Source organism: Pantherophis guttatus, chromosome 2 (genome assembly GCF_059756535.1).
Source record: "Pantherophis guttatus breed Tessera chromosome 2, ASM5975653v1, whole genome shotgun sequence".
NCBI lineage: Eukaryota > Metazoa > Chordata > Lepidosauria > Squamata > Colubridae > Pantherophis > Pantherophis guttatus.
The window spans coordinates 103,896,747-105,050,179 of NC_142064.1; the positions used below are offsets into that span (position 1 = coordinate 103,896,747).

Sequence of the window (1,153,433 nt, forward strand, 5' to 3'; positions counted from 1 at the left end):
ATTTCACAGTGCCTGCAAGTTAATACGGTTACCTGTATATTTGCAACCTCTGAGTTTGCAGATGATATGGCTTTGAATACCAATAGCAAGGGAACAGAATTTTTTTCCCTTTAATTGACTTCCAAAACTCCCTTGTGACAACTCCAGTGTTCCTCATTCTTCCTGAACCATTTCTCCAAACAAAGAATACTGCCAAATACAGATGCAGCCAAATCTACATGAATTCACATCCTGGGCTGATTTCCCCTAGGACTCAGCCTTGTGTCAAATGGGTTCTACAGATACAATCTGAAAGACAGTTGATGAGGTATTGATTGATCTGCTTGAATTTCTTTCCTTAGAAGCTCCTCCATACCCATTACACTTCTAAAATCTCTGTTTGGTGAAAATCATTTAGTCTTCAAGTAGTTGGCAAACAATGATGCCAAATTATGCTCGGTAAGTATCCCAAAAGATTACAGTTTCTGATAGGTTTAGGTTGTTAAAACTAGGACTTTTTTATTTAAAAAGAGCATCTGACCATTTCAGACTCCTGCTTGCTCGATTTGAGCAATATGCCAAACTGGAATCTTGATTTAGTGTTTCTGAGTTGAAGCGTTACTGGTGTAAACTCTTCAGTTTCCCTTTGATGATGGTGATACCCATTCAGTCAAATCCGACTCTTGGCCATTCCATAGGCCAGGTCTCTCTTTTTTTAAAAAAAAAATTTTTTTTTAATTTTTTTTATTATAGTTCAAAAAAACAAAAACAAAAACAAAAACAAATGTATAATAGTTTTTCTATCATGGTGTAACATCACCAAAATATCCATGTATATATACACCAATAATCAGAAAGTAAAATTAGAAACTATTTACAGATTCTTATATACAAATTTACATTTCCAGTACTTATTGATTACCATAATTATACCATCATCTATAACATGGGTGAAATCTAAAAATTTTTGCTACCGGTTCTGTGGGCGGGGCTTAATTAGTGGGTGGGGCTTGGTGGTAAGGTGACTGGGTGGGCGTGGCCAAGTCAATGTCACTTCTTTGCCCTTTTTTAACCTACAAAACACAACACAACACAACTGACTCACCCACAATGTAAAAGCAGCTGTGCTAAACCCAAAATGGCCCCTGCAACAAGCAGGAACCTCACACAGCCACAAAAAGCCAAAAAAACCAACTTTCACACTTTACACACACAAAATTCCACATACAGCTTTGTGAGATTTTGTGTGTTTGTGTAGTTAGAGTAAAACACTACAGAAACACACTAAATCTCAAAAAGCTGCACAAATATTATTTTATTTTATTTTTATTTTTATATAAAAGCAGCTAAATTTAAAACTTCCTAAACTTTAAATGGCTAGGTCTAAAAAAAGAACAACTAAAAAAAACCCAATTAACTATTTTTTTTAAAGCTCCCAAAGGGGAAAAAACTTACCCAATAGAACAGGAGTTTCCAACCTTGGCAACTTTTAAGACTTGTGGATTTCAACTCCCAGAATTCCTCAGCCAGCTTTGCTTGGAGTTGAAGTCCATAAGTCTAGGCAGGAAGGCAGGCAGGCAGAAAGAGCTGCTCACTGATGAGCTTGATTGCAGGCAGGGCGATTCAGTTGCTTGCTGATGTATAGATTGTGATCATCATGCGATCAGCAGCTAAGGTAAGCAAGCTGGAGGCGGGGGGGGGGGGTAGAAAAAAGAAACTTTTTTTCTTTTACATGGCTCTGGCGATCCAAGCTGAGTTGCCTGATTAGCATGGGGGGTGGGGGCAGCTATTTTTGCTACTGGTTCTCCGAACTGCCCGCCGCCATCGCTACCTACTCGCCCAAGCCAGTCCGAACCGGGAGCATTTCACCCCTGATCTATAATTATAATCCAACATTATCCTTTATCTCTCTCCCATTGTTTCTGGATCCAATCATACTACATGTTCCAACTACTATAAAAATCTGAGTCTCTTTTACCCTTGATCAGTTTTGTAAGTCTGTTGGACTCCGCACATTCCATGATTTTATAAATTATTTTTGAGTTCATTGGTAAATTCTCATACTTCCATTCTTGTGTGAATGCCAGTCTCCCTGCAGTGATTATGTGCAGCATCAGATACCATTTAGTCAATCCAATATTTGCGGATCTAGCAAATTGGAAAAAGGTTTCAGGTTTCAGTTCCACTCTACAGTGTGTAATTTCAAGCAACCATCATTGTATTTTCATCCAATATTTAGCTGCCAGCGGACATGTCCACCATTGGTGGAAATAGGTTCCATTGTTATGCCCACACTTCCAGCACTGTGGAGATGTCCCGGGGAACATTTTAGCTAATCTTGCTGGAGGTAGGTGCCATCTATAAACCATCTTATAAATATTCTTTTTATAAGAGGATACCATAGTTAATTTTAAATTTTTAAGCCAAATCTCCTCCCATTTTTGAAAATCCAGTGAATAATCCATATTTCACCCCCAGGCAATCATGGAGTCTTTAACGATTTCCTCCCCCGCTTTCAATGATAATAGGTAAGAATAGCATCTTGATAAAACTTTCCTGTCATTGCCTAATAATATTTTATCCAATTCTTGTTTCCCATGATATATCCCTTCATTCTCCTGATCTTTCTTCCACCTTGAGTGTATTTGGGTGTAGGCCCACCAGTCTATATTACACCCCTCCAACCTCAGTTGTTCCCGTGTCTTCAGTCTGCCCTGAGTATCCAAAATGTCTTCATAGGTCAAGACCTTCTCTCCTTTATATAATGTCGGGTATACCAGGGCCTCCTGGGTCAAAATCCAACATGGTATCTTCAGATACAACTTTCTCCTAAGTCTTTCCCAGGTATCCTCTAGGGCAGTGTTTCTGAACCTTCCTGATGCTGCGACCCATTAATACAGTTCCTCATGTTGTGGTGACCCCCAACCAGGGGTGGGTTCTAAAATTTTTTACTATCGGTTCTGTGGGCGTGGCTTATTTTGTGGGCGTGGCTTGGAGGTCACGTGACTGGGTGGGCATGGCTAGCTGGTCATGTGACCGGGTGGCCATGGCTATGTGTATAGGGACTACTCAGAGGGCTGAAAAAAGTCATTTCTGACAGATCCTCACACTTTTGACTGGTCCTCACACTTATGACCATCCTCACATTTTTGCCCGTGCAGCATTCCATGTGCACAAAAGGACTACCCAGAGGGCTGAAAAAAGTGATTTCTGACAGGTCCTCGCACTTTTGACCGGTCTTCGCACTTATGACTGGTCATCATGCCCATTGTAGCATTCTTAACAACTGTGTCACTCATTTCACAACTGCTTCTCTTCACCATGGTGACAAGATAGGGCAAAAATGTAAAATGTGAGGACAGTCGTAAGTTCGAGGACTGGTCAAAAGTGCGAGGACCAGTCAAAAATAACTTTTTCAGCCCTCTGAGTAGTCCATATGCATAAAAGGATACAGCAATAGAGAGGGATGAAGGAAGGGAAGGGAAATTAGAGTAGGAGTGAGGGTAAGAGAGGGAAGAAGAGAGGAGGAGGAGAAAGGAAGAGGAAGGAGGAAGGAGAAGAAGAGGGAGGGAAGAGAAAGTAAGAAGGAAAGAAAAGAGAGAGGTGGTAGGTTTGAGGAGAAAGATTGCTGTACAATAAAAAAGATGAAAGGGAAGAAAACCAACCCCAAACAAATATAAAGATATTAAGATAAAGAATAAATTGTTAAACTTTAAAGAATAAAAGAGAACAAATATGAATAAATAGCAATAATTAGAAACACACATACAAACATACAATGTATTTTCTTTGAACAGAGTATTTGGCCGGTTCACAAATTTAAACAGTGTTTAGTCATTTCAATTAAATTTACAATTTCTATATTTCCTTTTTGCCATATTTATTCCTCATCTATTTTTTAAAAAAACCAATATTACCCTTCATCCTCATCTCTAATCTTAATCAAATTCAATTTTTCCCTTCTATTCTATATTATACCCCTTCCCATTGTCATCTATTTTTATATCCATCCTTACATTGGTTAATTATGTAATTATGTAATACAGTTGTTTAATACAAATTCAACATTTTAATATAAATCAATTAGTTATATAACTATCTTTTTTATATATCAATCAATATGAACATGAATATTCCAATTATTTCCATGCAATCCAATTTCTTACAAATCAATTAATTATATTTACCAATAATAATAAACCAAATAATTTCCCCTATATTCCTCCAAACCACAACTTAACCATTTCTGCTTTCAACACAATATGCAATTAATAGTATCTCAATTATTACAATTCCCTAGTTAAATAGAGCTTTTTTTCTTTTGTGTTTTAAAATCTTGAACCTCCTCTTTTGCCCTAAATTTCCTATTGTTTGCAGTTTTGCACCTACCTTTTTTGGTGAGGAAAAAGAAAAAGAAAAAGAAAAAGAAATCTCTCTTTCCCTCATTTTGTCATGTTGCAGCAAAGACCCTGCTTTACTTTCAGTTTCACTTTTTCAGCATAGCTAGGGGGAAAAAAATCTCCTCTCCTTGTAGCTAGCAACAGAGCCCTCCGCAAAACAGCTGAGAGCAAATCAGCTGAGAGTCCGGAGGCTGATCAAATCAATTTATGGTAATTAACCTATGCTGAAGCTGAAAGGGGCTGTTTTTTTCTATTTTTGCAGGCACTGGTCTTCTCATTTGTTTTCTTTTAACACTGATCAGCTGTAGGGCGGCCCTTTGAAGCCCCGCGGCAAGAATTTAAACGGTTTGTTTCCCTCTAGCCATCAGCTGGGACTCAGGAGGCAGCAATAGATTGGGAGTGGGCGGGGTAAACAAACGACGACTGGTGATCCAACAGAGGCAGAGGATGAAGGTGAGTGAAGGCGTGGGGGGGGGCGAGAGAGGGCTTTGGCGACCCCTGTGAAATGGCCGTTCGACCCCCAAAGGGGTCATGACCCCCAGGTTGAGAACCGCTGCTCTAGGGTCTTACGTAAATAATGATTCTGAAAATACCTCGGTCGGGTTGACTGTCCTATCATGGGCCAAGTCTCTTTTGATCTTGCACTACTTCTTTGAGCTTTTCTATGCTCTGGTTGTTGTCAGCTTTGATAGTTTCCCTGTATCTGCTATGTTTCTTTTCCCACTTCCATTATCTCAAATTATTTGAGCTTCTGGAAGAAACAAATTAATTTTAAATGAGCAATGAATGAATATGACATTTAAAACTTATATATTACTGTGTAGTTCATTTATTCCCTACAAATGAAACAAATAAGACAGATTCATTTTCATTAATTGGCATATTAATGAATGCCTCTAATGCAGCTACAGCTGTGAAAATCACATAACTGTATTTCATAGGAAAGAACAGCTTTGACCCTTAAATATGACCCTTCATCATGTCTTGAAGTTTAAGCAACTGTTTTATTCATTCATTCATTCATTCATTCATTCAATCAATCAATCAATCAATCAATCAATCAAATGTATTATAACTACCCAACTAAAACACACTCTTACTCAAAACAAGAAAAGAGGCCAGTCTTTTCAAGCATATTTTGCATTAAAAAGTTGGTCTATCTATTTTTATTCTTTGATTCATCAATCGATGTGCTCTTTGCAAATTAAGCCTCCCATGTTTTCCATGGGATGGAATTATTTAAAAACTCTTCTTTCTGCTATAAACCTATTAGTAAGGGGTTATTTTATTTTTAGGGTGAATTGTCAAACTACTAATGCTGCCATCCACCCGCACCCCCAAGTGTATGTAATAGGGCAATGTCTCTCAACCTTGGCCATTTGAAGAAGTGTGGACTTCAATTCCCAGAATTCCCCAGCAAGCATTCTGGGGGAGTTGAAGTCCACATATCTTCAAAGTGCCAAGGTTGAGAAACACTGTAATAGGGGTGTACTCTTCTTCATCCCCATTGTTCTTATTTTGACAATGGGCAGAAATCTTAACTATTTTCCGTGAAAAGGGGATTTCTACTCTCTTCTTTCTCTTTTTAAATAAGTTTTATGGCTCCTTATTAGTGTTGAAGCTTCTGCAGGAGAAGTCAGGGATGCTACAAAGTGACACATTGGGAGAGATGCTATATCATTATGCAGTGTTGTTCCTCGAAGAATTCTAGGAAACTCTCTTTGAAGAAGTGGCGAAGTCTCAATGGGAATTTCACGCCTGATGAAAAGTAACACTGTTTCCAGAGACAATGTCTGGAAAAACCCAAGGATGGCAATTATCTGTGCTAGAATGTAGGTACATTATGACGTCCATGTGTCTGGTTTTTTGTCTATCCATAGTATTCTCAAGAGTCTTCTCCAACACCAAAAGCATCAATACTTTACAACAGAGCTCAATTAAAGCTAAAGTCTTCTTACATAAATGCAATATTTTGTCACCTTTTTTTAGATTTCTGAGGATTTATCATCTAGTTTTAAAAATATGTTCTTTTTCATAGTACAGGTGGATCAAGTTACAAGGAGGGTTAATATTTGTTTAGAGCAATGTGTATGGTACAGTACAATGGTCAGCTCAGCAGAGCAAGTGATGTTGGTTCAACAACACTCTCAGTGCAATGACAACTTTGATTCTGGAAAGGAAGATTGCTGTCTTGAATTTGTTTTGTGACTGAAAAAACTGGTAAAAAGACTGCTCATTGCAGCCCCTCTCACTGAAATACTAATAAAACATTGACTGAATAAAGAGTGAGCCAGTTAGAAACATTGCATAGATCTTAATGGTAAGGCCTATGAATCACTCAAAATATGAAGAAATCAAAACCCTCCCCCTTAGCATTTCATGTCACTTTTAATTTTGATGAGCATTCCCATTACCATGACCTCTGGGACATTAATAATATATGGAGTAGTACAGGCCCAAGAATTGAACGTTATGGCATTGCATTTTATCTCACGTTGGATGACCTGCTCTAGAACCTTCTCAGAAATCAGTGTCAGACTGACTGGTTTATAATTCTCTGAATCCTTATTTTCCCCTTATTTTAAACATAAAGGTGATTCATTATAGTCTTCAGGCAATTCAACATTTCTCAAAAATAATAAATGTTATTCAGCTTATCAGCAGTATTGATCACTTTCTCCCACTATAATGCTAGCATGTATAATCTTTGTTAGAACCTCAACTGCTGCAGCAGCAGCATATAATAATATGGAAAGTGAATTGTCAGCTAGAAATGGAGGATGGAATTCAGCTCCTCTGAGATGTTATACAATTTCAACTAGCTCTTCTATGTCACTGAAACCACTACTGATGAGTGGGCATAACAGCTTCCAACACCCAATTTCAAAGCTGATTACAAAGTCGGAGTGGTGGAAAGAATCCAACATTATGTACCCAAGGCCAGAATTTACAAAAAGCCATTTATTTATCAAAAGATTTGTGAGTTTCTTTCTTTTCTTAATACAGTTGGTGAGTTTCTTTCTTTTCTTAATACTTTAATATTAAAGTTGATTTTATAATATGTGGTAGAATGCCCCTTGTTTGTGTCCACACCTCCAACAATTTGGAGCATTTCACCAAATGGTATAATGGGGATTCTAAACCACCCTCTTCTCCTTCTTTTTCAGCACAGAACTTCAGGGTGGTCATCCAGCCTGAATGTTATATCCTGTGCAAGCTATTGATTAAAAGAAAAACACTAACCACAGGAAGCTACTGGAATGTATGGGAGTAGATGAGAAGCCAAACTTCCAGCAGCAAAGTTTATTGCAGACATTTTATTGCATGTCAGTAAAACATGCAATTTCCAGCTGATAGCCCCTTTTAAAGGAAAACTATCAGCCTTTAGCCAATAATATTAAAATATGTCCCACACCTGCATGGCAGAAGAAAAGTCTCTGCTCATGCCTGCGCGGACATAACACCCAGTGGTGGGATTCAGCCAGTTCGCACCACTTTGGGAGAACCGGTTGTTAACTTTCTGAGCAGTTTGGTGAACTGGTTGTTGGAAGAAATCATTATGGCAGAGAACCAGTTGTTAAATTACTTGAATCTCACCACTAATAACACCCCTTGCCCCTTCCTCGGGGAAACTTCGTATACTATAAACATAATCATCCAGATACATTGGTCTACAGCGGCTTCATGTCGACTGGCGGCTCTCCTGTATTTCTGTCGGGCCCTCACAGGTTGATTGCATTCTCGACAATTCTTCAACTACATCAGATGGCTTACAAATACTCTCGGGGGGGGGGGGGGCTGAACATATCCCTCAGTTGGAGATGGGAAAAGCAAGACGAGCTCCGTGGCAATGGACCCTCAATAACAGGTGTTTCATTCTGCATTGGCCTCAGCCCTTCAGATACCCTTTGTTCTGCCCCAGCTACGGACCCCAAAAAATACAGCACACACAAAGTTTGTACAAAATTTAATTTACTAAAATAACTCAGTCTTTCAAAACAAAGGCTGTTAATAAACTTTCTTAACAGCCTACAAGAAACCAAAGATAAAGTAATCACAATCTTACTAAGATTGGCAGAAAGCCCAGAAGCAATTTTGCAGAGAATCCAGATGCGAAGTAGAGTGAACTAAAGTTGTTCCCTACAACTTGCTTCAGTCAGTGTTCCTCCTTAAATAGGCTAAGGGAGTAGCCAATTAGCCCCAAGCCTTACTCTCAAGGAGACCTCCTCCTGAGGAGCCACTCCTGCCTTTTGGCAGCTCTGCGCACCCATGCATCAAAAAGAGGGTCCTCCTCTTCGTCCTCTTCACTTAAAGAAGCTTCTGGAGGTTCTAAAGGCCCTGGCTGAATCCCTGCCTCTGGCATCACATCTTCTCCAGCCTCCTCATTGTCTGACTCGAGTGCCAGCTGCACAGGCTGCTGGCGTAGCACAACACCAGCCTCCTCGCTGTCAGAATCAGCTACAATCCGTACAGGCCGCTGATGGGCCACAACACCCTTTCACTGCGTTGTTGTCCCTCTCGCTCTTCTGGATTCCCATCCCGGTTTATTTCTTCCAGCTCCCTAATGGCTGTCCCCCTCACTTGGCTCCGAAGCTGATCGATATGTCAGCGCCACAGGCGCCCATCCTCGAGCTCCACCCGGTACAAACGGGGACCCGTAACATCTGTAATCTGTGCTGGCACCCATATGGGTTGACCAGTATAATTCTGGGCATATACTAGATCACCTTGCTCAAAGGTTCGTACTTTCCCAGTCTGTGAGGGTTTCTGTTGAATAATCGGGGTGTATTCTATCTAAATATGTTCTTAGACAAAGACCCATAAGTAATTCGGCTGGGCTCTTTCCAGTGGCTACACAGGGAGTGACGTGTTCATTGAATACTTATCAAGTTTCTCCTGATAGTCCCCTGGACCCATTCGAATCAAGACCTATTTCATCGTTTGCACCATTCACTCCGCCTGCCCATTACTCGCGGGGTGAAATGGTGCTACCAGTGCATGACGTATTCCTCGGTTTACTAGGAATAGCTCAAATGCCGTTGCTGTAAATTGAGGCCCATTGTCTGATACCAACACGTCCAGCGACCCATGTGTCACAAACATTTTGTTTAATACTCTCACAACAGCATCCGTCATGGTTGACCTCATTATGGCCACCTCCAGCCATTTGAAATAGGCATTCACAATAATTAGGAAGGACAATCCCTTTATCAGCTGTATTCTAGACCAGGGGCCTTTCGGGGTTTCCCAATCCTGTGGTGGTGCTGCAGGAGGTTCCGGTCTCGATTCCTGGTATGCTTGACACAATGCCACCCACTCTGCAATATCTCTATCTATATTTGGCCACCACAGATAACTACAGACCAACGCCTTCATCCTTACAATTCCGGTGTGGCCTTTGTGTAGAGTCTCTAATAATGATTTCCTTAGCCTTGAGGGTATCACTACCCAATTCCTCCACAGTAGGCAACCCTTCTGTACTGAAAGTTCATATTGCCTTGCCCAGAATGGCTTAAACTCTACACTCCCTGTTTCTTTAGGCCATCCCCTCCACACCCAGTTTAACACTTGTATGATCGTTCGGTCTTTTCTCGACTGAGTTGCCACTTCCACGGCCGTAACAAGAATGGATGGCATGGTCTCAATCAGCAGTACTGATGTTGCTGGAGCTGGATCCTCCACTAGATTAGGTAGCAGACATCGGCTTAGGCTGTCAGCATGGCCCAGTTCTATGCCGGGTTGATGTATAAGTCGATAACTATATGCTGCTAAGAACTCTGTCCAAAGTGTCATTCTTGGGGAGAGGACCTGTGGTGTTTGCCGGTCCCCTGCGATTAGTCCAAAAAGTGGCTTATGATCTGTCATTAAATCAAATCTCCTTCCATAAACATATTCGTGAAATCTCTTAATTCCAGCCACCACAGCCAACACCTCTTTATCAAGTTGGCTGTAGTTTCTCTCAGCAGATGATAATGTCCTGGAAAAGAACACTATAGGAGCTTCCTCGATTGTCTGGAAGGCGATGACTCAAAACTCCCTCGACTCCAAACGGGGATGCATCACACGTCAGGACTAATGTCAGATGTTCATTAAACTGAACTAAGACGCTATCCGAGGAAATTAATTTTTTTACCCCCACAAATGCAGCTGCTTCTCTGCGCCCCCATACCCATGGCACCTTTTTTCGCAATAGTCGATGTAGTGGTTCAGCGCCAATGCCTTTTGTTGCAAAAACACACTATAGCACTATACTCCCACACATCCCACCTTCGTCGCCAACAGAATGTGTGGGTGTAGGAACACAGATGAGAAGCCAAACTTCCAGCAGCAATGTTCATTGCAGATAATGACTCAGTAAAACCAACATGCAATTTCCGGTTGATAGCCCCTTTTAAAGGAAACCTATCAGCCTTTAACCAATAATATTAAAATATGTCCCGCACATGCGTGGCAGAAGAAAAGTCTCAGCTCACGCTGCACAGACATAACAGCTACAGTTATACACACTTTCTACAGCTTTGCTGAAGAAACATCTTAATAACCGGGTTCAGGTCCAAAATCATATTGGTAAAGTCATTTCAACAATACAAATGAAATGGTGTTGGTCGCACTTTTGGATGATCTCTGGTGGGAGCGGGATAGGAGTAGTGCATCCATTCTTGCTCTACTTGACCTCTAGGTGGCTTTCGATATCATTGATCATGATATTCTCCTGGGACGGCTTCGGGGGATGGGAATGGGAGGCCTTGTCCTATCCTGGTTCGCTTTCTTCCTCTGTGGCTGCTCTCAGTCAGTGTTGATAGGAGGGGAGAGATCCAGCCCTTGCCCACTGCTTTACAGGATTCTGCAGGGCTCAGTACTCTCTCTGCTTCTGTTCAACATTAAATGAAGCGCTGGGTGAGATCATCCATCACCATGGACTGAGGTATCACCAATATGCTGATGATACTCAGCTGTATGTCTTGGCCCGTGGTGAGTTAAGTGATGCTGTGTCCTCCCTCTCGCTGTTCTGCCCCAGCTCTGGATCCCAAGGAGTGTGACACACACAAAGCTCCAAAAACTCGGTTTAATACAAACAGACTCCTTTCAAAATGCAGACTTTCAGTGCAAATGTCCTTATCAGCCTGTTATGAATTACAGAGAATAAACAAAGTCCGACAAGGATTGGCAACCAACCCAGAAACCAAGATGTAACAAGAAACTCACTCTCAAAAATGCTCTGCGTAGTAATTAAATGTTGTTTCCAGCAGTGTTTGCTAATTAGCCCCAAGCCTTACTCTCGAGGAGACCTCCTCCTGAGTAGCCACTCCTGTCTTTTGGCAGCCCTGTGTGCTCGAGCATTGAGAAGAGGATCCTCCACTTCACTCTCTTCACTTGAAGGACCCTCTTGAGGTTCTGAAGGCCCTGACTGAGTCTCTGCCTCTGGCACCACATCCTCTTCAGCCTTCTTGCTGTCCGACTCGAGCGCGGCTGCACAGGCTGCTGGTGCAACACCAGACCATCCTCATCATCATCCGGATCAGCCACAATCCATGCAGGCTGCTGGCAGGCCACAACACTCACAGTGCCTAGAGGCTGTTAGGGGCTGGATGGGGTGCAACTGGTTGAAACTAAACCCTTGCAAGACCAAGTGGCTCTGGGTTTGGGGTTCATTGGCTCAGGGAGAATTGCTACCTTTGGTTTTGGATGGGGTGGCACTACCCCAAACAGATCCTGTGAATAATCTAGGGGTTTTCCTAGACTCACGTTTCCTGCTTGAAGAGCAGGTAGCAGTCGTGGCCAGGAGGGCCTTTGTGTAATTGCGGGTTGTATACCAGTTATGCCCTTTCCTGTACCAACAATCCCTACTCACAGTCACTCATGGCCTAGTCACTTCTCATCTTGACTATTGCAATGTACTTTACATGGGGCTGCCCTTGAAGAGCATCTGGAAGCTCCAGTAGGTGCAAAATGCAGCAGCCCACATGGTTTTGTGCAGACCCTGGTGTGCACATGTATCACCTCTCCTGCGGGAGCTGCATTGGTTGCTGATTTGCTTCCGGGTGCAATTCAAGGTGCTAGTTGTCACCTTTAAAGCCCTTCATGACTTGAAACCAGGTTATCTGAGGGACTGTCTCTTGCCGGTCACATCTACCCAACCCATGAGAGCAGAGAGGTAGGGAATGTTGTGGGTCCCATCCCCGAGGGAGATACACCTGGTGGGACCCAGAAGGAGGGCCTTCTCCATGGTGGCTCCCTCTTTCTGGGACATCATTCCCCCAGAGATTAGAATGGCCCCCACTCTAATTCTCTTCTGGAAGGTGCTGAAGACCTGGTTCTGCCAGTGGGCCTGGGGAACCTAGAGCGGGATGGGGCCCATTAAATGGCTCATGTGATCTGCTATCGCCGGGGCGGAGAGTGGGGGTGATTTTGTTATATTGTACTATATTAATTTATTTGATTCTTTTTGTTAGTTTTTATTGTTTTAAATGTGGTTTTCATTCTGTAAGCCACCTTGAGTCGCCATGGGCAAATAGGCGGCAATATTAAATAAATAAATAAATAAATAAATAAATAAATAAATAAATAAATAAATCCCATGAACTATCTAAGAACAGCAAAGAATGCTGTTCTGATTGTGGACTTGAGACTTCTTGTTTATGCAGATGCCTGGTTCATATTTTTTGCACTTGGCAGCCTGCTTGCAAAAACAACACAAATAATGTTACAAATTATTATGTATTTAGTGACCTGAAAACTCAATAAATACCAATATTATCTGTTACCCACATGTACAATGTGTATAAATTTGGCATTTCTGTACCTGGTAATCTGTTTAAGAGGAAGAACACATCACATCACAGAATAGAATAATGTAAAACATTAAACTTAACTATGAGACAGGCATGCGTGAACTTTTAACTACCTTTCTAAGGTCACAGCTGTCCTTGGAATCAGTATTCCAAAATATCTTAGCAATAATCTAAACTAACCCAAGGCGGGATCTTCTCATATTTAGAATAGAATAGAGCTGGAAGGGTCTTCTTGGAGGTCTTCTAGTCCAGCCCCCTGTTCAAGCAGGAGACCCTATACCATTTGAGATGGGTGGCTGTCCAGTCTCTTCTTAAAACCTCCAATGATGAAGCATCCACAACTTCTGAAGGCAAGCTGTTGCACTGGTTAATTATTCTCACTGTTTCTCCTTACTTCCGATAAAGGAGGCCTCCTATTCCACTAACAAAGAGCTCTTATCATCAGAAAATACATCCTAATGTCTAGCCCAGTGATGGCAAACATTTTCAGCACCGATTGGCCAAACCGGAACGTCCGCGCATAGAGTGCCAGAAACCCAAAGACAAGCTGATCAGTGCGTATGCACGCGCTGGCCACGTGGTCTTTGGATTTCCGGCACACACATGTGTGCTGGCCATCTGGTCTTCGCATATGCCAGAGCGGCGGAAACCCGAAGACAGGTGGCCAGTGCACGCATGCGCACTGATCAGTTTGTCTTCAGGTTTCCGGTGCTCCAGCGCGCACGAAGACCAGGTGGCGAGCGCGCATGAACACACTGGAAACCAGAAGAACAACTGGCAATGGGGCACGTGCCCACAGAGAGGGCTCTGCGTGCCACCTCTAGCACACATGCCATAGGTTGGCCATCATGGGTCTAGCCTGAATCTACTTCCCTGGAGTTTCATTGCTTTGGTTTTGGTTGATGTCTCCAGGGTTACAAAGTCTGCTCTCTTCTCTCAATGATAACTCTTTAGAAACTGAAGACTTGTATTGTATTTCCCCTCAGTCTTCTCTTCCAAACATACCCAGTTCCTTTAACCAGTGCTTACAGAACTAGTTTTACAGTGCCTTCACTTCCTTCTGAACTCACTCTGGTTTGTCAATGTCTTTTAGACTATGTGTTCTGTATTAATGCAGTATTCCACTTGGGACCTTGCCAAAACAGAGTGAGTGATTGATTGTGTGCCATAAAGTCATTGTCAACTCTTAGCAACTACATAGATAAGATTTTTCTCCAGATAACCTGATCCTTCAGCTCTTCCCCCATCATCACTATAATTGAGTCCATCTACTTTCTAGTCATTCTCTTCTACTTTTTCCTTCTACCTTTCCCAGCATTAGACCTTTTTCTAGAGAACTAGGTCTCTGCATAATGTATCCAAAGTACAGTAATGTGACCCTGATCATTTGTGCTTCAAGTGAGAATTGAGTTATTTGTTCAATAAGCCATTTGTTTTCTTTCTTTCTTTTTTCCTTAGCTGAACTCAGAGAAGACTGGGACAATTATTTCCTGTTATCTACTCTTTTCATCCTATAAATACCTCCAAAAATAGCACTTGCCTGTTTAGCAGCTGCATCACATTCTTGGATCATATTCAGCTTGTGATCTGCTCGAACACCCAGACCCCTTTCACATGATTTACTGTACTATTAAGGCAGGTCCTTATATGTCTTCTCTTTTTCTCCCAAATCAGTCATTCATATTTCATCCTATTCATTTTGGCCTGTTCAAGCCTGGCAGGATACTTTTTTTTTTTTAAAAAAAAAGTCTCTTTTTCATCGGAAGTATTATCCACTCCATCATGTTTTCTGTTATCTACAGGTCTGATACAACCCCTCAACCCCTTCATTCTGGTCATTAAGAAAATAGGTGAGCCGCAGAGGGCACAGCACAGAGCAACAGGGCTCTTCATGCAGTGCTACTTTCCAAGCTGGTATAAAGCCATTTAAGAGTATTTTCTGGGGACAATAATTTGGCCAGTTATGAATCCATCTACTAGTTGTATCATCTAGCCCATATTTCACCATTTTATTAATAAGAATATCACAAGCAACTTTGTTGAATGGCCAGCTAGAATTTTGTTTATATTCTCATCAAAGACAGACAGATAAAAAAAATATAAGTTAAGACATTCTGCCTTCTTACCATTACTTGCTATTAATTTACCCCTTTCTCCATGCAACAGCCGGCAGGCCCCTTACATGTCCTTTTGTTTCTTAGTTACCCCAAATACTTTTTCCATTTTTCCCCAAAAAGAGATTTTTCACCCTTTTTTTCATAAGCTTCAGCTCATTTCAGTTCAGTTCATCTCAATTCCAAAAGTGTCTGATGACTACTTTGCATCTTTTGTAGGTGCTATGCCCTCCTCCCATTTCCTATAGATGTCTCCTTTGTTCCTTCTTCTATGCTCTGTCAAATAAAGTTGCCAGTAAAAGAGCACAGGAATTTATTTGTTGGACCTCAGACATTGGCAGATTTAGATTTCCAATAGATGTCAGTGTAGTTGAAATCACCCGTTGTCACTATTGTCTGTTTCAGGCAGGCAGCTGGTCATCTGCTGTCCAGGCTGTCTATAATAAACTCCCATGACAGCATCACTTTTGTTTCTCTCTCTTTTTATTCTTATCCAAACACTCTCAACAAGATTTCCATGCTGTGGTTCATTAATTTCGATGGAGGTACATGGTATGCTTTCTTTATGTGCAACACCCTCACAGACTCTTTCTTTTGAATCAAAAGATACTTTATTTTATCATGTTTTGGCCGATGATTTCATACTGTATTTGTCCTCTTGAGGTAGAATTTCATGTTCCTCCCACCTAAAACATCATGAAATACATCAATTACATCAACACCTAATTAACAACTAAAAGCCACACACAATCAGGAACCATATAGCAACAGTATTTAGACTTATATACCACTTCACAGTGCTTTACAGACCTCTTAAAGCAGTTTACAGAGTCAGCATATTGCCCCCAACAATCTGGGTCCTTATTTTACCGACCTTGGAAGGATGGAAGGCTGAGTCAACCTTGAGCCTGGTGAGATTCAACTTGCCAAATTGCAGGCAGTCAGCAGAAGTAGCCTGCAGTACTGCATTCTAACCACTGCACCACAGTGGCTCACATAACTGCAATGCGTAGAACAGCCCTGTGCACACATTCTGGAGAGAGAGACGTTTCCTGAGGATGGGCTCCAGCATAAGCCCAAAAGCTTGGAAGAATAAACCTTTGGTCCCAGTAATTGACTCAGATTGGATCCTGCATCATGAAACTTGAGGCCACAGTGTGTCCCAAGATTGCGGTACATTGCTATGGTTGAGAATATATGTAGATGGAATATGAAGTTGTAAGGGTTCTTTGAGACTGTTTTCATTTGCACACATTTTATTATCTGCTTTGGTAATGTAAATGAAAAACCATTCTCAACCCATGTGACATTGCTGCTTTGTGAGTTGTGGTAGCTTCAGTGGACTTCTGGTTACAATTTAGGATGCTGATTGTCCATTTTAAAGCCTGCATGACTGATAGCATTTTGTACACCTTTTTGATGTCTCAACAGTCAGCAGCAATGAACTGACTTTAAGCCTGGAAGCTAAACAAGATCTGGCCCAGCTAATACATGGACAGAAGACCCCAAGGGAATAGCAGGACTTAAGCTAGACTGGCAAAAGATCCCAAAAAAAGACAATGACAACCACTTCTAATTATGGTCCAGAAAACTGCATACACATGACCATAAATCAGGCAAAACTCAACGGAAACCTCTCTAGTTCCATTACACTCCAAGTGGAACCTGTATTTTTTTGCACTTGCCTTTTACACTTGTTACATGTTCTGTAGTACCTAAAAGAAATCTAACCATTTCACCTGTCCAGCTTCATTAGTCTAGTTTTTTCTGCACCTGGAACATGCATAATTTCAGACAAAGCTTTCTTGAGCTTTTTGGATTTCAGCTTCCCAGTAAGGAACTTTAGTGCCACAATCCAAAATCTCCCAATGACCTCTCTCCATTTCACTTATACAAACATACAAACTTACCCCATAGCCCCCTGAGCAGGGATTTGCACATAAATCAATTTCATATCCTCTTTATTGCTCACATTAGTGGGCTACAATTCCAATATTTTGTTAATTTCTATGCATTTTATGGGGCAACATTAATTTCCCCCCCCCAAAAAAATTTTTTTTTCCTTTTTTAAAAATGTGCATTTCCCTAAAGCAGGTTTTTCAAAGCAAATTTCCACAATTTAAGCTCTCTTTTAAAATCTTGACTAGTGTAGGAGGAATTATTTATTTATTTATTTCAATTTGTATACCGCCCTTCTCCTAGTGGACTCAGGGTGGTGAACAGCCAGAACTAAAACACATGCCAATACAAAATTTAAAATTGTTAAAAGAATTACATAACTGGCCCAATTTAAAACAATTCAATTAAAACCCAATGACAATTTAAAACTAAAAAACTAAAAAAGACTAAAAAAGGGGGAGGGGGTTCACGCCAGCCCTGCTTGATGGAAAAGAAAAGTTTTCAGGGCACGGCGAAAGACCCGGAGATCCGATATCCTTCGTATCTAATAAGGTGACATTCACAGATATATTCATCTTTAATACCCTAATACCTACAGAGATATGGCACATACAACTTCACTATACTAATTTATTCCTATGAGGATTATATTAAATTTTATGAATCAATAGAGATAAATATCAGGTTGGGCTACCAGATCAGATCTACAAACTTTCCAGTAGCATTAATCAATTTCACCTTTAGAGCAAGGAACAATATTCAGAAAATTGACCTATTCATGGCAATTTATTCCCTTTTTAAATTTTCTTGGTTTGGTTAAACTCTCTGCACATTTGTTTGAGATTTATTGTGAAAACACATCCCATGAAAATTGCAATATTTTTTATTTTTCACCGTGTGCCTTCATTCACTTACAAATCAACTGGGTGAAATAGGCTTAGGATTCTGTTCAGGGCACAAGAATAATAATTTATGGCACACTCAATTTAGATCAGTCTCTTTTCTAATTCATGACAGAAGAGAACTGTTTTTTTGAAGTTGAAAATTTTCCATTGAACTGTTAACTGCAGACTATAGCTATTGGTATGAATGGGAGAATACTTCACCTACTTCCTTAAAATAAAAGATTCTAGTAGTAAAAACTATATTTAGATGATCTTCCTAATTAATCCACACCTCTTTCTAGGTTAGGATTTTAATTTCTAGGTTAATTTTGGCCTATAAATGTCCCATTCAAAAGATTTTGCTACCTTACCCTTTGCTTGAGTTACCATGTATTGCCTGCAACCATTAGATGGCCACCTTAACAACTTCAACTCTCCCTGGTTATATCATCTCCCCTAAAACAAGGGCTTCACAAAGATCAGGTACATCACTCAATCACAATCCTAAATTCCACAAAGGGATAGTCATTCAGTAAGGCTATCCTTAGTGAGTGAAACTGAGTGTTTTTATTCCATCTAATTCCTCCTTTGTACTGCTGTACAATTTGGAGGTCACCCCTAGTAAGTAATACATATTTTTCAAATACCATTCTTGGATTTTTGATGGTTTATCCCAGTGCAAAATCCGAGGTCAAGTCCAGAAGAATTTGTGACAGAATTCTTTTACAGCTTGACAGCTGAGTTCAGCCCTGGTTCTATGTCCCAGGCTATTTACAGAAGACATGATATATAGTTTTTCTACCAGGTGGTAAGTTAAATGAGATCTACATACTGATCACAGACCTAGATATCTCTGTCTCTGAGTGTCAAATTACCCACCAGTCCTCCACTTCCAAAAGTGAAATCCTGGGCATCTGAAGAATGTATTCATCCTGCAAGGAAGGCATCACTTCAAAAGAATCACTCCTCTCTTCCTTGGTGTGACATTTTCTTTCCTTGAGACCTTTCCCTATACAAGGAGAGAAGGTAATGCCCTGAGAGGGAGACATCACGATTACTTCCATTTATCCACCAGATTCTCCCCCCCCCCCAATTTCTCCACAGCAACAACTTATTCCCCAAGAAGCAAGAGCTATTTCACAGTGTGTGCAATTGGAAATGTGGTTCAGCAGGCAGATAATCATACACCTGAGATAGTCAGGGACAAGCAACCCACTTCAATGAAGTTCCAGAAACAGAATGTTGCATGCTGGGTCATTCATTGGCCAGTGTATCTCACTTATTCCTGGTTCTCCAGGGTATTTTGCAGAAATTAACCCTATTTTTTCAGAACCATCCTATCCCTTTCTAGTCTTTAATTCATTAAAGCAATTGAATTCAAGCCACCGCAATGCAATTAAGCCTTTAAAAAGCTAAAGCAAAAGCAACTTCTTTTCTCTCTTCAGAATGTCTGAAGACAACTCCTTACAAACAGATCTAATCCAGGGGTGAAATGCTCCCGGTTCGGACTGAATCACCCGATCCAGTAGTGATGGAGGCGGGTGGTTCGGAGAACCAGTAGCAAAAATCCCTGCGCACCCCCATGCCCAGCTGAGCTGCACGATCATCAGAGGCTGTTTTTTTACTTTTAAAAGCATTTTTTCTACAACCTCTTCCGACGAAAAAATGGCTTTAAAAGTTAAAAAAAAAAGCCTCTGATGATCATGCGCCTCAGCTGGGATCGTCAGAGGCTTTTCAAAGCATTTTTTTCTGCAACCTCTTAAGGTTGTAGAAAAAATGCTTTTAAAAGAAAAAAAAGGTGGCCACGCCCACCCAGTCACATTACACCCCCCCACCAAGCCACGCCCACAGAACCGGTAGTAACAAATTTTAGATTTCACCCCTGATCTAATCCCTCCTACTTTTACGATACATGGAAAGATAGTTTAGTGTAGTGTTTTAAGTGATTGGACTTCAACCAGGAGAGCCAGGTCAGGGATAACTGTAAGGAAGATTTTTTTAAAAAAGTCACACACATGTTAAAATTAAAAAGAAGCAGAACTTCAATTCCACAGTTATATTTGCCATTTTGACTTTCTCTCCCCCCCTCCCCCACCCTGCAGAACTGGCCGAGCCAGGCTGAAGTCCCTATGGGAATACTGGGTGAGCTTGGGAGACTACTCAATCTCTCGCCTTGCTTTACTTCATAAAGTTGCTGCGGGGAGGAAATTAGGAGAGGCCTAAGCCATCCTGAGCCGATAAATAACAAAGGCAAATATCCGCAACAATTATACCTCAAGTGCTGCAAGGATGGTATGGATTTAGTTGGATTTGGAGGGTTTTGTTTTGTTTTTTGAAATTTGAACACATTGAACTTTTAGGAATATAGTTTGCTTATTTTTTAAATTCAATAGTGTGGATTAAGGACTTTTTAAAATAATAATAGAAAAGGAAAACAAGCAAAAAGAACAAAACACAAAAATACACACACACACACACACACACACACACCAAACATGCACATATATTCTATTATACTTATATGACTCATGGTTTTTTTGTAACCTAAAACTATATTTTTAATATTTATTCCTACAAAACCTACATCTGCCAACAATCTGCTCATAGATAGGAAATGTAATCAGCTCCTCAATCCATTGAATTAGTGGAGTTATATACATTTATCTTTCCAATGTTGAACTATCATACTTTTAGCTATAATAATGGCATGCAGAATCCATTTACATTGTCTCTTGTCATATTCCAGGTCCTAGTTATGTAATTCAAGAGATTAATTTTTTTTGAAAATTTTGGCTTTTGTCACATAATTTACATTTGACTACTTTCTCTCAAACTTAGTAAATATAGGACATTGTAAAAACATAGGTTTTAAAGAAGCATTGTCCTTATTACATCTCCAACAAAGTGCTGTTCTAAACAATTCCTTTCTCTACAGGAATACAAGAGTGCAATAAATTGTAAACATTATTTCTTGTTCTATAATGGACATGGGCACTCTTGTTATAGAAGTTAAGACACTTTCCCCTCATCTAGGCAATATGCAATACAATATAGTTTATTGATTAGTCAATTGACCATATCAAACATGAGCATCAGTCACAATAAAATACAAAATGTGCTAAGATACATTGAAGTGATATATAACAGCTATAGTGAGATAAAACAATTACAAACAGTAGGTAAGATAAAATGAAGTTAAAAGAGTAGATAAAATAATCGAAAGAAGTATAAAGTAGAATAGATTTTAATAAATAAATACATTTAAAATATTTTGAAATATTTCTTTTAAATAGAATAAAAAATAAATTTTAGAATAATCTAGTAGTAGAAGAGAACCTTATTAATTAAGACTGTATCAAATATATAAAACTAATTCAAAAACACAATAGATAAAAAAAACTTCATAATAGATCATCACCCCTAGAGTTAACTTGAATCTGACCAAGGTACTCTGTCCTCTTTGAGATGGTCTTTAAAATGAAGAGTGTAGTCTTACTGAGGAGGTGCAGATTTGTTCCCTGCATGAATAAGACTGTTTCTCCCAAGTGCCCCAATATTTTTTTTTAGTTTTTAAATAAAGATCTAAATATGCAGCTTTTTGTGGAGAGTACAACCTGCAGTCAACAAGAATGCATCCAGTGTCCTCAATGGCTGGTGCTCCACAAATGCACAAACTTTCTTCCTTTGAGACTCCATGAACTTCTCATATCTTACCATGAAGTCCAGTTGTTCAAACTGAGCTTCTGAAAAAGCCCGTCTGAGAAGTTGTTAAATATTTTTTTCTAACTGGGAGGCTGATTTGTGTTGAGCCAGCCACTTTAGAGACTTGACACATTTAAGTGCTGCAATATCATCTTGGGCAGCCACATCAATAATTCTTTGTTTGAAAGCTTCCTTGGCCTTTAGAGCTGATTGGACTGGGAATTGGAGGGAGAATCCATATTGAGAGATGACATTTGAAAGTTGGGTGGCCCAAGGTTGCTAGTTGTGTGAGTGTTCTTCGAAGCACAGCTTGTCTAAGCAATATAGGAACCTCTCTTTATTCCACTCATCTCTTACCACCTGCATATAATATTGATTTATAAATAACAAATAACCATAGAAAGTAATAGGAGGTTTTTTTTTATTTTTAAAAGATTTAACCAGTTGTTTTAGTATCTCAGGTGTTTGTGAAGCTAAAAATATTGCTGGTCCAAACAATATTGTAAACAGATGTTGTAACTAGAAATGTTGCTACCAAGTTACATCTGATAGATGGTATTTTTCTCTTAGCACAGTGCAGTTTAAAAATTCATTGCCATCATCTATCAAGTGATCCAAAGTCAATATTCCTGTTTTCATCCAATTTTTCCAGATCACCATTCTCTCCCCTCCTCCCAATTTTTAATGTTGGATTTCCGCATAAAGTCAATTTAGCATGGGAAAAAGAATCAGATTTTTTTAAATAAATTACATTCCAAAGCTTTCTAACTAATATGATTATTTTCAGAGATACTAGAGTTCTGTTAAATAAATTTATCTGGTTTGTTTAGCAATTAAGGCAAACACAAATTTATCAGAGTGCCCTGGAAATTTAAATAAAAGAGGGGAAATCAATTGGTAATCGTCTACAGAGTGTCCCTATAGAACTGGCAATAGAGAAGAACATGGGCTGTGGTTACTATGGCACCCATGTCACAAGGGCACTATTGGATTTCATATCAAGTTATCATTCTTCCTGCATATAAAGCCTCAGAAAGTGTTGTGATGATGACATCGTACTGTAGCATGGCAACCAGAAGCTTTTCCCAACAACTGCAACCAGAATTCTTAACAGTAATGGAATGCTTCTGTATATGTGTGTTGGGGGTGGGGGGAGTAATGATTCATTTGTGTCCAGATGCTGGGGGTGGGCTAAGGTAAGCATTTGCTGTAGATGTATATATGAACAGAGAAAATCAGGCAAGGCAGTTTTTGAAATGTTAGCTAATGATGAGAAACTGACTAAAAGTCTTTGGAACAGACAAGCCCATCAATAAGGTTGACCCTACTACTAAGTTCATTGTTCGGGCAATGGGAACTGAAGTTGTGCAAAAGTTCCTGGAAGTGCACATACAATCCAGCACCATATTCTGTAGACCTCTTGGGTCCCACCTTTAAAAAATGGCATTATTGGACTTCACACTGAGGAGCTATTGTGCCAGTTTTAAGAATAAAAGTTTGGGGAGGCAGGGGTGATAGCTAATAATTTAAATTACTAAATGATATTGCTTAATTTAATTTAATCTAGTAAATTCAAAAGGTGAATTCAAATGAAAAAATTCTTTTACAGTGATACCTACCTGAACATTACATTTAAAGTTTAAGAGAAATTTAAATGTTCCAACATGTTCATAAGAATAATTCTACTTCCTAAATGGGGTCACCAATCAGAGTTTAGCCACAAGGTTCCAGAATGTATACATTTTAAAACTACTATATTCGGATCAGTCTTCACCAAACTACCTATGATGTTCCTACAGGTGGCCCAAGGCTTCTTAGCTCCCATTTTAATATTCCTAAAGTGTCTCCCTTGTATTTTATGAACAATACAGTGTATTGGAATATCAAGAAAAAGGGATGATACAATTGAAGTTTCATGAAGAGGCTATGCCATCCTATTATATTCCTATTTTAACATTTATTAGATGAATTTCTCCTGCTGCTATAAAATAATATGTGGCATCACATATGGTAAATGCATTGAAGACACACACACACACACACACACACACACACACACACACACATATATATATATCTCAAAAAAATAAAGGGAACACAAGCAGAAGACATCCGAGATCTGAATGAATGAAATAGCCTTATTAAATACTTTGTTCTTTACATACAGTAGTTTATACACTGCTCAAGCAACTAAAGGGAATACAAAACTACTGTATGTAATGAACAAAGTATTTAATAAGGCTATTTCATTCATTCAGATCTTGGATGTCTTCTGCTTGTGTTCCCTTTATTTTTTTGAGCAGTGTGTGTGTGTGTGTGTGTGTGTGTATGTTTTTCCTCTAGCCAGGTTTTTCCTATGTAACCAAGGTTTTTCTGCAGCCCTAGCTCAGTAGAATCACATCCACTCAATTATATATAGAGAGAGAGGGGGGGAGCGAGAGAGAGAGTCGTTCTATGCATAGGTTGACATTTCAGTTTCTGTAATACGTATCATAACAGAACAACTCAATCTTATTTAAATAGAAGTCAATGGCTATTAAGGATAAATGCCACAAGGGTTTAAAATCTCTTGGAATTAATTTTAGGGTTAATTATCATATTTGCTTGTATGTTTCACCAAAGAAAATGAATTAATTTGAAGCTTATGAATTTGCATATTATTAAAAAAAGTCTGAAATGTGACTCATCATACTTTTATTTTGAAATAAAGACAGGAAACACATGGATAACAAACACTTTATTAGCCACTCATCTATAACCTCTGTCCTCAATTAACCTTCTTACTTTTTCTTAAGAAGCTGGTGCCTCCCATCACTTTGACGTCACCTTGACTCAGAGTGTCATGTGCCTTTTTTTAATTAATCACAGATGGACAAGGCACTCCCAAGTCAAAATCAATTCACAAACTAGCTAGCCTGGTAAAACAATGAGGCTACCTGAACCCAGGACCTTGCAATTTGCAAGCCTGGAGAGATTTATTTCTAAAGTAAAAATATTTTCAAAGTCATTACCATAGCGTTTTGACATGAGGCCACCATAGTAAGTAAAGAAGTAAGTAAGTAAGTCAGTCAGTCAGTCAGTCAGTAAATTAGTAACTAAGTAATGGTTCCTTTGAGGGAATATTCCAAGAGATTATTTTGAGGAACTATGATTCATCTACACTAAGTAATCCAGTTCCCATGTAAAGGCTGGTTAAAATATCACAACGTTTGAAATTCTCCAAAACAGCTCACAGTATACACAAAATAGTTGCTTTCAATGCCGCACTTGCCTAATTTTGATAACATTTTTTTCCACACAGACCAGCATGAGTATATTTGCTCAAAGATTTCTGGGTTTAGATGTTTAGGGTAGAATTGTCTATCTGTGGGGGGGGGGTGTATGACATTTTTCTACTACTTAGAAAGAAAGACATTTACTTGGAATGCTCTGTTTCTGCCAGACAATCAGGTAATTATATCCAGTTTGGCTTTCTGCCTTATATGTATGTATCTGCAGTTATCTGGGGTTGCAAATGGTTTTCATGGGCTCAACCATATGATTTTTGTCCCAGTTTGAAAATGCTTTGGAAGGGTTCAGGAATAGTACAAGCAGAGCTCAATTTATTAAAGGACCCCAACTTTTTTTATGTTTCCACATGTATCTTTTAAAAACGTACCACTGCTTTAAGAATTGAATTAGTTTTAATGAGTGGATTCATTGTATGTAGTTTTTCATCTTTTTCTTTTCTTAGCCACCTTTCTTTTCTAGATGCTTGCTATCTTTCTCAGTGGTAGAAGTGATCCCTTGATGAGGATGACTGTCATCTGTCATATTCTAGGGTGGGTCACATTTCTGTCTTTACATTATGTACATTCATCTGTATTATCCTGATCTTGACATTTTGTAAAAACAAATCAAACAAACTAAATAAAATAACAAGTTTGAATGAAGTTCTGAAATTTCTTAATAAGAAATTAAGATTAAGAATAAGAAAATAAGATTAAGAATACTGAATCTTATATGAAAAAAGTACAATACATGTAAAATATTTATTTATCAACAAGCCAGAATAGAAAAATATTTTAAGTACTCTATGTAATGCAGTCACAAGAGAAATTGGCTTGAAATTTGCATGTGGCTCTGAAGAAGAAACTTGCTTACTGCAACTGTTAATTGCTAATCAGTTGCATCTCTTTGGTGTTTTCCTTCTTTCCCCACTAAATTTCTGACTGAACTTTCAAAGGCTTAGCATTTAAAAAGATACACTAATTACTTTTTTTAAAACTCCCAACTACGTTACATAACTTGTGCTGTTTGGTTTATTAGCATTTTCAGATGATGTAGAGAGAAAGTTCTTATATCTAGATTATAAGTCATTACACGGTGGAAGAAGGACTAGAAAAACAAGGGAAAGCTCAGGATTTATTTTGGAATTATTTGTTCCATTCCATTCAATATGTCTCTATTTTGCTCCTAGATTGCCCTTACTTTTTAGATTTTAGGATGTGGGATGTAGAATTGGGAAATAAAGAATTGGGTCTTATATATTGCCTTTATTATTTCATCTTTTTAAAATGTTATAGCATAGTTCCTGGATAATTTATAAATTTAATAAATATTAATAAACGCTCCTAAAAGGCACTTGGGTGTTGGAATAATGTAGGGAGAGGCCCAGAATGAAGGAGGGTATGAAAAGGAGAAAATGGATTCAACTAGTTGGAATGTTGGCAAAAAAAGGGCAGATGCTGCAAAGAAAATGAGAAAGAGAGAAAGTAGGCAGCATCAACAATGGTAGAGATTGCTGCTTTAATTAACTTTTGTGAGTTAACTGACATGTTCTGTTGTAGAAAGAGCTAAGGTTTGAAAGGTTTGTCATTTTTTGTTTCCTGCTTTTGTTGTATCTTCAGTAACTCAGCACATTAATTTTAATGTTAAAACAGTTATAAATCATTGGAGTCTGGATTGACTGTACTCTGTCTCCCCTAGGCTCATGCATCCATTGTAGCAGAAGCCCAATGTTGGGGTAGATCAGGTTGATTTAAAAGAGATTTTGATTTTAAGTTACTCTGGATGATGCAGATGACTCTCAACTTGCTCTGCTCTTATTCTAAATCACCATAAAGCTTTGGTCCCAGTCTGATTTTTGAGAGCAAAATCACTCAACCAGACAGTCATGCCAAAACGATGACAAACTAGGAGAAGTCTTTGTCATGTATGGCTGGGAAGGCAAAGATAGAGGGGAGCTATTGGATTCAGACCACTCTTCATCTTGAAGAGTGAGAAAATCTTGGAAGAAGATTCTTTCTTTTCCTATCTGTCCTAAGTAGTTCTGAGACAATTATTTTGTGAATTATGCGGCAGCTATTAATTGTAGTAAGCATAAGCATATTATTTTTTATGGGAAAAAATAAATTGTCCTCTTACATTTCTGCTTACACTTTAACAATGAACCAGATTCACTTTTTATTTATAAAAACAAGATTAGAAGCAAAAGTCAAAATACGGTGTTCTAAGTTCTACATTTGGGGCACTTGTGAGTTCCTGCAGGAAAGATAAGCTAAACACATTTTTGAAGAGAGGCTGTTGTAAATCTCTCCATTTATGAAGAGCACATGTTACCCCAGCACCTCTAGCCCTCTTCCATGTTCATAGTCATTAACCTAAGACAATATTCTATTTCTTCTCACATGCTGGATGAATGGTTGGGCAAGTTATAGGAATATTATGTGAACTCAATAGCTAATTCTCCATACTTAATTCTAATTTTGATTTTTTTTTTCTTATAGAACTTTTCCAAGATACACTGCTTCATTTACAGTAATGAAATGCTTCTTAAACCAAGATGATATTATTTTTCTTCTTTCTAAGCAGTTTTGTCCAATATTTTTCTCAATATGTACACTTTGAGGTCCTATCTTTTAGTTAATTTTAGTTAATGCTTTTAAAATGGAAGATGTCTGAGGTCAGGTAAACTCAAGACCAGGCGATCTCCCACCTTGCAGCATGTTCTGGTTGCCTACATGCCACCATGGTAGTGATTTGATTATAGTGATCTAACATCCTTGGATGTGCTGTTGAGCCAAAATTGCTGCTATAGTTGTGATATTTGCTTACCTGGGAAGAAATCTCATTGAACACAGTGAGCTGCATATTTCAGCCACACTGCCTTAGTGCTTTAATTCTGAATATTCATCAGTACTACTGTTTTTGAATGTAAAATTCCTAATGTAAAAACTCAAGATTCACTTCTAAATATTCATGTACAGGATTGTTCTGAGAAATTTTGTCAAAAATATATAAAAAGAAATGTGTTTGCTTTTCTTAGTGTTTTTCTCTCTTTTATGTAAGGGATGGGAATGGTTATGATATAGTATTTTTAAAAAAATAAAATCATTTTCTAAAACTACAATATTACTATACTTATTTACCAAAGACAAATCTGAACTTGCACAACATATGAGTTTGGCTAACTAACCTTGATTTATTGTAATGAAACAGAATAAAGATGACCATGGAACATGTTGTTCTGCGAAGTTGTAGCTGTCACAGTGTCCCTGTGGACACGTGATTGCCATTTGTGATCTTCCCTGTCAATTTCCCATAATGAGGAAGCTGGCAGAAGGTTGGCAGGAAGTTGCAAGTCAATACTGCTCCTTTTTCACCCACCCACCTGCCTGCTCACCCACCTCTCTGTGCTCCATAGTGCCAGCCCATGACACCTACTCACACACCCCACATACCCCATGGCTACTGTGCACTCATCCTCCCAATGCTCTCACCTACAGTTCTTGCTGGCTGGCTTGCTCAACTGAAACTGGAACCATTATAATAGAAGACATGAACTGACTACCTGAAACAGTATCTTTCATCATTTTTCCTCTAGATTCTTGCCTAGATTGGCTTATAACTTCTGGCCGGGAAGTTATAGAAAGAGACCTCCTTTTAGTACTGAAAATGCCTCTCTCAGGGAGAATCCTTCCTTGTTTAAAAAAAAAGCAATTATTTAAACTCTGCTTAAGAAGCTTATCTTGTATGTCTCTGAAATAGACAATTATAGACCTACTCTAACCTTCTATGGTTGGTTAAAGAAATGTAACAGGGCATCTTAGCTGCAAGTTGTCCTAGAAGAAGGCAATTACCTTTCAAACTGAGTTCAGAGCAGGCTTCAAGGTTAAGATAGACTTGGTGGCCTAACATATTTTCTTTATCTAGGGATCAACAAAGCAAGTGTAATTCTTTTGGTGCTTTGTGGTCTTTCAACAGCTTTTGATACAAACAGGGTTGGATTACCTGAGAGATACTATTTCTCAGGACGATTTCAGATTGCCATTAGGGATAGTCAACCCTTAAAGCAGATATTATGCTTTGGTTTCCCCCAAAACTCTGTCTTATCTCCAGTGATTTTTAATATCTATTCGTAATCATTGGAGGAAATCTTCAATAGATCTGGAACTGAATACTACCAGTATGTTGAATTTAGTCCTCTATGTCTATGACATCTTCAGGATATGCTGTGGTTGACCTGAATGCTTGCTTCAAGTTGGAAATAGACTGAATGAGGGATAATAAAAACAATCTAGACAAGAATAAGGTACTCATTGTGAAAAGCCATAAGTCCAAAGAAATAGTAGTTTTGCCTTTTCTAAATATGCAGAGTTTTCCAGAAGGAGCAGATATGCAATTTGTGGGTAGTTCTAGACCAGGGGTGTCAAACTCAAGGCCCAGGGGCCGGATCCATCCTGCAGGGTTAGATCTGGGCTGCTTAGATCTGGCCCACAGGGCCACCCTGGAAACAGCGAAGGACCAGCCTGAGGTGGCTCTGCCAATGAAAATGGAGCTTTCGCTGGCAGAGGGCTGCAGGAGGTCGTCATGGCCAAAAACAGAGCTCAGGAGCCCCTTTTCATTGGCAGAGCGCTTGGGCCATCACAGGCACCCCCAACATGAGTGATGTCAAGTTGCCCATGCCCACTTTGGCCACACCCATCCTGCCCCCCAGGGTCAAACACAATCCTGATGCGGCTCTCAATGAAATCGAGTTTGACACACCTGTTCCAGACCCAATTCTTTCTCTGGTTTCCAGATTGACGGACTAGTCAGAGATACCTTTTCTTAGTTTAGTAGGTCCCTTTCTGGAAGAAGATGTTTTTTATAACTTGGTATACTTGGTGGTTACCTCCTAGCTTGATAGTTGTAATGTACTCTACATGGTGCTGCTTTGTGATTAGTCCAAAAGCCTCAGTATAAAAGTTAGCCTCAAGTTGGTTTCAAGGAAAATGCAAATAATCCATATTCCAACTGTCATTAGATTCAATTTGTTTCTGGACAATATACCCTAATCTTAAAGCCCTCCATAGCTTAGCTCCAGGCTATTTGTGGAAACTCTTTTATATGAACCTTCACACTTAATCTGAGGAAATTTGCCGACAGTCACTGTGAGCTTTTTCTGATACTGTCCTAACAGATTGGAAAGTATACTCTGCAAGTTCAGGTCTAATGTTTTAATCATTTTTTTAAAAATCCTTAGAACACATCATTTTCAGTAGGAGTCTATTTATTTTTAATGTTTTAATTATGACTTTTAACCATTAATTTGCTGTTTTTATTTTTCTTACCAATTACTTAGCCATTTTTAATACTTTATATATGTGGGTTTTTTTTTAAATTGCCAGGACACATTTGTAGTCAGTGGTATATCACGTTAAATAAATAAATCTCTGCCTCAAAACAGGTATACGGAGAAATTCCAATATTTTATTGCAGTGAAACTCTTGAATAAGTCTTGGCAGGTTAATGCCCACAAAAGAATCAACCATCTCTGTTGTTTTCATATTATTTTGCCAAAAAAATGAAGTGGTTGCAGATAATTGATAGTTTCTTGTAATAGCCAATTGATTAATCTTTTTTTCAAATTGAATTCCAAAAACAATGTGGACCTCAAATCATACATCCAGATCAAATCATGCCCTCTTCAAATCTCAGCCTCCAATGAAAATTGAATTAGGGAAGATTTGCCCAGACTTAAGACTGTAGATATTGATTGTGCCAGGGTGGATTTTTCAGTTTGTATCTTCCTCCTCCTATCCCTCCCTCTCTTCGACCAATTGTGACTTCCCCTTCACTTAGCATTCTGTAATGTTGGCTGTGGTCTTTCTGGATAAATCAACAGAGCACTGGCAGTGGCTTATGGTTATCCATACTGTTGCTGGGATATCAGGAATATATACAAACCAAGAGGAGCAATGTTTAAGTGTGCAACTGCTAGAAAAAGTTAAGCCAAATGATGTAAGATGAGGTCACAACAGGTTACAAAATAATGTTAATGTAAATGATTCCAACCCATATATATTTTAAAAAGCAATCTATCAGAAAACCTACCAGATTAGAAAATTTACCAACCAATGCACACATTGAAGGGGACAAGATGTTTAACAATTTGCACATCCCAAGATGTGAGTGACTTTAACTTTTAAGTGCCTACTAAACTTATCAGAGTGAGTCACCAAGGGTATCACCAATTTCTCTCTGGACCAGATGGCAACATGCCTCTCACCATCTGGAAAAGCTCAGCTGGATAATGCTGGGAAGATGTGCTAGAGGTGATAAAGAAATGTTTTACCACTTATTTCCAAAGAAGGGCTCAGCAATACATCTTGAAGGGAGAGGGTTCCATTGCTATGGCGACCGAACACAGCCATCCTGTTTCTTTTGCTTCCTGCTGCATCTGATCTCCCCTTCTGTGCTCCTGCCTTGATGCCACAGACCTCGCAATGAGTTGCATGTCACAACAGACTCTGAGAGTGGGTGGTAAACCAAGACAAACACTTTAGAAGAATTAACACTTGAACTGTTTGGTGTGGTTCTTTGTTTCTCTGGGTTTATTCCCTATTTTAACTTGGGTCTCCAGATATGAGGTCATGCTTAATTTGTAATGCAAAGAGTTATAATGCACATCAGTCCCATAATTTAGTATTAATCTCAATGCTTAGTAGCATAATTAATCTAATTTTATTTCAAGGTTAACAATATGAATATTAGATTTGAGAAGGGAATTAATAGTGGGAAATAGAAGTAGTATTACTAAATTTTATCAAGAGGACCCAAGCTGATGGCAATGATTGACAGGGCAAAGCAGCAAACTCTAACCTCTAACCACCATTCCTGGGACAGTGATGTCAGAGCATCTGTCTGAAAATCAAATATACAAAGAATGTCATTGTGATGAAATCCAATTCTATTCAATTTCTCAAGATTATATTTATTTTTACACCACCTTTTAAAACCAAGTTTAGGAAGGCTGGATTAGAATAATTAAAATCAGATAATTTTTGAATAATAATGAAACATACCATAAATATATCAATGAAAACGCCCAATAAAAAGCAATAAAAGCAGCAGACAACTTGGTGAAAATGTCCTATGTAGCATATACATAAATATAAAATTAGCAAAAAAAAATAAATCATACTCTTGAGAGAATAAAACATTTTTATTTTCTCAAGAGTGCTGGAAAGGCTATTTTTGGCGAAATACTCAGTGGGGAAAGTATTCAAGAATCAAGGGGTCAACAGCAAAAAGCTCTATGGTATCTGTGCACCTCAGAGATCTAGAGCAAGTTAATCAAAAAATGATCTTTTAATACAAACAGACTGTTGCTCGATGAGACATTCTGCTATTGTGATCCATAGCTCTGGAAACTTCAGGTAACTATATAGCATCCTACATATGAACCAATAATGAACTGCTCATTATTGACTTTAGCTGTCAATAAAGATAACAAGAAACTGGCATAGCATTCCCCAAATGCATTCAGTATTTTGTATTCAATGGAATTTTTAGATCTTCCTCAAAGGAATTCCCATATATAAGACTTTGCAGTCATTAAAATTATAGGCTACTGAAGCATCAGTTCCTGTAGTAAGCCTATCTCTGTTCAAACATAAATGTAGTTAGTACATCAGTTTATATTAATAAAAAGTACTTCATCTATAGGAGCACTCTTCTGCATGCACTTAATGGCAAAGGTAGATATAAAAGCACCTTCAAAGAATGGACCTGATCTCACACAAAGCAGCTCCACCCAATTCAGAAAGTATTTCCAGAATAGATTAGGTGAATTCATGGTGTCATCAACATAGGTCATCCTTCAAGGCAACCAAGAATCTAAACAATCTGCTTCACGAAGGAGTGTTTGTATCTGATCAGTCACCACTCTTTGAGCACCTCCCCAAGAAGAACCATTGGCCACAAGATTAAAATTAATCAGGTCTGAATCTTATGGTTTTTTTCAAGACATCTCATAAAGGGCTCCTTTACTGATTCCAAGCCCCCTTGCCTTTAACTATGACACAATGATTCCTTGGCATAAGCATGACACTGTTTTCATCTTCTCCCCAGCCCATGATTAAGATAGGCTTAATGCATCCCTAGCTGTACCAGTATTAAATTTCCCATTTAAATGCTTTCCCATTTATATCAAAACTCTCAAAAGTGTGTAAAATTAGTGTGGAGTGTATTTAAGTGGATATAAATAGAGAAGTGCTTATGGGTATCTTCCCTCTTCTCCAATCCCAGCCAGTCTCTGCCATTGTCTCCTTAAAAGACTGCACCCAGACTTTTTAAAAGGTTCATAAGATATATCCAAGATCAACAGATCACTTTACGCAGCAGCAAGGCTGAAACAGTTTACTATGAAACAACGGGACCAACCCCTTTCCTCTGCTATTTTTGCCACCAGAACACAACACAGAGAAATTCAGACATTTAGGATAGGATAGGATAGGATAGGATAGGATAGGATAGGATAGGATAGGATAGAATAGAATAGAATAGAATAGAATAGAATAGAATAGAATAGAATAGAATAGAATAGAATAGAATAGAATAGAATAGAATAGAATAGAATTTGTCTTGGTGCATATGCTCTCAGTGTACATAAAAGAAAAGATACATTCATCAAGAATCATAAGATACAACACTTAATGATAGTCATAGGGAACAAATAAGCAATCAAATCATATTAGGAAACAGTCAATATGAATCTTAAGGATACCAGCAACAAGGTTACAGTCATATAGTCATAAGTGGAAGGAGATGGGTGATGGGAACGATGAGAAGATTAATAGTAGTGCAGACTAAGTAACTAGTTTGACAGTGTTGAGGGAATTATTTGTTTAGCAGAGTGATGGCGTTCGGGAAAAAACTGTTCTTGTGTGTAGTTGTTCTGGTGTGCAGTGCTCTATAGCATCTTTTTGAGGGTAGGAGTTGAAACAGTTTATGTCCAGGATGTGAGGGGTCTGTAAACAGCCCTCTTTTTGACTCGTGCAGCATACAGGTCCTCAGTGGAAGGGAGGTTGGTAGCAATTGTTTTTTCTGCACTTCTAATTATCTTCTGAAATCTGTGTCTGTCTTGTTGGGTTGCAGAACCAAACCAGACAGTTATAGAGGTGCAGATGACAGATTCAATAATTCCTCTGTAGAAAAAAAAAAGATGACTGTATAGAAGAAGGAAAGGAAGAAAAGTGAAATCCTAAATAAAAATACTCTCCCCAAAGAGCCACTGTCAGAACTCTCTTCTATTCATATTTTTGCATACTTTATTCAACTTGTTTTTGACAAATAAGAGGACTTATCTGTCAAATGGTGGCACCGTGTGTGTGTGTGTGTGTGTGTGTGTGTGTGTGTGTGTGTGTGTAAAAAAAACAATTTCTGACAGAGACTTGGTGAAAGATCCATCTTTCTACTGTGCTGTGATTGGTGGGTGTTTTTCACACTGTCTACTGACAAACTAAAGGTCTACTGAACCAGTCACTTTGTTATCACACACTGCACGCTATTCAGCAATGACTTGGAATAAAGATAGGATAAGGATTGGCACCAGGGACAGCGAATTTTATGCAGATATTGTTTTTTCGGCAACTCAAGGATAGGTCAATAACTCTTTAATTGTATAGTGAGAAAAGGCTCTGAGGCTAGGAATACAACTTTTTATAACGAGTAATTTGCTGGTCACAGATGAGCAACCCATTCCTACAAGAGGTAATCAATCTAACAGGCAAGATTCAAACAAGCAGGTCAAACTCTTCCAAATACTGTAGATATCAAATCCACGTATGAGAATCTGACTATAAAAATGGCCTTTAATTTAATTTGCCCATTTAATGGCCAAAGTGGCAGTCTAGGTCATAATTAAAATTTGTTTCAAAGTATCTAGCCAATGCAATACCAAGGCTTCTGTGGAATTTGCTGGGTCAGATCTCCAAAGGTCCCCAAAAACTTGAAAAAGCAGCGTGGGTGGACTGAAGATACAGTAGGAAAGGAGAATAGTTACTTTTTTGTCTTTATTATAGCAAAAAGGTATCCTTTATAATGCACTCTTAATCAAGCCTGAGATTAGTTTTCCTCTTCCCATATTCCTGTCATCTACCAGTTTGCTTCATTGCCTACAGCCATGGTTATATCAAGAGGCTGAATAAGCTCTGCACATAAGGAGAGAAAGTTCAAGAGTCATCCTGCCACCTGTTCAGTTTATCCCTGTATTCCAGAGGGCAATATAAGATCTTTGACAAGGACATCTCCCATAGTAGCCAGAAAATCCCTTAAAGGTCTCTAGAACCCGTTGGAATCCACTTGCCTCTAGAGGTAGATTATGCTACATCCCAGCCACATGTTACAATGAACCATCAACAAGGAAAAAACATGAGAAAGATAAGATAAAAATAAAATAAAGGAATCTCTTAGATCTTGGAAGGAGAGAAGACATGTCAAAACAACTACTGTGTAATAGTTGTAAAGAAATTAATTGAATATACATGGATTTTCTAAACAACTTCAACATCAACGTATTTTCTTTTTATCTCACTTTCAACATTTACCCATACTGAGCCTCAGTTGCAGATATCTGAAGACCTAGTGGCCCTTGGATTGCAAGGTTAGGGCCTGCCAAGCCTGTTCCTCCAAATCAAAGTTTGACTGCTCTGAGCAACCCATAACAGTGATCATGAATCAAGTTCCTCTTCACATCTATTGAAGGTATGAAGCCAGGAATACATGGGACATTGGGGCATTGTGGGCATAAATCTGTGTCCCCGCTCACCTATGCTCTTTCACTTCTCATGAATTCAGGCAAACACTTGAATGTGTGTACAACCATGGCCAGTAAATCAGTTTATGTAAAATGTTAATTTGAAAACCCAGAGTATAATTCATGTGAGAAGAGAGATGGGAATGGGAGGATAATATGAGAAATGGAGGCTTATTAGTATACAGCCATATATAGTAAATGGCACGGATAAAGGGAATTTTTTTCTATATAAATCTTTCCAGTAAACTGTTTCCCAAGAGGGAAGAAATGACTATGAATCCGGTTCTAAGATCAAGAAGGCACTGACAGGCACAGAAAAATTTCAGAGCTGAAAATATTAGGCTACCACACAGTTTTATCCAATGAAAGCCTTTCAGTCAAAGGCATCCGTTAAGATAACAGATAGACCTTTAATCTGTATGAATTGTGAAATGAAAATTGACCTTAATAATGACAGGTGGATGCATGTAGAACGGTGAGGAAGAAACGTTGACAGTAATCCAGTCATATTCATTCTAATAAAAAGGCTTCTCTTTTGGAAGGCTTGAAGCAAGACTAAATTTGCTTTCTTAAAATTCCCCAAATACATAAACATGCTTTTTTTCCTGGCCTGCTATGCATCGTGTTTTGCTCCATAAGTCTGTTTTCTCATGTAGGCTCTCACATGGGAATGAATTTGGCTGTTTGGCTGTTGCACAAGAGTGAAATATGGACCTTATTTATTTAGATGCAAGGCATTATAAACATGGCTGTAGATAACAAATCTGCAAAGTTTCAGGATGGCAGAAATGGCTCTTATGAAAACGAGCCTTTAAATTGAGAGAAAATGTTTCATTTGGGGGAAGGCGTGAAAATGGCATTTATCATGGATGGATATTTAGACAACATTCTTAATTTTTTCAAGCATACTAGAAAATTAGCTCCTGATTTCTCTCTGGCATAAAATATTGGCTTTCTGATCTGCATAACTGTAATGTATTTGTTGGCACATTTTATTGGAAAAATATTGGGAACAACAGTCTGGCTTCCTCATCCTGCTCCCCAACTCTATGAGTATTTAAGTTGAGAAGCTGCTTTTCATCCTGACCTCTTGTCAACAAGGCCAAAATGGTTTGTCAGCTGGCATTTTCATAGTATTTGAGAAATGCCAATTACTGGTAAAAGTAACAGCAATGCAGCTATTGCAAGTAGCCTCAGCACATTTACTAAATTCTGCAGCAGACTTGTTTTTTTTTAAAAAAAAAACATGCATAGAGACATGCTTAGGATTTGCTCATTGATATTCCACAGACTTTCCCCCCTCCACAAAAAAAGGCAGTTTTCCTTATGCTGTGGGCAGCAATCAGTTGGAGACATAAAATCATATCAGAAAGCTAGTATGGTCAGAATGATAGAGATATGGAATCTCTTAATAACTTAGCTGAAAAATGTGGGGCTACACCGTAAGGATTGTTATATGATAATTTGTTTCATAGCTGCATCCTCTAGGTGAATAAATTCTTAAGTATTTGGGGAGCTATTCAAATTGAGGTTTTGAGTGTTTTGCAGCTATTACTAGGTAACCTTTCATGAATATTATCTGTACTTAGAACCTAAGATATCTTACAAACTGCATATTTCTTAATTTATGGAAAGCATAATTAATCTCCAGTGAAGACTTTCAGCTGTGTAAAGCTGTATGTTCTATTTTTTAATGTCCTATTTTTTCCCTTTAAGGGGCTCTCAAGTAATTCACAATTAAATAATATAGTGAAAATTTTAACATTAAAACAAACCTATAAAATAACTGGCAAATATAATCCATTAAAATAAAACAAACTATTATAGAATGCCTACCATAAATGAAGAACAAGAGAATAGCTGAATCAAAAACATTAATGATAAAACTGTTTTAATGATCCTTTTGGAATCTCCTGAAATAGAATCTGTTGTTGCAAACCTTATAAAAGGATGCCACTAAACATTGAATTCAGAAGTTTTTCTAAGCTTCTCTTTTCTTGTAGGATTTTCTACAAATGCTTCTCTCCACAAAACCACAGAGCAGAATTATTTATCATTAAAGTTGTACTTGCCTTAATTTCATAACTCAGAGCACTCCCCCCTGCACAATAAAAATTGGATATAAGAACTCAATATTGAAGTTCAAAAATTCACAGAAATAGTGACTGCAGCCATGAAATACAGAGATTGGGAGAAATACTATGACAGATCTCGAAATATTACTGAAATGCAGAGAAATCAGACTGATAAAGGAACATGTTGTCAAAACCAAGATTTTCTCAGTTGTACTATCAGAAAGCTGAGAAAGCTGTGGTATCAGAAAGGCTTAATCAAAAATAAGTGATGCCTCTGAATTGTGTTAGAAAAATGGCTGAGAATATCTTGGACTGCAAGGACTAATCATTTGATTCTAGATGAAATGAAACCATTAGAAAAAGTACTAATAATAAAGTCCAAACTAGATATTTTGTACATCATGAGAAGGCAAGAATAATTGGACACAACCCTCATAAAAATCAATGTTTCAGCATATCCTTTAAGTCAGTATACAACTACCTGTGTTAACTAAAAGCCTGGCTGATTCACTGAACCAAGCCAAAAAACACATTGAGTCCGGGAAGGCTTTAAAAGCTCTTTATTTCTGTACAGGAGCAAAGAGGATACCTCCGCGATCTCTTAACCAAGAGGGGCAGTTTAGTATTATTTGAGCATAACTTTTATATCCTTTTAAAATAAGGAAAATTAATGCAAACTCACAAATCTAACATTTGTGTCCAAGCTTTGTCTATCCCATTATATTCTTAGCATATAACATGTTTTCTTCATTATAATACTGAGAGGCGGCTTTTTTAAATATTATAATGAAGCAAAGAGTGTAAAAATTCACAAAAAGTTCACAACTTTGGATTCAGCTAGTCTGTTCTGGTTACTGTATTCCTTCTCTTATCATACAGGTGTGCAGGTAAGTATTTACAAACCCTTCCTTCCTCCTTTCTGAAGACCAGAAGTATTGCTACTCCTGAATTGGTCCCTGTAGTTTTCTTGGGAAGATTTTCAGAAGTGGTTTGTCATTGCCTTCCACCAAGGTCTCAGAAAGAGTGACTGACTCAAAGTCATGCATGCCTCAGACGAGACTAGAACTCTTCTGTCTTGTGGTTTCTAGCCTGGTACGCACCAAATTGGCTCTGTGAAAATCAGTCAATCAAAAATAGCCTAACAAAAAATAATGTAATCAGTCATGACCCAAGCATATGCTTTCAAGAACTCAAAGAAATTGTACTAATACAAAATTCTGACAAAATAATGCCCATGGAGTCATGAAAAGTCAAAAGCAACTGAGCTACTGAGGAACTTGCAATCCAATAATCAAGGTGTTCCAATGTTTTTAGAAAGTCAAAAAAGTTGCCTAATCTTATCATAGAAGCAATATCATTAATAAGGGGATAGCTTTGCAGAAGATAAAAGTTTTACTAAATGCATTTTCTGATTGTTCTTCTTCAAGTCCGCATTGCTGTTATAACTGCTCGTTGTTTCTTGGTTGTATTTTCTATTGAGAGAGTAGAAAAAAAATGTTCAGTAAGAGAGAAATCATAGGATATTTTCTGTCTTTTATGTTTGCATTAAATGCTTTTTCAGACATTTGAGAAGTCAGCAAAGCAACTTTGTATTACCTCTCTCCAATTCTGCCTTATGAGAAAATGTGACAAGTTAAACACACACCTGAGTCACAAATTTATATATTTTTAATATCTTTTAAAACTATGAAAGGCCAGAAAATGTCAGACATCCCTCTGAAAATGCATTCTCTGTAAAATATTTAAATATCAGTTTAAAAATATATAATATGCTAACTGAAATTATTAAAGTAAACTTAGGTTGTGGTTTGTTACATATTATTTACTGCCATAACTTGAAAGATGGAGATCAGTCCACACTTATAATCAGTCCCAGTCCAACATCTTAATTATTCCTCACTGACTTTGAAATTCTAGTTTAAAAATTAGTACAATGCATGAATCTAGTAATATTAAGTCCCTCAGAGTTGACTGAACCATGAGAAGGGCGGCAAATAAATTTGATGAATGAATGACTTACTCAAGAAGTCCTAATTTTAAAAAGTGTGGCGTAACATGAAAAGTAAACGCCCTGAAATGTTTGCATTCAGCACACAAATATCACAAGGCAAATTTATTTGTTGGGGTCCCCACTTCATACCTGCCCCATTTTTTGTTCTCCAAAACAGATTTAATTAAAGAAAACAGCCCATGACTGAACATTTCAGCATTTAAAATGTGCTCTATTATTTATTACTCTTTTCTCTAAATCCAAGACGTCTACCACAGCATAGCTTTCAAAAGTATTAATTGCAGTAGCAAATTGAACTCTTTATATTCCTTCTTATCAGTTGATTCTTGAGAGGAAGTGTGTGTAATTATTCAGACAGTAAATTATTAGGAGGAATATAGAAAGAAAGTCAACTGTCAGCCACAATCAGTTTGGAGAACAGAAATTACATGAGTTTCTGGAAATTATCAAGACTGAAAATGGACACTACAAAACTGCCAAAATGAATTGTTGCCACTGTCACAGTGAAGCCAATTATGGAATTTTCTAAAAGTTCTTGAAAAAGCCCTCTCACTTGTTCACATTTAATATAATATGGCTGCCAATTGCCCCTGCAAACTTATTTAGTCCTTGATTTGGAACATGACATAGTAAAAGCAATATTGTTAAAGTTTACTACCAGCTACCCAACAAAGGAGAAGATAGGGATAATACTTCTCAAAAACAAATTGGATATCGTCTAAAGTGGCATGAAATAATATTGTTGGGAATTTTGTTATTTAATTATATATTTATTAGGAATGAAATATTTAAGGACTGATCTATCTAGGAAATTCCGGACTCTTCTTCATGAGCAATCTGCGGAGAGGAATAACTGCCTGTTTCAGATAACCCATAATCTCATATTCCAAAAATTCTTATTAAAATAGACCTAGTATGTAAACTGAATTATGGGGCTAAAGGTATTGTCATGATTCTGCTCATTTTGCAACTAATGCCTATTCTTGCTTTGCAGTGTTTTCAGACAACAAACATTTCCAACGACTGGTGCATACATTTCCTAGTAGGAAGCAATTGCTGTCTTATTTTTAAAAAAATGCCTCAGAAGGCTTTTGCTAGCAGCTTGCTTATAAAAAAGCCAAACAGAAAAACAAACAAACAGTAGGAATACGCACAAATTTGTAGTATTTTTATCTCTGTTCTAAATATCGAAATATATTCTGAATATCGAAAAATATTAATTATAAAATCTACTACTACTCTCTCCATGAATCTCACTAAGGCTTCAGAAGATGAAGAAACAGATGTTTAGCCTAGCGCCAGACTCTGCAGGTTCCCTAGTTTTAGTAAAAACTGCAGTCTTAAAACTTGGAGTTCTGCAGGCAGTCATTGTTGATAATAAAGATGGACTGTGGTCTGAATCAATAAAAAAAAATTCTCATGCTGCTGGACCAGCTTCCCAAGAAAACATATGGAGCTGTTAGTTTAATTAAAAAGACATCTGTGTCTCAATCTTGGAATGTAGCAGTGAACAAGGCATACACAGAACTCCTTCTTTGAAGTTCTACAAAGTACCCCATAACATTCTGATTAGTAAGCCAGTTAAATGTGGATTGAAAGACATATCTATTATATGCAGGCACAGCTGGCTTGAAAAGCTCATCAGTGTGGATGAATTATCAAATGTGTGTTGCAAGGGTCAGCTTGGTGTTTTTCAGTATTTTTATTAATGACTTGAATGCAGTGGTAGAGGAAATTCTTCTAAGATTGGTGTATATCATTAATTTGGATAGAGTAGCTAATACCTAGCAAGACAAAGATAAAGTTCAACATGGGTTTGGTAGTTTAGTGAACTGAACTGAGCAGAATGAAATTTAACAAACACAAACTGCAATATTTTTTTTACTTAAGAATCAGAAATAAAATAGCAGGTTACTTTACTTTACTTTACTTTTATTTGATTTGTATACCGCCCTACTCCCAAAGGACTCAGGGCGGTGAACAGCCAACAATAAAATACATACATACAAAATTTAAAAGCAGAAATAAAATCGAATTAAATAGTTTGGCCCAGACAGATTAAAACCCCAATCAATTTAAAACAAATTTAAACTTTGAGTGTTAAAAATATTAAAAATATTAAAATATTAAAATTGTTTAAAAAGAGGGAGAAAGTTAGGCCAGGCCTGCTTGGTGAAATAAAAAGTCTTTAGAGCGCGGCGGAAGGTGGCAGATCTGGGATCCTCCGTATCTCCGGGGGGAGCTCGTTCCAGATAGTAGGTGCCCCCACAGAGAAGGCTCTCCCCCTGGGGGCTGCCAGTCGACATTGTTTGGCCGACGGCACCCGGAAGAGCCCCTCTCTATGAGAGCGTATCGGCCGGTGAGAGGCTATTGGTGGTAGTAGGTGGTCCCGCAAGGTTAGGGTAGAGGTATCTGGCTTGATTGTAGTACTTATGAAAAGGAACATGGGCTACTGACTGGCCGTCAGCAGTGTGACCTGGGAGAAAAAATGGCAAAAGTTAAATTTAAGACTGATTTAATAAAAGTTTCAAAATCAAAAAAAGTAATAATTTCCATTCTATTCTACATTGGTTAAATCCTTCCTTAAGCATTGTGTAAAATAGAAATTACCTCCTTTAAACAATGTATTTGTTCAAAATTTAAAAGTAAGAATGTGCAATGTGATTTATTTGAATAAAGTTTTCTTGAATATAAATTATGTCAGTCTTCTTTTAATTTATAAATGGTACCTTTAATTAAATTACATTTCAACTCTTGCCATCTTCAGGCAGCAAGGGAAAGAATGAAATTTGGTGAGTTTTTGGTATGCTATCATTTCTTAGAATAATATAACTTAGTGCAGGAATTCTAAAAAAAAACGTACCTGTTGATAATACTAATGACCACAAGCAGCCCAAAATCATGGTTTGGTGCAAAATGCATAGAAGCTTGAAAAAAGGGCTAATGTAACCTGCATAAATCCAGCAGTCTAATGACAATAGCACACAACCCACTTAGCCAGGAGCAATGATATAAGCAGCTAATTAAGCAAAAGAAAACGGAAATAAAAGCAGTTATGGCTTTCCCTAATCCCAATGTTACAATAAAGAACCCAATCCTTTTTAGGTGCATCACGACAGGGCACCCTAGTAATGGTTCACTTCATCTGAAGAACTACATATTAAGAGAAGTCTGGGAAAAACATTTCAGCTCATGGCCCAGTATGCCCCATCAACTCTGAGATAACTAAAAGTAAAGCTGTATGATGTGTGTCCCTTTTTACATCTCATCAACAAATATGGACGCATTACAGCGACTGGGAACTTGCTTATCCCCGTGTCAATGTATAAGAAGGACAGTAAAACTGACTCTGCTGAACCCATTAGCTTCTTCAATATTTTCAGTAAACTCTATGGGAGACACCTGCAATGAAAATTTGGAAACTGGCTGAAACAGGAAGATCTGCTTGCAGAACAAGCTGACCATGACTGATCAGTACCGCATACAAAATCACAAAATCACTTTGTAGAATATGTATCTCTCTCCTCTCAACTTTTACTGATCTTAAAGCAGCACTGTATTCCATTTCCCAGGCTAAGCTGGAACCAGCTGAAAAATAACTTGGACTTAATATCATACCAGTGCTATTTGGCATAATTTGGCATAGGTTATTCAATATCCCACTCTAGGGCTCAAAAAGCAGTACTGGCCCTAAGTCACCCTACCAGCTTCTATATCTAAGGGCGGGCAAAAACCTGGGTATCTCCACTGCTTATTTATTTATTTAAAAAAAATTATATGGCTGTCCAACTTACTCTTGGTTACTCCGGGTGGTTTACAAGGATAAAACTGCAATACAAAAAACAATAACTCCCCCACCCTCCGGCAAGAAGAATCAAATGAGCCACTTGATGAGCTCCATATCACTCAAGGGGTCCCCAGGCCCATTAACAGAACCATGTCTTCAGGGCCTTGTGCAAGAGTGTCAAAGTATCTCTGTAGGGATGATGTTCCACTGGGAAGGAGCCACTACAGAGAAGGCCTTTCTTCTTGGTCCTGCTAGACATATTTCCTTAGGAGAGGGAAACCATAACATTTCCTGCCTTCCCACTCTAGTGGGTCATGTAGATATGACTTGTACAAGATAGTCCTTCAAATGATCTTGTGTTGTGGCCTGTTGGTCACCAGCCCCTTTGGCAGCTGAATCAGATGAGGAGGCAACGTGGGAGTCAGGGCCACATCAAGGCAGTCTGAGAGCTCCGAGGGGAAAGAGGGAATGGAACTGTCAGAGATAAAGACAGAGGCAGAGTCTGGGCGGTCCATCAGCCCTCAGATGGAGAGTCAACAGCTCCCAGGTCTGGGGGTAGCTGACGAGGAAGAGGAAGAACAGCTGGGTCCAGTGCTTGATGCATGGATGTGCAGAAGGCAGAGAAGAGGAGAGCAGTGAAAATCTATGGGCTGGTCCTTGGGACAGAAGAGCCACCGCTGCTAGTGAAGCCCCACCCTAGCTCTGGGGATAAAAGGCTGGGGGCAGAGCTGAATAGGTGTGGCAGACAACTATTCATCTCCCTGCCAGTCCACCACTGATAGCCTGCACTTCTGAATCCTGTCTGGAAATTTTCAGAATTCTTCTTGGAATCTGCAGCGCCTTCTGAGCATATGTGTGTCTGTGTCTGCTGCTGGAAGAAAGCAAGCGCACTTTCCAGGACTTCCTTTGCAAGTGTGGAGAGAGAGGGGGGAGGGGGGGAGGGAGGGAGGGAGGGAGGGAGGGAGGGAGAGAGAGAGAGAGAGAGAGAGAGAGAGAGAGAGAGAGAGAGAGAGAGAGAGAGACTGCTGTTGGGCCAGTTCAGGGGGAAAGTGAGCGAGCATCACTTTCCACAGGACAAGAGATTTCATAGCCTGCTGTGAGAGAGCAGCTGCTGGCGCTCCTAATAAAGGGAACATTTCGTTAACTACAAAGGGCTTGTCGTATTTGGGAGCCAGGTCAGAACACTTGTCTCAAGTCATGTAGGACTTTCAAGGTGACAGCCAGCACTTTGAATTGGGCCTGGAAGCAAACTGGCAGCCAATTCAGCTCCTGCAGGAGAGGTGACACATGTACAAATCTAGGCTTGCCCCAAACCATGTGGGCTGACATCTTACCAGAATGGTTACAACAGCATTGTATATTTGATGAGGGAGGGTCATAGACCAGAACACAAGGTTCTCTGGGGTATACTGACACTCAGGAAAACTTTACCCTCAGATGTTGGTCCCCTCATTATACTGCCATTTGCATAACTGTGATTGTAGATGGGTTTTGAAATTTCGTAGTGGTGAGTGAGCTGCCTGTTTCTTCTTTTATATGTTTTTAAATTTATTTTTGGTGGGAAGGAGAGTTACTTTAATCTGTGGTAGGGATGGGTTTTATGATGTTATATAGTTCAGACTGTTTTTGTATGCAACTCGAATCTGGAGTTATGGAGACATAAAAATATTGTTAACAATTAAATTAAATATTCATTTTAATACTGACTACATGATTTTTTTTTCATTAACACTATACTGTAGTTACATATGTCTTACAAAATAGACAGCCATCAGTTACCATTTAACCAAAAACTAGGTCATTATAAAAAAAAAATCATAGCCACTGGTAAAATGTAAAATAGCAGCAAACCCACTTTAAACTTTCTTGAGGATACTTATTTTATCACCTTCTAAAAAACGTAAAGCTCACACAGTAAGATGAAATCCAACCATAATTTATATATATTTAATGAAAAAATAATCTCTCGTCTCATATAGTTCATTTAAAACCTTGGTATACAATCTCACTGTAAAATAATTTTTACCAAATATACATCATAAATCTGTTCTGTGGAGCTCATTTCTCTGGAGATGCTGGTACTGAATGTAATTTACTTTCTTATTGCTCTACCTGGTACTTATCACGGCTAACGCAATTGAGCCTGTAACACTAGACAAATTTAAAGGTGTAAATCTCTAGTATGTTCTATTAAAATATTTGCATCTTGCTAAACAATCTTGCTGTATGGGCTTTTTACAAATACATATTTAAGCAGTTATATAGAGATGTTAATTAGTGCATGTCTACATCTCTTATAAAAAAAGATTACAAAATAATTTTCATTAAATCATTGAGAAGCTCTGCAATTTAAATGAAAATATTCAAAAGCTCTCTGTGTAACAATGCAGCACTTAGATCAGGTCCATCTGGATTAGTAATTACTTCTCTGCAGTTATGTTTCATATTGCTACATTTGCAGGAACTATTAATGTAATATATTAAAGGAGCATTCTCAACTTGATTTAAAATTTCTCTAGTTTCTCATAACTGTTTTGAAGTTTTTACAAATATTAACCCATATACCTCAATTGCAGTACTGCAAATTCATACCATTTGTGACATTATACATAATATAAACTATTTAGTCTATAATAATTGAGTAGCCTTACTACTCAATTATTATCAATAGTTATTTCAGGATGAGATTTATGATGTTGTATACATGTATGAAATAAATAAGATCCTAATTTATATACCTTCCTGTACCTTGAAATAGCAGCTGAGTGACAGGTTGATAGGATCCTAAATTTAGTTTTTATGTACCAATTTTTAATAAGAAAGAATACAGAAGTATCTTCTCAATTAACACTGGTTCTCTATTTATCTTGTTTGAAAAAGATCTGAAAATACGAATCTTTGTACCACTATAACTAAACATTTTATGATATTTTCAAAGTTTTAGTTCTTCATAACCGTCCATATGGCAAATTCGCCATAGAATAAGTTTGATGAAAACTTGTATAACATAAAAAAAATCCACCAGTTTTTTGAAATTATAGAAAGAGTTTTTCTTTCTGTGTTCTGATCTTATGCATCTAATATTATACATAATTTGTGATAATTTGCATTAAAACTATGTTCTCAATTCTACCTTTTTAATTCATTAAAAGTCAACTTCTCAATTCCTTGATATATTATTTACAGTGGGAAATTTATAAACAGTTAGACGATAGCTGTCCTATAAGTGACCTATGAAGGAGATAGCTAGAGATTGAACAAATTTAAGACTCATGGAAAATAGAGCAACAAATATTCATCTTCTTTAAGTGTAATGTAGCCATCTAGACTAATGGTAATTAATATGATTAGCAAATTCAGACAGGTACAAAACTACAGCTAACACTAATTTTTATTTAAATGCTCATTTTAAACTATGAATTTTGAGCCTGGGTAGAAGGCAGGATATAATGCTGGACAACCTTCTAAACTGGCTCCAAGAATTGGGAGTGTTTTATGGTAGTTCTCTTTCCTCTGTCAGTGATTCCACTCAGGATTTTGGAGGGAAGGGTCTATCCCTAACGCCCTACAATGTGGGGTACCCCAGGGCTTAGATCGCTCACTGTTCCTCTAACATTTGTATGAACCCACTGGATGATGTCATCTGTATGCTGATGATATCCAGCTATACATCTCTATCCCTGGCAGAGGGGTGTTTCAGTGTTGACCCAGTGCCTAGAGGCTGTGAAGGTTTTGATGGGGAGGAACTGGATCCTGTCCAACGTAGCAAGATGGGTTTTTGTTTTGGGTTTTTGCCCCCCCCCTGGTTCTGGTGAAATGTTATTTTGACTCTTGATGACGGAACTTCCCCAGACAGAGCTGGTATACAATTTGGGAGTCCTCTTCACTTACAGTTCTTGCTTGAGGAGCAGATGACAGCCATGAGTAAGGGGTGCCTTGGCATAGATATACCTTATGTGCCAATTGCATCCATACCTGAAGTTTTGCTCAGCATACTTTGATCATTTTCTGGTTGAACTCCATTTTATTTACTTGCAAGGAAATGCTGGGGATTGCATTGCAAATGAATTATTGAAACAAAAGGCTACTGCATGCTGAACTGTAAGGTCATGGTATGAGTGAACAAAAAAATACCCCAAAGTCATTTCTGTTTTTTCTATTATTTCATTCCTGCACACAGTATAATAGCAGATAGTTAGAGATAAGAAAAGGACTTTAAAACACTTACTGTTTATCCTTTTTTAAAATTTATTACTATATTGCTATCCAATATTACTCATAGCAGTATCTAAATGTCATATATATTTTGCTTAAACAACTGTTGGCAGGGATTTACCCAAATATCCTAACCTTAACCATTTAATAAGCAACATTTAACTTGCAAGACAACAGGAATGAATAATAATTGCAATATAGAACAGATTTTTGAAGATATATCATTTGAATTATGATACTTTGTTATATGTATAATTAATTGTCTAATTATATAGTGGTGTGGCTTGTTAATCCCGAAAGCTTTCTTTAGCTGAAAGTGATCATTTGAATTCTGCAATGCTCTTTTGATTGAAAAAAAAAAGCAAATTAAAATTTCATTAGGTAAAAATAAGGGGAAAAGTTTTTTGGGAATTTCCTTTCATGCACTTGCTGGAAAATACATGCAAAGCAGATATATAACACCATTTTTTACAGGAGATGGCTGCTCACTACAGTGATTTAGAATTCAGACTCTCTTGATGGTCAAAAGCTCAGTTCATAGATTTCCAAATATCTGTCAGAAATCTAGAAAATTAAAGGATAATACAAAATTACATTTTTGAAACAAGGAATATTTAATTGGTTTTTCTAATATTGGGTAGATACAGCCTTCTAAAATAATTCTGATAAATATAAACATGTTGAATGTTACATTTTAAGCAATTAGGCTCAGGAGAACAATTCACTAAATATAGAGTTGTTTTGCTTGTTAGATACTAGATCACTTAAGATTGACAATAAATTTGACTGAACTCAACTGGGGTTACTTCTGAGTAGACCAGTTCTATAGTGCACTGCAAGCATTCTATGTGAGTTAGAAATTAAAGACATTGGGGAGATACTGTTCCATTTGGGGATAGGGTTATGTTTGCTAAATCATCTTCCCAGTATCTGAAATAGCTATGTGGTGTCTTTTTTTAACAGCTTTTTTGTCACATGGAAAAAAACATATGATTTTGACACCTTTGTTTTGTGGCCTTTTCTGGCTGACTTCCACTGATCACCAGATACTAGGATCAGAGTAAGAAATGTAGATTGTTTTCTCTCATTTTAGATGTTATCTGCTTCCCTGCCCCCCCCCCCCAAATCATTTCTGTTTCATTGTCCTGGGAGAAAACGTGTGTTTGGAGATTTTATGTACTTAGATTCTTTAATATCACCTACTGGTGCAGATGATGTTCACAGGAGGTAGAATAGCAAGTATTAATTCCTGCCTCCTCTACCATAAAATATGACTCCAAATGGAATTTACTTCATGCTTGGTCTTATTTATTTATTTAGCTTATGGTGATGTTACATTAGCTAGGAGACTACAATGCTAATGCAGAGAAGTAGTTTGGCTACCTAAAACTGCTAGTCCTGTTTGATTCATGTATGTGTGCTTTCTAAAGTGTGTCAGAGGAGGTAAACTAGCTCTGCACCATAAAGAAAGACGAGCACTTTCCTGCAGCAGCATCCCTTTTCCTTCACCAAAGCCAAATGGGTGTTGCAACCAAGAAGGTCCAACACCATCAGAATTCTGACCATCTGCACACCAGCTCATTCTTCCCACTATTTATCTATTCATATATATAACATGCTTTCAAATTGCTAGGTGGGCAGAAGTTGAGGTAAGTAACTGGAGCTCACCCACCACCCACTGCTAGGACTCAAACTGCTGGAGTGAAGTCCATCTCCATGTCATTAAACCACTGAGCCACCGTGACTTTTATGCTTAGTCTTATTCTCATTTTACTATTTTCATTGCTTTCAGTTTTTCATTAAACTCAAGAGTTGATGCAGAATGGGCCCACCTTATTTCTGTACTCCATAGAATATCTTAAGCTTCAATAATAGCAGCAACAGAATAAGTAAGACCATCTACAACAGATTTGGGACCACTAGAATGATCAGGCCTCTGGGCTGAACCACATCCACTGAGCTTTGTGAATCCAAAAATGAATTATCTACCACACCTTCACCCAAGATAATCCTACATCAAATGTAATGGAAATGCAAGCCTCAGGCTTGATGCTACTTGGACCAGCTATACCACTGGCTCTTGGACATGAAATCCTGAGCCACTTGTGATTGAGCAACCTCAGCAATGATTGAAATATCCTAGGACCAAAAATGTAGAATAATCTAATGTCACTCCCAAAATTATAAGTTTTGCTCGCTAAACTATCTCATCTCAAAGGCTGGAGTTCAATATTTTGGTTCAACATCTGGATCAAATGTACATTTTCCATGAACTTTCTCAATGTCAAGACGTACCCAATTTTAGCTTTTACACATGTAAAATGGAGGGCAGGAGGGTTTTTTGCTTGCACTATAGAGAAATATCAAATACAAATTAACTAACTTTTTCTAGTGAAAAAGAACTACCAAGAAGAGCATACAGCTCAACATAACTGACATCCATATTTCAGAGCAATTGTTTCCAATCAGATTGGTTTCCTTTGGCAAAGAAGTACTGAAAGGTAGCACTAAAATAATGAACTACAGACGGGCCTGGTAATAGAGCATTTTAAATTCTATCAAAGACTAAAGAGATAAAATAATCAACACGAGAGCATGTGCTAAGACAGGAGAGTTTGAATGTCTATTCACACAGAAGTTGCATGAGCAGAAAATATACTGTAAATTAACTGACATTTCATCTTGATTTGAATTATGAGGATATTTATGTTGGTTGCCATGATGTCAGGGCTCATCATGCACTGCAGAATTTGAAAAAAGAACCTGCACTCATTCAAAACATGAACCTGCTGATTTTGAGTTTCGACAGCCATCGTTATTGCTATCCACAATAGCATCTCTGCATTTGTCTTTTTCATGATAGTGTTTGAAGAGCTAAAGCGTACCTCAATTGTCTGATTAATTAACCCCAAGGGCCACCTATTAAACTTGGCAGGACTAATTATTTATTGCAGTATCTTTCCTCTGTCCCTACCAAAAAGATTCCTTCTGCTGAAGGTCAAATCCAATCTCCCATCCAGGCAAAGAGATTTAATGAGGCAGTAAGAGGAAGGGGGGGTGGGAATCTTGGTATATTCAGAAATAAAAGGACATTTGGCTAGGCTATTCATATTCTTCCTGACTGTTTCCAACATTATTCAAGGAGGAGGCGTCACCTGCACTCAACAGCACAAGTTTCAACCACAATTGTGCAGGAAAAAAAACCACTTTCATTTCTTTTCTCATTTATTGCCTATGAAGCAGTACTGCTGCCTGAAATTCTCAAAGTACAGTATTAATAGGACTGAATTAAACCTAGAACATTTCTTTCAGAATGAGGAAAGGAAATGTAGGAAGAATTTTAAGATGGCAGGGAAAATCTCAGTGAGACAAAGCAAGAATGGCTGACTTACTAGTCCCCAAGGAAATTAAGAGAAGATGAGGTGTAACCCAGCAACCTTTTTATCGTGGGACACAGTCATCATAATTCCCCACCAGGGCCACAACATTATTTTAAGTGGGTTGCTTCAAGAACTTTGGGAAGTGTTCCAAGACAGACACTCTCATTTGCTATTATTCAAATGAGATTTGAGTTAAATGGTTCAAATCTGAAGTGTTCCATTTCCATTGAAAGTTCTGTGAAATACTCTGCATTAGGAAACTTGAAACAATATACTCTTAAGAACTTGAAAGTTCTGTCGCAGCTTTTGTGTTTGGCATTCATCTTTGAGACATTTCTAGTGGTCACTTGAAACCCAGTTCCAACCATACTGTCCTTGAGGAATCTATTTATTGATTCCTACAGCATATGCTTGCCATAATGCCAAGAGATCCCTTTTTAATGTAAATTTAATTCAACATTTTCCAGGTTGAAAGGAAATATATATATTCAAAAAATATCCCAGAAAATATTCATTTATGTTCATGTTCCTGCTCCTGCTTTATCACCATTTGATGGATGGTTATTTCATCTACCTTTTGGCCAAATCATACCTGTGATGGTAATCCAGTAAATACAACGGATGAAATTATTAATCTGATTTTTTTTCAGACTGACCTTTTTATTATTGAAATAGCTTTAGCTTTCTTCCCATTGCTGTTCCAAGTCGGGAATAACCTTCAAGGGATTGTGTAGAGAAATGTGCTATAAGAACATTTGTGACTCCTTGTCCCCCTTTTCAGAATGGAGTTTTTCCAAATTCACCCTGCAGTATTTAGGCATATTAAATATATTTCAAGAAAAAGAAAAAACATATGTTATTTACACTTATTTAAATACTTTGTATTTGATTTGTGCGCCCTCCCAAAGAGATGAACAGAAGAAGTGAGAAATGTGGTACAAATTAAAAGCGATCACAACATTGTTCTGCTGACATATGGAATCAATCAACATCAGCCCTGAAGAAACAAAATGTAAGTCAATTGTTTCAACATTTGGGGGCACTGCTTTTGAGTGAAGGATGATGACTGAGAATAACCACAGGACTTTCTAATGTTGAAGCCCAGTTGGTACTAATCAATCCGATTATACTGTATGATCTTCCCACTGATCACACAGGAAATAATAAAAGGCAAACTTTCATCAAGACAACATATTTCAAGCATCACTTGTTGGAATTTTTCACTTGTTAAAAAATATTAAGACAAGATTAACTGGGGCTCAAATATACCAAAAGTCTTCCATGCAGCACTGACACTGTCTAAACTAATTCATATGAAGTATTTTAATCCAGAATACAGACATATTCAGTCAGTTACTGTTGATTTATACATAGTATAAACTGCAGGTTTTGCTTAAAAATACATGTGAGTAAGGGCTCAATTCTGTTTGTTGTAATTTAACAGCACTGATTATTACCAATGCAGATTACAAGAACAATATCTTTATTTGTTCTATATGACTTTCTTTTTTGATATTGTTAGGGATCTACCGTATTTCAGCATCGTTACAGTTCTTTTCACCTTGCCAAGTATAATACAGCATTTACTAAGATACTGGAAAAATATTATTTGTTACTCATTAGTATAGGTAAGAATGTGAAGGCTACACTGTTCTTGTTTTAAGTACAGGTGATTAGGTTTTTTTTTTTGCATTTTCAGATTATTTTTATATTGGTCTGCTTCATAAAGACCAAAACATAGAAACAAAAATGCACATATTATTAAAGCAGTTAAAAAGTCATAAATAAAATAGATATAAAAACCCAATCAGCTTACTAGAAATCTAATTATCACCAGTGCTAAACAATTAAATATCTAATAGTAGTTACAACTAATTTAGCAACCCATCAAGAGATCTGGTGATCTATCAGCTAAGAGAAGGCAAATAATTTTCTCCTCTGATCTTGCATCTTTGGGTTAAGAGAGATGCTGTTAGTTAATTTTGTCACATCATGTAGAAAGGTCATTACAATAGAATATGTAAGATTGTTTCCATTTTTTTTAACAATGTGACTGATCTCTGAGTCACACAAAACTGCCAGCTAAGTATTTAGTATGAGGGAGTCCACTGTTTACAAACAAGAATTTTTGGTTAAATTCTTCTTGAATGTCAGTACTGAAGCAGAGGTGGTATTCAGCAGGTTCTGACCAGTTCTGGAGAACCAGTAGCAGAAATTTTGAGTAGTTCGGAGAACCTGTAAATACTACCTCTGACTGGCCCCACCCCCATCGATTCTCTGCCTCCCAAGTCCCAGCTAATTGGGAGGAAATGGGGATTTTGCAGTAACCTTCCCCTGGAATGGGGAGGGAATGGAGATTTTCCCCTGCTCAGTATCCTTCCCCTGCCACGCCTACCAAGCCACGCCCACCAAGCCATGCCAGACCCACCAAGCCACACCCACATAACCAGTAGTAAAAAAGTTTGAATCCCACCACTGTTAACTGAAGCCCTGTTCTTTTTGCTCCAACCAGTCTCTCTCTGGACCAGGTGAAATTTATGTGAAAATTACCATGGGAAATGCCCACTTTAGTTTGCACCCAGCACAGTCCCAGTCAATCCACTTTCAGATAAAAGCAAGCAATTTGAATGAATTGAATCACTCAACGAAGCCAGCAAAAGTATTTAGCCTAGTATTTCAACCCATAAAGCTATATGCAGGGCTCTGATGAAATTACTCTGGATTCTGATCTTGAATGAAAGTTAGATATACATGTAAACTAAAACATCTATACTAAAAAAAATTACATTTTTAGAAATTTACATGAAATTGCCTCAATGGGTTGTGGTAGTAAGAAATGTGTGCACCATGGAGCAAACATCCAGTGAACCTTGGCTCTAAACATTTTCATGTCAGCTCAGACATGCTTTTTTCCATTAATGGTTGTCAAAATACAGAATGGTATTTGAAAGCATATGAACCCAGGCACTGATAACCCTTCATTGTTCATCCCAGGTCATTGAGCCATCGAAGGAAATACCCAGATGTCTGAGTGCCCTAAATTGGTCAGTGCTATTAATTTTCCAGTGGCTAATGGTCCCTTGGAGAAAATGACTGTTTTGGTTTTATTGTAATTGAGGATAGGTTGCTCTTCTCTGCAATATGGGGCAACAGCTAAATAAACTAAACTGTGTTGTTTCTCCGTGTCATATAATGTATGTTGATATATGCATAATTTTGTATTTATTTATTTATTTTGTGATGTTTATGTGGTGAATATTATTTATTTTTATTTTATTTTATTAGTCATATTTCTATGCCGCCCACTCTCTGAGGACGCTGGGTGGCTTACACCAAAGACAGTATACTGAATAGCATATTGCCCCCTAACAATCTGGGTCCTCATTTTACCCACCTCGGAAAGATGGAAGGCTGAGTCAACCTTGAGCCGGTGAGATTTGATCTGCTGATCTGCTGAACTAGCAGTCAGCTGAAGTAGCTGCAGTACTGCACCCTAACCACTGCGCCACCTCGGCTCATTAGAGGTGGAGACCCTTTGAGAGCTGTATGCAATAAAATTTCATTTTAATGTATGCTGATTAGTGTACATTCAAAGTGACAATAAAGTTATTCTAAGTCTAAGTCTAGCTCAAAGGCTCCATCTCAGGCCCAGTTGCATTAAATAAATATTTCAAGCTTTAGATAAGAGCATGCATACTTGCCGGTTGATGCGCAGGCTGCTTGTTCCTTTCCTAAATCTTGACACAAATGATGTTGCCTAGTGTTGAAGTGACAGAACTTCTGTATCCAGCAGTATTAGTACCCAAATGTGTGCTTTCCACCTCTGAAATCGATATGCAAGGGAAGAGTTGGATGTTATGTGGCAAGGGAATTGACTACAGCCCTGTGCGACACCAAAATATCTCAGTGTAACCCTAGACAGGGTGCTCTCTTTTAAACAGCGTTGCCTGAACACTAAAGCTAAAGTTAGCTTGCCGAGCAATATCGTCAGGAAATTGATAAACTATACCTGAGGAGCTCAGCCATCCACATTGTGCACATCAGCTTGGCCTTGAGGGGCTCTGCATCAGAATATGCTGCCCCAGTGTGGGATGCATCTGCACACATGAAACAAGTTGACATCTCTGTCAACGAAGCACTACACTTAGCGACCAGATGTCATAAGCCTACACCAATTGAGAAAATATATCCTCTCACTGGCATTGTCCTACTTAAGAGATAGCAACAGGTGTCAAGAGAACTAAGCCAGAGAATGACCCTCGATGTTCTTTGAATGGATACGCTCCAAGCCCGCCGACTCAGATCTAGAAACAGCTTTATGGCAAGAACAAACATTCTTGAGAGTACGCAAGAACAAACTTGAATTAAAAGATGGAGGAAGGAGACCATCAAGCAAGGAATAACATTAAAGGAGGATCTGACTTCCCTTATACTTCTTGGAGGACCCTGAATAGGTTGAGGATTGGAGTACCTAAGTGTAAAACCAATATGTTCAAGTGGAGGCTTGATACCAACATACTGTGTGAATGTGGAGAGGCGCAAACCCTGGCCCACCTGCTGGTATGTCGGCTACTACCAGAAACATGTACCAATAATGATTTATTTTTGGCCAATGACAAAGCCAAGAAGGTGGCTTCACTCTGGCAATCTAAAGTTTAATCTAGACATGGAAGAGGTATTAATTCACTGAGAGATAAATTGTATACATTGATAAATTGTTACATCAAATGACTTAACAAAGGAACAAAAGAAAAAGGAGGAAATAAGACAGCAGCTTAATTTAGTAGCTGTACTACAATTATATCCTTTATTAACAACTTCACTGTCTTCTTCTCTGTTTTTCTGTTCCTCTACAAACTCACCTTGCCTTGCCTGGATTCATAAACTAAATAGTGTCAGACCTGCTTGTACTTGGATAGGAGACCATTAAGAAATGTATCCTAGACTGATAAATTAAACATACAAGCTGAAAGATGGCGGTGACAAAAGTTATATAGCCAGGTCCACACCACACCCGTATGCTCCAAGCCCGCCGACTCAGATCTAGAAACAGCTTTATGGCAAGAACAAACATTCTTGAGAGTACGAGAGGGGAAAATAAGGAGGGAGGAGGGAGGAGTATTAGATGTGTTTCCTGTCTTGAGTTACTTATAAAGTAATAAAGACAGAATAGAAATCTAATAAATAACCTATCTATCTTCTACAAGTTCTACAATGGTGAGGGAATGTGACAAAATTATGTGCAAATTTTTAAATTATATATTAATTGTGCTGGATGCTTAATTCATAGAAATTTTCATATTTACTGTCAAGATAATGTCAGATGTAAATGCCTTATTCTCCAATGTGTAAATAGTGTACAGACAGGGTATCAGGGGTTAACTTATTCTTCACTTCTTAATGTATTCATAATTCACCACTCCCACATATAGCTCCACCCATTGTATATATAAGGAGCTACCTACACCATTTCCCTTGCTTCTATCTGTGAATATTCAGTGAATATAGAATGCCTAATGTAAATAAAAGAATATATAGTTAAATCTTTAACTCTTGTTGATCTTATTGAGTCTGATCCTGAAAATATTGCAACAAACTGGTAGCAGAGGATGGTTAATTGACTCAATAAAAAGCTTTAAAATGTCTAAGAAAGATAGGCCCAACACCAGGGCCTACAGCAAAGAAATGGAAACGGAACAAGAAATAATCAACGAATCCACGAATGCAATTTCGAGAGAATCCGAAGAATACACCACTGAAGACGAAGAAATAATTGATGACCAGGAGGAAATCGAAATAGAAAATAACGAACTCAGGTCAGAGATATTAAAACTATTAAAAAGCCAGAAGAATGATGAAAGCCTCATCGCGAACCTCCAAGATATGCTAAAGAACAGCGGAGCAGCGAGAGAGAAAAACATCACCAATGAAAAACCCAAAGATCCAAAAATAGTGAGTAATATGACTGCGGAGAAAATCATTACAAAGAAGAAAAACGATGATCCCGCGCAAAAATTTGAATGGCGGCCATCTTGGTTTCAACCGGCCTCCAAGATGAACGAAGCAGAGCCAATCAGCAAGCTCAATTCAAAATTTCTGGCGCGAAAAATATTATCGGACAACGAAAACGAAAAGGAAGATTCAAACACATCAGAAGAATCAGAACCAGAAAGCGAGGAAGATCCAACAAAACACCAAATAAAATCAGCGATGAAAACGCTCTTTGCTGCATTTGGGCCAAAACTGAAAATTACTAAAAAGACACCAAAAAAGCGAACGAGCAAGCCAATGCCTCAAGACCTGCCCGCTCCCATCCTGACTACTAGAGCGCTGACGCCGGAACCCAGAGAGCCCTGCCGATACCGCCCTACGCCGCAGACCGAAGCAAGCACCAACGCTCTCAATAGAAGAGGAAGAACAGCCACCGTCGCCAGAACCCCCAAAGTCGAACCAGAGACCGACTCATCTGAAGAAGAGCAGAGCGAGCAAGCCGCAATGAGGAGAACCTTCCACGACGACGCCGAAGAAGAAATGAGCAACGCGCATGCGCGAAACTACGCTCACGATCCGGGAAGACATGAACAGGAGAGAAGATCATGCAGACTCGTAGCGAGCATCCCCACGCCGTTTTGCAATTTTCTGCATTTACGAGACCACGGACTACCTCAGGTTGTAAGTAATGGACCCAATAATGTCGGAAATTTACCCAGTGACTTCCCAAAACTAAGGGTTGATGGCATTAATTTACAAGAATGGTATCAACAGCTCCAGGTTGTCTTTATGAAGGAAAACTTACTGTTTTTTATCACTAGTCCCCCAAAAAGACCTTGGACACTAAAAATAGATTGTTTACACCATAGAGCTTTTTTCTTAATAATATCTAGTGTGTCTCCTGCAATGTATCACAGCATTAAGCCAAATTTGACTGTTTCAGAAATTATTCAATGCATGTTTAATTTGTTTCACAGTGACAGTGTAGCCACCACCACAAGGATATCTAAAGACTTCTTTTCATCTAGGATAAAACCAGGGGTTTCCATAAGTGAACATTTAATATCTTTGAACAAAATAAGAGCTGAACTGCATTTGAGGGGGGAGGTGATTTCAGACCAAACAATGAAAAGTGTCATTATCAACTCACTTGACCCATCATGGGACAATTTTATGTCACATTTAGACACAATCAATCTAGGGTATTTATCCATAGAAAGTCTATCTAACAAATTGATAACAGAAGATAATTCTAGAAGGAATCGTTCTAACAATCACACAGAACATAAACCATATAGGAAAGTAGCTTTCCAAGAAAAATATAGTGGAACATTTAAATGTCATAATTGTGGATCCAGGGAACACAATAGAAGAGATTGCCCAAAATTCTTAAAAGAAAGATATAGATCAGAATACAGAAACAAATACGATTATAGACAGCCTTCCATAGAAAGGCATAGATATAGGAGCCCACCAAATCACAGAGAGAATAGAGGGGGCAGAGACAATTCAAAGGATAGAAAGTCTGGTTCACTGAATGGATTAAATAAACAAGACAACACTAACACACAACAAAGTGAGAACAATAATTGGCTTATTGATTCTGGAGCAACTAATCACACCACTAATAACAAAAGTATATTATCTTCATTTGCAGAAGATAAATTTGTAATTAAGGTAGCTAACCAAGAAAAGGTTCAAGTATTAGGTAGAGGAAATGTAACCTTGCCTGGTTTAGGAAAAATAGAGGGGGTATTACTAATACCTGAAATACCTCATAACATATTAAGTGCCATAAAACTAAGCAGAGATTCTGACATTAACATTGTCTTTTCAAAAGGAAAGGCAACTTTGGAAAAGAATAAAATAAATGTAGGCACTGTGGTGACTAAAGGAGGACTACCTTACCTAATAACAAAAGAAAAATGGTTACATAACATTGATTCAAATATGGAAGATTGTATTGAAATAGATGATGAGAATGTTAGCAACAGTGACAATGATGAATGTAAAATATCTCATGATCACACAGATGCACACAACGATAAGAAGCCAAAGATAGGTAAACCAATTCATGATGAGTGTGCTCACATATTGCATAGGAAGTTAGGACATGCCAGTTTTCCTGTAGTGCAAAAAATGACTGAACACGCAGAAGGTGTTAAAATAAAGAATTGTGAAAATTATCTGGAATGCTCAGTATGTAAATCTACAAAACTAAAAACTAGTCCCAGGCCAAGAAAATCTACCAGATCAACTAACAAAATTTTTGATTTAGTACACATGGACTTAGTTGGTCCATTAACTCCATCAATCACTTATAGGAAACGTTACTTCCTGACAATAGTGGACGATTATAGCCGCTATGGATTTGTTTACACATTAAAACACAAAGATGAAACATTTCAAAAATTTAAAGAATTTTACAAACGCATAGAAACACAACACAACATCAAAATAAAACAAATTATGACAGACAGAGGATGCGAATTCATGTCTAAAGAATTCTCACAATGGTTAAAAGACAAAGGAATGTTACATTACACATCTAGTCCATTTTCTCCGTTCCAAAACGGGATTGCAGAGAGAAAAAATTCCACATTACAAACCATGATTAGATGCACATTGGAAGATGCTGGCTTAAGCAAACAATTCTGGTCAGAAGCCTTACATTATTCAAATTACACACAAAATAGAACATGGTCCAGCATTATAAATAAGACACCATATGAAGTGATGTATAATAGAAAACCAAAATTAGCACACATGCATATATTTGGAGTCACAGCAGACGTACACATACCTAAACAATTAAGAAGAAAGGGAGAAAATGTGTCCAGGAGACTCAGATTTATGGGATATGAGACTGGCACTAAAGGATACAGATTCATTGATAGTAACAACAAATTTATAGTCTCCAGAACAGCTGTGTTCCATGAACAAGCTAACTGGTCTAAATTACATCTTAATGAGATATTCCCAAATAAACATGAAGATACAAAATCTCATGAGAAAGGGACTATAGAAAAACAAAATATCAACAAATATAAAAACAAAACCAAAACTTGGACAAATAGCCAACTCAAAATAAAGACAGATACACTAACAAAAAAGGAAGCAAGATATTTGCATGATAACGATAGTAAACCCGAGAAAATCATTAGAAACACCAGAAATCAAATGCCAAATAAATACAAGGATTATGTAATGCACATGAATGGTGAACCAACAACACCCAATACATACGAGGAAGTGTTAAAACTTCCTCACGAAGAAAAAGAAAAATGGGAATTAGCAATGAAGAAAGAGATGGAAAGTTTACAAGGACTAAATGTATTTACACCTGCATCTGCACCTAAAGATAAGACAATTATTGGTACCAGATGGATATATAAAATTAAGAATTTAGAGGGAGGAAATACTCTATACAAAGCTAGATTGGTTGCACAGGGTTATGCACAGAAATATCCAGAGGACTATACTGACACGTATTCCCCCACTGTAAGAACAGAGAGTGTCAAAACAGCTCTAGTGGTAGCTTCAGCACTCAATCTAGATGTATTCCAATATGACATACAGACTGCGTACCTACACGCAAAATTAGATAAAGAAATATACGTGAGAGCACCTCATAGTCCATACACAAACAGAAATGAGACTTGGTTGTTAAACAAGAGTTTATACGGGCTAAAACAATCTGGTAAACAGTGGTATGATTGTTTAGTAAAAGTACTTAAGACCATGGACTTCAACGCTACCACTGCTGATAATTGTTTCTTTGTCAAGAGGGGTGATGATTACATTGAATTTGTATTGATTTATGTGGATGACATTTTATACATAGGAAAACATAAAGAAAGAAGAGAAACTTTTGTAACTAAACTAAATGAACATTTCTCATTGAAATCTTTAGGCAAGGTAAACAAATACCTTGGTGTCCAAATTAATAAGACAAAAAGGGGATTCAAACTTACCCAGAGAGATAAGATCATAGATCTTTTAAATAAATGCAACTTAAACAATGCCAAACCTTGTGATACCCCTATGCAAACTGACTTTCTAAGGAATTCTGATGAATCTTCTCCCGAGTTCAAGGACAATACATTCTATAGATCAATCATAGGTTCACTCCTTTACATATCTAATTGGACTAGACCGGACATCGCTTTACCACTCAATTTATTATCTAGGCATGTCAGCAAACCAACAATGTACCACTGGGAAGCTGTTAAAAGAATTTTAAGATATTTAAAAAGTACACTAGACTTTTGTTTAATGTTAGAACCTAATGATATTAAAGAACCAAAGCTTACGTGTTATGCAGATGCAGATTGGGCTGGAGACACCTCATGCAGAAAAAGCACATCCGGTTATGTATTTCTCTTAAATGACTGTCCAGTTTACTGGTACACTGGTAAACAAGAACTAGTGGCTACTTCAACAACAGAAGCGGAATATGTTTGTTTATCCAAGGCCGCAAATAATCTTGTATGGTTTAATGATTTAATTTCAGATGTCTGGAAAAAACCTGCTCTGCCCTTTGTTATGCATGAAGACAATAAAGCAGCCATTGAAATATCTAGATCTGATGCCATTGGACAAAGATCCAGACATATAGATATAAAATTTAAACATGTGAGACAATTATCTCAGGATGGATTTATTAAAGCAGTGCATTGCGACACTTCAGAACAATTAGCTGATATATTAACGAAGCCTTTACCTTCTAAACAGCATAAATACTTAACTTCTAAGTTGTATGTTTTGTATTGTCCTGAATCTGAATGTAACTGGTGTTGTATAACGAATCGGCATTTAGAGGGGGATTTGTCAGATGTAAATGCCTTATTCTCCAATGTGTAAATAGTGTACAGACAGGGTATCAGGGGTTAACTTATTCTTCACTTCTTAATGTATTCATAATTCACCACTCCCACATATAGCTCCACCCATTGTATATATAAGGAGCTACCTACACCATTTCCCTTGCTTCTATCTGTGAATATTCAGTGAATATAGAATGCCTAATGTAAATAAAAGAATATATAGTTAAATCTTTAACTCTTGTTGATCTTATTGAGTCTGATCCTGAAAATATTGCAACAGATAAATATTTAAAAAGGTAGCATGATTGCTTCTACCTGGAATTTGTTTGCAAAATGTGTACTCAGAAATTGTACGCAATTTTTTGTTTGTTTCTGCTTTTCTGTTCAGAAATATATAATAACAGTGCTTAGTCCTTTCTTTCCTCCATGAACTTAAGCTATGTTGCGCCCCTTATCCATCCTCCTCCTCATTTAATCTGCTAGTCTTGCCAAAATCCACTCTCTGAGCTTCCATAATAGAAGGACATCTTGAAGATGAATTCTTCCAGTTCTCCCCTATCTTAACCACAACATGACCAATTCTTTCCATATTTTAGAAAACATTTTGTCCATATGGTGTCCCCTGTTATTAATTCAAATAGCAACAAGTCTTTACTGGAACATGTAGAAGTTAATTTGTAACTACTGCTACTGCTCAATTATTTTCTTACTTGTTAATTCTTTTGCTTCATCAGACATCTGCTGTAGTATCTGAAATAATCCATGAAATTTAGGAATTACTTGACTGTTGTGTGGCTTGGTGTATGTGAATGTCCATAGTTATTCTAACAGATTTTGGTTGTCTTCCATATTATTATTATTATTATTATTATTATTATTATTATTATTATTTAATCTTTAGTGAGATTCACAACCTTTGAGGCTGGTTAATAGCCCAGCAGCTCGAGTCCTAACCAAGGACCTAGGAACTGTTAAGGTATCGTCGGAGGATGTAAGCTGTTCCGAGTATGGTGGCTTTTTGTAGAGTCAAAATGTTCAAGTCCGGCAAATTTAGAATTTCTAAATAGCGGGGTAGCCCTTTGGGTATTGCTCCAAGGGCTCCAATTACAATCGGGACAACACACAATTTCTTTTTCCACAGTCGCTCAACTTCAATTTACAAGTCCCGGTACTTCGTGATTTTTTTCTTGCTGCTTATCTTCAATCCGTGCATCACCAGGTATTGCAATGTCAATGAACCATACTTTTTTCTTTTCAACTATTGTTATGTCAGGTGTGTTGTGGACCAAGTGTTGTTGTTGTTGTTGTTGTTGTTGTTGTTGTTGTTGTTGTTATTATTATTATTATTATTATTATTATTATTATTATTATTATTTCAATTTATATGCCACCTTTCTCCGGAGACTCAGGGCAGCTTACAATGCATTTAGAAAACCATTATAAAAACATTTAAACATTAAAACATTAAAACCCATTCACACCATTCATGGCCGGATCTCACAAGATCACAACAGCAAGATCAACGGCCCCAGGCCTGCCAGAAAAGCCAGGTCTTCACTGCTTTTTGGAAGGCCAATAGGGTGGGGGTGGTCCGGACCTCAGGAGGTAACTGGTTCCAGAGAGCTGGGGCAGCCACAGAGAAGGCCCTCTCCCGCGGGCCTGCCAGTCGGCATTATTTAGCTGACAGGACCTGGAGGAGACCAACTCTGTGGGATCTTACCAGTCGCTGGGAGCTATGTGGTAGAAGGTGGTCTCGAAGATAACCTGGCCCTGAGCCATATAGGGCTTTAAAGGTAATAACCAACACCTTGAATTGTGCCCGGAGACCAATAGGGAGCCAGTGCAGCTCGCATAGTGGGATGTAGGTCACCTTTAATTTGTCTTGGGGCAACTGGGGCGCCAGCCTGTGTTATTCATAATTCCAGATTGAGTAATCTTTTGATAGCCAGATTTCCTGCAGCAAGCAGCTCATCCTACTTTCAGTCTTCTGCCTGATGTTTTCACTTGACTAGAAACTTGTTTCCAATTTCTTGGTCTCCTTACTACTCTTTTTTTCTGTTGACTATATTCATCCTACTGATTAACTCTAGTGTGTTCTAATATCAAGTCACGTTCTGGTCTGGGCTAGAAGACATAAATCACAGCACCCTATAATTCAGGGAGACTACACTGCAGTAGTTCTTTTACATCTGTAACATGGAATTCACATTTTTCTGCATTTCTTGTATACACTCATCAGTCTCGTCCCAGACACTGTGAGGAACAAGCACATTTTGCTATTTATATTTGTGCCACATACCCCCTATTCATGATTTATCTTCTTAAAGAATAAGCAACAACTGATAATGTATCTTGCTAGCCTCTGATGGCTAAAAATGCTGGAAAGGGAATTGCAATCAAAGATTTCATTAGAAGAAAGCAATTTGCATTCTGGAGTCACCATTAAAAATGTAGGACTGTACAAATCCTTCAAAAAGATGTGTGAGCCTGGAAAATGATTTTGCAGCTTGAGAAGTTGGGAAAGAGATGCTCCGTACTAGGGCTGTGGTTTGGATTTAAAGGGTTCATGAATGCAGGTCCGTTTTAACAGCATTATGGGCCCCAGGCAAAGCAGTGTAGTGGGGCCCCTATGACAACTACTCACAGGAATAAAAATGTAAATGGTTGATAAAATTAAACATATATTTGCATGTTGGTATTAATTTAAAAATACAGTAAAATGTAATAAATATGTTGCTGTATTTATATGATACAAGGTGCATTGAAGGGTTAACAAAGATTAGTATGGGCTCCAGGGGTGGGTTCTACTTATCTTTATTACCGGTTTGCAACGGGAGTATGCATGCACGCTTCTGCACATGTGCAGATTGTCAATTATGACGTCCAAGTGGGTGGGTGGAGCCTCCCGCCACTTTTATTACCTGTTCTAAAGAGCCAGACAGAACCAGGAGCAACCCACCAGTGATGGGGTCTCACCCATGGGCAAGTGCCCATCAGGCCCCTGCATTAAGACACCCTGTATGAATGCACACACACACACACACTACTCGACAGCAGCTCCTTAAACCAAACATGTCTTTCCTGAGCTCCCAATGCAGCTATGGAGGGCAGAATACATGATGCTGGGGGGAAAGGCAGCCAATTTAAGGAGCTGTCAACAGGCACTAGGTGAGCATCCCCCACTTGCTCAAAAGCACCCATTTCATTTTGAATCTAAGCATTGCACAGCCTTAGTTTATGCACACTCGCACACATTCTGAAAAACCCCTGTCACATAATCTGTTCAGTGATAGGTGTGGCTGCTGCAAAAACAGGTGTGGAGGTTGGTGGAATGGCCTCCCTGGATCCATAGATGAGGAAATAGATTGCACTGGAACTGAGCAGAGCTTTTCTGTCCTGATCCCTCTCCTCACCTCAAGTTACGATGTCAGCAGTCTCATATTTTAAAACCACCGCAACCAAATGCTGATTCAGAAGACAACTGTCAATCAGGATTTAATCCTGGAGAAGTACATTGATCCCAGACAAAATCCTGGTGTGGTAGACAAAGTGGTATTCTGTCAAAGATCTGTCTGCTTGGTTTTCAGAGGACATCGCTTGCAAGGTGGAGCCAGAGCTCCTTATTGATTTATTGTGGAGTTGAGTCAATAAAGTGACAGAACAATAGAGCTATGAATTTTATGGAACATAAGCTAAAGTTCACTTTACAGGCTCAGCTATGATGCCAGTGACATCAAAGATGGAACATTTTTCAGTCAGCACTGTGCTTGCCCAGAGGTATTTATCCAGCAGAGCTGAGTTTACAATAAAGTAATGGACATGGTTGTTTAGCATATGACCTCTATCCTATGAAATTATCACTCTTCTGTGGTGCTGCAGACCTCAATGCAGACACACTTAGCAATTTTAGATTGACTTTTCCCAGCATTAACCTTAACATTTGTTTTTAATAGATTGTTTTTAATTTTAGTTTTTATTCTGAGTTTATTGGATTTATAAAATATTTCAGGATTATTATTTTTTTCAGTGAGAAGCATTATAAAATACTATATACAAACCAATGAAATGTATGATAATCAGACCGCAGTGCAAAAGAAGACTCTTGAGGGGAAATGAAGTTATGTGACTACATTAAGATTCCTGTTTATTCTATGGTTAAATCAATGGAACTGGTGCAAATTAGTAACTTGAAAGAAACACATGGAAATTAGGCAGACTTCAATTTAGGTGGCGCCCAACTCCAAATTGACTCTGGGTGGCTCACAACATAACAAACAAAATAACAAATACAAATACAAAACTTGAATAGAAACAGTAAACATGGAACAAGATGACAAATCTGCTCAACATTAACATACATCCAACTAGGATCTCCAATCATCCTAGCCCAAAGCATGGGGGAAGAACCAGGACTTTAAGACCCTATGGAACACCATCAAGGTGGGAACCCCCTGGATTTCAAGGGGAACCTCATTCCAGAGGGCAGGTGCTGTGATGGGGAAGGCATGCTTTGGGGGGATCCAAAAGAAAGTATTGCTTAATCAAAGGGACCAGGAGTGCACTAACCTAGTCAGATCAAACCCTATGCTATGTAGGACTTTACAGGTCACTAGACAACCCTTGACTTCTTCGGTCATCCATATATTCTGACCAGATCCCTCAATGCCTTCAACACTGACTTCAATATATTGCCTTCACTGGAAAAGTTGGGATACATTCAGAGATCTATCTGACTTAAAAATACCCAATGTTGAACTGGATAGCACAATCAAACATCAACGCAGCAATGTTTTATGACATTTTGTGCAGGTAGTCCTCAACAGTTCACTTAGTGACCGTTTGAAGTTACAACAGCACTGAAAAAGGACTTATGACCGTTTTCCACATTTACGACTGTTGTAGCATCCTCATGATCGCATTCAAAAGCTTGACAACTAGTTCATATTTATGACAGATGCAGTGTCCTGGGGTCATGTGATCCCTTTTTGCAACCTTCTGACAAGCAAAGTCAATGGGGAAACCAGATTCACTTAACAACAGTGTTACTAATTTAACAACTGCAGTAATTCACTTAAAAATGTGGCAAAAAAGTTGTAAAATGGGGCAAAACTCGCTTAACAAATTTCTCCCTTAGCAACATAAATTTTGGGCTTAATTGTAGTCGTAAGTCAAGGACTACCTGTATTGTGTAATACAGTGTTTTATTATAATGTTTATGTCATAAAATGTTTTATAAAATTTGCTAACTTTGCAAATTCCAAAGGAGCCATGAGTCCTGGATTTTGGACACAGTCTGTAAGCTAGCCCATTTTAAGTACCTTGGTTCAACAATTGCTGCCCTATGATGCACCCTTTCTCCTAGTTAAAGGTTACAGGAATGAGAGTTTTAGAACTATATTGATAAACAAGATCTCAAATCATACCTGGAAGCAATTTGGTAACCAGTGCTGTTCACAGAGCAAAGAGGTCACATGGGTGTACTGAGGCATACCCATTACTGCCTGTGCTGCTGCATTCTGGGCTTGTTCTGAGTGGCTTTCAAGGATAGCCCTATGAAGAGCATGTTGCAGTAATCAAGCCATGAGGTCACTAGGACATGATTGAATGACTGACATGCTTCTCACTTCAGGAAAGTGTGTCAAAGCCTTCCTGGCCACAGCTCTATTTGCTTGTTAAGCAGAAGGATTGAGTCCTCAGATTGCAGATTCCCCTCTTGAGTGTGGAAGTGCTACCGCATCCAAAGTTAGAGAGAGAATAATATCCACAGCCACTTAGTCTTGATAAGATTGCATAAGAAACAGTTCCTCCCTATCTAGATCTGTGCAGCCTCCAGGCACTGGAGTAGGACCTCAACAGCCTCACTTGGCTGGCCTGAGTTCAAATATATAATTGAGTATAAACAATGTACTGATGACCCCCAAGTGGCAAATGGCCTCACTCAGCAGCTTTATGTAGATGTTGAATAGCTGTGGAAAGAATGTCAAACCCTGTGTCATTACACAAAATGTGTGGGGGAGGGGGAGGCTGGGAAGCAACCTCTTCCCACAGCCAATACTAATTGAAAATGGTCTCAGAGGAAGGAAGACAACCACCATAAAACAGTGCACCAGGGGTGGATTCTACTTACCTTTACTACCGGTTCGCAGTGGGGCCACGCACGCACTCTTCTGCGCATGCACAGAAGCGTTTTGGTGACGTCAGGGTCGGTGGGCAGAGCCTCCCGCCGGTTTTACTACCGGTTCTATAGAACCGGCATGAGCCGGGGGCAACCCACCACTGCAGTGCACCCTTCCCAATCTTTAGAGCTAGACAGAAGGGTACTGGGGTCAACAGTAGCTACCAAGAGTTCAAGGAGTACAAGAATGGACTCCTTCACTCCCACTCTGACTTCATGAAACTATGTATTTACAGCAGTCTGAATAAACCCCAGAAAACTAGGTATGGTTATTCCTTTGTATAAATAAGAATGGCTGGTCAAAACATAGATATTAAGGCCTTAAACAAGGGGAGAACTGAGTGAGCATCCTTGCCAAGAATTGAAACTGTACCTTTTAATGCTACCTAGAATGTTACTCTGTGGCGATGCAGAATACATTCTACTTTTGCCTCTTGTTCCGTAAATTCATCTAAGGACGGTATTCAGGAGTAGGTGTTCACAACTAGCTTCATGATTTTCCTCTGGATTAAGCTGTAACTTGCTAGTTATAATTCCTATCTGGAAAAAAAAAACCATATGTCAAATAAATTCTTTGGAATACAACACTCTATCTGTCACAAACAAAATGAACATGGATCGTTAGCAAGCTTCCCATATATTAGAATACTACACAATTGATTGCCATAAAATGTGGTTGGACTCTTAGTGAAGATGAATATTAACTTTCATCCTCAGCCTCTTCAGCTTCCTTAACAAATAAGACTATCTAGCATTTGCTAACAATGTGCTGATGCTAAAGGCAAAGCACCTACAAGAAATTTTCCTCTTACCTTGACAGCCAGAGTACTTAAAACTATCATACTACGGCACCTATGGGAGCTGAGAAAGATACTTATGACCTATCTTCCTTACTGTACTTAGCTCTCTTTGATCCATGTGACAGCTCTGGAATAAACTTTGCTTTTCCTATTGAGACATAGTTTTTTCAGAATAGACTGCCTTGGAACTCTATGTGAGTGTTCCCCATAAATCCCCAAAACCCGCATAAAAGCCACACTGCTGAACGATGCTTTTCTTTGAATTGGTCAATTTCTGATTTGCTTTGGATAGTTGTAATTTGTATACAGAAGTGATTGGCGCTTTCACATTTGTTGGAGCATCTCCATCAACTCTAATTTCATATTCATTTGCACTTAGAATTATTAGTGAGTCTATTTTCAGTGGTGAAAGAACTTAATTTCAGCTTTTGGTTAATCATCCAGACATTCTATAATAAGTGTCTTGGAACTGGGTTTCTCACATTCCTTTAGCTTTCTATATCCTCTTTCCACCTTTCCCATCATAACTGTTTCTCCTCTAGTCTTCATTCTCTAGAGTACAAAAACATCCTCTTTTCTACTTCAAAGGTCTCTCCCAACCGATTCTGCACTTCTGTGTATTTACTGTGCTTGGCTTCTAAATGTTCAAATAGATTTGTAGTTCATTTCAGATTTCACGCATTGCTCAATTTGCTTTTGCTAGAATTGCAAACAAAAGAAAAGAATTTCCCTTGCTTCAATATATTATCCACAATGTTTCCCCCCCACCCCATATGCCATAGAAATTAGCAAATCTTGGGAAGATTTTCTGCCTTGAAAGATAGGACATATATTTATGAAATAAATAGTCATTAAGAATGCAATCCTGAACATATTTCAACAGGCTTGCTTTCAGCCTTAGTATGCTTGTTAATTTTTAATTTCATATAAACATATATACAGTCACATCAGTATTTAGAATTATAGTGGTAATATTCAAGGATTAAAATGGTTTTAGACCACATTACTTGAATGTACCCATACAAATTTACCTTAGCTTTAGGATTAGCATTTTAAACCCTGTTGCTCAGTCCCAAATAAAATTAAGATGGCCTGACAATTTTAAAATGCTCTCTCCTCAAAATATCTAAGGATTCTCCTTTGCTGGTCCCTAGAAAAATTATGTTATTCTAGTCTTCATTGATTGAGTTCATTTTGCTTAGTTTTATCTGCTGTAATTATTTTGATATTTTAATTATTTGGGCATTAAATGTTATTTTCAGAGTTTGATTATGAATTTATATTTTAATTACATTGTAAACCTATGTGACATTTTTAAACCTGAAAGCACAATGAATATCATAAATGGCTTTTTTAAAATTTGTCCATCCATTTCTAGCCCACAATTGGGCCTCAAGGCAGCTTATGAAAAAATAACGATACAGCCATGAGAAATGGAGTTCAAAACAACCAGCAAATACGCTCATGATAGGATGGTGGTGGAGACAATAAAAGATCAACATAATCCAAATGCTTGGAGAAATAAACATATGTTCATGTTTCATTGAAAAACCGATTGAGACAGAAGCCTGTCAGACTTCCTGTGGGAGAAATTCCACATTCTGGGGAGAGAGTTTTAATAAGCCACATGCTCCATCCATGTCAATTGAATTTCTGAGAGAAACAGAACAAAGCCATGAACAAATTGGCAGACCCAGCAGATTAAACAACAGTAAAATGATGTCTTGAAGAGCAAAACACCAGGTACTGTATTTTGCATCAGATAATGTTTCTGGACATTTTTCCATAGCACGTTTAGGAATCAAATCTATAGCTAATGATAGAATATAAATGTAACAATGGATTTGGAATCACTGTCACAAAACCAAAGATTTATCTACATACAAACCACTTCAGAAAGTTATCACATCAAAGTTGCACCATCTGTCACAGTGTTACTACTGTTAGAAATTTGGAAAAGGAAAAGACACAGAAGTATACTTTATTCCAATCCAGAACAATAATTCAGATTAAGGCTCTCCCTGAATTTGTGAACAAGCATTTTAACAGATGCATGGACTTTTAGTATTAGTTGATGGTCCAACAAATGCCTCCAGTAAGGAAAGCAAATTAAAAGTAACAGCAGATCAGCTGAAATGGTATTAACCAGGAATGTGTAAGAACATGGTAGAAATCAAAGAGCAGGAAGCCTATGGATCTTCAACCTCCTTTCATGAACCCTTTCCAGGTCTTTATACCATGTCTCTACCTTCCTATACAGAAGCCATGATGGTGCTATACCAGAAGTGGGAATCATTTTGGAATTGTGGCCAAAATGGCACCTGCTTCCAGGAATGGCATGAAGCTGTCTCTGTTTAGGAAGGCTGTGTGGCAGACTGGTTACTTCTGCTTGGGAAACACAATCTTTAGAAAAAAGTAAGTGAAAAACGACACGATGGGGGGATGGATGCGGGAGATCCAGCAGGGGAGGATGCTGTACAAGGGGTACCTCAGAGGATGAGGAAAGCCCTGGGAGGCGCAGAGTAGTCCACTCTGGGGAGGTGGCTGCAGTCCTGTACCAGGGCCTTCCCCACCACCTAAGGCACCCTGTGCTACACTTAATGATAGTATAGTTGCTTAACAACCACAACAGGGAGACTTGGGATTAGTTAAGGAAGGTAATCAGGTGGGCATCTCAGTTAATGACTACCATGATTTATGACCATAATTCCATTCTCAATTGTTGTCGTAAGTCGAAGACTACCTGTAATGAAAAACAAGTCAAATTGATTGTCTTGTCACAGAAGGTCTATGATGGGGTCTGCAACCTTAAACACTCAAAGAGCCATTTGGACCCATTTTCCACAGAAAAGAAAACACCAGGAGCCACAAAACTCTTCCCATGCCTGACCATTTCTTGAGTGGCCACAAAACTAGCACATGTAGTTGAATTAAACATTTTGTTTTCTTCTGAAACTTTTCTTTTCTTGGATTTATCAATGGTTGGCCTACTGGGGGTTGAAAAGCTCAATAAATCGCATGCCAGTGGGTGTCGCACATTGGCAGTTGTGACGCATATTTTGAGTGACAGGGAGCCGCAGCAGAGGGGTGAAAGAGCCACATGTGGCTCCAGACCATAGACCCTTGGTCTATGACAAATTGAGCTGGGGCTTCCTGTTTGAAATTTGGGAAGACTCAGATTTAAGAGACAATTTTATTAAATTGGTAAGATCACTTTACACGTCACAGAGAGCACAAATAACTGTCAATGGAGAGCTAACAAAACCCTGTGAGATTGAAAAAGGAACAAGACACGGATGCCCAATATCTCCTCTCCTGTTAATCTTAGTTCTTGAAATACTAAATACATATATAAAACAAAATGAGAACTAGGAATTGTGAGAATAAAGATTTTAAAAAGAAATTTATAAGTTCAGGATATTTACAGATGACTTGGTGTTGGTTTTGGAAGCTCTATTAAAACAAATAGAAAAATTAATAGAAAAATTAAACTAATTTGGTCCATTAGCAGGTTTTAAGATTAATAATCAGAAGATGAAGATGTTAGCAAAACATATGAGAATAAAGGATCAAACAGAAGTAACGAAGAAAAGAGGTTTTAAAATAGAGAAAAAAGTAAAATATCTAGGTATTACCATAACAAATATGAATTGCATATATTTCAAAATAATTGTCATGAATGAAGATAAATTACACATGTCCCACTCCTGCAAAATAACTATGTTAGGGCATAGAATGAAGTTTTAAAAACATACGTTAAGATGGAAGAAAATACAACTGTCATTGTTGGGTTGAATTTCTGTGATAAGAATGAATATTTTGCCTAGAATGATATTTTTGTTTCAGATACTACCTGTTTTGACAACCAATCCACAATTTAAACAGTGGCAAAAAGATATACAGTATCTAACTTTATATGGCACGTAAAATACCACAAGTGAAATATATTATGTTATAACCTGCAAAGAAAAGAGAAAGATTGGTGTCAGCTTTGGAAGCCATATTAGGCCGGAAGCTTCCATGCTGCCACCTTCTCATGTGTGGGAAAGTAGGAGGGGGGATTTAGTAGAGGGGTTGTCTGTCTGTCGACATAATAGCATTCTTCCTGTCAGTGAAAGTCAGGGCAATCCTGCATCTGGAGAAGGAGTGGTCGGAATGATGTCTCGAGATGGGACGGCGGCTGATTGGAGCATGTGATCGACTGAGGACTGAGGGGATGGTTTTGTTGATTTTGATTTACTGAGGGAAAACGCTCAGATTCGGGTTTTCCCAGATGTGCCAGTTTACCTATTTTAGTAAATAGAACTTTGAAAATGCTTGCTTCAGAGTCTTTACTTGGAGCTGGGGGTTTTCTGGAACGCTGACATTTGGTTTACCTGATTTGAAATCGTACTTTGCAGCTTCTGGGAACTAGAAACTACAAGATTGATGTGGATTTTTAGAATTACTTTGTTAGACATGCCATATTGAGACTACAGAATAGATACAAATACAGGTTGTATCTAAAAACACCTTTGTAGCTCTCAGACCAAGAAATTTTTATATAGAAGAAATAAGAGACAAGCACAAATGATTGACATACTGTAAGATACTAGTATTCTGTCAAGTGGAATACAAAGACATAGTTGTTAATGGTTTTCCTATTTACAATTATCAGAAAGATTAAAAGTAGACAAATGTATAGTTTTGATTATTTTAAGACTGACTTTGAAATGAAATTGTGTACAAATGATGAACATGTGATGGCTAAAACATATAAACCTTTACTAAAATTTGAAACAGATAAAAAACAAGAGAAAGAATGTGGACTAAATTTTTGGTGATAATATACAAACAGAACAATGGGAAAATATATGATTGAAAAGATTGACATTTGCACTATGTTATAAACTTTAATTTTTTTTATAAAAGGATATATACCATTTTCTGTAAAAGAATAAAATGAACTGATCTATGGTTTTCATGATTTAAGTAGGATAGATTATAGAAAGAAGAGAATCATGATGTAATTTTAGACAAAGAGGTAAATTTGTAGTTGTACTTACAACTGTTGTAAAGAAGATTGGACTTTTTACATCTTTTTACTTTCTTTTCTATTTTTCTTCTATCATTTTTTTCTTTTTTCTTTTCTTTTAGTTTGTATTAATTTTTACTCTTATTTTTAAAACTTTCAATAAAATTATATTTTTTAAAAAGGAATCCCTGATTCTACCAGTTTGAAGATCTGCTGGAGATCAGCTATGAGTTTATCTGGACTGAGAGTGGTTAATACTAGAAAGAAAAAGCCACAGTAATCCAAATCAGGATTAATTTGCCTTCTTTTGAAAGATTCAAACCTACTTAATAAGGTAAAGTGGAAAGATGTTCACCAAAGAATTTGCTTCAGTCAGTAACTAAGGTGGCATAACCCCAGAATAGGCCCCAGAGGAAACACAACCTAATTCTTAATGAATAAGAGAATTAAGGGTAGAATAAGGAACAAAATTATTGCCTTTAAGAATTTAGATGGAATATTTCTTGGCTGAAAACATCCATGTAGAAAGACATTAAACTCAAAACTTCAGCCTTGAGTAGTTTAATGGCTAATGGTACATAGTTGTTGCCATGTTGACTTGCTTATCTAAATTGCAAAGGACCCTTCAGAGGCTCTTATAAGAAGGAACTTTTCTTGATTGGTAGAAGATTGAAAGTAACTACCGAAATACTTAAGTCATGACCTGCTCATAGATCTTCTATTGATCTTGGAGACCTGAAGCACTTTCTAGAGTTATTAAAATCTTTGTGATTAAGAGTAATTAATCTCAAGATGTTCCCTAAAGCACTAAGAAGGTTATGCTTCAAAGAATCTATTCAAGCCTACCTGGGTTTTAGAACAAATAGGTACATTGTCAGTACAGAGAAGAATAGGGAGAGGACAATGGGCGGAAGGTGTAATGAAATTCTGATTTAGCAAAAACAACTACAATATCATCAATGTGTAGGTTAAACAGTAGTGGGACATGAATATGGCCCTGTTTTATACCTGTAAAGGTGGGCATTTGTATGGTGGTATTAACATAGATGATAATTAATCAATGCTACGTGGTGTAGCATTATACATTGGCCTATAGTTGAATGACCAGATCTAAACTCTGTGTTAATGGTTTACTTTGATATTATCCAATCCAAGAGTATCAAAGTAAACCACTTTATTAATTACAGATTAAAAAACTAGTAATTTGCTATGTCTGATTTGTCCCCTTTTTTGTGTACAGGGAGAATAATGGAATTGAATCATTCTTAGGGAATCTGTAAGGAGTTATTTAAGGCATTAAAAAGGAGAGCTAGCAGATGCCGACCAAACGGTTACATTTTAGAAGTTCTTTTAAAATAATGTCTTTGCCAGGGGCCTTGCTATTTTTTCAGTTGGGAAATTAATTTTTGAACTTAATATGTAGACTGGAGGCCATTCTGGAAGGGGGTCATCTGGTGGCAGAATGTACAAATCACCACCTGGTATTAAATAGGCCATGGAAGTATCCATTTCAAGATTCACAGGAGATCAAGTTGTTATTAGCCGGGTTAGATTTTACTGAGGATTGGGAAATGAGAAAAGGCAGTCATCTTTATTTGTTACGGCTTGTTGGATCTTGGTCCTGCTCTTTATTTCTTCTTATTCCATACTTTTGTTTTAACTTCTTTAGAAGTCCTTTTATAACTGTTTTTGTAGAGTACAATACATTACCTGAAAGAAAGATCATTGTTACTTTGGACATTCTTACCTCTAAGTATTACTAATCCTTTCACTGTGACTCATTCTGTATTAAACCAAGACTTAGATTGATTGCTGATTGAGGAGGAGAGTTGATCATGTTTTAGATATTCTTGAGCTAAACCAATACATTTTTTTAAATGACAGTGATTTATTCAATGGCATTGCCAGTCACCTTTACAGCCTGTTGAGATGACCAGCTAGAAAGAGCTGAGCTATAACCACAGAAAGCTTCTTAGACCATACTGAACGAGGAGAACAGGAATCAGGAGAAAGTGTCTCTGCTTAATTAAATTACTAGCAAAGGATCTTGAGGGAGTAGGTGTTACTCACCACATGAAAAAGCATCAGAAATGTTAACAGTGAGGGGCAAACATATTAAAAATTAACATATAATCCAAGGAGAGGTTCCTCTAGCACCCTAAAAGATTAATTTTCTCTCTGGGCCAGTAGGCAGAGGCCCATTAAAGAAACCTCATATAGAAACCAAAAAATGATTACTTTCTTGTTTCCATGGGAACATTTCAGTGTACCCTCAGTCAAATGAAGCACCAACCCAAAGGTAACATTTGAAAAAGTAAACCAACAGCAGTCATGAGTGTAAAAATAATTCCACATGTAATTTTAAATCAGATTGTCTAAATAGGAAATGTTAAAGCAGGATGTAAAGAAAAACATTCCTTCAATCTCCAATGCCTTCTTCCTTTAATCGTTCTGAGAAACAGTCCAATGTCTAGTACAGTGGTGGGTTGCTACCAGTTCACCCTGGTTTGGTTTGCACGTGGACGTCACACGTGCGCCCATGAGCAAACAGGTAATGACGGATTTTGAAACCCACCCCTGGTCTAGTAGAAACAGAATGTCTGATACCCTAGAAAATTTATTTAAGAGGTTCACAATGTAGCATGCATAAGTGCACTAATGTGGCTCTTGTTCCTGTCACATTTTAACTTTTTTCATTTTTCTCATTCAAATTTGCAAATTTTGTTTGACAAACAAACTTGAATTGGGAAAGGAAGTGAGTATTTCAGCACTGAAACTTCTAAGAAACTACTAACTTTTAGTACTTCTTCTTGCCCTCTTTGCAGTCTTAATTTTCCGTGGATTTCTTTCTGCAGCCTATTTGTCATTATTCAACTTTCTCTTCCCAAATCTGCCATCTCAGAATGCAACCTTATAACCAGTCACAAACCCCTTTGAACTTAATGGAACACAGTTCTGGATAAACTTGTCCAGAATTGGCCTGTCTGGCTCTAAATAATCTCTGGCAACAACTGAGGCACTTTCAATTTTTTGGAAATAAGTAATTAGTCCAGCCTTTTCATCTTTGAACACAATTAGTTGATTGAAAAGTCCTAAGAATATTTCACAACTGTTCCCAAAGTGGCGTCATGATTGACTTTAACTTTATTCGCTTTGTTCATGTCTCAATAGTATTGAGCTGAATGCTCACGTTGTCCAATGCATGACAGTAGGTCTAGTATTTGCTTAGAAAATGCAAAGCATTCAAGCATTCATTCAATGATTAAATCTACTTTGCTTGCATTCCATCTGAGCAATCTGCCTCCAACTTCTGAACTCTATATTTTCTAGTAATCCAATTTATTTTCTAACTACATTATCATTTTTTTTTCCAAATCTGCATCCATCTTATAAGCTTGTGATGTTTGTTCCACCTAAAATTATTTCAACAGCAAGGATAACAGAGCATCAAACATTTTTTATTTTACTTTCTAATTTACAACTGTTAGAACAATTACCTCGAACAGTTATTCATTCAACGACTACAGCAGAATTTTAATTCAACTTTTTGGAAATAGTTATGGGTGGGGAGTTATGATATGTGTTAACTACAACTGCATGGGTTAAGGAGGAAGATTAACCTGTTCAAGCTTGAATGAGAAGCATTCTTTTGATTTGCTTTTGTTTTACAAGCCCTTAGATAACATAATTTTAATTGTTCCCCTTCTTTTCTAAGGAGAATTGACAAGCCAGTCAGTCATTTCCTTTTGCAACTCAATGGCTCATACTCAGTTGATCTGAAAAAAGCAAACCCTGAATTTGCAAGAAAACACTAGGAAGGGGGGAAAAACTGGGACAATGGTACATTGATTGTACATTTTGAACAATCAGAGATTAACTTCCAGTTTGTTTGATTCCTCCCTCCCCCAATAATCTTACTATGGAGTCCCGTGGAATTGACGTTGATTTCAAGATTCTTACTGTAAGTGGTTGCTTCACATGTCATCCAGTAATTTTCAGTTATAGATCGTTATAATTTTTCAGAGTAATGGAGTAATGCAGGACATTCTTGTCACTGTGGCTGCACTGTAAAGGCAACATCACCAGATGGCACACTTAGCTACATTCTGTGGCTACCTGATAAGGTCCAGCTGCAGGTAATTGTTCTTTGGTGTTGGCCAACTCCATTCTTCACAGCCTTAAATCTACTCAGGTTGTATGGAAGTGGCAACTCTACATCAGTCAAGGACACAGATGTATTTTCATTATATTGTTTCTTATGCTGATTTGGCTATCGCTTCTCCTTCTGTCCCTAGCATGGCTCAAGAAATTTACATCCAAGAAAGTAAATGGATATACAGTAGAACTGTTTCTGATTATTTTTAGTGTGTATTATGTAAAAAGTATATTCTCTCTTACCATGTAAACATCTACATATGTTTTGATTTATTTATTTAGGTGATGCAGCAACTTTTTTAAAAGCTTGAAAAGCTTGCTTTTATTATAAATATGAATTATAAAATACACATTTCCAACTCTATCAATTTCCCACAATTAGAGTAGTATTCATTTATATACAGGGATATCAATAAATCCTTAAATGCCTGTCACTTTAGTGTCCACATTAATAGGGAAGAAGGCCATTCCAATACTTTTCTAACAATATGTTTTTAAATCTTTGCAGAGCTTCATAATAATTTAAATTACTCCTCCTATTAATCTCAGATTGTGTGAAAGCTGCAAAAAGATGGAAGTAAAAGTTGTGCTTGCATTAAAACACATTGTCATTTTCAGTTGTGGTGCATTATATGCCACATAAAAGAAAGTAAAAGGAAAGTAGGCCTTCTCTTGATGCCATAGGCACAACTATAAATTTTTGAGGAACAATATGTCTATTGTTTCCCCTTATCTTGTATTAGGTTGTTTTCTCATTTCCCTACCAAACCTACAGCCTTCCAATTCCCTGGTGGTCTCCCAAGCCCAATCAGGAGCTTCAAAGTCCAGAAACGAATGGCCAAATGCTGCTGCATTGCTATGGTAAATTTGTATGACCAATCACATGGTTTAAGCAGAGTATGCAAACATAGCAATCTGGCTTTGAAAACTGCAGACACATTGGCAGTTGAGAATTCAAGACAACAGATGGTTGACACCCTGTAAATCAGCACACTTTGCACTCAGTTGAATTGTGCCAAAGGATACTGAATTAGAAGTCTGATGCCATTCCTGTTCAGTAGAAAATTCTTTTGTATTTGGATTTTAGCATGGTGCTACAACATATTTACTAGATTCCATTATTCATTAAGTGTATTTGACAAGAAGCTGTTCTGCGCGGGAGAGAAATCAACAACCTCATCAATATCTCAATAATGAAAGGAATTCCCCTGTAGATCCTACTCAAGTTAAAATATAAAAGGCCCTTGCTTAGATTCATCTGTGATGGCACTATATTCCCATCTTTTTCAGTTCTTGGTTTGTTCAGCTCAACATGATGACCTTATTTTTTAATGTTTCAGTCAACTGATCTAGCAAATAATTTTAGATTGAATTTCAATGTAGCAATTGCAGTTTGTATTTACTGTCTCCTCAACCATTTGGTCAACAGGAATGAATCCAAAATAATTGCTGGCATGTTGCTGAATTGAAAAGTATCCATTTATGAAACTGTAATATTCCTCCAGGTGTTCCACAGATAGCATTGCTAACAGATCTGTGCAAAGCTGTTACAGATTCACTTTGCAAAGGGATTCATGCCATGAAGACAACACGATTAGCTTCAGCAAAGCAAAAAGGTCACCCAATTTGCCACAACAAAGCAATTTGGGTGCCTTCAGAGTACTTTAGGGAAGTGCTGTTGGAGAAGGCATTTTCTGCGTGATCAGGTTCATAGGAGCTTAATCCAGCTTCTTCTGGAGAAATCACAATTTACCAAGATAGGAATCATGCCATTACTGGACTTCAGAACACACAGCGTAACATACTCTACAAGGCTACACTCTGAAAACATAACCAGAGGCATCAGTGAGTGCAAAGTAGTATTCACTATTTGATTACTAGCCAAATCAAACATACTGATTCCATTCATTTTCAGTTAAAATGTTGAACAATTTGGAATGCAGAGTATTGAAATCTGTAGAAGAGGACGCCCATGGGCAGGATGTTTTGTCCTTACATCCAAGCAAGAACTTTACAATTTTGTGGATTTTTAAAACATAAATTTAACATTGTGAAGTTTTAAATATCTCAACTACTGAAACTTTTGGGATGCAGCCTGATAGAAAACTGAATGAATGAACTTTTCATTAATTGTCTATGAACTGACATCAAAAGACCAGACATTCTATTTTAACCGTATAGAAAGCTAGCAGGAGGATTTGTTTCTGAGATCATGAGTCTCATTCTTGAATCAAGGCTCCCGCAAACGACCTGGGAAAACAGCATGACTTGCTGCAATGCTGCTTCCTAATGAATATTTCTGTTCTGTTGCTCTGGCCAAGCCTCAATTTGGAGCACTGCTCTGGCTTGTCAAGTACATGTTTCAGTGATTAGTAATTTAAACCAGAAATGGCTGAATGAGTAGGTGACCCACATGTTCACCACTTGGGCACAAGAGGTGACTTTCAAAGGCAGATTCTTCCCGAAAGAATCACCAGGTCAGGGCTAAGGATTAGTAAAGTTTTCATTATTTTAATACTCCCATAAATATTGGTTCAATGGCTATACTTTCTGGCTTGAATCTTCAGTCCATTGTTCTGCCTCAGATTAGCAGAATCTACCCATAACTTTTTCAAGTTCTATTTACTATATAGGCCTGATCTTGAAGAATGAACCTGATAGATTGACTAATGAACTGAAAAAAATTATAGATAAGAAATTATAGTAAAATAATAATTGTGTTGTGGTTAGCAAACATTCCTAAATGAAAATCAGGAATGTGCAATGCACAACAGTATATTGTTCACTAGCCCCAGTTACTGTATACAAAGCTAGCTTATGTCAGCAAATTATTCTTATGTAGTTAGCAATATAAGAGAATCCCAGGACACTCAAACAAGGCTAAATCTGAGTAGTACTTACACACACACACAATATGCAAAAAAATAGGGTAATCAAGTAATATTTTCCTACTTATAGATATTAAAAACAAAAATGTGTTGTGCCCATGTAAAACATATGTGATAGTTTCAGTTTTGATCTTAATCTACAATAGCCTTAAACTAAATTTAGGCATTTTTATGTGCTTTAATTGGTATAATTCTAAGCAGCATACAGTCTCATCCATGGACATCCTGTTCCATTCCACAATTGGAATGGAACTACTTCAAATCTGTAAATATCTTTTGGATGTGAATTTGGGAGATTTGTTAGATTGATGCAAATGTTGCAGCAATGGCTTTGGGGACCCATCCATCTAGCAGTAATTCTATTTAAAGCCAACAATAGAAAAGTATAGAAAAGTAAAGTTGCTTTAAGCAAGAAAAAGCTTAGAAGTGTATTGAAAACTCTGCCATTTTTTTAAATTTAACATACTATAAGTTAAATACAACATGGACCAATGGACTATAACTAATTTTTTTCAAAATAAATGCATCAGAATAACATGGAAAAGTATTTTCTTTCACTTTTTTCCCTTTGTGATCTTTCCCCCCATGTCTTAATTCTCCTGACATTCCTTTCTTATTATATTACTTAACATTATATTTTGTATAGTTTATTCAGTATATAGAGCCGAGGTGGCGCAGTGGTTAGAGTGTAGTACTGCAGGCTACTTCAGCTGACTGCTAGCTGCAGTTCAGCAGTTCAAATCTTACCAGCTCAAGGTTGACTCAGCCGTCCATCCTTCCAAGGTGGATAAATTGAAGACCCAAATTATTGGGGGCAATATGCTGACTCTGTAAATCGCTTAGAGTGGCCTGTAAAAGCACTATGAAGCGGTATATAAATCTAAGTGCTATTGTTATATTTTGATGTAGTTATAATGGTAATGTACTTGAGTGAAACTGTAAAAAGTAGTTGATTTTGATTAGATCATAGTCCAGAAATATTTATGAACTACAATTGTTATATTTACCAGAAAGGAGTAGGGATTTTTTCTCCAAATAATAACCGGTGAATGGGGGGGGGACTCTTTTACATCCATTGAGAAACAGTCATAGCTGAAGATATAGTTGAAGGCAGTGGGTGAACAGGAGATGCAATTAAATGGCTTAAGTCTGAAAGGAACCAGGGAGGAGTCACTTCTGTTATTCCAGAGGAGTGAGCAGGTTCGTTCTTCTGTCCTCCTTTTGTTGCTTAGAAGACATTAACATAGGAAGACATTGTTCAAAACAAGTAAACGTGTGTGTGGGTGTGTGTTTATGTGTGTGTGTGTGTGTGTGTGTGTGTGTTCAAATAATGGAATTCAAAGCAGGAGAAGCCTCTGATACAATGTTGTGTGAGTTGGGGACAAGCTCTTTTGTCAACTTTTATTTGAAGGTTGTTCAGACTCTTCTGTCTGTGGAAGCTCTCAAAGTGCGACAAGGACTCCGGAAAATCCAAATCCTCCTCCTACCGGTAGTAGAGAGTTGCATGGATAGAGAAGCTCTCCATTAAAGACTTTCATCTGTATATACTGCAAGAAGCAGGAAGAAAATGGTGCTAGCACAGTGACTGAAAAAGATTAATGGTCTTCAATCTATAAACTGCTGAATTCAGTGAGGCATATTTACAGAATAATCACACAGGGTTGCTTGAGTTGGAGCCCACCACAAAGGCCAGTAGAAGGAAAAAAGAAATACCCCAAGGATACCTTCCCCTGTTTCCACCCCAGCTTGCTTAGCATAAGCAGAACTAAACAGTTCACAGAAGTAGCTCATGCATACTTATCTGAGAATAAGTGGGCCTTTGCTAGGGAATAAGCCTTCATAGGTTTATGTGTATTTCAAGCAACTTTCTGCATGTGAGTGTATACTTGTATGTGTATGCATGAGACTATTCATCTCTGCTGAGCTTCTTAGATAAAGGAGGTGCAAGAAACAACATAGGAAAAAATTGCAGTTAGGGGTACTGTAGAAAAATATTAAGTTTCGTGGGCTTACAGTATATGATGTTTATTTAGGAGCCAGAGTCAAGTAGTTTTCTTTGATAGATCTTTATTGAAGAGGAATTTAATGCTCACTAACCACATTTATTTGGGGACTGACACACATCACATGCCAATGTGTATCTACATTATCTACATTTGAAGAATAATGGAGACTTCTCCATTGTTGCATGTGATGTTTCTACCCAAGAGATTATTTGCAAAGTTTTGATAAACCACTGCCCTCTGCTTTCATTGAAGCATAGATGTGATTTGGAGATTTTATTACCAATTTGAGTCTTATAGAATATTCTAAGGCTTGTGATGGGGGTCTTAAGGGTATAATTCTAAATGCTGTTATTCAGTGAAAATCATGTTCTAGTATTACTTTGAAAATAAATATCCATTTTAAAATTGATTTCAAAAGTGTATGAACAAGACATGTGCATGTGCGTGCGCATGCACATGCGTTGAGGCCAGTGTTGACTCTTAGTGACTGCCTAGACATGTCCTTGCAGTTTTGGGGGCAAGATCCTGGAAGTGGACTGCCCTTGTCTGCTTTCCAGTGTTGAGGGAGAATGACTGGTCCAAGGTCACTCAGCTGGTTTTGTATCTAAGGCAGGACTTGAACTCACATTCTCCTAGTTTCCAGCCTGATGCCTACACCAAACTGGCTCTTTTAAGAAGACAAAGTGTGCGAAGAAAAATCAAGCCCTCCCTTCTCACATTCTTCCCTCTGTGATTCAAAATCAAAAATTAGAATAAGCTCCAGACAAACATCAAAGTGCAACAGGAAACACCAAATGTGATCAGGTGAATATTCCTTTTTATCTAATCCTAACCTGATGTCTCTTTGATCAACTAAGAAAAAGAGATTTTACTGAAAGAAACGCCTGCCTTCAATCAACAAGCACAAACCCACATTCAACAGGAAGCCTAACTACAAAGGCATCACTTCCTGTAAAACCAGCTAAGTGCATTTTCTTAGAATTCTTAGAGGGTGAGATTTTGTCTTCAAGGAACAGTAACAATACTTTCCTATATAAGACACTATTGAGAAAGATTTAAACTGCGGCCACCTCCAACAGCTGATTGTGTATGGTGCTCTTGGAATGAACATCACCTCTGATTCAAGCAACTACCTGCATTCTTTATTCCTGGTTCTGAAACAAACCTGGTAGACTTCTTTATAACAAAAGGCAATGGGAATTTTCCTTTTTTGGTGAACTTGATAGCAAAGAAGTAAAGATGGTAGGTATTTTTTGTTTTCTTTCTCTCTTCAAAACAGTTAAATACGGGCAGTGAATCAGGGAAGGAAAACAATGATTAATCCAAATGGTGAAGGCAGATTATGAAGGATAAGCACATTTTAGTGCCAATGACATTCAGAATCTTGAAGCAATGGATTTTCCTATAATAATGTGTGGCTGTGAACACTGTACCATAAGAGAGGACAAAAAACTGTGGACTGCAAGAACCAGCAGTCAGTTCCAGACCAAATAAAGGTTGTCTGCTCTCTTGAAGAGATAATCAGCAAGTACAAATTTCAGTACATACTTTTGGAATGTGATTGATTATGATTGGCTAGTCTGAGGAAAACAGCAAAGAAGACTATGGGTAAAGCAGATAGATGTGATCTGGAGATTACTGTGAAGTTTTAATGGTCAAAATGTTTATGGATTCATTCATTTAGAATCATTAGGAACTGGTCCTAACTAACTAGTGCTTAACAAATTTCAATCACAATCCTGTCCTTTGTACAGAATGAGATTTTCACAGGTCTGATCTCCAATCCCAATATGCATGCATTTGGAAATACTCCATTGTTAGGCTCCTGCACTCATCTATTTATTCAGTACAAAGACTTCAGGGGCCAATGTGACAAATCTGGATTACCTTCCTGAACTCAGCAATTTGGGTTCACAGACAGTCAGCTTTCCATTTCAGAATATGCACTTTGCAGGTTTGTCAAAATCAAGATTCTAAAAATGCTAGTCCAACCTTCTATCCCCAAGCCATTTGCTTCCTTGACTGTTAGTTTAACAATGTTTCCTTAAAGCATGCCTTCATTTTCTAGAAATCCCTGAAAGATACCCATAGACAACTTTCACTCTCATGGGATATGCCTTGCTGTTGATATTCTAAGTTAGGAATTGAAAGGGTAGCTCCTTTGAGATGGTGTTTTTCCCACTGTAGAGTAAAGTAAAGTAAAAGTCTCCCTTGAGTTACTCCTGGTGACTATTTCTAGGCAACAATAAGGAAATAGTTTGTCATTACCTTCTTCCCTGCGTGCCTCAGGAAATTGTAAGAGTGGCAAGAGACTCATAACTGCAATGGTAAGTCTCATGGCCATATGAAGAGGGAAAGTTCTGAAAATGTTTTTCTCAAGCCTGCCATTAAGTGATGATAAACTTCTCCCACTCCCCCAGCAAAATGCTGCTTTCATTGCTTCTGAAATCAAAAGGTAGCTGGCAAGGCCTGTTTTTACAGCCTTGGCCCTAATCTTAAAAGAAAACAAAGCTCCAGCATAGCAATGCCTCTTCGTCCATTCACCTTTTGTTCCCTATTCTTTATGCCCTTTCTCACAAACCTGCTTCCTAATCTTTGAGTATACCTAGAACAGTGATCGCGAACCTTTTCGGCACCGAGTGCCCAAACCGGAACACGCGTGCATGTGCATGCATGCTGGAGCGCCAGAAACCCAAAAACCAGCTGGCCGGTGTGCATGCACATGCTAGCCAGCTGGTCTTTGGATTTCTGGCACGCACATGCATGCTGGCCAGCTGGTCTTCGCGTACCAGAGCACTGGAAACCCAAAAACCAGCTGGCCGGCACAGGCATACCTGTTTTTTGGCCGGTTTTGGCAGTGTTTCGGGCTGTTTTCAGGCTGTTTTTCAGGCGATTTCCAGGCCATTTTTCAGGCTGTTTTCAGGCCATTTTTTGGGCTGCTTTCAGGTTGTTGTTTTTTTGGGCCAAAAATGGCCCAAAAAACAGCCTGAAAACAGCCTGAAAACAGCCTGGAAAACGGCCCAAAAAATGGTCTGTTTTGGGGGCTCTTTTCTGGCACTCTGGTGCCTGCAAAGACCAGCTGGCTGGAGGGCATGTGTGCACCGGAAACCAGAAGAGCAGCTGGTGAAGGTGCATGTGCTCACAGAGAGAGCTATGTGTGCCACCTCTGGCACGCGTGCCATAGGTTCGCCATCACGGACCTAGAAAATAGCCCATCATTCCAGGTTTTGAGCACTACTTATTTGGTGTGCAGTTAAAACCTGCCCAAGCAAAACCTTTTTTAAAAAAAGGTTTCCAAAACCAAAAAAAAGGTTTCCAGTCAACGAGTGAAGGAGACTGAATGGTAATAGGACTGTGCACTTTTTCAACAGGGTGCTTGGCTTCACTGCAGTAACTCCTCAGACTGCTTTGTGAACCAAGAACCCTCTTGTACATATGTAAAACTAAAGCAAAGAAGCCTTTTTTTTTGTTGTTCCACCCACCTCGACTGGCATTTGAAATCATTAGAAAGAGTGTACAGTCTATGCACAGAAGCCTCATCCACCAAAGCTTCTGGTTATCTACTGAAAGCTTCGTATGTCCATTGAAAATGCCAGTGGATGTTGTGAGGTTAAAGAAGAAGCCTCATTCAGGCAAAAAATATTGTGTCATCACCTTGATTAAGAGAATCGTGTCACAACCAGACATGCCAATTTTATCTAGCAATTAAGGCACCAAGCTAGAAGCCAGGAGGATGTGAGTTCTAGTCCCACTTTATGCATGAAAGCCAGCTAGGTGACATTGGACAAGTCCTTTTTTCTTAGTGCAACTCACCTCACAGGATTGTTGTTGTGGGGAAAACAGGAGGAGGAAGGAGTAATTAAATATGTTTGCTGCCTTGAGTTATTGATAAAACTAACAAACATGGGATAAATACTGGATTTATTTTAATGTGCACCTGGGCATATTGTGTGCGGTAGCAGAAAAAAATAACAAATTAGAACCAAGATTTTGTGCTGTTGGGAAACAATGAAAGAGAACATTGAGATTGTCTCCTTTCAATTACTTAAGTAGCTGTAAATGTTTATTAATATTTTGAATTACCTAGAACAGGGATGTCAAACTCACGGCATCACGACAGCATCATGTGATGTATCGGGACTTTTTTCCCCTTCACTAAACTGGGCATGGGTATGGCCAGCGCATGACGCATCCAGCCCATGGGCTGGGAGTTTGACAGCCCTGACCTAGAAGCATTATTACTTTTTTTTAATTTGTAAGATTTATACACTGCCTTTCCGTCGTGATAAAGAAATCTCTACTACAGCATTGTGTGCCATTCCTCTCTCTCACTATAATAACACATCAAAATCTCCCCCCTCTTTTTTTTTCAAGATGGTTAGATTGTCACCTTCTGAAACTGGGGGTGTGGGGAAGCAAGTCTCTGATAAAATTCTTCAAGCAACATCTGCTCTCTTGCATTTGCTAAGCCTTTGGTTCTGTGGCCTCTTCAATCATCCATAAGAACACAGATGCCCTAGGATGCCATTCAGTGAGTGATGGCATATTGTGATAAATATACTGGTATTCGTTTTCTGACTCAACTCAAATTCTATTTCTGGTTATAGATTTCAACATGGCACTTGTGCTAATGAGATGTTCAACATCAGTGCTATGAAGCTTAGCTGCTAGGAGACGTGCCATGAGTGTTGTCACATTTCTGTCTTCATTGAATATGAAAGAAAATGGACTAAATGGCATGTCATTGTAAGAAGAACATTGATATTGTCAAGTTGAAGTGTCTCCCCATATTCTCATGACAGCTCTGCCAGATCAATGTTTGTTCCTAGCCCTGTATGGCTTTCCAACTTTACTGAAGATTGGAATGTAGTGAAAGCTTCATAATCAGGTCAGGATCAGCTTGAAAACACTGACTCAAGAACTCAACAAGAGAGTGAATCTTTTCATTTCAAATACAAACATTTATCCTGTCAGATACATACTGTTGGCATTTCTTGTTCATGTGATTTGTTGCCAGAGGAATTTTTTTCAGCCTTGCTGTTCCATCTGGCTACATAATCATTTCATCTCTGAAAGTTGAGAGCCAGAGTTTTTCAGGTCAGGATAGACTTCACCACATTCAGTTCCTTATTCAATAACAGCAGAAACCTCAGCATTCGACATAACCAGGTGCATTTATTGCACTCATGAATGTATATATGTATGCATGCATGGATGTTTTTATGCTACTTTAATCAAAGAAATCTAAGTGGCATAAAACTCCAAGAATTTATCAAGTGTAAAAAATCCATGTACTGTTTTTTTATTCAGATTTCTTCATAAAGAGATCTAGAAAATCTCAGGACACTAAAATAAAAGCACAAATAAGAAGAAAAATTATACCCAGATGATTTGAAACTCTTGGGGAGTGAAAAGCAGAGGACAATTAACTTCTGCAGTGTCAAATTCAAGTTCCTTGAATCTCAGCCATGACGTGTTCATGTGCTAAGGTCTATAAGCTGTTGAAATATGTATCAAATTTTGATTACTAAATTATTTGCAGATCAATCTAAGATGTTTGTTCAATGAGCACTACACTAGATTTTCAATAAATGGTAGAAGATTCTTCATTATCCCTCCTTTTAGATTGAAAGACAGTCTATAAACCAGACATCTTACTGATGTGCATCTGTGTTCAAGGAAGATGCCAGCATAATTAAAATATTATTTCTAATTATTCATATTGTGTGTTATTGTATTTCTCTGTGAGTCACCCAGAGTTGTCTGGAGTCAGGCAGCACTTAAATTGAATACATTAAATTGAATGATTAGATATTGTGGCCTAACTGCCTTGCTGCAGGCATTTTCAACTGCAGACAACATTCTTTTTCTTCCATAGTTATGGGATTCACTAAAAAAAATTGTTTCTCATCACCAGATTTTGTTATGATTTTCACTACTACATACAATTCTGATTCGATTCACTCTTCCATCACTCTTCAGGCGAATATCAATGTTTTTTCAGTCAATTTCTTGATTAGACAGCTTTTGCTACTTTCTGAATGCTTTGCAGAAGTTCTGTATAATCATTTGGAGACAAATACTAAAAGACCATTTCAGTCCTATGTATCAATTCTGCTTTATTTAAGGAAAAACAGCCAGCCAACTTGCTCTCAACTACTTTTGCAGAAAATAAGTTTGCACATACAGTCTATTTTTCAGTATTCCCCATATCTGTAAAAGGAAGGGAGTAATTTTCCTCAGTAAGTTTTTATAGGCCTTGGATAAGCCTGGAAACCTGTGCTGACTCTACATGTGTCAAAGTTGACAACTGGAGCCTTTAATGCTTTTACTGTGCTAAGATTGTTCCAAATGTTTCTGAAATGTTCTCATTTCTTGTAAACAGTACAACCTTTTGTCATAAATGGCATTTGAATATTCTTTGCAAACAGTAAAAGTAGTTTATCATGAAACATGTACCTAATGTAGACAAAAGTCTATGGAGATTCTCAGTCATCCAGGTCATGGTTGTCCCAAAGGTGCTTTTTCTAGGAGGCAACTGGACTTTCTTGTTTGTTTGTTTGTTTGTTTGTTTTTGTTTGAAAATGTTTTGCTTTTCATCCAAGAAGCTTCTTCAGCTCTGACTGGATGGTGGGGAATGGAAGACGTGTCGCTTCTTGGATGAGAAGTTAAATGTTTTCAAAGAAAAAAAGCAAGAAAACCCAGTTGCCTCCTGAAAAAACACCTTTGGGACAATTTAGCCAAAAGTTCAAACATATGTCCAGGTTTTGATGGGAAGTTGGGTTTTTGCACTGTTGTAAACTGATTTGACCAGTACCTCCAGCCATAGTGAAAGCTTCCTCAAATTGCCTCCTGATTGTTGGCAAAGTCATATGAGGGCTGCACATGATGCTTTATTAATATCAACAGCTACAGGTGAGAGTTTATCATCAGCTGCTTCTGCTTCTGCTGTGGATGATGAAACAATAGGCAGTAAAGTGTTGAGGAATTAAAAGAGTGCATAAATCAAGAGATTGTTGTTAAATTTTAAGCTTTTCAAGGTTGAAAATTGAAAGCTTTCTTTGGAGCTCCCGTTAAGTGTTGTAGCCAAATTAGCAGAGGTGAGAATTACAGGAGTGATTTTTGCTTGCTCCCCAACCAGCATCTGTCACAGCAGGTGGCAGCACCAAGCTAACCATGGCTGATTGCAGAAAAGGCTGAGTCACTCAGACATGGTTAGTACTTTGACAGATATCACTGGGAAATCCCAGGGCTGTAGGTTAAACAAAGAAGTCGCAAAAATCTTCTGGAAGAAGGCAGTGTCTATGGAGTCACTATGATTCAACCCAATTTGAGGTAGTCTATTTGTCTTTTTAACCAAAGCACAGTATGTCAAGGTAGATTTGCAAGGCTGACTAATTTGTTGAATTTATATTCTGCATTTCTTCCAGGAGCTCAAATTAGTGAATGAAACACTCCCTTCTCTTCTTTTTCCTCACAGTAACAACACTGTGAAGTAGTTGGGCTGGGAATGAGTGATTAGCCAAAATCACAGTCCAATAATTTTCCATGGGTGGATGTCCCTGCTCCTACTTCAGACATTAACCATTGTACACATTGGCTCTTATTGGGGTTGGGGTTTTTTTGGAGGGGGGAACAAATGTTTTGCACAGAGTTCAAATTAAACAATGAACAAAAAAAGGCATTATTTCAAGGTAGGCACTCATTCTATCTGCAGATTCAGCTTGTAGTAAGAGCAGAAAGTTCTCTTTCAAGAAACATCAACTGTTTAGATTTTAGGTAGGTACAAATTAGGTACCATAACATGACCTGTCTTCCAGCTTTCTTTGTTGAAATATTATTTGATGGGCAAGGTATGTGTTCCTGGGTATTTGTGGACAGATCATACTAAATCTAGTTTCTAGCTGCCTTGTACTCCTAGAGGACAGTGATCAGTTCCATTTCTTCAAGCAAGTAGACCTTAATGGATCCTCTGCATAGTCTATCATTGTTGTCTTAGTCTGTAATGGTATGTGGGAATAACCTTGGCAGATAGTGCAAGAAAACACACCCAAGGAATAATTGGATAAAAGGCAGCTTAACCCACAGCAGGAATGTTGGTAGGGCAAGATGCTCAGAAGAGACCCTCCCCTGTTTCTTGGGCTTTAAAGGGGACAGGGGAGAAATATGCTTTCAGACTTGCAAGATTCTATTTATGTAACCTTACCACAAAGTAGAATTAGTTCATCTGGCTGTGCTTCATGTCTGGACTACGACAAGGCCTGACAATAACTAAGGCTGTTACCTTCTTTGGTACAATCTTAATTGGGGGCTGAGGACTTCCTCTGCCACTACTAAACACTCATGTCTCCCCAATGTGCTCTCAAGCACATTGTCTCACATTCTGTAATGCAATACTTATCCACTCAAAATAGAGAGACAAGTAGCAAATAAGAGAATATTTGCAGAAGGAGAGGTAAACATTTGGGAGGAAGTGGAAGAAGAAATGAGAGTAGCATGTCCAGAGAGTAACAGAGGACTAGATCAGTTAAATAAAAGGATTAATAATATATGGATTGGGGAACTCTAAGGAGAATCCAAAACAAGAACAAACACTTGAACACGATGTGCCCAAAATGAGCTACTGAACAATCTCTACATCTCATAAATTCTCTATAAACAAAGAAGTTTTCCACAGTGAACAAAGGGCAATGATAAAAATCTCCTTCCAATGAACTTGGAACTTGGTTGCTTGTCTGAGGAAACCATTTCACTTTTTCATAGGTCTGAGTGGTTTCTTACATTCCTGATTCCATGGTATTTATCAGTCAGAATGGCAATTTAAATGAATTGCATCCAAATGAGAAATTAGGCATCATTGTTCTTTAATTTAGTGAAAGGAATATGCATCCATCTGCTGTTTGTTTACCACATATTCATAATAAAATGATTTCAGGATCTGGTATACAGGTAATTCTCAGTTAACAACCCCTGGTTCAGCAACCAATGCAATGGCACTGAACAAGTGATACCTACAATTAGTCTCCAAAGTTCTGGCTATCCCAGCATTCTCACAGTCATGTATTCATGATTTTGGTGCTTGGCAATTGGTTCACACTTACAATGGTTGCAATGTCCTGCAGTCATGTGATTGCCATTTGTGAAGTTCCCTGACAGCTTCTGAAAACCAAAGTCAATGGGAAAGTCAGCAGGGAAGATTGCACATCACTCAGATAAGTCTCCTACACACAGCAGCAGTCACCCTGAGCCTTGCTGTGCTTATACTGCATCATGCCAGACCCTTGTATGGCTCCCTTGCATAACAGCCATCCCAAGCCTCTCTGTGGTTCTGCTGCACCATACACTCTCAAATTCTCCCCACTCGACGGTAGCTACCATATGTCTTCTTTTTAAAAAACATCCAGTGGTGGAGTGCCCACGATTTCTGGAGGCAAGCTGTTCCACTGGTTAATTGTCTTCACTGTTAGGAAGTTTCTCCTTAATTCCAGATTGGTTCTCTCTTTGATTAGTTTCCAACCATTGTTTCTTGTCCTGCCCTCTGGTGCTTTGGAGAATAATTTGACCCCCTCTTCTTTATGGCAGCCCCTCAAATACTGGAATACTGCTATCATGTCACCCCAAATCCTTCTTTTCTTTAGATTAGCCAAATCCAAAAACTGCAGCCATTCTTCATATGTTTTAGTCTCCAGGCCTTTGATCATCTTAGTTGCTCTTCTCTTTCCAAAGTTTCAACATCTTTTTTGTAGTTCCAAAATTGGTTGCAGTATTCCAGGTATGGTCTTACTAGAGTTTTATAAAGCGGTAATAATACTTCATGTTATCTTGATTCTGTGCCTCTGTTTATAGAATTGTATTAGCTTTTTGGCTGCTGCTGCACACTGCTGACTCATGTTTAAGTGATCATCCACTAAGACTCCAAGGTCCTTCTCACAGTTTCTGTTTTTGAGTCAGGTTTCTGTATACTAATTTGTATACCTTTGATTTTCCCTGTTTAAATGTAAAACTTTGCTTTTCTCCACATTAAAATTCATTTTGTTGGATAGGGCCCATTGTTCAAGTTTGTCAAGCTCTTTTTGGATCCTCAGTTTGTCTTCTGGGGTGTTGATGATTCCTGCCAGTTTAGTGTCATCTGAAAATTTGATGAGTTCCCCTTCTATTCACTCATCTAAATCGTTTATGAAAATATTGAAGGGTACTGTGCCTAAGACAGAGCCTTGTGGTACCCACTACTTACTTCTCTCCATGTGGATGTAGACCCATTAAGGACTACTCATTGGGTATGGTTTGCCAGCCAGTTACGAATCCATCTGATGGTGATGCCATCTATCCCACTTTTTTCTAGTTTACCAAGAAGTAGGTTGTGGTCTACTTTATCAAATGCTTTGCTGAAGTCTAAGTATATTATGTCCAGAAATTGCCAGAGCCTTTTCTGAAGGCCAAAAAGACAGACAACATCCATATCTCAAGGGAACACTGTTTCATAAGGCAGTTTCCATGACACAAGAAACTCCACCTGGAAACATAGCTTCACTGAGAGGACTCAGAGTTTGGGTCATGGTAAATAGGGATACAGGGCCAATTCAAGGGAGAAGAAATAATTTAATCTGCCTTACTGATATCAATTTAACAAATTTTCCAGGCTTGATTCTGAACTCAGCTTTCCTCTTCTCATATCACTTGGAAATCTGATCAGTGATTCATGCTCATTAAAGCAAACAAACAAATCTAATGAACTTTCAGAACAATCCAATTCTCAGATAATGCAGAGCAGAATCCTAGAACAGTGTCCTCCAACCTTTTGTGTACCAGGGACTGGTTCCATGGAGAAAGGTTTTTCCGTGGACCTGTGGGACGTGTGGTATTGCATGCTGCCTGCATCCTGTGGATGAGGCTTTGCTTATTTGCACATGCCGCAAACAAGTGCCGATCCATGGACCGGGGTTGTGGACCCCTGCCCTAGAATCATAGAGATAAAAAAAGACCAATTAGGCTTTCAAGTCCGATTTCTAGCTCAGTTCATAAATACAAATACTGTCAACTGTCCAATTAGCAAATCCCATTGCCCCATACCACTCCAGATAATTCCGTGCCTGGTTCAGGAAGTAGGCTAGTTTCTCCAGCCACCTGTCAAACATGGCTCTTAGAGGCAGGGGCTCCTCCCCCCTGGGGGGCTGCTTGAGCCTGGGTTCCTGCCACTGCAGGGATTCCCTGGGCTTGCCCCACAGCCATGGGAGGGGGGAAATGACAGTCCTGCTGGGGGAACCCCAACTCCTTGTATGGCATGCTGTTAGAATTTCCACTCCCTTGGCTCTTCCCATTCTGCAGTTCTCCCGGACTTCCATTTGCTTCCTCGAGTCATGGCAACTCCAGATGGAACCAAGGTAAACTCCAATTTGGCTGCTTTCCCTGCATGCACCAGTGGCTGCTTTGTCTTCTCTGCTCTAACTTTGGATTAGGTTACCACCGTCTGCACCCGGGCATCCCCTTGAGTAACTACAAATGCCTCCCGAGGAGGGAGCGATCCAGGCTTCACTGTGGCATCAGTTTTTTGCTCCATTCCGGACATCGTTATGTCACCGCTTAATGTCAACTGTCCAATTAGCGACCCCAAAATAACAAAACACTCACAGGAGAATTGAATTCCCAAAAGCAAAACTTTATTGGATACACCATGTTGGTACTGAAGAAACAAAACGAGCTCTGGCTTCGCGCACAAATGCTTGCCCTGTTAAACAATATTTTCTCCTCCTCCCCACCCCTGATTGATTACATTGTCCAGTTATGAGATAGTCTTTTGTTATGAGAACGGTGACCTTGCTGGCTCCATACTCTCATGATCTCTGCAAACATTCTCCACATTCCATTTCCATCCTCCCAGTTCATTGGGAAGTTGAAAAGCATTAAGTTTCAAAGAAGCAAAACTGTTCAATCTTGACAAATACAGTCAAACATATCTGAGAGACTGATATCTAGCCACTCCAAAGAGTCTACATTTGCCTCAGTAATTTGTTCTATTATTTTTCAAATGGTTACGAGGAAGCTTTTCCCTAAAATTTAGGGAGAAACTGCCTTCTTGTAACAAATCATTATTTGTCCTGCATTCTAAAGCAAGAGAGTATATTTTTTTTCTGTGTGACATGATTTTGAGTATTTCTACAATACTTGATGAGCCTAGGAATAAACCTTGTGGTACTCTTCACTCATTTGATGAGAACCCACTGAGGAAAGGTCTTTCAGGGCAGCTTTCAAGCCAGCTGTGGTTCCACCAAAGAGCCCTGCCATTCAGCTCTTACTTACGATAAGCTCTGTGTAATGAATTTTTTATCAAGATAGGAAAATCAAGAAATTAGGGATAGAGCCAATCTTTTTTTTACCAGACTTTTGCTCAAATAATAGGATTAGTCTTTTCTTTCCTCTCCCCTGTACCTTACCCAGATCTGACATGAAAATCTAAATCCCTCCAGAGTAAAACTAGGGTGGGAGAATATCCATTGTGCTGTGAAATCTTCCATCAATGGATGGAGATACTTGAATACAAATCTGTAACTTTAGATTATTTTAAAAATTAGTTCTTCTCTGCCCGTGACATCTCAAACATTTCTGAAGCAATTTATCACTATAAATCTATAATAAAATAATCTATTAAATAGACATGCCAGAAAGAATTCATGGCTGGAGGAAACTGTTGTTAAAAATGGCTTTTAAAATGATGCCTGAAATGTGGCCTGTCATACCAAACTAGGGAGAAGGGACAGGTACTACTAAGAAACTTTTCTCCTTTTTCTTTATCATGTAAAATGATTTCGCCTACTTTTTTGTATTGTCTAATTTTGTACTATCACACTAATTTTATTTTTCACTAATTATTGACCAATGGGAAAATATTTAGGCTTTTTTCCAGAAATTATTCCTTCAGCTAAAGCTGTTATAAAGGTCTTCTATTTCAATTTCTTTAACTTTAACATTTTAAGGGGAAATTTTTAATTCCCATCGGTAAATAATTCCTTTGTTGTAAATTTTACATAAATATATTATTACTGTATTTTTATTGATTAGACATTCCCATTTATACTTCAAACTTAACATTCTGTCATTTTAAAAAATATAAATTACAAGTTACATTGATGCTAATTGATGCCTTTTTAAAAAATATATATTATATCCAGCTACTGTGGCTTGTGCATAGCTAAATTAGTAAGTGATGATGGCTTCTCTATCTGTATATATGTAAGGGCATATAGTGAGAAACAGAAATCCATGTTGCATTCTCAAGTTTTGTTCTAGTAGCAAAAGGAAAGGAATGGAAAAGTTACAACAAGAAAAGGCACTGCCTACCTTGCAAAAGGTAATCCAAGGAAACCCAAACTGGATTAGCTTGAAAATTCAGCATTTGTGCCTATCCTACCACTCATGTTCCCCGGCATAGAGACTAGTAATACATTACTACCATCATTAATAGCTACTAACTTCTGTGAATTTACACCTGTGGCCATCATGAAATTATTAATTATGTTGTTCAAGCACCTGCTATTTGACCATATTTAAATAAGAATTTCTGTATTCCCATATTGGCAAATATAAGCACTTCTAGTATGGCTTCTAAGTGGGTCTAAATGCTTATATGTGCCTTGACTTTTGCCAATTGCCTGGAGGAGTCTCTACAGTTTTCTTGGTGATATTTTTGGAATTAATTTACCCTTGCCTCCTTCCCAGGACTGAAAGAAAGTGACTACCTCAAAGTCACTCAGCTAGCTTTATATCTAAAGGAAGACCAGAACTGCTGGCTTTGCAATTTCTAGCTGGTACTTTAGCCATTACACCAAATTGGCTTCCTAATGCTTATAAACACCACAAAGTGGTAAAAGAGTGAATTTATGAACCGAATAGCTTTTTTATTTTACTTTTTCTTTTTGTTGCTATTTATATTTATGTTTTTTTTTCTTAACATGTACAAATAATAATGAGTAGTAATAGAACAGAGATCTTAAAAGTAAGTATTAAGGTTAAGAAAAGGTCACTTTTATATAATAATCTATTTTGCAGTTATTTATTGATGTCACATTTAGCTTTGATGGAACATCTGAACTTTATGCTTGGCAACAGTTAATGTTTTAGAAATAATAATTAATATAAACTTTGTCTTTTAATTTATCTTTAAAGGCTTAAGTTATCTAAACATAACAGTGTTAATAAATAAAAATAAAAATCTGGTCAGTACTGTATAAATACTACAATAGCAAATAATAATAATATACTACATGTTTTTATAATAATACAATAAAACAATAAAAAACATGCTATTTGAATATGTATTTATTTTATTGCTCTCAAATCTCCCACAATTAAGTTTTAGTGAATGATCCTGAGTTTTAAGAAAGGGGAAATCCATAAAAACTGAATATACTTTTTCATAGTCTCGCTTTTTCCTCCTAATCTGTTTGGCTCTCTCTTTTTTTAAAGTTAAGCTAAAAAGCCTTAAACATTATACCTTCTCTTCACAGGGGAGTTGTTCCTACCCTTTGACCATTTTGCTTGCCTTTCTCTACAACTTTTTCAGCTCTACAATATCATTCTGCATTCTTAACTCCATCTCCTTTATGAACAAATTTAAAAGCACATCTCAATACAGACTCCCTGGTGTGTTCTATTTACTTTACTGCATCACAAGAATCGGCCATTGATTTCTACAGTCTGCTTTTTTTCCTTTAACAGAAAGTTCCTTTAAAAGGTTTTGTGTGATTCCAAAGTCTGCTTAGGAGTTCTGGTAGCAGATTACCAAAAGCTTTGAGAAGGCCTTTTGTCTACAAGTCATCCCACCTACACTTTTAGCTACTTTATTTTATTTAGTAGGATACAACCCTTTTATACTATTTTATGATTTTGACTTGTGAAGTATTCCACCAATTGACAAGGAAGAGATATTAATTAATTTGTTAGTTATAATGTAACTAATACAAGGTAATACAAGGTATGACAGAAATCCAAGCATAAAACTATATTTCAGCCACCTTGAGAATGGAACAAGGATAACACAGGCATACTTTGCACCCTAATATCCTCACCTGCTTCATGAAATGCAGCATTTCAGAAGATACGATTACTCCCTTATTGAGTAAATTGTATGTTTTCTGCCATCAAGTTTCCTTAATAGAAAGGTATCTTTTGGGGCAGGGGTGGATTCTACTTACCTTTACTACTCGTTCAAAATGGGATCATGCATGCTTGCTTCACTCGCACACGCACCTTGCTTCTGCGCATGCGCAGATCACTGATGACGACATCCAGGGTGGTGGGCGGGGCCTTCCGCCGGTTTTGTTACCGGTTCTTGCGAACCGGTCCAAACCAGGGGCAACCCACCACTGTTTTGGGCCCTATAAATAGTTATCATACTTAAACAGTAGTCAGCATATAATGCAGGTTCTACTGTTGCTTCTTTAAATTTTTGAATCGAAACTGAAGTAGCTATATGACATTTATCTTTGAACATCTGGATTTGAACCAAATAGATTCTTTCTTGTTTCAACACCAAATGTACAGATAGTTCTCGACTTACACTTCATTTAGTGACCATTCAAAGTTATAAAGGCACTGGAAAAAGTGACTTATAACCATTTTTCACACTTACAACCTTTGCAGCTTTCCCATGATCATGTGATCAAAATTCAGATGCTTGGGAACTGATTCATACTTATGACTGTTGCTGCATCCCAAGATCATGTGATCATCTTTTGCAAACTTTTGACATGCAAAGTCAATGGGGAAGCCAGATTCACTTAACAGCCGAGTTACTAACTTATCAACTGTGTTGATTCACTTAACAACTGTGGCAAGAAAGCTCGTAAAACTCACTTAACAAATGTCATGTTCTGTTAACAACAGAAATTTTGGACTCAATTGTGGTCATAAATCAAGGACTATCTGTATTTCCATTATTTTTTAAAATAATACTGCTTCTAGATTGAATTAAATATAAAGGGAGGGAATAAATACGCCTCATTGCTTATGTCTTCTGGATTTAGCCATAAATAATATCAACTGTCGTTAGATATCTATTTTCACTATTTTGGGCGAAGGGAGGGAGATGAGAATGAATATTAGCCCTATATCTGTTTAATTTACATAGCAAATATATTAGTGATAGGTTTAGAAGTGATAGCAATCAAAATATTACCAATCTGAGATACACAAATGACACCGCTTTGCTGAAAATAAAGGAGACTTAGAAGAGCTCATAAATAAGAAATGCAAGAATAACAGTGGTGGGTTTAAATTTTTTTTACTACCGGTTCTGTGGGTGTGGCTTACTGGGCGTGGCTTGGTTTGGTAGGCGCGGCTAGGTAGGCATGGCATGGCTTGGTGGCTGTAGCTTGGTGGGCGTGGCATGGCTTGGTGGGCGTGGCAGGGGAAGGATACTGTAAAATCTCCATTCCCTCCCCAATCCAGGGGAAGGTTACTGCAAAATCCCCAATTCCTCCCCATCAGGGCCAGAGAGAATTTTTACTACCGGTTCTCCGAACTACCGTATTTTCCGGCGTATAAGACGACTTTTTAACCCAGGAAAATCATCTCAAAAGTCGGGGGTCGTCTTATACGCCGGGTACCCGAATCTGAGTTGCTGGCGCTGACCGATGACACTTTGGGAGCGCCGGCAACATTGAGGGGAAGCTGTACTCCAAATTAGTTCCAACCTACAAGAGGTGCCAGGCAGTGCGCGGCCCACGAGAAAGGAACGCGTCCCCACTCTAACCCAGAATTCGGGTCACCTTCCTTTCTTTCCCAGCAGTCCACAGTGAAAGCGGCACCGCAGTCGACCTGGGCCAGCGCCTTGCACACCTGGCTCTGCGTCTCCATTATGAGAAGCTCCGTGCGACTTCGCATGTCTCCGCCCCAGTCGCGCTGCTCTCGCAATCCGCTCACCGGAGGAGCCATGAAGTGCTCGCACCGCCTTGCCAGATCTTCCTCGTCCTCCTTTCCCCGTTGTAATTGCTGCTGCTGCTGCCACCGAGGCTGCTCCTTCATCTCCGCCCGCCGCACCAGACCCAGCCCGGCCAGCACCGCTGTGGCTCCCGCAGTCCAAGCGGATCGGCACCCGGGCTCGCAGGCGAAGGGTGGGAGTGCACAGCGCACTTTCCTGGCTTGGCGCCGATCCGGACGGCTGCAGAAGGAACTGGGCACCGGCTGTCATGTCTTTTCTGCTGTGCGGGATTCGGCACCTGGGCTCCCGGGGTTTAAGCCTCCGGGCCGGCCCGCGCTGCTCCAGGATGTTCGCTTTGGGCTCCTTGGAATCGTTGCCGGGCAGTTCTTCCCATTGGGGCGATGGTGGGTGGCAGCGATCGGCGTCGCTTGGACTGTGGGAGCCACGGCGAACTCCTTCCCCACGAGGTATTGCTCTGCATTTCACCACCTCTTCCAGGCTCGCAGCCACCCACCATCGCCCCAACGGGAAGAACCGCCCGGCAGCGATTCCAAGGAGCCCAAAGCGAACATCCTGGAGCAGCGCGGGCCGGCCCGGAGGCTTAAACCCCGGGAGCCCAGGTGCCGAATCCCGCACAGCAGAAAAGACATGACAGCCGGTGCCCAGTTCCTTCTGCAGCCGTCCGGATCGGCGCCAAGCCAGGAAAGTGCGCTGTGCACTCCCACCCTTCGCCTGCGAGCCCGGGTGCCGATCCGCTTGGACTGCGGGAGCCACAGCGGTGCTGGCCAGGCTGGGTCTGGTGCGGCGGGCGGAGATGAAGGAGCAGCCTCGGTGGCAGCAGCAGCAACAATTACAACCAGAAAAGCCATGGGGAAAGGAGGAGCAGCGCTAAGTTACCTTCCGGGGTGGAGGGGTGTGTGTGGAAGAATAGGTGAAGCTAAAACCGCTTTCTCGTTCATCCTGATGTCGGGAGAAGCGGCTTGAGGAGCGCCCGAGCTTTTAAGATTTTAACCTGGGCTAATCAGGCGGGGGAAAGAAGTGCTCTAGTCTGCAAATGAGGCAGGGTCTTGGGTTTAAAGGGTGGGGGGGCAGAGAAACTTTCAAGGCAGTTTTCTCTCAGCCAGAGGTAGAATCTGAACAGGAGAATATGGGCGTCGCTGCGTGGATTGCATTATTTCGCTCATTTCTGGAAATATCCCTGCGCCCCTTTTCGCCTCCCAGAATTATATGGCTCCCACCCACCCCACCCCACAACAGATCTGCGTGAAAGGCCAGAAAACTGTGGGTTTCGTGTGTGTGTATGTAACAAAAGGTGCAGATGTCTTCCCCCCCCCCCCGTTTCTTTCCGGCTGCAGCCTTTCTTCTGAATGGGGTCGGGCTGGATACACCGCGAAAGAGATCGGCTTGGGGGAAAAAAAACCCGTCTGCCGCCTTTACCACTACCTCCCCTCTTCATAAACACACACTTTTTGTTGTTGTTTGTTGCTGATAACATTCCCCCTCTCCCCCCCAATTCCACGGGTTCAAAGCCGCCGAGAGAGAGAGAGAGAGAGAGAGGGAAAGAAAGAAAAAAAAGAGTTTTGATTCTGCCGGCTTATCGCGAAGGCATTGGAACAAGCAGCCTAAAACTAGGAGGCGTGTAAAGTCGCGGCTTAACGTTGCCGCAATGAGACTTTGGTGCCTGTTTGTGTGGACGGTGTCCATGCTCGCTGCGTCCTCTGTATCGAGACCTCTTTTAAAGCTCCTTTTTGATAAACCCCCCTTGTGCCTCTTCTCCGGGTTTCTTGGTAACTGGGATCCGCTACACGTGCAAAATGGAGTCCCGAAATGGCTCTCCCGAGGTTGCCCGCTCTCACCATTACTGCAGCCGTCCGGATTGGCGCCAAGCCAGGAAAGTGCACTGCGCACTCCCACCCTTCGCCTGCGAGCCCGGGTGCCAATCCGCTTGGACTGCGGGAGCCACAGCGGTGCTGGCCAGGCTGGGTCTGGTGCGGCGGGCGGAGATGAAGGAGCAGCCTCGGCGGCAGCAGCAGCAGCAATTACAACCGGAAAAGCCATGGGGAAAGGAGGATGAGGAAGATCTGGCAAGGCGGTGCGAGCACTTCATGGCTCCTCCGGTGAGCGGATTGCGAGAGCTGCGCGACTGGGGCGGAGACATGCGAAGTCGCATGGAGTTTCTCATAATGGAGACGCAGAGCCAGGTGTGCAAGGTGCTGGCCCAGGTCGACCGCAGCGCCGCTTTCACCGTGAACCTCCTTGGAATGCTGGAACCAGCTGGTTGCTGCGCGGAGCTTCCCCCAGGCATCCAGGGAGATATTACCGACGCTCTGACTTCCCCAGACTGGTGGAGCTCGCCATCAGTGGGGGTCAGCTGGGGAAGTCGGAGCGTCGGTAATACCCCCCTAGATGCCTGGGAGAAGCTCCGCTCAGCAGCCAGCTGGTTCCAGCATTCAGCAGCATGCAGCCTTGACTAGATTGGCACAGCTTTCTGTCAATGTCATCAGTCAGTGCCAGCAACTCAGATTCATGAAGTGTGCGGATCTTGACAAGGCTGCATGGGTGAAGGAAAAAAACCTGGTACAAAATAGCCCTCTTGCCACTACACGTAGCGTAGCCCATTACCTTTCTCTACAGTACAGCAACAATACATACAGTACAGCAACAGTACATACAGTATAGTATACAAATATAACAGTCAAGACCCCATCATGGCTCCACCAGCAAGAAGAAAGAAATATGAAGCCAGTTTTAAACTTAAAGTTGTAAACTTTGCCATGGAACATAATAACTGTGCTGCTGCAAGACAATATGGAGTAACAGAAAAGATGGTTCGGGACTGGAAAGCAAATGTAAAAGCGTTAAAGAGTATGCCAAGGGGTAAGTGTGCATTAAGAAGAGGCACCCCACATTGGCCAGAACTCGAAAAACATGTAGCAGACATGGTGAATGAGCATCGCCAAAACGGTTATGTAGTGACACGAAATAAAATACGTTTGTTTGCACTTCAGTGGGCCAAATCTAACCCAGATCACAGCAACAGATTTAAGGCCACTGTATCCTGGTGTACTAGATTCTTGGAAAGGCATAAGCATTTGGATTAAAATTACCATATTGAAATCAAATCTGATGTTTTTTAATTTTTATTTGGTGTGCGTTGGAAGAGGGGTAGTCTTATACGGCGAGTATAGCCCAAACCCTATATTTTAACAGGAAAAGTAGGGGGTCGTCTTATACGCCCAGTCGTCTTATACGCCGGAAAATACGGTACTCAAAATTTCCACTACTGGTTCTCCAGAAGTGGTCAGAACCTGCTGAAACCCACCTCTGAAACATAAGCAAATTGTTATGAAGGGCAAGGTGAACCTCCATGCTTAGTGGACTTACAATTGACAGTGAAGGTGGTAGTTTTGTATTCTTTGATTGCTGCATTAGATCAAGATGGATATTGTATTAGAGATTTTGAAAGAATATGAATATGAATCCTAGGAGGAAACAATGACTAAATAAGATTATGAAGAATAAAGATATTTCAATGCAACGAAACTCTGAATACTTAGAGCAATAGATTTCTAGCAGCTGAGAGAACTGTACACTAAGGAGTGAGAGAAAGAAGACAGATGCCTTTGAATTATGGATTTGGAGATAATTACTGGGAGTACCATGGACTATAAGAAGAACCAGTCAATCCATCACGAACCAAATAAAGGCTGACGGATCTCTTGAGCAAACAAAAACACTTTGGATGTATGGTTTGAGCAGATTATAAAATAGAAAAAGTAACTCTTCTGCACAAGATAGAGAGAAGTAAAGAGGAGGAAAACAATAACTATGGCAGATGGATAGGATCAGAGATATTAATATCTGCTGAAGAGTTACTAATTTTGCTGAGGGCAAGGAAAGCCTGATTAAGTGCCATCTATATGACTATTATTTCTATACTTTCCTTTCCTCTAATATTAAAGTACAGTTTATTTTCTTATATGTCTTAATATGTACTTAATAATACATATTATCTTTTTATCTTCTGCTATCCATTCTTCATTTTATATTTATTACCATCCCTAATGACTTTGCAGCTCAGCATACCAAGTAATCTATTTTTAATTGATCACCCATTAAGTTTAATTTCCTTTCCCCATATACACTCTCTCTTTTTATATATATATATATATATGGAAACACTTATTTTCTTTTGTATCATATTCCATGATTATTGTCTATTCCTTTTAAAGAAGCCACCTTCTAATCTGCTGTGATCACTTTACTGATGGAATGGAAAGGGGATGTAAAAATTAAAACAAAGAAAGGTTATGCATGGTCCTAAATTAACCTTCATGGGTAGCTGGGACTAAAGCAGCAAGTTGACATATTCCTTTCCCCTGTAAACAGTCTATTTTATCGGTAAGGGTTAGTTACAAGTAGGGAAACTTTATTTTCTCATAGAATAAAATAGAGTGGGAGTCAACTGTGCTAGTAATGAGATAAGATACCTACCAACTGACTGTTATTTCTCTACCAACTACAGTGCCCACATTTTGTGTCCCCTTTTTTACTAATGGCATTCACTTTGGGGGGTGTTAAATCATATGATGCCACAATTTTCTGATTGCAACCCTTTAAAACACATGTTTCAGAAAAGATCCCGGCACTTTTTTGGGGGCCTAAAAGATCACAAGTGCCCTCTACCTATTCTGCACAATAAAGCTTTTAAAGTTATTTCTGCCTCATGTGACTGATTGGTCTTTGCACGCCAGGTTCAAGGAACCCAGAGCCTGTTGGGACATTATTTTTTCTTAAACATTTAAATATCATCTTCCCTTCTCCATATTTTGAACACTATATAATTACAAACCTGTATAAACATTAAAACTGAGCAGGAAACTCTAGCAATAATGTTTCAAAAAGGGTCATTTCCATCTCCACTCCCTAAAATTTTGGATTAAAACAAGCCTGTACTTCACTGAGCAAGTGAACAAAGCATACTAATATCAGAGTTTTGCAGAAAAGTCTTTGAAGAAAGAGGTTCATCTGCCTGGCTGCTGCTTGCTACAGCCAGCTTCCTCACCACTGCCTGCCCACTGTGAGCGACTGAATGCACCATGCTGAGCAAACAGAAACTCTTTCAGAGACCCTGAATCAGGGGTGCACAATTGCCATTGGCTCAGGCTCTGTACTAGGCTTTGTGTGGCATGTAGAGCTTTCTCTTCTTGAGGGGGAGGGGCGTCCATTATTTCTTTACTTTCTCCTATTTTCTTTTACAACGCTTTGGGTCATATGGTAGAATGGGAAGATGAAAAGAAAGACTGTAAAACACACAAAAGCTGGAATAAAAGGCAGAAGGTCATGTGTAGGCTGAAATGAAGAATACATGTTTGCTGAAATAAGCAAAAAATGGCTAAGACCATACTTCATGCCGACTTCATGATATGAAAATGAGATTTGGGTATATGAGAAGAAACAAAGTGACTTGAGTGCAATGAGAATGGGACATTTGAGAAGTATGTGTGGAAAGGCTATGCTGAGGTTGCAAAAAGTGTATGTAAGATGAGCAAATGATTGAGAGGAAGGAAAAAACAGAACATTATGGTGGGATAGTTATGATGAGATCCTAAAAAAAGGTTTAAAGAATAAAAAGTAAAATATGTTAAGTAAAATATAGACATGGTAAATAAAAAAGATGGTTGGCAAAGAGAAAGGTACAGAAAGGTATAGTAAATGATGTTGGTGTAAATTTTTATTTTGCTTATGTATCAATAAATTTAAATTTATTTATCAAATTACTTTTTATTCCTGCCTTCAATTTCTTTTGCTTACTGTTTCTATACTCTGCAGATATTCTGAATTTTATTCTGAAAAAGAATAACATGATGGGTAGGTACATGCATACATAAGCACCTTTTAAAATTAATTTTAAAATCTTCCTATGTACGTTTTACTTTATTAACTTTATTTATGTTTAGATTTGTTTAATTTTTCATTTTACTTGGAGGGAGTTATAAAAGCAAACTTTCAAAAAGCTGCAGAATTTTTCTTCACTGATAGGTAATGGTATGACACTCTGCCATTTTTTTGACAGCTTCTTGCACTGATTAACATTCGCAGCATTTTTGGAAGTAATGGGAGCTAAAATGTATTCTAGAAAACTAGGGACACTTCAACAGACATCTTCATTTCAATTGCTTCACTTCAGGTGATTGGAGATTGAAGATACTTATAGACTGACAAAGGAACTGTTACAGCATTACAAGAGACATTATCAAACAAAAAAACAAAAACAAAACCTAAGCTTCAACCTAAGCTGAATAAAAAAGATTATCAGAAAAAGAAGATTAATGAGAGAGTGCAATGAACTTGTGAAGAGCCCTATAGAGCAGAGAGGGTGCAACTGCTAGTTGCAAAATAAAGAAAGTAATAGGATGGTTCTGACTTAGTGCCACAAGGAATAGAAATAAAGATGTCACCAGAACATTTGGCTCATAGGTATGTTAACCAACAGGGTTGGAGTTGTGATAGGACAATCTCCTCAGATTCATCAAATTCACCAATAATAAATAACCACTTCCTGTTCATGCATATAAGAACAATTGAGCTATCAAAAGTAACTACATTTATTTTACCACATACAGTACTTTAAAATTCCAGGAAGAAAGAACTTGGAATATATTTTCATCTGTTTTTGTAATCCTGTTGGGAGGCAAATTAAATCATTCAATAAAAAATAAGAAAAAAACCCAGAATCTTTATTTAAAAAAATAGAAAAGTCATGAAATCAGTTGCCCTTATTATCTGGGAACTAACATTCAGAGCATGAAGGAAAAACAGAATTAGATCTAAGAAGGAACATAAGCTATTATAGGAATAGCTAGGCTGGTAGGATGAGTAGCTGCAATATAAAAATTGAAAAATTACATTATAAAATTGTGTTATATGTTGAAAATATTCACACTTCCTCAAAAATACAAGAGAATAGATTTCAAGATACTCTTCTATACCATATACTTTCTGTATTGTATTTGGTACCTATTGGCTAGCCATCCCAAGGAGAAGAAATGGGAGATGTTGTCTAAAAACAGCTTGTGGATCTTTAGAAAAAACTTGGGAAACTTGATTATTCTGCAGTCTATTTGGCACACTGGCAAGCATTCTTGACTTGTTAACAACTTTCTCCTTCAAAAGTTGAAGTACATAGGGACAACATTTTGTTTTTACTTAATACTAACCACTTAGAAAACCCTATTTTTAAGAGAAAATAATGTTGAGTAAGAATAAACATCTTGGACTTCATGTAAGTTATTTTAATAAGCTCCGAAAAATGACAAAAATTATAAAATCATGTTAAGAGAAACTAATGTAAACAAGATAATATGAGGAGAAATTCCTAATAAGGGGAAATACTACAGGCATAGTCTCAAGGAACTGGTAAAAGCCAATGTAGCTGCAGGGCAAAAAAAATTAGTGATGATCTGAAAATAAACAAGGACAGAAATTGGAAAGAGGAACATATCATCAAGTAATCTCCAGGGATCTTGAAATTGTAATTATGGTGTCAAAAAGGCAAAAGGACAGTATGAGGTGAATTTGGCAAAGGATAGTAACAAAGTGGTTTCTTCAAATATGTTCTGAAAAATGATAGAAACATACCAGTTCTTTAGTATATTTGCAGGGAAGATGACCACATACTAACTGGTAATGAGGAAAAGGCAGAGATCTTCCATTCTATTCTGACTCAAGATTTGGCAATTGTGCACAGCAGGTTGAAGGAACGAAATCATAGGTGTCAGCCAGAGGGATGGGGAGAGTGCAAAAATGAGTGCCATGATGTCATGACAGAAACCCAATGTGTCACAAATATGATGTGGTTTGCACTGGGTTATAACAATGTATGTTTTGTTCTTTTTTTGTCATTGAGGTCACTAGCAAATGCCCATCAGCTGGACAGCAGCATGAGGATTTTCTCTTCAGGAAAATCTGTTTATTTGGAATAAATTCAAAAGTCCAGGGCCAGAATAATTGCATTCTAGGATATTGAAGCAACATGGCTCAGTTGAGATATATTATCTTTGAAAATTCTAGAGAGTAAGTTAAGTGCCAGACAATTGAATGAAGACAAATATAGTTATTTTCAAAAAGAAAAAAAAAGCAGTATTTAGGGAACCAGATTAGTCAGTCTGATATCAGTATCTAGGGAGATTTTGAGACTGTGGACTGATCAATAAGTACTTCAAAATTAATGCAGCAATTATTAAAAGTCCTCAATGATTTCTCAATAAGGATCTGAAGTCTTAATTTTCCAGGATTCTACCTCTATCTACCTCTTTTTCTAGGGGGTTAATTTTAAGGCATAATCATCACAATCATGCTTATGATCCAAGAAAAGCAAAGTGAAATCAGTGGGTCTAGAATCACAAAAATGATTTGGGGGAGTCACATGCAGTCCATCTATCATATAGTGCCCATCTGTGCTCCAAAAAAGCAATGTGAGTATGTGTTGTGTGCATTATGCATATGATTTGCCATATAATCTGCTGTTTCCCTGATTTCATCATCTGATGCTATCTACTAGCATAGCATATAATTTTAGCTTTTTCTTTTTACTAGAAATTTGGGTCTGGGTCGTTCTGGCTTTGTCCTGGTCTCCCAGGCCATCCTCTGCCAAACTGCTACCGCAACATGGACACACTTTATCAACTTGTATCAAGAATTCATAATAAAATTAGGGAATGAATGCAGGAACAGTACACATATGTTCAGAAATAAAAATCATGCAGATTATCATATTGATAAAACATTTACTTCCTTGAGTTTCTTCTCACTCCATGTGTGTAGGTGCATGTGTGTGTATAAAATGACTAGATTTACTGACATGTTTTCATAAGCAGTTTCCTAAGTACTTAGGACTGTTATATGCTAGGAAATAAATATTTCTCCTGTAGTGCTTGCTGTATCCCAGCCAGCATCTCTTCTGACTGGAAAATAGCACAATCCAGTACTGTAAAATCAGGACAGGATTTGTTTCATAGTGATGTGCAAAGTAGATTTAATTCCCTTATCTCCCAGTTTTCCACATTTTTTATTAGTTAGTCCTCAAATTTCTTTACATGTTCTGAAGGCTCATGGCTCAATGAAATCCCTCAGATGAGTTCCTATCTTGACCAGACTGAAACTACAAAAATACAATGGCATGAACAATTTTTCTTCACCTGATGACAAAAGTTACTTCGGTTAATAGGTTAGGTCAGTGATAGCTAACCTTTTCTGTGCCTAAAGTGTGTGTGAACCCCCAAAATGCAATGCATGCATGGCCCCGTGCATGTCCCCACCCTCCATGCATGCACACGCATCCCCTGCATGTGCCCCACCCCCTGCATGTGCCCCACACCCCCCATGGCAGGCCAGTTAGCTGGTGGGAGGCACGCGTGCATGCTCAGTGCAGCTGAACTGGGGTGACGGCTCGCGTGCCATAGGTTCACCATCATGGGGTTAGGCGTTGTGGTGAATTTTATGACTGTTCTCACTGTCCATCCTTCAGAATAGCTCAGATCAGAAAACAGATTCCACGTGAAGTACTGGAACTCTATTTTATTGATATTGATAATCTACATGGGGCTCCCCTTGAGGAGCACCCGGAGGCTCCGACTGGTGCAGAATGCAGCCGCGCGGGTACTTATGGGGACAACATGGCGCTCCCATGTAACACCTCTCCTGCGCGAGCTGCATTGGCTTCCAGTGGTCTTCCGGGTGCGCTTCAAGGTACTGGTTCTCATCTTCAAGCGCTCCATGGCTTAGGGCCCGGTTATTTACAAGACCACCTTCTGCCACTGATAACCTCCCACCGGCCAATTCGCTCCCAGAGAGGGTCTCCTCAGGCAATGTCTACTGGCGACCCCCTGGGGAAGAGCCTTCTCTGTGGGGGCACCCGCCCTCTGGAATGAGCTACCCCCAGGGATACGACTGATCCCGGACCTCCGAACCTTTCGCCAGGCTCTGAAAACGTTTCTATTTCGGCAAGCCGGGCTGGCTTAAATTTTTTATTGGTGAATTTTATGGGTAAGGGGTTTTAAATTGGGGAAAGCCATTAGGGATTTAATTTTGTTTTTAATGTTTTATATTGTATGTTTTTTAATCTTGGCTGTTCACTGCCCCGAGTCCTTTGGGAGAGTATAAAAATTAAATGAATGAATGAATGAATGAATGAATGAATGAATGAATGAATGAATAAATAAATAAATAAATAAATAAATAAATAAATAAATAAATAAATAAATAAATAAGGTTCACTCAGTCTTCCAGCCTTCCAAGATTGGTAAGGACCCAAATTGTTGGGGAGGCAATATGAAAATAATCTTACATTGTAAACTACCCAGAAAGTGCTATGGGTAGTATATAAGCCTAAATTCTATTGCTATATAGGCTATAGTCAAAGAAAGCCTGACAACATTTTCCCTTCCTTATTTCTTATACAAAAGAGAATCAAGATTTAGTTACTTTAAGTTTTTTTCTAACTATATCTTCCTTCTTGGGACTAAATTCATGTTTTGCTAACTACTGCATACTTTCTCCAAGGTGTCTGTCTATGTGAAGAGAACAATGGAATGGGGATGAGTGTGGGTATGACAAGTTAACAGGAGATGGGAGAGCATGCAAAGGAAGATTTTAAACCAATAGATCCTGTCTTGGAAACCCTATGTACATAATAAAGATGGCCTCCTCCAGACCCTGACAATTGTGTGTGAACTCTGCCTTGTGTATACCATTAAGGACTGGGGATGGGAGAACAATCATAGACAATTGTTATCTTTTGTCAGCAGGAAGGAAGTGAAATATTTAATGTAAGCAATAAAATATTTTATTTAATCTGCATGACTCAGAGAGCTATTCCAGAATTGCTGCCCAGTTGACTAGGTCATAATACTCATTGCATAATACTCATATAATACTCATTGCAAGAGCAAATGTTGTATTATAGTTGCTTCTCATATGCAGGTGTATCTTTTAAGTTAAAAAAGATAGTAGGGAATAATGTATATGTGAATTTCTACAAGAGGACAAGTTGGATGTACTTGCTGTGTTTGAACAATACAGAACCACAAACATGCACCCTCAAATGATTACCCTTCTCTCCACAACCTTGCATTTCAAAAAAATATAATCATTTTGGTTCCACGCAACCATAAACCCTATTCAAACATCCTTATAGAATGCATAGTCAGAGAAATGTGGCTTTATGCCATATCCTCTGATATATAAGATTCCCAAGTATATATTGAAATCCATTTATCATGATTTTCTGCAGAGCTAGTCTGATTTCAGCATTCCACCATTCCCAAGGACGGTAGTGGATTATTCTCAATGGGGTAGTTTTAATTTCTGCTGCCCTTTTCCCTCTTTTTTTGTAGTTTATCACATGGTAGTGGATGGGAAATCTTTAAAAATTAAGTATCTTGATGGTTTAGGAGCTACACTTCTATTTTTAAATGCACCTGAAACTATTTCCTCAATATTGACAAAGTTACATTAGTAATTCAGTTCCATGTATATGATGCTACACTGGCATAATCCTCGTGATATGCTGGCACAGAATCTACAGCAATGATGTAATTGCAAGCAGTTAGACTCAAAACCACTAGACTTAATTCATGCTTAGTAGACTTAGTGGACCCTTTGGCTTCTAATGTCAATATGGAGGAGGTTGCTAAACATATAGGTTTTGACTGGTGGTGGGTTGTTACCTGTTCTCCTCAGATCGGGCGAACTGGTAGTGGCGGCAGCGGGAGGCTCCGCCCACCTGCCAGGACACTTCTGCGCATGCACAAAGGTGTCACACATATGCGCAAGCGCATGAGTGCCCATGAAAAAACTGGTAGCGATGGGTTTTGAAATCCGCCCCTGGTTTTGACCTTGGAGCAAATACTGTGGAATGGTTTGCCTGTGCTCTTATCAAAATAGTTTTCATCATACTTGCCTTATGCTCCTCTGTTCATAGGGTATTAATAGCAACTTATGTATCTATCTATCTATCTATCTATCTATCTATCTATCTATCTATCTATCATCTCTAATCTCACATCTATCTATTGCTAAAACTCTGATTCCTCAATTGTGGTCATACATCAGGACTACCTGTATTGTAAAACATTTTATGATACCAAAATTATCTTAAAACAGTTTATGATATAATACAAAATGTCATAAAACATCAAACACACTTGATGTTTGACTATACAGTTCAACATGGGCTATTTACAAGGCAGCTATAATTCTGAGTATTTCCCTGAATTTTTAAGAATCTTTCCACTAAAGGAACATCATTAGATGCTCTGTCATTATTGAAAGCATTGTGGAATGTAATAATAAAAAAAAAATCTGTGAAATAATGATTCAATGAGTCATGGGATGTCTAGTAAATAATAAAATACGAACTGTTATAAAATAGTTAAAAGCATTATAATTAACTAAAACAGAGGGGAAAGATGTCATTCTTACAAAAACAGATTTAGGGTAAAAAAATCAGTGGTTAAAAACTGGTTTACTTATTTATTGCACTGGGGAAAGTTTTATTCATGAGTCTGTAATTTTGAATGGATATAACAATTGCAACAAAGGAAGTTTTAATGGATAAGAGATGTAACAATTGCAGCAAAGGAAGTTTTATGAATGTAACTAATCTGTGGCCTTCGCAAGCTTATGCAGCAAACTGTAGCAGAGTTTCCAGAAGCTTACATTAAATATTGCTGCTGGAATGGTTTTCCTTGTCTTTTATTATTTTTGGAAAGGCAACCAAAAGCCATTAACCCTCTTTGTCTAAATGCAGTGACTTGGACTGAACCCAATTCCTAAAGGAGAGGTCTAAGTTATGTGAAACATCCACGCGCTTAGCAGTAAATGACACCATACCTGACATTTCCATTATAAAGCTGAAAGACTGGGTGATAGGAACTGGTCTATAACAGAGATATGTGCTACTTCCAGATGCCCTGGTAGTGTGTGAAAGTGAGAATCTGAAATCTCCAGAGGCCTCCATGGGCTGTTCTGTTTTGAAAGTATGATAGATAATTTTAGGTGGAAATCTTTCAGCCTTTTACATCAGACTCTGTACATCAACTTTGCAATGCAGTTCTGAGATTCTTGAATCAGTACAGCTAGACTAAGCTCTTGGGTTTAAACTCAGCTGACAACAACATAGCACAAATAGATAAGAAACCTTATTGTATGCTAGAAAGAAGGCATTAAAAGAGGTGATTGCCCTATTACCTTCTTAATAGCCCCCTTCATCACCACCCTTCCCAGTTTAATAGACTTTTCTCCTCTGCTTTTCCAACTGAGAAGCTGAGCAATTCTTTCATTGACATCTCAGAAATCCTGATTCACAGCCTTGGGGAAAGATGTGCTACTAGTCTAGACTAATTTTCACACATGCAAGTGAATGAGATGGTAAAGAAGAGTTAGCAGTTTGAATAATAGAAGGGACACTACTATTTTAGACTGAAACTGGAGAGCAAGCAAACAGCAAACATAAAGATGTTTTTAGGTAAAACCTTTGTTTATATATATATATCCCACATTCTGAATATGGCATATCTAATAAAATTCTTTTTAAAGTCCATGTTAATTTTAACTATCATATCATACATACCCATGCCATCCAAATCTCAGGTTGTGGCCTTCTAACCGTAAAAGTTTCTCATTTCTCAGCAATATCCATTCCTTCATTCACACCAAACAAGCAGTGGAATACAATTTTAGATTCTCCTCTTTTGTTTGCATCTCGTAAAACTTTATGTTTAGCTTTTTTCCCTACCTATATATGTAAATATGTCAAGTTACAATGGCACTGAAAAAAATGACTTGCAACTAGTCATTACACTTAACAACTATTGTGGCATCTCCACTGTCACATGATTCAGGCGCTTGGCACAAGCACATATTTACAATGGTTGCAACATCCCATGGCTGTGCAATTGCCATCTGTTACTTTCCCAGCCAGCTTCCAACAAGTAAAGTCAAAGAGGAAGCCAAATTCACTTAATGACCACATATTTGCACTTAGCTTCAGAGATTTGCTTAACAAAGCAAAACAGATTGTGAAACTGAGCTGCAACTCAATTAACAACTGCCTTGCTTACCAATAGAATTTCTGGTCCCAATTGTAATTATAAGTCAAAATCTACCTGTAATTTTTTTTGCCATTATTTAATGGTACATCCATTGCTAAGGTTTCAATTCAAATTTGTTTTTATTATTATTTAAGAAAAAATTAGAGCACAATGTCTCATTGGTTAAAGACACTGAGCTTGTCAGCTGGAAAGCTGACAACCTGGGTTTGGGACCCAAGCGCTGCATGAGGGGGTGAGTACCTGTTACTCACCCCAAGTTCCTGCCAACTTAGCAGTTTGAAAGTATACAAACTATGTGAATAGATAAATAGGCACCACTTTGGTGGGAAGGTAACAACATTCCGTGTGTCTTGGCATACAGTCATGCTGGCCACATGACCACAGAAGTGTCTTTGGAGAATGCTGGCTCCTTTGGCTAAGAAATGGAGATGGACATGATTCCCTAGAGTCAGATACGACTGGATAGGGGGAAATTTTACCTTTACCTTTTATTTCAGAAAATAAGCCTACTCAGCTGTTATGAGTCCCACCAAGCATAAACAAACAAAACTGAAAAATATCCTTTGGTCACTTCATATATTTTTAGTATATGCAACTTGTAAACCTATCAGAGTTTTTTATGTTGAAGACGAAGTGAAGCATCCAGAGAAGGTAAGCCAGAATACAGAAGGAAGAGGAAAATACAGAGAAAGCCCCAGAGAATAACAATGACTGAGAACAAAAATTGGAAAAAAAAGAGGTAATGGAAAAATTATGAATCTTTCCTGTCCTTTCATATGCAATCTACCTGGACATCAGATTCTTCAAACAACAAACAAACAAACAAACAAACAAACAAACAAAGTTATGTGCATGGACTTTTGGAGGAGGCAGAGGGTTTTATTTATTAGTAGTTATTTTTAAATAAACCTTATTTGATAGAGCATTAATATTTTATAAAACATTCTGAGTTATAAGGGGAAACATAATTTACTCAATAAATATACACTGCTCAAAAAAATAAAGGGAACACAAGCAGAAGACATCTGAGATCTGAATGAATGAAATAGCCTCATTAATACTTTGTTTGTTACATACAGTAGTTTTTTGTGTTCCCTTTAGTTGTTTGAGCAGTGTATAAACTATTGTATGTAAAGAACAAAGTATTTAATAAGGCTATTTCATTCATTCAGATCTCGGATGTCTTCTGCTTGTGTTCCTTTTATTTTTTTGAGCAGTATATTTCTTTCCCTAAACTATCTCTCCTTTTGTTTTGCTGACTGCAGGTCAATTATAGTCTTGGAGGGGGGAGGGAATTGACCCTTGTCTTTGGTGGAATATTCAGGGGCAATGCCATATATATATTATCATTTTGGAAATTTGTTTTGTATTACAATTAATGTGACTGTCTGTATGTAGATATACTATAATTTAAACCCTTTCTAAACTCTGCTAAATCATTTCTTTGTTTACTACTATAGTGACAAGGAAATTGTGTCGTCACCCATGAAAATGGTATGGTGCTCTAGTAGATATTGTAGCAATTTTTCCTCATTGAGACAGTCAAATTGATTCTAGGTGGAAAGCACATTTTTCAGGATTGTGAGCACCTCTGCTAAATATCTGTTTCTCCACCATAGGCATCTAGTAAATATGTGAATATTTAACCCTAACCCTAACCCTAACCTTACAGGTGGCTCTGTCCTGGGCAGGATTTGATCTAGAAGGCCTCCAAGGTCCCTTTCAGCTCCATTATTTTATGATTCTATGAATTCATAGTTGGCTGCATGACCACAACCAAAAGGTGCTCATTAATGACTGGAGCTTGAACAAAAGTATCAAATGAAATACTACAGGACTTTCTTTGGTTCTGGAGCCATCCTCTTCACCTTTTTTGTAAATGAGCTGAAGAAGGTGAGAAAGTCTGCAGATGATATAAAACTGCTGAATCTGCAGATGCACAAAATTAGATGAAAGCTAATACATTAGATGAGAAAGAGAAGATTTAAAAAAAGATCTAGATAGGTTTAATTAATAGGTTGACATAAATGTAATGGAATTTAAATTCTTCATCTGGGCAGAAAAAATGCAAGGCAGAAGAACAGGATGGGAGACACCTGGTCTGGAAGTAGTAAATGTGAAAGGGATCTGGGTGCCCTTATTAAAGTTAAATATGAGCCAGCAGTCTGATGCAGTTGCTAAAAGGACAAATTCTCTTTTGGGGTTAATAGGACCACAGGAGTCCAGTTCATGGGAAAGAGTCGCTTCATTCTATTCTGTCTTGGTCAAATCTAATTTGGAGTTCAGGTTTTAACTGTGATAAATGGGTGCACGTTTGGAGACAGCCTAACAAGGCGGTGAACAGATGTGCAATAAAGCCCCATGAGGAATAGTGAACTGATCTAGGTTTCTTATCTAACAGTCTCCAGATGTCTGACTTGTTGTCACACATAAAGTTATTCTCTGTTGCCCAAGAAGGCAAGATTAGAATCAATGGATTAAAACTAGAACAAAGAAGCTGCATGCCTATCATCAGGAAGAACTTCTTGACCATACAACTTGTCAGCCAACTGTGCAGGCTGTTACTAGAGGTCCTCAAATGAAGGCTTGATGGTTATCTGAGAGAGATGCTATAGCACATCCTGCATCAAGCATGGGATTGGGCTAGGTGACCTCAAAGATCCCTTACATCTCTGATTCTATGAAAAAAGTAGTCCGGCTTCTGTTTGAATGCATCCAATAAAAATAATCCTACTATGGTATCAGGCTGAATTACTGGTTCTCAGGGCCGGATTTTCCTATAGGCTAACTAGGCTTCAGCCTAGGGCCTCAAGATCAAGAGGGGGCCTCAAGATAAAGAGGGGCCTACATTCAAATTGTTAGCAAAATTAAAATTACACTTTCACTATAGGTGAAAGGGCCTCATAAGTGGAATAGCCTAGGGCCTCTTTTCATCTAAATCCGGCCCTGCTGGTTCTATTACTGACCAGTCCTGCTGATAAGAATTTTAAAAACATTCAGTTGAAACCCACTGCCTGCTACTTTAAACTATTATTTGGTGTCCTGCACTATGTAATGAAGAAAATAAATCTTGACCTTCTATGTCCCATTCCTTCAAAGCACTTGAAAAGGACTCTCAATCCCCACTCTGTCTTCTCTTCTCACAGCAAATATTCACGCTTTCAATCTCTCTTCAAAGCACTTAGTGTCTAGCCCCCTCTCATTTTCTGAATCAGTTCTACTGTATCTGAAGTCATCTTAAACTGTGGTACCCAAAGCTCAACACAGTATTTGAGTCCAGAATCATACTCCAGAAAAAGCTAAAGGATTAACACAATGTTGTCCATCACTTCATTCTGAAATGTCTTTGAATCAATGTACTTGTTCAACATTCTTTATTTTGCTTTGAGGAATCATTTTGAGACCAAACATTCCTTGAAAATATCATGTTATTCTGTTCAAGAGCCTCTCCATGTCATTTTATAATTTAGAAGACGTTTTGCCAAAGGGAACCTTACAATTGCTATAGTTTTCATAGATGTTGCCCATCAAAAATTTGGGGAGCTTACTGATTTTTCTTTTTACCACCCCAATGTTTTAAATACTGATTTTAGACAAAAATGCTGTTTTGTTTAAAATTTGATAAGCTTTTTATTCACCAGAGGAAAGTCTGTTTCCAAACTGTTATATTGAGTACATTACAGCCCTTTTTCCTTTAGAAAGAAAGATAGAATTAAGACAATCCATCATTGTGAAATTTCTGAAATTGGACATATTTCTTGGTAGATAGCCACCTCTACAAAATTAATCTTCTCCTTTTTTTCCAAATTTTTAGGTATTTCCTTCAAATGGTTTACTGTGCCTATAGAATTCATAGTTTACTGTGCCTATAGAACTTTTCTCTTGAAAAATTACTATTATTGGTGGGTTTCCTATGCTAGCCAGTGGAATTCATAAATCAGTTCAATCTCTGTTAAACCAATGTATTTTCTGAAGGATCAATTACTACTGCAGGGATGGATTGTTCATAGACCACATATAGCTTCCAAACCAGTTTTTTTTTTAAGCTCCAAGAGAATGCACTATTAACAGTGGCAAATCACCAAGCTGTAGAGACAGAAGTGTAAATTGCCTGACTGGCTTAATGCACAGTCTTTCCAAAATACACAGTCACGAAGGTCTCAAAATAAGTCCATCTTTACTCATTTGTGTGACATCATTAATTAATCAATTAATTAATCAGATTTATATGGCCACCCATCTCACAAAAAGTGATTTTCGATGGCATACAACAGTTAAAAACAACAACAGATACAAAAATATAAAATGTAAAAATCTACATTAAAAGATAAGTATTATAAAAACAAACCATAGGCAAAGAGAAGATTAGAATGGAGACTTCAGCAATGGAGCACCTAAGCATATATAGACCATAGAATAATAGCACTGGAAGTTTTCTAGTCCAAACCCCTGCTCAAACAAAAGACCCTATACCAGTGATGGCCAACCTTTTTGCTTTTGAATGCCAAAAGTGGGGGGGAGCACGGGGGTTGTGTGCATGCATGACCAAACCCATAATTCAATGCCCCCGCAAGCATGCACACATGACCCCCCCTGCTTCCCCTGCTTTTGGCACGCGATGGCAAAAAGGTTACTGATGGGCCCAGTAGGCCCATTTTTCACTCTCCCCAGGCTCCAGAGGCTTTCTAGGAGCCTGGGGAGGGTGAAAATGGCCTCCCTCCTCCTCCGGAGGGCCTCTGGAGGCTGGAAATGGCTCATTTCCTAACTTCCGGTGGGCCCAGAAGGCCCAAAAATCAGCTGGCTGGTGTGCGTATGTGCACTGGAACTGAGCTAGGGCAACGCTTGCGTGCCCACAGATATGGCTCCGCGTGCCACCTGTGGCACGTGTGCCATAGGTTTGCCATTACAGCCCTATACCATTCCAGACAAACAGTTGTCCAGTTTTTTTTGGAAAACTTCCAGCAATGGATCACCCACAACTTCTGGAAATAAGCCATTCCACTGATTGTTTTAACTGCCCAGAAATTTCTCCTTAGTTCTAGGTCTACCCATTACTTCTTGCCTTGCCCTCAGGTGCTTTGGAGAATAGATCAACCCTTTCTTTTCTGTGACAGTCCTTCAAGTACTTGAAGACAGCTATCATAACACTCCTATTTCTTCTCTTCATTGGACTAGGCATACCTAGTCCCCTCAAATATTCACTATATAATTTAGCCTCCTGATCTCTTATCATCTTTGTTGCTCTTCTTCCTAGGGTTTCAACACCTTTCTTGTATCATGCTGATCAGAATTGGATGCAGTATTCAAAGTGTGATCTCACCAGTGATCTCACCAATGAATTGCATTTTGTTGGATAGAGCCCAATGTTCAAGTTTGTCGAGGAGCTTCTGAACCTTGAGTCTATCATCTAAAGTATTGGCTATTCCTGCCAGCTTCAAATTTGATGGTTCCCCTTCTATCCCCTCATCTAAATCATTTGTGAAGATGTTGAAGAATATGAGGCCTAAGGCAGAATATTGAGGTACCTCACTGCATGCTTCCCTCCATCTAGATGTTGTTCCATTGAGGATTACATGCTGAGTGGGGTTGGTTGGACAGTTTCAAATCCATCTGAAGGTGGTACTGTCTATTTCACATTGTTCTATCTTACCAAGAAGTAGGTTGTGATCTACTTTGTCAAATGCCTTATTTAGGTCTAAATAAACTATGTCCACCACATTTCCCTTATCCACCAATTTAGTCACTTTATCAAAGAAGGCAATAAGGTTTGTCTGGCATGACCTCTTTTTGACAAACCCATGTTGGCTTCTAATAATGTCACTGTTCATTTCTAGGTGCTCACAAATGTACTTCTTGATTACCTTTTCCAGGATCTTCCCAGGTATCGCTATCTGGCTGATTGAACTGTAGTTTCCTGGATCCACTTTTTCCCCTTTTTGTACTTTTTGCCTCAGGCCTGATAACATAATCAGGTCTTGAGGGACTTTTAGAATGTCAAAGAGATAGAGCTAATCTAATGGGGGCAAGAGTGTCATGGCAGAGAGGCATGTCTCCTGGGACCTACCAAATGCAGCTCTCTACTGATGGTACCTGCAGAATGTCCTCTCTGTTTGATCTAATGGGGTGAGCTGATGTAACCGGGGATAGGTGGTCTCTCAGATAGCCCACCTTTAGATCTTAAAACTACACCTTGAATTGGATCTGAAGAAAAACTGGCAGCCAATGGGCCTGACGAAGCAGAGCTGTAACATGTAACATGCACCGTTCGAGGAGTACACATAATTGCCTGTATTCAGTGGTGGGATACAAATAATTTAACAACTGGTTCTCTGCCCTGGGTGGGCATGGCTGGGTGGGCATGTGACTGGGTGGGTGTGGCCAACTTGATTGGTCTCACCCTTAGGAAATTTCTCCTTAGGAAATTCATGGCCTGTATGATCAAGGCCCCTCCTGTATCCTTTTCCTCCAGGAAGAAACAAGAAGTAGCCAACACTGCAGCAGCTATATGTAGTTTCTTGGGGAACTACAGGGAGTATCAGCTGATCACAGAAGTGTTACTTAATACCCTTTATAATGAAAATGTTTGTAATCTTGTCCTTCTTCCTGAAGGGAAGAGGTTAATCCCATCCCTAGATGGGGGATTGATGGGTTTCCTGGGTATTTCCCTGCCCTAATCCTGTCAGTTTCTGTTATTTGTTGACTTTATTCAAGGCGTGTGTCACCTGCATTCCAGCTGCAACATAGTAGTCTGTTAAATGGTTCTTGGCTGTCTGCCCGAAGCTATTAACTGAAGGGAGCGAGAAGGAAAAAAACCTCTCTTGCACTTTATTTTCAGCCAGTTCTCCGAACTGGCAAGCAATTAACTAACAGTCCGGGTGAACTGGTGCAAACCAGATGAATCCCACCACTGCCTGTATTGCTGCATTCTCTACCAGCTGAAGCTTCTAGATATACTTCAAGGGCAGTCCCATATAAAGCACATTGTGCATGACTGATTGTAAGCAGGGCCTGCTGATCGAGAAATGGGTGCAACCAGCACACAAGACAAAGCTGTGTAAAGCCCCTCCTAGTCATGACTTCCACCTGCTGATCAAGCAGGAGTCATGAATCGTGGCATACACACTGGGTCTCTCTAGGGCAGCGCCACCCCATCCAGCACTAAAAATGGTAAAATTCTGGAACCAGTGGGCCCCAAAATTCAGAGCCACTCAGTCTTGCCTGGGTTCATCTGAAGCCTGGTATTTTCCATCTAGACCCTCACAGCCTACAGACACCGAGATAGGATAGTCACGGCATTGCTTAATTCACCAGGGATGGGGATGTTCAAATGGATATCATCAGCATACTAATGATACCTCAACCCATGTGATTGGATGGACTCATCCAGTCTCATGTGGATATTAAAGAGGAAATGATACATAGCCTTACATAGTAGGGGCTGAAGGTGGGACCTCTCCTCCCCAATCATCACTGATTGGAATTGACCCTGAAGAAAGGAAGTGAACAAGCACAACACTAATCCACCCACTGCCTATCTTACCTCTTGCTTGGTCATTGCAACCTTCCGCCACTGAATTTGATAAACAACTACCATCGAATATCATCCCATCTCTGCAAAAATGTATATATTATGCAGATTATACAGAATGCACAAGGAAACTCAGATACACATTTTAGTTTAGGTTCTTTGCCAGGATGGATGCTAATGAATATAATGAGCAGCTAAGTAACCATCTTCTCTTTCTTAATCAGCTTACTAGGATTTCCTGCATGATGCTTTCCTCAGTAGGATTCAGGTAAAGTGTATCCAGATGTCTTAAACAGGAATAGGGTGGTTTTTGTTTTCCTTTATTTAGTTTATCAAAACTCCAGGGAGCTGCATAATTTGCAACATATACAGGCAGCTCAAAATACAAGATCCAAGATTTGGTTATATTTATAGGTGCTCCAACTGTTTTAATGTACAAATTAGGCAATGTCCATCATCAGTCTGGAATGCTTAGGGTACCTGGCAGTATTTATGATTATGAAGGAGCCACCATGTGCCTATTTAATAGGCAAGTTGTTACTCGTGATACCTTAGGAATTATAGTTGAGTTTTCTACTGTCTTAGCCACAATTTTCTCTTTCTATACCCTTGTTCTCTTTAGCTGGACAGTAAATCAGTTTCAATATGAAAAGTGCTTTGTTTGTTTCTGCCGCTTATTTTGAACATTTCTCAAAATAGGTTGAGAAAATGTAACCTTGAATGTAAATAATGACCTAAGAATAATATTGCTGGTGTTGGATTTGCTGTTGCAGAAACTGTGTTGCAATATACAATTTGGAAACTTGGAAACTGTTGATTTCAGTATGTTGTGTTCTCCAATAATTGCTTGTAAAGCATTGTTAAAATTCTGAACAAACCTTCCAATCAATGTATTTGTAGCTGGTGACAGAGTGCTGGCATTCCATTCTTTTTCAAGAATTTCTAAAACTGTTGTTGGTGACTGACTGTTCTGGAATATCTGTTTTCACAAGGAGTTTTGTCAATACATCTATGATATGTGTGTGACTGTTATTGAGGACACCGAACATCCATCCTACACAGTTGAGCAAGTTGTGCTCCTAAGTGGTCCTGAAAATCTATTTGAATTTATATCTATTTATTTAATTAATTTCTATAGCCACCTATCTCAGCAAACAATTCTGGGCGGCTCACAATTCAAAAACATATATCACAATTAAAAACCTAAAAAGAGTTTAAAACAATGAAAACAATAAAACCATTAAAATACTAAAAAAACATTTGCCATTGTATGGCAGGGTATTCCCGTGACTAAAGTGGATGTCTTTTGAACATGTCTGAAATCTGAGCAATTCATTGCAGGTTGTTCTTACTGTATTCCAAGCCATCAGAAAAACTACAAGCTAGCACCTTCAATTACTCCATGATGTTCAACATGCAGCCTCTTTGATCCTCAACATCTCAGCACAGGCGCTACGATGACCCTCTCAATCCTCATATGAGATGACCACTGTTAAACATGAGTTAATCATGGCACTGATAAAACTCTGTAAGCCAATATTTTTGTTTGCATTCCAGTTTATTGGGGCTTCCTGTGCAGTCTTGATCTATGTGAGAGAAAAATATCAAAGGTTATGTTTGAAAATTCTACAAGGGTACTAGCTCTGCTTATATGAAAATTACCCAGAAGTCTAGAAAATCTTTATGTGAACCATCTTCTAGATCTAGAAGATTCAAACTCTCTAACTCTTCTGCTGTATCTAAATTCTGCGCTGCTGAAATTAAAATAAGGCATAACTGGTGACAGTTATGGAATATCCCCTTTTGTTTTATTCATTGCTTCATTTTTATTACGTGTTATCTATCTTGTTTTAGATGATACACATTTTTTACCTTCTAGATTGTATTATTATTTTAGATTGAATTGTTATTTTTGCACAGGCAATTAGCTACCATTATAATAGTGTATGTTACATTTTTAAATTCCTGTTATGCTAGCATTTTATCTCACCCATTTGATTTTACTTTTGTCTTGATTTTTTTCAAATTTTGCTGGTCACTGACTGATTAAAGATTATTTCATTACATATCAAAGGAATATCTATCTGATGTGGACTTTTTGGACTGTCTTATTTACCACTATTGAGTTAACAATTTATCCCTATTTGCACAATGGTCTGGATTACTGAATTCTATTTTATATAGGTTCCTCCAAGGAGCAATGCCTGATGCTACATTGGAGCACTTGTTGTAAATTAAAACTCTTTTTTCTGGACCAAAAATTGTCAGTAGTGACTGATAAGCAGTAATGAAGATGACCCACCCCTTCCATACAATCACTGGGAGAAACATTTAGTTCCTCAACTAAACTCTGCACTCCCCATTCTTTTTGTGCCTAATTCTTCTCTGCAACTGCATGTGTGATGTAAAAGCTATTAGGTATTCACTGCCACCTTTCATAATATATGACATAATTTAATTTAATTTAATTTAATTTCCAATTTATATACCGCCCTTCTCCCTGAGGACTCAGGGCGGTGTACAGCCAAGATAAAAAACATAGAATACAAATATTAAAACATTTAAAAATATATATAAATTTTGGCCCGAAAGTTAAGAATCACAGACTAATTAAAAGAATTTAAAAATTTCTTCTTAAGCCAACCCGGCTTGCTGAAAAAGATGGGTTTTCAGGGAATGACGGAAGGCATTGAGGTCCTGGATTCTTCTTATCTCTGGGGGCAACTGATTCCAGAGGGTGGGAGCCCCCACAGAGAAGACCCTCCCCCTGGGGGCCACCAGCCTACATTGTTTGGCTGATGGCACCCTGAGGAGGCCCTCTCTGTGGGAGCGCACGGGTCGATGGGAGGTCGTCGGTAGCAGCAGGCGGTCTCGGAGATAGCTAGGCCCTATGCCATGGAGCGCTTTAAAGGTGATAACCAACACCTTGAAGCGCACCCGGAAGACCACCGGGAGCCAGTGCAGCTCGCGCAGGAGCGGTGTTACATGGGAGCGCCATGTTGCTCCCATCACTACCCGCGCTGCTGCATTCTGGACCAGCTGGAGCCTCCGGGTGCTCTTCAAGGGGAGCCCCATGTAGAGAGCGTTGCAGTAGTCAAGGCGAGAGGTGACGAGGGCGTGAGTGACTGTGCACAAAGAATCCCGATTGAGAAAGGGCCGCAACTGGCGAATCAGGCGAACCTGATAAAAGGTCCCCCTGGTAACAGCCGTCAGATGTTCCTCCAAAGACAGCTGCCTATCCAGGAGGACTCCCAGATTGCGAGCCCTTTCAATGGGGGCCAAAGACTCGCCCCCAATAGTCAGTGATGGAGTCAACTGACTATATCGGGATGCCGGGAGCCACAGCCACTCAGTCTTGGAAGGGTTGAGCCTGAGCCTGTTCCTCCCCATCCAGATCCGCACAGCCTCCAGGCACTGGGACATCACTTCAAGGGCATCGTTGGGGTGGCCTGGGGTGGAGATGTACAGCTGGGTGTCATCAGCGTACTGGTGGTATCTCACCCCAAAGCCACGGATGATCTCGCCCAGCGGCTTCACATAAATGTTGAACAGAAGGGGCGAGAGGACCGATCCCTGCGGCACTCCACAAATGAGAGGCCTCGAGGTCGACCTCTGCCCCCCTGCCAACACAAACTGCGACCGGTCAGAGAGAAAGGAGGAGAACCACCGCAACACAGTGCCTCCCACCCCCAACTCTTCCAGCCGGTGCAGCATGATACCATGGTCGATGGTATCAAAAGCCGCTGAGAGATCTAATAGGACCAGAACAGAGGAATAACCCCTGTCCCGAGCCCTCCAGAGATCATCCACCAATGCGACCAATGCCGTTTCCGTGCTATGCCCAGACCTGAAACCCGACTGGAACGGATCTAGATAGGATGTTTCCTCCAGGAATTGTGGAAACTGTTGCGCAACCACACTCTCAACAACCTTCGCAATGAAGCGAAAGTTGGAGACAGGACGATAGTTAGCCAATATTGCTGGATCCAGGGACGGCTTCTTGAGGAGAGGCCTCACCACCGCCTCTTTCAGGGCAGCGGGGAAGTGACCCTCACTCAACGAAGCATTAATGACGCCCTGGAGCCAGCCTCGTGTAACCTCCCGGTAAGCCAGTACCAACCAGGAGGGACACGGGTCCAGTAAACATGTGGCCGCACTAAGTCTCCCCAAAATCCTGTCCACATCATCGGGAGTCACAGCATCAAACTCTTCCCAGATAACATTCTCAAGACTGTTCCTCGTCACCCTGCCCTGATCTACCCAGTCAGAGTCCAAATCCCCCCGGATCTGAGCGATTTTGTCATACAGGTATTGTCCGAAATCCTCCGCCCTGCCTTCTAAGGGATCCTCCCGCACTCCCAGATGGAGCAGGGTGCGGGTCACCCTAAACAGGGCGGCCAGACGATTCCCTGATGACGCAATAGAGGCGGAAAAGTAGTTAGACTTTGCCGTCTTTATTGCCACTAGGTAGGCCTTAATATGCGACCTTACCAGTGTTCGATCAGATTCAGCGAGACTGGCCCTCCAACCGCTCTCCAGGCGTCTTTTCCGGCGCTTCATTTCCCTCAGCTCCTCAGTAAACCAAGGAGCCGCACGGGATCGGCATCGGGTCAGAGGCCGCAAAGGCACAACTCGGTCCAAGGCCCCACCAGCCACCCGATCCCAGGCGGCTACCAGGTCCTCGGCCGAGTCATGTGCTAGATCCTCAGGAAATGGCCCAAGCTCCGTCTGGAACCTATCAGGATCCATCAGGCGCCTGGGGCGGATCCATCTAGTTGGGTCCGCCTCCCTGCAGCGAGGGGTCGCGGTTCGAAGATCTAGGCGAAGGAGTGAGTGGTCAGTCCATGACAAGGGTTCCATGTCTATATCCCCTATAACAAGACCACTCAACCACTGGCCAGAGACAAAAATCAAATCCAGAGTGTGACCTCCCCTGTGAGTAGGGCCATGAACTAACTGGGTCAGGTCCATGGCCGTCATGGAAGCCATGAACTCCCGAGCCACCTCAGACGTTTCACCGACGGATGGCAAGTTGAAATCATCCATGACTAAAAGCCTGGGTGTATCTACTGCCACCGTGGCTATCACGTCGAGTAGCTCAGGTAGGGCTGTTGCCACACGGCAGGGAGCCAGGTACGTAAGCAACAAGCCCATCTGAACCCCACGGCCCCACCTCACAAGGAGGGACTCACATCCGGCTATCTGAGGCACAGTGGTCTCCCTCGGATCCAGATCCTCGTTAATAATAACCGCCACCCCCCCCGCCCCTCCCCTGGGCCCTCGGCTGATGGAATGCTCTGAAGCCTGGTGGGCACATTTCAACCAGAGGGACACCACCCTCCGGGCCCAACCAGGTCTCCGTAATACCCACCAGGTCCGCTCCTCCTTCTTGTATAAGATCGTGACTGCACTGATAACTGCACTGATCCCATTTTGTGAAGCATCATAAGCCAATTTCACCAGTACGTGCAGGTTATAATGGATGAACACTGCATCTGATGTGATTTGACCCTCTGTACATGGGTGGAAGGTCCTGCGCATGCGCAGAGGTGTCATGCGTGAGTGAAGCAAGCAAGCGTGCACGCTCCCATTTGCGAACCGGTAGCGAAGGTAAGTGGAATGCACTTAATCTTATATACCATTCCATAGTGCTTTACAGCACTCTCTGGGCGGTTTACAGAGTCAGCATATTGACCCCAACAGTCTGGGTCCTCATTTTACCAACCTTGGAAGGATGGAAGTCTGAGTCAACTTTGAGCAAGTCAGAATCGAACTCCTGAAAGGAAATATATCTTGAACTTCTTTAAAAAATAGCATGGAATCTGTAATAAAATTGGAACTGGGTACTTCTGCAAGGAATGGGCAGATTGTCCCAAGAAATCTTAAAGGAAAGAAACAAAACTGAAAGAGTAAGTAAGGGCATAAACCTATGGGTTCTCTCCATTGGGCAAAAACTCTACAGCTAGGCACGCAGAGAGGAGGAAAAAGAGAGAAGCAGAAGACGTGGCTAGAAAAAGAGAAGAAATAATATATAAGGTACTTTACTTAAGGCAGTAAAGGGATAACAGCAGTGGTGGGATTCTGGGGGTTCTAGGGAGCTCGGCCGAACCCTTTGTTAAATTGCTGGCTCGCCCTGCCCCTTGCCCCGCCCCTCCGCACTATTATTTATTTTCAATAAATGGGGCGGGCAAGCCAGCAATTTAACAAACGGTTCGGTGTTTTTTTGTAATTTATTGGCCCCCGAACCGTTTGTTAAATTGCTGGCTCGCCCGCCCCTCGCCTCCCACCCGCGCGGCGCCAGCCTACCGTAGCCAGGGGTAGGCAATTGTGGCTCTTTTACAACCTGTGGCCTTCAACTTCCAGAATTCCTGAGACAGCTTGGCTGTCTCAGGAATTCTGGGAGTTGAAGGCCACAGGTTGTAAAAGAGCCACAATTGCCCACCCCTTCCCTAGCCTGAGTTCCGCTGCCTGGGATCCACGTGGGCTGCCACGTGGTTCCCCACTGGCTCCGGACGCAAGAGAGCAGGATGGAGAAAGCAGCTTCCACGCCTTCACTCACCCTCACTCTCTGCTCTGTTGGATCGCCGGCCATTCGCTTACCCCGCCCACTCCCAATCTATTGCTGCCTCCAATGGCTAGAGGGAAAAAAAACTTCAAATTCTTGCTGCGGGGCTTCAAAGGGCCGCCCTAGAGCCAGTGGTGCAGCCGAACCCTTTGTTAAATTGCTGGCTTGCCCCGCCCCTCCGCCCCACTATTTATTGCCAATAAATAGTGGTGGGCGAGGGGCGGGGGAGCCAGCAATTTAACAAAGGGTTCGGTGTTTTTTTTGTAATTTTATTGGCCTACGGAGCTTCAGCATAGGCTAATTGGCCTCCCGGCTCTCAGTTGATTTGTCTCAGCTGTTTTGCTCAGGGCTCTTCTGCTTCCTTGCAAAGAGTGCTGATTTTTTCCCCCCTAGCTATGCTGAAAAACGAAACTGAAACTGCTTTGCTGTTGCTGCAAGGTTGGAAAATTAGGCAGGCAGATTTCTTTTCTTTTTCCTCACCAAAAAAGGTAGGTGCAAACAATGGGAAATTTAGGGAAAAAGAGGAGAGTTCAGGATTTTAAAACACAAAAGAAAAAAAGCTCTATTTAATTAGGGAATTGTAATAATTGAGATACTATTAATTGTATATTTCTGAAAGCAGAAATGGTTAAGTTGTGGTTTGGAGGAATATATGGGGGAAATTATTTGGTTTATTATTATTGGTAAATATAATTAATTGATTTGTAAGAAATTGGATTGCATGGAAATAATTGGAATATTCATGTTCATATTGATTAATATACAAAAAAGGTAGTTATATAACTAATTGATTTATATTAAAATGTTGAATTTATATTAAACAACTAATATTACATAATTAACCAATGTGAGGATGGATATAAAAATAGATGACAATGGGAAGGGGTATAATATAGAATAGAAGGGAAAAATTGAATTTGATTAAGATTAGAGATGAGGATGAAGGGTAATATTGGTTTTTTACAAAAATAGATGAGGAATAAATATGGCAAAAAGGAAATATAGAAATTGTAAATGTAATTGAAATGACTAAACACTGTTTAAATTTGTGAACCGGCCAAATACTCTGTTCAAAGAAAATACATTGTATGTTTGTATGTGTGCTTCTAATTATTGTTATTTATTCATATTTGTTCTCTTTTATTCTTTAAAGTTTAACAATTCATTCTTTATCTTAATATCTTTATATTTGTTTGGGGTTGGCTTTCTTCCCTTTCATGTTTTTTATTGTACAGCAATCTTTCTCCTCAAACCTACCACCTCTCTCTTTTCTTTCCTTCTTACTTTCTCTTCCTCCCCCTCTTCTTCTCCTCCCTACTTCCTCTTCCTTTCTCCTTCTCCTCCTCTCTTCCTCCCTCTCTTACCCTCCCTCCTACCCTAATTTCCCTTCCCTTTCTTCATCCCTCTCTATTGCTGTATCCTTTTATGCATATGGACTACTCAGAGGGCTGAAAAAGTTATTTCTGATTGGTCCTCGCACTTTTGACCAGTCCTCGAACTTACGACTGTCCTCACATTTTACGTTTTTGCCCTATCTTGTCACCATGGTGAAGAGAAGCAGTTGTGAAATGAGTGACATGGTTGTTAAGAAAGCTGCACGGGCATAAATGTGAGGATGGTCATAAGTGTGAGGACCGGTCAAAAGTGCGAGGCCCAGTCAGAAATGACTTTTTTCAGCCCTCTGAAAAAAGTCTACGCACATAGCCACGCCCACCCGGTCACATGATGAGCTACCCATGCCTACACAGCCACGTGACCAGCTAGCCACGCCCAGTCACGATTGCCAAGCCACACCCCCAACTAAGCCACACCCACAGAACCTGTTGTTAAAAAAATTGAATGCCACCACTTGATAACAGTCAAATTTAAAGCAAGAGAGATGGAAAAACAATTTATGGGTAAGAGGTAAACAGGGAAAAAGCACAAACCCTCCTTCCCAAGGGAAACTAGTCACTTCGAAGAGGAAGCAAAGCGGGCTGAATCCAGGACAGGCAAATCACATGACACTTTTTGCAAAGGCAAGCTATAACTATGAGTGTTTTTATTGAGATAACAGGGACAGAGTTGGATTGCTGAAACTCATACTGTTTAAAGTGTAATCCTCTTAAGGGGGTTAACACCACTGAGCAAGTTTTTCAGAAAGTATGAATTCATGCCTCCTGAATCAGCTCATTCAGCTCATTATGTCTGGTTGTTTAAAGTTATTCTTGTACACATGTATTATTGTCTGTATACTTGCATGGATATTAGACCTCGATTTCATTTGAGGGCCGCATCAGGGTTATGTTTGACCTCAGAGGGCTGGGGATAGGCATGATTATGGTGGGTGTGGTCATGGTGGATGTGGCTGGGGTGGGTGTGGTCATGGTGGGTGTTTGACACAGGTTTCTCTGTGTTTCCCTTCTCTTCTTTCTTTCCACAGAACTCCCTGGCCTCCACAAGAACTCTGCCAGCCAAAAACGGGCTATGCGGAGGCCCCACGAGGCCCATTTTTCGCCTCCTTGGCCTCCAGACACACTCTGCTGGCCAAAAATAGGCCACACAGAGGCCCTGTGAGGCCTCAATGCAACCCGTTTTTGGCCTGCAGAGTGCTGCTGGAGGCCGTGGAGGTCAAAAACGGGCCACGCAAGGCCTCCCCCGACCCATTTTGGCCAGCAGAGGCACCGTGGGCCAGTCCTTTGATATTTCCAGGCCGATCCCATTTGACACCCCTGTTGTAAAGCAAAACTGTTATTTTCATAATTGAAGCTTTATATTCTTCCTATTGGATCCATGGAGGGGTGAATCATCTCTTAGTGCTCCTCTTACTAACTAAAGAGTTGGCAACTGGTTTGTTTATAATGAAATGGATCAGTTGAAGGAATCCTGCTGGAAGATCCCCTTGGGAATAGCTTCTGAAACTCAGGTCTAGCCTAAGGTGACCAGACGTCCCGCTTTTGGCGGGACAGTCCCGCTTTTGAGCAATTTGTCCCGCGTCCCGCGGCGTTTCAAAAAAGTCCCGATTTTTCTTGAGCCCCAGCTGATGGATAGAAGAAAAAAAAACTGTTCAAACTCTTGCCCGGGGCTTCAAAGGGCCGCCCTACAGGCAATCAGTGTAAAGCAGTTTTTTTTTCCCCTAGCTAAGCTTCAGAAACGAAACCGAAACCAGGGTCTTTGGTGCAGCGTGACAAAATGAGGCAGAGAGAGATTTATTTTTATTTTTATTTTTCCTCCCCAAAAAAGGTAGGTGAAAAACTGCAAACAATGGGAAATTTAGGAGGAGAGTTCAAGATTTTAAAACACAAAGGAAAAAAAGCTGTATTTAACTAGGGAATTGTAATAATTGAGATACTATTAATTGTATATTGTGTTGAAAGCAGAAATGGTTAAGTTGTGGTTCGGAGGAATATATGGGAGAAATTATTTGGTTTATTATTATTGATAAATATAATTAATTGATTTGTAAGAAATTGGATTGCATGGAAATAATTGGAATATTCATGTTCATATTGATTAATATACAAAAAAGATAGTTTTATAACTAATTGATTATATTAAAATGTTGAATTTGTATTAAACAACTGTATTACATAATTACATAATTAAACAATGTGAGGATGGATATAAAAATAGATGACAATGGGAAGGGGTATAATATAGAATAGAAGGGAAAAATTGAATTTGATTAAGATTAGAGATGAGGATGAAGGGTAATATTGGTTTTTTTAAAAAATAGATGAGGAATAAATATGGCAAAAAGGAAATATAGAAATTGTAAATTTAATTGAAATGACTAAACGCTGTTTAAATTTGTGAACCAGCCAAATATTCTGTTCAAAGAAAATACATTGTATGTTTGTATGTGTGTTTCTAATTATTGCTATTTATTCATATTTGTTCTCTTTTATTCTTTAAAGTTTAACAATTCATTCTTTATCTTAATATCTTTATATTTGCTTGGGGTTGGCTTTCTTCCCTTTCATCTTTTTTATTGTACAGCAATCTTTCTCCTCAAACCTACCACCTCTCTCTTTTCTTTCCTTCTTACTTTCTCTTTCCCCCACCCTCTTTTTCTCCTCCCTACTTCCTCTTTCTTTCTCCTTCTCCTCCTCTCTTCCTCCCTCTCTTACCCTCACTCCTACTCTAATTTCCATTCCTTCATCCCTCTCTATTGCTATAATCCTTTAATGCATATGGACTACTCAGAGGGCTGAAAAAGTTATTTTTGACTGGTCCTCACACTTTTGACCAGTCCTCGAACTTATGACTGTCCTCACATTTTACATTTTTGCCCTATCTTGTCATCATGGTGAAGAGAAGCAGTTGTGAAATGAGTGACATGGTTGTTAAGAATGCTGCATGGGCATAAATGTGAGGATGGTCATAAGTGTGAGGACCAGTCAAAAGTGCGAGGACCTGTCAGAAATGACTTTTTTCAGCTCTCTGGTTAGTCCTTTTGTGCATATGGACTACTCAGAGGGCTGAAAAAGTTATTTTTGACTGGTCCTCACACTTTTGACCAGTCCTCGAACTTACGACTGTCCTCACATTTTACATTTTTGCCCTATCTTGTCACCATGTTGAAGAGAAGCAGTTGTGAAATGAGTGACATGGTTGTTAAGAATGCTGCACGGGCATAAATGTGAGGATGGTCATAAGTGTGAGGACCAGTCAAAAGTGTGAGGACCTGTCAGAAATGACTTTTTTCAGCCCTCTGGTTAGTCCTTTTGTGCATATGGACTACTCAGAGGGCTGAAAAAGTTATTTTTGACTGGTCCTCACACTTTTGACCAGTCCTCGAATTTACGACTGTCCTCACATTTTACATTTTTGCCCTATCTTGTCACCTTGTTGAAGAGAAGCAGTTGTGAAATGAGTGACATGGTTGTTAAGAATGCTGCACGGGCATAAATGTGAGGATGGTCATAAGTGTGAGGACCAGTCAAAAGTGTGAGGACCTGTCAGAAATGACTTTTCAGCCCTCTGAGTAGTCCCTATACACATAGCCATGGCCACCCGGTCACATGACCAGGTAGCCATGCCCACCCAGTCACATGGCCTCCAAGCCACGCCCACACAATAAGCCACGCCCACAATGGTGTCCTTCTTACCAATGTTAAAATCTGTTCACCTTACCCTATAGACATAGCCATGGCCACCCGGTCACATGACCAGCTAGCCACGCCCACCCAGTCACATGACCAGCTAGCCACGCCCACAAAATAAGCCACGCCCGCAATGTCCCTCTTTACCAATGTTAAAATCTGGTCACCTTAGTCTAGCCCCTGCATTAAAGTAAGAGCTATATAAGAGCTACAAGTAAATAAGACTTCTAGGTCTAAAGCTGAAGGTTATTAGGTACAATACTTAGCTAGGTACCCAATAGAAAACAGGGATCCAAAAACATTTAGATTGGGTCTGTGTGTGTGTGTGTGTGCATGGTTCAGTTATACATTAAACAATTGTGTTCAAATTCAAGTCATTATTGCAACCAAACCCATTTCTAAAGTAGCTCTCCCATTGGAAAGCATCTGGGCACTGCAATTCTAGTAAAAATATAATATAATAAAAATATAATAAATATAATATAATATTATAATATAATATAATATAATAATATTAATATAATATAATATAATATAATATAATATAATATAATATAATATAATATAATATAATATAATATAATATAATATAATATAATATAATATAATATGTGTTGTGTTGTGTTATGTTCCCATAGTCCTGTTCCTTTAGGAATGTATATTTGCATCCCATAAAATAGCTGAAAAGGTTCATAAACCTTTAATGCTGCTGGAATAAAAAAAAAAAAGCTACTTGTGCTACAAAATTTAAGAACTGCTGTTGTTCCCAGCCAAATAGTTCACATGTGCCTACCAACATAATATTTCTTAGATTACACAAGTGTTCTAATAAAGTTACATTCCCATCAATTGGCTTTACCTTTTCTTCTTTTGCAAAGACCAGAATCTTTTTTTTAAAAAAAATTAATGGCCAGCTGCTCTGCTATCTACTTAATCAGGACGTAGTGTTTTTTATTCTGACGAGAGAGTTTAATAAACAAAGATCCTCATCTGCACATACTGTAGTAAGTCTTATAAAGGTCTGTTGGCAAATCTAGGAGATAGAAAAACATTTAATAACTTAATTTATATAGAAATTCAACAAGGTAAAATTATATTCTTGTCTCATATCTTTGAATCCCTGGATATTCTCATATAATGAGTTAATAAACAGAATGAAAATGGCAGTTTCTTTCTAATCCTTTCTTCTGAAAATTGAGTCAAACCCAGATCTGAAATCCACAAAGTTGCTTATAAAGACTTTTAGACAAAATTTATATATGTTTATTGGCCAAATGGTTGAAATCAAGCCTTGATTTATTGTTCTTTGTTTTGCTTTAAATCCCACCTACACGAACCATCTTACTATGCAACCAATCTAGAAATTTGAAATAAAAATATTTAATTCACAATTTATTTATGACATGTAAAAGCTGATCAGTGCCAGTTGTATCTCACTTTAAAAAATGGATAAAGATCCCAGGCCCTCGGCCTTTGGGCATATACACTCTATATGCTAAGAAGAGCTGCAAGCATGAGAATCCACCATTCAAATGTTCTGGGGCCATAAAGCCAGGAGCTTTCCTAGACTTCAGCTGTGAAATAAACTGTCACAAGTCAGAAGATGTAACAAGCGACCATTCCAGTAATAGATAGATTCAATTAAAGATTCATTTCTGGAATCTATTGTGAAGATGGAACTAAAATATTCATGCCAGACATCAGCTGAGATCCCAGAGTCAGTACAAGGTCCATTACCCAATGCATCGCTACTAATCAATGCCAAAAATGGCAGACCTTTTTAGCTTAGCAGCTGAAATATTGGTTGCCAGTTGCCTCCAAGGCATTCATCTTTTGCTATCTAATTAAAGCTTTGTAGTGTGATTTCTGCAAATGCAGTGTTTGTGGATGAGTAAGCCAATTTTTTTTCCTGTAAAATTCCTTGGCAGGGAATCATGTTGAATTTGAATTCATCTTTGACATTGCTCAAAAACTATTACTAATTTCAGTTAGTATATGGTGGGACACTTTGTGTTATCATTCTGGTTTCACAACTTATACAGACACATTGAGGAGTAATGTGCATATCCTCAGTGGGGCAAAGTACAAAAGATACAAAGTACTCTTTAATATACTGTACAATAGTTGCTGACTTTTTTTCTGCCCTCAGCAGCCTGCCAGTCAATTTCGAACCAACATCCTAGTGCAAGTTGCTCTGAATGAGAATTTCCAACCATTGCTGCTGCTGTTTTTGTTTATGGTTTTGCCAATTTTCTGTTAATTATAAAATGATTTCATTGAATTTGATGCATTTGACAGCTATTCATAATTTTTTTATAAAAGAAAGATGAGATATATGTAACAACCAGGATGTCTTGTGGCTGTCACTGTAGGCGGTTTAAGAGGGTCCTAATCTTCCCCATCACATCTAGTTCTGGAAAATACTGTTTGGTCTTTGGAATACTTGCGGTTGTCAGCACTAGAGTAAATGCAGCTTGAAGTGCTAACGACCTCGAAACTTGACAGCGGTACTGTGTGTAACCGATTTTCATGTTAGTCAACTATCTTTTTGGCAGTCACTTTTCATACTTGCTTTAATTTCAGATATTGAGATAGTTGGATCCAGTGGTGGGATTCAGCCAGTTCGCACCACTTCGGGAGAACCGGTTGTTAAATTTCTGAGCAGTTTGGTGAACTGGCTGTTGGAAGAAATCATTAGGGCAGAGAACCGGTTGTTAAATTAGTTGAATCCCACCACTGGTTGGATCCCATCCTTCCCCAATATGGAGTGGCCTCCAAGTAACAGAGACTGCCAGAGTTCCCAGTCACCATGCCCATTCCATTAACTTCTGGAAGTTTAGTCCATTTAGCAGGGATGTCAAACTGGTGGCCTGCAGGCCAGATGCATCATGCACAGGCTACACCCACCTGGCTCCAAAACGGCAAAAAATGTCACGATACATCATGTGGCATCACGTCACTTGATCCAGTTTGACACCCGTGACTTAGCAGGACTTAGCAGGAGGTCTGGATTTGCCAGAAACATAGAAGTATGCTGTTATCTACAGTGTCATAATATAAGTAGTATAAAACAGTTGTAATGCAAAGGGGATAATAACTATGGATTTAAAATTAATATTCTGCATTAGGATAATGTTCAGGACAACCTTCAAATCACAGAAATCTTGTGCCCAACCCCATCAAGCATATCTACCAGACCTGATGTTTCTGGATTGCTGAAATGTTGATTGATGAATTTGTAGGATTTAATCTGATTTTAAATCTATCCAGATTCCAAATACTAGTTCAGGAATTTCTCATCTTTATTTGGGGTGGCAATGTGTAACTGAGTGTCATCAATGTACTGATGGCACCAGATTTCAAACCAATGAACTTCTCTCAATGACTTCTCATTCTACATTCACAAAAAACTTGTGAAATGGACAAGCAGGTGAGCTTCATAGGTGAGCAATTGATGTAGATACAATTTTTTAATCTATAAAATACAGACTTCACGAACATTCCTCCACAGCATAGCACAGTTGCTTGAGTTTGAACGTTAACTGCACACACATCGTGTTTTTGTACCACAAATCCCTCTCCAGAAGGAGGGATGGAGCTTCAAAATAGAATTCAGTTCTGGAATATTATCTCAGTAAACTAATATACGGCTTTGGGTCTGTCAGCTCAGCTCACATTGTCCCATAGGGGCTGTTCTTGCTATAGGAACTGATGTAGTAAATGTTCACCAGATATATTTCCTGTATGGCAATGGATTGCTGAACTCCTCAGGAGAAAACATTTCTTCCATAGCCATGTAAGTCATGGGCAACATCAGTAAATAAAGAAGCAAAAAAACTCAGAACATCATTAAAAATTCAATAGTCCAGTTTCTAAAAATGCACCCAAAGTGTTGTTCGTATACTGCAGATTTTATCTTCAGAAGTACAAGGATATTACATTTCTTCTTGCTGTTCCTGTTTAAGAAATAAATCCAAGAACCCAAACCCATAGTTCTGTGTAAGAACGTATGTCAGAATTAGTAAATGCCATTTATTCTGTCATTAAGTTACACACCGAGTATTTAAAATCTTAAAAGGCTGTGACAAAAAGAATCCATGACATAGACTAAAATATTTTTATCTAGAACAATTGTGATATTGAGAAAGATATTTAGACTTGTTTAGACTCTTGCATAATATTAGAAAAATAAGAGTATTCTGTCCTGAAAAGAATTCTGCAGACCAACTAGCATAGCAAAGAGTATATGAACTCATTCTGAAAAATGCTTTGCAAGTATTGTTAGCATTGATGCTATATATGCTGGTTTGGCATTAATTCAAGCCATATTTGTCCCCTCCAATCTGTAAATGGAGGGAATGTCAGCTCAGATTTGCTGAGAATATAGTAACAGAGAAAGAAGTTGCTGAAAATGAATGGATGAATGGGTTGGATGTACAAATTGTAATGAAAGCAAGTGGCTAAAATGGAAAAAGCGAGTGAGAAGCTGCTGCCTTCATTTCAAGGACTTGAGATGCAATGGTGACCCTGATACCCTTCTTGCTGTTATTACAGGAGTAGAAGAAGCTATGAAAGGAAATGGATGAAACTATGGCAGGACAGAGAGAAATACTGCTTTTGTTCTTTATGGAGAGCTTCTCTTGCACCACTCTATGTGCACATGGTGAGTGGCTATCTGTGAAAGCCTTCTGTATTCAAAGGCCTTTTCCTCCAGATGAGGACTCTGGAAAACAAGGATCTCAATCAGTGGAAAGTCCATTGATAGAGAAGGTCTCCAAGACTGACATTCATCCTCTACAAATGCAAAGGAACCGATCTAGAAGTTCTAACCATATTTACTTGGGGAATAAGAACTGACATAGATACCCATTCCAAACTGCATTCATGCCCAAAATGTGCAAAATCACAATGTAAATTCCACCTTTCCATACTTTTGTGCTGCAACATCACAAGGAAATATTAAAGAACGGAGTTTGTTTTAGGGCATTGTGACTTAGTTTGGGATACTTGCTATACAGCAACTGAATTTAATGAGAGTTATCAAAGTAAAAAGTATTCATGAGCCATCTTGTTTACCTGATTGTAATCAGGGAGAAGAAGACTCAATATCCCAAGGATCCTACTTAAGTTTTCATCTTAATGTATAAGGAGTAAACCAGACTAAATAAATCCTGCATATAAATAACCTGGGGATAAGAGACATTTAATTCATAGAATTTACTATAGATTAAGCATACATAGTTAATGCTTCCTAGACCCAAATTTTCATAGTCTGAGAGAGAGAACTGGAGAAGTCTGTAAGAAATGTTTATGTGTGTGTATACAGACAGGGAATCAATTAATTTTACAAAGGGTGTACATTATTCCACAGGCAATTAATTTGAATCAATAGCCATTTATTTATTGAGCTCCATTTTTTCTCCTGGCTGTGACCTTGATCTGGTTATGTAGTTTCTGGCTATTTATATAAGAAAGCACATAGATACCTACACACACACCCCACACACAATGTACATATCTCATCAGTGACCTGCATGGACATAGTTGGTTTCAGTGGAAATTTGGAACCCTAATAGAACCCTTTCAAAATGTAACTTTTCCTTGGTGTGTAGAACTTTTTCTTTCAAATCTTCAGGAGAAGAGGCATTGTCTGACATTCAGAATTGTCCGGGGGGCGGGTGGGGGGGGGATAGGTTAGCTAGGAGGTGATTGAGTTTGCCTCCTGTCATGTACAAGGATAAATGCCAACTTGGCCTATCTGCAGCAATAATCCAGCTATGTTTAAATAGATATATACTTTTTCACCTGTATATAAATATATGATGTTTAGGTTTCCATTATGTATCAGATTTGGCTGACTATGTTAAATATACTGTTGTATAAAAATCTTTAGGTTCTTTCGAAGTATTTCATAACCTTCATTTCCTAAGATGTTTATAAAAGCATATGAAACCACTGGTCTATAAAGTCGCTTAATATCCATGCAGAAGTAAAAGTATATGACACGGCAAACATGCAAACAGTATCTACATGAATGGTTTTAATAAATAACTTGCATGCTGGGAAGATGTGTATATTGTAATGGGGTCTTTGCTTGGAAGGAACAATGCAGTATGTTATCTCTGAAGGTTTCTGTCCTATTGCATCCATGCCCACTACTTAGGACTGGTGAGTTTAGTCGATTTGATTAGAAAGCTGCCAGTTTCCTCAAATGTGCTTTTATCCAAAATGTGTGGGTGAGTGCGCACAATATGTAGTTTACTATTAGTTTATTCATTCATTTTACTTCTTTTATATCATCACACATCAAAGCGGTTTACAGTAAAAAAACCCAACTGTATAATAATAAAATGCAAGATAATAAAACATTGCCAGGTATGCTTCCTTCAGTATCCAGGAAAGAAAACCCCAAACTCAAGCATTTTGAAGAATCTGGTACTTTACCTGAATATGAAAAGATTAACATCCCAGTGAAAAGCTGGAAGTGATCAAAACGCGCGAAATGCATCTACTAAGCTTCTTCCCCCCCTCGTGTTTATAGTTTCTCAGCCAATCTAAAGGTCTTCCAAAGGTCAGGTGGCAACACGTCTGGCAGCGTCATCCATCAGGAATGTCGAGACAGTTGGTCGGCCATCCCCTTCTGAAATCCAGTTTTGATTCCCACGAAGTCCCCTCCTACAAAGACAAACCCCCTCCTGCTCTCTTCCCCCCCTTTGCTCCATACCTAATCCCTCCCCGTTTCTTATGGCAGCTAAAGCAGGAAAGCTGATGCTGACATTCGGCCCCTCTTGCAGAAGAGACGTTAGTCCTAATTAAAAGAAAAAGAGAAAGAGAAACAGAATATATACAATGATCAAGGTTTATCAGGGTATTTGGCATAGAACTGTTGTACTTTCTTGGGAGCTCGGACATCCCGTTTATTTACCCATTCAGCCTGAGATAGTGGAAAATGTTTCCAGGCAATCAGATATTGGACTTTACCATGGTGTTTTCTAGAGTCCAAGATTTCCTTAACCTCAAAATGTTGCTCCCCTTCTACGAGGATGGGAATTGGAGGGTTGCTATGATCAACCCTTAGGGGAGATGAGTGTTCAGGTTTCAATAAACTAACATGAAATACAGGATGTATCTGTCTCAAGGTTTTTGGTAATTCTAATTCAACTGTCACTGGATTTATCAGTCTGATCACACGGAATGGTCCTACATACTTAGGCCCCAGCTTTTTAGACCTCTGGGTGGTTTGTAAGTATTTGGTAGACAAGTAGACTTTATCCCCCACTTTGTAAATGTGAGCTGGGGACCTTTTCTTATCGGCTTGTGCCCTATGAGCTCGGTGTGCCTCATCTAATGCCTTCTGAGTCACTGTCCAGGTGCTCCTTAATTGTTCTATCCAATCTATCAAAGAGGGATTTTGGGGATCATCTTGAGGTAACTCGGGAATGGGTACAAAATCCTGGCCCGATGCAACCTTAAAAGGGGTGAATCCGGTGCTACTATGCACAGAATTGTTATACGCCACTTCTGCAAATGGCAACAAGTCCACCCAATTGTCCTGTTGGTAATTCACGTAACATCTAAGGTATTGTTCGAGCACCCCATTGGTTCTTTCACAAGCACCATTTGTCTGAGGGTGGTGACTGGAACTCAACCCCTGTGCGGAGCCTATCAATCTTAAAAATTCTCTCCAGAAACTGGAAGTAAATTGCACACCCCTATCAGAAATTATTCTTTTCGGAGACCCATGTAGTCGGTAAATCTGCCGAATAAATAACTTTGCGAGGGTTTTTGCTGAAGGGATCTTTGAGCAAGGTATGAAATGTACTTGTTTAGAAAACAAATCAGTTACTACCCAAATGACAGTGCAGCCCTCACTGTCGGGTAAGTCCACCACAAAATCCATAGATATTTCCTTCCATGGGGTGTTCGGTCTAGCCACACTTTGCAGTAATCCAGGGGATTTTCCTGGAGGTCTTTTAGCCGAGGCACATACTGGACAGCTAGCCACATATGTCTGTATGTCCTTTTTTAGTGCAGGCCACCAAAACTGTCTCTTAACAAGATGTAAAGTTTTGACAAACGCAAAGTGTCCTGCGGCTTTGGCATCATGCGCATATTTCAATACGGTTGGTCTTAATGTGGTCGGAACATACAATTTCGATCCAACCCAAGCTAGTCCATCGCGAAGTGTGCATTCATTCGAGTGGATTTTAAACCACTTGTCAGCTTTTAGTGCTTCTCGTAACTTTTCGAGTAAATCCCCTGAGAGTTCTGGATCGGTTTTACTCTGCGCTCTGGTAGTGACAGGTGTTGCCAATTGCGTTAAGGGGATCATTGGTTGAACCAGTTCCTTCTTTATGCTGTTGTACTGTGGCAATCTGGAAAGTGCGTCTGCCATGAAATTTTTTCCCCCAGGAAGGTAACGTAAAGTGAAATTGAAACGCTTGAAATGTTGGGCCCAGCGTGCCTGTTTGGGTGACAATTTGCGTGGTGTTTTTAATGCTTCTAGATTCTTATGGTCAGTCCACACCTCGAAAGGATGTTTTGCCCCTTCCAAAAATTGTCTCCATGTTAACAGCGCCCATCTAACTGCAAACGCTTCCTTCTCCCATATGGCCCATCTCCTTTCTGTTTCAGATAGTTTACGGGATGTGTAAGCACAGGGTTGTAATATTCCATTCTCATTCTTTTGCAAGATTATCGCTCCTACGGCAACGTCGCTAGCATCCGCTTGTATTACAAAAGGTTGTTCTATGTCGGGGTGTTTGAGCACAGGTTCAGCTGCAAACAGCCGTTTCAGTTTTTCGAAAGCGGCCTGACAGTCCATAGTCCATTCTAGTGGTTTCGAGGGTTTGGGTTTTATTTCCCCTTTTGTTTTGAGCAAGTTTGTAATTGGCAGTGCGATTTTTGCGAAAGAGGGGATAAATTGTCTATAAAAGTTAGCAAACCCTAAGAAACTCTGTAACTGTTTACGGGTGCGTGGTGCGGCCCATTCCATTACTGCCCGGACCTTTTCCGGGTCCATCTCTATTCCCTCATGCGATATACGATATCCAAGATAGTCGATTTTGTCTTGATGGAATTCACATTTAGAAAGTTTGGCATAGAGTTCAGCTGCTCTGAGTTTATTCAAGACCGCTCGAACCAATCTTATATGGTCGGCCATGTTGTCAGAATAAATTAGAATATCGTCCAAATAGACCAACACCCCCTTATATAGATGCTCATGCAACACTTCGTTGATCAACTGCATGAATACGGCCGGGGCCCCCTGTAGTCCAAAAGGGAGTACTCTAAATTGGAAACACCCCAGTGGGCAATTAAATGCTGTCTTCCATTCATCTCCCTCTTTTATTCTCACTCGGTAGTATGCCTCTCTTAAATCAAGTTTGGTAAAAAATTTTCCCTTTCCTAAATGGGCCAACATGTCCTTCATAAGTGGGAGGGGATAGACATTTTCCACGCAAATGGCGTTCATGTTTCTATAATCAACAACTAATCTGAAGGATCCATCTTTCTTTTCGCGGAACATTACTGGCGCTGCTACCTTGGGTTTGGCTCGTTCGATAAATCCCCGTTTTAAGTTTTTGTCAATAAAATTCCTCAATTCCTCCAATTCTCGAGGTGTCATGGGGTATATTTTTGGTTTGGGAAGCTTCACCCCTGGGAGTATTTCAATGGTGCAGTCAGTGGCCCTGTGGGGAGGCAGATTATCAGAAGCTTTTTCACTAAACACTTCCTTGAGGTCCCAATATTCCTTCGGAATTTTCTCTTCTCCCTCAATATAGTTAATGGCTACTGCGGCCCCTTCTGGTCTTATGTCGTCCCTTAGGGAGGGGCCTTCCTTTTCCGGAGGTGGTTCTGCCGTACGGATGCGTTTTCCAATTTACTCGTGGGTTCCATTTACGAAGCCAGGGCAGTCCTAGAATTAGGGGCCTTTCCATGCCAGGGGCTACAATAAAGCTGAGCTTTTCTATATGATTCCCCAACTGTAGTTCGAGGGGTTCGGTCATAAAACTAGCTGGGCCCCCCCCTGCAATCGACCCATCTAATTGACAAAATGCAATGGGTCTTTTTAAAGTTTTCAGTCTCAGTCCCATTTCCTCCACTACTTTGGGGCTAATTATGCACCTAGTGCACCCCGAGTCCAACAGGGCTAACAATTGCGCGTGAGTTCCTGTGGAGGGCACCCTTACTTCTACGGGGATGAGTAAGGGTTCTTCCGTGTGACTCACCCGTTCATCGGTGTCCGAGTCGGAGTCTGTCTCGCTGTCGTCATCGTTGGTCGGAGTTCCCAACTCACGCTGGTTCCGGGGAGTGAACTCAACGACTTCTCCTTTCAGGGCGGTGCCGCGGGTTTTGGCGGGTATTTTATCGCTTTTCTTTTGGCTGGCCCCGGTGGCTTTTGGCGGTGGTTTGGAGAAACATTCAGCCGCCCGGTGACCCTCCTTCCCACATTTGAAACAGGTGAAGGGCTTTGACTTGGGTTTGAATTCGGTCTTCCCGCCAGTCATCTTGGCCGCCCCCTTACGGTAGAGAGAGGATGACTGGTCCCCCATCCGCCTTCCTCGGAGTTCGCTCCGTTTCAGCTCGATCTCCACATCCTCAGCTACTATGTACCATCTATCCAAATCATCGGGGACCCCCATGCTCCTGCAATCTCGATATATCTCATCATTCAATCCATCCTTGAAACTCTCCAAAAGCGCCATTTCTGACCAGCCTGTCATATAAGGTGCCAGTTCACGAAACTCTTGGATATACTCTGCCACCGGCCTCCGGCCCTGCTGAATGCTCTTCATTCTGAGTCTCGCCTTTCGTTCAGCTAAATGGTCTTCAAAACGTCTTCTAAGGGCCCTCATGAACTGGTTGTAATTTCTCAGCAGGAGGGAGTTGTTATTGTGGAGAACTACCATCCACTCAGCCGCCACTCCCTCTAGGGCATTCGCAACGCTTCTGACTTTAGCCGCATCTGTTTCGTAGTCCTCCCCCCAATCCTGCATGTGGTTCCACACTTGGGTCAGGAAAAATCCCAAGGTTTTAGGATTTCCATCAAACTTTCCAGGAAGGGGGGGGATTTTTGGCTTTTTACGTCTGCGGGGGGGGCCTGCAGGGCTGGGGTTCTCTGGCCGGCTGCATCTCTTCCTCGAGCTGCCGAAGCCTGGGATGTTCCCTCCTCAAACTCTTCCTCTCCCCCGCAGGCTGTCTCTTCTGCCTCCCCCCTGGGGTCTGCTTCCCCCTTCTCCACAGGAGTTTCAAAAGACTCACAGTTTTTTCTGCTTTCTTCCACATCACGGATAAGCTGCAAGGCTTGATCTATCATGAGACGTTCCTTCTGCTGTTGCATCCACACTGCCTCCCTTTTTTGGGGTCTGGAAGTCGTCACTCCCCGGGGATTCTCCCCCCAGTCCGGCAGTCTGCCCACACCTTTGGACCATCTAGCTTCCTCCGTTTCCAAACGGAGTTTTTCCAGCCATTCTGCAGTTTCTCTTTCCGACTGGAGGGCGGTTGAACTCGCTGCCCCCATCTTCCCTTCGTCATCACTCCCTCGATCTGACATACTTTGGATTTTCAGTCCCCTCGGGTTTTGTCCGGGATGACTGAGATGACTTCCAGCTTAATGTCAGGTATGCTTCCTTCAGTATCCAGGAAAGAAAACCCCAAACTCAAGCATTTTGAAGAATCTGGTACTTTTACTGAATATGAAAAGATTAACATCCCAGTGAAAAGCTGGAAGTGATCAAAACGCGCGAAATGCATCTACTAAGCTTCTTCCCCCCCTCGTGTTTATAGTTTCTCAGCCAATCTAAAGGTCTTCCAAAGGTCAGGTGGCAACACGTCTGGCAGCGTCATCCATCAGGAATGTCGAGACAGTTGGTCGGCCATCCCCTTCTGAAATCCAGTTTCGATTCCCACGAAGTCCCCTCCTACAAAGACAAACCCCCTCCTGCTCTCTTCCCCCCCTTTGCTCCATACCTAATCCCTCCCCGTTTCTTATGGCAGCTAAAGCAGGAAAGCTGATGCTGACACTTCAACTGGTGTCTAAAATATATAACAAAAAGAATTGAATTTCAACCAGGAAAACATTCCAAAGGGCAGGCACCACAAGAAGAACAATCTCTTTATCTCTTGCAGCATACATATCAAACTTTTGTTTGATTTAAATTAGTTAGCCAAGACATGGTTTTGCCAGTGGGCCTGGAGACCCTAGAGTGATGCTTCAAGTGGCTTGTTTGATTATGTGGTTGTCAGGGGAGTGGGGTTCACTGGGTTTTGTATTGGAGTTTTCTTCTGTAAGTTGCCTGGAGTCACAGTGAGTGAGTTGGGTGGTCATTATATATTTTCTTAGTAAATAATATAAACTAGGCCAGCAATGGCCAAGGGAGTGTTGTCAGATGTCCTGGTCCTAAGTTTTTTAGGGTTATAAATCTCAAAAACAGAACCTTTAACCTGGATTGATAGCTACGTAGTAACCACTCAATGGCTGAATTCATACAACTTGCCAAACCAAAGCTAGATAAACTAACTACAATTTAGCATGTTGAGTTAATCAGGCCATATACTCCTTCCTGATAGATTTCAGCACTCCATCATCTTGGAATCAAAGGAGACAGAAAAGTTTATTGGAGCAAACTGAATCTTTGCCAGCATCCTTCTGTGCCTTGGTAGAACAATGCTTCAGTTCACACATTGTGCTAAATAGTTTTCTTTTAAAACTGTTCCTCTAGCTTTTCAAATCTAATCCTGTTTCCCTGGGTTTCCATGACTGATAAATGATTTAAAAAAAAAAAATTCGCCTCCAGTTATTCCTCTTCCATAAACACACCTGCATTTAAATGGAGAATACCTGGTGAGGAAACTCAGTAACATCCCTTGAGATTAATCTCTAACAGCAATCCTTCATATAAAAGCAGTTTCCCCACGAAATAGTTCCATCCACTTCACACCCTGCTTGAATTTCCTACCAAAATGTTTCGAGGCACAGAACACGAAAGCAGGACTTTACTTCCGCCAAATCCCCAATGTAACGCCAGGACTACCTGTGGAGCACGTTCAAAAACATAAGGAATCGGATTCCGCCCTACCCCCCTCCGCTCCCAATCCCGGCGTTTGAAAAGGGAGTTTGAGGCGCACGGGCACCCTTCAGCTAGTACTGGGACCTCTTTCCCCAGCAGAAAGACCGTGGGACTTTCCCCGCCCCTTTTCCTAGCCGGTCGCACAGCCGGGCATGCCTGTCTCATTCACCCACCCACTCAGGGGGTTGGGGCTCTTCCACTTATGCGGATGTCCGCGTCAGGAAAGATAAGACTTTCTCTCTCGGTGTCGCGACTCACCAGAGAAAGAGGCTCGCCAGAAAGGAAGTCAAAAGAGGCATCAGCAGCAAAGAGAGGCGCCGAGTTTCTTCACTGAACTGGAGCTACCGCTGCTGCTTCCTTCTGTCAGGCTACACTGCTGTCCTGTCCCTGACCCAATTCGGCTTGCTTGGCAAGCGCCGCACCGACCGGTGCCTTGTCTTCTCCCACCGAAGAAGAAAACGCGCCGGGGACTCGAGCGATCTCTTCCCAGGAGCGCTCCGCCATTGGCTTAATTCGTAAAAAGAAAACAATAACCGGACGGCCGACTGGACCCCACAAACTTCTTCCCGTCTCCGGAACGAGCGAGGCGCTCCCGGGCCTTTTTTCACCTCTTCGTCAGCGACCCGCTAGTTGTCCTTGAATGGCGCAAATGAAGGAGCGAAATCCCACCCTGAGAAGGGTCACGGTCGCCCTGACGGGCGGCCGCTGTCGCTTCTCCTACCTTGCCTTCAGAATTCGCGCGCACGTATATGAACAAGCAAGTTGCAGTGGAGGTGGACGGCCGCCGCCGCCATTTAGGCTTCTGAGTAGACCCCCATTCCTGCCTCCTAAGCACCTCCCCTACACAGATCCTAAGCAGCCACGGGCACAATCAACTTAATTAAAGTGCATCTGTGACTTCCAGTAACTTGGCACACCAGAGGTTAAAGGATTTTAATTTTGCCTGCTGCAAAAGGTAAAATGCCCAAAGTATCGGGGAGCTGATCCAAGGTGTAAAGGTATAAAGTGCAACCAGCTTCTGGTTGGACAAAAAAAAAAAAGGTGAATTAGAAGGAGTAGGCTAGAGCAGGAGTCTCCAACCTTGGCAACTAAGACTTGTGGACTTCAACTCCCACAAGTTTTAAAGTTGCCAAGGTTGGAGACCCCTGGGCTAGACAGAGGTGCAAGTATTTCTTTCCATTCTCAGAGGATGACACCCTGAAACAATTTTGGTGATTCCCAATTTGCAGTAAGCTTGATATGGTAATAATTTTGGTCTTCACAGATGCATCATAATTAACTCATTTATATCAATGGTTATATCAACCATTAAGTTGCTTTAGTATATTATGGAGCATCTGGATCGTGAATTCTAATATTTATGACTTCTTGGAACTACATTATTAGGAAAAAATTCAGTCACACCGAAAAGTTATTATACTGTAGAGTAACCAAGCATAAACTATTGGGTTCAACTGCAGCAGAAGGAAAGTAATACAAAGAATTATAATCCTATTCCATTTAGTGTAGTGCATTAATAGACTAGCATTGCAACTCAGGCTTGGTGCTGGTACCATGCATGATTCTTTTGCAGTACATCATTAATCAGAAGCTGTGCTATTCACATTTTACAACGTGAAGTCCTGCAATAGAGATGATTCACTCAAAACTGTTCAGTCCTGAAGCCAAACTGCACAAAGAAAAAAAAAAGCTATGATAAACGAGGGATTAGTTAAACTGAGCAAATACTATTCTGTTTTTTGAGGATTATGTTTACTACTTGCATTATGCTTAACTGATTGACTGTTACAGTTAATTTTATGGAAGCAAGATTAATTTTGAAATGCTGGATTCTTTGAGAAAATTTTGCTCCTTCCATACTCTCTTCTACCCATTGGATTTTTGCAGCCTGTAAAGTTCCACTGTTATTTGCTATTATTCCTTTGTTATCCTTGCAAGAATGGTAGGACCAAGCACAATCTATTAAAGACTGGATAGAATAAGCACAGAAGTAATTAGTGAGCAAATGAAGCACCCTACATAATTTCTCAGTTCATTAGAAATACTGCACTAATTCTACATCAACTCAATTAAAAATGTGCTTATATTAAAAAATATATAAATATAAACCACGGATTACTGAGTAGAGAGTATGAACATGTACAAAAACAGTATGAACAGTGGATAATTACAGGAGAAGCAACTAGGGGACATGTTATTACTTCCAAGATTAGATTTTGTTCCTTCACCCATTTTGTTTTCAAACTGCAAGGATGACATTTTCCTCTAAAGCAAGCATTTGTAATGACAGTCAGTAAAAGTCAAGGATTCAACATTATATATTATTGAGCTAGTGTTCTGTTTTCATATTTATTGTTATATATTTTCAGTCCTATTTCTATGCTGCTTCAAGTTCCTCATAATTAGGCAACTTTACAAACTGACTAAACAAATAGATACAGAAATTAAATTACTTCTGGAAAAAGAAAATTTCACATAGAGATAATTATGTAGGTACATTCAGGATTCAGGCATTTTGAAATCTAAAACCACAAGTTTTGCCAAAAGATACAGAAAGAACTGTATGAAAAAGAACATGTGTATTTCAAAAAAAGTCACATAAGGAGAATAGCTAGAGGTGAACAGGGCGAGAAATAACCGGGAGCGGGGCTTGGGTCCACATATACTTTCCCCTAACTTCTTGAAAGGAAGGGCTGAATCTCCTTTTAGGAAACGGAACTTCCAAACAGGCTCAAGGAAATAATGATGAAAGCCACCTTTCTTTTCTCTTTGCTGGTGTAACCAGTAGATATCAAGACTAGGAAATGGGTACGCAAACTCATTAAGAAGCTTCTTTTGCACCCATCCATTTGTCTTTTGTGTCAGATCTTTCAGAGTATAAATCTGCCAGCAGGAAATTTTTCAGTTGTAATTGTTCATTTGTTACATATATGCTGTATATTGGACATAAATACAATTGAGAGAATCCAGAGATATTTTACGAGAAGAATCCTCTATTCCTCTAACCGCAATAAAATACCTTATGCCACCAGACTTCAAATTTTGGGCTTAGACAATTTAGAACTACGCCAATTTCAGTCTGACCTAAGCATAGTACATAAAATTATCTGCCACAATGTCCTTCCTGTCAATGACTACTTCAGCTTCAACCACAACAATACATGAGCAAATAATAGATAGGTAAACCGTTCCAAACTCCATTTCAGAAAAAATTAAATTAAAATTAAAAAAATATATGAGCAAGTTAGTCTTGATGCTGTGAAACAAAGATCTTTAACAAGGCAAGGCACTTTTCCTTTGCATGGTGAAGACTCTCTTCAAAAGGCTTACATCAATCAATCTATCAGAATAGAGTTGGAAGGGAACTTGAAGGCTTTGTAGTCTAATCCCCTGCTCAAATAGGAGGCCCTATACCAGTGATGGCTAACCTTTTTACCATCGCGTGCCAGGAGAGGGGGGGCGGGGGAGGGTCGCACGCGCACGTGTGTGCTATTTCATCCCAGTCGGATAACTGACAGGCCGGACTCGGCTCGTAATCAACAGCACTTTATTCAGTAACAAGGCAATTACCTCAGAATCAACATCCCGTGCTTGACAGCTCCTTATATAGCAGAGCTGTCAACGAAACAACCAATGAGAACAACAGCATTCTAACAGCCAATCAGAACTCTTCAACTTCCTGGATATGCAACATTCCTTCCCACCAAGCTTGAGCATGCGCTGGCATCAATCGCATGCATAATCACTCAAATATGCCGGCCGTCGGTGAATCCTTCCGGATCGCCTGGGTGCCACCCCTTCCACCAGACTTGGCGGTGGTTTTGACTGCTCCCTCTGTGCCTGAGTGTCCTCGGAATGTCTCCTATTCCTACCCCCAACTTCCCTGTACTCTCTGTTACTAGTTGGTGCAGGTAAACCCCCTGATTCACTACGTGTTGGGGATGGTGCTCTGAAAGTATCCTGAGTATCGGCCCCCACAACCGTGCTGTCTTTCCGGATACTTTGGTAGTCTGATAGCTGTTTCCATGCCCTCAACTGGTCTATATGCCGCTTCCACGTCCTCCCCTCCTCTACCTCTATATAGTAGGAACGTGGCCCCGCTATCCCGACTACTGTCCCAGCCACCCATAAAGGCAGGCCTCCATATTTCCTGGCATATACTAGGTCTCCTATGAGGAACGGTTTAAACCTCCTGCAAGAATCTAAAGGACAGCCATGTCCATATGTGGGGTGTAACCTATCCAGGGTCATGCGGAGCTTACGGCCCATTAAAAGCTCTGCGGGGCTCTTATTCGTTAATTGGCAAGGCGTAGTATGCTGTGCCATTAGGAACTCCTCCACCCGGTCATCCCAAGAGCCCTGACCTATCTTCTTTAGGGCCTCCTTCGCCGACCTTATGGCGCATTCCGCACATCCATTACTAGACGGATGGAACGGTGGTATCAGACAGTGACGGACACCCTGGTGTGCCAGGAACCCCTCGAACTCAGCAGCTGTAAATTGGGGCCCATTATCAGATACAATCCGGCAACCCATATGTGACGAACGTATGGCGTAACGCCTTAATGATGGCCTCTGCAGTAGTGGAGCGCATAGGGACAACCTCAACCCACTTGGAGAATGTGTCTGCCACCACCAAAAATGATTGGCCCTGTAATGGGCCAGCGAGATCAATGTGCAAGCGAGATCACGGCCCACCTGGCTTCTCCCATTCCCCAGGATATTCTTTAGCTGGCATAGGCATTTGCTCCTGACACTGTGGGCAGTTATCGACCCACATTGTGATATCCCGATCCAGGAGCGGCCACCACATATAGCACCAGCCCAATGCTTTCATACGCACCACCCCCGGGTATCCCCTATGCAATTGGCATAGCAATGAGTTTCTGAGGGGCGGGGGAATCACCACCCAGTGTCCCCATAGCAAACAGCCGGCCTGGGTGGACAGTTCGAGTCTCCTCGTAGCGTAGGGCTGGAATTCTGGTGCTAATGGTCCTTGCGGCCACCCCCTGTCCATCCACTCGAGCACCTGGGACAATATGTAGTCTTTCGTGGAGAGACGGGCAACTTCCGCCGCGATGACCAACAGTGGCGAATCCTCAATTAGAAACACAGTGGAAACAGGAACGGGATCAGAAATAAGGTCCGGGACGGGGCAACGGCTCAAGGCATCTGCATGGGCGATGTCCATTCCCGGGCGGTGAACCAAAGAGTATGAGTACGATGCCAAGAATACAGAGTAGCGAGTCATGTGGGGGGATAAAATCAGAGGTGGTTACCGGTCACCCGCAAGAATGCCCAGTAGGGGCTTATGATCAGTGTACAAGACAAAAGACCGGCCGTACAGGTAATGGTGAAAACGTTTAACCCCAGCCACCAACGCAAGGGCCTCCTTATCCAGCTGAGAATAATTCCACTCAGCTGGGGCCAATGTTTTAGAGAAATATGCAATGGGCAGTTCCCGGCCTGAAGGCAATTTGTGGCTTAACACCGCCCCCACCCCATACTGGGATGCGTCGCAAGCTAGCGTTAATGGGAGGTGGGCAGAGAACTATGTGAGTACTGCGTTAGATACCAGGAGGCACTTCACAGCGCGGAACGCAGCGGCTTCCTTAGCACCCCATTTCCAACTTGCCTTTCGGTCTAACAGGCGGTGGAGTGGCTCTGCGATTGTCGCTTTATGCAGAATAAATACAGCGTAAAAATTTAACAGGCCGAGGAAGGATTGTAACTCAGCTTTGCAACTAGGGGTTGGAGCATCCGTAATAGCTGCTGTCTTAGCTGCCGTTGGGTGAATCCCAGAACTATCTATTAGGAATCCCAAGAATTCCACCTGCTGCACCGCCACCTTACATTTAGATTTGTTGACTTTGAGACCGGCGTCGCTGAATTTCCGGAGAACCTGTCGCAATCTATCCATTAGTTGAGGCGTGCTAGTTGCCGCAACTAGCACGTCGTCAAAATACGGGATGACCCCAGGGATTCCCTGCAGCACCCGTTCCATCATGCTCTGGAAAATCCCCGGGGCAACACTAACCCCAAACTGCAACCGGCGACACCGGAACGCCCCCCGGTGGGTCACAATAGTCTGTGCTTCAGGTGTCTGGTCATCAACTTGTAACTGTTGGTATGCCTGGGCCAGGTCAAGCTTGGCAAAGACCGACCCCTGGCCCAGAGAGTGCAACAGATGCTGCACCACAGGTACTGGATAAGCGTGACCCTGGAGAGCCTTATTCAAGGTCACCCGGTAATCTGCACAGATGCGGACTGAGCCATCCTGTTTAATAGGTGTTACAATAGGTGTCTCCCAACTGGCAAATTCCACAGGCTCCAACACCCCTTGTGCAATCAGTTTATCCAATTCTGCATCCACCCTCTCCTGCAGTGCAAAAGGAATCCGTCGAGGTTTCAAATGGCAGGGGGGAATGCGTGGATCCAGGCTAAACGAGACAGCTGCTGTCAGACAGACTAGTTAGGCTGACAGACTAGTTAGGCTGCCCTTATAGCAGCCTAACTTGCCATCGAAAACTGTAGGGAATTCCTGCACAAGCGTATCCAAATCTGATGGACGTATAGCATTCACCCCTTGGATCTGGAGCCCCAATGCCTGGAACCAATTTAAACCTAGTAAACTCGGCAATGGGGCCTCTACTATGACCAATGGTAGACGACCAGCAAAATCTTTAAATTGAACCCGGAACTGTCCACACCCCACTATGGATATTTCGTTTCCCTGATAGTCTCTTAATTTCAGGTGACAGGGGTTCAGGCGGCGTTTAGCGATATCAGGCACCAACCGCTTAATCGTGCTCCAATACACGATAGAATTGGCCGATCCCGTGTCCACTTCCATAAGGCATGGAGAGCCCTCAATATTGACAGATAAGTTAATTTTAGGGCGAGTAGCCACCCCTAGATGCACCCAGTTAACTCCACCAGGCTCACGGCCCCATCCTGTGGTGTCATTTTGTCGTGCCCCCCATCTGCCAGGGCCCCGTCTATCGCCTTTGGAGGGCTTTGGCAGCTCCGCCGGTTTTAGTGACCTGCACACCCGCGCGATGTGGCCCAGACGTTCACACCGGTGGCAGGTTGCTCCTTTGAAACGGCACACGGATCTGAGGTGACGACCCCCGCAGCTCCGGCAGTCCCCTTGCGCTTGTTTCACAGTATGCTGCGCTTCCGCGATGCAATCCACCTCGCTGTCCGGCCCGGGAAAGTCGTTGTCACTGGATTCTGCCTCGTTAAAATGCATTGGTTCACTTTTGTTTACGGGTTGACAGTGACCCCTGGGCAAATCCGCCAACAAGAGAGAGGCTAGTTCAGCAGCACAGGCTTCATCCAAAGCTTCCTGGAAAGACAGCTCTGGTTTGGCAATTAAGCGTCTTTTAAGGTTCTCATCTTTCACGCCACTAACCAATCGATCTAACAGGTAATCGTCTAAGTCCACAAATTGACAATGCCTAGCCGCTTTACGTAGGGCTGCCACATACTGGCTAATGGACTCCCCCTCAGCTTGGTCCCGATGATAAAAATGTTGACGGTGGGCAATTCTGGAGTGGGCGGGAGCATAATGTTTTTTTAACTTGGCCATGAAATCCTCCCAGGTCCCCGCATGCACAGACTGTGGAGCCATTAGAGTCATTGCAGTCTCAAACATTTCAGGCCCACAGAAGCTTAGAAAGTATGCCCATTTTCTTTCGCTAGACAATTCACGGTAGTCATTGGCAATCAGGAAGCAATCAAATCAGGCTACAAACACCTCCCAAGACTTGTCGCTGGATTGAAAGGAACGAAATGTTGTGAAGCCGCCATTTGCCTCTCCCTGTGTTATGTAATCAGCCCGCACAATCTGCTGGCCAGTGAGGGGTAGAACAGAATCACTCACTGACACCTTCACAGGGTTCCGACCTTCCTCGCCACCACTATTTCATCCCAGTCGGATAACTGACAGGCCGGACTCGGCTCGTAATCAACAGCACTTTATTCAGTAACAAGGCAATTACCTCAGAATCAACATCCCGTGCTTGACAGCTCCTTATATAGCAGAGCTGTCAACGAAACAACCAATGAGAACAATGGCATTCTAACAGCCAATCAGAACTCTTCAACTTCCTGGATATGCAACATGCGCAACCCCCTCCCCCCTCCCCCCCCGCTCCTGGCACATGATGGCCTGGTAGGCCCGTTTTTCTTTCTTACCTGGTTCCAGATCCTCTCTGTGTATCTGGGAACAGCGAAAACAGCCTTTCCCACTCCCTTGGAGGCCCTACGGAGGCTGAAAAGGCCCATTTCCCAACTCCCGGTGGGACAGGAAGTGACTTTTTTGCTGTCCCCAGCCTCCAGAACCTCTCTAGGAGTCTGTAGGAGCCTCTCTAGGAGTCTGTAGGAGCCTCTCTAGGAGTCTCTGGAGGCTGAGGACAGGAAAAAACATCACTTCCTGTCCCACCGGGAGTGGGGAAATGGGCCCTTTGAGCCTCTGTAGGGCCTCCAAGGGAGTGGGAAAGGCTGTTTTCGCCATTCCCAGATACACAGAGAGGATCTGGAGCTAGGTAAGAAAGAAAAACGGGCCTTCCCCACCCCCCCAGGCCCTCCAGAGGCAGGAAACAGCCTGTTTCCCTACTTCTGGTGGACCCAGAAGGCCCGAAAATCAGCTGGCCGGCGTGCGCATGCACCCCAGAGCTGAGCTGGCGTGCCCACTAATATGGCTCTGCGTGCCACCTGTGGTACGCATGCCATAGGTTCGCCATCACGGCCCTATACCATTTCAGACAGGTGGCTGTCTTGTTTTTTCTTAAAAACATCCAGTGATGAAGCACTTACAACTTCTGAAGGCAAACTGTTCCACTGGTTAATTGTCCTCACTGTTAGGAGGTGTCTCCTTAATTCCAGGTAGTTTCTCTCCTTGATTAGTTTCCATCCATTGTTTCTTTGTCTTGCCTTCTCGTGCTTTGGAAAATAAGTTGATCTGCCCTTTTCTTTGTGACAGCCCCTCACAAAGGGGAATATTCCTAGCATGTCACCCCTAGTCTGTCTTTTTTCTAAACTAGCAATACCCAATTCCTGCAACCGTTCTTTATATGTTATTGTCTCCAAGTCTTTAATCATCTTAGTTGCTCTACTTTGCACTTTTTCCAAATGTCAACATCTTTTTTGTAATGTGATGACCAAAAGTGGATGCAGTATTTCAGGTGTGGTCTTACTAAGGATTTATAAAGTAATACTAATACTTCACGTGACTTTGATTCTGTGCCTCTGTTTATACCCTGTTTCCCCCGAAAATAAGACATCCCCTGATAATAAGCCCAATCAGGCTTTTGAGTGCATGGCAATAAAGCCAAGGGCTTTTTTCAGGATTCAAAAAAATATAAGACAGGGTCTTATTTTCAGGGAAACACAGTAGAACCAATAATTGTATTAGCTTTTTTGGCTGCTGCTGCACACTGCTGACTCATGCAGTGATCGTCCACTAAGACTCCAAGGTCCCTTTCAACAGTTTCTGTTTTGTTTTTGTTTTGTTTTTTAATTTGATTTATATGCCGCCCTTCTCCGGAGACTCAGGGCGGCTTACAATGCGTTAAGCAATAGCCTTCATACTTTTGTATATTTATACAAAGTCAGCTTATTGCCCCCACAAACTGGGTCTCATTTAACCTACCTTAGAAAGGATGGAAGGCCGAGTCAACCTTGAGCCTGGTAAGATTCAAACCTGCAGAAATTGCAGGCAGCTGTGTTAATAACAGGGTGCATTAAACCACTGTACTACCAAGGCTCTTCTTTGAGCCAGGTTTTGCCTAATGTGTATACCTTTGGTTTTTTTCCTGCCCAGGTGTAAAACCTTGCTTTTCTCCACATTAAATTTCATATTGTTGGACAGGGCCCATTGTTCAAGTCTGTCAAGATCTTTTTGGATCCTGAGCTTATCTTCTGGGGTGTTGACTGTTCCTGCCAGCTTAGTGTCATTTGGAAATTTGATGAGTTCGCCTTATATTTCCTCATCTAAGTCATTTATGAAGATATTGAAGAGTACCGGGCCTAAGATGGAACCTTGTGGTACCCCAGTACTTATTTCCCTCCATGTAGATGTAGCACTAAGGACTGCTTATTGAGTATGGTTTGTCAGCCAGTTACAAATCCATTTGGTTGTGATGCTGCCTATTCCATATTTTTCTAGCTTCCCAAGAAGTAGGTTGTGGTCTACTTTGTCAAATGCCTTCCTGAAGTCTAAGTATACTAAGTCCACAGCATTTCACTGGTGTACAAATTTAGTCACTTTGTCAAAGAATGAAAAAGATTGGTTTGGCATGATCTGTTTTTAAAAAACCCATGCTGGCTTCTAGTTATAACTTTATTTTTTTCCAGATGTTTGCATATTACTTTTCCAATATCTTCCAGGTATTCATGTTAGGCTGATTGGATTTTTGAAATATATGACACAAAGGTTCTGAGTTAACATCTGCCAGCTCCTTCAGAACTCTGGGATGTAATCCATCAGGTCCTGGTGATTTATATTCATCAAGGTCAGACAGGTGTTGTCTTACCATTTTGTTGCTTATTTTCATTTTTATTTCTAATCTGTTTTTTACAGTTACATTTTTGGTAGGTTGGACTATTGTTTTTTTATGCTTGAAGATTGGTGCAAAGAATGAGTTAAGCAGCTCTACTTTCTCCCTACTGCCTGTTACTTCCTTGCCATCTTTTCTCTTTAGTGCACTGTTTCCTTTTTCTTGTTATTTATATATTGAAAGAAACTTTTTAAAAGAATTATCTTTGACTTTTGTTGGAAGTCTTTGTTCATTCTGAACCTTTGCTTTCCTGACTTCATCTTTGCAGATTCGGGCTATCTGCTGACATTCTGCCTTAGTTATGTGTCCCTCCTTCCATTTTTGTCTTTCAGTTTATCAGAGAGATCTTTGTGCAACCAGGCTGGTTTCTTTTTGGATTTATTGTTTTTCTTTTTCAGTGATATTGTGTTAGACTAGGCTTTTATGGTCATATTTTTCAGAGTTTCCCATGCTTCTTGAGTTGCTTTCCCCTTTAGGATTTTCATCCATGGGATTTTCTTAGGTTCTCTTGGAGTTCGTTAAAATCAGCTCATTTAAATTTTAAGACAGCGGTTGGATTATATTGTACTGCTTGTGTTTGCATTATATTGAATTCCAATATGACAGAATCACACATTTGTGACCACATCCAGGGCCGGATTTAGATGAAAAGAGGCCCTAGGCTATTCCACTTATGAGGCCGTTTCACCAGTGGTGGGATTCAATTTTTTTAACAACAGGTTCTGTGGGCGTGGCTTAGTTGGGGGTGTGGCTTGGCAATCATGTGACTGGGTGGGTGTGGCTAGCTGGTCACGTGACTGTGTAGGCGTGGCTAGCTCGTCATGTGACCGGGTGGGCATGGCTATGTGCATAGGGACTACTCAGAGGGCTGAAAAAAGTCATTTCTGACTGGGCCTCGCACTTTTGAGCGGTCCTCACACTTATGACCATTCTCACATTTATGCCCGTGCAGCTTTCTTAACAACCATGTCACTCATTTCACAACTGCTTCTCTTCACCATGGTGACAAGATAGGGCAAAAACGTAAAATGTGAGGACAGTCGTAAGTTCGAGGACTGGTCAAAAGTGCGAGGACCAGTCAGAAATAACTTTTTCAGCCCTCTGAGTAGTCCATATGCATAAAAGGATACAGCAATAGAGAGGGATGAAGGAAGGGAAGGGAAATTAGAGTAGGAGGGAGGGTAAGAGAGGGAGGAAGAGAAGAGGAGAAGGAGAAAGGAAGAGGAAGTAGGGAGGAGAAGAAGAGGGGGAGGAAGAGAAAGTAAGAAGGAAAGAAAAGAGAGAGGTGGTAGGTTTGAGAAGAAAGATTGCTGTACAATAAAAAAGATGAAAGGGAAGAAAGCCAACCCCAAACAAATATAAAGATATTAAGATAAAGAATGAATTGTTAAACTTTAAAGAATAAAAGAGAACAAATATGAATAAATAACAATAATTAGAAACACACATACAAACATACAATGTATTTTCTTTGAACAGAGTATTTGGCCGGTTCACAAATTTAAACAGTGTTTAGTCATTTCAATTACATTTACAATTTCTATATTTCCTTTTTGCCATATTTATTCCTCATCTATTTTTGTAAAAAACCAATATTACCCTTCATCCTCATCTCTAATCTTAATCAAATTCAATTTTTCCCTTCTATTCTATATTATACCCCTTCCCATTGTCATCTATTTTTATATCCATCCTCACATTGGTTAATTATGTAATATTAGTTGTTTAATATAAATTCAACATTTTAATATAAATCAATTAGTTATATAACTACCTTTTTTGTATATTAATCAATATGAACATGAATATTCCAATTATTTCCATGCAATCCAATTTCTTACAAATCAATTAATTATATTTACCAATAATAATAAACCAAATAATTTCCCCCATATATTCCTCCAAACCACAACTTAACCATTTCTGCTTTCAGAAATATACAATTAATAGTAACTCAATTATTACAATTCCCTAGTTAAATAGAGCATTTTTTTCTTTGTGTTTTAAAATCCTGAACTCTCCTCTTTTTCCCTAAATTTCCCATTGTTTGCACCTACCTTTTTTGGTGAGGAAAAAGAAAAGAATTCTGCCTGCCTAATTTTCCAACCTTGCAGCAACAGCAAAGCAGTTTCAGTTTCGTTTCTCAGCATAGCTAGGAGAAAAAAAATCAGCACTCTTTGCAAGGAAGCAGAAGAGCCCTGAGCAAAACAGCTGAGACAAATCAGCTGAGAGCCGGGAGGCCAATTAGCCTATGCTGAAGCTCTGTGGGCCAATAAAATTACAAAAAAAACACCGAACCCTTTGTTAAATTGCTGGCTCCCCCACCCCTCGCCCACCACTATTTATTGGCAATAAATAGTGGTGCGGAGGGGTGGGGCAAGCCAGCAATTTAACAAAGGGTTCGGCTGCACCACTGGCTCTAGGGCGGCCCTTTGAAGCCCCGTGGCAAGAATTTGAAGTTTTTTTTCCCTCTAGCCATCGGAGGCAGCAATAGATTGGGAGTGGGCGGGGTAAACGAAAGGCCGGAGATCCAACAGAGCAGAGAGTGAGGGTGAGTGAAGGCGTGGAAGCTGCTTTCTCCATCCTACTCTCTTGCATCCGGAGCCGGTGGGGAACCACGTGGCAGCCCACGTGGATCCCAGGCAGCAGAACTCAGGCTAGGGAAGGGGTGGGCAATTGTGGCTCTTTTACAACCTGTGGCCTTCAACTCCCAGAATTCCTGAGACAGCCAAGCTGTCTCAGGAATTATGGAAGTTGAAGGCCACAGGTTGTAAAAGAGCCACAATTGCCTACCCCTGGCTACCGTAGGCTGGCGCTGCGCGGGTGGGAGGCGAGGGGCGGGCGAGCCAGCAATTTAACAAAGGGTTTGGCCGAACCCCCTAGAACCCCCAGAATCCCGCCACTGTGTAGGCCCCTCTTGATCTTGAGGCCCTAGGCTGAAGCCTAGTTAGCCTATAGGAAAATCCGGCCCTGCCCACATCACAAGGAATCATTTGTGATCCACACAGACTTATTACAAGTGATTTCCCCCCCCCTAAATGCAACTGTGCCATTACAGGATACAGAAACATGGAGCAGATGAACCCAGGAAAGCTCTTTTATAGTTTTATATTATTTCAGTCTCTCTATACCAGCTGATCATTACATAAGATGAGAAAGATTTTTAATGTTCTGCAGTTATTTTCAGAAAATTCCATTACTGCTAATAAAATCTAAACTATGCATTCCAGCATTCATTTATTACAAACAAATCAAGCAATAAACCTTTCAAATGTGGAAAAAGTATATTAAAAACTGCTGAGATGTATTAGGTTGGCCATTTCTGTATCTTTGGATTCTTTAGATGGTTTGGAGTCTTCTATTTTGACAAAACTGGTTTTACAAACTCTGGGCCATTTCCAAGATGATGTTCTTGCACATTTATTGTTTTAAAAAGCACATGTAACTATAAAGCTGGTAAAGAACACAAATATACTGGCCAGCTGTCATAAACTCTGGAATTGACATGCTTTTCAAAGTCCTGCCTGCAGTGAATCCTTACCTTGGTAAATTCCAGATTTTCTTTTGCTGAAGGAGGATAATTAGCTGCAAACCTTTCCTTCACTGCAAACTTTTGCACTTTTTTTCTTCTGTTTTGTTTCAATGGATTTTTTTTTTCTCCCTAGGGGTCTTCTGGTAGAGCAATGTGAAGAGGAAAGACAAGGAAAGAAGATACATAAGAAGCTAAGGAGACAAATTAGAGCTGTCCTGAGACTTAACGTGCAGAGCAGAAAATAACGGGTCTGAGGGATGGAATCACTAATGGATAGCAGGTAATTCTTGCCACTGCTATGGGAATAAATGTTTCTTTCCGTTCTCACTTCCTTTCTTTGAATCCCAAGAAGTCAACCACTACATCATCCATAACAGATAGCTATCAAACGCTTAGTTAAATATACAAAGCTAAGGTGATTCTGTCCTTTCCTCAGACAATCTCTTCCATTTTTGAAGAACTCTTATCATTGGGTCATTTTTCTTGAAGTTCAACAAAAAGTGCAACCTTATAATTTGAAGTAATTTCTTATTTGGTCTTCTACATTCAGGTTGTTGAATACAGGCATCATGTTTCTCTGCAGTTTTGTCTTCTTCAGACCAAACATACCTCATGCCTCTACTTGTTCCTTAAAATATTTTCCTCTACATTCCTCATCATTCTTGTTGTTCTCTTCCATTTCTTAAAATGCTGCCCTTAGAACTGGATGCAATATTCTAGGTGCAGCTTGACCAATGTAGAATGAGGAATGATGATTTCTCTTGATCTTGACACTGTATCACTATTGATGCAGTAGAGGATTGTGGGTTTTTTGTCCTTGATCACAACATTGGCATGCTGGCATTCAGCATGTGATTCACCAAGACACCCAGATCCTTTTTACATGTAGTGCTGCCGGTATAGTCTCCTGCCATGATATACTATTGCCTTTGTTTTTTCTACCAAATTGCATTTTTCTCTGTTGAAATTTATTCTTCTGGATTTTGTCCAGTGTTTCTGCTTGTAAAAATCCTCTGAATTTTAATACTGTCCTCCAAAGTATATGTTATTTCCCCTATCATTCTGTCATTTGCAAATTTGACCATCCTTATTTTTTCACGCCTTATCCAAGTCATTTTTAGATACCTTAAGGAGCACAGGGCTTCCAATAGAGCCCCAGGCAAGAGCTCTCGTCTACCAACCAATCTGAAAATTGCTTTTTCTCTGTTTCTGTGTTAGAAAAACAGTCTTAATGAAGTTTGCATCTGCTCTTTATAGAATGTTAACCTGTTTCCAAAATGAAGGAAAGGACTCTAACTATGCTACCCGTCTTCTTGACATGAAAGATTGCCAAGGGGAAATCTGGACCTTCAAGTAAGTAAGGGTAGGAAAGGTGCAAGCCTGAAGAAAACCTGGATAAGTGCTAGTGTTCAGCACAGACAATATTAAACCTAGACACTTTTTCTGTCCTATTTTCTCCAGTACTAAGCAATCAAGCATTCAAGTAAAATCAACAAATGTGCATAACACAGATTAGTATTACTGTAACTGTTCCCTGCCTTCTCTCCCAGCAACCTCAAGAAATTATTGCAACTTCCCGTTCTTTTGTTATATACATTGAAAGTATGGCATTAATTGGAATTTCAAATATGGCTGTGAAAGTTGGGTCATCAGAAAAGCTGAATACAGTATAATGGATGTCTTTGAATAATGGCCCTGAAGAAAATTGTTAGAATAGCTTGTCCACAAAAAGGACAAATAATTCCAAAATTAAGTAAAACCTGAAGATTCACCAGAAGCACTAATAATGAAGCTACGGTTTAAGATATTTTGAACACATCACATATAAGCAAGAGTCACTAGAAAAAATATTGATGATTGGAAAAGTGAAGGCAATAAAAAAAGAGGTTGAGACAAGGTAAGGTGAATAGATGCTATTACTAATGACACAAGCCTGTACTTGCAAGAACTCAAAGAAGCAATTATTGCAAAGTGGCAAACTGATGTCCATTGGGTCACAAAGAATCTGAAGTGATGAACAATAACAAAGGGTTGAAGTATGGATTAGCCAAGTTTGTAAGAATCGGCTCCAGAGGCTGAGTGTTAACAAGACAATTAGACAGTTAGAAATACTTGTAAATAACTAATTGAGTTGGAGAGAGAACATAAGTTGACAGTTCTACTAAAATCATATTGAAGTAAGGCGTAAATGATTTTAAAATTAAGGATTTAATAATCTATGAAGAAAGAGGAAGAATTTAGCAATACTGGTCTGTAATTGGCAAGATTTCAGGAATTAACAAAATAGTGTGTTTGCAACTCATGAAGTGATTTTTTTTCATGAAGGGTCAATTAATTGCAAAATATAGTATGGCTATTAAAATGTTTGATAAGATTGATAGTAACAATTGAAATTTATTAAAATATAATTGAGATGCTTTTGATGTGTTAGGGAATAATGACAAGTTTAAACTTTTGTATATGTGCTCGTAATTATTAATATAACAAGGTGAGTGTTATGTATGTAATATCATTTTCTAACATATCCATTATTTGATTAATCATTATTCAAGCTTGTGCCCTCCAGATGTTTTGGAATTAAATATGGCTGAGAATTCTGAAGCTAAAGTCCAATACATTTGGAGGGCACTGGATTGGAAACAGCTGCACTGCAAGAAGAGCAAAGAATTATTAATATTTTATTTGGACTGGAGAGAAAACAAAATTAAATAAGGAAGTAGCATGTAATTCCTGGGACAGCAGCTGGGGAAGAAAGCAGCTGGCTTAAGTGACTGAGCTGGACACTGCTTAACATTTGGAGCATATTCATTTTGGGGTCTGAATCAATTTTCAAATCTTGAAGCTGCTTCAATAAAATTAGTTTGTCCTCAAATGTTGAGCTGCAGATTTGAATCTTCAATCCCCATCAAAATTGAATCAGGGCTGATTCCCACAGGTGTAACATGATCCCTGTGCTTTGCATCACTTAGCAGATTAGCTGCTGATTTTGTGCCAAATGAAACTTCTGGACACCTGTTTTTTCTGGGGGAGTGCAGCCCCACATCCAGGCTGAATCGTATCATCCAAGATTGATTTTGTATTGAGAAATGGCACTTCTATTTACCTGGAGTTATTTTATTAAAGTACAGAGAAGTGAACCCATTAAGGATAACTTCATAAATTACAAAACTAATCTATCTTGCAAACAGAATAGAATAATGAGCATTGGTATCAGATAGCCAATCTTTAGTGATTGGCTATCACTAAAGGGATACCTTTAGGGATACCATGGATATACTTAAAGGGGCTTTGATGGGATCATTGAGGATCATCATTCTGTTTGTTTATTTATTTATTTTTGCTAGAGATCTACAGCAGCTGATGTATATGCTGGATAGCATTAAAGAAGCTGATGTTTTCTAATAGTCCATTTTGGGGGCTTCCCAGAGATGTTTATTAAGCTCTGTTGAAATAGAAGTTAGTGTACAGAATGATATGGTTACTTTTGATCCAGCCTGCCTTTTCTTATATTCTTAAGCAATTCATTTGATAGCTAGGCTCCAAGAGCAAATTATCTGGATGACAGATTGCTTGCATGAGATGGATGGTACCTAACAGGGACTGACAAAAATGTATTTGGTTTAAGATAGTAAACTTTACCAGAAGGGCTTTACAGTGAATGCTGTGAGGGATGGAGATAAAAACTCAGAAATAAAGATCTTAGATAAAGACTTATGCTTCATAGAAGGAGATAGAAGTGTTGTGTTAATATGCCTATGAAATAATCCATTTAAAAATCAGAAAGAACACTTTCATAAACACATTGCCTTTATTATCAGAATGGTACACTAAAGATGAACTTACTTTTGTTAGAGACTTAGAGCAATCCCTGAAAATTCAGATTAAGATATTAGAGAAATGTTGATTAAAGCCCAAGCAATTTTTTTGGGATGGGGAAGAGGAAGATGCTGTTGCAGAAACTGATAAAGTTTATAGAATAAACTTTACATTTGCCAGAACCAGAAATGTTCCAAGGGATGTTATAGTATATTTTTCTTAAGAAGACAGAGGAATAAGTTTTACAGCAGCTTTATTTTTCAAGGTTTTTTTTATTTAACATCAGTATCTACATGATCAGTGTATTGTCTGGGTACAGTTCATTTTAAGAAATAATAGTAATAATATTAATATTCATATTCATAACATTGATGGTGATCACATAATAGTATTTGCTTATCTATCTTAGTAAGCCTGTCCATCATCTCTTAGTTTTTACTTTTTAAACATACATAATAATAATAATTTTAACATCTAATATTTACTTGTACATAGTAACTAAAATAAATTCCATCATATGACAATATATATAATAACCTTTTCCCAGTTTTTGGTTTCTAACTGTATTTCCTGATCTTTAATAAAACAATTTTACAGCAGCTTTTTAATATAAGATTTAAAATTTAGAGTAGAGATATAATTTCTTTAAAAATAATTCCTATCAGAATTTTATGCGAGAGAAAAAAGTAATATTTTTTGTCTGAAACATTAAAGCAGATAAAGATCCCATTGTGATGGGACAAATTGGAAGGTATGATTGTTTATTCTTAAACAACAGAGATTTTGACTGAATTCTGTTTAGAAGGTAAGAGAGTTCCTAGAAGATTTAAAGGAGAACTGGAAGAGATCCAAATGGAAGTGTTAGAAGAAATTACACGAAAATTACAACAGATGCAACAAGAATTTGAAAGACATGGTACTGAATTAGGCACTGCATGTATTGACTTTTCTAAATTTTTGGCCTGATCATAGATTACAAATGGAACATGGAATATAAATGGAGTAAATGCTCTTCAAAAGAGGATTTCACTAATGGAAACTGTTTGATGCAGGATTGGAATGGAGTGACCCCCCTACCAACTGGACAGAACTTCTGAGAAAAATATTAAAATCAAGATAAATTACCTTGAAGATTTCTAGTTCTTTTAGATAGTTATTAAATGAAAAGTTACAGAAACAAGCCATAATGGAAGGCTGCAAAAAGACATTTAAATATTTTTTGAAACTAATTCAAATAAAGGCACCAACTTAAGAATTATTTAGGATGCAAGTAATGCTTTTATTAGAGGTTATTTAATATAACATAATACCAAACTTAAGAAGAAGCAAGAGAAAGTATGAAAGTATGAGATGATAATAATAATAATAATAATAATAATAATAATAATAATAATAATAATAATAATAATATTTCTATACCGCCCTTCTCCCGAAGGACTCAGGGCGGTGTACAGCCTATTTAAAAACACAGACAAAACAACAATATAAAATTTAAAATAATTAAATAAATTGGCTCAGATTTAAAACCCCAAAAAATTTAAATACCCCAATTTAAAACTATTGTGTTGATAGTCCGGCCTGGCGGCACAACAGGGTCTTCAATGCGCAGCGAAACACCCGGAGGTCGGAGATCTTACGAATTTCCGGGGGCAGTTCGTTCCACAGGGCTGGGGCTCCCACAGAGAAGGCCCTCCCCCTGGGTGTCGCCAGCCGACATAACTTGGCTGATGGCACCCTGAGGAGACCCTCTCTGTGGGAAAGGACTGCAGATAAAAAGAAAAGTATAAGTATAGACATTTCCAGAGAAGATAAGTATATCTCTCAACAAATTAAGCTTTCACAGCAACAGCTATCTATGTTAACAGTAAGAAACATGGAAAAACATTAAACTGTATAAAGCAAAAAAAACCACAACAATTTTGAATTTGTGAGTAAATCAGGGAACTGACTGGCATTTAAACTAAGATCATTAAAACTAAGAAAAGAAAGAAAAATGAAACTATATTGAAACGTCAAGATAACAGATACTGTTATGACAATATGGCTTTGCAAAATGTGTTACATCAATATTCTAGTTTATATAAAGGACATAATATTTCTTTGGAGAAAATAGATGAATACCTTAGAAAATAAAATTTACCATGGATTACAGAAAAATAAAGACAAATTATGAATGAACCTATAACAATAAGGACAATTTTGGAAGCTATGAAAAAGAATAAACCAAGAAAGGTGCCTGGATGGATTAACGGGTTTGTATTATAAATGTTTTGAGGATGAACTTTTACAACCATTATAAAACACAATAAATTTTAACCTGTAAGGAGATAAGATGTCAGAAATTTGGAAAGAGGCCAATATAACATTAATACCCAAAGAGGGATAAGATCTGGCTCTAATAAGAAATATAGAGCAATATTACTCTTGAACAATAGCTAAAAGTTGTTCACAATTATTTTAGCTGAAATACTGAAAATACTTTTGCAAATATTTATTCATAAGGGTCACTACCGGTTTTTACCTAAAAGACAGTTAAAAGACAATGTCAGAACTCTTTGGATATTTTGGGACATTAGGAACAATATAATGAAAAACAAGCTGCATTGATTTCTTTTATATGCAGAGAAGGCTTTTGACAATTTGAACTTGACTTTCCTGTTTAAAATTTTGGAAGATATGAGAGTTAAGATGCATTTTATAAAATGGGTAAAATCAATTTATACTTCACAGAAAGCATAAAGTGTTGTTAATGTAGATCTAACAAAACCATGTGAAGGCAGGAACAAGATAAGTCTACTCTCCCTCTCTTGTTTATTTTGTTTCTTGAAATACTGCATAGAGACATAAGATAGGATGAGAGGATTGCTGGAGTAAATATTTAACAAAAGACTTATAAAATAAGAGCTTCTGCATATGATTTGGTCTTGTTCTTTTAAGAGAACCGAAATATTAATGGATATCTTAAAATGATTTGATGCTTTGTCAGATTTTGAGATTAATAAACAGAAGATGAAATGTTAAATATATGAAAATCAAGATCAAACAGAATTAGTGGATAAAACAGGTTTAAAATTGAGAGGAAGATAAAATACTTGGGTATCGCTATGATAAATGTGAATTGTTATTTCAAAATAATTGTTAAAACAATGGAATGAAAAAGGTATATTAAGATGGAAGAAAATACAATTATTGCTGGAGAGAATTCCTGAGGGTAAGAAAATATTTTACCTAGCATGTTATTTTTGTTTCAGACAATACCTGTTTTGACATTGACATCTTGACAATGGCAGAAGGATGTATCTAAATATGAAAGAATGGATGATTCTGAGAAATAGAAAGCATTTGGAATTAGAGTGAAATAGAAGGCATTTGGAGTGGGATTTGGGTGGCGTAGATATTTGTGGTATTTATTATTTATTTATTATTTATTTATTAGATTTTTATACCGCCCCCTCTCCCGAAGGACTCGGGGCGGTGAACAGCCAAAATTAAAAAAACATACAATATAAACAATTAAAATATGTTTAAAACAGAATTAAATCTAAAATGGCTCCCCAATTTAAAACGCCTTACCCATACCCCTATAAATAAGACAAATTTAAAATTTAAAAATTTAAAATTTCCACATTTAAAAAGGGGGAAGATTTAGGCCAGGCCAGCTTGATAAAATAGAAAAGTCTTAAGCGCGCGGCGGAAGGTGCGCAGATCCGGGATCCTACGTATCTCCGGGGGGAGCTTGTTCCAAATCGTAGGTGCCCCCACAGAGAAGGCTCTCCCCCTAGGGGCCGACAGCCAACATTGTTTGGCCGACGGCACCTGGAGGAGCCCCTCTCTATGGGAGCATACTGGCCGGTGGGAGGCTATTGGTGGTAGCAGGCGGTCCCGTAAATAACCAGGTCCTAAGCCATGGAGCGCTTTAAAGGTGATAACCAGAAACTTTGGTATGACAAAACTTAGGTTAATGTTTTAAAAATCATTAGGTCAGATATCCTATATTGAGAATTTGGAATATATTGTAGGTAGTTCTCATCTTATGACTACAATTGAGCCCAACGTTTCTGTTGCTAAGCAAGACAGTTATATGAGTTTTGCTCCATTTTACAACCTTTCTTGCCAAGTGTCTGAATTTTAATCACATGACCATGGGGATGCTGCAATGGTCATAAATGTGAAAAATGATCATAACTTACTTTTTTCAGTGCTAATATAATTTGAATGGTCACTAAATGAACAATTGTAAATTGAGGGCTATCTATAGATACAAATTAGGTTGTGTCAGAAGAACGTTATGACTATCAGCACAAGAAGCATTGCATAGATGAGAAATGGTAAGTAAATACAAATGGTTAACTTATTGTAAGATATTAGAATTCTTTCAAGATAAAGATTTTAAGATAAAATCAAGAGAAATGTTGGGAGAAGAGGCATAAATTTTTCTTAGTGGTTTTCTTAATTATTAGAAAGGTTTAAAGTAAATAAAAGTATTTATTTATTTAGGGTGGTGCCGAGGATTTTGTTCAGTATCTGCACGATAAAATCACTCAGATTCAGGAAGGCTTGGTCTCTGACTGGGTAGGTACAGACGGGATGATGGGTGCCAGTCTTGAGACTGCCATTTGGGAGGAGTTCGACCCTGTTGCTCCTGAGGACATGGACAGGATACTGGGGCGGCTGAACGCGACCACATATTTATTGGACCCGTGTCCCTCCTGGTTGGTGCTGGCCTCCCGGGAGGTTACGCGAGGCTGGCTCCAGGGGATTATCAACGCTTCCTTGAGTGAGGGTGTCTTGCCATCTGCCTTGAAAGAGGCTGTGGTGAGGCCCCTCCTCAAGAAGCCTGCTCTGGATCTGGCTGTTTTGGCTAACTATCGTCCGGTCTCCAACCTTCCCTTCTTGGCGAAGGTTGTTGAGAGTGTAGTGGCACGACAGCTTCCTGGATACCTGGATGAAGCTGTCTATCTGGATCAGCTCCAGTCCGGCTTCAGGCCTGGGCACAGCACGGAAATGTCATGTTGGTGGATGATCTCTGGAGGGCTCGGGATAGGGGTTGTTCCTCTGTCCTGGTCCTGTTAGATCTCTCAGCGGCTTTTGATACCATCGACCATGGTATCCTGCTGCGCTGGTTGGAGGGGTTGGGAGTGGGGGGCACCGTTCTGCGGTGGTTCTCCTATCTCTCTGACCGGTCGCAGTCGGTGTTGGCAGGGGGGCAGAGATCGACCCCGAGGTGCCTTGTTTGTGGGGTGCCTCAGGGGTCAGACCTCTCGCCCCTTCTGTTCAACATTTATGTAAAGCCCTGGGTGAGATCATGCGTGGCTTTGGGGTGGAGTTCCATCAATACGCTGATGATACGCAACTGTACATCTCCACCCCAGGCCATCCCAACGATGCCCTTGAAGTGATGTCCCAGTGCCTGGGGGCTGTGCGGATCTGGATGGGGAGTAACAGGCTTTGACTCAACCCTTCCAAGACCGAGTGACTGTGGCTTCCGGCGTCCCGATATAGCCAGCTGGTGCCATCGCTGGCTATTGGGGGCGAGTTATTGGCCCCCACGGATAGGGTTCGCAACTTGGGCGTCCTCCTGGATGCACGGCTGTCTTTAGAAGAGCATATGACGGCCGTGGCCAGGGGGGCTTTTTATCAGGTCCTGATTCGCCAGTTGCGTCCCTTTCTGGATCGGGATTCCTTACGCACAGTCACTCAGGCGCTCGTCACTTCCCGCCTGGACTATTGCAATGCTCTCTACATGGGGCTCCCCTTGAGGAGTACCCGGAGGCTCCAACTGGTGCAGAATGCGGCCGCGCGGGGGATTATGGGAGCGAGGGATCGCTCCCATGTGACACCTCCTGCGTGAGCTGCATTGGCTTCCGGTGGTCTTCCGGGTGCACTTCAAGGTGTTGGTTACCACCTTTAAAGCACTCCATGGCATAGGACTTGGGTATTTGCGGGACCGCCTTCTGCCGCCGATAGCCTCCCACCGACCAGTATGCTCCCACAGAGAGGGACTCCTCAGGGTGCCGTCAGCCAGGCAATGTTGGCTGGCGACCCCCAGGGGGAGGTCCTTCTCTGTGGCAGCTCCCGCCCTCTGGAACGATTTGCCCCCGGAGATAAGAAGGTTATCGGATCTCCGGGTCTTTCGCCGTGCCCTGAAAACTTTTCTTTTCCATCAAGCAGGGCTGGCGTGAACCCCCCCCCTTTTTTTTAGTTTTTTAGTTGTTTAGCTTTTAATCTGTCAATGGGTTTTAATTCGAATTGTTTTATAATTGGGCCAAAGTATATAATTCTTTTAATAATTTTAAATTTTGTATTGTTATGTGTTTTAGTTTTGGCTATGCACTGCCCTGAGTCCACTAGGAGAAGGGCGGTATACAAATTGAATAAAATAAAATAAATAAATAAATAAATTTATGGTTTTGAACATTGAAACTGAATTTGAAATAAACTCTGTACAAATGATGAACACTGCCAATTGTCAAAATGTATAGACTTTATTGAAATTTGAAACAGAAAAAGAACAAGTGAAAGCATATATGATAAAATAGGCTAAAATTTTGGTTATAATATATAAATAGGAAATGGGAAAATATGTGGCTGAAAGGATTGAAATTTACATTACGCTATAATCTTAAAGAGAATTTTTATAACATTTGATACTGTTGATATATGTCACAAGAAAAATTATCTATCATGTATAAATGTACTTCAAATCTATGTTGGAAAGACAAACAACAGGAAGGTACATTTTATCATGCTTGGTAGACTTGTAAAAATCTAAAACGTTTTGGATACAATACAACAATTCAGAGGATTTTAAAGATTAACATACAATTGAAATCAGATATTTTTCGTTTGGGATTGATGGATAAGTAATTGGAAAAAAATCATGGAGCTTTGTTTTTATATATGATAACTGTAGCAAGATTATTTATATGCAAAAAAATAGAATCGGCACAATGGAAGAATGGCTGGTAAACATGATGGAACTTGTAGAGATGGCTGCATTATCCTATAAGTGACTTCCTTAATTAGAGAGAAAAAAACCAATATGTTTACTGGACTGAAAACTCCTTGTAGATTTTTTTGTGTAAAACAGAAAAAAAAAATTGCAATTTATGGTTTTGATGATTAGAAAAAATAGGCAATAGAAAAACAGTGTTTTTTTATTTCAACCATATAATAAGAGGTCATTTTGTGTTATTTCTTATAATTACTATAAAGAAAATTGGAAGCTACTTGTTTCTATTTCTTTTTAAATTTTTTTTTACGCTTAGCTTTTTCTTTCTTTTCTTTTTTCCATTTCCTTTATATTAGTTTTTGTTAGTTTTTACCTTTGTTTCAAAATACTTAATGTTATTTGACATAAAAAAGTCAATTTATGTAATAAAATGTAGCTGTTAATATAGAGAAGCAAATATTATTAAATAAACATAACATATTCCTTGTAAGATAATTTCCTGGCTTGGATGATAGCACTACCAATTGTTCAAAAGAAATAGAGTAACCATATAGCATATAAAATGTATCCATACTTTTATCAGAAACAGAGTTGAATAAACCAAGTGAAACTGTTAAAAATATCTGGATTAAAATAAGTGAATGAAGGAACTCATAAAAGCAGTCCTGTAGTTGTCTTGTATTTCTTGCCCAATCAAAGAGAAAGTCAATTGTAGAGAGTCAATTGCAAATCCAAAGAGATTTGTCACCGATTTGGTAACAGAACATGATAAGACTTGAAGAATGTTGGTTAGACAGCCAAGTAATTCCTACAGACTTAAAAGATAAAACCAATGTGAAATTATGAGCCCCCTTTTCTCTCAAAAAAAAGTTAGTAAACATCTACTTACCAAATGAGGCATTTCTGAATAATGAGGATGACTTCAGAACTAGTAAGAAGCAAGTGCCAGATAATAAAAAGAAAGCCCATCTCTCCTGTTGCACTTAAATATAAAAAGCAAGCACCATTCAGAGGACGCTACATTGATTTTGCAAAATTTCTTTGTGGTTAGATCGTTATCCTGATCTAACCAGAATGTTTGTTGGTTAAACTACAGGGCAAAATTGCTTGGATCAACTTAGGGTTTATGCTATCTCCAGCATGCTAAAGGTGGGAAAGAAAAATAATACAATCTGGAAACTAATTGATACCCTTCCCCACTTTTATCACTGGAAGTTCCAACAAATAATGGAGAACATTCATGCATTGGTCACCCCAAATGCAAAAAAGAAAAAAGAAAAGAAAAAAGACTCTCAAGATGTCATATGCTATTTCCTTTGGAAAATAGATTAATATACATTTATATCTATTACTAGGAGATAAGAGAACCCAAACATTAAGAGAGCTGGATTTTTAAAAAGTGGTGAACATTTTATTAATAAACCCAGAGATAGAAAAAGAAAGCCAATAGACACTAATTTTACAATTTCACCATTATAGAGAGACAATGTGGAGACTTCTAAATGTACATTATTAAGTGGTAGAATATCCTCCAATCCTATTAAATTAAAAATAATTTGAAGTGACCACAAAATAAAACATGAAGTTAAAATAGCAGTATTTAACTCTTTACAGAATAATTGTAAATTTCATACACATAAAAACACGCATACATTCATGAGTTGAAATCTGTAATTTGAATTATGCATTTGGAAATGATTACTGCAAGAAAACCTAGTCAGTCCTGGATCAAATAAAGGCTGACTGTTCCCTTGAAGCAATGAACAGCAAGGAGAAATACACATATTATTAGATGTGATATGGACTACAGTAGAAAAAAAGATGTGTGTTTTTGTTAGGTTAGGAGGAAAAGAGAATGCAAAGTCCCAAAGACACTGGAAATTCCTTGGAGTGGCCATCCCTGGTTTTGCTTTAACTTTTCCTTGGGAAAAGCGAAATATAAGTAAAAATAATTAACATGGAATCACCTTTTCTAAGTGTCACAAGCACTTTGAAGAAATTGTTTTATATTAATTCAGTTTATGTTTGTTTGTGTGACTACCATGCCTGAGAATAAGAATCTACATAATTGACTCTGGAGGAGGAAGATATCCAGTGCAAAACTGTGTGCCCTATTCCTAAATCCTGGAACCGGTCCAGAAGGATACCATGATTAATGATATTGAAAACTGTTGAAAGATCAGGGAGAACCAGGATGGCCATCCTCACTCCTGCAGGTGGTTATTCACAAGCACAAACAATGTTGTTTTAGTCAATAGAATCAAACTCAGTCCAAATAACAAGACCAGACTGCTCAACTTCATGGCACCTACATTAAGGCCAGAGTTCAATGAGAAGAGAATCCCAGTGACTTTATCCAACAGATGCCGAATATACTCCATAGTAGAACAGTAAATGAGCCTCCAGCTACTGCCTCTTCCCAAGAAGGGATCAGCTTCATAAAAACTGGGTTGCTGGACAACTCTTTACAGACACAATACAGGTGTAAAAGTATTAGCATTTTGCCACCCTTACTACTATGAAGTAGGCCTTTTTAGTGGCTCTAGCTCAAATTAGGCTGGGTCATCCCCTATCAAGCTCCAATGGGGCTCTGTGCATCTCTTGATCTGTCTTATCTCTCTGAGAGCCACTATAAATTGAGGGAACTCCAGGATCTATAAGAAAATACTTCATCCAATCTAAGGTCTCCATCATTCTTTCCAAGCATTGACCAAAACAAATGTTTGTACTGTGTACTAAACCTTCAGGAACGACGTCAATCTGAATCCCATTCAGGTCCATCAGATGCCTGGGATGGACATAGGAAACAGGTCTTGCCTCCCTTCCACAGACAGCAAGCAGCTCAGACACATTCCAAGGCAATCAAAAAGGAGTTTTTAAAAAACATTTTTTTTATTGCATAAATACTTTGAGAGATTATTTGAACAGAAATTGCACAAGAATGAAGATACAAAAAGCAAAGTAGGAAATAAGTCAGTATTAATCAAGTATATAAGTAAAAACATCATGAAGAAGACTTTTGGTAACCCATTTTCCCTTATATCATTTATTTCCCCAACTGCTAATCCCTCTTTAAATATTTCTATTGTACTTTGAATGTTAAACATTGGAGGTTATTGCTAGTATCTATTCAAATCACTTTATCTATTGTTTTTTTATTGGTCTCTTAACTTTTCTCCCCAAACAGTATTCCAAATATCTGAATTGGCTGTGCTGTGTTAATGTATCATATATGAAGGAGCGATTCTTGCTTGAATTTACTTAAGCTTCTATATACTGTCAGTTTTGCTACTTCTCAATACTTTGATCTCCCAGTTCTGAATCACTGGCAAAGTTTAATTTTTTCAGTGATGTGCAAATCTGTTCTTGTAGCTATCAGCATATATCTTAGTAGATTCTGATACTTATCATTTGTTTTCTGGAATTATTCATAATAGAAAAATATTATTATTCTATTATTATAGAAGCTTTTGAGCACCATTTTTGATAAAATGTTCCTTCTTTGTTGTAGCATTTGTTGTTATATGATTTGGCTATATTGGTGGTGTTAGGCACCATTTGTAAAACATTTTATACCAATTTTCCTTCAAATTAAAGCTTGGAGTAAAAGTTATTAATTTTCTTTCACAGTTTTCCCTATTATTTTACTGTGATTACTTCTTACAAATTTGGCGTCCATTTTATCATCTAACTGTAAAATTTTTGATTTGTTCCATTTTCCTATCATATTTTAATAACACTTTATATATACAGTATATCCCAGTAGATGATCTTGGTTGTTTTTTTTTAAGTGTTTGAAATTCTGTCATCTTTCTCCAGATCCTTTTTTTCTTTTACTTGAGATCACTTTTTATTCTTCCAGCAATTTGTAAATAAATCTGCTATAGTAAATACTATAGAGAACTAGAGAACATTTTTATCTTCATTAGGCAGTACTTGCTGGGCTGGCAGCCTATTTCATGAGTCCAAACATACAATATGGACATATGTGATTAAAATCTAACTGTAGTAGTCCCTGAAGTAAAAAGCATTTGACAGTGATGCTAATGATGAGATTGCCAGATTCCTCCTATCCCTTCAAATTCTTTTTTTCTGTTGTTTCTTTATATCACAAATACCTATGAAGTCCAATAGTTAAACCAGTTCTATGACTGCTGCTCAGAGATTCATTCTATTGTCATAATAGACAATTTGCTCATTAATATAATTTAAAGGTGGGAAATGCAAGTCCACCAATTTATTTTGAATCTTGCAAAATTTTGAATTTTACTCAGTTTTCCCCCTACTGCATATATCTTTTATTAATTATTTCTGCAAGCTTTTGTCTATGACTGAAATTAGTGCCACTTGGAACGGGAAATCCATTTAAGGAAGAACATTAAGTTTTATGTAAGTCCTAGCCAAGAGTACTTTAATTTTTCCAAAGTTATCGGGATCTTATTTTATTCTCTCCCCCCCCAAATTTATGATTTTTAAAAAACAACAACAACAATGTGATCTGGCCATCTGGCTATGATATTCTTTCCCATCCCAGAACACACCCCTCCTTTCTTAACAGGGAAGCCAGTTCCAAGTGTGATCATAGTTACACACTGGGCCCTTGATGATTTGGGTCAGCTGAGACTGTGGCCATTAAAAATATCTTAAACCAGTGCTTATGTAGAAATGAGCATTTATTATGGGCCAATAAATTTACCATCAATTCATGCAAGGCAGATATTCTGTAAATATAAGCTGTAAAAATACTGCTTTTAGATTTTATATGTTATGTTTTACCGTGGCTGTTCACCGCCCTGAGTCCTGTTGGAGAAGGGCGCTATACAAATAAAATAAAATAAAATAAATAAATAAATAAAGAATTAGAGTCATTAAATGGATTTATTCTTGGATCTATCATTGCCATTGGTCACCAGGGCTCAGAAATCTGTTATTAGACCCTGCTGAAATGCCAAATATAACCCTATTTGGACTGAGATAGCCTAACAGTTACTATGTCCTCATTTAGAAAGCTGAAGTTTTATACAAAGCTCTATTCTCTCTAGATAGCACTCAGATTTAGCACAGTGATGATCCCTGTTGCCTATCTCTGAATTGTTCCAAATTATCTGAATTAAAGTGTAGTGCCTAGAACTGAATACAGTATTTGAGGTGAAGTCTACATAATCCTGTTTCAAATAGAATTATTGCTTCCCTTGATCTGGAAGCTCTGCTTCCATTGATATAGCATAAAATGGTATTTGGCTTTTTTGCATCTACAATACTGATCATGTTCAGTTTATAACCAACTACTATTGTAAGATTTATTTTATAAGTGATATTATCAGGACAGGTAACCCTACCTACAACATACCTAAGGCTATGATTTCTATTTTCTATGTTTCATTTTCTTATTTCCAGCATATTTCTCTAAATAAGCAAGATAATATTGAATTGTATTTCTGTCTGTTACAGAATTACCTATCCCATTCATTTATTTTCTGTGGAAAAAAATAGAATTGTAGGTTGAAATGCAATATTTGTGTATATAGGAAAATGCAAATCATAGAATAAGGCATGCCACAGATATTGTTATAATTTTGCTTTCAGATAACAAATGCAAAAACAATTGTATTGTACAGGCAGGTTACCAAATGCAAAGCTGCACCATGCTGTGTATTGTAAATTCCTCATTTTAAGTTCTTGACCTCCTGTTTTAAAGACAGTAGCTATCGCTTCTCGAAAACAATAGCTTATTTTCATAGGTGTTTTTTCCACAAAAGTCTCCCACTTTGTTTTTTGTCAAGTTTATAAAATCAATAGTAGATAGTGCAAACTGATACATTGTGGTTAATTGATCATACAGATATAAGAATATACATACATCCCAGTGTCTGTCTGTCTCACTTCAGTCAAAAGGCTAGCTATTCAATCCTTTTTCCAATCCAAATCCTTTTATTATCACTGATTATTTGATTCAGTAATCCTTCACCATGCCCACACAATAACCTGAATTATTTTGTAGTTTCCCCTTCCAATATTCATTATGAGAAGAATGGAAAAGGTAATATTCACACTGCTGAAGGAGAGAACCCAGTACGCTCTAAAGACTATATGCCAATGAATCCTTACAGGACCTACATTTCATTAATGTAAAACGTCTTCTGATAGTTGCATCCAGCAACAATTCTCAGAGAAAGGGCTATTATACTTATGTACAATACAGCAATACTGTAAAACCATACACTGAGAAGTTAAGATTATACAAAGCCTGGCTACAAAAGATCATTTTTATTTACTGCAGAGCTGCACCAGTTGTGCGAACAGAGAGAGGAATAGGGGGAAGCAAATAGAGTTGTACATGTGAAATGTTAGCACCCCCCCCCTTTTTTTTTTTACAAATGACTTTATACCCAACCTATTAGCCTGCCCTCACTTCTCAGCCTGATCTGAGTCATAGCACTGGTGCTGCTGCAATTTTTTTGTGTTGTTTACTCTGAGGAGGTGTGTGGGAGAGTAAGAGGTAACAATTCAGGGGAAAAAACATTGGCAAGGATAGGCATGCCTGTGATTCAGGCTAGTCCCTGATGCAGGAAGAAAATGGTCTTATGGAAAGCAGGAAAAATCTGTGTATGCGGGTGGGATGGGGAGGGGGCGAGAGAGAGAGAGAAGATATCGAAGAGGAGCATTCTTTTTAACTGGAAATGAAACGGCAGCTCTTTCATGCAATGCCTACAGAGAATGCTAATGTGGGAATATTCCAAGACCTGAAGGCATCAAAAAGAAATGACCAAAGAGGACTTGGAATTACAGAGCTGGGGAAAGAACTCGTAAATGTTGAAGACGAGAGGTGGAAAAGAAAGAAATACAGCTTGCAATTTCCTCCTAACGTACTTGACAGTAAGAAAAGCAAAGGAGATAAACCGTCCAACAGAGCCGGGGATCTATCGCCACTACTGCCCGAGAAACCAAAGTCGGACGGAGCACGTTGCGTTTTTACCTCCTCACCCCTTCCCCGGCTCACTCGAGGGCGCCAAGCTGTAGGTGGAGCTCGCAACTCCAGTGAATCCAGATCCAGGTTTTCCCAGCGCGCCTCTCTCTTCTTTCTCCCTCTCCTCCTCCCACTCTTGCTCGGCTCTGTGGGGCTTCGGTCCGGGGGCTAAGAGCGGCGTTCATTGGGGAGAGGTGCTGCCTTCCTCCATTTCCATCCCTCCAGGCATCGTAGTCTTGGCCGTCGGCCCACAGCACTTCCGGGGTCTCACTTGTCCTTCGCTACTGTTCCTGGGGCCAGGACACCGGCGGGAGCGTCGCTTGGCCCGTCGCTTAGGGCTCCCTTAGACCCTCGCCCAGCTCTCGCTCGCTCGCTCGCTCTCTCTCTCCGGGGGGGGAGGGGAAGGGGCGACGCCAGCCCGGGCTCTGGTTGGAGAAGAGCGAGCAGGGCAGGGGCCGCTGGAGAGGAGCCCACCGGCGGCGGGGATGGCGGTGACCGGGGGCTCGCCGTGCCTGGACAGGTGGCGGCGGCGGCGCTGCAGCGGCTCTTCTGAGCACTGAGTGGAGCGCAGCCGCAGCGGTGGGGGGCGCGCGCGCGCGCGCTAGGGCGCAAGGCTGGCCGTCGCGGCGAGCGAGGCGGAGGGAGCGAAGGAGTACAGCACGGCCCGCCGTGCGGGCGGCCTCTCCCTGGATTCTGGCTCGGGCGGGCGCGGCGGTGCGGGACTCGCTCCTCTGGACCCTGCGGAAAGGTAACCCAGATCGCCCCTCCTTTTTCTTTGAGCTTTTCTGTCGGTGCCGCCGCCGGTCCCTCCCTCCCTCCCTGCTGCGTCTCTCCCGTGGGGACTGGCGGTGTTGTGTTCCGTCTTCTTGGGCGTGAAAGGTTCGAGAGTCTCCTTCTCGGCGAGAAGCGGTGCCGGGCATGTGCCAGGAGGCTCCCCGGAAAATGGCCCGTAGATGGGCGTTTGGATGCCATCCACGGCAGCAGCGCTGAGAGAGGAGGGGGAGCGAGACGAGGGACAGTGCTTTGTACTGGGCTGAGCAATGATGCCCCTCTTCCGCTGCAGCAATCCGATCCTAGCTGGCGGCAGGTAACGGCAGTCCCCTTTCTCCGGGAAGGGGTTGCGTGCATGAACGGGAGGAGGTCAGCTACACAGCTCTGCGGCGGAGCTAATGTGCTAGGAAGCCAGGCGGTGATGCCATGAAAGGATGGCATCGCGCTTGCTTTCTTCCCTCCTCTCCTCTCCTTTCCTCTCCCCTCCTCTCCCCTCCCCTCCCCGCTCTGTTTGGGTCGCAGGTACGCTGAGACGCTCCATCTTTTAAAGGCGGGAGAGGCTGGAAGAGGGACTGGTATCTTTTGGCCCGGATAGCCTTTAAAAGGGAAGGGGGTAAGGAAAGATCGCCCGATAGACTCGAAGGGAAGGTGTGCTTCTCTCAGTTACTCAGTCATTGGATAGTTCTGGTGCCTGCTCCCCTTGATGGGTCTTTTGGAGACCGAAAACGGTCGATTTGGAGAGGAAATTTTCCCTTCCCTTCCTTCAGTGACTGTTAATGGAGCCTGCTTTACAGCGCCCCAAGTCTTGGCCCTACCTGGCGTTGTTCTCATTAACGGGCGGGAATTCAATGTCGCCAATAGCAACGGTTCAGCTTCTTCTTTTCAAGCCGCCATAAAAAATGCGGTGGCCCAGATGTTTAGTTTTTCTTCTCCAGTTGCAAAGATCGGGGATTCTCTATTTTATTTATTAGAATACATATGTGAGAATGTTACAGTATTTTGCTTTATGTGTGGATCTTCTATGCAGAAGTTACTGTTTATAAACCTTGAGAAGAAAGGGATTGGTGGAAGATAGATGAAAGCCTCTAGCTGTAATTGTCCAGGCACCCTTTTCCTACACTTTAATGAATGAAATAATACATTTGTTGTTCCTACCTTTCCTCCAGGAATTTAAGGCATAGTGCATTTTTCCTCATAATAGCAATGCTGTGAACCAGATTGAAGAGGGAGGGAGGGAGGGAGGGAGGGAGGGGGAGAGAGAGAGAGAGAGAGAGAGAGAGAGAGAGAGAGAAAGAAAGAAAGAAAGAAAGAAAGAAAGAAAGAAAGAAAGAAAGAAAGAAAAGAAAGGTCAACCTAACTCTGGGCGGACTTAAACCTAGGGAAGAGTAGCTCCTGTTTTTGCTCTCCATACTTCTATTTTTTATGCCATTAATTATCCAGGAGAGATGTCAACACAAGTATTCTACTTTTATTAGGACAAAAAAATATTCTATCAGGTGTGCCTATAAATTACACTATCTGCTTTCCCTATAAACGCTTTCTTCAGATTGAAATTAAAAAAGGAAGAATATTTTTCAGGGCCAAATTGGTGATTATAGAACAGAAGCAAACAATGCCTTTCAATTTCTCTTGTGTTTTTTAAAGGTAAATCAGCTGTCCTTACAATCTTGCATCTACTGTGTTACTATCACTGAGGTGATGCAACCTCTCTCTTGTGGCTTCAGCTGCTGCTGTTTTGTTGTTTGTCATGAGTGTTATTCCTTTTTTAGCTTAGCATACTCAAAGGAACTCTTATTTTGTTGCATCCTGTTAAAGTATAAAGTAAAAAGAAGATTGGTATTCACAACTGATCTACAGCTGTGCAGAGTGCCCTTTTTATGTATAGGCCTATCTACACATTAATTCAAACTAATTTTAAAAAAAATTGAAATTAAAGTATTTCATTTATGAGAATCTACAGGATTTCAGCAGATGTGATCAGAACAATAAATTGTGAAACTATGAGTAATTTTTGTATTACTTCAAATACAGTGGCCTGCAATCTCCTCAGACATATTGATATAAAGAAATTATTATTTTAATAGTTTCTTTACATTGTGATGTTTGTAACTTTGAAGGGTTACAAAGTAGCATTTATCTTCCAAGATAATTTGGTGATACATCCGGGCCTTCTGGAAGATGAGATTTGATCCATGTCCTTTGTTTTCTGACAGCCAGTATTTTAGTTTGCTTGTATATTCTATAGACCATGATGTCATCTGGAAAATGAACATCAACTTGTATTCTATTGCAATAAAGAACTAAGATGGAGCAATTTTAGTGCCCCCTTTGTGTGTACCGCCTTTGTCCTTGGGTTTGATTGTACAACAAATTATTTGGATGTAGCCTGGAATTTAAATATGTATATTGCCTCTAACCTGGACCTGTAACAAATAAATTTGGAATTAAAGTTTGCATTGGCTAAGGTGTAAAAAACAAACAAACAACCTGATAGTTACATCTCTATCTCTCTTTAGCCTGAAATGTGTGTATGAAAAACAACAGCAGAGTTGATTCCCCCTATTGGGAATTTGCAGCTATGATTGTTCAAGGGAGCCTTTTGGAGTGTAGAAAGGGAAAAATACATATGCTAACATACAGTTGAGACTACTCAGGATGTCCTTCATTCACTCATGTTTGTTACTTATTGACATATGATGGGATGAATCTCTACAGGAAAATGGGAGCTTCTGACAAAAGATTTGTGTTTTTTAAATCTAGCTCAACCTAGCAGTAATAATTTCCTTAGAAATGAAATAGCTTGCTGGTCACTGGAGACCAGCATTTTACCATGTAATCGATTCCTTTCTGATGGGAGAGATTATCTTAGTCTTCCCCAAATTCTTACTGGTTTTTTACTTCAAATATCTTCCTTAATTGGACTGAAACTAAGATGTAAATTGCCTAATCTTAGGAACTTTTTAGAATACTTCTGAATTCCTTAATGACCTATTTATATCCATTGCATGATAATGTTTGAAAGACTTCTTTTAATTATGCATATTTGGTACAATTTCTGCATATAGTTAATTTTAGTTGACATCTATGGGGAAAAACAATAGGTGTTTTATTTTTGCCAACAATGTTTTGCAGAGGTGACCAATTTTTGGCCCAGAATGGTCTGCACAGGCAATTTACAATGTACAAATTTACAGTAATATAAGAATTGAAAACATATGTGCGCATACATGTAAATTAAAAACAGGAGGAACATAGTCCTTTAAAGAAATAAAGTTATCATATTTTATATAGCTTAAAAGCCATGTGGAACAAAGTGCATGTTAGTAGTCAACCTAAAACCAAATGAAGAAGGTAGCATTCTAATCACATCAAAGATAAAGTCTTGTTTTATATTCCCACTCATCTAGTATGTTTTGGTGATGGGACAGCAAGAGGCTTTTCAGATATTCTGGCCCCAAATCACTTATAGGTAATAGCCAACAGGATGACTTCTGCCCAGAAGTTAGTTGGCAGTGGAACTGTTTGGACTGTGGCCAACCTGACTTACAAAGATCTTTCGTCTCATGAAGTCACATTATTTTGTTTCTCTGAAGCATCATGGCAGAGCCAATCTACTGGTAAGATTTGCATTGCTTTGAGATAAGAGTCTTTGGTCATCAAAACTAGAAGCCACTTTTGATGACCAAAGCAATGCTCCAAGACCACTTAATTCTGCTGGTTAAAAGCAAAGTGCTGTAGTGTTTCACATTTCACAAGGTCTTTAAAGGGGGAGGGGACTTCAATTGAAGTACTGTTTCAAAGTTCTGCACAGTTCTAGCAGCAGTCAGCATCATTGATACAAAACTAAAGTGGTTTATTCAATAATATACAGTAGATGCCAATCTGGCACAACATTTTGCATTAGTTCTAAATCCTGAACACTCCACAAATGGTTCCTCCCATATCAAGTGATTCCCCCACCCCCCATCATCCCCACCGTCATCATAGCTGAGCTAAGCTGCCAGGGAGCTTCTATCCAGTGGCCCCTTCTTATTCTTACCCAACTAGAGCCTGGCTTGTAATTGCCCCTCCTCTCTTCCCTGGATGAGAGGCAGCTGGGCTGACACTGACAAAGGAGGGTCTATGGAGTCCTAAGCAATGGGCAAGTAAGACAAGCCATGATTTTAGTTTTGGATTTTTATTGTCAGCTTTCTTTGCTCAATTTTAGATCATGTTTCATTAAAACTTACATTTTCCACAAATTGGCATTTCTGCAAGAAATAGGAAAATAAGCTACTTTGGCAAAGAAGATCTAGTCAGCAAAATTACTGTTGTTGCCCAAACACATGTGCAGGGATGAGAAACAAACGGTAGTGCACATGGCTGGGTCACAAATTTACGTCTCTGACTTTTTGCTTATTTTTCTCCCTTAGCTGCTCTTCTGATTATCTTCCTTTGTCAGTTGCCTCTCCCATTTCCAAATCAGAGAAGAGCTCATTGCTCTGTTCTGGTATGCCATCCATCTTCCAGGCCAATTAGAGTAGGTGGGTGGCAGAGTGGAAAAACAATAGCACATGCTCGTTATCTACTAGAATAGGAGTTGAGGTTTGTTGCCATGTGCTCACTTGCTTTTTTGCCCATCTGATCACTCAGTAGCAACCATGTCCTGGCTCACTATGCCACCCATCCTGGTGGTTCAGCTGCTTTCCTACATACAAGACATCATCCTCATGCGGAGAAATGAGGTAGTGACTTAGACATATTTGTGACTTAATGCTCTGTTTTGTTCAAGACAAACAATGCCTGAGTTACAGTATTAGGATTTTTGACAATGACATTTCCAGATTGTTTTTGCAGAAAAAGTTTCAGAATGGGGAAAAATTGAAAATCTGTCATCAGACACACATAATACAGAAATTAACATTCAAGCTTGTCAGTCCTGGAACTGGGAAAAAGACAGTGTGCAATAACATAACATTTCAAAGTATTTAAATCTTTTAAGCAAGAATCCATTCTGCCTTAAAGACTACCCGAAACAGCTGTGTTTTCTGTAGTGAATTTAAAATGCTCAAGTTATTTAATGTGCCTTAGTAATGCTTACAACAACCCTGAATGCTAATCTATTATACCTTTGTGGTATTATGTCTGTATCTGAGCCCTAGATAATGCTGTCTGCACTCCCCAAGTCAAAGAGCGTGAAGTTGATTCTTAAAATGTAAATGTGCAGTACATACAGAATCCTGGGCCTGTGATCTTTTAGAGTCTATTAATACTTCTAGTAATAAGATAAACATCACCACCACAATCACCACAGAATTAAATGGAAGGATTGGAAGGTTCCTTGGAAATTATTTAGTCCAATCCTTACACAGTTTAGGAATCCACTATGACATTTCCAAGAGATAACTATCCAACCTCACTTCAAGTAACAGAAAGTGTACTACTTTATTAGGCAGTCTGTTCCATTGTTGAATAGCTTTTATTATTAGGAAATGTTCATAATGTTCAGCCAAAATTTACTTTATAATTCAAAGTCATTGTTTTTTCTCCTGTCTTATGGAACAATTATGAAATATTTGGCTCCACCTTCTGTATGATACTCCTGAGATACTCAAAAACAATTATTATTATGTTTCCTGCCTTCTTTTTGTCCTGGCTAATTATGCCCACTGCTTTATCATAAGCATTTCCTTTTATTCTTTATCATCTGATTGGTCTCCTCTGGACAGGTTTTAGTTTGTCAATGTCCTTCCTAAAATGCAGTGCCCAGAAGTGGACATTATTCTATGTCTATTCTATGTCTGAATGATGTAGAATAAACAGGATTATTGCTTATCTTGAGGTTGGCATTAAACATTTGATGATGCAGTCCATGATTGCATTTGCATGTTTTTCAGCTGCATCACATTGTTGGCTCATGTTCAGCTTTTGATCTACCAAGACAATCAGATCTTTTTTTTTTTTAGGTACTCCTGCCCAGTATGGACACTCCTTTTCTTCGCTGATGTTTCTGGGCTTTCTACCGAAATGAAGTTATACTTGCATTTTTTGGGGGTTTTCCCATTGTTCCATGGTCAGGCTATTCTTGAATCAACATATTGTTCTATATTTGCTATTCCTTATTTTTTTGCATCATTTGCAAACTTAATAACTGTCCTTTCTAATTTTTCATTCAACTCATTTATAAATGGATTGCACAGTGCAGGGCTACATACTGTGCTCCTATTTCTCTTTAAGTAGTATCTTGAATCCCAGGATGACATAATTACTTTTCCCATTGCTTTTGTCTCTTCAACCAGCTCTTTCTAGTGGTTAGGATTAAATCAAGAAGAGGCAAACATCTTATTTCCTTTTTAACATCTTGGAAAAGTAATTGGTTAGCAAGATCAATTAATTAGTTAGCAAGAGAGCCAGTTGGGTCTAGTCATTAAGGCACCAGGCTAAAAACCGGAAGATTGTGAGTTCTAGTTCTGCCTTAAGTATGAAAGCCTGCTGGATAACTTTGGGACAGTCAAGAGAACTATGTCATCTGGGGGTTCAAGATATTACTGAAAGGAAAATAGGAGCATAGTTTGGGATCATGTACTGTGCAAATCATTTATAAATGAGCTTTCTCTCAGACTAACCCACCTCACATAGTTGTTGTGGCAAAAGTAGGAGAATTAGGTGTATTTGCCACTTTGAGTAATACAAGTTATAAAGGTAGAAAAATTAAACTCCTGAGGAATCTTGGAGTCTTGGCTAGTTTCCCAACAGATATCCAGATAGTTAAAATCTCCCTCTATAACTATATTTGTACTCCCTGAAGTTCTTTCTGATCCAGAAGATGATTGTCCAAATCATCTCCCCGGCTTGTCTACAGCACTACCCCACACAAAAAGATTGTTTTTGCTCTATTTTTATTCTTACTCCAAAGTTTGCAACTGGACTGCCACATTCAGGTTCCTCGATTAAAACATATGTGTACTTTCTTCACACATGTCTCCCATCTCTTCCTCCTCTCACTTTTGTATAGCCTATTCCTTTTCAGTACTCTTCAGTCATTGTGCTGCATGCATGGATTTCATCCCAATATATAATTCCATGCATGAATTTCATCCCAGTAATTCCTTCTAGATCCTGCTTTAAGATTTCTAATTAATTTTGGTTGTTCACTATGGTCTGCATGTATGTAGAGACTCTGGGATCTTTGGGTCATGCAGCTTAACACATTCTTCCTGTATTTACATGGATATTATTGCAGGCATTTATATTCTTTAAACTCCTCCCAAACTTGTTCTTACTACTAGACACAGTACTTTTTAAAGTTTGTCTTCTCCCATTTCCATAAGAATTTTAGTTTAATTCACCTTAAATCCCTCTAGATCAGATTGCAAGGGGCTTTTCAAAAATATTTTTCCTGATTCTCATTAGTTTACCTCATCTTTTGCCAGAAATTTCTCACCTATGAAATATGTCACATTTCTGTTTGCACCATTTACATAGCCAGTTAATCACTTCCAATATTCTTCTCTTTATGATCTATTATGCTCCCAGCTCCTTCACTTTCCTGCCCACCATTTAATAGTCATTGCAGTGCCTTCAAGGCTGATTCTGGTTGTGTCATTTGTTCCCACATAATCAGTAGTACAGGGGAATGATTAGTGAGCATATGAAATTTGAGGGAATCCCAAATAGCAATAGCACTTAAATTTATATACCACTTCACAATACTTTACAGCCCTCTCTTAGTAGTGTATGTATGCTCCAGAAAGTTTGCACACACATCTCTTGACAAGCTCCCCGGTTGCCAAACTCTGCTTCAGTTCTCAGTTCTCAAGAACTGAATAGGAAGTATCCAATCAACATCACTTGTTGCTTCCTCTTCTTCAAAACCAGTACAAGAATCTTTCACTCTGCAAAGTTGTCTTCCTCATTCACTATCTAATGGCAGCTGCTTTTCATCCAGGGATCCAGATGTGACATCAGTGAAGAAATTCTGGAATCTGTTGTGAAGTTCCAGAGAATAATAATTACTCTTGACAGGTGTGGGCAGTTTACAGTGATAATCATTGATAGATTAAATGGCCTAACATTTTCTACTTCTTCTGTAGTCACTGCGGTATAATGTTTAAGGTGCTAAGTTAGGAGTGGGAGATCAATTTTAATATGCTATGAGCAAAATAAGCTCATTGAATGACTTTGGGCTAGTTTCTCTCTCTCTCTTAGCTGAACCTATCTTAGTGGGTTCCTGTTGTAGGGACAAATGAGAGGAATGAGCACCATGTAAATTGCTTTGAATTCCCATACAAAGGATGGGATACAAAACAACTAAGCATCGTTTGCATTTATATCCTATTATTCTGTTTTAGAAAATCTATTTCACGAAATGTTGCATTTTCTCTGTGATACACCCATCTATGTAGAGTATATATCCACCCATCTGTAAATTTAGTTTCTGTATTTAAATTAAAACATATAACTATGCTTAATAACGTGACCTGTTATTTGGATAAATTTTGCATTATGGATAGAATATAGATGAAAAACTTAGTTCTATATGATATTAATGAAAGTTGTGATCGAAACAAGCTCAGTTATGAAGTCTGGCAAATATTAAATATATTTGAAAATATTTACATATTAAATGAATTCATTTCTTGAAAACTAGTAATATCAACAGGATGAAATGGTTAAAACTGATGTTTTAAATTATAAGTGAATAAAGATTTTAAGCAAAACACACGAATTGACATTATAGAGATTCTGATGCATACTTCTTTACATATTTCCATCAGAACTGCAACTACCAGTGTTTTTAAAGAAAAAGTATTTAGCTAAGATGATACTCTCCCCTCCCTTAGAATAGGAATTCTTAAAATACCTTTTTTACTCTAGTACTTTAAAAATTCTGCAGATGTAAAGTGCCATATTTAAGAAGGTTTCTGCCCCCTCTGAATATAACCCCCCCCCACACACACATATAACTTATTTTTTTAGAATTTCTGTTTTTATATCTGAAAATGTTATGGAGACATACTTAATTTATCAATTTGTTTAACAGAATAACAGCCTTACTTTCTATGAGTGGCTATAGTGTAGCAGTTAATTTTCAATTTTGGTTTGAAGGATCACAAGCAAACTTGTTTTAAATTACCTTCATATTATTTGCAAAATTCCCGTTTGAATCCTGCCTGCTTCTCATCAGTTGCATGAAAATAAGTATATGTTTTATTATTATTTTTATATGACAGTACATTATTGTTTATAGTTGAGGTGATGTGGTAAAATGCAGTAATTCTGGATTGATATACTATATATAGAATGATGAACACACTGCTATTTTCATTTACTGTTATTTGCAACTTTATAATTTCTTCTCAGGTTCTGAGTTGCTACTAGAAATCAAGACTTTTATATGACATAGATTTGAGAATGGCCTGATAGAACTGGGTTATCTCTTGCATGACCTCCCCATTAGCTTCTGTTCCAAGAAGCTATACCTGCTTTAAGAGCCCTGGGCAGGCTGTGTTTCAGTCAACTGCAAAAATGCATTTTTGTTAGCTGATTCAATATTTAAGATTGTCATGAAGCTTTTTTTTTCCAGTGCAGTTGGTTATAGTAACAAAGGGAAGAGCTTTCTCTGTTGTGTCACCAACATCATGATCATTTTCAGTTGGGTGGTATGATAATACTGTTCTGTTGTATGTGCTATCTGCTGTACTTGATGATAATTATGGTGATTAGAGGAGTTGTATTTCCTACTTTTGTATACTGTCCTTATAAGTGCAAAGAAAATAGTTAAAATGGTTAAGATGTTTAAATGATACACCGTAGGTGGAAAGAAGAATTTTTACCCCATACCAAGTGCTTTATTTCAAAGATGAAAATAAGTGTGCGTGGTTGTAAGAGAAGTGGAGGTTCTTGGTGATCATTCAGCATTGAACCAATTGCCCTGAAGTCCTGGTGGTTAATGCTTTTGGTCAATTGGATGAATCTAAAATTTGGCTTCACATTCCAAAGGTAAATGGACACCCTGCAAATTTATCAAATGCTTGCCTGTTCTTGGTTATGTGTATATGACTTTATGGCCATCATTGAGAGACTGGTTAATTGTCAAGTGTATGATATGGGTGTGGTTTGCTTTTGTTTCACGCCCAGTATATTTATTTCTCCATTCCTCTGTAAGGTTCACTTCACTGGAAAGCTTTTGGAATATATTTTTTGATTTTAGTGTTACTTATTTTGTCTTACAGTATGACAGTTTCAGTAGGTGGCAAAACCTGGCCAGCCCTTCCTACCTCCTACCCCTTCATTCCAATTATACCTTGCTAAATTTAAAACAATTTTTGGACTCTTATCTGTACTTGGGGAACCATGCTGAAGTAGACTAGAAGTCAAGACTTATTCTGGAAAGAGGAAAGGCAAACAATTTCCATGCGGTTGCCAAGAAAATTGCATAGATATGTCCATCTATTAACTATGGTATTAAATTTTTTTTAAAAAAAATGTATATGAAAAATGTGAGGATAAACACATGGAAAACTGATACTATCTAATTCAGTGATAGCTTAGCAAGTTTAACTAATTGATAAATATTGTTTATGCAAAATTAGAAACCGTATTTTAAATTTGTAACTTGCATCATATCTAAATGAATACATGATAATTGCCAGTGATTCATTTCTGTAAAGTGTTCCAGTGGAGAGGAAGTTTGAAAAAAGGGCAACAGAAATGAAGTTTTGGTAGCCGAAAGCATACTTTTAATTATAATTTATGAAGAGAAAAAAAATGGAACAACTGGAATTTCAGATGTTCTCATAATGTGAAGTTCTGGTTTTTGTAAAGTTATATTCTTGAAAGACAAATGTGTTTAAATATATATATATATATATATATATTGCTATAGGCTACCTTGGGATTTTATCATTAAATGTTAGGAAATTATTATAAAATACTTTTGTATTATAAAATATAATTTTCTTTGTTGCCTCTTATTGTATGGATGTCTTATGAAAAGCACATTTCAGTGCATGGAGCTTTGGAACAGAAATTACTCTGATGTATTAAAGGACTCCGAGAGTGTTACAGTATAGAATAGAATACAATACAGAATAGAATAGAAATGTTGCATTGATTTCCCTTCATTGCTTTATATAGGCTTCGACTGTTGTCTCAGTGATTTGCAGTATGTATCCCTGTTCCACAGTCTTTCAGGCTATGGCCTGAGGTTTAAGAACGGACAGATTGGCCTGAGGTTTAGGAACGAAACGGGAAATTGTCGCCCAGTTTCACTGTTCTGCATGGGTGGGTATCCTGAATGCTAAAACGCATTCCATTGATAATTCACCCTGTGAGGAGCCTTTTCAATGGCTCCCTGTTTTCCCCCTTTTCCAGCTCTCAAAAGCTATTTTAAAAGGTGCCCCTCCCCCTGACTTTCTGAATAGATTCCATTGCTGTGTAGAAGGGGAAGGGTTTTCAAAGACCATGTTAACTTCTTCTTTTTCTTCTTCCTTTAAAATCAGTATCTTGTCAGCGATTGTATTATTTACGCTTTGTCAATTCAAAGTGATTCATGTTTTTCTCATATCCATCAGAGGATATTTTCCACCAAATGGTATTAATTGTAAAGATTTCTTGTATCGACTCATTCACTAAATTAACTGTGTGTGTGTGTGTGTGTGTGTGTGTGTGTGTGTGTGTGTTTTAACGGATTAATCCAGTCATGGCCATGGTCTGTTAGCATGTAGTATTCTGTCAAAGTGACAAGAGTTGATAATCACTATTAAAAGCCAGAATCGTAATTGAGGCCTCATACCAGTCCTGGTGGCTTCTTGCTCCTCAAGGTGATTCCTGAAAGCAATATTTTCAGCAGCAAATAGCAGACAGGGAGAAAATAATTCATGCAGGACCCTTATTTGGAATGGGAGCACATTTTGCATTGGGGCCCCTGGACACTGTTGTATCAAAAAAAATAAACCCAGCCACAATTTAGCATGATGGTTCAATGGGTTTCTACATAACAGGTTAATTCTAGCAATTTTATTCCACAATAATAATTTCAGAATGACATAATTCCAAAGACGTGAATAGGACTGCAGCTTCAGTTTGGTAAGTGAATTTAAGCTTATCTACATACAATGTTTTACCTTAAGTAGAATAGTAACACTTCTTTAATTATGAAAGCGCTTTTGCTGTGAGAGACATTGAAGAATAAATCAAAGGTTCATTGTATGCAATTCAGACATTATTTCTTCATATACTTATGACTGAACTGATGATGCTATCTAATTTGGGTAATGAAACATCTGCAAGAAAACAACAAAGCTCAGAGACCACCAAAGGCTCCTAATATACTTATGGCATTGCGCCCCTGCCCGGCCCTCACTACTGTTGCCTTTCCATGTCAGACTGAAATAATTTTACTAATAGCCTCTAAGACTATTCTTAGTATTAACACTTCTAAAATCTACGCCCTGTTTCAATAGGCAATAGGTACCATGAAGTACATATAGATAGGTAGATACAATCAAGTTGAGTGCAATGTCTACATTTCCACCTGTCTCTACTAACAATTCAGAGCTCTTTCAAAGACATCCCAGTGCTCTTTGAGATCTTGTCCAGCTACTTGTTGTATTGTCTTTCTCCAGCTTTTCTCAGTTGTTCCAGAGATAGGACAAGGTGACATCTATGGTCACCATGGGCATTTTTAAAACTCTTTGTATTTGAGTGAGGTTGTGGCTGCTGATGGAAACAAATGAGCAGTAAGGGGAAAATGTTTTGTACATTAGACATTGTCCCACTCTTCTGTGCAGTACATCAAAAATATATTTAAGTTATATTTAAGACTAGAGAGCCTATTTTTTAATTCACAACCGAAATCACCAATGCTTTTTTTTTTTTACAAAAAAATTAGAGCTTTTTTCTCTATTTTTATTGCGTTGAAATGATTTTTTTTTTAAAAAAAAAATTTAAGATTTGATTTAAAAAAAACCCTCTGGTCAGTATGTAACTTGTTTTTTTTATGAAAAGAAAGCCAATCTTACTTTTTAAAAGGTTTTTGTCAGCTTTTTTAAATACAAATATGGCACATAACTAGCTGTAGGCTTCAGTTTTAGACAAAACAAATGTAGGTCTAAACTTGTTTTATAATCTACAAATCATCCCAAACCCCAGTTGAGTTTCTACACCTTTATTTTTTGTAGAGTTTATGATTTTCAGCTGTGGGATTAAAATAATCTGATCCATAGGACTGAATTTTACTGTGTCCTCTTGCTTTCAGCCTTGACTTTTCTGTGCTATGGGATTCGAAAGACTGCTGTGTATGTTTAAGGAGATCTTTATTTTGGTCCATATACCACTTGTGAAGTTTCATCACAATTAAAAACTTTCTTTGCCCCCAATACAATAAATAATTGTATTAGCAGCAACATCAGTGACTAATAAACTCTTTATGCTAGTCAGCTGGAACTCTTATCAGAGGTAGCCAGGAACTTTCTCTGGTTTCATAAATTTAATTATATTTCCTACTTTATGAAGAAATATAGTACATTGGTGATCTGAACCTATCATAATTGGGGAAGTTTTACTTTGTGTGTGGGAAGTCTGTCTCAATATCTGATGACAGTATTTTCAGAAACTAATATCTTACTAGGTTTGTCATCCATTCCCATTCTCATTATCGGGTGCAGTGTAGTCACAAAGCTGTTTCAGAAGTTGTAATTATGTAATAAATTGATAGTTAAGACCAGATGTCTATCTAGCTCAAGACAAGCACAGGAATGCATTTAAGGGTAAAAATAATTTGGCTTTCTCCTTTAAGGATTAAGTTAAGTTTCTTTTTATAGGAGTTTTAGCCAATAATGTATTGGATAATACATTAGTATTGGTATGAGAGGCTGCTGAAGTCAAAGTTAATAATGTAATTGTATCTCTGTTAAAATGAAATAAAACCCACCTCTTCTTCCGTCTACCTGATAATTTATTGATAATGCAACAGAGATATATTGAAAGACCACTTAAAAGAAGGTTTAAATTAGTTTCAAACTATGCTATAACGTTTATTGGTGCCTGTTCTCAAATAGTAATAATATAAATTATACATTTGAACACTTTGACTATTAAAGAATGGCATGCATATCATTTCAACATGCAGAAGAAAGAAAACCATATTCATATTGGGAAAGATGAAGATAACATTTTTATTTAGTACTATAAGATAAGCTCACATATAAATTGCAAGCTATTTTGGACCTGGAATGTAATTGTGATTTCTATGAGAGAAAAAGCAGTGATATAGAAAGGAATTCAAATATTGATTTATGTCCTCCTCTAGATATATGATTAACTAAACAATATACAGAAGTTGAAAACAAATGTATGTTTATTCTGGAAATTCCATAGTTGATCCATTTAAAATTATTAGTGCTAAATATTGTAGCCCATTTAAGCACCATTTTTCCTGTCTTTTTGTAGTTATTGGCATGTAGAAGTGGAATTTATCATGTGGAATCTCCCGTTAAAAACCATTTCAATTCTCATCCTTTGCAAATTAGACAAAACTTGTATATAGTTGCAAGGGGACTTTTAAGATTTTGTTTAAAAAGAGTTTTAAAATCCTTCAGATATTAGAACTACGCAAGTTACATTTAAAATTACAAATTCAAACATAATGTAAGGACATAAATTATAAAGAAAAATGTTGTAATTTATTAAGAGATGACATACAGGTAGTCCTCTACTTCTGACCATTTGTTTAGCGGCACTGAACAAAGGGAGTTATGACCCATGCCCAAAGTTATGGCTGTTGCAGCACCCAGCAGTCACGTGATAAAAATTCAGATGCTTGTCAGTGTGTCCGTCCCAGGGACACTGCAACTTAACCCTATCTACCTATCCAGCCAGGGCCTTTAGTACTCTCAGCCATTGCCACTGTCTCTGACCTTGACTTCAGCCCTGGAAACATTGCTGCCGCTGAGAAATGCTGCATTGTGCTGTCCTCCAAGGCATGTAGGCCTTGGGGAACGGCAATTGCTCCTGCCACCCAGCATCCCCCTAAAATCTGCTATATGCTGCTTAACTTTAGGTGTTTTTCTTCTGGTGTTGGGAGACCTGTATGGCCCTTCCAAGTCAGTTCCCGGTTGTACCAGTCCTTCTTTCAAAAAGGTGCCAAATTTGAAGGTCTTTAGAAGTCTAAACATGTATTATGTACAATCTGGGTTTTTATTTGCTTACTTTTATGTCTAGCATATAAAACTGAAAAGTATAATTATCAATTTACAGCTTGAACTTGAAATTATTACAAGCAAGCAAACAAATAAATGTTCTATTACAAATAAAACTATACACTTGTGAACTCTAAGGGTAATAGCAACTATTTTTACCAGTTTAAGAAAAGGGTGAAGACAAAACATTGACATTGGAATTAGAAGAAATCTTCAGCACAAAACATTAGGAAATTCAGACACGAACAGAAAGAACGTATGGATTCCTTTAATTTCAGAAAAGCCATTGCTGCTGCCTTACATAGTTTTTTCCACTCAGTCCTGGTAAATGGACTTCCAACATACCAGTTGATCCAGGATTCCTAGACTTTTGCAATGGAGACCTAGTTCATGATGCAATTTGAGCACTTCTGATTCACATGATAATTCAGTTGCTAATACAGCAAAGTCTACAAAGAAATTTGGGTGATTGAAGATTAGATGGAAACCAGTTTATATATTGCGAAATTAGAAGAGAATTTCTATGCGGGTACTGGTTTACTCATCCTCCATATATGAATACAAGGAGTATGTTCTTCTTAAGGAAACCCACAAGTTCCTTGATAGATTCCTTGATAGAGAACCCTACTGTGAAAGTGGACAGGGAAGCTATCATTAAAAAGATTCAAAAGTTTCACATTCAAAACAGGGTAAACTCAAAATGTTCTAAAGGTTGAAATAGCTCTTTTTAGGTTTGAAAGAAATTGCTCTGATCTCCCTCTTGTTTGAGAAAAACATTTTGCACATCCGTAACAATCAATGCCTTTGATTTCTATCAATGTTGGATAGCAATAGTAAACTGGTTTCATTTTAGACATATTTTTCTACATAGATGCTAGTTTTTTCCCCCTAATGCATTGCTGGGTTCTCCCATTTGCTTTATACTCCAATTCCAACCACTAAAGGTTTCATTGCATTTCTTCATCTCTATGAAAGACTTTTTCTTTGCCTTTTGTTTCTTCATATTGTTCTTATATGATGATTTTTTAAAACACTTTTACCTGTGCCACATCAATTCTAGCTGTTCTAGTAATTCAGTTCTAGGTAAATAATTATTCTATTTAATCTGTTTATGCAGCCACATAGGAGAAGAGAAAAAAAGGAAAAAAACCTCTACCATTAAGAAGGATAGCTGTAAGCTATCTTATGCATACATTTTATGGACCATGTTTCCTGCCAATTTTCTAAACTGGCTATTTGAAAGATGATGTGTTATCCTGGTTGTCTGTTTAAAATGATGACTTGGCAGTTTGGAAGATATTTGTGTGAAACCGGAGTTCTAAGTAACACGGTAACTCCCACTGATCTCTTATAAAGGACTCATTGGACAATAGCAATAGTAATCTTTTTTTCCCCCAAAAATTTCACTCCTGTACCTAAGTATATTACAAGATACGCTATGCAAACTACAATATCTCATATGCAAATTAAAATACAAGATACAGTTAAAGTGGAATTACTGCTCAATACAACAACATAATGGCAAACGTAGTTTCATTAGCTAGAACCTAATTGCTGCAATAACCACCACTAGATATAATATATTCTTAATAAGCAAATAAAAATCAACCATCAACGCAATTTACATAAGCCATTTCAAAGTTCTGCTCACCACTACCTTCCACAAAATAATAAAACACAATCCAGTGATACTGTTATAGCACTGCAAAGAAATGGCAGTCCTTCCACTAGCATGAGTGTGAAATAACACTGTTTTAGCCCCTTTTCATATTTTATTAATTCAGGGTTTAATGAAAGGCTCAAAAGCAATCAATTCCAGAAGTCCATTATAAGATGCATAAAAGCCCAAAATTAAGGTGTTGCGGTCATAATGAATAGAATCATCACAGGCTCCAGGCTGAGTTACTTATCCAGGCATAAAGGAGTTCTAAAATATGGAGATGCATAGGAGGCTAAATAGATAACATGATTGAATTGGAAGCTCTTGTAGTACTGTTTTGTATTTAAATCATCAGGAAAAAGAGGGAAGTCAGAAATACAACCATAAATGAAATAATAAATCAACTGTTCCACAGTTTTAGAGAATATATTTGGTACCTCAAACTAGTAATTCCTTTTTTAAAAATTCAAATTATACTTTTAAGTTAATATACTTCACTCATTGTGAAGCCATTGTGTATCAGAACTCTCATGTCCCTGACAATTGTAGATGTCGAGAGAAACCAAAAGCAGGAGTAGAGAAGGAGAGGGACTATAGCCATGATAAAAACAATAATCACTGCTTTTCTTTTAATTATTTCTTTCTACCCATATTGAGTTTAAAGCATTGGATAACATTCAAGTCAAGATCCCTACAAAATGTTTCAGACTGTTGTAATCTAAAATGAGAATTTGAGTATGGCTGGGTGCATTATGGGAAGAAAGAATCACCTTGAGGAATAGGAAGAAGAGATTCAACCAAGAGAATGTTAGAAAAAAGAAATCTGAGCCCAGACCAGAACTGCACTGGAGAAAGCATCTCTGGCAAGACTCTCCCTAGGTCTCTTGAAGATAAAGGGAGGGATGGGTAAGTGCATTCGGACTTGCAGGATTCTCTTAGTGTAACCTTATAGTAAAAAGTAATATTAGCGTGCATAACTTTTGGCATCCTAGTCTGGTCTATCTTGAAGGTCTGATAGGATGTTATTGGCATAAATATATAACTGAAAAGGTAAATTAAAGGTTAAAGAAGAGAGAGTAAATGGAAACGGCTCCAGATCCTGAGGAACAACAGGTAATAAAGGAAAAACACAAGAGACAAAGACACTTCGGTATAAAAGTAATGAGTGACCTGAAAGATAAGATTAAAACTAGAAAATTATGGGGTAGGTGATACTAAGCAGAATACCAACATTTTAGATGTCAAAACATCTAAAAGAACACCCACAGATTATGTTTGATTGGCATTGACTGCCAAAAGATGATATAAAATATGGGTAACGGAAGACTCTTTTGAGAGTCTCATTTTGAAACCACCTTAAAAGGAACCTGGAAGATTATTGTCAGAAAGATGAATAAGAAATTTAGAAAGACCAATTCTCAGGAGATTAACAAAAAGAAAAAGAAAAGAGAAAGAAAAATAGAACATTGAATGAAAATTTTAAACATATAGAAGGTTTCTTTTTTAAAGGAGTGGTTGAAGAAAAGCCTGCTTTAGAAAATCTGGAATGGTTTCTTTCTGTAATGAACAAAATCATCAACTCAGAAAAGAACTATAAGTGAAGAATAAATTATATAAAAATTAAGGACATGCACACTTGTTCTCTGCTACCTATGAAACTCTTGCTGATTAAACCATTTTAGGACCACAAAATGTATTAGACGAGAGGCCGATTCTAATAAGAATTGAAAAGTGTATAAAGCCATCATGACTCAACCACTCAGATTACTCTCCTTGTTTGCCATGCTGATTTTGCTTCAAGTATGCTATATACCAGGGTTAATTTTTTTTTTGTCTTGTCTCGTCTTGGGACCCTTTCCCACTTTTAAAATTATGGAGGATCCCCAAAGAAATTTTGTTTCTATAGGTTATTTTTATCATATTAAAAATTAAAATGCATTTGTAGAATAGGCCTTTATTTATTAATTGGATTGTACAAAAATAACTATTAAATCCATTAGATACATAAAGTGGTACTTAAAAGTTTGTGAATTTTCAAAATTTCTGCGTAAATATGACATAAAATGTGATCTGTTTTCCCACAAGCCCTAAAACTAGAGAAAGAGAATCACATTAAACAAATAAATCTTCTGTTCCTTCGCCACTGCTGCTTCTCACAATTATTTGCATGGATTTTAATATATATTATTTTTTAAGCATAGCTGGCTTTCATGAGAGGGTCTTGAGGGACCCCCAGTGGTCTGCAGACCACACTTCGAGAAACATTGCTATATACTATTTACTTGCCAAACTGTGTTAGATATCATAGTTTCCTGCATCCTTTAAGAATGGATGGCAAGTAAATAAATTACTTTTTATTAGTAAACATTACTAATTATATTTAGTCCTATGCAATATACAGTCTGTGGAAACTCTTAAAAAATACATGGCCTTGATCATCCAAAGGAAAAAAAAAACTAGAATACTAATGTGTACTCAAAATTAAATTATTGCTATTGAATACCAATAAACTTATTTTTGGAGAGTTTAAGGACATATGCAAATGTACCAGGACAAAATAGCCTATTGAAGTGTTCACAAATGAAATTAGGACCTCTCAATAAACAGAATCTCTGTCCACCCACATCTCTTAGCAAATACAAGTGTGTGTGTCATATAGACCCCTTCTTTATTGGAGTCCTATATCGTACAAAAAAACTATCTGTTGCAGAAGTTCCCTGAGGATGGGCTCCCACAGAAGTCCGAAAGTTCAGAAGATTAAACCTTAGATCCTGGTTACCGACCCAGACTGAGTCCTGCAACATTATCCTGGGACGTGTATATTTGCCTTCATTCGTAATTATTTAATTTTTTGCCAGGAGTTTTAAAATTAGATAATGTTATTTATAATCTACTATATTTCTTAATTTAGATCTTACTTTGCCTTTAAGAAAATGAAAACTGCTTTTCTAACAAGCACAAAGTGTAAAGTTCATTGGATCATATTCACTGCAACAAAATAGAGTCAACTGTTGCATGATATTAACAATACCAAATAATGGTGCCTGTAGATTTTGTAAGGCAATTTTATAGGTTTGTCCATAGGAAAACATAAATAATCATTTTGCGGTCTATAGCGATAAAAAATTAAGTTGCCTCTTAGCTTGTAACTAGAATGACTCCTGAATAAAGTGCTCACATTAATTTTGATTTCAGTAAGATGCATATATAATTCAATTTACATACATTAAAAGTCTCTTTTCATTAATTATTTAAGATTCTCTACATTTTTAATCCAGTTGCATTTTTTTCTGATTGAGTTGATAAGTCTCTAGAGTTGGCAATATTACTTTGCAATATTAAATGAATATTGGCAATATTTTTGAAACTTTTTTCAGCACCAGACACAAGTGATTCTGGGTATTCATTCTGCTAGTAATTTTTTTAAGGAACATCTGAACTGTGGATTGTGAAAATAGTTAAGTGGGGCATTAAACATCCGCTCATACATGATAGAGAAAAAGAAACAGACTGATATTATGGGTGAGGAAATTTGACTCTTTGGGAGCCCTCAGTCTGAGAACAGCCAATTTCCAAAAAGGCTTCATTAATCCCAGTATTTCTTAGAGCAGGACAACCCTTGTTCAGACTTACCTTTTATTGTTTGTTTGTTTGTTTGTTTGATGCTTTCAAGTCAGTGTTGACTCCTGTTGAATTGCCTGGACTACCTGGACTGGTCCCTTGCCAAGTTTTATTTCAAAAGTGGTTTGCCCTTGCCTGTTTCCTAGGACTGAGAGAGAGGGACTGGCCCAAGGCCACCCAATTGGCTTTGTTCCTAAGGAAAAATCAGAACTCACCGTCTCCTTTTTTAGCCTGATGCCATAATCAATACACCAAACTGGTTCTCTCTGACATATCAGACAGTGAAAAATAAGTTTCTCTTATCTTCCAACAGGATGGGCGAGCAGCAGATTAGCACTGCCAGAAACAATTGAAATTGTGGGCTGTAGATCTGTGTTGAAACAGACAAGTATAACTGCAATTTTAAGGATTACATAAAAACAAGGGCTAATAACAAAGAGTTACCCCAGAGGACAAAGACATTTTTAATGGAAGGAAAGATAACACTGTGAGTCCAGGAAACCTAAAATTCTGCATGGTATAGGGTAGTGGTCGGCAAACCACGGCTCGCGAGTCACATGCGGCTCTTTGGCCCCTTGAGTGTGGCTCTTCCACACTCGTGATGCCCTGGCTGGCTGTGGCTGAGCCGGGAGCGTGCACACACGCAGGGAGACCCTCCTCAAGCGAGCACCGAAGCTCAGGAAAGGTGCGCGCAGGGTGGGCAGCGGCTTGTTTAAGGAGGGTCTCCCCACATGTGTGCATGCTCCTGGCTCAGCCACAGCTGGGAGGATGCGCTCTGAAGAGCTCCTGTGAGAAGCGGCACGGTGGGGTAACGAGACCTCTCCCGCTCAGCCAAACGCCAGGCTCTTACCCAGGTACGGAGGTGGAGAAAGAAGAGACAGAAGTTTAGCGAAGCGGATTAGAACGATGCCGCAGGAGGAACTCCTAATCAAGCAGCTGCTCACCTCCCGACCGAGGAGGACGGTCACCCGAAGAGAGAGGGAGAGACACAGAGAGAGAGAGAGATGGGGGGGAGAGAGAGAGAGACATAGAGAGTGATACATAGAGAAGGGGGAGAGAGGGGAAAAGAGGGAGAGATAAGGGGGAGAGAGAGATGGGGGGAGAGAGGGGGAGATAGGAAGAGGGGTAGAGAGACAGAATGGTTTTGTGGCTGGGTAGGCGTGCTAGGGGGGGTCATGTGACTGGGTGACATCGAGTTGGCCATGCCCACCCAGGTTTTGTGGCTCCAGTGTGTTTTTTTTCTATGGGAAATGGGTCCAAGTGGCTCTTCGAGCATTTAAGTTTGCCGACCCCTGGTATAGGGAGCTACACCACCAGAAGATCTTCTATCAATCTTATTTCTGGACCAGAATATTTTTCTCATCTTTTTCCACACCTGCATCAGTATAAGTGTTTTCTGTCTACCAGACTATATTTTGGCAATATTTTGGTCCCAAATCAGCATCATTCACAAACATCAGTAGACATTTTTATTTTATTTGCAGATTTTTATTTTTATTTTTTTAATTTTTATTAAATTTCTATACTGCCCTTCTCCCAAAGTACAGCCAGAAATAAAACCATGACAATAGAAAAATTAAAAACAAGTTAAAACAATTAAATCAATTGGCCGAAAATTCTAATAAAACAACTCATTAAAATAGTAAAAATATTATTATTATTTAGGCCAGCCCTGCTTGTTGGAATAGTAATGTTTTTAGGGCACGACGAAAGGTACGCAGGTCGGTAATCCTATGAATCTCCGGAGGCAACTCATGCCAGAGGGTAGGGCCCCCCAGAAAGAAAGCTCTCCCTCTGGGGGTCGTCAGCCGGCATTGTCTAGCTGACGGCACCCGGAAGACCACTGGGAGTCAGTGCAGCTCGCGCAGGAGCGGTGTTACATGGGAGCGTCGGGTGGCTCCCATAATTACCCACGCGGCTGCATTCTGGACCAGTTGGAACCTCCGGGTGCTCTTCAAGGGGAGCCCCATGTAGAGAGCGTTACAATAGTCCAGACGGGAAGTGACGAGGGCGTGAGTGACTGTGCGTAAGGAGTCCTGATCCAGAAAGGGACGCAACTGGTAGATCAGGAGAACCTGATAAAAAGCCCCCCTGGCCACAGCCATCAGATGGTCTTCTAAGGACAGCTGCGAGTCCAGGAGGACACCCCAGTTGCGAGCCCTCTCTGAGGGGGTCAAGATCTCACCCCAAAATAGTCAGTGATGGGGTCAACTGACTATGATGGGATGCCGGAAACCACAGCCACTCGGTCTTGGAAGGATTAAGTCTGAGCTTGTTCCTCTCCATCCAGATCTGTACGGATTCCAGGCACCAGGACATCACTTTAAGAGCATCATTGGGGTGGCCCGGGGTGGAAATGTACAGCTGAGTGTCATCAGCATACTGATGGAAATCCACCCCGAAGCCACGGATGATCTCACCCAGCAGCTTCACATAAATGTTGAACAGGAGGGGTGAGAGGACCGACCCCTGTGGCACCCCACAGAGTAGGCGCCTTGGGGTCGACCTCTGCCCCCCTGCCAACACAGACTGCGTACGGCCGGAGAGGAAGGAGGTGAACCACCGCATAATGGTGCCCCCCACTCCTAATCCCTCCAACTGGCGCAGCATGATACCATGGTCGATGGTATCAAAAGCCACTGAGAGATCTAACAGGACCAGATCCAAATTACAAAGAATTGCATATTCTTTGCAATTTGGACTCCTACCACTACTCTTCTAGGAACCAGAATTCATCAAGCCAGCCTCAATGCTCTCACTCTTATGGTGTGGAAAATGTGGCCCTGTTTCAGTACCAGTAAGATTGCTGAAGTTATTGTATTTTGCAAATCATCTATTAGGGAAGCATGTAACTACAGATAAAAGAATTTCTCCTCACTAGTAAAAAAAAAGAATTCTGTCACATGTGACATAGATCTTATCCTGGCTTTTCTCATCTCTTTAAAAGAACAGGATCTCTCCTTGTTGACTATCAATGGCATGTTGGCAGCAATCGCAGCATTTTGACTGCTAGTGAAAGGACCCTCAGTTTCTTCTCACTCTAAAGTTAAACATTTTCCTTAACTGTTTATTATGCAAGTACATCCCATTAGAGACCCAGGTCCATTTGGAGCCTATCTTTGATTCTTTCTGTATTAACTAAGAAGCACTTTGAATGGCTTACTCGGCCTATTTCAGCCTATTTGCTGACTGGAAAGTATCTAGATTCATTATTATTATTATCTCTTTTATTCATTAAACATGAAACTCGGTCAACTGAACATTTAAAAATGTGTCACAAATACCATTGACTGGTCCTAATGGTTGATACGGGTTGCTGCCAGCATCCTAGGTAATAATAATAATAATAATAATAATAATAATAATAATAATAATAATAATAATATTTTATTTCTATACCGCCCTTCTCCCGAAGGACTCAGGGCGGTGTACAGCCAATTTAAAAACACAAGACACAACAATGATTAAAAATTAAAATAATTAAATAGATTTGGCCAATTTAAAACCCCAAAAATTTAAAATACCCCAATTTAAAATTATTATGTTGATAGCCCGGCCTGGCGGAACAACAGGGTCTTCAATGCGCAACGAAACACCCGGAGGTCGGAGATCTTACGTATTTCCGGGGGCAGTTCATTCCACAGGGCTGGGGCTCCCACAGAGAAGGCCCTCCCCCTGGGTGTCGCCAGCCGACATAACTTGGCTGATGGCACCCTGAGGAGACCCTCTCTGTGGGAGCGGACTGGTCGGTGGGAGGCTATTGGTGGCAGAAGACGGTCTCGAAGGTACCTGGGTCCTATGCCATGGAGCGCTTTAAAGGTGGTAACCAACACCTTGAATCGCACCCGGAAGACCACTGGGAGCCAGTGCAGCTCGCGCAGGAGGGGTGTCACGTGGGCACAACGAGTTGCACCCATAACCACCTGCGCGGCCGCATTCTGGACCAGTTGGAGCCTCCGAGTGCTCTTCAAGGGGAGCCCCATGTAGAGAGCATTACAATAGTCCAGCCGGGAGGTGACAAGGGCATGAGTGACCGTGCGCAAGGCGTCCCGGTCCAGAAAGGGCTGCAACTGGCGGATCAGGCGAACCTGATAAAAGGCCCCCCGGCCACGGCCGTCATATGCTCTTCTAAAGACAGCCGTGCGTCCAGGAGGACACCCAGATTGCGAGCCCTCTCTGTGGGGGGCAAAGATTCACCCCCAATAGTCAGCGATGGCACCTGCTGACTATATCGGGACGCCGGCAGCCACAGCCACTCGGTCTTGGACGGGTTGAGTCTGAGCCTGTTCCTCCCCATCCAGACCCGCACGGCCTCCAGGCAGCGAGACATCACATCAAGGGCATCGTTGGGGTGGTCTGGGGTAGAGATGTACAGCTATCAACCAAGTACATTCTTAAAATATATGATGTTCTAGTAGTGCAGTTTTTTGCAATTCTGCTGGTGTTATTACAGGAAGCTGCAATTTCTTGATGTGTTTTGTAAAATTCTTGGACATGGTACCAAGCTGCTGCTGCTGCTGCTATTGTTGTTGTTATCATCATCATCATCATCATCATCATCATCATCATCATCCATCATTTCATCAGAAGAACAAGTGAACTTACAAGCTCTTGAATCAGTGATGCTGTATTGAGTCTTTTGTAATAGTAAGGTCATTTCATTTTCTGACATCCCCTATCAAAATTGCAGCTTTTAATTTAAAGCAGGATAATATCTTTTTGTCTACCCTATCTACTTTCTTCCAAAGCTAAAAGTACTGACTTTCTCCTGCAACAGAATACCATTTTATAAAGAGCCTTACTTCTTTGTCTGGTTAAAGCACTTGGAAAAGTATTGTCAGTTTCTTCCCAGCTGCTCTCTAGCAGTTTTCTAACATTTTTATTGCTTTATCACCTTGCTCAATAGCCTGCCATGTGAGCTTCAGAGGCCTGTATTCATTTTGGTTCTGGCATTGACAGTTGCCACTATGGGAACTTTGTAGAGCAGTAATCTGTTTTCATCAAGTCTGAGACTTGATATACGCTCAAAGAAATGTAACATTGGATTAAGCACTTCTGACTGCTTCTTGGGCTATATAACCTGCCAAGGTAATCATGTTGTTTTCCATCTCTATGTCTGTGTTGTAGAGATAATAATGAAAAACCTCATTGTAACTTTGCTTTTCTGAATGATACTTGTGAATTCATGCTAAACTCTATTTCAAGTGATTTACCTTTTTCCTGAGATCATCATAGCACTCACTGGAAAAATGCTAGAGGGATGTGCCAAATTCACCAAACAGAATGTTTAGTTCTAGGCCAGTGATGGCTAACCTTTTCCAGACTGAGTGCCTAAAGTGTGTGTGTGAATGTGCGCACACATCTGAACCCCCCAAATTCAATGTGTATGCATGTGCCCTACCTCCGCACATGCGCCCTACTCCCATGCATGCCGCCACGCCTCTGCAAATGCACCCCCCACCTATGCCCCTGTGCATGCACAGCCAAGATCTGAAGACTAGCTGGCCAGTGGGAGGCCCGCATGCATGCAGTGCAGAGCTGAACTGGGGCAACAGCTTGCGTGCCATCAGAGAGGGCACTGTGTGCCACCTGTGGCACGCGTGCCATAGGTTCGCAATCACGGTTCTAGGCCATGCTGTCTAGAGTGGTTTGATGGTTTCTGAAAGTAAGACCTCTGAACTGGGAGCAATTAGAGGTGTACTGGATTTGCACATATTCTGTATATTTATGTTCAGAAACCACCAAATCATCTATGGAGTAGGATGAGTTCCCAGATTCTTGAAAATATTATCTTCCTAGATCAGTGAATTTTGCACATTCCTTGGGGATACTACAGAAATATTCTCACTAAAACACTCTCATGAGCTCTGGAAATTAACAAAGATGTGTGAATTCAGAAATGATTACTTACTGGAGTTAAATAACCAGAGTTATATGAGAACTCTGTGCCAATTCTTTCCTTTTCTGTGTTAGAACGGTATTCAATCCTTCAAACTCTTGCCTACAGTCTGAAGTGGCATAGCTAAAATGTAAAGGTTATTATCTTCATAAGAACTGAAGGCTAGGTGACATGCAGTGCTAATTTTGTGTAGTTTCTTCTCCCTATTTTACTGAACAAAATGCAAGAACTGTTAGGATTAGAGTTAAGAAATAGCTTGTGAGATAGCAGTGGAAATAATGGATGGTAGAAGAGGAGAGTGCAAGCCTAAGGCAGCAAAGGCAACAGTGGATGATAACTAGAATTTGGTTCAAAATGTTGGCAATATGGAAAAGGTATCTTAACTCTCTGGAAGCCTATGGCCAGAGAGCTTGAACAACTCTCTGCTAAAGCATATTAAAGTTATTCATTACATATTATTTAAATTTGTTGTTGGTTTTCAATTTAAGCATAATCTGATAACCTAGCAAGATTACTTAGCTTAGTTATGTGTCAATGAGCTGCAACTTTGCTTTTCTTCTCTTTGCACAAGCACTTTTCCACATGCTGCAGTACTCGGATTATTTAAAATAAAGTGGGGCTGGGAGGAGGATAACTTTTCCATGTAAATATGTGATTTCCAGATTTGGGGTGGTTGTGGCTGGCATTTCCAATGGAACTGGCAGTATTTGATTTCTTATTGTACTTCAGAGGTTGTTGTGTATGTGTAGTGTGCTAAGTTCTCCAGAATTTGGAGCTGAGGGATGGGTTATGAGATTTATACCTCCAGGCAGAATTATCCCTCTCTCTGGGCACTTCCCCAGGAGGATTCTTTACCAGTTTGAAAGCAACTCTGGATCTCAGTGTTCCCAGTTGGCAATATGTGAGAGCAGATCTAATTTGCATTTGAATAATCAGTGAAGGGAGTATTATCTTTTTCAACACTTTGAAATGCTGAGGTTGTAGATAGTCCCATTCCCCATTGGCAGGAACTCCTGTCTTACCCCACCTCCTGGCTTCTGAACTCACACCAGCCATATCTCACTCATCTCTCAACAGAGCTTCAATTTAGAAATATCTCTGGGGACCTTCTGTTTCCAAGCAATCACTTGGACAAAAAAACAACCAGCAGCAGTGCAGTGATTTACAGCTGAATGGCCCTTGCAGAAGAGAAGAGAGAAACAGATAGCATTCTAATCCATTTCGGCCCAGTTCATTTTACCTGGGCCACAATATGCACATAAAAAGTTGCAAGACGCAGATCATTCCTGACTGTGTTTCCCTATTTGTCCAATCAACCATCATTAGAACTACTGCGAAAAATGCCTAGCTATAAAAATGTTGACCCGCCATCCAGTTGGAGTCACAATTTGCAATGATTTTCAGATAGAAATAGAAAGAATGGGCATCTTTGCAGCTGTTTTGATTCACCTTGTAGGAACTACTCTGGGATTTTATTGAGTTCATACAGCATGCTGTAATTCCCCCCCCCTTTTTTTTGTAGAGTGGGAACAAGGAGAATCTAGCTATTCCAGGTATGACTTTTATTGAAGGTTACATTTTACATTCTTCTTAAAGATCGTTTCGATGGAACATTGTTCGGCTCATGGTATTTGCTAGTTGTTCACAGCCTTTCAAGACAATTGCAGGGTAGCTTTAAACTGTTTTTGAGGGTGAAGTGAAAGTGCCTTCTGAGTTCTGCAGTGCTAGGGCTTGTCATTCTGTCAGATCAGAGAAAATTACTCGCCACGACAAGCGTATTTCTGAACCCATAATAGTTTTGTCCTACCTGACACGAGAGGTATTTGTTGTTCCATTACTGTAAAACTCTGGAGGAGAAATCCAGGATGCTGTTCTTAGGGAGAAATCGTGTGAAATTACTCTGTAGGGTGTGATTACAATTTGTGCATATACACTTCTACATAATTCTTGGGATGTATGCTTTATTGCTTATAATCAAAACACTAGTCTTTTAAAAAATGGATATTTCTGACAATGTTTTGATAACATTGACAACTTCACATAATTTGTTAGAAAAATGCTCCCAGTGTTCTGGAATAATTTCCTTCGTTTTAGAGACATTTGTGAATACTCTATAGCGAAAACAACAGAGTCTTGTTGCATCTCAGTTTAACAAAAGTATTACTGCATAAGCTTTTTCACAGACCACAGGTGCAAGGGGAGATGTATTATATATGCATCTGTTGTTCTGGGAGTGAAATAGAAGAAATAGTAAAAGGGAATTCAGGAGGAAAGAAATATAAGATGTAGAGACAGAAAAAAGTACCAATTAGAATTTATAATTTAGTTAAATGAATAGTTTAGAAGTAAAGAATTATCGGATAAAGGGTCAAAGGATATTTGTGATGTATCCAAAAAATTTGAAATGTTTTCCACGGATCTTAAATTTATCTACTGTCTATTTCTCTCTCAGTTACATTTCTACATGTTAGCTATGAGGCTACTAGAAGTAATTAAATAAGGCAACATGGGGGAGGAAGGAAGAAACTATGAAAATGTTCCACATGGGTTTTCAACAATTCATTCTGAAAACTGAGTGCTTGTGGTTTCTTAAAAAAATGTAGCCTCAGTGATAGTGAAATACAATTTATTTGTCTGGCAAAAGTCACAATAAGAACGGCTAGCAGTTCCATTGGAAATAAAGGGTATTGAGAATACCTGTTGACCTGATTGGGCTCTCCTGAAATAAATACAAAAGGGAACTACAAAAGGCATAGATCGTAACAGAGAATGGAATGTATCACTAAAAGAGACTAACAGGGGTGAAGAGAATAGGAGACATGGAGACACGCGAGGAAGAACAAATAACAGTTTCTGAGAGATTAGAAGACAAGGCTGGAGCGAAACAGCAGCTCTAGGAACTGAAATGTTGGGTTTTTTTGGAGACAAAATAATGGCCTTGGGACTGAGATGTAAGGTGTAGGGAACGATCTTCCTCATGCAAGTTTGTCAGCTTTTCCCAGATTCCATAGTTCTATCCCAACATCGGATATTCCATTCCCCAGGGCTCTCATTTCCCATCCTAAAGCAGGCACTCCTCAGCAAAGTCTATCATCAAATGCTCACTAAAACAGGAAAAAGAAGGAAGGGAAAGCACGGGGAGCATAACTTCTAGAATTCTTTCCAGTCCCTTGTTTTCTTCTGTATAACAGAACAATGTGTTGTATGTTTCTGCTGTTCTCTTATACTATGTCTCTTTGTGCTTGTGTTTAAGCAAGAACTGAGAAACACAAGGTGGACCATCCAGGTTATGATTAGGAGGGAGGGAAGCTTGGAATAGAAGAATTGTAAGCCTCCCAGATTCACTTGATTGAGTTGGGTGGTTCTAGAAAATGAATGAATGAATGAATGAATGAATGAATGAAAATGGCAACCTTTTCCTCAAGTGCTTGTCCCAGAGGGATTCATGGGACAGATTTTTTTCTGTATTTTTCTTTACAACCCCAATCTGGATCTGGCCCATGCTCCAACTTAATCTTTTTCTAACTTCTCATCCTATCAAATTTCTGCTTAGTTTTTGGAAGGTTATCCTATTGATGGAGAGTTCTGAACCCCTTTATAGGTAGTCCTCAACTTATGACTGTAATTGAACTTTGAATTATAGAGAATCATAGAATCATAGAGCTGGAAGGTACCTTGGAAGTCTTCTAGTCCAACCTCCTGCCCAAGGCAGGAGACTTTATTGCATCCTGGACAAACGGTGGTCCAATCTTTTCTTGAAAGCCTCCAGCAATGGAGCACTTACAATTCCACAAGGCAAGTGGTGCCATTCAATTACGGTTGCATATTGTGATGGTATTAAACAGGTCATCATGTGACCATGCCAATTTTATGATCTTTTTGATGGCAGTCATTAAGTAAAATAGTGTGGTCATTAAGCAACCATTGTGGTCATTAAATGAACATAATGGTTATTAAATTAATCTATTGTCCCAATGGGTGTTTTTGTCCCCAGAAACTGGAAGTAAGCACCGGTTTCTGGCAAAAAAACAAAACAAAACACCAACCCAAACCACATGTGACCTCAGGATGCAGCAAATTAGGGTAAATTGTCAAGTTTGTCAGTTGTCAGGTGCCCAAAAGGTGATCCTGTGGCCACAGGGAGAGGGGCAGAACTCCCCCCTCCACAGGGAGGGGGTTAGAACTCTGAATCTGGCTCATAAGTAGCCCTGGGGAAGTTTGTCGTTACTTTAAACAGTTGCTAAGCAGTCAGTTGTAAGTCAAGGACTACATGGACATGATTTGTTTCCAATATTCTTTTGGGCTAGAAAGGATTAAAATTGCATAATATCACTATGGCCAAGCAGTGATAGGCAGGTGGTCCACTTGATTTATCACAGAAAAAAAGCTTTAAAAATACACAATGAAAAATTAGCTAATAATTTCAAGTCATAACAGAATTATGAAATCAAGTTACAAAAATACTATGTTTTCCTGAAAATAAGACAGGGTCTTATTTTCTTTTGACCCCCCAAATAAGGTCTTGGCCTTATTATCGGGGAGTCTTATTATTTTGGGGGTGCAGGAGGTGGCGAGCGTGGGGCTGGATGTCCCAGCACTGCTGTCTCCTCCCCTCCCTGTTCTTCGCACCGGCTGAGCAGCCCAACACGTCCCACCCCACCCCACCCCAGTGGCAACAGCTGCTTCCCTTCCCTGCCATCTCTTTATAGAGAGGGGTGGCAGGTGGGGTGGGGGAGAAACGAGATGTGAAGCAAAACGTGGCTCCCCTTGCCGTCTCTTCTCCCCCCTTGCTGGGCATGACAGGGCTCCTGCCCTCGCTTAGCCACCCGCCCTCCTTAGGGATGCAATTAGGTGGCAGGTAGGGCGGGTGAGAAGCAGGACACTTCTTACCTTTCCAGCTCCGACACATTCCTCGCCATTGTGTCCAGGGAAACACGCTGTAAAAGAAAACCTTCTCGCGAGTTCAGTCAAACTTCTCGAACTTACAGCACTGAAAAGCAGGATTGGGCTTATTATCTGAACATATCTTATTTTCTGGGAAACACAGTAATATTGTAATTAAATTGCCGGCTTATTCATCAAATTTCAAATGACCAATGTACCATTTCTACAGTTTTTATCTCAAAATTACAAAGGATTGTCCTCCCATCTACCTCTTCCCTACAGCTATAATCCACACAGCTACATTTCAAACCAATCTGTTCAGCCACTTTGCAAATGCAACTTACATGACACCTGTTTCTATATCCATTTCTGTTTCCAATGTAAGATTGCCCTTCACTCAACCCTTCCCTCCTTAGCTAAAATCCACTGGCTCTGTAATAAGATAAGTTGAAGGTGTGATCACGTACTGCTAGTATTGCCTCATTTCTTTCCTATTTTCCTCAGTTAGTTTGGGAGCTGAGCAGAAAAGTTAAAATACCGCCATAATGCAGCACGGTTTGCTACCAATCCTGAGCTAGTCAGCTCTGTCACTGCCTTGCCATGTGTGGACGGGAAATCAGGAAGAGAAAGAACATTCCATAGTGAGTTTAATACGTCTAAGAAGGCAAGATGGGTGGGAGGAGTCTGAATCTGCTGGCAACCCAACTGCTACTCTTCTGTAACTGCATTAACTTGCATCCCAGTCTCTGTTTGCCTCTCCCCTGCCATTTCCCCTTGCCAGCAACTCCGCCTAACTATCCACTGCTAGTGAAAATGTGGGAAGACTGAAAAATAATATCTCTGTTCTGTTTGGAAGAAGGGTTAAATACCAACATTTTATCAGATAACAGCACATAAAAGGGTTGGAAGAGAATAAGCCCTGGATCTATCCATTCACAGGGAGCCTACTAACTGCTTCTGACCTGGCAGTTCTATCCTTCATCTAAGCTGATAACCTGATTGCATCACCCCATTTAGGCATATGGTAGGACATCAACACGAGGCATTATTCCCTGAGCCCATCTGGATTTCCCCGGTTCCAGTTCTTTTAAACTGAAAAACAGAAATGGACAAATGCTTTAATGCCACATTGGAAAGCTGCAGTACACAAGGTACGGCGAATGATTTTGAATGCTATTATGATTGCACTACTGTGAAGAAAGCCAGAGCTCCCCACAGCAGACCAAATTACATATACATTAAATATCTTTTTAACCCTGTTAACCAATGGCTGATGTAAATCCAAGCTGGTTGGCCCAGGGACCCAGGCTCATTCTCAGTAGCCCTAGGGTCATGTGAGCTTGGGAGAACAGCTGCCACCTTTACCTTCCACTCCATATGTCCCAAAGATGCTTTGTCTAAAGGACTTTCTTGTTTTTCTTTTCTTTGAAGATGTTTTGCTTCTCATCCAAGAAGCTTCTTCAATTCTGACTGGATGGCGGGGAATGGAAGGATTTATATTCCTTGCAGACAGCTGGTCTTTTGCATTCTTTTAGAGAGACCTCTACCTGACCACTACCTAGTTTAAATACAGAAAGTTTCTACAGACAAAAACACAGCTGTGCCATGGGTTCATCTGGGTCTCCCATTGTGGCCAATCTCTACATAGAAGGGGTAGAAACTAAAGCCCTACACTCCCTCACAGGAATTCCACACACTGGTATAGGTATGTGGACGATACTTGGGTCAAGATCAAAACACAGGAATTGAAAGCATTCACCAAACATCAACTCTGTGGACAGATACATCAAAGTCATGCAGGAAGATGTTAAGGAAAGTAGTCTAGTCTTTTTGGACTGTGCAGTACACATTAAGGAAGACAGAAGCCTTAACATTTGAGTTTGCAGAAAACCCCCACACATAGACCAATATTTACATTTTGATTCTCACCACCCACTGGAGCACAAAATGACAGTTATCAGAACCCTACATCGCTGAGCTGAAGGTCTGTCTATCAGCAAAGATGGGAAAGAAAAAAAAACTAAAACACAATCAAGGAAGCCCTCAGAACGTGTGGCTATCCCAACTGGGCCTTCATCAAATCTCCAAAAAGATCCAGCAGGAGCTCCTCCATATCAGACAAAAAAGATTATTATTATTATTAATTCAACTTGTATTCAACTTGTCCCCCTTCTCCCCAGGGGGACTCAAGGCGGTGGACAGCCAAACTTAAACAGATATAGTACAAAAGTTAAGAAAAAACTAAAATAAATTAAATCATCGGCATTTCCAATTTAAAATCCCAGACCTGCAAAACCAAAAAGTTCCCATACAAAATGCCACATCTTTGTTAGATTTTGTGTGTTTGTGTAGTTAGAGTGAAACACTACAGAAACACACCAAATCTCAGAAAGCTGCACAAATATTTTATTTTTTTTATTTTTTATTTTATTTTATTTTATTTTTATTTTTTTATATTATATTTATATTTTTAGATAAAAACAGCTAAATTTAAAACTTCCTTAACTTTAAATTGCTATGTCAAAAAAAAAAAAAAAAACCTCCTTAAAAACCCCCAATTAACTATTTTTTTAAAGCGCCCAAACAACAACACCCAGTTACTTACCAAATTGAAGGCACAAGGCAGGCAGATTGAGTTGCTCACCAATTGGATTGATTGCAAGCAGGCAGATTGAGTTGCTAGCTGATGCAGTTGATTGCAGCAGCCGAAGCAAGGCAGGAAAAGCAAGCGAGCCCGAAAGAAGCAGCAAGCTGCCAAATGGGCAAGTTGGGACCAGGCGATTGGGTGGGCATGGGTGGGGGAATCAGGTATTTTTGCTACTGGTTCTCCGAACTATCTGCCGCCATCACTAACGGATCGCCCAATCCGGTCCGAACCGGGAGCATTTCACCCCTGGTTCTATACTCATTTGCACTACTCAGGTGACCCTGAGGACACAGATAAACCTCCAAATGGCCTCAATGACTGTCTAAAAGAATGCAAATGACCAGCTGTCTGGAAGGGATATAAATCCTTCCATTCTCCACCATCCAGTCAGAGCTGAAGAAGCTTCTTGGATGAGAAGAGAAACATCTTCAAAGAAAAACAAGAAAGTTCAGTTGCTTCTTGTAAAAGCACCTTTGGGACAGCCATGACCTGGATGACTGAGAATCTCCATAGACATTTCACTCCATACCTTCCCTCCTAGTTAGCAGAGTCCATGCACCACCAAGAATTTTGTGTGTGTGTGTGTGTTTGTTCATATACTTGTTCCCTGAAGAGAGAAGTTCCCTGAAGATGGACTCTAACACAAGTCCGAAAGCTCAGAAGACAAAATCTCTGGTCCTGGTGACTGACCCAGATTGGATCATGTACTTGTGACATTGTAGTATATTTTTATTTTTATTTCTTAAAATTCAAAATCTTTACACCTTATAGAACCAGACAAATAGGTGGTTCTCTGTAACAGTGCAATTGTAGGCACATCTATACAGAAGACCATTGAGTTCAAGAGGTCCTACTCTAAAGTAAATGTGATAATTATTTCATTTCAGTTTGGTGTTAAAGCAGAATAGCATAATGTTTTTTAATATTAATTCTAGTAGAATTTTGCCTTTTTAAAATTAAGCTTGCATATACCTTTTTCCACTGTTAAACAATTTTTAAAATTTTATAAACTTGGAATGTATTAAGGATTGTTTGCTGGTATAAAAAACAACATATACGTCACAACATTAGAATTGTTTTGGATTATTCTTTAATTTCAGTGCTTCAGTTTAAGAATTTAATCCATATAGAGATTATACAGATCTAAATTAAAGCATCCTTGACAAATGACTGTTCAAACTTTGCTTGACACATCTAGCGATAAGGAACCACCGTCTCTCTGGATAATTGATTTGACTGTCAAGCTGCTTTTTCTATTACAAAGATTCAGCTTTTAAAAACCATTCAGTAGGAATCTGCCTTTCTGTAATATAAAATCATTATTCTATGCCCTTCATTTTGGGTTGTTGCTTTTGGTGTGATGCCACTTCAAAGGAGTGCTATCATATCTGCCTTTAGCTTTCCCAAGGCTAAGCATTAGGACATACAGTACTGTTCTTCAAACTCAGTTGCCGAAAACTGCTTTGAAGCACTTAACAGCATACATGTACTACTTGTCTGCAGCACTTTTTTTCAAATAAATTTTATTTACAATTTTCAAAAAGAACATAAAAACTTACATAAATACAGAATTTAAAAAAAGAAAAAAATGCAGAAAGAAAATATAAAGAAATAGAAAGGGGCTTCTGATTTCTTTTGCAGCAAATAAGACTACAAAATCATCTCTTACTTTAGGATTATGAAAAGCTGAACTTTTTTTTCCTGTTACCTAGATTTATTTTTCCTATCATCAAAACCACAAGTCATAAGTGCATTTTTTTCTGTTTATGGAAAAAAAGAAAAGGGTTTCTAGTCAATCATAAATGTAGATTTTTTTCTCGAATCAAGGATGTCAATCTAGACATCTCTGTAAAATCCATCATTTTCACCAACCATATTCTTTGTATCACAATGCTTCATTTACTCTTCATCTGAAAGAACTAAATTTTCTTTAATACACCAGACTCATACCATGTTTTCCCGAAAATAAGACATGTCTGCATAATAAACCCAATTGGGCTTTTCAGCGCATGCGATAATATAAGCCACCCTAACAAAATACCCCCCCCAGAAGGTTTTAATGAGCCCCCCCTTCGGGAGAAGGTTTTCTTTTACAGCATGTTTCCCTGGACATAACAGCGAGGAAAGCGACGGAGTTTGAAAGGTAAGAACTGTCCCTCTTCTCGCCCGCCCCACCTGCCATCCCCAAATTGCATCCCTAAAGGGGGTGGGTGGCTAAGCAAAGGGCCGTGCCATTCCCAGTGAGGTGGGGGAGAAGAGACGGCAAGGGGAGCCATGTCTCGCTCCATGCGTCTCACTTCTCCCCTGCCCTACCTGCCACCCCTCTCAATAAAGAGACGGCGGGGAAGGGAAGTAGCTGTTGCCATTGGGGTGGCTCGGCCGGCATGAAGAACAGGGAGGGGAGGCGACGGCAGCGATGGCATATCCAGTCCCACACTTGCCGCCTCCTGCACTCCTAAAATAGTAAGACTCCCCGATAATAAGGCCAAGCCCTTATTGGGGGGGGGGTGTCAAAAGAAAAGAAGATCCTGTCTTATTTTTGGGGAAACATAGTAGAACCAGTTTGAAAAAATATTTGGTAAAATCTTTACTTTTACCACTACTAATTTTAGTCTCTTGAAATCCAAATTGTGTATTCTTCAAAAGGATCTATATATATTTTTTGAAAAACAAGTACAGGTAGTCCTCGACTTTTACTGTAATGGAGCCTGCTCATTAGGGTCACAAGTGATGATGGCAGTTAAGATGACCTTGCTTAAGGACCCACATGCCCTGCTTTTCCTGATGCAGTCATTAAATGAATGTGTGGGACATTAAGCAGAAAATAGGCTGCCTCAGGAGTGGGGCAGGACATGAGAGGCCTAGCCTCAGCACCCCCGATTCCCTGAGATACTCCATGCTCTGATTCTTACCTCTTGGTGTCCCTACAGCCCTTGAGCCCTCTTTTGCCCCCTCACTGGGTCCTTGCAGACTTTCCCCCCCCCCCCAGGTCCCCACAGATCCTCCTCACCCCCCATCACCTATTGTGCACATATCTTTGGAAGATCTCTGGAGCTCCAGAGGTTTCCTCAGCGCTGTGCAGACTATATATGGAAGCAGAATGGAACCACCTATCCCTGGAATGTGTGACAGCCTCCTGGAAGAGACTGCCATTTCGGTGCGATCACTGGGAATTTGCGGCATGTTGAAAATGGTGGTGCTTCTGAAACTTTGTTCTGCTTCCCTAAAGCTACACAAGGAAGTGTGGACATGCTGAAAATGGCAGCCACTTCCAGCCCAAGGGTGAGTGGTCTGTCTTTTTTCCCGAACCTAAGTCTGGAGATCTTCAAAAGATAAGTGCGTACTGGATGATGGGTGAGTGAAGACCAGGTCCAAAACCTTTGGGGTCCCAGTGGGGTGGGATTGGGGTGGGAAAGGCCACCACCTGCAGTCAGTCATAAGGGCAAATGACTGTGGGGGTGCTGCAGCAGCTGTAACTTCAAAACTGCGTTATAAGCACCTTTGGGGGGATATGTGGTAACTTCAAATGAACCTCTAAGTGACCAGTCGTTAAGCGAGGACTAAGTTCATACCTGTAGTGCCTAATTCAGTACCACTTTTTCCAATTCCTGTTGCATTGTCATTTTTGTGCAGTTTCTCCTGAAAGTACCATTTCTATCTCCTTCAATATTCTGTTATGGCTGTCTAAAAATCCACCAAATTTCTGAACTGAATTCAGTCTAAATCTCTGAATCTCAAACAAAATTATTTCTCATTTCCAATAAAGCCAGATAATCCAGTTCTTTTTTCACCTCTTTGCCTTGATCATCTCTCTTATTCTCTAAATTTTATCATTAATTTGTTTTACATCTCCAGAGATTTGCTTTTTAGAACTTTCCATTTTTTAAACATCATCCCTCATCTTCTCTCTCAATTTACAAATCATTCATCCATTCTTTTTTCAAAAGCATCCATTTTATTTTCCATCTATTCAAACAATTTCTGAAGTATATTTTGTGTATCTTTATGTTGCTCTAGCAAGCCTTTTCTTGCCTTTTCTAATAACCATTTTTTGATAATAATCCAAAAGTGAAGGTGTCTCCAGCAAGCCACTCCTTCCCCCGTCTTACTATCTTTTTTGGTTTTGACATTTTTTTTTGTTTCGATAGCTCTCGTTGCTTTCAGCCAGAACACACATCCCATCTCCATGGCAACTAAACATCACAGTCTGCTTCTTTACCTTATCTTTCATTTGTAGAATCCACCAATTAAATACACTCTTTAAGAATAAATAACAAGTATTCCCACACACGTCTGGTCTTATTAGCGTAGTGCAAATTCATACCAAAGTACTGTCATCATAAATAAAAATGAAAAAAATGAAAAAATAAAATGAAATAAAAGTCCAATCCAGAATAGAGTGGAACTATCACTACATATTTTGGAAATGTTGCTGATGCAATCTTTCTTACTTACAGTCATGTTAAAATAAATAAATAACCCTCACTTGATACTACACAGAAATGATTATTAATGCTATTACTCCTGAGTACTGCTTCTATCTAGCTATAGCTAGAAAAATACTGAAGTTTCTGAGGAATTTCAGTCAGTGAACTGGCATATGGAGTTATGCTCCTGCAGAATAATTTAGTTAGATGGGAGCATACTATCACAAATACCATACAGGTAAAAGGACAGCAAAAAGATGTTACATCACCATTCTCAGTGAACTGTCCAGCAGAGCTTCATTGAGTTGCCTAAGTATAAGCCAGTGATAGAGATCTTGGCCAGAATTCAATAACCTATTTAATAAATTTGTGGAGATAAAGTTCCTTGTATCTATTTCAAATTAAACACTACATTTAATTAATAACCTACTGGGCTTATTAGGGTACTTCTCATCAGAGATGGTGGGATTAGTGCCAGTTACTAAGGAAATTGATAGGGCACCAGTGGAAAGATAACTACTAGTTCTCTGCTCCTTGGTTCATTATGGCTGGTAACGTTGACCAATGAATTACTTTTCATATATACTTTGTCGATGCACTCTGTGAAAGAGGTCATGATGCAACTTCTCTTAAAAAGTTATTTTATATTTTAAAAGATGCTAAGTTTTTAAATAACTGCCACTAAGTTGCAATAAGCTTTCTTATAATGAGCTGATTTTATAATTTCTTACAATAAGCTGATGGACAATACCATGCCTGGTCAATTAAAACTGACCTGGATAGGTACTGATTATAGAACCATTTCACTTTAGCTTCAGACTTGGATATAGCACCCAAACATAACTTTGATTATCCTGATTGATGACTTAATGGGTGAGAGAAAAGGGCACTTTGGTTTATACAATTTATGTTCTAGTGGTCATATTTTGGAATTTTGAGAATATGTCACAGCCACTCTCACAAAATGGCTACCTTGATGAGCTTGTTTATTTAGGAAAGGTCTACTTCGGTGGGCATCTCAAATCCCCAAATAGCTACCAAACAGAAGGTAAATTGACAATTTTTTCCTTACTCTTATCCATATTCATGTGTGCAAGCTAGACAAAGTAATTGATATTCTAGGTTGCTGAGAAGAGAATATTGCTGTAGCACTTTTTCTTCCATATCCTATCTGAACAAAAATACCAACTTTCATCACATATGATAAACATAGTCTTCCCTTATGCAACAGTTTCCAAATAGGAAACTCCAGTGAATCAAAAAATTCAAAGTGCTGTTAAATCACATTAACTTTACTTGGGCTATCAAAAAGTCACATAGGAAAGACTCAGTTTGAGTTTTAAACACATTGGAAGATAAGCCAAAGAGGGAAGAGAGAGAATATCTTCAAAATACTTTGCTTAAATTATTAATTCTCTATAAAACCTTAAGTGATAATTATGCCTATATCCTATTCAGATCAAGTTAAATATCAGTTTCTTCATTTTCCATTGGATTTTTAATATTCTACTTTGCCATTCTCTTCCCCTGTTTTTCAACTATAGTGAATGAGAGGATTGAGACTTGTGATGTAAGAAGCAGTAGTTTTCAGATTACAAATGGCATCACAGCTGCTCAAAGCCAAGTAACATACCAATTTTTACTTAGGAAGGGCAGAAGGAAGAGGCTACAAGGGAGGGAGAGGGGGAGGGGGATATATATATCTCTGGCATATTTGCAGTACAGTGGCCAATCAACTAATTGTAGTAGACATTTAAAAAATTTATATCTTTTCCTCTTTCTCTAGTTACATTGTGACTCTTCTTTCCATATCCTACTTTTTCTAGTGATGAAACCAATGTCACACGTTCATTCCCCCACCCCCACATTTTCAGTAAAAAAGTTCAAAAACAATTTCCAGTTGCTGATAAATGTATTTATTGTTCTTTCCCTATTCAGTCAAGTCAATATTATCATCTCTGCAAATTTTCTCATCTTTGCCAACTATTCCTTTGTTCTGGATATTTCAGAGTCTTTCCATCTTTGTGCATATAATAATCTTGCTACAGTTACCATGTACCAAAAAAAAAAAAAATCCTTTGGTCTTTTCTAGTTGTCTATCCATTAGTCCCAAAGAAAAAAGTTTTCATTTCAGTTGAATCTTAATCTTTAGAATTCTTTTTTTATTTAATATTTTGGAAAAATCATTTGGAAGGAATAAAATATTAATGATTGCAGTGGACATTCTTGTCTGCAATGAAGATTCTAATCTAGCTGAGCTGTGTCTGTCAGTCTTTTGCCAAGTGCCACTAAGAGTTGAACTAGGGAATATCAGGAAAGATTGATTTATTCTCAAGTCTTTGAGTGAAACTGGACATTGAATTTTCTGTACCAATTCTTCATAGTAGAATTCCCTCATTTTTCTGGAACTCTGGCCTGTTATATATTTGCACCACAGCAGTTATGCCAAATGGAAAAAAAGAGTAGAATGTCATGGTGTATAGAATATTGGAATTGGGTTCTCAAAGTAAATTAACTTCAGGCCATAATCATACCCTTCTTGATCGCAAAGAATGCCTGCTGAGTATGGAAGGTTGGAAATAGATACCTAGTTTTGCTATTTGCCCCATGAAAAGATTCTGCTTCTTTGCTGCTACTTTTCTTTTCTTTTTTTAAACTAGCAGATTTAGTATGGAAAGCATAACCAATGAATTACATCTTTTCTGCAAAGGCTAAAATTAATTATAATTATTAATTCTAAATTCTTGAGAAATGCTTTATGAAATTTACCTCAAACCTCTCTAATTAATGAATTCTAAATTCTTGAGAAATGTTTTACAGAATTTCTTTCCAGTTCTCTAAAGTTTTACATTCATATCAGAAAGGGATACATTCATAAGAAAAGGGATATTAGGGTTGTTAAATTTGTCACATTCTGTTTTAGTCCCTCTCTCTATAAACCAGCCCCTCCCAAATGTTAACAATTGTATTTCTGATTTCTGTGGAATTTGGCATTTTTCATCCCTATTTAAGTTTTTAGCTTGGGTACAGAGTTTTTTCCTGCAGAAAATTAAAATAGCTCAAAGCGTATTTTTTTCATTTGCAATGTTTGGAAGAAGGTATTTCTATTTTTTCAAATTCACACTCTGACTTTGTTAGATTATACTACCTCTGAAATGAATAAAAAGGTCCAATGCATCTGCCAACAAAAAGCTATTTTGCTTTTGCTTTTCAATATATGAAAATGACATGTCAAGGGAGAAGTTGAGTGACTGACAGGTTTAATTTTGGAGCACAGGGAATATTTACCTGGAAGGTCTGTTCGGTGCTTTAAAGATACAGTGTTTTAAAGATATTGAGTTTATATAGCAGTGTTTCATTCTGTTCACTGCTTTTACCTACTGAATAATAGGGATCTTTCTTGCATAGTTTTCTAGCACCTTTCTGTATTAATTTTGGTATGATTTATTCCTACAGAAACAGTAAATTTAACTTCAAGTCTCAATGACTTTTATTAAAAATGGAAAAGTCTTACATATTTCCAATGACACCAACAAATTGAATCAAATAACACTGCAATCAATTGGAGATAAATTATCTCTTTCTTTTTAATAAAGTCAAAATGAAATCTTGGAGGTGCCTACCCCAAAATTTTAACTCTCTTCTGTGATACTCATCTTTAACTAGGTGTTTTCTATTGAAGTTTACTTTGCAGAATTTGTGGTCCATAAATCAATTGATGGGTAAAACATTAATTCATCCCTGCAAAATGGTTTCTGTTAGATCAAGGTTAGTTCATGTGAGGTTTGAATGTTGGAAGCTGGGTGGCATGTATGCAACAGGATCCTATGTATGGTTCATTGACTATACAAGGGGTCTGCAACCTTAAACACTCAAAAAGCCATTTGGACCCATTTCCCACAGAAAACATCGGGAGCCACAAAACCTGGGTGGGCATGGCCAACTCAACATCACTCCCACCCAGTCACATGACCCCCCCAGCCACACCTACCCAGATTTCGTGGCTCTCGGTCAGGGGTGAAATGCTAGCGGTTCAGTCTGGTTCGCCCGAACCAGACGAACCAGTAAAAAATGTTAATAAAAAGTTCTGACGATCAGCTGAGTGACCCAGTGAACTTTTTTAAAAACATTTTTTACTACCAGTTAGGCGAACCAGAAGTATTTTTTACTACAGGCTTTAAAAAAGTAAAAAAAATGGCTCCGACGATCGCAACTGTGCCGTGCGATCTTCAGAACCTTTTTTTTTTACTTTTTTAAAGCATAGTTAAAAATGCCTTAAAAAGTAAAAAAAAAAGTTCCCACGATTGCGGGTCGCTCAGCTGACCGTCGGAACTTTTTTTTTTTTTTTTTTTTTACTTTTTATGCATTTTTTTACTACTGGCTTGGGGGAATAGGTAGTAAAAAATGATTTTAAAAAGTGAAAAAAAAGGCTCTGACGATCACAGCTGTGCTGCGCGATTGTTGGAGCCTTTTTTAAAAAATATTTTAAAGCATTTTTTTACTACCTATTCCCCCAAGCCGGTAGTAAAAAAATGCATAAAAGGTAAAAAAAAGATTTCGACGATCGCGCCTCAACTGTGATCGTCGGAGCCTCTTTTTTTACTTTTTTAAAGCATTTTTTAACAACATATTCACTCGAGCCGGTAGTAAAAAAGGCTTTTAAAAGGTAAAAAAAAGGCTCCGATGATCACAGCTGTGGCACGTGATTGTCAGAATCCTTTTTTTTACAGGGGTGGGGTGGAGGGGGTCTGTTTATGCTAGGCCAAAAACTGGGGGTAGGCAAAAATGGGGGTGGGGGTGGGGGGGTCCGTTTTTGCTCCCAGCAGGCTTCCCTGAAGCCTGCTAGGCCAAAAATGTGGGGTGTAGGCCCAAAATGGGGGGGTGAGGGGTCTGTTTTTGAAATAAAGTGAGAGAAAGAGAGAGAGAGAGAGAGAGAGAGAGAGAGAGAGAAAGAAAGACAGATAGACAGGAAGGAAGGAAGGAAGGAAGGAAGGAAGGAAAAGAAAAAGGAGAGGAAGGAAGGACTACAAAACTGGCACTAGATGCAACTTCAGAGGATAATCCAGGGCTGGAAAGGACCTGGAGGTCATCTAGCCAAACCCTGCTCCAGCAGGACATCGTTAGTGAGTTTCTGTCTTTTGATCCCCCGGTCACATGGTTACATAGCCACCGCCCACCTAGTCACATGACCTCACCAAGTCACGCCCACAGAACTGGTAGGAAATAAATTTAGATTTCACCAGTGCTCCCGGTGTTTTCTGTGGGAAATGAGTCTCTCTCTCTCTCCCTTCCTCCCTCTCATTTCTGTTTCTCTCTCTCTTTTCTCTCCCTCACCCTCTCTTTCTTTCTTCTTTCTTTCTTTCTTTCTTTCTTTCTTTCTTTCTTTCTTTTTTTCTTTCTTTTTCTCTCCCCCTTCTCCCTCTCATTTGTTTCCCTCTCTTTTTCCTCTCTCATTCTCTCCCTCCAGCTCTCTCTCATTTCTCTCTCTCTCTTTTTCCTGTGCGCTGCTCCCACTATCCATGCATGGGTTAATCCTTCAGTATTTGGCAACAACTGAGTGAAAGAAACAAAAGGCTCTTCCCCTTTCCGGCCCCCAAGCCACGCCTCTGTTCCCATGATCCCCCAGTCTTCACTCAGTTGCTGGCAACTACTGAAGTGATTTTTTGGAGCTCCACAGGTTTTCCAAAGGTATTGTGCTTCTGTGGGGATTTGCTCCTTCTTTCTCTCTAAATTTCTCTTAGAGTCTTGGCACTCCTCTTCTCTACAGCGTCTAGGCGTTTGTTTGTTTTCATTTTGAATAGTTGTTTTTTCGCGCCCCTTTTTTCTTGTGCCTGGCGCTTCGGCGCGAGGCGCTTTCTACCAGCTGGTGGGGGAGAGCGGAGCTTCGCAGCCCGAATCCAGTTGGCTGGCTCCTTATCTGATCGGATTTAACTCCCCACGTGTGGTGCGGCCGCTAGTGATTCGCGCCCCTCCAGCTGGCCGGCGGGCTCGGATTCCCTCGCCTCACACCCTCGATCGGCTGCAGGCACCGGAACGCGAGGGAAAAGACTGTGGGCGGCTTCGCGCTCATCAGCTGGGCGGCGGGTTCGAAAACTCTGGCCGCCCACGCAGTGCCGATCAAGCCACCCGTCGCTGGACTATCTGCTGGCCCTAGCGCGAGGGTCAGGAAAGCGCCGGACGCCTCAGCAGCCTTCCCCTGCACAGGGGAGTCGCACGGCATCTGGTCGGACCCTCGGGCTGCCATTGTAAGACCGTCGCCAGAGTCGGGCACAGCGGAGCCACATGCCAGCGCCATATTGGTGGACCTTCGGGCCGCCATTTTGGACAGACTCTCCAGCCGGCACCTTCAGAGATCAGCGGGCCGGCTGCAGACCCCCCACCACGCCTGGAAGGGGCCGAGTATCTTCCTCCTCTACCATCTGAGGAGAAAATTTTGTGCACCTTGAACTCTCTTGGAGAGATCTGCCCTCTGGTGGCGGAGTGCAGCATCAGGGGGTCTGCCCAGCGCTCTCAAGCCTCAGCCATGCCACACTCCCCTCCGTCTTCGGATATGGAATTGGAGCTTAGCCCTCCTCACAAAAGCAGTAAAGGGGGCAAGAAGAAATCGAAAAAGAGGCATACGAGCGCCACCAGCAGAGCTGCTTCTGAAGGAGCCTTTCCTTTCCAGGACAGAGATGCGTTAAGGAGGCACAATGCTCTCGAGAGACAGTGGGAGAAGGCTCAGAGGGCAGTGGCAGGAACACCATCCAGGGAGCCCGCGACCTTGGACCCAGTGCGTGCTTCTCCTACAGACGCGGAGTTGGGGATCTCAACTGTATCCGACATTGCAGTGACCCCAAGAACTCCAGATGTGCCCAGGTCTGGTCGCAGCACACCTCGCCCGGAGGCAGCCACAGGGCTCGCAGCGGAGGCCTCAATGACCCTCCTTCCTGCTCAACATCATCGGGCCAGGGAAGCAACTGGTCTGTCGCCAAGCGCTGACCCGCACCTCCAAGGGGGGGCCGGGATGGCTTCCCCATTGGACTTCCAGGCCATGTTTTCGGCCGCACTCTCCTCCTTCTTCAGCGCAACCCTGCAGCAGTCCTCTCAAGCTCCAGTCCAAGCCGCCCCGAGCCAGTCGCGGCGCCACCAACCCCAACCCCATCCTCTCCCTAGACGAGGTCAGGACTCCTCTTCGGAGGAATCAGACCAAGCAGAGGAGGGGCCTGAGGAGATGGAGCTATCAGAGGATGAGGGTCTAGCGCCCGACACACCGGCATTTACAGGCCTCTTTCGCCCGGCCCTGTTCAAGTCCCTGCTCCACAAGGCTCGACTCACAACCAATCTCGGAGTGCCAGGGGATGTCACAGCCGCCACCCCACTGGCAGCGGGCCCGTACGACGCGCTTTTCAACTCATCAAAGCCGCAGAAGAATTTCATCCCGTGCCCTCAGCTGTTTGCGGAGATCATCCAGAACCCCTGGGGACAACCAGCTTCCCTGGCCACACCCAGCAACCTGGACAAGAAGCTCTACTGCACAGCCCCAGAGCTAGAGGACCTCCTAACGCTCCCTATGGTCGACCAGCCTGTGGCAGCATTGTCCTCCGGTTCCTTGATCTCCACCGACCCTCTTGACTCTCTCAAGGCAGAGGAGAAGAGGATGGAGGGGGCCTTTCAAAAGGCACATCAGGCAGCGGGCTGGGCAATCAGAGCCGCGACGGCAATGTCCTTCTTCAACCGAGCGTCGCTTATTTGGCTCCGGCACCTGCAGGACAGACTACTCCCTGAGGACACCAGGCTCCAGCAGGATATAAACAAGATAATAGCCGCCACTGAATACTCAGCCGACAGTTCATTGAACGCAGCCAAATTTGCCTCAAGGACTCTAGCCTCAACCCTTTCGGCTAGAAGACTCTTCTGGCTCCGGCCCTGGAAGGCCGATTTCAAAGCAAAATGGAAATTGGCGGCCGCACCTTACAAAGCCCCAGAGCTCTTTGGCGCTGCGCTGGAACCGTTGCTAGTGGAGGGGAAGGACAAGAGAAAGATCCTCCCATCGACTTACTGCCGCCAGGAACGCTGGTACACACCCTACCCGCTACAACAGCCCTTTCGTGCCAGCGCGGGACCCAGGGGGTCCTCTTCTCATCGTTCCCACTATCAGGGAGGAGATAGGTTCCAGGACCGGCAGCAGTTCCAAGACCGAGGGCGAAACCAGCAGCCGAAGCGCAACTTCCGTGGTGTCGGGTCGAAGCCAGCCAAACGAGGGAAATGACTCCAGGCTCGCAGGCCCCATAGGGGGAAGGCTCATTCATTTCCACCAGCAATGGGCCAAATCAACTTCGGACTCCTGGGTAAGGCGTACGACTGGTTTGGGACTTTCTATCGAATTCTCCGGTCAGCCGCCCCATCGGTTTGTCCGCTGTCCAATGCCCCGATCCTCAGAACAGCAGGACTTAATGTCGCAGGAGATAACACACCTCCTGGAAGTCAATGCCATTGAAGCAGTGCCGCACAGCCAGAGGGGCTCCGGGTTCTATTCAACCCTCTTCCTAGTACCCAAGAACTCCGGGGGCTGGAGGGGCATACTAAACTTAAAGCGGCTAAACCTGTCGGTTCAATACCACAGGTTCAAAATGCACTCCCTCAAGTCCATTCTAGCGGGGGTGAGACAGGGCGACTTACTCCAATCGGTCGACCTCTGGGAGGCCTATCTTCACGTACCCATTCACCCGGAAGGTAGTTCCTGAGATTCGAATTCGCGGGAACACATTACCAGTACCGTGCGATGCCATTCGGACTTTCGTCAGCCCCCCGCACCTTTACCAAACTGGTGGCGGTGGTAGCGGCCAGGCTTCAAACCATCCCGATCCGGTTGCTCTGCTACCTGGACGACATTCTGATCCTGTCCTCCACTCGAGATCAGGCCACCAGAGACATGAAGAAGGTCCTGCAGGTCTTCCAGGATCACGGCTTCACCATAAACTTCAAAAAGAGTCATCTGCAGCCCACCACCAGACTACTTCATCTGGGGGCACTGATAGACTCAGCCAGTGGCCAGGTTTTCCTATCGCCGGACAGAGTCCAGAGCATCTGCACTCTGATACAGCAGATCCTGTCGAGGAGAAGAGTTGCCCTGATCCATCTTTCCTGCCTACTCGGAAAGATGGTATCCTGCTTCGGCATCGTTCCGTGGGCACGCAGACATTTGAGACCTCTGCAGTGGTTTTTGCTCCCCTTTCAGCGAGCAGGCAGGGCCAACTCCAAACGAGCAGTACACCTCACTCTTCAGGTCCGCCAGTCCCTCAGGTGGTGGACATCGCCTTCGCTTCTCAAGGGGTCCAGCTTCCTAGAGCCGGACTGACTGATCATCACCACCGACGCAAGCCTTCGAGGGTGGGGAGCCCACCTCCACAACCTTGTGGCACAGGGACAGTGGTCCCGGCGGGAAAGTCAGTGCAGCATCAACCTTCTGGAACTTCGGGCGATCAGACTGGCCCTTCGGGAGTTCCAATTGACGGTGCAAGGACATCACGTTCTGATCCTGACCGACAACATCTCGGCCAAGGCGCACGTCAACAGAGAGGGGGGCACAAGGTCCCGCACCCTGATGCGAGAGGCCGCTGATCTCTTCAGCTGGGCAGAGAGCCACCTTCTCTCGATCAGGGCGGACCACATCTCGGGGGCATCCAATGTCAGAGCAGACTGGCTCAGCAGAGAGACTATAGACCAAGCAGAATGGCAACTCCATCCACAACTGTTCCGGGAGCTCGCCTCACGCTTCGGAAGCCCAGTGGTGGATCTCTTTGCAACCCCGGCCAACGCTCAGCTTCCCCGCTTCGTGTCACGCTACCCGACACCTCAGGCGGAGGACCACGATGCGTTGCATTGCAGGTGGCCCAAGGGTCTCCTGTACCCGTTTCCACCAGTGCCTCTACTCCCCCACCTCATCCGAAAACTGCTAACGGAGAAGGCCGATCTGCTCCTAGTAGCCCCGAACTGACCCCGGCGGCCGTGGTATGCCGACCTGGTGGCACTCTCCATGGATCAACCGTGGGTGATCCCACCACGACGGCTCGTCCTTCGCCAGGGGGAGGTCACGCACCCAGAGCTCCAGTGGCTGCAATTAGCCATCTGGCATTTGAAAAAGGACAACCTACCGGATGAAGTCGTGGCCACCATCCAAGCGGCTAGACGTCTGTCTACGACCCGCATCTACGAGGCGTCTTGGCAGGCGTTCTGTCGCTGGAGTACCTGACAGCATACCGACCCTACATCAGCGGATAGTCGAGACATCCTGCAATTTCTACAAGCCGGCCTTGACAAGGGCCTGACCCCCGCAACCTTACGAAGGCAGACAGCTGCGCTATCGACGGTCATTGCTTGCACCCCGTACCAGTTGCTCGCGCACCACCCGCGCATTAAGGGGTTTCTACATGGGGCCACAAACCTTTGACCTCCCGCAGTGCATCGTTACCCATCATGGGATTTAACTCTGGTTCTGCGGGCACTGACCGGACCTCCCTTTGAACCCCTAAACTCAGCCTCTCTCAAGTACCTCTCATTTAAGGTGACCTTCTTGCTGGCGATTACTTCGGCGAGAAGAATCTCAGAGATAGCGGCACTCTCAGTCCGCAAGGACTTATGCATATTTCGCGAATCCACGGTGACGCTGCACCTGGACCCAGCTTTCATCCTGAAGGTCAACTCGTGGTTTCATCGGGCCCAGGAACTCATCCTGCCGGATTTCTGTCCTTCGCCTCGAGATGCCAGGGAGGAGAGGTGGCACACGCTAGACGTCCGACGCGCTATCCGCATCTACATCTGTCGGACCAAACCCTTCCGCCACACCGAGGGCCTCCTGGTTTCCTTTAGTCCGAGGTCCATGGGTCAGAAGGTATCAGCAGCCACGGTCAGCAGATGGATTAAGGCCTGCATCGCTATGGCCTACGATTCAAGCTCCAGGCCGGCACCGGGCAGAATCCTCCCCCACTCTACCTGCAGTGCGGCCACTTTGGCGGCCTGGGCCACTCAAGCCTCAGTAGTGGACATCTGCAGGGCAGCGACCTGGTCGTCCCTCACGCCGTTCATTCGCCACTACAAGATCGATGTGTACAACTCCGCTGAGGCATCGTTTGGCCGCAGAGTACTTCAGAAGGTGTTGTCGGAGGACGACTGTGGAGGCAGTCAGCCTCCCGCCCAGGGAATTTGAGCTTGGGTATATCCCATGCATGGATAGTGGGAGCAGCGCACAGGAAAATGGACGTTGTCTTACCTGAACGTCCTTTTCTGGGCGCTGCGTACACTATCCATAACCCTCCCTCTTGGGCTGACTGCTCCCTCTGTGACAGTCTGGTTTCTTATCGTCCCTTGTTGTCAAGTTGGTGTTAATAAAGTTGAGTTTGATAAAGTTACTCTTAGTTGACTCCTTGTTAGCTGCGCCTTTCATTCAGACTGGGGGATCATGGGAACAGAGGCGTGGCTTGAGGGCCGGAAAGGGGAAGAGCCTTTTGTTTCTTTCACTCAGTTGTTGCCAAATACTGAAGGAATAACCCATGCATGGATAGTGTACGCAGCGCCCAGAAAAAGGACATTCAGGTAAGACAACGTCCATTCTCTCCCTCTCATTTCTGATTCTCTCTTTTTTTCTCCCTCCCTCCTTCCCTTTCTTTCTTTCTTTCTTTCTTTCTTTCTTTCTTTCTTTCTTTCTTTTCTTTCTCTTTCTTTCCCCCTTCTTTCTTTCATTTGTTTCCCTCTCTTTTCCTTCACTCTCATTCTCTCCCTCCAGCTTTCTCTTATTTATCTCTCCCTCTGTCTCTCTCCCCTTCAGTCTCTCATTTGTTTCTCTTTTTCCTCTCACTCTCTCCATCATTTTCTTATTTCTCTCTCTCTTTCTCTCTTGAATATCCTCTGCAAGCGAGCGGAGCGGTGCCACTGCTGGCATTGTTGCTTGAAAAGTGTCTTCCGGGTGGCTTTAAATCTCGCATGGGAAACTTTTGCCATCCAGAGGACACTTTTCAATCAAGGCCACCGGTGGCCCTGCTCAACTGGAGGAATAAAAAAGCTAAGGGCAGCAGGAAAAGGGGGCTGGCCCTGCTGAACCTTGCATGCCCACCCTGGGGATCAGGCTCGGAGAAAGCTGGAGCACCCTCGCCAAAGATGCTCGCCCGTCAGCCGGCCAACTCGCCCGCTCTGCACGCCTTCGCTGCAGTTTGGCCGAGCCCAGCCACTCACTTGAGGAGGGTATCCCTGCTCGTACGTGCCCTCCCAGCCCCGCAACAGCCGTCCAAGGGGTCGCATGAGGAGAAGGAGGGGGAAGCCGCCACCGTGACTCATGCTCGCTCCTCAGCTGCGGGCCTGTCCCCCTTTCCATCATACCCAGTGTCTTGGGGCAGAGAGCAGGTCATGCAACTGGGTTGGCAGGGAGCCACAGGAGAGGGGTCAAAGAGCCACACATGGCTCCGGAGCCGTGGGTTGCTGACACCCGGCTATATGCTAACATATACTGTGTCTTCTCTGAAAGATCTTTTGATGCCCAGTCCTCTCAGAAGACATACCTGGTGGCATTCTTTGGATCTGTTTTTCTGTTTCATAATCAGCCTTCTTCAGATAATGGACACGTGTTTCCCCCAATTTGAATTGAACAGTGGAATGGGCAAGCAATAGATTAGAATTGTGCTTTGTGAAGGAGCAATTCTTGCTGGGAGGAAAGTGCCATGGAAAAGAATACTGAAAATACAGATGTGCAAATACAGTAACAGAAAAAAAAATATTTGCCCTGTTATATCCTGAGACACACAGTCATGACAGCAGGATTAAAAATAAGGTGCTTCAAATGAAAAGAAAAAGTGGAAGACCCTGTCCGTCCTCCTGGCTAATTGCCAGATCGAAATCTTTGGTCACTGTGGCAACCAGAGCAACAGGTTTCGTTCACTGCTGATTGAGTGAAGCCCATTGTCTTTGATTAACTCAAAACAAGTCCACAGATAGCACTATTGTATGATTTATTATAGTGATTGCAGTATTTTATAGATGCTTTACTTGAAAATAGTGATTGTGTACAGAAACTGATTGATTGCCACTATATGTTAATATAAAGTTTTCCAAATTTTACCCTGCAAGCTTTATTCAATTGATTGCAGAATGGTTCAGAATATCTTTATGCTTGGTACATTTTCTCTGGCAGATACAGAATTGAGCATCCACAGATTTGTTTTTTGTATCTCCTGTGCAGCATTTGCACCATACTCCCTCCCCCCCTTTTTTAAACATTAGACAATAATGGCTTCTTATTCTTTGTTAGCTCTATGAATACATAGCAAACTTTCTCATGCTTATATTCATTAGGAATTTTCTGCTGATACTATAATAGTTTCATTCCACATTGGCAGATATATCACTAATATATCTATTCTTATAATGAAAACCCTCATAATCTATGTATATAAATGAAGCTCCAGTTAATTTTCTTCATAATTCATTATTGTTTACTGAAATAGCATTATGACTTTCACTAACTTTTGTTCCTCAATATTGAAAACTAATGTTAGAATAAATAAAAATGAATACTGGTTTCATCTCAATCCTGGCAAGTTTCTTGAAGACGTGATTCTTTAACACAAATGAAAGTTACCCAGCAGAGATGCTGTCCACGATATTCAACAGCATGTTTGCCCTATATGGACACCATTGTTCATGTTGCACAGTGTGCAATGTTTTTTTGGAGGCCTCTAGCTGCCCTCACATTCACTTAACATTTACTCCATGATCAATAGCTTATTATATACTGTCCTACTCAGGCCGGCAGAGGGGGCCTACTGCGGATCCCATCGGTCAAAAAACTGTTGGGATCTTCTACCACAGCATCTGCCCTTTGGAACATCCTGCCCTCCAGGGTAAGATTTGGCCCCAACCTCCTATCCTTCTATAAGAGTCTAAAGATAGTAGATTTCACCCCCACCCTCTGGTCTTTGCTCCCCATTTGTCCATCTTTTTTTTTTAATAATCATACTGATGTATTTTCTTTGTTTTCTTTTTCTTTGTTTTCATTTTCTTTGGTTATTTTCTTTGTTCTATTTTACTTTCATTTTCTTTAAACTTTATTTTTATTTCTTCATTTTTTATGGTGGTGAGCTACTTAGAGAAGCTCCATGGTGAGACAGGCATATAAATAAATTTAATAATAGTAATATGTAAGTTACTTTTATGACAGCAACTTCATAATAAGACAAAATGTGGGACACTCATAGCAGCAGTCATAATAAGGCATTGATGCAAATCACCCAGACACTCATTTAGCAGTTCTTTTATGCACTGAATAGCAGGATATGAAGGAATTTCTACTTCCTTAAATATTAAAGATTTCCAAGAGTAGATCACACAGTAGAAAGGGAAGGATGTGTGTCTTTAAATAATCTTTCCCTTATTGATGTTTTCCTGAGGTTACAGAAAAAAATTGCTTTTTGTTGTGTCTGATTCCTGCTCCACCAGTTTTGAAATTCTTTGTTCACTTTTTTTCTGGAACAGTGGATGAATAACTGTAATAGGAAATGTGAATATAAGTAATTTTTGTTATTCTGCTCCCCTGCTCCTTTGCATTTAGGATCTTATACTTTCTTATCTCAATTTACTTCTCTTCGTCCAACTTTTGGTAGAAGAGTCTCCCTGTGGAGATCAGGGCAGCTACTTCTTTAGTGGTCTTTTGAAAGCTTTTGAAGACCCAGCTCTTTTGGAGGGTCCTTCTCTGATTTGTTTCAGTTTGATGTTGACTTCCTTATGTTGTTATACTGCTATCATGTTTAAGTTTTTAGTGGCTATGATCTTTTTTTCTATCTACGGTAAGCTATCAGGAATTGTTTTGATTGCAGCACCATGGAAATATGTTTAATAAATTAATATAAATAAATAAATATAAAATGCACAAACGTAATACATAATTTATCCAGATAGCTAAGAGAATACACCTGGAAGGTAATTAATTTGTAAATTATTATGATACCTTTTCTAGTTGGCTAACATTCAGACCTTACAGCTCCCTTGCTGCTAAGTCAGATGAAGAAATAGTGTTACTCTTTTTGGCAAGCAAAAAGAGCAAGAACAAACCTTAAGACAGCCAGTTAAATCATACAGTATTGCTCTGGCCATTCAGAGGCCTAAATGTTTATCTTCCAGACCATCAGTAAGTATATATGTGTTCTTCTCAAGCCAGCTGATTTGAAAAGTTTGATTAGCATTTATTTCTGAATCTTTCTATATTGTCTGTCTGTCTGTCTGTCTGTCTGTCTGTCTGTCTGTCTCTCTCTCTCTCTCTCTCTCTCTCTCTATCTATCTATAAACACCCACCCCCCCACACACAAATATATATATTATATTTATGTTTTATACTGTTTTCCTTTATACTCATTTTGTAGTTATCAATTTTAGGTTGGTGATTTGTGACCGTGGTAAATATCAATCATCTAATATGAGCTATGAAGGCATTGGTTTAAATCATATCTCACTTATAAATATAATTTAGTTTTTTGTAAGAAACATCCAACTGTATTTTGTAACATCCATCTCTTTTTTAGATACACACTATAATTCAATCATATTACTGACTTATCACTGTCATTAAATCTTGAAAGTAACTTGAAATTAATGCTTTAGACCTATATCAGAGCAATAGAAACCTATATCAGCATTAATATATTACTAAATTATTAGTTTTTATAATAACAACATTTGATCATTGCAAGGCAGGGGTAACAGGTTTTTTTTCTTAACTCCCAGATGCCTTTTCTATGTTTTTGAAGGATGTCATCTGGACAATCTTCATTTATTGAGCCAAGGAGAATATTGGTTAATTACCAAATTTAACCCCAATCCCAACCCCATATCCTTAATTCAAGGCTCATATTTTCTTGTTAATTTGCTCTCTTGAACATTCTAACTTCCTCTTCTACCTCCCCTGTTTCTAAAACCTTCCCCTGAAGGTTTAAGTAAATGAGGTTCAAAAATGTTATTATAATCCGAATCCCCTATCCCCAGTCAGGCCTCATTTATAATCTTTGAACTGTTGTAACAGTGGAAAGAAATGGCAGTTTGCAGAGGCATCACTCAATATTGCATAGCAAGTGAATAAAGCTTTGGTTCTTAAATCAATGATGACAATTTTTAATCCGCTAGATTGCTCTTGTTTAATCCAGAGGGCACTTGTAAGGTGACATATAACTGTAAAATGGAATGGAAAATACAAACATTATTTATTGCATTTCTTTGAACAAAGGATAGTGGCTTTTATTCACTAAATTACAGGTAGCATTTTCTTTAATATATCAAAATGGTACTTAGAATTTTGGCAATGTGTAAATATATTACGATTAAATCTTTTAAAAGTTAATTGCATAATCAGCTTGTTTCCTTCCCCCAGGAAAGGAAAAAACCTTTCCTTGCTTTGGCAGCCAATTCATGCCATCACTTATAAATTTATTAAAGCAATATAAAATGGAAAAATTAAAAGTGTAATCAGAGCCACTGTATAATTTAAAACCAAAACCTTTCCAAGGTACTGCGGTCAGAGATTGTAGTCATGAGACCAGTGAGTGCGATGAATTAGCCAAAGGCTATATACAGTACTCAGATATCATAATGGATTAGACTATTATAGAATGCATGGTAAAGCACATGCTATAGCTCTGCTGTGCAAATGGCATTGGTTACCAGTTTGTTTCTGGGTCCAGTTGAAGGTGCTGATGTTGACCCTTAAATCCTTACATGGCATGGGCCTGGTATAGTTCAGAGACCACCTCTTCCTGATTTCCTCTGTCCATCCCACCAGATCTAATATAATAGCTATGTTATGGATTCTGTTGTGTAGGAAGCCACATTGGGCAGGTCCTATGTGTTGGGCCTTTTCTGATGTGGCACCTGCATTGTAGAATCTTCTCCTCCCACACACACACACCATTTCAGAGAAAAGGTTGACCTCATCACTCCTGAGCTTTCAAAGGTTATGCCAGCAGGCTTGGGGAGCCCAGGTCATGGAAGAACCTATGGGTGAGATGGTTCTGTTACTATTGATATCCCTCAGTCTATTCATTTCCTTTTTTTTTTTTAAATTCTGCTTTTATAGTTTTTAATGTTTCTTACTAATTATGCATAATGGTTTTAGGTAACAATTGTTTTATATTTATTGTTTATTGGATTGTTGTATGCCACCCAGAGACACATTTTATGAGATGGGTGGCTATATAAACTTGATAGATGATAGATAGATAGATAAATGTGAAGTTAATCCACATAAACAAACATCAAGTTGTGTTCTTTGATTAGACTCATTTTGTTTATTTAGGATAAAAGGGGTGGCCATTAGGAGAATAAGAAAGAAGCCAAAACAGCTTACAGATATGCAGGATTGTCTAGTACCATCTTGACATTTGTCTGTGTCTATCCTACAAACAATGATGAATTTGCATTTTGGTTAACCAAAAATGTCAGTGGTGTTACTTGGAATGGTTATGGTTTGCTGCAGAAATAGAGAGCTGCCTTCTAATGCACATGAGGTTGAAAAGAGGTTGCGGGGTGGGAGGGCAACATCTCTAAAGTTGTCATTGTACATCACTTTGTACAACATTGTACAATACTTTTTAGCTGATATTTATGTGTCTACTAAAGGCTTACGGTAACTTGATTCTCTTCGGATAACATCAGGACCCAGAACTGAGATTCTGTTTTCTACAGAGCTACCAGTTCTGTTGTTTAAGAAACATCACTTTTTTATCTGTTTTAAAAGAATTTAAGAAAAAGAAGACAATGGTTAATAAAATGTTCATTTCTTTTAGGATGTGACTGTCATGCATGGAGTCTTGTTTTTTAAGAAAAAATAGTAGGCTGGTCATACAGTACTTACTTCCATGAGGGAAAAAAGTAATGTAAGCACAAGAATTTAAGGAGTTTCAGAATGAACTTTGGATATCATCCTTCCCCCCAAAAAAATAAAAAGAAAAAAGAAATTGTAACACTTGTAACCTTCCTTTAGGTTGTAGCAAGTTTGATTCAATTCTGCCAGTACATTTTCCATATACGCAGTTTTACTTTTGATTCTTTAAGATTCAGTGTTAATAACTGTATCTTTTGTATTATCGTCTTTTTTGTTTTTTATTTAATTGCTGCATATAGATAGTTCTGGTCTTACATCCACAATTGGGACTAGAATTTCAGTTGCTAAGCAAGGCAGTTGTACACCCGGAGGCTCCAACTGGTGCAGAATGCGGCCGCGCGGGGGATTATGGGAGCGACGGGGCGCTCCCATGTGACTCCTCTCCTGCGCAAGCTGCATTGGCTTCCGGTGGACTTCCAGGTGCGCTTCAAGGTGTTGGTGACCACCTTTAAAGCGCTCCATGGCTTAGGGCCGGGGTACTTACGGGACCGCCTTCTGCCACCAATAGCCTCCCATCGGCCGGTTCGCTCCCACAGAGAGGGCCTCCTCAGGGTGCCGTCAGCCAGACAATGTCGGCTGGTGACCCCCAGGAGGAGAGCCTTCTCTGTGGAGGCAGCTACCCTTTGGAACAATCTACCCCCAGAGATACGAGTGATCTCCGACCTCCGGACTTTTCGTTGGGCCCTAAAAACTTACTTTTTTCAGTTAGCCGGTCTGTCTTGATTTTATAGTTGGTTTTAAAATTTTGATATGGATTTTATATTGACAAGTTTTAAATTACGGGCCAAATTTATGTAATTAATTTAAATCTATTTTTAACTGTAATGTTATGTATAAATGTTTTATCTTGGCTGTTCACCGCCCTGAGTCCGAAAGGAGAAGGGCGGTATAGAAGTTCAATAAATAAATAAATAAATAATAAATAAATAAATAAATAAATAAATAAATAAATAATAAATAAGTCATGCATATGCTTACGACTTTTTTTTTTTTTTGCAATGATTGTTAAGCAAATTACTACAGTTAAGTGAATCACATGGTTGTTAAACAAATCCGGCATTGACTTTGCTTGTTGGAAGCTGGTTGGGAAATGGCAATCACATGACCCTGTGATGATGCGACTGCTATAAATATATGCTGGTTGCTGGGCACCTGATCATATGACTGTAGGGATGCTGCACCAGTTGCAAGCGCAAAGAACTGTTGTGCCATTATAACTTTATGAATGCTGAATGAATGGTTGTAAGTAAAGGACTATTTGTATAAGATACTGAAAGATTTCATTTCTTACCTGCTTTCCATTATGATTGTTAGGCCAGTGCAACATTTTGGATTCAAAGCAACAAGTGTTTTGAAGCATGCAAGGGCACAAATATAGCATTTGTCTGTTATTCTTAAAACAGCTGTATCTTTTCCTGGAATCATGTAGCAGCTACAGACAATAGCCATGCCATTCTTGAAGAGGCATGGCTGTTTTAAGGAGTTGCGTACTGGTATCACACCCATATCACTATGTGTTTGGGAGCATTTTTTGCACACCCTAATGACAATAGCCCTGAAATAGAGTATTGATTTATATAAGTTCTGTGAAAACCTAAACATCTCGTTTCAGGTTTCCAGAATTTGTTTATATTGTTGCCATTAATGCTATCAGTGCTTCATGTGGGACCTACTATACTAATTTGAGTGAACAAGTAATAAAGGTTGTAGCATGTTTCGTTTATTTTAATTAAAAGACGGTGTGTCTGTGTAAAAAGCAGTTATCTCATTAGCTGCACAACTTTCAAGATTTTCTAATATGGACATTTCAGGTCTTTTGGATATCCCCCTCCCAAAAAAAGGGACATGAGTTGTTCTCTATCATCCAATAATGCAGGACATGGTCATCAGTTACAGCAAGTCAGATTCTGGACAAATGTGAGAAAAAAAAACTTTTAGCAGTAAAAACAGCTCAATAGTGGAATCAAAGAAATAGTGAATTCTTCTTCACATGATTTACTCAAGCAATCCTGTGATTTTAAGAAAATCACTTGCGTAGTATTCATCCATAACTTAAATATTTTCCAGAACTGTGTGAAGCATTTGAAAGAGCCATTTCTCAATGCCTGTTGGTGCAAACAAAGTAGCTCTCCTCAAATCAGCCATATCTCTTGCAAGGCTCATATGATTGTCTCTGGATATTTTTGCATTAACATGCACATCAGTTTTATACAGCTTTTAGATCTAATGGAAGTGCATTATACACATACATATTGTATATAACCATGCAAAATTTGCAAAAAAAGAAAAAAAACCATGGCTACTTCAACAATTGGAAGAGAAATGTTTTATTTACACTGCTGCATGTAAAAAAAAACCTGAATGTTTAAAATATTTTTATCAAAATATATTAGGAATGGGGACATTAATATTTCCCTATTCAGGCAAACCCTCCAAAGGTATTAAATAGGGACAAGACACACAGCCTCCAGAGAGAGGAAGCTTGAATGTCAGCAGGAGGCTCTTCTCTCTACCCACTTTAAAATCTTCAAAATCATCGTCTGTGCCAGTTGCTTTAACAGAGGCTATTTTAGCAATAGAGTTCCAACCATTGACATATTTCTTCAAAGAGGCACTGGGGGAGAAAAAGATTGTCAGACTTTTGGCAGCCAAGTTTTCCTAAAAGCAAGATTCTCACTGAGTCTTCTTTTAACAAAGTTAGGTTATATAAATTTCAAGAACTCAATTTTTCTTTCAGCTAAGGCAGAGAATTCCTTGGCTTTTTTCTAGTGATTCTTCCCAAACTGATGAACTGGCTATGCATTTCCAAGACAATTGAGGAAGATACAGCTGTAGAGTCAAGCAGAACAGCCAGTGATCACTCTTCTTGCTATTCCATTCCCCCAAAGCACTATACATCTTCATTTTCATAGCCTGAAGGCCTTCTAAAGTTCAAAGGCACATTTCTCCTGCTTAGTATACACCTTGCATTTCTGAGATCCCATTTGTTTAATCCCAAATTCAGAAAAAAAAATCAATTGTTGTCTAACCAACGAAAAATATTTCATTCTGAATCTCTTAGAGATGAAAAGATAATTTGATAAGGTAAAGGACATCACTGTATTCAAACTTTCTCTCAAGTGTGTCAAATATACGGTAGTTAAATATTCATGGCTCTCTTTCATGTCAATCAAACTGTAAGACCCTCCCAAGTCTATTTTATAAAAAGACTTGCCCTTAGAATCATTCCAGAAGGTCAGAGACTAGAAGTAATCGCTGACAGTTACACAAATAGTCTGAATTTACTTTTGGAAATCTACTTACTCTGTACTTACAGAGGCAGAAAACGAATAAGACCTAATAAATTGTTTTGCAGGTTGTTGTTAGTACATTTCTTTCAACAAACCAATTCAGTAGATATAGACTATCTGGTGCAAGAACATCACCAAGATGATAGAACAATTGCTATAAGGAAAAAGGAGGAGGGGGGCAAAGACAATATGCCTGCCTTTTACTTTACATAGACCTCAGAGCACTTTTTCCCCTGATAAAACAGAAGGAATGCCTGCAATGGGTTTGACATGTATGGGCCTATTTCTAATCCATTTTAAGAACAATAGGAAGAGGTCAAATATAATTGTATAGTTACCAAGCCATCATTAGTGATAAGCTCCTAACAATATGTTAGGAGATCAGGCCAGACCATAAAATGTTTCCCACTATGGTTTCAATATGTATTGGCTGTTATGTTGTCTGAGGGGAAAGACAAATCATTGTAAAATTGCTTTGCCAATAAAATTAGTTGTTTTATGATGAGACCGATATTGAAAAATATACATCACAGCCAACTTCAAAGCAAGTTTATAACTGAGCTAACATACTGCTTTTTTACATTTCATGTCTGAACTCCCCTTAATTGCTCTCTTCTGGCCTCTGGAAAGGGCAGCTCCCTTGTTTCTTGGATTCTCGTGCTTGGAGTGCTTACAAGCAGCATAACATTTGATTCCAAAGATATCATAGAGAAGAAATTCAAAAATCATCATTCAAGCATCACTTTAGCCTGAATAAACTTGCCCTGCCTGGATTCTCTTTACTAAAGAGGGGAGACACAGAATCTCTCTAGTCTCTCAACATTATACTCTAAAATAAGTAAAATTCTGGTCAGTCATGTGATGTCTTATTCCTGACCTTGTCTACTTCAAACAGCTAGTAGGCATGGCACTTCACAGCCAAACTTTTCCAAGAGCCAGCTAGTGTATAAAATGTCCTGAATTTGCACAGTGAAGGTCATAATCCATGGTAAATCTGCATTGGTTTTGTATAGCTGAAATAGGTTCTATTTATTCTTAGATTCAGCTCCACAGGGATCTAAAGAATTGGAGAGAAAAGGGGAGTGGATGTAGATAGATATAAAACTTCCTCTTCTCCCCTCTCCTCTTCAGTGTGTCTCAGTTTTTCTAGCTTTCCATCTATTGACATGCAGTGTTGGAACAACTTCTCTAAGATGTTTAGTGTACCCTGAGGAACTGGTTCATCTCACAATTCATTAGATGAGCCTTCTTAAATTGATCAATTAATGATAGCTCATTTCAGCCCACCTCATTTCTCTCAAATACAATTGAATTTCCAATATTTGTGCCTGCACTCTTCACTTAATCTTGATGCAATCTGCAAATTTCTTGATTAGTTGTGGTTGTTCTTGTAGAATAATCAAAGGCAGTTTTCATTTTCTACATGCAATTGAAATAGTTACAGGAACATTAATGTCAGTGATAGATATTGTCCATTTGGCAACCCCATCTGTTAAGAATTCGGAATAAAATTGTGCTTGAACTCATTCTGTGGAAAACTCAGCTGCTCAAAGAAATGTTACACTGAATATGGAAGCCTTGGATTTGTCTGGGATCCATCATACTATCCTGAAAAGCAAAATAACATGGTTAGAGGTTCAGAAATGATAAGTGGCATAAGTGTGGTAGCTGTAGTTGGTTGCTGTGCTTGACAGAATTGCATCATTTCAATAGTGACATCTGAATGACTAACCCAGCTTGCCCTGTTTGATGGATGATGATATTTTTATCCCACTTTCTAAATATACTATATATAAAACTCAAGGTAGTGAACTTCCTTAATACTCTTGCCTTCTTTTTTCCCAGAACAGCCTTGTTATATGGCTTGAACTGAGACTGGCCCAAAGTCACTCAGCTGGCTTTCATGTTTAAGGGAGGCCTAGTTTCTAGGTCAGCATCTTAACTAGGAGGCAAAAAAAGAAAAAAGATTTCCCTTCCTTTGCCTTCCTTTCCCCTCCCCTCCCCTCCCCTCCCCTCCCCTCTCCTCTCCTCCCCTCCCCTCCCCTTTCTTTTCTCTTTTTTTCTGGAATTCAAGATATTGTGCATCAGACTCACATTTATTTATGAATTTATACCTTTCATTTAGAAATTCAAGAAACTGAACATTGCATTTCCAAACTTCGTCTATATCAACAATTCTATGAGGTAGATTGGACTGAGAGAAAGTTTCCCCAAACCACCCAGTCAGCTTCTGTGACTAAAGGTGAACTTGAATCTGGATTCTTCCATTCTAGTCCAATTCTTTAACCACAAAAACATATTGCCTGCCAGTGTTATAAAAGGAACTGCTTATGTTCTGCTATTTTGGGAAAAAGAAGAGTGGATTTGTTGGAAATTGATTGTGAAGGGAATTTACCTTGCATACACCATCTTATACTCATTCCTCAAGCCAGGAAAATCTGATTCTGAAAACATGGTAATGTCATTCATTTCAAGACCATTTTCCTAAAGGTGCATGTGGCAAATTGCCTGAAACTTTGTCCCAATTTATTCACCTATGTAAGGGAAGTTAAATTGCAAGTTGGTGCATTGATTAATCTCTTGCTAGGAGCCTTTTTATGTTCTGCCTGTATTCCAAACCCTTCATTTTAGTAGAATAAACGTTCAACTAGAACAATATATTTGTTTTAGCTACTAAAAGACCACCTCTAAAGATAAAAGCCCTCTAATAGTTCTTGCAAAACAGAAATAATATGAATTTGACCTTTAATAAAAGTTAATAGTAATGCTGAGTTATTTAGCTCAATAAATCTAGAATCCAACAATATTTATATCTGTAACTACATATCACCATACTCCTAATGATGTCATGGCATTACTGGGCATCCTCCTATGGTTCTTTATAAAGTTGAGAATATAAATTGCTACTTTAACCTCTCAGATAATGATTACTCCTGCAATTAAACTCTGAAAGTGGGATGGTTTTATTTATTTATTTCTGCAATTTTTATGGCCGCCGATCTCGGTCAATGACTGGGCAGCTTACAGTTCAAAAATATATATTACAATTAAAAAAATTAAAAACACTTTTGAAACATTAAAAAAATAAAACCAATAAAAAGATTAAAATTAAATTAAATTAAATATACAAAAGAGCAAGATACTTGTCCAGTTAGCAATATAGCCAGAAAATGGAGTCCTTTAGCAACCCAGGCTTGGAAACGGCCAGATTTTAGGCTTTAGGCTTTGGCTTTAACAGAGTTGAAGCCATTCTAATCTCTGAAGGGAGGATGTTCCATAGAGCAGGGGCTACTGTGGAAAAAGCCCATTTTCTAGTCCTTTACAACCGACACAGTTTGGCTGACAGGATCTGTAGCATGCCCATTCTGTTCACCTGATTTGGAAAGAGACTCTTGAAAAAAGGTGATCCCTCAGGTACCCTGGTCCCAAGCTATGCAGAGCTTTAAAGGTAACCACCAGTACCTTTAATTGCACTTGAAACACACTGATAATCAGTGCAGCTCATGCAGGAGCAATATTACATGTGCCATATATCTAGCAACATTTACTACCATTGTGGCTGCATTCTGCACCAGGTGGAGTTTCTGAATGGTCTTCAGGGGCAGCCCAATGTAGAGCATGCTACAGTAGTCTAAATGGGAAGTTACAAGTTTGTGAGCTATTGTGAGTAGGGCCTCCCAGTCTAGGTATGGGCACAACTGACACATCATCCAAAGGTCTGCAAGGCCCTCCTAACTACAGCTGCCACCTGCTCTTCAAGCAAGAGTTGCGGGTCCAGGCAGACTCCCAGATTGCACTCTGGGGTCTATCTGAGGTTGTGTAACTCCATCCAGAACCAGAGATCGAAGAACCCTGTCTCCAGGAGGTCAAAATACCCACTGCCATTCCATCTTGCTAGATTTGAGTTGTAGCCTGTTTCACCTCATCCAGTCCCCAACAACCTCCAGACACTGACATAGGATGCCAAGGCATCACTGCAAAGGCTTGGATTGAGATATATAGCTGAGTGTCATCTGCATATTGAAGATATCTTACCTCAGGCCTCAAGTAAGTGTTAAATGGTGCTACTGTCTTCTGTTCATGCGTTGAAAATAGAATTGCTTGTCATGGTTACAGAGGCAACATGGTCAAAATGAAACAAAAGAGAGAATGTACTTTGAAGAGCTGCTAGTGAGAACCTCCATAATAGTTATGGTCATATAGTCTCCTAAGGCAAAGTAATGGCTGAAGTATGATTTGCTGGTTTGGACCAAACGCAGAAATGAATTTCATTCCATGCCTTTCAATTCTGATTTGTTGACTAATGAGAAGCTACAGGGTCATATTTTCAATTCTCTTTCTAAGTAAGTAAAGTTGATAGTTATCTCAATCATGGAGGAGCTCATTTTATCTAAAAGATAGAAATTTCAAATGATGCTTTTTAAAATTTGCTATCCTGTAAAGCAAAATTTGCCCCACAGTGCATGCTTTTCAAAAGGAAAAGCTGATAATGATGAGAAACTAGATAAAAGTGTTCAGAAGATCTTTAAAGTAATTTAGGAGCTTTACATATTCTTACAGGTAAAAGAGTCTTTTTGTGACAATGTTAAACTGTTAATCAGCAGTCATGGAAGACACAGTTAATGCTTCATGGCATCTTACTAATGTTATTTGTGAATTATATGAAACCGAAACCAATTTATGCAGAAGACGATGCCCATCGGGAACAGAACTTTCTGTTATTAATTTATGATAACATTATTTCTAAAGTAGCTATTGTCATGAGACGTAAGATTAAATAATAACAGAATTCAGTCACTTTCACAGTAATTAAAGTGCTGCTAAATATTCTTGTATTTGGAAAGATAAAAGTAGGGCAGTAATGTTATAATTACTAACCTATATTATATTACATGGAAGTAGATAAATAGGTACCATTTTGGTGGGAAAAATAATGGAACTTCATGCAGAACTACAAATCCACCTGGTGCCAGATCTACCCAAATACAAGGCAATATTAGTGGAGGGAAAAAAGCCCCGGATGTTGCTGTAGAACACCATCAGCCACTCTTGAGTGCGGAGCTAGTTTGCCTACTGTAGTATATTTCTGGATAGTGCGTGAACATGAACTGAACAGACTAGCAGACTTAGCAGCCAAACAACTACTCTGTATTAGCACTGTATTGTCCTGGTTAATGTACCATTGCCATACACTAAATAAATAAACCTATATTATATATCAAGGTCAAGAAATAAATTTCTCCTAAATTTCACACCAGAAATGCTAACACCTATTTTAATTTGTATACAATTAGCCAGCCAAGTACCTCAGTCCCATCTTTCAGAATTCCACAAAAAGATAGTGGTAGAAAGTTTCAGCAATTTTTGGGAGACAGTGCTGTGCAAGTTACTGCTGATCACTGAATTTGTTGTTAGATGAAGTGACTGAAACTGGGTCCATCACAGAGAACATCCTCTAGCCAGTTCTTGCCAGATGAACCCCTTTTGCCAAAGAAATCTGAATTCTTCAAATAATTCTGTGATAAATTTCCTTTGGGGTAATGATCAGAAAGGGGTAGAGGGAAGTGGAAAAGTCTCTTGATTAATCTCATCTCCTTTTCTACTTGATGTCCCTATAATCCCCCCTTGATCATAAATTAGTTTGCAATCTTTTCTAGGATTCTTTGGCTTTTGTACCATTAGGTAGTGTGTCCAAGTTTCAAATGGAAGTAATTTTCACTGATGTTCAGGGAAGAATTATAATTCAGGGATCTGGTATTCTGTACCTCTTCTCCAAAATCCTGCTAGTTAAAAGAGCGCTTAAAAGCATTGGTATTTATTTAATTATTTATATCCTTCCTTCCTTTAATATTTTTTTTAGAAATAATTTAAGGCTGCAAACATATACAACACACATTCTTCCTCTTATTTTCACCACCACAACAATTCTGTGAAATGAGATGAGTTGGACTGAGAGAATGTGACTGGCCCAAAGTCCCCACAGCTTTCTTTCATAATTAAGGTGGGACTACAACTCACAATCTCCTGCTTTCTAGCTAAAGCCTTAACCACTAGATCCAGTGGTGGGATTCTGCCGGTTTTAGGGGGTTCGGCCGAACCCTTTGTTAAATTGCTGGCTCGCCCCGCCCCTTGCCCCGCCCCTCCGCACTACTATTTATTGCCAATAAATGAGGCGAGCAAGCCAGCAATTTAACAAACGGTTCGGTGTTTTTTTGTAATTTATTGGCCCCGCAGCACACCGAACTGTTTGTTAAATTGCTGGCTCGCCCGCCCCTCGCCGCCTGCCACCCGCGCGGCGCCAGCGTACCATAGCCAGGGGTAGTCAATTGTGGCTCTTTTACAACCTGTGGACTTCAACTTCCAGAATTCCTGAGACAGCTTGGCTGTCTCAGGAATTCTGGGAATTGAAGGCCACAGGTTGTAAAAGAGCCGCAATTGCCCATCCCTTCCCTAGCCTGAGTTCCGCTGCCTGGGATCCACGTGGGCTGCCACGTGGTTCCCCACCGGCTCTGGACGCAAGAGAGCAGGATGGAGAAAGCAGCTTCCACGCCTTCACTCACCCTCACTCTCTGCTCTGTTGGATCGCCGGCCGTTCGCTTACTCCGCCCACTCCCAATCTATTGCTGCCTCCAGAGTCCCAGCTGATGGCTAGAGGAAAAAAAACGGTTTAAATTCTTGCCACGGGGCTTCAAAGGGCTGCCCTATAGCCAGTGGTGCAGCCGAATCGTTTGTTAAATTGCTGGCTTGCCCCGCCCCTCCGCACCACTATTTATTGCCAATAAATAGTGGTGGGCGAGGGGCGGGCGAGCCAGCAATTTAACAAATGGTTCGGTGTTTTTTTGTAATTTTATTGGCCCACGGAGCTTCAGCATAGGCTAATTAGTCCTTGCTTAGATCGGCTCCCGAGTCTCAGCTGATTTGTCTCAGCTGTTTTGCTCAGGGCTCTGCTGCTTGCTGGAGCAATTTTTTTCCCCCTAGCTATCCTGAAAAACGAAACTGAAACTGCTTTGCTGTTGCTGCAAGGTTGGATAATTAGGCAGGCAGATTTCTTTTTCCTCACCAAAGAAGGTAGGTGCAAACAATGGGAAATTTAGGGAAAAAGAGGAGAGTTCAAGATTTTAAAACACAAAAGAAAAAAAGCTCTATTTAAATAGGGAATTGTAATAATTGAGATACTATTAATTGTATATTTCTGAAAGCAGAAATGGTTAAGTTGTGGTTTGGAGGAATATATGGGGGAAATTATTTGGTTTATTATTATTGGTAAATATAATTAATTGATTTGTAAGAAATTGGATTACATGGAAATAATTGGAATATTCATGTTCATATTGATTAATATACAAAAAAGGTAGTTATATAACTAATTGATTTATATTAAAATGTTGAATTTATATTAAACAACTGTAATATTACATAATTAACCAATGTGAGGATGGATATAAAAATAGATAACAATGGGAAGGGCTATAATATAGAATAGAAGGGAAAAATTGAATTTGATTAAGATTGGAGATGAGGATGAAGGGTAATATTGGTTTTTTACAAAAATAGATGAGGAATAAATATGGCAAAAAGGAAAAATAGAAATTGTAAATTTAATTGAAATGACTAAACACTGTTTAAATTTGTGAACCGGCCAAATACTCTGTTCAAAGAAAATAAATTGTTTGTATGTGTGTTTCTAATTATTGTTATTTATTCATATTTGTTCTCTTTTATTCTTTAAAGTTTAACAATTCATTCTTTTATCTTAATATCTTTATATTTGTTTGGGGTTGGCTTTCTTCCCTTTCATGTTTTTTATTGTACAGCAATCTTTCTCCTCAAACCTACCACCTCTCTCTTTTCTTTCCTTCTTACTTTCTCTTCCTCCCCCTCTTCTTCTCCTCTCTACTTCCTCTTCCTTTCTCCTTCTCCTCCTCTCTTCCTCCCTCTCTTACCCTCCCTCCTACTCTAATTTCCCTTCCCTTCCTTCATCCCTCTCTATTGCTGTATCCTTTTATGCATATGGACTACTCAGAGGGCTGAAAAAGTTATTTTTGACTGGTCCTCGCACTTTTGACCAGTCCTCGAACTTACGACTGTCCTCACATTTTACGTTTTTGCCCTATCTTGTCACCATGGTGAAGAAAAGCAGTTGTGAAATGAGTGACATGGTTGTTAAGAATGCTACAATGGGCATAAATGATGACCAGTCATAAGTGCGAAGACCGGTCAAAAGTGCGAGGACCTGTCAGGGCTGAAAAAGTTATTTTTGACTGGTCCTCGCACTTTTGACCAGCTAGCCACGCCTACACAGGCCTACACAGTCACATGACCAGCTAGCCATGCCTACACAGTCACGTGACCAGCTAGCCACACCCACCCAGTCACATGATTGCCAAGCCACACCCCCAGAACCTGTTGTTAAAAAAATTGAATTCCACCACTGACTAGACCAAACTGGCTCTAGTGATAGTTAATGATCATGATATCCATTCAAAAACCAACTCTTTTAAGCATGGTTTCTGTAAAAAGATTCTAGATAACATTTTCCTTTCGTGAGTAGTGGAAGACACAAAAGGATCATCTATGCTTGTTTACTGCTGTGAGGGAAGTGTTGATTGGCAAAGTGGCACATAGTAGAGCTTGAGAAGAAAATCAGCAGGTAATGCTGGAATTCTTAAGTAAAATGAAACTTAATATAATCAATGTGTATCTTGAACTTCAAAATACAGATTTTAGCAAGGCTAACAGAGTTTTGTAGCAGGAGAAACTAATAGGAAAACAAATACAAGAGTGTCTGAAGTGGAGATATTAAAAGGAAAATCTCAAAGTAATGTAAAAAGTACAAAACAAAAAGAAGAATTCAGATCCAAGGTTAAGAATTACAGTGGTTAGGATTAGGAGTACAGAAATCCTGGTTTGCATCCACCTTCAACCAAAAACTTCATTGAGTGACTTTATATCACTCACTCTCACTTAGCAGGATTGTAATAGAGAAATAGGAAGTTGGTGTACACCAACTTCTAATGAATGACTGCATAAAAAGGAAATAGAGGACATATGCAAGAGTTAAAATAGGCACAGGTCACAAAGAAAGAGAATATACAAATAGCTTGGAAGTGTAAAGATGTTGTCAGAAAGACTGAAACTCAGAATGAGCTGTGATTGAATACCTCTTCCAATCTGTAAATAACAAGGCAATAAGAAGAAACAGTATGGTACCTATTTAATGAAGAAGTAAAATGCTAATAGGTAACAAAGGAAAGATAGAACTGTTTAATTTCTATTTTAGTTAAATCCTCCAACAAGAGGCAATTATGAAGAGGAAGTTGTAGAATACAGATTGCAGTTTAAGATTAATAAAAAACATGGGTGTGGAATACTTACTTTGTGTTCAAATCAGATCAACTGTGTCCTAGGATACTGAAAAAAAATCCTGAAGTTCTATCCATTGACTTCTATCCATTGAAAATCTGGTAAAGTGTCCAACCACTAGAGGATAGCCAATGTATAATTTGAAAGGATCCGCTGGGAAAATTCTGGAATAGATTATAAAGCAATTTATAAACAATTTGGAAATAATTTCTAGGAATGTCATTTGTATAAAATAAAGTTCTGCACAACTGTGTATTTTTGTTTTCTATTCAAATCTGGTAAATTTCTTAGTACATTGTGAGACTGTAATATATATAATGTATGTTGATTTCAGCAAAGTATTTGACAAAGAACTCCATGACAGTCTGATTAGTGAGCTGATTCAGTATAGATTGAATGATAGAGCAATTATATAGATATGCACCTGGCACTAAAGACTAGTCATCACTGATTCTTCATTGAAACATATGGAGCTACTGAATGCCACAAAGGTACCACAAAGGTACTACCAAGTTCTGTATTTTTTACAATAAAAATTCGGAAGACAAGAGTTCATATTTACAATATAAAAATGAGTGGAAAACTAATTTTTAGAAGAGAGAAACAAAATGATTTTGGTATGTTAAAAGGTAGAACCCCAACCACTGTTCCAGTGGACACATCTGAAATTTGGAAAACATATCAAAGGAAGTTTCAGAAACAGCTGTTTTGGGGGATATGACTAGTAAAAAATACTTTGCAGAATCAGAGGCAATTTTAGAAATTAAGGTAATGGCTCAAATGTTCTTTCTGTTGCAGAATACTAGCGGAATGCTTGGTTAGCATTTATTTTATTTTTTTAAAATTAAAATGATCTGAACAAAGTAAGCTCTGCAAACAATGGAATGCAATTTAATACAGACAAATGCAAAGACAGGAAAAAGAAATCAAATATTTAGATGTGGCCTAGGGAATGCCTGAGTAAGTTATAGTACATCTGAAAAAAGATCTTGAAATAGGAGCTATGAAATACTGAATTTGAGTCTATAGCCTAATGGCAAATGCCATTTTAGTGTGTATCAAAAGACAGAAAAATGAGATTTTTCCCAGTGGATTTATAGGAGGGGCACGTGGATGGGGGGAGGGGGTGATATTCATAGAGAATGGAAGATGCCAATGGAAACAAATAAATGGGCAAGATATTTCAAAACTTAACTGCTGAAAAATCTGGACACCTCTGAGAATTGATCAAAGATTTGATTCAGAAGGAATGACACTCTGCTGTATTTTAATCCCTTTTTCTAACATCATCTGTTCTTTCTCAGATTGGAGAGACAACCCATTTTTGAGATTCAGAAAGCAAGTTATAGGGCTAGAACGTAATGGTAAGTTGGCAGAGTGATGTGGGAAAATGCCAGTTAGAGCTGCAAATGACACCATGCATATAGACATGCAAACATGGAACTGGAAAATTGGCACTCGGAGAGCAAATACTGCTCAAATTTAGAGATACTATGCAGTCAGGAAAGCTGGCAATAAAGCAGACGGCCACGGGATTCCATCCTCTGTTGCTTCTTGTCTGGCTGTGAGTAGGGTTTGCGAATCGAGCCATGACAGGAGGGCAGAAATGGAACAGGGAGAGAGAAATGATGAAGGCAGGGTAACACCTGGATTAAAGAGTGCCTGCAGTAGTGGGAAAGAAAATGTAATATTGGCATAGGCCTGCAACAGTTAAGTCTTGTGGCCCCATCAGTAAAGGTTGAAAAACTGTTTAAAGCCAGTCTTTCCTATCCCTTCTCTCTATTCAAACTTCTTTGCAGTCTGCTCCCTAATCTCAAAACAATATTCATTTAGAGATAAAAGTCATTTATGGCCTTTCCATTTTAAAGTATTTGGAGTTGAGGTTCATTTTAGTTTTATTCCCATTCACATACTGCTGGGATTTAAACTGTTTCAGGGAAATCCAAGAAAAAATAATTTAAATAAAAAATGAATGCAGGGCAGCCTGAAGGTGGCTGAAGAATTGTTTCTATTATATAAAAAGCTGCATCATTCTTTTAGGATAGACATGATATGAGACCCAGTTTGATATAATGGTTAAAGGTTCCTGATTAGTAACCACAAGACCTTGAGTTTTAGTGGGACTTCTAGTTCCACTTTTAGGCACAAAGCCAGCTGGGTGACCTTGGGTCAGTCACTCTTTCTCAGTAGGAAGGCAGCCATGGAAACCACTTTCAAAATATTCCAAAGAAAATGTAGGGACTTATCCAATTATAGAGGAATCAACCCTGAATCAAAAACAGAAGATAATAACAGCACAGATTAAGAGGACTGAAAAATCTACAAATTGTTCAACAAACAGTTGATTCAACTGGTCCTGGATTTAAACTTGGATCTCACTGTTCCAGTATGTTAGGGATTTTTATTGGCATTGTTTGTTCAGAATTAGGATCCTTTCTGAGAATATAGAATTCCCAGGATTAAATTGGTAAGAGTGTTTGCAGCAATGGTCATTGGCTTTAAGGTGGCAGACACAATCAACTGAAACCCTTCTGCTTTTTACATAAGTGCAATGCATATGACACACATTAAAAAGAAATGCAGCTTTGTTCACCCAAAGCTTTGTTGCCCATCATTTTAAAGCCAGTGATTCTTGCTGTGGCTGTAGCTGTATAAGAATTCAGAATCTTTACATTTCCATTGAACAGAAGGCTGGATGCAGCTGAAAAATCTCTGAATAATTTATTTTACCTATGGATCACTTCCACCAGGCAAAAACAAGTATAGTTAGACAGTAAGGTGAGCCTTGAGAAAAAGGCAGGGTGACAGAAGCAGATTGGTAGAGACAAAAGTATGGTGGAGATAGGAACAGGAGAAGCAAGAAGAGCACTGTATTCCACAGCTCAGATGTATAGCAATGACACTAGCACTTAGACTTATATACTGCTTTACAGTCTTTTACAGCCGTGTCTAAGTGGTTTACAGAGTCAGCATATTGCCCCCAACAATCTGGATCCTCATTTTACTGACCTTGGAAGGATGGAAGGCTGAGTCAACCTTGAGCTGGTGAAAATGGATCTGCTGGCAGTCAGCAGAATTAGCCTGCAATACTGCATTCTAACCACTGTGCCATCAAGGCGCTTTAAGTATTAGCATTAAACTAAAAAGTTTAGAGAAATCCAGGAAGCTGAGTTTTAATGCTGTTAGAAGCTTGACACGAGCAAGGTTAGATGCCTTCCTTCCACAAATATATTTTCAGTCTTAGTTCTTAAAAGCAAGGCTCATTTTGTATAATCTTAAAATAGTACAATACTTATTTGGAGATAAAACTTGTTCACAACCTTGGTTTCTAATCTTAAAGCAACAGCATTTGGAAAATTGCCCTTTGGCAGACCTGCTCTCTCTCGCTCTCTCTTCCCAGAAAGAGCAAATGAGTGAAAGGCTGCAAATGGGCCTTGTTCCAAACAGTCATTAAAAAAAATGTATTGGTTTTGGGAAAAAGGACTATTCATAGTCTCTCACACAGTTTTGAGAGATTGAAAACCATGTTCCTGCATGATCATGTTGTGATCCTGCCATATTTGGTTTTGGGATGCCCCCACACTCTAGAGCAGTGTTTCTCAACCTTGGCAGCTTAGCAAGATGTGTCGACTTGAACTATCAGAATTCTCCAGCCTGCTAGGCTGGAGAATTCTGGAAGTTGAAGTTCACACTTCAACATTTAAAAGTTGCCAAAATTGAGAAGCACTGCCCCGGGGAGTCCTAGATTACACCTGCACATCTTTTGAGAAGTAAGCATGAATAGGCTTTGCTATGTGCATTATTTTCAGTTGGCTACCTTAAACTTAAGGAGCCGCTTCCATTGCTCACAATGAGGAGTGATGTTTTTTTGGCTGCTACTAAAGAGTCCTACCTTTCCTCCCCTTTGTTGGTGCAGTCGTTGACTAGAATGCTATTTACATTCATATACGAACATATGCTGATAGGATTCCCATCCAGCAAAGTGGGGTCCTGTCTTCCACTTTTGTTCATCCTAAACTTAAGCCTCCTGGCCATTCCTGGTCATCTTCAACTGCTGCATAAAGCTAGTGCATCTATAGATGCAGCCCTCTAGGCAGCGATCCATATGTCAGCAAACACACATATCTGATAATGCACATACCTACTTACCGAACAATGGCTCCAGCACCCAATACCCTTGCTCAGTCCCATCACTGTATTTTATCTTAGTGAATGCTGAGTAGGACTCTTGCACACATGTCCTTAAATACAGGCCTCAAAGAAGCTCTTCATCCACTGGAGTAACATCAGGAAACATCCTGGCTAAGTAAGATTGTGCCAGCACTTATTAGGTGAGCCTTAAAAAGCAGCTTAAGAGAAGAGGTCTTTGTTTATCTAAAACAGTTCTTTGGGTAGCTAAGCGCAGATCACTTAATAACATGTTAAACATAAATACAAGTTTAAAATTATAATACCATCTAGTTGAAAAGATACCTACGTTTTAATTCCAACTTTATATCTAAGGTAGTTATTTTTTCATATTGATAGCTTGTCTATGGAGCAACCAATAACAACTATGATGTTAAAACAGGATTGTATCAGTTATAAAAGGCATATTTCAAAAAATATGAGCCGATGACTTTAATGTTCTGAGCACAGGGATTATCACATCTGTAGAAGTTTTGTTAAATTGGCTCTTTAAGAATGCAATGGGGATGTTATGCTTTGTTATAGTAAATGCTGTATAGAATTTTGGAACAAAGGACAAATTGAGATGCCTTGGAGTTGAATGATCCCCTGTATAATTCAGTTCCAACTGATTGAATTTTATTTAGCTTATCCTGGTATCCCATGCTGTTCATTCATTTCTACCTGCTCAGAGTGATCCCTTGAAGTGTCCTGCCTCCTATCCCATATCTTATGTGCCACTGCAAGGCAAGGATGCAGTAGAAGAAGTGATAATAGTGCCTATTGATGGAGAAGACCAGGGTTACCTGGATTACATGATGGAACCTCCCTGCTTCACTAAGCATACTATCCGTGTTCCATCAGGTATTAATTAAGCGTGCTTATGTTTAACTTCCAAATCCAGAAACTGTCCAAACTCAGAGTGCTTCCACGATAAGAAAGGGCAAGAATTGGGGATGTAATATTTTTGGAAGGTGGAAACATAAAGAAGTATTTTACTCTTGTCAGCCAAATTCTACTTCTGGCACTAGCTGTATAGATTGCTGTTGCCTTAGCAAGTATGTCAGCATACTGATAGTGCTATAATGCCTTGCTTTTCCTCCTTCACTTGTGATTTTTGCAGTAAGAACAGATCTGCCACCTACAAGAAATGATGCTACACAGTTCTCCTGTCTATGTCCAACTTCCATATTTAGGAAACTAGTAATGCTACATGAATACAGAATGGTCTTGATCCACTGAGGCAAATATGAAGAGGAGCCCTTTCATGTTCAGAAAGTAAATAATTCCCCATGGACAGTACAGCTTTTAGAAAGGTCCCCATTCATAACCCATTCAGCATCATCAGTTATAACACTTGTTGTTGATATGGTAGAACCATGAGATCTGTTTCCCTTACCATTTGCAGCCAAGAGTGTTCATGCCATCACTTTGTCATCTCTATTACTTCCATCTGTCTTAATTCTTTTTGCAGACTTCCCTAGTAAAATAAAAGCTTTATATGGCCACTAACTAGTGTCTATTTTCTTTCATAGGAAGAAAAATTCTGCCCTGCAAACTAGAATTCTCCCTCCCTTTCTGCCTCTCTTCATCTTTAGATTGAAAAAAGTTGCATTGGTTTTGCCCTCAGGACATAACATACAGTAGTTATTTGTGAGTGCATATGTTGGACCACAACTGTAGTACAAAAAGTAATGGCTTTGTGCCACTCACATCACAATGACACTAAAATAATACTATACTTCTAGGAGGCAATACAGAACAAATCTGAAAAATGTAAACCTAAGAATAGAGTCAAGCTGAAATTGTGTGTATATGTGTATGCACGCACACACATACTTGCTTACAGAAGTTACAAGGTCTATGATTGAAATACAGGCAATTCCATTAATAAATAATAGAGCCAATTTTCCCTTGCCATTTTGTGAAAACTTTTTCTGGGAGGACCAGAAATAAGAAGCTTAATAAAGCAATACCTATTATTTTAACTGGATCAATTTGACTCAGGATATTGAAACAATTTTTATTCAACACTTTATTTTTCAATAAAGTAATAACATTACTACTGTGCTAAATACTAAGTACTTTACTAAATGTCTTTTAGGATTTTTGGTAAGCTTATATTGAAATATTTAAAAGATGTATATACCAGTGGTATTTCTAAAATATTGTATATGCTTTTTGTATTTTGTGCGGTGTACAAATGCACAGCAGTTGGATTTTTAAAAAATTAAGTCTGATACTTCTGCAGTATCTTATAAGCTTTTTCAATTAGATAAGATGAATGTGCTGCAACTCATCTCCTAGGGTTGTTTTGTTGTGGGAAAACAGGAGGAGGGAGAAGTGTTAGGCATGTCCACCACCCTGAGTTACAGTAGTGGCCAAAATTGTGGAAACCTTTTGGGAAAAGTTTATTTTTGAGGTTTGATGGCTAATAACACCATTTTTTTTTGGAGAAGTACCATAAAATTATATATCAATGGAAAGATAATTTAATCAAGAATGTAATGCAACAAAGTTTGTTAAATTATTTGTATTCTATGAAACGTTATAGCCAAATAACCAGAAAAAGGAAGCACAACTTGCCTAGGTTGATATCAGGTAGCTTTCCTTCATCTGATTGTAGCCAATGAACATGAATGTTTAGAGACCCAATCAGGTGTTATCTTGTTTTGGCAATGAGCCAATCAGATTGCAGTAGGATTCAGTTATTGATGTCATGTATTGAAGCTGAGAGGAGGACATTTGTCAGTGTGTTATATGATTGCTATCAAGTTGGTTGGGTTTTATTGTGTTCTTTCATTTAGTTTTTTTTTTAATTTTTATTTATTTCTTTACAACAAAATATTTATTCGCACACAGATCGCGACGGGATCTTTACAGAATATATTAACTTCAGTCAAGATATACAAATAAAAAAAAATCTACACTAACCTTATCCTTTTTTTATTCTATTATTCAACCAAGTATACCATTGGTCCCAGCACTGAAAATATACGGAGTCCTTTTGATCTCTCAAAATTTTTGTTAACCTGTCAGCTTCCGCATATTCGATAATTTTCCCCAGAATCAGGTCTTCAGCCGGTAGGTCTTTCCCCTTCCAATGTTGAGCAAAACATATTCTTGCTGCGGTTGTGATATATGTAGTCAAACACCATATATTCGTGCCTATCTTATCTGGCCTAATATTTAATAGATAGTATTCAGGTTTCAATTGTAATTTATATCCCGTGATTTCTAATATCCACCTCTGTATAGATCTCCAAAATTCGATTGCCTTAGGACAGATCCACCATACATGATAATAAGTACCTATCTCCCCACACTTCCAACAATTTGGGGAGAGTCCTGGAAACATTTTGGCTAATCGAGCGGGAGGGAGATGCCATCTATACACCATTTTATACAAGTTTTCTTTATAAGTAGTTGCCATCAGAAATTTCAATTGTTTCGTCCAAATTTCTTCCCATTTTATCAATTCAATTGAGTAACCAATATTTCTCCCCCAGGCAATCATTGAGTCTTTAACAATCTCATCCCCTATCCAATAAGTTATTAAGAATTTATAGATCTTAGATAGTATACTTTCCTCCTTTCCTAATATAATACTATCTATTTCTTGCTGGGTCATATCTATACCACTTTTTTCCTTGTCTTTCTTATATTTAGAGCTAATCTGGGCATAAAACCACCAATCCAGTTTTATTCCTTGAAGCTCTAACTCAGTTCTTGTTTTTAAGCAGCCTTGGGCATCCAACAGTTCCCAATAGGATAGGTGTTTTTCTCTATTATAAAGCGAACTATATGTTGTAGCTTCTAACGGGACCAACCAAGAAGGAGTTGAAAAGTAGAGTTTACCCTTAACTTTCCTCCATGTATCAATTAGAATATTCCTTACATAATGTCCTGCAAAACTTATATGTTTTTTAACCTTATCTTGCCGAAGAAAATAGTGCCAACCCTGTTGTAACCCCGAACCTTCCAGAATCAACAACCGTCTTCTTCTCAGTAGAATCCATTCCCTTACCCAAACTAAATTTGCAGCCTGATAATAATATTCCCATTTTGGTAAGCCAAATCCCCCTCTTTCTTTCACCTCTTGAAGCATTTTAAGTTTAATTCTGGGCTTTTTATTTTGCCAGATAAATTTGAGAACACATTGATTTAACTTTTTGAAAAAAATATTGTCTAATCTAGCTGGTGCTGTATAAAATAAATATGTCCATTTTGGGAGGACATAGGATTTTATAATCGCGATCCTACCTAGTAAAGACGTCTGAAGGTTCTTCCGTTTCTCTAAATCCTGTTCTGTTCGCTGGAGTAATTTCAAATAATTATCTTCTTTAATTGTTGTGCATTTAGCTGATAATATAATACCTAGGTATCGTAATTTATTGACAATTTGGAATCCCAAATTCGCTTCTAATTCCTTCCCCTGCATTATTGTCAAATTTTTAGTAATAACCTTAGTTTTTTCCTTATTTACTTTTAAACCCGCTACATTTCCATATTTTCCTAATTCATTAATCAAATTTGGACCCGATAAAATGGGGTCTTCCAATATAAATACTATGTCATCAGCGTATGCTTGTACCTTATATTGTTGGTTTTTAATATGCAATCCTTTTATCCCCGAATTACGCCTAATTTCCCTCAATAAAGGTTCTAATGTTAAAATAAATAGCAACGGGGTTGCTTTCTAGTTCCTTTCTCAATGCAGATTTGTTCAGAAACATCTCCATTAATTAGAATCTTAGCAGACTGTTTCGAATAAATTGAACGAATTGCCTGAATAAACCTTTCCCCGAATTGCATATATTGTAATAAACCCACTAAAAAATTCCAACTCACTCGATCAAAGGCCTTTTGCGCATCCACAAAGACCAAAGCCAATTGTTTATCAATATGGGTTTCATAATGTTCCAAGACGTTCATAATTATTCTCACGTTATCTCTAATCTGCCTACAAGGAAGGAAACCATTTTGATCTTCATGTATAAAGTGATTTAGGAAACCTTTTAGCCTTTCTGCTAGCACTGCCGCAAATAATTTGTAATCTGCATTAAGAAGAGAAATAATTCTGGATCAGGGATAGGTCACTGCTTTCCTTCGGCAAGAGGGTTATTAATGCTTCTGACCAGGAATTGGGAATCTGTCCCTCCCGGATTACCCCATTAAATAGGTCTGTCATATAAGGACTTAAGACTTCCCAAAGTGCCTTGTAGTATTCTGCCGTCTTTCCTGTTCTTTCATTTAGTGAGTTTGTAAAATGTAATAACATTAAAGTGACAAAGAGTTGACTGGTCGCCCAGAAAGTGATGTAAAATAGTATTATTAAGTGAACAAGGCTTCAGTTATAAAGAAATTAGAAGAAAAATTGGTGGACACCTAACCAAAGATGGCATTTCTAAGTTTTTGAAGAGGTATAAGGAGACTCAGTCATTACAAAACCACACTGGTAAAGGCAGGAAAAGTTGCGCAACAACAAGTGATGATAGAAGAATTAAGAGACTGTGCCTATGTGACAGAAGAAAATCATCTGGGTGTTTACAAGATGAAATGGCGCAATGCAGTGTGAAGTTGAGTGCAAGGATTGTTTGGTGCAGACTGCAGGAATTTGGCCTAAAATCTAGAATTCCACGAAAAAAGCCACTTTTATCTCTCAAACAAAGGTTGAAAAGCATTACATTCTTGATTAAATTATCTTTCCATTTATATATAATTTTATGGTACTACTCCCAAAAAAAGTGGTGTTATTAGCCATAAAATCTCAAAAATACACTTTCCCCAAAAGGTTTCCACAATTTTGGTCAGTACTGTACTTATAAACTAATAAAGGCAGGATAAAAAACAAGTGTAATAAATTTTCCTCTTTTCTCCCCTGTGATTTTATTAGTGATGCATAATGATGTTGTTAAAATATCTATTATTAAACTGAATAAGGGTGACAATAAATTTTATTTTATAACTCTCAAAATCAGAACTTCCTTTGTAAGACAGTTATTCTTATCCATACCTTTGTGGATTGATAAATCTGATGTTTACAAAATATTTGGCAGATTATGTTTTTGTAATGTTATTTTCATAAATAATCCATCTGCAATTTAAGGCTTCAAATATATCTAATGAACATATTAATAAGAGGAATAAATTGATTTTACAGAAGTTTATAATATTTAACAATTTTTAATAGGATAGTATATTATATATAAACAATTCAAGGGTATTTTAACACCAGAGTTCTTATTCATATGTAATTCAGTATATTAAAGAGATCTTCCAACAACCTGGCACAATTCCAATTCCTCTTATTCTCAAATCAAGAACACATAAAATGTAACTTAATTAGTCCATATATATGGACTAACTTAACTTTCTTTCTTTACTATATGCTCAATTAATAGCTAAATCATTTAAAATTAGTAATAAATAAGACCATACTAGACCACTCAGGTTTTATTCCCTAGACAACTGTAGGATTTTTTTTGGAATTTCCACCTATCTACCCCCGCCCTCTCTTCGCCAGTCACCCCTGTTTCACCTCCTTTAGCGGCCCCGGCCCTAGCCCTGCTTCCTCCCCCACCACTGCCTCTTTGTTCGGGCTGCTTACCTTCCACGGCAGCTGGTCCAGAGTCTGGAAGGCAAGATGACCGGAGTTTTCAGTGGCCCCCAGACAGCCGCTGCTGCTGGAAAGTGGCTGGCAAAGAAGCCTACCTTGCTTGCATCTGATCTAAATTTGCTAATCTTATTTTCCAGTCTAATCTTCCATTTTTGTGGTACACTATTTATTTTTTTCTGTTGATTTTGCATCCCAGATATTCAGTTATATTATAACTGCAGGTGTGCTGTACATTAGTTGGTTTGTTTCATGCAGTGAGTTGGTGCTTACGCTTGATATTGCAGTATTTGCATCTTTTAATGCTTGTGCTAGCTGTTTCTTTGGCACAAGCTTCAATGCAGGCAACCTTATTCCAGGGGTGAAATCTAATTTTTTTTGCTACCGGTTCTGTGGGCGTGGCTTGGCGTGGCATGGCTTGGTGGTCATATGACTGGGTGGGCGTGGCCAGTTTGACGTCATTCACGTCACTCACCATTAGAGCCAGGAGCTCCACATTCTGACACAGAACAGAAGCACATTCTGTCTTTCACAGAATGTCACAGAAGCCAGGAGCTGCACAAAAGTACATTCTGCCTTTCTGAAAACCCCAATGCTTGACTGCCCAGGTGAACCTCGGAGCCTTCTCTTGCCCTGCTCTTCATCCTGGAGGGCCGTGCATCCCCCCCAGTCCTCCGTACAAACCACCCACCCCGTTTCTGCAAAGAGAGCGCCTCCCCCTTGCAAGGCAATCCAAAGAGGGGAGGGGGATGCTGCTGAAAAAGCCGCCTTCCACCTGGGCCGCCTCCTGCAGCCAAACGTGCCTAGCCTTGCTTGCCCTTTCCTCAAATGGGCTGTGCATGGGGTGCTTGGAGAGAGAGAGAGCAACACAGCTTTCCAACCTCTGTTTGTGTATGTGTGTGTGGGGGGGGGATCTGAAGCCAAGGCACCCAAACTTCTGGCAGCGGCGGGGGCAGCTTCTGAGCAGCCAGCTCCACCTGACCTACTCCTTGAGTCTCGCCATTCTCCTTGCCCCACCTCCACCCCACTCAAGCAGCGGCTTCCCTGCTCAGCCCCAACAAGCTATGCATCTATGGTGCCCGCACCAGTATCCTGAGAAAGATCATCGCTTGCAAGCAGACAAGCAGAGGTAGCAAGCGTACGCTGTGCTGTGGGAAAAATGAGAGGTCCTGTTGTCCCGCAGAGTCTGCCGCTGCTTGAGTGGGGTGGGGTAGGGGGACGAGGAGAACGGTGAGACTCAGGGAGTAGCTCAGGTAGAGCTGACTGACTCAGGGCTGCTCATAAGCCGCCCACGCCGCTGCCAGAAGTTTGGGTGCCTCGGCTTCAGATCACTCCCTCCTCCCTTCCTCCCTCCGTCACACACACACACACACACACAAAAAAACAGAGGTTGGAGAGCTCTTTTGCTCACTCGCTCTCCAAGCGCCCCATGCACAGCCCATTTGAGGAAAGGGCATGCACGGCTGGGCGCATTTGGCTGCAGAAAGAGCCGCAGCGCAGTGGGGTTGTTTTGTTCACTGAGGTGGTACTTCGGGAGGGCAGGCGGACATCTGCAGCTGACAACTATAATGAATATGTCCACCTGCCCTCCTGAAGCACCACCGCGGCGAACAAAACAACCCCATTGCTATGGATGCATAGCTTGTCGGGGCTGAGCAGGGAAGCCACTGCTTGAGTGGGGGTGGGGCAGTAAGCTGCTAGCTCCTTCCCTGCAGCCCTGCCATGCTTGCCTGCCTTCCACGTGGACTTTTGCTTGCCTGCCTTCGCAAGCTGGCCACCGGGATGCCAGGAAGGCAGCATGGAAGGCAGGCAAGCATGGCAGGGCTGCGGGCCGTGGACCAGTTTGGGGGCGTGGCCAGCCAGCCATTGCTCCCGGTTCGGTGAACTAGCCTCAATCTCCACTACCTACTCGCCCGAGCTGGTTCGAACTGGGAGCATTTCACCCGTGCCTTATTCTGACGTTTTTGTGCTGTTCTAGATGCTAAGTTATTCTTTGTTTTAGTTCTTTTACTTCTTTTGTTACAGGGTTTTGTTCTTCCTGTGGCAGAGGAGTGGGTGCCTGGTTTCTAAATGAAAACAATTGTATATCTCTTTTGGATTCTTCTACTACCAACTTTCCCTGGTTTGCCTTTACATTCTGAATTACTTCTGGCAAGGCTTTGATTTCTTTGCCCTGGGTGAACCTTTGCAGTTCTTTCAATTCTGCTTCTGTGAATACTTTATTTCTATTATAAATCGACCTTGATCTGCTAGCCTCTGTTTTGTTATTTCTGATTCTGGATGTTGTTCTTTCCAGACTGGTGCATTCTTTTCAAATATCCTCTTCTTGTTGGGCTTGCTCTGTTATAACAGATCATTATTTCTTTGTTTTCAATCACTGTATATTTGCGACAAGTTTTCTTCCAGTAGTTCTGCAGCTGTTGGTCCTGGTTGCTCAGCCAACAGTCCTGAGTCCTGTAGCCCATTTTTCACTAGATATCCAGGAACTCCAACATCTAGCATGGACCTTGTTAACCCGGGAGACATCCGAGCTGATATGGCTTTCTGAAATTTACGTTTCACCATATTTTTTATGGGAGAGACACTCTTTGTCTGACTCCTCTGATGAGACCTGTCCAGTATGGTTGAACCTCTGGCATAGCTCTCATCTTCCTCAGAGCACACAAGCCCCACAACCACATCAAGGTAGTGGCTCACTGGGGGATGATGATGATGATGATTAATTTGGGGAGCGGGAGTTGGCAGATTACATTGTGTTGCTGTTTTTCTTGATCTTCTTTTGATTTCTTGCCTAGAGTTACAAATTGCAATTGAAACAATCTGTAAAATAGTTAAATTGATTGATTGACTGCAGGATTTTTTTAGTCATTTGATTTTTTTTGTCAGTGGGGGGGGGAATAATTATTTTGATTCAGACCTGTTGTGATGTGCTTTGGCCAAGAGTAAGAAAAATATCATTAAAATCATAAGAATTATGCTTGTCACCTTCAGTTAAATTATATTAACAGTAAGTAGGTGTTTGTAATGCAGACTTTTGAATAATCTAAAATTGGCTGAATTAGTCTAATCCCATACAGATTTGTGTCACAGAATGCCAGGATCTGCAAATAAGTAAATAATGCACATATAAGAGAAAATTGAATGTGAATTTATACTTCTGCAGAACACACTTTTTCATGAAGGCATTTTACTGCTAGTTGTGTTCTCATTGCTTACATTTTGCCCATGTTCCATCCTCTGGTAATGTTTGCTTTTAAAGGCAATAGTCTTCGGTTTTTCTTTAGTATTTGAAATAGTGATTCTTTATGGATTCTGAAAGACCACATAATTCAGAACTCGGTATTCTATAAGAAATTTGGAAGAAGACAATTTTAATAGCATTCTTTCTGGGAATATTGTTTTGAAAAAAAATACATGATGCCCTTGAAAATCTAAAGGAATATGAGAATAAAAGCTCCTTTAGTATCTTTACCTGGATTCTAAATGCCTGTGAGGCATGTCCTGGTAAATACTAGTTCATGAAAAGGACAATTTTCATTGGAAGAATGGAAAAATCATTTTTTTAAATCCAGTTTTTACGATTTGTGCATATGCTGTTATAAATTCTTTAAAACAGGTTGGGAGTTGGGAGTTCTTTTTCAAGAAACCGAGTTGATTAGAACTACCAAAAAGATTAAATATAATTTGAAAAGAAATAACTACAAAGTTTAAAACGAAAATAGTTTTTTAATATATTTAATTGCTTACAATACTTCTGAATCTAATTCCCAGACGGATTACAAAAGACAGTTTTATGGTAAACAAGTGGTTGTGTAAAGAGCTATCTCCAAATTAAAGTCCTAATTGTATAATTCATATATCATACTATGTATTTTTTTTTCTCTGTAGCTTGCAGTTGTGAGGATTCAGCCAGCTGTAGTTCATTCAAGAAGATGAAATTAAACAAACCTGAAAAAAAGTTTGAAAGAATTCTGTGCTGTTTGTGAACATCTCATGAATACATATTTGAATCAACAGTTGGAATAGCTATAGTTTTATAGCTATAGCTAACATTTACTGTCTTTTGAACTTGTGTGTGGAAGGTGTCCTTTTTGTGTACAACATGATGTTTAGCCATGTTTTCATTTGGTACCTTTTTTCTAGGGATAGATTCAAGGATAGGAAAATTTAAGTGGACTCCTATAATACATGTTATTTCTATAAATAATCAAGGTGAATTCTTCTAAGGTTAACTCAGTTTTATATGCTTTAGCTAGTCACAGTAAAAATGGATGGCATTTAGGCTTTCAAGAGTTTTAAAAAATGTTACTTAATAAATATTTAAATGTGCTTTACTTTATTTATATTTAAGTTCATTTAATGGTAAATGGTTCCATATGAAAGTTAGATTTTGCCCAGGTGCCGCTTTTAGGAGAGTGGCCACTGGTACATCACTCAAGGATGTTTCTTACCCAGAACAAATTGCACATCCCTGACAATATTGTGATGGGCTCAGTTTTTCAGTCTATTTCTGTCATAAACCAATGCAAAATATATAGAATTACTGAAGAATAAGAATTTAATGTATACTATAATATTGACTGTGTATGTGTCATCAAGTCAGTGTTTGCCAACTTAGATTTTCTTCAAGACAGAAATTTGTTGCAACTTGATTCTTCATATCTTTCATTGATGCACCAATCACTACTGCAGTTGAGTTTATCTTCTGTGCTATTGTCCTCTTTTTCTTTTTTCTTACACCATTCCCAGAATTACAGACTTCTTTAGATATACCGTGTTTCCCCGAAAATACGACATGTCCTGAAAGTAAGGCCAAGCCTGATTTTTGGGGTGGGAGTAAATATATGCCCTCCCCCGAAAATAAGCCCCAGTGAAGGGTTGGGTGTGGGCAGCAAAGAAGGTATCCCTTCTCTTCCTCAGTCAGCTAATGGCAACTGGGCTCCTTAATGGCAACCCGGGGATCAGCTGAGCTGATTGGAAGCTGCCCCAGTATTCTTGGCACTTGCCAGCCTCCCATCCATCCATCCATCCATCCCCCTCACCTGAAAACTCCTGCCCCGCTCGCAAGAGAGCAGCCGTCCACCACTTGGTGTACACCCAGTGGACACTCCCCCCTCTGGCCAGGTAGAGTGCCACTCTCAGATCGAGCGGTATTCCAGAATCACAATGTGGGTGAAGCTGGTGAGCACCAGGTCCTTGAGGAGTCTGCGCCCCTGTCATCACAGCACTGAGGATGGCTTCCTCTGCAGCTTCCAAACCCTGGCTGGAAGTTGCTGGAAGTGGAGAAGAGGCCAGTTGGGCCAGCCGCCTGCTGCCAAGTCTTTGAGAGCCAGGGCAGAGAGTCATCTGGCAGCCAGGGCAGAGAGGCGGCGAAGGGTGAAGGGAGCCGTAGCCCCGCATGGGGATCCATGCCGCCGCCATCCCAGCACTGAGGATGGCTTCCTCTGTGGCTTCCAAACCCTGGCTGGAAGTGCAGAAAAGGCCGGTTGGGTCAGCTACCTGCTGCCGAGTCTTCCGGGAGCCGGGGCAGCTGCATGGACCTGGAACCATAGAGCAGGAAGTCCGCTCTATGGTTCCAGACAGTTTACAGACTGTCCAGTCTGACCACCAGTGTCAGATTGGACAGGGGAGACCTATATCTTTATATATTCAAAATCATATTATGAAAACTGATTGGATTTCTTCTCCATTCGCTTAACTTTGAACTTGCACTTGAGCAAGATCTGTTCCTCAGTCAGCCCCTGGTCATGACTTTCTGTTATAGCTGGTCTTCTATCTCCAAGTGCCAATAATACAGTGAACTTAATATGTGTATACTCCTGTCTGGTGATGTCTATGTATATAGGTTCTCTTTTGATTGTTGGACTAGTCTTAGCAATGGATGATTTATTGTATTGGCAGAAATAAATTGTTCTGCTTTGTTTTGTTTCCTAGATACTAAAGTCCAACTATACTTTCCCCTTTAATATTTTCAATTTAGACATGCCAGTTTCCAGCAACACATCCTGCTTGCATGTTCTGTCAATTTCATATTGAAGTTGACCATAAAACTTTTCAACCTTCTCTTTCTGCATCAGGAATTGGAGCAAAAACCTGGATAAGCATTGTATTTACTTGCGCTTCTCACTAAAGTGATCATCCACTTCCAGCATCTATATAGATTTTTGCTTTATCTGGGCAGCTGGAATGACCTTCATGCCTTAGGTCACAGGTGTCAAATTCGATCGAGTCACATGACATCACATGATATATTGTGACTTTTTTGCCTTTGTGGAACCAGGGTTTAAAAATATAAAATAATTTAAATTAAATGCATTATTTAAAAATGCATAATAAACACTAACAGGAAAGAGTTGAAATATAGGTGTCAGTGCAAATGTTACTTCTAAGCATATTGGTATACATTGGTATAGCACCTGTGATCAGATTCTGAAATGGTTTACAGCATAAATACAATTAATACATAAATACAAAATTAAATCAAGATATTACTCGAACTTAATGTCTAGTTTTACAGGTAGTTCTCGACTTATGGCTACAATTGAGCTCCAAATTTCATTGCTAAGCAAGACAATTAAGTGAATTTTGCCCCATTTTCTGACCTTTCTTGCCACAATTGTTAGTGAATCATTGCAATTGTTAAATTAGTAACATGGTTGTTAAGTGAATCTTGTTTCCCCATTAAATTTGCTTGTCAGGAGGTCACAAAAGGTGACCATGTAACCCCAGGACACTGCATCATAAATACATGTCAGTTGGCAAGCACCCAAAGTTTGATCACATGACTATTGGGATGCTGCAATGGTTGTGTGAAAAGCGGCCATAAGTCACTTTTTTCAGTGCCGTTGTAACTTAAAACAGTCACTAAACAAATGGTTGTAAATTGAGGGCTACCTGTATTTAGTAATTCATTATTAATCACCATTTTTTTTCTCCAGGCAGCCAATTTCATATATATGTTTATCCTTACATTTAAATTAATAAAATCCAGTGAATTTCTTAGGTTAAAAGAAAGATTCATTCAGTTTTATATCAACTGAAGAATTTGGGACTCATCAGGCCCAGTATGGATTGTCAATTCAGGTTTCTAACGGCAAAGAAATAGCCTAGTAGTTTACCCAAACACTATTCAGAGTCTTCAGATTTTTATTAATGATGGATGATAGCATATATACTGGTAGAAAGAATTGTGAGATGATATTTAACAAGCACTACTAGAAGACATTAATTAGAGAGAAACTCTGAAAGACATTGTTAAAGGAATTTGAGTTACAACTCTATAAAGTATTAAAAAAATTGAGACTTCTTAAGTAGGATATATTATTTCGTGAACAGATAAATATTAGATTAAGTTAATGAAAGTCTAGAACAAATGAATCTAACATGAACCCAAAGTGGATGAATCTGATATAGAAAACATAAACAAACTGGACCAATCTATGTAATTCTTAGCTTTAGTAGTAAAGATGCCTTTGCGATCAATTTTCCAGAACGCTGCTACTACACTCCAGCATAGGGTTAAATCCTCATCTCTGCCAGCAACTGAGAGAACCTTTATTTAAATAACTTCCTACTCTGTGCTCTTACCACGCCCCTTTTGCACTCAGTTCCTCAGTCTTTCTCTCAGTTGCTGCCAGACTGAGAGGGTTTTTCTCTGTGCTCCGAGGTAAGCGTTAGGCCTTTGTTTATTTTTGATTAGCCCCTTCTTTATTTTCGGTTTGGTAAGGTTTCCCTTTTTTTTTTTTTTTTGTAAATTGGATTGTTTTGCCTCCCTGCCTGCCTGCTGTTAGCTGGGTTCGTGCCTGGGTATCCGGGTCGTCCCAGCCAGCGCCTGCGTGCGCTCACAGCCGCCGGTTTCTGTCCCCTCGGGGCGGATCCGGCTGATTAAGAACTGCCGGTGGATTCGGATGAGGACTGCGCTCCCCACCCCACCCCACACCGATTGCTTGGGGAGAGAGCTGAGCGGCGGGGCATTGCAAACGGCGGTTAGCGGGCGCGCTACCGCCATGGAGCCTCTCAGACGACCGTCCTGTCAGGTGCCTGCGGGCGGCGTCTCGGCAAGCCACTTGATTGCTGCGTGGGATCCGTTCCGGCAATTATAAGGTTTGCGGAGGGCGCGGCGTGGCTGAACATCGCTCGCCACCCTCCTGCGACGGGGCAAACGGCCGGAGACCCTTTCCACGTGGCGACCTAGGGAGAGGCGCCAGAGGGGTGCGGCGGAGGCCGTTGGAGAGCGTGCGGGACTGCAGCATCCCCGCGCTGTAGCCGCGCGGCCGCCATTTTGATTATCGGGCGGCCGCCATTTTGTCTGACCTCGTGGGGCGGCCCGGCTCACATAAGATTGTTCACCTTCAGGGGGCCCATTCTGTGGTGTCTAAAGGCGTGTCACCGCTCGCACCTTCTCCCAAGACAGGGAGATTTAATTGGCCCCACCAGCTGTTCCCCCCTGTTGGCTGGGGGGGGGGGGGTGACTTAAAGGCTATCTGCCCTGCAAAGCCAGCCTTCCTGCCTGGCCCGGGCTAGGGCCCTGAAGTGACTAAGCCCTCTGTGACCCAAGTTGTAGGTGGTCTGTCCAGTCACTTTCTCTGGGAGGAAAAATTCGCCACTGTCCTTAATCCAGAGAGTTCTGATTGAATGATTATATAAATAAATAAATTAAAAAAAAATAGCCACGCCCCCTGGTCACATAGGTGGGCGCCTGGCTTTTATGATGGCGGATTCATCATTTTCCTCTGACGTGGAGCAGGAGGCCAGCCCGGTCAGAACAAGCAAGTCTCGAAAAAAACAGCCGGCCAAGCGGTCCAAGGCGGGAGGCCACAAGTCCCGGTCTTCTAAGTCGTCTTCTTCAGCGGACAAGGACGAGCTCCGTCGTCATAAGGCCTTGGAGAAACAATGCGAGAAGGCCAGGCTGGCTTCTGCTTCCTCGTCAAGCCGGGACACAGGGCTCGCGCTTCAGACTTCTTGCACTCCCCAGGATCCGGAGCGAAGGGCGGTCCAACCCAGGCCATTGGCGTTGCAGAGGGGCGTGTCCCAGTCGATGCCGGACGTCTCGTTAGTGGGTCTGGATCCCCCACCACCTCCACGACGCCAACCGTCTGCCACTTTCACACCTACGGCTGCGGGGCTTCGCTCTGCGGATCAGCCTCCGCCCCCTCCTCAGTATGATTTCCAGTCGATGCTTTCCACCGCTTTGGCATCTATTATGGCGGCTGGCGCTCAAACAGCGGCAATGACTTCCCCTGCGGGGACTGCCTCTGGAGGGTTGGGGACTGCGGGATCTCGCAGGGCCCGCTCCCCGTCCCGTATGGACTCTGATTCGTCTGAGACTTCGGATCAGGAGGAGGAGGCGCCAGAGGAACTCAAATTTTCGGAAGATAAAGACCTACCGCCTGACTCCCGGGCTTTCACGGGTTTGTTCCGGCCCGCATTATTCAAGTCCCTGCTCCACAAGGCCCGACAGACAACCAATTTGGGGTCGGTGGGGGCTCAACCCCTGGCGTCCCAACCCGAGCCTGGCCCGCACGATGCCTTGTTCAAACAAGTAAAGCAGGAAAAGGACTTCATTCCGTGCCCCCAACTGTTCACGGATGTGTTGCAGGCGCCTTGGGGCCAACCTGGGTCGTCTACCGCGCCCAGTAACCTTGACAAGAAATTGTTCTGTTCGGCACCTGAGTTGGATGCAATGTTGGACTTGCCCACTGTGGATGCCCCTGTCGCTAGTCTCACTTCTCATTCAATGGTATCGTCTGATCCTCTTGAAGGTCTAAAATCTGAGGACAGGCGTACCGAACTGGCTTTCCGTAGGTCACATCAAGCAGTGGCTTGGACGGTCAGAACGGCCACGGCTACGTCATTCTTTAATCGTGCAGCTCTGATTTGGCTGCGACAGCTCCGAGAACGGCTGCCGCCAGAGGAACGGCGTATGCTTCATGATATCAATAAGATCATCGCTGCCACAGAATACTCAGCAGACGCCTCGCTGAACTCGGTCAAGTTTGCATCCCGGGCGATGGCAGCTTCCATTACTTCACGTCGTCTGTTCTGGCTTCGCCCGTGGAAGGCGGATATTAAAGCCAAGTGGAAGCTGGCGGCGGCTCCGTATAAGGCCTCCCACCTATTTGGCGCTGCTTTGGATCCGGTCCTGGTGGAGGACAAAGACAAACGTAAAATTATGCCTTCCTCTTCTCGCAAGCAAGACAGGCGCTATACCCCGTACTCACAGCATCAGCCCTTTTGGGCTTACTCGGGGCAGGGAGGCCCCTCCACTTACAGACCTCCGTTCCAGCAGTCAGAACGTTTCACAGACAGGCAACGATTCAGGGAACGTGGCAGACCTCAACCTGCCTCTAAGCGTCCCTACTGCGGGGCCAACTCCAAGCCCTATCGCAGAGGCAAATGACTCACCGACTCTAGGTCCCGTCGGCGGGCGACTTCAATCTTTTCGTCGCCAGTGGGACCAATCCACGTCGGACGAGTGGGTTCGCCGCACGATTTCAAACGGACTCTCGATAGAATTCTTGGATCGACCTCCTCGACGCTTCCTGAGATGTCCCGTGCCCCTGTCCATGGACTGTCGCAACCTGATGGAGGAGGAGATCTCACACCTTTTGGAGATCAGGGCGATAGAACCGGTGCCGGTAGATCAACGAGAGACCGGGTTCTATTCGGTCCTGTTTTTGGTGCCAAAATCTTCAGGGGGCGTTCGAGGGATTCTCAACCTCAAAGATTTGAATTGTACAGTACGTTACCGTCGGTTCAAAATGCACTCCCTTCACTCGATATTGGCTTCGATTCGTCCAGGGGACCTGATGCAGTCGGTGGATTTACGAGAGGCCTATCTGCATGTTCCGGTGCTGCCTTCGCATCGTCAATTTCTACGCTTCGAATATGCGGGCGGTCATTACCAATATTGTGCGATGCCATTCGGTCTTTCTTCGGCTCCCCGTACTTTCACCAAGTTGGTGGCGGTGGTGGCGGCAACACTCAGTGCCATTCCAGTCAGAGCACTCTGTTACCTGGACGATGTGTTGGTCCTTTCTTCGTCCAGACAACGGGCAGTGCGAGACATGGAGCAGGTGATCTCGGCCTTCAGGGAGCACGGCTTCACTATCAATCTGGACAAGAGCCACCTCATTCCTTCAACCTCGATTTTACATCTAGAAACTGTGATAGACTCCGGGAGGGGGCAGGTCTTCCTGTCAGAAGACAGAGTGAGAAGCATCCTTTCACTCCTGGACCAGATTTTAGCCCAGAGGTCGGTACCACTGCTGACGTTGTCCCGGTTGTTGGGGAAGATGGTGTCGTGCTTCCGCATTGTGCCATGGGCGCGCAGGCACTCCCGCCCGTTACAATGGCTCCTGCTCCCCTTTCAGAGAGACCGCAGCTCCAATTCGTCAAAAAAGGTGTTGGTCCCTCCACGAGTTCGCCTATCGCTACGTTGGTGGAAGTCGACGGCCATTCGGAGGGGATGCAACTTTCTGGAGCCAAACCGGATCGTGATCATCATGGATGCCAGTCTCCATGGTTGGGGAGCCCATCTGGAGGCACAAGTGGCACAGGGACAATGGACTCCGGCGGAGCGCACTCACAGTATCAACTTGCTGGAGCTACGAGCGATCCGCCTCGCTCTGCGACACTTCAAGTCCCGGATTCGCGGCCGTCACGTTCTAATACTCACAGACAACACGTCCGCCAAGGCGCACGTAAACCGCGAAGGAGGGACGAGGTCGTGGAGCCTGATGCTCGAGTCGGAGCGTCTGTTCAGCTGGGCGGAGATTCATCTGGCATCGATCCGAGTGGACCACATCTCCGGGATAGCCAATACTCGGGTGGACTGGCTCAGCAGAGAAGTGATCGATCAGGCCAAGTGGCAGCTGCTTCCCAGTCTGTTTCATGAAGCATCACTTCGCTTCGGGCGGGCGGTGGTGGACCTCTTCGCCAGCCCGGCCAACGCACAACTTCCGAGGTTCATCTCTCGATTTTCGACGCCGCTCGCAGAGGACACAGATGCACTGAGATGCAGTTGGCCGGCCGGCCTTCTGTACGCCTTCCCGCCAGTGCCATTGATTCAGCGAGTGATCCGGAAGTTGCTGGTGGAGAAGGCGGAAGTGCTGCTGGTGGCGCCGTACTGGCCGTGCAGACAGTGGTTCGCGGACCTCGTGGAACTTTCGACGTCAGCCCCGTGGCGAATCCCTCCTCATCGGATTGTCTTACGTCAAGGGGCCATTCGGCACCCCGAGCCCCAGCGGTTCCAGTTGGCCGTTTGGCATTTGAACGCGTTATCCTGAGGAAGGGCCGTTTGCCGGACGAAGTGATTGGGACGATCCAGGCGGCCCGTAGACCTTCTACAACAAGGATTTATGAAGCCTCGTGGAGGGCCTTTTGCTGCTGGTGCACGGGGGCCATGTGGATCCGACGTCCACGACTATTCAGGATGTTTTGGTTTCCTGCAAGCGGGGTTGGGCAAAGGCCTGGCCCCGGCTACCCTTCGGTGTCAGGTGGCAGCCCTGGCCACGGTGCTTTCCTTTCCTCCGTACACATCACTGTCCCATCACCCGTGGGTGAGGGGGTTTCTTCATGGAGCTACAAACCTGCGGCCGCCCACCGTTCACCGTTATCCCTCTTGGGATTTGGCGCTGGTTTTACAGGCCCTTACTGTTTCACCGTTTGAGCCGCTGGGTTCTGTTTCTTTGAAGTTTCTATCGTTCAAAGTAGCTTTCCTGATAGCTATTACGTCGGCTTGGTGCATATCTGAGCTGTCGGCTTTGTCCGTACAGAAGGATTTGTGTATTTTCCACGCTAACACCGTTGTGCTTCGACTTGATCCTGCTTTTACCCCCAAGGTTAACTCTTGGTTTCACCGCTCGCAGGAACTGATTCTTCCAGACTTCTGTCCGTCGCCCAGTCATCACCGTGAGGTTCTTTGGCACACGCTGGATGTGCGCAGGGCTCTAAGGCGCTACATTCGCAGAACGGAGTCTTTTCGTAAGACGGAGGCGTTGTTTGTTTCGTTTCATCCAGCTTCTATGGGGGAGAAGGTGTCGTCGGCCACTATTGGTCGTTGGATTAAGGCCTGCATTTCTTCGGCTTACGAGAGGCAGGCGCGCCCTGTGCCCACGAGAATTCAGTCTCATTCGACCCGGAGTGCTGCCACCTCAGCTGCCTGGGCTACCCAGGCGTCGGTGTTGGACATTTGCAGAGCTGCCACATGGACTTCCTTGTCGCCGTTCATTCGGCACTATCGCATTGATGCTTACGCTTCGGCGGAGGCGTCTTTTGGTCGGAGAGTTCTGCAGACTGTGGTTTCTGGCTCCTCTGGGGGGAGTGGGGGTTTGCCCGGCCCTGGGAATTAGGCTTGGGTATGTCCCTATGCTGGAGTGTAGTAGCAGCGTTCTGGAAAATGGACGTTGTTTTACCTGAACGTCCCTTTTCGGAACGCTGCGTATACACTCCATTTCCCACCCATTTGGTTTTTTTGTTGGTTTGTGTGTTTTGTCTCTGGTTTGTTTAATAAACTTGTTGTGTTTCACACGCTGTGTCTTTGTTCAAGACTGGGGAACTGAGTGCAAAAGGGGCGTGGTAAGAGCACAGAGTAGGAAGTTATTTAAATAAAGGTTCTCTCAGTTGCTGGCAGAGATGAGGATTTAACCCTCTCCTGGAGTGTATACGCAGCGTTCCGAAAAGGGACGTTCAGGTAAGACAACCTCCATTCTTGGTGATTGCATTCATTCAGTTTTCATATGTCAGCTCTCCAAGCTAGATCAAACCTGGAAACCAAAGACATGCAAGGTGTAATGCTACTTTTATTGTAAGGTTATGGTAACAGAATTTTGCAAGTTAGAATATGCTTCCCCCTCCCTCTTTAAGTCTTCAGAAGAACTAGGGAGCATTATAGCAATAGCAATAGCACCTAGACTTATATACTGCTTCACAGTGCTATACAACCCTCTCCAAGCCGTTTACAGAGTCAGCATATTGCCCCCAACAATCTGGGTCCTCATTTTACCGACCTCAGAAGGATAGAAGGCTGAGCCAACCTTGAGCCTGGTGAGACTTGAAATGCTGGTAGCCAGTCAGCAGAAGTAGCCTGCAGTACTGTATTATGTCTGAGATGTTTTCTCAATTTTCATTTGTGCCCTGGGCTCATATTTCTTTTAACTAACTGTTGTTCTGGTTGCAGCTCTTCCTCTTCTTCCTCAAGGTTATTCCTTCTTCCCATTACATCTTGGCCTTGCCATGGATATCATTTGCCCTTGCTTTCTTTAGAGTCTAGCAAATAGTCCCAGAATTGCCACTCAATTGCTGATGAGGTCTGACCTTACTTGGCATTTATGGTCAAATTGATGCTATTTTGTAAACACTTTTGTTATTCTGGGCCAAACTACAAATTACAATTTTCTATGGAGAATGTACATAATAATAGCATTATTTGATGTTGTTGCCCAAAATAATAGCTAGGCTTATTTATATTGAAAAAATAAACAATGTGCATGAAACAGTCAGATAATATGCAGAAAAGAAGTTAAGGAATTCTCTTAGTCCTCTTTTGTTCTCCACTGCAAATATAGCTTCTAAAAAAAAGCTCAGTAGAAAACTCATAGAATTGCTCATTATCTTTTGTTTTGTCTTCAATTCTGATATGTGTAATTAATTTGTCTCCTTATTGTATTACATAAAGTTTTCTCATAATACTTTCTGACATATTACATGCAAACAGTATCTGCATAATTGGTAGTAGATGGGAGAAAAGTTCTCTTTTGCCTGTATCCTTCCTGTATCTGGCAGGCCTTCAATTTCATATTTTCTTTCAACCTGCCATATTTTTAGAGCAGACTGAGGTTTTAGAAAATAGCAGAAGTACTCCAAGATAGGTGAGTTGAGTTTCCACTCTACCTCCTGCAAGCTTTTACTTTTGAAAATTAAACCTATTCCTAATTATAGTACAAAATGTGTATTAATTAGCATGCAGTTAAGGTATAAAATGCATATAAGCACCTCAATAAAGGAATACTGTGTAGCTAATACACACACATCTCTCAAATCTGTTTCTATTTCTTTTTGGTTATAATTTATATTATCTTTTGGTTCATTGCCTAGAGCCAATGTATGGTGAGAGGGGCTGCTATAAAAACGTAAACCAATAAATTAGAAATTTATTCATTTTATTAAATTAATTTTATTTTCTTGCCTTTGAATATCAGAAGAGAAAAGTGAAAATTTCACAGTAATTAGCTACTAAGGCTACTTGATCTAGAGCTTCAGACATAGTCTAATTTGCAGTGGTTACTCTAGAAATAGTCTAATTCGATCTAGAGAGCCATAGAAGCTGTGATCATACAAAACCCAGAACCATGGGACTATTATTCCTTAAATCAATCAGAATTGACTGGCTTCGACCAATACACTAAACCATTAACTGGGTTTCTAAGTCATAGTGGTTGTGTTTAGATAAGACACTGAGTTACAAACAGTTTATTCTATGGCTTAGTGCGAATCTAGTCAAAGAAAGGTTGAGCTCTGATTCAAACAGGAGAAAAGACAGATGGCTGGAGTTTGTTTTCAGCAGATTGGACTAGCTTTACGTGGTGCCAGAATATGCCAAATGTTGTAGAATTTGGCACAGGAGAATGAGGAACACTCATGCCAAATATCAGTCAGATAAGTTAGGGAAATATTGTGCAAAAGAAAGAATAGTAAAGAAACTCAATTCTTCTTCCTAAATGTAATGAAGCTGATTGACAAGCAAAATTTAAGACTTTATTTTATAGTGAATCAGCTTATAGTGAATCAATAAATTAATCTAGTTTAGCTAACTAGCTAATTGAAAGCAGGTCATCACATTTCAGGCAACAAATTAGGCAATAAGGCAAACAATAAAAACACAAAGGTTTACTCCACACCACCAGGACCTCTTAAGAAGCTTTGACTAAGGCCATTAAACACATTGAAAACTTTTGTGGAAAAGGACAAGCATTAGAATTATTCTTAGAGTCTTTTGTGAAACTTTGAAATACTTGTGGACTTTGGTATAGATTCATTTATGGGGCAGAAAATATTATTTGTAGTGGTACTAGCTTAGCACTAGTAGTAGATTTCCCTCCCTATAGTATTGTAGGAAGTTCCTTGTAGTTCCTTGCACTAGGCAAAGGAACAAATAGGACAATATCAGTGTAGAAATGCTGAACAAAAGGAAGGATTAGTAAATTGTGACTGAGGATAAGTGATGTGCTGTATCAGCCACAGTGGCAGTAGATACACCCAGGCTTTTAGTCATGGGTGATTTCAACTTGCCATCCATTGGTGAAACATCTGAGGTGGCTCGGGAGTTCATGGCTTCCATGACGGCCATGGACCTGACCCAGTTAGTTCATGGTCCTACTCACAGGGGAGGTCACACTCTGGACTTGATTTTTGTCTCTGGCCAGTGGTTGAGTGGTCTTGTTATAGGGGACATAGACATGGAAACCTTGTCATGGACTGACCACTCACTCCTTCACCTAGATCTTCGAACCGTGACCCCTCGCCGCAGGGAGGCGGACCCAATTAGATGGATCCGCCCCAGGCGCCTGATGGATCCTGATAGGTTCCAGACGGAGCTTGGGCCATTTCCTGAGGATCTAGCACATGACTCGGCCGAGGACCTGGTAGCCGCCTGGGATCGGGTGGCTGGTGGGGCCTTGGACCGAGTCGTGCCTTTGCGGCCTCTGACCCGGTGCCAATCCCGTGCGGCTCCTTGGTTTACTGAGGAGCTGAGGGAAATGAAGCGCTGGAAAAGACGCCTGGAGAGCGGTTGGAGGGCCAGTCTCGCTGAATCTGATCGAACACTGGTAAGGTCGCATATTAAGGCCTACGTAGTGGCGATAAAAACGGCAAAGTCTAACTACTTTTCCGCCTCTATTGCATCATCAGGGAATCGTCCGGCCGCCCTGTTTAGGGTGACCCGCTCCCTGCTCCATCTGGGAGTGCGGGAGGATCCCTTAGAAGGCAGGGCGGAGGATTTCGGACAATACCTGTATGACAAAATCGCTCAGATCCGGGGGGATTTGGACTCTGACTGGGTAGATCAGGGCAGGGTGATGAGGAACAGTCTTGAGAACGTTATCTGGGAGGAGTTTGATGCTGTGACTCCCGATGATGTGGACAGGATTTTGGGGAGACTTAGTGCGGCCACATGTTTACTGGACCCGTGTCCCTCCTGGTTGGTACTGGCTTCCCGGGAGGTTACACGAGGCTGGCTCCAGGGCGTTATTAATGCTTTGTTGAGTGAGGGTCACTTTCCTGCTTCCCTGAAAGAGGCGGTGGTGAGGCCTCTCCTCAAGAAGCCATCCCTGGATCCGGCAATATTGGCTAACTATCGTCCTGTCTCCAACCTTCGCTTTATTGCGAAGGTTGTTGAGAGTGTGGTCGCGTGACAGTTTCCGCAATTCCTGGAGGAAACATCTTATCTAGATCCGTTCCAGTCGGGTTTCAGGTCTGGGCACAGCACAGAAACGGCATTGGTCGCGTTTGTTGATGATCTCTGGAGGGCTCGGGACAGGGGTTGTTCCTCTGTTCTGGTCCTGATAGATCTCTCAGCGGCTTTTGATACCATCGACCATGGTATCATGCTGCACCGGCTGGAAGAGTTGGGGGTGGGAGGCACTGTGTTGCGGTGGTTCTCCTCCTTTCTCTCCAACCGGTCGCAGTTTGTGTTGGCAAGGGGGCAGAGGTCGACCTCGAGGCCTCTCATCTGTGAAGTGCCACAGGGATCGGTCCTCTCGCCCCTTCTGTTCAACATTTATGTGAAGCCGCTGGGTGAGATCATCCGTGGCTTTGGGGTGAGATACCATCAGTACACTGATGACACCCAGCTGTACATCTCCACCCCAGGCCACCCCAACGATGCCCTTGAAGTGATGTCCCAGTGCCTGGAGGCTGTGCGGATCTGGATGGGGAGGAACAGGCTCAAGCTCAACCCTTCCAAGACTGAGTGGCTGTGGCTCCCGGCATCCCGATATAGTCAGTTGACTCCATCACTGACTATTGGGGGCGAGTCTTTGGCCCCCACTGAAAGGGCTCGCAATCTGGGAGTCCTCCTGGATAGGCAGCTGTCTTTGGAGGAATATCTGATGGCTGTTACCAGGGGGATCTTCTGTCAGGTTCGCCTGATTCGCCAGTTGCGGCCCTTTCTCGATCGGGATTCCTTGTGCACAGTCACTCACGCCCTCGTCACCTCTCGCCTTGACTACTGCAATGCTCTCTACATGGGGCTCCCCTTGAAGAGCACCCGGAGGCTCCAACTGGTCCAGAATGCAGTAGCGCGGGTAGTGATGGGAGCAACATGGCGCTCCCATGTAACACCGCTCCTGCGCGAGCTGCACTGGCTCCCGGTGGTCTTCCGGGTGCGCTTCAAGGTGTTGGTTATCACCTTTAAAGCGCTCCATGGCATAGGGCTTAGCTATCTGCGAGACCGCCTGCTGCTACCGACGACTTCCCATCGACCCGTGCGCTCCCACAGAGAGGGCCTCCTCAGGGTGCCATCAGCCAAACAATGTAGGCTGGTGACCCCCAGGGGGAGGGCCTTCTCTGTGGGGGCTCCTACCCTCTGGAATCAGTTGCCCCCTGAGATAAGGAGAATCCATGACCTCAATGCCTTCCGTCGTTCCCTTAAAACCCATCTTTTCCAGCAAGCCGGGTTGGCTTAAGAAGAAATTTTTAAATTCTTTTAATCAGTCTGTGATTTCTTAACTTTCGGGCCAAAATTTATATATATTTTTAACTGTTTTTTAATATTTGTATTCTATGTTTTTATCTTGGCTGTACACCGCCCTGAGTCCTCAGGGAGAAGGGCGGTATATAAATTGGAAATTAAATTAAATTAAATTAAATATAGACTCTTTAGGAGATCTCAATGCATGGGAATGTCCTATGGTCATCCAGTGTATATTTGAGATAGATTATTGCTTTCTATTCAAGGCAATAGAATTAACTACTTAAAATATAATTCCATGGTAGTCCCAAAGGTGCTTTTTCAAGAGGCAACTGAACTTTCTGGTTTTTCTTTGAAGACATTTTGCTTCTCATCCAAGAAGCTTCTTGGATGAGAAGTGAAACATCTCATCCAAGCACCTTTGGGACAACCATGATCTGGATGACTGAGAATCTTCATAGATAATTCCATGGTAGTTTCAGTATGTCAAATTTCCTCATGTTCTCTCCAGTAAATCCAGTGGATAAAAGAGTTTACATTGATATAGGGTGCAGGGAGAAGTAGGAAATGGAATGTTCTGTCCCTCAGCCTTTCAAAATGACCTTGAAGTCAAAATAAAAGACCAACAAACTGAAATAAACAGATTTTAGTAAAATTAGAGTACTGAAAAGTTGGATAGCATGGCAGAAGAAGCTAATGAAAAATTTACCTCAAAATGGGCAAGAAAGGAGATTTCCAAAAAGGGTAGTCTCAAACATACCCAGTAAGGAAAACAATGGAAGAAGTCAGTATGGCTGTACAAAAATAAATAAATGAAAAGGAATGTTTCCAGCAATCTGTGAAGATGGCAAATACTAACAGTCAACAAAGAAAATATTCTTACTTTGACCTATTACTGCAATAACAGGCAATTATGAAGAAAAGGCTGAAGGAGCATTTCAGTTTAAAAATGGTAAAGCAATACTCAGGAAATATTTATTTGGAGTTCAAATTTCCAGGATTAAATCAATTGCATTTTAAGAAAGTAAAAAAAAAAAAGAATTCCCGATGTTAGAGGTTAGCTATACCCATTTCCTCTCCAGAAATCCTGGAAAACAGTAGGGCCAGACAAACTGAATGAAAGTGCATATTATATGAAATCTGTGATTTGATACTATTGCTGGGAAGATTGTATAACAGATGATAAAGCCATCTGTAAATATCTTTAAAACAATGCCATGATTAGTAGAAATTGTTTTGTACTGCCAATTATATACAAAGCCAACTTTTTATACAAACTCAAGGTATTTTTTTTTGCAGTTGTATATTCCTAATAGCAGTAACAAACACATTGCAAAATACAAATGTTCTGTTTAGTGAATGAAAACACAAAAGCTTACTGTTCAGATAATCCAGAGATACAAAACACCAGTTCAGGAACAAGCCAAATGTGGTCAGTTCCCAGTTCTAATTTCATTTAAGTAGGAAGGAATCCAGAGCAGCACAGAAAGAGGGCTGCAGATGGATGGGTGAAACACTTGAGTGCCACAAAGAAATAGACTGCAGCCTCCTTCATGCATCCCTTTTTACCAGATGGATTAATTTGCTTTTCCCCCCCAAGTAATTCAAATTAATTTCTGATGCGCTGCTGGGCTAGAAAAGTTGCCTAGCTCATGCTTTGGATCAGCTGACTTCCCTGTCTTCTCTGCACTTATTAAGTATGGTCAGTTTAAAGTTCAGAAGCTCTTCAGCTTCTGAATCTGAATACTCCAATTGATTCCTAAAAGACACTGACATGTTTTCTAAAGAAAAAGTTCTTCCCAAATGAACTGGAAAAAAATGATATTTTTTTACTAGGTCTGTTGACACCTGATGTCTAGCCAATAAATTCTGTAGGATTAAAGGACAGTAGATTCAGGCCCGGGTGAAATGCTGAATTTTGAATTAATATTAAGAGTTACCAGAAAAAGAAAGATACCACAATCCATATCTCTTCAGTGGCTACATTAGGGAGCTGTTGTAGACCTCTTTATCTTAATGTAAGAGGCAAGCAAGATTGATACAATAATATAAACCACATAGCTTGGTAAATTATTTTATCTTAGAGCAGGGGTGGGCAAATATGGCCCCTTTATTACCTGTGGACTTCAACTCCCAGAATTCCTGAGCCAGCTTGGCTGTCTCAGGAATTCTGGGAGTTGAAGTCCACAGGTTGTAAAAGGGCCACAGTTGCCCACCCCTGTCTTAGAGGATGGGTGGAGGAATTTGTTACACATAAGTTTTCTCAGTTGGCTACATAATCCTTCCTACATAGGTATTTATTATAGATACAAAGGGGAAAGGGAATTCCACCATTAACTCCTCACTAGTCTTTTGTGGTACCAATACAGGAAATTATGGAAATACCTTAATTTCGGGACTTCCGGTTGGTGAATCCCAGCGATATGGCGCTGTGACAGCGATCGCTGCTTGCAGCGCCACTTTTTTGTTGCGTTTTGGGGTCCCTTCGAGGCGTGGGAGCTCGGAGAGCTCCGCGGACGATAGCGGGGTGTCAGCAGGCAGAGCGGTGAGGAGCAAGCACTCTCTGCTGGACCGACTACCACTGTCAAACTAACGTGGCGCGTCTGCTTTAAATGGCAGACTTGAAGCTGTGATAGCCAACAAAAGACAGGAAGCAAGAAGATTTCGGTGAAGTTGGTGCCTATGATCATTCGTACTACTCTCCCTTGAACACGCTCAGGTGAGTTCAATTGGATTGTGCTGGCTGCGTCGGATAAGAAGGATCCTGAAAGGAATTGGCGGCGATTGTGAGGATTGGAGGAGATTGGTGGGAGGCGAAATCGCAGACGTGCCAATGAGATTGAGGACACTTTTAGAAAGGGAGACGGAGCCTTCAGTGGATTGGATTGATACTTTGTTTTGAGCAAACAAACTTCGAAAGTTAAGAGTGTGGAATAGACTAATTGAATAAAGGAACTGGATTTTGGAAGTGCGGTAGTTGTCAGGACTAATAATAAGACTGTCTTGAGCTGAGAGACTGAGAAGGAGCACTTGGGGAAGATAACATGGCTGATGAAATCTGAATGACAATGCAAATGGAGAGTGATTGAACTTAAGAGCAACGCGAAGCAGATCATACAGCAAAGCGTGCCTGCTGCATCATTGTAAAATAACTTTTTTATATTTTTGGTTGCTTTTCCCTTTTGCTCTTTTATGACTGAGAGAAGTTATTGAGCAATTAATCAATCAACGAGTTGGGCAAATAACAACAACAAAAAAAACATTAGAAAATTTATATATCTACAAGTATATATCTATATTAATATTATATACATTACATATTCCATTTTAGATAATCTAAATTAATTGTGAACTTATTTAAAATTTATTAAGTACTTTTTAGATTTTTTTATTAAGGAATTTATATACGCTATAATCTTATATATTCTATAATTGGATTTTTCCTTTTCTTCTCCTCCTTTCTTCTTCTTTCAATTATTGATTCTTAATTTTGATTAGCTTTTTATAACTTAAAATATTGAATATTGAGATTGCATAATTAATTATCTATATGTGTACTTAGATTGCTCAAGATATATTAGAAAGTCATCAGTGCTTAAGTGTTAAATAAGGATAGGTAAAGATAATTTGCTTAAGTAGTGGTAGCAGGTGAGAAGGTTACCTTAGTTCAAATTAGTTTAACTATTAATTGATTAATAAGTGACTTATTACAAGATAGATTTGTGCAACAGATAAAAATTTGAATTATTGAATTATTGTATTACTAAACAATATTGAATAGTGGAACGGAAGGGAACGATTTAATATAAATTCATTTGATAGAGGCAGTTAAATATTGGTGGATGACAATCTGGAAAAACATTGAAAATATAACAAGAAAACAGAAAAAGGTATTAAAGGAGATGACGAGCTTCTCATCCATGGTGACAAAAACAGGAAAGAAAATACCCTCAAATCCCAAGATCACAACGACATCACCTGCTACACAGAAATTGACTGAAGGTTTCTCTAAAATGGAGAAATCAGGAATGCTACCCACAATGCAAGCAATGCAATCAACATTGACAGCAATACAGGACACGATGATTATGTTGCAAGAAAAAATGCCTAGTAACCATACTGAATTGAAGACAGATATTAGGGCATTAGATCAAAAAATGATTGGTATACAGGAATCGATACAAACTAATACACAGAAGATTAAAAAGATGGAAGTTAAAATGGAACAACAGGAAAAAAATTTAGATACGGTTGACCAAAAACTGATGGAACAGAACAGGAAATTGGCAGACTCAATTACCCAATTGGAAATGGATCGAGCCTCCTTCTATCTCCGTTTCCAAAACATTGCGGAAGATAAGGAAGAAGATCTGTGCCAGGTGATGGCAGAATTAATTGCTGAGGTGTTGCAACAAGATAAACTGGATATTATAAAGGAAATTGACGAGGCGTATAGGGTCCAGACAAATTATGCACGAAGAAATAAATTGCCAAGGGAGGTGCATATAAGATTCGCAAGGAAGAAGGTAAAGGATATCCTCTATAGTATGGCAAGAGATGATCCAGTCATGTATAAGGGAAAGGAGGTGATTATATTGAAACAAATTCCAAGGAGGGTAAGGGAGATAAGGAGAGATTATAGGTTTTTGGCCACTCAATTAAACAAAAGGAATATTCTCTTCAGGTGGATCTTACCGGAAGGCATGTGGATCACGTGGCAAGGGAATAAAGTTAAGATAGATAGCTTAGTAGCAGCTCAAGAGTTCTTGGATCAATTACAAGCGTCTGAAGAGGATCAAAGCAGTAAAGAGGAGTTAGAGGCGGAAACATCGAAAGAAGAAGCAACCCAGCAGAAAAGAGAGAAAGAAGGGACATCGAAGGAAAAGGAGGAGGAAGATAAGGATAGTAAGGAGACAAAGAAAGACCAAAGTCCACAAAGAGTCACATGCGCCAAGAAGTATTAGGATAGTATACAAAAATTAAGAGATGGATGATTGGAAATTGATATTGGTTAACGTAAATGGCCTAAATGATAACAAAAAGAGGAAATTTTTTTTACAAAATTAGCTAAACAAAATATGGATATAGTGTGCCTTCAAGAGGTTCATATTAAAAAGGAAAATCAAAAATATTTGGAATATAAGAAATTGGGGAATCTTTATGCATCCCTAGCTGACAAAAAGAAAAGGGGAGTAGCATTGTACATCAAGAAGGAAATAAAAGCCGAACTAAAATATGCAGACCCGAAGGGAAGGGTATTAATGGTGGAAGTTAAAAGAGGCAACTATCCAATTTTATTAACAGCAATTTATGCCCCGAATGAAAACCTAGGAGAGTTTTATAAAAAATTAGGAGAGAGATTAAGCATGATGGATAAGAGCAAGATTTGCATAATTGGTGATTTTAATGGGGTAATAGATTCGAATAGAGATTATAAGGGGACCAAAGGTAAAAAGAAAAAGAGGAAAAATTTACCAAAACCATTTTTTGATATGGTGGAAGAACTCAATCTAGTGGATATTTGGCGGGTTCTGCACCCATATCAGAGGCAGTATACATATTATTCTAATCCTAAGAAATCTTGGTCTAGGATTGATACGATGTGGATAAGCAGAGATATAGGGTTAGATATTAAGTCAACAGAAATCATGCCCAACATTTGGGCAGACCATAATCCATTAGAGGTTAAATGGGAATGTACGCACAAGAGAAGAAATACAAGATGGAGATTAAATAATCAATTACTAAAGGACAAGCAAAATGTTGAGAAAGTAAAAAAAGAATTAAATCTATTTTTTGAAGTAAATGAAAAGGAAGTAACATCTCGAGGTATCATATGGGATACAATGAAAGCGTACATAAGAGGACTAGCAATATCGTATAGTGCACATAGGAATAAGGAAAGAAGAGAGAGGCAGAAGGCACTGATAGAAGAATTAGGGAAAGCTGAGAGGGAACTACAACATAAACCAGATAATAAGGTTGTTAAAGAAAATTGGATGGTTATACGGCACAAATTAAACGTTATAGATCAAGAGGAATTGGCATACAAAATGAAACGAACCAAACAATATTATTTTGAAAATGCAAACAAACCGGGCAGGTGGCTGTCCTATAGGTTAAAAAAAGAAAAAGAGAAAGGCATAATTCATCAATTGGAAGACCCGGAAGGCCACCTTAACAATAAACAGGAAGATAAATTGGAGATTGCCTGAGAGTATTATGCGGCTCTGTATGCGGAAGAACAAATTCCTAATGAAAAGGTGGTCCAATACTTGTCAAAAGAAAGTCTTCCAAAAATCGGGGAAGAGGATAAAGAAATACTTAATAAAGAAATAACGATGACAGAATTAAGGATGGTAATATCAAAACTTAAAAAGAACAAATCCCCAGGCCCAGATGGACTTCCAGGGGAATTTTACAAAAATTCGGATTTGGAGGAAATTTTGTTACCAAAGTTGTTAGAAATTTATAATGAGGCCCTAACAGAATCCAAAATTCCAGAATCATGGAGAGAGGCGTATATTACTCTCCTCCAAAAAGAAGGAGAAGACCCAAAATTAATTAAAAATTATAGACCGATCTCCCTCCTGAATACGGACTACAAAATCTATATGGGTATCTTAGCAGGAAGGCTAAAAATAATTTTAAATAAATTAATACACAGTGATCAAAATGGATTCCTCCCTGGGCGGCAAATCAGGAATAATACAAGGATGATAATAGACATATTGGAATACTATGAGGAACACCCGAACAAAGAAATGGCATTGGTCTTTGTCGACGCCCAAAAGGCATTCGACAATCTTAATTGGCAATTTATGAAACAACAAATTATCCAAAAGGAATTCGGATCAAATTTTGTCAATACGATATCCACAATTTATCAAAAACAAAAGGCTAACATATTACTGAATGGAGAATTAACTAAGGCTTTTCAAATTAGAAAAGGGGTCCGACAAGGGTGCCCTCTATCCCCACTTCTATTTATTTTAGCACTAGAAGTACTCTTGAGAAAGATTAGGAACAATAATGAAATAAAGGGTTTGACAATCAGAAAAGAGATATATAAGACACAGGCATTTGCAGATGATGTGGTATTAATCATGGAAGAACCATTAGAATCAGGCACTAAAATTCTGGAAGAATTGGGCAAGTACGGGGAGGTAGCAGGCCTTAAATTAAATAAATCCAAAACTAAATTATTAACAAAAAATATGACGGAGGTAAGGAAAAAAGTACTGGAAGAATCAATGGAGATCCAAACTGCCAAGAAGGTAAAATACCTGGGGGTCTGGATTTCATCAAGGTGCTCGGCCCTCAGAGAGGATAATTATTTACCATTGATTAGAAATATTAAACAGGATCTGGAAAAGTGGGGAAGACTACAGATATCATTATTAGGCAGAATCGCGGCAATAAAAATGAGCATATTACCCAAGTTATTGTATCTATTCCGAACGGTCCCTGTTAAATTAGATAAAATAATTTTTTGGGAGCTCAATAGCATCATCAGGAAATTTATTTGGGAGGGAAAGAAACCAAGGATAGCAATTAGGAATTTACAGGACAAGAAGGAAAGAGGGGGTTTCGGATTACCTAAATGGGAGTTATATCAAAAAGCTGCAAACCTAGTATGGCTGAAAGAATGGGCAACCCTGAGAAATAAAAGACTGTTAACTTTAGAAGGGTATGATCTCCAGAAGGGTTGGCATGCATATCTCTGGGATTTATTTATTTATTTATTTTATTTATTTATTTATTTATTCGCATTTCTATACCGCCCTTCTCCTTTCGGACTCAGGGCGGTGAACAGCCAGATAAAAAACATCTATACAAACATCACAATTAAAATAAAATTAAGATAATTTATAAATTTGGCTCATAATTTAAAACTTGTCAATTAAAATAAATATTAAAATTTTAAAAATTTTAAAACTAACCCTAAAATCAGGACAGACCAGCTAGTTGAAAAAAATGAGTTTTTAGGGCCCGACGAAATACTGGGAAGAAGACAAAAACTTATTTCCATAGACATAAAATAAGGGAGATATTGATACAAATATGGGGAGAGATGAGACAGAAGCACTATAGGAAAATTCCGAGATGGCTTTCCACCATGGAGGCTATAATATATCCAAATATATTAGAAATGGGTAAAACGGTCAGATACAATGAATTATTAGATGGGGGAGGGAACCTTAAAACAAGGGAAGAATTGATGGAACAAGGTATTTCTATAGACTGGTGGCCATATAACCAAATTTAATCTAGATATAAAAAAGATAAGGAGGAATTTGGCATTGAAACGAGCATAAATGGATTTGACAAGATATGGATGGGTACAGATGACAAAATTCTAGCTAAATTATATAATTACTTATTGGAGTACGATATGGCAGAGGAAGTAGTTAAAGAACCGATGTTAGCATGGGCCAAAAATATAGGACAGAATATAAATCTGAACGAATGGGATTCAATATGGAATAATAATCTTAAATTGACAAAGGTGACAGCTTACAAGGAAAACCAATACAAGCTGTTTTATAGATGGCATATGGCCCCAGCTAGGATAGCGAAGATCTACCCCAATTCGAGCCCTAAATGTTGGAAATGTGACCATCAGCAGGGTACTTTTTATCATTGCTGGTGGACATGTAATCAGGCACAAAAATTCTGGAGGATGATATGGATGTGGATTAGAGAAATAATGAAAGAAAATTTTGATTTCGACCCAAAAGCCTTTCTCCTGGGAATTTTGAAAACTGAATATGCAAAAAAGAAAAAGTATTTAATTATACATATTCTGACAGCCGCTAGAATTTCCTTTGCCCAGTATTGGAAAGAAAAACAAATACCACCTCAAGAACATGTTATTGGAAAAATATTGGAGTGTGCCGAAATGAACAAATTGACTTCAGAAATTAATGACAGAGAAGATTCGGAATTTTATAGCGTGTGGGACACGTGGTACGAATGGATGGGGAAAAGAAATAAAGAAGGAAATAGAGATTAAATATTAATTAATTAACAAAATCTATATGAATAGTATTATATTTAGTCTTAGAGAGTTGAGCACTATTATCTTTAAGTGTTTTGAAATTAAATCTAGCTTTAAGAAACAATATCAAATAAAAGACAAGTAATAATGCATGTAGATGTATATATGTATATAATTGCACCAATGAACCGAAAATGTACCGAATGTATCACTATATGTTATAATAAAAATCAAATTAAAAAAAAAAAAAAAGGAAATACCTTAATTTCAAAAAAACCATTTGACAGGAAAAAAGACTTATTACATTCTGATTAGTGAGTTAATTCCCAACCATCTGGGTCCTCGTTTTACCAACCTTGGAAGGATTGAACCAGTCAGGATCAAACTGCCAGCAGTCAGCAGAATTAGCCTGCTGTATTGCATTCTAGCCACTGCACCACCCTGACTCAAGTCGTTTGACTCAGTATTACAGCAAGCAATAATTAATGCATTGCTCAACCAAGGTGTAGACACTGCTTACATAAACTTACTACAATCAATATATGAAAAAATAATGGCGACAATTTGCCTTTACGATTTTAAAGTGGAAATCAACATAAAATGAGGTGTACAAAAAGGTAATACAATATCACCTATCCTTTTCTCAACTTTCCTTAAGAAGTTGCCTTAAGGAAGCATTTTGCAAACTAGACTGGGCAAAAGATGAAATAAAAATCAATGGTGCCTATTTAAATCATTTAAGATTTGCAGATGGTGTTCTCTTCCCACAAGACCCAAAAGAGCTACAAAGACACATTCAAGATCTGCACAAACCAGGAGAACCATTTGACTTAAAAATAAACCTGGAAAAGAGCCAGATTATGTTTAATAAATTCACCAAAGAAAGAATTTTTTTTTATATCTGGAGACGAACTATACGTAGTAGACCATCCCATATACCTTGACCAACAGATGTCAGTGGAAGATGATACAATAAAGGAAATTGAATGACATGCTAAATGTAGTTGGCAGCCATTCGGCAAGCTAAGCATAATTTTCAAGAGCAACCTCCCGTATGCCTGAAGAGAAAAGTTTTCGATCAGTGTGTGCTGCCTGCTCTAACATATGCCAGTGAAACATGGACAGTAACCTCTCAATTGATACAAAAGCTACAAGTGGCCCAAAGAGCCGTGGAAAGATACATGTTCAGTATTACAAGAGAAGATAGAAAGATCTGCACATGAATTAGAGAACAAATGAAAATATATGATATCATCAAGACAGTAAAAGAATGGAAATGGAAATGGGGCTGGTCACGTAGCAAGAAGAACTGATGGCAGGTGGACCAAGGCAGTCATAGAATGGATCTCACTTAATAATAAGCATCCACGAAAGAGACCAAAAACAAAATGGATCAATGACATCAGCAAGTATTGCAGGCCCAATTGACAAAAGAAAGCTCAGGACCATATTGGTTGGAAACATGCAGAAGAGGCCTTCATCCTGCACTGAATATGGCTAAAATGTTGATCATGATACGTCCTGGAAAATGTGGCCAGTCACAAAATACCAGTCTCCTTAATTAACCTTTTCTTTTCGTTGGCATTTGAGCATATTTCCAAGTAAATACAGAAGCCCCCAAACTATGTACGGTATTGTTTTTCTAAGTGTGGTTCTTAGGGTCTTTGCAGACCTCAAGGTACTTATAGAAACAAAGTTGATGGTTAAGCTATACTGTGTTTAAAATTAATTTTTTTAAGTAAAAGAATATAAACAAAGTAAGATCAGAAATTAACTGAAAACAATAGAATAGCATTTAATTTAAATAAATGCTAAATTCTACTGTTAGCAAAAGAAATCAAACACATAGATACAGTATGGAGAATGTGTTCTCGAATCCAATACATGTGGAGAAAATTCTGAATTGGGATTTGATCAGAAACTGAAATTCTAATAGTAATAGTAATGTGATAGGATTCCAAAAAAGCAAATGCAGTGATAAATTGTATTGTGGAAGCATATATTCCAAACCCCACTCTGATTATTATTTCTAATTCTGGCACACTTTCATGAAAATGTATATGCACACATTCAGAGAACAACTACCTTCACTTGGGGTGTTCAAGCAGAGATAGACATCTATTGAAATTCTTCAATTTAGACTTGCACTAACTAGAAACTTGGATTTGATGGTTTAAATGAATCCTTCATGAAGATACCATCTATATTTAAGGTTTCTCCAGTGTGGTTGACCCATAGTTAATAGAAATAGCTGTTTCTAAACTGCAGTATTTTCTCCATAAAACAGGTCCCATATTTCTTGTTTCAAACTGCCAAATAAAGGATTTTTTTCATCTTTTGTTCCAAGAGCTTGAGAAACTTGGAAAAATCAAGAACAAGTCAAATGAATAGTTTATACATTCATACATTTACTATGATCTAAGGGCTTTTAATGGAGTAAAAGCTTAATCAGTTTTTCACTCAATCTGTTTTTGATTATAAATGAAATTGGTGAAAACACATGTTTATCAGTCAAACCAATTTCTGGCTAGGTGTTGTTTTTTAAGGAACGAGAAGTTTCCCAAAAGTTTTGCTATCTAAATGACCCTGTTCTCCTTTGTGATACCAGCTTTTGTCAGATTTAACATACAAATCTATTTTCTAGCCATCTAATTTCTCTCAGAACCTATTCTTCAAGATTAAAAATGGTTAGAGTATGGCAGATATAAGCAGAAAACATGAGCAAAACTCCATTCTGCAAAAAGGAAAACTGATGCAACATGACAAATAATTTCTCAGAGCACTGGAGCACTGTATTACTATTATCCATCCATACAGCTACCTTATTCCCCGGGTCTTAGGAAGGCCTTCCTCTTGAAATTGAAAACCATGTGCATTTTCTGAGTATTTCAGGATAGGTGTTCACCATTGGAGATACTTGCAATTGTAAATATCTATATGTGGTAAAAAAAAGAGCAAAATCAAGGTTGCAGTTCCTATTATAATAGTATGTATCTTGATAGTGTTTTGTCATCATCTGCCACTTGCTACCCTGTACAAGAAGAGTAGCATCATCTACTGGCATTTACTAGCATCTTACAGCATCTGTGCTCCCCACTACTTTAAAACTGAACAGTAGAAGATCTGTTTACTTCTTGGTTCAAAGGTGATATTTTTCCATCTGGGGATGGGATAATAGTTAGTAGATTAGAGGAATCTTCTAATAGTTAGGGGACAGTTTCATTCTGGGGGGGCATGCAGCCTTTTTCCCATCCATTTCAAGCAGTGTTTGTGATGTTTTGGGAACTGAGAGCAAAAGGCTAGTAGGATTGTGCATGGTCCGTATGGTTCTTAAATCATGGCAGGGATCTCAAATTCCACAAATTCTGATTAGGTTTTTTTTTTCCCCTGCCAAGCATCTTACTTTAGAAGAGTTGGAACCAGAAGGGCAGCTATTGGGCAGATATATGTGTCAGTTCCTGGTGTTTTGTCTTGCTCATGAATTTACTGGCTGTTACAGTTGCAATTTTCTCTTGGTTTGTTTGCAAAATACAAGATTGCAGATAAAATATTTGTGAATCAATAAATGTCGTAATGCTTGCAAATTCTTCTTAATGAGAACATGGAATATGAAGGTGGGCAGGAAACTGGTTGTTCTGCCTTCCTCACCTGGAGTAAATATTTTGGATGTTGTGTGAACATACCCAAAAATACTCTTGAAAGAATTTGGGTACCAATTAATTTTGCAAAACCTAGGGTCCAGAGATGGGGGAAATATATAAATAGCACCTCACCATAAATGCAAAAGTAGCCATTCAACTATTAAGTCTCACTATCAAGAACTCAAAGAATCTAAATAATAGAAACATTTTCTTTCAAATGATTTCAAATAAAATCAGTGTACCATAAAAGGTACCATTAGGAAAGGAGGAAGGTATAGAAAAGAGAAGCTTCAAACTCCTCTGTCTGTTAACAGGTGCTTTTGACAGAACTGAAATAATTTGGAAGGGAGTAGGATAAGAATTGTCCACTGTCCAGCTTCTCTGTGTGAAATTATTTCCTTTGGCCACAAATTCGAACTTTGGTCTGAAAAAGAAATAATCTTTCTTGCTCCATTATGTTTCTTTCTGATCTAGCTTTTGACTCACCCAAGAGCTGTCTATGGCTCAGCCCTGACAGGAGCAGTAATAAAGACACAGTGTGTTGTTTATTACTTCAATGAATAGTTTAGAGAAAAAGGCAGGTGTTTGGGGAGTGCCTTCGCCAACCATTTGTTTTTGTTTGCCGTAATTAGGCATCCCATTATATTCATGCCGCATTTTAAGATTGCTATGCATGGTATGTTCTCTATTGCACTGTAAGATGAAAATTGATCACCAATCAATACTCTGTAATGATTTAATGCTCACCACAGTAAAAGCTGGTTGGTGGAAATTAGGTGTGTGTGTGTGTGTGTGTGTGTGTGTGTGGTTTCCAGTCTAATCTTCTTGAAAAGAAGTCACAGTTCTGTGAAAATGAGACAACATGGAATGTATTTGGCTAGGAATACTAACTTCACTCAGGCTGAAATAAATTTAGCAGATCTGAAATATTTATGGTTTCATTCTTGTTATAACAAAAATGGTTGAGATTTTCTAAATTCTAAAATTTCACTTCAATTGGAAGTGAATGGAGGAAAATGTGAACTTTGTGGCACCCCAAAGTGAATAACTGCTTGGATGATCTCTCCTCTTCCAATACCACTGACTGATACTGACACGGAGAAATACTGTGCAGCACAGTGTCCCCAACTCCAAATCCTCCCAGTTGCACTAAGAATAATTTTGAATCTTAATTTCCCAAAACAGAAATTTTGGTCTTTTTGGTTTTTGTTTTCTACTTTTTTTAGCATTCAGTTTCACAAAATTATTCTTCCTGTTGAAGTGACCTCTAGAAATAATTGTAATTACAATTGTCTAGAGATTGACAATTCATAAAGCATGCCATGTTTAAGCTGGTTTTTTTTTTAAAAAAAAGATTGCCATCTCATAGCTGAAATGAGCAACTAAGCAGAATATCACTAAATCTCTTCAATACTTATATGTGGAACCAAATGCAAGTTTAGTCTTCATAGATATTTTTATCATTATTGATTAAAGGTATTTTCTTATGTGAGGCACAATTTAAAACCACACTACAAATCACAGAGAATGGTGAAATTCAATCAATATGTATTTACCCAGCTGTGTAATCAAAAGAAAATGTACACAAGGGAAAGCTAATTAAAATATTTCTCTCTCTTATCATATGTAATCTGGTAGACACCCATCTTGGTGAATTCCCAGGGATGGTAGAACAGACTGGATTTCTTCTTCCTCTAATTAGAAAAAAAAAGGGGGTGGGGAGTCTAGTTCTAAAGTGAGAAAAACTGAACTTGAAAAAAGAGGTCTAGTTTTCATAGATATTTGAGCAGCTGCCAAATGTCAGGAATTCTGAAATTGGAAAAACAAAGGAATAAGTTGATAGGTGTTCCCTGTATGTGCCCAGAGAGGTTTTAAAAGTTTTTATTTTATACCTTATTCAGTTCATCTCGTTTTCAAGAGCAGTCCCACCATGTATGTACAAATAACAAGGTGCTGGAAGGCAATGGAACGAGCACCAAGGCTACGTTTCATTTCTCCAGGAGGGGGCATAACTGGCAAAATATATTCTTGTCATCCGTAAATAGAGTCAAATAGATAAAACTCTCACAATGGAATTTTTTCCCCCTGATAGTATCCCACAATAACATTATATAATTAGACGTTAGTATTATTTAGTCACACTTTGGCCAAAATATATTCCTGAATATTAGTTTTAAAATACCAACGTGTCTCTGCCTTTGTGTCAGATTATTGTTACAGAGTTAAAAAGAAACTGAATTTTTCTGAACAAACAATTCAAGCCAAACAACAGGCTTCCTTATATCATCTTAGACCTCTATTTTCCAGAAAACCTCATTTGTAAGTTTCCTGTTAATTCAAACCAATATAATTTGGCTACTGCTTCGTTATTTGTGGGGTTTTTTCCAATTAAAAAAGAAATCAAGGTACTTATCTATAACACTCCCATAGTCTACTAAGAAAATTGCATGATACATCTTGATATTAATAAGTCATTCAATAAAGTAGCTTATGGAATTTTGATTAAGATGCTACTCAAGGGTGGGCTGGGTGGCAAGACTATTAATCAAAAGTATTTTTGTGAGTCCAGAATAGAGTATTTTCCAGTTTTTCCAGCTGTGGAATATGGTAGCTTTTTTTAAAAAAAATCTTGAGATACCTGATTAAGTGTCAAAGTACCAGTAATAGGAAATTGGCAATAAATTGAAACTTGAGCTTTTTGTAATTTATTCATATGAATTTAATTACAGCTCCAGAACCACCATCCCCCCCCCCCATATATTTATTTGTTTCTGTATTGTCTGCATTGTACTAGTTTGTAGCCAATCATCCATATCTGGGGGAAAATGCATAAATGTGTATTGCATAAATGTGTACTTGAACTAGTCAAAAACAATATAAATATAATACTCATATGCTGAAGGTTATATACTTAGGATGGATGTGACAGTTTAATATTATAAAGGTGAAAAAATATGCAGGAAAATCACCAACTGGGATGTCACTTAGAATAAATCCCTGACTTAGGAATGCTGATGGTTTGATGCACAAAAACACTGCATGCCGCATAATAATATAGATAGAAGCAATGAATTAATATAGTGAAATTAAACTTCTTTTCCATAGTGAATTCTTGGCTGAAGCCACTCAAGCACCCTTCTCCCTCCTCCTGGCTACCTGCCTGCCTTTACAAACACAATTCTCTCGTATGTTCATATAGACTTACAGATAGCCTCACTCATCAGAAGAAGTCTCACTTTAAAGGAAGTTTGAAGAAAGGCAGGGAATAAGCTTCTGTGCATGGGCACATGGCAGGGGAAACACTGCAAGACAACCCCTGCATGGAGTACTTGCAAATTCTGGTGATGTAGCAAGTGAGAAAGGAAGAGCAGCATCAAGGCAGGAGTCCATTTTAAAAAATCCCGAATGATTTTGACTTCAGAAACTTTATTTTCTCTAAAGTATATAAAAAATAGGCCATTGAGGTTCTCTTCTTTCTATAATTTTTCCTAACATCCCATTCACACCCAATTCTTCTATCTCTAAACATATTTATCTTCCTTGAAATGTGTATTATATTCTCTCATGGGATAACACCTGTACTATTTTGCAGCATTAGCAATTATGGCAATGATGATGTCAGTTGGCATAAAAATAGATGCTACAGTTTGCTATACATGGTTTAATTTATCTTTGGACAAATCCAAATGGATTATAGCATTATATATTATAATAAATAAAGTAGTTATTTTTATACACACTCAAAATAAGATCAGTAAATATTTCTAAATTGATATAATACGAGGAATTATCACTCAGGAGTATAACAGCTGGTGGAAAAGATCTCTAAATACCTACTAGAATTTTTTAAATGAGTCTTAGAAAGCCTTAGAAATTCTACATCACAGGGGGAAATCAGTGTTCATTAATGTTGAATAAAGTTCTTTTTAAATCTGAAAATGTGGAAGGTCCTTTTAATCCATCTTGTTCATCCATAAACGATCCAGCAGGAACCATCTGGGCCTTAATATACTGAGAGATTTTTGCGCAGATGCTTCTAATCCTTAATCATCTGATTCAACACTTTTGTGGCTTGATCAACTTAAAAAGAAGTGATATCATGTTTGTCTGTTAATCCTTGTATAATAGAGGCCAAGAGTCAAATATAGTTCATTGATTGCATGCATTCAATGGAAGACTGAATCTATTTCTTAATTCTGAATTTTATTCAGTCAACTATTCCATCAGTTTATTGAGGTGTAAAAGGTGCATGTAACAGCAGAAATTCCAAGTAAAAGAACAATTTACTAGGGAATCAGATAGATCTGTTTGGCCTAGTATTCAGCCACTAACAGTTTGAATGAGGACCATTATACTGAAATTTGACTGCCATTAAGATTCTAGTACATTCCCAAGCTAGCATCCACCACTGGTATTCCATAGCCAAAAAGACTGTGCAGTTGTATGGTTATGTATCTCTGTCATTATCAGGAGTCAGGGACTTATTTATATTTGTATTTGATATTCCATCCCAAGAATATGACAAAAAGGTTCTATTATTAAAATAATTGAGTAAAGCAGATATCCGACTCAAAATCAGGGAGAGTAACATTGCATTACTTACAATTGGTGGTACAGTTTAAGCATATAAAATAATATTAAGGAGCATATCACTTACTGAACATTACTTCAGTCAAACTATTTAATTGGACTCTACATACTTCTGTTCACATTATAATGGAAATAGAATCGCCATGGTGGATGACCCAAAATAAAACTTCTTGGGAGAAGTGAGCTTTCTACCAAAAGAGCTGGAATAATCTAGAAACAATTAGAGCATTTTCTAACCTCTGGAGCATATATAGCTCTGATCTAGAGGATATAGGAATTAATGTTGGAAGGATTGGTTACCTTATTCCCTCAACATCCCATAGTAAATGATACCTCTCTTTCTGGTAAGCACCCCACCAATGCCTATTGTGTAATCTAATATAGACACTATTAATTACAAAATTTTTGGGAAGGGGGAAAAAAAATCTGCTTTGTCAAAACATTTTAAGGGAGGGATGAGTGAAGAGATTATGCCAAATGACATAATTTTAAATTATTTGTGAATTTCAGAGGAGAACATTCCACAGAACAGGTGCCACCTCAGAGAAGGTCCATCTGTAAATAATTGTGGCAAGACAAAGAGCAGATACCGATACTTTATGGAGTACAGGGCCTTGCTATATGACTTCTCCTAAGAGGAAAACAAATTTATCTCTGCTGCAAAAGAAGCAGCTGCACCAAAAACAGGAAGCAGAGCTACTCTTAAATTCAGCCTCAGCTGGAATCAGAGAGAGTCAAGAAAGAGGGAGAAATACAATAGACAAAGCAACAATAACTGCACAGTCAGCATATCAATAGAGTTCAATTTTTTTTCAGTTAGAGCCCCAACAGAATCAACTGCCTGGGAAATGTTAAAAAAAAAAATAGCAGCAGTCTCAACTATAGTTCTCTCAGTAGATGACCAAGTTGAATGTAGCACACTTGAAGGGAGAATCCATATAATTTTCCAAACTATCAACATAGAAAGAATGTATGAAGTGTGTGCGTTTATGACAACATAATGTCAGTAAAGTTTGTGCACAAGTGCATGCAGCATTTATGAACCTTGCTTTCAAATATTACTGAGCTTCAGAACTGACAATCAGTTTTTACCAGGTTGTGATGTGCACTGATCACAATTATTTCTTGTTAAAAAAAAAAAAAAGTAGAATAACAGCTAACTGGAAACTGAAAACGAGAGAGAATGAGTGTGGTTGCAAAGAAAACAGTTTTTAGGCTGTGTCATCAGAAATATGTCAATGTACTTGTCTTCCGTGGTTAGACACCATATATTATTTTAAAAAAAGATTAAGCAAAAGTGGAACAGGTTCAGAGAAGGGGGACCAGGATGACCAGGGGAACTAGAAATATATCTCTATGAAGAGAGATTGAAAGAGATAATTGGCTTTTGAGAAAAACCAACTGAGCAGGGATATAATAGCATTCTTCAAATACCCCAAAGGATGTCACATAGAAGAAAGTCAAGACCTCTTCTTTCTTGTTCCAAAGTGTAGGACATAGAATGGCTTATTTTAAGTTACAAGAGGAGCAGTTCAACAGTGGAATCAATTACCCAGACAGATGGTGCACTACCCTTCATTAGTTGTGTTCAAGGAAAGACTAGAGAGTTGTCTGTGGGAAAATTCCTGCATTGAGCAGGGGATTGGCCTAAATGGTCCCCTACAGCTTAGTGATCCATCATTCTTTCATATCTCCAGCTCTTCCTTCCACCTGCCCTGTGTTCAGAAAAGGAGTCTAGGAATAGTTTACAATTTCTACAAGGTGCTGTACAGGAGAAGGTATAATGTAATATTATTAGGACTGCTATCTCCAGACGTTAAAGACAGATACTGTAGTTCAATTCAAGTAGTAAAATTCAGAGACCAAGGAGAGATACATAAGAGTTATTTCAGGATGTGAAAGAGGCAAAACAGGAATAGATACTTATGTTCCTAAATTTTGAGCTGAGCCTTTTGATTTCATTGCTAGAAATATTCACTAAATTTAGGAGAATTGGGCTATTTAATTATTGGTGAAATTAGGGGCTCAAGTTTTCTTTTTAAACAGTTTGAACCCTCTCAGAGAGAATCAAATCTTCTGGAATTCACACTGATTTGAAGTTTACCAGGTACTTCAGGATGACACATTTATTAATCTTTTCTGGAGTTACACATTTCATTCTCCTACTTGGTGGGAAGGGCATGGGCTAACCCTGTCTGTCAACCATTAGGACCGAGTTTGCTGATTTCCTAAGTCCCACCTCTTCCTGTAGCTCCCCAGTTTTTTGACTCGCTCTGGCCTGGACAGACGTGTCTTTTTTTGCTGCAGGTTTTAACCTTAGGCTTTCTAATTATTTCAGACTCAATTTCCCTAACATCGGAAGAACTGAAGAGCTGTTTATTGCCAGTGTGAAAGGCCTTTGCCTGAGTCCGCTGAGGGCCGCGTGGTAGCATTGGACTGCCGGCCAGCAGTTCCGTCAGGGGCAGCACTCACCAGCTTGCTCTGACGTGCTAGCCCTGAGGATCCCCGCTTTTTTTTTTTTTTTTAAATTTGATTTATATGCTGCCCTTCTCCGGAGACTCAGGGCGGCTTACAATGTGCTAAGCAATAGCCTTCATCCTTTTGTATATTTATACAAAGTCAGCTTATTGCCCCCACAACTGGGTCCTCAATTTACCTACCTTAGAAAGGATGGAAGGCTGAGTCAACCTTGAGCCTGGCGAGATTCGAACCTGCAGTAATTGCAGGCAGCTGGTCTTAATAACAGGGTGCTTTAGACCACTGTACTACCAAGGCTCCTACATACAGCTTGCACTACATCGGCAGCGGGCGAGGGCTGCTGCGTTTTTAGAGCATTTCTCAGCAACTATTTTGGTGCGAAGACTCATTCCGTGCCAGGATTAATCGCATTTACGCCGGATGGCTAGTGATTTGCAGCTTTAACAGCGGCTATTTATTATTCCCCACATTTCTCCTGCAACCAGCTGGAAGCACTTCGGACCGCAGTAATATCACCTGAGCGGCACAGTGAGTAGTGGGTTGCAGATCTACCCGCAGAGATTGAGCACTTTGGGGAGTTTTGTTATAGCCGCTAGCGCACATGAGCATTCAAAATGGCGGACGCCATTTTAACTAAACCATCCCGTGATGTGGCTGACAAGGGGAGAAAGCACTTCAGACTCGCAGCACCATAGAAAAAAGGCAACGGTGCAGAAGCCCCTTGCTCCTCCCCATACCAAGCATCCAAGGATGAGGAGAGATGACATAAAGCCCTTGAGCGGGCCATTCAAAAGGCGCAACAGGGAGCAAATAAGGAGGCAAGACCTCATTCCAGAACAGGCCCTTCCCCTCATTTATCAACTACTTCTTCCCCTTCGGGGCAGCCTTAAGCCATACAGGGGCCTTCCTCTACATCATTGTCTCCGGATGTTCCTGACCAGAGAGGGACCTCTCAACCCACGGATGCGGTGTTGTTTGAATCTAGGCCCTGTGAGCGGGCTCCTCATTCTTCTGGTGGCCCTTTGGCTGTTCTCTGCAGCCCAGCTGCCACTTTTATGCCCACCGCCGCAGGACTTAGGCAAGACGAACAACAGATTCCTCCCGCCAAGGCGAATTTGATTTCTGAAGCCATCCGGCAGAGCATTGCCCAGAGCCTTCATCAGAGGGCATCTTCGGAGGTGTCAGAATACATTAGCTACCTCAGTCACTCTCAGAGGTCTCACCAGTTAGATGAATTAACGGGGGATCATGAGCTGGCTGATTCCACAGGTTCCACCAGTCAAGCTTCACTTTCCGGTGAGGAGCCTCCATTTGATCCAGAGCTTTCTGATGATAAGGGCCTTGAGCCGGACCAGCCCTCATTGTTGGTCTTTTTATTTATTTATTATTATTTTATTTTATTTTATTTTATTTTATTTTATTTTATTATTTTATTTTATTTTATTTTATTTTATTATTTTATTTTATTTTATTTTATTTTATTTTATTTTATTTTATTTTATTTTATTTTATTTTATTTTATTTTATTTTAATTAATTGGTTCGATTTATATACCGCCCTTCTCCGGAGACTCAGAGCGGCTTACAATGCGTTAAGCAATAACCTTCATACTTTTGTATATACCTGCTTAGTAGGGCTTTCGGGCCCCCGCAAGCGGTATTCTTTTTTATACAAAATCAGCTTATTGCCCCCACAAACCGGGTCCTCATTTTACCTACCTTGAAAGGATGGAAGGCTGAGTCAACCTTGAGCCTGGTGAGATTTGAACTTGCAGTAATTGCAGGCAGCTGGTGTTATTTAACAGTACTTTAGTCTGCTGCATCACCAAGGCTCTTTTATTTTATTATTTTATTTTATTTTGAATTTGTATACCGCCCTTCTCCCTGAGGACTCAGGGCGGTGAACAGCCAAATAAAAACATCAAATACAAATATTAAAATACAGTTAAAAATATATATATAGATTTGGCCCCATTAATTAAAACGATAAACAAAACAAAACAATTAAAAAACCCTTAAAAAGAATTAGGCCAGCCCGGCTTGTTGGAAAAAGAAAGTTTTAAGGGCACGGCGGAAGGCACTGAGGTCATGGATTCTCCTTATCTCAGGGGGCAACTGATTCCAGAGGGTGGGTGCCCCCACAGAGAAGGCCCTCCCCCTGGGGGTCACCAGCCTGCATTGTTTGGCTGATGGCACCCCGAGGAGGCCCTCTCTGTGGGAGCGCACGGGTCGGTGGGAGGTCGTTGGTGGCAGTAGGCGGTCTCGAAGATAGCTAGGCCCTATGCCATGGAGCGCTTTAAAGGTGATAACCAACACCTTGAAGCGCACCCGGAAGACCACCGGGAGCCAGTGCAGTTCACGCAGAAGCGGTGTTACATGGGAGCGCCAGGCTTTTAGGCCTCAGATGTTCTGTTCCTTGTTATTCAAGGCTCAAACAGCTACTAGGTTGGGATGCCCCTCCTCAGTGGCAGAATCTGTCTCTACAGCAGTTGATCCCACTTCTTTGATTGTGGAACCTACGGTGCAGACGGAAACCGTTCCAGCGCCCAAATTATTTTCAGATGTAGTTCAGAGGCAATGGGCCTTTCCCAGCTCTGGTCTCCTCCCTAACGGCCAAGACAAATATCTTTATAATATGGCTTCGGATTTCTCTAACCTTTTACAGGTTCCCACAGTGGATGCACCGATTGTTGCACTTTCTTCCTCACATCTGACTGGAGCTTCGGAGGAATCCTTACGTCTGAAGGACAAGAGAGCGGAGAGAGCTCTAATCAAAGGACACCAGGCGTCCACCTGGTCAGTTCGGGCTGCCTCTGCAGCTTCATTTTTCAATAGAGCATCCATCCTCTGGCTGAAGAAATTGCAAGAAAGAATTATTTTCACCGATTTGAGATCCCATCAAGATATCAACACAATACTGGCAGCAGTGGAATTTTCGGCGGACGCTACACTCAACGCTGCCAGGTTTGCTGCTAAATCCATCGGTTCATCGGTCACCTCGAGGAGACTTCTATGGCTCCGACATTGGCAGGCCGATGCCAGAAATAAATGGCACCTCGCTTCATTTCCCTACTCGGGAGACAAATTGTTTGGGGCCCCACTGGAACTGCTCCTGGTGGAAACCAAGGATTGGCATATGATTTTACCATCTGTTTCCAGACAGGCCAAATTTAGACAGCAGGGTTATTTTTGACCTCAGTCCTTTCGAGGCTCAGACAGTGGGTATTACCAGCAACGCTCTCAACGTTCCTTTCCATCCAGAGGTGGTCAACATCAGGATGCCAGGTTAGACAAGGTTCCAGATTCCCTCCCAAGAGACCCTTTCGGGGCAGGAGAAGCTGTCCCTTCTGAAGGTCTCGATAATCCGCCTCCCAACTCCCACATTGGGGGATGTCTGGCATTCTACGCCAGTCAATGGGACTCTACCATCTCAGATGCTTAGATCAGGGAAACTATCAGGTTGGGTCTCTCTTGAATTTCGCTCCACTCCCCCGAGGCTGTTTGTTTGCTGCCCTATCTCCCAGAACAGGACCAAACGTGTACAGTTGGAATCAGCCATACAACACCTTTTGAAAATTAAGGCCATACAGCTGGTTCCACGGGAACAACATAGGCAGGAGTTTTATTCCTGCTTATTCCTGGTACAGAAGGCCTCGGGGGGCTAGAGGGCAATTCTTGATCTGAAATCCTTAAACTGGTACATTATTTATCACTCAAAATCCAATCCCTTCAGACTATCTTGTTGACTGTTCAGAAAGGCAATTTTCTTTTGTCAGTTGATCTGATGGAGGCTTATCTCCATGTCCCCATCCTCCCTGCCCCCCACAAATTCCTCCGCTTCTTTTATAATGGGAAGCATTATCACTATCGGGTTTTGCCCTTTGGACTTTCTTCCGCCCCCAGGATGTTTACAAAGATTATGGCAGTCCTGATTGGCTACATCCACTCCCTCCCCATTAGAATCCAATTCTATTTGGATGATGTTCTCATCCTATCACAATCACAGTCCCTAGCTCAACAGGGCTTACGCACCTCCATTCAGGTTTTGCAGGATCACGGTTTTTCAATTAACTGGTCCAAGAGTCATTAAATGCCCTCCACCAGGCTCAAGCATCTTGGGGCCATGATCGATACAGTCAGTTCGGAGGTTTCTCTAATGCAGGACCGCCAGTCCAGTCTCATGGACCTGGTAGGCCATTTCCTGAGACAGCGTTCAGCTTCCCTACTGTGATTGTCCTGCCTGCTCGGGAAGATGGTCTCCTCCTTTGGCATTATACCTTGGTCTCGTCTTCACAGCAGGAAGTTGCAGTGGTTCCTCCTCCTGTTCCAAAGGGCTCATCCTTGTCCAGAATACAGATTCCTCCTGTGGTCCTCAAGTCCCTTCTCTGATGGACTTCCCCTGCCGTAGTCAAGGGCAGCAGGTTCCGGGAGCCTCATCGTTTAGTCCTCACGACCGATGCCAGTCTGTTCGGTTGGGGTGCCCATCTAGGTTCCCACATGGCTCAGAGTCAGTGGTCTCAGCTGGATCTGAGACACAATATCAATTGGTTGGACCTCTGGGCCATCTACCTGGCCCTCCTGAGCTTCAGGGACCTGGTTTCAGGTCAGGATGTCCTAGTCCTGACCTGAATGTCTCAGCCAAGGCACATGTGAACAGACTAGGCAGGACTTGTTCGAAGGCCCTCATGCAAGAGGCCCTTCGTTTGGGACTTTGGGCGGAAACACACTTTGCCTCAATATAAGCTGCACACATATCAGGAGCAGCGAATGTTCGAGCCAACTCCCTCTGCCGGACTCCGGTCGACCAGGCGGAATGGAGCCTACATCCCCTCTTATTCAAAGAATTGACAACCCATTTCGGCATCCCCTCGGTCGATCTATTCGCTTCCCAGGACAATCATCAAACTCCACAGTTCTACTCCAGATTCCCCACTCCGGGGGTGGAGGCTGTGGACGCCTTACGCACCCCATGGCCTCCCGGTCTTCTGCTTTATGCCTTCTCTCCATTGCCGTTGATCTCCAGGAAGCTCCTAGAGGAGAGAGTGGAACTGATTTTCCTAGCTCCTCATTGGCCTTGGTGGCCTTGGTTTGCAGCCTTGGTGTCTCTTTTGGTGGCTCGGCCCTGGAGGATTCCCGATGACAGGATCTCCCTTCTCCCGGGGGCTCTGGTTCACCCGGAACCCCAGTGGTACCAACTAACCGCCTGGAGATTGAGTGGCGTCTCCTGATCGGTGCCCATGTCCTTCCAGGGTCATTCCCACCATTCAGGCTTCCCGCCGGGCATCCACTATCTGCATCTTATGAGGCAACATGGAAAGCCTTCTCCTCCTGGTGTAAGAGACACAAGCTAAATCCTACATCAGTTTCCATAACACAAATTTTAGATTTTCAACAGGATGGCTTTCAGAAGGGCCTCACCCCCAACACACTTAGACAGCAGGTAGCAGTCATTTCTTCTGTATTGACGTGTGTTTCATCGGACTCAATTTCCAAGGACCCACTAATTCAGAATTTTTTGAGGGGCACTACTAATCTTCGTCCACCAGTGGTCCACTGGTTTCCGACATGGGACTTAACAAGGTATTGTCTGCGCTGACTAAGGCTCCCTTTGAGCCCTTGCGTGAAGTCAATCTCAGGTTTCTCTATTTCAAAGTAACCTTCCTTGTTGCTGTCACTTCTGCCTGCCATATCTCGGAGATGGCTGCATTATCCATTCGTCACAACCTCTGCATCTTCCACACCAACAGAGTCATACTACGGTTGGATCCTACCTTTGTTCCGAAGGTCAACTTCACCTTTCACAGGTCACAAGAGCTCGTGCTACCCAATTTCTGCCCCTCTCCTCCTCATCGGCTAGAGAGAGTCTGGCATACACTGGACATCCGCAGGGCTCTAAAAATATATATTTCCCGTATGTCCTCCTCCTCACGGACGGAAGTCCTATTTGTTTCATTTCAACCGGCGTCCATGGTTCCAAACTGACGGCTACAGCCTTGGGGCAGTGGATCAGGGCCACCATTTCCACTGCCTGTGAGGTTCAGGCCTTGCCTGTTCTCGGAACATCATGGCTCACTCTACAAGGAGCGCGGCCACTTCTGCAGCCTGGTCCATGCAGGCCTCCTTGGAGGAAGTTTGCCAAGCGGCCACTTGGGCCTCCCCGATATCTTTTATCCGACATTATTGGTTGGACTCCTACACTTCGGCGGATGCTGCCTTCAGCAGGAGAGTGCTGCAGGGAGTCCATTTGGAAGGTGATTCACGCATCCGGCCTTCTCCCTCCCTATAGGACAATGAGCTTTGGTATGTCCCATGCCTGACTGCCGAGTAAGAGAATGGGCACTGTTCTTACCTGATACGCCCTTTTTCTGATAGGGGGGAATGGCAGTCAGCCCCACCCTGTTCTGGTCGGGGCGGGAGGCTTCTAATTTTCTTTGCTTCTTATTAGACACGTCAGTCTGCATCACCGTCCTTGCCAAAAAACTGGAGAGCTACAGGAAGAAGCGGGACTTAGGAAATCAGCAGACTCGGTCCTAATGGTTGACAGACAGGGTTAACCCATGCCTGACTGCCATTCCCCCCTATCAGAGAAAGGGTGTATCAGGTAAGAACAACACCCATTTTAATGTCTATGAAAGTTTGCTTTGAATTTTCTTCTTACTTTACAATTGCAGTTACAATTGCATGAAAGGTAAAGATTTCCCCTGTCCAGTTGTGTCTGACTCTGGGGGCAGTGCTCATCTCTGTTTCTTAGCTAAAGGAGCTACCTTTATCCAAAAATGTTTTCCATGCCCATGTGGCCAGCATGATTATATGCTGAGGCTCACAGAATGTTGTTACCTTCCCATTGAGGTATTTATCTACTCGCATTTGCATGCTTTTAACCTGCTAGGTGTGCAGGAGCCAGGGAAGGATGGGAACTCACCCCATCACTCAGCACTCATGCCTTAAACCCAGGCTGTCAGTTTTCCAGCTGACAAGCTCAGCATCTTTAACTGCTGAGCCATCACACCCCCTTGCATGACTGAAAACTACACCTCAATTGGAATAAGCTTAGATACCTTCTGGATGTGCAATGCCCTCTACATGGGGCTGCCCTTGGGGTGCACCTGGAGGCTTCAGCTGGTCCAGAATGCAGCCATGTGGGTTGTTACGGGAGCTTCCCATTACTCCCATGTAACACCTCTCCTGCGCGAGCTGCACTGGCTGCCGGTGGCACTTCGGATCTGCTTCAAGGTGCTGGTACTTACCTATAAAGCCCTTCATGGCATGGGCCCGGGGTACTTGCAAGACCACCTCCTACTGGCCTCCCACTGCCCAGTGTGCTCACATAGGACTGCCCTCCTCCGGGTGCCATCGGCCAGACAGTGTCGGCTGGCAGCCCCCAGGATGAGGGCGTTCTCTGTGGTCGCACCGACCCTCTGGAATGGGTTACCCACCGGGCTCTAGATGGCCCCCTACCTCCGTACTTTCCGCGCCGACCTGAAGAAATGGCTTTTTCAGCAAATTCCCTGATCTGCTGTGAGGTTTTAATTGTCGGGGGATTTTAAATTGGCTTGTTTTAGCATTATTTTATGGTTATGTTGTTTCTATTCTGTGAGCCGCCCCGAGTCCTACGGGAGAAGGGCGGCATATAAATTTGATAAAATAAATAAATTAGTAGAATGTCTCACTTCCCTTGTTTTTGTTTGTTTGTTTGCTCTTCAGGACTGTCAGTTATCAGTATTGTCTGTGTTATATAATCTAGGAATTCTTATTAATGAGAAGCTAGCTTGCTTTCTTTCTTTCTTTCTTTCTTTCTTTCTTTCTTTCTTTCTTTCTTTCTTTCTTTCTTTCTTATATTTCTATACCGCCTTTCTCCCGTAGGACTCAAGGCGGTGTACAGTCAAGAAAAATATAGACACACAAACATCATAAAATTGCTAATTAAAATTATTACTTAGTTTGTTCAATTAAATAAAACCCAGAATTAGATCACATTTAAAAAATCATTCACATGTTCATATGTTTATGAAAGCCTTTAAAGCCTTTCATCAATGAATCTACTAGAAGTTTATAATTTTTTCCTTTTAAATATTCAGAACATTTCTTCATATCTTATTTTAGAAATTGTTAAATACATAGTTCAAACATTGGTGGGATCATGTCTGTAGAGTAGAGTAGAGTAGAGTAGAGTAGAGTAGAGTAGAGTAGAGTAGAGTAGAGTAGAGTAGAATAGAATAGAATAGAATAGAATAGAATAGAATAGAATAGAATAGAATAGAATAGAATAGAATAGAATAGAATTTTTTATTGGCCAAGTGTGATTGGACACACAAGGAATTTATCTTGGTGCATACTATAGATCACTATAGTAATAGCCTGACAGGCTTTTATTTTGCTTCTCACCCACTGGTTCATATCCAGAACAGTTCTGTGGTCCTGGATTTCTCCAAATACAGCCACACCTTTCTTTTAATTAATAGCTATATATTGGTTGGACCTTCATTATTGGCTTCAGTATACAGAAAACCTAGTTTTCTGGAAAAAATGATTATAATTTATGTTTCTGTATGCACTTAGCTTGATTTTGCAATCAAGGTCAACTGGTTTTTTTCCCCTGTATTAAATTAGACACTTCATGTTTTACGGTGCTTTTCAATTTCGCTCTGGAATAAATTCCCCTTTGAATTACATCTCGTAATTCAAAGTTAGTTACTAAGTACTACTAACTAAGTTACAACTTAGTTTACAGGATGTTTATGAAGCTAGAAAAACTCATCTCACTACAGATTTATACTACATATTTTATACTAAAGTTTTGATGATATTAGGACTTTTATTCTGATATTACATTTTATTAGGAAATCTATTAGGTTCCGTCCCAGGCGCCTGATGGATCCCGAAAGATTCCTGATGGAGCTTGGGTCGTTTCCTGAGACTCTGACACACGACTCGACTGAAGAGCTGGTGGCCGCCTGGGAGAGTGCGGCCGCCGGAGCTTTGGATCGTGTCGTGCCTCTGCGGCCTCTGACCCGATGCCAATCTCAATTGGCTCCTTGGTTCTCTGAGGAGCTGAGAGAGATGAAGCGTCGGAAAAGACGCCTAGAGAGCATTTGGAGGACTAGTCATTCTGATTCCGACCGGACACAGGTGAGGTCTTATATCAAGACCTACCTAGTGGCGATAAAAACAGCAAAATCTAACCATTTTTCCGCTCTTATCGCATCTGCAGAGAACCGCCCAGCCGCCCTGTTTAGGGTGACCCACTCCCTTCTTCGGGGGGGAGTGCGGGAAGATCCCTTGCAGGGTCGAGCTGAGGATTTTGTGCAATTCCTGCACGATAAAATCGCTCGGATTCGGGAAGGCTTGGACTCCGACTGGGTGAGTCCGGGGGAGGAGACGAGGGTAGGTCTTGAGAATATTACCTGGGAGGAGTTTGATCCTGTGGCTCCCAAGGATGTGGACAGGGTTCTGGGTAGGATTAGTGCCGCCACATGTTTATTGGACCCGTGTCCCTCCTGGTTGGTACTGGCCTCCTGGGAGGTTACACGAGGCTGGCTCCAGGGGATTATAACTGCTTCTCTGAGTGAGGGTGCCTTTCCTGCCGCCTTGAAAGAGGCGGTGGTGAGGCCCCTCCTCAAGAAGCCTTCCCTGGACCCGGCTGAATTAGCTAACTACCGTCCGGTCTCCAACCTTCGTTTTGTGGCGAAGGTTGTTGAGAGTGTAGTGGCACGACAACTGCCCAGGCCCCTGGATGAAGCTATCTATCTAGACCCGTACCAGTCAGGCTTCAGGCAGGGGCACAGCACAGAAACGGCATTGGTCGCGTTGGTGGATGATCTCTGGAGGGCTCGGGACAGGGGTTGCTCCTCTGTCCTAGTCCTATTAGATCTCTCAGCGGCTTTTGATACCATCGACCATGGTATCATGCTGCAGCGGTTGAGAGGGTTAGGAATAGGGGGCACCGTTCTGAGGTGATTCTCCTCCTTCCTCTCCGACCGCTCGCAGTTCGTGTTGGCAGGGGGGCAGAGGTCGACCTCGAGGCGTCTCGCATGGGAAGTGCCACAAGGGTCGGTCCTCTCGCCTCTTCTGTTCAACATTTATGTGAAGCCGCTGGGTGAGATCATCCGTGGTTTTGGGGTGAAGTGTCATCTGTACGCTGATGATACTCAGCTGTACATCTCCACCCCAGACCACCCCGACGATGCCCTTGATGTGATGTCTCGCTGCCTGGAGGCCGTGCGGGTCTGGATGGGGAGGAACAGGCTCAGACTCAACCCGTCCAAGACCGAGTGGCTGTGGCTGCCGGCGTCCCGATATAGTCAGCAGGTGCCATCCCTGACTATTGGGGGTGAATCTTTGCCCCCCACAGAGAGGGCTCGCAATCTGGGTGTCGTCCTGGATGCATGGCTGTCTTTAGAAGAGCATATGACGGCTGTGGCCAGGGGGGCCTTTTATCAGGTTCGCCTGATCCGCCAGTTGCAGCCCTTTCTGGACCGGGACGCCTTGCGCACGGTCACTCATGCCCTTGTCACCTCACGGCTGGACTATTGTAATGCTCTCTACATGGGGCTCCCCTTGAAGAGCACTCAGAGGCTCCAACTGGTCCAGAATGCGGCCGCACGGGTGGTTATGGGCGCAACTCGTTGTGCCCGCATGACACCCCTCCTGCGCGAGCTGCACTGGCTCCCAGTGGTCTTCCGGGTGCGATTCAAGGTGTTGGTTACCACCTGTAAAGCGCTCCATGGCATAGGACCCGGGTACCTTCGAGACCGTCTTCTGCCACCAATAGCCTCCCACCGACCAGTCCGTTCCCACAGAGAGGGTCTCCTCAGGGTGCCATCAGCCAAGTTATGTCGGCTGGCGACACCCAGGGGGAGGGCCTTCTCTGTGGGAGCTCCAGCCCTGTGGAATGAACTGCCCCCGGAAATACGTAAGATCTCCGACCTCCAGGTGTTTCGCTGCGCACTGAAGACCCTGTTGTTCCGCCAGGCAGGGCTATCAACATAATAATTTTAAATTGGGGTATTTTAAATTTTTGGGGTTTTAAATCGGCCAAATCTATTTAATTATTTTAATTCTTAATCATTGTTGTGTCCTGTGTTTTTAAATTGGCTATACACCGCCCTGAGTCCTTCGGGAGAAAGGCGGTATAGAAATAAAATTATTATTATTATTATTATTATTATTATTATTATTATTATTATTATTATTATTATTTATTGGATTTTTGTTGTTGTATTGGTTTATCTTGTATATAATTGGTTGTGGTATTGATTGATATTAATATAATTTTAATAGTAAGTCAACCCCAAAACTTACTTCAATGGTAATTTTTCTTATGACCTCATGTAGAAAACAGAGCCATAGTCAAAATAGTCAAAATGGGATAAAACCAACTATTGTCACATCTGATCAGCTCAAATATTTAATCTGCTCAGAGGAGGTTGCAGTAGACATACCATCAGTGGTGGGTTGTGGCGGCAGCAGGAGGCTCAGCCCACGCGCCCACGAACGAACCAGTAGCAACGGGTTTTGAAACCCGCCCCTGACTAGGATTAATTATACAAAGGCATTCCACAAGTTGCCTCCTGTAAATAGCTGAAAATCAGAGAGTGCTTTCTGATAACAAACCTGGTTGTTCAAGAGGAGACAAAATTCCCTCCATAACAGGGTGGACTCCATTGCTAAGTCCAGTTTCCTCTTTAACTGTATTATTTTTGTTTTCTCCAAATTGTTTTTATTTATTTTTTCTTTCTCATCTAGTCAACTATTGAATTTAGGCAGCATTCAAGACACTGATCTGTATCAGGGGATTTTGATGATTAGGGCAATAGGTGCCATAATCACATCTTGCTGACTACTAACAATACTGTCATCCTTACTTTAGAAAGCCAGGTGTTACCCTAGCAATTTCATCTAGATGTTAAACCTCATGGGGACAACTTCAAATTCAGTGGGACACTTAGAACAATTATCAGAGTTGAAGAAAATTCTTCTAGCACCATTTTCTAGAAACGAAGGCTTGGAACTACCCTTAATGCCAACAGGGCAGAATCCTCCCAGAAAATTAAAAAGGATGCCATGGCCAGTGACATGGACACCTGCCAATAGCTCCAGAGGAACTAATAGGTTTTTAAAAAATAAATAAATAAATCCAGTTTTGATAACATATCCCAGGTAAGAACTCAATTGGTATAGATCCAGAAAATCAGCATCAGTAAGAAGAAACTAGAACTATGTGATCACTCTTTTCTCAACAAAACTATATTGCAAGGAGAATATTTGAATCTGGTGTATAATTGTAAAGATCTCCTGAGTCAAGGGATAATTTTCATTAGTAAAGGCCTTATTTCTGCCTTTACTGTTATGGTATGGAGGAATATGATTTCTTGCAAGCAGGCATTGATCCCATTTTCTAACCGTCTGATATTCATCCAAACCCAGCAGCATGTCCTGGAAATTGGCAATAGAGCATCTGGTCAGCAAAATAAAATTCCTATAGACCAGCCATTTAATCTGCTCTAGCACACAGTAAACTGGTCAACAAAGATGGGAGGTATGAACTCCCTCCTCTTCTGTCTGCCAAATCTCCATGATGCACATGAGGTCAGCATTTCATCCAGAATTAAATCCTGAATAAGAAATTATTTATGCTTCAAATAGATGTTTTAGCTTGCAAAAAAAGTGGGGGGAGTAAGTGGGTGGTTGAGGGGAGAGCTGTTTTCTGTTGAAACCAAGAACAAATAGGAACCAAGAGGTTGAAAGCAAAATATAGATTCAGGCTGAGTATTAGAAGGAATTTCCTGATATGAAAAGCTGTTAAATAATGGAACAATTTGAGGTGGACTCCCCCTTACTGGAATTTTCTCAAACAGAATGGAACTGTCAAGATAATTTATTGGATACTTAGAGAAAGCAGGGAACTGGATTGTTTTTGAATGTGGCATTGAAGAGTACAGCTTTCTAGGTTGGAGATGCTTCCACCATTGTGAACTTGACTTGCTTATTATAATACTCTCTGAAAGGAAGGCCAGTCAGTGACTGTCTTCCTTTTCCTGTAGTCGGCAGGTGCATGTCAGGCATGAAAGGCAAGGTCCACATGTGAATCCCCAAATAAACTGATTTATTGCTAAAAACTTACAGCACAGGAATCTTCTCAACTAATGGGTTAGCATTTTCTTGGAGTTAGATAATGGTCCATGGAATTCAAGGGCAGGGTGGGGTGGGGTGAGCTTAGTCCACTTATGGTTACACAGGGATTCTAGTCTGATCTTTCTTTTAACCCCATCCTCCAGGTTTTGCCACTTTTTCTCCTACAGTGCATGCTCCCACTGTATTTCTCCTGGCCGCTAACCCTTAAGTGTTTGCTTTAAAATCATATTCTATTTTCTCTCCAGGCTTCTTAATGCATCCTTTAATAACAAAATACAATCCAAATACATTCCTACCTTTTCACTTCTTGTTATCTACATAAACAACAAACAAACAAACAAAAACAAGGAATTGGAAGAGATAAAATGAGATACTGCTGTAGGAAACCAATAGTTATGAAAAAGCTGTAGTTTTACAGCACTTACTAGACAGCAAAGACAATCCAGATTTTCTTGTTACATAACTGTTGAAAATACAACAGTTTTTTCTCTATTGTTTTTTTCTCTCTATGGGTAAAAAGTGTTTGGAAGTATGCTTACCTAGATAAAGTAAAAGCAGGCAGACATAATTTTAGAATAGTGTGTTAATATGGAGGCTATAACTATTATGGAATTAAAAAAATAAGATGGAAGTGAAATACTATATAATGTAAAAGGAAGACTTAGCTTCTTGTCTTGTCAGCCTAGATTCTGAATCCTGAAATCTGTTCTGGAGATATCCTAATCCTCCTCCCCCCCCCGCTCATAAAAGTATGCACTGACATTTTGATATGTTTGGCTTTATATGCACCCATGTATGTATACCTGCTAGAAGTCATTCTCCCTTCTCCTACAAAAGGTAGACCCAGGACAACCTCCACAATTAATAATTTCTATTTAAAAATAATTCCCTGAAAAATAATAATCTTCATTTGTAACATTAATATACTAGCATCCTTACTGGCATATATTCTTCTTTCTTCCTTTTACACTCAAACCACTTCCCCATAAGAACACAGAAGCAAAGATGCATGTATTCTCCTCTCCCCTTCCAACAGAAAAAGCCCAAAAAGGAGAAATTGGATTGAAATGAGCTAAATAGAAGGATTGACTTCCCTGAAAAGGAAGGAAAAAGAAAGGGGGAGAATGGATGAAGTTAAAAGGAGAGAAAGAAGTAACTGGGCAGTGCAGGAAGAGGAAAAGAGAGAAACTGGGTTTGAGTAAGACAAAAAGGATTAACTAGGTAGACAAAAAGCCTTCTCAAGGGACAACATATAATTGATAGGCTAATTTTCATCCATTACTAGCATCTTTACCTCTTGCTGTCTTTACTTTCAATAGCTGTTAATTTTATTAGACAATATAAGATGTCCCTTTTCTCAATTCTCAAACTACTTCTTTGCACTGCGAAACCCTGGGGGAAGGAAGGAGATAGAGTGCTATGCAAATTAATAATTCTTAATAAATTAAGAAGCAAACATGAAGGTCCGTCACATAAAGCAAGATTCTGAGAGGACCAAACAGACAAAAAGATGGCAGAGGGCTTACTGGTTAAATGTAAGAATGGCTTTCTTGGATCTTTGTCCATAGTAGCAGCATGCAAATCTCTGGTCACCCCCACCTCTAGTAACCATTCATTGCCCCTCTATTTCTTCTAGCTCTGTGAGAAGCTGGATTCTTCTGGTCTTAAAGTGCCCCTAAAATGTAGCACCCATGAATCTGGGTCCTGGATATTTAATTAATTAATTGAATTTATATGCCTCCCTCACTATCCAAAGTGACTCTGGGAAGAAGAATATGACCAAAGGAAGCTAGCAGGCCCAAGGCATAAGGAGAAGGATACTTGGAAAGATTTCTATGGGGATGCTACAGGAATGCTATGGAACTATAATATATGAGGGAGTCAAAAGTTTTTGGTTGTCCAACATATCCTTTGCAATATTGTACATCATATGCTGATCAGGCTTTAGCAGCTTGCCTAGCCACCAGCTTCTCTCTCTTTTTTTTTCTTCTGAAAAAGACCAAAGTATTTTAGGAAAGTAGTACTGACAGTCCTAGGGGGTCTGGCTAAATTTCAAGGCATTAACATTTTATCGCTATAGGCTGTAATTGTGTTTTACAGTTTGTGAATGCCGTAGGATGAAATCTCTTAGGAGAGGCACTTCCTTTGCTCTAGAGTTGTCAGGAGACTACAGTAGACATCTGGAGTTCCCTGCTCTCAAAATATTTAATTTTGTCCTGTAAATATAGACAAAGCTTACCCAACAAAAGTGGCTGGATAGAATACAATACCTCTTGGTCTGCTTGCAAGGAGGTTGAGGTCTAATTGTAAGTTTCTATCATCTCTCCCAGTGGGAAACAATGTAGAATATTACAATGTAGAAGAGTTTGTACGTATGTATACATGTATGTATGTATGTATGTATGTATGTATGTATTTGTTTATTTAGGTATTTAGGTATTTATCCCACCTTTATTATTTATATAAATAACTCAAAGCAACTCCAGCACACCTTCCTTTTCCCATTTTCCTCAGAGCAACTCTGTGAGGTGGGTTGGGGTAAAAGAGAGACCGATTGGCCCAAAGTCACCCAGCTGCTTCATGGCTGAGGCAGGACTTGAATTCATGGTCTCCCACATTCTAGCTTGAAGCCTTAACCACTAGACCCATGATGGTGAACTTATGGCACGCGTGACACAGGTGGCAACAGAGCCCTCTCTGTGGGCACATGAGCCATCACCCCAGCTCAGCTCCACCACGCATGCATGCTTCCACTGGCCAGCTAGTTTTTGGGTCTCTGCCGCACAAGAGTGGGGGGGCAGGGCGCATGCAAGAGATGTGCGTACATACACTGGGGGAGCACGGGGGGTCACGCACGAATGCTCGGGTGGGAGGGACACGCTGTGGGGGTCACGCACGTATCGCGTTATGGGTTATAAGTGCAGGAACGCCTACTAGGCCCAAAACACTGCACGGGGGGGTGCAGCGCCCCCCCTGGCCTGTTTTAGCTCCCAGGAAGCTGCAGGGAAGCCTACCAGGCCCAAAATGGGGTGCAGGGGAGTGGGAGGGGGTCGTGCGTGCATTGCTTTATGGATGCGGGCATTTTCAGCACACGACAACAAAAAGGTTAGCCATCACTGCACTAGACCAAATTGGCTGTTTTATTTCAGCATTCAACAGTATGTGTATTAGTGTCTAAGCAAATACAGATAGTGCTTGACTTATGACCTGTCATTTAGCAGCTGTTCAAAGTTACCTCCCTAAAGGCACGTACAATCCAGTTCCAACAGCAGCTCCCTTCCCTGCAGTCACATGATCACATGTTGGGCCATCGGTCTGCATTTATGGCCATTTGCAGTGTCCTGTGAGCACATGACTTCATTTTACATTTTACAACATTTTGCCGAAACCAGCATTTACTTCCGTTTTGTGGCAAAAATAGCCCATAGCAAACAATTGGTTTGCTTAACAACAATTCATTTAATGAGCGCCACGAAAAAAGGTAGTAAAATCAGGTTAATCATATGAGTGAACTGATTTACAACTGTCATTATTTATCATCAGACTCCATTATGGTCATAAACAGAGGACTATCTGTAATACATTAATTTTAGGACTACAATCCAAGCAATCTTCATAACTAGGTTTGCTTATATGTAAATTGTTTACTGTGCTTCAGGATCCTTACTTTCACAGAGCAATAGTAGCACAGCAATGAGTTAAAGTTTTTCTCCCTCTTCCTGCTGTTGAAGAGAAATGGGAATCCTGACTTGCATTTAAAATAAGAACAAATGACAAATGTGCCATGTTAAGTAGCTTGCAGATATGTTTTTACTCAATTTTTTGGTAATATGTTACAATAAGCAGCTATAGAATTTTGAAACAAGTAATTTTATTGCAAAATAATAGTTTTTTTTAATGAGATGGCACTAAACATTTAATGCTGCTTTAAGTACTTTGCTTTTCTGTGTATTTTAACATTAACAAAATAAAGTCTCTAAGGCTGAAAAAAGATTGTATTTTCAGGCTAGCTTTGAAATAGTTTCCTGAAAAAAATTATAACAATTGTCTTCCAATTTAGCTGTGCAAATTTTGCAAAACCTCCAATCATATTCGAACAGACCCCTTCTCCTGCAATCTGCTGATGAATATATAAGCCAGCAGTTCCGGAATGAAACATATCCAATTTGCCACTTCATTCTCTTTCTGGCTCTTATGAAATGCAAGTGTAAAATTGGAAGTGGAAACAACAGGGAAGAGACTTCAGTTGGTGGCAAAAAGGATTAAAGAGATAAGACAGCACAAACAAACCAAATACCAAATACTTGCTACAAACACGGAGGCACATTATAGTAAAATTGTTCATTCATAGTGTTTCAAATCTAAACCAAACTACATAGTTGCAGAACTCTATATTAACAATGATAGTATAGGGAGGAAAAGGTCTAGTTGGAAGAGCAAAATTTATTTCTATTTATTCGATATTGTATTTGTATGCCGCCTAACTCCCAACTTTAGAAAAAATATACTCAAAGCAAAAATAGAAGTAAAAGATAACAAGTTGACAGAATCACACTGAATCAAGGGGGGGAAAGAAGCTTCACTCACCCTCATCAAAAGCCTAGGTCTTCAAGGTCCTTCAAATCACCAGTTGGGTAAGGGCCATCCATATCCCAGGGGGAGCCTCATTCCAGAGAGCAGGACTGCTTCCAGGATCCTGATAGGTGGCAAGATTTAATAAAAGGTACCCAGAGTCTGTCAACCCTGCTATATCAGATTGCTGGGGTAGATACTATCTGATCTAGGCTCTATGCCCGTGATGGCGAACCTATGGCATGAGTGCCAGAGGTGGCACACAGTGCCCTCTCTGTGGGCATGCGAGCCGTTGCCCCAGCTCTGCTGCATATGCGTGCGTGCCTCCCGCCAGCCAACTGGTCTTCGGGTCTCTGCCATGCATATGTGGGGAGCTTGGGGGGGTGCATGCACAGGGCGGGACGCGTGCAGGGGGCCCAGGCACATATGCACAGGGAGCAGGGTGCGTGTGGGGGGTGCGTGTGCATTCATGAGAGGGGGGCACATGCACGGGGCCTGCACGTGCATTGCATTTTGGGGGTTCGGGCACGCACGCTTTGGGCACTTGGTCCGGAAGAGGTTAGCCATCACTGCTCTATGCCATATAAGGCTTTGTAGTAACAACCAGCACTTGAATCAACTTGGAAGCAAACTGGCAATCAAAGCATACCTGTTACTGCTGCTGCATTCTGAACTGTTGAATAAAGCATATGAGTGCACGAAGAACACCGAACCTTCCTCCTATCTGCTGTTTGCTTGCCTGCAATCTATGTGTTTTTCTACCCTGCTGATTTTCAATATCAGAAATTGGAAGACAAAAGTTTTGAAATAAAGGTTACAGGGGGTAAGAACTGATGTGTGTATGTGTATTCATAATCCATGGGGCATGATGGAAAGGGCATCTGGAGAAGGAGTGGGGAGGTATCCTAGCAGGAGCACCATGGTTTGCCAGGAGGAGAAGGTCCATTCCAGAGAGAAACCCAAATTAAGATAATGTGCTGAATGGGAGAAGGGAAGAGGTTCAGGGTAGCCACATCCCAGAATCTCTCAGGATATATCTTTAGGCTACAGAGTTTTAGTTTTAGTCTGGCAAGAATCTGTCTACTAGGTGTAAGCAAATAAAGGATTGGATCTGGTTGAATTTCACTGTGTTGTCTTTGGGCTTGGGCCTGACAATTGTTGTTTGAATGAAAGTCGGTTGAACACATTCCAGCTCTATTAGCAGTAGTTCGAGGCAGGAAAAGGTTCTTTTTAACAGGTGTTGGCTCTTAGGTGACCTTGGTTAACCTTGAAAAAGTTAATATCTGGTTGTCTTTAGTTGGGAGACCACCAGGAAATCACCATTATGCACTAAGTTACATGAACTCAAGCATATATTCTGGAAGCAGTAATGAACCATTTTTCTGTTGCTGGCAAGAAACAACATGGAAGCTGAACCTAACCTGAATAAGATTTAGCTTTCACCCTTTTAAAGTTCCACTGAAGATGAACATGGATCCTCATTATTCCATGTCTGAGCTAAGTTTATTTATTTATTTTATTTATTTATTAAATTTGTATACCGCCCTACTCCCGAAGGACTCAGGGCGGTGAACAGCCATAAATAAAACATATAGATACAAAATTTAAAATAGAAATAAAACTAATTAAATAAATTTGGCTGAGACATTTTAAAACCCCAATAAATTAAAACCAAATTTAAAATTCCATTTAAAAGAGGAAAAGTTTAGGTCAGGCCAGCTTGATGGAATAAAAATGTCTTAAGCGCGCGACGGAAGGTACGCAGATCCGGAATCCTCCGTATCTCCGGGGGGAGCTCGTTCCAGATCGTAGGTGCCCCCACAGAGAAGGCTCTCCCCCTGGGGGCCGCCAGTCGACATTGTTTGGCCGACGGCACCCGGAGGAGCCCCTCTCTATGGGAGCATACTGGTCGGTGGGAGGCTATTGGTGGCAGCAGGCGGTCCCGTAAATAGCCAGGTCCTAAGCCATGGAGCGCTCTGAAGGTGATAACCAAGACCTTGAAGCGCACTCGGAAGATCACCGGGAGCCAGTGCAGCTCACGCAGGAGAGGCGTTACATGGGAGCGCCACGTCGCTCCCATCACTACCCGTGCGGCCGCACTCTGCGCCAGTTGGAGCCTCCGAGTGCTCCTCAAGGGGAGCCCCATGTAGAGAGCGTTACAATAGTCCAAACGGGAGGTGACGAGGGCATGAGTGACCGTGCGTAACGAGTCCCGATCCAGAAAGGGACGCAACTGGCGAATCAGGCGGACCTGATGAAAAATCCTCAGAAGTTGGAATTTCTATGATTGTAAGAGCTTTATAGAAGAAGAAAAACAGTCCAATGGAGCCCAGAAATACCATCTACTAGGATTCATCTGGTCACCTAAATTAAAAAGTTGAAGTACTGTTAAATATATTGCAGTTAAAACTCTTTAAATTAAAATGCAATTGCTCAACTTGAGAAAAAATTATTCTAACCTTTTCCCATAACAAAGTTCTCTTAAATTACAAAAAATATACTTTATCTTACTGTTTGATAAAAGTGTATTTGTTTTGAGGTGAACCCAAAGGGATAACTGTCAGAACAAGCTTTTAAATTCTTTGTGTATCCACAAAAGCACCCCCTAAAAGCAGTTAAGCCTTTGAAGAAAGAAGAGATGGAATTAGAGCAAGAATTGCTAAGGGCAATGCAGCACTGGAAGAGCTCCAAGTAATTCTAAGTTTAGGGAAATGAGCTGTTATTTTAAATTATTTATTTATCTTTGTCCTTAATGTTTTTATAATGTTCAGTTGACAGAAGTCTGTATCTTGAAATAGAAGCAATTATGCGTAACTCTTATTGTAGCTTAAGTTTTTTAGAACTTTTCTCCCCTGAAAATTTTGACAGAAACGAAAATCTTTATTTGCTGTGCAAGGTTCTGCTGCCTTATTTCTTCTACACAGTGTGCTACTGGTTAACTGTGCAGAAGGGCATCTCATAACATTGTGAAAGAAAACTGGCATCACCTTTCTCACTAACAAAATCTGTACATTGGCAATTCTTAATCAAGCATTTTTTGCTGAAAACGGCAGTTTAGTTATTGAAATTGTTTTTGATTTATGGAATTGTTTATGGAAGGAGGAGGGAGTCATCTTTTATATATCTTCTTTTTTTCTCTATCTCTTTGCATTCCTCTTTTTCTTAAATTCACTTTTTATATTTTCCTTAGTTTGTATTAGCTTAATTATCTTTGTACTTGTAAACTTTAATGAAATTATTTTTTAAAAAAGAGACAAGATCTGTATTCTGAGCTGTCTTCTGCCTTTTCTGTGTATTTTCCCAAAGGATCAGGTGATCAAGGTCATTTGCAAATGCAATGGTGGAGGTGTGTCAAGGATTTGTATCTCATTGCTGCAGTATCCTTCTGAAATAGAATCATAGCAGTTCAGCTAAATATGGTAAGAATTATCTATAGTATTGGGAACCTTGATATTCCCAATATCACAAGGATTATAACTGCCAGCCCTTCAGGTAGATCAGATCAGGAAACTGATGCCACATGAATACTGGAATTCTGCCTTATCATTGTAGAGGAGACTATAATAACCCAATTTTGAAATGATTCTCTTTCTTCCCTCTTATATGACTCACTTTAATATAAGAAGGGAGAAAGAGAAATTTGATCCCCCCCCAAACTGTCTATTCAGGTTAACCTGAAGTTTACGTAACTCCTTCAGCCACTGGAGACCAAATAATCCAGTCCCACTCCACCCCTCCAGAGACTAGGTAGAGCAGTCCCACCATCAGCTCCTGGCGGGCAGCCAGCTGCAATCACACTAAGAGGGAAATCAGAAGTCACTCTTGCTCCATGAGTGAAAGCAAATATATGCGTCCCAGGATAATGTTGCAGGAACTCACCTAGGTCCGCCACTAGGACCAGAGGTTTAGTCTTCCAAGCTTTTGGATTCATGTTAGAGTCCATCCTCAGGAAACTTCTCTCTACCTCTCTACTTCTCTCTTCTCTCTACAATTCTGGTAGAGAGAAGTTAAATCCTGGTGACCAACCCAAATTGATCACTCTTGCTCCCACTGCTTTTTGCCCTTGGTCATTCTGTTTCTCTGTTTAAGTAAGGAAATATACTTGAAACAATGTTCCAATAGATTACAAATTGTCTATTAGAGATAAGAGATAGATCATAGATAAAATCTCCATGTCTGCCATGGTTATTAGAATACCTCCTAATCTTTGCTGAAAGCTGAAATAAATGAAATCAATTATCAATCCATAAATGGCTCATTTGGCTGTGGTCCTTTTAAGATAATCTATGCAGTTGAAGGAGACCCAACCTGGTGCAGTGGTTAAGGTACCAAAAGCTAGAAACTGGGAGGGTGTGAATTCTTCCGCTTTAGGCACCAAGCCAGTGCCCTTTTCTCAACCTTAGGAAACGGGCAAAGGCAAACTACTTCTGCAGAATCTTGGCAAGAAAACCACAGGGACTTTTCCAGGCAGTCGTCAAAAGTCAACACTGACTTGAAGGCACAGTAAATAAAAATAAATGCAGTTCTTGGATCCAGAGTAAGATTTAGAAAAACAGAGCTCCATTTATTCATATTTTTACATGAGGAAGACCCCAACTGCTATAACCTTTTTCTTTTTCAGGAGAATGGAACAAAGATTTATGAGAATTGCCATTCATAAATGTCAGTGCAGTGCTGCAGAAATTGCTGAAGGAAGCCTCAGAAGCAAAGCAAAACAGTGCAGCTTCTTTGTGTCTCTTTTAGAAATGGAGAAAGAGGGAACCTGCTTTGTTTGTATCTATTTTGATGGTATTTGAATAAATCAGCTTCCAATTAAATCATTCCATCCGAACTTTTTCCAGTCTTGCTTTCTTTCAGGATTAAATGCCTCTGAATGTCAGCAATTGGAGAACAACTGGGTGCATTCTGAAGAGTCTAGTTGGGTTTTTATCTTACACGAATCCAGCCTCTTGTAGCATGTTAATAGGAACATGGCATGTCAGTGTCAGGGTTTCAAGTAATATACCCATAGCAAATAGAACTCCGAGGCAAGTAGATTCCTTAAAGAACAGTTTTACTGGATATATCATATTGGCACAGACTGGTGAAAACCAACTCTAAAGGTTCCCTCAGTTTCCACCTAATTAAAAGTAAAAGTTTTCCTCCCTTTCCCAACCCATCAGTTACATGGCCCAAAGAAGGTGCTGTCCAGTTGCTTAGAAACTTCATTCCTCCTCTCTTCAGCCACCTGTGGGAAAGTCCTTGGTTCTGAAGGGAAAGTATTTTGTTTTGGCTACAGAACCCCAACTATCTCTATTCCACCCTCTCTATCCTTTATCACCACAGTGGCAACGCTGAAGCCTCTAAGATGGCCTCAGTCAGGCCAGCTTCAGAATTGACAATCAGAGGAGCATAATATGGGCTGAGAATATTTCTTTCTCATAAAATTCTTCCTGACTAGGTCAAAATGCCCCAATATTGATATTATTAATCTGGTTTTTTTTAAAATAAAATCAAAAGAATGTGTTTTGGAATATTTCCCAGATATCATTTCTACTGTCGGTTAAAAGATTAACACTTCTCTTCTGAATTTGGTTTTTGCTTTTGAAATAGCGGCACATTTAAAGAGCTACCGTATGACATATTTAATTTAGTCCCAGTGAAAGAACTTCGATAATGTGAGAAATCTATTGAGAATCACAATTAAGTTATGAAACAGCTATTTTTTTTAAAAAAAGAACTGTTTGAGGATAGTAAAGAAGATTAAACAAAGGGAAGATGTATTCCATAGTATTTGCCTTTAACACTCCAGCAAGATGCTGCAAGATATTCTTCCTGTCTTTCATTTCTTAATCCTAAAAGGTATATGGAACATGTACTAGAGACTGTTCTATTCTTGCATTCCATTAATGTACTAAAGTTTCTTGGAAGACACAGGAATGTACCATTCATCTGCTTTGCCAGAGATGGGGGTTATCTGAAAGCAAAAGGGCAATTTTACAGATCATTTCACCCATCCCATTTGATGATATGGTTGGTCTGACTCAGCTTAAATATTAACTTTCATGGGTATGTTTCAGAAGAGAGGTGATTAGAGATGTCCAGAACAAATAGGTAAACATATTTTGTTATTTAAGTTTACCATTGGTTTTCTGTATAACTTTGGAACAGATACATTATGCTGATTTGACTGTTGTACAAAATAAATAATGGGGTTTTTTAATACAGCTTTTCAATTAATGGCATCAGTTCCAGCAAATATTCATGTACAAATGGTAGATTTGGTTCAGAGTTATTTTTGCACTATAACTATCTAGCCATTTAGTTGGTAAGTCTGATTTATTTGACCCATTCTGGGTTTTATGTGGAAAGACATATATTTCATAAGAATTCCTATTATGGTGTGTACAAGTCTCTAAGAAAAACAATTCTGAAATACAATTGCCGCATAATGCTTCAAAGATAAACAATGTGAGTACACTGGGAATAATTGTTTCAAGTGTTCTACATGCAAGGTTGAAGGCTTGTCTATAACTGTGAGAATTTATTGGAGTCCCTTGTATGTAAGCATAATTTTTTCTTTTCTCTTTTTCCTTCAGAAATGCTGTATTTGATACTCTGCAGAAAAGATATATAGATTTCGAGCAGCTAAAGAACTAATACAGGTAAATTACATTATATATTATAGCTGGACTTAAATATAGTATACGCAATAGCTACTAGTACTGCAAAATGTTTTGGAATGGCATAAATTTAATCAAATTGTACTATACATTGAGAATTTACAGGCAACCTCTGCACCTGCAGTACAGAGGAGGTGAGCTGTGTATCTTCTGCATTTCTTGATAGATCTGTTGGTGAGCAGTTCAAAGGACACATGATTTGGGAGCTGTGTGGGCTATGAAGCAAAGCGAAGCAACATGGTCATTTAACTTTGTTCTTGTAAGTGAGGAGTCTGTTTTGCAGTGCTTCACTTGCATTTACTCATTTTGCATTGCACAACATGCTGCTGTTAAAATTTTCTATACTTAGCCTATGGATTTGACAGCAGTACATCAAGATTTATTATATAATGTGTGCCTGGTCCTGGCTGATTGGATTGAACTTCTCAATTATCTATTTTCTGTTTGATTCCAATGTCCATTTTGTGGTATCTAAGTGTAGAATCTATGCTCATGTTCTTTGAAGCTGTCCTTTTTCAGGTTTCAAACTCATACACACTCAGTTGCTAGATGAAAAGAGCAATTTACTCAAAGCTAAGTAGATAATAGCAGACAAGGAAAGAAATGTAAATCATAACAGTCTCTGGGAAAGAAAGTTTGCATAGTATCACTTTCAGTAGAGACACCACAGAAGAGAAGTCAAATCTATTCCAAAATTCAGAGATCAAGTCAAAGGTCAAGGTTTCAGGAATCACAAGCAGAATCATAGAAACAACAAGCCAGAGCAGATCAGAGAGCTGTTTCCAACAGAGGAACATGAGTCAGGACTGCTTCTTAAATCAGGCTGCAGCCAGCTAACTTTAATTAGGCTAGTTATTCTCTTGCTTGGCAAGGACCCTCATTGAGTGTCTTCATTCTGCTTTCTACTCTAATCCGAGGGGCCCATGGGGTCTATGTCTCATCATCTGATCACTCCAGCTTCTCTGATGGTACCTCTGTTTGAGCAGCCTCAGGTGATTCTTGACTAGGTGCCCCCTAAGGGCACCACAGCAGAGGTCTTCAAACTTGGCAGCTTTAAGACTTGTGGACTTCTGGCTGGCTGGAGAATTCTGGGAGTTGAAGTCCACAAGTCTTAAAGCTGCCAAGTTTGAGGCTGGCTGGAGAATTCTGGGAGTTGAAGTCCACAAGTCTTAAAGCTGCCAAGTTTGAAGACCTCTGCTCCACAGGGTCAGGTGGAGCAGCTTCTTCAGAATCAGAGTCTGAGCCCTGGGCCAAGACAGAAGTGGAGTTAGACAATTAACAACAAATTTGCAGCACAAAAGTCTTATTAACCTATTTCTTGAATTAATGCATTTATCTATTCCAAATCCTCCTATAATTTCAGGTTCCTTTATTTTTCCACTTTTCACATTCCAGATACACATTATCTTGAAGCTGCATTAAGACCTCTTATCATTTATTAAATTCATTTTGTACATCTAAACAGAAGTGTGTATTCTTGTGTAATTTTTATATCAACTAATTCTGCTATCTTTTTATTGATTTATTGCTGAACAGTGTTCTCTTTTTATCACGGCCTCATATTCTTTCATACAATCACAGGCCCTGAGCAGAATATCATGTAGTCATCAGAGTTGAAGTGACCCAGTCTGTCTACCTGTTCTCTTATTCCTAAAACATATAGTTTAACAGAGTTAAATTCTGTTTTTTCCCTTGTTCATGCTTCTCACTTTCCACATTCCAATTGCATGTTTTCTCATAAATTAAATTCTTCTTTTTGATTTTTGTTCCACCAATAATGAGACTTCCTTGCAAATTTGGTGACCATTTCCAGATCTACTTGTGAGGATTCTACACTTCCTCAGTAATGAGGAATACTCTCTGACCAGGATTGCTTTCATCATCTGGGAGAAAAGTTTCGTTTTTAAGTATTTTGCAGTAAGAACCATAATGGGTAAAACAAAAGCTGAGTCAGTATATTGTGCTTGGTCATTTTCTCTGTATTAAGAAATATAGATAGCAAACTAACTTGAGGCTTCATTATCAAATAGTGTCAGGTGATTTTTCTCAATTTCTTTAAAATATTTCAGTCAAAACCCTGACTGAGCATTGCAACCAAATATCTACAAATTTATTTACATTTCCACCCATGCACTCTACAGGTAATCTATGTAGTGTAATCTCAGTAGAGCTCTGTCCTTACTTTAATTTTTATTCTCGTTAACCTCTTCAGAGAAATTGACAATTGCTAATTACCATCAAAAAACTATTTGCAAGTAATTAATAGTTTAGTAAAACAAGTAATTACTTGCAAACTATTTGCAAGTAACTGCTGTCTCCTAGCAAGATCCAAACTATCTGCACCAGATTCAGTCCATGGGTGTTAGATTCAAATGAACCAATTTACATGGAAATTAACTCAAGAGCATTACTGTATTTTTTTTAGCGTTAGAATATTTTTTTAAAAAATGAATAGTAGGATACCATGGATAGTGCTTGGTTTTACAACATATCAAAAATATTTATCAGTTCCCAAAGGAGCTCTGTATGTGGCATTGATTGACTTCAAAACAGTTTTTGATTTTGTTTCTAGACAACAACTGAATAACAAATTGGAGATTGCTGCTGGCACTTATTAAAACATTGCATGATAACATCTATGTTCAAATCAGATTGACAGCCGAGGTCAGCTCTCTGCTGTGGCGCCTACTTCCAAGGGTGTTTAACAAGACTGTATTTTAGCCCTTTGCTGTTCAGTGTTTTATATCAATGATACGGTGGAAAAATGCAGAAATCTGGAAAATCACCTGCCATTTAACTATTATCTCAACTTTGCCCCTTGGATTGAGAAGAGCATCAGGTTCAGTTGCCTCCCACTGCATGTATAATTATCTGTTTATTAATTATGAGAAAAAATAGTATTTTTAAAGAGCCTTCCAAGATTTAAATATAAATAGCAAAATAATGGAAGCATTATTGAATAGATATTTTTCCTGTGCCAGAGACACCTGGAGGGCCAACATTCGGTCATTGAAAGTGGTAAAAAGGAAGGTGGCCAATATGTTAAAGTAAAAAAATGGTAATCAACATCTTAGACTTTTTTTGTATCAGAAATAGATTAAAAATGTTTGAGGCCAAAATAGCATGGCTTTCAAATATCTGCTTAGAAGGACATAGAGCTGTTAGATGCTGTTTAATTAGACATGTTTTATTTCTGCAATATTTCCCCAATCCAGTTGTTCAGGCATCAGTGGCATCAATGAACATGAGTGTACATGGTATATGTTAACTCTTGGCTTAAAAATACATGCTTTTTGACTGCTGTGATAAATTCTGGTCTTCCTGGTGGAAATTGCTTATTTGCACTTAAAGGTATTGTAGACTTTCACGTAACATGCCAAACTCAGTGGGTTTTGAATAGGATATACTATACTTCAAGCAATTCTCCAAAGTGATTTCAGTTAAGCACATCTTCCTTTAATTGAGACCAGTGAAAATTGTTGTACTTGCCCATTATTTGTTTAATATTACATGCCAGAATACCAGAACAGCTTTTACATTGGCCTGTAATAGCCTTCCATCTGCTCTTTAAGAGGGTAGGCATAGCATTTCTCTCCTCATGGTGAATGGAAAATCAGAATTAAGCTGCACTGTATCCTTTATAAATCAAATCAAATTTTACCATGGTCATAGATCAGCATATCAATCTTTTAAAAATATATATAATGATATATATTATATATCATTGTATATACTTTTTATGTTACATTAATGTAATGTAATGTAACATTATTTTAATGCAGCCTAGGATTTCATATATTATATGCAATTCTAGGTTGCATTAATAGATAGAATTAACATCACATGAAGTCTTACTACGTCTTTATCATGCCTTGGTAAAGCCCCACTTGGAATATGGCATCCAGTTTTCATCACTCCAATATAAAAAAGATATTGAGATTCTGGAAAGAGTGCAGAGAAGAACAACAAAGATGATTATGGGCCTGGAAGTTAAAACACATGAAGAACAGTTGCACATGAGTATTTCTAGTCTAGTGAAAAGAAAGACTAAGAGTGACATGATAGTAGCGTTCCAATATTTGAGGGGCTCCCACAAAGAAGAGGAGATCACACTATTTCCCAAAGCACAAGAAGGCAGGACTCATAGTACCAAATACTCATGGTACCAAAATCCTTGATTTCCTAGAAAAGATTAATGAAAGTTTAGCTGCAGAATTTTCAAAATTATTTACAGTACTAAGGATAAATTGTACAAATTACACTTTATAATACTATTTTAACTGTATTGCTGCTGATATTTTTGTCTGTTAAATCTGTGCACCAAATTAATCTGGTGATTAAAAAGTTTATCTAGTTCAGGATTCAAACATGCAGCCCAGTGCCTGCAATGTCATCCTCCAAGAGATTTTCTTCAGCCTGGAATGGTACTCTGTGGATCTGTAGGTGCTTCTCAGCAAGGCCAGGGCCCTGAGATTCTGTAGATATGAAGGCTGGGCCATTGGAAGCTCTCCAGAAAAAGAAGAACTTTTTCTGGAGAGTTTCAAGCCTTGGCCTATCCCACCCAATCACCTAACAACAGCAGGACTTGGATAGATGAGCTAAGCTTTTCCCAATGAGCATGTCACCCTCCAGGACCCTTGCTGCTCTCACAATTTGAGGCAGGCTCTGTTTCTGAGGCAGTGCTGGCCCTATCAAGGCAGAGACAATAGGGAGTCTGGCCAGGGAAACTAGGCCAAGAGGCTGTGGCTGTGGCTGTGGCTGCCTAAAAGAAGGAAGGAGGAAACAGCCAAGGAGGAGAGGTTCAGAAGCAGCCCCTGTGCAGTGCTGTTCTTTTACCAAGCAAAGAAACAGAGTATCAGTGAGTGAGCAACCAACTATAAGTCTCTCTGTTAGGCAAAGGTAAAAAAAGGAAGGAATCTGTGAACCAAAGAAAGAGAATGGAAAGTAGATGAGGAAAACATTCAGGAATTGAAAGATCTTTCTGCTTAGAAAACAGAAGAAAACAGAAACAAATGTGGGCGTCTCTTAGTAGGATGAGTTTCCTATATTATATCAACTTAGATATAATCTGAAAAAATACTGCATGTTAATTCAGTAACAAAATGTTGATGTTTTGCTTTATGAAAAATGGTACCAACTCAGTGGCCAAAATAAAGGTTATTTTGCAGCTTTGTTTTGTAAATAGCTGCTTCACAGAAGTTTTTTTTTTTTATATTTAATTTATGTAATAAATTTGTTTAATAGCTATTACAGGGGTGTCAAACTCAAGGCCCGGGGACCGGATCTGGCATGTAGGGTGCTTAGATCTGGCCTGTGGGGCCACCCTAGAAACAGTGAAGGACCGGCCCGCTGTGCCTCTGCCAGTGAAAATTGCAGAAGACGTGTGGCCCTCCTGAGCTCCGTTTTTGCTGGCAGAGGGTTGCAGGATTCTGTCACAGCTGAAAACGGAGCTTGGGAGCCCATTTTCGCTGGCAGAGCACTTGGGCCTCCAACAGCACACCGACACAAGTGACATTGAGCTAGCCATGCCCACCCCAGCCATGCCCACACTGGCCCCCCAAGGTCAAACGCAACCCTGATGTGGCCCTCAATGAAATCAACTTTGACACCCCTGAGCTATTGTAAAACATTTCCATTTCTTTCTTCTTGATCAGCTTCTGCACCAATACATGAAAAGGCTTCAGTGTCTCTGCCTTCAGGCTAATAATCTTGGCTTCCTGCATTACTTACGATTTTGAGAACCCTGATTTTAATGGAAACACATGTGACTATCCTATGCTTCTAGGAATCCAACTTTGACTGTTAACACCATAGAAATATATGCTGCAACTGAATCATTGTAGATACAGCAACAATAGTTTCTTATGGAGTTAAATCTGTGGTTTCCAGCATGAAGCCCGTAGGGCTGTGCAAAGCTTCAAAGGAATGCTTTGCTTCAATGATACTTCAAACAAAGAACTCCTTAGATGCTGCTTCTAAGAAGCCTCTGAAGAGCAGAGTGACTGGCTGAGTTGCTTCACTTCATGTTGCGTATTTAGTACCCAGAAGAAGCATTTTGTTCATAGATAGAGCACTGGATGAAGCATCTTCACATGCAAAGCATACCCAAAAACTTTTCTTCTGTCTATTATAGACATGTCAGAGAAGGAGCAATGCAGAATGCTTTGTTGAATGCATTGCCTTTTGTCTTAATGATTGTTTGGGATTGAATTTGTTTACTACTATATGTGCTTATTGGGGCTCAAGCACTGAATTAAGGACAGCCCAGGAATTTCTCCATATTATGTCAAAAGAATTGTACACTTAGACTCACAATTTTTTCAAGTTATACCTGAAGAGTCAGAAATCTGGGATATTCTGCAGGCAAAGCAGAAGTTCTAGTAATGTCCTGTGTTCTAGAGAAATGTGTGGGGGGGGGGGGCATTTTGTAGAGTAGCAATGGAATCTATGCTGAGTTTCTTTTGCAGGAAGGATGGAGACGTTCACAATTAATGAGGGCAAGACATTATGGAAAAATACTAGTTTCACCTGGGGGAAATGTGTTTTAAAGCAGGGGAGATGAGTACTAAGAAGGCTTGCCACCTGCCCGCTCTCTATTGTACTTTCCCCAAGGAGGAACCCAGCAGCCCCTCTTGAGATGTTTCACTTGGATGAACAGATTTAATTTTGGCAAGACGGTTCCTGATTGATCCCCTTGTGATAACTTTTATAAGTGAAAACCATCAAACCTCACATAGCTGGACAAAATCAGAGAAGCAAAAATGAGCCCACAGATCAAAATAAGTTACATCTAGTGCTAGTCTGGGTTGCAAAGTGTAATAAAAAAATTCCAGTGTTCTCTCATTGTGTGTGGTGGGGAAGTTTGAGGCCTTTCTGGACGCATCCTCTTAATAAGTTCCAATTAGGTCTTCTCTGCTCCATGTAATCTTCCATGCTAGAAATGACTGGCTTGAAATGGCTTCTGATCCAACTGGCACTGAGCATGACTGGCTGGTATTTTCGCAGGCAATAATATTCCCTTTCTTGTTCTGTTGTTGCTCGCTGCCAAATTCTCCCTTCCATGCACATGTCTCCTATTTTCCACTTCCAGCATCACTTCCTGATTCTTACCTACATCTTATAAACCACTAAGCCCAAAGAAAAAAGTTGCAGTAAAATTTCTATTAGCTAAGACATGTCCTAACTAACAACTGGTCTGGGTGTTGTCTTTGCAACCAACCCTCTCATTTACAACTTTTACAGGTCTGTAAAAAAAAGAAAAGTTCCACCCCACTTTCATTTCCCTAGAAGCAAATACGAGGTAGTCCTCGACTTACAACTATTCATTTAATGGCCATTCAAAATTACAATGGCACTGAAAAAAATGATTTACAATTGGTTTTCACCGTTACAGCATCCCCATGGTCACATGAACAGAATTTGAGCACTTGGCAACTGGCATGTATTTATGACAGTTGCATTTGTGTCCCGGGTCATATGATTACCATTTGTAGCCTTCCCAGCCAGCTTCCGACAAGCGAAGTCAATGATGGAAGCCAAATTTGCTTAATGACCTCATGATTCACTTAACAATTGCTGTGATTCACTTAACAATAATGGCAAAAAAGGTCATAAAATGGGGCACAACTACCTTAACAACTGCCTTGTTTAATAACAGTTGAGTTGAGGTCGTAAGGTGAGGACTACCTGTAATAAATCATCAGAAATCTGGACAAGAATGATAGGACTGGAATAATTCCCACTTTTGCTAGTGCCTTAAATTTTTCATGTATGTGCATAACAATAATCTGATTATTTATATGCATTGACTTAAACAAACACAGAAGAAATCCCATATTTAAAAGTAACAGTTCAGTTAAAAACATTATAAACTCTTTTCTTTTACATTATTTTTTAAGGATAGACATCCTAATGCCCAATCACAGCTGCACCAAAATTTTGATTCCTGAACTATGTTTCATAAAACTGTAATCATTTCCAGCAGAGAAAGTTTTTTTTTTTTAAATGAATTGTGAACTTGGTTCCCCAGATGGTATGCATATTCATTATTGCCTGTACTAAATAGGAAGTACCATTTACTCATTGGCTAAAAAAACATTGAAAAACAGAAAAAAGCCTTTTTTACAAAACAAAACTGATGGAAACCCAGAACTCAGTTACTAAAAAGAGACACTACTGCTGTATATACTCAGCTACTATAGAATAGCTCCATTTTTTAAAAAGGAAACTAGGATTTGGGGAATTATGGCTTATCAAAGAGGCTTATTTGTACCCTATGACTATCATTAAGTGTTGTACCTTATGATTCTTGACGAATGTATCTTTTCTTTTATGTACACTGAGAGTGTATGTATCAAGACAAATTCCTTGTGTGTCCAACCACTTGGCCAATAAAGAATTCTATTCTGTTCTGTTCTGTTCTGTTCTGTTCTGCTCTGCTCTGTTCTGTTCTGTTCTGTTCTGTTCTGTTCTGTTCTGTTCTATTCTAACTGTCTCTCCTGTTCCCCCAAGGATGAGCTCATGCATAGATCGCTGGCAATATTATAGGCTTCTGGCATATTCGAATATACCAGGCATGTTAACATGGCTGGGTGAATTGCAGAAGCCATCTGTTTCTCTAGGAGTTTGGCAGAATCGGCATCTATGTCATTTTCTAGTTAAGAGGAGATTCTCCCTTAGTTAAAATTTTGTTGTTCGGGGGATTGGCTCAGTTTGTATGAATTCTGAGAGATTTCTACTCATACTTAAAACAAGAAATTTTAAATGCTAAAAGCCTCTGAGCAAGTAAAGAAATAGAGAATCATGATTTCAGGATCACCATATTATTTGGTGCATTCTGAGACTAGAAACTACGTAGCTAGGAAAAATCATATTTAATGTTCTCACTTTACAACAAAACACCCGTATTCCAAGAATTTTGCATCATGGTTAGGACAACATGAATCTGTCCTAACTAAAAAGAAATTCTTGTTTTGAGTGGTTGTTTTGATTTTTCTCGATGAAGCAGTTCATTTAATTGTTTTCTAATTCATGTTTGGCTCGAGTCTTTATTTTTTAAACAGACAATCCTTCAACTTTGGCCAATAAAAGAGCTGGAAAAGTTTCCATCCATGCTGCCTGCTTTGGCTAGGTTTCATGGGGTGAGAATTAGGACTGGTGAGAGTATAATACAGTATTGGCAGCTACAATTCCAGGCTGAGAAGAATAATTTTGCATTCTGCTGATACGGACAATATCCTGGTGTGTGTGGTGTGTGTGTGTGTGTTATGGGGAGGTTAGAGAAGAAACTTTGCACTTGCTTTGTGTATTTTTCTTTGATAGAGTGACAGTTGGAAATTCAAAGGATATATAGTCGAAGGGTAGTCGAAGGTTTGCCAAGATGCTTGGTCTGACTTTGGAGAGCAGTGACAGGGAAGCCAAATTGATGATGGTGGTGATATTGATGATGATGATGATGACAATTCATTAAACTTGTATGCCGTCCAAAATTCAGCAATAAAATTGTAATAAAATCAATAACAAAGAAAGATAAAAGATGGCAAGTGTGATGAAGTTAGGGTCTCCCTCTCATTCCCAGAGGCTGATGAGGAACCAGGTCTTCTCAGCTCTTCCAAACAATACACATGCATCTTAGGGCATGTCATTTAATGGGGTGAAAGTTAATATTTGCAATTTTATCACATATTCTAAAAATATGTGTTTTTACACCAACAATTAAAATCATCTGTTATTTTTGGAATTGTACAATGTTTAGCTTGATATGGTAAATCCACGTCTGATCATAAGAGCCGCGGTGGCGCAGTGGTTAGAGTGCAGTACTGCAGGCTACTTCTGCTGACTACCGGCTGCCTGCAATTTGGCAGATCGAATCTCACCTGGCTCAAGGTTAACTCAGCCTTTCGAAGTAGGTAAAATGAAGACCCAAACTGTTGGGGGCAATATGCTGACTCTGTAAACTGCTTAGAGAGGGCTATAAAGCACTCTAAAGCAGTATAGAAGTCTAAGTGCTATTGCTAAGTGCTATACTCCACAAATACTGTTAACTTTATCTTCTCAAAATTATACCTTGCTACAAAAATTAACATTTTTTATGCATGAATCTTATCCAGCTAAGCAAAAAATAATCCATGCAATTATAAACTAAGATCAGAAAGCAATTATCTAAGTTAAAAAATGTTTAAGCGAGTTTCATCAAGTCTTGTTTGGATTCATTCTTCAACATCAGCTGCCGACTTACTTCTTGGCCTCTGATATAACCCTCACGTTTCTCATGTGTATACACTCTGCTTGCTGCCTCTGTGACCTGTTTCACACATCTCTCTACTGATTGGGCATGACAGGGCCACTGTGGTACTTGCATTGGTTCATCAATGAACTTCTTTATTTCCACTGTAGTCAGTTTGCACATCAAAGGTGGCTCATATATACCTTCAGACCAGTCAATCAGCTCCAGCAGAGTGGATGCTCTGGCTTGACCTCTATCCAGAGCATGGCACCACCTTCACAGCCAGTATTAACATTTGTAGAATCTCCTCCTTCAAGCTTTTGTCAATGCCTTTCTTCTTCATGAAATACACTAGATTATTTACAATCACTTGAGTGAAACAATGAAGATATCTTCCACCTGGGTCACTGCACACAGAATAATGCTCTTCTTTGATGGTACTGGGGAATTGCTAGTCTAAATTGTTATGCTGGGGACTTGCTGGTCTGAAGAGTTATGATATTTATGTAGTTGTTCACCAAGCTCATCTAAATTATATTAAAGTAACCAAAATATCTTTACAATCCCCAAGGCATGTCACAACTTTTGAGCAGCCCTATTGTTGGAAATTGAAAGTTGAAAAATTTGATACGTCATAATGCATACATTAGGCCTAGAGATCTTTATCAAGTCTACAGCCAGAACTAAATATTTTGCTTGCTCACTTCTTTGTTGTTGACACTTGTCGTTGTCTATGTTGAATTGAATTCAGTTGATTATTATTATTACTTCTAGTCAAACTAGGCCAAGTTTGAAATGCAAAACCTGTGCAGGCTACAGGCTACTGGCCAAAGAAAGCTGGAGGTTTGCTGTTGCTTGTGGACTATCTTGAAATGAAATCAGCTGGAATCAATATGGCTTCTGACCATATTCTGACCCAAAAGCAGGCTTTTACTCTGTTTTCATTATCTCTGTTGCTTTTGGGAATTTTATAAGTGCTTCTAGTTTTTAAAAACTCCCTCTGGGCCCGGGAGTCTCAAATTCTGTGGTGCCGTGCCACCTAAAATGAATGGACTTACATATACCCCACCCCACTTCACCCACCATAAAGTTATCACTTTTTGGACAGGAAAAGAAAAGTCTTGGCAGATTTCTGGTGAGTACAAATGCATTTAATCAGAGCCCCATGACAAGGCTAGCTGAAGATATCACAGGAGCACATCCTTATATCTGATGCCCTGACAAGAATGGTTCTGCCATCTAGGAGTGGAAGAACTAGGTGTAGAATAATAGCAGTATTCCAATATCTAAGAGAATGTCACAAAGAAGAGGAGGTCAACCTATTCTCCAAAGCACCTGAGGGTAGGACAAGAAGCAATGGATGGAAACTAATCAAGGAGAGAAGCAACCTAGAACTAAGGAGAAATTTCCTGACAGTTAGAACAATTAATCAGTGGAACGACTTGCCTCCAGAAGTTGTAAATGCTCCTATACTGGAAGTTTTTAAGAATTTAATTTAATTTAATTTAATTAATTAAAATTATATGCCGCCCCTCTCAGAAGACTCAGGGCGGTTCACAATACATTTTAAAAAATAAGTATAAAAAATATTGAAAAATTAAAAACATTGAAAACATTAAAAACTCATTCATGCCATTCGTGGCCGGATCTCGCAAGATCACAAGAGCGAGATCAATGGCCCCAGGCCTGCCGGAAAAGCCAGGTCTTCACCGCTTTTCAGAAGGCCAATAGGGTGGGGATGGTCCAGACCTCAGGAGGTAACTGGCCCATTTTCCTCTGTTTTTGGAGTGTTATCCTGCTGATGAACAGACAGGGTCCTCAGATTTTTAACTCAATTACTTTCTAACATTCAGTTGAGCTAGGAAAAAACCCTAAAAATTAGAGTACAATTTGAATCAAAAGTTAAACAAAAACGAAAACAGCTGTTCATTCAATCAGAGGACATCACACATTGCAACACAACGAAACCAACCGTAGACAGATCCGGAAGCCAACTCTGCTCAGACAACACTTTTATAGAATGTTACCCACATAACTGTGGTTCATTTACTCAGGCTGGAAGCAGTGGTGGTGGCATTTTTTGGCAAATCCCAAAAACAGGTTTGGATGTTTTGATGTGAAAGATGGCAGAACCAGTCAATGGCCAGAATATGCTATTGATATTTTTCAGAAATGACCTACTGCTTAGTAAACTAATCTCTCTTTAGCCAAAAGAATAAATAGATTCAGAGTCACTGGGAATTGGGCAACATATAAATTTAATACATTATAATTGTTAGGATATGGTTTGAGCCTAACATGTTGTCCAGGCAATATATGTGTACTGTAACTTTAATCTGTAAATGTATTATGTTACTTTAAAAGTTTTCCTGCTGATTCATTGTAATGCTGAGTCATGCTGTAATTAGGTAATGACTGGTTGTGAGAGTATTTAAGCAAGGTATTGTAACGTATTCAGTTTGATGATGAAGCTGCTATGATATGCTGCCATTGTGTATGAAGCTGATGTGATATGCTACCAGAGTATGATAAGCTACCATAGTGTGTGGAGTTGCTAACATTCTGCTAATCATCGTTGGATGGATCTGTTACCATCGTGGTTTGTGAACCAGAGTGAGTTTGTTATTCTAACCAACTACTGCTTGTTGGGTAAGAAGATTCTGTAACTACTGGACTGATTTAACTGGCAAAGACTTGGAATTTGTTTAAAGACTATGAGACTGTTTTTCTACTATAAAGTAATCTTTTGATAAACCAGTTTGCATATCTCTTATTCATTGCTCTCAGCATCGTTTCTCTATGCTCTACACTCTGCTGGTTGGTAACACAACACCAATATCCTTAACAATAATTATTATTTTATTAGATAGAAGCAAATGTTACATTATAAATGGAATATCCAACATCATTTCAATTCCCCAAGATACTCCATGATGTGCTGATTGCTTTCCTGAAAAAAATTTGCAAGTGGGTTGCAAAATTGTTGAGTTAGAATTCATTCGAAGATTTAATCCTGTTAGCAATGAATTTACCAATGCAACAAGATTTGTATTCAGTATTGCTTGTTGATGAACAATTATTAATATAGACAGTTCTTATTTAGCAACCACAATTGGGATTGGCTTGCCAGTCATTAAGCGAAGCCATTACTAAGTGAAACATCACAATTTTACTGTAGTTTTCCTTTCCTTTACAAACATGCAAAGGTCATAAATGTAAAGATTGGTTGTGCAAGTAATTTCTCATCACTATTGTAATTGTGAATAATCATTAAATGAGGCAGTTGCTAAACAATGATTACCTTTGCAGTTCAATGTTCACAATTTCCCATCTTGCTATATGACTGTATATATTCATCACAAAAATAGGCATCATATATCTGATGAAGTGAACTATATGCAAAAAAATGAAAGTAAAGCATGGTGAAATTTGAGGAGGTGTCCCAACGTCAATGGGATTGGCCCACCCCACCTGCACCGGCAGAGAGGGCATACTGCAGATCCTGTCAGCCAAAGAATTTCAGTTGGCCAGGATCCAGGAGAAGAGCCTTCCCTGCTTTGGTTCATGCCCAATGGAACATATTACCTCCTGGGGTGAGATTGGCTTCCATTCTTCTGACATTTCATAAGAGCCTTAAGATCTGGCTCCAGATAGCCTGAGGACCTAGTGGGGGAGCTTCATAAGGGATGGTTGACTAATTAAAACTTAATCCCACCTACTGGGCACCCCCCTCCCCCCCATGTGTCCTGGTTCCTCTTTGCCATTGGATGTTAATTATTTTATTTGCTAATTATTTTATCTGCTGTGTTTCTATGATTGATGATTTTAATGTTTTTTTAATGCTTTTATGTTGTAAGCTTTCCAGAGTCATTGGATATGAGAAGGGCAGCAAACAAACAAGCAAACAAATAACTTGGAGGAGCATTAGCTTCTAAGGTGGGAATCATCCCTGCCAAATTTTGGAGTGGTTAAGTTAATTCTTAAACATAAAGTAGCTGATTTTGATATTGAGCCCAAATACAAGGTATTAGCTTAGTGCACTTTTCCATAAATAATCTTGCTAATAGACCAAGTCAGTTAGCCAACACTAATAATAAAATATGCTGATTTAATCATTCAAGACAAGAGGCTAGATAAAATGAGGTGGAGCTTTGAGTTGAGACAATCAAAATAATGCGAGTTAACTGTAGCTAAGGTAATACAAACAAACAATACCTAAACATATTTTTCCCATGGACCAAAAGAGCCACCTTTACTTTTCATGCCTAAAATAGAAGAGAGAAAAAGGATTTCAATCAACACGCTATTTAGTTGAATTTAGAAAGCCTCACCTCACAGAAGAAACTATTTCTCACAGAAAATGAAAGTGATTCTGTAATATCTGCATCTTCTCTAATACACATTTGTAGCACTGGTTTTGTCATGTTCAAGGGAACATCTATAAGGAAGCTGATGAATGCCTCTGAAGTTCCTTGGAGATATTTTAAAAGATTTCTTAGAAACAAATCCTACCATAGCAGTTCAAGACAAAAAGTGAGACAAATGGCTCTCTTCTGCCATCCATGTCCTGGAGGAAATGAGGTTACTTGCATCTCTGGTGATCCAATTTCCTTTTCTATAAGGAGCATACCATTGCTAACCTCAGTGAAGGAAATTAGCAATTACATCCATAAATCACGGAGTAACTGGCCATGATGCTGCTGCATCAGAATACCTATATGCAAATCAAGTATGCAGTCATTGGAGCTCTTTATGCCCTAATACCAATACTAAAAAGAAATGAAAGTGTTATACTTAATCTCCTGTTACTTAATTTTTCTATATTCTACTAATTTTTTTCTATTAGAAAAGACATTTTTAAAACCTGAATTTCATCTTCTAATCCAGTATTTCTTAACCTTGGCAGATGTATGGACTTCAACATTTCCAGCATGCTGGCTGAGGAATTCTGGGAGCTGAAGTTTTTACATCTTCAAATTGTCAAGGTTGAGAAACACTGCTCTGACTTTAGGAAATAATACTGTATCTGTCCTACTTTATTTTGATGACCCCTTCATTCTTACTTGTAGATGCAAACCAATGTTCAGCGGGCCTTCCAGCTTGTAGTAATATATTGACATGATGAAGAATTATAAATTAAATGAAAGTGTTTTCATTTGTTAAGCTGTGTGTCAACTCCCACCAAAACTGGAAAATTTCAAATTGAACAGATTAAGCTATTTAAATATTTAGGAAAGTATTCCTGCTTTGGAGCAACAAACTTTAAAAAAATGATAGCCAGTACCCAGAAGGCTTCAGGGCTTTAGATAAATTTTCTGGTTACAATAACTTGCAGCAATCAAATTATTTTGAGTTAAGGTACTGAATCTCTTTCTGTATGAGGCAATTTTAGAATTAAAAAAAAAATATAGAAGCAACTCAGTCAACTTTTATTAACGCTATGCTTCATGTTTCTTGATCCATGGTAAGCATACTTCTACAGTTAAAACTGGCCTGTGTTTTTGGTGGATATTTAAATGAGCATAACTAAAGCTAATTTCTCAGAAGGGAATCTGTCCCTGCCCATAAGTTTATCTCCTAGAGATTATCTGTACAATTCCTGCTAACATTTGGACTGAGGGAAGTCATGGTAGGCACTTTGATTTGAGTCTTAACCAGTGACACATTCGAAGTCATTATTATGAAGGCCTAGTTATTTTTCAGTTAATCTCTCCATTTCTTACATAAAGCTTAATGTTTTATTCTCCAGTGGGTTGGAAGGGAGTCTAACAATATCCCATAGTTGAAATACTTCTTGCCATATTTGGATGAAGCCACTAAGACAATATTGCAGGTTTTCTTGCATTGCACCACATACCATATTTGGCAATGCAAGTTAATATTTCCCATCCATGCCAAAGACAGACTGATCTAAAATTGAAATCTATTGTGATTTTTTATAAAAGTTACCAAATTCTGATCAATTTAATTGCTTTTAGAAGATGCTGGATTTAAATTATTCTTAGATTGAATAGTCTAGCTAGATTTTCAGTTAATGTTTGTCACAAAATACTGTCATCTTAATATGTTAATTTCTTATTTTGTTTTATTGGTGTATAATATATAATTGCTTTCTTTTTGGTCTTCAGCTGTAAATCAAATAAATATGCCTGGATAGGGATGCAAAAAGGAGAGAGGAATATGCAGCAATTTTTGTCAATGCCAGGCTTCTCACTTATGTTTTATCATTTTGGGAGAAAAGTTGGTAATATTAGAAGGGGAAGATATCTGTACATTTTCTTTTTTTGCTGAGATGCTGGAAGTGTGTCTCACAGACTGCACTACCAAGGACATAATAGATTGGGGGATGGGGTGACAGGCAGTTGTCACAAATTTACAGTGGGCAACTTGCTATTTACTCTGATATTCCTTGTAGAATTTACAGAATGCAGCCTTCTTGGGGGCAGCTCTAAGTGATTTAGCATTGTTTAGATGTTCTTCATAAATGTTATACATTTACTAGCCATAATTTATCATTTTGAAGGTCATACTTAACCTTAACAATGTGAGAAGCCCTGTAATAATAGGCCTTCTTATATTCAGTAGTAATATTGCAATCTGTTAATGCCTAGGCCCTGAGGAATATACCCAGATGGTTGGAAAAGTACCAGCTTTATCTGAATAAGAACACTGGACATCCCGCAGGAATGCTATACTTCAAGCCAACTAATAGAAAAGGATCTCTCTGGGTTTTTTCAGCCTTTGAAATGATTGGTTTTTTTTCCCTAGAATTCCCTTAATTTTTAGTCTTGGACTGTCTGATCAAGTCTGAGATACATTATGTGTATACATACATATGCATTTAATTTACATTAATTAGCTATCTCACACCTGTAATTCTGAAAGGGTCACATATTTGTTTCCAAGCCCCTCATGAATGAAGATAGCTGAGAATGCTGTGCCAGTAGGCAAAGTTATATAAGAGCACTCTTCCAGAATTATGCTGCTTTTGGAGAGCAAGTCCCCATAAGCAAGAATTAGCTCTCAGTAGAAATTCTGAAGATACAGGAATAAAAGCAGTCGTGCCCTCAGCCCCTACTTTATTTTACATATTTTATTTCATGTATTTATTTGTATCCCACGTTTATTATTGTTGCAAACAACTGAAGGCAGCTAACATGTCCAATACATCTTCCTCTTCCTATTTTCTCCACAGCAAGAACCCTCTGAAGTGAGTTGGGCTGAGAAAGAATGACAGACCCAAGGTCACCCAGGTGGCTTTCATAGCTAAGGCAAGATTTGAATTCATAGTCTCCTGTTTTCTAAACTGGTGCCTTACCCACTAGACCAAATTGGCACTGTTCACTTCTGGGTAACTTCTATATGAAGCCACTGGGTGAGGTCATCTGTAGTTATGGGATAAGGTAACATCAGTATGCTGATGATACCCAATTATACATCTCTTCTTCTGGTGAAGTTAGCAATGCTGTTGACATCCTGCATTGGTTTCAGTTTGCTTCTCAGTTCAATTCAAGATGCTGGTTATGACCTCTGAAGCCATACATGGCATTGGCTGGATTATTGAGGAAACTTCCTCTCCCAAATCATATCTACATGCCCTATCAATTCCAACAGAAAGGATGTTAGGGGTCTTGTCCATGAATGAATGTAATTTAATGGGATGCAGGAAGAGAGCCTTTTCTACTATGGCATCCATCCTCTAGAACACCATTCCAATTTTCAATTCAATCTTTATTACAGTCAAGGACCAATACAGAACATCTTCCCTTTAGGGTCAGAATGGCCCTGATCTTACTGGTCATCTGGAAGGACCTGAACAGAATGCTTTGCTATTTCACCTTGGAATTTTATATAGTGGTGGTGTAGAGCCTGCAAAATGACTGTATTGTTAGTGAGATTAATTATACCCTTCTACAAATTATTATTTTGTTCTTATTATTTTGGTTATTTTAATTTTTAATACTCTAACCCATCCAGAGCCATGTGTGAGAGATGAATGGCTATATAAATAGAATAAATAAATGTACAAATAAATAAATAAAACCTATGAGTAGGAGGACAAACAGGACAAAGTCTCTATTGGATGCTGCGATATTGGACACAGCCACCTATTCCTTTTTTGATGGGGTGAGACAATCCTGCTCTGATGAAGAATTTTATCCTGAAATACTTGTTGGTTGGTTTTTTTTCTTTTTCCTAACACATTTCTTACTACTGGAGTCCTTATCAAAGGAGGATACTTGTGCCTATCTTTTGATCTGTGGTAAACAAATACTACTTTTATTAATCCCAGACGTTTCCCTCATCTTCTGCATTGTCAGGCAGGCACAACACTGTGACTATGGATTTATCTCTCAATTTATTTTTTAAAAATAATTTTAAGAATTTATCTGTCAGTTCTTCACTGTTTGTAATATTTTAAACTACAAAGTGCCCCTTCTTTATACTCCAGTGGAAAAAACTTTTAAGATAAAATTAAGTAAAGTTATCCAAGTAACCCTCTCCAGTAATATTCCTACTGCTTTCATAGATGTAAGAAATGTATATGTCAGAAAAACCAGCCACTTAATAATGTTAAAAAATACATGGAGTATCTACTTTACAGAACTTAATCTTACAGAGATAAAATATTTTAGAATATGTATCATAACCCTTAGATAAAAGAATAATGAAATTTGGATGAGCCTGAACTCTTGCTTCTAAAATGAATGTGATAATTTTAATATTCTTTTAAAAATGAATTCATTTTTAGAGAAAGTAATAAAAATAAAAGAAATGGTCCCTTTTTATGGATAGACAGAAAGCTAGAGTAACTGCCAAACTCATGTATCAACCTATTAATTCAATGACTATAACATAGCATATTGTTATTACATAGCAACTATGATGAGTTCATTAAAATAATGGGTAAAATGAAAGAGCAACTTAACTTTAAGCATATATATTATAAATATTATTTGGTTCTCCAGCAAAAAGGATTCAGAGACCATTAAAGCATATCTCTGAACTGGTAGCCTATTTAAAATTTGGCAAACATAAAAATCAGCTCTGCCCTGAGGTCTCCTACCGTACTTTAATTATAAAACTTGAAAATAGATATGATCTAAAAATATTAAATCTGGAAACTCTAATAGAAAATAAGAAATATTTTGGATATGGTTTTATTAGATATTATAGTGAATAATTGGACAAATTAGATTCCTTCTCTTTGGTACCTGAAGATCTATTATATATTTTTAAATTTAATAACCAAATGTTCATTAATGGACTGGACTACATTGGCAACTGCACTTAAACTGTGGAAACAAATTTTAATTTGATAACATTTTGGCTAATATGTATGTGAAAGAATTCCTAATCAGAATACCCCCAAAAAAATTCTGAAAGGGAATTTCCATTTAGGAAGTTAGAAATGGATTTGACATACAATCTCAAAAATGTGTTATGTAAGAATAGTAAGAGGAGATTTTGAAGAAACTGCTTTTTAAAGAACAAACTTGCAATAATTACAAGTTCATAGGTAAATCTGACTTTGTGCAAATCTTCTGCAAATTTTTCAGATGTCCTCTAATAACGTTTAGGATAATGCTAAAAGATTATTTAAGTTAATGTATTATTGATTTAATAATTATACAACTTAACTTATTGATTTAGTCAGTGGTTCATTACTGTAACTACTACCATTGTTTAAAATATTTTATGTATCATTTCAGCACAGAAACAATCTCAATATTATTTATAAGGATTTACAAAATTCTCTGAATAAAGATGTGAATAAAAATAATCCATAAAGCATATATTAGAGAGAAGCACAGTTCAATTACATGGAAATCCATCATAAAAACCTGAGTTTTTAAAAGATGCCTAAAACACATCAGTGTTGGTCTAGTGTACCACAAAGAGGAAGCGGTTCTACAGGACTGTTGCCAGCACAACAATCTGCAAGACACTTTATGAGTAGTGAATAAAATGTCATCCAAAGTTTATATGTGCCTAGGATACTTATAGAACACAGACTTTCTTCAAAGTAACTTTGTACGAAATTGTTTAGAATGTTAGTATTTTAGCATCAAGGTTTGACTGTGGTTTGATGGCTGATCCTTTAGAACAAATACAATATAGGCATGAAAGTGAATTGGTTTGGTCTAATGTGAGTTTTAGTCATGAAAACTGACTGGGTGACTTTGGGCCAGTTACTCTCACTCAGCCCATGATGCCAGGCTCAGGAGACAAGTCAATTCCTGTTGCAACCAATGGACGATACTTGGTTTAACTGAAAAAAGTAGAGCCTGTACTTGCAGGAAAAAGCTGGGAAGGAAAAAAAATTGAAAGACCCTCCAGTCAATAACCCAACTACTGCCTTAAACACTAGTTGTATCATCTACCCCAATCCCCAAGCAATTGAACATTCAATGAATTTTACTAATCCAGTCTTGAGAATACCACATAGATTTGAACTGCAGTATTGATATAGACAGTCCTAATTTAGCAACCACAGTTGGGACTGGCAACTTGATCATTACACAAAATGGTTGCTAAGTGAAAAGTCAAGTAATTGTGACTATATTTACAGTTTTACTCAGCTTTCCTTTCCTTTATTCAGGTGACTCCAAATAATGGGGCAAGTTTCTGGAACTCAATTTATGAGGAAGCTGGATAAGGGAGCAAATCTTGCAACCCCTATTCCCCAGTTCCTTGGTCTTTGTAATACTCACTGAGGCATTGAGATGATTAGTAAGAAGAGAATTGATGTTTGTGTTTAAAAATCATTGGAGAAGAAGGGATTACAGGAGAGTAAGGGAACTGATCAGTGTCTTGTCAATATCAGGCAGCAAAAGAGCTGCCATCTGGAGGGTTCTTATCAACTAACTAAAGTCAGAGTGCTGAATTTATTAACTTGCGGTTAGCAGTTTTTAGGGCCATACTGCACTGCAAAGAAAAGCAGCTGAGAAAAGGATATCTCATTTAGGCAATATCTCAATTTTGCAAGGAAGGGAGAAAGAAAGAAAAAAAACAGGTCAGGCACACTAATGGTGTCCAACGACTGTAATAGTGCATACATGACACAGAGAAAGAAAGAGAGATGCTGTGATTGTGAATGATTAGTTGTAAAGTTATTTTTTCATCATAACTCTGAAGTCACTGTCCAAAACAGTCACTAAATGAGGACTATCTGTAATCAGATTGGGTAACATATAAATGTTTCTTTGCAACCATATAAAATGAATTACTGAACATTATAAACCCCATACTTAAACACATTGTTTAATAATTAGGGAATATTGTGATAATTTTCTTTGCTACTAATGTTATAGATGCAAAGTTGACGCAGTGGCTAAAACTCTTCTTAAGAAATCAGCAAAAATAACACACACCAGAAAGGCTACAAACTGCAAATGGAGGAGAAGGAGAGGGAGGGAAGGAAGGAAGGAAGGATTGATTTTGGGGTATTAATGGTTAAAACCAGGATACCTCAAAACCAAATTGATTAAGAAGAACTTTAAGAAAAACATACTGTGTACAGAGTTATATTTTGCTTGTCCTGTTGTTATTATTAAATATATATTTGTAAGCCAGTTTGAATATTAATGCTATACGAAAATGAGAAAGAAACTGATTGATTAAATAACATCTGGAGCTTGTGACTATGTAATATATAATAGCTGTCAATTATGCCTGAGAATTAAGCATCTGGCACTTCATTGAGCAAGACATCATTTGATTGGCTTTGCAGACACTAATGACTTCTAATAAAAAAAAATCCAAGGTAATTTTGAAAAGAGAAAGAAGGTAGGGGGAAACAGTTCAGGTAATTATTTTATAGCTAGAACTGAAAGTATATTAGAGTTCTGACAGAGCATGTAATTATTTTTAAGGTGTTTATATGAAGAATTAATAACTGGGCATATTTAAGACTCATAAATATCTGAAAGAGACTATTCAAATTAATGAATGCTTTATGATAGAGACTTGGCAGTTAATTTTCAGAAGATTTACAATACAATACTATACATGTTTAGTTAAATTCAGTGCACCAAATTCCAGGCAGCTGGGAAAGGGGTGTAGCATGAATTGTACATATGTAGTTAACATCTATTTTCTGATGTCACTCACAAAGATTCCAATGGCTATAAAATGGAAGGACCACTTTCTTTATGAATTGAGGGTTGCTTGAACTTTGAACATTGAAAGAAAAAAGAAGGAATAGTTCCTATAATTTATGGCTTCTGGGTGAACATAATATACAGGTAGCCCTCAACATATTACAAGTAGCTTGGTGACCTCCATAGTGTTGCTTATAGCTCAGATTTGAAGTTCTGATGACTGACACCCCGCCCTCACAAACATGTAATAGCATTTTGACCACTTGCAGCATCCCATAATCACGTGACCACAATTTACAACTGGAAAGTTGAATTTATTTCCAGATTCCATCAAAAAAAGCCCTTTGCAGACATGAATTCACTTAACAATTGCAACGTTCGCCCGACGACCACTGCAAAAAAAGTTTATAAGTTTGGGCACAGTCATGTGATAACCAACTTAATGACCAGCATGACTTACAACGATAACTCTGGACTCAATTACCATCATAAGTCGAGGACTACCTGTACTGCAATATAAGCTGACAATGTTATGGCATTGCATAACATTTTCAATATGTGTTCTTCTCCTACTTTTGAAATCCCCTTCTGTCGATTGTTCTGTTTTTTATGGGCTTTGGGTATGCTTTTGTTTTCTTTGCTGCCATCTAACAGTTTTAAGCAATTGCAGACTGTGCCCAATTCAGTTCATATAAGAGAAATGTTGTTGTCAAAACAGATCGTGGAAGGTATCTAGAAAAATGACAGATTCCACGTGAACCACAATTGGATATGTTTCGCTTATGAAAGTATCTTTGATCATTGCAAAGCTATGTTAGCATAGGGGAGTTTTAGATTTCTTTTCTCCTCAATTTATCTTGCTGCAGGGCCCTTTGTCAGCTTATGTAATGCCAGCAAATGAATACATGTCAACACCTCCATGTTCTGTTAACAGGTAGTTGATGCATCAATTGGGAATAACTACTACAACTACTAAAATTCATAAATATGTATATATTTCTAAATATTCATTTAGCATTAGTAGGCTAAAAGTTTCTAAGATCAGCTCTATTTTTATTTGTTTAATTTTTTTTTTAAAAAAACATTGTGTACTTTTGTAATCAAGAAAAAATGTACACAATGCCATTAGAATTCAAAATGCTGAACACTAATGTGACACTTGACAAAGATCAGAATATTGAATAAAGAAGTATTTCCAATGGTAATGAATGGCCAGGAGAGCTGGACACTTGAGAAAGTGTAGGGCAAGATAGATGCCTTGAAATTATTGATTGGAAGTTGGTTACTAAGAGTATCATGGACTGCAAGAAGAACCAATCAATCTATCCTTGACTAAAGAAGAATGACTACTTCCCCGGAGGCAGTAATCAGTAAATAGAAATTCCCATGTTTTGAGTAAGTGATGCAATTGGATGGTGGCCTTTTTTCTAAAAAGCATGGTTTCAAAAGTTGGGAGAAGCAGAAGAAGAAGATCACAGAAAGGGCAAAAAGATTATTGTAATATCCCTGGAAATACTACCTAGTAGTTATTACTACTATTATTACTACTATTACTACTATTATTACAAGTTAGGTTGGCCAATAGTGGAACATACTAAGGAGCTGAATCTAACTTGATGACACCTAAACAGAAAATAATAACATCTTTTCTCTTTCGGTATATAATTTATCATCCTTATGCTTGTAACAAGGGAATGCATATTCTGGGATTTAAACTGGTATTATATGCTCTGGTCAAGAAACATGTCTTCAGAGTAAACGTTAGTATAAACTTGTATTTTTAAAAAGCAAAGAAAAAGAAAGCTGAAATATTCAGGAAGGTGAGTTCTTGAAACAATGCCATTTCTGAAGTTTTGCAGAATCCCGAGTTTATCTCTCTAGTTTATTATAACATTTCTCCAGGCGACTTCTCGTTGGTGATCTGCAGCGACAGGGTGCTGAGTGAGTAATCACTACTCCCCAGCACCTCTTGTCACTGTGTTTTGGGGATCCCTTCGGGGGCGCGGGACCTGGAGAGCCCCGCGGACTAAAGAGAGAGCCAGGCGAGCGAGAAAGTGGAGCGCAAACACTTCTCACAAGACCGGGCGGCTCTGTCGACCCAACGCGTGTGAGCCCGCCATTCAATGCTTAACGCATTGTAAGCCGCCCTTACAATGGGCGTCTCCGGAGTCTCCGGAGAAGGGCGGCATATAAATCAAAATTTTTTAAAAAGTGGGGGACCTGAAGCTGTAGGAACCAGCAATAAGACGGGAAGCTAAGAAGATCGGAGGTGGTCGTGTCAGATCTGAAGCCACGCTTTCCCTGCCTGTGTGCGATCAAACATCGAAAGAAGAGGTCGGCGTAGTCGGGAACGAAGGGCTCGGAGCGAAAAGAAGCGGCGACGGAGAATAGAGGGCAGATCTTAAAGGCGCAGAGCTCGACAAGCTGACGCGGAGAGCGGAATTCTGAGGGAGCAGACTACTTGCACAAAGAGCTCGGAGGGCACAGTGAGCGGGAAGATAGAAAGACTTTATTAGAATTTTGGTTCAATTGTCGCTGGAACAGGGACAATTTTATAAGAAATTACATGAACAATTAGGAAATTGGGCCCATGTTGAAATTTTTATTTATTTATTTATTTATTTATTTATTTATTTATTAGATTTTTATACCGCCCCCTCTCCCGAAGGACTCGGGGCGGTGAACAGCCAAAATTAAAAACATACAATATAAACAATTTAAAATACGTTTAAAACAGAATTAAATCTAAAATCTAAATGGTATGTATGTATGTTAGGTGACTTTAATGGTATTGTCAACCCTTATAAAAGTGGGGAAAGGAAAAGAAATAAAAGATTACCTCTGCCAAAAAGCTTTTTTGATCTAGTAGATGAAATTAACTTAATTGATATGTGGCATACTCTACACCCACATGATTCCCAATACACCTTTTACTCAACTTCACAGAATTCTTGGTCCAGAATTGATATGGTATGGACTACTAGAAAATTAGGTCTAGAAATTAAGAAAGTGGATATAAGTACAAATACTTGGGCAGATCACAAACTTCTTGAAATAAATTGGTATTATACTAACAAGAGAAAGTAACAGAGATGGAGTCTAAGGACTAACTTTTTGAATGAAAAAGAGTTTATAATAAAATTAAATGAAGAAATTAAGCGCTTCTTTATGGAGAATGGCAAGCAAGGCACGGCGAAGGAAATTGTATGGGATACCATGAAAGCGTACTTGAGAGGAGTAGCAATATCGTACACGGCGTTCAAAAATAAGGAAGAAAGGAAAGTTAGAGAGGCTTATAATAGGAAACTAGAAGAAGCGGATAGTAAACTACAACAAAACCCGGGAGACGAGGTGGCCAAACAAAAATGGATGATGGCAAGGCATAATCTCAATATTCTGGATCAGGAGGAGTTGGCGCAAAAAATCAAGAGAATAAAACACTACCACTTTGAGAACGCCAACAAGTCTGGAAGGTGGCTGGCGTACAGATTAAAAAAAGAACAGGAAAAAAATCAAATTCTTACATTAGAAGATTCCAATGGAGATATTTTGACAAAAGAAGAGGATAAGTTAGAAAGAGCGAGAGAATTTTATGAAGCCTTATATAAAGAGGAAGCGATCAACCCAGACAAAACTGAACAATACCTGATGGAAGCTAACCTGCCACAGATAACGGAAGAAGAGAAAGAAATGTTAAACAATAAAATCACAATAGAAGAACTCAAATTGGCTCTTACCAAAATTAAGAAAAATAAAACACCAGGCCCAGATGGTCTCCCGGGGGAAATTTATACAAAATTTGAGGAAGAACTACAACTAGAACTGTTAGAAATATTTAATGAGGTCTTAGTTGGTACAAGAATCCTAGACTCTTGGAAAGAAACTTACATTACACTCATATTGAAAGACTGCTGACCCGAAACAGATAGCAAATTATAGGCCCATTTCTTTGTTAAACTCAGATTACAAATTATTTACAAGTATAATTGCAGAAAGACTAAAAAAAATTCTAAATGGCTGGATTCACAACGATCAGAAGGGATTCCTCCCAGGGAGACAAATGAGAGATAATTTGAGGACTGTAATAAATGTCATAGAATACTATGAGCAGCACCCGGAAAAACAGCTGGCGTTAGTGTTTTTGGATGCCCAAAAGACGTTCGACAACTTGAACTGGAAATTTATGGTCAACCAAATTGACTTAATGGGATTTGGAACAAATTTCAGAAAAATGATCGAAAATATTTACCATAAACAGAGGGTGAGTATTTTGATAAACGGGGACAAGATGTGGATATTTTGGATACAAAAGGGAGTTAGACAGTGATGCCCCTTGTCCCCTCTACTTTTTATAATGGCGCTAGAAATCCTACTTAGGAAGATCAGAGATAACAAAGAAATTAAAGGACTGCAGATTAAGAAAGAAATATTCAAAACACAAGCCTTTGCAGATGACGTGGCCTTAATAATAGAAGATCCCTTGAAATCTGGCCCCAAATTACTCCAGGAAGTACAACAGTATGGAGAAGTCGCCGGCTTTAAGCTTAATAAAACAAAAACTAAAATTTTAGCAAGAAACATGACAGAGGCAAATAAGAAAGAGCTAGAAAAGTCCTTAGATCTTCAGATAGTGAAGAAAATAAAGTACTTGGGAATATGGATCACCTCAAGATATTCCTCTTTAAAGGAGGATAACTACATTCCATTATTACAAAAAATAAAGCAGGATACAGACAGATGGAAGAAGTTAAAATTATCTTTCACAGGTAAGATCTCAGCAATTAAGATGAACATTCTCCCCAAAATTATATTTTTATTCCAAACTGTACCAGTGAATCTCGATAAAAAATATTTCCTGGATCTGAATAAGAAGGTGCGAGAATTTTTATGGGAAGGGAAGAAGGCGAGGATTGCATACAAGACACTGCAAGGGAAAAGAAACATGGGTGGCTTTGGATTACCTGATTGGGAAGTATATCAGAAGGCGGCTAAACTAGTATGGGTCAAAGAATGGGTTACATTAAAAAACAAGAGAATCTTGATGTTAGAGGGCCACGATCTACAGGCAGGCTGGCACGCCTATTTATGGGATTTAAAGAACAAAAAAAAAATCATATTTCCATAAATACAAATTAAGGGAGACCCTTATTCAAACATGGGAAGAAATTAGGCAACGATTTTATGTGAAAGTACCGAACTGGCTTTCAATCATGGAGGCCCTGACTGCCTCAAATAAAAGAGGTATTTTGAAATTTGGCATGTATAAAGACATATTAGATGATAATGGTATCCTTAAATCACGGGAAACATTAAGAAATCAAGGCTTCAATTTAGACTGGTGGAGCTACCTACAGATAAGCTCAAGATATCAAAAAGATAGGGATCAATTTGGTATAGAGGTGAAGCATAACAATTTGGACAAAATTATATTGGGGATTGAAAAGAAAATGCTAGCGAGATTTTACAACATTTTACTAGGTGAGGACAGGGCAGAAGGAATAGCTAGAAATCAATTAAATATTTGGGAAAAAAACATGGACTATAGGTTAAATTTCAATGACTGGGAGGAGGCCTGGAACAGAAATTATAATTTGACTAAATCAGCAACTTATAGGGAGAACCATTACAAAATTTTCCATAGATGGTATCTAGCGCCAGCTAGATTAGCAAAAATATTTCCCAGTGCTTCAGCAATATGTTGGAAGTGTGGAAAGGAGGTTGGCACCTTCTTTCATATGTGGTGGTCCTGCCCCGAGACAAAAAAGTTTTGGACAAAAATACGAAACTGGTTACGAGAAATAGTGGAAGAAGATATAGAATTTTCCCCTGAAATCTTCTTATTAGGAATGATTGGAGATGGATTTTCAAAAGATAAGATACATCTTACAATACATGTCATAACTGCAGCCAGGTTAATTTTTGCAAAATACTGGAAGGATAAACAAACCCCTCCAGAGGTGATAATAATAAACAAAATTTTAGAATGCGCAGAAATGGCAAAATTAACAAGTGTTCTTAATGATGATGCGAATTCAAAATTCAAGGCAGTATGGGAAAGGTGGTACAAATGGTGGAATAATAGAATGAGATTGTAAGGACATGTCTATTTTCAATAATGGTAGATTTGAAGATATTTGATATGTATATAATGTATATAACGTAAATATGTAATTACACGACACCTCAGATGTTAACAGAGATTTGATGTTTTCTTTTTAAAAAACCTTTTAAAATCAATAAAGTATATTTTTTTAAAAAAACATTTCTCCAGGCCTCTGGTTTATTAATGCATGATTTATTCATTTATACATTTACTTTATATACCACCTTTCTTTCCAATCAAGCATTCAAGGCAGCTAAATAAAAATGCAAGTACAGAGTGAAAAAGCAAGAAAAATATTTATTAATTGACAATTAGCAGTTAAAAGCCATGCAGAAGAGATGTGTCTTGGCTTCTCTTGCAAAGGAGATGGAGGGGAAGCTAATGGAGGGCAATGTTCAGGGATCAGTGCAGGGGGGGAAAAAAACCCTCTTCTGTTTGTCAGATGAAATTTATACATAATGTTTTGATTTTACTTTTAGAAGTATATCAAGAAAATTATGCATGGGTGATGATCACCTTAAGCAAAGTAGTGTAGTTTTTGATGATTTAAATCTTACAATTACAAGTGGAAACTGCAGCAAAAACCTCCTGATTGGTTTTCCTTTATTTTTGCCGTAGGAGATACTCCATATTCCTTTTGGTGACTATTGTGCTGTTCTAGACTAAGGTGACCAGACGTCCCGCTTTTGGCGGGACAGTCCCGATTTTTAGCAATTTGTCCCGCGTCCCGCGGCGTTTCAAAAAAGTCCCGATTTTTCATTCTGCCTCCTCAGTCCCGCTGCCTCTTGAGCCCCAGCTGATGGCTAGAAGAAAAAAAAAACTGTTTAAACTCTTGCCCGGGGCTTCAAAGGGCCGCCCTACAGGCAATCAGTGTAAAGAGTTTTTTTTTCCCCTAGCTAAGCTGCAGAAACGAAACCGAAACCAGGATCTTTGGTGCAACGTGACAAAATGAGGCAGAGAGACATTTATTTTTATTTTTATTTTTCCTCCCCAAAAAAGGTAGGTGAAAAACTGCAAACAATGGGAAATTTAGGAGGAGAGTTCAAGATTTTAAAACACAAAAGAAAAAAAAGCTGTATTTAAGTAGGGAATTGTAATAATTGAGATACTATTAATTGTATATTGTGTTGAAAGCAGAAATGGTTAAGTTGTGGTTCAGAGGAATATATGGGGGAAATTATTTGGTTTATTATTATTGGTAAATATAATTAATTGATTTGTAAGAAATTGGATTGCATGGAAATAATAGGAATATTCATGTTCATATTGATTAATATACAAAAAAGATAGTTTTATAACTAATTGATTTATATTAAAATGTTGAATTTGTATTAAACAACTGTATTACATAATTACATAATTAAACAATGTGAGGATGGATATAAAAATAGATGACAATGGGAAAGGGTATAATATAGAATAGAAGGGAAAAATTGAATTTGATTAAGATTAGAGATGAGGATGAAGGGTAATATTGGTTTTTTTAAAAAAATAGATGAGGAATAAATATGGCAAAAAGGAAATATAGAAATTGTAAATTTAATTGAAGTGACTAAACACTGTTTAAATTTGTGAACCGGCCAAATACTCTGTTCAAAGAAAATAAATTGTATGTTTGTATGTGTGTTTCTAATTACTGCTATTTATTCATATTTGTTCTCTTTTATTCTTTAAAGTTTAACCATTCATTCTTTATCTTAATATCTTTATATTTGTTTGGGGTTGGCTTTCTTCCCTTTCATCTTTTTTATTGTACAGCAATCTTTCTCCTCAAACCTACCACCTCTCTCTTTTCTTTCCTTCTTACTTTCTCTTCCCCCCCTCTTCTTCTCCTCCCTACTTCCTCTTCCTTTCTCCTTCTCCTCCTCTCTTCCTCCCCCTCTTACCTTCACTCCTACTCTAATTTCCCTTCCCTTCCTTCATCCCTCTCTATTGCTGTATCCTTTTATGCATATGGACTACTCAGAGGGCTGAAAAAGTTATTTTTGACTGGTCCTCGCACTTTTGACCAGTCCTCGAACTTACGACTGTCTTCACATTTTACGTTTTTTGCTCTATCTTATCACCATGGTGAAGAGAAGCAGTTGTGAAATGAGTGACATGGTTGTTAAGGATGCTGCATGGGCATAAATGTGAGGATGGTCATAAGTGTGAGGACCAGTCAAAAGTGCGAGGACCTGTCAGAAATGATTTTTTCAGCCCTCTGGTTAGTCCTTTTGTGCATATGGACTACTTAGAGGGCTGAAAAAGTTATTTTTGACTGGTCCTCACACTTTTGACTGGTTCTCACACTTATGACCATCCTCATATTTATGCCCATGCAGCATTCTTAACAACCATGTCACTCATTTCACAACTGCTTCTCTTCACCATGATGACAAGATAGGGCAAAAATGTAAAATGTGAGGACAGTCGTAAGTTCGAGGACTAGTCAAAAGTGCGAGGACCAATCAAAAATAACTTTTTCAGCCCTCTGAGTAGTCCATATGCACAAAAGGACTAACCAGAGGGCTGAAAAAAGTCATTTCTGACAGGTCCTCGCACTTTTGACTGGTCCTCACACTTATGACCATCCTCACATTTATGCCCATGCAGCATTCTTAACAACCATGTCACTCATTTCACAACTGCTTCTCTTCACCATGATGACAAGATAGGGTAAAATGTAAAATGTAAAATGTGAAGACAGTCGTAAGTTCGAGGACTGGTCAAAAGTGCGAGGACCAGTCAAAAATAACTTTTTCAGCCCTCTGAGTAGTCCATATGCATAAAAGGATACAGCAATAGAGAGGGATGAAGGAAGGGAAGGGAAATTAGAGTAGGAGTGAAGGTAAGAGGGGGAGGAAGAGAGGAGGAGAAGGAGAAAGGAAGAGGAAGTAGGGAGGAGAAGAAGAGGGGGGGAAGAGAAAGTAAGAAGGAAAGAAAAGAGAGAGGTGGTAGGTTTGAGGAGAAAGATTGCTGTATAATAAAAAAGATGAAAGGGAAGAAAGCCAATCCCAAACAAATATAAAGATATTAAGATAAAGAATGAATGGTTAAACTTTAAAGAATAAAAGAGAACAAATATGAATAAATAGACATGGTTGTTAAGAATGCTGCATGGGCATAAATGTGAGGATGGTCATAAGTGTGAGGACCAGTCAAAAGTGCGAGGACCTGTCAGAAATGATTTTTTCAGCCCTCTGGTTAGTCTTTTTGTGCATATGGACTACTTAGAGGGCTGAAAAAGTTATTTTTGACTGGTCCTCACACTTTTGACCAGTCCTCGAACTTACGACTGTCCTCACATTTTACATTTTTGCCCTATCTTGTCATCATGGTGAAGAGAAGCAGTTGTGAAATGAGTGACATGGTTGTTAAGAATACTGCACGGGCATAAATGTGAGGATGGTCATAAGTGTGAGGACCAGTCAAAAGTGTGAGGACCTGTCAGAAATGACTTTTCAGCCCTCTGAGTAGTCCCTATACACATAGCCATGGCCACCCGGTCACATGACCAGCTAGCCACGCCTACCCAGTCACATGGCCTCCAAGCCACGCCCACACAATAAGTCACTCCCACAATGGTGTCCTTCTTACCAATGTTAAAATCTGTTCACCTTACCCTATACACATAGCCATGGCCACCCGGTCACATGACCAGCTAGCCACACCCACCCAGTCACGTGACCAGCTAGCCACGCCCACAAAATAAGCCACGCCCACAATGTCCCTCTTTACCAATGTTAAAATCTGGTCAACTTATTCTAGACAGTTTCCCACATGCTAGCTTTTTAAGAGTCTTTTAGTTCTTCTGAATTTGATACTACAATTCCATCTCTAGTTGTGCGCATTTTGGTTTTGTTTCTATTTCTACACAGGCATTTAATTTGCAGTTGCAAGGAGGCATAAGAATATAGGCAGTAAACTTAGTGGTGAGAGCTGTGGTGGCGCAGTGGTTAGTATTGCAGGCTAATTCTGTTGATTGCCAGCAGTTCGATTCTCACCGGCTCAAGGTTGACTCAGCCTTCCATCCTTCCGAGGTTGGTAAAATGAGGACCCAGATTGTTGGGGCCAATATGCTTACTCTGTAAACCTCTTAGAGAGGACTGTAAAGCACTGTGAAGCAGTATATAAATCTAAATGCTATTGCTAATGCTTGTATAATCATTTATCTCTAGTAATAACAGAAGTATGGAATACTACAGGACAAGAAAATTATTGGAATTTGTCCATCATCCTTTCTCTGTTCATGCCTCCATTGTCTTAATGCTTGCTAATTTAACACCAATGTTTTTTTTTCTATTTCTGATTATAAAAAGGTAACTTAACAGAAGTGATTCTTGAGATATTAAGTCTCTACTTGGGCTTTACCAGACCTTTAGGGAGTGACACTGAAATCCTTTGCTTCATTCCAGCTAGTCTATTATTCTAGCCATCTTTAACCTTCTGTCAATATTATTGTAATTTCTTTGATTGTTGTCAGCTGTCCAGGGTCATTGGAAATCAAGGGCATACAAGTTTAATATATTACAGTTGATTGCATAGTCAGCCAGATGTTTAGACTGGGTTTGGCATTTTTATCCATTTATCAAGTCTTTCCCAAGTCCTTCCAACCTATTAAGTCCTTTCTCTGAGATAGGTAGGTGTTGTTGATTAACGATAATAAAGGAATCGTTGCAGGATGTACAGTAAGCTGTTTCAATTTGCAATTGATTGATGGTGATTTTGTCAGTGCTGATGGTGTTCAAGTAATACTCCAAATGTTTTGGGATTGCATCCAAAATGCCTACTATTATTGGTAGTATCTTTGCTTTCTTTTGCCACAGTTGTTCTATTTCTATTGGCAGGTCTTTGTATTTTGTAATTTTCTCCAATTGTTTCTCTACTCTTCTGTCTCCAAATACTGCCATATCCACTACCCAAACTTTTTGGTCTTTCTTATCAACAATTGCTAAGTCTGGGTTGCCATGTGGCAGGTGCTTGTCTGTTCGAATTCTAAAGACCCAAAACACTTTAACTCTTTCATTTTATATTACTTTGTCTATTTTATAAGTCCTACCAGTTCTTGCTTGAACACAAATGGTATTTCTTAAACTTATTCCAACACACCATTGTTACTATTTTGTCTGTGAGATCATCTTATAGCAGCTAACTAGTTGGTTGATTGTTTCTTCAGCTTCTTTGCAGAAATGGCATGTGCTGTTTGTTGCTTTCTTCTCAATTCTGGTTTTGTGTGCATATGTGTTTAAGGCTTGTCTTGTGCAGCCAGAATTAGCCCCTCTGTCTCTTTTTTTCAATTTTCATGCTCTTATCCATTGCTGATTCTTGTTATAATCTGCTTTGCCTGATAGTTTGTTAGTATACTGGCCCTGTAATGCTTTGCCTTGCTATGTCTCTTCACTTGGCCTTTCCTGTAGGCCAGTTTGGTCTCTCCAGTACTCAGTAAGCTTTCATGGTGTACTAGCTTCAGTGTATTTTCTTCACTGTCCTTCAGATATTCTTCCAATTTCTTTTTTCTTCTTCAACCGTCTAGTATACTTGCAACATTCCATAGCCAGCTGTGCTTCTTGTTAAATAGAGTTTGTCAACGTTGCTGCATGGATGAAGGGCATGATTCATTATTTCTCTGGTCTGCCTATCCAGAGCTTCTACTTCAGTTTGAGTCCAGTCCACTATTCCAGCTATATATCTAGCAACAGGAATTGCCAATGTATTTTTTTTATTATTAATATATTCTATGCATCAATACACAAATGAAATGTACAATTCTGCCACCATGGTGTAATGTAAATACATTGTCCATAAATACAAAGTCATTCCTTTATACATACATACTTGCCATCATATATCTATTCTATCCCATCTTTTCTGGACCCAATCGTACCATAATTTCCAACTGTTATAAAATTCTGAATCTTTTTTACCATTGATCAATCTAGTTAATCTATCTGATTCCACACATTCATTAATTTTATATATTATTTTCAAATCCATCGGTAAGTATTGATTTTTCCACTCCTGTGCAAATGCTAATCTTGCTGCAGTAATAATGTGAATCAACAAGAACCATATACCTGATTTAACATTCGAAGGTTTTGCCCCCAACAGGAAAATCTTGAGCCTCAATTCCAAATTGATCTGTGTAATTTCCAAAATCCACTGCCGTATTTTTTTCCAATATTTAACCGCCTGCGGGCAGTTCCACCATTGATGAAAGTAAGTTCCATTACTGTAACCGCATTTCCAACAGCAGGGAGATGTCCCGGGAAACATTTTAGCTAGTCTCGCAGGGGGGAGATGCCAACCGTAGACCATTTTATATATGTTTTCTTTATATGAGGAGGCCATGGTTAATTTCATATTTTTCAACCAAATCTGTTCCCATTGCTGGAAGTCAAGGGGATATCCAAAATTTCGCCCCCACGCTATCATACAATCCTTCACTACATCCTGTCCTATCTGCAGAGACGATAAATATGCATAACATTTAGATAGTACCCCTTTCCCTCCTCCTAATAAGATTTTATCCAATTCTTGTCTTTTATGGTAAATTCCTTCACTATATAAATCTTTTTTATACCTGGAGTGCACTTGGGAATAAGACCACCAGTCTACCTTATATCCTTGGAGAGTTAATAATTCTCGTGACTTCGGATTACCCTGAATTGCCAAGGTATTAATCACCTTGATATTATTTCTGCCACTGACTTTTGACTTTAAGATCTTCTTCATTCCCATGATGTATTCACTTCTAACTTTCTTCGTGCTTTTGTGTGTTTGATGTTGTCAGCCTGAAGGATGCTGAAATATTCGTAGTAATCATCTTCATCCAACCTTTTATGTTATTTCCATAGGGTATCTTGATTCCTTCAGTTTTCACTATTTTATTTCCTGTTGATGAAGGTGACACATTTATCCAGTGCAAACTGCATGCAATATCTTGGCTGTATATATGGACAGAATTGAACAGTGATTCCATTTCAGATGGTGTTTTTATTTATTTATTTATTTTATTTATTTATTTATTTAATATAATTTATATGCCGCCCTATCTCCATAGGACTCAAGGCGGCGCACAACAATTAAAACAAACCAATAAAAACATAAAATACATACTTAAACAAATATTAAAACCTGTTAAAATAATTGAAAACCCCCTCAGTCCAGGCTAGGCGCCACAAACAGCCATGTTTTTAATTCGCAGCGGAAGGTGCAGAGGTCAGGAGCCAGCCGGAGCCCCAGGGGGAGTTGATTCCAAAGGGTGGGCACGCCCACAGAGAAAGCTCTATCCCTGGGGGCCGCCAGCCAACATTGTCTAGTTGACGGTATCCAGAGCAGGCCCTCCCTGTGGGAACGCACTGGGCGATGAGAAGCTGTTGCTGGTTGCAGATGCTCCGCAAAGTATCCTGGGCCTAATCCATGTAGAGCTTTATAGATCATTACCAGCACCTTGAATCTCAACCCGAGGGCAACCGGCAACCAATGCAACCCGTGCAGGAGAGGTGTTACATGGGAGTATCGGGATTCTCCCATCACAACCCGTGCGGTTGCATTCTGTACCAGCTGAAGCCTCTGAGTGGTCCTCAAGGGCAGCCCCATGTAGAGAGCATTACAGTAGTCAATACAGGAGGTGACTAGCGCATGCGTAACTGTGCGTAGGGCATCTCGGTCCAAATAGGGGCGCAATTGGCACACCAGAGGAATCTGGGCATATGCCCCCCTGGTCACAGTTGTTATATGATCTTCTAGACTCAACCGCGAATCCAGGAGGACACCCAAGTTGCGTGCCCTGTCTACCAGGGGGGTAAGACTTCACTCCCTATAGCCAACGATGGAACCTCTCCTTCGGACCAAGATGCTGGTATTCACAGCCACTCAGTCTTGGCAGGGTTGAGCCGAAGCCTGTTCCTCCCCATCCAGATCCGCACCGCTTCCAGGCACCGGGACATACAGCCTCAAATAGTCCTCGTGAAGAAGGTAGGATAGCCTGATTTTGATGTTTGATAGTCATGGCCTGACTTGTTCAGTATAGTTGATAGAGGAATCAGTGAAACTGAACTACATCAGCTATCACATAAGTTAGCAGTTTGAATGTTGTTGGTAAACAGGAGATTGGCTTGAAGTTGCCTGGTGCTGATTCTTTTGTTGGATCTTTCATTAACAGGTAGGTTTGGCCAGATGTTAACCCATGTTCAGTTTCACAATTTTGTTGTTAAACTTCTTGGCAATCAATGGGTGCATATCCGTCAGGTATTTCAACCAAAAACCATGTGTCTCATTTATTTATTATTTATTTATTAGTTCAATTTATATGCCGCCCTTCTCTGGAGACGCAGAGTGGCTTACAATGCATTAAGCAATAGCCTTCATACTTTTGTATATACCTGCTTAGTAGGGCTTTTTTGGCCCCACCTGAGCGGTGTTCTATTTTATACAAAGTCAGCTTATTGCCCCCACAAATCGGGTCCTCATTTTACCTACCTCGAAAGGATGGAAGGCTGAGTCAACCTTGAGCCTGGTGAGAATTGAACTCGCAGTAATTGCAGGCAGCTGGCAGCTAAGTGCTACTTTAACAGCAGTTTAGTCCGCTGCGCCACCAAGACTCCTTCTTCACCTGGGGCTGCCTTTGGGGAACTTTGGGTTCCAGCTGCAGCTTTTCAATGGCAGGTCTGCTGTAATACATCTCTCCTTATCCATAATTAAATGGTAAGAGGATAGATCTGAAGAGAGGAAAGTTCTCCTTTTGATAATGTGCCAATCCAGGGTTGAGGAGTTGCCATCAGTAGTTTCTTATGGTAGAGGAGGAAGGACAGTGATTGTCCTTTGGAAGGCTCTGCATGTATCAGCCTCCAAAACAGATCAGACCAGGAAACCAATTATACAGGAACAACTTATTGGCTGTAGTAAAAGAATCTTGCAAGTCTGTTTGTGCCCTACCTCCTCCTCCCTGTTATAGTTCATTGAATTAGAAGAGTGGCTGCCTGGGTCATTTCCAAATCCTATCTTGTTGTTCTGGACTTTTAAAAACAATGTTTCTAACTCTTTTGCTTAGGTAACAGCTCCTACTAATCTCTATTAAGGTCATATTTTCTATTAAGATCACTTTCTACAGCCAGTTAACAAAAGCTCTGATCCATATAAAAATGAATGTGAGGTCTTATTCCTGAGGGTGGCTGTGAGCGACAAGCTGGAACTGTAGCTGATGTACTGTTCTCCTGACGCACAATTGCACCCCATCCAAACTGCTGGTTCTGAGTGTCAGATTGGTATTGATTTTCTCAGGTTTATTGTTCTGGGGACTTCAATCTGCCTTCTTTGGTTGAAGGAATCAGAGGCAAGTCAACATAGGTTTGTCCTAGTCATCACAGACCGAATGTGTTAGAGATGATGATTATGATCATGATTTTGGAGTTAATAAGATCTGAAGGTGAGACATATTAACATCACCCCTGATTCATCCTGATGAATCAATATTTTGTTTCCATGTGTTTCCATGGAGATGATCAGTGCCACTGACCTTTGCAAGGAGAATGGTTCTATTCAGTCTGCCCCAAGGAGCTTATGGATCCATTCACTACCTATAGTACCTACAGGCGTTGGTTTCAGTTAGAGGAGGGAGACTTTTTCACCATTCCACTATAGGGCTCCCCATAGTTCAGTTCTCTCCCATTTCCTGATTAATATCCCCAGTATATGAAGCTACTAGGAGTGTTCTATTATGTTGTGGGGTTTAATTAACATGCTGGTGATACCTAATTATGAATCTCCACTCCACTCTGAACAGGAGATCTTGTAAAGTTTCTATTTCAGTGTCTGGAATTTGTTAGAATCAGGAAAAACATACTTAAACTCAGTTCCAGCAAGATTGTCTTTAGAAGCCAAAAGATTCCAGTAGAATTCCACCTTTTGGGCCTGTATGGATTTTTTGTGCATACCTGGTGCAGAGCTGATCCACAATATGGGTGTCTACTTAGTTGCTTCTACAAGCAGCTTGCAGGCATTTGGTCAGGAGGATCTTAGCACAGCTACATAATTTGCACTAATTGTAGCCATTCCTGGAGTTGGAGGCTCTGTTGATTTTATTCTTGTCTTTGTCATTTCATAGTTGGACACTTATTTTATCTGTCCATGAAGAGTGGAAAATTAATTTGGTCCAGAATGCACTAACCTGAGTAGAAATGGGCTCCATTTGGCTTGACACTACTATTCAGGGAGCTATACTGGTTGACAGTTCATGTAGTCCTCAAATATGGACTTCATCCTCACGATCCCAGGGTGGCCCATGTGCAGGGCATCCATGGTGCGCCTCCGAAGCTTTTGGGGAATGACAATCCTTTCTCCCCACAGCAAACAGCCCTTAATGGTTGACAGTTCGGTTTGCTTGCTGTGGTAACTCTTGAACTCCTCCCCCAAGTTCTCCTGTGGCTACCCCCTCAACACCCAGTTTAGAACCTTTCTTAATGTTTTGTCTTTTTGGGTGTGTTCAGCAATGTCTCTGGCTGTCACTGGGCTGGCCAGGTTGATGTCGATCAACAGCACTTGGGCGGTGGGTGTGGGGTCTTCCACCAATTCTGGCAGTGGGCAGCGGCTGAGAGCGTTGGCATGGCTGATGTCTTTGCCGGGGCGGTGGATCAGCTCGTTGTTGTACGCCGTGAGGAAAATGGCCCATCTGGTCATCCTCGGGGACATGTATGGCGGGGTTTGTTGGTTACCGGCAAGGAGCCCTAATAGGGATTTATGGTCGGTTACAATCTCGAAATTCCTACCATATACATACTCGTTGAACCGCTTGATCCCTGCCACCACGGCCTAGGCCTCCTTATCAATTTGGATGTAGTTGCGCTCGGCCGATGACAGGGTCTTGGAGTAGTATGCTGTCGGTGCTTCCATTCCATCTGATAGGCAGTGGCTGAGGCAGTGGCCCCAACTCCAAAAAGGGGAGGCATCACAGGTGATCCAAACTGGCAATGTGTGGTTATATTGGTTGGTTATCACCTTTAAAACGCTCCGTGGCATAGGACCTAGTTATCTTCGAGATTGCCTGCTGCTACCCACGGCCTCCCATCGACCTGTGCGCTCCCACAGAGAGGGCCTCCTTGGGGTGCCATCAGCCAAACAATGTAGGCTGGTGACCCCCAGGGGGAGGGCCTTCTCTGTGGGGGCACCTACCTTCTGGAATCAGCTGCCCCCAGAGATAAGGAGAATCCAAGACCTCGGTGCCTTCCGCCATGCCCTTAAAACCTTCTTTTTCCAGCAAGCCGGGCTGGCCTAACACTTTTTAAAATGTTTTTAATTGTCTGTTATTGTTTTTAATCATGGGCCAAATTTATATATATATCTTTTTAATTGTATTTTAATGTTTGTGGTTTATGTTTTTACTTGGCTGTTCACCGCCCTGAGTCCTCAGGGAGAAGGGCGGTATACAAATTTAAAAATAAATAAATAAATAAATAAATAAATATTGGATCAGGATGCTGTGGGACGAGAGGAGGTCTTTCACTGGTGCAAAAGCTTGGTCTTCCCTCCATCCCCAGGTCCACAGTGTCATCTTCCCCAGGAGGTTGTGTAGTGGTTCAGCAATGATGGCCTTCTGTTGTGAAAATGTGCTGTAAAATTTTAACAGTCCCAAGAAGGCTTGCAGTTCTGCCTTATTCTTCGGGGTGGGGGCATTCTTAATGGCTTTCATCTTGCTGTCAGTAGGGTGGATGCCCGATCCATCTATTAGGTAGCCCAGGAACTCTACCTACCTTACGCCAATTTTGCATTTCTTAGGGTTCACTTTTAGTCCTTTTTTCTGGAACCTCCCCAAGGTTTCGTGCAAATGTTCCATCAACTGGCCTATTGACTCCCCTGATATAAAAACGTCATTGAAGTATGGCACCACCCCTGGGATCCTGTGCAGTAGCCGCTCCATTAGGCACTGGAAAAGTCCTGGGGCTACGCTGACCCCAAACTGCAACCTGGTACATTTAAATGCCCCCCTGTGAGTCACTGTGGTTTGTGCTTCAGTGGTGGCTTAGTCTACTGGCAGCTGCTGATAGGCCTGGGCAAGGTCCAGCTTGGCAAATATCTTCCCGCTTCCTAGAGAATGCAACAGATGTTGCACCACGGGCACTGGGTACGCACTCTGCTGGAGGGCCTTGTTCAGTGTACACTTGTAATCCGCGCAGATGCAGACGGACCCATCTGGCTTCATGGGGTTGACTATGGGAGTCTCCCAGACCACGTGGTCGGTTGGCACGAGGATTCCCTGGGCAATGAGCTTGTCTAATTGTTCCTCGACCTTGGGCCGCAAAGCAAATGGTAGCCTACGGGGTTTGAGCCTGATGGGGGTTACATGGGGGTCTAGGTTAAATTAAATGGGTTTCCCCGTATATTTACCTAGGCCCTCGTTGAAGACATCCGTGAACTCTGCCAACAGCTGGTCCAGTTCGTGGGTTGTTACGCTGTGCAGTCCGGTGATGTCCAGGCCCAGGGGTTTAAACCATTCTACTCCCAGCAGTGATGGCCAGTGGCTGCCAACGACCGTGAGCGGCAGCTGGCCCTGTAACTCGTGGAATGTTAGTTTGACCTCCATTCTGCCTAGTACCTCTATCCGGTTCCCTTGATAGTCATTCAGGCGGATATTTGGTGGCTTCAGGAACTTCCTGCTTGCGGCTGGGTTCAACTTCTTGATTGTTTGCCAGGATACTATTGTAAAATATGATCCTGTGTCCAGCTCCAGTTTGCATGGTTCCCCTTCAGTGGTCACGACTGCGTGGAATTTCTCCTGCTCATATGCATCTGTGTGTCCCACGGTTGTGTGATGGATTTCTCTGGGAGCTTGGTATTGGTCCTCTCTTCGTCTGCTCCGTTATTGGCCGGCTCTAGGGTTCCCTGGTCTTCCTGATGGGGCTATAGGCTTTGGCTGAAAGGGAATGGGTTGGGGCGCTTTGCAGGCAAACCGCCCTTGTGTGGAAACCCCTGCTCTCCGCGTCCCTGGGGTTCTGCCACTTTTCTGGGTACATGCGGTGGACGGTGTCGTCTGTGTCGTCCCAGTCGTCATCGTACTCAGGGACTTCGGTTGACCAATCAGGCTTCTGGTAGGTGTGGTGCACCCTGCTGGTCTTCCTTACGTTTGCCGCCGAGTTATCTGATGATTCTGCAGCCCTGGCCTCCTTGACAATGTCCTTGAATGAGACCCCTCTCCTTATCAACAGTTTATTTTGTAGAGCGAGGTCCCTCATCCCCAGGATGACCCGGTCCTTCATCATTTCTTCAGGATTTATGTACTCACATCTGGTAGCAATTTCCCGGAGGCTGACCACAAAATCATTGACAGTTTCTCCCTCTCATTGGCGCCGCTGGTAAAACTCATTTCGGCTGACCATGGGGGTGGCGGATGGTGCGTAGTGGTCTTCCAGGGCACATTGCAGGGTGGCCCAGGCAATGGGCTCCACATCTGCTGGGGCAATCAGCGTCTGTGCCATTTTGTAGATCTTGGTGCTGCAGTAGGTCAGGAATAACACTCGCTTCCTGTTGTCCGGCCTGTCCTGGTAATCGTTGGCCTCCAGGAACATTCTGAAACGGCCCATGTATGTGTGCCAGTCTTCCATCTGCAAGTCGAAGATCGCTGGGGCCGGCGATACTTGCGATGCCATAAGTGCAGGTGGTCGGAGGTCCTTGTTTCAAGACAGCTGCGTGGTTCACTAGGAGGTTCTCAGGTCCCTTTTGTCCTTTGTCACCAGTGTTAGATCGGTGCAAGGCAACAGGCAAGAGTTGTTAGTGAATTCAGCACCTTTTTATTTCCAGCAAGTGTGACTGCGCTCTGCCAGCTGGGCTGCCCGAGCTCACCTTTTTAAGGAGCTCCAGGCAGACCAGCCGGCCAATGACAGCAGGTTAAATCTCCCACGGTCCGGACAGCCAATCAGCGGTGAGCATGAAACATTATGCAGATTCTAGCCAATCCGTGGCGAGCATGAAAATTTATGTAGATTCTAGCCAATCCGTACATAACAAGATCCACTGAGTTAAAGATGTATGCTTTTTCCTTGCTGTCAAAGGGATATTAAAACCTTTCTCTTCCAAATGGCTTGTGGGGATGCCATGGAGGGTGACTCCTGAAGAAGAAGAAGCACATATTTTTGAGGGATTAAAAGGGTTTTATAAGGACAATAATATTTGGAGATGTTCTGCTTTCAGTTTAGTTATTTTGTATCTACTGTTTAGCCTTAATTGTTAACCCAGTTCTGAACTGTGGGATGCATGTCGTTCAGAGTCATTTCTTATTGGAGGGACATATAAGCTCATGAAAAGAATAGCAAATGGGCACATATTCAAACACTAATGTTCCCCTGGGCGATCACATCTCTTTAAGAATAAAACCCTCTTTTGCTTCTGCTCCATAAAGAAAGGAGCAGAATGTTGTCTCTGCTCTGTATTTTCTGTACATGCTGTAAATGCATACATTATGTGCATTTCTATGGCTATTTTCAAAAATGTCTGAGCCATTTGTACAAAGTCAAAAATCCCTGGATGTCAAGAGGCCATTCTTCCTGCATATAAATTCTCACTGAAAGCTGTAATTTTGGCACAGCCAGGCACCTTTCCAACAGTTCCAACCATGGTTGCAGGTTGTAGAGCACAGTATCTATGTGAGTATCGAGTTGGGAGAATAGGTAATGGCTCACTCGATGAAGTAAAAATTCAGTGCATCTGCATTATAAGCAGGCAAACCCAAACTAGGTAGATTTTTTTAAGGGTCTAGAAATTTACTAGAGTGATTAAGAGTTTCATTGTTCAGGTTGTCCAGTAAATTCACTTCAAATTCAGTACATGAACTACACAGAGACCCGTGTCCAAGTCCCATGGAGTTCCTGTGTTACAAATAGCAAAACAGAAATTTTACAATTTGAACAGTGTTGCCCCTAATCCAGAAGAAAATTGTCTTGAGTGTCTAAGAAGATTGATGGCATGGGTTCCCCAGGGCACACTGCCAATAAAGAAGCAATGCCAAAATCCTATGTGAAAGGGCCCATAATAAGAGAAGAACCTCATATAATAATTCTTTTCAGACTTTTTAATTGCCTGTTTAAATCTTAATCTAAGTTGGAGAAGGAAGGAATTTTGTTCCGGTGGAACAATTTAGATAGATAACCTTTATTGTCATTTTTACTGTGGGCACACTGATACTTTTACTGTGGGCACACTGTCCATCTTAAATACATATCAGAAAGTGGAAGCTTGAGAGTTTACAAGATTGATACTATATGGACCAAAACTGTGATTGAATCTGGTTGTTCTGCTTCGGATACCACGAAGCCTCCTCCCAGAAGGTAACAAGGAAAACAGATTGTGAAGAGAATGTGTAGTGTCCCAGACAATACTGCAGACTCTGGTCAAGAATCGTTTATATGCTATGTCCTGGATAGAAAGAAGAGAACTGCCAATAATATTTTCTGCCATCCTCATCACTCTCTGCACCGCCTTCCTGTCTGAAGCAGTAATGCTTCCAAACTGTAAGGCAATATGACAGGAAGCTCTCAATCCTCCCTCTATAGAAAGTGGTAAGGACAGGGGAAGGAAGATGTACTTTTCTCATGTGACATAGAAAACGCAGGCGCTGCTGTGCCCGCTTCATCAGTATCTCACTATTGAGTGACCAAGCCAACCTACTCATTAGCTGCATACCCAGAAATGTGATGCTGCTAACCATCTCCACAGGTGAATCATTTATACACAGAGGAGTGTGGCTGTTCTTTTCTGAAATTGACAGTGATGTTTTTAGTTTTTCCAATGTTTAAAACAAGGCTGTTTTTATTATACCAGTTCACCAAACCCTCTATCTCTTCATGGTAAGCACTCTCATTATCATCCTGAATGAGGCCCACTACTGTTGTATCTTCTGCATACTTCACAATACTTCTGCATACTTCACAATGGTGACAAACCTTGCACAAGTTTAGGATACGATTTTTCCACTGGGAATGATTGGTCCTCTTCTCTTCATAAGATTTACTGAGAATTTAGCCCAGTATGTATTACATTGTTAATACTGTGCTCATTCTCTCCCTCACTCTCCTCTCCCTTTCGCTCTCTCTCCCCTTGAAAAACTACTTCAGTCATGGTTATTGGGATCTCAAGTTTTCTTGACTGCAGTATTTTTTACCCTTTCCTATTACTGTGAATTATGGATGAAAGGGAAATGTTTCTGCAGTGAGGGCTTTTATGTAACAGAAGCTGCCAAGTGCTCTGTGAATGTAATTTAGGAGCACATCCTCGATGGTTTGCAGGACTAGAGATTATGGTTGTGTCCTTCTCCCCATCTGAATTGGGCTAATTCCTTACCCTTGCAATCTGAACTTTGCCTCCTTCATTTGGAGGGTGCCATAAAGTAGATAAATTGGAAAAAAAGTCTGGAGGGAAAAATCACATCTTCAGTGTGTAATTATATAACTGTGGTTGGCAATTCCCCTCTCATCAGCCATAAAGATTCACTTCTTGTACTTATAATACCAGGAGCATCTAGTTATTAATCAAACGTGTGACACCAAGAAGCAACTGCAGCTACAGCTGGTCAAAGAAAGTGTTGGGTGACTCGGGCTTCTTGAAGAAGGTAAAGAATGAAATAGAGGTAAATGACAGGAGACAAACATCACAGGTGTGGTGTTGGGTGTTGGAGGAGGAGGAAGGGAGAAATAGCAAGCCATGGAGGTAGGAGACTTTGGGACAGGACATGGAACTTCAAGAGAATTGGATCTTGGGAACAGAAACATAGGTAAGAAGAGGAGATTCCATCATATTTAAGATTAAGTTGTATATCTGGTTGACATTGTTTTTTCCTTTCTTGCATAGATTGAACCTCAGCCACCTAGGCCTTGTTTATTACAAAGAATAGATGCTATTACTGTTTAGAATTCCCTAGATTTTCACTAATCTTTTAAAAATAGGTGGATAAATAGGAAATCAACATTCTGCTGCCCTTGGGCAGGAGGATATATCCACAAGCTGTACAATACTGTATAGTAGACCAGCTTTTATAACTGGATCATATGTTTCAGTGTGATTTTGGGAACTCAGCCATTGTGTTATCACAGTACATGAATAAGACCATCATACCAAGTTATAAAATAATTATAATAATAATATAATATCATTATGATATAATAATGTCATGTTTGAACATAGCATTTTAATGGGAAGCCATGTTTGCTGTGTTTCCCGCTAATCTTCTGATTCTAGCAGCTATGGAGACAGGACTGCTAAGCTTGTTATAATTTCCATGTCATGGGCCTTTTTTCTGACTTCCATTCCTCACACGATGGAAAGCATTTGTCTTATTCTGAAGTAATAACACCCAAAGCATGCCTGTAGTAGGTATTTCTGTTGAACTTCAGAATGTGTACATGGATGACTATCTCTTCTCAATACAATAGATCAGGGATGTCAAACTCGATTTCATTGAGGGCCACATCATGGTTGAGTTTGACCTTGGGGGGCCAGGGTGGGTGTGGCCAGCATGACGCAACTCATGTCGGGGGCACATGTGGTGGCCTGAGCACTCTGCCAGCGAATGGGCTCCTAAGCTCCGTTTTTGGCTGCAACGGCCTTCTGCAACCCTCTGCCAGTGAAAATGGAGTTTGGGAGGTTTGTATGTGGCCCTTGTGAGCTCTGTTTTTGCTGGCAGAGGCACTGTGGGCCGATCCTTCGCTGTTTTCAGGGTGGCCCCATGGACCAGATCTAAGTGCCCCGCAGGCCACATCTAGCCCCCAGGCCTTGAGTTTGACACCCCTGCAATAGATGCTACCTGTCTCTGACAAAAAAAAAACAAAAACCTTGGCATTCTAAGAAGGAGACAAATCCTCTGTATTTCCAGAAGTTATAAATGAACAATTCTTGCTTCCCCACACATGGTATGAAAGAAAAAGTCATGTTTGAGTATCTAGTACATGAACTATTGAGCACACAGGAGTCACCAACATTATTAGCTTAGAGTTAATTATTATCTTTTTGACCTCTATAAAGAGGAATGGAAACTAAGATTTGGGTTGAGGATGATGTTTGCAGTATCCACAGACAGTGACTCTCATGTAATATAAGTGATATAATTGAAACCAAGCTGTTTGGTGAAAATTCAATATTTTGGGAAACTAAGTGAAGAATGAGTGAATAAGACACAGCTCACACAGTTCATGAAGCATGGTGTTCTGATTGATCAACTCGAAGAATTGGCTGTTGTTACTTCTACCTATAGGGTGCTACCAGAACTTCACATTCTTCTCCAAGTTGTTTAATATGGGGCTGTCATGCACAGATTCAGATAGAGTGTTATCAGTATATTGGTTATACCTATTATCATTAGTCTATTTTGTTTGTATCAAGAGAGGCTGTGCAATTGCTGATCTAGCATTTTCTGCCTACAGTGATGCTTTGGATGATGGCCAGTACATTAAAGCTGAATAGGGAAAAGAGACATTGACTGAAATAAGATAGTTCTTGGTCTGGAACTTAGATAAACTGCATGTTCTTGATGTGTTTTCCCTTTCTGTGAAGGAATGGGCCTGGTTTTGAAGATCTGCCACGATGAAAGTCTTTCACTAGGCACATAGGTGGCTTCAGGAGCATCAACATTTGCCAGGTATAATCAATTCTGTCTAGCTACAGTTTCTTACATTAATAATTTTATAACAATATTACTGACAGAAGTAACCAATCACAATGTCATGCATATGGTGATATCATCATGTAAATGCTGCAGTTATATACTTGCATCTCAATGCCCAACAAAAGTGTGTAGTTCTTGAAATTTGCACGGTGATGTTAATATTCACACTTTGCCATCTGCATCCTTGCCCCCCATACAGATATCCTTTACTGTCTTGCACTCTATAAGTATATGTATATGACTGTAAGTCTATTAAAATAAAATATATGCAACTATCTTTTTTAAAAAAAAATCCAGAAGCTGCAGCTCACATGAAAGGCTGCCAGAGATTTAAGTCAGATCATGTTTCACTAAGCCTTAAATCATTATCCTGTAAGCTATCAGTTCTAGTTGCTTACTAGTTCAGGAAGTTGTTACCTGTATATAAAGTATCTCCACTGTCATCCAGTCGATTACTATTCCCACCCATTAAATCAGTACTTCTCCTTACTTGACACGCTGAAAGATAGATAGAGCTAGTTGTCATTGGTGAATTGATAGATGTTTCAATGTATCTTACTACAGAAAGGACTTCAGCGTATTAAGGAAAATTGAAAAATGTTTCAATTGTCATCCTGTTTCCTTGAATTAATATGCTTATTAAACAAAATGAAGCAAAATAAATTACATTTTAGCTGCCATGTTGAATAATATCAGTGCTTGAATCTCCATGTTTTCAAGGGTACAGAGGAGATATAAAACCATTGGTTGAATTGTTATATTTTATTTAAGATCTGACTTCCAGGAGGATATATATTTGATTCTTCGTTATCTGAATTCTGATTCATTTTGCTTCATATCCCTGTTGTTATTTGCTCTTAGGGGATGAGGCAGCTGAAGAAGAGGGATAGCCAATAGTTCTTATCCCCTAGAACAGTGTTTCTCAACTTTAACAACTTTATAATGTGTGGACTTCAAGTCCCAGAATTCCCACATGGTGACTGGGGAATTCTGAAAGTTGAAGTCCAGGTATCTTAAAGTTGCCAAGGTTAAGAAACATTATCCTATATGTAATGATGTGGCAAAATGAGCCGAGGTGGCACAGTGGTTAGAGTGCAGTACTGCAGCTGACTGCTAGTTCAGCAGATCAGCGGATCAAATCTCATCGGCTCAAGGTTGACTCAGCCTTCCATCCTTCCGAGGTGGGTAAAATGAGGACCCAGATTGTTGGGGGCAATATACTATTTAGTATACTATCTTTGGTGTAAACCACCCAGAGTCCTCGGAGAGTGGATGGCATAGAAATATGACTAATAAAAATAATAAAAAAATAAAAAAATAATTTTGAGAATTTCACTGTGAATTTTCACCAGAAAGAAATCTGAGATAACTAGGCTACCTCTTCATTTTTTGAGAACTACCAAGAGTACGTTCTGGTTTGGGCATATATATCTCCTCAAATAATTGTTTTTAATAACCAGGCACATGAATATAAATTTTCCATTAGATTTCCTCTCTACTGAGGGGAACAAAAGGGGAAAAGAGAAAAAAAATCAAGAGCAGTCAATTTATGGCCACAGTACAGTCCATAAATATTGTTGACAAGATTAGATTAGATTAGATTAGATTAGATTAGATTAGATTAGATTAGATTAGATTAGATTAGATTATCAAATTAGTAGCAAATGATTTTTGTGCTGTGACACTTCTCCAGCATAAAAGAAGTGGGAGAAATGAGTAAGGAAGTAGGAACTTACTTATTTGGACAGCCATTTGTCCAGAATGGTATAGGGCAGTGATAGCTAATCTTTTTGCCATCGCGTGCCAAAAGTGGGGGGAGTGCAGGGGGGGTCATTCACGTGTGTGCCAACACCCATAATTCTATGCGCCCCGCCCCATGCGCATGCGTGTGCAACCCCGCCATGCTTCCCCCACTTTTGGCATGTGATGGCAAAGTAGGCCTGTTTTTCTCTCTCCCCAGGCTCCAGAGCCTTTCTAGGAGGCTGGGGAGGGCAAAAATGGCCTTCCCCACTCCCCTGGAGGCCCTCCGGAGTCCAGAAACAGCCTCTTTCCTGACTTCCGGTGGGCCCAAAACGCCCAAAAATCAGCTGGCCGGCGTGCTTGCACGCTGGAGCTGAGCTCGCGTGCCCACCGATATGGGTCCGTGTGCCACAGGTTTGCCATCATGGGTATAGGGTCTCCTGCTTGAGCAAGGAGTTGGACTAGAAGACCCCCAGGCAATCTCTTTCTGCTTGTTTCTTATTCATTCTGGTTAGAGCAGCATGTTGTAGGTATTGCTGGTTGAGGAACGTTAGCTGATGGGATCTCAAAACAGAGACTTCTTTGATGTGGCACACAGACACAAAAAAAAAACGTTCTCCATCCTAAGGTGAGGTTGGCCCTCACACCTGCTGGCCCCCATCTTGCAGGGCCACATACCTTTTGGTTCTGAATACCTGATTTTGTGCTTGAGCCTCGGGCCCTGGGAATAAGATAGTAGCCAATGACTGGCTGTGCCGAGAGCCTTGTATGATTCTCTGTGACCTATGTGTTTTATTTTTGGTTTATTTTTAGTAATTGTATGCATTTTTGTTTATTTTTCTTTATTGTGGCCAACCCAGAGTGAAATAGGTGGCCATATAAATCAATTTTTTAAAAAAACCTCCTCTTTGGCAAATTAAGTATCTAGTGGCAAAGAAAAGTGGCAATGAAGCATCAATGTCATTGCAACTACTTCATTTCCCTTCTTTTTCTTTGTATCTTTCATTCTTTTCTGACACAGAATTGCACACAGCTGCTTCTTTTAAAATTAGCTGTGTATTATTGGCTGAAAATGGTGAATTGAGTGCAACCACTCTGGTGTTTATTTTAACATTCTTTGTGAAAAAATTGGGAAGGGAATTGACAATGAAGAATGTCTACTTGTGTCAGCTGAGAATTTAAGAACTGCCCATTGCTAAATGTTCCATTTCCCACAGAATTGTTTGAATGCTAGTATTTTATGCTTCTTATATGGTAGAAGTTGTATGTGTGCGTCTCTCCCTCTCTCCCTCCCTTCCTCCCTCTCTCTTGGTCTCTGTCTCTGTCTCTCTCTCTCTCTCTCTCTTTCTCTCTCTGTGTCTGTTTCTCTCTCTCTCTCTCTCTCTCTCTCTCTCTCTCTCTCTCTCTCTCTCTCTCTCTCACACACACACACACACACACACACATTTTAACATCTTATATTAAAGATAATACAGTCTATGAATGAGGAGAAAAAAATGCAAACAGAAGGGAGCCCCTAAATCCGGAAAAAAACCATTTTTCCTCTTATTTCTAAGAAAATAAAATGGAAAGAGCCATAATCATCACCCAAGTTGGACCCTTAGCTTTAGTCTCAAATTTATCATAAAACTTCTAATACCTCTTTGGATTCATAATTTGACTGGTATCTATCCTTGCTATGGCAGTGTCTCTTTTCTTCAACTACTGTGTGTTCAGTTTAAAACAATTTTGGAGTCTTGTATTGATACTGATTCTGTTCAGCTAAAGATCTACTTTAAATGTTTGTTCCTAAATCATGTAGTGTAGACTGAAATATATTTTTTGTTAAATTTATTTTGCGTTAAGAGATTTATTCCCTAGAGAAAAAAGTTGCAAGTGAATGCAAATAGGGTGTTATTATTTGAAAGCTGTGATGTATTACTATAGGATATTAAAGCATGAAGGATTTGATTTATAACATTGAATAGTCAAGGTGAACAAATAATAAATTATAGCATTAGCCCTGCTGTAGATTTTCCTTCGCCAGATGTCACATAACTTGAAACTGAAACAAAGGGTTTCCTTTCTTCTCCCTCATCATGCCCCAGTTGATAGTGTTAAAATTAAAGTGATATTGAAAATGCATGTCCTTCTGTGAAGTGACTCCCAGGGACTTCAATGGGAATAGGGGGAAAAAATCCTTAATAAGACTGGGGCAGATTAGTGGAGGTCTACTGCAGATCACAGCCATCATTTTGTACCAGTATTACTTGAAGGTGAGAAAGGAGTACATTGCCATTGTGAGCTTCACAGCTAAGGAGTGGATAAAAATTAAATAAAGGAAGGAAAAAATCTATTCAGGAAGTGAAAAGCAACTCAACATTTTAGTCCTTGTGGAAAGTTATATTATTAAATCCTTCATATTTCCTTTTTTCTTTACCAGGAATGTACTGTACATATTCTGCTACAACTGAGTTCGAGTTCTACACAATTGTTATATTTATATAAAATGTTATACTCGACTAAGCAAACTGTTTTGCAGCTTGATATGATATGCCTGTTTCACACAGTGTAGATAAACAGTGGCCATCTTCCCATAATATGCGAAGTCCTAAGTAGCCAAGCCCTGTGGAGCCTAACCCAGCCTATTGCACAATGAATATAATCTATCAGTTTTATAAAAAAAGGATGAAAATGGAGCAGGATGTCAGGAAACTCATGTAGACTATCTCTCCACAACCATAGGATTTCCACCCCCACCCCCGATTTTTCCACTGTGATATTGAGAGAGAGTTTCAACTTGGATAGAAAATCAAGAATCAGTAAATGCCCCTCTCTCATCCTTCTCTACCCTCTTCTTGAAGTCTGCTTTTTCCTGAAGTCAGTAAATTGATCACAAGAAAACTGGAATGCAGAGGAAAGAGCAGAGAGGTTTGGCAAGGGAAATTCTGTGAGAAGCTATGGTTACCTTGGACTGCCAGCCCTGTGCCTCTTCCAAATTACCATAGAAGTTATGCCATTACTTGAAGGAAAGAATATTTATTAGGGACAGTGGGGGGAGGAAGGACAGCAGGGAGAGAGGAAAAATTTCCCCCCAAAATTGAACTTATTGGGTAGGGGAAATATTTTTTTTTCTGTTTCAGGGACAGAATGGAAATTATTTTGGAAAAATAATTAAAATATATGTGCTATTTTTTACTGATTTGTGTTCAGTTTGCCACTTGAAGAATATAAAATGTAATATGTATATCTTTACTCGTAAACGTATTACAGTAATTTTCTGAGACCCAGCAGGGAAGAAGAAAAGAAGAAAAGCAGGCCATGTAGCTCCGTTCCCTTCACTGCCCACTAGCAGTTGTTCCTCATAAGATCTGATCAGTCAGACTGATTTTAGTTGGAGCAAGCAGACCTGTCCCAAGTCATTAAGGGCTTTATAGATCACCACCAGCGCCTTGTATCTAGTGACTATCAGTAATCAATGCAGCGCCTGCAAGTTCCTGTTACAAGTTCCCATAGCTTGAAATGGACAAATATGGGGAAGGGGGGAGCATATTCTGAAGTAGTTGTAGTTTCTGGACAATCTTTAAGGACAACCTTACATAAAGCACACACAGAAGTCCAGTTGGCTGGTCATAACATGGGTTACTCTAAAAGGTGCTTCTGCACCAGGCAGGATTACGTTTGGTGTACCAGCTGCACCTAAGCAAAGCCCCCAGCTATGACCCATACCTGCTAATTTAGCAGAGGTGTGAGTCTAGAAGAACCCCCAAATTGCAAACCTGTTAATTCAACAACAAAACTAGTGGTAATGTATAAATAGTTATTCCATCTTATTTGGGCTGAGTTTTTCTCTCATCCAGACCCTTTTAGCTTTAATCCCCAGGTTAGAAAAATCCATAGTATTTGTCATATGACAACGTAAAGTTGGATATCATTGGCAAATTGATCATATCACACCCCAAACTGATGGAGGAATTTCCCCAATGGTTTTATATATTGTAGATATTAAAAAACAAGTAAAAAGGACTGATTCCTGTGGTGTTCTATATATCACAGGCTATAATGTCAATCTTGCTCCCACACACACTCTGACCGAAACCACCCATTAAGGGAGGAGCAGAATAACTGAAAAACCGGAACTCCGGTCTCCAACTTTTGCCCATAGTCAATGGTATCAAAAGCCACTAAGAGATCCAAAAGAACAGAGGAGTTGCAGTACTCCAATGAAGTCCTGAAACAGGTCAAAGATGAAATCCTGAGTATGATTGTTAATATGACTTGGAACTCAAATTACTTGAGACAATCCCATGGTCACCATGGCAGACATGGACTCTGAGCCTTGTTGGAGCTTTATTGGACTCGTCCCAGTGGTCGGATTCAAATAATTTAACAACCGGTTCTCTGCCCTAATGACCAGCTGGCTGGATGTGGCTGGGCACGGCCAGGGGGCATGATAGCACTGAGCCTCCTGCAGCACTCTGCCAGTCAAAACGGGATACGGGGGTTAATTACAAAATGGGGCTTTGCTTTGTGGCATCTAGATCCAGCGAGGAAGGGGTGTGAATTGCACAGAAAATACACTTTTGTTTGGTTATGAAGAAATATCCCCAAAGTCAGATGTACATTAAATGTAGACTGACTGTTAGCTACACATCTTCCCAGCAAACAGCAAAATTTGAAGCTCCAGGTAAAGAGGATTCATTTTAGGATGAGTAACTACAGTTTGCATGTTGGAGGTTCCTAAAGGAATGCTGGGGGAGAGGTGCAGAATAGCCCGTCTCTGCCTGAGGCTGTAGAGACCTGGCACCAATCAAAACACTGTTTGTGAAACAATTGATGAATACTGACAGGGTAAGCCACTAGTATATGAAAATAAGAGCAAACTCCATTCCCTTCAAGTACTGATAATGTTACCTAGTTTGGTAATGAAACATCTACAAGAAAACCATCAGAGAGCACCAAGGATCCCACAGTTCAACGTTGAGCTACAAATATTCTCTTCTATTGATAAACACTTTTTGGTTAGAGGGACTCAGAGCCTGCCTTATATGAGATGGCTCCCAGTAGATTTCATTCTAAATTTTGATATGATTTCTGTAAATAAGGAATGTAGAATTATAATGGCTGAGTATTTGATTCTTCATACATCAAAAAATACAAAGCTAAGGGATAAACAAATAAAAAACAGATTTGAAAAAATTAGAGGCTCAGGAAAGAAAAAGAGTGAAAGTGTAAGAGAGAAAGAAGAAAAGAAAGAAAACTGAAAAAAATGACTTCCAACTTTCTTTGGTACAGATATAAAAGAGTTTGATATATAAAAAATATATCAAACTCTTACTCTAAGATTAACATTTGTCTACATTATTTCCATAATCCCATTCTAATCATCAAAGCCCTGATCAACTTTTAATTTCAGTTTCTCACAAAAAGTCCAGTAATGGTTCATATCGCTTTAATCACTATTTGTTAAGGAAACCACAACCAATTTATTTAATTGCACCAAACTCTAAATAAAACAAGAATGGAAAATCCTAAACTCTAGTATAGACCCATGCTCCTCAACTTTGGCAACTTTAAGGTGCATTGACTTCAATTCCTAGAATTCCCAAGGCAGCATGAAGTTTGCCCATCTTAAACTTGCCAAGACTGAAAAATGCTGATCTACAGATTCCTCTTTTACTGGTTCTTACTTACTTATGAGCAATCATAATGCAAAAGCCTCACTTCCACCCCATCCCAGAGTAACTACCATTCCCTCACCAACCTGCTTTCCAACTCCATTCTCCTGCATGCAGGGCAACAAAAGAAGACCATGTGACTACCAGTTTAAAAAAAAAGTTCAGTTAGACCTTCCAACTTCTTGGGGGAAAAAAAGTCTCACAAAGTTGGAAGGTCTGACTGAACTTTTTTTAGACTGGTAGTCACATGGTCTTCTTTTGTTGCCATGCATGCCAGAGAATGGAGCTAGAAAGCAGGTTAGTGAGGTAATGGTGGTGGTTGCAGGATTTTGCAGGAAGCCGTCCAGGCCAAAAACGGGCCATGGAGGGGGCAGCCTCCCAGCTGATCGGTGCGGCTGGTCCATTCGCCACCTTCCAGCTGATCACCACAGCTCGCAGTCACGCCCCTGCAGCCTCCCCACCCTGAATGGTAACCCCAGTGGGTATGGCAGGGCCAGCCAGTGGTGGGAGCAACCAGTTCACCGAACTACGCAAAAAATTAACAACCGATTTGGCAGAACCGGTGCAAACCAGCTGAATCCAACACTGACTCATCCTATATCCATAAGAGGTTTGTTCACATATTTATCACATACACATTATAAATCTATAGACCACTGAGAAGTCGGGGGGCATATTTTAATCCTTCTTGAATGTAAAGGAATGAAGAGCTGACCTTGGAGGAGCAATGGTTGAGCTGAAAGGAAGAAAGTGACTCAGTCATGAGAAAAAAGGGAAGCATGAGAAATAAGCTCAATAAGGCAATAATTATAAGGCAATAAGCTTGCCTTGATTTTATTTATTATAAAAGAGAAGTGAGAGAAACTTGGGCAGACTTTCAAAATTATGTGATTCTGCCTTATTACAATATAGAGCATTCCTGGAATCCCTGCTTAGTCTTCTTTCTTGATCTGGCCTATGTAGAGCTGGCACAGAATAATATATTAGCTGTAATGCATGGACTTCTTCTTTGTCTAGATCTGTGATGGCGAACCTATGGCATGCGTGCCCAAAGTGGTACACGAAGCCATGTCACCTGGCATGCACGTCCTTGCCTGTTTGTCTTCTTGGTTTCTGGTGCACATGCGCATACAATGATCAGCTGTTCTTTGCATGCATGGCAGTGCCAAAAACCGGTGTGTGCATGCACACCGGCCAGCTGATTGTCGGGTGCACATGCGCGCCAGAACCTGGAAGTTTGGCTTTTCCAGAACGTGATCCCTTCATGCGCATGGTAGTGCTGAAAACCAGCCTGCGCATACGTGCTGGCCACTGATCATCAGGCGCGCATGTGTCCTAGTACATTGGCTTTTCCAGAGTGCAGCCCTGATGAGCATGCGTGCAACATTTCCGTTCAACCTTTTCGGCACTCAGTGCCAAAAACGTTCGCCATCACTAGTCTAGATGTTGACTTCCATGTAGTAGGAATATTGTATAATTCAAAAGAATATGAACAGGTCTGGTTTTACAATTGAGTAATTTCTTCCAAAAGTAACAATTATAGGGCAGTATACAAACAAAGAAGCATTAATCTCATTCCAGCATGATAATTTACTCAAGCCTTTTCTGCAATGGCCTGACAAAGAAACTTGTCATTCATTTGTACATAGACCTAATTCCACTAGAATACCATAAACCATCACAACCGATATAATGCTTTAAAATTAAATATTCTCTTCACTGTTACTTTTGAAACAGAGTGCCTTATTAATGTGAATAATTGAACTTCTCTATTTTATGTGTCCCTATCTAATTGGAGCACTTTTGCTTCTATAACATTTTGCTTCTATAAGAGATGCATGTATGAAGCATGCATCTCATTAGCAATTTGGAACATTATGTTGATGCTTAAAATAGTTTTAAAAATTGTAATTCAAAGTGCAAAGTAAAAGCTACATTATTGCTTGAGCTGGTGACAGTCTTGACCTTTGTATTTTGTGTCTAATCAGATGGAGTAATTTACAGACTAGTAAAATGGGGAGCTTATAGACTAACTTGCAAATCGTAATTACACTAAAGTTCATAGTCATCCTAACATTTCCAGTGTACAGTTTAGAAATTTTATGAATGTCCATGTCTTTGTGAAAATAATTAGAGCCTCTAGACATTAACCTTGCACTATATTTCAGTCTGCAACATATAATTTAATTAGATGAGCAAAAGGCTTGTTGAATAATTGATGTTTTACAGACTTCCAGTGTGGATACTGTCTGTAAATTTAAAGAAAAAATATTTTTATTCCTAACCATTTTAAACAATAAAGTAAATGTTTCATTAGTATCTGCTGACAGAGCATTAAAGCCAAGTTATTTATTCCCTATAAAAATGAAATGCTTCTGAGCAGCTAATTATCAACTCATCTATTTTATTTTTTTAAAATAAAGTCTTTAGCCATAGATAAGACATATTAAATTCAGCATCTTCAAGGATTAATAGAACTTTCAACAATTCCAAGCTAGCAAACAATAATGAGAAAAAGAAACATATACATATTGTGATGTCTCCAACATAACAACATTTCTTTATATTTCTAATTATTTGCTTGGATTTCTTATAAATATTTCCTGCTAGATTAAAACACTGCACTGCTTAGAAATATGAATTTGTCTTTGTTTTTTCTGCTTTCAGAGGTTTCTACTTAAAAAACAAACTATTTCTAATTAATAATATATTATGAATTGAATAATATACTCAGTATTCTTCTATTCATAAACTTATTAAAAAAAATAAACAGGTGTTGGAAGCCCAACTCATTATTTACTAAACTTGCAGATGTGGAAGTTGCAGCCCTTACCAATCCAATTATTATAAGAAAGCATAGAGGAATTTTAAAATCAAACTGGTGAACAATAAATGGCTATTACTACTGCAGGAAGATATTAAGTCAAAGTGTCAACATGAATTAAGCATTCTCTTTCAAAGGAGTCTCTAAATCTTGATATTGTTTTATTTTATAGTATGGGATTCTAGTAAAGCATTATGAGAAGACTATTTATTTTTGACATCAAATAAAAAGGAAGGCAGAGAAAAGTCCTAAATAAATCAATTACAGAACATGGAACAAAAAAAGCAATACAGAAACTGAATTTACAGAAATAATAAACAAATAAACTTTCCAAGAAATGTTGATTAAATTTTTAACTCAAGTAATGAATGAGATACAACAGTGCCAGTACATCTTTTTCCATAACAAGAACTTTTTATTTTTATTTTTATTTACAACAACGGAAACGATCCAACTCATTTACCATTCTAGAAACCTCTAACTAATTTAGAATATTCTGCTGAAACTGGATTTGTTCCAAAAAGGTGCATAAAGTACAATATCCTGTACCTTTTCAATGCAATGTATATCAGAAAACAGGAAAGTGGCTGTGGTTTTTCTTGACTGAGAGAAAGCCTTTGATAATTTGGAATGGACTTTTATATTCAAAGTTCTGAAGAAGATGAACCATGGTTCAGTATACAAACATGGATATAGAGAGTTTGTAAAGAACATGAAGCTAAGATAATGTTAAATGGACTTTTATCACACAAATAATATTCATTTGACTCTTGGTGACTTCCTGGATAAGTCCCTGAAGTTTCCTAGGCAAGATTTCAGAAGTGGTTTGCCACTGCTTATTTCCCAGGGTAGAGAGAGTGTGACTGACCCAAGATCATCCATCTGGCTTTGTGCCCAAGGCAAGATTAGAACTCACAGTGTCCTGGTTTCTAGCCTGATGTCTTAACCATCACACCATACTGGTTCTCTTCAATATTAGAATATCAGATCAGAATAAGACTGAAATCATTACACAGAATTTATCTGAGGAAGAAAAACAATATCTAAACTATAGGGTTCCATATTGTATTTAAACTAATTAAGCTCCTGCAAATTTACTGAATTAAAAAATGATTTAGGAATAATTATTGGAAAAATAGAATGGCAAACATTTTAAGATGGAAAACATTAAAATTGTCCTCGTTAGGAAGAGTAGCAGCAGTAAAAATGAATCTCTTACCAATGCTCAGTTTTCAATTTCAAATTTTCCCAAGAAGAATTGAAGACCGGTATTAAATGAGCAACAGAGACAAATAACTAACTTAATGTGAACAAATAGAAAACTGAGGATTAGGCTCAGTACAGTATTTTGCAATACCTGAAAGGATGAGGTGGACTGACAATACCAAATTTATTATCAAGTCAACTGTCTAACTTGCATCACATAATGGATTATATTACATTACACTTAGATTACTTCTACTGAGGGAGCAGGTCTCCTAGATGGTTTGCATAAATACTTTTCACTTGATAGAAATAGAAATGCACAGTTTATAAAAATCACTCAGCCATAAGTAGTGAATTAAATATTTATATGAAGATTGTCATCACCTCTTGCCTCAACATTAAATACTTATTTTCATGAAGGAGTATCTACAAAAATATGATCAATGAAGAGAGCCAAGTACAAACCAGCAAGACCTAATTCTTCATAAAACAAAGATGAAATAGTTGGAAATTCTTTATTCACAATGGTCTGAATGATCTACAGGTTTCAATAACTTCAAATATGCAGTATATCTCAAAAGGAATGACACAAAGCGGGTGGTATACATACTGTAGAGACCTTGTGTTATAAGTTGAAAAGACTGGTAACAGAACTCAGAACATTTGTTGAGACATGTTTATAAGTTGCTATTACTATTCAGAAACTGAACTAAGTTGAAGAGTGCAGAATTTAAATAAGACAATAGATATATAACAATGGGAATATCACTTAGGGAAAACTACTACAAGATGTTTTACTGCTGGTATATTACCTCTGTGTTGAATACCAAAACAGATAACTCACTTCTAAAACCTGTTAGAAATATAATAATAGGTCAGATCATTTTTCACATTTGGTGGCAATGCTGTACAGCTCAACAATTTTGTAAATCACTTTATGAGAGAATGAAACAAATATTAAAGGATGAATTCATTTTCTGCCATCTATTTTTCTGTTACACAGTATTAAACCTAATATCCTCACAAAGACCACTAAGTTACTTGTGTATATGATTGTGACTGCCAGAATGCTTTATGTTTTTTATTTATTTATTTATTTATTTATTTATTTATTAGATTTCTATACCGCCCTACTCCCGAAGGACTCAGGGCGGTGCACAGCCAAACAATAAAAACACATACAATACAAAATTTAAAAAATAGAATAAAATCAAATTAAATAATTTTGGCCCCGACAAATTTAAAACCCCAAACTTTTAAAACCAATTTAAAATTGAATATATAAATACTAAAAAATATTTAAAATTTTAAAAATCTTTTATAAAAGAGGGGGAAAATTAGGCCAGGCCGGCCTGGTGAAATAGTAAGGTCTTTAAGGCGCGGCGGAAGGTGCGCAGATCCGGGATCCTCCGTATCTCTGGGGGGAGCTCGTTCCAGATAGTAGGTGCCCCCACAGAGAAGGCTCTCCCCCTGGGGGCCGCCAGTCGGCATTGTTTGGCTGACGGCACCCGGAGGAGCCCCTCTCTATGGGAGCGTACCGGCCGGTGGGAGGCTATTGGTGGTAGTAGGCGGTCCCGCAAGTACCCGGGTCCTAAGCCATGGAGCGCTTTAAAGGTGGTAACCAAAACCTTGAAGCGCACCCGGAAGACCACCGGGAGCCAGTGCAGCTCGCGCAGGAGAGGTGTTACATGGGAACGCCATGTCGCTCCCATTACCACCCGCGCGGCCGCACTCTGCGCCAGTTGGAGCCTCCGGGTGCTCCTCAAGGGGAGCCCCATGTAGAGAGCGTTGCAATAGTCCAGGCGGGAGGTGACAAGGGCATGAGTGACCGTGCGTAAAGAGTCCCGATCCAGAAAGGGACGCAACTGGCGAATCAGGCGAACCTGATGAAAAATCCTCCCGGTCACGGCCGTCAAGTGCTCTTCTAAAGACAGCCGTGAGTCCAGGAGGACGCCCAAGTTGCGAGCCCTCTCCGTGGGGGCCAATGATTCGCCCCCAATAGTCAGTGATGGCGTCAACTGACTATATCGGGACGTCGGAAACCACAGCCACTCAGTCTTGGATGGGTTGAGCCTGAGCCTGTTCCTCCCCATCCAGATCCGTACGGCCTCCAGGCACCGGGACATCACTTCAAGGGCATCGTTGGGGTGATCCGGGGTGGAGATGTACAGCTGGGTGTCGTCAGCGTACTGATGGTACTCCACCCCGAAACCACGGATGATCTCGCCCAGCGGCTTCACATAAATGTTGAACAGGAGAGGCGAGAGGACCGACCCTTGCGGCACCCCACATATGAGGGGCCTCGGGGTCGACCTCTGTCCCCCTGTCAACACAGACTGCGACCGGTCAGAGAGAAAGGAGGAGAACCACCGCAACACAGTGCCTCCCACCCCCAACTCTTCCAACCGGTGCAGCATGATACCATGGTCGATGGTATCAAAAGCCGCTGAGAGATCTAACAGGACCAGGACAGAGGAGCACCCCCTGTCCCGAGCCCTCCAGAGATCATCAACCAACGCGACCAATGCCGTTTCCGTGCTGTACCCGGGCCTGAAGCCCGACTGGAACGGATCCAGATACGTCGTTTCATCCAGGTGCTGGGGGAGCTGTTGCGCGACCACACTCTCAACAACCTTCGCAACAAAGCGAAGATTGGAGACCGGACGATAATTTACCAACATTGCCGGGTCCAGGGAAGGCTTCTTGAGGAGAGGCCTCACCACCGCCTCTTTCAAGGCGGCGGGAAAGTCACCCTCACTCAGCGAAGCGTTTATAATCCCCTGGAGCCAGCCTCGTGTCACTTCCCGGGAAGCCAGTACTAACCAGGAAGGACACGGGTCCAATAAACAAGTGGTCGCGTTCAGTCTACCCAGAATCCTGTCCACGTCCTCAGGGGTCACAGGATCAAACTCATCCCAGATAACATTCTCAAGACCTGCCCCTGTCTCTCCCCCTGAGACTACCCAGTCGGAGTCCAAATCTTCCCGAATCTGAGTGATTTTGTCATACAGATACTGAACAAAATCCTCGGCTCTACCCTCCAAGGGGTCCTCCCGCGCTTCCTGGTGGAGCAGGGAGCGGGTCACCCTAAAGAGGGCGGCCGGGCGATTATCTGATGACGCAATAAGAGCAGCAAAATAACTACATTTCGCTGCTTTTATCGCCACTAAGTAATTCCTAATGTGGGATCTTACTAGTGTCCGGTCAGATTCAAGAAGACTGGCCCTCCAACTACTCTCTAGGCGTCTTTTCCGGCGCTTCAACTCCCTCAGCTCCTCGGTAAACCAAGGAGCCAATTGAGATCGGCGCCGGGTCAGAGGCCGCAAAGGCACGACCCGATCCAGAGCACCAGCAGCCGCCCTATCCCAGGCGGCCACCAGGTCTCCAGTCGAGGCGTGTGCCAGAACCTCAGGAAATGGCCCAAGCTCCGTCTGGAATCTGTCAGGTTCCATCAGGCGCCTGGGGCGGAACCATCTGACCGGCTCCGCCTCCCTGCGGCGGGGTGCAGCGGTTTGAAAGTTTGAAAGTTTATTGAAAATTACATATCATTTCCTTTCAGAATGGCAAACAACCTTATCTGAAAAATGATAAATCAACTTGGAAACCATTTACAGATTACAATTCTACATACAACAGAATAACAGATTTGGAGGGGACCTTGGAGTCTTCTAGTCCAATCCCCTGCTCAGGCAGGAAACCCTATATCATTTCAGACAAATGGTTATTCAGTCTCTTCTTAAAAAACTTCCAGTGTTGGAGCATCCACAACTTCTGGAGGCAAGTCGTTCCATTGATTAATTGTTCTATCAGAAAAATTCTCCTTAGTTTGGTTGCTTCTTTCCTTGATTAGTCTCCATCCATTGCTTCTTGTCCTGCCTTCAGATGCTTTGGAAAAAAGGCTAACTCCCTCTTCTTTATGGCAACCCCTTTGATGTTGGAACACTGCTATCATGTCACCCCTCATCCTTCTTTTCATTAAACTAGACATATCCAATTCTAGCTATTGTTCTTTATATATATTTAGCCTCCAGTCCTCTAATCATCTTTGTTGCTCTTCTCTACTCTTTCTAGAGTCCCAACATCTTTTTTACATCATGGCAACCAAAACTGGATGCAGTATTCCAATTCTGTCTTATAAGGCATTATAGAGTGGTATTACACTTCATGTGATCTTGATTCTATCCCTCTGCTAATGTACCTAGGACTGTGTTGGCTTTTTTGTCAGCTGCAGCATACTCCTGGCTCATATTTAAGTGATTATCCAATAGGACTCCAAGATTCCTCTCACAATTACTACTATTGAGCCAGGTAGCGTCTATACTATACCTGCACATTTGGTTTTTCTTGCCTAAATGGAGACTCTTACATTTTTCACCATTGAATTTCATTTTGTTAAATAGTGCCCTATGTTCAAGTCTGTCAAGATCCTTCTATATCTTAAGCCTATCTTCTGGAATGTTGGCTATTCCTGCCAGCTTGGTGTCATCTGCAAATTTGATGAGTTCTCCATCTCCTCATCTAAATCATTGATGAAGATATTGAAGAGTACTGGACCTAAGGTAGAGCCTTGGGGTAACCCACTGCATACTTCCCTCCATATAGATGCAGGTCCATTGAGGACTATACGTTGAGTGTGGTTAGCCAGTTATAAATCCACCTGGTAGTGATGGATGTGAAGTTTGGGTTTCTATTAACACAATACATTTACTATACAATATTAGCTTTTGCTTGAGTAATTAAATAAGGATTTTTAGACTTGGTAAAAACTTTTGTTAATGATTCATTCTGACATGATTCATGTTATTTTGGCCACTTTAGTTAATTATTGAACATTGATTTGATCTTAAATGTGCTTTTTCAGATCTTAAACTAATGTAAGAGGCCAGGTAACAAAACATGCCCTACAAGTTTGGCCAGAACTGTATTATATTGATGAAGGCTATTGACAGATGCTATAATAATTGAATCCTGAAAGCCTGAGTTTTCTCCTTATTATACTCTAGTGAATTAGAGAGGGATCAGTTTTAGCATTTTCTCATACTTTCTGTTTTCTGGACTTCAAGCATGTTTTTGCGACCATGATTTGTGCGTTTTTCAGCAAGGTCATCTGCATCTCCTTGACACTCCCAAGTCGTGATCTAATGTTAACTTGAAATTTTAATTTAATTGTATATAGTTTGTACATTTCTTTCCTATATTCTTTTTATCTGATTTTTGTATACTTCCTCTTGGCATTATCTTTAAATCTCTACTAAAATGAATCAATAAAATAATCAATATATTGCAAATCAATATATTGAAATAATTCATCTTCAAAAATTCTTTTCTGATATTTGAATAATCTATCCTATGCCCCCTCTACAGCTTCGCTTCTAAAATCTAAACATGTCCAGTTCCTTTTATCTTCATAGTGCTCAACATTTAACCACCAATCATCTTCTTAGTCCTTTTACTCGTTCTGTTTGCCTGAATCCTTCTAAAAGTATATACTCTAGAATTATAATTAATATATAATCAATAGTCAATGCAGAGTCAAATGGAGTTTCTTGTAATGATGTCACATTACTGACTCAAATTCAGATTGTAATCAGCTATTATTCCAAGATGTTTTTCATAATCATTATCAGGCTAGCATGTCCCATTCTGTACAGTACTTGCTGATTTTCTTGCTTGCTTGGTATTTGTCTCTATGGATATTTATTCTGTTACTTTTCAGCCAGTTTCTCTAACCTACCAAACTGTGCTGTGCTTCCTAATGTTGTATTATCTGTAAATTCCGTCCATCTCATCATCTAAAGCATCAATAAAATTGTTATAGGGTACAGGACTAAACCTTATAACAACCATTTTATATCTCACTCCAATTTGATAAGCAACCACTGATGAATATTCTTCAAAATTGATTTTCAAATCAACTACATAATACATCCATTTAATTGTCATATAATCCAGACCACATTTAACCATGTTGATAATCAGAGTCTAAGGGTAGGTAGACTGCCAAGCACTCAGATTTTGATCACATAACTATGGAGGTGCTGCAATGATCATAACTTTAGGGACTGGGCTTGCCATTCATTCTGCTTCATTGTAATTTCAAATGATCACTGAACGAATGGTTGTTAACTTGAAGACTACCTGTACTTTGCACAATAAATATCTTTTCAGAGAAGACTGAGCCCAAACTGGAGTTGTTTAATTCTACTTTTTTCTTAACTGTTGCCTTTTTGCCATCTTCACCAAGCAACTGGAAGACTGATCTTTTTCCTCTCTTTTGTTTTTATTTTGAACGTAACTAAGAAGCCCTTTTCGTTGTTCATCCATCTTCTGCTTCAACTCCTTCAAAGTTTTAGCCTTTCTGATACCATCTGGGCTTCCTCTATATATTCTTCCTTTGTGTCCTTCTTTTTATCTTCTGTTTTTCAGATCTTTACTAAGCTTTTGGTGCAGCTGCAATGGTTTCTTCTGTTGTGCTTGATCTCTCTCCCCATTCTTTTTAGAAGCCGTCATTCATGTTGAGCTTCTTTTCCCCATAGCTTCTTTGCCATGGAGTCCTATTTATTGCCATTCTGGGTTTATTAAAATCCATTATGGTAGTGTATATACTATATACCCCCTGGTGTCAAGAATTCAAGGATTACAAGATTATAGTATTGCTGCTATTTCTGAACTCACTAACTAAATAGTACTAAATAGATATGGAGCAACATATTAAAAAGCTTGAAATGCACTGGTCAGAATCATGAGAGAAAAAGAACTAAAAAAGAAGGAAATGGTAGAAGCTTCAAAAATAGTGATGGTCCTCAGTTAGCAATTGCTTCGTTTAGCAAGCATTCACAATTATGACAATGGTGAAAAAGTAGCTTTATAACCAGTCTTTACATTTACAACCTGTACATGAAAGTTAAGCTGAAGTAAGATCATAAGCACAGTCACAGTTTCACTTAGTTGCCAGTCCCAAATGTGGTCACTAAACACAAAATGAGGATTACTTCTATCAATCCAACCAAAAGAGGCATAAAGACATACAAAATAATTTGTTGCACTTATGAGTTCCTTTGCTATCTGTTTCTACTATTTCTGTGGTCCCTAAAGGGAACAGATGTATAGGTATAGATACCCAAGGCATGGAAAGCTAAATTCCAACAACCCAGCACACATCTTCCATCACTATCACTTCATGCAGCTTTGAAAGATCTGCAACCAACCAACCAAGAATCTTCTCTCTCCCTTTCTCTTTCCCTGTTAGACCTCTAACATTAGTCAAGGCTGGAAAGAATCAAGCTGTGTCCAAGAAAGTCTTTACACAGGTTCATCTGATGTACAAGCCATTCACACTTTTAATTATCTCCCCATTGATTACACATTATAGTGCTTCATATAGGGGTTGTCCTTGGCGGGAAAAAAGAAACTATTGCTAGTCCAGAATGCAGAGACTCAAGTAGTAGGGGTATTTTTGTGTGTCCCTATTGCTGCGTGAGCTGTATTGGTTACCAGATGATTTCTGGCTGCAATTCAAGGTGTTGGTTATCATTCAGAAAGCCCCTCATGACTGAGGGCCCAGTTATTTGAGGGATCAGGATGTTTTTTGCCCATCTGTTGAAGTCAGAAGGAGTGGGCTCACTTCAGGTCCCATTGATTGAACAGTAATATCTTGTAGGACCCAAGAAGTGTGGGAGCGTCTGCTGTCTGGAATGAGCTCCCCTAGGGATGCATACTGCTGCAACCTTAATGGTTTTCTGAAAACTGTTAAAATTTTGATTGTTCTCCCTGGCCTTGAGATAGGATGGTTTTCTAGCTGTGATATGGAGTTGGTTTTCCACATGACAGTCATGTGTGTGTTTGTGTATATGTATATATTTCTATTCATTGTAAGCCACCCAGATTCATTGAAGAGTTAGGTGGTAACTAATAAATAAGTAAAGATCAATTTCTCTGAGCCCCGATTAACAGGATTTGCTAGGTGAAAAGGATAAGGCTACACCACAAGAATGCTGATCAATACTTTCGCTTTCAGATGTGAATTTTAAATATAGACAATCAAAGCTTCTTGTTTTATTTCTCCCACCCTAATGGTGTGCTGGGAATTAAAGCTGCCTCTCAGAGGAGCCAACTTTCAGCTGACTATAGTTTACACAATAGCTATTAGCTTCTTTATCAATGTGGGAATCCATTCTTAAAAAATCACACACCGATTACACTGACTGAAAACTTAAATCAAAAGAAAAGCAGCTGTTGACTGCAAGCTTATCATTGCCAAAGTAAACCCTGATTCTCTGTGCGTTACTGGTGATTATTTCCTATCGCAGTTCTGAACGAACGACAAGCCGAGAGAAGCACACATTAAGTAAATTGAGATGAGAAGATGGACATGTCTTTGCTAGACAGCAAATGGAAGTTAATTAGTTTACATGTTAAACATGGCTGTTTTTTTTAAAAAAAAAAATACTATGGGTGGTGTTTTTATTGTTTTAATCATATATTTTAATTATTGTGTTTGCTTTTTTTAACATAAGAATTTTGACCATTTTAGTCTGTTGTAAACTCTCCTGGGCAAAGCTTCTTCTAGAAGAGCAACGTACAGATTTAAACAATGAAATTAGATAATTATCTGTGTGCCAGACACATTGAGAGATACTCACTGTTCTTATTCAAATTTTGGAATTTCTGCTCTATTGTAGATACCACATCTGCCCTTTGGTTGGTATAGTATATAGTCTGGACAAGAAAGAGCAATTTCATGTTATAGTAAACAATATGGCAGTTGAATGATGGATGTAGGGGAAAGGACTATAGTGAACAATAAAATCCTCTATATATCAATGTATTCATTTATTTGTCTATTTGTTTGAAATGATTCCTTTGAATGGATGCCTTTTTGAAGTTTGAATATACTAGTCATGAAACTCCCATGAGGAATAAACATTTGTCTTTTCTTCAGAAAAGATCTGTATCCACATTTGTTTCTGTGTGTATGCCAACACTAAGAATAAATGAAAGGCAGGAATAAGTATAATGTATTAGGCTGGGAGAACGACAAGAAAACTAAATTCTGTCTGGCCAAACCTGTCAACTAAGCCATCCTACTTTACAACATGTATTTTAACTGTTGCATAATTATTCCATTCAACTCCTAGGATAAACATAACTTTTGTGAATGTAAGAATATTCCTGTTTTTGTAATTAAAGGCTATGTGCTAATTGGGAAGCAATTTGTGTATTTGCATGCCATATCATGTGCCATTCTCTTTTTATTTTTATAAGCCAAGTGTTTAATCAGCCAATCCTATTTAATTTGTTTTATTTGCATTAGGAACTTTAATTCTCTAACACTGCTATCGGTGTTGTACAAATATGCATTATTCATCAGCAGTTGGCTCAGGAGAACAGGAGCATTTTTGTCAATTCTTCATGATCATTTTAGACAAGCCTACAGTTGCAAATGAAAGATAAATGTTTTAATGTTTCATTGCAGATTTTGATTACATTTTTTAAAGTCTTATAATACCAATGTTTAGCCAAAATTTTATTCTTTCTTTAAAAAAACCACTTCTGATACAGATTTTAATTTAAATTTGTCAGTGTAAGAATTAAATTACATTGAGAAAAATATGTTGTTAAAAAAAAGAATATGGTTTATCGGATACTAAGATTCAATCCAATTAGAATCTGATCTGAGAATTGGTCTGAGGCTAAGTCATCATGAAAGTCAGTGGTTTACATTGAGCTGGGCTCTTTCTCTAAGCCCAGATTGTCTTAGAGGGTCTGTGTAAGGAAAAATAAATAAAGCTCTGAATGCCATTATATATTCTTGTGAAGAAAGGCAGGATATAAATAAATAAATACCCACCTGCAAGAAGATTTTTCTTATGGGAAAATGTATAGAGAGCTACTTTGTAAGCATAGATGGGTCTTTCAGTTACTTAAACCTCTGCTTTGGATGATTTGCCTGCTTAATTTGTGCATTGGTCCATATAACTGATCTAGTACAGGTAGTCCTTGACTTACCATAGTTTGTTTAGTGACCGTTTAAAGTTACAATGGCACTGAAAAAAGAGTTTTTCATGATCATTTCTCACCTTTATGACCATTGCAGCATCTTCATGGTCACATAATCAAAAGTGAAGCACTTGGCACCTGACTGATATTTATGATGGTTGCAAAGTCCCAGGATCATGTGACCCCTTTTTGCAACCTTCTGATGAGCAAAATCAAGGAGTGAAGCCAGATTCAGATATTAACCTTGTGACTAACTTAACGACTGCAGTGATTCACTTAACACCTGGGGCAAGAAAGTATGCTGTTCTGTTCATTTGCACACACACATAACGGTGGTTTAGTACATTTATTAATATTCCCCAACAATTCCCTCCACCAAAAACCCAGAACTGTCCCAATTAAGTCTATCCAAAAGCAGACCGATACTAGTCCATAGAGAATAGCCAATGAGTCCACAATGCACTTGAAAGTTTCCCAAACAAGACAAATCCACCAGGCAAAATTAAATCCACAGTATAAGAAGGTTCTCAAGGTAAGAAAAGTCCAGAGTTCACAAGGCTCAATCCAAAGCAAGACAGGAATCACAATGACCAGGAAATACAAAGCTAGGAAATGAACATGTTCCCAGCATCACCTCCATCTGTCTGGTATGCTAAATAGCCAGGTTCCGGTACATCCCATCAAGAGGGACGAGGTTGCCACCTTACCAGTAATCGGGATGACCTTCACTGCTCCTGCTTTTCTCTGTCCTACATGTTCTCGGATCAGGTGCAGAAGGCAGTTCTTCCTCCTCATCACTAACCGGCTGCAGCTGCATTCTTTCTCCACCTGAATTTTAATTTAATTTAATTTAATTAATTCAATTTTTATGCCGCCCCTCTCCGAAGATTCAGGGCGGCTCACAATACATTTTAAAAAATCATTATAAAAAACATTTAAAAATTAAAAACATTAAAAACTCATTCACGCCATTCATGGCCGGATCTTGCCAGATCACAAGAGCGAGATCAACGGCCCCAGGCCTGCCGGAAAAGCCAGGTCTTCACTGCTTTTCAGAAGGCCAATAGGGTGGGGATGGTCTGGACCTCAGGAGATAACTGGTTCCAGAGAGCTGGGGCAGCCACAGAGAAGGCCCTCCCCTGCGGGCCTGCCAGCCGGCATTGTTTAGGTGACGGGACCCGGAGGAGACCAACTCTGGGATCTTACCGGTCGCTGGGAATGAAGTCTCAGGAATGTCCTGCTGCAGCTGTGCTTCAGCCAAATCACTCTCAGCTGTCTGCTCTGAATCACTGACCAACTCCCATCCTGATGTAGTTCATCCTCCTCAAAACAACTGTTATCTGGAGAGGTATCTGGGGATGCTTTTGGGGGAGTCATCAAAGAAAGGTTGTAAAATGGGGCAAGACTCACTTAACAAATGTCTTGCTTAGCAACATAAATTTTGGGCTCAACTGTGGTCGTAAATCGAGGAGTACCTGTATAGAGGCAACATAAATAATTTTTCCTTGACTTTTATATATATATTTATTTTTAATTAGTATCGCTATGAAATTATTTTTTGATCAGACTATATAAAGCATGCAAACATACTGGATACATTTTATATGTGAAAGCAGTGACAGTTTTGAACAGTTCCAAGTATGTCTCCAGTTTATTAGGACTAAAATGATATTAAATGGTTTCTGAGACCCAAAATGGTTAATTCAAAGGGAGTCAGCAAGAAAACCATTCTGGTAGAAAATATTTAAATAGTATCAATCTGAAGCCCAAAACAACAACCATCATGAGATGAAATCTGCTCCTAAGAATTAATCAACATTTATTACATAGTTCTGACCTAGAAGACAATTTCCTTTGGAAACCATTACTGCTGAAATTGCTGTCTATCTGAGTATTTATTCAATAATTAGTGTATTATCAGGGATAATTTTTAAATTTCAGGTGTCCATTTATATGTTTGTAAATTCCTTTTTTTCCCTTAATCCCCTTCACCATTAGTATTGTAGAAACTGCAGAATTAATATTTCCATTACAAAATAACTTTATTTGGTCTCACGTTAAAGAGAAAAGCAATATAATTTGGATAATAAAGGGCATTTATTTATTTATTTACCGTATGGCTAATAAAGGGCAAAAGTGCATGATCTTTTCAAAGGATAAATAATGGATAAGGTCACACTAATTGGTGCATTTATTTACAAATTCCTTCCGTCCTTCCTTCCTTCCTGTCATTGATTGATATTTTGACATCTCCCTTAACTATATACAGTATGTTACTCCTGGTATAGGTAAACTCCCATAATGTAAATCATTCCATCTCCCCAATAGAAATGCAGTATGAAATATCTACCATCATTCTGAACTGAAAAGCATACAAGTAAGGATGCTGCACCATACTTTCTCAAGCTTTTTAGTATTAGTTAGTAACCTCAAGCTACCTCTTGTCTGGTAAAGATGACAAAAATTCTCAAGCGGTTTTTTTTTTTTTTTACATTGTCAATTCTGACCAAAGAGTGCAAATCAAATATCTTTATTATCCTCTTTGACCAGCCTTTGCAGTAAAAAAGAAAAATAGTTTGATGCAACAATTCTTTATTGGAAAAGGGAAAAACAATAGGACAATAAAGCAACATATCTAATTAAATTATTGCAGAGTTATAAAATACTGAGAAGATACTTGGTCACCCAACATGTTAGGTTAGCTTCACTTAATAAGTGGATTAGACAAGCTAAACAGTTAATAATAAATAACTAACAAATAATGTACTAAGAGTTAACAATACAATATTAGGGGTATGATGAGTTTTACCTGTCAGTAGGTCATTCTTTCAGGGAGAAAATCTATGTGGTCACTAAGAGGTAACTCTAACATGATAGCACATCATTGCAATCATTGTCAAGTCTATCTATGAGTTATTACATTATCTTTTTGATGGCATTGATAGCACAGGCCCAAAACTTCCCAGAACAGTTCCATTGTAGATACTGTAGGATGCAGTGGTAGCAAAAATATTTTGCTGCTGTCATCATCTCTATAGAATAGGCTTGACAAAAAATTCTTTACTTACAACCATTGTACTCATTTTGCGTATTCTGCTGCTCATGCTATAGTGTTCTGCTGTTCCTCTTATTTCTAGGTTTATGAAATAAAATGAAATTTTGTTCATTTAGAGAGGCCACTTAGAAAACTCATGTCCACTGTCTGAACTAGCTCAATCTGACACATAGCTAAAGCTTCAACAAAAACTCATTTTTTAAAAATTGCATTTTCAACCAATCGTAGAGCACTTATGAACTTTGTGGATTCATCAGTCTTTGTACAATAGCACACTGTTCTAATTGACCCTGCAATATTACAGAATAGTAACACAAAATCAAAACTGTTTACCTGTATATGTCTTACAATAATCTAGAAATCCTGATGAGGTGGCCTTGGCATGAATTAAAGCCCCCTAAAGGCAGCATCCAGAGAGATCCTCAAAACCAAACATATCAGGAATGTAGGGCAGCAGAATAAGGAGTCTATTGACTCAGCCTCTCTAATCTACCGGGTTATTTTCTCCATATCATATGAAATTACACACACACACACACACACACACTTAGTGCCTGATACAAAATTATATGATAGAGTATGTATATAAAATCTTGCTTAACAGTCAAGTCAAACAGTACAATCAAATAACCTTTATTTATTTTATTTATTTATTTATTTTATTCGATTTTTATACCGCCCTTCTCCTGCTGGACTCAGGGCGGTGCACAGCCAAAGATAAAAACAGCGCATACAAAATTTAAAAATTTAAAAGAATTAAACTAGTATTGGCCCAATAAAATTTTAAATATCCCAACTAAAACCAATTTAGCAATTAAAAATATCTAAGGGGGGCGGGTCAAGCCAGCCCAGCTTGATGAAATAAAAAAGTTTTAAGGGCACGGAGAACAGCACGGAGATCTGGGATCCTACATATCTCCGGGGGCAGGTCGTTCCAAAGGACCGGTGCTGCCACAGAGAAGGCCCTCCACCTGGGGGTCGCCAGCTGACATTGTCTGGCCAATGGCACCCTGAGGAGTCCCTCTTTGTGGAAGCGTACTGGCCGGTGGAAGGCTACCGGTGGCAGAAGGCAGTCCCGTAAGTACCTAGGCCCTAAGCCATGGAGCGCTTTAAAGGTGGTAACCAAAACCTTGAAGCGCACCCGGAAGACCACCGGGAGCCAATGCAGTTCGCGCAAGAGAGGTGTCACATGGGAGCGCCCCATCACTCCCATAATCCCCCGCGCGGCCGCATTCTGCACCAGTTGGAGCCTCCGGGTGCTTCTCAAGGGGAGCCCCATGTAGAGAGCATTACAGTAGTCCAGGCGAGAAGTGACGAGTGCCTGAGTGACCGTGCGTAAGGAGTCCCGATCCAGAAAGAGGCGCAACTGGCGAATCAGGCGAACCTGATAAAAAGCCCCCCTGGCCACGGCCGTCATATGCTCTTCTAAAGACAGCCGTGCATCCAGGAGGACACCCAAGTTGCGGGCCCTCTCCGTGGGGGCCAGTAACTCGCCCCCAATAGCCAGCGATGGCACCAGCTGGCTATATCGGGATGCCGGAAGCCACAGCCATTCAGTCTTCGAAGGGTTGAGTCGGAGCCTGTTTCTCCCCATCCAGACCCGCACGGCCTCCAGGCACCGGGACATCACTTCAAGGGCATCATTGGGATGGTCTGGGGTGGAGATGTACAACTGAGTGTCATCAGCGTACTGATGGAACTCCACCCCAAATCTGTGGATGATCGCACCCAGCGGCTTCACATAAATGTTGAACAGGAGGGGTGAGAGGACCGACCCCTGCGGAACCCCACAAACAAGGCGCTCGGGGTCGACCTCTGCCCCCCTGCCAACACCGACTGTGACCGGTCAGAGAGATAGGAGGAGAACCATCGTAAAACGGTACCCCCCCACCTCTAACTCCTCCAACCGGCGCAGCATGATACCATGGTCGATGGTATCAAAAGCTGCTAAGAGATCTAACAGGACCAGGATAGAGGAGCAGCCCCTATCCTGAGCCCTCCAGAGATCATCCACCAATGCGACCAATGCCGTTTCTGTGCTGTGCCCAGGCCTGAAGCCAGACTGGAGCGGATCTAGATAGACAGCTTCATCCAGGTACCGTGGAAGCTGTCGCGCCACCACACTCTCAACAACCTTCGCCACAAAGCAAAGGTTGGAGACTGGACAGTAATTAGCCAAAACAGCCGGATCCAGAGAGGGCTTCTTGAGGAGGGGCCTCACCACCGCCTCTTTCAAGGTGGAAGGCAAGACACCCTCACTCAGAGAAGCATTAATAATCCCCTGGAGCCAGCCTCGTGTAACCTCCCGAGAGGCCAGCACCAACCAGGAGGGACACGGGTCCAATAAACATGTCACATTCAGCTGTCCCAGGATCCTGTCCACGTCCTCGGGAGCCACAGGGTCGAACTCCTCCCAAATGACATTCTCAAGACCTGCCTCAGTCATCTCATCTGTACCTACCCAGTCAGAGACCAAGCCTTTCCGAATCTGAGTGATTTTATCGTGCAGATACTGGACAAAATCCTCAGCCCGACCCTGCAAGGGATCCTCCCATGCTCCCAGGTGGAGAAGGGAGTGGGTCACCCTAAACAGGGCAGCTGGGCAGTTATCTGCAGATGCGATAAGAGCGGAAAAATAATTACATTTTGCCGCTTTTATTGCCACTAGGTAGGTCTTAATATGAGACCTCACCAGTGTTCGGTCAGATTCGGAGTGGCTGGCCCTCCAACCGCTCTCCAGGCATCTTTTCTGGCTCTTCATCTCCCTCAGCTCCTCGGAGATCCGAGGAGCCAGGTAAACTCGGCGACGGGTCAGAGGCCGCAAAGACACGACTCAGTCCAAAGCGTCGGCGGCCGCCATATCCCAGGTGGCCACCAGCTCTTCAGTCGAGCCTGGGTCAGAGCCTCAGGAAATGGCCCAAGCTCCGTCTGGAACCTATCAGGATCCATCAGGCGCCTGGGGCGGAACCATCTTGTCTGTTCCACCTCCCTGCGGCAGGGTGTTAACCGCCTCCCTGTGGTGGTTAGAAAGTCAAGCCTAAGAAGGGAATGATCTGACCATGACAAGGGCTCAATCACTATCTCCCCTATCTCAAGATCATTCATCCACTGACCAGAGACAAAAATCAAGTCCAGAGTGTGTCCTCACATGTGAGTGGGTCCATGGATTAATTGGGACAGGTCCATGGCCGTCATGGAAGCCATGAACTCCCGGGCCACCTCAGACGCCTTGCTACAGATGACAAGTTGAAGTCCCCCATGACCATAAGCCTGGGGGTCTCCACCGCCACCTCGGCAATCATGTTGAGCAGCTCGGGCAGGGCCGCCGACATGTGGCAGGGAGCCAGGTACATGATCAGCAAGCCCAACTGCCTCCCATGTCCCCACTTCACAAGGAGAGACTCACATCCGGCTATCTGAGGTACAGTGGCCTCCCTCGGAACAAGTCCTTCCTTTACAAGAACCGCCACTCCCTTGCCCCTCCCCTGGGACCTCGGCTGATGGAATGTGTAGAAACCTGGTGAGCACATCTCAACGAGGGGAAACCCCCCCTCCTGGCCCAACCAGGTCTCCGTAATACCCACCAGGTCCACACACCCCTCCTGAACCAAATCACAAATGAGGCGGGCTTTATTTACCACGGACCTGGCATTGCACAACATCAACTGAAGGCCCGGGGCCTGAAGCTTTATGGAAGCTTCTTAAATACATGCTAAAATTTGGTGAAATGGCTTATACTGTACTTTGTATGGTGTTTATATATTCCTTCACTGTCCCTGTTGCTACAAATTCCACCTCTATAAGTTAAAATTCAGCATTAAAGTCTAATGCCACATAACCAAAAAATAAACTTGCTGAATAAATCTTACACTCCTTTGATTTTCAATACATCCCCATGTAATTCCTGAAAAGATTCCCTGGTAGATTAAGAGATCTACCAGATATGGTAGACTGCATCCTTTAAGTCTGAGTGGGAGAGAGAAAAACAAATGTTGCAATTGAGATGCAGTATGTCTTATTTGTATTAAAAGCATGAAAGAATACGCTCACTCTCCATTCGCAGTTGTTTAATTGAGACAGACATTGTTGGAGGTTTTCAGAACCAATATAGATCTACAGGTAGTTCTCAATTTACAATCACAATAAGAACTGGAAAATTCATCATTAAGCAGTGTGGTCATTAAGTGATCATCAGCAGTGTGGTCATTAAGGTCATCATGTGACTGCACCCCATTTTGCTACCTTTTTCTTGTAGTTGTTAAGTGAGCCATATGGTCATTAAGTGAGACATCACATGACTGTGACTTGTAACATTCCATGCTGGCTTCCCCATTGACTTTGCTTGTTGGCAGCTATCTGGGAAGGTTGCAAATAGTGATCATGTGACTGCAGGGACACTGTGTTGGTTGTAAGTCACTTTTTTCAATACTGTCCTAACTTCGAAAAATCTCTAAATCAGGGGTGTCAAACTTGCAGTGTCATGTCATCACGTGATGTATCACAACTTTTCCTCCCTTCATTAAACTGGGGGTGGGCGTGACCAACACATGATGCATCTGGCCCGCAAGCTGCAAATTTGACACTCCTGCTCTAAATAAATGGTCAAAAGTTGAGGACTATTTGCAATGGCATTTGAATGAAAGAGGAAGAAATGATGTAATTATGAGTTTTACTTCTGTTATGAATTGTTGAAGAAAGTGAAGGCATCTAATCAGGGCAAAGGATGATTGCCTATTTATCTCCCCTTTCGTTTGCAGAAGAAATACACAACAAAGCCAAACTATGTGTATGTTGCACCTAGTTTTTATTTCAGAATGTTCTCTGGTGGTGGGATTGAGAGATGGGGAATCTATATCTGAAAGGAAATCCAATTGTTTGTATATATAAACCCTTTAATTAGAACTAAAATGGATTTCTATTAAAACAATAACAAAAACAATTGTTGAGACAAGCTTCCATATGGTTTCTATGTAACATTTATCTTGGCCTTCAAATACTCTAAATTGCATGAATAGAGTAAATTGGATATTTGGCCAAAATATCTGCACAATTAACTGCTTCTGTTGATTTTTGCTTTATTTTCTTCTAAAGAATTGTGGGTTTAAATTGTTAAGCAGGTGACTAAATTTTGTTTTTATTGATTTTATTAGGAAATAGCTTACAGGTTGTCTAGATGTCTTCAAAAAAAGGAAAATCCAAGACTGAAAAGCAGTGTCCATCACGGCATAGCGGTGGTGGCAACAACACTATCTTCTCCTTCATCTACCGACGAAGAAGATGAAAGGGTAATGTTTTATTTGAAACTAATGAATAAAAATATTGTAGATATAAAAGAATGGCAATTTGGAGAGAAATGTTTTAAGTGTATGCTGATTAACTCAATCCAGAATTAATAAATTAGAAAGTAGTAGCTCCCAATTAATGGACAAGCAATCACTTACTGAAATGCTATAACAAATTTACAGAAAGCTAATCAAATGTTACGAACCAAGCTTACATACTTGGAAACACAATCATACAAAAGCTTTGCTATGAGTTGCTATTCTACTCAGCATCATTGGTCCTCACTGAGTATATTCCCCTACGATGAGTTACACTGCACAAACACACAGGCTCAGTTTTCCATCTTCATTTTGTATTATAGACAGACTTTTGATTCCTGATGAGGTGTCACTTTATTATCAGATCTTTTTCTAGGTAAGAAGGTTGTTACTTTACTAGTTGTGTGAATCACAGAGATAGTGATGAAGAATTGGTGATCAACCTATAACTGCAGTTCACTGAACCGTCATCCATGAATCCACACAACTGACCTTTCTACCTTGCTTGATCTCCGATGATCTCACTGTTCCTCAGATGTATTGTGTAGGTCACTTGGTATGTGTATAAGACGAGCAATTTTTAAACAGCTCTGAATGGGATCTGTAGAAATGTGTTACCTATGTGAATGGAGTCATAGGTGATCATTCAAAGAATTGTAATGATTGATAAATAAAAAATCCTTCAAAAAGCTCAGAAGCATCAGGAGCTGGGTTTGTATGAGTCAAATACTTTTTCTGACCACAGGAAGATGGTATGGCATTGTTCCTTCCATCCCAAAAAGGTAGCCAAAGAAAGAAATGCTTAGTATCGTATTAAATGTTCTATTTTCTGTTTGCTGCCAGAATATTGGGAAGGTATTCAAAAGCCTGAAGCCATAAAATAATTTTGTTCTGGCTTTGATCCAGCTCCATTTCTTCATGAAACTTAGAAACAGCAGAAGTAGTGTTCAATGTTTTTTTTAATTAAATAGCTGGAGGAATCTCTAGAGAGAAGGAACATATTAACAGTTATCTGGATCAGAAAAAGTTGTTAGGTTTTTTTTTTTTAGGAGAGGGGTGGTTCACCCATTTTTCGACACACACCCCATCCCCTCTTTACTTTGGAGCTGTAACAATACGTAATTACTCTCCTTTGAAACTTTATGGGTAATTCAAAATTGTAAATGTTGGTGTTTTAAAAGGTTATTTTTGCAATCATGATTTTTTTAAAAAAAAATAATTGTATGCTTTGAACATTGTCTTTTGATATTTTGCTTGTGTGTGCATGTATATATTATATGTATTTGTGTGTGTGTGTGTGTGTGTGTGTGTTTATTTATCTCTTCAAATTAGTGTGTTTTTGAAAGTGTGACTTGGTACATTAGGGATCTACAGAAAATATAACAATCTAGGGCTTTTTTGTTTTTCTAACTTTTACAAGCTTAAGAATAATACATTTTTTGCAAGAAATTCTTCTGTATAATAAAGAGGGAGAATGACAATATTAACACACAATGGTTTGACCCAAGCACATACACTATATTGGTGAGCCCTGAATCTTTATACAGAATGCCAAACTGAACTCCAACTGTTGACAGAACTAGAATAAAAGTGTCACATTCTGCTAACCCAAGAGGAAATAAAGTTAAGGCTCCCAGCTGGCCATGTTCAAGAAACTAAGAGGTGAGAAAATGAATGAAGTCAAATGTATTCTTCCCACCTCAAAAGAGTTTTGATAGGCAGAAGGTTTAGTGAGGTGATAAAGGTCATTCTGAGAATCCATCACTCTGCTTAACTCATCTTCTCAATCTCCAAATATGGAACTACAGTTGTCTGCAATAATATACAATTCCAGGATTACCCCAGAGACAACAGAAGAGCCATTTACTTGCAAACTACTTTTCGCAGGTTCCTTATTTAAGAGTGCTTCAAAGCAGATCCTTGTTTTAATTCCAATACCTATTCCAATGAGGTGATTCAATAGAAACTTTGCCAAATTGAGAGTCCCATTTCTCTTAACATTATTTCTTCTTCATGAGAAGTAGAAGAAGAAATAATGTTAAGAGAAATGGGACCATTCAGTTACCGTTATTCCTACTTTTACTTCCTCTAACAAAGGGGTGTCAAACCTGTCACGGTGTCGTCACGTGACGTATCGGGACCTTTTTCCCCTTCGCTAAACCGGGCATGGGCGTGGCCAGCACATGATGAATCCGGCCCACAGGCCTCAAGTTTGACAGTGCTGCTCTAACACAAATAGCCAAATGGGCAATTCCAGAGATGTGGAAGAAGCTCTAAGGCTTTTGCACTCAAAAGAGGTGAATCAAAATGTTGTGACTTTCATGGGCTTCAGATTAATAATTTCAGAAGCTATGGGCAAGTCATAGACTCAAATTGCTATTTGTTCTGAAAAGGAAAGTTCATATATGAAAGACATAGAAGTGAAAAACATGCTATGAGTGGATCAATACTTGATAAGGATTTTGCTATTACAACATATTCCTTTTTATTCGGGTAAAGGCAAGATTAGACAAAGTAATCCCCAGAACATGATAGGTTTTAAATAGTGTTGGGTGAAGTTTTTTTTTTAATCTGGCTGGCCATACCATGTTAAGTACCAGAAGATCTTGGTACCCAATTTATAAGTAACAGCAGGTGTTTTTGGTACTTGACATGGTAATTCTTCCATTATCCCTTGCAGCGTGTTATATAAAATAATTGTGTGTGATGAAGTGTAAGCTTAAGCAAGTGTCATGAATTTGACCCTGGACTCCTCTCCGGGTGTGAGGCTCAGAGAGTGCTAACCTGATGGAAGCAGCCTCAGCCTGATCAGACGAATGACAGGCTGTGGCTGAGCAAGGCACGCTGCAGCTGCAGTCAGTTGGCCAGGAGGCTTCAGAGAAGGACTGGAAGCAGTTGTCCCCATTAGTGACAAGGAGGAGATGGAGTCCACACCTCCTCCCAATCCAAGGACATGTAGGGCAGAGAGGAAACAGGCGCAATGCCGATGAGCTAGACTACACATGAGGAGACAACCTCACTCCTTGTGAAGGGCCACACCAGCATCGCCTACTTAATCCCACCCCAAGGACTTGAGTGTCGGTGGAGCAACGTGCCCAGTTCCATGCCTTATGTGTTTGTGCCATGTGTCCTGACCCATTTGACTTGTGGATTGCTTCCCTGGACTTCCTGTGTGCCTGTTAGACTTGTTTTACCCAGTGACTCTTGTCGTGCTGAACTCCGAATCCAAATCTGCACAATGTGGGTACTTTCTGAGGACCTGTTTGGGCGGGTTGAATAAACACCTTTAGAACTCTCGCTGTGTGTGTCTGTATGTGTGTGTGTGTGTGTGTGAGCAAGAGAGAGAGAGGGGAGTAGGGGAGCACAGCAATCATGGTGCAGGTCGAAGACTGAATCTGATTAAGAATGATCCAGGCAGAATCTCTTCCTTGATTAGAATGGTGTAGAAGAGAAACTGAGGCTATTCCTTGATTCCATCCATTGAAGAGCCTGTAGTACAGTGGACTAAAGCACTGTTATTAACATCTGCTGCTTGCAATTACTGCTGGTTCGAATCTCTCCAAGGCTCAAGGTTGACTCAGCCTTCCATCCTTTCTAAGGTAGGTGAAATGAGGACCCAGATTGTGGGGGCAATAAGCTGACTTTGTATAAATATACAAAAGTATGAAGGCTATTGCTTAACGCATTGTAAACCGCCCTGAGTCTCCGGAGAAGGGCGGCATATAAATTAAAGCAAAAAAAAAAAAAGAATCACCAAAAGAATCCTGTTAGATGATCAGAACAATGACCTGATCTTTATTAGTTCTGGTAAGCATTCAAATATATTAGCTATGAAAAGTTTCATAAATAAAATCTGTTTGGTTTGTACTGTATTTATATTATTTGAATAATACTATAACTTTAGTAGTTAATAAAATATGTCTGAGCCCGTTAAATAGTTTATCTCCAAGGAATTAGAGAAGCTCCTGGATCTATCTGAACTATTACTTACAAATGGAAGCCTTCCCCAAAACTAAATATAAAGAGCCTCAAGACTCTGTGCTACCAGTGATCATCTGCTGATTAATAGTTATTTCTTGCAGACAAGAGTTTATTCATACTGCTTAACAAAGGCAGTGCTGAAGAGTCCACTGCCAATTTGAAATCTTTTTATATGCGCAATGTGATGAAGAAAGTAGTGGCCTGCCGCTCCCAATTTTTAGGTCAAGGAGTTACACCTTCTGTTTGACATGTACAAATTCTGTGTGATATGTTGAAGCTCATAAAGCAATGTTGGCCAGGATCATATTTCATTTTACTGTTTTAATTTAAATTATGTTATTATTTCCATATTTCTATAATAGTAAAATTAAAATTATCAGAAGCTTGGGCTGTTATTTTCATCAGTAGCTATATTGAATCTTTCTCTCTTTATCACCCTCACTCTATCTCTTTTGGCTTATATCTCCCTCTACTGATAAAGAGAAAATAGTGCAACGTTTGGGTTGTGGTGTTTTTTTTTTTTTTAACAGATGGAAGTGGAACTTGAAGAGAGAGGTTAGCAGAGTAAGGCTACATTTTTCTACCAGGCTTAAAGCGTCCATGTTGCCATTTAATTTCATTAAAACATCAAAATGCAAAAAATTGAACCATTGTATCTTATGCATTCCAAAGGGCTCAAGATCCTTACACGAAACCCCTACATGCTATGCCATTTGCACTCTTGAATTGAATGAATGGATTATCTAAATTCTTTTCAACCTGGTTTTATATCTGGATTTACGATGGAGGAAGTCTAGTTGTTTTAATGGATGAGCTATGTGGAGAAAGGAGATAGGAGAGAGAAAGTGGGAATGTTATCCTGTTAATACTGCTGAATCGCTTTGGTTACCATTCAGTGTGATATTTTTGGGGAGGTCTTGCCATAGTAGAGGTTCGAATTGCCACATTGCAGTAATTCCTTTCACATCTCTACCAGCAGAAAATTGTGCTGGGAGTTTTGGTGCGTCCACAGCTTCTGGGAAATATCCTGGAAAGTGTCTCCCATGTTGTTAGTAGCTACATGAAATAGTTGGGAAGGTTGTCATGAATGTGCTGATGATACTCAGTGATGCTCATCTTTCCTGTGAGCTACTGAGGTTGAATTCCTTTGAATATCTCCTGCATGTGGGAGAATGAACTAATGCTAAAGGTGGACAAATGTGGTTTCAGATTCGGGGTACTGAAGTTTACGATATGGAAGACATACCTGTTCAAGGTGGGTTGCATTTATGGATCGGATTTGCAGTGTAAAGTTCTCCTAGAAAAAAAAAAGACAAAGAGAGACAAAGAGATCAAATTAGGAGGCCTAGATAATCTATTTGTAACTATCATCTTTGCAGCAAACATTGAGCATGTGGTGAATCCCAAGATTTTTTTTTCAAAGACATAATAAATAACTTATTTAGCAAGGGTTAGCTGATTGTAGTGATTTCCTTTGGAAATTTGTGTTCCTTTCTCTCCCCCCTCCTCCTCCTATATTTCTCTTTCCTCAAATAAATCCCATTTATACATATATTTGGCTCATAGGCTTAATATGAGAATTACTCAGTAACACCATCCCCCACTGCCAGAATCTAAAACCAATTTCGGTTAAGGAAAAAGATTGGCCCAAAATCACCTGACTGGCTCTGTGCCTAAAGAAGGACTAGAAATTCGGTCTCCTTTCTCCTAGCATTTAACTTCTATACCATAGTAGATCCATAAGTTATACCTATGGCAGAATTTATAAATAATGAGAAGTAGTTATCCTTTATTTGCTTCGGTTAGATCAATTTATTTTGCTTTGCTGAGGTCTGTATCTGGTTTTTGAACCCACAATTTGGAGAATTCAGAGAAACTAGAACAAGTTTAGAGAATGACAGCAAAGATAATCCAGGGACTAGAAATTTCGTCCTATGCAGAGAGAATAAAGGGGAAATGTTTGGCCTTGAGAAGATACGACTGCAGGAGAATATGATATCACTCTTCAAATGCCTGAAAAAAATATCACATAGAAGAAAGTCAAAGCCTCTTCTGGCTCTATGTAGACTGCAGGGTGTGGAATAATGGACTCAGGTTACAGACAAACAGATTCCAATTGAATTTGGGGGGACAGGACGACAATAACTGTAAGAGCAGTATGACAGATGGCTTCCTCTTCACTATTCAAGTACAGTCGGGACAACTGTTTGCCCTCAATACTTATATTTACATTCTTGCACTGAACAGAGTTGGATTTGATGGCTGGAATGGTCCCTTCCAGTGCTATGGTTCTGTAAATTGCAAGCATGAGGAAACCTTAACAACAACAATTTCTCCACCAACCCACTCAAAGCATGTGATCCATGAAACTGCAGGAAAATAAAAATTCAGGCATACATGTCTATTTTACAGAACCACCATTGTTCTTCTGATGGTGCTATTGAGAAGAGAAACAAATGAGTGAGATAGGTGGTTCTTACATATAAATGAATGAATAAACGAATGAATGAATGAAAGAAACTGAAAACAGGCAGTCGTAGACTCGATTTTCTATCATTATTCTAGTTTAATGAAAAGAAGGACTAGGAGTGACATGATAGCAGTGTTCCAATATCTAAGGGTTGCCATAAAGAAGAGGGAGTCAACCTATTCTCCAAACCACCTGAAGGCAGGACAAGAAGCAATAGATGAAAACTAATCAAGGAGAAAAGCAACCTAGAAGTAAGGAGAAATTTCCTGGCAGTTGGAACAATTCATCAGTGGAACAACTTGCCACCAGAAGTTATGGATGCTCCAAGTTGGAATTGGAAGTTTTTAAGAAGAGATTGGACAACCTTTTTCTGAAATGGTATAGGGTTTCCTGCCTGAGCAGGGAGCTGGACTAGAAGACCTCCAAGGTCCATTCCAACTCTATTATTCTGTTATCCCAAAATCCAATACAAGAATGTATATGCACCTTTTTCCTTGCCCAAAAACTGCCGAGACTTGCCCAGCAGTTGCCAGAAGTCAACAATGATTTGAAGGCAAACACACAACACCAACAACCTCTACCAAAAAAAAGGAGAACCACTCTACCTTTCTTTAGTGAAATGCCCATGATGAATTTTTTTTTTAAAAAAAAAAACCCTTTTCAATATGTTTGTGAACTTTTGTGTAATATATTTTATTGTTTCTTCACCTCTTAACCTTGTCTGGAGATGGAGGAGAAGGGAGTATTACTTGTATTAACTGAATGCCACTTCTCTGCCTTTTGTCTAAAATCAAGGGTAACTGAAATAAATACACATACTTCTGGGAGTTAACTCCATTGAATACATTAAGACTTATTTTTGAGTAAACCAAAGAGTTTACTCAGTCTTTGCAATCATGAAGAGCCTTATTCAAATCCAGGATTATACTGAAAGAGTGAGGCCTTGGCAATTATTCTTGAAAAGGAAATTTAGAAGGTAGTAGCAGTTATTTAAATATGCTAATTCTCTGTCTTGTCACTCCGTTTTATCTTAATGCTTTTTCTAAAGCTTTGAAATTGCTGCCTTCGGATAGAGCATATAAAAGAATAACATATAAGGTCTCCTCCAAATGATACTCATATTGGATTTGCAGGATGAAAGCAGCAAATGAAAAGTACATCTCCCTACACCTTAACACACACCTGCTCATTACTCATCTAACAAAATATACCAATGTATATTTGATGTATAAGTTTGAATTTTTCTTCTGGGAAGAAGAGAGGAATATTAGTTTATAGAATGTTATTTCTTTTCCCCATTCCATTATTCTTTCTTAAACTTCTAATTCTGCAGTTCACCATCATCCCCTATTTTAAGAAAAGCAAATGCTGTTTTCATTGTAATTGATTTGTGTGTGGGGTGACTGTCAGTGGGATATATTTTTGGAATTTCTATCTAATAACTCAATCCTTGTGGAGTAAACATTAAAAATCATGGCACTTACGTCTGAGAAAACAGGTTTGCATTACAACCTCCACTTACTTACAGGTCATGAAAAATATATTGGATTAAAGGTAAAGATTTATTATGGACACACTCACACAGCTATCATACAATCATTCAGTAAAGAAAAAAATGTTGACATCTTTGTTAACATTAATGAACAGTACGTTGGATATTCAAACTTCCCTAGTGATGCAAAAGAATTTCTAAATGGGAATGAAAGGAACTGAATTAAATACTTTTGAAAACTTGTGAATTGTATAGATCCAAATATTTAATATGCACACTACATGGGACAAATTTAAGTCTGCGAATACAAGTCTTGGAAAAGTACCTATTGCCTGAAGCAAACAACTTGCCAATCTGTCACTCAGTTTTCATAAGTGGCTATTGTAAAGTACTTCATTAGCAAGTATGCTGGTGTTAATTAGGCAAATAGGTGGGAATGAGTTTCATTTATAAATGTGTTATTGATTTCTGCCTTGTTTTTTATCAGGTGCTCTCAGGCAAATGCAGCAGACTCTCGGTAACTTAGAGTGGGATGGCAAGGGCGGGAGATGGAGTGAAACAAAGAAAATAAAAACAATACTTCTGAGCAATAGCAAAGGGTATTTTTGTATTTGCTTAACCAACCTTGTAATTTGCATTTGGGTTTCCATTTTATGATGCCTTTTCTTTTATATTTAGGAGGTAATGCTGACTCCTAAATTGTTTTGAAATCTGAACTATACACATCTGATTTCTGCTTATTTCCTGAAAGGGTTTCATTTTACTGTTTAAAAATATTTCTGCAGTAAACATATGCTATGCTAATAATGACCTCCAACAGAATATGTCTACAACTCTATGTATAATTATTAGGAGTAAAGTAATTGAATTCGGTTGAAATTACTTCTGAATAAACTGCATAGGAGTGAACAATTGATACAGAAATAATTATTTTTGAATCATTACTTCCAATGTGATAATGGTTATTCACCATTACAATAAACATCATGAACATTATAATAAAAAAGTCATCATACTTATTTTGATACTGCTGTGGATTATTTTCCTTCAAATGTCACATAAATTCAAATTATATCACATATAATTAAAGAACTGTAGTTCACATAATATGCCATATTCTAGTGTTGTTATTTTGTCTGACTTTACTTATGAATACATCTACTCATGGATTTTTATTCTGTTCTTTATAATATAATGTGTGAAGTCCTCAAATACAATATACCGTGGGGACTTCCGGTTTGGTGCCGCGGCGATCCAGTCGGGGAAATAGCAGGGCTCTGATGAGCCCCGCGAAAACCCCGACTATCGAGCCGCCGCCGACAGGTCTGTGGACCTACCCTGTCCTGCAGGGACAGGGGGAAGAGAGGGACCCCTTGGACAGCCGAGAGGAACAGGCAGGTTCCTCGGAGCCGGAGGAAGCCCTCTGAGCCGGCAGCAGGGGAGCGACAGCCATGGCAGCTGCCTCGAAGCCGGGGCCAACCGGAGAAGCTTCGTTCAGGAGGAAGAAGGAAGAGCGAAATGTTTGGAAGCCGGGTAAGTGAGACCAAACCCAGGTGGAACAGCACTTAAATTATGGTTATCTACAAAAGAGCCCCTAGCCTTAATTAGCGGCTATAGACCATCGGGGCAAGAAGACCTAGTAAAATAACTTACAGGAGGAAAAGACCCATAAATGAATTATTGCTATTATTGACTGATTTGGAATGATCTTTCTTTAGAAAGTTACAAAACTTTGAAAATTTCTTTTTTCTAAATGGGAATGGATTATCTTTGAAGAGAAAAAGAGGGAAGAGGAGATAAACAGGAACTTTTTAAAATAAGGGGGAAAGACAAGCAGATAACTATACAGTAGCCAAAATGGAGAACTGCCATGATGAAGTGAAAGTGCAAATTGTGGATTGCTTGCGACTTGAAAGAGAAACTATGTGTCTTGCTATTTAAATTGGATTATTTTGGAAACAATCAAGGAGGTCTGACTCTGGAGATATCCAATCTGTCGATTGGGGGTTTTACTGATGGAAAGAAAGAAGAAATAAACTGGAACAATTAAAATTGAACTAATAGGCGCAGCAAGAAAAGAAAAGGGTGTGGCAACAAAAGAAGAGATGATGATACCATATATGGAATAGATGTCACAAAAGAACTAAATTTAATAAAACTTTTAACTTCGATAACATTGAAATTGAAAAGGAATAGTTTTGGACAGATTGGAAAAAGAAGAAATGGAATATAGTGGGTTGCAAGATAAGAAAAATAACATAGTTTGATTAAAATGAAAATATAACATTTAATGCCTATTCGAAGTTTGAATACTGATGATAGGTGTTTTCTTTCTCCCTTTTTTTCCTTTTCCTTTTGTTTTTTTTTCTTTTTGTTATTCTTTTCCTCTTTATCTTTACTTACTCTCTTCTCTCTCTCTTTATTTCCTTTCTTACTTTTTATTTCCATTCCTTTTAAACTTTACTACATAAATATACATATACTAATTTGGTCATGAAATAAGACTACAAATGATTGAATGAGAATATGATTTTTAAAAAATGCTTTAAATGCTTAAATGAACTTTTGAATTTTAATAAGAGTTATCTATAGACTTAATAATGAGAGGAAATTGATTTTAAGATGGATAAAAATGTTGTTTTTAATAGAAAAATAAGAATAAATATGAAGAGGGATGACTTTAAGGGAAATTTACAATCCAGGAGAAAATATGTGAGAAGATACTTGTTGAGATACATATTTAGTTAAAAATTATGGGAGAATACGCTGAAAAAGTTACTTATGTAATATGCTGTGAATCAGTTAAAATAAAACTGTAAAAATAATAGATGCAGGAGTGGAGGAAAGCATGCTGCTAATATCAGCCAAACAAGAGATGGAGATCTGGAGGAGATTATGCTGGAAATCAGCCAAAACACAATATGCTGGAAATCAGCCAAATAATAGTAGGAGTTATGGAGGAGGATATGGATTTTGAGACAAATTGAAATGTGTACAATTAAAGGTAAATTGATAAAGTCTAAGATTTAAAGATTTGATGAAGGGGTCTAAAGATTAAGAAATATGGATAGAATTTTGACTTATAAATTGAAATAAAAAATAGAGCTGTAGTCAACTTGAAACTAAGATGTATGGTGATAAAATTTTAAGGTAAATAATCAGATTAAGAGATTAGAATATTTTTTAAACTTTATGTTTTGATATTGATGCTAAAAGGTGTAATGAAGGGAACTTGGGAAAGAACCAGATATAATTGAATTTATAAATGGATATAAAAATGAATTAAGCTTTTTTTTTTTTGAAATTAAATTGGTGGTGATATAATAGAATGGTTCTTATTAAGATTATTAGAATTTATGTTTTTTAAAAAAATTATGTTCTGATCTTTAATTTTAAAAGATGTAATGGGAAATTGTGAATGGAGCTTTTTAAAATGTAAGCGATTGTACCTATCTATGACCAGATCGAAACTTCACTCTTGAAAGATATATTTTATGTTTATGTTGGAAAAAAAATAAAAAAATATTTTTTTAAAAAAAAACAAAACAATATACCGTGGTTTGTTGAATAAATTATGGCTTAATGCAACACATGAATTTAGACATTCTGTTGCCCTATAACAATTTTTGATTTTCTTTTCTGGCACCAGTTTTATATGCAGAAAGTGGTTTAGGTGCCCAGCCACACAGAGATAATATTCCTAGATACATGCACCTGTCTATCTCTAGATATTGGAAGTGAAATTGGTCATCCTGTTCGATTCTGGGAATGATGGGAGCCAATCAAAAACTACTGGTGGGCATCAGGATCAGGAAGGGGGAAATACAGTGCTGAGAGAAAAATGACCACATCTCCTTCCCCATTTCAAGGCCAACCCTCCTATTTGCATGAGATCCAGTCACCCACTGCAGTCAATGAGCGGTAGTAAGCACAAGAGATATTGATTGATATCAGTGGAGCAAAGTCAGAAGAAAACTCAAAAGGGTAGCATGGAGCTTGGTGAAAGGCCTGGAATTTTCAGGCACTTGAAAGGACTGTAATTATTATTTTAAAGTAAGAGATTGTGGAAGGAAAAGGGGGAGGAGATCAAAGATGTTTAATGTAGACCCTTGGAGAGAAAGAATTGAATGGTGACCAAAATAAAGGTATAAATGAAGAAGAAGAGGAAGAGGAAGAGGAAGAGTCTGAAATTAAATGCTCACATACTATTTTAGTTTTTTTTTTTTTTTTTAGTATTTATAACAGTATAGTGGGGATTTTGGCACTAAATTCAAAAATGTATACTTTTTTCATATCACAAAAATGTTACTTTTTTCCAACCCTAGGAAGAAGGCAATAGAGCAAATCACTTCTGAAAAACCTTACAAGAAAACTAGGACTTGTCCAAGCAATCTCCAAGAATCAAACACGACTTAATGGAAAGGAATAAAAAGAATGGGAAGAACGATTAAGAAAATAAGAATAAACCATAGTAATTAAAATGAATGTGTAGGATAAGAATAAGAAATCAACTGTAGGTTGTACAGAATACAGAAGGTTAAGCTCAAACTTTCTGGTCTTTTTAAAGAATTTATTTTAGACTTAAGCAGTAAATAACATCAATTTTGGGAGACAAAAGCCTGTTCTCTGTGCATTTGTTGTGTTATTTGCAAAGAATACTAGACAATATCACTGTTCCAGTAGTATTTTGGATGCAGTTAGATTTGGAGGCAATAGGTATAACACTGGATTTAGCTTTAAAATTCAAGGAAATTCAGTGATTAAGAGTGCTGGACTAAAATTGATTACACCTAGAATCAAGTCCTCACTCAGCCATGAGAATTACTAGCTGACCTGCTGATTACAGTCTTTCAGCCTATCATAATTAAAATTAAAACGAAAATTGAAGAGGATAAAATGGAGAAAATCATGTTATTCTGAACAATAGAAAAGGCAAAGTGAGTATCAATGAACACTAGTAGCCTCTCCCTCCTCTGAATGTTTCTAACTTATGGTCTATATAATATGACTATTTATCTGTGATTTATCTGAACAAATTTTAATGTGTATACGATTAAGAATGAAATAAACATACAACTATTAGCAGAAAATGAAACAGAATATGAAGTTGAATAATATTTTCTTCAACTTCATATATAAGGAGTTGATATATCTCTGCCCAAATTGCAAATCACTACAACTACAGGAGAGTTTGCTAAAGAAATAATCAAATATAGGAAGTGCTAGCTATTTGTTCTAAACATTGTACGCATGCAGTATCAGTCAGTACCTCCAATTCTTGTAATTTTCATATACATCTCAAAGTGGCAAAGTATTTACTACTTTTAATAGCTACAGAACCCGCAACATATTTTTTTTGTAGTCAGGACTCCTGTTAGAGGAACGGACAGCATCTGTGGTTGGAGGGGGTGCGGCTTTGGACAAATTCATCTTTTGTACAAATTGCACCTGTTCTGGGACTGAGAGGCCATACTCACATCTATTCCTTATTTGGATTACTGCAATACATTCTACATGGGGTTGGTCTTGAAGACCATTTAGAAATTTCAACTGGTCCAAAACGCAACATTGTGCAGTTTGGGGGTGTTGGGCCAGAATGGGAAGTGAGTGTTTTTGAGAGGATGGGGTTATGGCAACGCAAGAGGTTTAATCATATGTTTTATTTTTGTATTTGTTAGTTGCCTATGTTTATTTATATCATATAGGTGTCCATCTAAAATTTTAAAATAGATTAAAAAACGGGGGGGGGAGAAAGCAGGATGAGAAATTACAAGGATCAATAAGGGGCTAGCAAGACGTTTAGGTACAGGTTTAGCCAGTGGTGGGATTCAATTTTTTTAATAACCAGTTCTGTGGGTGTGGCTTAGTTGGGGGTGTGGCTTGGTGGTCATGTGATGTGGCTAGCTGATCATGTGACGGGGTGGGCGTGCCTATGTGCATAGGGACTAAGAGGGCTGAAAAAAGTCATTTCTGACTGATCCTCACACTTTTTTTTTTATTATTGCAAAAGTTTTACAATTACATTTTCACCCCTTTTCCCCCCCGCCTCCCCCCCCAGACTTCCCAACCTCCCTAACCCTCCCCTCCCCCCAGACTTCCCTATAATATACTCATACTCATAAAAAACCCTTAATATAACACTTATATATAAACTTGAACCCCTCCCTCCCCTGTATAATTTTTTCTTTACTTCATTACATTAAAATATTTCCAATACATTATTTTCAAATAAAAGCTATCTGATACTTTCTAGTTTGATATTTGTTCTGAACATATTCTATCCACTTTTTCCATTCCCATTCATAAGTCTCTTGTGAACAATCTTTTAAATATGCTGAAATCTTCGCCATCTCTGCAAAACTGGCCATCTTCAAAGTCCATTCCTCGATAGTGGGCAAAGCTTCATTCTTCCAGTATTTACCTATCAACAATCTTGCTGCTATTATCATATACAATATCAATTTTGTTTCACCCAATGTAAAACCCTTAACTATACCCAATAAAAACAGTTGTGGAGAAAATTGAATTTTTTTCTTCAAAACATTCTGCATGACCCACCAAATTTTTATCCAAAAAGCCTTAACTTTCCTACAGGTCCACCAAACATGATAATACGTAGCATCCAAACATTCACATCTCCAACATTTTGGCTGAACATTAGGGTACATACATGACAACTTTTTGGGATCTAAATGCCATCTATAAAACATTTTATAGAAATTTTCCCTCAGGTTCTGCGACTGTGTAAATTTAACATTCTGAACCCAAATTTTTTCCCATGTTTCCAACATCACTGGTTCTTCAAAATTTTGTGCCCACTTAATCATACAATCTTTAACTAATTCAGTTTCTGAGTCCCTTTCTAGCAAAACATTATAAAGCCTTTTGATATGCATTGGACCTTTCTCTCTTATATGTCTAACCAATTCTTCCTCATGCAACATAATACCAGTTTTTTGGTCCTCTTTCCATCTCAATTGTAATTGATTATATTGTAACCAAGTTAAATTAATCCCTTCGTCCAACAGTGTCTGCAATGTCTTCAGCTGCCATCTACCCGCATCTGTAAAAAGAACCTCTTTGTATAAACCCCCCCCGAGTGACATTATATTTGTATTCCACAAAGTATGACCAAGATCCAGCCATAGCGGTATTTTATAATCCCATTTGAGTCGATGCTTCTTCCAAACTCTCATCAAAGAGTCTCTAAGTATATGACTTTTAAATACTTTATCAACTTTGTCATCATAAAATAAGTAAGCGTGCCATCCAAATTCAAGATCAAAACTTTCTGCATTCAATATTCCAGCCTTTTTACTTCCAAACCAATCACTTGTTAAGGTTAAAGCTGCTGCATCATAATATAGCTGTAGGTTTGGAAGTTTAAGACCTCCTCTTTCTGGAACATCTTGCATAATTTTCAATTTCACTCTCGGCTTCTTCTCGTTCCAGACGAACTTATTCACTCCAGATTGCCAAACTTTCAATTGTTTATCACTTTTAAGCACCGGAATCATTTGAAACAAAAAAAGAAATCTTGGCAAAATATTCATCTTAACTGCTGCTATTCTTCCAAGTAGAGACAGTTGCAGTTTTTTCCAAGTCTCCATATCTTTCTGCACCTCTCGCCACAACACCTCATAGTTATTTTGAAACAATTTCATGTTTGATTCTGCAACCTGAACTCCTAGATATTTTACCTTAGGTACAGTCTCAAAACCTGCCCTCCTTTCAAGCTCATGTTTGCGATCTTGTGTCATGTTTTTAGCTATCATTTTAGTCTTTTTTGGATTCAATCTAAAACCTGAAACTTTACCATAATCTTGTATAATGTCCTTCATCAAGATTATTGATTCCATTGGTTGTGATAGGGTAACAACCAGATCATCTGCAAATGCCTTTATTCTGTAATCCTCTTGCCTAATCTTTATACCTTTCAAGATATTAGAGTCCCGTATTGTATTTAGCAAGACTTCTAGTGTTAAAATAAATAAAAGTGGGGACAACGGGCATCCCTGTCTTGTTCCTTTTTCAATTTTAAACTCTGTTGTCAGACTTCCATTAATAATGATCTGTGCCTTTTGCTCTTGATAAATTGCCGAAATCGCCTGTATAAATTGATCCCCAAAGTCCATCTTTTTCAAAGTCTTTAATAGAAAATTCCAATCCACTCTATCAAAGGCCTTCTCTGCATCCAAAAAGACCAGCACTGCAGGGATCTGTTTATTCTTCTCAAGATATTCCAATAAATCTATTACTTGCCTTACATTGTCCTTCATGTATCTACCCTCGATAAATCCCGCTTGATCATCATGAATCACCTTTTGAATTACTGGCATCAACCTGTTGGCTAGTACTTTCGCAAAAATTTTATGATCTGTATTCAAAAGAGATATTGGTCTATAGTTCTCTGGTTTTTTAGGACCGATTTGTTCTTTTGGTATCAAAGATATGTAAGCTGTTGTCGATGATGGGGGTATTTTACCCCCTTGCTGAATATTGCAAAATAAATCTCTAAGTTGTTCCACCATTTCAGCTTGCAAAGTTTTGTAATACACTGCAGTCAAACCATCCGTGCCAGGAGCTTTGGCTGTTTTTAACTGTTTAATTGCTACTATTATCTCCTCCTCTGTTATAGGATAATTCATTCTTTCCTTTTGTTGATCAGTAATTTTTGTAACTCTTTTATCGTTTAAATATTTTTCTATAAGTCCATTCTGCACCTCCTCTTTAGCATATAATTTGGTATAATAGTCCACAAAAGCTTCTTTAATTAATTTTTGTTGAAAGATTTCTTTCCCTCCAATATCAATACTATCAATAGTCCGTATACTTTGTTTTTTCCTCAATGTGTAAGCCAACCATCTGCCCGGTTTATTAGCGTTACAAAATGTGTTATGCTTCGCATATTGTAAGTTTGTTGCAACTTGTTCCGCCAAAAGCATTTGAAATTGGTCTTTCAAAAGTTTTATAGCACTACGTATTCTTTCATCTGTTGGATTTTTAATAAGTAACTGTTCTTTATTCTTTATTTCTATTTCCAGTTCAGATCTTTTCTTTTGTCGGAACAGTCTATGTTTAGAGTTCATGTAGATAAGTACCCCTCTCATATAAGCTTTACTTGCATCCCACACAATTTCAATTGGGGTACCTTTATTCAAATTTATTTCAAAAAATTCTTTCAAATGCTTTTTAAGTTCTGTTGTATTTTTTTCATATCTAAACAAATTCTCATTTAATCTCCAAGAACGTCTCTCAACCTTGTCCATCTCAATTTCTATCCATACTGGGCTATGGTCAGTCAAAGTTCTTGGAAAAATCTTTGTTCTTTTTGTCTTAACAAGTAAATCATCTGTCAACAAAATAAAGTCAATCCTAGAGAAGGATCTGTGTCTATCAGAAAAAAAAGTATAGTCCAATTCTTTTGGATTATGTATTCTCCAAACATCTTTTAGTTCCATATCTTCTTTCATGTCAAAAAAGGTCTGTGGTAATCTGATTCTAGACTTTGCCAAACTCTTTTTATCTAATTTAGAGTCGATTACTCCATTCCAGTCTCCCATAATTAAAATAGATCTGTAATCCCATTGCAATATTTTAGTATGTAACATCTTATAGAAATAGTCCTGTTGTTGATTGGGAGCATAAATCCCAATCAGAAGAATTTGGCCATTTGCTATAGACAATTCAATTGCTACAAACCTACCATCTTCATCTGTTTCTATAACTTTAGCTGTTAACTTTTTATTTACATAAATAACCACACCATTCTTTTTTTGCGAAGTTGAAGATATAAAATGTGTTCCTAGTTTGGAGTTTATCAAATATTTTTGATCTTGAGTTGTGATATGCGTTTCTTGTAAACAAATTATATCATTATTAAATTGTTTCAGATATGTAAATAATTTCTTTCTTTTCTGTGCTGAATTCAACCCATTAACATTCCAGGATAAACACTTAAACATCATCAGCCTCTTTCTGGAGCAAAGAGCAAAATAATTGAAGGTCATCCGAAAGCTTCGATCTTGCTCCTCCCATAGCTCTAGTCTCTTGTGCAGTACTCTTATCTGCCTCCTTGTCTTGTCTTTCCTGTTGTTGTTGTTGCTTTTGTTTAAGTAACTTAGCTTGAGCTCGAGTTATATGTTGATCCTTAACTTCAATCATCCGAACCGGGTCCAAGATTGGAGAAGATTCCAGCAGGGGCTCATCCAGAAAACCTCCTTCTGCACCTTGCACTTCTTCTAATTCCTGCTTAGACTGTTCTTGCAGTTCTCGTTGAGGTTGCTTCTCTTCACTCTCTTTAATCTCCAAAACTGTAGATGTACGTGGAGATGGTGTTCTTTCCTTAAAAATAGTAGTGTAGAAGTGCTGTGCCTTCTCCACGGTATTCAAACGGTATCTTTCTCCCTTGTATCTGAAAATTATGCCAACTGGTGCGTCCCAGCGGAAAGGTATCTGTAAATTTTGCAATTCCTTAACAAGAAAGCCAAATTCTTTTCTGGCTTTCAGCATTTTAGGAGGCAATTCTTTATAAATTCCAATTCGTGAGCCCCCCACTTGTACAGAAGTGTAAAAGGATTTTTGCAGGATATCGTTTCTTATTTCTCTATCTGTAAAATATATGACCACATCTCTAGGTAATTGTCTTTGTCTGGCCACCCAAGAGTTCACTCTGTAAATTTTGTCTATTTTGTGAAAAACCACATCTGGATTAACTTGTAAAATCTTAGCTAGGGCCTCAGAACAAACTTGTCTCAAATCCTGTCTTTCCTCCTCTCGAATTCCTCGAAGCCGTATAGCAAACTCCATTGCCCTGAATTGTATCATGACAATCTCGTTTTCAACTCTTTGCATTTTATTATCAACATCAGCAATTTTATAATCATTGTCTTTCATCTTAACATTAACTTCTGATTTAAGTTCTTCAACTTTAAAATCAACTTTCCCAATAAATTCTGCCAGGCCAGATGCCACTTCTGATATTTTTTTGGTCACCTTGTTTTGATTCTGTTTCACCATATCTTTAACTTCATTAACTTCCTGCATAAACTCCTGATGTGATTTTTGAAGTTTATCATGTATCTCCTGTTGAGATTTTTGAAATTTGTCATCCAAAGTTCTAGAAATAAATTCTTTTAAATCTCCCATATCAAATTCTTTTTTCTGAGTCTGTAGCTGTTGAGCAGGGGGAGGCTGCGTTTCATGTTTGTGTGTGGGGGATCCCCCCCCTGTTGCCTTCCCTTCCTGCTTCTTTGAAGCCATCCTGCCACGTGATCTAGTTTTTCTAAAGAGGGAAGTTCCTTTTCCTTTCCCTCCTGCACAAAGACTTCTAAAAAAGTCCCCCAGATTTGATCAAATAAAGGTTGAAGTAAAGCAAAGTCAAGTATTGAAAAGGGAGAAATTTTCCACTTGTTTCTCTTATTACAAACAAGGCAACTTTGTAGCAACTTGGAAACTTTGTAACAAAACAAGATAACTTCACCAATCCACACTCGCTGGCTCGTTAACTCTAAGGCTGAGCGCCATGTTTTTTCAAAGCACTTTCACTCATTCGCATTTTTCTCAGTTTAAAAAGTCAACAAAGCGCTAATACTTGCGTTTCCAAGTTTCAGGATTCAGGTAATTTCACTGTTTATTAAAGCTGGTTCTTTTCGCTTTAAGTTTCCTGCAGCCGGCTTGTTCTGCGAAAGCAGAATCGTCCCACGTCGCCCGGAGTTTCAGCAGGTTGGGAGGGAGCCACGCCTGTTCTCTCCCCAGAAACTTCCCTGGGGGGTTGCAGGGGCTCGACCTGTGCCCTGCGATCTCTTCTTCCTCAATCCTACGGATTTGGAAGTTTTCGAGCCGCTTCCTCGTCTCGGAGCGGCTCTACGGACGGCGGGGCTGGCGGAGCTTCAAAAGGCGCCGCCGTCGCCAAAGACAGGGAAACCGGAAGTCTGATCCTCACACTTTTGACCGGTCCTCGCACTTATGACCATCCTCACATTTATGCCCATTACGGCATTCTTAACAACCGTGTCAGACATTTCACCACTACTTCCTTTCACCATGGTGACAAGATAGGGTGCAAAACGTAAAATGTGAGGACAGTCGTAAGTTCAAGGACTGGTCAAAAGTGCGAGGACCGGTCAAAAATAGCTTTTTCAGCCCTCTGAGTAGTCCATATGCACATAGGGACTACCCAGAGGGCTGAAAAAAGTGATTTCTGACAGGTCCTCGCACTTTTGACCGGTCATCATTTATGCCATCATTTATCTTCTAGTCCAGTGATCTCCAACATTGGCAACTTTAAGCCTGGCAGACTTCAACTCCCAGAATTCCCCAGCCAACTATGCTGGCTAGAGAATTCTGGGAATTGAAGTCCACAAGTCTTAAAGCTACCAAGTTTGAAGACCTCTGAGCTAAGGCTTTGGGGCCAGCCTTTTGGAGAGGGAATCCCATTTGGAGAGACCCCCTGCCTCTCAGAAAGCATCAGGCCCAAGCAGAGAAAGTTGCCAAGGTTGGAGATCTCTGGACTAGAAGACCTCCAAAGGTCCCTTCCAACTCTGTAATTCTGGTATTGGCAAGCAAGCACAGTTAAGCTACTTAAATCCTTCAGAGCAGGGGTCCCCAACCTTTTGGACCTCAGGGACCACCAAGTTCATAATTTTAAATTTCACGGACCACTAATAAGAATCCAGCACGCCACTTGCTGAAGCACTTGGACTCCCAGTGACGGGATAGGGTCCTTCAGGCACTCCCCCCTCTTTCTCTCTCTCTCCCCCCTCTCTCATTCTCTCTTTCTCTCCCCCTCTTTCTCTCTCTCTCTCCCCCTCTTTCTCTCTCTCCCCCCCATTCTCTTTCTCTCTCCCCCTCTCTCATTCTTTCTCTCTCCCCCTCTTTCTCTCTCTCTCCCCCTCTTTCCCTCTCATTCTCTCTCTCCCCCCTCTTTCTCTCCCTCTCTCCCCCACTCTCTCTCTCATTCTCTCTCCCCTCTTTCTCTCTCTCTCCCCCACACTCTCTCATTCTCTTTCTCTCCCCCTTCTCTCTCTCCCCCACCCCCTCTCTCATTCTCTCTTTCTCTCCCCCTTCTCTCTCTCCCCCACTCTTTCTCCCCCTTTCTCTCTCCCCCTCTTTCTTTCTCTCCCCCTTTCTCTCATTCATTCTCTCTCTAACCCTAACCCTAACCCTCTCTCATTCTCTTTCTCTCCCCCCTTCTCTCTCCCCCCACTCTTTCTCCCCCTTTCTCTCTCCCCCTCTTTCTTTCTCTCCCCCTTTCTCTCATTCTTTCTCTCTCTAACCCTAACCCTAACCCTCTCTCATTCTCTTTCTCTCCCCCCTTCTCTCTCCCCCCACTCTTTCTCTCCCTTTATCTCTCTCTCTCTCCCCCTCTTTCTCTCATTCTCTTTCTCTCTCCCCCCTCATTCTCTTTCTCTCTCTCTCCCCCACTCTCCCCCACTTTCTCTCTCTCATTCTCTTGCAGGGGATCAATCTGGTGTCTGCAATGGAGAGCAAAATCCAGCTTCTTCTCTCTGCTGTAAGTGCAGCATCAGGATTCCATCTTGGTATATTTGCGGCGCAAGGCAGCCCTCGTTTCCTGCCGACTCGGAGCGGTAAACAGTGTCTGGTTCGGGGAGCAGCTGGATTTTGCTCTCCATTGCTCTCTCGGCCCCCTGAAAGCTCTCATCTCTTGAGAAGCCCAACCAAAGTTTCCCGCACCACTTCATTCACCCAATTGGTGAATTGGTCTTGTAGCTTTATGATAGAAGTCAATTACATTTCCTAAGAAATTACATTTCTTAAGAAATACACACAAAATACTGACATTTTAGAACGATTCCCAAAAGCCTAAAGCAGATTCGGCAACTATTTTAACATTTAAATAGTCCCCCAAGTTTCCCAGTGGCTCCAAAAATTTTAATTTGCTTATTGTAAGCATATGATTTTCCCCGATATTGTGATTAAAAAGCTGATAATTACTATAATACATTTTTGTGCACCGCCCATTTATTTCTTTATTCAGGTTATTTTAAAAATTATAGCTTCATTTTCTGGTTTTTCTTCTCAGAAAATTTGGTTGTAAAGTCATCAAATAACATTTCTCTCAGAAGATCCCATTATGTAAAGAGATCAGATAATAGACGAGAGTCTTGGCTGCAGTGTTGGAGACTATAATTTATTTTTAATCAAGGATAATGTGCAGACAGCTCTTTCTCTTTCATAGTTTAAAATGGACCAAATTAGAAAAAGGTGAAAAGCTATTTCAACATTTGGAAAAACTTTAATCAGTTCCTTATTGTAAATTGTCTTCCTATTATGTGTGGTCTTAAAACTATCCCATTGATCTGCATCATATTTAGGAAGAAAATGAAAAGTTTCCATTCTCATGAAAGAGAAATTTGAAGCTCTGTTGGATTAGAGATGTTGGATCAACATTTCTTTCTTATAAAATCCTGAGTTTGGGAAACCTAGGCCAGCCTTGCCGGGAAAACAGATAGTTTCACAATTTAAAGTTTTTCTAATCTAATGTTATACATTTCCATCCTGAGCATGTTTCTTCTACTTAGCCTGCAGTGATATTTTCTATCTGGGAAAATTGATTTGTGCCTCTGCTGTTGATCTTTTATCTGAATATGAGATTCCCACATGGGGAATAATTTTCTTTGCTTTTTTGACATTTTTTTTTCAAAGCTGTTACAGATATTATGAACAAAAGTGACAAGAGAAGAAAGCAATTCTTTTCTTGACATAACATCAAGACGTAGTTTTTGTAGATTTATTTTGCTGTCACAGCCAAATTTGTGTAGGACTTTATGCCAGAATATTGTCATAATAGTAATTTTAAATGTTTCAGAGCTATTTTTTTTAATTAAAGTGTCTGCTTCTAACTACACAAGTTCTCTTTCTTTTGGAATCTTTTACAACCTTCATCGAGGATTCCAAAGTCATAAGAAAAGGCAAATACTTGTGTGCCACCTTTTCAGCCGAGCCAGCTTGATTATGACACTTTTTTGAGAGTGATCTGTAAAGTATTTTTTTTTAAAAAAACATCAACTACCAAGGGTTGAATGTAGATCTGCATTACAGTTCACTGTGCATAGGTGCTGAATAAAAAGTAGATAAAGGTTTAGGAGGAGAGACAATTTGGTGGGGTGGTTAAGGCAACAGTCTAGAAACGGAGGCACCTGGTTCTCGTCACACCTTAGGTACAAAGCCAGATGGGTGACCTTTGGCCAGTCCCTCTCTCCAGCCCTAGGAAGCAGGCAAGGGCAAACAGCTCCCAAGAATGCAGTCATCAGGGGTCCAGACTGACTTGATTGGTTATTCATGCTGTGTTTTGTTGCTTTTGATGATGTTGTTGTTGTTTTATTGCCCATTCACTTATCATGTCTGTCCTTTGAAATTATTGAAATCAAGTACATATTTTTGAAGAATGCTAGTGATAATTTCACACAGGTTTGTTCTGGTGTGGTTGTCAATTATCAAAAGCCACAAAAAATCACAGCTTTATGTCTTCATTGAAGCAGTATTGAAAAACGATACATCAGTGCTCTATATAAAAATGATTGGTATAAAAGTCAGGAAAAGGAGAAAAACACTGCATTTTTCACATTTTCTGGATTTTGGTAGCCCCACAAAGGAGGCAAATTAGAAACATGCATTATGGTCCAAACTGCCCTATACAAACTTGAATGTGATGTCATGACAAAAGTACATAATGGCACAGACCTCATGACATGGCATATATTCTAACAATTTGACATCACTGAATTTCAACAACTGTAGAATCAGGCCGCAGCATAACAAAATTGACAAAAGTGAAGGATCTGAATACTTTCTGAATGCACTGTACGTAAGGGTGGAACATTGCAATGCTCACTTGATCTTTCTGATAAAGTCATCCTGCTGCCGATAACCTCTGTCTGGATTTATAATGGCATATGCCATAATAGTTGAATAAAAAAAGAACCTAAAATAAATTTGTACTTATTTGACTTATTATAACAGCTGTTTGAGAGACAATGAAATAAATAGATGCAGAATAAAGAAGGTAGTAATAAAACTACTGCTTTAATTTGATGATTGTTTAAAAATTGACATTTAATATTGGTCCATACTGATACAGTTTTGAATTGACCATTTAAAGATCCCCCTAAAGCTTATCTCATTAGGAAAATATACTGATAGTTGCTAAGAATCTGAATTTATCTCAAGGTATTTTAATATAATCACTTCAGGAAGTGATTTATATATACCTAAATTAATTACTCCCTCACCCTATTCCTAACTACTTATTCTCTCTCATTTCTGGCTGTTCTCAAATCTCTTTCAGCCAAAGAGCTATAAGAGCTATAATTGGTAATTCCAACAAATCACATGTATTTAAACTCATAGTGTCAAGATTCTCTGGAACATACATACATATTCATATATATGATGAAAGCAGCACAATACTATTTGACCTTGTCATGTTACTTGTTTTCATTATCAAAACAAAATAATGACAAAATGTCCAAATATGCTCTTGACTTCTTGATGCAGTTTTAAATCAAATGTTACAATGGTTATGTTGAGCTGAATAGCAACAGTTAGATCAGAACAACTAGACCAGAACAACTAGACACAAGAACAGTTTTTTCCCGAACACCATCACTCTGCTAAACAAATAATTCCTTCAACACTGTCAAACTATTTACTAAGTCTGCACTACTATTAATCTTCTCATCATTCCTATCACCCATCTCCTCCCACTTATGACTGTATGACTGTAACCTTGTTGCTGGTATCCTTAAGATTTATATTGACTGTTTCCTAATATGATTTGATTTATTATTTATACCCTATGACTATCATTAAGTGTTGTACCTTATGATTCTTGATGAATGTATCTTTTCTTTTGTGTACACTGAGAGCATATGCACCAAAACGAATTCCTTGTGTGTCTAATTTATTAGAGAATAAAGAATTCTAGTCTAGTCTAGTCTAGTCTAGTCTATTCCTTTTTAAATTAATTGTAACTTTTATTTTTATTTCTAGGTTTTGAGTTTTGGACGTTTGTCGAAGGTGTTGTTTTTAGAGCTAGTTTATTCTGTTCTACGCCTGCTTCACTGAATTGCGATTAAAGTGAATATCCCTGAGAGGATTACCATCAGAGAGAAATCTTTATATTTTTCTTCTGAAAACTTCCACTGTTGAAGTAACCTTATATTTTGGGCCACAGTCATGTGGTCATCACAGTTGCTGCTGTTCTTCACAATTCTCTTGGTATCTACAGTCCATGGTAAGTACAGAAAATAATGTTGGTTTTAACAATATGTAGTGTTTTCTGGGACTGAAAATTTCCAGCACCTTCCAATTTGCAACTAGTGGGAAAGCGTTTACTACCATTTTCTTAAAAATAATGGGGGAAATAAAAACATATCTCTTAAAAATAAAGGGGGGGGGACTTTTCAGATAAGTTTCTTTCATTTTGTTAAGCATATCTTTCTAACCTGTTATTCTGTTAACCTAATCTAGATATACTATAGGTGAAACTCGAAAAATTAGAATATCGTGCAAAAGTTCATTTATTTCAGTAATGCAACTTAAAAGGTGAAACTAATATATGAGATAGACTCATTACATGCAAAGCGAGATAGTTCAAGCCTTGATTTGTCATAATTTTGATGATTATGGCTTACAGCTCATGAAAACCCCAAATTCACCATCTCAGAAAATTAGAATATTACATGAAATCAATAAAACAAGGATTGTACATAGAACAATATCGGACCTCTGAAAAGTATAAGCATGCATATGTACTCAGTACTTGGTTTGGGCCCCTTTTGCATCAATTACTGCCTCAATGTGGTGTGGCATGGATGCTATCAGCCTGTGGCACTGCTAAGGTGTTATGAAAGACCAAGATGCTTCAATAGCGGCCTTCAGCTCTTCTGCATTGTTCGGTCTCATGTCTCTCATCTTTCTTGGCAAAGCCCCATAGATTCTCTATGGGGTTCAGGTCAGGTGAGTTTTCTGGCCAATTAAGCACAGTAACCCCATGGTCATTGAACCAGGTTTTGGTACTTTTGGCAGTATGGGCAGGTGCCAAGTCCTGCTGAAAATGAAGTCAGCATCCCCATAAAGCTCGTCTGCGGAAGGAAGCATGAAGTGCTCCAAAATCTCCTGGTAGACGGCTGCATTGACCCTGGACTTAATGAAGCACAGTGGACCAACTCCAGCAGATGACATGGCTCCCCAAATAACACAGACTGTGGAAACTTCACACTGGACTTCAAGCATCTTGCAGTGTGTGCCTCTCCATTCTTCCTCCAGACTCTGGGTCCTTGGTTTCCAAATGAGATGCAAAAGTTGCTCTCATCAGAAAAGAGGACTTTGGACCACTGAGCAACAGACCAGTTCTTTTTTTCTTTAGCCCAGGTAAGATGCTTCTGATGTTGTTTGTTCTTCAGGAGCGGCTTGACAAAGAATATGACATTTGAAACCCATGTCCAGGATCCGTCTGTGTGTGGTGGTTCTTGATGCACTGACTCCAGCCTCTGTCCACTCCTTGTGAAAGTCCCCAACACTTTTGAATGGCCTTTTCCTGACAATCCTCTCCAGGCTGCGGTCATCCCTGCTGCTTGTGCACCTTTTTCTTCCACACTTTTCCCTTCCACATAACTTTCTATTAATGTGCTTTGATACAGCACTTTGGGAACATCCAACCTCTTTTGCAATTACCTTTTGAGGCTTTCCCTCCTTATGGAGGGTGTCAATGATGGTTTTCTGCACAACTATCAGGTCAGCAGTCTTTCCCATGGTAGTGATTCCTACTGAACCAGACTGAGAGACCATTTAAAGGCTCAGGAACCCTTTGCAGGTGTTATGGCTTAATTAGCTGATTAGAGTGGGACACTTTGAGCCTAGAATATTGAACCTTTTCACAATATTCTAATTTTCTGAGATTGTGAATTTGGGGTTTTCATGAGCTGTGAGCCATAATCATCAAAAGTATGACAAATCAAGGCTTGAACTATCTTGCTTTGCATGTAATGAATCTATCTCATATATTAGTTTCACCTTTTAAATTGCATTACTGAAATAAATGAACTTTTGCATGATATTCTAATTTTTCGAGTTTCACCTGTATATTGCTTGATAACAGCAAGTGTTCTTTTCTGAAGAAAGGAAAAGTTCATGTCCAGAAGTAAATCATTATGGAGGATTTTTTATTTCTACTAAAAAAAGAGCTGGAGGAACAACTGATGTTTATGCAATGTTAGTTATGATCAGAGCAGATTTAGTAAAATCAAGGAGTACCCAAGGCTGTCAATCCCGCTCTTTGAGGAGATTGATATTCCTTTTTAAATAGGCAGGATACTTAATCCTTGAATATTTTTTTTTCTACTGAATATCTATTGTGCTGCTGTTGTGCTTAAGTCTTGCCTTATTTCCCAGGGAAACTGATTACCATTGGGAATATATCACTTGTACTCACTAGTAAAGTAGAGGCAAGGGAACTAATAATAGATGAATTTAGAACTTATTTATTTATGAATTTAGAATGTATTTAAAACTACAGCAAATGTGGATTTAATTAGATCTTATTTTATCCTTGTCTTCCTTGATAAGTGTTATAAATGTTAAAAATGGTGAGCCACAAACCAGCAAGCTAAGAGGAACTGTTATATAAATTTTGAGCAAATATCTCTGGGGTTCAAGGCCATGATAATGGAAAAGTAGCCATTGCCTTGAAAGGCAGGAGGGAAAGATGTAAAATTTAAACCTTGGAGAAAACATATTTACAGAAGTTTCTGTGTTTGGATATTTTGTGTGTATATGGTTTGTACTTTATCTGCAGTAAAACTGATGTCACATCTGTGAGATTCATAGTACCGGGAAAGACCAGATTTATTGCCATGTTTGGCATGAAGTCTGAAAGCAAAATTTTACTACCTATATTTTTCTACCTATATTCTCAGTGTTACAAAAGAGCCTGTGCCTTGAATCAATTTGTGATACAGATAGATCAGTTTACTCCAAAATAAACCAGGTAACTACTAAGTAGAACAAAATCGATCACTATCACAAAGTCCCATGACAATCTTGCCCCAAAGTCTGGCAGCCATTGCTAGAGCAGCTGCAGCAGCCACAAACCTTCATTACTGAGTAACTGCCTTGTTGCCTGAGGATTAATATTAATGATCTAGTTAAGCAAGTGACCACCAACTGTGAAATCCTTCACTTCCAATAAGGTAAGCATGCAGTGCAATATTACTGACTTTCAGCTGTTAGTTTAGGATGTTGCCTGGCATGAAAAAGAGGCTTCATTTACCAGCTTAAACAGGGACTGTCAGATGTAATAATGAGGAAACCCATTCAGCAGATATCCTCAACTTCTGGTATCTATTATGTGAGGATGTAGGAAGAGGGAAGAACAAAAGTGAATAGTGGTTTCTTTCCTTCCTCCTTCTACTCTGCCAATTTCTTACTGTAAGTCTTCCATTGGTACCCAGACTTGATTTAATGCAGACTGTTTGGATATCAATGGAGGACTTAAAGTATTTGTGGAGGTTTTTTGCAAGAAGGTACCCTAAACATTCCATATCTGGGTTGTCAGAAAGAGTATCACTCAACCAATGATTCTTAACTTCAAGGGGCACTCAGAAATCAAGTGTAGCCTAGACATGTGGAACTATAGCAGTGGTGGGTTCTACTGGTTTGGAACGGTTTAGCTGAACTGGTAATTCCCACTTCCTGCCGAAAGCGAACCGGTTCTCTGTTGCTGTGAAAGTGGGCCCGCCTACCCCCAGGCCCACTGACCTTTATTTCTGCTTCTGAAGCCCAGCTGATCGGGGCGGCAGATTGAATTGGCCCTCCTCAGCTGTTTTCCTTGCTCCTTTCCTTGTTTGCAATGCAGAAGTTCAATTTTATGGAAACTGCATGTGCACGCTCAGCAAACCAGTTGTTCAAACGGTAGGATCCCACCCCTGAACTATAGTCAAATATTTAGGCATTTATGTTACTCTTCAAACTCAGGCAGAAATACAGTTGCAAACTCTAATAGACTCTGGCACGACATACAACTTAATTAGCATGTACCCTGGAATATTTTTTACCCTATGCCCTACCTTCCATCTCTGTTCTGCTCCTGGAAAATTTTGGGGATTTTCCTGAGATGTGGTCCCCCCCTCCCCCATGAGACTACTGGAGTCAGAAGGGAGACTTTTTCCTTACATCAACAGACCAGATTAAGAGACTGCACAGTCTGTAGCTGGATCAGTGGGGAGAAGAGGTTCAGGTAGCCAACCCCTAGAATCTCTCAGGATATATCTGGTAGGTAAGATTATAGCTTTAGTTTGGCAAGATTCTGTTCATTAGGTGTAAGCAAATAAAAGATTGGACTAAACTGGATCTTGCTATCTTGTCTCTGGGCTTGGGTATGACATTTGTTCAGGCTTGGACTGATACTGTATCCAGGTTTAGAGGGGCACTTAATTTGGTCAAACTGGAAGAAATATAAAGAAAGGCAACAAGGATAATGGGAGTTATATGTTGGAATGAAAGTTGGAGTAAATTGTGTCATTTTCACTTGGTATCCACTGAATGCAGATGGAAAAGGGACTGGAAGGGGGTATGTATGCTACCAACCAACTTTATCCACAGTGCTGCTAATCCCAATCCAATTGCCACAAGTTGTTGGACTTCTATTACCTTTCTTCATTTGCTGTCACCCCAAAAATCAAGATTTGGCACTGTTCAGCTTCCATTGTGATGGCTAGGAGGACTTTGCTCCCTTGTAATTAAATGTTATCTGTGGATAGGGCTAAGGGAATGGTTGACTCAGTCAGATCATGTCATTCCAATCAAGTCACAGACTTGCAGCACAAGTTTATTCAGGGGAAAAGAATGTCTAAACTGGATGGCCTAAACCCTAAAGCAACAATGTTAGTTAATTCACTGTGTTAGTACCAGTATATTTCAACCATCACTTTAGAATGGATGTGGCCATCATTTGAACATCGGTAGAGTGCACTATGGGTACCCTTTGGGCTTTTGTAATGTGTATTAGTCATTTTTCATTGACTTTAATTCCTGCATTTTATTTGTCTACTCTGAAAAATGTGTTAGCCCTAAAATGAGGAACTGGTAGAATGGTTTTCTCCTTTCAGAAAATTACTTTTAAAGGGAAAAAAGTATGATCTGTTTTAATATAATTTTTTTCAAGTTTTTTCCAAGTTGACTCATTAAAGCAGCTGCATCTTTAAAGCAAGCTCTTACAGCAAAACCATGAAAACAGACCAGAATACTTTAAAATGATGAATTCCCATCTTTGTGTTTTGATCCTGTCTTTTAAATGATCCGCAAAACATGCCAGTCCTATTAATATTAGCCAACACACACACACACACACACACACACACACACACACACAATTTAGGATTTCTTAGTGGTGTTCATTTGCATGAATATTATCACTTCTGCATATATTTAAACTCAGCACGATTAAAAAAGGGCAATCATGTTGAATTTAAATATCCTTATGAGTATTCTATAATTTCCTTTTCTCTGTTGTTGGTGGTTTGAAATAAATAAATGTGAGTAGATAAATAGGTACCACTTTGGTGAGAAGGTAACAGAAATGTCTTTGGACAGAGCTGGCTCAATGGTTTACAGAAATGGAGATGAGCACTGCCTCCTATAGTCAGCAATGACTAGCGGATTAAAGGGACTCCTTTGCCTTTTTTTTTTTATCTTGAAATAAAACTGACCTGTTTCTATGAATCAAAATTTAAACTACTCTGTTTTTTTAGGATCAATTCTGAAGTTACTTTTTATGGTTTTTGTATTTTGGTTGTGTGCTTGCACAAAAATGCACAAGGAAATGATGACACTCAGCAGGATTCTGTAGATCCTTCATCACAATCATATACTTGAATTTTCCCTCCCTCCTGCTTGTTCTGCTGCCGCCATCCATTGTCTTCCAGAGCCAATCACTCTCTGGATTGGTTTACTTTTCAAGTAGTTGTGTAGTAAATGTCCCTTGACTTTTCAGAGGTGCTTAGCTTAATGGAGATGAAGAGTGTTCCAAATAAGGATGAAACCAGTCACACGATGCCTCCTGGTGGTCAATGTAACAGAATGAGTGGGTTGATTCAATAAAGAAATTCAAGCCTTTTATTATGGATAACAAGATTAGGCAATTAATGTGAGTGAAAGTCAAAGGGAGAAATGAAAACAAAAAGAAAAATGGCAAAACTAACTTGAAGAGATTTGTCTCAACTGACTGCTTTCCAGACAAGATTATGTACATAGAGATCAAGAACAGAAGGAAATAGGAAAACAAATGCAAATAAAGAAATCAGTACAACTCAGATGATTTTTCAATATATATATATATACTCAAAATTTAATATCTCATATAGCTTTAGAGCCATCTTTTTACTTACTTATTATTCTATCTCCAATCCAGGATTTTTTTTATTCAGGTTTCTTCCTTACCTAGCATTTATCCATCTGTAGAAGAACTATTTCTTCCTCTTAGGAGAAAAAAATTCAAAACAAAGACAAAACAAAAAAGAAAGAACTATTTTTTCTTTTTTTTAAATTCATATGATAAAGGAATTTTCTTGCTACTGATTGGTTTTTCAGAACTTGATTTTTCCAGGCTCTGATGATCAATGCTCAGTATCAGTATTGACAGTTTTAGATTGGACTGACAGATCAGATGTAAACTTTCCTTTAACTTTTACTCTTTTCTGTCTTCTGAACTTCTTGGGATGCGATTTCTTTCAATTTACAGTTTTCAATTCTCTCTCTCTCTCTCTCTCTCTCTCTCTCTCTCACACACACACACACACACACACACACACACACACACACACACACGTTATGTACTATACATCTACATAAACAATAAGAGGATGGTAACAGAAAATTAATACTAATTATCAGTACTGGTACGATGATGTTACCTAATTAGATAATGAAATATCTGCAAGCAAACAACCAAGCTTTGAGCGCACCAAAAACTCCATAGTTCAACCTTGAGCTACAGATATTATCTTCTACTGGAACTAATGTCAAAATCTATATTTGCTTAATCATCTATTTCCCTGATTAAATATGAGATCCAAACATGTGAGGGAATGACTTATTTATGACTTTATGTGAGAGTCCTTTGAGGCAATCCAAACAAGAAACCAAAACCATGAATACTAATTCTATCTTTATTGTGAAGCTACAGTAACAAAACATTGCCTCAAAGCAGTCCTCCCCTCTCATGCCCTCCCTTCCCAGAAAATTTGGGAGAGGGAGTTGTTTCCTCTTCTGAGGTGCTTTCCACACCCCTGTTCCTTTTTCAGGATGAGGTATCTCTTGTCTGACCATTGTCTAGGCTGCAATTCTTCCTCCTGTTTCCCAAGGTTATTTTCACAGCCCATTAATCTTGCTTCTCTGTTCATAATAACACACATTAATTTTTAAAGCCATATCCCCTAACTGGTTTAGGAATTTAGCACTGGAGTAAGGCACAGGATTTCAGAAGGAAAAATGGGTTAAGGAGCTTGTGCTGGGCACAGAATCTTTAAATGAATAATATATTTTAAAAAGCTCTTCATTTAAGAGAAAATAGCTGTAGTATTTGAAGACTAGATCTCAAAAATATGAAAAGGGAGGAGGTTTCTACTCCACTCTATGCAGAAGTCCTAAACATGTACACCCCCTCCCATCCCATATTAGACAGGAAGAAAGGTGCAGCTGTAACTATAATGAATGTACCTGAGTTTGACCCCTTATACCATGTATGTATTTTGGTTTCCTTTTCTGCCTTCTTCCTTTTAAAAAAAAATCTGTGTTCATTTTATCACAGATATTGGCAAAAGGCTTATTAAACATTATCACCATAGAAACACTGCACACTTGTTTCTAGCAAAACAGATCTGAATTCAAGATTATAGTCTAGATCCGTGATGGCGAACCTATGGCAGGCATGCCACAGGTGGCACGCGGAGCCATATTAGTGGTCAAGCCAGCTCAGCTCTGGGGCGCATGCATGCGCCGGCCAGCTGATTTTCGGGCCTTCTGGGCCCACCAAACGTAGGGAACAGGCTATTTCTTGCCTCTGGAGGGCCTGGTGGGGTAATGGGAAAGGCCCGTTTTTCTTTCTTACCTGGCTCCAGATCCTCTCTATTTATCTGGGAAGGGCAAAAACAGCCTTTCCCACTCCCTTGAGGCCCTATGGAGGCTGAAAGGTAGTGTGACCAGACGTCCCGCTTTTGTCGGGACAGTCCCGATTTTTAATTATTTGTCCCGCGTCCCGCGTCGTTTTAAAAAAGTCCCGATTTTTGGAAAGAATGCACGAAAAGCTTTTTCCAGGTTTCCAGGGCACGCATGCGCACCAGCCAGCTAGTCTGCTGGTTACTGGTGCGCATGCATGTGCAACAATCAGCTGGCCTTAATGTCTTAGTGCACGTGCGCATCGGCCATGCCGTCATTGCCCGCATGCAGCCCTGGGACTCCGCCCTTTGCCAGCCAGGAGTGCTGCCACCAGTCGCTCCCGTGCTCCCGGATGCCTGCCTGCCTCGTCACCACCACCATGAGGAAAGGCCCCGAAGTTGCGCTGCCTGGAATCTACGTGGTCTGCCGCAGGGGGAGGCCAGGGATGGCTGGCTGGACGCTGCCTGGAACTGAGCTTGAGGCTGGCAGGAGGAAGAACGTTGCCTCTTAGCCGGCTCAAACTGTCTGCTGCCGCAGTCTGCCGCCATCCCCTCTCCCCTGCCAGCTGCTCCTGCCACTGCCAGGGAAACGGCTGTGCAAGAACTGCTGCTGCCAAGGGCGAGGGAGCATGACTGCTTCCTGGTCAGCGCACCTCTTACCGCGCCTACTTCCTAACCGGTAGATCTCCATGAGTGAGAAGCTGCGCTCTCCTCCAGTCCTCCTGGGGCAGCTTGCCTCCCTGCTGGTGGCTTCTTCTTCTCCTGCCTGCTCCAGGAGCAGCTTATCTGTTACCCAGCGAACAGCCTGCCACCACAGTCTGCCCTGCCCTCTCTGCCCCGGCAGTTGCTCCTGGTGCTGTCATGGAGATCTACCAGTTGGGAAGTGGGCGTGGTAAGAGGTGCGCTGACCAGGAAGTGGTCATGCTCCCTGGCCAGAGAGGGTTGCACAAACCTTTGCTGGAGTGAACGTGCAACCCTCTCCTGCCAGGGAGCATGACCGCTTCATGGCTCATGCATTTCTTACCGCTTTCCGCGACCATTTCTCCACCGGTGGATCTCCATGAGTGAGGAGCTGTGCTCTCCTCCAGTCCTCCTGGGGCAGTACGAGAACCGCTCTTGCTGGGGGCAAGGGGGTGGCAGTGGCAGGAGCAGCAGGCCGGGGCTTCCCTTTGGAGGCCTGGGGCTATACCAGAAGTCTTATCAGGCGGGGAGACAGGGAAGCTCCAGACTGCCCTCAAAATAACGACTTTCCAGGCCCAAAACGGGGCGAAGGGATGCCCGAAGTTCATGTGCAGGGTGCGCATGCGCAATGTGAGGCGCATGCGGGGGAGGGTCATGTGCACATGCGCATATGGGAGGGTTCACATTGCATTATGGGTGCTGGCACGCACAGGAGCTGTTGCGCGCGCACATACACACTTCCGGCTCGCCACGAGAAAAAGGTTCGCCATCACTGATATAGACCAAATTTTTAATCAAGAACCCCCCCCCCCCCCGGTCAATGGTGTCCCGCTTTACCAATGTTAAAATCTGGTCACCTTACTGAAAGGGCCCATTTTAACCCCCTATGCCTATTCCCATCTCCAAGCAGACATGCTTTAGTATAACTCCTATCTCTCCATTCCTTTTGTTCCTTTGAAATAATTGCTATATTCCAATTATGGGAATCTTCCTACCAGGGCTCTTTTACATTTATTAAATCAAATTTGCATTTCTCTGCTATGAATTCAAACACATTTTGTTTATTTATTTGAGATTTAGCGTGCAAGTAACAAATAACTTCGGCTTCTATAGCAATAGACATAGACCTCAAATCAATTAAGAAACCCCCCCTTTCTTTCTTTCTTTCTTTCTTTCTTTCTCTCTCTCTCTCTCTCTCTCTCTCTCTCTCTCTCTCTCTCTCTCTCCCTCCCTCTCCCTCTCCCTCTCCCTCTCCCTCTCCCTCTCCCTCCCCCTCTCCCTCTGCCCCTCCCTCCCCCCCAAGAAGAATATCTTCCACAGGAATAAGAAAATATGTCACTAATATTTTTTTTAATTCCAATTATTAGAGTACATGAGAGCTTCTGACAACATTTTTTAAATGAAATGTTTCCTATTTAATAGGGTCCTTTTAAGAGAGAGAGAGAGAGAGAGAGGGAGAGAGAGGGAGAGAGAGGGAGAGAGGGAGGAAGTTCTGTTTATCTACAAGGATGAGAAAGTATGCTCTAGAGCATAAAAACCATACCATTTTATTTCCAGGACCAAACAGGTTTCCAGAAGCTCTACATAAGACTGAATATGTTCATATTTTTACCATATGATGTAAGTTACTTCTAATACTCATATGAAATATTGATTAATATATTAAATACATATTTCTTCCAAGTACAATATGAATAGTTTAAATAATATTGAAAAATAAATAGTAATAAAGGATTCTTTTCTTTCTAGGAAATATCATAACAAAGGCTATTTTTATTATCCCATTTTCATAAAAATAATAAGAGCTAATAAGGTAATTCATATGTAAACTTCTTCATGGGAACTCTGGGATTTATAGTCAGTCTCATTTTCTACCAAAGACTCATTTGATGCCAAAGATTCCTTTTATTTTGGGTGTTTATTGTCTTGGGTTTCTGTTATGTACACAGAGAGGAAATAAGCTTTGCTGCTGCTTTTATTTGGTCCTATGATTGAGAAATGTGTTGTGTTTACATATGTGGCAGTGAACTGAAAGGAATTTGAGAATATGTTGAAGGCACTAATCTGACTACTGCCTGTCGCTAAATGTCCTACTAAGGAAGTCACAGTGACAAAGAAGATGACTCTAGCTAAAGAAGTTGCTTTTTAATAATAGATCAGTTGGGGGTCTTTTCATCCATGATTATTTTCCCGGTCTGCTTCTTTCAACTGGTTGCTGCTGCATTTGGTTTACTGGGGTCACGTTGAAGTACTAATCCAGTCTTAACATTCCTCCAGGCTGAATTCCCTGGAGGAATATTTGGGTTGCCGTTGGATTGTACTACACTTGTTGTTTATGCTGAGGTTGTTCAATTTTTAATCAGTCAGTTAAATCTGCCCCAACATATGCAGCAAGGCGAACACATGATTTCATATTCCTCCTGGATGAAATCCTATGTGTGAGGGTGGAAGAACACTGGATAATTTGGTTTTAGACTGACTATTGGTATGAATCTCTGCAGGGGCAGTGGATAAATTAAAATGTACTTTCAGTCATGTATTAATAGGTTTGTTTTAATTTATTACTTTATGATAGTGTATATTAGCTATGTTGATCAACCTATTTGGCTGGAAAGTCATTCCAAATGTTATGGGATGATTGGAATTCCTTGATTGTTTTCCTTGACTGTTTTTTCCTTTGATTTTATTTTTATTCAATGTATAAATACACTGCAATGTATGAAGATACTGGTAGCAAACAAAGAAGTTTAGAGGTATAGTTTCTTCAGTTTGCTGTTGGAATTTAGTTTTCTTTTTCTGGTAACGCCTGAATTAGAAGAAAACTATGAAAATTCTGATGAAGTGACTAGTGGTGTTACATTTAATGAATGAACATACTAAGATTAAATTATGATACTCTTTGGGTAGATGGAACTGATGAGTTTGTTGTATGACTGATTACATTTCTAAAGAGAAAAATAGGTAGCAGTTTGGAGATGCTCCTAGAGTCACTATTTTCTTAGTAAATAAGAAATCTTCTCTATTTACTTAGAAACCTAGTTGACCTCTGTGGCAAGAAGCGTTATCATCTTCTTGTAATGTATTTAAACCCCTACAATGTGTTTTATGTGGGCCAAACTATAGTACTGCATAATTGTACTGACCTTTTTAATAGTCATCAAGCCAGATTTAAAGTCTTGCTAATCATCCAAATTCTCAAGTAACCCAGTTACTTGGCAACTTGCTGCCCTTATATATATTTATGTGCTCTTTACACACATCACTGAAAAAGGCCTTGCTTTATACCACATTCTAAAGACATGGATAAAGAAATGTGTACTCTCGGTCCAATGCTTTAGTACTAGCATTTTTAATATATCTACAATTTGTATTTTAACTCTTATTTTCCAGTGTTATATCTCATGACTAAAGATCATCTGTAACTATCCAAACCAGTATAAATGAACATATGATTTCTTAACTTTGCATTGTTTATGTCATGGGTATGGGTTTTGTTTCATTTAGTTGATAATAGTGGCATTAATATTGAGCTTTGCTGTGGAAGTCACCATAATCATTACCCTGCAGACATTAAGCCAATGTTAAGAATAGTAGGGACACAGAACATTTATTTTTTGTACATTTCCTTTACAACGTCTCTGTTCATTTAGAATATAATACAATCAAGGATATAAATAAAACCAAAAAAATATTCTATAGTTCGATGTATAGTATATCAGCTTTTAGAACTGATTTTAGATTTCTACATGAAATTATTTTTCTTAAAACATGGAAAGAAATAAAATGAAACATGACAACTGTTAAAAAGAATCAGTAGAAAGCATCAGAGAAGCAAATTGGAGAAATTTCTGGAGTGTAATTTAAATCATTACATGTACATGAAATAGAGCAGGGGTTTCAAACTCAAGGCCTGGGGGCAAGATCTGGCCCATGGGGTACTTAGAGCTAGCCTGTGGGGCTACCCTAGAAACAGTGAAGGACTGGCCCAGCAAAAACAGGCTCCCGAGCTCCGTTTTCGACTGTCACAGCCCCCTGCAACCCTCTGCCAGTAAAAAGGAGCTCAGGAGGGCCATGAGCGGCCCTTCCAAGCTCCATTTTCACTGGCAGAGGGTTGCAGGAGGCTGCGGTAGCCAAAAACAGAGCTCAGGAACCCGTTTTTGCTGGCAAAGCACTCAGGCCACCACAGGCACCCCCAACATGAGTGATGTCAAGCTGGCCACACCCACCCATCCATGCCCACGCCACCTGAGGTCAAGCACAACCCTGATGCGGCACTCAAATCGAGTTTGACACCCCTGAAATAGATCATATCCTTCCTGAGTATTTGGGGTAAAGATAATTTATGTTGTATTTTATGTAGTTAGTTTCAAGTTGAATTCAGTGACCTGAGCTAAGCTACTTTCTAGCTGCACTCCATTATACTGACATCAGATAAGTCATATATAAAACAATAATCAAGGTTAGAACTACCCAGAACACCAAAAATAAAAACCCAATTTCCTCATCGTGACACATTATTTATTGTGACAAAAATACACTGAAGTGTATCTTGAATTGTTCAGTATTAAAGCTCACAACTTTTTTAATTGGTTAGATTATTTTTGAAACTGAGGGTTTAATTGAATACATAAAAACTCTCACTAGCAGTTGCAATTAAGAAACCTTATCTTACATTGGTTGGTAGAAGGCATCTCATTTGATTAAATAATATAATGTTTTTTTTCAACACTTGCTTTTGATATGATTCATTTTTAATGTTTTACAATCTAAATGTGCTAATCAGAAATCATATTACTAGTAATGCAGTTTACACACATGAATGTATGCATTTCACAAGAACTGTCATTGTGCCATTTCCTAACTTGCTCTCATTTGAAGCATTTTCTTTTCTGAAAATATTTGAAAATGCTAAAACTTAGTCCAACCAGCGGTTGATTAACCGCTGATATATAAATCAACAAGCTCCTAAGAATATAAAGGTATCAATAAGCCCTATAGTTCAGGGTTGAAATGAGGGGTCCTTGATGCTCTCTGATATTAGTTGTTTTCTTGCAGATGTTTCCTTATCCAAACTAGGTAACATCATTTCCACAAATACAACCCAAAATACGGAACAGATATGTAGGCAACACGTTCACTATAATAAAAAAGGACCAATAAGAGAACACCCACAGAATCATCAATAACATATTCAAAGGAATCCAGTTTACCAGAAAAGAAGAAAACAACAATTCACTACTCTTCCTAAACATCCTGATCAGCAGAGACCAAAATGGCAAACTAGAAACACAAGTATAAAGAAAAACTACTCATGCCAACTAAGTACTCCACTTAGGGGTGAAATCTAAATTCTTTTGCTACCGGTTCTGTGGGCGTGGCTTGGTGGGCATTGCTTGGTGGGCATGTGACTGGGTGGGCGTGGCCAGTTTGACGTCACTCACGTCACTCACTGTTAGAGCCAGGAGCTCCACATTCTAACACAGAAGCACATTCTGTCTTTCACAGAATGTCACAGAAGCCAGGAGCTGCACAAAAGCACATTCTGCCTTTCTGAAGCCCCCAGCGCTTCGAGTTTCCCTCTGGCTTGACTACCCAGGCAACATATTTTCCAACAAAATGAATATCCATGCAACTTTATCAAAAAGTACCTGAGCACCCAACCCAATACAGCACTACCAACACAAGCCCTAAAAAGAATAACACTGCCATACAGAAGAACATCTCAGAAATCACCAACACATTGCTACAACCACATGGAATCAGCATAGCACACAAGACAACTAAAGCCCTTCAAAACATTGTAAGTAAACCAAAAAACCTAGCAGCCTCAGAAGAAAAAACAAGAGTCATCTACAACATACAGTGTAATGACTGCAACAACCACTATGTAGACAAACAGGCAGAAGTCTGGCAGAATGCATCCATGAACAGCAACTAGCAGTCAGAAGAAATGATGAAAACTCTTTTAAGTTCACAACACATGGACAGATTTAACCATATTTTCAATTGAGACATTGTGACCATCCTACACCAAGCCAAGTCCAAAAACAGTAGGGAATTTCTAGAAGCCTGGCACTCTGACAAATTAACTATCAATAAACACATAGACATAAACAATATCTATATACTATGCAAAAGAGACGATCAACAAGCCAAAAAGGGAACAAAAAGACCAAAACAACTCCCCACCAGCAATCAGCAACTAGATTAACTCCAGGCTTAACATCAGATTAACAATCAAGTAAACAATACCCCAATTAAGGAACTGCCAAACAAGCCAACAATTAACTGTCCAACTAAAGAACCTCTAAGACAGGGATCCTCAAACTTTTTAAACAGGTGACCAATTCATGGTGCCTCAGACTATTGGGGGGCCGGACTGGCTGGGTGGGCATGGCTAGGAGGCTGTGTGACTATGTGGGCTTGACCAATTTACCAGTCCATTAAACAATGCACACAAATTAAACTTTAATTTGTTTTGCTCCTGGGAGTGTTTTATTTGCTTTTGTTTGCATGTTGCTCTTTTGGTTGACTTTTCTTTTTACTAGATCATTTTTTCAGTTGTTTAGGAGTCTAGTGGTTCACTTCAGGAAACTCAATTTTGCAGCAATTCTTCACAGACCCAAGGAGCTTACAATTTCTCTCTCTCTCTCTCCCTCTCCCTCCCTCCCTCCCTCTCTCTCTCTCTCTCTCCCCCTATCTCTTTCTCTTTTTGTCTCTGTATATCTTTTTTTTCTCTCTCTCTTTGTCTCTCTGTGTCTTGTCTCTCTTTTTCCCTCCCCCCTCTCTCTTTCTTGCTCTCTCTCTTTCTGTCTGTCTGTGTGTGTTCTCTCTCTCTCTCTATTTCCCTCTCTCTCTGTCTCTCTTTCTCTCTCTTTCTTTTACTCTCTTTCTCTCTTCTTCTCTCTCTCTCTCTCTTTCTCTCTCTCTCTCTCTCTGTCTATCTTCTGGAGGCGGGGGTGTCAAAAATGGGGTGCGCAGATGCCCCGGGAGTCCTCCTTGCACCCCGTTTTTGGCCTGCAGAATGCTACTGGAGGCGGGGGAGGTCAAAAACAGGCATGTTTTTGGCCTCCTGGGGTGTCCACGCACCCTGTTTTTCACCTCCCCCACCTCCAGAAGCACTCTGCAGGCCAAAAATGTTGGCTTTACCTTCCAATTCCAGCCCATGGGCCTCTTGAAGGTAAGTCCTGCACTCAGCCAAAGGGTGGGGGCCGGCAGGTGGGTGGGGCGATGTGGGCGGGGCAGCCTCATGGTCCTGCACAGGCCAAATGTTTGGCTTCAGCGGGCCGTATATGGCCTGCGGGCTGTAGTTTGAGGACGTTTGCTCTAAGACCACTCCCACCAACACTGAAAGGGCAAGCCACTAGAATATAAACTGAGAGGAAACCCCACTCCTTACTAGAACTGATGATGTTACCTAGTTTGGGTAATGAAATGTCTGCAAGAAAATAACCAAGCTCAGAGAGCACCAAGGATCCCTCATATGGAGATACATTCTATAATAATTTAGTTGTTAATTAATTTAGTTACAAGTCTCTACACTATAATTTCAGTGGGGTTTGTGTGTACAGTATATTGTACATGTATTATTGCCATAATTATGGTTGGTCACATAGCCAGATAGATTTAGCATTTTTTTCACTTATCGAATCCTTCACCTGGGATAGGTAGATGTTATTTGATGATGTTAAAGGTATCATCACAGGATGTAAGCCATTTCAAATAAAGCTGCCTTTTGCAATTGATTGAATGTGATCTTGCAATGCTAATTCTGTTCAATTGGTGCTCCAGATGTTTTGGGATTACACTCAAGGCACCTATTATTATTACTCTTTCTCTTCTATTCTGCTGTCTCCAGGTATTGCCACATCAACTATCCATGTTTTTTTGTCTTTCTTATCGACAATTGTTAAGTGTACAGTGATATATGGCATGGACTTGTCTGTTGAATTCTAAAATCCCAGGGTACTTTAGCCCGTTCATTTTCTATTGTTTATTTTATAGTCCACCAGTTCTTGCTTGCAGTCAAATAGTATTTCTTATAGATATTCCAATGCATCACTGTTGTTATTTTGTCATGCCATTGTTATCTGTGCAATCTTCTTCCAGCAGCTAACTATGTGGTCCACACAATTTTGAGCAGCAATTTTATATCAGATAGTGTTTTTTCCATACATAGAACATAGTTCTATCTATAATATTCTATAATAGAACATTATAGAATATTATATCATAATATATATCATTATAGAAATATTCTATAATGCCCTGTCACCATCTGATATAGAATCTACAGCTTCAGATTGTCCTTGTAAAAAAAAGTCTAGCAGATGTTTTTGTTGTTTGATAGTCATGGCCTGACTTGTTCCATATCATTTACAGTGGAATCAGTGCAATGACAAACAATAGCAGTGATACTGAATCTCCTTGAACGGTTCCTTTCTTGATATTGGCCACTCTCAGCCTGTCACCATTGACCAGCAACTGTGTCTTCCATTGTGCCATTGGTCTTTGCACAAAGCTTCTGATGTTTCTATTGATTCCTGTTATTTCTGGACACTTGATTATTCAAAAACATGGCAGGGAGTTGAATGCTTTCTTGTAATCAATCCAAGCTATATTCAGTCTGGTCTTTCTTCTATCATTATCATTATTATATTCTGAATCATCATCATCATCATCAGATATACTGCTGGGATCATAAACTGGACACAGGCAGAGCTGGACAGCCTGGATAGGAAAACAAGAAAACTGATGACCATACACTATGCGCTGCACCTGCGTAGTGATGTCGACAGGCTATATTTGCCCAGAAAAAGCAGGCAGCAGAGGACTTCTGCAAGTGAAGCAGACAGTCGAAGAAGAGAAGCATGCTCTGGCAGATTATGTGAAAGACAGTGTTGAACCAGCTCTGCTGGAGGTCAACAAGAGGAAGCTGCTCAAAGTGCAACAAACCAAGACTCAATATAAGAAAACTCGGGCTGACAGCTGGTGTAACAAAGCACTGCATGGGCAGTTCCTTGAGAAGATCCAGGAAAAAGTAGATAAGGAAAAGACCTGGTTATGGTTGACCAACGGAACACTGAAGAAAGAGACAGAAGCCTTGATTCTTGCAGCCAGAAACAAGCCATCAGAACGAATGTAATCAAAGCCAGAATAGAAAAATCTGCTGATGACCCCAAATGCAGACTCTGCAAAGAAGCGGATGAAACCATTGATCATATTCTGAGCTGTTGCAAGACAATAGCTCAGACTGACTACAAACAACGTCATAACACAGTCGCTCAGATGGTTCACTGGAACTTGTGTCACAACTACCATCTGCCTGTAGCAAAGAACTGGTGGGATCATAAGCCTGAAAAAGTGGTTGAAAATGAGCATGCAAAACTCCTGTGGGACTTTTGAATACAGACTGACAAAGTTTTGGAACACAATACCCCGGATATCATGATTGTGGAGAAGAAAAAAGTGTGAATCGTTGACATTGCCATACCTGGTGACAGCAGAATCGACGAGAAACAACTTGAAAAAGTCAGCAGATATCAGGACTTGAGAATCGAACTGCAGAGACTCTGGCATAAACCAGTGCAGGTGGTTCCAGTGGTACTCGGCACACTGGGTGTTGTGCCTAAAGACTTAGGCAAGCACTTAAAAACAATTGGCACTGACAAGATCACCGTTGGTCAGCTGCAGAAGGCCACCTTACTGGGATTGCTCGCATAATCCGCTGATACATCATGCAGTCCTAAACGCTTGGGAAGTGTTCGACTAGTGATTTGGGATACGAAATCCAGCATGGTCATCTCATTTACTGTGTATACTGTCATTATTATTATTATTATTATTATTATTATTATTATTATTACTGAAGATAAGCAGCAAGAAAAAATCACAAAGTACCAGGACTTGCAAATTGAAGTTGAGCGACTGTGGAAAAAGAAATCGTGTGTTGTCCCGATTGTAATTGGAGCTCTTGGAGCAATACGCAAAGGGCTACCCCACTATTTAGAAATTCTAAATTTACCAGACTTGAACATTTTGACTCTACAAAAAGCCACCTTACTCGGAACAGCTTACATCCTCCGACAATACCTTAACAGTTCCTAGGTCCTTGGTTAGGGCTCGAGCTGCTGAGCTATTAACCAGCCTCAAAGGCTGTGAATCTCACTAAAGATTAAATAATAATAATAATAATAATAATAATAATAATAATAATAATATCCTGAAACCAGTAGGTTTCCACACTGATTCAGCATTGTAGATAAATGTTTACAAATGTTTGTTGACTTTGCATGCTAGGACTGAAAGAGGGTGACTGATCCAAGGTGATGGCTAAAGAAGGGCCAGAACCTGGGCATTCCTTGTTCCTAGTCCAGCTCCTTAAATTGAGCAGCCGCATCAGAGGTTTAGTACCTGTCAGTTATGTTATACAACCCAAATTACTGTACTTTGCAACTTACTACTTTAAATTACTGTGTTATTAATGTAACAAAATAAGATGATAGAAGGAGACCTGGGGAGGTTTTTTGTTAGTGAACAGAACTTCAACACAAGAAACCACATTCTTTTGAAATTGCCGATTAGAAACTATTGATTTGCCTGAGAGAGAAGTCGATTTTTGATCTTAGTAAGTCTTAATAAGTCTATGATGGATGAACCTAGTGGAAATGAAGTCCTTTTCTTTTCTTTCTGTTCTTTTCTTTCTGTTCTTTTTTTTTTCTTTTTTAAGTGGCTCAGGCTAACTGCTTGTGAATTGTATGGTTACATAGTATTTCAATAGTGTTAAATACACACACACAGAGTCTCCCCAAAAATTGGAAGAGGAAGGAAGGGCTCAAACATTCATACACCCCTCCCCAAAATCACATTTTATCCCCCTTTTACAAATGTAATTATTTTTATTTTAAAAATACCAGATACAAGACTGTAAGAAGAAACCCTGCTTTGTCCTACATAAAAGACAGCAAAACAGATTTTACATCTCTTTATAAGCAACTTTGTTTGAATCCTAGACAAGTATCAGTATCTGAAATTATACTGTATAATTCTGAAGTACAGTGATTCAGTTATTAAGTAAGATATCACATGACCCTCCTGTCATTAAATGAATCACTGCGATTATTAAAGGAGCCATGAGACTGCAACTTGAAATTTCACTGCATGTTTTTCTATTGACTCAGCTTGTTGGAATCCAGGAGTGAAGCAGCCAAATCTCAATTATGTTACTGCAGGAATGCTGTGATGGTCATAAATGTGAATACCAGTTATAAAGTTACCTTCTCAGCACTATCACAACTTTGAATGGTTGCTGTTTTATGTGTATGATTTCTTATTTTGGTCCTAAAGCTCACCACTTCATTGGCAAACCAACAGTTTGCAGTGAATCCTGAGAACTTCTCATGGTATTTTACCTCAATCCCATTTGCTGTGTTTGAGATGACATGGCCTAGCCAAGAGTAAATAGGGAATGGTGACCAGAAAACTCTTAGACAGATCTTAAAATCAGCTATGTATTAATGGTGGAGACTCTCCAGGTGATGGAATGCATCACAATAATAAAGCTTAGGTTCATTTAATATGGAATCTTAAAAATCCAGTTTATCTTTAAAAATGGTCTTGGTCCATTGAACTGAATTACCAGATCATAGGTTTCTTTATATTTCTCCAACTCCAGTCACACATTATACTGTATATCATATTCCTTTTCAATAAAATTTCATTTCCAAAGTTGAATGTGATGTAGAATGCACAAAGGGTATTACAGACAGATTTATTTATATATTTATTTGCACAACCAAGATCGCATGCCCATCTAGAGCAGTTGTGGGGGTCTGAGCTACTGCTTATATTATTATCCTTGCAATTGTAATTTTAGTATCATTCATGACTATATTTTTTTTATTAAACTTGCATAACTGCATAATTATATTTTATGCATTTAGTCCAATGCTTGCTTTCAAAAACACAAGAAAGCAAATAAGCAGTGAAGGGTTTTTCTGTTTGGTTTTCTTTATGAATTTACATTAACAGTTCTTTAATTTGTGCTTCCTTATGCCTGCCTTGTTAGATAGTTGTGTCATTGATTTTAAATCTGTTTGAGTGTATAAAAGCGGTGTTGATTTTATACATCTGAAATTACTAACAGCTGATGTTTAAGCCAAAGATGTAAAACTGAAACAAACATTGATAAAACTTACCATTTTAAATACCCACCCCTGAATAGTTGTCACAAAACACAGATGGCCATTGGATGCCCCAAAGCATAATCCAGATTGCCAGAACAGCTGGCTGACAAACAGAGCTGCGGAATCAAGCCAAAGTACTGATTTTGATGTAATGCTTCATTTTACCTCTTTTTTTCTGACAACCACTAAGGAGAATTAACACAAGGAGGAGAATGAAGAGGAGAGTGAGATATATCTTATGGTTTGGAAGGGCAAGATGAATACGGTGACTTGAAAGCCATCAGGTTACATCTCCATGAGGAAATAGTTGTCTCAGGAATCTCTAATGTTTGTCCCAAACCTCATGGCATAGTTTCTGAAGCTCACCACCATGCTGATCATGGAACATGGCAGGCTCTGCCAAATAGAGTCAGCTCTGGAATTGAAACAGAATCAAAATTAATTTGCCCGTGTTTCCAACTCGTAAATATATTGTTATACTCTTGATGTTAAGTCAATAATGTTGCATAAAGAGGCTGAACATTTCCAACATTTCAGTTCTAATTTAACTAGGAAAAAAATGACTTGTATGCTAGATGCTTGATTTAAATATCTGTAAATCTGCCTTAAATTTTCTGTTCTTTATTCATTTCATTTTTAAAATTCAGATGGGAAAATTAATTTTCCTTTCCTTTCCTTTCCTTTCCTTTCCTTTCCTTTCCTTTCCTTTCCTTTCCTTTCCTTCCCTTCCCTTCCCTTCCCTTCCCTTCCCTTCCCTTCCCCCTTCCCTTCCCTTCCCTTCCCTTCCCTTATTATTCAAGGTAGAATAGTAGGTTATTACTGGCATTCTTGGTTTAGTTTACTGACCTTCATCATGTTGAAGTTTTCTGGCTACCTAAACTCCCAAATTGAAAAAAAAACAACACAGTGGATATTCCTTATGGAACACCTTCTCCAGAGATTTGGATGGTCCCTCTTTTCATTGCCTTCCAGAAGGATATTAAGAACTGATTCTAAGTGAGCCTAATATTTGTGTTTCTGAGAGGATGGTGTTATAGCATTTAGTGGTGTCTAAGAGGATTTTTAATTTTGTGTATTTCAGTGTAGGTAAAATCTGTTAGCTAGTTTGGGATATTTTATATAATATGGCCAGCCATATTTTTTTCTAGTAAATGAATAAATAAACATGTCTTCCTTTGGGTCATCATTAAAGTGTGGAAAGCACTGTAGAACACTGGAGAGATGATTATACACAATGAAATTGAAGACATTCATACACACTTGGCTACTTTGTAATTATGCTATTTTAAGAATGTCACAGTTCATTTCATCAGTCATCAAAATTTCACTAAAAGTCTCTTCTCCTTTGAAAGATATATTAAAACTACATTCTTTTTCATCACATTGAATAAGAAATGGTAGAGAAAAATGCAGATTTTTCTCTATATGGCATCTAGTAGTATTTCATCTCGCTCTACGATCACACAGATAAGATTAAGATTGTCCTTTAAATTTTCAATGATTGTACATTTTTTCTAGCTAGATTGTTCCAATTTTAATAGTTAGAAGGTAAATAAATAAATATTCCTCCATACTCCCAGTGATTCTTGGCAGTTAAAATGTTTAAAAACAAGATATACATATACAAAATATACAAAAACAGAACAAACATATATTCTCTTTGTTACATTCTGCACAAACTTAACATAGGTAGTATTTGTCTATTACATTTTCTAGCCTGCTTGCTTCATTTTTCAGGTTTCTCAGGAAAAAAAGACCTTTTCATTAAGTAAGATGGAGTTCTCTACTCTGTTTTCCTACCAGAATGTCCAAAGTTGTATGTATAGTTATATGGATTTGTAGCTCTGATTTGCACCTTTGTTGTAGGTATTATTATTATTACATTATTACATGCAAATTAGCGTTCCTAATGGGCTTGGAGAATCATAAAATGTTCTTTTACCCCAAAATATATTACTGAGCCTCCTCTTCACTTGCCCTCATACCTTCCATGTTGGTCTCTGTTGACTTGATTTTGTTTTACTTTGTTTTGTTTCTGGGCAGTTGCCACACTTGTAAGCAAGGCTGCAGCCATTCACCATTTTATCTCTGCTGGAAGCTAATGATGTTGTTCAAGATATAGGCTCTTTTTGAAGCTGGTTTTCTGCAGCATAGTCCCTTCTGTGATGAATTGAAAAAAAATCCTAGGACACCATGACATACAAGGATACAATTTTGGGACAGAGGACAACAATTGATTGATTTGGTCTTAGTTTACAATAATGTAGAGCCGTAATGGCTAACCTATGGCACGCGTACCACAGGTAGCATGCGGAGCCATATTGGTGGGCATGTGAACTCAGCTCTGGCACGCATGTGCACACCGGCCAGTTGATTTTTGGGCCTTCTGGGCCCACCAGATATCAGGAAACAGGCTACAGAGCTTTTCTAGGAGCTTGGGGAGGGCAAAAACAGCCTTCCCCACCCCTCTGGAGGCCCTCCGGAGGCCAGAAATGGCCCGTTTGCCGACTTCCAGTCCCACCATTGCATGCCAAAAACGGGGGGAGCGCGGGGGGGGTCGCATGTGCATGCGCGGGGGGGGCAAGGTGCATAGAATTATGGGTGTGGGCATGTTCGTGCGTGACCCCCCTTGCACTTCCCCTGCTTTTGGCACACGATGGCAAAAAGGTTAGCCATCACTGATGTAGAGACTCATCCCAAGGAAAATATCAAATGCCATTATTGGGCAATTATTTTTCTCCAAGGGTAAAGAATTAGATCCTGTCGCCCTTAAATCTTATGAAGCCAAAACACTAGTTCTGATATTATTCATAACTCAGATGGGAATCTATGCAATGAAGAATACCATGAAAGTGCTACAAACCAAATTTTAAAGAGCAATTCTTGCTGCCCCAGGAGATGTAGCCCTTGGCACTCTTAGACTTGAAGCAGGGATGCATATAATAGAGCTAAAGGCCTGGAGCATGAAGATTAATTATTCTCCAATGGCCTATTAGCCTTATTATTAGTGGAGGACTATTTTCTTATCTAGAGGGGTGCTATAAAGTCTGAGTAAGCATGTTATATAGGCTTCTTACTCTGAATTATGAAAAGACCAGGCATGTACTCTCATAACGGATAGATGTTATAGAGGTCATTAAGATGCTCCAGAACAGCAGAGCTGGATGTCAAGGGGACTTTGGTTGCTGGCCAAATATTAAACATTTCTCACATTCCCTGGCCTGAGGAAGGATTTCTTTGGACACACAATAATACATTACCATCAACCTTCCTACAGAATAGATATGCCAACCCCCTTTATCCGAACAGTTTTGCCCTTGTAGTTGAGAAGATATCAAAGCAATTGTCCATGTACTTCTGTACTACAATTTCTAAGGGCACCATGCCGTTTTAAGAATATATGATGCCCATAGAACATAATGATTGATGGTACCCGTTCATCTGAACACTTGCAGTTAGAATGATTTTGAAGGAGGAGTGTGTGTTAGCGCTCCCTAAGTTTTGGCAGCCTAGGTCACTGCCTACTCTTAGTCTAAAAGCAACCCTGTCAGGCACGTATGGAATTCCCTATCTATAACAGTATTGTAGAAAAACAAACTTTGATTAAATAAAACTCCTGGTTTCATGTTCCAGTGCTAGCATTATCAGTAAGGGGGCTAAATTCTGTATAACTGTGTTTCAAACATGCTCTCAAAGATTGTGTCTCCAATTACTATGATTTTATATGCTTGTATGTGGATCATTGATCATCATCATAATCAGGCAAGGGCCACTGAGTTGAAAATGTCAAAACTGATGAAGAGTTCTATTTTCATGAGGTTTATAAGTCCAATATCAATTCTCTGCAACAAATTGACTGTTTCAAGCACCACTGATCCTAAAAATAGACACTTTCCTTACAAGTTTCCCCCCTTCTGCAAGTATTTTTACGTTTCTTAAAATCCTGCTCCAGAGGGAACATTCTTAGGTTATCCCTGGTTGTATTAGGAGATCTAATCTTTAGGGGATTTATCTTATTTCATTTTTGTTACTCTCCTAGCCCATTCATATTAATAAGAAAAAATTAAAACTCAGCATGGACACAGAAAAAGTACAGTATGTGCTCACCATCAATGTTATGTTAACTTTATATTATGGGTAGACCTTATAATATGAGCTGTTCAGAAATGCAGAGGGAGTTTAATTGCCCTCATGACCTCAGAGTTTTTTGTAAAGATCTGACCAGCTATTTGAGAAACAGTGACCATTTGGCTTGATCCATCAGGCTTCTAAATGAACTGAACATTAACTAACATGTATTGTATTGTCTTCATTTTGGATGCAAAAAAGCCACTTTTCCAAAAATTGTAACTGTCAGAAAAATTGGAATCTTGTGATGAAGACAGCAACAAAGGCAAAACATATTTTTGAAAAATGTTTTTCTTCTCTGTGAGCTACTTTTGAAAATCAAAGCTATTTACAGTTGGTAGCAGGGTGGATTTGATTTAAATCAAGTTGATTTAAATCACAATTTAAATCATGATTTAAATCACTAGTAAAAAGGCTTGATTTAAATCAACTCGATTTAAATCATAATTTTTAAAGAGCAACTGTCATCTCTGCTACTCCTTTGACCCACTGTTGACTCACCAATAGTCCCAGTGTTGCAGAACATACAGCCTCATGCTACATAACTAAGCTCCATTTCATGCTGAATAAACTAAATTATTTATGTATCTTAAATAGAAAACTATCTTATGATAGATTTTTACCCCAAAAGTTTTTTATTAAAATAAATTCGATAAAAATCAAAAAAATCCGATTTAAATAAAAAAAATCTGATTTTTTAAATTTTTTTTTAAAAAATCATTGATTTTTATCCACCCTGGTTGGTAGGCTTCTTGCTAGCATACTTCCAGAAATCAAAATTTGGGAATAGAATTGGTTTGTTCAATCTTATGCTCGCAATACCGATAGGAATGGGCTGACCACAAAGATTAATATGCAAAATAGTTTCCTCCCACTGTAATGATAAACAATAGTTTTATCAAAAGAGGATGAATGATGGGGACTGAGGAAAATATTTTTATTAATATTTGGAAAAATAAAAGGTTGTGGGCTCAATTCTGATAAAGAAAACCCATCTTTAGAGTTAGGGCTGTGCAGTGCTTGAGATACAGTTCTGAAAAGGTGGTTTTAAGCGCATGAGATTACTAGAATAGTGTCATTTGCTCTATTTGCACTCCTATGTGCTCTGAAGCACTGCACAATCCTACCATGAAGCAACTTGCTTCTAAGTTCTTGCCTGTTGCATAAATGGGTTTCTCCAGTTACTCATGGGTGAGTGGAAGACACTTTTCATGTGTTCAAAGAAAGGTTTGAAAGGCTACATAGAATGACCCAAATTCCTTTGCAAATCATTTGATTTGACATTTCTGTAGACTATGGGGAATATTTTTGTTTTACGTGCTTTGGTTTCTACTAAGCATCTCTCTTCTTTCCACAGCTTTTAGTCGTGCTCCTGTTCCTATGGCAGTGGTCCGGAGGGAACTCTCTTGTGAAAGCTACCCAATAGAGCTCCGTTGCCCAGGAACAGATGTTATCATGATTGAAAGTGCCAACTATGGCAGGACAGATGATAAAATCTGTGACTCAGATCCTGCTCAGATGGAGAATATCCGCTGTTATCTGCCAGATGCTTATAAGATTATGACTCAAAGGTAAGGTTGAACATTCTTGCCGGATGGGTTTTGCTTTAATCTTGTTTGCTATTTATGAAAGTCTGTTATTGTTTGAGGCTGTTAAGGTATTTGCAATCTGTTTTCATGCTTCACAGCTATGGTAGTGTAAAAATGAACAAAACAGTGAGTTACAGATCACAGAACTTTATTCAGATCTTCGGAAATGATTTAAACCTAAACTCAGTATTTATTGTACAAGAACCCCAAGTTGTAATGACCTTAATTTAGACATTTTTCATCTGTGGTCCCTTTATAGTTTCTCATTTCCTTTTATCTGGTGCCTTTTCTTTTTCTTTTTCCTATTGACTTGCCACCCTAAAGCACATATTTTCTCTTGTCCTAAATTTCCCAGGGATTAGAAACTGGTCATGGAAGTATGTATTACATTAACTTCAGATGTGACTAGAAAACATTTAGAAGTGGATTTTCTTTGACTGGAATCCTTACTGCTTTGTTTTTCCCCCCTCTTTTTCTTGTTTGAATTTAGTCCCACTTTTAATTTAGACCTTTGTAGATGTCACAGATGCTTCACATATGTTCTCTCCATAGTCCTTGCCGAGCCATATAAGGTGAGTTGTAGATGAGGGACCTGAAACTGAGTGACAGAGCTCTAACCTACTGAGTTCATGGCAGAAGCTAGCATTAAACCAGGATTCCTTATTTAATAGTCCATTAATTTAGATAGCAGACCACATAATCATAAAATTTACTTCAAAATTTAATCATTCCTTTTCTGAGATTCTCATCCTCTATTTTGCCCTCTGGTCTTGTTCCATCTTGAAAACAAACAAACAAGCCAATCACACTTACTACCAGCTGAAAATCACTGTATAATCCTCTTCGATAGCTAACACTGCCTACTTAATCTTGCTTCCCTTTAAATGTATATGTGCAGTGTTATAACCTCTGTTTGAACAAATATATTTATGTAAGCTTTGAGTTGGCCCTTTCTTTATATAAGTATGTCACAATTCTGACAGAATATCTGTTTTATAAAGAAGCAGCATCATTCAACAAAATGTTCCTAAATTTCACATAGGACCCCAATGTTCCCAGAGATTATCCACAATTTATTTCTGAAATACTTAATGTCTATTTTTGTTGAAAAGCTTTCTAAATATCTGACCACATTTTTTTATCATTTCATTTTAAATCCTCATTAACATTAGCTGGAGTAAGCATTTATATCCAGAAAATATAAAACCAAATGCATTTTTAGCTTGAAAGCTAGCCTCACGTGCTTTCATCTTAAAATAATAATTGATATTTGAACCTCTAATGGAAATGATGACATACATTAACTATTATGACTTTGTAGTCTCTCTCTCTCTCTCTCTCTCTCTCTCTCTCTCTCTCTCTCTCTCTCTCTCTCTCTGTGTGTGTGTGTGTGTGTGTGTGTGTGTGTGTGTGTGTCATTTCTATTATATAAAAAGTCTAGTGATGGTTTAACTATGAGATTATTTGTTTGCTGCGTTATATACATTACATACATTATGTACACTATATACATTTGTTTACACTTTATATACATTATATATGGTTTTCACTTTAATGAAAATATAAAGTTCATGGGAATAAATTCCAGTAAAGCAAATCTGGACTGTTTATGTGCAAGAAATATAAGCAACACATTAAAATAACTACATACCTAGAATTCTTGTCATTCGAAAGACTGTCATTCCTATATTTTTTAAGTGTCTTCTGCTTGAAAGAGTACTAGTCTGTAATTTTGTTGTAAGGGCCCTGATAAAGCTGAGCCAGGACTTTGAAATTGCCCATTAAGAGTTGCTAGCAGGCTAGATAGGCACGCATACAGGTCATAGGGCTGGAAGCGATCTTGGAGGTCTGATAGTTCAGTCCCCTGACCAAGGTAGGAATTCTTATACCAGTGATGGCGAACCTTTTTGGCACTGAGTGCTGAAAAGGAAGTGTGCGTGTGCGCGCGTGGCACCAAGTGCCAAAAAGGGAGCACTTCGTGTGCGTCTGGGCCGAGACCAGCAATAGGAGTTGCCCAGGGGTGTGCACGCGCCAGAGAATGTACTTGCGGTTTTTTCAGGTTACTGCCAGCAAGTCTTTAGATTACTGTCACGCATGTGCATGTGCCGATCAGCTGGCCAGCGCACATGCTCAGGCCAGAAAATGGAAGACCAGCTCTTCCAGTTTCTGGCAGTGACACAAGCACAAAGGCCAGCTGATTGTCATGTGTACATGCATGGAAGAGGAACAGACAGCACTGCACGTGCCAGGCGACATTGCTCCATGTGCCACTTTGGGCACATGTGCCATAGGTTCGCAATCACAGCCTTATACCATCTTAGACAAATAGGTGCCCAATTTTTATTGAAAACCTCCAATGGTGGAGCACCCAAAATTTCCATATGCAAGCAATCCCACTGATTAATTGCTCTCACTGTCAGGAAGTATCATCATGTGGCTTTACAATAATGTAGAATTAACTTATCTAGTCATGTTTCCTGTCTGGTTTATCCAGCAGGGCCGATAATAGGTGAGAGCTGCTATTAGGGTCTTATTAACTTGCAAAGCTTTCAAGTTGCCATGAGCAGGAGGGAGGGAGAACTGATAGAGCTGATTGATTTCCCTAACTGAAGCCACATTCCACAGATGCTTTCTTACCGCAATCAGTAGGAGGGTGTTGGGTTTCACAGCCAGCCAAAGTGGTTAATTGGAGAATGTGATTTATGACATGGCCAGGGAGGAGGGGAGAGACAGGGTCATAGGGGAACGTAAATCTATGTGGGATTAGTTCTAACTGCATCCGAATATTGCCAAAATGGTGCTCCTAATAAATGACTGTATTTCTTTTGAAGTTTGGCTCATGGCTCATGAATTAATTAGGGCATCTTTCGGAAACTTCACAGATCTATCTTGTGGCAGTAAGATGGTAAAGCAACAGTACTTCTCCACCATTATTGCATCCATGAATTGCTGTTTAGCAGCTTTCTGGGCTGGGGGAACCTGGATATTCCAAGGCTGTGCAGAGGAATCTTCAGAGTATCTGTGGATAAAATTGCTCAAATTTGTTCCTAGCCCTGCAGAAATGCCTGGGTCACAGTCTTGCTCTGCTATCTGACAACAGTTTGAACTTCTTGGACCTGAGAAAGCAGACAAGATTCTTATGATTGTCAACACAGCCAGTTGCTCATTAGACCCATGTCTCTCCTGGTTGGCTCAGGCCAGTGGTGGGATTCAGCCGGTCCTGACCGGTTCAGGAAAACCTGTAGTAGAAATTTGGCTGGCCATGCCCACCCCGCCCCACCCCGCCACTACTTGCAGAATCTAGCCACTGTGTACTTCTGCTCACTGCTGTTAGCAAAGGTAAAGCCGAAGGGCATGGGCTGGCAGGTGAGTGGGGGACAGCGAGCTGGCGGAGGGGTGATACTGGCGGCAGGTGAACTGATGCACACAGGGAGGGAGAGAAGCACGTGGAAGATTGCGGCACTGGAGCCCTTCCCGTGTGTTTCCCAAAGCCGGCCTGCCTGTGAGGGAAGCACGCGGGAGATCACCAGCCAGACTAGCAAGGTGGAGGGGTTGAGTGGGCAGCCCTCAGGAGAGCACTGCACTGGGTTGCTGTGTGCTCTTGGGCCTCCTGCCCATCTCTGCTTCTGCAAGGCAAAAAGAAAGCCATAAAAGTCTTCGCCCGCACCCTCCTGGGGCCCTGGTCTCAGGGCCAATTCGAGTATGTCCTCCATGGACTGCTAAGAGCCCAAAGCTGTAGCACCAAGACAGCCCACGCCTCCTGCTGCTTTGGGCTCAGAGCTGAAAGCCGCGTCCAGGAAGCACTCCAGTGGAGAGAAGCTGCCGAAGTCAGCTCTAGCTAGGAATCTCAAATACAGATGAGAATGAACATTGTGTTGTAGCCAGTGGTAAATCAGCCACCTGCAAACTCCGTCTCTCAAGGAGCCCAGCCACTCACAATCGCCGAGCTGCCTGGACTCCCAGTGATGGGATGGGGTCCTTCAGACTCTTAGTTTGGCCACCTGTTTAGTAGCTCCAGCCAGTGGCTAATACACAAACATTCATTCCCGGCCATATTTGAGATTCCTAGCTGCAGTTTACTCGTGACCATCATTGGCCGGGAGAGGCAGGGAAAAAGGCCAATAGTACTCACAAGTAAACTGCAGATTAGAGGCAGCTGACAGATCACTGGCTTGCTCGCTTAACTGCTCACTCCTCAGGCAAAGATGTTGTGAGCGGGGAGGCTCAACCCCCTTAGGAGCCCCGAAGCACTTGCCGCCCCTCTGACACCCACCAAGCCTCTTCCTGGGGGGGGAGGGGAGACAAGAGACAGAGAGATAGGGGGAGGGAATAGAGAAAGACAAGAGACACACAGAGAGAGAGAAAGAGAGAGGGATGAGTGAGAGGAGATGAGAGAGAGGGAGAGATGAGAAACAGAGAGAGAGAGAGAAAGAAAGAGATGAGAGAAATGAAAGAAAAAGAGAAAGGAGATGAGAGGGAGGGAGGGAGAAAGAGATGAGAGAGGGAGGGAGGAAAGAGAGAGACAGAGAGAGAGAGATACCTGTTTAAAAGAAAATAGAAAAATGGCTCTGAGTATTTAAGGTTGCAGACCCCTGGGTTAGGCAAACACCATGGTCATTAAGTGAATGTTGTGGTCATTTAAGCAAACACTGTGGTTATTAAACAAGTCCATTTTCCACAATGGGCATTTTTAACCAGAAACCAGAAGGAATTGTTGGAAACTGGCAAAAAATATAAAAAACCTCAGTCACATGACTGGGATGTTGTCATAAGTATATGAGTGTGTGTGTGTGCGTGTGTGTGTGTGTGTGTGTGTGTGTGTCTGTGTGTGTATGGCTGTCAAAACTCCAAAAACAGATCAAGTAGCTCTGGGGAGGTCAGTCGTAAATTAGAACACTTGCTGAGCAACCGGCCATTAAGCAAGGATCACTTGTATTTGGTTTGCCTTAAGGGTTCAGAGCTGTATGGAATCTGGTTTTCTTTGACCCTTTGGGGGATTGCAAAAGGTCCGGATGGGGGAATCCTCATAGGGGGAATAGGATCGTGACTGCCTAGCCGTGCCCATCCAGACACATGGCCACCTAGCCACATCCACCAGTCACATGGCCATCCATGGGAATGTGCAATGGGAAGAAAAGCACTTTCAGGCGGAAGTGCTGCAATCCCCTCCCCAAATCCAAAACGGTTCCCAGTTCCCCGCTGCACATTGCAGGGGAAGTGGCCGCCTGAAACGTGGCTCTGATTATTGCGTTGGGGAATCCGGGCAGCGGTGGCTGGAAAGGAGGGGCATTTTTCTTTAGGAGCTCTCGTTCAGCTCGCTCGGCTCCTGGGCACAGAGAGGCAGCAGCTCCTCACATTGCAGGGGAACTGGCCGCCCGCCTCCTGAAACGCAGCTTTGATTATTGCATTGGGGAATGCGGCAGCGGTGGCTGGAAAGGAGGGGCGTTTTTCTTTAGGAGCTCTCATTCGGCTCGCTCGGCTCCTGGGCACAGAGGGCTTAGGCAGCAGCTCCTACATTGCAGGGGAGTGAAGTCATTGCGGCCATTGCCTTCCCTAAGCTGCCTGCTAGGTGGCCAGAGGGGTGACCAGCCGCAAATCGTGGCATCCGCCTTGTTCCCCAAAGCTGCCGGGCAGATTCTCCCCCCCCCCACCGTCCCGAAGAGGGTTGTTCCTCAGGCTGTGCCCCGACCCAGATCCCTGCCGCCTGGAACTGCCCGAAAATGGCCGAAGGGTGGGGGCCGGCGGGTAGGTGGGGCTACATTCGGCGTATAAGACGCACCCAGATTTTCACCTCCTTTTTGGGGGTAAAAAAGTATGTCTTATACACCGAAAAATACCGTATATGAAGTAGGAAAATCATGTACAAAAATGTATCTTAGAACAATATGTACATTTTTGCTAAATCACAAATTTAAGATAAAGTATATTAAAGCAAATTAGAGTTAGAAAAAGGAGAAACTGGCCAAAATTGAAGAGGACCCCCCCCCACCCCATTCCTACGTATACAGAATCTGTAGCAAAAGGTGTCATGGGGGAGGGGGGACAATGAATAACTCTCCATTATTATTTCTACTATTGTGGTTGCAACAATCCTCCCCAAACAGCTTACAGGCAGGGACAGCTTATACAAACAATTATAGATCAGAATACAATAAATACTACTTAAAAACAAATGAATGTTATGGCATCTTCCCGCACAGCAGTTGGTACCCATGGCCCTATGAGAGGAAGAATCCAGCTGAGCTGCCTTCTGTAGTCTTCGTTGTCTGCATTTCTCCCTCACTCTGATTTTCTAACGCTATAGCACAGTGTTAAAAAATCAAGCAAAATGCTATTTAATCCATACTGGGCATTAGAGGTTGGTGGTGATCCTCTTACAACTCTCCTAGTGGGAGATCCTTTTCGAGAGCAGACTCACCAATCCATTAGTCTCTTCCTTACAAATTGGATCTAGGCCAAATTCACACAGACATGATGGAAAAAAGAGAAGGAGGGAAAAGGGAAAACTATTAAATTCCTGTTCTGGCTCAGTTAGAAAGAAGAGGTGTGATTCATCTGACTGAAGGGGCAATATTCCAGATCAAGTCTATTGGAAACATGGTCATAGATTATTACTGACTTTAAAAAAAGTTTAAATCTCCTGAGGAGATCAATTTTATCCTGGGGGACTGAGGAAGATAATATAGTCAAATCTTTATGTTTTTATTTTTTCTTTGAGAAAACATGAAAGAAGCACCAGGTGATTGAGGAGAGCCAATATCCCTACCTTCAAAGAGGGAGAAAAGGACGAAAGGAACTGTAGACCAGATTAGACAACCTGTGACCCACTGGGTCATTGTTTCAGAGCTGTTCCCTTACTTAAACTGAGAAATGGACTGACCAAGGGCAAAAAAGCAGTGGGAGCAGGAGCAATTTTTGATTTCTTGCTGCCTTTTGACAACCAAAGTTGGGATTGGTCTATAATTTCTGGAGCTTTGGAGCCTTTGCGGGGCTAGGAGGAGACAAGTGTATTAGATCTCCAGTGGCTGAAGGAGAGGGATCAGTCTAACCTGGAGGACTAGGTCGGCCAGTCTACTGAACTTCTTGGTAGTGGTGTGACAACGTGGCAGCAATGAATGGTGGATGTGATGTGCCGGTGCCTGGAGGTCGTGAGGGTCTGAATGGGAGTCAACAGACTCAGACTTAACCCAGACAAGACCGAGTGGCTGTGGGTATTGCCTCCTAAAGACTATGTTGATTGTTCATCCTTGGTTCTGGGTGGGGGAGAAATTGTCCCCCTCAGAACGGGCTCGCAATTTGGGTGTCCTCCTAGACTCACAGCTAAGATTAGAGCAACATCTGTCAGCTGTGGCTAGGGGGACCTTTGCACAGGTTCGCCTAGTGCACCAATTGTGACCCTACTTGGATCAGGAGGCTCTCCTCATGTCCTTGTCACCTCACGGTTAGATTATTGCAACACACTCTACATGGGACTACCCTTGAAGAGTGTTCGGAGACTACAGTTGGTCCAGAACGCAGTCGCGCAAGTTGTCGTGGGTGCACTAGGTACACCCACATTACACCAATTCTCCGCGAGCTGCACTGGCTCCCTATTGGTCTCTGGTCACAATTCAAGGTGTTGGTTATTACCTTTAAAGCCCTACATGGCTCAGGGCCAGGTTATCTTCGAGACCGTCTTCTACCGCATAGCTCCCAGATCCCACAGAGTTAGTCTCCTCCAGGTCCCATCAGCTAAACAATGCCAGCTGGCTGGCCCGCAGGGGAGGGCCTTCTCTTTGGCTGCCCCAGCTCTCTGGAACCAGTTACCTCCTGAGATCTGGACCATCCCCATCCTATTGGCCTTCCGAAAAGCGGTGAAGACCTGGCTTTTCCGGCAGGCCTGGGGCCGTTGATCTCACTGTTGCGATCTGGCGAGATCCAGCCATGAATGGTGTGAATGGGTTTTAATTGTTTTTAATCTTTTAATGTTTAATGTTTTTATATATGGTTTTTAAATGCATTGTAAGCCACCTTGAGTCTTCAGAGAAAGGTGGCATACAAGTTGAACAAATAAATAAATAAATAAATGAACCACAAATTTGCCAAATTTTAATTCCTCAGAAATCGTAGGACCCAGTTTTTGGATGCTTTTTGTAAGTTAACCCTTTTGAGATATCTTTGTTCAAACTCTGTTTCCCTATGATGTACTGTTTTGCCCAGTTAAAGGTTACAGAGATGATAATTTCAGTAGTATATAGATGGTCTGATGCTTGATATCTCGGAAGATTCTAAAGTAAATCATAAATTTATTTTTTTGTACTGAGAAGTGAATTATGTTCATTAACCAAATGGTTCCTTCTGACTCTGTAATTTTATTCTGTGAATCTGTGTTGATGAATACTTTGCTTCCAAATGTGCTTTTATTGTTATCTATTTATTTATTACATTTTTATCCCTTCCTTTCCCTAAATTGGTTAGGGCAGCATTTAGATCCCCCACCTTCATAAGAATTGGTAAGAATACTGAAAAATAATAACTAAATATTTTCAGTTGATTTTTTAGAATCATTTAAAAACCATAATCAAACCATCCTTTCAGTCAATCAAAACATTAATGTGTCTAAATGCCAGAAGTAAAAAAAAAAGCATTACAAGGATTTTAACCATGTTGAAAAGTCCCAAGTCTACAGACTGTAATTCTTTTTTCAAGTTCTGGACAGAAAGCCTTTAGCACGCTCCTCAAAAATAAAATGTTGTTCTTTTCACAAAAAATTAGTGCATCCCTTCTACACGATCATCCTGCTCATCAATTGTAATTGTCATCCGAAATCCTGTTCAGTAGTTCATTACAAAGGAGTTCTTTTCAATGTCAGTATTAAAACTTGGGGCTATATTTCATTATTTTTGAGGTGGATAGCTAAGACTTATTTTATCCCCTTACTTTTAAATTGGTTTAATCGTTGTCAATCATTATTCATGTTGATTACTTTTTATTTATTTATTTGCCTTTTGAGTCAGTGTTAATTTCTGGTGATTGTCTGGATTAGTCCCCAAAACATTTTCCTTACAATGTTTTTGGAACAGGTTTGTCCTTACTTTCTTCCTATATCTGAGAGAGGGTGACTGGCCCAAGGTCACCCAGCTAGCTTCATGCCTATGAGAGAGAGAGGGAGAGAGAGAGAGAGAGAGAGAGAGAGGGAGGGAGGGAGGGAGGGAGGGAGGGAGGGAGGGAGGGAGGGAGAGAGAGAGAGAGAGAGAGAGAGAGAGAGAGAGAGAGAGAGAGAGAGGAGCATTTAAGAACCAAAACATAGATTTATTTATTAATCACATTTATATAGACCTTTATCTCACAGCTCTGAGAAGCATATAAATAATAACAACAAACAAAAGCAACAATACAAAAATATAAAATCCAGATTTATTTATTAATCAAATTTATATAGCCACCATATCTATTTATCTTCCCTATTACAAAGAATCAGTGGTATTCCATCTATGTCTGATATATATTCAAATGATTGCTACTGTTTATATTTTCACTTTAAAAACTGCATCAATTAATTAAACAACAAAAGATACAAATGGCATATGTAAAATGAGTTAGTAAATTAATGCAGATGGGAAGAAAGAAAGAAAAGGAAATGTATAATATATCCTGTATTGTAACTCCACATAAATTAATTACAGTGGTACCTTGATACTCAACTTTTTTTGAAACTCAATGAATTTTACTCAATGCATTTTGACATGAACATTTTAAAAATTTTTAAATCACATCTCCAACAGCAAGGCAACTGGACCCAACTTTTATTAACATTATTCAATGTGTCCAGTATATATGTGTTGTCCCAGCTGAAGCCAGGTCCTGCACTTGAGCCCTTTTCCCCCACAGAGATCTTCTGAGCAGGATCTCTTCCAACTCCTATTGAATTTATTGTCATCACTGCTATCAAATGTTCCCTCACAAGGAGGCTATATGGGTCATTTCTCCCCTCCCCCATCCAATAAATTCTGAGATGCTTCTGGTTATGAACATAAATAAATAAATAAATAAATAATTTTATTTCTGTACCGCCTTTCTCCCGAAGGACTCAGGGAGGTGTACAGCCTATTTAAAAACACAAAAAACACGACAACAATTTAAAATTTAAAATCATTAAATAATTAGGCTCCAATTAAAATCCCAGAAATTTAAAATACCCCAATTTAAAACGTTATGTTAATAGCCCTGCCTGGCGGAACAACAGGGTCTTCAGAGCGCAGCGAAACACCCGGAGGTCGGAAATCTTTCGTATTTCGGGGGGCAGTTCATTCCACAGGGCTGGGGCTCCCACAGAGAAGGCCCTCCCCCTGGGTGTCGCCAGCCGACATAACTTGGCTGATGGCACCCGGAGGAGACCCTCTCTGTGGGAGCGGACTGGTCGGTGGGAGGCTATTGGTGGCAGAAGTCAGTCTCGAAGGTACCCGGGTCCTATGCCATGGAGCGCTTTAAAGGTGGTAACCAACACCTTGAATCGCACCCGGAAGACCACTGGGAGCCAGTGCAGCTCGCGCAGGAAGGGTGTCACGTGGGCGCAACGGGTTGCACCCATAACCACCCGCGCGGCCGCATTCTGGACCAGTTGGAGCCTCCGAGTGCTCTTCAAGGGGAGCCCCATGTAGAGAGCATTACAATAGTCCAACCGGGAGGTGACAAGGGCGTGAGTGACCGTGCGCAAGACGTCCCGATCCAGAAAGGGCTGCAACTGGCGAATCAGGCGAACCTGATAAAAGGCCCCCCTGGCCACGGCCGTCATGTGCTCTTCTAAAGACAGCCGTGCGTCCAGGAGGACACCCAGATTGCGAGCCCTCTCTGTGGGGGGCAAGGATTCACCCCCAATAGTCAGCGATGGCACCTGCTGACTATATCGGGGCGCCGGAAGCCACAGCCACTCGGTCTTGGAGGGGTTGAGTCTGAGCCTGTTCCTCCCCATCCAGGCCCGTACGGCCTCCAGGCAGCGGGACATCATGTCAAGGGCATCGTTGGGGTGGTCAGGGGTGGAGATGTACAGCTGAGTATCGTCAGCGTACAGATGACACTTCACCCCAAAACCACGGATGATCTCACCCAGCGGCTTCACATAAATGTTGAACAGGAGAGGCGAGAGGACCGACCCTTGCGGCACTCCCCATGCGAGATGCCTCGAGGTCGACCTCTGTCCCCCTGCCAACACAAACTGCGAGCGGTCGGAGAGGAAGGAGGAGAACCACCGCAAAACCGTGCCCCCTATTCCTAACCCCCTCAACCGCTGCAGCATGATACCATGGTCGATGGTATCAAAAGCCGCCGAGAGGTCTAATAGGACTAGGACAGAGGAGCAGCCCCTGTCCCGAGCCCTCCAGAGATCATCCACCAATGCCACCAATGCCGTTTCAGTGCTGTACCCCTGCCTGAAGCCCGACTGGTACGGGTCCAGATAGATAGCTTCATCCAGGTGCCGGGGAAGTTGTCGTGCCACCACGCTCTCAACAACCTTCGCCACAAAACGAAGGTTGGAGACTGGACGATAGTTGGCTAATTCAGCCGGGTCCAGGGAAGGCTTCTTGAGGAGGGGCCTCACTACCGCCTCTTTCAAGGCGGCAGGAAAGGCACCCTCACTCAGAGAAGCATTTATAATCCCCTGGAGCCAGCCTCGTGTAACCTCCCGGGAGGCCAGCACCAACCAGGAGGGACACGGGTCCAATAAACACGTGGCGGCACTAATCTTACCCAGAACCCTGTCCACATCCTCGGGAGTCACAGGATCAAACTCCTCCCAGGTAACATTCTCAAGACCTGCCCTCGTCTCCTCCCGTGGACTCATCCAGTCGGAGTCCAAGCCATCCCGAATCCGAGCGATTTTATCGTGCAGGAATTGCACAAAATCCTCAGCGCGACCCTGCAAGGGATCTTCTCGCACTCCCCCCCGGAGGAGGGAGTGGGTCACCCTAAACAAGGCGGCTGGGCGGTTCTCTGCAGATGCGATAAGAGCGGAAAAGTGGTTAGACTTTGCCGCTTTTATCGCCACTAGGTAGGTCTTGATATAAGACCTCACCTGTGTCCGGTCGGAATCGGATTGACTAGTCCTCCAAATGCTCTCTAGGCGTCTTTTCCGACGCTTCATCTCTCTCAGCTCCTCAGAGAACCAAGGAGCCAGTTGAGATCGGCATCGGGTCAGAGGCCGCAAAGGCACGACGCGGTCCAAAGCTCCAGCGGCCGCCCTTTCCCAGGCGGCCACCAGCTCTTCAGTCGAGTCGTGTGTTAGGGTCTCAGGGCACGGCCCAAGCTCCGTCAGGAACCTTTCGGGTTCCATCAGGCGCCTGGGACGGAACCATCTAGTTGGCTCCGTCTCCCTGCGGCGGGGGACGGCGGTAGGAAAGTCTAGTTGGAGGAGCGAATGATCTGTCCATGACAAGGGTTTAATATCTAGGTCCCCTCTACCAAGATCATTCAACCACTGACCAGAGACAAAAATCAGGTCCAGAGTGTGTCCCCCTATGTGAGTTGGGCCTTGAACTAACTGGGTCAGGTCCATGGCCATCATGGAAGCCATGAACTCCCGAGCCGCCTCTGACGCCTCACCCGCGGATGGAAGGTTGAAATCCCCCATGACGATAAGTCTGGGGGTATCAACCGCCACCCCGGCAATGACGTCGAGTAGCTCGGGCAGGGTCGCTGCCACGTGGCAGGGAGCCAGGTACGTAGTCAGCAGACCCATCTGCACCCCATGGCCCCACTTTACACAGAGGGACTCATATCCGGCTAACATGCAAGACAGTTTTACTTTATTGCGTGAATTCAGAACTAAAGTGAACATCAGCCCTAGTTTACTACCTATCATTAAAACAACATAGTTCTACAACTAGGTTTACACAGATACATAAGCATTAGAATTATTTTATGCAATGGGTGGTAATGCAGCCAAACAGAAAGGCATTTAGTATAGCAAATTTTTGGGTTATCAGAAAAAGTTTCAATATTTTATTAGCTTCAGGGTATTTTTATTCTCAATTATTTGGACGGAGTTCAGAGATATTTGCACAGTGCTGCTGAGGCCAAAAAAAATCTTATCTTCAGCTCCTGCTCAAATCTTATTGAAAGATTGCAAATGTTCCATGTTCTGTGTTTCTGCTTACCACCAACTTCAGGCTACTTATCTTTACCTTTTTAATTAGACTTTTCTTTGTTCTATATAATTGACCTTGATAGAAAAAAATGGAATGGAAAATAGAAAAAAGAAAAAAATGTTGAGCAATAGTCACTTTTCCAACTGTGATTAACTTTTTTCTTTCCCTCCTCCTCACCCTCATGGTTTTTCAAGCTTGCTGAAAATTTATTTGGCAGAAATAGTTTTTTCTTTTTTAACTTTTCTATCATTTTTGGTTTATACAATACTATTATCGCTAATAATTACATATTTAATGCATGTAGGGACTGTTCAAATATCGGCTGCAATAAGTTTTGACTAAAGCAGGTTGGGAATTTGTATGGCTCAACCACAGGCTTTCCACTATTACTTCATAACTGTTTTCAGCCTTTTTAGAGGCTGTAACACAACTTTAAATCCCATTTTAAATTGCAATACTTGCCCACTAAAATAATATTTTTGGATTCCTTATATTTTGCAGGAGAATATATAAATCTAAGATGGATTAATATTTGGCAATTTGTTGTTGTTTCCCAACATGAATACTCACTCCTTCCTTCACAAATGCTCGCAGGATCCCATGCATGGTCCTGCTAATATGGTGCAAGTTCTGCCCCTTTTCTATGCAGATAATCCTCAATTTACAACCAATCACTTAATGACCATTCAAAATTACAGAATAGTCAAAAAAGTTACGACCTGGTCTCCAAGTTACAACTGATATACCTCTCCAAAGAAATAATTTCATTAGCAGTCAACTCACTTTTACAACCGGTTTGGTTTGATCATCTGGTAAAATGATTTGAATAGCTTATTCTTGAGCAGCCAAAAACAAGCCTTCTGTTTCTTTTTTTTTTTTAATGTTCCATTTGTAAGCCATTGCTTTGTTTTATCTTTATCCTCTTTCCCCTTGTCTTCTGTAGAAATAGACCAATGTATCTATGTAATGCTTTTCCATGCCATTTCAATATATACATTTTATTTCTTGTACATTCTGTAAGTTCCTATTTTTAAATGCTTGTTCTTGGCTGTCTTATATAATCAGCCAATGCATAGCTTCTCTTCCTCAGTAGTTTGTTTGACTTGAAGAAAACCTCTGCCAATTGTGTGGGACTCATACAATATATCAATATCACAACAGGGATGTAATACATAGTCAGTAGCTTTCTTGTTTTCGGTCCAAACAGTCTAATTCAACTTGTGTTCAGTTAATATTTCCAGCAGTAAATCATATAGAGCCAGTTTGATCTACTGGACTACTGCAATACTCTCTACATGAGGCTCCCCTTGAAGAGCACCCGGAGGCTCCAACTGGTCCAGAATGCGGCCGTGCGGGTGATTATGGGAGCGTCATGGCGCTCCCATGTAACACTTCTCCTGCATGTACTGGCTCCCAGTGGTCCTCTGGGTGCAATTCAAGGTGTTGGTGACCACCTTTAGAGCACGCCATGGCTTAGGGCCTGGATATTTATGGGACGGCCTTCTGCCACCGAGAGCCTCCCACTGGCCAGTACGCTCCCACAGAGAGGGGCTCTTCCGGGTGCCGTCGGCCAAACAATGCTGACTGGTGGCCCCCAGGGGGAGAGCTTTCTCTGTGGGAGCACCTGCCCTCTGGAACGAGCTCCCCCCGGAGATACGGACGATTCCGGACTTATGTACTTTCCGTCGGGCCCTCAAAACATTTTTATTTCATCAAATCGGGCTGGCCTAATCTCTCCAATTGTGTATTTTAATTTGGATTTTTAATCAGGGATTTTAACTGTCGGGCCAAAATGTTTAATTTATTTTTAAATTGTTTTTAAATTTTGTATTTGATGTTTTTTACTTCTGGCTGTTCACCGCCCTGAGTCCTTCGGGAGAAGGGCGGTATATAAATTCAAATATTAAATTAAATTATTAAATTAAATTAATTGCTAAGGCAGCAGGCTAGAAAAAAGGAGACCATGAGTTTAAGTCCTGCCTTAGGTATGAAAGCCAACTGGGTGACATTAGGCCAGTTACCATACATACATACATACATACATACATACATACATACATACATACATATATATATATATATATATATATAATTGTTGTTGTTACTACTAATTACTATTATATTTTTGAAGAAGCTGCTGATGTATTATGGATTTTCCCCAAAGTTATGTAGTCTGAAAGAATATATTTAATTGATGAACCATGTGTAATTATCAGTGCTGCACTCTTGTTTTTGATAAAGTTTTTGTTGTTTTCATAAAAAAAAATTTTTACTTAATGGCTGCCAAATCAGAAAGGCTCAAGGCAATTTCCACTAGAAATTCAATAAAAAAATAACAAGAATGTTCATAAAAATGAAATAAAATTGTTATATATACCATGGTACTTGCCAAGAATGTCCTCTTTCACCTGTTCTTTTTAATTTAGTTTTAGAACTTGTCTCTTGCAATAATTGGAAATCTGGAAATATTAGGGAACCATGGGATACAGAATATATGATTTTGCTATGTGCAAATGGCTTTGTAGATCAGCCAGAAACATCCATTCTTACTGCCATTTCACATATGTTGGTCCCCTACTTGATTAACCGATACATTATAAGAAGTCAAGTTTCATACTACTGATTCTCAGTAATAAATGCATAAATTGTGGTTTGAGAGTGTATATTTGACTTTGTTGCTTATGGCAGTATGTTATGTCAGTAGCATTCTGAACTAATACATCTGTTCTGATAAAACTCTAATGTGGACACAAATGAAAAAAGATTCTTAGTGCTACATGAGAGGCAGAAAACCTAGGGTTGCAGATATAATAGATAATAAACACTGATCCTTTTGCACACCAAAAACTTTCATTATAGACAATCCCGATTTTAAAATTGTTGCTAATTCTGTTATTTAAGTAATTTAGAGTTCTGGTATTATTAATTTTGACCAGTTTAGTTATGATGCATTATTTTTTAACCTTTGTAAGATATGCCATTTAGTTTACTTAAGAGTACTTCTTGTCAGTTTATTTAAATTATGCAACCTTTTATTGGGCTGTTTCATTCTGATGCTATTCTGAAATTCCTCTGGTGTTAAGGCTTGAGAAAAAATAGTTGAGACTCCTAAGTAGGCAATTCCTTTGGACAAGAAGTTAAAATTTTATTAAATTGATATAAACCATTAATATCTACTTTGGAAGTATAAACTTGAAATATTCTGTTTGTATAAACCAGTGGTGAATGTGGTGGTTATATTTTCCGAGAGAGAGAAATCTTTTTTTATTCTACAGAGAGTCCTGGCCTAGACTGAGATCATAAAAATTACACAATTACACAGCAAGAACGGACAGCTTCCGTTAAACTCTGAATCCTTAGGAAAGACTAAGGACTATAGCATAGCCTCTTCCTCTGTTGGAAGATTGAAGTAGGCTTTCTACTGAAGTGATGCATCTGATGAAGAAGCAATTTCCAAGGTCTGGGAGGAATTAACATGATATAATTAGCACATAGTCTTGCATTCATTTGAAATGAAGCTAATTGCTCTTAGTGATAAATAGATATGTTGAATTGCCTCCAATTTTAATGAATATTTCATGATTTGGTTGAGCATGGACGATGGACTATAATTGTTAAAATATATAGCTGTAAGATATTGATGGACACTTTTAAATCTCCCTTCAAAAATAATTATTTTTATCAGTGATGGAGCATCCACAACTTTTTTGTGAAGGAGTTTGTGGATGATCCACAACTAAGGGAGGCACTCTCAGGAATTCACTGTGAATTTCATTCATTGAGTTCAGGAGAAATCTTCTATATTTTGTGAAATGAATGGAATGTAATATAGAAGAAATGTGCCTGATCAATGAAGTTTAGAAGAATAAATTATAGTGCATCTATTTTCTGTTCTTTATGTATGATACAGTAGGGTACACATGTGTCATTGACATTTCATATTGATTGCTAAATGATTGTATTGTTCTTCAAGCATTGCACAGCAAGATTAAGCATTTTCTGTAGTTATTAATTTAGTAAAAATATGCTGCACAAAAGAGAAAATGGGGGGAAAAATAGACTGCTAAAACATAAGCCAAAAAAACCCTGATGTTATAAATGATTAGTGGGCTAACTGTGATTCATGTAGATGGCACATTACAGAAAATCAGAGGCTAGGTTATTGTCCCAAGCTGCGTCTGTTCTAGATGTCGATCTAAACTAGGAAATAGGGAAATGAAAGCTAGTATCAAAGAATATGCTGCTATATTTAAATGGAAAATGGAGAGTTGTGCTACAAGCATCAAGCGAAATTTTCAACAAACCCACTAAATAGGGTTTTACAGATAGAGATGAAACAGTATACAGGAGGGAGATTCAAAATCTATCCTCATGGTGCTTAAAAAACAACCTATACCTGAACATCAGCAAGACCAAGGAGATGGTGTTGGACTTCTGGAGGAAGAGAGAGGAACCTGCCCCACTTTACATCGAGGGGGGCTGTGTAGAGAGAGTTTCCTCCTTTAAATTCCTGGGAGTCCATCTCAGCAAAGACCTCACCTGGAAAAACAACAGGATCCAGGTGGCCAGGAAGGCCCAACAGAGACTCCACTTCCTTAGGGTCTTGCATAAAAACAGAGTGGAACAACAACTGATGACCTCCTTTTACTAATCCACAATAGAAAGTGCCATCAGTTATTGCATCATGGTATGGCATGCCAGTTTGATAGCTGCAGATAAAAAAAACATTACAGAGGATGGTGAGCACAGCACAAAACATTGTGGGCTGTCCACTAGATGAGATCACTAGGGCTCACTGCCTTAGAAGAGTGAGGAAAATTCTCAGGGATAAGTCACACCCTGTCACCAGTTCTTTACCCTCCTACCATCAGGAAGGAGATATAGAAGCATAGCCAGCCACACAAACAGGCTGAAGAATAGTTTTTATCCGTGGGCTGTCAGACTCCTGAATACGAAATATCATAACTATGTAGTATGATGGACTTGCAGGGATGGTATAACGTGTAACATGTTCACACTGGTGCAATAGGACTGGGTGTTTGTTAATATGATTTATTGGGTTAGGGATTTTCTTTCTTCACTGTGAGCTGTATTGTGATGGGGGGTGCACTGAAGGAGCTCAACCAATCTCATTGTACATATGTTGTGCACTGATAATAAAGTTTTGAAATTTGAAATTGAAATTAAATGCAAAAATGTAGTCAAGCCATAATTTAACAAGAATAAAATGTAGCAAATCCTGTGCTTAAACTACAACTTAGATTCTGTTCCCTTTTCAACTGCGTTTAGTTTAGCTTCAAAGTTCCTATATTAAAAGTACTGAAGTAAAGGAAAGAAATTAGAACTGTTACATAATAGTTGATATACTTTATTTATTTCCCATCTTTATTATTTTTAAAAACAACTTAAAGCAGCGAACATAAACTAAACATGAACTAAATGCAGTAACATTCCTTCCCCTTCCTATTTTCTCCACAACAACAACTCTGTGAGGTGAGATGGGCTGACAGAAAATGACTGGCCCAAAGTCACCAACTGGTTTTATGCCTAAAATGGAACTAGAAATCACAATCTCCCAGTTTCTAGCCTGATACCTTTGTCAGCTCTGGAGGCCATCTTTTCTTTTGGATCTTCAGGGCTGCCATACTTAGTGATGTGGGAAACTGGGATGTATGGAGTTGGTAGAGGTATTTAGCCATAACAACATATTTTCTCTGAAAGTCAAGGACATTCAGCCTGCACCTAGAGTGGCGTGACTGGGAGGCATCTCCAGTTGGGATGGTGGATTGGTTCGACCATGTGATGGACATGTGGGTGCAGGGGAAGGGACTTCGACTTTCCTTTGAGTGGGGAAAACCCAGGAGTTTTCAGATTCAGGTTTTTCCCAGATGTGCCAATATGGCATCTCTAATAAAATGGAACTTTGAGGAACTGCCTGCCTCGGAGTCTTCTTTGGTTGGGGGTATTACTTGGAACTCTGACAGCCTTAACTACTAGACCAAAATGGCTCTCAAATCTATCAAAGGGATTGTCTGAATTGATTATTCATATTGTCCCAGACCATATATCTCCTTTTTGAATAATGGATGCAATTATTTTCCCCACAATGTACTAATATACATTTTATTATGTAAAAATCATAATTTAGGGAAAGGTGAGCAAATGTTCCCAAATGGTTCCAGGGCATTTGTTACAAGTGGCATTATTATCTCTTTCATTTAAGAAAGCACATAGTAGAATATTCAGATATGCCGGGAAAATGTTTACTGACATCTGAGCACAGGTAAAACATGAAGGTTAAACTAGCTGATATTCAGTTGAAATTCAGTTTTCCTTAGGATTTTTTTCTCTAACATTTCCCTAACGCACTTTTCCTAAATTATGATGGTGTTCTATAGCCAAGATCCACTGCTAGAGTCTCTCGAGCTTTGATGAAAGAACTTTGATGAAAGTTTCCTTAAAATGGACCTTATCCAGCTCAAATGAAAGTTCTCAATAAATACAAAATGTGCAAACCCAACTGGAAAGAATGTTAACTTCAACAAGTAGTTAAGCATAGGCAAACAAACTCTTCCTTCATCATCAATGGTCCAGCTTCAAAACAAAAGACTACCTTGGACAATAGTGAGGCTTGGAAGAAGCCTGTAAGAAATTTTAATACTATTTTCTCAAACTTGGCAAAATTAGCATTTGTTTCTGTAATTGGGCTATAAATAATTTTGGAGCTGCTGGTACAAAATCATCTCATTTTGAGTGGAAAGTTTTGCACTCTTTTGGGCTAAAGGATTCACATAAAATACTATCATAATCACCACCAAGAAATAATTCTTCTTCCTCCTCCTCCCTCTCCCCCTCCCCCTCCTCCCATTAAGTGCCATCCTTTTCATATTATCTTCGCTGAATTAAATTGCCTCTTTAACTTTTATATTTGAAAAAACAATTTACCATGCTTAGTGTACAATTCAGACAGTAGCTTTTACAGATGTTGGCCTTTTGTTGCATTTCACCTGCATATTGTTTTGCTTATTTTTTACTGAATGAAAAAAAAATCAGGATAATCAGGATAAGTAAATATAATTCACAATTTAAAAGCTTGTACTGTATGCTGATGATGGTAATATTTTCTTAGCATATCCTGAAAAGAGTATCCAACTATCCATGGTTAATTGGATTGGAGCTGTCTCACTTCCCAATGACTTCACAAATAATTAACTGTTTTAGTATTAAATAAAATAACCAAATGATATTTTTAAATGAAAACTAATCTGAAAAAAATTTATAAGAAATATAAAATTATTATAGCAAAAGGTTACCAATTTTGAAAAAAGCTACAACAAAATCATAATAAATAACTGTTTTAGAATGTACAAGAGATTCAAATTGTCTTATAATTTGAAAACTTCTAAATTGGTATATGACACCTTAGAAATTGTCTAAGATGTATAAAGGGCATAATCATTGTTGAAATTTTTTTAAACACATGAAGGGGCATTTTATCACGAATGGTAGACTTCTGCAAAAGTGAAAAGATCCTGGATACAAATACATATGGTGATGCAGAGAGTTCTAAAATTAACTTTCAGATGAAACCAGAACTTTTCTTATTAAGACTTATGGACTGTCAACTAGAATAGGCTCATGGACAATTGGTTTTATATATGACAGCTGCAGTGAAGCTATTATATGCACAGAGATGAAAGACTATGGAAACACCAATAATGGAGAAAAGGATTTTGAAGATGGCTGAGTTTGCAGAAATACTAGAGCTCAATTGACTTGTTTGATTAAGGAGAGAACTAAACTTCTTTTATATTTGAGATATTGTAATGTCTCCAAGACATTATAAACTTCAATCCATTTTAGTTTTTTAACAGAAATAATTCTCCTTAAAACTTGCTTCATTTGTATTAACAAGAACTTCCTTTTTCTTGAACAAGATTATTGATTTGCAACTAGAGTATATGAACTGAAGAAACATATACTGTCATATAGATCAAGAAACATATATCTTGATCTATCCAGCTATTTTTTCAGGGGTTCTGTGAGGCTTTAAGAATAAGAATAAAAGCAGTTTTCCTCCAAGGGGTTTCCTATTTTCATGCCACTTTCAAGATTCCCAAAATGCACCAAAAGAATTTTCTAAGACATGTGTTCAGTCTGAATATCTTTAAAGAATGGAAATTTAATTTTCAGAAAGATATGAAAATTTGACAGTCTTTTGACAGTCTTCCTATAACTTATCAATCATAGAATCATAGGGCTAAAAGGGACATTGAAGGTCTTCTAATCCAACCCTCTGCCCAGAGCAGGGGTCCTTATTCCCTCCAACAAATGGTTGTTCAGTCTTTTCTTGAAAATCTCTAGTGATGGAGCATCCACAGCTCTGGAGGCAAGCTGTTCCATTGACTAAGTGCTCTCACTATCAGGAAATAGAATAGAATAGAATTCTTTACTGGCCAAGTGTGATTGGACATACAAGGAATTTACCTTGGTGCATATGCTCTCAGTGTACATTTAATAAAAGATACATTTGTCAAGATCATAAGGTATAACACTTAATGATAGTCATAGGGTACAAATAAGCAATCAAATCATATTATGAAACAGTCAATATAAATCGTAAGGATACCAGCAACAAGGTTACAGTCATACAGTCAAAAGTGGGAGGAGATGGGTGATAGGAATGATGAGAAGATTAATAGTAATGCAGACTTAGTAACTAGTTTGACAGTGTTGAGGGAATTATTTGTTTAGCAGAGTGATGGCATTTGGGAAAAAACTGTTCTTGTGTCTAGTTCTGGTGTGCAGTGCTCTATAGAGTCGTTTTGAGGGTAGGAGTTGAAACAGTTTATGTCCAGGATGCAAGGGGTCTGTAAATATTTTCACAGCCGTCTTTTTGACTCGTGCAGTATACAGGTCCTCAATGATTGGGGACCTGGTTGGTAGCAATTGTTTTTTCTGCAGTTCTAATTATCCTCTGAAGTCTGTGTCTGTCTGGTTGGGTTGCAGAACCGAACCAGACAGTTATAGAGGTGCAGATGACAGACTCAATAATTCCTCTGTAGAACTGTATCAGCAACTCCTTGGGCAGTTTGAGCTTTCTGAGTTGGCACAGAAAGAACATTCTTTGTTGTATTTTTTTAATGTCGTTTTTGATGTTAGGTATCCATTTTAGGTCTTGAGATATGTAGAACCTAGAAATTTGAAGGTCTCTACTGTTGATACTGTGTTGTCTAGTATTGTAAGAGGTGGTAGTATGGGAGGGTTTCTCCTAAAGTCCACCATTTCTACGGTTTTGAGTGTGCTCAGTTCCAGATTGTTCTGGTTGCACCATGAGGCTAGTTGTTCAACCTCCCATCTGTATGCAGATTCATCATTGTCTTGAATGAGACCGATCACTGTTGTGTCATCTTCAAATTTCAGTAGTTTAGCAGATGGATCGTTTGAGATACAATCATTGGTATATAGAGAGAAGAGAAGTGGAGAGAGCACACAGCCTTGTGGGTCCCCTGTGCTAATTGTACAGGTATCTGATGTGATTCTGCTTAGCTTCACCTGCTGCTTCCTGACTGTTAGGAAGCTTATGATCCATTTACAAGTGTGTTCGGGTACCGCTAGCTGGTTTAGCTTAGTTAGAAGAATGTCTGGAATGATGGTGTTGAAGGCTGAATTAAAGTCTACAAAGAGGACCTTTGCATAGGTCTTTAGAGATTCAAGATGTTGTAGGATGTAGTGCAGAGCCACATTAACAGCATCATCTGTTGATCTATTTGCTCGGTGTGCAAATTGCAAGGGGTCTAACAGAGGATCCATGATGGTTTTCAAGTGAGACAGCACTAGCCTTTTCATAACTACAGATGTTAGAGCAACTGGTCTGTAGTTGTTCAGTTCCTTGATGGTGGGCTTCTTCGGCACTGGGATAGTAGAGTGTTTGAAGCAAGAAGGAACATAGCACATCTCTAGTGATTTATTGAAGATACGAGTGAAGATGTGGGCTAATTGGTCAGCACAGACTTTTAAGGAGTTATCTTGTCTGGGCCTGGAGCTTTTCCTGGCTTTGTCTGTGAAATAGGTCTTGCACTTCCTTTTCTGTGATCACTAGGGGTTGTGAACCCAATGGGATGGGATCAGCTGTAGAAGGTTTGGCTGTTGTTGGTGTGTCTGAGATGGGGGTTATGGAGATAGGTGGCTGTCGTTTCCTTTCAAACCTGCAGTAAAACATGTTCAGGTCATCTGCCAGTTGTTGATTTCCTTCAGCCTGGGAAGTAGGTTTGCCATAACCGGTGATATTTTTAAGAGTTTTCCACATGTTTGCTGGTTCATTTGTTGAGAACTGATTCTTTAGCTTTTCAGAGTAAGTTCTTTTTGCTGCTCTGACTTCCCTTGTTAATACATTTCTGGCCTGATTGTACAGCTTATCACCTTTTCTGTAGGCTTCCTCTTTGGAACGACGTAGCTGCTTAAGTTTAGCTGTGAACCAAAGTTTGTTATTACTGTATATTCGCAAGTTCCTGGTTGGTACACATAGGTCTTCATAGAAGCTGACCAGGGATGGGTTCTAAAAATTTTTACTACTGGTTCTGTGGGTGTGGCTTATTTTGTGGGCATAGCTTGATGGTCATGTGACAATTCTTTAGGATTTAGCAGAGGTACTGGTCTACCAGGCTTTTAACTGCTTGCAGAGCTGTACCGATCTACTCATTTGTTTTTGGAGGCACTGGTCTACCCATTTATTTTTGCAGGCACCGGTCTACTCATTTGTTTTTTGGAGGCACTGGTCTACCCATTTATTTTTGCAGGCACCGGTCTACTCATTTGTTTTCTTTTAACAGTGATCAGCTGTAGGGCGTCTTTTTGAAGCCCCACGGCAAGAGTTTAAACAGTTTTTTTCCCTCTAGCCAATCAGCTGGGACTCAGGAAGCAGCAATAGATTGGGGGTGGGGCCAAATAAAAGGTAAGAATAATGCAGGGGGGACAGGGGTGCAGAACCGGTTTGTTGACATCATATCGTCACAGCTACGGCTCGGCGGAACCGGGCCGAACCAGGAGGAACCCACCACTGAAGCTGACATATGATGTTACAGTATCTGTGAGTTCATCTAAGTCTGCAGAGGTACTTTAGAAAACATTCCAATCAGTGCAGTCAAGGCAGGCCTGTAGCTTTAGGTTTGCCTCCTCAGTCCAGGTCCTCACTGATTTAATTGTTGGTTTTGTGGTTTTAAGTCTTGGCCTGTAAGCAGGTACAAGGTGAATCATGCAATGATCAGTGTCCCACAGCTGCTTGTGGTAAAGACCAATTAGCATCTTTTAGTGTTGTGTAGCAATGGTCTAAAGTATTCTTGCCTCTAGTGGGACAATTGACATGCTGAAAGTATTTTGGTAGCTCTTTCCTTAAGTTTGCTTTGTTTAGATCTCACAAAATAATGGCCAGTGAATCGGGGTATTTGGCTTCAGCCTCCATAATCTGGTCAGCTAGAGTTCGTAATGTCTTGTTTACACAGGCTTGTGGAGGGACATAAACAGCAATTAGTAGAAATGAGGAGAATTCATGAACAGTAAAATGGTTTACAATTGATAAGTAAAGACTCTAAGTTTTCATCACAGAAAATTTCCGCTTAGTTCCAGTTTGTATTTTCCTCTAGCTTCCAGTTTCAAATAGCTTCCATCCATTGCTTCTTATCCTGCCCTCAGGTGCTTTGGAGAATAATTGACTCTTTCTTCCCTGTGACAGCCCTTCAAGTATTGGAAGATGGCTATTATGTCACTCATAAGCCTTCTCTTTGTTAAGTTAAACGTACCTAATCCACTTAACCATTCATCATAGAGTTTAGCCTCTGGACCCCTTAATCAGGAGTGAAATGTTCCCGGTTCGGACCAACTCGGGCGAGTAGGTAGCGATGGCGGCGGGCAGTTCGGAGAACCGGTAGCAAAAATCCCTGCCCCCGCCCCCCATGCCCAGCTGAGCCGCGCAATCATCAGAGCCTTTTTTTCTTTTAAATGGCTCTGACGATCCAAGCTGAGTTGCCTGCTAACCGGTAGCAAAAATCCCTCCTTCCCCCCCCCATCCCCAGCCTCCAGCTTGCTTACCTTAGCTGCTGGTCACAACGCCTGCCTTGCTTTGCTTGCTGTAATCCCTGCAATCCATTGCATCAGCAAGCACCTGAATCTCCCTGCCTGCAATCAAGCTCATCAGTGAGCAGCTCTATCTGCCTTCCTGCCTGCCTTGCAGGGGTCTCCAACCTTGGCAAGTTTAAGACTTGTGGACTTCAACTCCCAGCAAAGCTGGCTGAGGAATTCTGGGAGTTGAAGTCCACAAGTCTTAAAGTTGCCAAGGTTGGAGACCCCTGTTCTATTGGGTAAGTTTTTTTCCCCTTTGGGAGCTTTAAAAAAATAGTTAAATTGGGGTTTTTTTAGTTGTTCTTTTTTTAGACCTAGCCATTTAAAGTTTAGGAAGTTTTAAATTTAGCTGCTTTTATATAAAAATTAAAATAAATTAAAATAAAATAATATTTGTGCAGCTTTCTGAGATTTGGTGTATTTCTGTAGTGTTTCACTCTAACTACACAAACACACAAAATCTCACAAAGCTGTATATGGAATTTTGTGTGTGTAAAGTGTGAAAGTTGATTTTTCGGGCTTTTGGGGGTTGTGTGAGGTTCCTGCTTGTTGCAGGGGCCATTTTGGGTCTAGCACAGCTGCTTTTACATTGTGGGTGAGTCAGTTGTGTTGTGTTGTGTTTTGTAGGTTAAAAAAGGGCAAAGAAGTGACATTGACTTGGCCACGCCCACCCAGTCACCTTACCACCAAGCCACGCCCACTAATTAAGCCACGCCCACAGAACCAGTAGCAAAAAAATTTAGATTTCACCCCTGCCCTTAATCCTCTTTGTTGCTCTTCTCTGCACTCTTTCTAGGGCCTCAGCAACTTTTCTGTACCATGGTGACCAGAACTGGATGCAATATTCCAAGTGTGGCCTTACTGGTGCAATAATAAAGGACACTATTACTTCTCGTGATTTTGATGCTATCCATCTGTTGATGCAGCCTAGGACTGCATTGGCCTTTTTGGCAGTTGCAGCATACTTCTGGCTCATATTTAAGCAGTGATCTAGTAAGACATCTAGTACCCCCTATTCTGTACCTGTGCATTTGGTTTTTCTCACCACTGAACTGCATCTTATTGCATAGGGCCAATGCTCAAGTCTGTTAAGTTCCTTCTGAATTTCGACTCAGTCATTATCTTTTGCTGAGTCCAAATTCTCAGGGCTTATCTGGCCCTGAGGTAAAAAGCAAGAGATCAAGGTTGTTACACTGCACACTATTTTGTTCCTACTTTGTTCCTACAGCTAGAATACTATATACTTAAATATTTCAAATTTTGTTCTGCTGAAGCATGAAACACTGAGTCATTATTATCCAAGCAAGCAACACCACAGAATACTGTAGGAGAGACTTGGGTTTCCTGGACTGAAGAAATTCAAGAGCTACCCTTAAAAAAGAGGAGGCATATTGTAGTGGTGGTATTCTGTATTAAGGGAACTAAGACAGCTATGAGCAAGCGTGATATGATGTTGCAGGAGGTATATTGTTTTCCAGATGTCTTTAAATAGGATGTGGTTACCAAGACTGTTTAAACCATTGCCAACTCTCCTCTCCTCTTGATTCATGTGAAATTCAATGAAGATGGTCATAGCTTTCAAATAATTGTGAAGACAGCAAGGCCTGAAGCAGAGGGATGAAGAAACTAGAGGCACAGGTGGTTTTTCATCAAACCATCATAAAAGTATCATTGATGCAAGAAAAAAAAATCATCCTGGATATGCTAAAAATTGTGTTAAAAATCTACAGTAACTGAGAAAGAAAGGTTTGGCCCATATTAGTCTCATCAGGAGGATGTTATACTACAGACATGTCAAATTCAAGACCCGTGGGCCAGATCTGGCCTGTGATGTCAGATCTGGCCTGCGGGGCCACCCTGGGGACAGCAAGGGGCCGTCCCCCACTGCCTCAGCCCCAGACCACCCCAGCCTGACCAAGCTGGGCGCTTCATCTAAGTGCGTGCATAGGAGGCAGCAAGCGCACGGGGGCTAATGCACAGCTGACCTGTGCTGACCTGTGCTGTGACTGAGCACCATGTTTCCCCCCAGGCTAACCATGTTCTGGCACTGGGTGGCCACCATGAATTTGTAGTAGAGCAGCACATAGAGCACACCACCAGCACCTCTGCCACCTCCATAGCCCGCTTGCCGGCCCAGCCCCACCTGCTGGCCTCATAGCCCATGAGCACTTCCCTTTCACTGGGATGGCCCCCTCTGTGGGAAAGCCATGGCCACCGGGAGCACTGCCACCTCTCGCCCTCCCCTTGTCCCCTCCTACTGGCCTTCTCTTGGTTGTCTCCCATCCTTGGTCCTAGGGGACTCCCTGGCCACCAACAGCCTTCTCTCCCTCCCCTCATCCCTTCCTCAGCACGGAGGAGGGGAGGGAGGGAGGGAGGGAGGGAAGGAAGGAAGGAAGGAAGGAAGGAAGGAAGGAAGGAAGGAGAAGGAGGGAGGCAGAGAGGAAAGAAGGAAGCAGGGAGGGAGTTGCAATGAGAGGGAGGGAGAGTCTGAGGGAAATCCTGCCTTAGCACTTGGCCACCAGCAGCCCTTTCACCATCCCCTTGCCCCTCCTCCTGGTTTCTCCTGGTGGTCTCCCATCCTACAGCTGAGGATGCTTTGCTTACAATGCTGGGTCTCCTCACAAGGAGAGGGAGTGGGCCTTCTTCTCACTCACACACTTTTCCCTCTCATACCCATCATGAGCAACTGGCCAAGGAGAGTGAGCACAGCAGCAGAAGCCTTGAAGAGGAGGTAAGCACAGCTGAGCACCCCCTTGGGGAAGCAGGGCTGGGCTACAGGATCCTGGTGCCCCAGGAGCTTGAGGACCAGGCAGTGCATTTTCCCTCTCCTGCCCAGGGCACACTGCCATCCAGGGGTCCGCATGGCTTAGAGGGACAGCAAGGTTCCTCTGGTGGACAAAGCTTTGATGCTTGTCCTGGTCTTGCCCTCCTACACTGGAGACCTCTAGATCCCCCCTCCCAGCCTCTCTCCCCCCCCACCCCTGGCAGGAGTCTGCTGCATGTGGAAGCTCAGAGGAGAAAGTTTTCAGGAAGCAGTTTCCCCTGAGTCCAATTTCTGCCTTGACAGATCTCTGGAGAGGAGGACAGGGTGGTAGGGGAGCTGCATGAGGGAAGGCTGTCCCAATAAGCCAGCATCCTTATCACGCACAATTAGAAACAGGGATTCCCTTTCATGAATGGCCAGCCTCCCTCATGCAGGACCAGGGAGAGCTGCTCCCCTTCCTTCTCCTCTTGCTCTCCAGAAACACGTCAAGGCAGAAGTTGTACTCGAAATTGCTCCCTACAAACTTTCTCCTCCGCGCTTCCACACGCAGCATCATCCACCTCCTGCTTTGCTGGGACTGGACAGGGAAATGACAACAATGTCTGGGATTGGGAGAAGAATGTCTCCTTTGGTGTGCTGTGCACATGCACACACATGCGTGCACACACACACCATTTCCAAGTTTCCACATCTGAGCTTGCAAACTGCCAATCATGCCTGGGCTTGGGGGAAAGGCCCTCTCCTTCTTCTGTGGATAAAAGTCCCCAAACTTGGAATGCGGTGTGTGTGCACACGCACTTAGCTGCCAGCAGTTTGGAGATGCAAGGAGCTTGTGGGGCACCAAATTGTCCCCATGTCAAGTTATCCGGTGCAATTTGTTCCATCCCAATCCAGCTGTCCTGAGTCAGATGCACCCGTTGAGCGGTGTTGAACTGGCCACATCCACCTAGTCGCGGTGACCCAGCTGTGACCACTGAGCCATTCCTATCCAGTCACTCCCATCTAACCACTGAGTCGTCATAGTCTTAGTCATAGTCTTACATGCAACTGGCCCTTTGTGGGCAACCATAATGCTGATGCTGCCCTCAATGAAATTGAGTTTGACACCCCTGTCATACTAGAACATATGAAGAGGGCAGCAAAGCTCAGAACTGAATATTCACCAAGGAAGGATACAAAGGGAGAAGCAGGAGGTCAGAATAGGGCTTCAGAGTGGGGACTCAAATCTATGGTTTCAGAGATTTGAATATTGCATAATTTATTAATTGCATAAAGCTATGCTGAACAGCAGTGAGACCACAGGATTTAATCTGTGCATTATTGCAGGCTGAATACTTTAATATGAATGACTCAACTTGTGATTCCAACAAATGAGGTGAGTACTTTGAAGAACAAACATGTAGAAATACAATATTTTTAAAAATAATAGAGACCTGAAAATAGAGAATAGCAAAGAATCAAACTTAAGACAGGAACTCTGCAAAAACAAAGAACAAGCGTTAGATCATTTCACTCTGCATGGATATATTTCATCATTCATTTATATGACTTTAAATAAGTTTTTAAGTCCTGAAATGTATATGAATGCTGATGAAGCATCTGAAATATGAACATGCTTCATGTTGGTTAAATAACCTCTGCTTCCCAATTCTAGAAAGATGGATACCAAATATGTCTTTTATTGTATTATAAAATATATAAGCATTAAAATATACTTACCTAATAAAGAAAACTCCATAAATAAGCAATAAAGCCCTTCTTGACTGAAGAATATAGGAATAAAGAGAACTTTTCCTTCTCTTTTAATAAAAGACTGAAGCAGTAACCAAGCAATAACAGGTGACCACCTGGCACTTTGGTTAGATTTTTTATTTTAGAAAATTTTTGTACCTGAGGTGTAAGAGTAGAGGAAGAAATTACACCAGGAGATTCAAATGTGGCACATGGACAGAGCTCAATGGACACCCACCCACCCACCCACTTCATGCCAGAGTTCCTGATAAAAAAAACTAGGAGTTTGGTAGATCAATATCCATGCAATTGAATAGGAATGGTTGAGTTCTTAAATTCTAATGTAAGAGTTATTAAGTATTCTAGCAAGTTTAGGATATTTCACTGTCGCAGTAATATCAGTATGGTGACTGATGCATATTGTACCAGCAAGGAGACATGAAACACTTGGCACCACAAGACAAGCTGGACCAAAATTGAACTGCAAGATGCTCTATTTTGATCTTACTGTATAAAAAGGTCTTCTGACAAGCTATACAAATGTTCTGTTTTCTCTTTTAAAATCTTGTGTAAAACATGCTACATTTGACTGTCTTGTTTTGATCATTCCTATCAAGGAGTGTATTCACTTTGATAGCTCCTGAAACCATTGCCAGCAATTTGTCATATTTGATTCAATTTTCTGCTTTCAGGCTTTACAGCCATGATGACTGTAGGAGATTGTTAACTCCCTGGATTTCCCTCTCTTTTGAAAACAAACGCAACAGCACCATTTATGCTTTCTGTGGTGTGTACAATTGTAACTTAACTATTTGAAATTGAATATAAATAATGGTCCTCCTAACTATTGCATGCTTTTTGTGGAGGTCCCTGCCTTCTGGCTGGTCCTGCATTTGTTAGTGTGTTGTTGTTACCATTATTTTCTAGTTAGGAAGGAATACTATGTGCATTGACCAGAAGAATTAGAAAATTAGATACCTTGAAGTAGGTACTCCTGGATAAATTTGATAGAGCGGTTTTTAATAGCATTGCCCTGAAATAGTTTCTGTGAACTCAAAATTGACATTTAAATGCTTTCACTATAATGGGTAGCTTCAGCGGCATCCCCAGGGTAGGCATGGAGGCAGAATGAAGCAGCAGCAGTCCTGTGCTGCTGTGACACAAGGTCCACTCCTTTTGTATGTGTGTCATGATAGCCAAATATGGCTTTTTCAGGCTCGTGTGCATATTTTCCAATGAGACAAACTGAGACAGGAAGATCATTTTATTACAATTTATCAGAATATTCAGACAAAAGGGATTCCTCATTCAAAGAGGGAACCCCGATCCTTAGCTTACATCCCCTTCTAACAAAGAAGCCTGAAACAGGAAAGTTGATTGGACAGGATAATAGCATACATGTTTATTAAAATGAGGTCTGAAGGGGAATAAATTGTAAGGAGAAAGGTTGTGTAGGGTTCACAAAAGAGATAAGTCAGACCCCAATTTGTACTAACAAACTTTTCTTATTAGGAGCTGGTCTCCAGCTTGTTTATCAGTTTAGGAATGTTAAAAGCTTGAACATCACTTTAAAAGAAAGAATATAAATCAGATTAAAATACAAAATAACTATGTTAGTTAACAAATTACAAAACCCATGTTATTTGCCCCTCAGTCATGACATCACACACTCTGGATGCTCTAAACAGAATTTGAAAGAAGTTATTTCCACCTTGGGTAAATACACGTCTCATCTATTTATTAAAACAGACACCTCTTTTTCCAGGCTTCCATACAAGCTAGGGGAAGATGCCACTGCCTTAATGAATCCAATCATTACATCAGCGTATCTTTAATGCAACTCTTAAAGAAGCAGCATAATAGTTTCGGGCTCATGTGGAAGCCAGGAAAATAATGAAAGGGCTGTTTATTTATTTATTTATTAAATTTATATCCCGCCCTTCTCCCGGAAGGGACTCAGGGTGGTGAACAGCCAAGAATTAAAATAACATACAATATAAAAGTTAAAATAATTAAAAATAAATTAAATTAAACGGCCGCCCCAATTTAAAACCCCTAGCAATACAATTAAAAACCCCCTAAAACCTATTCAGGCCAGGCCGGCTTGCTGAAATAAAAAGGTCTTCAGGGTCTTACGGAAAGTGCGGAGATCCGGAATCAGCCGTTTTCCGGGAGGTAGCTCGTTCCAGAGGGTGGGTGCTCCCACAGAGAAGGCTCTCCCCCTGGGGGCCACCAGCCGACATTGCTTGACCGACGGCACCCTGAGGAGGCCCTCTCTGTGAGAGCGTATTGGCCGGTGGGAGGTTATCGGTAGCAGCAGGCGGTCTCGTAAATACCCTGGCCCTAAGCCATGGAGCGCTTTAAAGGTGAGAACCAACACCTTGAAGCGCACCCGGAAGACCACCAGGAGCCAGTGCAGCTCGCGCAGGAGAGGTGTTATATGGGAGCGCCATGTCGCTCCCGTGATCACCCGCGCGGCCGCATTCTGGACCAGTTGGAGCCTCCGGGTGCTCCTCAAGGGGAGCCCCATGTAGAGAGCGTTAGCGTAGTCCAGGCGAGAAGTGACGAGAGCATGAGTGACTGTGCATAAGGAATCCCGACTCAGAAAGGGGCGCAACTGGCGTATCAGGCAAACCTGATAAAAAGCCCCCCTGGCCACGGCCGTCATATGCTCTTCTAAAGACAGCTGTGTGTCCAGGAGGACGCCCAAGTTGCGAGCCCCCTCTGTGGGGGTCAATGACTCGCCCCCAATAGCCACCGATGGCGCCAGCTGGCTATATCGGGATGCCGGCATCCACAGCCACTCGGTCTTGGAAGGGTTGAGTCGAAGCCTGTTCCTCCCCATCCAGACCCGCACAGCCTCCAGACACTGGGACATCACTTCAAGGGCATTGTTGGGGTAGTTTGGGGTGGAGATGTACAGCTGAGTGTCATCAGCGTACAGATGGCATCGCACCCCAAATCCATGGATGATCTCACCCAGCGGCTTTACATAAATGTTGAACAGGAGTGGCGAGAGGACCGACCCTTGTGGCACCCCACAAACAAGGCACCTCGAGGTCGACCTTTGCCCCCCTGCCAACACAGACTGTGACCGGTCGGAGAGATAGGAAGAGAACCACCGCAACACGGTGCCTCCCACCCCCAATCCCTCCAGCCGGTGCAGCATGATACCATGGTCGATGGTATCAAAAGCCGCTGAGAGATTTAATAGGACCAGAACAGAGGAGCAACCCCTGTCCCGAGCCCTCCAGAGATCATCAACCAATGCGACCAATGCCATTTCCGTGCTGTACCCAGGCCTGAAGTCGGACTGGCACGGGTCTAGATAGATGGTTTCATCCAGGTACTGCGGGAGCTGTTGCGCAACCACACTCTCAACAACCTTCGCAATAAAGCGAAGGTTGGAGACAGGACGGTAGTTAGCCATAACAGCCGGATCCAGAGAAGGCTTCTTAAGGAGGGGCCTCACCACTGCCTCTTTCAAAGCAGGTGACAGGAAACCCTCCCCCAAAGAAGCATTTATAATCCTCTGGAGCCAGCCTTGCATAACCTCCCGGGTAGCCAGTACCAGCCAGGAGGGACACGGGTCCAGTAAACATGTGGTTGCATTTAACCTCCCCAGAATCCTGTCCACGTCTTCAGGAGTCATAGGATCGAACTCGTCCCAGATAACATTCTCAAGACCCGCCTCAGCCACCCCGCCGAAATCTACCCAATCAGAGTCCAAGCCTTCCCGATTCTGAGTGATTTTATCGTGCAGATACTGTGCAAAATCCTCCGCCTGCCCTTGCAAGGGGTCCTCCCGTGCTCCCTGATGGAGGAGGGAGTGGGTCACTCTAAACAAGGCGGCTGGGCGGTTATCTGCCGATGCAATAAGAGCAGAAAAGTAATCACACTTTGCCGCTTTTATCGCCACTAAATAGGTCTTAATATGAGACCTAATTAGTGTTCAGTTGGATTCGGAGCGACTGGCCCTCCAACCACTCTCTAGGCGTCTTTTCCGGCGTTTCATCCCCTCAGCTCCTCGGTGAACCAAGGAGCTGGGCAGGTGCGACGCCGGGTCAGAGGCCGCAAAGGCATGACATGATCCAAAGCCCCGGCAGCCATCCTATCCTAGGCAGCCACCAGATCTTCAGTCGAGTCGTGAGCCAAAGCCTCAGGAAATGGCCCAAGCTCCCTCTGGAATCTCTCCGGATCCATCAGGCACCTGGGGCGGAACCACCTAATCGGTTCCACCTCCCTGCGGTGGGGTGCAGTGGTCAGAAAGTCCAGCCTCAGGAGAGAATGGTCAGACCATGACAGGGGCTCAATAGCTATATCCCCTATAACCTGGCCATTCAACCACTGACCAGAGACAAAAACTAAATCCAGAGTGTGTCCTCCCGTGTGAGTGGGGCCATGAATTAGTTGTGTCAGGTCAAAGGCTCATGGAAGCCATGAACGCCCGGGCCACCTCAGACATCTCACCAGCTGATGGCAGGTTGAAATCCCCCCATGACCACCAGTCTGGGGGTATCAACCGCCACTCCGGCAATAACGTTGAGAAGCTCGGGCAGGGCCGCTGTCACGTGGCAGGGAGCCAGGTACGTGATCAGCAGTCCCATCTGCATCCCATGGCCCCACTTCACCAGGAGAGACTCACATCCGGCTATCTGTGGTACAGTGGTCTCCCTCGGATCAAGACTTTCCTTAATGACAACTGCCACCCCCCCACCCCTACCCTGGGCCCTCGGTTGATGAAATGCTCAGAAACCTGGTGGGCACATTTCTACGAGGGGGACCCCCCTTGGCCCAGCCAGGTCTCTGTAATACCCGCCAGGTCCGCTCCCCCCTCCTGAATTAACTCGCAAATGAGGGGGGCCTTATTAACCACGGACCTGGCGTTGCACAGCATCAGCCTAAGGCCTGGGCTCTGAAGCTCTGGACAACCCGGGAAACGAGACGAGCCTTGGGGGTCGAGGCATGCCATCGCTTGAAGACAGAGGGTGCGTGCCCCCCCTAACACGATATGGTCCCCTGCTCCCGCCGTATCTGCCCCTCCCAACCATGGTCCTGATGGAATCGCCCTCTTCCATACTTACACTAAGCCCCTCCACACCCGGCTCCACACCTCCCAGTTCGTGCCCCTGTGCCAAGCCTGACCTATCACCCTCCCTCCCCTCCCCCTCCCCAAACCCCTTAAAAATTTACACAAAGACAATTTTAAAAAACCCCTCAGCCCCCGTAGGACTAGCAAAGTGATGCTACTCTTGCAAAGAGTCTAAAGCATTTCTTCCAAATCATTTTCAAAGTTTGCTGCTTTCATGGGCAATGCTTGCCTCAGAGCTTTTTCTCTTATGTATACATGTTCCTGTCTCACAAAAAAGATCTGCATTTTTTGTGAACTACCTTAGCTCTGTAACATTGTGCCTTTTCAACCTATTCCCCATTCAGAAGAGAAAAGTGTTACGCTTCTTGTCTGTGCAGTAATGGTGTGGTTATGTAAACCTGAAACAGTTTTTCTCTGTCAGAACAATGTTTGTTTTCATGTTTTTAACTGCTCATTTTATTGTGGCTTCTGAGAACCTCAGCACAAACCCTAATAATTTCTATTTCAAAGTAATAAGGACTTCTTTTTAAGTAAGGCAGTGAATAGCTCTGTGCCAAGTGACCCCCAGTAGTACAACTAGTATATAAGCCTCAACAGAGCAAAACTGTTATGTATGTATCTATTTTGTGCGGGAAATTCAAATGTAAAGTGAATTCTGATTGGTTCTTGGTCGCCTCTGAAAAGTATATAAGGAAGGCTGTTGCCTGTGTTCTTTTGCTGAAGTCTCACCCTGAATTAAAGAGCTGTTGTCACTAGCTTGCTTGTGCCTCTCATTATTCCCGCGCTACAACATTGGCGACGAAGGTGGGATAGAGGCCACAAGAAGCAATTCAAAAAGAGCTCTGAGTTTCAGCCAGGGTGACTAGCGAACACAGAGACACGGCATGTCTGCCTACGTTCCGCCAAAACCCTTCGACCCAACCCGAGAGAAGTGGGGATCGTATCTGACCAGGTTCGAGTGCTTCTTGGAAGCGAGCGAAATGCAAGGGCTCTCAGCGAACAGAAAAAGGGCCCTGTTCTTAAGCCACTGCGGGCCAGACGTATTCGAGATGGCCGAATCCCTCTGCGAGCCAACCCCAGTCCAGACGGTTCCCTGGGACGTCCTACAGGCCAACCTGAGAGCTCACTACGCTCCGGTTCCATCCAAATTCGTACAGCACTACGAACTCCGGCAACGAGTTCAAAAAGAAGGAGAGCCGGTCAGCGCTTATGTGGCCGCGCTTTGAAAAGCCGCAACACATTGTGACTACAGAGATTTGGACGACGCACTGCTTGAACAATTGATTTGCGGGGTTCGAGATACCCGGTTACAAAGGCGTCTTCTAGCCAAGCCAGACCTAACGCTAGCCGGCGCGCTAGACAAAGCCCGAGCACACGAGGCATCAACAAAAGCTTCGGAAGCACTGCAGCGACCAAGTTCAAGCAAAGACGGGCCGAAAATAGCCCCCGTTCACAGAGAAGAGGCGCGAACCAGCACAGAGGAAGAGTCGAACGAGGACGTCTTCCATACAGAAAAGAAATTGAGTGAACAAAGCCACCGCCACAAGAACTGTCCTAGCTGCGGCGGGGATCACGAGAGACATTCGTGTAAATACAGAGAAGCCATTTGCAGGCGTTGCGACAGGAAAGGCCACCTAGCACGAGTTTGCAGAGCTCAATTTCCGCGTAGTCGAAAGCCATGTGACTACCGCGACCAACCAGAGCCGGCTTGTTCAAAACAGCCAATCAAAGATAACGGTGCGAGAAAACGGCACGAACCTCAAAAGCAGGAGACCTACAGCACGAGAATCGGCCAAGCCAGCACAACCGACGATGAGAAAGTCTACACGAAAGTAGAAATCGATGGCAGACCGTGCGAAATGGAAATCAACACCGGGTCTACGTTATCAATCATGTCCTGGACAACACTCAAGGCGCTCCTGCCCAAGTTCCAGAAAACCCAGCTGTCCCATCAGAAAATCCGCCTCCTCAACTAGCAGGGAAACCGAGCTCCCGTTGAAGGCGTAGGCATGTTCCAGGTCACCTACGGCGAGTTCCAGAAAGAGCTGCCCCTGACCGTCGTTAGCAAGCCCCTACCAAGTCTACTGGGCATGAAATGGTTCCGAGCCCTCGGCATGGGCTTCACGGGTGTTCACAGCATCAGCGGATCATCCCTCAAAGAAACCCTTCTCCACGAGTTTCGGGACGTTTTCGAAGAGACTCTAGGCAAGTACGTGGGGACCCCAATAACCTTTAATTTAGACCCCAAAGTAGCGCCAATCAGACTGAAAGCAAGACAAGTTCCCTTTGCTTTAAAGCCCAAAATTGATGCGGAGCTCTACAAGCTCATTAAGCAAGGGGTGCTAATTCCCGTAGATCACGCTAAGTGGGAAACCCCAAAAGTCATGCCAGTCAAATCGGACGGCTCAATTAGAATTTGCGCTGACTATAAGTGTTCGATTAACAAGGCATTGCAACAGAGCGCCTATCCGGTTACAATAGTCCACCATCTACTGCACTCCCTGGGGCCTGGCAAGCTATTCGCAAAACTAGACCTTGCGCAGGCGTACCAACAACTGCCTGTAGATGACGCTACGGCAGAATCACAGACAATAGTAACTCACAGAGGTGCCTTTAAATGCACCAGACTTCAGTTTGGGGTCAGCATCGCCCCTGGGCTCTTTCAGAGCACAATGGAGCACCTTCTACAAGGCCTCCCGGGTGTTGTCCCGTATTTTGCCGACGTTTTGATTAGTGGCCAAGACGAGACTCAGTTACGCCAGAGGGTTAGACAAGTCCTAACCAGATTCAGAGAAGCGGGACTTAAACTCAAACGAGAAAAATGCAAAATAGCGGTTCCATCAGTGGAATTCTTAGGCTACCGAATCGACGGCACAGGCATTCACCCCACAGAAAGCAAAGTCAGGGCCATCCGAAGCACGCCCACCCCCAAGTCGAAGTCTGAACTGCAGGCCTTTCTGGGCCTTCTCAATTTCTATATGATGTTTTTAAAACACAAAGCCACCATTGCGGAGCCCCTGCACAGGCTCCTTGGGAAAAACGTTCCGTGGGTTTGGGGCAAACGAGAAGCGGCTGCATTCAACGCAGTAAAGAGACTTTTGTCTGAGGACAGTTTCCTTATTCAATACAATGCTGAACTACCCCTAGTGTTGGTCTGTGACGCTTCCCCCTTTGGCGTAGGCGCGGTTTTAAGCCATAGACTGCCGAATGGGTTAGAGGCGTCCATCACCTATTACTCTCGCACTTTGTCTAGTGCTGAACGGAACTATAGCCAGCTAGATAGGGAGGCATTAGTGGCTGTAGCTGGGATCAGAAAATTTCACGAGTATTTGTTTGGTCGCACCTTTGAACTCATTACGGACCACCAGCCTCTTTTGGAACTTTTGGCTGGAGATAAACCGACCTCGGCTGCTCTTTCCCCCCGGATGACCAGATGGTCCATTTTCTTAGCCGCTTATTCTTACAGACTGCTCCACCAGCCGGGCAAAACCTTAGGACATGCTGACGCCCTCAGCCGATGCCCCTTGCCCGAATTGTTGGACAACCCAACTGCGGAAGCCCCGGTTTTACTTCTTGACATTGTTTCCCCGGGCCCCATCTCCTCAAACGAGGTGGCGAGGGTTTCTGCCAGAGACTCTGTCTTGCGCACTGTAATGGGCTGGGTAACGAGGGGTTGGCCTACCAAGGTGGACGGTGGTGACTTTCAATTGTACTTTAACAAAAAAAAATGAACTGTCAATGTTGGGGGCTTGTTTGTTGTGGGGAGACAGGGTGGTCATTCCTTCGCGGTTAAGGTACAGAGTTCTAGAAATGCTGCATGAGGGACACCCTGGTATTGTTCGCATGAAAGGCCTAGCTCGTAGCTATGTTTGGTGGCCACATCTCGACCAAGATGTCACTGAGTGGGTGGGGAAGTGCAGGCCCTGCCAGGAGTCCCGCCCAGATCCTCCCATAGCTCCCGTTCAGGAATGGGAAAAACCAAAGGGGCCATGGGGGAGGATTCACATCGATTTCGCTGGCCCGTTCCACGGCCAGAACTTTCTTATTATTGTAGATGCATATTCTAAGTGGCTCGAAATTGCCTTGATGCCATCTACCGCTTCTGAGGCCGTAATCAAAGTACTCAGAAAACTATTCGCAACACATGGATTGCCGGACACCCTGGTATCCGACAATGGGCCCCAATTCATGGCAACTCAATTTGAGGGCTACCTGGCCGAATTAGGCATAAGACATGCATTATCCGCTCCTTTTCATCCGGCTTCGAATGGCCTTGTAGAAAGATTTGTAAGAACGGCCAAAGAAGCTCTTTCCCAGCTTGATGCAGGGGACTGGCAGGCTAAAATAGATGAGTTCTTAGCGGTACAGCACGCCACCCCGTGCCCCATCTCGGGCCGCAGCCCAGCCGAGCTCTTAATGGGCGAAATCTAAGATGCATTCTCGACTGACTGCATCCCAATTACTCCTCCGATAGCTTCACGGGGGAAGGGGGAGGACTAAGACAATTCCAAGTAGGAACACCAGTTTTTGCTAGAAGCTACACCAATGGACCCTTATGGGTAGAGGAAACCATAGTAGGAATCACCGGTCCAAAGTCTTACACAGTTGATATAGGGCATGGTAAAATCTGGAGGAGACATATAAATCAATTACGTAAACGTTTACAAAACGAAAACTCTTGTCCTAACTATCAAAGCCTTCCTGACACAGCTACCTCAAGCCCGAGTAAGCCGGAATACTTATCTGGCAACCCAGAGTTCCAGCACCGCCCCAGCGAGTCGACACTCCCAGCCGGAGATAGCCACACCTCCAGCGAAATACAGGAGGTTCCATTGGCTGAGCCGGAAGAGACGGGAGGTCCCTCTGACCGGCTCGACACCTCGCCAACAACTGAACTGCGCAGGTCAACCAGGAATAAGACACGCCCTGGTCACCTGTGTGATTTTGTATGTAAATATGTAAATAGATAGGATAAGTGCCTTCTGGGAGTGGAGGGGTGTTATGTATGTATCTATTTTGTGCGGGAAATTCAAATGTAAAGTGAATTCTGATTGGTTCTTGGTCGCCTCTGAAAAGTATATAAGGAAGGCTGTTGCCTGTGTTCTTTTGCTGAAGTCTCCCCCTGAATTAAAGAGCTGTTGTCACTAGCTTGCTTGTGCCTCTCGTTATTCCCGCGCTACAACAAAAACCCTGCCAGCAAAATGCACATCATTATCCTCAGGATCACCAAAGCTGTGTGTAGTAGATAGAAGATATATAACTGTCACGGTAGTAGACCCTGTCCTCAAATAAAGTATTTTTCTTGGTTTTCACAATTTTTCTTTTGTATTAGTTTATAATATAAAATACAAAAACAAATCATAGGGAAGGAAAAGGGGAAGGGAAGAATGTAGAAAATAAGGGAAAAAGAAAGAAAAGTTGTTGACTTCTGACTCCCTTTGGTGCAGTAAAAGATTGTAATATCAAGCCTCAACATTTTACTTTTATATAATAGAATAAACTAGCCATTTCTATATCAACAAATCTATCTAATCGATAAATCCCAGAATCAAAGCTGCATTGGCTTCCGGTGGACTTCCGGGTGCGCTTCAAGGTGTTGGTGATCACCTTTAAAGCACTCCATGGCTTAGGGCCAGGGTACTTACGGGACCGCCTTCTGCCACCAATAGCCTCCCACCGGCCGGTTCGCTCCCACAGAGAGGGCCTCCTCAGGGTGCCGTCGGCCAGACAATGCCGGCTGACGACCCCCAGGAGGAGAGCCTTCTCTGTGGTGGCACCTACCCTATGGAACAATCTACCCCCAGAGATACGAGTGATCTCCGACCTCCGGATTTTTCGTCGGGCCCTAAAAACTTATTTTTTTCAGTTAGCCGGTCTGTCCTGATTTTAGGATTAGTTTTAAAATTTTAATATTTATTTTAAATTGATAAGTTTTAAATTATGGGCCAAATTTATAAATTATTTTAACTTTATTTTTAACCGTGATGTTTGTATAGATGTTTTTTATCTGGCTGTTCACCGCCCTGAGTCCGAAAGGAGAAGGGTGGTATAGAAATTCGAATAAATAAATAAATAAAAATAAATAAAATATGAATCCTACTCCAATATTTCTTTGCTTTATCAAATGTCCACCACAAATGATAAGAAGTCCCTTCTTTACATTTGCATTTCCAACATTCAAGTTAGATTCAAGTTAGAATTCAGAATCCTTGTATAATCGTTTTTCAAAATTCTCTCTAACCACTGTATTGTACTACACTGCACTACACTACATTCATTATAAAGGAATTAAGGTTTCAGTATGAAATGATTTGTTTTTCATTCCTAACAGTTCAAACAAGAACCATGCTTAGCAGGAAATAAATGCTATTTAAATAATTGAGCCTTATTTCTGAGTAAATGTACAGTCTGATGAAATAGCTTTCTCCCACTGCAGAACTGCAATGTGTTCTCAGAAAATGGTAATTGCAGCACTGAAATTAAATTTTTGGAATAGCAAGACAAATCCAGATTGGGAATAAGGAAGAAATTCAGTAATTTTATTAGAAGAGTCAGCCTAGTTGCTACTTTGAAATTTTATGTATCTTCTTATAGGAGGGACGGGGGAGGACTTAGTTAATGGGATAGAAATGTGGTAGCAGAGGAATGGGACTGAATATTGTCACATTGTTCAACTTCTATTAGGATTGTGCATGTGTGTATTGTATGTGTTTGTGTGTGTGTGTGTGTGTGTGTGTGTGTGTGTGTGTGTGTGTATTGAAGAATGGATGGACAGACTTAGGATTCATGTTGAGGAGTGAAACTGCCTCTTTTTCTTTCCATCCAGATGGTCAACAATGTGTTGAAGTGCTTCAACAATTAGGAATACCTTCAATATACTTCTGTCTGTTTAAATCACTTTTCTGCTAAAGTGATTTAAATCACTTTTCTACTAAACCAGAAAAAAAGCATAAATAGCATTTTGCATCACTGTCGTTTCTCAGCAGTGTCCCCACCCACAGATTTTTTTTTTTACAGTTTTGAGTTGCTGTAAATAAAATAACTTTCTGTCTCTCTGAGTTTTTGTGTGCAGGCTTATAATGACTTTGATGTGGGCTGAGCCCTGTTAGCTCTTGGCTTCCTTTTGTTCCAGGTTCTCCATTCATAGTTTTCATTTTTTTTCCTTTATGCATTATTTCTCAGCATACTTATTCCTTGATCTCATTCTCTTAGGGATTGATTTTGAGTAGGCATCTTTCCTCACTTCTCCTTCCCCTTTCCCTCCCCATTCTTTTCCTATTTACTTTGTACTTTGTATTTTATATTACTTTATAACTCAATAAAATATGTTAACCTGAATAGGCATGAAAGAACATATTTATTTAATGTGTTATTTGATTCATGAGCCTAGCTTTTGCTTAGTACTTGCAACTGAATTCAGGATAGCTAGATTTTTTTTCAAATGTGAACCACCTGATGTAATCTCTCACCAGATCAATGGGAATCCAATTCATTATACATGATAATTCCATCTCAGGATACTGTTTGTCTTAAAAATCATGTACACAATTATATAAAATTGTGTGTTTAGGGAGATCATAGAATCATGGGGTGATATGGTTGGAAGGGATCTTGAAAATGTTCTTGTCCAATGCCTGCCCAGGGAAGGATTCGTTTTGTAGAAAAACTTGGGAAAAAGTAGTGAGAGATATGTAAAAGATGCTGTTGGCTATGATAGCAAAAGTTATGTATGAAAATGAATAGTTAATGAATAGTTTAAAAATGATTCAAATCATCAGTGGAATGAACTAACAATTAAATACAAGTGATACTAATGCCAGCTAGATATGGATAAGTATGGATTTTATGCTGTAAGATTCTATGTAGATGTATTATTTATTGGGGAAAAGAGGGAGAAAGGATAGTAGTGGAAATTTGTAAGCATATCTGATTACTGTGATTCTTATATTTATAACTCAATATCAGATTTATCTCTTATAAAAATAGACAGTCATTTTATATTATCAGAAATCATCTCATGAAACTTTCCAATGTCCAAACCAAAAAAATGGTTTTGTTTTGTTTTTTAGAATTAGGAGTTGTTGAGGCATTCACATTTATTTTTTAAGCTTAATGTGACTCTGACCCTTGCATGCTTATTTATGCACTAATACTGAAGCAATCACTTCCAGCTACATTTAAGCAAATGTATCAATTGATTTTTGTAGTACAAATTCTCCGCTATTTTGAGTCTATCACATTGATATGCAAGGCCAGGTTCTTGACATAGATAAATGTGAAGTGCTTCTCTGAGTCAGGGACTGTGCTCATTAGGAAGTGCTTTAGCTGTCATGTGGTTCAATATAAGATGGATCAGCTAGCAGAATTTTATATTGTATAGTTCTCCAGCAAGTGAAGATTGGCTTGTCCAGCTGGAAGCAAGACATTTGTTATCTTAATACAAGGAAACCCATTCACATGACACTGGGCTGCTTATAATGGATCACCTACAAAATTGAGGGCATTTGGCCATGAATGCAACTAGTAGAGATAGAATTATTCTAAGATTGTAGTTCAAAAATGTTCTCCTAAGATAACTCTATAGGCATCTTGGTTTTCTGTCTCTCAACTTTAATAATTCTATAATTTTTACCCGTATTCTCCATATACATATACATACTTTTTGATTTGCCTTTCATCTCAGCCAAATTAAGAGCAGCTGGTACACAAAGCCAATAACGTGACAATGCATGTCACAATAAAGGTTTCAGAAGAAATAAGAATACGTACTATTGCTGATCCAATTGGACCCCAGGCCAAACAAGCCATCTCACAAACTACAGTTGATGACTGATTGAATCATATGTAAATCCTGGGATTATCTATTGAAAGCCTTGATTACTTGGCATTAATTGGAAAGAAAACTCATTTTGTGTGACTGATTTACTCCTTGGCAGCTGCAGATTAGGAAATAAATAAAAAAGAAGATTGTTTTGCAAAACCTTTCACGGTTTAAGATGGATCTTACAGATCAAATTGCAAAAAGTGTTTCTCTCAGAAGCTTCAATCATTTCTATATGCAAAATATAAAAAGTATGCGAGAATGTGAATAGAATAGAATAGAATAGAATAGAATAGAATAGAATAGAATAGAATAGAATAGAATAGAATAGAATAGAATAGAATAGAATAGTATTCTTTATTGGCCAAGTGTGATTGGACACACAAGGAATTTGTTTTTGGTGCATAAAAGATATAAAAGAAAAAAAATACATTCATCAAGCAACATAAGATACAACACTTAATGATAGTCATAGGTTACTAATAAGCAATCCAATCATACTAGGAAACAAATAAAACAATATAAATCGTAAAGATACAAGCAACATGGTTATAGTCATAAGTAGGAGGAGATAGCTAATAGGAAGGATGAGAAGAATAATAGTAATACAGTCTTAGTAAATAAGACTGTGTTGTGGGAATTAGTTGTTTAGCAGAGTGATGGCATTCGGGTAAAAACTGTCTTTGTGTCTAATTGTTATGGTGTGCAGTGCCCTATAGCAGTGGTCCCCAACCCCCGGTCCGCGGACCGGTGCCGGGCCGTGGAGTACCTGGCCGGGGGACATGAACGCTGCAGCGCAAAGGCTCCTGGGCCATGCGCAATGGGCCGTGCGCAAAAGCTCCTGGGCTGTGCCCCCACCCCTGCGCGCGCTCAGCGGGCCGCAGCGATAAAAAGGTTGGGGACCACTGCCCTATAGCATCGTTTTGAGGGTAGAAATTGAAACAATTTATGTCCAGGATGCGAGGGGTCTGTAGATATTTACACAGCCCTCTTTTTGACTCGTGCAGTATACAGGTCCTCAATGGAAGGCAGGTTGGTAGCAATTGTTTTTTTCTGCAGTTCTAATTATCCATTGAAGTCTGTGTCTGTCTTGTTTGGTTGCAGAGCCAAACATGCTATCAATGCTTAAATGCTTAGAAGTTCTACTTAATACATATAGAAAATTTTACTAGTTTTATTGTTTAGTCTAGGAATGAAATTAATATTGAAAGATATGTTTCTGCTAAAACTAAAACTCAGGTGAGTTGTCTATTGAAAACAATTTTTTTAAAAAATAAAGAGAACCGTGGAATGCATTAGTGTCATAAGACTGTTGTGACTGCATTAGTATCATAAGACTATTATGACTCATTTCTCAAGTACCATGAAAAAGAAGCAGTGGAAAATAATCTAACAGAAAATAATCTTTTCACCACTCTGACTGTAGAACATTTTGTTAGAATAGCCAGTTAGTAAAACATTGCAGTTAGTGCAAGTTAGGTGTCAAACCAATTAAATTTAACACAGCTCACTCTTTCCTTGAATATCCTATGGAAATGAGTATTAAAAAAACCTTTCTTTTTATGACCTTGTAATTCCTTAATTCGGGGCAGAGTTGGAGCATCTCGATGGAATTGAAGGTTTACTGGATGGCAGAGTATAATTAGTAAAAATAAATAAATTCTGTTTTTTTAGTACTATAGATGTTTTAGAACATAGAATAATAGAGTTGGAAGGGACCTTGGGGGGCTTCTAGTCCAACCCCCTGCTCAAACAGAACATCCTATATTATTTCAGGAAAATTATTGTCCACTCTCTTTTTGAAAGCTTTCAGTGATGGAGCATCTTATCTGAAGATAAGCTGTTCCACTGATAGATTGCTTTCACCATTAGGAAATTTCTCCTTAGTTTTAGGTTGTTTTTCTCCTTAGTTAGTTTCCAACCATTGTTTCTCATCTTGTCTGCTATCATGTCACCCCTAGTCCTTTTTTTCAATAGACTAGACATACCCAATTCCTGTAACCGTTTTTCATATGTTTTAGCCTCCAGCTCCTTAATCATTCTAGTTTCCGTTCTATGCACTCTTTCCAGAGTCTCTACATCTTTTTTATATTGTGGTTATCAAAACTGGATGCACTATTCCAAGTGTGGTCTTATTAAGACTTTGTAAAAGTGGTACTAGAACTTCACGTGATCCTGATTCTATCAGCTTTTTTTGCTGCTTCTGCACATTGTTTGCCATATTTAAGTGATTCACTTATCCTGTGCCTATACAGTTGGTTTTTCTTGCCTAAGTGTAACACCTTACTTTTATCTATGTTAAATTTCATTTTGCTAGATAGTGCCCAGTGTTCAAGTCTGTCAAGATTTTTCTGTCTTCTGGTGTGTTAGGTATTCCTCCCAGCTTAGTGTCATCTGCAAAATTGATGAGTTCCCCTTTTATTCCTCATTTATATAGTTTATGAAGATATTGAAGAGTATTGGGCCCAAAATGGAATCTTGGGGTACCCCGTTGCTTACTTTCCTCCATGTAGATGTAGTTACATTGAGGACTACATATTGAGTACGATTTGTCAGCCAGTTGGTGGTAGTGTTGTCTATTTCACATTTTTCTAGCTTGCCGAGAAGTAGGTTGTGGTCTACTTTATCAAATGCTTTACTGAAATCTAAGTATACCATGTCCACAACATTTCACTGATCCACTGATTTAGTCTCTTGGTCAAAGAATGAAATCAGTTTCATTTGGCATGATCTGTTTTTCACGAACCCATATTGGCTACTGGTTATAACTTTGTTTACTTGTAGGTATTCGCAGATTTGTTACTTGGTTGTCTTTTCCAAGATCTTCCCAGGTATTGATGTCAGATTGATTGGTCTGTAATTTCCTGGATTTGTTTCAAGAACTTTGAACGATATGTTTCAATAGTTCTGAAATCACATCTATCCGTTTCTCCAGAACTCTGGGATGTAATCCATCAGGACCCGATGATTTGAATCAATGTAGAGATAACAGGTGTTCTCTTGCCTTATTTTTGCATATTTTAATTTGCATTCCTAACCTGTCATTTACAGTTCTGCTTTTCGTGAATTGAGTATTGTTTTCTTTTTGCATGAAGACAGATGCAAAGTATGAATTAAGCAGTTCTGTTTTCTTTCTACTGTCTGTTACTTCTTTGTCATCTTCTCCAATTAGTGGACCAATCTTTGACTTTTGCCTTGTTCTTTTTTATTTTGGTGAAAGAAACTGTTTTTATTGTTTTAACATTTGTTGCAAGTCTTACTTTGTTCAAAGCCTTAGCTTTATTGAATTCTAATATGATATGGTCACTTTCCCCTAAAATTCCTGCAAATTCAATTCCCTCTATCACTTCTTTGCTGTTGGTAAGAATAAGGTCCAGTATAGCTGCCCCATAGTTGCCCTCTCAATCTTTTGGGTGATGAAGTTGTCAGCTAGGTGAGTCACGAATCTGTTCGATTTCCCACTTGTTGCAGAGTGTCTCCCAGTTGATGTCAGGGTAGTTAAAGTCCCCCATTACTATTGTGGTGTGTTTCCTTCATACATTGGTTAACTACACTGATTTTAAAAGAAATAATCGTAATTTATGATAAAAATACCACTACTAATACATTTAAATAAGTAAGTAAACAAACAAACAAACAAACAAATAAGCAAATTCCTTGAATTGCCTGTTTATTATACCTTTCAGATTTCAGGCAAATAAACAGATTCTTTGTTCATATTACAGATAAACAAAATGCTTTTTTTTCTGGCACAATAGAAAATATAATATAAACTGCAACTATACATCAAAGAGAAAATAAAAGCTTTTATGTCATTTTTTGGAAGAACTGAGTAACTGAGATAGGGGATTGGCAATAACATATGGCATAATTGGGTCAGCTTTCTGGCAGATGAAATAGCTAATATATGGAGAAGGAAAGGGAAACATTTATATTTATGTGTTTTAGTTAAACTTATACCTTTTTACATTCCCTGAGACCTATGTTGCTGAGATACTTATGTTCTTATCTATGCAAATTAATTCAAAAGCAACTAGAATAGTGAAATATTTTAAATTCCTTGACAGAAAAAGAAAGAAAAATAGTATTACAACTGATCAAAAAACCTTTTATCACATTTTTTGGAAATGTTGCCTAAGATATGTTGAGAGACAGATTGTTTGTGGAGTTGTTACTATTTCAAAACATGGTAGTAAATAAGGACTTTATATGAGATAAAATATATGTTAGGTAACTGTTATAGAAATAGTAGTAAATATTTATAAGATTGGCAATTAGCAGAAAAATAAAAAAGGAATTACTCATTTTGAGTCCATAAACTATGGTCAAAACTTAATAAAAGCTATGAAATACAGAGAGATACTTTAGCTGTATAAAAATGTACTTAACCATAATTTATAGACATTTAATAATCAGGATGCCATTTAATAACTAGGGCATACATGAACTATTTTTTTTAAAAAATGTAACATCAAAATGAAATTGCATTGAGATATTTATAAAAATACTTGTTTTTGCAGGGAATGTAAAAATTCTTCAAATACAGGTAGTCCTCAGCTTACAACCACAATGGAGCCACAATTTTCTGTTGCTAAGCAAGACAGCTGTTAAGTGAATTGTGAATTATGTGAAAAGGTTGGGGACTGTCATAGGATACACTTTGGTGTAATGATTAAGGCATCAAGTTAGAAACTGGGAAACCAAGAATTCTACTCCCACTTTGAGCACAAAGCCAACTGGTCACCTTGGACTATCACTTTATTATTTTTATTCCATTTTATCTTATTGATTACTAGTATGATCTGAAGCATAACAATTAAGACCCTGACTATCTTGATTCCATCTACAGCTCTGTTTTCAGGCACAAAATAATGGCTTGTATTTTTGTTGATTAGCTTTCAGCGTTCTGAATTGGTATTTGAATATATTTTATATAGCTATAACTATCTTTATATCTATCTGTCTGTCTGTCTGTTTGTCTTCTGTCTGTCTGTCTGTCTGTCTGTCTACCTATCATCTTTAAAATAGTGCATTTGAATTTTGTTTTAAATTAAACTTTTTGCTATCAGTTTAGGTACTTTTACTAGAAAACTAAATAATTGTTTTTCTATGGAGATTCTCATCCAGGTTTCCAGAAAGTCCAGTTGCCTCTTGGGGAAAAAAAGCACCTTTGGGATAAATAATTGTTTAAGAACAATACAATAGAAGCAATTTCCTGTTCTAGACATAAATTATTATTATTATTATATTGATTCTTTTTTTTATTGTGGTATACCCTAAGGTATCAAGGCAGCTTTCATGGATGGATGGATGGATGGATGGATGGATGGATGGATGATAAATAGAGAGATAGCTATAGCTATATAAAATACTGTATATTCAAACAGACAGACAGACAGACAGACCAAGCAAACTTACGGAGTTAAATTGGAGGATTTTCTGCTTTTAACAGATGACAGTATTGCTGCTAAGAAAAATCCAAGGGTACATGTCTGAAATCACCAGGAATCAAGCTTGTTTTGAAAAAGGCTGAATCTTTCTAAAGTACTGTAGTCATAATATGTTTGAATTCAATGAAAAATATTAGCCTGAATGTTGCCTAGGCTTTGGAATCATTATCTATGTTACTCCAATTTGTATTCTCATTGTTATTTTCATTTTTCAGGTGTAGCAACCGGACCCAATGTGCAGTGGTTGCTGGCCCAGATGTGTTTCCTGATCCTTGTCCAGGAACTTACAAGTACTTGGAAGTGCAATATGAATGTGTCCCTTACAGTATGTAATATTATTACTATTGTAGTTGCTATTATTGTTAGTGGTTTATTACTGATCTGAATACCAAATTGCTATAATTGTTAGCATTCAATTTTTTTAGGTTATTTCATGCTCACATAAGTGGCTTCTGACAAACTGAGCAATAAAGGTAAAGATTCCCCTTGCACATATGTGCTAGTTGTTCCCGACTCTAGGGAGCAGTGCTCATCTCCATTTCAAAGCCGAAGAGCCAACGCGGTCTGAAGATGTGTCCGTGGTCATGTGGCCGGCATGATTAAACGCCAAAGGCACACGGAACACTATTACCTTCCCACCAATGTGGTCCCTATTTTTCTACTTGCATTTTTTACGTGCTTTCAAACTGCTAGGTTGGCAGAAGCTGGGATAAGTAAAGGGAGCTCACCCCGTTACGTGGCACTAGGGATTCAAACCACTGAACTGCCGACCTTTCTGATCGACAAGCTCAGCGTCTTAGCCACTGAGCCCTAAACTGAGCAATGGTGCATAGTAAAGAAATTGCCTAATGTAGAATTGTGGTTCTCAACAGAAAGCCATCTAGTTCCATTTCCCCATCCCCAATATTTTTATTTATTTCACAATAATTATAGCCTTATGAAAAGTAAATGGAATCTTTAATTATGAAGTAATATACAGGTAGTCCTTGGTTTACGACCGTTTGTATAAAGACAGTCCAAAGTTACTACTCTTACGGCCTGTAATGCACTTCTGAGTGTCACAAAATGTTGCACACACCTTGTTTCAGTCACACGATTGCAACTTGAATGTTTGGCAATTGGCTCACATTTATGTGCATTTGCAGTGTCCCACAGTAACCTGATCACAGTTTGCTTTTTTTTTTTTATGCTGGTTTCTGACAAAAGCCACCATGGAGGAAAGTTTATTCAAATTAATGACAGCATGTTTTTCTTAATGACCATGTGATTTGCTTAATGACCACAGTGACTCACTTTATGACTATTTGAAAAATGATCATAAAATTTTATCTGGTCACATGGTGATTCAACCTACAACCGCAGTGACTTACAACCAAAATTCCAGTCCTGGTTATAAACTGAGAACTACCTGTATTTCAACATTCCAATTTCTGAAAGAGGACAAGCAAGGAAGATTGTTTCCATATTTTCTTTTGAGATCCACAGATATTTCACTGGTCAATACAGGTAGTCCTAGTTTAGCATCAAAATTGGGATTACACTCTTCCTTCAGCTTTCCTTTGATTTACAGACCTGTGAAGCTCATAAATGTGAGGTCTGGTCACAGAGTTTCTTTTTCATCATTGTCCTTGTTGCTAAAAGAGGCAGTTGCTAAATGTGGACTACCTGTGTTGTAAATTAGTTGAGAGGCAAAAATAAAATGTTGGTCTGTTCCAGGACTCTTTTTCTTATATAAAGAGATGGGAACTTCTGCAGTACTTAGCATGAATTTGTAGTTTAATTATTGCCTGTAGTTTAATTATTGATTAATTATTGTAGTTTAATTATTGCTTAATTATTAACAAAATCTATATTTTTGTTGTGAATGAAAATATCATTTCTGCATTGCTCTTCGGTAATTACTCTTAGAACAATCCTTCCATATCTTCTTTCAGTGTAAAACAATTTCAAAAGTGTTTGAACAACTTTGCATTTACTCCTTCACAATTGTAGGATTTTGATACTTGATAACTGGCTTTCAGCTTATAATGTATTCTTCATCTATCTAATAATATTTGAGAATATTTCTTAAAATGAAATGTTTCTTAAATGGGTAATATCTGAAACATTTTTAGGCTGCAATCTTATACACATCCACCTGCAAATAAGCCCCACTGATTTTATAGATTTTATTTCTAAACAAATAGCAGCTGTGTATAGGATTAACTTGTTAGAAGAACAATGCCATTGCTAGAAGAAAAAGTATTTAAAGATTCTCAGAGTAGAGTCATTTTGGGGGAAAGGAAAGTGTTTGAAGGTTAATTAATGAACGAAGGGAGCAGATCTGAGTTGGAAACTGAATGAATACATATGTAAATTGAGTTGTGGTCATGCCCATTTTACTACTAAAAGAAATTGCATCATTCCCACAATAAACAGTACCCAGTATATATATGGTCAGTCTATCTGTCTATCTCAATTTATACTGAGCCATTTGATCAACAGGGTTTGCAAAGGAGCTAATAAGGCCTTTTAAAATGGTTTAAGTGTTGTTTTACAAAAAGTTCAAATCAACTTAATTCAGTTCAAATACTGGGTAACACACTAAATTGCATCCACTTAAAATGTCCTGTCCAAATAAATTCATCTTTATTAATAAATTCATCTTTATTAATACGATAACCAACATTACACAACATTCAGAGGCAAATTTGGGTTCTGATTGATTCAACTACCCAGCCTCATTTTAATTTAATCTGATATTTTGTACAAATCTAAGGTCTTGAGCATCTTTCCTCAAGGCAGAATAGTGGGGAGTTAGATTCTTATTCCGTAGTTTAGGAATAATAAAAGAAAATGTTCTCTTCTGTATATCAACAAACATATTTGTGCTGCGTTGTTCCTCCAAAGGTAAAGCTATATTTAAGAAGATTTCTTTTGCTGAAGTTACTGTAAGAAATTTGTACTAAAATTCTGGTCCTCTGTTGGTTAGACAAGGAATCATCTAGTGCAGTGGTCGGCAAACCACGACTCGCGAGCCACATATGGCTCTTTGGCCCCTTGAGTGTGGCTCTTCCACTCTCGTGATGCCCTGGCCAGCTGTGGCTGAGCTGGGAGCATGCGCACATGCAGAGAGACCCTCCTCAAGCGAGCGCCAAAGCTCAGGAAAGGTGGGCACAGGGTGGGCAGCAGCTTGCTTAAGGAGGGTCTCCCCATGTGTATGCATGCTCCCGGCGCAGCCACACCCAGCTTCGCGCCACATTTGCACGTAAGGCAGCCTTTGCTTCCTGCCGCTTCAGGCTGGAGTTCGCACCTTCCACACTCAGCCGAAGAGCTGCTGGGGGTGGGGGATGAAACAGCAAGGCGATGGCCGGAGCATTAGTGCAGGAAAGAAGCCCCATCCTGTTAAGACCCTCCTAATCGAGCAACCGCTCACTCCGCGGGTGCCTTTGCTGTGCTTTGGTGCTTGTTTGGGGAGGGTCTCCCCACCCATGCACACGCTCCTGGTTCAGCCACAGCCATCCAGGATATCACAAGAGGAGGGGGAGGAGGAGGATGGTCACCCAAAGGGAGGGGGAGAGATACACAGAGAGAGAGATAGGGGGAGAGAGAGAGAGAGACATAGAGACACATACAGAGTGATACATAGAGAGGGGTGAGAGAGGGGAAGAGAGGGAGAGATACAGAGGGAGAGAGACATGGGTGGAGAGAGGGGGAGATAGGAAGAGGGGGAGAGAGACAGAATGGTTTTGTGGCTGGGTAGGCATGGCTGGGGGTGGTCATGTGACTGGGTGAGTGAGTGACATTGAGTTGGCCACGCCCAGCCAGGTTTTGTGGTTCCAGTGTGTTTTTTTTCTGTGGGAAACGGGTCCAAGTGGCTCTTTGAGTGTTTAAGTTTGCCAACCCCTGAACTAGTGCTTTAAAGATTAGAACTAAAATCTTCAACTGTATTGTATATATGAAGCACTGGAGATCAGTATAGGTTTTTCAACTCAATGGTACAAGCTAAAGAGAGAGTCACTTTGGTGACAAACAGATTGGTATCCTAGATCAATTTATGGCCTTGAGTTCCTTGTTTGTTGCCATGGTAACTAAGAATCTATTCCTTTCTTCTTTACACTGCTTGCTGCCAACCCTGAAATAACAACCCCACAAAAATTAAAAAGGCAACCACCACCACCATCCCTCTCAAATACAGTAACCTCCTATTGTTCAGGGTATTTAAATACTGTGATCTTTTCACCTTCAAATGATTGATCATAAATAACTAAAACAATCTGTTCTCTTCTTGAACAACAGAATACTGTATTGGGAAAGATAGGATTTCACTCATTGTCAAGTCTGTTTCTTAAAAAGAAAAAATATTTTTTAATGATTGTTTGCTCTTAAAGAGGCAATTAATTGTCTTTAAAAGTTTCTAGAGAAGTAACTTGCTAGATGCCAACTTTTTCCTTATGTCTACTCTGGCAGTATCATAACAGGATATAACAGCAACTTCCAGAGCATCACAAGATTGTAGAATGACTCATTTTCACACTTGACATAGCCTTCCACAGTCTGTAGTACCCCACAAAACAGCCAGTTTTTGCACATCCAAAAATGTCACAAAACTGTCATTAGAAAGATAAATACCAAAAGCAGTAGATTTGAGGGGATAAATTAAGATCTCCTGCTCAGTGGTTGGTTGCTACCGGTTCACACCGGACTGGGTGAACCGATATGGTGGCGGTGGGAGGCTCCGCCCACCCGCCTGGACATCTCTGTGCATGTGCAGAAGCTTCTGTGCATGTGCAGAAGCTTCTGTGCATGTGCAGAAGCATTGCACGTGCGCCCACGAGCGAACCGGTAGCAGCCTAAATTGAAACCCACTACTGCTCCTGCTAGGCTTCTTCTTCCAAGGGATCCCCAAAACATATTTGTTATGTTGGATTATCAGCAGTCACCCTAAATGCCCTGACAAACCATACACTGTCTGAATAGGGAGATCTTAGGCCTTGTATTGTGGACTTTTATTTTTTATTTTGTTTATCAAATTTAGAAACCACCCATCTCCCTTAAACTGTCCCTTTGACTCAGGAATAGGCAAATTGAAAGAGCTTTGAATCTTGAGAGCTCAGAGACTAGAAATACAGAACGCTAGAAATCTTCAAAGCACTTATCCTATGTGAAACCTGAGCAGTTTGGGAAGTTGCTATGCTTTGATTTGCTGGCTCTTCTATGCAAATAGATGAGGTCTACTTTTTACCTGTTATGCTTTTGTATAAATGGAATCATAAAGCAACATCGTTTGGGATAGAAAAAAATTAATTTCTTTACATGAAGATCAATTTATCAGATGCTTTAGAATAAGGGGCCCCAACCCCCGGCTGTGGCCCATTGGGAACCGGGCCATGCAAGCAGCGGGTGAGCAGATGAGCATGCGAAACTCCATTTGTGCCAGCATCAGGCATGCACGCTCAGACATGAAGTTCCCACTTGCGCAAATGAAATTTCATGTCACGCACTTGCCACTTGCACAAAACTTTCCCCTCGCCACCATTGCTGCTTCTGCTGCTGCCACCAGCCAATCCACAGAACCAGAAAGGTTAGGGACCGCTGCTTTAGAATAATATTGTGCTCTGCCAAAGCTAGGATGTTGTCATAGGAAGCATTTCAATTTCCTAGGGGGACACTGATCTTGTTCAGGTGTTATGTTTCCATGAGGGATGTCTAGAAACCAGGAATGTTAATGGGGCAAATGAGGTTTCAGGATGGCAAACAGAGCATTAAGATGTAAGCCACATACATTTTGAATGTGCATGCATGTACAGAAAGGACAGGGCTTATACTGCAGTGTTGCATCCCCCAAAACTGCCCCTTTTTCTACTCCCTGGAGTTGATCCTGGAAAATACAGCATGTACAGATAAATCATAATCTTAGCAAACGTTTCCATCTAGAACCTACTTATTTCACTGTAGACATGGAAGCTGGCTTTTCAGTGAAGTTACCAGTGCAACTTCATTCTGTCCCTCATATGTTGAATTTTATCCAGAGAGTAAAAGGCCTAACAGCTACTGTTTTTTGTGTCAGTAGTTATAAATGAAATGAGGAGTTACGAATATAGTTTTCAATGCAAAACAGAAGAACTAGAATTCATCAGTAGAGTTAGCCTCATTTCTGATGTGCTGTGCGGAATGGTCAACTCACTGCAACCAACCTAGTACAGCCATTTAGCTGTGGTCAAGTTGCCACAGGACAATTCACCTTGAGACAACTCCATACAGAATAACTCAAAACAATAAATGTTATCTGCCAGTCTTTCTTCAATATTATTTCCATTGACAAAAATTGAAATAATGTTGAAGAAACAGTGGCATACAACATCTGTTGCATTGAGTTATCCCATGTGGATTGTCCTGTGGCGAGTTGGCTGCAGCAAGTTTTCCCATGGCGAACTGGTCATGCTGAGTTCGCCAGGATGAGATGGCCATGGCAAGATATAGATACAGATTAGAGCCAGTGGTGGGTTTCTACCGGTTCGCCCCAGTTTGGCCGAATATGTATCAGGGCTTCTTATCAAAATATAGTTTTCATAAGTCATCTGGTACAATAATATGTCATATTTTATAATTTTTTAAATTGTTAAATATTTCAAACCTGCTTTGTACTTATTTTCTCCGCTGCCAGTAACCAAAATTTTGTCACTTTTTTCATAGCGAGACAGATTTTTTTTCAGTCTTTGCCTTCAATCCACGGAACAACTGTGTTTGTTTGCATTTCTCCCCTCCTTTACCCATTTTCTTCTCAGAACAATCATTGTTTATATTAGCTGAAATCTATGTTTTTCCCTTGAGAAATCTGTTAGCATTTGTAAAGAATATCTTTGTAATGCCATTCTTCGCTTTCTCCTTCACAGGTCTCTGGAATCAGAAACTGTTTCTGATTCTCACCTAAGAAACTGCATGTGCAAATTGATTTTTTGTGCATAGCTTTACTCAAGACACTGATCTTTGTAAATCTATATAATGTTTTATTTTTAAAGAAATGTCTCCCGATTCATCTTTAAATCAAAGTTCATCTGTTTGCCAAGGTCTATTGTGATAACATGGAAGAAGAATAGGGAGCTAATACTGGAATGAAATGGAAAAAATAAGGATATTTTTGTTAAAAGAATAGTGTTTAGTAATATCTTTAGAAAGATATTAAAAGAGTTCATACTTTCATAGACTTTCATTTTGAAATGTATTTCTGAAGCAAACAAATACAACCAATGGCATAATGTATGAACTAGATCATGCTTAAAACACTAAAAATGGAGAATGGAATATGAAATACATTCACATATAAATATATTCACATACATACATATGACATAAACATAGCATATACATATAATCATTTGCACCACTATTATTCACTATACTTTATCTTTCTATTTTTTACAAATCATTCTTAGTTCCATCATGACTGTACATCAATTCATATATTGCATTTTTTTTCTTTAAATTTCCCAATTCTATCAAACCATGACTTCCTCAATCTTCCCCTTCCCCTAGACCAGGGATGTCAAATTTGCATCGTCACATTGTCATCACGTGACGTATCGTGACTTTTTTCCCCTTTGCTAAAATGGGGGTGGGGTGGCCAGCAAGTGATGCATCCGGCCTGCAGGCTGCAAGTTTGACACCCCTGCCCTAGACTCATTTACTACTTCTCCTGCAGTATTATTTATTTTGCAGGTGGAGCCTCATTTTTACTCTCACAATCTCAATATACTTCTTTCATACTAGTCACTCACGTGTTCAGTCCACATTCATAAGCACAGATTAATCTCCAAACTTTTTCTTGGGTTCTCACCAAGATTTAAGTAACCAATTCCTGTTTACTTCTCCTGTCATACTCAGTTTTCACTTCCATACAACAAGTAGGCAGAAGCACGTTCTTATGCACAGCCATTTTCATTTCTTTCAGTGAACAATCAATCTTCAAAACAAATCACCTTCTTATCAATATTTGCACTTCAGAAAATTTCTCTATCCACTTTCCCGTATTTAGTAAACTTTCTACCAAGGTACACAGATTCATCTTATTCGCTCTAGTTTTCCACCATTTATGTATTTCTTACAGTCATTCACTTAATTTTCCACCCATCTCCTAGAGTGTTTCTTGTGAACTTGTGGCTGTGACCTTTCTTGTCTGAGTACACTTTTTCTCAGTGGATGACTGCCCAATCGGATTATGTAGGATTTATCCAGATGCTTATGAAACATTGAGTAACCTTGCAGTGCGACTAGTACTAATTAAAGCTGATTAAATGTCAACACTATTTTGATCATTGTATGGAAGGCAAGAGGAACAAGAACTGCTTAGAGAGCTTATTGCTTAAGCCTAACAGCTTAGCCAGAAGCTGAAATGTTCAAACCTTCTTGGAATGATGGAAGACCAAGATTGAGCCTTGGATCTTCTGTATGCTTGTGATCCACTTCTAAACCACGACAAGGGTCCTAGCTAGCTTCCCATGGAAAACAGTAAATGGGACCCTTTTTATCATATATAAAAGCAAAATTCCATAAGATGTTTCCACTTGCTTGTTCATTAAACCCCAAAGAAAAACGTTCACTTTTAAAATCTATTAAATCAGAATATATATGTAATCCCAATATTTTCTAGCATTCTTGCATGTCCACCAAAAATTAAAAGTGTACCCTCCGTTTGATTACATTTCCAACAAATATCTGAAATTCCCTTGTATGTTTTTGACAGCTAATCTAGCATCATATACTAGCAACTCATCTTTTTAAATATATATATATATTATTTTTAAAGATTATAATTAAATATAAATTTCAACCCTTTCTTTCATATACTCTACCATTGATACAACTATATTATATCCAAAATGTTTTACCCATTTTATCATACAGTTTTTAACTTGTTCATTGTCTGTATCCATTTTCAATAAAGGTTTGTACATCTTAGCAATAATATATGATCATAATTTGTACACAGTTCCACATCAAATTCAGTCTTACCATTTTCAGATTCATAATTTTTCTTATCAACCTTAAAACTTTCCGTTAACTCATCATAGAGAAGCCAATGGAGTGTAAAGCCTTCCAACTCTTACCTTTTTTCTTGTTTTAAATTTAAATTCTCCTTGGGAAAAGTTTAGCAGATCAGCATATGTTAACTATTTTTGCTTAAATATCATTTCGCTTCTCATATAAGCTTCTTGGGATGAAAACCATAAAGGGATTAATACTACCATATTAGAATGTTTCTGAAGAGAAGTCCACCACTTCTCTAGATAAGTGGTCTCCCTATTTGATCAGTGTGTACTCCCTTTTACCTTGAGATTCATTTTTCCTATTACCTGTGATGAAATATACCTACAAAATACCTACAAAATTTATCTGAATTCATTCAAACCCACTTTTTGAAGTCCAAAATATGCTTCTATATTTCACTCAGCTTTCTGTTAAAGTAAAAGCTCCAGTCTTAAATGTTAATTTTGTCCTAATGTTCCAGCTAGTCCACTTTCATTTCCTTGACTATCTTTTCCCTATTGATTTGTAACAAGTCAAAATAGTTGAGCCTTTTTTGGCTTCCTTTGTCCTCCAAAGGATAAAATTGCTCCAATCATCTAAGAAATCACTGGAAGGATTGTCTGAGCAGAATGTGTCTTCCAGCAGATGTCAAAGTAATTACCATCATTACTAATTATGCCTGTTCACAATATCTGCATTGCTTTAGGACGGCATCATCCACATTTTTTTTGATTGGGTAAGCATTTTTTAAAATTTGATTATTTTTACATTGTTTACTTTCCTCCATAAAATTACAAAACTAATTTAAAATGATTTTTCTTTATTTTTATATATATTTGCCTCCTCTTACAAAAATAATGAGCCATTAGACAGTGAGATGGGTGGCATATAAATTAAATAAATAAGAATTTGGATGGATGCTTGATTATTGATTATGTGCCATTACATCAGTGTTGATTCTGATGCGTAGATTGCTTAAATCTGACCAATGCTTCTTTGTTGGAAACAACCATCTGATTTCTTTAAATTTGCTGGCATATTTGGTTAGAAACTTTCTAAGTTTCTTCTTCTGTTGCTTGCCATATTTCTGTATATATTACATCAATTCCTGTAGCCTTCTGATTTACTAATGACTGGAGCGCTGATTTAGCATAATCTTTTATTGCTTAGAGCTACTTATAAATAGGGGGTATTTTCTAAGACATCTTAGATGTCAACATCTCTGTACAGAATTACAGTACATAGTTAACATGATGGCCAATTTATTGGAAGTGATTAATCTGTGTACCAATACCAAAGAAAGGTCAGATTATGCAAAATATTGTACAATATCCTTAATTTGATAAACTAGCAAAATACTAGGTTTGGTTTAGGATCATCCAATACAGATTAGAGCCAGTGGTGGGTTTCTACCGGTTCGCCCCAGTTTGGCCGAACCAGGCGTGGCAGGGGCGGGAGGCTCCGCCCACCCACCCAGATGTCATCATGGACACTGTGCATGCGCAGAAGGTTCTGCACATGTGCAGAAGTGCCATGCGCGAGCAAAGCTCTCTCGCGCGCTTACAGTCCCGAACCTGTAGCGAAAGTAAGTGGACCCACTACTGATTAGAGCCCTACATGAAAAGGGAGCTGTCCGATGTTGAAGCTGGCTTTAGAAAAGACAAAAGAACAAGACATTGTAGATGGAGCAGACCAGGAAATGAATTCCCAGGAAGACTAAAACCATTTTTATTGAGATTAGCTATCGTAGCAGAATCTTACAAGGCTTACTTTGCCTCCTCTTACTTCCTACAATTCATTGAATTAGGGATTGTAGGAGATGAACAGGCTGAGCTAGAAGATGAGTCAAATGCATCCTCAGTCTGGAGTCTCTAGACCCCTGAAAGAGATCTAAGTCCAGCCTTCTTTGAAGTTCATTGGCTCTTATCTGGAACAATTTGCATTGGCCAATAGTAGATCAGATTCTTGTGAATAGGTTCAATGGAATAAACATGCAGTGCTTTTGAACTCTGTCCTGGCTTCTTGGTTTCTTGTGCCTGACAGGAAGGAATCTATTTCTGAAAGTTATTTTGCTGGACTTAAAAGATACTTCAGTTCCTTTTGCCTAGGTAACAACTCATTCATGTCTCTGATAAGGACATCCTTCATACTCTACCTGCTGATACATTTTAGATTAGTTTAAAAAATACAAAAAAGAAATCAGCATGTGTTTAACATAAATATTTGATTTGATCTGAAATCAGTATATGCTTCACTGATTATAGAAAGACCTTCAGTTCTGTCAAGCTGTGAAATGTCCTTAGGAATAGAGGGATTCCATTTCTTCATAAGGACAGGAGATTGCATTCATTACAAAACATGGCAAAACAGACTGGCTCAAAGTCAACAAAGTGAGACAAGTTGAGGTAATCCTCAATTTATGACTAGTCACTCTGGGCAGGTTAAAACATAAAAGCAAACATCAAAATACTAAATTGTAAAGTAAACAAAAAGATAAATAGTTAAACGCCAGAATGCAACGGGGTGGGTAGAAACTACTTCCTAGTGCACTAACCACCTTTAGTGTGGAATGCCCCATCAGGCCCCAAGGCAAACAACAGAACCAGGTTTTGAGGCTCTTACAGAAGGCCAGGAGGGTGAGGGTGAGGATGGATCACATCTTGAGGGACATGATGTTCCAAAGAGTGGGAGCCACAGCAGAAAAATTCCTTCTCCTGAACCCACTGAAATTCCTTGATTGGCAGGTCTGCAGTATCTCCCTTCAGCTGGAATGAGGGCAGTGGTGGGATTCAGCCAGTTCGCACCCCTTCGGGAGAACCGGTTGTTAACTTTCTGAGCAGTTTGGCAAACTGGTTGTTGGAAGAAATCATTAGGGCAGAGAACCGGTTGTTAAATTACTTGAATCCCACCACTGAATGAGGGGGACAGAATCTCATGAGGTGAGATGGTTTAAGGGGTCTTAAAAGTCATAACCAACATCATGAGTTGGACCCATAAGCGTTCCTCCATCATTGCTGTTTCTTATTCTTCCTTCTTTAAACTCTGCATTGTTTGTATTTTTGCTTTTGCTTTTGTGTTTTGACCATTGCGTTTATTTGTTTATTAATTTATTAATATAGCTGCTTATCTCACAATTGCAACTAATTCTGAAGTCTTCTCATTCAATTTCATCAAGATTCATCCAGACAACAGCTAATTTTTTCAGTAACTACGTATGATCCAATTCATTTGGCCTCGGAAATAGGTTTTCACTGACCATATTTATTTAACATTTCAGTCATGCCTCTTCATCATTCATCCTACTTTTTACAATTTCCTGTCAGACCACCTAACTTTGTGTTAGAAAAGACTGAACTAAAATAGTTGAATAACACTTTTTTTCCTGTTACTTTTTAGCATTTTGCCACTTCCCTGTGCAACTGGTATATTGATTCTTTTCTGTTTTTTTCTTTTTATTGTTCTTAATGTTTTTCAAAAACAAACTACAATTCATTCTGCGATTTATCTTTCTTGCCACTGTTGCTCCAGTTCCAGAATATATCTCCATATTAATCCTTATTGATCTAGCCCTCTTTCTATTTCCTATATATGTCTTTTTTTTTCAGATCTTCTCTTCTGGTATAGCTACATTGGTCTCTCCTGTTTCTCTCCATTTTTTCTCCAAATTAAAAGACTCCAAACCATTTTGAACTTCCTTTTCTATTAGCTTCTCATCAACATTCTGATTCTCTTTTCTTCAAAATACAGTTTTAAATTACACTTAGCTTTAGCTTCTCTTAAACTTAAAAATTTCAGAATTAAATGATCACTTCTTACTATTTTTGCTTCCTCAATTAATTATACTTTATTGAGTAGAATCAAATCAGGGATCCTTTGCTTCTTACTTCAGTCTCTGGAGCAGAAAGATAAGCCACACATTTCCTTGAAGGACCTTACTTGGCAGAACTTTTCTCCCCTCAAATATTGGAGCAACTGAGCGCTCTCAGCCATTTATCCATATATATATTTGAGATTTTCAATTTGCTTTAAGAAGCAATAATTTGCATCTTGGTTGGGCAAATCATGGTGGATTCTAACAAAGGCATTGCTTTTATTTATTCTAGTTTAACCCAGAGTCTTTTTACAGTATAACCAAATAAATTCACTGGATTTCTGAGCAGAAGTGTAACTGTTCCCTAACTTTTGTTTCTATTCCTTTTGAATAAAATATAGCCTTTAGTCACTAATAGAGACATTCCACAGGCCTGCTAAAGTGTATTTCCCTTCTTACAATGTTCAGCTGATTTCTATTTATTTTTTATTATTTCTGAAGAATAATAAATTATCTCTGTTTCTCTCACTAAGGACAAATTCCTCATGTCTCAAATCACAAGACAATATTGATTATAGATGGTATTTGTAGTAACTCCAGGAATTCCTATTGTTTCATATTGTCTGCCCTGTTTCTAATAATAATAAGTTTCCCTGCAAGAAAACAAGCTACTATAGTTTTAAATTATTTTTTTAAAAATTCACTTACAAGAGGCAAAACTCTACAGCAGTGGTTCTCAACCCTCCTAATACCGCGACCCTTTAATACAGTTCCTCATGTTGTGGTGACCCCCAACCAGGGGTGGGTTCTAAATTTTTTTACTACCGGTTCTGTGGGCACGGCTTATTTTGTGGGCGTGGCTTGGAGGTCATGTGACTGGGTGGGCGTGGTTAGCTGGTCATGTGACCGGGTGGCCATGGCTATGTGTATAGGGACTACTCAGCGGGCTGAAAAAAGTCATTTCTGACAGGTCCTCGCACTTTTGACTGGTCCTCACACTTATGACCATCCTCACATTTATGCCCGTGCAGCATTCTTAACAACCATATAACTCATTTCACAACTGCTTCTTTTCACCATGGTGATAAGATAGGGCAAAAAACGTAAAATGTGAGGATAGTCGTAAATTCGAGATCTGGTCAAAAGTGCGAGGACCAGTCAAAAATAACTTTTTCAGCCCTCTGGTAGTCCATGTGCACAAAAGGACTACCCAGAGGGCTGAAAAAAGTGATTTCTGACAAGTCCTCGCATTTTTGACCGGTCTTCGCACTTATGACTGGTCATCATTTATGCCCATTGTAGCATTCTTAACAACCGTTAAGTCATTTCACAACTGCTTCTCTTCACCATGGTGACAAGATAGGGCAAAAACATAAAATGTGAGGACAGTTGTAAGTTCGAGGACTGGTCAAAAGTGCGAGGACCAGTCAAAAATAACTTTTTCAGCTCTCTGAGTAGTCCATATGCACAAAAGGACTACCCAGAGGGCTGAAAAAAGTGATTTCTGACAGGTCCTCGCATTTTTGACCGGTCTTCACACTTATGACTGGTCATCATTTATGCCCATTGTAGCATTCTTAACAACCGTTAAGTCATTTCACAACTGCTTCTCTTCACCATGGTGACAAGATAGGGCAAAAACATAAAATGTGAGGACAGTCGTAAGTTCGAGGACTGGTCAAAAGTGCGAGGACCAGTCAGAAATAACTTTTTCAGCCCTCTGAGTAGTCCATATGCATAAAAGGATACAGCAATAGAGAGGGATGAAGGAAGTGAAGGGATATTATAGTAGGAGTGAGGGTAAGAGAGGGAGGAAGAGAGGAGGAGAAGGAGAAAGGAAGAGGAAGTAGGGAGGAGAAGAAGAGGGGGAGGAAGAGAAAGTAAGAAGGAAAGAAAAGAGAGAGGTGGTAGGTTTGAGGAGAAAGATTGCTGTACAATAAAAAAGATGAAAGGGAAGAAAGCCAACCCCAAACAAATATAAAGATATTAAGATAAAGAATGAATTGTTAAACTTTAAAGAATAAGAGAGAACAAAAATGAATAAATAACAATAATTAGAAACACACATACAAACATACAATGTATTTTCTTTGAACAGAGTATTTGGCCGGTTCACAAATTTAAACAGTGTTTAGTCATTTCAATTAAATTTACAATTTCTATATTTCCTTTTTGCCATATTTATTCCTCATCTATTTTTGTAAAAAACCAATATTACCCTTCATCTTCATCTCTAATCTTAATCAAATTCAATTTTTCCCTTCTATTCTATATTATACCCCTTCCCGTTGTCATCTATTTTTATATCCATCCTCACATTGGTTAATTATGTAATATTGCAGTTGTTTAATATAAATTCAACATTTTAATATAAATCAATTAGTTATATAACTACCTTTTTTGTATATTGATCAATATGAACATGAATATTCCAATTATTTCCATGCAATCCAATTTCTTACAAATCAATTAATTATATTTACCAATAATAATAAACCAAATAATTTCCCCCATATATTCCTCCAAACCACAACTTAACCATTTCTGCTTTCAACACAATATACAATTAACAGTATCTCAATTATTACAATTCCCTAGTTAAATAGAGCTTTTTTTCTTTTGTGTTTTAAAATCTTGAACTCTCCTCTTTTTCCCTAAATTTCCCATTGTTTGCACCTACCTTTTTTGGTGAGGAAAAAGAAAAGAAATCTGCCTGCCTAATTTTCCAACGTTGCAGCAACAGCAAAGCCAACAGCCTGCTTTAGTTTCAGTTTCGTTTTTCAGCATAGCTAGGGGGAAAAAAATCTGCTCCAGCAAGCAGCAGAGCCCTGAGCAAAACAGCTGAGAGCAAATCAGCTGAGAGTCGGGAGCCGATCTAATCAAGGGCTAATTAGCCTATGCTGAAGCTCCACGGGCCAATAAAATTACAAAAAAACACCGAACCATTTGTTAAATTGGTGGCTTGCCCGCCCCTCGCCCACCACTATTTATTGGCAATAAATAGTGGTGCGGAGGGGTGGGGCAAGCCACCAATTTAACAAACGGTTCAGCCGAACCCCCTAGAACCAGCAGAATCCCACCACTGGCTATAGGGCAGCCTTTTGAAACCCCGCGGCAAGACAGTTTTGTTTCCTCTAGCCATCAGCTGGGACTCAGGAGGCAGCAATAGATTGGGAGTGGGCGGGGTAAACGAACGGCCGGCGAGCCAACAGAGCAGAGAGTGAGGGTGAGTGAAGGCGTGGGGGGGTGAGAGAGGGCTTTGGCGACTCCTGTGAAATCGCCGTTCGACCCCCAAAGGGGTCACGACCCCCAGGTTGAGAAACGCTGCTCTACAGGAATGAAACTGTGTAGTATGATTTGAGCAGTAAGATAGAGACAGGAATTCCTATGAACAAAAAAAAAAATGAATCACCCACAAATCTACAATGCCATAGAAGTTCAAGGGAAGATAACTTTGCTAATGTTTCTAGTAAACCTGAAGTAAAATCAAAAATCAGTTCAGTACCATAAGCAGCTGTTATGATATCAGTCAAGATATAAAGAACCAATCCTAAATTGGGGCACAACACTTATATAAAGGTACCATGACTACAAAATGCTGAAGTTCTTGATTTTAAAGAAAACTAAAATGCAGGCAAACATGTAGCAATAGCACTTAGATTTATATACCAGTTCACAGTGCTTTTATAACCCTCTCTAAGCAGTTTACAGAGTCAGCCTATTGCCCCCAACAATCTGGGTCCTCATTTTACCCACCTCGGAAGGATGGAAGGCTGAGTCAACCTTGAGCCTGGTGAGATTTGAACTGCCAAATTGCAGGCAACGGGCAGTCAGCAGAAGTAGCCTGCAGTACTGTATTCTAACCACTGCCCCACCGCGGCTCAGTAGACTGGATTTTGAGAGTGCTGACATTAATTCCATCAAAACAAAGCTAATTAGGATTTCATGATAGTAGAAGCTAGTGGGTAAATGAGCTCAGGATGTTTGGAGTGCTTCAATTAAAGCAATACTAAAACCAAGGCAGCAAATAGTTTCCCAATGGTAAAGGGAAAAAAATCAGAGTGTCTGTACAAAACGATTAATAAATATTGAAAACGGAAAAGAGCAAATAGATAAAGGACAAAGGAGGCAAGGTACATTTAGTAAGATGAAGAGAAAACTGAATTGGGAGAGAATTAGGGGAATATTTGGAGGGATATCAAAAAGTAAGGGCTCTTCTCTATTATCGTATGAAATTGGGACAATCAATTTAAATCACAAGAAAGCATTTTAATGGAGCATTCTAGCAGTAATTTGATGGTAGAACCAATTATCCAGTTAATGATGATCCCCTGTTTACTTAATGTACTCAAGAAAAGGGGCAACCATCTCTAGTTAATGCTTTCAATCTTTAAATGCTTTAAATAGTGGGAGTTGTATTTGATAGCCCAATGGCCCCTTCCAACTCTGTGATTCTAAAGAGATCACTAAAGAAATTTACAGATAAAGAATTGCAGAGCAAAAGTTCACAATGAGTAAAGATTAATGAAGAATAGTAAGAACAACAAAAGCAAGAAAAAGAAATAATATACCAGTTGCTTCATGAGGATAGCAAAATGTTAACTCATAATTATAAAAAATAGCATTACTCAATTACTCTGGCTCAGCCCCCTCCTCTAGGGGAATTTGTGTTCCCCCAGGAAATCTGTGATGGACAGACAGAAGGAGCAGGATTCTAATTTGAGATTAAAAGAGATATGTTTAGTCAATAACTAGTGAATGAGTCAAATTTGTGGAGCCTGATTAATTGTATCCTAGGATACAAGAAAAAGCCTGATGAACATTTTGTGAACTTGTATCATTATTTTTATATATAAATTTTGGAAACCAAGTAATATGTTAGTGATCAGAGAAAAATGTGGTTCCAATCTTTTAAAAGCTGAGAATAGAGAAGACTATAGATTGGTTGCTGTAGTATAATTTCTTGGAAATATTTTATTGATATTGATTGATCTGTTAATCTATAATCATCATGAAAACAGTGCAGTGGTTATTAGTGTTGTGAAAAACATTTTGAGCTTGGAATATTTCTGAACTCAGTAACCATTTTAAGCTTTTGTCGTAAATACCCATATTCAAAGAATTTACCCTGACCTAACAAAAGATGATTATTTCGTAGTGAGATTGGAACAAAACCATGTCCATTATCACAACTGCATTGTTGTAATTGCTGCTACTGCTATTTTTTACATTAGATTTAAACAAAAGTCCAGCAGAAACCTAGTAAAACAGTAGGAACCAGCTATTTCCTTGCTACTATTAGTTGAGATTAATAGGATAAGAGTAGGATAGTGAATGTAAGAAACCAGAACTCGTAAATCATTTGTGTATGAAACATCTGCAAGAAAGCAACCAAGCTCAGAGAGCACCAAGGGCCCCTTATTTCAACACTGAGCTACAAATATTTTCCTTTATCAGTACATACTACATAGCATGATAAGTAAGTAGTTACAAAGCTGGTGCAAAATTGTATACAAAAGCTATTCATCAATGCTTCATTACCAAATTGAAATGAACTATTGAGTGGGATGACACAAGGTTGAGGTTTATATCATCTACTCTTCAAAAGTTTGAATAATGATTTTAGTGAAAGATAGAATGAATTTGCAGAAGACATAACATTATGCCTCCGTGCCTTCCGCCGTGCCCTTAAAACTTTCCTTTTTCAACAAGCCGGGCTGGCCTAACAAATCCTTTTAAATGATTTTAAATTCGATTGTCTTTTTAAATTCTGGGCCAAATTGAGATATTTCCTTTTAATCTGTTCTTAATTTATGTATTATGTATTATGTATTTATGTGTTTTTACTTGGCTGTACACCGCCCTGGGTCCTTAGGGAGAAGGGCGGTATATAAATTTGAAGTAAAATAAATAAAAAAATAAAACAGAAACAATTCATCTAGGAAATTAAATGAATAGGAACAGAATAGGGGATGCCAGGCTTGGCACTATTTAGGAGAAAAGATACAGGGATAGTATTTAAAGACATCCAGACTATAGTAGTGATGATCTAAATTACATTGTAGTCACCATTTCCAGGACCAGATCAGGGGTATATCCAAACTCTTTGGTCCTCTGGTTGCTTTCTTGACTAACTATTATTAGGCACATATTTAAAATACCCAGAAATACTCTCTTTGTTGTGATTGGAGCTTGTATTTTTGAAGATTCCTGTTACTAATGTTTCTTTTGCAGATGTCTAATTTCACTTTCTATTTTTCCATTGATTCCGTTGATTGATTTAATAGTCAAATTGTATGTTGACTATTATGATACTGTGAATAATATCGTTGTCTTTGTAAGTTTCAGCTCATTGTTATGTTATGTCACCTTTCCACATATAGAGTAACATTATTCCCAATACTCACTCACTTCCTTTACATCAGGATTGTTTAACCTTTGGACCAAAAGCTGCATTTGGATTTGAGCTGACATCCAGGATACACATTACAAGACACAGGAAAAGATAGAGCAAAAAATTAAAAAGTTGGACAGAACAGGACAAAGAGTTCTACCATACATGATAAAAACCACACCTTCAAAATTGAGGGGTCCCTAAGGATTTTCACAGACATGGCAGCAAATAGTAGTGAAAGATTTCAAGGCATCACAAACTACTCCTCCAGGGAACCTACTTCTTTGCTACAGAATTGTATTCACAGATAATATATCCTGTTCCTCTATTTCACCAGGTGTCTAATGATGTGCAGTATTTATGTTCAGTTTTGTCATCAGGGACTTGCATATTTTCCCCATTTTGATTCTGTTTTCTTCACCCTGCCCGTTCTATTCTTGTTCCTCACTGCCTTCTTCACTAGCTATTACCTCCTACCATAACTCACTTTCTAGAAACTTTCCTCATTCCACTGACTCTTACCATTTCTCATCAGTGAAAACACTGTAGAAAGTTAGCCAGAAATTTGGAATTAGACTATACTGGTAGATGACACTGTTCTCCTATTTATTTATTTATTGCTCATTTAAAAAAATATATTGGAATGATTTTATACCACCTGAATTGTTCCAATTCTAACTGGCTCATAGCAAAAATGCAATAATATAAACATAATCATAAGTGAGGTATAATACCAGTGCAATCATGTTTAAATTATTACTTTAATTATTCTTCAGAGTCATGCTCAATCTCTCTACCTCAAGGACTTTTGTCTCAGTGTTTCAACCATATCTCAGAAGAGGAAGCAGCATTCTCCGGGGTACATCCCAACAAGCAAAACATTTTTAAAAAATACACCCCCACTGGGTCACTTTCCAACCATAATAAAATAATTAACAAAGAATAAAATCAATATATGCCAATTTATATTTATAATCACAATGAAAATAATGCTGTACATCTACAAAATCTCCACCTACTTACCATTTTATAAGATTTACAATAAGCTGCCTTTCTGTCACTCTCAAAATCTGCTCACAACCACTTCCACCAACTAGTTTTATTGAAGAAATAGTTTTAAATCCATTTTCAATGCACCCAAGAATGTGAGGATCTGGAATAGAGATAAAGAGTATTTTATCATTGAGGACCTAGATCCTAAAATACATAAAAATGTGATGGTGGAACATGCAAAACAGGATCATGACAAAACAGGAACCGGGACAATGAGTAACCCAAGACCTAAAACAGCAGCACTAAGAGTTTGAATTGAGCTCTGGTCATAAGGCAGAACAGGTATACAGAATAGTTCTTGACTTATGACCACAATTAGAACTGGAATTTCGTTTGTAAGTCATTGCAGTTGTAAGCCACCACACAACAAGACCTATTTTTAGTACTGTTGTAAGTCAAGTCACTATGGTTTTAAGTGCAAATCCTGAAAAACAGCAAAAAAAATGTTGCAAATCATGATTACATGACCGTAAGATGCTGCAAACAGTCATAAATGTGGGACAGTTGCCAGCCTCCTGAACTGACAGTGGTGATGGATCAACAGTCATATATTTGAATTTAGGATGTAACTGGTTTTTTCACAGGTTTGTCGTTAATTCAAACTGACTCCATATAAAGCTCTCAGAGGGAGAGTGTGTACTGCTAAGTTCTAGACCAATACCAGTGCTTGAAATGAGGACAAAGGAAGCCCTGCCATAGACTTTTGCAATCATTCAAGCAAGAGATTTGTCAAGGTGTAGGAATTGCTAAATTTAAAGTGATGGTTAGGCTGTCTCATTTTTGCCACTGTTCTTTAGAACAAAAACCACACTGAAATATGCAGGAAGGAATTCAGAGTACATTTAGTGATATGATGCATCCATTCCTTTTTGTAAATGCTTTCTAGATAGAAGGATACTTCTTTTAAAGAAAACATTGCTTGTATTTAAATCAGGCAGCAATCTTATTGACAGTTGCTTGAGAATAAGCCACATTAAAAAATTGAGGTTTTCTTCTGAGTTAGCATGTATAGGATTTATGCTATATTAGGTGGATTGAAGAGATTGCTTTGCAGTGCTACAAATAGATTTTGGGATAATGACTACTATAAATATATTTTGAATAGTATTTGCCTTCATTTGGCTTTGACTGCTGACTGTAGTGGAATCAATCTGTGTCATCTGAATGATCAAATATTTGTTTGTTTCTTCTTCTGGAGTTAAATGTGAACTGTATTGATCATAGGAAAGAAAATAGATTCTAGGGACACTCTTACAAGATAGCATAGCTAAGCTTTTGATTTGCTTTCTTTGAATGAAAGAATCACAGGTGATCAATTAGCTTAGCCAACAATGGTAATATATAAATAAGAAAGAGTGAGAATTGGAGGGCAATGCGGGGCGAAAGGTGGGGTGAGGGAATCAGGATGTGCAAAGGAGGGAGGGAGGATTATAACATGAAGTGTTTGGCAGCCATGTGCATCCTTGTTCTAGGATTATTTTCAATAGTTGCATTCATGACTGTTAGTCATTGATAGAAAAAGCAGGTTGGTAGACCTACTTATGAATGGTATTTAGAAAATGTATCAGAGCAGGCTATCAGCACCTTCATGTTTTGGAAATTAATTCAGAAGTTGAATTAGCAACTTTTATTTGGTGGTGTTTTGTGCATTCCTAGTTCGTGTACAAGATTGAAGTGTTTACATGGTTTTGTTTGTATATCTTGTTTTTTTACAGGAGATGTGGAAAAAGGTCTTTGAGCACATAGAATCATATTTTCTTCCCATAATATGAATTTCCAGGCAGACAATTTTAAATAAATATTATATATGAAGCTATGCTTTTGGAATAGTTGAATAACTGAATTCAATATCTGTATTTTAAGTTTTGTTATTGGAACGTTATGATTTGCTTCTCTGCATTAATAAAGGCCAAATATACAAAGGGGGAATATAATAAAAGAGCATGTGGAGAAAATGAATTGCATGTGGAAAAGGACAGTGTGAGAGATGAGGAAGAATGTGTGACTTTATTTCTTTTAACTGGATTAATGGAAGTTGCAATATGGGATGGCTGGCATTTTCCTGCATGGAAAGGAGTACTAAGACTGGGCTGTATTTATATATGGCAGGGATGTGGCTGTAGAACAGGGCTGTCAAACTCGTGGCCCAGAGGCTGGATGCATCACATGCTGGCCACACCCATCCCCGGTTTAGCGAAGGGGGTTGTGAAAGTTGTGAAAAGTCATGTGACACCATCATGACAACGTGAGTTTGACACCCCTGCTGTAGAACTAGAAGATGTTGAGTGAATCTCAAAGAATCCAACTTAGTTGGAAATAAAATATGGAGGAAATAGAGTGTATATAGGGGAGTATGTGAAAAAAGAAGCAATGGAGTTCAACTTGGTGTCTTGTATACAGGAGTAACTTATATATGAGTGTGCAGAAGGGAATAACGATGGAATGTCCATCTGGGATGGGAATTATAAATGATAGGGAAAAGGTGGCACAGGTGGTAATAGGTATATTAGGAAACAGTATTCTTGCAGTGAGGATGTGTTTCCTTTGGGGAGGGGAGATTATGTGTTTGTAGATGCGGAGCAGTGAGATGGATGTGTGTGGAAATGGGTGAGGGATTTTGTGTATGTCATGCCATACTGGAGTGGAGAATCTGTGTAGGAGATGGTAGTATCTATGGAGGTGAAATGGGGCAGAGTAGCAGGTGGAATGATTATTGAATGAATGCAGAGATGCATTGTGAGGGAAATCAGATAACATGCAAACAAAGTGTAAGCAGAGGTCTTAACTGTATTCTCCAATCTATTAATTTGTAAATTGCAGGGCCCTCAGGAATTAATGTCTTTCACATGAATTAGGTCATATGAGATTTGACACCATATTTGTTTCACTGTGTGCTGCAGTCAGCTTGTGCTGAATGACTAAAATTTATTTCAAAAAGGTGCTTTGGGCCATTTAGGTGACCTTGTTCACTTGGAAGACGCTAAGAGATTATGCATTTTGCTTCAGTGAAATGATTCAGGTGGTCTCAAATTGTTTTGCACGAAGCTCCTAAGCAGGACTTCAAGGCTCACCTCCCACCCTGTCCCAGATGTATTTAGTTGCCAGATATGCTGGCCAGAAACCATGAACAGCCTGTTGAGAATTTTGGCAGTGTGAATCAGAAGTTTTAAGGCATGCTCAGCTGTTTTCCCTAACTTGCTTGGATCTTTTGCAGGCACAAAGGAGGTGCCAACAATGAGGGGACTCTGAACCTTTGGTAGCCCAGGCTGAAATAGCAAAGATCCTGGACAGCCTATTATGTGCAACTGTAGTGGTGCACCTTCCCTCAAGGATACAGCAGTATCTGTGTCACAATTTGTACCACAGCCACCTACTCCAAAACACCCTTGATGTGAATTGGAAAGTTCTGGCATGATTGACCAAGTAGCTGCAATGTAAGCAGCAATCTTAAAGTCACCAGTGGTTTGCTAATAACTAGAGGGAAGAAGGAAGGGCCTTGAGGAAGAGGAGGGAGAGTTATTACTAAGACTGAGGTGAGATTTAAAAAGGACTGAGACGGGGCAGAAATGTAACCAGCACCTCTCTCATTCTCATGAAGATAAAAGGAGGGACGGAATTATGTTACTACAGTTTTAAAATAAAAATAGTACTGATCTACAGGACATGGCTTCCTAATCTGATCAGCCACAAAGGACTGACAGCTCTGAGATACCATATAGTCTTCCCAAGAGCTTGACAGAGTCCTTGCACATGGCCTTGCATGGATCATCCCCCAAAGTCCACAGTGCTGCTGCCCAACTTCACAGTTGTTATGTATATGAGGAGGTTAAGAGTTACCCTTAGGAAACCCTCAGCCAGCACTTTGGGAAAAATCTCCTCTGAGCCTTCTCCAACAAGCCCCTTTCAATTTACTCTCAGATTGCAAAGCAGTGCTTCATTCAGAGCTCTATGTATCAAAGCGTTCCTTTAAAGCTTTGCATAATCATATGCAAAGCTTTCATGATCGTGTCTAAGTCTTTCATTGCTTTTCTGCCTAGGATTAAAACTGTTGTTTACTTCTCCAGCACTTTCTCCATTTTTATCTATTTTTGAGCTCCAGAAAATAAAGCTATCTCTCTCCTTTAAATCTTATCATCAGCTACAAGTTGACTATGCATGCAATTTTATGTCTTTAAAATAAAACTTTTTTTTTTACTTTCATAATACATTATTTTAACTTCTTTTTACTTTTGAATAATGATATTCTATCCTCTGAATATATCAGACTGTCACTGTTCTGGCTAGTTCTGATCTCTTTCATTCCTGCCATTCTTATACTATATTAGCTCTTTAAGATATTCATAAATGGACACATATCATTGCCTCATTTTCTTTTCTGGTTCTCCAAATTCAGTTTTTATAGCAGCTTCTTGTCTTTATAAAGGCTGCTAAGAAACATAATTAGAAGAGGCAGTTAAAGTACTAATAATTCTATGTCAAGTGTAGAAAAGAATATTTGGGGGTCCAGAAATGAGAAAATATTGCTTTATATGCTTAACCAAAACAACAGAAATGTAAGAGAGTGTGCAAATTAGATTAATTCTTTAGACATTTTTTGTTTGGAATGTTACTAGGAAGAATAGAGCTACATTCAGACATAAAATGCCAAAAAACGTAAGATTTCAGAAAAGACAGAAAAAATGAAATTGGATAGCTAACTTAAGATGGGTAATAGAAAAAGAATGTATGGAGGAGATTTACCTTTACTAACTATCACCACTTTTAAGTCGTTAGAATGAGAAACACAGTAAGGTTTATATGAATGCCATAAATTCTAATTATGTTTCTTAGCAGCCTTTATAAAGACAAGAAGCTGCTATAAAAACTGAATTTGGAAAGTATCAGGCATGGATGGAATACCCACAGAACTACTCAGACTTTCATGAGAAGAGGCAGTTAAAGTACTAATAATTCTATGTCAAGTGTAGAAAAGAATATTTGGGGGTCCAGAAATGAGAAAATATTGCTTTATATGCTTAACCAAAACAACAGAAATGTAAGAGAGTGTGCAAATTAGATTAATTCTTTAGACATTTTTTGTTTGGAATGTTACTAGGAAGAATAGAGCTACATTCAGACATAAAATGCCAAAAAACGTAAGATTTCAGAAAAGACAGAAAAAATGAAATTGGATAGCTAACTTAAGATGGGTAATAGAAAAAGAATGTATGGAGGAGATTTACCTTTACTAACTATCACCACTTTTAAGTCGTTAGAATGAGAAACACAGTAAGGTTTATATGAATGCCATAAATTCTCATGAAAGTCTGAGTAGTTCTGTGGGTATTCCATCCATGCCTGATACTTTCCAATTTGACAGCTAGTCTTTTAGCTGTACTGACTCAATTTTTAATGGAGTCAGCTCCTGAATATATATCCTTTCTACAAATGTTTCTGTCATTCTGTAAGTCCATTTGAAAAGGGTTCAGTATAATCTTCCTTTAACCTCATTTGCCTCTTTCAGATCTTTTCGGTGAGTACTCTTTAGTATTCCTATATTAACCGTAGATCCTCTGTGATTTCTCTGATCTTCTCTCATTTCCCTTTTCTTTTTTATATTCTTCTGTTTGTTGACATGCTTGATTAAGTTATCATTCCTAGCCCCACTTTGCTTTATAGTTTAAAGTCTCTGTTCAGTCATTGTATAGCCCTGTTGCTCAAGGCTATCCTTATAGCTTGTTCTGAAAGTCACATAAATCTTTTCCTCTTGGGAATAGTCACTTACTCCCATAACTTTTCAGGTTCTTTTTCACATAAAGAAGTGTACTCAATTTGTTCTTTACATTGACTTTATATTCTAACTATATACTTTTCAGTTTATGTCTTTCTGGAACACCTATTCTCATTAATGTAACATGGTTTATTTATTCAGCATTCTGTCAGCTTCAACTGAAATATGGTTTTGGTTATAAAATCAGCACAAGAAACCATAATAGAGTAAAATTATAATAAATACACATAATATAAATAGAAAAGTACAGTTTTGCACAACTAGAAAAGCCCCTAGGCTCCCAATATCCTTTGTTTTCAAGTTGCTTTAAATCATGACAGCCTAAACTTGAACCTCAGATGAGGGTGGAGGCTGTTCTATAAAAATGGGAAGCATTACAGAAAAAAAAATTCACACCTGGCACCTCTCACCTAAGGACTGTGGTGTATCCTGAGCTTCCCTATCTCGGATGCACTTCAGAATAAGTAGCATCCAGAAGGCAGTTCTGAGGATACCTTGGCATCAATCCATATTAGGCTTTAAAGGTTAAATCCACCACTTTGAATTACCCTCAAAAGCTTATTTGTAATTAAAATAACCCCTATGTTATGTAGCCACAATAGCTGTCACCTGGCCGTATCCAGATTACTGCATTTTATACCAATCACAGCTTTCAAGTGTTCTTCATTTCTAATCATGCTCTGAATCATATATCATGCATAGTACATAGTATATAGCATATCTGGGTGAAAGTGGCTTTCTCCACTTCAATAAAATGTAGTTATTCTTAATAGAAACCAATTTGGCATGCTTTTATTTCTGCTTTGACCATTTCAGATTTTCTTGGTTTGTAGATCTCAAAGACCAGGCTTTCTTGTAATTTTTTTTGAATATTTTTAAATTGTTTTCCAATATAAACATACATATTTTGTGGACAGTGCATTGATTGGGTCAAGTCTTTTTTATACAACGTTAACAATAATAATACAAATAATATGTGGACTTCCAATCTTCCAACTTCAAACAATATTAGTCTCATTTCATATTCCTTTTACATTTTCCCATTGATTCATTTAAGTATAAATAACATTTCTTTGTATGCTATGTTTGTTATCCCTTAGTAAATGTTATCCTTCCATATTTTAAAAATCACTCATTATTCCACCATAGCATCAATATTCCAAATATATAGGATTACTAATAACACCAATTATTAACAATATTCAATCAATCACGGGAGTATATCTCAAAATCCCCACCACTTCTAATCGTAAATATTTTAAATTCACAATATTTTTAATACTCTGTTAACATTAATACTATAGTTAAATTGCCTACTCTTAATTTACCATCTACTAGTCTAAACATATTGGGATTATGGTATTTTCCCATTTTATTAATATATTTTCTCATTATCCATCATCTCTTGATCTTTCTAAAATTCCATCATCTGTTGATTTTTTTGGTTAGCCTTTTATCTCTCTCTTGGAATCTTGTATCACTTTTTGATTTTTTTGTGTCTACTAATCTTTCCCTACTGGGTGCCTTTTGTCTCTTCTCTTGCCTTGTTTGAACACCCATTCACAAAACTTCCTTTTATTTGTTTTTTAAGAGATTTTTCTCTTTTCTCTCTATACCATTATAAATTGAGAGATTATGTAATTGTCTTCTACTTATTAATCTTTTCTTCTCTTTGTTCTTAACTTCTTGCTTCTCATTTTTATTTCCCCCTTCCCATTTTTTCTAATTTCTCATCTATTTCTTGACTATCATGTTCCTCTTTTTTCCCCAGTTGTTGAGTAGCTTCTACGTTCATTTCTGTATCTTTAAACAATCCCTTTTTCTCTTTGTCATCTCTTAAGAATTCATGCATATTCTTTAACATAAACAATATTTCTTCATACATCTCTAAATCCATTTTATAGTAATTTAGTACAAATTATATAAAGTATCTTTCTATTATTCCAATAGCTCAATATTTAAGAAACTCCTGCTTAATCAAATTACATCAATCCCATAATTATACCTCCAAAACTCCACGTTTTATTTCATAATAGTTTAGAGCCTTATCGTTCCCCAATTATATATCTCCCAATTGTCCAAATTTTACAATCTTATTTCCTTTTTCTCTCTTTTCTTCTGACCCTTTTTTTCTTTTGCCTCATAGAATATTATATTAAATAACAGTAATAGTCCAAGTCAGGGGTGAAATGCTCCCGGTTCGGACTGGATCACCCGATCTGGTAGCGATGGCGGTGGGTGGTTCGGAGAACCGGTAGCAAAAATCCCTGCGCCCACCATGCCCAGCTGAGCCGCACGATCAGAGGCTTTAAAAATAAATAAATTTAAAAAAGCCTCTGATGATCATGCGGCTCAGCTGGGATCGTCAGAGGCTTTCCAAAGCATTTTTTTTCTGCAACCTCTTGGCCGAAGAGGTGGTAAAAAAAATGCTTTGAAAAGTCTCTGACAATCCCAGCTGAGTTGCCTGATCGGCAGAGAGGTATTTTTTAAAAAGCCTCTCTGAAGATCTCAGTTGAGTTGCCTGGTCGGCAGAGGCTTTTCAAAGGATTAGAAAAAATGCTTTGAAAAGAAAAAAAAAAGTTGGCTGTCCACCCAGTCACATTACCTTCCCCCCCACCACCAAGCCACGCCCACAGAACCGGTAGTAACAAATTTTACATTTCACCCCTGGTCCAAGTCCAAATTAGTCCAAATTAATCCACTAAATTTCTCCAATCTTTCCAATCCATAATCCAATCGACAATTTTAATGAAATTTGGTTATTTGCAAATGAGTTCCTTTTATAGCTCTTCAAAAGGGGAAAAAAACACCTTTGAATGTTCTCAGATTTTCCAGTTGTCTTCTAACAACAGAGTCAAGGTCAGGCCATTCACTAGATGTTGTTGCTTCTATTCTGTGTATTAGACTTTGTATGTATTAGATTAGCTTTCATTGAATATACTGCAATTTTAGCGTTGCAGTACTTCTCTTTCTCCACTAGGTGGCTCTCTTATTCCCAAATCCCAATTAAGCAATCTGTCAAAAACAGTTGATAATCCAATAAATCCAGGAGTTTTAAAATTCAAATAAACAAGTAATTTCTCCCTAAAATTGCTTTCAAATTATTTGAGTTTTTTTCCAAGCTTTCTGTATTTTATAACTTCTCTTGGGCTTTTTCTGCCCTTTCGTTTCTGGTTGTTGTTTTTTTCTCCTTGTATTAATTTGCCACTATTTTAATCTTAGGTGTTTTCTTTTCGTATTCTTTTTGTTATTGCAAGTCATTAGAGTAAAAGTTGGTAATTATCTCACCCAGTTTCAATGTTCTGTCTATATACTGCTTCTGCACAATCTTGGGTCCTGATTGTCCCGGCTTTGTGACTGCCAGCAATGGCAGTCGTGCCTGTTGCTATTCGGGAGAGCTTGCTTCGGACCTAACGAGGAATTTTCAGTTTCCTCATAGCCAGTGAAGCACCTCTCCTTCCTTCACCTCCCCTACAAGGAGGCTATGACCCCGAAGGGTCTCCCGGCAGCGGTTACCAGCTGGATTTTCACAGGGCTCAGTAGAGCCCACTATTTTCCATCCGTTCTCACCTCAGCTGCAACCGGAAGTCCTTTTTTGTAATTTTGGTTTGGTCACATTTCTGTCTCTAGACCTAGTTGTGAATGTTCTATGCTCTGCTCCAATAACTAGAGGATCTGAGAGTTTCCTCATCTGGCTAACAAACATATTTAAATATGTAACTATTGTTAAATATGTAACCATTCCTACCTTTTTTTCAAGAAGTACCTCAGAGCACATAGTTCAAATTCACCATCAGTGATACCAACTAGTTTTCTTTGTAATGAGTGGAATTTGAAAGCTAGATTAAACTACAAATGGTTGTTGCTGTTGTTATTAGTATCTTTCTGAAGATTTCTGAAAATATAACGAACACATTAGACAGTTTTCTTCCTATACATACTTCTAATCCACCCCAATAGGGTTCAATCTCTTGAACAAACCCATTTTGTAGTAAATTATTGTATATACAATGTCTGATAATAATCAGATACTTGGCCAGCAAAATTTCTTCCATCATGTCACTGTCATTCTATTCTGTCATTCTATTCTTGTTATTCTATGTTCTGTGTTCTAAAGTTCTAAAGTTTTTCATGTTCTAAAGTTCTGTGTTCTAAAGTTTTTCATGGTGAGCAGGAAGATATGTATCCTCCACTACTCTGTATAAATGTGATTGTGTGTAGATGTAGTCCTCAAATTACAACCATAATTGAGCCTGCCTATTACGGTCATAAATTGTGACAGTCATAAAGCTGATCATTCATGTGACTGATCCAATTTTATGACTTTTTTTGTAGCAGTACAAAAGCAAATGCTGCAGTTGTAAAGCAAATCCATTGTTCACTATAGACATTTTTGCTAAAAGATGTAAATGGATCCTGATTTTCAGCAAAATATCATAAAAGTGTCAGGTATACTGCAAACACCCATAAATGAAGGCTGTTGCCAAGAGCCCAACATGCAGGATTTGGGGGGGGGGGAGGGTCCAGCCATCAGAACATTGGAACTGAGTTGTAAGTAGCCTTGGGGAGGTCCGTTGTACCTTCAAACATTCACTAAGCAAATGTTAATAAATCGAGGACTATCTGCCTATGTATATGCAGACATTTTGTGAAGCAGTAAATGGGAATCCACTTTTAGAAAGTGGTGGAGTCTGTTTTGTCTTTTCTAAATTAAAAGATACCTGATATATTAAAAGAAGTACTGAACTTTTGAGTTGCAGAACAATCTACATGGATTGCAAGACTTTTTTTTTTGGACTTCAGGAATTAACGGAAAAGAAAATCATTTGATTTGCACCATCATTTGATTTGTTTTTTTAATGCAGTACAGGTAGTCCTCGACTTAGAGTGGTTTGTTTAGTGTCTGTTTGAAATTACAAAAGTACTGAAAAAAGTGACTTATGACAAATTTTCACACTTATGACCATCGCATCATCCCCATGACCATGTGATTTACATTCAGATGCTTGACAACTGGCTCATATTTATGATGGTTGCAGTATCCCAGGGTCATGTGACCATCTTTTGCGACCTTCTGACAAGCAAAGTCAGTGGGGTAGCCAGATTCACTCAGGCTAATTCACTGCTGACTGCCAGGAGTTCAATTCTGACTGACTCAAGGTTGACTCAAACTTCTATCCTTCCAAGGTCAGTAAAATGAGGACCCCGATTGTTGGGGGCAATGTGCTGATGTTGTAAATTGCTTAGAGAGGGCTGCAAAGCACTATGAAGCAGTATATAAGTCTAAGTGCTATTGCTACTAATTTAATAACTGCAAGGATTCACATAACAAATGTGGCAAGAAAAGTCATAAAATGGGACAAAACTCACTTAACAAATTACTCATTTAGTGACATGAATTCTGGACTCAATTGTGGTCATTAGTCAAGGACTAGCTGTACAATATAATTTACAGTTTACCAATCAATATACAAATCAAAAATTATCATTCATTTTTGTACTCCACTTTTATCAGTGCACAGTAACTATAGTAGAAGACCTATTTAATATATGTTTAACATATAGGACTAAAATATTTAGTAGGGATGAGGAAAAAAATCAGGATTAAAATAAATAAATATTATTCCTTCCCAGACAGAATGATGTAAGGAACCTGACTCATTTTAAATATTTGTTCTTCTTACTAGCTTTCTAGATGTTGAGTTATGCTGCTTGTAATACTAGGAGTTTGGCAGTTGCATATATGGGAAGAAGAAATAATGCACTGAGAAAGTAAATATAAGTAAACAAAGTAAACATAAGGCAACAAGACCTGAGGAGGAATGATGACTATATATGCCATATCTACTTCCTTCATGTTCTGTCTTTAGTGACCTGCTAAAGAAATGAGTTTTGTTTTATACACTAATGAAGGGAAAGGAGACTTCTGAATCAAAAAATGCAGAACACAGTCCGGTCCCAAGTGTGCTTCCATAACAATCTCCATGCACGCTTGTTAGCTGTAACAGTGAGTACTAGCTCCCAGTCTCCCAATTACCTCTAATTGGATAATCCCAGGCATTCATCGTGATGTAATCTATCAAAGCTCTCATGTTCTCAGTTCTTGCTGCCTTCCCTAGTTAAATAGCCTGTCGCTTTAAAATTCTGTTGTTAGATTTCCTCTCAGCATTCTATATTATGTTCACAGTATTTAGCTGCCTTTGGGAGTTTCTTTTTCTTTTCTTTTTTTTCCCTTCCATTCGTGTCCGATTGATCTCAAATTCTCAGAGATCTCCTGGGTAGGTCCCTGCTGTTTTCTTCCCAGGGTTTTCAGAAGTGCTTTTGCCTCTTTCCCAGGGCTGAGAGAAACTAACTGGCCCAAGGTCACCCAACTAGTTTCATGCCTCAGATGGGACTAGAACTCAGGTCTCCTTGTTTCTATCCTGATGCTTTACACCAGGGGTGTCAAATTCACGGCCCACGGGCCAGATGCGTCACACACTGGACACGGCCACCCCTGGTTTAGTAAAGTGGGGAAAAGTTGCAATACATCCCATGACGATGTGTCGTTGCGAGTTTGACACCCCTGCTTTACACCAAACTGGCTCTTTACAGGATTGCTAACTGGGAATGGAGAGAGAGGATGTTGAAGACAAATGTGCTTGGAAGCATTTCTTTGGTCACCAATTTCCCATTTGGTTCTTAGAATAGAGTGCCCCCCCCTCTCTCTCTCTCTCACACACACACACACACACACACACACAGAGAGAGAGAGAGAGAGAGAGAGAGAGAGAGAGAGAGAGAGAGAGAGACAGACACTTCTCTCCTACTGCTTAGTATTCCAATCTACAATTAAGTAAATACTTATCTAATATTCTTGGCCAGGGCTTATCATCCAAGAACTCCAGGCGAGCTTGACCTTGGGCCAGTCATACTCTCTCAGCCCAACTCAACTCACAGGGTTGTTGTGGGGAAAATAGGAGGAAGAAGTTGTGCTGGATATTTTAGCAGCCATGATTTTTAAATATAATAAATGCAGGACATTAATAAACAAACTCCAGCCCAGTTGCTGAGTCTAGTGTCACAATTCCTTGTTTTTAACACACTTCTCTGTTTTGGAACAAGAATTATTTGTGACGTTATCTGCTTGTATGTTCACTATGATTACAAATAGAGAAAATAGGCATTCTTTAAATATGAGCTCAGAAGTTTTCCTTTCTTGTTTTAATATAGGACTATATAGTGCTATTTTTCCATCCTTATGTTCTAATTTTGACATTGGATAGAAAGCCTTTTAAGGTCTGCAACAATCCAAAACCTGTTAAAATCCTTTAAATGATATTGTATTTGTGCTTTTTGCTTTTTCTAAATCAATTCCTGTTATTAGTTTTTGAAAACAGTGTACCATTACGAAAGCAATTACTTAATGCACTTATAAATCATTATTTTTATATTGTTTAATTGATGGGCAGTTTTTAAAAAAGTATATCATTGATGAATTAATTAATAAAAAGCTGAAGTTTTTATCATATATTATTGTGTTTGACCAAGTTTTTTTTTTTCTGATTAAAATGCAGGAAGAAATGTGTTGTTTACTAATGTAATGCTATTGGAGGTTTTAGGCTATGACATCTTTTCGGGAATATATTCTCATTTGGAGACAATTCCTGGAATTAATGTAATTGGGGATTTTCAGTCATAGGATCCTAAAACTTTTCACATTAAAATTAATGCAAGCTTTATAATGGTGTTAATGGTTTCTTGGAAATGATGCTGCATGCCTTTTAACACTGTAATGTACTTTTTTTTTAATTTAAAGACCTTAGATCTTAGATACATCATGTTCACAAACTGTAACTGAAAATGAACCAGAGGCTAAAACTTCAATGCAACAGCAAAGATGTCTGCTCAGTACAGTACCATTAATCTATTTTCTTTTTCTTTTTCTTGCTTTTCTTCTTTCTCTTCAATAGAAGTGGAACAAAAAGGTAATTAAATAGCTTTCACCTGTTTTATACATATACTCATTCTAAGCAATTCGGGGATAAAATGTTAAATGCTTGAATGTTAGTTGAAGCTCTTTCATCATTAACCTACACCACTTTAATCTCTTTTATTAAAGATTTGGTCAGGGAAGGAGTGGCTGCTATTTAATACTAACATGTCATCTTTTTGCAAGAAATGTTTAATAGTACCATTCTTCTTTCCTACAGATTGTTTTAACAATTATAATGTATTCCTTCTGCTTCCTCACAATTTATGGGAAGCATATGAAATAATTTGCAAGAATACTCACATACTGTAGTATTGAAAATTGTTTTTGTATAATATTTAGTATTAAACATTAAAAGGTACAATCTCATGCATGCCTACTTATAAGTAACTTTTCGGAGTGGTATATTTTTTTGAGTGTGTACAAGCTATAGCTTCAAAGTATAAATTGAATGAAAAAGGGTTTGAATAGTTCTTGTCCAAAAATTGAAAAGCTAAATTTTCTGTACTGTATTTGGTTTGATGCCTAGTACAGTTGAACAGACAGCAAAGGATCAAGACCACACTGCATAGTTTATTCTCTCCAGCTTACTATCTGTGTTCACTTGAGCCAAGGCTCCCACTTTTGGGAGAGTTTGGATCTATAAGTACATAGGGAACATGTATTTCTGCATTTGAGTGTATACTATACAAACTTAATATAGATTTCTGAAGATCTAGGATAATGTTGATTGGTATACTTATTACACATTTTGATGTTGAAGTTTGCATTATCAAAACCATGAAAAATATAATAGTACAGTATCACTTATTTAATAATGAATTTATTTATGCACTTACTTGCTTATTTTACTCATTTATTTATTATTGTTTGAAACCGACCCTTGCAGTTCTCAGGGCAATGAATAATCAGTTGAAATTATATTAAGGAAAACCAAGCAATATAAAAGAAAGCATAGGAATCGTCAGTGCAAAATCACTAGCAACAATAAAAAGAAGTAAGATTAAATGTATCTATAAACTCGCACTAATGAAGGAGGCCATAAAAAAGGTCTAAAACCACTAAAATGGTTTTTAAATGCTGGCAATAGAGAGTACTAAAAATAAAACAATATAGATGCCAGACAAAGGCATTTTAGAAACAGGCCATCATCTCTTTTGTGTCTTCCCTTCTTTGGTGAAAGCAGATTGAGATACCTATAAATTTTTGAAGGCCCAAATGATTCTTCAGGATACATCCTTTAATGCTGTTTTGTCTAGACTGAATCTTAGTTTATTAGTTCTTTAATCGATTCTTTATTCTGCTTCTGAATATCAATTGCCTTATTTGTATTAAGAAAGGAGGACTGGGTGTCACCGGCAGCATATTGATAATAATATGCATATTTAAAAGCTCAGGAAATAAAGTCCGGAGGAACCCATTTCATAATTTCCTTGAAATAAACAATCATCTCCTCAGTGCCACATTGGAATTAGCTATCCAAATAGGAGGGGAACCATTGTGCTACCTTCTTCTTCATCCCAATTTGTTCATAAAGTGAATGGGATTAAAAGTTATTGAGAGAAAATGACTTTAATTCAAAAGTGCCCGATGAGGGTAACATGCTATAATTGTTTTAAATTTTCAAACCACTATTAATAATAATTTATTAAACTTGAATGCTGCCTGGCTCTTAAATAGCAGCATGCTCACAGCTTCTTTTGAAGAGGCTGGGGCAGTCCATGTTCCTTATGGCAGTTCCAGCAATCATCCAGTTAACTGAAAAATCACAAGTGGATTGTACACTAGCTTTTTCATCATGGTAGAGGTGACCCTGGGCCAGGCTCTTCTGAGGAGCATTACACACATGCACGCACACAAACACACGGTGCCTCTCCAGCTTCTTACTCTTCACTCCTGCAATTTTTTTCAACCTTTAAGAACTAACCAAGCAGATGCACAATAACTAGCTAAGAGAGTATTTCTTAATTTTCATCTGAGTATAAATTTGTTTCATTGAATACAAAAATGCCCTTGCGTGGGCACTTGCAGCTATCATTTTAAATATACATCTTTTATACCTCATTCCATTTTCAATGCAAAGACAAAGGGACTTGTTTCCCCTACAATTTGCTCAGTTCAAAGGTCTGGTATTTACTATGCCTGGAAATGCCTATGATTAAGATTACAGAAAAAGGGATGAGGAAAGTATGCCTATTTGTAATCATAACTTGAAAAGAACTAATATAAAAATAAATTATCTTAGTAATCAGTTCAGACGCTCCCATTTTAAATGTATTCATAGTGATATCTTTTAGTGACAGTCCAAAGTGTTCAGTATTTGATTTTGAGAGGGATCCTTTAGGGCACTTCCACAGCATCAGTGTTTCTGTCACCACTCATCCACACAAAAGGAAATAAATTGCTAGGGAACTTTTCCACTCATGTTTTTTAGTATATCAACTGTGCAGATTTGTCTGATGTTCTGTAAAGAAAAAAAAAAGAGGTTGCAGAGTCAGAAATGAAAGTTCTGAGAATCAGAACTCAGTTCCCAAAAGAAAGTGATATTCAAAGCTAATCATGAAGCTATAGAGAGTGTTGGGTGAAGGTTCTCCTATAGTCCCAGTGCAAAGGAATACTACTGTAGAAAGAAAGGGAATACATCTTTCTTTGAAATTATATTTTTTTTAAAAAATTGAAAGGAAGAGAAGGTAACTTTCCAAATGGTAGCATGAAAGCTGAAAGTTCTGTTCCTACTTTGAGCTGCTATTGCATTTCAGCCATTCTTCTTTTGAAGGACAAAGGATATTTGCTGAGAATACTTAGGGATCCTTGGAAATTCAGTCTGACCCTAAATTTTTAATCTAAGGCATGGCTGTCCAACCTTTTGGCTTGCCTGGGCTACTTTGAGTGAAGAGGAATTGTCTTGAGCCACATAGAAAATATAACTAATAATCACTTAATAATGTTAAAAATTTACAATCTTGTGGGGCTACATTTTTAGTGGTCCAGGGCCATATGTGGCCCTTGGGACACACCTGATCTAAGGTCCTATATAGGATTAAAAGATGTCTTCTGATTCCTTGAGCCAATCACAAGGTAGCAGAAGTAAAGCAAATTAGCAAAGCCTGGTTTAAAGACCACCACCACCACCGCCTCCCTACACTTAACTAAATATTACATTATTTACTTAGAATTAAGGTTCAGAGCAAGTAGGATGAAAATTGCTGTTGGAAGAAACTAGGCATTTGGAGGGAATCATTTCCAAATAGAAAGAAACCCAAAGTTCACTATACTAGCTGCAAAAGGAAGAGACAGAGCTGTCATTTCCCCTCCATTTTTTCACCTCAGAAGACAACATAGAGTATGTGAAACATTTCCCACCCCCAATGGTCTCTGGCAAACCAAGTAACCAACCCTTTTTCCTCAAGGAACTGCAATTCCAGGGATGTACAATTCTGATTAGCTTGAGGGCCAAACACAATAAGCAGGAACAGGGCTTCCCTCAGGAACTCTAGAGGGCGAAATGAGTGCCTTGTATGTCAATTGGGAGTTGGTTAGTTGGAAAGGCTGGAAAAGCACCAAAGAGATCAGCATCTGTTGCCAGTTTCTTAATGGAGCTGACTTAGAATTGGAATATTGACATAGACATTCCAAGTAAAGTTTCTATCCTACTTCCTTCTCTGCCTTATTTTTCAGCCATGGCTGTTGCTGAGGTCAGATCACTTACAAAAGTCTTGGCATCTCGGTTTCAATATTAACATATAATTGTTTTTGAAATGCCAGTCTTAATGCCAAGCTGAGCTTTAGTGAGAGATTGGCCTCAATAGGTAAGGCTTTGCTATACAGTTTATGTGGGAACATTTCTTCTGCTCATGCTTTGCTTTTGTCCTTCCAATCCAAGATGATCCCACATTCATTCTTTGAATGTTGTGTAAAAATAGTAATTGAGAACCCTCCAGGCTCAGGTGCCAGTAGCAAATTTTTGAAGATGGATTTATGCTGTAAGAAAATTCCCCTTCCGCTTCAGTTGCAAACACCATCCAGTATAAGGATTGTCCTAAGGACCAAAACAGGAGAGGAAAGGATTTGCAGGCCATACCTGCTATTTTCCTTTAATTGATACATACATCCCAGCTGATGTTGTTTGTGTTGTGACCCAGGCCCAAGTAAGTAGTAGGAAAATCAGTCAGTGAAAAAACAAATATTATTCGAACAACTGAGAATTACTTCATTCCCAGCGTCGTTCAACTAAATTAAAGCAAATTCCTCCCAACACAAATTCCTCAGTCCTATCGCAAACTTTGATCCAATTAGGCAAACTGCCAAAGGCCTTTCTTGACAAACGTTCAGAAGTCACAGATACAAAAATAAATACAAGACGTAGACAAAGAAGAAGACAAAGCTACCAACATTGTTTTCTGGCAAAGCCCAAACGCCATTGCTGGTCTGTTTTAAGTCTTATGGGAGAGGCCAATCATCTCTAGGCCCTACTTCCAAGTTGTCCTCTTTGCTTGAGCTGCTCTTGCCTTCTGGCAGCTCTTCTCATGTGTGCATTAGGAATAGGCTCCTCCTGTTCCTCTGCCTCACTCCTATCAGTCTTTGGAGGCTCTGGAGTCCGCACCTCACTCCCCGATAGCCCTGGCCCCATCTCTACCTCTGATACAGAGCCCTCATCCGGGCCTTCCCCAGCCTCCAGGACTGATCCATGTTCTTCCTCAGCTTCATCGCTGTCTGACTCTGCTGCCAGCTCTGCAGGCTGCTGGCGGACCACAACAGTTTGTATTTTTATAAACCAACATATTAAATGCAAACACAAATTTCATGTCATACCTTGTTTGGCTTAGCTTTAGACAAGATAGGGGAATTCTGTGCATTACACTATTTTGACTATTTCCATTTTTGCTGGGATAATGGGTACAGAACTTAATGTAGTAACTGTATACAAAAAATAGACCTTATATGAACCAAAAATACAATAACATTATAATGCAATGGATTACATTCTGAAAATTTAAGTACAGGTAGTTCTCAACTTATGACCACAATTGGGACCAAAATTTCCATTGCTAAGCAAGGCAGTTAAGTGAGCTACACCCAATTTTATGACCTTTTTGCCATGGTTGTTAAGCAAATCACTGCAATTGTGGTCACTAAGCAAACTTAGTTTTCCCCATTGATTTTGCTGGTTGAAGCTGGTTGAGAAAGTCGCAAATGATGATCACATGACCCTGGGCCACTGCAACCATCATTGCCAAGTGTGCAAATTTTGATCATGTGACTATCAGAATGCTGTGATACCTAAAGGTGCAAGGACTGATCATAAATTACTTTTTTCAAGGCCATTGTAACTTTGAGTGATTGCTAAACGAATGGCTATAAGTCAAGGACTACCTGTACAATAGTTAATCATGTAGCAAAGTTGGCATTTAAAAATGTTTCTTAAAAAGAAATGGAATTATATCTAAAACCATATTTTGGTATTGGAGGGAAATAATAATTACAAGATCTGTGGAATGGAACATCTCAGCAGGTCAGTCTTGGCAGTTATGAATTGCTTAAGTAATGTTTTTATTTTTATGTATTTCAGAGGACATTTTAATGTTTTAACTTAGTCTTCCTGTATTGCATTTTGCTTTTTGCTTTTTATTGCTACTATTTTTTTCCTTCCTCAGGACACATTCTTTTAATTGTTTATTATTTGCTATGGATTCATTCTGAATGTATTTATGTGGCAATTCCCCAGCCCTTTTTAATATTTAAACTGCACACCATAAGAATGATTTCTCTGAAATAGAGTTTAAATGTCTTTTTAGTTGCTTTTTCTGGTTTTATAGCAGTATATGTTGTATATGTCATGTCAAAGTTAAAATTTATAATCCCTATAAATTTCCCCTTATAACTTTTCTAGTGCAGAGCACCATTCATGTATTTTCAGAGTTAGGAGAAGACTGATATTTTTAGTTCTTCTCCTGGAACTTGCGTTATAAATGTCTAAGTGCCAAGAAAAAGTTTTCTATCACATTTAATAATCAATTTTACTTTTAACCTCTTCCTTCCCTTCAGTTTTTCTTTGCCCTGGACTACTAAAAGGAGTATACCAGAGTGAACATTTATTTGAATCTGATCACCAGTCAGGAGCCTGGTGTAAGGATCCACTGCAGGCTTCTGACAAGATTTACTACATGCCATGGACACCATACAGAACTGACACTCTGACAGAATATTCTTCCAAAGACGATTTCATTGCTGGAAGGCCAACTACAACTTACAAGCTCCCACACAGAGTGGATGGCACAGGGTTTGTGGTGTACGATGGGGCTTTATTCTTCAACAAAGAAAGAACAAGGAACATTGTCAAATTTGATCTACGGACAAGAATAAAAAGTGGGGAAGCTATCATTGCTAATGCCAACTATCACGATACATCCCCTTATAGATGGGGAGGCAAATCTGATATAGACCTGGCTGTTGATGAGAACGGTCTTTGGGTGATCTATGCAACGGAACAAAATAATGGTAAAATAGTCATTAGTCAGCTAAACCCTTATACCTTGAGGATTGAAGGGACATGGGATACTTCCTATGACAAAAGGTCAGCTTCCAATGCATTCATGATCTGTGGCATTTTATATGTAGTGAAATCTGTGTATGAAGATGATGATAATGAAGCTACAGGAAATAAAATTGACTATATATACAACACTGAACAAAGCAAGGAAAGTGTAGTGGATGTTCCATTTCCAAATTCATATCAGTATATTGCTGCAGTGGATTATAATCCAAGGGATAACCTTCTTTATGTATGGAACAACTACCATGTGGTTAAATATTCATTGGATTTTGGACCAATGGACAGCAGAACAGGTAAGGTTCTTTGATAAGTTTTATTTTCTGTCATCTCTTGATTTGCAACCAATTTAGTCCATGGTTAAGGCCAAACTTTTTCCTTCCATTAAAAGCAGCAGGATGGGAGTTTGACTGGGAAATAGATGAAAAACGTTTATCTGTGAGTGTTTTTCTTTCACCTTAAACATCGTTCCTCTCCTTAACTACTACTCCAGTGGAGATGAGAAAGACAATGATGGGATTCATGTAATCCTTTATATAATCCCTTAGGAGGTTTATCATTTATTCAGTTAACATGTTGTCCATTCAAGTCATTGTTATTCAGTTGCATTGTCATTTATAGAAACATAGAAAATTGACAGCAGAAAAAGACCTACTGGTCCATTGAGTCTGCACTTTGAAGTTTTTTATTACTATGGTTTTATTTTTATTTTTGTGAGATGATGAGTATGTTTATCCCAAGCATATTTAAACTCAGTTACTGATGACTGACCCACTATTCCTGCTGAAAGTTTGTTCCAAGCTTCCACTACTCTTTCTGTGAAGTAATGCTTTCTAATATTACTTCTGAACTTCCCTCCTGACAGTTTGAGGTTATGCCTCCATATTCTTGATTTTTGTTTAATATTGTACAGCCTTACTCATACTCTTAATATATTTAAAGGTTTCAATCATGTCTCCCATTTCTCTTCTGTCCTCTAGACTGTGCATATTCACAATCTCTCTTGATATGTTTTCTCCCTCAGATTTTGCACCATTTTTGTGGCCCATCTCTGGACTCACTCAATGTTGTTAATACTTTTTTAATAAATGAGGTCTCCAGAACTGGACACAGTATTCCAAATGGAGTTATCTAAAGCCCTATATAGATTATGATTTCTATTACAATTTAATGTTATATGTAAATTCATAAATTGTGCATTATTCAGTGAACCATGTTTAAACAAAATGTAGTGCTTAGTGCCATGCTTGAAATACAGTCATAATCTTAATGAAAGAAAACTTTTGTTTCTTATTAAATTTATATCCTGTCTTTATTTTGTGCAGTTCAAAGTAATAATGTTCCTTCCTCTTCTTATTCCTTTTTCCCATAAAACAACTACCTTGTGAGATGGGCTATGCTGGGAGAACATGTTTGGCCCAAGTCACCCCGCCAGCTTCCATGCCTACCAGAAGGCTCATAGTCTCCCAGATATTACAAGCTTTTCTAATTGATCAAAATGATTTTTAGTTGATTACCTTAACAACTGCTACATGAATGTTATATTTTCTAAAGCACCATTCGCTGTTTAGAAAACAGTATACTGTTGCAGTGTTGAACATTTGTATACTGTTGTTTTCTGGAAACTTTAATGTAGATTGAAATGAGATGGTTATTTCCATTAAAAGGAATTAAACCAAGGAATAAAGGAATTCAGCAGAGGATTAGCAGACCATCAATTTTCAGCAGCAGAACAGACAAAATGGGAATTAAATAGAAATACAGAGGAAGGAAATGGACTTATGATTTGGCAAGGAAAGAAAGGTGCCTTGTGTAGTACAGAGAATAGAAAGATAGCCATCAAGATATAATTTATTTGTTTTGTTCCTATAGCATTTTTTTTTTTTGAAGCGCAATACTTTACCTAATCTCTGGAGTGACATAGAAGAAATCTAAAAATATACAGCTGTGACTTATTTGCTGGTAGAATATTGTATCTGTTCCTACATACTATCTTTCAGTATAGACAAATCTGAACTTGTTTATACTAAAGTTTTAAAATATCAATTGGCCCTTATTGCCACCCTGTTGAAAATGTCATTGATGTAGTTGTAGAATACAGAGCGACAGGCAATAATTCTTTATGGGGATAATTGTGTAAGGAATATCATGAAAGGCATCTTGCAAGTGCTCCGTATATAGTGTAGCCTTTCTTTTCAGTGGCCATGATTGAATAAAAATCCTAAAATTTATGTTCCAGTTTCAAAAAGACCCTAAATGATTCAAAATGATGTAAAAAATAAAATAGAATATGTAAAAGAAAAAAAAAACCAGCCCAAACTACAGAAACAATAGTCATTGAGACACAAACAAAACATTGCTTAGTAGCAGTGATCATCTCCCAGACTATCAATCTTCAGAGGCTTTCTAGAACAGCCAGATTCTGGAGGCTTGCTTATTTATTTGTTTGTTTGTTTGTTTGTTTGTTTGTTTGTTTGTTTAATCAAGCATGTATAAGATAACAGATCTAAGTATAAGCATGATTATGAATACATGAAATGGATACGAATAAATGGGGACAGTAGGACAGGGACGGTAGGCACGCTGGTGCTCTTATGCACGCCCCTTACAGACCTCTTAGGAATGGGGTGAGGTCAACAGTAGACGGTCAACAGTTAAAGTTATGGGGGTTTGGGGATGAAACCATAGACTCAGGTAGTGCATGCCAGGCATTGACCACTCTGTTGCTGAAGTCGTATTTTCTGCAATCGAGTTTGGAGCAGTTTACCTTAAGTTTGTATCTATTTTGTGCTCGTGTATTGAGATGGTGTGAGTTGACCTCGGGTAGGGCTTTGCTTCAGAGTAGAGAAGTAGCTACAGAAAAAACACATCCTTGTGTTCCTGATTATGGGAAGGATAGTAGTTCAGAAGTCATTTATCATTCTTACTGGATTAGCAGAAGCAGTTGAGGGAATATGGTGACACAAATATCCAGAGCCTAAATTGTAGTTGTCAAGACTGACAGAGGCACAGTTAGAAGTTACACGAGATGCTTATATCTCAGTCCAGAGAAGCAGCTCTCGTATCCACAGTATTAGTAGTAATAATTTTTTAATTGATTAGTATTGTGGCCATATCAAATCAAATGAAAATAAACTACAGGATCTAATTCCAGAGTAAAGTAGATGGAAGGAAATACCCACAGGAATTTCCAGGAACAAGATCAAGTGTCAAAAGTTTATCAACAGAGCCAAAGTCCTAGACTATGTAAATACTACAAAGGATGACAAAGTGCAATCCTCAGATCCTACTAATTTTCCTTATCTTCAAGCTTTAGAGCCTCTGACTTCTCAAGTCAGAGTGATTGAGAAACCTGCAAGTTACAGAAACTGATTTTTCCAGGTAAAAATTATTATTATTATCAGAATAATCCCTAGATGCTATTAAGGTAACAAGCATACTTATCACTTCAGAGATAGGAAATCGACATTTTAATCTTGTTTATTATATGTTTCTGGATTACATATCATTTACAGCTCAAAAGAAGGAAAATATAGTAAAATAGGACCCATTATATCGTAGAGGAAAACCAAACTGAGGTATATTGTTCCGGGAAAGAAATGCAAATAAGGGATTATAAATTGTTTCTATACTTTCATTCTTTTGGATACATTAAGATGGTGCTTAGCCTTAGGCTAGTTACATTTTTTTTAACTGTAAATGCACTCACTACAAACAATTGCTGCACTTTCTACTATAATAAAAAACATAATGTCAATAAAAATAGAAGAATTTTTTTGATTTATTAAAAATTAAAACTTTTAAACAAAAAAGATAGTTATTTAATAGAATTTTGACTTATTATAGATAAATGTAGATAGACCTAGACATACAGTAGACATACGCATACACATACGTATCTTTAAACCTGAAACATTGATTTAACTTGATTGGATTTGGGGGATTTTGTGTTTGTTTGTTTGTTTGTTTTGTTTGTTTGTTTGTTTGTTTGTTTTCCCCACAAGGAAAACCTAAAATTTTGTGCATATAATAGGACAAATAGAAAAAGTAAAAATTCCTCTTTGGAAGAATAAGCAAATCACTTAAAGGAGTTATAGATTCAATATAAGATTCTAAAACATTCTATTAATAAAAATTAGCAATGATTAAAGGAGTCCTGGTGGAAAATTGCTGACTCCTCTACTTCATCAAGTAGTCACTCAAGCCTGGGAACAATATTTTAGAGGGCTGTATGCAAACCCAGCTTGTAATATGCACAAGACTCAGATCAATTTGGATCAAATACAGTATATAATAGTGCCATTATGGACATGTTTTGGGGAATGCAGGATATTAAATCATGTTTTTCATCCTCATATATTTTTAAATTATTAATGTAACTTATTAAATATGTACATCAAACCTTCAATCCAATTGCATATTAATTTAAAGAAAAATCCAAAAATTTATATCATAAAATAAAAAGTTAAAAGTAAATTAGGAAAAGGAAGCAGATATATACTTTACCAGGCAAGGTTTACATTGTGAATTTTAAATGTTAGAACATAGTCAAGGAATTGTGCTCAAAATGCATGCAACATTTTATTTTTTTAAAAAAAAGAAAACTATAGGGGCACACAAGTAGGAAAACAGACTAATTATTTACTTATACAAACAATGAGATGTATATTGCCCCCTCCTGAGATTCTAGGCAATTTACAATAAAGCAAAAATATAAGCATCAATAAAAACATTATATATTAAATTGCATGTATATAATAGTTATTTCTTGATTAGGGAGGAAGAGAGAAGGGCAGGAGCAGGAAAAATAGAGTATATCTGACAATAGGTATTACTAAACCTATTACTAATTCAGTCCAAAGTTTCCAGACTGTTTTATTCCCAGAACAGTAGATTTTGCACATATTCTCTCTACTAACATTTCATCTTTTGTTTGCTGTTGCTGCTGTTTCCTTCTTTCTTCTCAGGCATGCATTCCCTCCTAGCCCAAAATATGAGTGGATATACCACCAAACAAGATACCAAATTTATTCATGTAAAGAACATAGGAATAAAAGAGACAAAACCGAAATAAAATACAGAGTATTAAGTCCCAAAATCTTCCCCCAAAAGTCTTCAGATTTTCCAGAATGCAAACAACATTGAAGAAAAGGTTAATCTTTAATGGGTGGTCATTCCAGACGGCCAGCACTCCTGACCTTCAGCCCTTTACCACCTGAAAATGAAGGAATACTAGTTGTTTCCCCCAGCATAATCGACTTATTCTAATAGGGAGATGTAATCCTTAAATTCCACTTGGGAATTTATGCAGACCTGCAAAATTAATGCAATATGTGCCTAATAGTCGACTCATATGAGCACCTGAGCCAATGCATTTTGTATCCACTGACGTTTTCAGATGTTCTTTAAAGGCAACCCCATCTAGAATAAGTTGTGTTGATCTAAATAGCTGGTTATGAGGATATGAGCCACTATAGTCGGGTCCTCTCATCCAAAGTAAGACTACAACTGGTGCACTAGTTAAAACTAGGCAAAGGTTGCCCTGGTCACAATTTCTACATGCTGAGCCCTGAGTGCAGGAGGACACCCCCCAGCCATGGACTTGCTCTTCAGTAACCCTGTACAGAGATTAAATGGGGTATAGAGCAGCCCCAATGCATAAATAGTAACTCTTTTTCGTCACCCAGCCGGATGACGATGAAGACTGGACTAGGCAAATGGGTCCTAAAGGAACTGTTGCCACTTGCCACCGGGAGGGACAGATCAACTATTACCATCTAGGCCAGCCACCGTGAGAGGGTGGCTGGGATACTGACCTTCCGATTGTGATGTGTGGACACAGGCTCCCTTCCACTGCTGTGAGAGAACAGTGGATTTCAGTTCTACCGGTTTCTGGAGATCTACTGTTTCAGTCTTTTGGACTATCTGATTAGGCCCCCGGCCAGTTCTCACCTCCATCCTGGTTTTTTGCTTGATGTATACGGCAGCCGACCTTCTGGCGTTGCGAGACTCCTCCCTCTTGCAGGCCTGACCCTCCACGCTCTCGAGGGCCTACCTTGATGACGGATTTTGGAATCCCGAGAGGTGGCATGTTGCAAAGAGGGGGTTGAGGGGTTTTTTAACTTTGCTTTTAACTATAGTTTTAAGGGGTTCTGGGGAGGGGGGGAGGGTTGTGGGTTTGGGGGACAACCCACTGAGGGGGAGGCCTGGTCCGATAGGGGGCTACGTCATGGGGGTGCGGGGCTCGGAGTCAATGAGGGGGTTAGAGTCCATACTGACGAGGGCGATATCATCAGTACTGTAAGTGGGAGGGGCAGATATGGTGGGAGCAGGGGACCATATCCGGTTATGGGGGTGCACGCCTGCTGTCTCCAAGTGGTAGCGCGCTCCGGCCCCCAATGTTTCTCTCGTTCTCCGGGTTGCGTAGATCCTCAGGGCCCGGGCCTTCAGCTGATGTTGTGCAATGCCAGGTCTGTAGTAAATAAAGCCCCCCTCATTTGTGATCTTGTTCAAGAGGGGGGAGCAGACCTGGCGGGTATTACAGAGTCCTGGTTGGGCCAAGGGGGGGTTCCCCTTGTTGAAATGTGCCCACCAGGTTTCCGAGCATTCCATCAGCCGAGGTCTCAGGGGAGGGGAGAGGGGGTAGCGGTTGTTATAAAGGATGGTCTTGGTCCAAAGGAGGCCACTGTGCCTCAGATAGCAGTATGTGAGTCCCTCTTTGTGAAGTGGGGTCATGGGGTGCAGATGGGCTTGCTGATCATGTACCTGGCTCCCTGCCCCGTGGCGGCGGTCCTGCCTGAACTGCTCAACGTGATAGCTGGGGTGGCGGTTGATACCCCCAGGCTTATGGTTATGGGGGATTTCAACCTGCCATCCATCAGTGAAACGTCTGAGGAGGCTCGGGAGTTCATGGCTTCCATGACAGCCATGGACCTGACCCAGTTAGTTCATGGCCCTACTCACATGGGGGGACACACTTCGGACTTGGTTTTCATCTCTAGCCAGTGGCTGAATGGTTTAGATATAGGGGATATAGTGATTAAACCCTTGTCATGGTCAGACCATTCGCTGCTTCAACTTGACCTTCAAACTGCTACACCCCGCCGCAGGGAGGCGGAACCGACCAGGTGGTTCCGCCCCAGGTGCCTGATGGATCCTAATAGGTTCCGGACGGAGCTTGGGCCATTCCCTGAGGTTCTGACTCACGACCTGGCTGAAGACCTGTGGCTGCCTGGGATAGGGCGGCCGCTGGAGCTTTGGACCGTGTTGTGCCTTTGTGGCCTCTGACCCGGCGCCGATCTCACTTAGCCCCCTGGTTCTCCGAGGAGCTGAGGGAGATGAAGCGCCAGAAAAGACGCCTGGAGAGCAGTTGGAGGGCTAGCCTTTCCGAATTTGACCGAACACTGGTAAGGTCTCATATTAAGACCTACCTAGTGGTGATAAAAATGGCACAGTTTAATTATTTTTCCGTCCTTGTCACGTCTGCAGATAACCGCCCGGCCGCCCTGTTTAGGGTGACCCGCTGCCTGCTCCATCCGGGAGTGCAGGAGGACCCCTTGGAGGGCAGAGCTGAGGATTTTGTCCAGTATCTGCATGACAAAGTCGCTCAAATTCGGGAAGGCTTGGACTCTGACTAGGTAGATGCAGGTGGGGTGATGGAGACAGGTCTTGAGAGTGTTATCTGGGAGGAGTTTAACCCAGTGACCCCTGAAAACGTGGACAGGATTCTGGGTGTTTATTGGACCGGTGTTCCTCCTGGTTGGTGCTGGCTTCCCGGGAGGTTACGCGAGGCTGGCTCCAAAGGATTGTCAATGCTTCTTTGAGAGAGGGTTAATTTCCCACTGCCTTGAAAGAAGAAGCCCTCCTTGGACTCGGCTGTTTTAGCAAATTATCGTCCAGTCTCCAACCTCCACTTCGTGGTGAAGGTTGTTGAGAATGTGGTGGCGCAACAGTTCCCCAGTACCTGGATGAAGCGGTCTATCTCGATCCATGCCAGTCGGGCTTCAGAGCTAGGCACAGCACGGAAACGGCATTGGTCGCATTGGTTGATGATCTCTGGAGGGCTCGGACAGGGGTTGTTCCTCTGTCTTGGTCCTATTAGATCTCTCAGTGGCTTTTGATACCATCGACCATGGTACCATGCTGCGCCGGTTGGAGGGGTTAGGGGTGGGGGGCACCATGCTACGGTGGTTCTCCTCCTTCCTCTCTGACCGGTCACAGTTTGTGTTGACGAGGGGCCAGAGGTCGACCTTGAGGAGCCTTGTATGTGGGGTGCCGCAGGGGTCGGTCCTCCTCTGTTCAACATTTATGTGAAGCCGCTGGGTGAGATCATCCGTGGTTTCGGGGTGAAGTACCATCAGTATGCTGATGACACTCAGCTGTACATCTCCACCCCAGACCACCCCAATGATGCCCTTGACATGATGTCCCGGTGTCTGGAGGCCGTACGGAACTGGATGGGGAGAAACAGGCTCAAGCTCAACCCATCCAAGACCGAGTGGCTGTGGCTCCCGGCGTTCCGATATAGTCAGTTGATGCCATCTCTGACTATTGGGGGCGAGTCGCTGGCCCCCATGGAGAGGGCTCGCAACTTGGGTGTCCTCCTGGATGCGCGGCTGTCTTTAGAAGAACATGTGATGGCTGTGGCCAGGGGGGCTTTCTATCAGGTTGGCCTGATTCGCCAGTTGTGTCCCTTTCTGGATCGGGACTCCTTGTGCATGGTCACTCATGCTCTCATCACTTCCCACCTGGACTACTGTAACGCTCTCTACATGGGGCTCCTCTTGAAGAGCACCCGGAGGCTCCAACTGGTCCAGAATGTGGCCGCGCAGATGATTATGGGAGCGTCATGGCGCTCCCATGTAACACCTCCCCTGCGTGAGCTGCATTGGCTCCCGGTGGTCCTCTGGGTGCGATTCAAGGTGTTGGTGACCACCTTTAGAGCGCTACATGGCTTAGGACCTGGATACTTACGAGACCGCCTTCTGCCATCGAGAACCTCCCACCGGCCAGTACACTCCCACAGAGAAGGGCTCCTCCGGGTGCCGTCGGCCAAACGTCAACTGGCGGCCCCCAGGGGGAGAGCTTTCTCTGTGGGAGCACCTGCCCTCTGGAACGAGCTCCCCCCCAGAGATACGGACGATTCTGGATCTATGTACTTTCCGTCAGGCCCTCAAAACTTTTTTATTTCATCAAGCCGGGCTGGCCTAACTCTCCAATGGTGTAATTTTAATTTGAATTTTAAATGGGGGATTTTAACTGTCGGGCCAAATTGTTTAATATATTTTTTAAATTGTTTTTAAATTTTGTATTCTATGCTTTTTATCTATGGCTGTTCACTGCCCTGAGTCCTTCGGGAGAAGGGCGGTACATAAATTTAAATATTAAATTATTAAATTAATTATTTTTTTTCCTAAAAAAATTTTTTTTTTGTTTCTTCCATCCATACTCATACAGTTCTCATGCACCAAGACTGACTGCTTCTCATGGCTGAACAAGGTTGGCATACATGGTTGGATACCATGTAATATTGATGATATTGAACCCCAAATCATAAGCTATCTCTCCCAGAAGCTACATGTAGATGATAAATAACAGCACGGGCTATTATTGCATGGGCCCGGGGTATTTTCAGGATCACCTCCTACCGGCCTCCCACCGCCCATTGCGCTCACATAGGGCTGCCCTCCTCCGGGTCTCCTCAGCTAGACAGTGTCGGCTGGTGGTCCCCAGGATGAGGGTGTTCTCTGTGGCCGCACCGACCTTCTGGAATGGGTTGTCCACCAAGCTCCGGATGGCCCCCGACCTCTGCACCTTCCACGCCAACCTAAAGACATGGCTCTTCCACCAACTTCCCTGATCTGCCGCAGATTTTAATTTGGGGATTTGGGGATTTTTAATTTGGTTTTAATACTATTTAAATTTTACTTATTGTCGGGTTTTTCTATTGTTGTGAGCCGCCCCGAGTCCTACGGGAGAAGGGCGGCATATAAATCTGACAAAATAAAATAAATAAATAAATAAATAGCAAGAGAGAGAGAGCATTGACCCATAGGGTATTCCACAAAGGAGCAACCATGGTACTGATCTCTCTCCTCCAACTACCACTGGTTGTAACAAACTGCTAAGGAAGGAGCTGAACCATTTGCAGATAGTGCCTCCAATCACCAATCTTTGCAGCCATCTAGAAGGACACCATGAGTCAGTAGTGTTTAAAAGCTGCTGAAAAGTCCAAAAGCATCAAGTCAAGCATATTGTCCCTGTCTAGTTCTCAACATAGGTCATCAGTCACAGTTACTAGTGGCATGTAAAATGCATAAAGCAAGCTTTACTTCCAGACAAACATTCATTAGATGAAAACTTTCATGTAGAAAAATAAGCAATAAACTCACCAGATAAATAATACAATTGTCGGTTCTCCATGGTCACCAACCCTTTTCTGTCCAGAACAGATTCATCTATGGAAACACTATTTCATAATTAAATAAACTTATAAAAATTCAGACCTAGAAATAAATTACTTTTTACAAATTATTTTTTCAATATAAGCATAGTAGTATACACATTAAAATAAGTATGAATATATGGACATTTTAATTAGTTGAAAGCAGTAGAACTATATTTTAAAATATAAAGTTATTAGTATTAATCTCTTTTTCAGTGAGCTAGAATTTTTTTAAAAAGTTGTCCAGTACTTTCTGTCTCCTACATATATTTGGGAGCTGTCCACTGTTATATGAATTCTCATCCCTCAAAAGTTTTGTTACACTGTCAGTATCTGAAGAACTATTCTTCTGCCAAGTATGGTCTGTCCCCCAGAAAATCCTTATTGAGGTGGCATATAATTGGGAGGAGAATAAATAATGTGATTTTTTTTTTCAGATTCTTTCCTATGATAGCTAGATTCATAATGAACCAAGGAAATGTGAACAAATATCCCATAGAGGATTGTTGGAGTTCTGAGATACATTTTAATGTAAGAAAGGGAAGAATAAATTTGGAAAATAGGGTGATTTATCATGCTTGCTTTTAAATTTATGATACCATTTGAAAAAATGAAGCTGTTGATGATTTCCAAGTTAGCCCCAAATCATAGTCATAAATCTGGCTCCGTGGGTTGACTCTATTATAAATAAATACATTCAGGGCAGGAGTAATATAATTCAGATTTGCTCTTGATGGACACATTTGAACTCGGCCTCCTGATCCCAACTATTTTTGACAGTATAAAATAGATAACTGATACCTTGGCATTTGAAACATCATCTATTCTTTACATAGATTTTTCAATGTGGGAAGAGGAAAAAGCATTCATTGTGTAGCAGATGAGTTAGACTGAGTCCCATATAATATAATTGAATTGAGTCTGTAACTGTATATAAACTTCTTGTCCTGCTAGATCTCTCAGTGGCATTTGATACAATCAACCATTGTATTCTTTTTAGACCATCTACGAGTAGTTCAGTGGCACAATATTGTTTCTGTACATTCTGCTGTATATTTTTTGAGTGCATAGTTCTTTGTGTAATATATCAGGCAATGCCAAAAAGCTACCGTTTAGGCCTGGAATCATAGAATCATAAGGCTGGAAGGGACCTTGGAAGTCTTCTAGTCAACCACCTGCCCAAGGCAGGAGATCTTATACTATCCCAGACAAATGGCTGTCCAATATTTTCTTGAAATGCTCAAGCAATGGTGCACAATTCCAGGAAGTAAGCTGTTCCATTGATTAAATGTTCTTACTGTCAGGAAATTTCTCCTTAGATCCAGATTGGATCTTTCTTTAACAAACTTCCGCCCATTGTTTCTTGTTTTGCTCACATTTGCTTTGGAAAATAAGTTGACACTCTCCTCCCTCTGAAAGGCTCTCAAGTACTGGATGATAACTATCATTTCACCCCTAATAAGCCTTCTCTTCACTAGGCCAGACATATCTAGTTCCTTTAACATTTCATCATATAGTTTAGCCTCCATACCCTTTATGATCTTTGGTGCATTTAAAATAGAATAGAATAGAATAATAGAGTTAGAAGGAACCTTGGAGTTCTTCTAGTCCAACCCCCTGCTTAGGCAGGAAACCCTACACCACTTCACAGAAATGGTTATCCAACATCATCTTAAAAACCTCCATTCGCAACTTCTAGAGGCAAATTGTTCCACTGATTAATTGTTCTAACTGTCAGGAAATTTCTCCTTACTTCTAGGTTGCTTCTCTCCTTGATTAGTTTCCACCCATTGCTTCTTGTCCTACCCTCAGGTGCTTTGAAGACTAGTTTGACTCCCTCTTCTTTGTGGCAACCCCTGAGATATTGGAACACTGCTATCATGTCTCCCCTAGTCCATCTTTTTGTTAAACTAGACATACCCAGTTCCTGCAACCATTCTTCATATGTTTTAGCCTCCAGTCCCCTAATAATCTTTGTTGCTCTGCACTCTTTCTAGAGTCTCAACATCTTTTTTACATCGTGGCGACCAAAACTGAATACAGTATTCCAAGTGTGGCCTTCAAGGCATTATAAAGTGGTATTAACACTTCACGTGAGCTTGATTCTATCCTTCTGTTTATGCAGCCTAGAAATGTGTGGGCTTTTTTGGCAGCTGCTGCACACTGCTGGCTCATATTTAAATGGTTGTCCACTAGGACTCCAAGATCCCTCTCACGGTTACTACTATTGAGCAAGGTACCACATATACTGTACCTGTGTATTTTGTTTTTCTTGCCTAAATGTAGAACCTTACTTTTTTCACCATTCATTGTGAACCCACCATCAGACCTAACTGGGTTGAGGGAAGACGAGTCAATGACACTATTATCAATATATGTCAAATTAAGTAATTTGTAATCCAGAAAAAAATAGAGGAGGAAACTGAAGAGATGGAAGCTCAAGTACTAGATTTTTTATTTGAAAAGAAAAAGGTACAAAAGATAATCTTTTTTTAAGGTTCTTAATATCTTCTATTCTAAAACTTTTCTAATGAATTTTTATTGCTTTTTAAATAGTAATAGAAAAAGAAAAAAGAACAAGAACAAAATACAAAGATAAAAACATAACAAATACATGAAACAAACAATAGAAAATAAAATAAAATATTGAAGGATTTTATTTTATCTATATAGCACTGGTGTGACTTTGGAACCAGCGATTATAGTCTATTAATTGCAGATGCTTTGGCTGGCAATTATAGACTATTAAGTCAAAGGCAAACAAAGCAGGGATGGGTTCTACTTACCTTTACTACCAGTTCGCAACGAGGCCACACACTCTTCTGCACATGCATAGAAGCTTCCTGATGACGTCGGGGTCGGTGGGCAGAGCCTCCCGCCCAGTTCTTGCAAACTGGTACGAACTGGGGGCAACCCACCACTGAAAAAAAGCCAAACAAAGTCTAGAAAACCTGCAGAGATATTTCCAATAATTATTTATTTATTTGGAAACTAACAGTTCTTGCCACCTATTTTAATGAGGAATCACTTTACAAAAGATGAAAGCCTTGGTATTTACTAAAGGCCAAGCTAAATGTATATGGCAAATTAAAGGAAGCCACTATCAAGCAAGTTATGTTCTTCTACATAACCATCTTAAAAACATATTTAATATAAGAAATTCATTGAAGATGCAAATTTAATGTTGTATAGAGAATTTCCAGAGCAATATCAACATTATGCTTAGTTTGTAGTAATGGTGATCAGCAGATCTCCTTTAAAATAAACCCGACAGTCAAATTATTTGATCCCCATTAATATTTAAACAGGAATTTTGGTCAATGGGAAGTAGTTTAGTCCAAATTTTTAAAAGCTTTAATTTGTCAGAATATTTCAAACACATTACTACTAGATTCTGAGTGACTTGCAACTGAGGTTAGACCTTGGATATATTTATATAATCTTGGCTAAAATTGATTTTTGCCCTATCTGCCTGACTTGTTTAATCCTTTTGGATAGTTTGGTAAATATATTAAGGACGTTTTAGAAAGAAAAACATTTATTTCATGCATTTCCCCTATGTGCTTATTTTCTTTCTTTTTTCTTTTTAATTTAAAAAGTTTTAACAATCATTACAACAATTTTCCCCCTCCCACCCCTCCATCCACCCTCTCCCTCCCACCCCCCTCCCCCCATCCACCCACCCCGGACTTCCCAGAGCAAAAACAGGGTATAGCACAACAAACATAAACTAAAATAATCTAACTTTCTGTAGTCTCCAGACTTCCCCTTGCTCTTTAACTCCCCCTTCAAGTAACTAAACATATTCAAAAAGGAAATATAGGTTTCATTCATAAGCTATTTGTAACTTTTTAGTCCGATATTTGTTTTGAATATAGTCAATCCATCTTCTCCATTCCTATGTGCTTATTTTCAATGAGATTTCACAGAAAAGAAATTACTCTTGATCAATATGTTTTGGGCACTAACCATGAAGAACTTGCATGCTCTCCTTTATTACCTTATACTTAGATTGCTAGAAAAAAAAACCTTTACCATTGGGAAATTATAATCTCTAATTTAAGAGTCCTAAAATAATTTGATTTGGCCATCAATCTTATTTGAGGAAAGCTGTAATACCCCATAGCTAAGAAGCTACATCTCTTAGTGTGAAATAATGTGAGGTGTTGAAATAATGGAATTTAACTGCTGTCACTACCTGTATTGTAGAGATTCTCCAATTCTCTCTTATTGTGGCCTCTCCCCTTTTTAAATATATCCTTACTTCTATTTAATCAAAATCCAGAAATTTCTGATAAGAATTGGTAAGTTTTTCAATATTGTTTAAACAGCAGTTATTCAAAACAATTTAATTAGTTTTGGTTATTTGCTATTTGCAGGTTAGCATATTGTTGAACTGTAAATTAGATTATGGCAATAATATTGCACTTTCTCTGAATGTTGCTCTGTACTTGACTAAGATCATATTTTATTATTAAACCTATTATTACCAATTGCTGCAGAGTAAAGCAGTGATAATTGTGCTTTCTACCTGCCTGATTTTCATTCAAAAATTATTTTCTTCTTTCCTTTATTTATATTTATAGAGAAGAGATTTACCATTCATTTTAAGGACTCTTTAAACAACTAATTGGGCTAAAATATTTAGGTTTCCATTCTATTTCCTTCTTTATGGATTGGAATAGTTAAACTCATCAAGCAACATGTAGGAATATTGCCAGTATTATTAGACAAAGTGACAAATAAAAAATGTCCTATTCTGGATTTTGTTTCTATATTTCGGAGGGCAGAATATCCTCACTGATTTTCACAAGGGCCTTTATGAAGCTATAGAATCTGGTCTTGCATTTCTGAAATATTTTCTGGTAGCCGAAGAGGAAGGTTAGCAGAAAGGAATAAATGATTTTCATATCAGAAGAAACCATTAAATATATATTTATATATATTCTCAGCCTTTTGACTAAAATCAAGTGTAGTATGTGGATTGGTAATTTCTCGTCTCAAACTGGTAATTTAAAATTTATTTGTTAATGAAATGTATATAGCCACCCATATCATCAAAGGCAACTCTGGGTGGTGAACAACAATTAATAAGAACAATAAATAAAAATATCCCTGAATTTCTGGTCACCTTTTTCAGTGAATCTTGATCCTTAATCATACCATACTTCCTTCTGATGGTCAAATTTCAAACCTGTTTTTTTATTGTATGCATAGATGTACTGTAATTCCAAATTGGTTAAACTGGGAGTGAATTTCCTCTTGGACTATACAAACACCTCTCACATGTTTCTCTTCCAGGGACAATTCAACAGTTTGGGTAAATAAATACTCTGAACCAGAGGTGGATTTGACATTTTCCCCCAAAGTTCTTAGTTTCAATGAGGAACTAAAATGATTCTCAATTAACATATTACAACAGGAGTGTCAAACTGAAAGCCGGGGGCCAGATCTGGCCCATGGGGTGCTTAGATCTGTCCTGCAGGGCCACCCTGGAAACAGTGGAGGACCAGCCTGCAGTGCCTCTGTCAGCAAAAACGGAGCTTGGGAGGGTCATGGGCGGCCCTCCTGAGCTCTGTTTTCACTGGCAGAGTGTTGCAGGAGGCTGTTTAAGCCAAAAACAGGTCACGGGGGCCACGGGTGGCCCTCCCAAGCTCCATTTTTGCTGGCAGAGCGTTGCAGGAAGCCATTGCAGCTGAAAACAGAGCTAGGAAGCCTTGGGCAAAGCGCTTGGGCCACCACAGGCACTCCTGACACAAGTGACATTGATCTGGCCATGCCCACCCTGGCCATGCCCATCCCAGCCCCCTAGGTCAAATACAACCCTGATGCGGCCCTCAATAAAATCAAGTTTGACACCCCTGTATTACAAGAACTAAATTCCAAAAAGAAATGTCTAATTATTTTAGCCTTGGAGATGATATGAAAAATCTTGATTACATCTGCAAGTTACACCTCTGTTTACCAAAACAGCAATACCAAAATTATTATTTACATTCAACTTTGTTTCAAGATATGGCTGACAAGGTTTATCATTTTCCATTTTGCCCCCTTCCCTGTCCTGATTCTCTCACATTTTCACTTTCCTTCTTTTCCATGTGCATCCATCAATTTCCCTTCCCCATCTCCATCCTGGGATTTTCCTTCTTTGCTATTTCTGCAAGGAAAAGAAAGGAATGTAGGTGTGTAACGTCAATATTTTGCATGGGTGAGCAAGAATGGTTCTCAAATGCAGAGTTCAATTAATTTTGAAAATAGGGTCCCATATTTCACAAGGAATTCATTTGAATTAATAGCCATTCATTGAAATACTAATCCTTCACATGATTTTGATTCTATGCCTCTGTTTATACACCCAAGGATTATATTGGCTTTTTTTTTTTTTTTTTTTTGGTGCAACAGCAACCACAAAAGTGAATACAATCCTTGGTTGTATAAACAGAGGCATAGAATCAAAATCATGTGAAGGATTAGTACCGCTTTATAAATCCATAGTAAGACCACACCTGGAATACTGCATCCAGTTTTGGTCACTACATTACAAAAAGGATGTTGTGGCTTTGGAAAAAGTGCAAAGAAGAGCAATTAAGATGATTAAGAAGGGCCTGGAGATAAAAACATATGAAGAACAGTTGCAGGAATTGGGTACGGCCAGTCTAGAGAAAAGAAGGACTAGCGATGATATAATAGCTGACAGCAAACAGTACTCCTTACTAGCACTGACGATGTTACCTAGTTAAGGTAATGAAACATCTGCAAAAAAAACAAACAAACATGCAAGCTCAGAGAGCACCAAGGACCCCTCATTTCAACCCTGAGCTACAAATATTCTCCTTTATTAGTGACATGATAGCAGTATTCCAGAATTTCAGGGGCTGCTGCAAAGAAGAGTGAGGGGCAGCTTATTTTCCAAAGCACCAGAAGGCAAGACAAGAAACAATGGATGGCAACTAATCAAGGAGAGAAGCAACTTGGAATTAAAGAGAAATTTCCTAACACGACAATTAACCAGTGATGCAGCTTGCCTTCAGAAGTGGTAGGTGCTTTATCACTGGAGGTTTTTAAGAAAAGACTGGACAACTACCTATCTGAAATGGTGTAGTTTCTCCTGCTTGAGCAGGGGTTTGGGCTAGAAGATCTCCAAAGTCCATTCCAGCTTTATTTTAAGTGATTGAAATAATACAAATTTAATTTTTGGTCAAGCCCTGGCCTCTATTGGATTAGAATTCCTGTCAGGTACATATGCAATCAAATATAGATAGGTGCAGAAATATTATTCCCCTCTGCGAAGGAAGAAGAATTATATGTAATAAATCATCCTCTCTCTTCTTAATCCCAAAATTCATTTCCTCGTCAGTCAAAATTAGCTTTGGCCCCATTGCTTTGTGTGTCACCTCACTCTCAAACGACTCCATACTTTTGGAATTATATTTTCTGGTAGGTCCTAAATAAGAATGCAAATGGAATTTGCTTTCAGGTTATTTTACACTAAATTGCCAGATCTCTGATAAGAAGCAATTCTGTATGGTAGTCTATTCTTAGCTCAAAACCTTTGAACAAAATACCATATATTAGGAAAAGATTTTTTTTTTTTAATTTTGATTTATATGCCGCCCTTCTCCGGAGACTCAGGGCGGCTTACAATGCGTTAAGCAATAGCCTTCATACTTTTGTATATTTATACAAAGTCAGCTTATTGCCCCCACAAACTGGGTCCTCATTTAACCTACCTTAGAAAGGATGGAAGGTTGAGTCAACCTTGAGCCTGGTAAGATTCGAACCTGCAGTAATTGCAGGCAGCTGTGTTAATAACAGGGTGCTTTAAGCCACTGTACTACCAAGGCTCTTGGTTGTTCAATTTTCAATTTTCAAGAAACAATTTTCTTTCAGGAAATTGTTCAAAGCCATTTATTAAATGAGGTTGTATAAAAATAAGCATTTATTGATCATTTTGTTATCAATAGTTTACATTAGGAAAAGTTGCATAAATTATCTCAAAGAATCTCCAAATGTAGATAAAGAATACAGAATTCAGAATAACAGTCTTGGAAGGGAACTTGGAGGACTTCTAGTCCAACCCCCTGCTCAAGCAGGAGAGCCTATGCCATTCCAGATAAATGTCTGTCCAGTCACTTCTTAAAACCCTCCAGTGATAAAGCACCCACCACTTCTGGAGGCAAGACATTCCACTGATTAATTGTTGTAACTGTCAGGAAATTTCTAAATTGGGTCTCTCCTTGATAAGTTCCCACCTGTTATTTCTTGTCTTTCCCTCAGGTACTTTAGAGAATAGGTTGACCACATCTTCTCTGTGACAGACCTTCAAATATTGGAAGACTGCAATCATGTCACCCCTAGTCCTGCTCCTCACTAGACTAGACTACCCAGTTACTGCAACCATTCATCATACATTTTAGCCTCCAGCATCCTTATCATCTGTGTTATTCTTCTCTGCACCATTTCTAGAGTCTTTTTTGTGTGGTGGTGACTAAAACTTGATGCAGTATTCCAAATGATGCAGCAATATAAAGAGACACTAATAGCACATGTGATCTTGAGATTATCCTTCTACTGATGCACCCCAGGGCTGCATTGGCTTTTTTGGCAGCTGCAATACATTGCTGGCTCATATTGTCTATTTGGACTCCTAGATCCCTCTCACGTTTACTGCTGTTGAGTAGGTACCACCTATTCTACACCTATGCACTCAGTTTTTCTAGCCTAAGTGTAAAAATCTTAATTGTCTCACAGTTGAAATACATTTTGGTGTATAGGGATATTCAGGAAATAGAGAATTTTCATGCAGTTGAAAATTGTAATTATTATTGTGTGTGTGTGTGTGTGTGTGTATATATACTTGAATATATACTTGTATAAAGTGTTAAGTGAGTACTTTCAAAATCAATTATACTGAAAAATTCAAAGAGGAAGACAAACTATACGACTTTTGACTTCTTTTACCATGTTCACTTCCATAATTCCTAGAAGAGGTTTTTATCAGCTCCCTGATTTTTATTAAAGACATGATGATGTTGTCTGACTAGACTAATGTTTGCTTTCCTTTCAAACTAGAAAGCCCAATAGTATAGCATCATTTTAACAAGCAAAGAGCCTGGTAATTTTACTATTTTATTATTTTTTTTTAAAAAAAAATCATTTTGAGACATTGTTGCTGATTTTTCTTTTCTTTATCTTGTTTCTCTTTTAAAATGTCATAGCCAATCAGAACAAGCAATATACAATTGAAATTCAATTAAAAAAAAGTCAAGTCTTACACTTAGGCAAGAAAAACCAAAAGTACACATACAGATTAGGTAAAACCTGGCTTATTAGCAGTAACTGTGAGAGGGATCTTGGAGACCTAGTGGAAAACCAATTAAATATGCGCCAGCAGCAATCCTAAACTGCATTAACAAAAGGATTGAATCAAGATCACATGAGGTACTAATACCATTCTATAAAGCCTTAGTAAGACCACACTTAGAATACTGCATCCAGTTTTGGTCACCACACTATCAAAAAGATGTTGAGACTGTAGAAAGACTACAGAGAACAGCAACAAAGATGATTTGGGGACTGGAGTCTAAAACATGAAGAACGGTTACAGGAACTGGGCATGGCTAGTTTAGTGAAGAGAAGGACCAGGGGAGACATGATAGCAGTGTTCTAATATTTGAAAGCCTGTCACAGAGGGAGGAGGGGTTAACCTATTTTCCAAAGCACCTGAAGCAGTGGTGGGTTACTACCGGTTCACCCCGGGTGGGGCGAACTGGTAGCAGAGGCAGCAGGAGGCTCCACACAGAAGCGTCGTGTGCCTGAGTGCGAGTGCACCCACAAGTGAACTGGTAGCAACAGGTTTTGAAACCTGCCCCTGACCTGAAGGCCAGACAAGGAACAATGGATGGGAACTGATCAAGGAGAGATTCAACCTAGAAATAAGGAGAACTTTTCTGACAGTGAGAACAAACAACCAATGAAACAGCTTACCTTCAGAAGTTGTGGGTGCTTCATCACTGGAAGCTTTCAAGAAGAGACTGGACTGCCATCTGTCAGAAATTGTATAGGGTCTCCTGCTTGAGCAGAGGGTGGACTAGATAACATACAAGGTCCCTTCCAATTCTGTTCTGTTCTGTTCTACTTCTTTATATTAGGAGTGTTGAAGAAGAGGCTAAAACTCTCATCTCTGAGAAGGGCAAGCAGGTATAATCTGTACAAATATCCATTGCCAAGTTGCATTGCAATACAATGTAAAGTTCTGATACATAGTCACCAAGGAAGATCACCATAGGATGAAAAATACAGGATAATCACTTAGATATGAATCTAACTATCAGTAAATGAAATTGCTAATGGGAATATCTTCCCATAAAAATAGACAGTTTCCTCAGCTATGCTATCTGTAGCAGAGTTGGAAGAATGGAAACACAACCACAGTAATTAATACTATTTAACCTTATATGCAATAAAGGTAAATATTTCCCCTGTCCAGACATGTCTGAGTCAAGGGAGTGGTCTTTCTTCGCCCAGGGAGCCAGTGTTGTCCAAAGACATTTCTGTGGTCATGTGGCCAGTCATATGGCCAGCATGACTACATGCCAAGATGCCCAGAACACTGTTTTCTTCCCACCAAAGTGGTACCTATTTATCTATTCACATTTGCATGCTTCTGAACTGCTAGGTGGCAGCTGGGGCAAGTTAATGGGGCTTACCCCATTTTACAGCACTTGAGTCTCAAACCCGGGTTCTCAGCCTTCCAGCTAACAAGTTCAGCATCTTTAACCACTGAGCCACTGCACCCATCATTTATATACAATAAAAACTATATTTAACTTTTCCAATAATAATTTCAAAGAGGGGACAATGTTAATGTAAAAGTGTTATATTGAGAAAAAGTGGAATATAACTATAATATAATATATAAAAGCAAACAAAAAATCTCAGGGTAGTTGGAAGGATATATTAGTCCTGAAATATATTTCTACAAAAAAATAAAAGAAATATTTATTTTGTACTTAAGTTTGTCTTAAGATAGTTGATTATTTTTTTAAGAAAATGAAATATTAATAAAACCAACAAGCTACAAAAGCTCTAATATCTTCTGAAGTGCCAGCCTACCTGTTTTGACTGGATTCATGATAAAGCACATAAATGTGGTACAGGTTTATATACATGCTGACTAAAATATCATTAACAAGTTTGTATATGTATCTATTCCTTAAGTATGTATCAATGCTGAATATGTAAATAGCTAGGCATGTGTTTAAAGTATTTCTTACCATTTTTTAGAGCTGAAAAGGCCCAACAGGAATCTGAAGATCCAGGCCTTGCCCTTATGTTTACAATTTAAAAACAAGGACAAAAGATAAGACATTTGGAAGTAAGGGGAAATTACTGATCAATTTTTAATGTTACCCAGCTGTAAGGGAAAGGGCTCACAGTTCAAAAATAAGCTTCGGAAAGTCTTTAAGAAATGGTCTTATAAACCTTGTTTTACGTAGCTGTAATACAGACTGAAATTACTTGTCTCGGAGGTGAAGAGCAAGGCACAGATGTAGTTTTACATTTCTAGTTTTTTCTATCAAGTTTTTTTCTGCAAGTAGAGGGAGAAAGATGATGTGACCATCCCCAGAACTGATGAACCTGTGGATCTTCTGCCGTGGGCAGTTGTTTCTAATATCATTTCTGAAGGAAGAGTTGTCAAAAGCAGCAATACATTAAGATGGCAATACTTCGATGTCTGCTGGGTCTTTGGACTTCCTTGATTAGAATTTGGAGTCTAAAAGAAATTGTGCTATATGTTTCTTTCATGCCACAAAATTAAAAAAAAAACATAGCACACATTTTAGAAAGTTGAGTGGGGAAGTAATAAACATTTGGGAAAGGTGCATCAATGGGGGGGGGGGGTGTTGCATAAAATAATTTGTATATAGGAACATTGTTTACAAATGTATGATGAATAAAAGGGCAGAAAAATACACCTACATTAGGGGATTTGTGACAACAAATGCTGGGTTTTTTGTTTTATTAAATGCATGTTATAGTGAGCAGACAGAATTTGGGCTCTTTTGCCCAATTCTAATTAGAATATTAGATATATTAATGTTACTGTTTATAACTAACTCTGCAAAAGGAGTCCCAACATAAAACTGAAGCCAAACAAAACATCAATAAAACAGATGCGTAGATATAGGGCAGAAAAAGCCAGCCCTTATATGAATTGTTTCTTGTCATAATCAAATTGTCATTTGTAACAAGCTGGACAGTAATAACAACTGAGAAGCAGCTCAGTGAAAGCTAATTCAATTTTAGACTGAATTAATAGAAACACTGTTTTCAGCTCACAAAAACATAGAAGTTCATTTTAATTCACCCTAATCAAACCACACCTAGAGTATTTCATCCAATTCTGCCATTAAAGTTTTAAATAAGGAATAGACACAACAGAGAAGACCATGAAAGATATCTCTTTTATGACATGATCAAATATTGAGCAGATTGGATATACTGAAGAAAAGACTGAAAGCAGAGAGAGCGTAACAGCATTCTTCAAATATTTGGCACAATGTCACATTGAGGAAGACAAAGATTAATTTAGGCAGTAGAACTGTAATGCAGTTAAGTTACAATAAATTAAATTTAAGTTGACTAAAAGGAGAAATACCTTAAGAGTAAAAGCAGCTTAGTTATAGACTAAAAGCAGGGGTGTCAAACTCACATCATCATGGCAGTGTGACGTATCAGGACTTTTTTCCCCTTTGCTAAACCGAGCATGGGTGTGACCAGCGTGTGACGCACCCAGCCCGCGGCCCGGGAGTTTGACAGCCCTGACCTAGAGCAAAGGTAGGCAATATGATGCACGCAATATCAATATGCTTCCAGGGGTGAAATGCTCCCGGTTCGGACTGGATCGCCCATTCCGGTAGTGATGGCGGCGGGTGGTTCAGAGAACTGGTAGCAAAAATCCCTGGGGCCCCCCGCCCAGCTGAGCCACGCGATCATCAGAGGCTTTGTTTTTTACTTTTAAAAGCATTTTTTCTACAACCTCTTCGGCTGAAAAAATGGTTTTAAAAGTAAAAAAAAAAGCCTCTGATGATTGCGCGGCTCAGCTGGGATTGTCAGAGGCTTTTAAAAGCATTTTTTTCTGCAACCTCTTCGGCCGAAGAGGTTGTAGGGAAAAAAATGCCTTTAAAAGCCTCTGGCAATCCCAGCTGAGTTACCTGATCATCAGAGGCTTCTAAAAGCATTTTTTTCTGCAACCTCTTAAGGTTGTAGAAAAAATGCTTTTAAAAGTTAAAAAAAAAAGTTGGCCATGCCCACCCAGACCCCCCCCCCTCACCAAGCCATGCCCACAGAACCGGTAGTAACAAATTTGCATTTCACCACTGTATGCTTCCCAGATACTTCTCTTACTACCAGCCAGACTTCTTGTCCCACCTAAAATGTATGTAGACCAGTTGCAGGAATTGGGTATGGCCAGTCTAGAGAAAAGAAGGACTAGTGGGAACCTGATAGCAATGTTTATTTATTTATTTATTCAATTTGTATGCCGCCTCTCTCCAAAGACCTAGGGCGGCTCACAATGCATTTAAAATCATTATAAAAAACATTTAAAAATTAAAAACATTAAAAACATTAAAACTCATTCACACCATTCATGGCCGGATCTCACCGGATTGCAAGAGCGAGATCAACAGCCCCAGGCCTGCTGGAAAAGCCAGGTCTTCATTGCTTTTCGGAAGGCCAATAGGGTGGGGATGGTCCGGACCTCAGGAGGTAACTGGTTCCAGAGAGCTGGGGCAGCCACAGAGAAGGCCCTCCCCTGCGGGCCCACCAGCCGGCATTGTTTAGCTGACGGGACCCGGAGGAGACCAACTCTGTGGGATCTTACCGGTCATTGGGAGTTATGCGGTAGAAGGCGGTCTCGAAGATACCCTGGCCCTGAGCCATGTAGGGCTTTAAAGGTAATAACCAACACCTTGAATTGTGACCGGAGACCAACAGGGAGCCAGTGCAGCTCGCGGAGAATTGGTGTAATATGTGTGTACCTAGGTGCACCCACGACAGCTCGCGCGGCTGCGTTCTGGACCAACTGTAGTCTCCGAACACTTTTCAAGGGTAGCACCATGTAGAGCGCATTGCAATAATCTAACCATGAGGTGACAAGGGCATGAGTGACCATGAGGAGAGCCTCCCGATCCAAGTAGGGTCGCAATTGGTGCACCAGGCGAACCTGTGCAAAGGTCCCCCTAGCCACAGCTGTCAGATGTTGCTCTAATCTTAGTTGTGAGTCTAGGAGGACACCCAAATTACGAACCAATTTCTCCCCCCCCCCTAGAACCAAGGACAGACAATCAACATAGTCTTTAGGAGGCAATACCCAAAGCCACTCAGTCTTGTCTGAGTTAAGTCTGAGCCTGTTGCCTCCCATCCAGACCCTCACAGCCTCCAGGCACTGGCACATCACATCCACCGCATCACTGAATTGATGCAGTATAGAGATATACAGCTGGGTATATCATCAGCGTATTGCTGATACCTCTCCCCGTATCGCCGGATGATCTCACCCAGCGGCTTCATGTAGATGTTAAATAGGAGAGGAGAGAGGACCGAGCCCTGAGGCACCCCGCAAATGAGGGGCCTAGGGGTCGACCTCTGTCCTCCTACCAACATGTTCCAATCTTTCAGGGACTGCCACAAAGAACGGGGTGTAAACCTATTTCGCAAAGCACCAGAAGGCAAGACAAGAAACAATCAAGGAAAGAAGGAACCTGAAATTAAAGAGAAACTTCCTAACTGTGAGAACAACCAACCAGTGGAATGGCTTGCCTTCAGAAACTGAGTGCTTCATCACTAGAGGCTTTTAAGAAAAGATTGGACAGCCATTGTATGAAATGATATAGGACTCCTGCTTGAGCAGGGGATTGGACTAGAAGACTTCCAAAGTCCCTTCCAACTCTGTGTCATCTTTGGAAGCCATATTAAGCTGGAAGCTTCCATTCTGCCACCTTCTCATGTGTGGGAAACATTATTCTGTTACCTGACTAAGATTGATGGTGAAGAAGCTCTCAACGTGCCATCTTCCTGTTGGATTGGCTTGCCTGGACCTCCTAGGATTTTGATGAAGCTTGCCTTGGTCATGCAGCTGGCAACTCATAGCTGTAGTGCTTATTTTTCATGTGTATTACAGTTCAAGATAGGAACATGTCTATAAAAATAAGTTCTAATTGATTTACATCTGGATGAAGTTTGAAGAATAGCAAAGATTCAAAAAAACAACTGAATAAAGTTTAATGATATTCAATACAGAGAGAATGTTATGCTAAGTATGAGAGAAAAACAGGTGATACTAAGAGAGGAGTAATGTATTGTGGAGAAAGAAAAAATGTGTTCTACAGAAAAGCACACTGGGAAAACAGGCAAATTATTTCTCAGCATTCATAAGCACAAGTCAGAACTAGAGGCAATCCTCATAACACCCAAACACAGACCCTGGAGCCCACCTTACATCCCACAGAAATACCTATTACTTAGAATGACAATCAAGTGTAGTTAAATTTGAGATCACTATTGCAAAGCAGCAAGTGAAGAAGTGGAGGGAAAATTCATATTCTGTCAAACAAGTGGCTTCGAAATGTACAAATGTTTCCATTACACTGCTTATTTCTGAAAAATGAAGAATTAAATGAAGGATAAGGTTACTAACATAATAATGGTTGAATGCACTGACCTACCAAACGAAACATTGGAATGTTCCATTAAATGTGCATTTCTCAGCTCCAAAGCAGAATTCATTGAAATAAGTAGGAAATGAAAATATGGGGGTTGGGATAAAAATTTAATAGCCCCGAAACAGAGAGATTAAGATTGCAATTTTATGCATAAATTCCTGGAACTAAGCACTATTGTACTTAGCAGGGATGAATACTGAATAGATGTGCAAGGGATTACACTTAAAAATAAAGCAGCCTAAAACAAAAAGAGATTTGAAAGAAACAAATCCCCAAAAGAGATTAGAAATGTAGTAGAGTGTTTAACCACTCTGAGACCTACTCCAGGATAAAGCTGTATAACACAGTACTGTAAATGATAGTTAAAGTAGCCAAATATCAACCTAAGTCATCAAGGATTCTATCATACATATTAAATCCTCAGCTGATAGGCCAAAGATAATTAGAGGCAATTTTGAAGTTGCTTATTGCACTTGCAATAAGTACTGGGTGACTTTGCTTTTCAACTTTGTAATGTCCTTTCGGAGCTGCAAGTGAGCAGAACTGTACATTGTGTTCTGAACACAGTCACATTATATAGTTGTTGAAATCATAGCATCTTTATGTAAATGCCACTCTTAATGCTTTCTTCCAATATGGAGTTTAGCTTCTTTATAGTATTTGCCTGGTAGATTCGCTTTCCAGGCCATTCATGGCCAGCTCTGACTCCAGTAGTATGCCTCTTAAAGAAAATGTAGAATAGGTGGAAAGAAGATTAATGAAGATGAGCAAAACACTGTGAGGAGAGACTGAGATTTTCATCTTTGAGAATAATAGGATAGTTTAGTTCAAGCTTGTGAAAAAATGTCAGACAGAAGAAACCCGTGCCCTGCACTTTAACACTGTAAAAATAAGATATGGCATGACATGAAATAATAACATACTTGCTGAATACTATGAAAGTATTACCCAGGGAGACCATAGGTATTTTTCACTAAATGGGTTCAAGAAAGGGTTGAAGAGACATTTGTCTGGATGTTTTAATTTGGATTTTTGTATCGATCAAAGATTTGGAAGTGATAGGACAGGAGAAGAGAAAATTCCATCTTTAGAGCTTTTAATACATCTGCCCCAGAACAGATATATTATTTTCAATCCCTTAAGGAGGAGGACAGTGTTGACCTCAAAAAGACACAAAGTGGCTTCTGGCTCTTTGTCAAATACTACAGCAGCACAGAATAGATAGTGCATTGCATGACAGGTGCAATAGGATGGCCTCATATGCTGTGGAATAGTAGACAGTATTACCCAGGAGAAAGAATGAGTGCAGAGGGAAACACTACTTAGAAGAATTACATTCTTGAGGCTGATGCATGCATGCATGCATGCAAAGAAAGATAAGGTTTATTTGGGGATGATAGGAAAGCCTAAATTCCTGGATTGGGAGTCCCTGCATTCACTCAAGCCTTGGTCATCTCACACCTAGACTATTGCACCATGCTCTAAATGGGGCTACCCTTTAAGAATATCTGGAAGCTACTGCTGGCATGGATTGCAGCCACACAGACAGATCTTGGGATCCCTAGAGTAGCCCATATTAGGCAGCTGTTGCACAGGCTGTCTATTGCCAATTTGCTTCTGAGTTCAGTTCAAGGTGTTCGTTCTTAACCTTTAAAGCTTTTCATGGTATGGTCCAGGTTATTTAAGGAACTGCCACACCCAATGGGATTAGTCCGTTGGGATATTGTGCCTCTGAGATGAGAGGCACATCCACCCTTTTGGCCTTCTGAAAGGGCCTGAAGATCTGGCTCTGACAATTGGGCCGGGGACCCAATGGGGGTGTGTCACATGGGTGGTGGTTAATGGACCAAGACCTCACCTCCTCCCTGTGTGCATCTTGCCCCCTTTTTTCCTATCTTTGTTAATTTTTAAGTCAATCTTACTGTTAATATCTATTATTTTATTTTTCATCTTATTGTTTTATTGGTTGTAAGCTGCCTAAAGTCACCTCTAGGCAAGATGGGAGACATCTAAGTTTAATCAATAAATAACTGTACTCTATCTACAACTAAGAGTCTTAGTATGCTTTCCTCCATTATAAAGGGAAGAGACAGACAGATGAGAAAGAAGGTTGAACTGAAAGAGGAAGGAAGTGATGAAAGTTCTTCAAGTAGTCTTCAAGAAATGACAGGCCACTTAATGACCATTCAAAGTTATGACTGACACCCCAAACTACATATAACCATGTTTCACAGTTAGGACAGCTGCAGTTCCCGTGCGGCCATTCACCCTTACAAGAGAGCTTAAAACAGGCCACAGGGATGCTGCAGCGTCCCGTCTCTCTACCTTCCATTCCGCTCCAACAGGACCCCACAGTGTTTGGGCCTGCTCCCCATGACTCCTGCAGGCAGCCACCACTGACGATTCCTTGCAGAAATGGCAGCTGCTTTCAAAGTTTTCTGCCTCAGTCAGCTGGATGTCAGGAGGCTGCAAAGCTCTCCTGAATGGCTAATTGTTGGGCTTTGGGAAGCCAACCCTGCATGCAAAAGCATTAGCTTCAGGACAAGCTTTTCCTTGATTAACTTCTTCCCTCCCCCAGATATCAACATTTTCTCAATAAAGGAAACAAAAAAAGCCGGAAGGGACAGATTTGCCCCTCCCTCCCAGTTAGGTGCTGAAACTGATCCTGAAGCTGCTGCCTTTGCATACTAGCTTCCCACAATCTAGCAACAGGCATCCAGGAGATGCTTGCAGCCTCCCAATAGCCAGTTAATCAGTGGCCAGCTAATGGGGCAGAAAGCTTTGAAAAGCTAAGGAACTGGTCCTTTTTGGCCGCAGGAAGGCAGGACATCTTGGCAGGGGCAAGGGCAGGGCAAAATTAGGAAAGGCAGGCGACCCAGCATTTTCCTTCCCCGTTGTTTCTCACTGCCAAGAGAGCTATGCAGCAGGCCATCTCTTGAATGGGGAAGGACTTGGGAAGCCTGAGGCAGGTGGGTTGTGCCTGCACTAGGTCTCCCAGGATGTCTTCCACCCCTGAGCTCCACTTAATGACTCATGTATTCGTTTAATGAATGCACTAGGGAGAGCAGGGATGACTGGCCATTACTTAAGGTAGTTCATTTAACATTTGCCAAGACTAACTTGAGGGCTATCTGTCTACCCGATCCAGAGGCATGTTACATAGAAACACGAAGAGTTTTTACTTTCAAAACAGACAGATGATAACAATTACAGAGTATCTCTGCTAACATCTCTACATCTTTATCCCTAGCAATCATTAGGCCTTTAGATGCAGAAAGTCAGTCCATTCCAATAATTCATTTTCAAATTATGGGAATATTTAACAGGGCTGCTGTTACCTGGACCTCGTACAGTGGTTGGTTGCTACCAGTTCTCCCCGGTTCGGGAGAGCCGGTAGTGGAAATCTTCATAGGAGAGCGAATCAGTTCTCTCTGAATGTTATTTGGGTCCTCCCCCCGCCCCCGCGCTATACCTACCTTTATTTCGTTTGTTTTTTGGTCAGCTGTAAGGCGCAGCAGAGGGGATTGCCATGCCTCAGCTGTTTTTTTCCCCGCAATGCGCTTGCATGAAGCACATGTGCGATGCAAACTGGTGGTAAAACTGATTACAACCCACCACTGACCTCGTAGTAATCTATTGTAAAAACTGAAAGTATTTTAGACATGTTGTATTTCTCTAGAACTATGTAACATTTTCTAAGAATAGAATGGAATGGAATGGAATGGAATGGAATGGAATGGAATGGAATGGAATAGAATAGAATAGAATAGAATAGAATAGAATAGAATAGAATAGAATAGAATAGAATAGAATAGAATAGAATAGAATAGAATTCTTTATTGGCCAAGTGTGATTGGACACACAAGCGTCTTGGTGCATACGCTTTCGGTGTACATAAAAGAAAAGATGCATTTGTCAAGAATCATAAGGTACAACACTTAATTATAGTCATAGGGTACAAATAAGCAAATAAATCATATGAGGAAACAATCAATATAAATCGTAAGGATACCAGCAACAAGGTTACAGTCATACAGTCATAAGTGGGAGGAGATGGGTGATAGGAACAATGAAAAGATTAATAGTAGTGCAGACCATATCTGTTACATTGTTTCACTGAAGCTCAGCAATTTCACATTCAAGATATTTAAGAATACTTCCTAGACGAATTATTTATTGGTTTTCTATTTGACAGGAAAGTTTAGAGCTCTATTTATTGACATCAGATCCCGATTCTTCAGTTTGCTTTGCTGATAATACCAATTTTACCCTGCATCTTCTGCCACAAAGATAATAATTCATTTTTCCTCTCAAATGACCCTCAGCATTTTGGCTTAATAAATAGTGGTTTGTGCCTAGCACTAAATTATTGTGGGAAGGCATGTTGAAATTGTCCTCCAGAGTTATTCTGTAGAATTTGGCCTTTTTCCTAGTTTACTTGATATACGGAAGATATACATCATGCAGCTGTTTTTTCTAATCCTTCTTCTGGAGTTTATATTCAGAGATGACTGTATTGTACTAGGTCTTTTCATTCGTTCCATCAAGCTTCCAGTATGCTTTCTTTCGAATCAAGGTTTCCAGCTCCCTGGTTCATAATTTGGAGCTATCTCCTATTTGATTAAAAACACTTTTTATTCTTCTCCACCTCTTTGGTTTATGCATTGTTCCTTGTGGCTTTATCTACTTAGAATGGAGGGCTTGGTCTCCATATTCCATAATTGAACTGACTGTTGCCAACCAATAAAAGGGGATAAGACCTGGGACAGATACGGTGACCGTAGAAAAACAATGTGGAGAGAAATAGTGATTTGATTTGATTTGATTTGATTACATTTCTATACTGCCCTTCTCCCGAAGGACTCAGGGCGGTGTACAGCCATATTAAAACAAACCCATCACAAAAATTAAAAACCGTTAAAATAAATTAAAGCAATTTGGCCATTATTAAAACTCTTAGCTAAAATCCCTTTAAAACCAATTAAAACCCATTAAAATTAATTTATTCGGTCAGGCCGGCTTGATTGAACAATAGTCTTCAGAGCACTACAGAAGGTGCGGAGGTCGGGGATCCTTCTTCTATCCAGGGGCAGCTCATTCCATAGGGCAGGAGCCCCCACAGAGAAGGGTCTCCCCCTGGGGATTGTCAGCCGACATTCCTTGGCCGACGGCACCCTGAGGAGGCCCTCTCTGTGAGAGCATATCGGACAGTAGGAGGCATTCGGTGGTAGAAGGCGGTCCTGTAGGTATCCCGGTCCTAAGCCATGGAGTGCTTTGAAGATGGTGACAAGCACCTTGAAACGCACCCAGAAGACCACTGGGAGCCAGTGCAGCTCGCGCAAGAGAGGTGTTACCCGGGAACGACAAGTCACTCCCATAACCACTCGGGCAGCCACATTCTGGGCCAGTTGGAGCTTCCAGATGCTCCTCAAGGGGAGCCCCATGTAGAGAGTGTTACAGTAGTCCAGATGGGAAGTGACAAGGGCGTGAGTGACCGTGCGTAAGGCGTTCCGATCCAGAAAGGGACGCAACTGGGAAATCAGGCGAACCTGATAGAAAGCCCCCCTGGCCACGGCCGTCATATGATCATCTAAAGATAGCCGCATATCCAGGAGGATGCCCAAGTTGTGAAACCTCTCTGAGGGGGACAAGATCTCCTCCCCAATAGCCAGCGATGGTATCAGTTGGCTATATCGGGGCGCCAGAAACCACAGCCACTCGGTCTTGGAGGGGTTGAGTCTGAGCCTGTTCTTCCCCATCCAGATCTGCACGACCTCCAGGCAACGGGACATCACGTCAAGGGCATCATTGGGGTGGTCTGGGGTAGAAATGTACAGCTGCGTGTCATCTGCATACAGTTGACACTTCACCACAAAACCACGGATGATCTCACCCAGCGGCTTCACATAAATGTTGAACAGGAGGGGCGAGAGGACTGACCCTTGCGGCACCCCACAAGTAAGGTGCCTCGAGGTCGACCTCTGTCCCCCTGTCAACACAGACTGCGTACGGTCAGAGAGAAAGGAGGAGAACCACCGCATCACAGTGCCTCTCACTCCCAGTCCCCCCAACCAACGCAGCATGATACCATGATCAATGGTATCAAAAGCCGCTGAGAGATCGAGGAGGACCCGGACTGAGGAACAATCCCTGTCCCAAGCCCTCCAGAGATCATCAACCAATGCGATCAATGCCGTTTCTGTGCTGTGCCCGCCCTGAAGCCTGACTGGCACGGATCTAGATAGACAGCTTCATCCAGGTATTGAGGGAGCTGTCGCACCACCACATTCTCAACAACCTTCGCCGCAAAGCGAAGGTTGGAGACTGGACGGTAATTAGCTAATACAGCCGGGTCCAGGGAAGGCTTCTTGAGGAGGGGCCTCACCACCGCCTCTTTCAAGGCAGCTGGGAAGACACTCTCACTCAAAGAAGCATTTATAATCCCCTGAAACCAACCTCGTGTAACCTCCCGGAAGGCCAGCACCAACCAGGAGGGACATGGGTCCAATAAACATGTGGTAGTGTTAAGTCTCCCCAAAATCCTGTCCATGTCCTCGGGAGCCACAGGGTCAAACTCCTCCCAGATAACACTCTCAAGATCCACCCCTATCATCCCATCCGAGGCTACCCAATCAGAGTCCAGGCCATCCCGAATCTGAGCGATTTTATCATGCAGATATTGCACAAAATCCTCAGCTCTACCCTGCAAGGGATCATCCCGCACTCCCACCTACAGTAGAGAGTGGGTCACCCTAAACAGGGCGGCTGGGCGGTTCTCTGCAGATGCAATAAGAGCGGAAAAATAATTAAAATAATTTGCCACTCTTATTGCCACTAGGTAGGTCTTGATATAAGACCTCACCAGTGTCCGGTCAGATTCGGTGCGGCTGGCCCTCCAATCACTCTCTAGGCATCTTTTCCGGCGCTTCATCTCTCTCAGCTCCTCGGAAAACCAAGGAGCTAATTGAGATCGGTACCGGGTCAGAGGCCGCAAAGGCATGATGCGGTCCAAAGCTCCAGCAGCCGCCCTGTCCCAGGTGGCTACCAATTCTTCAGCCAAGTCGTGAGCCAGAGCCTCTGGGAATGGCCCAAGCTCCGTCAGGAACCTGTCCGGGTCCATCAGGCGCCTGGGACGGAACCACCTGGTCGGTTCCGTCTCCTCTGCAACAAAGGGAAGCGGCCCGAAAGTCTATCCGAAGGAGCGAATGATCCATCCATGACAAGGGATTAATGACTAACTCCCCTAAATCAAGATCATTCAGCCACTGACCAGAAGCAAAAATCAAGTCCAGTGTGTGTCCCCCGATGTGAGTGGGGTCATGAACTAACTGGGTCAGGTCCATGGCCGTCATGGAAGCCATGAACTCCCAAGCTGCTTCCAACGTTTCGCCGACGGATGGCACGTTGAAATCCCCCATGACCATAAGTTTGGGGGTATCCACCGCCACCCCGGCTATTATGTTGAGTAGCTCAGGCAGGGCTGTTGCCACGTGGCAGGGAGCCAGGTATGTGATCAGCAGGCCCATCTGCACCCCATGACCCCACTTCACAAGGAGGGACTCACAACCGGCTACCTGAGGAACAGTGGCCTCCCTCTGATCCAGACTTTCCTTAATAATCACCGCTACCCCCCCGCCCCTCCCCTGGGCCCTCGGCTGATGAAATGCATGGAAACCTGGTGGGCACATCTCAACGAGGGAAACCCCCCCTCCTGGCCCAACCAGGTTTCCGTAATCCCCGCCAGGTCTGCACCCCCCTCCTGGATTAGATCATGAATGAGGGGGGCTTTATTTACAGCAGACCTGACATTGCACAACATCAGCTGAAGGCTCGGGCCCTGAGGCTCTGCGCAACCAGGGTTACAGGAAGCGCCGTGGCGGCCAGAGCACGCCACCGCTCGCAAGTAGCAGGTGCGTACCCCCCAAACATAATACGGCCCCCTGTGCCCACCATATCTACCCCTCCCACCCACTGTGCTAATGGACTGGCCCTTCACCTCTTCCCCCGGCACCCTTTCTAAACCCTCTTCCCCCACTCCTCCCGCCATGACCCTCAGACTCACTCTGCCGTTCTGAAACTCCATGGACCCCCCCAGGTCCATTTTTATCCCCACCCACACCCACACCCTCCCCCAAACCCCCTAAAAACTCATTAAAAGCCCTCTTTAAAAAAACCCTCACCCTCCTCCTTGCCACATGCCACTTCTCGGGGTCCCAAAACCCATCATTGAGGTAGGCCCTCGCTAACGTAGAGGGCCAGGCCTGCGAGAGGGGGGAATCTCGCAGCGCAAAGAGCTCGGCCGGTGAATACATCCCAAATCAGCCAGGGAAAATGAATAAGGCCGGGGATTCAAAGGTGATAGTCTAAGCAACAAGGTCCTAGAGGGAGAGTCCGCCATTTCGGACTCTCTCATATTAAGGAAAAATACTGCTGTCAGCAGCCTAATCACATATGCAAGGTTAAAGGAACTAAGATAGTGTCCCCAAGGGTTGCAGTTTGAGTTGATCGCAAAGAGTGGGCTTCTGCATTTTTACTTGGCATCTGTAACTGGAAAACCAATAACTTTCTCCTTTGATGCTAAATGTCAGCAGCCTGATTTGCTCCTGGTTCTCAGGAGCCCTTTTGTAGAAGACTGATTTTTCCCAAACTGTTCTCAAAGTGCCTAGTAAATTAGAATATTATGTTTACTTTTTACTCTATTTCTCCTCTTGAAAACTCTAGAAATCAAGCTATTTTTCTAGTCCATTATGAGAAACATTTTCCAAAATATTTTCTTGAAATTCTTGGTCTCCTATCAAGGAAATTATACTTAGGTTCCATTTGGAAAATTAATATTATGAAACAATTTCCATGTCATTAGCACCGGGATGCACCAAAATTGCTAATTCCGTTTGTCATTATCTGTCTATCTAGAGAATCTGTGATTTGCACAGCTGGTGCAAATTGGCAAGTCAATGTGCAATGTACAGACATACTGATTCTGTACATACAAACTCATACCTGTACTTTTCATGATCAGTTTCCTGATCACTATGTGTCTTGTGATTGTAGAAGAATATCCTCATTTTGAGAGGATGCAGGTTCGGCTGCAAGCATTGTATTTCATTCCCAATCTCTTCATGTGACACATTATTTCCCCTAAACTCTTATTCTCTGTAACTGAAGACCAGCTGTTAATAGAGGGATAATGCTATCTCATCCCTGAAGTTTCCACCCACTGGCAATTAAGATTGCTTCAGCTCTTCTGAACTAATTAACTTGCACTCTATGAATGTGTATGCTTGTTATACTAAACATACACTCAGAACCTCTGCCCATGGCAATCTTATTATAAATATCATATACCGTACAATATATATACTATGCTGGTAATTTAAAACATATGATGAACAGTTGCAGGAACTGGGCATGGCTAATCTAGTGAAGAGAAGAACCGGGGAGACATGATAGCAGTGGTCCAATATTTGAAGGGCTGCCACAGAGAGGAAGGGGTCAAGCTATTTTCCAAAGCACTTGAAGGCCAGACAAGGAATAATGGATGGAAACTGAACAAGGAATTATTCAACCTGGAAATAAGGAGAAATTTTCTGACAGTGAGAGCAATCAACCAATGGAACAGCTTGCCTTCAGAAGTTGTGGGAGCTTCATCACTGGAAGCTTTCAAGAAGAGACTGGACTGCCATCTGTCAAAAATGGTGTAGAGTCTCCTGTTTGGGCAGGATGGGGGTGGGGTTGGACTAAATGGACTACAAGGGGTTTAACTAGTTAGACTACAAGGTCCCTTTAATCTCTGTTTAATCTGTTAAATTCCACACCCTTACTATTTTACTGGTTTGCTACCTCCAGATCTGATTTAATGTGATTCAGGATGGGAAATAATTTACTTACCAAATATCAAGCCCCCTACAGAGGTTCATAACAAAGATAGCAAAATTCTCACATAAATTGTTAGAAGGCAGATTTATTGCCAAAAAAAGAAAAAAGAATTTTAAGTTACAGAATCTTGGAGAGTGGAGATAGATAGATAGATAGATAGATAGATAGATAGATAGATAGATAGATAGATAGATAGATAGATAGATAGATAGTCGGTCTTCATTACTGGTGACCACATTAAAGCAAGGACTCAACTCTCTTTTACCTTTGATCCTCTTTCTAACAGAATCTTAGTTAATTGGGGAGGATGTTAATCATTTGTTTCTACCACACAAATATGTTCTTGTTGTGCTGTATTTTGGAAATGTCAGTTTTCATTCACAGGCTAAAAGAATTCCATCATCCCAAAGTGGTAAGCCTAGATACCTGGTTTCTGAAGTTGCCTATTTGCTTAACTGCCTTTTTATTTGTTTATAAAATAAGTTTATATAGCTGCCCAACTCATACACAGTGACTTTTCATTCTAACCCTTGTTCCTGTTGATGTCCGTCTGATATCTAAGTCTTCCACCATTTGCTCCTTCTGTTGTTTACAGTACAAATGTCATTATTAGCCTCCATTATATTTTGAATATTTTCAAAGAAATTCACTTGTTGATCATTTAAGATCAAATACATAGCTTATACTGTAAGCATTTATAATAAGTAGCATTTATTAAACTGTTTTTTGTATAAAGTGGTTTTAAACTGTTATACTCAATGAGATCAAAATAAAGATGGTATCAGGGAAATGTTTAAGTAGATATATAGAAATGTGTATATTTTTTTAAAATTATTAATCAGGGAAAACTTTATAAAGTTATAAGATGATAGATGAGTCCATTGCTTCCAAACAAAATAAATAAAAATGATCAAAACCAAATGTTCAAACACATTTATAATATGAATTTATATTATAAATAATGGGGATGATTTAAGTTTATTAGAATATTACTGCTGCAACCAAGTCTGCAACCAATGGGCAGAATGAAATAATATAAAAACATTTATTAATGTTTTGTGTGTATTAATCATATGTAACTCATTATGTGGTAAAATATTTTAACAATCAAGATCTAATCTGTTTTATCAGCCTTCTGAAAAATGATTTGGGAAATGAACATCAAATACTTTTGCTTCAAAGTATTGAATAAATGAAATGTTTAAGGGAGTTCAAATATTAACCATCCCCACACCAACTTCTTTTACATTTATACCAAGCCATGCTTTTGCATCCTTGATTTGTGGGAACCAAATGTGGAACTTAATTGTTTTATGTAAATTATAAAGTTACATTGTGAAGTAAACCTTTATTTGTATGGCTACCATAAGAACTGGAAAGTTGGTAGCAACATAATTTGTCACTATTAGGAGATTCAGGATCAAGCTTTAACCCCAACTCATAACACAGCTTTAACCTTCTTTCCCTTATTGTTTTTTCTCCTATTTTTAGCACATTACTTCCTGGCCTATTCTTGCTTTCAGATTCATGGGTCATTACATTACCTGTATTAGCCCCTTTAGTAATAAACTTTAATATTATCTAATTTGAATGTAATTAGATTATTTTAGTGAAGTGAAATAGACTCCCAATATGAATAGAAGGGCTAGAAATTCATGAGTTCTGTTTGTCAACAGGGCAAGTACATCATGGTCAAGTTTCCTATCTTGTTCCTCCAATTCATCTAGACTCAGATCTTGAAAGACAATCATTTAAAGGTGAGTTGCTATTTAAATCATTCTACGCTGAAAAGAAACATTTGTTAATCAGAGTTTGTCTTCATATTGATCCCACAAAGTTCTTGAAAGAATTTGTTGTTGTTGAAAATGCTAATCTTTCTGGAATAAGATTTAGTCTCTATTTTATTGCAATGTTTTCATATATTTAATTCATGGTTGTTTTTCTAATACTAAAAAATACTAGAAAACAAAAAAGTACACCACCAATCTCAAAACAATTTAGAGTCATCAAAAATGATACCAAGACAAAAAGGACACTGGCTATCAAATTTAGGCTGTAATCTAGTGAATGAACAGAAGTGTGCATATTTTCAATTATTTTCCAATCTAAGAATTCAATTTTCTATGTTTGAATTCACTTTAAATTCAATTTGGCTTGGCTCTTTTTCTTCTGAGAAAGAATTTGAAATAGTAGTTGTTACAAATCAAATATGAATCAGTAGCATAAGGTGGCTACAAAAGGATCAAATACAATTTGAATTGGAATTAACAGAAGTATAGTTTCCAAATCGTGAAAAAATGTTGCATTTTCCTTCTAAGTACTCAGACAAAGTACTCAGTGAGAAAGATTCAGAGAAACTGAAACAGGTTCAAGAAGGGTCCTAAGTCCACTGATTTCCTATTTACTTTTGTATTTTGTATCTTATTTTATTTTATAACTCAATAAAAATGTTAAACTCGAAGAAGGGTCAGGAGAATAATCACGGATTGAAAATTAAATCTTCCATTGCTACTTGGAATGTTTAACACTGAAAATACAATTGAGGGACAGATATTGCTTAACGCATTGTAAGCCGCCCTGAGTCTCCAGAGAAGGCCTTTTTTCTGCTGACAAACTGCAACTCTGTGTTGCTCTCTGGGAGACTCAGATAGCTATTTCTGCCTATTAAGGCGTCATCAGTGAGGCCCAGAAAAGGCCCAGAAACTTGTGAATGAGATTTCACAGAACCAGGGCTGTAGAACAACTTAGTTTACGTAGGTAAAACCTGGCTAGAAAGAATATGCACATAAAAGCCTACGAAAAAGGAAAAAAGACACATTGTACCTTTACAGGGAGGATATCTGAGAAGTGGGTGTGGCTCACTGATGACGCCTTAATAGGCAGAAATAGCTATCTGAGTCTCCCAGAGAGCAACACAGAGTTGCAGTTTGTCAACAGAAAAAAGGCCCAGAAACTTAGGCTGATTAGAACAGGTTTAAAAGCATAAGATAATAACAAACAGAGGAAATAAAAGTTTTTCTGATTCAGTGTGTTTAAGCATGACTATGGCCGGGCTATACTACACTTTAACATACTGTTGTCTTTCAATTCTTAGACTGTATCTTTGGTAATTTAAAGATGAATCATCCAAACCTACAAATTAATGTTGTTGATCCTGTCATGTTGTTTAATATTGTGTGCTATTTTAATTATTATTTTGTTACCAAAGACATAAAAAAGTTGTGCCCTCTAAATGTTTTGTATTTCAATTTTTATTACTCTGGTAAATATGGCCAGTGACATGACATTCTGGGAGATATAGACCATCTGGAAGACTTCAGATTGCCTGCTCTGAGTATAAACTAATTTTATAGAGTGACATGTTAAAATGATATCCTTCTTTTCTTATTGCCAGTGGCTATTTAGCAATAAAGTCTTACGTCACTCAATCAGTTGATAAAAATATGGAAAAGGAAAACAAAGGGGGGGAAAATTGTTCTCCAGATAAAAAATATTTTGACATTTGTGGAAGGAAGGAAGGAAGGAAAGGTTAGGGTTGTTACTAACCCTAACCTTTACAGATAAAAATAACTTTAGATCAATATTAACTATGATTTCTACATTGTTAATGTTGATATTGGCATTTCAGTATTTTACAATTGTTTATTAATTCATATTTAACTTTTGATGTTAAACTTGAACAACTTTATGCTTATCGACAATTTAGAAATCATAGTTAATATTTATATAAAGTTATTTTTATCTGTAAAGGTTTGAGTTTTTTAAACATCAGAGTATTAATAATCTCCAGTCCACACTGAATAAATACCACTGAACCCAAATAATATATTGCTTATGCTTTATAATAGTACAATATGTAATATAAAGGATAAATCTAGTTTCCCATTCCATTCAGGAATACAATTTAAACATTCACAATATCCTGTGCTTAAAAGCATTCCAGCTATTAACCAGAGTAATTAATTCTGCTATTAAATGACTGTTATATTTTCCATAACAGAATCTGCCTTTCTATAACTGAAATGTCATTGTACAAAGGAATAGTTTTTTTCCAGTAAAACATAGTAAAGAAACTTCACAAATTTCCCTAAAAATCATGTTTGAAGAGCTCATACAATCTTCTATTTTCATGCTATAATCCAAATTAGAATACCCACAAAAAATAGCTTCCAGCCTCTGATTGATTACATTCCACTGTAGGAAACCCTTAACTTCTTTGATTTATTAATACCACTATCAAACAATTATAATTATTTTTAAACAAAACCTGTAAATGTTAACCATTATTCTAGGTCCTGTCCTTTCTTAATTTTCTCCTGTTTTGTACCCTTTAAGATATTTTGAAGTGTGTTCTAACATATTGTCTCAGTTTTAACTTTTCAAAATTAATATTGTTTAAGTCTTCCGTCATTCAACATGGGATCTAGTTTCAGATCTCCTGATTACACTCATTGCTTCCTCTGAAAATGCATAGTTTGTTGAACTCTTTCTTTAAGAAAAGTAGTCAATCACTTATACAGTTTCATGAGTTGAATATGCTTTACATAAAATTTTTGAACCAGCTATATATCTACTTACATGTAATTTGTTTCCTAGTCAGGGACAGTGTTAATCCAATGTGACTTGTTCTTAACAAATGCATACTGGGTTCTGTTAATCGCTTGGTTTCAATGTGCTTTGCTAGTCATCATGATCATCTATTGATGCCCAACTCTATTTTTCTGTGTCCCTGTTTCCCCAATTTTGAGGACAAGCAAAATATTTGCATTCCTCCCATCTGACATATCAGCTTTTGTTTAGGATTCATCAAAGGTACAGTAATAAAATTTCAGCCAAACCATCAGCAAGTTCCCACAATACCATATCAGCAATTCATCTGGCTCTAAATTTTAAAACTCATTCAGGGTTAGTTCAATTTGCTGATTCTGCTTTTGTTATTCCCGAGCTTCAATCATTCCTGTGTTCTGCTCTTCACAATTGCCTAGTGAAAGACATATTTTCTTGGTGAAGAATAGCAAATTAAACTGGGGTTTGAGTAGTTTTTTGTTAAGTAGTCCCATACTTTTTTTTCTTTCCCATTCATCTTCTTACCTCATGCTTCTTCTGTGCTGCCACACTCGCCTTCACTTCAGCTCCCCATACCTACTCCCTCCTCCAGGGGAAAATACTTATGGCTCAGCATGTGTGGTATTGCCTGGGCATCATTGTGGGTGCTGGGATAGCTAAGCAGTCAAAGTCTTCTTGCAGGGTATCTGGGGCCAGTGGACCTTCAGGAAATTGGTAATGGCAGATGGGTCCCTGAGTCACAAGCATCACCAGCCAAGGCAGCAGGTGCCCCCACATCTCAATGAAGACTTAAAAGCTTACACCCATGCCTCTCCCTCCTTCCCTGGCTGCAAGTGCTGCCTCTGCTGCATTGCTGGGGATTTCTTTAGTTTACCTACAGTAGTTGGTGTTGGCATAGAAAAGACTGAACATTTACCAGAGGGAATAAGGAAAGGTACAAAACACAAAAGAGGGTGCAGGCTGGTACAGAGATTTTACATTTGACAAACCAACTGCTTTCTTCTCTGCATTGCCTACCTCGAACACTTATCCACTGGTCAGTCCCACGTGGATTAATAAGTAATGAGATTGGAGAAGGTTTCATTTTCATTTTCATTTCACATCTACACCTGTTCGATTGGATAGTGTCACATGTCATTCTCCTTCTGATTGGTTAAAGTATTCTTCATGCCTACCTCGTGACTTTTGCCTGCTTTGCAGAAAGAAGGTTGGGCCAAGAATGGGTAGATTCTGCCAATGTTGGGATTTCCTCCACCCCTTATTAAAGCCTGCAGGTCCATTTTCCAAGAGTATTTGCAATAGCAGCTGCAGAGTGTACACTGCACCTGTTGGAAAGCCATGCCCTTCCCCTTCCTCCATTTTTTCCTCCACCCACAAAGCACCTTCCACTCAAGAAACTGCAACCAGTTCTCTGCACCCTTACCATGTGCATCCAAGTGCTGTCCCCTCACTCAGTGCCTGAATCTCAGGCCACCAGCAGGAGGAAAAAATACAAAGGTTACCTGCAGGTAATGGGGGGCAGTGGAGTTGCTGGGGGAAACAGAGTTAAGTTGCAGAATGCAGGGCACCCAAAAAGGCAGATATTGGGGGAGGAGGTGGATATTGGGGAGTTGAATTGCCCTTGAAGTTGTAAGTGAAATCATGTGACCATAGAGGCATTGCAAAAGCTGTAACTTCAGGCACAGGTTGCAAATCTCTTTGTTCAGCACCATCATAACTTGAAACAGATGCTAAACGAGTAGTTGTAAGTTGAGGACTACCTACATAAACATATGTCTTTACCTGAGAACCTTCTATAAGATAGCTGTTGTGATAAGTTTTACTATGTTTCAGTGAAATAAATGTTTGCCAGTGCAGCCATCTCAAACCCACAATCCATCCTCTAGAGAAGTTAGAACATACAGTAGCCCCAGAGACCAAGAGCCTCTTCTTTCAAAAATATATCTAAAGAAAATAATTCAATGGAAGTATCTTTTAGCCTTTTTTCAGTTCTCCTATGTAGGCTCTTCTCCTTTCATTTTTGTGTACGATATCATGATTCACATATAACAGAGGCAGAGATAGCATTTCAATGGTACAACCCTGTTTTTACCATTTTGACAAAGCATTGGATCATGCACACCCTTCTAGGAGAATGGATAAGAACAAGAAGGGATAACTAAATATAAATAAAGTTAATAAATAACTGTCAACCATTTGATACATTTTGATTGTTCCCTCATCATTTTAATTTGCTGTCTTGGCATACAGCACCCTTTAAAACCCAGTTGATCTAGTTTGCATACCTTTGTTTCTATTCCTAATAACAGTGAGTTACCATAACTTTTCATTTTGCATAGTACAGCTACATTCCCTCTGCTCTTTGACAACCCACATTCCTGTTCAATAGCTCTTTTTCCATGTTTCTCTCATCATCTGTTTTTGGTTGTCATTCTTGTCCATTGGGCATGCTTCTTTTTTATTGGTATCTTCTTCTTCTTGTGCCATATCCGTCATCAGACACTGGCAATCATGTTGGCAATCCTATTTTTTTTCAACAGCCGCATGAAAAAGTGCTGCTGAGTTTTGTCCAAACCAGTCCCTAAGGTTTTGAAGCCATGACCTGACTGGACCTCATTTGCCTTCAATATTTCCCTGGAGGATTAAGTGAAGTATGCCATATTTTTCCGGGTGTCGCATCGCATGTCCAAAATATTCTAACTTTTGCTTTTTTATGGTTTTGATGATCTCCCTTGACTTTCCCAGGCGGCTTATCACTTCCTTATTTCTGATTTTGTCAACCCAGTTTATATGTAACAGACGCCTGTTAATCCACATTTCAAATGCTTCTAGTCTCTTCAAGTGGCTTTCTGTCAGAGACCAACTCTCTGCTCCATAGAGCAGGATAGAAAAGATGTAACATCTGACGGTTCTGATATAGTACCCCCTTTCTTTGATCTAATACATTTTTTTCTTCCTTTATAAATGAATACAGTTTTGTCTTCTTTTATTTGCCTTTCCTTTATTGGTCTAATTTCCTTTATTCATCTAATACAGTTTTGTCTCCCTTCCTTCCTCAATTCTGAACTTTTGCCCAAGCATTATTTCTTTTTACATTTATTTTATGGAAGAACTCAACCATCTCTCAGGTGTTATAAGTCTTGACTGCAAAGTGCTGTCTATTTATCTTCACTTTTGTTTATTAAATCACTACTTTCAGGTTAACAAAGCAATGTTCCATTTGAGGAAAAGTTCATTAGCCACCTCCTGCTACTGAATTTTTACACCAGGACTCAGCCTTCCTTGCTGAGTTTTCTTGGAAAACTGGCTGCTTTATATTTCTTCTAGACTCCCTGCAGCAGCCCCAACTCATTTAGCAGGGAGCAGTCATTCAGATCTCTCAACAATGGGAATTAAGATACATTCTTTGTAATCAGTAGCTATTAAGGAGATTAGATTCTCCCCCTTGTCTTTTTTCCTGTTGAATACCATTGCTGATCATCTGTTTGCTCTTCTTCTTCATGCTCTTGCTAATTTCAATAAATATTGAAAACTTTGTTTCAAGATAAATTCATTCCTTTGGATTAAAGAAGAAAAAACAGGAAGTAGTCTAAAAATAATTTAGCTTCATCACATGTTTCAAGTATTAAACCATAGAATCACGGAGTTGGAAGGGACTGTGGAGGTCATCTAGACTAGTCTTCATACCATCCTGAGCAAATAGCAGTTCAATCTTTTCTTGAAAATTCCAAAGATGAAACATCACAATTTCAGGAGGCAGGCTGTGAGATTTTAAAAATAAGTAGTATGCAATGATAAAATAGTCCCATGTATTTTCCAGAATTACCCCAGATACTTTACTATAGATGTACAATTATCATCTAAATGTAACTGTATTCCTACAGAATGTCAAGTAGGTGTGCTTATCTTAGCATTTAGCCATTGTTGCAACTTTATTATTTTTTCTCTATTTGGTTAAATTGGATTTAATTTTTTTCTTGGTATTTTAATATCCTTAGAATTCCCTAAAGAATAGCAGCATTCATATATTCCCAACTCTAGCAGAACATTTCATGCATAGGAAGAGGAACAAAAAATATAAGATTTGCCACTAACTTGTTTTTGCTTTGAATTGATAGCATCAACATCTGGAGGAACAGGCCTGGGTGGGACTACCACAGGCACAACAAGCAGAGTTATTACAAGCAGCACTGTACACACAACCACTATATCAGCCTTGGGTAGAAGGAACAGAAGCACAACTACACTTTCTCCAGCTTTGGATAGTCTGAATGAAATGACAACACATCTGCCACCTGCCTCTTCCCAGCTGCCTGCAGTTGGTGCAGAGAGTTGTGAAACTGTGGAAGCTCGTGAAATCATGTGGTTCAAGACCCGACAAGGACAGATGGCTAAGCAGCCATGCCCAAAAGGCACTGTGGGTAAGCAGCCATGCCCCAAAGACAATTTCTTTGCTCTATTAAGACATTGAAGCAGGAGTTACTTAATATTAAACGAATAACAGGGTATCAAAGGTTTTGCTTGTTCTTCGCCTTCTTTCTGTCTTTTTGCAAAATGATCTGTGTGGAGGTTTCAAAAAAATAGCATCAAAAGGCTATAAATGTTTATTAAATCGTCTTTTTAACAATGGTTGGCCCACTTAGAGTCCTGGATTCTGGAATGATTGAAGAGAATTTCCTCTGCCTTGATCTGTTTTCTTGAAGAAATCCTAATTTCCACGTGAGCTCGTAAGGTGGAAATAAAAAGGAAACTTCCAAATGTCCTCTCTTATTTATTTATTAGATTTTTATCCTGCCTTTATTGCTTTATAAATAACTCAAGGCAGTGAACATATATAATACTCCTTCCTCCTATTTTCCCCACAGCGACAACCCTGTGATGTGATTTGGACTAAGAGAGAGTGACTGTTCCAAAGCCACCCAGCTGGCTTTTGATACAGATCCTAACAAGCAATGATAACTTTCTCATTGCAATGCCAGCCCAAGGTCCGTGAATCAAATTAAATCAATTTTTATTGCACTCCTTAAGCAGTACAAAGCAAATATAACAGTATGCCCAAAGATGTAAGAAAATGCAGATAAAAAGATTCACTCAGCAGTAGGCCTAAGGATAAAACTAAAGGATTAAAACGAAGAGAGTGAGTGTAAGACAATTTCAGCTAAAAGAACATTTAAAAATTAAAAGCCTCACTGAGTGATTTTGATTTTTTTTAAAAAGAAAGCACTTAATCCTTAATTTAGAGTTAGACCATGTTTAGCTGACCGTAAACCAGAGCTCCAGGTGTTTTTAGTTATTTTCTTATTTTAAATGCAGTCTGTAGAACTTGGCTATGGCAACTATCACAGAACCTTTCAAAAGTGTCTCATAGAGTGCAACATTTTCTGGTAATATTGATGGTGGAACATCCCGTCTCAAGATGCCTTTTTGGACCTGTGAAATAAGAATATCTATTCTCCAGTTTTTAATATATTCTTGTTGCCTACGTTTGAAAGATTGTTTCAGTTCAAGATACTGATGGATCAGGCTAATGAAAATGGATTTTCATGGCACAAAAGCTTCCCTTAGTATAGAAAATAGTTCTCTGAATTTTAAAAAAGTCATCCAAAACTAATAAAGAGGAATGTTATTTGCATATTCATTGCTGAGCTAGATTGAAAGTATTAGTGCTTAACAGAGTTGCTTGTTTGGTGAGATGGGCAGCTGGAAAAATTGGAAAAATTTAAAAAATGGAACAAATAAAGTCAATGATGCATGTTAAGGACATGTCTTTTCAGTGGTAATGTCCTTTTTGATTACCCTTTGAATAACATTTATGTTGGCAATGATTTAATTTGCCCTGGTATTATATCAGTTAGGTAATCTATTAATAAGAGGTTGTTTTATAATTTTGTTATACAGTATGACATTGTAGCATAACAAGGTTGTTCTGCATTTTATATATTACCATGATATTTTATAATATAGTGTGACCTAAATATATTGTTGAACATGTCAGTTCATTAACAAACTGTAGTATTAATATTAAATACCTCTTTTCCATTGGTTTGGTATTAAAAAATCAGAGACAGTACTTGCTTTTAAGATCCAAATCAGTAAATTGGAATTAAAACACAGCTGCTCCTGTTCTAACGTAACAGTGAGTGAAAGACTGGAGGATGGAAGACAAAATTATTTTGCTCAGCATTTCTCCCTATGTTCAGAATATATATATGATTCAAAATTAAGACGCTCGGCTCTACTTTAATAGAGTCAGTGATTATATTTTTTAAAATACTGTAATTAGTGAAGTTATTAACTAGCTATTTGAGGGTTTAATTTTTTTCCATGAAAAAATATTTTTGAATTCTCAACATTTTCATGTAAAGATTGGCATGCAGAATTATTTTCAGTTTGTTTTTCCCACAATTTCAATTATGGGAAATCATCCCTGTTTGGCTTCTGTCTTATTGTTACACATCAAGTGCCCCTATGTATAGTTTTTCTTAAGAGTATATCAGCTGTGAAGGTCTATGGTTTTATTTACAGTATCTAAAGGTTGGGGGGGGGCATTTTAAAAAGTTATCCTTGCCATAAAATAATGTGGATTGAAAGGATTCCTTCTGCCTTTCAATCACGAACAAGGGACTAAATTTTTAAAAAAGCTTCACTTTCATATAAATTTAAGTTAAATAAAAATTCATTTCACAGAATGCCTTCCATAAGATCATCCATCATATGAGGATGGAGGTTCATTCTCCAAGCTTGTGGGTTGGTTTCTGAAAGATAGGTAACATCTTCAGCGGAATTTAGGGAATGTCAGTGTCAGTATCCTTCTGCTTATAAGGCTTCATGTGGTCAGTGGGTCTTGTGATGGTGAGATTGCATCAAGTAAGGGTCACATCAGGCCAGGGTCTTGTGGTGGGTCTTGTGGTGGATGATTCTTGTATTGCTCCAACCCAGTGGTGAAATTCAGCCGGTTCTATCCGGCTTGGGCAAACTGGTAGCGCTGGCGGCAGGAGGCTCCACCCACCTGCCCAGGCATCATCACAACCCGTTTTTGACCCTCTGTGCATGCGTGGAGGAAGCGCATGCACTCACATTTGCAAGCCAGTAGCAAAGGTAAGTGGATTTCATCCCTGCTCCAACCAACCTGTGCCGTCACCCATTATATGCTTAGTAATTTCTCCTTTTGGTCACATTAAGCCCTATAATTCTGTGACTGTTTTTTCAAACTCTGGGAGCTGCCTCCAACAATTCAAAGCTGGTGTAGAATTCTGGACTTCAAAGTGCTAGGAAGTTTATTTTGCATTGTCTCAGTGATAACATGAGTTTTCAGCCCAGATAGTTATATCATAAATCTAGATATATAGGAACACAAATAATGTTTGTTTTCTCAATCACAATGATATTTTTCTAAGATATAAATTAATGCTTGGACTAGGAGGAAAAGAATTATCTTCTTCAAAAAGTTATCTTATTGGTTATTAATCCAAGCATGACATTGTCATAATTTCAGGCGTTTCTACGTTTCTGTGCCTTGCTCCTGGTGGAAACTGGGATCCTCAAGGGCCAGACCTCAGCAATTGTTCCTCACTTTGGGTCAATCACATCACTCAAAAGGTAATTGTTCATTTAGACTTGATAAATGTGTGCTAATAGTGTATGTTACAGTCATTCTGCATTCATTTAAAAACAAGTTTTTGTAATCAAAACTTTGAATAAATCAGAGCAAACCATTGTATGCAGCAAAAGGAAGAGCCCTGGAGAACTATGTCAGACAAAGGTATAAAAGAGGCTGAAGATCAGTTTCAGCATGACTTATCTTAAGTTAGAGCTTGACTCAAGGACTCCATGAGAATAATCAGAAATGTGAATCTTTGTAACTCAAACCTTTTAGATATCCTAAAATCTTTTAGAAGTGATGTTTTATTATGTAAAAAAAATCAGAAACTAACTCATGGATGAAAATTCAGAAAAATACTTTCAGATTTTATTAGTATGGATGTTAGCTGGAGAATGTATTTATTATAGCCACTAGTCACAATGCACATATACAACATTTCAGGAGCACATGAAATAGTGTCAAAAATAAGTACTTTGTGCAGTTCCTACATTTTATTCCCCTTTGATATCATACTTTATTACTTTTATTTTAGTTTTCTTCTCAGTAAAAAAAAAAATTGTGTCTGCTATCTTATTCTCTCAGCATAATAGTTCATGTATTTCATTAAGTGAAATTTGACTAAATAAGGACATGTTTACAATTTCAGTTCCAGTTTTGTTTGGATCTTTTCCCATACTCTGTCATGTAGAAATGGAGGAATGGAATCGTCCACATTAAAGTAGTTTCAGTTTCAAAGAATTGCATTATATTAAGTAATCTAATCTTCTTTTCAGGAAATGGATTGAAATGCCATTTAATTACTCAATTTTAAAATGTTGTTATGATTCCTAATTTCACATTATAAAATGGATAAAGGCATTCTCAAATCCTTTTCAAGCTTTACAAAACTGCTAAAAACTCTAACAGAATAACATAGTTGGAAGGGACCTTGGAGATCTTCCAGTCCAACCCTCTGCTCAAGCAGGAGACTCTATGCCATTATTTGTGAAGTAAACCGAGGGGTTCTTCTAATATCGATTCTTTTCTTCAAGTACTTAACATTTTTATAGTGCTTTGTATAAAATAGCCTCCAGTAGCTCATTTTAAAATAGACTACACTTTATTTATTCTGTAATTGAAGTGTTATCATGTTTGAAAAGTGGAGAATAGTTCAATTAATTTGGTTGCTCTGGGGATTATGTCTCCAAACATCGGTCATGCTATATTTTTAGTGTATTTATATTTTTATATGATTTCATTATTTATAATATCTATCAAAATTGTCTTTATTCTATGGATATATGACACTATTCCTTAGCTGTCTCCAAATATGAGATCTTCAATTCGCCCAGTTTTTGGAGGGCCATTTGAAGACGTTTTCTTGTGTTTTATTAGGCTCATGCAATGCTCACCATATATGTCATACTCAGAGATTGTTGACAGGGGACAACAAAATGGTGGGTGCAATTAGGTAACTGAATCTCTGCCCTTTTTTATGTCTATGTAATGTGTGAACACACATTAAAAGGGAGCTGAGCTTCAATCACCTGGACACTCCTGTTTTTAATCACTCTTATTGATGCTTCTATACATACACATTGCTTCTTTTTCAATTAAGCAGTGATCATTGCAACCCTGATGTTTTGTGATTTGGCTTCTTCAATTTCTTAAAACAATTAGTTAAAAAAAACCCAGTGAAATAAAGCCACTGTTGTAGCGCGGGAATAACGAGAGGCACAAGCAAGCTAGTGACAACAGCTCTTTAATTCAGGGTGAGACTTCAGCAAAGAAACACAGGCAACAGCCCTCTTTATATACTTTTCAGAGGCAACCAAGAACCAATCAGAATTCACTGTACATTTGAATTTCCCGCACAAAATAGATACATACATAACACCCCTCCACTCCCAGAAGGCACTTATTCTACCTATTTACATATTTACATACAAAATCACGCAGGTGACCAGGGCATGTCTTAATCCTGGTTGACCTGCGCAGTTCAGTTGTTGGCAAGGCGTCGAGCCGGTCGGAGGGACCTCCCGGCTCCGCCAATGGAACCTCCTGGATTTCTCCGGAGGTGTGGCTATCTCCGGCTGGGAGTGTCGACTCACTGGGGCGGCGCTGGAATTCTGGGTTGCCAGATAAGTATTCCGGCTTACTCGGGCTTGAGGTAGCTGTGTCAGGAAGACTTTGATAGTTAGGACATGAGTTTTCATTTTGTAAACGTTTACGCAATTGATCTATATGTCTCCTCCAAATTTTACCATGCCCTATATCAACTGTGTATGACTTTGGACCGGTAATTCCTACGATGGTTCCCTCTACCCATAAGGGCCCTTTGGTGTAGTTTCTAGCAAAAACTGGTGTTCCTACTTGGAATTGTCTTAGTCCTCCCCCTTCCCCCTTGAAGTTGTCGGGGGAGTAATTGGGATGCAACCAGTCGAGGATGCATCTTAGCTTTCGGCCCATTAAGAGCTCGGCTGGGCTGCGGCCCGAGGTGGGGCACGGGGTGGCGTGCTGTCATCTATTCTAGCCTGCCAGTCCCCTGCATCGAGCCGGGAAAGAGCTTCTTTGGCCATTCTTACAAATCTTTCAACAAGGCCATTCGAAGCTGGATGAAAAGGAGTGGATAATGCATGTCTTATGCCTAATTTGGCTAGGTAGCCCTCAAATTGAGTTGCCGTGAATTGGGGCCCATTGTCAGATACCAGGGTGTCCGGCAACCCATATGTTGCGAATAGTTTTCTGAGTACTTTGATTACGGCCTCAGAAGTGGTAGATGGCATTAAGGCAATCTCGAGCCACTTAGAATATGCATCTACAATGATTAGAAAGTTCTGGCCGTGGAACGGGCCAGCGAAATCGATGTGAATCCTCCCCCATGGCCCCTTTGGTTTTTCCCATTCTCGAACGGGAGCAATAGGAGGATCTGGGCGGGATTCCTGGCAGGGCCTGCACTTCCCCACCCACTCAGTGACATCTTGATCGAGATGTGGCCACCAAACATAGCTACGAGCTAGGCCTTTCATACGAACAATACCAGGGTGTCCCTCATGCAGCATTTCTAGAATGCTGTGCCTTAACCGCGAAGGAACGACCACCCTGTCTCCCCACAACAAGCAACCCCCCAACATTGACAGTTCATTTTTTTTGTTAAAATACAATTGAAAGTCACCACCGTCCACCTTGGTAGGCCAACCCCTCGTTACCCATCCCATTACAGTGCGCAAAACAGAGTCTCTGGCAGAAGCCCTCGCCACCTCGTTTGAAGAAATGGGGCCCGGGGAAACAACGTCAATAAGTAAAACTGGGGCTTCCGGGGTCGGGTTGTCCAACAGTTCGGGCAAGGGGCATTGGCTGAGGGCGTCAGCATGTCCCAGAGTTTTGTCCGGCCGGTGGAGCAGTCTGTAAGAATAGGCGGCTAAGAAAATGGACCATCTGGTCATCCGGGGGGAAAGAGCAGCCAGGGTCGGTTTATCTCCAGCCAAAAGTCCCAAAAGAGGCTGGTGGTCCGTAATGAGTTCAAAGGTGCGGCCAAACAAGTAATCGTGAATTTTTTTGACTCCGGCTACAGCCGCTAATGCCTCCCTGTCTAGCTGGCTATAGTTCCTTTCAGCACTAGATAAAGTGCGAGAATAATAGGCGATGGGCGCCTCTAACCCATTCAGCAGTCTATGCTTAAAACCGCGCCTACGCCAAAGGGGGAAGCGTCACAGACCAACACTAGAGGTAGTTTAGAATTGTACTGGATGAGGAAACTGTCCTCAGACAAAAGTTTCTTTACTGCGTTGAATGCAGCCGCTTCTCGTTTGCCCCACACCCACGGAACGTTTTTTCCAAGGAGCCTGTGCAGAGGCTCCACAACGGTAGCTTTGTGTTTTAAAAACATCGTGTAGAAATTGAGAAGTCCCAGAAAGGCCTGCAGTTCAGACTTCGACTTGGGGGTGGGCATGTTTTGGATGGCTCTGACTTTGCTTTCTGTGGGGTGAATGCCTGTGCCGTCGATTCGGTAACCTAAGAATTCCACTGATGGAACCGCTATTTTGCATTTTGCTCGTTTGAGTTTAAGTCCCGCTTCTCTGAATCTGGTTAGGACTTGTCTAACCCTCTGACCTAACTGAGTCTCGTCTTGACCACTAATCAAAACGTCGTTGAAATACGGGACGACACCTGGAAGGCCTTGTAGAAGGCGCTCCATTATGCTCTGAAAGAGCCCAGGGGCGATGCTGACCCCAAACTGCAGTCTGGTGCATTTAAAGGCACCTCTGTGAGTTACTATTGTCTGTGATTCTGCTGTAGCGTCATCTACGGGCAGTTGCTGGTACGCCTGTGCAAGGTCTAGTTTTGCGAATAGCTTGCCAGGCCCCAGGGAGTGTAGTAGATGGTGGACTATCGGAACCGGATAGGCGCTCTGCTGCAACGCCTTGTTGATCGAACACTTATAGTCAGCGCAAATTCTAATTGAGCCGTCCGATTTGACTGGCGTGACTATTGGGGTTTCCCACTTAGCCTGATCTATGGGAATTAGCACCCCTTCCTTAATGAGCTTGTCGAGCTCCGCATCAATTTTGGGCTTTAAAGCAAAGGGAACTCGTCTTGCTTTCAGTCTAATTGGCGCTACGTTGGGGTCTAAATTCAAAGATATAGGGGTCCCCACGTACTTGCCTAGAGTCTCTTCGAAAACGTCCCGAAACTCATGGAGAAGGGTTTCTTTGAGGGATGAGCCGCAGATGATGTGAACGCCCGTGAAGCCCATGCCGAGGGCTCGGAACCATTTCATGCCCAGTAGACTTGGTAGTGGCTTGCTAACGATGGTCAGGGGTAGCTCTCTCTGGAACTCGCCGTAGGTGACCCGGAACGTGCCCACGCCTTCTACGGGAACTCAGTTTCCCTGGTAGTTGAGGAGGTGGATTTTCTGTCGGGACAGCTGGGTTTTCTGGAACTTGGGCAGGAGCGTCTTGAGTGTTGTCCATGACATGATCAATAACGTAGACCCGGTGTCGATTTACATTTCGCACGGTCTGTCTTCGATTTCTACTTTCGTGTAGACTTTCTCATCATCGGTTGTGCTGGCTTGGCCGATTCTCGTGCTGTAGGTCTCCCGCTTTTGAGATTCACGCCGTTTCCTCGCGCCGTTATCTTTGATTGGCTGTTTTGAACGAGCCGGTTCTGGTTGGTCGTGGTAGTCACGTGGCTTACGACTACGCGGAAATTGAGCTCTGCAAACTCGTGGTAGGTGGCCTTTCCTATCGCAACGCCTGCAAATGGCTTCTCGGTATTTACACGATTGTCTCTTGTGATCCCCGCCACAGCTAGGACAGTTCTCGTGGCGGCGGCTTTGTTCGCTCAATTTCTTTTCTGTATGGAAGACGTCCTCGTCCGACTCTTCCTCTGTGCTGGTTCGCGCCTCTTCTCTGTGGACGGGGGCTGTTTTCGGCCCATCTTTGCTTGAAATTGGTCGCTGCAGTGCTTCCGAAGCTTTCGTTGATGCCTCGTGTGCTCGGGCTCCTTCTTTTTGAACTTGTTGCCGGAGTTCGTAGCGCTGTACAAATTTGGACGGGACTGGAGCATAGTGGGCTCTCAGGTTGGCTTGAAGGACGTCCCAGGGAACCGTCTGGACTGGGGTTGGCTCGCAGAGGGACTCGGGCATCTCGAATACGTCTGGCCCGCAGTGTCTTAAGAACAGGGCCCCTTTTCTGTTCGCTGAGAGCCCTTGCATTTTGCTCGCTTCCAGGGAGCACTCAAACCTGGTCAGATACGATCCCCACTTCTCTCGGGTCGGGTCGAAGGATTTTGGCAGAACGTAGGCAGACATGCCGTGTCTCCGTGTTCGCTAGTCACCCTAGCTGAAACTCAGAGCTCTTTTGAATTGCTTCTTGTGGCCTCTATCCCACCTTCGTCGCCAATGTTGTAGCGCGGGAATAACGAGAGGCACAAGCAAGCTAGTGATAACAGCTCTTTAATTCAGGGTGAGACTTCAGCAAAGAAACACAGGCAACAGCCCTCTTTATATACTTTTCAGAGGCAACCAAGAACCAATCAGAATTCACTGTACATTTGAATTTCCCACACAAAATAGATACATACATAACAGCCACTGTCCACAGTTCAGTGGTTTTTATAAGAACTATACCTTCAAGCAGGTATTTGTACAATTTGTGACCTTCAGATGCTTCTAGAAGCCCCATATGATCAATAGAGAGGGAAATTGGGAGCTATAGTTCAACATCATCTGAAGACCACAGATTCATCATTCTTGGCTGAGACTGCAATACTATTTAGACCTACTTAGAAATAAATCCTCTTGAAATCAGTGGTGCATATCATATAAATAACTATAGGGTTGCATTCTTTTGCAACTTCATTTTATTATAAAACAAATATTTGGTATGTGTTTTATCTACACCTTTTTCAATCTGTTTTCTTCCCCAAAACCAGGATTTTTTTAAAAAATCCAGTATTTTTTATAATTCCCTGTTCAAAATATAGATCAGCTATTTCTTCCTTAGTTCTTCTTTTAAACAAAGCAAAGTTGCAACAGGACATTGCTCATGGATTATCACAGAGATGATAATCTAAATCTGTTTCATTTGTCCCAGCTGTTTTCCAGGCAGAACATAAATTTTGTAGATATTACACATCTCAAGTCACTCCACTCTTCTTAATAATTTATGTCAGGATAGTATATGCAGTACAGTACTGTCAACTTTTCAAAGAAACATACAGTATATACAGGTGTTACTTTAGTTCATGCTCCTTGTGTATGAGGTTTACGTTACTTCCCTCCCCTGAAGGTCTACAAAGATCTAGCTAGGTAGCTGTGATGATTCCCAATAAGGATAAAAGGAGTCACATACTGCCCCCAGATGGAGATATTTCCTGTTACTTCCTTCTTTCTCTTTCAGTTTGAATGGATTAATCCAACTTTTTCAGGTGCATGACTCATTAAGTGCATGAAAAGAAATATTATTGTTGTTTTAATAATTGTCGATTATTAAAATTTGTATTATTTATTACGTTGGCTCAAAAAATTCAACACAAACAAGAAAGCTCATTCCTGTGATTAAAACAAGCTGTAACAACACAGCTATAGAGATCAAAATGTCCTCCTTGTGAAAAAAAGGACATATACAAAGAACCTATTGAAATGGGTGAATGCCACAAATGTTGCATTTGCAGGAAGCACCTGTCTGTTCTCCAGGTGTGACATCTGAGCATTTTTTTGAGAGAGAGAAATTGTATGCTCTGGTGCTTTTCCTGAATCATGGGAAGGTGTTGTGAAAAGCAATTGTTGATGTTTAAGAACTGACAAAGAATCTGATGTCTGCTCTGATTTCAGAATCTATCTAAGTATGGAAACTTCAGAATATGCTTATTTCAACAGATTATGGTATCCCTTGCAGCTCTAGCAGGAAAATTTATTGTCCCTGCCATTTTAGGGAATTGGTGTATATTTTATTAATATTTAAAGTATTTATGTTTGACATGAATTCTCTTCAAAGAACATTTCACACAGAATTCCAGAACTCCAATGACGTAGTTTAGTCATTTGTTTTAAGAATTATGGTGGCCTAGCAAATACTTCAAGCCCTTTCAAAAGTACTATATTGTTATTGCCATTATCAGCTGGGCTACTTTTAATGTTCCCTCATCAAGAAACATACATTTCTCTTAGGCTAGTCCATAAAATATCTTGTCGTGTTTTCACTTTTTTTTCACAGTTGAAATCAGGAGAGACAGCTGCCAATGTTGCTAGAGAACTTGCTGAACAAACAAAAAGCCACTTGCATGCAGGGGATATCACTTATTCGGTTCGTGCCATGGACCAGTTGGTGGGATTATTGGATGTGCAGCTTCGAAACCTGACACCTGGTGGGAAAGACAGTGCCGCACGAAGCTTAAACAAGGTAAGAATCAGCATCTTCTAAACTCATGATTGTAGCTTGGGCATTTAGCCATGAGAATTCCTCTGTACTTATTACTGGGGATGGGGCATTCTGACCCTTTTGAATAGACCTCTTTGCTTTTTATGAAACCAGTTGCTCTCTATTTATAGAGCTGTGGTTTCAGAAAATATCAAGAGAGGGGAATTGTATAAAATAATTTTCTAAACTTTAGTTTCTATGGATTGTAGGAATGAATATAAGTAGTAAATGTATTAATCCAAAAAAAGGTCTCCGTTTTCAATTTCCCTTTCCCGAGTTCAAAATAAAATAGAGTTTGAGTTTTCCTTTACCCAGTTTTTAACTAGAAGGCATAGGATAGATTATCAGTAAAATAGTAATTCTACAATTTCCACCCATTCTACAATTAACCATTTATCTGGTGGTTTGTCTTTCTTCAGTAGGCCATCTAACATTTTACTAGATTCTACAAATATGCATTAGTTTCTCCTAGAATAGCTATTGCTACATATGATATTACAGTATAGAAATAATCCTATTCAATGAGTACTGGAGATATAAATTGGTCAGGTAACAAAAAAACTGCAAGCAAACATCCAAATTCAAAGACCACCAAGAACTCTACCATTCAACCCTGAGCTACATGTATTCTATTGGTAGATAATCCTATGGGTTTCTTAGGTAGCTTTTCTTTTTGTGAATGACAGAAACAAAAATGTAATATCAGGATAACCTATGCTGCAAAAATAATTTGAATATCTACATCATATTGAGGAAACACCAGTTTTTACAGCATTAAAGAATGCTACTCAAGTGTTTTTTCCCTTATTTCTTTATTTAATCAGCTTTGTTTCTACAAATCCCCCCTCTGCCCCATTCCTCACTTTCCCTCTCCCCCAAGAACACTTTCCAATAATTACCATTTGAGAAAAGGAAAAGGATTGCAAACAAAAAAGTTGCTGTCTGAGTTCCTAGCTCTGTGTAATGAGGTTCTGAATATACTGTAGATAACATTTTTCTGGTTGAATTTAATGGAATTTGAGACCCAAAGCATTTGGGAGATTGGAAAACACTAAATTGCAGTGGCAATGTAAACACCATGGAAGAGCTCTGGAAACTTATTAATTCTTACCTTTTGCCTTTCTTCCCAGCTATCATTCTTCTCCTGCCCTTTGCATTTATGGGAAAAGGGGTTAGGGGGACTAGTCCCAGTCCTAGTCCCAGATGTGCTTGCTTGCTTGCTTTCTGGATTTCTAATAACCTTCCTCCCCTTTTCCAAACTTGTTTTCATTGTCAATTTTGAAAACCATTACCCCCCTCCCCCCATCTTCTTCCTCTTTATGCTACAGAGTTTATAGCTGAATCCATAACTGAGACTGATTGTATAAAAAGTGTAGTATGCCCCAGATACCCATTTGATCTCCAGTAATAAGTATTTCTTTATTAGATTCATGTCAAAGTGGAAAAGTGAAATCACTGCTTCATATGCAAAACTGGGATAGACATAACAGACATAACAGACTAGCATATTATAGAAAAGACTAAGTTAGAATTTCATTATTGGGGAAAATTTTGTTCATTTACATGGAGAAATATTCAATCATTTCTCTACTATCTACAGGAATCAAGTACAGCTTGAAGTATAACCGTCCAGAAATTTTTCAGTCCAACATAACCAAAATGTTGTACAATATCTAAAATAACATATTATAATTAATTGTTGAAAGCATTGTGGGTTTTATTCTACAATTTTTTTCAGATCAGGGATTAAAAATGGCAAGTGGTATAAGAATAGAACTAATTTCCCCAATGCAGGATTTTCTTGCCATTGTTTGAGCTCAAGCAGAGTTGAAGCAACCATTCAGCTGGGATGTTTTAATTTGGATCCCCCTCAGTGAACAACATTGGTCCCAACTGCCTATCTAGTTCCTTCCAACTCTAGGTCTCTATGTTTCCTTAGGTACTCAGGTCCAAGATTTATCTGTAGACCAACATCACCTTCTTGTACTGATTCCACAAGAAAAAGAGGTTCTGTCTAGAAGACTTAATATTCTGACTTCTGCCCAATATTAATCAAATACTAACAATATTTGACAATATAGCAGAATTTTCACTGTGTTGTCATGATATGCACATTTAGTTATTTTGCATGATCAAGGTTAGGAACCATCCTGAAGACCAGCTTCTTTCAATGTTATCTACAAAAACTCGCAAGTGGCAAATAATTAAATAAAATAGATAAAAAGCATTCCTGACTACAGTCCCCATTTCAGTAACCTGAATACAATTAGAACAAAATAATTAATTCAAAAATAATTAACCTTTCAGTCCACTTAGAGCTTTTGCTGTAATCCTCTTCTTGTTTCTCCTCGTGGTGTCCAAGGACTAATATATATAAAGTTACTTAATACATGTGAGGAGGAAAGGTTGTAAGGAAGCCTTTTGCCTCCTGACAATTTTACTTGCTATTGTATAAGGTAGGGTAGCAGTAGCATAATTTCCCAGTTAGCATTGTTCATTCTGTTATTTAATTCTGTTATTTAATTAGGTCCTTCTTGAAATCAGTGGTTCAAGTGCCAGTGTGCCCACTAGTTTTTATAACTATTCTAATTGTATGAAATAATTTATTGCATTTGGTTATTAAGAGATAATATTCCTCTTGTTGAAATCCCTGAGCAAAAGCCAAACTTGAAGGAAATCAAAATATTTTTATTCAGTTATCCCTGAAGTTGCTAAGCAACCAAATGTCAATTAGTTTCCTTGGGAGTAAATACTGACATATTGGACCTTCAGATTTACTGGCTTCACAGTGTTCAGGCATCCCATTGGGACCAGATAGTTCTTTTTTTAAAAAAAATAAGAAATGCCATTACCCTTAGTATTATATTACATTTTACAATATACCTGAATTATATTTAATAGCAGTAAAATTTTATTTATCTGTATGCATTTATCTGGAATACATGTGGCTGTAGCTCATTAAAGGATACATCTTTTAATAGTAGTCTGAAAAGGTGCTACCAGACTCTTTCAGATTTCTTTGGAAATTTCTCTCCATACATATGGTCAAAGGAGGCAAAAATTTAAAAAGTTAGGACTGTTTTTTTGCTATTTTTTTTTTTACATAAGGAAGAAATGGAGGAATGATGCAACTCAAGAATAAGTGGCAGTTATGCTTCCAGTTCAGTTCTGATTACAGCCATAGGATCCATATTAGAATCACTTTAATCTAGAGCAGGGGTCTCCAAAGTTGGCAACTTTAAGACTTTTGAACTTCAACTCCCATGGCTGCCTGAGGAATTCTGGGAGTTGAAATCTACAAGTCTTAAAGTTGCCAAGTTTGAAGGCCTCTGATCTAGAATAAAGCTTTCCACATTCTCTATTAACAAGACATACTAATATCTTCTTGAATTATCAGGAATTATCATTATCTTCATCACCTCAGTGAGACTCTTGAGTCTTGATAAACTTGCTGGTTAGTGCAAGAATGATATTGTTCAATATGGAAGTATAATTCATTGAAAGATACTGTATGGTGACTCCCTCTCCCCATCTGCTAGCTGATAGATAAAAGACCCCCATTCCAAAAGACAGTGTTTCATATTATTCACTGCACTTAAACAAGCTCTTGCTGTTGATGTTACTTGGACCGATCATGTGGGGAAGAAAAGGCAGTTTGTTCCAGAAGCTGTGTAATCCTTCGGGAGATACAGAATAAAGAGTCTTGAAGGCCACACACAGTTGCCCTGGGGCCTCAGTTTTCCTATTTCTGCTTTAAGACAAAGCAATGTATCAGTTTAAGAATAACATTTTAACCCAATTCGTTAATTTTAATAAGTTTAGTAAGCATTCCATTTCACTACTTCAGTCTCAGCTCTCCCTTCTCCAGACATAGAAAAGGACTGAGATAACCGTATGGCACAGATGTAGAGGCCTTCTAGAAACTATTAAAGGGAAATTGCAACCCACTGGGATACTATTTTGCAATTCTATGGTGGCAAAGCAATTAGTTTTAAAAGAAAAGAATGCAAATAAAGAAACTTCTGTGTTACTACCATCACCTGCTAAGATAAGTTCCCTCCAGGGCATACAATTGTTTACATTTTCTTTTCTTTGTGTCCCCCAAATCATTATTATGCTTTTTCCTCCCTCCCTCTTCCTCCTATTTCCAAGAATCACACAGCACAGAAAATGTCAGCAGAGCTGTAGCTGAGACATTGGGTTCGTTTTGACTAGCTCACACTTGATTTCAGGATTTTGTATAATTTTGATAAATTTGTCTATTAGTTTTAGGCCTTGGTGTATCAAATTGTCCTCTCTTTCAATCTAATTTCTTTCAGAATCTCACTGTATAAATATATCTTAATGGAACATTTGTGATTCTTAGCAAACATTTTGTTTTTAATCATATCATAATGATGTTTAGGATACCAAGTATATATTTTGGATTTAGAAACCAAGAAAAATATAATTAAAAGTATAGAGAGGAAAAGGGGGGGAGGTAAAAATTTAAAGAAAAAAGATATATAAAGAAATAATTTCCCCTTCATCAAGACAAGTCAATAACTTACCACTTTCTCAAACAATTCAACCAAAAATTTTTTCATCCCATCTCATTTTTTATCTATTAGCAGATAAAAAGCCTCATCATTTAATCAGCAAATATCCATTAAAAGACACATGTGCAATTTCATATTCTTTCCTTTAAACAATAGCTTATCATTGAAAATATATCATTTTCTCTAAAACTACAACAAAAAACTTTTTCTCATATATTATCTCATATCTGTAAACAAATTTTTAAAGCTTCGTCAATTCAAACATAATCAAGAAAAAAAATCCATTGCTACCAAAAGCAATATATTGAAATTTTTGATCTTTAATCCTTTCAAATAATGTCCTACAAATTAATTGTTTTCTTCATCTTCTCTCAGAAACTCCTTCCCAAGTTTAACACTTTCCTGCAATTTGAACACTAGAGCTTATCATTTTCTCTAAACATACAACAAAAAAACCCTCTCATCTTTCATAAATCCAAAATAAGAAAGTTGTCCAAGTCACAGTTCTGAGTAGAAATTCATATATCTAAAGTCACTTTACTTTGGATATTTATGTGACCCTTTTAATTTCATCTTAAGTCCTCTGTAACATCTTCGCAAATATTGTAACCTGTCATTTTTAAATCCATATCCAAAACAGCCTGATTCTTAGGATTCCTATTCTATCTCCTCTTCTTAAATCTGTTTTTATAATAGCAGACAATCTTTAGAGAAAGTTCTGAGGTCATGGTTGATAAATATCCTGGAATGCTTCCAAAATTAAAATAGTTTTCTCCATTCTATATTGGTGGGTCTTCTCCTTTAATTGTAATCTTTGGTTTTTTTTCTTGTTGCCTCTAGTAACCAGCCTTCAGGGTCTTCTCTTATGTTTCTCTAATCCACAACATTTTCCCATGGAAAGATTTCATACACTTAGGACTCATTCTCTTCATATACTTTAATAGGATTTTAAACAAACCACAGGATTATATAGATTCTTATAATTAGTTCCAAAATCTTATTTCCAGTCAATCTGGCCCCTTAGTCCATTTATAACTATACAAAATATGGATAAAGGGATCATCCCATTACTACTTATTTCCAAATAAAACATTTTCTTTCAGTTTTTAAATTTACATGAAATTTCTTTTGCTAAGGATTGAAAGAAAATCACTCAGTATATAAAATGTGTCTTTCTGAAGGTTGTCACCCAAAAAGCAATTTACAAGCTATTTCCGGAAGCGATTAAGAAAGGAAATGTGTGAACCAGTCTCCTTTTGAAAGCTCCAAATTTCAGCTTGGGCAAAACTGTCTCTCCTGCCTCTAAAACCCTCAAGAGCCGTGATGGCGAACCTATGGCATGCGTGCCACAGGTGGCACGCAGAGCCCTCTCTGTGGGCACGCTAGCCATCGCCCCAGCCCAGCCCCACTGCACGTATGCGTGCGCCTCCCGCCGGCCAGCTGGCCTTTGTCTCTCTGCCGTGCATGCAGGTGCGTGTCCCCCGCATGCTCGGGGCGCATGTGGGGGACATGCATGTGCATTCGCGGAGGGCAGGGTGCATGTGCAGGGGGGTGCAGATTGGTGCAGGAGGCTTTCCAGGCCCAAAACGAGGCACGCAGGGGGGCCGGGATGCATGCAAGGGGTACGCGGGTGCATGCGCGGGAGGCACTCACATTGCATTTTGGGGGTTCGGCCATACATGTGTGCATTCGCACATGTGCGCGTGTGCTTTGAGCACTCAGCACCAAAAAGGTTAACCATCACTCCTCAAGAGAGATGCTTCCCATGGTGAGACTATTTTATGGTCTCACCATGGGAAGCATCTACAATGAAGCCCAATGGGTGATCCAGGTCCTCCCGTTTATCGGAGAACAATTTTGAGACATCAATCCATTTATCATATTCTCATTCTGCATGGTCATTGGCTCCATTGAAAGCAAAGATGTCTTCAGTCCACCATTGTTCCCTGGTTTAAATAATCTGATAATAGTCCACATTACTAGTCCAATTACACTGACAGAATTTTTTTTTCTTTAATTCTGCTGTTTAAACTGTTAGTTAAAGATGAGTTAGAACAAAATCTATGAATTGTCTTTCAATGGCAATTATAATATCAATAATAAAATAATAAATATTTCAAATATATGATATGATTATATACTTTTAAAAATGTATCAAAACAGATTTGGGAATTTAAGTTTTGTTATTCTTTATTAACCTGTGGGGAGATGGGAGGCATAAATGTTTACTAAATAAATAAATAAATATAAATCCATTATAGTACTTTTTCCTGGATTTTCTTCTATATCCCTCTCAATGAAACAGCTACCAATTTTGGCAAGAATTTTATTGAGGTAGATGGCATTTGCATAAAATTGTGTAGTATACCCAAGAAAGAAAATATTCAATTTGTAACAGTTTTGCAATATAACAAGCAAATTATAATTTACTCAGTTTAAATATATTTTGAAAAGGTTTTTGCCAACATTGAATTATTTGTACATTTAAAAGATGAATACTTCTGAAACAACATTGTATATACCAGTGGTGGGTTTCAAAAATTTTTACTACCAGTTCTGTGGGTGTGGCTTGGTTGACGGGGAATGGCTTGGTGGGCATGGCATGGTGGGTGTGGCAGGGGAAGGATACTGTAAAATCTCCATTTCCTCCCGATCAGATGGGACTTCTGAGACAGAGAATAGATGGGGGCGGGGCCAGTCAGAATTTTTACCACCGGTTCTCTGAACTACTAAAAATTTCTGCTACCGGTTCTCCAGAACTGGTCAGAACCTGCTGAAACCCACCTCTGGTATATACCCATGGTCTATGGAAGGCAGTCTTAACAAGTCTGGATGGGAGTACAGTATTAGTTCCCACTGTGAATGCAACACTATTTGTGTTTGCACTCCTAGACATTCTGGTGCAATGCAAAGCACTTTCATTTTTGAGAATATTTCCATGTTACTGGGGGGGGGGTTTAATTTTAAAAAAGTATATATTGTAGAAAAGCCACCAATTCTTAGACCCATATTATTGTCAGATAATCTATTTCCACAAGATCAAGGAATAATTATCTACCTTGAAATTTAGGACTTTCCAAATGTTATTATGGAAACATATTACTTTGAACCACTATGATTATTGTAGTGGTTCTCTTGAATAATGACCAAGTAATTTATCTGCTTTAATAAATATTTTATAGATACTTTCAAAAGCTCTGCTCTTTTTGTTGCTTTGTTTCTGATCACTCAAATATTCTCAACTAAATTTACTTAAAGAGATTTTCTAAATTTCCACAACACTCATTATGGTGTTTCTAAGTTTTTTATGGAGAGAGAGAGAGAATAAGTAAATGTAACTGTAAGCTTGTTATTGCTTCATAAATTATTTCCATAGAGATACTGTATAAGTATTCTGTATAAGGTCTATTTAAATTTCTCTAAAATAAGTTAGTTTTGCATATTGTAGTTCAGTTTATTTATTTTTTAAAAAAGATGTACAGTAATTAGATAACTGGCAAAAACTGCAGGTTCTCTTAAATTATATTTGCCAAGAGACTGATTGAGACTCTTGAATTATAGGAGAGGACATTCCCTGTGGCAGAATCCTAACTGGAAATCCTAAGTCCTAAAACTTTGTTCAGTTTTAGTACACCGCAAACATTGCTTTGTTGCTTAGTTTTAAGTAACTTAAGCAGTCTTAAAAATAAAGAGATATCTTTAGGATAGAAAGATTTGAATGGAAATCTATAATGTTTATACTTTATCTTAATAATTTTAATAACTTAATATTTGTAACTGGTGTTCAGTAGTAAGATGCCTAGCTTAAAGTCTATAATATTATTAAGAAAAAGGTACTCTTGTATCATTGTTTTATATATTTTGTTTTCTCCTGATGCTAATTTGTTAAAATTCTGTTTTCATAACTGCCATCTTTGTGGAACCAGCTTCAGAAACGGGAACGTTCTTGTAGAGCTTATGTCCAGGTACTTTCCATTTTCTCATTAAATATATCATTGTTTTGTCTGCTCTTTTTTACTACTATTATTATCTACTACTACTACTACTATTATTATTAGAAAAATCATACAACTCTTTAGAAAAATAGGTAATTATCTAGTCTAGGGAATCATTAATAAAAAATAGGAAAAAGGATAATAAAAAAATCTTGTTGAAAAGTAGAATGTATTTGAAAGTAAAGATCTGATCAGAAAAATCCCATTAACTGAAGTGATTATTTCTGTGGCAACTTATTCTTTAGATAATGCGATCACAATATGTGAATGGTTTGGGTGATTTCAATTCTTCCCATTTTCACAAGTGATTGGCACCAAGTTTTTTATATGCTAGATCTGAAAATCAATTATCACGTGATTATAGTTCCTATAATGTGTTTGTGAAGGGTAGCTACCTGTCAGTCCTGATTTTTCTTTTTTTATAGATTATATTAATATTTAAAAAATAACTAGATGAGGGCTGGCATGATGAAAAATAAACTGCTGATTGCTAGAATTGTCTTATGAGCTACATAGAGCATAGGTTTATTGTCCATGATATTCAGATATCCACACTTTTAAAAACACATACAAAATATCATATAAAGGATAATTTGCTGAAATTGTACAAATGGTTTTGGTCTTTAATTATTGTTAAAATTAAATTAATTTAATTAAAATTAACCCCCCCCTTAATTGTTTAAGAAAAGATTTGCCCATTCCCATTCTTCTTTTCCAAGAGACAAAATGCTGCTTTGAAAACGCTACTACAGGTATGAGTGCATAATATCTCTATAAACATAAGCACTCTGAGAGAAACTAGAAAGGAAATAGATATGTTTAGAACTAAATAAATAAGTGGAGAGTTGTCAGAAGCAGGGTATTTTTTTTTTGACTTTCCAAATATTTGTAATGGTCTTCTTCATCTAGACTTTTCATTTTATTTCCATATCCTGATTCCTTCAGTTTTCACTATTTTTCCCCTGTTTGTGCTGAGGATGGCACATTTGCCAAGTCCAAACTCCAATATCTTGCAATATCTTGATTGTATATATATATACAGAGAGTATCGAGCAGCAATTTTATTTGAGATAGTGTTTTCCATACAGCTTCAGTTCATCCATGTAAAGGAAGTGGGATAGCATGGCAGATGTTTTTGATGTTTCATAGCCTGGCCTGACTTGTTCAGTACTGTTGACAGAAGAATCAGTGCAATGACAAACAATAGTGATCATAGTGAATCTCCTTAAAAGAGTCCTCTCTTAATGTTAACCTCTCTCAGTTTATCACCATTGATCAGCAACTGTGTCATCCATTGTGCCATTGATCTTTGCAAAAACTTCTCATGTTTCTCCTGACTCCTTTTATTTCTAGGCACTTGATTATTCAGTCATGTGACAGGAGTTGAATATCTTTGCCATAATCATGCCAAGCTACATTCTAGTTGGTCTTACTTCCCTTGCAGTTTTCCAAAATTATCTTGTCAATTAGGAGCTGATCTTTTGTTCTTCTGCTGTTTGGGCAGTTTCTTTTCTGCTTAGGTGGAATGAAGTTATTTTCAAGTAGATGCTGTTGAACTACATCAGCTACTACATCAGTTATTATTCTTACTTGTTTTAGCTGAACATACACAAAGTATATTTTGATTCCAGGATTAAGAATTAAACTATAAAAGCACACAGCTAATTAAAGACTGATCCCAGCTTAAATGTTGGCTTTGATTTATAAAAGATGAAGATTACACTTGAAAGTAAAAGTGGAGGTCCATTGAGGCTAACATATACTGTAGGCAAGCTCATATATAAGTCTCTCTGTTTATAATTTATATTGTAAAGATTTTAAGGTGGGCAATTTAATAGGTATTAATTTCCACTCTTTTTGGCTCACAATCATAAATAAGATAATTTCTCTTTATTTGTTAAATACCTCCTGATTAATTTGGAAGGGGGTATTTTTGCTCCCATGTAACTGTGCATTTTTAAATCTTCACTAACATTTAAGAGCATGTTACACTGGAAAATCTGGTCCTGTTGCTTGTTATGTTCCTTTTAATTAATGGAAGGGGCTTGCCAAAAATCCATCTTTCTCCTCTTTCACAGGCCATGGTTGAAACAGTTAATAACCTTCTGCAGCCACAAGCTCTAAATGCATGGAGGGACCTTCCTGCACGTGATCAGCTGCGGGCAGCCACCATGTTACTGGACACTGTGGAAGAAAGTGCCTTTGTGCTTGCAGATAACCTCCTTAAGACTGATATTGTGAGGGAGAGCACAGACAATATTCGTAAGTAGCAAAAATAGCTTGGGAAAAATACATTTCAGTTCTATCTTAGTTAACTTTTTTTGAGAACAATTAGTCCATTATTTGTTTGTGGTAGATATATGGGAGAACTCACTTCTACAAATCTTTAATGAAAGCTGACAAATATAGTGTTAAGAAGATAGTGTTACATGTTGTATCCTAGTTGGAATGAATAAAATATGATAGTCCATGCTTAGTGAAAATGTCAAACACATTTTCATGGGTTGTTAATAAGATCAGTGACATTTCTCAATAGTATTTTGCACATTTCTAAAAGAAGGCCACATCATACTTACTTGTTGTATGCTTTATTTAACTAGCATAGGTAATATGATACATAATATATTAGGTAAATTCATTCAGAAGACTAACAATTTACTGTTATTAAGAATGAAGGCATATTCCAATAAGCAGCCAAATAACACAATACAGTAGATTCTTTGGAAATTATACTTATTGTAAAGGTAAAATACAAATGTCAATGCAGTCCTGAGCTGCATTAATAGAGGGATAGAATCAAGATCACGTGAAGCCTTAGTACTGGTTTATAATACTTTGGTAAGACCACACTTGGAATATTGCATCCAGTTTTGGTCACCATGATATAAAAAAGATGTTGAGACTCTAGAAAGAGTGAAGAGAAGAGCAAGAAAGATGATTAGAGGACTGTAGGCTAAAACATACAAATAATGGTTGCAGGAATTGGGCATGTCTATTTTAATGAAAATAAGGTCTAGGGATGACATGATAGCAGTGTTCCAATGTCTAAGGGGCTACCACAAAGAAGAGGGGATCAACCTATTCTCTAAAGCATCTGAAGCAAAGAAGCAATGGATGGAAACTAATCAAGGGGAGAAGCAATCTAGAACTAAGGAGAAATTTCCTGGTTGTTAAAACAATCAGTGGAACGACTTGCCTCCAGAAGTTGTGGGTGCTCTAATCCTGGAGGTTTTATGAAGAGATTGGACAACCATTTATCTGAAAGGGCATAGGGTTTCCTGCTTGAGCAGGGGATTGGACTAGAAGACCTCCAAGGTCCCTTCCAATTCTGTTATTCTGGGTATTAAACAGTGAGTAAATGAATAAATGACACAAGATTTGTGTAATGATTTATTGTTTCTATCCTATCTGTTACATATGAACTGATGCATTCAGAAATTGGAGTATGATGTTATCATGTAGGAAAATAAAATTAAATCTGCATAGAAAAAATTACAGTGAGAACATGGGAAGTAAGAAGCATCAACAAGGGAAAGCTTAACACAGTGAAAGACTAAATGAATCGAATACATATTAACATCTTAGACAGCAGTGCCGGAAATGGACTAGATCTTTGCTAAAAAGATCATGTTATTTATTACACAAGATAGAAAAATCATAGTGTTGCTTGCTTCCAAAGCCAGAAAGGATAAAGCAAGGCAATATATGCACTCAATGATCAAATAGTATTGCTTAGACTTGCAGACACCTCTTTAATACAGGTAGTCCTCAAGTTAGGACAGTCACTTAGTGATGGTTCAAAGTGATGACACCCACTCCCAAAAACATTTATGACCCAGTCCCAAAGTTATGTATGTTGCAGCATCACTGCAGTCATTTGCCGTTACAACTGACCACAGAGATGCTGCAACATGCCCCTTCCTATTTCTCCCACAGGTACTTGGCCTGCTTTGCTAGCCCACTTGGTTCCACGTGCTCTTCCCCACCCCATCACCAATTACTCCTTCAAAGATCTCCAGAGTTCAAGATGTTAGGGTAGGAAAAGAGAACAGGCTGGGCCACATAGCAGAAAAGCGGCCGTCTTTTTTCTAGCAAAGCTTCCCACCCGCACCCCCACCCCCATTGCTAGCCTCTCCCCCACCATTAGCTCCACCAGTGCTAATTACACTAGTGGAATTAATGTTTTATTATTTATTTATTTTATTAATTCAATTTGTATGCCACCCCTCTCCGAAGACTCAGGGCGGCCTGATGGGGGGAGGCATATGCAGCCAATGGCAAAACTCTCCTTCCTGCAGGCCTCTCTCTTCTTTGCAAAAGCATTTGTAGGAATGTGAGATCCACTGTGTTCCTTCATGAGGATGGTTGAATAAAGGAAAGGCAAACACATGGGTATTTGAAGTAGGAGATGAAAAGAATCAAGCCAGTGACCATGGAATATACCCATCATAAATTGATGCCCACCTGATGTTTTGCACTACTGATTTAAACCAGAGACAGCATTGCCATAGTAACCTGAGAAGGTGGAAATAGTACTCCAAAACATCAAGCAAAGACAATATGTTACAGAGTATTGCTACTAAACACCTTTGGTAAGTGCAATTGAGTCACAAGCCTGTTGTCTTCAGTATGGAAGTTTGCCACAGAAGCATGCACAGTTCAGATATTTTTTACTTGTAAACTGTCCAAAGTCACTTAGGTGAAAAAGGTGATCTGGAAATTAGAGGAGAGAGACAGAGGCAGAGACAGAGACAGAGACAGAGACAGAGACAGAGACAGAGACAGAGACAGAGACAGAGACAGACAGACAGACAGACAGACAGACAGACAGACAGACAGACACACACACACACACACACACACAGAGAGAGAGACAGACAGACAGACAGACAGACTTACTCACTCACTCAGTGAGTTAGTAACTAACATATTTGTTGCACCTCAGTTGAACCATTTCTATGCCCAGATTACCTGTATTTCCATTTTATAAGTACCAAAACTATTTCTAAAAGAAAATTGATGTCCCCCTTCTCTACTGAGGTATTTTTTACCATGTTTATTGAGAAGAGGGGACTGAAATAACATCTTTAAAAGAACCTTTGATATATGATATTTCAACAAAGATATCATTTGGTAGAGGTTTTTTGTAAATGAGTTTTGATTTTTATTATTGGTTTATATTATTTAAAAATGAACTTAGCAGTCTCATAAACATCTCTTGGGCTTTTGAATCTAGAATCAGTTTGAAGTGGCATGTGTTAATTATGGTACATTTCAGGCCAACTGTCAATTGTATGCTTACATTTGCAGAGATATGGCATTCCAATAGCCACAGTCACAGTCTGCGGTTACAGACTGAACCATTGAGGCCATTAGTTTCTGGGACAGTAGTGTAGGCCACTAATATTTTAATCATGGACTGTTAAAATACAATGAAGTGGCAGAGTTCAATGAGCTCTTTACCCCATTGTGTCCGAAACAATTCCCTCAGGCTGCATGCCCTGATAATTTGGTCTCAGGTGGCTCATGTTCCAGGAACATTATTAAACATGAATGCTATAATTGCTAGATGCCAAGTTAAAAGAAATGAAATAGAAAAGAAATATGCCAATGGTCTCCTCATTAACCTTATTCCAATGCTTGGAAAAAAAGATACCAGTTTGCCAGATTTGTCTGTTGTAATACTTGGAATTAGCTACTTTCTAGGACTTAATCAATCAATCAATCAACTAATCAGGAAGATTTTGATTAGTTAACTAATTCATTCCTAATAAAAGTGCATTCAAACATATATCCATCTGTACTGAATGTAGACATCATTTTGTACAAGATACATACCATATAATGTTTTTTGTATAAAATTGAGTGATAGAAGGACCCATCATTCTAACTCCCTGCTCCATGCAAGAATCCAAGTTAAAGCACACCCAAAAGACAGATGTCTAGGTTCTCTACCTGGACATATTTGATGAGGGGGAATTCAACATATTTCCAATTATTAACTCTTAAAAGATTTTTCTTCTCCTAAGATTTAATCAAAATCTACTTTTTTATAACTCATACCCATTGTCCTTAACTTTCTTCAATGACATCTTTTCAGATATTTGAAGAGAGCTAGTGTATATTCCCACCACCACCATCAAATCAGTATTCCAGGTTGAATCTGTTACAAAATAAAGTCAAGTCATTCCCATGATTCAGACATTGTGCTTCGTTTGATTTTAAAATTTCATTTCCGTTTCTTCCAATCACATCACATTGCCAACCTATCTTCAGGTTGTAGTTAAGTACTGGTACAAAAAAACATGGACTGGTTGGCCCCAGTCATGGCCACCCCTTTCACTAATAGAAATTCTTCTTTCCTGATCAATGAAGCCTGGAATTGAACAATCATGATATGAAAAAAAAAACAAGGAGACAAGAAGGATCAAATTAATTCTACCCCATCAGCTGGATGGTGTAGAATAATATTGTGGTAGAACCCTCTATAACAGGGGTGTCAAACCCATGACATCATGTTGTCGTCACGTCACATATCGTGACTTTTTCCCCCTTCGCTAAACCAAGGGTGGGCACGGCCAGCACATGATGCATCTGGCCCGCAGGCCACAAGTTTGGCACCCCTGCTCTATAATGTCTTAATTTAAATACAGTTGTTATTCAATCTCTTAGAACCAGGCTCTGGGAGAAGCTAGCTGTTTCTTCTATTGATGCCCTTTTTTGTTAATTATGAAATTAAATAAGATGGAATCAAATTCATTGTAGTGCTTTAGGGCAGCAATCCCCAACCTTTACAACTTGCCATCCAGCTTGTGGGGGGGGAGAAGGGGAACTGGGCCACATAAGGCCAATTTCAAACAGGCCATGCCCCAGTAATCCAGCCACTTGCGCAACCTAATTCTGAATAGGCCATGGCATGGTAATGGGCCGTGGCCCAGGGGTTGGGGATCCTTACTTTAGGCTACCTATAATGTGAATTCATAAAGAGGTGATTGTGCAAGGTTGAATTTTGGTGCCCCTGCTTCTTAATTCTTATATTTGTTCATTAAACTAGGTTTTGATAAAACTTCAGTTTCAGTGGTGGGATTCAGCCAGTTCGCACCACTTCGGGAGAACCGGTTGTTAACTTTCTGAGCAGTTTGGTGAACTGGTTGTTGGAAGAAATCATTAAGGCAGAGAACCGGTTGTTAAATTATTTGAATCCCACCGCTGCTCAGTTTCCCCACTTCCAGACATGTTCAGCAGTAGACCTGTTTTTGGCCAGTCTATTTAATAAATTTAAATGGCTGCCCATCTCATATACATAATGCAAGGCAGTGAACAATTAAAACAAATAAAAATACAGTAAAACATGGATTTAAAAAGCAAAGAGCTGCCAAGAACCTTCCTAACTCCCTACACTCAGATTTTTATAAGAGCACAGAGCAGCAATCCTCCTTTTAGCATATATGGGCTTGAGACCGGGCCTCTGTACTCTTGTCCATTATTGCAGTGAGGAACTAATCATTAGCTACAATAAAACTAAAGTAGACAACTTCTCCAAAAGATATGTTATATCTGTCATTCCTGGAAAATCAAAAGCTTCAGAATGTTTCAAATTAAAGTTTTTAAACATTTGGACACATCCTTCCAAACCATGATAACCTGGAATCATCAGCAAAGAGATGTTACTACTAGGACATATAATCTCTCAAACGCAATTCTGCATATTGCTAACTGCTGCAGCAATAACCATATTCCAGCTGCAATGGAAATCATCAGAGCCAGGGTCATTAGCCACCTGTTATATATACATAGGTGCTTTTCTATTCCAATGCAAGCTCTAGTGATGTTATTCAATCAAAATTTTTGAGAGTTTGTGGCAAGCGTCCTATTCTGTATCAGATTCCTTTCTGAGACTGGAATCTAGCCTAGTTGTCATGTGCAGTTGCTGCTTGAAATATTGGAATAAAATTTCATTTTTCTTTTTCTTTTTTGTAACTCTGTTGCCATCTTTATCTTGCGGGATAATTTTATCTGATCCAAATTGATGATACAATGGCCTTCAACACTGATATTCTGAGTGACTTAAGGAAAACCCCATTCCTCTATGGACAGGATTTATTTAAGAGCTCTGTCATGTACAAAAGCTTTCATTTTTGTCTTTTATGCATTTTTGCCATTTAGAAGGAAGTTTCATTAATGTCTCTGAATATATTTTGCACCTGTTCAATAAAATGTGTTTCCATTTTCATATGCTCTAATAAGGTTACCTAATATCTTCTTAATCCATTCTCATGTCTGTTCAGAGGAGAAAACCTTTCTAGTGTTAGCTAATAACTCATCTGCTATGTATTGTGGCCATTGTCAATGTTTTAGGGGCTTATGTGTTTTGCAGTTTGGGTAACTGGGCAAGATCCAGTCTTCATATTGTTGCAAGCAATCAGCCTGGGATCAGATTAATTCACTACTAAAACAAGAGACAGATGGAAATAGCCCTTCTGCCCCAAAAAGAATGTTGTAGTCTAATACCATGTTGGTGGGAGTGCAAAGCAGTACAAAAATTTGAATGTTTATTTCATTACAAATAGAGCTTTCACTTGGTACATGAGAACCATTTGAATTATTTTGTTAAGTTTATTAGCTTTCCTACAATGAATTAACTGATCAGATTGCCATCTTGTGTGTGTGTGTATGTGTGTGTGTGTGTGTGTGTGTGTGTATTAAAGTTGTAATATTGAGAGAAACTAGTTGACTTCTCAAACAATTTATTCTATAGACGTATCTTATATAGACTATATGGTTCTGTTAGCTTGGATGAGTTGAATCTGTATTCTTATTCAGTGTGATGAATAGTTGCCAAGGAGATGAATTCATTTTATTGATTGGGATAAAATTATGAACCTCCATTTTGAAAGATCATATGAAGAGTTTCCCAGATGTAATAGGAATGTTATTGAATATTTGAAATATGTGGAAATACAATTCCTATTTTGTAACAAAATGTTGCCTTATGATGGAAATTATGAATTTTGATATGGATTGGTTTGGTTATTTTGCTTGTATTTAAGGTTAAAATTATAAATTATAACTTGTATGGTGTTCATAAAAATAAGCTCCTTTTGAAGCGTATTTTATCCCTTGGAGAAGTATGCAGATACAGGGATATCTTTCTGTCATGCCAAAAGACAACTTCTATATTGGTTAAGATTCAAAAATACAGAAGATATTGCCACATTGAGCTTTATATGCAAGGAAATTCCTGTATCACAGAACCTGAATATAAGAATGTTTAACGAATTCTCTCTGCCTTGCAAAAGTTTGTGTTCATTTGCCAGCTAAGCAACTAAGACAAAGAATATCGCTACCTTTTTTCTCCTTTGGCCGTCACTGCATTCATGGTTATGTTTCAGGGTGCAAGATTCTTGTTAGGGATTGACTTCCTTCTTTCAGCCAATTTTCCCATGTCCAATTTGCAATGGAAAAAAATGTTGGAAGGTAATATTTGGTGAGCTCTTCACACTCCCTACTGTTTTGGTAAATGAAGAACAAAATAGAACTTTTGTGTGTGTGAAAGTCTCTTGGAATGATGAGCATAGGTTCGGCATCAGCCCGTATCATTTTACAAATCATCTCCAGTAGTTTGCTTTGCTCTGCAGGGTGCTTTGGTGCCTGTTTATTCAGCTAAAAACAGCCAAATCAAGCCCTGGGAAGAAAAAGAATGACATAACACCTTAGCCTACTCAAAGTCAGCAGAACACACACACACCCCAAAAAAACCCCACCTCTATTTAAGGCACACTGATTTGAACAAACTATTCTTCCTCCTCTTGTCCTATAATCCATTATCAATATTTTGCATTTACACATGTTCCATTTTTCATACTAACAGAGCTGGAAGTTGCAAGGCTAAGCACAGATGGAAACCTGGAAGATCTTAAATTTCCACAGAATACTGGCTTTGGCAGCACCATCCAGTTGTCAGCAAACACATTGAAACAGAATGGCCGAAATGGTAAGCTCAGCTCTTCACTGCTGCTTTTACGAGTGGAGAAATGTTTTCTTTTAAGTTTAAATCATAGCACTTTCACTTTCTTTCCGGCTATAGCACATTATTAAAGTAAGTCAAATTGCTTTATTGAATCAAGCAGACAACATACAATGGCTGAATCCTCAAAAACAAAGTCTCTGGGTCCTTAGTTGTCTTGGTCTCTTGTAGCAGCTGCTGCTGCTAAATGCCAGATCAGCCTGCAATAAGTTCTTCCCCATCTGAGATATATTGTACATGAGAGGGCTGGGTTGGCATAAATAACTGAGATCAGCCTGAGCATAGAAGGCAGTCCCCTCTTGGAAATCTAACTACCCAGCTACAACTCCAGGGGCAGGGCAAGTGAAGTGGCTGTAGTCATTTGGGAGAGTGATGGCTTCAAGAGGTACTGCTGTTCAGATAACCATATGAAGTCCTGTTTGTGCAGAAGGGCTTTAGGGATCAGGTGGAATTGCTTTTTGCCATACCAGGCGTCCTGGTGCACAGCAGCATCTCACTTAGAACACCATGATTCTGTTGCTACACTTACAGTTGAGTTTTTCAATTTATATTACTTTAAATCTGCCTTCCTTGCATCCAGAATCAGAAGTGCCCTGGGATTAAAGACCACTTTAGGCACAAGGCCAGCTGGGTGCTGGCCTTGTCCTTAAGTCACTCTCTCTCAGTTCTAGAAAGTAGCCTGTGGGCAAATTATTTGAGCAGCTGTCAAACAAAATTGCTTGGATTTGCTCTGAGCTTCAGCTATGTCAGACCTATTGAGTTGATTGAGACAAGTCTGGCTTGTTATTTGGGAAAAGCTTAAACCTATTGATCCTAAAGAAATTAACAGAATCCTTAGAGGAGCAAGCATGTCTACACACGTGTTAGATCCATGTCTCTCCTGGTTGGTCAAGGCCTCCAAGGAGATGCTGTATGGTTAATTCAGATTGTGCTCCTTCAAGTTAGTCCTTGAAGGAGATGGTCTAATCTCTGCTTTAAAAAGCAGTTATCTGCCCACTCTTCAAGAAACCATTATTGCACTGAATAGTAGGCACAATTTTTGTCCTATCTCCATCTTTCCCTTTTTTGAGGAATCTTGCTGAAAAGGTGATCAGTGACCTCTTTACATAAAGATGGTACTGAGATCCATTGATCATGGTTATAGATAAACTCTTATGGGTCTAGGATGAGGTAGTATATATCCAAAGGAGGGAGAGGACAAAACCCTGCTCCAATCTCCTGAACTGTTCTAAAAGAATGTCATAAGAAAATAAGAATATGGAGACTTCCGGTTGATGATTCGTGGCGACATAGCATGGTAAGAGCGATCGCTCCTTTCCACCGCCACTTATCGCCGCATTTTGGGGACCCTTCGAGGCGTGGAAGCTCGGAGGGCTTCGCAGACAAAAGTGAGGCATCGGCAGGCTGAGTGGTGAGTTGCAAACCCACTCAGTCGGACCGATATTCACTGTCGAACCAAAGCGGCGCCGTCTGCCTTCTAATGGCGGACCTGAAGCTGCGATAATCAACAAGACGGGAAGCAAGAAATTCTGGTGAAAGGGGTGTTAGAGAGCACTCATATCCACTCTCCCCCAAACACGCTTGAATTCTGCCTTAATTGTGCTGGCCGGATCGAATCGAAAGGATCTACAAAGGAACAAGTGGCGACTGTGAGAGAAGGAGAAAACAACATTTGAGGGGGATTGCAGACAAGCCGGTGAGAGAGCAGAAAGAAGAGATTTGCAAAGCAGAGTAGCGGCGCTATTAAGAAAGTGGATGTAACCTGCCGATCGGGTGGAATGAGAGAATTTTGAGGATTCCGAATGTGGATTTGTTGACCGAGAGAGAAGAGCGGCTGGAGATTAGAACCGGAAGTGTAACCATATTGAAAACCAATGAAAAGAACAACGAGTGGCTAGAGCGGCTGGAAGGACTACCAGGAGAAGACAAGTAGAACAATTGAGCTAAAATGACAGTTTAAGACACTAAGAGACGGGAGAAGTGAAAACTGGTGATATTTGACTATTACGTCTCCCCACCTTGGCTTTTATAAGTGAAGATACTGAAGGGATTAAGAACAACCAAGTAATTAATTATACTGATATAAGTTTTTATTAATTCCAGCACATTAGTGTATTTATATTTGTATTGTTTTCTACTTAGTCTTTTATCTGTTTACATTAGAAGAATTTATTTATATAGCTGTGCATAAGCTTGATTATATTAAATATCTAACTTATTGTAACTATTTATACTTAAGGCATATTCCTCTTCACAAATTAATTACACTATTTAGTATAATTATTGATAAATATTGGATTCAGTGACTTATTAATTGATTGATAAACTAACTGATTACTTATTTAATTACTTATATATATTAATTAACTGATTGTGTTTATAATTATTTATATACACATATATAGATAACTACTATTAATAAGAACATATCTAATTTTTATTTGAGATTAGTTAAACTAAGTGTCACTGCCTTTTATAACTGATTAACTACTAGTAGAACTATAGCTGAATTAAGTGACTGATTGATATATAATATATGATTAGTTATTAGTAGAACTGCAATTGATTGAAGGGTGAATGTGAACAATATATATCAATTTGATTATTGGAAAGAGATTAGCATTCGAATAGACATAACTGGATTCAGATAGAAGAGACCAATAGACGATTGAACCATTGGGGGATTGAATTAAGGGATAGATAGAGTAGGGAGTTGCAATAGATAAGAAATAATCAAAGGCACATAGCGTTTCTAGCAGACTAAAAGAAAATAGATCAAGCAAAAGGAAAAAACAAATAAATAACAACCAGTGGGTGACCATCTGGAGAAACATAGAAAAGATAGTTAGAGACCAGGCAAGAGTGTTGAAGGAGATGACAAGCCTCTCATCTACAGTGACCAAAACCGGAAAGAAAACAACCCAAAACCTCTCCAATCCCACGATTACAATGTCATCATCTGCAATGCAAAAGTCAACAGAAGGCCTATCTAAGACTGAAAAATCAGCCGTGATCCCCACTATGCAAGCAATGCAGTCGACGCTAACAATGATACAAGAGACAATGCTCATGATGCAGGAAAAGATGTCTAGTAACCATTTAGAACTGAAAACGGACATTAAAGTTATTGACCAAAAAATGAATGATATACAGCAGACGATACAAATGAACAAACAGAAAATAAATAAGATGGAGTCCAAAATTGAACAACAAGAAAAGAACCTGGACACAGTAGACCAAAAGCTAATGGCACAAAATAGGGAGCTGGAGGACTCGATCACGCAATTAGAAATGGATAGAGCCTCCTTCTATCTGCGTTTTCAAAACATCTCCGAGGATAAGGATGAAAACTTGGGTCAGGTTATGGCGAGGTTCTACAACAAGATACAGATGAGATAATAAAAGAACTGGACGAGGTATATAGGGTGCAAACCAATTATGCCAGACGAAATAAGTTGCCTAGGGAAGTTCATATAAGGTTCACTCGGAAAAAAGTCAAGGACATTTTCTATAATATGGTGAGGGAAGAACCAGTCAGTTATAAAGGAAAGGAGGTGATTGTGTTAAAGCAAGTTCTGAGGAGGGTGAGAGAATTAAGAAGGGATTACAGATTCCTAGCTATTCAACTGAATAAGAGGAACATACTCTTTAGGTGGATTCTGCCGGAGAGTATGTTGATAACATAGCAAGGGAAGAAAATTAAAATAGGAAGTTTGGTAGAGGCCCAGGACTTTTTAGATCAACTGAGAGGGTTAGAGGAAGACCAAAGCAGTAAAGAGGAACTGGAAGCAACCAATACAGAAAAGGAACTCACCCAGCAAAAAAGATCCAAAGAAGGGACCCCGGAAGAGAAAGAGACAGAAGAGAAGGAAAGCAAGGAAGTAAGGAAGAAACAAAGATCACAGAGAGTTACACGCGCAAATAGGAACTAAAACAACACAAGGTTATAAGACTGGAAACTCTTATCGATTAATGTAAACGGCTTGAATGACTATAAAAAGAGAAAAATATTCTTCACCAAATTAGTTAAGCAAAATGCAGATATAGTATGTCTTCAAGAGGTTCATATAAAAAAAAGAAAATGGAAAATACTTGGAATTCAAAAAACTTGGAAATCTTTATACCTCCCTAGCAGAAAAAAAAGAGAGGGGTGGCTCTGTATATTAAGAAAGAAAGAAAAGCAGAACTGAAATATGCAGACTCAAAGTGTAGGATTCTAGTGGTGGAAATTAAGAGAGGTAATTCCTCAATATTAATAACAGCTATCTACGCTCCGAATAAAAATCTGAGAGAATTCTACAACAAAGTATGAGAAATATTAAGCAAAATGGACAATAGCAACATATGCATAATCAGAGATTTTAATGGGGTGGTAGACCCGAATAAAGACCACAAAAGACCTAAAGCCCAAAAGAAAAAAAGGAAAAACCTACCAAAATCTTTTTTTGATCTTGTAGATGAACTGAATCTGGCAGATATCTGGCGAACCTTACATCCACACAAAAGACAATATACCTTCTACTCAAACCCCAAAAAATCATGGTCCAGAATTGATATGATGTGGGCAAGCAGAAATATAGGAATGGATATCATGTCAGCTGAGATTGCACCCAATATATGGGCGTACCACAATCCATTGGAGATCAAATGGAGGAGCGGATATAAAAGGAGGAATGTAAGATGGAGATTAAACATACAATTTCTATGGGATAAACAAAATATTGAGAAAATAAAGGGAGAACTAAAAGCTTTCTTCGAAGAAAATGAAAAGGAACCAACCGATCAAGGAATAATTTGGGATACAATGAAGGTATTCCTAAAAGGACTGGCAATAGCATATGGAGCACACAAAAACAAAGAAAAAAGAGAGACCCAGAGGAAATTGTCGGAAGAATTGGAGAAAGCAGAGAAGGAAGTACAGCAGAACCCGGACAATGAGACAGCAAAAGAAAATTGGATGACTATACGGCACAGAATAAACATAATCGATCAGGAAAAATTGGCGTATGAAATTAAACGAACTAAACAATACCATTTTGAAAATGCCAATAAGCCGGGCAGATGGCTGTCCTATAGAATCAAAAAAGAAAAAGAGAAAGGGATCATTTACCAATTAGAAGACCAAGAGGGCCATATTATAAATAAGGAAGAAGAGAAATTAGAGATTATTCGCGAATACTATACTACCCTGTATAAGGAAGAAGACATCCCCAAAGAAAAAGTAGAACAATATTTATTGGAAAAAGAATTCCCATTGATTGGGGAGGAAGAGAAAGAGATGTTAAACAAAGAAATCACAATGACAGAGTTAAAGACTGCGATATCTAAATTGAAAAAAAAACAAATCACCGGGCCCAGACGGATTCCCAGGGGAACTATATAAAAATTTAGATCTAGAGGATATCCTCCTACCAAAACTGCTAGATATTTATAATGAGGCTTTGATAAAATCCAAAATACTGAATCATGGAGGGAGGCATATATTACACTCCTCCCAAAAGAAGGAACAGATGTAAAATTGATAAAGAACTATAGACCAATCTCCCTTCTTAACACTGATTACAAAATTTATATGAGTATCATGGCGGAAAGGTTAAAGGTAATCTTAAACAAGATAATACATAGTGATCAAAATGGATTCCTGCCAGGTAGACAGATAAGAAACAACACAAGGACAGTCTTAGATGTGTTAGAATACTATGAGGAACACCCTGATAAAGAAATGGCGCTGGTCTTCTTAGACGCCCAAAAGGCATTTGATAATCTGAACTGGGAGTTTATGAAGCAACAAATTAACAAAATGGGATTCAGACAAAATTTTGTGAACACAATAATTGCGATCTATGAGAAACAAAGGGCTAACATCTTAGTGAATGGAGAACTAACAAAAACTTTCCAAATCAGAAAAGGGGTGAGACAGGGATGCCCCTTATCACCACTTTTGTTCATTTTAGCATTAGAAGTATTATTAAAGAGGATCAGAGAAAATAAGTAAATTAAGGGACTAAAAATTACAAAGGAAACATACAAAACCCAAGCATTTGTGGATGGCGTGGTACTAATTATGGAGGAACCATTGGAAACAGGCGCCCAAATTTTGGAGGAAATTGGTAAGTACGGAGAGGTGGCAGGGTTCAAACTAAATAAATCCAAAACTAAAATGTTGACTAAAAACATGACCAAAGATCAAAAGAAACTGTTGGAGGAGTCAATGAGGATACAAATTGTAAAGAAAGTAAAATATCTGGGAGTATGGATCTCAACAAAATGTTCGGCCATTAAAGAGGATAATTATGTACCCCTGGTTAAAAATATTAAACAAGACTTAGAAAAGTGGGAGAAGCTCCAGATATCCTTTTTAGGGAGGATTGCAGCAATTAAAATGAGCGTCCTACCAAAGCTGTTGTATCTATTCCAAACTGCCCCAGTCAAACTAGATAGGAAATTTTTTCAGGAATTTAATTCTATTATCAGAAAATTTATTTGGGGAGAGAAGAAACCTAGGATTGCAATTAGGAATTTACAAGATAAAAAAGACAGGGGTGGCCTTGGACTACCAATTTGGGAAATTTACCAAAAAGCAGCAAATCTAGTATGGCTAAAAGAATGGGCAACTTTGGGAAACAAAAGAATCCTGACATTGGAAGGGCATGACCTCCAGAAGGGATGGCATGCTTACCTCTGGGAAACAGGGAAAAGAACAAGAACATATTTTCACAAACATAAAATAAGGGATACGCTAATGTCGACATGGGGAGAAATAAGGTGAAAACAATATACTCAAGTTCCCAGATGGCTATCCACGATGGAGGCAATAATATATCCAAACGTACTGGAATTGGGCAAAACAGCGAAATATAAAGAGATATTAGATGGGGCAGGGAACCTCAAAACAATGGAAGAATTGAAAGAACAGGGCATCTATATAGATTGGTGGACATATGCACAAATTAAATCATGATACAAAAAAGATAAAGAAGAACATGGTATAGAAATAGGCATTAATGGTTTTGAAAAGTATGGATGGGCACAGACAATAAAATTCTGGCCAAACTGTACAACTATCTGGTAGAGTATGATTTGATGGAGGAGGTAGTTAAGGACCCAATGATAGCATGGGCCAAAAATTTTGGACAAACCATAAATTTGAACGAGTGGGACCAAATTTAGAATAATAATCTTAAAATGACCAGGGCAACAACTTATAAGGAAAACCAATACAAGATGATATATAGGTGGCACTTAGCACCGGCTAGGATTGCTAAAATTTATCCAAATACGACCCCAAACTGTTGGAAGTGCAGCCATCAGCAAGGTACTTATTATCATTGTTGGTGGACCTGTCCACAAGCTAAAGAATTTTGGAGGATGATATGTAAATGGGTGTCAGAAATAATAGGAGATACCATCGAATTAGAGCCAAAAATATTTCTCCTGGGAATCTTGAAGACAGAATATGCAAGAAAGAAGAAATACCTCATTACACATATAATAACAGCAGCGAGAATCTCCTTTGCTCAACATTGGAAGGAGAAAACGTTGCCATCCGAAGAGCACGTAATTAGAAAAGTACTGGAATGTGCCGAAATGAACAAACTGACGCTAGAAATTAATGATAGAGAGGAAACTGATTACTACAGTGTTTGGGATATGTGGTATGAGTGGTTGAAGAAAAGAAAAGCGAAGTGAAACTCAAGAGAGCTAAAAGATTAAATGGATGATTAATTAAATGAGTATATGGATATAAGTCATACTACCGGTAGTAGGAAATAAAAGGGAGTAAAGATGCAATTTTATGTAAATAAAATGTAATATTATATATTAAGGATTACAAAAGTAAGAAATCCTATGGGCAGTATTTTTAAATTAAGACAATGAACCAATATCATGTAAATAACAATGTAAATATTATGAAGGTACATCTGTATGTGTATATCAACACCATGAAACCGGAAACGGTGGAATTGTACTATAATTCTTAAACAATAAAAACTTATAAAAGAAAAAAAGAAAATAAGAATATGGACAGTGCCCTGCCCCATCTAGTTCAGCAGTTTACAATCTCAGTGGCCAACCAACTGCATAAGGAGGCTTTATATTGGTCAGTTGACAATAGCAGAAGTGTAGGAAAGTAATGTTAAATTTGATCACAGCAAAAAGGCCTAGAAGGAAATAGTATTATTAAATAAAAATTTATCCATAGTCTGAACTAAAAACATTTGTCTCTAAAGTAGACTTGTCAAGGGCCACAGTTCATGCAATTTGTCATGTAGTTCCCAAATTAAGAATGATTGATTTAAAAAAATCCATGTATTAGGAAAAATGTGTACAGAATGCATGATCAAAAGAAGATTTCTTGCCAAAATATCTATATTAAATGAAGTTGCATTGAAAACATATATATTAGAAAATATATGCACCAAAATGCATATAACTTTAAAGATGTTCCTGAGCACAGTATGGGTGACAGTGCAAAAAGCAAGTAAGTTTTTTTTATTTAGGCTTAGAACACTGTGTGTAAACATGGTGGTCATTTCTGTAATTTGATTAAAGACTGACCAGAATTTATGAAATTCTTGCCTAAATTGTATATAGTATCATTCCCATTGTTTAACTCAGTCTGTCAGGATTCCAAGTAACACCCCCAACGAAAGAAGACTCTGAGGCTAGAAGTTCCTCAAAGTTCCATTTTATTAGAGATGTCATATTGGCACATCTGGGAAAACCCGAATCTGAAAGCTTCCAGGTTTTCCCCACCTAAAAGAAATTCCAAGTCCAAGTCCCTGCCCCAGTCCCCACATGTCCATCACATGGTCCAATCAATGCACCATACCAACAGGCGATACCTCCCACAGGATGTCCTTGACTCTCAGAGAAAGAATGTTATTATGGCTAAATATCTCTCCAACTCCATACAATCCCCCCTCCCAGTTTCCCACAGCACTAAATGTGGCAGCCCTGAAGATCCAAAGTAAAAGATGGCTTCCAGGACTGACACAGTCTTTCACAACTTTGGCAACTTTAAGATGGGTGGACTTCAACTCCCAGAATTGATAGGAAATTCTGGGACTTGTAGTCCACCCACCTTAAAGCCAAGGTTGAAAAAGCTCAGACAGCCTTTATTTTCAGAAAGTACCTCATATACTGTACTGTACATATTATGTCCAGCCTTGCATTCAGTGGTTTTGGCACAGCAACGACAATGCATTTGCAGTACAATATGCTAGAAGTCTGGTTTCTATTCACTTTACATTTACTTCCCATATGGCCATATCTGTTATGACTGGGAGCTTAATAACCCAAGATGTAGGGCTTGTTATTATGGCTTTGAAATTGGAAGAACATACTCAGGGACTGTGTTTTGTATTGCTTTATATTTGCTCTATCCTTTCTTGTTTCGTAGTTATTTATGGTCTGTGGAGATTTGGATTCCATTTTCTGACTATTCTGGCTGCCCATACTTTAGCTTCATGACTGCTACTTTTTTGTTAAAACAAGAACATAAAGAGGTTTTTTTTTAATTAAAAGTGTTTTTGAAAGGAATGAAGGGGTTGGATGCATATCTGGTTCTTTTGGGAGGAGAACCCTTTGCCTTTATTTCATTCCAAAACCCCAATATTTCTTCCCCCCCACACACAACACATTAACTTTATTATTGTCATTGGCCAGTATTAATTAACCTGATAAATGCTATTATCAGGGTTCCGATGGATGCCCTAATTAAATCATGAGTTTTGCGAGTTGTCAGCTATCCTGATAAACACCAACTAGAACTGAAATTTTCATGTAGGCTTTTAGCAAAAAAGTAAAGAGAAGGCAAAAAGGAAATGTAATAAGGCTAAGTTATCAAACTTGCATTATTTTCCCCAGCCTTACAAATTACAACTTTGCTTTCAAATCTCAGCACTTTTCTTCTGTTCACAGGTACCATTAGGGTTATAAATATTAATGAGTGGATTATTTTTGTTCATCCCATTTTAGCCTAAGTCACCACTTAGCCCTCCTATCCTGAAACCCTTGCCTATATACTATTTCTGTATTTCCATATTCCTGTGATTTTTGAGTTTTCAAAAACAATCTCATCAAATTGTTTGAATTTAAGACTGAACTACATTAAGGGAATAGTAGTTGGTAGCAACTTAGACATACACTATTTGAAAGATCAAACACCTCTAGATTGGTGCAATAAATAATAGTTTGCTAATGCTAAATGCATAGCTGGGCTTGTGACTGCTATTGAGGTTGAAAGTCATGAAAAATGTGCATATTTTCCTATTATAGTTTGATTAAGAAAACACATTCATAAAATTGACAGAGACTGCAAAATGTCATGGATATGTTTCCCAAAAAACCCCTCCAAGTCACACACATGTCACTCTCATGGCTGAGCCTGAGAGTCAATAGGCCTACATATATCTAATTGCTTTTAATGCTGGAAAAGTAACCAGATTCCTATTTTAATTAGTACCAAGAACTAGATAATAACTCTCACACTGAGTCTGCAATGTTAGAGAGTAGCGCATCTTTATATATGGCTGTATTAGAATTATAATTATTGTGATTATACGTACAGCAACTCTGATTAATTAACATTAATCACTTTGCTCACATTAGTAGGTTGCTGCACCAACAATCCTGCAAGCAGTTCTACAATTTTTAAAACTCCATTAAGAGAATGTTTTCTGTCACAGAACAAAGGTTTATGGATTAGAAATTCTGAGAACTGATTTAATCAATTACCAAATTTTCTGTTTCAGGTGAAATCAGAGTGGCCTTTGTCCTATACAACAATCTGGGCCCCTATCTGTCCACAGAGAACGCCAGCATGAAATTAGGGATGGAAGCCATGTCTACTAATCATTCTGTTATAGTGAATTCTCCCATCATCACAGCAGCAATTAATAAGGAGTTCAGCAATAAGGTTTACTTGGCTGATCCTGTTGTGTTCACTGTCAGACACATTAAGGTGAGGACTTGTTTCCCTGGCAGAAAGCCTCACATTTTGGGGTGGATTATTTTTCACTATTCCTGAAAACATCATACAAAGTATTCACTTCTTCCCCTACCCACAATATATGACACTTTTCAGGCAAAGCCAATCCTCCTCCCCAGAAGTTATATGAGCTACTCAAAAGATATATAATCTTCATAAAGCACTTGGAGTTTATAATTGTTTTGTAGTAGAAATGAAGTAATTCTGCAGAGCTGACTTTAGCTCTAAACAAATCATATAATTGGGGAAAGAGTAATTTTTAAAATGAGAAGAGCAATGTTTTTGTAATTGTTCATCACCCTCTACTGGTAATGACTAGGAGAAAGAGATGATTTAATTTAATATTTTTTCATCTATGTATTTCTTCCCTATAGCAGTCAGAAGAAAATTTCAACCCCAACTGTTCATTCTGGAGTTATTCTAAACGCACAATGACAGGATACTGGTCAACTCAAGGTTGTCGGCTCCTCACAACAAACAAGACACACACAACATGTTCCTGTAATCATTTAACCAACTTTGCTGTTCTGATGGCTCATGTGGAAGTGAAGGTAAGTAATGGATAAATACAAGTATTAAAAATTGGAAATGGTTACAGAATGGAAGGTGGTGTCATTTATATGTGGACGATATTACAATTATACACCTCATGCTGAGCAAGGGGTGCCATTCACTTGCCTACCTAGTGACTGCCTGGGGAGAAACCAGCTTTAACTCAACCTTGGCAAGACAGACTGGCTTTGGGCTTTTATCCATCCTTGAGGGCCTGGTGATTTGTCATATTTGATGAGGAAGCACTCTCTAACAGAGGTGGTATGCAATTTGGGTCTCCTGGACTCATGGTCCTGCTGTGGGAACAGTTGGAAGTCATGACTAGGGAAGGACTTTGCACAAGTTCATCTTGTGTGTCATTTGCACCTTTCCGTATAGCTGGGAGATTTTCTGGTTCCTGGGTTAATTACTTCTTAGCTTACTTGTGTAACATACTCTACATGGCGCTGCCCTTGAAAATTTCCTGGAATTTGTGTTTCATGCAGCAGCAGGCAGAGTTCTGTGTGCTACATATTTCACCCATGTTACACCACTGCTACATAGGTTGCACTGGCTTTTAGTTGCTTTCCCGGTACACCTGGTTATCACCTTTAAAGCCCTATAGGACATGGGGTGAAGTTATTTATGGAACTGCCTTTCTATGAAGGTATCTTCCCATCCAATCAGGTCAGATAGGGTGAGCATCTTTAGGCCCCTTCCCTTAAATGTTGCTATCTGGTGGGATTTTGGAAGTATGCCATCTTTGTGGCTGTCCTGGCCTTTTGAAATAGCCTCTCCACTGAAATTAAGAGACTCCAACATTGTTAGAGTTCCAAGGGCTTGTGAAGGCATTGGGCCAGGGTGGAAGTGAACCCAGCATACATGAAGTGATTATGTTATAATAGGGTTGTGTTGGGATATGATATTGTTTGTGGAGTTTTGTGGGTTGTATTTATTTTTGTTTTATGTACTGTTGCTGCAAATTGCCTAAGATTATCATACATAAGACAAGTGGTCATATATATTTTCTAAATAAATGTGTCAACTGAAGGATAATTTTAATTTTAAAAATAACTCTAAACTGCTTGAATCATCTTGAATAATTTTGTCTGCCTATCCTGATAAAACTAAATGAAAAAAGAAATTAAAATGGTTGTGGATGACACTTTTACAATAGGAAAAAATAGTAACAAGGGACCAAATCTACTGTTGTCTACCAGAAGGACAAAATTACAAACGATAGATTAATCAATAAATTCTTCGCCATATACTGTGTCCCCAAATTGTGTTTGTTCCACCATTGTGACATTGTGTGTTGGAGTAGGATCAGAAGATTGGTAGATCTGTTGATTTTTTTTTTTTTTTTAGCCTTAAGTAAAAGCCCAAAGAGGCACCCAGAGGTTTGGCAGATTTTAAAGGGGCTACCCTCTATTATCCATCAAATCTAAAGTAAATTATAACTGCTAATTGACAGTTTCAGAATTCATATTATATTTCAGGTGAAGTAGTTGACAGGGCAAAAATCAAAATCTAGGGAGACAGACAGAGAGACAGAAGAAAGTAGTAGTCTAGTTTTGGTGTAGTTTCTACCATCAGGCTAGAAATTGGGAGACTGTAAGTTCTAGTTCCACCTTAGGTACAAAATTAGCTGGGTAACTTGGGCCAGGTATTCTCTCTTGAACCCTGACAAGCAATGGCATACCATTTCTAAAATCTTCTCAAGAAAACTACAGGGACTTGTCCAGGCAATCACTAGGAGTTAAGGCTGACTCAAAAGGGGAGGGAGGGAGGGAGGGAAGCTAAATGATTATTTTTTTTTCTTGCTATGGTAGCAACTACTGTAGATTATTGTATTGCTCATTGTTTCATTAGTTAAGCTTTCTGGGTTGCACATTTAGTAATAGGGGGCAGTTTTAGTAGTGATTGACAGGTGTCATCTCCCACATTTAAATATGATTTAAGCAATCTTAGATGAGTGTAGCATACCACCCTACCTCAGAGATTTGTGTATCACCTTCACATCTGGTTCACACTATGAAAGAGCCATATTAAGAACCATATGAAGAAGCTAAAAATAGCAAAAACAAAAAACAAAAAAAAACCCTCATTGGACAAAATGGGTTCTCATAATGATCACCACAAAAAAGGTCATAAAATTGGGCATAGTGACATGGTGATTCACTTACATGTCCAGCATGAATATGACAGTAATTCCAGGTTCAATTATGGTCATAAGTTAAGCCCCATAATACACCATAAGTGTATTATTTTCAGACCCAAAGAAAGGGTCGAAATGATTGTAACCATCAGGAGACCATTGGAATTTTGTGGAAATAGGCACAAGACTTGAAATGTGTAGGGGCTGAAGCTTGTGGGGCAGGAATAAATGTTTTCCAGCCTATCAAATGCCAGTAACATATCAAAAAATGTCAATCACGCAAAGCTATCAGCTGACTTTCCAAGTATCTTAATTCAGGAAGGGAAGAGGAAAAGGAAGAGGAAGAAGCTTCACAGTCTATATGGATTTGGCTCCCGCACCCATTCATGTTTCTTGTTTTTCATTTTAATGTTCCTTCTGTCTCAAAGAAATTTTGAAACGTTCTGTAGAAAGAAAGAAATTCAGCAAATTCTCCATTGGCTCAATTCATCATGTAGATGCAGCTATTCCTAACTTGGAGAGGATCATATTATACCTGCTTGTCATATAACTGCTAAAGGCAATTGGTTAATCTGTCTTTTAAGTTGTTTTATTATTGCATTCTCTTCTGTTTCATTATGACTATACATTTGGGGGCCCATTTTGTACACTGTTTTCTTGTCATTTGATGAAGGGTGCTTTAGACCTATTTTAATGAATACATAAATAGATGGTTGCTTTAAATGAATGCATAACTTCAGGGCCAGATGAATTTCATTCTAGTTTAATAAACACAATTTAATGGAACTTGCTGATGCACTGTTAATCTCTTGTCCCTGTATTCATAAGATGTGAACACACAGCTAAAGCAAAGAGGAAACAACCCTGTCACTCAGATAGATAGATACTAGGGAAAATACTATAACTCATGGTTAGTTATTTTTTAAATACCCTGATAACTGTACAGTGATTTATAGAAACTATTTTGAAAGCAGACCCTTATAGAAAAGGTAATTGAGATTGTATACCTTAACTGCAAGAGAACTACAATTACTGAATTCTACTTTGGAGAGTAAGATTATACTTACCTCTAACCTGGATAAGTCATCCTTGGTTCTCTTAGATCAGTGATGGCGAACCTTTTAGACACCGAGTGCCCAAATTGCATGCGTGTACGTGCCCAAACTGAAAGGTGTGTGCGCATGCACAGACATGCACACATGCGCAGCAGAGACCCGAACACCAGCTGCCCAGCAGGAGGCAGGGCATCCCAACACCGGCAGCATGGCAGACATTTTTCTTTCGTGAGCGTCTGCTTCGTCGTTTGCAGGGAAATAGAAGCTTACAAAAGAAACACCACGGAGATCTGACATGGGGCGACGGCGCGCGTGCCAGCAGAGAGGACTCTGCGTGCCACCTCTGGCACATGTACCATATTTTTGCCGTCACAGTCTTAGATGCTAGTTATCTTGTCATTCCCATTCCTGATGCACACCAAAATTTTCACTTATCCATCTTTAGAATGATATTTCATTCATTTTCTTAAGCTCTTAGATAACCATGTACTTAGTCTCTCTTCCTGCCATGGATTTATTCTTATGCAGCAGATGATATGACCTCTACTACTATGATCATGCCATTGTCTTGCTCACTGTAAAACAGTAAGAGAACACCTATCTGACCTTGATTAATATAAATCACTGGGAACTGACAGATTACATCTCAAAGTTTTGAAGGAGTGGCAGATATTATCTCAGAACCATTGTAACATATCTTTCAAAAATCCTGGAGCACCAGGGAAGTACTCGAGTATTGGAAAAGGGCTGATATGGTTCCCATCTTCAAGAAAGGGGAAAACCAGACCCAGGAAACTAAATGACTTAGATGAGGGAATAAAACTCATCAAATTTGCAGATGACACTAAACTGGCAGGAACAGCCAACACCCTTGAAGACAAGCTCAAATTTGTCAAAAAAAGATCTTGACAAATTTGAACAATGGGCCCTATCCAACAAAATGAATTTTAGTGTGGAGAAAAGCAAAGTTTTACATTTAGGCAGTAAAAATCAAATGTATAAATACAGATTGGGCAAGACCTGGCTCAAAAACAGTAACTGAAAGAAGGACCCTGGAGTCCTAGTGGATGATCACTTGAATATGAGCTCACAGTGGGCAGCAGCAGCAAAAAAGCTAATATAATCCTGGATTGTATAAACAGAGGCATGGAATCAAGATCATGTGAAGTATTTTTTTTTTTAAAATACTTTATTGAATTTTCCAATTTTTTAAAAAGACAATGTACAATCACAATCTTGATCCGAGGTGCAATGTTTACACATTTCATAGATCAAACATTAAGTGAATTTCATCCATAGCTATACAATATACAGTTCTATACAATTCTCTACATTTCTATACAATTAAGTCCATTTCGGGTGTCTAACAAATCGTAGCCTATTATCATATTTTTATCCTATTCTTTAACCAGTTATACCAAATTCCCCATATTTCATAGTACTTGAAGTTCTCTTCATTTTTTAGCTCGCTCGTCAATTTAGCCATCTCTGCGCACTCTAGAATTTTATTTATTAATGCTTCTTCAGAGGGGGTAGAGTTGGATTTCCAGAGTTTCGCAAAGGCTAATCTAGCCGCAGTAATAATTTGAATTGCCAATTGGGTTTTATTGTTGTCGAGACCATCTTCAATCATACCTAGGAGGAAGGATTCCGGGGCCAGGGCTATCTCTTGTCCCATTATTTCCGAGAGCCAGAGTCGGATCTTTAACCAAAACTTTTTGGTCTCAGGGCAAGTCCACCACAGATGGTAAAAGGTGCCGACCGTCTTTCCACATTTCCAACATAAAGCAGAAGAATTTGGAAATATTTTGGCCAGCCTGTCCGGGGCTAGGTACCACCTATGCAGCATTTTGTAGTGATTTTCCCTGAATGTTACCGATTTCGTTATTTTGAGATTTCTGTTCCAAGCTATCTCCCAGTCATTGAAATTAAGGCCATATCCTAAATTTTTCTCCCAAATGCTTAGCTGATTTTTAGCTATCTTCTCAGCTCTATCCTCATCTAATATAAAGTTATAGATTTTCGATAGCATTTTCTTATCTGGTCCCCAAATAATTTTGTCAAAATATCCATATTTCATTTCAATACCACGTTTATCTCTATCTTCTTGAAATCTAGACTTAATCTGAAGATATTTCCACCAATCCAGAATAAACCCCTGGTCCCTCAGCACTTCCAAGGGCTTGAGCTTCCCTTCTTCATCCAAGATATCCTTATATGTGCCCATTTTATAGTTCTCTCTTCTATTTGGGGCCACTAGAGCATCCATAATCGACAACCAGCTAGGAACCTTGGTATATATCTTCTGTCTAATTTCCAGCCACGTACGGATCAATGTCTCTCTAATTTTATGTTTATAGAAATGAGTTTTCTTCCTATCCTTTATGTCCCAGAGATAAGCGTGCCATCCTTCAAGGAGATTGTGTCCTTCTAGTGTCAAGATTCTACCTTCTTGTAATTTGATCCACTCCTTTATCCAAATTATTTTTGCCGCCTTTTGATATGATTCCCAGTCAGGGAGCCCGAACCCTCCCAAATTTCTTTTCCCTTGAAGTGTCTTGAGAGAAATCCTCGATTTCTTACCCTCCCACAAAAAATTCCTGATATGTTTATTCAGATCCGAAAAATTTTTTTTATCTAGTGATATCGGTATATTTTGAAATAGAAATAGAAATTTCGGTAAAATATTCATTTTGATCGGTTCATTCCTGAAATTAGTTTCTAGACTCTTGTTCTTATTTACCTTTTAAAGTTACTGCTCTCACTGGCCTTGATTTTTTCCCTCTTTCCTCAGTATCCTCCTTTTTCTTCTCCTCTTCTATGTCTTCCCTAGTAATTTGCTCTTGGGATATCTCTTCTTCCGTATTTGCTATCTCATTATCCTCCTTACTGGTTTGTTCCTCCTCTCCTCCCCTTAGTTGTTCTAAAAAGTCTTGAGCATCACTTAGACAATCAATTCTTATTTTCCTCCCTTGCCAGGAAATTTGCAGTCCTTCCGGCAAAAGCCACCTAAAAATTATATTTCTCCTGTTTAGATGATTTGTCAAAAACCTATAGTTTCTCCTCCTTTCCCTCACTCTTCTCGGAATTTGTTTCAAAATATTAATTTCTTTTCCCCCGTAGGTAATTTTTTCCTCCCGCGCTATATTATACAGAATATCCCTAACTTTTTTTCTAGCAAAGCGCACATGGACCTCTCTGGGGAGTCTGTTTCTTCTTACGTAATTTGTCTGGACTCTGTACACCTCATCGATCTCACGAATTATTTCCTGCTTGTCTTGCTGCAGAGTTTCTGCAATCAACTCCGCTATCTTATCACCTAAATCCTCATCTTTATCTTCCAGGATGTTCTGGAAACGCAAGAAAAACGAGGCCTTGTCCATCTCAAGTTGGATCAGCGCGTCTTCCATTTCTTTGTTTTGTGCCGACAAAGTTTGGTCTACTGTGTCCAGTTTTTTCTCGTTTTTTTCAATTCTTTGTTCTGCTTTTAAAATTCTATTTTCATTACTAGCAATAGCAGTTTGAATCTCATTCATTTTAAAATCAAGAGCATGGATGTCTGATTTTAATTCGGAGTGACTATTCAAAAGTTTTTCTTGCATCGCAAGCATTGTTTCTTGGATTGACTGAAGGGATGCTTGTACCGTTTGTAGTGTAGGAGTTATAGGGGGTTTGTCTAGTTTCTGGAGACCTTCTACTGATTTCTGGGTGGCTGGGGAAGACATCGCCAAGGTAGGTATAGATGTCGCTTTTTTAGCAGTTTTTGCAATTGTGGAGGTCAGACTTGCCATTTCTTTCAGAACCAATTTTTGGTCTCTTATTATCTCCTCTATCTTTCTCCAAATTCTCATCCAGTGGCACTTGCCACGTTTTCTCTGAGGAGCTTTCTTAGACCTTTATTTCGCTCCTTTATTGGTCCTCTCTGCACTCTCAGTAAGTTCCAATTAATACTAGGTTCTAAATTTCCAAAGTACTGTAGTGGGCTACTATAAAGTTTCCAGCAATTAACAATCACTAATTATACAATTATATAGTTCTCTTCCAAATAGGTAAACAAAATATCGATACAAATCAATTAATCACTTAGTAAAATCTAAATTCAATCTTAGAAAAGAGTAAATAATATATATAAATTGTTAAAGGCTAGCAATACAAGTAATTATTTTAAGTTAATAAATTCTATTTTCAGTTCCTGATAGGTAGTATTGATATAAATAAATACAGATAGATATTCTAAATTATATAAGTTGACCACAATAAGTTAATGAACTAATAAATTCTAAGTTCAGATCTTAATAAAGGTTGGATATAAATAGATATAATAGATATAAATATGTGTTTTTATTGTTTGGCTGTGCACCGCCCTGAGTCCTTCGGGAGTAGGGCGGTATAGAAATCTAATAAATAATAATAATAATAATAATAATAATAAAAATAAGTATAAATAGGTATAAATAAATTACAATAAATATAAATAAATATAAAATCCTATATAATAATTTAATTAGTAAGATACAAATCCAACCCTTTTTCCCCCCCTTAACTAGTAATAATTATAGAGATCTAAATTCTCATATATAATCAACCTTTTTTTTTTTTTGTATATATCTATAAAATGGCTTAAGAGGTCTAATTAATATTAATTATAACATTATAAAGTTAGAGAGAAAAACAGAGTTCACTTATTAATATCACAGATACTCAAGAGAAGGATAGGAAGGATATAGACATATAAATATATGGGTATAAGTATATTGTTTTATAGTATTTATAGTATTTACGGAATTTTAGAATACAAATAGGAGATCTTCAATTTCCCACTTTGCTGGGCTCCAACCAAACTCGATGGTAATAGTCTCTGCCAGAGCGTCTTCTTGTTCAACCTCTGCTGTTCCACTCTTCCGATTCAATGGAAGCACTTCCTGTTTGCTGAAAGCCTATTTCTTCTGCTTTCTTCCACTCAATCCCAATACCAAAAGCCAGCCACACCAATAGTCTTTCCTTTTTCTTTTACTCTCTCACTGCACCGCACTCTCCAAAGCTCCTTACAAACGCAATCCGCTCTCCCCGTTTTCTCGTCTGCTCTTCGGCTTGTCGGATCGCCGGGAGTACAAGCTGCTCCACCCTCTCCGTCTCTGCCTCTCGCCGCTCTGAGCACTCCTCTCCCGACACCACCGATCCCCTCTCTGCCGCACGATCGTAGGTATAGGGAATAGGCTTAAATCTGTCACCGCACCTCCGATCTTCTTCTTAGCTTCCCGTCTTTGTTGGCTATTGCTGCTTCGTGCCTGCCATCAATGGCCGGCTCACCGCGTTGGCTAGGCAGAGCCGCCTGGTCCAGCGAGAGGTGATCGCACCCACTTCCCGCTTGCCTGGCTTCCTCTTTTGCCCGCAGGGCTCTCCGGGTCCCGCGTCCCCCAAGGGGATCCCCAAAACGCGATGTTTAAAGGTGTTGAGGAGCAGCGAGCTCTCACTCCACACCCTGTCGCTGCAAGTCACCAACCGGAAGTCCAAGATCATGTGAAGTATTAGTACCGCTTTATAAAACCCTAGTAAGACCACATCTGGAATACTGCAATCAATTTTGGTCACCATACTACAAAAAAGATGTTGAGACTTTGCAAAAAGTTCAGAGAAGAGCAACTAAGACGATCAAAGGCCTGAAGACTAAAACATATGTAGAACAGTGGCAGGATTTAGGTTTCACTAGTTTAAAGAAAAGAAGAATTAGTGGTGACATGATAGCAGTATTTGAGTATTTGAAGGGCTGCCACAATATTACGAGCAGCTAGGCAAGAAAGTTAAGGAGTTAGGTGTACAAGTAGTTTTTTCATCTGTACTGCCAATGAAAGGTCAACACCTGGTAAGAGAACAAAGGATTCTAGAAGTAAACCACTAGTGTCGCCAAAAAAACTATGGATTCCTGGACCATGGTCTGCACTGGACCATTCCTGCATGGGCTTTTGGCAAGGGATTGGAAGACTAATTCTGCACCAACTGAGAAATCAAATAGGTTCCTGACCAACCTAGCTGACAACTTTGTTGTCCAAAAGGTAGAGGAAGGAACTAGAGCAGTGATGGTGAACCTATGGTACACGTGCCAGAGGTGGCACACAGAGCCCTCTCTGTGGGCACTCATGCTGTCACCCCAGCTCTGTTTCGGGTCTCTACCCTGCATGCGCACATGCCTCCCACCAGCCAGCTGGTCTTCCGGTCTCTGCCCCGCATGCACAATACACAGGTGTGGGGGTGCGCACATGCGCCCACACCTTGCAGTGTGGGTGGGGCAGGGGAATGGATGGGATGTGCACACATGCAAAGAGTGCACATGTGCATGCACCCCCACCTTTGAGTGCGCACGCGCACTTTGGGCAATCAGTGTCTAAAGGTTCACCATCACTGAACTAGAGGGACAGCTATCCTGGATCTAATTCTCACAAACAGAGATGTTTTTGCTAAATAACTTTTTGCTAACCAGTTAACTAATATTAACTGTAGGAAACGTACCACAGTAGTAATGGGGGACTTTAACTACTCTGACATCAACTGGGAAACAGACTCTGCATGAAGTGGGAGATTGAACAGGTTCCTTATAAGCCTAGCTTACAACTTTGTCATCCAAAAAGTAGAGGGAACTAAAGGGTCAGCTATATTGGATTTAATTCTTACCAAAAGAGATGAAATGATAGAGGGGGTTGAAGTTGCAGGAACCTTGGGTGAGAGTGATCATGTCATACTAGAATTCAACATAATGCAAACAGAAGCAATAGAACATAATGATAACAGAGTCTTAGATTTTAAAAGAGCTGATTTTAACAAACTCAGAGAGAACTTGGGAAAGATTCCTTGGATGAAAATCCTAAAGGGGAAAACAACTCAAGAAGCTTGGGAAAGTTTGAAAAATATGATCATAAAAGCCCAGTCCAGCACAATAACACTGTAAAAGAAAAACAAGAAATCCAAGACGAAACCAGCATGGCTGCACTAAGATCTCTGACAAATTGAAAGACAAAAAGGACAAGTACCAAAAAATGGAAAGAGGAACACATAACTAAGGCAGAATATCAACAGATAGCCAGAATCTGCAAAGACAAAATCAGGAAAGCAAAGGCTCAGAATGAACAAAGACTTGAAACAAAGGTCAATAAAAAAAGTTTCTTCCAACATATAAATAACAAGAAAAAAATCAAGGAAACGGTTCACTAAAGAGAGAAGACAGCAAGGAAGTAACAGGTAGCAGAAAAAGCAGAGCTACTTAACTCATACTTTCCATCGGTCTTCACACAAAAATAAACTATAGCCCAACCTATCAAAAACACAACTGTAAAAGACAGACTAGAAATAAAAGTTAAAATAAGCCAAAAACTGGTAAGAGAACACCTGTTTGATCTTGATGAATACAAATCACCAGGACCTGATGTATTACATCCAGTGGTGAGATTCAGCCAGTTCGCACCACTTCGGGAGAACCAGTTGTTAACTTTCTGAGCAGTTTGGCAAAGTGGTTGTTGGAAGAAATCATTAGGACAGAGAACCGGTTGTTAAATTACTTGAATCACACCACTGATTACATCCCAGAGTCCTAAAGGAGTTGACAGTATGCAGTGGCAGCCAAAAAAGCCAATGCAATACTAAATTGCATTAACAGAGGGATACAATCAAGATCAAGTGAGGTACTAATACCACCCTATAAAGCCTTAGTAAGACCATACCTAGAATACTGCATCCAGCTGTGGTCACCACACTATAAAAAGATGTTGAGACTCTAGAAAAAGTGCAGAGAAGAGCAACCAAGATGATTGGGGGACTGGAGACTAAAACATACAGTAAACGGTTGCAAGTACTCAGCATAGCTAGTCTAATGAAGAAAAGAACCAGGAGAGACATGATAGCAGTGTTCCAATATTTGAGGGGCTGCACAGAGAGGAGGGAGTCAAACTATTTTCCAAAACACCTGAAGGCCAGACAAGGAATAATGGATGGAAACTGATCAAGACAGATTCAACCTAGAAATAAGGGGAAATTTTCTGGCAGTGAGAGCAATCAATCTATGGAACAGCTTGCCTTCAGAAGTTGTGGGAGCTTCATCACTGAAAGATTTCAAGAAGGGACTGGACTGCCATTTGTCAGAAATGGTGTAGGGTCTCCTGCTTTTGCCGGGGGGGGGGGGTTGGACTAGAAGACCTACAAGGTCCCTTCCAACTCTGTTAATATGTTAATATGTTCTTCAGAGATTTATGTGGATGGATCTGAAGCATAGATAATTATGACATAGATAATGTCATTGTTGGTATGAGAAACTACTACTGAAACTACTGCTTCCAGCTCTTGAAATGTCTCTTCTTGGTGTTACTTATCTGAAGACGATTCTTGAGTCAGGAGCATGACACTAAGGGCAGATTAAATTAATTATAGGCAATTGAACAAACCTTTCCTTGAAGCAATGTTATAGATTTATAGTTGTTCTAAATATATACCAAATTAGGAATGTAAACTTGCCATAAACATTGCAAGTTACATCTTCCAGTAAGAGGTTTTGCTTATTTCATAGTTATAACATTGAATGAAACATTTGGTAATCAAGCCCAACCATCTGCGTTGTGATCATTTATTCTTACTCCTTTCTCAACCTCTCCTATTAATCTAGTACATAGTATCAGTTTAAGGGGATTTTTTTCTAGAGCCCTCCCATTTAACCTCTCTTAGTTACTTCTTAGCCACAGCCATTTGGAATGAATTCATTTGGAGCAACTATTGTAGAAATCAATATCAGGGATATAATTGTTAATTTAAGAAAGGTGTCAGGAAATGAACTGAGATTAAAGTTTGAAGAGAATCTAGAGGACTCCAACACACTGGGTGAGTGATATCATGACCTGATGTGTGATGTGACTAATAAGAAAAAAGGGGGGGGGATATAAGTTACATTTTTAAAAAACCGTTTCCTTCTTTCCTTCCTTTGTTTCTTCCTTTTTTATTTCCTCTCCCATTTGATCTATCACTATGCTATTCAAAACATTCATTTTCATTTTCTTTTATGATTAATAGAATTTGTAGGAGAAGAACCATGGTAATCTATAGTAACAAAAAATCATAAGGAATCTAATAGAATGCATTAGTCTGAAAACCATAAGCTTTCATGAGCTCAGAGGTGTAGCTCCCAAAAGTTTGCGACTTTCAATAAAATGGCTTATAAAAGGTGCCACCAGATTTTTTGTGTTACATGATTAACAGCTAAAACTTGGATTCCATAGGAAAGACTACATTTCAGTCTAATGCTGATTCTGGATATTTTTGTACAGATTGTTTGCCTGGAAGATATGTTTAACATATTGAATCTTAATATTCAATTAAATGACTTTAATATTGACTTTAAAATGTTCAAGGGAATAAGGCAAGGTATACTCAAAATTCACCAGAAGGATTTCACCTTAGGATTTGGTGGAAGCCATCCTATGCCAATGGAAGACACTATTACATTTATGACCCATACTTGAGCAATACCTCAGTTACAAAGCAGAACATTTAGAAGAGCCTTGGTGGTGCAGTGGACTAAAGTGCTGTTAAGTAGCACTTAGCTGCCAGCTGTCTGCAATTACTGCGAGTTCAAATTTCACCAGGCTCAAGGTTGACTCAGCCTTCCATCCTTCCGAGGTAGGTAAAATGAGGACCCGGATTGTGGCGGCAATAAGCTGACTTTGTATTAAAAAGAACACCGCTTAGGGAGGGCCGAAAGCCCTACTAAGCAGGTATATACAAAAGTAGGAAGGCTATTGCTTAACGCATTGTAAGCTGCCCTGAGTCTCTGGAGAAGAGCGGCATATAAATTGAAATCGAACCAATAACATTACACTGACAGAGCTGTTTTACTAGCAAAAATAATTATAATAGGATAATTGCTGCTTATGCTAATGGAGTGAATGAATGGTAGTTGTGATATTACCTAGTATATTGTGTGTGTGGTGAAGCAATTGTCTGCTGGAGGAGTATTTCTGCTGTTTTGAGTTCATTGATTCTCTTTGTGGGCGTCTGGACATCATTTCCACTATAATACTTGATCACTGTGATATTTCCATCCATTTTCTAGTTATGTATTAAAATCCAGCTTTCAATCAAAAGTGGTTATCTGAAAAGGTGTATTAGTATTATAAATTTGCTGTCTGCCAGAAATGAGGTTCATGTTTTGTGTTTATATAATTTGCAAAATTCTCCTTGGTATAAATCTACTTTATATGGTTTATATATTAAATTATCTCAAGTCATATTCTTTTTTAAATTTCTTTTTTTTTTCTTTAAAATTAACTTTGCATTGTCCAAGATTCTTTGTTCTTGGTGTACAACAAGAAGGAATACAGGTGCCATTTCATTCAATACTGATGAAATGGCATCTTTCAAGAATTGTATTATCTAAGTGTGTAAGTACATGCTAGTTGAAATATTAGGAAAGGATATAAACCCTCTGATGGTGACTCTTATCCCATAGGTTTGCTGTTCGGCTTGTAGAATAATTGTCTGTTTGGGGCCAAAGATCCCTTATGGATATGTCCTAGAATCAGTGATGCTATCAGGATTTCCTAAGACTAAGGAAGTGCTTGATCTATACATATATGGATGTTGACCTCGTACATGGGTAGGATGTCTAACAAATCTAAGGCTGATGACTATGAGGAGAGATTTTGCCACAAGATTACTTATCAGTCTCACAAGTCAGAGTAGCACATGCATGTTTTCATGTGCTTCCATTGCTTCCTACCCCTCTGCCTGCCTTTGATGTATGCTATACTCAGATTGTATCTGCCCCCTTGTGCCAGTGAGATGGCACTGATAGTTTAGGTGCTACTGGATTGATTGTATTACAGATGTATTACCATGATTAAAAAGTGCTACTCCTATATTTCCCAACCTCTTCAAGGGCAATTTTAATAATCAAACTTTCATTACACAAAGAAACAGATGACAAATGAGACAGAGAAAGAAAGATGAATTAATTTCTATAAAGCTCTCCTGCAGAAAGAATAAATAGTGATTATCTCTAAATTGAAGGAGCTAAAGTGTTCACTATCTTTGGTCTCTACCACTGCTGAATCCCTCAAAATGTTGATGCAGCCAGTTAATTGATAGAGACAGATTCAGTTGGAATACAAAACAAGGCTTCTCTGTTAAATCCAGAAGGTATATGAACTAAAGACAAAAAAAAACAAACAAAGATATTATTCACTCTGGCTTGCCATTGAGCTGACAATTAAATCAACTGTTCTATCTAAGATGAACAATAAAATAATTGTGCCAGCATCTCTGGGAAGGGCCCTTCTAAACAAATTCCTCATGCAGTCCTATTATATACTATGGAATGTGAGCAAGTTATGCGTATTAAGAAGAAAAACACATTTTATTAAGCTGAATCAAGTTCTAATGATATTTCAAAGACATGAACACCAAATTATGGCTGGAATGAAAATGTATCTATGCCTGCAGATAGGCAAGTGGCTGCTTTGAATACTAGAGAAGGAAAACATTGTAGTTAATTTAATTGAACTCATTCAACATCTGTTTCAATTCAAACTTATGGAGGGATTTCATGCTGAGGGGAAGCTTACTCAATCTACATATGGCTGCTGTATTGTCTTACTAATATATAAAGTTAGACTATCAAGATACAGATTTCTATTTCAACATGTAATGTATTTCTATTACAGGAAACCTGAAGTATAGATTCTTTTGAGATAAATAGTTTTTTAAAGCAAAGAGAAAGGTGAATAAGTTTTCCTTCCATCCTTGGAAACTTCATTAGATGCATAACCTTGATTTGCAGTACACGTAACTACAGAGGAAAATAATGTAAACAGTCAGGTGGAAATCAAATGCAAAATATCAAATAATTATGTTAAAATTTACATTTTGAGAATTTCTAGTTTTGCCTTCTTAATATTCTAATACTATAATAGTTAAATCATTCCTATATATACTATTATAGTATTTAATCTATACTATAATAGTTTTAAAAGTGGGAATTCATTTTGATGTTTATTATTGATGGCTTTTGTCTTCTTGAAATGAACCACCATACTTTTAAAACATTGCCAATATGAAAGGATGAAAAATGCAATCATTATTCTCTCTAAATATTTTATTTCATTTATTCATTTATTTAACTATATTTATAACCTACCCCAATTCAGGCAGAATCTCAGCGGGATCCATCAATATTGCAGGCAGAGAATTAAAAAATATGATTTATTAAAATAATCAGTGAATAATCAGAAACCTCATAGAGATCCATGAAGCAAAACTAATTAAGGGCCAATATCATATTGATCTATAATTGGCCTGTGCAAAGTGATTTAGATTCATTTCATTTAAACAATTCTTGCCTTGGAGATTATGCAGTTTTCTTTACTAAAATGAAGATGTAACCTGCTTTACTTCTTTGAAATAACTCAGATAATGTTAGGTACTTCAGACCAGATTCAGTGGGAGAAGGACCCTCTCAGCATTCCCCTGCAGCCCTGGCTGAAAGTATTCCAGGCCAGATAACTTCAGGATCTCACAGACCAAAGTTGTCCATCTAGCAGACGCTCAGAACATACCGAAGGTGTTGCACCCTCAGAAACTTTCAGCAAAAATTCCTCTCAGACTTCTCCTGCACTACTTTCCAAAAAAGGCTTCCTTTTGTTTTCTCCCATAGTGCAAGCAATGTAGGTGAAGTCTAAGGAGAGTTCAAAACAGTCTGATGTGAAGCAACATGGTTGCTTTGTTTTTGAAGCAGCTTTTTTTATTTAAAAATTTGCCAAAGCAAAGAACCTCGCTTTAAATCTCAAGCTGCAGCTTAGATTGATCTATATTACTAAATTAATGCTATTAATCTATAATATGTGTCATTTACGCACATTACGCAGATCTACGCACCTTCTGCTGCGCCCTCGAGACCTTTCTATTCCAACAAGCCAGGCTGGCCTAACTCTTTTAATTGAGTAATTTAGTTCTTAATTTGATTTTAAATTGGGGGTGTTTTAATTGTCGTGGGCCAATACTATTTAATTTGTTTTAAACTATTTTTAAATTTTGTATTCTATGTATTTTTATCTTTGGCTGTTCACCACCCTGAGTCCTTCGGGAGAAGGGTGGTATATAAATTTAAACAATAAAAAAATAAAATAAAATAAAATAAAAATTTATGTTCATTGTCTTTGTATAGCTGAGTTCAAAACTCAGATGATGCTCTTCAGGATACTAATTTTTAAACAAAACAAATGAGGTGGAAACGCGGGCAAACAATTAACATAATCTGCAATTATGTTAATATGCACACTATACATTTGTGAAAGAAAGATGGAGTCTGTCAAAGTGTCTCAATTAGACTGAGCTTTCTTAGATTTTGAGAGTCAATATATAATTGATGAATATTTTTTTTTAATTATTTGCAGCATGGAGATGCAGTCCATGATCTGATCCTGGATGTCATCACTTGGGTCGGCATTCTTCTGTCCCTTGTCTGCCTCCTGATCTGCATTTTTACTTTCTGCTTCTTCCGCGGACTCCAAAGTGACAGAAACACTATCCATAAGAACTTGTGCATCAGCTTGTTTGTGGCAGAACTTCTCTTCCTTATTGGAATCAATAGGGCAGATCAACCAGTAAGTAATCAGTGAGAAAAGCTGAATTTTATCTTTTTCCTTATCTCTGGTTTAGTAATATTACACCATTGGCCTATTTTCCATTAAAATTATAACTAGCTAATTAGAATTAGTTAGTAATTAGAATTCTAATTGGAATTGAATTGAGGGGGCAGCCATTTTCACATACATTTTCAAATAAAATGTTCCAAAACCATGAGAAAGCTTTCAAGCTCATAAAATTTCATTTTCATACTGGATTTTAAACATCATGAGGGGTGGAATTGGAGATAACAGTTACTGTAGCCCTCAGCAATTTGAAGGGTTTTTTTCAGCTATACCTTTTCTATATGATCTATTTTCTGGCTGACTGGCATTTTCATAAATACAGAAAGCTTAGGTTGGTTTTATATTAAAAGTTTTGATTTTGTTCAGTCATTTAATTTTATTCATCTCTTCATGACCCAGTGGGTATTCTTTTGCCAGGACTGTCTATCAAAATTGAGTTTTTAATAAGCCAATGCTTATTTCATTAATGAAATAATCTAACCTCTTTATTTTCTGTCAACCTCTTCTATGATTGCCTTTGATTTTTCCAAGCATCAATGCCTTCCCCAATGACCACTACCCTTGGATTATGTGGCTAAAATATTTAACTATATTTAATAGTCCTCCTCTGAAGTATCAGATGTATCTTTTCATGTCTATAGTTATCAACATTTTGTGTCCGGGAAGATAGGATCCATTCATTGGTTAAGGTTTGTGACTAGAAATGGAAGAGATTAGCATCTGATACAATTGTTGCTTTCGAGAAAGAATAGGAAAAGAGAGAGCCATTTAGGTCAACTTGAGCATCTAAATTAAAGCTCTAAATCAGAAGAACCAACCAGCAAATTTTTCTTTCACCTATTTGAATGTTGTTGGAATTGCCTCTTCAGAACATTTTTTTTTCATTTTAATACTGAGCAGCAGAATCAACAAGAAATCCCTCAACTCTTCCCTGTTTTCATCCAAATAATATCATTAGCATCTCTGAACTTTTTGAGGTTTTTCCCAGCAATTTTTATTTGAATTTATATTTCTTCCTGTCCAACATTTATTATGTTATATGGTGCATTTAAGTTAAATAAATAAGGTGACAATGCATACTATAGGCAAACTTTTTCCAATATGCATTATTCAGTTGCTTCATTAAAAAAAACTCAATTTTTATGACCCTGTAGTCCCTTAATTCGGGGGAGAGTCGGGGAGACTGGATGGAGCTGAGTGTTTACTGGCCAAATGTCCTTCCTGATGCCTATGTGGCATTTGCAGCAGATATTTTTTCTTTGCGCTTAGCAGAGAAACATCTGCTGCTACCTAGGAATGAACTCTCAACCTTCTGAGTGGGTGGTAAGTGTCTTCACCATTAGGTCACCATTAGGTTGTTCATTCAGTTGCTTTATAATCTGTTCTAATTATTGCTTCCTGGTCCTTATGTACATTTTTCAATAAGCAAATGAGTGACCAAAAATGCCTACATTTTTAAGGACTATCCACAATTTTTGGGTGTCTGTATAGTCAGAAGCCTTAATACAATCTATAGAGCAAAAAAGAAGAAGAAGTCTTCTTGAACTCTCTTGCTTTTTTCATTATCTGTCAAATGGAAATAATATGCATTCAAGTATCTCTGCCTCTTCTGAATCAACTTGCACAATCTATGTATTGTTCCAGTGTGGATTGCAAAATACTAAAGACTATCTTGGTACTGTAAAAGATAAATGTATTTATTTATTTAATAGTTTGAACATTCTTTACTGCTGCCTTTTTATTGGTATTGGAATATGTACTGATTTTTTCCACTTTTCTAAACTCCAAACAGCTCTCCCAACTACATTATCATGCAAAATATTTAAAAGGTTCTGTTGATATTTCATCAATTTCTGCACTTTTGTTGTTAACAGTGTTTTTGTTCTGCTTTTTAATACCTGGCTTCTGAATATCTGGGTTTAGTGTGGTGGTCAAATCTTCATATTTGAACAATTTCTGGATCTATTTTGTATACTTCCATATATTTCACGATTTCTTCTTTATGTCTACTTTATTCAAAAGATCTTTACCTTTTTTGTTCTAATTGTGCCCATCTTAACATAAAGGTTCTTGATTTCTGTAATTTTTCTCAGATATCTTTTCCATTCAATTGTTATCCTTAGTTTCTTTGCATTGCTTTTTTCAATATAACTTCTCTGGTTTTCAGCTTTTACCTGGGGAGGTTTCCGCCTGCATCTGGTGTCTTTTGCTTGCTTTCTTCAGCTGCTTCAATTTATCATATAAGATTTATTTCACCTTCTTTTGCATTTGGAAATATTTTTGTTTGCTTCATCTTTAGCAATATCAGAACTTTCTGAAAAGCATTCTGCAACCACTTTTTTTCACTGCATAATTGTATAGAATATTGTTGGATAATTGTTAGGAGGAAGGAACCAAGAACAACATAAAAAGTTACTTCACAGCAGTTTCTTTATACCTGTAGACAGGAATCTTGTCAGACTGAATCACAAATCCGCATAACTATTCGATTATACTCTATAAAAGGTTAGAGAGGATCTGCCCTGACTCTCTCTTCCTGCATGCTAAAGTGGCTGAGCTCCACTTTGCTCCCTGGGGAAGACCTCCTCTTTCCTGTAACTCAGAGTCATCTGAACCATCAGGTGGCAAATAAATTTAATAAATACATAAAAATAAATAAAACTGTACTATATTCCACCACAATAGTCCTGTTCATCTGAAAAATGTATGTCAAAATTGGCAGAATATGATCTATTTATCTGCTGATAAGACTTACAGGCCTCCATACCACAAGGTTATTCTTGTGATTTATATTTAGAGAATTTTTTTAAGTTATATAATATGTTTTGGATCATTCTTTAACAAGTGGGCATAAACAACAACAGAGCATTGTTCCAAAACCTGAGTTATTCACATAAATTCAACAATATTAAACAATAAATAAAATAATAATAAATGTACACCTGTATTTATATCAATTTATCATAATTAAATGAATTCACAAAATTTAAAAGAAACAGATCAGTGATTTTTTTTTTCCAGTTCTTCACTGCGGATCACAGAACTGCTGCTCCAGGTTATGTTCCTTTGTATCTAAGGACATAACATTCTCAATCTGTAGAGAAGCTGCTGCTAATTTGAGTCTTAATTCCTCAAAGCAGGAAGCCTGTGGAGGACAAGAACAGTTTGGAGTGCTGCTCTTTCCTTCTCAATCTCTCCTCTTCTGACGGAGGAGAACAGGGCTTAAAATCTTTAAGTTTTAGGTTACAGAAGAATAAGATTCAGTTCAATGTTTGGACAAATCTTTAATAGGGAACAAAGTTGAACCATTAAGCCAATGACATGAAAAAATGAGTTTTGCTTTACTAGAGCTCTTCATGCAAAAGTAGCCATTTGGTGGCAGGACTGTAATGCTGTATTTCCTGTTACAAGGAGGACATTAAATGAGATGACCTAGAACAGGGGTGTCAAACTCGCGTCGTCATGGCATCATCACATGATGTATCATGACTTTTTTCCCCTTTGCTAAACCGGGCATGGGCGTAGCCAGTGTGTGACCCATCCGGCCTGTGGGCCGGGAGTTTGACAGCCCTGACCTAGAAGGTTCTTTCCAACTCTTTAATTCTATGATTCTATCATAAAGATTGCCATGTCTATCTCTGCTTCAAAAAGGGAGCAATATTTCTTCTTTAAATCAGTATAGAAGCCTGAAATTTATATAGATGGAATATACAATGTAGTTTAATATATCCTTCATCCATTTTATAACTATTACACAGTGTGTTGTTAGAGCTCCTTATCCCCAGCTCCATATGATCCCTATTATTTGTGGTTTAACATCCAGTTTGGAAAACTATCAATTTGTTTTATTTACTAAGTTTATTTTGGCCTATATTACCTCTTGCATATGCTGTAGATATAATACACTGGACTTAAGTGCTATGCATAGTCCCAAACTAAAAAGGAAAATGTAGAAGTATTTCCTTTTTTTTACCTAAAGAAGAAGATATTGTATCTCATAATAAAAACAGATGGTTCAACCTACTCAAGATGGTACTCCTTCAAACAAGGCATGTGTTATAGAAAATAATTACTTTTAAATAGAGCTTATTTGGATTAAATATGCCTCCTGAAACTTTAAAGATCTGACTCTAAAGTCTTTATATCAATTTATTCAGGATGAAAAACACCTCTAAGAACAAGATTCTGCCCCTATTATATTGCTAGATTGAATGTATAATTGTGGATCCCCCATTCATTCATTCAGTTCAGTTATTTTATGTTAACAATAAATATAATGATAAATACTGCAAAAAAGTTAAAGCACTGCAAAAGATTACAGTGTACAGAAGAATAATGTTCATGAAAAACTCTCACTCATGTAGTCCTATCTATATAATCTTTAACGAAACTCTGCTCTTCATAATAGTATGTTCCCTATAAAGGCAGATAAACAAAACTTTTGACTTTTTGATTTTATCCCCATTCCAGCCCCTCGAATTTTTTTCTAAAACACTTAATTGGCTTCTTTTGTTTTCCATGAACAGAGGTATGAGAGCTTAGATTCCTGTTAGGTCAACTATATGATTTTGAAGTAGCTGGCTCCTTTCAGCCTCATGTTTACTTGCTTGCTTGCTTGTATTCTGCCTTTATTGTTTTTACACATTTTTACAAAAGCAGCAACCATATCCAACACAACTTCCTACTACTGTTTTCATTTGCATGTTGAGAGAAAAAGATGACATTTTTCTAATTTGGGGCACATTTCCAGATATATCATGGAGTTCATTCCAGTTCCATTTATGCCAATTCCCACTAAGAATTCTGCAACAGAATTATGAACCTTCAGTATCTAGGTACAATAAAGTCTAGGTACTTTTGATTATTATCTGATATGTAGCCAAATAAAAGTAGTGCCAATGTCAGGAACTTGCCCAGGCTACTAAAAGCAACCAAGACTTTGTAACAAGTGTCTTCCAGCTGCTACAAAACTTAAGAAAATCAGGATGCTAAATATTACATCAAGCTAGTAACTATAATGTATCTCAGATACATAATATAATAGATGCACTAGTTCATTAAGCATTTGCATATACATGACATTTAGAAAACAGCTGTCTTATAGCACAGTTGAGGAATATTGAAATATAGTTCAGTGATTAAAAACTCTTATTCATCATTAAATATCCTATCTTATACTTGACAAATGCTACAATTCAGAAGAGATTACTCAGACAATTGTTAAGTGCACATGCAGCATATATATCTCTTCCCATTTTAAATAGGAAAATTACTGATGTGAGAAAAGTCAATGGGATACTTTGAACTCAATTCTAGACATTTAGTTCTAGTTTTACTAGTTTTACTAGTTTTACTAGATTATTAGATACAAATTTCTTTTTAAAAGTGCCCACCAAATTTGTGGGCCAAGAAACTGAATGACAGGGAAGTTTCTCAAAATGTCTCAAAGGCAGGATTCCTCATTAATGATGATAGTAGCATGACTTCTGGGACAACTTCCTTGTGATCCCTTTATTTGGGATTTAATAATAGTATGAGAAGCCAGAGAAGTTCCTGACCTGATGTGGTATTGGAAAGCCAAACACTAACATGGGACCTATTTGAGGATCCAATCTGAATAGGTCACCGGAACCAGAACTTATTCTTCCAAGCTTTTGGACTCGTAACCTCTTTGGATAGTTGATTCCCCTTTCTCACCAATCTTCTTTTGTCATCACCAAGTGTTTTTCCTCCCAACATTCACTTGGAATCTGTCTTCTTGCACATGGTGACAATAGATAACCTGTGTAATGTTGTTTCATGCATTTGAAAGCTAATACTATAGTCTTTCTCATTCTCATTTTCTCAAGGCTAAACATTTCCAGAATCTTCATTCTCTCCCTGTAGGACCTGATCATTTTTTTTGCTCTTCTCTGAACCTGTTCCAGTTTGTATGGTATTCAGAATTGGACATAAGGAGATATCTGTACCAATGCAAAATAAAATGGAGCAGTTACTTATCTTGATTTGGAAACCAATTGTTGATTCAGGATTTTAAAAAAAATGAATTGTCCTTTTTGTAGCTACATCAGACTGCTGATTATATTCCAGAATTCTTTATCTGAAATTCTATTACCATGGCATCATCCTTAAATTGGATAATAACATATCATTATATTTAACCATTACAGTTTTTGTTTTAAGCCTTTAGCCTTGTGTCTCAACTATTATCTTGCTTAGACTTTCAATATTTTTATCAATTTCTATCTTAAGAATGCATAATGTCCAAAATGGCTGTTTCTAGTCATTTTCTGGCAATACGTCAGCTAAAGTGCATAGTTCCTCTGTTTCATATTCTGAAGAACTTCCTTACTTCATTTAGTATTTTGTGTGTGTGTCTTCATATCAGTGTTGACTCCTGGCAACTGTGCCTAGACACAAGCCCCTGCAGTTTTCTTGGCAACATTTGGAAGGATTTATTATTGGTAAAGTACTGTTTGAAAACAAAACTTGTTTTTATTATGATGTAGCATAATCTGGTCCCTATTTCCCCTGAGAGAGAGAGAGAGTTTGGTGTGGAGATTAAGGCATCAGGCTAGAAATCATGAGACTATGAATTTCAATCCCCCCTTAGGCACGAAGCCAGCTGGGGGAACCTTGGCCCAGGCTCAGCCCTAGGGAGCAGGCAAGGACAAACCACTTCTGAAATCTTACAACAAACTTTCAGGGACTTGTCTAGACAATCGTCAGGTGTCGACACTTACTTGAACACACCAAAAAAGAAGGTGGAGGTTTCCCAGGAAACTAAATTTTATATGAGGCATCTTTGAGTCAAATGGTGGTAGTAATAAAGTAGATAATGTATACCGTCTCCCCAAACTCTTTCAATATGTGTCTTGAGGTCTTTAATTCAAAGGTGAGAATATAGGAGAAGCTTGTCTACTTCTTTTCTCGCAAATAGTTAACTTTTAATATATAGCAAAGCCTGCTTTACTGCATTTATAGGATTTCTCGCCATTCTTTATTTGCAAACTTGTTCATTCTCTGTATATTAAGACCCTTAGAAATTGCAATGCATATCCATATGCTTGGAGACAGGTATATCAACCAACGTACTGATTTTCTGGGAAAAAAATTGAAAAGTTGTGTGGTGGTTGTTCAGCAACCTTTTTCTACTTTAGAAATTGTTGAAAGCAGAATGCATGGCTTTCCAATGTGCATTATAATTTTAAAAAGATTACTCATTCCAAAAGCCAACTGAACACATGTAAATATGTGAGTTGGCATTTGCATCTAAACAAACCAAGTAGTTTAGTCTGATACTGTATCAAATACACATGTGTAAAACATCATAATGGTATGTTGGCATTTTTCTTTACAACAATAATTAAATAGTTGAATCCTGAAAAAAAAGGCTAAGTAAATCACAAGATCCATTCATATGTTTATACTTCAAGTTTAATATGTAAACAGCAGAAGGCTCATCTATCTGCATAATTTGCACCCACCCTTAATCAACATACACACATAACTACTGTTCTACTTTGTCTTTTTTGTTCTCCCAGATAGCCTGTGCTGTGTTTGCCGCTCTCCTGCATTTCTTCTTCCTCTCTGCTTTCACTTGGATGTTTTTGGAAGGAGTACAGCTCTACATAATGTTGGTGGAAGTCTTCGAGAGCGAACATTCACGTAGAAAATACTTCTATTTGGTTGGCTATGGCATGCCTGCTGTAATTGTAGCTGTTTCGGCAGTAGTAGACTACAAAAGTTATGGCACTGGAAAAGTGTGAGTTTCATTTTGTGTCCCATTTGTGGTTTGGGAGGGGAATCTGAAAAACTAGTAGCAGGAAATATGCACTGAACAGAGACAACCATAAATAAATAGACACAAAAGGCATTTTAGTAAAGGTAAGTTTATAGACTGTGTGGAAAAACCATTTTCCATTTTAGAAGAATCAAAATGTGCCCAAGATTAAGAGAGTATGGAACCTACAAATATCAAAACATGAAACTAAGTAAAAATTGTGCCAAGGGAGCAGTGCAGTTCAATCTCTACACTAGTTTTACTTTTTTAATCAACAGAGCTTTGAGCCAATTTCCAAAACATGGTGAATAATTGATAACAAATTTTATCACTCATAATTAGACATTTATTAGAACATTTTGACAGCTGTGAATTATATTCCACAATGCCCACTAATGTGTTAAATGGGACAGAAATTGTATTCTGTGTGTTGAAAGCAATAAAATGACATTGAGTGCTGAAGAAGTGTCACATCCATATACTGAGAACTGTTGTCTCCAGAACTAACATTGGACTGCTCTTCAAGGGGTGGCTAGACCTCATTTTGCCTCCTCTTTAGAATGGGCACAACAGTACTGAATCTTAGTCTCCAGCCTACCTTTGGCAGCATGAATTTATTAATGAATGGTTTTATCTGCATGTATTGGCAGGATATCTTTAAAATATGGTAGATCTCTAGATACATTACCGTATAAAACCATCAGGGTATGCTCATCACATGGACACCAAAAATCTGAATTTCTTAAATATTTCTGATGATAAGCAGTCCTTTCCTATTACAGAATATCTTTGTTTTTTTAAACCTCTTCTTTGGCCAGGCATTTTGTATGTTATTTGTCAGTAGACTGTTCATCATTTATCTTAAGTACACAGAAAAGCCTCAAAAGGCCTTTCTTTACAAAGGAGCAGAAGACTGGTTACACTCTTGACTGATACCTTGGGTCATAGATATTTCTGGGTCCCTTGCTTAAACTTGAGAATTGCAATATTTCTGGCTCATCCAGATTTACATCTGACCCCCTCTGGTGTCCTTTCAGGTGTTTATTTGTACCTCGCCAATTTTGTCTGTGAAATGGGGTTGTGGGTTTTGTTGAGAACCAGTCACATTAACCTCATTTGTACTCTGAGGTATTTAGTCTGTTCCTGTGGTGGTAAATCAAGCAAAACTAGGCTGATATAGGGACTTTGTGAGCTAGAAAACTGTGGCATGGCTCTGATTTTAACATGTGTAAACTCTATATAAGAAATTTGAGAATTTAGTTAAATCACTATTTATGTAACTTTCAAAAATAGACATATTTCGGTATCATATTAGCAGAGATGGAATATATTGAAACATTATTGAACTGGAGAAGAGGAAATTTCAGGGTCTAGACAAGGTAGATAATGTGGACAGGTTGCCACCCCCCCCCCCCCTTCTGCTAAAATGCTTTATAAACTCTTGGTCTCTAGCCATCAAGAGTCTGCCCAATGGAACATCCCACCTTCAGTCATGTAGAGCCCTTGTTTCATGCAGGCCCTGTTACTTTCATTGCTTGTCTTGCTTGTCTTAGGAACTTGGGAGTTTAGGAACCAGTTCACTTTTAGAAAGTATTGAATGTCTAGAAACTAGTGGTCATGCACAGCATCTGCAATGTTTTGGTTGCTCTTAGAAACTGTCTTCTCATACTTTACTTCTTCTCAGCCTCTTTAACACATTCTTCTCACCACATCACATTCGCAAGCTTCACAAGCACAAAGAGAACATGGATGAAAGATCAGAGCATGAAATTTTGGATTAATAACTAGATTAAATAGACCTTCACAGGTTCTATGTGTACACATATTTATGACTTATGACAGTGCTCAGTGATAAACAAAATATCTATCCAATTTCTTGCTATCATTCCTGTTTTAAGCATCAAAGGTTCTTAAATCATTATTAGTATATGTCATTACTTTGAAAAGTGAGAGATTATTTATCCATTTAGGCAGAAACCAATATGGTTTTTAGGGTATTTCATAAGAAAAAACTTTACTTGAATATGATTTAGAGCTGCTGCCACATTTTTGGCCTGTCAGATAGTAGTGAGCAAGTTTTGCAATGAAAATAAATGGAAAAAAACCCAATACAGACAATTCAGTTTCGTTTTTCCTACATTCTTTTTTTTTTTTAGCCTCAAGATTTTTTTATCATACTTGTGAGAAAAATTGTATTTTTCAAAAGAACTCAAAATTCAGAATACATTTTGGGGTTGTTTTTACCCTATAGATAGTCTCACAATGATGGAAATTCTGGCATGTTCAGTTGCTGTCATTAAGCAAATCATCACACATTGTTAACCAAGGATGTCACATGTCATTTGCTTGACAGAAGCTGGCAAATGTCACAAATGGCGATTAAGTGACTGCATTCAGTGCCATTGTAAGTCAGTTGCTGAAAAAGTGTTCATTAAGCAAGGATCATCAATATTAAATTAAAAATTGCATACAAGAAAATAAATGAACCAAATAAAAACACCTTCTAAATTCAATAGAAACATAACCATCCTATGCCTATCAGCCATATTGTGGTTCAAGATAAAACATATATTACTCAAAAAGTCAGCAAACAATCTTAATTCAGCACTGCAAACATGGTTGAGTTAAACAACTCACATGTTTAACAGTTAAGATCTTTACTGAATATTGATTACAGGCTATTTTCCACAATAGTAGCTGAACATTTGAAGAATTATATTTTAGAAATAATAACATATGAACCAAACAAGTTATATTCCTGAGAGAAAAATGATGGACAGCAGCAGCTCTATAATAAATTGTTAAGCACATCAATAGTAAAAAAAGAAAATGACAATAGTATTTTTAGATGCAAAAAAATGCTTTTGACAAGTTGCAGTGCTCTTTTTTATTAGCTGTTTTAAGTTAAATGAATGCAAGAGAAGATTTTAAGACTTGGATGGAAAAGGTTTGCAAACAGCAAACATAACCATTGGAATACTCTTCCCAAGTTTCCTAAAAAGCAAAGGCACTAAGCAAGAATTATACTTTTTTCCTTATTATTTAGAATTGTTTATAAATTTAAGTAGACAAGATTCAAAAAGACAAAGAAAGGAACAACTAGAGAAGACACATGAAACAGTCAACATCTTCAAATGTATAAGGAAAGAAGAAAATAATAATACACTATTCTTCCTGGATATCCTCATCAGTAAAGACAGCTACAATTACAAATGTATCAAAAACCTACAGTAACCAAGTGCTCCATTACCAAAGTAGCAATCCAACTTCCCACAAGAGGAGCTGTGTAGGAATATTATTCAGACCTATAAATGCATGCAGTAACCCAGAACACCAGAAAAAAGAAAACATGTGCTATACAACATTTTCCAGCAAAACAGATACCCACAGAACTTTATCAAGAAGTGCCTAATACAAGCCATGAAAAGGATAACACTACACATCAAAAATATCTCAGAGACAAACCAATACACTATTTCAACCACAAGGCATCATCATAACACACAAAGCAACTGAATCTCTCCAGAACATCCTAAGTAAATCAAAAGACCCAGTACTCCAATAAGAAAAAAATGGGAATCATCTATAACATACACTGTAAGGATTGTAACAGCCATTAGGTAGGAGACAGAAGACTGGCAGAGCGCATCCATGAATACTAACAGCCAGCCAGAAGACACAAAGAAAACTGCTTGATCTCACAACACATGGATAGGAACACTCAACTAGGAGACTGTAAGCATCCTAGGCCAAGTTAAATCCCAAAATGCTAAGGAATTCCTGGAAGCTTCGCTATCAAACAAATCAGCTAACATAGTCACTTGTTTTGTGAGATGGATGGCCACTGGCTATATAAATTTTAAAAATTAAATAAACTTTATTTACACATCATTGAAATGAGACAATAGAAAAGCTAAGAAAGAAAGAAAAACAGAAGACATTCTCTCCAGCAGACAACACCCAGATAAGCAGGGATTAACATCAAGCAAACAGTCAAGCAGAAAAGCAAACCCTAATCAAGAAACTACCAGGGCGAAAACTACACCCCCACTAACACCGGCAGGGCAAACTACTGTATACAAACAGGGAGCAAACCCAGTTGGGTATTGAAACATCTGCAAGCAAGCAATTAGAGCACCAAGGATTCAACAAACAAATATCTGGGATTAAAATTCAGAGAGGAATACAAATTGAAATGCTTTGCAGATGATATAGTATTACCCATTATAAACCCACAGAGCACTGTAATACAGTTGATGAACATCACTGAATTCTCTGAATACTAAATCAATGAAAAGAAAACAAAAATAATAACAAGGTATTTAACACCAGAACAAGAAGACTTTGGGATAAAAGAGTCTGACTGATAATAAACAACAACAAAAACACAGTGAAATTTGGGGATTTTATATGCAGGATGCAATAAAGGCATACTGTATTTCTGAACAATTGTAAGAATTTATGGAAAGAAAAAAGATATCTAGAACATGAAAGATCTTAATTTTTTCTTGGCTAGGACTTATAGTAAAAATGAATATATTGCCTAATGTGAACTTTTTATTTCAAATGGCACATATTCCAAATTCAGTTAATAGGAAGCTGTAATAATAATTAACAAATCTTTTGCAAGATTCAGAAGAAAGAGATAGACTAGCATTTCCTGATTTTAAATTTTACATACTCGTGCAAGTTGTTTATGATTGATAACAGAATAGATAAACTCTCCAAATAGTAGAATATTAATTGCAGAAGAAGCTGGTTTGTTGAGGGTAAAAAAAAAAATTTAAAGTTTGATTTTTAAAAATATGGAAATTTCTAAAAACAAAATTAAGTCCAGCATCTTTACTGTTATTTTTATTTACTTCAAGGACAACTACAGTAAGAAATATTTGATCACATGTGCCACTATGGTGCATCTACAGTACATGCAGAAAATAGTTTAAAGACAAGCAAGAATTGTTCTATGAAGGTAGGAATTTACCATGGTTTACAAATTGCTAGGAGAATAAAAAGTGACCTCAAGAAAGGAGAAAGATGACAGAATTTGAAACATTTATTTAAAAAAATAAGATCAACGACTAGTATATATATTTTAAACTGTTATTGAAATATGACATAGAACAAATAAAAATGATACAATGAATGCAAAACCTGAAAGAACTGCTCACAAAAGAAAAACAGGGAGAGTTCACAATGGAGGAATGGTTGGTAAGGATGATGGAACTTGGGGAGCTGGCTAAATTAACTTCTGATTTAAAAAAAAAAAAAAAAATACCGGTATCTATATTTATGGCTAACTGGAAACCCTTTGTAGACTTTTTGCATAAAACAGAAAAGTTGCACTTAATTGTGGTTTTGATGATTAGAAGGAAATGGACAATACAAGTGTGATCTTTCTTTTATAATTACAGAGTAAGAGATGAATTTGAAATCATACATATACAGTATACTGCAAAGAAACCAGAAGCTTCTTTCTATTTCTTATTCCTCCTTCCCGTGCTTGCTTTTTTTCTTTCTTCTTTTCTTTCATTACTGTTTTTACTCTTTATTAGTTTGTTTTAGTTTTGATGTTCTTTGTAAAACTGTCAATAAAAAATATTTTTAAAAAAGAAAAACAGGAAGGGTTATGGAAGATTCCATAAAAATTTACGCAAAGCTATAATTTGAGGGGGAAATGGCATACAGTGTTTTACAGATGGTAAATAATTCTGCCAACAATAAATTAGACAGATTGTTTAATGACAAACATTGAAAACTCCATAATAAAGGTTAAAGAAAGTGGTGATTGTGTAAAAGAAATTTCAAAAGTGCTGGAAAGAAATCATAATATTCAGAAAATCCTAAAAGTAACATTTCAACTAAAACTACAAGTATTTTTATTAGGAATAAATCCAGAAAACATAAATGAAAAGTATCACAGTTTACTAAGATATATGTTGACAGCTGTAAGAACAAAGTTGGCACAAAAACAGGAACAATCTGCCAACATTATCAGATTGGGAGACCAAAATATGCAATAAGGGCAATTTGTAATAAGAGCTTAACTAAATTTATGCAGGAATGGTTCCCTTAAATAACACATACTACACCTCAGGGCAAATTTAAACATTTGGAATATGATTTCTTAAAAAAAAATATGAGATCAATTAAAAATAACAGATGAAAATACTTAAACAGAATGTTTTAATGTTCAGTATAATGTTCAGTGTAAAGTGTAAGTACCTAAATTATGGTTAGTCATTTGGGATACAAATGAAAGTGAAGGGAAGAATATGTTACTAAAAAGTTTTCCCACAATACTTTTTATTCATGCTTAGCGGTTGTTTCTTTTTGTTCCATCTTATTTATTTATTTATTTATTTATTTATTTATTTATTTATTTCATTAACAATAAAAATCATTAAAACCAAAACAAGAACTAAGTAACCTGGTTTGAGTGCTATAATCTCATTTTTTTCATATTTATTTTAAAAATGCAAATTTAGGTAAAATTATTCAAATTGAGCAAAATTATTACTTGCTCTTAATGCAACACATTAGGCTTCATACATAGTATTCTCTAACAAGATTGGCAAAATGTTGCCACTCATAGGTTTTGTTTTAGTTAGTTTGTTTTTTTATCATTGCTAAAGATTTTGATTTGTACACATTTATTTTTTTATCACATGCTGGTTTTCTATGTCAAGAATGTTAGCAAGAGATTTTGTTTTAAAGCCATTTTGTTATTTTTGCTGTGATTTGAAGGAAATCTCAGCTTTCTATAAACATTTACCCTAGGTTGGCTTGCTATTTAATATATTTCATTTATTCTTCCTCTGTGACAGAAATATCACAGAAATCTTTATAGTTCAAATGTTTTATAGCATTCCTAGTTATTATAGAAATTTTCAAAGATTTTATAGCAAATTTAGTTTTGGCTTGATGAAAGACAGGTGTGCAGAATGTTTCAGTTGTTGTTTTTTTACTTTTTTTTAAGCATATCCCATCTATAAAGATAACTTTTTCAGAAAGCCCTTCAGATAATTCATTCTTTGTTATTGTACCAAATACCCCTCATGAATTACTCTGTTCTGCACCTAAAAATGTCATTCTTCCTAGTTATCTCAATTCCATTGACTAATAAATGGCTAACTGCTAGCAGGACAACTAGTAACTAGTTGATATAGATGGAAAAAAACAACTCTGGGAAAGAAGGGGGAAGAACTGCTGGACAAGACTTAACATGCCCCATTCTCCATGGGCGTACCCATCTCTATGACCGGGCATGGTTTTGAAATATGTGAGCGTGAATTTGGTTGCTCTCAGGAATTCCCCCCATTCCTGGGAATGGCCTGCAGGCCTGGCGAAGATCTACCTTCATGACGGGTCCTGGGATCCCAAGAGGTGGCATATGGGCCTTAGGGGCCCTAAGAAAGGGGTTTTGTATAGTTTTTTAGCTAAGTTTTTAAGGGGGTTGGGGAGGGGGGAGGGTTATGATACCCAGCAGGTGTCTGGGGGGCACCTCCGGACCAATGGCAGTCCAGGCCATGGATGGCTGGCAGTGGGGTTGGAGCAGGGTTGGGATCGCCGGCCACCCAGAGGGAGAGGGTGGGAGCATTGATCCCGGTTGCGATGGGGAATAGCAGCAGATGGATGAACCGAGGGCCATATCAAAATCTGGGAGCTCACCCTCGCTATCTTCAAGCGGTGACATGCTCCGACCCTCTTGGTTCCATCCGACCTACTGGGGATTTGAGAGAGAGGGGCACTGGGCTCAGGTTGGTCTATTTTAATGCCAGGTCTGTGGTCAACAAAGCTCCCCTCATTCGGGATTTGATTGAGGAGGAAAACACAGACCTGGCTTGCATCACAGAAACCTGGTTGGGCCTGGAGGGAGGTGTCCCTTTGACAGAACTTTGCTCACCAGGTTTCCAGGTGCTGCATCAGCCAAGGGCCCAGGGTAGGGGAGGGGGGTGGCGGTTGTTATTTGGGAGACCCCTAGTCCGCAGGAGGTCACTGCTCCTAAAATAGACGGGTGTAAGACTCTCCTCATGAAGTGTAGCCCGCATGGGTAGTTGGGCTTGTTGATTGCATACCTGTCTCCCAGCTGCGTAGCAACAGCCCTGCCTGGACTACTTGACGCCCTATCGGGGCTGGTGGTGGAGTTTCCCAGACTTATTGTGCTGGGGTACTTCAATCTGCCATCCCTGGGTGGGGCGTTGGGGGTGGCTCAGGAGTTCATGGCTTCTATGGCAGCCATGGTCCTGACTCAGATTATTCAGGGCCCGACACATGAGGGGGGCTATACGCCCGATCTTGTTTTTGTCTCGGAGCAGTGGCAGGTGGAGCTCGGTGGGGGATTATCTGCTATTTATCCCCTGTCATGGACCAATCACTTTCTCCTTCGGCTGGGCTTCCAGTACGCCACCCTTCCTTGCTGGGAGGCAGGACCGACCACCTGGTTCCGCACCAGGCGCCTGATGGACCCGGAGAGGTTCCAGATGGAGTTTGGGATGATGCCTCTCTCTCTCTCCCACGCCCCAGTCGCGGCCCTGGTGGATGCCTGGGATGAGGCTGCTGCCAGAGTCCTCGACCAGGTCATTCCTTTGCAGCCTCTGACATGACACCGATCCCAGCTAGCCCCTTGGTTTACCGAGGAGCTCTGGGGATGAAGCGATGTAGGAGAGGCCTAGAGAGCTGTTGGAGAGCCAGTCATTCCGAATCTGACCGATCACAGTTAAGGTCATTCACACGGCCCTACCTGGTGGAGTTGGCGACGATGAAGTGTCGCTATTTCTCTGACATCATCGCATCTGCAGACAATCGCCTGGCTGCCCTGTTTAGGGTGTCCTGCTCCCTCTTGAATCAGAGGGTGAGGGAAGACCCTTTGCGAGGGCGAGCCGAAGAGTTTAGCCAGCATCTGCTGGACAAGATCGCTCAGATTCGGGATGGCTTGGACTCTGACTGGAAAGAGTCAGACAGGGAGGAGGCAGCGGGTCTTGTTCTTTGGGAAGAGTTCGATCCTGTTTCCCCAGAGGAAGTGGACAGGATCATGGGGAAGTTGAGTGCGACCACATGTGTATTGGACCAGTGCCACTCCTGGCTGGTTTATTCAGCTTGGGAGGGGACACGCGGCTGGATCCAGGCGGTGATAACTGCTTCCTTGGAGGAGGGAAGCTTTCCTGCTGCCTTGAAGGAGGCGGTGGTGAGGCCTCTCCTCAAGAAACCTGCCTTGGATCCAGCTGTTTTGAGTAATTTCCGTCCAGTCTCCAACCTTCGCTTTCTTGCGAAGGTTGTTGAGAGCGTGGTGGGACATCAGCTCCTGATGGCCATGGATAAAGTGGAGTACCTTGATCCATACCAGTCGGGTTTCAGGCCCAGATACAGCACGGAAACGGCATTGGTCTTGCTGGTGGATAATCTCTGGAGGGCTCAGGACAGAGGTTATTCCTCTGTTCTGGTCCAATTAGATCTTTTGGCGGCTTTTGATACCATTGACCATGGTATCTTGCTGCGGCACATCAAGGGGTTGGGAGTGGGAGGCACCATTTTACAGTGGTTCTCCTCTTACCTCTCGGGTCAGATGCAAGCGGTGTTGGCAGGGGGGCAGAGATCGACCATGAGGCCCCTCACTTGTGGGGTGCCTCAGAGGTCGGTTCTCTTGCCCCTTCTGTTCAACATTTATATGAAACCGCTGGGGGAGATCATCCGTGGTTTCGGGGTGAGGTACCATCAGTATGCTGATGATACCCAGCTTTTTATATCCACCCCGAACCAGCCCAGTGATGCCCTCGACGTGATGTCCCGGTGCCTGGAAGCGGTACAGATCTGGATGGGGAGGAACAGGCTTCAGCTTAACCCTGCCAAGACTGACTGGCTGTGGGTACCGGCATCTTGATCCAAAGGAGAGTTTCCATCGTTGGCTATAGGGGGTGAAGTTTTACCCCCTGTAGACAGGGCACGCAACTTGGGTGTCCTCCTGGATTCACGGTTGAGTTTAGATGATCATATAACAACCGTGAGAAGGGGGGTGTATGCCCAGATTCGTCTGGTGCGTCAGTTGCACCCCATTTGGACTGAGATGCTCTATGCACAGTTACTCATGTGCTAGTCACCTCCCGTCTTGACTACTGTAATGCTCTCTACCTGGGGCTGCCTTTGAGGACCACTCGGAGGCTTCAGCTGGTGCAGAATGCGGCTGCGCAGGTTGTGATGGGAGGGTCCCGATACTCCCATGTTACACCTCTCCTGCGCGACTTGCATTGGTTACCGGTTGCCCTCGGTGAGATTCAAGGTGCTGGTAATGACTTATAAAGCCTACATGGCTTAGGCCCAGGATACTTGTCAGACCATCTGCAGCCAGCAACGGCTTCCCATCACCCCGTGCATTCTCACAGGGAGGGCCTTCTCCGGGTGCCGTCGGCTAGACAGTGTTGGCTGGTGGCCCCCAGGGGTAGAGCTTTCTCTGTGGGCGCGCCCACTCTTTGGAATCAACTCCCCCTGGGGCTTTAGTTGGCTCCTGACCGTCACACCTTCCGCCGCGAATTAAAAACATGGCTGTTCACATCGCCCAACCTGGACTGAGGGGTTTTTTGATTATTTTAATGGGTTTAATATATTTTTAAATTATATATTTATACATTTATGTATTTTATGTATGCATATTTATGTATTTTACGTTTTATTGGGTTTGTTTTTATTTGTTGTGAGCCGCCCTGAGTCCTACGGAGATAGAGCGGCATACAAATTATATTAAATAAATAAATTAAATAAATAAATAAATGTTCAGAAGCAGCAATTTACTCCAGTTGATGATGAGTGTAAAGTGGGAGCAAAAAAATCTTACCAGATTGTAAACAGTCCTAACCCACTATAGCCTAGTCTTGTTTGATACAAATCCAACCAATCAGTTGCTTTGTACTAATTTAAACATTGGTTTGAAAGTCCAGTACTATTACAATACTGGACTTGTATAGTACTGGTATAACACTGGTATTGTATTGATATAAGTAATGGTATTGATAATCCAGTACGATTGTCTGAGAGAAGTTTTTTCTCCTAGCTCTAAGTAGCAATGCCGAGTTTCAGTCTAGGAACAACCAGTACTGTACAATGAAGTGATGGCTCCGTTTTTTGTAAAACTGTAACTGTGAAAGTCAGTCTAAATTTGTTCCTATGTATATAAATTAAAGTATAGTAATTTTTATGCAAAGTTATGCAGGAAATGTATGTACTTTTTTTTAAAAAAAAAGGAAACAGTGTTTCTGAAGGACAAATTGATCGAAACCTTCCTTCTTACAAAATCATTGAAGAAAGAGTACTCTGTAGTAGGGTGCTTATTCCAAGGTGACAATTAAGATCCTGTACTGAAATGAGGAGTTGAGTGAAGTAATATTTGGACACAGGTAATCATCAAGATCTATTATACGATCTTGAGCACAAATCAGGAATAAAAACCATTTTGCAGCAAACATGTACTTTTGCCAGACTCAGTTCCATCAGATATGGAAGCAGCAAAAACTTAAAGGTCAAGCTTGCAATACTGGCTAAAGAAAGACTTATTTCAAGCAAACATTAAACTGCAATAAACAAGAGCAAAACAATCAAGAATCTGAATTCAACAGCAAAAAGAAGATTGGTTCCACAGTGATGGTCAGGAAAAGAATTTAAGAAGATTCGTTTTGAGATCTACAAACTGATTCATCAACTCTCGTGTCAATCATGTGTCAATTACAAAATTGCATGCCCTTCCTTTGTCTTCCCCTCTCTGAAATGTAAGACTGAACCCTCTGACTTTGGAGACAGGAGATGTTTGAAGTGATTGAAAGCAAAATAAAAACCAGAAGAATTATAGGACAAGCTTTCACCTTCGTGGCAAATCAGCTTGAAATTGACACTTGGTTAATGATTGGAAGGGTTAAAGGGTTTTCTGTCTCCTAATAAGTATGATGTCCTTGTTTCTTTATGTGACAGAAAAATATGGAAGGACAAAAAGAGGATATATTAATCATCTAGAGTGTGTACAAGAATGCCAGATACCATCCCAAGATGAAACCATGCCCATACTCTCCCAATGTATTTCACATCCATGTTTGAACTGTTAATGTCACAGTGAACTCCATTTCTGAGCAACTTACTGAAGCATTAAACATGTTTTCATTCATTTCCACAAAAACTTTCAAACAAATAGTCTGAAAGGTACAGACCTAAATAATATAATGGCAGAAGAAAAATCTTTGGCAAAATACTGAATAGACAAAAGAAAGGAAGAGAAGTCATCAATCTGAAATTCAGGCATTGTTTCCAACTCAATGGAAAACATCAGCAAAGAGGGGGATGCCTTTTTCATCATTTCAAAAAAAAAAGGAATTATGCTTTAACACCTCACTTTCTCCCCAATGTTTCTAATAATGAAAGAATGCCTATGGAGATTTCAAAGAGCATGATCCCTTATTTTTCAAGGTTATCCCACCATCCTAGCCTTTACTCTCTGATTTTCTTGCACATATAGTTTTCAAGGTCATATGTTCAAGTGTAGGAGACATTAAAAAATACAAATATAAATAAATGAAAATCTTATGCAAATAAAGCAAAAGTTCTCTCAAGGATGTATACAATACACAGAAAACATCCCTCCATGAGATCAGACACAAGTAGAAGTATGGAAGGTGAACAGTTTTGTTACCTCATTTGTGACTGATTCATGTAAATCAATTCCATGCATAAATTGGAAACGCTAAGAAATGCTCTTTTGGCAGTCTGCTCCACTAGCAAATTGCTCTTAGTGGTAATTATATTAATTGAGAGCAGACCAGAAGTAATTTACCAGGAAACCTCTGTCAGAAGATAATCTGTTCAGTTCTGGAGATGTTTTTGATTCAGATCTGTAAACTTTCCAGAATATACTAACAGATTTAATAAAGCAGAGAGAAAGAGCATTGATTCAAGAAACAAGTCCCTCATCAGTGCCATGGAGTATATGGCAATTGGCTTCACATTTGACCCGTAGACTCTCCCCGATGCCCTCCCCAGTGAAATTAATCTAGATAAAAACATAAACAAGATGGTCATAAACAAGAGACTCCATTGAACATTAATTCTGATCCTGAGCACGAATGTGTAAATGAAATCAAAGACCAGTTTGAGAAGATCAAGAAGCCATCTAGTGCCAGGGGTTTATGACAAAGTTTCATTCCAGGAAAAAAAATCAATATTGTTGTGAAAAAAACAACCTAGAAACCCCTAAGGCAGGAAGAAAGTTTAACCTTCTGAAACCAAGAAATGAAATTCCTGATGCATTGAGCCATAGGCCAGGGCTGTTTGTTTTCCTGCAGCTCAGATAAAACAATTGTACCATAATTGCTCCCCCTGACTGAGCATTTGGGTTAATGCATTTTCAAATTTGAGCTCATCTTTGTCCAGGAAGTTGATTGTCAGGCAAAATGCAGATGGATAAATATTCGTCAGGCAAAATGAAAGTGGGAGAAATGCCAGACAAAGATGTGCTACTTTTATTTCCATCACACCTAAATGTCACATGCTAAAGAGCTCCATATAAAGACTGTTTAGCAATTACATGATTTACATTTAGATTCTGCTGCCTTTTTACTAATAACTATATATTCTTTCTGCTACCTGTATCCAAGAATCATTCAAGAATGATACTGCTGGCCCATAAATTTGACAATAAATTTATGAGTCCATTCCCTAGAAATGCTAGCAGCTATAGGAGGTGACTATAATGCTAGGGTAAGGTTCTTGTATATAGTCCTTTACTTTAAATTTGAACTTACTGAATAAATTGAACAAACATTTTTACAGTCAGTAACTAGTACAAAAAGAGAGAGAAACTATTCATATGTAAGTAAATAAATAAGTAGGTAAACTTAAAGTAGCATAAAAATATAGGTATAAAACCTATTTGATATGATCTAGTCTAATTAACTAATCCTTTAAAACCTAGTATCTATAAATATCTGCTTTATCTGCTTTATTTGCTATATTACAATACAATCCCTGGCTGGGTGCACATATGAATTAATAAGAAAAAATGAAATAACTTTCTGGCATTATTTATTTCCTGTTTTTAAAAATGGCTATGCTTAACAATTTTGAAGTTGTATTGATCAATGGTGTCTTATTACACTACTTGGACAACTTCAAAATGAATAAATAGTCATCTTCTGTCTTGGGAGTTATTTGTGGAGAATTTGTCCCTCCCGACTTTAAATGCAGAAATTAGATCTTTTTATATCAAGTGGTTGAGAAAAGTAAATATTTTTCCATTTCCACACATCAAAAGCATCACAATACTCATGATGCTACAAGACTATGCACACATTTGTGACAATTTGTAAACAAACACCGACACACCCTGGTTCTATAATGAGAAACCCCGGTTTGACAAGGAATGTGTTAAAACAATGAAGTATCTGATTGCCAGCTAGTATGCTCACAGAATCAGCTGAAGCACTGCTTCCTATTACTGTAGATATCCAAATACAAAGTAGGCAAAACATGAGTAATCTACTTACAGTATTGTATTTTTTTAATAAAGATAATTGTAAAAGTATAGCATTGCTTATAATTAGGAAAATCCCTGGATATCCTCATGAATTCTTTATCAAATTATGGTAGACCAAGTCCCAGATATCGCAGTCCAAATTCTTGGACTCTCCCCACAAGTCTAGGTTCCAATTTACAGCTGAGTAGACTATAGTTGTGCTTATGCCGGACCCTAAAGTTTCTATTCATATTGAAAATTACATGTGCCATTCAATTGCTCTCTTGTATTTTGATCTGTGATCATAATAAAGTTTTTTATTGTAGGCTTGTAGGCTTAAACACAGCCATTGTAGGCTTAAACACTGTTGTATGTTTAGATGCACTTCCAAATCAGGCTTCGCTACATGTAATTTTCTTAACAATAGTAGACAACTGATTCCCGATTGCCTACTTCCATGGTGATTCTTTTTATTTCCCAGACTAACCTAAAGCAAGTAATGTAAAACTAGTTGTCCAATATTTCCATTATAACACCGTAGGTAAAGTGGTTTATTGTAAGAGATACAATAAAGATGTTTCCCTGGGATCTAAGTAGACAGGGCAAAACAACCAACAATGCTAAGAAGATCCTGGGTTTCATTTCAGTCAAAGATTCAGCTATGATCTACCATTGGAATTTATTTTCTTTGGAGGGGGTAGACAACAGATTTAGTTAAGAAAATTATAGAAGGCAAAGAGATTTTATGCAAGGATGGCAACAATAAGATACAAATAAGGTGGGGATTTTGTGAAGAAGTTAATACAAAATACAGAACTGAATAAAATGAACTCAAAATCTTATGATTTTTATCTCTGTTCAGATCTATATTTTTGTACCATCCTCTTTATTATTAAAGCATATATCAATATTATGAATGTTTGATATTTCTAAGTAACATGCCTCAAGCAAAACACTCAGGAATCTAAAGACCGTAAATGCCCTCTAATTCTGAAGAAAGGCCAACATCTCAAGACAGTATACTCTTCAGTTCATGGTTTTCAGATGACAGATTGAGAAATAGGAATCACTTAAAGCTATCCTAACCTAATGATTTTAAAAATAAATAATTGCTTAGATCATTTGGTTCAGTAGACTGTAACTCTTCTACACAAAACTTAAACATTGATGCATCCAACTTCCCTTTCTTTGTTGTTTTAGCCAATATCATTTAATAACACTGTGGCTTAATCAGACCCATAAAGAAGATAAGAAGAAAGTAAATGTTACTAGAACAAAAGAAAACACCTAGAAGTGCCAAGACTCTGAGATACATGTCCTCTCCAGATTTTTGTTTTTCTTTATAAGATAGATGATATATGGATGGATGGATGGATGGATGGATGGATGGATGGATGGATGGACGGACGGACAGACAGATGGATAGATGGATAGATGGATAGATGGATAGATAGATAGATAAAGACTGGATCTATTGTACATTCCCCCAAATAAAAATTTATATACAGAATATATATCTGAAAATGAATGACTGGATGAATGTACTACCCTACAAATATATTCAATTCAAGACAGGATACAGTGATTCTATTTAGGAAATAAGAATGAATTCATCAATGTAAAGTAGCCATGAAACATAGGAATATTATCAAGCTGGTTTGATCTGATTGGCATGAACAGGGTATAATTATTTTTCCATTCTTCCTGGGGTTCTTTTGGAGGGATGTTGAGTTGGATCTTCCAGACATCTTCTCCTTGCAGAGAAGAGGCTAGGGCTTTCTACAGCTTGGAATAGTTACCTATAAGTTACAGTTAAGTGGTGGATGTCCATTGGAGCCATTTCTGTACATGGGGCTGGAGTGGGGAATAGAGGCTGTTTCTTAATATAGTTGCAGTTTTAGTTAAGAGACAAATGTAGTAGTGTCCAACATTTTGAATTCAAAGCTATTTGAGTTTGAAGCAGCCATTCTGTCCTTAGTAGAATTGCCATAGTAATGGCAATTCTGCTAAGCTCATGGCATTCTAATTTTAAGCTTGAGAAGTTTCAGATTGAAAATATTGTTATGCTTCTAAAAAAAAAGAGGAGGTGGTGGAGGGAGAAGCTATTCTCCTTGCAAGAGCAAATACACAACTCGGGGCACTTCTGCATAAGGCTTCTGTGCCAATCTGGGAACTGTTTTAGACTGATATGCTTACATAAATTTGGCAGGGTTAAGGAACAGAGCTGGTTGAACTTAATATGGCATGCATGAACAGTGTTCTTTTTGTTTCATGTTGTTGTTCTGTCTATTTGCTTTATGCCACTACTATTACTGTATATAAGGAAAATGGAAACCTTAAAACTTGCAGCTCCCCAGCCAGCCAGGTCAGCTCAGTCAAAGTAAAAGGAAAGAAACTGACAAGGGTTTTGCCTGTTCCATCTTAATTTCAGTATTGTATGTTCCAGCCCCAAAAGAGACTACCCGGTTTCGCACCTATTGTTTCTTTCTTTATGTGGAATTGAGTTGAAGAGAGCAGCACAGAATGTGCCAATGGTTTTTCAATCCTTAGTCTTGCCATGTCAAGTCAAGTGACATATACAGAAGGAAATGTGTTCTAGAGAGTTTGAGGCTTGACAGCTGGCAGAACAAGGTCACTTTAAGAGCAACAGGGACAGAATGTATCCTTATTTTATCCTTCAGTTAATATAGATGGCTTTAGTTAATGTCTTTTGTATAGCAATTGTGTATGGTTACTGCAATATCAGCATAAATTCAAGTCATATTGCATCTGTATTAGTTATGATCAGTGACTGATACTAACGGTTCCTGTTTGGTAAACAAATAGTAACGGGCCTGGTGGCTCAGCAGACTGATAGCATTGTAATTAACACCAGCTGTCTGCAATTACTGTAAGTTCGAATCTCACCAGGCTCAAGGTTGACTCAGCCTTCCATCCTTTCTAAGGTAGGTAAAATGAGAACCCGGATTGTGGCGGCAATAAGCTGACTTTGTATAAATATACAAAAAGTATGAAGGCTATTACTTAACGCATTGTAAGCCGCCCTGAGTCTCCGGAGAAGGGCGGCATATAAATCAAATTAAAAAAAAAAAACTGATGAAAAACCAGTTAAAAGCTGATGTGGAATGCTAAGTTGAATCCTAGGTCAAGAGACCTGGTCATTTTTTACTTTTATTCATTCTAATCTATATCATAAATAACATAGATTCCATTCTTGAATGTATGAAATAGATAGCAGGTAAACATTCAGAGGTTGCAATAGGGTATAGATAATTACTAGGATTAGATGATTCAGTTTTGTAAATATTGGTGCAACTGTGCTTTGCAGTTCTAAAAGGAAATTATCATATAGATTGATGTATATAAAAAGTGTAGGTAAAACTGGAGACCATCAGTCAATGTCTAATGTTAAAATCAGAAAAGCTATATTTTCTTTGCGGGCTTGAATTATCTGGAAACCCTTTTTAAAGCTTCACATGCTTTTTCAGCCAAAATTCCAAGTAGCATCTCCACAGTTATTTCTACACAAATATAACTGCCTCAAGATTGTATTATAGAGTGAAAATTTTTCCTGTATCCAACTTAAATCTATTTCCCTCTAGTTTAAATCCATTGTTTCTTGTTTTCTGGAACAATTCTGAAAAATTCTTCCCCATCAGCTTCTTTAAATACTAGAAGAACGTGTCTCTTTAATCGTCTCTTCCCCAGGCTAAACATACCAAATATTTCTCTTGAATATTGACGTTGTCTTCCTATAAGTTCCATACAATCATATTTAATCAACTTTAAATTTGATAATCATATTTCCTGACCTTATTCAAAGTACACCACTCCTCTCAGTAATTTCACTGGATATGCTTAACCAGTGAGAGCCGTAGGGGTGCAGTGGTTAGACTGCAGTATTGCAGGCTAATCTTGCCGACTGCCAGCAGTTTGATTCTCACCGACTCAAGGTTGACTCAACCTTCCATCTTTCCGAGGTTGGTAAAATGAGGACCCAGATGTTTGGGGGCAATACGATGACTCTGTAAACTGCTCAGAGAGTGCTATAAAGCACTATGAAGCAGTATAAAAGTCTAACTGCTATTGCTATTCAACCAGTTCTATATCCATCTAATAGAAGCATTACCCAGCCTACACTTTGTCATTTTCTCTGCTAGAATATCATGGAAAACTTTGTCAAATGCTTTGCTGAAGGCAGGACACACTTAGAGTAAGTTCACCATACTCCTGTGTTCAACTAAACTGGCCACTCAAAGATAAAATGACCAAATAAAGTTAATTTGGCATGATCTGTTCTTGATAACTTCTTATGCTCAAACCAGGTATAAAAATTTCACTATCTTTTCATCTCTTAATTAACAAATATAAAACTCCTCATCCAATAATTCATCTCTTAAATATAGACAAATACGATAGGTAACATATTTCCAATCCAGATGTCAGCAAAATGTCCAAACAGAGCCCTAAAACTATAACATTAATTAACATATGTAAAACTAAACATTCCATATCTCATTTCTTAGCTAAAAGCAAATCCTCATTTAAAAACAGTAAGTGGTCCCAATATCCTAGTGCGAACAAAAAAATTAAAAAAATTAAAATAACAATATGTCACATTCAAATAAACATATCTCAATTCTAAGCAAATCCACATGTGCAAGCAAAAAGGAATACCAGTATCTTAATATAAACAAAAGACTCGAATTTAACATAACAAAGATTGATAATATTTCCTTTAAATAGAACAAGCATACAAAACTTCCAAACTTTTAAGTAAAAAGACTAGGATACATAAAGTAATTGTAGAGGGAAAGCTTAAACACCATGTTAACTGTAAGTAGGTCCAATACATAAAAAAATTTCCAGTCCAGATGACAGCAACTTAAAAAAAAACCCCACCTTTTAACCCCAGTTAAATAAACTGATTTTGTGTTCCTGCTTTTTACATAAAACAATCTTGTTCTTTAAACCAAGAGCCTTGGTAGTACAGTGGTCTAAGGCACCCTGTTATTAAACTGGTTATTAAGACCAGCTGCCTGCAATTACTGCAGGTTCGAATCTCGCCAAGGCTCAAGGTTGACTCAGCCTTCCATCCTTTCTAAGGTAGGTAAATTGAGGACCCAGTTGTGGGGGCAATAAGCTGACTTTGTATAAATATACAAAAGAATGAAGGCTATTGCTTAGCGCTTTGTAAGCTGCCCTGAGTCTCTGGAGAAGGGCGGCATATAAATCAAATTTTAAAAAAAAATCCATTCTGATGATTGTTGATACTTGCTTCAAATTTCTTCACAACTTTAAACAGACCCTTTTATAACTACAAAAAACAATATTCCAATTACTTTGGGATTGCCATTTTTATTTCCTTCTTAATTTTTAAAGCCTCATCCAAGATATTCTGTGTCTAATGGAAAAATCTTGTTTCAAATACTGTTTATGTTGTTTTTGGATATATTTGCATATCATTTTGGTAACATCCTCTTTTGGGAACAGACTGTTCCCAACAAGACACAACATAGCTGACATTGATATTGCAATTCCTAAATATGTTTCTGAATGCCATTATAAGTTGCTTGTCTTGTTATGCCTTCAATATCAAAAACAGTTTTTCTTTTCCACAAAAATACATTTATTCTTTAAAATTAATTTCAAAATCTTACTATCTAAAGTCCAATATTCCAATGATTTCTAAGTCCTTAATCCGTTTAAAAATTTCTAAAGCCAAAAGTTAATAGGTAATTTCCGAAAGAGGTTAACAAGAAAAGTGCAAGGTGCCCTTTGAAAGACACTGTTTGCAACTGGAGCAAGTATGACCAATTCCTTCCATCTACCGGTTCTCCCATCCTCCAGAAACTGCTGTTTTGCAGTCTCCTTGTGAGAAGCAACCATATGGAACACACCTTGGGTGATCTCATGTTCTCCCTTTAACTAGCTAAGATTGAAGGGCTGGAGCTATCTTCAATCTGCCATTTTTCTGAGAAGTCCTGAAATCAAAGTTGGTGTGCCACATTTGCCAACAGAACAGGACAAGAAAGGGAGAGAGGTTTCTCTCATACCAAAATCCGTTACTACATGCATTTTCCTCCATTGTTGTAATTATAAGAGTGCTAGATAGTTTTTGTCAAGTCTCCTCACTCTGAGAGGACCCAGGCAACCTTGATTTTAAACATTATTTCAGATATACAAGAACTTCTGCTTATATCTTCCTCACTGGCAATGCAACAGTCAGTTATCAAACAATCAAAAGCAACAGTCTAGTACCAAATCAGTCAATTAGCAAAAGTAAGAATCAGATTAAAAGGCTCATTCCAGTCAAAATATTGGCTTTTAGTATGCTGCGTTGCTTGAGAAGGACAAAGAAGTACAATGATGTAAACCTTCATTTTATTATAATGAAGATTTTTATTTTGTATACAACAGTCATCAGAATTATTTTCCAATGAGCTCATTAACTTTGCTACAATAAATCAACTCATCAAACCATGGGTATCCTTGGAAGTCAATTCATGTAGTTTCTTGCCTAACTGGCTAAGAAAAGCCTGACAGATCTGATATCCTCTCTCAGGATAAAAAAAAAAATACACACCTGACCTGAAGTTAAACATGCTATATGCCATTAAGCAGGGGTTTCCTCTGGGTTGATCGACATGTACTATATGCGAAAAATCATCACCCAGTGCAATTAGAAGCTAAAATGGTTGGATTTCTTGACCTGATGTTCCAATGCATATTTTATTTCACTTACGTCTCATGCCAAGACATTATAGCATTCATTGATGCATGTTTATTGGATGGCTAAGCAGAGGTCAAACAATGAAGCAGCATCAGAATGGATACTAGAAGTCTCCTTCCCACCAAAAATCTCTACCACAGGATTCTAGTACGGGATCTCCCATATGTATCTAGTGAGCCTCAGTTACATTTAAGCAATTAATTCCTTAGCAAGCCTTGTCAAATAATACTTAATCACAGTTTTAAAATGTTTTTGACTAACCATAGAATTACTAGATTCATTTATTCTTAGCATATCTTATTATTCAAATTAGGTTCCCCCCCCCTTAATGTTGCCATTTTTGAGAATCTGAAGCACTACCCTGTTTCCCCCAAAATAAGACATCCCGTGATAATAAGCCCAATCAGACTTTTGAGCTCCTGGCAATAAGGCCGAGTGCTTATTTCACGGTTCAAAAAAAATATAACACAGGGTCTTATTTTCGGGGAAACACGGTCTCATCTGACGGCATGTTTATTAAGTATGGTATAAATGAGTCAATTATATTCAGGAGTTTATCTGTTTTAGATCTTTACATTTGCTTGTCTTCCATAATTTATTTGCACTGACTTGCAGTGACCTCTCTATCTAATATCTAATACCATCCCTAATGAAATATTTTCAAACCTAAGAACTAATTTAAGGGGAAATACCACATTCGTATATATCATCAATTGTTTAAGACAGAACAAGTCAAAAAGGTTGAATTTATATTAGTAGGATATTGAAAATGGTTCCTTAATGAGTATTTAGATATCAATGACTTTAAAGGAAAATATGCTCAGTCCAATGGAACTACTTAATCAGGGACCTACTTAAAGCTTATCAATTTCTTGATGCTTGAAGGACTAGTAACCCATTAGTTAAAGGTTATATATCAATTAATCCTCTAAATTGTTCAAGAAAAATGATATCTAAATCTGATTAAGTTCATACAGTTAGCAAAGACATGATCTCCCATTCCATTCCATTTGATCTGCATACTATTTTAGCTCTACCATACTTCAGTTTTAAGCAGAGATCATATCCTTTTTCTATTACATAATATTTTGATTAAATACTGTATTCAAAGGATATACAAAATGATTTTCAAGTAAAGTATCTGAATTTAAACTCTATGTTTTATTACATGCCATGAAAACTGGCTCTAATAGATATTTAGTATGAATTGTATGTCATATTTAAAAAGAATTACAGTATGAAAAAAATACAATGGAAGTGAGAATTAAATAAAAAGAAACGGGATTTCCTGAAATTTATTCTGTTTCAAATACAAACTGTAAAGACTTATTAATACTGGACACTAAAGATATTAATGTACCTTTCATTTATGTGAAATATAGAAACTATGAGTTTGAAAATCATTCCGTAGTATTAGTCCCAAGGCTATTGGGTATTGGAACTCTGAACTATTGGATATATGGAAAGAAGGAAATGCAAATGGAAAGTGATATGTGAAAGAAAAGTAAAATTCATACCTCTGAAGACTGTTTTAGCATGGAAGGTTGATCCAGCAATGTATGATAATAAAGAATAGTGATAAAGTTCTGCAGTTGTAAAGGTGCCCAGATATATTTAAAGTGAAATACTATTTTTATATAAAAACAAATACTGGATTGATTGAAGGCAAATTATGGGGAAATTGCACCAATTAATGCAAGAAGAGAAAAGCTAAAGAAGCTAAGGCCTGGTCTTTCAAACTTAAACTGATTTTCTCTGCTGCTCTTCCCAAAACCATTTTTGACAATTGTTATGATGGACTGAATTCTTTCAACCCATTTTTCTATTCTCTTGAAGCATTAACTATCTGCCTTTTTTTTTTTTAAAGAGTGGATTCACTTTGCTTATTCAGATACTTCTGGTAAAAATCTATAAACTCAGAAACACTGCAGCTGTTAACTAGTGACCAATTTCAACAGGAAGAAGTCATATAGAAAAAAAACCTTACGAATAAAAATTAAAGTGAGTTATAGTAAAAGTGAATATTGGAAATTATCAGCTGTAGAAATTCAACATGAAGGTACTTGTCTCCTTCTCCAAGGATCAGGTCAACATTGGGGGGGGAAAGTATAGTGCAGGGAGAGGAGGAGGACTAAGCAATCCAGACAGGTATCCAGAATGCCCAAAGAAAACACAAAGACAAGCCCCAAATCAGAGAAGGAATGAGTGAAATACTGCAGAATTATTTGGTGCACTGACTTGACAGCAAAAAGTAGAAGACCAGATATCAATCACTACTTGAATATAGAAAGAGGGATATGGATTCTTGTCTTTGGATGTCATGCCATTCAAAAACAGACAAAGAATCTTTATTTGGTATGTGCCTTATCTAGATGAAATGTCTAATCAATAACAGCTATCATGACATTTCCACAGAAACAAGTAAACCATTTAGCACAGAAACATTTCTAATTAATGAATCTGCAAGTGAATACACATATAAGATAGCCACCTTGGGCAGAAATGCCTTTGAATTGCATCATACAAAGGGCAAATTGATTCATACTTCATCAGACATGAGCAGCCAAAGAGAGATAAGATGCAAATTCCACAGAGACTTCTACCAGAGCACAGAAGACACTTAACACCATCTGGGAACAAGTACTTTAGCATCTTAATTGATGATTGTGCCATTAAATATATATTTTGCAAAGTATAAAGATGCAATACATAAATGTAGGTGCTGGGCATACCAAATTGTTCCTGTATAGTGACCCCAAGGAAATTACTCAAATTGGAGGGCAGTTGTACAAATTTCATAAACTCAGCTGTGGTCTTCAAAGGATTTGGGGGAGGGCAGAATGAGCCGTGATTAATGTGCTTCCTCCCACCTTTGATTTGGGACGAAAGTGTTTCAGTTGTAAAAAGTGCTGCCTCCATAACCTACCTTTATCATGCCTCAGATTGAGGTTGCTGCCCTCAGTTTACTGCAGGCAGTTTTAGGGCAGCCATCCTTTCCCTTCCGTCCCCATCTCACTTGTCAAGAGGGGAAAATCCACTGAAGTACTTATCATTGTTCTAAACCTGTGGAAGGTACATGTATGTGTGTCACTCTGAGCATCCTTCACCTACTCCAACCATCAATGGAACAGTTTCCTTTTAAAAAAAAACTCCAGGTTTGCATTAATTTTTAATTTGTGCATTGCCACAGGAATATCAATCACACAATGTCCTAGAAGATTGAGACTAGGAGTTCAGTATCTTCCAAAGAGTCCTGTGTGAGAAGTCTTGGGTCACAATGCCAAACATTACTTTTGAGAGAGAATACCTTAGACCAATGATAGCAAACCTCAAAAGAGCTGACTGACATGAAATGTCCTCAGCAAATGGTTAATGGAGTATTGTGTAATTTTCACATTAGGATATTAGGTGTCCCAAAACTAGATCTGAACTCTGATTCTAAACAGGTCCACTTTAAATAACTTTCCTGAAGAACGAGGGCTATGGTATTATGCAGATTTCTGGCAGAAGATTTCAGTGAGTAACTGTGACCACAGAAAAATACATAAACTTCATGGGGAAAGGTCTCAGCATCTCTGCCCAGAACATTTGTGCTAGACAAGTAGGATCTACTTGAAGTATATATATGGTCTTAACAATACCCAAGCCAAGTCATATAGATCAAAACCAGCACTTTAAATTGTATCCAGAAGGCTATATTTTAATCTTTTTGAAGCCGAAATGCCAATACATGTAGAAGAGTACAGAGATGACCTTGGAGAAAACATATAGCATTGGTTAGTAAAACATGAGTTTAGCCTGATAAAACCTGAAGGTATAAGAAAGAAATTCAATATTGCCTCACTTTGACTCTTTTTGATATAAAAGGGAGGGAGAAATGCGTCAGGATTTCAAAATTTTATTTATCATTTATCTATTTTGAATACATTGTTTGAATGTATTAGCTGCTAAACTTCAGTGGACTCTAAGATAATGTTATTTTAACCTATGCCAATTATTTATAGTTAGAGTTCTAGTATTTTTTATGATGTTAGTTTCCTGACCTTGCCTACCTTGAAGAACTGACAGCATTCAGATTCTGTGCAAATAACAACTCTTGCTCACTAATAAATAGGCTGCTGAATTTTTTTGTCAACTTCATTTTAAAAGCAATCTCATGTAGAGAGCACTGCAGCAATTTAGTAACAAGAGTATAAGTCATTGTTGGCAGGGTTGTGTCCTACAAAAAGTGCCACAACTGGCACACCAGTTGAAGCTGGCCAGAATCTCTCTTCCCCAACCATGGTCTCCATCTCTTATCTGACTTTTGTCATGAATCTGGAAAGGCCTCCTCAGACCATGTACCTTCTTTTTTCAAAGAAGGTGCTACTCCAGTCAGCTAGTCAGATGTTTTTTGGTCAAATAGTCAGTAGTCTTTCTGGGATTCAATTTCAATCTATTTCTTCACACCTGGGCCCTCACAGGATCCAGGCACAAGGTCAACACTTCCATTACATTACGGACTTGAGGCTCAGATGTCAGTCTAGGCATTAGAGTATACTCATGATATTCCATCACAAAGTGACAGAAGATTTCTCCCAGTAGGTTCATGTAATTATTCTCTGCCCATACTACCACTTACTAAAAATCACCCACTTAGGAAGGAGCAGAACCAGTGGTGGGATTCAGCCAGTTTACACCACTTCGGGAGAACCGGTTGTTAACTTTCTGAGTAGTTTGGCAAACTGGTTGTTGGAAGAAATTATTAGGGCAGAGAACCGGTTGTTAAATTACTTGAATCCCACCACTGAGCAGAACCACTGCAAAACAGTGTCCTTCATTCCCAATCATTACAGGAATCTCAGAACATAAGAGCAATGGAAGATAATTAGTGCCAACAAGAAGTAAAAAAGGACCAGAAATGTCTCATTGTCCTCATCTAGGTCCCAAATAGATCACCCACCAGCACAAACAGATTGGTTCCTGCTGGCTGTCTGGGTATGGAATGAGAAAAATCCACTGATATGGCCAGATCCAGATGATCCACAATCTGTTTCTTCAAGACAGATTATATCTGCCTCATTCAAGGCACATGCACTAACCCCTCTTCAAACAATGAGTGATCATCTCCCTTACCATCCAGCCACTGTCCAAGTGATGACTAAATCAGATTGCAAGCCACTCTTCTCCTGGAATGGTCCAAGTGCGAGGGTCACTTAGTTCCCATACCTCAGAACAGATGCTGCTGATGTGATGACCATACATTGTTTGCATTGTATTGCAAGCAATGTGATCATGCCTGAAATTGGAGTGACTTGGGGAACAATCACATACCCTTAGAAAGAGGTGAAGAAAAAAATTAGAAGGTTTCATATCAAGATGGAGCAAACTGAAGCTTAATTCACTTAAGAGACTTACAATAGTTCTGAAGAGAAAAGAGGATTCTCTGGTTTATAAAATTAATCTAGCTAGCCATGTGTCTGATGCATCCTCCTGAAAAGCCCTGCTCATCAGTTGGAATACCTGAAAGGACAATTATTCTTTGGCTAGCTCATATCTTTTTAAATAGGGAAAAGTATGATACGGTTGAAGTTGCTCCTTAAAGTAGCCATGCAGGGGTGAAATAAACAGGTTCTGACATGTTCTGTAGAACCAGTAGCGGAAATTGAGTAGTTCGAAGAACTGGCAAATACCACCTCTGGCTGGCCCCAGAGTTGGGTGGGAATGGAGATTTTGCAATATCCTTCCCCTGCCACGCCCACCAAGCCACACCACGCCCATCAAGCTATGCCTACAGAACCAGTAGTAAATTTTTTTAAAAAAAATACCACTGGTGCCATGGCTTCCAACTTGTATGAATTATGAATATCCATGAAGAAAATATGGTGAGGTATCTTTCCTCTTTTGGTCCTGAGGGAACAAAAGCATTTTTTGCAGGGTAAATCAAAGAATAATGCCTTCCTACTTTATCCTGCATGGACTCCTCTGTAAATGCAGGAGGAGACAAAGAGTATCCAATTCCTACTTCTTCCTACACAAACTCATGATATAATTGGAAATGTATTGTGGAATGATGTTCTTCTCAGTACAGCCCAATCCCAAGGCATAATTTTGCCCACTGGAGTAGGTGGGAAATGAAATCATGACCCTATGCTAGAAATAGTTCTCCAGAGTTCCATATAATATGTGTGTGTGTGCATGGATAAGCTTACACATAGTGCACACCTAATTAGTGATTACTCAGCAGTCAGGTGGAATTTCTTAAGCATATCTATCCTGTTGATCTAGCAGAGGATGCCTTTAAAAGTATAGGAATTTTCTCAGACTGTTTTATTTTTTGAACCAAATAAAATCTGACAAATTTTACCTTATTTGATTTAGTCCACTGTATTCAAGCATTTTTACTGATAGGCAACTTTAAGGAGCAGGATGAATAAGCACAAATAAATGTTGATGTAAATATGCTTATAAAATAACTATTTCTATGGAATGAATTTCCATAGAAATTGATGAATTGCATTATAGGGTATTGTAGAGACTTGATGATGTTCATCAACTTGAACAACGGGCAACGGGTAATTTTGAGGCTAAAAATAAGTCCTATGAAAACAGATAGAAGGACACCTGAAATATTTAGTCTTGAAGTGAGATGACTGAGAAGTTGATATGATTCTTGAAATGTTGTTTAAACCAATCACTGGAGAAAACAATTATATTTGGAATAGTTAGCAGCAAAAGGAAACTAGGCTGTCAAAGAACAAGGTAACTGGACATCATCAAAGCTGACACCAGCCAGAGCATAGAAAAATTCAAAGAAGTAATGCAAGATTGGAAGGTGTGGAGAGACCTGGCCCCTAGAATCACCAAGCGTCGGATACGACTGAATGGATAACATCATCAATAAAATTCCTTATACCACCAGGCTTGAAATTTTAGGCCTGGATAATCTTGAACTACACCGTCTATGTTCCAATCTAAGCTTAGTACACAAGATTATCTACCATAACGTCCTACCTATTAATGACTACTTTAACTTCAACCGCAATAACACAAGGGCTATCAATAGATACAAACTAAATCTAATCTGCTCTAACCTTGATTGCAGAAAATACGACTTCAACAATAGAGTAGTAAATGTCTGGAACACTCTACCTGATCCTGTTGTTAGTTTCTCTAACCCCCATACCTTTTACCTTAAACTGTCTACCATGAACCTTACACATTTCTTAAAAGGTCCCTAAGGGGGCATGCATAAGTGCACGAGCATGCCTACCGTCCCTGTCCTACTGTCCTCATTTATATGTACTCATTTTATGTGCTTATGGCTATGTTTTGCTTATTTATATCCATTTATTTGTGCCATTTTTTCATGTGTCCGTGTCTATGTCTATACTGATACTTGTTTTCTTGTACTTGTTGACAAACAAACAAACAAACAAATAAGTAAATAAATCTTCATGTCAAACCAAAAGAGAGGAGGACCCATTCTTTATCATTGAAGGATGCAAGAATAATGGCTTAAATTATAGGAAGGCAGATTCTAAGTTAGAAAAAGAAAACTTCCTAATTGTAATAGTAGTTTGGCAGCCAGAGTGGACTCCCTATCCCAATGGAGATGGTCAAGTGGAGGCTAGATACCAGGCAGCCATCTATTTGGGATATATAATTTGGATTTCTGCATTGACCAGTGGCTGGGCATAATGGCTTAGTGGTACCTTCCAGTTCTGCTATTCTTTCTCTCTTGTAGCTAGTGATACCTATTTTGTCGTTACACAAACTAGAAATGGAAATTTAATTTCCAAGATCATTAAACGCTAGGGATATTAAGCATAGACAAAATTAAGTGATGAATAATTTAGATTACGAATCTCCTGGCTTAATCATAAGGTTCATTTCTAGAAATATTCATGAGGAAGGGAGAAATCTATATCTGGTTAAATTTCAGACCTGCTAATTTATTTTTCTCTTCACTTAATTTTTAAAGATTTTTTTAAGTAAAAAAGCCACCTACTGTGAAGCGGATAGGCTTCAAAGAATGGCTGTAAGCTAGATTTTATGGCTGTTTTCATAATTATTTTTAATTGTGATCATCTTCAAGTAAAATCTGTGCTATTTCCTTGTTTCATCCAGAAGTTAATACCTGACTTTCTTAATAACACTACCAAAGACAAAACATATGATCCAATTTCACTGAAGAAGCAGTGTAGCATCTCATGCCTCTGAATGGAATATAATACAACTCTCATTTCTTTCTATTCACTTACTTCTGATATTTATTTCATGTGCTATCCCTGAATGCCATTTTTCTTCCATTATCATTACAGATGTTGGCTTCGACTTGATACCTATTTCATTTGGAGTTTTATAGGACCTGCAACTTTGATCATTATGGTAAGAATTCTTAACTAGCTCTGCTGTTTTCTGGAAATGCATCTTTAGGATCTTGCATGTCTTGCATCAAATGTAACTTAATTGGGAAAGGATGATGTCAGAAACCTGTCAATGGTATTTTCCACTATGGATGAACATTATAAAAATGTTTTGTTTTAAATCCCTGAAGATATTGTCACTGAATAGGAAGAAGCAGACTTGGCCATATAACCATAGCTCAAAGAGAGCAGAGAAGTGAGCCTTTGCAGGGGTATATCTAGTATACCAGTTAGGCCCTTTGCCGGATTGTGTGGTCCTTCAGATAGTCATTCATGCCCTGGTCACTTCACAATTGGATTACTATAAGCATGGGGTTACCTTGGAGGCCACTCAAAGCTACAGCTGGTACAGAATGTGGAGTTACAGACAGTGATGGTCACATGACCCCACTGCTTTGGGAACTGCACTGTTACCAGTTGGCTTCTGGGTGCAATTCAAGATGCTGATTATGACTTTTAAAGCTCTTCAGGGCCTTGGACCTATGTCTCTGAGGGACCACTCATCTCCAATTGTATGTGACCCTCTGTTCCATCTGATACAATCAAGGAAGATAGATGTGCTCAGGCCTAATTGATTAAGCAATTTCATCTTATGAGATCCAGGATGTCTCTTCTCAGTTGCACCATCTGCCCACTAGCTCAACATCCCCACCACCACAGAGGTTCATATGTCTTCTACCTTTAGGATCTTCAGCTCAAAACCTAGTTGTTTTTCCAGGCCTTCACTCAAAGTGGCCCCTTTAGTTAAGTTTGGTTTTTATAGATGGTTGTATTTTTCTTCCAGTCAGCTGCAAGTTCTTGTTATATGTATTGTTTTTTCTTTTTTCTTTGTAAGAGTTAAGGAGTTGAGTAGCCTCAAAACTGCATAATAAATGAGTAAATATGCATATTTCCTTAAAAGACCATTTTTCTGAAAAACTTTTCAGGAATATTCATTCTTATATTTTTCAGTTAAAGTTAAAACCAGAGGGGACTTTTTGAGAACTCACACTAATTTGTGTGAAAATAAATATCTGGTAGATTTCTTCAGGATTAAGTGCTGTACCTGTATTTTTTTTACAGGTGTTTTTCTTGTAAGAAAATGATTCAGTGCAAATCTATCAACATTTTTCCACAAGTGTTTTTTACCCCCATGCCATTCACTTTTTCTGTTTCCTAGACAAGATAATGCAAAGACAGACTGATAGATAGACTAACTGATCGGCTTTTTGGGCTACTTTATTTACTGTGTATTATTTGAAAGCAGTTAAACTCTACAATGCATCATTCCAGCCAGCCTGTCATAATATTTGTGAATTTTGAAGGTAGAACAAAATCTGAAATAGAAGAGAATTTAAGATTTTAAATGGCAAATCACATTCCAGATACAATTTATGTAGCCATATACAGGCAAATCAGCAAGATCTATATTTATATAGCTTTAACTTTTTCACTAGTTAATTGTGTAGTGAAATTTTTAGAAAACCAAGAGGCTCAATGGAGTATTGTCCCCTAAAGGCTCATATCTCATGAATGTCTTTCTTTTTAAGCGAGGGAAGACATTGAGTAAATTCACTCAGTTGCCTCCTCCGATTCACTTGGATTCTTAGTGTCTTTATCCAGAGATTTGCTGCTCACAAAATCACGGCAGTGAGCTTTGAGAAAATATAGAAAGCCCCTCTGAGTGCAATCACATTGAAATCATTTTTACATAATTCAGTGTAAGATTATGATATAACTATGGTGCCCTCAAAATTGGAAAAGGTATAAGAATTTGTGCCTCCCTTTAAAAGGATCAAAGTATTTTGGAGAATTTTTGTTTTGTAAAAACTCTTTTTTTAAAAAAAAAAGTTACCTTGAAAATTTCTACTTGAGCAGATGCACTAAATCTGGTTTGTTCTGAGTTAAAGATGACATTTTTAAATCCAGGATCTTAATGATTTACACCAAATTAGTGGTTGAATATGTTCAAATTGCCTGGTTTTCATAATGTTTCAGGACATTTATAGAAACAAAGCTCTTGTAATATAAGGGGGATATCTCTATCTTGTCTATTGAAATCTACTTTGTATTTTTCTATCTATTTTTATGGTACTGCTTTTTATTTTCAGTGTCCTACATACAGAATTACTTCATTCTGTCTTTGTTCAATCTTACAGAGTCTTATATATCAATCCTAGAATTGCTTGAAGAATAAGGATAAACACCCTCCAGAGACTCAGTTACCCAATGTGTCATGTTTCTCTTTTACTATTAGAAAAACCATTAAAACAAGTTTATTGTGGTTGGCATAGTTTTGTGAGTTTTATTTACTACTTTTCTATGAAAAGCTTTCTGTTGCCCATGCAAACTAATAAAGTCCATTGGACTTTATCTGCTGTGGATAATGCAAAGGCATAGTCAAGTCTATTTCTTATTGAGTACATATCAATTTATTCCTCTTGGAGGAGGAAGGTCACAGGACAAGAATTCATCCATATAAAATGAATAATTATTGAAATATACTGCTAGAAAAAAAGTTCCTAATCTTCAGGGGGACATCTACTCTTTAGAACATAGATTCACTTTACTGTGTGGTATGGACAAGTAATTCAGTCTTGAGCATCTCTCTCTGCTTTTATTATAGTCCATAAATAGTTGTAGCATGTCAAAGAAAACTAGATTCATCCTTTTTCTTCTTCTTATAACTTGCCATTTTATTTTATTTATTTGATTTTATTTCAGCTTAATGTAATCTTCCTTGGAATTGCCCTTTATAAAATGTTTCATCATACTGCCATTCTGAAACCTGAATCAGGGTGTCTCGACAATATCAAGTAAGTAAATCCTTCCCTTTTTTTTATTGTTTCCAGCTGAACTACACAATGGAGTACCAAACTAAGCCACTTGTGTCCTCACACTGTACTTATGTCCTGAGTGAAATTAAGGGTGTCGGGGAGAACTAAATGCAAAGACAACTAAATAACTAAACTAACTGCAGCCAATGTATTGTGGATTTAAACCATCCCATTAGTGTCCATATTTTATTATTCAATTTTTCACACTAATGTCTTGCTTTGGGGTGAAGGGCAGGTAAGTGATATTCAGGCATAGCAAGCACATTGGATTTTCTTTTTCATGAAGTCATGGTGAGGGTCAGTAATCTTTCCAAATAATGGACATAGGTGTCAAAATAATAATAAGAAAAAATAGCAAAAATATCACAAACCTGAGGAATTTGCTGACATTTTAGCAATGTCTTTCTCAACTTTTTGTGTAAGAATTCAGAAATCTTGCAAGACTTTAGTCATGGAATTATATATAGTTTGGCAGTTATATGGCTGCCATTTGGCTGCCATTTAAGGTAACAATATAATTTGTACTGAATGTTGAAGCAATGAATGCAGAAGCAGGAAATAATTTTATATTGTTAATTTATTTCATATTGCTTGCAATATTTTGAATGCATAGATGGATTTTTTTCCCCTTGATTCAGTGTTAGCAAGAGTAATGTCTGGCCCACTTTTCTATGGTGAAATATATTGAATGTCTGTTTCTACTTCTCTGTTGGTCTGATTATATGGCCCTTGGATATTTATGTTTAAATAAACCAAAACAGAAACAAATCATGGGCACAGTTTTAAAAATGAATAATTTGAATAACACCTTCTTGGATTAAACAAAATTGGCAAACAGATTTTTAAAAAAATATTAGAGAAAAGTTGGGCCCATTATTTAAAAATATTATTAAACTACTATTCAGAAAGACATTACACAAACTGTATCAGAAAGATTATCAAAGATTATTACCCAAAAAAAACCTGCTTGCCTTTCATGAAGAGATTTACCACCTTTGCAGCATCTTTCCTCTGACACTTACAAATACTTTCCAAAATTACATTTAGAAGAAAAAGCAAGGAACGGGTATTTCAGACCTTTAGCTACTCTTAATCCTGTAAAGTGGTCATTTCTTCTCCTCATGTAGACCACTATCTTATTGTCAAATGCTCTTGCAGATTACTTTTTGCGTGGACACACACACACACACACACACACACACACACACACAAGAATACATGCCTCTGTGTATGTATAAAGACCTGGTGACTTCTTTCAGCAGCACAACAGATACTACTTCTATCTCCCCCCACCCCCACTTACAGTGATTATTTGGACACATAAATGTCAAGTGATTACTGTTGAAAGAAAGAAGATGGAAAATTGTTGAAAGCACATACTGAAGCTGTTTTTGAAAAAAAATGTTTAAAATGGCGAAATAGATTGAAAAGGCAATTGATGGTCTGTATTTGCTATTTGAAGAGAAATTGCTCAGCCTATGGAAGGATTTCTCTTTTAAAAGCAACAGAAAAAGAATCAATCCATCATTCTTGTCAGTGAACATACACAAACCTCTGTCCTGTGTCTTCATTTGTGTGTGTGTGTGTGTGTGTGTGTGTGGTGGGGGAAGGTGAAAAGAAGTGTTTGAAGAGAACTTCAAGAGGACAGCTGATCTATCATACTCTTCAAGACCTCAATGAGTCTGTGGCCCTTAAATTGGGATCTATTGTCTTAAAGCTTCATTGAGTTGTATAATAATCTCTTAGCTTGATTTTTTTTGTGCTACCTTCCTTGATGCTCATCTGGGAAAAAATTCTCTCTATCTAATCTATTTCCCTTTTCAGCATTCCTAAGATTTCCAGAATTACAAAATAGGTTTAGTGATACTCTTAATGACAAGAATTTAATAAGAATAGTTTTCTAAGTAGATATGTAGATGCATATGAACAAATCATAGACAATTTGATGCCTTATCCCTATATCAGGGGTGAAATGCTCCCAGTTCGGACCAGATCGCCCGATCCGGTAGCAATAACGGCGGGTGGTTCGGAGAACCGGTAGCAAAAATCCCTGCCCACCCACCCCCCATGCCCAGCTGAGCTGCGCAATCATCAGAGGCTTTTTTTTTAACTATTAAAAGTATAAAAGTTTTTTAAAAAAGCCTCTGATGATTGCGCGGCTCAGCTGGGATCGTCAGAGCCTTTTAAAAGCATTTTTTATAACCTCTTCGCCAAAGAGGTAGAAAAAATGCTTTTAAAAGTAAAAAAAAAAAGTTGGCCATGCCCACCCAGTCACATTACCTCCCCACCAAGCCACACCCACAGAACCGGTAGTAATAAATTTTACATTTCACCACTGCCCTTGTGTATGTGATTGTATATCACATACAATCACTGACAGAGAGATCTTATAAGATTTGGGGAGCAAGTTGGTGACCCTCTTCTGGAATGTGATCTGGTTTCTTATCTGCTGGGGAAGAGAGAGAGAAATGGGAGCATGCCATGGCAGACTTCCCACCCTGGTTGTCCTGTCACCTTACTTGAAGGTCAAGAGGCATCCTCTTGGTATTACTGCTGATCCATAATCATGGGTCATCATGGTTAATAATTACTGTAAGCACCTTCCAGTTTCTAGTGATTATAAAGCAACACTGCTGCAATTAGAATATTTGTTTGTAATCCCCTCCTGGAAAATCCTCAGTCTCATAATGATCACTACTTCTAAAAACCAATGTATAGATTAAAAGTTCAACAAAATGTCAGCCATAATTATCAGAGGCAGAAAAATCTTTTTTCCAAATAAGACTGTAAGATGAAAGGGGGAAGATAGATTTATAAAATTATGCGCAGTGTCAGATAAATTACATCCATTTCTGTCTGTTATCCAATGAAGCTGATTTGTACCAAAAAAAAATCTTAGTGCAATGCAATGCCTTGCAGCCAAAAGAGTCAAAAAGAGCTTAAGAACACACTGGTTGCAAATGTAGCCATTAGAACATAGAATAATAGAGTAGGAAGAGACCTTGGAGGTCTTCTAATCTAATCCAACCCCCTGCTCAAGCAGGAAACCCTATGCCATTTCAGACAAACAGTTGTCTAGTCTCTTTTTGAAAACCTCCATTGATGGAGCACCCACATCTTCTGAAGGGAAGCTATTTCATTGGTTGATTCCTCTAACCGTTATTATTTTTCTCCTTAATTCTAGGTTGCTTTTTTCCATGGTTAGTTTCCATCCATTGTTTCTTGTCTTGCCTTGCCAGCAATTGTCTGCAATCCATTAAAGCAGCTGTATCTTTTCTCAGCATCACATTGCTGCCCTCCACAGCTGCTTTACGATCACAGGAAACAACTTATTTGGTTGAAGGAATTGCAGAGAAGTGCTGTATTTGCAGCTTTAAATAGTCCAAAATACCTTTTTGCCTTGAAATTCAAAGTATTCCACAGCTGCATAATTTACATAACTTACTTTTCCCAGAAAGCATTACTAGATTAAGTCTGTAAAAATAATTGGTTTAAACCTGGAAAATAAGAATACCAACCATCACCACTGTTGTTGTTATTTGTCACATTATCTGTTACATTCAGTATCTCAAGTAATTAGCTGAAAATTGTGAGAAGGCTAGATTTTAGATCACATTGGTTAATCTAAAGCAAAGTTTTTTTCCCACATGCTCTGAATTTTAGTTTAGCTGACAAATGTTGACACAACTGGTAGGTCTGCTGTAATTTAAAAAAAAGAAGAAATTGAATGCACATGTTTCTTCAGATTGCTCTTTATGGTAGATGGGGATACATATCTACTTAGAACATTCAATTTAGCTTGTTGTACAGAATAAAGTTTCTGTATTACTTTTTCTTCAGCTAGACTAATTAGGTAGAGAAGCTGTGTTCAACTATTATTCACAGAGATACATTTCCAGTGAAATATTCTTGAGAATCTGAGAATGAAACAAAAAGAAATAAAAGCTTCTCTACCGATACTGTCTTAAGAAGTTAAGATAAGTACACACAACTCTGCAGTCAGAAAAAGAACTTGCTGTATATTTGCAGCAAGTACAAAGTTATAGCCGTGCTTTGTGGAACAAGTAAAGAGAACTTGGAACATATGGAAGTGGCCATATTTCAGCTCTTAAGAAAAGATGATGTGATTATATCAAATCAGTTCTGTGCAGTTGGAATTCAGACATAACTTTTAGATCCTTACAAAGGAAAAAGCACTGGTTCCCGAGACAAAGCATAGGAAACTATGCTGAACAGGTGGCTAGAAATGAACAGAGTGGATTCAACTGTACCTTCAAGAAGACGAAAAGAGTTGTAAGAGTTGGTGACTTGCTACTATGAGAAAAAGAAACTAGAAATAATATATATTGGCCAGATCTGCTGGCTTTGTCTGTGTGCTGTTTCCCAGAAGGGAAACAGATTCATCAAGTAGACCTTTCAAAGAATCTATGGAGTCTCTCAGTCATCCAGGTCATGGTTGTCACAAAGGTGCTTTTTTCAAAAAGCAACTGGGTTTTTCTCTGTTTTTTTCTTGAAGACATTTCATCCAAGAAGCATCCTCAGTTCTGCCTGAATGCTGGGGAATGGAAACATTTATATTCCATGTAGTCATCTGGTTGTTAGCACTTTGAAGGTCATGGTAAAAGAGGCCATCTATGTTAATATTGAACAGTCCTCTCTCAACAGAGGCAGAGGGATACAACACTACTTATCTCCTGTTTACAACACAGTCCTTTCAGCATTTCCAAAAAGATTCCACACCCATTTGCACTCTGATTCAGGTGACTTTGAAGACATAGATAAACCCCCAGCATTCAGGCAGAACTGAGGATGTTTTTTGGATAAGAAGTGAAACATCTTCAAGAAAAAACAAAGTCCAGATACCTTTTGAAAAGAGCACCTTTGGGATTGAGTCACAAGGTAGTAGACTCAGTAATTACCCCAATTTCCCTTGGAAGACAAGAGCTGCAAAACACAGTCATTTTAGGACATTCCTGACATTGTTTTACTTCAAAAGGATAGAGGAAAGTATGTGAGGTTTAACTATTCTTGACTCAACTGTAATTAATTTAGTTAAATGTGACCATTTAATATTGTAATTTTTGGTCCACTAAAGCTCAGCATAATCATATGTGTAGGTTAGATTTATAAAAGGCCAATTTTAATAAATCTATAGTCATGATTAACAGGGTAGATTGTAGAAATTACTAATAAGGAGCTGAAAATGGGTAGAATTTCCTAAATAGGTCATTTTAAAAGCAGAATTGCAAACAATTCCATGGTACCCAATGCCCTGCTCATAAAAGGAATGCAAATTAAATCATCCCTGAAACGAATTTGCAACTTTATTGGTTAATTAGTTCTACTGTCAAACTTCAGTTAGAACATTTTTTGAAAATCCAAACTTCTGTATGATCTCTTTCCAGATATCTGCGTGATATTGATATAGCCTCCCGACCCATGAACATTTTTCTCAAAGCTATCTATTCCTATCTCTTGCAATTTCTTTTTATAAATTTGATTTCTGCCCCAGTTTCTTCGAATTTTTCTTAGAATTGGACACAGTGCTTGAGGTGAGGCCTGACCAAAGTAGAATAAAGTGAAACAATTATTTCCTGTGATTTGAAAAACTATACTTTTCTTGATGCAGTCTAAAATGAGTTTAACATTTTTGCAGCCACATCACACTGCTGACACATATTCAGTTAGTAATCAACTACTATTCCAAGATCTTTTTCACAAGTACTTTTCCTTAATGAGATATCACTCAGACTATATTGGTTCGTTTGATTTCTGTTTCCTAAATGCATAACTTTGCATTTGTTAAATTTCATCCTTTTAAATTTTCATCACCTTCTTCTGAATTCCTCTCTTCTAAGATATTAGTTATTCCTCTCAATTTTGAAACAACTACAAATTTGATAAGTCTTCTATATCATGGTTATGATGATATAACAATTTAGATTGAACATATTATTTTACATATTGAAATGTTGACAAGTGCAGGGCCCAGGATTTAAGTGTATAGTCAGTATTAACTACAGTTTGACAGTGAACTACTGATTAGCTATTTACAGTGATCTTTTTCCTGTATCTGGGGGTGCTGTATCTGATCTCATTGTCTCTTTTCTCATACTCTGGGTGAACAGAGTAAATACAGTAGCTATTGTGAATGAACTTCATGAGTTCTTGAGTATTTTGTGGGTCCATACTTTGAGTATGAGAAATGCTTGTATATATACACTTGGATGATGCCCAAAGATTCCACATTCTGTTAAGGCAGAATCTCCTAAACTGTGAGATGTACCTCTCTTGTAGAGTCCAGAGGAGATTTGAAGAACATTTTAGTTGCGTAGGTAAAATAAATCTACCTTTCCCAAAGTTTCATTGTATCATTTTCATTGTTCATTTGTGTTCATTTTGGTGTTTACATATTTAGGGGAAATGTGTACTTTAAGATTATACTAAAGGGAGGTGCAAAAGGTTTAGGAACCCTATTTTAAGGCAAACAGAAAGTCTATCCTTCCATCCCCAAGAACAGTAGTTTTGACATTATTTAAAGAAACTCTTCTAATTACCTTTCAGGTTTTGTGACTGTGTGTTTATGTGTGTAAATATGTCAGAGAGATGTATTCAAATCCTTTTATATAGCTTGCGGGCAATATGTAAAAGGTTTCACTCACCTGACTCATTTCAAACTTCATATTTCTTGGCCATCGTTGGTGGGTAATATTACTAATTTCTTAAGTAATGTACTTCTGGGAAAGCAGTGCAGCTTACTATGCTCAGACTTCATGCAACAATAAAACTAAGAAATCCCAAGTCTATAAAACAAACTAGAACAAAAAAGGTCCTTTGGCTAAAAATATAGTATTGTCAGTCAAACTTCAAAGACATTGAAGTATCATACAGAAAAGATACAATAGCTCACCAAGCAAAATTCTTAACACTTGGATTATTGTGATGGGTCTTTAATGGTAAGTATCAAAATGTACTGTCCAAGTGATTACTCAGTAAGTGTGATTATTTTTTAAAACTTTGGGTAATAATGCTTCAAATGGCAACACAATTGACAATTCTAGAAGCCAAATAATGAATTGAGACTTTTGCATCATTTCAAGGGCTACACCACTTATAACTCATTATAATAATTAAGCAAGGAAATTAGTAAAACAAGAACTACTGAAGCTAAACTCGGTTCAGAAATAGCTGCTTTTAGCAAACAACTGAAGTTGGTGAAACATACCCCAAGAGCTGTTAAGATCCAATATAGAAAAAAGTGCTTCAGATCAGACATGGCCATAGATTTTTCAGTTTAAGCATTATGGAGGTCCTTCATCTTTCTTTGGTTTAGTTACATTTAAAAGTGTGGAAGTTGTTTTGGTGGGTAATACAATGTCAGCAAAGAACTTTTAAGAATCTTACAGTCGACAATAGATTTAAGCAAATCTGCTCATCATTTCTGACAGTTTTTCTTAAAAGATTGTGATGTTTCTCTGCACAAAAGTTATATTTTTAAGAATGATTGAATTGGTGTGTTTAAAATGTTTGTATTTTTCCTTGAGATCACATATGTATTCATACACATAATATATAGACATGGAACTGTTTTGTTTGTTTCTGTTTTTATTTGTCTTCCTTTTTAATTCTTCAGTTTTTTTGTCTTAATGTTTCTCTGTGCAGTTTGTTTTTAAATTAGGGAGTTATAATAAATTGTGAATTCATTTCCTTTTGAACTAGCAATTTTTCAGACAGACAGAAGCAATTTATTTATTTACTTATTCAATTTCTATAGACACCCATCTCAGCAAACAAATCTGAGTTACTCACAATTGATATGTACCATAATCAAACCAGTATACTATTAAAAATAGATATACCATATCAGTGTAGTGGTTAAGGAGTTGGACTAGGAGTAGGGAGATTCCAGTCCAGCCTCAGCCATGGAAGCTGGCTAAATTACTTTATGCCAGTCTATCTTCTTCAGTCAATCCTGCTTTACAGAGATATTATGTGGGAAATAATAGGATACAACACAATATACAGCACCTTAAATTCCTGTAGAAAACATGAGAAATAAATCTAATAAATGAATAATAAATTTAACAAACAACTGAAAGAGAAGAAAATGCTTCTGACTTTTTAACTCAGAAATCTCATCTATTCCTTCTAATACCTCAATTTCACTAATTGAGAGGCATCCCAGTAAAACAATTCAGAAATTATAATAGGTATCATCATTCAGAATTCTTAACAGTAAGTGTCTGATTATTAGACACTGGAACAGCTTTCCTCTAGAAGTTATGGGTGCTCCATCTCTGGAGGTTTCCAAGAAGAAATTGAACAAACATTTGTCCTGAATGGTATAGAGTCTCCTGTTCAAGCAGGGGTTGGACTAGAAGATCTCCAAGGTCCCTTCCAACTCTGTTATTCTATGTTGTATAATTACTTTTAGCATCATCAGTGTAGTGTAATTTGTACTCTTATTTAAGAGAGCTGATGGAGAAACAGGTTCAGCAAAAAAAAAAACCTCAAAATGTTTGGAATAATACATTGATCATGGCATAAATGTTTATAGAGATTTTTGTTCCACTTATACAGATGCAGAGTATTAACTTAAGATAGGAACTTACACACATATAGCTTGTTGGGGGTTGGGAAAATGATGTTCCATGTAACTGATGAAGTGTACTATAGTCAACATCATTCTTTGTCAGTTTTCCTGTCACAGATTACATACCTCCCTGTTGTAAAGACATCTATACTTCCAGAAAATATCTATTCAGCAGTAATAGATATGAGAAGGAAAACAAGATTTTTGAACTACATCATCCTTTATTCAAAAATTCATGCAGATCATAATTTTCATGTTATATTTTTAAAAAGAAATTGTCATGCGTGGTTATTTTCATATTATAGTATGTTTGTTTCTGAAATGACTAATTTCAAAAGCAGGACATGAAAATCAATGTTTAGGCAGAAAGAGTACAGCTGCAAACAATATTGCTTTTTGTTAAAGGCTGTAGAAATGTACTGTTAATTAAACAACAATTGGTGATTTTTCCTTGGTTGTTCACATTTTTGATAGGCTACCAAAGCATTATCTTTTAATGGCACTAAAAAAAAGGTTAGTTTTCAACCTGGTTGTCCAATTGTTTCTCTAGCTTTCTATGATTTGAATTGGAGATGAACTTGTTTGATTGCTTACCTACATGGTACCTTTTTGTCATTATATTCTAATGCTGACATTCTTGTCTTTATGTCTATGCATTCTTCAGCTTTGAGGATAACAGACCCTTCATCAAGTAAGAATGACCTGAATGACTGATAAATTCTATTTATCAGTGTGTTCTCATAAACTGGCTGTCAGATCAGTATTTAAAAATCATTACAGCTTCTGTCATTCACCTTTGAGAGAGGCAGAAGAGCAAACTGTGAGGGAAAAACTGTAAGGCCTAAAGTTTTATGCTGTATCTATCTTGATTGGCAATTACTTGGACATCTTATTCAATACTATTTATTATAGCTTTGAGATACCTTCTCCATTATATCCAGGACATTTATTGTGTTTTAGTTTATACTGGCTGATGCAGGTGATTGGCGGGTTTCTTTTTAAATGCAGGAGTCCGAATGCTCTTTATTTAATGTGAAAAAAGGATCCTAAACTGACAACTTAAAGATACACAGAAATAAATAATCAAAAGTATTTAAATCTATTTACATTTTTTGAAAACTGAAGACTAATAACACCCCTGTGGTTAGAACAGCTGAATGTTAAGAGACACAGCAAAATATTAATTATGGGCCTTAGATAATGCACCGCACTACCACCCCAAATCCTGCAATCAGTGGTATTATCTTTGCAAGTGCTGCTACTTTACAGTGGACTTTCAGTTTGTTCTTCTGGTGAAGAGTCATTTATGTTCATTTATTTTGTCTCATTCTCTTCATTGTCATTCTTTTACAAAATTATGAGATGCAATCTATTACACTGGGTTGTGATTACTGTATAGAGTCCAAATCTTAATTATGTATAATTATTAGCCAGTGTTAAAATATACCAGTTTATAACAAAATATTATCAGCTGCACCTTTTACATGCATCAGTTTTACAAACAGACACACAACATGGAGAAAATCTTTAATAATGTACTTCCTGCTTGATGTACATCTGTTACTGATTTGATTATACACTTCCTAAATCAATCATCTGTCCCTCCTGCATTTAACAAAAGATTAAGAGGAAGATTTTCTACTATATGTTTTTAGGAACAATAGCAGCCTCAAAGGAAAAAAAAACCATTTAAAAGAGTTGTTGAATAATTGTAGTGCTTTTTGGTAGGGGATGAGATGAATAAGCTATTAGAAGTTCTGGTGTGTCTTAATTCCTACAGCAGATTTTCCTCTTTGCAGGTGGTTGCCTCATTATGCCAGCAGAAACCTCTACCACTACCATTATTCCAGTGGTAGTTGGGTAAATGGAATGTGTTTAGTTTGGGACCATGGATTCCAGAAGTCAGTGGAAATGCTTATTTTAAAAAAAGATTGATTAATAGGGAAAGTGCAGCAAAAAAGGAAAAAGCTACTTCCTCAGCTTCTACCTTGGCTGATCTAAGTAGTCCTAGGGAAATGTTCATTTCTCTGATAAGGATTTTTTCCAGTAGCATTGATGGGACAAGATCCTTAAAATATAGATTCAGCTAACACTTCTTTCAATAATTCTATTCCATTGTTGCTCTTATATTTTGGAGGAAGAGCTAAAGTTGAAAATATTTGTCTAACTTTGGAATGTCTATTGTGGTTCCCTGGGCACATTTCTTGATCCTGCCAAACTCCCACCCCTATTTGACAGTTCATATGTATTCTTAGTTTATTTACCAGAATGCCTCGGGTCATGTATGATTTTGTTAGAACATACAAATGGGGAATGAGGATAGCATTGTCACCAGTTTGCCTTCTAAATGTATAAATGCTTTGAAAATAACTGTGCCCACTGTAACAGTCATTCGGTGAATTGACAAGACCTCCCTGTGAAAGGATCCATCACATGTTCTCAAAATTCCATATTTTCTCACCAAAACAAATGTGTATTTAGCCTTGATCCACGTCAACTTCTAAATTCATAATGATTGTCATGTGCACTAGGAAATTCCTGATTCACAATTCATTTTCTTAGCAAATGTATTATATGGCCTAGCTGACCTTGTTCATACTAGTTCAAAAAGATTTCCAAGATTGGATTTGGCTAGTACTTAGGTCAAAGAAGAGGAGCAGTAGCAGGAGATGCTATCAAGCACTTCTATGCTGTTACCCAGAAAACTATAGGAATGTGCCCATGAAGTCTCTCAAAGAGTGATTTTTATAAGCAATTCTTATCTCTCCTAAAAACTGACAAATCAAAAGAACTATATTTTTTATAAAAATAATCAAAATAAGATTAGGAATCATTTTGTTGTATCATTATGTTTCATGCATTTTTAAAATAGAATAGAATTCTTTATTGGCTGTGTGTGATTGGACACACAAGGGATTTGTCTTTGGTGCATATGCTCTCAGTGTACATTAAAAAATACATTCATCAAGAACTAATAACATATCTTCATCATTATAGCATGTTGCACTATTTAGCTTCTTCTAATTCATTTACTTAATTACAAATTATTATACTTATTCATTCTTTTTATCCTACATTTATCCTTTTCAGTAATACATCAAAATCACTTTAGATGATCAGCCACCTTAACCCTTAGAATATATACACTACATTGTTGCTTTGCAGTACCTAAAATTCAGCTAATCAGATTAGTACTTTATTTCAGTCATTGATCTGCCTTAAATGACATAAGGCATAGAAACTCAGTTATGTAAGATTAAAAAATGAACACGATATATAAATGGAATAAAGAAAGATAAATTGAAGATAGCAATAATGGGTGGTTTTTTTTTTAAATTCAAATAAACCAGTTAGATCTCTGAGACTATTAGCAATAAATCTTCAACAGACAACACATGGATTCCCAGAAATTTTAAATTATTTTTATACACTGCACACTGGCAGTGGAGCAACACATTACCATTCATGTAGTCTAATATGTCATCAGGAAGGTAAAATACAAAACAGTAAAATGATATCTAATTTCTAACAGGGAGACCAGTTTGAAGGCTCATTCAAATATCCTCTCTAACTGCAACTGGAAAATGCCTTACTAATCATTCTCTAAGGACACGACCCTGTGATAGAGCTTTCGTCTCAACCCAAGTTAATCTGCAGTTCGTCCATGCTGTAAATGGGGGTTCCCAACAAAGCTGGAGAAGGCAGGAAGCCTTCATCCATCTCATGGAGGAGGTTTGATAGATGGTTAAGCCTGTGAGTCTAACCATTTGTCAAAACCCACATCCTCTACTGAGGAAAGCATTAGGGAAAGCAGTTGGTGATGTCACTCCCCCATCAGGAATTCTACGGATCATTTTCCTTAATTTATTCCCTATTAAAGCTAAAGAGGCAGAAAGAGCTAGACTGTTGAGACAGAATAAGTGATGCTGGAATATTTTGTGCCATCTCATTGTCTGTCTATCTCCAGTACCCTATATACTGGGAACCATGTACCCAAGCAGTTGGTAGATTTCCCATCAATAAATGGGTTCAAGAGAAGCCTAGCTAGTAGTGCCTTAAGTCTGGTTTCCTGCATTGGACTTAATGATCTAAATCCTCCCTATTCTACGATTTTGTGAAGAGGAAATAATCTAAATTTGTTACTACAAGAACACAAATAGTCAACCAACAAAATAATCTAAGAGCCTTGGTGGCACAGCAGACTAAAGCACTGTTAAGTAACACCAGCTGCCTGCAATTACTACAAGTTCAAACCTCACCAGGCTCAAGGTTGACTCAGCCTTCCATCCTTTCGAGGTAGGTAAAATGAGGACCCGGTTTGTGGCGGCAATAAGCTGACTTTGTATAAAAAAGAACACCACTTAGGGGGCCCCGAAAGCCCTACTAAGCAGGTATATACAAAAGTATGAAGGCTATTGCTTAATGCATTGTAAGCCACCCTGAGTCTCCGGAAAAGGGCAGCATATAAATCGAACCAACAAATAAATAAATAAATATTCAGATTTAAATCTTTATGCACAGATTATTAGTCTGGCTAAAATACATATGCTGTTGGAGGACTATGGTCCTGCTCCTTCATTGCTACATATTATGCAGCCCTTGATCTGTTCTTTTCTATTAGAAATTCACAGATCAGCTAACTACTATTTTGCTTTTCTGGGATCTTCTTTTCCATGTAATATATGAGCTTCTCTTTCTCCTATTCACTAGTTACAAACAGATCTCTTCCTTTCAACAAAAAATATGAAATTCATGAAATGTTTATAGATCTAGGAACTTTGATCTGTGACCCTTAACCGTTTCTGAAAATTGTGTGAATCTGGGAGCTTCATGTAAGGCTGTAAGCATTTTACATTCTGTTAGCCTTACCAGGTAGATTAGACAGAAAACACGACATGATCAGCTAATTCTACTGAATTGTAAGGTTAAAGATATTAACATAATCTTGCAAGTTTGAAAGTACAATTCTCCCTCCATCTCTTCTACCGCCAAGATATTAGAAAAGATCTCTTCTAAACTCTAGCCTGCCTACTATCCAGTTTTGGACTATGCCATCTCTTATTTGACCACTTCCTAAGCAGCAGTTCTGGGCCCAACCCCCCAAGGTCTATCTCCTGCAAATTGTGCCTATTTTTGCTTTAATAGGATCAAAATATTTGACTCTATTTTTCTGTGATTTCTGTTTCTAATTGTCTTTTCTAACAGTCTCATTCACAGTTGTTATCTTGGTTGTGATTCTGACAAAGCTTGCAAACTATGATGATTATCAAAGTGGAATATGCAGACTGTGTTTACATCAGAGAAACTTTTTTTTTATAAAATCAGGAGAATTAGAGTACAGTTTATTCTCAGATATGAAACCAGGATTTATAATTAGTTTGCAGGCCCAGGGCATAGGTGAAAGAAGATTTTTAACATAATAAAAGAGGTTTGAACAATTTCTTTCTATCTCCCTATTGCCTTGTGAATAGTTGATACTGATTGTCATATGAATAAATTTATACTTCTAAGCAAATTGTGCAAACTTTCCCCCCATGAACAGTGAAGCATTATCTGTTATTAATTTATCAGGGCATTTTTATCTAATTATTATGTTTTCTAAAACAATTGATGAGAGTAAAATTTATAAGATTGGCAGAAGTTGCAGTCTGAGAATGATGGAATTACAGTTAATCAACTAAATGCTTCTGGCCTCTACATTCATAAATATTAAATTGGAGTTAATATTTACTTCAATTCTCTTCCAGATTCCTGGCACTGGAGCAACAATTAGTGAGTTTTTGTTCACTAGAAAAGTTTATTCTTCTGGCAAGAATTGCAACCAGCCAGCCAGCCACAAAAATTTAAAGAATTTGACTTGGCTCCCATGCAGATAGTTTTATACATTCTGTGCATTTAATGATGCTTAATTCATCTTTTCTTCAGTACTTTGAGCCAAACTGCAGCACAACCCCATAACAATTCTGTCAACATAGAGAATTAATATCTGTAATGTTGTACATCTCTCTGCAAAGAACAGGTTAAATCTAGTGGACATGCTGTGTGAATGTCTTGTATGAAGTCTACTATTGCCTGTGGCTCTGAGTCAGCAGAAGTAATATGTTGGAAAAAAAGTGATCAGAAATAGTCTTTGAGGCAGGCACTTCTGCTTCATTTATTCTAAAAGTCATTAAGCTTGAATCAGATAACACTTCCGATTATCACAAAAAAATCTGCTACTATAGCTGTTTTCCAATGATAATATGCAATACAAAGGTAATGTCTTAGAATCTGAAGAAGCCCTTAGCATCTTGTTACTAATTAGGCCAAATCATTTGAATTATATCAGGGGAACCAATGACCTGAGACTTGTGTATAACTGGAATGATTCCAGACCATGGGGAAAAATGCATCCTTGCCTTTTCCATTTTCCATTAGATATTAACTATGTAATCTCAAGCATCTTTGCCTTTTCTGAATCCACCTTGTATACAGTCCATATATTGATAACATTTGAATTGAAAGATATGGAATATTATCTTGCTAGCGTGTGAGCTAAGTGCAATTGATTCATAGTTTGAGCATTCTTTAGTACTGCCCATTTTGAATATAAAGCAATCTTTCCAAGTCTCTTTGTCTTTTCCATACCTGTCTATAAACCACAAGTAAAACCTCATACTATTGTAAGATTGTTCAAAGTTCTGCTGGTATTTCACCAATTCTTGCCATCTTGTTATTAGTGATGTTTTCTCACACTTAACTACACTTTCCAGATTTTCCACTCTTTTTCTAAAAGATCTGGGTCTAGTTCAGGTATAAAACTTTTAACTTTCATATGTATTTATGACTTGGATATTTGTTCTGTATAGTTCTTTTTTATTTTTATAACATCTCCTCTTTAAATCTTTTTTTTCAGTACATCTTTGCCTTTGTTTTTTATTGTACCTATTTTTGCATAAAAGTTTTCCTCCATTGCTGTATTTTTCACAAATAAATCCCATTCAATTGTTAACTTTATTTTCCTTGCACTATTGATTTAGATATAATTTACTGCCTTATCTTGCTGTTCTCAGAAACTCTGTATTTAGTTGGGTAAATTTTCCTCTTGTTTGTTGCCTCTTGCTTTCTCCTGTTCTTCAGCTATATTCAGCCGAACAGCTGATAGCTATTTCACTTTCTTTTGCTTTTCTATTTTGGAATGTTTTTGTTTGCCTTATCCTTAATAATCTCATAAATTTCAGAGCAGAATTCTTTAGGCACCCTATTCATCATGTTAAATCAAATAAATATATTCATAAACACTACATATAAAATACTCCTGAGGTCATATTAGGTTTGACTGATAATTTTGTTTTCTTTTAATGTCAATTCTGCAAGAAGTTCATGATCTAAGCCAGTCAATTTGATGTTAGTAGTTTCTCCATCTTGATTTGCAGTGTATATAATTAATTAATTATGGTGTTGTCCATATGATGATGCCCATGTTTAGTATAATCTATTAGGTTGTTGGAAGAAGGCATTTGTGATAAAAACTGAATTTTCTAGTCACAATTCCATGAGTATATTTCTTTCATTTTATACACCATGGCCAAATATTTTACTTCTCATTATCATTTGATTTCTAACTTTAGCATTCCATTTTCCTACAATTTTTATATTCCGTTGAAATCTTCCATTTCCTTTGTTGTATCTGTGGGTGGAACATAGATTTGGATCACTAATATTGATTGGCTTGCCTTGGACCGGAATCAAGCTCATTCTGTCACTTTGTAGAGTTATATCCAAGCACTGACTTGACACCCTTTGATGGCTTCTTTATTTCTTCTATGATTTTCTTGTCTGAGGCAGAAGATTTGATGGTCTTTGCATATTAAGTGACCTATTACATTGCATTTCTTATCAGTGAGTTCTACAATATCAAACTTCAGTTTTGGCATTTAATGGCATAAGCTTTGTCCAGGTTCATGGCTATAATGATGGTATAAATAATTTGCATTATTGCAAATATCTTTGGTCATATCAGCAGCAAGGTATCTTTTCAGGTTTAATCCAAAAGGAATACCACTCTCCTAATTGCCCTTTTTTCCTATAGCTGTCTGGAAACTTCCTGTCTCTGGGAAATCATCTTCCAATATCATGTTGATATTAACCTAGGTGTTAAATGGACATTTGTTTTCTTGACAGATTACTAAAGTGGATTACTTCTGTCCTCCAGTGGATCATATTTACTCTGATCCCTTGGCAATTATGAGTAAGCCTTTTGGGAGTATACAGCTTCAGCAGTATAAGCTCATAGCCTCATTTATACAAGCTATTTTACCACTAGAAAGCAACAGTCCATGAAGAGGCCAATTTATACAGGCCTCAACATTTTCTGCAGGCTTTTTTGTTCTTTGATGAAAGCAAGCATGCCCACAGATCAAGTTTTTCCTGAGTAAAAATATTGATCCCATTTTCTGAAGACAAAACTGAAATCATTCTTATTTGCAGTAGCAACACAGATTTTTTTTTTAAACTGCAATGTCTGTGATCCTATGGTCACATGGAGAGCACCTATCTTTCATTTCATTTCCTATAGCAATTCTGTTTCCAGTTGGCTTTCCAACAAGCCTCCTAATATCAAAGTTCCTGGGGGAGAAAATTCCACAATCAGTCCTCAAATCTGCAGGATTTAGAAGCAAGAATTTCCAAAACTGCTGCATGATTCAAACTTTCTGACATTCATTAATTTTTAATAAAATGACTGGAGACTTTTCGTTAAATATATTAACTTAGCTTATTTAAGGTATGTAAATGACCTTATAGTTCTTCTGCAAATTTTCTTGTACAAAATTTCGTTCCTGTGTTTGTGGGTTCCTTCTCTCCTTATAAGATATTATCTGCAGGGTAGAAGTTATAATCTCAACATACAGATATAGACATAGACACAGAGAGAGAGAGAGAAGGATATATGCATAACGTTTATTAGACTTTCTATGAGAAAATTTAGAAATATATTCCATCATCATAGTAATATTCTCAGGCATACAGTTTGTAGCTCTGGAAAAACTTCTCATGGCCCATGAAAACTAGTGAGACACCAGGATACTGTTCAAAATAATACAGATTTTTTTCTTTACTTTTCATGATATTTCAGGATAACTATTCCGTGAATAATCAAATATTTATTGATAATCTCCTGATATTTGTCCTGAACTTCCAAACAGAAAATAAAATTAAATTAAAAAAATCAAATTAAATCAAATTAAAAAAAAAAATTATCTTGCATTTTATTTTGCCACAGTGCTTCATTCATTTAATGCATTCTAGAAACATATACGTCTGTCATATTTGGGCTGCAAAAATCTGAACAATCGCTAATTGGCAGCACAGAAGCATAGATGGTATCTAATGGACATCTGAATTTTTGCATAGTTTTATGATTGTTCCACATAATTTCAAACCAGTTCCAGTAATGCTGATTTTTGCATCTGAATTCTCTCACAACTACTTTGTTATCTATAAACAATATATATTTTAAATTGCTTTTGCTGCACCTGCAGTCCTATTGCTCCTATTTCTTTCATTTCTAATTCAATGAAAATATTGAATAACTTTGGTGTTAATCAAACATATTTCAGGTTTCTAAATTGATCTAGTAACTTTTACTGTATAATCAGCTCTGTGCATTTCTATGACTTCTTAGGAAAATACCAAAATTGGTGCATAAAGAAAATTCACCTGGGAACACAGCCAAAAAGAGGCAAAACACAATATTCCTGGTAGTTTACCCACTTTTAGACTCCATGCACCTACTTGCTAATACAGGAATGCTTTGTTTGCTCACTGAAATGACCTACTATAGACTTGAAGTATTCTCCTCTACACAGAATAGAACAGTCCTAAATCAGACTAATCCACAATTTATACACTGCAATCTCCTGTAGTTAAAAAAAAACCTCTTACAAATTATCAGATTAATCTGGGTCAAAATAACTACGATATTCTAAGTCATATAATATTTTGTAACCCAAATTCCACCACCAAGGAAAATGGTAGTTCATTTCCCACTACTACTTTTCTGTCACCATTATTTTCCTGATCTTTTTTCCTTTGGAGACAGTTTTTCTGAAGAATGGAATCGGTGTAAGGTAGGGGTGTCAAACTCGCAGCCCATGGGCTGGTTGCATCACTCCAGTCACTTTGCTCCACGAAGGGGGAAACCATCGCAATATGTCACGTGACAGCAATGTGACAGTGCAGATTGAGTTCCTACACCCGTGGTGTAGGAGCTCAATCTTTCTAAATTCTTCCCAAGAGTATTTAGAGGCCTTTTAAGTACGGCCCTAGAAATTCTTCCTTTTTGTAGTGATAAACACTGAATGCTTGTTTTACTTATTTTTGTGTTATTAATAAGCTTCATATTCTGAACTGTTTTCAATAAGTAGACAAGTATGAATTTAAATAGATAATAAACAGAATAGAAATAGAATAAAAACAATGCAGCCCCTCTCCAAATATTAGTGGAGTTAATGGCTATGGAAGTCAATCATACAAAGCCAACTGTTTCAAAGATGCCTAAACACAGGGCCCAGCATTATAAGAGGGAAAGACATTTCAGAGAACAGGTGCCTTGTAAGAAAACCTCCACCAACTGTCAAGGTGCAGGTTGCAGAGCAGAGAACAGGGCCTCGCTGGAGAATTGTATTGTTGGTAGCTGGAGACAAATTTAATTGAAGACAACTGTTTCAGTGTAGTAATACCAGCTCTCTGGGTGAGTACTAGGTTGGCAACCATCGCAGAGATACATGAATGATAATGTTCCCTATACAGGAGCCTAGTTGATGAACTGTAGGTTCCAGAATATTCTGAAGGAAAGTCCTAGAATTTCTGAATGGCACTGTAAGTAAATTGAGTCATTCCACCGAAAGACTGTTGGGAGGCCAAACTACAGTACTGTATCCCAATGCTTTGCTCCAGAACATGTGCAGGGCTGGGAATACATAACAGCACTCCAGCAGTTCCTAATCCATAGAGCCAATACAGGTTGATACTGAAATCAGTGGTATTTAAATATAGCAGAAAAATACCACAGGAGAACAAATTGAAAGCATTTTCAGAATGGAAAAGGGAAGTGATGAATGATGAATCATGCCTTACAATATCACAATGCAAATTTTGCCCATTACATAGTGGTGTATGCTGTTACATTGATATGTAACTTTTAAGTAGACACAAGAAAAAAAGGGCAGATGTTACACTATAATATCATGACACATGTTTTGTCATTTTGGCATCATGGACAGCAGTTGTTGGTTTGTCCATACCATGTCCATACTGATTATGTTCCTTTCGTGGGAAAGTAATCCATCACATTAGTTAGGGGAGATTCTCTTATAATTAGGCCAGAACAGAACTCAGACTGAAGCGGATCTAGAAAATCAGTACTTATTAATAGTTAATAATACACTATTTTGGAATTTCTTCTTTTAGAAAACAAGCAATGCTTACAACAAAACAGTTGGGCAAAATTTATTTTGAACGCTGTCTAGGTTGTATTTAAATTTTGGTTCAGGTTATTTAATATAGAATTCATTTGAAAATACATTATGCAAAGAATTTTGGAGCCAGCTAACTGCAGAAAATATACAAAATGTATAAGCCATCAGCTAGTGTTCTACCATTGCACTTTTTAAAAATAATAGGACTGTTGTTCTGTTAACTGTCCTTGTTTTTTTCCCCCAGAGTGGTTTATGTAGGATCAATATGATAAAGCTTTCAAAATTAGGCATGTAAGGGAAGGAAGCAAATTTAAAATATTTTTTTTATTTTCCTCTACAGTGTCATATATCTCTATATTTTATTACATCTACACTGCTCTACTCAAAAACATTTGCTACAAGCTTGTTTTTCTAGAGAGGCATTTTCATGCTCATGACATTTTCCATCTATATATTTTCTTCAGATTATGAATTTGATAATAAACTGCATTGAATTCAAAAAATTCATTTCTCACAAATATTCACATTCTGCCTTTCTTTTCATCAAAGAATAATCTAAAATACTGTTGTGTTCATTGAATTGTTTTCTTTATCAGTCAAATACACTTCTTTTCTGTCCTTTCTTTTTTCTTTCTTTCTTTCTTCCTTTCTTCCTTCTTTCCTTGACAGGTCATGGGTTATAGGTGCAATAGCTCTGCTCTGCCTATTGGGACTCACCTGGGCCTTTGGACTTATGTATATTAATGAAAGCACGGTGATCATGGCGTACCTCTTCACCATTTTCAATTCTCTGCAGGGAATGTTTATATTCATTTTCCATTGTGTTCTCCAAAAAAAGGTAAGGATGATGTGATGTTGATTTTGATGATGGTGGTGGTGGTGGTGGTGGTGATGTTGGATCTTTTAAAGAAAGCAAACCAGGTGCTTAATAGCCTAATAACCACAGCATTTTTTTAATATATACTTTGGTTTTTAATTGGTTTGCCTGACAATTAATAGAACCTATGAAAAAAAAGAGAGTAGTTATTAATGATTATGGAGCATTTCATGAAATGTACATTATTTAGAAACACATTTAAAAAATAATCCCTCTGAATTTCTCTCCGAATAGTACTATTCCAATTGATTTTACCTTGGCAGCAGTGTGGCACTAAAATCTGCAATTTTTCAGGAGGTTGACTGGCTTTTGTGGTAGAAGCTTTTGTGATAAGAGAGAACCAATTCGGTATAGTGGTGAAGGTACTAGGCTAAAAACCAGGATACCCTGTGTTCCAGTGCTGCTTTAGCTATGAAAGCAGCACTGGATGACCTTGGGCCAGTCCCTCTCAGTCAATCCAACCCATTTCACAGGGTTGTTGTTTTCGGGAAAATAGGAGGAGGAAGGTGTATTGGATGTGTTTCCTTCCTTGAGTTATTTGTAAAAATAATAAAGGTGGGATATAAATAAATAATGAAATATTCTTGAAGAATTTGCTTTTGGCGGATACTAGTACAAGCTGGTTTCATCTACTCCATCCAGATAAATGTAGAGTGGGGATTTTGTTAGCCATCAAACAAGATAAATTTTCAGTTTCAGTTTATTAGGATCAAAGATCAGCCAAAGGAACTTGCATTTCATTGAACATAATATTGGTATACATTAAAATATAGAACTTGGGGTGAAAAATATATTTTGAACTATGTCTTTTGAGATTAAGTAGTCTCAGTTTTCTTTAAAATCGTAGATCCATCTTTTGTACAGGTAGATACAGAAAATTATAGGCCAGAGAGTTTTAACATATCCTGGGTAAATTATTATTAATAAAATAAGAAAGCATATCTTGTCACATCTTGTTAAACAACAGAGTTTTTCTAATGTTAATCTTACTTCACAGCATTTAAAACTGCTTTTAATGTCAACAGACATATAAATGGGTGTGATCTACATAGGTTAACTTTATCCATTGGAATTTGAATTAGTTGTTTTCAAGTTGTTCCAGTGATTCAAGGTTTAGTCTTCAAAAAGACTTTGACAGAGTCTTTCAGTAAGACTCTAGAGTAAATTTAACACCATTGGGATAAGAGGAGAGGTTTAATTTCTGAGTAACTGAACTCAGTGGCTTGTGGGTTCTTTCTAACTCTTTGATTCATTGAAGTCCTTTAATGGATTGCTAACTGATTAAAGAACAGGGAACAGAAAGAAGGAATTAATGGATAATTTTCATAAGGTGGAAGTATCCAAAGTGAGGTCTCCTAAGGATTTGCAGTGAGATTGCTTTTTAATATATTCATAAACCACCTGGAATTACAGATGAGCAATATGGCATACATCTCCAAAATTAATCTTTCCAGCCTGGAAAAGGGACTTTAAAATGGCAAATGTAATTCACTGTAAGCAAGCAGCAAGTGATGAAGTGCCATCCAGGGCCTTAAAATTCTTGGCCACGTACCATATAGCAGCATGGAACCTTTAGAGGATTAGAAATATTTCTCCAATGCTTCCTGGAATAGCAATATGTCCACAGAATAATGCACATTGAGATGGTCAATCCATGTAGTAAAGAAAAGAAAAAGCAAACATTTAAAATGGACATGAGGAGACCGGTGTGAGTGGAAGCAGGGTTTTAGCAGGGAGATTAGCAAGGGAGTTCAAGGGGGAGACTCTTTTGGAGTGTGTACCCCCCCTTTTTTAAAAAAAAAATGATTTATATGCCGCCCTTCTCCGGAGACTCAGGGCGGCTTACAATGCGCTAAGCAATAGCTTTTCTTTTTCTTTTTACCTATCTTCTTCTTTCAGTCCAATCTAGTCTTCATCTAGAATGTCTCTGTGCTCAATACACCAAAGGAAGCAAAAAGTGAATATTTCTGTGGGAGTTTAGCTAGGAGAATTCATAGGGAAGGATCCAAGCAACATGGACAATGACCTGCAAAATAGATAGAATGGACACAGACCTAACAAAAGAGAAGGTGAAGTTGCATTATATGTAAAAAGAAAAAAATCACTACACCTGTACCCTTTGAATGCATATGGATTCAAAGGAAAGAAGAATGACATTGCTATAGGTGTATATTACAGGCCACCCAACCAAGAAGAAGAAATAGATGAACTTTTTGCTAACCAGGTAATTAATGTATGTAAGAAACATACCACAGTAGTAATGGGGAACTTTAACTACCGTGACATCAACTGGGAAACAGACTCTGCATGAAGTGAGGGATTCCTTATGAGGCTAGGTTCCTTATGAGCCTAGCTGACAACTTTGTCATCCAAAAAGTAGAGGGAACTAAAGGGTCAACTATATTGGATTTAATTCTTACCAAAAGAGATGAAATGATAGAGGGGGTTGAAGTTGCAGGAACCTTGGTGGAGAGAGATCATGTCATATTTGAATTCAATATAATGCATACACACATACTGTAATAGTACAAAATCAAACTAGTAAGACTTTAAAAGAGCTGATTTCAAAAAACTTTGAGTTTGGGAAGGATTCCATGGATTAAAATCTTAAAGATGAAAATAACTCAAGAAACTTTGGAAACTCTGAAAATATGGTTATAAAAGTCCAGTGCACCACAATACTGCTGAAAAAGAAGAGTAAGAAATCCAAGTAAAACCAGCATGGTTGTATAAAGAACTCTATGATAAACTAAAAGACAAAAGGAATAAGTATAAAAAATGGAAAGCGGGATGCATAACTAAGGCAGAATACCAGCATTTAGCCTGAATCTGCTAGGATGAAGTCAGGAAAGCTAAGGCTCAGAATGAACTAAGACTTGCAACAAATGTCAAAAATAATTTTAAAAGTTTCTTTCAACATGTAACAAACAAGAAAAAGGTCAAGGAAACAATTGGTCCACTAATGGGAGAAGATGTCAAGGAAATGCAGGCAGCAGGGAGAAAGCAGAGTTGCTTAATTCATTCTTTGTATCTGTCTTATATGCAAAAAGAAAAAAATAGCCCAAACCTACCAAAACAGAGCCATAAAATACAAATTAAAACAGGCAAGAAAATGGTAAGAGAACATCCGTCTGCCTAGATGAGTTCAAATCACCAGGACCAGATGGATTGACTAGAGTTCTGAAGGAGCTGGCAGACATGATCTCAGAATCACTGAACTATATTGTTCAAAGATCCTGGAGCACAAGGGAACTATCAGAGGACTGGAAAAGAGCAATGTGGTTCTCATTTTCAAAAAAGGGGGAAAATGGAGCCAGGAAACTGCAGACCAATCAGCCTGACATCAGTATCTGGGAAGATCCTGGAAAAGATAATCAAGAAATAGAACTGCAAACACCTAGAAGTAAGCAAAGTTATAACCAGAAGCCAACATGGGTTTGACAAAAACGTGCCAAACAAATCTTATTTCATTCTGTGACTGAATTAGTGGACCAGTGAAATAATGTGGACTTTGATTTGATTTTTGATTTTGATTTTCATTTTATTGAACTTCTATACCGCCCTTCTCCCAAAGGACTCAGGGCGGTGTACAGCCATATTAAAACACATATAAACTCACAAAATTTAAAAACAATTAAAACGAATATATAAAAATTTGGCCCATAAAGTTAAAAGCTAACAAACACCCAATTTAAAATTCATATTAAGCCAGCCGGGCCTGTTGGACATAGTATACTTGGATTTTGGTAAGGCATTTGACAAAGTGGACCTCCAACTACTTCTTAGTAAATTAGAAAAATGTGGGCTAGGTAGCATCACCACCAGATGGATTTGTAACTGGCAGACAAACCACACTCAACATGTAGTCCTTAATGGAACTATATCTACATGGAGGGAAATAAGCAGTGGGGAACCCCAAGATTAGATCCAGCACTCTTCAATATCTTCATAAATTATTTAGAAGGGGAACTCATCAAATTTGCAGATGACACCAAGCTAGCACGAATAGCCAACACCTCAGAAGAGAGGCTCGGGATTCAGAAGGATCTCAACAGACTTGAACACTAGGCTCTATCTAGCAAAATGAAATTCAGTTGTGAGAAAAGTAAGGTTTTATACTTAAGCAAAAAAAATCTGAAATGTACAAGTATAGAATAGGTGGTACCTGGCTCAATAGCAGTAACTGTGAGAGGGATTGTGGAGTCCTAGTGGACAATCATTTAAATATGAGCCAATACAATCCTAGATTGCATTAACAGAGGGATAGAATCAAGATCACATGTGGTGTTAGCACCACTTTATAATATTTTGGTAAGACCAAACTGCATTCAGTTTTGGTCACCATAATGTAAAAAAAAATGTTGAGACTCTGGAAAGAGTGCAGAGAAGAGCAACAAAGATGATTAGGGGGCTGGAAGCTAAAACATATGAAGGAATTGGGTATGTCTAGTCTAGTGAAAAGAAAGACCATGGGTGACAAGATATCAGTGTTCCTATATTTGAGGGGCTGCCACAAAGAAGAGAAGTGTTCAGCTCATAGCATCAGAAGGCAGGACAAGAAGCAGTGGATGAAAAATAATCAAGAACAGAACCAAGCTAGAACTAAGGAGAAATTTCCCAACAGTGAGAACAATTAACCAGTGGAATGCTTGCCTTCAGAAGGTGTGAATGATCCATCACCAGAGGTGTTTAAGAAGAGATTGGATAGCCATTTATCTGAAATAGTTTAGAGACTCCTGCTTCTTAATCTGGTCCCTTCCAACTCTGTAATTCCATTAACTATCTGTTCTGTTAAATAGTGAAGCTGATTAGCACCTTTAAAAAGTGATTGTGTTACCCTTGGATCTGTAATATCTAGGAGGAGGAGGAACCAAAAAAAATCAGACCTGCATACTGAACTCCAGAAAACCAGACTTTGAGTTGCTCAGGGGAAATGTAGGTGAGATCCAGTGTCTTGAAATCCTAAAAAAGAAAAACATCCAGGAGGGATAGGAGATGGGAAACTCTATAAAATGAGATATTGAAGAAGCCATCAGAAACTATTCCCATAAGAAGAAAAAAAATGGGACAAAAGCTAAAGAATGCAGAATTTTCTAAAATGTTGAAAAGCAAAAAGAATATGCTTAGCCAATGGAAAGAGGGATGATTACAAGACAATTTCTAGAAAGGACCTCTATCAGATAAACTAAATCTCAAAATGAGTTGAGACTTAGGAGAGATACCAAAATAAATAAATTAAAAGGGTATGTTAGAAATAAAAGGAAAACCAGAGACAATATAGATCCACTAATGAGGAGAAAGTGGTGTACAATATTCAACCTTTTTAACAGATTTAGTATGTAAAAATAGGATGATTGAAAAGTGGCTTTCCAGCAAGCCAGAAACACGTAGTCATATTTGTTCTCCCTTTCACTGATATCCAAAGTTACTTCGTTAGCACCTATGTATTATTTTGCAACAGCCTAACATAGAACTCATTTTTTCATCAATAAGACTACATAGAAACTGGCCATCGAATGGCATGTCTTAATTTTAAGAATGACCATCTACCTCGAAAGGTCAGTCAGCAAGTTTGAGCCATGGCTAGACTTGATGTCTGCTACTTTTCATCGGGTTCATTTCCACTTGAGTAAAAGGGCAGGGACCTATTAAAATTGTTCATCTTTTCATGACCTATTTGGAAATGGAAATGTTATGAGACTATTGTGAGTCACTTTAGCACAGTTCATCATGGAAAAATAGCATGCATATAAGGATAGTAATGGAAGGATGACTTTGAAATCCAATATATGGCCTGGGGAGCACATATACAAAAGGCAGGGTGGCACATAAGAACTCACTGTTTCATGCCATGGTTGGAAAAGGGTGGATAAATGTAACAAGTTTAGCCTTAACTATATGATGTATGATGTATTCTGGCACCCTGAAAAGGCCCAGTAGTTTCTCAGTCACTGATTAGTCCCAAGGATTACTACTATAATTATACAGTATTACTACTCTTACTACTGCTGCTGCTGCTGCTGCTCAAACTAAATAACAGCTACAACAGGTACCTTTTTTGTTTGTTTTGAATAAGGAATCAGCAGTGAAATGGTCAAACTCAAATCAATTGGCAGCTAAAACAAAAAAAAATGTAATTAAAAACTTATCCAACTTGAAGAATGGTTAAAATAGCAAATGTAGCTTGATGGGACTACAAGTTGTAAGACAAAGCGAAATCCCTATATAATATATAGGGATTTATATATATATCCCTATATAATCCCTATATAATAATAATAATAATAATAATAATAATAATAATAATAATAATAATAATAATGAAGAAATTGCAGCTTCCTGCAATAACACCAGCGGAACAGCAAAAAACTGTGCTACTTGGAACATCGTACATTTTAAGAAGATACGTGGTTGAGACCTAAGATGCAGCAGCCCGTATCAACCATCAGCGCCAGTCAATGATATTTGTGATACATTTTTAAATGTTCAGTTGACTGAGTTTCATGTTTAATGAATAAAAGAGATGATGATGATGATGATGATGATGATGATGATGATGATGATGATGATGATGATATCCCAAAAATATTGGATGGCTCTTATAAAATATGCATGTTAACAAAATTTCCATCTGTCAGTTTCAAAAGGCCACATTGCTTGGATCCACAACATATACTACACCAATTCATTATGACATCCAATGTCCTAGGGAAGAACTGGATGGAATGAAGGCCAAAACCTGCTAAATCAGCTGTGATTTCACATTTTTGTGTCTTTAATAATTTATTGTTTAGCTATTACGCCAAATCAAAATAAAAAAATATTTTATAGAATGATAAGACCACTTGTTATGAAGTAGAGTAAAAGACATACCAGTAATTAAATGAAAATGAAAATGGTATTTCTGTGTCATCCCTATCATTAACCAGCCAGATCCACATACAGTATGCAGTTCTCAGTTGTGCTATTTTGTTCAGATAAGAGCCATATTATATATAATTTTGGAGCTCTGACCTCACATGAAATAAGTTGCTTTAATGCAAAGATCCCAAAATGCTGTCTAATGTGGAATCCAAGATATGACTCTCTCTTTCTTATACAGTTGACATTCAAATAATATAAGTGCTGTGTCCTCTATCTCTGGAGCTTCAAAAAGGAAAGTACTTTCATCATAAGAAACTTGGCTAAACCTTCCATTTTTAACCATTGTGTCCAGCTGCCCAAATCTCACTCAAGTAAATACATCCCTAAGGTTCTTGAGCATTTCTGTATTTAATACTTAGTAATTTGGAAGATGTGTTTAAAGTAGCTAATCCATTTCAATGTGCTAGCTTACTGAGGATAGCAGTATCTTTCGGAGTATCTATAGTATATCCAAAATTCTTTGTGCAGAAATCTTTTCTCTTGTCTCCCAGAAAAAGTCAGGCAAGAAAGAGAGAGGCAATATATTCTTGATTTGTCAGTTGTGCAATCCAAAAGGTCCCAATTGAGATTTTGCCTATTCTATTAGATACAATTTTTGAGGTCTTCAGTTTCATAGCTTTGATTTGCACCAATAATTGGATAGCCTGATTTTAGACAAAGAACAAATTGTTTAAATTCCTAATTCAAGTCTAAACTCTGCAGGTGAGGTTCTTTTATCCACACCCGGCTACTCAGAATACACTAGCATCACTACTCAGATGCTATGATTGTGTTTGTTCTAGTAATGGCATGGGTTGTAAATCCCAAACTTCATCTCCATATAAAAGCAGTGTGGTAGTGTTGATTCTGCATGCATAGAATCTGAATCAAATGCTTTGTAATTTTTAATATTGAATTTCTACCTGCCCTTCTCTGGGTGAACTCCTTCAATGATGAGGGAATCAAGATCCAGTCTCATATAAGACTACATATAAATAAGGAAAGGTGTTGGCTTGCTCAGTTGACTCACCATTTAATAGCCATCTATGGCTGAGATGGTGTTTTTAAAAACCATGATCTTTATTTTGATGTATTAATAATCAAAGAATTATTAGGGCAGTAGTAGCCAAGTCTTAACAATCTGTGCAACCCAAAATAGAATAGTAAAAATCATATTGTCAACATATAGCAACTTATGTCGAGTACCTTAGTCATGTATAGTACAGAATCGTTCATCAGTCGTGGTAAGTCATTAACATATAGAGTGTATAGCAATGGTGCAACTATGCACCTTTGTCTTACTCCTTTGTAAGTAAGACAGTCAATCCTCCTTGTCATGACTTCTTTAGCCCTAAACCACACCCTGAAGCAGTTTACAATATATTCTTTACAGTATTTGTATAAAGGATTTTGGTCAGTGCAAGATGGCTGTGTTCTGTATTGAGGACAATTAATTTCAATTTCCTCTGTAATATTTTTCTATTTACTCAAATGCTGCACTAAGGTTTATGAAGGCAGCAATCAGCTGTGTCCCCTTACTGACATATTTGGTATTTAGATGGTTCAAGACAAAGCAATAGTGGATTGAACATGCCTGAAGCCAGCTTGTTCTTCTGCAAGAATGCACAGTATTTGTCAGCTACCCAACTCTCAACTCTCCTCAAGAGGAAGCTGGCATATATTTTAGCCATAATATCTATTAGATGCATGAGCCTCTAATTGCTAGAATCCTTTTTAGGAACTACAACTGTCATCTTCCCCCTGACTGTGATATGGCAGATACTATTTATATGTATAAATAAACCCACCAAGAGAGGGGCTCGTGGTTGGGTATTTTTTGAATAACTTGGCTGGTAGAAAGCCCTCAACAGGGCTTTATTTATTGCTCTTCATGCTTTTTGTAATAGATTTAATCTTGTTTTTCTAATACTGGTGGTCAGAGGGGTATAGTTTCAGTAGGTGGTAAATTGCTATTTAGTAACTGTTTCTCAACAGGTTCCAGAGAGCAAACAGGTGATGATAATAATTTTCCCAATCCTCGGCTGTGATTGGTATATTGAATGTGAATCTCCATTCTTTCAGGATCCCAGCTACAGAGTGCCAAAATATAGCTGAATTATGACTTCTTGCTGACAGCTCATGTCCTGACCAATTTGAAGCAGCATGGCTTTTTCCCCCTGTGATTTAAAGAGCTTTTTGTATCCTCTTCTTAAAGACAGCATCCTAGCCTTATATATAAAATAATGCCTCTGAGCAAATCTCATAACTGTGTCTTCAATTGCTTTTTCATCAAATGACATTCATTGTCAAACCTGGGAAACTTTTGGAGGAGGGTTTGGATAATAGATCTTTTTCTCAACATGTGGCACAAATTTATGAATGCATAGAAGACTGACTGTGGACTGCTAAGACCCAACTGATAGCATTCTCTGATTTGAGACTATACAGCATTACTTTGGTAGACATACTTTGGACCATATTAACTGTTTTATTTTATTCTGACTCATCTCTCAATTAGTTATAAACCATGTTATATGAGTTTAAGTCCAAACAGACTAGGAAGTTCCCACTCACTGGCTGGTGATCACTCTCTCTTGGATAGATAATGACCTCTGAGAACGTCAGCTTTACTTTTTGATACACAAATTAAATCTAACCTGTTTGAGTGTAAGGTCGATGGATGGGTATACAGAATCATTATCCTTGCCTCCCAGAATTAGAAGATCACATTTAAAAATCAGCAATGTCAAGTTTAGACCATTATCTTTTGAATGCCAATGATGATTATCAAAAAAAATTATTTGGGAATTCACTATATTGACTGTAATCATATCATGTAATAAAGGGATGTATTTGGTGGAATATAAACATTTACCAGTACAAGCTCAACATTTTTATATCTGAATTTCATGGCCAATATATGAAGAAAGTTATTCCTATTATATGATTTCTCACCCTGCCATTGCAATTCTTCCTTAGTAAGAATACATAATCCCCTCAAAGCTCTCCCTTTGTACTTTAATTTTTGGGCAACATTGAAAATCTGGGAGTTGTGATGGGTCACTCTCTCCTGCCAAACAGGAGTCTTGTAAAGCTATTTTATCAAATTCAGAAAAGAATCTCACCAAATCAATTAGTATTCTATACTAGAAACTATTCTAGAATTGTTTCAAATTCAATTCAATTTTATTTTGAGCTCAGAAATTAGGAATTTCATTTTGGACACCTTTCTGAAATGATAGGGACACAATTGGGACACTTCCAGGTAGAACATGTATGTGGAATTCGCTCTTATACTTGGCATAATTCTAACCTTTTTTTAAAAGCGACCAATTAAACTCTGTAGGTATTCATACATCTAATGACACCAAGGACACATTCTAGGTGGAATTCAGATGGCAAAATACAGTATATGTTAGCTAATTATTTCCCCCTTCAATATCTTTAAGTCCAGTTGAGAAAAGTAATGCAAAATAGCTAAACAGAATTTCCAGAATCTGAAGCATTATACTTCAGAAGTGAGTAACTGGATATAAAGGCTTTCTGGGAGAAGATGTCTAGTTACCACTGAAGAGAAAGCATTATACAATACTGATCCTTGATTTGAATGGGAAGCAGGAGCCTTCCAATCTTAGACAAGTAAACAGTTCTCTAGCATATGGTGAATTAAAAATGATTAGTATATTTAGCTTAGCTCTGTGATATCATGGGCATTATTTTACCTGGATTGAATGTTAGTAATTCTTTTTGGTGAGTTCTTGTAAGCATGTGATTATGTCATCAATATCTATCTACCCAGCTTCTCTTGGACTTTAATTCTAAGAAACTGAGAATATTTCTTAATAATCAGTGCAACTTCTCCTCCTTTTCCATTGTTCATGTTCTTTTAAAGAAATTCTATCTTTTCATTGCTGTATTTCACTTATAGATTTCTTATTAGGTCTCAGTTAATAGATACAACCATAATCTTATTAGAATATAGAAAGTGAAAATAATGAAATTTATGAGTAATGATCTTTCTGAATTTTTTAATTTAACTACTCTCTCACATCCTCATACTGGGCACAAATCATTTGTCATGTCATTTTTTTTATTGTAGGAAAAGAAAGGTAGAATACTAATAAACCAATAAAAGAAGTCCTTACATTAAGTCCTTCTGAATAGCAATCTCCAACTAGCACAAAATTCAGCTGAAACATTTTTAATCAAGAAGAAATTTCTTATCACAGTTTAGCCAGCAGTGAAATGGCCTCATGGAATGGAATTTGAGTTAGAAGTTGGTTGAGAATCATTTTGTATGGCTTGCATTAATAGCCAGAAAACTGTTTGTCTGGAACTGCAGTTGATTTATTTATTTAGAATCGATTGGTTGAATTGGTTATTAATTCTACTTTTCTATTCATATTGAATATTTAAGGAGCAACTAAAACACAATATTCAAAATTTAAAACAAATATTAACATTATAATAGGAAAATATTTAAGTAAGGTTTATTTTCATTTCCAAATTTATTCTCTGTTTTTTTTCCCTGTATTTATACATTTCTACTGCAATAGACTTTGGCTAAATGCAAATAAATATTGACTTAACAATTAATAGAATATAGGGGTTTTTCATGTAAATTGATTAAAAATGTAAATTATAAAAATACCTGCGTTTTAGTGGCTATATTACGAATAATAATTTGCTAAGAAATTAAATGGAATAGAGTTGGCAAGAAACATAAGTGACCCTGAGGCAATAGACTTTGGCTAAATGCAAATAAATATATTATATTTCTTCTGATCAATGTAGCCATTGATAGGCTACATATTGTTCTATTCTACTTCATATTGAAGAGGTTTTAAATGAACTTGCTCTGCTTTATGTTTTCTCATGCTCTTAAGTTTGCTGGTTTATATTTTAAAGTTTAAAAAATTCAATCATCTTGTACTAATCTATGTTGAAAGGTGATTGAATGAACCATAAATGCAAAGATGTAGAGCATATTGGCAGAGGAAAATGGAAATTTCTGAATTAGATAGATAAACTTTCCTTTTGTACCTCCAAAATACTTAATTTTATTTCTTATTACTCCTTGAAAAGTCTGGATTTTTAATTGAACACCTTCATAGCAAATACTATATATTTTAAAATATGACAGTAGCAGCCCTAATAGATATCCAGAAACAATTATAGTTGAATCAATTTCCCAATACAAAATCATTTTCAAAATTGAAGAATGGATTTCCTGCTAATAAATATCACAATTTAATTTGTTAGGTACGTAAAGAATATGGGAAATGCCTGCGTACACATTGTTGTAGTGGGAAAAGTACAGAGAACTCCATCGGCTCAGGAAAAACTTCTGGGTCACGAACTCCTGGACGGTACTCCACAGGATCACAGGTAAAAAGTATTTCTTAAGTTGAACAATTTGTTACCTTGCCCAAATAATTAACTTTTCAGTCATAATTATTAGAGTTCTTTTCAGCTCAGTTTCTATAGCAGTTTGCTTATATAGTATCTACACAGTAGGAAAATGGGTTGACTGGGATTTATAAAATATAAGATTTTCACTGCATGTCAGATTCTGCCCCAAATTTCTGTGTTTTGAGAGAAAAAAATTATTTAGCTGTTGTTATTAATTGCATCCCATTGTTACTTTTTAAAAAACGTGTTCAACATGGCTAACAGGAAAAAAAATAGAAAATATTACAAAAATACAGTCTTAAAAGTATTGTCATCCTGACTTGTTCAGAACTTTGAAAAGCTCAAAATGAAAAGTTCATTTTGGCCAGGGGTCCCATTTTTTGTCATGCATGCCTAGGCACAGATCCTTCATTTCTCTTTGAGGGCAACATTATAGCACTTTTGATAATATGCAATTATCTTTTTTCCTATGTAATTTATTTCTAGAAATATTAACAAATCCTTGGAAGGAGATGTGGACAGGAATAAGCAATATACAGTTAACAATGAGTCCCTGTAACTGGTTTTCCCTTAGTCTTGGTACTCTGATCTTGAGGGTCATAAGCTTTTCCTTCATGTGATTGCAGAGTTGTCTTTTGTGTCTTGGGGAAGACTTGATGGGTATCTATATATGTTTTAGGCATTTAGTTAAAAGAAGCTTACTGCAATTGCGCATCACAACTACAAGCAAATCATTGGATGTAAATCATGAAAGCCACAGAGGTACAGAAAGCCCTCCATTAATGCTCTGGCACTTAAAACTTTCATGATGTCTCCAAAATCCTCTGGAAATTATCATGCTTTGCCTCGTGCTTGTTCAATGTCAACCACTCAAAGTCACTAGCATTCAAGCAATAGAATGAGTGAGTGAGTGAGTGAGTGAATGAGTGAGTGAGTGAGATTGGTGTGACTTTGGGTTCTTCCGCATAAATTGTTAACCAGCAATGCTTCAGCAGTATTATTGAGAGGCTTGAACAGATCACATCAGCTTCACTTTGCCCTGTTCCAGCATGCATGGCAGCTTGCAGTTGAGCTTCCTTGTCTCATCTGCTCCATGTGTGATATTTTCCAACTTATACTTGCACTTAATTTTATTAAGGCAATGTCTGTCTTCCTATTGGTCACTCTGTGGAGCTACTGGTACATATATATCTTTCTGTTCACTGGTCGCAGTTTCTACAAACATTCTGTATACAATGAGAAGGACAAGCCCCTATAAATCCTGACTGGTTCACCATTTCCTATTTGCATGTACAACAGGTATATCAATGGTTAAGCCAAGTGAGAGATGATCAGAAAGGACTGGATTTTTCACACACATACAATGCACCCTACAGTAAAAAGAAGACAGGCTAAAAAATGTGTAAATATACCAAATTTGGGTAGAGATTCTTGGAAACAGGCGACCCCTTGGATAACCCGGTCCCAAACCATGTAGGGCTTTAAAGGTGACAACCAGCACCTTAAATTGCACCCAGGAACATACCAGTAACCAATGCAGCTCATGCACAAGTGGTGTTATATGTGTGTTGCATATCTGGCACCTTTTATTACCCATGCAGCCACATTCTGCATCAGTTGAAGCTTTTGAATCTTCTTCAGGGGCAGCCCCATGCAGAGCACATTTGCAGTACCTAAATGAGAGGTTACAAGGGCTTGAGTTACTATGAACAGGGCCTCTAGGTCTGAGAATAAATGCAACTGACACACCATGTGAAGGTATACAAAGTCTCTCCTAGCCATGGCTACCAACTGCAGGAGCCATGAGTCTAGGAGGAGCCCTGGATTGTGCACAGGGTCTAACCCCATCTGCAACTAAAGATGGAAAATCATTGTCTCCACAGGGTCCAAGAACCCATAGCAACTCTGCTTTGCTAGGGTTGAGTTGGAGCTTGTTTCGTCCAGTCCCCCAAATATGCCACTGTTATAGAAAGATGGGATATTTAATTTATTTTCTTTTTTGGGGGGAAGGGATTTGTTTATAAATATAAAACGGAGAAGATGAGCACTGAATGGCTGTGATGGGCAGGAATGAAACTTTATCAACTGCTACCAGATCTGGTCAGATTAGCCATAATAAAATGTTTCTAGTACCTTGCTGAGCGAAATGGTATGAACAGCCCTGCTTTATTCTAATTTTGAAATAAAGAGAAAAACGGATAATGGAACAGTCTGTCATCTGGAAATGTCCATAATTATCTGGATGAACAGTTTTAGAGAAAAGGGAAAAAATTGTTGTAAATAAAAAAGATCCTCTCTCTCTCTCTCTCTCTCCCTCCCTCCCTCTCTCCCTCTCTCTCTTTTTCCCTCTCTTTCCTCCTCCCCTCCCCCTCTCTCTCCCTCCCTCTCTCTCTTCCCCCCCTTCTTCCTTTTTTGCTGTTTCTGCTTGGACACTTGAATGAGCTGCCTTCCCACAACCCAATGTTTTATTCTATAGCCCAACTTCCAATGCTGTAGCCCCTTTTTTGTAGTAGACCCATCAAGTTACTCACAATTCCCTTTCAGTGCCTTTCAGGGTGCTGATTTCAGATTCTTCTCCATTATTCTCTCAATTTGCTTTACAATAAATATCATGAAACAGTTCAGCCTTCTCTATGTTCCTTTCAAAGGAGACATGTTCCTCATTTCTTTCTTTCCTCCTATTATTATCAACAGCTGCCTCAGACTTAACTTGCCCATTTCCTATATAATGCGCTTCCAAAAAAGACTAAAATAGTGACACTACATTTTTTTTAAAAAAAGACAAAACACTGGTGCAGTTTCCTATTTTGAGCTTGTCCTTTAAAGGGGGCTCTGCTACATCAGAATAGGTTGTATTGTTGGGAAGGAAATGAGATAAACAAAAAAAGAAAACTGAAGCCCTGAAGAGCTAGGAGAGAACAGAAGCAGCAATGAAAGGGAGAGAGTGACACCAGAATGGCAGCAGTGGTCCAGAGACATCAGAGGACCCAAGCTTTTAACAGAAGTTCAGTCACTGGTAGCATGCCAGAAAACAGCTCACAGTGCTGACATTGAAGAGCAACCCAAAGACTAGTTGCTCCTTTGAGATTTCAAGAACGTATCTAAGGGTACAGCTTCAGGCCACAGCAGTTATAAGCAGCAGAAGAGAGCCTATGAAAAAAAAACCCAAATCCTTGAGGACCCAGATTGTGGGGGCAATAAGCCAACTTTGTATAGAACAACACCGCTTGGGGAGGGGGGCGAAAGCCCTAATAAGCAGGCATATACAAAAAAGTATGCAGGCTATTGCTATAATGCACTGTAAGCCGCTCTGAGTCTACGGAGAAAGGCGGCATATAAATTGGACTAATAAATTGGACTAATAAATAAATCCTATCTGACTGCAGGACCAAGTGCTAGATAGCTCGTTCTACCTCGTCCACACCATGTGACCTTGAAGCAGGTTTTCACTGTGAAAAAATATACTTTGCAATAAGTATAGCACAGAAAGCATAGCATAAAATATAAGTTATTGGTTAAGAGATAAAATAGGATCTTGGATTATAAGTGATAAGACTAGTGGCATAGGGATAGAATACATGAGTAGGTTAAACAACTTTAGGAGGAATGTTTAAGAACAAACAAGATTAAACACTCAGTTGTATAAAACTTTTTATAATAAAAAGCGTGCTTATAGGAATTGCCTTCTTCCCTGCCTGACTGTGTCCCCATCCCCAAATTGGACCTATAACTCTTACCTTCTGCTATTTTAGCAAGTATTTGTCTGCCACTTTCTTTTTGGCTTGGTCTTCTCTTCTCCTGCAAACAGGGGCTCTTCCTTATAATCTTCCTATTGCAGAAAGGGGAAGAAGGGTACACTGAAACTCTGGTCAGACTTTCACCACAAGAATCTCGGTACAGAGAGCTGAGAAATGCTTCATGCTAGCTTTTTTACAGATGGACTTGGTGGTTAACTTGGGCACCACACCAGAGACTCATCTCTCCCGGCATTGATCGTTCAACATTTAGTTTTTAGTTGGTAAATACAGGAACAGATTCAAGAATGAGGGCGGGAAGGGGGGGCGTTGCAAACTTACTTTTGCATTAAAATGCATAAGGAATTTTCTTCTTTACCTTTACTTAGGAAACAGCACATGGGCGTGTGTGTGTGATAAAACACACTGCAACAAAGCAACACAAATTACGTGCATGCACTTGATGTCATGACACAGGTGTTAAAGGGCAGTATTGTGTCACAGTACTATGTCAGAATGCACATTTTGTTGCTTTGGCATTGAATGGACTTCTGTGAAATAGTATCACATAATGCTGGTTCTCCACTGATCAATAGAAGATTTCTGAACGAGGTTTAAAGTGTTGGTTGGAACACACATGAAATCCTAACAGCTCAGGATACTTTGAAGGGCATTGCTTTCACATGGTTCTCACTAGTTAAAGATTATTGATCTGCTGGCTGTCCAGTCAATGCCCTGAATACCTTGGAGAAGATGCTTTCAGTGGCCCTAAGGAAAACCAAAGCTGCCTTCCAGTCAGGTTCAACTCTGGCAATGATAGGAAAGGTTTATAAAGTACCAATATTGATATTCTTCAAGCATCATTCTTTTTCTTTTAAATTTTCCAAAGCCTTTATCTAAGTAATTTGCACTCCTGCAAATATGATTGGTTTTGTAATGTTTCTTAGCCAGATTGTTTGTTAATCTGAATTAATTGTTCATTAGTTAAATGGCAGTTCCTTATTGTTAAAATACAGAGCAACCAATAATAATAAATATATAAAAAGCAAATGTTCTTTTTAAAAATTCTAAGAACAGATAAAATAGTCAAAACGTGCTAATGTTATTCATATCCTTAACATGATTTAGAAGTCATTAGTATCTTGTGAAAGGATTTTTGACCCAGAATTTCACAAGTAGAAGTGTGGGGTTCATGCTGAGTGATATGCAGCAAAATGAGAAGAACTTAACCAGAATTTGCAGGCTAAAATGGTTACTTTTGGAACCTCATCTTTGCCATTTCAGTTTGCAGATTTGGAAGGTTAGACAAAGTCATCTAGATCCCTGTATATAAAAAAATTATGTGTCAAATATTACCGGTCCACAGGTGTTCTTTGTGTTCCTTGCTTCAGTTTTGACAAATCTTTATAAAATTTAAAATATATATATATCTTGAAGTATGCTTGTGAGAGAAGGAGGCTCATGTAGGGTATGAATGAATCTTAACATGGTTTTTCTAGATCACTTCAAGCATATAGCTGAGAAGTATTGAGAATTTTTAAGCCCAGGCATCTGTCAAGAAGAAGGAACCTCTGTTATTTTATTTATTGCATGCTATTTTTTAACATAACATCAGAACTGTTTCACAACTTTCCAGGTTTCTGTAGCACTGAATAACTAATTTTCTTAGTTTGGTTTGAAATTTCTGCAGGGGAAAAATGACCTTTGTGTTGTAGTACAATAGCAACATTTTACCTCTAGATAATAATTGACATTTGTTTCCTGCACAGATTAATGAAATGGTTTGTAACAGTTACAGCATGCAGGTTTATTATACACCTATTTGTGTAATTGGCACTTTATGGTCCAGAAGCTCAAGGCAATGTACATAATATCTCATCCCACCTCTTTTTCTGCAACATCCCTGTTAGGTAGATTGAGTTGAGATATATAGAGAGATAAATGATAGGTTGGTTAGTTAGTTAGTTGGTTAGTTGGTTAGTTAGTTAGGCAGGCAGGTAGACAGGCAGACATATGACAGATTTGAATCAATTTTTTACCTTGTAATAACCCTTCATTTCTACACTCTTGAATGCCTGAAATTATATTACTATTGATTCCTAATAAAAAAGACACCAAAAAATCTCTATATGTAGAGATTATAATTATAAACATTATTTCTATATTTTATTCCCGCAAAACTATTATTTAATAAATAAATAAATAATCACTTCTTACATTGATAATTTACTAAACTGTATATTATAATAATAATAAATACAGCAGCAGTCATGTACATGAACAATATTTTTTAAACTTGTTTTGCTACTCTCCACATCTCAGAATGAAAGCCAGTTACCGTAATTAAAACCAAAATTAAAAATATTCAATTAAAAGCCTGTTTTAAAAAGTATGTTTTAAAAATCAGTGAGCCAACAAAGAGCTATTGGTATCTGTAGGGGGAGGGCCAGGAAAGGACATAATGAAACATGCATCATAATCAAACTCTCCCCTTACATACTTACATATGCTGTGCAGAATTCTGAATATGAACATATGCTATGACACCACATTGCAGTTTTCATCATTTTGATGTCATCACAATGAGAAACAATAGAGAAATTTCCATAGAAATGGAAGTTGCATTAAATCTACTAAATTGGAAAATTGGCTCGTAAACTGGTGGATTTCCAATTGATTGGTTCAAAAAAAAATTATTTTATTTTATTTTATTGCAGGGTGATAATAATGCATCTTTAAGTAAATGTCACCTTTTTTAAAAAAATAGTTCTTCTATAAGTCTATCCAGTTCTAATTCTCGTTCCTTGATAAATGTGGATGCTGAAATATTGACAGAGAGATCTATCAATATTGGCTATTATCAGCTATTATAGTTATAGATTATGAGTGCACTCATTTCAGATGGGTTTTGGCCAGATAGTACTATGGAGACAGCATTAGTTGTCCTTCTTGATAACGTGGGTTGTGAATCCTTTCTTTGTGACTGGCTTGAAGTTTGGTAATATCACTATGATAAACAATTATGCATCTTGGGCTGAGACCATCCAAGTAAGACTGTCAAGGTCTTGTCCCAAATTTTGAAAGCTATCCAGGTCTGGATGTGGGAGGAGCAAAGTGAGGCTCAATCCTAACAAGAATGAATGACTGCAAATATTTGGGCCCTGGATCTTGGAATCTTCCATTTTTTATCGTGGATGGGTTGTATTTGCTCATCCAAGCATGGATGAGAGTTCTGTTTGTTTGTTTGTTTGTTTGTTTGTTTGTTTGTTTGTTTGTTTGTTTGTTTATTTTCCATAGCCTCCCAGCTCAACCAAGTGACATACTCACAATTCATAGTTACCAAACAGATAGCAGTAAAAGCCAAGAGGGCCTTTATGCACATACTTCTTATGTAGCAGTTGTGCCCTTTCCTGGCCTGAGAGATCCTTCACATCTAATGAAAGGATTGCTGTAATGCACTTTACATGCAGGCCACCTTTGAAGATTAGTTGAAAGCTACAGTTAGCCAGAATGCAACCACACAGGCAATGATGGCAGGTTTCATTATGCCACTGTCAACCCATTGCTCCACAAAATAAACTGATTATCAGTGCAATCCAAAGTGTTAGTTATCACCTGTAGAGCCCTTCCTGGCTTAAGACCAGGTTATTTGAAGGACAGTGTGCCTCCAGTTGTTTCTGTCTGTCCAATGAGATCTGGCAGAGTGGACATGTTTTGTTGTGCTGACACCTGTCTTCTGGAATATCTCTCCATCTCTCTCTCTCTCTCTCTCTCTCTCTCTCTCCCTCTCTCTCTCTCTCTCTCTCTCTCTCTCTCTCTCTCTCTCTCTCACGCACACACACACACACACACACACACAGAGAGAGAGAGAGATCCAGATGACCCAACTCTGAAAACTTTCAGGAAGCTATTAATAACTTGGCTGCTCTCCCAGGCTTTGGAGCAGGATGGTGGTTGAACCACTTTCAGGTGGGGGTGCTTGTCTGCAGGCTACTTGTGATTTCTTTGTGAAATGTTTTTCTTTTTCTTTTTTAAGGACATATTTTTAAGTAAATATCATTACTTTAGAGGAAAGCTGAAATTTAAATTTAAAATTAAATTAAATTTAAATTAAATTCAGGTTTCTCACCTTTGTTTGAAGGGTGGCATAAAGAGTGCCAAAATTAAGTTGTGTGTTGGGTACAGTTTGAGAATTATTATTTTATTTTACTGAAATTGTTTACTTTACATGTATGTATGCATTGTGTTTCATTAACAGAATTTAGTGCCAAAAAAGGTATATGGAAAATGCTGAGACTCATTGCAAATGAAATGTAACTAGTGAAAAATATAATCCAAATTACTGCATTTGTCTCAGAATATTTTAGACATAAAGCATCAGACATGTTGTATTTCTTCTATTCGTTACATTTCTAGACTTGGGAATAGAACGTACATTTCAATTTATATATCAATTTATGAAACAATTATCCTACATTCATAAGCAGTTCTCTCAAATACTTGCATTCAACAATATCACTTCCCTAGTGACAGTCTGAACACTGGAGAGGTAGAATGAGTATTACGTTTTCATTACATTAACAGTGGGAAACTCTTTTGTTTTTATTTACTTACTGATTTTTATTCAGGAGCTCAAGACACCATAAATAGTATATCTCCTCCTCTTATCTTTCCCCACAACAATGACTTGTGTGGTTGGACTAAGAGAGAAAGGCCAACATTAACTCAGCCAGGAATTCTCTGTGGCTAAGGGTAAACTAAAGGCAACATTTTAACTAGTTTACTGTACTGGCACTTGTACTGCTTGAAAGTTTCCAATGTGGAAAAAAAATACTGGGTTAGTTGGATTTATTCACATTTTAGCATACTTTTGGGCAACTTTCTGACTTGAAGTCCACTTTATTACTTTTTACCTTGTTTAAGGGACAAAAAAGAAGGGTTCATGATATTGTGTTGTTATTAGAGTGAGGGGGCTGAAACAATAAACTTCTTTTGCATTTTTGGTGAATTCTAAGTGGAAATTGTCTTGAACTTTAACATACATGTTTTACCCCATAACACTCTTGAATAGGAACAAGTGACCCCCTTGTTCCAGGGTAGAAGGTGTTAGGTGGTCTTAAAAGTGCATGAGCTTCTGAAAGGTTTGGTGCACTTGGTTTCCCTAAGTCAGAAAAAAAGTCCAAGACTTTCAACTTGACCCACTCTGGGTGTCTCTGGAGGGCATACATATAAGCTGCATATTGTCCACCCTTGTTCTAGGAAATGCAGGGAGCTCTTTGCCCAGAGAGAACCATTTCAGAGAGAAAATCAAAACACCTTGCTTACTTCCTGCACTGCCAGAAGCCATCTCCACAGAAACAGAAAGAAGCAGGTCATTGTTTCCTATGGATCCTCTGCTTGATGTTCATCTTCTGCCCCTTCTTCTTGTGCTTCTGCAGAGCCGAATTCGCAGGATGTGGAATGACACTGTTCGAAAGCAATCAGAATCCTCCTTCATCACTGGTGATATAAACAGTTCAGCATCACTTAACAGAGGTAATTATGGACTTTTCAAATACATATGACCTTTGTAATTATGAAGAATCTAAACAGCAATGCTTTGTTAACCTTGCAACATGTAGCATCTTGTTCCCTTGAATTAAAATGTTACCACAGAATAAAAGATCCATTGTGCACTGTATTTCATTAATAGAAAATACTTCTTTTAACTTTCTCTCAGTTCTTTAACATGGATATTAAATGTTGTTGACAGTCAGTTGCAGAAGGAGTAGCGGCAGTGAGGCAGAATAGTTTTGAGGTCAGACAGATAAAAGTATCTGTCTTCTTAATGTTACTGCTATTGCCAAGACAAATATTGTTGAGCTTAACTGCCATCCATGAAAGGTATTGGTGCATCCTGCTAAACACGGAAGTGCAAGAGAAGGTTTCATAATGGGAAAACTTGCTGCATAATGTGGAGTTATGCCATTTTCCCAGCATAGCCTTCCTGGGGTCTTCAGAAGTCAGGGGGAAAATCCATGTTAATATCATCTACATGTAGTAATGTAATGAAGATGTTTTCAGCCAGCCTCAACATTGGATCTAAAATTAAAGTTTTCCAAAATCAAAAAACCAATGTTCCGAACTCCATTAAAAGATGTGCCAGAATTCTGAGCATAGGAAAAACATTCCTCTCAGGGAATGTTCTCCCCACCACACACACACACACACACACACACACACACACACACACACACACATTATGTCTTTTTCTCTGCCACCACCACCATCAGTGATCACTAGCTCTAGAAAACAACTTTCTCAAAGATTCTGGGAAGGTTAATTGGAGCAGCAATGAGGGTAAGTGTATGTTTGTGTGGGAGAACGAGGGTAAAAGTAGTGCTGAAAAAGAGATCTGAAATCTCCGATCAGATTTTGGCTCCAGAGAAACAGCCATTGAAAACTGAAAGGCAAAGCTAGAGTCTTTCAGTGTCACTTCACATTGCCTTTTTTTTCCCCTCTGAAAATCCCAAGAATGATACAAGATGATGGGTGTTAAGTCTTCTGGGGGGAAATGTAAGTAATGGCAGTTTTCTGAATGGTTACCTTTCTGGAGGCATGAGAACTAGAGCCATGAAAATAATGGCATTTTTACTCATGCTACACTAGCTTCAATAGCTGTAACGGAGAACAGATGGGTCTCTAACTTAAAACTACAGCCAGAAAAAAAAAAAAAACCCTGAGATTACCATAATTATATTTCATGTTTGAGATACTACCATATCTTTCCTTGTTCTTGCCTCTTCAAGGCTGAATTTATACAGTTCTTCCAAGTATTTTTCATTTATTCCAATGACTTTTCTGACTGTCCTTTGGTGACATTGTTCTGTTTTTTCTCAACTTTTCTTAAGCATGGTTCCCAGAACACTATTAAAATCTTAAGAAGAGCTTAGTAGAATACAGGAAATAATAGTCCTGTGATTCAGAAACCTGATTGATACAACCCATGTTTGCCTTTTATACGCCAATGTTATACTATAATTATAACTAAAATTTCATCATCTTTTTCACAAAGCCAGTGATTCCCATTCCATGTTGACTTCTGATAATCACTGCATTGTTTCCAAAGGGTTTATATCACTGCATGATATTCTGCTCTATAATTTTCCCATGTAGATGCCATACTCTTATCTGTAATTTCCCATATTCTCCTTGGAGAACAAACAATGCTTGCCCTCTTTCAGTCATTTGGTTCTTCACCTGTTGTCCAGGGTTTTTGAAAGATAATGGACAACACTGTCAGTCAGTGTCTTCTATATGTTAGGATATAATTCATCCTCTGGACTCAAACTCATTCAAACTTAGCAAGTGTTCCTTGTTAGATGTGTATTAGCCTCAAACTACAGCCCTTCATTGTCTCTTTATAATCACCTAGTGGACTATAAGCTACCTTATTGGAAAAGACTACCTTATTGGAAAAGACTTATAGTGGACCTTATTGAGACCAAATTGGAACTAACTTCCTTTGTTAAATTACTCTGCTATGAACTTCTAATCATCATTGTTGTAAATTTATTAAAAATTGTTCTTCAAGTTCAAGATATTGCAATAGTAAGAAATAAGAGTTTGATGGAGATGAATGAAATCTTTCGAAAACCAGAAGGAAAAAAAACTAGCAAAAATTTGCAGAAGATGCTAATAGAGACACCTCCAGGCTGGATAAAAATTGATGATTTTTTTTAAAAAAAATCAGAAAACTGGATTTTTTTTTATTTTTATCAAATTTATTTTAATAAAATGCTTTTGGAGTAAAAATCTATCTAAAGATAGATTTCTGTTTAAGATACATTAATAATTTAGTTTATTCAGCATGAAATGGAGCTTAGTTATGTAGCATGAGGCTGTATATTCTGCAATATTTACATTTTTGGTAAACTCATTCAATGAATCCAAGCTCTGCAAGCTGAGACAACATGCACTGCATTGATGCATTCACACAATTTCACAGTAACCATGAGATAAATCATAAAACAAAGTTCAGGAATATTCCTTTATCCCATTGTTTTGCAAATCTGTCAAGCTTCCAAGTAACACGTTCCATTAAATAAAATGTCATCTTCAGGGTAGACAAATCTATGTACGCTACAAACTGTATGATAGTTTGAAGAGAAATGCATCTGTACCACAAGGCTCTAAATGGGAGGATGAAGGGCAAGCAGTAAAAATGAAAGTGAAATCTTCTAAGCAGCTTATAAATATAATATTAAAGACCACCTGTCATTTCAGATCCATCATGGCAGCGCCTGTTAGCGGGCATCCACTCACCTGCTGCCTGCCACGTCCCTCACCTTGTTGTGTCACTGCCGCATCACTAGCCATCCCTTTAAAGTGAATGGGACTGGCAGTGAGTCAACAGCGGGTCAGAGGAGGAGCCGCTGCGGGACAGAGATGACAGTTGCTCTTTAAAAATTATGATTTAAATCAAGTTGATTTATATCAAGCCTTTTTACTAGTGATTTAAATCATGATTTAAATAAATTTGATTTGAAACAAATCCACCCCGGACACCTCTCTAATTTAAATGAGCATAAAAAGCAAATGAGATATAGGACAATGAGATTTGAAAGATTGTTCTCAGCACGACCACACAGAACAGACCAGGACTCAACTGCATGTAGCCACTTGATAAAAGTAGTATTAACCTCATGTGAATTAGGAAGCTGTCTGTGTTTAGAATTACTTTTATTCACCATCTCTGTCCTGCCACCTTTTCATTAGCTAACCAAATATTTTTTTTTCTATTGCTTAAATTCTGAGCCACATACAGTACATGCTCTTGTGACATTTATCTTTGTTTCTGAAATCCATTTCTGATCGTCTACAGTAACTAATCTAGCTGGTCTCCCAACATAGAGAGACCTAAGTGAGAATCTTTTTTCTGTAAATTCATTAATTGAAATTAATATTTTCTTTCTGTGACAGTCTTCCCAAGCCTCAGTATCCTCCACGTATCTAAAGTTTTATTCCCCAGAATTCTCAACAATGGCCAATCTAATGATTCCCCCCCCGTCTATATCTATCTATCTTATCTATCTATCTATCTATCTATCTATCTATCTATCTATCTATCTATCTATCTATTATCTACCTATCTATTTATCTATCTATCAGGAATGTGACTAACATTCAATCACCATTTGACCTTTTGCAATATGTCTGTTCCCATAAGACAGTACCTATTATCTATTTGAACTTTCAGGGTAATTTTGGAAAAAAATTAACTATTGAGGAACTCAGAAGAAGCATTACTGTTTAAAAGACATGTCTCACTTTAAAATATTACAAACTCTCTCCCCCTCTTTTTTGGGGAGGGCAAGCATCTTACTAATTAGTTGCAGCTATGGCCACAAGATTGTGGTTTCAATTTTCTTCCACTCCTCTTGCTAGACACAGCTATGACATCAAAACCATATCTGCTTCCCCATTAGCCTCTGTCAATCTCACTTAAAATGTAATCTGCTCCCCTCAGGTGAGAAATAAAATTTGAAGTAAGTATTCGTATAGCCGTGCTAAGAGAAAAAAAAATCTTATCAGCCAGGAAGCCTTTCTTAACACTTCTGCTAAAAAGAAGATACTGTACTAAATTTTCATGTTAAAGTGCAAAGATTCCTTTAGATAATTTATGTTTCCAAATATAACAGAAGTAAATTCAAAGAGTAAATTTATTTTATGTAAAGTGTAAATATTGATGGCAATATTAATTACTGCCTTTTAATCTCCCCAACTGGATGCAGACCAAGCATTTGTAAGCCATGGATCATCAACACTCGCATCTTGACTTGTCTCGCTGGGGGCCCTAGTTGCCTTTCTCCCAGCTTACCGTTTTAAGTAAATTATTTGGCAGCATGTATGAGGAAAAGATGCTACATTTAGGAAGCAGATAAATAGCAGAAGAGAACCTGAAGCAGCAGCTTCTGATCCTGAGCATATGGAGCAAGAAAGACATAAATATTTTTAGGCTTAAATATTGTAAATTCTATGACATGCCCATAACTATCTAGTTGTCCTCTTTAAAAACAAATAAAATGCAGGGGTTTATGGATTTCTAATCCAGTTGTGGTTTTTTCACCTTTAAACTACCATTTTTCAACATGTTTCAATTATTGCCTTCCTTCTTAAGTTATTTCAAAATCTTTCAATTTATTAAATTTGTTAGGGCCACCCAGTCATTAGATATTAGGTGACTTACAAAATCCCGTAGACAATTAAAACAGTTAAAACATGCATAAAGAGACCACAAAGATTAAAATTCTCAGAACAAATTGTAGAGATTGTAGTTTAAAAGAGCTGCAAGGCTATGTGATTTTATCTATTTCCAAGATCAGTTATTTTTCTATGGCCCAAACCTCCATGTAGTAGACATAAATTTATATTGGTAAAGCCTATACAATATCCTGTAGTTCTGTTGCACACCCATAGGTGATAGTAGTTGGTAATATGCAGAAGAAACAAAGAGCAGGAATGGCAGGGTGTGGGGTGGAATTCGGTCAGGAGCAGTCACAGTCTTGGCTTTCTGCTTGGGTTTTTAAGTGGCTTTTAGAAACCTCATTGCCCCAAAGAAAGCCTAAAACCAGGCAAGTTAATCATTCTGATTATTTGGGTACCTGTTCACCCTCATTTATGGCAAAGAGGGGAATTCTTCCAAAATGCAATCCTACTGGTAGGGAGCAGACAGCAAATTTCAGGCACATTCACCCGAAAACCTCTTGTTTTTCTAGTCTCTGCCAAGCCCGTGGCATGGAAAATTGTGTGCAATGTATAATCATCTTCTCTATTTCCTTCCTTACCCATTTTTCTTCACCAATGTTGTCTCCTTTTCCTTACCCAAAGATACCCCACCCCTTAAATACCCTGAATTCTGTCTGATCACTTATTTCAGTGAGTTTTTCATTTGCTGCTCCCCTCCTTATCATCTAGCCAGCTGCTGACAATCCATCTGACAATCTGATTTTATATTCTATCTTTATTGTAAAATGAAAATTCTTATTTGATTTGTGCATACAATATGCATAAATCATTATATGTGTCGGTTTATGGTTATATAAAATGCACAGACAGTTGTATAGGAATGTGAGTGGTAGAGAAAGAGTACAGATGGATGAATGAAAGTTATGTGTGAATAAGGGGGAAAATAGAAAGTGTATTGGCGTGGAATTACAACAAAAAGGATGGAAGGTTGCTATGGTAATAGAGGGAAGAATAAAGTGAATTCTGGTTCTTTTGCTTCAGAACTAAAAAAATAAATTAACTATTTTAGCTTGCCTACAGTTGTAGCATTTGATTTGGCCATAAGAAAAGTCTTTCTGAAGTGTAGAAATTTCCCTGCCCTAGAGGACTAACATGGCTATCTTTTAAGAGTTGGGTTTAGTTTTTGATCCAAATAGCCTACCCTTTGCTTCTTATTCTAAAATTATTGTAATCTATTGAGATACAGCTGCTTCATGAGGAAGTTAAATGAATTATTCAAACTTACACACCACCCAGTTAAATGTACTGTATATGGGGCTTTGTTTGTGTAATCCAAATTTTCCATTGATTGAGTCCCCTCAAAGAACCCACAAAATAAGTCTGCATCTTCCTTGCATTACACTTGGGGTATTGGGGGTGGGGGGTAGATAGAAGAAATGTCCCAGTGACTTTGCAGAGATAAGAGCTGAGCCTATAATTTCCTAACTTGGGTACTACATTGTATCAGCTCTGCTTTCCTTTGCATTGAGTAACATCAGCTTTTTTTGTTTGGTTTGAAATATTATTTTCCATCATATATTGCTTTTATATAACATAAATGCTACACACACACACACACAAAACTATCCTATGCTATGTGGCTTGAATCGAAATCATTTGGATAATAAGGTATCAGTGGTTTGATGTTTCAACAATTTAGCTCTCACGGGGACAATTATATTACAGTCTGCATGATTCCTTTTAAAACTTCAGAACAATTACCAGGAGGGTAATTTGTAAACTCATGAGAAGTGGCTTGGGCTTGCCTGAACAAGGCTCTGTGATTCTCCTTGTCATGGCAACACAATCTGTTTCAAGGGGGTACTTCATGTGACACAAAGCCTCAACAGTCATGAGCAGAGAGCTCTTGCAGGAATGGGAATTGCTGAACAACACAGAACAGGAAGGACAAGGAAATCAATGCAGTGACTGTATATTGCTACCATGCTATTTGGTCAAGTGCTTTCAAAGGAGGGGCTTGTTTAAAGCATCAAGCAAGTGACAAAGCTTTGCATGATCCTAGTGATTAGGAACGCAGCGAGATAAAGCTCCTTTCCCCAATTCCTCCAGACCAATAAATAGAAAGAAAACAGCTGCTGGATAACCTCCGACTCTGCTTTGGCCCAGGGGGAATTTCCTTGAAACCGAAATGTCTCTCCAAAAGAGGCTGCTAACTAAGGGAAGGGAAAGGAAGGCACCACCATACTTGCTCCCTTCAGGCAGAAACTAGTGTTGAACACAATGTACCTACTGTTTATTTCCCAAAAGTTTTATTTTCTCTACTTGTGAAAGGGAAGCTGGGCCTTGCTTAGGCCATACCCTAGCTTTGCCTATCCTCTTTCAAGTTCTATTGCAAAGCAGGGTCAAGCAGCCAGAATTTTATTTTTGTCTCCCTGCACTAGATAAAGACAACAAGTGGCTCAGGACAGGAAAAATAGCCCAGAAGGGCAAACCCTCCCTTGCCAATAGACAATCCTTAAAAAAATGTACAAAGAGCAGTTGCCACCTCCAATCAGGGTGAGAGAGATTTAGATCTTCTGCCAGAAGGATTTTGGCAGCAGTGGGGAAGAAGGCTGAGACTGAGGGAAGTGAAAAGATGGGAGATTTATTGAATAGGTAGATGTGCTTGAGTCACTGGGTGGCTCATTTACTCCCGCTTTGATATATTCTTCTGGAATTTCTTTTGGCATGACTTATGGGCAAGGATGATCTCAACAAGTTATTTATTCCAGCCCAATGGGAAGAAGCATAAACTCCAGACTAGAGGCAGTTTGTTCATTTGTTTGTTAAATTTGTTTGCTGCCCATCTTGCTAGAAGGCAACTCTGGGTTTCTTATAACATTAAAATATGTGCGAACAGGAATGCAGGCAAGATTCTTACAGAGTTTTGGAGCCACAGCACTGGCTGGCCTGTTGGAAACAGTGGGAGGAGTTGAGTACCATATCAGTTCACACGGCTGAGGCTATCCAAATAAATACTGCATGTATTAGAAATGAAGTAGTGGCAGCTGTTTCCAGGTAGGGAATGAGAAGTGCTACAGAAACCCTGTTGGATCTTTCCTTGATGGTTGCTGAGAAGAGGAGCAAGACCACATAGATATTTTTTCTTGTGGGCCAGCCTGGGTAAAAGGGGCAGATCACAAAAACTGACTACATTAAGAAAAGGAACGCTGCCAACAAGGTAACATAGAAGCTTCCTGCAATGGAGAGGAATGAAATGATAGCTGCTCGGGTGGAAAGGAGGGACCAAGAGTGTGGAATGACAGCTGCTGGGACTACAGCAGTGAGCCTGGGAGTAGAAGAATAACCCTTTCATGTTGTTCAAACCACACACAATAAACACAGTAGGGAATTTCTGAAAATACCTTTCTCCGTGGGTTTTGCAAGGCAGAAGGATGGCAGTCAACCAAAGCATTTGGCTTTGCTTGTGAATTCCCTGGCTCTTTCTGCCACCCTGCCCTACTAGCCCAACTGAGCACCAGCCACAACTGCACCTACCCTATCTCTGACTATAAATGCAAACTTAACATTCCTTTACTTTTGGCTATTATGTCAAACTAAAAACACAATAGTAGTTTGGCATTCCGCCTTCTACTTTTTGTGGTGCACAGAAATGTCAAGATTGGGTAAAATTCCTGTTCACTATTCTAAGAGATTCTAAATATTCTAAGACGTGTAGGCTCTTGTAATTGTGAATATAACATATATGAGTATCTTTATCCATCTCTGACTATCTGATGACTTTATTCTATGTGAAGTGAAAAATATTTGTAAAATGTAAATGACAAAACAATATTGGCAACAATAGCAAGAGAAAATAACTGCTGTATATATATTTTAATGAATTCAGTAAATTAAACCCATATCCAAGCAGGGAGACCTTGCTTCTGAAAAGCACTTAAAGTAAAACTTTTGTAATCTGATTTGTATCTCATGAAACTTAAATATTTTCAGAAGCACATATCACATTTTCTGTTACTGTAGCCAAAGTTTCTGTAAGTGGCATATGGTATAATTCACCCAGCAAAACCACTCTCTCTGCTCAAATGCACAAATAAGTTTTTGTTGGCTTTTTAAATCCTTGTTTTTAGTCTTTATGCATCACCCACATGGACCACAGTCTTGCCCAGATGCATCACAAGAAATGTTAGGTCGCTGAGGAAAAATTTGATTGGAGCCACTTCCCACAATTCTTTCTCTGGCTTTCTCTTGTAAAAATGTGAAAAAAGTTACTTTTCCAATTTATTTTCCTCATGCTTGTTTTCCTTTTCATATATAAAATACCTCTGACTTTTGAATGCTCAGAAACACAAGAACAAGCTACCACCCATGGCACTGTCATTGTGTGCTTTGTCTTAGATGATAGCAGATAGTTTCCCATCCTGCCAGAATGAATTAAAAAGGCCTATAATCTCACCTTTCAGATGTTTTTAGCTACTCATCCAAACTTTGGGGACTTGTCTCCAATCTCCATTCCCACCCATGGAATAGCTGTCAGACCTATTTCTCGTGCCTTAGCTATCTTCTATAGTTTCAGACATAAGAGTGAAAGATGCATAATTACTAATGTTTCTAACTGATTCCACATCCTGTTGAAATAAAAATAAAATGGAAAGAAGCAGTCCTCCATTGACTCAGAACAGTAGTGGGTTCCTCTTACCTTCGCTACCAGTTCGGAACTGTGAGTGTGCGTCTGCGCTTGCTTTGCTCACGCACAGCACTTCTGCGCAGAGCATCTGTGATGACGTCCAGGTGGGTGGGCGGAGCCTCCTGCCACCATCACTACCGGTTCACCCAAATTGGGATGAACCGGTAGAATCCCACCATTGACTCAGAAGAATAAAAAGAGGCGCACCACATGCCTTTTGTCAGGGATTCAGAAATCTCTGTTTCTATCTCCAAATCTTTCTATTGCATCATTGTCAAAACTCCTTTTGCTACCTTCTTTACTATCTGTTTTTTCTTAGTTCTGACAGTGGGTGTCAGTTCATTCCATGCTTTAGACTGTGCCCCTTTTTGGTCCAATTTCAGATAAACAAATTCAGAAATCTTGTCCCTTTTGGTCCTGATCCTCATAACATAATACAACATGATGGACTAATGTTAGTATTTTTGGGAAGAAATGGAAGAAGTGATTCCCTGTGGGCATTCCTTCTCCTCTTTGCAAGTTTCCCTATTTGAGTTTCTACTGTATCTCCCTCAGTCTTCTCTTCATTTGTACAATTTTCTTTATGGTACTTTCCAGCCTCATACTCCTGATTTCATACCTCAGATGAGCATTACAGGCTGGTTGAATAGATATTTCCAAGACTGAAATAAGTTTCTAACATTAAATATACAGCATACAGGATTTCAAACTATATAGGATTCAGTATTGCAAATGTCTGGGTACAAATTATCAATAGGCCATATTTAAAGTAGTAATGGCTTCTTTCCAGTAATGTAGAAAAAATATATTAAAGTTTTAGTATTTAGTATTCTTGGTTACTCCTTTTGCAGAATTAAATGTTGAAAGATATCTTTAAAAGAACACAGATTCTAATTTCACATTCTGAAAGCTAAACTAAAGCTGTTAACTATTAAAATATGATTCTCTTGGATTAATTAGTGTGCAGGTTCTTTGTGCAGTTGCCATATATATACAATATATACAATATTACTTGATTACTACTTTCACAGAATTATAGAACTGAGCTGGAGGAAAATACATACATCATCAATCTTTTTCATAAGTATAAGTATCCCTTTCCTATACCTAATATATTTTATTTCTTTTTTCTAAGAGTAGAACTTTGCATGTTCTATTACATTTCATTCTAGATATTCAACCTAGATTGTCTAACCTATCAATGTTGAATTTTATTTCTGTCTTCTAGGGTATTATTTATCCCACCCAGTTTTGTGTCAGCTGCAAATTTGATAAGCATTCCTCCACCTCTTCATTCAAGTCATTAATGAAACTGTTGACGAGTAAAGGACCCAGGATTGATCCTTGTGGCACCCCACTTGATACCTCTCTCCAATTTGATGAGGAACCACTGATGAACACTATTTGAGTATGATTTTCAAGCCAGCTGTGGATCCATGTAATAGACATGCTATCCAATCCATACTTAACTAGCTTCCTGATCAGATTTCCTGAAATTAACATATTTAATGTCTACTGAATCCCCACAATCTACTAAGGAAATTTTCCATTCAGAAAATAAGGAATTCTTCTTGACAAATCCATGTTGACCTTTGGTAATCACTGTGTTATTCTCAATCAGTCTCTTTATGGTCTTCTCTAAAATTCTCCCAGCTACAGTGTCAGATTGACTGTAGCTCTGTGCTGCTGGATCCTGCTTTTTCTCCTTTTTGACGAGAGGGACTGCAATTGCTCTTCTCCAGTCATCTGGCATCTCATCCAATCTCTGGGATTTTCGAAGATCAGACATTAAGGATCAGCCAGACCATCAGCAAAGTCCTTCTGTACACTAGAAAGCAATACACCTATCCCTCATTCAAAGAATTCCTTGACAATCTTCTGTCAGTTTCAGGTTTCATTTCTGCCCCTTCATGTTCCTCTTCACAGTTGCCTGGTGGAATATATGCCCTTTTTTTGGAGAACACAGAGCCAAAATAAAAGCTGGGTAGCTCTGTCTTTTTCCTGTTGCATTTTAGCATTTTGTCCTCTTCATTAAACAGCTGGAATACTAAAATTTTGTCTTCTTTTTTATTCACATAATTAAATAGTTTCTGTTCTGTTTGGCATCCTGTACCAACTTCACTTCAACATAAGTTTAGCTTTTCTGATACCATTTCTGCAGCTTATGTATATGTATCCTTTCTTGGTGATCTATCCTTCTTTCTATCTCCCATCTGTATCCTTTTTTATCTTCAGATCTTCAGTAAATTTTTGTGCAGCCACATTGACTTCTTATGCTGTCCTTCCTATTTCTCCTAATTGGAATTGCTTGCAATTTTGTTTTTATACTTTTTTAAAAAACCTTCATCTTCTCCTGCTATGTAATCCTATTTATCTTGCTCTGACTTATTAAAATACATTTTGAGATTTTCCAAAATATATTTTTGACTGCACTCAGCCTGTACATTCCCTTTTTGTTTTTGTTTATGTTCCTTTTGAATAAATAATATTTTTCACTTGCAATATTTGAATCATGGGAGTCATCCTACCAGGTCTCTGTTATGTCTATTAAATCTATGCCTTCTTATGTTAAGAATTTTAACATTACTGTGAACATCGCAAAAGCTGTGCATTTTATGAGCTAGTATTGTTTCTGATTTTTCACTGAATGTTTAATAAGACCCATTATAACAACATACTCTCTTCCTTCTCCAGTGCACAAGTGCTTATTGTAGGATTTTCATCTCTAAGTTGTATACAATTGAGTAAGTCCTGCTAACTAAGCTTGGCCAAATATAATTTTACAAGTCCTTGTGAGATGCAGCCCATTTCATGTCAGGTACCGCAAACCATGACCACAGAAACCACATCTCTCCCACTGACACTATGTACATATTCAGTTATTCACCTACATTCTTCTTCTTTTTCCTTTATTCTTGTGTATAACTTTATAGTGGTCATGTGATTAAAAAAACCATAAACAGCATAAAAGCATAAAAATGCATATATAACAATAACACCCTAAAATTAAGACAATTATTTTCCTGCAGAAAGCAATGGCAAACAATGCAAATAAAATAATCCTTCGAACAGGTGGAACTTCATTAGTAAGTAGAGTTCAAGTTGTTTATTTATTTATTTTATTTTATTTTTTAAATTTTTATACTGCCCCCTTTCCCGAAGGACTCGGAGCGGTGAACAGCCAAAATTAAAAACACACAATACAAATATTAAATACTTTAAAATGAAAAAGTTGTTACAGAAAAAACATTGAAGGAACATGTGGGAAAATTTGCAATGCCAAAAAATACTGCAAAAAAGCTAAAAGCAAGACATTAAAGTGGACCCCAAAACAGAATTCTATGTGTGTTGGAATACTGATTAGGTAATTTGGCCTAAATAGTTTCCTGTTTCCACCACTTGAGCTTCTAGATTCTTGAGCTTCTTTCCCAGATCTTCAAAGATCATAGTAATATGTTTGTAACTGTTCTTTGCAGAATCATTGTCCCGATGGGGCAGAAAAAAAGGAATAATTGACAGTGGACTTGATAAGCCTTGAGCTTGATAAAAATGATACACCTGGAAAATGGATGAAGAATCAGATAACTGGAGGAGGGCAAACTTTCCCATCTTCAAAAAAAGAGAATAGTAAGATCCAGGGAACTACAGATTACTCATCTAACATTTGCAGACAGATCTGCTTATCAGAATTGCCAACAACAAAAACCTGGATGGGGTAGCTAAGATTATCTGGAAGGCAATCTTTCAAAATATTCTTGAGGAATTGGCTAAAAATAACATTTAGCGAAGACAAATGCAGCATTAAGCACTTCATCCATTTTCTAGGAACTGTTTCTGTCAAACTCCAACTAAAATCTGCACCCTGCCGCAGGGAGGCGGAGCCGGTAAGATGGTTCTGCCCCAGGCTCCTGATGGAACCTGATAGGTTCCAGATGGAGCTTGGGCCATTTCCTGAGGCTCTGGCACATGCCTCGACTGGAGACCTAGTGGTCACCTGGGATAGGGCGGCCGCTGGAGCTCTGGATTGGATTGTGCCTTTGCAGCCTCTGACCCAGCGCCGATCTCAATTGGCTCCTTGGTTCTCCAAGGAGCTGAGGGAGTTGAAGCGCCGGAAAAGACGGCTAGAGAGTAGTTGGAGGGCCAGTCTTTCTGAATCTGACCAGACACTAGTAAGATCCCATATTAGGGATATTAGAGCACGGTATATTAGGAATTACCTAGTGGCGATAAAAGCAGCGAAATGTTATTTTGCTGCTCTTATTGCATCATCAGATAACTGCCTGGCCACCCTCTTTAGGATGACCCGCTCCCTGCTCCACCAGGAAGCGCGGAAGGACCCCTTGGAGGGTAGAGCTGAGGATTTTGGTCAGTATCTGTATGACAAAATCACTCAGATTCGGGACGATCTGGACTCTGACTGGGTAGTCTCAGGGGGAGGGACTGGGGCAGGTCTTGAGAATGTTATCTAGGATGAGTTTGATCCTGTGACCCCTGAGGACGTGGACAGGATTCTGGGCAGACTGAACACGACCACTTGTTTATTGGACCCGTGCCTCTCCTGGTTAGTGCTGGCTTCCCGGGAGGTGATGCGAGGCTGGCTCCAGGGGATTATAAATGCTTTGTTGGGTACAGCCTTCCCTGGGACCCAGCAATGTTGGTAAACTATCGTCCGGTCTCCAACCTTCGCTTTGTGGCGAAGGTTGTTGAGAGTGTGGTTGCGCAACAGCTCCCCCAGCACCTGGATGAAACGACGTATCTGGATCCGTTCCAGTCGGGCTTCAGGCCCGGGTACAGCACGGAAATGGCATTGGTCGTGTTGGTAGATGATCTCTGGAGGGCTCGGGACAGGGGGTGCTCCTCTGTCCTGGTCCTATTAGATCTCTCAGCGGCTTTTGATACCATCGACCATGGTATCATGCTGCACCGGTTGGAAGAGTTAGGGGTAGGAGGCACTGTGTTGCAGTGGTTCTCCTTCTTTCTCTCTGACCGGTCGCAGTCTGTGTTGACAGGGGGGCAGAGGTCGACTCCGAGGCCCCTCATATGTGGGGTGCCACAAGGGTTGGTCCTCTCGCCCCTCCTGTTCAACATTTATGTGAAGCCGCTGGGTGAGATCATCCGTGGTTTCGGGGTGAAGTACCACCAGTACGCTGATGACACCCAGCTGTACATCTCCACCCCAGACCACCCCAAAGATGCCCTTGAAGTAATGTCCCGGTGCCTGGAGGCCGTGCGGATCTGGATGGGAAGGAATAGGCTCAGGCTCAACCCATCCAAGACTGAGTGGCTGTGGTTTCCGACGTCCCGATATAGTAGTTGGTGCCATCACTAACTATTGGGGGCAAATCATTGGCCCCCACGGAGAGGGCGCCTAACTTGGGTGTCCTCCTGGATTCACGGCTGTCTTTAGAAGAGCACTTGACGGCCGTGACCGGGAGGAGTTTTCATCAGGTTTGCCTGATTCGCCAGTTGCGTCCCTTTCTGGATTGGGACTCCTTACACACGGTCACTCACACCCTCGTCACCTCCCCTCTGGACTATTGTAACTCTCTCTACATGGGTCTCCCCTTGAGGCGCATCCGGAGGCTCCAACTGGCGCAGAGTGTGGCCGCGCGGGTGGTAATGGGAGCAACATGGCGCTCCCATGTAACACCCCTCCTGCGCGAGCTGCACTGGCTCCCAGTGGTCTTCCGGGTGCGCTTCAAGGTTTTGGTTACCACCTTTAAAGTGCTCCATGGCTCAGGACCTGGGTACTTGCGGGACCGCCTACTACCACCAATAGCCTCCCACCCGCCGGTACGCTCTCATAGAGAGGGGCTCCTCCGGGTGCCATCAGCCAAACAATGTCGACTGGCGGCCCCCAGGGGGAGAGCCTTCTCTGTGGGGGCACCTACTATCTGCAACGAGCTCCCCCCGGAGATACGGAGGATCCCGGATCTGTGCACCTTCCACCGTGCTCTAAAGACCTTTTTATTTCACCAGGCAGGCCTGGCCTAACTTTCTCTTTTTAAACAATTTTTAAACAATTTTAATATTTTCAATATCTTTTAATTTTCAAAGTTCAAATCTGTTTTAAATTGATTGGGGTTTTAATCTGTCTGGGCCAAATTATTTAATTTGATTTTAGTTCTGTTTTTTAAATTTTGTATGTATGTATTTTATTGTTGGCTGTTCACCGCCCTGAGTCCTTCGGGAGAAGGGCGGTATACAAATTAAATAAAAGTAAAGTAAAGTAAAATCCTGCTTCTGCGATCTACAATTCACAATTGCTTGAAGGAAAATATAACCTCTTATCAGATAAGATTCAATGAAAATAGAAGTAGAGTAGTTCTGACTTTTCTTTTAATTGCTTGCTGTTTGACATCTTTACTGAGCTACTGTTTCTTTTCACATTTTATTTGAAACGTGTCAAAATTGGCCATTTTTGTTGCTGTTAGCATCTCTCAGTAACCTTAGCAGATTTTGTGCATTTCATTTCCCAATACAAGCTCTGTAATTGCTGTAATTCTTTAATTTCAGACATTCTTCTTAGTTCACAAGTTCCTGTTTTCATCTCCAATATGGATCTGGGCTGATTTTCAGCTTTTCAACTTAGTCAGCTGACTTCCTTCTTTCCCTTCTTGAAACAATATGTTATGATTACTATAAGTGTCTATCCATGTAGTTTTCTTGCCAAGAGTATAGTCACAATCCTCTATAGATATGGTTTCTTCCTTGATTGTGCAGAGTACAGCCCTCAGATTTCCGCTGTTCTCCGCTAAATACTAACCAAGCCTGACCTTCCCTATTTTTTTTAAAACTAGTTAGCTAGGAACTGCCACTTGCGGTGACATTTATTGTTTAAAATGTTTTCTTAAAATTCAAAGTAGGTGTTTGATAACTCGGCTTTAATTTCCTATAAAATCAAGCACTCTGCCATTATCTGATGCCCTTTCCCACTCTAAGTCTTCTCTCTGAATCAGATCAAGGATATCTGATCGTTTGTGTCGTTCTTTGTCAGCAAGAGTGGTCCAAGATTTCCTGGAATTATAATATTTGATCAGTTTTTGCCTTAAACAAATCTCAAGTTAAATAAAGTCCACCACCATTACTATTTATTTATCATTCTTTCAAATGACTACAATTAAGTCACTTGGCTCTGAAATACAATCCTTTATATCTGAAAATGTGGTATTCCTCCATCTTATTTTTTGCTATTATCAGAACCAATCTTTGTTCTGAATGTGTTAAATTCTAAGTAGCCACTATGTAATTAAGTACAATATACATGTCTTTAAAGACCCGAGTTTTCTCAATTGTTTGTCAATGTGTTATATAACATTACTATTCCAAAAGGATTATAAGAAAGAGCATGGCCATTACATTAAATCTTAAAAGTGTCCTCAAATGCCTTCCCATGCCAACAAAAATTGATCAAATTGCTCTCCTCCTTCATAAGTGTAAAATACAAAGTTGCCTAGGTATTTTAGAAATCCATTAATAGTTAGAAAACTCCATTTATTTGGCATTTTCACATTTAATGTAACATGCGGTACAGTATATTATTTAAGATGGTCAAAGAATTGAGGATGAAATGTAAATCAAATAAATAATAAGAGCATTAACCCAAATATTCCTCTTGGACAGTAAGTAGATGTGTGATTCTATTTCTTTCCTAATGTTATATATGCTGTTTCTTTTAGCCTTTTATGTTAAGCCCATAAATGCCTCAAGGCTTATGTGCACAGTGTAGCATTATAAAGCATTCCTGACAATGACTGACCCGTTTCTTCTGGAAAGGGAGCATTATTCACATCCCATTATTCCATATCCTGCACTCTGAGAGAATGGAGAACAAATTGTTAGGCACTTAAAGAAAGTCATCATTTTCTCCCTCAGGTATCTTTTCCAAGGGCTAAGGAATCAACTTGCATCTGCTAACTATCATCACTGTCTTTCTTTATTCTTAGTCCTGTTTAAATCCTTTTCAAGGTGTCCAGGATTACAAACAATGAATGAAATGGGGTTTGCCCAGCAAGACTGTAGTGATAATAATTTGGACAAGAAAGAGAGAGAGTTTTAAAAATGTGTTTCCCTTTTTTACAGCTATGTCTCATTATTCCAGGATCCTCCCCCCCATACACACACACAAATATTCTTGGCAAGCTAAGCTTCTCCTCAAATTTAACATCGGTGCTATTTAGTTTTACTAATACCTTGAATGAAAAAGTGGAGGAAAACCTTATCAAAAATGATGTTAATACAAAACTAGGTAGAATACTAATACTGAAGGAAGGCTAATACTGAAGGAGACAGAAACAAAAAAATATTTTGATAGGTTAGAGAAATGGACTAGAAATAATAGAATGAATTATTTTAAAAGGCAAAAGCAAATGTCTTCACTTTAAAAAGGAAAGCAGATATAGGATAAGGATGACTTGATAACTGTGTGCGAAATATATTTGGAAATTTATTTAATCTGAAAATAATCAAAAGATATTAATAAATTTATTTTATTTTATTTTTTATTTTTGAATTTGTATACCATAGACATAGCTGCTAAAAGGGAAATACAGGTGCAGGATTGCATCAGTGAGTTTCCAAATCAAAAGGAAATATTCTTTCCTCTCTCTTTGGAAGTGATTAGAGCCCCTCTTAGTTACTGCTTCCAGTTTTGAGCACCACATTTTAAGAAAGCTGGAACTGATGCAAAGAAAAAAAGAGGAGGATGATCAGGGATTATAAACAAGCCCTTATAAAGATAAAAAGAGTAAGAGAACAAGGCATATTTTCTTTTCAGGATAATTGACCAAGAAGAGAAGCAATAGAAATGTTCAGGTCTGGTGTCACACATAAAAAGATAAAGACTCTTTCCAGAAAACAGGAACTGAAATAATGCTTTTATAATACAAAAGGGTAGATTGTGCTTTTTCTAATATTAAGGAAAGTAGCCTAATTAGTTATCAAGGATAGTGGTGATTTTTCCTTCACAAGATGTGCTCAAGCAAAGGAAAGGAACACTGAGCGCAGAATGGACTAGATGAACTAAGTAACCCCTTCAGCTCTCTTTTTGCATCATGTTTTGAGAAGAGAAAAAAATGTGGAAACTGAGGGATAATAATGTAATTGTTTAATCATTTAACTAGATTAGTTAATATAATGTGAACTAAATTTATATTTTAATTTTTAAATTTATGTTTCAAAGCGACTGCCTGTAAAGGCCCCTGGATTGGGGCTGAAAGGCGAAAACGGAAAGCTCCATCCGTCCGTCCGTCCCATAATTGGCTAGACCAGGTTGCCCTGATAGACCCGTCCCACCAGAGAAAAAAATATTTAATGTGAACTAAACTGTCTGTGCCCCATCCCAAGCCGGGAAGGAAATCTTTCATGCTAACTAATCATACTGCCAATTACAGGTAGTTCTTGTTTAGTTAGCATAATTGGGGCCAGCAACTCAGCCATTAAGTGAAATGGTCACTAAGTAAACATTTGATTGTGCTTATGATCTTATTTTGGCTTGGCTTGGCTTCATCACTGTCATAACTGTGAAGGTTGTTGTACAGGGCAGTTGCTAAAGGAGGACTACTTGTAACTTAAAATCAGCTGACAGTTTCTGACTAGTCCAGGCTAAATGTATTAAAGGCTTTTAAATGTATCAAATGTAATATAGCAGGCATCCATTGGTGCTGGACAGCCAATAAATTTAAATAAATAATCTTTTTACTTTTTACTGAAGGATAAGGGATAAGGTCAGAAGCTCAAATTCTTTGGCCTGATGAGTTAAGATAAGTTGTACTATCTCATACCCTAAGTTTCAAAACGTTTATAGGGTTCTAAAAAGTTATGATAGAAATACCATGAAGGCATAGGCATGAAGAAAGCTCTTTTAAAAGAAAATTGGGGAAGGTCTCTGGGCAGCTAAAGAATGCCATGAATGATTGTTTTCTGGTGGTAGTTTCAAGTGATACCACAAATGGCCCATAAACATCCCTTGAACAAATTATTCTGTTCATTTAAAGTTGATAGCACAGATGGAGAGTATATGGAGAATATACTAGAGCTTGAGTTTTTTTGTTCCTATTGCTCAGACTTCTTTCCATCCAAGCCTCATGCATTTTGGTTATATGTATTCAGGTAATTACTGTAAACATAGCCAGGATATCTTACAATAATAAGTGAAACAGATCAGCTGCAACTGCCAAAAACGTCAATGCAGTCTTAGGCTATGTCAACAGAGGGAAAGAATAAAAATCATGTGAAGGGTTAGTACTGCTTTATATTGTTGTGGTAAAACCACCCTTGGAATATGACCTATTGGTCACATGATGCAAAAAAGATGTTGAGTCTTTAGAAAGAATGCAGTGAAGAGCATCAAAGATTATTAGGGAACTGGAGATTAAAGCATATGATGAATGATTGTGGGAACTGAGTATGTCTAATCTAATGAAGAAAAGGTCTAGGGTTGACATGATAGCAGTCTTCCAATATTTGAGGGGCTGTCACAAAGAAGAGAGGGTTGACCTATACTCCGAAGCACCTAAGGGCAGGACAAGAAGCTTATCAAAGAGAGATCCAATCTAGATTTAAGGCGAAATTTCCTGTCAGTGAGAACAATTAATCAGTGGGATGGCTTGCCTTCAGGAATTGTGGGTGCTCCATCACTGCAGGTTTCTAAGGAGTGATCAGACAGCCATTTATCCCAAATGGTATAGGGTCTCCTGCTTAAGCAGAGGGTTGGACTAGAAGACCACCCAGGTCCCTTTCAAGTCTGGTATTCTGTATATCATGTTGTTGTTTTTATTTAGTATTTGCTACACTTGTTTTAGTGCACAAAATGTGTATTGAAATAATTTTTAATACTCTCTCTTTCTTCATCCTAAAGCAGAAATGGTTTGAACATTTGGAAGTCATTAATGAGTTTTTATGCTCAGTGCAATGAGTATTCATCCAAACCAGTTCCGTCATAGTTTATGCATATTGTTACTGTAAATCACTTTCTCCAACCTGCTAAACTTGGAATAGCCATGCTGGCTAAGAATGATGGGAGCTGTAATCCAACTCATTGTAAAGGAGAATAGGTTGGGGAGTCTGCCATAAATCATTGTTTCCTAAAAATTAAATAAAGGTGGGAAGTGAGTATGTTTAGATTTATAAATTATAACTTGGTAATCATATGATTTGCATGACCATGGAAAATGGCATATTTGGTAAATCTTGGCAACTAAGCTCAATTTTTACTGCTAAAATAAGAATATTAATTTCAAAATGAAACACTGAAATGCAAATTATTTTTATTTTAAAATGTAGTTTTAAAACATGTTGTTTTAAAACTCTACAACTTTTGTCAATGTTGTAAAAAACATCCATTCCACATTTAGTGTTGTACAGCAATTAACTGCATAAAGAGACTCGGGTTCAACTCAAGCCTCGGCCATGGATGCTTATTGTGTGAGTTTAGGATAGTCACTATCTCACAGGCTTGTTGCTATGAATACAAAATTGCATCAGAGAGCCTTCTGCACATCCCCCTGTGTTCTTGGGAAAAGATTATTTTGATCAGCAGGAAGTTTCTGAAGATGTTCCCATTATCAGAAGTTTGATGTTCAGGTCTGTAGGAAACAACCTTCTCCTTTTGACTCCCAGGCTGTGGAACTCACTAAGCAGTTTGCTTCTTCCCTTCTTCCAGGATTTAGAAAGTTGATAAAAGCACATCACTCATTGATTTTAATGTTGGTATTATTTTCAATTGCATTAATATTGTTGTACTCTATTTTTTTAATTACGGTATAAGATGCAGTCAGTGTTGAATGAATCAGAACAATGGGCTACAAATTCAATTCAACATCATCATTCAAATCCAAATTAACTTAATAGGGATATGCATGGAGAGGAGCCATGTTGGTGCAGTGGTTAGAATACAGGCAAATGCATTAACTCACTGCTGGCTACCAGGAGTTCGATCCTGACCGGCTGAAGGTTGACTCAGCCTTCCATCCTTCTGAGATTGGTAAAATGAGGACCCAGATTGTTGGGGCAATATGCTGACCCAAAGTGCAAACCACTTAGAGAGGGCTGTAAACACTATAAAGCTGCATATAACTCTAAGTGCTGTTGCTATTGTTATGCAAGTTAATATTCTACAGTTATTTGGGAATGGAAGGCACTAGGAATGGAAGGCACTATAGATGGTCAGCTGATATTTCCAATAAGGAAATTCTATACTGGAGTTCCATTTGCTTGGTTTAATTTGGTAGAGGGACATCCAGTTTTCCAAAAATTAATCATAACATGCCCCTTTTCACTGGCCTCCAATTGGAGCACCAAGGATGCCTTCACTTTTTTTCATAGTCATTGGCAAAGGAAAAGAGGTTCATGTTCAGTTTGCCAAAATACTGAGCATTTCTCCAGGTTAATTTTTTTGTACTATTATAATGTATCTAACATTGACATAGCAGAGCCCACCTCAAAGGTTTGCCTTGTACAGTATACTTTTATATCATTATTGTCACCATTCTTTCCTCTCCTATAGTTCCTATAGCATTTTATGGTCAACTGGACAGCCTGCAATCAGAACAAATACCATCAATCAGTTTTTGGCCCTGCAGAATTATTTCTTGCACAAGGCCAGCATCCTGGAATTATGTCAGAATCTCATCTTGTGCCAATCATTGACAGAAGGTGATCCATTTTTAAAAAAACAGCAATTCTTGAAATGTTTGGCAATTCCCATTCCAACTCAGTTAAAATAAAGGAAAGCTTCACAACAAGACAATAATCTTTAATCAGGCTGTTTATATAGGCAGACTTCGGAACTTGCTTGTTTACTCTCATGCTGGGCAAAAACATTATTTTTGGTTTTTTTTAATTTTGCTCATATCAATCTTGTCTGGAATCTAATTTGTCTAGATAAGGGTTTTCCTATCTGTGATCGCTGAATTATAAAGAAGGGAAATAACTTTTGGGTGTTATTTCTGGGTGGATTACTTTATATTAAGAGTAAAGTAGTCTTTATACAAATTGGGCCTTGTTGAGTGCACCATTGAAAGAGTTCAAAGACGAGATTAGGGACAGTTCATCATGAAGAAAATATATCTCTGGTTGTTAAGAGTCAACAACAATTTGATGGCACACAATCAGACAATCAATCAGGAAAATTTGCCAATGTTGGCTACTAACAAGTTTGAGAGTTAGTTTTTTGTAAAAAAAAAAAAAAAAAAAACCCAGAACAGAACTGTAAATATGGAATATGAAACCATAATATCTGAATGTGGTATAATAAGCTTCTGTATCATCACAAAATATTCACCAGAAGTACAAGCTGACCTAGGGGAGGTCCTGTTAGAAAAGGACAATGAAGCTTATAGCATTATTACTCAAAGCAATCTTTTTTTTTTTTACTTTTTGTGCTATTAATTGAATATCCTTAATAATTTTGCCTAAAACCTAGAGAACTCTGAAGAAAAATTGTGACTCACATGATGGTGTTAATTGTGCTATTTTGTTTTGGCTGTCTTCCATATATTTGTTTGGCTTTTTCTACCAAGTTTCTCACAAGGGTTGAATGTGGCAAGCATGCAGAGTAACTCTTCAATTTACATTCTCAAAAGTTGGTTTTGCATCACCGCAATCCATTTCTGTCTTCATTGTTGGCAGTGTCTGCTTTGATGGCATTTAGCTTGCCGCTTGAAATAACTGGCTGTTTTTAATCAGGACTGTTTAAATTGTTGTCAGTCTGAATATTTTCTTTTCTTTTTTTTAATTCAAATTTGCCTGATTGACATTTTTTTGCTTTTTTGTTTTGTTTTGTTTTGTCTTTCTCTTGGCTGCTCCAGGAGCCATGGCTAACCATCTTATAACCAATGCTCTCCTTCGTCCTCATGGCACTAACAACCCTTATAACACATTGCTCGGGGAATCGGCCGTCTATAACAACCCTTCTGTCAGCATGTACAACACACCAGGTGTAGTGGAGTTTCTCTCATTTTTTTAGTGAGAGTCCCATGATGTGCTTTTATAGACACAATTTTTCTTTATTTCTGTTTTCTTTTCTTTATTTCTAATTGAGCACAAATATTTCCCCATGCATTTCACAAACTCCTTCCATTTTTTCCAGGCTTTTTGGCAAAATGCCCAAATTAATTTTGGAAAATATTTTTTCATCCTATTAATCAGATTATATATATATATATATATATATATATATATATATATATATATATTCATTTTTATTTGCTCTTCCGTTCTATCCATTTAATCTTTTGTATATTTATTTGTCAATCATTCATTTGAGAAACAGGAACGCTGCCAAGGTAAGTGATGCTTACCATTTATTTTCAAATTTTAAAGCATAATTAGAGGAGGACAGAGTATAAGTTAGATATGTCTCCCTCAAAAAATGGTAATAAATTGAAGTTGACTGTCTTTACATTCCACTGAAATTAATACAGCTGAATATTAGCAAATTGTCCACTAGTTTCATTTTAAAAACCACAATTGATTAGTATACCATTCCGTGTGACCCGGATTGAATTAGTTGACCTCATTATCCTGCAGATTAATGCATAGATATTATTAATTACAACTAAGATTGTTTTATACCTTGCAATAGTTGCCTGAAATATAGTTCACAGCAGTCACCCCAAGATCCTGAAATAATGATTTCTCTTTCACCCAGATATATTTTATGTTTTGAAATTTAAATTTAAATTTTGAATTTAATTGCATCTAAAAGCAACTATTCAGTCTATAACATTACTCATATGCTATATTTTATTGTCAAAAATTGACTCAAATCCAAAAAGAATGGATAATTGTGTTGTATAACACCATAAGAAATTATTGAAAGTTTTTCCTTGCAAATATTATGTGATTGTTACAAGATACTACAACTCCTTAATTTTTACACCAGATAAATCGGAACTAAATTTCCCCCATAAAATTTTACATATGTCTGCTAAGAAGTCCCACTAAATTTTAAAAGACAGTGCATTCCCAAATGAGCATATACAGAACTGCAACGTTACAGTACAAATGTATTCATCTGTATAATATCTTCATTCTAATTTGGACCTTATTATATTAAAGTTATAATACATATTTTCAGCTGGAGATTTAATTGTAAAAAAAAGGGAACATGGTCCCTGCCCGCAAACTGAATGGCAGAATTATTCATTTAATCATGTGTTAGCTTTGCAAGCTTTTTACACAAAGTTACTTTTGTTTCACATGAATTTATATGTAATTTCAGAAAACACTGTTTGGCTGAATGTGATCTCGGGGCTTATCTTGCTAATATTTAAATCTGAGTTTCTTGGTAAATGCTCTCCTGATATACAGGTGTTTCATTCCATCTAAAGATTGCAATAAATCACCAATATGTTAAAGTTCCCATATTAAATCGATAGTAGATTGTGAAATCTTGAAGTTTTTCTCTGGATTCATTCTGCTCTTCAGATTGGTTTTCAGGATCAGTTTGTATCCATCTTACAGTTAATCCTCAATTTACAACCATTCATTTAGCGATCATTCAAAGTTACAATGGCATTGTCCAAATTGACTTGCAACCAGTCCCTGTAATTATGACCATCACAGCATCCCCATGGGTCACATGATCAAAATACGGGCAATTGGCAGCCAGCATGTATTTGCAATGGTTGAAGCATCTCAGAGTCATATCATTGCCATTTGTGACTTTCCCAGTCAGCTCCGACAAACAGGAACAATAGGGGAAGTTGGATATGTTTAAACCAGGGGTTTCCAACCTTGGCAACTTTAAGCCTGAATGACTTCAACTCCCAGAATTCAACTGGCTGGGGAATTCTGGGAGTTGAAGTCCTCCAGGCTTAAAGTTGCCAAGGTTGGAGACGCCTGGTTTAAATGACATGATTCATTTAACAATTGCAGTGATTCAGTTAACTGTGGAAAATAAAGGTCATGAAATCAGCCATGACTCACTTGACAATTGCCTTGTTTAGCAGTGGAAATTCCAGCCCCAATCTTGATCATAAATCGAGGACTATCTGTACTCCAATAAAGTCCTCTACAACTGATTCTGAAGTTACACAAAATTCTGATCCCAATATATTTCTATGCAGACAAAGTGTCACAGTTTTGCGTGGGCACACATACACAAAATATTTGTATCATTTATGTAAAATTACATGATGTGGAAGAGAGGGAGGGAGAATATTGAATTCGGCAGTTCACTGATTTGCCCTCGAATCTGAGTTATAATCATGACTGTTGATTAGCCCTATCACAGTTCCCTAAAAAGCAGAGAAACTGTGGTGGTAGAGAGAAATCCCTAGGACAATAATTAAAATTATTTATCCTGATTAATTGTAACAGTTTTTATGCTAGCTGCATTAGCAAGCTGGCCTTCCCTAATGATCAACATTCTAGAAAAGACCAGCAAGTTCATATGTTATACTTGCACCTCGTCTCCAACAACCAACTGCACTTCATTTAGGAAAAAACCATTATTCCTTGCTAAAGATTTAAACCTGGTTTGAAAACCATGCATAATCTGTACCATACCTGGCATATTTCCTCCTTGCATAATGATCCAACTTGCCTGTAGTTTACATCCTGTTTTATTAACTGATTAAAAACTATAACCATTTCTACTTTTTTCCCATAATAGACTTTGGAGAAATGGAACTCCATTTATCTGAAGCTTGATCTGAATGAAAACACATAACCAAATTGAGCTACTTCCAAATAACCCAGATCAAATTACCATAGAAACTCATTGAATGGCTTTAAGTGTGAAAATTCTAGCAGAATTCTTAAGTAGTCTGTTTTCAGTAGACCTTACTTGTATTCCCTATTTTTAGAAGTAAATAATAATCTGACCCCTCAATAACAAGTATGGTCAGTTATCCATCTATATCTGTCTATCTATCTGTCTAGCTAAAAGGTTTATATGGGCACTCATCACAATATAATCCTGGGCTGCTAACAAAAAAATCAAACTCATATAATATAGTAAGAATAACACCCCCCCCAAGTTAAAAAACATCATACTCTAACTAGGCATCGTAATAACCTCACATTAACTATACGTGGTGAGCTCAACTCACATCATGGCCCAGGGCCTGAAGACCATGCAACATCTTTAGAATTGAGGCCTCAGTGGCAGGGGTGGGTTCTACTTACCTTTACTACTGGTTTGCATTGCGCGCGCATATCACCTATGATGACATCCAGGTCAGTGGGCGGAGCCTCTCGCCGGTTTTACTACCGGTTCTTGCGAACAGGTCCGAACCGGGGGCAACCCCAGCTCAGTGGGGAGAATTGGATGGGCACTGCTACAAAGTGGGTCCCAACAGATAACAGATAACATCATTTGATAGATGGGACCTTCTGGTGGGCCAGATGAATGCCTTCAGATGAGGGGTGAAATGCTACTGGTTCGGACCAGTTCGGCCAAACCGGTAGCAGCAGCGGCGGCGCATGGTTCAGAGAACCAGTAGCGGTGGCACATGGTTCGGAGAACCAGTAGCGGCAGTGGTGCATGGTTCGGAGAACTGGTAGCGGCGGCAGCGTGAGGCTCTGTCCACCCGCCCAGACATAGTTACTCCCTGGTTTTAACCAGGAAGTAACGCATGCACACACACGCAGAGCGCACACTTCTGAACCAGTAGGGAAGGTAAGTAGATTTCACCCCTGCTTCAGATCAAATCCCAAGGGTAGGGGAGGGAGCTGTTGCAAATGAATTTTCCAGACAATCACTAGCATATATGAATAAGGAACTTAGACTAGAAATCTACCGTAGTCTGTTTTCTTGCCTCTAATTAAAAACTGCAGGCTACCTAGATACACAGCAAAATAAATTCCATGTTGCATATAAACACATAGCCAGAGAAGTAAAGCTTAATGTAGAAAATCTCAAAATTTGGTATATTTAGTACATAGCCTTACTATCACAGGAAATAAAATAATAATAATAAAACGATACAGGCGATCCTTTTTAATGATCACAATTGAGGCAGGCAACTTGGTTGTTAAGTAAAGTGTTGCTAAGTGAAACCCCAATTGTGCTTATTGTCTTATTTGAACTTTTCTTTGCTTAACATACCTGTGAAGGTTATAAATGTGAGGATTAGTTGCAAAGTTACTTTTCCATCAACAGCATAACTATGAACAGTCGCTAAACAAGGATTATCTGTATGATTTATATGTGGGAGGTGAACTCTTGTCTGCAACTCCTACTCCCAAAAGGCATGAAATGAAATCCTTTTTTTTTTTTCTGCCAGACATAACCTAGGTAGTGGGCTGACACAAAGCCTGGGAAAATCAAACACCAAAGAGCCAATCAGGAGTAAGAAGCGCTTTTAAGAAAAGAAAGGGGCAGCTCCATTTTTTCTCTTTTGCTTTTTTTTCTCACAGGAGGAGCTAAAATATCTCCACCGATGCTGGCTCCTGATAAATCAGTGCCCCCAGCCTTTAGAATCTGAGTTTGAAGATCCTGGGAAAAATATTTCCATTTAGGGAATAATGATGTTGGATTCTGATTAGAGTTTTGGATTTCATTTAGTGAAAAATCATTTGTACTATGTACTGGTTATATTTTGCTTTACTTATTCTGCCTTCATTCTATCTGTATATTCCTGACTGGTGAGTAAACTCTGCAGAAGGCATTGTCTTTTGTTATTGTTTTATTTTCTACTTTTGTCTTCAAATCTTGACTAATTATTTATTTGCCTAATAAAAAATTAAATTCTAAATGAGCTGCTAAGTCTTATTCTGACAAGGAATTTAGCCCATAGCACATGCCAGCTGCCTGACTTAACTAGTGAGAATAAAGCAGGTTTGGCACTTGCTTGAGTAAACGAGTGCAATGAGAGATTTTTTTACTGGAGTAAAGTGGATGGTAACAGATTTACCCTGTAGACTCTCTTTCCTGAGAGTTGTGAAGTGTGCAAGAGGGTTGAAAGTGGAGAATCAAGAGTTCTTCCTGCATCAAGCCTACTTGCTGTTTGTAAATTCCTTGCAACCTAAATGGCAGATATTCAGGGGCTGAGGGGATAGCCTGGAGGGTATGTGTGTTATGGTTGTCTCTCAGTACATAGGATGTTATTTATTACATAGATTATATTGTTATTTTATTGTTTGATGCTATGCTTAGTGTTTGATCTTACTACTTTTCTGGAATATAAGCCATTCAAACTTGATTGAAACAGCAGATAGACCTAATAAAATAAATAAATCTAGAAAAGCCAAAGGACTTAGGGTTCTTGTTCTATTTGTAGGTAGTACAAGCATATCTTATTGCATTGATATTTTCTTTGGTTTAGGATAATGGTACCTTTTGGGCAATACTTCTCAAAAACTGGTAAACTGAAAAGCCTGCAGACCTGTTTTATCCCACTTCAAGTCCATGTTTTCTAGTATAGACCCAAAGTTCAGTAGACCTTAAAGTGTATAGACCTTAAAACCCCCAAACATCCATGTTTCCAAAATGTTTTTTCACCTTAACGTATCTAACCTCCAGCATCCTTAGATTGGTGAAAATTGTTGATGAAGTAATCAGTGAAGGAAAACAGAGCCATGGCTGTTTCTATCAAGGCCCAAGGAAGAGCAAACGTCAAAAGAAAAGAAAAAATGGAAATTTTTCCCTCCAAGAAAATGGAGGGAAATATGATTCATTTAGCATTGCCTCAGGAAAGCATATAAGCAGCATTATGACCCAAAATTCCAGCAATCATCTGCAACAAATGTGCTGTGTTTGTTCTTCACCCCAAAATAATATGGACTTCACCTAGAATCAATTAATGGAAGTTCTGAAACAAAACTTGGTGGATTAGATGCCAGAGTATCAACCCTACACCTTATATGTCAAGATGAAGACTTACTGAATAGCAGTGTGGAAGTAATTGTTCACAAGCAGGAAACCAAAGTCAAAACATACAACTTCATCAAGGGGCCTGGCCACATATCACTTTTAAAAGCAAAATAATCACAAAGCAGACCATTGTTGTAGTAGTTAGCAACCAGCTCCAACCTCCACTATCCATAGCAGCTTCTAGAAATATAAGTGAGCTCCAAAAGTCCTTCACAGTTAATACTCTGCCAGCTTTTCACAGAGGAAGTAATATATCACCAACCAAGAAAAACAAGAGGAGAATTGTGTTTGTAGATTATTCCCTCATGAGAGGAAGTTCCCATTTTTCACCAAGAAAAATGAATTTTTCATTGAATTTTTCATTTCAACATATATTCTATCTCCCAACTGCCCAAATTCAAATTAAGATGGAAATAATGACAAAGTTCATTGGACCTGCTGATCACAGATTCTTCCTACTTATCCATATGGCTATATTTTGGGAAAAAGAATGAAGGATCTTGGGACGTAGGTGATATTCTCCATTAGTACTTCTCTTTGAAGACAAAAATCTATCAAGGAAAAGAGAAAAAAATTCAAATGAACTGATTGCATAGTTGGTGCAAGCAAAAGAGCATTTTTCACCAATAATGCAACGTAGTTGCTTTACAGAAATGAAATTCATCTTTTTTAGATGGCAACTAAACAAATTCATCTTTGGGTGGCAATTTGGTAATTTGATCAGGAAAGTTTTAAAATACAATTTAAGGGGGCAGGAGTTTCTTTTCATACTTGTCAATTCCCAAGAACTAACTCGTCTTTTTTCCTCTCTTAATTATTCATTACTCTCTTCCCTTTCCATGACCAGATTTACCTTTCTCAATACTACACTAACACACAAATTATGAGTAACAAGAAAGGTGAGCTAGATGTGATAAGACACAAAGTCAAATATAATATAATAAGATTTTCCATCTCTGGAGATTTTTTACTAAAAGATGGACAGCGATCTCTGAAGTTTATTTAACTAGTTTTCCTGCACACTGCAGAGGACTGAATTAGATAAACTTTATGGTTACTTCTAGTTTTCAAATTCAATGGTTCTCTCTCTCATTGGTGTTAATTCAGTGGAGTAATTAATGTAGCCATTAAAACACAGTAGCAAGTTACCATGACAAAACTGATTAAAAGACAGAACACTAGCAGAGAAAAACTGGAATTCTGATCTCCATCATGTTGTCTTACTATTGCAAGGACCATGAACTGGGTGAGGGATTATGGTAAGGGGGCAGAGATATTATCTGTAAAAAAATTATACCCTCTCCATTTTGACTGAGTTTTTATACCATAATGGCAAATCAACAGAAATAGGCCTGGAAGAAAAACTTAACAGTTTACCACTGAGTGACTTTATAACAAAGAGTTAGCAGGCTGAGGAAGAATCCAAGTCAGTTAATTAATCCTGAACCTTGAGTAGCCAGAAAGTTTTTAATTCTCAAAGGATTTTTAATAATGTTAAGACTTCTGTGAAAATAATGAGTCCCTCAGTGAGAGAAATGTCTGGAACTGTTTAGATTAATTTTTTACTCTAACAGAAATAGAGGTATAGAAAAGATCTGACAAATTGAAAGCCTGGTGCTAACTCACTGTTAATAAGGCAATTGAGCCAGCGTTCTTTAAGCAGTTTGTTTTTATAGGAATCAAATTCTTCATTGTGGTTTTATATCCTTTTTAGCTGAAGCCAGTAAAATGATCAATTATATGAGATTTGTGGATACATTAAACTGCAACCAAGACTCGCACGAAAAGTCTTTTTTTTTCTTTTTTTAATAATCAAGAATAGAGAGGGAAAAATAACAAAATGAATAAAAACAAAATACAAAAAGAGAAAACAAAACAATGCAATTACAATAAAATAAACTATATGATTAAGTCTACTCATGTATAGATAAATGAATGCATGATTCTTTATCATGTAAAAATAATAATAATAATTCCACTCCATTGCAATTGCCCTGCAAGGTCTATAGGCAGTTCATACATAAGATGCAAGTAACATCAGTTCTTTAGTTCCCTGGGTAGATGGGGCCATAAATGTATCTTTCAGTTTTGAAGAATTGATCTTGTGGCAATAGTAAGGGCACTGAGAATCTATTGTCCAGTTCTCTGTTTCTGTACAGTAGCTATGAGATTCCAAAGTTTATGTACATCTGAAAATATTCAGAAAATTGCAATACATAAATTTTAATGATGTACATTCTTTTTCCGTACAAACAAAATAGGCTTTATGAAATTTATAATATTATTTTTTGTTATATAAGCCATATTCTAAAACCTAATAAAGTTGCCAATATTGAAGTTAAAGCATATTCCTACTGTTTAGGAAAAATATCGGTCACTGGTTTCTAATGACATTTAATCTTTAAGGCTTGAATAAATGTAGTGATAATGAATATTTATTTCATTATAAATATTATTCATATAAATATTATTTAAATATTTATATTTATAAAGACAATAATAGGTAATAGGTAAATTTTGGGATCTCATAGAATTTTATGAAACTTTCTAATTACTTTGAGGCTGAACATGTTACTGGTCCAAGTGAAGATATCAACAAATGCTTTAATTGTACATACTGTCAGAAACTGATAAATGTTATTCATATTTTAACATAGAAAATAATTTTAAAAATGCATCATTATCATCCAGTTGATTATCTGATCTAGAAATCCTAGCGTCTATCCAGATTTTCCATAAGAGCATTTTCAAATCAATTTGAAGATCTGGATTACCTCACAACACCAATTTAGCATTAGAAGAAGGATAAAAATTTATGACTCAATAGTAACGGGAGATATAATAAATCTCTTTCATTTTTAATCCCAGACAAACCAGTTAGCTAAAGGTGTTATATACAAACATTCCAAGAAAGAATTTCTGCCAAGTAAAAATCTAAAAACTGGTACTAGTCAAAATATATACAGAGTGGTACAATTCAAGATTCAGAAAACTGAAACCTGCATCTTTAACTGACAGTTAATATCTTTTTCAAAGATGTCTTTAGAACTGAAGGACTCCATGAAACAGTGTACTGAGTATATGAAAATGTTTTCTGGATATGTGTATAGGACATGCCTCTATTGTCTGCAAGTTTCCTGATTATTATTTACATAAATTACATGGATTAATGCAAAAATTATCATATAGACCATCCCATGATAGGATCCTAATTTATTCAATTTTGTGATAGTGGGTTTAACAGTTTATCCCAAAGTTACACTTGAGAATCTCTTAATTGTTAGCAGAAAAAGATCCAGTTTGAAATATCCCATAAATTCACATCAAAAAATCAAAAGCTTGTTAACTCCCATTCAAGGATTATCATCTAGGTATAATTAGTAGTTTTTCATTTTCATTGTTCCACCCATACCTTTTACCCTTGTAACATAAAAAAATCATATTATTTGTATTTGTGTGCACAGCAATTAAGGAGCAAAAATAGACTTAGAGAAAGCTATATACATATTCATGACATTTTTGTTTCCCCAACTTGTTTAATTTACCTTAGAGAACAGAGCATTTATATATATTATATTGCTGTTTTCACCTTTAAAAACACCTCCTAAATTTGTTTATAAAATAAGTTTTCTTAATTTGTTTATACATTTTAAAGATTTTATACATAACATTGCTTCAGGCAGCTACAAATGCCATGAAAAAATGTAAACAGTTCAAAGCAAATGTAGCATTGATAATGTGAGCCCAATGGCTTTATCTATCTACAATTACTACCTATCGTCAGATAAACAGTTTGCTGCTTAATTCAAAATTTAGCATAATACCAACCCAATAAAGGATAAATATATCTTTATATAAGATAAAAGTAAAAGTTCCCCTCGCACATATGTGCTAGTCGTACCTGACTCTAGGGGGCAGTGCTCATCTCCATTTCAAAACCAAAGAGCCAGCGCTGTCCGAAGACGTCTCCGTGGTCATGTGGCCGGCATGACTAAATGCCAAAGGCACACAAAATGCTGTTACCTTCCCACCAAAGGTGGTCCCTATTTTTCTATTTGCATTTTGTACATGCTTTCAAACTGCTAGGTTGACAGAAGCTGGGACAAGTAATGGGAGCTCACCCTGTTACGCGGCACTAGGGATTCAAACCGCTGAACTGCTGACCTTTTGATCGACAAGCTCAGCATCTTAGCCACTGAGCCACCGCATCCCTATATCTTTATATAGGATTTGTTAAATTATGCACAATGTCAACATCCAAAAGCATACACATAGTCCTCGAGTTACAACAGTTCATTTAGTAACCGTTCAAAGTTATAACAGCACTGAAAAAAGTGATTTTTCACCGTTTTTCACACTTATGATCATTGCAGCATCCCCATGGTCACGTGATCAAAATTCAGTTGCTTAGGAACTGGTTCATATTTATGATGGTTGCAGTGTCCTGGGGTCACATGATCACCTTTTGCGATCTTCTGACGAGCAAAGTCAATGGGTAACCCAGATTCATTTAACAACTATGTTACTAACCTAACCTAACCTAACCTAACCTGCAGTGATCCATTTAACAACTGTGGCAAGGAAGGTCATAAAATGTGGCAAAATTCACTTAACAAATGTCTCATTTAGCAAAAGAAATTTTGGGCTCAGTTGTGGTTGTAAGTTGAGGACAACCTGTATTTAGAACTGCAGAAGCATAATGTTGAAGTAATAATTGAAGGTTATTGAGTCTGATCTCCTCTTCAAAGCAAGATTCCAGGGGAGTTTTCATTGGTGTGTTCTAGCCTCTGCTTGAATGCATCCAGTGAAGGGGAGCCTGACACTTCTTGGAGCAATGAGTTTCGCTGTGGAACTATTCAACCTGATAGGGAGTTTTGTTTCCTAATACTCAGCTGGAATTTGTTTTCCTGTAACTTGAGTTCATTGTTTGGTATCTTGCACCTTGCAGCTATAAAGAGTACAGTCTGTGTAAGGTACTTTCAAGTATTTGAAGAATGTGTTCCGATTCACTGTCCCCTCAACAGTCTCTTTTTTAAATTTATCTATTTTATTAATATTTTTCTACAGAATAAAAGACAAATAAAAAAAGAGAAAACAAAAAATAAATGAAAAAGAAACTAAAATTAAGAAAACTATAAATGACTTCTGACCTTTTCAACAGATAATTACAATCTTATTATGCTTTCTGCCTCTCAGATGTTTATACAAGTCCACTCAACACATTTAATCCACATCCTTTTTAATCTTTAAATCCATAAATCATGTCATTTTTTTACTTCAGCAAAAAGTCAATATAAGGTTTCCAGTCTTTTAAAAATGTTTTTGTTGTTTTTTTTTTCTCTGGCCAAATAGGTCAGTTTTGCCATTTCTGCCAACTCTCATTTTTTCATAATCCATTTTTCCACTGTGGGAATTTCATTAGTCTTCCATCGTTCTGTATTCAATAATCTTGCTGCATTTACCATATACAAAATCAATCTACTATGTATCTTTTCTAATTACTCAATCTACCATGTGACTCTTCAAATTCCTCTTCAACATTTTCAAGGCCAAATATTCCTAATTCCTGCAGTTATATTAACAGGTCCTCTGCATCATCTTTTTCTGATAATTAGCAATACAAAGTAATTCAATTAAACAAAACTTTAGGGCTCTGTCTATAGGCAGAAGTAGGCAAGGTAATACCCAGGGATCAATGGCTCTGTCTGTGAGAGATGGTGCCCATGGAAGGGGAGCTAGTATGATGGACCATAATGAAGTTTCCCAAGAAGGAGAAAGCGCCTAGAAAGGGGGACAAAACAAGAGGGACCACAGCCCAGAGTTGGACAGAGACAGAGACAGAGGAAAAGAATAAGGATAGCCACTCCTTAGAATCTCCCAGGGTATACCGTTAGAATGAGTGTAATACAAGTTTAGTCTGGCAAGATTCTGCCTATTGTGTGTAAGCAAATACGAACTTGTTTTGAATTATTCTACATTGTGCTTGGGCTTAGCCTGAAAATGTCTCTTAGAAGCAGTAGACATCCCATTCTCATGGGTTAATATTTTTAATTATTTATGAGGCTACTACACTATTATGAAGTTACAACCCAAAGCATTGGCTGGAGCTCTCTAGAAATGATCATTTCATTTAAGAATACTTATTCTTAGAAAAGAAGGCAATGTTGGGGGAAAAAGAGCATGCTACAGCTTCGCATTCTGCTTTTGATTCATTAATATTCATGGTACTTTCTTAATTTTTTTTAAAAATGTTTTAAAAATACATGAATTGATGATGGTAGAAGAGACAGAAATCATAACATTTTTAGGACAAAAATATTCATTATAATATTCATTATAATAATAAAAGAGGAATCTGTTTGCTATCTTCAAAATGGAAAATAAAAAGATCTACTACTTATGGCATTATAAACACTAGAAAAGAAGTTTCCATGAGGAAATGGTGAACTGACATCACACAAATCAGACAGATCAGACATTACGGCCAAAACTGCCAGATGGATGCTGGATCCCAACCACTGAAATCTTTCCTGAGAAAGGAGGGGTTTTCTAGATCACCCACATGTACTCCAGACAACTATGTTTTATGTCAGTAGATGACAAGAACTGAGAGTTTTGCAGTCATTTGCAATCAGATGGAAATCATGAGATTTCATCAAGCTTATAGCCATTAATGTAGCCTTCATGGAGTCAAGGTTTGAGCAAATCTCACTTCTGAATCACTTTGGTACTTTACTTTTAGAAAATTACTTTTTAAAGAACCTTCAGAATGCTTTTAAAAAATGTTTTTGTAATATACAACAAAAGGGTAATTAGCGTGCTGATTTCAATAACTTTTAAATGCATTAAGAGTGTAAACTTTGAAGTTAATTAAAAGAATCCTTCCGGTGGGAAATCTTCTATGTTTACATCTGAATAACTGATAAGAAGACTTTGAAGACTGGTCACTAAAAGTCACCAGAAACAAATAAATGCCTCAATAGATCCACTGAGAGTGGTTTATGACTTTTGGGCACATAAGCTACTTTTTCAGCTATCTACTATGATAGATAGATTGATCTGTATAGGCAGATGGAAAAAGATAAATCAATGGATATATAAAAAGATGAACTGTTGATTATACAAGTGAAATGGACTGAAGCTTTAAGAATTAAAAAAGCATACAAATAATAAATCAGAAGGGTGATATGAATAACCATTCTATATTGGATTTACAAAAGGGATTTGTTAAAATTGTAAGGAATTTTAGAAGAGGAGAGAGTAAGAATCTGGAAAGTGGTGTGGATAAACTCTTCATACTGGATCTACAAAAGGAGTTTGCTAAAGTTATCAATGACTTTATGAGAAAAGAAAAGAGATGTTTAGGTATTATTTGAAAGGACTTCTCTGAGAAAAGAAAAAAATATGAAGCCAGTTTATTTGATCAGTATTAAAATAGATGGGTTGTTGTTTATGGAAATGTTTAATGGATTTATGTGGACTATGATTGGACGATGACATTTTGAAAGTTTTGTTTATTTAAAGACATGAGTTAGGAAGGCGCTGTTTAGGTAGAAATTGAAACAAATGCAAAAAAAAGAAGAATTCAAAGTCAGTTTATTAGATACAATTTGCAATAATTGTATTGATACTTCTTAACTTTTAATAAACTTTTGCTGGTTAAGATGGAGTGAGGAGGTTTTAAAGATTTGTGTTTGGAGAATGGGGTAGGATATGTAATAAGGATATGGTTGGTTATATCTAAAGAGATGGTGATAAGCTGTTAATCTATTATACCGTCTATACCTGCTGGGGACAAAGGATTGCTGCATTACTTTTTACCAGTCACTTACTTTCAACTCAATCTATTGTACAAAATAGTTGTAAAGAGTGAATGAATGTACACTGCTTTGAACTTTCCCACGTACCCTACTTTGAACTTAAAATAAAATATTAACTATAAAACTAATAATAAAAAGAATAAATTAGGTTGGAATAAAATAAACAAGTTTTACCAATTTATCCTGATGGGATAAATAACCCTAATGAGAGAAAAAGGAGTTTGAATACTGTATCCAGTGTAGCAATCTCTGAGCAAAAGAGTTCATACGAGAAAAGAATAGTAGCACTGCACACTCACTATACAGTTCTTAAGCCATAATTTTATCATTGCCAGCTAAACTATCACATCCCAGGAATCTATCCACTTTATTAAAATATTTTTGATATAAAGAATGGCTTAATGGAAACGGACTTGGTTTATTCCAAATTATTCCAAATTTGCTCTCTTAATCCAGGTAGCAACTCTATTAAGAAGTTGCAGGGATATTTTAGCACTCAACATTTTTATAATTCAAATGTGCAAAGAGAAGATGTAATGAAATAAATTGATTTTCAGTTTTCAGGTAGACACAGTATAGATGGAGAGATGGAACACTGCACCTTAATACTGAACACTTTTAGCTTCCTTTATCTGTGTGAAGTAAATTTCTTCTCAATTAATAGAATTTATTTATCTATTTTCCATAATTATCTATGCTTATAGTAGTTGGGAGGGTAGCCCTCAGTCTCATGTCAAAACAGTTGGTGATCAGCTGTTTTCTCTCCTTTCAGAAAAAGGCAGTGGAATATGAGAACAAGGTTAAATGTTTTTTTTCTTTTTTCTGATATTGAAGGACTGTTCTAGAGGTCAGAATAAAGTGAAATCCAGATAGAGTTAGCCAATAGTGGTTATTTTTATCTGATTGCATCTTATACTTTAAATATTGCTTTATTGTTTTCAATATTGTCTGTAGAATTAATTTTAAAAATTTAATGAATCTGTTTTGATGGTTACTCAGTATGGCCTAAAGATTTATTTTGGGTTGTTTCATAATCTTAATTTAAACTTAATGCCAGCTAGGACAGGGTGTCTAGGTGTCTCCATTATTCTTCATTACATAGTTACTTAAGCTTTTAATGTCATCCAGAAAACATGTCTTCTGATATTGAAATGGTATGAATCTTTGTTCTCTAAATATAATCAGCTGGTAATGATGAGCGATTTTTGCAAAAAATAGAAATTAATAATCATTTAAAATATCTGGATATATCTGGAGTGCTCACAGGGTGACAATTAGAACTTGGATTATTTTTCTATCTCCATGGCTAGCCAGTTGGTAGATTTTACATTCTGGAGAAAGTTATAATCCAACTCATTTATGATATACAGGAAAAAGCATTAACAAGGTTCCTGAAATTTCACAGTAATATATCTAGATTATATATCTAGATCTATAATTCTTCCTCAAAGGCTTTCAGTGGGATCTTTATGAATAAAAACTTGCCATTCTATAATAGCAAAAGATAATTGGGATCTAACCAATGCAGAATGAAATATAGTTATTTCCTGAGAATTGGGAACTAGACTTCTGTTCTTCTGTCTAAAACTATATTTTATTAATAATATTAGAAGGAACATTTCTAGACAAAATACTGTGTTTCCCCAAAAATAAGACATATCTGGATAATAAGCCCAATCAGGCTTTTCAGCGCATGCAATAATATAAGCCACCCCTGCAAAATAAGCCCTCCCCCCACCAACTACTTACACGCATGCACAGCCGGTCCCGCCATTTCCTCTGGTTGCTTGCCACGCAGCCTAAATGAGTTGAGGCGAGGCCGGGGGGGGAAGGAGAGACATGCCCTCCCCTCCCTGTTCTTCATGCCGGCTGAGCGGCCCAACACATCCTACTCCACCCCAATAGCAACAGTAGCCTGGCTGCTTCCCTTTCCCGCCATCTCTTTATCGAGAGGGGTGGCAGGTGGGGCAGGGGAGAAACAAGATGTGTGGAGCGAGATGTGGCCCCCTTGCTGTCTCTTTTTTTTTCCCCTCACTGGACATGGCAGGACTCCTGCCCTTTGCTTAGCCACCGGCCCCCTTTGGGGATGCAATTTGGGGGTGGCAGGTGAGGCAGGTGAGAAGCAGGACGCAGGTCTTACCTTTCAAGTTTTGTCGCTTTCCTCGCTGTTGTGTCCAGGGAAACAGGCTGTAAAAGAAAACCTTCTCGTGAGTTCGAGAAGTTTGATTGAACTCACAAGAAGGTTTTCTTTTACAGCCTGTTCCCTGGACACAATAGCGAGGAACACGACAGAGCTGGAAAGGTAAGATGTGCGTCCTGCTTCCCACCCGCCCTACCTGCCACCCCCAAATTGCATCCCTAAAGGGGGCAGGTGGCTAAGCGAGGGGCAGGAGCCCTGCCATGCCTGGCGAGGGGGGGAGAAGAGACAGCAAGGGGAGCCACATCTCACTCCACACATCTCGCTTCTCCCCCACCCCACCTGCCACTCCTCTCGATAAAGAGATGGCAGGGAAGGGAGGCAGCTGTTGCCATTGGGGTGAGGTGGGGCATGTTGGGCTGCTTGGCCAGCGTGAAAAACAGGGAGGGGAGGCAACGGCAATGATGAGACATCCAGTCCCACGCTCGCTGCCTCCTGCACCCCCAAAATAATAAGACCCCCTGATAATAAGGCCGTCCTTATTTTGGGGGGGGGTTCAAAAGAAAATAAGACCCTGTCTTATTTTAGGGGAAACACAGTAATAGGAAAGTTAAGTTACTGAACCAGATATCAACTTAATTATAAAATGTTGTTTGGATTCATTATCATTTTGATTCTATCCTCCAAAACATTTAACAAGAATGTTCATTTGGAGACACTCTGTTAATCAAATTCTGCTTTCTGGGTCAATATTTACATTGAAGACTGAGTTCTTTCAAATGTGTTATGTTTGCACAGTGCATATTTTCGCATTTGACAATCCATTTTTAACTGCAACTGAATTGGACCATACTGTACAAATATAAAAAATAGTATTTTTATCTCCTAAAATGGATATAGTGCTCTTTTAAGTTCTTATAGAATTGGAACTATGACTTTTAATATGTGTTCTTTAATAGTATTCTGGCATTAAGATCCCCTGCAACAAACACATTCCCTAGAGGAAAAGTTACAGTCAGTGAATATATAATGTGAATAATAATGTGAACCCCTGGCCCTGATGAAGTGGACAGGGCCCTTGATGCTGTCAGTGCCACCACCTGTCAGTTAGATCCTTGTCCCTCCTGGATGGGGAAAGCCTCCAGAATGACGACTAGCAGGTGGGTCCAGACAGTGATTAATATATCATTAGAGGAGGAGATATTTCTGGATGCTTTTAAGTAAGCCCTGGTTCACCCCCTCCTGAGAAAAAAACATCACTGGATCCCACCTGCCTGGACAATTTTCATCCAGTTTCCAATCTCCCATTCTTAGGGAAGGTTGTAGAAAAGGTGATGGTCTGGCAGCTGTAGAGGGTCCTGGATGAAATGGATTATCTGGACCCCTTTCAGTCAGGATTCAGGCCTGGTTATGGGATGGAGACGGCATTGGCTGCGCTTATCAATGATCTCTGGTGAAAGTGGGATGGAAGTAGTGCAACCATCCTCGCTCTTGACCTCTCAACATTGACCATGGTATCCTTTTGGGCCAGCTGCAGGGGATGGGATGGGTGGTGCAGTTCTGCACTGATTCAACTCCTTTCTCTGTGGCAGGTCCCAATCGGTATTGATGGGAATGAGAGGTCCAGTCCTCGGACACTATTCTGTGGTGTACCGCAGGGCTCGGTACTTCCTCCACTCCTTTTCAACATCTATATGAAACAGCTGGGTGAGATCATCCGTCACCATGGGTTAAGGTATATACTGTATGCTGATGACACCCAACTCTATATTTCCATTCTTGGAATGGAAGTCAAGTGATGCTGGGACTTTCACAATGTCTTGAAGTTGTTGGGGCCTGGATTGGGGACAACAGGCTTCAACTGAACCCTGGTAAAACCAAATGGCTTTGGGTACACAGGGATCTGGGACTTTGTCCTCTTTGACTCTGAATGGGGTGGCACTGCCACAGAAAGACCCAGTCTGCAACTTGGGAGTTCTCCTGGACTCGTGACTCCTGTTCGAGAAACAGGTGGAAGTTATGGCTAGGAGAGCCTTTGCACTTCATATTGTGTGGCTGTTGTGGTCTTTCCTGGACCAATCCCTAGTCATCTCATGAGTGGACTACTTGAATGTGCTCTACATGGGGCTGCTTTTGAAGACCAATTGGAAACTACAGCTGGTGTAGAGTGCAGTGGTGTGGGTATTTTAGGGGGGCCCTGTGACACCACTGCTCCACGAGCTGCAGTAGTTACCAGTCTGCTTCCAGTACAATTTAAGGTGTTGGTGATCACTTTTACAGCCCTTCATGGCATGGGTCCAGGTTACTTGAGGGAGTCTCATCCCACTGGGATTGGCCTGTACCATTCATGCCGGCAGAGGAGGCTTGCTGTAGGTCCCATCAGTCCGAGTATTCTGGCTGGTTGGGTCCAGGAGGAGGGCCTTCTCTACTATTGCTCCTGCCCTCTGGAACTTCTTGGCTCCCGATGAGAGCTTGGCCCCAACCATCTTATCCTTTTGTAAGGACCTAAAGATGTGGTTCTGTCAGTTGGCCCAGGGCCCCAGTGCAGGAACAGCACAATGGAGGTAGTTGATTGAGTGATAACAAATCCCACCTCCTCTCCCCTCCACCCTCTCCCATGTGTTTTTGGTTTTAATGTTTGTTTTTAACTTTTTAACTTTTAGATTTTATGTAACTATAATTCACCCTGAGTTACCCTATGGTAAGATGGCAGCCAATAATGTCAACCGTCCAACTAGTGAACCCCCAAAAAATAGTCACTCTCAGGCATTTTAAAATCCCAAAAGTAAAACTTTATTGGATACAATATTTTGGCACTGAGGAATTAAAACCCAGCTGTGAGGTTTTCCCGCACAATGCTATATAGTCAAACATTAGTTTCCCTTCTTCCCACCCATAGTGATCACGCTGCTCAATTATGAATCAGTCTTTTGTTTTGAGAACAGTTCATTTCTTTGTCAGACATCTGCAGTAGCAACCATGGTGGGTTTTCGGCTCACGTTCTATTTTTGGATCGTCTGCATTCTTTTCTCACCCTTCCCTCCCCCCAGTTGAATAGCGATAAATGTTCAAATATTTAGAAGCGTATCAAGCTTGACAAATAAATTTTATAAATAAATTTAATAAATAAATACATACATACATACATACATAAATGTTACCTGATGTTTTCTTCAGATGAAATTTTAAGAGAAGAAAATAAATGTTAGTATCTCCATGTTCAATATTCTTTCTTGTCACTGAGAATACTTCCATTGTCAGAGATTGTCATTTCCTTGAGAACCTGAAAGCAAAAATCAAAGCAGAACTAGAGAAACAATTACTTTCCCAAGTATTTTTTTTTTCTTACAAAGTCAATTTTCCTAATGGAAGTTACCAGTTTGGCAACCCAGAGTTCCATATTATCTGCTTCATATTATGTTATGTTTTGGTAAATATTCTGTTTTCCTTCTTTGTTTTATTTTGTAATGTTCTCTTCTATTTTTTATTTTCCTGATTGTCATGCATTACATTAAATCATAAGGGCATAGAATTACATAAACAGCATTTGAGCTTTTGCATGTTTGTAAAGCACCACAGTAAGTACTTTCAACAGTGAATGAAGGTAAATATACATGTCCTAGGATAATGTTGCAGGATCCAATCCGAATAATACAACGCTACATATACTGAACACAGATGGCCAAGATTTAGCATTTGTCAAATCAAAGACTTATGAAAGTTGCAGGATCCAATTTGAGTCAGTCATCTGGACCAAAGGTTTATTCTTTCAAGCTTTCAGGCTCGTACTGGAGTCCATCATCATAGATTTTTTCTCTCTCCAGAATATGTGCACATACTGTATGCAGCCACACCAAGCTCTGGGCCAAAAAGGCCAGCAATGGTGATGGTGAGCGGGCGGGCAGCGAGGAGGCAGTGGCACCTGGGGGGGGGTCCCATTTTTACATAACCTGTTGCCGCTGTTGCCACTGCTCCAAGCTCTGGGCTAAAGCTCTGAGCTGGTGACAGCAGTGGCAGTGAGTGGGACATGCAGCAGGGAGGTGGCAGTGGCCAGCATCCCATTTTCATACATCTCATTGATGCCGCTCCCACCATGTCAAGCTCTGGTACAAAGAGGCTGGGGCTGATTATTGCAGTGGCAGTGAGTGGGATGGGCAGCAGAAGGTGACAGCAGCTGGGGCATCCCATTTTCACATGTCATCACTACAACTGCCATCATGCTAAACTCTAGGCTGAAGAGGATGGTGATGGCAGTGGCAGTGGCAGTAACAGTGGAGGTGGTGGCAGGGGGGCATCTCATTTTCACACATTGCACTGCTGCCACTGCTACTCCAGGCTTAAGAGGGTGGTGATGGTGGTGGCAGCGCCAGTGGGTGGGGTGAATGGTGGGGAGGTGGTGGCAGCCAGGGTGTCCCATTCTCATACCCACCACCACCGAGCTCCAAGCCAAAGAGGCTGGGGATGGTGGTGGCAGTGATGTGTGTGAATATGGGATGCTCCTGGCTGCCACCACCTCCTCACCCACTGCCCCACCCACCACCACCACTATCCCAGTCTCTTCAGCCACAAGCTCAATGCCAGTGGTAGCAGCAGCAGCAGTAGCGGTATGTGTGAAAATAGGAACCTCCAGCTATTGCTGCCAGACTGCACTCTGCCCACCCACTCACTCGCCTGCCTGCTCAGCTCTCCCTCCAGCCACCCATGGTGAGTTCTCCCCACAGCAAATTGGCCGCATGGAGTTGTCCTGTGGCAACCTGGTAGTGGTGAGTTGGCAGAGGTGAATTGGCCATGTCAAGTTGTCCCATTCTGGATAATATTAGCTCTTGAACTGCCAGAGAGGGGTCATAACTCAAAAACTATTTGTAATTGAAGTTCCACCCACCTTTTGCATGCAATATTTGGGACTTTGTCTGGTCCCACCCACCATTTGGGTACTTCCTCTAATACCTTGAATACCTCTGGATTTCAAAATTTATGGAGCTCATCAGTATCATCCAATGAATAAAACAGTTTTTTAAACATAATATATTTGCCATGTGGTTGCATTGGTAAATTGTATTCATTTTACAAAATCTCAAAGATTATTTAAAAGTGCAATTATTTTATTGAGAATATTTATCCTATTTTCTGCTGATGTTTTTTGAAGTAAAATATTAACAACCATTTTAAACATGAATTGAAGCTAAATGTCATGCTTGCTTCCTATTCTCTCACTGGTTGTTGTACACCAACCATTCCCTCCTCTCCTCTGGCATGTCTTTGCCTCCTCCCAAGCAATCATGCCCTGCAGCAGCCATTCTGAAAATGAGGTCCCTTGGGTGCAAATAAGATGTCAGACATGTTCCGCTGTTGGAGCCTGATAACATTGTGTCTTGATAGCAGTGCCTGGGGACAAGGTTTATGCCATTCGTAACCTTGCCCCCACAAGCTGCATTCATTTTAGACTCATCAATTTAGCATGCATAAATTCACAGTTGGAAATATAATCCAAGTTCAGTTCAGTTACATTCTTCTCGTAAGTCGAGGTTAATAAGGTAAAGCAATGTTTATTGTCAGTCAGGCCATGGTCCTGTTGTCCAAGAAGGCATATCTGCTTTCAAAGTTCCAAGTGACCATTTAATGCTGAGAATCCACTGAAGAATTCTGTATCTTTTTGCTACCTCCTACCGACCAGTCTAGAGTCTGTGTCCTACATATGACAGCCCTAATTTTGATGGTCATATTAGGATAGGTGACAAGACATTCTGAGCAGAATCCTGGTGAAGAAGGTAGTGTGTGAAGGAAAAAGAGAATTGCTGGAGTAAACAGAGAAAGTAGAAAACGGGAGATGTAATTGTAAGTTTTTGTGAATTGGCACTTGGAATGTTAATAATGTTCCTATTCTCCACCCCACCCCCAACATTTTTTTCTCCTTTTCCCTTCCATATCCCTGCTGCCTGTCTGCTTGTTTAATAGAGATATTGATGATATAATTAGGCCTTGCTTATGCACTTCTGGTACAAGGATTCATGGGATACCAGGCATTTCCTGGGGAAAGTAGTAGAGTTTCTGTAGCCCTCAATTGTGACTTGTGTCCTAGGTACTGATGAAAATACAGGAGGACTCTTTGTTGTGTGAATCTGGGAACTTGAGTATACCAAACATGTTCTATTACCTCAATCTTTTTATAGAGACATTGGAAGATCTCTCATCTTAGTTTTTACAAGGCTTTTTGACCATATTGATTTTCATGTCTTTGTTCTTCTTTCTGATTGTAATCCTACCATCTAATGTTGTTATATTTTGTATAGCAACTTGAAAAATTTGCTGGTAATTAACCAGCAATAAGTTAGTTAGATACAACCAGGGGTGAAATCCAGCAGGTTCTGACAGGTTCTGGAGAACTGGTAGCGGAAATTTTGAGCAGTTCAGAGAACCAGCGAATACCATCTCTGGCTGGCCCCAGAGTGGGGTGAGAATGGAGATTTTGCAGTATCCTTCCCCAGCCACGTCCACTAAGCCACGCCTACCAAGTCACACCATGCCCACCAAGCCACGCCCACAGAACCTGTAGTAAAAAAAATGGATTTCACCACTGGATACAGCCCTCCTCACCCTCACTTAAATACTTGTATTCTTGTATTTCTGTGCAGAAGCAAATCCTCTCAACAGCAAAGGTTCTAGGTCACCTTGAAAACAGTGTGTTTATTACAAGAAGTGAACATAGATTGATCAAGCACAAATCTAGCCAAGATAAACTGATTTCACCTTTTGATTAATTTATTTGACCATGGGAGTACTGCAGATATATTTTTATTTCAGCAAATTCATTTTGATAACTAAATGTCACCCCTAACCAATGGGATGGGTGACATGGCAAAACATGCTTGAGAAACACAAAGAATTCTCAATTCTGCTCATCAGACTGAAGGGAGGGAGGTCACTCATAGAGCTTGACTCTTTAGCATTGTTATGAATGATTTCAAGAAGAAAATGGAAAGACTGCTTTACGGGTTTGCAAATGGCACACAACTGGACAGGAATGCTAATAATCTAGAAGGCAGAAATAAATGAAAAATGAGTTTGATAGATTAAGGAAATGGGCTGAAAATAACAGAATTAATCTAAAAGAGATAAATGAAAAGTGTATGTGCTCTAGGAAACAAATTGGATTCAGAGGTTTAGAATGGAAGGATATCTGGCTTGGCAACAGTGCTGAGAAAATGATCTTAGAACAGAAGTTAATTACAAACACCAGTTGTATATGACTACGAAAAAAGCAAATGCAATTTTAAACGGCAACCACAGATGTCTAACTTTTAAAGCACAGAAAGTAGTATTTCTGGATTGGTCAGATCCAAACTTCTAGTGCCACTATGCCACTATGTAAGAAGAATCTACACAAATTGAAACAGTTTTGAAGAAGGCAACAAATATCAGAAGACTAGAAACAAAGAAGAAATGGAGAAAATTGACAGATCTGAAGATCTTTTAGCATTCTCAATATTTGTAAGAGCTGCAACTTCTTTATTGTCTCTGAACACAAAACTTAACATAATGCTTTAAATTATAAGAAGTCAGATTCTAGAAAAGAGAAAAAACATAGTCGTAAGAGCAGCTTGATGTTTAATATCAATTTCCTAGGGAAATGATGAGCTCCCATTCACTAAACTGAAATGGTGGTTGGACAGCCATCTGTTGGACATGATTTTCATTTAAATTTCTCCTTTGAGCAAAGAATTGGACTGTTTAGTTAAATAGCCTCTTTCAATTCTATGATTTCATAAATATTAATGATTTGTTTTCCTCCATTAACTACAGTGAGAAATGCTGTGCTATGGTAATAAAAATGTTATGAGAAAAGAATAGAGAGGTCTGGCTCAGTATACATTAATAAGGGAATAAAACATTTCATTTGCAAGGAGTGAAAAAGAGAAGGTAAAATAATATACATCTTTAATGCAGAATTAGAAAAAAGAGAATTTCTTAATTTGAAATTGCATTCTAATACAATCATTAGAATTGATGGAGGGAGGTGTTGCTATTCCTAACATATTTCATGTTCAATGCTTGACATAATTAAGAAGTTCATTAATATTCAGCATGCCCTTTAAATACTCACAGTCTGAGTTCTTATTTATTAAACATGGAAAAGTCAAATTTGCATCCATGCCCTCATTCAGAGGCGTACGGTCTGCCTTTCATTTCAACAGAGTTAAATAATGTGGCTTCAGCTAGAACACTGAGGGAAACCACACTATAACTTTTAACAGTACACTGAGTTCTCGTTTGTTTCAAGGAGGCGGTTATGAAAAATTTTTCCTTGGGGAAGTGATTGATTGGACTCAAATGCACCATTTTTGGCTATGATAAAAAACAATATCTGGAGGGTGCTGTTTTCTAGACCCACTTGACTTGGGTTTTTAGCCAAGATATGTGAGCATGACAACTTCTGCTGCCTTGGTACTAGGAAGCTGAGGAGTGTTGGGATTTTTCTATTAGTTTCCTTTGACCTTTTATTAACGTCCATAATTTCTCTCAGGGTCACTTTGAAAGATTGGTCCTTGTGAACACTTTTAGCAGTAGGTTTCAAGCTTTTGGACACGCCACGTTTAGTGTTGATTACTGTTTGATACCTAGATTATGTTATCACACAACACTCCATTTTGCCCCTGTTATTTATATAAGACTACCAGGAGAAGTCATGATATCTCTGAAATATATTGCCACTATATGCTGATGTGATCTAGTACTCTGACTGTATGTCTCAAAAGAAGTCATTAATTCCTTTAATCAGACTTAAAGTCAATGGTTAATTAAGTATCTAGCTAGCATATCCTTTTATGTGTCGAGTTTCTCAACCTTGGCAAGTTTAAGATTGGTGTCTTTCTTTGAAGATGTTTTGCATCTTATCCAAGAAACTTCTTCAGCTCTAACTAGATGGTGGGGAATGGAAAGATTTATTTATATTTTTTGCAGACAGCTGGTCATTTGCATTTTTTTTACAGAGTCATTGAGGTCACTTGGCAGCTTGTCTGTGTCCTCAGGGTCACCTGAGTAGTGCAAACTGGTGTGGAGTCTTCTTGGAACTGCTGAAAGGACTGTGTTGTGGAGTTGTGCTTTCTGCAGGATATTTTCTGCCCTGTGTCCCTTCACTGTTGAACACAGGCACAGGCTATTGGGGATGAGTCTGTGTTATCTGCATCTCAAACTGAAGTGCAAATGGTTCCTGTAATCTACAATTTTTTCTGGAAATCTGTTCATACTCCTGTACCATTTGAAGGTTGTTCATCCCAAAGTGCATAGCTTGACTGATGACTGAGAATCTCCATAGACATTTAAGATGGGTGAACTTCAATTCCCAGAATTCCGCAGCTAGCATTAGTATTTCCGTGTAAGGGGACAGCTGCATAAACAACTTCCTAGCATAGCATGGCCTTTTAACAAATGAAGGGAAACCTGTTTTTAAGTATGATAAAGAACATAGATTTATTGACATGAGGAAGAAAAGTATATGAAACTTAGGAAAAAGGAAAACGGGCCTTCCCCACACACACACACACAGGCCCTCCAGAGGCAGGAAACAACCTGTTTCCCTACTTGCAGTGTGCCCAGAAGGCCCGAAAATCAGCTGGCCAGTGCGCACATGCACGCCGGAGCTGAGCTTGCGTGCCCACTGGTATGGCTCTGTGTGCCACCTGTGGCACATGTGCCATAGGTTCACCATCACGGATCTAGGATGTATATTTTACAGAATAGCAGAACAGTTATCCTTATGTGAAAAGAAACAAAACAAAAAATACTTGATGGAATGATGGACAAAAATAGGCTGTGGATGAGAGGAAAAATGCTACTGCAAAAATAAGAATGAGAGAAAGCCATATATAGAGAACAAAGATAGTTGAAGAATTTGGAATCAAAGAGAACAACAATTAAGTTTAAAAGAGACAGAAAAATATAAAGCAAGATTTAGTTCTAATGGTTTTGGAAGGGAAGAAAAAGAGCAAACAAGTAGCCAGCAGCAGAACAAATGGAATTAAAAACAATTTGGAATGAAATTGAAGAGGCAGAACACCAGACAGAGTATTTTAAAGATTTGTATGAGAATAATATATTAAGAAGTCAAACTGAAACAAATGCTTTAAATTTTATTGCCCAAGAAAAAAAATAGATGAAAGGAATTCAAGGCTGTGAGAATGCTGAAAAATACTAAGGCTCCAGGAGGAACATTATAGTGGGACTGGGAGAATGTATTAGGCTATGGAGGTGGTTTGTGTAGGAAATGGTTGTGCATCTTTTTTAATGCTTGTGTGAAGACTGTGTGCCTGATTATTCTATTGCTTCAAAGGGATATAAAAAAGAGTGAATGCAAAACTGCAGGGAGATTACTATGCTAAATATGCTTGGTCAGGTCCTGGTGGAATGGGGCAAGAAAGGATAATGTTCAAAGATAATAATTATTTGGGAACTGCAAATGTTGGGACATTATGTCAGGAACGGTGAGTTGGTCAGATTTTTGCTTCTCAGAAGAGAAAGATATAGATGTGAGAAAGCTAATTTCATGGCTATTGAAATATAGAGAAAGCATATGAAAAAGTGATCAGCGGAACTACAAGATATTTTGCACAAATATGGAGCTGAAAGTTGTTAGCAAAATGTAAAAAAGAGCAATATATAATGGAAGAAAAGCATGAATTGAAAGCATAAATTGAATGCTTAGCAAATTATTTAATACTGAGCAGGGAAAATGACAAAGAAATGTAGATGAATTAAAGTATTTTAGCAGAATCCTGGTGAATAGTATGTGGATATATTGCAATGAACGTTTGTCAAAAGAAACAAAACTGGCTTTGCATAAGAAAGTGCTTTTGCCCACTTAATTGTATGCAATTAGAGCTGGAGAAATCTAAAAGTTCAATGCAATGGGAAAACTAGAACATAGAGTAGAAAACAAGATGAAAAGGTGACGAGTGAATGGATGTTGGATCAATAGAGATGTAATGCAAGGATGAGCGACTAATATGAAAAAAGTACATGGAAGTGGTTTGGTGATATAGAGAAAATGTATGAAATCTGAGTCTTCAGAGAGATGTATTAAAGTAGTATGAATGAAAGAAAAAAATGATTGAGAAAAGCCATGGCTGAATGAAATTCATATGTTTAAAAAACAAAGGCAGTTTACCAAGCAGTTGTATGAATGTGGCGAAGTAAGAATGATTTGTAGGGTTTAGAAGGTATACAGAGATGTGATGAGTGGTGCTATTGCAAACTATATTTATTCCCATTCCTTTTTCTTACCTCATGATTTATTTCTTTGGCTTACTATTCCTTAGTTCTTTTCTGCACTTTGCAAAACATTGTTTTCCCCAAAAGGAAACAATGGCATGATGGATTTTTACATATTCAAGAAATTATTTGAAGCTTCATTTGTTGTGATAAAACATTTGAGAATTCAGTTGCAATTCATTAGTTTGTAGTTACTTTATATTTTTCTTTACCATGTTCAGTTTTATCTCTTCTATACAAGTGTTTTACAGATCAATCCTGCAACTCTCTAAAGAAGATCTATCTGAATTCAGTACAATGTTCTTCAGTGCTGAGAATTATTTTCTGTATAGGAACTGATTACATGGAAAAATCTCCTGTCTATGTTCCTTCTTTAGGAAAGACAATTTTTCCTGATTGCTGAATTGGCCTATGAGGATAATTTAATCACTCATGTAACAATGTCTATGAGAAAAATAGAGATCCATTGGAACCAAAACAATAAAGATCTGAAACAAAATTTCTTTATAGTGTTAAAATATCCCCTAACAATGACCTCTGGGCTCCCAGCTAAACAGACCCTTGACAAGAGGTTGGCAAAGGAGAGAAACAGTGCATCATTAATCATGAAGCACTGATTACATTACAGACATAGGAATCCCCCAACTCCATAGATTCAGCTATAGGGCAGTTAACCAGACCCAACCTTGCAGCTAATAACTCAAACTTGTTGTCACTCCAATTTACATTTCTTAAACCAAAAGATAGACATTCCTTCTAGTATTTCATTTCATTTTTTCATTTTATTAAATTTGTATACCGCCCTACTCCCGAAGGACTCAGGGCGGTGAACAGCCATAAATAAAACATATAGATACAAAATTTAAAATAGAAATAAAACTAGTTAAATAAATTTGGCTGAGACATTTTAAAACCCCAATAAATTAAAACCAAATTTAGAATTCCATTTAAAAAGAGGAAAAGTTTAGGTCAGGCCAGCTTGATGGAATAAAAACGTCTTAAGCGCGCGACGGAAGGTACGCAGATCCGGAATCCTCCGTATCTCCGGCGGGAGCTCATTCCAGATTGTAGGTGCCCCCACAGAGAAGGCTCTCCCCCTGGGGGCCGCCAGTCGACATTGTTTGGCCGACGGCACCCGGAGGAGCCCCTCTCTATGGGAGCGTACTGGTCGGTGGGAGGCTATTGGTGGCAGCAGGCGGTCCCGTAAATAGCCAGGTCCTAAGCCATGGAGCGCTCTGAAGGTGATAACCAAGACCTTGAAGCGCACTCGGAAGACCACCGGGAGCCAGTGCAGCTCGCGCAGGAGAGGCGTTACATGGGAGCGCCACGTCGCTCCCATCACCACCCGCGCGGCCGCACTCTGCGCCAGTTGGAGCTTCCGAGTGCTCCTCAAGGGGAGCCCCATGTAGAGAGCGTTACAATAGTCCAGAGGGGAGGTGACGAGGGCATGAGTGACCGTGCGTAACGAGTTCCAATCCAGAAAGGGACGCAACTGGCGAATCAGGTGGACCTGATGAAAAATCCTCCCGGTCACAGCCGTCAAGTGCTCTTCTAAAGACAGCCGTGAATCCAGGAGGACACCCAAGTTGCGAACCCTCTCCGTGGGGGCCAATGCTTCGCGCCCAATAGTCAGCGATGGCACCAGCTGACTATATCGGGGCGTCGGAAACCACAGCCACTCGGTCTTGGATGGGTTGAGCCTGAGCCTGTTTTGCCCCATCCAGATCCGTACGGCCTCCAGACACCGGGACATCACTTCAAGGGCATCGTTGGGGTGGTCTGGGGTGGAGATGTACAGCTGGGTGTCATCAGCGTACTGATGGTACTCCACCCCGAAACCACGGATGATCTCGCCCAGCGGCTTCACATAAATGTTGAACAGAAGGGGCGAGAGGACCGATCCTTGTGGCACCCCACATATAAGGGGCCTCGGGGTCGACCTCTGCCCCCCTGTCAACACAGACTGCGACCGGTCGGAGAGAAAGGAGGAGAACCACCGTAATACGGTGCCTCCCACCCCCAACTCTTCCAACCGGTGCAGCATGATACCATGGTCGATGGTATCAAAAGCCGCTGAGAGATCTAATAGGACCAGGACAGAGGAACAACCTCTGTCCCGAGCCCTCCAGAGATCATCCACCAACACGACCAATGCCGTTTCCGTGCTGTACCCAGGCCTGAAACCCGACTGGAACGGATCTAGATACGTCATTTCATCCAGGTACTGGGGAAGCTGTCGTGCAACCACACTCTCAACAACCTTCGCCACAAAGCGAAGGTTGGAGACTGGACGATAGTTAGCCAATGTTGCCGGGTCCAGGGATGGCTTCTTGAGGAGAGGTCTCACCACCGCCTCTTTCAAGGCGGCGGGAAAGACACCCTCGCCCAATGAAGCATTTATAATCCCCTGGAGCCAGCCTCGCGGCACCTCCCGGGAAGCCAGCACTAACCAGGAGGGGCACGGGTCCAACAAACATGTGGTCGCATTCAGTCTACCCAGAATCCTGTCCACGTCCTCAGGGGTCACAGAATCAAACTCATCCCAGATAACATTCTCAAGACCTGCCCCCGTCATCCCCGCTGGATCTATCCAGTCGGAGTCCAGATCTTCCCGAATCTGAGTGATTTTGTCATACAGATACTGAGCAAAATCCTCGGCTCTTCCCTCCAAGGGGTCCTCCCTCGCTTCCTGGTGGAGCAGGGAGCAGGTCACCCTAAACAGGGCGGCTGGGCGGTTATCTGATGACGCAATAAGAGCAGCAAGATAAGTGCATTTTGCTGCTTTTATTGCCACTAGGTAATTCTTAATATGAGATCTCACCAGTGTCCGGTCAGATTCAGTACGACTGGCCCTCCAACTACTCTCTAGGCGTCTTTTCCGGCGCTTCATCTCCCTCAGCTCCTCAGTGAACCAAGGAGCCAGGTGAGATCGACGCCGGGTCAGAGGCCGCAAAGGCACGGCTCGATCCAGAGCTCCAGCGGCCGCCCTATCCCAGGCGGCCACTAGGTCTCCAGTCGAGGTGTGAGCCAGAACCTCAGGAATTGGCCCAAGCTCCATCTGGAACCTATCAGGTTCCATCAGGCACCTGGGGCGGTACCATCTCATCGGTTCCGCCTCCCTGCGGCGGGGTGCAGCGGTTCGAAGGTCAAGGCGAAGGAGAGAGTGATCTGACCATGACAAGGGCTCGATGACTATGTCCCCTATCTCGAGATCACTCAGCCACTGTCCAGAGACAAAAATCAGGTCCAGTGTGTTTCCCCCCATGTGCGTAGGGCCATGAATTAGTTGGGTCAGATCCATAGCCGTCATGGAAGCCATGAACTCCCGAGTATTATGGTTAGATGGTTTTATTCACAATTCCTGAAATGCAGGCTTGGGTCTTGTTGTCTGCTACTTTCTTCTTCATTCCTCAGGGTCACTTTAAACTGAATTATGATATCAAAGGACATTCTGAATTCCAACAAGTTTATTTTTCTGCAATTGTGCTAACACAGGAAATATGACTTAAATATGAACAATCAAAATTTCAGCTAAGATAACCTATTTCAAAGAACTTTAACTTTCAAACCTTGCATCTGTCATTGCATTAGTCTAATGTATAATATCTAGCTGCAGGAAAGAACATGATCAATATCAAAGACAGTCCAGATTTTAATGAAATCAATTACTCAATTGGCATAAACTATACAAAAATATTACTATCAATAATGTGATCTTTGTTCATTAAAATGGCCTAGTAATAATTTAATTTTACTGAGGAAACTGAATGGAAAATGTCAAAAAGAAAAGGAAAACTATAGAAGCAGAAGCAACAGAAGCAGTAACAATAACAACAACAACATATATTTGGGTTACCCAATATAGACTCACAGGTATCAGATCCCTCTGCCTCAAACTGAGTTACTAAGTCTGCAACTGCCCCAGACGTGCTTGCTTTTCTAGAGTTTCCTCCCTCCTAACACTTTTGGGTAGTATTTCTCACCCTAAATAAACATGGTCCACTCATTTTAAAGTTCCCAAGGGTGAGAAACATTACTTTAAGGATAAGTTTCTCCCCCTTCAGAAAGCAGACTCAATAAACATTGTGTCTGCTCAAACACCCCTCATTCCACAATCTTCTCTCCTTTATAACATAACTTATGCAATAGATAGAAAGACAGAGAGATAGCTAGGAGCTTTCTAAGTTTAAGTGATTTCCTTTCTTTCTAGTTATCTTTCACTTTTTTTCTCCTCTTGTATTACTTTTTCTAGCCATACAAGTTAGAACTTAATCCAGATATTCCATTGACATTTTTGTCATCAGTTCAAAAGGGATATGGTGGTCTTTCATTTTCCTCCAACATGTCTGCTCTGAAGATTGCAGTAGCCAAACTCAGATTGCCTTCTCTTTTACCATTCATCAGTAAAAGTATTTTTCACTTCGGTTTCAGTGTCTGACTGCTTTCAGCTCTCTATTAACTATAATAGTAAGGTAATATAATAATTTTTAAAAACCTATAGAAAAGAAAATATGTACTCAGCTTTTCAGGTTTTGTATCCTTAGCTAAGTAACCTTGATATTTCAATAAGTAGTCTACATACAGTTTGCATAGTCACGTAAATCAATTAAAAATTGTTTGAACACCTGAATAATCATTAGTAACACACACATTTATTGGTATGAGGAGGTATTAAGTTATACATTTGAAAAACCTAAGACCATCATTTGGGTACAAAATTTGAAGAACCTTAAAATAAAAATGCCCTTCATACTGCATAAATTCCATAGCAAGTTCAGATAGATTGATTAACAGAGTTCTGTACAAAGGGGAAAAATATTTGTGAGAAGCAACACACACACACACACACACGACTTTCTGATTATAATGAAGCTGATAGTTGGAGTTTGAGGTAGTAGTACGAGAGATGAAATCACTTTTTCCCCCTCGAATAAAATCAGTTCTTTGTTCAACTAACTCACATAGCTGCTCTGGATGGGAGGCAGAGCCTCATCAAGAAGCAAATACTAAAATTATAAGGCTTCTCTTTCTTTACCACTAGTCTTTTTACAACCCAAGAGCTGTGACTAACCGAACTTGCAAGGATCAGTAGCAGTTTTGGACAGACCACTTTCCTTCCCAATCATGACATTTTACATAAATGTCAAAAGAGTCATTTTGTCTGTCTCTTTATCACTGCTGTTTGACTGAAACACTTTCCAGCACTCTGCAGCTCAGGAGAAAGAGATCATAATGAGAACTTCATGGAAGCCCAAGGATCGAGACAGAGTGTATCCTAACTGGTAGATTCCTCCCTAGAGAAAAAGAAGTCTCTTCCCTCACTCTCTTTATCCATGCCTCAACCAAAGTCAATGTCCACTGTAATATACACATTACTGAGAATGAAAATCATAGATAACCACATCAAAAAGAAATAAAACCATTTATTAAAGATAATTATGATATTTTATTAATAGTGGCATTCCCAGATTGTTGAATAATAACTTAATAATCTTTTCACTGCTTAGGTAATTAACATGATTTGATTGAAAAAAAACCTCTTTTCATAATCATAGGAGATAAATGCGAACTGCTTGATGAACCATAGCTAATTCACCACTTGTTATCGAGTAACAGAAAAAACTAGAACGATGCTGAAAATCATCCTCATTCTAATTTTGTGTGGAATACAAAGGGTGAGGAAAGAAGAAGTCACCTTTTTTATAATTCATTTTCTCTCTCCTTCTCCTTCTTTTTTTTTTTTAATTTGATTTATATGCCGCCCTTCTCCGGAGACTCAGGGCGTTAAGCAATAGCCTTCATACTTTTGTATATTTTATACAAAGTCAGCTTATTGCCCCCACAAACTGGGTCCTCAATTTACCTACCTTAGAAAGGATGGAAGGCTGAGTCAACCTTGAGCCTGGTGAGATTTGAACTTACTTTAATTGCAGGCAGCTGGTGTTAAACTACAGTGCTTTTAGTCTGCAGAGCTATCCAGGCTCTTTCTCCTTCACCTTCTTCTTCTCAAAAAGCTTGCATATTTTCTTTTTAGTAAACAATTATCATCTGGCTGTACAGGTTCAAGTGATCCTTATTTAGTGAGAAGGAAGAGTAAGCAAGCTTATTTTACTGCTTATATGTACATTCAACAAACGACAGTGATAAGATGACTTTCCCATACTCTGGCATGAAAGAAAGTGAAAGGAAGGAAGACAACTTACTGCTCTCCTTTTTTTCTTGAAAAAAAAATGGCTGTGCATTCTTTCAAGTTTTATGAGAGCTCTCTTACTCCTTCTTTGTAAATATGACTGATCAGGCAACACTACATCTATTTTTTAAAAAACGTTTACAAATGCTGTTCTTCCCTCAGGCACCTTCTATTCATCTATAACATTGGAAATTAAAAGTAGGATGTTAAAATGTTACACAGAGTTCTAGTTCTACAGTACATCTCTAATGAGTCTTATGTATGTCAATGAAAACTGGTTTGGTGTAGTAGTTAAAAGTACTCTGCAAGAAACAAGGAGACTGTGAATTCAAATCCCATTTTAGGCATGAAGCCAGTTGGGCCAGGCCCTCTCTCTCAGCCCTTGGATGCAGTCAAAGGCAAAAACTTCCATAATTTTTCCAAGAAAACCAAAAGGGTTTGTCGAGGCAGTCACTAGGAGTCAAGACTGAAGAAAAGAAGTGTCACTATGTATTCAGTGATTATTTGGTAGTTAGTAAGATGCCTGTGAATATATTACTAGATCTAAGTAGGTTGGAAAGAGTTGGAAAGCCAGACAAGAGAGTTTTTACATCTACAAGTGACTCTTGTTTAACAACAATCACTTAGTGACCATTCAAACATATGACAGCGCTGAACATTGTATGATCATTCCTTATGGCCATCAGTGTCCCCATGGCCATATGATCATTATTGGTGACCTTCCGTTTCAGCTTCAAACAAGTAAATCAACAGGGAAGTTGGCAAGAAGTCACAAGTCACAGTCAAGTGAGGTCCTTGCTTAATAACCCACATAGTCCTCACTTAACAACAATAACCAGGAGAGCCATAACTGCCCTTGCCAAGTAGCACATTATATGTTTTTTCTATTTACTACCATGTTAAATGCTAATTAAGAACAGAAGCAATGGAGCTTCTGTTCCTAATTAGCATTGTTAAGTGATGACCACCTGTATTCTACTTCTCATTAACTTTTTCCTGCTACCATGTTGGTTGAACAGTGTGGAATGGACAGGAATTGTGTAAGAATAAGGGCAGAACAGCACAGAGTAGATGAAAGCATCTTTCAGAAGGGCTATTCTGATGACAAAGGAGGTGAAGGGGGGCAGTTGCCCCAGTGTGAATTTCATTTAATCTGTATTTTAACTCCAACCTTCCCTTTAAAGCATCTGCAATGTTTGTTTTTTTTCAAAAAACCTTAAAGAGCAAGTAGAAGTATACTTGCTCTTTAAAATATGGCTTTTCAGAGCAGAAAAACAGCAGTTATGAAAAACAGCCAGTTTATACTAATTTAGGTCATCAGATCCTGTTATTTTGGTATTAAAACAAAAAATTGTCAATGCTATTCCATATGAGAAACTACTTCAAATAATCCAACAAGACTACACCACCTGGTGTAGTGCATACATGTGCAATACACTTTAATATAGCTACAATTAATATTTCTATCTTTCATCAAACTAGACAAAACGCCTTCAAAGAAAACTGCAATTTTTTCAATCTCTATAAAGTTTTGTATATGCTTTATAAGTAAATGAGAGATCGTTACTATGTTTCTTGTTAGCTTCTGCATTAGTGTTCTTAGATTAGGAAGGCCCTATGCATAAATTGGGTAAACTGGTTGAGATCTAACTGTGGAAATCCAGGGAAAATAACCTATAGCAAAATGAAATTGGATTTTCAACATTGTTGAAGGCTAATCCGTTTATTCCAAGCGTTCCCATTTATTAAGACCAATTTTCACTGAAGTTTTCCTATTAGACTAAGAAGTGTTCTTGGATCCAAACAGTATTTTACCAATTGTATCAGGCTCTGCACTAGAATCTAGAAATGTTTAACGTTGTTTCTGAAATGTTTCTCAAAACAACAGTGTTTGTTTAAGAGTACACTGAATGTTATGGTTGAAAAAAGCTAACATGACTTCCACAAAGAGAAACACCCATGTTAATACAGAATTGGATTTCAATATTTATGCATTAGATGATATAATTATAAAAAAAGTATTTAGCAGTATAATAAACATTAAATATTTTTATATATGGATATATACCATAATACTTTCAATTTCAATTTCTAATTCTGAATTTTTCTTTTAAAAAGCTGATGATGAGGTGAAAATAACTTCATTTATTATTATAAATGTGTGACTTATACTCAAACGGAAACAACCCATGTAAATAATTTCATTTGCTTCAGGGAGTTGAAATAGTTTCTGTTAATACTTTTTTCTGCATATCATCAATTTGCTTTTGATTCATATTTCTTCTATTGTCACTGTAAGCTTACTTGTTGTTTTTTCTTTCCTTTTCTTCATGCTGTCGTTTAGAGCCCTACAGAGAGACAAGTATGGGAGTAAAGCTAAACATTGCATATCAAATGTAATTTTTTTAGTTCACTTTTTAATGCATCATATATCAGTGATGTACATATTTAAAACAATTCATCTCTCACAATACAGAATCAAGAATAATAAGCCATATTTTATAACTATATACAGATAATAGATATGTTGTGTCTGCTTCATTTTGTTTTTCATCCAGTATGTTTAGTTTTGTGTCACTGTGTATGAGAATGACATTTCTTTTTAATTAAGAATATTTTTGTCTGCAAAGTCATACTGTTTTCTTGCTGTGGCACATTTCATGAGAAATGTATTTCATTTTCAATGCAAGGCAATCTTTTATTTTCCTCAAATATATAAAAATGATAACTTCCAACTAATAATTGTATGCTTTTGCTGAAAAAGCAAGGAGCAATGCCTTAATGGGCAGGCATAACCAGTCTGGAGTGATCCACTAATCTTTGCAATCTCCAAAGATTATGTGGATTGTTAATATCAATTTAAACTACAAAAAATGAATGATTTTGTTCTGCATCTGTAATGGCTATTTTTCACTTGTACTTTTTTCTATCTATATGAAATACAGATACTACGTATAACACCCAAATTTCAGTATGTTAAAATTAAGCCTGAAAACATGGGGGGAGAACTTGCGAAAAAATGTACTTAAGATCAGAAAAATTGAAGGTCTGCATGTAATGACACTCCCTAGTCCACAGGACTTCACAGATGCAGATTGAATTCATTGTTTTCAGAAACTTTGTCTTCTGAAAGTGAAGGGCCAACAAATGGCCAGCAATTTACTTCAACAAAACAGTGCTGGTTTAGCCTTGTCTGCTCTTTCTGGCAATAGCATCTGAATTAATAGAAAAATGTGAACCCTTTGCATGTCTCATCTTTTGCATGCATTTAAGATATTAGAGATACCCAGATGGATCATGAGTGCTTGAAGACTGTTAGTTATTCTAAATAAGGGTTATCGCCCAAAAGCTGCAGTGAGGTGCTTTTTTTTGATACTTCCAACTATTTGAGAAGTGTGTTGATTCACATGACTGATGGAACCAAATAGGAATTGTATCACAATACTTGAGATCAGCTAAGAAAAGGAGCTAGTTTTTGAATGTCATAGTGCTTGCCCTAATGTTAAAAAGAAGAAAAGCATGTTTTTTGTGTTGTATGACAAAACCCTGTTTGCAGTATGTTACTATCTAAAGATGCCATCAGCTAGGAACTCAGTTACTTTGCATCCACCAGGAAAGTGTGAAGATGCAGCTGGACATGCTAGGACAAAGCAACAGTGCTTATGCTCCAGTTAAAAATACGAAAGCGTCAAATCTCAGTCATTAGTAAAAATTAGCGCAAAGAAGAGAAAACATTTACTGTAATAAATCTGGAGATGTGTTATAGCTGTCTGACACCTGGCAGAAGCCAGGCAGAAGCAAGACTACAATGTAGTCTTGGTCAGTGTTTCTCAACCTATGCAACATTATTATGTTTGGACTACAACTCCCAGAAGTCCCCAGCCAGCAATCTACAGTGTAGCTTTCTCAGTGAACATTAAAGATGGAAAAAAATAGTTTTCCCAATGAGGGTTTTTTAAACTGAAAATATACATTGATCTAAACCAGGTTCACCCAAAGTGGTCAGTTGGCAAATTCTTCCCACCACTTTTTTGCCAAGCTGCCCACCCTACCTAAATACCTGCACATGCTCCATAGTATCTGCACACAACACTCACCCACCCATAGGTCTTGCCTAGTGGCCTCCTTGCCTGGGACTCCCATCTCTTCCCATGTCATCACATGAGCTCCTCAGTTACTAACCCATGCAGTCTAGGGGAAACTGGGACTGCTGGAATTGCCATCATTAAGCAATCTACTGATATTGCACTTTTCAACTGCTTTTCAATTGCAGTCCTATTGCCTTTGTAACCTGAGGATTACCTGTAAGACTACCTAAGCTTCTCAGCCCGTCTCCCCCCCCCCCCAAATCAGCTAGGTGCAGTTATTTTGAGCTTGACACTAAACTGCTACATGGAATCCTCCATTCAGCCTTCTTGGCAGTGAATGGCTTGCCATTGTCTTCTTCTGGGTGTTTATTTCTCTATGTAGCTCTAGTATTTCCTCTTAACCTCCCACCCAGCTGGGCTAGACTTGTGTAGTTTCTGAGTCAGATCAGCCACAGGCTGTTACAACTGAGTTTAGGACCATTTGTTGTTCACTAAGTCATGTCTGACTCTTTGCAACCCATGGGTCATAGCACACTAGCTCCCCCCCTTTTTCTTCATTGTCTTCTGGAGTTTGCCCAAATTCATGTCAATGGTGCTATCTAACTATATTTTCCTCTTCCGTCCCCTTCTCTTTATTCCTCAATTTTTCCCAACATCAGGGACTTTTCCAATGAGTCCTCTCTTCTCATTTGGTGGCCAAAGTGTTTGAGCTTCAGTTTCAGTATCTGTCCTTCCAAAAAAACAATCAGAGTTGATTTTCTTTAGCATTGACTACAGAATAACATAGTTGGAAAGGACCTTGGTGGTCTTCTAGTCCAATCACCTGCTCAAGCAGGGAACCCTATACGATTGCAGACAAATAGTTGTCCAGCCTCTTCCTAAAAACCTCCAGTGTTGGAGCATCCACAACTTCTGGAGGCAAATCATTCCACTGATTAATTGTTCTGTCAGGAAATTTCTCCTTAGTTCTAGGTTGCTTCTCTTCTTGATTAGTTTCCATCCGTTTCTTCTTCCTTATTTTGACTTGCATGCCTAATCTGCATTTTACAGCATTTTTTGGGAGGGATAGGTTGGACTGCAGTTAAGCAGTTCTGCTTTCTCCCTGCTGCTCACCACCTTCTTGTCATTTTCTCCCATTAATGCAGAGTTCCCCAACCTTTCCAACTTTGCTGGCCATTGTGGGGAGGAGAGGGGATGGTTCTGTGTGAGTTGCAGGCAAGCATACGTGCACACAACTCTATGTGTGCGAGTGGTGGGTACACGCACCTGCCACTCACACAAACGGAGCATGCATGCACAGGCCTGCCCACTGATGGCACAAGTGGGGGTGCATACACATCAGTGGTAGGTTGCTACCGGATCGCCACGGATGCATTTGCAGAAGCATTGCACACAAGCACGAGTGTGCGTGCGTCCACGAGCGAACCGGTAGCAACGGGTTTTGAAACCCGCCCCACTTCCATGGCCCAGTTCTGAATGACTCAAGGCCTGGTGGTGGACCACAGCCTGGGGGTTGGGGACCCCTGCATTAATGGATCAATAATATCCTTGACTTTTTTCTTGGGTTTTACATATTGAAAGCTTATATTTGTTATTTTTGATTTTTGTTGTTGTTCATTTTGCACCTTAGCTTTCCTGACTTCATTTTCACAGGTTCTGGCTATTTGCTGATATTCTACTTTAAGTTATTTGCCCGTCTTTTCACTTTTTATACTTGTCCTTTTTGTTTTTCAGTTTATCAGAGAATTCTTTGTGCAGCCATACTGGTTTCTTTTGAGATTTCTTATTTTTCTTCTAAATTGGAATTGTGCTAGACTGGGCTTTTTTAATCTCACTTTTCAAAGTTTTCCAAGATTCTTGGATTGTTTTTCCCTTGAGGATTCTCATCCATGGAATCCTTTTGAAACTCTCCTTAAGTTTATTGAAATCAGCTGTTTTGAAGTCCAAGACTCTAGTTTGACTTTGTTCTATTGCTTGGGATTGCATAGTGTTGAATTCCAATATTGCATGGTCACTCCCTGCCAAAGTTCATGTAACTTCAACACTTTCTATCATTTCATCTCTGTTAGTGAGGATTAAGTCCAGTATGGCTGACCCTCTAGTTCCCTTCTCTGCCTTTTGGAAGACTTCTCTGCTAGGTTTGTCATGCATCTATTTAATCTTCCATTAGGTGCAGAGTTTGTCTCCCAATTGATGTCAGGGTAGTTAAAGTCCCCCATTGTTATTGTGGTATGCTTCCTGCATACCTTAGTTAACTGATAGCAAAAAGTTCATCTATTGCCTCTGTTTGATTGGGTGGCCTATAGTATACATTTGCAATGTATGGCAATGTCATTTTTTTCCCTTTTATATTGAAATGTATTCAAGATGGTTTTCATCATTTTCTGCTGTATTTCTGTAGAGATATAGGTCTGTTTCTTTTAAACAATTTAAATCCCTCTAACTGTATATTCCATTCATGGGTTTCATCCTGATTTGATTTGATCTCCTTGCAGTCCAAGGGACTTTCAAGAGTCTTCTCCAACACCACAATTCAAAAGCATCAATTCTTTGGCACTCAGCCTTCTTTATGGTTAGAACCATTTAATACTCTACATATTTATTGCGAAGCCTTTCTTTCCTAAACAGGGTGGACACTAGGGAATTGCATGCATCCAAGAGGATTTTCTTTTACACCCAGTGTATTTTGGAAGACAGGCCTAATATTAAACCTCAATGACATAAAGCAACCAAAGAGCTGATGTGAATAGCTGGCCCAGTAGAGATTACTACTAAAATGTAAAGTGGCCTACTCCCTGCCATGATGGTCTCACTATAATTATTGTCATGGGAAGTGTATCCTCATAGGCACTTCTCATCAAACTCATCTGGAGACCCTTCCCAAGGATATAGAGATCCTTGCCTAGGACTAGTTACCGCGAAATTTGCCTGGGTGGGAGAATAAGGACCGCAAACAACAGGAAGAGCAGAGGATTTTCCTTGCATCTCAAACAGTCTAAAGATGGTAAGCTCTTTTAGACTACTGCTTTTGGGAAGGATTCTATGGGATCCTGGGTGCCTTCCTCAATGCTTTTAGATAAACTAACATTGCCTTAGCTACCTTATCAGGTAGAATCAGCCACCCAAAACCTGGTCCACTCTATTTCTTTTTTATTCCTGATTGGTAAATACAAATGAAATAATTGATTGAAAGGCTATTATTTAGAAGCATAGTTGAAGTGGACAATTAATTGAAGATTATCATATTTTTCAGACTATAAAATGCTCTGGACTATAAGACGCACATTAGCTTTAGAGGAGGGAAACAAGAAAAAATAATCTGCCTGTTCACTATTCGGCGGCAAATGAGCCATGGCGAGCAGGCTGGGGTGGCAGCAATAGGCGGCAGTGCCGATCCCCGCTGCCTAGAACAGCTGATCGGCACACCAACCCGCCTCCCCCGCCGCAATATTCGCTCTATAAGACACACAGACATTTCCACCCACTTTTGTGGGGGGGGAAGTGCATCTTATAGTCCAAAAAATACAGTAATCAATTTGAGTTAATTTGGAGTGTAGTTGTAAATTAAAAGAACAGATTAGCTGGAGTTGATTTGAATTTTCATCATGATTACACCAACCAAGTATTTCAGTCTGTTGATATGATCACAGATGCTTATTTTATTATTTTTTAGCTACATAATCTGGGTGATAAAGCTCTATAGGTAGGTTTTGTTGTATTACAATATGTCAAGTCTGTAGCAATAGCAAATGGAGTATGGTGAGAGGGATAGTGGGAAAACATTTTCCGTGTTCATAATTATTGTACATATCTGTGTTTAAAGGGAAGACATAAGAAACTATTAATTCCAGAATATAAATTAGTTAGCAGGGGCAATATGATTTCATTCAGAAAACTAACATGAGAGGAAGAATTAAAGTCAGTCCTCCCAGTGTTACTTCCCATATCTCATTCTTTTTGTCATCCTTTGGCACATCCGTGCTCTGCTCTAAAACAAAAACAGTGGAGAATCAAGTGACAGGTTTCTTGGCATTCTACCTGTCTCACATTTAAGGAATGCAATAAACATGTGATAGTTCATAATATTTAGAAACTTTATATGCCTTAATTTGTGAATGGAAAGAAAGTAGATCTGGATCTTCTGATAGATCTCTGGGTTAGATTGCTGAAGTGTCAAACATTTAATATTTTAACAGTAGCAGTAACAAAATTATTAATCTCTTCCTATCCCTACTCAAATAATAAAGCTGGTATGAAAACATTTATGCTAACCAGGACAGGATTTTAGTATGGAAGATTTCTGAGCCCTCTTCACCACTGGTATTCTGACCAAATTTCTCTACTCATTGTTTATCCTTTACAACAGGCTCAGATTCAGTTTCTCAAAATTCGGGGGTGGGGGGAGGGGAATGATCTGAAGTTTGCCTATCACTGCCTTACTCCTTCTTTGATTATATTTGATGTGCCTAACAATCATAATTAGATACATCTGAACTGCCAAAGCTTAGGTCATTTAGAATAAGGTGAGGAAACTTACGGCCTTCTAGATGTAGGACTATAATTCCCATACTGTATCTAAGGTTTTATTTTCAATATATAAAATGAATAAACTGCAATTAAATATGTATAACAAGCAATTGCTGCTAATCAGTAAAAAAAATTAAGTTTGGGGATTAGAGTTCAGTCTGAAAAAAATAGCCCCAGAGCCCAGGAATGCTTCTTGAATCCCAGCTATTTCTGGATCTCTAGATGGCAATGGTGGCAAAGTACCGGTAATGCATTTCTAGAATTTGTCTCTTATATCAGTTGTGGCCATTTTGAACCAGTTAGATTAGTTTACGCAAGCATTGGTTCTATCACAATTAGACTACTTCAGTGTAACCTATATGGAACTAACTTTAAAGATTATCCAGATACTTCAACTGCAGCAATTAAGATGTTAACTAGTATGCAATAACATCATGTATGCTTTAAAATGTAAAACAGATACTATGGAACACACAGGCATATAGGCTCCCATCTTTAAAGCAACTTTATCTTTTTTGAAGCTTCACTACTAGCCTGAAAAATTATATAGCTGCTAGGCTTACAGATCTGTTCATTTCAAAGCATACAGAGCCCTAGAATTAATTTAGGCCTATCTTGAAAGACCTGTAGTTGCCAGTTGTTTTCTCAGCACAGTTAAATTGGTTTTATCTCTAAAAACGTTAGAGCGAGTGTCTTTCTCAGTATGAAAGTGAGCAGGCATTGAGATTCGCAAGCAAGGCTACTGTTTTTAATGCCCCATTTGTTGAGCACAAAACAAAATATCTTTATTTATGTCAATCCCAGTTTTTTTAATTGTTTTTAACTCCCACTCTTTTAGTCTACAAGAAAAGAATCAAGCTCTTTCTCTTCAACCAAGTCTTTTGAGTTCAGATAATAATAATTTAGAGTTTTTTAAATTGGATTTCAACTGTTTGTACTTTACATGTTGACTTTTTAGCCATCTACGGTGTACTATGGAAGAAAAACAATTTACAAATTGAAACAATAATTAATGGATAAGATTTAAATCCACATTTTCCATGTCTTGAAACCCAATATAATTTTTCTCTTTATTCCCGTTTTTACATTTTACAATTACTGTATATTGCAACCAACAGTATATTATTGTTTCTTAGGACAGTAGCCATGCAAATCAAGAGTATATACAAATACTTTTTGGTACAAATCAAATTTTCTTGTGTGATATTTTTCAGAGGGGCTTCTGAACAATGCCAGGGATACAAGTGTCATGGATACTCTACCACTGAATGGTAACCACGGCAATAGCTACAGCATTGCTAGCAGTGAGTACTTGAGCAACTGTGTGCAAATAATTGACCATAGCTATAACCACAGTGAGACTGCCTTAGAGAAAAAGATTCTGAAAGAACTCACTTCCAATTATATACCTTCCTACCTGAACAAACATGAATGTTCTAATGAACAAAGTAGGAATCTGATGAACAAATTTGTCAATAATCTTGGCAGTGGGAGTGACGATGCCATTGTTCTCGATGACGTCACCTTGTTTAACCAGGAGGAGAACCTGGGCTTAGAACTCATTCATGAGGAATCAGATGCCCCACTGTTACCCCCAAGGGCATATTCTGCAGAGAACCACCAGCCTCACCATTATAGCAAAAGACGGATTCCACAAGACAACAGTGAAAGTTTTTTTCCCTTGCTAACCAATGAGCACACAGAAGATCTCCAGTCACCGAATAGGGATTCTCTTTACACTAGTATGCCTGCTCTGGCCAGCATGCCAGGCACAGAAAGTGTCACCACCAGCACTCAGACCGATCCCCCATCAACTAAAGGTGGCGATGGCGATGATGTGTACTACAAGAGTATGCCAAACCTGGGCTCCAGGAACCATATCCAACAGCTACACACTTACTATCAGTTGGGGCGGGGCAGTAGTGATGGATTTATAGTTCCACCAAACAAGGATGGGACCCTAACAGAAGAAACCTTGAAAGGACCAGCTCACTTGGTCACTAGTCTATAGAACACTAAGTAAACATTTTAATAAAACAAATGCTCCCTGTACAACATCTGGATTATTGTCTGGATTTAAATCAAAGCAGTGGTAATATTGTGTGTTCTCCTACTCCATATTGTTCTAAACAACCAACAGTTCTCATAACTTTTTAATGGAATCGATAGGCCCACAAAGGAAAAAAGGCTAACTGCCTGTTGTTCCCCCTCACCCAACACATACACTGGCGTCACATCAGAGAGACCATATGCTAATAAATGAGATACAGAAGGAAGTGGTCCATTGTGTGGCCTTCTCACATTATACTGTATTTGTTTAAGCATCTTTGGGTGCTGTCTTCTTAGTACCAAGGACCTGACTTACAAAAGGCCAAACATGCATTTGAAACTACTAGCAATGATGCGTCTAGATTGGAGTGCTGCACAAAACAGAAGCAAAAATAGCAAAACTGTTTATTCTGAATCTGTATCACATAATAGTTTGGGGTTTTTGGTTTGGGCTTTTTTTGTGTATGTGTGTCTCTCTTTCTCTCTCTCTCACCACTTAATTTAGCCAAAGCTCACTGAACTGTGGAGCAAACAACATCTAATGAAATAGAAAAAAAGTTGGTAATTGTATGCTACATGGTATATTTTTATGTTTTTCTGTATTAACTGATGATAATTCTAATGGCAGAAAAAATGGAACAGTTCCTATGTAATGTACAGATACTAGCATTGCACATATAGTCTACTCTTTGTTCCGCCAAAACTTGCGTCCCTGTTAATGTGGTGGAAAAAAACTTTTTCTGTTGTGCTGGTCTTGCAAGTTTGTCTACCAGTAGAAACAATTCTTTTCATGTATTCTTTATTTGGCCTTTTTTCCTCTCTCTCTCATTTAAAAAAAATCACTGAGTAAACAAAGTAATGATTCTTTAATTTTGGGTTATGTGATATCACACTCTGTGTTTGTGTGTATGTTTGTGTGTCAGTATGCAATATATATAAATGTGCATATAGACACAGATAAACATCCACACAATATACTCCATTTCTTCTATCTACGGATTTGCCAACAGTTTCTTTTTTTCAGATTAGAAACTTGATCCACGTGTGTTTCCAGGGCACAATTGATGAGATGCAGCAGCCTTTGTGGTCATCAGTCCCTTCACCAAGGCATTATGTCCCTTCCAGTAGCTGGGATTTTATAATGGGATTTATGCAGATGAACATAATGCCTTTACAGGAGTCAAAATCTAACCTCAGGCTAGGAACTTTCACTGCGATGGTTTGAAAAACTGCTTCATAGCAAAGATATTTTTAAAAGCCTATTTTGAAGTGGTAAAAAAATATATACAAACCCTTCCATTATTTTTCCTAACAGGAAATGTATTTATTTGACAAGATTTAAAGTAATGTAGACCTTCCCAGAAGGTAAATTAGCAGCACAGATTTTACTCTTTTTTTTAATTTATGATGCATTTTGTATGGTCACCCAGTTGAATGACCTCATTACTAATATTTGTTGTAACAGTGAAATTTGTTTGCCAACCAATAAACAACTGATTAAGATTTAGAAGGCACTGTATATATGTCCTGTACAATCAGTCTCTTCTGATTTATCTCCCTTTCTATCTTTAGCAAAAGAATATTAGTTCTTTTAGTGCTGAAGGTAGCTATACAAATGAAAGGATTACTCAGCACAGACTGATGTAGAGAAGGAAATAAACCAGGTATCTAAACTTGTGAGGCAGGCATAAAAACGAAGGGCCTGGGGTTTAGTTGGGGATACACGGACTTTAGCTTTAGCTAAAAAGAGGAGCTATTTTTTTTTACATACATTTTTCTACCATATTTATACTATATGTAGCATTTACTGTTTGATGGATCTTTGTAGATCATACCAGCCCATAACATAGTGGCATGAAACAGTCCCTGTGCACCTTTTATGTAGCCATTTTGAAGAGTTAATTTCAACAGATAACAGAAGGCCCTTAACTCCACTACTGATATTATATGAGTGCTGTAGGGCACTCCTGGAGTAATCTGTGAATGCAGAATTCATGTTTGCAGTTGTGGATAACAGCAATAGCCCTTATGATACTCACAGGTGATAAAACTGGGAATTAACTCAGTCTTCCTGTTACAGCTACCCAGAATACTAGAACAGGATGTAGTACAGGTAGTCCTCGACTTACAACAGTTCATTCAGTGACCAAAGTTACAACGGCACTGAAAAAAGAGACTTATGACCATTTTTCACTTAAGATTGCAGCATTTCCCCCCTCCCCCAGTTACATGATCAAAATCCAGACACATGGCAACTGACTCATATTTATGACCATTGCAGTGTCCCAGGGTCATGTGATCACCATTTGCAACCTTCTTACAAGCAAAGTCAATGGGGAAGCCAGATTCACTTTACAACTGTGTGACTAACTTGACAACAGCAGTGATTCACTTAACAACTGTGGCAAGAAAAGTCATAAAATGGGGTAAACATTGACTTAACAAACGTCTCACATAGCAACAGAAATTTCGGGCTCAATTTTGGTCATAAGTCGAGGACCACCTGTATACAGAGCAAGGGACTTCTTGATCAGCTTTGGGATTTGCTTAATTCTCTTCTCCCTATCATAATCCCAAGAAAAATCCTAATTGTTACATTATTTCCATTTTCAGAAGCATTTGGATGAATTCCTTGAAACAGAAGTAGCAGCTGCTTCAAGGATGTTCCAGCTCTTACTTGGTTGAAGCTACTGTATTATGAAGGGCACATTACTTGCATTAATGGCATTCACGTACAGTAATGGCTAATTTGATTCTGTTTTGTGAAACAGAAATGCAAACACATTTGAAGTTTCTCCTAGATCTTTTGTTCTTGTTTTACTACTTGGTCCTCGTTAATTCTCTGGAAAGGCAATATTATTCTCAGTTGCTTTAACTGGCTTTAACCATGGAGAAAACCTTCTAAATTCAGGAGGAGATCAAATAGCTGTGCTGAATTGTATCCTTTGAAGAGATGTGGATAAAATCTCTTTGCTATTCCATACACCCCCAACCTAAGTGCTCTTTTGTTGATACTTGCTTGCAGGATTTTGCAAAATAAAATTAAAATCCACCAGTTCTATCTGAAGTTGATTTATTGAGACACATTCATTAATAATTTTTAAGTGACTTGATCAGGAAAAGATTAGAATAAACAAAGAAAATAGAAGAGGACATCTCAGGAAATGAGATATGACCAACATAATTTATTACTTTTGTGAGTGTTGTGCACATTCTTCCAGCTTATAGGAACATCTCAGGTAAATTTTCCCTGAATTTACATGGAAACAGACCAATATTTTTCATATCCCTATCTTTTAGCCCAGTGCAGGTGACAATCAAGACTGAATCAATGCGTGGAGGGAAATAACATTTCATCCACTCTTTCCATCTCCCAATCAACACACGACACACAGAAATGTTCATCAATGATAACTGTCCTTTGCAAAAGACAGTCCTTTTATTATTGCATTTTTCTTACCTCAGTGTACTAAAATCAACAGCATGGACTTCCACCACCTGTTGTCATTTTTCTCTTTCGTGTGTGTGTGTGTGTGTGTGTGTGTGTGTGTGTGTATGTGTGTGTGTGTGTGTTCTCCTCCCACAAAAATATGCAAATGTCAGCGCCCAATCATTCAGTTCTATGCAGATGCAATGCATTGCCAAGATCCAGCTGACTACCGATCAGCTGTAAACCTGACCAAAGAAGGAGTTCTGCTCCCTTGCCATATGTGCAGGGGAAGATAAGAAAGAAAGATTAAGGCAGCTGATGAAAGAGCAACCCTTGCAACTTCTGTGACAAAGAAGATCTCTCAGTGAGAGATAAGCCCAGTAAGAAAGCTACCATGAAAGAACTACAAGTATCAATGAGTATATGGCTTAGCTCTGAGGGGCAAACAGGAACACACAACACGTTAGAAATGCACAGGCTACTAAACTCTAGGTGGTGGGAGAGCCATTTCATTGACTCTGCAAGACTTAAATGCTGAACATAAAGCTCACAACTGAACACTAAATTTTATTTTCTCCCTCTCTGATTTATCACCTTATTTGGCCACACCTCTTGACGTGTCTTCCTGCATAGACCCCACATTTCAAACATACACTCAAATCTTTGTTACAGTATATTAGATAGCTGAATACCAGAAGGATAAATTAGGGACAGAGTCTTCTCAAAACATTAGTTGGGCTCCAAAAACCAAGAAAGGCACACTGAAGTTCTTCTAAGCAGTTTTATTTATTGTTTCTCATCCATAGATGAAATCTTTCCAAGATAAAGCAAACTACTTACACCATTAAATATATTCTCTGAGGTCTCATATGAAAGAGCTGTTCTGGTTCTCTTTCTCCCACTCAAATATCTAAACTTCACTGTCTTTTTTTTTTTTTTTAATTTGATTTATATGCCGCCCTTCTCCGGAGACTCAGGGTGGCTTACAATGTGCTAAGCAATAGCCTTCATCCTTTTGTATATTTATACAAAGTCAGCTTATTGCCCCCACAACTGGGTCCTCAATTTACCTACCTTAGAAAGGATGGAAGGCTGAGTCAACCTTGAGCCTGGCGAGATTCGAACCTGTAGTAATTGCAGGCAGCTGGTCTTAATAACAGGGTGCTTTAGACCACTGTACTACCAAGGCTCCAGTCTTTTGCTGTCTGAAATGTACTCCCTTCTTCTGGGAATCCAGAATAAATTCCTTGTTAACGTAATTATTCAACTAATAAGTGGCCTTTGTAAACAAAAATGATGCCATGTATGAAAACTGTATAGGATTGCTATTGTTCAGGATTCCACTGAGGACAGGAAACTAAGAACTCAGGTGGCACAATTACACTATTTTCCTTTCTGTTTTTAAGCCTAGATCTTGCAGAACTACAACTCCAGCAAACCTAGGCAACATTGCCAATAATTAGGAATGCGACAAAGATAATTTGTGGCATCCCTAATTAGGGATGAAGGAATGAAGAGTGACACATTATCCATCCCTACCTCACATCAGAAACCTTGTCCTAACATTGGGATGTCATTTCACATACCAAAACTTTCTTGACCAGCCATTGTTGACAAATCATAAGGCTACCCATTCCCATTTTACAGCAATCTGAAGTTGCTGTTTTTAATATCTGAACAAGCATTTTGCTGCCAGAAGTAAAAAATAGAAAACTATTTTTAAAAATTTGGACTGAATATATTTGTTTGTTTTACTTATTTTTTATCTTCTATTAAGTAACATTATTAAGTAAACCATATAATGACTTCAATATCACATGAATTGATAGGCATTGACAGAAAATAGCTATTCTTCCAATATTGCCCTTTTACAATACTTTTAATTGTAATCATAAAACTATGCAATGTCTAACTATATAGTTCCTCTGTTAATTTCCAATATAATTAAGAGACTATGATCATCTACAGAAATTATGCTCAAAAAGAAAAATAAATTTTCTTTCAAAGGGAGCCACCGTAGCACAAGACCAAACCTTATTAACTAATGTTGTGTTTTGAATACCAGATTCCTAACAATTATATTTATCTATACCATTTTCCCCCAAAAAGGTTTATATACACTTTTTATTGAATTAATTCCCTGCATTACTAAGGGGGAGCAGGGGAAGGGATAGGAAGCAAAACTGACATGCAGGGTGTCATTGATAGGTAAAGCCATCTCTTTCCACTCTCCATATCTTCTGTACCCATGTCCCAAACCTGAGTATCCTTCAGTTTGCCACCTTTCTGATTCCTTTGGGCCGTTCACCTCCTTTTCTCAGGACAGAAGTTGATACAAAAAATGTATGGTAAGAACTGACAGCAGACATTTACCTAGGAAAAGCCTTCATATGAATGACTTGGATGGTTAAAGTGAACCCAGACATTCCCTACCATGATTAGGGATCATAAACTAAGTTTGCTGGCTGGTAGATGTATGAACACTTCCCATCCTAATATGAGCTCTCCATTCCTCTTGAATTATAACTGCTGCTTTCTTTCTTTTACCTCCTTCACACTTGCCAGATACAATAATTATTTTAGTTCATTATCCACTCAGATCTTCACAAGAAGTTAACCTGTATCCTTATGTCATTTTGGGATATGTGCATGAGTGTGTGCCAATTTAAATATTCCCACATATAGTATCTTGGAGACTTCCCTGGTACTGAGGAACTAATCCTTGATATATTTTTTTTATCCTGATTTTGCTTCAAATGAAGAGTTTGCCTGAGTTTGGAACTGGATGGAACAAATACAAACTGAAAACCATTACATTGCAGAGTACTTCTGATCAGGATTCCAAATGCTCCATTCTTTTGAGATGTTCTTAAATTGTGCAAAATCGTTACCATTTTGCTTACAAACACAGGCATTTTCTGTGTTGAGCATAAATGCAAGGTAAAGGGAGGGTGGTAGAAAAGCAGCATGTGAAAGAGACTCCTCCAATGTGAGGCATACCTTTCCAGACTTCTAGTCCAAATTCTAGTTTCATCTCTTTCTGAGGGATACACTGCCTCTCTCCCTTGAATTCCCCTCCCCCCACCCCCTGCACATGTGTTTTGTGTTCACTGAGAAAGTCTGTTTCCTAGGGCTCTTGGAGAGCATGCTTCCGCTTGAGTCTTTTATCATTTTCTGCATTTTGCCACTGTTGCCTGGTACTTTCTTCATGTTAATGGATGGTTCTGTTTTGGGAGAACTGATTAACTATTAATATAAACATGCAGATCACTCAGGGTCCAGGGTCTAAGCTAGTCTCTAAAGAGATTGGAAAACAGATGTCTAAAAAGCAAGTGTATTTACTCTAAAGGGGACTTTATTTCAGGTGCAATTCTTTTTTTTAAAAAAAAGTTCTAAGCATTTACAAGTGCAGCCAATCTGCATGCAAGTCATTGGAATGTGAGGTTTTTGCAGGTAATGATGTGTGAGTACTGATCTGAGAACTAATCCGAGGAAGATCTTAAGCAGTCCAAGCTTTGACCTTAAATGAATAGTGAGCAACTCCCTCACAGAGCCTTCTAACCTGCTAAGAAATATAATTGGGAATCTGCAGGATTTTTCATGCCCTATTCTCTCAACCCATCTTGAAAGAATTGACAAAAAATCCTGATGAACAATATAAATGACCAGAATTAAGCTAATTTACCAGAAAGCTATGAAATAAAGAAATATCCTAATTATTACATCTATTATCATCCTGGAACAACCCCCTGCATTCTGATGAAACCTAATTATGCCCTTCATCCTTTAGTGTCTGGGAAATTGATTACATGCTAGAAAGTTTGAATAATCCAGATCTTATGCTTCCTTCTCTAATATGCATTCAAAACTCTCCTGTACCACATCAAGTTAGATTTTTTTTATCATTCAAATATATGGCCAACCTCTAGGTAATGGTGACTATGATGCAGAAATGGAAGGTCTCTTCAACAAAATCCTCCCAGTCTTCACTAAAAGACTGGCATTTGCTGATCGCAGATAAATAAAAATGAGATTCTCAGCCTACCTAATGACATCTAACCTGGATGCTTATTGGCTTTGATTTCAGACAAACATCTCTGTACTGTTTTGAAAGCTGAGATCCAACTCACACTGGTAACATGTAACTAGCTGATTTTACTGGTTTCATATAGACGTGTGTTTGTTGCCTTCCTTAATCTTCCTGTCTCCTCTCCATATCCAAATAAACTTGTTTTTATATCTGGACATTTGAGTCTATTGTTTTTTTTAAATAATTTCTCATAAAAGGGTTCTAACATAGTTATTAGGATTTTGTTCAATTGTTTGTTGAGCTTTTGTTCTGTGTTTGTATTTCTGGGCTATGGGAAAGGATTTACAAAGTGACTTTATTCTTCCTAGAGCTGGGCTACAGGTGCCCTCGTCAAAATGTCAGAAACTCTTTTCTTGGCCAGATGCCCATCTTCCATGGGAGAAGAATCCTTGGAAAGCAGCAGCTTTTCACAAGCAAAGCTCCTCCCTCCCAAATCCCCATCTGCCCCATACTTCTTCAGGTTATTTTCCAACATATTCCTTTCTATCACAGAGCAGCTGATTTACACATAATATCCAGTTGTGAATTGTTGCAAAAAACTTTACGTACTATTGACAAATTCAACATCTTAATCTGTTGACAAATACCTTCATGTAAAGAAAAAACACCTGGTTATATTTCTATGAAATGTTAACTTTGTTTGCAAAAATAAAAAGAAAAAAACATCTTTTATCAAGTTCAATTTCTGAAGTCTTCCTCCGGATTCTTTTTCAGCCAACAGCCCTGGACTAACCAACAACAACAACAATGGCGACCATACTTCTTTATAGATCAGCCCTGGCTACCCTGGCCTGGGCTGAATCTCTCCCTTCGTCTCAGCAAGGAAAATGTCTGACCAGCTTTGTGGGGATTTGGAAAACGCATATTTTTTTAAAAAAAACCACATAAAAAGCCTAACACTACTTTCAAAAACTTCACTAATGCAAGATTTACAAAGCCACAAATGCAACTCTCAGGGAACATATACATCCTCCAAAAACTATTTTCCATACTTAGAAAAATCATTTGTACCTTGTTTGCTACAGAAAAATCTTTAGCAAAAAAACAACAACAAAAGAATATAAGCTGTATATTCGTAGACAAACAGCTTTTTTCTGCTTCCCAAGTAGAAAGAAAGAAGAGCAAACCAGGAATGGTCCTAAAAAGAAAGTATTGTACTGTATGCAAAATTGACTAAGACTTGGTAACAAACTATTATTATTATTATTACTAACAAACTAGGGATATGTACTGTATCATAATCATCTACATTTCACATTAAATGGTTCAATTTTATAGTAAAACTGTAACTGTATGTAGTAAAGCAGAATCTCTACAAAGAAGCTCCAACTGAATCTATGACTTTAACAGGGGATTGATCAATGATTTAGATCTTCAAAATGCTACAAAAGCAAGGCTGATATCTATAAAAACTTTTACATTGTTTTGGTTTCTCAATACTATACCACACCAGGTGCTCCTTTTATTACTGAGGCTAGTTTTCAAAAATGTTTTCATATAATTATTAGAAATTTGAAATGACCCAAGGTCCTGAGGTCAAAACAGTTAATAAAGAGATGATACAGCTGTTTTTGAAGTTGAAACGGAGTATTTCAAGTTCTGAACATTTCTAATTTGCATTTTGTACTCTGTTGCTTTCTAGTTGCAGAACTTTGGAGAAGCCCTTCATCTGTATCAAATGGACTTGCACTATGATGCAGAATGCTCATTGCAAAGCATTGGTTCATTCTAAATAAATGTAGGATATCATAGAAGAAATCATAAACAAATGATCATAGGAAAATTTATGGACCATCCCCAGGTTTTAGTATTAATATTTAGGGTACACTCAAATTATTATACATATTCAGATACTGCATTTTATTAGCAAATGTTACCAGTAGTAACAAAAAAAACAATGAAATCTATCAGTACGTAATGTGGCAGTTTTAAATTTTTCATTCAATAGTTATTAAACAATGAAGAGAAGGAGGTCAATTAATATTACTCCCAATTTGTAGACTCTTTTTAAATAAAAAATCCCATTTGTTTCAACTGGACAAGCATTTTTCTCCAAATAATATTTTTTTTAAAAAAAAGTAAAGGTCCAGTCATGTCCTAATCTAGGGTTGGTGCTCATTTCCTAGCCAATGGAGACAGCATTTTCCAAGGATGCTTTGTTACCTTCTTATCTCTATGCATTTGCATGGTTTCAGGAGCAAGGTGACTCATGTGGTTAAGATGCTGGGTTGGAGGTTAGCAAGCCCATGTTCAAAACCCAAGTGTTGCCGTTGGGCAGGGTGAGCTTCCATCCTTTGCTCCAGATTCTGCCAGGAACATAAAAAGACCCCCAACTGGGCATCCATGGGCAATGGTGATGGCATTGACTAATCCTTTAAACCAGAAGCACCTTGGAGCTTCTAACACAACTATTAGAATGCATGATTTCAAATTGTTAGGTTGGCAGGAGCTGTGGTAAGACAGGTGCTCACTCTGTCATGTTTATTTGGGCCTCAAACTGTCAACCTTCCGGTTGACAAGACCAATGTCAACTGCTGGGCCACCATGCCTGCTAAAATAATAGCTACTATGTAAATTATATCTCATTCTATAAATAATGTACCCAAGCAACAGAAATCTGTATGATCACAAAAGATAATTCCTTGTGCAATTTAGTACAGCATGGATTTTGCAATTGAGATATAATACTATTGGTCTTAGTTTCATACACTTAAAACAAATCATTTCCTCCAACAAATCTGTACCCATATGTTTACTACCAATGGTCCATCTCTTCAGACTTTGCTATGCTTGTACACTTCATCCACTTTAGTAGATTTTTTTTTCCATGCCACACAAAGGAAGTTAATAATCTTTACAACTAGATGACAAACAAAGCAGACAACCCTGAACTAAAGTGGACTGCTGAACAAATTCAATTATTGTTGTCAGTACCTACTTCTAGTAAAAACAAATCCATGGGTATCCAGAGGAAGGATGAAACCAATGTCAATAGTGTCACAGTAGAAATTCCACTATTATGGGCTAGTCATTGAGCTGCTGATACTAGAAGAGTACTGGAGATGTAACTTTAGAGAGGTTAAAATTTAATTGTACTTAGAACTGCTATGAAGAATGTCAGAAGCCACTGCTTTGTATACTTTTCCTTTCTATTTTTCTTAAAGTTTTTCTTTTCTTGCACTTTTTGCTTTTCTTTGATTTCTTTCTTCTCTTCCTCTTTATATTAGTTTGTATTAGTTTGTATTGCCTTTTTAAAAAGTTTTAATAAAATATACCTATAAAAAGAGATGCAAGTACTAATTCCAGTATTGACTTCATGATGTCATTGTACACTTGCTATTGTTTTTCTTTATTGATACTTGTTGCAGATGCCACTGAGGAAATCTCGACATTGGCTTACTACTCTATAAGATGGCAGGTTTTTATCTACATGAACATCAGAGCACATATCAACACTGCTTGTATGAGAACTTGTAATTTGTCTACATGACCCTAAATGCCTTAGTGAAACCACTGAAACCTAGCCTAAATAACTCATTTATAAGGAAGTGAAGTTGCTCTTGGCCAGCATCATTACTGGAAATACATATTTTCATGCCACTCAGCAAAATTTTCCTACAAGTAGAAATCTGCTATAGCATTACCTTGCATTGGAGGTTTTTTTTTTTTTACTGAATTCATTATTTCAAGGCACATAACTGAGTGAGGTCTACTACATGCCCTCCAAAAGATAAGGATCTTGACATGTGGGAGAGTAGAGTCTTATGTACTTTTTGGAATGTGGTCCTCTGAATCCTAAAGCTAAGTGCAACTCTTGACTGGAATAAATACTAGCAGTCTAAAATCATTCACAAAGAACATCACATAATCTCATTGAAAAGAAGAGGAGAGCGGGCTACAGAAGCTGGCCAATCAAGGCCCAGGAAACCATCTACAAAGTGGTAGTGTGAGGTTATACCTGGTAGCCAACATCCCACATTGTACTGATTCAGTGCTTCCCTCAGTCAGTGCTATTCAGAGCCATTCTGGGCCTTAACCTTTGTCAGTGGTAATGGTGGCAAAGGCCTGTCTGCTCCTAAAACTCTACTTACTTGCTTAGAACGAACTGTGGACAATCTATTTTGTAGCCTCACAGGTTTTATCATTAGAAAGGAAAGAGTTTAAATGGGAAAGAACAGAAGGACAGAAATATCAATTTCAGTAGATATGGGCAAGCATGGTGTGAGTGGGAAAGTATAAGTGTGATACTTGTAAAGCCAAGCAACAGTCATTGGCTTAAAATCAGTTGCATTCAGCATTCAGAGACAGGAAATCTACATTCAAAAGTGTCACTGTTTCAGCTAGGCAAATTAGAGACAAAGATGTGATATAGGTCCCAATAAACACTAAGTCTGTTTTCTACTCAGATGTTGAGTTCCAGCAGTAGGCTCACCCACTCACTCTGTCCCAGGATCAGAAAGCCTCTTTCAGCTTTTTCCTGGGAGAAAATTATGAGTCTGAGGTGCAGGAGGAGCCCCCTGCATTAGCATTTTTCATCACCCTTATAATTCCTTAACTAAGACTTTTGTCTTTAAAAGTGAAAACAAAATCCCCCAAATTATAGACATGTATTATTTGTAATTGTTTACATGGTTTTTTAAAAAAACATACTGATTTATGAATGATTTAGGAGAAAATTAGATAATTAAGGGACAAAGACTAAGTAACTCAGTAACCCTTGCTCTCTACTTTCCACCTGTCCATCCTTTTGGTTACAATATTGATGTATTCTCACTGTGTTCTTTTTCATTGTTTATTCTATACTTCTATTATTTTACTTCTGTTTACACTCTTTTCATCTTTTTTACTGTTATAAGCTGCCTAGGGTAGCTGCACAGCAAGATAGGCAGCAAATAAATTTAATAAATAATAGACAAATAAATAAACAGAATTGAAAAACAATTGAAAAGCAATAAAAGTGTTGGGGGAAAGTGAAGAATGGAAGGGGGAAAGAGAGGACTAGAAGTTTAGATTGGAAGATCAAAGATGTATGTAAAACCGGACACAATCACACAGAACAACTTACACTACATTCTAAGTGGTGATTGTAAGCAGAAGTGTGTGTGTGTGTGTGTGTGTGTGTGTGTGTGTGTGCATGTCCCTTCATCCATTCACTCTCTCCCCAATCATGATTTTACTACTCAAAAGCCTTTGATTGGTTTGTTAGTTTGAGGACAGAGCTATCAAATACTGAATATTATCGCAACTCTTTCTTCCCTAACCAGTAAGATGCTTCATACAAGCAAAATGCTTTATAAACTTTCTCCTTTTATGTGATTGTCCTAGCACAGGGCTATGAAACTCATGGCCTGCAGGCTGAATGCATCATATGCTGGCCACACTCACACTTGATTTAGTGAAGAGTAAAAAAGGTTGACACCCCTGTTCTAGCACTATCCTAGGCAGCCTCACAGAGATCCACAAAGGATCTTTTCAGGTCCACAGATGACTATTATTTCAGTAATTATTGAGGATCTGTCTGATACCATCAGACACCATCAATCATACAGATACCATCAATCTAAGAAGAGTAAAGCAGAAAGTTTATATTCTGATTAAATATTTTAAACTTACAAATATTAGGAATCTACTTTAGAACCACTTGTGGAGTTCCAGGGAAAGCAAAATAGATGGAGGAATCAAAGGAGAGCCTGAGTGGCGCAGCAGACTAATGCTACTGTTAAAGGTAGTATTTAGCTTCCAGCTGCCTGCAATTACTGCGAGTTCAATTCTCACCACGCTCAAGGTTGACTCAGCCTTCCATCCTTTCTAAGGTAGGTAAAATGAGGACCCGGTTTGTGGGGGTAATAAGCTGACTTTGTATAAAAATATACAAAAGTATGAAGGCTATTGCTTAATGCCTTGTAAGCTGCCCTGAGTCTCCAGAGAAGGGCGGCATATAAATCAAAATAAAAAAATAAAAAAAAGGAGCAGCTTACCACAGGGTAGTGCATTAGCTCCAGCTCTTTTTAATATTTACACCAATGATCAGCCACTCCCTAAAGGTACTAACAAATATATTTATGCTGATAATCAAGCAATGGATGAACAGGGAAAAACATTTGAGGAGGTTGAACAATATTTAATTGAAAATTTAACTGAAGATCTGCCAGAGATGCAGCTAAGGCCAAATCCAACAAAAACTCAGGTATATGCCTTCCATATTTGCAATAAGCAGGCAGCTATAGTAGGAAACTGCATATTATATGGAAAGGGGCCTTATTAGAGCATTGCTAAAATCCTAAATATTTAGGGGTCACTCTAGATAGGGCCCTAACATATAAGCAGCAGTCTACCAACCCTAAACTGAAGATTAGTGGATAAAATAATAGCCTCAAAAAAGTAATGAGCTCTACCTGGAGTGCCAAACCAAGGGTCCTTAAGACAATAGCTTTAGCTCTTTGCGAATATGCCTGCCCAGTCTGGTATAAATCAGCATATACTGGGAAAGCAGATGTTGCTCTGAGCAAAGCTAGCAGAATTATTACCAGATACCTTAAACCTTATCCCTCTAGATAAGATCTACTATGCCCCACCTGCTGTTCACAGAGAAGAAGAAGCATACAGATAGTGGCTTAAATCAACACCTCTCTATAGTTTACAACTAGTTCATCAGAGATTAAAATCTGGAAAAAACTTCCTTAGGTCGATAGAAGACTCCAAAGAATTTAAAAACAGAGAGGACCTATGGAAAGCAACAAAGAACCACTGAATGGAACCAATGAGGAGTTGGAACCTGGGTCTGCCAAAAGCTAGGAAGTAAGTAAGTAAGTAAGCTTTTATTGCGGTCAAAGACCAAATTAAAATACACATAGAAGGGGAGTATACTTTACAAATATAGATAAATCATGTGACAGTACACCATCTACTGCCTTAAATACACTCTGTACTAACAATACTAGTGATCCTCTGCCGTAGGGGTTACCCGTCTCTTCCCCCGTTTTTTTTAGCCACGACTGCAGCAAAAATTTTTGCCACCTTTGGAGTTATATTGGGGTCTGTGTCCTGGAGTAGGAAATAAAGGCTGAACAGATCAGGTGAACCAAGGAATCTCTGGGAAATAGGAGAAATGAATCTTGATCTTATGTCTCGGTAGTGGGGACATACGAATGTAATGTGGAACAGAGATTCCGGGGATCAGCCATCACATGTACAATAGATGGATTTTACTCCCCCAGAGAGCCTACTGTCGAGGACACTCGAGGGGATCACATTAAATCGTGCCTTCATAAATGCAAGCCTATGTTTGATAGAGTGTAACGTGGAGAGATAAGGTGGAGGGTGAGGCAAGGGAACAATACCAAGGGAAAACGGTGAGCATGTTCCCAATCCGTTTGCCAGATTTAATTGTCTATCAATGTTGTCCAGCCGTTGAAAAATCCACGATTTGGCAGCATCAGGCCCTAAAGTAAAAGCTTCAATGGGGGAAATCCCGATCTTCAAAAGTTTTGTATGGATATTATGGGCCCAGGGACTATGAAAAGGGTCCCGCCATAGGCATTGGCCTAAGTAATAACCTGGGAGTCTATTCCACAGGGACAATATCTAGGAAGTATAGAAATCGTTGAATAAACTGTGCATGGGTATAACAGGTTCCAGAGATACTCTGAACAAATGGGATTATCCAGTGGTTTCTGCCCTTTGCAGTTGTGATGACATGCAGAAAACAATGTATATGTATGTTTACCTGTTCTTGTATCATGATGGACCTCATGGCAGCCTGACAGAACGCAATTAATATTGCTACTTTCTGAGCTAGAACTGCTAAACTTGTACATATTTTAATCTTGTATTTTATATTTTAAATTTTATGTCATTTGGTATACCTTATTTTAATTGTGATGCTTCTGACATGAATAAACAAACTTTTTACCAAGGAAGAAGCTAATTTTATTAAAAATAAAATACTATTACATTGAATTTTATTGCTACCCTAGAACCTTGAATTATGCTCAGGGTGGCATTATTTTTGTTAAATTTTAACTAGCAGCTCCTCACACTTGCAGAAATTAGTCATGAGAAGACTCTTTCATATATCATGGGTTATAGGGCTAGCACACCTTAACAATCACCAATTGAAATGGGCAATGCAGCTTTTAAAATAATTCCTAGCAAAAAGTTTGACAGGAGCTGGGCAGCAGAAATAGTTATATTTTAGGAAATGCATATGAGACAGAAGCAATGATGGAAGTGGGTGAATAGTTATTATATCAGTCATGAAATGAGACTTAAAGAGCTGAGGAAAAAGCTCAGCATTTGAAAAAAAATTCTTTCTGTCTTTCTTTCTTGTTTTGTTCTTGCATTTTAAAGAAAATATACAATCTTTAAGAAAAGAACAAGGAATAAAAAATAAAACACCGTACAAATGTACTTTAAAATGCATTTTTATCCCTCCACTGAGGAATTTCTTATGCTTTCTTTAAAACAAAACATTTGATAATGAGGCAAGAGGAGAAAAATCTGCCATTTTCCCAAACATTCAATCAACAATTTCTTAATAACAAAAAGAGAGAACCAATTGGTGTAATACTGAAGGTGCTGGTGTAAAAACTTGGAGATTGAGTTCTAGGCTTGCCTTCAGCATTAAAGGCGGATAGATGTCTTCTCATCTTGGCCATTTTTATAAATAATTCTAGGCAGCAAGCATATGTAATACTACTTCTTCCTTCTATTTTCCCCACATCAACAATCCTGTGAGATGTGTTTAGCTGAAAGAAAGCGACTAGCCCAAAAACAACTCACAGGGTTGTTATGGGGGAAATAGGCAGGTACAGTATATTACTGCTTTAAGTTTTATATACAGTATTTTTCAGTCTATAAGACACGCTTTCCCCCCCCCCCCGAAAAAAAAGTGGGTGGAAATGTCTGTGTCTTATAGAGCAAATGTTGCCAAAGCCCCGCCCACCTACTGGCCCCCACCTTTCGGCCTCCGTGCACCCCATTTTCAGCCTCTGCACGTCCCACTTTCAGCCCATTCCAGGTGGCGGGGATTGCCGCCATCACCTAGAACAGGCCAAAAATGGGGCGCACAGAGGCCGAAAATGGGGCACGCAGAAGTGGTGACAGGCAGTGGCGGCGATGGGCAACAATGGCGGCGATGGGCAGCAGCGATCCCTGCAGCCTGGAACAGCTGATTGGCTGTATTCCAGGAGGCTGATCCAACCGCCAATCAGCTGTTCATGCTAAATCAGGCTGTGCTGAAGCTGACCAGGCTGTTTGTGGTTTGCTGCAAGGAGGCAAATTGCTGGGAGGTAGAGGTAGATTTTTTTTTCCTTGTTTTCCTCCCCAAAAGCTAGGTGCATCTTATGGTCTGGAGCATCTTATAGTGCGAAAAATACGGTATATAAAAAGGCAGGATGAAAAATCTCATTATTATGGTTGCTTGCATAGTTAGCCAGAGGTTTAGAATGAATTTGGCATTTTTATCCACCTAAAGCAGGGGTGTCAAACTGGTGGCTCGCGGGCCAGATGCATCACGCACAGGCCACACCCACCCCAGCTCCACAAAGGGAAAAACATCATGAAACATCACATGATGGCAATGTGACACTGCGAGTTTAACACCTGTGACCTAAAGAATCCTTCCAGGAACCTGGGATAAGCAGATGTTGTTTGACCGTGTTAACAGTAATGTTGCAGAATATGAACTATTCCAAGTAAAGCTGCCTTTTGCAAATGACTGATGGTAATTTTTGTCAATGCCAATGGCATTCAAATGGTACTCCAGATGTTCTGGGATTGTATTCAAGGCCCCTATTACTATTGGTTCTGTCTTTGCTTTCTTTTGTTAGTTGTTCTACTTCTCTTTGTATTTTGTGATATTCTACAGTTCTTTCTCTTCTATTCTGCTGTCTCCAGATTCTGCCACATCCACTATCCAGACTTTTTTGTCCTTCCTACTGACAATTGTTAAGTCTGCAGTATGTGTCAGTTGCCTGCCTGTTTGAGAAGTCCTAGTGTAATTTAGCTTCTTCGTTTTCTGTTACTTTGTCTATTTTATCGTCCCACCAGTTTTGTTTGTAGGCATATGATATTTCTTGCAGATATTCCAATGCACCATTGTTGCTATTTGTCATGCTATTGCTTGTAGTCTGTGTGATCTTCTTGCAGCAGCTAACAGGGTGGTTCACTGTTTCTTCAGCTTCTTTCCAGAGGAGGCACTTACCATCTGTTGCTGTCTTTTCAATTCTGGCTTTATATGCATTTGTTCTTAGGCTTGGTCTTGTGCAGTCAGAATTAACCCCTCCATCTCTACTTCAATTTTCCTGCTCTTAGCCATTGTCGGGCTTGTTATCTGCTTTGCCTACTTTTTCTTAAATGTACTGGCCATGTGATAATTTGCATTGCCATGTCTCTTTTCTATTCTTCATTTGTTGTTTCTTGTAGGCCAGTTTGGTCTTTCCAGAACTCAGTAAGCCTTCAGTACATCTCCTTCATCATCCTTCAGATATTCCTCCAATGCCACTTTTTTCTCCTTTGGGTGTCTGGTGTACTTGCAACATTCCACACTCACTTATTTTCCTTGGTAAGTAGTCTTGTGGATGAAGGGCATGATTCATTCTCATTGTTTTCCTGTAATGACAGAAGTCCTAGCTAGGGTTTTTAGTTCTGCTTGAGTCCAGTCCACTATTCCAGTTGTGTATCTAATGACTTCTGAAAGCTATTATTTTGCCTAGCTAAGACAAAGCTTTTCCATGTAGAAATATCTATTATATTTTCCAACTTGGTAAGTAATTATTTATAAATATACCCTTGTTTTCTTCTCAAGTATATTCCTAAGTATTTCAACTTTTTTATAGTAACATTGAGCCTTGTTACTATGTACAGATATTTGCTTTTCTTCCTCTGCTAAATTTCATGTCAACATTTGGGTATTTTTGTTGATTAATCCAATAATAATTTGCAGAAAAACATATTGCTTTTAGGTCAAGAGTATAAAGGAATAATTTGGCTTGGTTATTGGGAGTACCTCATCAACATATCATTTCAATTTATGAACTTGAGTTGCTAATGTAACTCTTGAAATATTATCTTGACATATTTTCATTGTTAATGGTTTTAAAGCCAGTAAAAATAAAAATCGGGAAAAGAGGTGACATTGTGTTCCCTGCAGATGGTGCATTGTTGTGTTAAAGAGTCATTTATGTTGTCATGGATTTTTGTTCTTTATAAATATTTGTGTCCAAGTGAAAAAATTATGATCACAATTCATCTTTCTCAAAACTACAAATATGGAAGCCATTCCAAATTGTCAAAGACTTTTTCTACATCAAGAAAAACCATAGCCACTTTCTTACTTTGTCAATAACTTTTTTTATAATTTTTTTAAAAAATTTTTTATTAACATACATAAATCATAATATATAATATATAACAATATGCACATTACAAACAATCAACAAGTGCTCCCCCACCACTCGGGATCATTCCTGCTTCCAAAATCTTAAAGCTTCTTCTGGTGGTGGTATCCCCCTTCCTCCCGAAAACACATACTGTATATTAGGAACTGTTTCCAGATTCCAGTGGAATTTTCTAAAATACGTCTTTCATATCTCTTTGGAACAAATCCAATGTGATCGAAATGTAACATTCACTTAAAGAATATATTTTATTTATTCTTTTTGTAAGTATTGCCATGAAAAACAAATAATCTACTTTTAATAATAAAACAGTTAGAAATGACTCTGGGCAAATCAAAACTTTCTTTCCTTCATCTAAAAAAATTAAAATAAAAACTTCCTTGCATCACTTCAGTTAATGATGTAATCAGAATTTATTGGAAAGACTTGTTGGAGAAATATCATTGAGTCCTGCCTCTTTATTTTTGTCTTTAGTTGATTAAGGAGTTCTTTTTCTTGGTCTGTAAATTTTGTAAATAATGTTTTAATCAAATATTTGTTAATGTTTGGTGAATGAGATCTGCTTTATAATCGGTTACAAATTGCTCTCTTTTGTCAGAGCAGCATGTTTAACCTCATCCCGAATAGACATAATGATTTTTTGTTTCTTGTATATTTGATAGGTCAATTTATCTGAATTATTGCTATTTTGAAAACATTTTTCTTGATTAACTTCTTATAACTTTTTACTTCCATTATCTCTACCTAATTTTGTATTACTTTTAACTTTTATTCTAAACCCAAAACTAGACTGAATGTATGCCTTTCTTCTAACCATTTTAGATCATTGATCATTAGACCAATGAATCCTTCTGTTTCTTCATGATTTGCTTTCTAATTTAATGCCAAAGAGATCAACAAACATCTCATGAATATTCTGCTAACATCCCATACTGTCAATAAAGAGATATCAGAAGTGAAATTGATTTGGAAGATCTACAATTCCTGATAGCAGTAGAGTATAATATCCTCTTGTAATATAAAAGTTCATTAAGTCTCCACCTTTTTGATCTGGAAGTTTCTCTGTTTAGTCTTACAATTATTGGACTACGATCTGGATAAGAAGGAGATGCCACTTCCACATTTATGAGGTTGGTTAACAAGGAGTTAGAAATCCAACACATGTCTATCCTTGAATAAGTGTTAAACTGAAGAAGAATAAATATTTTCTCTGTCGGATATTTATATCTCCACACATCCAAGAGAGAGAACAATGATGTACAGACTTAGAGGTTTGGGGAGGTTTGCCAGTTGGGAAGAAAACCTCATTCATATCTCCAAGAATAATTTATTTATATGGCCACCAACTCAAACAATATGACTGAGCCGCATATAAAATTATTAAAGAATACAAAAGAAAATAGAATATTGGTAAATGCTGGTAAAACAAAATAAAACAAATCATGATCAGAAATGAAATGTATTGTATCCTATCGATCTACTCATCTTGGATTAAATGCTTGGGGGATGAGTCAGATATTAACTTTCTAAAGGTCTACAGGATTGCAGCCAACGGCATATGGGAGGAGGGGAATCATTCTAAAAATCAGGGTCTGCCACCAAAAAGGCACATCCCCTACATTTCATAAAATGACATTCTTTCAGAGAAGGGACCCAGAGTCTGTCCTGCCTGTTGTAGCTTGTAAAATAGGCAGATAACCATTGAGAAAATGTGATCCCACAAAAAAACTATGCCATACATACTATATAGGTCCGTGATGGCGAACCTATGGCACATGTGCCACAGGTGGCATGCGGAGCCATATCTGTAAGTACACGAATGTTGCCCTAGCTCACCTCCAGCGCGTATATGCACACCGGCCAGCTGATTTTCAGGACTTCCGGTCCCACCAGAAGTCGGGAAACAGGCCATTTCCGGCCTGGATTGTGCGTCAACAACATGAGAGAGCAACCAGGCACGAAAGAGAGGGGGCAACCCAATCTGAAACCGCCCAGCCAATAGGGAACCACAGTACCATGGCAGACCCCGAAACCAGCCCTCCCCCAAAGCCTGCTGAAGTGCTATAGATGTGGGGGGAAGGGCCACATGGCATCTGTGTGCATGACCCCAGCCTCAAGGCCTAGGCCAGAGCCACCATCCAGGGCACAGTTGGAACGAGGCCCCAAACGAGCCACCAACACGTCCTGGAGGACCCTCCAGGCTGAAGAGGTCCCTCCCCACCCAGTCAAAGGGGGGGGAACACCAGGCAACGATGGCCAGTTGCCAGAATCGTATGATAGTGAGGATGAGGGCGAAAATGACTCAATGGTGAGGGGACCAGTCCATCCTTTCATTTTCCCAATACACCTCACAGCCCCAAAAATGGGGACCCAGGAGGCCTTTCAAGCCCTGATAGACTCAGGCTGCACTAGATGCTTGATCAATCTAACCACAGTCCTGAAACTGGGGATCAGAGCAAAAAGACTGACCCACCCAATCCAGTTTGAACAGGTTGATGGGTCCCTAATGGGGGGAGCCTATGCCACTCCCCTGACTGAACCAGTGAGGCTAGAGCTAGCGGATCACTGGGAAGTAATTCGATTTGTAATAGCCCCCAAAATGATAGATCCAGTCATACTGGGACTCTCCTGGCTAGACAAGTGGGGACCGACCATCTGGTGGCAAGGGGGTACCTGCAGACTGAGAATAGCAAGGGGGCCCCAACCCCTCCCACACCAGCGAACAGAAACACCGCCCATGCAGGGAACCCTCCAAAGGAGCACACCAGAACAACTGGCAGCCACATCCGACAAAACCCCAGAGACCGAACAGATCCCGAGGGAATATCAGGACCGTGCAGAAGTATTCAGCAAGGCCGAGTGCAATGTCCTGTCTCCCCACTGTGAGGCAGATTGTGCCATCGAAATCATCCCCAGGGTAAAACTACCCAAGCCCAAACTATATGTCATGACACCCTGGGAAATGCAAGAAATGTGCAATTACATAGACAAAACCTAGAAAGGGGTTCATAGAGCCAGCCAAACCACAGGTCGCGGCACCAGTCCTCTTCAAAGAAAAAAAAGATGGAACTATGAGATTGTGTGTGGACTTTCGAGGAATCAGTGCCATGTGTGTACACAACCTATATCCCCTCCCCCTCATGAAGGACATGCTATCTCACCTGGCCAAAGGAAAAGTCTTCAACAAACTAGACCTCAGAGAAGCATACTACCGAGTACGCATCAGGGAGGGAGATGAGTGGAAAACAGCGTTCAACTGCCCCCTAGGGAGATTCCAATTCAAAGTGATGCCTTTTGGAGTGCAGGGAGCCCCAGCGGTGTTCATGCAATTAATAAATGAGGTGCTGCATAAGCACCTCTATAAGGGGGATCTCGTCTACCTAGATGATATCCTCATTTATACCAAGACCATGGGCGACCACATACCCCTTGTCCACCAGGTACTGGAAAAACTTCTGGCAGCCAACCTGTATGTCAAGCTGTCAAAATGCAAGTTCCACTGTGCACGGCCAGACTACCTGGATTATCGAGTGTCAAATGAGGGAATAGAGATGGATCCAGCCAAAGTGCAAGCCGTCCTAGGCTGGCAACCCTCTCGCACCCATAGACAGCTACAAAGCTTCCTAGGGTTCGTGAACTTCTACAGGCAATTCATCCCCTCCTTTGCAAAGATTGCCAAATCCATGATGGACCTCCTAAAGACAGGGAGCCCAGGAACAAAACCCCATCCGGGACAACCTCTACAGTGGGACCTAACCTGCCAAGAGGCATTTGAAACACTAAAAGAAATGTCTGCGAATGAACCGGTGTTGAAACATCCTCACCCTGAACAACCCTTTGTCATCCAAGCAGATGCCAGTGACGTGGCAGTTGGAGCAGTGCTACTCCAAAGAAATAGTTAAGGAAATCTACAACCCTGCGCCTACACCTCCCACAAGCTCACAGACACAGAGAGATGATGGGCAGCATGGGAAAAGGAGGCATTCACGGTGAGATGGGCACTGCTAACCTGGCGACACCTGCTGAAAGGGGGCCAGAAACCATTCGAAGTCTGGACTGACCACAAAAACCTGGAGGCCCTCAGGACCCCGTGAAAGCTATCGCCCAAACAAGTCCGTTGGGCTCAATACTTCAACCATTTTGACTTCGTGCTAAAGCACATTCCAGGGGAGAGGAACTTTCTAGCCGATGCCGTCTCCCACATGCCCCAATACAAATGTGAGTGGGAGCAGGTAGTGGACGCCATCATTCCCCTTACCCAAATAGCGGGCCAAGTAACCACCAGACGACAATGCCGCAACCGGCACGACCAACCAACAAGCAATCTAATGGCAAAACTCAAAACTGAACTGCTGGCAGACCCCTGGTTCCGAGACAATCAACACATCCTGACAAAAAGGGATGACCTCGCATGAAAGGGGACAAAGCTCTATGTCCTGGAATCCCTACGCACCCTGATCCTCCAGAGAAGCCACGACGTTAAACCGGCAGGCCACTTCGGATTCCTAAAGACTTTACACTTAGCACGGAGGCAGTTCTGGTGGCCCAGCATAAAGAAAGATGTGGACAGTTATGTAAAACTGTCTGCGCCATGATGAAGAAGCGACCAGGAAAACCCCCCGGACTGCTACAATCAGTAGCAGAGCCAACAAGACCATGGGAGGAGATTGCAATGGACTTTATAGTGGAGTTGCCGAAAATTGGGGGAAACACGGTGATCTGAACTGTAATAGATTTATTTTCCAAACAGGCACACTTCATACCCTGCAGCGGACTACCCTCAGCCCACCAGGTGGCCAAACTGTTCCTGAAACACATCTACCACCTCCATGGAATACCAAGAAGAATTATCTCTGACAGAGGGGTCCAGTTCACGGCTAAGTTCTGAAGTGAGTTCCTACGGTCCATTGGGTCATCCCAGGGCCTTAGCGCAGCCTTTCATCTGAGCACCAATGGGGGGGGGCAGAGAGATTGAATGCCATGGTAGAGCAGTACCTGAGGTGCTACGTGAACTATCAGCAGTCCAATTGGGCGGACCTCCTGTCTTTCGCTGAGGTCGCGTATAATAATGCTGTTCACAGTAGCACGGGGCTAACCCTGTTCAAGGTAGTGAGCAGCATGGACTTTGTCCCAATGCCTGAGTACCCAAGGGAGCCCCCCTACTCAGTCAGCTTGACCGATTGGATGGCGACACTGAAAGCAACTTGGGAGAATGTCAAGAAAGCGCAAGCTAAAGTGGCACAAACCTATAAGAAACAGGCAGAAAAACACCGAGCTCCCCAAAGGCCATTTCAACTGGGGGAGAAGGTTTACCTCTCCACAAAATATTTGAGATTAAAACTCCCTAGCAAGAAATTGGGGCCAAAGCAGGGGTGAAATGTTCCCAGTTTGGACCGGATCACCCGATCCGGTAGCGATGGTAGCGGGTGGTTCGGAGAACCGATAGCAAAAATCCCTGCACTCCCTCCCCATGCCCAGCTGAGCCGCAGGATCATCAGAGGCTTTTTTTTTTACTTTTAAAAGCATTTTTTCTACAATCTCTTTGGCCGAAAAAATGCTTTTAAAAGTAAAAAAAAGCCTCTGATGATCATCTGGCTCAGCTTGGATCTCAGAGGTTTTTCAAAGCAATTTTTTCTGCAACCTCTTCTAGGGAAGAGGTGGTTTTAAAAATGGTTTGAAAAGGCTCTGACGATCCCAGCTGTGTTCCTGATCGGCAGAGCCTTTTCAAAGCATTTTTTAAACCACCTCTTCCGCTGAAGAGGTTGCAGAAAAAAATGCTTTAAAAGTCTCTCTGACGATCCCAGCTGAGTTGCCTGATCGTCAGAGAGACTTTTCAAAGCATTTTTTAAAAGGATCAGGCAACTCAGCTGAGATCATCAGAGAGACTTTTAAAGCATTTTTTTCTGCAACCTCTTCAGTGGAAGAGGTGGTTTAAAAAATGCTTTGAAAAGGTCTGACGATCCCAGCTGTGTTCCTGATCGGCAGAGGCTTTTGAAAGCATTTTTTCGCATTTGCAGAAAAAATGCTTTGAAAAGTTAAAATAAAAAAAAAAGTTGGCCACGCCCACCCAGTCACATTACCCCCACTACCACCAAGCCACACCCACAGAACCGGTAGTAACAAATTTTACATTTCACCCCTGGGCCAAAGTTTATGGGACCATTCCCCATAGTAAAGATAATCAACCCGGTCACTGCTAGGGAAGATACACCCAGTATTCCATAGTAGCCTCTTAAAACCCGTGGTTGGATCCACCCTGAGGCCACTACCCCGTGAGCCCCCAGACCCTGTAGTCATAGGGGGCCAGACCCATTATGAGGTGTAGCAAATCCTCAATTTGAGGTGGCACAGGAGACAACTCCAATATTTAATCAAGTGGAAGGGTTACCCCTTATCAGAGGCATCTTGGGTAAAGAGTCGAAACATCCAGGCTGATTGTCTTATAGCCAAATTTCACGCAGAAAATCCAAACAAGCCAGGTGGGGGGTCATGTCCCTAAACTCTACATCTGTACTCAAATTGTTTTGCTTTGCGCAGGTCACCTTCGGCAAGTGAGGGGAGCTGAATGTCAACTTGCAAAGCTTTCAAGTTGCCATGAGCAGGAGGAGGGAGAACTGATAGAGTTGATTGATTTCCCTAACGGAAGCTACATTCCATACATGCTTTCTTTCTGCAATCAGAAGAAGGGTGTTGGATTTCACAGCCAGCCAAAGTGGTTAATTAGAGAATGTGATTTATGACATGGCCAGGGAGGAGGGGAGAGACAGAGTCATAGGGGAACGTAAATCTACGTGGGATTATTTCTAACTGCATCCGAATATTGCCGAAATGGTGCTCCTAATAAATGATTGTATTTCTTTTGAAATTTGGCTCATGGCTCATGAATTAATTAGGGCATCTTTCGGAAACTTCACACTGGCATTAAGACAAAGTTATACAAAGACCATCCTGGTCATAGCTGCCACCTGAACATCACATCTGAACAAGGTGCCACTTGCCTCAGAGACAAAGATGAAATCTTTCCAGAACTTTTCCAAAACCTGTGGGGCCCCAAACTCATCCATATCCTCAGGTTTCCAGATACTGGAATATATTGACAGTTTCACTGGGGGAAATATATGCAATTCAATGGCCTTCAAAAGTGATACTGCCATTCAAGTGGAGGAAGGGGGGACTTGGATTCGATCTACTAGCATGGCCTGTGTCATCAGATATTTTACAACCTATATCCTGGCACCAAGGAAGCCTGAGATTCCCTTTACCTGCAGGAATTTTTATGATAGCCATGTGGGTTGTCTCACTTTAAAGGGTAGTGGTGGGAATGCATGTTTGTTCAGGTTCTCAAAGGAAATAGTAAAGAAAGGGACATTGACTAACCTGAACGTCCGTTTTATCCTCGCTGCGACAACATTCCACTGATTGGGATACTCTCAGTCTTACTGGACAGCCTGGGTGCCACTCAAACTTCCTCTACAGCTAGGATACGCCCACACCTCCTGCGCATGTCCGGTCTTTTCACGAAGTTTCATCTTCCTATCCTTGACCTCTTGCTTATGTCCTCAATTCCAGACTATATTCTATCTCGGACTTCAATCACTGTAGCTGTAGAGGAAACAAAACAAATTCCCCCAACCTTGGCCAGGCGATGGACTTCAACAGGGAGGGATGGAATGTCGTCGCAGCGAGGATAAAACGGACGTTCAGGTTAGTTAACGTCCCTTTTTCCACCTCGCTGCTCCGACATTCCACCAATTGGGACATACCCAAGTCTTTCTTTAATGGGAGGGTTTCGAATCCATCCCCTGGCCCCGGTTGGGAATTACAGATTGCAAAACTCTTCTACCGAATGATGCATCCGCTGAAGCATATGCATCCACTCAGTAATGTCTAATAAAGGACGATATTGGTGACCATGTGGCCGCTTTGCAAATGTCTTCTATAGAAGCCTGTGTGGCCCAAGCAGCTGATGTAGCTGCACTTCTAGTAGAATGTGGTACTATGCCTCCTGGTACCTAGTAACCTTTCCTTTTATATGCTGAAGCAATGCAAGCCTTAAGCCATCTACCTATTGTTGCTGAAGATACTTTTTTTCCCATCGTCGATGGCAAAAATGATACCAGCAATGCTTCTGACTTACGGAATGATGCTGTTCTTGTAATATAACACTTCAATGCTCTACGAACATCTAATGTATGCCAAGTTTTCTCTAATTGATGTTTAGGATTTGGACAGAAATTAGGTAGTACAATGTCTTGAGATTATGAAATAGCGAATTAATTTTTGGTATGAATACTGGATCCAGTCTCATTACCACTCTGTCTGGAAAAAATATACATAGATCTTTACGAATAGACAATGCTGCCAATTCCGATACTCTACGAGCTGATGTTATGGCTAGTAAAAAGGCTAGTTTTATTGTAATATGACGTAAGTCCGTATTGGTTCATAGGGTTCCAAAGTTAATGACTGTAGTACCAAGTTTAAATCCCAAGTTGGATATCTGTGTACCACTGGTGGTCGTAAATTTGCTGCTCCATGTAAAAATGATCTAATCCTAGGATCTTGAGATAAAGAATGACCTTTGTCAGTATTTAACACTGTTGCTAATGCTGCCACCTGACGTTTTAACGTAGCTGGAGCCAGTCCTTTGTCAAATCCTGACTGTAAAAATTTTAGAACATCTTGAACATTCGCCGAAGTAGGATCTGTATGATAATCCAAAGCCCATCTGGCAAATTTTTTCCACGATGCATTATAAATACGTATGGTTGCTGGTCGTCTGGCAGCTTGAATAATATAAATTACTTCATCTGGTATTTGGTCTTTTTTTAGATGAATCCTTTCAAGCGCCAGACGGTCAACTGGAACCATTCTGGATCTGAATGATAAATTGCTCCTTGACTCAGTGACATTTTGTTTACTGGCAACTTCCATGGCTGTTGGATCGAACAATCCCTCAGGTCTGCAAACCACTCTCTGCGCGGCCAATATGATGCTATTAAAATCAGATCCGCTTTCTCCTCTAACATTTTCCTGATGACATGTGGAATGATGGGAATTGGAGGAAATGCATAAAGTAGCCCCCGAGGCCATTGAACTCTCAGCGCATCCAGAGCTTCTGCTCCTGGAACTTGAAATCGGGAAAAAAATCTCGGAAGCTGGGCATTCTTTTCCGTTGCAAATAGATCTATCTTTGGTTTTCCGAATCTCTTGACAATCTGCTGAAACAAACTCAGGTGCAACTTCCACTCTGATTGGTCTATGATTCCCCTGCTCAACCAATCCGCTTGTTGATTCAGTGATCTTGATATGTGTTCCGCCTTTATAGAAAGGACATATTTTTCTGCCCACTCCATTAGTTTTTCTGTTTCATCCATAAGGACTTTTGATCTTCTACCTCGTCTGTTCAGATGCGCCTTCGTAGTCATGTTGTCTGTTAGAACTAACACATGTTTTTGTGTTACTTGTCTCTGAAATTTCTTTAACGCCAATCTGACCGCTCTCAATTCCAACAAATTTATGCTTTGTTGTTTCTCCACCTGAGACCAAGTCCCTTGTGCTATTTGAGATCCCAGATGGGCCCCCCATCCACTTAAACTGGCATCTGTGGTCAACTTGATTCTGGCTGGCTCTAGAAAAAGAGTTCCTGCACTTATTGCAGAAGACATCCACCATTCTAGTGATAGCCTCACTGTGTGAGGTACTGCAATTTTGTTTTGAGAATCCGCTATGCCCTGCTTTTGGAAAGACAACATTAGCCACTGTAGTTGTCGAGAATGACGTCTCGCCCAAGGCACTATGTATATACATGAGATTAGTTTTCCTAGCAGTTGAGACAACAGGATCAATGAGACTGTCTTTTGTGATAGAACCTGAACTATCAGACTCCGAATGCTGGATTGGCGCTCTGGCGATAGATATACTAAGCCCTGCCTGGAGTCTATTACTGCTCCCAGATGTAGAATCCTTGTTGCTGGTACAAGGTGACTCTTGTCCCAATTGATAGTTAATCCATGATCCTCCAATGTTTTGAGAACTACAGATCTGTCTTCGTTCACCCAGTCTATTGAAGACAACAGTATCAATATGTCGTCCAGATAACAGACAATCCTTACTGATTTTTCCTGAAGTGTTGCAGCAACTGCTGCCATCAGCTTCGTGAAAGTTCGTGGGGCCGATGAAAGGCCAAAAGGCATAGAGCGGTATTGGAAATGTCGATTCGCATAAGCGAATCTTAAATATTGTCTGTGCGCCTGGTATATGGGTACATGTAGATATGCCTCCTTCAGGTCGATGGATTGCATCAGATCGTTGGAGCGGATACAAGCCAAGACCGACCTTCTTGAAGCGGCGATATCTCACATGAAGATTCAACCGCTTTAAATTGAGGATGGCTCTCCATCCTCCCGAGCTCTTGGGCACAAGAAATAATATCGAATAAAATCCTTTTTGTATCTGGTCCTGTGGAACTGATTCTATGGCTTCTATTTGTAGTAAATGTTGAATTTCCAGATCCATGAGCTTTTGTTTGTCTAAATGTTTTGGAAAGGGGCATTGTATAAAACAATGTGGAGGAGTTGACGTGAACTCCAGTTGTAGTCCGTCCGATACTGTGCGGATAATCCAGTTGTCCTTTGTTGAAATTTCCCACTGGTGGTAAAACAACTGGATTTTCCCCCCAATGGGACGAGGAGTCAACGAGTCATTTGCCCCTGCGGAATGAGTGAAAGCCCGTTCCTCTGAATGGACGTTTGAAACCTGTCTGACGTCTTCCTCTATCACGGAATGTTGCTCTTTCCGAAAAATTGGAATATTGTTGAAAAGATGATCTAGGTAAATAGGAACCACCAGGTCCCTGCTCTTGCCGAAAGATATGCTGCCTTGGATATGGTGAGAAACGACGATCTGGACGTCTATATGATGACGGTAGCATCTTCTTTTTATCATGTCCTTCTACCAATATTGCATCCAAAGAAGAACCAAATAAAGACTGGCCTTGATATGGCGCAGCTGTAAGACGCCATTTTGATTTCATATCAGCTTTCCACTGTTTCAACCAGAGGAGTCTACGAGATGTTATTGCAGAAGCCAACGCTCTGGATGCAAATTTGGCTGCATCCAAAGCTGCATCAGCCGCTTCAACTCTGCATCAACTCTGCTGTAGCAATCAGCTTGGCTAGATCATGTTGGGTTCTTGCATCTTGTGGAGACACCCTCTCTTTCAACTGTCGAAGCCAAGTTAACGAAGCTCTATTAAAAAATGACGCAGACGTTGCTGCCTTAATAGCCCAGGCGGCCGCCTGATGAGTTTTTTTGAAAGTCATGTCTGCACGTTTGTCTTCTAATTTCAGACCTTCTCCTGCATCACTAACCAACACCGATGGTGAGGTAAGGCTGGCCACTGGTTCATCAACCGAAGGTAACTGAAGAAGAGTTTCCAATTCAGGGGAACTACAATAAAGCTTCTTATCAAAAGAATTAGGACCTGATATAGATCCAGGTCTGTCCCAGGGTTTCTTAATGACTTGAGAAAACAATTCTGGTAAAGGAACATAATCATAGTCCTTAGACGGAACTGGAAATAAATTGCTAGAAGTTCCGGCATGTGAATTTAAATCCAAAAACTTATCACTACTCAGTTCCATATTTGTTGCTATCCTTGCCTTACGCAGGAGGGATTTAAACAGTGAAGGTTTAAATAGACCTTGAAAAGCAGGTTTATCGACCTCCATCTCCTCATCATCTGACAACTCAAATTCTTCTAAACAATCTAACTCTGGATGTTCCTCCTCAATATGTCCACACTCAGCCACCGAATGGTGAGTTGGATTTTGATGTACATGATAGGATGTCGATGGTATTGGTTCTGCTAAGAACCCAGACTGTTGCAGCCCTGCTTGAAATATGCGAGTAAAGGTTGTGAAAGTAAGGCCTGAAAATCTAAATTTTGGCCTTGAATTGACCCTTCTCCCACAAGCAGGCCAGCGGCCATAGGGGTGAAAGTAGCCTCAGGAGCATGCTGAATTAAAGGTTGCTTCCTAGTCTCCACAGTTACCCTGCTATGGGTATTTGAACACAAATCTTTAGCTGACAAAGGCATGTCTTGAGTAACTGAAGTAAACTCATCTTGCTGCCAAACACTCTGTTCTTCTTCTCCCAATGGAGAAATTAAAGATTCACTAGTTTGAGGTAACACTAGCTCCTGTTCCTCTCTTTGGGGCCTAATTTGAGTAGCCATTCTGGCCTTATTAAATTGTTTTTCGAGGGCGTTATGCCTACGTTGTTCTTCTTTTGAAAGCTTTTCCACCTGTCTAGACATAGGTTGGTCAACAAACTCTCTAGCCCTAGCCTTTCCTTTTTTTGATTTATTACACTTAGGTGATGGCATTCTTGGAGGTGAGACAGCTTGATCTAGTTCTGAGGAAACCTCCTCCGCCATTTTTTAAAATTATAAACACAAACCCCACAATAAAAAATAAGAATAAGAATAAGGATAAGGATAAATAGATAAATTGTTACTTTCCTTTGAAGAATGTATTCAGGAGAGTAGATAATGACACACAATGTCTGTGGTCGTTACTTAGTAACCTCGTTAATAGCCTGAAAACTGCTCCTGCGGAAGGCACTCCCTCAGACCGCTCTGTCAATTGGCGGCTGGGCACTTCAAACGGCAGATAAATTGACAGCGAGATACCGGAGCCTCAGCCAACGCTCCTCACTGCAGCCTCTTTCTATTGCCGGTAACTCTCCTGATAGTCAGAGTTTGCTACAGCGCAGGGACTCCCAAGCCGCTTACAAATAGATTCAATTAAATTTATACTGTGGAGGGTTTTAAAACGAGGGCGGTTATGCCGGCGCGCCGGTTAACCAGCTCCCCGCTCGCGGCTCCAACGGCTGCTTTGAGACCGTTACGAGGTCTGCTTTCTAATGCGCTGACAAGATCTTATCCCAAAGCGGTTAGCGCCCCAGCCGGGAAACGCCAAAGCCGCTCAGGGCTAAATCGTTTTGTTCTTTTAAAACGGAACCCTCCTAATAGCAAATCTAGTCTAATTCTTCACTGAAACACCAAATCTGACAGTTTTAACTGATCGCAATAGGTACACCAGTCTAATCACCTAAGCCTGAGTGAAAAGACTGGACATGTGCAGGAGGTGTGGGCGTATCCTAGCTGTAGAGGAAATCTGAGTGGCACCCAGGCTGTCCAGTAAGACTGAGAGTATCCCAATCGGTGGAATGTCGGAGCAGCGAGGTGGAAAAAACATCTTCACACTTGTGTATTGGCTGAAATCTGCATTCTGACTTAAAGGGAGGGGTCTCTACCACTTTAATCCTACTGCTTTGCCTAAGGGCATTCAGATTGTGCTTTAGCTGGATGGTTTTCACTTCTGCTTAATAAAAGAATCCTTTTGAACAACTACGTTTCAAGAGTTCGCACTTTCTTAAGTTGGAAGGAGAGGCGATCCTTACAGAAAGCACAATCTGCAAAACAGTCAACCCAGAGAAGCAACCTTTGCTCTACTGAGGGGACCTTGCAAACCATGTCTGAACAAAGCAGAGAGCTGGGAGAAACCGATTGCTGGGGAGAGACAGCAACTGCCACCCAGTCAGATGCCTGTCTTGTGCAACCCATCGGAGAGGATGAGGTAACCCTGGGGAATCCGGAAAAACCTCACTGGTCGATTGGCATTGGGAAAAAAGATGGCTGGGATGAGAGAACCAGAGGAGTCACCCTCAACCGTGGCAACCGAAAACCAGGGTGGAAACTGGAACTAGAAGCCCTTACTGACCAGGGGGGACTGACCAAAGCACCCCTGAGGGAGGACTATCTGAAGAGACATATAACCCAATTGGTGATGGAGACTTTGGAAAATCTTAACATCCGAAGGGAACCAGGACAACAACCAAAGAGCACTGAAAGGGCAGCAGTTGTGGATGATGCCAGGGGAGGCACCCCCCTCCTGGAGCCCGCCTATCGAGCAGATGGTGCAGCAGCAGCGGAAGAAGACCCAGCAAACCCTCACCCCCAGGCAGCATGCACACCGGCGCCCATTCCCAACCAACCCCAGGCTCCTCAACTGGAAAGAGAAACTCCCCCCCTTGGGTTGAAGTTTGATGGGAATCCGCAACAATTAGGATTCTTTGCGGCACATGTGCTCACCTACATGCAAGAGTATGGGCGTGATTTCCAAATCCAAGGCTCCCGAGTGCGAGTTGTGACCCTAGCCCTAGAGAGTGCCGCAGCCATATGGATGGTGACCCTACATAACGTCAATGCACCAGAACTGCGGAATTTCGACCGTTTCATGATGGCCCTGCGATGTCGGTTCGAGGACCCACTGGCAGATTGCAAAGCACGTGACCGCATTAAGGTGGTGAGGCAGGGGCGACGGCCAGTAGCAGAGTATACTGAAGAATTCCAGGACCTCGCGTGTCGGGTGCACTGGCCAAAAGATATTTTGGTGAGCTGTTTCAAGGATGGACTGAGTGATGATCTATACAATGCCTGTGTGGCCCGAGGGGCACCGAATGACCTACATGAATGGTATGTCACCGCCGAAGAAGCTGAGATCAATATGGCCAGAAACCAGTATCGAGTGGGGTGAGCATGGAAGAAATCCTCACCCCAATGGAAGCAGGAGCCCCACAAACCACAAACCGCATTCTCCCCGAGATCTTCAGCCTGTTTCAAGTGTGGAAAAGAAGAGCACCGAGCTGCAGAGTGTCGTTCGCAAACACCCGCCTGGAACCACCCACTGTGGGAGGTTCCTGAAAAACCGGGTCGGCGTGGGAAGGAGACTGCTCTGAGGAGCAGGGAGACCGTAGAAGTCCCATCCCCTCCCCTCTTTGGGGAAGAAACCGTGGCATCTGAACAGGAGGAATCACACTCATTCGGAAGCGATCCAGATGATGAGCCACTGGTAAGCAAACCAATTAAACCACTTACCCTCCCCTTAAGACTATTTATCCCAAACCAGGACAGGGAGATAAGTATCCCCACCCTAGTGGATTCAGGGTGCACCCGTTGTTTGATCAGCCCAACCTTAGGGATTAACGTAAGAAAGCTGAAAACCCCCATTGCTTTCTGCCAACTAGATGGGTCAATAGCAGGAGGGGAGCTAGCTTCTCTGGCCACCGTGCCTCTACATATAGGCATCGGAAGCCACGAGGAAAGGCTTACCTTTATAGTGGCACCTGGCATGGAATGGCCGTTGGTTCTGGGCCTTGCGTGGCTAAAAAGATGGAACCCACAAATCAGTTGGAAACAAGGCATCATAAAATTTCAGAGGAAGGTGACTTTTGCTGAGTATCCACATAAAAGACTTGAGGGGGCAGAGAATCGAGAAACAGCCATGCCTGGTCACGCCACACCAACTGAGGGCATACCCATAGAATACAAGGATTTAGCTGAGGTTTTTAGCAAAAAAGCCTCAGATGAGCTCCCCCCCCCACCGCGCCACTGCTGTGCAATAGAACTCTTACCCAGCGCGAAACTTCCTAAACCCAAGATGTACAGCATGTCACCGAGGGAGTTGGAAGAGCTGAGAACATTCATTGAGAAAAACATAGCAAGGGGTTTCATCGAGCCAGCCCGACCAAAAATTGCAGCTCCAGTGTTGTTTAGAGAGAAAAAAGATGGTTCAAAACACTTATGTGTTGACTTTCGAAACCTTAATACTATCAATGTGCAGAACGTGTATCCTCTCCCCTTTATGAAAGATATGTTAGCACATCTCGCTAAAAGGAAAAAATTTTCAAAGCTGGACTTAAGGGAGGCTTACTACCGTGTCAGAATTAAGGAAGGGGATGAGTGGAAAACAGCATTTAACACCCCCCTCGGTTGCTACCAATTCAAAGTGCTCCCCTTTGGGTTGCAAGGAGCTCCTGCAGTGTTTATGCAGTTAATAAATGAAGTGCTGCATCAGCATTTATATAAGGGGGTTCTGGTCTATTTGGACGACATTTTAATCTATACCGAGATCAAAGCAGAACATGTAAGTCAGGGCAGTTTTAAACAAACTCCGCGCTGCCAAACTTTATGCCAAACTTTCCAAATGTGAATTCCATCAAGAGAAGATTGACTATTTGGGATACCGCATTTCACACCAGGGGATTGAGATGGATCCTCTAAAAGTGCAGGCTGTACTTGATTGGGACCCTCCACGCACACGTAAACAGTTACAGAGCTTCCTGGGGTTTGCCAACTTTTACCGCCAGTTTATCCATGCTTTTGCTCAGATTGCCCTCTCTATCACCAAGCTCTTAAAAACAAAGGGGGAGGACAACCCTAAACCAAAGCAACCATTGAACTGGACTATGGAATGCCAGGCAGCATTTGAAAAACTTAAATGGCTGTTCTCGACAGAACCAATTCTACAACACCCAGACACGGAGAAACCATTTGTCATACAAGCAGATGCCAGCGATGTGGCAATAGGAGTGGTCCTGCTTCAGAAGAATGAGCAAGACCAACTACAACCCTGCGCTTACACATCCCAAAAGTTGAATGAGACTGAGCAAAGGTGGGCTATTTGGGAGAAAGAGGCGTATGCAGTTCGTTGGGCATTGTTAACCTGGCGGCACTTCCTAGAAGGCAGTAAGACCCCTTTTGAAGTCTGGACTGATCATAAAAATCTAGAAGCCCTAAAGACCCCAAGGAAACTCTCCCCAAAACAAGTACAATGGGCTCAGTACTGTAAACGGTTTGATTTTACTCTAAAATACCTCCTGGGGGGGGGGGGAAACTTTCTGGTGGATGCGCTATCCAGAAAACCGCAATACATTAGTGCAAAGTCAGACGTAATCAAAACTATAGTACAAAACAATCAACTAGCCGCTAAAGTAGTCACCAGATCCCAGGAAAAACAAGAAACAGTGACAGACAATGACATCACCCAAAATTTTAAACAAGCATTGGCCACTGATGAATGGTTTTTGAACAACAAATCCAGCTGTCTGATGAAAGAAGACTTGGCTTGGGTGGGGGGGAAGTTGTATGTCCCTGCAAGCTTAATGGTACGGTGCCATGACTCCAAATTAGCTGGACATTTTGGGTTTGTGAAAACTTTACACCTGATTAAAAGACAATTTTGGTGGCTATCACTAAAAAAGGACATAGAAAGCTATGTAGCTAGCTGCCCCATTTGTGCAGCAGCAAAAAGATGCCAGGGGAAATCCCCAGGTCTATTGCAGAAGGTAGCTGAACCTTCAGCGCCTTGGAGAGAGATCGCTATGGATTTCATCGTGGAATTGCCAAACAGTGAGGGAAATACTGTTATTTGGATTGTGACAGACCTATTTTCAAAACAGGCATATTTTATACCCTGCCAAAAGATCCCAACTGCTAAAAGTTTAGCCAAATTATTCCTAATACACATTTATCGACTTCATGGTACTCCACAAAGGATCTTCTCCGACAGAGGGGCTCAATTCACCTCCAACTTTTGGAGGGCGTTTTTGGGCTTACTTGGTACTGGCCAGGGGTTGAGCACATCTTTTCATCCTTGTACTAATGGTAATTCTGAAATTTTGAACTCGATACCAGAACAATATTTAAGATGTTTCATTAATTTTCAACAGGATAACTGGACCGAACTTTTGTCTTTTGCTGAAGTTGCGTTTAATAATGCTGTACATTCAAGCACTGGTTTTACCCCTTTTAGAGTAGCAACAGGCCAGGATTTCAGCCCCATGTCTGAACTACCCACAGAAGAACCCACCATCCCCTCACTTAAGGAGTGGATGGATAATTTGCAAAACACGTGGCCAGTGATTAGATTATGTTTACAGGAAGCTAGAGAAGCTTTTAAGATTCAAGCTGACAAGAAAAGGATGGAACCCAAACCTTTTCATATTGGAGACAGAGTATACTTATCTACAAAATTCTTGAAATCATTACAACCATCAAAGAAACTAGAGCCAAAGTTCATTGGACCTTTCCCCATCACTAGAATCATCAATCCAGTAGCAGTTGAACTACTTCTTCCAAAGACACTCAGGCAGATCCATCCAGTATTCCATATCAGTTTACTCAAACGAGAAGTAATCTCATCCCTCAGACCACCTGCATCTACACCACCTGTTCCCATCATGATTGAAGGTGAACAACACTTTGAAATCAAGGAAATCCTTGATTCTAGGATCCATAGAGGGAAAGTCCAATACTTAGTTGCTTGGAAACATTTACCATCAGCACACAATGAATGGGTCGCTAAACACCACGTTAGGGCTTCAATCTTACTGAGAAAATTTCACTCCCAATACCCTAACAAACCTTGTTGATCTACTATCATGAAATCTTGAAATCTTGTGTATATTTGTTTTTGTTTTTTTTACAGGTGGACCCTTTTGTTTTCTAAGGAGGGTAGCATGTCAGATCCCTAAAAGTGATACTGCCATTCAAGTGGAGGAAGGGGGGACTTGGATTCGATTTACTAGCATGTACTAGCATGTGTCATCAGATATTTTACAACCTATATCCTGGCGCCAAGGAAGCCTGAGATTCCCTTTACCTGCAGGAATTTTTATGATAGCCATGTGGGTTGTCTCACTTTAAAGGGTAATGGTGGGAATGCATGTTTGTTCGGGTTCTCAAAGGAAATAGTAAAGAAAACATCTTCACACTTGTGTATTGGCTGAAATCTGCATTCTGACTTAAAGGGAGGGGTCTCTACCACTTTAATCCTACTGCTTTGCCTAAGGGCATTCAGATTGTGCTTTAGCTGGATGGTTTTCACTTCTGCTTAATAAAAGAATCCTTTTGAACAACTACGTTTCAAGAGTTCGCACTTTCTTAAGTTGGAAGGAGAGGCGATCCTTACACTTCAAATATTTATTTATTTATTTATTCATTTATTCATTCAATTTCTATAGCCGCCCAACTCAGCCAGGTGACTCTATTGATTACACTAAGCTGACAGGAGTATCCAATACCCCAGAAGACCAGCTCAGGATCCAAAAAGATCTTGATAGACTTGAACAATGGGCCCCATCCAACAAAATGAAATTTAATATGGAGAAAAGCAAGGTTTTACACTTAGGCAAGAAAAGCCAAATGTACAGGTACAGAATATGTGAAATTGGTTAACTGAATGCACAGGTCATTAAGTGCACATGAGGTATCTCAGGGTGAGGAAGGCCATGGGGGGGGGCTAGTGATGGAAGAGGCCACCTGCTTAAGACCACCCCAGGACCTACTGAGATACCTCATGCTCCCCACAATTGCTTCCCCCTCCTCCAATCTGGCAGTGCCAGGCCACTTACCTTGTGAAAATCTAGTGAGTGTCTCCACTCCAGCCTCTCTGCTGCACAAGATCATGGCCCCCAGAAGCTTACAATCTCCACACAAAACATTTGCAAGCTAACAGGATGCTTTGAGAGAATGAAATCGCACTGCCTCAAAGTGTCCCATCAGCTTGCAAACATTTGGCATGGAGACTGGAAGCTTCTAGGTGCTGTGATCTTGCAGCCTGAAGTCCTGCAAAAGCACAGCTCTCAGAAGCTTCCAGTCTCCACGCAAAATGTTTGCAAGTTGATCAGATGCTGGAAGCGAAATCGTCCCACTCTCAAAGAAACCATGGCAGAGAGGAGACAGATCTTCACAAGGTAAGTAAGTCCAGTGTGGCAGGATTGGTGGGGGGAAGCAATTATGGAGACCCAGCAGGGGGTTGTGGAGATCCACCAGGTTTGTAACAGTGAACGACTGCTGTGGTACTGCAACATTTGTAATCTCAGGTCTGTGTCATAAATATTTGGGGGCATTATCATGTAACTTTGAATAGTGAACTGTCGTAACTCGAGGATTATCTGTATAAATAAGAGTACAAAAACAGAAAAAAGAAAGTTCAGTAACATTTTATAACATAATATATAAATAACCAAATGACAAAAAAATGACAAAAAACGTCCTTAAGCATAGTGAGTTAAAACAGTCATTGAACAATCCATTTATATATTAGGAACTGAGTTTCATTACAGTTAGTTACAATTCATATAATTCCAACTGAATATTTAATTTCAAATAAATATTTCTTATGTTGGAGCTCCCTCTAGTGAGTAAAAGAAAAATAAGGGAATTTTAAAAATTAAATGAAGGATTTCAGTTCAAATTATTCCAAACAAGCAAAATAGCATATAATGTGGTAGTTTCGGCAAAATAATTCCAGAAGATCTGAATTAATAAAATTCTTAGCTGTACAATTGCACTAAAAATCTTTTTTATGTCAAAGCAGTGTTCCTCTGTGTTTGTCAATTTGTCTTTTACAGTAGCTGTCCTTGTAAATAAATTGTGCAATTCTAAATTTAATTGAAATGAAAATTTCTGCACTTCTGAATAATTCTGCAGAATTACTGCAGAACAAAAAAAAATTACTGTATGTCTATTCCTTTTTGAGATAAACAACAGTGTGAAAAGCATAGAAAAAGGAAAGAAATAGTAAAACAAAAGACAAAACAAAGGATATGAGAAAAGAAAATTCAGCCAAATCTAGGCTACACCCACAACATTTGCCATACCTCTCATTTTTCCGATATTCTTTCACACCATTCTTGCTTCCCTCACATCCATGCACCATTTCATACGTTACTTTTTCTTTTTCTTTTTTTCTTTTTTTTGCTTCTCACTTGTTTCTAATAAATTCATACATTCTATGTATGAATGTACTATGTTCTATCCATACATTCAAACTTTACTTTTTGTTTTTCCCTTCTCCAGCACTGGAGGTTTTCAAAAACAGACTGGACAACAATTTGATTGGGATGGTAAAGGCTCCTACTTTGAGCAGGATTTTGGACTAGAAGACCTCCAATGTCCCTTCCAGCCCTATGATTCTATGTTCTATCCCCTCTTGATATATTTGTTTTGCAGTTCTCACATTCATTCTCTCTATATGATTTAATCATTTCAATGTACTTCTTGATTTCTTTTGATTTTAGCCTCTAATCATACAGCACACTACCTCTTTTATACCACACACACTTCTCAAGTTCCTCATTCTCATTGCATTCAGATAACTTATATGTTTCTCCTAAGACTCAGATCTCACTTCCATATAATAAAGTAAGCAAAAAGCCCCATACACAGCCATTTTTGCTTATTTCAATATTAATTTCTTTATATACATTACCGTACATATAATCCACTTCTACCACTTCTTTATTAATGATAAATCTTATCATTAATTTTTCCATTTTTAGTTGGTACTGTATCAAGATACATAAATCCATCTACTTATTCTTTGCTATTTACAGTAGATATAATTTCCTATTGTTCACTCTCTTTTCCCTGTCAAACACAACTATCTTAGTCTCTGATTAATTAATTTCAAATTCATGCTCCTTGTTGCAACATGTAACCTATCTTAACATTAGCTACAAATAATTTAGGGTTTGGGTTTTTTTGCATACTGTCATGTTGAATAAATTGCATAGCCACTTCATAAGCAAACTGCACCCATATTTTAATATCCACTTTCAATTATATTATATTCTTTTCCAATCTTGACATTTTTCAATGTTCTCTGACCGATAATTTCATTTTTATCCATTTTTTTCTGGACAATTTTTTCCATCTTTTTTTTTTATTGAAAACGTTTTACAAATACCAATTTTTCCCCCATTTCCCCCCTCCCATCCCTCCCTAACCCCCCCTAACCTCCCCTCCTCCCATGACTTCCCCAAGGTGAAATCCGTCCACATTGTATTATAACATACTTTACCACCCCTCTATTCTCCCCCCTGTGCACCATACATTTCTACATGGCTGTTAAATACTTTATCCACCTTGTTTTCATAGAATAAATATGCATGCCAACCAAATTCAAGGTCATAGCTCTCAATATTCAATATTCCAGTCTTTGTCCTTCCAAACCAATCACTTGCTTGTGTAAACGCTGCAGCTTCATAATACAATCGCAGGTTTGGAAGTTTAAGACCACCCCTTTCATGAATGTCTTGCATAATTTTCAGTTTAACTCTTGGCTTTTTCTCATTCCAAACAAACTTATTCACTCCTTTTTGCCATTCCATCAAGTGTTTATCATTTTTAAGCACCGGAATCATTTGAAACAAAAATAAAAATCTAGGTAGAACATTCATTTTAACTGCTGCTATTTTTCCAAGTAGAGACAGCTGCAGTTTTTTCCAGATTTCCATGTCCTTTTGTACCTTTCGCCACAACACCTCATAATTATTTTGAAACAGTTTTATATTTGAATCTGCAACTTGAACTCCTAGATATCTCACCTTTGATACTATTTCAAAACCTGCCTTCCTCTCCAGTTCCTTCTTTTGATCAACTGTCATATTTTTAACTATCATCTTGGTTTTTTTCTGATTCAGTCTGAATCCTGATACCATACCATATTCTTCTATAATGTCTTTCATCTGAATTATTGATTCCATCGGCTGTGTTAGGGTAACAACCAGGTCATCTGCAAATGCCCTTGTTCTATAATCCTCTTGCCTTATCACTATTCCCTTCAAAGTGCTCGAGTCCCGTATTGTATTCAACAAGACTTCTAGAGTTAGAATAAACAACAACGGGGATAACGGACGACCTTGTCTTGTGCCTTTTTCTATACTAAAATTTGTAGTTAAACTTCCATTAATAATAATTTGTGCTGTTTGCTCTTGATAGATTGCTGAAACCGCCTGTACAAACTGATCCCCAAAGTCCATCTTTGTTAAAAGTCTTTAATAGAAAGTTCCAATTCACTCGATCAAAGGCCTTCTCCGCATCCAAAAACACCAGCATTGCAGAGATCTGTTTATTCTTCTCAAGATATTCCAATAAGTCTATAATTTGCCTCACATTATCCTTCATATATCTCCCTTCTATAAATCCTGCTTGATCATGATGAATCACCTCTTGAATAACTGGCATTAATCTGTTGGCTAATACTTTCGCAAAAATTTTATAATCTGTATTCAGGAGAGATATTGGTCTAAAATTTTCCGGTTTTGTAGAGCCTGCCTCCTCTTTCGGTATCAAAGAGACAAAAGCTACTTTCCATGAAGGGGATATTTTTCCCCCTTGTTGTATGCTACAAAATAAGTCTTTAAGATGTTCAATCATTTCTGCTTGTAGAGTTTTATAGTACACCACAGTTAAACCATCCGTTCCTGGAGCTTTAGCTGTTTTCAATTGTTTAATAGCAACAATAATCTCCTCAGCTGTTATTGGTAAACTCGTTCTTTCCTTTTGATCACTAGAAATTTTTATAACTCTCTTTTCTTCTAAATATTTATTTATAAATTCATTCTGTATATCATCTTTGGCATATAGTTTAGTATAATAATCTAAGAAGGCTTCTTTAATTAGTCTTTGTTGAAATACTTCCTTCTCTCTGTACTTAATACTACCAATAGTCCGAGTACTCTGCTGTTTCCTCAGTGTGTAAGCCAACCACCTGCCCGGTTTATTGGCATTACAAAATGTATTGTGTTTCGCAGATTGTAAATTAGTTGCTGCTTGTTCCGCTGTAAGCATATGGAATTGATCTTTCAAAAGTTTTATAATTCCTTGTAATTTTTCATCTGTTGGATTTTTTATCAGCAAGTGTTCTTTTTTCTTTATCTCCCCTTCCAGTTCTAATCTTTTTCTTTGTCAATTTGATTTATGTTTAGAGTTCATATAAATCAGTACCCCCCGCATATACTCCTTACTCGCATCCCAGACAATTTCAATAGGGGTACCCTTATTCAAGTTCATTTCAAAAAATTCCTTCATTTGTTTTTTAAGTTCATTTACATTCTTTTCATATCTAAACAAATTTTCATTTAGTCTCCAAGATCTTCTCTCATTCTTTCCCATTTCTATTTCTATCCATACCGGGCTATGGTCAGATAAAGTCCTCGGAAATATCTTTGTTTTCTTTGTTTTTAAAAGTAAGTCGATCGTAAGTAGAATAAAATCAATCCTAGAGAAGGATCTGTATCTATCTGAAAAAAAAGTAAAGTCCAATTCTTTTGGGTTATGCATTCTCCATATATCTTTCAATTCCAAGTCTTCTTTCATATCAAAAAAAGACTGTGGTAATTTAACACATGATTTTGCCAAGCTCTTCTTATCTATTTTAGGATCTATTACTCATTCCAATCTCCCATAATTAGGATAGATCTATAGTCCCATTGTAGTATTTTAGAATGCAATAGTTTATAAAACTATTGCATTCTATATTTATATATTTATATTTATAAATATTTATATATTTATAAATTTATATATTTATATATATTCTATATTTATAAACCCAACAATCTGGGTCCTCATTTTACCAACCTCAGAAGCATAGAAGGCTGAGTCAATCCTGAGCTGGTGAGAATCAAACTGCTGAACTGCTGGCAGCTGGCAGTCAGTATGCACATAGGGACTACCCAGAGGGCTGAAAAAAGTGATTTCTGACAGGTCCTTGCACTTTTGACCGGTCCTCACACTTATGACTGCTCATCATTTATGCCCGTTGCAGCATTCTTAACAACCATGTCATTCATTTCACAACTGCGGTGTTTCATGTGATCGGGTGGTCGTGGCCAGGTGGTCATGTAGCATCGCTTCTTTGCCTAATGACAGTTTGCTTCAATGGTCATAAGTGTGAAAAATGTCATAAGTCACTTTTTTCAGGGCCATTGTAACTGTTGTAAGTCAAGGATTACCTGTACAAAAATAAAAAAGCTTCTTTGGATTGTGTGATCTAACCCCCCACCTCCACCAATTCATTGATTAAGGGGAGAAGACAAAGTCTTTCTGTCTAGTGGGTACAGCACCCATTCCATAAAATCTGTCCCTCCCCTCTACAGATTTTTCTCATAGCCTTTTTTCTTCAGGACTGTAGTGTAACTTATGTAAGCATCTTAAGAATCCCTCAGGTGATAGCAGTTTCCTTGCCAAATTGGGAATGGAGCATATCTTCCAGGCTGTGGGTCCTGGAGGGCCCATAGACTTTCATCAAATCCTGAAAATGATAGTTGTTTGTTTCAAGGTATAAAACTAAACTCTCTGCATCCCAATACAATGGCTAAAACCAAGAGTGCAAGAGTCACATTCAGAAGTCTTAAGTTAGGAGGCTGTTGCTTCCAAAATAAGGACCAACTGCTCTCCAAACAGGCTATGCTCAAGTCGGGCACTGGCAACATATTCAAATAGACTCTTCAATTATTTGGAAGACACATTCCTCTCTCTTTTCTCCTTAATGGTGTCATGGAATGAGGGACGCTTAGGCATTCAATCACCATTTTGTCACTGGATACCAGCCATGGTCTAACAACTGGTAGCTGGTTAACAAAACACCCACTGGGGGCAGAGGAGAAGTCAGGCACAGAGACTTTGGCAGGAAAAGATGGATCTGCTACTGGTCCTTGCCCTTGGATATCTTTCCACCTTGTGGGCCAGGAAGTCTAAAGGAGCCAGGTAAACTGAGGAAGAACAAGCAGGATAGTTGAGAAGGAAATTTCTCTACCTATGAGAGGGGGAGTTTAAGAACAGCTGCCCTTAATTGTGCAAGGAAGAATTATCCAAGTGAGGTCCTTGGAAAGGATCTGAAAATATTGAGTTGTAAAGGTCTATTCAGGAATCCAGAGGGTCTTGTTCTTGAGCGTGCCAGCCTAGCTGGGTTTCCCAGAGACAATTTTTCCATTTCCCCCCAGACTTGAGGCATGAATTCCCACCAGCCTCATTACTAAAACTTGCTTACTTCTGAGTAAACAAGAACTTACTTCTGAGGTACAAGAACTGACCCCATAAGAGCTCTCCTGCTCCTCAGCATGCTCCAATGCCTGAGTCATTCACAGTGGCCATTTTTTGAATCTACACAAAGATGGTGGTTCAGAACCTTGTTCCCTTAGCAACAGTGGAAACATTCACAACAGCCATTTTTTGAATCTACACAAGAATGCTGTTTCTCTTAGGCCAGTTGCGGCTTGGCAACCTGATGATCCACTCTCTTAGTGGCCTTTGGCCTCTGTCTTTTGCATGACAAGTTGTCTGTTCATATCAGGTCCAGTCCCAGAATGACATAGAAAGATCCAGCCAAAGTACAGTTCTTTATTTGCTGGTGCCTAATAGGCAGAACCTTGCCAGACTAAACCAATACTACTCTTAGATAAATCCTGGAGATTCTACGGAGGAGCTTCTCTAACTGCCCTCTGATCCAGCTCTGGGCTGTCTCTTGTCTTGTCCCCTCTCTTTGGAAATGTGCCCCCTCCTTCCTGGGAAAGTGCTGCTTCAACTGTAGTCCTTCTCATCATAGCACAGTTCAGTCATAGTTCATGAGCAATGCAAAAGCCGAGTTATGTGTGGTACAAAGCAGAGAGAGATAGGGATAGCAACTTGCTTCTCTGTTGGGCCTCTTGGGCAATTTAAATTTTCTTTCCTCTTCAAGTTAGCATAGATTATTACCTCCCTGCCCAACTTTCAATAGGTCCAAAACTTACCTGTCCAGAGATTTCTCTTTTTCCTGGCATGGGAGCCCAAGGGTACAACGGTGAAGACAGAGTTTGGGGAACGTGCAAGAGGGTCTCCTACTCTCTGGCTTCTGGGTGACAACTAAGACAAACTAAGACATCTCTGAGGAAATGGAGATGGCATTACAATGGAGATCAGTGATACGATAACAAGTCCAGGCCAGGGCAGTCTATACCATTTCAACCCTGAGCTACAAATATCCTCCCTTAATGGTACTCAGAAAGAGGTTGATGAAATCTGTAAGTCACTTACCTTGACACTAGGCTGAAGAGTAAAGGAAGCAAGCAACCCAAGAAAATATTTCTACAGTGCCCATATAGCAACTGAAGAAAAAGTTCAGCCCAAACCACACGTGCTGCAAATGGTCACATGCATAGTAACTTACATTTTGTCATCTTCTTTCCAGCCATGCAGTAATTTAGCAAGTGGGGATTTTAAAAAAGGATAGAGTTTGGAGGGCAGATGCAGGGAGTTTGGTTTTAGAACCTAATGGGGGGTTAACAAATCTCTCAGCTTTTTTGTTTTCTTTATTTATTTTCTTTATTTATTTGTTCCTATTTCTATACCGCCCTTCTCCAAATAGGACTCAGGGCGGTGAACAGCCAAAGTAAAAAACAGAACATACAAAATTTTAAAAAAGTTTAAAATAATTAAATATTTTGGCCGTAAATTAAAACAACCCAATTTAAAATCAATTTAAAATTTAACTCAAGCCAGCCCAGCTAGTTGAAATAAATGGGTTTTCAGGGCCCGACGAAAAATCCGGAGGTCTGTTATTGTACGTATCTCTGGGGGGAGGTTGTTCCAGAGGGTGGGCGCCGCCACAGAGAAGGAATGTGCCTTTCTGAAGGACTTAAGCAAAGGAAAGGTTTGGGAGAAGCTTGTCCTGAAGCCGCTGCTAGATGGCTAGCTTCTGAAAGGCTAGCAAGAACCAGGAGAGGTTTGCAGTTTCCCAAAGGCTGATAGGGCAAAAAGCTCAAGAAACAGCTGCCATTTCCACAAGGAATTGTTGGAGCACTGAAGACGGCAGCTGCTTGTAGGAGGCATGGGGAGCAGACTAAAGCACTGCAAGATCTTCTTAGGGTGGGATGTGGGGGGCACTGCAGCATCCTCGTGTTCAGGTGGTAGAGGCAAATGACCATGGGGATATGCAACTGTCATAACTTTGAAACATGGTTGTAGGTACTTTGGGGATGTCTGTTGTAACTTCAAGTGACCTGTTGTATCTCGAGGAGTACTATATTCTCCCTGTGGAATGGTTATCCAAATCCAGTGAGGCATTACTCTTTTTTTTTTTCCTGCAAAAATGTACATTAGCTAGAAATGTAATTTTCATGAAGAAACCAACTGAACATGTACCTCCAGTATCATAGATGAAACCATCAAATTAAAAAATTATTCATAGTTCCAAAATATGAACTGTGGTGGCGCAGTGGTTAGAATGCAGTATTGCAGGCTAATTCTGCCAACTGCCAAGAGTTTGATTCTCATCAGCTCAAGGTTGATTCAGCCTTCCAAAGTCAGTAAAATGAGGATCCAGATTGTTGGAGGCAATATGTTGACACTGTAAACTTAGAAAGGGCTGTAAAGCATTATGAAGTGGTATATAAGTCTCCTATATGTATATTTTACTTGGGTGAAACCTAGATTCTAGTTATTAGGCAATCGTCAAAATAAGTTGCTCATTTAATTATACATTTGACCCTTGCTCTGTCAATGTTTCTTCTTACTGCTGCAAAGAAAACTACATGGATGTTTCTGAGACCAGGAGGCAAGCCAAACCCAGATGGGATTATAGCTGTTATGGAATAGAAAAAAATATAGTGAAGCAATTCACTAAAGTATTGTGGCTTAGAATGTAAATGGGCCTATTATTTTTAAATGTGATTCCTCTAAGATAAAGCACTCTTTAAATTACAGATGTATCCATGGACAAAATAATTAAAAGAACAATTTTGAAATTAACTCTTCTGCTTTTCTATAAATTTAGATCTGAACTTTGAATTTAGGTTTTCACTTCATTGGGTTGCATAATGAAAATAATGGATGATCCAGAAAGTTGTATTTGAAGCAAAGAGTCTCATGACTGTTACAGGGAATGTCCTGGGATCATATGATCATTATTTGCGATGTTTTGACAAGCAAAGTCAATGGGGAAGCCAGTTTCACTTAACAACCATGTTACAAATTTAACACAGATTCGCTTAACAAATGAGGCAAGAAGAGTCGTAAAATGGGGCAAAACTCACTCAACAAATTTCTTCCTTAGCAACATAAAGGCTGGGCGTAAGAGACTACAACCGGGAGAACGGCTGTAAGGAGCTCTCCCAAAAGCAAATTAGGTTTTTCTTTTTAACGTTTTAAAGTATTTTATATTTTTAACTCACTTTTAATCTATTTTTAATCTATACCGGACTCTTACAAAGCACATATAGTGTGGCTACTGTTTGTTTTAGACATATTTTAACAACACTACAACCTGCATTCCTGGCCTAGGCTACTCCTGTGACTCCTCCTTGCAAGGCCTGAAATTCGGATTACCGGACTTGTTGACAAACCTCACTGGAGGCCCCTAACTTCGGAGGGGATTTTGAGCTGTTTGTTTTTGGAACGAGTACAGTAAGGAACTGGCTGCAGACGCTCCCGGTAGGCCTGCCATTAATGAAACCTTATCAGCTTTTTAGTCTCCTTCCCCCACATATTTCCCTGTGAAATAATTTAAACAATTTAAACATTTCTGAAAATAGATGATAGCAAAGAAGTAGGAGTAAAAGACAAGCCGTTGTTTGGAAAGGAGATTGGTTTTTACCTCTGTGGTGCCTCGGCTGAGACCATCATTAAGGCCTACCTTAACTACGATTGCCGAGGGAGGATAAATTATTGCGATATTTAATTTCGCTGAGAGATACTGGATCAACTATCTACCAGAATGGGAAAGAAAAGTAAGAGGCAGAGAGCTTGCTCTCTCTTCCCAAAATCTATGACAGAACTTAATTACTCCAAGCCTCTTAAACAGCTTAAATTGGATGACTTTATGGAGAGGTGTAATCCAGAACCCCAATCTGAACTTCGAACTTTGTCTCTGTCGACTGTATCATTGGGAGAGGGAGATACAGAAGGGGAGTTTTCTTCCCGGATTTCAGATTCAAACTCGCCTGCTAGAATGGGTGATTTTTCAAGCTCTATCCCCTCTCCTACTTCTAGCTGCTTAAAAGAAGTTCCGACATATTCAGACCTCAGAGAGATGGTCTGTACTCAGAGTGTTAACTGCGCACACAGTAGATTCAATATATGACTTACTGACATCGATCAAAAGAGACATCGAGAGGATCTTCCAATTCTTAAATGGCCCTCACTCCGCAGCTAAGGAGGGTGAGATTGCACACCGTCCTGACGCGCAGAGAGAGTGGGAGGGTGTAAGACCTCAACCCAAACAACAAAGCATTGCAAGTACTGATGCTAACCCTCATCAAGGAAGAAGGTTGTTAAAGAAACAAATCGCTTTAAGGATAAGGAAAATCCCATGCAATAGAGGACGATGGACTTCAAAGGAAAGGATAACCCTCTCACTTGCACAGCTATTGAAATCTGATCCTTTATTAATAGATCTACTCAGATATGAAAAACTTCCCCAGCATAGCAATTGTGTTTGACTGATACTGCATTTTGACAGCAATACTATACCGAACGCTGTAATGAAAAGAAAAGGATCCCTGCTCAGATTTGAAGTCATTCCTACAAGAGTCTTCTTGAGTGGGCCTATTAAACCGCTTTTACAAGGACTTAACCAAACATCAAAAATGGTACCTAGGAACCACTCTGCTACCTCCAGGGTCTTTCCTCCAGAATCCGGAGAAACTATGGAGGCAGGCCAGATCAGGGAGGTCCCACATATGAAGGCAAGGACTGACAAACCAGAGAATGTTATAATCAGCGAATTTGTCTCCTTGTCTCCAAAGGAGCAAAGGTCGATGTTAATTGAATTTGATTTATTAAGATCTTCGCTAGCAGAAGCCTGTAGTTCAACGAGAAGGCTATCCAAGTCGGAAGAATGGGGAAAGCATGTGCAGACAAGGCCTAAAGTCGTTAAGTCCGTCCAGCGGGATAGAAGGGAAGGCTTTTCAAAGAAACAAAGACCATGAATGTAGCAGCAGAAGTTCACCCTCCCCCAACAGTGCAACTGCCCTCACCTGTCTCATCTTCCTTAAGAACGGAGGAGGCACTTCAGCAACAAACAGAGGCCACTTTTGACTCCTTTGGCACTCCAGAGAAGGCGGTGGTAGTAATTCCGGACCCCTCCACCAGAAGGGTGGAGGAAGAGACACAAGGAGTAGTGCCTCGGGGTGACTGACTAGACAACAAATGGCCAACAATTAGGGTATCTTATATCCCTAGCCTTTCCCTCCTGTCCTGGAATATAGCGGGCTGGAAAGGTATTGCAAACCGGATGGATTTTATAAAATTGATTTCAACACATCATCTCATCCTCCTTCAAGAAACCTGGCTGACTACTAATGATCCACAGATCAGCTTACCGGGTTTTGCCTCATGGCATAAACCGGCAGGCAAAGTCAATTTAAGAGGGAGGGCAATTGGGGTCTTAACCACGTTGGTCAAAAGGGATACGGGATGGAAGGGTGAAGAAATTTCTTTAGATCCTCAATTCCAATATATTCTGCCTATTAGATGTACGTTCAGGGGGATGGACTTAATCTTAATTAATGTATATATCGTTCCATTTTCATTCTACCTTCTAGGAAGGGATTTGTGGGATGAATTAGATTCAGTATTAGCTACCTTAAAGGGACGCTTTCCCCAAGCAAAAATTATATTAGCTGGAGATACTAATGCAAGACTAGGTCCCTCAATGAAGAGCTATGCTAACCGAGGCCTGGTACCAACTGGTTACTTTTATAATGAGTTCACTTGGTCCTCAATGGACAAGAGGACCAATAAATATGCCCAGAGGTTAATTTCCCTGCTGTTTATGAATGATATGCAAGTACTTAGTGGTTCGAGTGATGGGTATATATATCCCTATACTTTCTTGTCCAACAAAACCTCAACCTCTATCGATTATATCTGCACTTCCTCTAGTTTAGTACATCATTTTTCAGAAGTAAGAGCTATATTTAGAGAGGAAAGTGACCACTTTCCCATCACGGCTCTGGTTTCACTCTCTTCAGAAGTTAGGCCTCATTCAAGAGAGGAAATTGACACCTTAGCAAATGCCCGGGTTTATAACTATAAAAGGTTATTGTCGAGCCTCGGTTGGGTCTCGCCATCACTAGGGAGGACGACGAGGAGGGGGCAAGCTGTTGGACTCTCTGGGGGCGTGTCATCAGCTGTTTGAGAAGTCTTTACCACCTGCACACAAAACGAAGCAAACTCTTTCATCGGAGATGGGGGGGGCATGGTGTTTGCAGATGACGCTGCCTTGTGCTGTAACAGAGGCGCGCTCCTCCTACAGGCCAGCTTGAGGAAGGAGGGATGATGTTGACTGTTTGATTGTTAATTGATTTATTGTGCTCCTCCTTCAGGCCAGCTAGGGGAAGGAGGGGTGATGTTAACTGTTTAATTGCCACTTGATTTATTGCTGTGTATATAAAAGGCGCTACACTGCGATTGCGTGTAGCGCTAACTTTAAACCTTGTTTCCGGCTTGTGCCTTTCTCCTGCCTGTGTTTGCTGTGCTGAACCTAATTAAAGGATTGCAACTGCTTTATTCCGTTCTGGTGTTGGCTTGTTTCCAGAGCAGTTGGGTGGACTGGCCGAGAGAAAGTTAGCGCTATCCCCACTCACCAATTTCAACTGCCTACGTTCCCTAGCTGCAGTCCGGCGAGAAAGGCTGTCAGTGATGGCAGAAGGGAGGGCACTGGGTGATTCGGAGTTGGAGGTCCCTCTAGAGGCTGACGTGGAGGAGGTGGTTGTGGAAGAGGAGAAGCTACAAACTGCAACCCCTCATCAACCGGTAGTCAGACCCAAGCTGTGCCAGCCACGTGAGGAGGACTGTGTGGAGACGGCTGGTGCGCAGAGTCAAGGGCTAGACCCTTCGGGACAGGTTTCCAGTGGAGGCTGGTGGCCTAGTTCTACTCATACCGGGCCCCAAGGGCCATCTACCCCCCCATTGGGTCCGTCATTTAGAGGTTGGCGGGAGAGACGTTGGACAGACGAGGAAGAGGCGGATTGAGGCTATGATAATACAGGGCCTGAATCCAGTGCTATGGATGCCATAAGAGATCGGTTTGGAGAAGGGAGTTTCCGGGACGCCCCGTCTTGGCAACCCTGGGCCGCTGGGGCGGAACCGTTACAAGGCAAGTCTTGGCAGGATGAGGGCCTTTCCAGGCCAGAGGCTCGGTTTCGCATCGCTAGCCCCAAATTCCGAAGGGAACAGGAAACAGGAAAAGGAAAGGGCCAATTCGAAGACCGGGACTACCACCTGCCTAAGAGGGAGGATAGCACCAGGGGCTCCGAACAGCCATCGACCAGAAGAGAGGTAGGAGCTGGAAGGTGGGCACAACGTCCTGTGGGGGAACGGAGGCCCGTTGGTGATCTGAGGAGAGATGGGGAGAACAGACCGCCTGTACCACCCCCAGCATGGATCCCGGTTCCTGGGATGTGGGCACCACCTCCAATCTGGGGCCCTCCTGCACTGCAAGCCACCTTTGACGGGAGCCCAGACCGTGTGGCGTTGTTCTTAAGCCAGGTGGTTAGTCATCTAGACCAGTATGGTCGCTGGTATCCATCACAATGGGCCATGGTGGTAGCCATTACAGCTATGTTAACCGGTGATGCAGCAGACTGGGTGGCGGGATTACATCGCAACCATGCTAGAGAACTAGTGGACGTGGGTAGGTTCTTGGAAGCTCTCCGGTCTGCTTTTGAGGATGACTCCAGTGTACAAATTGCGGAAGGAGATCTTGTAGCCCTCAAACAGCGGGGTGTTCCTGCAAAGGACTATGTACGTGATTTCCGGAAAATTGCTAGTTGCTTAAGGGACTGGCCCGAACGGATGCTAGTCCAGCAATTTCGGATGGGGCTGGATCGTGAGTTACGTCAAGCCTGTGCGTACCGAGGCTTGGCTCTGCGCCTGGCTGTTTGGTTTAAAGCAGCTATTGAACTGGACATTACATTCCGGGAGTTTAGGCCTCGGTTGGAAGTTAATGTGGGACAGAAACGGGTTCCCATGGAGAGGGCCTCAGAAAAGCTGCCAACCACACGGGTTCAAGTACCTCCGCCCAGCAGCGTCCTACCTGAAAGGTCTCAGCGACCGGCGTTTCATTGTTTTCACTGCAATCAGATAGGACACAGAGCAACTGAATGTCCTGTACCTCCGGTACGAGTACAAACCCGAAAGCCGGCTACGGGGGTAGCGACCAGAGGCCGACCACGGCAGCCACAAGAACGTACCCAAGCACTTCAAGGACCAAAGTCCGTCGTAGATCATCAGGTTCATGATATTACACCAACCACTGTGGCGGGGAGATTCCCGGTGGTGTCAGGGGACAGTGATGACAACGAGCCGGAGGACCCTATGGTGAGCAAAACTGTGTTCCCTTTTGTCATACCTGTGGTGCTGAGGAATCCCCGAAGCACAACGGGTTTTCAGTATGGTGCTTTAATAGACACTGGATGTACCCGTTGTCTGGTGCGGAGAAGTGTGGTGGATGCTCTGGGCCTACAGATAAAAAAGCTAAAAGTTCCTGTGAAGTTCGAACAGATGGACGGGTCATTATTGGGGGGGGCGCCGGCTAACCACGTAACTGAACAAGTGTTGTTGGTGATAGGTGAACATCAAGAGTCCATCCAGTTTATTGTGGTTGAAAAAATGATAGAGCCAGTTATTCTGGATCTCACATGGTTAGATAAATGGCAACCTCACATCTGGTGGGAGGGAGGTTATCGTAAGCTTAGAATCCCTTTGGGACCTGCTGTCCCGTCCCCTGCTTCTTCAGTGGGACAGTCGAATGAGGGACAGGACAATAGCTGTGCCTCCACAGAGGTGTTGCTTACACCGGACTTTCCTATTGTTTACCAAGACCTTTCAGCCGTGTTTAGTGAAGAGGAATGTGAAGTACTACCCCCCCATCGGACTACGGATTGCGCTATCGAGTTGGTGCCTGGGGCTAAGTTACCGAAACCTCGGATGTATTCCATGACCCAACAAGAATTATCCGAGTTATGACAATATATCGACAAAAATTTAGCTCGAGGTTTCATCGTCCCTAGTAGATCTAGGATGGCTGCCCCAGTCTTCTTCAGGGAGAAGAAGGATGGTGGGGTTCGGTTATGTGTTGACTTCTGAGGTTTGAATGGAGTATGTATAGAACATCTATACCCCCTTCCGCTTATGAAGGATTTGTTAGCTGCGCTATCTACAGGACGGGTATTTACAAAACTCGATTTACGGGAAGCGTACTACCGAGTACGTATCAAACAGGGCGATGAATGGAAGACCACTTTTAACTGCCCTCTTGGTAGCTACCAATATAGAGTTATGCCGTTTGGACTTCAAGGCGCTCCAGCGGTGTTCATGCAGCTTATCAACGAAGTTTTGCATGAACATTTGTATAGAGGAGTTCTTGTTTATTTAGACGACATTCTAATATATACGCGCACCTTGGAAGAACACGTTGTGTTAATCCGTCAGGTTTTAGAGAAGTTGTTAGCGGCTAAACTGTTTATAAAGCTTTCGAAATGTGAGTTCCATAAGTCGAAGATAGATTACCTCGGGTACAGGATCTCAAGCGATGGGATAGAAATGGATCCACGTAAAGTCCAAGCTATAGTTGAGTGGCAAGCACCGAAAACCAGGAAACAACTCCAAAGTTTCCTTGGTTTCGCGAATTTCTATCGCCAATTCGTCCCTGCATTTGCCGCTATAGCACTACCGTTAACAGACCTGTTACGCACTAAATCTCCTGTGATAAAACCAAGACCAAACCAGTTATTGCAGTGGACAGCTCAATGTCAAAGTGCGTTTGAACAGTTGAAATATCTTTTTACCAGAGAACCAGTACTTAAACACCCTGATCTGTCTCGTGAATTCATCGTTCAAGCCGATGCTAGCGATGTTGCTGTGGGAGCTGTGTTGCTGCAAAAAGATGAACAGGATAGGATACGCCCTTGTGCTTATACCTCACGTAAATTAAACACCACAGAGCGAGGGTGGGCGATCTGGGAAAAGGAGGCCTTCGCTGTCCGTTGGGCTCTACTTACGTGGCGTCACATCCTGGAAGGGGCTACTATCCCATTTGAGGTATGGACAGACCATAAAAATTTAGAGGCATTACAAACACCTAGACGTCTGTCCCCAAAACAACTACGCTGGGCACAATATTTTCGAAGATTCAATTTCAGACTCAAATATGTGCCAGCAGGAAAGAACTTCCTCGCCGATGCACTTTCTCGTATGCCACAATATAACAGTAAGCGCGAGGAAGTAGTGGAATCTCTTATACCACCTATTGAGAGTGGGCATGCGGTTGCGGCGGTGTTACGGAAAGAAGCGTCCTTCTTAACGAATCTTCGGATAGCTATCAGCCAGGATACGTGGGTAAATCAAAACCAAACGTCAGTAATCTTACGAGATGGATTAGGGTGGAATGGGGATCGTTTATACATTCCAGAACCGCTTCGAACTACAGTTTTAAGACGGTGCCATGATGCCAAACCAGCAGGTCATTACGGTTTCCTTAAAACACTTCACCTGATTAGACATCAATTTTGGTGGCCACGAATGCGTGGTGAAATTGAACGTTATGTTAAATCGTGCCCCACATGCGCGGCAGCAAAACCATGGTCAGGAAAACCACTCGGTCGATTACAATCGGTGGCTGATCCTAGTCGTCCGTGGGAGGAAGTGGCGATGGATTTTATAGTGGACCTACCGCCCAGCAATGGACATACCGTTATTTGGACAGTAGTAGATCTATTTTCAAAGCAGGCGCATTTTATACCCTGTCGGGGTTTACCATCTGCCCGACGATTGACAGACATGTTTATACAACATATCTACCGCCTTCACGGGGTCCCGAAGCGTATTATATCAGATCGGGGTGTCCAGTTCACCGCCCAGTTTTGGAGATCTTTCATTCACAGGATAGGGTCCACTCAAGGATTAAGTTCAGCCTTCCATCCCAGTACAAATGGAGCAGCTGAACGGGCTAATGCCGCTGTGGAACGATATCTACGTTGCTACGTTTCGTATCAGCAAACTGATTGGTCTGCCTTACTCTTGTTCGCTGAAGTCGTGTACAACAATATCAGCCACCGTAGCACGGGATTTTCTCCTTTCCAAATCATCTATGGAAGAGAATTCCCTGCCATACCTGAGGTAGAACCTCCAGCTACAGGGGTATTTACACATTCCGGTTGGGCCGACAAGATCCGACAAACGTGGCCAGCGGTAAAAACGGCGCTTCAAAAAGCAGCAAATGAATACAAACTTTATGTTGATAAAAAAAGAGCTGACCCAAAACCGTTTTCTGTAGGGGATCACGTGTATCTATCGACAAAATACTTGAAATTACGATTACCTAGTAGGAAACTAGGTCCCAAATACATAGGTCCTTTTCCTATAATACGTGTGATCAACCCTGTCACTGTCATGCTTAAGCTACCTTCACTGTTAGGAAAAATACATCCTGTTTTTCATAGCAGCCTCCTTAAACCTGTCAAAGAGGAAAGGCCCACACATCAGCCTGTTTCCCCGGGACCGAGTCATTCAGATCAATATGAGATAGATAAAGTATTGGATTCACGTCTACGTAGAGGCAGGTTACAGTACTTAGTACGGTGGAAGGGTTATCCACTAGCACAAGCATCTTGGGTAGCAGCTCCAGACGTTCATGCCGACCGGTTGCTCCGTCGGTATCATCGTAAATATCCAAATAAACCAGGTCCCAGTGGGTAGAACGGTTGCTATGCTAACATCTTTATTTTATTTCCTGCAGGTGGACTCCTGGTAGAGAGGAGCCGCCTGTCGAGCCTCGGTTGGGTCTCGCCATCACTAGGGAGGACGACGAGGAGGGGGCAAGCTGTTGGACTCTCCGGGGGCGTGTCATCAGCTGTTTGAGAAGTCTTTACCACCTGCACACAAAACGAAGCAAACTCTTTCATCGGAGATGGGGGGGGCATGGTGTTTGCAGATGACGCTGCCTTGTGCTGTAACAGAGGCGCGCTCCTCCTACAGGCCAGCTTGAGGAAGGAGGGATGATGTTGACTGTTTGATTGTTAATTGATTTATTGTGCTCTTCCTTCAGGCCAGCTAGGGGAAGGAGGGGTGATGTTAACTGTTTAATTGCCACTTGATTTATTGCTGTGTATATAAAAGGCGCTACACTGCGATTGCGTGTAGCGCTAACTTTAAACCTTGTTTCCGGCTTGTGCCTTTCTCCTGCCTGTGTTTGCTGTGCTGAACCTAATTAAAGGATTGCAACTGCTTTATTCCGTTCTGGTGTTGGCTTGTTTCCAGAGCAGTTGGGTGGACTGGCCGAGAGTTATATTGGCACAGACTTGATGTCAAATCTGTCACCACTTATTTGGGCTCAGACGAAGCCAGACACCTAGCAAGGGAAATCTCCCAATCTAAGCCCGGAGACAACACCGCAATGCCAGTTTATACAGAGCTAACTTTTACTCTTAAGAACTTAATGATCCAGAACGATAGAAAAGTAGATGGGATCTCTAGAAAGTGGTTTGATGATGATTGCCATAACTTGAGGTCAAATCTAAGAGCCGCAGTTAAGAAAGTTAACCGATCCAGACAGGATGGTGATTATTCAAATATGGTTCAACTCAGGAGAGCATACAAATCCCTACTGAAAAACAAAAAAAGTAGCTATAACACCAGGGTGTGGAGAGAGGTAGAAATGGCAGCAAAATCCCAATTCCCTATGATCTTTTGGCATAAGATAGCCGGTATATTAAAACGTTTCCCATTTATGGACACTGATATATCAGCAGTAAAATGGGAGAAGCACTATCTTGCTTTATTTGATGGTAACAATACAACAAATGTCTTGCAATTGGATATCCTCCAGCAAGAATTAAGGAAATGTCCGGAATGGACACCAGTTACCCCTACCGAAGTTAAGCATATAATTCAATTCTTAAAGGCCGGGAAGGCCCCTGGAGAGGACTTGCCTCCTGAACTCTTTAGGTCCAACATTGACTTTTGGGTACCGGTGCTGGTAGCACTGTTTACTTATATCGATAAAGTAGGGATAATCCCTGAAGGGTGGAGGTTAGCTATAGTTTTTCCAATTTTTAAGAAAGGTGACAGAGCTGCCCCATCCAACTACTGACCCATCAGTCTTCTTAATATAATTTCAAAAATGTATACGAAACATCTCCTAAATAAAATAGAGGACTGGTGCTTGGATAAGGAAATTCTGGCAAATGAGCAGGCAGGTTTTAGATCAGGTAGGTCTACCATAGACAATTGTTTTGTCCTTTCCCACTTAATTAATAAATACAAGACCCAGGGGAAAAAGCTGTATACCGCCTTTATTGACCTTACTGCTGCTTTTGATTCTATAGATAGGAACCACTTGTGGAGGAAACTACAAGTTATGGGGATGGACCCGAGACTTATTTTGTTGATCAGGATTCTCTATACTAATACGGCAATTAGAGTCAGATATGCAGCAAATGGGGCCTCAACAAACAGCTTACCGACAACTAGAGGAGTGAGGCAGGGCTGCCTGCTGGGCCCTACTCTTTTTAACCTTTATATAAATGATATCCCAGCGCAGCTGGATGATCTTCTGACGCACAGCCCCCAAATAGGCTCTAGATTTATTAACGTATTAATGTATGCCGATGACTTAGTGTTGTTTTCTAGAACCCAAATAGGAATGAGGAGACTTCTTGACAAGCTCACACGTTACTGTACTGCAAACCACTTGACTATAAATGTAGCTAAATCAAAAGTTTTAGTCTTTGGCAATAAGAATAAAAAGCACAATTGGCAGATTAATGACACAAAAATTGAGCAAGTCACCCAATATACTTATCTCGGAATTGTTTTTTCCAGTGCAGGAGGTTGGACTCCGCACCATCAATACCTTTCTCAAAAGGTCAGAGCAGGAGCAAGCCTTGTATCCAAATTAAGTAAACGAATCCAACCAACCTCCATTTTACCTCTTCGTAAAGTCTTTCAGGCTAAACTTGTTCCGATCATGCTCTATGGTGCTGAAATTTGGGGTCTTACAGAGGCCCCCATATTAGAGAGAACTCAAAATAATTTGTTAAGGAGGATGCTTGGGGTAAACAATTCCACTTCAGCTCCAGCCGTCAGAGCTGAATTGGGACATTTCTCACTGTACACCTATACAATCACTAGGGCGGTAGCCTACTGGCTAAAAATGACCCAGATGGATGCCAGCAGACTCCCTAAAATATGTCTAGAGGAACAGCAGATTTCAAATCCTCAAAGGTATTCCTGGCTAACCCGGCTGTCAGAAATATTGAACCGATATGGCGTAGGGTTCCCGTTGTGTGACACACTGAACCAAGTTAAACAACGGATTAAAGATATACATGGGCAAATGGACATGGCAACCCTTTCAACTAATCATTCCCTTAAACTGCTGACAGCAGTTAAAACAACTTTCACTCTGGAAAAGTATTTACATTTAGAAATGCCATCAGTGGAGAGACAGTTATTTGTTAAGTTTAGATTCGAACTTCTAGATACCAACGTTAGATTCGGCCGCTATCGGAAAATCCCGTATGACAAAAGAATATGCATATGTGGGGTAAACGTCGTGGAGGACACGGCGCATATAATATTCGAATGTAGTCTCTATCAAGAAGTAAGAAAACAATATCTGTCCCCAATTATAAATAAATTTCCCCACTGGAATATAAGCCAAAAATTAGCATTTCTGTTGAGGGCTGACTCTCCTCCCCTGGTAAGAGCAATCACTCGATACCTTAAAAGAATGACGGCAATACGAGCCAGTTATATCAAAAAACATTTTATCGATTGTAAGGAAGATGAGCTCAGTTAGAGAGGAGCTAGCCTAATTGGGTTATCTAGTCTTGGCAACTTAGCTATTGAAATTTGATATTGTAAAATTTTAATGTCATCTATCATATATTTTTAGTTTGCTATTTTTGTAACTGTTTTATCTTTTTCCCTTTTTCTTTTCTGTTTTGTTTGAAAAGGCCTTTGGGCTATTCAATAAACTATACTATAAAGGCTGGGCTCAGTTATGGTGGTAAGTTTACCTGTAGTAATGATAATTTTGATTAAGTCTGCTTTCTGGTCAGGGCTTTGAGACAGAAACTGCCCAAATTGCTTTGATCAATGATGTATGCCAGGGAATAGATGAGACAGATTTTTCAGTCCAGAAATTCACAGTCATGGACAGGAGGAGTATGAATTTTTCCCACTGACCTTCTCCATCAACTGCTCTATGAGTTTTGCTACCTGTGAATCTCGACATACAAATAAATATAGTCCGGCCATCAAAACAATTGATAGTCTAGTCTTCCACCTAACTTGATTGGCATTGTCACCTGAGATTCAGCAGTTTCACTGCTTCAACTCTCAGAAACATTTTCACATCATCTGGCAAACTGCTGCCTTACTGTTGGTATCCTCACTAAGTACAGAGCTTCCTGTGACCAGAAAGCTGCACTCTGGTCAACTGGCCAATGGAAGATATGCAAAAATTGGCATCCAGGCAGTATAAATTCTGTACTACTGATTTTGATCAACAATTTTCCAGAGTCCTGCTTTTTTGTTTAACCTGCTACAGGGCTGCAGGAAAAAAAATTTCCATAGAAGAGCAGCTAAACAAACTAGATTATCAAGACATTCAAGATGACGGTGGCAGTGTATCCCAATTGCCCTTTTTCAGGGGAATTCCTGGAAAGAAGGACAATTTTAACTTATTCTTTTTACAACATGCTTTCCCTAATCCTAACATAACTGTACTGAGGTGACAATATTGAGATGTTAATTTTTACCAATATTAAACTGTGTACTTATTTCCACAAGAAGCTTATGACTAGAGGCCTAGGATAGTCTGCAGTCATGGAAAAAATATTTAGAAAAGCTGCAAATATATTATAATTCATTATATGAGACGGATGTTTGTTTGTTTGTTTATTATTTTATTAATTTTTTTTAGACCACCCTTCTCCTGCTAGACTCAGGGCGGTGCACAGCCTAGAATAAAAAACATCCCAATACAAAATTTTAAATTTTAAAAGAATTAAACAATTTTTGGCCCAAAATTTAAAACCTCCCAACTAAAATCCATTTACAATTAAAAATATCTGAGAGGGGGGGTTTACGCCAGCCCAGCTTGATGAAATAAAAAAGTTTTGAGGGCACGGCGAAAAGCACGGAGATCTGGTATCGTCCGTATCTCTGGCGGCAGGTCTTTTCAGAGGGCAGGTGCTGCCACAGAGAAGGCCCTCCCCCTGGGGGTCGCCAGCCGACATTGCCTGGCTGACGGCACCCTGAGGAGTCCCTCTCTGTGGGAGCGAACTGGCCGGTGGGAGGCTATCGGCGGTAGAAGGCGATCCCGTAAGTACCCAGGCCCTATGCCATGGAGCGCTTTAAAGGTAGTAACCAACACCTTGAAGTGCACCTGGAAGACCACCGGAAGGCAATGCAGCTCGCACAGGAGGGGTGTCACATGGGAGCGCCGCATTGCTCCCATAATCCCCTGCGCAGCCGCATTTTGCACCAGTTGGAGCCTCCGGGTGCTCCTCAAGAGGAGTCCCATGTAGAGAGCATTGCAGTAGTCCAGGCGGGAAGTGACGAGTGCCTGAGTGACTGTGCGTAAGGAGTCCCAATCCAGAAAGAGACGCAACTGGTGAATCAGGTGAACCTGATGAAAAGCCCCCCTGGCCACAGCGGTCATATGCTCTTCTAAAGACAACCATGCAGCCAGGAGGATGCCCAAGTTGCGAGCCCTCTCCGTGGGGGCCAGTAACTCGCCCCCAATAGCCAGCGATGGCACCAGCTGGCTATATCGGGACGCCGGAAGCCACAGCCACTCGGTCTTGGAAGGGTTGAGTCGAAGCCTGTTTCTCCCCATCCAGACCCGCACGGCTTCTAGGCACCGGGACATCACTTCAAGGGCATCGTTGGGATGGCCTGGGGTGGAGATGTACAGCTGGGTGTCGTCAGCGTACTGATGGAACTCCACCCCAAAACTACGGATGATCTTGCCCAGCGGCTTCACATAAATGTTGAACAGAAGGGGTGAGAGGACCGATCCCTGCGGCACCCCACAAACAAGGCGCCTCGGGGTCGACCTCTGCCCCCCTGCCAACACCGACTGCGACCGGTCAGAGAGATAGGAGAACCACCGTAGGACGGTGCCCCCTACCCCCAACCCCTCCAACTGGTGCAGCATGATACCATGGTAGATGGTATCAAAAGCCGCTGAGAGATCTAACAGGACTAGGATAAAGGAACAACCCCTATCCCAAGCCCTCCAGAGATCATCCACCAACGCGACCAATGCCGTTTCCGTGCTGTGCCCAGGCCTGAAGCCATTGTTAAGTACATGGACATGTTTAATTAAATTTAAGTTTTATCTTGGCTCCAGCAAAATTTCTCTTTTTCTCAAATCACTGGCAATACATATTCTGTGTTAGGATGTCCTGTATTCTCATAAGAAAATTCACTCTTTGATGTATGGCACAGCCAAAACTCTTGAATGAACCCGTCAATGAATTCTGTAAAATCATAAAATCATTTTCTGTTTGTTTCCTATGTGTTGCAAACTCTATTGTTGACCAACATTGTGCTGTCTCAGTATAAAGTGTTTAAGAAGGCCTGGAAGGCTTGCAGATGTACCTGAAATATATGTACCTGTTAATATATATTCTCCTGCAAAATTCCCTCCTGCTTCCACATGGAAATGATTGAAATTCTTCTCCTCTCATTTATACCCCAATGTAGTGTAAAAATATGCATAATAATATCAGCAAATGCATGTCTATCTCATGATTTTTCTATTCCTGAAGCATTTTAATTTTGTTATTAAAACTTCCTCATCACTAGATCTTTGGCTGAAAACAAATATTATAACTGGTCCAAGAATACTGATCGTTTTTGTTTGAGGAGAGTCTAAAAGAGCTGAGGAAGCATCACCCCTGATCTAGATAATTAATTCTGTACTTTCAATGGAGAACTCTTAATAGCCCATAATATCTGTCCTACCCAGTTGGGTAATACTTTTTAAAAAGCCAACAATGCTTGTGTTTCATTTTCCAGAATCAAGTTTCCCAATTTAATGAGGACATGTAAAAGAAACATTTAGTTCTCCCTACTCAGTACAATGTGGGGCCTATGCATTGCCCAAGATGGAAAAAAAAAGGGAGAGGTGATGCAATGTTGTTGCATACTGTTCTTATTATGGAGGTCTTTTCCTTTACTGTTTTTTTATTATGCTGCCATCACTAAACCCTTTTCTGATTTATTAATTCTTCTAAATCTCTAAGGTAATCTAGCTGGGTAGAACATGGAGAAGATATAGAACAGCTCAGATTAACACAGAAATATGAAAACAAAGAAACAAATTATTTAATCAAAAACAGCTCTTAATATGGGCCATTTGTTCTACAAAGTGTCTACAGTATATAATACCATCAATACCAGCCTTCCCAGCACTAAAAATAGTCTAAATCCTGACTCAGAGACCAATGGAGCTATTCCCAGGCTCCCAGATCTATTCTTTTACCCACACCTTCCAATTCTTCTCTTCCAGTTCCATCCTCCTGCCAGAATACAGCCCAGGAGGGATACCCTATGTTGTCTTCCTTTGACTGGCAATTCCCACCTCCCAGTTATCACACTTGTGTCTTACCTGCATTGAGAAATTATTAAGGATTATCAAATGGACTAGAAAGATGGTTTATTCTCTTAAACTAAGCAATAGATTTGTTGGAGAGAAATTAATGAAATGTACTGCCCAGTTGACCACCTATCTTTATAGACATCTAAAAAATCCTTTTTTAGAGTTAAAATCTTTCTGCCTGTCTTGCAAGAACATACATACATGTGTAATATATACATGGAATAGAGGAATAGTAAAATCATGATTTACCACCCAATGCAAATTGCTGCGTTTGCTCTCAGCAATGGTAAATATCAATGCCAAATATCACTGACATAGTTAATACTTAAAACTTCTGGAAAACAAAATGAAATTACTGATTTTTCAGAAACAAATTCAGAAATTAGAATTGCAAATAGGATTTTGTTAAAGAAGGTGATGTTGCTTAATGAAAAACATTTAAAATTTTCACTTTTATTGAACTACAGCAATTTCTACACTGAACAGTTAGCTAATATAAAATGAGTTTAGTACATCATTGCTAAATGTGCTTACACAGAAAGACAACTTCCTGGATTCCCATTTAAATGGTTTGCTCAAGGCTATAGCTGCCTTAGAGTATTTGCTATGAAGAAGAGATCCATGCACACAGCCATGGGTGGGGGGAGCCTGAGGTCAGGAGCCCATTCCTGCTATTTATACCCTCTTGAAGGCTCTAGTGTTGGCTGAACTTTTTGTCTCTTAAGAGCCTGGGAGAAGCAGGTTGGAAAATGTTTGCCAATAGTTAAGTAGGTCAAAGCCAATAATGGATCAGGCTGCTATTCACTTGCTATCTAAAATCTCTTTTTTACCCTGGCATTTGTTATTCTTTCTTTCCTATTACTGGCATCTCTTTTACTGTCCCTTTCAATGCATCAGTCTTATAAGGAAAGAACAGCCCAGAACTGCCAGAAATATGAGCAGCTTGTTTGCAGAGGGCATTGATATCAGGATGAGAGCCATCAGAAACCATTATGTGGAGCCCAAACTTTAGGTATGGCTTTCAAGGCTGGTATGTAGCAAGTAGAAGCTGAGGCAATGACAATGTTCCACTGAAATACTTTTGACGTATTTTGTGACTATCTGTGATGTATTTAGAAACTGATTTTTTAAAAAGTATAGTAAACTGAGGAACAATGATTAACTTTAAAAATGAAGGAGTTACGCATGTGTGTAGGATAGCATACCTTGCTTTGGTTGCTCAGTGTATGTATGTATGTGTGCATATGGATATATGTGGGTATGTATGTATGTATTCAGAATAGTTTTTACAACATGTGTTTGTGTGTATAGTTTTTCCAGCATATGTGAGTGTACATACACACATATATATGCTGGAAAAACTATTCTGCTTTTGGAAATAAACAAGTTAGAAACAGTCTATAATTAGCTTGTCATGGACTGTCTTCATAATTAACATTGGCAGCTGTATCTTAAATATCAGGCCATTGCACAAAATTTCATTACAAACTGTCAACAATCTACTCTGTGTAAGAGTCTATCGATATTTTTAGTTATGTTACTATCAAAAACATATCAGCCTGTAAGAGCTCATCTCTGCAAACTATAAATGCTGTTTAAAGTAATGTGAATTATAAACCATATCAATAAATACATTTTATTTATACTATAAATACTTTGTAAGCATTAAAAACACATAATTTGCAGAAAGTCCCATAATTTCCTAATCTTTGTAAAATTGTAAATGGTAAAATCTGAAATTACCTGAGAAGATTCATTGCCAAGTCTATAAAGCCATTACCATAAATAAATATACAAAAGAAGCTAGGATCAAAAGTTATTTAGAAATAATAGCAGAAAAGATTTTCTTGTTTGATTTGCATCTTATTATAAAATTTTGCATAATTTATGTATTTATTTATGCTGAAGACTGAGAAGCAGCTTTTTTCAGGCAACTGGACAGATGAACTGCTGGGCTTGCTTTATAACAATTGTCTCAGCTTTGACTGGTAAACAGATTTGCCAGGTTTCAGTTTCTAAAAATTGCTTGACTTGGGAGAAAAGCAGGGTATGATTTTATACAGATCCCAGATTCTATACAGATCCCAGAAATGATGCAAACCATTTTTACTTGGCTTATAACCCACTGAAACTTCACCTGCAACTCACCTTTTAAGGTGAGCTTTGCATTCTTTAAAAATGATAGTGCCCAGGACCAAATCTTCATGTCATTGTTTTATTTAGGGTTAGGTATATTTTGAATTATTTACCACAAAACAAAAGTCATTTATTAAACAATTATTAACAATTATTGTTTATTAACCAATTCTAATTTGAAACATCATTTGGAAACCTACTGAGTCTACACCAGGCTTTCCAGGGCCAGTGATCATGCACTTCTGACCTATTCCATTTTCAGATCATGGAAGACCAGAAACAAAGTTCAAACAAAAGAACAACTTAAAAACATAATGGAATAGAGACATCAGAGCTTAGAACTTCTCTGTATCATAGATAAGCCATAGATGACAACATAGAAGGAAAGGAAGAAATATGAAAAAGGGTAAGAAGAGGAAGAAAGAAAGAAACTGAACCAAGATACAAATACTCTAAAAGGAACCATTTAGAGAAAAGCATATTTGAATTGGGTCTGGTTTTTTTTTTTTTTTTTTTTTTGCAGGTTGTAGCCCCTCCCTAGCATTGACCTCATACCCTCTGACCCTCTTTTGGGGGTCTGACAACACCTCTACTGCATGAAAACTGCTCTCTTTACTGCTGATGCCTGTCTCTATTGGCTCTGTTTCTCCTTCTCATCTAGCTCCATTGGATCCCTAAAGGCCTTGGGACTACTTTCCACCCCACTGGGTCACAGCCTCCTCTCTACCTGTCACTGATTGCACACTTCATTTAGAAGAGCTCTGAAGTGCACAGGAGGGAAAGTGGCCAGGCTGCTACATTCTTCTGCATCCCTCAGCTGTAGGGCTCCATCCCAGAAACCAGCGCCATTTTTGGAGCAGCCACAATTCATTTTAGTCACTCCAAAAATGGTGCCTGCTTCTGGAAGAGATTCATACAACCTAGGGATGGAGCAGCCTGTTCTGAGGTTGCATTATTAAGCAGAGCAGGCTACTCTGTCCCTAAGCCACATGGCTCTGTTGCAGAAGCAGGGGTCATTTTCAGAGTGCCTGTAATGTATTGTGTCCCCTCTGAAAATGGCACCTGCCTCCAAGATGGAGCCATGCGGCCCAGCAACACCAAGTGACATAGTGGCCTGCCCTTTTTCCTCACATGATCTCTGGAACTCTTCTAAAGGTTAAGTGCGCAATTGGTGATGGGGAGTGGGGAAGAGGCTGTGGGACTCAGGACTTGAGGGACAGGAACAGATTCCAGGTTTCTAACTGAATAGAATTCTTTATTGGCTACGTGTGTTTGGACACACAAGGAATATGTCTTGGTGCATATTCTCTCGGTGAAGGCTCTGGATAAGAAAGAGATGAAGTTTCATATAAAGCCGTTTCCTGAGTAAAAAAATGATTTGGCAAAAGGAAAGGAAGGTTTCTCAGTCATAGATGTTACCTTGGAAATAAATACATTTCCTTATTACATACAATGACTAAAGTTAAGGCCAACACAAAGTACTTTCACTTGTTTGTGAAGTGCTCTTATTTATGGTATCCGTTTAAAAGCAAAAACAAACTGAATTGTTCAAATTGAGCTCAATTCCTGGTGACTTTAAAACATCTATGTAATTTTCCCAGGAGCAATACAGAAAAGATTTTGTCTTTTTCTGAGATTTTTCCAGGCCAATTTATAGCCCAAACTTTCCTGCTGGTCTCCCACCCAATTATTAATCTGATCTGGCCTGTCTTGACTTTTCTTCAGCCAAAATTGGTCAGGTACTACTGGATAAAATCACCTCTGATTCACACTTTTAGCATCTTACCCTTAAATAGTCAATAGAATACTGTCCTGGCTTTTGAAAAGAAACAAACCTTTGAACCAGTCTTGACAATAACCTTTGAAATTCAGAAACCCAGGGGCATTTTTCTCAGATTTCATTTCATTCTTGGGATACTGGGATATTATAACAAAATCATGAAATGTCTAAAGTGAAGTAGCTATTCACAGAATGCTGGGACTCAGTCATTGATTCATCAAAGCACATTATACATATATGGTCTCAAAGCCAGTGGTTGTCTGACCTGTTGGATCAATGATTCAACAATGCCATTATGGATCACAGCTTCTTGGAGAAGTGAAACATCTCTAAAGAAAAGCCAGAAAGTCCAGTTGCCTCTTGAAAAAGCACCTTTGGGACAACCATGACCTGGATGACTGAGAAACTCCAGAAACATATTTCCTTCTGGCTCGTCTGGGGAATTTTTTAATGTATTCATGTCATCTGCTGCTCCTATGTTCTGCCACTACATGTCCAAATTTTGCAATTTGTTGCAAAAAATGTTTGAAATAGCTGGTTTAAGTTTGTCCAGCTGGAATTCTACTCTTCTGGCATTTCAAATGTAAAATATTACTTTCTGCTGAGCAAGAATATGTACAAACCTTACAGCAGCTCTTTTTGGGCTGTGTTTTTAGGAGTAAATGCTAGCAGCTGCCTTAGTAGGAATTTCTCGTGTGTGTGTGTGTGTGTGTGTGTGTGTGTGTTTTAATATCTTTAATGTTCCCATTCCACCAAGCTAAAACAGTATCTTTTGTTTTGTTGTTTCCCACAGCTAATCAGTGCCAAGTTGCCGAAAACAAAACATAATTTTGGTGACTGAACCTGCAAAGTTCTAGATTGCTGACAGAAATTTAGACAATTTAAAAGAGATTTTAAATATTTCTGAAGAAATCTTGATTATATCAGTAGGCTGACCAAAAATAATTAGTTTAGTAGCCTTCCCTAGAAGTTACTGAAAAGAATGTGGGAGATTGGGAGTTATTCTAAACAAGGGGAGTGAGGGGGAATGAGAGAGAAAAATGTTTTCATACTTAAGAGCAAAGGAAGAATATCTATCACTATCACTGCAAAAATGTTTTAAAAATAATCTGTAGCCAGTTTCTCTACAAACAGGTTTGGAGCAGTCAGGGGGCCTACCACCATATTTTTTTTGTTACTGTTATGCTTGGGGTGGGGGAAGGAAAGAATCAGGAAACAAGGGGCTTGCTCAGAATTCCTATAGCTTTCTATGTCCACAATACACAAAAACGTGTATGTTTTCATATAGAGATAAGGTAAGCCAGAAATGGCAAGTAATTCTGAAAATCTTTAAATTCTGATCTTTTTTTTTTCAGGTGCAGGTGCATTCACAGGACTAATGAAAGGAAACATGGAAGCAATGTGTGCTGCTGTATCTCCTGCTTTAAGAAACAACTATGAGTGTTCAACACTCAACATTTGTATCAGTGCAGAAATGCATCCTGAACACAGTATTTTTGACTGGGTGACATAGTAATTAAGAAAAGGTAATGAAAGAGCGATTATTAATTACTAGAAAGTAATGAACAGTAACTCTATTCTGGAAATATACCGTGTGGTATACTTGCCATATACTGTAGTTGAACTACCAACTCCCATGTAAAGGAACACTCTATAAAGACATGCTGTGTTATCAGAACTATCAATGGTTTATGAATACAGCGCAACTATGTGCTCTATGAAGCTTCCTTGTCTTATACTCATGATGGTAGGCGTCAGCTATGCTTGGGGAGTACCCGTTGATTGAAAATGTATCACCTGAGTGGGACTTATGTACACAATAAAACTGCAATAATAAATGGTAGCCAATGCATATTATAGCAAAATATAATAGAAACCTCCTTTTAGCAGTCTTTGCAAACCAAACAAAATTCCAATAAAGACTTTGTCTCCAGATTCTGTATAGTATCTGTTGTTTGCAGAGCAGTCATGACAATGGTCCCTTCTCAATCAGCTTCACTGGAGATTTCAAATAGGCGGAGCTTCAGCCTCCTCTGCATGCATTGCATGACATTTCTGTCTGGAGAGTCACAGCACTACTACTGCAGTCACTACCACCAAAACATACTCAGCACTCTCACTCACTCTCATAATAGATGAGATGCACTCCTATCTTTTGAACACAAGATAGGATCAAGGTCCAAACAGTCCCTCTGTATCTTGGTATACATGATTTTTGCATCTACCATACTGTAGATATACAGATGTACTGTACTACCTTACAAGGGCAACTTTTCACTCTCGTGAGGGTTCACTCCTCAATCTTGAATGCTTTCTGCTCCTCTTTTGCCTGCCACTTTCCCATCCCCCTCTACCTTCTTGAACATAGAAAAGGGAAGAAGAGAGCTAAGCAGATTCTTTGCATCTTCTTGGTGCAACCATGCTTCTACCTCGTCACTTTCCAAAGGTGACTTCTCTTTGTCAATCAATGCCAAGAATTTCAAACATATCTTCTTCCACTCTGCTAACTTCACTAGTATAGGTATATTCTTTATCTCATGTCAGAAAGTACTTTCCCCCCTCCAACTCCTCTTGATTTGCCATAAATCAGAAAAAAAGAGTAATTGTCTTTATTTCATCTTCTACCCCTTCATGAATTATATTATTATATTATTCTATTTCCCTCTTTGGCTTTAACATGCATTCTGCTATCCTATCTCTTCCCTGAATTGTCTACTACTGTATATATGGATACAACCTGTGTTGTTGCCATGCTAAGATTTGTTTTTCTAAAATTGATCCTTATGTGTGAGTGCCATCTTGTGGTCAAATTATTCTCATCTTATTTGTGATTTAGGCCTGCACTCCTACAAATGCTGATGGGAATAAACTGGATTGAATTTATAATTTTTTCTTTCATGTAAATATATATAGCAAGATCAAGACATAAATAACTTTAGTTTCAGTAACTCCTATTCTTAAGGTTATTAATTTTACAGGTTAATACGGGAAATGAATTTGATAAGAATATGTTCTGTGACTGACATCATCAATGATGAAAATAAAATAAAATCATACTGTAATTGTGCATACCGTTTAAATGTTTGAAAGCATTTTCATTCAAGAATAAAAATTGAAATAGACACAGCTCAGGAATATATTTTTAAAATGTATTTTGTAAATAAACACTGACCACACTACTCAAGACTAACTCTTCCACCACTGATTTCAAAAACAGTTATTGTTTTGGTTCAGCACTTTTAGTCTCCTTCAACATTTCTTGCCAGTTTTTCTCCATTTCTTCCTTACAAGTAAGAAAGGCATCTTCCAGACGTCTCATTGAATTGGCCAAGTCTGGATTAGCGCGCATTACCACCATATCATAAGCCATCCAAGTAGCCTGCACTGGGACAACCCAACAGATAAATTCAGTGATTCAAAGTGTGAATTTGAACGGGATGAATGAGAAAGTAATAAAAAAATAAACAGTAACAGAACTGCCAATTCTAATTCTAAATATTTTTTTCAAATATGGTATTTAAGGATTCAAGCCGATGCTTGCAAATTTTTGTATTATGCTACAGAAAATAGTTTATTCATCTATTGTTTTCCATTTCACTAATCACTAATCATCAGGGTAGTTCTGTGTCACAATTTTTAATTATAAAAAGTTGTTGTTTTGACAACATGTACATTCCTGGTTAATTTTTAACATGGATACTATGCTGTAATGCACAGATATGATAAACAAATTTGTTAAATAATTAATCTCACAATGTTAAGTTAGTCCATTAAAAACAGTAGTGTAAATGAATGGATTAGGAATTGCTCCATAAAAAGGAAGTTAAAATCTCTTCTCTGAAATGCACTCCTGATGAAAACAGGAGTATGTCAAGGGTTTTTTGTTTTGTTTTTTTGCATAATCTGATTTACATTATCAGTGTAAATCTAAACAGTGTTACATGTTTAGAATGTCTAATTACAGATACCAAATTTTTATTTGTAAAATGTTTTAATGAGAGCAAAAGCAATCAGTCAAATGACTACCCTATTTAACGACCATTTGAAATTACAACAGTACTGAAAAAATAACTTTTATGACCAGTCTTCATACTTATAATCATTGGAGTGTCCCTACAATCACATGATTGAGATTTAGGTGCTTTGTAATTGGTGGGCATTGTCACAGCATTCTGCAATCACATGATCACCATTTGCCAGCTTCTGACAAGCAGAGTCAATGGAGAAGCTTGCAGTAAAATTGAAAGTTGCAATCATGTGATGTCTTGCTTAATGACTGTGGGTAATTCACTTAATGACTGCCATGGAAGTGAGATCATAAGTCCATCAGGGTCATGTAATATTTTGCTTAGCAACCACATCATTCAGCCTTATTATTGGAGTTTTTCTTCCAGAGTTTTTTTTAACGCATTAACATTTCCAATAATACAATATTCTTTCATGAACTGGAAAACCTAGTCTGGAAAGAAGGATTTCAATACAGAGACATAATGAATTGAAGATATTTAATGTTTTCCCCCAACATATTATCTGCTTCCTTGACAACTATTTTCCCATATGTTTTTAAAGGCCCTTAATACATATGGAACATTTTATATGGAAAGGCAGAAAAAAAAACCTGCCATGTTTAACCAAGATAGTTAAACAAAAGTTTGCATTCTTTACTAGTGTGTTTATAATTGGATCTGCACATTTGCAAAATAGTGACATTTCCTATAAAAATTATTTTAATTTAGTACTTTTTTTCAAAAAAATTCTTCTGAAAAATGAAAAGTAATTTTGGTACTTAAGTATTTATGGAAAAATACTTAAATGAGCAATTTTCCTGGAAAAGCAAAGTAACAAAGTTCATAAGAACCAGGGTGGATAAAAATCAATGGTTTTTTTTAAAAAATCAAAAAAAATCAGATTTTTTTGATTTAAATCGGATTTTTTTGATTAAAATCAGATTTTTTTGATTTTTATCGAATTTATTTTAATAAAAAACTTTTGGGGTAAAAATCTATCGTAAGATAGTTTTCTATTTAAGATACATAAATAATTTAGTTTATTCAGCATGAAATGGAGCTTAGTTATGTAGCATGAGGCTGTATATTCTGCAACACTGGGACTATCGGTGAGTCAACAGTGGGTGAAAGGAGTAGCAGAGATGACAGTTGCTCTTTAAAAATTATGATTTAAATCGAGTTGATTTAAATCAAGCCTTTTTACTAGTGATTTAAATCAACTCGATTTAAATCAAATCCACCCTGCTAATAAGCATTGTAATTCAAATGAACATCTACAAAAACTGCAGTAAATTCTTATTACTCTGAATTGACAATTTGTTAGCAATATATAGATACACTTCAGGATTATGTCACACCTGATAATTTTTCCATGTCTTCCAGAAGTTTTTCCAAATCCCTGTTCAAATCCTCAAGCATTTTTACCATGTTATCATAACTTCTTTCGCAGGGTTCACATTTAGCCATCTAATAGAAAACAAATTATATTAATAGTAGTGCACCGTGTGAAACCTATATTTGATGCATGCAATAAAGTGATGGTTTTAATATTTTTTAAATATTCATTTTAAGCATTTTATCAAAGCATAACCTAGAAATAAATAAAAATCGTTCTTGAGTACAGACCCAATCAGGTTTCAGAGGGCACTTAAGATTCTTCTTAAGTTTGATTGAGGCCCTGGTTGCTGCTTGAATAAGACAGTGGTGATGCCTTCAAATAGATCACACCACTGCATTCTTCTTGTGCAGACTCTGGCATGTTTCCTGGTTTCAGGAGGATCTTGGAAGGATCTTTGGTGGGTGAAGCAGCAGAAGAAATGCCCACAGCATTTCTGAGATGAGAATACCTGCAGTTCTGCTGTAAATAAGTATTCTCAGCACCTTGTGTTTCAAATTGCTTGGATTTGTTCCAAGTTAGACTCCAGCTGAGCAAGTCCTATGGATTTGACTGATCTAGATCCTGTGTTATCTACAATTACTTTGATCCTTAGTAGACTTGAGGAAGTGAATAGGGTCCTTGTTACTGTGGACACAGTACCTATAATTTTGATTCAAGACCAGGAAGGTGGCATAAGGGTGGATCTGTCTAGTGGCAAATTCTTCCTGATGCTTGAAACAGGCTATGGTCTATGCGCCTTTGCAAGAAGAAATCATCACTGGATCCTGCATATCTGGACAATTTTCCTCTAGTCTCCAACATGTTTTCCTAGGAAGGCCCAAGTTTTAAAAAGTCCTGGAAGAAATGGATTATGTGGATCTTTTCTAGTCAAATACAGTCCAACATATAGTCCTGAGAAAATTTTGGTCACACTTGTAGATAAATTTTGGTGGGCTCAAGATGACAGTAATTCATTCATCCTATCCTTTTTTTTTTACCTCTCAGCAGCCTCCAATTCCATTAACCATGGTAATCCTTTGGACTGGTTTAGTTGATTGAGTACTGTCCTGCAATGGTCTTCTCCTTCCTTCAGGTCCAGCTCCAACCAGTGTTATTGGAAGGAGAGCAGTCTATCCCTAGGCCCCTGCTTTGTGGGGGGGTTTTCTCTCCTTTTTAACATTAGGGTGCAGTTTTGCCACCACACTGATGATATTCAATTTTACATTTCCACCATAGCTGCTATCAAGTGATGCTAGCAAGCTTCTGTCACACTATTTAGAGGTTATGGGATCTGGATGGTGAACCACAGACTCCAGTTCAAATGCAATTTTAATGCATACTTCATAGAAGCATAATTATTTTTAATGATGGATAAGCTACTTTAAATGAAGCAATTTATTTTTAAGCCAAATCTGAATGTGGGTCATTCTCTATCCCAATTGCTTGGAATTTGATTGTGGCTTTACTTCATAAAAATTATTTATATCATAACAATTTTGGATTGTGCTTAGTGTATTTAAGCGGAGAGATATTGAACATGGTATCCTTCTAGACAGCAAATGAAATTTAATATAATTGAACTATATAGGCAGACCTCTTTACATATTTCAAAACTGAAAATTGCTCTCCACTAAATGATTGTCATTTTTCTTCCAACTTCAATTTATATACTCTGTTTCCCCCAAAATAAGATATCCCCTGATAATAAGCCCAATCGGGCTTTTGAATGCATGGCAATAAGGCCAAGCGCTTGTTTCAGGGTTCAAAAAAATATAAGACAGGATCTTATTTTCGGGGAAACACGGGTGTGTATACATAATAATGATTTCGTTTAATTTATACCCCAATCCGACATAGGTTTTCATGGAACTAAGGTCAATGGAGTAAATATCCTGTTATCTATTTGTATCAAGTCCCTACTTAATCGACTTGAATTTACTTGCACATAAACATATGTTTTTGATAGCAGCGAAGTATATACCACTGAAGTAAAAAAATAATCTGAATGATAAATGATATTTGAGCAATGTTAAATGTAACACACACATATACATATACACACATGTACATATACATATACATATATTCATACATACATACTGTACTTTGCAGTGTTTTGCCTGTACTACAAATATACAAGTAAAATGCTAAAACAAAATCACTAAGTTTTGCATTATCTAAATAAAACTACTTTAATTCTGCAATGCCCTACTTATATATCAATATATTCATAATTAATTTAATGGATGTTTATTAAGCTTGCATATAATACAATATAGTCACATGAATCTTAACATTTAGTCAGAAGTCTATGGTAATCAATTTAATAGGACTTCATACAAAGAAAATTACATTTAACATTGCTCAAATATCATTTATCATTCAGATAATTTTTTTACTTCAGTGGTATATACAGGTGAAACTCGAAAAATTAGAATATCGTGCAAAAGTTCATTTATTTCAGTAATGCAACTTAAAAGGTGAAACGTATATATGAGATAGATTCATTACATGCAAAGCGAGATAGTTCAAGCCTTGATTTATCATACTTTTGATGATTATGGCTTACAGCTCATGAAAACCCCAAATTCACAATCTCAGAAAATTAGAATATTGTGAAAAGGTTCAATATTCTAGGCTCAAAGTGTCCCACTCTAATCAGCTAATTAAGCCATAACACCTGCAAAGGGTTCCTGAGCCTTTAAATGGTCTCTCAGTCTGGTACAGTAGGAATCACAATCATGGGAAAGACTGTTGACCTGACAGTTGTACAGAAAACCATCATTGACACCCTCCATAAGGAGGGAAAGCCTGGAGAGGATTGTCAGGAAAAGGCCATTCAAAAGTGTTGGGGACTATCACAAGGAGTGGACTGAGGCTGAAGTCAGTGCATCAAGAGCCACCACACACAGACGGATCCTGGACATGGGCTTCAAATGTCGTATTCTTCTTGTCAAGCCGCTCCTGAACAACAAACAATGTCAGAAGCGTCTTACCTGGGCTAAAGAAAAAAAGAACTGGTCTGTTGCTCAGTGGTCCAAAGTCCTCTTTTCTGATGAGAGCAACTTTTGCATCTCATTTGGAAACCAAGGACCCAGAGTCTGGAAGAAGAATGGAGAGGCACACACTGCAAGATGCTTGAAGTCCAGTGTGAAGTTTCCAGTCTGTGTTGATTTGGGGAGCCATGTCATCTGCTGGTGTTGGTCCACTGTGCTTGACAATGCAGCCTTCTACCAGGAGATTTTGGAGCACTTCATGCTTCCTTCCACAGACGAGCTTTATGGGGATGCTGACTTCATTTTCCAGCAGGACTTGGCACCTGCCCACACTGCCAAAAATACCAAAACCTGGTTCAATGACCATGGGATTACTGTGCTTGATTGGCCAGCAAACTCGCCTGACCTGAATGCCCCATAGAGAATCTATGGGGCATTGCCAAGAGAAAGATGAGAGACATGAGACTGAACAATGCAGAAGAGCTGAAGGCCGCTAGTGAAGCATCCTGATCTTCCATAATACCTCACCAGTGCCACAGGCTGATAGCATCCATGCCACACCGCATTGAGGCAGTAACTGATGCAAAAGGGGCCCAAACCAAGTACTGAGTATATATGCATGCTTATACTTTTCAGAGGTCCGATATTGTTCTATGTACAATCCTTGTTTTATTGATTTCATGTAATATTCAGAGGAGCCCTGGTGGTGTGGCAGACTAAAGCACTGTTATTAACATCAGCTGCCTGCAATTACTGCAAATTCAAATCTCACCAGGCTCAAGGTTGACTCAGCCTTCCATCCTTTCTCAGGTAGGTAAAATGAGGACCCAGATTGTGGGGGCAATAAGCTGACTTTGTATAAAATATACAAAAGTATGAAGGCTATTGCTTAACACATTGTAAGCCGCCCTGAGTCTCCAGAGAAGGGTGGCATATAAATCAATTTTAAAAAAAAATATATTCTAATTTTCTGAGATGGTGAATTTGGGGTTTTCATGAGCTGTAAGCCATAATCATCAAAATTATGACAAATCAAGGCTTGAACTATCTCGCTTTGCATGTAATGAGTCTATCTCATATATTAGTTTCACCTTTTAAGTTGCATTACTGAAATAAATGAACTTTTGCATGATATTCTAATTTTTCGAGTTTCACCTGTACTTCTCCGCTGTCAAAAACATATGTTTATATGCAAGTAAATTCAAGTCAATTAAGTAAGGACTTGATACAAATAGGTAACAGGATATTCATTCCACTGACCTTAGTTCTATGAAAACCTATGTCGGATTGGGGTATAAATTAAACCAAATCATTATTATTTCCCGCCCATGAAGGATAACATAATTTTTATACAGGACTTTTAAAAAACCCTACGGAATAAGCTGCTCACCGCCCCCGTGATTGTGGAAGACTGGCTTAATTTTTTTACAATACATTTCGCTGAGGTTTAACACACACGACACACACACGAGAAAGGAAGTAAATGTTTTAGGTAAAATAAGATATACTGGATCACCGGTTTTGGCGTTGAGTGGAGTCGAAGAAACGAGAACTTCCTCCAAGACTTCTCAACTACTGCCAAACGACGGAGCTAGAAAGACTAGAAAGCGGGGACACGCAGGACTTTGAAAATACCCATAAAAGTGTTTTTTGCCCCCTTGAGTGTGTCGGAATGAGGACGGCGGCCGTGGTCCCTAGCAGCGCTTTCTCGTCTTCCAAATAACGGCCTTTGCACAGGGAAACGGTCGGGGCTAAATTAAACCTAAATAGGGAGGGAAAGGGAGGGAGTCAAGCCTGCCTCCTCTCGACCGCCCTCAGTTCAGCGGACCCCCTCCCGCCCTGGTTTCCCAAACGGCTTCTAACGGCCTGCCCGTTCCCCTTCGCAACCAGTGTGGGCCCGACCTGCTTCCCTTGGGCCCCCTGAATCAGCCGCCATGGGCTGACCTACCTTCTCACCCGCCATCCCTCCACCCACTTCTCCGGGGCCGCTACGGCTGGACCTCCGCTTTGCCCGAGGAGGAAGGAGGCGGCGCGGTTGATGTGCGAGACGCCCCCGCGCCTCTTTTCTCTGCTGCCGCAGCGGGAAGATCCCTGAGCGTTTGCACCCGGTTCTTCTGCCCACAACTTTCATCGGACGTGTAATGTTAAAGAACTTTTCCGCGTACAGTAGGACGTTTATTGTCTCATTACACGCAAGTTGAATAATTTTGTCTTTCAATTGAGAAAAAAAAATTCGTCTATTCTGCATCAAGCACTCTGTTCTGATTTGATTTTCTTCCTCTAGTGTTCATTCATAGAACTAGGTACTAGGTAGGTTTATGATAAAAAAAATCAAAATTGGCTTTTAAGAAGAATATTTATTTTTATAAAACTCATGGATATTCAACCGATAGCACACAAAATATAAGTAAAAATAATGCATAGGTAAATTAATAAGCACATGTTAAGGTAGAAAACATACTTTATAAAAACAGATATGAAGCGAAAATTAACTTTAAAAAAACCCATTCAAATATAATACAGAACTACAAAGGTACCCACAGAGCTGAGTTCTTAACTCATGTGAATCTCTGTGCATTTGGGTTTTACTACCCCCTGCCTTATATTTTTAATGAAAAAAACTATATCTTGGAAAAAATGTTATTGTGCTCCTCAATAAATAATGCTGGCTATGTATTTGTCCTTTTTGATAGCCATTCAAATAATGTGACTTAATCATCTGAAATAGAATCCAAGCATCTATTTGAAAATTTATCTTGCTACTTTTCATCCCAATGAGTTAAATTGTCTAGTTTTTCAAATATGTAACATAGGAAGAGGATTGAAACCCAAGGATTTAATGGAATCAAATTTAAGTAAAAGGAAAAGAGGGTTAGAGGAACCCACTTCCTGTTTATATTCTCCTTGGATTGCAGCCAAAATAAATCCAATAAATTGAGTCTCCCTGGGTGTCCCTGAATTATTCTCTCACTCTCTTAAAGCAGAAATTGGGTTTTGCAGGGATATGGTGAACTAATAGTCAGTCAAAAACTCTGGTTTTGTGTTTATTAAATCAGAGGTCCCTAACTCCTGGTTTGTGACGCACCAGGCTGTGGCATGCCAGAAACCGGGCCACGCAAACAGCTGAAGCCCCATCCACAGGATGCAGACCACACACGAAATCATGTCCCCTCTGCTCCATGGAAAAACATCTTTCCACAGAACCAGTCCCTGATGCCCAAAAGGTTGGGAGCTATTCCCTTAGAAAATGGCATTTCCAACTTTTAAAAAATTTAATTATTGCTGATATTCCAATCTTTAGTCCCCAATATGATGGCAAGCTATTATTTCTAGGAGAGATATTCCAATCTATCTGAAAGGCACTAGATTACAGAAGGCTACACTATTCCCTTTTCTATAGAACACAGTTCCATGTTAGAGATTACTTGAGAAGTTTCCCCATTTTGTTAAAAGCTACTGTTCCAAAATAAATTTAGGGACATTTTTAGAGATGCACAGATACAAATATATAGTTATAATTTTATAACTCTAGCGAACATGCTTAAGACACATTTCATTTATTGTTTGTTTAACAATGATTTATTAAATAAACTACAATTGGCTGAGTTTGTTTAATATAGAGATATGGATTGTGTAATTTCCAGGGCTCTACAGAGTTGGGTACCTTTGATAAGTTTAATATATAAGGTAAAGGGCTTTTTGTTTTTATTAATTTTTTTGTTATGTTTACACCATTTTGTTTAATTGGATATTTTTCTTTAATGTATACAGGTGTTTTATTTGTTTTGTACTGTAATTAATATTTCCAAAAATAATTGTTTTAAAAGAAAAAGGGATAATAGGAAGTCTCAAACCCCTATTTGGCTGGTGCAAATTGCTTTTGGGCCCTTAGGTAATTGGAGGATGAAGGGCACCTGATGATCACCTTCCTTCTGTTTGGAGGAATATGACTACTGCTGTACCAGTCAGGACTTTACTGGCTGAAGGCATAGCATAGCAACAACAGTTTGACATGTTTGTAAGCCTAACTTTGTGAAAGACATGGTGACAGCCGATCCTACTTTCAGGTGTAATGTTTGGACACAATAGAATGGCTATTCTTCCCAAAACATGGGCAGGCCTCACAAGGATGCATGTAATCCATGGGATGTATGTTGTGTAGGCCTTTTCTAGAGAGACTTCACAAACAGAAGCTTTTAAGAAACTCCCTTTGTCTCCCGCTTTTGTCTCTGGCCACTACAGAGCACTTATTTTTCATTTTTTTTTCTCCCACTTCTTCAGCAGCATTTGTGAGAATCTTAAAAACAGTTACTGCCCAAATAACTAGGTCTTCCTTGGTTGTGCACTGTTGACACTCAAGGATGTTAGTTCTTGGGGTATCGTTCATTTGATCAGTTAAATCATATAAGCAGACCCACTGGGTTTTTAAATGTGTAATGAGTACAGGGTCACTAGCAGAAATGGTTTACAGTAAGTTTCCTCAATTTATGATGATAACCAGTCAAGAAAACAACCAAGCTCAGAGAACACTAAGAATTCAACATTTAATCTATAGCATTATTCAGTGCTCAGAGTAATGTTTGAGATCATATGAGATGAATATCACAGTTACATTAAAGCAACCATGTCTATTTTCAGGATCACATTGTTGCTGCAGGAGGCTTCCGGAAATGCTGGAAGTGGCCACTTTTACAACCATTAAAACGATACGAAAGCTACCAGTGATGCAAAGACCCATGGAAAGATACATGCTCAGCATTACAAGATAGAAAGACCTGCATATGGATTAGAGAACTAGAGATAATATACGATATTATCAAGAGAGTAAAATAATTGAAATGGAAATGGGGCTGGTCACATAGCAAACATTTATTTATAGTGGGATATAATATAAACCTGACCTACTTATTACATACACATTAAACTTGATCTCTAAGAGGACAAGGCAGTGTAAGTAGCAATTTCCTAATTTTATTTCTACGAGAAACCTGTGAATTTAGTTGGATTGAGAAAATGGTTAATCCAAAATCATTCATAGAACTCTGTGGTTGAATAAGAGTATAATTCTAGTCTCCCCATTTCTGATTCATGTTTATTTATTTATTTATTTGTTTGTTTCAATTTGTATACCACCCTTCTCCAACAGGACTCAGGGCGGTGAACAGCCAAAATAAAAACAAAACATACAAAATTTAAAAACAGTTTAAAATAATTAAATATTTTTGGCCGCAATTTAAAACAAACCCAATTTAAAATCAATTAAAATTTAACCCAAAACTGTGGGATCAAGCCAGCCTGGCTAGTTGAAATAAATAAGTTTTCAGGGCCCAACGAAAAATCCGGAGGTCTGATATTGTACGTATCTCTGGGGGGAGGTTGTTCCAGAGGGCAGACGCCGCCACAGAGAAGGCTCTCCCCCTGGGGGTCGCCAGCCGACACTGTCTGGCGGACGGCACCCTGAGGAGGCCACTCTGTGCGAGCGTACTGGACGGTGGGAGGCTATTGGTGGCAGAAGGCGGTCTTGTAGATACCCCGGCCCTAAGCCATGGAGCGCTTTAAAGGTGGTCACCAACACCTTGAAGCGCACCCGGAAGACCACCGGGAGCCAGTGCAGCTCGCGCAGGAGAGGTGTCACATGGGAGCGACCCGTTGCTCCCATAATCCCCCGCGCGGCCGCATTCTGGACCAGCTGGAGCCTCCGGGTGCACCCCAGGGGGAGCTCCATGTAAAGAGCATTGCAGTAGTCCAGGCGGGAGGTGACGAGTGCCTGAGTGACCATGCGTAGAGAGTCCCGATCTAGAAAGGGGCGCAACTGGCGTATCAGGCGAACCTGATAAAAAGCCCCCCTGGTCACGGCCGTCAAATGGTCTTCTAAAGACAGCCGTGCATCCAGGAGGATGCCCAAGTTGTGAGCTCTCTCCGTGGGGCGGAGCTGGCTATATCGGGACGCCGGAAGCCACAGCCACTCGGTCTTGGAAGGGTTGAGTCGGAGCTTGTTTCTCCCCATCCAGGCCCGCACGGCTTCCAGGCATTGGGACATCACTTCAAGGGCATTGTTGGGATGGCCTGGGGTGATGATGTACAGCTGGGTGTCGTCAGCGTACTGATGGAACTCCACCCCGAAGCCACGGATGATGTCACCCAGCGGCTTTACATAAATGTTGAACAGAAGGGGCGAGAGGACCGACCCTTGTGGCATCCCACAAGCAAGATGCCTCGGGGTCGACCGCTGCCCCCCTGTCAACACAGATTGCGACCGGTCAGAGAGGTAGGAGGAGAACCACCGCAGAACGGTGCCCCCCACCCCCAGCCCCTTCAACCGGTGCAACATGATACCATGGTCGATGGTATCAAAAGCCGCTGAGAGATCTAACAGGACCAGGATAGAGGAACAACCCCTATCCCGAGCCCTCCAGAGATCATCCACCAACACGACCAATGCCGTTTCCGTGCTGTGCCCAGGCCGGAAGCCGGACTGGAGCGGGTCTAGATAGACAGCTTCATCCAGGTACTGGGGAAGCTGCTGCACCACCATACTCTCAGCAACCTTCGCAATGAAGCGAAGGTTGGAGACTGGACGATAGTTAGCCAAAACAGCCGGATCCAGAGAGGGCTTCTTGAGGAGGGGCCTCACCACCACTTCTTTCAAAGCGGCCGGCAGGACCCCCTCACTCAGAGAAGCGTTAACAATCCTCTGGAGCCAGCCTCGTGTAACCTCCCGGGAAGCCAGTACCAACCAGGAGGGACACGGGTCCAATAAACATGTGGTCGCGTTCAGCCGTCCCAGGATCCTGTCCATGTCCTCGGGAGCCACAGGATCAAACTCCTCCCAGATAACGCTCTCAAGATCTGCCTCAGTCATCCCGTCCGGACATACCCAGTCAGAGGCCAGCCCTTCCCGAATCTGAGCGATTTTGTCATACAGATACTGCACAAAATCCTCAGCTCGACCCTGCAAGGGGTCATCCCGCGCTTCCAGATGGAGGAGGGAGCGGGTCACCCTAAACAGGGCGGCTGGGCGATTATCTGATGACGCGATAAGAGCGGCAAAATAGCTAGATTTCGCCACTTTTATCGCCACTAGGTAGGTCTTAATGTGAGACCTCACCCGTGTTCGGTCGGATTCGGAGCAGCTGGTCCTCCAGCTACTCTCCAGGCGTCTTTTCTGGCGCTTCATCTCCCTCAGCTCCTCGGAGAGCCAAGGAGCTAGGTGAGTTCGGTGCCGGGTCAGAGGCTGCAAAGGCACGACACGGTCCAAGGCCCCGGCGGCCGCACTATCCCAGGCGGCCACCAGGTCTTCAGCCAAGTCATGAGCCAGAGTCTCAGGAAATGGCCCAAGCTCCATCTGGAACCTATCAGGATCCATCAGGCGCCTGGGGCGGAACCACCTGGTCGGTCCCGCCTCCCTGCGGCGGGGTGCAGCGGTTAGAAAGTCCAGGTGAAGGAGCGAGTGGTCAGACCATAACAAGGGTTCGATGGCTATATCCCCTATATCAAGGCCACTCAACCACTGACTAGAGACAAAAACTAAGTCCAGAGTGTGTCCACTTGTGTGAGTGGGCTCATGAATTAACTGAGTAAGGTCCATGGCCGTCATGGAAGCCATGAACTCTCGAGCCACCTCAGACGTTTCACCGATAGATGGCAGGTTGAAATCCCCCATGACAGCAAGTCTGGGGGTATCAACCGCCACTTTGGCTATGACGTTGAGCAGCTCGGGCAGGGCCGTTGCCACGTGGCAGGGAGCCAGGTACGTGATCAACAAGCCCATCTGTACTCCACGACCCCACTTCACAAAAAGGGACTCACATCCGGCTATCTGTGGAACAGTGGTCTCCCTTGGATCCAGACCTTCCTTTATAATAACCGCCACCCCCCCACCCCTGCCCTGAGCCCTAAGTTAAATACATAGTCATTGCAAGATGCAAATCTGAGTCCTCAGGACAACATGCAATGCCCCCCCTCCCCAGGCCTAGATGCAGCCTTTATAGCTCCTTCATATTTGCTGCTGAATTCTAAAGTATTATGTCATGAAACTGAAAAAATTATGAAATACCGTACATAAAAGTGATCACATAAAGTATTTATTTAGATAATTTATCTGTTGTCCAATCTTAACTTACAAGGACATTTTCCTAAAAAAGCAGTTCTCGAGCATTAAACAGCATTAAAGAATAATTAATATCAAACATACACACTAAAACAGTACTTTTAAATCCAGATCCAAATTCATAAAAAACATAAAAGGAATCTTCTTGCTTGTAACAAGTTAGTGCATTCTGGGATAACAGTTTAGACTTTCTTTCATTGAAGAAAGCTATTGTATTCCCTTGTCCCCCCAACAATATAGACACCACTCTTGATGAGTCAAGAGGGACAATTTGAAGGATCACATTAGGCATTAGGATCCATTAGGCAAGTAAGCAATGAATGGGGAGAGAGAGATGAATTTTGGGAATGTAAATCAACAGAAAAATAATAAAAAATGGGAAATATAAAGTTTAGGGACTCAGAAAACTAAGTAGGAAATCTGAAAAGCAAAAAATTTTGGGACTTAGGCAACCAGAAAAAAGGGAGGCAGGAGAAAATATGCAGAGCTTTCTGCTTGTTTTTGTTTTTTGTTTTCCATTTCTCTTCAACCAATTCTCAATCTCCTGATCTCTGCAAATGTAGACTCTGATGTCAAAGGTCATGAAATACAAAATAAGCAACAAGATAAAAATAATGAGGTGGGAGGATCCAATGTCCAACAAATGAATATTCTTTCCTTCAATTAAGTTTTAATATGTGTCTAAAGTTGAAGGAATACACCATTATAATGTATCCCACACAATTTTGTGTGATCTTTAGATATGATAAGCATTCCTTATTTGATGCTCTCTGAGCTTATATAAAAATAAGAGCAAACCGCAGTCCCTACTAGCACTGAGGATGTTACCTAGTTTGGTAATGAAATGTCTGCACGAAAACCACCAAGCTCAGAGGACCCCACAGTTCAACCCTAAATTACAAGTATCTTCTATTGATACCTTCCACTATCTTACCTAAGTCTTTAGTAAAAATATTAATGGGTAGAGAGGCCCAGAATTGAACCTTTTGGCATCCCACCCCATTTGATTCTTCATTCTATTTACATTATGTAAAAAATAAAGATATGTCTACCCCATTTCCCACAATCAGTTAAATAAATAATCTAATAAAAAATTAAATAAGGAAAGTTTAGCAAGACGACTTCTTGAGAAATCCATGCTGAGCAATGTTATCAAGCTGTTATATAGAAGACCGTCTCCTCAGAGCTAAAGTAATTTTATTCCAATGTGCATTTGGCCCTTCAATTGGGTTAGTTTAGTTTTAAATACACTTAATGATACAATTAATGTTTTTAATAATATTCTTTTGACATTTATTTATTAAATGTCCAATCATAGACCAAAACAGCAATAAGAATTTAAATAAACCAGATAAAATAAGCAGCAGTAGATTTTTAAAAAACTGTAGGAAAGAGGAAAAAATAGATAATAGCACTATTGTAAATAATATTCATAGATAAAAAGGTCCTCTAGAACTTCTAGAGCCAGTGTAGGAAGCAAAAATTATAAAATTAGAGCACAACATATCATCCTGAACAATCAGCAAACTATAAAAAAAATACTTTGTTGACCTATTAAAACAGACTATGCAATGCATTTCGAAGAATCCCAAATGCTTTGACATATGCTTTCAGAAATCAGTGCAGTCTTCTTGAAATTTCTTGGAACCAGGTCCACATCCACGTCTGTGTTTAAATGTGGAGACCAAATTCTCTTCTGTTTGTTCTTGAGGTAAAAGCATGCTAGTAAGCAAAATAGGATCCTGTTTATGTTCCACTTCATAAAAAGGGCAAGTTTTCAAGTGTACAGCTATGGATGGAATATTGCTGAGTTGCCACCTATTGATAGTTGAGAACAGAGTGCTAAATTTCCAGATCTAGCAAAAGAGATGAACAAAAGAGAATAAGAAAATATCAGTATTGTGATAATAAAATATTGCAAATAACTCTTCCCTATATGAACCAAAGGAAAGCATGAACAATATTTGTATATTAATTATTTCAATAAATTTGTCATGGTGAAAACAGGAAAGTGTTTGTGTTATTTTATTTATTAAATTTATGTGGCCACCGATCTCATTGAAAGAATAAATACTATCTGATTTTTTTAAAAAAATGAAAGATAGTATCAATTATATGAGATAAATAACTTTTTGATTTTAACAGAATATTTAATGATGTATACTGTAAGTGCTTTAGCTCAAAACACTAAAAATCCAGCACCTATTTTTTTAGATGTTGGAAAAGCATTTTATATGATTTCTTTAAAACTCTTGGACAAGTACTGGTTTAGCATAGCTATCCATTGTTTTATAGCCTGCATTGGTTTTTTTTAAAACTACTAAGACATATGTTACTACCCTTTTTTAAAGAGCATTTCAGAATTAGAGATTTTATTCAAACACAAAGATTGTCAGCGTTCCAGAAAGTCCCCAACTCCAAGTAAAAAAGCTATGGAAGCCATATTAGCATCAGAAGCTTCCATGCTGCCACAGATGATGACTATTGTGCTTGTTGTCAGGAAGACTATGCTATCTGTGGTATCTGTTGATAAATAAAGTGTTCTCTATAGGAAGAAACATTTTTATTTTAATGTAATTCCAAGGCCCATTTTTTATCTATATACCATCTGAAGTTGAATTAACAAATTGTTGGTTAAATGCTTTAGTTGAGATGGTTGGAAATGGAAATTATAGTAAAAATTCTAGATAACTTTAGCTATAGATGTGGTATGGGCAAAGATATTAATATATTTTTTATTTGAATGTTCATATTTCCTTGATTCAAATTCAAAATATATAATCCTTTGGATTCATGGAGGATCTAAATAAGATCCAACTTGGAACTAAAGAGAAATTTCCTGACAGTGAGAACAATTAACCCAGGGGCAGTGGTAGGATTCAGCCGGTTCTCTCTGGATCGCGCGAACAGGTAGTGGAGATTGGGGGAGGGTCCACCCACCCGCCCAGATGTAATGCACAACCACTGTAAATGCACAGAAGGCTGTGCACATGCGCAGAGGTGGCACATGTGCTCACATTTGCGAACCAGTAGGGGAAGCAAGTGAATCCCACCTCTGCCCAGGGGTCTCTCTAGTCCATGGACCAACACCAGTCCGCAGCATGCCAGAAACCGGTCCGCACAAACAAGTGAAGCCCTACTCGCAGGGTTGCAAGCAGCACATGAGATCACCCCTCTTCCAGTCTGCAGAAAACCTCTCTCCATGGAACCAGTCCCTGATGCCCACTGGGGGCCACTGAATTAACCAACAGAACAGCTTACCTCCCAAAGCTATGGGGGTTTTCTAGAGGTTTTCAAGAAAAGATTAGAAGCCATTGTCCAAGATGGAATCAAGTATCCTGCTTGGGCAGGGGGTTGAACTAGAAGATCTCCCAAGGTCCCTTTCAGCCCTATGATTCTATGATCTTTCCTATAGATGTTATCACCTAGCCAGGTTTGCAATAGGAAATATTGTCCCTCAGATTGTCAACTTCTAAGTCATTTCTTGTTTCAGGATTAACTGTAATGCACTGTTCTATCTGTGACAAAATTGATATTCAATACAAATCTCTAATTCTAAGTATCATATGATCTTTGAACTTTGCACTGTTAACTGCCAAGCTGCCTCATTTTACACCAGTGGTAAATTCTGACACTTGTAAAAACAGTCCTAGATTTTGTACACTCTAATAATCCAAAAATTATTACACTCTAATAATCCAAATCATATTCTTGACTCTTTCAAGGACGTTATCAGCTGGTACTGTAGTCATAATTACATAAAGATGCTCTTCACCCCAGATGAGAGATAACAATCAAAGAGCTGCATATCTTCTTTCTGAGGCAACATAACATCACACAAAATAGGATGAAACTCAGTCTCCATGCACAGCTTCTACTGACTAACACCAGTCCCTCTTGCCTGAATTTAATCAGTCAGCTGCCTATGGTTCGGCCAATCATTTTGAAATTTGTCATTTGGAGACTCTGACCCTTCATTTGAGAAGTTTAAATCAAATCCTATAATCATGCAATTCTGCTTGTCACAGGATTGTTTAAACTATGGTATGTTCATGCTTAACTAAAATTACAGGTAGTCCCCAACTTTAGACCACAACTGAGCCCAAAATTTCTTTTGCTAAGTGAGACATTTGTTAAGTGAGTTTTGCCCCATTTTACAATCTTTCTTGCCATAGTTATTAAGTGAATCACTGCAGTTGTTCAGTTAGTAACCTGGTTGCTAAGTGTATCTGCTTCCCCATTGACTTTGCTTGTCAGAAAGGTCACAAAAAGTAATCTCATGACCCTGGGACCCTGCAAGTCATAAATATCAGTTAATTGCCACGTGTCTGAATTTTGATCACATGACCATGGAGATGCGGCAACTGTTGTTAAGTGTGAAAAATGGTCATAAGTAACTTTTTTTCAGTACCATTGTAATTTTGGACAATCACTAAACGAATGGCTATAAGTTGAGGACTACCTGCACTTCGTAATGCTAAAAATATCCATAACTTAGAAGCCAGTATAAATATCTCTCTGTCCTTCTATTTGGATAATTCTGCTGTATTTTTCGGTACTCCCAGCACTTACCTTTCCACAGACTCTCCATGATGTTCTTCCATGAGAATATCTTTTCTTTTTCCATAGCAGAAAAACCATTCCTCTTTCATGCAGCAGAGTAGCACAGATATCCCTCATTTGTACTGACACCTGAGCCAGTTGAGACAAGCTAACACTATCCAAAAATCCAGCAATGTACTTCAGAATCTCCAAGGGAAGATTAGTTAGAGCAATCCTTTCATTTCTTTGTCTACTTCTTATAAAGTTACTTTTCTTGGCTTCTGAGAGCACAGGATCAATCTCTGGCTTAACAGCAAACGCCATGAGGTGCTGATTGTAGATAACATTTGTCTTTTGCCCAGAAGGATGCCAAGGATATTGAACAAAAGTGCATCCTAAATAGGCAAGTGGGCAGCGACGCTGGAACCACCCATCTAAGGAGGACTGGATATCTGCATGAACATTCTTGAAATGTGAAGAAAACTCATCTCTCCTAAAAAAGTGGTTGCAGGAGAATGTAAATGCAGAGCTGCTTTTGTTGTATCTTTGGGTTACACTCTCACTATGGAGATGCAGATGGAGATCCAGTGGGTCTTTTGTATCTAAAATATCTGCTAGAACAGCTCTTGAAGAAAAAGGTTGGGCAACAAAGCTGTATGTTTGAGTCCCAATATCCACATATAAGGCATCAGTGGACTTTGTTTTAGATATCTCATGACCTTTTAGTTCCCTCTCAAGAGCGCACAACAGTGTAGATTTTATTGTATTTGACTTGGGAAGTTCCTCAACATCTACGTCCAACTCTGAAGTATCCAGGGATATGCTCTTACCTGGCTTTTTATGTGCCAAAGGATCCCCAAGCTTTGCTCTTTTGCCACAGTAACTAACTGGCGGTCTGAAGGTGGTCTCAGTCTTCAGTTCCTGAACTTCCAGGTTTCCATATACAAAGTCTTTTTCTCTGGGAGTGCAAGCAGGCATCTGACCAAAATGAATGAGCATCCTTCCATGGTGCACCAAGTACATGTTATACTCCCCAACAGGAACCTCATTCTTCAGCCTCTCTAGCACTCCATCTTGCCAAGGAGCCAACCCTGTTTTTTCAGCTGCTAAATTGATTTGATGGATTTTGTTTTTTTCAGTGTCTTCTGTACCGCTGGCTGCTTCCACAGTGCTACCAGAAGCATGTTCTTTACGTGGAGATCCACTTTCAGATGCATTTTTTGTATTGCTGGGTGACAGGTCTGCTGCTTGGCATGCTTTAAATTCTTTACTAAACATATTTTCCCAGCTTTTGTAACCAATCAAATCCACCCCTTCTTTATTTTTTGCCAGATTTTCACGTTCCTGCTGGGTGAGCACAACTGCCTCAGCTTCATTTGTTGTGCCCTGCTCAGCAATTCCTCCAACAGCTTTTTCTTCAAAATAGTCAATATCATCTGTTGTTTCTTCCAGGGTACAAGCCCCTCTGCATTCTGGGAAGAGCTCAGCCATTTTGAGTGCTTTAAAGAGAGCTGCCTGATCTCTCAGAGCTATGGCTACATCCAGGCACTCATCCTTGGACTGTTGCTTCATAATGTTCTCATGAAGAATGGCTTCAGAATCCGCACATGGCCAGCGGTTCCATTCCATAGAACAGGAAACTATGCTGGCGGGGCAAACTTGGAGATGTTTTGCCACTTTAAAACGGGCCATTGTAAAAGGACAGCCATAAACAGAATTTATGCATGAAACTTGTTCCTGGGGACACAGGAGTTTATGATCATCTTCTTTGCACATATGAAAGACAGCACCACAGTGAGAGTGGCAGCTGATCACTACACATGAGACTGAAGGCTCTGCTGGAGCTTGGCAGTATTTGTTGAAACACTTCTCACAGTGCTTATGTAGTCCAAGTGGAGTCTGCCGTCTGCTAATCTAAAGGAAGGCAGGGGAGAAAAGGTGAAGCAAGTATTCAAAGCATTTTGGAACACTGAAACAATGTTTATAGCTAAAAGAATTCTGCATGTTGAAATGTACATGAAATATTTTGCACAAAAAAGGTTTGGCAGATAACCAGCCACTTTCAAAATAACTATGACATGTAGCTACAATTTTAATATAAAAATCAAGTAATTCAGGTTCATCCATAACCAATAAGAAAATTAAGGCTGTCTGAATCATTGCAAAACATAAATCCTGAACCTATAATGAAAATAGAATAGAATAGAATAGAATAGAATAGAATAGAATAGAATAGAATAGAATAGAATAGAATAGAATAGAAATAGAAATTTTATTGTCACTTTAAATGTACACTTAATCAGCATACATTAAAATGAAATTTCATTGAATTCAGCTTTCAAAAGCTATATTTTGCATATACATATATACATACATACATATATATATACATATATATAGCTTTCCTCGCACAAGCACGAAGCCAAAGACCCCAGCCTGAAGATGATGAGTGGGACCTCGTCAAAACGTCGCCAAGATACTCTCAATCTTACATGGGAAAAGACCCGAATACACCAAAACTTGCATATGTGTGTGTGTGTGTGTGTGTGTGTGTGTGTGTGTGTGTATGACATAGAGAAATATCACAATCTAGTTCAAATGTATACATATGCATGGTGAAAAAAAAAAAATCCTGCAAGTTTACAAGACGGATGGCATAAGGAACTAGTTAGTCCTGCTATAGATACTTTGAAAGCTCTTCCCAGAGGGGAGTAACAGAAACAGACCATGAGGTGGGTGTGTAGGGTCTCTAATGATACTTCGAGCTCTAAGCACATAGCACTTAGAAGCAGTATCCTGAGTAAGGGGAAGTGAACTTCCTATAATCTTCTCAGCTGTCCTTACCACTCTCTGTATGGACCTTCTATCTGAGGTACTGCTACCACCAAACCAAACAATGATGCACTTGTTAAAACGTTCTCAATCGTGCCTCTGTAAAAAGTAGCCAGGACACAAGGAGAAAGGTGTGCTCTCCTCATTCGATGCAGGAAATGCAGACGCTGGTTTGCACACTTCAGTAAGGATGATGTTTTGGAGAGATCAGATTGTTAGTTATCTGCACCCCCAGATACTTAATACTATTGACCACCTCCACAGCTGCAGCTTTGATACAAAGCCGGCTCTTTCTAAAATCAACAATGATTTCCTTTGTTTTGTTAACATTCAAAACTGAGTTATTTTTATTGCACCAGTCTACCAAAGCCTTCCACCTCCTCCCTATAAGAATCTTCATTGTTATCCTGGATAAGCCAAGTCATCCGCATACTTCACAATATGATTCATAGTAGACTTGGCACAGCATTCATGGGTGATCAAGGTGAACAGTAACAGATTCAAGACACAGCCCTATGGGGAACCTATACTCAAGGAGATGGAATTAGAACTTTCCTTCCAATTCGCACAAACTGGGGCCTATCAAAAAGGAAATCAAGTATCCAGTTACATAAAGAAGTATTAAAACCTAATAGGCCCAGTTTGTTCACCAAATGCTGAGGAATGATTGTATTGAACGCCGAACTAAAATCAACAAACAGCATTTGCATAATGAGTATTCTTCTCCTCCAGGTGTGCCAAACTAAGATGAAGCACACAGGAAAATGCATCATCTATAGAGCGGTTCTTCCGATAAGCAAACTATAATGAGTCAAATGTAGGGGGAAGGCATGAAACCATATAGTCCTTTATCAATCTCTCAAAACACTTCATCATAATGGAAGTGAGAACAACTGGACGGTAATCATTAAGACATGTAATTTTAGATTTTTGGGGGACTGGTACAATGGTTGCAGTCAGGGCCGGATTTTCCTATAGGCTAACTAGGCTTCAGCCTAGGGCCTCAAGATCAAGAGGGGCCTACACAGTGGTGGGATTCTGGGGGTTCTAGGGGGTTCGGCCGAACCCTTTGTTAAATTGCTGGCCCGCCCGCCCCTCGCCTCCCACCCGCACGGCGCTAGCCTACCGTAGCCAGGGGTAGGCAATTGTGGCTCTTTTACAACCTGTGGTCTTCAACTTCCAGAATTCCTGAGACAGCTTGGCTGGGAGTTGAGGCCACAGGTTGTAAAAGAGCCACCATTGCCCACCCCTTCCCTAGCCTGAGTTCCGCGGCCTGGGATCCACATGGGCTCGCCACGTGGTTCCCCACCGGCTCCGGACGCAAGAGAGCAGGATGGAGAAAGCAGCTTCCACGCCTTCACTCACCCTCACTCTCTGCTCTGTTGGATCGCCGGCCGTTCGCTTACCCCGCCCACTCCCCATCTATTGCTGCCTCCGATGGCTAGAGGGAAAAAAAACTTCAAATTCTTGCTGCGGGGCTTCAAAGGGCCGCCCTAGAGCCAGTGGTGCATCCGAACCCTTTGTTAAATTGCTGGCTTGCCCCGCCCCTCCGCACCACTATTTGCTGATAAATAGTGGTGGGCGAGGGGCGGGGGAGCCAGCAATTTAACAAAGGGTTCGGTGTTTTTTTGTAATTTTATTGGCCCCCGGAGCGTCAGCAGAGGCTAATTAGCCCTTGCTTAGATCGGCTCCCGACCCCCAGCTGATTTGCTCTCAGCTGTTTTGCTCAGGGCTCTTTTGCTTGCTTGGAAAGAGTGCAGAGTTTTTTCCCCCTAGCTATACTGAAAAACGAAAGAGAAAGTAAAGCAGGCTGTTGGCTTTGCACGTTGGAAAATTAGGCAGGCAGATTTCTTTTTCCTCACCAAAAAAGGTAGGTGCAAACAACGGGAAATTTAGGGGAAAAGAGGAGATTTTAAAACACAAAAGAAAAAAAGCTCTATTTAACTAGGGAATTGTAATAATTGAGATACTATTAATTGTATATTTCTGAAAGCAGAAATGGTTAAGTTGTGGTTTGGAGGAATATATGGGGGAAATTATTTGGTTTATTATTATTGGTAAATATAATTAATTGATTTGTAAGAAATTGGATTGCATGGAAATAATTGGAATATTCATGTTCATATTGATTAATATACAAAAAAGGTAGTTATATAACTAATTGATTTATATTAAAATGTTGAATTTATATTAAACAACTAATATTACATAATTAACCAATGTGAGGATGGATATAAAAATAGATGACAATGGGAAGGGGTATAATATAGAATAGAAGGGAAAAATTGAATTTGATTAAGATTAAAGATGAGGATGAAGGGTAATATTGGTTTTTTACAAAAATAGATGAGGAATAAATATGGCAAAAAGGAAATATAGAAATTGTACATTTAATTGAAATGACTAAACACTGTTTAAATTTGTGAACCGGCCAAATACTCTGTTCAAAGAAAATACATTGTATGTTTGTATGTGTGTTTCTAATTATTGTTATTTATTCATACTTGTTCTCTTTTATTTTTTAAAGTTTAACAATTCATTATTTTATCTTAATATCTTTATATTTGTTTGGGGTTGGCTTTCTTCCCTTTCATCTTTTTTATTGTACAGCAATCTTTCTCCTCAAACCTACCACCTCTCTCTTTTCTTTCCTTCTTACTTTCTCTTCCTCCCCCTCTTCTTCTCCTCCCTACTTCCTCTTCCTTTCTCCTTCTCCTCCTCTCTTCCTCCCTCTCTTACCCTCCCTCCTACTCTAATTTCCCTTCCCTTCCTTCATCCCTCTCTATTGCTGTATCCTTTTATGCATATGGACTACTCAGAGGGCTGAAAAAGTTATTTCTGACTGGTCCTCGCACTTTTGACCAGTCCTCGAACTTACAACTGTCCTCACATTTTACGTTTTTGCCCTATCTTGTCACCATGGTGAAGAGAAGCAGTTGTGAAATGAGTGACATGGTTGTTAAGAAAGCTGCACGGGCATAAATGTGAGGATGGTCATAAGTGTGAGGACCGGTCAAAAGTGCGAGGCCCAGTCAGAAATAACTTTTTTCAGCCCTCTGGGTAGTCCTTTTGTGCATATGGACTACTCAGAGGGCTGAAAAAGTTATTTTTGACTGGTCCTTGCACTTTTGACCAGTCCTCGAACTTACGACTGTCCTCACATTTTACGTTTTTGCCCTATCTTGTCACCATGGTGAAGAGAAGCAGTTGTGAAATGAGTGACATGGTTGTTAAGAAAGCTGCACGGGCATAAATGTGAGGATGGTCATAAGTGTGAGGACCGGTCAAAAGTGTGAGGCCCAGTCAGAAATGACTTTTTTCAGCCCTCTGAAAAAAGTCTATGCACATAGCCACGCCCACCCGGTCACATGACGAGCTACCCACGCCTACACAGTCACGTGACCAGCTAGCCATGCCCACCCAGTCACATGATTGCCAAGCCACACCCCCAAATAAGCCACGCCCACAGAACCTGTTGTTAAAAAAATTGAATCCCACCACTGGTGAAAGGGCCTCATAAGTGGAATAGCCTAGGGCCTCTTTTCATCTAAATCCGGCCCTGGTTGCAGTCTTAAAACATGATGGAACCACGGCCTCATGCAGCAAAAGATTGAATATGTCTGTAAGAACAAAGGCCAGCTGGTCAGCACATGCCTTAAGTACTTGCCCAGGGATATTATCGGTTGTGAAATTTATTTCGCCTTTACCCAAGCCTACTTTCTCTTTTAAATGTGATTGTCAGCCTTCAATCAGAGAAGAAGCAACCAGTGTTTGACCAACACTTAATTGGAGAGAAATCAGGCCTAAATTGAACCTGCCTGGAAGCGTACTACAGTTAATCTTCAATTTACTACCACAATTGAGCAAGGCAGTTGTTGAGTTATGCCCCATTTTATGACCTTTTTGCCACAGTTGATAAGCAAATCACTGCAGTCGTTAAGCAAATCTGACTTATCCCATTGACATAGTCTTGGTGGTGCAGCAGACTAAAGCACTGTTAAGTAACACCAGCTGCCTGCAATTACTGCAAGTTCAAATCTCACCAGGCTCAAGGTTGACTCAGCCTTCCATCCTTTCAAGGTAGGTAAAATGAGGACCCGGTTTGTGGGGGCAATAAACTGACTTTGCATAAAAAAGAACACCGCTTAGAGGAGGGGTATATACCTAAGCAGGTATATACAAAAGTATGAAGGCTATTGCTTAACGCATTGTAAGCTGTCCTGAGTCTCCGGAAAAGGGCGGTATACAGTAAATCGAACCAATAAATAAATAAATAAATAAATGTCAGAAGCCAGATGTTACAAATGGTGATCACATGACTTTGGTACAGTGCAACTGTCATAAATACCTTCCAGTTGCCAAGCACCCAAATTTGATCACATGACCATGGGGATACTGCAACAGACATAAGTGTGAAAACTGATCATAGGTCACTTTTTTCAGTTACATTGTAACTTCAAACAGTTTGTGATATGTTTCTTGTTTTTCTTCTCTACATAGCACTTAGATAAAAATAATCAATGAGTAGTCCTTAATGGTACTATATCTACATGGAGGGAAGTGGGGTACCACAAGGTTCCGTCTTAGGCCCAGTACTCTTCAATATCTTCATAAACAACTTAGATGAGGGAATAGAAGGGGAACTTACCAAATTTGCAGATGATACTAAGCTGGCAGGAATAGCTAACACCCTAGAAGATAGGCTCAAGTTCCAGATGGATCTTGACAGACTTGAACACTGGGCTCTATCTAACAAAAATAAATTCAGTGTAGAGAAAAGTAAAGTCTTACACTTAGGCAAGAAAAACCAAAAGTACGCATATAGACTGGGTGAAACCAAGCTTAATACCAGTAAATGTGAGAGGGATCTTGGAGTCTTAGTGGATTGTCTTGATTGCATTGGCTTTTTTTGGCTGCCACTGCTCATATTTAATTGGTTAATTAAATATGAGCAGTGGCAGCCAAAAAAAGCCAGCGCAATCCTAAATTGCATTAATAGAGGGATACAATCAAGATCAAATGAGGTACTAATACCACTCTATAAAGTCTTAGTAAGACCACACCTAGAATACTGCATCCAGTTTTGGCCACCACACTATAAAAAAGATGTTGAGACTCTAGAAAGAGTGCAGAGAAGAAGAACCAAGATGGTTAGGGGTTGGAGGCTAAAACATACAATGAATGGTTGCAGGAACTGGGCATGGCTTGTCTAGTGAAAAGAAGGACCAGGGGAGACATGATAGCAGTGTTCCAATATTGAGGGGCTGCCACAGAGAGGAGGGGGTCAACCTATTTTCCAAAGCACCTGAAGACCAGACAAGGAATAATGGATGTAAATTGAACAATGAGAGATTCAACCTAGAAATAAGGAAGAATTTTCTGACAGTGAGAACAACCAACCAATGGAACAGCTTGCCTTCAGAAGTTGTGGGTACTTCGTCTTCTGGCTGATATCACGGCGAGATAGGACGTGAAGTGCAGATCTCCGCACTTCCACACCAAGTTCTCCCCATTGGAGGGCTCCAAAAGGAGCTAAAGACACCCTATAGGGGTAGTGAAGAAAAGAGAGGCCCCCGGCAGGTTGCGGAGAGTCGCAACTGTCCCGCTTGACCCAAGGCTTTTTTCCCTCTCATCCACAGTGAGGAGAAGAGGAGGCCATCATGGCTGCCATGAAGCTGGAACACAGAGTCAACAAAGAAAATGCAGCAGCGGTATAGATGAACAGTGATTGGAACTGGGTGAGATTATTTCTTTTTTAGAACCCAACCCTAAAAGGAAAAAAAAATCCAGGAAAAGAGATTCTTAGAACTATCTGTTAAAGCGGCAAACAATTACTTAGAGAAAAATCCCAGACCTGAAAAAAAGGAACTAAGGCAAGAAAAGTAAAAAACTGGGAGTTTTAAAACATAGAACATTGGCCTTTTAAACTGGGTAGGCGCTGTTTTGGAAAGACATTTTAAAATGCTGGAACTATCTACTTAAATAACTGACTTTGCTTCCATAAATCAAATTAAAATTAGATTAAACACCTATCAGATTTGAGACAATGCTGAAACCTAAGCTGAGGGTGCCACCTACTGATGAATGGAAAATATACCATACTCCTACAAGTCTGGGAAAATTTCTGATAAGAGAAATAAAAAACATTTATCTGGAGGACTGTGGTGATACCTACTGTTCTATATTTATCTACTGTATGATTACTGGAGGTTCAACTGCGAGAACAAGGAAGATACCTAAGTAAAGAGACTCTTGAATTTTAAGATATATGACTAAACTTATAGAGTGGACTTAAGGAGATATTTGGAAAACTTCCTGGACTACCTAAATGGAACTGATTGAATAAACCTGGGATATAAAGAACTGTGATTATTGTACTCTCTAAGGAGCAACATTAGACCTGAATATATGGTTTTTGGACTATTGAGCAAGAGTGGGATATACTCTTGCTTTAATTTATTTATTTAATTTATTACTTTAATAAGACGAGATGCTTCATCAGGGGTAAATGAGTGGAATTTTAAAAGAAATGGCGTTGATGTTCCATTAATGACATTGTGACAAAGAACCACAGGAAGATAAAGAACCAAATGCATGGCATAGACGGGAAAATAGAAAATATTCTCCAAGGGACAATGGAAAAAGATTGAAGTGTCCAGGAAAGGAAGGTGACAACAGAAAGAATGGAGGTAAAGATAGAACAGACAAATCAGCAAATAAAACAAGAAGACAAGAAGGAGAAGACAATAAAGATAATAATGACTGATGAAACAAATTAAAGGAAAAATATTTTAAGAGATTTAAAAATGGAATTGGATAATCAGGAAGCTACTTTCGAAAGGGAGATAGGGGCTTAGGCAGACACTCTGGAGGCCTGGCAGCATAAGATGGGAGAGATGGGAGAAATATTTAGACTGAATAGTAAAGATATAGATGTTGATAGAGACAAAGGTTAAAGAGAGGAATATGGGAGGCAAGCCAAAAAACAAATAAGAATTGTAGTATTAAAATGGGCAAGAGATTTATTTATTTATTTATTTATTTATTTATTTAATTGGATTTATATGCTGCCCTATCTCCACAGGACTCAGGGCCACTCACAACAATAAACAAAACAAACAAACCATTAAAAACAAAGTCCATGATAAAATTGACAAAAATTCAATAAAACCCCATTAAGTTCTATTAAAAACCCCATCAGTCTAGGGCGGCTAGATGAAATAGCCACGTTTTCAGCCCACGGCAGAAGGAGCAAAAGTCGGGGGCCACCCGGAGCTCCAGAGGGAGTTGATTCCAAAGGGTGAGTGCGCCTACAGAGAAAGCTCTCTCCCTTGGGGTCGCCAGCCGACACTGTCTGGCCGACGGCACCCTGAGTAGGCCCTCCCTGTGAGAGCGCACCGGGCGATGGGAAGCTGTTGCTGGCTGCAGATGGTCCGCCAAGTATCCCAGGCCTAAGCCATGTAGGGCTTTATAGGTGATCACCAGCACCTTGAATCTCACCCGGAGGGCAACCGGCAACCAATGCAAGTCATGCAGGAGAGGTGTAACATGGGAGTGTCGGGACACTCCCATCACTACCTGCGCGGCCGCATTCTGCACCAGTTGAAGCCTCCGAGTGGTCTTCAAGGGCAGCCCCATGTAGAGAGCATTGCAATAGTTGATGCTGATGATGGATAGAAAGGAAATGCCTTTTAATATAATGGTCACCTAACTAAAAGCTAGAATAGAGGTAGAAATAAAAATACACACTTTTACATAATAGAATAAAAGCAATAGCTAGACAGAAAGATTAGAGGTTGAAAGATGCATTATTATGTATGTTTAAATAATATGGTGATTGGCATTAGAATGGCACACTGAAACATTGAACAACTAAATAATGAAGGTTTATATCTCAGTATAAAAATGTGCATCAACACTAGGACTAGTAATGGTGGCCTGACTAAAAGCTAGAATAGAGGTAGAAATAAGAAATAGGGGGAAAATTAGTATACACATTTTTATATAATAGAATAAAAGAAAAACAAACATGTCTATTAACACTATGATTACATACATTTGACTAATGTAACAAATATTATTAACATCATTATTGTTATTTGTATCAAAATGAATGACACCCAGATGCCACACTGTTCATGTATTGATGTTGATGTATATTTAAAAATCAAATTAAAAATATATACAAAAGAAGGTGTTTCATCACTGGAAGCTTTCAAGAAGAGACTGGAATGCCATCTGTCAGAAATGGTGAAGGATCTCCTGCTTGGGCGGGGGGTTGGACTAGATGACCTACAAGATCCCTTCCAACTCTGTTATCTGTTAAAAATAACTGCTGCAGGTGTACTAATATGTAAGTGGACTGTTTGAATGTACCAGTGGATAATTTGGGAAGAAAAAAAGAATAAGCAAAAAACAAGTAGATAAGAAGAAAATAAGAAAATGTCTTAATTGTCCTCTTAACTGATTAAAGAATTTGAAACAGGCTGTTTGCTCTACAATATCTCATCTTTCCAAAGATGATGCAAAAAATATGAATTTATACCAGCAAAAAATTAAAGCTTACTTTATTTGAAAAGGACAGTGATATAAACTTTTAAGAAATACACTTTTCTATATTCAGATCCTAAGAGCTTTAATAATCTTATGGGTTTGGGATTTATTTTTGTAAAATATAGTCTTTAAGACATGTTTGACTCTTGACATCTTTATGGATCTATCAGACTGTTAGAAAAATATTATCATATCAGCAGTTTAACAGTGGAATGTTTCATTCCAGATAGTGATAAGTTCCCCTTTACTGGCAAGCTAGTAAAAACTAGTAAAGTGCAGTACTGTCCAAGCAGAGGCTGGACAACATCAGCCTGTGATACATTAATTTGCATTCTTTTACTGAGTAGGGAATTGAGATTTGAACATCATAGAATTTCAGTTATAGAAATTTGCTCATTTCTACATTTAATTGTTTAACTGTAGTTGAAGACTCCCAGAATTGCTTAAGATGGGTGGCCATATACCGATAAATTTTTTCAATAATTTATACTCACCAGCACAAAAAGCAATTAGCATCAGATGGCTATTTTCTATAAAAACAGGGTATGAAATTATTAAACTATTAATTTAAACAATATTCAAGGATACTAAGTGCTTTTAGAGCTTATTATTCATTTAATTATTGGATTAATATCCCACTTTTTCATTTAGGATGTAGAGAAAATAGCAAGGAACTGAGAAACAGAAATTTAACAGAATCCCACTCATCATTCTAAACCATAACATGGTTTAATTGTTTCTGTATGAAAGTGGCCAATGTAGTTCATTTAATAAACCAGAGAAATAAACCTGATTTAGCAGACTGCCAACTCAATTAACATTTGAGAAACAGACATACTTTATCTGCTGGCTATTATTAGATTATTATTATTATTATTATTATTATTATTATTATTATTAGAGAGCCATTATTAGATCACCATCTCAAACAAAACTGAAGGATAATGACACTAACAAAAAAACCACACATTTTTTTCTTCTTTATAATTATTATTTTTCAAATGTACCTACCATAGCTCCAGTCAGTTGTCTTTGATGTCTCTGGAAAAAAAATTAAAATAGTTAATAAAAAGAGGTCAACTCCTTCCTGAAATTTAGAATGAGATGTGTGATATTGTATTTAAAGAGATACTATCGAAAGCAATACTAGAAGCATAGTGTTAATGCCATTGGTTTACAGATTGTATTTGACATTTTATTATTAGGATTAAAGGATAAAAAAGAATTTTTACCAGAATTCCTAGGATGGCTTGAGATTCTATTACCTTTCAAAATTATACCTATTCCTTGCATCATTAGGCAGGGCCCAAACTACTGTTGTGCATGCCAGCAGTGAAACATTTGATTTCAAATAAAATAATGTAATTTGCGCAGGGGGAGTTAACACAATGATGACGAATCCCTACTTCTTTCTCCCAGTCAAGACCAACAGTAGAATAAAGAAGGAATTTTGCACTGTTAATAGAGCCAACCAGATCCCTACGTATATAGCTTGGACACTGTCTACAAAAAAAACCCTATATTTTATAGCGTTACCCTGTTAGTGACTGATTTACCAAAAACATCTAGTGAATGTGGTCTTCTCATACTAAGACTATGATATTGCAATAGATTTCTTCTGACTATAATAAACATTTACTTTTCCTCCTGGAGGCAGAAAAGCCACATATTCTGACATAAACTCTTGATTGCTATTAGTTGGCTACATAATGAGTTTACAACTTCCTCCATAGCATAATTGATGCCTCCAATGCTAAGATTACTAAAACTAATTAATTGATTTAAACTTAAAGACAACAAAAATGCAACTGACTATCCTATAATAATAACAGTAACAGAGTTGGAAGGGACCTTGGAGGTCATATAGTCCAACCCCCTGCTTACGCAGGAGACCTATACTAGGGATTCGAACCGCCAACCTTTCTGATCGACAAGCTCAGCATCTTAGCCACTGAGCCACCTAGTATCTATTGTTCATGTTTCTGTATTTAAAAAGATATGCAACTTTTATAAATGGATTCCTCTCAGAATTTTTCATACTGTTCAACATATGATCAGGTATAACTGACTGTGATCATATCCATACTAAAAATGGAAAGCTTCACCAGATGATATTCTCATTATTATCAGCCATTAAGGTTTGAGTGCTTTTAAAGAATTTGCTTCTTCAGATTATGTTGTTGTTACTAAATCAGTTGGACAAAAAGAATTAAATGAGATTGCATTTGCATAATAGTAATATAAAGAAATATTTACTTTTCCAAGTAAATATTTTTATGTGAATTATTTCAAAATATTGTTTGAAATTTAAACAATTTATGAGACTCCTATTTTTACAAATTTCCATAGATAAGAACCTACAGGGAGTATGTGAGATTTATTTCAATTAGTTGACCTGATAATTTATCAAATGTTCATACTATATTAGCATAATGTTCATAAACTAATTTTATGTAGAACTTTGATAATTATCAATCAGATATATATCATCAGCATGCAGTAATAATATGTGTTAAATGGCAGTTCCTTTTGTATTCAGAATAGCCTTTAATTATCCAATAAGACAGGTCAATAGTCCCCAAATCTAATTTACTATACTGTATGAGGTGATGAAAACCATCCTTGATGAATTCTACAAGGCATCCTGACAAATGAGGAAATAATTCATTTTGTAATATTCTTGGATCAAATATTAATATAGCACATCTTAATGTAGGTAGTAAAAAAGGCAGCTGTTGAATTAAGATTTGTTCTGAAAATTTAAATTATTTGGATATCTCAGATATTCTGTACCAAGTTATAATGATCTCTGTTTTTCTTCTCATATGGACCTATAATACAATGGGTGTGGCTTGGTGGGCGTGGCAGGGGAAGGATACTGCAAAATCTCCATTTCCTCCCCACTCCTGGGGGAAGGATATTGCAAAATCTCCATTCCTACCCCACTCTGGGGCTAGCCAGAGATGGTATTTGCTGGTTCTCCAAACTACTCAAAATTTTTGCTACTGGTTCTCTGAACCGCTCCAAATTTCCGCTATCGGTTCTTCAGAACCTGTCAGAACCTGCTGGATTTCACCCCTGAGTGAGATGCTAAAAAATATGTCAGGAATAAATCTGAACTGAAAAACTATATTCTTGTTGCAAATAATTTAACTACTGTACCAAATTAAACTTTAGTGCCTACACTTATAACATTTTCCATATAGGAGAATTAAAAATTAGTTGGAACTGTATCCAACAAAGTCCAACAAAGGAAAATTTTCCAGCTGTAATTACCTGATCCGTAACTACTATTCTAAAAATATTTAAAATATGTATATAAAAATCTGGAAAATGCTTAGTTACACCATAGTAAATAATCCATGCAATTTGGTTCTATCTGTTGAAGCTTTTGGTAACTAAAACAAACAACTACTGAAAGAGAAGTATAAGACAATTGCAGTTTGTCAGCTCTCTGTATAATTAAAATATAAACAACAAGCAACACAAGTCCAATGAATCATAATATTCTGGAGTTGGGAGAGACTATTAGGGTCATCTAGTCCAACCTTTTAAACATGCAGGAAAATTAATCATCTTTGTGACATTTTTATCTGTCTTCAAGTTAGTGTTATTATTATTAAATGTTGTTTGTTGCCCATTTTGTAATTTGAGGCTTGTTGAAATCCTCGTGACTGCCTGAACAAATCCCTACGGTTTCCTTGGCAGGAGTAGTTTGTCATGGCATTCTTCCTAGGACTGAGAGAGAATCATTGTCTTGCCCTTACCACAGATTATAGTGCTCCAAGTGTGATCTCATCAACACAGAAGCTGTCAACATTTTGCTAAACCAGTAAAACAATTAAAAATAGATGATCTCTTTGCTGGTCAAGGAAATGTTAAGTAAATTAAGTATCCCTCCTTTTTCCATATTCATTGGGACCAGAATTGGAATTGTAAATGGAGTGAAACATCTTTTAGAGCTGTTATTTATTGTCTGGGTGAACAAGTCCAATGGAGGTCCTTCCCTGTGTCACTTACTGATATAGTTGATCCTTCCAGAGAATCTCTTCTGAGTGAAGCTCAGGAGGATGCCTTTAGCTGTTGATTATAGTTTCTACCTTTGATCAAGTAAAGTAAACTGCTTTTGTAAATTATCTCCTTGACACTTTTGTCAGATTAACTATCTTTATTAAAGCTCTAGTCTGTGGTTCTTAAAATAGCTAGCATGCTGATTGATACATAGCCATCTTGAGTGAGAAGAAGAGTGAGTAGGAAGAAAGAGAACTGTATTAGCACTAAATCAGCCTAACTCTATTCATTGCCGTTTATGATGAAAACCCAGGATAATTTTCAAATGTTCCCACTATGGATATTCTACAAAGTATAGCCACTATTTATGCCAAATGAGGCAGCTGTAACTGACTGCTAATTGTGTGAGTAACATGCCAGCTGATAGTATATCTAAAGCCTCAATTTTATCAGTGACCTTGACAAAGCAAAACCAAAATAAACAGCTTTCAATGATGGGCCAGGAAAAGAATGATTTATTAGAGGTTAGCCTGGTTATTCATACAACAGCCTTCAGTATTTTATCAAAGGATGAGCTTTCTGAAACTTTACAAGGGTTAAGGAGTTTTAAAAAGATATTGTTAAACTATGGAACTTTTCAACCGTTTTATGCTCACACAAGTCTTTAACAGCTCAACTGGGCTATTGATATCTAGCAAAACAATAAATCCAAATATTCCACCCAAGAATTCAAGAATTATTCAGTTTAGTAATATTCCAGCTTCATATGACCACAGCACACTTAAATCTACAGGTAGTCCTCAACTCATGACCACAATTGAGGCAGGAATTTTGGTCATAAGTCATTGTGATCATAAGTTGAGTCACCACATGACTGGATTCAATTTTACAACCATTTTAGGTGGTCATAAAATAAGTCACTAGGGTAATTAAGCAAATTACATGGTTGTAAATCAATACAGCTTATCCAATGGATGTGATCACGTGAGCGCAGGACACTGCAACCGGTCATAAATGCAAACCAGTTGCCAAACACCCAAAATGCAATCACACAACTCCAGAAGTGATACGGAAGTTATAACTTTGAAGGCAGATTGTAAATAACCTTTCTGAGTCCATCGTAACAAGTCTATCTGACCTAACAAGACTATCTGTACTGCTACTGCTGAAATAAAAACTTACAAAGAGTTGTCCAACAGACCCATTAGAGAGAAGAGCATCTGAATGCCAGCTGAACTGACAGCATGTGTGCTGTTCAGTTTGACAGACTATAGGTCAAATAGTTTGATGAATCTGAGATCAAAGAGCTAAGTTGGAAAAATAATGACTTTGGGGCAACTATAGAACCAGCTTTCATTTATCCTGATCGTTGTATATGTACTGAATAACATATTAGAAGCTTGTCAAATGCTGAACAAATATCTATAACAACATTTAGATTCACAGGACAACCACGATACTCAGAAAAGTGGCTTGCTCCAAACTGATCCATATGTTTACCAGATATTACTGAATATCATAGCATATAGCCCAACTGTCTAACAGACTGCAGCTTTGAATATGGCAATATGGCAATAGTCAATAGTAGGGAATCTATACTGGATTACCAAGAATGATAATACTGTACTGTGTTGTAGATTACTGTGATGTTTTCTACAACCTACAATCAAATTTTAATAGCTCAAGATAATGCTGTCTGTTGACATGATAATGACCATTCTTATGAACTTTAAATGTGGATAAACAGAAGATATGTATTGCCAATAATCCATGCTATCTTCATAAGTATGCATATTATCTTGGTACTCTTCCGTCTTTTTAGTTTATTCATCTGTCCCAGAGATATTGATTCATTCAAAATAAATATATATTACTTGTCTATCTTTCTGTCAATAATGTGGCAATCTTGCTCTTTCATTCCTCAGTTAAGAAGAGAGCATATATTGTTTTGTTTTTAAAAAGCTGAGCTAAAATAGGAATTTAGTAGTTTTGCCATCTTTTGTGCTCTTTTTTTAGCAACTCAACTAGCGTACTGATTCTTGTCTCTTCCTTTTATTTTGAATGTACTTTCATTGATCTTATCTCTTTTTCTTTTCTTTTTTGCTATATTTGGCTGATTTTGTCTTTAGCTTTTCTGACACTTTTTCTACATACACAAAGTATTAGCATATACATTTGCAGGCATACCAGTGGTGAAATGTAAAATTTGTTACTACCGGTTCTGTGGGTGTGGCTTGGGGGGGGCTGTAATGTGACTGGGTGGGCGTGGCCAACTTTTTTTTTTTTTTACTTTTAAAAGCATTTTTTCTACAACCTTAATAGGTTGCAGAAAAAAATGCTTTTAAAAGCCTCTGACCATCCCAGCTGAGCCGCACAATCATCAGAGGCTTTTTTTTTTTACTTTTAAAAGCATTTTTTCGTCCGAAGAGGTTGCAGGAAAAAATGCTTTTAAAAGTAAAAAAAACAGCCTCTGATGATTGCGCGGCTCAGCTGGGCATGGGGGGTGATCAGGGATTTTTGCTACCCTGATGTGGCGATCCAGTCCGAACCGGAAATATTTCACCCCTTAGGCATACTCATACCAAATGGAGATTTCATCAAAATGGCAAAGCATGTTGTTAGATAGGCGCAGGGAAAGAAAGACGCGACCAGCTCTGGTCCCTTCAGAACCTTTATTCAGCTCCGAAAAACAGACGGGCGGCTGTGCTGCCGGGGCTCTTTAAATACGCTCTGGCAGACTCAGCCGCCCAATGACAGTTGTTTAAATCTCCCGCCGGTGGATTAGCCAATCCCTGGCGGATGCCCTTATAAGCACATAACACTCCTCCCCCCTTAGTCTGAAAACTGTCCATCACAATCAATGTGCGTAATGAAGTCACGCAGGTAGGCGGGACGCCTGATGGTCCTAGATGACCTGCGCAGTTCATTCTGAGCTTCGCCGCTGACCTGGGTGGGTGGAGCTCCTGTCCTCTCTGGCTCCCCGCCTGGGGAGCCCTGGAGACCGGCCATCGAGTGTGTGGGGCCCGTCCCCGCACCTCCGGCCGCAACGGCTGGATCTTCCTGCTGGTGGCGCTGGTCCTTCCCCTGACCGGGATCCCTGGAACTTGCGGCTGGACATCGCTGTCGCTCAGTGGGTGCCGTCCAAAGTCCGGTAAGTCCACTGGTGTTCCTTTTGACTTCTGCGGCTCCAGTTGATGTTGATGCTGTTGTTGTTGATGTTGATGTTGTTATTGTTGCTGCTGTTGTTGTTGATGTTGTTGTTGATGCTGTTGTTGTTGACGTTGTTGGGTGTCACCTCGCGAGTTGGGTTGATGACGCGGGCGGTCGACCTTGCTGGGTTGTCGTCTGCCTACCCTGTCGGGCTGGTGCGGGTCAACCTCGCAGGGGTGGTGCTGATCGACCTCACGGGGTGGTGCTGGTCGACCTTGCCGGGGTGGTGCTGGTCGACCCTGTCGGGATGGTCGCAGCAGTCTCCCTCACCGGTGGGTCGTTGGTTGGCTTTGCTGGGGCATTGTGTGTCCCTCTCCTCTGGGTGTCCCCGGTCTACCGTGCTGTGCTGGCGGTCTCCCTCACCGGGGAGTCGGGGGCCGTCCTCGCTGGGGGGGTGACGCTCCCTCCCTGGGTCGTCCCCGGTCTACCTGGCCGTTGAGGTGGGGGTCCCCCTTGCTGGGGTGATGGCTGGTCCCCTTGCCGGTGCCGTGCTGACTCCCCTCGTCCTGTGGGTACCGATCTACTCGCCTGGATCGTCTATGGCACGTCTCGTTGGAACGGTGCGGCTCCACCCTGCCGGGGTGTCGCAGTCCTACCTCGTCGGTGGGTGGCAGACCTCCCTCATAGGGATGTGGCAGGTCTACCTCATCGGGGTGTTGTAGGCCTACCTCGTCGGGGAGGTTTCGACCCGACTCCCCCCACCTTTTCCAGAGTTGGTCGATGAGACGTCTACAGACCTGTCCATCTTCCAGTTTCACTCGGTAGGACTTTGGGCCGGTTGTGCTCTCTATCTTCCCCTTCAGCCACTTCGGCGAGCCATGGAAGTTTAGCGCAAACACCAGGTCTCCTATGGCAAAGGCGCGAAGCGGGCGGGCGGCCGTTGCTGACACCTCTGGGTTGTACTGGGGGTGTAGCCGGTCCAAGGGCGACCTCAGGTGTCTGCCCATCAACAATTCAGCCGGGCTTTTTCGGGTGGTGGCATGCAGCGTGATGTGCTGGGTGAGGAGGAAGTTGTCTATTCTTTCCTGCCAGTCGCCCGTGCCCATCTTGGTGAGCGCTTCTTTGGTCAGTCTCACCATTCTCTCAGTTTGTCCGTTGCCAGCTGGCCTGTAGGGGGGCTGAGAGGGCATGGTGGATGCCCCGTCCAGCCAGGAACTCCTCCATGGTCTTGGATGTGAATTGGGGGCCGTTGTCCGAGACCAGGAGATCTGGCAGCCCGTGCATTGCGAATAGGCGCCAGAGTGCCCTGATGGTGGCTTCAGAAGTGGTGGATGCCATGGGGATGACCTCTAGCCACTTGGAGAAGGCATCCACGACGATTAGGAGGTACTGCCCCTGCATCGGACCTGCGAAGTCGATGTGGATCTGTGCCCAAGGGCAGCTGGGGATCTCCCACTCCGAGGATTGGGCTTGAGCGGGGGCAGGGCATACCTCCTGGCACGGGTCACATCTGGCGACCCACTCTTCGATGTCTTTGTCCAGGGATGGCCACCAGACGTAACTCCGTGCCAGTCCTTTCATCCGCACGATGCCAGGGTGTCCGTTGTGAAGCGTTTCTAGCGTCTTCCTCTGCAAGGCGCTGGGAATCAGCACTCGGTCTCCCCATAGAAGACAGCCTTTCATCGTGGACAGCTCCTGTTGCTTCCGAACGAATGGGCTGAATTCCTCTGCCAGTTTCTCGTTAGGCCAGCCTCGCAGGACCCACGATCATACTTGCTTGAGGACGGGGTCCCTCTGGGTGTGGACTGCCACGTCTGCGGATGTGACTGGGCAGTCTCTGCCGGCGTCGATGTGAAGAAGGCTGAGGGTGGGTGCGGGGTCTTCCACTGGCTCCTTGGATGGGCATCTGCTCAGCGCGTCAGCATTTCCTATGGACGTTCCAGGTCTGTGGATGAGTCTGTAGGCGTAGCCAGCCAGGAATATTGCCCAACGTGTCATTCTGGGTGACATGAATGACGGGGTGGGTTTGTCCCCGGCCAGGAGCCCAAGTAACGGTTTGTGGTCCATTACAATAGTAAAAGTCCTGCCATTTACATATTCGTGGAAGCGTTTGGTGCCTGCCACGATGGCCAGTGCTTCTTTGTCCAGCTGGCTGTAATTCCTCTCGGCGCTGGACATGGTCTTGGAGAAAAATGCGATGGGTGCTTCTGTGCCATTGGGAAGTTGGTGGCTGAGAACTGCTCCAATTCCATAAGGTGATGCATCGCAGGTCAGCAGTAGTGGGAGCGTCTCATGATATTGGATGAGCACGCTGTCTGAGGAGAGTAGCCCTTTGATGGTTCAGAAGGCTGTTTCCTCTTCCTTCCCCCACTTCCACGGTACCGCTTTCCCCAACAGGCGATGGAGTGGCTCAGCAGCTGTGGCCTTCTGTTTTAAAAAAACGCTGTAGAAGTTCAGCAGTCCCAAGAAGGCTTGAAGCTCTGCTTTGTTTTGGGGGGCTGGAGCTTCGTGAATTGCTTTAATTTTTGATTTGGTGGGGTGTATGCCAGTGCCATCTATGAGATAGCCCAGGAACTCGACCTCCTGGACCCCAATGATGCATTTGTCTCTCCTGACTCTCAAACCCTTCTCCTTAAAGCGCTGGAGAACTTGCTTCAATCGCTCAAGTAGCTGGGTTTTGGAGTGCCCGGAGATTAATACATCATCAAAGTACGGCACCACCCCTGGAATGCCTTGGAGAAGGTGTTCCATCATTGATTGGAAAATTCCAGGGGCTGCGCTGACTCCAAACTGGAGACGGTTGCATTTGAATGCGCCCCTGTGAGTGACAATGGTTTGAGCCTCCGCAGTTTTTTCGTCTACTGAGTTGCTGGCAAGCCTGGGCCAGGTCCAGTTTGGCAAAAATTGATCCACTCCCAAGTGAATGCAGCAGATGTTGCACCACTGGGACTGGGTATGTGCTCTGCTGCAGGGCCTTGTTTATGGAACATTTACAGTCGGCGCAGATGCGCACAGTTCCATCCTGCTTCATGGGGGTCACAATGGGCGTCTCCCATGTCACATGATCGATTGGCTCCAGGATGCCTTGGGCTATCAGCTTGGTGTAATTGCCTTATCAAGATTAAAGGAAATGGGCTTCCCCACAAATTTCCCCAGCTTACCATCGAAGACTTCCTTGAACTCTTCGAGGGGTGTGTTGAGTTCATCCTGCCGGATTTGGTTGACCCCTTTGATTTCGAGCCCTAGAGGCTTGAACCACTCCATGCCCAGCAGGGTCAGTCGGCTGTGGTCAACGATGGTGATGGGGAGGTCGCCTTGGAACTGGCGGTAGGAGATCTGTAGTGAAGTTCTTCCCAGGACTCCGATTGGGTTTCCTCCGAAATCGACTAATCTGGAGCGCAGGGGCTTCAGGTCTTTTTTGCTGACGCCGGGTTTGATGCACTTGAGCTGCTGCCAATCCATGATGGAGTAGATTGAGCCCGAATCTACTTCCATGGTGCATGGTGTCCCTTCCACGCGCACGGTCATGTGGCACTTGGTGGCGGAGTCGTCGTTGGAGAAGTCGATGGTCATCTGGTGGACTGCTCTCCTCCAGTTCCTGTCACTCTCATCATGTCTGGACTGGTAGGAGGACCGTCTGGATGATCTCGCGTTGTCCTCCTGATTTTCGCGTGGCCGGTGGCTGGATGGCTCTGGAGCTGGCTCTTCGGCTCTGCAAGCTTCAGCGATGTGACCCCTCTTGTTGCAACGTCTGCAGGTCGCATCCCTCTACTTGCAGTTAGCCCTGGCATGGTCTCCTCTGCAGCTGGCACAGCGCTCCCCCCGGTCACTTTTCTGAGCGGTTTCCCGCTTCGGGGGTCTGGAGACTTTATGGACAGCCTCTTCCTCCTCTGATTCCGATCCAGCAGTAGATTCTTCTGTAGATGACTGTGGGGACCTGTGGATCTTGTGGATCCCTTTAGCCCGAAGCATCGCGGCTGCCGCTCTCTTGGATGTTTTGGAAGCCGTGGCTTCCTCTACCACATCTGCGAGCACAAGCTTCTTTTTGCTCAGGAATTTTTTCTGTAGGGCTCTGTCCCTCATGCCAAACACAATGCGGTCTGCTATTGCATCGTCCTCATGGTCAAACTCGCAGCTGGCAGCGATTTGGCGCAGGGCAGCCACAAATTCTTTGATCGTTTCACCCTCTCTCTGGTCTCTCTGGTGAAAGGTGAAATGGTTTGCAACCGGCGTTCCCGTCGGTGCGTAGTGGTCCTGCAGGATCTGTTGCAGGTCGGCCCATGGCAACTCCTCAATGTCCCTTGGCGCTACCAGGTCGACTGCCATCTCCAGGACTTCGGTGCTTCAGTGGGCCAGGAACAGTGCTCTCCTTCAGTCATCATCGATGTCTCGGATGTTGTTGCCTCTCAGGAACTGCCGAAACCTAATCATGTAGGACTTCCATTTTTCCTTCCCTGGGCGGAAGGGTGCGAGGGTCAGCAGTGCGGTTTCTGGTGCTGCCATGTCGCTGGAAGGTTCCTACGTGTGACTTCAGCTCCTAGTGACTAGCTCTTTGTTGCTGGCTTCGTGCCACAAGGTTCGTCGCTTGGTTCTTGATTCCTTCATCGCCAGTGTTAGATCGGTGCAGGGAAAGAAAGACGCGACCAGCTCTGGTCCCTTCAGAACCTTTATTCAGCTCCGAAAAACAGACGGGCGGCTGTGCTGCCGGGGCTCTTTAAATACGCTCCGGCAGACTCAGCTGCCCAATGACAGTTGTTTAAATCTCCCGCCAGTGGATTAGCCAATCCCCGGCGGATGCCCTTATAAGGACATAACACATGTATTGTGATATCATAATCAAAGTTCCTCCCATTAGTACTTACAAACAAATACAAAAAAGAAAGGGTTTGGGAATTTGCCTCCATTGACCTCCATGGATGTCCATGTACCTTTGCTTGATGCCCCTTCCTCCATTCTTTCTTTTATTTTTACATCTTAAGTTTTTGCATAGCACATAAACTGCTTCTGATTATAGTTGATGTTGTTCTTCTTAATTGGAATTGGGTTGTTTTTAGAAGCTTCATTCATCTTGAATCCTTTTCCTACTATTGTCTTCTGTCTCAAATTTGTTATTGTTATTGTTGTTATTGTTTAAATAGCAAAATTGTTATTTAGTGGTACAAAATTTGTGTTTGACTGCAATCATTTTGGTTTTTCTTAGAATCAAGAATTTCAGCATCATTTTGATACTTTTGCCACAGCATTTCTGTCCCTCTCTCATCATCAAGTATGTCTTCTCTATTTAAGAAATCTGCATGATAAGATCTGAGAACCAATGATATCAGGGTTAAAACCAATACAGTATGTTTTTTTTTTTTAAATTTGATTTATATGCCGCCCTTCTCCGAAGACTCAGGGCGGCTTACAATGTGCTCAGCAATAGCCTTCATCCTTTTGTATATTTATACAAAGTCAGTATGTTCCAGTACAGTAATCTTTATATTATACAATGACACTATTATACAACATCTTACTTATGAGTTTGAAATCTGTTAGGTACTCCGTTAAAACAATTTTGATTCCTTACAATTCTAGGAAATTGAGGATCTTTTTTGTCTCTAGGTATAGCAGGTTCTACCAAAGTTCTATCTAAAACTCTAGGTGAACTTCTATCAACATTTTTATATGGATAACCATTCATGGTTTATGAATGGCTGAGGAAAAAAGTGAAATCACTGCATCAATTGCAGGTGGAAATCATAATTCTCTGAATTATACCAAGGTAAGGGTTTCGTATTCTCTGGTTTTTCAGCTTAACATCTTACCAGGAAAAGTATGATACCTGTCAAAACCCCCCACCATTTTTGGAATAGTTTATAAAATCTTTTCCATTGATTCCAGTTTCCATGATGGCTCAACAGAGCTCCTTTTAAGGTTGTCTCCCCTTCAGTCTGAATTTTCATCAGTCTTTTCAAATATGGGCAATTGACTATAAAGATTATCAGAAGCAAATTAAAGAAACTTTCATGTCATCTACTCTCGGCCAGATGAAATAAGCCTTTCCTTTAAGAAATCAATGAATGTTAAGTAGTCAGTTTTGATTACTGTCAGGCTTTACACTGAGTACAGCGATAAATCTTGGGTCTCCCGACAACTTAGCTCCTTATTCAGATGGGGGCTTATTTGGCAGAAGACTCACAGACACAGCTCAGCAAAATGTCTGCAATAAATATCTTTTTCCCCCCTATCCATACTTCATTACAATTATTTCACTAATGCTGGAGCAGGTCAGGTTATCACAGTTTGTGGAATCCCTTCCTAAATGAGATCATTCTGTATTTTGCCTGGCAGTCCTTTATACCAGTAAGTTGAGTTTATTTTCTTCTAGTCCAAATTCTGAGCTAATACATAGCTGAAACTCAGTGAATACTTCTGACCTAAAGGCTTAACCTATTAGAGATAACACATTTCGTAACTGGAAGACACAGTTGCTAATGCCTCGCTCCAGTATGAGACCCAAATGAAGTTGGATTCTTGAAGTTAGCCTCTAGACATGCTACAAAATTAGTGAAGTTATCCAACAGAGATTGCTCATTTTGCAGCTCCCCCTATCATTAGGCTAACATGAACCCTACTTAAGCATAATGAGAAAATCATAATGTCTCATAGAGATGATTAATTTACTATGAGCTATAAATATACCTGCATTCTTATAATATTTGTGTAGCAAGGAGGCAAATACTCAGGGTCAGCTCTGGCTACTTCAGCTACAGTGCAATGTCTTGGGCCAGCACTGGAACAAGGGCCATGTGTAGGGCTTTCAGTTCAACCATCTGAATTGACACATATTGTTAATCATTTGGGTCTCATGCTGGAGCAAGGGATTGGCAAGTGGGCGAATTTAAAGGTTCAACTCGCAATGAACTTTATTTCCAGAAAATATAAACAGACCAATGAGCCTAAAAACAAAGATGCAGTGGCTCAGTGGCTAAGATGCTGAGCTTGTCGATCGAAAGGTCGGCAGTTCAGCAGTTCGAATCCCTAGTGCCGCGTAACAGGGTGAGCTCCTGTTACTTATCCCAGCTTCTGCCAACCTAGCAGTTTGAAAGCACGTAAAAAATGCAAGTAGAAAAATAGGGACCACCTTTGGTGGGAAGGTAACATTGCTCTGTGTGCCTTTGGCGTTTAGTCATGCCAGCCACATGACCATGGAGATGTCTTCGGACAGCTTTAAAAACAAAGATGAAACAAAGATGAGCACCACCACCTAGAGTCGGGAACGACTAGCACATATGTGCGAGGGGAAATTTTACCTTTACCTTTATACTCTCAAAATGAGATCATTCTGTAAACTGCCATGGCTCTGGATTGCAGTTTTATTTGGTTGAAGGATGAATCACTGAAGAGTTGCATGGAGTGAAAGGTCTTTTGATAACCATCTTTGATTTGTCTAAGGATTGAATTATGAGCACCTAATTTGTCTGTCAGTCAGGTTCACTGGCTAGATTTTAGAAGAATTTTGTGAACATTTGATATGATTTGACTTGTACTTGGCTCAATGCTCTTTGAAATACATAAAAAGCTGGGTAGTGTAAATCTTACTGCATATTAGAAAAGAATCACTAAAGCAGTGAATTGCCCTTTGTCATCATGAAGATTTAGTTATTCTCATTATATCTGCTGTAGCTTAAGTCTTTTCTTCTTTTCTCCCATCCTTCCCATACAGTAGTTTAACATACTTTATGCTCTGCCTATCTTGGCCTTGAAGCTGGGTAACTTCTGGATACATGCATAATTGACATCTTTCCCTGAAAATTTCTGTCTCAACTTAACTTCCAGGTGGTCTAGAGTAAAACCCTGTTATCAAGCACTAGACTTATTGATGACTTTTGAATTGTGGTGTTGGAGAAGACTATTGAGAGTCCCTTGGACTGCAAGGAGATCAAATCAGTCAACCCTAAAGGAAATCAACTCTGACTGTCCTTTGGAAGGACAGATACGGAAGCTGCAGCTCAAATACTTTGGCCATGAGAAGAGAGGACTCATTGGAAAAGACCCTGAAGTTGAGACAGAGTGAAGGTAAATGGAGAAGGGAGTGACAGAGGATGAGATGGTTAGATAGTGTCATCGATGCAGTGGGTATGAGTTTGGGCAGACTCAGGGAGACAGTGGAGGACAGGGGGGCCTGGGGTGCTATGGTCCATGGTGTCACAAAGAGTTGGACATGACTTAGTGACTGAACAACAACAGAGTTAGGCCTAAGTTTACTTTTCTATCCTTCGCTAGATGAGGACCCTGTCTTAATTGAGTAACCCCCTTCAGAATAAAAAATGGGTTAGGGAGTAAAATTTCCTCCTCCCTTTTTTTTTTACTCCTATACCAGGTATAAGAATGATTTTGCTTTTTTCCCCTCCTTAACATGGTCTATTGGAAGAGTAGCGGGACCTAATCTTAACAATGTTGTTTCCTGCATTTCCCTCGTCAGCCTATGTAATTTTATGAAAACTGAGGCTGCATCCATTGATGAAATTTAGTAGGCCCTACAGTGGTGGGTTGCTACCGGTTCGCCCCGGATTGGCCCACCCACCCAGACACTTCTGCGCATGCGCAGAAGCTTCTCGCGCGAGCACACCCACAAGCAAACCGGTAGCAATGGGTTTTGAAACCTGCCCCTGGTGCCCTAGTTTCCACTCATCACAATGATTAAAAAAGTGTCAAAAGAAAAACCATTAACCCAGGGGTGAAATGCTCCCGGTTCGGACCGGATCACCCGATCCGGTAGCGATGGCAGCAGGTGGTTCGGAGAACCGGTAGCAAGGATCCCTGCCCCCCCACCCCAATGCCCAGCTGAGCCGCGGGATTTTTTTTTTTTACTTTTAAAAGCATTTTTTCCTGCAACCTCTTCGGATGAAAAAATGCTTTTAAAAGTAAAAAGAAAGCCTCTGATGATCCCGCAGCTCAGCTGGGATCGTCAGAGGCTTTTAAAAGCATTTTTTTTTGCAACCTCTTCAGCCGAAGAGTTTGTAGGGGAAAAAAATGCCTTTAAAAGCCTCTGGCGATCCCAGCTGAGTTGCCTGATCATCAGAGGCTTCTAAAAGCATTTTTTTTCTGCAACCTCTTAAGGTTGTAGAAAAAATGCTTGTAAAAGTAAAAAGAAGAAAGTTGGCCACACCCACCCAGTCACATTACAACACCACCACCACCACCAAGTCATGCCCACAGAACTGGTACTAACAAATTTTACATTTCACTACTGCATTAACCTCATCTTCATGTTGACCTGGCATCTCTAAGCTGCCAAATGGCACTATCCAATCTGGGGTGCTATTTGAGGTTGTGACCAATTCTCGATGCAACTCAAAAACATTGACTCTTTGTACTTTTATTCTTTTGACCATAAGAAACACTTAGGGACAGAGAGCAAACCAAAGATGAAATACTTGCTCTCTTTTCTCCTGATCTGAAGATATAATCTTCAGGATCTGCTTGACTTTGTTAGGGCTGAGAAGGAAGAAGAAGATGGGCCTGGTTAGTACTTGGATGTTCATATTACACCAGGGCGGTGGGCTAGAGTGGGAAGTTAAAAAAAAATCCCAGATGGTGGCACTCCTATATTGCAAAGAAAACAGGAACATGTTCAAAATGGTCCTGAGGAGACAAGATCAGCCTGAAGATGGTGCTTACTTTTCAGAACTCTTCCTTTGAACCTGCTTCCTGCAGTACATTTTCTCCCCTAACTTCTATGATGATAGAAAACTGAGAGAAAATTGTCACAATTGTTACCATCGGGCAGAAGACATCGAAGTATAGGCAGCCAGACAAACAGGTTTAAAAACAGCTTCTACCTATTGGCTGTCAGACTCCTAAACACAATCAAATCACTCCACGTACATATGGAAACGTATGACTAGTTTTTTCTTTCCCCAATTACTTATATAAATTGGGAACTGTATTGTCTTGTGTTTTTTGTTATGGATTGCACCAGTAGAGGCTAAATCAATTTCGTTGTATACATGGTATACAATGACAATAAAAGCTATTATTATTATTATTATTATTATTATTATTATTATTATTTAATCTTTAGTGAGATTCACAGCCTTTGAAGTTGGTTAATAGCTCAGCAGCTCGAGTCCTAACCAAGGACCTAGGAACTGTTAAGGTATTGTCGGAGGATGTAAGCTGTTCCGAGTAAGGTGGTTTTTTGTAGAGTCAAAATGTTCAAGTCCGGCAAATTTAGAATTTCTAAATAGCGGGGTAGCCCTTTGGGTATTGCTCCAAGGGCTCCAATTACAATCGGGACAACACACGATTTCTTTTTCCACAGTCGCTCAACTTCAATTTGCAAGTCCCAGTACTTTGTGATTTTTTCTTGCTGCTTATCTTCAATCCGTGCATCACCAGGTATTGCAATATCAATGAACCATATTTCTTTCTTTTCAACTATTGTTATGTCAGGTGTGTTGTGAACCAAATGCCTGTCAGTCTGAATCCTAAAGTCCCACAAGATCTTGAGTTTCTTTTATTCTTTTATTTATTTTATTATTATTGTTGTTGTTGTTGTTTACTCTGGCAAACTCTGTTCTCATGAAATCAGCATGAACAATCATGCGTGGCATTGGAAAGCATGGACAATATGTACTTGACAATATGTATTTGTCTCATATATGAAAAACACATGGGGTTCTTTATGATTAGAGAAAATGAATTTCCCTGTTGTTATCTTTGTTTTCATAATAATAACTTGTTTCTTCAACTGAGATCTTAGATCAGGTTCAAGTCCAGCTATAGCTATCCTCAGTATTGTAGATCAGAGATACCAATGATATCTACTCCAGCAAAGATATCAAATACAGATGGTCCTCGCTTAGCGACCACAGTTGGAAGCAGAAAATAGTCCTTATGCAAAGTAGCTGCTAAGTGCAACTGCAACTGAGCTTATGATCTTACTTCAGCTTTCCTTTGCTTTGCAGACTTACAAAGATTTAAATGCAAGGACTGGTCATAAAGTTAGGTTTTCATCACCACCGTAACTGCAAATTATCACTAATCAAGGCTGTCACTATATGAGGAATACCTGTATAGACACAGACACAAACAGGTATACAGGTGTGGATGTGGATGTATTGTATGTATGTATACCCATTCATAGATAAATGCCTTTAGAGAGAGGGCCAGTTTGGTCTAGTTGTTAAGGCTTTAGGCAAGAATCCAGAAGTCTTAATTCTAGTCCTGCCTTAGACATGAAAGCCAGCTGGGTGACTTTGGACCATTCGATCTCTCAGCCCAATTCATCTCTCAGGATTGTTATTGTGGAGGAACTGGAGAAAGGAGAATTAATATGTTCTTCACTGTGCATTATATATAAAAATAATAAAGGTGTGATAAAAAAATTAAAAATGACCTACTGCATTCCTTTTGACTCCCAGCTGCTCAGACATCTGTCTGCATAAAGTTCTGCTAGCCTGCCTTCCTATAACAGAATAACAGAGTTGGAAAGATTCTTGGAGGTCTTCTAATCCAAGTCCTTGCTCAAGGCAGGAGACCCTATATCATTCTGGACAAATGGTTGTCCAGTCTCTTCTTGAAAACCTCCAGTGATCGAGTACCCAACTTCTAGAGACAAACTATTCCAGTGATTAACTGTTCTCACCATCAGGAAATGTCTTCTTAGTTCTACATTGGTTTTCTCCTTAATAATCTTTCATCTGTTACTTCTTGTCCTATTCTCAGATACTTTAGAAAATAGGTCAACTTCCTCTTTTCTGTCACAGCCTGTCAAGTATTGGAAGACTGATATCATGTCACTCCTGCTCCTTGTCTTCATTAAGGTAAACATACCTAGTTCCTGCAACCGTTTAACCTCCAGACCCCTGATCATCTTTGTTGCTCTTCTCTAAACTCTTTCTGGAGTCTCAATGTCTTTTTGTACCATGATGACCAAAACTAGATGCAATATTGCAAGTTTGCTGTTACCAGTACAATATAACATGGTACTATAACTTCAAGTGATCTTGATGCTGTCCCTCTGTTGATGCAGCCTAGGACTCCATTGGCCTTTTTGGCATCTGCAGCATACTGCTGACTCATACTTAAGTGATTGTTACTTTCCCACCGAAATGGTACCTATTTATCTACTCACATTTGCATGCTATTGAGCTGCTAGGTGGGCAGGAGCTGGGGCAAGTAATAAGAGATCAGCCCATTACACAGTTCCGGTCTCAAAACCAGGCTGTCAGTTTTCCAGCTGACAAGTTCAATGTCTTTAATCTGAACCATTGTGCCCCCTTCATTATAAATCATCATTATTACTTAGTACAAAGTTTTTTTTTTCATTTACTAAGATTCCTTGTTATTATTTGATACAAAGATAGACAGGTTGAGGGCTAGATGCAAGTATAAAAGCTCTTTTTTTAAATGTTCCCAACCCACTTCCTCCCAGAAATTTCATCTTGGATGAGTGGTGACAAATTCCCAAAAAATAAAATACAATTTCTCCATGGTATTTGTCATAAAACAAGAATGGTATATAAATCACAGTAACACACTTCAAAAACAATGCACAACCACTGACATTCCAATGCTAACAATTGTGTGATGTCATTACATTATCATTCTGTCCACTCTGGCTCTAAGCTGATCAGAAGAGAAATAAGAGCACTCCTGGCCTTCTTTTGATTTAATATCCTAAGGGAGGGAGCCCTGGCACTGAAAACAGATTCTAAAGATGAGATCATACCTTAGGCTGACTATCATCTGTTGACGGAAGTAGAATAAACACAGGACAGAAAAAAAAATAACCAAGATAAGTAAACTTTGAGACTACATGTAAACTTATACATAAACTGTGCAACTGCTGATGGGATTTAGGGAGGTAAGTATCTGAAGCGGTTAGCTCAAATAGGTTAATGCTTAATATCTCTCTTCAGTTAATCAACTTGATATATATTTCTTATTTTCTAGTGGAAGTATAGTTTGTAAACCTGCAGTCCCAACTTTAATCAATCCTTCAAGCTTCAAAATAGTCTAAATATTTGGACAAAACAATTTGCAAATTAACTGCAAGTTATTCTTTTTGATGGTGATTTTGACATAACAATATAGGGTTTATCTTTCAGCTTCTGTTCAAAAGGGTTTTTTAAAAAAGTCTTACCGTTAAATGTACAATCTCTTTTCATATACATAAAGTTCTCTTGGATTTATCCAGTTCAGCTGAAATGGCCGGAGAATGCTTGGAGCAAAACACTGCACAAAGAAATCTGAGGAGGCAGGAAATAAAATAACTGAAATGGATCCATGTGACATGGACTGTTAAAAATAAAACTGATGAACTCAGCAGCATGATTCACTTTATGGAACACTGTCCTTTCATGGCATTTCTCTCCACTACTGCTAGAGTGATATTTAACAGAATAGCTGTTGAACAGGTGATTCATATCTTAATAGAGGACAATATTACCAGTAAAGGGCAATGGTATTTTCTTTGCTGTATTATAGAGAAAGTTTTGCATTCCTTCTTCCTTTTATTTTTCACTACAAATATTTGTCCTCAGCCTTTTCCATACATAGCAGCTAGATCACAAATCTTTATTCAGTACAAAATATTAGCTTTCTTGTCTGAAGACATAAAAGTTTAAACTATTTATATGAATCTTACTGACATTAACAGTTAAGTAATAACCCAAGTCCAAATCATAGTTTAGATGCTTGAAAGTAGATATGGGTTGATTGTTCCTTTCTTCCATCTTAGCAGCAGCTTTTCATTCCATTTTCTAATGAGCTTTACTCTGGATTTATAGAAATGTATCAGGCCTGAACTAAGGCACAGATCCTACTATTTTACTCCTTGCAAACTTCTTTTTAACCTCATTTTGAAGCATATCAACAGTAACCACAATTTGTTCGAAAAAATAAAGGACAAACCAGAAAAAGGGGCAAATCTAAAAGGGGTTCATATAAGGATAACAATATTTAATTGCTATGTTTATAACTTAGTTTACCAAAAAAATTTAAAGAGCAAAACAAAGGAAAAGTTTACAAAAATGTATATTCTAAGAAAAATATCTACAATCAAACAGAATATGTACATTTATTTTTAAAAAAGCAATTCAATTTCCATATTTTTACATGAATGTGAAAGACTGTGTTAAGTGGTACTGTTTGTAGATTAAAAGTTAAATGACAAATTGTGTTTTTTTAAATTATTAATCTAAATGAAATTGAAATGTTAGATAAATAATATAAGAATGTTGTAAGTGGACCAGCAGATGTAGAATGGTCCAAATGTAAAAATAATTGGAAGTAACTGAAATGATAGGGAAAAAGAAAAATAACTATTAAATGAAAATAAGGGTGGAAAGTTAATTAAATTGAAAAGATTTTAAGGTAAATATGAAATAAGTTGGAAATACAATGTTAAGAATTTTAATAATATGATGGAAATCTTGACGAATATATGATATAAAGAGAAGAAAAACGGGGATGCCTGGACCATAGCAAAAGCACTGAATTGAAAATAAAAATAGCAAAAGAGAGAGACAGAAAAAGGAGTAGGGAGATTGAAGGAAGGGAGAAGGAGAGAGAGGAGCAGAAGAAAGGGAAGAGGAGAGGAAGACAGGAAAGGGAAATAAGAGTAGGAGAGAAGGTTAAATAGCGGGGAGGAAAGGAGGAGGGAGAAAAAGGAAAGGGAAGTAGAGAAGGAATAGGAGAGGAGGGAAGATGAAGGTAAAAAGGATGAAAGAAGGGAGGGAAAGGAAGAGAAAGAGAAGAAAGATTGCTGTAAATCAAAAAAGATGAAATGGAGGAAAGGCATTCCTGAATACGTTTAAATATATCAAGATAAAGAATGAACTATTTTAAAAAATTAAAGGAGAATGGAAAATTATTAAGAATGGGAAAAATAGAATTTGAGGGTGAAAGAAGATACTGTTTATAGAAATAAGAAAAGAAAAATTAAAAGTTGATTAATAAATATGGAAAAAGAACACTTTGGCAGAAACTGTAACAAAGTAAAATATATTTGAATATGATAAATTGTATATGATATGATGTGATACAGTTAATGCTCTGTTTCAAAAAATATGCGGGTGTGTATTGGGGGGAACCAATAAAACTTGTAAAAAAAATAATCTAAAGAATGGCTTTCTGAAATAAAGGACTATTCTTTATAATGAGGACACATGATCACTACAGACATGGAGCACACAATATGAGAAAATAATGATAAATGAATAGACTTTGTTTAAATCCCTGTTTATAAATTAGTCAGTAGCAAATTGTGATTAAACCTGCCAATCCATTGTTAATTGTTTTCCCAGTTCTCCGTCACATCTCATCACTGTTCTGTGTTTCTTTCTAGCTATACAGTAATTGTATATAAGTAGTCCTTGACTTACAACAGTTCATTTAGTGACCGTTTGAAGTTATAACGTCATTGAAAAACATGACTGTTTTTCACACTTATGACCATTGCAGCATGCCCAAAGTCACGTGATCAAAATTTTGGCAGAATCAGAATCAATCTTTATTACAGTTACAGACCAGCACAAGAATTAAATATTAAAATAAATATGTTCTCTAAAAATTATTGGAAAATAACTAAGCAAAGTAATAATATGAATCTTTAGGTGTTTTTTCCTTATTATCATTACAGCAGCACAAAATTTTGCTACTGCAAGAATGGTAGCTGGATTCGAATCCTGAAGGAGATGGTGCACATGGAAATTATCTGATCTCCCTAGAAATCTCTCCAACAGAGGGAGGATATACATTGATCTGATGTACCTGTAGAACTTGCAACGCAATAGGACATGTGAGATATCTTCAACTTCCCCATTGCCACATGTACACATTCGCTCAGCTATTGGGGTTTTATCATACCTGCCTTGCAGGAGTGCTAAGGGGAGGATATTAGGTCTAGCTCTAAAAAATGCTATTCTGTTCTTAGGAAAAATCAGGTCTTCCAGACACCTTGCTGGTTCCCAAACATCCCATTTAATCTGATTTCTGCTGTAGAGAGATATCCTGTTAAATTCTAGCTGGAACTTCATGTCTCTTATTCTATTGATAACCACTTGCTTGGCTTGATCATAGGGATATTAAAAACAGTGGGGAAGGTCCATAGAAGGCCAACTTATGCTCTATCGCTTGTTTACAGGAAGAGGGGACGTTGTCTATCAGGACTAAAGGGGTCAAGCCCTCTGGGAAGAATGGAATTTTCAACCAGGCCCTTACCTGAATTTGGTATTCCTGCCTCAATTTTCAACTGGGCGTTTGATGTCCTGTTAGGTGCAGTGAAAATGGATCGCAGAAATTTTATTTGTTTGGTTTCTAAAGATTCTTTCTTCAAAAAAAAAATCTTGCTTGTTCCTCATAGAGAATTTGTCTCAGTTTTTTAGCCTCAACTTGTTTTAAGGCTATGGGGACTAATTGTCCTCCACCCATGTAAAAAATGTGTTTGATAGCATTTGAAGATCTAACAGTTGATTGCATCATGTGGTTCCAAATACCTTTCTTATGGAAAACCACCCCAAAGCACTTAAATGTATTTATCCCTGATGTAGTCCTCTTTGTACACTTATTGAGCCAGATAAAGTCCCTTATGGGTTACACCTTACTTTGAAGGTGGAGTTAGAATATAGTTTTTATATGAGATAGAGGAGGTATTTATCAATAGTAGTATTTTTTAGTTTATTCCAGAGGGTCAGGGCCGGATTTTCCTATAGGCTAACTAGGCTTCAGCCTAGGGCCTCAAGATCAAGAGGGGCCTACACAGTGGTGGGATTCTGGGGGTTCTAGGGGGTTCGGCCGAGCCCTTTGTTAAATTGCTGACTCGCCCACCCCTCGCCTCCCACCCGCGCGGCGCCAGCCTACCGTAGCCAGGGGTAGGCAATTGTGGCTCTTTTACAACCTGTGGCCTTCAACTTCCAGAATTCCTGAGACAGCTTGGCTGGGAGTTGAGGCCACAGGTTGTAAAAGAGCCACCATTGCCCACCCCTTCCCTAGCCTGAGTTCCGCGGCCTGGGATCCACATGGGCTGCCACGTGGTTCCCCACCGGCTCCGGACGCAAGAGAGCAGGATGGAGAAAGCAGCTTCCACGCCTTCACTCACCCTCACTCTCTGCTCTGTTGGATCGCCGGCCGTTCGCTTACCCCGCCCACTCCCCATCTATTGCTGCCTCCGATGGCTAGAGGAAAAAAAAACTTCAAATTCTTGCCGCGGGGCTTCAAAGGGCCGCCCTAGAGCCAGTGGTGCAGCCGAACCCTTTGTTAAATTGCTGGCTTGCCCCACCCCTCCGCACCACTATTTATTGCCAATAAATAGTGGTGGGCGAGGGGCGGGGGAGCCAGCAATTTAACAAAGGGTTCGGTGGTTTTTTTTGTAATTTTATTGGCCCACGGAGCTTCAGCATAGGCTAATTGGCCTCCCGGCTCTCAGCTGATTTGTCTCAGCTGTTTTGCTCAGGGCTCTTCTGCTTCCTTGCAAAGAGTGCTGATTTTTTTCCCCCTAGCTACGCTGAGAAACAAAACTGAAACTGCTTTGCTGTTGCTGCAAGTTTGGAAAATTAGGCAGGCAGAATTCTTTTCTTTTTCTTCACCAAAAAAGGTAGGTGCAAACAATGGGAAATTTAGGGAAAAAGAGGAGAGTTCAGGATTTTAAAACACAAAAGAAAAAAAGCTCTATTTAACTAGGGAATTGTAATAATTGAGATACTATTAATTGTATATTTCTGAAAGCAGAAATAGTTAAGTTGTGGTTTGGAGGAATATATGGGGGAAATTATTTGGTTTATTATTATTGGTAAACATAATTAATTGATTTGTAACAAATTGGATTGCATGGAAATAATTGGAATATTCATGTTCATATTGATTAATATACAAAAAAGGTAATTATATAACTAATTGATTTATATTAAAATGTTGAATTTATATTAAACAACTAATATTACATAATTAACCAATGTGAAGATGGATATAAAAATAGATGACAATGGGAAGGGGTATAATATAGAATAGAAGGGAAAAATTGAATTTGATTAAGATTAGAGATGAGGATGAAGGGTAATATTAGTTTTTTACAAAAATAGATGAGGAATAAATATGGCAAAAAGGAAATACAGAAATTGTAAATTTAATTGAAATGACCAAACACTGTTTAAATTTGTGAACCAGCCAAATACTCTGTTCAAAGAAAATACATTGTATGTTTGTATGTGTGTTTCTAATTATTATTTATTCATATTTGTTCTCTTTTATTCTTTAAAGTTTAACAATTCATTCTTTATCTTAATATCTTTATATTTGTTTGGGGTTGGCTTTCTTCCCTTTCATCTTTTTTATTGTACAGCAATCTTTCTCCTCAAACCTACCACCTCTCTTTTCTTTCCTTCTTACTTTCTCTTCCTCCCCCTCTTCTTCTCCTCCCTACTTCCTCTTCCTTTCTCCTTCTCCTCCTCTCTTCCTCCCTCTCTCTCCTACTCTAATTTCCCTTCCCTTCCTTCATCCCTCTCTATTGCTGTATCCTTTTATGCATATGGACTACTCAGAGGGCTGAAAAAGTTATTTCTGACTGGTCCTCGCACTTTTGACCAGTCCTCGAACTTACGACTGTCCTCACATTTTACGTTTTTGCCCTATCTTGTCACCATGGTGAAGAGAAGCAGTTGTGAAATGAGTGACATGGTTGTTAAGAATGCTACAATGGGCATAAATGATGACCAGTTATAAGTGCGAAGACCGGTCAAAAGTGCGAGGACCTGTCAGAAATCACTTTTTTCAGCCCTCTGGGTAGTCCTTTTGTGCATATGGACTACTCAGAGGGCTGAAAAAGTTATTTTTGACTGGTCCTCGCATTTTTGACCAGTCCTCGAACTTACGACTGTCCTCACATTTTACGTTTTTGCCCTATCTTGTCACCATGGTGAAGAGAAGCAGTTGTGAAATGAGTGACATGGTTGTTAAGAAAGCTGCACGGGCATAAATGTGAGGATGGTCATAAGTGTGAGGACTGGTCAAAAGTGCGAGGCCCAGTCAGAAATGACTTTTTTCAGCCCTCTGAGTAGTCCCTATGCACATAGCCACGCCCACCCAGTCACATGACGAGCTACCCACGCCTACACAGTTACGTGACCAGCTAGCCACGCCCACCCAGTCACATGATTGCCACACCCCCAACTAAGCCACGCCCACAGAACCTGTTGTTAAAAAAATTGAATCCCACCACTGGTGAAAGGGCCTCATAAGTGGAATAGCCTAGGGCCTCTTTTCATCTAAATCCGGCCCTGCAGAGGGTACTTCTGGATAGCGAATCAAACACTTGTTTAAAGTCAAGGAAGGCCAGAAAAAGAGAAGATTTCTTTTTTGTACAAGGTGGTGAAGTACCAAAATATGATCAACTGTTGATCTCCCTTCCCTAAATCCAGCTTGTTTGTCTTTAATTATGGCCTGAGATTATCCAATCTTGAAGTTTGTGGTTTAGGTGTTCAGCATACAACTTGCTAACAACACTCTAATGGGCCTGTAGTTTCATGGATTGTTTTTACTGCTTGGCAACTGGTTCATATTTATGATGGTTGCTGGGTTCTTGGGTCATGTCACCTTTTGCGACGCTCTGACAAGCAAAGTCAATGGGGAAGTGAGATTCACTTAACAACTGCAGTGATTCACTTAACAACTGTGGCAAGAAAAGAAGTAAAATGGACCAAAGCTCACTTAATAACTGTCTCACTTAGCAACATAAATTTGGGCTGAATTATGGTCATAAGTCAAGGACTACCTGCATATCACTCACCAGCCTGTTTTCATGGGCAAAAGTGGCAACAGAAAGTAACATCACAAGAAAACAAAATGGAAACAGGGATACCTTTCCATTCTTGTTTCCATTCTATTTTTTTAAGTAATATATAGTATATGTTAAATTCCAATATAAACTCGAGCACACAAATTTGAGATATAGAATTATTCTTCCATTAATAATAATAATAATAATAATAATAATAATAATAATAATAATAATAATAATAATAATTTTATTTCTATACCGCCCTTCTCCCGAAGGACTCAGGGCGGTGTACAGCCTATTTAAAAACACAGAAACAAAACAACAGTTAAAATTTAAAATCATTAAATAATTAGGCTCCAATTAAAATCCCAGAAATTTAAAATACCCCAATTTAAAACGTTATGTTAATAGCCCGGCCTGGCGGAACAACAGGGTCTTCAGAGCGCAGCGAAACACTCGGAGGTCGGAGATCTTACGTATTTCCGGGGGCAGTTCATTCCACAGGGCTGGGGCTCCCACAGAGAAGGCCCTCCCCCTGGGTGTCGCCAGCCGACATAACTTGGCCGATGGCACCCTGAGGAGACCCTCTCTGTGGGAGCGGACTGGTCGGTGGGAGGCTATTGGTGGCAGAAGTCGGTCTCGAAGGTACCCGGGTCCTATGCCATGGAGCGCTTTAAAGGTGGTAACCAACACCTTGAATCGCACCCGGAAGACCACTGGGAGCCAGTGCAGCTCGCGCAGGAGGGGCGTCACATGGGCGCAACGAGTTGCACCCATAACCACCCGCGCGGCCGCATTCTGGACCAGTTGGAGCCTCCGAGTGCTCTTCAAGGGGAGCCCCATGTAGAGAGCATTACAATAGTCCAACCGGGAGGTGACAAGGGCGTGAGTGACCGTGCGCAAGGCGTCCCGATCCAGAAAGGGCTGCAACTGGTGAATCAGGTGAACCTGATAAAAGGCCCCCCTGGCCACGGCCGTCATGTGCTCTTCTAAAGACAGCCGTGCGTCCAGGAGGACACCCAGATTGCGAGCCCTCTCTGTGGGGGGCAAGGATTCACCCCCAATAGTCAGCGATGGCACCTGCTGACTATATCGGGGCGCCGGAAGCCACAGCCACTCGGTCTTGGAGGGGTTGAGTCTGAGCCTGTTCCTCCCCATCCAGGCCCGCATGGCCTCCAGGCAGTGGGACATCACATCAAGGGCATCGTTGGGGTGGTCTGGGGTGGAGATGTACAGCTGAGTATCGTCAGCGTACAGATGACACTTCACCCCAAAACCACGGATGATCTCACCCAGCGGCTTCACATAAATGTTGAACAGGAGAGGCGAGAGGACTGACCCTTGCGGCACTCCCCATGCGAGATGCCTCGAGGTCGACCTCTGTCCCCCTGCCAACACAAACTGCGAGCGGTCGGAGAGGAAGGAGGAGAACCACCACAGAACGGTGCCCCCTATTCCTAACCCCCTCAACCGCTGCAGCATGATACCATGGTCGATGGTATCAAAAGCCGCTGAGAGGTCTAATAGGACTAGGACAGAGGAGCAACCCCTGTCCCGAGCCCTCCAGAGATCATCCACGAACGCGACCAATGCCGTTTCTGTGCTGTACCCCTGCCTGAAGCCCGACTGGTACGGGTCCAGATAGATAGCTTCATCCAGGTGCCGGGGAAGTTGTCGTGTCACCACGCTCTCAACAACCTTCGCCACAAAACGAAGGTTGGAGACTGGACGATAGTTAGCTAATTCAGCCGGGTCCAGGGAAGGCTTCTTGAGGAGGGGCCTCACTACCGCCTCTTTCAAGGTGGCAGGAAAGGCACCCTCACTCAGAGAAGCAGTTATAATCCCCTGGAGCCAGCCTCGTGTAACCTCCCGGGAGGCCAGCACCAACCAGGAGGGACACAGGTCCAATAAACACGTGGCGGCACTAATCTTACCCAGAACCCTGTCCACATACAATAAAATTGTATTCCAGAAATAGCTTTCCTAGTTTTGACTTTCACAGCCTAATAGCCTATTGTTTTCCTCCAGTCATATTGGAGAATGACTTAAAGACTGGGAGAAGGGATAATTTAAACCTTAGCAGTCCACCCTTTCCCAAGAGTAATCATAAAATTATGAGGAGTTATTGCTACTAAAACTGAAGCTCATGACAAACTATAGTTAATATTGCTGGGGAGATCTTAGTGCTTCTCCCTTTCGTCCAGTATTTAAAAAAATAGCAAAAAAAAAAAAAGCGTTTTAGGACCTCCTGCCCAAAACTCAGGAATTAACAAACATAAAGAACTTTGTGTCTCTCTTGAAATTCAAGGATAGTTCTGTGCTACCTTGCATGTACTTATAATTTAACTGTAATATTTTATTTTTAAATCAGTGAGACCAGTTCTCTAGATATCAAAAGGAGTTTACTGGGAAAGATTTATGTAGTCAAAAATAAGATAAGGCAACAAGCACACAAATTCAAATTGAATTTTAATGGGTCTATGGCAAGGGTGCAGGATATCTGAAGAACCATCTTTTCCCAATGGGATTGACCCACCCTACTTGTGCTGGCAGAAGGGGCCTCTGTGGATCTCATCAGCCAAGGAATTTTAGATGGAGAGATCCAGGATATTCCAGCCTTTGGAATATCTTGCTGCAGGTGGTAAGATTCCCCTCTCCCCCCCCCCCAACCTCTCCTTTAGCCTTCAGGAAAAATTTTGAAAACTTGGCTATGTTAGCTGGCATGGAGTTCTGAAGGAGAAGCTGCTGGGCTGGAAGTGGTTGGTGCATTAAGACAGAAAGCACATCTTAATGTTGTGCTTGTCCACCCCTTTTTTGTAATTTTAATGTTTTTATACTTATAATTGTCTAGCTATGTATATATTTTATCATTCTGTAAGCCACTCAGTCACTTTGAACCTTGAAATGGGTGGCAAATAAATTAATAAAAACACAATGTTATTTAATATCACTGTATTAACTAGATCTATAGGATCTTGAGACTTCAAGACAGTTTTGCAGAAAGAAGGCTGGGGATAACTCATATGGAACAGCTTATCCTTTCAGCATGACATCAATTTACCAGATGGGTTAGTGTGTTAGTGGCTTGCCAAAAACCATGGCAGCCCTTGCCCTTCCTCCTGAAGTTTGGCAGACCGCTACTCTCTTGGTCTTTTGCAAAGCACTGAAGACCTGGCTTTTCACACAACTGCTGGGATAAGACGAGGTGACTGAAGCTTGACTTAGCATCAGGTTTTTCTTTCATGTGTTAGGTTATCATTTTACTATGGTTTTTGTGTTGCTTTAATTTTAAATTGGAAGCTGCTAAAGTTTGTTATAAGATGGACAGCTATATAAATGTTTCAAATAAATAGAGTTTTTCAGCCAGGAGCTGAACGGGAAAAGAACAACCATATTAGTACTATGAGACCACAGGATGTCAACACTCTGCACTGTCTGGTAGGCTATCATAGCTAGTCTTTCCTGTTGTATCATGTCCAGAAGATAATGCTGCGAGATTTTTGGCATCTCAGTTGTCTTCTAATGTCCCACAGAATTCCATCTTGTTCTGATCATCACTCAATCTTACAATAACCACTTCAGTTCTTAGCATGGGGCAGGGAAATGTGTTGTGGCTGTTGCACAGTGATGATGCAGGGATATTACCATTTAGGATAAAACTGGGGGTTGTGCCCCCAACAACCAAACGATGTGTTTTATGGTTGGTATTTCAAGCATTGAGCATTGAATAGTGTGTTCTTGGATTAGATGCAAAAAACAATATCCCAAGCACCTTGTGTGTTTAACACAGCCTGGCACTGCTTTACAGGAAGTTCAGAGAAGAAACACCCCCTCCCCCAAACACATTAGAAACTAATCATTTCATCCAATTGGTTTCACATCCAATGCTTTTATTAGTTCGTGGATTATTTTAAGATTTATCCCAAGAGTCAATGTTGGAAATGTACTACTAATGCCATAAAATAAAAATCCCACGTTTCTTTGTTTTTGATATAGTATGATATTATTTGTGCCAAGAGATGGCTTCTGGTGGAGCCTACATAAAAATGATGGTACATTTTTGATGGTACTGAATTTAGGGTTCATTCTGTACAAAAAGATGCAATCCATCGTTTCCCATGGAACCTGCAAAAAAAAAAAAAAATCACATGAAATAAAGTTCTATGTCAGATCTCCTGAAGAGAACTTTTACTGGTTTCCACAAATGATGCGCACTTCCCAATTAAGTCAGCTGCTACCGCTTTCCAAGATCTGTTGGATCAAGTTGCAGAAGGATCATTTTAGGAAATGTGCATGTTCAATGTTCTGAGCTGCACCAAGGGTATCCAAAAAGAATCCGCTTTTTGGATTTCCTTTTTTAATTCACCGTTATTTAAGAATGCTCATGGCCCATCTGCCTCTCTCTCTTTTTTTTTTTCTTGTGAATTCCTCTCCGTGGGCTGGCTTTAGTTACCCCGTCGAAGGTGCGCAAACACCAAGAAAAAAGCTGCAACCTCCTCTCGTTCAGTGGCTCGCTGAGCAAAGTGATGGATCTCCGCCGGTTATACTTCCCGCCCTAGAAGCAAGTAAAGAAACGGCTCGTTCGTTACGCATCTCGCGCGTCTTACATGGGATCTTTCTTGCGCTCCCGCGGCAGGTAAGCCCGGGAAACCTCCCCTCCACTTCTTTCTCTCTCTCTCTCTCCCTCAAGGCCCCTTCTGTCCCTAGACTTATTTACGTACAGGCGGACCGGAAGCTGCGCCAAATGGCTGGCTGAACCGCGCTTGCGCGCTGTAGCTTTTCGCACCCGGCTTCGCCTTGCGTAGAGGGAGAGGCGCCTGTGCGCGCCTTGGGCCCAAGAAGGATTTTGGGACCGTGTAGGCCGGCTCTTTAGCCGGCCGCAACAGCAGGTACTGGGAGTTGGTGGTAGATCAGTTGTTCGCGCCTGATTCGAGGGGCCGGCCTTGCCTAAGAGGTGCGGCCGCTGGGCTGCGTTTCGCCCAGGGCTGTGAGCAGGCCAGGGAGGAGGCAAAAGGAGGGCTGGGAGTGTGCGCGGCCTTTTGGTTGGGGGCGCCCGCAGGCTGAGCCTGGCGTCCAACAAGGAGGCCCCTCGAGAGGGCTGCTGCTGCTGCTTACTCGCGGGACGTTGAGGTGGTGACTTGCTGCGCTGGAAGGTGGGGAGGGGGGGTTACTCAGAAGGCATGAAGTAGCTGGACACGGCCTACCTTCGCCTTCCAGGGTTTAGAAGGAAAGTTTGTCTTGGCATTTCCTACCTGGGATGGTTTGATAGCGCCAGGGACTTTGTTTGGCACCTGTGGAAGATTTGGGTACCCTTTGCCCATTATAAGAAGCTTTTTTGATAACTGAAGAGAACTTTCACACCAGTCTTATTTCCTGGGGGGGGGGGCAACCCCTGTAAATTGCCCTCCACCTCCTTGTGCAAACGAAGCGAGTCTTGCCCAAATATTTAAGAGTGTGCAGATCTTTATTTTTCTGTTAGCTATTATCATTAGACCCAGCATATAGTCGTTCCAGATGAGACAATTAACCAAAATGTTTTTCTGGGAGATAAGAGTGTTGTAAGTAGTATATCCTGTTGACTTGTTCATAACTTCAGGGATTTCTGAGTTGCTGCAAATAACCATTCTTGTGAGATTCAGGGATCAATCAGTGAAATTCCATGCACACGGAATTTCATATCCTCCTTTCACCTCCCTCTTTCTTCCTGATACCTAGTTTCCTTCTTTCTAGCTGCTGATTTTGGATTCTTCCAGAATCAGAACTATATGATCGCTTCGCCAACCAATTAAAAAGGATTGATGTCATGGATAGAGAAATGTTAGATCTAGTGATATTAAAGTTGCATTATAATCATAGATGAGTATTTTGCCCAGTTGCACCCATTCTGTTACAAAGTGAATTATCACTATGAGACTGATTGATATATTTTTGATTTTTTTCTGTTCTGGAATTTTTCTGTTTCTGACACAATTTTCCTTTAATTAAAGGAGTTTTTTCCTTTAATTGTTTGCAATAATATATGTACATATTTTTCTCTTAGTTTGTTATATGCGTTGCTTTCCTGAATTGTTTTTTCTTATACTACGTTGTTATAAAACTGAGAAGAAGTTGAATCTGTTAGAGTGAGTATGTTACTATCTCACCAGATTTAAGCTGACCCCAACTACCTTCTTTCTGCCTGCCTCACCATGTCTTATTGTCATTTCAACACGAAGGCTTATTGACCATTTCTATCTTAGGGTCTGGATTTATATATGTCAGTGTCTTTGATTTTGTTTACAGTTTGATTACAGTATGTTTATTAAAATACAAAATGCCCCCAGAATTGACCATGCCCATTCCAATAACATATTGTCATTATTCTTCACAGCACATGGAATCATTTTCTTAAGAAATTGTGATCTGTGCCACACAAAAAAACCCCTAAGCCTGTACTAATTCTAATCCTGTATTATTTCCAAGTGAAATTCAAGATACTGGTATTTATAAAATCCTAAACAGTTTGTGTTCAATCTACAAGAAATACATCTCTTTTGGTACTTACCTACTTAGACCTTTAGTTCTTCATCCAAGCTTCTTATCCTGACAAATCAGAAGTACTCTGTTCCCTGGTATTGCTTCATTTAAGGAATGTTCTCCCCCAGAGAATCACTTAAAATCTTTGTGTGGTACTTTGGTACCATACATTTTTCCAGTCATTCTAACAACTTTTAGCACTTTTAGATTGTTTTATTGCTTCATTTTAAAAATGTAGAATGGGAAATCAGTTTATTTTAAAACATGGATTTTAAAATTATGTTAAGTTGTGATATGTTTATACGTGTAAACTGACATTTACATATACCAAGTATACATCAATTGTATCTTTGTACCTGCTTATCTTTCTCTGGCCACATGTTCATTCTCTGCATATTCCTCAGGAACCAAATGTGGCCCTTGAGCCAGGCAAGGTTGCAGATGAGTTGTTTATCCAAATAAAGTTGGAACCGCCTGAGAAATTACTGTGCTTGCTTATATTAAGCATATGAGAACAACTTTGACCCAGTTAGTGGATAAAAAAATGCAAAGATAATTTATTTATTACATGCATGCTAAAATACTTCAAGCTCAGAGAAATATGGAATATTTTCTTTTAAAACTACAATTCTTACATTTTCTTTGATAATGATAATAGGATATACTGATCCCTGCCCTTATGTTCAATATAGATATGCGTATAAAATGCTACTTGGGGATAAGGAATAGATAAGAGATAGAATATCTAAAATATTCCCTAGGGATGGAAAAAATAAACTATTTATATGTTCATGTTCTTACAGTAAATGCAGTAACCGGTCATGTAGTTTTGAAAAATATTTCAAATATTTATATTGGAATCAATTTCCATTTCAATATTGTACAAACGTTACGTATATATAAAGCTGAAGTATTTGTCAAAGTGCTTGTGCTATTTATTTTAGGAGCATTGCCAATGAGACATTGAAGGAATTCTTCAGATTGCTGTTTTTAATTCCTGCAATATGTTTTGGGTTTAACTAAATGTTTTATTCCATCTCTAGCTGTAACTTTCTCTTTTTATATATCAATCTGTCTAATTCACAGTGAAATCTATTGTAATTGATTAAATAGGTGTGATATTAATTAAGGACTTCCTCTGAACTCATTACTTGAAGATACCATATTTTTTTCCCCCTCAACTGATATGGTTTATGTTTCTGGAATGGTAGCTCGGGGAAGGTTGTTTCTGTTTTCTTTACTGTTCTTGGTCATTCTCTTAAGTACCTTGATTCTGAAATGGTCTATGTCTCCCCCCTCCACTGGAATTATTCCAAAACACACACCATGCTTGTATAAGAATATCTAAGTGGAATTTCCTAATGAGTAAATTGCAAATGTTTTTCTGGAAGCTTCTAAAAACTTTTCAGAAGATTTGTTAAAGCGTTCTTAATTATCTGTTTTATCTTACGGTATTACTATGTAAGTACCCTGTTCTGGTAAATTTTGTTTTAAAGCAAGGTGTGCAACTTTTGTCAGCTTGAGGATTGCTTCAGGTTTTATATCATAGTGTTGAACTCCATCAATAGGCAGAATAGATTTGTTTTGGAGAGTTTGGAGTGAAATTGATGCTATAAGCCCCAGCAACATCTCTCCTAGTTGTACCTGTCTACTGTGAAGAAATTTCATGAACAATTCAATGAATGTTGTATAGGCTGAACATTTTTGCTAGTTTAATTAATAAAGTTTATTTCAAAATAAAGATAATACAATAGAAAACTTCATTTGTGTTTATAGGACACCTCAGATAATGTTTAACAAAGGTTGGTTATATTTACCTTATTTGGCAATGCACTTCTGTAGTTAGAAGATTAACTCACAGGGCCTCAGTTTATCCTGTGATTGACATATTTTGGACTATTTTCCACATATTATTTACATGATTATTAATAGAAAGCCTGTGTGACATAGTGATTTAGCGTTGTAGAGAATTCAAGGGTACACTCTCATGGATACTGCATATGTGTTACTTCATAGGAGTAAAGATTAAAATGAGAAATTCTCAAGTAAACTAGCTCAGGCCCATGGAGGAAAGATAGGACACAAATTTAATAAATAAGTAAATGATCTTGCTTATCAAATGTATGCATCCTTCGCTATGTTTTATAAATTTGGAATTTATCAAAGCACCAAGAATTGTGGAGTTCTTGCACAGGGAACGTAGTCAAAAAAATAAATGCAATAATAGATATATATATACTAGGATTGTTAAAAGGTATGGTTTATCAGTGTTGGAAAAAGCCTTTTTTCATTTTTTTTTCTCTCTTTTGGGCAGAAGGATGAATAAGAGGATTTTCAATCAAATTGGCACACACTTTTGGAATTTTTCTGTTTCTGACACAATTTTCCATTTTTTTCTTTTAATTATTTGCAATAATATATGTACATATTTTTCTCTTAGTTTGTTATATGTGTTGCTTTCCTGAATTGTTTTTTCTTATACTACATTGTTATAAACCTGAGAAGAAGTTGAATCTGTTAGTGTGAGTACGTTACTATCTCACCAGATTTAAGATGATCCCAACTACCTTCTTTCTGCCTGCCTCACCATGTCTTATTGTCATTTCAACGCGATGGCTGATTGTCCATTTCTATCTTAGTGTCTGGATTTATATATGTCAATGTCTTTGATTTTGTTTACAACAGTTTGATTATAGTATATTTATTAAAATACAAAATGCCCCCAGAATTGACCCTTCCTATTCCAATAACATATTGTCATTATTCTCCACAGCACATGGAATCATTTTCTTAAGAAATTGTGATCTGTGCCACACCAAAAAAACCCTCCTTGCTTAATTGAGTCAGTTTTGCCTTTGAGAGAAATTCACAGATACACAAATGCATTTTTTAAAACTTGGATAGGAGTCACCTCTGTCTATGGAAAAGCAATAAGAGGAAGAGGAATAATAAAAGGGGGAGAACTGATGCGCCTAATTAATGAATGTTTATAGAATTGGATGACAAGTCAGGTATTCAAATACAGGTTTATAGAGGAGACTGACAAATTTGTAGATGAATTCAGATGAAAGCTGGCATTTAATGCAAAAATATTTGGCTTTTGGTAGGAGAGACTGGGTTCTTGATTGCACATTGTAAGCTTGCACAGGTATTGGGAGTACATTGTTTAATATAATACTAGAGAGAGAGGAAACAAATTTAGACTTCTGTCAATCATGAACATATGAATGAGAAAGTACCTGTGTGTAGAAATCAGATAGCAATAGCAGTTAGAAGTATATACCGCTTTATAGTGCTTTACAGCCATCTCTAAGCTGTTTACAGAGTCAGCATATTGTCTCCAACAATCTGGGTCATTTTACTGACTTTGGAAGGATGGAAGGCTGAGTCAACCTTGAGCAGGTGAGGATCAAACTGCTGACAGTCAGCAAAACTAGCCTGCAATACTGCAATCTAACCAATGCACCACCATGGTTCTTGTGCTTTGTAAAGAGAGAGTAATGGAAAACCAGTTCCTCAGACCATCGTATGAACAGAATAGTAGCAAATTTCAAAACTAAATCTGGGTCTAGAATCTTCTGAATGAAAATCTAGACAAGCATCAGTTCTATTAAAAATATGTCTGTTTATGTTCTCTAATAATTCCCTTTTATTCCAGCAAATGTGATATAGTGTTATGAAACAAAATTTCATGAATATTATTAAGCATTTTCTAAAAATGAATTTCAATTTCTCTATTTGGTAATAGGTTTACATCAGACTAATTCCTAGCCCAAGTCAAGTATCTGTTAGATCTCACTCTAGAACCCTCTTCAGTTTATGTGGCTCCCAGCCTAAGTAAAGCTGAGTGGAAAATTAATATAGCAGATTTCTGATACCAGCTATCCATTTTATTTTTGCTTTATTAACCAGCAGAAGTGAAGTCATTTGAAAACAACAGGACCTCAACATATCCATTTTTGTTGGATCATTTTTTTCTGTGCTCATATTTGTCATAGACAAATATTTCCAGTGCCATTTAGTCCCTATATTTAATCTTTTGATCCTCATCAATAATTGAGGAAGATAATAAATCATATTTTTTCTTCCACCTGAGAATTAAATATGATAGCTCAGAAGCTGATTAAACATATATATTAATACATTTAGTTGGCTGTAAGCATGCTAATAAGGAGCTCCCCAGTATCTTAAGAGTGGTTGGAAAAAGTGTATGGGATATTGATTACCCAGGTAGCTTACCTTGCCACATTAGTCTCAATGGGTATTGACTACCATTGGAAATGGTTTGGCATAGCAAGTTATTTAATATTTGAAAGGGGTACTTTACAAAATGTTAGTGTGAGGGAAGTGCGCGGTGGCGCAGTGGTTAGAGTGCAGTACTGCAGGCGACTGACAGCCGGCTGCCTGGAGTTTGGCAGATCGAATCTCACCAGTCTCAAGGTTGACTCAGCCTTCCATCCTTCCGAGGTGGGTAAAATGAGAACCCAGATTGTTGAAGGCAATATGCTGACTCTGTAAACCGCTTAGAGAGGGCTGCAAAAGCACTGTGAAGTGGTATATAAGTCTAAGTGCTATTGCTATTGCTATATCTTGCTTAAGGCTGGTTATTTCAAAGGCTTTGCCATTTGCCTATCTTTATATTATTCATAGATAATTGTTTCGCTGATTTCAAAATAAAACAGCAAAATAAATAAATTCAGTTTGAAAATTATAGCACACATTTTGCAAGGTCAAAAAAATTAAAGATACATCTATATATGGGAAGGAAGCTTTTTGGATGTCTTTATTAATCAACTTTATTACATTTCAAAGAAGGATAAAATACAAAATAAAAGGAAAAATGGAGGGGATCAAAAGTGGGAAAAGTTAAAAGGGGGATTCAGTTATATAGTAATCTCTTACTCTTAAGTTAAAACACAGACAATATAAAAATATTATTTAAACAATCAAAATAACAATTTTGTAATAAAATAACATCTATTTAAACTTAAAATAAACATAAAAGAATACATAGTAAACATGTCTAATAATAAAAATACATATTCTCTAGCAGTGCGCCGAGAAAGGACGTTCAGGTAAGACAACGTCCGATATTTTTATCATGACAGAGCTAATCATTGAATGCTAAAATCAAAACTTCATTTCTATTTTTCTCAAACAAAAAGTCCAAGATTCTACATGATTGTAATTTACCCTATCTCACTAGGTCTTTGTTAATATCATTCCATACTTCATAGTTATTCTGGAGGGGGGGAAGGGAAGAGAGGAGAAGGAAGGAGAGGAGAGGAAAGCAACAAAAATGTTGTTAGGGGACTGGAGGCTAAAGCATATGATGAGCAGCTGCAGGAATTGGGTATGTCTAGTCTAAGGAAGAGAGGAACTAGGTGACATGATGGCTGTCTTCCAATACTTGAGCTGTCACAGAGAAAAAGAGGTCAACTTATCTAAAGCACCAGAGGGCAGGATAAGAAGCAATGAGTTGGAGCTTGTTAAAGAGAACCAATCTAGAACTAAGGAGAAATTTCCTGACAGTTAATTAACTTTTAATTAATCATTGGAACAGCTTTCCTCCCAGAGATATAAGTGCTCCATTGCTGGAGGTTTTCAAGCATAAACTAGACAGTCACTTGACCAGGATGATATAAGGTCTCCTGTAGAAGTAGAAGCTTAGTCTAGAAGGTCCAAGGTCGCTTCCAGTTCTGATTCTATGATTCAGAAACAACATACCAACATACAAGTCATGTTAATTAGTATAATCCCTAAGTATTTAGCCTTCCTCTCAATTTTAAACCAGTATTTCTCATCAAAATCACTTTTGTGTATTTATATTTTTAACCAAAATCTTGATCTTTTTGTTGACCTTAAAAACCTGCTAGTCTACCAAAATCCTTCAGCTTCTTCATTAAATGTTCTATACCATTTGGCAATACCAAAACCACGTTAATGGCAAAAGCTCTCAATTTTTAATTGTCTTTATTTTCAAATATCTTATGTCTCTTATTTAATATTTTTGGAACTAAAAAAATATAAAGGTTACAAGGGACATCTTTGTCATGTCTCTTTAACATCACATATTTAGTCAAATATCTTCCTTAAAGAATTGCACAATTGTAGTGCCACAACAAAAAGGGCCTTGTTTCTGGAAATTAGTAATCAAATACGGTAGATTAGCCGAAAGAATAGTTCTTATAATATTATGTAAGTTCACTTTGGCAAGAGTGGTTCTTAAGTTGAAGCCTTAGTTTAATTGAGACTGGAAACATTTGTGTATGCACGCTAACACTCTCACCCTTTTTTTGTGATCTAGGTAACAAAATGAAAAGCAATTTAGATAAAGTTTTGCCTAATAAGAAGGGAATAAGCCTTCTTCGGCCTTTTATTCTTTTTCGAAAGGGGGAGATGATAGTGTTGCTAGTGAGATGGGCAGCATATACATTTGAAAAAGTACAGCGTACAGAAATGTTACAAGAATAAGGTTATATGATTAACTTGCTATAATATGAAAATGCTTATTGTGAAGTCATTGTATTTTTTTTGTTTCCCCACAGCAGAAATGGGTGTTTTCAATTAAAATAAATATTTTGAGAAATAAAGGATTTTTAGAATTGCTGATATTGAAAGCAGTTTTTTGTTTCCAGAAACAAAAGATGGAAATTTGTATCAAAAGAGATATTGGTTTCAATTTTTTTTAAAAAAATATGTTCATAAATTATCCTGTTAATTTCAGTGTACTCACTTCTTCCTGTATTGTAGTGTAGAAAGGCTGTGGCTGAATAGCTTGCAAAAGCTTTGCAGAGTACAGGTAGTCCTCAACTTACATCACTTAATGACTGTTGAGAGTTATAATGGATCCCTCAAAAAAATCTATTTACAAGCTGTTTTTGTAATTGTGACAGTGCACCTCTGTGCCCAGTCACATGATCATATTTTGGGCTTATCTTTATTGCCATTTGCAGCATCCCGTGATCACATGACCATGACTGGCAATGTTTCTTGCTGATTTCCAGCATTTACTTAAAGGTTCCAGCAAAAAATGCCCATTGAGAAAATTGACTTGCTTAATGACCGCTGCAAAAAAATGCCAAAAAATAGGATCCAGTCATGTGATGCCTTGACTTATAAACCAAAACTAGTTATAACCATAATTCTGGGTTTAGTTACATTCACAAATTAAGAACTACCTGTATTTCAAGCCAGAAGTGATTGCAGAGTTTGGTTTATTTTCTAGCCAAACATTTCCCATAGATAGTATCTTACACCATTTCCAACAAATGGCAGTCCAATCTCTTCTTGAAAGCCTCCAGTGATGAAGCTCCCACAATGTCTTAAGGTAAGCTGTTCCATTGGTTGATTGTTCTCACTGTCAGAAAATTCCTCCTTATTTTCATGCATCGTTGCGCCAACATTCCTCAGTTCTGGGACCTTCACTCATTCGATTTGTCTTACTGAGTGCTTGTCAAATATTTATCTCCCTCCGCCTCCTCCTCCTACGCATGCTTAGTCTTTTTCACTCAGTCGAGTTAACAGGTCTAGAGTGCTTTTTGTTCTACAGATAATCTGTCTAAATTCATTATAATTTATTAGAGGGCTGCGTTAATGGCATCTGACTTAACAGCATTACAATTGCCTTAAAAAAGATCGCTATTTAAATTGCGGCGTTAAGGGGCTGCTAGCCGCCTTGCCGATCAATCAGCAGTGATCCGCTGAGGTTCGGACGCTGTTTGCTTATTTTCGCCGTCTATACTGAAGTGGATTTTTTCTTGGTTTAAATTGCGGCGCTAAGGGGCTGCTAGCAGCCTTGCCGATCAATCAGCAGCGATCCGCTGAGGTTCGGACACTGTTTGCTTATTTTCACCGCGGTGTTAGAGCTGGTGAATAATCGCCAACACCCTTGCAGCCCTCTCTTGTTTTTCAGCGGCGAGTTAGTTACTAAAGTAACTTTCAGGCTCCTGTGGAAGTTACATTTTAATTGAGTTACAATGTAATGCTTGGAAGCTGCCTTGTTTATTTGAGCCGCGGTGTTAGAGCTGGTGAATAACTGCCAACACCTTTGAAGTTTCGTTATTTGTTAGTGGCGAAGGAGTTTTCTGATGTTGGATTTCAGACTCCTAATGAAAGAATTTACTTACTTTTAAGTAAATTGAGACACTATTTAAAGTCCCTGTCTATGCCAGCCATACTTAGTCTTTGAAAGTTGTGTTTTTCTTACCCTATACACTTGAGTGTTTATTATTAATACAACGCAATCAAATCAGTTCGGAAACGTTTGGCTCGAGGAATCTTCGTTAAACTGACAGTTGCTGAGGCGAGCAACTGACAGCGACGCCATTTTTAACTGTCAATACTTCGTTCATCATTTGTAACATCAACTGACAGAAGTTCATCTCAGGGAAGTTAATCAAATTAATTGTTATTTGATAAAAAGATTATTATACCTTGAATTAATTAATTATATATTTTTTAAAAAATTAATACTTATTATTATTATAATTAATTATACTGATTGACTACATCTCTTATTAAATATGGCAGACGATAATTTATCATCTGACCTAGAACAGGTCGATTCTCCTCCTAAAGTACATTCTCCTCAGCCATTAAGAAAAAAACGAGCTAAAACAAAAAATGTGACACTGCCACAACAGTCTGACAATTTATTATCTGATGACATTATTAAAGCAATGAATAAGATGGAAACACGTAGACATAAAGCTTTAGAGCGTCAATTTGTCAAAGCCAAGTGTGCTGCACAATCGGCTTCTAACATATATCATTCTGAAATGTCTGTTAATCAACAACCTATTGATGACAGTCATCAGGTCAATGAGGAAACTGTAGAAATTCAGTCACAAGATCCTATGTTTAGAGAACCACAAGGTCAATTTATGATAGATATGTCTAGAGGAATTGCACCTCAAGGGCCTATTTCTTCAGGTGTTGTTCCTATTATTAATCCACTAAATAAAGGTCCTCCTGAAGCCACTTTCACCCCAACTGCTGCTGGTCTTAGGGGGGAAGATATTCAAAGCAGTGGTCAGGAAGTGGATTTCCAAACAATGGTTACACATGCGATTTCTAAAATATTTCAAGCAGGTTTGCAACAAACCAACTATTCTTGTCATGCTGGTGCAGCTACCAGTAATCAATATCATTCTCATTCTATCCCTAAACAACAGTATTTTAGCTGTGGGGATGACACAGATTTGGAAGAATTTGATTTATCAGATGATGAGGAAGACATGACTCCAGAAAAACCAGCATTTCAAGGTCTTTTCAAACCAGCTTTATTCAAATCATTATTACATAAAGCAAAAGTAGCTACTAATATGGGACTAAATTTAGATAAGTCATCTGATCCTAGTACTCAAATGAATCCAAATGAGAATTTGTTTAAAGTACCCAAGTCTGATTTGGACTTTGTTCCGTGTCCAGATTTATTTTCACAAGTTATTAAAAAACCTTGGGATCATCCCAGTTCAACTTCTGGCCCCAATAATTTTGATAAAAAATTATATTGCTCTCCACCAGACTTGGATGAATTGTTGCAATTGCCATTAGTAGATGAACCGATAGCAACACTTACGTCATCTTCTGTGTTAGTCAGTGAAGTTGGAGAAGGACTTAAAGTTGAAGACAAAAGAGCTGAAATGACGTGTCGCAAAACTCATCAGGCTGCGGCATGGGCAATTAGAGCTGCAATTTCGGCTTCATTTTTTAACCGGGCCTCTCTTATTTGGCTAAGACAATTAAGAGATAGATTACCACCTGAAGAATCTAGGATTCAGCAAGACATATCTAAAATTATTGCAGCAGCAGAGTACTCTGCAGATGCTTCATTAGATGCTGCGAAATTCGCTTCCAGGGCATTAGCATCTTCTGTAACATCAAGAAGAATTCTTTGGTTATGTCACTGGAAAGCTGATTCACGGTCAAAATGGAGGCTTGCATCAGCTCCTTATAAGGGCCATTCTCTATTTGGAGAGTCTTTGCAACAGGTTCTAGTAGAAGGCAGGGATAAAAAGAAGATTTTACCCTCTTTGTACAGAAGACCAGAACGCAGATATTCTCCTTTTCAACGACATTTTTTTTCGCTATGATCAAGGAAATTCAAATACCTACACACAACGTGGTAATTTTCAACCATACTATTCTTCATACTCGAGTAATAGAAATTCCTTTCGAGGAAGAGGCAGCCACCAATCATCTTTCAGAAGACCTTTTCGAGGAGCGATGTCACGTCAATCTCGTAGAGGCAAGTGACTCGAATTCTTCCCTTCCCATTGGGGGCAAACTTCAACTATTTTGTCACCAATGGGAGGAATCAACAACGGATGCATGGATCTTACGTACGGTGACCAGCGGCCTCACCTTGGAATTCACCTCAAATCCATCGAACAGATTCATCCAATGTCCATGGTCAACTCAACCCTTACAACAAAATCTGATGAATCTCGAGATCAAGCACCTGAAACAAATCAAAGCGATCGAGGAGGTTCCAAAAGATCAAATTCAAACCGGGTTCTATTCGATCTTTTTTCTGGTGCCAAAAAACTCAGGGGGTTGGAGGGGAATTCTGAATTTGAGGCAGCTGAATGTGAATGTTTTATACAGAAGATTCAAAATGCATTCACTAAAGTCGATTCTACAATGTGTAAGACAACGAGATCTCATGCAATCTATAGACCTCAAAGAAGCATATTTACATGTGCCCATCCACCCAAGGCACAGACAATACCTCAGATTTGCATATGCGGACAGACACTTTCAGTACAGGGCAATGCCTTTTGGCCTTTCTTCTGCACCAAGAACATTCACGAAGTTGTTAGCGGCAGTGGCAGCCAATCTCAGGTCAATTCCAATACGTCTAGTATGTTATCTGGACGACATTTTGATTTTGTCAACATCAAAAGATCAGGCATGTCGGGACAGAGAATTAGTCATCCAATCTTTACAAAATCACGGTTTTACAATCAACGTGGACAAAAGTCATTTATCACCAACAACTCGATTGTTGCACCTAGGTGCAATCATAGATTCAGAATTGGGTTTAGTTTACCTGTCTCCAGACAGACAAAACAGCATCAAGAGTTTAGTTATGCAAGTAATATCGCAGAAGAAAACTGCTCTATTAACACTGTCTCAACTTCTAGGCAAGCTAATATCTGCAATTACAATAGTACCATGGGCTCGTTACCACACTCGCCATCTACAGTGGTTTCTGTTACCTTTTCAAAGGCAAAGACGAGCGGATTCTCTTCACAAAGTGGTGGTACCAACACGAGTAAAAATATCTCTATGTTGGTGGATAACAGAGGCAATTCAGAAAGGTTCTCTGTTTCTACAATCAGAACGAGTAACGTTAACAACGGATGCAAGTCTTTATGGATGGGGTGCACATCTCAATTCCTTAATAGTGCAGGGAATTTGGTCTACGTCGGAGAAAAACCAACCAATTAACTGGTTGGAATTAAGAGCAGTGCGCCTGACGTTAATTCATTTTCAACAACATGTGACCAACAAGCATGTCCTGATTTTAATGGACAATATGACAACAAAGGCACATTTGAATCGTCAGGGAGGAACAAAATCAAAACCTCTAATGGAAGAAACAGATCGTCTCATGTCTTGGGCGGAGAAACATGTCTTATCGATAAAAGCATAGCATATATCAGGAGAAATAAATGTACAAGCAGACTGGCTAAGCCGGGGCAAAATACACCAATCAGAGTGGATGTTAGATCCCAAGCTGTTCAAACAGATATCTCTCAGGTTCGGTCGACCAATAGTGGACCTATTTGCTACAGCTCAAAACGCCCAGTTAGCAAGATTTTTTTCTCGATTTCCAACTCGAGCAGAAGGCCAAGATGCTCTAAGATCTCCTTGGCCGCAAGGGCTCCTGTATGCATTCCCTCCAGTTCCAATAATTCAGAGTGTAATTCACAAATTGAGGAAGGAAAGAGCAGACATGATATTGATAGCACCTTATTGGCCTCGCAGACCATGGTTTGCAGACCTCTTAGATCTTTCAATAGAAACTCCTTGGAGAATTCCTCCAAATCAGATAGTACTACTTCAAGGAGAAATAAGACATCCAAAGCCAGACTGGTTACAATTGACCGTCTGGCGCTTGAAAGGTCCAGATTAACAAAAGATCATATCCCTTCAGAAGTAATTGCAACTATTCAAGCAGCCAGAAGACCATCTACTACGCGTATTTACAATGCGTCTTGGAAGGCATTTGTAGAATGGTGTAGTACAAGTCACGTAGATCCTACATCGGCAACAGTACTTGAGGTACTATTATTTCTTCAATCTGGTTTAGACAAGGGTCTGGCTCCTTCAACATTGAAGAGACAAGTAGCAGCATTGGCTACAGTCATAGATGGACCAAGTAAGAAATCTCTTTCACAAGATATGAGAATTAAATCCTTCCTAAGGGGAGCTATGAATTTAAGACCTCCTATTGTTCACAGATATCCTTCATGGGATATGAATTTAGTACTACAAGCATTAACAAAAAAACCATTTGAACCACTGGCATCTATAAGTATGAGATATCTAACTTTGAAATTAGCTTTTCTAATAGCAGTAACATCTGCACGTAGAATATCAGAAATAGCTGCTCTTTCAATTAGGAAGGATTTATGTATATTTTATACAGATAGAGTAGTACTTAGATTAGATCCATCCTTTATACCAAAAATTAACTCATATTTCCATAGAGCTCAAGAAGTAATTTTACCAAACTTTTGTCCAGATCCTAAACATCCTAGGGAAAAAATGTGGCACACACTAGATGTACGTAGATCATTAAGACGTTATATAAAAAGAACTGAATCGTTTAGACAAACTGAAGCACTATTTGTATCATACTTACCTTCTACAATGGGTAAGAAAGTGTCTTCTAATACAGTGGGGCGCTGGATTAAAGCATGCATATCTGTGGCATATAATTCACAAGGGGAAAGTTTACCTGAAGAGTGTTACCACATTCAACACGCAGTGCTGCAACTTCAGCTGCCTGGGCTACACAGGCATCTGTAGATGAAATATGTAAGGCAGGCTACATGGTCATCTATTTCATCCTTTGTTAAACATTACAGATTAGATTCTTTTGCATCAGCTGATGCGGCGTTCGGGAGAAGAGTTTTACAATCAATAATCTCCCCACGAAGCCAGGACAATGACAAGGAGTAATTCCCACCCTAATTTATTAAGCTTGGGCATATCCCAGAACTGAGGAATGTCGGTGCAACGATGCATGAAAATGGAACATTGGATTACCTGAATGTCCATTTTATGATCGTTGCGACAACATTCCGTCCCACCCTTGGCGTATTGCCTGGTGGTCGTGGGGGGTATCTTTCTTTTTTCACCTCTGCAGTTACAGTTCCGCTGAGTGTATTCTTCAGATCTGATGGAGGTAGACTTCGTGAAATGACTGAGCATGCGCAGAAGGCGGAGGCGGAACCATACTGCAGAGGGAGATAAATATTTGACAAGCACTCAGTAAGACAAATCGAATGAGTGAAGGTCCCAGAACTGAGGAATGTCGTCGCAATGATCATAAAATGGACATTCAGGTAATCCAATGTTCCATTTCTAGTTTGAATCTCTCCTTGATCAGTTTCTATCCATTATTCCTTGTTTGGCCTTCAGGTGCCTTGGAAAATAGCTTGACCCCTTCCTCTCTGTGGCAGCCCCTCAATATTGGAACACTGCTATCATGTCTCCCCTGGTCCTTCTCTTCACTAGACAAGCCATGCCCAGTTCCTGTAACCGTTCTTCATATGTTTTAGTCTCCAGTCCCCTAATCCTGGTTGCTCTTCTCTGCGGTTTTTCTAGAGTCTCAACATCTTTTTTATAGTGTGGTGACCAAAACTGGATGCAGTATTCTAAGTATGGTCTTACCAAGGCTGGTTGTCCACTAAGAATCCAAGATCCCTCTCACATTTACTGGTATTAAGCCTGGTTTCACCCAGTCTATATGTGTACTTTCAGTTTTTCTTGCCTAAGTGTAAGACTTTACTTTTCTCTTCATTGAATTTCATTTTGTTAGATAGGGCCCAGTGTTCAAGACTGTCAAGATCCATCTGGAACTTGAGCCTATCTTCTAGGGTGTTAGCTATTCCTGCCAGCTTAGTATCATCTGCAAATTTGGTAAGTTCCTCTTCTATTCCCTTATCTAAGTCGTTTATGAAGATATTGAAGAGTACTGGGCCTAAGGACTACTCATTGGGTACGGTTTGTCAGCCAGCTGTGAATCCATCTGGTGGTGATGCTATCTATCCCACTAGCTTTCTAGCTTACCAAGAAGTAGGTTGTGGTCTACTTTGTCGAATGCCTTGCTGAAGTCTAAGTATAGTATGTCCACAGTATTTCGCTAGTCTACTAATTTAGACACTAGGTTGAAGAATGAAATAAGATTGGTTTGGCATGATCAGTTTTTAACAAACCCGTGCTGGCTGCTAGTTATTACTTTACTCGTTTCTAGGTGTTGGCAGATCTGTTTTTTTATTATCTTTTCCAGTATCTTCCCGGGTATTGATATTAGGCTGATTGGCCTTTAGTTTCCTGGGTCTGTTTTTCTTCCTTTTTTGAAGATGGGAACATCAGCTCTTTTCTAGTCCTCTGGTAGTTCCCCAGTGCTCCAGGATTTTTGAAAGATGTACAGTGGTTCTGAGATGACATCTGCCAGCTCCTTTAGAACTTCGGGATGTAGTCCGTCAGGTACCTCTTGGATCTACTTTGGAAGGAGAAGTAAACCTCCACTTGGGAGAAGTCAGCAGCACATAGTCCAATCTGTACATTTCCAGTTAAATCCTTCTCGGAGACAGACTTTATCTTACTATTTGCGCTTAGCACTTTCTCCTTATACAGAGCTGTCCTGTTCCTGGGTTTATTACCTCTTGAAGTCATTTAAATGCCAAATTACATTATTACAACTCTTGATCTCCTTAACCTTGGCACTGAGCTCCATCTTAGTGGTAGTGTTTATTATTCCCAGTAGCGCCAGGGATATTTTTACTACTTTTATTCTTTACGTAGTTCTTCCTTTGCTTCCATTTACCTTATGTTGACTGCTCATATACTTCTCTTCCAGCTTTGTTTTACTCCTAGTGTTATTTATGGCATTTATTTTTATGCTGTTTCGCCTGGACCCAAAGTTGAGTGATTATACTTATAATGAATCCTAAAACCCACAGGGAAAAAGCTTTTCCAGAAACCCTACAAATCTTCATACCTTGGTCCCATACAGTATTCTGCTTTGAGATAGTAGTTTAGTATAGTTTTTACTGCCACTACCTGTGGTCCGGGGGCATTTCACCTGACATCTCCCCAGAATAATTTTTAAAGACTGTGCTGCTTTTGTAATAACAAAGGTTAGAATGCAAATTAAAATAATTTTAATCTGAGACTTACTTAGAAGAGGAGTGAAAACAAAACTACTGGTAATTCACAACTGCATTGCTTGGGGTTGACTGCCAAAATAGTTATTCTAATACTTTCTGTTACTATGGTAACAGAAGTACAAAGCTTTCCTTCATCCTCTGTTTAAACATCCACTGCCTGATAAGGCAATCTGTTTAACTATTAGGGATTTTTTCTAATGTCCATAAAAAATCAATTTCCTTGTAATTTAAGCCATTGTTTCTTGTCTTCTGGAAGAACTTAACAATTCTGCTTTTTTTTTTCTACACAGTAGCTTTTGAAGATTGCCAACATATCTCCCCACTATTTTCTCCAGATTAAGCATACCCAGTTTCTCCAACCCAGAACTAAGGAAAAGTTTCCTGACAGTGAGAACAGTCAACCAGTGGAACAGGTTGCCTTCAGAAGTTGTGGGTGCTCCATCACTGGAGGCTTTTAAGAAGAGACTGGATAGCCACTTGTCTGAAATGGTATAGGTTCTCCTGCTTGAGCAGGGGGTTAGAATAGAAGACCTCCAAGGTCCCTTCCAACTCTGTTATTCTGTCAACTATATTTAATAGATTTGCCTTTCCTGAACTTAATCTTTGCCTGCTTTCCTTTGGATATGCTCCTGTTTGTCACATTCTTCTTAAAAAGCTTTGCCTAGAACTATATGCAGTATTTGTAACCAATCTACAGTTGACTTGCTGAAGAAGGTTAGTTTGTATCAGGATGAAATAAATCTAAGATAAGCATGAGATAAAAAGAGCCATATCCTCTTAGGAAACTCCTATGTATATATGAAATTGTTACCTGGTGAAAGTTTTGGGCCAATCTTATCTGGAATTGTAAACTAAGACTGATCAGTATTTAAGAATTACATATATGATATGACCATGAAATTCAAGTAAAGCTTGAGTTGAAGAATACCTTCCTTTTAGGTACTTACAGTAAGAATTTATTTCTGTAGGACTTTTTTTGACTCTGGTTTTAGCTTGGTTGGATTCTTGGTGGTCAAGAAAGATTGAAGAATGAATAATAAAAATGGGAAAATAGTAAGTCAGAAGCCTAAATGTTTGTGTCTCTTTAACGTTACATCTGTAGGGGCTGTAAATTATGTGAACTTCAAAGGAGAAGGGAAGTTGTAGAAACTTGAAAGATATAAAGTAGCTTTAGTCCATTTATTAAAGAAAGAGGAAGAAATCACACTGATTGTTGGTTCATTTTTCCAGGTAAATTTATTCTGATTGCACCTATTTTCAGATCTTACTTATTCCAGTTTGCTTGTGTTTTCTTCTCCTTTTTTATTTTTAATTTGTTTGTTTTTCTTATTAAGGCAAGATAGTTGCTCAGAAATATCTCTACTAATAATTAGACAAAATGAGGCCAATATTAGAAGAATAAAAATAGCTTATCAAACTGTTATTTTTTTCTCAAACAAGATAATTCCTCCAAAGCCTTTCCACTATTGATTTTAAATAATACATTTTTCATGTCACATGTCACTTGATACAGATTTCCTTTCTAATTACTTCACTGTTTAGAAACCATGACATCGTCAGGAAAAGAGAATTTTCGACTCAAAAGTTATAAAAACAAATCTCTGAACCCTGATGAAATGCGTCGCCGTCGGGAAGAAGAGGGCCTTCAACTGCGGAAGCAAAAACGAGAGGAGCAGGTAGAATGAAATTCTATGAAATGAAAGGGCTATATTCATGTATATGCATATACGTATACATACACTCATACGTATGTACATACACACACACACACACACACACACACACACACACACACACAATATTTAGTGAAAATTATCAAGAAGCAAAAGAAAGGGAGAAAATGGAACAAAAAATATTCTTCCTAGAAAGTCATTTTCAAATATAATTAAGAAAAACTCTATTAATAAAGTTCAGTAATGAATAAAATTATCTCTAATTGTAAAATTTTCTAATGCTTTATGTTCCTGCATTTTAATTTTTTTAAGCCAATGGATTTTCCAAAATTTTAATTGGTTTAATGGAATTCTTAATTGATTTTAAGAAAGACATACTTTTTGGCAAGTAATAAAAACATTTTTATGTGTGTGTATGTGTGATAACAGTTGAGAAATCTTTGAAATTTAAACAGTAAAATGATATAATTATTTACTAAAAGTGGTATATTGAAATAATTTATTGGCAGTGGCCATATCTATGAATTTCCTGGATGATGAAGGGCCAGTTAAGTAAAAGAAGCCAAACGTTGACTTCAAAAGTAAGAGAAAGAATGTTCCAGGAACTAAAGGCCAATCAGTTTGACTTTGATACCTAGGAAGATGCTAGTTCATAGTGATAGTTCTGTAAACATTTGAAAAAAAATCAGTGATTACTTGAAGTTAGCATGGATTTCCCACAAACCTATATCATTAAGACTCATTTGATTTCAGTTTCTTTTTTTTTTATTTTTTTTTAAAAAAAATTAATTACTAACATTACAAACAACATATACAATATTTCACCCTGTGCTATACATAAGAAAGGAAGATTTGGTTCTTCGGATATATCCTCATGATCGCCAAAATCCACGTTCTCGGAGTACAGGTACCGAAGCATCCAATTTTCCCAGCGCATAGTCCACGAATGGTTTCCAAATTTTCCAGAAAATATCTTCTTTATAGTTACCATTTCTAATTTTAATATCACATGTCATTTTATCGTTTAAAGCTAATTTCCACATTTCACAATACCATTCTTCTATTCTAAAATTCACATCTAATTTCCAATATCTGGCTATTATAATTCTACCCATTATAATCATAATTCTAATCAATTCTTTCTCATATTTTGTTGGTTCTATTTCCTTAATTATCAACAGTAATATAGTTTCTGGTCTCAATATTATTGCTTTCCCCATCATTTCAAATATCATTTCCTCCAATTGTTGCCAAAACTTTTTAACTTTATCACATTTGTACCACATATGTTCATAAGTCCCTAATTCCATATCACATCTCCAACATTGTTTACTAATTTTGTTATCCATCAATGACAATCTTAATGGAGTCAAATACCATTTCCAAACAACCTTATAATTATGCTCTTTAATCCTTACAGATAAAGTCTTCATAATTCTACTCTTCCAATTCACATTCCAATCTAAATCTGATATTTTAATATTAAGTTCTTTTTCCCAATTCATCTTCATCACCCTTTGTGGTTTTCCATCAAAAGTTATAATCTTATATATCTTACTAACGAGTCCCTTTAGCCCAATTTCATCTTTCATAATTTGGAATACTAAATGTTCAAATTCAGTTTTACTTCTACTTATCGAACAATTGTCCCTTACCTTCTTAGTCCATTTTTCTATCTGTATTTTTTCAAACCAGCCTAAACCCAATTTTTCAATGATTTCTTTTTTCCTCCTTTCATTTTCTGAAGTTTTTAACCAATCTATTATAGTTTGTATATTTTCATCTTCCATTACCCTATTATGACTTATATTAGTTTTAATCGGCCAATTTTCAATTGTCTTCCCTAAGAAAATTATATCTGGAATTAAAATTTTAACAAATTTATTCCAAATTTTACTCAGTCCCTTTAACCAATAGCTATTAATTACACATTTTGATTTTGCTTTATCTAAAAACCATGCTGAGCCAAATCTCTTGATGTCTTTTAATTCTAAATCTCTCCAATGACTATCTTCACCTTTAAATATTTTTACCACAGTCCGAATAGCATAAGCCCAATAATAATTGAGTAGTTTGGGGATTCCTAATCCACCTTCCTTTTGATTTTGATACCACATTTTCTTCACTAATCTAGGTCTTTTCCCACCATTGCAAAATTTATCCAATTTCTTCTGGTATCCTTCAATATCTTTCTCTGTCAAGTTTAACGCTAACATCTCAAATAAAAAATTAAACTTTGGCAACAACATCATCTTACACATTGCAATTCTACCAAACCAAGACAACTTTATCATTTTATATTTATCTATCTTTTTCTCAATTTCATTCATCACCACATCATAATTTAGTTTTTTCATTTCTTTAACTTTGAGTGAAAGTGTTATGCCCAAATATTTCAGTGTTTTTTTAATCCTTATCCCAAATTGTTCTTGCATATTCTCCCACTCCTTACCATTATTATTCATTAATAGTTCAGATTTTGACCAATTTATTTTCAAACCTGTCATTTCTTCAAATTCTTCCAAATGCTTATGTATCTTTTTCAAATCTTTCTCTATATCTTTCAAAATAATCAAAGTATCATCCGCATACAGATTTATCTTATATCCCTTATACCCTTCCAATTCTTCATCTTTTTCTATCATTTTAGTCAAAATTTCCATAACTAATAAAAATAATGTTGGAGACAGGGGACATCCTTGTCTCGTACCCGCTTCCAATCTTATCTCTTCTGCCAACCTTCCGTTCACCTTCACTCTTGCACTACTTTTTTGATACAGTTTTGAAATAACATGTATAAACTTATTACCAAAACCTAGTACCTCAACAATTGTTTTAATAGTTTCCCATTGTACAGAGTCAAAAGCTTTAAAAATATCTAATGATACTATACCTATTTTATCAGCATTATATTCAGCAGCATCTATAATATTTAATACTCTTCTGACAATATCACTCATGTATCTACCCTTCACAAAGCCTACTTGGTTATAATTTATATATCTGTCTATAAATCTACTTAATCTATTACTTATAATGGCGGTAAATATCTTTGCATCTTGATTAATTAAGGAGATGGGCCGATAGGACTCAATCCTTTCTAAGTCTTTATCTGGTTTAGGGATTATAGATATCACCGTTCTGTTCCATGACAACGGAACTTCTCCACCATGTAAAATTCCGTTAAATAGTTTTTGCAATTTTGGTATTATTATTTCCTTAAATTCTTTATAAAACTCAGCAGGTAATCCATCTTCACCTGGAGCTTTCCCTAATTTTATTTTTTGTATTACTCCATTAATCTCGTCTTGTGTTATATCTTCTTCCATCAAGTCTTTATATGTTTGTCAATTTTTTATATGTCAATTTTCACAACATGTTTTTCTAAATAACTTCTCAGTTTTTCCCGATCAATTAATTTTTTCGAATATAAATTTTGAAAAAAGTTCCTGACCACTTCACATTTTTCTAATTTTTTATAACATCTTATACCCTTATCATCTATCAAGGCTCCAATTTCTCTCTTCTCTCTTTTATTTTTCGCCATCCTTGCCAATAGCTTAGAGTTTTTATTGCTAAATTCAAAAAAAAATCCTATTTAAATATCTCATATTCTTTTTTACCAATTCTATATCTTCTTCTATCAATTTATTTTTTAGCAAATTTAGTTCTTCCAAAAAAAAAATTTTCTTTAGTAAGCAAAAATTGATTCTCCAATTCCTTAATCTGGCTTTTATCTTTTTCAATTTTATTTTTATAATTTTTATATTTTCTGCTTGATAACTTGATACTTTCCGCTCTAAACACTGCTTTCATCGCATCCCAAACAATTTCAAATTTAACCTCTCCATTATCATTCAATCTCCAACATTTTTCCCATTTTTTAAATATCCATTTTTTATCCTCCTCATTTTTATACAGTTTTTCATCATATCTCCAACAACTTCCTTTTTTCTCAAAATTAAAATCTATTTCCATCGTAACTTCTGCATGATCAGAATCCTTAAAAATTCCCACATCTATCTTATCCACATTATTCAACAAATCTTTAGAAACTAAGATATAGTCAATTCTTGAATATGTATTATGTATCTTAGAGTAAAAAGTGTACACTCTTTCAGTTCCTTTCACTTCTCTCCAAGCATCCACCACGCCGTTTTGAAACATCCATTTATTTAAGGTCCCCATTTTATTTGCTCCTCCACAACGAGTGGGGTTAGTACTGTCTATTTTATCTCTAATTAAATTAAAATCCCCAGCCACAATTACTTTCCCTACACTTTCAATTTCCAAAATTTTAGTTATTTTTTCAAGAAATTCTTTTTGCTTCTCATTCGGTAGATATAAATTAACCAGTGTCACTTTTTCCTCATTAATATTTCCCACAATTATTATATATCTTCCTTCTTCATCCACAATTACTTGTTCTTTTTCAAAATATACCCTATCTGATATCAATGTTGCAACTCCTCTAGCTTTTGAAGTTCCAAAAGATTTTTCATAAATTTGCATACCTTTATATACATTTTATTTGAGTCTTCAGATTTCTGATGGGTTTCTTGCAAAAATAATATATCTGGTAGATCTCTTTTAATTTTAAGTTCCAATCGTCTTCTCTTGATCTGATTCCCTGTACCCTTCACATTCCATGTCATTATTTTTATTAAACCCATTTAAACTGTAACTTTTTTAATCCTTTCCCCTCCTCTTCCTTTCTGTGCCCAGATCCCAGCACCAATCTCCTACATTCCAAACAACATTCAACATAGAAGAAAAAAAATAAAAAAATAAAATAAAAAGGGACAGAGGACACATCAAACATTAAATAAGTTTCAAGGCATAGGCATAGTCTTTCATGCTGTGATCTCACAGAAAATGCATAGAGAATATATAGCACAGATAATAAATAAAATAATAAAAGTTGAGATAGTTACTGCAGCATTGCTATCATTCTTACATATTAAAGAGGCATTAATTATTACTTGTATACTCCAAGTGTTAGAGCTCAGCTGTTTTTTTGTGTCCAACTAAGCTTGTACGATTCCTTGTTTTGAGAAAACATTCAAATTAAATTTCTAAGGAACATTCCAAGCTCCTTGCTGTGTCTCAAATGCAGTTTTTTTCTGTGAGGCTGGCAATATAATTAAGACCAACACTTGCTTTCACATTTTTACATACTGAGCCAAAATTTTTACATACTACTCCTTTAAGTCTGGCCCTGGATTTTTATTGATAATTTTGATTTATCCTAGAATTTCCTTAAATCAGCCCTGCATATTCAAACATTGAGGATGGAGCAGCAGCTTTGAGACAATGAATTGAGTATATTGCTAGCCAATTAAACCTAGCATCTCTTCCCAAGGATATATTTTTGACTAGCCTCTTCATCCTGCCAAATAATTACCAAATCACAAGTATAGTATAAGAAGGCATTTTCCTTTGCTCAATTCAATGGCCACCACACAGTAGTCTTAGAAGGGAGATAAAAGGGCATCCCATTTGGCAAAGGCTTTGCTCATACGACGAAAGGGCTAATGAAAACGATAAAATACATTTATTACAGTGCCTCTTTTAGGCTGGCACACATTCATAGTGGATAACACCACATTTAAAGAAATCTGGTCATTCTTACTGCTCTGTTTATAATTTTTACTTTTAAAAGGATATGGTTCTGTTATTCAAAGTATATCTAAATTTTGTTATGTGTTATATAAATTTTCCCTTCCCATGTATTAGATTGGAATACATTTCATTATATATTGTTCATTGAACATAATAAATATTTTTCTTCCCTATTACTTAGAAAATTATATTTCTTAAATGTGTAATTATGTTCTTGTGAAATAATACAGAAGAAAAAAATACGAACTTTTGGATATGCTTTTGGTGTTCTTTGGTTTCAAGTGCTGGATAAAAGAGTTCCATTCATAATGTTTTATATGAACTTTCTAAGATAGTTGTGTTGCAGTAATTTAAAAGAACTCACTTTATATTCTATATGAAATAACGTAAAATATGTTGAGTATTCTGCTCCTGGAAACTATTGAAATTCAGAAAATCTCTTTCGGTTCACCCAAGGCCAAAAAAATTAGTAGGATGTCAGTTTATGCCTACTATTACCTCCTCTCCAACTTACAGAAAATATGTCACTGATTATTTTAAAATATGTGAAATAAATAGGAGTTTAATAAGGAGCTGTGAGGCCCTTTCAATATCTAGCTCTGTGACTCCCAAAGTAAATAAACTAAGAAAGCCAGCAACTAAGAAAGTTTGGAAACTTTTGATCTAGTTGATAATCTTCTGGAAAGGCTAGTATTTCATGTTTTATAGCTGCTGTAAAGGGAACTGGATGATCCTGCTCCACTATACATACTTTTACATCCCACTTAAATTGGACTGAAATTCAGAGACCATTACTTTAGGTTGAAGGATATTAGTAGCCTTTAGTCATTCTGTTACGGATGTACAGAAGAATATCCAGTCTTTCAGCTAGTAAAGATAGACATGACAGCTGAAAGTGGGGGAGGGATAGGCTTTTTCAATTATTGCACAATTTTTGTATTTTGCCTCAATTTATACTCTATTCCACAGTATACAATGGATATAGAAAGTCTACACATCCCTGTTAAAATGCCAGATTTTTGATATGTTAAAAAAATCAGACAAAGATAAATTGCATCAGATTTTTTTCAATCTTTAATACAACATATAAGCTGCATAATTCAGTTGAAAAACTGGAATCTTTTAGGGATAAAAATAATAAAAATTTACAATAATGTGGTTGCATACGTGTGCACGCCCTCATAAGTAGGGATATGGCTATGTTCTGATTTAACCAATCACATTCATACTGATGTTAAATAGTAGTCAGTACATGCCATCAATTAAAGTAACTCTGATCAAGCTCATATCCACCTGTTGCTGGATTTTTCTGACATTTACTCAGTTGCCTCTTACAGCAAAAGCCATGGTCTGTAAAGAAGTTATAGAGCATTAAAGGGATTTTATTATTGGAAGGTATCAGTCAGGAAAACAGTACAAAAAATTTCCAAGGCATTAGATATATCATGGAATACAGTGAAGACAGTCATCAGCAGTTGAGAAAATAGGGCACAACAGTGACATTACCAAGAACTGGACCTTCCTCCAAAATTGATGAAAAAACAAAACTGGTCGAGAGGCTGCTAAGAGGCCCTACAGCAAAATTAAAGAAATTACAGGAAGTTATGGCAAGTGCTGGTTGTGCATCTCATGTGACAACAATCTACTGTATTTTTCATATGTCTCGGCTGTAGAGTAGGCTGGCAAGACAGAAGCTTTTCTTACAAGGAAAAACAAAATTGTTGCAAAAACTTATGTCAAGTCTGACAAAAGCATGTGGGAAAATATTATAGTCTAATGCAGGCCTGTCAAACTGGTGCCCACAGGTCAGATACGTCACGCGCAGGCCCTGGCTCCACAAAGGCAAACAGTCACAATATAACACATTATGCTATTGAGTTTGACACCCGTGATCTAATCGGACCAAGGTTGAATTTTCTGGCCATAATTCCAAAAAGTATGTTTGGCACAAAAACAACACTGAGCATCAAAGTATACCATACAGTATTATGCTTTGGGGCTATTTTTCTTCAGCTGGAACTGGGTCTTTAATCAAGATGGAGGGAATTAGGAACAGTTCCAAATATCACTCAATTTTGGCATAAAACCTTCAGGCCTCTGATGCTGACAATGAAGAGGAATTTCACTTTTCAACCTGACAACAAACCAAAGCATACCTCTAAGTCAACAAAATAATGGCTTCATCACAAGAAGATCAAAGTTTTGAAAGGATCCAGACCGGAATCCAATTAAAAATCTGGGGACGACCTGAAAAGCTCAGGAGACGTCCTTGAAATCTTGTCAGATTTGAGCACTTTTGCAAGGAAGAATGGGCAGAGATTCTGAGGGCAAGATGTGCCAGGCTCCTACCCCAAAAGATTGAGTGCTGTCATAAAATCAAAAATGCTTAAATAAGGTATTAGTTTAAGGTTATGCATCTTTATGTGACCATGTTACTGTATGTTTTTTATATTTCTCCCTAAAAGATTTCAATTTGTTTTTCAATTGGATAGTACAGCTTTTCTGTTATGTTAAAGCTGGAAAAAAATCTGAAGTGATTTATCTTGGTTTGTTTTTTTTACATCTCAAAAATCTGGCACTTTAACAGAGATGTGTAGACTTTATATATCCATTGTATATAGCTGATTGTATAATCTCCATTTTCTCCAACAGTTATATTATTTTGTGTCCCTCCCAGCATTTTTTTTCCAAACATTACTGACGAAGTTATAGGGTCTAGGACCTTATAATTGTTTGATAAATTGTGAATTGTTTTATTCTCTAAATTACATACTTTTAATTTTAATATCATTGCATTTCTCTTCTAGTTATTTAAACGTAGAAATGTTGCCACAGCTGATGAAGAGACAGAAGAGGAAGTTATGTCAGATGGTGGTTTCCATGAAACTCAAATGAATAACATGGAAATGACGTCTGTAAGTCCATAATAAAATGCCAAATCCAGTCTGAACATCTGGCTGACTGTGTGACCAGCCATTGTAATAATTTCATTATTGATCATTTCTAAAGCTGTAAAGCAAAACACAATTCTCTGGAATTAAGATATCTACTAATTGTTTGAACATTCTCAAATTAAGTATATTTAATAAGCATGCTGCATTCTTGCCTTGGGGGTGGAAATCAGATAGATAACAGTTGGGCTATGCATTATAAATGTGTTATCGTATTTATAAGCTCTATTTTCAGTAGTTTCAAACCTCTTGTAGATAATCATTCTGTTCTATATAGGAGAAACAATCTCTCTGGAAACCTTTAAGTTACAGTATTTATGCAGGATATTCGCAATGCTGGGGGGAAAATCCTAGCCTAACATCATTTTCAAGCTATACCTGATTATTTAAAGGGAGAATTTTTTTAAAAAAATTGATTTATATGCCGCCCTTCTCTGGAGACTCAGGGCGGCTTACAATGCGTTAGCAATAGCCTTCATACTTTTGTATATTTATACAAAGTCAGCTTATTGCCCCCACAAACTGGGTCCTCATTTTACCTACCTTAGAAAGGATGGAAGACTGAGTCAACCTTGAGCCTGGTGAGATTTGAACTTACAGTAATTGCAGACAGCTGGTGTTAATCACAATGCTTTTAGTCTGCTGAGCCACCAATTGAACTATTGAACTTCATTCTTGCTAGCTGTTGTCTTAGATCTTCTTTCAAGCAGATATTGCTTCTAACAAAATCAATGGCAGATATTTTTTTACACCCCTGATTAAAACTGAAACTGAAATAAATTGATTTTCTGTTGCATGTTTCTTCAGAACTTTTTTTCTTCCATTCAGTTGTGCCTGATTCTGGACAAGTCCTTGCAGTTTTCTTGGCAAGATTTTTAGCAGTGATTTGCCCTTACCTGCTTCCTAGGGCTGAGAGCTGGCTTTGTGCCTAAAATGTAAAGTAGAACTCATGGTATCTGAGCTTGCAACCTGATGTCTTACCACTACACCAAACTGGCGCTCTCTGGAACTAAGCAATTCATTATTTGAGTTGGGGTTTTTTTTGGCTGCCATTCTTTCCTCGCTAAGTGTTTTTGGTATTGTCTGGTTTTAATCCTATGTGTACAACAGAGAGTTGCAATTATGAGATGGATGGTTATATAAATTGATATAAGAAGTAAACATAAAATAGACAGAGACCTAATTTAGGAGAAACAATGTGTTGATTTGGAAGTAATGCCCAGTAAGCATTCTGTAATTATCCATACCAATGCTAGTTACCATTCTAGTTTCTCTCTGAAAGATATTTTAGTTAATATTTAGTTATTCAGTAATAAATTTATGCTGAATCTCGATCAACACATGAACAACATGTAATGGCCTCTTAGTGCTTAGAGGCTGGAAAAGGCAAACCTTACACCTTCCTTTTCCAGGCAAACTTCCTTTCAGATCTGTTCTGATCAAAAAGCCAACATTTCTAACTCATCTGAAACGCATAGATTCCTTTTGTAGAACCTACATGTTCTAAAAGCCTGACTGCCAAATCATTTTAACCTGAGATCTGTTTTCTCTCAAGCTTTTGTCCCTGAGTGTCTTCAGCATAAAGCCAACAGCCCTCTCAATCTCCAAAAAATTATTTGTTCCTTAGAGGGACTTTGTTAGTTTGAACCAGATCAAAATGGTCATAAGTCACTTTTCAGTGCTGTAACTTTGAATGGTCACTAAATGAACTGTTGTAAGTTGAGGACTACCTGTATTAGGTTGTACAGGTATTTTTTGATTTACAGCCACAATTGAGCCCAACATTTCTGTTGTTAAGTGAGTTTTTCCCCATTTTATGACCTTTCTTGCCACAGTTGTTAAATGTGATTAATTTAAATGAATTAATTTAATTGTTTGAATTTTGAAGCCATGTTTTTAGGTAATTTTTTTCCATTTGGAATTATAGAATGCAGTGATCACTTCCGACATGACTGAGATGATCTTTTCCAATAGTCCAGAACAGCAGCTCTCAGCTACCCAAAAGTTCCGAAAACTTCTTTCAAAAGGTGAGTGCAAGAGTACTAGAGAAAGTTGCTGCTCCTAGGGATGTCTTGTGGGTTTTCATCAAAGTTGTCCTATTATTAGCAGTTATTACACATTAACAGGATGCCAGGTAAGGAGCCGAGGAGTACCAGTGCCAAAGAAACCTCCCTGGATGCTCATCAGGCTCATTCCCATTCAACTTCCTACATTAAAAAAAAATAATTAAAAACATTGGATGGATGGCATCTTGCAAATGTAGAGCAAATGTGCAACTATTTCATTATTTCTGAGAATTCCTATGATCCCTAAATTCTCCTAGAAAAATACAAGATTAATGCTTGCTCCCCTGTATTTCTGTTTCATGTCCAGAAAATAGACAAAGGTAAATAGAGGTCATAGATTCAAGGCATTGGTTACCACCTTTAAAGCGCTCCATGGCTCAGGACCTGGGTACTTATGAGACCGCCTTCTGCCACCGATAGCCTCCCACCGACCAGTTTGCTCCCACGGAGAGGAACTCCTCAGGGTGCCGTCGGCCAAACTATGTCGGCTGGCGACACCCAGCGGGAGAGCCTTCTCTGTGGGAGCTCCTGCCCTTTGGAACGAACTGCCCCCGGAAATACGCACAATCTCTGACCTCCGAGTTTTTCACTGTGCCCTCAAGACCCTGCTCTTCCGACAGGCAGGGCTATCTTTGTAAAGTAGTTTTAAATTCGGAGTTTTAAATTTTTGGTTTTTTTTTTTAATTTGATTTATATGCCGCCCTTCTCCGGAGACTCAGGGCGGCTTACAGTGCATTCAGCAATAGCCTTCATACTTTTGTATATTTATACAAAGTCAGCTTATTGCCCCCACAAACTGGGTCCTCATTTAACCTACCTTAGAAAGGATGGAAGGCTGAGTCAACCTTGAGCCTTGGAGAGATTCGAACCAGCAGTAAATTGCAGGCAGCTGTGTTAATAACAGGGTGCTTTAAACCACTGTAGTACCAAGGCTCTTTTTAACGAAACTTGGCCGTAAATGTAATAATTTTAATAATTTTTAAATTTAATTGGGATTTGTATTGTGTTTTTTACTTGGCTGTGCACCGCTCCGAGTCCTTCGGGAGAGGGGCGGTATAGAAATAAAATCTATCTGTCTGTCTGTCTGTCTGTCTGTCTGTCTGTCTGTCTGTCTGTCTGTCTATCTATCACGGCTTGGTGGAGGGTGAGGGTTTGTGGTTAGCATTCTGGTAAATCGATGCCTTAAAGCTATACAATGATGTGAATTCAGAATGTAATCCAGAACATTCATAGATATGTGCGTTGCACCAGACTCAAATAATTTAAAGCAGCTGCATTTTTTTCTTGGTCTTTTGTGGCTGGCACAGCAGGAATAGAGTCTTAAGAAAAGCTACATATAGTTAGGAATTCCTAACAGGTGTTCCATGTATATCCCAAAATATTTTGCCCTTCAGGTCCTAATCACTACATTGCTCTACAACTCTTTCCAGCTTTATGCCCACTCGGTAATCATTTTGCAGCTAAACTCGCAGTGGGTTTTCAGAATGCCAGATAATACCCACCACACCAAAAAGGTTGTAGAGGAAAGAAATTTAGAACACAATGTAAAATAATTCATATTTTATATAACTTTTATGGATAAATATTTATATATAGGAAAAGCAGCTGGATGACATGAGCTTATTATAATTCTAAATAATAATAATATATTTTAATTTCCTGTTCCATTCATCATTCATTCATATACATGTATACTCTTCATAATTAACTACACTATACTTTTGGATGATGAGGTCATAGAAAGCGCAAAGTTGGAAAACAGAATGAAGTAGTGCATAAGCTGTCCATAGAAGTTAAATATTAAGATTTTTCTGTAGATGAAGTCTGCTCTCCTCTGCTCTTTCTCTACAAAATTAGAGTTTATTCAGTTTTGTAAAACTGTGCATCTACGGATCAAGTGTTCCACAGTGGAGGAAATTTTCTTACCTGGGTTGCTCTTCTCCACTCGCCCTAAGAGGAGGATCAAAACATACAGTGTGTCTCTGATTTGAAAAGGTACCGGTCTTCCTAAAATCTTCCCCCTACCCCTCGGCAGCAGCCTCCCTTCCACAGACTATCCCAGGAGCAGTTCTTGGCTCAACAACTGAGTCAATAGATTCCACTTGTGCCACCTCTGCAGGTGAACAGAACTCCCTCAATCCCCATGAAGAGCTGAGAGACCATGGGGTAGGAAGGGACTAAGCCTAGAGACAACGAGCAGCCAATCCCCCATCTCCCACGACCAAGTGATCGGCGTTTCATCTGGACTTCTGCCATTGGATGCACCAGGTAACCGTGGCAGACCTATCCCCACCCAATCCTCATGGCCCATTTCCCCCAATGGCAAAGGAGACTACCTACCACACAGGGGTCCTCCTCTCTATGTAACAAATGAAGCAACCAAGGAGGGAGAAAAAAGTTGCCACCTTGATGGGCATAAACTGCATCTATCTCTTTCAAGTGAATACTCACCCAGTAGAGGAAAACACCTGTTCCTATTTACCTTTTATTTTACATCCTTCTATATTCTGAAGGAGTATATCTCAAAAACTGAAGGGGAAGGGCTGCCTCCTTCCACAGTAGGAGCATGCAAAATCTTTACTCATGCCTATCAGACTGAATGGGAGGAGCAACCCAGAAGAGGATTTCCCTCTACCCACTGAAGGAAAAGGATCTTCATGGAATTTCAAGGATTTGTTTGCTTCAAGTAGATTTCGCATAGCATCTTTGCTGTTGGGTTCTTGTTTTGTAGATCACTGACAACATCTTTGTAGTTTTCCTATATCCTCTCACATGCACCCTCACATAACCTTCTTTAAAATATTTATGTAATCTTTTTCTTAATTCTTCAACACAAGATGAAGATCTAAATGCTACTCTTGGTCTTTATTAATACTTAAAGGCAATGTTTAATATCTGATCACTAGCATATTAAATATAACCAGTTGCTACTGCTTATTTTATCATGTTTCTTTTTTTAATTATGTCTACAATTTGTCAAAACTCCCATTTTTTCACCTGCTGAATTACTGTTACAATTAGAACACTTTTATAATTTAATTGAAATTTGCCTTCCTGCAATTTAAATCCATGGTTCTATTTGGATTCTGCAACAACAAAGAATACCTTCTGCATGAGATATTTGAACAGGGCTTTCCTATTCTCTTCTAAATATTCTGTCTTTAAGACTTGATTTTGCATAATTCCTTCAACCCTCTTCACAGAACTTAGATTTTGGTCCCTTGATCATCCTCATCACTTTTCCATGAACATGTTCCAGTTCTCTTGAATCCTGAATCCAATTCTCCTGAATCCTTAAAATGTAGGGTCCAGAATGAAACACAGTATTTGGGATGATTAGACCAATGCAGAATGATTTAAAAGTTATAATTCTGTTGATCCAGAGTAAAGTTGTATTTGTCATTTTTGCAGCTACATCATCATAATTTCTCTTTCTAGTAAGGATATTAACTATCCGATCCAGTTTTAAGCCATCTACAGAATGAATAAGCATTACTGCTACCTTCTAAATCAAGTAATTGTTAAAAATAACAAAAAGTACTAGGCCCTAATACTGATTCTTATAATTCTATGCTCAATGCATTCATCTTTATCCTCAGCATCTTTCACAAACTCTAAACTTTAGTTTTCAATAGCACTATGCTTTTTAATTGTCACATGGGCTTCTTTTTATGCCCTCCCATTTTTTATTCACTGGAATTGTTTGTGATAGTGCTTTTAGTATCTCCTTTTAAAGAAACTCTTATGTGTCTTAATCTCCTTTTCCCACAAGAGTGTTCTGCCACAGGATCCTCTTGATTATTGCTCTAAATTTATTAAAATCTACATTTTAAGGTTTAATGTATGTTTTTGACTATAGTCAAATTTAATTGAATATTAATATTTTTATTAGAATCATGCTAAGAATAGCTGACCTTCCATCACCCTCTGAAGGAGTAATTTGACACAAGTCAGAAATCTGGTTAGAACTATACTTGACAGAGTTTTTCTCAGTGGTTGATTTGGATGATTAAACCCCTCCCCCTCCTTTTAAAAAATATTTGCAATTTGGTTTTAGATACACTTGCAGTGTCTTTTCCTTATGTGGGCAAACAGTAATTGACACCAACAATAGTAGTTTTTATTTGTTGACCCACTTATTTTAACTCAGATGTTCTCTACACTATTACTATATTTGTTCAGTTGAAATTTAGAGTATTTACTATTCATTTATTTAATATTTCCTATCTGTTTCCAAAGATACTCAAGACAAGTGGCACAGAATAAATTAAAATCAACATAAGGAAAAGTTAGACTTAAAATACAAAATATTGAAAACATTTCAAAATGCCACATAAAAAGATGCTTTTTGGCATCTTACTTTTCTGTTTTAGGGAGTAGAGTCAAGTCACATTTCTGAGAAAAACTGTTGAACAGGTTAAGAGGCTGCAGATTAAAATAAAGATGCAGATATTTAGGGGGAAAAAGCTAGATTATTGGTAGTTACAGTTAAGTACATTGAAAGCTAATCCACTAACATTAAATTGAAGAAAACTTATAAACAGAAAAGTGTCTTGTAGAATGAAACATAGATCACAAATAGAATTGCTGAATTTCAGCTGTGTATCTTCTGTCTCTGAATTTGCACTATATAACAAAAATTCCTTTTTGTTGCTTTCTCTTATTGAAGTAGAAATTGGGAAGCATATTTCTCCTAGAGTCACCTGTTGTATTATTCCTATGTGCTGCTTTTTTAAAATTGTCCTTTTCTTCCTCCTCTTTCGTTGTGGAAGTCAAAGAATTGTTCAGCAAACACTTCTGTTTCCAGAACCATTCAGATAGCTAAATTACAGTTTTGAGACTATTGACGTTCCAACCATACCTGGCTCCACACCCTTGTTTGCATATTTGTTGTCATCATTAGATAGGAGGAGGGACCGTGACATTGAGCAGAGGGGTGAAGACTAGTTTTCCATTCTTACAATGACTCTACTTTTTTTTAAAAGTTTTTTTTTTATTTTTTAAAACATAAAACATAAAATACATCTTTTTAGAGCAAGGATTTAATCCGGTATAAAGTAAATACAATTACTCACATTCCCTCAACCAATTTTGTTCCAAATTTTATCCATTTACTTCTTTAAAAAAAAAAAAAGAAAGAAAGAAAAAAAATCTTATTCTAAACATTTAGATTTTGAACATTCCACTATGTCACTCTAAATTCTAAACAATTATTTCCAAATAGACATCATTCCAAATCTTTGTCATTTTAACAATCAATATTTCATATATATTCCTCATTTCTAAGACGCATTACATTGAGTCTATATTGTACCTCTTTTAAATGGCAATTAGTATCCATAATCTTGACAAAGAATATTTTCCTCCTCTCTTAATTGTTTCTAAGTCAATCAACATTTCCATCTAAAATTTGTCATTCCCAAAATACTTTATTTTAAAATCTAATATTTAACTGATTCATAATAGCTATTTCCCGACAGTGTTTTCCGTCACTTCTATCTCTATTTATTTAACTGGTTCACAGTTTGGCTTAACTATTCTCCATTATTGTCTCCTCCACTTCCTCCTGAGTTTATTTTTGGGCTGGTTCGCAACTTAATCAGTTGCTTTCCAGCGATGCTTTCCTCCATTCCTGACCTTACTTATTTGAGCTGGTTCACAATATAATTTTAACTGCATACCAGCGTTATCTCCTTCAATCCTCCTAAATCTATTATGAAACTGGTTCGCAACTCAAATAGTTGCTTCCCAGCAATGCTTCCCTCCACTCCAACCTCTATTTTTAACTGGTTCACAACTATATTTCAGCTGCTCTCCAGGTATATTTTCCTCCACTCCTAACTTTTTATTTTTTGGCTAGTTCACAGTTTTGCTTTAACTGTTACCTAGCGTATGCTTCCATCCACTCCTAACTCGAATGGCTGGTTCACTTTACTTTGGTTGTTTTCCAGCCCGTGCTTTCCTCCACTCCTAACTCTTGTTTTTATTTTTAACTGGTTCCCAGTTTTGCCTTAACTGTTCTCCAGTATGATGCTTTCCTCCACTCCTACCTTATTTGTAAGACTAGATCACAGCTTTACTTTCACTGTTCTCCAGAATCATGCTTCCCTCCACTCCTAACTTCATTTGTTTAACTAATTCATAACATTTTATTTTAATTATTGTCCAGCTTTATGTTTTCCTCCATTTCTACATCTCTTATTCAATTATTTAACTTTAAATTAATTCACAATATATTACTCATATTCATTTTTAAATCCATTCTCCTCCATGTCTTTAACTGATTAAAAATAAAAAAGTATATTGACAAATATCTTAGCTCCTATTCTCTCCTAGGCTTTTTCCCATGCCATATTTATTTCCAGTGAATATCAACATTTTAAATCACTTTAAAATCAATTTTCTACAATTTTTAAGTCTGTAATTAATTCTTCTTAATATCCAGCACCTTAGAGAACATTTTCTTCTAAATTATTAGGTCTGTAAATAGAGCTTAAAAATTCCAAGTTTAAAAAAGTATTAAAACATCCAAAAATCATAATTTTCAATCATTTATACTCATTTTTTCCAAGTCAAATTGTTGTATATTCATAAAATCAATTTAGATAAAAATAATAGTGAAAAAAGAGAGAGAATAGTAACAATATTAATAATAGTTAAAATAAAAACAAAAGAAAAAAACAAGAATAAAAATAGGAAAGAGAATAGAAATATAACAAAAGAAATTGAAAAGAGAATTAGAAAAAATAGAGAGGGGGAAGGGACAAAAGAAAAAAAAAGGAAAGAAAAAAAATTAAAATAGAATTGAGAGAGAGCCCAGAGAAGAAGGAAGATATCTCCTAAAATTATTCAAAGATCAAACTCCCAGACACCATTACATCCATTTAATTCAAACTATAGTATTTTGTTATCTTGTTACTTTATATTCCATTTTTTTTCCTTCTCCAATCTATCTGAGTATATTTATTTTCCATTTCAATGTCCTCAAAATTGTAAGTTCTATAAAGTTAATTCTGAATTGACTATTCCATATATGGTATCCTGTTCTTCTTTTGTTGCCACACCCTTTTTCTCTTGTTGCCACGCTTAATAAATCAGTTTTCATTATTCCATTTAGTTTCTTCTTTCTGGTCTTCAATATCCTCCAATACACAGATTATATGTCCAAAGTCAAGCCTCTTGAATTTTTTCTCAAAATAACCCACTTTAAGTAACAAGCAACAAAGTTTCTCTTTCAAGGAACAAGCAGTCTGGAATTTACACTTTCATTTTTCAGCTGGCAGCCATCTTTTCTTTTAAAACCATATTTATTTCCTCTTCTCCTTCCTCTCTCTCAAACGTAATCCAATCGTTTAGCCACAAGAAATAGCCAGAAAAATAAAAAAAGAAAACCAAATCTGTAATAAAATCATTTCCAAAAAGTCTATAATTAACGCTATCTGTCAACAGGTCTTCTCTCCACCATTCATTTGAGTCTTTTTGCCCCGATGTTTCTCAGCCGCTGTTAAGGCTGGGGCACACTTTTTGTAATCCAGCATTTACGGGCAGTTCTCGCCTGGGCAGAAATCAACTCACCCGGCTTTCAAACTCCCTGCTCCGCTCTGTGCTTCTCGCTTCTCCTCCTCTCCTCCAGCACGATCTTTGTTCCTGTTGCGGTTTTGGGAGAGCTGCCATGGCTGTCGTTCCACTGCCGCTGGCGTGAAGGGAAAGCCTCCGGCCCCGAGGAACCTGCCCGTTCCTCTCGGCCGCCCAAGGGTCCCTTCTTGTCCCCCTGTCCCTTCAAGACAGGGGAGTTCCGAAGACCTGTCGGCGGCAGCTTGGCAGACGGGGTTTTGGCAGAGCTCTGCGGAGCTCGTCAGTTCCCCATCTGGATCCCCGCAGCGCCAACCGGAAGTCCCCTCAATGACTCTACTTTCAAATTCCTAGTCTTGGGGCAGGCACTTGCATGAAATAAAATAAAATAAAAGGTTTGTTAAGGAAATAACATAGTGATAAAGTGGCTTCTTTCAAGTCTTTTTACATTTTACAGTCTGTACTGTATTTTTCTCTATTATGGAGAAAAAGCCTATCGCGCAGCAGTGAAATCCATTTACCTTCGCTACCAGTTTGGGAACGGGAGCACGCACTATGTGCGCACGCTCCTCTTCTGCGCATGCTCAGATGGTGGGCAGAGCCTCCTGCCACAGCGCTACTGGTTCAGTGAACCAGATAGAACCGGGGGGGGGGGATTTCACCACTGCTATCGTGTAAGAACAGGCCAGAGATGGAGGAGAAAGAAAACTGAATTGAGAGGAAATGGAAGGGAAGGAAGCCTGGAGAATTTCAGTCTACCTAACTAGAGGTATGTTCTTTAGAGACAAACAAAATAAATCTTTTAGAACGGGAAGGAAATAAAGGACAGTGTCCCTGTCTGCATTTATTACCCTAGAATCATTTGGTTTTATAGGAGCAGAAAGCCAGTTGGTGAAAAGTTAAATTCTGCAATTTATGTTTGTGTGTATGTGAGAGAGAAATAGTTGGGATGATATATGAGTGCACAAATCATTTAAAACCTTTAACATAAATCTATTTATGCACTTCATACTAAATTCTATCATGTATTTTATAATAAAAATCAGATAAGACTTGGAGGTGAGTGAAACTATATGTTTATCATTTAATTAACAATTAATTACCTTAATTTTTATTTTTCCCTGCTCCCTTTTTGAGAAGATATCACCTGGTTCAAAATGTGATTCAGACCATCTTAAAAGAATGGCTTTGTATTTATGATACAGACCATACTATAGCTATCTGCCCAAATGTTAAATTGCTTCATATTAAAAAATAACAGTTATTTTAATATATTTGTATTTTGTATAATCTCAAACAGAACCAAATCCTCCTATAGATGAAGTTATCAGCACACCAGGAGTTGTTGCCAGGTTTGTGGAGTTCCTGAAACGGAAGGAAAACTGCACATTACAGGTGTGATGTTTGTGTGTTCGTTAGTTTGTAAAATGCATATTCATACATAATTTTAAAAATTTAGTGATTTAAAATCACTGAAGTGAAGCTACTGTATGATAAACTCAAGCTTTTATTGTGAAAAACTTAGCAGTTCAGCTTTAAAAAAATTATTTTTACAAAGAACATTGTCTCACTTTAGTTTATTTCCACTCAGTTGGGAGGAGTGCATGTTTTATTTCCTGTTTCTTTGTTTATAATTTGTTTAAACTCCCAAATGGATCCATAAGTACACAAGTAAATGCATCTTTAATAGTAAACTTTAATGACACTCTTGATGTACTATAACATTTTCCCCACTACTAGTGAGATGTTCGTGTGCAAAATGCCTTGAGCTTAAATTAAGGTGGAAGACAGAATTCACCGAGGCATTTTCTCACTACAGGTAGTCCTCAACTTACAACCACAATTGAGCCCAAAATTTATGTTGCTAAGTGAGAAATTTGTTAAGTGAGTTTTGCCCCATTTAATGACTTTTCTTGCCACATTTATTAAGCGAATCACTGCAATTGATTAGTTAGTAACACATTGGTTAAGTGAATCTGGTTTCCCCATTGACTTTGTTTGCCAGAAGGTTGCAAAAGGTGATCACATGACCTAGGGACACTGCAACCATCATAAATGTGAGTTAGTTGTCAAGCATCTGAATGTCAATCACGTGACCATGGGGATACTGCAATAGTCCTATGAGAAAAATGATCATGTCACTTTTTTCAGTGCTGTTGTAATTTCGAATGGTTGCTAAGTGAACTGTTGTAAGCCGTGGGCTACCTGTATCAATTCATCTAATGCTCCCAAGGATATTAAAACTAATGTATATTTCTTATATTACTCTTAGGATTCTATGTTTTAATCATACTATATCTTAATCAGTTACATTGGTATATTTACTAGGGAAAACATCTAACAGATGTCAGCAACACTTGCTGTTGCATAAAGTTACCTACCATAAGGCTACAAAAGTGGAATATGTGGGTTTGTCACCATTTACATTGCATGGTTTGGTAGTTCTTTACACAAATTTGTCCAAAGGATCAGTATTAGCTTGAACTAATACTAGTTGGGTCCATGAGCCTTGTAATGTTGTTCAGGTAGTAAACTGAAGACTAAGGGCTGCTGTTTATCTTCCCTGAAGCTTTCCCTATTATTATGAATTTCTGTCTGTCTCTCTCGAAAGGAGTGCAAGCCCAGACTCAAATATTTTAGTATCTATAATTGGAGATATGAAAATAAAGACAGGTAGTTCTGGAGATTTTAGTGGCATTTCTCCCCCTCTCCCCCCCCCCTTTTTTTTTCTTTTAAATTGCACCCGAAGATGCTCATTTTAAAATGGTGGGCTTTAAGCAGCCAAATCATTTTCTTTCTCTTCCTTTTTATGTGTTTTCCCCATATTAATCACTTTGGACATGTGCCTTAAACCACAATTTGCACTATGGCTTGTTTATAAAAATGTGAGTTTAATGGTATTTAAGACAAATGATCCAAATAGCGTGCACCATTCTACAAATAATGTGCACTGTTCTATTAATGCTTTGAATGGCTTCTGAAATCTGAAACCTCATAAGAAGACTGTGCCTACCATTCTTCAGTTTGCACATGCTGTTCTTGTGATGCATCAGAAGGCCTCAGAAGCATTGTGAGAATGGAGCATGCTATTTGGAGAAGGGCGCAAGCAGCCTTGGGAAGAAGGCTTGATACAGCCAACAGCTACAGAGGACCAGGTTGGGCAGAGCTCCTTGTCAGCAATGGAAGAAAGATGATGAAGGTCAGCTGTGCATTGCAGGGGTGGCTGGGGCTTTGCAGCTGTAACTTTGGGGATCAAGTGTAACTTGTTCATTGCCGCTGTAACTTTGGTCACTGAATGAATGGTCAATAAGCAAGGACACAGTCAATTTTGATAGATTACTAGATAGACATATAGAACTTTATTTTGGTCATTGATCAATAAACATACAATCAATAAAATGAACAACACAAAACTATCCCCTATCAACCAGAACTACTAGCAACCATTTGTGGGTGAAGCTTACACATAATTAGCAAAAGTTTGCTACTTTTAGAGAAATTTCTCTTGATTATTTAACAGATGGTGCAATTAAAAGCTATCAGAGTGCCCAGGAAATTTAAAGAAAAGAGAGGTAATGAACTGGTGGCAAATGACTCTGTAGAACTGGTAACACAGAAGAACATGGCTGTGGTTTCTATGGCACCCATATCATAAGGGCAGTATTGACTTTTATATGGAGTTTTTCTATATTTCCCTTCTGGGAAGCTGTGGGGAAAATATTAAATGGAGCTGAAGATAAAACTCCTAAATTTGAGAACTGATAGGATATAAATAGGCTGGTTTAGACACTAAAATGTGTTTATTTGGAATTATATTGTGAATGAAAGCAGCAATTTCTGCTTAACCTTCTATATCTAAAGAACCTTTTCTTTAGATCTATCTTGATCTAACTCTCTAAGTTAGATAGTATCACTGGAGAAACCATAGATGCTTAGATATTCAGATACTAAAGACTTCCTTGTGTTTCTTGTTATTATTGGTAACTTATATGTGACCCTGTAAATACAAATTAGTATAAACAAATGGAATTTAATGTTATATTTTAAAAATCAGTGGCTGAAGCTTTTTCTATCTCCTAATGCAGTTTGAAGCCGCCTGGGTTCTGACTAACATTGCCTCTGGAAATTCCCTTCAAACTCGAATTGTGATTCAAGCAGGAGCTGTTCCTATCTTCATAGAACTACTCAGCTCAGAATTTGAAGATGTGCAGGAACAGGTTAGATTCTCAAAAAATAAAAAGGGAAAAGGAGAAATGAAGTAGTATAGATTTCCCCACAATTGAAAATTGTCTTTATAGTATTACTTTATCTTACTAGATTGCTATGTTGTGTTTTGTTTTACTGAGACTTTATGATTTATTACTGGTTAAATTGTATTATTATTTTACTAATAGTTAGCCTGGAGGTATAGTCTTTAAATCTTTTTAGATGCATAATATAATATTAGAAAAATCTTTGTAGTGGAAACATGTTTAATTCTGACTCTTCTTTCTTTCTCAGGCTGTTTGGGCTCTAGGTAATATTGCAGGTGATAGTACCATGTGTAGAGACTACGTACTCGACTGCAACATCTTGCCCCCTCTATTACAGTAAGTGATACAAATGATACTCAGATTTATTAGCAAGGGTGATACAATCTTTGTGAAAAGAAACTATTTACCAGCAAAGTGCATCAAAATAATTCCAAAATAATTTATAAACTGACAGGCCCTCCTACAACTAAATAATCTGGATCTGTTCTATGCTTGGATAGAATACCACAGGGGAAACTGACTTAAGCCACCTTCATTTCCTTGATGAAGGTGAAATAAAAAGCGTAGTGTAGATAAAATAAGGAAGTATTTCACAAATTGGTAATTTCTCATTAACAATTAAAAGATATAGTTGGTTCATAAGTAATGCCTGAATAATAAATATCTAATATACTGTCAGTCAACTATGCAGGAAGATGATATTGCAAACCTCTTATTTCTATTTTCAGATTGCTTTCCAAACAGAATCGTCTTACCATGACTCGGAATGCAGTATGGGCACTATCTAATCTTTGCAGAGGGAAGAACCCTCCTCCAGATTTTGTTAAGGTACAGAATAAAATTCAGGAAGAGTTAATGCCCCAAAGATGCTTTTTCCAAAAGGCAACTGGACTTTCTTGATTTTTGTTTCTTTGAAAACATTTCACTTTTCATCCAAGAAGCTTCTTCGATTCTGGTCTTTTCTGGGTTTTTTTTTCCTGTTACTTTTTCTTTGTGGAAAAAGTTGTTCACAGTAGGTTTATTTTCCCAGAATGCCTTGTTCACAATTACTTTCTCATTCTCAGCTGTACCAATTATTGGTAATTTTTTGTAACCTATAAGTAATCTTTCTGGAATATTTCTTCGGAATAGCAATCAGCTCCTGCACAGAGAAGAAGTGGCCAATTTCTCATTATTAATAATAGAGGGAACAAAGCATCTCAAGTACAGTAATTGAGAAACAATGGGAAGTTTCTTTCCCTTTTTGCAAACTTATTCAAAACCATTAATTTTTTTCAGAGTGAAAAACAAGAGATCTATATGGAAGAAGACGGGGTCCATTCTATAGAAATATATCATAGGAGGTAAAACATAGCTCCTATGGTTAAATAAAAACACTTCTAAAGAAACAGTAAGACAGACTTGCCAACAACACCTGCTATATTTTTGGTATATTGCACAGGATGTCAGTTTTGTACTCATCTGCCTAAGTCATAGGCTTGTGCTTTATGCACTGGGATCCTGTGCTCAGGGAAGTTCATTCTCTTGAACACCAAATACGTGAGCTAGAGAGGTGGAGAAATACGGAGGGGAGATAATTTGGGATGTATTAACTTTATTTCAGTCTTCAAAAAAATAACTCGCTATCAAGAAGAATAAGGAACTTGGGGAAGGACATAATTGTGATGGCCTTCTTCGACGCTTCCCCAAATGTCTCTCTGGATGCCAGCTCAAAGGAAGATGAGCCGGTCCCAGGCATGTCATATGAAGAGGCAGCAACAGGCCCGGAGGCAGCTGGTGGCTTTGAGCAAAGAGCAACAAGTCCAAGCACAGTGGAACAATCACGGGGAGCGATCAGATGAGCTGCCAGCTGAGCATGGGTCTGAGGCTTCAGATGGAGAGAATGCGCAGCTGCAGCTGGCCAGCAAGGAGGAGGAGGAACTGCCTCCTCCACCCAGTCCAAGAGCATGCAGGCGGCGAAGAGACAGGAACAATGGAGGTCAGCCCACTTACTTACGAAGCAGCAGCCTTGCCCCTCTTGATGGGCTTGATGGGCTGCACTGAGTGCCGGCTATTAGCGCAGCAGGAGGAGGGAAGTGACATTGGGAACAATGCATTCTATTTTGGTGTCTAGCATTTACCAGCCTTTTAGTTGAGCTTCCTGACCATGACCATGTATTTTAGACCCTGGATTTGTGCCTTGACTGTTGGATCTGCCTCTTGGACTTGCCTTTGCCTTGAACCCTGTCTCCAGACCCTGGACGGTGGACCTTGGTGTTTGTGCCTTGCCTTGCTTCTATTTTGTCTTGCCTTGGAGATTTCTCCAACTTTGTGGATTCATATTGGAGTCATTCCGGAACTGAGCTGTGAACTTGGTTTTTTTTTGTTTTTTTTTTTGGGGGGGGGGGAGGGGTTGCCTTGTCACTGGATTGAAGATTTTCTGGGGAAGACTCCGAGAAGGGTTTGGAAAGTCTCAATAAACCCCTTGAATTCTCTGAAGTGTCGGAGCATGTGAGTTGGAGCCTGACAATAATTTCAAAGAAGACTGAGATGTTCCCATAGGAGAGTCCTAATCCTTAGATAATGAATGCACATTCTTTCATATCAAGAACAGTCCCCCTTATAGTTGAAGGCTTTTAGTTGTAGACGATTTGATGACAGGAGGAGTTTGTGATGGGTATAGAACACATGGTAACTTGTCTACCTGAGGAAAATATTATAGATAAACTGCTGTATAACATTGGGGGAATGGGAAAACCCATTGTGGGGATACTGTAAATGTAATACAGTATATCTTGATTTCATTAGCAAAACATTTGAGAGTGTCAAGAGGAACATGGTTGGAGATGGCCTCATCAATATCATTCATTTGGACTTTCAAAAATTATTTGACAATTAAGCATTCAAATCTCTACCATTCTTACTGTTTAAAAATGTTCTCCAAAAGACTAAAAAATAGAAAATTTTTATATGTCTTTTTTCTTTTTCATCGACATGTACTGGTAATTATATCTGTGGCTTATTTTAAAGCCACAGTTAACAGTTAGGAATTTAGACAGGAAGTCAGTAATTTCTTTGTGCATGGAAAGCAGGAATCCTTTCCCAATAAAAAGTTTGTTTACTTCTGTCAGGTTCCAAGTGTTAATGCAAAATCAAAATACAAAATGCAAATGTAATACTAAATGGACAGGCATTTAAAGGATCAGTCATTTGTCATATCATAAACAATACATATTTCAGTTTGGGTAAAATCTGAAAGGAGAATTTGTTTCTAAATTTTGGTTTTATTTTTCAGTAGAAACTGAATAATAGCATATTAAAATCAACAGTAATAATCCAATTGTCCTTACATACATTTTTTCACTCCAATTATTTAATCTTTGGACTGGTTCAGTTTTACAGTCTACACTTGATATATACTAGAACACTCTTTTTATACATAAGAATTCAATTTTGGCAACCTTCTAAATAAAGAAGCATTTCTTGAGTCATTTTCATAGAAATCATTGATTATTTTCCTCTTTCTTCCTTTGCAGGTATCACCCTGTCTGAGTGTACTCTCATGGCTGCTGTTCGTTAATGATACAGATGTTCTAGCAGATGCATGTTGGGCTCTCTCCTACTTGTCTGATGGACCCAATGATAAAATTCAGGCTGTGATTGATGCCGGAGTGTGTAGGAGACTTGTAGAGCTGTTGATGTAAGGGATTTTAGATCAAGTAAATGTGATTTTTCATTAAGTTATACTGTTTCCTGTATCAGTGTAAGATTGAATGAATATTTGTTTCACATTCAGTGACTGATTCATCTGGTTCCAGTGCCTCCTTTTTGAATAGCATTTAAACAAGCAGTCAACTTGGCTTTACAGCACATTTTTCTATCTATCTATGATCTTGATGAAGAATAATTTTCAGAGTAAGGCCTTTATTTGGAAGTAAAACTTGCCCATTTGCAATATCTCTTGTAGTTGCCCAGTCTTCCTTTTGCCACTCATTGAAGCCTATATAAACAACTCTTCCTTCTTATGTGTCACAGTTCATGAAAAGCTGGGAAGGGGCATGTTGACATTGCTGGACATGTACCAAAATTAACAATTGGAGGCTTTTGTGGGGAACTGCACACATCTCAGTGAGATAATAAACTCAGAGAGATTAAGGATGACTGAGTTATGTATACTAATGACAGAACAGCATGGAAAGAATCTAATCTATATTGTCCTCATTAAAGCTAATACTGTAGCTTTAATGAGGATAATATAGTGACATTTTGCTTAATCTTATTCATATCTACACACCTTTCACTCCCACACACAAACAACAGACATCCACCAACTGGCCAAGGAGGAATGGAAGTAATAAATTAGAGCTTCATATGGTTTTTGTACATATATGGTTCCCTCCCCTCATCCCACTGCTTCCTCTGATCTCCCAAAATTACAAAATTTAATATGAACAATTCTTGACTTTATGTTCATAATGTGTAATTAATGCTGGATCACATAGCTTAACATTGAACTATACTTGCATTGTAGGAGACGTACAAAGAGACTGAGTTGAATCTTTTTATACATTCCAGGAAAAAATCCACTTTGCTCCCAAATGAACTGGTAAATTAGGAAAGTATAGAACGGTGCTTATATTTTTAGTAATTTGCTATAGTTTCTAAGTAGTGAAAATCTCTGATTCAAATTTGTTTAAACATTTGTATTCAGTATACTCTGGACTCCCTTTAGGGTAATATTTTTCTTCCATTCAGTGACACCCCCCCTCCCCAAAAAGTACAAAATCCTATTTTTTTTTTTAAAGTACTGAATTCAGAGATGTTACTTCTTTTACACATGGTTTACCCATTTGACAGTAGAAGATAGATCCTTATTCTCCATCTTGTATTTTTTAATTATTGGTAATTTAAATCTCTAAGCTGTATATAGTTTTCATATATGGACTCACACAGTCCCTTCTCAGACTGTAATGTAGCTCTGTCTATTTTTTATACGCAGTTTTTCTTTAACCATTCATGACTCGTTTTCAAGGGATGTGACATATTTGGTTTCAGCCTTTGTTAACAACTGTACAGCAATGTTATAATAAGCAATATTCAGTATTACTATTATATACAACCGAAAAGCAAAACACAGCCAGAAATGTTACAATGTCATGTGTTCATGAATATTCATTGAAAAAAGGTAGTATAAAAACAATGACACCACATTGTAGATATCACAAAATATCTACCTTTGAATAAAAATTTGTGTACATTTTACAGTCTAGTAATAATTTCCTGTGTGGTATTTTTTAATGAGGTTTGGATTTTTTGGAGCCTTACTGTGCTTCTTGATTATAACAGAGCATTACATCTGATAAACTGCACCCTTTTCTTGTTTTAGGCACAATGACTACAAAGTGATATCACCTGCCTTGCGAGCAGTTGGGAATATTGTTACAGGAGATGATATCCAGACCCAGGTATTAATATTTCGTACCATCTTCTTAAAGATTTAGAAATAGGATCTATCTATAAATAGACATTGCTCTTTAATTCATATTGTTCAACTCTTGGTAACAAAATACAAAATTGTTGAATTAGTGCTTAACCCTGAACGTTATTTTTTTTACATAGAATTTGAATAAAACTAGTATAAAAATGTGAGCTGGCGGAGGGAGGGCCAAGCTCATTCTTTACTCTTTGCTTTGTGTGCTTTCCTTTTTGTGAGGGTTACACATATTGTTGCTTATTAGCATATTAAAAAGAGTCCATTGCTGAGTGGTTGAGCAGATATTTTCAACCAGATCTATATATTTTTGAATTTTCTGCAAAGCCTGGAGATCCATCATGTATTACATATAGTGTAGAAATATTTAAACAGAAACAAAAATATTTCAATAAGCTCCTAATCTTGAACTAGGACTTCAAAAATTTACTGAAATAATGGAAAGTTATTGGACAGTACTGTTGAAATGAACCCAATCATTTGTCTCCGGGTAAGGCTACCTACATTTGTAGGTGTTCCTTGATGATACCTGGTTTTTTAACACACGAATGTTAGTTATTTCACATTTGGTTCCGAACATGTTCTCCTTCCTCAAAATGAATCTACAGATGTAAATAATCTGATCTTAATGGTGTTTAAACAGGTGAGTGGTTGAGTATCAAATAATGTGATCTGTAGCCATAAATATGCTTGTTATTTCCAAGTGCAAGACTGGGAAAATCTATCAGGTCCTCTAATAGCTAGAAGTACATTAGTTGGTCAATCAATCAATATTATTGATAGCTCTGATTTCTCTTAGTCGATTGTCCTGTAACCAAATGTATTCCAATAATTGGGTTTTGAGGTGGTTGGGAAGGAGGGAATGCAGCATGCTTAGGCTTCAAGAACAAGCTGTTTAGATGTTGAGGAATAGTATAAGTCTGTGGTGTAGACTAACATTTTCCTTCTCACTCTGTGTCCTCCATCACCTTAACCCCATCCTTAAATCATAATAGCCAATAATTGCCAAAGATCAACAAGGATTATTATCAATTTTTTTATTTGCTGTATGCATTCATTAATATTTGACTCAAGCATTTGCCCAAGCATTTGATAAAATATTCTATGATATTCTGATTTGTGGTGATTAAGTATTGGTTTTATGGTTTGACAATTAAGTGTACATACTACTTTGGTTGGAAATTATTGTTTTGAAAATGGCCAAGGCTTATCAGCTACATGAAAAGCTATTACATGTTGGGCCTTCTATAATTTATACTTTTTGGCTAATATTTCATATATTCTATAAGAGAATAAGGCTGACCCATTTCATTTAGAATCATTGGAACATTTTTAAACATATCCCCAGACTTCCTATGATCTTCCAGCTTCCAAACTACATTGAATCTGCTATCCTAGCACATTTTAAATACTTCTTATTTTACAGAAATTGACACCACACCTTTCCCAGTGTTCTCTAGTTGCCAGTGGGGAAAATTGCCCATTTATTTTACTCTTTATTTTCTGTTTTTTAACCATAAATCATCCATTAAAGCAGGGTTTCCAACCCCCAGTCTGAGGATTGATACCGGTCCATGGCCTGCTGGGAACTGGGCCGTGCAAGCAGCGGGCGAGTGCGCGGAGCTTCATTTGTGCATATGCAGGATCTAGATTTTGCATGTGCAGGATCTAGGTTGCATGCATGAAACCATCCCCACGCAATGCCGCTGCTGCTGCCGCCTTTCCATGGAGCCAGAAAGGTTGGGAACCGCTGCATTAAAGGATAGGTCAGTGAGGAATTTTATCAAAGACACTTTGAAAATCTGAGTATATTGTGATGATTGGTACACCTCCATCCACATCTCTGTTGATATTCCAAATATTTTAGGTTTTCCTCCAGAGAGGCTTTTCCTTTATGTAGCAGCTTTTTTTTTCTTTGATTACCATTTCTATCAGTTTGCTTGGAAGAAGTTTAAGCTAAGTGCTTTTCAATTTCTCAGATCTTGCCTAAGTCATTTTTAAAAACTATGGCTACAGCTGTTTCTATGATCCTGTAATCCCTTAATTTAGGTTAGAATCAGGGCAAGATAAAAAGTTCTGTACAGCTGTTAGATAACCAGTCAAATCTGTGGCTCTCCTATTGTCCCCTGCCATCATGTCTGTTATGTAAATTTGTTTTACTGTTTGCTTTCAGATTCTTTCCTATCATGTTATTATTTAGGCAGATGTAGCAAAGACTTTAGCTAGCTATCTGCAAGTCTATGTGTTTCCATTCTCTTATGATTATGAGTTCCATTCAAAACTGTATACAAACATTTTTTAAGAAATTTGTAGGCTATCTAAAAATCAGTTAAGCTCAAAATCCTAGTCCACAGCCCTTTCCTCTGTTGTAATATAACTTGTGTGGCAGATGCCAGTCAGCATAACCTGCCATTGATATACAGTTCAAGTTCAAGCAGCAGATTTAGCACGTAGAGAGAATTGCTGGGAACTTGGTGGTGGCTGGCTATTAAAAAAAAAAACTCTGTATTCAACTGTCGCTTATGTTAATACTTCCATGAGAATTTCTTTGAAAATATATTGGTTGGATTTTTTTTTCTCCAGGAGCTCAAAATGACATGGCATACTCAGCTTTAATTTTATCTTCACAACAAAACATCTGAGTTTGATCGATCTGAGAGTTTCAAAATATCCCAGTGAACGTCTGTGCAAGTTACATCCCCAAATGCCTCTAAAGTCCTAACCCAATATTTTCATCATTACAGACACACTGGCAAAAGCTGGATTTAAAAAAAGGGCAAGATTGCTGCCCCTGCCCAAGCTCCATCAAAACACAGAAAGCTCTGCCTAGGTATAAAAATCCTCTCTGCAGAGCTTTTTGCCTCCTAAACATTTCTGCACAGCATAAAAGGAGCTGCTCTGTGCTCACAACACCACTTGCTTGACAAAAAAGAAATTTCCTGTTTTATACTTTAAAATCTTTTTTTTAATAGCATTAGAAGGCACAGGCCTGCACATCCACGAAGATGCTTCATGATGCTATGAGCAGAGTAGGTTTCTTCAGTCTAGGTTCTGGTCTGCTGCCAACATGTTGGCTCCATGATGCTTGTGTGTTGTGGGCTACAAAGCAAGTATACCATTTCAGACCTGCCTTGGTCAGGGACTATTGCCCAGCAGCATTAATATATCAGCCCCCCACTAGCCATATGTGGATGCAGATAGGTCCCCTCAAATGACCTACATGAGATCTCCATCCAGGATCCAGTAAAACCAGGGAACTACATGGAATCGATCTGATGTGTAGCTGGGGTGGTATCTGCCTTTAATATCCGTTATTCCATGGTTTTGAATTGCACATTTCCAAATCTTCACTTAAACACACACACATAAAGCCACTAGTAAACAGCAAAAAGAAACAAACACATCAGTGTAGAGTGCTGCGTCTGATGCCACAGCATGATAGCCCTCAGCCATTCTTAGGTTAATCTCAAAAGCCTAGTTTTTGAGTGGATCTAGTTAGTATTTGAATTGGGGGACTGTAAGAGGATCCCAGGGCTATAGTTGAAGAAGCATCCCAGAACTTGGGAATGGCCCATATTGCTGCCATGAGCTCCACCCAAGGGAGAGTTTCCTTTACCCTTTAGCCTTTGGTAATCATTGCTCATATTGTTTCCACTGACCATCCCTCCAGTCCTTTCTCACTGGATAAGCCATCTGCCGTCATGCTTCTCTGAAAGTTTTTCTTAAGGTTCTTTTTTAATTATTTGCTGAACTCTAGGACCACACTTTCTGATGTTGCTTTGTTCTTCTGTTAATTATCATCCTTATTTCTCTGAAGTAAATACATCGTCTGAGTATAGTCTAAAATCTATTCTCCCTTTTTCTAGGTAATACTGAACTGTGCAGCCCTGCAAAGTTTATTACACTTGCTAAGTAGTCCTAAAGAATCAATCAACAAGGAGGCATGTTGGACAATATCAAACATTACAGCTGGAAACAGAGCACAGATTCAAGTAATTAATCATTTTCGGGTGGGAGAAACGGACACATTTGCAAGGGCAGCGTGAGATGTCCTTATAAAACTTGAAAAGGATGTAACTTTCTCCTGATAATCCAAGAAATGCTATATTGTATTTCTAAGCAGAAACTTTTAAGGGAAGTGAACTCCACCTATATTGACATTTTGGAAATACAGGTAGTCCTCATTTAGCGACTACAGTTGGGACTGGCAACTTGGTTGTTAAGTGAAACAGTGATCAGTTGAAACCACAATTGGGGTTATGATCTTACTTCAGCTTTCATTTGCTTTATAGACCCACAAAGGTAATAAAAGTGAGGTTAGTTGCAAAGGTAGTTTCATCACCAGTGTAACTGTGAATGGTTTCTGTACAAGGCAGTTGCTAAACAAGGACTACCAGTTAACTGGTGTCAAATAATATAGTGTAGACATACATTGGGATAAATGCACATTGCTATGACTACCATCAAATTCTTATTTAAATTAAATCTAGGAAAAGGGGTTTGTCTGTAATTTTTATTTGATATTAAATCCTTTGTTTTTCAGACTGTCATAGATGCTAATATTTTCCCAGCTCTAATAAATATTTTGCAAACTGCTGAGTTTCGGACAAGAAAAGAAGCAGCTTGGGCTATCACTAATGCAACATCAGGTGGCTCTGCTGAACAAATAAAGTAAGTAGTAGTGAATTGCTCATAGCTGATTATGAGAACCATTACAAAACATTAAGGGTGGTGATCCAAGAGCTGCATGTTCTTGTCCCCCTTAAAACACCCCCAAAGATCATGCTATTGAAATTCATCAAAGTGCCATTTGGACAATGCAGATATTTATATTATTATGGTTAAAAGTGCAGAAGAAAAATAATAAGATTCTACAGTGCTTAATGCATTATTTTACATTTTAAACCTCCCAGACTTTTCAAAAAATGAAAATAACCAATTTTGGTTCCATCTTCCAATGACATCACTGCCAAATTCCTTCTATTCTTTCAAAAACCAGAATTCCCCCCTCCCAAAAAACTCAAACATAGCCAAACCCTATCTTCATTCCATAGCAATTGCCTGCCCTTCTTGTAAAGATACTTTAAAATAGAAGAATTTTGGTAAGAGCTGATTCCATGTTTTATTTTGTCTGGCTTGCAACTAATTTTATTTGATATATCTTCATTAATGCTTTAGGTTGGTCTTTTAATACTTTTTAGCAGTTTAAGATTCTTTATTTTACTACTGGCAATACTTTCCCAGAGAAAATTGATTATCAGCATACCTTATGTATTTAGGACATTTGAGCCATATTGATTTTACATTTGAGTCATATTAATTTTACGTTTCAAAATTATTTGTCCTTATAAGTGATATAACCATGATGTGCATGTTGACCAACAAAATCCTCTGGGTGACTTCCAATTGGTATGGTTTTCAGATATCTAGTAGAACTTGGTTGCATCAAGCCACTCTGTGATCTCCTTACCGTGATGGATTCAAAGATTGTGCAGGTAGCACTTAATGGACTGGAAAACATCCTGAGGCTGGGTGAGCAAGAAGCAAGAAGAAGTGGCACTGGCATTAATCCATATTGTGCGCTCATCGAAGAAGCCTACGGTAAGGATGATAGCTAGAAACCAGAAGATTGAGTTTGCTCTAAGCCTCCCTTGCTATGAAAGCCAGTTGGGTCAGCCCCCCCTCTCAGCTCAACTTGCCTCATAGGGTTGCTGTGGGGAAAATTGGCAGGAGTATTTATGCTTGCTGCCTTGAGTTGACATACATACATAAAAAGGTGGGATAAAAATATAATAATATCCAGTACATTGATCTTTGCTTATTTCCCATTGTTTATTTTAATCTGAATTTTAGTGCAGTGTGCCTATTCTTTTAATCCCTGTCTAAAGCAGTTATTATAAACCTCTTTGCCTTCATCTTTGCTATATTCTTCTTTTTAGTTGCCTCCTATATTCCATTTCAAATAATATTTGTATATTGCCATAGAAAAGGTTAGTACAAATGTAAACCTGGTTTTTGTTCTCAAAATAAGAACAAGATTTGAAAACTCTCTAGTTCTATTATATAACCCAATAAAAGGTTGTGGAAGCCATATCTTGCCATTAGACTTTAAGCTGTACTTGGCTACATTGGGTAAAACAAATCATATTTATTTGAACTGTAACATTAAGAGATTTGGAGAATATGTAATTATTTGTATACTGCATTCTCTGTTGTCCAACTGGCATCTGCAGATTCTAAGATAGTAAAGAGAACATTAATTAATAAGGCTCAACCAACTTTAGTGCCAAAGAGATCTATAGCATCTTGAATAGTGCAGAGCTAGTCTTCTTTACAGTTTGCATAAGAATAAGTTGAGTTCGGGCTGTCTGTTAGTTCAGTTTTTAGGTTTAGGGAAAGGCTGAAACAGAGCAACTATATCTTCCAGTTCAAAATTTGATGGAAGTTTTGTATTTTCTTGCAGGCCTGGATAAGATTGAATTCCTGCAAAGTCATGAGAACCAAGAAATATATCAAAAGGCCTTTGACCTGATTGAGCATTACTTTGGGACAGAAGAAGAAGACAGCAACATTGTCCCACAAGTTGATATTGGCCAGCAACAATATATCTTCCAGCAGTGTGAGGCTCCCATGGAAGGTTTTCAGCTCTGAAGTGCTCCTGTCTGCCATTAATGTAGAGCTCTGAGTGGTCTCATTTACCATAAATGTGTGAGCTAATTTGCTTGCTTTGCACATACACTACCTTAAACACAACTGGAAAAATATTTGGCTCTTAGTTGTAGGATGCCACTTTGGTAAGGGCTTATCTTAAATACTGAGCCCATTGTTCAGAACTGGCGCACTTCTGTAAAGATACCGTTTTTCCTGATTTTTCCTATTTTCCTAATACACTGAAAACGTAACCCTAGAATCTCAAACAAGGACAACATTTCCATGTGGAGCATTCTTCACTGTCTACTGAGACTTTTGAGAGACTCTTCCTTCCCATGCATTCCTTTAGGTGCCTGCCTTGTTCAGTGAATTTAAGAGAAATATTTAATGCACACTCAGAATTTGAGTGGCATTCTTCTGTGCGGCAGCCTGGATTCCTGTTAATTTATAAGCATATATGGTTAGAATTATTCTATTCCCTGCGTTTATGGCAGCCCATGAATATCTTTCTTCAGGTTCTAGGAATATTGCTAATTGTCAGCAAGCTGATTTCAGTGCTCCCATTTTGACTGCATATGATTTGGAGTTGCTCACTTTCTTCAATGCAGACAGGAAATCAGCTCATCCTTCTATTAAAAATATAGCACTTTCTTTGATATGTTCTAAATTGGGCCATTGATAGAGAAAACCTCTCTACCACTGTCTAAATTAGCACTCTCCTAAAGCATACTTTCACCTCCTCACTAGCATGGTGATGAAAACTTCCAACTTAATTTTTTGTACAGCTCCATCAAACAAAGCTGTATGTAAGTGGTTAATATTCTAAATTATTGATGCTAGGACACTTCATCCCTAGTTTGCATCTGCTTTCACAAACTGCAGTTTCTAAATCAAATCAGACACATTGGTTATTAGCAACTTCATTAAAAATACCAGAAACTATCTGCCCTGTATAATAGATTCCAACACGCCCAAATAATAATCTGTTTCATGGTTAAACTATAAGCACTTCAGCCATTTAACACTCTTGCACCTTTCATTTAATTTTCAATACAGCTATCTCCAATGAAAAAGTAGTACTTCAGCCTCTGCAGCAGCTAAGAGATTCCATTTCTTGAAGAATACCCTTTGGGTAAGATGAGGTTGGAGGTCTCTAATAAGCTTGGATTTAAGACCTTGGAAATGAATACCAGTTGCTTTGATCTTCTCCTACATTCGTGTCCTCTGATCTTGATAGTATAATATAATTATTTCAGGAGTGTTGTCCTATGAATGAATTAAGTGGCATTTTCATTCAATTTAATTTTTGCCAAACACATGACCTTTGTTTACACCTTAAAAAAGAAAACTAGCACCACCTACAACATTTGCTACTTTGTCGAAGCCTGATCCATATCCTGTGTCCCACATAGCTTCCGTTGATATCTGTTCTTCAGCAGCCATCACAATCCAAATTACTGCATTCATGATAGCACACTTTTATGCTGAAGGTGACAATGTCAGTTGAATTTCCTGTTTGATCTTAGGATTTTAAAAATAGAGCTAAGATGGCTAGGATGGTACATTTCGCAATAAACTAATTGTCCATTTTGTTGATTGTCCAGATTGTTGGGCCCCAGGTGAGAGAAGGAATTTATAGGCTTATTTTAATTGTTGTATACATAACAACTTTGACTCCGGATGATGTGACAATCATGCTTCCTGATTGGCTAGGATTACTTTGGGACGAGAACCCCATTTTTAATACCAAGAAGTCAGATGGGTAAAATAATCTGTTACACATAGGAAAGCAAACAATACGTAGTTTGCAGTTCAAAAGTAAATGAGCAAGCTTTAACAACATTTTTAATTTTATATAATCATCTTTTTTTCTTAAAGAATGGTAGAAACACTGATGAAAAAAAAAGTCCATTTCGTTTCCACAGCGATTTTTTTTTTGTGGCTGGGTTTTTTAAAGGATAAATTACTGACTACATGTCATTTCTATATAATATGCTTTAAATCATGTACTTTATTGCATAGTTGTTCTAGAGAGAGGAGCTACATATTTTGTAAATCAGCTTCAATGAAGTGTGTACGTGATACTGAAACGTATCACGTATACCAGTACTAATATGTGTGCATACTTAGTTTGTACATGCACATACACACTCTTCTGGGACAATTGCTAATGTGTATGTATATATGTATATTTACACAAACTTCACAGTGGAAGTTTTTCTCTGAAGCTCCTAGAACAATAATGGTGCATTGGTGTTTCTTCTAGTAAATAATGACAGTTCTCTCTTTAAAAGGGTGAATTAAATCATATATTCAAATGAATGGAGTGTGTATGTGTTTATAGAAGAGTTAATTAGATTTATTATATAGGTGAAATGTAGAAATAGACTGTACAGTCCAGAGTTGTATAATTGAAGTATTTTAGATAGCTGAAGCTGTAAAATGTTACTAGTTATGTAGCCTGCTGAAGGTAGTTTTTTTTTTTTTTTTTAATGTGGAGCAAGGAGAGGAGATAAACTCCTGAAACAAGTGTCAATACTTTTCAGGTGTGCACTGGGTGGATTGAATGGAATGTGAAAGAAGACTGTAATTGTGATGTCTTAAAGTGATTCAAAAAAAGGAGAGATGGGAGAGTTTGGAAAGATCATCTTTGAACAAACCTTTTGTTTACAAGGAAAAGCCAACACTGGATTTAGTATCGTATCTACATATCCACAGTTATAGTCACAAGATTTTTGGCAGTAGCAAAGATTCCTCTAATACAGCAGGAGGGGATGGTTCTGTGTAAGTGGCAGACGTGCACAAATGCACAGCTCCATTTGAGCAGAGCTTTGTGCATTCACACAAGTGTCCACCGCATGCTCAAGCACCTACAACTCACGTGAGTGGAGTTCCGCACACACGCTGCTTGTGCAGCCCAGTTCCAAACAGGCCACGACCTGGTAGTGGGTCACAGCCCAGAGATTGGAGAACCCCTGCTCTTAATAGTCCCAACATAGGCCAGAAGAATGAAGGAAAACTAATATGGAAGGATGAACTGTTATTTTCCTTCTATGATAGCCTGTACTTTCCATCACTTCATGAATTCAAGGCCAATTTCAAAAATTAAGGCTAACCTATAATTCTACAGATACTCAACTTACAACCACAATTGGGACCTGAATTTTAGTCATAGGTTGTTGCAGTCATGTCAAAATACCACATGCTGGACCCAATTTTTAGACCATTTTTACAGTCATTTAGTGAATCGTGGTTGTGAGTCTGAATGTATTGTACAGAAAGGGCATTTTTTGGCTAGAAATTCAGTCTTCTGACCATGGGGGTCACATTTTGCAATGGCCATAAGTCCTGTACAGATCACCCTTTCTGAGAATGTAACTTTGGTTGTTAAACAACTGGTCCTTAGTTTAGGACTACCTGTACCTTGATTTATTACTTCTGAACCTGAACTGCAATGGACATTTTCAACTGGAAAGTAAGGAGGAATTAGGTCTGGTTTTGTGCCAGCAAGCTTGGCCAAAACTACAGGACATAATCAGTATTCAAGTGAGGAATTACATTTCATAAAATGTTTTCTTTTTGTCTTAAGAAAAATGGGGGGGGGGGTTTGAAAAAGTTACACATCACTGACAAATGCCAAAAATACAAGAGCAGATTAGGACACTTCAGGAGATTTTAATTTAGCATGAATGCAGATAAGATGATCTTTGTCATTGTTTTTGGAGAAATGTAGAATAATGAGAATTTGAACTTCAAGTTGCTATCCAGTTGCTAGAATGCCATTGCTAAGTATTCATGGACAGCATTATGGTTAGCATAACTGTTGTGTAAGGACAGCCCCCAATGGAAAATTGGCTGTTCTGCCAAATTGTTGGCAATTAACAGCTAAGAAAATCTCTGCAGTCAGACAGATCTTGTGTGTCCCAGTGAAATATTTTGTCCTTCTGAACTAAATTCTTAAGTGAAAACAGTTACCTAACCTGCAGTTTAACACCTTGGATGTTGCCTTATGAAATGCATTATCTATATACCATTATTATTAAGCACAATACAGTAATAATTTGAGCATAGGTTGCCAACAAAGATCTGGTTATTGTAGAGAATCTTTTTGGTGCCCCCGATACAGATTCTGTGTTGAACAAAACAGAAGAAATTTTAGTAAAGTCTGTATGATTCCATTAATAATGCACAAGGGAATTTCTCCATTCAGTTCTCCTTTGATCATTTATGAAAAGTTGAGATGCATCTTATTTTTGTTTCCTTTCTCAGTTTTTTCTTGCATTTAATTTAAATTTAATGCTTTAATTTTCAAACTTTTAAAAGTATCTTCTATGCATTATACTTGGAATCCCATCTGAGTTCTATCATCACTGAAACAGCAAGGTAGGTAGCCTGCTATCCACAGGTATTAAGGTATCAGTAGACAGCTGATTGTCAGCCATGTTCTGTGACAATCTGACTTCATTTTTAAATATTTTTTAATTTAACCAATTTTGAAACTGGCATGCTCCAGCGTACATAAGACCTATAGACATTTTTTTACAATGGAAAAAAGCAAGTGGCTTCACCCAGGTTTTTTGGGGGGGGGGTATATCCCCAATTGTCCATTTAAAAAAGATGACGTAAGCAATGGATGGTGTCATGTATGATTGGCCATACCCATCATGGAAGTCATTTTGTGAGAATGCTTCCAACATGCCGCCTCCTTCACCATTTGTTCTCCTACTGTAATTCTGAAATGTACTTGTCCTGAATCTCACAGATAGGAATTCATCTTCATGGGTGTTCATTCCTTGGCATTTGGATGTGATTTCTTATACTATTCCATAAGATACTCCATAGTATAGGTAGTCCTCAATTTACAACAGTTTAATGATCGATCAAAGTTACAACGGCACTGAAAAATGTCAAAGTTATGACCTTTGCAGTATCCCCATGATCATGTGATCAAAATTCAAATGCTTGGCAACTGGTTCATATTTATTCCCAGTGTCTCAGGGTCATGTGATCACCTTTTGCTACCTCACAAGCAAAGTCAATGGGGAACCAGATTCACTTAAGAACTGGGTTACTAACTTATCAATTGCACTGATTCACTTAATAACTGTGGCAAGAAAGGTTCTAAAATGGGGCAAAACTCAACAAATGTCTCACTTAACAGAAAATTTGGGCTCAATTGTAAATCGAGGACTACCTGTATTAGAAACTGTACTGGGCATGACCAGCTTTCCTCAGTCAAGATTAATATTAAAACTGATGTTCAAAACAGGCTTTTCTCAACTCTATTCTTACCATAGTTTATCTCCCCACGTATTGACCTTACATTTACCAAAAAAATGAAATATGGCCTTTCCAACTGATGCTTTGCTTTCAATATTGTCAGCTATACTTCCATAACTAGTGGGCAAAGCTGGTTCAATATCAACTCTGCACATGCTGTAACTACAGTACAAGATTAAGATTTAGTGCTCTTACCAGCCAAATAAGACATACAGTATCATCTAATTTAATACTTAAATGAAATTCATATTTAACTTGAGTAGCAACTTTTGGAATGGATCTATTTTTTTAAATTCCAGCCTTTTGCATATTTTCAAATATCCATTTAATAACAAAAAGTTCCCATTTGAAATAAATATTGGCATGAGCAGTATTGGGAAGTAATTAAAAGTGTTGTATGATTTCTTAAGACTTTCATATTCTAGGTAGCTTTTGGATAGCTGCTGTTAAGATTATTGTTTATTAAATACCATGCATTTCTTCAAATGTCAGGAAATGATTTCTCATTTTTTAGGCTTATGTCATTTCAGTATTCTGGTTTGAAATTAAATCATATATGACATTTCATGAAATGGAAAAAATGCCCAAGAATAAGAGTAACTTTGGATGCAATTGCTACACTAGTTAGCCACAATTACTAAGACTAACATACTCAAGAGATACAACTTTAGGGGTATACTAACAAGGCAAGTTATCTAAGTTTACATGTAAGTGGGAATAAGTATGAATTATTTTACCATTCATGTATATGTCACCCAGTTCAGATGAATTCAGTATCCTGGATATATCCATTTATTAGAGCAGGGTATATTTTACAGGTTACAAAGATTTTATATATATCCAGCATCCAGGATTTAAAGAAACATTCTAATATAGATTCAGACTTTCAAAAACAAAACTTCAAAACAGACTTTGGTTTAGTCAGAAATGGAGTCTTCCATCAGAAAGGATGAAAATTTTAGAATTGCCATTGAACTATAAATTCTCCTTTTGAAATGTGAAAAAAAATGAAGTAAATTTTCTTAAATTGCTCTTCAATTCATGATGAAAATCGCACACCAACAGATCTAATCTTTTTGATTATGGCTTGGCAGAAGTACTTTCAGCAGTCTCTTCTATCTCCTCAACGCTTTGCTGCATATACCGCAGTGATCTATATTTTTTAACATCCTGCAGCAGAATGACCATAATATGGAAAGTAAGAGACAGTTAATCCTGTTATTTCTACAGCATGGCAAATAGATGCCTTAAAGTTCACTTATTTTAATTCTGAAAATATCCCTAATACAGGAATGGACAGAAAATAAATTTAGTTATCTAGTTAGATTACTGGATAACACAGAGTAAATCAGCAAACATTGTTTTCTAAATTCAGCAGTAGTGAGAGCAAAACACAACTGCTTCCTAAAATAAGCCAGAGGTATATTTCTAAACTACAAACCTTATTCAGATCAGTTTGGTGTAAAGCTCATGAGAATGCAACAAATATTACCTCTCCCAATTGCCACCATTTTTCCACTTACATTCATTGTTCTAAGGATATACACACACATATAATTCTAGAAGCCTGAAATCTGCAACGGAAGAGAGGTGAGGAGAGTAGCCTATGTTTTTATTGGGTAACTCCATGTTCATGTATGTATTTTTTGGATTTATGTGCCTCCCATCTCGAGGTGACTGGGCAGCTTACAAACATTAAAACCAGAAACATTAAAAACAGTAATCGTAGTAATCATAGTTATACTAAAAATTTAAAGGTGGCGGAGAGAAAGCATAAACACGAGAGGTGGGGTCTTCAATCTACTAACTACCTCCACAGTGATGCCCCCTTGTTGGGGACCCAGACACGCTAGTAGAGCTAGGTCTTCATGCCCTTGGGAAGGTCAGGAGGGTCAGTGCAGATCTCACCTTGGGTATGATGTTCCAAAGGGCAGGGACCACAGAGAAGTCTCTTCTGGATCCTGCCTGTTGGAATTCCTTGGCTGACAGGATCCATAGCATGCCCTCTGCTGGCATGGATGAGGGGGAAGAAATCTCATTGGGGTGAGGCGGTTCCTCAGCTGGGACCCAAGCTATACGGGGCTTTAAAGGTAATAACACTTTGAATTGCAGCCAGAAGCAAACCAGCAGCCAACGAAGCTCATGAAGCAACAGTATAACATGGGCCAATTGAGGCTCCAAGAACTGCCTGCACTGCTGCATACTACACCAGTTATAGTTTCTAAGATATACTCTTCAAGGGTAACCCCATTAGAGTACATTGCAATAGTCCAGGCGTGAGATGGCTAGGGCTTGAGTAGACTTGAGTGCAAGGACTGATCCAGGAAGGGATGCAACTGGCACACAATACAAAGTTGGGCAAAGACTCTCCTGGCTATGACTTTGAGCAGAATTGAGAGTCCAGGAGAACCCCCGAGTTGCACACTGGGTCTGCTGGGGTAGCGGAACCCCATCCAGAACTAAATGTGTTGAGAATCCTGGATCTTGAAGCTCCAAGTATCCAAAGCCATTTGGTCTTGCCAGAGTTCCATTGAAATTGTTGTCCCTTATCCAGGCCCCCACAGTGTCCAGCACTAAAGGGCAGAAACAGCATCACTTGGGTCACCAGGGGTGGAGATGTAAAGTATTTGGTCTGGATTTCTTTGGACAAATGATGAATACAATAACATTAATCATGAAGCCATTGTTATGATGTATATAAGGAAGAGAGCACCCAAGAGGCTCATTGGATATTGTTTATGGTAGCGATGGAGGCGGGTGGTTCGGAGAACCGGTAGCAAAAATCTCTGCCCCCCCTCCCCCCAGCTGAGCTCTTTGGCCAAAAAAATGCTTTTAAAAGTAAAAAAAAAGCCTCTGATGATTGCGCGGCTCAGCTGGGATCCTCAAACCCCTTTTTTTCTTTTAAATGCCTCTGACGATCCAAGCTGAGTTGCCTGATCGTCAGAGGCATTTAAAAGAAAAAAAGTCTCTGCCGATCAGGCAACTCAGCTGGGATCATCAGAGCCTTTTGAAAGCAATTTTTAACAACCTCTTCGCCGAAGAGGTTATAGAAAAAATGGTTTTAAAAGTAAAAAAAACAAATTTTGGCCACGCCCACCTAGTCACATTACACCACCACCACCACCAAACAATGCCCACAGAACTGGTAGTAACAAATTTGAGATTTCACCACTGACCTAAGTGTTTCCTACTCCATGGAAGATGTTTAAACAAAAGGTAGTTGCAGATGGATTGGCAGGGGCTAGGAAAGTCATACTTTTTGGTCAGCCATTGCAGGGGGTCTTCTCCACATTATTTTCAATGACCTTTGAAATATTATTGAATAATGGGTAATCCATTAATACTTTTGTTCCCACTTTCAACCCTGTAACAATTTTCTACTAACCTGTTTCCCTATTAAAACTGCAGATACAAAACCCATAAGCAGGATAGCCATTGCGAAGTAGGCAACTTTCACACGAAGTTTGCTCCTTGTTGCACTCATCATCTTTGCCCTTTAAAAAGCAAACATAATGTTATCCCATGGAAATGGCTATCTTATATGTAAGATCTTGAAGGCAATTCTCCCATGGTTTTAACTTACACTTAAATTTTACTTGTTTAATGGTTTAAAGCATTAATTTAATTTAATTTAATTTAATTTCCAATTTCTATACCGCCCTTCTCCCCGAGGACTCAGGGCGGTGTACAGCCAAGATAAGAACATAGAATACAAATATTAAAAACAGTTAAAAATATATATAAATTTGGCCCGAAAGTTAAGAAGTCACAAACTGATTAAAAGAATTTAAAAATTTCTTCTTAAGCCAGCCCGGCTTGCTGGAAAAGATGGGTTTTAAGGGCATGACGGAAGGCATTGAAGTCATGGATTCTCCTTATCTCAGGGGGCAACTGACTCCAGAGGGTAGGAGCCCCCACAGAGAAGGCCCTCCCCCTGGGGGTCACCAGCCTACATTGTTTGGCTGATGGCACCCTGAGGAGGCCCTCTCTGTGGGAGCGCACGGGTCGATGGGAGGTCGTCGGTAGCAGCAGGCGGTCTCGCAGATAGCTAGGCCCTATGCCATGGAGCGCTTTAAAGGTGATAACCAACTCCTTGAAGCGCACCCGGAAGACCACCGGGAGCCAGTGCAGCTCGCGCAGAAGCGGTGTTACATGGGAGCGCCATGTTGCTCCCATCACTACCCGCGCTGCTGCGTTCTGGACCAGTTGGAGCCTCCAGGTGCTCTTCAAGGGGAGCCCCATGTAGAGAGCATTGCAGTAGTCAAGGCGAGAGGTGACGAGGGCGTGAGTGACTGTGCACAAGGAATCCCGATCGAGAAAGGGCCGCAACTGGCGAATCAGGCGAACCTGACAGAAGGTCCCCCTGGTAACAGCCATCAGATGTTCCTCCAAAGACAGCTGCCTATCCAGGAGGACTCCCAGATTGCGAGCCCTTTCAGTGGGGGCCAAAGACTCGCCCCCAATAGTCAGTGATGGAGTCAACTGACTATATCAGGATGCCGGGAGCCACAGCCACGCAGTCTTGGAAGGGTTGAGCTTGAGCCTGTTCCTCCCCATCCAGATCCGCACAGCCTCCAGGCACTGGGACATCACTTCAAGGGCATCGTTGGGGTGGCCTGGGGTGGAGATGTACAGCTGGGTGTCATCAGCGTACTGGTGGTATCTCACCCCAAAGCCACGGATGATCTCACCCAGCGGCTTCACATAAATGTTGAACAGAAGGGGCGAGAGGACCGATCCCTGCAGCACTCCACAGATGAGAGGCCTCGAGGTCGACCTCTGCCCCCCTGCCAACACAAACTGCGACCGGTCAGAGAGAAAGGAGGAGAACCACCGCAACACGGTGCCTCCCACCCCCAACTCTTCCAGCCGGTGCAGCATGATACCATGGTCGATGGTATCAAAAGCCGCTGAGAGATCTAACAGGACCAGAACAGAGGAACAACCCCTGTCCCTAGCCCTCCAGAGATCATCAACCAACGCGACCAATGCCGTTTCCGTGCTGTGCCCAGACCTAAAACCCGACTGGAACGGATCTAGATAAGATGTTTCCTCCAGGAATGGTGGAAACTGTCGCGCGACCACACTCTCAACAACCTTCGCAATAAAGCGAAGGTTGGAGACAGGACGATAGTTGGCCAATATTGCCGGATCCAGGGACGGCTTCTTGATGAGAGGCCTCACCACCGCCTCTTTCAGGGCAGCAGGGAAGTGACCTTCACTCAACGAAGTATTAATAACGCCCTGGAGCGTTATGGGGGAGGAGAAAAAGGGCAGATTATTGTTAAATTGGGAGTTATAATAATATTACTACGCTAAACCAGAAGTTATTATACAATGTTATAGTAGAATGTTATTTTGAAATGTATAGTAAAAGGGGGATATAATAATATTATTAGAAAGAAAGGGTCAGTATTTGGGGGATGGAGCAAGGGGATGGTAAAGTATTATATAATCTGTTATGAATTTGGGTTTTACTTTGAAGAAGTCACAGGGGGAGGGGTGGCGAGGGGGGGTTAGGGAGGAGGGGGGAGAAAAAAGGGGGGAATATTTGTATTTGAAAAACTTTTTCAATAAAAAAAAAAAAAACGCCCTGGAGCTAGCCTCGTGTAACCTCCCGGGAAGCCAGTACCAACCAGGAGGGACACGGGTCCAGTAAACATGTGGCCGCACTAAGTCTCCCCAAAATCCTGTCCACATCATCGGGAGTCACAACATCAAACTCCTCCCAGATAACATTCTCAAGACTGTTCCTCATCACCCTGCCCTGATCTACCCAGTCAGAGTCCAAATCCCCCCGGATCTGAGCGATTTTGTCATACAGGTATTGTCCGAAATCCTCTGCCCTGCCTTCTAAGGGATCCTCCCGTACTCCTGGATGGAGCAGGGAGCGGGTCACCCTAAACAGGGCGGCCTGACGATTCCCTGATGACGCAATAGAGGCGGAAAAGTAATTAAACTTTGCCGTCTTTATCGCCACTAGGTAGGCCTTAATATGCGACCTTACCAGTGTTCGATCAGATTCAGCGAGACTGGCCCTCCATCCACTCTCCAAGCGTCTTTTCCGGCGCTTCATTTCCCTCAGCTCCTCAGTAAACCAAGGAGCCGCACGGGATCGGCACCGGGTCAGAGGCCGCAAAGGCACGACTCGGTCCAAGGCCCCACCAGCCGCCCGATCCCAGGCGGCTACCAGGTCCTCGGCCGAGTCATGTGCTAGATCCTCAGGAAATGGCCCAAGCTCCGTCTGGAACCTATCAGGATCCATCAGGCGCCTGGGGCGGATCCATCTAATTGGGTCCGCCTCCCTGCGGCGAGGGGTCACGGTTCAAAGATCTAGGCGAAGGAGTGAGTGGTCAGTCCATGACAAGGTTTCCATGTCTATGCCCCCTATAACAAGACCACTCAACCACTGGCCAGAGACAAAAATCAAGTCCAGAGTGTGACCTCCCCTGTGAGTAGGGCCATGAACTAACTGGGTCAGGTCCATGGCCGTCATGGAAGCCATGAACTCCCGAGCCACCTCAGACGTTTCACCAGCGGATGGCAAGTTGAAATCACCCATGACTAAAAGCCTGGGTGTTTCTACTGCCACCGTGGCTATCACGTCGAGTAGCTCAGGTAGGGCTGTTGCCATGCGGCAGGGAGCCAGGTACATAAGCAGCAAGCCCATCTGAACCCCACGGCCCCACCTCACAAGGAGGGACTCACATCCGGCTATCTGAGGCACAGTGGTCTCCCTCGGACCCAGATCCTCGTTAATAATAACCGCCACCCCCCGCCCCTCCCCTGGGCCCTCGGCTGATGGAATGCTCTGAAGCCTGGTGGGCACATTTCAACCAGAGGGACGCCACCCTCCGGGCCCAACCAGGTCTCTGTAATACCCGCCAGGTCCGCTCCTCCCTCTTGAATAAGGTTGTGAATGAGGGGGGCCTTATTGACCATGGACCTGGCGTTGCACAGCATCAGCCGAAGGCCCAGATCCTGAGTATCTAAGCCACCTAGTATCTGAGCGGAGCCTTGGGGACTGGGGCAAGCAATTGCTCTCAGACAGCGAGTGCGAGCCCCCAACACCTGATATGGTCCCCTGCTCCCGCCATATCTGCCCCTCCCATCTACCATGCCGATGGTACAACCCTCATAGATATTGTCCCCCATCCCTTTCCCAATCCCTCGTCCAGTGCCCCCCAAATCGTTACCCTGTGCCGGGCACGGCTCTGACCCTGGTAGATTTCCCCCCCCATCCGCCATAGTCGTCTTCCCAATATCTCTAAAAGAATAATTACAACCCCCCCCCCAGAACCTCTTAAAATCTTTAAAAAATTCCCTAAAAAACCCCATAAGTTCTTCCTTGCTCCATGCCATCTCTCCGGACTCCAAAGTCCGTCATCGAGATAGGCCCTCGATAACATGGGGGGCCAAACCTGCGAGGGGAGAATCTCGCAGGGCGAGGAGTTCCGACACCGAATACATATAATCATCGGGGGAAACAAAGTCCAAGGGTGGGGGACCACTGATGTTATAAACATAGGGAAAATTCCAGTCCATGGTCAGACCGCCAAGCTCCACTGTCCTCTCATGACTGTGGCTAAGGAGGTACATATCATTCAACCCCGAAAGTTTCCAGGGCGGCCGTCTCTCATCAAGGCCAACCCATGGAGACTTTGATAGAAGACTCAGGGGTGAGGATAGACATATTCTGCCTCCTCCGGCCTCGTGTCCATAGAACCAGTATCCCTCCTGGGATTAGCAGCATCAGGGAATCCAATATCCAGCTCAAAGGAGGTTTAAGTTCGTAAATGTTCGTCATAGAAGTTCTACATGGTAGGGAATCCAGACAGGCCAGATAGAAGTGGGGGGAAATTAGGAATAGTTCAGCAGGCCAAGATGGATGGGTAGCTATGATCGTAATAGGCCAATAGGCCAAAACTCAGTCCAACGGAAGGAGGAGGGGGGGGAATTCAAACTGCATAAGTTTGTAGTCATTTTCCGGCCCCTGTAACCCTCAGCCTTCCATTCTAATGGGTAAAGCTCCCCTATTTCGTCCCCCCCCTATCCAGCTCTCCCTGGGGGGGGGTCTCTGGGTCTCCATGGAGGTAACCCTTCCCCCAAGGGAAGGCTCTGTTTTTATTGTGCTTTACTTTATTGTGAGCTGGGTGGCCATTTAAATTAGATAAGAACCTAGATGCTTACAATTTGCCAATTTCCAACAGGAGAAAATATCAAATCTATCTGATGGATCATCTTTCTTGCAATTCTAGCTGTCTCTTCTGCATACTGATAGGTGGCTAAAACAATACATTTGAAGAGACTCCACAGATGAGTCACTGAAAAGCAATCATACTTCCTGTTAATTACAGTAGGATGTTTGCAATTTCCTATACAGGCTCACACGAAAAGATGAAATAGCATGTTTGCATGACAATAGCAATTACAGTGAAATGTAAAAGGTAGGCTTATACTATGAAAGTTAAAACAGTGGACAGCTTTCTCCAATCTGAACGTGAGCCAGATGTATGAGCTTGAAATTCCAGAATTTTCATTGGTCATATTAATTAAGAAAATCTAAACACCTGGAGAAAGATGAGTCTGGGAAAAGCTAATAGAACTCACTGAATCATGCCTACAATTATTCTTTAGTTCAGCATCCTAAGAATTTTACAAAAGTTTTTCTGCAGATAAAATATGTCCTCTGAACAAGACATTCCATTTAGTTGCCAACAGACATTATTCTCACCAAATTTACAGAATATAGAATAACACAAGAGAACTTGGGAATCTTCTAATCCAACCCCCTGCTCGAGCAGAAGACTCTATACCTATACCCTATTGATCCCTTCTCTGTGATAGCCCCCCAAATATTGGAAGACTGCTATCATATCATCCCTAGTCATCTTCATTAGACTAGTTCTTGCAATAGTTCATCATACACATTCGCCTCCAGTCCCCTAATCATTTTTTTATTTATAAATTTTATACAAAACTATTTTTAAACCACTATTTAAGCCAGCCATCTACCAATAACTATCAATATCATAATTCCACAGTAGTATTCAGCCTTATTTAGCATGAAGCAGATAAAAATCCACTTGACTGGATATCCCAGAGGACATATTTTATAAGTCTGTAATGTTTTATAAGCCTCTATCTGAACTAAACAAACTTTTTTGGTAGTTCCTCATAAAGAAATGACTTAAGTATTTGGTGTGAGTTTCCAAATCACAAGCAGTAATTCTGTTCTACTCTACATTTGTCAGACTAAACCTAGAGTTCGGTGTCAAGCTTTGGACAAACAATATTTCAAGATTCAAACAAATTGGAACAGGAAGATGGAAAAGTGGTCCTACAAAGAGAGATTGGGGAAAACGGTTTTAATCTTGACAAAGAATTTCATGAGGATATGATAATATTCTAGTTCTTGATGGGAGTATTTTGTAGACAAAATTATCTACAGTCCAGACTGCATTTGTAGCCAGTTACAAACTGCATTATAGACAGAGCAAATTGGCTCAACTGATAGCAATTCCAGAGGTGACTATAGACCAAAAGCTACACCAGAACTTTCAAGAAAACAGCATGTTGGCCTCAGATTGCTGCTCTTGTATTAATGTCCCCATGACCATCTGCCTTTTCACCACATGAAAAATATGTATCTATTTGAAACAATTGGTGTCAGCAATAATCATTTTTAATGGGTAATGAACATACGAAATGTGCTGAGGTATATCTTCTTTTTTCTTGAAGCGCCCTGACCACACCAACAGTTTCTTATCCCATTCAGAAACTTCATGGCTGAATGGAGAGGAGTGTGCTGCAGGAGAAACAAAAGAGAAAATGCACCACCTGAAAACCCAAGGACAAAAGGCAGCATCAGAATTGAATTCTAGCATCAAAGCTAAGGAGCCCCATGTTAACAGTTTTCCTAAGGGTTACATACTTTATAGAAAGAGAATACAGAATAACAGGGTTGGAAGAGACCTTGGAGATCTTGTAGTCCAATCCCCTGCTCAAGCAGAAGACCCTATACTATTCTGCATAAATGGCTCTCCAGTTTCAACAATGAAGAAAGTTTTAGCCCACCACAAAGAGAAGCAACTGTGCAACTGGCATTCAGTCCCCCACTCCCATGTGATGGCAGAGGTAAACATTTCACTTCTGTGACTCCCAGACTTCCTGCCATTATCCCTTCTTTCATTGTTCTCTCCTGATATTCAGGTCAAAGGGATATTTTCACAGCAGCCTTTTCTAGAGAGCTGGGTATAATATTTTCAAAGGAAAATAATTTCACCACATTATTTGTGCTTCAAGTGAGAATTCTGGGTTGACTTGTAGTTTTCTTGCTGTCCGTGTTAGTCAAGATCAACACCAAAAATGAAATGCATCAACAATCTACCTCTTCTGCTTCAGTCCAACTTTCACTTCCAAAAAGTGTCACAGGAAATATCATGGCTTTGCACTAATTAAGATGGATTCAAAATCTCAGTCAGCAGAAGGCTCATGAACTAGTCTGAGAATATCACTTTCTCTAATCCTAATCTAATCTGCTGTGAGGACTGTAAAAATACAGAGAGGGATGTATTACATATACAGTATAAGTAGTCATTCACTTGCCATGGTTGCTAAGTGAATCACTGCAGCTAATTGAATCTTGTTCAATTGTTAAGTGAAATCAGCTTTCCCCATTGACGCTGCTTGTCAGAAGCCAGGTGGGAAAGTCACAAATGGAGATTACATGACCCTGGAATGCTGCAACCATTGAAAAGACATGCTGGTTGTCAAGTGCCCAAACTTTGACCATGTGACTGTGGGAATGCTGCAATAGTTTTAAGTGTGAGGACCAGTTGTAAGTCACTTTTTTCAGTGCCACTCTAACTTCAAACAGTTGCTAAACGAATGGCTGTAAATTGAGGGTGACCTGTATATGCTTTTTGGATTCAAAACATAAATTACTAAAAATAAGATTCAAAATATCAAACCTGCTAACTCCTCTGAGAATGGAGCCTGTGTAAAATAGCAGAAGCACACCTGCTTATATTGCAATTGCTAGTTTGAAAAAAGTTTACATTGAACTAAACCTCTGCTTACTTCCCTAGAAAAAAGTCTTACTGCTGAATAATCAGAGTTAGGAGAAGGAATTATGTGGGTGCCATTGTACTATACAGTCATTATGCAGGAAGGGGGAAGCCTTACAGTCTCTTAAACTTTATGAAATCAACATTTTGAAAACTTAAGCCACTCATATAATCATTGATTTTTGCTGTAACCATTAATCAAGATATGGCTTCGGCCTGGTCTACCCAATGCGAAGAGGAAACATCAGGCCAGCATGGCTTTGGCCCAGCCTACCCAGTGCGAAAAGGACACATCGGACCAGCATGGCTTCAGCCCAGTCTACCCAGTGGGAAGAGGAAACATGCCAGCAGTTTGGGGAGTGGTGTCAAGCTGGCCATGCCCACCCGATCAGCCATGCCCAGTCGGCCATGTCCTGTAAGTGGCGTCAAGCTGGCCACACCCACCCAGTTGGCCTTTATTTTTATAAATAACTCAGGCTGGCGCACATACCTATTCCTTTCTCCTCCTATCTTCTAATAGAGCAATTCAACATTGAAATCAATTACCCATTGATGTAGTGGTTTTCCCTTACTGGATTGTTCAAGCAGAGACATACTATTTGAAATGTTTAATTTGGATTCACACATAGAGCAAAGAGTTGGATTGTATGCCTAAGTGGCCCCTTCTTATCAGCTATTAATAAATATTTACTCCTTGGTATTCTCAAATACTTCAGTCAAGGGAATGATACAGAAATCCAACACAAAAAAATGCCTTGCTTCTGATTTAATATATCCTCTTTTCAGTGGTGGGATTCAAATAATTTAACAACCGGTTCTCTGCCCTAATGATTTCTTCCAACAACCAGTTCACCAAACAGCTCAGAAAATTAACAACCAGTTCTCCCGAAGTGGTGCTGAATCCCACCACTGCCTCTTTTCCGAAAGGAGTGACACCATCCCTGCCATCAGAATCTATATACAGGGATGACTGTATATTATTGGTCCACTCTGTTTTACTACATTTTAAGTATGTTTAATATCTTGTTTTGACATCTCTTTGTCAACTTTTGTATGTTTAAGACAGTGCTTAGCTCTATACATATATTTCTGGAGTGTGAATTCCTTACAGTACAAAACAAAAAAGGAGCAAAAAAACCCAAGCCAATTTTGACATCTGTGACTTCCTGGAAAACGCCCTGAACTTTTCTTGCCAAGATTTCAGAAATGGCTTGTCGTTGCCTATTTCCTACAACTAAGAGGGCCTGGCCCAAGGTCATCTTGCTGGCTTTGTGTCCAACCTGGAACTGGAACTCATGGTCTCCTGACACCTTAACCACTACACCAAACTGACAATTTTTTTTCTGAGGGGCAAATTAAAAATTTGCTCTGAATGGTTTGGGTATGAGAGTTTGGTACATACATACAACTTCCTAAAATTGGAGTTTTTCTTTCTACATATACAGCTTTAAAACCAAGGAGAGCATACAATGTAGTCATCTACTGGCTGTGTTCATCCAAAAACATAACCCATGGTCCATCTAACCAGAACAAACCAATTACCTGGATCGATACACCACAAGCTATAAAAATCATGGTTTAGTAACAGTGGTTGAGTTCACATAATATACTAAGAAAGAAAAAAACAAGCAATCACATTTTTGTTGGCATACTCTGTAAACCCACAGATGTGTCAACTTCCATTCATACTCTTTCGGCCCTTAATATTTTCTCATCAGTTCCAAGTTAAAAGCCTGATCAAAACCAAATTTAATTGCGACACAGATCTTAGTAGAACTAGAGGGTACAAGTTCCCGGAAACGCATGCTATTGATCTCACAAATAAATCAAACTCTCCAACTCTTTGAAAAAGCAGCTGACTGCATTTTGGGGCATAAATCTACACCATGTGAATTGCTCCCAACGAAGCATACACAGGATTCGTCAAGAAATTATGAATTATGAACTTTACCTGGTCCTTTGACATGCGTGTTTTTTTCATCGGCCTTCTCAGTTTTGCAACACAGCCTATTGGTTATAGAATACGGTCTTTTAGCAGCACGTGCAACCGAAAAAATGCGCTTGTCCAGCCTCCTGACAATTTTGCCTGGATGAAAAAGAAACAAGTGTATTAAATTAAAAACGAGAAATTAAGAAGTAACCTAACGCTTGGCTTCCGATTCCTCTAGCTTGAAAGAGAATGGGCAGATGATCGAAGGGGGAAATTTCACGAGACTGAGCAGAAAAAAAGGAGCTCCGTTTCCTAAGGCGAGAAAACATAAAAGTAGCCAGCAGAAGCACCCACCAACAGCCAGCGATAACCGAGACATGATCACGAACCGTCCTTGGATTTCCGCGGTCCGACTTCGGGTTTCCGGCCCTTCCGCTCCAACCCTCTTCTTCGCGCACTGGCTCGATGGCAACGCTCGCCCCTTGCCAAGCGGGAGAGGTTGGGTGGCTGAGGCCGACTAGTGGAACCAGCGCGAACTTCAAATAAAAACGAGGGCGAAGTGCAGGGAGGAGAATAAGGATTGCTCCGTAAAATAATATTAATGTCATTACTCTAAAAACTATTGTCTTCTATTGTAGGGGTGGAAATAATTTTCATTGCCCTTCTGGTGCTTTCCTAGTATCAATTCATATTTTCTTTAATATGATGCCAATATATTCTGATAAAAATACCAACATGTTTGGATTAGTCCTTTCACTGGAAAAGGTAAAATATATGATGAATAACAGTGGCAAGCTAGAAAAATGACCCCTATAATATAGCCTTGCTTCTGTTTAGACTAGAAAGATGAATCTAGCCTGGAAAGAAGGGGCCAATAAAAAAATCTGGGATTGTAATATTAGTCCATACAAGTTGGTCATCAACCAGAAATAATAGCTTTTTATAGTGGCATAGAATTCCTTGACTGGACAAGCCCCCTTACTGCCCTCTGTTGTAGGAAGTTAGCACCCACCCCTTTCCTGGAAGAGTGAAATATTTGGGGAAATATGGAGAAGGCAGAATGTTATATTTCCCTGGATGAGAAATATGAGAAGCATATTTTACAGACAAAGCAGCTCCCACCTTCCTGCCCCCCACCCTTTGTCAATGGGCCATCAAGGCCTGGGCCAGTCTATTCTACACAACAAAGATCTGCCTCCTTCAGGCAGAGCCATAATAGGAATTGCCAAAAGATAGGATTAGCCCTCTACACAATAGCAGCAGAAACTCACCACATGTGACCTGGGAAGCACATGTGACCATCAGCCAGCAAGGCCCCCACCCCCTGGGAGTCTGACAACCAATCAGGATACTCTTTTGGGGCCCCAAGAAATGCAGAGCCAGAGAGAGCATAAAAGCCCGAGGATTTTCTGTATCTGCCCCTTTTCTGTTCAGGAACTCAAGCCATGTGATCCTGTCCACCATTAAACCATCTTTCCAAGCAGTCTCCATGTTTCCAGTGTCTGTTTTCCCCACTTGGAGCAGAACCTAGAAGGATGTTTCTTCCAACACTGTTACTATAAGAATCTGATGACTACTTTAAATGCCTGCAAATCCACCACTTAATGCAACCTTGGAGGATTGGACTAGAAGCAGGGCCGGATTTTCCTATAGGCTAACTAGGCTTCAGCCTAGGGCCTCAAGATCAAGAGGGGCCTACATTCAAATTGTTAGCAAAATTAAAATTACACTTGCACTATAGGTGAAAGGGCCTCATAAGTGGAATAGCCTAGGGCCTCTTTTCATCTAAATCCGGCCCTGACTAGAAGACCTCCAAAGTCCCTTCCTGCTCTATGATTCTACCTCAGATTGAAGAAACAGCTACTAAATTGGGGAACTCCTCCATCTCGGGAGAGGCATCATGCAACAGAAGCAGCCTCTCTTTATTCAATTTATATTGAAATAGAAATTGTCTTTTCCCTTCCCACAGAGGAGTAACTGTCATTGATAGGATTCCCTCAAAGGCAAATACATCTTAAAGGACGTCAGCAACCTGAAAGAATATGCCCAGGACCCCAGTCTCATTAATAATACTCATTAGCTCAGTGGCTAAGACGCTGAGCTTGTCGATCAAAAGGTCGGCAGTTTAGTGGTTTGAATCCCTAGTGCTGCGTAATGGGATGAGCTCCCGTTACTTGTCCCAGTTTCTGCCAACCTAGCAGTTCGAAAGCATGTAAAAATGCAAGTAGAAAAATAGGGACCACCTTTGGTGGGAAGGTAACAGTTCCATGTGCCTTTGGCGTTTAGTCATGCCGGCCACATGACCACGGAGACGTCTTCAGACAGCGCTGGCTCTTTGGCTTTGAAACGGAGATGAGCACCGCCGCCTAGAATCGGGAACAACTAGCACATATATGCAAGGGGAACTTTTACCTTTACCTTATTTTCTTACCACCATTGACGAGTTGCCACCCCTTCTCCAAAACACAAATCAAAGGCATTGCAGGTAAACCAGTTGTGACTGGGATTGCTATTGTGTGTGTTTGTAAAACAAAATGTCACATGACTGCACCAACTTGCAACAGCAACTCCCCATTGCAGTTGTAAACCAAGAATCGTTGTTTACCATACACCCAGGTCAAGCCAAGCCATTCTTTGTCATCCAGCCACAAGCCTTGGTAAGATTTCTGAAGGTTCCACAAACGGAGGGTGGCCAAAGAGGCAGAGATGAAGGGAGATAAGCAGGTGTGGGAACTTGTAGCACCCCTGCAGTTGTAAGTACATGTGGGCTACTAAGCTCTGGAATTTTGATAATGTGTCCAGTGGCCAGAACTTTGGTCACAGGTTGTAAATTCCTTCATAAAGCATCATAACTTGGGTCACTGAACAAATGTCATAAATTGAGGATTACCTCTAGGTCTTTTGCACTCATTTAAAAATGTATTTGGTGGAAGCCTTTCAAAGTGATGGCTATTGTGGGTAGAAACAATCTGATCCACTTTGCATCAGCCTTTATTATTTTTACAAACAACTCAAGGTGAACATATCCAACACATGATTCTCCTATTTCCTCACAACAATCCTGTGAGGTGGGCTGGGCTGAGAGTCACCCAGTCACCCAAGCTGGCTTTCATGGCTAAGGCAGGACTTGAACTCTTGGTCTCTTGTTTTCTAGCCTGGGGCCTTAATCACTAGACTAGACCAAACTGGCTCCATCCACTTTGCAGTCTCCTTGCTGGGGAAACTAGAGGCTGCTCATGATCCACCTTGGTTAAAGGATCAAAAGCTTTTCCTGGATTCTCTTCCCAAAGTTCACTAGCAGCCTTTCTGCTCGCCTAGCAGGGCTCTTAACCTCACCTGGTCCAAATACTCTTCCTTTCTTTTCCCCTCTGCCTTGCCTTCTCCAAATCTGTCATTCAATCCCCTCCATGTTCCTGTCTTAGCTTTTTCCTTCCTTTTCCTTCCTGGCTTCCTTTCCTCCACTCAAACTCTTCCCTACCACTGAGCCTTTAGCACTATCTCTACTAGAATCCAGAGGGCAGGAGTAGAAGGAACTTTCTATCCTGGCTGCCACATACATCTCCAAATATTCCTTTTCTTCTATCTTGCCAACTAGCTTTTTAGCTGAGCAATTTTAAGCTGCCTTCTGCCAACCTGGGTTGATTTCTTCTTTTTTCCTGGGTTTTTCTATTTTACTGTCTTTTGCCCCACTATTACCTTAAACAAAATGAAGTTGAATTCCTAAAAGAGTGATTGAGATAATATCTGAAATGTATAGTACCAGTCTTTGGAGCTAAGCCCAGTGCCCAACTAATTCCATTTTACAACGGCTTTTAAGAAATTTAACTTATGACAAGATTTCTTTGAAATAAAAATTATCCCTAAAAGTCCATTTCCTGTAGCCGTTTGAAATCGTGTATTTTCAGCCTCTCTTCAATCTCCTTTGTGGCATGCCCTGGTTCTCACATGCCTTCAAGATCGGCTGCATGTGCTAAATGAGCTATTTTTCCTAACCGGCTTGCCTAAACAAGAACCTTGAAGCTTCAAAATAACTTTGCATCCCAAGAAAGCTGCCCCGAGAAAAAGACCGGCTGCAGGTGTTGGTTTTCACCTCCAAACGCGGTTCACCTCCAACTGCTGTTGCTTTTTAAAATCAGTCTCAAGCACTACGTGACGAGGTCAAGATCTCTAACCATCTGCACCCCGGCGCTCTCGGCCAACTGAACCAGGAGCAGCCAAACGCGCAGCGCAACAAACGCCCCGCGACTTCCGGCCCGGCTCGGGGATCCCGCGGAAGCCTGCCCGTGGCGCGGAGAAGGAGCAGGAGGGGATGGGCCTGCCTCCGTCACGCCTTCCAATTGGCTGCGTTGAGACCTTCCAACATGGCAGCGCCCGGCTCGCCTCTAAATTGCGAGGACTTCGCTGAGTTTCAGGTACGGAGACGAAAGTGAGGCTGGTGGAGCCCTGCGGGGAGGTGCCCGGGACGTTCCACCACCACCACCACCCGCGCGCGGTCGGCTGGCACGCGCTGATTCGCCTCCCGATCCGGAGCTGCTGCTCCTCCTCGCTCACCGGGAGTACCTTTGCTCGCGCCGTAGAGGGGGAGCGGGACGGGCGGGGACAGCAACGTGGAGCAGACTTCGAGAGATTCTCCACGCGTGGGGAGGGGAGGAGAACAGAAGGGTCGTTTTGGGGGGGCTTGAAGGAGAGCCAGGTTCCTGGATGCTATAAAATGTTTCCTTTGCCCACCACACCCGACAGCCGTGCACGTGCGTGGAGGGAGGGATGCCTACCTGGGTGTAATAGTGTATTCGAGGTTTTAGAAACGCTGTTTCTGGTAATTTTCTCTAAAATAGATCGGCATTACTGCATTGCAGGAAGGAAGAGATGAGAGGGTGAACGGTTTGCCTCTCCGAAGGACCTTGGGGATCTCTATTAAAAAGTTGAATGTCAGTCAGTCTTCCTTTGTCCCGCGAAAAGGCGAGGGTCAAATGGCAGATAATAGGAGGTGGGAGCTGAGAGACTATCGGCAAAGAGGGAAAAAGTTAATTTACACATTTCTTCTTCTGTTATATTAATTTCTGTAATTCTTATGCTATCTTCAATATGTTTTTTTAAAAATATTGCAAAGGCATAGAAAATGTAATCTTGTTATTTTCATTCTGTTATTTTAATCATTTTGAAAGGGAGAAAAATGTACAGAAGAAACTCTGGGTTAGGGCTTCTGCAGTTAGAACTGCAGCCACTTGTTATAGTTATGGAACATGGAAGACTTCCCCAGAAGAGACAGGACTCATGTTACTCTTGAACATGGGAGGTTAGGTTTAGGGCAGGGGTCTGCAACTTTAAATATTCAAAGAGCCATTTGGACTCGTTTCCCACAGAAAAGAAAACACCAGGAACCACAAAACCCTTCCCATGTCTGACTATTTCTTGAGTGGTCACAAAACTAGCATATGTAGTTGAATTAAGCATTCTGTTTTCTTCTGAAACTTTTCTAGGATTTATCCATGGTTGGCTATGGGGGTTGAAAAGTTCAATAAATCGCATGCCTGTGGGTGTCACACATTGGCGGTTGTGACACATTTTGAGTGACAGGAAGCTGCAGCAGAGGGGTGAAAGAGACACATGCGGCTCCAGAGCCACAAGTTGCTGACTCCTGGTTTAGAGTTAGAATAGCTTCCCCAGAATGAAATTGGGTTGCAACAGGAATTGTGGTCTCTTGAGGTAGAATAACAACATGAGGAAAATGACTTATCCTGGGAACAGACATCCTTTCTTTAGTACAAAGCAGGGGCGGGTTTCAAAACCTGTTGCTACCTGTTCGCTTGTGAGTGCATGTGCAGAACCGTCCGGGTGGGTGGGCAGAGCCTCCCCCACCGCTGCTACCGGTTTGCCCGAACCGGTAGCAACCCGCCACTGTTACAAAGCATTCCGATGCTGCTTCAACACAATACCACCGACTGTGAACAATCACTAAACAAGGTCTATCTATTGAGTGTAATGGGATAAAAAGGCAAGTAAGGAGAAAGATGGGAATTATGATAGTTGTAACCAGAATGACTAGGTTCTAATACTTTATTTTGTAGTCTAAAAGTTAATTGTATGAAGCATAGCAGAACAAACAGTTAACCCCCACAGTTGGGTTTACAGTTACTGCAATGGCAAAATACTGCATTAATTATAAATTCAGAATTGATCCTTGAACCAGTTCTGAGATGCTTTGAGATCCTTTAGTGTTTGCTTGTTTTCACCAGTTGAACAAGGGACAGCCCATCATCGGTGAAAGCACCCTAGTGGCAGTAGCAAAGTAATGTATCCCTTCAAGAGTACTATTTGTATAGGTGTATGGTAATTATTTTTCTTATTCCTGATTTGCATTATCAAAATTGACTGGATGAGATATCACCTTTTTGGAGAATTTCCCTTCTAGATTTTTATTTGTTTCTTGAATTTCAAGGTACCTGATTCAAAATGTCAGCTTACAATTTTTAAAAGAGTCCATATTTTTTTTAAAAAAAAATGAATATGGACTCAGCCATATAAAAAAGCAGCCTCTATGAGTCCAGGAGAGGTGGCACTGATCTTATTTGTGGCCAGAGACTCACTTCTGTGATAATAGGATGTGAATGCCTAAATATTATATCAGTGCATCCCAAACTTGGGTTGGATAAAAGTGGCTTTTTTTTTAAAAATTTTTTTAATTTGATTTATATGCCGCCCTTCTCCGAAGACTCAGGGCGGCTTACAATGTGCTCAGCACATTGGATAATGACAAATAAGCCCAATCACAACAGGGATATTTAGATTGACTTAGTGTTTTATCTACATTGGGTAAAAAGGACTTTCTGATAAGTGGTTTTGGTAATGAAGGAAAAAGTTTGGGAAGCACAGCATTATAGTGTCTTACAAAGAGAAGCTGTGTGTCATCCTGGTGATCCTGCTGCTGCTTAGTTGGATCCTTCTCCAGACTCCTTGACCTTGTATCTTAGCTGAAGTTGGAATCTCTTTGTGGGTTGGGCAGTTTACATCTTAAACCTTCTGACAGCAGACTGGGAACAGCCATGAAGCTCATACCCATCACAGCAACAGTGGACTAGTCTTAGATATGTAATCCAAAGCATGTAAGTGGACACACTCTAGTCTTTGTCTTTGCTTTGGAACTATGATAAGGATATGGAAGATATTGTATTGACTCTTGCCTTGGTGAGATCACTTTGTGGAAGTGAATCTAATCAAACATAGGCATACCTCAGGTTTGAGTTTACACTATGGTAGTAAAAGAGGCAAAGCAACATTATTTCTCCTCTCTTATTTCATCAGTAAGCTATCAGCCTGTGATTGTTAGGATGGCAAGAATGGCTAGATGCCTTCCTGGGCACTATGTAACTGCTGAAAATTTTTTTCAGAATATATAAAATAGAATTGCTGAGGTCTTCACTCCATAAGGGCAGAATTCAAGGTAGTGACCAAGACAGTTCTCCTAGGACTCCTTTTGACCCGTGTATACTAAGTCAAATTTTGTAGCATGGCCCCTATCACTTTTGGGGTTCTCTTCTGGCTCCTTTGGGGAAAGATGGGGGCATGAAAGAGGTAATGTGCCCTTCCTTAAGAGGTCATCTCTGGAAGCAACTGTTTGATAACTGTCACCCATTCTCCAAACTTCCCTTTTTAGGAAATGTCAACTAGGTGGTGTTGATTCATCTTCAAATTATCTTGAAGAAAGCAGATTATCTGGATTCTTTTCAACCAGATTCATCCCTCCTAAAATGTTTCCCCTGGAAGAAACTGCTGCTAGGGAGGAAGGCCAAGGCTCCCAAAAAAAAAATTCTCTGGGATGCTTTTGAAAGGCTTCTCCTGGAAGTGAAAATAGCTTCATTGATAATAGACTTCCAAACGCTAATTAAAATCAATTTATTTCAGAGGGCTTTGAAGTGAATTGTGACATTGTCAGGATTGTGTTTACAATTTTAATTTAATTTATCTTATGTTTCATTTATTGTGGTTTTATTGTATTTTGAAATAATTGTAAACCAATCAGGTGATGATTTATTGTAAATTCAATAAATGAGTAAAAGAGTGAGTATTATGAGAGTATTCCCATGTTCGGCTAAGGTAACATGAGGGTGGGGAAATCACTCTTACTTGGTGAGAGCTAAGTTAGGAAGACAGCACCTTCAACAAAAGCTAGGTTACTGTCATTGAATTTCTGCTTCAGGTGTGGTTGGATAGACAATATAAGTGATTGTTCATGGATTTTAAGTTATTCCCACCCTTTCCGAGAATGTTAGTATTAGAGCACATATGGAGAATGAGATGTCCCTGAAATGGAAAGGTAGAGGGAGGAAGCATCGTAAATAGAAAAAGACCATCAGCATAAGATAGTAGAAGGAGAAGGCATCAACAAGCAGATGATATAGATGGATGCAGATTGGGCATCATGTGTACTCTAATGACATTCATCTCTGTTTCTCCATAATACGTCCATGTTCAATCAGATTTATTTGTGAGAAAGCATGTCCACACAACATCCCGAACCACAAACTAGCCAATTAATTTACCCTATTGTGCTAGGTAAATAGCCAATGTAGATAATTTATAGTTCAATGCACTATACAAATTTATAAAACTGAATGATCATGGCTAAAATCATGATAAAATCATGGCTAGCTTAACCCTGAGAAATGTACTTTGTAAATACAATAATAGGATTGTAGGATTGGAAGGGAACTTGGAAGTCTTTTAGTGCAACTCCCAACTCTGGAGATGAATCCTCGGACCATCCCAGAAAAATTGCTTTCTTGTTTGAAAATCTCTGGTGATGGCATACCCATTACTCCAGGAGGTAATCCTTCAGTTGGAAGACGGCTATTGTGTCTCCACTTCTCTTTAAGCTAAATGTACTCAGTTTTTTTAACCATTCTTCACAGAATTTAGCCAAAAGCCCCTCACCATCTTTGTTACTTGTCTGTGGATTTTTTCCAATTCCTCGGCATCTTTCTTGTATTATGGAAAAAGGGTGGAACAAGATGTATTTCAGTTTGTTGAATTCCAGATTAAATATACTTGTAAAATAGGAAGTTATTGTAGGCATTAAAACATAATCCCACAACTTGACTTGCTATTCTTTTTGTAGAAGGAATCAAATGACCTGTCCAGTAAAAAGCATCACAAAATTTTCAAATTTGGACAATCATTTTTGTTGACCATGGCTTTTGATCAGGGGATTCCTGCCCTGGACAAAGTTTGGACTAGAAGACTTCTAGAGTTCCTTTCAATCTTATGATCTACTAGCTGAATACCCGTGCTCCGCTATAAAACTATGCGATCGGCCTTGATAAATCGATACTTACAGCTTGCAAATTAATGAGTAGTTACGATCGGCCTCTCCTCTCCCTTTCTCTCCCTCAGGCTTGCCCCACAGAAGCCTCCCCTATCCTATTCACTTCTCTCCCTTAGGCTTGCCCCACAGAAGCCTCCTCTATCCTATCCCCTTCTCTCCCTCAGCCTTGGCCCACAGAAGCCTCCCCTATCCTATCCCCTTCTCTCCCTCAGCCTTGGCCCACAGAAGCCTTCCCTATCCTATCCCCTTCTCTCCCTCATCCTTGCCCCACAGAAGCCTCCCCTATCTTATTCCCTTCTCTCCTTCAGGCTTGCCCCACAGAAGCCTCCCCTATCCTATTCACTTCTCTCCCTTAGGCTTGCCCCACAGAAGCCTCTCCTGTCCTAACCCCTACTGTCCCTCAGGGTTGTCGCACAGAAGCCTATCCTATCCTGTTCTCTCCAGAGTTATTTTCATGTTGGGAGGGGGAGGAGAACGTCTAACTAATTAGCATCAGAGCGTGTTAATAATATAAGAAATACTAATGATCTGATGGTCATTTTGAAAAATCCTTTCTTAGCGAGCACCGAGAAGCCAAGAGGAATATAGGTGCCAAATTTCAAGTTTGTAGGCTTTACGGTTCTGGAGTTTTTGTGATCGCGGCATGAGTGGTTTTCGCTTTTATATATATAGATTATAGTAATCTGGCACAACCAACATATAAAGTACTCTGCAAGTTTCTAGGAATTTTAAATATGTGGTTCAAAAATATATTACTTGATCTGGTTGCTAACATACTGTTTATTATTTAATTTTCCAACATTAAGTCTAAGTTTTTCCTCCCCTGCCCCCTCCCACCCAGGAATTGCTCAGGGTAACAAGAACAATTGATGACAGAATAGTCCATGAATTAAATACTACAGTTCCAACAGCTTCTTTCGCAGGAAAAGTTGATGCTAGGCAAACTTGTGAAGAACTTCATCATTCGGTAAATATATTTGCCCTTCCTCTTCATTTAACTTTTTTCATTTAAAACCTGATTTTGTTTTCACCAGGTGTTTGTGACTACATTGGCATCTTATAGTGCTATAGATCTGGGAGTGCCAACATCTAGGTGACCACTAGATGACAGCAAAGGTTGAGAGTTTTCTATAGTTCTTTGCTGCCATCTAGCTGTTTCTTGCAGTTCATATCTGCTGGCCTTTTTAATCATAAGTATATATTATTCCTTCATTGTTCTTGTCACCAATTTTCCTGCTTATGTCATATACAATAAAAGATACTTAATTCAAAAGAGAGAGACAGATCATTGTACTTCTTTCTTCTCCATAGTACCATATAATCTGTGGCAATGCTACTCCTTCCAAACTCCCTATTGTTTGTGTGGTTTTTTTTAAACTCTGCCAATTTAATTTGTATCCTGCTTTTAATTATTTAAGTACATTTATATCCAAAAATATATAAAGATAACTATATTTCTTTTTGTCTTATTTTAATCAAAACAGGTCTTATAAAGTTAGTCGTATTATGTTGTATAGTTAAGTTGCTAATGTTAAGTGTATTTGACACTAAGAAAATAGAGAAATATATATATATATTATCAGCCTAAATCAATCCACCACATTGATCCACTGTGGCTTGATATTTTTTATTTCCCAGGCTTGGGCCAAGAGAGACTGACTGGCTCAAAGTCACCCAATGGCTCTCATTCCTAATGGAGATCTAAAACCTGAGTCTCCCCAATGCTATTTTCGCATTTTAACTACTACCCCAACCACATACTAGTTTTTATATAAATTGGCACCTGCACTACAAATAGCAATTATTATTTTCAGCCTCAAATAAATTATTACTTTTGTACAGATATGGAATGTGTCCAGAGAAAAATAGCTTTGACAATTTTGTAGCTCCACAGCCTCAGCTCAGATTTAGATCAATTAATATTAGAGCCAGAAAGGGCTTTAAAACCACCAATTAATTGTATTGATTTTGGTGCATAAGGCTCAGATTTAACAGTACATGCAGTAGACCTAATCTATATTGGTTTTCCATATTGCACAGGCCAAGAGGGTTTTGTGCCCCAAATTAAACCATAAAAGAAAAGGCAGGTTGTTATGTTTTCCAACAGAAAAGACTTAACCAAAATTCTTTTGCTCCTCATATGTCTACTTGGAAATCAGTAAAGACTCATGATTCATTTTAAAAATCCTTGAAGAAAATTATTTCATTGTAAAAATATACAAAGCAGGGTGGATAAAAATCAATGATTTTTTTAAAAAAAATAAAAAAAATCAGATTTTTTTTATTTAAATCGGATTTTTTTGATTTTTATCGAATTTATTTTAATAAAAAACTTTTGGGGTAAAAATCTATCGTAAGATAGTTTTCTATTTAAGATACATAAATAATTTAGTTTATTCAGCATGAAATGGAGCTTAGTTATGTAGCATGAGGCTGTATATTCTGCAACACTGGGACTATCGGTGAGTCAACAATGGGTCAAAGGAGTAGCAGAGATGACAGTTGCTCTTTAAAAATTATGATTTAAATCGAGTTGATTTAAATCAAGCCTTTTTACTAGTGATTTAAATCATGATTTAAATTGTGATTTAAATCAACTTGATTTAAATCAAATCCACCCTGATACAAAGCAAACAAAACAAATATTTATAGTGGACTTGCCACAAGGGAATGGTCCAACCACAATAAAAAGTAACAAGTAAAAACCAACAACAGTGCTATGCATGCTACTTATACTCTCGAGTAGAAGCCAACGTATAAATCTAATAGTAAATGAAATATTCCTATTGAATATATATATATATATTCAATAAACCTATTGAAGTACCATATTTTCCGGCGTATAAGACGACTGTGTGTATAAGACGAATTTTCCTGTTAAAATATAGGGTTTGGGCTATACTCGCCATATAAGACTACCCCTCTTCCAACGCACACCAAATAAAAATTAAAAAACATCAACTAGCTCACCCACAATGTAAAAGCAGCTGTGCTAGACCCAATATGGCCCCTGAAACAAGCAGAAACCTCACACAGCCACAAAAAGCCCAAAAAAACAACTTTCACACTTTACACACACACAACACAACTGGCTCACCCACAATGTAAAAGCAGCTGTGCTAGACCCAAAATGGCCCCTGCAACAAGCAGGAAACTCACACAGCCAGAAAAAGCCCAAAAAACCAACTTTCATACTTTACACACACACAACACAACACAACTGGCTCACCCACAATGTAAAAGCAGCTGTGCTAGACCCAAAATGGCCCCTGCAACAAGCAGGAAACTCACACAGCCACAAAAAGCCCCCAAAAACAACTTTCACACTTTACACACACAAAATTCCACATACAGCTTTGTGAGATTTTGTGTGTTTGTGTAGTTAGAGTGAAACACTACAAAAACACACTAAATCTCAGAAAGCTGCACAAATATTATTTTATTTTATTTTTATATAAAAACAGATAAATTTAAAACTTCCTAAACTTTAAATGGCTAGGTCTAAAAAAGAACAACTAAAAAAACCCCAATTAACTATTTTTTTTAAAGATCCCAAAGGGGAAAAAAACTTACCCAATAGAACAGAGGTCTGTAACCTTGGCAACTTTAAGACTTGTAGACTTCAACTCCCAGAATTCCTCAGCCAGCTTTGTTTTGCTGGCTGAGGAATTCTGGGAGTTGAAGTCCACAACTCCCTGCCTGCTTGATTGCAGGCAGGGAGTTGCTTGCTGATGGAATGGATTCAGGCAAGCAAAGCAAGGCAAAGTGAAGCAAGGCAAGCAGCTAAGGTAAGCAAGCTGGAGGGGGAAAACTTTTTTCTTTCTCCATGGCTCTGGCGATCCCAGCTGAGTTGCCTGATTAGCAGATCGTCAGAGCTTGGATCGCCAGAGCCATGTGAAAGGAGAAAAGTTTTTTCCTTCTCCATGGCTCTGGCGATCCCAGCGGAGTTGCCTGATTAGCAGATCGTCAGAGCTTGGATTGCCAGAGCCATTTAAGGCTCGTCAGAGCCTTTTGGGCTGTTCTGCCTGGTTACAGGAGAACGACACCCGGCGTATAAGACGACCCCCGACTTTTGAGAAGATTTTCATGTGTTAAAAAGTCATTTTATACGCCAGAAAATACGGTAAATTAATCTGAGAAACTGCCAACTCCTTATCTGTGACAAATTAGCCTGGATATATCAAGCTTTCTAATATCTTTGCAAGTCAATCTCAGATAATTGGGGTTGCACCAACATGCTATTCATTTTACATCATCACTATTTGGGTCAGGCCAAAGGAAATATTTATCTGGTACCTGAAGCTCTTAGAGTTTGGTTGGGACAAAATGGACTGAAGCTGAACCCAAACAAAATGGAGTTGATGTTTGTTTGGGAGATTTTTTGCCAGCTCCATTTATAACTCTGGATGGGGTGTTCCACTTGTTGAAGGAGCAATTATGCGATTGGGGTTTCTCCTGGATACCTCGCTACAACTAGATTAGGCAGGTGGAGGTCATGACCAGAGAGGTCCATTCATGCACATATTGCTCCACAATGTCATATAAAAGGCTGCTTTGAAGACTACGGGAAGCTGAAGTTTGTGCAAAATGTGGAGCTTGCAGTCATCACATCCACATAATGCCTGTGCTGTGAGCCCATCAGGTTCTGAATACATTAGTTGCCCATCGAGTTCTGAATACAAGTGCTGTCTAACACCCTAAATGGCTTGGCTCCTAAATATTTTTGGGGCCTCCTTCTCCAAGAAGAATCTGCATTATGGTGCATGCTCCCAACAAAATCCATTAACGGTTTTCCATCACTAAAACATTAAAGGCAGCTCAGGCTCACAAACATGTTTTTTGTTGCAAACCCAATGTTACGGAATAGCTCCTGAGATCAAATCGGTACACATCCTAATTGCCCTCCGTAAGCAGGAAAGGTAGCTTTTCCAGAGAGTATTTGGGGAGGGATGAGGAGGTTAATGTATTGTTTTATTATTATTGTATAGTTTTATTGTTGTAGACTGCCAACTGCCAATACAGATTACAGCTGAATATTATAAACATTGAAAACAATATATTTTAACACCAATATTTATCAATAAATAGACCTACAATCAGTAGATCCTGATTTAGTTTAAAAAAGGTGTTTTGAAACTTGTGAGAGTACAAATATACCAACTTTCTGCAACCCTTTAAAACTGCCTTTCTTTTCCCTGGATTGGGCAGCAACTAAGAAGGCAGCAGCATCCTGTTAATCAGGACAATGGGCATCATGTTGACTTTCTTTTAAGTACAGTATATTGATATAAGCTCCATTAAGAGGCACTGGCAGAATACCAGAGTTAATAACATTCTAGTAGAAATTTAAATAAAATATCCATATTTCCATTATATCCTTTTTCTTTATATTATTTAGTCTTGCTATTTCTCCAAATATAATCAATTACATGCTTACGTTTTCTGCCTAATTTTATTTTGTTAAAATGGAGCTGAAGTTCTTGAATTTTGCACGTTTATATCTATGGCATCTTATATGCTTTATTGTAGTCCAACCATATTGCTTTTATAATGAGGAACCACTATTCTATCACCTGATTCTCCAGATTACCAAAGCTTTGCCATAAACATGTTGATGCAAGTTTACTTTAGTGGAATGTAATACATGCTGTTTATACATGCCACTTTGCCAATCTTGATTCTGGAAAAGGATCCATAGCCTATTTCAGGGGCGTCACGCTGTCGTCATGTGATGTATCATGACTTTTTTCTCCTTTGCTAAAATGGGGGTGGGCGTGGCCAGCGCGGAACACATCTAGGCCGCAGACCGTGAGTTTGATGCCCCTGTCCTATTGGGACAATGGAAATTTTATCTTTTGTGTTTGCTTTCCTCAAAATGCCCTTTCATTTTCCAGCAGGCATAATAGGAAATAAATTAACCTTCACATATATAATTTGCACATATCCTGTTCAATAATTTGACAGTGCTTTGTTTATCTCCAAATATTTTTGAAGCAAAATAGCTATTTCCTCTTTGAAATTATTGGAATTTAGCCAGCAAAATGTCAATATTTTTACTTACAGAGGAATTCTCCAGTTACTAACAAAGCCCTACTGGGATGTACTCAAAATATTGCAATTGTATGTTACATTCCATGGAAAGTATTTTTGTTTTGTCCTGCATAATTGTCCTTCAAAAATTGATTCGTGAGATTTGGTAAGCTTGCTATTAAGTTGTTATATAGCAGTATTCAGAAGCTGTTCATCTGGAATCTAAATGGAAGATATTTGGTTGTCATTATATTGACAAATGCTTGGAAGATAACCATCAAATCTTCAATTCCTTTAAATTCATGAGTTGTATTTTATTTACTTGTATAAGAAAGATGACACTTTCATCATCTCCATTGGTACATAAAAGGAGGGAAAATGATGACCAAGAGAATGGAGGTTTCCTCTTGTTTTCAGTGCCTGCCTGTTTAAGGTAACTAAACACAGCATTAGTTATTTGTCAAGTAGATCTACATAAATAAAAATACTTATCTATTTCATAGGCCTTGAAATAGGAAAAAGTTTGAACAGAGAGCATTGCAACCGAGTGTGCAGACAACTCAGAGTTTAAATAAAGCTCGTTTAGGACCCTTGCCACACACACCCTTTTTTTTTTAAAGAAAGTGAATGTAAGTGGTTGCTAATTTCTGTATTTTTAAGTGACAAGGATTTTTCTGCTAACCACTTATTTAACAGCTACAGTATCTGGGTGAGCTAGGAATAAAAAGTGCTAAGAATAATAAGAAGCTCTTCTGTGTCCATTACATGTGCATGGAAAGTGGTAATTTTATTAAAACCACCTCAATTTCTGCTTTTATTTTACTTAACATTTAACTCATTATTGGACTGCTTGCTTATCTGTTTTTCTTTGTTTATATTTACTGTCTATTTAGTTGAAAGAAGCTCATGAAAGTAGGGAGAGAATAATCAAAAGCTGTATTGCCCAAACTTCTAATGTAGTAAAACTTCTGCAGGAAGAGAGGAAGAAATCTCCAGATGACATAACACTACTAAAACAACTCAGGAAAGAGCAGACAAAAGTAAGTAGCAGAATTTGTTTGCTTTAAGTTCTATTATATAAAATATGATTGAAAATTGACTGTTCCAGTGGCACAGGAAAGTAAAATATGCAAAATTACAAAAATAGTTCTGTGATTTGACATTATAATCATCCTAATGCTGGAAAAGGACCAGTTCTCTCTAACAAATGTATCTGTCATTAGATATTCTTCTATGCCCATGTTTCATCATTCAGGAAACAGATAGAAATAGAAATCATGAATTGACAAACTGGCTGTTCCCCTAAAATAAGACCCACCCAAAAAATAAGCCCTAGCCTGATTTTATAACATGCTCCTAATATAAGACCTAGCCCAAAAATAATCCCTAGTTAAGGTTGTCAGCAGCAGGGGGCGTGGTCAGCACCAGAGGCAGTGCAGGAGCCGGTGGTGTCCAGCAGCAGCCACAGCCTACACAGTGCAGGTGAGTTGATTACATGTCCAAGCAGCAGGCAAAGGCAGGGGGGAGGCACACGATCCAGATGCATCGCATGGGACATAGGTAAGCCAAGAGTCAGTGGGCCGGAGCAGGCAGGCAGCAATGGGAGGTTCATCTTCGAATGGTGACACTGACAGCAGACGGAGGCAGAGGTGCAGGGGGGAAGGCAGGCGATCTTGACATGCTAGGTGGGCCATGGGAAAGCCGAGAGACACGAAGATGAGCCTCCAAGCCCACCCGCCAACTCTGTCCCACCGTGTTTTGGCTTGCCTTCTCTGTTGAGGCCATGAGCAAGCAAAACTGGGCCTCCCTTACATGACATCCCCCCCAAAATTAAGACATCCCCCAAAAAATAAGCCCTAGTGCTTATTTTGTAGCCCCCAAAAATATAAGACTGGGTCTTATTTTTGGGGAAACACGGTATTCATGTCTTGCTAAACACACATAATTAGGTCTTGTTTATGAAAACTTGTACAAACAGATGTTCTATTATTAATATAAATTAATAAATTATTAATGTTTGCTAGCTGAAGTCAAACAGAACTTGAAAGGAAAGCAAACATGAAATTTTAACCTATAAACCATTTTATACATCTAAATTTCTAAGCAGTCCTTGGGATGCTTATTTAGATATAGAAAAACAGGTAAATGGTTCAGACTCTTCCGTAATGATAGAAAAGATTGGAGATCCCATGTTCTATCAATTTTTTACATTTCTGTGATTTTAAAATGTACTGTATCCATTTCAGCTGCTCTCGGGTGGCTTCCCAAACATTTGGTATATTATTTACTGTTAAACAATCAGTACTGACAAAAAAAAAAAGGTTTCCTGAAAGAGAACAAACTGTGAAATCATTTTTTGTCCAGAAGAGAGCAGTACAGGGCAAGGCGACTATCATACTTCGAGCACTGTAACTGCAACTGTTAGCTAGAACCCTCAGTTTCTTCCTAAAGGGTTCCAAAGAGGTCAACTGGATAGAAAATAAGGCTCTACTATCTAGATACTTGCCATATGAATGTAATTTCAGGCATCAGAATCTGCAAATGTTTATAAGGCAAATTTGAAATGATGGAATTTAATATACATTGCTGTATTTCTGTCCATGTAATTGGGCTGACATTCTGGTCTTGATTCACTCATATTAAAATTAACTGCAATCATTACTAAAAAAAAATTTTTTTTAACAGTTAAATAGGAGGGAGGGGTTCTTTATTCAGAAACTTACGTTGAATAAAGAATTTGTCATTGTGGGGATTTACAGCATCTATATGACAACATCACGCAGGTAATCTAGTTATTTGTGTTATTGCATCTTTATGCCACTGAAATAAATTGATTTAAATGATGTAATTTGCATCATTTGCTTGATGACATCATTATGCAATTATTGCAAACCATGGCAAAATTAGGTCTGCTGCACATAAAATGTTGCATTAAAGTTGGTAAATCAAGATTTCACTGCATTGCAATTACCCATTCAAAAGTATATTCTCTGTTTTTGCAATTTTTGAGCTGGGGTAAAAAGAAAAAAGATTTTCTAATTTCTCACCAATATGGAATGTTAGCTTTAGCTTTGCTCTCTTCTAAATGTCTATAAAATGCTTACTTCTAATACTAATACAGCTGTTCCAGGCTGCGAGGATCACCACAGCACATCACCGTCCATCGCCGCCTCCGCTCATTGCGTTTTCGGCCTCCGCACGTTGCATTTTCAGGCTCCGCACGCCCCGCTTTTGGCCTTCGCGTGTCGCATTTTTGGCCGGTTCCATTGCCGCCGCCTGGAACAGGCCAGAAATGTGATGTGTGGAGGCCAAAACCGGGGCGCGTGGCGGCCGAAAGCTTGATGCGCAGAGGCTGAAAACTCGCGGAGGTGGCGATGGGCTGTGGCGATCCTCGCAGCCTGGAACAGCTTATTGGCGATATTCTGGGAGGCCAATCCAACCACCAATCAGCTGCTCATACTGAATCAGGCTGCAATAACATGCTGAAGTTTACCAGGCTGTTTGCTGTTTGCTGCAAGCACGCTAGCCAGATGAATACCGATGGATGCTAGTAGGCAGAGCAGAAATGTTTTTTCTGGTTTTCCTCCCCAAAAACGAATGTGCGATTTTGTACTCCAGAGCATCTTATACTCCAAAAAATACGGTATATTTTTAATATTGTTATCCAAATTTATACAATCTGTCTGCTCATGGTCAATCCCAACTGTTATGATAAGTCTCTAAAGCCTTTCTTCTTTTCTCTCTATTGTAGTTGAAATTAATGCAGTCAGAGTTAAATGTTGAAGAAGTGGTAAATGACAGAAGCTGGAAGGTAAGGAACAGTCCTAATTTGTGAATTTTTGTCATACCATATTAAGGCTCTGATTGAAAGCTAGGAAGAGAACTATAGTTCAAGTTAAATCCAAATATGAAAATCAAGTAGAAATATCTTACATCCAAAATAATGCATACAAGTAGTCTTCAATTGTAATGGAGCCCAGGACCTCCATCATAAATCATAACTCAAGACACCCATGAGACCAATCTGATTTTATATCCCTTTTTGCAGCAGTCATTAAGTGAACACTGCAATTGTTAAGCGAACACCACATTCATTAAGCAAATTAATGCATTCCTATGGGCATTTCTTGCCAGGAACCCGCTGAAAAGGTTGATTTCTGGCAAAAAAAAGTTGCAAATCCTGTCACATGACCACAGAACTGCAACTGTCCATAAAGATCATGTGATTGCTGTCATGTGACCACAAGGGTGATGCCATCAGAACTTTGGAACAGTTCTGTCATAAAAAACCTCTGTCTGCCATGTGTGGAAATATTTCAGCCAGTTATTTACTCCCTTTTATTCTGAAAGCTACAAACCTAGACAAGTAGATATAACTTTTTTCTGTTTTTCTGAGCACATACATTTGGCTCTGATTACTGCTTTGCAGCTAATTGAGTTTTTAGATATTTTGATCCATTTATATTTATATCAATCAACTTTCTGTTTTGCTATTTTAGATATTTAATGAACGCTGCAGAACTCATTATAAACCCCCAAAGACACAATAATGCAAATGCGGGGGAAGATTCCCCTGAAAGTGGTCTTCAGTAATGCAAATAAACTGGAAAAGAAACATGGAACAAAATGCATGGGACCTCTTGAAAAATGATACCCACGGGATCTATACAATGAGTGATTTTGCTAATAAAAGATAAACCAACTATTAATTTGTACAAGACATATGAGAAGAAAAAACATTAAAAAAATATTCAGATGGAATGTGATGTCACATACTTGACCTCTTTTGATACAGCAGCAAATGTACTTTACATTTATCCACTCTCATATATCTGGAGATTTTTACATATAAAACAACGTTGTACTCTGCTAATTGTGTACGTCCTTTTCAGACAGAGAAATATTGAGTGTAAACAAAACTTTATTCTAATTACCAACATTGTATAATCCTGGAATAATCACATTGTGGTGGCATGTTTCAGAGGTGTGAAAGCCCAGGGGTCATCCCCCCCCCCCAGGATTGGTCCGCAGCCCGTCAGGAACTAGGCCGCGCAAGTGAGCAAAGCCCCATCTGCACATGTGCGGGATCCAAGCAGCATGCAAAACCACGCCTCCCCAGTCCTCAGAAAAACTGCCCTCCACAGAACCAGTCCCTAGCACCCCTAGAAATTTTTGTTGATTTAAGTAAAGCATACACATAAAATTAGTAAGGTTGAATTTTGGAATGTTTTGCATGAATATGGACTTCATGTTTATTTTCTGAATGTGATAATAGTAGTATATGATCAAAGTAAAGTACTGTGAGAATAAATACAATACTTAGCAAAGGGTTCCACATTGATATATATGATATCCCCTTAGTCGTTTAATGTAACACCTAAGGGATGCTTGTAGAGACATTAGATACTATACAGTATGGTTTTGGATTGATTATGTGCCATTAAATTGATGTTGACAACATGGGAGTCTCTATGACTCATGGAAATCTTTCAGATCTTCCAATGGTGCACCCATCACCATTGTAACTGAGTCCATCCAACTGGCTGCTGGCCATCCTTTCCATTTCCAAGGATGGTTGTTTTACCTGTTTAATATTAGTTTCGTATTTTTTATATTTAATTTTATGTCTCCATCTGGTTATGCCCATTTATAAAGGCATCCTTTTGGTTGTTTGAAGACACTGTTAGCTATGAAGAAATCATTGGAGCCCTGCTGGTGCAGTGGTTAAAGTGCAGTATTGCAGGAAAACTCTGCCTACAGCCAGGAGTTCACTCAGCCTTTCATCCTTTCGAGATTGATAAAATGAGGACCCAAAATGTTGGGGGCAATATGCAATAATGCTTCTACATTGTAAATAGCCCAGAGAATGCTATAAATATACCACTATGGAGTGGTATATCAATCTCAATGCTATTGCTGTTGCTAGTACAGAAATAGCTAGACCAGTCTCCTGCTTCATTTTGGTTTTCTAAACTATTCAGTTCAGCTATATTTTCATCATTCATGTTTCCACATCTTGTTTGGATGGCTTTTTTGGCAGGTGCAGTACACTGCTGACTCAAACCTAAGGGGTTGTCCACTAGGACACTTAGATCCCTGTCACAGTCACTAATTATTGAGTCAGGTACCACCTATTTTATACCTGTGCATTTAGGTTTTCTTGCCTAAATGTATGACCTTAATTTTTCCAGCACTGAATTGCATTTTGTTGGATAGTCTGTTTTTCAAGTCTGTCAAAATCCTTCTGTATATTGAGACTACCTTCTAAAGTGTTCACTATTTCCTCCAGCCTGGTGTTTGCAAATACAATGAGTTCCCCTCCTGTCCCTTTATCTAAATCATTTATGAAGATGTTAAATAGCTTAAGACAGAACCTTGAGGCACTCCTCTGCATGCTTCCGTCCATGTAGTTGTAGATCCATTGAGGATTACCCCCTGGGTGAAGTTGGTCAACCAGTTGTGAATCCATCTAGTGATGCTGTCTATCCCACACTTTCCTATCTTACTGAGAAGTAGGCTGTCATCTACTTTGTCAAATTGCCTTACTGAAATATAAGTAAACTATGTCCACAGCACTTATCCACTAATTTAGTCACTTTGTCAAAGAAGCCAATAAGGTTTGTCTGGCATGATCTGTTTTTGACAAACCCATGCTGGCTTCTAATAATTGCCTTGTTCATTTCTAGGTGCTCACAAATGCACTGTTTGATTATCTTTTCCAGAATCTTTCCAGATATTAATGTCAGGCTGATTGATCTGTAGTTTCCTGGATCCACTCCCCCGCCCCTTTTTGAAGATGGGAATCACATCAGCTATTTTCCAGTCTTCTGGTATTACCCCAGTGCTCCAGAGCCTTTGAAAGATTTGTTCAGGTTTTTGAGATCACATCTGCCAACTCCTTCAGAAACCTAGGATTATGCTATTAGTACATTGCACTATTAGTATTACACCATTAGTACTTTAAAGCAAGATTATAAAACAAGTGTTTTATGGGGAATTGATGGTATAGAGAGAATCAATTGTAAAACAAATGTATGAAGGAAGATTATAGGGGTCAAGGGGAAGATTGAAAAAATGACAACTGAAAGAGTTGATGAATTGCAAAAACAGAAGTGTATCAAATGATGGATGAATACGGTGGGAGCTAGGATGTTTTACAAAGATGAAAAGGCATGGAGATATAGTGAATAGTGTTGGTATATGTTATTTATTTAGTATTTAGTTTTTATTTCTCTTTCTGGGCTCTGCATAACATCCTGAAAGAAAATAGCAGGAAGAATATGACTTTCTCAAGTCATTTTCAATGTTTCTCAACGTTGAAAATTATACATAAAAGTGAGAATTGCTTCTAGTGTTTTTGCACGGAAACACTGCTTTGATAGGCATATTTAGGGTTTCAACATTGATCAAACTTTAATGACATAGATGTCTTGATGGAGCTCTTTCTGTATATTATTAAATTTCCAAACATTTGTACAGTATTTATTGCACCTCAGCTGGTGATAGCACTAGCTGCCCTTAAGCAGGGTTGGTGGGGCCTCGTTAGTATGTTGATGGAGACTATTGGGGCTATGGGCCAAATTGGGAAACTGGAAAACCTCCTGAGCAAAGACTGACAAACAACCTCCATGCTATTATCAATAAAGTCACATGGTTGTGTCAATAATGTCAATATGAATTTTGCTCAGCAATAAAGAGGTTTTAACTTTTTACTAGAATGGTGCAGTATATGAATATCCAAAAATCACAAGATATGAATGAAAAAAATTGTTTCAGTGTTTGGAGGCTTTTCAAACAAAGCCGCTGATAAGAGTTGAAAAGAATTATCAGAACTGAATGCCCCCATGGATAATTAAATGAAGGTTACCTACATACTTCTATTGATTATATTTGTAGGAAATCCTCAGATTCTGAGTTAGGTTTATCTGATTTAACAAAGTTGTGTATTCTGCTAGCAACTTGCTAGTAGGAAGTTTTTTTATAGCATTTACTCAAAATATCCATCTTTCTCATAACATTTGTTTGCCCTGTTACATCTTGCATCTTTCAGACATAAATTATTCTCTAAAAAAACATATTAGCCTGTCTCTTTCGATGTTTCCTTTAAGAATGTAGGAATTTGCTCTTCTGGCCATTCTCCAGTATCTTTCCTAATCCTTTAATGAGTTGGCCTTGTTTGCTGGTTGTTGATTATTCCTTTTTCTTCTTATCTGAGGACCTGCTAAACTATCCCTTGATTTCTTTTTCTGAGTTAATCTATATATGTCCCCTTTTTTTAAATAAAACCCAGTGACAGTATTGCGTGACTGAGTCAGTCACCATGTCAGGGCTGCAGAGAAGCCTTAAAAGATCTTGGACTGTCTGTCACTTACTCAAAGCCCTTGTATTGTGTTACATTTTGAGAGCAGTATCAACAAACAACCAAAGCCAGCAACTTCAATGATAAATCTGTTGCACTTCAGTTGCAAATGGTCTCAAAAACACAATTCTATTGCTCTGAGTGGGCATATGTACAAACCCAGGGGTGGTGTGTATAAATGTTTATAAAATAAAGCGTGAAGTTCAGGAGTCTGCATACAACTGCTAAGGAGCACATGCTGCTAACTGCTGCTGTGGCCCTTCATGTGTAAAAATTGCCCTCCACTGCTTTGTACTATATTAAAATCAAGCTGTCACAACTGCAAAATATCTCATAAATCATGAAGATGCAGGGTGGGGCATCTGTTGCTCTATTCTCCTTTGCAGTAACTGCTCATCCAGATATTTTAGAGGTGCTGTAACACACTGACTCATTCTCGGATGCTAAGCCAAAACCAAATTAACCACATTTGGATTTCATTTATTTATTAAGTTTATATGGCACCCATCTCCCTGATAGGGCGACTCTGGGCAGCTTAGAGACCAGAAAAAGATACAAAGAAAAGCAATTTAAAAATTTAAAACTGCACATTAAAAATTTAAAATTATGCAGAAAACTAGGACCAAAGATGGGATGGGGTTGAGGTCTTCTTACCCCATCAACAACCTCCAGCATTGAGACTTCCGGTGGCACCGCAGGTGCTGACAGACGCTCCTTTTGGTTGGTCAGCCCTGCGATTTCGTTAAAACCGCCAAGACAGCGCAAATCAGCTGTCTGGCGGCTTGGAAACCTTCCCCTCGGGAGAAGAGAGGAAGGTGAGCAGCTGGACAAAGGTAGAGCTCCCCAAAAGCCCTAGGAACAATTCTGGGGCTTGGAGGGTGAGAGCTCCCTGGTAGTTCGATTGAGCTCCGAATCCAAGGCTTTTCTGCTTCAAGCAGAACAAGACGCCGCAACCATTTGCGCGTGGGCCCCTGTGGATGGCACCCTTACTTCTACGGGGATGAGCAAGGGTTCTTCCATGTGACTCACCCGATCGTCGGTGTCGGAGTCGGAGTCCGTCCCGCTGTCGTCATCATTGGTCGGAGTTCCCAACTCACCCTGCTTTCGGGGAGCGAACTCAACGACTTCTCCTTTCAGGGCGGTGCCACGGGTTTTGGCGGGTATTTTGTCGCCTTTCTTCGGCCCGGCCCCGGCAGCTTTTGGCAGTGGCTTGGAGAAGCATTCGGCAGCCCGGTGTCCTTCTTTCCCACATTTGAAACAGGTGAAGGGCTTTGACTTGGGTTTGAATTCGGTCTTCCCCCCCAGCCATCTTTGGTGCCCCCTTACGGTGGAAAGAAGATGACTGGTCCCCCATACGCCCTCCTCGGAGTTCGCTCCATCTCAGTTCGATCTCCACATCCTCAGCTACTATGTACCATCTCTGCAAATCTTCGGGGACCCCCATGCTTCTACAGTCTCGATATATCTCTTCATTCAAACCATCTTTCAAACTCTCCAAAAGAGCCATTTCTGACCAGCCTGTCATATAGGGTGCCAGTTCACGAAACTCTTGGATATACTCTGCCACCGGTCTCCGGCCCTGCTGGATGCTCTTCATCCTGAGTCTCGCCTTTCGTTCAGCTAAATGGTCTTCAAAACGCCTCCTAAGGGCCCCCATGAACTGGTTGTAATTTCTCAGCAAGAGGGAGTTGTTATTGTGGAGAACCACCATCCACTCAGCGGCTACTCCCTCTAAGGTGTTCGTGACACTTCTCACTCTGGCAGCATCTGATACGTAGTCCTCCCCCCAATCCTGCATGTGGTTCCACACTTGGGTCAGGAAAAATCCCAAGGTTTTAGGATTTCCATCATACTTCCCAGGAAGGGGGGGGGATTTTTGGCTTTTTACGTCTGCGAGGGGGGGCCTGCAAGGCTGGGGTTCTCTGGCCGGCTGCATCTCTCCCTTGAGCTGCTGAAGCCTGGGATGTTTCTTCCTCAAAATCTTCCTCTCCCCCACAGGCTGTCTCTTCTGGCTCCCCCCTGGGGCCTTCTCCCCCCCTTCTCCACAGGAATTCCAAAAGACTCACGGTTTTTTCTGCTTTCTTCCACATCACGAATAAGCTGCAAGGCTTGTTCCATCATGAGACGTTCCTTTTTGCTCTTGCATCCACACTGCCTCTTTTTTACGGGGTCTGGAAGTCGTCACTCCCCGGGGGTTCTCCCCCCAGTCCGGTAGCCTCCCCACTCCTTTCGACCATCTGGCTTCCTCTGGCTCTAATTGGAGTCTTTCCAACCATTCCACATTCTCTTTCTCCGCTTGGAGGGCGGCTGCAGTTGAACTCACTGCCCCCATTTGCTCTCCTCCGTCACTCTCTCGATCTGATATAATTTGGATTTACAGTCTCCTCGGTTTTTGTCCGGGATAACTGGATGTGACTTCCAGCTTAATGTCAGGTAGGCTTCCTTCAATATCCAGGAAAGAAAAACCCAAACTCCATAATTTTAAAGAGATTAGTACTTTTACTGAATATGAAATGATCGCAACCCAGGTAAAGCTGGAAGTGAGCAAAACGCGCGAAATAGCATCTAGTAAGCTTCTCTCCCCCCCCCCGTGTCCATTGACCATCATCCAATCCAAAGGTCAGGTGGCATCACGTCTGGCAACGTCATTCATCAGGTATGTAGGGCAGTTGGTCAGCCGGCCCCTTTGGAGATTCACTTTCATTTCTTGGAAAGACACCTCCTACAATGGAAAAACACCTCCTGCAATCTTCCCCCCCTTCGCCCCCTTAACTGGTCCTTCCCCCCCCCCCCCGTTTCTTATGGCAGCTGAAGCAGGCAAAGCTGAGGCTGACACTTTGAAGCAACAAACTTCTTTTTTAGAGGGGAAAATTAAGGGAGTGTCTGAAGAGATGGCTGAAATTAAAGAAGTCATACAAATTCAGAATAAGGAAATAAGAGAAGATATAGTAATGGCATTTCAGGGTCTGGCAAAACACATTGAATTGTTGGATGAAAGAGTAGAAGAAATGAATCAGTCTAATCTGAATTTGGAAAATAAAATGGATGAAGTTCAGACCAAGGTGGATAGGGCAGACGATGAAGTGGTGATGTTGCAGTATAAAGCGATGGAATTTGCCCTGAGAGTAAGAGGTCTGAGATAACACAATCGAGAGAACTTGAGAGAGATCTTTGCAGAGGCTTTTGCAAAGATAACTGGGGAGCAACAAGCAGATCTCTCATTGCAAATGGACAAAATATATCGTGTTAATTCCTGGTTTGCTAGACAGAATCAATTGCCAAGAGACATTGTGATTTACTTTACAATGAGGAGGACCCAAAATGAAATTTTACAAGCTTTCTATAAAAATAAACTTCAAATTGCAGGACAAGAGGTTTTAGTGCTGAAAGAAATTCCCCCAAAAATGTTGAGAAGCAGAAAGGAGTTTGCTTTCTTGGTGGATGAACTTAGAAATCGACAGATTCAGTTTAGATGGGATGTTCCAGCTGGACTGGTGGTGAATTATATGGGAGAAAGGTATCGTCTTAACACAATTTGGAAGGCAAGAGATTTTTATACTAATGTATTAAAGGCCAGATGCTCACTATCTCAGGAAATGAGGAGAAGAAAAGAAGAGCTGGCGATACAGGGACAGAAAGAAAGTAAACAGCCACAAGCTGCAGAATAGACCTCGCTTATTGAAGAAGATTTATTACAATTTTTTGGTACTGATCAACCTTTGGAAGTAGTAGAAAAAAGAGAAGAACCAAAAGATCAAAGGCAGACTCGCGCTGCAGCAAAGCGAAAAGAACAAGATTTAAAGTTACAGCAAACCCAAATGAAAGCTCAAGAAGCTACAAAAACAGAAGCAGTGGGAGGAGCAAGGCCGAAGAGAAAGGTGAAGGAGGATCTTCAGTTGGCGCTCTTAAAGCTTCAAGGTGCCAAGAATGGTAACTAAATTTTTGACCTGGAATGTCAATGGTTTGAATTCACCACAAAAGAGAAAGAAAATATTTCATTATTTGAAACAGTTTAAAAACGATGTAATTTGCCTACAAGAAACACATATTAGAGTGACAGATCAAAAATACTTGATAAATTCAAGATTGGGGACACATTTTGTTTCATCTGCTCCAGAGAAGAAAAATGGTATAGTTATATACCTAAGGACAGATTTAACAGCCAAATTAATTGAGGCAGATGCTCAAGGAAGATATATTGCAATTGAATTTCTAATAGAGGGGAAGAAAACACTTTTAATTGGAGTATATGCTCCTAACCAACAGCAAGAAAATTTTTATAAGCTTTTGCATACCAAAATAATACAATAGGATTATAAACCGTGTATATTAATGGGTGACTGGAATGGAGTATTGGATACCCAAAAGGACAAAAAAGGATTACTTCAAAATACCCAAAATCGTGCAAGATTGCCTAAATCTTTTTTTGATATAATGGATGATATGGAGTTGAGAAATATCTGGCGGGAACAAAATGTTGAAGAAAAGGATTTTACTTTTTTTTCTGATAGACATCAATCCTTTTCTAGGATTGATTTTATATTAATTACTAATGATTTCTTTTCTAGGGTAAAGAAGACGAAGATATGTTCAAGAATTTTATCTGATCATAGTCCGGTGTGGATGGAATTAGAGCAGGAAAAGGGAACCAGAATGTCTTGGAGGCTAAATGAAAATTTGTTTAGATATGAGGAAAATGTGAAAGAATGTAAAAAACAAATGAAAGAATTTTTTGCTATGAATATGCACAAGGGTACGCCTATGGAAATGGTTTGGGATGCAAGTAAAGCATATATGAGAGGAACCTTAATATATTTGAATAATAAATATAGACGTAGACAAGAAAAGAAACGGAGGGACTTAGAAGAGGAAATAAAAAAGAAAGAACAGGCACTTATATTAAATCCAACAGATAAGAAAATAAAGGAAACAATAAATTTGTTGCGAGGGCAGTTTAATATGTTGATGGCAGACCAAGTGGCAACTAACTTACAATATGCTAAACATAACACTTTTTGTAATGCAAATAAACCAGATAAATGGTTAGCCTACTTGTTAAGGAAAAAACAAAAGCTACGTACTATAGAAAAAATAGAATACAAAGGTAAAGAGGTATATCAACAAAATATGATTAAAAAAGCTTTTTTAGAATTCTATACAAAGTTATATGCTAGTGATACAATTCAAGGCAAAGATATAGATAGATATTTACAGGAGGAGAATATCCCTGTAATTACACCAGAACAAAGGGAAGGACTGAACCAACCAATAACTTCGGAAGAAATTATTTTAGCAATTAAACAGTTAAAGGGGGGTAAAGCTCCAGGCATAGATGGACTGACAGCTGTTTATTATAAAAATTTGCAGTTAGAAATGATAGAACCGCTTAAGGAACTATTTTGCAAGATTTAAGCCGGAGGAGATGTACCCCCTTCCTGGAGAACAGCTTTTATTTCATTGATTCCAAAGGAGGATCAAGACCGTAGTCAACCTAAGAATTATAGGCCAATATTGCTTTTAAATACTGATTATAAGATTTTTGCTAAAATATTAGCAAATAGGTTAATGGTAATCATATAACAAATGATTCATAATGACCAATCTGGATTTATAAGTGGGAGACAAATGAAATGTAATGTAAGACAAATTGTAAATTTATTGGAATATTTGGAAAGGAACAACCAAGTCCCTGCAGCGCTTATCTTTTTGGATGCGGAGAAGGCATTTGATCGATTGAATTGGCAATTTTTATTGAAAATAATAGAAAAGATGCAGTTTGGAGAATACTTTACACAATCTACTAGAGCAATATATCAGAGACAAACAGCACAAATAATAATTAATAGTGGTTTAACAGAAACTTTTAAAATTGAAAAAGGAACAAGACAGGGATGCCCTCTATCACCATTATTGTTTATTTTAACTTTGGAACCTTTATTGAATAAAATACGAGGGTCAAATAAAATAACGGGAATTAAAATTAGACATCATGATTATAGATTAAGAGCATTTGCAGATGACTTGGTTGTTACTTAACTCAACCAGTACAATCAGTTACAGGTTTAATGGATATGGACAAATTTCTGGATTTAAAATAAACAAACAAAAAACAAAGATAATAACTAAAAACATGGCGGTAAAGCAAAAAGAAGAACTAGAAAGTCTAACAGGATTTGAAATAGTAAAAATGGTTAAATATCTAGGGGTATATATCACAGCCTCAAATGTAAAATTATATAAAAATAATTATGAATTGTTATGGCAAAAAATACAGAAAGATGGAGAATTGGGGAAAACTACAATTATCTCTGTTGGGAAGAATAGCAGCAATAAAAATGAATGTTCTACCTAGGTTTCTATTTTTGTTCCAAATGATACCAATACTCGAGTGTTATGAAATGGGGTTGAGGGGTACCCCGGACCGTGAACCAGCTCATGAGTAAACACACTGAGACTGAAATAATTCTGACAGAGGCGTCTTGTGTAAAAATATAATTTACTTTAAAACATTTAAAAAGCACTATGTCTTTAAGAAAGCACATTAAAACAAAGTCTTATCTGGGTATGTGAAGCAAGGCTATCTCCCTAGATCCCTCTCCACAATACCGAAACAGTTCACAAGAGAATAAAGCTAGCATGAAGGTAAGCAGCTTCGGCGTTGATACATCATCAAGGCAATCCAAGTGGGGGCAGCACAAACTTCACAGCTAAAAGTCACCTGAAGTAAAAACGGTTCAAACAGCAAACATTGCTTGAAGCTTGTGGGAGGAAAAAGGTCCAGCAACAGCAGTCCCGATGATAGCTTGCGTGCTACAAAACAGCAAAAGGCAAGCATCCATGGGAGTTTCTCTGCAACGGCGTCTGGAGTCCTTATCTGCATTCTTCTCCCATCTGCGGCGTTGCACTAAGCTTCCTGCAGGAGCTATGCATTTAGGCCTAAACCAGGAATCTAGGCCCGAGTAGCAAGCGAAAAGGTCCTTGCTTATATGGGGAGTTAACCTGCAATTAACTAGGGCGGGGGAGGCTTGCAGGTAATTACAAACAGGAGATGGGTTGATTGAAACCATACTGTTTGTGAGTAGGCAAGTAGCCACAGCAATCCTGGAAACACTCGTGACATCAAGAAAGATGAAAATTTGAGGGAATGGCAGAAGGGTATTAATAATTTTGTTTGGGCAGGGAAAAGGCCGAGAATAAAGTTAAAAATAATGCAAGATATACATGAAAGAGGAGGTCTTAAAATGCCTAATCTAAGATTATGCTATGAAGCAGCTGTCCTAACAATAATTAGTGATTGGATTAACGCAACAGAAGAAAGAATATTGAACATTGAAGGATATGATTTGTTATATGGCTGGCATGCTTACTTATTATATGATAAAAAGGTGGATAAGACCTTTAAAAGCCATATATTAAGGAATGCCTTGTTACGAGTTTGGAAAATGTATCAATATAAGTTAAATTATAAGATACCTATATGGGCAATACCCAGACATGCGATAAAAAATATAAGTGTAGAACAAAAGCAAGAGGTGATTACTTATAAAGAGCTTCTTAAAATGGAAGGGGGTATATTGCAGTTAAAATCTTTAAATGCATTAAAAGAAGAAAGAATAATTCAAACTTGGTTTCAGTATGGTCAGTTGCAAGCTAGATGGAAAGAAGATCAGAGAATTGGTATCATGCAGAACGAGGAAAATTTGGTAAAACAAATTAGAGACCAAGGACAAATGCATATAAAAAGATTATATAATGTATTGATAGAAATAGATTCAGAAACGGAATTAGTTAAGGATTGTATGATAAAATGGGCACAAAACATTCAGGAACCAATAATGATGGAAACTTTGGAAAAAATATGGGTTAGAAATGTAAAATTTACGCAAGCACAAAATTTAAGAGAAAATTTTTATAAAATGTTCTATAGATGGCATATAGATCCTAAAAAGTTGGCTTGTATGTATCCGAATTTACAATCTAAATGTTGGAGATGTGATTGTGATGATGCCACTTACTATCATATATGGTGGACTTGTAAAAAAGTTAAAGCATTTTGGATTAAAATATGATGGATTATCCAAAATATTCTTAAAAAGAAGATAAAGTTTACTCCACAATTGTTTTTGTTGGGTATAATTACAGATTGTACGGTTATAGAGACTAAATTGATTTTAAACTTAATAACTGCAGCTAGACTTTTGGTGGCGCAATATTGGAAGAAGGAAGATTTGCCTACTATTGAAGAATGGACATTAAAAGTAGCGAATCTGGCAGAAATGGCGAAGATTTCAGCATATTTGAAAGATCACTCACAAGAAAGATATATATCAGAATGGAGAAGATGGATTGATTATATTCAGAACAAATATTGGACTAAAAAGTATCAAATAGCTTATGAATGAATAGAAAAATTAAGAGTATTTATATTTAGTTAAGTAAAAGGGGAGTTAAAGTGTGAAGGGGGGATAGGAATCCTTAGTTAATTAGCTTAGTTTAGCATATGATTGTTAATTGTTATACCCTGTATTTTGTTCTGGGAAGTGTGTGGGGGGGGGTAAGGAAGGGAGGGGGGCATGGGGAAATACTTGTAAAAAAATTTTTTTTTCTCTTTTTGTAAAACTCTTTAATAATAATAAAAAAAAAACAACCTCCAGCATTGAGCAGCCCTCTAATGACCCCAAGCCAACCAGCAAAAACAAATTTTAATGCCCTTCTGGAAAGCTAAAAGGGTAGGATCAGTTCTCATCTCCTGTAGTAGTGTGTTCCACAGGGTTGGGGCCACAGCAAAAAAGACTCTTCTCTATGACCCCACCTGCTGGAATTCCTTAGTAGATAGGGCCCATAGCAGGCCTCTTCTGCTGGCATGAATGGGGCAGGCTAGTCTCTGGGGTGAGATGACTCCTCAGATATCCTAGGCCTGTGCCATATAGGGTTTTCAAGGTATTAAAAATAATCAACTATAATCTTGAATTGGACTGAAAGCAAACTGATAACCAATGCAGATCATGCAGCAGTGGTGTTATATGTGCCACACTAGGACCCTCCCAGCGCTGTGCACACTGCTGCATTTTCCCCTTGCTACAGCTTTCGAATACTCTTCAAGGTAGCCCCATGTAGAGCACATTGCAGTAATCCAACTGAGAGATGACTAGGGGATAAGTGACCATGCACAGGGCCTCATGATCCAGATAAGGGTGCAATCGTGCACAATGTGAAGTTGCGCAATGGCCCCCCTAGCCACAACTGCCACCTGCTCTTTGAATAGGAGTCATGAGTCCAGGAGGCTCCCAGATTGCCACACCAAGTCCCATCCAGAACTAAATATGATAAATAGCCAGTTCACGAGGTGCCCTGCACCCACAGCCTTTCCATCTTGCCAGGGACCATCTGAAGCCTATTGTCCCGTATCCAGATCCCTGCAGCCTCCAGGCACTGAGAAAGGGCGGCCACAGCATCACTTGGATCACCAGGGATGGAGAAGTAAAACATACTGATAATACTTCGTCCAATGGTATTAAAGAATCTTGCCCAGTGGTTTCATGTAAATGTTAAAAAGAAGTGAGTAGAGTACTGAGCCCTATGTAACCCCACAAGGGAATGGCCGTGGGCTGGACTTTTCACTCTCTTTAAACTGGACTGGACTTGCAGAAAGGAGCCGAACCAGTGAAATACTGCTCCATGCAGCCCCAAGCCCCATAGCCAACCCAAAAAGATCCTGTGAAATGTCAGTCTATTCTGAGTCATAGATATGCTAAAAGAGGCTGGGCCTCTGCTGTAGAACTGGGAATCTCTTATCTAGCACTGGAGTAATGTTAATATGCACCACTCAGCAGCATCAGAAGACTACCAGTAGATTTTAAAAGTTCCATTTTAGCGCCTCCCATTTTCTCCCTAGGCCATTCACGCCATACATACCAAAAGAACCTGACTGACAGCCTTTCTCACAGTTCCTTTCAGGTTCATATCCAGTGCAACTTGTTAACCATTATCTAACCAGTTTCTCTAGTCACATAACAATGCCAAGTACTGTAAAATATTTCAAGTCATAGCCGTATATGTACAGAATACTCTCCATTCTGTGGAGCTCAACAACTATGGTAATACATGCTTATAGCTACAGGTAGTCCTCAGCTTACGATCACAATTGACCCCAAAATTTCTGTTGCTAAGAGAGATGTTTGTTAAGTGAGTTTTGCCCCATTTTACGACCTTTTTTGCCACAGTTGTTAAGTGAATCACTGAAGTTGCTAAGTTAGTAACACAGTTGAACCTGGCTTCCCCATTGAGTTTGTTCATCAGATGGTCACAAAAGGTGACCACATGACCCTGGGACACTGCAACCCTCATAATTACGAACCAGTTATCAAGCATCTGAATGTTGATCGTTGACCATGGAGATGCTGCAATGGTCATAAATGTGAAAAAAGGTCGTAAATCACTTTTTTCAGTGCCATTGTTACTTTGAATGGTCACTAAATGAACAGTTGTAAGTCAAGAACTCCATGTATAGCTTAAAAAGCATGACCTCAATAACATAATTGGTGAGTTGCCATCACTTAGATAATATGGGTTGATGCATTAAAAGAGGCAGTGATCCTATGCTACAAGCCCCACCTCCACTGGCTGGCTTGTTCTGCTCCCATGAGGTGCACAGTTTCCTGTAGTCATCCAAATACACAGATCTACATATGTTAACTAATTAGGTGGAATGTGATTAGGCTTAACTCCTAACAACCCTCTTTGATAAAAATTCATAGCTGTCCCATAACTATTCCGGTAATTGCACTGATCCTACCCATCTCTTCGTCAACTGGTTTTTTCCAAATAAAAAATAATGTTCCTCTATTGTTTTTTCTAAGGTTGTTACTGAGGCATGTGAGCTTTTTCAGTGTTTCTGAACCTTGGTGACTTTGAGATAGGTGGCTGGGGAATTCTGGAAGCTGAACTGCACACATTTTAAAAGATGCCAAGGTTAAGAAACATTGATCTAAGTGACACAGAAGCTTTATTGCCCAATTACAAATAAACTTTAGGCACTGCTTGATTAGACTTGTTAATTTGGAAAGCTGGTCTGGGAGTCACTCCCCAGACTTTCAACGTCAATATCACCTGATTTCTCCCCATTAGCTGTGTGAGTCTCACTGCTCCTCTAAGCGAGTAGGTGCCCGGGGGCTAGAGGGTGCTGGTGTAAAGCAATCGATTGCTGTTCTTTCTAGACACATTATTTTTTGCCAATGTCCTCAAAACATTAAATTACTGTGAAAAAAATAGAGCATTTCCAGAATGTGCCATTTGTTCTTTTTTAAACATGAGAAAATGTTGGTCAGAGTGAATATGGATATTTGTGTTTATTCTAACCTCTTTTTTTCAAGGGACTCTTCCTGAGCAATTATCAGCCCAGGAAAGCAATATGTGATTCGCTGAACTATTGTGCTGTTAATCAGGTTCTACTGCTATCTTTTGCTTTGTTCCTGGACAGATCAGGCAGAGTCAGCAAATTATTAGGTTTGGAAAGAGGCATTGGGCTGGTTGTTTCTGGTTTTCTGAGTGCCTGTTGGCTAAGCAAAATGTCTGAGCATGTGGTCCGAGGGGGAGGGTCTTACAGCTGCAGCTGACTCATGGATCAGATGACAGCTAATGAGTGAAGACATCATTCTTTCAGTAACTGCTCCCTCTTAACTGCATTTTTTAGAAAAAGAACAGGCAGCTGGCAGCCTATGAGGAAGTAATAATAGGGGAAATGGAGAATTTGAAACTGCTTCCTTGCTTGCTCATTTGATTTATACAGACACCCACCTTACGCAGCATAACCTTGGGCAGATCACAAACAATAGGAAAAACAACAAAAATAGGAAAAACAAAACCACAATACTAAACTCCTGATGTCCCCCGTTGTAACACAGCCACTGCTCCATTTAGCTTCAGTTTCACGTTATCCCAACACTTTTGGGAAAATCTAAGCTTTTGGAAAGCTAGAAGGGTAGGGCTTACCATATCTCAGGAGGAAGGGTGCTCTAAAGGGCAGGGGGCACTGCCTAGATCCCACTAAATGGCAATATTTAAGGAAGGACTAGAATCTGGAACTGGAATCTGCTCACTCAGCAAACCTAATAAGTCTAACTGCTATTGCTTCTATTGCTAATGGAATAGGCAGATACCCTCAAGGAGATGCAGTCCGTAAATAACCTGGCCGTGGGTCATTAAAGGCTTTAAAGGTGATAGCAAGTATTTTGAATCAAACCCAGAAATTGAAAGCCAGTGCAGCTCACACAGCAGCTATGTACCATGAGTGAACCACAGAGTGCCAAAACTGTACCTGCAATCCAGCGGTGGGTTCTACTTATCTTTACTACCGGTTCGCAATGGGATCGTGCGCAGTTTGCCGAAGATGGCATCCGGGGCAGTGGGCGGGGCCTCCCACCAGTTTTACTACCAGTTCTTGCGAACCGGTCCAAACCGGGGGCAACCCACCACTGCTGCAATCTCATTCTGGACCAGTTGCAATTTCAGGATGGTTTTCAAGGGTCAGCCTCATGTAGAGCACCTTGCAATAAACCACCAGGTGTGAGTGACTGTAAACAAGGCCTCCTGCTCCAGGAATGGATGCAACTGGTTCACAAGATTAATCTGTGTCATGGTTGCCATCTTGAGCAGGCACCATGAGTTTAGGAGGACCCACCACCACCAGCTCTGTCCAGAAATGTGCAACACTAGCAAGAATCAAAGATGTCTTGCCAGAACCTTGGGGGGGGGGAGGTTCAAAAACCCAGAATCATTTAATTTTGCTAGGGTTAAATTGAAGCCGATTCCTCCCTATCGAAATCCTGGCCCTCCCTGGTTCTCATGAAGATAAAGGGAAGTGAGTTCATATTTTAAAATTTGTTTTCACTGGTAGAGTGCTTGGGCCACCACAGGCGCCCCCCAACACAAGTGATGTCATGCTAGCCCCCCCCCCCCCGAGGTCAAACAGAACCCTGATGCGGGCCTCAATGAAATTGAGTTTGACACCCCTGGACTAGACATACCCAGTTCCTGCAACCATTTATCATATGCTTTAGCCTCCAGTCCCCTCCAGTCCAGTCTTTGTTGCTCTTTTCTGCACCCTTTCTGGGGTCTCAACATTGCTTTTGTATCCTGGTGACCAAAACTGGGTGAAGTACCATATTCCAAGTGTGGCCTTACCAAAGCAGTATAAAGTGGTACGAACACTTCAGATGATCTTGATATTGTCCCTCTGTTGATACAGCCTAGCCTCTCCCTGCACCTCCATTTTACCGACCCACTATACAGACTAAGAGACTATCCTGTCAGCATTAAATCTCCACTCTAATAATATTAGTTTTCCTAGTTGTTTTTCTGAAAAAGGCACAAAGCTAAGTTTTTCACAGAGATGCAAGAATAAATGGTTTCAGACTTGCATAACAGGAACTGCTTGCTTTTCTTCTTCAAAGCCAGCTCATTGTTTGTTTTTTGGAAGAATTGGGATAAAATACTTCTAATGTCTCGAATAACAAATTACATGCAAAACTAAAGTAGTATCATTTGTTTTTAATAGAGTTAAGACATGTGTAGTGCAGATTTAACAGGAACATCTTTTTAAAAAAGTGGTATATTTTTTTAACTTTTGCAAAATAAGCACTACATGTTTAGATGTATGTTTATACACCCCATAGGAATGTAACAAAAGAAAAGAACTTCTAAGTATTTCTTTAGAAGTAAGTCAAATCGTCGTGCTTTTCTTTCTTGCTCTGGTAATTAGTGAGCTCCATTGGCTTGTTTTCATGGGGGAGCCTTTTGTACACTCGCACATGAAAGTACTCATCATTCCCCACATGGATCTAGAAAATAAGAAAAACAATCAGATCCAATATCAGAAAGAGAGAACGAAAATTAGTCTAATTAGCAAGAAATACTGCTGATAAACATTTTACAATATCTCAGGAACCTTAGGAGTGGGAGGTCTGCATCCTGATCACAGGAAGGTTTTTGGCATCTCCATCTTTTCTACCTTGAAAATGGACGTCAGAGAAACCGACTTGGAAGGACCTTGGAGGTATTCTAGTCCAACCTCTTGGTCAAACAGGACACCTTATACCAATTTAGACAAATGGTTGTCCAATCTCTTCTTAAAAACCTCCAGTGTTGGAGCACCCACAGCTTCTGGAGACGAATCATTCCATGATTAATTGTTCTGTTAAGAAGTTTTTCCTAAATTCTAGGTTGCTTCTCTCCTTGATTAGTTTCCATCCATTGCGTCTTGTCCTGCCTTCAGTGCTTTGGAGAATAGGTTGACCCCCCTCTTCTTTGTAGCAGCCCCTTAGATATTGGAAGATAGCTATCATGTCACCTCTAGTCCTTCTTTTCATTAAACTAGACATACCAAATTCTTGCAACCGTTCATGTTTTAGCCTCTAATCCCCTAATCATTTTTGTTAATCTTCTCTGCACTCTAGTCTCAATGTCCTTTTTATATCATGGTGACCAAAACTGGATGCAGTATTCCAAGTGTGGTTTTACCAAGGCATTATAAAGTGATATTAACACGGTCCCTTTGAGCTCCATGCACCATGATTGCAAAGAGCTCTATCAAACCTGTTACTGGCCTTGACATAGGCTCCTCCATTCCATCACACTGCTAAATGAATTGCATTTAACAGATTAACAGAGTTGGAAGGGACCTTGTAGGTCTTCTAGTCCAACCCCACACCCAAGCAGCAGACTCTACACCATTTCTGACAGATGGCAGTCCAGTCTCTTCTTGAAAGCTTCCAGTGATGAAGCTCCCACAGCTTCTGAAGGCAAGCTGTTCCATTGGTTGATTGCTCTCACTGTCAGAAAATTTCTCCTTATTTCCAGGTTGAATCTCTCCTTGTTCAGTTTCCATCCATTATTCCTTGTCTGGCCTTCAAGTGCTTTGGAAAATAGCTTGACCCCTTCCTCTTGGGGGCAGCCCCTTAAATATTGGAACACTGCTATCATGTCTTCCCTGATCCTTTTCTTCACTAGACTAGTCATGCCCAGTTCCTGCAACCGTTCATCGTATGTTTTAGCCTCCAGTCCCCTAATCATTAATACAACTTAAAAAAATGACTTTTTCTCCCTGATCTATTACTACTATCTGCACAAAGCACTTATGGGAGTTGTACAGCTCCTGCATGTATTACCTGAACAACCTTTGTTATATCTATTACACTGGGCAGCAAATATTAGAACAAAGTTTTTTTTTTCTTTCAATTGGCAGCAGGCACAGTGACTATTGCCACCTATGAGGAAATCTAGAATGTTTTCATTTCCAACCGATAAACTAGATGTAATTTATCACTCACAAAAGCTGGGGAAATTTGGGCTGTAAAATTTGAATGATAGCTAGAGAGTAGCAAAGAGGTACCAGGGAATTTTTACAGCCCTGATAAAGTAGTCCTATGCAAGAACAAATTTATACTATAGCATTTTACAGGAACCACATGTGCTACCTTGATGAAATAGTTTATTCCGGCAACCACTTGTGTTTTATATGAAACAGCATCGAAGGTATCAAAGTTCCTGCTTTCTTTTTCTTCCAGCTGTGACTTTATCTTTGGGAACAGAAAAGGAGAAAAATGCTTGTTGTTGCTATTTAAAACTATCAAAACACGCATCTTGCAATGCCACAGTCATTACTGAAGATACAAACAATAAATGCAGAAATGAAATAAGAAATGAAAGTTGAAAAGATGATCTCTAAAAAGATATCACATTTCCAGCTTGAAATGCCCCCAAACCAAGTATGGTACATTCCTGAGACAATGTTTTACTGTTTTTATTTACATGCTTCTGTTCAAAGTTTATATTTTTATAAAGCCTCAGTCTTGGGGAATTCAAGCACACTTTCTACAGATTATACTTCATCCCTAGTCAGCCCCAAGAGCCAGTTGTTCTACCCCATTAATCATTTGGTGTATAGATGCTAGAATTAGAAGTGTTTGCATCACAGATGAAGAATTAAACCTTCTTCTTTTCTAGATAAACATGAACCATTATTGTTTTGTGACTATTTGTACAATCCCTTCCTTTTCTGTATCACATTTAAAGGACTTACTCTATTAGACTATGCTTAGTTTAATTGGTCTGAGTGTTTTGGGTGCCCAAATCTAGTAGAAAGAAAGGAAGGAAGAAATTTCAGTGGCTCACTGAATTTACCATCTTATTCTGTCTTATTGGGATGGAAGCTCCAATGCTCTCAATGGGATTTATTCAGATGTAATACACACTATTAGGGGTATCTTTTAAAAAACAGATTACCCATCCTGTCTTATAGGAAAGCTTAATTAGCCAGTACTATTCAATAGGTTTATGCTTCACTGTTGGAATGGAAAGCCTATGTTTGGTATTTTATCATCCTTTTTATTTGAAAATGAATTCTACAGTGGAAGTGGAATTCAATGCACTTGTGTTTAGAATCCTACTCTAGAACCAAATTCCTATACTGATTACTCATTTAATAAAGCAAATCTATTTTAACTCATGTGACTTCTAATTCTACAAAAAGGAGCAATTCTGATGGGCTCCATTTAGAAAATGCATTAAGTCATTGTTTTCTGAAGCATAACTTAGTGAATAGAGCCACAACTAATTTAGGTTATGCCACATGTTAAACCATCACAGTGGTTTGCTTCACAGTGCAAAGTATGCCAGAATCAAGGACATTTAATGTTCTTTTTTATTGTATGGGCATTATAGATTAACAATATGTCACTATGTCATGAGTGTATTCACAGCTGTAAATTAGAAAATAATAAATCAAGGAATTAATTAATAAAATGAAATGGAAATGCTGTTTATTCAGTCAATGACCAGCAAAATAATAATGACTGCAAAGGGAAGAAATAAATAGGAGAAATTATCCTGTTCTGTGGAAAGTGATGCACAAAACTTTATTTGCTAAACTTCTCTGTGACACAAGGCACATCAGGAACCAGCCAAGATATGTTCGACTTGCTGTGCCTGGTAGATAATCAGAAACAGCAACAGAGAAAGCAGAGCTACACTGCAATGAAGTAGTTCATTAAAAATAAATGTTATAGCCTCTCATTAAATCAGAATATTTGGGAGGAGCCCTTCTTGTTGTTTGTTTGTCCTAAATCAAGACATCATATTCTTCCAATTGGTCAGTCTTATGACTGAACGTTTTACAAATCTCTGGCATGGAAATGCAATCTTTACAATATTGCAAAGCACAAGCAAAAGTTTAATTCTGGATATAAACCAGCTCTTTACTGAAGTATCTGATTCAGCTAATTTTCAAACTTCAAAAGTAAAATACTGGAAAACAGCTTCTATTTCCTGCCCTGCTTTTTGAGTGACAATTGGGTCCCCAGAATGAAGCAACAACTCTAAAATATCAGTTTAAATATTTCACAAAATAATTTCTGGATTTAAAAAAATATATATCCTGCTTTTTTCATATAGAATTCAAGGCTGTAAATATACCAGATACTCTTTCCTCCTCCTATTTTCCCCACAACAAGCTGCTTGACACCTCTCCTGCAAAAGGAAGGAAAGCCTATGGAAGGAAAAGGGCATAGGAAGCGTCTCAGAAGGGATCCTCCCTAGTTTCCTGGAAAGTAAAAGAAAAGAAAGGAGGGAAGAAATACTTTTGGGCTTTAAAGAGTTTGTTAATGTAATCTTACAATATAACTTTATTGTAGGTAGTATTCATGCTTGTACTTATTGTCTGGACTACCTCGAAGGCTATGTCAGAGCCTTTACAGGCTGAAGATTCTCTATGAGGGAGGGCAACGCTCACTGCTGTTTTAAAGGGGATGTGAAAATAACAATGGAATGAGGCGATGCCCTCCAATCTGGGCTTGTTGTGAGCATCTAAAATGCATCTACTTGGCCACCAAGGGACAACCTATGGCAGATTCCAACCGAGCTCCTTAGATTGTTTTTGTCAAACCACAGCCACGGTTGGTTGAAAGGGTGAGGCAAGAAGCAGAGCAGTTTCATCCCATCACTATCCGGGCTTCCGACCAAGACTACGACACTTACAAAGTTACAAAGGGGACAGCGGGGAAACTTTGGCGGACAACCGAAGGCTTCAGGGTGAGCGCTGGCAGTGGGGAGAAAAGGGAAAGAAGTTCTCAGGCGGGGATGCAAAGTTGGCTCTTTTTTTTTCCTTACCTCCCGCGTGATTTGCTGCGTCTCCGCAGTCGCTGCCTTTGGCTCGGAAAGTCCGCCGCACGACATCGTTGGTGGAGGGAAGCAGGAGGTAGCGATGCCCACTCGCTGTGCAAACACAAACCCAGCGTTTCCCCCGCCGCCGCCGCCGCCCCCGCCCAGGCCTTGCATCAGCTGTGCCCGGTTAGGGGCGTGGCCAGAGGTGGTGCGGACGGAGCCTCTCATTCGGTGGACAGAGTATTTCCGGGTTCCGAGGCCCTTTTTGGAAAACCTCCGCCGTGAGTCAGTCCAGAAGCTGGGAGGCTCGAGCGGAGGGGATCGGCTGGCTCGTGACGGTGACTCAGTTAATAGTGTGTGGAAATAAAGAGCCGGAAGAAAAGGAGGAAAAGACACTTCTAACTCAGTCATTTTTATTTGAGCGGCTTAAGTTGTTCAACGCTGCGTGATTGCAGGTAGAATGCAGGGAACACAAGCAGAAGACATCCGAGATCTGAATGAATGAAATAGCCTTAGTTTTGTGTTCCCTTTAGTTGTTTGAGCAGTGTATAAACTACTGTATGTAAAGAACAAAGTATTTAATGAGGCTATTTCATTCATTCAGATCTCGGATGTCTTCTGCTTGTGTTCCCTTTATTTTTTTGAGCAATATACAACCCTTTGTCTTGTCCGGTGGAGTAAACTGTCTGTAATATGGAGGCAGCCTTTTCATACAATGCTCTAGTAGTCTAAACCAAAAACGTGCATGGGAAGCAGGGGCTCTTATTTTTACGGTCATCCCCCAGAGGCCATCAGCAAATCCTGTGAATCACATCTACCAGTATTTTTTGGCAATGCCTAACATTAAAGCATGGATCGTCCAGTGCTTGGATTCTAACGGACCATTTTAGTTTTACGAGGGATCCCTCCTGAATCACTTCCATGAATAAAAGCAAAAGAATGACAAACGGAGCCTTGTGAAATTGCCAACTAATACATAACAAAGCACAATACAACACTCACCTGCCCAAGGTGGATAGAAATAGGAGAATCCATGCCTTGCATGGTATTAGTTTTCCTTGTTTCTAGAATAATGTTTTAAGTTTTTAAAGACTGACAACAGTTCATTTAGTGACTCTTCAAAGTTACAATGGCACTGAAAAATGTGACTTATGACTGTGCTTCACAGTTACGACCTTTGCAGCATCCTCATGATCATGTGATCAAAATTCAGATGAGCTTGGTTCATATTTATGACCGCTGCTGTTTCCCAAGGTCATGTGAACATCTTTTGTGACCTTACAAGCAAGGTCAATGGGAACCCAGATTCACTTAACAACCAGGTTACTAATTTATCAACTGCAGTGATGCACTTAAAAAAACTGGGCCAAGAAAGGTTGTAAAATGGGGCAAAACTCATTTAACTGTCTCACTTAACATAAATTTTGGGCTCAATTGTGATCATAAGTCAAGGACTACCTGTTCATGATTCTTATGAACTGATGCCTCAAATCCACAGTGAGAAAGCAAAAAAAAAAAAGTATTAGCAATAATTATTTTTATTTTGAGTAAAAACTATCTCTAGCTAATCTTCTATGCTTTGGAATGGTTTTAACTATAAGAGTGCTCAGAGGTTTTCCACTGGTTTTGGGGGTTTCCACTTATCTTGTATATTAGGGACAGAAGTGCACATTACAACAAATGTGTACATATCCATTATACAATATTTGCTGAACTATGGATGCTCAAAAATAATGTTCATCTAATAATAAATAACATATACAATGCCAATATTGTAATGCTGTAGAAACCTTTAGGAAGGTCCTGAGCTTTGAGCTGTGCTACTGAAACTTTGTAACTGTGTTTTGGTTACAGTTACACATTAAATAAAATAAATAAATAAATAATTTTATTTCTATACCGCCCTTCTCCCGAAGGACTCAGGGCGGTGTACAGCCAATTTAAAAACACAACACACAACAATAATTAAAAATTAAAATAATTACATAGATTTGGCCGATTTAAAACCCCAAACATTTAAAATACCCCAATTAAAATTATTAAGTTGATAGCCCTGCCTGGCGGAACAACAGGGTCTTCAGTGCGCAACGAAACACTCGGAGGTCGGAGATCTTGCGTATTTCCGGGAAGATCGGAGATCTTGCGTATTTCCATGGAAGTCCCATTAATGATACTCCGTTTATATCTCCACCCCAGGTCACTTGAGCGATGCCATAGAGGTTCTGTTCCAGTATCCGGAGGGTTTGGGGACCTAGATACACAATTACCCTGGATGTCTGAACTTTTACATACAGCAGACAAAGACTATATTTAAATATAGGTAGACAATGATTTCTTACCAAATGATCCCACCCCAGAGAAGAGAGAAGACGGGTTAGAAAAGTAGTGATCCCAATATCACAAAGGGGTTAATCCATGTCCAATAGTGAGTGTGCAGCATCTATACTAGCATGAAAAGGAGACTATAAATATTAATTGCTTTAGGATGGCATTAACATGTTGAATACTGGATTTTTGAGCAAGTAGTACTTTTTTGTATTGTAGGAAGTTAGCACTCACCCCTCTCCTAGAAAAATGAAATATTCTAGGAAATATTAAAAAGGCAGAATATTATACCTCCCTGAATGAGAAAAGGAGAAACATGCTCTTTGAAAGCAGCCCCCACCTTTATTAATAGCCCCAGAAAGACTGGTGCCAACCTATCTACAAGACAAAAGGCTGGGCCATCTTATGTACAAAAGACCTTCAGTTCCAGGGTGATAGGATTAGCCTTCACTCAAGATCCAAATCAGGACAAAGCCATTAAGCCATAATAGGAATTTCCCAAAGCCACTTCATTACATCATCCAGCAAGATTCAACCAAGCCTGGGACTCAAGACAACCTACAAAGTTACCCCTGCATGGCCCCATCGGAGTCTGATAACCAATCAGAATACATTTCTTACACAGGAACAGGAAGCTCCAAGGCGGGGCCCAAGAGGGTATCAATCTTTCTCTCACACACACACCCATGTGCTTATTTTGCCCAGGACCCAAAAAACCCATGTGGTCCTGTCCACCATTAAACCATCTTTCCAAACAGCCTCCATGTTTCCAGTGTCTTTCTTCCCACTTGGAACTGAACCCAGATGGACATTTCTCCCAATAGTATCATGGTGACCAGAACTGGAGGCAGTATTCCAACTGTGATTTTATACCAAGGCCGTATATAGCAGTACTAACACATCACATGATATTATCCCTCTGTTGATGCAACCTAGAACTGCATTGGCTTTTTTGACAGCTGCGGCACACTGCTGGCTCATAGTTAAGTTGTGAACTGTTAGGACTCCTAGTTCCCTCTCACAGTTAATGCTGATGAGCCAGGTACCACCTATTCTATTTTCTTTCCTAAGTGTAAGGCCTTTTCTCACCACTGAATTGCATTTTGTTGGATAGGGCCCAGTGTTCAAGTCTCAGTTTAATTCTCAGTTTCCAAATTCATTAGGACCTGAAAAAGGCTTCGTGCAAATCCAACCAGAAAAAGAACTCATGTCTAATATTCTCAAAGGATCAACTCAGCAATGAAATTGACAATAATTCAGTATCTGGCTTGTGAAATATAATTAATGAGAAATGTTGGATATCACAAAGCTCTGACATGTGAGCTCTATCACTTTCTTTCAACATGACCCACTTTGTGGAAGCATTACATAAATAATATGGAAGTGCATGTATCATATATACCACTGAAGATATGGAGTTAAAATAAATAACATATAAATTTCAGGATGCTGAAAACAAAGCTTTTTTTAGGAGTTCCATGCTAGGAACTTGATAGTGGAAACTTACTGTAATGTAGTTTATTGCCCTCTAGTGGTTGCTGGGTTGGTTGCAGTCCTGTTCAATATGTTCCAGATTCCAAGGGTCAATTGGCTATTTTGAATAACTCTGAATATTGTATAAGGTTTTTTTTCCTGCTCTCAGGGCTGAGCAATTACATTTCTGGTCAGGATTTTTTTAGTTATTAAAAAAGATTGGAGATTAGCAGGATCCAAAATGTACTGCAATAATCAAAACAAATCTGGAATTTATATTGCTCTGCATATCCCTGACATTGATAACATCTGCCTTTGAGATGTGGACTTGAAAGATGGGGGCATTTAAATCAAAGGCAGGTTCCCTTCACCCACATCTGAATTATTTTTGTAATGCTGGTACAAGTAGCCTTCTGTAATCAGTCTTTCCAAAGATGTTTAAAATGTCACAGGGCAAGGGTTTGCATGCACCTTCTTTTCGATTCTAGCAGCCAATCTGCAAGTCTGCCTGTGTCCTGAGGATCATTCATTATAGGATGCTTTTAATCCTGCATTCTTTTTGCCCATAATACATTTGAGAATGAGCCTGATGCAGGACTTGTCTTTTTCACCTAATGGAACAGGTTTAAGGTTTATGTAAACATTTAGGGAGGTATAACGTCATTGAGGGTGATAAGGAGGTGATCTGCCAAGAAGAAAAGAATAGTATGAACCAACAATAATTCAAGCCTAATCAAACAAAGAACTGATATTTAAATGTGCTGCTTTTCAGAATGCGATTGTTTCCGTGAACAAATAAAGGGTGGGGTTTTTTTGTTACCTGCAGATATGATAGTAGAAAACAATGGAGAAGTTAAATTCATCATTGGCTCAGTGATATTTAATAGCATTGGAAATTGCCTTGGCTGGAAGTTTGATACAGAACAAAAAGCTTTGGAAAAAGTTTACAGTAAAGATTATTATTATTATTATTATTATTATTATTATTATTATTATTATTATTAATCAAATTTCTATACCACCCTACTCCCGAAGGACAGTGAACAGGGCAGTGAACAGCCAAGATAAAATACAGATAATACAAATATTAAAAATCCCTTAAAATTATTAAATATTTTGGCCGAAACACCCAATTTATAAAATCACGAATTAAAAAATTTAAAAGAGGAGAGTTAGGCCAGGCCAGCCTGCTGAAATAGAAAAGTTTTGAGAGCACAGCGAAACGTGCGCAGATCCGGGATCCTCCGTATCTCTGGGGGGAGCTCGTTCCAGATGGTAGGTGCCCCCACAGAGAAGGCTCTCCCCCTGGGGGCCACCAGTCGACACTGTTTGGCTGACGGCACCCTGAGAAGCCCCTCTCTATGGGAGCGTACTGGGCGGTGAGAGGCTATTGGTGGCAGAAGGCGGTCTTGTAAGTACCCCAGTCCTAAGCCATGGAGTGCTCTAAAGGTGGTAACTAAGACCTTGAAGCGCACCCGGAAGACCACAGGGAGCCAGTGCAGCTCGCGCAGGAGGGGAGCCACATGGGAGCGCCATGCTGCTTCCATAACTACCCGCACGGCCGCATTCTGGACCAGCTGGAGCCTCCGGGTGCTCCTCAAGGGGAGCCCCATGTAGAGAGCATTGCAGTAGTCCAAGCGGAAGTAATGAGAGCATGAGTGACCGTATTTAACGAGTCCCGATCTAGAAAGGGACGCAACTGGCGAATCAGGCGGACCTGATAAAAAATCCCCCTGGCCACGGCCGTCATGTGCTCTTCTAAAGACAGCCGTGAGTCCAGGAGGACACCCAAGTTGCAAACCCTCTCCGTGGGGGCCAATGACTCTCCCCCAATAGTCAGTGATGGCACCAACTGACTATATCGGGATGTCGGAAACCACAGCCACTCGGTCTTGGGTGGGTTGAGCCTGAGTCTGTTTCTCCCCATCCAGATCCGCACGGCCTCCAGGCACCGGGACATCACTTCAAGGGCATCATTGGGGTGGTCCGGGGTGGAGATGTACAGCTGAGTATCATCAGCGTACTGATGGTACTTCACCCTGAAACCATGGATGATCTCACCCAGCGGCTTCACATAAATGTTGAACAGAAGGGGCGAGAGGACCGACCCTTGTGGCACCCCACATACAAGAGGCCTCGGGGTCGACTTCTGCCCCCCTGTCAACATGGACTGCGACTGGTCAGAGAGAAAGGAGGAGAACCACCGTAGGACGGTGCCCCCCACCCCTAACTCCTCTAGCCGGTGCAGCATGATACCATGGTCGATGGTTATCAAAAGCCGCTGAGAGGTCTAATAGGACCAGGACAGAGGAACAACCCCTGTCCCAAGCCCTCCAGAGATCATCAACCAATGCGACCAATGCCGTTTCCATGCTGTACTGCTGTACCGTGCCTGAAGCCCGACTGGAACGGATCCAGATACGATGATTCATCCAGGTACTGGGGGAGCTGCCGCGCTACCACACTCTCAACAACCTTTGCAACGAAGCGAAGGTTGGAGACTGGATGATAATTTACCAACACTGCCGGGTCCAGGGAAGGCTTCTTGAGGAGAGGCCTCACCACTGCCTCTTTCAAGGTGGCAGGGAAGACACCCTCACTCAGGGAAGCATTTATAATCCCCTGGAGCCAGCCTCGTGTAACCTCCCGAGAGGCCAGCACCAACCAGGAGGGACATGGGTCCAGTAAACATGTGGCTGCGCTCAGTCTGCCCAGTATCCTGCCCACATCTTTGGGCATCACAGAATCAAACTCTTCCCAGATAATACTCACAAGACCTGCCTCTGTCCTCCCCACTGAATCTACCCAGTCAGAGTCCAGGTGTTCCTGAATCTGAGTGATTTTGTCATACAGATACTGAACAAAATCCTCGGCTCTGCCCTCCAAGGGGTCCTCCCGTGCTTCCTGGTGGAGCAGGGAGCGGGTCACCCTAAACAGGGCGGCCGGGCGATTATCTGATGATGCAATAAGAGTGGTAAAATAGTTATACTTCGCCACTTTTATCGCCACCAGGTAGGTCTTAATATGAGACCTTACCAGTGTTCAGTCAGATTCAGAATGGCTGGCCCTCCAACCACTCTCCAGGCGTCTTTTCTGGCGCTTCATTTCCCTCAGCTCCTCGGTGAACCAAGGAGCCAGGCGAGATCGACGCCGGGTCAGAGGCCGCAAAGGCACGACCCGATCCAAAGCTCCAGCGGCCGCCCTCTCCCAGGCAGCCACCAGCTCCTCAGTCGAGCCATGTGCCAGAGCCTCAGGAAATGGCCCAAGCTCCGTCTGGAACCTATCAGGATCCATCAGGCACCTGGGGTGGTACCACCTCAATGGTTCCGCCTCCCTGCGGCGGGGTGCGGCGGTTCGAAGGTCAAAGCGAAGGAGGGAGTGATCTGACCATGACAAGGGCTTGATCACTATATCCCCTATCTCAAGATCACTCAACCACTGACCAGAGACAAAAACCAGGTCTAGCGTGTTTCCCCCCATGTGAGTAGGGCCATGAACTAACTGGGTCAGGTCCATGGCCGTCATGGAAGCCATGAACTCCCGAGCCACTTCAGATGCCTCACCGATGGATGGCAGGTTAAAATCCCCCATGACCATAAGCCTGGGGGTGTCAACCGCCACCGCGGCTATAACGTTGAGCAGCTCGGGCAGGGCTGCCATCACGTGGCAGGGAGCCAGGTACGTAACCAACACGCCCATCTGCACCCCATGACCCCACTTCACAAGGAGGGACTCACAACCAGCTGTCTGAGGAACAGTGGCCTCCCTCGGACCAAGACCTTCTCTAATGACAACCGCCACCCCCCCTCCCCTCCCCTGTGTCCTCGGCTGATGGAATGCGTGGAAACCGGGTGGGCACATCTCAACGAGGGGGACCCCCCCCTCCTGGCCCAACCAGGTCTCCGTAATACCTGCCAGGTCCGCTCCCCCCTCCTGAACAAGATCACAAATGAGGGGGGCTTTATTTACCATGGACCGGGCGTTGCACAGCATCAGCTGAAGGCCCAGGGCCTGAGGGTCTGTGCAACCTGGGGAACGAGGGGACCATTGGAGGCCGGAACGCACCACCGCTTGGAGCCAGCGGGCGCGCACTCCCACAACCTGATGTGGCCCCCTGCTCCTGCCATATCTGCCCCTCCCACCCACAGTACTGATGTAATGTCCATCTACAACACAAGCTCTAACCCCCTCCTTGACCCCGGTTCCCGCACCTCTAGTGCCGTGCTCTTCAGCCGGCTCTGGCCTCCTCCCCGACAGGTTCTTCCCCAAACCCACCGAACCCACCCCCCTCCCAGAAACCTTTAAAACCTTATCTAAAAATTTCCCCAAAAAACCCCACAACCCCCTCCTCGCCGCATGCCACCTCTCGGGATTCCAAAATCTGTCATCAAGGTAGGCCCTCGATAGTGAGGAGGGCCAAACCTGCGAGAGGGGGGAGTCTCGCAGCGCAAGCAGGTCAGCAGCCGTAAACATCGCACAAAACAGAGATGGAGAGTCAACTGGTCAGGGCTTCACCAGATCGTCCAATAATACTGGGTCAAAGTAGATCTTCGTATCAGGAGCTGGTTCACTGCCCTCTCACGGCAGTGAAAGGGGCCAGTGACATCCCCCCACGTCTGAAGGATAATTATCCCAGTCACCCTCTCACAGTGACTGGGGCAGATGACACCCCATTTACATCCATTTACCTTTGACTATTATATTAATAAAAGTTTCTTAATAGATTTTCTTAATCCATACAAATCTCCTTTGGCACAGAAATAGTGAATATAGATTTTTAAAATATTTGCATATGTATTTTTTTATTTCTTTATTTTGATTGTTTTTATCACTGTATGATTTCCTACTTAATTCTGTTTCTTTATGTTTCTCAATTTGCAAAAAAAAAAAAAAAAAGATGGACAAGCAAGTCAATCAATTTCATCTAAGAGAGAAGATTAGTTTCTGAGAAGATTCTTAAAGATGAGCCCTGATGGTGCAGTGGTTAGAATGCAGTATTGCAGGCAAACTCTGCCCACAGTCTGAAGTTCAATCTGGATCGGCTCAAGGTTGACTCATCCTTCCATCCTTCCGAGATCAGTAAAATGAGAACCCAGGTTGTTGGGGGGCAATAGGCTGATACTGTAAACTGCTTAGAGAGAGCTGTAAAGCACTGTGAAGCGGTATATAAGTCTAAGTGCTATTGCTATTGTTAAATTAGTGGTCCACAGAGAACATGAACCAACATCTGCAGTTACAAACTAAGCTCCATTCTGTACACTCTTCTCTATTTGGACATAATATAAGTGGGTATTGTATGAATTCTTATATCAATGCAAAAAATTGAGAGGATATTAAGGCAGAGGCCCCTCATATGTGGGGTGCCACAAGGGTCGGTCCTCTCGCCCCTTTTATTCAACATTTATGTAAAGCTGCTGGGCGAGATCATCTGTGGTTTCGGGGTGAAGTACCACCAGTACGCTGACGACACTCAGCTGTACATCTCCACCTCGGACCACCCCAACGATGCCCTTGAAGTGATGTCCTGGTGCCTGGAGGCCATGCGGATCTGGATGGGGAGAAAAAGGCTCAGGCTCAACCCATCCAAGACTGAGTGGCTGTGGTTTCTGACATCCCGATATAGTCAGTTGGTGCCATCACTGACTATTGGGGGTGAATCGCTGGCCCCACGGAGAGGGCTTGCAACTTGAGCGTCCTCCTAGATTCACGGCTGTCTTTAGAAGAGCATTTGACGGCCGTGACCGGGAGGATTTTTCATCAGGTCCGCCTGATTCGCCAGTTGCGTCCCTTTCTAGATCGGGACTCCTTACACACAGTCACTCATGCCCTCGTCACCTCCCGCCTGGACTATTGTAATGCTCTCTACATGGGGCTCCCCTTGAGGAGCACTCAGAGGCTCCAACTGGCACAGAGTGCAGCCACGCGGGTGGTTATGGGAGCGACGTGGCGTTCCCATGTAACACCTCTCCTGCGCGAGCTGCACTGGTTCCCGGTGGTCTTCCGGGTGCACTTCAAGGTTTTGGTTATCACCTTTACAGCGCTCCATGGCTTAGGACCTGGTTATTTACGGGACCGCCTGCTACCACCAATAGCCTCCCACCGGCTGGTACGCTCTCATAGAGAAGGGCTCCTCTGGGTGCCGTTGGCCAAACAATGTCGACTGGCGGCCCCCAGGGGGAGAGCCTTCTCTGTGGGGACACCTACTATCTGGAATGAGCTCCCCCCAGAGATACGGAGGATCCTGGATGTGTGCACCTTCCGTCGCACTCTCAAGACTTTTTTATTCCATCAAGCTGGCCTGGCCTAAATCTTCCCCCTTTAAAATGTAAATTTTAATTTGTTTTTAAAATTATTGGGTGTTTTAAATTTGTCTCGGCCAATTGTTTAATTCAGTTTTATTCTGTTTTTAAATTTTGTATTTATGTGTTTTATTCTGTGGCTGTTCACTGCCCTGAGTCCTTTGGGAGCAGGGCGGTATATAAATCCAATAAATGAAATAAATTAAATGAAATTTGCAATTTATGAAAAACATCAAGGAATACAATAGTTTTGCTGTTTCTGAGTACATATACTGATACCAAAAGGAAACTAGACAAGCAATTCTAATAAAGCAGAATCCAAATCTCACTTTGCATTTCGGTTCAAAATGAGAGTAGTGTGCAAAATATTTTGAATGTAAATGGTTTGAGTTCAAAACAGTTTTCTTCAGGTCAAAACGGCGTATTTCAAACATTATTTCAAGTGAAAAACATTTTGTATGCCTTTGGTGATACTAACGTAGCAGACAGTGAATTAAAATTACAGGAATATATATATATATATCTTAAGTGGTAACATTTTACTCCTTAAAATCTCCTCCAAATATCAAAGACCAATTTTTTAGGGACTGATTTTTTTTAAAGAGGCTGGAGGTGGGTGGGGTGGATAGTGTAAATGGGTTTGGGGGATATGCAGATATGCAGATCACAGGTTGCCCACCCCATTCTAGATGAAATTTATAAAATATTGGGGGAAACAGGAGCTGGTAAGTATGCATTTCTCATTCTTTTACAATTTCAAGATCCCTTTATGTTGACGTGAATGCCCGAACTAGGCCTAAGTGAGAGTATATACACGGTCCAAAAGAAAGCATACTGTGTGTACTTTATATATATTGTGTGTACATTGTATGTAAACGTATCTGAGCTCTGTTTTAGATTTTGTACATTTCACAATGTGTTTTCCCGGAATTAGATGTGTTGCCTTAGAGCTCAGGGGAAGGAAGCTCAGTGATGCAATGGTAAGGAGGAGTTCCTGGGAAAGGAGCAGCAGCTGGTAGCAGAAGGAGGGCAAGACTGAGGTTGAACCTGGAGCTTAAGAAGGAGAGTCTCATCTTTGTTTCTTAATAGAAAAATGGCATCTCTTGAAATCCTAATCTACCCTTCACTCCTTCTAGTGCTTATTTATCATGCAAGTAAGTAAGCTTTGTACTCTTGTTTTCAATCCCCTACATGATTAATAGGATATTTTAAAAAGAAAGATACCTAAGAAAATACCTTTTGTTCATTAAGTTTTAACATGATGAGCTGGTGGGTTTCTGAATGCAAGTTTGTAACCTGGGTAAAATTTAATGGATTATATTTATATTTTATTTAATAAACTACCTCAAAAAGTTTTGAAAAGCAGAATAGAATAGAATAGAATAGAATAGAATAGAATAGAATAGAATAGAATAGAATAGAATAGAATAGAATAGAATAACGGAGTTGGAAGGGACCTTGAAGGTCTTCTAGCCTATCCCCCTGCTCAGGTAGGAAACCTTATATCATTTCAGACAAATGATTGCCCAATCTTTTCTTAAAAACCTCTAGTGTTGGAGCATTCACAATTTCTGGAAGCAAGTCGTTCCACTGATTAATTGTTCTCCCTGTCAGGAAATTTCTCCTTAGTACTAGGTTGCTTCTCTCCTTGATTAGTTTCCATCCATTGCTTCTTGTTCTGGCTTCAGGTGCTTTGGAGAATAGGTTGGTGACCCTCCTCTTCTTTGTGGCAGCCCCTCAAATATGGAACACTGCTATCATGACAACCCTAGTCCTTCTTTTCAAAGCCAATGGTGGGAAAAGGCCAGAAATTATTGCAAACTGATAGAAACACCCAGAGCTCTCAGAGGCTATGTAAATGATACCCAAGGAATATCATAGATACTCCTATTTCCAAATTAGGTTGGGCTAAGTTGTGTATATGAAGAAGAAGAAGCTCAGCAAGATGGCTAGTAGATAGGAGATCTGTACCAGGAATGCAACTAACTGATCTAAAAAATAATATACAGAAATTATATAGTATGTTTTATTTTATTTAAGTTACAAATGGTTGAGAAAAAGGATAGTTTATCTAATCCTTGTAGTGTATGTGAAATATTAGATTCCTATCAGTAATTGATTGATTGATTGAATGAATGATTTTTTTCCCTTGATGGCTAAATCTGAGCTGGCTATTCCATTCTCTAGATGCAATGGATGTGTTCAGGGTACGTCCGTTCGACAATATTTCTCTCCCCTGCCAATTCTCCTTTGTGGATAGCACAGAAGGTTTATCCTTCACCTGGGAGAGGGAAGATATCAAGGAAGAGCACGAAGTAGAAGATGATGATTTTTACAAATATTTTGTTGGACTTCATGATTTTTATCAGTTTTATCCAAAGGTGATCTATAGCTTTAGTGACAACATGGAACAAGTGGAAGAGCGGAATTCCCTCTATGAAGGCAGAGTCTGGGTGGACGAGGAGGAGATTCCAGAGGGCAGCCTGACCCTCATGCTGGACCAGGTTCAGTTTTCTGATGAGGCCATGTACATATGCAAGGCCGTTAATTCCCATGGCAGAGGGACAAGGAAAATGAAGCTTGTGGTGGAAGGTAAGGATGCCTTTGCCTATTTTTCAGTATTGCCCAATTGAAAATACCTAATACGGGAGCCCTGTGCTGCGTGAATTATCTTTTATAAATTGCTGAGGCTTTTTTTCTTCTATTATGAATTTTATCTGTTTATTCTACAGTAAATTTGATTTCTGTACAAGAATGTAGAGAAATCATATATTTGTGATTATATTTGTACAGAAATAATATATTTCCTCTCACCAGATTTTTTTAGTACTTTATCTTGCTAAGAAAACAAATCAAATCACAGATAGAGACAGGGATATATGATTTAGCAATAGATAGTAGAATATCCAGTCAAAACAATAACAGAGAATAAAAGATAGTTGTTAAAATTGAAAAATATCACAGCATATTTTTTAAAAGTAAGAATAAATTTTTGTATATACTGCAAAATTGTTGCAACTCAAAAATTCTGGGTTTCAATCTTTAGACAGACAATCAAAATTAAGTCAAGATATGAAGGGCAAGTGATTTGTCACGAACAATTTTAGAACACTGGATCTATCATAAAGTGAGACCTTTCATCTCACTTCATCTTAAGGATGACAGTAGTGCATCCTACTTCCAAATGGTGAGAAATATCAAGATTCCACTGTTAACTTGACCTTTGGTAGTTTTTGGAAATGACCTCTTTTAGAACTTTTTTTCTATAAGATAGCTTGGTTTTTTTTTTTGTTTGTTTGTTTTAAGTTTTAATGTTTATTTTCCCCAAGACAGCCTAGCCTGCATTCTACTTGGATAAATTTCACAAGCTAGTTTTCTGCTGCATCTAGTTTTAAACTTTTAACCATGTTTCTGATGACAAGGAATGCTGCAAAAATACTCTAGTCCAACAAAGAGTTATGATCACAAAATAATTTGTATCCATTCTACTGCATTTCAGAATTACCAGCTGATTTAAAAAAAAAACACAAGGTAGAGATATAGATGCTAATGGTGGCTAATCTGGTACGTTTTCTTACAGCAAACTGTTGATCATGCAACACTTGTTTTTTTTTTAAACATACGCATAGAGCCTGAGCTTTAAAAGCATTAACATTTCAAGAGGATTATTCTTACTAATATACCTGTAAGAGAATACAGAATGCTATAGAAGTTGCTGATATGTCAAGTAAAACGCAGTCTTTTTCTGAATAAATATTTTATCCTTCAGCTGAAAAGAACTAGAAACAGAAGAATAAGTTGGAGTGGTTAAGTAGTTTGCTTATGTAGGAGAACTTAAATTGCATTTCTAAGCACATCAAATCTTAGCAAATTCTTACATAATTAATCATGAATATTGGCTAAAAGATTGTCCTGTAAATATATTTTAAAAGGGTGAAGTTGTTTCCAAGTTGAAACATTATTTGATCAACAAGTGCCTTGTTTTTTCAGTAAATATAGAGGAATGCAATTTCAACTGACCTTTCAAAAATGAACATTTTACTTCTAAGCATACACCACAAACTGAGCCTAGCTGCATTATTCCCACATTCTGCTAAGTCATATTATGAAAATAAACAGAGGAATCTATTTTACATTATTACTTAAAGCAGGGCAGCAAGTAAAAGAGGAAAAGTTAGACGAACAGAATAAATGACCAGCAGTAAATTGGGAATAGCTCTCAGAGTGACAAAAGTAAACAAGGCAATAAAGCTGGTATATTTCTGAGAGCAGGGGTGAGCTTGCAACTAAGTAACTGGAGAACAAGGGACATGACTATCATGCAGAACAGAAGTATTTATATAAGGAGAAGCTCTGAAGATTAATTTTCTGGAAAGAATGTGTTCCTTCTTACACCCACAATTTATGCCATACCATTTTTTCTTTTTCTTTTTTCCTTCTGAAGAAATTGAGAAATTACAAGTCATAATTAGGATAAAATGAATCTTACTAATACTGAACAAAATATCCTATGGCAGATTTTCAGAAGTTCTAATCCAGCATTTCCCACATCATATTTTCTATGTATCTAGGGTTTTAGCTCTTCTAGTTCTACAGCCTGGATGTCCAATGCCTCTACTGAATGGATAACTACTGGAAATGAAGAATGCAAGCTCTGGAAATCCTGCTGTGTAACACATTTGAGAAATCTCAGAGCAATTCTTACAAAGCTGTAATTAGATTATTACTAATTGTTCTGTTTTTCCACCTCTCACAATTAGATGCTGAAGAGCCACAGGTGCAGTTCAGTACAGTCGAAGATACACTTGTAGCCAAGTGCATCTCAGCAGGCTGGTACCATATGCCAAAGGTAACCTGGCGTAACCGCAAGGAAGAAGATCTGTCTGGCTATTCCAAAACAGAGATTCTGGAAGAAAAACAGGATGGGTCCCACCGAGTGGTATCTACATTACATTACCCTGTGTTGCTCCATGAAATCTACACTTGTCACATTGAAGAGAGTGACGTGCTCAACAGACCTGTTAGGTCCATCCACAAAGTTCCAAGTTAGTGATCTCTTGTTGAAAGCCTCTGTTGGGTGTTGAAAGAAGAAATCTGTTGTTAAGTGAGGACAGATTAAACATGATAGAGTGGCTGTCTTCTTTTTCCCAGCAACCTTGCTCAGGATGCTGTCTTTCAGTGGTGGGAAATGGTTAAACAAATTATTGGACTAGGAGGAAAGCATATGGTTTTTTCCTTCTTCCCATTGACTGTGGTCAAGAGTACAAGGGGCATGAAGGAGACAGCAACTCAACAAAGAGGAGGATGAAGGTGCAAGAATGAGTGTTGGCCTTCGAGATGTTGCTGAATTATACATCCCAATCACAATGGTTAATGGATTCTGGCAGTTATATTCAGGAATGTCTATGGTATTAGATTCCCTAGTTCTAGAGTAGTGAGTGAGAGAGAGACACACACAAATAAAGATGTGATGAATGTCAGGAGTAATGGAGGATAGATGTACAGACATGTAGAACCATGGACCAAACCAACAATTTGTTCTTTCATGAGCTAGTATTAGTAGACCTAATATGGTTCTCCTGTTTCTTGAAAGTAGTTTGGCCACACGCAAAAACAATCAGCTGGATCAACTCTTGCCATCTGATTATCCATCTTTCCAGGCAAGAGGAAGGAGTAGAAACTTCCACACTACTTTTCTGAATATTCATGAATCCTGGCCATGAAGGGTCAGATTGAGAGTTGTGGTATTTTAGAAGCCATTTCTGGTTTGACACTCAACATTTACTCCTAGTTAGAAAACTAGTTTCTCATTTCAGTTAATGCTTGTTGATACCTCAGTTTTAAAAATACATATTTAGAAATACATTCCATTGAATTAATTTTAGTAAAATTGGCAACTTTAAAGAACAGGTGATTAGAATGTCAAAAGTGTTTTATTTTCTCTCATAAACAATAGACAGAATGTGAGGCCCAATTGTTTTTTTATATGCATATCTCCATCTCCCCTCACTTTTTGCAAAAAAACAGAAAAAGTTAATTTCTAGTATAGCAATCGATAGTGTACTTAATACTTGAAATTGGTAATACTTAGTTCAAAAATGTGGTAGTACTCCTGATGCAGCTACCCAAGCTGAGTCTCATAAATCTCTCTGAGAAAACAAAATGGTTCCTGGCAAGTTAGTTATGTAGAAGTAAGTTCTATTAAGGTGAGAGAGCATTAGGCCACTTTCTGTTACAATTTGTATTGATATAAAATTATGTAAGTACTTATCCTGAAATTTTGGATGAGTATGAACCTGTGAATGTTCCTACAGCAAAATGGGAAAGCTTTCTTCTCTTCGGGGCCAGATTCTTAGAAGACTTATTTGCTAGTGAGCCAACATATTAATTGTAAATGGCACTATTTATTATTTATCTTTCTGGCACAGTCTTTTTTCATTAACTTTCTCATCACAGATCATTGCTCCACTAGTGATTTGCAAGGTCTTCTAGAGCATCCACCGCAGTAGAAAAATAGCAGTAATAGTTGGTTTCACACTAGTGATTTGTAATATCTCACAGCATTGTTCAATCATCACTGTGGAAAAATAGTCTTTGTTATTGATAGGTTGCCACAGCAATGACAGCAGGCAAGACTGAAAATGCTATAATGCTGTAAACAGTGAATGACAGGTTTTTAAAATAATTTCAGTGAGTTGGATGATGTGAGGAAGACACTATGCAGTGTGTGGGAGGTCTTCCTCATGACTGCATTGTTGTGCTTTCCTCCAGTCCACGCAGCATCACAAAACCATGCTGGGAAAATTCTATTCTGCCCCCATTGATGAATTTCATTCTGCCTCAACAGTGAGCAAAGCAAGTGATGCTCTTCTTAGAGACTCAAATGGGGCAATCTAAGGAGAGTAATTGATGGATTTTCTTGGCTTCACCTACCTGAGGAAACAAACAATATTATGCAAGGAGAAGACATGTTTTCACAGATGGTAGAACAGCCATCAAAATATGGTTAGCTGATCAATGTTTGTTGGGAAGTAGTTCTGCCTGGTCTAGCAACTAGTGCTCTCCTGCTTTATTGGGTGGACCCAACTAACTCATCTGCAGGAATGGTTGCTCTGCATGGGAGTATTCATTCTACCCAAGTAAGCAGGAAACTGTTGGCTTTATCAGGCAGAACATAACATCATCCCCTGAAGTAAAATTGTCCATCCAGCCCTGGCACATCAGGCAGTCCTACAGCTGATTCGGGGTAAGGATGATAGTATGAAGGGCACCTACTTAGAAAACAGGCAATCTTCCAGAAGACAGAAGACTGATGGATATGTTCCCCCCAAAAAAGGGGGGGTAAACAATGTATCCCCTCTGCCTTTTCCTCACTCCTCTCTCCTGTCTCTTTCTCCTCTCTTTGAACTAGCAGGAAAGATGGGGACAGACAAAGTAGTCCATGTTTAAAAACAGCATTTCCCACTTTTGCTCCCCCCAATGAATGAAGGGGATTAAATCACCAGGGACAGCAGATTAGAACAAGATCTATGTTTCAAAACAGCTTTCCCTACTCTTGCCAGCTTGAAAAAGAGATATAGCAAGCAGGGGAGAAAAGTGTCAATCACCTTCCTAAAAAATGGGTGACATACTCCTGGTTTCTCCTGTCATGCAAGCCCAAAAAGTCCTGGAAAGCTGTGCTTGCAATAGCCTCAGGTACTGGGCAGGTTGCAATCACTAGTCATGCCCTCCCTAGGCATCCTTGAGGAGATGCTGAAGTTGTTAAAACAGGAACTCTTGTTCCAGGAGAAAACTAAAAGTACAACTTTAGCATGAGAACCTCTAAATATGTCTTTAGGCTGCTACTGCAGTGGGCTAGAGTTCCCAGGGCAATAGCAATAGCAACAGCAACAGCAATAGCACTTAGACTTATATACTGCTTCACAGTGCTTTACAGCCCTCTCTAAGGGGATTACAGAGTCAGCCTATTGCCCCCAACAATCTGGGCCCTCATTTTACTGACCTCGGAAGGATGGAAGGCTGAGTCAACCTTGAGCCTGGTGAGATTCGATCTGCCAAATTGCTGGCAACTGGTGATCAGCAGAAGTAGCCTGCAGTACTGCACTCTAACCACTGCACCACTGCGGCAAGCTCATGTGGATGTGCCCTTTAACACTGATTAGGGAGGCAGTTTCATACTGTGATTAGTGGACCATGAGGAAGAGCCCAGAATCTGATGGGCAAGTTGTTCTTGTCAATGATCTGAAATGATAGCTACTAAAAGAGCCTTTGAAATTAGGGTGAGTGGCTGCATGAAACTAGATCAAAGGTATTACGATGTTTCAGGTAGCACATTCCTATGATAGAGGTGAAAAGTTTTCAGGAAATATAACTTTTTCCAGTCCATACAAAGAATAGTATAAGCACATCAGAAAATAGGGAAAATATTTTATATAGGAAACTATGAAATACATCTCAGCTCATGTAAAATGGATGCATTAGTTGAGATTTCAAAATGTTGGTATCTGATTATTAATAGCAGTGAAGTTGCTACAGAACCAGACAGAAAATATTCGTAAATTTGGTCCGATGGATCAACAAAGAGTGTATTGTAGGTATGGATATAGATATAGATATACAGTAGAAGATATAGATACGGGTAGTCCTCAACTTACAACCATTCATTTACTGATGGTTTGAATTTACAATGGCACTGAAAAAATTACTTATGACTATTTTTCATATGACCATTTCAGCATTCCCAAGATCACGTGATCAAAATTTGGATGCTTGGCCACTAGCATGTATTTTATAATAGTGAAAGTGATTCACTTTACAACTGTAATCAAGAGTGGTTGTAAAATGGGGCCAACTTCACTTAACAATTGTCTTGCTTAGCAATGAAAATGTTGGGCTTAATTGTGGTTGTAAGTCAAGGACTACCTGAATAAGTATGTATATAGGTAAAGATATGTAGGGATAATCATGATTGTCTCAAAGGTTTTGAGTCAGAACTGATGAAGCTTCCTGGATGAGAAGTGAAACATCTTCTTCCTCAAAGAAAAAACATAGTCCAGTTGCCATTTGAAAAAGCACCTTTGAGATATGCAGGAGTAATTTTTTTAAAACAAATGTGCTGATTGTATGGCTCGGTTTGTTTTAATTTTTTAACTTTTCTTTTTTTCAGAGAGGAAATATCATAATATGTATAATCACTACTAGAAAATCAACACCAAGTTGATGCAGTGAGGGAAGATAAGCAGTAATTTTTTCATCATATCAGCTCTGTACAGTGCCTGCAACAGCAGAAGGAAGAGGGAAAATACAGAAAATGAAACAATACATTTTGCATATTGAAAGGAGGGATTGTTTATATTATTGTTAGATGTTTGAATTAAATTGAATTGAATTAAAAACTGCCAAAAGAATCCATATGGACAACCAAGACTGGATTGAGTTTTTTCATACTTTCGGGGGTGATTTGGTAAGCCCATTTCCTAGGCTAAACCATCCCAACAGATGGCATTCTCTGTTAGAAGACATCTGGCCGAGGAGAGCCCACCTAGCCTCTAATCTAGAGAAATGATTTCATTGTCAAACCAGTCTTGCCATTAAGAAAACTTAAAAAGTAATAAAAACAATAGGAATCATATATAAACATAGGTCTGCAACAATTAGTTTTCCAGTGGTTTTGGTAAGACCATTGAATTGTCTTTTGTTTCAGAAGCAGAGAAAAATGTTTACAGGATTGGATTGCTAGCTTTAAACACAGCCTTCCTCTTTTCTGATTCAGGCTTAAGAAGAGCAGTGGGGGACTTAATTTATCTTCCTGTAATTAAAATCCTTCATTACATTTCTGTGTTCTGTAAGAACAGACAACAGGACCTTGATTTTCTTGTGTCATATCCTTTTTCAGATATTTCAAAGGAGCTAACATATCCTCTCTTCCCAAATCCTCCCATTTGTCTTCATAGGACTTAGTTTCTAGCTGCCTGATCATCCCCACTGAATCTTTTGTAGTTCAGCTAAATCCTTCTTACAATGTAACACCCAGAATTGGACAGAATACTTGATGTGTGATCTAAACGTTATATAAAATAAAGAACAGAAAATAATAAACCAATCTGGGTCAGTCACTGGGACCAGAAGTTTTATCTTCCGAGCTTTTGGACTCATGCTGGAGCTCATGGGCTCCAGTACAAGTCCAAAAGCTTGGGAGACAAAACCTCTGGTCCCGCTGACCAATCCTGCAACATTATCCTGGGACATGTATATTTGCCTTCATTCATGAGAAAATAATAAAGCATCTGTGATAAGGAAAACAATCAGTAAATGTCCTGTCCCCCCCCCCCCCCGCCAAAAGATACAGGTTTCTAGTCTCCGTTTCTTAGCCGAGGGAACCAGCGTTGCCCAAAGATATTTTCCGTGGTCATATAGAAGCATGACTATACTGCAAGGTACATAGAACACTCTTACCATCTCACCAAAGTGGTACCTATTTATCTACTCACATTCACATGCTTTTGAATTGCTAGGTTGGCAGGAGCTGGGGCAAGTAACAGGCATTCACCCTGTCACATGTTGACTGGATGCTGAACTGCCAACCTTTTGGTTGACAATCCCAGAATCTTAACCACTCGGCCATCCCCTACAAAAGGTGATATTATAATAAAATAAACATAACCTGGCCCTAACAATACATAAATTACTTCAGATACAGTACTGAAGTTTATAATGACAACTGTTAACCATCAAGGCCTCAAGGCTTTGCCTTTGCTGTCTGAAACACCTATCCTGCAGTGGGCAATTTGATGTTAAGAGAGGCAAAGCATTGGTGATGATGAAGACAGGCTAAATTCTGCTGTTAAACCAGGGTTTTTCGACCTCAGCAACTAAGATGTTCAGCTCTCAGAATTCCCCTGCGTCCACACATCTTAAAACTGTGGAGGTTGAGAAACTATCTTAAACAACCTCCCTCCCCACTTCCCAAAAGGGTAGGGAAATCAAGAGCCTCACCAGAGAAAAGGAGGTTCTGAAGACACATTAGTGTCTTCACCATTAGTAGACCAGTAGAAGACCATTAGTAAAAGACAGAAGGCCCTATTTTTTAATACTTCCCTGCACCTATGCAGTCCGTTTCCCACTTCTGGTGCACAAAAACAGCAAGTGGTGGGAGGCTAAAAACTCTGTGCTCTGTTACAGGTAGGAGTTTTGAGTGAAGCTGGTTGCCTCGTTACAATTCAGAAATCTGTTTTCACAATCTGTGTAATATGTTTGTGGCTATTTCATAACTTCTAATTATGTGGCAACCACTCAAATATACAGTTAGTTGTAACTATAGGAAAAGATTACCCACACACAGCCATAATGGAGTGAGAATCACTTTTCCATCTCAAGCCTTGTAGAGTACAATATACTGAATTCACCTTGTTGTGGTTGATTACACTGTTTATTGGACAGGGGGAAAAAGGAAAGTCTATCCATGATCAGGCAGTAAAAGACACAGCCGTGACTTCACCAAGGTCATTATTCATCCATTTCCTCAGCAATGGTGATGTTTGTATATAGCAGCTGGCAGAGTGGATGATGTGACATCTGCTTTCCCTTATGGAGCAAGGTGTCTGCTTTCTGCCCCCAAGCCAGAGATGGGCAGCACACTGGCAGCTGCTCCCCTGAGTAGGCCACAAACCCATAAACAGCCTCAGGGCAACCAATAAGGGAACAGCAGCCAGGAAGACAAAGCTGCTTTGTGGCTTCTTCTGCTTTTTCTCCGTTTCTGCTGCCTTCTGATATTTTGAAGGATCTACCAGCTCAGCTGAATGCAGGGTATGACACTGTTGTCCTGCCTCAAATAGCAAAGGACCTCTTGGACAGTGCAGTCCATAAATAATTCTTTGAAAGAAGATTCCTACTCCGCTAAATCATTTTAACCTGTATTTTATTCCAATTTCATTTTAATTCATATTTTACTCCATTCATTTTAAATTGTATTTTATCCAATTCGATTTTAAATTGTTTTTATCAGATTTTAGCAATAATTTGTGTCTGGAATTCTGCACTTTGATATGGCCCAAGGGCTAATCAATAAAGTAAACTAAACTTAACTAAACTAAACAAAGCATTATTGACCGCTTTCAGAAGAGGTCTTCATGGGATTACTAAATGTCTAGTGACCTTTTCTTAATGTCCTTTTGAAAAGTAAAATCATAATGCTGGTAGCATAAGCGGGCAAACTGATTGTTTAGAATTGCTTCTACTGGGGTTTAGGCCAGATTTAGAGAAAGAAACTGCCTTGGGAAGCACCTAATCTTGGAATTGAATAAATAGGTTGGAAGGAACCTTAGAGGATATCTAGTCTGATTCCGGGCCAATGCAAAACATCCTGCATTATACCATCCTTGTCAAATTCCAGTGTCAGAAAGTCCACCAGCTTCCAACTCTGGAATCTATTCCATTGTTGAACTGCTCTAACTATTAGGAATTTTTTCTTGATGCCCAGGCAAAATCAGTTTCTTCATAATTTAGACCTGTTGTTTCTTGTCTTGTCTTCTGAAACAAAATTTGATAATTCTTCTCAGTCTTGTGAATAACAACCTTCAGATACCTGAAAATAACAATTATGTCTCCTCACAGTCTTTTTTTCCCCCTCCTCCTTTTGTTCCTGTATAAGCATGCAGGGGTGGTAATTGGCCCAAATTCTGTATTCATAATAGTACTCTCATCTGTTCTTTGTTCTTAAGGCTTTACAGGAGGGGGTGGGGTGGGGGTGGTAGAGATATGAAATGAAATTTAGGTAGCTTTGCTTTGGGGGATCCTGCTCTGCCCCCCCTCTACCATTTGGCTCATTTTATCAAATTCTGTCCCCACATCCACATGTGCATATGTTCTCTTCCCCCTATTTCATTAGCCCCCAAACAAACCTGTGACATAAGGAGAGGTGACTGTGTTCACAAGAAACACTGAACTAGAAACTTAACTACAACCATATTGTAGCCTACAATCTTATGTAACCCTAGCAGTGTGCTGTGAAAATATTGGAGTAAATTACAGATAACCATGGTGAACAAACTCGGACACTGACCGGATCAAACTCGCCCAGAGATTTTCCATTATTTAGGGTGGGCTGGAACCTATTCTCCCTGCCCCCACTATTGTTATTGTTGTTGTTACAATTTATATTCTGCCTTTGCTCTAGGAGCTGACAGTGGCACATCTAGCATTGCCTCATCTACAACCCTTTGAGGTAGAACCGACTGGCCCAAAATCTCACAGTTGTTCCAGGGAGATAGATGGGTGGTTAAGAAATATGAAATATAAATAAGTATAAGTAAAAAAATAAAGTTTGCAGGGTTCACTAAGGGCTCTCCCTAGACCAACATCTCAAATCAGTATCACCATCAGACCTTTACTTTGCTGATTTCTGTCATTATTACCTGCTTACCGAGAAGCAAAAGTGGGGTAACTACAAGTGTAAACTTTGCTATTAAAAACGAACCCTGTCGAAAGCATTGCTTACAAAAGGCAACGAAGCAGCTACGTGGACAAGATAGACGGACAAGATTGAACTAACTCAGTGAAAAAAGGCACGGAATTTGTATTCCCCCCCCCCCGCCCGAGCCAAACATCGCGAACACCAGGCACAGCGTGGGAAGGGGGCGCAGAGGTCCCGGTCAATGACGAGTTACGCTCCCGCGCTGGAGACAGACATTCGGGGGCCGAGGGGCGCCGGCGGCAGGGAAGCAGCGCACGAAGCGGCGGCGGCAGAAGCAGCTCACTTCCTGGGCACTCGTAAGTTCGACCGGTAGATCCTCCGCGTTCCGCCAAGGCAGGAAGGCAGGAAGGCAGGCAGCGCTTCACCTGCCGGTTTCTCTTCCTTCCTTTCTAGAGCAGAGGGACCGAGGACTCCGCGCCTGCGATCCTAGGCTGGATGCGCCGCTGCCGAAGCCCCAGACTGCAGCCATCGGGAGCCTCGGCTTTTTTGGTTTTTTGTTTAAAGTTGCGTCCAGGGAGATCGGCGTTATCATTCCGAAGTCCGGAGAAAGCCGGCCTCGCTTCGCCACCCAGACGAGAAGATCCCCTGGCCACGCCTCGACCCACTACGGATGGCCCTCTGAAATGAGCCAGGTGGCAAGGAAGGAGGGCGTGGGAAGCCCCGGGCGCGGCGAGCGGCCGGCCGCGGCTGGAAGGCAGCGAGGTAGCGAGTAAACAGAGGGCGCCAGGCCCCGCTCGCTCTCCTTTCGGCAGCCTCTTCCATTTCGGCGGAGATGAGCGGCTGGGCAGGGCTGGCCGGGCTCCTCCTGGCCGTGGCTGGGGCTCAGAAGCAACTGCTGGCGCCGCCGAGTAGCCTTCGTCCTGCCGCCGCGGAACACGCCGCTCAGTTCGACCACGTCTTCAACGGGACGGTCAACCGAGGCACGGAGCGGCTGTACTCCTTCAACTACACCAGTAAGGCGGGCCAGGTAAGGCGGCAGGTGTTCTCTGGGGCAGGTGCGGCTGGAGCCCTGGAAGGCGGCGCGACTCGGGGGAGAGGGAGAGCCGGGGAGGGTCGGCTGGCGGGCTCGGGTGGCGAGGCGGGAGGAGACCTCCGGTGGGGGGCAAATGCTGAAGGCCTGCGGGGCTCAGATGATGGGGAAGGTAGGAGAGGGACAAGGCCTAGCCATTCGGAATTGAAAACCAGTCGGGTTATTCATTCATTATCCCTTTCAAGACACACACACACACCATTTTGGCAGTTTCCTAGGAGCTAGCTCTTTTTCTGAACTGTTTTTTTTTATGCGATTGTGTCTGCAAATAAAACTCCCATTTAAACAAACTTCAGATTTCCCTGTTCTTTCTGAGTCATGACAAATGCTTCTGTTGCTTCCTTGAGATAATGGCAGAGCACATGTTATCGTGGAATTACATAACAGTTAACCCCACATTGGTAATTAGTGAAAATTCCATCCATCCATCACACTGTTCTGGTGTGTGTGTGTTAAGCAATGTTATTCAAAGTGCAATAAAAGAAAAGGTGTTAATAAGAGATTAAATTAAAGAGATGCTCATTCATTCTCTGTATGTGACCACCAAACCATTTAAATGCATTTCTTTTATTTGAGCAGTGTTAGACTTCAGGGTTTACATCTCTGTGTGTGTCCATCTATCTGTCTGTCTGTCTGTCTGTGTGTATCACTGTGTGTGTATGTGTGTACACATATGCCTGTGTGTGTGTGTGTGTGTAAACCCTGAAGTCTGACACTGTCCAAATGAAAGAAATATATATTCTTTCATTCATTCATTTTCTTTAAGTATTTTTTTTTCACGTCTATCACTTACTTTTGCATTCAATCCAGTTTGTTTATTTTTGACTCTTTCTATTTTACCATATACCCTTAAAATAACCCATTCCCTTTGCATTCAAAGTACTTTTGCTTCTCCTGACATACCCAACTCTTAGTTCTATGTAAGAAAGAGGACAAAGTATACAGTATGTTTGCTTATTTTGATGCACATTCAGTCTTTACAATAATCTCCGTATTACTGGCTCTTTTTTTTATCAGCAAAGAAAAAAAATACTACCTGGAAATGTGAAAAGAACAAATCCTTTGCTGAACTAGAAAATAAAAATAACAAAGCAAAACATGTAAATATTTAAATTGCCAGCCTTATAGTCAAGTTAATGTATGTATGTGTATGTGTATGTATATGTACAAATCTAATAATTTTTCATTCCCTATATATAAGCCAATAAATAAAGCGAAATGTTTCAGTCCTGGTGTCAAAAAACTCATGGTCTCATTCTGTGGCCTCAATCACACAGAAAACTGCTGTTCTACAGTCTCCCTTGAGGAGCAGCTGTCTAGAGCAGCAGTCACCAACTGGTGGTCCACGAGAAAATTTTGGTGGTCCACAGAAAAATGATTTGCATTTTTTTAAACAATTTTTTATTTTTTTTCAGACACACAAGCATAAAATACATAATTTCTGAACAGAGTATTGACCAAGTCAAAATTCATACAGCTTATTTTCTCCATATTTACTATATATACTCCAATTTCTGCCAATATTCTACTTTCCCACTTTTATCTATTTTTTTATAGAATATATAATCAATATTACCATCCGCCCTTGCCTCCTTATCTTCACCTAAGGTGGACCAAATTTGATCTAATTATTTGCATTGGGCCAGATACGTGCAATGAACGGTTGTGTTGCTGCAGAGAGTCTCCCCCTTTGTGGTCTTTTTGTGCGGGTTGGAGGGGGACAGAAATTCCAACTTGGGGTCTGCTTCAGCCTCCTGGTGCGGGGCTTTGGGTGAAGGCTGGAAGGGTGCACCGCTGGTGGTGAAAAGCTGGGGGCCTTGTTCCAGTGGGACTGCATCATTGCCTGGAACTGGCTGACCATCTCAGCCCGCTGAGCCTCCAGGCGCTGATACCTGGCCTTGCACTCCCACAGGTCTTCCCTCTGCTTGGAAAGCCTATGCTAGTAGTCCTCAGTGAGGTGTTTCTGCTGAGCCTCCTTCTTGTTCAGATCCAATTTGAACTGAGCCAGCTGTTTTGCCAACTCTTTCTGGTGGTGGCTGCTTAGCTCCAACAACTGCTTCCTGTTGGGGCCCTAAGGAGCCCAGGCAGGCAGGCGAGGAGTAGTGAGTAGAGGCTGGCAAGGCACCCCTCGAAGTGAGTGACATCGAGTTGGCCACGCCCACCCGGTCACATGAAAACCTTGCCACGCCCACCCAGCTGGTCATTAGGCAGATCATATTAGTGGTCCGCAGGATTTAAAATTATGAATTTAGTGGTCCTTGAGGTCTGAAAGGTTGGTGACCCCTGGTCTAGAGCACATGTGGGTGATTTCCCTTTCTTTCATTGCCTAGAGAGGTTTCAAAGAACTGATCTACTTACCGGTTTCTTGATCTTACCTGTGATCATTAGCTCGGCTTTTGCAGAGCCTCTTCACTTCACTATAACTCCCATGAAAGCCATTATTTTCCCCAACCTGTGATTCAATTTTTAACAACAAATTCAGTCTGGACCATATAGTCTTGTCTGTTGGTTAATACAAAGATTATTTAAAGACAAAAAGTTAACAAATTTATGAAGCCAAAATTTAAAATTGAGGATAAGCCATTCTTCCGTGAATCACTTTTTTTTGAAACAGTCCAAACATGATATAGTATATTCAAAGTTCTTCACTGATTGAAAAATTCCAGGGTTTGGGAATATAATTTAATGAAATATTGACAAACTTAACCATTAACTGCGTTTGAAGAACCTGGATCATCATAGCAAAACTACCTAACATGGAATTACAAAGAGACAAGTCTGTAACATGTATCTATTTTCCTTAGAATTATTACAACTCTAAGCTAAAAAAGTGGGAACTAACCTTTTTAAAAACATTCTTGGAGGAGTCCAATAGACCTCAAGAAAATATTTTTGCTGAATCAAACAAGTTGTAAGAAATATGTCTACTATTGTTTAATACTTGGAGCCATTGATTGAGTAGTGTATCACTATTCCAAATTGCTTGACTATTTCAATAGTTATTGAATAGTTATAGATTTAGTTTCCATAAACAACAGAGGCCACCCCACTAATTTCAAAACCTCTGGTGTTTCTGAGGCTCTAAACCTCATACATAGCAAGTTATTTTATCTGTATGTGTTGCTATTCAATCTTTCTAGGAAATTATATTCTTTACATATAATTTCAAAACTTTTAAAAGTATCCTTATTTAAGGATAAATAATTTGTTATTTATTTGTTCAGTCACTTTTTCCTGCACTATGGTGAATTGTAGTATAACATGATCACTTTCTCAAAAAATACTTATAATTTCCATTCCTTTAACCAACCTAACCTTATTAGTTAGGATTAAATCCAGTATAACTGATCTTCTAATTCCCTCCTCCGCCATTTGGGTGACAAAGTTGTCAACTAGGCATATCAGAAACCTGTTAGATAACCCACTCACTGCAGAATTTGTTTCCCACTACTGTTTACCTTGGCTAACTGATTAGCAAAAAGTTTGTCTACAGGTAGTCCTTGACTTACAACAGTTTGTTTAGTGACTGTTCAAAGTTACAACGGCACTGAAAAATGTAACTTATGACCGTTTTTCACACTTACGATCATTGCAGTATCCCCCATGATTATATGATCAAAACTCAGATGCTTGGCAACTGGTTCATATTTATGACGGTTGCAGTGTCCCAGAGTCATGTGATCACTTTTTGTGACCTTCAGACCAGCAAAGTCAATGGGGAAGCCAGATTCACTTAACAACCAGATTACTAACTTAACTGCATTGATTCACTTACCGTAACAACTGTGGCAAGAAAATTGTAAAATGGGGCAAAGTTCATTTAACAAATGTCTCACTTAACAACACAAATTTTGGGCTCAATTGTGGTTGTGAGCCGAGGACTACCTGTATTTCCTCTGCTTGGTTGAGTGGCCTATAATTTTTTTCCCCTCTAATATTCACCCAAATACCTTCAAGAAGGCTTTTATCCCTAGTATTGTGTATTTCTATAGAGGTGTAGCAATTTTTCACATACAAAGGAATTCCTCCCCCTCTTTTTGAGTCGGTTCTGGGTTTTTTTAACAATTTATATCCTTTTAGCATTATATTCCAATCACTGGTTCCATCTCACCAAGTTTTAGAAATTACAACAATATTGTACCTGCCCTCGTGTATTAGGTCTTCATGTTATCCCTGTTTGTTACCAAACTCTGAGCATGCATAATGTCTTTATAAGTCTGCTTCTTCTCTTTGTGGGCCGGATCCTAGCTTACTCCCTTCAAAAAAGGATTAAAGTGGAAATACCATAGCAGTTACTCTGAACAGAATAGGCATTCATTGATGAAGTACCCCTGCTGTCTCTGTCTCTATGCAGGTGGATGCCCTCCGTGTTACCGTGAAGAGTGACTCTGAAGATGATCAGTACCCTGTCTTGTTTGTAGTTCGGCAACAAAAGGGGGTGCTGTCCTGGCAGCTCCCTCTCATTTTTCATGGGCTGTAAGTAATTGCTTCCTATCATAAAATATTTATCTCTATCCTGTTTAGTTTTTCTCATTTCAATGTCTTCCCTCAAATTCCTTCTAAAAAGATTTTTTTAAAGGCAGCTTCTTACTCTTTCCCTGCTAGAGAAGACGCATTCCTTCATTTGTTTTGCAACATTGCATTTTACTTAGTGGTGTATTTATTCTTTATTGTATAGAGAATTTACACTGAGTTAAATGTGTAGAGATAAGGACAGATAGTAAGTTTAAAAAATAATTCATTATTGCCAGTTTAATCTCTTTAATTGTATTTAATTGAATCCTAATAGCTGTCCAAAGTAGATAGTAATTCCCGATCAAAGAACTTTTTTTTTTTACCACATTGGTTTTCATATAAGTTTGGGCATTATCTTAAGCTATCATTTGAATAAATATGCCTAAAAAGTATTAAAATATCCAGCCTTTTCTCCGCTAAAAAGCTGTGTGATGTGTGATATTTTGGATGTGTTGTTTTTGGAGTTTTATAAAATAGACATGCACAACTCAAAATGGCTGGAAATATATGTTTACTATGAATTAACCTCTTTTATGTTATACTTAATTTATTTGTTAAATTTATACATTTATATTAAAATGAACCCAAACTGGCTTGTTGTAAAGTACAGATATAACATGATAGGAACAATGGGAATAATGAAACACATGGGAGATCAATATATTTGTTTCAGCAGAGTCAAGATAAGAGCCTGCTATCTGGTCCCACTCAGTAATTAACAAACTGTTCTGAGTAAGCTAGTTTTCAGACTATCTTCTTGTGATAACCCAACTTGGAGGTTAGTAGAACATTAATTTTTGGGGTTTCAATGGCAAACACCAGAAATATGAGTTTCGTAGTACCGGATATCCAATTTTTCCAACATTTTCTATTTGATCTGTTGGGGTAATTTCATTCTTGTCAAAAACATCACTTCTTGAGCAAAGAAACCTCTAGCCACCAGCTTGCATTTAATATCCATCTACAACTCCTTTCATAATTCTACTGCTTCATTTTGGAAATAAAAGAAATGGGTGTCAGTGGCTGGCAGTTAATTCAAAATAAGCTACTGGAGAACAAAATGAAAGGCTTTATTGTATTTTTTATTTATTTATTTATTTATTTATTTATTTATTTATTTATTTATTTATTTAAAATTTATATACCGCCCTTCTCCCTGAGGACTCAGGGCGGTGTACAGCCAGAATTAAAAAACATAAAATACAAATATTAAAAAACAATTAAAATATATATAAATTTGGCCCAAAATTAAAAATACAAACCAATTAAAACATTTAAAATTTCTTCTTAAGCCAGCCCGGCTTGCTGGAAAAACTGGGTTTTAAGGGTACGGCGGAAGGCACTAAGGTCTTGGATTCTCCTTATCTCTGGGGGCAATTGATTCCAGAGGGTAGGTGCCCCCACAGAGAAGGCCCTCCCCCGGGGGTCACCAGCCTACATTGATTGGCTGATGGCACCCTGAGGAGGCACTCTCTGTGGGAGCGCACGGTGCGATGGGAGGTCGTCGGTAGCAGCAGGCGGTCTCAAAGATAGCTAGGCCCGATGCCATGGAGCGCTTTAAAGGTGATAACCAGCACCTTGAAGTGCACCCGGAAGACCACTGGGAGCCAGTGCAGCTCGCACAGGAGCGGTGTTACATGGGAGCGCCATGCTGCTCCTGTCACTACCCGCGCTGCTGCATTCTGGACCAGTTGGAGCCTCCGGGTGCTCTTCAAGGGGAGCCCCATGTAGAGAGCGTTGCAGTAGTCAAGGCGAGAGGTGACGAGGGCATGAGTGACTGTGCACAGGGAATCCCGATCAAGAAAGGGCCGCAACTGGCGGATCAGGCGAACCTGACAAAAGGTCCCCCTGGTTACAGTTGTCAGATGTTCCTCCAAGGACAGCTGCATATCCAGGAGGACTCCCAGATTGCGAGCCCTTTCTGTGGGGGCCAAAGACTCGCCCCCAATAGTCAGTGATGGAGTCAACTGACTATATCGGGATGCCGGGAGCCACAGCCACTCAGTCTTGGAAGGGTTGAGCTTGAGCCTGTTCCTCCCCATCCAGATCCGCACAGCCTCCAGGGACTGGGACATCACTTCAAGGGCATCATTGGGGTGGCCTGGGGTGGAGATGTACAGCTGGGTGTCATCAGCGTACTGGTGGTATCTCACCCCGAAGCCACGGATGATCTCGCCCAGTGGCTTTACATAAATGTTGAACAGAAGGGGCGAGAGGACCGATCCCTGCAGCACTCCACAGATGAGAGGCCTCGAGGTCGACCTCTGCCCCCCTGCCAACACAAACTGCGACCGGTCGGAGAGAAAGGAGGAGAACCACCGCAACATGGTGCCTCCCACCCCCAACTCTTCCAGCCGGTGCAGCATGATACCATGGTCGATGGTATCAAAAACCGCTGAGAGATCTAACAGGACCAGAACAGAGGAGCAACCCCTGTCCCTAGCCCTCCAGAGATCATCAACCAACGCGACCAATGCCGTTTCCATGCTGTGCCCAGACCTGAAACCTGACTGGAACGGATCTAGATAAGATGTTTCCTCCAGGAATTGTGGGAACTGTCGTGCGACCACACTCTCCACAACCTTCGCCATGAAGTGAAGGTTGGAGACAGGACGGTAGTTGGCCAATATTGCCGGATCCAGGGACGGCTTCTTGAGAGGCCTCACCACCGCCTCCTTCAAGGCAGCGGGGAAGTGGCCCTCACTCAGCGAAGCGTTGATAACACCCTGGAGCCAGCCTCGTGTAACCTCCCGGGAAGCCAGTACCAACCAGGAGGGACATGGGTCCAGTAAACATGTGGCCGCACTAAGTCTCCCCAAAATCCTGTCCACATCATCGGGAGTCACAGCGTCAAACTCCTCCCAGATAACATTCTCAAGACTATTCCTCGTCACTCTGCCCTGATCTACGCAGTCAGAGTCCAAATCCCCCCGGATCTGAGCGATTTTGTCATACAGGTATTGTCCAAAATCCTCCGCCCTGCCTTCCAAGGGATCCTCCCGCACTCCCGGATGGAGCAGGGAGCGGGTCACCCTAAACAGGGCGGCCGGACGATTTCCTGATGACGCAATAGAGGCGGAAAAGTAATTAAACTTTGCTGTCTTTATCGCCACTAGGTAGGTCTTAATATGCGACCTTACCAGTGTTCGATCAGATTCAGCGAGACTGGCCCTCCAACCGCTCTCCAGGCGTCTTTTCCGGCGCTTCATTTCCCTCAGCTCCTCGGTGAACCAAGGAGCCGCACGGGATCGGCACCGGGTCAGAGGCCGCAAAGGCACGACTCGGTCCAAGGCCCCACCAGCCGCCCAATCCCAGGCGGCTACCAGGTCCTCGGCCGAGTCATGTGCTAGAACCTCAGGAAATGGCCCAATGTAGATTGGTATAAAGAAATAAGAATCTGTTTTAGCTTTCTGGAATTATCTTTCTCTGTTCGAACTGAAGCCTGCAGGTCTCCAATCAAGAGATCTAGCAAGAAGAATATTGTGTTTTGATTATACCATTACCTGGTGAAATCCAGGAGAATAAACAAAGTATTGTTACGGTACTTTTGTTGGAAACCATTCTAAAAACTACCAAAAAAATCAAAAAACAAACCTCAGGTAATGATTATAAAGTGAAAAAATAACACCTAGATATATTACAGGATTAAAATAAATCTATTTTAAAATATTCTTTGAAAGATACAATAAATGTGAAATAATATTTTTCATGCATTAATTTCATTTTTTTCATGTTTCTAAACACCTGGACCCTTGATTCTCCAAAATTGGATTATTTCAATTCATCCTCCCAAATTCAATTACATGACTAATTTTAGTTTTTAATCCCTTGCAATGTTCAGTTGTTGGTTTCTTTCAGGCATTGCATCTTTTAAGGTACTTACGACTGCAGGTATTTCAAAAGCTGTTAGGCATCTGAGCCATACTGCTTGATTAATACCTCTTTCAGTTATATATATTGTCAAACAAATACTATAGAGAAATTATATTCAACACATAATCTCTCAAAATCTTTCATATAGCCATTTGAAATCAGCTGAGTTAAAGTGTTGATCCAAGCATTCCAATAAAACATATTTTCCTGCTATTATAAAATTCGGCTTATTCCATACCACCAATATAACTTAATTTATAACAATATGATTTCATATAGTCAAAGTGATTCAAGGTCAAAATATAATTGCTTGGTAATCAAATATGTCTAGCAGCTTTCATAGCTGGAAACAAAGATTCCTGTCTAGCAAAGCATGTCAGAATTTCCAGGGTGTTAAATCTTTACTCTTCATATTGGCTGAAGAGAGGAAGACTCCTCAAAACTCCTCAAAAGTCTTGTGCAATAGTGATTTGTTTAGTGACCTTCTGGCTAACTAATCTTGAAAAGGGGAAGTAGAATCAGACATTGTTAAATATCTGGAGAGGAGACCACCAGGAAATTCCAGAGATGTGGACTAAACTGCAAAGTCAAAAAACACCTTAGAAAAAAGCAAGAGGGCATCATTTCTATATTATTGCCAACAAAACTGCAGGGATATGTCCATAAAGTCACCAGAAGTTGAACTCAACTTGAAGACTTCACTTGTTATCTTGCATCTGTTTTCTTGGCCAAATTCAAGTATAGGACATGGATTGGAGGCTGACTGGTGCTGGACAGATTTCAAAGAGAAAAGGTCACCAGCAATTAGGAATTGATGCAGAAAAGTCAATAGGCAGATAACGAGATATAAACAGGATTAGCAGAGGTAGATAACAGAAGATAAGACAAAAGGCATGTTAGGTGTATGCTATGGAAATTGCTCAGGCTAAAAAAATAACTTGGATGTCAACAAAGTGCACTGATTATATTCAAAGTAGTCCTAAAGGCCAAGAGGTACTCTTCACCCACAATGCTGGAACTGCTTAATGCCTGAAAGAATAGAGCACTTGTGACTCTACTTATTGGCTCCTAGTTCATGACATATTCCAGACACAGTAACACTTGCTCTGAGTGAAGGAGTTATTTTTATTTCCTCCCTTCTGTTTTAAATGGCAGTTTGTTTTATAACATAGACATAAATATTTGGATGAAATTATCTTCATTTATATAATATTTTATGGTGTCTGAGTGCAGACACCTATAGGACCCTCTAAGATTTGACTGGCTTCACCTTGCTGTCCTTTAGAAACACTTTTTAAAAACCTGGGTTTTGAAGAGTCGAAGGCCAGGTTGATTTATGATCCCAGCTGGTACAGGATGGATAATTAGTATTTAAGTATATGTTTTTCTCCAAAGCATTACACTCAACTGTGTGGGTTTTTTTAAATGCAGGTTTTATTCTGAATGTCAGATTTTGCTTTGTGTCGACAGCTACCAAAGAAGTTACAACTACACAGAAGTCAGCCGTACCCTCTGCCCCTCTGAATCTGTACCTGAGAATGGATCTTCCGAGCAAATCGTATTTATAAATGTAGCTTCCATGGCTCCTTATAATGCCCACTATCAGCTGCAAGTTACCAAAATTAAGAACTTCCAACTTAGGTGAGTGGTCAGTTTCTGGATTTACCATTTCAGAACAATGGAAAACCAAAGTTTTGTTGTTGTTTGGATCACTATATCAAAAACAGCACTGGCTGAAAAATTAACACAACAAATCCATGTTTAAGCATCCTTTAGGTAAGGATTGTTCTACTCATAGTTGATTGCCATGTTTAACTAAATTGATGTAATTATTATTATTTTTTTAATTGAAAAAGTTTTACAATTACATTTTCTCCCCAATTTCCCCCCCAACCCTCCCTAACCCTCCCTAGCCCCCCTAGCCCACCCCTCCCCCCCAGACTTCCACAAAATATAATCAAAATCAAAATCCCCTTTTTATAAAACTTGAACCCCTCCACTCCCTGTATATTTTTCACACCTTCACAAAATTCAATTATTCTATCTCTATATAATACTTTCAGTTAAAAGCTATCTGATATTTCCTAGTTTGATATTTATTCTGCACAAAATCTGTCCACTTTTTCCACTCCCATACATAAGTCTCTTGTGAGCGATCTTTTAAATATGCTGAAATCTTCGCCGTCTCTGCAAAGCTGGCCATCTTCAAAGTCCATTCATCAATATTAGGCATAGCTTCATTTTTCCAATATTGACCTATCAGTAATCTCGCTGCTGTTATCATATACAATATCAACTTTGTTTCACCCAATGTAAAACCTTTAACTATACCCAATAAAAACAATTGTGGAGAAAACTGAATTTTTTTCTTCAAAACATTCTGCATAACCCACCAAATTTTTATCCAAAAAGCCTTCACTTTCTTACAAGTCCACCACACATGATAATATGTGGCATCTAGGCAATCACATCTCCAGCATTTTGGTTGAACATTAGGGTACATGCACGACAATTTCTTAGGATCTAAATGCCATCTATAAAACATTTTATAAAAATTTTCCCTCAAATTCTGCGACTGTGTAAATTTAACATTCTGAACCCATATTTTTTCCCATGTTTCCAACATCACTGGTTCTGCAAAATTTTGTGCCCACTTTATCATGCAATCTTTAAGCAATTCAGTTTCTGAATCCCTTTCTAACAAAACATTATAAACCCTTTTAATATGCATTGGACCTTTCTCTTTTATATGTCTAACCAATTCTTCCTCATGCATCATTATACCAGTTTTTTGGTCCTCTTTCCATCTCAATTGAAGTTGATTATACTGTAGCCAAGTTAAATTAATCCCTTCTTCCAACAGCGTTTCTAAAGTCTTCAGTTGCCATCTGCCCGCATCTGCAAAAAGAACTTCTTTATATAAAACCCCCCCGAGTGAAATTGATTTAATTATTAATCAAATTCATAGGGATGCCTATCTCATAGATAATGACTATAAATATCATATATAACACAGCAATTCTCAATAGATTATTCCTATACAAATATGTTTGGGGATATAAATATTAAATATCAATGTTTAAAGTGTTCTTTTTCCTTAAGATTATAAAGAATTTTTATATACTCCCATTTATATATCATTTTGTTTTTGTCCTTATGCTGTTATTTTCAATATTTGTTCATTTGTTTAAATAGAAAAACAAAAAACCTCTACAGTTTAAAAATTCCCATGGGCAAAATGGGAGGCCACAGTTAAAAAACACACATTTGTTTTACTAATTACAAGCTGTTTGGACTGCCTGCATGGAGACAATGCAAGCTGTAGACGTATGTCCCACTGATGCTGCAGACCGAAGTAGCGGGCGAAATGCAAAACTGAGGACCCCACAATGTGACAGGAATAACACAAAAAACAAGAAGAGAAACAGCTAGAGCCAAACCCTCTGAAAAAACCAGTAGCAATAGATTTATTAATCTAGGGCTAGGCCATAAACTATATTATAAACAGCAAAGGCTTCTTGTTAAAAATATTGGCCTTCTATTATGTACACTGCATATCCCCACTTTTGCGTGTCAAATCAATTTATATGCAAAGCTGACCAGAAAGAGAGTGAAGAAAGCAACATAGTGCTAACATATGGCATGCAAGCTAAAAATGTTTAGTCTGAGTGTCAACAGCTTGCTGCCTGCATCACACAGCTTTCCAGGTCCATCTGCATCCAACCCATGCTGTTTTTCCTGCCCAATCCTTCAGGTTTGGATTCTCTTGCCTACTGGTCTGTGGGCTTGCGTCACCTTTTAGCCTCAATTCTGTGTGCTAATTTTGCATGCATCCAATTCTCACACCATTCTTAAGAAGAATTTGGAGGGATTGGAGCAGGTTTAAAGAAGGACAATGAGGAATATCAGGTAATTAGAAAGTAATTGCACAGTTGGTTTTATGAAGACAGAATGAAGGGGTTAGAGAAGTGATAATTGAGAGAATTTGAATACAATAGGAATTTTCAAACATCTGAATGCTGTTGCAGAATGGGGACAAATACTATTAGCACAGTAATGAAGTCTGCAATTATTTGCATTTCTTGGATCACAGAGGAAAAGTTCTTGGAGCATTGGGGAACTAACTGAGAACTGGAAAAGAACTGATGTAGTCCCCACCTTCAAAAAAGAAAAAAAAACAGATCTAGAAAATTATAGACCAATCAGCCTGATGTAAAAACCTGGGAAGATGTTGGAAAAGATAAACAACAATTCTGCAAATACCTAGAAGCAAACAAAGTTATAATCAGAAGCCAACATTGGTTTGTCAAAAACAGATCATGCCAAACAAATCTTGTCATTCTTTGACAAAGTGACTAAATTAGTGGATCAGTGAAAAGCTGTGGACATAGTATACTTAAATTTCAGTAAAGCATTTGATAAAGTAGACCACAACTTCTTGGCAAGCTAGAAAAATGTGGGATAGACAGCATCAGCACCTGATGTGTTTGTAACTGGCTAAGAAGTCATATTCAACGTGTAGTCCTCAATGGAACTAAATCTACATGGAGGGAAATAAGTAGTGGGGTACCCCAAGATTTTTGGGCCCAGTACTCTTCAATATCTATGATCTAGATGAGGGAATAGAAGGGGAACCCATCAAATCTGCATAGGATACTAAGCTGTCAGAAATAGCCAACAACCCAGAAGACAAGTTCAAGATCCAAAAAAAACTTGACAGACCTTAACACTGGCCCCTATCTAATAAAATGAAATGTAACGTAGATAAAAGTAAGATTTTACATTTACAGTAGGCAAGAAAAAACAACTGTATAGGTATAAGAGAGACGAAACTTGGCATACGCCAGTAACTGTGAGAGGGATCTTGGAGTCCTAGTGGGCACTCATTTAAATATGAGCCAATTGTCTGTGGCAACAGCCAAAAAAAGCCAATGCAATCCTAGATTGCATTAATAATAGGATCAAGATCACGTGAAGTTCCAGTACTGCTTTACAAAGCCTTAGTAAGGCCACACTTGGAATACTGTATCCAGTTCTGGTCACCACAATATAAAAAAGATGTTGAGACGCTGGAAAGAATGCAGAGAAGAGCAACAAGAATGATTAGGGAGCTAGAGGCTAAAACATATGAAGAACAGTTACAGGAATTAATTATGTCTAATTTAATGAAAAGAAGGACTAGGGGAGACATGATAGCAGGGTTCCAATATTTGAGGGGCTCCTACAAAGACAAGTGAGTGAATCTATTTTCCAAAGCACCGGAAGGCAAGGCAAGAAACTGGTGGAAAATAACCAAGGAGACAAGCAATTTAGAACTAAGAAGAAATTTTCCTAATACTAAGAGCAATCAATCAATCAATCAATCAATGGAACAGCTTTTCTTCAGAAATTGTGCATTCTCCATCACTGGAAGCTTTCAAAAAGAACCTGGACAACTATTTATCTGAAATGATATAGGACCGTGATGGCGAACCTATGGCATGCGTGCCACAGGTGGCACATGGAGCCATGTCACCTGGCATGCCAGCTCAGCCTCTCTAGGAGTCTCTGGAGGCTGGGGACAACAAAAATGTCATTTCCCCCCTGAGGGGGGGTCATGCATGCATGCATGCACAGGACGGGGCACATAGAATTATGGGTGTGGGCACATGCACGCTCGCGAACCTCCCCCGCCCCCCCTTCCTGGCACGCGATGGCAAAAAGGTTAGCCATCACTGATATAGGGTCTCCTGCTTGAGGAGGTGGTTGGATTAGAAGACCTCCAACGTTCCTTCCAACTCTGTTATTCTATGTTCTATGTTCTTTGTTTTCAACAACTTGAATATTCAGAACAATGGAAGATGTCATTAGCAGCAGAGGAGGAACTTGTTTTGCATCAAATATGATATTTATCAAATATGATAAATTAATGGATTCCTTGTAGCTTTCCTTGTAGAACACAATCCAGATTCCCTCTAAGAGTGAGATGAAAGTTCTTAAATATGACAAATAAATCAATAAACACATTTTTTACTCTATGACCTCCTCTTTACAGTTGCAAGTAGGCAGAAGAATTTTCTCAGAATAGTTTGATACTATGCTACTGTTTTGCAAGTTTTTGAAGAAAGGGTATAGGACAAGTGTTGCTACTTAAGCTTTATTTTTAGGTATTTGTATTATTTTAATGCAGTTGAGAATTACTAGCTAAAATCCACAAGTGCATGTCTGCTGTCATGATGCCTTATGTCTGCAAGGTGCAGAGCAGAAGTGATTTTATATACCCTCCAAATCTTCCCTCTTTATCAAAATCCTTTTGTTATTATTTTTTCTGCAGACTATTTTTTTTAGTCCTCTATTTTTTATATACTGTTGATGATTTATGCAACTTCTGGCACTTTGTGAACAGATGATAGGTGATCAGCGAAGGTATCAAATAACCGTCTCTAATTTTGGTCTCTTTTTCAATTATCTTTGCTTTTTCAACCATCAGGAACTTCTCTGATGACTCATACCCTTGCATCATGTATCCAAAGTATTTAAGTTATAGTTTTAGCTTCATTGCTAGAGTTTGGGGAAAGCAATCTGGTTTCATCTGGTATGGAATAATTTGTTCTTTGCAGTTCAAGGTATTCCCAACAATTTTCTCCAGTATCAATATTCAAAACATCAAATTTTCTTTGTTCATTTTTTCAAGGTCCAACTTTCACAGCCATGTGTTACGCTTGGAAGCCGATGGCTGTGACAGTATCTACCTTGGTTGTCACTGTGTGGTTTCTATTGTTTAGTATTTTGTGTAGATATGTCCACGTAAGTCATCTTACTTGGACATAAAGTCATCTTCCCTGTGAATTTTTGAGCCTAGGAAGATAAAGATGGTACTGCTTCAACTTTCCCTATTTGCATTGAATTAAGTCTTTCTTCTATCATCTATTTCTGTTACTATCAGAGTAGCATATCTACATATCAGATGTTGAATTTTGTCCCAGAGTTTTAATTCCTATTTCTTCTAGTCTAACATTTCTCATGGTATGTTCTGCAAATAAGCTAATAAATAGACAATGTACACCCTAGACAAGCTCCAATTTCCAATTTCGCCTGTTACTTGTTCTGTATTCCCTTCTAACTGTTGCTTCCTGATCATCGTACTTCAATAGGCATAGAAAAGAGCCCAGTTCGCAGTTGTTTTTAAATATTTGTTGTGGTCTACACGATCAAAAGCCTTAGTCTCATTGATAAGGCAGAAACAGATGTCCTTTTGGAACTTCACTGCGTTTTCCTTATAAATACATACACAGGAGAGAATCAAATATTTGAACTCTATAATGTGTACAAGATATTCATCAGTAGAGTTTTTGTTTATTCCAAAATCATCTATATATTCATGGGTGAAGCTAATTTGGAAAAATGAACCCACCTGTGGATATCTAATGAAGTTCTTACCACAGTTTCTAACTGCTATCTGCTATCTTATCTGTTTCATATTTTATCTTAATATCTGGACAAATTTCCTTTTTTTCCACAGCATGGACACTACTTTTACATTCACTGCCAGCCCCTCTCAGCCACAGGTAAGTGACAATAATTATGTATGCTAATGATAAATACATCTTTTTAAAGTTTAGTTAAAATCCAAGATGTTAGAATATTATTTTTTGCTATTTAGTAAAGTAGGATACATTTGCCCTATATTAGGGCAGGATGGAGCCAAACTTAGGGCAGGATGGAGCCAAAAATTAAACAGCTATTAATAAAAAAAAGCCTCAACATTATAAAATCAATGCTTATACATAGATTAAAGCCTCAAGTAAGATACAAATGTTTGTATAAATAGCCAGATCTTTACTTCACACTGGAAGGAAGTCAATATTGCTGCCAGCTGTACAATTTTATTCATTGGCACTGAAATGAAATTGCATCGGTTGCCAGCTGTACATTCCTATATACAATAATGGGCAGCTCTTAATGACAGGATGAAGAGTCCAAGAAGGTACAAAAGCAGCTCTTCTTCATATAAATCAATATCTTAGACTGTGTAGGACTTTGGTGTTATTAACTACCATTATATAACGGGCAGAGAGGCAAATGTAAACTGATAAAATCTCTCTTCTGTCTTCTTGGATTCTTGAGTCCAGATTGCTATTAAACTAGATAAATCTCTTCTGGAGGACATGGAATGTCTATATATAATGGCAACTCTAATATTCCAATCTAGATGAATACTATACTGGTACCTGGATATCCAATGCTGGATGATACCTAATTCAACAAGTTCCTCTACAGTACTCAGGTGTGGATATTTATGCCAGGGAAGTACAAGGTTCATTGGTATGATCTTGTAGTAGTATTAGAAGCTGCATGAACGTGATAATGAAATGGAATAAAAATTTGAAATCTCTTTAAGATCCAGATTGTATTGCAAATCAATCTCCAGCTGGGGCTGATAGCTACATCAGTTGACGATAAAAGAGATGCCAGGAATGATTTCCTCAGAGATGAAGAAACCAACCTGGCATCCTGGCATTAGATCCACATCTAATTTATCCTATTACTCTTGTTTGTTGAACAACAAAAAATATTAAAATAGCAAAAATTTCAATTTTGATTCACTCTTTAATAAAGTGAATCAGAAATATAAGACATAATGGAAATGGATTCATAATGGAAAAAAGTGGATTCCACTTGATAGCCCTTGTCATGGTCAGATCACTCCCTCCTTCGCTTTGACCTTCGAACCGCCACACCCCACCGCAGGGAGGCGGAACCGATGAGGTGGTTCCGCCCCAGGCGCCTGATGGACCCGGATAGGTTCCAGACGGAGCTTGGGCCATTTCCTGAGGCTCTGGCACACGGTTCGACTGAAGATCTAGTGGCTGCCTGGGATTGGGCGGCCGCTGGAGCTTTGGACTGGGTCGTGCCTTTGCGGCCTCTAACCCGGCATCGATCTCACCTGGCTCCCTGGTTCACCGAGGAGCTGAGGGAGATGAAACGCCAGAAAAGACGCCTGGAGAGCAGTTGGAGGGCCAGCCGTTCTGAATCTGACCGAACACTGGCCGAACCTACCTGGTGGCAATAAAAGCGGCAAAGTGTAACTATTTTTCCGCTCTTATTGCGTCATCAGATAATCGCCCGGCTGCCCTGTTTAGGGTGACCCGCTCCCTGCTCCACCAGGAAGCGCGGGAGGACCCCTTGGAGGGTAGAGCCGAGGACTTTGTACAATATCTGTATGACAAAATCGCTCAGATTCGGGAAAATTTGGACTCTGACTGGGTAGATTCGGGAGGGAGGATGGAGGCAAGTCTTGAGAATATTATCTGGGAAGAGTTTGATTCTGTGACTCCAGAAAACGTGGACAAGATACTGGGCAGACTGAGCGCGGCCACATGTTTATTGGACCCGTGTCCCTCCTGGCTGGTGCTGGCCTCTCGGGAGGTTACACGAGGCTGGCTCCAGGGGATTATAAATGCTTCCTTGAGAGAGGGTGCCTTCCCCGCCGCCTTGAAAGAGGCGGTGGTGAAGCCTCTCCTCAAGAAGCCTTCCCTGGACCCAGCAGTGTTGGCTAATTACCGTCCAGTCTCCAACCTTCGCTTCGTTGCGAAGGTTGTTGAGAGTGTGGTAGCGCAACAGCTTCCTCAGTACTTGGATGAATCGTATTATCTAGATCCGTTCCAGTCGGGCTTCAGGCCTGGGTACAGCACGGAAACGGCATTGGTCGCATTGGTAGATGATCTCTGGAGAGCCCGGGACAGGGGTTGCTCCTCTGTCCTGGTCCTATTAGACCTCTCAGCAGCTTTTGATACCATCGACCATGGTATCATGCTGCACCAGTTGGAAGGGTTAGGGGTGGGGGGCACCGTGTTGCGGTGGTTCTCCTCCTTTCTCTCTGATCGGTCGCAGTCTGTGTTGACAGGGGGGCAGAGGTCGACCCCGAGGCCCCTTGTATGTGGGGTGCCACAGGGGTCAGTTCTCTCACCCCTTCTGTTCAACATTTATGTGAAGCCGCTGGGTGAGATCATCCGTGGTTTTGGGGTGAAGTATCATCAGTATGCTGATGATACTCAACTATACATCTCCACCCCGGACCACCACAATGATGCCCTTAAAGTGATGTCCCAGTGCCTGGAGGCTGTACGGATCTGGATGGGGAGGAACAGACTCAGGCTCAACCCATCCAAGACTGAGTGGCTGTGGTTTCCGACGTCCCAATATAGTCAGTTGGTGCCATCACTGACTATTGGGGATGAGTCATTGCCCCCTATGGAGAGGGTTCGCAACTTAGGCGTCCTCTTGGACTCATGGCTGTCTTTAAAAGAACACTTGATGGCTGTGGCCGGGAGGTCTTTTTATCAGGTTCGCCTGATTCGCCAGTTGCGTCCCTTTCTGGATCGGGACTCGTTAAATACGGTCACTCATGCCCTCGTCACTTCACGCCTGGACTACTGTAATGCTCTCTACATGGGGCTCCAATTGAGGAGCACCCGGAGGCTCCAGCTGGTCCAGAATGCGGCCGCGCGGGTAGTTATGGAAGCAGCATGGCGCTCCCATGTGGCTCCCCTCCTGCGCGAGCTGCACTGGCTCCCTGTGGTCTTCCGGGTGCGCTTCAAGGTCTTAGTTACCACCTTTAGAGCACTCCATGGCTTAGGACCGGGGTACTTACAAGACCGCCTTCTGCCACCAATAGCCTCTCACCGCCCAGTACGCTCCCATAGAGAGGGGCTTCTCAGGGTGCCGTCAGCCAAACAGTGTCGACTGGCGGCCCCCAGGGGGAGAGCCTTTTCTGTGGGGGCACCCACCATCTGGAACGAGCTCCCCCCAGAGGTACAGAAGATTCCGGATCTGCGCACTTTCCGCCGTGCCCTCAAAACATTCCTGTTTCAGCAGGCCGGCCTGGCCTAACTTTCCCTTTATATTGCTTTCGATTTTATTTTAAACTGGGATGTCTTGAATTATCTAGGACCAGAGTGTTTAGTATATTTTAATTGGTTTTTGTTTAATTAACATTTGTATTACATGTATTTTTTATCGTTCGCTGTTCACCGCCCTGAGTCCCTCAGGAATAGGGCGGTATATAAATTTAATAAATAAATAAATAAAAATAGTACAACCAATTACTCAGACATAGAAGGACTTCCCTTTGAGTGGTTCAGCAGAAGTAAAACTTGGATAGACATCTGTCCATATTTTAATTTGAATTTCTGCTCTGAGCATGGAGTTGAGCTTAAACTAAGTAATAAAATCATAGAATTGGAAGTGACCTTAGAAGTCAGCTGGTGCAATCCTCTGCTTAGTACATTTTCCTCAAGAGCATTTTTGACAAATAACTACGGTATTTCACCTCTGAAGAACTCCAGCAGAAAAGAACTCTCCCCTATATGTGGCATCCTCTTCCATTAGCTGACAGCTGCTCCGATCAGGAAGTTCTTCCTCTGTCTGGCCTATACTAATTTCCTTGTAATATTACTCTATTGATTCTGGTCCTGCCCTTGAGGCAGGAGAGATAGCAATATTTGCTTGCAATAGCAATAGGCAGCAATATCACACACAGGTGTGATAACCCTTCAAATATTTGCAAACTGATGTCATTTCTCCTTCAGTTATTTCTTTTGAAGGTTAAATATAAGTAGATTTTTTAACCATTCTTCAGAGGCAATGGTTTCCAAACCCTCAGTATATTGATTGATAGTTATCAAATCAGAAAGCTTCTAGAGGCAATGCTTAATGTGGATTTCCTTGACAATAAAAAGCAGAGGAGCAGTGTTTGGCCTGGCAGGGGTTACCTTTGGGCTTCTTTGTCTTCAGCCCCCACATCTTAGTCTTGTGCTTATCCTGTGCTCATCCAGTTTCCAGCAATATCCGGCCTCGCTCCCCTGTTAAAAGGTTGCCGCATTGCCATCCCTTCCAGGAAAAGGGGAAACTGAATGTTTATTTTTTCCCTTTGGTAAAATGAACTGATTTTTTCCAGAATCTCCTCATTACAGATAGCCCTCAACATATGACCACAAATGGGACCAGAATTTCCATCGCTAAGCAAGATGGTTATTAAGTGAGTCATGCCCAGTTCTATGACCTTTTTTTTTGCCACAGTTGTTAAGCAAATCAGTGTAGTTAATCACATGGTCATTAAGTGAATCCAGTCTTCTCCGTGGACTTTGCTTATGGGAAGCCAGATGGGAAGGCTGCAAATAGTGACCACTAAATATTTATATGAATGGCTTGATGGGAATAGGAGGCTTTTAATTGTTAGCTATTTCCCCAACTAATATTTTAAAAATATTAGAATAGTAAAATCCAATATGAAAATAAAAGTGAATAAAATGAAAGTGGACTGTTTTGGGTCCTTAGAATGCCTTACAAGGCTGATATGATCCTTGGTTTTGTACCCTGAAAGATATATTTTAATTGTTACAGCAATTAAAGTGAGGTGGGGAAGGTTTGATAACTGTGTCAGGGCAGCACTGAGCATTATAAAGGTATGGTGGAAAACGGGAAAACATTTCCTTAATTATCGCAAAGATGCTTTTTCAAAGGGCAACTGACTTTGTTTTTCCTTGAAGAAGTTTCACTTCTTCAGTTCTGAAGTTCTTTAAATCTTTAAATATGGGGGGAGCCCCATTTAATCAAGATAGTCGTGCTGATGCCACCATGCCTCTGAGTCTGTGCCTGACTTGCCCTGTTGTCAACCGTGACCTGGATGACTTAAGAATCTCCATAGACATTTCCTTCATTAAGTAAAAGTATTGTCATCTCTTCCAAGCCATTAGAGATATAATATTTTTTATTTTATTTTATTAACTTCCCTCTAAATTAAAATTAAGCATATATTCACGAGCCGAGGTGGCGCAGTGGTTAGAGTGCAGTACTGCAGCTACTTCAGCTGACTGCTAGTTCAGCAGATCAGCGGATCAAATCTCACCGGCTCAAGGTTAACTCAGCCTTCCATCCTTCCGAGGTGGGTAAAATGAGGACCCAGATTGTTGGGGGCAATATGCTATTTAGTATACAGTCTTTGGTGTAAGCCACCCAGAGTCCTCGAAGAGTGGGCGGCATAGAAATACGAATAATAAATAAATAAATAAATAAACTCTTCCAACCAGTCACTTACCAGCCCAATCCTTGCTTTATTTTGGTGAAATTGTTGTATTTTGTGGATATGAGAGCAGTTCCCTGAGTGGCTGGTAGCTGAAAAACTTGCTTCATTTAGCATCCTCTCTACACATAATACACACTTTCATAGGGCTTCTGGTGGCTGAGAGTCACTCTGGAATTTGGGCTGCTATTGTTGAGGGTTTATTTATTGATCGTATTTATGGGATTAATTTTTGGTTGGGGTTTGGGTTTTATGCTGATTAACTATGTGGAGATCTCTACTCACATTTAAATAAACCCAGTAGAGCTCTACTTTTAAATTTATTTTATTTATTTATTTTATTTGTCAAGCATATATAAGATAACAGATAAAAGTATTAACATAATTTGAATACATGAAAAGGATACGAGTAAAAAGGAACATTAGGACAGGGACGGTAGGCATGCTGGTGCTCTTATGCACGCCCCTTACAGACCTCTTAGGAATGGGGTGAGGTCAACAGAAGACAGTCTAAAGTTAAAGTTTTTGGGGTTTAGGAAAGAAACCACAGAGTCAGGTAGTGCATTCCAGGCATTGACTACTCTGTTATTGAAATCATATTTTCTGCAATCGAGTTTGGAGTGGTTTACCTTGAGTTGGCATCTATTGTTTGCTTGTGTATTGTTGTGGTTGAAGCTGAAGTAGTCATTGACAGGAAGGACATTGTGGCAGATAATTTTATGTCCTACGCTTAGGACAGACCAAAGTGGGCGTATTTCTAAGTTATCTAAGCCCAAAATTTCAAGTCTGGTGGCATAAGATATTTTATTGTGGGTAGAGGAATGGAGGAGTCTTCTCGTGAAATATCTCTGGACTCTCTCAATTGTATTAATGTCTGATATGCAGTGCGGGTTCCAGACAGATGAGCTGTACTCGAGAATTGGTCTAGCAAATGTTTTGTATGCTCTAGTTAGTAGTACAATATTACCAGAGAAGAAGCTTCGCAAGATTAAGTTAACAACTCAATGCCTTTTTGGCAATGTTGTTACAGTGGGCTCTGGCACTTAGATCTTTAGAAGAGTGAGGGTCATCTACAAGGTCATGTCCATCTACAGTGGGGGGAAAAAGTATTTAGTCAGCCACCAATTGTGCAAGTTCTCCCACTTAAAAAGATGAGAAAGGCCTGTAATTGTCATCATAGGTAGACCTCAACTATGAGAGACAAAATGAGAAAACAAATCCAGACAATCACATTGTCTGATTTGGAAAGAATTTATTTGCAAATTATGGTGGAAAATAAGTATTTGGTCACCTATAAACAAGCAAGATTTCTGGCTCTCACAGACTGTAACTTCTTCTTTAAGAGGCTCCTCTGTCCTCCACTTATTACCTGTATTAATGGCACCTGTTTGAACTTGTTATCAGTAGAAAAGACACCTGTCCACAACCTCAAAGAGTCACACTCCAAATTCCACTATGGTGAAGACCAAAGAGCTGTCGAAGGACGCCAGAAACAAAATTGTAGACCTGCACCAGGCTGGCAAGACTGAATCTGCAATAGGCAAGCAGCTTGGTGTGAAGAAATCAACTGTGGGAGCAATAATTAGAAAATGGAAGGCATACAAGACCACTGATAATCTCCCTCGATCTGGGGCTCCACGCAAGATTTCACCCCATGGGGTCAAAATGATCACAAGAACAGTGAGCAAAAATCCCAGAACCACATGGCGGGACCTAGTGAATGGCCTGCAGAGAGCTAGGACCAACGTAACAAAGGCTACCATCAGTAACACACTACGCCGCCAGGGATTCAAATCCTGCAGTGCCAGACTTGTCCCCCTGCTTAAGCCAGTACATGTCCGGGCCCATCTGAAGTTTGCTAGAGAGCATTTGGATGATCCAGAAGAGGATTGGGAGAATGTCTTATGGTCAGATGAAACCAAAGTAGAACTGTTTGGTAGAAACACAACTCGTCGTGTTTGGAGGAGAGAGAATGCTGAGTTGCATCCAAAGAATACCATACCTACTGTGAAGCATAGGGGTGGCAACATCATGATTTGGGGCTGTTTCTCTGCAAAGGGACCAGGATGACTGATTCATGTACGGGAAAGAATGAATGGGGCCATGTATCATGAGATTTTGAGTGCAAACCTCCTTCCATCAGCAAGGGCATTGAAGATGAAACGTGGCTGGGTCTTTCAGCATCCCAAACACACCACCCGGGCAACGAAGGAGTGGCTTCGTAAGAAGCATTTCAAGGTCCTGGAGTGGCCTAGCCAGTCTCCAGATCTCAACCCCATAGAAAACTTTTGGAGGGAGTTGAAAGTCCGTGTTGCCCAGCGACAGCCCCAAAACATCACTGCTCTAGAGGAGATCTGCATGGAGGAATGGGCCAACATACCAGCAACAGTGTGTGCCAACCTTGTGAAGACTTATAGAAAACGTTTGACCTCTGTCATTGCCAACAAAGGATATATAACAAAGTATTGAGATGAACTTTTGATATTGACCAAATACTTATTTTCCACCATAATTTGCAAATAAATTATTTCCAAATCAGGCAATGTGATTGTCTGGATTGTTTTCTCATTGTCTCTCATAGTTGAGGTCTACCTATGATGTCAATTACAGGCCTCTCTCATCTTTTTAAGTGGGAGAACTTGCACAATTGGTGGCTGACTAAATACTTTTTTGCCCCACTGTAATTTGTATTTTATGTTCTGATTTTTTTTACCAATGTGCAAGACAGAGCATTTGTTGGTTGAGATTTGAAGTTGCCATTTGTTAGACCAATCTGACACGTAGTCAAAGTCTTTTTGAAGGGTAGTTGCATTGTCAGTGGTGTTGAATAGTTTACATCATCAGCGAAGAGAACACAGTTGCTTTTAATATGATCACAAAGGTCATTTATGCAAAGTATGAAGAGTGTTGGACCTAAAACGCTGCCTTGGGGGATACCACTGTTAACAGGTACAGGATTTGATAGAGCACTTCCTATTTTGACCACTTGTTAAATATTACCATTCAACAGGGCAAGTCAGGTACAGACTCAGAGGCATGGTGGCATCAGCATGACTATCTTGGATAAATGGGGCTCAATCCATATTTAAAGTTTATCCTTATAGCAGGAAGGATTATAAACGTATTTTCTCCCTTCATAGTACTTTTTGTACCAGTTCCCTCCTGATGTGGATTCTGTCATAGTCAGAGTGATTTCTAAGACAATCTATCCCTGCTCTGTGGTCTCCATCCAAGATATTGTGGTAAGTCCTACTAGTTTATGATAGGCTACTTGAATATTGGAAGCGTTTGTCTTTGCTTATGGTACTATTGCTGCTCAATTTAATATGAAGTGTGAATCAGATTTGGACCATTCCTGCATTGTGAGTCAAATTGGACAGATCTGAGCTGCCTTCAAAGCAGATAGATTACAAATCTACACCCTAAAGTTGTTTGTGTTCACTTAGGACACAGAGAGAAAATAGTATGCTTGAAAACAAATATGACAAATATCCAGTTCAGAGAGGACACATGTAGAGATAACCCTGAAAAAGGAATTCAAAGAAGGGTGACAGTGACATTATCATCCACTTATCCATGAAAGAAGAGAGGCGGTAAGGAAGAAGCTCAAGATTGTCCCACCTTGATTTTCTTGGGTATAAGGACAGCGAGAAATTCTAATTGGGCTTTCAAGATTCTGTTATCATACTTCACAACCGAGTTCCAATAGCCTTTGTAGAGGTTGTTTCCTGACTCAATCTTTCTCAGAGGACTGACAAAGTGGCTGGGGAGGAAGGGAGGACATTGATTTTGTCAGTGACATTACTAACCTCCAGTAATAATGAGACTTAGCAAGAGCAGTGATGATAAAACAGTCTTGTTTTACTTTTGAAGTGTCTCACAAAGAAGAGGCAGATGCTATTTAGGAGAGAAAGCTGTTTCTGCTTTATTGAGAGTGAGAGCTGTACAAACATGGGATGGAGACACAGACTCTACATGGCCCAAATTTATATTGTCCCCCTTTTCCATAAGGCAGAAATGATAAATGATTTTCTTACCATATTACAGTCATCCTTTCTGAGTAGAATTTTTTTTTTATTCCTCCCTTGTTAATTTCCTTCTTTCCTTCCCATTAGTTCCTTCATGTCTGTTCCTTTTCCCCCTTTCCCAGATCAGATACCGCTTATCCTCACCCCATCTCACTCCCCCCCCATTTCTGCTGCTTTGAGGAAGGGCAATGTTTGTGGATACATGCATATTTGTGTGAGTATGCACATATGTTAATGTTATGCAGAGAATTCCTTGTGGATTAATTCAGCTAAAAATAATTTTTTGTCTTGGCTCAATCCTTTTCTAGAGTGTGGCTTTTATTCCCTCAGTATGTGGTTGTGTGTGTGTGCGAACTTACATGTGTAGAAGTCCCTTCCTTCCTTCCTTCCTTCCTTCCTTCCTTCCTTCCTTCCTTCCTTCCTTCCTTCCTTCCTTTCTTTCTTTCTTTCTTCCTTCCTTTCTTTCTTTCTTTCTTTCTTTCTTTTACTTATTTATAGGGATAGGTGGCATTTCTGCAGGTTGTTTTACCTAGATTTGGCAACCTTAAGTTGAGAAAGTGGGAAACCTGCTCATTGTACAGAAGTTTTGTCTGTGTTTGTGATTTCTTTCTTCTCTAGTATTCATTTTGGGAGAAGGGTTCTTTGAACTTCAGAATCATCATCCATTTTGATAAAGGTGGTGTCTAATAGGACCATGTGTTCTTTAATAATTCTTTCTTCTAGGAAGAAACATCAAAAAAGGTATACAAATTAAGCAAGCTCAAAGTGACTCAAACGGGGGGCAACTGAATTGCTCTGTGATGTAATGAAACTTGGGAATAAAGGTGAAGGTCTGTAACAATTCGAATGGCCCTGTTCTGAACTGTGACCGAGAGAAGGAGAGAATTGGGAAGGCCCGCCAGGAATCTATTGCAATAATCAAATATACACAAGCAGAGGTAGCTCTCTAATCAGCTTCTTCATCTGTTGCAGTGTCCAGTTTATGATTTGGATTATAATGTGGAATTTAATGGAGTTTACCAATCCATGACAAAGCAGGCAGCCCTCACTGTGCAGGTGAGTGGATGGTGCTGTCTACTGTAGTCAGTCTGATTTGGTTGGAGGGGGCAATTAGGCTGATCAGGATTGTCTGCAGTCAATCGTGGATGGATAGAGACATTTTGGAAGGTAGAAACTTGGCTGGGAAAATCTGTCCATATTTAGGGAGAAGAGCATGGGGAAGCTGGCAAGCGTAGGAGAGGGCAGGGAATACTGAGCCAGGAGAAGTTGATTGCAGGCAGATGAGGAATGATTGAGAAATGTGGGACAAGTCCAACGAAGGGAGGGAGAAAGTATCAATTGTAAGGAAAAACATATAAGAATATTGTACGGTTCCTTGAGTTTGAATACATCTACACTATGTGCACACAAAAAAATACCTGCAAACCGTTGAGAAGTCTCAAGCAGTTAATTTTGATTAGGAATACTAGTAAGAGCATGGTCACTAAGCCAGATAGAGCTGATCATCTTGGGTCAAGAGGCATATTTGGAGTTTTGAGAAAATGTTGGGGAAGCATCAACACAGAATCGTGGCCCTTAGGACCACTTTGGCAGCTCCAGAATATACCAAGCGTTCCAACTTTTGAAAGCACAAATGGCCCTTTTCAGGGTCATTATTTCCTTCCTTAGAAAAGAATTGGAAGGGTTGAAATAGGTAACGTAAACCTCTTGGAAGCTCAAGATTCTCTTTTCTATAATAAGACCTTAATTCCAATTTTATTTTAAATGTTTAGTTATACAATAGTTTATTGTGGTCTTCAACTAGCATAAAGTAAAAATGTAGAGATTATGAAATTAATAGCTATGTCCTGAAAACAGTCTGTGGAGATAGTGAGTTAAAAGATAGCAATTAGTATTAAAAGTTAAAAAATGGCAAAATAAAAGCTGCAAATGTTTATAAAATTAAGAACTACAAAAACTCTCTGTGTGGTTAACTAAAATGAAAATTTAATTAAAATTAAGTGTTGAATAAAATAAAATATACTATAATTGCAAAAACATGTAAAGGAAAAAACTCATTCAAATTCAGTTGTGGTGAGAAGCTATAGAACTGAATAACTAAGAAATAACAGGATCGTAATTATGACTGATTAGCTTAGCTGGCGCTCACTACCTGGCAAATTTTACATACTATGCAATGCAAAATTTGGCAACATTATGTTAAGAGAGAATTGCACTCAGAGAGCATATACAATAAGTCAGTATGGCCTGGGAAAATACAGGTGGTTGTGTAAAATGGGCAGGAAAGGAGGACAGAATCATAGGGCTGGAAGGGACTTTGGAGCTCTTCTAGCCCAATGTAGCCCAAGGCAGAAGACTTTATTCCATCACATGTTGGTGCTGGTGGCATCTTGAAAGCACAAATGTTCTCAGAAGAGGGTCTTTCTTTTATCTTTCATCTAGCACAGCAAAAGAAAGGGCATTGTAGACCTTTTTGTGGTTAGGAGCTGTGTAAGATATGCAGCTGCTATTACTATATAGGTAGGAATCCTAACTGAAATAATGTTATTGATTTGCTTATGTTCAGTTATCAACAATCATAAATGCAAAATACAACAAATATTGTAATTTTTTTAAAAAAAATGCATTAAATTACATAAAAAACCTAAAAGAATCATGTGAAAGCGCACCAGCAATGACAATGGTAAGAATTTTGCAATCTTCTTAGGCTTCTTTCCATTTTGCATCTATTATAGGCCAGGGGTCAGCAACCTTAAACAATCAAAGAGTGATATGGACCCATTACCCACAGAAAAGAAAACACCAGGAGCCACAAAACCCTTTTGACATCTAAAATGAAGATAACACTGCATATATCGTTTTTTTTTTTACCTTTATGCTATGTATAAAAAAACGATAGCGTGTTGCATTTATGAAATCAATGAACTGCTACAGAGAAAACAATTTTTTATTTCTCCATGCAACAAAAACATTTTGCACTCTGGAAAAAAAAAAGATGGGTTGAAAAGCTCAATAAATCACGTGCCCGGGGGGTGTCGCACATTGGTGGTTGTGACTCATATTTTGAGCAACAGGGAGCCGCAGCAGAGGGATGAAAGAGCCATATGTGGCTCCAGAGCCGCGGGTTGCAGATCCCTGTTATAGGCAATTTAAAGAATGTACTGGCTTACAGTATTGCTTATCCAGGAAAGATAAATTTGTTAGGGTTAAAGTCACTTGATTTCATAGTCAACTCTGCAAAGAACATTTGTGACACATGATTCTTGTGCCATAATACATGGGCATAATAAATAATGGGCACAGAATGATCCTGCATATTTATATAGGTCACCGTATCACATCTGTGGATCTGCTTTTGCAATGTGCATAATAATATATCTTGATGTTGGATTATCTGTACATATTGGCAGGATTTTATTTTTTCTTTAAAAAATATTTTGTATTATAAGAACTAGCTTAGAAGGAGACTCCTTTTTTTACCCCTCCTGTTGTTTTAGACTCACTACTGGCCAATCGTAGCTACTGTATGCTAAACCTTTGGAATTCTGAATAATTTCTATCTAATCATTTCCTCTTTTGCAAGAAAAGACTTTATAAAAAAAATTAAAGGATTGTCTTTTTTTGGGCATTGTGTATGTCAGTCACTGCTATGATTTCATTTATTGCCTAGATCTCTAAAAAAACCTGACTTCACAACAATGAAAGAGCAGAATAATTGCTTTTATTTCAGTGGCTTCTAGAAGAATTAAAATTTGCTCTTTTTTAAGAAGACAAGTGCGGATACACAATATAGGGATCAACAGCCTCCTGTTTCTCACCTCCCTTACTGCCCAGTTATCTTTCCTAACTATAGTTGTCTAACAGCATTAAAAATTATTGTGTTTTTATATTGCACAGAAAAAGGACTTCCCAAGCAAACAGTTTTTTGTTGTATTTGTCATAAAGCCAGAGGACTATACCTGTGGTGGTTCAAGTCCACCCTCCATTCAAGGTAGGCGAGTTATGATCAAGAAGGCCAGGAAGAATACTATCTCTCAATGCTTCTGTTTTGGACATTGTAGTTATCCTATCTAGACTGTCATGGCAATCATAGTGAGACATGTAATTGTTACATAAAATTTAATTTCCTTGAAAGAAGTCAAACTAGGTCCTGGGAAATGGAAGGAAGAGTTTCCAGATCGGCACACACTATGAAGACACTCTGAAGGCATACTGACTGAAGTATGAAATAGTGAGGCCACTCAAAATGTCACTTTAAATGCAGTGTCTTCTGCTCTGACTAACTTTCATGCTGAGCTGGACATGTAAGACGGTGTGAGTCAAGATGCCTTCAGAATATAAGGAGTGATGGCTCAATTTTTTATCTTTCTAATTCAGAAAGAGAGTGTGACCTACACAGATCACTATGGCAATAATGGGGAACCTTTGGGCCTACTTCCTCTTATTTGGGATAAAGGAAAGGCTGTTTAGTTGAGAACGCTACCTTGAGATCAGGGGTGGGTTCTAATTTTTTTTACTACCGGTTCTGTGGGTGTGGCTTATTTTGTGGGTGTGGCTTGGGGGGGGTCATGTGACTGGGTGGGCGTGGCTGGCTGGTCAGAGTCATTTCTGGAAGGTCCTCGCACTTACGACCAGTCCTCGCACTTAACGACCCGACTCATTTGTTTGCTTTTAACACTGATCAGCTGTAGGACGGCCCTTTGAAGCCCCGCGGCAAGAGTTTAAACCGTTTTTTTCCCTTTAGTCATCAGCTGGGACTCAGGAGGCAGCAATAGATTGGGGGTGGGACCAAATAAAAGATAAGAATAATGTGGGGGTGGGTGGGAGGGCGGGGGAGGAGAACCGGTTCGGTGATGTCATATCGTCACTGCTACCGGCTCGGCCGAACCGGACCGAACTGGGAGGAACCCACCACTACTTGAGATACTTAGGCCTCAATTAGCAGCAAGACTTTCCTTCCAGAATAGGAAGCTCAATGCCACAAGCAAATGTATGTTCTCCCTCTCCCCTCTCCCCACTCTCCATTCAAGAATTCTCAACTATTTTAATTTCTTTCTTTTTGGAAGCCATGGCCTAGTACAGTTCTCATGACTTGCAAACTTTTTGCATGATCAAATCATATGTATGCACATGTGTGTATGTACATGTGTGTGCATGTGTGTATTATGTTACTCTTTTTCAGGAAAAACTAACTACACATGGAACCTTCAACGAATGAAGCATCTTGAAGTGACAGTGTTACCTTCAGTTAAAGGTCTTGAAACATAATTTTGTATTTTCTTAAAGTTAACAAAAACCAATGAAGCACTACTATCACTACAAATGTGGCTTTATTAAAATAATACAAAATAAGGCATAACATATTCAGGTGATATTATGAGTTTGCACACTTGCAAGTGCTAACTGATCATTTGATTCTCTCATCCTTCAATTTGCTGTAATCCTATTTGGCACTGATTTTCACTCCAGTACAAATACTGGATTTTGAAGAAATGTTTTCCTTAGAACCACAGAATAGAACAGATGTCAAAGTCTTGATTGCAAATTACCTTACAAACCTATCTTCCAAGTGGAGAATAATATTGAGGATTGCATATAGTAAGAGGAAGAAGTGAGCATTTACCATTAATATGTGAAATTGGAGGGGCAAACAACATGGTAGCAGAGGAGTGGGCTATAATTTCTTCACTTACTAATGGTATATCCTTGTGTCTTTTTCCTAGGCACTGTTTATATACATGCCATCCTTTTCAGTTTTCTGGCTTTCTTCTCCTTCTATCTGGGTGCACTAGTGGTTGGATTTGTCCAGTACATCAGGTATATAGAACATTTAGCACTGTTTAATAAAGCATGTCTCCATTTACTAAAGTGTTTAGGTCTGTATGATGGTATAACATAAGAAAGGGAGGTAGTGACAGATTTTATTTTCCTGGGCTCCAAGGTCACTGCACAGGGGGACTACAGCAAAGAAATTAAAAGATGCTTACTCCTGGGGAGGAATGCTATGGCAAAGTTAGATAGCATACTAAAAAGCAGAGACATCACCCTGCCAACAAAAGTGTGTATAGTCAAGGCTATGGTTTTCCCAGTTGAAATGTATGGTGGTGAAAGTTGGACCATAAAGAAGGCTGAGCGTCAAAGAATTGAGGCCTTTGAACTATGGTGCTAGAGAAGACTCCTGCAAGTCCCTTGGCCTGCAAGGAGATCAAATCAGTCAGTCCTAGAGGAGATCAACCCTGACTGCTCTTTAGATGGCCAGGTCCTGAAGATGAAACTTAAATACTTTGGCCACTTAATGAGAAGGAAGGACTCACTGGAATGAGCCTAATGCTGGGAAAGATTGAGGGCAAAAGAAGAACGGGACAACAGAGAGCGAGGTGGCTGGATGGAGTCATTGAAGCAGTTGGTGTGAACTTAAATGGACTCCAGAAGATGGTAGAGGACAGGAAGGCAACTTGGGTAGGACACGACTTCGCAACTAACAACAACAATATTATTGAACCTTTGTGCCAAAGTAGCTGTTCGTTTCTTAGCAGCAGTATTTTACAATGAAAATGGTCAATAGTTCCACCCAATTCAAAATGATCTTGCCAATTTTTAAAATAACTATTATATAAATGTTATAATTTTATGATAAATAGTTGCCTTTTACTATTTAGAGACATTAATGACATCTACATGGTTATATTTGTGCTTTATTTTAGATTTCGTAGGAAAACATCAATAGGAAGACTTGATGATGGTAATTATGCTAATATATTGTGTTGCTATTATAGAGTTGGATAACATGTCAGGAGTTATTAAGTTCAGTCTTCCAAGTGGACCTAAACATCAAAATATTTTTTGTTGGGGATGCTGTTACGCTCTGTAACAATCATTGATGCCTTGAAGGAGCCAACTTCCTAGAGAAAGTGCAAATAAGGGATAGGTGACTGTCGATATGAATGTTTATCTTTAAATTCAGTTATTTCCTAACTTCCATGCAGTTTCTGCAATAAAATTTGGAATCCTCATCAAATTGATTCTTTTGTCTCTCTCTGTCTCTGTCTCTGTCTCTCTGTCTCTGTCTCTCTTTCTCTCTCATTTTCTCTCTCTCTCTCTCTCTCATCATTTAAGCCATGTGGTTGTAAGTGCAAAGCCATGTGGTTGTAAAGTGCAAAGTCACTTACTACATCACTTAGTGATGGCAATCCTGTCCATCCCTGATCAGTTGTTAATCAAATCCCAGCCAGTCATTAAGTGAGGACCTATCATGTTCCAAGCTATTCCCTTTACAGACCCCCATTGTGATCCGGGGGCTGGAGTCTGGAGGTTGGAGACATGACTGGGAGGATTATGAAGTTCTGAGGGTTGGAGAGGCTGGAGAGCGGCCAAGGACTGGTCATCTGGTCACCTCGGGTACTCTCCCCCCACCCATCTGTGTCTGTGGCCTGGTTTTGGCTTATATGGCCATCCACCTCCAGATTGTGTCCAGCTGCATGTTATCCCTCTCCCTTTTGAACATCTTTCCTCCCTTGCGTTTAATATCATCTCGCCTTTACGGACCGGTCTCCTTTTTCATCTGAGCCCCAGCCGGAGGGTGTCTGGGCAATTGTTATGCGGGAGCTGAGGGGGCTGTTGCCTTTCACCAATGGAGGAACAGACCATCTGACTTTCCTGAGCCATTTCCATATGGGCTAGCCACTGTGAGAGGGTGGCTTGGATCCTTACCTCTGGTTTTGGCGAAATGACACAGGACTCCTCCCACTGCCGTGAGAGGGCAGTGGAGTCCAGCTTAGTGACATTCAGATCCATCTTGCTCCAGTACTTTTAAACTCTTCATCATACCCCTGGACAGACTTTTTACCTCCCATCTATGTTTATGTTTATTGGATGTACACGGAAGCTGTCCTTCTTGCACTACGAGACTCCCCCCTCTCACAGGCCTGGCCCTCCACTCTATCGAGGACCTACCTTGATGACGGGTTTTGGAATCCCAAGAGGTGGCATGTGGCGAAGAGGGGGCTGAGGGGCTTTTTAACTTCTTTTTTAACCTAAGTTTTAAGGGGTTCTGGGGGGGGTAGGGTTGTGGGTTTGGGGGATAACCCACTGAGGGGGAGGCCAGGTCCAACAGTGGACTATGTAACGGGGGGTGCGGGGTTCGGAGTCAATGAGGGGGTTAGAGTCCATACTGAGGAGGGCGATACCATCAGTACTGTAAGTGGGAGGGGCAGATATGGCGGGAGCAGGGGGCCATATCCGGTTATGGGGGCACATGCCCGCTGTCTCTGAGTGGTGGCGCACTCCGGCCCCCAATGCTCCTCTCATTCCCCAGGTTGCGCAGATCCTCAGGGCCCGGGCCTTCGGCTGATGTTGTGCAATGCCAGGTCTGTAGTAAATAAAGCCCCCCTCATTTGTGATCTTGTTCAAGAGGGGGGAGCGGACCTGGCGGGTATTACGAAGACCTGGTTGGGCCAGGAGGGGGGGTTCCCCTGGTTGAAATGTGCCCACCAGGCTTCCGAGCATTCCATCAGCCGAGGGTTCAGGGGAGGGGCAGGGGGGTAGCGGTTGTTATAAAGGAAGGTCTTGGTCCGAAGGAGGTCACTGTGCCTCAGATAACCGGATGTAAGTCCCTCTTTGTGAAGTGGGGTCATGGGGTGCAGGTGGGCCTGCTGATCATGTACCTGGCTCCCTGCGATGTGGCGGCGGCCCTGCCTGAACTGCTCAATGTGATAGCTGGGATGGCGGTTGATACCCTTATGGGTATACCCTTATGACTTATGGGGGATTTCAACCTGCCGTCCGTCGGTGAAACGTCTGAGGCGGCTCGGGAGTTCATTGCTTCCATGATGGCCATGGACCTGACCAACTTAGTTCATGGCCCTACACACATAGGGGGACACACTCTGGACTTGGTTTTCATCTCTGGCCAGTGGCTGAATGGTTTAGATATAGGGGATGTAGTGATTAAACCCTTGTCATGGTCTGACCATTCTCTCCTTCAACTTGACCTTCAAACCACTACACCCTGCTGCAGGGAGGTGGAACCGATTAAGTGGTTCCGCCCCAGGCGCCTGATGGATCCTGATAGGTTCCAGACGGAGCTTGGGCCTTTCCCTGAGGCTCTGGCTCACGACCTGGCTGAAGACCTGGTGGCCGCCTGGGATAGGGCGGCCGCTGGAGCTTTGGACCGTGTCGTGCCTTTGTGGCCTCTGACTCGCCGCTGATCTCACTTAGCTCCCTGGTTCTCCGAGGAGCTGAGGGAGATGAAGCGCCAGAAAAGACGCCTAGAGAGCAGTTGGAGGGCTAGCCTTTCCGAATCCGACCGAACGCTGGTAAGGTCTCATATTAAGACCTACCTAGTGGCAATAAAAACGGCAAAGTTTAATTATTTTTCCGTTCTTATCACATCTGCAGATAACCGCCTAGCCACCCTGTTCAGGGTGACCCGCTCCCTGCTCCATCCAGGAGCGCGGGAGGACCCCTTGGAGGGCAGGACTGAGGATTTTGTGCAGTATCTGCATGACAAAGTCGCTCAAATTCGGGAAGGCCTGGACTCTGACTGGGTAGATACAGGCGGGGTGACCGAGACAGGTCTTGAGAGCGTTATCTGGGAGGAGTTTGACCCAGTGACCCCTGAAGACGTGGACAGGATTCTGGGTAGACCTAGCGCGGCCACTTGTTTATTGGACCCGTGTCCCTCCTGGTTGGTGCTGGCCTCCCGGGAGGTTACATGAGGCTGGCTCCAGGGGGTTGTTAACGCTTCTTTGAGAGAGGGCTACTTTCCCGCCGCCTTGAAAGAGGCGGTGGTGAGGCCCCTCCTCAAGAAGCACTCCCTGGACCTGGCTGTTTTAGCAAATTATCGTCCAGTCTCCAACCTTCGCTTTCTGGCGAAGGTTGTTGAGAGTGTGGTGGCGCGACAGTTTCCCCAGTACCTGGATGAAGTGGTCTATCTCGATCCGTTCCAGTCGGGCTTCAGGCCTAGGCACAGCACGGAAACGGCATTGGTCGCATTGGTTGATGATCTCTGGAGGGCTCAGGACAGGGGCTGTTCCTCTGTCCTGGTCCTGTTAGATCTCTCAGCGGCTTTTGATACCATCGGCCATGGTATCATGCTGCACTGGTTGGAGGGGTTAGGGGTGGGGGGCACCGGGTTGCGGTGGTTCTCTTCCTTCCTCTCTGACCGGTTGCAGGTTGTGTTGACGGGGGGGCAGAGGTCGACCCTGAGGCGTCTTGTATGTGGGGTGCCACAGGGGTCGGTCCTCTCGTCCCTTCTATTCAACATTTATGTGAAGCCGCTGGGTGAGATAATCCGTGGTTTCGGGGTGAAGTACCATCAGTACACTGATGACACTCAGCTGTACATCTCCACCCTGGACCACCCCAATGATGCCCTTGACGTGATGTCCCGGTGTCTGGAGGCCATACGGATCTGGATGGGGAGAAACAGGCTCAAACTCAACCCATCCAAGACCGAGTGGTTGTGGCTTCCGGCGTCCCGATATAGTCAGTTGGTGCCATCTCTGACTATTGGGGACGAGTCGTTGGCCCCCACAGAGAGGGCTCGCAACTTGGGTGTCCTCCTGGATGCACGGCTGTCTTTAGAAGAACATGTGACGGCTGTGGCCAGGGGTGCTTTTTATCAGGTTCGCCTGATTAGCCAGTTGCGTCTTTTTCTGGATCGGGACTCCTTACGCACGGTCACTCATGCCCTCATCACTTCCCGCCTGGACTACTGCAATGCTCTCTACATGGGGCTCCCCTTGAAGAGCACCCGGAGGCTCCAACTGGTCCAGAATGCGGCTGCGCGGTTGATTATGGGAGCATCATGGCGCTCCCATGTAACACCTCTCCTGCGTGAGCTGCACTGGTGGTCCTCCGGGTGCGATTCAAGGTGTTGGTGACCACCTTTAGAGTGCTCCATGGCTTAGGGCCTGGATATTTACGGGACCGCCTTCTGCCACCGAGAGCCTCCCACCAGCCAGTACGCTCCCACAGAGAGGGGCTCCTCCAGGTGCTGTTGGCCAAACAATGCCGACTGGTGGCCCCCAGGGGGAGAGCTTTCTCTGTGGGAGCACCTGCCCTCTGGAACGAGCTCCCCCCAGAGATGATTCCAGACTTACGTACTTTCCGTCGGGCCCTCAAAACCTTTTTATTTCATCGTTGGGCTGGCCTAATCTCTCCAAATGTGTATTTTAATTTGGATTTTTAATGGGGGATTTTAACTGTTGGGCCAAAATGTTTAATTTATTTTTAAATTGTTTTTAAATTTTGTATTTGATGTTTTTTTACTTCTGGCTGTTCACCGCCCTGAGTCCTTCGGGAGAAGGGCGGTAAATAAATTTAAATATTAAATTGAATTAAATTAAATTCCCATCCCCCTTCCAGAGATTCCATCTGATTTATTAAAATCTTATGTTGAACTATTTAATTTTCTTTGGTTGTATGCCAGTCAGAAGTCCCATCTGATGTTTATTCATCAGCTACAGTGTATAGATACTACCCTGGATATCATTAAAATTTGCCATTTTTTTTTTCCAGACAAAAAATCAGCAGAATTTTAACATACAGGTCTGCTCAAAACTCTACATGGTGCAAAAATGTAGGGTACCCAGGGGAGCTACAATATCACTACAACTGAAGTCTCTTCCATTTCATTCTATTTAGGCTTAGATTCTGCTGATTTTCATCTTCTGTCACTTCTGGTATGATGAGCCAACTTATATGAATTATTCAAGACGGCCTTTTCTATTTCCTTGCCCAATCCAACTGCTTAACCGGAAGGCGTTTGTTGACACTTTTTCACCAAAGAACAAACAGCCTCTGCTATTAAGGGATTTTTGTAATCTCAATGGCCCTGACTTTTTCTTCATTTTTCTTTTTGTATTTCTTTTGTATTGAGATGTATAATTCTCCGTGATATAGATGATAAAGCTATAAACTTATATGAGCAAGAAAAGGGGATATTGTATTTTGATCCCTCTACCACCATTAATGTCACATGTGATCTATCTCAATCTATACCACATTGCTCAGTTTGTGTCTGGGTGTTTTATCCTTGGGGTGGACAAGCTTCTGCCTTAGTGTATTCTTGGGTTTGAAGTGTGCACCTATGTTCTGTTGGCTGAAGGTCCTCTTGAGTTTTCCGATATTCCTGCAAGATATGGAAGAGAACAATAAACAAAGCAACGTTGTCATTCCCTACATTGCAGGAATAGCAGAAAAGCTCAGGAGGATGTTCAGCCAACACAACATACACTGAAAACTTCATACATATATTATAATCATGCTATTAAATAGAAGTAAACAATTTTATAGACAACAGGTAATAATTTATCAAGTAACTTTTAAGAAATAAACTTATTTCTTACGACACAGAAAACTATAAACAACTAAGCTCTTTATAATGTGAAACTTAAATAGATTCATTAAGTGACTTGTACGTTCTGAGTTCCCCAAAGTGGGAGTTTTGTTTTCTGCTGCCTGGGTTAGGCCACAATAATGGAAATGTGGCAATTAAGAGGGTTCCTCAGCCTGAATGGTCCATCCTTAAATCCTTGAGATAACTCAAGGATTCTGCTCTTGACTTGGCCCTCCACCTTCCTTTTCAAGGGTTCCTTTTTTGTATTTGCTATTTTCAGAAAATTGGGTTGTCATCAACTGATAGTAACAGAGGGTATAACATACTGCTTGGCAATGCCTAAAGCCAAATGGAAGGAGACATCTCTTTTCAATTCAAAATAATTGGTTATCCTCTCTGTTGGGCCCTTTGGACAGTTGAAAGTAAAAAGCCATTTCTTGTTGGTTTACCTTGTAGGTCCTGGGACTATGGCTTCTTCTCATCCTATCACTGCCAGCACCCCTGAAGGAAGCAGCTATGGAGCTATAGGTATAGTAAATCTTCAGTCTCAGAAATGTTTGCTATGTCTGCATCCTGTATTTAGCTAATAAAAATAGTGCATTTATGTCTATGAGCTGTTGCTTGAAGTTGAGGGCAAACTTGTCATTTTCAGTTTTGTTTCTCATCTTTTCTGCTGTATTTTTGTTTTAGTCCATTTCTGTATCCATTTCTTTCCAAATATGTTCTTCTTCTCACATACACATATTTTTATACTCTTTGTCTAATGTGGAGGGAGTCAGCTTTTCACAGCTGGAAAGATCATTGTTAATCTCAGAATCATGTAAAATGGGAAGAGCCATGGTACATGCTGTGTATGGCAGAGTCAAGATTTTCAGCAGTAGTAGCTCTGATGATGTTACCCAGTTTGTAGGTAATAAAATGTCTCCATGAACACAGCCAAGCTCAGAGAACACCACAGACCCAACAGTTCTATCATCTATCTATTTGACAGGCTATCTGGCTGTCTATTTTATCTATCATCTATCTATCTCTACTGATAGACAGAAAGAGAGAGAGAGAGAGAGAGAGACATACATAGAGGCAGAAACAGAGTAGCGGTAGAGATATACTGCAGCTGCCAAAAAAAGTAGATGCAGTCCTAGATTGCATCAACAGAGAAATAGTATCAAGATCATGTGAAGTATCATGCAGAATATTAATACCAGTATATACTGCACTGTTAAGACCATACTTGGAATACTACATCCAGGTCTGGTCACCATGATACAAAAAAGATGTCGAGGCTCTAGAAAGTCAGAGAAGAGCAATATATGATGAACATTTGCAGGAACTGAGTATATCTTGCCTAACAAAGAGAAGGACCAAGGATGACATGATAGCAATCTTCTAATATTTGAGAGGCTGTCACAAAGAAAAAGGGAGTCAAGCTATTCTCCAAACCAGGGATGGAGCAGAAAATGGAGACATAGGCAGAATTCATACCCATGTAAGAAGCAGAAATGAAGATAGAAGTGAAAATTATGAAGATATGATCTGACAGGGGCACTAAAAACATTGAAGAGACATGATGATCCTTGCCTGCTTGCATTTGTTGTTGTTTGGCAGTATAAAAAAACCCAATATTCATTGTTCAAGCCTTATGAGAAAGACTTTCAACATTACTATAATGTTGTGTACATGACTCACATAAAAATAAACAAAACAACCAACTTTTGTACCACAATTTTCATTTTCAGATGAATCAAGCTCCAGTGGAGGTCAAGAATTATCAACTCTAGATCGTAGGCCTCCTTGTGGCAGTGATACAGACAGCTCAGTGGAAGAGGAGAGTGATTTTGACACTATGCCTGAAATTGAAAGCAACAAGAATGTAATCCGCACTAAGGTATCTCTTGCAAATGGCTTTTGCATTTTTATAGGAATTTTTTTTAACGTATCCTTTCTCTACCAAGGAAATATGCCCAGAAATTAACACACTTTTATAATTTTTTATCACAATGTTCTGCAAAGATTTGTTGATAGAAAGCTTTTTAGTTATAAATGTCTGGCCTCCAAAGAAGGTTTAATTAATCAGGTTCTCATTTGTTATTTATAATTAGCATTGAATAGTATTGCTTATTTTATTTCATGGCATTTGTCATTTTTATTAGATTTTTTAATCCCACCTTTATTATTCTATAAGTAACTCAAGGCAGCTAATATATCTAATACTTCTTCATCCTTCTATCTAAGTCAGGGGTGTAAAACTCAAGGCCTGGGGGCTGGATCCAGCCCATGGGGTGCTTAGATCTGGCCCGTGGGACTGCCCTGGAAACATCGAAGGACCGGCATGCAGTGCCTCAGCCTGGCCCTCCCAAGCTCCATTTCCGGTGGCAGCATGCTGGAGCAGGTCATCGCAGCCGAAAATGGAGCTCGGGAGGGCCACCTGTGCCCCTCCCAGGGTCTGTTTTTGCTGGCAGAGTACTGCAGGAGGCAGTCACAGTGCAAAACAGAGCTCAGGAGGGCTGCCTGCGTGGAGGAGGAGGTAAGCGCAGCCGGATACCCCCTCTGGGAAGCAGGGTTGGGCTGGGCTGTGGGTCCTAGTGCCCTGGGATCTTGAGGGCCAGGCTGGGTGCTTGCCCTCCACTGCCTAGGGCTCTGGACAGCCTATGCTGCCATCCAGGGATCCTCTGTAGGGCGTGGCCTAAGTGGGACGGTGAGGCTCCTCTGGAGGACAAGGGTTTGACGCTCTCCCTGGTCTTGCCTTGCTCCACTGAAGACAATGGATCCCCCCAGCCCTGCCTGGGCCACCCCAGGTGCCTTTGACATGATTGACATCTAGCTGACCATGCCCACACCAGCCCCCAAGGTCAAACACAACCTTGATTTGGCCCTCAGCGAAATTGAGTTTGCCTGATCTAAGTCATCTATCCAGCTTTCCTCTCTAAGGTAGGATTAGAACTCACAGTCCACTGGTTTTTAGGCCAGCACCTTAACCACTACACCAAATTGGCCCTGTATTTTCACATTTTATTGTTAATTGGTCCCAAAATCTAGTTTTACAGTGTTGTAACCTAAATAAATACTTCATAACTATAGATTTAGGATATAGCCTATTAGTTCAGGCAGTTGTATTTTTTTGCAAACAGTAGTGGATTAGGTGGATTAATGCTGTTTTGAGTGTAAATGATAAATATCTCTCTCTCTCTCTCTCTCTCCCTCCCTCCCTCCCTCCCTCCCTCCCTCTCTTCTTCCCACCCTTCCAGCATCATGTTTGTCAAGCAGATTTTAGCCCAACATGATGGTTGTGACTGTGAATCACTCTCTGTTTAATCACAAACTGTGTGATTCAATCCTTTCTGTCAAAATGTTTACTGTCAAGAACTGGAGTGAAATAAATCTTTTATTAACTTACATTGTGCACAGTTTTTGAATATGGTTCAGGTCACACTGGTAAGACAATATGTTAAAATTCAGGAAATTGTACTCAGATATCTTACTGTAAGGGAATAAATTTGGATTCATGTGCTTGCCCTGATAGCTTGAAATGACAGTCCTGAGCTGAAAAGCTAGATTGTATTTTAATCCTTTTAATCTTTTTAAAGGACTCTGAAGATCTTGTCCTCTTTCTTTTTAGATGTTCCTTTATCTGTCAGACCTATCCAGAAAGGATCGGAGAATTGTCAGCAAAAAGTATAAAATTTATTTCTGGTAAGTTACTAACAAGTTAACAGAATTCATTTTTTTAAACTGAACTCATCTTTCTCTCTCCTTTTCATAAATTAAAAAGAATCCTTACAGGAGATTTTCTTTGTGAAATAAGAGTATAACATCAGCCTCATACTGGTTAAATATGGGATTCCCAGGGCAAAATTTCAGAAATTTGCACTGATTCACCTAGAAGAGAAGTAGGTTTCATTGTTTGTTTCTGGGGTGAGTGCCCAGAATGGGCAGACTTTATACTGAGGTAACAGGGACCTGAGCTTTAGAGGCAATGACCACAGCACTTTGCATAGTAACCAGAAATCTAGTGGCAGCTAATGCAACACCTCAATATGAATGTTAGCCCTTTAGGCCTGGTCAGGAGTGATTGGAACACTATTTTATTGATTTAGGCCAATGTTTCTTAAATTGTAGCCCAAGGACCCCTGAGCATCCCACAAGACATCTCGGAGATCCATGAAATCAAATCATTTGCTAGATATTAAAGATGTTAGCAAAAATTGAAAAAGTGACAATTTTCATCATATTTTTTTTATTGTTAAAAAGTAGGATTTCTACATGAAAAATATTTCAGTATTTTATGGGTTTAATATTGTTATTTTTACACAATGTACAAGGCATCCATAGTAACAGAGTCTTCAGTCCCTGACAAGATTTTCTCTTTGTTACCTTCTTCCTTACTTTTCATACCCCAGAGAATTAACACAGAGACACTCTGGATTTCTAATGTTTTCATCATTTCCTAGCCTTAAAAACATGTTTTGCTAACTGATTACTGCACAGTTTTTCCAAGGTTGTTTCTGTGGCTCTCAGTATGTGCTACTCTGCTGAATTGATCCAAGCAGATGAGTGCATTTTGAATAGTCCAAATAGTTTTTAGAAGTAGATCCAAATAAAATATTTTTTTCCAGTCTAGTCTCCAAATGCAGAAAAGCCCTGTTTGTTTCCTATTCAAATGCTAATGAGGTCTGACCCTGCTTAGTTTTTTGAGAGTCATTGTAATTAACAGTAGTAGGAGTAATCATTATTATTGTCCTTGCTTCTGATACTTATATATACATACAGGCATATATTTCACATAAGCATTTATTTGGGGCAGTTTGACTTCAGCTGGAATTTTAACTTTAAGTTAACAGCTTTAGAAATATGGGTGTTTTTTTAAACCATGATTTGTGTTTTTATGTATCTATCTTTTTCTCTACCCTTTTCCTATTGCTGAGGGGGCTCATCTTAAATTCTGGATCACCTTGGCATTTATAGTCATGTTAACTCTATGTTTGGTCTAAGTAATTAATTTTTGCTTTATTTACTCTAATGAGACCATTTATTAAAGTTAAATGGAAACACACACATTAATTTAAATTCGATGCTTTATATTCTGTAGGAACATCATCACAATTGCTGTTTTCTATGCCTTACCTGTGGTCCAGTTGGTGATCACATACCAAACGGTGAGTTCCTGTGGCTTTTCAACACAAATTAAGCCTCCAGGCTAATATATTTTCCTACTTTTTACTCCCCAGCCCTATTTGCTTTGCAAACTGTTTTTAGGTTCAGTTCCAGTTATTTACTTTTTAGCTTTTATAGTGGTGCCATGTACTGCTGAGAGCAGTCATCTCATTCTTAGATAAAGTGCACTAAAAGGAGATAACAAACAGCAGGCACATTTCATCCAAGCCTGCATGTGAATACCTATTACCTCAAGAGCATTTTATTTTAGTCTGTTTATTTTAGTGATTAGTAAAATCTGTGTTTTATTTGACCTCTTACAGAATAGAATAGAATAGAATAGAATAGAATAGAATAGAATAGAATAGAATAGAATAGAATAGAATAGAATAGAACAGAACAGAACAGAACAGAACAGAACAGAACAGAACAGAATTATTTATTGGCCAAGTGTGATTGGACACACAAGGAATTTGTCTTTGATGCATATGCTCTCAGTGTACATAAAAAGACAAGATACATTCGTCAAGAATCACAGGGCACAACACCCAGGGACAGTCATACGGTACAATAAGCAATAAAATCATACTAGGAAACAATATAAATATAAATCGCAAGGATACAAGCAACAAAGTTACAGTCATGCAGTCACAAGTGGGAGGAGATGGGCAACCGGAACAATGAGAAGACCAATAACAATAGTAATGCAGCCTAATGTGAATAGTTTGACAGTGTTGAGGGAATTATTTGTTTAGCAGAATGATGGCGTTTGGGGAAAAACTGTTCTTGTATCTAGTTGTCTTGGTGTGCAGTGCTCTATAGTGTCACTTTGAGGGTAGGAGTTGAAATAATTTATGTCCAGGATGCAAGGGGTCTGTAGATACTTTCACAGTCCTCTTTTTGATTTGTGCAGTATACAGGTCCTCAATGGAAGGCAGGTTGGTAGTAATTGTTTTTTTACAGAAATGAAGTATCAAAACAAAATGAGTTGAAAGCTGCAATATTACTGATTGTCAAATCTGCAATGCTCCTTTCTCCTTTATTAATCTGGGTTTAACGTAAAAGACACTCAACCAAGTTAAACAACCATCATCAAATTTCTTGGTAACCAATTTCTGCTTGGTCCCTAACACTCAAGAAAATCCTAGCAGAGGGCCCTATTATGGAGAGTTTTTGCTTCTTACTTATTGTTATGGGGGTTGAAAGTATGGCAGGGAGTTAGACTAGAAGATTGTATGGTTCCTTCCAGCCCTATGATTCTAGAAGAGGCTGATTATACCCTACCTGTGGTAGAATCTGATTTTGCGTTGAGGGGAGGAGAGAAATGGCTGAGTAGCCATGAGTCCCTTGTGAGGAGGAAGAGACTGAAGGGTGACCCTCTCTAAAACTTCACAGTATTTAGTGGTTATACAGTAGATGCTTTAGTCTGGCAAGATCCCTATCTATCGGCAAGCAACAATAAACACATCACTCTGATCAGCTCATCCTGGTTGTCATTCCTGGTTGTTTGCACCTGATCCATGCCTTCCATGTGATCTCCTTGCTAGGGCCACTGGAACTGGAAAATATCCACAACTTGATGTGTAATGCTTGGCTTCCTCCCACTCTGACTTCCAATTTCTCCCAGCAAATTCCTTCTACTTCTGCTTGCCTTAGTATTCAAGCTTTCTAATTGAAGTCCAATAGAGACGTAAAAGGAGGGAGGAGAGGGAAAGAAACCAACTATGCATCTCCTTGTCTTGATGGTAAGGACACAAAGTAGTAGAGAGCATTGTGGCTCCAAATGAATATTTCCTATATATAGATAATAGGAAGAGAAATGATATTTCTGTTCCTTCATGAAAAAATAGAATGTATGTGCATAGGAAATGGAAATGCATTGTTGTACTGGAAGGGGAAAAAAAAACCCTAAGATGGAACAGAAATAACACTGGTCAACAAAGATTTTGCTTCCTGAACCCTTTTGGGTGTATTTTACAGATTTCTGGCTGCTAATTGTGAAAATAATCTATAATTTAATCTATCACATACCGTTCTACAAAAGTCTTCTGTTTTTACACAATGGCAATGTACACCCTTCAGTACCTGTTGGCTATGCTGCACTCATGAAAGAAACATACCAAACCATGGAACCAGTGGTGGGTTTCTACCAGTTTGCCCCAGTTCGGGCGAACCGGTAGTGGCGGCGGTGGGAGGCTCTACCCACCGCCCGGACATCATCACAGATGCTCTGCGCATGCAGAGAAGGTTCTGCGCATGTGCAGAAGCGCTGCATGCGAGTGAAGCAAGCACACACACGGTTACAGTTCTGAACCGGTAGCGAAGGTAAGTGGAACCCATTACTGCATGGAACTGTTGTTGAAGTACATCCAGTACACCAAATACAACTGGAATATTTGTGAAGATCTAAAAGTAGTGGCTCTGCTGCTTGGAATGAAACTATTGCTTGTTTTTCTTCTCTTGGCTGTTCATTGCAAGGGGGGTGGTTTCTACTTACCTTTACTACCGGTTCACAGCAGGAGCACATGCGTGTATGCGCAGATCAAATGTGATGTCAGGGTGGGTGGGCAGAGCCTCCCACCATTTTTACTACTGGTTCTCAAGAACCGGACAGAACTGGGAGCAACCGCCCACTGGTTCATTGTCTTAGCTGAGATGTGCAATGAATACAAGTAAAACTTTATGCCGGGTTGTTGTTTTTTCTCCTTCCACTTTTTAGGTGGTGAATGTAACTGGAAATCAGGACATCTGTTATTACAACTTCCTTTGTGCTCATCCGCTGGGAGTCCTGAGGTGTGCATGAGGATCATTCCCAATTTGTGGCTTGGGTTTTAATTTGAGTTTCTTTTTGTGTAATTGGGAAATGGGGATGGACATTTTCTGAGGGGTAAGTGGTTTGCAATGAATATAATTTTTTTGCATGAAGTTTAATGTTCATAGACTTGTAGAATATAAGCATTGGAATGCATCTCTAGTCCAGCTCTCTGCTCAGTCCTGAATCCGTTATTACAGCAATATTAATTGCAGATTAATAATATCATTTAATAAAAACAGAATAAAATCCCGTAAAAGGAATGCTAACAAAATCAAAAACCAAGTACCAAGAATCAAGAACCTCTGACTTTACTATTTTTAACTTGAATTGAAGGAATTTGACACACATGAGTAAAGGCAAGTTACATGTGCAGTTAGTGGGTGGGGGAAAAATTTCCAGGTCTGGTAGCAGTCATAGATGGCAAACGTAGTCCTGGATTCCATTCCCCAAAGGTACCCCTGATAGTAATATTTTTGGGGAAATACTGGAAATTGGAATAGAGGACAACTATATTTCTTCCCCCAGTTCTTGATTATGAAAAAGATTTCAGATGGTTGCACCTGGGTTTGCATGTCTGGGGTCTGAGGTGACAGATTATTTCATTTTCCTTACTTTTCCTCACAGTGTTAGTCAAACAAAGCCAGTGTTATCACTGCTGGCTTCACAGTCTTGCAAAAGACAGCTTTGCACATGGGATTAGGATGACCCTTGGAAATAAACAGAAAAAAAATACTATTTTACGTAGTTGCATTCCCTTACAATTATTTTATATGCTCAGTTCCAGAGACAAATATATTATATGGCTTTTTTGCTTTTCTGCAGTGCTTTCAACAACATCCTGAGCAACATTGGCCACATGCTGCTGGGTGTCCTTTTCCTGTTGATTGTGTTGTGCAGAGACCTTCTCCATCGGCGTTCCTTGGAAATGAAAGACACCTGTGCAATGGTATACTCCCTACTTTCTTGCTGGGTAAAGGTGGCATCGTGGACACTGGTATAAAGTGCCTCTGTCTTTCTGGTTCTTATAATGCCAGTGAAGCCAAGGATTTTGCTAAAGGAAAGGACCCTTTCTGTTATCTTTCCTTCATAGAGCCATGCCTTTGGGCAGACTCCAATTTCATGATTATTTTACAAAACTTTTGTTTAAGAATCAAGCAATTGAATTTAAAAGACCTGGCATTTGTGTTGGGGAAGGTGTTTAATTTTCACTCAGAGAATCTTGCTCAAAATTATTTTCCCTAAGTTCTTTTCTCTCAGTGAGAGGAGATCTCTGAATGGCTTTCTCTGCACTTCACTTGCCTTCAAACTGTTCAGTCCTCTAGAAAGTTTGTGTGGGGAAAAGGCTGAACATGAGAGCAACTAGTGAGAATTTTGGGGAAGCCAAGACTGAGAGTTGCAAAGAAACCCCAGAGAAGAAAGAGAGGCTGAATATGGGCAAGGAGGGGATAACTACAGAAAGCATGGGAGGGCAGGTGGTAAGCAAGACTGCAAGAAGTACAGTGATCACATTTTCTTAGAAAATATAAATGACAAACCTGAAACTGTAGCAAATCTGAAAGAGGTTCTTAAGGATAAAAAACTTGTTTAGATTCGTAATTTTGCTTTACAAAGGGCAAAAAGAAGAAAATCTGTACAAAAACGCATATTTGAATAAAAATATCTACAATCAAATAGTAAATTATTTTAAGAAGGCAATTCACCTTTCATATTTTTCACATGGAAGTAAAAGACCACATCAAGTGGTACCATTTGTATGGTAAAGTGTGGTCCACCTTCTTCAATTAGTTATTTGTTAATAATTTTAGCTGCTGTTGATTGGGTTTTAATTGTTTTATCTATTCATTTAATTAATTGTTTTACCTGTTCTGAATGAAAAAACTGAAAGATAAGTTATAATTATGATTATAATATAGTGCTTGGTTCTTCTTCTGTCTTCTCTTACCTTCAAGGAATATGGGATCCCTAAGCATTTTGGCCTCTTCTATGCCATGGGTGTCGCTTTAATGATGGAAGGTGTCCTCAGTGCTTGCTACCATGTCTGTCCAAACTACACTAATTTCCAGTTTGGTAAGTGGAGGGCTTTTTCCAGTCAAGACCTGTCAAAGCCTTATGGCCTTTTGAACAGGTTGGGTTTAGTGGCCTCTCAAGATTTTAGAAAAAGTAAAGCAAAACAGGAGGTGTCAGTTTCTAAAATTTCATCACTGGGTTAAGTTTGCATGCTATAAGCCTGAAAAAACAGCTTTTTTGTTTTTTTCTGAAAACTAGTATTATATGAGATGTTCAGTTGACATAACAATGTTGAATAAGTGCCTTCATTCACAGAACAAACTGTAATACAAACAAACCCTCTCCATTTTAGATTTATATATTGTGCAAACACATCTTATGTATGTAATTTTCTTCTGGAGGAGGGAAAGTACAGGTAATCCTCAATTTACAACTATTATGATGGAATTCTGTCATAAATCATGATGGTCATAAGTCAAGGCACCCATGTGACCAGACCTAATTTTTATAGTATTCTTTAAGCAAGTATCTCAGTCATTAAGTAAATGTGTCAGTAAGTAAACACTGTGGTTATTAAGTGAACCAGTGGATTCCTATGGATGCTTTTTGCCAGGCACCGACCAAAAAGGCCAAAAAAGGGCAAATAATTGTTGTAAATCATAAATGCTGCAACTGGCAATAAAGGTGAGCTGGTTGCTAAGCACCCAAATGCAGTCATATGACATGTGTATGTATTGTGTGTGTACATGTGTGCAGCCATCAGAACTCCAGAAATAGGTCATAAGTAATTTTTGGTGGGTCTGGTTATTAAGTGAGGACTACTTGTATTTTAAAATTGCTGTCTGCCCTCTTGATTTTAACAGACTAATTGAGTAAGATACATAAAATTGTGCTGTTACCAATTCTAAAAAACAATTATAAATATACAAGAACAAAATGTGTTTTTATATAATATCTGGTTTTCTACTGCAACAAGAGGTCTTGAGGTTCCTCTGCTGGCTATTGGTTTGAAAAATTAGTTCCCCATACCTTTGGTCATTAGTTCCCATGGTCTTTATGCTACAATCAAAAGGGCTTAGAAGTCTTGCTCTGAAATTAACATTGCAATCGGGAGAATGGGTTTTATTTTATTATCTGGCCTCATACTAGCAATCTCAGCTCTCTACAACAACAGTTCTTTTAATGATTAATATTATTAGTTAGTAGTTGGTCTAGAGTGATAGTTATCTCTTTAATGTTAACAGAAGTAACCACGATAAGAACTGTTTTCTTTTCTTTTCTTTTGGCAGATACCTCTTTCATGTATATGATTGCAGGATTGTGTATGCTAAAACTATATCAGACTCGCCACCCCGACATCAATGCCAGTGCTTACTCAGCCTATGCATCCTTTGCAGTGGTTATTTGCCTTGCTGTACTTGGAGTGGTAGGATTGTGTCTTATTGCGCTATTGTATATAGAGTCATGGGCAAGTAAGGCAGAACTTCTGAAAAAAATCTCTTCTGTGGACTCTCATGAACTTAAACTTCCATTGATACCAAATAGTAAAAAACAGCAGCTATAGATCAGTGGTGAAATCCAAAATTTTTCCCTACCGGCTTGGTGGGTGTGGCTTGGTGGTCATGTGACTGGGTGGGTGGGTGTGGCCAACTCAATGTCACCCCCACCCAGTCACATAACACCCCCCCAGCCACATCTGCCCAGGTTTTGTGGCTCCTGGTGTTTTCTGTGGGAAATGGGTCATGTGACTGGGTGGGAGTGGCCAACTTGATTGGTCTCACCCTTAGGAAATTTCTTCTTAGTCCAACTCACAATAAAATAGCTTAATAAAATAGCACTGTTCCAATATTTAGAATAGAATAGAATAGAATAACAGAGTTGGAAAGGACCTCGGAGGTCTTCTAGTCCAACCCCCTGCTTAGGCAGGAAACCCTACACCACTTCAGACAAATGATTATCCAATCTCTTCTTTAAAACTTCCAGTGTTGGAGCATTTACAACTTCTGGAGGCAAGTTGTTCCACTGATTAATTGTTCTGTCAGGAAATTTGAGGGGCTCCTACAAAAATGAGGGAGTCAATCTATTTTCCAAAGCACCAAAAGGCACAACAAGAAACAATGGATGGAAACTAACCAAAGAGAGAAGCAACCTAGGACTAAGGAGAAATTTCCTAAGGGTGAGACCAATCAACCAATGGAATAGCTTGCCCTCAGAAGTTGTGGGTGCTCCATCACTAGAGGCTTTCAAAAAGAGTGAGGGAAGTACAACTCATTGCCTTAATAAAATAATCAAAAGTTGCATCTATATTTAGTTTGCATTTAGATTTTTGGAAATGCAATTTGAGTATGATTACTTGAAAATATAAATCAGACAATTATCTATTCCCATCCCTATTCTACAGCTGCATTATTAAATTACTATTATATTGGTATGTCTTTCCAATCCTTTCTGATCACCAAACTTAGTTTAAGTTGGAAAAAGTTCACTATAAAGTCTTTAATTTTTTTTTATTTGAAAGCCAGTATACAGTACTTGTGTCTGATATTGGGATAACTATTTATTTATTCCTTCCAAGGTTTTTGGGAAAAATGTGTGGTTTTGGGTCCTCTTCTCCATCATCCATGTTGTGGCCTCTCTTGGTCTTAGCACCCAGATTTACTACATGGGTCGTTTTAAGATAGGTAAGTTTTACTTGGAAGTAAATTTAATTAAAATCCAGTTATTTAAGGATTTTAGCCCAAACACTGTTGAATAGCAGGTACAGTAGTTTTATATTTTGGAGAGTCTGCTGCAAAAGCAATATACTTAGCAGAGTATAAATTTTGTAAGACATTAGAGATTTGCCAAATTGATTAACATAATCATCTGTGGATATATGTTGGTATATATATATGTGTGTGTGTGTGTGTGTGTGTGTGTGTGTATATGTATATATGTATGTGTGTATACACACACACACACACACACACACACACACACAGTAACAAACAAACACACAAACCGGTAGTAAAGGTAAGTACAACCCACCCCTTGTGTGTACAAGGGGTGGGTTGTACTTACCTTTACTACCGGTTTGCAACGGGGCCGCATGCGCGGTTGGTGCATGCATTTCCTTCACAATGGCTATCACATCAGTTAATGATTCCCATTGCTTCACGAAAGCTTTTAAACTGATCTCTTGACCATGATTTGGTGAGTATGTCAACTGCTATCTCCCCTGTGGGTTAATACTTGTGCCCATCCTGGAATTCATCTTGCACTTGATGGTACTTGGTATCATTGCGCTTTGTACATGGAATCAAAAATGCAATTTTTGTTGTCCTCAACTATAATTCAACTTATCTATCTCAAAGTCCAATATTTGTTTGGGTAGCCAAGTTATTTTTTGGCAAAGTAGTGCTGTAGATACACATATATATTGAGATAAAATATTACAGATGCAGATACATAATTCTGTGATTGAGAGAACAACTATAAACTGCTTTTTGCTAATCCATCTTTCCACATAGTAAAACAAGTTTTTGGATGGATTTTTCTATCATTTATAACTCCATGTGAGCTGCTAGTCTGGAATTATTGTCCATGTGTAATGTTAATTTTCAATCTGCAATTCTCCTTAAGTATCTTTCTACTATCTTGACTCCATCCAGTCTTCCTTTGTTGATGCTTATACTTTCCTGCATAGTCTCCCTATTACTGTTGTAGTTTCTGGCATAGTGACTATTTAGTAGCTAACTACTAAAACCCTGGAAGTCCATTCTGAAGAGAAAGTGAGCCGAGTAAGTAGCTGAAGTACAGAGGTCAGAGTCAGAAGTGAATAAGGAAACAGATTAAAGCCTTGAGAATATATGTCTAACCAATAGAAAGCATTTACATAGAGACATGCAAAGTAAGTCTTTTTGACAGGAAAAGAAAAACGGAATTCCTAACTACCTCTGCATCTACTACCTGTAATTATTAATAGGTTATAAGTTCAGAAAGCCAATGCATTCAAACAGACGAGATATGAGAATGAGCTTTACTCTTTCTTACTGTTGTTTTTTTTTTCTCCGATGGATTACATTTGTTTCTTAATCTTGGCAACTTTAAGATGCCAATTCTCCTGCCAGCCAGGCTGAGAAATAGAACAAAGAATCCATGTTGACATTTTTATGCATTACCTAATACTGATCCATTAAAGGATTGCATATGTATTTATTTGTTTTGTGTACTGAAAGCAACAGTTACTTTTCAGCAGGTAGTGCTTTTCACAGGGAGCATAGAACTTGTTATTGTGTATGTGTGTACATTTTATTTATTTATTTATTTGTTCAACTTGTATGCCGCCTTTCTCTGAATACTCAAGGTGGTTTACAATGCATTTTGTTTGGCAAGCATTTGAGGACACCTCCTAGCTGCCTTACACTCCCTTGCTGTGTCAATATATTCTTCTCACAAGCATTTCCCCCCGCTTTTCTTTTCTGCTTCACTTGGAACCAGATGTCTCTGATCCAGGTAACTAGCATTTGGGGTTAAGCCTTCCCCCTTGGACTAAGCAAAAAAGGACTTTGGCAGCAAGACTAAGAACCATACTCATTTTTCTGGATTTTTCTGGAAAAGTCAATAGCTTCAATCCCCAATGCCTTCTGAATAGATATTGTAAAACAAACCAGATGGCATAACTACTCTATTATTTCTCAAGAATGCTGGTTGTTGGAGATGGTATAAATGGGCACCTTTCAGCAAACTTACTGGCAGATATGTTTTTATAAAATGCTTCCATAGGGCCTGATTTTAAAAAGCATCCTACCAAAAAAAATTGTAGGGAAGCTGTGTCATATAGAATGATGGTATCTTTAGTTAACCATTGAAAAGACTTGAAGGTCAAAGTTGCTTCCTGGCAGGGACTTGGAGCATGGCATAGTGAAGGCACCACCAGCTGACACAACCATCTATTCAGAGACTTGGGTAATGGTAGCAATGATTCTTAGAGGAAAAGATAGCTTTCAGATGCACATGTTCTTAGTTCATGAAACTTTTAAGTACAGTATTAAAGCAAATATCTGTTTGCATTCAAAAATGTTATTTCCATTCTCCCTGTCTTGGTCAAGATTCTAGCAGCTTTGTTTTGATAAAACTGTAGTTTCCCACTGCATGGATTGTGATACAATATCCGATATTCCATGTTATCTACAGTATGTCCCAGAAGAGTCAACATTTATGTATCAGCCAGAGCTGGTAGAAAGTAGTTCATGTCTCAGAATGTGTCTTCAAGAGATAAGTCGCATTCAAATTATTGCTCTACTATAGTAGAAATGAGCAATTTACAGGAAGCAGTAGAATTAACTTTCTTTTTGTATTTCTTCAGCCTCAGAGAATGTAAAAGACCAGGCTGATAGTATGATAATTTTAGGTCGGACTGAAATGTTACTTAGAAGTACCCTACTTCTAAATTTAGATGATTAAGGGGTGAAATGAGTAAATAAATTCTTGCAAAGGTTTGCCATGTAGCAAACAAATTGGGAAAAACTATATTCCTTGAAAGTTGGTATTTTTGCTGCTAATTTTTAGCTATATATTCTGGAAGTGCTCTGGAAGCACTCTGGAAGGACTGTTAGGCCTATAGCCTGTCATTACCAATCTATAATTGAGATTACAATAATCTACAAAAATCCTTTCTTAATAACCTCAAAATTTCCTAGCTTACAGCTGCCTAATAATAGTATAAAAAGTCATATTTTTATCAGTAGTGTTAGTAGTCAAGGGTCCTTTGTCCTTTTCTGAAAATCAAATATTTTCCAATAGATTCCAATCCACTTTGTGCCAACTCTTGCTTCTCAGACCTGGGTTATATATTTGCTTCAACATGATCTCAGTCAAATGCTGATTGCCATATTTTAATTCCCTTTGTTGTTTTCTGCCATAGACCTTGGGGTTTTTCGACGTATAGCTATAGTATTGTACACAGATTATATACAACAATGCAGCCGACCCATGTACATGGTAAGTACATCCTCAGTCCCTTGAAGCTATAGTTTAAATAAACACAATGGCCTTATTTGCCACTGCAATACTAATCTATTTTCTAGTAATATATTGTCTTCTGTAGACAAACTACAGATGAATTCCACTTGGAATTCTTTTTCCTGGTCTCGTATGAGGATGCGCCTACTCAGAACTACCATCTAGAACTTTCTGTGCTTGACAAGATTCTTAGTGGGAGACCCACTCTCCCCTATCCACAGATAGTCCTCAAAATCTGACCATTCATTCAGAGACCATTTGAAGTTCAGCCACTGAACAAATGGTACTTACACCCAGTCCCTGAAGTTATGATCACTGCAGTTACCCCCACATCACATGATATATGAGTGTGTCGCAGATGTTCACACTTATGACCTCAAAGGTACTTCACTTCCTCCACCCACCTCTCTCCCCCACCTCTGCTCTTTTGGCCTCCCTACACAGTGGCACTCCTCAGCTGGGGTGGTGGCACTGAGGTTGATGTAGAAGCCTGGTGGCTTCAGCAGTCAATCCTGGGCCTCTCAACCCAAGTTCCACTGCCACCAGGGAGTGTTGCCTGGCCCATGCCACATCCGGCCATCCAGTGCCATAGCACCAAGCTTCAGGTGCTCTCACCACCCTCCATTCCACTTAACCTGCTGGCCTGCTCCCTAGCACACCACTGGTCATGCCAGCCTACCAGCCATGTCACCCTATGCTCTGCTTGTCCTGCCAGTCTTGCTGTTTCCAACTGACCTTTGCCATCTTCCTCCTGCTGCTGACAAGGTATGCCCAGCCAGGATCTATGTGCGGCAGCTGCTGACCATACATTTATGAGAATGGCCCACACTATTTGAAGAATGATAGACCCTATTTGGAGAACGCCACATGAAGCCTTGGGAAGAAGGCTTGACAGTAATTGCCTAGCATAGGGCCAAACTGGGTGTTCCTGTCAGCAGTGAAAGGAAGACTGAAGGTCAGTTAAAAAGATACATTACCCTGTTCTCCTTGAATAATTATTATGTAATTAAATTACCAAATGGTAGATTTTTGGTTTAACATATCCTAACAGAGATAGTAACTTCCCCTTAAATGTTTTGAAGCAAAGACTGGGAAAACATTTCTCAGATATCTTTTAATCTGGATTCAGGATTGGAGTCATATGGAATAGAGAGCTCCTTATGATTTTTTATAAGTTTTTGTAGCTTAATTCCTGCATTTAGATAACCAAACTACTCTGGATGATGAAGGGTGATCTGTGTTTGCATGGTATACATAGAATGCAAATTGAAATTTCTAAGTGATCAAACATGCTCTAAAAGCTTATAATGATGCTAAAGCAAATGCAAATGTATATCAGATATGCAACTTCACATTACAAGTATTAGCATTAGCATTAGATCCTCCCATGCTATGCAGCATATTGGGCAGCAAGGCCACTCCAGCATTTTTAGTCTTGGGTGAGTGCTTCAGCAACTTCCTGTGTGATGTTTAGAGTCTTTAAGTCTTCCATGAACATTCTTCACCATGTATTTTAAGAGTGTCCTTTTGGTTGTTTGGCACGGATGAGGGGGTAGAGAGTGTCCATCTCATTGCCATCTTGGAGATTTGATCGTTCTCCATGTGGAGAAAATGATCTTCAAGCTGCAGTCTTCTGCATGCGACAATGTTATGTAGTTTGCAGGAGAAAATATTACTTCATTAGTAATATGATCAAAATAGTGAATCGTTAGGATTCAGTGAAGGCATCTTTGTTGAAAGACGTCAAGTCTTTCTGATACTTGCTTAATACTTGCTGATGCCTTCCAAATCCTGCTGGCATAAATGGCTGTCAGGATCACTATAGAGATGAGCAAATGGAGTTTAAGTTTTAGTGATATAGATGACGAGGGCCAGATTTTATTCATCTTCTGGAAAACAGCTGTTGCTTTTCCAGTGCAGCATTTGATGTCTATCTCTGCATCACCATTTCAGGCGATTACTCGACCCAAATAGTTAAACCTTCCTACTTCCTCAAGTCACTGTGATCCAAATGTGATTCCCCGTATCTGTGCGGTAGAACTCACATACATGTTCTTCGATTTCTTGGCACTTATCCTGAGGCCAATTTTGTCTGCATCTTTATCAAAGGCAGTCATCACTTGTAGTTTCGTCTCGTCTTCCTCATATAGGACAATATCATCTGCAAAATCCAGGTTGCCAAGATGGTCTTGGTCAGAATAATGAATGCCTTTTCCAATGCGGGATTTTCATTGCAGAACATAGTCGAGGACCACAAGGAAGAGGAGTGGTGATAGAATACAGTCTTGTCTAAGTAGTAATTTTGAAGAAGTCCATATTCGGTCTTAATGCTTGATAGAAGGTATAAATCCATAAAGATAGTAATGAAGACTTGGTAAACCATATAAATGTAAAATCTGCCAGAGAGATTTTCGGTGGACATGTCAAATGCTTTCTTAAAATCAATAAAGTTGATGGCCAGTGGTTGTCAATATTCAGTGCACTGTTCTGTATTTCATAAGGTGAAGATTGCTCACAGCAGGACCTTCCACATCAAAATCCAACTTGTTCTTCTCTCAGACTTTGGTATAGGGCACCTTGCAGCTGCCTAAGGAGAACTATGCAAAAAGTCTTTTCAGGCACTGAGAGGAGCGTAATGCCGCACCAGTTGGTGCATTCTTATTCTTGATCAGAACACAGGAGCTATTCCTTATTCCATTCAGTTCATTAGCAATGTAATAAAGAGTTTAGGAATCATTCTGATTTGTTGCTTCTTGCACCTCAGTGCCTTTCTGTTCCAGCCATTCTTTCTTGTCTTCCCAGCAATTTCTCTTCACCATCTGGTTGAGCTCTATACATTTCTGGTTTGATTTTTTTATTTAATCCACATAATTTTAAGTATGCTATTAATTATTTCCTGTTGAAAGCATTGGGATAAAACAGAAAAATGTTGCTATAATTTGATTTCAATTGTTCATTTTTGGTTATTCTTTCTCTTCTCTAGGACAGAATGATTTTGCTTGTTGTTGGGAACCTGGTTAATTGGTCTTTGTAAGTAGCAAATATATACTTATAAGTTTGTAGATTTATTTTGAACAATCAAGATACAAGTGTCTGTTGGAGAAGCTCTGTCTCTGAAATAGTGCTGCCTGCTATTTTTAAAACATTTTTTCAAGTTGGACAAATTATCTGATATTTAACAATTTCTTCCCATTCCTTTTCCCCACCCTGAAAATTCCAGAATTCTTTGAACAAATTTATTTTTTATTTTTTTAAAACACATAAGCATACAAAAATCTTTTCAGAACGAGCCGTTGATCCGGTCATAAGTAGGTACAATTACTAATTTCTCTTTAACAAAAGATTTTCCCGAATACTCACTAATTACCACAAAAAAAAAAGAAAAAAAGAAAAAAAATTTCCTAACATATCATTTTACACAGATCAATTACCTTCTATTATTTCACCACAAAACTTAATTTTCAAATAACACAACTTAATTTCTTCTAACATTATTGACATAAATTCTATCTGAAAGAAGAAAAAAATTCTTAAAACCCATTACACTAATCTTAAAATCCTTAATTCAGTATCATTTCAATTTTTTTCCTTTTAACATGGATGGATATATCTTAAAGACATAAATCAACAAAATATTCATTCAGTATTTTAACTGTTAGCATTTATCATCTTCATTTTACTATTTGTCTCAGCTTAACCCTTTTAGTCACGACATAATCATTTTATTATTAGTATCAATTCCAGCATGGTCATCTTTATTTCTAAAAGTTTATCCCAGTATATAATCTTCCTCTTAATCATCCTCTTTTGGCTGTTAATCACAGCATATACTTCTTAGGTTTTGCTGTTATTCTCAGTATAATCATCATATTTGCTGTCAATCTCAGCATAATTATTTTTATCTTTACTGTTATTCCCAGTATAATCATCTTGTTTTGCTGTCAAACCCAGCATAATTTTATTTATATTTTACTGTTATACCCAGTATAATTCTCTGTTTTGCTGTCTATCCCAGCATAATCATCTTAGTTTGCTGCTTATCCCAGCATAATCACCCTTTTTTTAATTTTACCATCCATCAATACATTACTTGTTAATATTCAATCACATTGTCATTATCATCTTTATAACAATGTAACATTGAGGCTTAGTTCTTACTCCAAACCCTTCTTTATATAAATTAGTAAATTTCTTAATATATTCTATTCCTCTCATATTCTTAATTTTTTCTTTATTTCAGGTTTTACCATATTATATCAAATTCTTCTCATATTCATATTCATTTTTATTAATCTGTAAAAACCTCCTTTTTATTACTACTGTCCATCTATACATTGCTTTATTTTTGATCACATTGTTTCTATATTCTTTTTTCCAGCTGTGTATATCATTCCACATTTCCTTGTCTGTAACATATATTCCATTTCAGTTTCAATGATCACAATTTAATTCTCCATAAATCAATTTAGTTCTTTTTCTTACTTCTATTGCCAACAAATCACATCAATTTTCTTCTTTTGTTCCTGCACCTTTTAAGTTCTTTAGTTCCTGCGCCAATTAGTCCATCATAAGAGTTCCATCATACTTTCCCTTTTTTTTTCAACAAAGTCAAATCATCTGCTGACAAAGAAAAAGCAGCTCTATCTCCAAAATCCCACTGTTGTTATCTGAAGTATTCACAATGTTCCCAAACAAAAGCCAGTTACAATGTTTCTTTTTAGACCAGGTGTCCCTCTACAATCCACAATTTCCTTTAGTCATGCAAATTGCCATTTTGTTTCAATTATATAACATTCCAGCCCAATTCTCTCCTTCTGTGTTTTAAAAGTAATAATTCTACTTTATCTTCTGTTCTTTAAAAGTCTAATTCAAATTTTAAAGTTGTTCAATTTTGAACCAAGTCTCAATGTTTATTTTTCAAATTTAGTCTATTCAAATATCAATTTTCAGTCGGGTCTTTTTCTTTTCTTTTAAAAATTTCATCTTAAAATCTTCCATGCCCCTTAGCTCCACAGCTGCTAATTTAAGGCTAGGGGTCTTACAAAATAAAAAGCCATTACTCCAAATGTTGTTTCAAGCCTGGGTTGGTTGTCACTCACCTGGCTTCAAAAGGCTTTTTCGCTTTCCTCCTGCACATCACTTGCCCGGTTTGTCCCAGCTTCGCGGCAGCCGCCATGGCGGCTGCCCCCCACCGCTGACTCACAGAGAGCTCCCTCCGACCTCCGAGGAACTTGCCTGTTCCTCTGGTCGTCTGAGGTGCCTCTCCTCCATCCCCATCCCTGCAGGATGGTTCCGGTCCGAAGACCCATCGATGGCGATTCGGCAGCCGGGGTTTTCACGGGGCTCATCAGAGCCCACTATTTTCCCGACTGTCTCACCGCGACGTCAAACCGAAGTCTCAAAATTTCAGAATTCTCAATGTGATTATTGCAGCATAGGAACCAGACTTCATTAGGGAATAACTTGGTAACTATTAGAATGCATACTAGTTTCTTCCTTTCCCCATTCCCTCTATAGTTCAGCCTTAAGTTTGATTTAGATTTCTGTGTCACTGCACACCCAGGGAATGTAGGTGTCTGTTGTTCAGAGACAGTTGCATTGTTATTGCATTTATACTTCTATGAATATTAATGTCCTGGCTAAGAGACACTCGAACAACAATGTGTCCTGCCTTTTGCCTGCCTCCCAACAAGAAATTAGTTAACCAACCAGTGTCTAGGGCACACACCTCCATGCAACACACATAGTTGAGATATGGAATCTACAACCTTCACCTTACCCATCAACTCCTTCATAGTGTAAGTATGTGTTGACAACTATGCACAGTTGTAGGCAAGTCCTAATCAAGCATAAAGGTGTTGCTATCTCCAGCAGAGACCAGGAACAGCATCTGCTTGAATAAGTCTAGTGACTCTGATTTAGGCTTGATTTAGACTTGCTTCTACAATGCCTGGAAGTCATGGTTAAAATCATTTGATTTCTGGAGCCATTTTTAATATATATTTATTATGTTTTATCAATGGGAATAAAATACAAAACAGAAAAAAATACATCCAACTGTAATACCAACAAAAAAAGAAAAAAATGTGTACAAAAAAAGGAAAAAAAGAGAAAAAAATGACCCAAACATCCAACATTATATATATATAAAAGCACCAAAAGCCCCCCCCTCCCCCCCCACGCGGGCTGGATGTTGAAAAATAAAAAAATACCTGATAAATTCTCTCCTTATATAATGGGTCTGCAAATAGTTATAAATTTACAAATGAGAGCAAAGTGAAACTTATGAAATCATCCTTATTTAACAAGAAAAAATATATTATATTATATTATTATATAAACAAATATTTCAGATGAGGAGGACTCTAGGTAATAAGCGAATCAACCCAGCATCTAATATATATAAAAAATGAAAGAAGATTACACTAGTCTTCAAATTCCTCTGTTAACCATCTGTTATTGTATTTAACATGAAGAAAGTCCATAGCTTCCAGTCTCTTATAAAGCTGCCTAGTCCATTATATCTAATCAAGGCAGTTAATTTTGCCATCTCTGCTAATTCAGTCAATTTTTAAAATCCATTCTTTAACAGTCAGCATCTCCTTTCCTTTCCAGCGAGTACAATCCTTGAGGCAGTCACCATGTAAAGAAATAGGGTCCCAAATTGTTTTTCGATTGATTTATCCATCATATCTAAAAGAAAAGCTTCAGGTTTTATTAATACTTGTTATCTTAAGTATTTTCTGCATTATCATTATAATGTTTATCCAGGATGTTTTCACATATTTGCAGGACCACCACTTATGATAAAATGTACCTGGATTTTGATTACATATCCATTACTTATTACAAGTCCCTCTATACATTTTTGCTAATCTATCTGGAATTAAATACTGATACATCATTTAAAAAAAAAATCTTTCAAAATAAAATTCAAAGTAAATTTTACTCCATTAGTCCATACATTCTCCTGTTTATTTAGCATTATATTATACCCAAAAATGTTTGGCTATTTCACCATGCAGTCTTTTACATATTTGTCTTCCAGGTTCATCTTGAGTAACATTTTATATGTAATTTAGCAATAAAGTGGTCATCGACAGAACATAAATTGATATCCAATTTGATGAAAACAAAACGTTTTTATCAAGTTTAAATCTTTCAAAAATTCTGTAATTATTAAACCAGTCATAAACAAAACCTTTACTTACTAATTGTTATCTTGAAAACAAGAAACATTTCTGGAGCCATTTTTAATTGAACTAGTGGATTTATGGCAAGAAATTTTGACAAATGGGTGATCTTTGTTTGGTTTTCAGGTAGATCCAGATGCTTTACAACTATAATTAAAACAATTCATTAAAGCATAGTTATATTTTTCTGACTAGAAATTCATAGTTGTTCTAAACAAATTAATCTGGATCAGCTTTGCATGGTTTTGTGCAACTGTCTTGGATTACATTGCCTTTATTCTTCTCTCTTAGTGCAATTTTTGGACTAGTATATCGGCCAAGGGATTTTGCTTCTTACATGCTTGGCATTTTTATCTGCAATCTTTTGCTATATCTTGCCTTCTATGTCATCATGAAGGTCAGTGGTTCTTACTACTTTTAGTTAATGTTTTTTATTTTGCCAAACTTAGACTGCTTTGAAGGGGGAATTAGATTATTGTATGGTAGAATATGTTTGCTCAGTGCGCATCTTTCAGATATGTCCTTCAAGAGTTGACTACAAGTTTTTAAGCCTTTGGATAAGAGACCTCAGTGAATATTATTTATTTATGATGAAGTTATTGTTAAGAGACAGAGACTACATATTTTGAATAATCAGAGTACATATGATCTATCTAAACTTGGAAAAGCACAAATCAACTATTATATTAAGTTAAATACATTCCACAACCTCAAACTTAAAGGGGAAAACACAATTTATCAAAGTTTACAATTATTGTGAACTTTTCTTTTTAAAAAATTATTTCTCCCTTTTATGTGCATCTCATAGGAAATACCCATTCAAATATTATACTTTTTGTCTTTCCAGCTCCGCAGTTCAGAAAAGCTATTGCCTTTCCCCCTCTTTTGTATTGTGGCCACAGCTGTGGTTTGGGCTTCAGCTCTTTATTTCTTTTTCCAGAACCCCAGTAGCTGGGAGGTAGGTTCCTTCCTGTTTTCTTGCTCATATGGACAAAATTTCAGAATCAAAATTGATTTGATTTAAAACTTTGGCTTCCTTCACTGTGACCTAATTTCTTATGCCAAGATCTATAGAATATTAATATAAAATTAGTGTGATCCTTTAACTTATTGTTGAGTCTAAGTCATATAGAAATACATTATTCCATTTTTCTCCTTCCCTTTTTTATAATATAAATACATTTCAAAAATTTATAAAGAACACATTTCTTGAAACCATTCTTTAACATCAAAAATGTAAATTTCTACCTATATAAGGACCATTCTATTTGCCTGAATTCCAAGTTTGGTAAAGCCAGAGCATCTCATTAAAAAAGCAAAACTGTATTTTTGGTGTGTAATTCAGTTTCATCAATTACTTATAAAAACCTTTTTATTAATGTTGCTGAAGAAAATTATTTGACATTTTAGCATTTGAACATCATGGACATTATATAGTTGGTACTATCATTTTAATTATATTTGATATTTATTACATAGCTACTTATATTAAATGCCTTCTAAAATCTTAGAGCAGTTTACATAGGAAGCCTTAATAGATTCACTCATCCGTTTTGTCCTTTTCACCACTCGTTTCCTTCTTAGATTGGAGTAGTGAGTTTGCTTAATGTGCTTTTCATAGTTAGGTAGAGAAGAACATTTAATGACTGAGAGATAAGGCTAGATCAGACATAAGGTTACATTTTCTGTTGGGGAACATCTAGAATTCACTGATTTTATCATTTACTCCAGGAAACTCCAGCACAGTCTCGTGAAAAAAACCGACCATGTATCCTTCTGGGATTCTTTGATGATCATGATATCTGGCACTTCCTCTCAGCTGCTGCCTTGTTCTTTTCATTCTTGGTGAGATTTTTCTTAGTAACAAAATAACGTCCTAAAGTAAATCATGTTAGATATATTTCTAGCCCTATCGAACAGTATAACATTGTATAGTTTGGGGTATTTCCTTTCTTGCAGTGAAAATGGTTTGTCATCCATAATGATAATAGATGCTAGCCCTAAATAAATCCTTGCTTATCAACCACTCATTAAGTGACCATTTGAAATTCCAATGGTACTGAAAAGTGAGATTTACAACTGATCCTTGAAGTTGCAGTTGTTGCAGCATTCTTGCAGTCATGTGATCACAATTTGGGCACTTGGAAAACAGGACATATTTACAGTGGTTGCAGTATCCCACAGTCACATGGTCACCATTTGCAACCCTCATATCTGGCTTCCAAGAAGCAAGTCAATGGGGAAGCAAGCAGGAGATTGCAAGTCACACTCAAAATATTGTGTTTAATGATCTGCTTGGAGGTCATTGACAAACTGCCATTGTAAGTCAAGTGCAATCACGTGATTACATCATTTAGCAACAGGGTGCCCAATGGTGCTACCTTCTTTGCTGGAATGTGCTTCGCTCAATGGATCATGAGGGCATTTTATTTTAACTACTGTGTTTCCCTGAAAATAAGAGCTAACAAGAAAATAAACCTGATTTTTAGCGTGCTCCTAATATAAGCCTTACCCAAAAATAAGCCCCAGTTAAGGTCATCATCAGCGTGGTAGTGGGGTGTGGGTGGGTGTGGCCAGCACTGAAGGCAGCAGTGTGGGGGCCAATGATGTCCGGCAGAAACTGCAGCCCGCGCAGCACAGGTGAATTGATTACCTATCCAAGCAGCAGGCGAAGTCAGAGGTGGGGAGGCACATGATTCAGACATACCACACGGGCCGCGGGAAAGCTGCGTGTTGGTGGGACGGAGCGGGCAGGCAGCCACGGGAGGCTTGTCTTTGTGCGGTGGCACTGGCAGCAGATGGAGGCAGAGGCACGGGGGGGGGGGGAAGGCAGGCAATCCGGACCTACCGTGTGGGCTGTGAAAAAGCCAAGTCAGTGAGCTGGAGTGGCCGAGCGGCTGTCTTTGCATCTCTCAGTTTGCCTGCAGCTTGGGCGCCAGGATTGGCTGCCTGTTGTGACCCAGGCCCAAGTAGGTAGTAATCGAAGCAAACAGGTTTTTTTTTTTTTTTAATTTGATTTATATGCTGCCCTTCTCCAGAGACTCAGGGCGGCTTACAATGCGCTAAGCAAACCAAAACAGACAGACTTTATTAGAACAGCTGAGAATTAACTCATTCTCAGCGTAGTCCAAACTAAATTAAAACAAACTCTTCATAACACAAATTCTTCAGTCTAATCACCAACCTTGGTATAATTAGGCAAACTGCCAAAGGCTCTCTTGGCAAAAGTTCAAAAGCAGAAGACGCCGACAAGAGATAAGTGCAGCAAGACTATCAATGTTGTTTTCTGACAAAGAGCCCAAGAGCTGTTGCTGATCTTTTAAGCCTTACGGGACAGGTCAATCATCTCTTGGCCCTACTCCTGAGTCGTCCTCTTTGCTTTAGCTGCTCTTGCCTTCTGGCAGCTCTTCTCATATGTGCACTAGGAACAGGCTCCTCCTGTTCCTCTGCGTCTCTACTGTCAGCCTCTGGAGGCTCCAGACTCCACACATCACTCCCCGATGGCCCTGGCCCCATCTCTGCCTCCAATGCAGAGCCCTCATCTGGACCTTCCCCAGCCTCCAGGACTGGCCCATGTTCTTCCTCAGCCTCATTGCTGTCTGACTCCACTGCCAGCTCGGCAGGCTGCGGTTGAACCACAACACTGCCTTCCCCCCGTATCTCTGCGTCCATCTGCTGTTGGTGCCACCACATGAAGACAAACCTCCCATGGCCCATGTGGTGTGTCTGGTTCACATTCCTTTCCCCCCCACCCGCGTCTCTGCCTCTGACTGCTCCTTGGACAGATAATCAACTCACCTGCTCTGCGTGGGTTGCACAACCCCTGAATGAGCTGACTAAGGGGCCAGTGGGCTGCAGCTACTGCCAAACACTGTTGACCCCTGCACGCTCACCACCTCTTGTCTGCATGCTAGGGGTGGGGCACCCAAATGGGCTGATCACCCTGATACCATGTTTCCCCAAAAATAAGCCCTTTTGGGGCAAAAGAAAATAGATAAGATTTGATCTTATTTTCAGGGAAACACGGTATATGTCCATTCAAGCTTAATCCAAGCTTAATGGGATCACTTAAGGGAACAGCTTATCAGACGTATTCATATTAGGGTCAGAATCAAGTCCCAGTTATTTTTAAAATACACTGAGCCAGGTTTTACAAACTCAGAAGGGGTTAACTCTCCATTCTGGCCTTGTCATAGAAACAAGTATTTAGAGCATTCTAAAGAAGTGAGTTTACAATTTTAAGAAAGGGCTGGTATTCCTTTTTTAATTATCTTCATTAAATTGGAAAGGGAAGAACCAATATTTTATGTGGTAGTACCTGGAACTGTTTTAAATAGTTAGATGCTACCCTTAAATGTGTTTTAGATAATTTTTGTGAATATTATGTATGTTGTGATGTTTTATTATTTGTTTGCACAGTGCTTAAGTATTAATTGTGGGCTAAATTAAAATACTACTACAACTGCTAGAAAAAAAAGATGTTTTGCTGGTGGGAAGATGGTTTTCTTTTAAAAAATAATTTGAATGAAAAAAACCCTCTGCAGACCTATCTTTTAAAAATAACTATTTGAGTCATACATAGACAACTTCCTGTTATATTTCACTTAAACCCATGTTAAGAACGAAGGGCATGGGGAAATAACCCCCAACAAAAATTGTCAAAATAGAAAAAAAAATCTTATTACAAAACCTCAGTAGCTGGATTAACAGCTAGGACAGCTGAATACCCTAATCTGGCGGAAATAGTTCATTTAGCTCTTGATAACATGTACCAGGATGGAAACAATTGCCCAAAGATGTACTCAAACTCCCCCATCCAAATAAGTCTCTAATACACAATTTATCCATTCAGCCTCTTTCTTGGGCCAGCATGGCTGTCTTGCCAAAAATGTGTCCCTTCTACTACTGTTAATTTTAGAAGCTAGAGGATGCCTCTGATGATTTGAAAAGATCCCATCTCTCTAGACAACACTTCTCACTCCTATTTAGCCAGCTTGCATTTTGTTGTTGCTGTTGTTATTCTTGGCTTGGAGAAACTGCCACATGAGAAAATCTGAACACAGTATAAATAATTTTCCCTTTTCACCAGTTGGACCAGATTGTATCTCAGATACAAGAAGTAACATGGGTGTCCACCAGGGAAGGGAAAAGACAAAATATTATTGCACTTATCACATTAATTGCTATGACTGACTTGCTTGCATTAGACATCAGAATGCAAGTACTCTAATTTTATTTATTTATATATTAAATTTGGAGACCACCCATCTTTTTCACAGAGCACCTCTGGGCAGTGTACAATACAAAACATAAAGGTTATTATGGTATTTGCATTGTATCACTACACATGATTCTTGGCCCTATCAGTTTGCTGTACATAGTGACATCTTCTTTTATTGCGAAGGTTGTTGAGAGTGTGGTGGCGCGACAGCTTCCCCAGTACCTGGATGAAGCTGTCTATTCAGATCCGCTCCAGTCCGGTTTCAGACCTGGGTACAGCATGGAAACGGCATTGGTCGCGTTGGTGGATGATCTCTGGAGGGCTCGGGGTAGGGGTTATTCCTCTATCCTGGTCCTGTTAGATCTCTCAGCGGCTTTTGATACCATCGACCATGGTATCACGTTGCGCCGGCTGGAGGCTCTGGGAGTAGGGGGCACCGTCTTGCGGTGGTTCTCCTCCTATCTCTCCGACCGGTCGCAATCTGTGTTGACAGGGGGGCAGCGGTTGACCCCGAGGCGCCTTGTTTGTGGGGTGTCACAAGGGTCGGTCCTCTCACCTCTCCTGTTCAACATTTATGTGAAGCTGCTGGGCGAGATCATCCGTGGTTTTGGGGTGGAGTTCCATCAGTACGCTGATGATACTCAGCTGTACATCTCCACCCCAGACCATCCCAACGATGCCTTGGAAGTGATGTCCCAGTGCCTGGAGGCTGTGCGGGTCTGGATGGGGAGAAACAGGCTTCGACTCAACCCTTCCAAGACCGAGTGGCTGTGGCTGCCAGCGTCCCGGTATAGCCAGCTGGTGCCATCGCTGGTTATTGGGGGCGAATCATTGGCCCCCACGGAAAGGGCCCGCAACTTGGGCGTCCTCCTGGATGCACGGCTGTCTTTAGAAGGGCATATGATGGCCGTGGCCAGGAGGGCTTTCTATCAGGTTCGCCTGATACGCCAGTTGCGCCCCTTTCTGGATCGGGACTCCCTACGCACGGTCACTCAAGCACTCGTCACCTCTCGTCTGGACTATTGTAACGCTCTCTACATGGGGCTCCCCTTGGGGTGCACCCGGAGGCTCCAACTGGTGCAGAATGCGGCCGCGCGGGGGATTATGGGAGCGACGGGGCGCTCCTATGTGACTCCTCTCCTGCGCAAGCTGCATTGGCTTCCGGTGGACTTCCAGGTGCGCTTCAAGGTGTTGGTGATCACCTTTAAAGTGCTCCATGGCTTAGGGCCAGGGTACTTACGGGACCGCCTTCTGCCACCAATTGCCTCCCACCGGCCAGTTCGCTCCCACAGAAAGGGCCTCCTCAGGGTGCCATCGGACAATGTCGGCCGGCGACCCCCAGGGGGAGAGCCTTCTCTGTGGTGGCACCCACTCTCTAGAACTATCTACCCCCAGAGATACGAGTGATCCCAGACCTCCGGACTTTTCGTCGGGCCCTTAAAACCTATTTTTTTCAGTTTGCCGGGCTGTCCTGATTTTATGGTTGGTTTTAAAATTGATATTGATTTTAATTGAAATGTTTTAAATTATGGGCCAAATTTTATTTAATTATTTTAAATCTATTTTAACTTTTGTGTATGAATGTTTTATATTTGGCTGTTCACCGCCCTGAGTCCAAAAGGAGAAGGGCAGTATAGAAATCTGAAATAAATAAATAAATAAATAAATAAATAATAAATAAATAAATAAATAAATAAATTAAAATAAAATAAATCTTACAGTATAGTATTTGTATCACCAAATCCTGAAAGAAGGATTATGTGCAGTGGGAAAAGCAACTATTATTCCGATTTCTAGGAGTAACATGTCAGAACTATCCTGATTACAAAACCGATAAGACATTTCTGCTTATTCTTCCATTTTCTACCAAGAAAAAAACAATACAAATCTCTTGACATGCCTATGATACTTTCTTGCTCTAGGGCCTGCTGACCCTGGACGATGACTTGGATTCTGTGCCAAGGAACAAGATTCCTGTCTTTTGAGCTACAGGATAAGAACAGTGGTTCGTGCTTCTCAGTGAAATTTGCTATGTGGAGAAGTCAGAATGGAGCACCAAGTACACATTGGAAAAAACCTTATTGGAAACAATTCCCATATAGAAAAAAAATGTAAAAATCATGTCCTCAACATCAGCTGGATCAGATCTATAGTATAATAATGCATTATATTGAGACTAATCAAGCTGGGATATTCATAAGGCTCTCTGAGGCCATTCTTCACTTTCTTATAATGGGGTTTATTCCCAGCATTGTAGTTTCTGAGTTTGTAATTTACCAAATGCACATGGAATCATTGCCCTTTTGGCTACAGCGGAACCTTGGTATTCAATTGCTTTGAAACTCATTGAATTTGGTATTCAATGCATTTTGACACATTTTTTGTCGCAGTACTCATGTTCGTTTGGTACTTGATGCACAAGCTAGAACTTGTTGGGGTCAGTTACTTTGTGACTCACTATATTATTCCTTACGGGAGAAATTTGTTTGGTACTCATTGTGTTTGGTACTCATCATGTCTCCCGGAACCAATTAAAGATGAATATGAAGGTTCCACTGTACTTCTGTTCTGTTGCTTGATTAGTCAGAATTACTTTATGCAATACTGAAATATGGCAGAGATCCTTATGTGAAGCATTTTGCAACTGTTGCATTTACTACATAAAATGATAGTAACTCATTCTTTTTGTACTGGAAGACACATTGGAGAATAACACCATCCCTTTTCTTCCTATAGTACACTTTAGACAATGTGAATAGTGCAACCCGCCTCCTTTTCTTTGTACAAAACAGACTTTCCTTGCTCAGCTGGAAGGTGCTTTTCCTCTCCATGAGACTGTCATATGCATTATATTATTTCTTTTAATTTATGTTTGTTCTCAGACAGGTAATCCAGATGCAGTATTACAATGCTACTTACTCTTGCTAGTCATCTATCACTATTGCTAGTAGCGAATTATTTTCTGATAATCTACAGTCTCTTATTTGCTGTTCATTTAAACTCGTGCAAAATAACTGTTAAGTGGGTAAGACAGAAAAGATCCAATTGTCTACCCTATTGCTTAATCCCAGAATTATATTCAGGGGATGCTGTGTAGATGTTTGTGCCATGCTTTGCTAAATTTAAATTAAAGCATGTCTCAGTATTATCAACTTGAATTACTTAAGATGTTTGTTAACCTTTAAGTATATTTGGACTTTCTCTTAATGATTGTTTGGCAGTTAATGACAGCCCAATTGTCTTATCAATTCACTTCGGTTAAAAAAAATACTAAACACTAGAATTCTGCATCTGCTTTTCTCTAGGTTAAACCTGCTGTATATTTAAAGGAAATCTAAGAACAAAGGAGACTTTTTTTCCCCATCCGGAGGTCTTTTATGCATGCCTCGGTAGTGTTTTGCATCGGATTCCAAAAGGGTGCGAGAATGTGCAGGAGTCCTAATGTAGCACTTCAGCAAAAGAACCATATCTTTTCCAATGCATGCTTTGGGCCAGTGCGCTTTTCAAACTTGACAACTTTAAAATGCCTAAACTTCAACTCCCAGAATTCCCAGTTTGCATCTTAAAGTTGCCATGTTTGAAAAACACTGTTCTGGGTCTCTTTTTGGAATCAAGCCAAAGCACTACACAGTCTAAAAACAATGTACTCCAAGTCACATTTTCTAAAAATGTAGCATCTCCAAATGTCTTTTCCTATCCCTAAGCAACTTGCTGATGAATAGATCTGAAAACTACCAGCAAGCTACTGTCTTTGCATAGCAGTCAAAACAATGCTCTGAACCACTATTGACAACATTCTGTGTGGTGTCCAAGAATCAGTCTGGCTATTTTGAGGTTCTCGCTATGGCTGAGCAGGTGGACAAATGAAATTGGAACAAATTAGTGGGAAACCACAGACAGAATTGCTGGACTTTTTAGTTGTTTACCTTCTTAAAAATTACAATCTTAAACTTTGGGTATTTAAATATAAGATAATTGGTTTTGCTTTTTGTTTTTCCTGCAGAGGAAGAATTACAAAGCACAAGCAGAACACAAAATGATAGTGCACAAACTGTACATGTTTAAAAATAAAATACTATTTTGTTTATATCTATACAATGTTTACAATCAATATAATTTTACATTTAATAAAAATCTGAGAATTTTTTTAAAAAAATCAATGTTGCAGGTATTTACATACAAATGCATTCAATTTGTAAAAAGATGTTAAAATAAAAAAAATATTTACAATAATAAACCTTCCGTACAAGTTTATCTTCAAGATCTTGAAAATTTCTGGGGGACCTTAAGTAATAGATAGAATATTATAGAATGCACAACAACATACATTCTTAATTTGCTGAAAAGTGTAGCACAATCATCATATGTTTCTTAATTTCAAAACAAGAGGGAGTTTACACAAGTCTTCTATGTGCACAAGGAAACTGCCATGAAGGCCAGCAGCAAAAGAAAGGTATGACTGTAGGATATAAACCTGTAGGCTATTGTGCTGTGTGACAGCAAGTTTTCTTTATCTGTTCCCATTAAAAGAACAAGGTGTGACTACCTATACCCAATAGAAACCCTAAGGTATTATAAACATACATCCCATGTGATCTATAGCTTCCATTTTTTCAAATGATTCAGCCATTATTGTGCCCTATAGCACCTTAGTAATAAAAGATCAATCCCTCATGCATCCAAAAATTGACATCTAATGGATTTTATAACCTTCAGAAGTCCCCAATACTTTATGAGCTTTTTTAGCATAAGAGAAGCTTCAAATCACATCAGTGTCAATAAGACAATGTGATAAGATCACAGAATTTATGAGCATACAATGGGAAATTTGTATTGAAGTTAGAATCCTGAAATAGTTTAAGATAAATTAACAAAATATTAACATTTTAATAATTTCAAAATGTTAAAGGCATTCTTTAAAGATTTCTTTGTGCCATTTTTTAACTGAAGGGCACTATTACCTGAAATAAAAATAATAGGATTTGCAGAGTGCATGAAATCTCATTAAAGAGCTGATGCTCTTTTGCTAAACACAATCCCTGTTAATAATCAAAACTAAGGTAATTTATCTACAATAGCAATTTTACCACTGCAGGTAATACCAAGAGCTCTATTGAAAATATATTTCCGCATGAAAATACACTTGAAAAATACTAGTAATAGTCTATACTGACATCTACCAAAAATTCTAACAAGAAATACTGATAAATGCTTAGAAAGTCGCTATTGGTTTATATGAATACATAGTGAAAGTCTGAATACTTTTTTTAATCTATTGTCATAAAAATTGTTACACAAACCAAAAGGCAGAATATCATATTCTTCAATCAAGGTTTCCTCTTTCCACAACTCTCAATGAAAGGGAATACAGGTTCTCCTATTAATTAAATACTCTGCCATTTACTTGCATTTTCTTTTCATTTGTGCATCAGACTCTTCCAATACATTTTCAGAAAAAAAAACATTTAATACTCAGAAATCATAAAAGCACACATTATTGCATAGAAAATTTCTTCAAGAAACTGATTTCCTCTGCTGGTCAATATATTTTTGTCCAATTCACTTTCAACTGTTTCATTCTCACTACTTGTTATGCATTTAAATTGGTTAAGAAGAGTACCTGGTTTTTTTCATCCTTGGAATATGTTTACAGGAATTTGTTTTCTGTAAACAGCAGCATACCAACTCATAAGAGGGAAGAAAAAGAAAGTAAAACTAAACTATCTGGCCCTATTTGTATGAACTCTTTGATCTGTTAGCATGTTCTGCAGAAACTCTAACCCAATGAATCCTGGAAATACAGGGGAATACTTTTAAGAGCAAACATCTCTGGCCACTCATTGTAGGAAGACTTTCTTTCTTCCTGCTATCAAAAACAAAGTCTCTGCCTCAATTTGGGCTGCAAATTGGGCTGCTTTGCAGGACCTTATAAAAAGAAACAGAAACAAAGAATTAGCAATTTATCAGAATAATACCTTAGACAATGATGTACTGATGCCATCGTATTTTTGCCATCAACTGTGTGGAGAGACAAATAGAAACAATAGTGTTTTTAAAAAATCAAAAGGCTACACTAAAATTGTTTTGAGCCTGACAAAAATATTCCCTTCTTCCTTGACCCAGTGTTTTGGAATGCTAAATCGTATGTGTGTGTATGTGTGTGTGTGTGTGAGAGAGAGAGAGAGAGAGAGAGAGAGAGATTTCATTCTCATCTTATACTATCAAGACCACCATTCCACTAAATATAATGTGATTCTTTTTGCCTCTCATCATAATTCCTCTGACTTGACAAAATTATGTATGTAATCAGTTTGCCTACAGATTTCTGTAACTCCTGTTCATTTTTATAGCCTCATATATCAACATTACTAATTTCTTATTAGAGGAAATTTAAAATAATAAATGTAAGAAAAGGGGGGAGGAAATTTCGTAAGAGGGTTTTAAACAATAACAACAAAAACCCAACCCAATACCTGAGAAAGCACACGTTAATCAGTGGCAAAAAGAATGAATTATATATTGAGTGGGAAGAAATTACATTAATATTTCTATTCCTGTTACTAGAAATCTTGAAAATGAAGCAATTATTTCCATATGGTTTCATAGAGGTCATCAGAAACTAAGTGTGGCATTAAATTGAAATTGAAGAATTTATAACAAAAAGATGTTTTTAAATGCAATCTAAATTTCCTCCATACATCTTGTGCAAAATGTTACTTTCCAAGGATTATAAATGCAATTCTTCAGTTTGTTTTCACAGAGATGGTAACAATAGGGTGAAGAGTGTCACATTATCATAGGCTGCTGAAACAGGTTAAACTTTTAACACCTAGTTTGCACTTCAGCAATCTGAGTGTTTATGTGTAAGCCCAAGAATAACCTGCAAATGAAACCATTCCAGAGTGATTGTTATAAATCTTTACAAATAAATCCAAATTTATACAAGTATATATGCATTACACATATAAAAATGGGCATTCAAAAAAATTCACCCCTTCCCATTCTTTTCACACAGCTGAACTGCAGTCATGACCTAGAATATGGCTTATATTATGGGCAGGCCGATTTGATGATTGTTTCAAAGAGTCAGAACCAGATGTATTTGCTATTGAGAGCAGTGGTGAGATTGCTGATCCATCTGAAGGAAGAGCTGTAGCTATTTCCGGGAATAAAGAAGTCAAATTAAAATTGGACAAGTGTGATGAATTGGCCACATGCACTGGAGGCATATCTGTCAAAAGGGGAAAGCTTGGCTGAGCAAAACCAACTGGTCTGGGAGGTGACAAAATAGAACCAAATCGATTGTTTAAACCTCCACCATTTGGCTTCTCTGTACTTGGATTAGAAAACATTTGGTTAGAAAAATAAGGAATTGAAATATCATTAGACAGGGAGGGATGTGCAGGAGAATATGGTGGATAGAAAGACGGCAATGTATTTTGAGGATCAACTGGAATCAGGGCTGCTGTTCGGGTAGCGTTGGGTTGAGTTACTGGTGGAATAAATGAAGTGTTGGCATTTACTGGGGGATTCATTCCACTTTCTGGAATAAAAGGAAATCCAAAATTTTGAGACAAAGTGTGCTGTTCAGCAGCTGTACTGTCATGAGAGACATGTGGCCCTTCAGGCATGAATCGTACAATGCTGCCCCTTTTTTCAAGGGTAGGCTGCTGTCGTCCAAGGATCATTCCTCCACCAGTGGATAAAGGGAGTTGGGGAAGAGAAGGTTCAAACACATTCCCATGTCTCTGATTTGCAGAACGATTCCTTTCAGACTGGCGAATTTTAGAGCCACTGTTATCCTGTAAAGGATGTCTTGATCGATCAGTGGCTGAAGAATTAGTTTGACGAACAGATGGAGGAACCTGGTCAGCATTCCCACGAGAGACTGGTGCATAGTGAAGAGGACGTGCGGCTCCATGTACATTGCTAGAAGCTGAGGCATTTATGTGACCTTTTGTTCCATGGCTCTCTGTTATTCTCATGGAATTAGATTTCTGGATTGAAATATTGGGACTTGAGTTACGGCCCTGTATATCTCCAGAAGAACTTGAGAAGGGAATAGTTAAAGCATTGTTCCTACCATTAATAGTACCAAGAGACATATCACAACTTTCTCTGTTCTGATCATCCCCTTCCCTCCGAATATGAATACTTTCTCTTGCTGGTGCACAATTATAATCAACATTTGAGGAACTGGCACACTGTGGATTTCTCTGATGCTCTGAAATTGGTCTTTGGTTTCCATTAGCTTGATCTCCAAGATGAGGAATAAGTAAACTTTGCATGAATCCTTGGTGGCATGTATTCTCATTGTCTCTTCGGGAAGGGAGAGGATTTCCTGTTGAAATACTTTGAACTGGTTGATAAGACAACCTCTTTTGTCTGTCTATTGATGGTCCAGCATTTTGGGCAAGTCGAAAACTCTGTGTCTGCAGACCCCTGAGAGAGTTACTTATTTCATTACTTCTTGAAGATTGCACATCAAAATTACCTGTAGGCTGTTGATTAATGGCATTCACCTTGAATGTCTGACACTCAGAAAGCCTCTGAATGTCTGGTCCAAGTGGATGATCTACAGATACACGACTTTGTGTATTATGAATTACTAATTCTTTATTCCTAGATACATCAGCATAGTTTCTCATTTCAAGATGATCTGAAACTTTGAAGCTCTGCATGGATACTCCTAGCCTGTGTTCCGAATTAGATGAAGATTTCCCAATAAGTGCCTCTGCAGAGTAACTACTAACTCTATTTCTTTCTTGCCTATGAGGGAGACAGGGAACATCTGGTCTAGAGACAGTACTAGGTTGAGACACTATCTGCTGCTCCAAAGCCCTAGAGGTCAACATTCTATGCATCTGACTATGTCCCGAGACATGTTCAGAAGGAACTCCAGAACCTGGTTGTCTGCTGCCCACATCTGATGACTGCTGATGCAGAATGTCCTGACTTGGATGGCTCCGTGGGTGGCTATGAGTTCTACTCAAAGCAGAATTCTCACAATTCTTCTCAGGCTGGGAAGAAGGGTAGTGCTGCTGCAATTGTTGAATCTGGGAGTGATGGGGGTGTGGCTGGCTACTCTTTGACCGTGATTGGTCATTTCCATGATGCTTCTGCTGTAAAGTAAGCGTGGTGGGCTGAGTGGCTTGAATGAGACTTCTCTTTTTCTGCAGCTGTGCCTCTTGATGCAATATTCTTTGCTGATGGGCAATATGGGTTTGAGAGTGTACAGAACTTTCTGCAGGAGAAATATAATGCTGAAGTTGATACAATTGATGCCTTTCTCTTAGCTGTCCACCCTGCTGTTGCTGTGGTTTTATATATGGGTGATTAGCCTGAAGATGAGCCATACCCTGAGAGAGAGCATGTTGGATAGGCTGCAGATGTTGTCCTGCTTGATCAAGGATAGGTGGATGAGAATTACATTGAACTTCAGCTTGCCTCAAAGTAGGTGACACAAAATTGCTGGCTTGAAATAACCTGCTGTGGCCATTGGTATGTCCTTGACTACTCACTGATACTGCAAGATTAGATGAGTTGAGGGGAATCTGATTCACACGGATTTGATTTTGACTGTCAATATCATCAGCTGTTTGATTCAACAGAGCCATGTCTTCAAGCTGTAGAGGTGCTGTCTGGCAATGTTTCTGCCTCTTTGATGTAGAAAGCATGTGATCATCTTGAACAGAACGCTTGGCTGATTCTTTGCGGCTTTGTCTTTGCTGCTTTAAATGTGGTTCACATATCTGTGGACCTTGCATCGTGGTAGTCTGAAGAGCAGATAACTGTTCTGAAGGATACTCTGCCATCAACCTTGGAGAATGTCCTGGAGACTGAGTCATATATGAATTAGCAGGGACAGATGGAGTCTCAGATACAGAAACAGTTGTTTGATCTGAAGATGATGATACACCTGAGCAGCTTACTGGAGGATGTATGATGCATGTTGGATGTATTAGATTATTCACACTCAAGCTGGAGGTGCTTGAGGGTTGTGGAGTTGGAATCTGCAAAGCTGTATCAGCCATTTCCAGTCTAACAGAACAACTTTTCTCTGCAGACAACTCAATGTTTATTTGCATTGAATTCTGGGTACTGAAATTGTTTGGCCCCATTTCCATTTGATTAGTGTTTTTAACTGGATGGGCTTTGAATGGTTGGTCTCTTCCTAGAGATGCTACTTTACTATCCTTGGAAATAGAGGTTCCTGACACTGTTCCTGTATTTTTTGCAAGAGTCTCCTGGTCAAAAATTGCTCTTGCAGCCAGTGCTACAATATCTGTTTGCTCTGAAAATGTGCAGGTGCTATGTGCGTTCACCAAAGTGCTGTTGGAAACATTTTCCCTACATGTATCTGGCAACATGGATGCAACAGAAAAGCCACAACTGCTACCTGAACTAGTCGACATGGGGGAGTCTACTTGCCTATTAGCAGTGATAGCTTCCTGGTCGGACGTGCAAGAATTAGATCGTGTGAGGTTTTCTTCTTCAGCATTTATCAGCAAGAGTTCTTCTTGTTTCCTTTCCAAATGATCATTTGAACCAATATTTGATTTTGTGCTTTGGGTACAAAAACTGGGGTGCTCTACTTGGACTGAAAAGGATTTTTGTACATCTCCTACTTTATTAAACTCTGAGAACATTTTGGTTAGACCTTGTTCTTCCAATAAATCTGAGGCCTGCATTACGATGGAACAATTTTGTTCCATCCTGCAGATCTCTGAGACCTCTGTTCTGGGAACATTCTCTGTATTCGTTTCTCTATTTGTCTGAGAAATTTGAGAAATTGTCACTGGAGAATCTGAAGAAGAGGGTAGTAAAGGATTGGTGGATATACATTTGGATAGTTCTGATAACTTAGAATTTGCTGTTGAGTTGGTTTGAGATTTACATATCTGAAGAGGTGGAGAAGCATGGTCTGTGGAAATCGCAGGAACTACCTCAAATTGACCCAATAACGATGATTCAAGGGACAATGATCTAGGTACTCCAGCTGCATTCAGATCAGGTGTCAGAGTAGATTCCATGTTCTGCTCAGCTCTCAGTCTATCTTTGGGATGAGGATCAGAAGCATGTATATCATTTGGTGATATTGTACAATTTGCCTGTGGTACAGCTAAGCACTGCAAAACAACAGGCATATTTTCAAGCAATATGTCACTTCCTGAATGTTCAGATGCAGTTGTCACATTTCTATCAATTTTTTTGCATTCTTTGTCAGGATCTACTTGACATGCAAGGTTGTTGCTGGCTACTGAAGTTTTCTTAGTACCTGAATTTTTATTAGACCATTTTGAACCCAAACCAGCAGCTTTGGGAGGAGAAATGTCTAGTGAAGATGAATTACAGGTTAATCTAGAACTCTCAGCAGCTGAAGAGGAAGGTGTTGTCACTGTTAGCAAACCAGGAGATATTGGTGTGGTTTGGCTACTAACGATTTTGGGGTTGGTAGACGGATTGCCAGACACTTGTTGACAGCTTTGGCCAGCCATCTGTGATATGCTTTGATTGAGGTTAGCTAAAGCACCAAATGCATTGAGGGCAATGTTGGTATTTGGATCTTCACTGGTGGTAGGCTGAATAATTTGCATAGGGGCTTGATCTGAATCTCCAGAACAGGATTTCATAGGCTTTAATGCAAACAACTGTCCATTTAAAGAAATGGTCTGTGGAAGCTTTTGGTTAGACATTGAAACAGAAAATGTTTGTGTCAGGCAAGAAGATGCTGAAGAAGAGGGCCTTGGTAAAATATGAACAAGATGTTTCCCACCAAACATATGAGGGCCAGAGGCACTTTGTATAAGATTGCCAGCATTTGTTCCATTCACAGGCATTTTAACAACTGATGGTGTTGAGAAAAAAGAGAGGGGATTTGGATTAGCAGTTTGTATTATTACAATCTGTTGGCTAACGGTCTGATTTGGGAGTTCAGCTCTCAGCACTGGAGGACAGGAATTAGCATTAGGAGGCTGGAGAATTACAATGTTCTGATTAATAGGTGATGTATTGATAGGAGAGGTCATTGGCTGAGATACTTGAATCACTTGCATGGCTGGATTCACGGGAAGGAGACTGCTTGCCATTTGCGCTCTAGTTTGTGTCTTACTAATTAGTGGCTGAATAGGTAAAGATGGATGGGAAGGCAAGGTAACAACCAATTGGTCAACTGGGTGTTCTTCTGGAATTAGAGGGTTATTTAAACCAGCACCATTGGCCAGAATCCTGTTTGGAGTGGAAGCTATAATACTAGCACCATTAATTGGCTCATTTAAAAGGGCTGTCATTATGTTGGATGGAGTATGATTTAGAGGCTGAACAGTGCTTCCAGCTAGCTGCAATGTAGTCCAAGTGGTTTGGGTATTTCCAGCTGAAGTGATTCTCATAAGATTACCAATGCTTTTTGACTCTGGAATGCCAACATCTGAAGAACTGGGGAAAGGCCATTTCTCTACAGTAGTAGCAGGCACTATATTCAATTCTGTTACAGCCTTTGGGGCTTCTCCTTCTGGAGTTCTACCATCTAGGCTTTTGAAGACCTTTTCTGTGGATGCCTTTCCACCAATAGATGCAACACAGGCTGGATCAGCTGCAGAAGTTACACAGCTTCCTAGAGAGCCACTTATTGAACCCACTTCTGTTGGTATATTTGCTTGTTGACAATGAAGCACATCTATACTAACACTGGAAGAAAGGCTGGGGCTTAGTACACTTGTTTTCTCAATCAGCTTTAAACTCCCTTGTTTATTTTTAGATCTGGAGATGTCATTCTCATCTTGTGATGAAATCTGTTTTCCACTCTGCAGTCTTACTAGCTGCGAGGTATTCACAGAACTGGGAGCACTAGTACAGATAGACGTGCCTTGCTTGTTCTCAGAGGTAGATTGCTCAAGAGTTTTTTTGTCTGTATTTGGTAGGCCTGATACTAATGATGAAACTGAAGTTTGAATACCTGATTTGATTGCTGTTGAATAAATACTAGAAATGGTTGCAGGAGTGTTGCAAGTCCTCTGGACAGGAACAACATTAGCTGTCTGTTTCTGTAAATTATGTCCTATATTAAAAGTTATTCCTTGGACAGATGCCCCCTGGTTACTTCCACCAAATTGGCTGCCATTGGAATATACAACAATATTTTTTTGCAGTTGATCATTGGGGATAACAACAGAAATATTTGTATTTTTCAGATTTTCTTTCTTCTTTTGTATCTGATCATTCGGAATTACAATAGAAACGTTTGAATTTTTAAGATTTCCTTTCCAATGGATGGTAGGATCATCATAAAGGCAAATGTCATTAGCTTTCAACAATGCTATGTAGCGCCCATTTTCTTTCTGGAGTTCATCCAATTGCTTCCGGAGTTTTTTTATTTCTTCAGCTGCAGAGAAAATTGTAAGAAGTTAAGTGCTAATTAGAAAAAAGCTGAGAAAAATTTACTTGATTAAGTGGTTGATGTCACTTGGCTGAGCCTGTCCCTGCTATTATTCAAACTGCTATGTGAAGTTGGGGTTGTATTCGTTCTCCTGTCTAATCCAGTGCCTCATTCCTGATTAATGTGTGAAAAAGTGCGGGTGTAGAGGCCTTCTTAAAAAGGAACAATTTCTGTTATTTTTATTATCACTATTCAAATTCATATTGGACTTTTATATTGAAGAAAATGGTTATGTAAATGCTAGAGGATAATCAATGGCAATATGCAGTAAAATCTCATAAATCCTAAAGAATAGGATCAGAAGATTCTAATAACAGAAATTACTTATCCTATTCTTGGCATTTGGGTGAAAATATAGAACTAATACACTGGGATAAATTTTAAAAATAATTAAATTGCTGTTAATCTCAGTTATTAATTACACATTAGACTTAGATTTGCTTTCCTATTTTTAACTACAGGTAGTCCTTAACTTACAACCACAATTGAGCCCAAAATTTCTGTTGCTAAGTGAGAAATTTGTTAAGTGCCCCATTTTATGACTTGCCTTGCCACATTTGTTAAGTGAATCATTGCACTTCTTAAATTAGTAACACAGTTGTTAAGTGAATCTTGTTTCCCCATTGACTTTGCTTTTCAGAGTGTCGCAAAGGGGGATAACATCACTCTGGGACACTGCAACCGTCATAAATGTGAGTCAGTTGTCAAGCATCCAACCGTAAATCACATGGCTAGGGAGATGATGCAACGGTCATAAATCACCTTTTTTCAATACCATTGTAACTGTGAACGGTCACTAAATGAACTACTGTAAGTCGAGGACTTCCTGTATGATTTTTTTCATATAAAACCTTTTTTCAAGAAAGCAACAATCCTAGCTCATACCAAGGCAGATGTATTAAGAAGTAAAATAAGCAAATATTTTAATTAAAATATTAGTAGTAATCTATTAGTATTAGATTATTAGATCAAAGAAAATAATAACTTGAACCATAAAGATTTGGAAAATCAGTGCTGAATTTGCTGGAAAGTTTTAATAATAGTTACAAACCAAAGGAGGAGCAGCAAGAAATGAACCTTTATTTTAAAACCTGTATGCAATAAAAACAAGTATGCCAATTTTATATAATGTTGAGAATAGTAAAAGCTACATTTGCTAACTACTTTTATTAAATATAAACATAGATAGTAACAGTGGAATATTTTAGAATATTTATCAGTGCTATATTACCACCTTGTAGCAACAGAGCCTCCTTCCTGAAGTGGAAATACTTTGAAATAATTCAGTCACAGAAAGACAGTGCAGTACTTCATTATGTTTGGTGGTGCTTAATAAGGCCTTCTGCAGCAGCCCCAGATAAATAAGGAAAGACTATAACATGCTACATTCATAGAATAATCTATTCACCTTGTTCATTGTTTCCTCCATTCAACAGGAGTTCATCATTTTGCTTTTTCATTTCTGTTATATATTTGTATGCTTGATCCAGAATCATGTTCTTACTCTGTAAAGGATACAGATTTTGAATTGATTTATAATGTCCAGAGGAAAAAGTAACAGAACATTAAAGCTAATAAAGCTAACACTACCATCAACCCATGCTAATATAAGGTACTACCGTGTTTCCCCCAAAATAAGACAGGGTCTTATTTTCTTTTGAACCCTGAAATAAGGGCTTGGCCACCACCATGGAGCAGGAGCAGGCGCTTGAGGTCTATGGTTGGTGCCGCAGGCGGCGAAAGGGGCGGGGGGCGCAGGAGTTTGCAGGGATGTGGCTGCCTTGAGAGGGTTGGGGGGGTGAGGGACCTGTGTGTGTGTGTGTGTGTGAAAGAGAGGGGGGGACTTATTTTGGGGGGAGGGTGCATATTTAGGCCTACTCCAAAAATCAGGCTTGGCCTTGTTTTCGGGACATGTCCTATTTTCGGGGAAACACGGTAGATAATGAAAACTTTCACAAAACAAAAACATTTCCAGAAAATTTTCCATAGCTCTTTTGCTTAGAAAGAACTGCCTATCACAATGGTAGTCACTATACAAGCTATCTGTAATAAGGTATTTAATTGCATTTCACAATTAAAACTTGAGTATATTCCAATTTATTAATCCCAAGTCTTGATTATTTGAATAGAGGTATTAGAAGAATCAACTCTAAAGTCTATATATAGCTGGTATTAACATAAGCTCCTACTTGCCTGTTTCAGTGCAGGGGAACATGGAATTAGCTCACCAATTCGGTTTATACCAGCATTGATTTTCTTCTTTCGATGCCTCTCCACTATAAAAAACAGAACCCATTGTATGTACATTTATAATTACAGGTTGCTTAGAAATAATAACACTTTTCTGTTTTGATAGTGTTTGGCATTGCATACTTAAAAGATTCACCTGGATTCCACCAATATTAAAGTTCCTTCCAACTGGGAAGCATGGTCAACTGAAGATGGGTCTATGAGCGTGGAGCTGATGTAGTGGAAAAAGAAACTGGTGAATGAATCAATTCCCTGAATTCCTCTTCAGAATAAGGAGACGCCCTAGGATCTATCATAATACTTCATACATATGGTCCCTGCAATGAGACTGTAAATCAGGTGTCTCTGGTGGGTTTTAGAGCTCTGGATGCTGGAAGAATCATTTTGTCCAAGCTCCAGTTCAGAGCCTTCAAAAGACACTGGGTTTGCCTACTTCTGTACTTAATCACTTTTCCTGGAAATGACTTGTAAACTGCTTTTTGAATATTAAGAATTTTCAGAAGGACAAATTTTATTACGCTGGGTGATTTTCCTCAGTAAAAAAAGTTTCATGTAAATCTAAGAGCTTAAAGAATAAAATCAGAAATAAGCAGCAAAGGGGTGATTAGAAAGTTGATTTCAGAGAGTGTTTAAGTGAGCTAAGAGGCCAGATTGACCATAAAAATTTGTTTAAAATCCTATAAAAATATATGAAGATTTTGATTTTAAACCTTTCCCTTGGAAAATGTGAATTAGAGAGGAAACATTTAAGGAAACCTGGTTACTAGAGGTAATCAGAAAGAACTAAAAATTTATAACTAAGGTGCAGACACACTAATATACAATGGCAGAAAGTATTTTAACTCTGGAAGAACTCAAGGATAATTGGCAATAATGTACTCAGAATTTTCTATTTTCTTTTAAAATTGTTTGTGAATCTATAAACAGAATTCAAAAGAAGAGATAGAAAAGGATAGAACTGAGAATGACGCTGTTTTGAACACAAATTTAAAATCGATAGGATTTATTAATGATATGATGTTACACAAGATTCACAATGAAACTCATTGATGTTTCAATAGCTAAAAGGGACTCACAAATAATAATTCAGAAAAGTGATATATATGTATGGATTTTAACCAGGGGTGAAATGCTCCCAGTTCGGACTGGATCGGCCAATCTGGTAGTGATGATGGCCGGTAGTTCGGAGAACCGGTAGCGATGGCAGCTGGAGGCTCCGCCCACCCACCTTAACCTCTGCAGCCCACCGGCCCCTCTTGCCCTTTTCTTTCTGGGTGCAGCGCTTCTGCTTGTTGGGCCACTTCCCCGCAGCACTTCTGCTGGTACCACCACGCAAGCCTCCCATGAGGAAAAAGAGGGAAAAAGCAAAGCGGCTGGCTGCAGAGCTGCCAGCTTCAGGAAGTGGCCTAACAGGCAGAAGCGACACGCCCAGAAAGAGACTCCAGCCTTGCCCCGCCCTCTCGCCACCCGCTCTCCTTTCGCTTTGGGTCGGGGGCTGGGGCCCAGAGACGCGCCATTCACTGAAGCCCCGGAGCTGCCGTCTGCTCACCGCCTTCCTCAACCAGGTCGGGGAATGCACTATTCTCCGACTCCAGCCTTGCTGCGGAGCCGCCGCCTGCTCGTCCTTTGCCACGCGGCATTTCCTACTCCTTACCTTTTTCCCACGGCTGGCTGCCAGGGAAGGCAAGCATCCGAAAGTTACTGGATTTGCTCTCCTTCTTGAATGTGCCATCATCGCCGCCCTGGTCCATGTGCCAGCTGCGCAAGTGCACACCATTTATTTCATTCATTCATCAATGGCAGGTTGGGTGTGCGCTTGCGCTGCCGGCACGTGGACCAGGGCGACGATGGTGGTGGCACATTCAAAAAGGAGACCAGCTCCGGTAACTTTCGGGTGCTTGCCTTCCCTGGCAGCCAGCCACGGGAGAAAGGTTAGGAGTAGGACATACCGCGTGGTGAAGGGCGAGTGGGCGGCGGCTCCGCGGCAAGGCTGGAGTTGGGGAATGGTGCATTCCCCGACCCGGTTGAGGCAGACGGTGAGCAAGTGGCAGCTCCGGGGCATCAGTGAATGGCACGTCCCTGGGCCCCAGCCCCCGACCCAAAGCGAAGGGAGAGCGGGTGGTGAGCAGGCGGCATAATAGAAATTTAAAATATTTTCCTACCGGGTTATGTGGGCGTGGTTTGGTGGTGGTGGGTCTTGTGACTGAGTGGGTGTGGCTGTGAGTGACAATGAGTTGGCTGCGCCCACTTAGTCACAGGACACCCCACCACCACCAAGCCACGCCCACAGAACCGGTAGGGAAAAAATTTAGATTTCATCCCTGATTTTAACTCAGAAGAGTGAGTCACATACCCACACACATTTTGGTCTTCTTGCATTTTTCTTAGTTTGTATTAGTTTGTCTTTGTATTTTTAAACTTCCATAAAAATTATTACTAAAAATGAAAAATATTAAATTCTTACCTGCATTATGAGTCTCTCGGTTTTTCTTCCTGTTTAAAAAAACATGAACTATTTATTGCTATTTAAAGTATTTTATTAAATCCATAAACATTTGTAAAACAATGTTCTTCTGTTCTGACAACTCCCCACCCCCAAATATACAGTGAATATGTAACATATAACTAATTAGCCTGTTTATTTTTTAACACAAAAAAATATATATTCCCTAAAATGTATGCATACATAAAACAGGCACAAAATGAGGCTTTAAAATGGGTTCTCTTGTGGAAATTCAAGCTATGAACAAACATTCCAATATGGATCACAATTATGTCACCAGTAGTGTAAACAAATATCATAGGTATAAGGAATAGGGGAAACATTATAAATGCATATGTAATGGATATATTGTTTTGTGTATCAGAGTAGGGGATTATGTTATATAAATTTAAAATATAATTTTATATTTTCCTATAAATTTCTGACATAAAAACAAGTTTAAAGAACATTGTTCCTGCCAATGTTCCATATTTCCCTACTTCAATGACATTTATTCTTAAATCTGGATAGAATAGAAATCATGTACTGGACTTTGGAAAAGCTTGGCATTGTCATGGCAGGAATGCAGAAATGTACTGGTTGGTAACTGGCAACCTTGCGAGATATGAGCCATGGTGGTGCAGTGGTTAAAGTGCAGTACTGCAGGCCACTTCTGCTGACTGCTGGGTGCCTGCAAATTTGGCAGTTCAGATCTCACCAGGCTCAACATTGACTCAGCCTTCTATCTTCCAAGGTGGGTAAAATGAGGACCCAAATTGTTGGGGACAATAGGCTGACTCTGTAAACCGCTTAGAGAAGACTGTAAAGCGGTATATAAGTCTAAGTGCTATTTCTATTGCTATTTGGCATTTCATTACTGCATTTCCTTTAGTACATTTTTCTTAAAGAAGGGTGTCATGTGAAAAACTCTCTTTTATCCTGATAGATGCTACATCAAATAATTTATTTTTCAATTACTGTTCCTTCAAATCTATTAAAATGACTGTATGTACATGTACACAAACACAAACACATGATTGATTAACTGATCTAGGTTTCTTTCCTTCTCCAATCCTAAAGGACTCTGGGTTGCTTACATTTCGAAAGCACAAAACAATTTATAGCTACATCTGCAATTACAAAAACATCTGCATTTGAAGAACAAGCAAGCAGCAAAGAAGAACTCAGGTGGAGGCTCGCTACTAGCAGTTTTTAAAAAATACAATTGTTTTCCTAAAATTTAGCAAAATGAACGCTAATCTGATTTTATGCTTGTTTCAAAGGAGATGCTTTTCTATTCAGTTTTCTAAGAAATTCAAGAAACTTCATATAAAAAGAAAATGCAATAGCTGTTCATATCACAGAGACATACTTCTCATATTGGCATGGAGAGCTATATGCAGTATATTTTTGCACAACACCCCCCCCCCATATTTTGCACTAAATTCCTGCTAAACCTAGTATAAATTCTAGTACTACTGATATGTATGCATGCTACGCTAAACCAAGTTGGACAGTAGCCACTACTGTTAAGCTATTTCCAGATAAATAACCCTTCAGACAATGCAGCAAAGCATAGTCTGTTATAACCTGTTTCCCCCAAAATAAGACATCCCCTGATAATAAACCCAATCGGGCTTTTGAGCACATGGCAATAAGGCCAAGCGCTTATTTCAGGGTTCAAAAAAATATAAGACAGGGTCTTATTTTCAGGGAAACACGGTAGTTCACCACTATTTATAATGTTGACTGATAGCTCACCTACTTTTGCAGTATCTGGCTACCTCGGTACTTTTTCATTTTTGTTAAAAATAAATAGAATATTTATTCTTCGGAGAAGGGCGGCATAGAAATCAAATTAAAAAAAAAAAATTGGAGCCCTCCTCAGGCCCACTTCTTTCATGCCTATTTTACCCTTTTCAACTGTACAGGCTGTTAAAAAAAAGCAGAAGCCTCCAGTCAGAACACCCTCTTTTTTGTGGTTATTCTAGTCTTCAATCTCTTTTTCCAGAGGCTGGAACAGAGAATTAATCAAAGCACAGGGTCAATGCAATCTCACCCAAATCAGTATCATTTATTTCTCTGTAGCAAGGATAGGATTATATCATATACTTATTTGCAATTTGGAAACATACCGGTGCTGCTTCTTAAGAGGAGCTTTCTCTGTCATCTCGGGCATAGTTTGAGACAAAAGAATCTAGGAAAACAGAAAAACTCATCACAATCTTTGAAGCTACTATATCAATTCTCATTACAGTTGAAAACGCATGTGTTTCCAGCAATCTTTCACTACAATTTTGAAATAATTTTACATTAGTACAATCAACCTATTAACGAACTGTCAAAGGTGTTAATATACCTTTGCATTAAACACTGAAGGAGAAGCAACAATGCAAAGTTTCTTTATTTAGCTACCCATATATTATTTCTACTTACCACCAAACTATTTGATTTACTAGCTTGTAAGCATTCTATGGTTTCTACTGCATCCAAAAATACTTCAAATCTTAGACTAATAAAATTGTCTGAAATATATCCAAGCCTTATTTATATTTTACTTTAATATCTTCATAAATGACCTAGCCGGGGGATGGGACGGGACTCATCAAGTTTGCAGATGATATAAAGCTGGGAGGAACTGCTAATGCGTCAGAAGATATCCTCAGAAGGATCTTGACAGACTTGCGCACTGGGTCCTATCCAACAAGATGCAGTTCAGTGGCAAAAAAAGTAAGGTCCCGCACTTTGGGAGGGAAAAAAATACGCACAGGTATATAAGCAGCATCTGACTCAACAGTTGTGCATATGAGAGGGACCTAGGTGTCCTGGTAACTACCACTTCAGTATGAACCAGCAGTGTGCTGCAACTGCCAAAAAAGCCAAAGCAGACCTGGGCTACATCAACAGAGGGATTTTATTAAGTGACAGTACCACTTTATACCACATTGGTGAGGCCACATTTTGGATACTGCATCCAGTTCTGGTCACAATAGAAAAAAGATGTTGAGGCTCAAAGAGTTCAGAGAAGAACTTTCCCTTCCAACCCTATGATTCTATGTATCAGCTACAAAGGACAATTCATTAGAAGGCTGACTAAAAAGCCCTATTTCTGAATCATGAATGTCTAAAGTAATAGCAACATTCAATATTATATTTAGTGTTAGTAAAATGTTGTAGTAAGTTTAATGAGTCTTTTTATTAGTAAATAATAATATTTATTATTAATAAAACCTGTATTACCTAATATTAATCTACATAGGAGTGGCATATTGGTTGGAAGTCTGTCACTGATTCTTGTTTAACATTTTCTCAAATACAACAGTGTTGGGTATATCTACAAGTGGTGGCTACATAAGGAATAGAAGAAAAAAGCATTTTTCTTTCTCTGCCTAAAAGAAACTAAACTAAACTAAACTAAGCATGTTTAAAATGTAAATCTATAGAGCAGCACAGGAAAAAAAATAAGGAGAATGGAATAAACAAGTGGAACACTTCAGCTCACAAAAGTGGACAAGGATTTGTGGAATCGAATACAAGAGCAATAGTAAATTATTCCAGAAAGTAACTTTCCCTAAAGAGAACTATCACATGAGGAAACACGCTCAGTGGAAGAGATTTACAAGATATTCTTTACCATGCAATTAATAAATCACTTTTAGGCTACTGCAGGAAAACAAGGACAGGTGATAGGTATAAAGCAGCAAGAATACAAAGCTGGAAGAGGAGAGCATGACTACTTTCTGAAAGAAGACAAAGGACGTAATTATGGTCCTTGTGATAAATGTAAATGTATGCATAACAGATACAAGTACTTTCCAAGTTTCATGAAGTTCACCAAGAGTTATTTTTCCTGATTATCCATATGGAGAAGAATACAATACTATCAATAGCAATTATCACTCTATTTATCTCTGGCTCTTTGAAGCTCTAAGAAAAAAAAACTCAATCTCTTAATCTTTTATCAGAAATGATCAAATCAGTCACACTTTCAGATTTTTTCATTTGCTCCATGTACATGTACACATGAATTAGATTTATGTTTAAAGCATAAATATATGCACAGAACTGTATTCTTCGGGAATCCTGAACACTTTTTCTCAAAATCCAAATCTACTTTTTTCATTACCACCATTCATTGGAGCTTAACATATAACTATTACCAACCTATACATTCTTACTTTCATATACATCTAAAACAATGTAGCTGAAATAATTCCTATTTTAGGACATATATTTTAGCCTATTCACGCATAATTAAGCTGATACCTTTATTTTTATGCATGCATTCATCAAATAGCTGTCATGGTGGGTTCTGCCTTGCCCCTTCCTGGGACCTTTCAGGATGCTTTTTTCATCTTTGATTTTTTTTCCAAAGCCATACAAGAGGGACTGAGGAGCAGAAACAATCCCTTGTGAAAATATCCTGAGAGAGAAGCAAGTAGAAGGAAAAGAATATACAGTAGTGCCAGCAGCGCACAAGGAAACAACAAAAGGACCAAATGAAAGGAAAATAATAATAATAAGGCGGGGTGGGGAGAGAAACTTACTACTGAAAACAAGAGTGACAGTTAAACGGAATCTAAGACAAAGTCAAAGAGCATTTTTTTAAAGAGAGAACTGCAGTTATCATTTCACCATCTCTTGGAAATATGAAGTCAAAATGACTTTTTTTAAGATGGTATTTTAGTTAGCTGTTAGGTAATTAATCTGTGGCTTGTTGTCATATGTTACTCCAGGCTCATAATTTGTAAAAGAGGAACTTTTCATTAGAGGACAAAAGAGTGCTGCTTCTGCTACCACTGGGAAGAATAATGGCAGAAAATTGGCATTGTGGCAAAGGTGAGGCTTGACTGCAACTAAGGTTCATGCATGACATGCTGAAGAAACAGGGCTACCAGACTGAACAAGAACTTTTGAAGTATATTCACTGAGTGACAGTCGGGGGGGGGGGAGCTTCTTATTGAACTCACTGCTCTTTTAGGGAAGCTCCCAAGAGAGAGATTTTTATTGGGTAGTGTCTGTTCTTCTCTGTCCTTTTTACATCTCGAGATATTTACATGTCCACCTTGCTCAGAGGATAAAGTATCTGCAGGTTCTCTGTATAATTTTGCAGGTTTCTTGGTGGAGAAAGTCCTAGAGCTATATGCCAGTTGGAGAGAATCCAACATGGTGTTGAGACTGGATCTTGTGCTATGAATCAAGGATACTTTTCAGCTCATTATGCTCAAGACAGTGGATAGGATTCGCTATAAGATGAGTTTGCCAAATGCAACGTGATCCAGGAAGGAACTAGGCAGGAAGGAATTTACTGGATATGGGGAATTGACAATGCTTGTTTGTAATGCCACTTCTTTTACGAGTCATTTGTGTACTATCTCTTGAAAAAGCTCTTTTTGAATATAGCCAAACTTCCTTGCTGAGGGGAGGGGAGTAACAGCTTCAAAGAATGATAGTGATAAAAGATACGGATTATCTAGATTCCATGGGATGGAAATGGCATTAGTCACAATGGTGGATGACCATCTAAACCTTGTTGGGGCACACTATATCCTTCCTAGTCCTTTTAAAGTTCTCTTGATCATAGCATCATATTGGACTGTCAGCAGGAGTTAGAGGTTGGAAGTATTGTTCTTCAATGGCTTTTTTCTCGAGTGGATGGTTCTAATATATAATCAAGGAGGAACAGTGTTTAAGGGTGTAATTTCACCGATGTGGGATATCATAGGGCATACTGCTCTCTTTCTCATATAATTTTTTCATTATATTTTTCATTTTTAATATTCTGTAAGATACGAAGAAAGAAGAATACAATAGAACAGCCCAGAATAATATAGTCAATGTTCAATCACAGGTTACACATAACACTCAATTTATCAATAAAACAGTTATTATTAGCATTTGTGTAATCTTTCCAGAGCTGATATGTTTTATCAGCTCTGGACTCATTTCTCTAAAAAGTCAGTATTCAATTTTATAACTTTTTTCATAAGAGAAAAAATAATTGCAGATTATTTAATGATAGGTTATCTAGAAATGTCCAGTTTAGAGCAATTATTTCTGCTCCATCTTATGATTTTGATTGATGCGATTAAGTTGTTGTCAACCCTTAGCAACCATGCAGACATATTTTCTCCATGGCAATCTGTCCTTAACCTGGTCTTTCAGTTCTTCCAACAGTCTCCATCATATACGAAACAACATGTTTCTTTCTTAATCTTTCCTCCTTCTCAGGACCAGGTAATCTTTTCCCGAAGTGCTAACTGATCTCCCTTATAGAACATGATAAAGGCATCTACAAGGTCTATTCTTATTATTTACTTTATTTACTGCTCAGTCAGACATTTAACAGCAATAGAAAAAGTAAACACTGAAACACTGTAAAATGCTGAAAAAAATATTCTATATACTGAAGATTACCTTCACAGAGATATACAGCCCTTAGACAAAAGGGGCTAAAGCATTTTTAAAGTCTAGAATGTCCAGATAACATTTGGAAATGGTTCAGACAGATGACTCCTGAAGTCACTGAACTATAAAAGGAAAAAACAACACAGACTTGTAAGATTCTGTTTTATACCAAATCTCAATAAAAGTAGTTTTAGCTATCCTGTCAAGTTGACTCTTAGTCTGATTTATCTAGTGGGGCCAACAGTATATCTCAAATCTTCTCTGAAACAGTAATCAAAAAACAAAATGATTAGACATTGTTATGGACAATAATTTTTATGACATTAAACTAATCTTCGGTTTCAACCATAAACTGTGCCTAAGAACCCAAAAGAATAGGTGATCCTGCAAATAATTTTAGGCTGTCATATAATGCTTTGTACACTAATATACACTAAGAGCCTTGATGGCGCAGCAGACTAGAGTGCTGTTAA

At 39.4% G+C, this 1,153,433-nt stretch overlaps 10 protein-coding genes, 5 long non-coding RNA genes and 1 pseudogene across 81 annotated transcripts in view; 8 read left to right on the forward strand and 8 right to left on the reverse strand.

Annotated features, from left to right (window-relative positions):
• The first annotated feature begins 22,863 nt into the window (after positions 1 to 22,863).
• LOC117662045 (uncharacterized) lies at positions 22,864 to 28,161 on the forward strand. Its single transcript, XR_004590259.3, has 3 exons — positions 22,864 to 22,966; positions 25,504 to 25,591; positions 27,539 to 28,161. It is a non-coding gene; the product is annotated as an uncharacterized LOC117662045 (long non-coding RNA).
• A 10,291-nt stretch (positions 28,162 to 38,452) lies between these two features.
• LOC132711434 (uncharacterized) lies at positions 38,453 to 178,884 on the reverse strand. Of its 2 annotated transcripts, XR_015732760.1 has the most exons (3): positions 178,273 to 178,884; positions 68,666 to 68,832; positions 38,453 to 42,394 (listed from the first exon to the last, which is right to left on the reverse strand). It is a non-coding gene; the product is annotated as an uncharacterized LOC132711434 (long non-coding RNA). The 2 variants fall into 2 exon arrangements; XR_015732761.1 differs by lacking the exon at positions 68,666 to 68,832.
• Positions 178,885 to 178,891: 7 nt separating this feature from the next.
• Positions 178,892 to 803,584, forward strand: ADGRL3 (adhesion G protein-coupled receptor L3). 50 transcript variants are annotated; one of them, XM_034411052.3, is made up of 30 exons: positions 178,892 to 179,011; positions 318,096 to 318,208; positions 321,368 to 321,433; positions 357,615 to 357,842; positions 398,140 to 398,274; positions 423,267 to 423,510; positions 449,780 to 449,993; positions 499,326 to 499,435; positions 533,097 to 533,111; positions 539,162 to 539,962; positions 577,391 to 577,471; positions 584,399 to 584,701; positions 587,776 to 587,879; positions 595,584 to 595,769; positions 604,252 to 604,290; positions 606,399 to 606,582; positions 614,192 to 614,314; positions 625,105 to 625,313; positions 625,715 to 625,891; positions 642,509 to 642,718; positions 650,311 to 650,531; positions 680,068 to 680,134; positions 682,876 to 682,967; positions 692,246 to 692,272; positions 703,710 to 703,878; positions 716,083 to 716,208; positions 725,405 to 725,501; positions 748,689 to 748,817; positions 784,459 to 784,476; positions 791,944 to 800,453. In XM_034411052.3, exons 6-30 carry the CDS (start codon positions 423,453 to 423,455, stop codon positions 792,738 to 792,740), a joined length of 4,557 nt encoding a protein of 1,518 aa, XP_034266943.1. In that variant the 5' UTR covers positions 178,892 to 179,011; positions 318,096 to 318,208; positions 321,368 to 321,433; positions 357,615 to 357,842; positions 398,140 to 398,274; positions 423,267 to 423,452; the 3' UTR covers positions 792,741 to 800,453. The 50 variants fall into 50 exon arrangements, 47 of the variants coding, with proteins under 47 accessions (XP_034266943.1, XP_087744454.1, XP_060546250.1 ...); XM_087888328.1 differs by lacking the exon at positions 357,615 to 357,842 and adding an exon at positions 368,397 to 368,481; XM_060690267.2 differs by lacking the exon at positions 318,096 to 318,208 and adding an exon at positions 368,397 to 368,481.
• Positions 464,012 to 528,976, reverse strand: LOC117661861 (uncharacterized). The gene is made up of 4 exons (XR_004590152.2): positions 528,893 to 528,976; positions 519,345 to 519,474; positions 518,339 to 518,394; positions 464,012 to 464,072 (listed from the first exon to the last, which is right to left on the reverse strand). It is a non-coding gene; the product is annotated as an uncharacterized LOC117661861 (long non-coding RNA).
• Positions 485,724 to 486,815, forward strand: LOC148115235 (uncharacterized; annotated as a pseudogene).
• On the reverse strand, positions 703,350 to 769,976 carry LOC117661860 (uncharacterized). 4 transcript variants are annotated; one of them, XR_009622284.2, is made up of 4 exons: positions 769,542 to 769,976; positions 767,821 to 767,942; positions 719,970 to 720,061; positions 703,350 to 704,042 (listed from the first exon to the last, which is right to left on the reverse strand). It is a non-coding gene; the product is annotated as an uncharacterized LOC117661860 (long non-coding RNA). The 4 variants fall into 4 exon arrangements; XR_004590151.3 differs by lacking the exons at positions 767,821 to 767,942; positions 769,542 to 769,976 and adding an exon at positions 725,292 to 725,408; XR_015732758.1 differs by lacking the exons at positions 767,821 to 767,942; positions 769,542 to 769,976 and adding an exon at positions 722,184 to 722,284.
• Positions 803,585 to 863,039: 59,455 nt separating the features above from the next.
• SYCE3 (synaptonemal complex central element protein 3) lies at positions 863,040 to 870,424 on the reverse strand. 3 transcript variants are annotated; one of them, XM_060690300.2, is made up of 4 exons: positions 870,234 to 870,408; positions 868,286 to 868,617; positions 865,270 to 865,378; positions 863,040 to 863,288 (listed from the first exon to the last, which is right to left on the reverse strand). In XM_060690300.2, the coding sequence occupies exons 3-4, from the start codon at positions 865,376 to 865,378 to the stop codon at positions 863,122 to 863,124; spliced, it is 276 nt and encodes a 91-aa protein (XP_060546283.1). In that variant the 5' UTR covers positions 868,286 to 868,617; positions 870,234 to 870,408; the 3' UTR covers positions 863,040 to 863,121. The 3 variants fall into 3 exon arrangements, with proteins under 3 accessions (XP_060546283.1, XP_034266977.2, XP_034266979.1); XM_034411086.3 differs by lacking the exon at positions 868,286 to 868,617 and having other exon boundaries at positions 870,234 to 870,424; XM_034411088.3 differs by lacking the exons at positions 868,286 to 868,617; positions 870,234 to 870,408 and adding an exon at positions 869,802 to 870,206.
• LOC117661864 (uncharacterized) lies at positions 870,028 to 873,221 on the forward strand. Its single transcript, XR_004590154.2, has 2 exons — positions 870,028 to 870,595; positions 872,924 to 873,221. It is a non-coding gene; the product is annotated as an uncharacterized LOC117661864 (long non-coding RNA).
• A 3,126-nt stretch (positions 873,222 to 876,347) lies between these two features.
• Positions 876,348 to 912,723, reverse strand: FBXO40 (F-box protein 40). Of its 2 annotated transcripts, XM_034411090.2 has the most exons (5): positions 912,616 to 912,719; positions 910,871 to 910,935; positions 893,334 to 893,363; positions 880,968 to 882,851; positions 876,348 to 878,251 (listed from the first exon to the last, which is right to left on the reverse strand). In XM_034411090.2, the coding sequence occupies exons 1-5, from the start codon at positions 912,644 to 912,646 to the stop codon at positions 878,006 to 878,008; spliced, it is 2,256 nt and encodes a 751-aa protein (XP_034266981.1). In that variant the 5' UTR covers positions 912,647 to 912,719; the 3' UTR covers positions 876,348 to 878,005. The 2 variants fall into 2 exon arrangements, with proteins under 2 accessions (XP_034266981.1, XP_034266983.1); XM_034411092.2 differs by lacking the exon at positions 910,871 to 910,935 and having other exon boundaries at positions 912,616 to 912,723.
• Positions 912,082 to 979,754, forward strand: KPNA1 (karyopherin subunit alpha 1). Of its 4 annotated transcripts, XM_087888357.1 has the most exons (17): positions 912,082 to 912,336; positions 915,115 to 915,273; positions 923,695 to 923,881; positions 942,277 to 942,404; positions 942,717 to 942,850; positions 951,277 to 951,384; positions 953,348 to 953,447; positions 962,359 to 962,453; positions 965,144 to 965,275; positions 965,559 to 965,647; positions 966,040 to 966,139; positions 968,827 to 968,990; positions 970,677 to 970,755; positions 974,648 to 974,773; positions 975,325 to 975,452; positions 976,204 to 976,382; positions 977,245 to 979,754. In XM_087888357.1, exons 5-17 carry the CDS (start codon positions 942,722 to 942,724, stop codon positions 977,430 to 977,432), a joined length of 1,617 nt encoding a protein of 538 aa, XP_087744483.1. In that variant the 5' UTR covers positions 912,082 to 912,336; positions 915,115 to 915,273; positions 923,695 to 923,881; positions 942,277 to 942,404; positions 942,717 to 942,721; the 3' UTR covers positions 977,433 to 979,754. The 4 variants fall into 4 exon arrangements, with proteins under 4 accessions (XP_087744483.1, XP_034266985.1, XP_034266986.1 ...); XM_034411094.3 differs by lacking the exon at positions 942,277 to 942,404; XM_034411095.3 differs by lacking the exons at positions 912,082 to 912,336; positions 915,115 to 915,273 and having other exon boundaries at positions 923,881 to 924,134.
• Positions 979,755 to 983,488: 3,734 nt separating this feature from the next.
• On the reverse strand, positions 983,489 to 996,220 carry LOC117661867 (protein FAM162A). The gene is made up of 5 exons (XM_034411096.3): positions 996,066 to 996,220; positions 995,733 to 995,867; positions 992,418 to 992,520; positions 986,098 to 986,206; positions 983,489 to 983,882 (listed from the first exon to the last, which is right to left on the reverse strand). The coding sequence occupies exons 1-5, from the start codon at positions 996,088 to 996,090 to the stop codon at positions 983,793 to 983,795; spliced, it is 462 nt and encodes a 153-aa protein (XP_034266987.1). The 5' UTR covers positions 996,091 to 996,220; the 3' UTR covers positions 983,489 to 983,792.
• Positions 996,221 to 999,971: 3,751 nt separating this feature from the next.
• On the forward strand, positions 999,972 to 1,015,824 carry MIX23 (mitochondrial matrix import factor 23). Its single transcript, XM_034411099.3, has 5 exons — positions 999,972 to 1,000,123; positions 1,005,875 to 1,006,000; positions 1,011,957 to 1,012,103; positions 1,014,815 to 1,014,874; positions 1,015,563 to 1,015,824. The coding sequence occupies exons 1-5, from the start codon at positions 1,000,073 to 1,000,075 to the stop codon at positions 1,015,611 to 1,015,613; spliced, it is 435 nt and encodes a 144-aa protein (XP_034266990.1). The 5' UTR covers positions 999,972 to 1,000,072; the 3' UTR covers positions 1,015,614 to 1,015,824.
• A 17,131-nt stretch (positions 1,015,825 to 1,032,955) lies between these two features.
• CSTA (cystatin A) lies at positions 1,032,956 to 1,037,932 on the reverse strand. The gene is made up of 3 exons (XM_034411100.3): positions 1,037,585 to 1,037,932; positions 1,034,896 to 1,034,997; positions 1,032,956 to 1,033,260 (listed from the first exon to the last, which is right to left on the reverse strand). Exons 1-3 carry the CDS (start codon positions 1,037,804 to 1,037,806, stop codon positions 1,033,132 to 1,033,134), a joined length of 453 nt encoding a protein of 150 aa, XP_034266991.2. The 5' UTR covers positions 1,037,807 to 1,037,932; the 3' UTR covers positions 1,032,956 to 1,033,131.
• Positions 1,037,933 to 1,048,681: 10,749 nt separating this feature from the next.
• Positions 1,048,682 to 1,057,095, forward strand: LOC117661870 (V-set domain-containing T-cell activation inhibitor 1-like). The gene is made up of 4 exons (XM_034411101.3): positions 1,048,682 to 1,048,829; positions 1,049,863 to 1,050,267; positions 1,052,436 to 1,052,720; positions 1,056,842 to 1,057,095. The coding sequence occupies exons 1-4, from the start codon at positions 1,048,769 to 1,048,771 to the stop codon at positions 1,056,874 to 1,056,876; spliced, it is 786 nt and encodes a 261-aa protein (XP_034266992.1). The 5' UTR covers positions 1,048,682 to 1,048,768; the 3' UTR covers positions 1,056,877 to 1,057,095.
• Positions 1,057,096 to 1,061,152: 4,057 nt separating this feature from the next.
• SIDT1 (SID1 transmembrane family member 1) lies at positions 1,061,153 to 1,130,938 on the forward strand. 5 transcript variants are annotated; one of them, XM_034411108.3, is made up of 27 exons: positions 1,061,288 to 1,061,442; positions 1,061,540 to 1,062,113; positions 1,066,531 to 1,066,652; positions 1,072,035 to 1,072,205; positions 1,078,066 to 1,078,111; positions 1,086,768 to 1,086,869; positions 1,088,628 to 1,088,711; positions 1,091,553 to 1,091,646; positions 1,092,838 to 1,092,909; positions 1,093,379 to 1,093,472; positions 1,094,360 to 1,094,397; positions 1,100,452 to 1,100,523; positions 1,101,732 to 1,101,880; positions 1,103,612 to 1,103,685; positions 1,105,082 to 1,105,148; positions 1,107,866 to 1,107,939; positions 1,108,784 to 1,108,907; positions 1,109,911 to 1,110,028; positions 1,111,258 to 1,111,394; positions 1,112,544 to 1,112,649; positions 1,114,448 to 1,114,462; positions 1,115,874 to 1,115,950; positions 1,118,955 to 1,119,001; positions 1,123,456 to 1,123,561; positions 1,124,012 to 1,124,122; positions 1,124,896 to 1,125,009; positions 1,130,308 to 1,130,938. In XM_034411108.3, the coding sequence occupies exons 2-27, from the start codon at positions 1,061,919 to 1,061,921 to the stop codon at positions 1,130,368 to 1,130,370; spliced, it is 2,472 nt and encodes an 823-aa protein (XP_034266999.2). In that variant the 5' UTR covers positions 1,061,288 to 1,061,442; positions 1,061,540 to 1,061,918; the 3' UTR covers positions 1,130,371 to 1,130,938. The 5 variants fall into 5 exon arrangements, with proteins under 5 accessions (XP_034267000.2, XP_034266999.2, XP_087744484.1 ...); XM_087888358.1 differs by lacking the exon at positions 1,114,448 to 1,114,462; XM_034411109.3 differs by lacking the exon at positions 1,114,448 to 1,114,462 and having other exon boundaries at positions 1,061,153 to 1,062,113.
• A 1,507-nt stretch (positions 1,130,939 to 1,132,445) lies between these two features.
• The window catches only part of USF3 (upstream transcription factor family member 3), a 34,669-nt gene continuing 13,681 nt past the window's right edge, over positions 1,132,446 to 1,153,433 (reverse strand). For 2 of the 4 annotated variants that reach the window (XM_034411104.2, XM_034411107.2), the window contains exons 2-6: positions 1,148,688 to 1,148,749; positions 1,146,535 to 1,146,563; positions 1,144,014 to 1,144,096; positions 1,143,229 to 1,143,325; positions 1,132,446 to 1,141,766 (exon numbers count right to left, since the gene is read on the reverse strand). In XM_034411104.2, the coding sequence (XP_034266995.2) occupies positions 1,135,393 to 1,141,766; positions 1,143,229 to 1,143,325; positions 1,144,014 to 1,144,096; positions 1,146,535 to 1,146,563; positions 1,148,688 to 1,148,749 (6,645 nt within the window). In that variant the 3' untranslated portion in view covers positions 1,132,446 to 1,135,392. Of the gene's footprint in view, positions 1,141,767 to 1,143,228; positions 1,143,326 to 1,144,013; positions 1,144,097 to 1,146,534; positions 1,146,564 to 1,148,687; positions 1,148,750 to 1,150,818; positions 1,151,098 to 1,153,433 lie in introns of those variants that run through there. The other 2 variants (XM_034411105.3, XM_060690262.2) reach the window with 2 other exon arrangements.

Bases quoted from the DNA above. Each gene is read 5' to 3' on its own strand.
- ADGRL3 (XM_034411052.3), top strand. From the start codon at position 423,453: ATGTGGTCATCACAGTTGCTGCTGTTCTTCACAATTCTCTTGGTATCT. The intron at 604,291-606,398 runs GTACTTTCCATT...CCTCTTTCACAG, and splicing joins CTTGTAGAGCTTATGTCCAG to GCCATGGTTGAAACAGTTAA. The intron at 682,968-692,245 runs GTAAGTAAATCC...TGCATTCTTCAG, and splicing joins GGGTGTCTCGACAATATCAA to CTTTGAGGATAACAGACCCT.
- SYCE3 (XM_034411086.3), bottom strand. From the start codon at position 870,416: ATGAAAGTTGTGGGCAGAAGAACCGGGTGCAAACGCTCAGGGATCTTC. The intron at 865,379-870,233 runs GTAGGTCAGCCC...GTTTTCTATTAG, and splicing joins GAGGGATGGCGGGTGAGAAG to ATGGCTAAATGTGAACCCTG. The intron at 863,289-865,269 runs GTGTGACATAAT...GGGTTGTCCCAG, and splicing joins AGACATGGAAAAATTATCAG to TGCAGGCTACTTGGATGGCT.
- FBXO40 (XM_034411090.2), bottom strand. From the start codon at position 912,646: ATGTATATGAAAAGAGATTGTACATTTAACG. The intron at 910,936-912,615 runs GTAAGACTTTTT...ATTCTGTTATAG, and splicing joins AAGAGATTGTACATTTAACG to GAAGGCAGGCTAGCAGAACT. The intron at 882,852-893,333 runs GTAGGTACATTT...GCCTTCCTTTAG, and splicing joins GACAACTGACTGGAGCTATG to ATTAGCAGACGGCAGACTCC.
- KPNA1 (XM_087888357.1), top strand. From the start codon at position 942,722: ATGACATCGTCAGGAAAAGAGAATTTTCGACTCAAAAGTTATAAAAAC. The intron at 962,454-965,143 runs GTGTGATGTTTG...CTCCTAATGCAG, and splicing joins AGGAAAACTGCACATTACAG to TTTGAAGCCGCCTGGGTTCT. The intron at 970,756-974,647 runs GTATTAATATTT...CCCTTTTTCTAG, and splicing joins GAGATGATATCCAGACCCAG to GTAATACTGAACTGTGCAGC.
- LOC117661867 (XM_034411096.3), bottom strand. From the start codon at position 996,090: ATGTCTCGGTTATCGCTGGCTGTTG. The intron at 995,868-996,065 runs GTGGGTGCTTCT...TTTTTCATCCAG, and splicing joins TCGGTTATCGCTGGCTGTTG to GCAAAATTGTCAGGAGGCTG. The intron at 983,883-986,097 runs GTTAGTAGAAAA...ATTCTGCTGCAG, and splicing joins CAGTTTTAATAGGGAAACAG to GATGTTAAAAAATATAGATC.
- MIX23 (XM_034411099.3), top strand. From the start codon at position 1,000,073: ATGGCAGCGCCCGGCTCGCCTCTAAATTGCGAGGACTTCGCTGAGTTT. The intron at 1,000,124-1,005,874 runs GTACGGAGACGA...CCTCCCACCCAG, and splicing joins AGGACTTCGCTGAGTTTCAG to GAATTGCTCAGGGTAACAAG. The intron at 1,014,875-1,015,562 runs GTAAGGAACAGT...TTGCTATTTTAG, and splicing joins TAAATGACAGAAGCTGGAAG to ATATTTAATGAACGCTGCAG.
- CSTA (XM_034411100.3), bottom strand. From the start codon at position 1,037,806: ATGAGAGGCTCCGTCCGCACCACCTCTGGCCACGCCCCTAACCGGGCA. The intron at 1,034,998-1,037,584 runs GTAAGGAAAAAA...CTGTTCCCAAAG, and splicing joins CGCAGCAAATCACGCGGGAG to ATAAAGTCACAGCTGGAAGA. The intron at 1,033,261-1,034,895 runs GTAGCACATGTG...CTTATTTTCTAG, and splicing joins GAATAAACTATTTCATCAAG to ATCCATGTGGGGAATGATGA.
- LOC117661870 (XM_034411101.3), top strand. From the start codon at position 1,048,769: ATGGCATCTCTTGAAATCCTAATCTACCCTTCACTCCTTCTAGTGCTT. The intron at 1,050,268-1,052,435 runs GTAAGGATGCCT...TCTCACAATTAG, and splicing joins AATGAAGCTTGTGGTGGAAG to ATGCTGAAGAGCCACAGGTG. The intron at 1,052,721-1,056,841 runs GTTAGTGATCTC...TCTTTTTTTCAG, and splicing joins GTCCATCCACAAAGTTCCAA to AGAGGAAATATCATAATATG.
- SIDT1 (XM_034411108.3), top strand. From the start codon at position 1,061,919: ATGAGCGGCTGGGCAGGGCTGGCCGGGCTCCTCCTGGCCGTGGCTGGG. The intron at 1,086,870-1,088,627 runs GTAAGTCCTACT...CATCTGTTGCAG, and splicing joins TCTCCATCCAAGATATTGTG to TGTCCAGTTTATGATTTGGA. The intron at 1,107,940-1,108,783 runs GTGTGCATGAGG...GCTTTTCTGCAG, and splicing joins CATCCGCTGGGAGTCCTGAG to TGCTTTCAACAACATCCTGA.